The sequence below is a fragment of the Myodes glareolus genome, chromosome X, assembly GCF_982192425.1.
Source record: "Myodes glareolus chromosome X, mMyoGla1.1, whole genome shotgun sequence".
Classification (NCBI taxonomy): Eukaryota; Metazoa; Chordata; class Mammalia; order Rodentia; family Cricetidae; genus Myodes; species Myodes glareolus.
Genome location: NC_142053.1, coordinates 120017980 through 121171412, shown reverse-complemented (window position 1 = coordinate 121171412; position 1153433 = coordinate 120017980). Strand labels below are relative to the sequence as shown.

Genomic DNA, 1153433 nt, shown 5'->3' with positions numbered 1-1153433 from the left:
ATCATAGAACTTTAATCCAGTAACTGATGGAAGCAGAAGCAGACATCCACAGCTAAGCACTGGAGTGAGATCCTGGAGTTCAGTTAAAGAGAGTGAGGAGCAATCATATGAGCAAGGCGCGAGGGAGAAATCAAGATCATGATTGGGAAAATCACAGAGACAACTGACCTGAGCTAGTGGGAAATCACAGACTCTGGACCGACAGCTAGGGGAATATGCATCGAAACTAACCTGGTCCTCTGAATATGGGTGACAGTTATGTAGCTTGATCTGTTGTGGGGTATGAAGGAGGGGCAGGTTGGCAGTGGGACCAGGACTTATCTCTGGTACATGAACTGGCTTTTTGGAGCCCATTCCCTGTAGTGGGATACCTTACTCAACTTTGATACAGGAGGGAAAAGGATTGGTCTTGCCTCAACTTGGTATGCCAGACTTTATTGACTTCCCAATGGAGGCCTTACCTCCTCTGAGGAGTGGATAGGAGGCAAGAAGGGAGTGAAAGAAGGGGAAAGAAGGGGAACTGTTGACATATAAAGTGAAAAAAATTAACATAAAAAATATTTTTAAAAAATGTCACCCTCACCGTTGGTCATTGCTTGTGATTTGGACTTATGCAAATTCAATATGAAGTAGCATCCCAAAACATTTGGGCTGTTGAATGCCATTAATTTCTAACAAAAGAGCAAACATTTACTAAATAAAAATTCCTCTACCAAAGAATGGATAATGAAAATGTGGTACATTTACCCAGTGGAGTACTACGCAGCAGAAAAAAATAACGACATCATGAATTTTGCAGGAAAATGGATGGAGCTAGAAAACATCATTTTGAGTGAGGTAACCCAGACCCAGAAAGACAATTACCACTTGTACTCATTCATAAGTGGTTTTTAAACACAAAGCAAAGAAAACCAACCTACAAATCACAATCACAGAGAACTTAGACAACAATGAGGACCCTATGAGAGACATACATAGATCGAATCTACATGGGAAGTAGAAAAAGACAAGATCTTCTGAGTAAAATCAGTGCATGGGGACCTTGGGAGAGAGTTGAAGGGGAGAGGAGAGGCAAGGAGGGGAGCAGAGAAAAATGTAGAGCTCAATAAAAATCAATAAAATAAAAGAAATGGCATTTTTCTCTATATATTTAACTTTTCCTTGAGACAGACCATCTCTCCTAATCTAGAGATTCTTTCCTATGAATTTACCAATGGTGGAGAACGGGACAGTGTGTTTCTCTTTCTTTTCTGATTTGTTTTTGAGTCAGGAATTCAGGCAGGGCTTGGCTGTTTGAGTATTTTTATCAATGAGCTGCTGACTGAAATCATTACTCAGTAAAAGTCAATTAGTAGTTAATTAATCTGACTTGAAGAGTTCACTGAAAGCACCTCAGTAGGCATGAGTGTAAACCCAGCATTGTTTGGATTACTTTTTTATTTTTGCCTTCCATGTATGTCCCAATGTTTTCTCCACCATGGTCATTAAATATATTCTATGATTAGTTCAGCACCTCTAGAGACCAAGATGGAAGCTCCTAAGTATTCGAAACTGCTACGATCAATCCTAGTACAATGTCACTTTCATCCTTTCAGTTACTTGTGAAAATAGTCAGGCTTGCTTAGAGATCAGAAATGATAAGCCAGCCACCATCTGTTGATGATAAGAGCATCAATTAATTTTCACCTGGGTTTAATTCATTGCAGTTGAAAAGGTTGGAACTTAAGCATTGTTTCTGTTTAACTTAGGAGCATAGCATGAGGGAGCAATGTGAGCATAATCAAAGGGAAGCTCTTAGGAAGGTCAGCGATCACAGCTATGAACCGTATTATGCTTCAGAAAACAGAGTTTAAGGCCTGCCGCTCTGCTAAGACTTAAACCCTTGTTCACTTTCATCCTAAATGTGGGTACTTGAACAAGTTGTATAATCTTTTCTTGTCTGATTTTTTTTAAATTCTTTTTTTTTAAAGTAATTTTATTAAATTATGAAAGTTTCCATTTCCGCCCTCTTCCCAACACCCTCCCACTGCCCCCACTCCCTCTCCTCCTCCCTCTTCATCCTTTAGGGCAGTAAGGGTTTCCTGCCCTGTGGGAAGTTCAAGTTCCTCCCCACTCCCTCCAGGTCCAGGAAGGTGAGTATCCAAACAGACTGGATCCCCAAAATCCAGTATATGCAGAGGAAACAAGTCCCAGTGTCATAGTCAATGGCTTTTCAGAAAGACTTCGGGCCAGCAACATTCAGTGAATCCGGCCAAATTCCGAGAATCTGGTTAGATCACATCCTCGTTCAGTCCCAGTCCAACTGGCCTTGGTAAACTCTCATTAGATCCGTCCCCTTGTATCAGTGGGTGATAGCATCCCTCGCAGTCCTGATTTCCTTTTTCATGTTCTTCCTCATTCTGCTCCTCATTTGGACCTTGGGGGGCTCAGTCCGGTGCTCCAATGTGGGTCTGCGTCTGTATCGCCGTCCTTCGCCACATGAAGGATCTATGGTGATAAGCAAAATATTCATCAGTATGGTTATGGGCCAAGGCCGGTTCAGGCACCCTCTCCTCTGTCCAGAGAACAATCTGGGGATCTCTCCTTGGACCTGTGATCCCATATATAATCAAGTCTCCTGTAAACCCTAAAATGAATCCCTTAGTTGAAATATATTCTTCCCTGATCCCAAATTCATCCTTCCTCCCTCCCCCCATCCCAGGCCACCTAGCTTTCCCCATTCCTCCCCTACTCCCTTCTCTCTAACCCTCTCCCCTTCCAACAACCCTACCACCACCCCCCCATGTACCGGAGGTTATCTGGGACTCTTGTCTATTTCCTACCTCCTGGCGGATAGCTAAATAATCTTCATCAGGTTCATCTTCTTATTTAGCTTCTCTAGGATCACGAATAATAGGCTCAAAGACCTTTAATTATGGTTAGAATCCACTTATGAGTGAATACATACCGTGTTCCTCTTTTTGGGTCTGGCTTACCTCACTCAGTAAAGCGCTTTCTATTTCCATCCATTTGCATGCAAAATTCAAGATGTCATTGTTTTTTACCGCTGAGTAAAACTCTAATGTGTATATGTTCCACACCTTTTTTAACCATTCTTCTATTGAGGGGCACCTAGGCTGTTTCCAGGTTCTGGCTATTACAAATAGTGCTGCTATGAACATAGTAGAACAAATGCTTTTGTAGTATGTTAGGGAATCTCTAGGGTATATTCCCAAGAGTGGAATTGCTGGGTCCTGAGGGAGGTTGACTCCCAGTTTCCTGAGAAACCGCCACACTGATTTCCACAGTGGCTGTACAAGTTTGCATTCCCACCAAAAATGGATGAGTGTTACCCTCACCCCACATCCTCTCCAGGATAGGCTATCCTTGGTGTTTTTGACGTTAGCTATTCTGACAAGTGTAAGATGGTATCTCAAAGTGGTTTTGATTTGCATTTCCCTGATCGCTAAGGAGGTTGAGCATGACCTTAAGTGTCATCTGGCCATTCGAAATTCATCTGTTGTGAATTCTCTGTTCAGTTCAGTACCCCAGTTTTTAATTGGGTTAATTAGAGTTTTAGTGTCTAGTTTCTTGAGTTCTTTGTATATTTTGGAAATCAGACCTTTGTCTGATGAGGGGTTTGTGATGATCTTCTCCCAGTCAGAAGGCAGCCTTTTTGTCTTACTGACAGTGTCCTTTGCTTTACAGAAGCTTCTCAGTTTCAGTAGATCCCATTTATTCATTGTTTCTCTTATTGTCTGTGCTGCTGGGGTCCTACTTAGGAAGAGGCCTCCTGTGCCTAAATCTTGTAGACTACTTCCCACTTTCTCTTCTATCAGGTTCAAAGTGGACGGATTAATGTTGAATGAATTGCAATGAATCTATAGATTGCTTTTGGTAGAATTGCCATTTTTACTATGTTGATTCTCCCAATCCAAGAGCAGGGGAGGTCTTTCAATTTTCTGGTATCCTCCTCAATTTCTTTCTTAAAAGACTTAAAGTTCTTGTAAAATAGGTCTTTTACTTCCTTGGTTAGAGTAACCCCAAGATATTTTATGCTATTTGTGGCTATCATGAAAGGTGATGTTTCTGTGATTTCCCTCTCTGCTTCTTTATCCTTTGTGTATAGGAGGGCCACAGATTTTTTGGAGTTGATCTTGTATCCTGCCACGTTACTAAAGGTGTTTATCAACTGTAGGAGTTCTTTGGTAAAGTTTTTGGGGTCGCTTATGTACACTATCATATCGTCTGCAAATAACGAAAGTTTAACTTCATCCTTTCCAATTCGTATCTCCTTGATCCCCTTATGTTGTCTTATTGCTATTGCTAGAACTTCAAGCACTATATTGAAGAGGTATGGAGAGAGTGGACAGCCTTGTCGTGTTCCTGATTTTAGTGGAAAGGCTTTGAGTTTCTCTCTATTCAGTTTGATGTTAGCTGTCGGCTTGCTGTATATTGCTTCTATTATATTTAGGTATGATCCTTGTATCCCCTGTCTCTCCAACACCTTTATCATAAATGGGTGTTGAATTTTGTCAAATGCTTTTTCAGCATCTAGTGAGATGATCATATGGTTTTTTTCTTTCAGTTTATTTATATGATGGATTACATTGATAGATTTGCGTATGTTGAACCAGCCCTGCATCTCTGGAATGAAGCCGACTTGATCATAATGGATAATTTTTCTAATGTGTTCTTGGATTCGGTTTGCCAGTATTTTATTGATAATTTTCGCGTCGATATTCATGAGTGAGATTGGCCTGTAATTCTCTTTCTTGGTTGTGTCTTTGTGTGGTTTTGGTAGTAGGGTAACTGTAGCTTCATAAAAGGAGTTTGGCAATGACTCTTCTGTTTCTATATTGTGGAATACGTTAAGGAGTATAGGTATTAGCTCTTCCTGGAAGTTCTGGTAGAATTCTGCATTGAAACCATCTGGTCCTGGGCTTTTTTTGGTAGGGAGATTTTTGATAACAGCTTCTAATTCTTCGCGACTAACAGGTCTATTTAGATTGTTCACCTGTTCTTGGTTAAACTTTGGTATATGGTACTTATCTAAAAAAATGTCCATTTCTTTTACATTTTCCAACTTTGTGGCATATAAACTTTCATAGTAAGATCTAATGATTCTCTGAATTCCCTCTGTGTCTGTGGTTATGTCCCCGTTTTCATTTCTGATCTTATTAATTTGCATGTTCTCTCTCTGCCGTTTGATTAATTTGGATAGGGGTTTGTCAATCTTGTTGATTTTCTCCAAGAACCAGCTTTTTGATTCATTGATTCTTTGGATTGCTTTCTGTGTTTCTATTTTGTTGATTTCAGCCCTCAGTTTGATTATTTCCAGTCTTCTAGACCTCCTGGGTGAATCAGCTTCTTTTTTTTCTAGAGCTTTCAAATGTGCTGTTAAGTCTCCAATGTATGCTTTCTCCGTTTTCTTTAATTGGGCACTTAGTGCTATGAACTTTCCTCTTAGCACTGCTTTCATAGTGTCCCATAGGTTTGAGTATGTTGTGTCTTTGTTTTCATTAAATTCAAGGAAGAGTTTAATTTCTCTCTTTATTTCTTCCTTGACCCAGGGGTGATTTAGTAGTTGACTGTTCAACTTCCATGAGTTTGTTGGCTTCCTGGGGGAAGCATTGTTGTTGAATTCTAATTTTAGTTCATGGTGATCCGACAAGACACAGGTGGTTACTAATATTTTTTTGTATCTGTGGAAGTTTGCTTTGTTACCGAGTATATGGTCAATTTTCGAGAAGGTTCCATGAGCTGCAGAGAAAAAGGTGTATTCTTTCCTATTTGGGTGGAGTGTTCTATAGATGTCTGTTAAGTCCATTTGATTCAATGCCTCCAATAAATCTCTTAATTCTCTGTTTGGTTTCTGTCTGATTGACCTGTCCATTGGTGAGAGAGGAGTGTTGAAGTCTCCTACTATTAGTGTGTGTGGTTTGATGACTGCCTTGAGTTCTAGAAGAGTTTCTTTTACATATGTGGGTGTCTTTATATTAGGAGCTTAGATATTCAGGATTGAGAGTTCCTCCTGATGAATTGTTCCAGTTATGAGTATGAAATATCCACCTCCATTTCTTCTGATTGATTTTAGTTTGAAGTCGATTTTGTTAGATATTAGAATGGCCACATCCGCTTGTTTCTTAGGTCCATTTGCTTGGAAAACCTTTTCCCAACCCTTTAATCTGAGTAGGTGTCTGTTTTTGTGGTTGAGGTGTGTTTCTTGTAAACAGCAGAATGTTGGATCCTGTTTTCTTATCCAATCTCTAAGTCTGTGCTTCTTTATAGGTGAATTGAATCCATTGATATTAAGTGGTATTAATGACCAGTGGTTGTTGACTCCAGTCATTTTTTTTTTTTAGGTAGTAGAGTGTATGTGTTTTCCTTCTTTGATTTGTGCTTGTGAATGGTCGCTAGATGTTTGAGTTATTGTAGGCAGTGTTGGGAATATTGGATTCCTTCGGTAGTGATTTTCCTTCTAATATTCTCTGTAAGGCTGGATTAGTAGCTACGTATTGTTTAAATTTGTTTTATCCTGGAATATTTTGTTTTCTCCGTTGATAGTGAACGATAGCTTGGCTGGGTATAGTAGTCTGAGTTTGCATCCATGGTCTCTTAGTTTCTGCAGTACCTCTATCCAGGATCTTCTGGCTTTCATGGTTTCCATAGAGAAGTCCGGTGTAAGCCTGATAGGTTTACCTTTATAAGTTACTTGACCTTTTTCCTTTGCAGCTCTTAAAATTTTTTCTTTAATCTGTGTGTTTTGTGTTTTGATTATTATATGGCGAGGGGATGTTTTTTTCTGATCCAGTCTATTTGGTGTTCTGTATGCTTCTTGAACCTTCATAGGAATATCGTTCTTTAGGTTTGGAAAGTTTTCTTCTATAATTTTGTTAAATATATTTTCTGAGCCTTTGATCTGCAGTTCTTCTCCTTCTTCAATCCCTATTACTCTTAGATTTGGTTTTTTTATTGTGTCCCAGATTTCCTGAATGTTTTGTGAAGAGAATTTGTTGGATTTGCCGTTTTCTTTGACCAGAGCATTTATTTTCTCTATGGTATCTTCAGAAGCGGAGATTTGTACTTCTATCTCTTGTATTCTATTGGTTATGCTTGATTCTGTAGTCTCCGTTCGTTTACCTAGGTTCTCCATATCCAGCCGGTTCTCAGTTTGTGTTTTCTTCATTGCCTCCATTTCAGTTTTCAATTCTTGAACTGTTTCCTTTACCTGTTTGATTGTTTTTTTCTTGGTTTCTCAGGGTCTCATTCACGGATTTACTTATTTCTTCAAACTTTTTGTTACATTTCTCATCTATTTCTATACTCATTTCTTCAAACTTTTTGTTATGTTTCTCATCCAATTCTTTAAGGGAGTTATTCATATCCTGTTTAAGGGACTCTATTGCTTTCATAATGGCACTTTTTTCCACTTCTTCTGGGTTAAGGTGTTCAAGCCCTTCTGTTGTAGGGTCCTTGGAATCTGGTGTTTTCATGTTGTTTTTCAGATTGTTGGATGAGGGCTTGCCTTGGCGTCTGCCCATCTCTTACTTCAAATGTTCTCTATTGGAACTTCTGTTACCGGGTCAGGTTCCCTTCTTGGGCAGGGACTTCACTGACAGAATGCCCACCTTTCCTCAGGCAGTCTATTGAAGCACAGGCACTCCCTCTTTCCAGGATGCGCTTACAATGCAGGCTCAGCTTGCAAGGCAGCTGAGCTGGGGAAATTTTATGGCCCCAGTGGGAAGGGAGAAATATAGGAATTCGTACCTGGATGGGAGCTGGGATGGCAGGTGGGAGGGGGTAGCCAGCACTGCAGGGCGACCTGGGCGTCTGTGGGGTCGGGGAACGCCCAAGCTCCTCCTCACCAGGACCCTGTCAAGGCCCGAAGCAAACTCACCCCTCCGATGGCCCTCTGCTAGAAGTCAGGGCCCCTGCTGGTCAGGAATGTGGCTGAGTTGGCACCTGGTCCACCTGTCCTCAGGGAGGCCTTTAAGACCCAGGAACTGCCTCCAGCCAGGATGCGCCTACAGCCCAGGCCCAGCTTGCAAGGCAGCTGAGCTGGGGAAATTTTATGGCCCCAGGGGGAAGGGAGAAATATAGGAATTCGTACCTGGATGGGAGCTGGGATGGCAGGCGGGAGAGGGTAGCCAGCACTGCAGGGTGACCTGGGCGTCTATGGGGTCGGGGAACGCCCAAGCTCCTCCTCACAGGGACCCTGCCACGGCCCGAAGCAAACTCACCCCTCCGATGGCCCTCTGCTAGAAGTCAGGGCCCCTGCTGGATGGGAGCTGGGATGGCCTCTGATTTTTTTTAATTAGAAAAATGTGATGTTAGTATCAGTTAAATAGAATTGAGAGGCTTTATATTGCGTGTGTGAAGTGACACATAAGCAGAACTGAACCCGAAGCAAGGTGAATGTTCTCTGAAAACAACAAATCAGCATTGGTGTACAATTCATTTCTTTCCTGCTGCTGAGCGAATAGTCACAAGGGAACCTGGAGTATAACCTTGCTCAGTTGCCTTATAAAAATGTTGATAAAGATCTCCTGACAAATAAACTAATAGTGTTTATAAGGAAAATAATTCATGTTTATAGATTGCTTTGAGAGGGCATCTCTAGGATCATGTATGGTAAACTTAATTTGCAGACATGGCTTCATGGAACATGACTCCCTGGAAAATGTTATTCAAGCTCTTATATACATCTGGTTGCAAATGTAGATAGTTCTTGATCTCTGAAGTGACAGCATATCTGACTTGAAGTACTCATATTGTACTGTAGGCCAAAGAGTGTAATTTAAGGTAGGATGGAAGGAGTTGTGCATCCTCTTTATAATATTGTGAACTTCTCCTTGCTCCGTCTATGTCTCTTGAATGCCCATACCTTTGAAATTATTAGCAAAGCATTACACATTATACATTACTGGGTAGTATATAAATCATGTGCATCTGATTTAACTGTCTGATCCTTGGCATTGTCATAATCAATGATGCTAATTAAAACAGTTTCTAAGATGATACACATTTTTAATCTCTGTATTTTCCACAATAGTAAAACAAGGATGAAAAAAGTGACTTTAAATGTTTTACTAATTTCAATTTTTAAATTATGAGGGCAGGATATGCCAATCTTTTATGGGTAGGTATAGTGTCATGGAACATAACTTTATTATATTGCTGATGTGCTGGAGTTTCTTCTTAAGCTAGTTACTACACTTTAAAATGGTACAAAAAGAACAGTTGGGATATTAAAAGAACTGTTTTTACAGTTTTCTGAGTCATATAATTGTTTATTATGTTAGCCAAAAGAAAAAATGAAACAAGGCCTTGATTTAAGATATATGCAAGTACAGTTCCCGTGTATTATGGGCTGTGAATAAGTCCAAATGGTTTTTACTCTAAATACAAGTTTCTCTTTTTGGTTTTGAAATTTGCATTCACGTTTGCATATGGGTATGCCAGAGGTCTGAAGCTCTCTGCTATTCAAACAAAGACGTACTGATTAAATCCAGCCCACGGAAAAAAAAAAAAATCTCCAGCTGCTCTTGATATGTAATTCATGATGCCTTTGCATCCATTTGCAAAAATATCACGTGAGGAGGCTAGGAACTCACAGAGGTCACCTGCCTCTTTTCTCATCCTTTGCAAATAGCCTTGAACTATTGAATACCAAGGCTCCTGCAGAAGATTCATAAGAAGTCTCTGCTTGACTCTGTGAGATTTCTTGGCATCAGAAAAAAGCAATTATTTAAGGAAGAAGACTGAAATCTTTTCTTAGGATAGAAAGAACCACTGGATGTGGGAATTTTAGTATGGATGGAGTAGACACAATGCCAATATCACAAGGTATGACTTATTTGCAGAATATGATTGCACAAATAAAACAAAGATTCACTGGGGATATATAAAGGCAAGAACCAATATTGTCAAGAACTTGAAAATAAAAATACCCTGGATATGTTGCTCTGCTGAGATATATGTAATAAAGAATAATCTCTCACGAAAAGATATTTTACAGGTTTACCTCATTTGACCCATCTGGTGATGCTCAGATGGACTGGACAAAAAGTACCCTTTGTGTTTTATAACTGAGAAACTAAATCTTGCAGACATTGACAAACCTAGGCTCATATGGCAGTAAGTGCCATCCCACTTGACGATCTTTGTATCCTTAAACCATGTCTATCACATAAAAGCCATTTACCACACAAATGTGCTGAACTGTCAACAGAATTCAATTGCATCAAGTTTTATTGAAAAACAGTTGTAGGTGCTTTGAAGGATAAAGATGACAGAGATGCACTCTTGTCTTCTAACCTCAAAGAGGGAAAAGCAACTTTCATTCATCTATTCTTAAATAAAGGTAGTGACTTGGTTTACCCAACTTTTAAGTAATATGAATTAGACATGCTGGGTATATGAATGTTGGAAAATGGAATAATGTCTTTTCTATGCACAGGTGCCAAACCATCACAATAAAAATGATGCTTTTTTCTAGTCTGAAAATGAATGAAAATATAGTTTAGTTCACTGTTGCATTTAAACCATTTCTACTGCAATATGACAAGTGGTTTCTCACTAGAGTCTGGCATAAATGTTTAGAAAAGTAATTGGACTTGTTGCTTGTAGATATTATCAATGTATGAAGATTGGGTACCTGAACTAAGAATGGTTTTGAAGTGCAAGTTTGCCCTTCTTATGTAAATCAGGCCTGGGAGTGCTCATCTGGTTTTCTGCAGGACACATAAAGCTTCTTTGCAAGGCCCAAGAAGCATTCATAGTCCTCAGCTTTATTGGCAATAGGAATCCCTATAGAAGCCAATACAATGTATTCAGGCTTTGTCTGGAATGTTACTTAGTTTTTGGTTTTTTAAAGTAGGAAAACAAAGCCAAACTAAGAGATGTCAATTAAGCTAATGGGACAGGGAATTTGATATGAAATATTCTTGAATATAATTAAATAATGTCATATTTGATCTACATATATTTTCATCAATTAGAAGCATATAATGTGCTTTAAATATTTGCCATATACCAAAGTTTGGTTAATAAGAGAGAAACAGTAAAAAATAAACTCTATAAAATATTCTTACACGCAATAATGTATGAATAGAGCATTAATAAAAACAGGGCTTAGAAATATACAAAATGAAACCAAATAATAGTGACACACAGCAAAGTTTATTTTTCTCTCATGTGAAGTAGATTGAACATGGCAGTCCAGGTTAGGAAAAGAAGAATTTTGCCTTCTTTTCCTAACATCATCTTTGGCACCTTAATTTTTGGCTTTAATCTGTGAATGACGTCTGTGGCAACTTTGATCTTTACAACCCTGATTCTAGCAGCTGGAGAAGGAAAGATCTGATACCACACACATCAGACCTCTTTAAAGTGTTCCAAGAAGGCTCATCTGCTGATATTTGATTTCATTCCATTGGTTACCACTATCTGTAGCTGGCTAGGAGTAGCAGACTCTCTCACTTTCTTTCTTCTCACTTCCTGCTTCTTCATTAGCCTTTCTACCACTTTGTTATGAATTACTGCCAGATATAATTCAATATTTCAGTTGTAAGAATGAGCATAGACAAATAACAATCTCAGCTATAGATATTTACTTAATCAATAGTCTAAGTATTATAAATATTCTGCTAAATAATAGTGAACAAAATGTTTGAAATTAAGAAAAATATAACTGTATAAAGGCTTCATTTTAACCCTATTCGGACTGACTTTTGATGTTCATATGTCTTGGGGAAGGAGTGTGAATTAACTTTGATTTGTTCCTTCCAAGACGGTCACATTTTGTCCATTACTACATTTAGAGACTTTTACCCAAATCCAGTTGTGTCCCATGAAGTGATTTTCTTAGTTTGTAGTTTTAAAATTAGTTCTTATCTAAGTTAGCATATATATTAATAGGGTTCACTCTGGAGTTGTGGCATGAATGCCTTTATACTTTGATCTTTCTCATCCTCCTTTTATACTGCCTTCCTTCTCTCCCCTTCACTTTCTGTATCTCTTCATCCCCTAAATAATTCCCATGCATTCATATCACGTGTTTTACCTTATTCTCTTTGTACTCCATCCCCACATCTTAAAGTTATCTTTATCGTCCTTCCTTCTTACGGTTCCATTTGTGTTTTCATAACTATAACTATATATATATACATACATATATACCCAGAATCTTCATATAAGAGATAACATACTTGTCTTTCCGAATCTGACTTACTTTGTTTAATATAATGATCTCAAGTTGTATCCCGTTTCTTCCCATTTCTGGTAAGTGTAATCAATGACTTCATATTTTTAGGGTTGGATAAGATTACATTGTGTGTATGTTCCATGTTTTCTTCATCTATTCATCTCCTAGGCAGGTTCCATTTCCTGATGACTGTGTTAAACATATTCTATTTTCAGGTTTCTTTTAGGATTTTCCATATTCATTTCCTTTGTGGCCAGACAAGTCTATATTCTTCACATCATTATTAGCATTTTTTGTTATTTTCCTGGTGGTTGTTATTCTGACTATGGTAACAGCAAATTTTAATGTAAGTTTATTTGTCATTTCCTTGATGGCTAAGGATGTTGAACATCTTTTCAGTGACTAAGATTTGTTATCCTGTGAAATATATATTGACAGTTTGCACTCGTTCTCTGGATAACTATCTATTTCGTTTACTAGCCTATTTATTGATTGGGGGACTTAGAGTTTTGATTTCTTTTGTTGGTGTTTAGTATTAAATGTTCTAAAATAGTCTGGATATTAATTCTATTGATTATCTCTTCATCATAGTGTTTATATTACATTGCTGTGTAGATACTTTTTAATTTCATGTGATCTCACATTTTAATTAATTAATTAAAAATTTCCACCTCATCCCCGTCTCCCTTTTCCCTCCCCACCCCCCCTCCCCCTCACTCACTATTCTTAAGAGCAGTCAGGGTTCCCTGCCCCATGGGAAGTCCAAGGTCCTCCCCCCTCCATCCAGGTCTATAAAGGTGAGCATCCAAACAAACCAGGCTCCCACAAAGTCAGTCCATGCAGCAGAATAAAAACTATTATCCTTGGTCTCTCAGTCAGCCTTCATTACCAGCCACATTCAGAGTGTCCATTTTGATCACATGCTCCATCACTCCCAGTCCAGCTGACCTTGGTGAGCTCTCATTTGAACAGTCCACAGTCTCAGTGGGTGAACGCACCTCTCGTGAGCCTGACTTCCTTGCTCATGTTCTCCCTCCTTCTGCTCCTCATTTGGACCTTGGGAGCTAAGTCCAGTGCTCCAATGTGGGTCTCTGTCTCCATTCATCGCCAGATGAAGGTGATATGCAATATCACCTGAGATATGCATCAGTGTGGCTATGGGACAAGGCCAGTTCAGGCACCCTCTCCTCTGCTGCCCAAGGAACAATCTGGGGACCTCTCCTTGGACCTGGGAACCCCTCTAGAGTCAAGTCTCTTGCAAACCCTAAAATGCCTCCCTTAATTAAGATATTTACTTCCCTGCTCCCATATTCACCCTTCCTCCATCCTACCCATCCCCCTCTGAGAAGCTCTCCCGAATCCTCCCCATCTCCCTTCTCTACCAATCTCCTCTTATATCCATCCCCCCACCCCCGTGCACCCAACTTTTGCCTGGCAATCTTGTCTACTTCCAATATTCAGGAGGATAACTATATGATTTTTTTTTGGGTTCACCTTCTTATTTAGCTTCTCTAGGATCACGAATTATAGGCTCAATGTCCTTTAATTATTGCTAGAATCCACTTATGAGTGAGTACATACCATATTCCTCTTTTGGGGTAAGGGCTACTTCACTCAGTAAAGCATTTTCTATTTCCATTCATTTGCATGCAAAATTCAAGATGTCATTGTTTTTTACCACTGAGTAAAACTCCAATGTGTATATGTTCCACGCCTTCTTTAACCATTCTTCTATTGAGGGGCACCTAGGTTGTTTCCAGGTTCTGGCTATTACAAATAGTGCAGCTATGAACATAGTTGAACAAATGCTTTTGTAGTATGACTGGGCATCTCTTGGGTATATTCCCAAGTAGTGAAATTGCTGAGTCCTGAGGTAGGTTGACTCCCAGTTTCCTGAGAAACCGCAACACTGATTTCCACAGTGGCTGCACAAATTTGCATTCCCACCAAAAATGGATGAGTGTTCCCCTCACTCCACATCCTCTCCAGCATAGGCTATCATTGATGTTTTTGATTTTAGCTATTCTGACAGATGTAAGATGGTATTTAAAAGTTGTTTTAATTTGCATTTCCCTGATCGCAAAGGAGTTTGAGCATGACCTTAAGTGCCTTTTGGCCATTCGAAGTTCATCTGTTGAGAATTTTCTGTTCAGTTCAGTACCCCATTTTTTAATTGGGTTAATTAGAGACTTAGTGTCTAGTTTCTTGAGTTCTTCGTATATTTTGGAGATCAGACCTTTGTCTGATGAGGGGTTGGTGAAGATTTTCTCCCAGTCTGAAGGTAGCCTTTTTTGTCTTACTGAAATTGTCCTTTTCTTTACAGAAGCTTCTCAGTTTCAGGAGGTCCCATTTATTCATTGATTCTCTTATTGTCTGTGCTACTGGGGTTCTACTTAGGAAGTGGTCTCCTGTGCCTATGTCTTGTAGGTTACTTCCCACTTTCTCTTCTATCAGGTTCAAAGTGGTCAGATTAATATTGATGTCTTTAATCCATTTGGACTTGAGTTTTTTTCATGGTGATAGATATGGATCTATTTTCATTCTTCTACAGGTTGACATCCAGTTATGCCAGCACCATTTGTTAATGATGCTTTTATTCTTCCATTGTCTGGTTTTAGCTCCTTTGTCGAAAATCAGGTGTTCATAGGTTTGTGGATTAAGATCTGGGTCTTTGATTTGATTCCATTGTTCAACATCTCTGTTTTTGTGCCAATACCAAGCTGTTTTCATTACTGTAGCTCTGTAATAGAGTTTGAAGTCAGGGATGTTAATGCCTCCGAAAGTACTTTTATTGTATAGGATTGTTTCGGATTTCCTGAGTTTTTTGTTTTGCCATACAAACTTTAATACTGTTCTCTCAAGGTCTGTGAAGAATTTCGCTGAGATTTTGATGGGGATTGCATTGAATCTATAGATTGCTTTTGGTAGCATTGCCATTTTTACTATGTTGATCCTCCCAATCCAAGAGCATGGGAGATTCTTCCATTTTCTGGTATCCTCTTCAGTTTCTTTCTTCAAAACCTTAAAGTTTTTGTCGAATAGATCTTTCGCTTTTTTGGTTAGAGTTACCCCAAGATACTTTATACTATTTGTGGCTATCGTGAAAGGTGAAGTTTCTTTGATTTCCTTCACTGCTTCTCTGTCCTTTGTATATAGAAGGGCTACTGGTTTTTTTGAGTTGATCTTGTATCCTGCCACAGTACTAAATATGTTGATCAGCTGTAGGAGTTCTTTGGTAGAGTTTTTGGGGTCGCTTATGTACACTATACATAAGCGTATCATCTGCAAATAAAGAAATTTGACTTCTTCCTTTCCCATTCGAATTCCCTTGATCTCTTTATGCTGTCTTATTGCTATTGCTAGAATTTCAAGCACTATATTGAAGAGGTAAGGAGAGAGTGGACAGCCTTGTCTTGTTGCGGATTTTAGTGGGATGGCTTTGAGTTTCTCTCCATTTAGTTTAATGTTAGCTGTCGGCTTGCTGTATATTGCCTTTATTATATTTAGGAATGAAAAAGCATTTGACAAAACTCAACACCCCTTTATGATAAAGGTCTTGGAGAGATTAGGAATACAAGGATCTCACTTTTTTTTAATTCATGAGATTTTTTACAGTGCTATTAGTCTTTTTCAGAAAGCTTTCTTCTAGAATTTTCAAGGTTTCAGGTCTTTGATTCGTTTTCTTCCCATTAAATTTTTGTGCAGAGTAAAAGATAAGGGATCAAATTTTATTCTTATCAGGATGTTGTCATCACTATCTTTACTTGTTTGCATGACATACCTGGGAAAATCGAACCTCACTTGAGGAATTACGTCCACATATTGGCCTGTGTATTTGTCTATAGGATAGTTTGTTTTGTTTTGTTTTTTATTGTTGATTGATGTGGTAAGGTCCAGCCCACTGTATGTGGTACATTCCTGGGCAGGTATGTTTAAGATGTATAAGGAAGCTGAGCAAGCCAAAGGAAGGAAGTCAAAAAAAGAAAAAAAAAGAAAAAAACCTTTCTTCCCCAACATTGCTTTTATCCAGTATTTTAAAACACCAATATAAGCAAACTAGGGTAGACATCCCCTGTATGTTTTTTATACCTTTCTAAATAATTAGTTGGTCATAGCTATGTGGATTTATTTCTGTGTTTTCTGTTCTATACATCTATCTGTTTTTGTGTCAGTACCATGACATTTTTGTTATGGTGTTTCTGTAGCCTAGTTTGGAAATTGGGCATTGTGATGCATTGCATTCTTCTTATTGCTTTGGCTGTTGGGATGTTTTGTGTTTCTATATGAATTTTATGATTTTGTTTTCTTGTTCTGTGGAGAATGCCATTGAAATTTTAATGGGAAATGTTGCTTTTGGTGATACAGTCAGCTTCACAATGTTGATTCTGCCAATCCATTACCCTTGGGAATCTCCCCATCTCCCTGTGTATATAAAAGTTTTCCTTGCAATGTTCTTTTATTTCTTTGATAATGTTTATTTCTATATATTTATTTATCATTTTGAAGGTATTTTGTGAGTGACATTTTCACCCTGAATTTCTTCTTTGTCTTACTGGTTTCTGTATGTTGATTTTGCTTCCTGCTTCTTAACTGAAAATATTTACTAGAACTGAAAGTTTTCAAATGGAGTTATTAGGGTCTCTTAAGTATAAGATTGTCATCTGCAAATAAGGAGACTTTGACATCTTCCTTTCCTGTCCTGATCTGTATCATTTTTTTTACAGCTAATTCTGCTAGGTTTGGCTTGTTCTCATTTTTTATAGGACACTGAGTTGCATAATTAGGTTATGTAAGAACTTTCTGGTTTTTTATGTAAGCTCTCATAGCTATAAAATTTCCTCTTAGTATTAGCTTAACTATATTCTAGAGGTTTTGTGCTTTCATTTTCATAGGATTCTAGAAATTTAATTTTTTCTTTTCCTGGTTTCTTCAGTGATTTGCCAGTCACTTCAATGTATACTCTTTAATCTCCAACTACTTGTGTGGTTACTATAGATCCTTTCAATATTGATTTCAAGTTTTATTATCTTATAACCTCATAATATACAAAATATACCTTAGATTATTTTGTATTAGTTAAAACTTGATTTGTGACTTAAAAACTGGTTCATTAAAGGGAAGATTCATGGCAACTGAGAAAAAAATGTGTATTTTATTTATGTTGGGTGTTCTGTAGGTCCATTTGACCTATGATGTATATCCACGCTGAAATATCTCTCTCCACATCTCTCTCTCTCTCTCTCTCTCTCTCTCTCTCTCTCTCTCTCTCTCTCTCCTACCCTCTCTTTCTTTCTTTGAGACAGTGTCCCATGTAGACCAGGAGAACTTCAAAATCATTATGTAGCCAAAGATCCTCTTGTTTTCACCTCCCTAGTGTTGATATTGCAGGCATATGCTACTATGCCATTGGTCAATCAACTTGATTTTATGGTGTTGTTGTTTAAATATCAAGAATCTTTCTGAACTTTTGTGCTCATTAGCGTTGTCTCGTAAAACTGAACATAGCAACACTTAGTAATTGGTATGTCTTTTTGATAAACTAACATTTACTTATATAGAGAGACTATATCATTTACCTTGTTTTACTTTGAAGTCTATTTTATTGGATACTAGAAAACAGGTGTGTCAATTTGTCTTAATGATCATGAATTTTTTAATTTGTTTGATTTTTTTTAAAAAAGCTACACTTTGGCAACAACATTAAGTGAGAGGTTTGCTGTATATTGTATTCTTTGTAACCAGCTACATACTGCTAGGACTTAAATACAGTTCTGTGTTTTTCTGGATTTTAATGATGTTTAAGTATAGAGTTTCATTGACAGTATCCTGAATCTATCATAAGCTTTCTTTTTCTTGGTTGTCTTTTGAAAATGTTTTTATCGTGTTTTCTTCCTTCTAGGTTCATGAAATTTTAATTTCCAAATTTTCTACTTGCATTTTTTTCGAAAACTTTGTATTGTTACTCAATTTGTACTTTTATGTCATTTAGATTTTTTCTTTTAATTAGTTTTGTTGATTGTAATTCATTTTGAATGTTTTCATTTCTCTTACTTTTTTTTCTATATAGCCTGGGTTGAAATCATTGGCTTGTGTCTATCCTCATTGAAATCATTGATTTTTTTTTTACTAATGAACTTTGAAATTTTCATTCAGTATTTTGTGTATATGAGTATCTTTGATTTCAGTATTTGAAGAGATATCTTCTTTTGTCAGGGTCACATTACCTTGGTTTTCTTAGTATATGTGTTCTGCAATATGATAAGCTGTGAATCTATCTTGCAATATTATTTGGAATGTCTACTTTTGAAGGTTCAATTCCAACACTCATTATGGAAACAACAAACTGTTGTAACATTATGGAAACAACAAACTGTTGTAACATTAATAATATCACACTGCAGAAAATATATAAGCACTCTTAAAATTCATTAAAGCCTATTAATGTTACCAATGAGCATTAACTGGAAAACGGAAAAAACTATTGGAGAATAAGCAGTGAAGTTGAAAACTATTTCAGATAAATGTAAACCATATGACAATTAAGTAAATGAAGGATATAGAAATAGAGTAATGGCACAAAAGAAGTAAGGTTAAATAAATAAAAAGGAAAAGTAAAGGATTAGAGTTTTGTAAGGGAGCAAGAAAAGAACAATACATTAGAAAAAGAAAAAGCATTACTCAATAATGAGAATTTTTTTAAAAAACTGGATAAATATCAGAAGGAAAATAAAAGTCAAAACATAAAAAGCCAATATAAAATGATACTGAAAATATACTAGAGAAAAAGGGTAAACACAAGGAAAGGAAAGATAAAAGAAAAAATAGGAAAAAGAACCATCAAATTATGACAATATGTGTAAACAAAATTGGATGAATGTGCACAGAAAAAAAAAAACAACCCTGCTCTTCTTAAAATATGATGGAGCAAAAGTGCTCCTAGAAGTATATAATAAAAAGAGAAAAGAAGTCAACAGATGAAATCAGATCAAATGTTAAAGAAGTTTCTGTCTATATGGATGTCAGACTTGAACTTGGGGGACTCATCTTTTCTATGGTTTTTACTGTTGCTGTTTCTCCAGAAAAAAAAAAAATGTCTCTGATGTCTGCTAGGCTGTCCTCATTTTGGAAGCTCTCTTTCTTTGTTGTACAAGGAGCCTTTGCAGGCCACCCTCAGTTTTTGAGCATGTGAGCTGAGCAGATTTGTATACCTTGATCAACGTTCTAGCTTGTTTTCCAAATTGTGTTAGGCCTGTGAGAAGCACAAAGCAACTGAGATTTGTACCGGTAGAGGACATGTCTTCGTTAATCACACTGCAGAAGTGATGTTAGGTATCCAGGAAACCTCTGGAGCTTCAGTGACTTCAGGTTCTATAGCTGTGAGTGGTTGATTGGGGCTTCAAGATTTTGATATAACTGCTGAGCTCAGGATGAGAGTTACCCAACTGCAAGGTTATTCTCGGTTCAATGACTTTTACTCCCAATGACAGAGGAGCAAAGCTACTTCTGATGCCCTTCACTTCCTGAACCAAACCTCCTAAAGCCTAAATTACTTTGACCTTTGTCCTTTGGTCCTCCATAACTGCTTCAGAAGGCTGTCTCTTGCCTTGGGTCTGTGGCAGATTAAATTCAAATTCCCTGATTTTCCCCTCCATTTCTATGTCTCCAGGATAGCTCATTTTAAGACAAAAGTTTGTCTCTCGAGATAGTGCCCAGCCATATACCCAAAGGATGCTCAATAATACCACAAGAACACTAGGTCAACTATTTTCATAGCAGCTTTATTGTGATAACCAGAACCTGGAAACAGCCTAGATTCCCCTCAATGGAGAAATAGATAAAGAAAATGTGGTACACTTAAACAGTCGAGTATTACTTAGGTGCAAAAAACAAGGACACCAGGAAATTTGATGACAATAGATGGCACTAGAAAAAAAACATTGTCCTTAGTGAGGTAATCCAGACTGAGAAATACAAGCATGGTATGTACTCACTCTGAAGTGGATATTAACTGTAAAGACCCAGAGAGACTAAGTAACAAGGAGGGTTCATGGAAGGGACATCCAGATCCCCCTGGGAAAGGGAAATCGAAATGATTTCAAAAGTACACTGAGGGTAGATAAGGATGGGAACATGAACGATCAGATTGGGGAGCGGCAAAGAGGGAGAACACTGAAAGAGAATACTGGAAGCAGGGCATTACAGGAACAGGCAAAAACTCAGCACAAGGGAATCCCTAGGAGGATCCCAACTAAAACTCCTAGCAATAGCAGTTACATAGCCTTAACCGGTTATCTCTCTGACAAGGCAAGGTTTCAAGTGGAGGGAGTGGGAAATCAACCCAGCCACATAACTTTTGACCTACAGACTGACCTGCCTATGGGATGTGTTGGGATTTGTGCCTAGCCCAATTGTCATCAGAGAGGCTTCGTCCAGTAACTGATGGAAGCAGATGCAGACCCACAGTTAAACAATAGGTGGAGTTTGGGAAAACCAGCAGAAGAGGGGGGAAATTGAGTGTAGGAGACAGACAGGTTAGGGACATCACAAGAAAACTCACAGAATCAACTAACCTAGATGCATAGAGGCTCAAAGAGACTGAACCAACCACGAGGAAGGCTACATGGCACTGACTTACACACTCTGCATGTAAATTATAGTTGTATAGGTTGGTGTCTTCTTCTGGGACTTCTAACAGTGGGAGCAGCGGGTGTCTCTGACTCTTATATTGGCTTTTAAGACTCTACTATTCATGCTGGGTTTCTCTTACCCAGCTTTAATACATGTAGAGGTGGTTAGTCTTACTACAACTTAATGTGTCATGTTTTGTTTATACTCATGGGGACCCTGAAGTTGAATCCAAGAACACATCAATAAAATCATCCCCCATGATCAAGTAGGCTTTATCTCAGAGATGCAGAAATGATTCAACATGTAAAAATCTGTCAGTGTAATTCACCATAAAAACAAACTTAAAAAAATAACCACATGATCATCTCATTAGATGCTATAAAAGTATATGATAAAAATGCAACACCCCGATAAAAGTTTTGTAAAGATTAGGGATACAAGGAATATACCTAAATATAATAAAAGTAATATATAACAAGGTGACAGCCAACATCAAATTAAGTGGAGAGAAGCTCAAATCCCACTAAAATCAGGAAGAAGACAAGGGTATTCACTCTCTTCGTACCTAGTCGATATTCAAATACTCAAAATTCTAGCTAGAACAATAAGACAACAAAAGGAGATCAAGGGGAAACAAATTTTAATGAAGAAATCAAACTTTCACTATTTGCAGAAGAGATAATAGTATACATAAGTGACCCCCCCCAAATTCTTCCAAGAAACTCCTACAACTAATAAACACGTTCAGTAATGGGGAGGAATACAGGATTAACAAAAAATAAGTAGCCCTCAATGATAAATTTGCTGAGAAATAAATCAGAGAAACATCACCCTTTACAATAGCCACAAATAATATAAAATGTTTTGGGGTAACTCTAACAAAACAAGTGAAAGACCTATACTACAAGACCTTTAAATCTTTAAAGAAAGAAATTGAAGAAGATGTTAGAAAGTGGAAAGACCTCCCATGCTCTGGGAAGGAAGGATCAACATAATAAAAATGGAAATATTACCAAAAGCTATCTATAGATTCAATGCAATCCTCATCAAAATCTCAACACAATTTTTCATAGAACTCCAAAGAACAATACTCAACTTTTTATGGAATAAACAAAAACCCAGGATGGCTAAAAGAATTCTGTACAATAAAGGAACTTCTGGAGGCATCAGCATCCTTGAATTCAAACTCTACTATATAGAGCTACAGTAATGAAAACAGTTTGAAGTTGACATAAAAACAGACAGATAAACCAAAAGAATAAAATTGAAGACCCTGACATTAATTCACACACCTATGAACACCTAATCTTTGACAAAGAAACCAGAACTGTATGTTGAAAAAAAAAAAAAAAGAAAGCATCTTCAACAAATGGTGCTGCCATAACTGAATGTCAACATTTAGAAGACTGCAAATGGATCCATTTCTTTCCTAAATAGAAACTGAGAAAGACAAGAGATTGGGGAATGAGAAGAGAAAGTGTGTGCGTGGCAGTGGGAGGGACCTGCAAGGAGAGAAGGGAGGGAAAAAAGGTGGCCCAAATGCTGAAAAAATAAATAAATAAATTTTAAAAAGATGATGCTCAACTTCTGCCATCCAATTTACAGATTTAGAAAGTGTAATTTGTCAGCATTGTTGAGCAATCTCCCAGAAGAATCACTCTGCCACCAGCAGTGGCCATTGTTTCTGAGGTTTGTGAGGGCTGTTTGCTTGTCCTGCATATAGAGCTCTCAGTTTCTTTCCAGCAGAGCAACTAGTTACTCTTTATGGCAGTCTTCTGCTTCTGCTCCCTTCAGAAGGGATCCACACAGCTTTGTATTCTTGGAAGTCTCTTGCTCTTTTCATGGCGTTTTTTTTTTTTTTTTTTTTTACTGCCTTTGTGGATTTCTCTTGTTATTACTCTTTCTCTTTAGAATAGTATTTTTTTTCCTTTTAGGAAAACTTGCTTTTAATTAACATAGAACATATTTGATTTTATCAAGGAATTTTCAAATATACTTTAGTTTTGTTGTTCTTCATTTTCCCATCTTTGCTATCCCTCTATCGATCCCTTTGTGTCCTGTTACCTGTAACCCCCACCCATTTTTATGTCACATATATGCAATAGCCCTTCCTTTCTCAGCACCCTTAATGCTTTTCATTGTAAATTCTTCTGCCCTATTTCCACTTTTATGTCATATACCCCATAAATACATAAAAGCACTAAAAATGCACATTATATAAACATTGAAAATAAGTTTTGCATATGAAAGATAATATTGTTATTTCTTTCTGAGTCTTGGTTATCCAACTTACTTACAATACAGTTCTTTCTAGAGTCTTCTATTTTCTTGCAAATGCCTTATTGTCAGTTTTCTTTATAGCTGAATAAAATTCTATTGTGCGTATACTGCATTTATTATTATTATTTTTTTTCAAAGTTTATTAAATTATGAATGTTTCCATTTCCGCCCCTCTTCCCAACACCCTCCCACTCCCCCCCTCCCCCTCCTCCTCCCTCTCCATCCCTAAGAGCAGTCAGGGCTTCCAGCCCTGTGGGAAGTTCAAGTTCTTCTCCCCTCCTTCCAGGTCCCGGAAGGTGAGTATCCGAACAGACTGGATCCCAAAAATCCAGTATATGCAGAGGAAACAAGTCCCAGTGTCATTGTCAGTGGCTTTTCAGAAAGGCTCCGGGCCAGCCACATTCAGAGAATCCGGCCACATTCAGAAAATCTGGTTGGATCACATGCTCGTTCAGTCCCAGTCCAACTGGCCTTGGTGAACTCTTATTAGATCAGTCCCCTTGTATCAGTGGGTGATTGCACCCCTCGCGGTCCTGAGTTTTTTTCATGTTATTCCTCCTTCTGCCCCACATTTGGACCATGGGGGGCTCAGTCCGGTGCTCCAATGTGGGTCTCCGTCTGTATCGCCATCCATCGTCAGATGAGGGATCTATGGTGATAAGCAAAATCTTCATCACTATGGTTATAGGCCAAGGCTGGTTCAGGCACCCTCTCCTCTGTCTAGAGAACAGTCTGGGGATCTCTCCTTGGACGTGGGATCCCATTTATAATCAAGTCTCCTGTAACCCTAAAATGAATCCCTTAGTTGAAATATATTCTTCCCTGGTCTCATATCCATCCTTCCTCCCTCTCCCCATCCCAGTCTACCTAGCTTTCCCCATTCCTCCCCTACTCCCTTCTCTCAACCCTCTCCCCTTCCAACAACCCTCCCACCCCCCCCCATGCACCCGAGGTTACCTGGGACTCTTGTCTATTTCCAATCTCCAGGCAGATATTTACATGATTTTCAACAGGTTCACCTTCTTATTTAGCTTCTCTAGGATCACGAATAATAGGCTCAAAGACCTTTAATTATGGTTAGAATCCACATATGGGTGAATACATACCATATTCCTCTTTTTGGGTCTGGCTTACCTCACTCAGTAAAGCGTTTTCTATTTCCATCCATTTGCTTGCAAAATTCAAGATGTCATTGTTTTTTACCGCTGAGTAGAACTCTAATGTGTATATGTTCCACACCTTTATTAACCATTCTTCTATTGAGGGGCACCTAGGCTGTTTCCAGGTTCTGGCTATTACAAATAGTGCTGCTATGAACATAGTTGAACAAATGCTTTTGTAGTATGATAGGGCATTTCTTGGGTATATTCCCAAGAGTGGAATTGCTGGGTCCTGAGGGAGGTTGACTCCCAGTTTCCTGAGAAACCGCCACACTGATTTCCACAGTGGCTGCACAATTTTGCATTCCCACCAACAATGGATGAGTGTTCCCCTCATTCCACATCCTCTCCAGCATAGGATATCATTGGTGTTTTTGAGTTTGGCTATTCTGACAGGTGTAAGATGATATCTCAAAGTTGTTTTAATTTGCATTTCCCTGATCGCTAAGGAGGTTGAGCATGACCTTAAGTGCCTTTTGGCCATTCGGAGTTCATCTGTTGTGAATTCTCTGTTCAGTTCAGTAACCCATTTTTTAATTGGGTTAATTAGAGTTTTAGTGTCTAGTTTCTTGAGTTCTTTGTATATTTTGGAGATCAGACCATTGTCTGATGAAGGGTTTGTGAAGATCTTCTCCCAGTCGGAAGGTAGCCTTTTGGTCTTACTGACAGTGTCCTTTGCTTTACAGAAGCTTCTCAGTTTCAGGAGGTCCCATTTATTCATTGCTTCTCTTATTGTCTGCGCTCCTGGGGTTCTGCTTAGGAACTGGTCTCCTGTGCCTATATCTTGTAGACTACTTCCCACTTTCTCTTCTATCAGGTTCAAAGTGGATGGATTAATGTTGATGTCTTTAATCCATTTGGACTTGAGTTTTGTGCATGGTGATAGATATGGATCTACTTTCATTCTTCTACAGGTTGAAATCCAGTTATGCCAGCACCATTTGTTAAAGATGCTTTCCTTCTTCCATTGTATGCCTTTAGCTCCCTTGTCAAATATCAGGTGTTTATATGTTTGTGGGTTAATACCCGGGTCTTCTATTCGATTCCATAGGTCGACTTCTCTGTTGTTATGCCAATACGAAGCTGTTTTCAATACTGTTGCTCTGTAATAGAGTTTGAAGTCAGGGATGGTAATGCCTCCAGAAGTTCCTTTTTTGTATAAGATTGTTTTGGCTATCCTGGGTTTTTTGATTTTCCATATAAACTTGATTATTGTTCTCTCAAGGTCTCTGAAGAAGTTTGATGGAATTTTGATGGGAATTACGTTGAATCTATAGATTGCTTTTGGTAGAATTGTCATTTTTACTATGTTGATTCTCCCAATCCAAGAGCAGGGGAGGTCTTTCCATTTTCTGGTATCCTCCTCAATTTCTTTCTTCAAGGACTTAAAGTTCTTGTCAAATAGGTCTTTCACTTCCTTGGTTCGAGTTACCCCGAGATATTTTATGCTATTTGTAGCTATCATGAAAGGTGATGTTTCTGTGATTTCCCTTTCTGCTTCTTTATCCTTTGTGTATAGGAGGGCAACCGATTTTTTGGAGTTGATCTTGTATCCTGCCACATTACTAAAGGTGTTTATCAGCTGTAGGAGTTCTTTGGTAGAGTTTTTGGGGTCGCTTATGTATACCATCATATCATCAGCAAATAACGAAAGTTTAACTTCATCCCTCCCAATTCGAATCCCCTTGATCCCCTTATGTTGTCTTATTGCTATTGCTAGAACTTCGAACACTATATTGAAGAGGTATGGAGTGGACAGCCTTGTCGTGTTCCTGATTTTAGTGGAATGGCTTTCAGTTTCTCTCCATTCAATTTGATGTTAGCTGTCGGCTTACTATATATTGCTTTTATTATATTTAGGTATTATCCTCGTATACCCAATCTCTCCAACACCTTTATCATAAAGGGGTGTTGAATTTTGTCAAATGCTTTTTCAGCATTCAATGAAATGATCATATGGTTTTTTCTTTCAATTTATTTATATGATGGATTACATTGATAGATTTGCATATGTTGAACCAGCCCTGCATCTCTGGGATGAAGCCCACTTGATCATAATGGATAATTTTTCTAATGTATTCTTGGATTCGGTTTGCCTGTATTTTATTGAGTATTTTAGCGTCAATGTTCATGAGTGAGATTGGCCTGTAATTCTCTTTCTTGGTTGTGTCTTTGTGTGGTTTTGGTATCAGGGTAACTGTAGCTTCATAGAAAGAGTTAGGCAATGATTCTTCTGATTCTATATTGTGAAATACATTAAGGCGTATAGGTATTAGCTCTTTCTGGAAGTTTTGGTAGAATTCTGCATTGAAACCATCTGGTCCTGGGCTTTTTTTGGTGGGGAGGTTTTTGATAACAGCCTCTAATTCTTTGCGACTAACAGGTCTATTTAGATTGTTCACTTGGTCTTGATTTAACTTTGGTAAATGGTATTTATCTAAAAACCAATCCATTTCTTGTACTTTTTCCATCTTTGTGGCATATAAACTCTCGTACTAAGATCTAATGATTCTCTGAATTTCCTCTGTGTCTGTTGTTATGTCCCCCTTTTCATTTCTGATCTTATTAAGTTGAGTGTTCTGTCTCTGCCATTTGATTAGTTTGGATAGGGGTTTGTCAATCTTGTTGATTTTCTCCAAGAACCAGCTTTTTGATTCATTGATTCTTTGGATTGTTTTCTGTGTTTCTATTTTGTTGATTTCAGCCCTCAGTTTGATTATTTCCAATCTTCTACTCCTCCTGGGAGAGTCTGCTTCTTTTTTTTTCCAGAGCTTTTAGGTGTGCTGTTAAGTCTCCAATATATGCTTTCTCCGTTTTCTTTAATTGGGCACTTAGAGCTATGAACTTTCCTCTTAGCACTGCTTTCATTGTGTCCCAAAGGTTTGAGTATGTTGTGTCTTTATTTTCATTAAATTCAAGGAAGACTTTAATTTCTTTCTTTATTTCTTCCTTGACCCAAGGATGATTCAGTAGTTGACTGTTCAACTTCCACGTGTCTGTAGGCTTTCTGGTATTTGAATTGTTATTGAATTCTAACTTTATTCCGTGGTGATCCGACAAGACACAGGTGATTACTAATATTTTTTTGTATCTGTGTAAGTTTGCTTTGTTACCGAGTATGTGGTCAATTTTCGAGAAGGTTCCATGAGCTGCAGAGAAAAAGGTATAGTCTTTCCTTTTGGGGTAGAATGTTCTATAGATATCTGTTAAGTCCATTTGATTCATTACCTCTAGCAATTCTCTTATTTCTCTGTTGAGTTTCTGTTTGATTGATCTGTCCATTGGTGAGAGAGGTGTGTTGAAGTCTCCTACTATTAATGTGTGTGGTTTGATGACTTCCTTGAGTTCTAAAAGTTTTTCTTTTACATAAGTGGGTACTTTTGTATTAGGGGCATAGATATTCAGGATTGAGACTTTCTCCTGATTAATTGTTCCAGTTATGAGTATGAAATGTCCATCTCCATCTCGTCTGATTGATTTTAGTTTGAAGTCAATTTTGTTAGATATTAGAATGGCCACACCAGCTTGTTTCTTAGGTCCGTTAGCTTGAAAAACCTTTTCCCAGCCCTTTACTCTGAGTAGCTGTCTATCTTTGTGCTTGAGGTGTGTTTCTTGAAAACAGCAGAATGATGGATCCTGTTTTCTTATCCAGTCTCTAAGTCTGTGCCTTTTTATAGGTGAGTTGAGTCCATTAATATTAAGTGATATTAATGACCAGTGGTTGTTGATTCCGTTTATTATTTTTTTGTGTGTGTGTAGTAGAGTTCGTGTGTTTCTCTTCTTTGAGTTGTAGTTGTGAAGGGTCGCTAGTTGTCTGGGTTATTGTAGGCAGTGATGGCAATGTTGGATTCCTTGGGTTGCGATTTTCCTTCTATTACTTTCTGTAAGGCTGGATTTGTGGCTACGAATTGTTTAAATTTATTTTTATCCTGGAATATTTTGTTTTCTCTGTTGATAGTGAGTGATAGCTTGGTTAGGTATAGTAGTCTGGGTTTGCATCCATGATCTCTTAGTTTCTGCAGTACCTCTATCCAGGAACTTCTGGCTTTCATGTTTTCCATAGAGAAGTCTGGTGTAAGCCTGATAGGTTTACCTTTATAAGTCACTTGACCTTTTTCCTTTGCAGCTCTTAATATTCTTTCTTTAATCTGAATGTTTTGTGTTTTGATTATTATATGGCGAGGGGACTTTTTTTTTTGATCCAGTCTATTCGGCGTTCTGTATGCTTCTTGAACCTTCATAGGAATATCATTCTTTAGATTGGGAAAGTTTTCTTCTATAATTTTGTTAAATATATTTTCTGGGCCTTTGATCTGCAGTTCTTCTCCTTCTTCAATCCCTATTATTCTTAGATTTGGTTTTTTTATTGTGTCCCAGATTTCCTGAATGTTTTGTGAAGAGAATTTGTTGGATTTGCCGTTTTCTTTGACCAGAGCATTTATTTTCTCTATGGTATCTTCAGAATCTGATATTCTTTCTTCTATCTCTTGTATTCTATTGGTTATGCTTGATTCTATAGTCTCCGTTCGTTTACCTAGGTTTTCCATATCCAGCCGGTTCTCGTTTTGTGTTTTCCTCATTGCCTCCATTTCGGTTTTCAATTCTTGGACTGTTTCCTTTACTTGTTTGATCGTTTTTTCTTGGTTTCTCAGGGTATCATTCACGGATTTACTTATTTCTTCAAACTTTTTGTTATATTTCTCATTCATTTATATACTCATTTCTTCAAACTTTTTGTTATACTTCTCATCCAATTCTTTAAGGGAGTTATTCATATCCTGTTTAAGGGACTCTATTGCTTTCATAATGCCACTTTTTTCCACTTCTTCTGGGTTGGAGTGTTAAAGTCCTTCTGTTGTAGGGTCCTTGGGATCTGGTGTTTTCATGTTGTTTTTCATATTGTTGGAGGAGGTCTTGCCTTGGCGTCTGCCTATCTCTTCCTTCAAATGCTCTCTATTGGAACCTCTGGTAGCGGGTCAGGTTCCCTTGTTGGGCAGGGAATTCACTGATAGAATGCCTACCTTTCCTCAGGCAGGCTATTGAAGCACAGGCACTCCCTCTTTCCGGGATGCGCCTACAGAGCAGGCCCAGCGTGCAAGGCAGCTGACCTGGGGAAATTTTATGGCCCCAGTGGGAAGGGAGAAATATAGGAATTTGTACCTGGATGGAAGCTGGGATGGCAGGCGGGAGAGCTTAGCAGGGTGGAATCTGTACTGCAGGGTGACCTGGGAATCTATGGGGATTAGGAAAGTCCGAGTTCCTCCTCGCTGGGCCCCTGCCGCGGGCCTGAAGCAAACTCACCCCTCCGCTGGCCCTCTGGCTGGAAGCTGGGATGGCTGGTGAGGGTGCTAGCAGGGTGGAGCCAGCAGTTCAGAGTGACCTGGGAGTCTATGGGGTCGGGGGAGTCCGAGCTCCTCCTCACCGGGCCCCTGCAGTGGGCCTGAAGCAAACTCACCCCTCTGATGGCCCTCTCGCTGGAAGCTGGGATGGCTGGCGGGGGAGCTAGTAGGGTGGAGCCAGCAGTGCAGAGTGACCTGGGAGTCTATGGGGTTGGGGGAAGTCTGAGCTCCTCCTTGCCGGGCCCCTGCCGCGGGCCCGAAGCAAACTCACCCTTCCGATGGCCCTCTGAATGGAAGCTGGGATGGCCGGCGGGGGAGCTAGCAGGGTGGAGCCCTGCATTTATTATTTTTAACAATTATTTTTAATAATACTCTTATCTTTTGGAAATTTCATGCAATATATTTTGAACATATATGTTCCTTTTTTCTTCAGCTCCTCTCATAACCACACTTTCCACCCTTTCTTCCTTTACCAGACAACTTTGAAATTTTTTTGTCTGTTGAATTCGCTCAGTATTGTCCAGGTTGTCACCGGTATGTGGTTAGCCTACAAGGGGTTACATCATTAAAAAAGCTGAATCTCCTTCTCCTGCTAGATATCAAATGTCAATAGCTTCCCATCTTGTAGTGAGATTTAGTGTTGATTCCCCTTCCCCAATCCTCAGACTTTCTCTAGCTTCAGTTTGTGCAGCTCTTGTGAATGCATTCACAATTGCTATGAGTTCATATATGCAGCTGCCCTGTTATGTCTAGAAAGCACAGTTTCCTTGATGTTACCCACTACTACCTCTGACTCTTTTTTATATTTTAACTTTTTCATACACTATATTTTGATCATATTCTTTCCTCTTCGCCAGCTTCTTCTAGATCCTTACCACTTCGCTACCCACCCAACTTCATGTTCTTTCTCTTTCAACACATGCAAACAAACAAAGTAAAAAATTCAAAACAATACACAATAGGCAAAAAAAGGATTTCTTTTGTGTTCACCTGGAGTATAGGTGATAGACCAGTGACACACCATTGGAGAATACTGATTCTGTCTTCCCCAGCAGGAATCAGTTCTTCGTTAGGGGTGGAGCTTTGTGTTAACCTTTCTCCATGATGTGCTTTGTCCAGTTTGAATCTGTGCAAGTCCTGTGGATGCTATTATAGTCAGTGAGTTCTTGTATACCAAATTTGTAAACTGTGTCTGAAAGAATCTGTTTTCTTGATGTCACCCACTGCTTCTTGATCTTACAATCTTTTGCTCCTGCTTTCTTTTGCTTCCTCTTCCTTGAGAATCTGAGCCTCATTGGAAGGATTGTGATAATTCTGTCCCATTTAAGATGGAGCTTGCTGCAGTCTCTTATTCTCTGCATGTGGACCAGTTTTGGATTTCTGTGTTAATTTCTATCTACTGAAAGAAGAAGCCTCTCTAATGAGGGTTGAGAGATAACCTGATATATGGATATAGCAATAAGTCTTTATACTCATTTGTTGATAAGCAATAGGAATTTAGGTTAATTCCATTTCTTTGCTATTGTGAATACTGCAGCTATACACTTGGAAGGTCAAATATCTCTTGTTTTATTTTTACTGGCTCACACAGGGCTCACTTATTATTCATTGTCTTCTGCTTTCTCAGAGTCTACATTGTTTCCTGTCCTTTTTGTGACCCAACTGAAGATTGTGGTCATCTAAGTATGAACATGGATCTTGAATATAGACTCAGGTTGCTGAATGTTTCTATGAGGTCTTTAATGCTTCACTATTTATACATATTCAGTAATTCATAAGGGCAGGATCAAGGATAAGAAATTGTTGTGGGAGGCTGCTTGTTTCCTGGCCTCTGGGCAGCTCAGACCCAAAATAACCACACTGAAATTGTGTTAATTGAATCATTGCTTGGCCTATTAGCTCTAGCTTCTTATTGGCTAGCTCTTACATATTAATTTAACCCATCTCCATTAATCTGTGTATCACCACAAGGCGGTAGCTTACGGGTAAAGTTCCAGTGTCTGTCTCTGGTGGGGCTACATGGCTTCTACTAAACTTGGCCTTCCTTCTCCCAGCATTCAGTTTAGTTTTCCCTGCCCAACTAAGTTTTACCTTGTTATAGGTCAAGCCAGTTTCTTTATTCATTAACCAATAGAAGCAACACATGGACAAAAGGACATACTACACCAAGAAATGGTTATAAATTAAACTTCTACAAATGTGTGAGGTTAGATATGTTCAAGGGAATTGTTGGTCATATTAATGACTTTTTTTAATTTTACATGGAGGAGGACCATGACTCAGAAGATTGTATTAGGTTATTGTTTGGACTTCACAAGAAGAATAAAACTATGGGGTTAATAGTCTACTAAACATTAAAAATAAAATTAATGTTTTAATGCCTACAGAGAAATATCTTCTGACTTTCCAAATTGATTTTTAGACTATTGGCTTTAAGCACCACTTCATAAATCAGAAGAAAGAACATAGAGTGAACATTGGTTTGCATCTTTGTGGATGCTGATGACATTGGCAATTAGAATTGAACTCCTACAAGAATACTTGATTGCAAGCTGGTAAACAAAAAAAGCAAGAATCAATAGAAAATTATTTTCTCAGAGTTCACCTTCAACATATATGTGGCCTAATTTGTATCCATGTCCTACAAATGGAGCATACTTACATGTTTTCCTGAAATACCAGATTCTGTTTATGAATGACAGCTTCTTTCCAAGAATGAAATGGAATGAGGCTGAAAGGTACTTATCTGGTTTTAATAAATTGTCAAAGACACAGTCTTTAGTAACAGAGACGAGTAAGACATTCATTCCACTGAGTTATATGATGCTTTCCTTGCTACTTTGTGTGATGGTCTGGTATCTCTCAGACAGTAAGGCAAAAAAACAAAAGAAAACAAAATTCCATGATATTTCAGAGAAGATATCAGCATTAAAATTGGAAGTTGTGTCATTTGGATGATGTATTTCATAGATACAGGTGTAGATAATCATCAGACATTCTGGTAGATAACATTTTCACATTTGAGTTCAACTTACCTGTGGTGATTTAACTTCTAGTGATGCAGAAATGTATAATGCTGAAGATTGTTCACATCATCGACTATGTAAATGTTGGGCCCTATTTTGTGTAATGTAGAGCTTATTAAACTTCATGTAGTGTTTCCTTTTGACAATATTCTACGAGTCTCCTGAAATGAAAAATAACTATGGGAATTAGAGCTCTTTAAATTGCTGTAATTCTAATTATTAGCAATTAATGTTCAGAAATTTTGGAATGATTTTCATTGTTTAATTCTTTAAATTTTATATACAGAATAGTAGGAATAGCAAACAAAACAGCAAATAGAATGATCTGTAAAGATTTAAAGTCTTTTCTTTTTATCTATGTAGTTCATATAGTATTTCTAAAGATTTTTCTAGACAAGGTTTAAAATGCCAATCATTTAAAGTATTAGATGAAAGAAACGGGAAATGTGCACTGAAAAGTAACTTAATATCATATTAATATGGTCTCTGAAGTAAGCCATATTTTTGTGCTTTTAATCCAAGCACTCAAGAAACAGAGGCAAGTAGACGTTTCCAAGGTTATGACCAACCTGCTCTTTACATAGACATTTTCAGAACAGCTTGGGGTACAAATTGAGACTTAGTTAAAAATTTAAAATTATTTCTGAATTGACATATATTGAAAAAATGATGCTGAAGTAAAAAACAAGTTACTAAAAACCATATGAATTTATGATTTTCTTTAATGCTATGAATATTTCATTAGTAATATTTCCATGATCTCACTCAATATAAAAACATAATAATTTTGGTAAGTCACTAGTAATTAGCACAATGTATTATCAGCATAAACACTGACATATTTATTTTTAAATAAGAAGTAGAAATGTGGGCCAGGCAGTGGTGATGCACACCTTTAATCCCAGCACTCAGGAGGCAGAAGCAGGCAGATCTCTGTGAGCTCAAGGTCAACCTGGTCTATAAGAGCTGGTCCCAGGACAGGCTCCAAAACTACAGAGAAACCCTATCTCGGGGGCAAAAAAAAAGGCAAGCTCGGCCCACAGTAGTTCTCTCTCCTGCCCATTCTCTCTGTGGCTGCTTCCTCCATCTGTCAAGTTCAGTTTCAATTTACTCTATCGGTTTAGAGCAATGGTTCTCGACCTGTGGGTCATGACCACACAGAGTGGCTGCATATCAGATATTTACATTGCAATTCATATCAGTAGCAAAATTACAGTTATGAAGCTGCAATGAAATAATTAAAAAAAGAAGTAGAAATGTACTTAAGCATCCACAAAGCAGAATTCTGTTGACCATGTTATATTGCCAGCTTGAGAAAGACTACATTTATCCTTCTTCCTCATTATTTTACACTGGCGTTTTGATATATTACTGATATTATGCTTATTTTTAATTCATAAAAAATGTAATTCCACTTGGGAATTTTATGGGCAATAGCACTCTTTAATTTGTCTGAATAGCATTTTTAGTGAATATATAGCATAGAATTTAATGCATGAATTTTAATTCACAATACTCATTATACTACTAATTGATCTAAAAATTCAGGTCTTGGTTATCATGTTTTATTTTACAATGACTGCATTGAGTGTTTTCCTTAAGGCACAAGAAACCCACTTATTTATTAGATATGTCCTAGAATCAAAATTTCTCTTTGTTCTAAATACAGTGAGGAATAAGATCGTCAGAGATACCTTCCTGCTCACTGAATTTTGGACATTCAGAGGAGGGAAAGGTCAATTGGAACAAACATGCTGCTCAGGGTTTAGTAGGTTGAAGGACATCCGCAAGTTATCTAGGGATTTCATTTCATCTTCTCCTAAGCTCTTTCGCACCGTTTCACTGAAAGTGAAGTAATTGTTCATTACGATTTGCCATATTCTGTATAGATCTCTGCTGAGATCACTACACATGGAATAGAAAAGGCACTACCAAAGCTAGTCAGACAGACTCACACCGTGGAGGCCAAGATGTCATTTCCTGAGACTAAAGGTCACTGCTCTTCTTATTTATTCTTGCCCAGCAGGCTGCTCTGCAGGCCACCTGGCAAATGCAGTTTTCCATCTTAGATCCAGTCTCAGTATACTCTTAAATGACACTCCAAAAATGCTGTGTCACACATAATTGCCTGTGTCAGTTGCCAATTGATTTTGTGGGTAGCTAGTCAGCTTCTTTGATTGGGGTGTAGAGTAAACGCTATCAAGGTTACTGCCTGATTTCTCCTTTGTGGTTATATATTGGATAGTGCTCAGGCTTGGGTTGTCAGATTCAAGGACAAGGATGTGATACAGTATGGCAGGAAAATACAGTTATCTAAGTTATTTTTTTCAAAAACCAAGTATGCAGAACATTGCAATAGAGAATATGGAAAGAGAGATGGAATTCAATGCAATACATGTTTTCAGCACTTGAATGAATTTTGTTTCAGAAATAACCAAAGGAAGTGGAATCTGAGTATGATTAACAAAACAGGGATGAGAGAAGATATCCAGTTATAATAAATAGAATAACAATATGAAAACTTGATATCTAAGGTGAATCAAAATTTCTGGACCTCATCCTAGTATTGTAGTTGAACTTGTGTGCTATAATATCTTTTATACTCAAGACATTGGAAAGATCTCAACAACCTTCTTGTGGTCATTAGTGAGTGATGGAACTATTGGGGAATTAAGATAGATCCTATAGACCTGGAGCAATGGAGCTGGGATAAGTCCTGATGGCATTGTTAGTGCACCCCTCCACAACAGATCAAACTGCATAGCTGTCACCCACATTCAGAGGGTCTAGTTTGGTCCAATGCAGATTCCCTAGCTCTCAGTCCATAGTTCATGAGCTCCCACTAGCTCAGATCAGCTGTCTCTGAGGATTTCCCAATCATGTACTTGACTCCCTTGTTCATATGATCTCTCCTCCCTCTCTTCAACCGAACTCCAGGAGCTCAGCCTAATTCTTGACTGCTTTGGAGCCCACTCTCTTTGGTGGGATATGTTGCTCAGCTTTGATACTGAGAAGGGGGGACTTTGTCCTTCCCCAAGTTGATATGCCAGACATGGTTGTTTTAGCCCTTCTGATGAATGGATGGGGGATGGGAAGGCGTGGAGTTGGGGGAGAGGGAGAGGTGGAGGAGTGGGAGAAGGAAAGGGAGAGTGAACTTGAGTTGCTATGTAAAATAAAAAGTAAATTTTTCTAAAAAAAATTTTTAAAAGATGTCTTAGAAGAATACATCTGAGTCAACCTCTCACCTACACACACACACATACACACACACACAGAGGGAGAGAAAGAGAGAGAGAGAGAGAGAGAGAGAGAGAGAGAGAGAGAGAGAGAGAGAGAGAGAGAGAACTTAATATTCTTTAGAAAAAGAAAAAATAAGACTTGCTTGGCAGGGGTGGCACACACCTTGAATCCCAGCACTTGGAAGGTAGAGTCAGGAGGATCTCTGTGAGTTTGAGGCCAGCCTGGTCTACAAGAGTAAGTGCCAAGACAGGCTACAAAGGTACAGAAAAACTTTGTCTCAAAAAAACAGAAGAAGAAGAAGAAGAAGAAGAAGAAGAAGAAGAAGAAGAAGAAGAAGAAGAAGAAGAAGAAGAAGAAGAAGAAGAAGAAGAAAGACAAAAGACTTGTGAGGAGAGGATAAAAAAGTAAACTTTGTTAGGATAAATGGAACAAAACCTGAAGATGATTGACAACCAGTAAGAAATAGTTATGGATTAGGAAGAAGCTCCCATTGTTAGTGCTGATGTGCAACAGATGACAACTGAGCCTCTTCTGATACTTGAATGATAAGGCAGACAATGGGGTTTTTTTTGACCACAATGCATTAAGACAAGATAGTTCAGTGTGTAATGTCACTTATTGCCCAAATCCAAAGATGGAGTATGATCCCTGGGGCCACTGGGGGAAAAATATGTGATTGTGTGTGTCTTTCATTCATTTCAGTACTCTTATGTAGGAGGGTATGTGAGGCAGATCAATACTTTCCTAGAATCTCATGGGCAGCAATCCTGTAGTATTTGACATGGCAGAAATAGCAAGAGAGCTTCTGAAAAAACGGATAGATGGGCTGGAGACATGGCTCAGTAGTTAAGAGTGCTTACAGTTCTTCCAGAGATGCCAGGCTTGCTCACCAGCATCCACAGTAGGCAAATCACAACCACATATGATTCAAGATTCAGGGAATCTAATACTCTTTCTGGCCTCTGTTGGCCAATACACTCATATGCACATACACCCAGACAGATACACATGCAAATAAGTACTAAAATAAAATCTTAAAATGTAAGGTAGAAAGAGAGAAACAACCTCTTGAAAGTTGTCCTTTGCCTTCCATATGTGCACTGTGGCATACATGCTCTCAGTACTCTGACAGAAATAAGAACAAGAATAAAAGAAAAAATAAGAACAAAAACAGGAATGAGTATTTTAATTTGACTGTAAGGCAAGTGGGAATTTACATCCCAACTCAAAATAATTGGAGAACAGAATTTCCTTCTTAGTTATTTTGTTCTGTTCAAGTCTTCATTTTTTTCTGAGGTCTAATTAGATTACTAATGTTCTCTAGTTACTCAAATGCCACAAAAAGAAAAGATGAGTACTGAAAATAACACTTGAGATTTCTACTAGGAAATATTGGAAATAATTGAACTAAAATGCATATCTTTGAAACATAAAGTTAATGACAAATTCATATGGTGATGTTATTAAAATAGAACAAATTATTTTCTGACTCTGCATAAGGATTTTGAAGTTATATATATAAGAACAGACTAATGCAAAGAGCAAGTAAATAACCTCAAAAATGGACACAGGATAACAGAGAGTGATATAGAAAATCAATCACAACATTAATTGTGAATAAGTTGTATTGAATACAAAATCAAAATAAGACATAAAGGATTAATTTGAACTTCTAAACAAAAATAGTTGGGTCATCTAATGTTTATCAATACAGAATGAGACTCAGAGTTGGTTTCTTGTATTACTGAAAGTAAAATTTAAAAGCAAATTAGCTATTACGGTCAAAGATAAATTTAGTCATCACAATCAAATCACTTAGTTAAATCATAGCAGCCACAGTGCCACAAGCATCTACACAAATGTATTCTACTCATATTTCTACATTCTACACATATTCAAATGTCTCTGTTCACATTTCACTTTGCACTGTTAGATTTCTTCGTTGATTTCCTGAGTATGTCAAAAATCCAACTCAGCATTCTATTACACCTTTAGTCTAATCCTTTTTGTCTTATCTCAGGAAATATTGGTCTTTCTGCTTACTCCCAGAGCAACATAAAGTAAGAAAATATTTCACGCACTAGAATTGTGTGATTCAATAATGTACAAAGGAAAGAGAAACAAACTTTGTTTTAGAGAACAATATATTTTCTTAAGTCTACATAAAAATTTTATAACAAATATGTACATATGTAGACATTACACTAGCATTTTAAGAGCAGTTAAAACCTTAAAAGTTGTAGAATAGAGTAGCTGCATGGAAAAAGTGTACTCTGAATAATTCCTGGATCAACAAGAAAATTTAATATGGTAGTAGCAATAATTTTTATTGTAAATGCAAGCATCAAATTAAAGTTTTGGACAAAATAGTAAATGAACTTTCTTTCTTTCTGAATATGTTAAACAATAGAAAATAAAAATATTAAAAAGGAACCATTTCAGCCTATGCCAAAGAAATAAAAACAATGAACTAAAACAAAGGGGAAAATTTGTACAGATGGAAATTATGAGCTAAGTTCCTACCATACTGGGCTCTATGAGCCAGTTGGACATCCATTTTGCAGATGTCTAGTGGGGAATTAATTCACGCATTTATACATGAGCTATTTTTTGAAAGCTATTTTGCATCAGACATTGAATGCAAAATGGTCTCTATCTTCAAAAATATTATTATGTAATGTGGGAAGGAAAACAATGTACAAGCATAAACAATGCAATACTAAAAAATGACACTGTGTTATACAGGTCTCCAGCTTGTGGTGTTGAATAGTGAGAGCAACTTACAGAATGATGCAGAGGCAATGGGAATTTATCTGGCTTTAGGAATGGCCTTGACATCTGTTAATCATTAGTCTAATGTGTAGTGGCTGTAGAAGCTGTGGCAAACGAGTCTATTAGAAACATTCAAATTAGACAATCTGCAGGGAACAAGAGAAGATTTTACAATTGAGCTGTTTATCCCAGTATTAGAAGATCTCTAGCTATTGGCTCAGGAATTGGGATGGGATATAACACTGGGTAGAGGTGACTGTCACTGCTAAGAAAATGTCCAAATTTCTGAATTTTTATTAATTTAAGTCAGACTCTGAGAAATATATATGTGTGTGTGTGTGTGTATGTATGTGTGTAATAAGTTTATTTATTAGAAAATGTATATAACATGTAAATTGTGTATTCTATAAAGATTTTGTAGAGCTTATAGACATACAATCTGGATCTGAAAGTCGTTGTCTATGGATTTGAATGTAATGAATTTGATTTTTATTATTTTCATATTCCCTTGATCTTAGATTTTATTTATTTATTTATGTTTTAGTCAATTGTATTAATGAAGTGTAAATTTTGTCATTTTGGTCAAGACTTACCTTGTAGTTTCTTTGGTTAGTGTGTCAGAAAAGTATAAGCAGAAAGTTTTTTCTTTTATAGATATACCTTTCGAATGTCTATTATCTGCACTGTCTTTAGCCAGTATTTCTGTTATGACTAATGAGGGTTGTTTCAAATGGCAGTTCCTGAAAGTCTCTCTTTTAAAAGCAAAAGCCATGTATTCCATGTCATTTCTTAACTATAAATGCAACCGCTGTATATTTGGATTTCAGCTAACTTAATAGACTTCTGAGCATCTGTTGAATAAAATTATGGGATTCTTTTCATTTGAATGTGTAACAGACTCTAAAGAGAAAACAATGAATGACAGGGTTTGTTAACGTTTTTATTCAGCTAAATGTTTGGTGACATTTGTTGGCAACCTTGGTGGAAATACAGCAGTGAAGAAAGATGGCAAACTCCTCATTTTCATCAAGCATAATTTTCACTGAGATAATGGCCCAAATGGAAAACAATCTTAATTTATAACATGCTCCTGATGCTAAAGTTATGTTTAAGAATTTGAATACATGCCACAGTAAAAGAGACTATCCTCTCTTGGGGCTTATAAGCTATTTTATGGATAGCATGATCTAATACATTGGTTTTGATTTTTACCATCTGTCTTTATATGGACAAAATTTACTCTCTGGATGTGAAGCTCTTCTAAAATTCTTCTAAGAAATTATTCCTTCCTTTTTTCTTTAATCTGGTTTTATTGTACATTATAAGGAGCACTCTAGTTTATTAATTACTGAGCTAAGGAGGAAAATGGAAAGAAAATATATAGACCTTTTGGTTACCTAGCTAATGAGAGACAAAATCGAGAGTTATTAAACGAGTAGATTTCTTGGCTAGTATTTAACCACTCCCACTTTTCCACATTATCACCTTAAAGGTTGAACCAATTGACAGATAATTGGAAAGCTGCTTCTCAGAGAATTGAGGCATTGTAAATATGAATATGGTATTAATTGAGGTTTCTTTTTGGTATTCTTTTCTAATTACAAGCAAATATTTTGGAAGGAGTTACATGTTATGGAGTATTTTTAGACTATAAAGTAAGTTCATAAATACAACTATAGGGATTTAACACTGACATATTAAAGGTATTCTGAACATGCACTCAATAAAGAATCTATTCTTGTAACTTTAAACTTATTTTTGGTATATGTAATTTAGTATATATGGAATTTATTATAGTATTAAAAAATACTACGAGAGCATTGAGAAAACATGTACAATTGCAATGATACATATAACTGTAGGGGAGGTGGCAATTCATAGGCTATGTTATGGACAGTAAATCTAATGACACCCCAGAATATTGTTTAAATAAGAAATTTATATTTTTTCACTCATAGTGACTGGTATTGTTTACTAATATGATTAATAATACTCCTAAAATTTTTTAAAACGAAAAATATTGAATGTTGGCAGTTGTTCCCAATTGGTTTAACAAATATTAAAGTTTATGATGAATTTTTCATTTGTGACAACTGAAAAATGCTGAATGGAAGAGTTCTGAAACAGACACTTCTGAATATACTTAGCCTACTATGTGGTTCTTGTCATGGCTGGCTTGCATCAGTATAAGTTTTAGTCTTTTATTTTATTTTGTGAATCATTTAAGTTTATTTATAAAGAGGATATTTTTATGCTCTATCTATCACTGATAGAGGAGACAATATTATATGCTTACATCATATGTATACATTGTCATATGCATCTAGAGCTTATAAGATTTATATGTGTAAATATATAGTAACTGATATAGAATTTGAAAGAAACTGATATAGGGGAAAGGATGCAAATTTATGCTATCTGACCATGAAAGCATAAAATCATTGTGGACACTCATTAATATAATCTCAACACAAGCTTCAAATCATATAGGCCACTAAATGTAACATATACTAAAATAAATTTCAGTGAGAATAATGAATTAATATGAAAGAATATGAAATATGAGGTAATGACATTATATTTCCATGGTATTCAGGGAGGAAATGCTACATTTATTATTGAAGAAATTTGGATTTTAGTTGTGAATCAACTAAAAAATGTCAGTTTAGGTTTTGCCAATTGAAATGTAATATAACAAATACTAAAGATTTCATTAGATTCTCTATTAATGTATTAAATTTATATGAATACACAGTTTACCTTTGAAGATATTGTTCCATGAGAAAAGTTCTACTTGATTTCTTCTTACAATGCAAAATGAAATAATTTGTGAATATTACTTATATGCATAAAGTGTACAATAACAAAAGAAAAATGCTGATATAGCTAATATTAGTGGAAGATTGGAAAATATTCTGGTTTTAAATGATAGTAATGTGTACAGTTCTTAATATCTTTATTTGGGAGGGACTGTTAGGAAGTTTCTTATGATAAATGATACCTTCACATTGGTTCATGACTGAAGCAACAACTTTTTGCTTTTTTAAACACTATAGAAAGTCACAATATGTCTTATGAATAATGATATCTGAACTTTGACTAAGTACAGTGAGCATTAATACCTATAGATTACATGTATATACTATTGAGACCATATTCAAATGAAAAACCTCAAAACTAAATTATATAAAATTTTTAAGACTTCTTGAATCTATGATATTTCCACTAAGATGATGTACAAACATTAAAATTACAGACATAGTAGAGAATATTGATTCATAGAATTATGTTTGCTACCTAAAACAAAATACCTAAAACTGTATGAACCTTAGTTACAATGAGTGAAAATAAGTTATATATGTAAGATGAGAGGTTTTTGAACTTATAAAATAAAACATAATGCTCATAAGAAATTTTCTGTTAAGTTATTTGTTTTCATAAAAATTAATCTTACCAGACACTCCAGGGAAGTAAGGATATTTCATTTCATATACCATATAGATACTTCTTTTTTTGATCTTAAAAAAATCTCTGTTTCTCTGGAGAACAGCTAGTCAATTTAGAAACTAATAGAGAAGCAAATTTCAAAACTTAAATGTGTTGCAAACTGCTATGTTCTGCTAATAAAGTTTAAGTCTCTATTTTCTTTTGCTTCAGACTCAGGAGAAATCTAAAACAGTTTTTGATGAAATAAAATGGAGATTTATTTTTCTCTCCATGTAGCTAAGCCTATAAAAGTTATATGTCTCTAAACTTCTGAGGCAAATGGTAGAGTTTACTCACCCTCACACACACTTCACAGATTTGCTATCATTATTTAGAGTCTAATGTATTCTTGAGATTCACCCGTAGTAATCATTTCTATGTCTGAAATACCTTATGTCAAAGATAATTTAGTTGGAGTAACTAACAAATGCTGATAATAAATATGCAAACTAAAAAGTTGTGATTATTTCTTTAGAAGGCTATTATTGAAGGGGTTAATGGTCTACAGGTAATTCACAATAAGATGGATCACTTGCCCATATCCTGATAGTGTATTTCTTTTCTTTTTTCTCATCTCTTCACAGATTCTCCCTATCTCCCTACCCATCAAGCTTTATGACAACATCTCAGTGGATGATATATCGTAATGTTCAGTAGACAATGATCACTTTTTCCAAGGTACACATACATATTCATGTACACACACACACACACACACACACACACACACACACACACACATATTTGTTTTAAAACACTGTTGGAGACCAGCTTTGAAAAGTATACCACTTACCAGGATAAGGGCATGGGGATTAGAAAAATAAGTAAAGAAAATGAGGGTGCGTGTCAAGATAACAAAACAGAAACATAAGATAGTACTAGGAGGGAGTTCTAGTAAATACTGAAATTCGCACACGTTAAATTTTTCATACACTTTTATTTCCCAATACAAAAGGGGGACAAAGGCAAAACACTGCTTTAACATGATACAAATGACAATCAGAACTGTTACGTGCTTCAGTATTTGCGGTGTCAAGTCATTAATTCATGAGGAAAACATTCTGTTGTTTAGACAATGAATCCACCTTAGACCAAGTATCCTGAAGGTAGCCACTACCTTGGTCAAATCTCTTAATTCAAAAGAAGGAACAGAAGTATGCTTGAATTCTCTGACCTTAGGTCAGGGTAGAGTGAATCTACCTGTTTGGGCCATCTTAATGTCCAAAACACCAAGTAGCCATACCTTAAGTCAGGATGTGTAGCCATACTTGTCAACAACTTTGAACTAGTTAAAACCTTCTGATCTTCATACAAGGTGGAAATAGGCTAACTTTTGGGGGGGAGGCCTCCACAAAACACATGCTGTTGACAGAGGTTTCTGTCCTGCCTGATCTGGCAGCTGTTCAGCCCCAAAGAAACACACAGAGGTCTATATCAATTATAAACTGGTTGGCCTTTTAGCTCAGGCTTTGTATTAAATCTTTCTGACTTCTTAATTTAGCCCATAATTCTTGTCTGTGTCAGCCACATAGCTCAGTACCTTTTATCAGTGAGGCATTCTCATTTTGCTTCCTTTGTGTCTGGCTTCCTCTGTGTCGACTGACTCTTTCCTCTTCTGAAAATTCTTCTGTTCTGGTCACCCTGCCTATACTTCCTGCCTGATCACTACACCTATACTTCCTGCTTGGCTACTAGCCAACCAGTATTTTATTGAAACACAAGTAACAAATCTTTCCAGGGTACAAAGCCATTGTCCCACAGCACACACTCTTTAGACAGAGTAGCAAGGAATATTTAGAGCACATGAAAAGTCCCTAGTTTGGCAGTTAAGTAGCATGTTTGATTTGAATTGAAGCATTTTTATGGGCAATTCCATTTTGGGGTATATAGCCTCCTGAAATTTTCTATCTGAGTTATCATGCTTGAACCATCTGCTTCTATTTTTTGCCTGTCAGAGCAAAAGCAAGAATTCTTATGCATGTATTCATGTTTCCTATTGCACTTAATGATCACCTAACAAATACTAATATTTATCTACAGTTCAAATAATTTCTGCTGTAAGTGAAAGACTTTTTGAATATTGTATTTTAGATATTATATACATATTATGAATAAAACCACATATATTTTCTTTAAAAACATTGAAATATTATTTACTAGTACCAGCCACTGACTTGAAATATATTTAAAAATTGCTTTACTATTTAGCTTAGCCCAGATTTTGTATCTAAGAATTTTGCAGTGCTCATCTTTTTTTCTATAGAATGGAAAATTCATTCAACAGATGAAGGCAATAGCTTGTGTGTCAATTTTGATAAAGTGTTTCCGCTTCCTGATTACTTACATAGTATCTTTTTGAATGAATAAATAAAAATTTTCCACCATGTAAAAGGACATTATGAAAAGATTATAAAGAATAAATGTATTGTGTATCAAATGTATAACATATATGACATAATATATACACATTGCACATACAGATTGCTGTATGGTTAATAAACCTCAAAGACAGAAATTGGGGTTCAAATTGAAGATCTGAAAAGCAAAGCAGCCACTCACTGGGACTAGCAAGAAACCTGGCACAAGAGAAATTCCCAGGAATCTACAATAGTGGAAAGGGTGCCTGAACTGCTCTTGTCCTGTAGTCAGATTGATGACTATCTTAAACATCACCATAGAACATTCATCCAGCACCTGATGGAAACAGGATCAGTGACACTCAGCAGAGCACTGGGTTGAGTTCTCAAAGTTCAGTTGAAGAGTGGAGGAGTTAGAATATATACAAAGAGGTCAAGGGCATTATGGGGACACCCACTGAAACAGCTTACCTGAGCTAATGGGAGCTCACAAACTCCAGTTGAACAGGGGAGGAATCAGCATAGGACCAAAGTAGACTCTCTGAATGTGGGTGACAGTTGTATAGCTGGGGCAGACATATGTCCCATATGACAGTATGGCAGTGGGACCAGTATTTATCCCTGCTGCTTGTACTGGCTTTTTAGAGGGATACCTTGTTCAGCCTGGATATAGTGGGGAGGGCTCTGTCTTTCCTAAGAGCAATTTGCCTTGCCCTCTCTAGGGAGTGGATCGGGAGGGGCGGTAAGGTGAGGGGAAAGTGGAGGGAATTAGAGGAGGGGAGGGAGTGGAAACTGGGATTGGTATGTAAAATAAAAAAGTTTATTTTCTTTTAAAAAAAAGTTGTGGGAACAAATAAATGGAACACACACACAAAGAAATGCCACTACAGCATACGTTATACATCATGTGTTATGTTATATATGACATATAACATTTATCCAGATGACATATAACTCAATGTGGTTTTATGTAATATATCTTATATATGGTGTACTTTATAAGAGTCATAATACATATGATGTACAGTATATACAATATGTATTTGTATATATAATATCATTTTAATACATTGAATATTACATGTGGCAAAATATTATATATTTTCCAATGTATCTGTTGTCATAGTGGCACAATTCACATATTACATATTTATCTTAAGAAGTTAGCATGGCCTTTATATTCAGCTTGGTATATAGATGTGAAGGAGATTATCTGATATGAAGAAGTACAATTGAACCACATTGAATGAAGAATTATGTTTACTCCATTGATCATAGCATAAGAAACAGATTTTCTTGCTCTTGCATTCTTTAACAATGTTTACCTCTTGCAATTTTAATCTTGGTGAAACTGTGACTATGACATAGCCAGAGATTGTTTTTGTGACTCTACAAAAAATGATGGTGATTGTAATATATCAGTTAATGTGATGTCAACCATTAAATTGTCAAACCAGAAAATTACAAATCTCAGTTTTTTGACATAATAAAATACGGATAACTCATTATCAGCAGTTTTAGTCTGTCAGGTGATGGGAATGCTTGGACCCTTTCTGTCTTGTGATTCTATTCTCTGCTATACTTCACTTTCAAGATAACATATCAAAGATGACTGGACAAGGAATGTCACACGCAGGATGGCGTTTGTGCATCAATCTTAAATATAGCACATATCTCTCAGAATATTTTATTGGAAGCTGATGACCAAGCCAACCTACAAGGAAACACAATGAAACCGGATGTCTAGGAAGAAGGATAACTAGGTGTTGTGGTCAACTAGCAGTTTCGCTAGGACAGAGGCAGGACATTTCCATTTGAAGCCAATGATGATTCACAAAGTTTTTATCCTTTATCCAGAAAAGTTCAAATTGTGTCCAGAATTTTGGCTTAGCCACATTACTCTAGCTAATTAGTGAAATGTGATTCCATTACAAAGTTTAAAGTTCATGAGATGCTGGAAAGTAGAATAAGAGACAATCAGAATCATTTGGTGTTGTTCACTTAAGTCGCATAAGGTGATCTGTGAAAATACTTGACTATGATTTGTCTACAAATCAATGCAAACAAATAGATTCCAAACATCATGCTCACTATAAGAATACTCACGGAACTGCCCATTGCAGTAAAGTTATCTAAAATTCTACCAAATATTTGAATTTAATTTTAAATTAGCAGTGTGTCATCCTGCAGATACAATGATAAAGTTTGTAGGTATTCTCCAGTCAAACAGACAAATGGACATAAGACTGGCTGTTCAATAACAATGTGGAAGTTTTGATACACGTGGACAAAAATACAAAATAGTTCTAAACTTTAAACTTAAGAGGTGAGATCTCTGATCATTGACCATATCCTGACAAACCAAACCAAGAACCCAATATACTCTGTGGCTCAGGGCTGCATTATTCCATGTATAAGATCCTCCTCCATACTGAGGTAATCCTGTGTGTAAAAAGGAACAAAATCATTCCTTAACCAAAGGATAAGTCTGCATAGAAGAAACTGAAAAAAGACATTGCAGTGGAATAACTGTCATAAAATAGATACTTATAAAAAGGGGAGAAAAAACCTGCTTGGAAAACAAAGTCTGGTTTCCAGAAAATAGGAATTTATTGAAAAGGTAAAATCGGGTTTCCCTATCTCAACAAAATATCTGCGAAAAAAAGTTCTGTCCAACTTGGCTCAGAAAAGTAACTGTGTGTTAAGTGATACTGAGTCAGTCCTTCTTTAATAAAATGTGTGCTATTAACTTCCTGCCCCATTATCTTTGAGTTACCTCATTACCTTCTAAGGCCCTTTTAAAATTTAACATATTGTAGTTAAGATATTTTTGATGGACTATTATCTGTTTCCTTTTTTATTATCTTGTAAACATGGTTGCTCTGTTTACTGCAGTTTTTAAGGCCCTAGTAGAAATACAAGAGCATTTTGTATTTGGATGATGCTAAATGAGCGGAAATTGCTTTATAGGCAATTGGCCAGGACTTTCCAGTTTGATTAATATCTCCCATTATTATTGTGAAGCAGTCATTACATACAGACTTGATTTAATGGGATTTCACTTTCTAGAAGAATGACTATATAATGTCCATGTTCAACATGGAACTGGATCGTCAGGCAATGTAAAAACCACTTTGTGCATGTTTACTTCCAATAATAGGAACTGATGTCAGCTTCTCAATATACATATGACTCTCCCACACATAAAATAAAGTCAGAGTACAAGTTGTGTAGGACTTATGATGGTGGGAAAAAAATCACAGCAGAGATTAGATGAACTATTTGTGAAAGCCTCATTGGAGTTCCTGAATTCTGAGAAACATGTGAATAGCAAGAAATGCTTCCAGAAGTGGCAAGAATAGGGATGGAGAGAGAGGATTGAATTTTTCTCTTCCTGAGTACTATTAAGAAATGGCTACATCTTCAGAAATTGGCCAAAGGGAAAAAATAAAAAACAAAAAATAATTATCCCCCCATGACACAAGCAAAAAAAAAAATCCAAACACCAAGAGGAAATGCTGTAATCTTAACTGTTTTCCTTAGTGAACTCTGTTCACTAAGCAAGAAATCAATAATAAAAGAAATCATTTTGAAACAAGTAGTTATAAACTATTTTTGCAAAAAGGCCTTGACTCCTCAAGGTAATGAGATGCAGTACCACAACTGGATCTGCCACACTTGACACACCAGAAGTAACACACAAATCAAATGTTTAAATTATACTTAATTCATAGAGCCAGAAATATGCAAAGGCAGTGAGCTAGTATCCAAAAGATTTGTCTTACACCTTACATTTATCCAGTACATGATGTAGGGGAGATAAACAAAGGAAATCAATTATTTCAAAGTTTAGCCTTGCCCCTGGTTAAATACTCAACCTTGCTACAGAATTTCATGGTTTAGGTATGTTTTCCTTATTGTTTCTGCTCTCTTTGTGTGTAGCAGGAGGTAGGTGTAGGTACATCAAGGCTTCTGTTTTTTTTTTTTTTTGGTGTGTGTGTGTGTGTGTGTGTTCTTCTTGAGTTCTCCCTTTGGATGAGAGCTATAGTGAAGGTTAACGTGGAACAAACAATTGTAAGTGTGTAGGATGTTTTACACAATATGAAGTGGAAATGTGTGCTTCTGATATAAAGTACAAAGTGCTCCTATAAGGATACAAACCTTGGCTTTTATTTTCTGTGTCTCCTTTAGGGTCAACTGGACAACAGCTAGGCACAGTTAATCAGTCCTTGTCCTGGAGAGGGCCCCACCCATCATTGTCTGAACTGTAGTCTATCCAGGAAGGTGCTCCAATAAGTTATTGTAATGTTAACCTGCTAATTGTAGAGGATGCAGCCTCAGTCTTTTGGGTATGATCCTCATGTGGTGGAGAAGTACCTAGCTTGCCAGTTTTTGCTTTTTCTGAAATTCAGGGTGACTAACGAGGAAAGGTTAACTATGATAACTTATTTCTGTTTCTTCAAGACCAGTCTGACAGGCTTTCACCTTGGTTTTAGTTACTTCATGTGCTCAATTGAAAAGTTGATTGCTCTCAGCAAATAAAAATTTCTAAGTAATGTTTGAACTATATAATCCCTAGATTTCATTTCTAGATATGTGGAACTTTGAATAAAGAAAGAATTAGGACAGTTTTGCATTGTCAATAGCTACCTGAAATTTGTTCTACCTTGGCAAGCACGTATTCAGATGATCATTCATGAACAGAATGTTTTCTAAAGATGTGCATTCATTTCTAAAATGTTTAGAAGCACACCACTTAAAACTGTTTAAAGTAACTGAGAATGTTGCTTTCTATAGATATATTGATATTTGATAAGTATCAATAAACATTTTAAACATTCAAATTGGTCAATAATTTTGGTAGCTTATGTAATGTGTGCCATGTTCTGAAAATGGAATAAGCTAACAAAAAAAGGAGAGAAAACAATTGCTTACACGTAGATGTTTTGCCCTCCCAAGAGTGTTTGTTCCTGACACCAAATTTTGACCGTTTTGATCCTGTAAGTTTTATATCAACATAGAGAAACCTATTTTAAAAAAGAAATATGCTGTTAGCGTGTTTAAAATTCATTTTGTATTCTCTGACACTCTGACATGCTAGAAATACTGAAAACTATATGTGACTGGTTGTTTTTCTTTTCCTATAGAAGATGTTATTTATTTGAAAATGAAGGTGGTATGTAAAGTAATTTAAAAATTTAAGAAAAAAGGAAAAATTAAATTGTGGTTCAGCTATCTATATATTTCTAAGTCTAAGAATGCTAAAATCTATGTATTTGCAAGTTTTGTGTAGATGGGATCACATGTTATCAAGTAGAGTAATATTAAAACAATACTTAGAAAATGCCACAGTTTTCCTACTGCCAGAAGTGGAATACTTAATCAGACTTTTTTGCTTGCCATTCTGACACTCTCAGGTGCATACAGTATTTCAACTGAAAAAAGATTAGATGAACAATTGTTAAAATTCTTTACAAGAATGTGGAGGAGGTTCAAGCCTTGATTTAAAATCCAGTCTCCTAGGCATTAAAATAATGAATGATAGAATGGAAAAAAGGTACCTTAAAAACTCTATTCACACTCTCCTTAAGGATACAATCTTTTCTTCACATGGGAAAGAAAACTGCCAGTGATAAGGGCAATAATAAGTGTCCAGTTCCTCCAAGCTCAAATGGCACAAAAGATGCCCCTTGGTTGAAAACAGTAGGCATCTTTACCATTAATTTTAAAGAAACTTTGGCGGTCAAGAGTGGATATAGAATATGACTGAAAAGAAAAACCACATGACTAGAGAAATATATGAGTATAGAGTGTGTTTTGGTGCTTATTTTCTTTATATTGCTCATGAACATAGCAGGAAACAGGTGTTCAACAACAAAGAGTTGTTGAAGAGATTTCTTTCATTTTCTTGTTATGAAAACTAATTGCAAATGAATTGGCAAGGTTAAGGAAAACAGCAAATGATAGTAAAGTATTTAGCATTGACAACATCAAAAAGTCATTGCCACCTCTTGGTCTAAAAGGAAAGAGAATGAAGTTAGCATTAGAACTAAGGGAGAAATCTAGGAATGCCTGAAGGCCTTTGTCATAACATCTAGAATTCAAGATACATGAATTCAGAGAGTAAATACAGGAATAGACTCTTCAAATTTTCTCCACATTTGTATGCTATCCTGTTGATGCTTTCAACTAGCCAGAGGGCAAAGAAGCCTTTCTGAAGCAATTTATCAAGGTCAGCCTGTTTGGACAGCAAGTCGTTTTGGGTCTCAGCCTCCTGCCTAAAACTTTCAGATAATTTCAGTTTAACTCAGAGTAAAATCTTAAGTATGGTGACTATATAAACACACTGCATAAATAAATGCTATTCATATATGGTATTAAATGGTTACATACAGCATTGAGGAGATAGCTCAGTAAGGCAAGTATTTGCCTTGGAAATTTGAGAACCAGAGTCTGTCTCCAGCAACCAGGTAAAACAGACAGGTAATGAAAGCTTGCAATACCTGTTCTAGGGTGGGTAGAGACAGGTGGGACACTTGAACTTGCTGGCCAGTCAGTCCAATGAAATAGGTTAGTCCCAAATCTTAGTGAGAGACCTTATCTCAAAAGAGAAAGTAATGCTGAAAGGTGAAAAGTCAGTTGCCATTCAGGGTGATGATCTGAATTCAATCCTTGAGACTAACATGGTGTTAGAAGCAACTCCTGCAAATTGTCCTCTGATTTCTACATATGCACTGTGGCATGTGTGTGTTCCCCTCCCATAAATATATAAATCAACGCATTAAAATATTTTTTTAATTAGATGTCTAATGCCAAGTGGTTTGTTGTAGGAGGAGGGCCTGCTTTTTCGTCCTGGCTACCCAGGCAGCATAGACCTGAAATAATCACACAGGAACTATATCAATTAAATCACTGCTTGGTCCATTAGCTCCAGCTTCTTATTGACTAAATCTTACATCTTAATTTAACCCATCTCCATTAATCTGTGTATCACCACATGGCAGTGACTTACTGGCAAAGTTTCTGCATGTCTTACTCTGGCGGCAGATCTGTGGCTTCTATCTGACTCTGCCTTCTTCCTCGCAGAATTCACTTCTATCTTCCCTATCAACAGGCCAAAGCAGTTTCTTTATTCATTAATGGTAATCACAGTACACAGAAGGGACTCCCACATCACCTCTCCTTTTTTGTTTAAATAAAAAGGAAGGTTTTAACTTTGGCATAGTAAAATTACATATAACAAAACAGGTATCAAGCAAGAATTACAGTTACAATATTTACATCTACTTTATCTTTTATCATAACTAAGGAAAACTATATTATTACTATCTTCAACTCCATCAACGACTCCAGAAGGATATAATATTACCTAAGTAAACAGGAAGTGCATTGTAAGCAACTTCCAAAACTCTAGAATTGACAGAGGCATCTTGCTGTCTGGACAGTTACCCAAAGTTCTCTGTACCATTGGGCATCCATCTTCAGCCTATAGGCTCATAGTATTCAGCAGACTTTTCCACAAAGCAGGAAATGTCAAAGACAGTTCCACGTATATTGGCAGTTTGGCAGTCACCTTTTTCTGTGTCCTGCAGAATGTCTAGCAGACTCTTTTATGAAGCAGGAATCCTAAAGGATCATCTCACTTTAGGCAAGTTCAGCAGTCATTTCTCTGTGGATCCTTCATGTCAAGATAAGCAGTCCAGGCAAGAGCAGTTTTTTGCCCAAATGGCTAGCAAACTCCATAAGGAGCCCCTTCAATGCCCATCTAAGTCTTGAAGTAGCTGGTGCTGCCAGGAGCAGATGAGTTGCACTGTCATGAAAACTCATAAATTTTTAAAATATTTCCATTCCATATTCTGAAGGTCTCTGAAACATTTGAAGAATAACTAACTGAAATATATCTCTCTATATATAGAAAATCTAACTAATATGACTACAAGGTTGATTCTTATAGATGACTATCTATTAACCTATATTTCTTAATTATACATTACATTTTTGAATGAACTACACAGTCACAATACCTTAATCAAGGGCAGAAATATAGATATACAGTATAACAAAAATTACCTTAAATTTGTATCTATAAACCAAGATTCATACCAATGCAAATTGTTCATATCTATATCATATCACCCTTTAAATGTAAACAAACAATTATAAACAATATTTGGGAATATGGGCGTAGTTCTGTCCATACTACTTCCTGCTGTTTGTGGGTGCTGTTAATCAGAACTTTCATGTATCCCATGGCCTAGATTTATCTCCGTCAGCAGCTGGGTGAAGTATTTTCTTTATGGGGGTGTTCACAGCAACCTTTCAGCAGGTTTTGTTACATAAAACCATATTGGTCTGGAAGAAATCCACAGATTTTCATCTTCTGTGGAAATAAATGAATAACCTCCTTTCCAAAGAAACATAATCTTAGACCCAAATTTAGAAGTCATGACACCTTTATAATATACATGCTGGTTTAGCTTAGTAGCCCATACAATGAAATGCTTCTCTGTACTTAGATCATTTACAGTCAAAAAATTCAAAGATAATACATCCCCTTCTCCCTTCTCTCCCCCCATCTCCCCTTATCCCCACCTCACCCCCACCCCCGTGCTCCAAACCCCTGCCCGGCATTTTTTTCAACTTCCAATATCCAGGAGGATAACTATATGATTTTCTTTAGGTTCACCTTCTTATTTAGCTTCTCTAGGATCACAAATTATAGGCTCAATGTTCTTTATTTATGGCTAGAATCCACTTATGAGTGAGTACATACCATATTCCTCTTTTTGGGTCTGGGTTACCTCACTCAGTAAAGCGTTTTCTATTTCCAACCATTTGCATGCAAAATTCAAGATGTCATTGTTTTTTACCGCTGAGTAGAACTCTACAGTGTATATGTGCCACACCTTCTTTATCCATTCTTCTATTGAGGGGCACCTAGGTTGTTTCCAGGTTCTGGCTATTACAAATAGTGCTGCTATGAACATAGTAGAACAAATGCTTTTGTAGTATGATTGGGCATCTCTTGGGTATATTCAAAAAAGTGTCTGATGGTGGAGGCTGATTGAGAAGCCAAGGACAGTGGCGCTGGGCTTTGATTCTACTGCATGGACAGGCTTTGTGGGAGCCTTGTCTGTTTGGATGCTCACCTCCCTGGACCTGGGGGGAACGGGGAGGACCTTGGACTTCCCATAGGGTAGGGAACCCTGACTGCTTTTGGCCTGGAGAATTAGTGGGAGGAGGAGTGGGGGGAGGGGGAGGAAAGGCTCAGTCTGCAGTCATGACCCAGACGTAGAGGACACAAGATAAGAATGGCTCACTGATAAAAGGCACCAAGCCACGTGGCTAACACAGGTAAGAATTATGGGTTAATGTAAGATATAAGAGTTAAAAAGAAGCTTGACTTAATAGGCCAACCAGTTTATAATTAATGTAGGCCTCTGTGTGTTTTTTTGGAAATGAACAACTGCAGGATCAGATGGGAAAGAAACCTCTGCCAACAACTCACTTAGAATTCCTTATTCCATCCTTTCACCTGAGTTGCTATCTATCTATGGTGATAAGGTATGTTTCTTGATGCAGCAGAAGTATGGATCCTATTTTCAAGTGCAGTCTCTTTGTTTGTGACTTTTTATTGGATAATTGAGAACATTCATTCTGAGAGTAATATATGAGTAGTATTTGTTTATTCCTGTTGTTTCATTATTTTGGTATGGGATTTTCCCCATCTTTTGATTTGCTGGCCTGGGATTTTTTATCAATTGTGTTTCCTTAGGTGTGGTTAACTTCTTCTGATTATAGTTTTTCTCCTAACACCTTTTATAGAGCTAGTTTGTATATAGGTACTTCTTAAATTTGATTTTTATTATGGGATATGTTTCTTTCACCATCTATTGTGAGTGAAAGTTTTGCTGGGAATCATAGTCTGTGCTGAAAATAGTAGTATGGGTTGGTTTATGTGGTCTCTTAGAGACTGCAGAATATCCATTCAGACTTTTTGGTCTTTTAGAGCCTCTGAGAAGTCAGATATTATTCTAATCATTTGAAACTTTCTTGATTCTGTACATTTAGTGTTTTGACTATTATTTGTCATGGGGAATTCCTTTTCTGGTCCAGTCTATTTGATGTTCCATATGCTTCTGTTTCATTGATAGGTATCTTCTTTAGGTCAGAAATATTTTCTTTTATGAAAATGTTGAAAATACTTTATTTGTCTTGAACCTACATTTCTTTTCCAGCCTCTATTTTTATTATTTGTAGATTTAGTATTTTCATATTGTCTCAGATCTACACATATATCTTTTTAGCAATAAATTTTTAGATTTGACATTTTCTTTGCTGAAATTTTTTATTATTTCTATCTTGTCCTCAATGTTTGAGTTTCTTCCTTCCATCTCTTGTACTCTGTTGGTGAACCTAATCTCTGAGGTTTTTGTTTGACTTCCAAAATTTTTCAGTTCCAGTTTTACCTTAGTTTAGGTTTCCCTTAGTTGTTCTATATCTATTTTCATGTCTTGACCTGTTTTCTTCATTTTATGGCACTGTTTGTTTCTGTTTTCATACCTCATTAATGGAGATATTGGTATCCTCTTTTTAGGTCCTTGAACATATTCATAATAGCTATTTTCAAGTCCTTCTCTTGTGCTTCAATTATGTTGCATTTCTGAGGACCTACTGTAGCAGATTTCCTGAGTTCTGGTGATAAGATAATGTTCTGGCTATTCATGTTTGTGTTTTTGTGCTGGTATCTATATATCTGGAGTCATAATGTTTGAGGTGGTTCTTGGTATTGATATCTCATGTTGTCTTTGTTGAATAGGTGTTCCATTCCTTGGTTTTGTTGCTTTCTCTGTTTCGTAAGAAAGTGTGTTGGCTGTGGATTATATGGTGCAGAGTCATTCTGTAGGTCAGTGTGTGACAGAGTGGGTGAGAAGAAAAGGCTGAGAGGGACTGTGGAAAATAAGTAGGGGATCCTGTCCCCATCAAGCAGCTGGTCCCTAGGGAATTGGAGGTTTGGTAGTAGTAGATGTTCCTGCAAGTAGGCTGTGATAGTACAAAGAATATGTCTGGAGAGATAGGGATGAAAAAACTGGGGGATTCTTGGTCTGTACCAAGAAACGGAGTTTCCATTGAATAGAGTTAGGGTGGAAAGAGGGCACCTGCGAACTGGCTGCTACAGGGTTAAAGGTGAGAGTGAAGAATTCATAATGGAGGACATGAAAGATAGTGATAATTACCTACCAGAGCCCCAGAGGCCAAAGGGAATCTTTAGTAGGAAGTGTTTCTAGGCATTGTCAAATGACACAAATAAATGGAGATTAGATAGAATGGAAGGAAGAAATGGTGCACCAGAAATAGGTACACTAGGTTCACAGCAAGAGGCAATGGGATCCCGAGGGAATCTACTTGTTATTTCTTAATTGGCATTGTTTATAAGATGAGTCAGAGGAGAGCTATAAACGATGTATTAGGCCTAAAAGTTGCTCTTTGTTTAATCCTAAATGTAAATTAGCAGGGGGAGGTGTTCATTGAGAATTCTGAATGAATCAGCAGACTTTACTTTCTCTTCTGTATTGTGATGACATATTTTATTCTACTATTTGTTAAATCCTTTACTTTTTAATTTTTTGTATTGAAAGTTCCACATGCAGATAAAATTGTAATGAGTCTTTCTTTATCACTCAGTTTTAAAAAGTATCAATTTATTTGGACAGTCTATATCTGCAACTACTTATTTCATTTATTATTTTGAACAAATCCTATACCTTACATAATCTTTTTTTTTACCTTACATAATCTTATCTATAAATGCTTCAGCATCATTTCAAACAATAAAGGTCCTTAGAAGAGTTTCATCTTTATTTCTTTAGAAATTTAATATTTTTATCATGTTAAAATAAAAAACCCAATTCTTTAAAATCAATGTTCAATCTTTCTACTATTGCTGTGGAACAATCTTTTTGCACACGGTATTTCTTACTCTCATTGGTTTAATAAAGAACTAAATGGCCAATAGCTAAGCAGGTAGAGGTCAGGCAGGATTTGTAGACAAAATAGACCATGAATATGAAGAAGGGCAGAGGCTCTAACCAGAAGCAGAAAAAGCAGGAGATGAGCATGCCATGCTGGAAAAATACCACCATGTGGTAGAATGTATATAAGAATTATGGGTTAATTTAAATTGTAAGAGCTAGTTAGTAACAAGTCTAAGCTATCAGCCATACATTTAATTTATAATTAATACGTCTCTGTGTCAATTAGTGGGGAGTCATTGGTCCTGACAAAACAAACAAACAAACAAACAAAACACATGTAGCTAATCTTAATAATAAAAACCTGGAGTTGGATATTGAGATAAATGCTAAAAGATCAGAGAAGTAAAAGAGACAGCCATCAGAGAGACCTTTTACCTCTACCAAATCCTCAAACCAAAATGGGCAAGATCCTGTGTCCATGAATCCTCAGACTAAATGTGCTGAGTTCCTGCTTCCTCCTGCTTATATTCCTCTCTCTGCCTAGCCATATCCCTTCTTGTCTCCACCTTCCAATTCTGGGATTAAAGGCATGTGACTCTCAGATACTGAGATTAAAGGTGTGAGCTATCACTGCTTGGCTCTATTTCCCTTTTAAAATGAATCAATCTTGTGTGAGGGTGGCCTTGAACAGAGATTTGTAGGCATTTATCTCCTGAATGCTGGAATTAATGGTGTGTGCCACCACTACCTAGCCTCTATGGCTAACTAGAGGCTTAACTCTGTACTCTGATTTTCAGGCAAGCTTTATTTGTTAAATCACAAACAAAATATCACTACACCAGCCTACTGCAAAATATTAATTGTGTTCTGTAACAATTTCATGTATGCATATAATACATTATGATTAGTATTGTCTATGGTGATACCTTGTTTGTGTTTTAACAAATAAAGCTTGGTTGAAGATCAGAGTTCAGAGCTAAACCATCAGAGACAGAGGCAGATGGATTTGTGTTAGTTCGAGGCCACCCTGAGCTACCCAAAATTGATCCAGTCTAAAAGAGAAACAGCGCTCACACAAAGGTGATCCTAGCACTTGGGATCATATACCTTTTAATCCCAGCATGAGGCAGGTGGAGGCAGGAGAGATATGGTTGAACAGAGAGAGGAATATAAGATGGAAGCAGACAGGATCTCACTGCATTCTGAGCAGCTGTCAGTCTGAGGTTGCAATCTGAGGAGGCAGTCTGAAGATAGAATTGCCCTTTGGTCTGAACCTTGGTAAAGGTAAGAACTCTAGTGTCTGGCCCCTCTGCTTCTCTGATCCTTTAGCTTCATTCCCAAAAGCTGACTCTGGGATTCTGTTATTAAAGCAATTATCTTAGAATTTGTGCTACAATTTTCCCCAACCCTATACTCTTTTTATCTTCCCTTAACCATGTCAACCTTCTCTCATCACAAGTCTCTTGACAATAATTCTTGCCTTTTTATTTAGTTTGTGACCTCATTAGAGTTTAACCAGATCTGTGTGATCATGTGTTTAGAGCTGTCCATTGTGCCATGACAACCTGACCAGCGGGTGAGACACAAGACAATGATTGCCCTCGCTCAGAATCTATCAACAACCAACGATTCATCAGCAGTTCAAGAGGGAAGGGTTGGGCCCTATAAGTTGCTCCCCTATCTATAACAAATTGTTGTCAGGGACAATCTTGCATAGGCAACCATAACTGCTTTGAGTTCATGATTGCAATTGCTGTGTCATGTCCCAAATCTATGGATGTAGTACCATTGTCGAAGGGGTGTGAAAAGAATGTTAAGAGTTAGTTGAAAAGCAGAATGAAGGGTTGTGAAATAACTTATAACCTGGAGCAGGCTTATTAGGATACTTGGGTCCGACTACTCGTTTCTTCTTTTCTTCCTTACTTATTTCCTTCCTTCCTCCCTCTGTTACTCCCTCCCTCCCTCCTTTCCTTTCTTTTTCTCTTTTTTCTTTGCTTTTGAAGCACAAAAGTCTGGTCTTTTACGAAAAGGGCACAGGATGCAATCTGTTAAGGTCTGACACCTCTATACAATACTTACGTATACCAATTAAGTCACTGATACAAGAAAGTCTGAATTTATTATACAAACTAGTGCTATAGTTTGAATTTCCAATGAGTCTTAGAGGGCCATATGTCCCTAGATTTGGTCCTCAGCTTGGTAATACTGCAAAATGGTAGAACCTACTAGCTAAGTGGCTTTGAAAGATAGGAAGTTACTGAGAATTTAACTTCAGAGGTGATATTGGGGTGCCAATCTCTCTTTTCTCTTTACTTTCTAACTGCTATGAGGTAAGTAGTTTCTTTTTCCCAGTGTTTCCAGCATGATATGCTGCCTTGGTACTGAAACTTTGAAAACTAAGTAAAAGTAACATTTTCTGTTTAAAGTTGATTCACCCCAGGTGTTTGTCAGGGTAACAGAAAGCTGACTAATGCACTCAGTATTTGTATCTAATATAGAATATTTCTCAATTAGGATTCTTTCATCTTTTGAAGAAAATTTTGAATTCTTAATAAGAGCACCAAGAAGAAGCAGAAATATATTAGGTAAAAAAAAAATCAGAAGTCCTTTGGTAGTTGTCTATACTATAAGACCTTAATGACTTCAATTTTGATATACATTTTTTAAAATAACTAAGTACCTCCCTATGCTTTAAAAATTTTAAACATCATAACTTGGTAAACATTCAACTTACAAGACATTTCATCTTGTAGCTCTTTGAGAACTGTTCAGGAACGTAGAAAACAAATTTGAACTTCATTGAAAAAGCTGATTTAGCAGGCAATTACTTTTTGAGCATTAACCACTGCAGCATTTTTTCTCCACAAAATTACAGTTAATTAGCATAAACTGAAGTATGGTGTTCTCAGTTACATTTCATATAGGCTTAATTCATGTGTAATATACATACACCTAAATACACATTTATGTATAAAAAAGCTTTCACTCACAGGTTTTATAGCACTCTTTAAGCCATAAAATAGAGATGTGGCTCTTATAAACATACATGTAAATATGAACATACCATTCGAAAATGGCCAGGCTACACATTTAGACAGTAGAATGATTGTTACCAAGTTCATCAGCAGTGGTTAATGTTCTCACAGGAAACGCAGCAGCACACCTTTCCTACAACCAGGAACTTCAGATTCCCAAGTGACAGTTTGTTTTTATAGAACCAACTTCCAAAGGAAAACTTTGCAATTGAAATTGCAAATTGCTCCTTTCTTTGCACTAAACATCATTGCAATAGTAGAACAATCATTCAAATTGAAGAGTACATCCTGTAACCTTTTTCATCCTAAGGTTGTAGTATCCCTCAGAGTAATTCTTGAGAACAGCAGTGTGCTCTGCCTTGAATAGTGAATCATTAAAACACATGTGCTAACATTCCACGTTTCTTTTAACTGACTCTTGACAGTGAATAGCAACCTACTTGTAACTTAAACTGAAATCTATTCCTCAAAACTTTACTTCCAGCTGGTCAGTCTTTGGGCTTTATCCTGTATGCCTAACACCATTGGAATGTGTTTTTAATCTACAGAAGATTTGTATTTTTCTTTTCAAATATGCTCTTGGCGTTTCTTGCTTTCTTGTTTGTTTTACTGCATACCATCTAAATGCTAAGGATTTGAAATTTTAAGTTCTATGTATTCAAAGAAAATATACATGCTGAGTGTCTTTTAATTACTAGTTTTTAAAATGCCCCTCTTTTTTCAGTTTCCTAAATGAGCAGATAATTAAAATGACATATTTTTCAATAATAGTGGATTAGAAGAAAACTAATTGGCAACACTTTTTACTTTCCAGAAACTTACCATATTAAATAGAACATGGGCTGAATAAAGATTACAACAACAAACATATCAGAGTAGACTGGTAAAAACCGTTGGGGGACTCAACCATACAAATGAATTAGAGTCAACTGAGGAATGTTCAGAGCAGAAGAAATAATCTTTTGCAGGAAAGATTACTCCATCTGGTTATCCAATACCAAATACTCAGCCCTGAAAACATATATAACAATAATATACAGACTAAGCATGTTATGTATTGGAATATGCATGGGTATAAATACATATATTTGTATGCAATAACAATAAACAAAAAGACGTCATGAATTTGAAGAAAGCAGGGGAGATATATAGGAGGGTTTGGAGGAAAGAAAGAATGGGGAGAAATGTAATTACTTTATAATCCGATATTTTAAGTTAAAAAAATCTATAGCAAATTTAGTGTTTATAAGTGTCATGATGAATATAGCCAATTTGACAGTATCTAGAATTAGCTATGAGATGAGCCTAGAGTATATGCCTATTGGAGATTGTCTTGATTATGTTAATTGAGGTGGAAATAAATATACATTGTGGGTAGCACCATTTCCTACCTGGGTTCCTAGTCTATATAAATAGAGAAGGTAAACTGAGCATACATAACATGCAACAATCTACCCACAAATCTTCCCTATCTGTACAAAGACCGTCTTTTTTTTAGATTTTCTCAGGTCTCATGTATATGTACGTGCCACGCATTGGTGCCATATGTTGCTAGAAGTATTAACTGTTCCCCTGGACTGGTTTCTCTCTCTCCAACTGTTCCCAATTAACCATTCTGAGGTTTAATAACAGTTACAATTTTTTGACGAATGGCATAGGCCTCTTATGCCATTGCTCTAACTATAATTTTAATATAGTTAGAGCTTATGTATAGCTCTAACTATAAATTTATCAATTTCTAATAGTTTATATTTTTCATGAGGCTTGTGACTTGCCAGAATTGTTCAGGCCTCTTTCTCCTTTGTTGGCTACATGGCATCACCTCAACTCCATGTACTCTCTGTCTGTATTTTTTCTTGGACTCCTGCCTAATTTTACTCTGCTAAGCCATTGGCCAAAATAGATTTATTCATCAACCAACAAAAGTAACACATCCCACATCAGATGCTCCAATTCCCAGTGTTTCAATGTTGTATTTCTCCTCCCTTTCATTTTTACCAAGTTGTTAAAATCTAATGGAGTTCTTTTCAATAAATTATTACAAAAATTTAAAGGATATTTACAAACAAACATATGAAAAGCATTTCTGAATGATAGAACTGATTAGAGAAAATCTGCAAACTTAGACACATAGGAAAAAGATATGAGGATAATAGCTGAAGAAACAGTCAACACGGTAATAATTTCTAGAATAAACATTAATCAAATCAGAAAAAACATTTATTTAAATATTTTTTTGGTTTTTTTTGCATGGTCAATAGTTTTTTTATTTAAAAAATTTTATTTTTTTTTCCAATGCTATGCTAATTCTTTTTTAATTTTATTTTTTTATTTTTTTTTTAGCAAATTTTATTAAATTATAAAAGTTTCCATTTCCACCCCCCCTCCCAACACCCTCCCACTCCCCCTACTCCCCCTCCTCCTCCCTCTTCGTCCCCCAGGGCAGTCAGGGTTTCCTGCCCTGTGGGAAGTTCCAGTTCCTTCCCCCTCCCTCCAGGTCCAGGAAGGTGAGTGTCCAAACAGACTGGATCCCCAAAATCCATTATATGTAGAGGAAACAGGTCCCAGTGTCATAGTCAATGGCTTTTCAGAAAGACTTCGGGTCAGCCACAGTCAGAGAATCCGGCCAAATTCGGAGAGTCTGGTTAGATCACGTCCTCTTTCAGTCCCAGTCCAACTGGCCTTGGTAAACTCTCATCAGATCCGTTCCCTTGTATCAGTAGGTGATAGCATCCCTCGCAGTACTGATTTCGTTTTTCATGTTCTTCCTCCTTCTGCTCCTCATTTGGACCTCGGGGGGCTCAGTCCGGTGCTGCAATATGGGTCACCGACTGTATCGCCGTCCTTCGTCAGATGCAGGATCTATGGTGATAAGCAAAATATACATCAGTATGGACATGGGCCACGGCCGATTCAGGCACCCACTCCTCTGTCCAGAGAGCAATCTGGGGGATCTCTCCTTGGACCTGGGATCCCATATATAATCAAGTCTCCTGTAAACCCTAAAATGGGTCCCTTAGTTGAAATATAATCTTCCCTGATCCCATATTCATCCTTCCTCCCTCCCCCCCCCCATCCCAGGCCACCAAGCTTTCCCCTTTCTTCCCCTACTCCCTTCTCTCTAACCTTCTCCCCTTCAATCGACCCTCCCTCCCCCCCATGCACCCGAGGTTACCTGGGACTCTTGTCTATTTCCTACCTCCTGGTGGATAGCTAAATAATCTTCATCAGGTTCATCTTCTTATTTAGCTTCTCTAGGATCACGAATAATAGGCTCAAAGACCATTAATTATGGTTAGAATCCACTTATGAGTGAATACATACCGTGTTCCTCTTTTTGGGTCTGGCTTACCTCACTCAGTAAAGCGTTTTCTATTTCCATCCATTTGCATGCAAAATTCAAGATGTCATTGTTTTTTACCGCTGAGTAAAACTCTAATGTGTATATGTTCCACACCTTTTTTAACCATACTTCTATTGAGGGGCACCTAGGCTGTTTCCAGGTTCTGGCTATTACAAATAGTGCTGCTATGAACATAGTAGAACAAATGCTTTTGTAGTATGATCGGGAATCTTTAGGGTATATTCCCAAGAGTGGAATTGCTGGGTCCTGAGGGAGGTTGACTCCCAGTTTCCTGAGAAACCGCCACACTGATTTCCACAGTGGCTGCACGAATTTGCATTCCCACCAAGAATGGATGAGTGTTCCCCTCACCCCACATCCTCTCCAGCATAGGCTATCATTGGTGTTGTTGACTTTAGCTATTCTGACAGGTGTAAGATGGTATCTCAAAGTGGTTTTGATTTGCATTTCCCTGATCGCTAAGGAGGTTGAGCATGACCTTAAGTGTCTTCTGGCCATTCGAAGTTCATCTGTTGTGAATTCTCTGTTAAGTTCAGTACCCCATTTTTTAATTGGGTTAATTAGAGTTTTAGTGCCTAGTTTCTTGAGTTCTTTGTATATTTTGGAGATCAGACCTTTGTCTGATGAGGGGTTGGTGAAGATCTTCTCCCAGTCAGAAGGCAGCCTTTTTGTCCTACTGACAGTGTCCTTTGCTTTACAGAAGCTTCCCAGTTTCAGTAGATCCCATTTATTCATTGTTTCTCTTATTGTCTGTGCTGCTGGGGTCCTGCTTAGGAAGAGGCCTCCTGTGCCTAAATCTTGTAGACTACTTCCCACTTTCTCTTCTATCAGGTTCAAAGTGGACGGATTAATGTAGATGTCTTTAATCCATTTGGACTTGATTTTTGTGCATGGTGATAGATATGGATCTACTTTCATTTTTTTACAGGTTGACATCCAGTTATGCCAGCACCATTTGTTAAAGATGCTTTCCTTCTTCCATTGTATAACTTTAGCTACCTTGTCGAAAATTAGGTGTTCATAAGTTTGTGGGTTAATATCTGGGTCTTCTATTCGACTCCATAGGTCGACTTCTCTGTTCTTATGCCAATACCAAGCTGTTTTCAATACTGTAGCTCTATAATAGAGTTTGAAGTCAGGGATGGTAATGCCTCCAGAAGTTCTTTTATTATATAAGATTGTTTTGGCTATCCTGGGTTTTTTTGTTTTGCCATATAAACTTGATTATTGTTCTCTCAAGGTCTGTGAAGAAGTTTGATGGGATTTTGATGGGGATTGCATTGAATCTATAGATTGCTTTTGGTAGAATTGCCATTTTTACTATGTTGATTCTCCCAATCCAAGAGCAGGGGAGGTCTTTCCATTTTCTGGTATCCTCCTCAATTTCTTTCTTCAAAGGCTTAAAGTTCTTGTCAAATAGGTCTTTCACTTCCTTGGTTAGAGTAACCCCAAGATATTTTATGCTATTTGTGGCTATCATGAAAGGTGATGCTTCTCTGATTTCCCTCTCTGCTTCTTTATCCTTTGTGTATAGGAGGGCCACTGATTTTTTGGAGTTGATCTTGTATCCTGCCACGTTACTAAAGGTGTTTATCAGCTGTAGGAGTTCTTTGGTAGAGTTTTTGGGGTCACTTATGTAAACTATCATATCGTCAGCAAATAACGAAAGTTTAACTTCATCCTTTCCAATTCGAATCCCCTTGATCTCCTTATGTTGTCTTATTGCTATTGCTAGAACTTCAAGCACTATATTGAAGAGGTATGGAGAGAGTGGACAGCCTTGTCGCGTTCCTGATTTTAGTGGAAAGGCTTTGAGTTTCTCTCCATTCAGTTTGATGTTAGCTGTCGGCTTGCTGTATATTGCTTTTATTATATTTAGGTATGATCCTTGTATCCCCAGTCTCTCCAACACCTTTATCATAAATGGGTGTTGAATTTTGTCAAATGCTTTTTCAGCATCTAGTGAGATGATCATATGGTTTTTTTCTTTCAGTTTATTTATATGATGGATTACATTGATAGATTTGCGTATGTTGAACCAGCCCTACATCTCTGGAATGAAGCCGACTTGATCATAATGGATAATTTTTCTAATGTATTCTTGGATTCGGTTTGCCAGTATTTTATTGAGAATTTTCGCATCGATGTTCATGAGTGAGATTGGCCTGTAATTCTCTTTCTTGGTTGTGTCTTTGTGTGGTTTTGGTATTAGGGTAACTGTAGCTTCATAAAAGGAGTTAGGCAATGACTCTTCTGTTTCTATATTGTGGAATACGTTAAGGAGTATAGGTATTAGCTCTTCCTGGAAGTTCTGGTAGAATTCTGCATTGAAACCATCTGGTCCTGGGCTTTTTTTGGTAGGGAGATTTTTGATAACAGCTTCTAATTCTTCGCGACTAACAGGTCTATTTAGATTGTTCACCTGTTCTTGGTTCAACTTTGGTATATGGTACTTATCTAAAAAAATGTCCATTTCTTTTACATTTTCCAACTTTGTGGCATATAAACTTTCATAGTAAGCTCTAATGATTCTCTGGATTTCCTCTGTGTCTGTGGTTATGTCCCCCTTTTCATTTCTGATCTTATTAATTTGCATGTTCTCTCTCTGCCGTTTGATTAACTGGGCTAGGGGTTTGTCAATCTTGTTGATTTTCTCCAAGAACCAGCTTTTTGATTCATTGATTCTTTGGATTGTTTTCTCTGTTTCTATTTTGTTGATTTCAGCCCTCAGTTTGATTATTTCCAGTCTTCTAGACCTCCTGGGTGAATCAGCTTCTTTTTTTTCTAGATCTTTCAATTGTGCTGTTAATTCTCCAATGTGTGCTTTCTCCGCTTTCTTTAATTGGGCACTTAGTGCTATGAACTTTCCTCTTAGCACTGCTTTCATAGTGTCCCATAGGTTTGAGTATGTTGTGTCTTTGTTTTCATTAAATTCAAGGAAGAGTTTAATTTCTCTCTTTATTTCTTCCTTGACCCAGGGGTGATTTAGTAGTTGACTGTTCAGTTTCCATGAGTTTGTTGGCTTCCTGGGGGGAGCATTGTTGTTGAATTCTAATTTTAGTCCATGGTGATCTGACAAGACACAGGTAGTTACTAATATTTTTTTGTATCTGTGGAAGTTTACTTTGTTACCGAGTATGTGGTCAATTTTCGAGAAGGTTCCATGAGCTGCAGAGAAAAAGGTATATTCTTTCCTATTTGGGTGGAGTGTTCTATAGATGTCTGTTAAGTCCATTTGATTCAATACCTCCAATAGGTCTCTCAATTCTCTGTTTGGTTTCTGTCTGATTGACCTGTCCATTGGTGAGAGAGGAGTGTTGAAGTCTCCTACTATTAGTGTGTGTGATTTGATGACCGCCTTGAGTTCTAGAAGAGTTTCTTTTACATATGTGGGTGCCTTTATATTAGGAGCATAGATATTCAGGATTGAGACTTCCTCCTGATGAATTGTTCCAGTTATGAGTATGAAATGTCCATCTCCATTTCTTCTGATTGATTTTAGTTTGAAGTCGATTTTGTTAGATATTAGAATGGCCACGCCCGCTTGTTTCTTAGGTCCATTTGCTTGGAAAACCTTTTCCCAACCCTTTACTCTGAGTAGGTGTCTGTCTTTGTGGTTGAGGTGTGTTTCTTGTAAACAGCAGAATGTTGGATCCTGTTTTCGTATCCAATCTCTAAGTCTGTGCCTCTTTATAGGTGAATTGAGTCCATTGATATTAAGTGATATTAATGACCAGTGGTTGTTGACTCCGGTCATTTTTTTTTTTGTTAGGTAGTAGAGTATATGTGTTTTTCTTCTTTAATTTGTGCTTGTGAATGGTCGCTAGATGTTCGAGTTATTGTAGGCCGTGTTGGGAATGTTGGATTCCTTCGGTAGTGATTTTCCTTCTAATATTCTCTGTAAGGCTGGATTAGTAGCTACATATTGTTTAAATTTGTTTTTATCCTGGAATATTTTGTTTTCTCCGTTGATAGTGAACAGTAGCTTGGCAGGGTATATTAGTCTGGGTTTGCATCCATGGTCTCTTAGTTTCTGCAGTACCTCTATCCAGGATCTTCTGGCTTTCATGGTTTCCATAGAGAAATCCGGTGTAAGCCTGATAGGTTTACCTTTATAAGTTACTTGACCTTTTTTCTTTGCAGCTCTTAAAATTTTTTCTTTAATATTTATGTTTTGTGTTTTGATTATTATGTGACGCCGGGATGTTTTTTTCTGATCCAATCTATTCGGTGTTCTGTATGCTTCTTGAACCTTCATAGGAATATCGTTCTTCAGGTTGGGAAAGTTTTCTTCTATAATTTTGTTGAATATATTTTCTGGGCCTTTGATCTGCAGTTCTTCTCCTTCTTCAATCCCTATTATTCTTAGATTTGGTTTTTTTATTGTGTCCCAGATTTCCTGAATGTTTTGTGAAGAGAATTTGTTGGATTTGCCGTTTTCTCTGACCAGAGCATTTATTTTCTCTATGGTATCTTCAGAATCTGAGATTCGTTCTTCTATCTCTTGTATTCTATTGGTTATGCTTGATTCTGTAGTCTCCGCTCATTTACCTAGGTTTTCCATATCCAGCCGGTTCTCGTTTTGTGTTTTCTTCATTGCCTCCATTTCAGTTTTCAATTCTTGGACTGTTTCCTTTGCTTGTTTGATTGTTTTTTCTTGGTTTCTCAGGGTATCACTCACGGATTTACTTATTTCTTCAAACTTTTTGTTATATTTCTCATCCATTTCTATACTCATTTCTTCAAACTTTTTGTTATACTTCTCGACCAGTTCCTTAAGGGAGTTATTCATATCCTGTTTAAGGGACTCTATTGCTTTCATAATGGCACTTTTTTCCACTTCATCTGGGTTAGAGTGCTCAAATCCTTCTGTTGTAGGGTCGTTGGGATCTGATATTTTCATGTTGTTTTTCAGATTGTTGGAGGAGGTCTTGCCTTGGCGTCTGCCCATCTCTTCGATCCAATGCTCTCTATTGGAACTTCTGGTATCGGGTCAGGTTCCCTTGTAGGGCAGGGAGTTCACTGACAGAATGCCTACCTTTCCCCAGGCAGGGTATTGAAGCACAGGCACTCCCTCTTTCCGGGATACCCTACAGAGCAGGCCCAGTGTGCAAGGCAGCTGAACTGGGGAAATTTTATGGCCTCAGTGGGAGGGGAGAAATATAGAAATTTGTACCTGGATGGAAGCTGGGATGGCAGGCGGGAGAGCCTAGCAGTGTGGACACAGCACTGCAGGCTGACCTGGGAGTCTATGGGGTCGGGGAAAGTCCTAGCTCCTCCTCGCTGGGCCCCTGCCGCGGTCCTGAATCAACTCACCACTCCGAAGGCCCTCTGGATGGAAGCTGGGATGGCTGGCGGGAAGCTAGCAGGGTGGAGCAGGTAGAGCAGGCTGACCTGGGGGTCTATGGGGTCAGGGAAAGTCCTAGCTTCCCCTCGCCGGGGCCCCTGCCATGGCCCGAATCAACTCACCACTCGGGAAGGCCCTCTGGATGGAAGCTGGGATGGCTGGCAGGAAGCTAGCAGGGTGGAGCCAGCAGGGCAGGCTGACCTGGGTGTCTATGGGGTCGGGGAAAGTCCTAGCTCCCCCTCGCCGGGGCCCCTGCCGTGGCCCGAATCAACTCACCACTCGGAAGGCCCTCTGGATGGAAGCTGGGATGGCTGGCGGGAAGCTAGCAGGGTGGAGCCAGCAGGGCAGGCTGACCTGGGAGTCTATGGGGTCGGGGAAAGTCCTAGCTCCCCCTCGCCGGGCCCCTGCCGTGGCCAGAATCAACTCACCACTCGGAAGGCCCTCTGGATGGAAGCTGGGATGGCTGGCGGGAAGCTAGCAGGGTGGAGCCAGCAGGGCAGGCTGACCTGGGAGTCTATGGGGTCGGGGAAAGTCCTAGCTCCTCCTTGCTGGGCCCCTGCCGCGGGCCCGAATCAACTCACCACTCCGAAGGCCCTCTGGATGGAAGCTGGGATGGCTGGCGGGAAGCACTCGGAAGGCCCTCTGGATGGAAGCTGGTTAAAAAATTTTAAATAGTCCACTAGTAACATGTTTTCATATACTAAATATTTATAACACATTCAAGAAAAGAAATCTATGAAACAAAATATTTAAAAGAAAGATTCCTAAATATTAACTCATATTTTTATTTGAATCATGCATGTTTTCTGGCAAATTTGGAAAAAAATGAATGGCTCTGTAACTATTTTCCCCTTATCCCCACCCCACCCCCAACCATGTGCTCCCAACCACTGCCCAGCAATCTTGTCTACTTCCATTTTCCAGGAGGATAACTATATGTTTTTCTTTAGGTTCACCTTCTTATTTAGCTTCTCTAGGATCACGAATTATAGGCTCAATGTCCTTTATTTATGGCTAGAATCCACTTATGAGTGAATACATACCATATTCCTCTTTTTGGGTCTGGATTACCTCACTCAGTAAAGTGTTTTCTATTTCCAACCATTTGCATGCAAAATTCAAGATGTCATTGTTTTTTACCGGTGAGTAAAACTCCAATGTGTATATGTGCCACACCTTCATTAACCATTCTTCTATTGAGGGGCACCTAGGTTGTTTCCAGGTTCTGGCTATTACAAATAGTGCTTCTATGAACACAGTTGAACAAATGCTTTTGTAGTATGACTGGGCATCACTTGGGTATATTTCCAAGAGAGGAATTGCTGGGTCCTGAGGGAGGTTGACTCCCAGTTTCCTGAGAAACCACCACACTGATTTCCAAAGTGGCTGCACAAGTTTGCATTCCCACCAAGAATGGATGAGTGTTCCCCTTACTCCACAACCTCTCCAGCATAGGCTATCATTGGTGTTTTTTTTATTATTATTAAATATTTCTATCTCCTCCCATTTCCCTCCCTTTCTCCCACTCCTACTCCCCATCTTTCTCCAGGCCAAAGAGCAGTTAGGGTTCCCTACCCTATGGGAAGTCTAAGGTCCTCCCCAATTCCCCCAGGTCCAGGAAGGTGGGAATCCAAACAGACAAGGCTCCCTCAAAGCCCGTCCATGCTGTAGTATCAAAGCCCAATGCCACTGTCCTTGGCTTCTCAGTCAGCCTCCACCATCAGCCACATTCAGAGAGTCCGATTTGATCACACGCTTCATCAGTCTGAGTCCAGCTGGCCTTGGTGAGCTCCCATTAGATCAGTCCCATCATCTCAGTGGGTAGACACACCCCTAGCAGTCCTGACTTCCTTGCTCATGTTCTCCCTTTTTCTGCTCCTCATTTGAACCTTGGGAGCTAAGTCCAATGCTCCAATGTGGGTCTCTGTCTCTATCTCCATCCATCGCCAGATGAAAGTTCCCTCATGGTCCTGACTTCCTTACTCATGTTTTCCCTTCTTCTGCTCCTCATTTGGACCTTGGGAGCTAAGTCCTAGTGCTCCAACGTGGGTCTCTGTCTCTATCTCCATCCATCGCCAGATGAAGGTTCCCTCATTAATATTTACTGCTTTGATGTGTTACAATTTAATATTATTATAGTTTTCTTTGTTATATAATGTGAAATGAAATTCAGACTCATTTAGAAAATTTTACTGTTTTTCTAACATTGTTATATGTCGTTATATCACCATTATTTAAAGGGCTACTTATATCATCTTAATTATTTGTAGTATATTTTTATGTCAGAGAATATAGCTCCTTCCTTCTGGTTCACTGATTAATGTATAAAATACAGTAATAGTTAAATTTTAAATTAATGTGGTTTTATGCTTTAATATTTGAGTAAACAGATCCAAATTTCTTTTTTATTCAAAGATTTCTGGCTTTGAATTTATTTTTAAAAGTGATCTTTAAGTCATTTTGTTAGTACCCAAGTGTTATAATTAAGATTTTTCTTGCTATTTTAACCTTCTGGACTCACTTGGGGGAAATTATCATTTTGAAACTAATATTACTGCTAGGATAGAACAACTTATAGCTTTCTGTTGATTTTGTATTCATTTGTATATTTACATAGAATATGTGATTTCATTGATGTACATTTATACATATATGTATATAATCACCAATTTGATTTCTAAATTATGCATATACTTTTATGCAATGTATAATTTAATCTTAGTCCTGAAATATTTCATAACTGGTTATTTTGGGGATGTGGAGAAAAGAATATGTTTTTATAACTTCCCACCATTTTGAATCTCTTACTAGTTTTGTTTTCAGATGACTCTTAAAATTTCTAGAAAGATGATCATATCATTTATAAATGGTTATAGTTTTGTCTCTGTAATATTTAATTCTCTTGGTATTTTTTCATGAAATTTTCTAGAACTTTTGAGACAATACTAATAAAAAATAATTATTGGTCTGAATTCTTCAGAAACTCTTTCATTCAGTATTGAAAATGTTCATTATGTGTCTACTATATTTCAGTCTGTAATGTTAATGCAATTCCAATAAAAATTTCAACAATATTTTTATATTTATAAAATGGTGCTGCAGTTACAGAGTCACGATTGGCTCTGCAACTGGTGGCAACACAAGCAATCTTGTGCAGTTTCGGCCTTCTGCCTTGGTGCTGGTCAAATACTCACAAATATGCTTTGTTTGACAAACCATAAGCAATCAAATCAATTTCATACACAGAGCAAGGAGTCTAGAACTCACAAGCAGGGAGCACAACCCAAAAACTGTGCAAGTCTCCGTGTGGCAGGGAATGCATCAATGGTGGTGGTGGGAATGTGCATGAACTTGGGAAATTTCCAAGTCGCAACACACTTAGCTCCACTTTGTCAGGGGTTTTACAAAAAACAAACAAACAAACAAAAAACACTTAGTAAGTGAAAGCAAGTCAGGCAGGCAGGGGTGGGAGACTTTCTGGACCATGGAACTTTTGGACTGGTCCACCTGGGAGGTGAGTTATTATGATCCATGTGTGGTGCCTGATGGAGATGGACACTAAAAGAAATCCCACACTAGCTCAGAATTGAGTACAATAAAGGGTTATTTATTTAATGGTAAACTCACAGTCCTCTGCCCGAATGGGAAAATAGCAACCAAATACAACAACCAGAAGAGAGAGCATGTGAACACTTTACATCGGCATTTATAATATAAAAGGTCATGCCCAAGTGGTGGTAAACTAAAAGGCTACTGACTGAAAGATTTCCTATAGCTGATCAGGGGTTCTCAACTTTCTTAATGTTTCAGTGCTTTAATATGGTTCCTCATGGTGTGGTAACCCCCAACCATAAAATTATTTTTGTTGCCACTTCATGACTATAATTTGCTACTTTTATGAATTGTAATATAAATATCTTGGTATATAGATGGTTTTAGATGACCCCTGTGAAAGCATCCTTCAACCTCCGAAAGGGTCACAACTTTCGCGTTGAGAACCATTGGTCTAGATTCTCTACTTTGTCCTCACATCCTGATATTCTGTCTTCTCTTGATTACATTTATTGCTTTCCTTTTTCTAGTTGGACTATTTGGTTTTTCATTTCCATCTTTATTTCAGCGTGAGTCCCCTCTAATGTTTCTATCTCCTTACTGAATTCCATCCCGTTCTCCAGTCCTTGTTTGTTTTTGTCACTTCCATTAGCCTTACATTTGTATTCTCTTGAGTATCACACAGACATTTTTTTCTCCTTAAGCTTTTTTTTGTTTGTTTGATTTCATTTAGCAGCTATTTCTTCGTATCTTCTTTAAATTCCTTGAATACTTTGATATTGTTTAGAATTGTATCTTAAAATCTGTGTCCTGAAGTTTCTCTAGGTAATGTTATTGCCACCCTTTCTACATGACTGGTAGAATTTGGAAAGAAGATACTGCCTTGATCTTTCATATTGCTGTATTCTTGTTTTGATGACTGTAGACCTAGACTTCCTTTGTTGTTTCTGAGTTTGTTATCACTGAATAGTTTGTGGAGAAAGAGTAGATATGGAGACAGATTAGGTCTAGAGTTTGGATTTGACTTAAGTTGAATGAAGTCAGGTGGACAACATAGACTAGGATGACATGCAAAATGTGCTTACTGTTCCAAATCTGGAGTGTGGGAGTATATCTGTTTGACTGGAAAGACTCAGAGTTAGAACAAGCATATCATATTCTAGAGAGTGGAGTATGACTACTGGGTATGAAAAACACACCCCCTCCAAAGAGATGGAATGCATATGCTCCTCTAACTACCAAGAATAAGTACCAGATAATTTAAAAAGGGAAAGATAGATATTTGTTATTTAAGAATATTCCGCGGGTACTCTAAATTAGACACACAAATCTAAAGATATTATATTAAGATTAATATATGAGTTAAATCATGAAAAAAGAAGTGTAGGTTATCTTAATCAGTAAAATGGTTTTATATTTTCATTAAGACACTAACGACTTTGTTCTTAGAACATGGAGAATTCAAACTAGTAGTGACAAGACTGTCACTACCCGATTTCTAGCTTTTATAGTACCAGAAAGTGCTATGCAGGCTGCTCAAAGAGAAAAGGTAAGAAAAAAAATTACTAAAACAAAAAATAAAGCAAAACAAAAAAGACTACAAAAATGTTGGAACTGATTATTTTGGTGCCTTAAACTTTGACTTATATGTATTATATACTGTCTTAGATGTGTATCTTGTTTAGTCAGGCTGGCCTCAGGCTTGACATTTTTCCATCTCAGCTTTCCTAGAACTTGAAAATCAGGCTCTTACTACCATGCCTAGGCTCTACAACAGATTTGTTACAATTCTGTTTGATCATTTTATTTTTAAATAATACAACAAACAGTTTGAAGGAAAAAATATTCTTCTTTGTAGATCATAGAATTTTTTATTGTGATAGATTAAGATGTTTTAAAATGATTTTTAACTGAAACTATTTTTCATTTTATTTATTTTTTTATTTCTTTAATTATATTTTTCATTTATTTTACATACTAACCACAGTTCTTCTTCCTCCTCTCATCCCATGCCCCCACCCACCTCCCTTTTAACCGTCCATCCCTTCTTCTGGCTCCATTTAGAAAAGCGAAGGCCTCCTGTGGGGGTCAACAAAGCATGGAACATCAAGCTGAGACAGGACAAAGCTCTTTTCCCTGCATCAAGATTAGGTGAGGCAACCTAGCTTGAGAATTGGATTATTTGTAATAGCCAAAATCTGGAAACAAACAAGATGCCCCTCAACCAAAGAATGGATAAAGAAAATGTGGTACATTTACAAAATGGATTATTACTCAGTCAGAAATGTTGTCTGAGTTTTCTGTCCTGCCTGGTTTCTGCAGTTGTTAAGTCCCAAAGAAATCACACAGAAGTCTACATTAGCTATAAACTGAGTGGCCTAGTATCTCAGGCTTCTTATTAACTCTTAAAAGTTATATTAGCCCATTACTCTTATCTGTGTTAGCCACGTGGTTCAGTACCTTATTCGCTGAGGCAGTCACATCTTGCTTGTTCTGTGGCTGGGACAAGACTGCAGAGAATTCTCCTGATCTCATTGACCCACCTCTACTTCCTGTCTGGCTACTGGCCAATCAGTGTTTATTTAAAATATAATTGACAGAATACAGACCATTGTCCCACACCACTTTTCCCTCTTCTATTTTTAAAAAAAGAATTCTGAATCTAATACTTTTGCTTAACTTTTATCCTGACCATTAGTCATAACAACTTGTAACCAACATTTTAAACAAAGGAAAATATCCATAGTTCATTTTTGGGGAATATGGGCATAGTTTTCCAGGCTACTTCCTGCTGGATGGGGGTGCTGATAATCTTATGGGAACCTAAAGTAAATTTGGAATTATGAACAAGTCCTGACTGGAATAACCTGTGAGCCTTGATCATCTCAGGCAGCATTCTTAAATCTGTTCTGGATATAGAACTCAGACATCTGGGCCATCTGTTCTTACCAGAGATTTCTCAGGTGGTCTTCCTTGATAAAACATGATTTTTCTTAACTCAGAATGAATCCACAGCCTCTTACTTTCTGTGGAAACAAAAGCAAACCCTTTTCTCCAAAGTAATATATTTTTTTATGTATTTATTTATTTATTTATTTTATAAAGTAATTTTATTAAATTATAAAAGTTTCCATTTCTGCCTCTCCTCCCAACACACTCCCACTACCCCCATCCCTCTCTTCCTCCCTCTCCATCCCTAAGAGCAGTCAGGGTTTCCTGCCCTGTGGGAAGTTCAAGTTCTTCCCCCTCCCTCCAGGTCCAGGAAGGTGAGTGTCCAGACAGACTGGAGCCCCAAAATCCAGTATATGCAGAGGAAACAAGTCCCAGTGTCATTTTCAATGGCTTTTCAGAAAGACTCCGGGCCAGCCACATTCAGAGAATACAGCCACATTCAGAGAATCTGGTTGGATCGCATCCTCCTTCAGTCCCAGTCCAACTGGCCTTGGTAAACTCTCATTAGATCCGTCCCCTTGTATCAGTGGGTGATCGCATCCCTCGCAGCCCTGATTTTCTTTTTCATTTTCTTCCTCCTTCTGTTCCTCATTTGGACCCTAGGGGGCTCAGTCTGGTACTCCAATGTGGGTCTCCGTCTGTATCACCATCCATCATCGGATGAAGGTTCCCTCTGGTCTTGCCTTCTTTGCTCACGTTCTCTTTTCTTCTGCTTCTCGTTTGGACCTAGGGAGTTAAGTCCAGTGTTCCAATGTGGGTCTCTGTCTCTATCTCCATCCATCGCCAGATGAAGGTTCTATGGTGATAAGCAAAATATTCATCAGTAGGGTTATGGGCCAAGTCCGGTTCAGGCACCCTCTCCTCTGTCCAGAGAACAATCTGGGGATCTCTCCTTGGACCTGGGATCCCATTTATAATCAAGTCTCCTGTAAACCCTAAAATGACTCCCTTAGTTGAAATATATTCTTCCCTGATCCCATATCCATCCTTCCTCCCTCCCCCCTATCCCAGTCCACCGAGCTTTCCCCATTCCTCCCCTACTCACTTCTCTCTAACCCTCTCCCCTTCCAACAACCCTCCCACCCCCCATGCACCCAAAAATACCTGGGACTCTTGTCTATTTCCAATCTACAGGAGGATAGCTACATGATTTTCATAAGGTTCACCTTCTTATTTAGCTTCTATAGGATCACGAATAATAGGCTCAGAGACCTTTAATTACGGTTAGAATCCACTTATGAGTGAATACATACCATATTCCTCTTTTTGGGTCTGGCTTACCTCACTCAGTAAAGTGTTTTCTATTTCCATCCATTTGCATGCAAAATTCAAGATGTCATTGTTTTTTACCGCTGAGTAAAACTCTAATGTGTATATGTTCCACACCTTTTTTAACCATTCTTCTATTGAGGGGCACCTAGGCTGTTTCCAGGTTCTGGCTATTACAAATAGTGCTGCTATGAACATAGTTGAACAAATGCTTTTGTAGTATGTTAGGGCATCTCTTGGGTATAATCCCAAGAGTGGAATTGCTGGGTCCTGAGGGAGGTTGACTCCCAGTTTCCTGAGAAACCGCCACACTGATTTCCACAGTGGCTGCACAAGTTTGCATTCCCACCAACAATGGATGAGTGTTCCCCTCATTCCACATCCTCTCCAGCATATGTTATCATTGGAGTTTTTGAGTTTGGCTATTCTAACAGGTGTAAGATGATATCTCAAAGTTGTTTTGATTTGCATTTCCCTGATCGCTAAGGAGGTTGAGCATGACCTTAAGTGTCTTTTGGCCATTCGAAGTTCATCTGTTGTGAATTCTCTGTTCAGATCAGTACCCCATTTTTTAATTGTTTTAATTTGAGTTCTAGTGTCTAGTTTCTTGAGTTCTTTGTATATTTATAGATCAGATCTTTGTCTGATGAGGGGTTTGTGAAGATCTTCTCCCAGTCTGAAGGTAGCCTTTTTGTCTTACTGACAGTATCCTTTGTTTACAGAAGCTTCTCAGTTTCAGTAGGTCCCATTTATTCATTGTTTCTCTTATTGTCTGCAATACTGGGGTTCTGTTTAAGAAGTGGTCTCCTGTGCCTATATCTTGTAGACTACTTCCCACTTTCTCTTCTATCAGGTTCAAAGTGGTCGGATTACTGTTGATGTCTTTAATACATTTGGACCTGAGTTTTGTGTATGGTGATAGATATGGATATATTTTCATTCTTCTACAGGTTGACATCCAGTTATGCCAGCACCATTTGTTAAAGATGCTATCCTTCTTCCATTGTATACCTTTAGCTGCCTTGTCAAATATCAGGTGTTCATAAGTTTGCGGGTTAATAACCGGGTCTTCTATTTGATTCCATAGGTCGACTTCTCTGTTGTTATGCTAATACCAAGCTGTTTTCAATACTGTTGCTCTGTAATAGAGTTTGAAGTCACGGATGGTAATGCCTCCAGAAGTTCTTTATTGTATAAGATTGTTTTGGCTATCCTGGGTTTTTTTGTTTTGCCATATAAACTTGATTATTGTTCTCTCAAGGTCTGTGAAGAAGTTTGATGGAATTTTGATGGGAATTGCAATGAATCTATAGATTGCTTTTGGTAGAATTGCCATTTTTACTATGTTGATTCTCCCAATCCAAGAGCAGGGGAGGTCTTTCCATTTTCTGGTATCCTCCTCAATTTCTTTCTTCAAGGACTTAAAGTTCTTGTCAAATAGGTCTTTCACTTCCTTGGTTCGAGTTACCCCAAGATATTTTATGCTATTTGTGGCTATTATGAAATATGATGTTTCTCTGATTTCCCTTTCTGCTTCTTTATCCTTTGTGTATAGGAGGTCAACCGATTTTTTGGAGTTGATCTTGTATCCTGCCACATTACTAAAGGTGTTTATCAACTGTAGGAGTTCTTTGGTAGAGTTTTTGGGGTCGCTTATGTACACTATCATATCATCTGCAAATAACGAAAGTTTAACTTCATCCTTTCCAATTCGAATCCACTTGATCCCCTTATGTTGTCTTACTGCTATTGCTAGAACTTCAAGCACTATATTGAAGAGGTGTGGAGAGAGTGGACAGACTTGTCATGTTCCTGATTTTAGTGGAATGGCTTTGAGTTTCTCTCCGTTCAATTTGATGTTAGCTGTCGGCTTGCTATATATTGCTTTTATTATATTTAGGTATGATCCTCATATACCCAATCTCTCCAACACCTTTATCATAAAGGGGTGTTGAATTTTGTCACATGCTTCTTCAGCATCCAATGAAATGATCATATGTTTTTTTTTTCTTTCAGTTTATTTATATGATGGATTAAATTGATAGATTTGCATATGTTGAACCAGCCCTGCATCTCTGGGATGAAGCCCACTTGACCATAATGGATAATTTTTCTAATGTATTATTGGATTCGGTTTGCCAGTATTTTATTGAGAATTTTGGCGTCAATGTTCATGAGTGAGATTGGTCTGTAATTCTCTTTCTTGCTTGTGTCTTTGTGTGGTTTGGTATCAGGGTAACTGCAGCTTCAAAAAAAGTTTGGCAATGATTCTTCTGTTTCTATATTGTGAAATACATTAAGGATTAGCTCTTTCTGGAAGTTCTGGTAGAATTCTGCATTGAAACCATCTGGTCCTGGGCTTTTTTTGATAGGGAGATTTTTGATAACAGCTTCTAATTCTTCACGACTGACAGGTCTGTTTAGATTGTTCGCCTGTTCTTGGTTCAACTTTGGTATATGGTACTTATCTAAAAAAATGTCCATTTCTTTAACATTTTCCAACTTTGTGGCATACAAACTTTCTTAGTAAGATCTAATGATTCTCTGAATTTCCTCTGTGTCTTTGGTTATGTCCCCCTTTTCATTTCTGATCTTATTAATTTGCATATTCTCTCTCTGCCGCTTCATTAATTTGAATAGGGGTTTTTCGATCTTGTTGATTTTCTCCAAGAACCAGCTTTTTGATTTATTGATTCTTTGGATTGTTTTCTGTGTTTCTATTTTGTTGATTTCAGCCCTCAGTTTGATTATTTCCAGTCTTTTAGACCTCCTGGGTGAATCAGCTTCTTTTTTTTCTAGAGCTTTCAAGTGTGCTGTTAAGTCTCCAATGTGTGCTTTCTCCGTTTTCTTTAATTGGGCACTTAGTGCTATGTACTTTCCTCTTAGCACTGCTTTCATAGTGTCCCATAGGTTTGAGTATGTTGTGTCTTTGTTTTCATTAAATTCAAGGAAGACTTTAATTTCTTTCTTTATTTCTTCCTTGACCCAAGGATGATTCAGTAGTTGACTGTTCAACTTCCACGCATTTGTAGGCTTTCTGTAATTCGAATTGTTATTGAATTCTAACTTTATTCTGTGGTGATCCGACAAGACACAGGTTATTACTAATATTTTTTTGTATCTGTGTAAGTTTGCTTTGTTACCGAGTATGTGGTCAATTTTCGAGAAGGTTCCATGAGCTGCAGAGAAGAAGGTATATTCTTTCCTATTTGGGTGGAATGTTCTATAGATGTCTGTTAAGTCCATTTGATTCAATACCTCCAATAATTCTCTTATTTCTCTGTTAGGTTTCTGTCTGATTGACCTGTCCATTGGTGAGAGAGGAGTGTTGCAGTCTCCTACTATTAGTGTCTGTGGTTTGATGACTGCCTTGAGTTCTAGAAGTGTTTCTTTTACATAAGTAGGAGGCTTTATATTAGGGGCATAGATATTCAGGATTGAGACTTCCTCCTGATGAATGGTTCCTGTTATGAGTAAAAAATGTCTGTCTCCATCTCTTCTGATTTATTTTAGTTTGAAGTCAATTTTGTTGGAAATTAGAATGGCCACACCTGCTTGTTTCTTAGATCCGTTTGCTTGAAAAACCTTTTCCCAACCCTTTACTCTGAGTAGATGTCTGTCTTTGTGGTTGAGGTGTGTTTCTTGTAAACAGCAGAATGTTGGATCCTGTTTTCGTATCCAATCTCTTAGTCTGTGCATTTATAGGTGAATTGAGTCCATTAATATTAAGTGATATTAATGACCAGTGGTTGTTGACTCCGTTTATTATAATTTTTTATTGTTTGTTTAATAGAGTGTGTATGTGTCCCTTCTTTGAGTTAAGCTCGTGAAGGGTCGCTAGATGTCTGAGTTATTGTAGGCAGTGTTGGCAATGTTGGATTCCTTGGGTTGCGATTTTCCTTCTATTACTTTCAGTAAGGCTGGGTTTGTGGCTACGAATTGTTTAAATTTGTTCTTATCCTGGAATATTTTGTTTTCTCCATTGATAGTGAATGACAGCTTGACTGGCTATAGTAGTCTGGGTTTGCATCCATGGTCTCTTAGTTTCTGCAGTACCTCTATCCAGGACCTTCTGGCTTTCATGGTTTCCATAGAGAAGTCTGGTGTAAGTCTGATAGGTTTACCTTTATAAGTTACTTGAACTTTTTCCTTTGCAGTTCTTAATATTCTTTCTTTAATCTGTATGTTTTGTGATTTGATTATTATATGGCGAGGGGATTTTTTTTTTTTTTGATCAAGTCTATTCGGTGTTCTGTATGCTTCTTGAACCTTGATAGGAATATCATTCTTTAGGTTGGGAAAGTTTTCTTCTCTATTTTTGTTGAATATATTTTCTGGGCCTTTGATCTGCAGTTTTTCTCCTTCAATCTCTATTATTCTTAGATTTGGTTTTTTTATTGTGTCCCAGATTTCTTGAATGTTTTATGATGAGAATTTGTTGGATTTGCTGTTTTCCTTGATCAGAGCATTTATTTTCTCTATGGTATCTTCAGACTCTGAGATTCGTTCTTCCATCTCTTGTATCCTATTGGTTATGCTTGATTCTGTAGTCTCTGTTTGTTTGCCTAGATTTTCCATATGCAGCCGGCCCTCATTTTGTGTTTTCTTCATTGCTTCCATTTCAGTTTTCAATTCTTGAACTCTTTCCACTACCTTTGATTGTTTTTTCTTGGTATCCCAGTGTATCATTCACAGATTTAATCATTTCTTCGAACTTTTTCTTATACTTCTCATCCATTTCTTTACTCATTTCTTCAATCTTTTTGTTGTATTTCTCATCCAGTTCTTTAAGGGAGTTATTCATATCCTGTTTAAGGATATATCTATTGCTTTCATAATGGCACTTTTTTCCACATCTTCTGAATTGAGGTTCAGGTCCTTCTATTGTAGGGATGTTGGGATCTGGTGTTTTCATGTTGTTTTTTAGATTGTTGGAGGAGTTCTTGCCTTGGCATCTGCCCATCTCTTCCTTCAAATGCTCTCTATTGGATCTTCTTGTACCAGGTCAGGTTCCCTTGTTGGGCAGGGACTTCACTGACAGAAGGCCTACCTTTCCTCAGGTAGTCAATTAAAACACAGGCACTCCCTCCTGCCGGGCTGAGCCCACAGCCCAGGCCCAGCGTGCAAGGGAGCAGCTCTGGGGAGATCTTGTGGCCCCATGGGGAAGGGGGGAAGAGAGGAAGGTGTACCTGGATGAATGCTGGGATGGGATTCGGGGATAACTCAGCAGGGTGGAGCCACCACTGCAGGGTGACCAGAAAGTCGAAGGGGGGCGGGGAAAGTCTGAATTCCTCCTAGCGGAAGCCCTCGGGCCAGGAGCAAACTCATCCCTCCTCCAATGGATGTCTGTTAGAAGTTCACTGCCTCTTGGTGGCCAGGAATTTGGCTGAGCTGACACAGGGCCTGCCTGTCCTCAGGGAGGCTATCAAAGCATAGGAACTACCCCTGCCGGGCTGAGCCCACAGCCCAGGCCCAGCGTGCAAGGGAGCAGCTCTGGGGAGATCTTGTGGCCCCAAGGGGAAGGGGGGAAGAGAGGAAGGTGTACCTGGATAAAGACTGGGGTCAGTTATATATCTTTTGACTTCAATTTTGAAGTCAAGGTATTTTCTGTCCTGGCCACAGAGCAAGCAAGAAAAAGGTACCAAGCCACATGGCTAACATAGACAAGAATAATGGGCTAATATAAGTTATATGAATTAATAAGAAGCCTAAGCTAATGGGCCAATCAGTTTATAGTTAATGTAGAACTCTGTGTGATTTCTTTGGGACTTAATGACTGCAGGAACTGGGCAGGACAGAAAACTCAGACAAGTAAAAAACAATGACATCTTGAAATTGGAAGGCAAATGGATGCAACTAGAAAAAAAATCATCCTGAATGAGTTAACCCAGACCCAGAAAAACAGACATGGTATGTACACACTCATAAATGGATATTAGCTGTAAAATAATATTTGGGCTACAATGCATTGCCCCAGAGAGGCTAGATAACCAAAGAGATATATGGATTTCTCTTGGAAAGGTAAATAGAAGAGATCTCCTTGGTAAACTGGGGGGTAGGGTGGGAGTAGGGTATAAGAACATGAGGGATCACATTGGGAAGGTTGGAGGCAGGATGGATTGAGAGAATAATAAAATAATTATCTTGATGGGTCGTTTGGGGGTTAGGGAGAAACCTTGTGCCAAAGAAACTCCCAGGAATTCACAAAGATGATCCCAGCTAAGACTCCTAGCAATAGTAGAGAGGGTGCTTGAACTGTCCTTTTCCTATAATGAGATTAGTGACTACCAGTAGCATGATTTCTATTTGGTCTTAATAATAAAACGCCTGTGTCAGATATGAGGAAGTGAAATCTGAAAGGTCAGAGAAGCAGAGTAGACAGCCACTAGTTTTTTTTTTTTCTCTCCGAATGCTCAAACCGAATAGTCAAGATCCTGTCTCTATGACTCCTCAGGCTGAATCCTGAACTCCTGTTTCCTCCCGCCTTGTATTCCTCCCTCTGTCCATCCATATCATTTCCAGTCTCCACATTCCTAGTGGTAGGATTAAAGGTATGTGCCACACTGCCTGGCCTCTATGATTAATTAGTATGGCTACCTCTATACTTTGATCTTCAGGCAAGCTTTGCTAAAGCACAAACATAATATAACAACTATCCCAATTGACATCATAGAACCTTCATCTAGTAACTGATGGAAGCAGATCCAGAGATCCACAGCCAATCACTGGACTGAGCTCCTGGAGTCCAGTTGAAGAGAGAGAGGAGGGATTAAATGAGCAAGGAGGGCAGCTCAAGGTCATGACAGGGGAACCCCTAGAGACAGGTGATCTGTACTTGTTGGAGCTCACCAACTCTGGACCTGCAGCTATGGAGCCTGCATGTGATCAACCTAGGCCTTCTGCATGTGTGTGACTTTGCTGTGTAGCATGGTCTTTTGTGGGGGTCCTAGAAGTGGGATTAGGAACTTAAGCTATTTCTGATTTATTCTTTTTTTTTCTTTATTTGATCATTAAGGGTTTTAGGGTGATGCTCAATTTTTCCATTATTGAGTTTAATTTTGTTTTTCTTATATTTATATAATTTTGATTTGTATATTTTTAAATGTTCAATATGTTCCTCTTGTTAACTACATGTTAAAACACTGTGAAAGTGGGCATGGTAGAAGCACTAAGCTAAGCCACCTGGGCTTTGCCAACTCCTTGATGGGGACCATATTGATGACTGCGGCCCTCGTCACCACTGAGGGACATACAGATGTCAATGGTCTGTACTACTGCCTGAAGGCACATTGATGTCTATGGGCTATGCTACCACTGGGAGCCACATGTGGTAGCCAGAACCTGGAAACAACCTAGATGCCCCTCAACCAAAGAATAGATAAAAAAAAATATGGTCATTTACACAATGAAATATTTCTCAGCAGTAAAAAAAAACCAATAATGGTGACATGCACCATGGAGATTTTGGGGCCTGTGTTGCCAATGAGGGCCATGTGAAGGTCTGTGGTCCTTCTGCAGCCTGCAGCCAGTGTCTGTGCTGATATTTCTGTTACCACTGAAGGCCATAAAGATGTCCATGGTCTGTGCCTAAATCCATGTTGTTTTACAGGGGCCATGCAGTCACCAGGGGCCATATTGATTTGAGTGACTTGTACCGCCATTTAAGGCCATGGTGATATCCAGGCTGTGGGGCCACTGAGAGCTATAAAATAGCAACAACACCAACAATTACTACTAATGTCACATTTGTGGAAAAGCAGATAATGAGCTGGGTTAGAAAAAGAATAGTTAAGGTATTTAAAGCAATGCCACTTGGTCATTAGTAAAAGGAGCTGGTAAAAATAGATTTCGAAGGTGAACACCTGGTTTTTGTAAGCTATTTTGTAGAAAGGTAATGGTTGCTCTGAAGAAAAGTTAACAAAAAGGCATGGAAATGCTCATAAAATTAAGTTTGGCCTCAGTTTAAGTGTCATTCAGTTAAAAATGCTCCCAAATTAAATTGCAAGGCTTTCCTGAATTGGTGAAATTCCTACCAGTAAAATGTGGCAGCAGTGCGTACACCACTACTCTACTAGATGAAAGAATTCAAGCCTTTGTTCAGAGATTGAAGTAGAAAATGGAGCAGCAAGGTTCATTCCTTTGACCCCAGCACTTGAGAGGCAGAGGAACGTGCATCTCTATGACCTGGAGGCCATGCAGACTGTATAGTATTTTGTAGGACAACCAGGGCTATTCACAAAGATTCGGTCTCAAGAAGAAAAAAGGAAAATGGTTAACTACTCTGTTTCTGTGGAGACTTGTATTTCCTCATTATGTTTCCCATTTCCACTTTCAACATGTAAACAGTAGATATTTTTTAAAAGCTCAATTTACCTAGAACTGCTGGCTTCATGTCTTCAGCCCTATGAGACAGAGGAAAAGGAAAGAAACATAACAGAATGCCTCTGTTCACCTGGCACATGTTTAAAACAGAATATTGATAAGAAAGTTTCTGTGACTGTAGAATCAATGACAGACAGCACTAAACGGGATTTTAAAGATTAGCTAATTTCATATCCCATTCAGACAATCCATGTATATCAAAAATGGATTTTTTTATTATACAAGTCATATTTAGTTTATCTCTAAGTTTATTTTCCCTCATTTTCATAAAATGTTGACTTTTATTATAGTACCTACTATGTGTTTTAATCATCTAAGAATATTTTTCTGTTGACTTAAATATTTTTGTGGTTTATATGTGTTTTTTAGTATTAGGATGTTAATTGAATCATTTAGACAGATTATTGCAGTATCCTCAATGGAGATTTTTTTTAAACTTAGAATTAGTATGATTGGATCATTAAAATACATGAACTATGGGTTTTGGTTGTTTTTTTCACTGTCTCATGCAGAAAGTTAAGAACTCATTCTTATGTTATAATCTAATGTTAGAAAACGTATAGTCACAGAGACTATGGATATAAGTCAGGTGGTAGAATGTACAGGGTTCTAGATTTGAACACTAGCATTACATCAACTTTAAAAGTTGGAGGCCAGTCTTGAATGTTAAGACCCCAACTCCAACAGACTAAAATAAAATGGAAACTGTTATTATTAGTTAGGCCTACTTGCGTTCTAGCTCTGTATGTAGTGCCATTACCACCTTGACATATTACCTTCTTGCGAGATGAGTTTTTTCAATTTGGAGACAAAAGGGTATGACAAAATTTCAAGTCATTTCCCTAAGATCTTAGAAGGGGTCTTTTTTTTTTTCTGGAGACATATCCATGCTCAGGATTTATATATTTGTAGACAAACATCTCAACATTAAATATTCTTTGCACCTGTACACATCTTCATTTCTTAGATCTTTTCATAGTTTGCTTTCAAATATAGATAAGGAAATCTTAGAAATCAAAACAGTACTAAACGGCTTACTGTGAAGAACAGGCAAAAGCACCTGAATCATCCATTCGCTAAAAGGAAAACAAATGATCCACCAAAAGGAACTCAAAATCCTAAAATTTTCATGTGGGGAATGCAAATATACCATACTACTTGCCTGACTGACATTCAAAAGGCTGATGATGCAAAACGTTGATAAAGGTATGGCATACCTGCAAGTCTAGCCCATTCCTGATGCAGTGTTAAACGACAGAGCTATTTTAGAAAATAACATCTTGAAATATAAATTCATACTTAGAGTACTTATTAATCTAATTATTTGATGTAGTAAATGAGGGACTAGTGTAGTAATTTATATTTTTCTACAAACAAGATAATTTGGGAAAGACTCCAAAATCAGTGGTACTTAAAAGGAAATTATTGTTATGCATTTTGGAAAGGTTATAGTCTTTCTGTGTGCCATTTTCAGAAGGTCACAGAGGTTGACAGAGGGGGTGAGAAAGAAAAATGAGACTTAGCTTTTTCTTTAATTTTTATTTATTTATTTATTTATTTATTTATTTATTTATTTATTTATTTATTTTACATAAAAACCAAAGAGTTTGGCACATCTTTGGGCTATTTAAAGACTCAGGGATGGGCCTGGTAACACATACCTGTAATGTGCAGCATTGAAAAGGTTGAAGCAGAAGAATGGATAGGCTCATTTCAACAATATAGAAGAGTTCTAGGATAAACAGCACTACATAATAAGGCTTTGTTTCAGACTTTTAAGAATTAATGAATAAATCAATAAATGATTACCATCTTTAGGGAAAATTTTGCTTAAAATGCACTCCAAACTCCTTATAAGGTGAATGTACTCAGACCACTGGCTTTTCTCTTCTTACAAAAAAGAAAGGAAGAAAGAAAGAGAGAGAGAGAGAGAGAGAGAGAGAGATTTGCTCTTTTGCTCTCTATTTCATCTTCCTCAGAATTCCCTGAGCTCTCAGAGGAAGGATTTGACGGACATATCCCATGTAGAGCTGAGTGTTCCAAAGTCCATCACTCTCTGTGTAAAGTCTCGCTATTATATTTGTACCCATATGCTGCTGGAGAAATAATCTATGATAATGGCTAAGCAGGATACTTATCTATGAGCACAGCAGAATATTATTAGGAGTTATTTTATTACATTGTTTTCTTTTTTAGAAAGGAATTATTTTATTTTACTCTAGGTTCCTGGGGTATCTAGTGTCCAGTTCTTGGTCACCCAAGCAGTGCCAGCTATATGTTCCATCTCATGGACTGGGCCTTTAGACAGATCAGTTACTGAATGGTTACTCCCACTGAATTTCTGAGGTCATTATCTTAACAGACCTTGCAGGCAATACACCATTGTAGATAAAGGGTTTGTGGCTGGGCTGATGTTTATGTTTCATGTTTGAAGCAGAGTTCCTTCCCATAACAAAGATGCTGGAGCATAGGGGTGAAGCCTCTATGAAAGCACCAACTTGACACCTCCATCCTTCAGTGGATTGCATAACAGTTTACTCAGTTGTGTTGTCTTTAGCTATATGATCTCTCTATCAGTTTATAGAAAATAACCCATAGTCTTGGTTTGTAGCAGCCTAGGTTGTTTGAGGATTTGTTTGACAACTTTTGGACAAAATTTAATTAGATGCAACCCAGTTCTAGTATTGGAAGCTTTGTTTGGTGACAAGAGATGGCCAGTTGGGACTCCATTTTCTCCATTATTTGGTGGTTTCATTTAGTTCACCTTCATATATGTAGACATTTTAGGAAGTTTCTAATATATTAGGTTTCCACAGTACCCCTCAAATGACCCTTAATTTTAACTGTCTCTCACCATATTCCCTTCCACAATACTCTTTATTCTCCTCTCCCCACTTGATACTACTATTCCAGTGCCCCTCATCCATCCATAGCCAACTATTCTATTTCTATTTTCTAATGAGATGTATCTGCATCGCCTCATCACTTACTCTGTTCCTAATGTCTGTGGTTCTAGGTTTGTAGCATTCTTATCGTTGACACCATGATCCCTTGTTTTTGATGACTTAATGGCAATTCTACCAAAAGCAATCTATAGATTCAATGCAATCCCAATTAAAATCCCAACAAAATTCTTCACAGACCTTAAGAGAACAATAATCAAGTTTATATGGAAAAAAAACCCCAGGATAGCCAAAACAATCCTATTTGATAAAAGTACTTCCAGAGGCACTACCATCCCTGACTTCAAGCTCTATTACAGAGCTACAGTAATGAAAACAGCCTGGTATTGGCATAAAAACAGAAATGTTGACCAATGGAATCAATCAAAGACCCAGATCTTAATCCATGAGCCTAGGAACAACAGATTTTCGACAAAGGAGCTAAAATTATACAATGGAAGAAAGAAAGCATCTTTAACAAATGGTGCTGGCATAACTGGATGTCAACCTGTAGAAGAATGAAAATAGATCCATATCTATCATCATGCACAAAACTCAAGTCAAAATGGATTAAAGACCTCAATATAAATCTGACCACAATGAACCTGAGAGAAGAGAAAGTGGGAAGTAGTCTACAAGACAAGAGCACAGGAGACCACTTCCTCAGTAGAACCCCAGTAGCACAGACAATAAGAGCAACAATGAATAAATGGGACCTCCTGAAACTGAGAAGCTTCTGTAATGCAAAGGACACTGTCATTAAGACAAAAAGACAAACTACTGAATGGGAAAAGATCTTCACCAACCCCACATCAGACAAAAGTCTAATCTCCAAAATATATAAAGAACTCAAGAAACTAGACATTAAAACTCTAATTAACACAATTAAAAAATGGGGTACTGAACTGAACAGAGAATTCTCAACATAAGAAGTTCAAATGGTCAAAAGACACTTAAGCTCATGTTCAACCTCCTTAGTGATCAGGAAATGCAAATTAAAACAACTTTGAGATATCATCTTACACCTGTCAGAATAACTAAAATCAAAAACACCAATGATAGCCTATGCTGGGGAGGATGTGGAGTGAGGGGAACACTCATCCATTGTTGGTGGGAATGCAAACTTGTGCAACTACTTTGAAAATCAGTGTGGCAGTTTCTCAGGAAACTGGGAGTTATCCTCCCTCAGGACCCAGCAATTCCACTCTTGGGAATATACCCAAGAGATGCCCAATCATACTACAAAAGCATTTGTTCAACTATGTTCATAGCTGCATTATTTGTAATAGCCAGAACCTGGAAACAACCTAGGTGCCCCTCAATGGAAGAATGAATAAAGAAAGTGTGGTACATCTACACATTAGTGTACTACTGAGCGGTAGAAAAACAATGACAGCTTGAATTTTGCATGCAAATGGATGGAAATAGAAAACATTTTACTGAGGTAACCCAGACCCAAAATGATGAATATGGTATGTACTCACTCATAAGTGGATTCTAGCCATAAACAAAGAACATTGAGCCTATAATTCATGATCCTAGAGAAGATAAATAAGAAGGTAAATCCAAAGAAAAACATATATTTGTCCTCCTGGATATTGCAACTTTCAGTTTGAACATCATGTTGTGTGGAAATCTTTCCTAGCTCCAAAAGTCAGAGGTTAGAGCCACCTACCACAATCATTAAAATATTTTTATTGTGATCATATTACTTACCATAATACAAGTATACCTGATTTTTAAATGATTCACCAATTTCAAGTACTAGGGAGCTACAGAAAATATGATGTTTACAACTGGGAGGTTATTAATGTCTTTTGTAATAGCAGGTGTACTTCAGAAGGTCGTATACTATTGGCCACTTATTGTGGGTCAGCTTTGAATTGTGAATTAAGAATACAGTATTTCTGGGGAAAACACTTTTAGGAATGGGTTGAATATTTAATAGTCCAGGTACACATCCCATTTTAATGAACATTGAAATTATAGTCATTTTCTACATTTTCACATTAAAAATCACATTTTTATAAGCATGATTTATTTTGGAAATTTAAATGGTTGTTTTAATTGGTGACCCAAAATTAGATCTAAATTCATGTAAGCCAGGGAATCTTTTCTAGGTCTCTGCAAGTAATATGACATAAATTCATATTTATGAATTATGAGAACCCTTAGGCAGTGTTGTGACATCACCAAAGGGTAAAGACTTTGTGCTTGAGCAGCCATTTCCTGATCTGCTCTTTTGAAAATGTCACGTATGAGTAAAAAGCGGCTTTAGCACATTCGTTTTAGAAATATGGCTCTTAGGCTCAGGAAATTTATCCATCTTGTCTGTGTTGGTTTTCCAACTTGCCAATACGCAAAATGAAAAAAGCCCCCTGGAGTATGAATTACTGTATGTGGGAAGTGTCAGAACTGGGATGTATTTCAAGTATGCCTGAGGTATCCTTCTTACAAATTTTACTGACACTTGTACATTTTATTCATGAAATGCCTCTCACCAAAATTCTTAGAGCATAGCATATGTGTGATAAAAATGTTGGGGATATAATGCAAAGGCTGTACATTTGTACAGGAAAGAACAATGTCATTTTAGAACAGTTCTCAATCTCCATGCATCTTCCTGATTTTAAAAAGAGCTAAAATCAATTGGAAACAAAAATTAATACTTAACAGCCATGTTGCATTTAAATGTATTATAAAGTACAATGGCTCCTGTAAAGTGAGTCTGAAGGCAATGCTTCTTGCAGATATGATTATAACAAAATGAAACAAAATTTCAAATACACTTAAAGGAATAATATTGTTTAATATTATTTATCAGGGCTTTTTTGTCGTTGTTGCTTTTTTTGAAACAGGGTTTCTCTGTAGCTTTTGAGCCTGTCCTAGACCAGACTGGCCTCAAACTCACAGAGGTCTGCCTGCCTCTGCCTTCTGAGTGCTGCATTAAAGGTGCGCACCACCACTGTCCCACTAGGACATTTTATTAACAATTCTTTATAGGTGTTGTCGAGCTGACTCAGCAGTTAACAGCACTGGCTGCTCTTAAAAGAAATCTGGGTTCACTTTCTAGCACCCACATGGTAACTCACAATCATGTGTAACTACTGTTTTAGGAGTTCTAGGATGCTTCTGATCTCTGAGAGCACCAGATATTTACATGTTGCCCATAAATACATCTCGAAACACACACACACACACACACACACACACACACACACACACACACACACACATATATATATATATATATATATATATATATAATAACTATTTTAAAAGTCCAATAAAAGTCATGGAAATTTATAATATCTACAATTCACATGTAGTATATATGATATATATGATTTACATTTATGTAAACATATATTGTTTGAAATATAAATGCATTCTCTATTGATGTGTTTTGAGTATCTCCAATGTATATATAATAAAATCTCTTGATAAGTGAAAAATTAATATATTTATTAATAAGTATTATGTGCCTAGTATATACTAGGAAATTTTGCAGTTACTCATATTTTAATGGAAAAGACAACAAAATGGTTGTTTTGAGAAATTTATATTTAAGACAAAAACTATACAAAGAAAAGATAATAGTATATAATTTAATACTAGCTAATGATAACAGACATGTAATAAATGAAAACCTGGTGCTTAATTAGAAGTTCCAAAGTACAATATTTCAATTGGTCTAGAAAAAAAATACTTATATCTAGAAAGTGTTTAGCAAAGACTTGACAAGGGAGGTTTATTTTAGAAACTAAGGGTTTAAATTTCTATTTATCACATAGCTAGGAATTTCCATTATTTCAAACTTTGGATATTAAAGAATCACATGTCATAACACAAGGATCAATTAATATTGTAGTAATTCTCAAACACACTTTTGAATTCTTTATTAGTGGTTTATAAGGTAGGTAAATTCAGTACCAAACTATCAGCCCTGGAGCCACATATACAAGTAGCATTATACAGATTGATGCTTTACCAAATCATATTTTATAAGTCAATTAGAATAAATTTGCAGGCAAAACAATGTTAAAAAACATGTAAAAAAGAAGTTGCATGCTGTAATTTTTAAACTAGCTAACTTCAAAGTTTTAAAATAGTCTTTGTACTTTCACTTTAAAATTTCCATTGAATTTTGTATGAAGATATATATTCTTTCATATTAAATTCTGTGAAAATTATTACAGACAAATTAGATAATCTTTGACCTGTATCTTTGGGTATATATCATGGTTTATTTTTTTCTTGTTTTGATTTCCAAATTTAGATATTGATGTCTTCAGAGTATAGTTCTCTTTCTCTTTCATGAGCACAGTCTTCCTTTTACTCTATGCTGCTTCTGTTGACTATTGTGTGTTTGTGCAGAATTGGATCTGGATCGATGTAACAGAAAGATATATGTAACTAAAGGATATAATGTATTGCACTTATTATTTTTTTCTTCTTTTTTTCAGAAATTAATGTTTGATTTTTCTTAAAGCTACTCAGGTCTTTCATTATTATTTCTTTTATCTTTGGTATTGTAATATTATTACCATATTTCCTCCTTCCCTTTTTTACTCGCCAAACCCTCCCACAGACTTCCTCTTGCTCTCTTTCGAATTCATGGACTCATTTTTCCATAAATGCTGTTATGGATATGTATAGACATATATATTACTAAATATAACCTATTCAGTCTATATAATGTTACTTGTATGTATATTTTGGGGGCCAGTCTTTGACACTGAGTACCTTCTTAGTTTGCTCTTCCCTGGGGAAGACTATTTCTCCTACTCTCAGCGTTCCTTAGTTGCCTGAAGTTCTTTGTGTAAATTTGAGGCCTTATGGGTTTTCTCTTGTCCACTTTGACATGTCTGGTTTTGTCCCTGTTCAGCTCATGTGTAGGTAGTCATGTTTGTAAGGCTTTATGGGTATGGTTATGGATATTATTAGGAGATAAACTCTCAGAGCAAGCTGTTCCTCTGGCCCTTATAATGCTGTTTTCCTCAATCTTCAGCAATTTTCCCTGAGCCTTATATTCATGAGTGTTTTGTAGATATATACATTGGGATGGAGATTAAAACTCTGCATTGTGATCGATCATGGTTTTTGTAAATATAACTTCTTCAATCTGTATAATATCACTTGTATGTGTATTTTCAGGGATGGCTATTTGGTGTAGGATAATCAATTGATGTTTTCTTCCTTCAGGGAAGACTATGTCTCCTGTTTTCAGGAAGTAGGTAGAGTGGGTCCTGGCAGAGATGTGGAGATGTGTTGCTGTGCAGGTAGGGATGTCTACTAAAAACAAGGACAATTGGTGTGGAACCTGTTATGGATCTGGTAAGTTCAGGAGATGGCATGGATGGGAAAGATCAGGGAAACTCATCAGGGTAGATCCTGTAAAAGTATGTGGGAGGTCTGGCTAGTTTGAGAGGTTCAATGGGCTGCAGAAGGAGCCTATGTTTTCTGACAGAAAGTACAGGTTCTTGTAGAAACCTAGAGGTGCTACTCATGTTTTTATGTACTTGTCATTATCTCAGTTCCCTTTCCCAATTATCTCAATTTCTCCTTAATACACACAAGCATCTCAGGTATTTTGTTAATTCTTTTTGGTTTGTTTGTTTCTCAGCTTAAGTGGAAGTTTATTTAGCAAACCTAGGTTATAGTACACTCCAGAGAAATGTTGGAGTGTTCTAATCCAAAGAAGTGGGGAATTAGTCCCTTAGATTCTATATTGTGGGTTCTTAACAAGCATCATGTTGTCTAACCGATAGAGTTCTTGTCTAGCCTATACAAAACCTCGGATTTGATATCCCCAGCTCTACATAAACCAGGAATAGTGGCATACATCTGTAATATCAGCATGAAGAGGGTGGAGGCAAATATGTCAGAAATGCAAGGTATTCCTCAACTAACCAGGTATTTCAAGGCTAGCCTGCGCTACATGAGACAGACTCTGGGGAAAACTGCTTTGAAGAAAAAGAACAACTGTTTATAATGAAGAGTAAGAGTGGCAGACAATCAATGAAGTAGGAAAGGAAGGCTGGGGTGCTGCTCAGTGTGAGACCCCAATACATACCAAAGTTCTCACATTGAATGTTCTTCCTGTAAGAAGGAAGATAATGAAAAGTAAAGGCAACACAAAGTCAGTTCCTTTCAACTTGAAAGTAAATATCACCAAAAAGACTTTTACTTGGACTTTAAAACAATATTTTGGCAGGCTAAATAAATCAACCCCAGTGAAATATCTCTAGTTTGCACATTAATCAGCAAAAGGGCACATCACTTTTGTTCCTGCTCTGTGACAAGAGTTTCTCACCCAAGTTAAAATCTTTTTTCTAGGAGACAGAGAGGTAAGAAATATCTGAAACAGGTGTATGCCCAGATAAAAGAAGTAATTGAAACCAAGGACCCTTATGCCTGAGAAGATAGGAGGATTAAAATCCAACATGATTTAGTGTAGTGTTTACCAAACCTGCTTTGTAGTTGTCTGAGTAAATGAGTAGCCAGAGTCCCTTGAAGGTTTCCTTTAAGACTTGAGGGAGTACCCAAATTTTCAGATCTACTTCTGATGGTGTACAGAGAATGGCCTCAAAAACTATAAAATAAACATATGTTTTTACATTTTTGCCAAGGATCCCTTTGTTACTAACATATTTCAGTTGATTACTTGAGATAATTCTTGGAGATATTATATGCTATTGATTTTCAATAACATGTTCAAAGATCATTGAGATAAAAAATATTTGTGTTGGGCTATGTTTCAAATTAGCAGCATCTACAGATGGACCTCCAGTGTCTCAGGGGACAAAGGCAAACAAACTAAACACCTCTTATTAGTCTCACTCTCTTTGGGGGCCATTTTCTTTGAAACCACCACATGACTACTTTTCTGTATCAAAATGTGTGAAGAGTTCCTTTCCTACAGCCACATTTTCTACCCACTAGCTCATAGGTAGGTAGTAGATCTGTCTCCTTGTATTTCTAGCCTTGACTGGTAACTACCTCCTGTTCTTGCTTGCCCCAGTTAGTTAACTACACATCACAAGGAGATTGGCTCCTCTTGTAATAACCAAAATAGAAATACTTAGAATTATACATAATGTTAAAACACAGATATTCTATTTCAGAAAAAGAAGACTGAATCTTGAAAAGTATGTTAGTTGCTGTTTGGAGATGAATATATAAAAAACAAAGATGCATTTCCTTACATGGAATTTATCAAACAAGTAATTTAAGTGTACTTGAAATAGAGTCTCTCTCATGGAAGTTTGTGTGTTCACAACTTTATCTAGTCTGTCAATTGACTAAGGCAGGAAGGAACTTAGAACAAAGAGGATTAGTATGAGTGGGAAAATCACTAGGAAAAACCTTCAAATTGAGTGAGAGATGGGGCCTACAGATTTTGAATACCAATGCAACATAATGTTGTATAAAAGTTGTAGTGATACTGTTCTTTAATTTAAATACTACCCTATTGAGGCTTTAGCTAAAGAAAGTTATAAAGAAAGACATGATAATAATGCCATTATATCACTTTTGGGAACAACAAAAATGTATTATGGGAAGCATTGGGAAAATAGCCACTTTTATGTTGAAAGATCTTTAGTTTGTCTTTACTGGTTGAAGATGTCTTGATTAGCTTTTCTGTCCACTTATCTGATCCCAAGGTCAGTAATTACTAGGATGTGATGACTCTCTGTTGCCCTCCTTTGTGATGACCTTTTCACCTTTGCTGTGAGATGGGGCTCCTGGATGCTATGCTTACATCACTCATAAATACACCTTCAGTAACATCTCTAAAGAAGCCATATGGGAAGTGATTTATATTAAAAGGTTTCAAATGGATAATGTTGCATAAACATGATTTACCTTGTCTGTCAAGCATATTACCATTTTTTCCATTATACCAGCTGCATTTTACATTGTGATTAAATTAAGGTTAACTGAAAGGTCCAGTGTTTGAAGGTTGTTTATTAAAGCAATTATTTTTTTTAAGTTAAAAAATGTTAATAGAGACAAGGTCTGTAACTTCTGCCATAGGGGAAATAAAGCAACAATCACCTTACAGATGCCAATGATAGTGAATTTTCTTATCCACAGTGTCTACCAGGACCTTGCTCTTCCATGTGTGGTCTTTTGATCAGATTCTGGGGCTGCATCTGGGAAATTTTTAGCAATTTAGGCACTCGAAATTCTCCTGAATGCCGTGCATTATATATGCATTTCTGTGATACACTGAGGGAAGCATTTCAGCATTGAAGACCCATGCAAGTAAAGAGTGAATGAGTATTCTTTGAATTTCTAACATTCCAGCTCACCCAGGAGGATCATGTTCTCCAGCAGCAGGAGTACTTTCATAAAAATCCATCAGCACATAAATGTTTCCATTTAGTACAAAGGTTCCACAGGTTAAATTTTGTTAAAATGTTGGAAAGACATACATGTTATGGCAGATAATATAATCACTTGACAATATCTAATTAAACTCCTTGTAGAAACAACTTTCTGGTTTTCCCTTAACTCTGATCTTCCCTCATGACATATGTGTGCTCTTCATGTAATGGTTTTCTAAATAATGTCCTTGCTTTCTTCTTCTCTAAAAGCCACAGAGCATTTCATTCATGGCTTGAGGGGTTCAAATAAACTATATTTTTTCACATATCTCTAATTTAAACTGGTTAAAAATAATCAGTATAGTTTATATCACAACTAGAATAATCAGCATTCTATGCTACAGGAAGATTAGCTTGATATTTTTGAAAATAAACTTTTTTATTCTTTAGGTTACTTGAAATAGGCTAAAGTAATGTAATTCTCTAAGGGGTCATTGCCCTTGTAGCCTGGGCTTCCTTGCATTCTCTTTTCTATGGCAGTGAATGCATATCAATTATCTACTATGTACTATGAATGAAAGTACAAAGAATAAACCTCTGTGTTGTAGTTGCGCAGAATTTCTTATGGATGAAGGTCAACTGTGCCATACCACTTATACCATGTTATAAATGTTGTGGTAGTTTTGGCAATGCATGATAGAAAACAGAAGAAAAGGGACTAATTGAGTCTTGGAAATCAGAGACTGATTCATGAAAGAGGTGACTGTTTTTGGCATCTTTTTAGTGTATGATTTATGATATAAATATGCACAAATGTTGGCTTGTTCTTTTAGAGAAGGTAGTTCAATGAATCTATAAGTAAAGGCAATCCTAATATTGGCAGGTTTGATTAGACTGAACTCTGTGTAAAGTGAAATTTGATGGACAGCATTGCAAAAAATGAATTATGTTAAAATGATAAAACAAAAATTGGTGTGGGAGAATTATCTGTATTCTGTCAATCATATTTTAATAAAACGCTGATTGGCCAGGCAGGCAGTATAGGCGGGAAAGCCAGACAGGAAGTAGGGGTGGAGCAAAGAGACTGGGAGAATTCTGGGAAGCAGAGAGGTTCCTCTGCCATTCCTGTACAGACCACGGAAGAAGCAACATGTAAGCTGTCACACTGAGAAAGGTAATGAGCCCATATGGCTAACGTAGATAAGAATAATGGGGTAACATAAGTTATAAGAGCTAATAAGTAGCCTGACCTAATGAGCCAATCAGTTTATAACCTTATGGAGTCCTGTATGTGATTTCTCTTTGGTATTTGCCGGCTGTTGGGGTACCGGGCGGGACGGAAACCCCAACAAGCCGGCCCTCATACTACAAAAAATAAACCCCCTGAATTGATTTTAATGATTAGCTTTAAACTGTTCATCCTGCACCCGAACCATTGCAGGATTTGCTGCAGTGGAGACGGGCAACATTAATGAGATATTCATAGTGTCAACACTGACATATGCAGCTGACCCAGTTCATTCATCCTTGTTATTTCATCTGCTTTTCACAGTAACGTCATGAGGCAGGCATTATTTGCATTTTCTGGTTGAAAAAATTGTCAAAGTAATTGCAGATTCTAGATAGGAACTCAGGTTGAGGACTTTTATGAAACTTTCTTAGGGTCTGTGGTGGTTTGAATGACAACATCCTCCATACCCACATGTAGGATCATAAATTTAAATATTTGGTTACCAAGGGATGACAATATTCGAAAGGATTAGGAGGTGTGGCCTTGTTGAAGGAAGTGTCTCCCTGGGGTGGACTTTTAGGTTTCCCTAAGCCCATTCTGAGCCCAAAGTCTGACTCTTTCTGCTGTGTGTGGATCTGGACATAGAACTCTGTGCTACTTCTCCAGCATCATGTCTGCCTGCACACTTTTGTGCCCCACCATGATGGTAATGGACTAAACCTATGAAACTATAAGCTAGCCCTAATGAAATGTTTTCCATTATAAGAGTTGCTGTGGTCATGGTATCAGTTCACAGCAATAGAAATCTAACTAAAACAGAGCCTTTCATTCTAGAAACTATACTCTTCTCTACCCTGAAAACACTTCACTAGCAATGTTTTCTGAAAGCCTGGTGCTAAAAGCAGGCCTCCATTTGAGAACAGAATATATTATTTTCCCTCATAAATCCAGGTTGCCTGTTTTGTTTTTCTTTTTCTTGGGATTAATCACAATGGCGTAATGAAAAATGGGAGAGAAATAGAAGAATTGAATATCTCTCTAAGCTTTAAACATGGCTAGATAATTTAGCCAGGAAGAAAGTTTAAAATATGCAAAGAGAGTTAGATTTTGTCGCAAGGCCAACCAACATGAAAAATGACTTCAGGACCAATGTACTGGAGCAATGAACTGAGCAAGCCTCAGCTAGGGAACCCTTCTTTAAGCAGTATCCATTCTCAGTAAAAGGTGGGACATACAGAGAGTAGTTCTCCTGGTACCAAGACCCTTAGCTTCTATGGTTGACTTTGTCTATATCAGTTTGATGAAGTTTGAACTGTGATTAGATCATACGTACAATGGGAGGGATTGGTAAGACACCGTGAAGATGGAAACTCTGCAGTCACAGTGTAAAAGATGCTACTAAGTGGCAAACCCTAAAACCTAAGCATGGTAGGAGGGAGTCTCAGTTGTGTTGTTACTATGCCCAGGAAAAAGAACAAAACGAGGAACTTGGGTATCTGAGGGAAAATAACATTTTCTCTTTTCAAAAGGGAGGCCTACTTGTGGCCACAGACTTTCAGAAAACATAGCTATTGAAATGCTTGTAGGACAGAGGATAGTCTTATCTCTAGAGTTAAAGGCTCAATGGAAGCTTAGACGTCCAGACTTCCGTAGAAAGAAAGCCTAGGCATGACAGGAAGGCGACTCATTTGGTCAGCATATGAAGGGCTCAGCATCATGGCCTCAGCACTGAAAAAGTCAAATAAAGCAAAGTCCCCAAACAAAAAAGCAAGAATAAAAGCCAAAAACAAATAACAAAAACAAAACAAAAGGTGAGATCCAGTCAAGTCTTCTGGGCGAACATGGCAAGGTTGTGGACAGCCATTTAGTACACAGACATGGGGGAGCCCCATATTTTATACAAGACCTGGTGAATGGTGTGTTTCTAAAATTGAAACTCTTCAGAAAAACAATAGCCTTAAAATTAATCGTTCAAATATTTTTAATGTTAGAGTAGGAGATATGAGATACCGTTGGCATCATTTAGAAATAGCTCAAGATTAAGCAGGCCTCCTAACAACACATTTAAGGTCGGGAGAAGAATCATTTGTTCTGAGATTGGAGTTTTAGATATGATAAGAAACAGTTTATATTTTCCATAGATTCACTAGAAGCATAATTAATTGACAAAAGTTATCTTTGTCAGATTTGATGTAAATCCCGTGGCAGTACTTGCAGTATATACAGTCATGGCTCAAGGGATGTCTGTGTCTTAATGTCCAGAATTTTTAAAATGTTATCTTACATAGCAAAATGAACTCTGTAAATATGACACTCTTAGTAATTTGTCCAGTTTCTGATTCAAACTCATTTAAAGCAAGATGGGTTTGTTTCAGCTCAGAGTGTGTTGGTGCATTCCATTTTGGCAGGGAAACCCAGAAAGTAGTATTTTTTTCATGCCTGAAAGTGTAGGGTGGGAGTTTGATCACATACGGACAGGTCAAACAGGAGAAACGGAACAGGAAATATGGCTGCCCTATAAACCTGAAGGATAAGCCACCCCCAGAGTGGCCCCCTTTTTCCTATTAACCCTACCTTCCAAAAGTCCCACAGTCTCCAAAAACACTGTCACCAGATGGGAATCAGATGTTCAAACACATGGGCGTATGTGGGGAAGCATTTTATTTCCAAAACACAACAGACATTGAGGTTAAGGGCCTTGAAATGTGATTTTGTGTTGGTTAAACACAAAATGAAATTGATGTTTTCTTCTGTTTTGGAGGTGGTGTTTTTTTTTTTTGGTTTGTCTGTTTTGATTTTCATTTTGTTTTCTTGAGGGGAGGAGTTCACTGAATAGGGAGGTGGGGGGATCTGGGAGGGGAGTGGAAAACATGAGGAGGACATTATATAAGAAAAAAGTTAAGAAGGATTTGAGATGGGAGATGTTTGGGATTATTCAGATGGATTCATCTGAATCAGATGAGTCTTTAAAATCAGAAAAAAAACTTTCTTGGTTGTAGTCAGTGATAAAGATGGCAGCTAGGGAATGATTCAATGTCCCGTTGCTTGTTCTGAGATGCAGGAAGTTATATTTAAGCAACTGCAGTCTGCCAAGAACCTTATAAATGAGGAAATAAATCTTGTACTAGATCCTCCAGAAAGGAATATAGCCCTGCTCAAAATGCCTGCTTTAAAATTGGTTAAGACACACGTTGCACTTCTGACCTACAAAACATCAAAATAGTATATTTGTGTGGCTTAACCCACTGCATTTCTAGTGATTTGTTATGGCATCTGTAAAAACTAACATAGATTTGCTGTATGATTTTGAGACATAGATTTTAAGTCTCACAAAGGTAATGATTTCTATCTGTCCATCCTGCCTCGCACATATATCAAGTGTTTCTAATTCTTCCTAGAAATTAGGCATGAAATATTAGCTGCATTAATTTATTCATCGGTCATTCTATATGAAACTATTCATGAAGTACTTAAGTATACATGCATATATGTTTCTGTGCTTGATATTATATGGAAATATAAAAATATAAATGGTAATGTTATTTTTATTAAAATCCAAATCAAGAAACTTACATAAGTCTTCTGTAAGAATGGAAGAAGATGCAATGATAGCCTGCTGGTCACATCTGGTCCATTGCCTAATTTTTGTAAGTGAACTTTTGTTGAAACACAGTTAAACTCATTATTTTACATAGTGTCTTAGGTCACTTTACTGCTATAATAGCAGAAACATGTTGTTATATAGCTATCACTGAGAACATATGTTTTAAAAATCCATAAATCATTACCAATTACTTAGATTCTTTTCTTTTTGGATGGTAGGCTTTGTACTTCAGGCAAACATATACTCTTGATTCAAGCTTGTGTTACCTTTCCTATAGAATTAATATGGCAAGATTTGTCTCTGAGGTTGGCTATAAGAATAAAAGGTTGAATTAGAAATAAATAGTGGCTTTCAGTGTTTGATACAGATGACAAATTCTGTAAATAGTGCTATATATTTTTATTGCTTCTTTGCAATATACATTTTTCTCTGCTCCCCTACCTTCCTCCCCTCTTGCCTTCTACCCTCTGCCATGACCCCAACACTCACAATTTGTTCAGGAGAACTTTTCTTTTTCTCGATCCTATTTAGATCCGTGTATGTCTCTCTTAGGGTTCTTCTTGTTGTCTAGGTTCTCTGGAGTTATGGACTATAGACTGTTTTTTCTTTTCTTTATGTCTAAAAGCCACTTATGAGTGAATATATATTATATTTGTCTTTCTCTGTCTGGGTTACCTCACTCAGTATGTTTTTTAAACTCAATATGTTTTTTTTTCTAGATCTATTCATTTGCCTGCAAATTTCAAGGTATCATTATTTTTTACTGCTTGAGTAAAAGCAGTACACAACTTTCTCCGTTGTGTACCACATTTTCTTTATCCATTCTTCAGTTGAGGGGCATCTGGATTGTTTCTAGGTTCTGGCTATTACAAATAATGCTGCTGTGAACATAGATGAGAAAATGTTCTTATGGTATGATTGAGCATCCTTTGGGTATATGTCCAAGAGTGATATTGCTGGGTCCTGAGGTAGGTTGTTTCCTAATTTTCTGAGAAATTGCCATACTGATATCCAAAAGGGCTGTACCAGCTTGCATTCTCATCAGCAATGGAGGAGTGTTCCCTTTACCCCACATCCTCTCCAGTATAACCTGTCATTAGTATTTTTTATCTTAGCCATTATGACAGGTGTAAGATGGAATCTCAGAGTTGAGATTCTCAGAGTTAGATTTCTCTGATCCTTAGCCATCAGAGAAATTCAAATCAAAAACAGTGCTATATTTTTTCAGGATAATTTTTGGGGATGTTTAGTTAAACAAAAATTAAAAATCATATTGAATCTATAAATCTAATTGAGATATTTTGACAATATTCTATGTTCTTACTCATGAACATGTGTCACCATTAATTTAGTTGTTTGATTTTTCAGAGTCCTGTTGTTTTCCTGAAATATATTTTTAATGTATTTTATTAGATTTATTACTGGTTTCAGCAGTGAAAGCAAACAATTTTGTGTTTTTATTTTATTGGTTATCCAGGGTTGGTGTATAGTAAAGTTATTGATTTTTATGTTGATCTCATATACTATGACTCTGTTATAATTGTTTACTACTTCAAGAAGTTTTTGGTTAATACCTTCTATGCTGATAATCATATTTTCTGTGAGTAGTGACAGTTTTTTTAATTTTTAAAAATTTCAAATCTGTGTACATTTCTTGCATTGCCTTGTGTTGTCTTAGTATATTACCTAGGGATCTGCAATGGAGTCTAAAAACATCAGATTGAGGATGCATACTCTGTTCCAGATTTTAGTATGAAAGCTTTTAGTTTATTACAATCAAGTATGTTAGTTCTAGCTTTTTGCTAATGTTGTTTATCAAGTTGAAACTGTTTTTCTCTATTCCTTGTTTACAGAGAGACTTTTATCAAAAGTAAATGTAAGATGTTGTCATATCTTTTCTGCATCTCTTGATAAGAACATTACAAATGTTTAATCTTTAACCTGTTGATGCAGTGCATTATTTTCATTGACTTTTAGTTGTTGATCCAGTTCCAGTTTTTCATTTCTGAGGAAAAAAATCACTTTTTGTATTATATATTACTGTACATTCTTGGATTTGGTTTGTTAATATTTTGCTCAAGAATGTTGCACATGTTCATGAGAGAGATTTATCTTTATTTTTCTTATTTTTGATGTTGACATTTCTTTCTTCTCTTTCTTCCCTCTAAACACTCCCATGTGCTCCTTCCTGCTGTCTTTCGAATTGTTTTTTTCACTAAAAATCATTGCATAGATGTAATTATATATATATATATATATATATATCTACACACAAACATACATACATACATATGTATGTATATAATCGCTTAACATAATTGTTAAAATGTGAGCTGAACAAGCATGACACCAGTGGACAGGCCAAAGCTGATCTTTTTGCTCTTGATTGTTTTCTTCTATTTGAAGTTTAGTTCCTATGAAATGGAACAATATCTTTTATAAATTAACATTGGTGTTGTAACTGTCAATCCACTGATTTTTAATCTGTTATATTTAAAGTTGATTTGCATGTAGATAACATAATTTGATCTTGCTTTTGTTCTTCTCTTGCAATATATTTTAATCTGTCCATTTGGACCACAGCCACATAAACTGCTTATTGATGTGATTGGAATGTGTTTTTATTGTATTAATGTTATGTATTTGCTGCCATTGTTCTTTGTTATGTTTTTTTAATTCTTTCCTCTCACTGCCTTTTAATGTGTTCAGTTGAGCACTTTATATGATTCTATTTTCTGTCTTTTCATGTCAATTTTTGTTGTTGTTTATTTTTTAGTTTTTGTCCCAGAGTGTGCGAAGGACAATTAATTTAAATCTTGTTTCAGGTAACTTCATACTATTTCATGTGTAGCATATGTATATTATGACTATTAATCCTAGTTTTCCTTTTCATTATCTATATCAGGGAAATAAATATCTTAATTAAGGGAGCCATTTTAAGGTTTGCAAGAGACTTGACTCTAGAGGGGTTCCCAGGGCCAAGGAGAGGTCCCCAGATTGTTCCTTGGGCAGCAGAAGAGAGGGTGCCTGAACTGGTCTTGTCCTATAGCAATACTGATGAATATCTTGCATATCACCATAGAACCTTCATCCGGTGATGGATGGAGATAGAGACAGAGACCCACATTGGAGCACTGGACTAAGCCACCAAGGTCCAAATGAGGAGCAGAAGGAGGGAGAACATGAACAAGGAAGTCAGGACTGCGAGGGGAGTGCTCACCCACTGATACAAGGGGACTGATCTAAGGAGAGCTCACCAAGGCCTGCTGGACTGGGACTGAACCAGCATGTGATCAAACCGGATTCTATGAGTGTGGCTGACATGGGGGCTGACTGAGAATCCATTGATAATGGCACTGGGACTTGTTTTGTCTGCATGTACTGGCTTTTTGGGATCCTAGACTGTTTGGATGCTCACCCTCCTAGACCTGCAGGGAGGGTAGAGGATCTTGAACTTCCCACAGGGCAAGAAACCCTGACTGCTCTTAGGACTGGTGAGGGAGGAGGAGAGGTAGTTGGGGGAGTGGGACGGTATTGGGAGGAGGGGAGGAAGTTGAAATTTTTATAAATAAATAAATAAATTTAAAAAAAATAAAATCACCTGTACCCGGAAGTACCTTGATATGTATATACTTATTTTATTAAGGTCTGCTCAAGTGCTACTACTTTCAAAACCAAATTCCCAATTCTCTAACTCAAAGGTCTGTAGATGCCTGAATATGATTCCAAGTTAACGAGTAAGCCCAATAAAAAATGTTGACCTACTTGAATATAGAATTTGAATGGCTATATGTTAACTAAATATCTATATAACATATCAAATGTATTCATGGAATTACACATGAATAACTAAAATCATGTGTAAGGCTATTATTTTAGAAGTACTGTTTTGTTCTGGTTCCACTGTTTGAAACAATATAATTCAAATTCTGTAACTTTCACTTCAGTACTGTTGTCTTAATTACTGAATTCACCGCTTTTGGTCCTCCTACATGTTTATTGAGAAGATACATACTGTCTTTGCTTCTATCTGTATTATTTAAGAAGCAGGACTACTTCCTCAATGCTCCTGCTAGAAGTTATAATCTAAACTGCAAAATTTTATTTCTATATGAAGACAGCAGAGCTTCATTCTTTTCTCTTCTTTCCCTTAGGCATATATTAATGATTTCCAGAAACCAACTGTGTTTCATCACTTGCAAATATAAGACTATATGCCCTGGGATTAATTACTTATTTTGTGTCAACTCTATTTTCTTTTCACACATTTGGTTATTTTAATAGAAAACTGGTTGATATTTATCTAAAATGGGTATCTTACACTCAAATATATCCCCAAATTACCTGAAGTGCATTAATGTCTTCAAGAAGGGAATTCTGGGATATGGTCCTCTGTAGTATGAGGGGCCTGCTTGTTGGGGTATCTGTCCCGCCCAGTACCCCACAGCAGGCAGGCCCCAAAGAAAATCACACACAAGACTCCATAAGATTATAAAACGGATTGGCCCATTTGGTCAGGCTACTTATTAGTTCTTATGACTTATCTTAACCCATTATTCTGACCTATGTTAGCCATATGGCTTGGTACCTTTTTCAGCTGTCAGCTTACATGTTGCCTCTTCAGTGATCTGTGCAGGAATGGCAGAGGAACCTCCCTGCTTCCCAGAATTCTCCTGTTCTCATTGCATCACCTCTACTTCCAGTCTGGTTTTCCCACCTATACTGCCTGCCTGGCCAATCAGCGTTTTATTAAAATATGATTGACAGAATATAGACTATTCTCCCGCATCAGTCCTCTGGTATAGGAGGGTCTTCTTTCTATGCGATGCTTTCATTGGTCAAATAAAGAAACTGCCTTGGCTTTTTGATAGGGCAGAATTTAGATAGGTGGAGTAGACTGAACAGAATTCTGGGAGAAAGAAAGCAGAGTCAGGCAGACACCATGGCTCTCCTCTCCTGGACCGATGCTGTTTAGACTCATGTGGGTAAGCCACAGTCAAATGGCAATACATATTAATGGAGATGGGTTAAACTAATATGTGAGAGTTCGCCAATAAGAGGTTAGAACTAATGGGCCAGGCAGTGTTTAAATGAATACAGTTTCCGTGTAATTATTTTGGGTAAAGCTAGCCAGGCAGCCAGGAGCTGGGCAGGATGAAAAGCAGCCTGCTCGCCATTTACAACAGGCCTCCCTAGTGTTCTAGTTTAATTGGTCTAGAATTGATCTTCACAATTATTTGAAGCTGCAAGACTTGAAGAACCTCTGACTTAAAATTGTTTCTCAAAGTATAATCCCCAGATTTCATTTATTAGTAGTGTGAGGGGGCACATGTGAAGTAGCTTAAGGATTGTTTTACATAGTTGTCACCTTCTACCATGAGTTCAAGGGATGGAAGTCAGGTTGTCATGTTTTTGTGCTTTTACCTGCCATGTTGTCAGATAAGCAACATCAGACTCACCTGGTCATTTGCTAGAAAGGCAAATTCTCAGAGCCCATCTTAGACCTACCAAATCCCATACTCTGGAATAAGCCCAGCAATCTGAGGCTTAGTAACCCTGCAGGTGATTCTGGTGTGCACTTAAGTTGGAGACACATGATAGAACATGTACTATACACAAATTTATAAAGGATGTAATATAAACCAGGTGTAATGTGGACATAAAAAATTTTCCTTATATTCTTGCACATGTAGTAACCTTGAGTTCTAAGAATTTAGGCATTGACCCTACAGTGTATCACATGATATTTCTCACATTTTCCTCTAAAGGTAGGCTAAGTATCTGAGAAGGATACAGGATTGAAAAGACATGAGAATAATGAAGGGATGAACAAACTAGGCATGCACGGCATTGATTAGAAACTTGAGGTCACCTATGTAGAGTTTCTCTCAGCCTCCCTCTGTCCTGAAACTTACTTTTCCTTTTATGTCTCCTCTTTCTTCCTTATGTTTCCTCATTCCATAGTCATATCCTAGAAACAAAAGTCAATATTCTAAGTATTTTGTGGTTGCTTTCAAGCACTGGGTTGTTCAAATCATAAAATATAACCAATGTTGTGATCCTGAAAGGATAATCAAGTGTTTTCTGCTAGGAAACACGCACTTTATGTAGGGTTATGGAGAGATGTACACATTGGAAGAGTGTTTGGCCATTTGTACTGTATAACATAGTACCTACAGGTAGACACTATATAATTAAGTATTGTGCACTAAAAATTTGTTAAGAGGAGCACAAGAAAACTTTGGAATGTAATGAGTATGAATGATTATCACCTAGAACGTATACTTATGTACAAACACAAAATTGTATGGATTAGGTCCAAGGTCAATGTAACAGTTTCATTGAAAAATAGGATTTAACAAAGTATAGCTGAAAATGTTGATTTCAGGAGGAAGGCATTTAATTAAACTATCTTAGAGCCCAAGTTCAAGTGAGTGAGACCCTTAAAATAGAAATGCATTTTTAGTGGCTACTTTAGAATTCATCTACACAAACTTCTTTACTTGCATAGATAAAATGTAATATTTTAATGTTACCTCAAATCTTTAATTTAGAAGTTAACCTTTTGTTTTTACACTAGAAAAAGGAATCAATAATAACTTTAAAATACCCTTGAATTTCCTCCTGTTTATTTATCTTCACTATCTATGTTATCTGATTTCCTTCACTGATATACTTTTTCTTCTAATAATTTACTTCTGAGATTAATACATTCTTGGAAGCATAGAAAAAATGAAAATTTGTCTCCTCTAGAACAGGGCAAAATGCTTCTCAAGATCGGGAAATGAAATGATACAGTTACTGTTTCTAAAGTCAGTGACAGATTGTGAGATGCTTTATGGAATTCAAAGATCTGTCTATGCCTTCTCTGCCACATATAGGGTGACTATTCACTTGTCATTTAAACACTACCGGTATTTTTTTTAAATAAACATGCAAAACAGAACCCAAACCTTTGAATCCTTAATTACTATTGAAGGAAGATGTAGGAAAAATGCAAGATTAATGACATATACACTGAATAATCATTACTTGGTAATATTAATAGAGAACAAATTCCAGAGGTGGCTCCATTTTTGAATAGTTTTCCTTGGAAAATGCTCCCAGGAATAGTATTGCTCCATGAATTTGCATGAGTTGTGAATTAAATTTCTTTAAAAAAAATGTTGTTTAACAGATACAAAAACAAAAAGAAACTTCCAAGTGACCAAAACAGGACCATCATGGACAATAAAATAGAACAAAATAGACAAACATATAAACCAAAATCCATACCAATGCAAATCTCTATTGCATATTCCCCTTTAAATGTGAATGAACATTTATAAACAATATTTAGGAATTTGACTGTAGTTCTCTCCAAACTGCTTTCTACTTTTTGGGTGAAGTAATTTTGGGGGAAAATTACTTCCATGTCCATGGAGATTTTCAGGGGCTCTTCGTCCATCCAACCTCATTAGTCTGAAAGGAAGCTACAGGTTCTCATCATCTACAGAAACAAAGAACCTCTTTTCCAAAGCAACTTATCCTTAAACCCAAATTTTTTTTATTTATTTTTTTCAAGGATAAATAAACTTTTTTAATTACTTGAATATTTTTTTCAAAGTTTATTAAATTATAAAAGTTTCCATTTCCGCCCCTCCTCCCAACACCCTCTTAAACCCAAATTTTGAAGTCAAGATACCTTTCAAGTATATATTTTAGAGCACTCTTAAACCATAAGCTATTGCATAGAGAAATAAAGGAATGGTGAAGATATACATGTAGAATCAAGAAACTTGATAGAAATCAGGTATATATACATTTGTACAGGACATGTTTGAGTGTGTTTTGTGTTGGTGGCTGTTTAGAGTAGTCAAGCAAAGTAAGATTACCTCCTAAGATAACCATGTTAAAGATACTCATGAAAAGTATGTGTAATTTTGCAATGGTCATATGAAAAAAAATTGTGTAAAAGAATATTCTCAAAGGCCTCACTACAAAGGTTAAAGAAAGGAAGTCAGGACCATGAGGGGTGCGTCCACCCACTGAGACGGTGGGACTGATCTAATGGGAGCTCACCAAGGCCAACTGGACTGGAAGTGATGAAGCATGTGATCAAACTGGACACTCTGAATGTAGCTGGCAATGAAGGCTGACTGAGAAGCCAAGGACAATGGCACTGGGTTTTGATTCTACTGCATGTACTGACTTTGTGGGAGCCTGGTTTGTTTGGATGCTCCCCTTTATAGACCTGGATGGAGCAGGGAGGACCTTGGACTTCCCACAGGGCAGGGAAGCCTGACTGCTCTTAGGGAAGGAGGGGGTGGGGGTGAGGGGGAGGGAAAAGGGAGACGGGGAGGAGGAGGAAATTTTTAATAAATAAATTAATTAATTAAAAAAAAGAAAAGTTTCACTTTAGTATCTCAGGGCCAATGATTTAGAATTTGAAAATGAATATAGTTTCACTATTTTCCAATGCATTTTCTCTCTCTCTCTCTCTCTCTCTCTCTCTCTCTCTCTCTCTCTCTCTCTCTCTCTCTCTCCACACACACACATATGTATAGATATATATGTGTGTATGTATATGTATATATGTATGTGTGTACATATACATATATAGTGTGTGTATAGCATAGAAATTATTAAAAATTAAACAAACCTTGAGCTATATAAAGACTTTAACCTGCCTATCCCCAGTAAATGAGTATGTCTCCAAAGTTACCTACAACAGTACAGGAAAAGTGTGGACAGATGATAAACATGTATATACAGATTTGGGAATTTTAGAAAATATATTATAACAGTTCAACTATAGGCTACACATGCTTCAACTGAATCTCAGATTAATATATATTCATGGATTTTACAAAATTAGTTGCTTATACATTGTGATTAAGTACTTATAAAGAAATGACTATTGCTAAGAGCATGAATTCACTAAGAATAAATAAGAGCAAACTAAATTCTGATTCCCTTTTACTTCTGAGTTTTATATTGAAGAAGAAAATTGCATATACATCATACTTTTATTTAATTATGTTTTTCACCAAAATGTTTTCTTAAACTGTGTAAGGAAAAACAATTAAGAAATGTTGACAGGACAATATTCAACTATGTGGATTTATAAGTTGTTAAATAATTTCATCTCATTTCTCTATTTCACGCATTCTCCTTCCTTGAAAACAAAATGCAAAATATCTCTGCCCTTGGTCTTGTACTCCTCAACATTTTAATGATATGTATAATGACATAGAAGGTTTATTATCATAAAGCTTGAAGCAATAGCTAATACACTGAGTAACTGAGTCTTAATTAATAACATTCTTGACAAGCTGAAACTCTGGCCAAAGAAAACGAGATGATATTTAATGATTATAAATGTTAAATCTTATATATAGTTTCAAAAACATCTTGTACTATACTAGATGGGAGAAGATTTGGCTTGCAAGCCATTTCTTTGAAAAATTGACAATAGTTTTCTGCCTATAAAGTAAGTTTCCAGCTTCCACTGATATAATGCCATTTATTGAGAAAACATTTATTAGATATCTTCTATGTGGCACTAACATTTATTATTTTACTTCACTCTTAAGACAGCTCTCTACCATATATATGTGTGTGTTTGTGTGTGCATGTGTATGTGTGTGTGTGTGTGCATGTGCATGTGTGTATGTGTGTTGTGTTCATATATGAGGAAACCAATGGAATTATCTACTTAAATGTTTCTGCTAAGTACTAGACCCTCAATTTAGGGTCAACTCCTTTGTTTCCAAATTCAGTGTTCTAATGTATCAATAGATTTTCACTAATGTGCATCTCTCAAGCATTGTCCAATACCTGCTGAATTAAAATTTGAAGAACTTTGTTTTTACCTTATTGCTAATTTTAAACATAGAATTGAAATATGACCAAGAAGATACAAGCATCCAAGGTCAAGAGTGCTGGTGTTTGCAGGTTAATTGTGAGAAACACTGCTGTATATCACCGCAGCCTCAAGTTACTGAAATGAAATAAGAGAAACATATCATTGGGGGACACTAGCTGTCTGAACAAGTGCCACGGGATATGATTTTGGTTGGGACTTTCAGTAACCATAGCTATTTTGGTTAGACTACTCCATAGGAGGAAAACACAGGCAGATATAGCTCACTAGCTTTATTTTTATTTTTATTTTAAGGAAAGACTATCTGTAGTGGTATTGTATGGGAAAAGAACTAAGCCTTAAGATCAAAGGGGGGGTGGGGGGAAGGAACGGGAGGAGAGGATGGAGGGGAAACTGCCCTCAGGATGTAAAATAAATAAAAAAAATTAATGAAAGAAAGAAAGAAAGAAAGAAAGAAAGAAAGAAAGAAAGAAAGAAAAGATTATCATTCCAAACAAGAAAGATAAAGTGGATTCTCTCAAGGAGTCAACAGCCCATTTGTATGGTACATGATACATTATATGAATTGATAATATTCATATTAGTAAGCACATGCAAATATTATTTTAAAAAATGATAGACACTCTCTTGGTGATAGAGAAGATGAAAAAGCAGCTACTTTAGTTATTGAGATCAAGTGATCAATGATGTTTAATCTAAAAAGCTGGCATTTGACCTGTATCCTAACTGATCAGGGACAGCCAGCAATAAGAAGGTAAAAGAAAAAGCATTCCAACCAAAATATAGAGTAATACCAAAGTTTCAAACAGGTAGTGAACATGCAATGATCTGGGCTAGTCTCATGGAGACCAACCTAAGAAAGAAATGGGTAGATGTTTAAAGGCAAATTTTCATTTATGAGCATTAAAGGAGTTTCCTACCTTTCCCTTTCCAACAAAGAAATTAGTAGTACAGAATAGACAGTTTATCTTAAAATATTTCAAGAGAAATTCAGAAGTAAAAGATTAGCATGCATGTCTCCAAGTCCTGTCATTCTCTACAGGTTATAGGCCAAAAATCAAGACTAGCTTACTGTTTTTTAGATTCCCAAAACAAAACAGAACAAAGCAAAGCAAGCAAGCAAACAAACAAAAACAACTTTTTTCCTTATTATTAAAATTCTCCTTCCAAAAGAAAATTGCTAATAAAAATGTTTTATTAACTATTCTCCTTTTCTGAGACTTTTCATGTATGTTCCTCTTAGGGTCCTTCTTACCTAGCTCCTCTGGGGTGTAGACTGTAGTCTGGTTATCCTTTGCTTTACACCTAATATCCACTTATGAGTGAGTGCATACCGTGTTTGTCTTTCTGGGTTTGGCTTACTTCATTCAGAATGGTTTTTCTTAATTCCATCCATTTGCCTGCAAATTTCAATATGTCTTTTTTTTTAACCATTGAGTACTACTCCATTGTATATCGTATTTTCTTTATCCATTCTTTGGTTGAGGCATATCTAGGCTGTTTTCCATTTCTGGCATGACAAATAATGATGCTATGAACATAGTTGACCACCTGGTTAAATTGGAAAGGGGAGTAAAAGGGAAGGGGTAAGGGATGTCAATATGAGGACTCCAGCTGGCTGAGTTGAGAGATGGTCAGAGAAGGGGGAGCAATGAAAGAGATTTCTTGATAGAGGGAGCCATTACAGGGTTAGGGAGAAAAGAGGTACTAGGAAAATTTCCAGGATTCCACAGGATGACCCCATCAAAGACTCCTAGGAATAGTGGAGAGGATAATTGAACTGGCCTTCCCCTATAATCAGATTAGTGACTACCCTAATTGTCATCGTAGAACCTACATCCAGTAACTGAAGGAAGCAGATGCAGTGATTCACAAGCAAGTACTCCAAGTACTGGATTGAGTTTCTGGAGTTTAGTTGAAGAGAGGGAGAAGGGATCATATGAACAAAGGGGGTAGTTCAAGATTATGATGGGGAAATCCACAGAGATAGCTGACCTGAGCTAGTGGGAGCTCAAGTATTCTGGACTGGCAGTTGAGTAGCCTGCATGGGATGGAACTAAACCTTCTGAATGTGGGTAATTTGGTTTGTTGGGAGAGGGGCTGGCAGTGGGATCAGGATTTATCCTGAGCCTGAACTGGCTTTTTGGAGACCATTACTTATGGTCAACCTTGCTCAACCTTGATATGGAAAAGAGGTTTGGTCCTGCCTCCAGGTGGGATAACAGACATTGTTGACTCCCTAAAGGAGGCCTTACTCCCTCTGAGGAGTGGAAGGGGGTGGGATGGGGGGAGATGAGGCATGTGAGAAGGGGGTTACTGAGACTGGTATGTAAAATGGAAAGTAAAAACTTTTTAAATAAAACATTTTATTAGTCTCTCTTTCTGTCCTTTTATTTTTAATTCCACCCATATTCACTTTCTAGTTTATATCTGCATAAATAAGTCAATCACAGGGAAAATTCTGGCTATAATTGAAACAATATATTAGCTAAATTATAAATAAACCTTAACAACCTACAGTTATTTGAAGATTGCCTAGTGTGAGGATGGGCCTGTTTTTCCTTTGTGACACTCTCAGCTTTAGTGGCAGGTTGAAACAGTAACTGATCAGTTACCATGGTTTCCAGTGGAGGCAATGTAGCATGTAATTATTGCATACAGCTATCATTACTAAATTCTGTATGTTATCTGATGTAGCTCAATAAGTAATTTGAATTGTAATTCTAGGTGGGTGCAACAGCTTACAGAGAAGCATCTTAAAGAAAATTACTTAATTTCGTATAGCTTACATGGTGAGGTCATTGATAAATAAAAATTGGTAGTCGGTTTAATTGCTTTTCTCATATAACAAGAAGCACCAGCAAAATGAGGTTTCATATCTGTCTTTATAGGTAAAGTAGTGTTGATTAAGATACTAAATGAAGCAAAATGTTTCATTTGATTTTAACATGGTATTTTAGTGAATCTTTCTTTTTTAGATCTGTACATTTTTGACAATGCAATACAAATGAATGCTTATGAAACATGAACTAGAGAAGTGAAAGACTTTTAAAACAATCTTCCATTTTTTTTCCCTCTAGATTCCAAAGTAAGTTTCCCCAGTTTGTCATTGAGCACTAACTAATTAAGGTGTGGCATTTGCATGGGCCTTTCTCAGTGCTGAGTATATTATAGCATATAAATTGTGGGTATAAGGGTAATATTTCATTACATAATCAAGGGAAATTCAAAGTCTTTCTATTTCTATCATTATCAATTTAAGATAAGTAATTTCAATTTATTTTAATAAAAAACAACCAGACACATGTCTGTGTTAAGTGTCTTGATGCTGTCTATAACTCTAACTCTTGATTAATTTCTCTAGCCACTTACTATCAGTATTACTGTGTGAGAAAAATAAGGTCTTAAGTAAGTCACCACTTGATACCAACAAATGGAAAACAAAATGACTGATACAAATTACTTTTTATGAGCTATGTCCTTCTGACATATTTTGAGTTCTTTAGGAATAACTATCTAGAATATTTTTAGAAATGTTCCTATATCAATCCCTATCTGATATATTTTTTGTTTTACTTTCTCAAACACATTGCACTATTAAGTGTAAAGGATTTGAAATCATAAATATTTCAGGTCAATGGACGTGAAGTGATCATATTGAGTGAGGTAACCCAGAGCCAAAGACCACCTAACAAAAACCTCAACATCAGACATAAGCCCTCTTTTGAGTTGTTGGTCAGGTTTGTCTAAGAGACTTCCAAAACATATAGCCTATTGCTTTTGCCCTTGGCTGCTTAGAAGAGGTGGAAAAGTAAATCTCTGTTGCTAAAGACATCAAGCACTTCAGAGTCCAAAGATACTGACATGAATGCCTCCTCCCTGAGGAGTAGCTTTAATAGTACCAGAGGCACCATGCAAGCTTCCAAAGAATAAAAACAACTGAAAGTCCTACCAAGCTTTGACACCTATGAGAAACATCAACAACCCATGTGACAGGATAACCGTACAGGTGTAGTAGTAGCATGTATAACTTGGCTGTAACCAACAGTTCTCTATTTGGACTTAGGACCTGCTTAACAAGAGGGAGACCATGATTGCTATTAAAAACTCAACCCAGCAAGTACTTAGTGCTATTGAAGTCATGAATATTAGAGGAGAATCTGAAAAGTTTCATTTACTACACCAGCATAATTTCTAATAATAATTTATAAACATTTGTTTTTTTTTCTTTTGTATTCTTTTTTTTTAAAAGTAAATTTTATTAAATTATAAAAGTTTCCATTTCCGCCCCTCTTCCCAACACCCTCCCACTCCCCCCACTCCCTCTCCTCCTCCCTCTTCGTCCCTTAGGGCAGTCAGGGTTTCCTGCCCTGTGGGAAGTTCAAGTTCCTCCCCCCTCCCTCCAGGTCCAGGAAGGTGAGTATCCAAACAGACTGGATCCCCAAAATCCAGAATATGCAGAGGAAACAGGTCCCAGTATCATAGTCAATGGCTTTTCAGAAAGACTTCGGGCCAGCCACATTCAGAGAATCCGGCCAAATTCCGAGAATCTGGTTAGATCACGTCCTCATTCAGACCCAGTCCAACTGGCCTTGGTAAACTCTCATTAGATCCGTTTCCTTGTATCAGTGGGTGATAGCATCCCTCGCAGTACTGATTTCGTTTTTCATGTTCTTCCTCCTTCTGCTCCTCATTTGGACCTCGGGGGGCTCAGTCCGGTGCTCCAATGTGGGTCTCCGACTTTATCGCCGTCCTTCGCCAGATGAAGGATCTATGGTGATAAGCAAAATATACATCAGTATGGTTATGGGCCACGGCCGATTCAGGCACCCTCTCCTCTGTCCAGAAAACAATCTGGGGGATCTCTCCTTGGACCTGGGATCCCATATATAATCAAGTCTCCTGTAAACCCTAAACTGACTCCCTTAGTTGAAATATATTCTTCCCTGATCCCATATTCATCCTTCCTCCCTCCCCCCCATCCCAGGCCACCGAGCTTTCCCCATTCCTCCCCTACTCCCTTCTCTCTAACCCTCTCCCCTTCCATCAACCCTCCCACCCCCCATGCACCCGAGTAAACATTTGTTTTTAAAACATCAAATAAGTATAATATTCACCCCTCATCAAGGCAACTTCTCTTTGTGACAAACCGAGACTGATACAGAAAACCATAAAACATCAAAATTTAGACTCCTAGTGCCCAGTCTCAATGAATACATTTATTTACATAACACCCATATGCCTAAGACTTAGGAAACATTGTAGAAAATAGGGCAGAAAGATTGTGAGAGCCAGAGGATCCTGGAAATTGCTATGGAATTATGTCTCCTAGGAATTTCAGAATCTACATTCAAGAGTTCACAGCAACTTAATGCCTTAATGTGAGTCGAACAAGGGTGATACCAATGAACATGCCGAAGAGGAAAGGAGATAAGTCTGGGAGGCTTCAATCCAATACGAGGAACTATAGACGACTGAGGAAAACTCTGAGTGGAAGAGGTGATCTTCCCCCAAGAAGAGGATACCAATTGATTGTCCAGTGTCAAATAGCCTTGAAACACACAAGTAACACTATAGGGACTGATCAGTTTATAAAAGACACCAGAAGGGCAAGATCTTTGCAATATTTGGAAACAGAAATTTTCTGCAAGTCTTTTTAATTCTCTACTTTGCTCCTGTGTCCTTTCCCCACCACTATAGTTAGTTATTATAAATATTTTCTTGATGTATTTTTCTATTCCCATGAAATGATTTAATAAATTCAGACCACTAAGCCTAGGTAATGACTGATAGTTTTTATTTTTGTATTCTTTGGTGATTATACATGCATATGATATAGTTTGATCAAGTCCACCCTGGTTCTCCTTTGTACTTCCCTTCTTATAACCTCCCCACTTTCCCTCCCAACTACTTTAGCTATTTCTTAAAAAAAATACACTGAGTCTACTTAGTGCTAGCTGTGTGGCACAGGCATAGCTGTAGGACAATCTCCTGAAAAGTGGATAACTTTTTAGGGCTACATCCTTGATGGAAACTAATTCACCACTCCTTCAGCAGCCATATATCTTTGTCTAAGGGTGAAACTTCATGAGACCCAATTCATTTTGACAATTAGCCCAGGAAGAAGATGCAAACACTTTCCAGTAATCCCTGTTTTGTTTGATTACTAATGACTCATTAAAGTATATTGCAATGGTGAAATTCAGCTTCAGCTTTAAATGATGCAGTTAAACTGCACATCTAGACATAAAGTGAAGGGCAGTGGACGCACTAAACAGGAATGGATCCTTAATGCACTGTGCTTTTAAGAAAAGGATTAAAATTTAGAATGCACCTGTTTACATATTGATATGAGGCAATTATGCCTTCATATTCATACAAGTGTACCTTTGTCTGCTCCCTTACCAACTTACTTTCTTTTTTTCTTTTCTTTTTTTGTGGGGGGATGGTGGAGGGGAGCAGTTTGAGACAGAGTTTCTCTGTATAACTTTGGAGGCTGTCCTGGAACTCGCTCTGTAGACCAGGCTGACTTCAAACTCACAAAGATCTGCCTGCCTCTGCCTCTTGAATGATGGGATTAAAAGTATGTGCCACCACTGCCCAACCCAATTTACTTTCTAAGTAAGGCTTTGAGTAGGAATGTTTTACAATAAAAAGTGGTATTTAATCAGACCTACAGTCAAAATCAACACATGCAGAAGATTGTGTAGGTTTTTTCTCTTGGAGTTGTCCTAACTGATGAAGTTTAGCAAGCAACAGACCTTTCCTCTAGGTAAGTAGTTCTCAACTTTCCTAATGCTGTGGCAAACCCCAATCATAAAATTATTCTGTTTCTACTTCATACCTGTAATTTTGTTACTGTTATGAATTATAATGTAAATATATGATATTCAGGATATCTGATATGTGACTTCTACAAAAGGGTCATTTGACCCCCAAAGGGGTTGAGGCCCACAGGTTGAGAAGTGTTGCTCTAAGCTGTCAACTTTCCAACTAGTAAATCATCAGACATTGGTATGAGATTAAGCTGTGTTACAATAGACATATTTCCAAGAACTCAGAATAGCTTGGCCTTTCCTAGTATGAATAGAAACTAAATTGGTCACCTAGAGTTATTAGATTTCTTTACTATTAATCCCAGATTCTCTTGTACGTGGTATTTTTAAATGTGCCACATCACTTGAAGGTTAGGCAAAGGCCCTGTGTTTTCAGGAATCCTAATTGCACATAGTTATTCTGAGGAGGGTAGAGTCAAATTTTTTATTATTATTGTTACTATCTGTTACATCTTCATGGAGAGAACACTTGTCAATTAGCAGTGAGAAATTTAAAAAAGGAAAACAAGGAATTCTGATTCATTCTTGAATAAGATAGTTGAAAAGGATAGACATTTAGACTGAACCTGTAAATGTTCAACTGACAGAATTTTGTAGATTATTTGCAAATGAATCGTAACAGTTAAAATTTTCGTTTTGACTCTTTGTTCTTTGTTGTTTTCCCTTTTGCACTACAATGCTGTGACCAGTTTGAGTAAGAATGGCTGCCATAGACTCATACATTTGAGGGAGGGCAACTGTTTGAAAGCTTTACAAGGATTAGAAGGTGTGGGTTTTTTTTTGGAGGAAGTGTTTCAAAAACCCACGCTGGTTCCATCTCTCTCTCTCTCTCTCTCTCTCTCTCTCTCTCTCTCTCTCTCTCTCTCTCTCTCTCTCCTTGCAGATCATGCTGTAAGGCTGTCAGCTGCTGCTCTAGCACTTACCTTCATGTCATCATGCTCCCTGCCATGATGATAATAGACTAAACTCTAAAACTGTAAGCAAGCCCCCAATTAAATACTTTCTTTTTTAAAATAGGGGTTGCCTTGGTCATAGTGTCTCTTCACAGCAATAGAACACTAAGTAAAACACAACCAATCAGAATTGTTCTCCAAGAGCTGTATATAGAATTTTAAACAATACATTATATTAATTTCACAGCTTTAAATAGTAGCACAGCTGCAGTTGTCATTGAACCATGTAGGAAATAACCTTTCAGTTTTAACTGTTATTTATTCTTACAGTGTTTTGGGGATTTAATTATATGTGTGATTTGCCTTAACTTAAAAGAGTATTTATATAATCTGTATTAGTAACTGTAATTTCAGAAGTTAAAAGTTATGACAAAGTTCACATTCTGATAATGCCATTTTTGCTAGTACCTAAAGTACTTCATTAAAATGAATTTTAATGGTACAAAACTGTTCTGACTTGGGTTTCAAATGTTTGTAAACTTTAGATAAATTGAATTATTCCAAAGTCACTTAGGGACAGAACAGAGTTTTTTCTTAATTTAGCTTTTAACAATGTTGCTTCCTTTAAGATAGGAAAGAGTTCTATGACAGTGTTGATAGAAAATGTTTTAACTTCTCTGTCTATACTATTCTTGTAACATTTTATTTTAAACTTTAAATTATACCAGTGGCATGCTAGAAATGGTTCCTATCACTCTGTCAAAATCAATATTTACTCATCTATTTTCGGTGTAGGGTCCAATGCAAATATGATACCATCTTGTGATTATTTATACACTCTAATAGGTAACAATTGGAGATTTCCTTCATTCTACTCCAAGACAGACATCTGGTAAACATTTCCCTATATACTTTACTCATATCCTACAAGCAATATTTTTATATAGAAATTGTCCTAGATATAGTAGAGCAAACCCAAAAGAATGAACAGTCATACCATTTCCAAAGTTAAAATATATGGAGAAGCTGAAATCTTGATAGAAGCTAGATGAAGTCATGAATTTCAGGTGGTTGTATAAAGGAAAATCTCTTGCATCAGATTCCATAACTAAGACCAACAGTTCTTATATTAATATTTTCTTGTATGTATAAACTTTGGCTAGATTTATGCATAGTCTAAGAAGTAAAGCAAAAACATTTTCTTTTGAGCTTGAAGATTTTGTTGTAAACAAAACTGAATTGGGTTATGATTACGCTTACACAAATTTGATTCCATATCACTTCTTTAGCTTCTTGAATGCAGCTTTAAAATGGAGAGTGGTGGGTGGATAGGCATCAATTGGAGATTGATGAGAAGACAATGTATCTGGCCACTTAAAAAAACTGAACATAACTCTGGGATTTCTGCTTGTCACACATGAATGCACTGTGTTTTCTTTCCTATGGTATATGAGGTACATCTTTATAGTAAAACAAATCTGAATGCACACACACACACACACACACACACACACACACACACACACACACACACACACACATAGTATAGCTCATGTTTCAACAGAAAATATGAAGCTTTCTTCTTAGCTGTACTTTGAGAACTGCAATTGGGAGGCACATAGACAGAGTATTTCATCCAAATTGCTTCTCATGAGATAACCAACGGTTACCATGATTAATATAATTGGTTTCATATAGAAAATCCCAAAGAATTGCTAATATAAAGGCTTAGGGGGTGTATTTAATCATAGTAGCTTGAAATAATATAAATAAATATGCATATAGATAAAATAATTATAAACATAGACATCTATAAAATAATGATTTAAGGAGCAAGATCACAGAAAATTTCTCTTGGAAATATTGAGTTTATGTTTTAAGATTCAAAATATAAATAGAATATACACAAGGAAAATATAAATCATGAACAAAAATATGACAGAAAAAGTAAAACAAAACCAACTAAAGCAACATATTCTAGAGATTTGAATATGTTGGGAAAACTGAGAATTCCTTCTTCATGCTGCTTAGTTTGGGAGAAAGCTCACTAAGGGAATAAACATGTGACTGTGGAAAAGGTGAAGGAAAAACAGGTTGTGACCATGTTGCTCCTATATTTAGAGCATGTAGAGAACTACAGACTTCTTGATTTTTGAGTCAGAGTGCAGAGTTTACAGAATAATCTGGGTACATGGGCCTTGACGAAGGATTTCAGGAGACAAAGCAGATCACATAATTCCTTAATGTCTCACCTAGGTCAAATATTATATTGGCTCTCCTATAAGCTCAGGCAAGAATTGAAAGGACTCAAACTGAAGCTCAGAGGAGCAGGAATAAGAATATAAAATGAGACTCAAATGATGTCAAGGAGGAAATTCCCCCAATAAATGTTAACCAGCAGAAAGTGCTATCTATATTATGAATAAGATTAACTCAATTAAATGGAAAATGTGTGAATACAGTAGAACAAAAAATAAGCAAAATAAAGAAAGAGGAAAAGAACAAATGAAAGTTGTAAGAAAAAGCTGCACGAGTAGAATCTAGTCTGGAGTGAAGCCCAGAATAAGATGTAGAAAAATGTACTCAAATCATTCATTTCATTGAAGAATTTTTAAAGAACTTCAATGAATCAAAAACAGAACTGCATGAATAAAAATATACAGCGAAATATAAGGTAAAAATACACTGGAGCCTGGTGGGCTCATTATGGGTACAAAACTGAAGACAATTCCTGACCTTGACCCCGGAATCATTCAGTAGCCAATAGTTCATCAGTGATGGATGCTCCCCAATTTGTGAATGACTCTTGAGAAGCTCACTCATTTGCAGGCCCATTACAGACAATATTTACTGCTGTGAGATTGGGATTACATTGGGTGTACCATGCCCAGAAGACAGCAATTCACAGCTATATCTCTGTCTTCTGGCTTTTAAATCTTGCCAACTCCTTTTTAGTGATGTTCACTGAGCTGTAGAAGGGGTGGCATAAATATAGTATTTATAATTATCTTATCAACCTTCACTTTGTTTCAGCACTCAAATTCATGACCACACAGACAACCCTGGTTAAACTCCTTGGATAAGGAGAGGAAACAAAAAGAGATGGGTGTAAGAAAAAGATTTATAAAAAGGAGCTCATGGTAATGGGGGTGGGAGAGAAATAAATAACCATGTGTGGCAATATGGCATTAATCAAAATGCATTATATATGTGTGTCAGTGAATTTTTTAAGGAAATAATTTAAAGGTAAAATGAACATTGAAAAATAAGTAAACAAGTTAAGAACTAAGATAGAAGTGGCTACTAAAATAAGTATTGAGGAAGACAGTGGAAAATGAAGTTTAAGCACAAAATTTAAAGCATATATAATTGAATCCCATCTTGGTGCAAGAGAATTGTCTGGATTCTGTCAATCATGTTTTAAATAAATGCTGATTGGCCAGGCAGGAAGTATAGGCAGGTCAACCAGAAGAAAGTAGAGAATTCTGGGAAGGAGGAAGCTGATTTCTCATAGTCCAGTCCAGACCACCAAAGAAGCAATATGTGACCTGCCCTGCTGTGAAAGGTACCGAGCAATGTGGCTAACATAGATAAGAACAATGGACTAATATAAGTTACAAGAGCTAATAAGTAGCCTGGGCTAATGGGCCAATCAGTTTTATAACTTATGGAGATCTCTGTGTGATTTTCTTTGGAACTTGCCAGCTTGTTGGGGTACCAAACAGGACAGAAACCCCAACAAGCCGGTCCTCATGTTACACCATCTTTCAAGGAAACACATTTTCTAGCGAAAAACATATTTGGAATTAGAGACTGAAGTTAACTGAAGTGCAGTTATCTCATTGTGCTTAAAAAATCCTTAGCCATCAGAGAACTGAAAATCAAAACAACACTGAGATTCTATCTTACACCTGCCAGAATGGCCAACATAAAAAATACTGATTACAACTTATGCTGGAGAGGATGTAGGGTAAAGGGAACACTCCTGCATTGCTGGTGGGAGTGCAAGCTGGTACAGCCTCTTTGAATATCAGTATGGTGATTTTTTAGAAAATTAGGAAACAACCTTTTTCAAGACCCAGCAATACCACTTTTGGGTATATACCCAAAGCATGCTCAATGTACCACAAGGACATGTGCTCAACTATGTTCATAGCAACATTATTTGTCATAGTCAGAACCTGGAAACAACCTAAATGTCCCTTGACTGAAGAATGGATAAAGAAGATGTGGTATATATACACAATGGAGTACTACACAGCAGAAAAGAATGTTACCTTGAAATTTGCTGGCAAATGGATCTAGAAAACATCCTAATGAGTGATGTAACCCAGACAAAGAAAGACAAATATAATATGAAAAAGAGAAATATAATATGGGCTCACTCATAAGTGGCTTTTAGACATAAAGAAAAAAGCCTACAATTCAGAATCCCAGAAAATCTAGACAACAGAGAAGACCATCAGAGAGACATGCATGTGTCTAATCTACATGGGACATAGAAAATAAGAATTTGTCTATACCTATCACCATACAAAAAAATCAACTCCAAATGGATCAATAATTTCAACATAGTATAGATACACTGAATCTAGTAGAAGAGAAAATGAGAAATAGTCTTGAAGTAATTGGAACAGGAGAATACTTTCTGAACAGAACAGCATTAGCACAGGAGCTATGATCAACAATTAATAAATGAAAGGGGCCTCATGAAACTGAGAAGCAAAGAACACTATCATTTGTACAAAGTGGAAGAATACAGAATGGAAAAATATTTTTAACCAATTACACATTGGATAGAGGGTTAACATCCAAAATATATAAAGAATTGAAAAACTAGACATCAAGAATACAAATATACCAATTCAAAATGGGGTTAAGCCAGGCAGGGGTTGTGCATGCCTTTAATCCCAGCACTAAGGAGGCAGAAGCAGGCAGATCTCTGTAAGTTCAAGGCCAACCTGGTCTACAATAGCTAGTTCCAGGACAGGCTCCAAAGCTACAGAGAAACCCTATCTTGGAAAAAAAAATGAAGTTCAAATCTAAACAGAGAATTGTCAAAAAAAGAAGCTCAAATGGCTCAAAAACATTTAAAGAAATGTTCAACATCATTAGTCATCAGGAAAATGCAAATCAAAAATACTTTGAGATTTCATCTTAAAACAGTCAGAATGGCCAAGAGCAATAAAATAAATGATAGCTTATACTACTGAGGATACGGAACAAGGGGACCACTCACCCATTGCTGGAGGGAATGTAAACTTGAACAGCCACTATGGCAATCAGGATAGTGATTCTTTAGGAAACTGGGAGTAGATATACCTCAAGACTTGGCTATTACACTCTTGGGCATATACCCAAAGGACACTTTATCTTACTGAAGATATACTTGTTCAAACAAGTTCATTGCTACCTTCTTCATAATAGCCAGACATTGGGAGCAATCTAAATATTCCTCAGCAGAAGAATGAATAAAACATGGTCCATTCCAACCCAACCAATGACTCAATACATAATAATAAAATAAATCCCCCATGATGGCATATACTAAGATCTCAAGAATTTGAGATAAGATTGAACAACATAGCAAAATCCCATCTCAAAAAGTGAATTAAAACAATTCTAAAGAAATCATACTTCTTCAGATACCCAGGCAGAAAAAATTATGATTATCTAGAAAAAAATCAATGTTCTTACCAATGCTCAGGAAGTAGAACTTTCCTCAATCAAATAAAGAATATTGTTGCGGTTACTTAATTTCAACATAAAAAGGTTGTCTGCAAAGTAAATTGAATACTTTGGATTATAGAGTCAAGAGTAGAGCTTACAGTGCAATCTATATACTCTGATTTCTTGTTCAAGCATTTATATCCTGAAATATACAGTTTATTTTATTTACGTAAAGTGACATAAGACCTCTCTTACTTCTGCAGGTTACTTTTCTATTGATCCCATTTGCCCTCATCTTTCGGGAAAGTCCTTATAAACATTTTAGTTAGCTATCCAACAAAACATCATGCTTTTCCTGCAAAGATAGTACCCTTATGGACAAAGCAGCTTTATCAATATTTCTGGGTACACATAGTTTAGAGGGGAGGTTGGTGTCAGGAGCATAACAGCAAAATTTGACCCATAATATGTTTTCTAATTTTCTGAGAATGAATCATGGAAATAATAGTACCTAAATTCAGTGGTGAAAAGATATTTTATGAAAGAAGTAGTATTTACTTCCTGTTAACCTTGCTAGACCATGTGACTATGATTATCCAATTGCATAACTCCCCACTACAACAAATATAAAAGCACAACACTGGGAACACAAACTACATTTATAATTAGCAGTGAACATGTCTTGCCCCCATCTCACACCTAATTTGCCCACTTATGTTATACCATCCTTGCTATTATTTATAAGCTGTTGTTATACTTTCTGTTGTAAGATTTTTATTTTTATTTTAAATGAAATAAAGAAATAACACTAACTGTCAGATATTTTTGGGTTTTATATTTCTGGAAAAGCATATTCTGTTTATTCATTCTTAGTTTTGTTGTTCCTTTAGTGCAGATGAGAAGAAAATGAAAATACCCACCTTATAAAGGAATCATTGTCCTTTAGTAATTATTATGGGCATCTATGTGGATCATTGGCTTTGGAACTGTCTATTACACAGTTCCAAAACACACACACACACACACACACACACACACACACACACACACACACATTTAAATTGCCTTTCCCAATGCACCTCAAGACAAAAGAAGTCAAAGTCATCTTTCATAATGGCTATCATATAGAGGTGGCATGTTATAGATCCACATTGTAACTACAACTATCTATAATGACTATTTGACCAAACAACAGGTTAATTCTTACAAAGATCTGTGTTTAAATTTGGGATTATATGAGTATGCCCCTGTAAATAAGGAAAGATATATGTCACCAAGGAACACATGAATTTTAAGTCTTTGAATAACTTTTAAAGGTCTACTGGAATTATTTTTACCTCATAGCTGAAACAATTAAAATACTCTCAAATATAGACTATTTTATTGTTTAACTTTTGCTTTTCAATAAATATTTCAAAAGAAAATATAAGATATTTTTGTGTACCCATAGTTATAAATGTCAATTAAATATATTTGTCTCTTTTAGGAGGAGTGAAAATTTACTAACTACCCACCTTCAAATAAACGAACAGTTTTAGGTTTTGAGAAAACTAATGGCTCAGTACTAATTATTCATAGTGAGTCATTCAGTCATTCATCAAAATTGTATTAAGTACCTGACATATGCCAGGTTGGAGTTGTAACAGAAAAAGAGACAAAATCCATGATCTCACAGCTTTCTTGTCTGACTCATAAAAAGAAAGTCCTAAACAAAGAGCCAAAGACTGTAAAATGTCTGAGTAGTTCTAAGCTTTGGGTGAGATTGAGTAAGCTATTCCACTGTGTCTCCCATTAAATATAGCTGTAAAACTTGAAAAGAATGCATAGAGCAGTTATTTGAAACCCCAGAACTATAAACCGTGTCAAAGAGAAGAAGTCCAGAATTAAAAGTACCATTGAATTCACTGTGGATTTATCAGTGTTTTCCTTCAGCCTCCCTCTGCATGACAATAATGCAGCCTTACACACAAACAGGCTTGGAGTGAAGAGAGGGAGTTCCAGGGAGAACTTTTCCTTCTAGCTCTGGAAACAAGAAAATAGTATCCTGATGTCTAGACTCCGGGATGCTCTTAGGTTATTCCTTTACCCCCTCTGGGCACATCCCGGCTTAAGTACTCATGACAGGTGAGATAGATGTGACAGTGATATTTACCCACATTAGCCTGAGACACACTTTCTCTGTGACAGAAGGGCTTAGATCCAAAGAGGCTGAGCAAATCCCTATGGTAGTCTCTTTCTGTCTTTTACTTTTGGTCCTAAACACAAAGTGGCAGGAAATGTGAGACAAAGTAAGGTTTTATTGTTGTTGTTTTTTGTTTGTTCATTTGTTTGTTTGCTTTTTTAAAAAAAAGCCAGTCCCCCCCCACCACCAGAAGTTCATACAGAAAATTCCATGGGGATAACAATCTCATAGAGTTCTTTATTAATCTCCAAATGCATTCAGGGGTAGTACAGGCATTAGATCAGTGCAGTCTGTCACAGACGTGGAAATCAGAAAGGCAGAATCCCCACTGCGTGGATCCTAGTGAGTGGTACAAATAAGGACAGATGCAAAGAACCTTGAAAGGGCTTAAAACTGACATAAAGTCCTCGCCTGTGGAAGACTGGATAGAACTTCTGGCCTGTAATAAACTAAGCTGATTACCTGCCAACAAAGTAATATAAATATCCTTCATATGATTTAAACAAGACCCAAGGGTTCATAATACAATGCTCTCAATGTCTATAATACATCACAGAAATACTCAGTACTCCAGGAAAATTCAGTAGACACTGGAATTGCAAAGTTCTCCATGTTCATGACATTTAAAAAATTCTTCAAATAAAAAAAAATGAGTACTATTGTAGAATTGGAAAGATAACATGGGGCAGATTATGATCAAACTGCATTATGTGCATGCAATGTAATTGTGTAAAAAATATATTTTTGAAAGACCTTAATTACCATCAAGAGAACAGATGTTTAAAAACACTGAGAGTTTATTTTCCTATGCCTGAAATAAAACACTATCTGTCAAATATATTTAACGCTGCATTTTTAAAACATAAGAACTGTTTTAAACTAGATGAGCATACAAACTAATAGTAGTTAGTGGGAAATTTATAGAATTAAATGCTCATATTAGCAAAAAGGGAAGATCTAAAATTGCTTTTCTAAACTTCATTCTTGTAAAAGCAAAAATCTTAATAACTAGAAAAAAGTAAAGAACAAATCTAGGAGGAATAAATCATATTAAAAATAAAAAAACTTGAGAATAATAATTGCAATAAAAAATTGATATTGCATGAAAGTAGTATAGAGACTTATATGCTGGCAAAACATGCATACATGCAATTTTTAAATTAAAAATGATATTATAAAACATCAACTGTAATAATCATATGCAATATAATGTACACTGAAAATATCAAGACTTGAAGATCTCATGGCATACTTCACAAACAGGATTCAATTTTATGTGAACTATTGTACTAATTAATGGCCTCAATTACATTGTTATTGCCTAGTAGCCATCTTTATTTTTCTGCTATATAGAATTATTCAACTTACCACTATGTTTACTAAAATGGGTGAAGAGTCTGTCATTAAAATAAATTATTAAAACTTAATCATAAAATAAACATCCACTAGATTTTGCCACATGTTTTTGGTGAGAAATAAATTCTTTTTGATTAGAAGGGATGTAATACCTTAGGAGACACAATCACTGAGAGCCTTCTTAGATACTAATCAGAGTAGGCATAGACAGTGAACTGTTCATGTGCCTTTCTCAAATGTATGATTAATGTGGAATTCTCCTCTATATTCTGTGATTACCACTGATTAATAAAGAAACTGCTTTGGGCCTATAGCAAGACAGAACAGAGCTAGGCAGGGAAAACTAAACTGAATGCTGGGAGAAAGAAGGCAGAGTCAGTAGAAGCCACGTAGCCCCGCCAGAGTCAGAATCCGGAAAGAACCTTGCCTTGCCAGTAAGCCACAGATTGTTGCCAGTGGCGATACACAGATTAATAGAAATGGGTCGAATTAAGATGTAAGAGTGAGCTAATAAGAAGCTAGAGCTAATAGGTCAAACAGTGATTTAATTAATACAGTTTCTGTGTGGTTATTTTGGGGCTGAGTAGCCAGGAACAAACAAGTGACCTCCAACAACATGTGGACAAATTTCTTGTTTATATTTCTATTCATGGAGCAGTTCAATACCAAAATAAAATCATTTTAAACAAAGTATGTTGAAACTTTGAATATCCATATGCTAAAAATAAATCTTGTGCTATATCTCATACCTTAGAAAATTTATATAAGTTATACTATAGATTTAAATGAAAAATTATTAAAGTTAAATTTTAAAAGAGCATATACATTAAAAATACCTTAATAATGTATCAGGGAATGTCCTTATAAAAGACTCCAAAATGAAAGAATTAAGAAATTGGATCTCAACAAAATCATTTTTTTCACAAATTATAAAAGTAGATGATAAGCTCAGTAAAGTCACAAAACACAAGATTAACCTATTAAATTTGAACATAGTTGAACATGCTTAAAAAACATGTAGAAACAAGGTTTTAAATGCAGTAACATAACAATTCCAAATAATGAAATACTTAGCAGTTAACTTAGCAAATCATTCAGACACTGAATGCTAAAGATTTTCAAATTAAAAAGTTAAATAAAATAAGAACTAAATGAAAAGTTTTGAAATTCACGTGGATTTTTTCGACTCAAGATAGCTAAAACTAAGAACCATTTGAGACATCAGACAGAAACTTACTACAGTAGAAGCTTCTTAAAATATACAAAGACTGTGAAAGAAATTTAAATGCTATTACCAAATAAGGAGGAAGACAAAGTTCCAAAATTGACACCACCAAATGAAACTATCAGTCTTAGGAATTGGTTATATCTAAATGAGTTGTTGACCAAAGGGTCCCCATGGAAACCTTCACACAATACAACCTATTGCCAAGAATATCAGTTGCTTTCCACAAACTGATGGGAAGGCCCTGTTGCTAAAGACAACACTACATAACTCAATAAACACAAAGAAGTCAAGTTGATGACTACCTAAAACCTTCACTCCTCCTGACTTGTGTTCATGGTACTGGAAGGTACACAGAATGCTACAAAAGAAAAAAGGTAAACACCAACCCAGATACAAACCCTGTGATCTACAATGGTGACTTGCCTGCAAGATAAGCTGGTACAATAGTGGGTAGTAACCAACCACCATCTGAAGGGATTTAAGGCCCACTCTGTGAGATGGAATCTATTCTAAACATTTATCAATTGTGTGGTCAAAAAACTAAGACTAGATAAGTCATAGGCCTATGGAAAAACCAAATGCTGTTATTCTTCTGAAGCAACCCTCCAGAGGGGACCCATATCACATATCCTGAACAACAGATATTTATATTATAATTCACAACAGTAGCAAAGTTTCAGTTATGAAGTAGCAATGAAATAATGTTTTGGTTGGGGGTTACCACAGCGTGAGGAACTGTTAAAGAGTTGCAGCATTAGGAATGTTGAGAACCACTATGCTAAAGTACCTAGGCAATAAAATGACTTTTGATGGCATTCTGCTATACTCATAGATCAGTGTCCTTCTCAGCCAGCATCACAGAAGGTTTTCCCAACTAAAACAGAAAACCACAACTAGATCATATGCAGAGACTAAGATACCTGGAAACACCTAGTCCTAAATGGAATATTTTCATCAAAACCCTCCTTTCAGGGCTCAGGAAAGTATTTGGAAGAAGAGTTAGAAAGACCATAAGAGCCAGTAGAGATGGGAGACACAAAGGAAACAATGTCTTTCAGACATAACAGGACTGATGCACCTAGGACACTGTGGCAGCATTCACAGGGACTACATGGGCTTAACCCTGATGGGCTTCCAGCACTGAGAGAAGTAGACATGAGCCCCATCCCTAAACTTGAAGCTTTCTCCAATTGACAACTGCTTGCAAATGAAAAATTATTTGTTTTTCAAATTGGAGTCTTACTTAGTATATAAACCACACTTAGGGAATTCCTCATGGTCAGCACAAAATTAACTTAATGGAGTTCTGGAAATGCTTTGTGTCATGAAGCTTTGTTTAGGTATGTTCTGTACCTTACATGACTTTTGTTTATCTATTATGGTTTCAGACTTTGTGTTTTATGGTGTGTGTGTGTGTGTGTGTGTGTGTGTGTGTGTGCACGCACACATGTGCTCATGCACGTGCCTATATTTTTCATGCTTTTTCTTTGTTTTTACTTTTTTATTTTCTTTTCTGTTTGTATGCTTTATTTTATTCTGATTTGTTTATTTGTTTTACTTGCCTGCTTGTTTTCTGAAAAAGGCATAGAGTTGGGTGGGTGAGGAGATGGGGAAAATCAGGGAGAAGACAAGAGAGGGGAAACTGTGATCAGAATATGCTGTTTGAAAAAAATTTCAATATAAATTTAATAAAAATGCTTGTAATTAAGGAGAAAAGATAGTTAATATGCCAAATATCTGTAATATATACATAGATATATGATATAATATCAAAATTTCTATGACAGAATTACATTGCAAATCAATTTTTAAAAATATAAAAATTTGAGTCTACAGTTAACAAATTGCTTTGGGAATCTAAGGAAAGACATGATTATAAAGTAGATTGAATGGATGACAACTAATTTTTGAAAAATGGGAAATAATAATTCAAATGGAGGAAGGATAACCTTTTCAATCAATCATAATAGAATAATTGCACATTCATTGGTTCTTTTAAAAGAGAAATTTTATGCATCATGTAAATATAAGTTTGAAAGTATCAGGGACTTAAATATAAAACTGTAAAACTCCTAGAGTAAGACACATAATAGTCAGAAACTAATGTTCTATAAGGAATTTTTTAGATAAAACAACAAACAATGATCCTGAAAAGAAAAATGGTTTTGTGTAGGGTTGTAAATCACAGGAAAAGTCAAGCCATACACTGGAAGTCACGTTTTTATGTTTAAAGCATTTTATACAATATGTTTTGGTCATATTCTTTCCTCTCTTCAAACTTCTCCCAGATATTTAATTCCTACTCATTAACATCATATTCATTCTCCCTCATAAAAAAAACCAGAAAACCACAATGAAAAGCACAAAGACGTACCAAAATAAAATGAAAAATATAGAATCCCAATTTTATGTTGGCCAAATATTCTTGACCACAAGGTCTACCATTACAACACAGGAGTGATATCCAGACCATATTAAGAATACTCAAACTTTCTGTAAAATATCTCATCTAAATATGCAACATAATGAAATAAACATTTGACAAATATGCACAAAAGTATACAAAGGACCACATTCCATATTATTATGAAATGTGGGTTGAAGTCATATATATTATAATGACTAAAGTGAAAAATTGTAATTAAAACCAGATGATTCTGAAAAATAATGGGAAAGTGGAGCTTTCATGCCTGTGAACATAAAATAATGAAGCTACCCTAGACAATACTTGACAGGCATTTTTATAAAACTAGACATGCACTTACCACACTGTAACATGAGGGGCCGGCTTGTTGGGGTATCTATCCCACCCAGTACCCCACAGCCAGCAAGTCCCCAAGAAAAATCAATCACACAGAGATCTCTATAAGTTATAAAGCTGATTGGCCCATTAGGTCAGGCTACTTATTAGCTCTTATAACTTATGTTACCCCATTATCCTTATCTACGTTAGCACATGGCTCAGTACCCTTTCCAGCGGGGCAGCTTACATCTTTCCTCTCTGGTGGTCTGGGCAGAACTGCGGAGGGAGCTTCCTGCTTTCCAGAATACTCCCAGTCTCTTTGCTCCACCTCTACTTCCTGTCTGGCTTTCCTGCCTATACTGCCTTCCTGGTCAATCAGCGTTTTATTAAAATATGATTGACAGAATACAGATAATTCTCTCACACCACCACACAAATGAGCAACCAATTTCCTCTTAGATTTTTGCCCATAGAGATTACACCTTATGTTCACACCAGCACCTATCCACAAATACTAATATATAACTTTATTTTTGACTATCCCATAGAAACTGGCCAAATATCTTTCAAAGGGTCAGTGGTTAACACACTCTGGTATAGTGCCATGAAATACTGATCAACATTACAAAGGGATAAAGTCTTGATACATGGAAGAACTTGTTATATTCTGAAAAGAACACAACTGTATAATTGAAGGACAGATTAGCAATTATAGAATTATTCTGGGTAGGTGGCTGGTGAAAACTGAAAGTAGTTGTATTATAGAGTTTCTTTGTAAAACACTACCGTATCGTCTTTTTAAATTTATTTATAGGAGCCTGTACATGGGATCAAGTTTCATAAATGCATACACACATATATAAATGCATGAAAAAACTAGTGAAACCTGAACAAGATTCTAACTGAATGTGGAGGTCATGAAAAAATTAACAATAGTAAACGCTTTGTGACTGCACAAGGAAAAACATTAATTCAAAACTAAATGTGTAAGAAATGCAAGGAGTTGCTGATCGCACTCACATGTTTCGTGTCACATGATGTGACTGTAAACTTGTTTTTTGAACATACAACATGTGCACTTTGCACTGTGTGTATTATCAAGCCACATGATGCCAAATACTGTTGTCTGAAACAGCTTAGATTCAAAATCATTGCAGTGGCTGTATCTCTTTCCTGGAGAAAAAGTACCATTTCTGTGTAACTTGATCCATTTCTGTGCAGTTTAATGCTGTTGTTTTGGTTTGTTCTATGGCTTACATTGAGTGACTATTCCGTGCCTGTTTATTGTCATTTTTGCAGTTGATATTGGTTATTAAATTATTCCTCTTTTTAAATTCAATTTTTCTGTAAAGATTTTACTTCATGAGCCGCTGTCCATTTTGTTCTTGTCTTTTTGATGATTCTTCAATGTTGTGGTGTACCACTCCTAGGTAGAAGATCAGATTTTATTAGGAATATGTCATGAGTTATACATAATGACCAAATCATATTCTATTTCACATGAAGAACAGGCATGTTCATTTCAAAACAAAAGCTGCAGTTTTCTTTCCAAGGGCAGATTTTTCAGCTTTAGAAATAGTTTTTAATTGATACTCAGCTATTGAAACTGCTCATGATCTGTTTCTTAATTTAAATTTATGAGGGCCTAAATTTGCAGCTATGTCCCTTTCTTTCCTGGCAGATTTAATGCCGAATATTGGTGAAATTTTTCATAAGAAATCCCTAGGCTTAGCAAAAGAAAAATGAGTATGATAAGGGATGATTCACATGGCAAATCCTTTTTCATAGAAAAAGTTTCAGCATATGAATAATGATGTGCAATATAGATGCCATTTATTTCACTAAGAGCTAAAACAACATGTGTCAGGAAGATAAAATTCCATTTTGTCAACTTCTGGAGCAGGAACAAAGTACTGAATGAAGTGATAGCCACTTCCAGTGCCAACAGAAGAAGGCAAACCTTTTTCTTGGCAGCAACAGGACAAAACGAAGAAAATGAAGTATCACCTCACTAAGGGAGAAGGGGGTTCCTTATAAATCTACTTAGTGAGTTTATCTCTGTCTATTCAGACTGGACCATGCTGTGTATGTGCCAGACAGATGAATTCCTTTCTTTTTACAGGAAGAAATTCTCATAAGAAGGATGTTGCCCATGGTTCAGTATATAGGTACAGCAAAACATCTGGTTTTCGGTTTTTTTGCCATTGTTGTTGTTTGTATAATTATTTATGTTATTTGTATATATTTATTGTATATATTTTTAATGGGCTTCTTAAAAATATTTTCATGTGTCATTTTATTTGATCATATTCACTCTTCCCACTTTTCTTTTCCCTCTTTGTTTGCTATCTATTTATATTTATAGATGTAGATATAGATAGACAAAATATAGATTTCACATGTTTATATGAATGTAGAATTAGAAACTGAGAAAAAAATATGCATCATTTAACTTTGTGAGTCTGGGTAATTTTATTTTATATAATCTTCAGTGGCATATATTTTCTGTCAATAACATAATTTCATTATTTATGACTGGAAAGTCCATTAAACACATGTACCACATTTACTTCATCCTATCATCAGTTACTGAACATACCAGTTGGTTCCATATCTTGGCTATTATGACTAGTGTAGTAATAAATATGGACATAAAATTATTTCTGTGCTATGCTTTCTTAGATTCCTTTAGGTTTCTCCTCAAGTTTCTTATCTATTTGAACCATATGGTCTCTTTGAAGGGAATATTTTCTTTTTAGTGATACTGTGAGGTAAATTTGGCAGATTGTTTTTCAAGTTCTGAAAAAAATGTCAGTTTGAATATATGTAATTTTTCTTAATATGATATTAATGTTTCATTTCTTGTTAGTATTAGATGCCTAAATATATGTGGAAATACATGTGTGTTGTGTGCATAAGTGGTGTTTAAGATCCATAGACAAGGCTTTTCTTTAAATATCAGATGACTCTGGTACCCTGCTATATGTTTCTAGGATTTCAGGAAGGGCTTTCAGACATTTGCTCTAGAATCCTCATTGAAAACCCCAGCCTTAGAATTTAGTGTTTCTTCAGAGTAAAGATGTTTTCCTGAATTTGAGTGCTGTCTCTTGCTGTCACTGAAAACTTAGCTATATTTTAATCTAATCATGAAATTATTTCCTACTATTACTGGCCATAGTTTTGTTTTTAGATAAGTATAACATGGTATATCCCATGCTAGCCTTATACTTGTAGCAATCCTCCTGTCTCAGTGCTTTAAGTGATGAAATTAAAAGTGTCTGATATCTGTCATATCTGACTGAGAACAGGTTCTGATAAGAAAACTGATGAAAGATTTAGAAAGTCTCAAAGACAGATTCAGAACAATTTTTCAAAATGGGAGATTGTAGCCTAATATTATCTTCTCCAGTGCTTCTCAACCCTCCTAATGTTGTGATTCTTTAATACAGTTTCACATGTTTTGGTGACAATCAGTCATAAAATTATTTTCATTGCTACTTTATAACTACAATCTTGCTATTTTATGAATTATAAATATCTGTGTTTTTAGATGGTCTTAGGCTACCCCTGTGAAAGCATCATTCGACCCCCATGAAGCTTGCAACCCACAAGTTGAGAAACACTACTTGTAAGGACCTGATTGTATTTGTAATTGTATTTGTATATACTTATTAGAAACATTATTTCATTTAAGTGCGTAATTGTCACAACATTTCTGTGAAGTGGGCATAATTTCCTTTGGAAATATTGTGTGTGTGTGTGTGTGTGTGTGTGTGTGTGTGTGTGTGTATGTATGCATGTAATAGTGTTTTACAGTTAGTTACTCACTTATTAGAATTCACTAATTTCTTATAACAAATTTAGTTGTTTGTTTTCTACCTTCTTCTTTTGCGGGACTCAGGATTAAATACAAATATGCTGACAGTTTTCCACAAAAGGCTTAAGAAAACTAACCTGAGGTCGCTCTATAGTTAGATTCTCATCTGTTAATATTCATCATAAAGCAGACTCAATTTAGACCTGAGCCTGGTTGGTGGACCTCAAGAGGGTCAACTTTTCCATTAATAGCTGCATATAAATAGTCAATTATATAGATGAGATAGTTCAAATGGATTCTTCCCTGGAGGAATAAACTTTGAGATGAGAAAAGAACAATGCTTAGATATTCTTTGTATAAGAAATTGAGAAGTGGCCTCAAAGCAATATCAAGCTGCCCTCTTGAGATTTTACATTTTGCTATGAAATTCTGAAAATTTTAAATGTTAATGTCTGTGTCACATTTTGGGATCCCTTCCACATGCAATGAATAACTAATATCTGAATTGGCAAAAAGGAAGCTCTATTGTTAATCTTCCCTCTTTTTCCAGGTTTGTGTTATTAATTCATTAATATGTGCATATCAATATGCAAATGTAGTTTATTCTGGTAGTAGAAACTTTGAATGCCTAGTCTCATGCAATGAAACTAAAAAGCATCATATGAATATATTCTATGTAGAAATGGTAGAAAATGAATGGGTACCTTATTACAGTGTTTTTTGAATATTAGAATTACTTGGAGGATTTGTTCAGATTTAGCTGACTAGATTGTATGAATAGAATTTCCCATTCACTATATCTGGGTAGGCCCCAAACCGTGGAACTGTAGCAAGAACCTAGAGATTGTAATGCTGATGGTTCGAAGACTTTATCTCAAAATCCATAGGAAATGATGGAATGTATTTAGTGTTGTGAGTTTTTGGCCTGGAGAAAAATCTGTGGAAGATAAATTAAACTGGAATTTTGGTAAAATCTATTTTAGGAGAAATTTATCAGAAATAAAACCAACATATGAAATTAAAACAAATTATAAAATAGAAAAAACAGAGGTTTGACAAATCATATCTTCAAGTTTTAAATAACATAAGACTCTCCAGATCTTTACCTAGTCTAAGAAGCATTGTGCTTCCCACACCTTTCCATCTCGTGAATCCATTCTCACATGCTTTGCAGTTTAGTGAGAGTCAGTTTGCAAAACTCAGTCGTAATGAAAACAAAAGGGATTCACACTTTCAGAGGGTTGCTTTTCCTTTTTAATGATTTTCAAAACATGAATATGTAACTGTAGAGCCTTTCTCCCTAAATAGAACATCTATTTCACCACCCCCCCCCCCACATGACTCAAGAACCAGAATGGAAGAAAGGGCAAGAATATTATCCGAGGTTGTGGATGACTGCTGCAAATTCCACCTCCTGGACTGCACAGGGCCATAGCACAATAAACTCACAGCAGTTGTGGTGGCCTACAAAAAAGCAAGGAAGTCAAAACTCTGGAATATAAAGGGAAGAAGTTCAAAAATCCCCAATCTTCCCTAGTTGAGGAGCTTGGGCAGTCGGAGGATTCTGGTGGAAGGGAAATTGGTTTTCTCAAGGAACGTGCCTCCCATTAGGTTGCTTATGCTCTAGTGCACATAGGGACAACCCTGGTTGAATTCAGTGGGCTGTGAAAAGTGGACATAAGGTTAAAAGGGGCATGGTGGAGGGTTTTCTAGGAGGAGTTGGATATGGGTTGGGGGTTCATATGATCAAATACATTGAATGCATGTGTAATATTCTTCTAAATGAATGATGTATGTTTAGGAAAGAGAATGAGTGATTTCAATGTGCAAGGAGAAAATTTCTGGATCTAAGGCAAATGGCTCACAGACTGTCAGGCAAACTCAAGGAATCAGCCTTAATAAGATGTTACAGCTGACAGGCAGGGAAGAGCTGAACTGTTGTCCAGTCTGACTTTGGTCCTGCTGAGATTTTCTATTTGTGTAAAAGAAACCCATTAATTAAATAACCTTAGTTTCTAAACAACAGGGAGAAAAATCAATTAGAACACCTTGGAGAGTGAGAGAGAATTGGAGAAATTTCATTATCAGATACCCAGCATTTCTTGAGAAGGGAGGTAAAGTATGACCTCTCCCTGTCACCAAGTAATGATGTCTCCCAGATAATCATGGGAGGGACAACTGTTCTAATCTCAAGCCAGCTGATGGATAAAACTAAACAAAACTACAGGTAGTGAGTATCCTAAATAAGCCTTGAGTTTTTTAAGGAGAGGAAAGTGCACTAAGTGGGTAACACAGATGCAAGGTGAATATGTGCAAAACCATTGTTTCACCCCGTATTTTTGCCACAACTTATGTTTTCCTGGTTTTGGATTAAACATAGATTTTTCTGATGAGAGTAAATAAGAGGAACACGACTTGCTGTGTTTGAGATTTCAATTTGCTGTCATTTATTTGCAGGACTCTTGGGGAAATTCCTTTTTATAAAACTTAAGTGCAACAAAAACGGTTTCTGACAGCTAGCCATACTCCTGTCCTACATTCTCCCCCAACTTCTAACTCATCTGTTTAGCTCATTAATTCCTTCCCTCATACTTTCTTGTTCTCTTTGATTGACATATACAGTTCAGTCTCAGGTCCTTTGTACCTATGGCTGCATACAATCCATTTCCTCATTTTCATGAGTTTCTGTTCCAATTATGTTTATGTACATTCTGTCATTGTATTCTCTCATGTGTAATCCTCATACACATTGTTAAGGTTTCTTCATTGTGATAGTATAGTAAATCACAACTTGTTTTATTTTTCTTTCCCATACAGGATAAGTTTGGGGTTATTTTTCTTCTCTGTTTTATGCCTGGCACATATTAAAGTTTTATTAAATATTTATTTAGTGAATTGCATAATCCAAGCAAATTGTCCTTCCCTTCTAGCATCCAACTGGCTTATTTTTTGACTTACCATATATCACTGGAGATATTTGCATATGTGTTAGGCCCACATTTCCCCTTGTATATAAGAATATGGTCACATAAGAAAACAATTTACTTACTGCATATAGCTTAGCCCATAATTTACTATATTATTATTTTTATTTACATAAGTCATGTAAGTGAGACACTGTCATCCTTGTTTCATGGACAGCTAAATGGAGATGTTGAAAGCTTATATAATTTATCCAAACAGAGCTAACAAATGATGATATTCTATAGAATATATGATATTAAAAATAAAAAAAAAATCATAGATCTGAAGATGTCAACAAACTGCTTAATGGAAAAAGGAACTAATAGGCAGAAGAAATATATAATATTTGAAATAGTAAGTAGAAAAATACTCACATTTCAAAGATATGCAAAAATAAAACATTAATAGTATCTATAAGACAACTAAATTGATAACTGGTTCTATAGTCTAATAATTATATATGAGATTTATTTATAAGTAAATCCATTCATTCAATACTGTAAATTTTAAAGTATCATTTATTTATAGTTTAACTTCCCATATAAATAGGAATGATGTTTTAGTTAGGTTTTCTATTGCTGTGAAGAGACACTGTGACCATAGCAACTCTTATCAAGGAAAAACATTTTGTTAGGGTATCTTACATTTTCAGAGTTTTAGTCCATAATCATCGTAGTGTGACATGGTGGTGTATAGGCAGACATGATACTGGAGCAGGAGCTGAGAGTCTTACAACTTGATTTGAAGGCAACAAGAAGTTGTCTGGGAATGACTTGAAAATATGTGAGACCTCAAAACCCACCTTCATAGTGACACACTTCCTCCAACAAGACCATACCTACTCCAACAAGGTCACACCTTCTAATAGTGCTACTATATTTGGGGATCATTTTCTTTCAAACCAACATAAATGGGTTCTTACAGGTACGCTCATGTTAGAGTTCCTTGCCCATAACATTTTAAATGATCATGAATGAACTCCTGATTTAAATTGGACCTGCTTTCCAAGGACATGAAGGTGAAATTGAAAGATTCTAGATGATTTCTATCACACACATAAAGAAATGGCAAAAGACAACGTTGTTGTTGAAATATAAACTTTTTCCTTATAGGTTCATGTTTTGAATGCCTAGTTTCCAGATGTGGTACAACTTTAGAAGAGTCTATTAACTTAAAGTGTGGCCTAGTTGGAGGAAGTAGGTCACCATGAGTGTTTACTTGGAGTGTGTTATCTCCTTGTCTTGCTCATTGCTTCTTGCTTCTGAAGAAGTGGGGAAAAATAACCTTTCCCTGTGATCCTGTCTTCATGATGTTAATTCCAACTGGAAGGGGTAGAGCAACAATGATCTACAGTCAGTGAAACCAGAAGCCAAAACTAAATCCTTATTCCCCTTAAGTAACTTCTGTCCTATATTTGATCACATAATGAGAAAAGTTATTAACACAGAAAGGCAGTGTTCAGTAAAAGAATGGAACAGATATACCGAGAGAAACACTGGTCAAAACATGTATCATACTGGCAGAGATTGAAATGCTGTCCTCCCTAACATAATAAATGTTGTAATCTGTTGACCTGCTCTGTCATCTGGGTACCCTGTCCCTTTAAGAGACAAGCCTTGCCTACTCCAAATCTCTCTCTCTCTCTCTCTCTCTCTCTCTCTCTCTCTCTCTCTCTCTCTCTCTCCCTCCCTCCCTCCCTCCCTCCCTCCCTCCATCTTCTTCTGAAGGGGCAGTCACTGCCTGTCTCTCCCCTCTCTATTCCCTCTCTTTCACTGTTCCTCTCCTTTCTCTGTCCCATCCCCCACCATGACCCCTTACTCTTATATCATTCCCAATACTCTTTAAATAAACTCTATTTCCAAATTCTCTCTGCATGATGTATCTATCTGTCCCTTACCCGCTGAGGTCTCCCACCCACCAGGGGACTTTCTGGGGTCATGGACAGAGTCACGAATGATAATAATAAGTCTTCAAATGAAAGCTTTGTGCTCTTGAATTTGTAGATGAATTGGTCTGTATATTCATGGAGTACAAAATAAAATAACCATTCTTATTTTATAGTTAACTAAATCAATGTGAGAACTTTTACATAACTTGCCTAAGTTGAAATATAACTAGCTGCAAATTGATAAACTGATACGTTCTCAGGACTATTACTATCTTACACGCTTATTCATTGCAGGGCAGAATATGAATGTGTTTTATATGATGCTTTATAAAAGAACTTGAATGGATATTACATGATTATTCATTAAAAACTTTGATATGGATATATACAGATATCATATGATGCTTTACAGAAAAAACTAGTGCACGTGTGTACGTGCATGTGTGTTTGTGTATGTCTGTGTGTGTTTTCAGGGCTATAAACAAAAGAAAAAGAGAAGTGCCCAGAAAAAGATAACAAATACCACATTTATTGATACTACAGATAACATAATCATTTACATAAAAAGTATATACTTTCTCAAAGGGTAAGAGTAAGTCTAAAAGCATTTAGTTCAGGCTTCAAAGAGATTTTTCTATGTATGAAAAATTGGTTTCAACCAAATTTTTAAATAGAATCCCCAAACCCACAAAAATATTTAATACTGAAAGTTCATCACACATTATAAATGTTAGCAGATTGGATAGATTTTATTTAAGCTGAGTAAACATCAGTGTAGACATTCTACTGTGTTGTAAGTACTACATAAAAATATTAGTATGTACTAGGAACGGACTGTTACCTTTCAAGGTAACATTTATACGTGATGGGAAAATAATGACGTCCTTTAGGCTGAAGATGGAGGGAAAACATCAAAGTTTCCATTTATTTTGTGAACTTGAGTGCCACCAAATAGTTTTGGCATTAATTAGGAAATGAAATGGAAGAGTCAGCACAAAGAGTCAGCCCTGCTTCCATCTTTCCACTTAATTATAGATTCTTATCCAATCAATACACCAAAAATCCTGAATTACCATTTTTTTTTTATTAAGGAAAGGACACTTGGGTTACCAGAAGGAGGGGTAAGAGACTGGTTTTTTTTGTTTGTTTGTTTGTTTTTGTTTTTTGCTGACTTTCTCAATATCCCTGTGAAAGTACTTGTTCTTTGCCTTTTGTAATAGGGTATTTTTCAAGCTCAGGTAGGAAAATAATATAGCCCATCTGTTATTCTCTCCTTATTTCCTCTTGTGTCAAAAGACTTCTTATTGCTTTATATTCCAGGAAAGATTCTCATTGCTTAAGGCTATGTGTATCTATTAGGTTCTACTGTTAACCCAGAACCCCTCAAGGTTGTTGATTGCAAGACATTCTTTGGTTGGCTATATTTTACATCTGTCAAAGCCGGTGAAGTCCTTAGATTCAGCCAAGTATAAATGCTCTTAAAAGTTTCAGGTCAGATGACCTTGATATTGAGTTTTTTTAAGACTGTAGCTTGAATTTTCTACTCTGCTCTTTGCTCACTTTTTCCTCTCATTGGGGCTGATCCTTCATAAACTGGCCTTATTTCATATAATTCCAGTTTTTATAAAATAGCAGCAATTTCCTATAGGATCCTGCATTTTCAGTGTCCCCATAAACAAATATTCAGGGAAACAGTTTAATTTGCTCATAGTCAAATTTCAATTAAGCAAAGTAGACCCCATTGTAACTTCTCTATAATAGAAAATTTGTTACTTTGACAGAAGATTTATTATGAATATGTTCCCAGTTTTTCCATGTAACATGCTTCAGGCTACTAATAATACAATAGACTTTACTTTGCCACAGTACAATACTCCACATAATGCAAAATATAGAGGATTCTTACATGTATTTGATGTAGAAGTCCCCTGTGTGTGGATACTATGGGCCTGTAGGCTGAAGATGGATGCCCCAATGGTACAGAAGAATTTTGGGTGACTGTCCAGGCAGCAAGATGTCTTTTTCAATTGTAGAGTTTTAGAAGGTGCTTACAATGCACTTCCTGTTTACTTAGATAATAGTATATCCTTCTGGAGTCTTTGATGGAGTTGAAGAATAGATAGAAAATAGATATAAATATTATAATTTTAATTCCTGCTTGATATCTGTTTTGTTATATGTAGTTGTAATTCGTTAAAGTTAAAACCTTCCTTTTTATTTAAACAGAAAAGGGGAGGAGATATGGGAGTTCCTTCTGTGTGCTGTGATTACCATTAATGAATAAAGAAACTGCCTTGGCATGTTAATAGGGCAGAACATAGTTAGGCAGCAAGGACTGGACTGAATGTTGGGGGAAAAGGGCAGAGTTAAGAGATGCCATTGAGCCACCAGAGACAGACATGCCAAATCTTTGCCAGTAAGCACTGCCACGTGGCAATATACAGATTAATGGAAATGGGTTTAATTAAGATGTAAGAGTGAGACAATAAGAAGCTAACGCTAACGGGCCAAGCAGTGATTTAAATAATATGGTTTCTGTGTGATTATTTCTGAGGTAAGCAGCCAGGTGGCTGGGAAGACCAAGCAGCCCCCTGCTCCAACATGTATTGGTTGAGTTTGCTATAAAAGATGAGGGACAGTAAGTATCAAGACTAATTGGGGAAATAATATTTCTAACTGAAGTTTAGCACAGATTTTGTTACCTGTAAGAGAGGGAAAGAAGTAGACCCGAGTTTGAGGAGCTTAAGTTTCCAGTGGGCCTTTGTAATGTCAGAGGCCTCCAAACAGAGCTGTGTCACAAATAGGACATTTTGAAGGCTCAAATGTTGGTTGAAAATGGCTGGGGCCTCCAAGAATAGCTCGGGTTTGATTTGGATCCTCTCATGGATTGTTTGCAGGTTAAGGTTATCACCTAATATTACTAATTTCTGCTGAGTAGCAAGCTCTTTTGGAGTGAGGGCCGGAGTTGCACACATTCAGAAAAGTCAGATAGAATTTGATTCAGTAGCTCGGGTACACCATCCAGGATCCAGGTCTTTTGCCATTTTCCTTTTGGGCACATTGAATATCTTGGATTTAATCGTAAATACCTTCAAATTCATATCCTCATTGATGAAAGACCACCATTATAGCTTAATACTGACATACTGTGGTGTATAAAATCATGAGTATTTTTTTGCAGATAAGGAGAGCCATTTTTCCATAACTCTAAACCACACATTTGTTAATATTATTATAGGCCAGCTTTGTGTCCCAAGCCTATGCTCTCATCTTAAGGATGCTTAGGAAAATGGCCCGTTAGCTTTAGCAGTATCAAAAATGGGATCTGGGTTGCAAAAATGGGAACTGAGTGTAGGTTCACATGAATCCATGGAAAGAAGACCCAGAGACACTTGAGAATGAACTTAGCCTTTGCCATTGCAGAGGTTCTCAGTGTGGGTGAACTGAAGCACTTTCTCTTCACACAGGGCATTTGTATTTCTTTCCATATTTACAACTAAACCAGTTGATTTCCATATGTTCTAAACAACCTTAATGAAGCTTCCAAAAGTACAATCCCAAGTGCAAATTCTTGACTCATTAAGTACTAGGGTTTTCCTGCACCCCCTATTAAGTTTTGCATGGACTTTGCATCTTCAGGAAACTATCACACAAGATTTACCTAGGGCTACAAAAGATATCTGCTAAACAAAAACTGGATTAAGGCTAGGTACTAACTCCTGAGCTAGGCTGTGTGTGGCCCAGCGGGGGTTAGGGCTAGTTTCTAACTCTCTGGCAAGGAGACCAGCAGGAATTCTATACTTGGCTTATGCCAGATAATAGATAGAGGCATAGGAAGCAGGTAGTGGGGGTGGCTGTAGCTGTTGAGCAAGAAAAGCATTGGAATTTTAAAACTTAAATATCGCCAAGGTAATACTTTATAATTTTGTTCCAAGAAAGTCAGAAGTTTGAGGTTATACATTGGTTATTGAATTTATGGCTTGTTATACCGACAGGCTCTTTTGCTTATTTGGTTCTGCCCAAATATTATCACCAATTTTTCACAGTCAAAAGCTTGAAGGCTTTACTGCAGTTCTTTCTTGAAACTACTTCTTTTCTTTTGATTGTTGTCATGCCTCATATTTTACTAAGTGCCTAAATGCACAGATATCCAACCAACCTAGTTAGCCTAATCTTTTGGAAGTGCTTATGAAAAGTCTGATTATTCATTGTTATTCTTTCATTTGAAACTGTCAGTTTAGCATGAAGTTTTCTCACCTGCTGAAAGTGGAGAGATACTGTAGGCCCAGGGAGAATAGCAGGAAAAACATTACATAGTGTGAAAATATGCTCAAAGAATAGATTTTGATACATTCTAAAGGTACATACTGTAGCTTTCATCCTTTTGCTTTCTTTCTATATTGAGATAAAATGCAGGGCTTGTGGATGCTATTTAAGTATTCTAATGGTGAATCACATGTCTACCCCCTGCCATCATTATTGCATGTATTCTTCTCACCACTAGTTATTTACTCATGTTTTTGAACATGAAAAAATCAATGTGATATATCTTGGTGTTGATCTCCTAATCTGCAAAATGAGATAAATATCCCTTCATGTGAGTGGCATAAAAAAATGCACAAAACACTCTATTTTTCTTACTATTATACAAATGGCAAATATAGACTAAATGACATTGGGGGAAAAGGATCAGAGATAGAAAATTTTCCTTCTTCAATGAGTGTAAAGTAATAAGTTATTTTGTTCATTCAGATATCAAATGTGCTCCCACATATTGCAGCCATCATTTCTTATAATGAATATACAATGGTAGAAAGAGAAAATTTCCTATTAATGTTTGTGTGTTTTAGTGTGGGAAAGAAAAAAAAGATAACTTTGTCTTGAACAGATTCAGACACAATGCCTAGGGATTGAATTCTTCAACAAATTTTTCCTTAAGTTACTTTTGAAATTATTATTTTAAAATTATGTTTATCATTTTGTTTATTATAATGAAATAATTTTAGGAATTTTACAAGGTAAGCAGAAGATTAAAGTCACCCATAATCTCATAATGTAGAAGATTATGAATACCATCAATGTGCTTATGTACGATTTTATTTTGTTTGTATGGATATAAAAGAAAAATTAATACCACTTAATAAATAAATTTTCCTCATATCCTTAAGTGTTCTTTAATGATGCCATTTCTATTATTCAGAAAACAAGAATGAATATGCTTTAACTTGTTAAACAATTATGCTAACACTGGAGTATGGGAGATTTTACATACTAAAAATTATTTTAATGTACTAAATATTCTACTTATCGGTGTATGAGGGGAATAATTTTATTGAACTGTTGACTATGCCTCTGAGTGTAGACACTAGGGACCCTGAAGTCCTTTCCTGCTATACCGTCCAGTTTTTTTTCTCCATTTCTGTTCCTTTGTGACACTTACCCACCCACAGAAACTGTCTTTACCAGGGACCATCAGTGCCCACACTAGGATGGAACTCAAGTAAGTGACCCTAACTATATCCTTCTTTGTAGGCAGAGTTTTCTTGTGCTGGCAGCTGCTCCCAAATAATCACTTAGGAATTTTATTTTAATTGTAAATGCTTGGTTGATAGCTCAGACTTATTACTAGCTAACTCTTAAATTTGAACGTAAACTCACATTTCTTTTCTACCCTCTATCATTTGACTCATGGTTTGTTCCCTAATTTTTTACACATCCTGCTTCCTCTGTGTCTTCTGGTATATCCTCTGACTCTATCCTTCTTCATCCCAGCATCCTTAGATTGGTTGTTCCACCTGTACTTCCTGCCCAGCTATTGCTCAGTAAGCTTTTTACTAAACCAATTCAAATGGTAAATCTTTACAGTGTACAAAATTTTTTCCACATTTCACCCCTTTGTCTAATTAAAAAACATGGTTTTCATTTTTACCATAGTAAAATTATATACAACATAAACAGTTATCAATTACAGTTACAATATCCAGCCCATTTGTATTTGGCAAAATTAAAGAAAATATACAATTATCTATCATATCTTGGTGAGTCTAAAGTTTCATACCTATTTCACTTCCTATCCTGACTAAGGGAAGTTTTTATGTCTAATTATTTAGTCTTTAACTCCATCAAAGACCCCAAAAGGGTGAAGTGCTACCTAATGACAGGAACATCTGGCTGCTTGGACAGTCACCAAAGGTTCTTTTGCAATATTGCAGCACCCATCTTTGGCCTACAGGCCTAGTATATCTGAATGACATTTCATAAAAACAGGGAATTTTAAATATTGTACTGCTTTATCTTGGCAAAGTTTGATAGTCACTTTCTTTTGTGTCCTGTTGGTCAACTTTGGACAATATAATGTCAGCAATTCAGTCAAGGGAAGATTTTTTTCCCCAAATGGCTAACTTTTTCCATAAAGAAAGCAAACTCCATAAGGAGTTTCTTTGATGTCTATCATCTTTTCTTAAAGTAAATGGGTGCTATCAGAAGCAAACATGTCTCACTGTCATGAAAAGCCATAGATTAAATTTTTTAAATGTCATATTCTGTAAATCTTTTAAGTGTTTGAGAACCATCTATCTAATTATATCTGTGCATGATCCTGAAAACATACCTAGCATGACTATAGGTTTGACTATTATAGATTACTATAACCTGTATTTTTAATAATACATTTTAATTTTAAATGAGCTGTATAAGCATAATACTTGGAATAAGAGTAGAAACATACATAGAGTATATCAAAAATAACTTTAAATTTGTATCAATAAATCAAAATCCATACCAATGCAAAATATTTTGAGAATAGTAGTTGTTTTTAGAGTATATTAGATTCTACCATTTATCTCATCATTTCTATATCATATCCCCCCTTTTTTACTTTAGAAAAAGATCTATGAATTTAACTGCTTTGTTTGGCCATTTTTTTGACAAGACCAATAATAATTTTCAAACAAACCCTCTTGATTGATAGCAAATATCTATAATCAATTGATATGGGATTTTCCTCTGTATGCTGTGATTACCATTGATAAATAAAGAAACTGCTTTGTGCCTATAGCAGAGCTATAGGGGAACTGAACTAGGCAGGGAAAAACTAAGCTGAATGTTGGGAGAAAGAAGAAGGAGTTAGAGAAGCCATGGAGCCGCAGCTAGAGACAGATGCCAAACCTTGCTGGTAAACCACAACCACGTGGTAGTATACAAATTAATATGTAAGAGTTAGCCAATGAGAAGCTAGAGCTAATTGACCAAGCAGTGATTTAAATAATACAGTTTCTGTGTGATTATTTTAGTGCTAAGCAGTCAGGAACCAACAAGTGGCCGCCTTCAATAGATTGGCACTCAACGTGGGGCACCAACCCATGACCCTGAGATTAAGAGTTGCATGCTCTAGCAACTGAGCTAGTCGGGTAGCCAGAGCAAACAAGTGGCCTTCCTTAACAACAAACTGGCACCCAACCTGGGGATGCACAGATGAATGGAGATTGGTTAAATTAAGATGTAAGAGTTAGCCAATAAGAAGCTAGAGCTAATGGGCTAAGCAGTGATTTAAATAATACAGTTTCTATGTGATTATTTTGGGGCTAAGCAGCTGAAACCCAACAAGCAGACTCCTCACTGCAACAAATTGGCACCAATGTGGTTGACTAAAATCTACTTAAAACCTGAGAGGGGCTTGAAAAGGAATTCTAGACACAAAATACAAAGCTTAACACAGCTTCTTGCTGTTTGTTGGTGGTGTGCTGCAGCTCATTTAAGAGAGGTTTTCCTGACTCATCGGTAACAGAAAAAAAAATTTGAAATGCCGGTCTTATGGGTTGTGCTGCCAGTGCGAACTCTGCTGATTCTTTCAGGAGACCAAGCATTTGAATGGGGTTTGTGAACAATGTCCTAAGGCTTGCTTGGTGGCAACATGAACCAGCTGTATGCCTAGAGATAGGGCATTGTGCATGGTTCTCAGAGGTGACGAGCAGCTCTGCTGTGCCAGACTGGGCACGGAAAGCAGGCAATGCCATTTTTCCCCTAGCAATGGCATAGTTTAAGTTCATAAGAATGGCTTAAACATTTAAGAAGTGCTTCTGGACAGTAAAAAAATTACAGATACACAATAAAGACAGATTCAGATGAACAAAACCTTTAAATGGGTCACAGTGTTGGATAAATATCCATAGGCTTAGGAGAGAGAAGAGAAAGAGTATTGAGAGTTGAAAAAGAAGTAAATAGTTTAAAAAATATAAAACAAATTCTTTAAAGAGACAAAGTATAGTTATAGGATAAAGGAGTAAAGATAATAAAATAAATATTAAAAAGTAATAGAGAAAGAATAATAAGCCACATAAAAATGGAAAATTCAGAGTCTGGATTGTGTATACTATTGTGTGTGAGAATCTCCCGAGACTGTATCACCACCCTCCTGGTTTGGACTACGGCTCCATACCACCACAAGTTTGGGCAAGGGCCTAGGGGTTGAACACAAGACACACACATTATAGAGAGTCCGGATCATTTGCCAAGAGGTGAATACCAAGTTTTATTTTGCTTTCACCAGGTTAATATACCTCTTTCCTCAGAAGTGAAGGACCCCCTCCTATCCAGGAGTGAGATCACAGTGTTGAGAGCCTGGCACTCTCATTCTTTTCCACTCCCTGCCCTCTACCCATTCCATTCCCCATTCACTCCTCAGAGAGGATAAGGTTTCCCATGGGGAGTCAACAAAGTTTGGCACATCGATTGAGTGCCAAGGCCCTCTTCCATATGTCTAGATTGAGCAAGGTATCTCTCCAAAGAGAATTGCCTCCAAAATGTCAGTTCAAACACTAGGGATAAATTCTGGTTCCACGGCCAGAGGCCCAACAGACTGGCCTAACAGTATAACTGTTACCCACATTCAGAGGGTCTGAATGGTTTGGGCCTATTCAGGTTTCACCACTTTCAGCCTAGAGTCAGTGAGCTCACACTAGTTTAGGTCATCTGTTTCTATAGATATTTCCATCATTGTCCTGACCCTTTTGCTTATATTATCTCTCTTGCCTCTCTTTGATTTGACTCTGGTAGCTCAGCACCTTACTAGCTATGGATCTCTGCATCTGCTTCCATTAGTTACTGGATGAAGTCTCTCTGATGGTATTTTAGGTGGTAATTAATGAAATAGGATCAGTTCAAGTACCATTTACACTGTTTCAGAGGGTCTTAGGTAGGGTCATCCTTGTAGATTCTAGGAAAGTATCCAGTGTCAGTTTTCTTGTTAGTCCCTAATGGTTCCCACAATCAAGATATCTCTTTCCTTGCTTTCTCTTTTTCTTTTTCCCATCTCAACCATCCCATTTCCTCATGTTCTCCTCCCCCTTTCCTTCTCTTCTCCTTCTCCATTTTTGTCCTCCTTTCTACCCCCCATAGCCCCAGTTTTCTCAGGAGTTCTTGTCTATTTCTCATTTCCCAGGGGAATCTATATAAGTCTGTCTTTGTGTTCTCCTTGTTACCTAGTTTTTCTGTGATCATGAAATATAGGCTGGCTATTCTTTGCTTTATGTCTAATATACACTTATGACTGAGTATTTGCCATTTTTGGCTTTGTGGGTCTGGGGTACTGTCATGCCCGACCTTGACCAGCAAGGACTGATGCAACACCAAGAGTCTTCCAACAAGCGGCTTTAATGCAGGGTTTCAGTTACAGCTTAGGGGTAACGGCGTCTCCTTTCCCGAACCCTCCATGTAAGCAGCTTATAAGCCTCTGTTCTCCAATAATTGTTAGCCACATGGGCATAGCTCATAGGCTCCCTGGCAACTGCAGACACTCGTCAGAGTATGACGCAGAGTCACTCCACAGAGGAGCTGTTGGTCCGATGCCAAATAAGGAGTTGTTTACTCCAAGGTGGCCTTTAGAAAGGCTAAGAGCCAGCGCCATCTTTAAGGCACGGTTGGGGAGCCATGTGGGGGAGGTGAGCAGCGCTCCACAGGGTACCTTACTCAGGATTTTTTTCCAGAGCCATCCATTTGCCTGCAAATTTCAATTTGTCACTGTTTTAAATAGCTGAGTAGTATTCCATTATGTAAATGTACCACATTTTCTTTATTGGTCTTTGGTAGAGGGACATCTAAGTTATTTCCAACTGAATGAAAAAATATCTTCACGAATCCCACATCAGACAGAGGACTTATCTCTAAAATTTATAAAGAACTCAAGAAATAAGACATCTAAAGAACAAATAATCCAATAAAATATGGGGTATAGACATAAACAGAGAACTCTCAACAGATGAATCTAAAATAGCTGAAAGACACTTAAGGAAATGTTCAACATCACTAACCATCAGAAAAATGCTAATCAAAACAATCCTGAGATACCATCTTACACCTGTAAGAATGGCCAAGCTCAAAAACACTGAAAATAACTGATGACAGAAAGGATGTGGGATAAAGGGAAGACTCCTCCATTGCTGTTTGAATTGCAAACTGGTACAGCTATTCTGAAAATTAGTATGGCTATTTCTTAGAAAATTAGAAAACAACCTACCTCATGACCCAGCAGTACCACTTTGAGGTATATACCCAAAGGATTCTCAATCATACCATATAGTATGTGGGCCAGCTTGTTGGGGTATCTGTCCCGCCCAGTGCTCCACAGCTGGCAAGCCCCAAAGGAAAATCAACCACACAGAGATCTCTATAAGTTATAAAGCTGATTGGTCCATTAGGTCAGGCTACTTATTAGCTCTTATAACTTTCGTTACCCCATTATCCTTATCTATGTTAGCCACATGGGCTCAGTACCTTTCTCAGTGTGACAGCTTACATGTTGCCTCTTCAGTGGTCTGCACAAGAATGGCTGAGAACTTCTTGTGTCCCAGAATACTCCCAGTCTCTTTGCTCCACCCCTACTTCCTGTCTGGCTTTCCCGCCTATACTGCCTGCCTGACCAATCAGCGTTTTATTAAAATATGATTGACAGAATACAGACAATTCTCCCGCACCAATACCACAAGGACATGTGCTCAACTATGTTCATAGCAGCATTGTTTGTCATACCAAAACATGGAAATCCCCTAAATGCTTCCAACTGATGAATAGATAACAAAAATATGTCACATTTATACAATGGAGTACTACACAGCAGAAAAAAAGATGACATCTTGAAATTTGCAGGCAAATGGATGTATTTAGAAAACATCATATTGAGGAAGATAACCCAGATATGTACTCACTCATAAGTGGCTTTTAAACATAAAGCAAAAAAATTCTACAATTCATAATCCCAAAGAACCTAGACAAAAAGACATAGAAAAAGACAAGATCTCCTGAGTAAATTGGGAGCATGGTGATCATGGAAGAGGGGAGAAGTGGAGGGGGGAAAGAAGTGAGGGGAGTAGAGAAAAATATATAGCTCAATTAAAACAACAAAAAATAAACTCTAAGAAAATAAAAATAAATGGGATAGAATAAAAATAATATAATTTTTTAAAATATAATTTGACTGTTCAGAAAGAAAAGATAAGGTCTTTCCAAATGAAAGAATCAAGCTGATCCATATGAAGAATACTGGTGTGGGAGAATTATCTGTATTCTGTCAATCATGTATTTTAATAAAACGCTGATTGGCCAGGCAGGAAGTATAGGCGGGAAAACCAGACAGGAAGTAGAGGTGATACACTGAGAACAGGAGAATTCTGGAAAGCAGTAAGCTCCCTCCACCACTCCTGCACAGACCACCGAAGAGGCAGGGTGTAACCTGTCCAGCTGAGAAAGGTACTGAGCTGTGTGGCTAATGTAGATAAGGATAATGGGGTAACATAAGTTATAAGAGCTAATAAGTAGGCTGACCTACTTATCAGTTTATAACCAAATGTAGACTCTGTGTGATTTTCTTTGGAATGCCAGCTGTGGGGTACCGGGTGGGGCAGGAACCCCAACAAGCCGGCCCTCATGTTACAGAATACCACATAAGCATTATATAAAAATAGGACTTGTCAACTACATGTTAAAAGGCTACTAAAGGATAATACTAAGGATCTTATAGGAAGACCTCTGAGGTCAGCTGACTTTGACTCCTATGAAAATGCATGCTCAGGGACTTGACTTCAACCTCCTCCCATATACATGCAAAACATAGTACTTCGAGCATCTAAAAATAGCTCATTCATACAGATAATGTATTAGTTCACATAAAGTGCAATAAAGTTTGTTGACCTCAAAATCATTTTGGACTAAAATAATTCTTATGGTATGGTGCTATCTTATGTATTATATCCTATTTGTCCCTGACTTCTGACCTCTTGACACTAATACCATTTTTGACCTCTGGTAGGAAAAGACTGAACTGTTTCCAGACATTGACAAATGTCATTATTGAGTCAGATAAATTAATTCTGTTTAAATGTAGACTATACCAACATAGGGATGTTGGTAGAGAGTTTAATATTACAAAGAGTACCACATATAAACGTCCTTTTCAAAATTCCTGTCCAAAATATGTTTTTTGTTTGTTTGTTTGGTCTTCTTTTATCTTTGTTTGGTTAATTTATTGCAGGATTTGTCAACTGCAGAACTACTAAGATTGGTCAGATCATTCTTTGTTTTATCAGAGAGAGTCTTTCCTATGCAATGTGGGATATTTAGACTCAAAGTACCCAAGGGATATAAGTGCCACTATACCCCGAATTATGACAGCAAATCCTGTTTCAAAAAGCACTGACCTGGTGGGAAAGCACTAGTACAAAATATTTCAAAAGTAGAAAACATGTGGGGCTTCTGTCTGTGTGACTAAATAAGATGTAACTGGAGATATTCCAGATTTTTTTTCTTTCAGATCCTATAAGTGTATTTTCTTTTGGACTTCCAGTTTACAAAAAATGACATAGAAACTTACTAATATTGAAAGTGTCGCCTTAGCTTAGACTTGTTTCAAACTAACTAGTTCTTATGACTTAAATTAACTCATAATTTTCAATCTGCATTCTTCTACATACTCATTACCTCCTCATCAGTTTGCTATCTTGTTTCTTCTTTGTCTAGTTCACAATCTACCCTTTCTTCTTCCCAGAGATCTCTGCCCCCAGAAGTCCTGCCTAACAGTACATCAGGGTCACCAAAATAAGCAAAATAGAGATGAGACAATGAGCACATGAAAGTATGTAGACTGAAAACTATAGGTTAATTCAAGTTATAAGAACTAGTTAGGAACAAGTCTAACCTAAGCCCAAACTTTTATAATCAATAAGTTTCACTGAAAATTTTTGTGAGCTGGTGGCCCCCAGAAAAATCCATTTACATATAATTCCAAGGTCAGGCATGTATATCCACATAAGGCTTTAGAAATCTTTTAAAAAGTTTAGAACATTGGAGAAAAACGACTTCCTTGTGCCAGTGGTCTCTTGGTATGCTGGGTGGCATACAGAGATGTAGATGCCTGATAGCTGGATCCAGCTGCCAATACAATGTGACCACAGCATGTCCTAAACTAAGTTGAGCCACAAAAAAGCTGGTATGGCCATTGAAGATATGTCTCACTATTGGGGGGATGCCTGCTTGATGGTTCCCTGCTGTCTGGCTAGCTTAATCACACAGAAACTATATTAATTAAATCACTGCTTGGCCCATTAGCTCTAACTTCTTATTGGTTAACTCTTAGATATTAATTTAACCCACCTCCATTAATCTGTGTATCACTATGGGGTCATTGTCTACCAGCAACATTTCAGCATGTCTAACTCCGGTGGTGGATCCATAGCATCTCTCTGACTCTGCCCTTCTTTCTCCCAGCATTCAGTCCAGTTTTCCCTGGCTACCTAAGCTCTGCCTTGTTGTAGATCCAAAGCAGTTTCTGTACTCATTAATGGTAATCACAACATACAGAGGGGACTTCCACATCATCTCACCAGCCAAAAAATACTTCAGGTGCTTAGTAAAGCCATGTACAAACACAGAAAACTTGTAAAAAAGCAGAAAATGTTTAAAAATTTGATTTTATGATGAAGAAAGAAAGTGGGTATATACAATGAGAAAAAAATAGTTTAAAAAATAATAAAATCTTTAAAAGAGAGTAAAGCAATATAAAAAAATAACCCAATAGGGATAAAAAATATTTTAGCACATGGAGTTTCTATCTTTGTTAATTTTGAATTATTTGAATGACAATGAATAGAGAATGACAGCTACTGAGAGATATTGAATTGCTTTCAGGAAGAGATTGTGCTTTTGTTGCCACAGTAAATGAAAGGCTGTGAATTTGTTTAAGCATAATGAAGACCAGATTTGATTGGGGGAGATGCCCTGAAAATCTTGGCTGAAGATATAAAGAAATAAATCTAGAGAAATTACAAGACAGATGACATATATTTTACCCGCTCAAACATCAAAAAAAATCTTTGTCTGGCTTGTGTACAACACACAGTCCATACTTGTGTTAATAGAGACATGTACATTACCTTTGAAAATCTCTGTATTTTCAGAGCAAGGAGATCAGTCACCAATGAAAATGGATGGCCCAGATGATCCAGCCTCTCAGAGAGCTGCTGTTGTAGTTTCCTCAGTATTCTGCAAAACAGCTTCAAGGTTGCTGGCTGAAATGGTTCAGCCTCACAGACTATTCTAGCTAAGATTGTAGATAAGCCTTGTGATTTCCAATTGCACAGATGCTGGACAACAAATGTTACAACTAGCTCACACAAGACTTTACCATTAATTTCCTCATCATCTTCCAAAGATGCCATAGCTCCTAGATAACAGGAAGCAGTCTAGAGAACACAATGCCTACCTTTCCAAGAGGTGGGGTGAGTAATTTTTGGACTTTTAATGGGTTATGAATATTTTTCAAAAGTTAAGGGTGTTGGTCACAAGTTGTTATTGGTCATGGTTAGGAAAACAGTTTAACAAAGATTAGATTCAGAGATCTCTTTCTGAAGGGAAAATGGAGGTTATAGCATAAAAATGATGGAATAAAAGGAGTGGATTGTTGAGTCTACTTTTGAACAACCACTAGTCTGAAATATTTTACATTGATATAGATTTTGTATATTGATACAAATTTAAGGTTATTTTTGTTATACTTCATATATTTTTCTACTCTTGTTTAAGGTGTTATACCTATGCAGCTCATTTAAAGTTTTTGTGCTTGAAAGCTATTTAGAATAATAAGGAAATACAGGTCAATAGTCATCTATAACAACCAAACTTATAGTCATGTTAGTACATTTTCAAGGTAATAAAGAGATATATTTTAGGTAGATAGGCAATCTTCAAACATTTCAAATGTGTACAGAATATGACATTTAGAATGTTAGAATAACAGAAGACTTTTCATGACAGTGAGACACATATGATCCCAGCAGCATCAATCTACCCCCAAAAGGGATGATGGGTATCAATTACTTTCTTTATGGCAAAAGCTAGTCATTTTGGCAAGAGGCTGCCCTTACCTCAACTGCTGACAATATGTTGTCTAAACTGGACTAACAGTACATAAAAGAAAGAAACTGCCAAACTTTACCAAGGTGGTACAGTGGTTCAAAATTCCTGCTTCACAGAAAAATCTTTCAGATATTCTAGGCCTGTAGGCCGAATATGTTAGGATACCCTAACACTACAGAGGAATCTTGGGTGACTGTCCAGGCAGCCACATGTCTTTGTCATTTCTTAATTTTGGAAGATGCTTTCTCTGCACTTCTTGCTTATTCAAGTAATATTTTATCCTTCATGTCACTCTGATTGAAAACTAGATCATTATAGTTTAACAGTTATCCTTATTATAAAACTCAGAAAAGAAATTTACATAAGATGTTAAGTCTATAAGTTTGAGAAACATGAAATCTTAAGTTGTTTATCTAGAAAGATGTTTTATGGCCTAAAATGATATTTTATGATGATAATATAAGTTACAACAAAAAATGGCATAGGTATAAAACTTTGTACTAAAATAAGATAGATCATGGAGTATTTTCTTTAAATTTGCCAAATGCAAATGAACTTAACATTGTAAATGTAATCTTACCTGATTCTTTTTCTTATTATACATAGTTTTACTGTGTTAGAGTTAAAACCTTTCCATTTTATTTAGAGAAAAATGTGGAAAAGTTGTGAAATATTCCTTTACACTGTTTAAAGATGTGCCATTGTGATTAGTTTATTAAAGAGATGAATGGCCATTATCTACTCAGGCAGGGGTTAGGCAAGACTTCTGGGGACAGAAAGGACTTGGAGAGAAAGAAAGGTGGAGTTGCCAGTCAGATAGAGAGGAAGCAGAATGGGGAGTACAGAGTAATAGTAACTAGGCCACATAAAAGAATGTAGATTAAGTTATGAGAACTGCATAGGAACAAGCCTAAGCTAAGCCTAAGCTTTTATCATTAATAATAAGTCTCCATGTTGATTTTTGTGAGTCTGGACCCAAAGAAAATGTCATTTACAAGATCACTTCTCAGTTATTATGCCATTGGTTTTTATTAATTTTTGTCACATATACTCCTTCAGAAAGTCTCCATTTTGAAACATATTTATTTTTACTGGACGTGACTGGTCTATATATCAGCATGTTTAGCAGCCTTTACCTCCTAGGAGCCAGTAACACCTTAGTCTTCACCTTAAACTACAGTAAAAAATTGAGAAACAAGAATTGTCACTAGTTAAGAAATATTTTTCTGTGTTTATTTATTTCCCTCTGTATTCAAGGTCTTCTTTTTTGCTTTTAGAAGAAATGCATACTTCTTTTCTTACTCAAAGACATTTAGTGATTATTTTTATTGCTATTTTACCCTTATTAAAAAATTTTACTCTATTTTATGTGCTTTAATGGGTATATTTTCCTCCAATAAATGTATTACTGCCATCAAGAAGAATTATTGTAAATAACATGTTCTAACATGCAAATCATTAATCAGTTTTCCTCTGAGTCATCAACAAAGGACATTTGAGATTTAAATAGAGGTTCTGCTATAGGTTGCTTTTGCATTAGAATAAATTCAAATATAATTCTGTATTTCACTACACCTAAATTCATAGGCAACAATAAGATATGTATATTATGAAACACATAGTTACTGTATTAAAATAAAAAGGGCATAACTATTGAAATCAAGCCCCCTTGAGGTAAACTATTGTCTAATTCCTCTAAATAAGATTTAGTAACTTCAGACAAGTTAACCCTTATCACATTGCTTTATTCTGTTCAAACAGGTGTAAGATTATCTTCTGAATGCTTGACTAATACTAAAATATTAAAGATTATAAGATGGAACACTTACTATTGATCATTTGAAAATGTTAATTGCTTTTTATGTAATATTTAGACCTACCTTAAAAATCTTTAAAGTAGGACTTTAAAATTTAAATATCTATACGTAAACTTCATTTCCTTAATTTTAGATTTATTTGAGTATATACTTTAGACAAGCTGGGGAAAATAGATTTTTTTAATTAAATTTTCTTTTCTAGAAACTTCACAATCAGCACTGCACTTTGAATCATCATCATGAAGAAATAATTTTGCAGTTGTTAGATGTATATTGTTTCTCAAGCAGTCAAGCAGTCATAAGAGATAGAATTACAAATACAATTATGAGAAGTTTTACTCAAGTTGGTTCCTATGGCAAAAGTATTAGAATGTTTCCCTGGGGTGTTACTTTTATTTCCTATTAATTTTCTCTCCAATGTGTACATATGATTTTAACATTTCAAGACAAGTGAATGATTAAAGTAAGATGAAAATAAAAGTAAAACCTGTAAGAGATATTGTGAATGTGAAACTGCTATTTCAGTCAGTGAAAATGTTTGATTTTCTATTTATTACATAGGAATTCAGATTTTCATGACAGTTAAGAGCTGATATTAGGCTGCATGAAGAATTTTAATTATAGAATTCTAGTAGTGAAAAGGACTGCAAAATTATTTAATATATACATTTTCTGAACAAATAAATTGAGGTATAGAGAAGCCAAATTACTATTCCAGAAGTGTTAACCAAGAGTGTCAACATTAATATATGGATCTAATTGCCAATGAGTATAATATCTTGCTCTTTTGGTTACATGGATCTGATAAAATCAAACTATGGAATCACCTAGTAAGCTCAACATCTTTTTTTCTGGTAAAATAAAAAAATAGGGATTGGTAATGGAGATATTTTAGGGATTACTGTGTCACAAACAACTAGGGGGAATTGATAGTATTTTAGCTGTAATAAAATTGATGAAAACTATTATACAATCCAATTTAAAAAAGCAAGAAAAAACTAAAGTTGCCATATACAATGTCTTTAGATGATATAAATGGTCATGATTTTCCCATATAACCTCTTATTGGTAATATTCAATTTGTTTTGTAATTAAGGACCATGTACATCATTGAAAGCATAGAAATGTTTTGAAAAAATTTGTTGTCTTCAAAGAGTCAATGTATTTTCTGCACTGCCTGTGTATATTAAAAAGTACGTGTCCTTAACACACCTAAAGTCTTCTAGTAGCCTTAAAAAATTAATATACATTATTAAAGCCCTCTGTGTTTTCTGTGATACTATCTAGGGCTTTATTTTTTTCATACTATTTTATTTGGAAATTTATGTTCCTCTGTCAGGGATACAAGCTCTTCTGTGGTATTCCCATTTTCTTCTTCCTGCTGTGTCCTGGTCTCTAAAATACACATTTTGTTCCTTTCCTGAAAATTACCCATTGAGGACATTTTGTATTGTGGTACAAAGAACTAACCCAAATAGCCAAAGTAAGCAAAGATGACCTTATTACTACTATTAGGTCCTTTTCACTGATGGTGACAGTTTTACAAACTTACTCTAAAAATTCCTAAGACACAAAGCTGCTCATAGCAACATGATAGGCATTTTATTTTCCTTCATTACATTTATCTCATTAAGTTTTTCAATTTATGTATCTTTTTCAATATTTAATGATTATTTTCTCATCTATTCTCCAGTGTCAAACTTTCTGATAACTTAATGTCCTTCTCATTTTTCTGTCTCCAGTAAAAGCTGTTAACTAACATTTAAATGTGGATCAAGGTGGGTTAGAAGTCAGAACAAAGCTTCTCTATATCCACACATTTCCTAAAAGCTAATTTTTTGAAGAAAATAAAATTTTAGCTAAATATGTTTGGGAAATGTAATACTTGTGTTCTCTATTAAAGTGACAGAGTTTATTAGCTATCCCAGAAATCCTAACAATTGAAGCCTTAATAGAATAAATTGTTTAACCCAAAGTTTCCCAAAGGAATTTTCTTGTAGCCTTACTTATCCATTCATTAACATTTTTTCATTATTACTGTATTCATATTTGCTCACCCACTATTTTGCCACGTTCCTCCATTCCCCTTTGCCTACCAGTTTCTACTGTTCCCCTCCACCTCCTCAAATAGTCCTTCTGCATTTGAATCAACAATAAGTAGCTGACTCAAGATTCTCTACATAAGAGAACACATGTAATATGTTGTCTTTTTTTACTGTCATTATCCTAACTTCTCCCCCATTTCACATTATGTCCTTTTGTCCACAAATACTCTCCAATTTCAAACCATATATAAATCATATTTTTATTGTCATAGTTGTATACTTAGATTCATACTGCAAGCATAAGAGAAACCATGTAAAACTGATTTGAGTCTAATTAATTTCATTGAATAAAATAATCTCAAGTTCTATCTGTTATCTGACAAAAGTATTAATTTTGTTTTCTTTTATAGTTGAATATATACATTTATTTTATCCCTTTATGTGTTGATGAGCATCTAGACTAGTTACTCTGTCTCTGCTGTGAATAGTGAAGCAATAAACAGGTATGTTGATTTATTTCCTTAACAGGGTGATTTAAATTATTTTGGGTTTAAATTATTATACCGAGGTATAATACTTCTTCAATTTTTAGTTTCCTAAAAAATCTTTATACTGGTTTTACACTTGGCTTTAGAGGTTTCCATCCCTAGCTGGATTTAAGCATTCCTCTCTCAATGTCTTTGCCAGCATTCGTTGGCATTGTTATCTTTTTTTTTTTGAAAGTAATTTTATTAAATTATAAAGAGTTTCCATTTACGCCCCTCCTCCCAACGCCCTCCCACTCCCCCCCTCCCTCTTCTCCTCCCTCTTTGTCCCCAAGGGCAGTCAGGGTTTCCTGCCCTGTGGGAAGTCCAAGTTCCTCCCCCCTCCCTCCAGGTCCAGGAAGGTGAGCATCCAAACAGACTGGATCCCAAAAATCCAGTATATGCAGAGGAAACCAGTCCCAGTGTCATTGTCAATGGCTTCTCAGTAAGACTGCAGGCCAGCCACATTCAGAAAATCCGGCCACACTCAGAGAATCTGGTTGGATCACATGCTCGTTCAGTCACGGTCCATCTGGCCTTGGTAAACCCTCATTAGATCCGACCCCTTGTATCAGTGGGTGATAGTATCCCTCGCAGTCCTTCGTCATTTTCTTCCTTCCATTTGGATCTTGGGGGGCTCAGTTCCGTGCTCCAACGCGGGCCTCCATCTGTATCGTCATCCAACGCCAGATGAGGGATCTATGGTGATAAGCAAAATATTCATCAGTATGGTCACGGGCCAAGGCCGGTTCAGGCACCCCCTCCTCTGTCCAGAGAACAATCTGGGGATCTCTCCTTGGACCTGGGATCCCATATATAATCAAGTTTCCTGTAAACTCTAATATGACTCCCTTAGTTGAAATATATTCTTCCCTGATCCCACATTCATCCTTCCTCACTTCCCCCCATCCCGGTCAACAGAGCTTTCTCCATTCCTCCCCTACTCCCTTCTCTCTAACCCTCTCCCCTTCCAACAACCCTCCCACCCCCCCCCCCCCATGCACCCAAGGTTAACTGGGACTCTTGACTATTTCCTACCTCCTGGCGGATAGCTAAAAAATCTTCATCAGGTTCGTCTTCTTATTTAGCTTCTCTAGGATCACGAATAATAGACTCAAAGACCTTTAACTATGGTTAGAATCCACTTATGAGTGAATACATACCATATTCCTCTTTTTGGGTCTGGCTTACCTCACTCAGTAAAGCGTTTTCTATGTCCATCCATTTGCATGCAAAATTCAAGATGTCATTATTTTTTACCGCTGAGTAAAACTCTAATGTGTATATGTTCCACACCTTCTTTAACCATTCTTCTATTGAGGGGCACCTAGGCTGTTTCCAGGTTCTGGCTATTACAAATAGTGCTGCTATGAACATAGTTGAACAAATGCTTTTGTAGTATGTTTGGGCATCTCTAGGGTATATTCCCAAGAGAGGAATTGCTGGGTCCTGAGGGAGGTTGACTCCCAGTTTCCTGAGAAACCGCCACACTGATTTCCACAGTGGCTGCACAAGTTTGCATTCCCACCAACAATGGATGAGTGTTCCCCTCATTCCACATCCTCTCCAGCATAGGCTATCATTGGTGTTTTTAACTTTAGCTATTCTGACAGGTGTAAGATGGTATCTCAAAGTGGTTTTGATTTGCATTTCCCTGATCGCTAAGGAGGTTGAGCATGACCTTAAGTGTCTTCTGGCCATTCGAAGTTCATCTGTTGTGAATTCTCTGTTCAGATCAGTACCCCATTTTTTAATTGGGTTAATTAGAGTTTTAGTGTCTAGTTTCTTGAGTTCTTTGTATATTCTGGAGATCAGACCTTTGTCTGATGAGGGGTTGGTGAAGATCTTCTCCCAGTCAGAAGGCAGCCTTTTTGTCTTACTGACAGTGTCCTTTGCTTTACAGAAGCTTCTCAGTTTCAGCAGGTCCCATTTATTCATTGTTTCTCTTATTGTCTGTGCTACTGGGGTCCTACTTAGGAAGTGGACTCCTGTGCCTATATCTTGTAGACTACTTCCCACTTTCTCTTCTATCAGGTTCAAAGTGGACAGATTGATGTTGATGTCTTTAATCCATTTGGACTTGAGTTTTGTGCATGGTGATAGATATGGATCTATTTTCATTCTTCTACAGGTTGGCATCCAGTTATGCCAGCACCATTTGTTAAAGATGCTTTCCTTCTTCCATTGTATACCTTTAGCTCACTTGTCAAAAATTAGGTGTTCATAGGTTTGAGGGTTAGTATCTGGGTCTTCTATTCGATTCCATAGGTCGACTTCTCTGTTCTTATGCCAATACCAAGCTGTTTTCAATACTGTAGCTCTGTAATAGAGTTTGAAGTCAGGGATAGTAATGCCTCCAGAAGTTCCTTTATTGTATAAGATTGTTTTGGCTATCCTGAGTTTTTTGTTTTTCCATATAAACTTGATTATTGCTCTCTCAAGGTCTGTGAAGAAGTTTGATGGGATTTTGATGGGGATTGCATTGAATCTATAGATTGCTTTTGGTAGAATTGCCATTTTTACTATGTTGATTCTCCCAATCCAAGAGCAGGGGAGGTCTTTCCATTTTCTGGTATCCTCCTCAATTTCTCTTTTCAAAGGCTTAAAGTTCTTGTCAAATAGGTCTTTCATATCCTTGGTTAGAGTAACCCCAAGATATTTTATGGTGTTTGTGGCTATCGTGAAAGGTGATGTTTCTCTGATTTCCCTCTCCATTTCTTTATCCTTTGTGTATAGGAGTGCCACTGATTTTTTGGAGTTGATCTTGTATCCTGCCACGTTACTAAAGGTGTTTATCAGCTGTAGGAGTTCTTTGGTAGAGTTTTTGGGGTCGCTTATGTACACTATCATATCGTCAGCAAATAACGAAAGTTTAACTTCATCCTTTCCAATTCGAATCCCCTTGATCCCCTTATGTTGTCTTATTGCTATTGCTAGAACTTCGAGCACTATATTGAAGAGGTATGGAGAGAGTGGACAGCCTTGCCGTGTTCCTGATTTTAGTGGAAAGGCTTTGAGTTTCTCTCCATTCAATTTGATGTTAGCTGTCGGCTTGCTGTATATTGCTTTTATTATATTTAGGTATGATCCTTGTATCCCCAGTCTCTCCAACACCTTTATCATAAATGGGTGTTGAATTTTGTCAAACGCTTTTTCAGCATCCAATGAAATGATCATATGATTTTTTTCTTTCAGTTTATTTATATGATGGATTACATTGATAGATTTGCGTATGTTGAACCATCCCTGCATCTCTGGGATGAAGCCGACTTGGTCATAATGGATGATTTTTCTAATGTGTTCTTGGATTCGGTTTGCCAGTATTTTATTGAGAATTTTCGCATCGAAGTTCATGAGTGAGATTGGCCTGTAATTCTCTTTCTTGGTTGTGTCTTTGTGTGGTTTTGGTATTAGGGTAACTGTAGCTTCATAAAAGGAGTTTGGCAGTGACTTTTCTTTTTCTATATTGTGGAATACATTAAGGAGTATAGGTATTAGCTCTTCCTGGAAGTTCTGGTAGAATTCTGCATTGAAACCATCTGGTCCTGGGCTTTTTTTGGTAGGAAGATTTTTGATAACAGCTTCTAGTTCTTCACGACTAACAGGTCTATTTAGATTGTTCACCTGGTCTTGGTTCAATTTTGGTATATGGTACTTATCTAAAAAAATGTCCATTTCTTTTACATTTTCCAACTTTGTGGCATATAAACTTTCGTAGTAAGATCTAATGATTCTCTGAATTTCCTCTGTGTCTGTGGTTATGTCCCCCTTTTCATTTCTGATCCTATTAATTTGCAAGTTCTCTCTCTGCCGTTTGATTAGTTTGGATAGGGGTTTGTCAATCTTGTTAATTTTCTCCAAGAACCAGCTTTTTGCTTCATTGATTCTTTGAATTGTTTTCTGTGTTTCTATTTTGTTGATTTCAGCCCTCAGTTTGATTATTTCCAGTCTTCTACTCCTCCTGGGTAAATCAGCTTTTTTTTTTCTAGAGCTTTCAAGTGTGTTGTTAAGTCTCCAATGTGTGCTTTCTCTGTTTTCTTTAGGTGGGCACTTAGTGCTATGAACTTTCCTCTTAGCACTGCTTTCATTGTGTCCCATAGGTTTGAATACGTTGTGTCTTTGTTTTCATTATATTCAAGGAAGACTTTAATTTCTTTCTTTATTTCTTCCTTGACCCAGGGGTGATTTAGTAGTTGACTGTTCAACTTCCATGAGTTTGTTGGCTTCCTGGGGGTACCATTGTTGTTGAATTCTAATTTTAATCCATGGTGATCTGACAAGACACAGGTGGTCACTAATATTTTTTTGTATCTGTGGAAGTTTGCTTTGTTACCAAGTATGTGGTCAATTTTCGAGAAGGTTCCATGAGCTGCAGAGAAGAAGGTATACTCTTTCCTATTTGGGTGGAGTGTTCTATAGATGTCTGTTAAGTCCATTTGATTCAGTACCTCCAGTAAATCTCTTATTTCTCTGTTAGGTTTCTGTCTGTTTGACCTGTCCATTGGTGAGAGAGGAGTGTTGAAGTCTCCTACTATTAGTGTGTGTGGTTTGATGACTGCCTTGAGTTCTAGAAGAGTTTCTTTTACATATGTGGGTGCCTTTATATTAGTGGCATAGATATTCAAGATTGAGACTTCTTCCTGATGAATTCTTCCTGTTATGAGTATGAAATGTCCATCTCCATCTCTTCTGATTGATTTTAGTTTGAAGTCGATTTTGTTAGATATTAGAATGGCCACACCCGCTTGTTTCTTAGGTCCATTTGCTTGGAAAACCTTTTCCCAACCCTTTACTCTGAGTAGGTGTCTGTCTTTGTGGTTGAGGTGTGTTTCTTGTAGACAGCAGAATGTTGGATCCTGTTTTCGTATCCAATCTCTAAGTCTGTGCCTCTTTATAGGTGAGTTGAGACCATTGATATTAAGTGATATTAATGACCAGTGATCGATGACTCCGGTCATATTTTTGGGTAGTAGATTGTATGTGTTTTCCTTCTTTGAGTTGTGCTTGTGAAGGGTCGCTAGATGTCTGAGTTAATGTAGGCAGTGTTGGGAATGTTGGATTCCTTGGGTTGTGATTTTCCTTCTAGTATTTTCTGTAAGGCTGGATTAGTAGCTACGTATTGTTTAAATTTGTTTTTATCCTGGAATATTTTGTTTTCTCCGTTGATAGTGAACAATAGCTTGGCTGGGTAAAGTAGTCTGGGTTTGCATCCATTGTCTCTTAGTTTCTGCAGTACCTCTATCCAGGACCTTCTGGCTTTCATGGTTTCCATCGAGAAGTCTGGTGTAAGTCTGATAGGTTTACCTTTATATGTTACTTGACCTTTTTCCTTTGCAGCTCTCAATATCCTTTCTTTAGTCTGAATGCTTTGTGTTTTGATTATTATATGACGAGGGGATGTTTTTTTCTGATCCAGTCTATTCGGTGTTCTGTATGCTTCTTGAACCTTCATAGGAATATCGTTCTTTAGGATGGGAAAGTTTTCTTCTATAATTTTGTTGAGTATATTTTCTGGATCTTTGAAATGCAATTCTTCTCCTTCTTCTACTCCTATTATTCTTAGATTTGGTTTTTTTATTGTGTCCCACAGTTCCTGAATGTTTTGTGATGAGAATTTGTTGAATTTGCTGTTTTCTTTGGACAGAGTGTTTAATTTCTCTATGGTGTCCTCAGAGTCTGAGATTCTCTCTTCTATCTCTTGTATTCTATTGGTTAAGCTTGTTTCTGAAGTCTCTGTTCGTTTACCCAGATTTTCCATAGCCAGCCGGCCCTCGGTTTGTGATTTCTTCATTGACTCCATTTCAGTTTTCAAATCTTGAACTGTTTCTATTACCTGTTTGATTGTTTTTTCTTGGTTTCCCAGAATTTCATTTACGGATTTACTCATTTCTTCAAACTTTTTGGTATATTTCTCTTCCATTTCTTTACTCATTTCCTCAATTTTTTTGTTATACTTATCTTCCATTTCTTTACGGCAGATTTTCACCTCCTGTTTAATTTCCTCTATTATTTTCATAAAGAAGCGCTTAGAGTCGATTTCTTCTATTTCTTCTGGAGTAGGGTGTTCAATTCTTCTAGTTTCGAGCTCCCTGGATTCTGGCGATGTCATGTTGCCTTTCAGGTTGTTGGAGGAATTCTTGCATTGGCGCCTGCCCATCTCCCCCACTCTGGATGAAACTCCTCAGCACTTTCTGGATAGAACTCCTCAGCACTCTCTGGGTAGGACTTCACAGCACTCTCTGGATAGAGCTCCTCAGCCCTCTCTGGGAAGAACTGCTCAGCAGGGCAACAGGGCTAGCTGGTCTTCCCAGGACTCTGGAGACAAAGGGCCCGCAGCAGTGGGGGGAGGGGAGAGGTCCCTTGGAACACCGAAGACCCTGCTGCAGAAGCTGAGGGGGGCAGGGCTGTGCTCCCTTCCCGGAGAGGCAGGCAGGCTGCCCAGGCTAGCACCCACTCACCTCTCTGGGAAGAACTGCTCAGCAGGGCAACAGGGCTAGCTGGTCTTCCCAGGACTCAGGAGACAAAGGGCACGCAGCAGTGGGGGGAGGGGAGGGGTCCCTTGGAACACCGAAGACCCTGCCGCAGAAGCTGAGGGGGGCAGGGCTGTGCTCCCTTCCCGGAGAGGCAGGCAGGCTGCCCAGGCTAGCACCCACTCCGGCATTGTTATCTTGATGATAACCGTTTTGATTGAGGTAAGATGGAAGTTCAATGGAGTTTTAAGTTATAGTTCCCTATGGCTAAGGATTCTGAACACATTTTCTCCATGAATTTACTGACTGTTTGTATTTATCTTTTGAAGAACTGTCTAATTCATTTGTCCATTTTTTGATTGGATGATTTATTTTGTGATTTTTTTCTAATCAATTTTACGTAGGCTTTTAATTTAAAATATATACAATAGTACCGAGATTGTTCCTATGTAGTTATCAATCTGTTTCTTCTAATTCTAACATCTCATATTACCATGATTTGTGTAGTAAACACAGGAAATTACTGTTGCATTGCTACTAGAAGACCTCTAGCCTTACTGCCTTCAGTTTACCAGCAATGAATTTTTTTTTATATATCATAGGATTCAGCCCAGGACATAACATTGCATTAATCTGACATTTATTAGAGTTTTTCAGGTTTTTCATCACTTTTCCAGTTTTGAAGAATAATTATCAGGCATTTGTAGAATGTCCTTCAAATTGGATATGTCTGATGTAATTTCTCATGATTATATAAAGGTTATGGCAGTTGGGAAGAAATAAAACAGAGGTGAAGTGCCCTTCTCATCACATCTTTTTAGAGACATGGCTACTTGATATCAGCATGACACATTATTAGCAATTTAACCTTGATCACTTGGTTAAGTAGTATTACTCAAGCTTTCTCCACTATAAAATTATTTAGCCGGTTTCATACATTCTAAAATTGAGTTACTAAGTCCAGAAAACCCTAAACAACCAGTTTCCTCTTAAATATTTTGCATAATGAGTAGTTGTTGCAACACTGTACTAGATGAATATAAATTATCTAAATAATTTTACTTGATTGTTCAATCAGATGTCCTCTTACAAAATGACATAACTCCCTCCCAATTTTCCATGAACAGAAGTGGGAGTTTTCAGGCATTCTCATTATCATCTAGCTCACTGAATATTTTTTTTTTTACATTTTAAATTTTATTTATTTTTTGTTTTTTTCTTTTCTTTCTTTTTTTCTTTTTTTCTTAATATATAAAAGATTCCACTTCCACCCCTCCTCCCAATACCTTCCCATTCCCCCCACTCCCTCTCCTCCTCCCTCTCCAGCCCTAAGAGCAGTCAGTGTTTCCTGCCCTGTGGGAAGTACAAGTTCCTCCCCCCTCCCTCCAGGTATAGCAAGGTGAGCATCCAAACTGACTAGGATCCCAAAAATCCAGAACACGCAGAGGAAACAAGTCCCAGTGTCATTGTCAATGGCTTCTCAGACAGTCCCCATGCCAGCCACATTCAGAGAATCTGGTCACATTCAGAGAAACCGGTTTGATCACGTGCTCTTACAGTCCCAGTCCAGCTGGCCTTGGTGAACTCTCATTAGATCAGTCCCCTTGTATCAGTGGGTGAACGCACCCCTCGCGGTCCTGCCTTTCTTGTTCATGTTCTCCCTCCTTCTGCTTTTCATTTGGACCTTGGGGGCTCAGTTCAGTGCTCCAATGTGGGTCTCTGTCTCAATCTCCATCCATCGCGAGATGAAGGTTCTCTCTGATCCTGCCTTCCTTGCTCATGTTCTCCCTCCTTCTGCTTCTCATTTGGACCTAGGGAGTTAAGTCCAGTGTTCCAATGTGGGTCTCTGTCTCTATCTCCATCCATCGCCAGATGAAGGTTCTATGGTGATAATCAGTATGGTTATGGGCCAAGGCCAGTTCAGGCACCCTCTCCTCTGCTGTCCAGGGAACAATCTGGGGATCTCTCCTTGAACCTGGGAACCCCTCTAGAATCAAGTCTCTTGTAAACCCTAAAATAGCTCCCTTTGTTGAGATATATACTTCCCTGCTCCCATATACATCCTTCCTCCCTCTCCCCATCCCAATCCCCCAAGCTTTCCCCAATCCTCCCCTACTCCCTTCTCTCTAACCCTCTTCCCTTCCATCCACTCCCGCCCCCGTGGTGAAGGCTGAATGAGAAGCCAAGGACAATGGCACTGGGTTTTTATTCTACTGCATGGACTGACTTTGTGGGAGCACTATTTGTAATAGCCAGAGCCTGGAAACAACCTAGGTGCCCCTCAATAGAAGAATGGTTAAAGAAGGTGTGGAACATATATATATATACATTAGAGTTTTACTCAGCGGTAAAAACAATGACATCCATGCAAATGGATGGAAATAGAAAACGCTTTACTGCGTGTGGTAACCCAGACCCAAAAAGAGGAATATGGTATGTACTCACTCATAAGTGGATTCTAGCCATAATTAAAGGTCTTTGCGCCTATTATTCGTGATCCTAGAGAAGCTAAATAAGAAGGTGAACCTGAAGAAAATCATGTAGTTTTCCTCCTGGAGAGTGGAAGTAGACAAGAGTGCCAAGCAACATTGGGTGCTCACTGAATATTTTAAAGGGAAATATATTTAGTTAAATGTGAATTTACTTGTTATGTTTATTCTGTTTTTCAATCATTAATTCTTTGTTTTGATTTTGAATAATACTTGGTATTACAGAATACTATAAATATTAGACAAATCAGAGGTTATCTTGATTTCATTTGTTACAGAAACAATAAAATTGATATCCTTATGTCTTCTGTACTTAACCAAAGATATTCAGAAAAGTCATTGAATGTATAAAATGTAAACTATTTCTTGAGCAAGGCGTTTGATTCTGTAATTTGTGAAGTAATTTGCTTCTCCTCTTATTTAATGTGGGTAACATGGAAGAACAAAAGAAACTGAGAGTGAAATTAAAGTTGATCAAGTCTTTGTAGGGAGTGTCATTGTAAAGTATAAGTACAGAATAGTATGGAGCGAAATTTGCCTTTTCGTGTCATTTATTAATTACTATGACCAGACTCATTGGTTTGAAATATATAGGATGTCATAATCTATGCTACAGATATCTTTAAAATGAACATATCTGTTGTACTTGAAATGTTTTCACTACATATGTATCCCTGTATATTATGGCTTCACTTTTATCCACATACTCTTTAAAACAATGAACATAAAAATGTTGAATTGTTTGTTAAATGAATCCTGTTGGATGAGGTGGCTAAGAGGATCTTTCAGGGTACTAGGAGGCAAAGAAAGAAGGGATTAACATTTCTGGTAATGTATAGCTTTTCACAAGGTAGGAAGAAAGGTAATGCAATGAAAGACAAATTATGTTTAACATAATTTTCAGCGTTCAGCTTAGAGGGTTGCCTATAACATTAACATTATTAAATATTATTAAGAGAATGAAATACTACAGACAGTAGATTTATCAAATTTCCAAAAAACTCTCCTGTATAATAAATAGTTAATGCTGGTGGTCTAAAATGGTCTTACAGTGAAAATGCCTTTGAAATCAGTATTTCATTTTGACAGTATTTTATTTAATAAATCTGTGTTTATCTGAAGCAAACTTCACTTGTGAAGTTTTTATGTTTTATTATTTCTTTGAAAATTTTGTGCAGCATATTTTAATCATATTCACCCTGCTCCCAAGTACTCTCAGATGCAACCACTTCTCTAGCCACACAACTTTGTATCTTAAAAAAAATTGATTCCAATTTGTGCTGCCTATATACTTTTCTATGTTTAGCCTTCCACTGGAGTGTGGCCAATCTTCTAGGGGCTACAATGGACTACTCTTGAAGAAAATTGATTGTCTCTATCCTAGCAGCTATAAACAGCCAATACCTCCTCAGTTATGGCTGGGAATTCATGCCCACCTCCTTGCTCCATGCTGAGATTTTTGTCTGACTTGAGCTTGCATATGTCTTATGAATGCTGTCATAACCATTGTGAATTCATATGTACAGCATCTCTGCTGTGCCAAGAAAAATACTGCTTTCTTGTAGTCATTCGCCGCCTCTGGCTCTTACTACATTCTTACTGTTTCTGAGCATTGGAAGGAGGGAGAGTGCTATAGATGTCCAATTTAAGGGTGAAAATTATCTATCCTCTTATTCTCTGGATATTGACTGCTGTGGATCTATGTGCTACTTGTTATCTACTACAATATTATTGTTTTCTGATTTGAGTTGGGAGATACATTAAAGTAAGTGTATAATGCTAAGTCATCAGGATATTATTTACTATCTATCTAGCAGAGTGGGTTTCTCCCTAAGCTTATGATCTCTCTAATCACAGGTTCTTGGCCAGAAAATGGTGCCGGATATGAATTTCATCTTGTGAATCAGGACATAAATCCAATAAAAAAGTGATTAGTGACTCCCATGATGTTCATGCCACTATTGGACCAATAGGCATGTCTTAGCAGGCCATACATTATTATAGCTTACAGAATTCACTGCCAGGTGAGATTTATAATTACTTTTCTCCTTTAGTATCATGCATAGCAGGTTGGAACACTATGAAAACTAGCCAGGTCAGTAACAGCATAGTTTCCCTATGTTCTATGATTCAAGAATGTGATAACTTCAGCAATAGGGTATCACTCTCAAATTCTGAAGGGTAAGCAACAATGTTGGCAATAGTCTGTATTGTTTAGGAGGTCTACAGAGCATCACTAGTTAACAACTCCAAAAGGAATAATCTATCATTGGCAATAGGTTATGGGAACTGCCATTCTATTAAAGAGTAAATCTGTTGCAACACTTTTTATATGTGTATGCACATACTTCATAAACCTTATATAGTACTAGGTTTCCATTTGAATTCTGAAAGATCTTTAATATTATTAATTCCTTTTTGTAATTCTTCCTCTACTCTGCCCCCAACATAATCTAGCCTTTCTAATTACAATATTCTCTCTTAACACTAGCACAGATTCCTATCTCTTCTTCTATAGAAGTACTTAACTATTTATCCTTAATAATTTCATGACCTTTTATGAGCATTTCATATGAAGCACACATATCAAAGCTAACATCCACAAACAAGAAAAAAAGATACACAATGTTTGTCATTCTAGATCTTCATTACCTCACTCAGAATGATCATTTCCGTTTCTATCCATGTACCTGCGTGTTTTAGTATTTCTTAACATATTAGCAATATTCCATTGTGTAACTATAAACATTTTCATTATCCATTCATCATTGAATAAATGGCTACTGTGACTAGAAAAGTGATGAACATGGAAGAGCAAGTATCTCTGTAGTAAGATACACAATCTTTGGGTATATGCCCAAGAGTGGTAGAGTTCAAGAGTGTAGGGCTTCTTTCTGAGGAAATTCCAAACTGATTTCTATAGTGTCTGCATCAGTTTGTTCTCCCACTAACTAAACACATATTCCCCTTTACGCAGCTCCATGTCAGCATTTGTCATCACAATTTCTTTCAAATCTTATCCATTATGAGTAGGTTAAAGTGAAATACCAAAGAAGTTTTAATTTACATAATGGTTGAGAATGTTTATTCTTTTCTGAGAATGGTTAATATGTTTTTATTGTTGTTGTTTCTCAGCCACTTGTCTTTATCTTTAGAGAATCCTTTGCTTAGCTCCATGCTCCATTTTTAATTGGGCTGCTGGTTTTCTTAGTCTTTAGTTCTTTGAGTTCATTATACAATTTACATACTAACCCAGGTACAGATGTATGACTGGTAAATATTTTTTCATATTCTGTAGGTTGACTGTTCACTAGAGTAGTGGTGTTCTTTGTTGTCTAGAACATTTTTGTTTAATCTGGTCCTTGCTATTAGTTGTTGGTCTTAATGCCTGTATCATGATGGTCCAGGTCAGGAAGTTATTTTTTGTACCAATTAGTTCAAGTGTATTCCTTACATTCTTTTCTATCAGACTCAGTGTACCATCAGGTCTTATGTTGAGTTTCATGATCCATTTGGAGTTGATTTTGGTGAAGAGTCTAGTTTCATTTTTCTATACATCCAGCTTGACAGCATTGTTTTGTTGAAGATGCTGTCATTTCTCCAGTGTATATTTTGGGCTTCTTGGTCAAAATCAAGTGTCTTTATGAGTGAAATTCCTACTAGAACTGCTTATTGTGATAGTTATAGTGAGTTACAGTTTATAAATGCACTTTATAGAAATGGGCTCCTTGGAATGTGTGTTTCTAGTCAGAGTTCAGTTCAGCAGACATGTGAAGCAAGGGTTCGAAGAAACAAAGATTTCATGAACAGAATCATTCAATTGTTGTTTTAAGAATTTATTGAGTTTCAAGAAACTTATCATTGATGTTGGAGGGAAATGAACTTACTAACGTAATGAATTTTTCAAAAATAATTTGGAGAATGGAGAATAAGGGGACATTTCATAAAGATAGAGGAGTTACTAATCAGTGGGTTCATAAAAGGAAAAATTTAAAGAAGGGAGAAGAATTCTCAAAGTTCTCTCAATTGTTTTATAGTGACTTTTTTTAGTTGTATATAAAATTTCTCTATCAAATTGAATCTAGTCTTCACAGAGTAAGTGTATTAATTATTTAGGTATATTAGTAAGTAAGACTTCTAAGATAATAAATATTCTTTTCAGCACAAAATTAAAACTAGTACAATAGTTAGCACCTGTAATACAGTCTTTCAGGAAAATTATTTCCTTCCAACTACTTCCCATGGAGATGTTAGCATATTGTATTTTTTTTAAAAAAATATTCTTTATCTATATTTTGAAGTCCTTGGTATCATTATAAGTAACTTTCTGTTCGTAAGTATGAAGAGCAGTAATATTCATTATATGGTTCACATTGTTTAAAGAAACCAAACAACAACATTCCTTAGAATCAAGGAACTTTGGAGGTTTAAACCTAGATAACATTTCTTTGACCTTGCCAATTTTCAAATGACAGGGCCAAGACAAAAATAGCTTTTTCCCAATAAAAATATGACACAAATTAAAGATGCAAATGAAAAATCAATTACCCCACTATTAATAAAATTAAGAAATACTTATGATATTTGCCCAAATGAAATAGATATATTTCTCTCTGTTCTTCAACTTCCTCCCTCACATGGAGAGGGAAGAAAGCAGCCATCTTGGAGACCCCAGAGCTTGATGAATTTCCCTGTTTTTTTTTTACATGCCTCTCATGTTTTTAGAGCTGGACAATGAAGATGTTCATACCCCAGAAATGCTCATATGAACAGCCAAAAAATTGAAATACACCAAAAACTTGTAATTTTAAATGAACAATCAAGTTTATACAGAAGGGCAGTTTATCAAGGAAGTGAACCTTATAGCATGAACTTCTCCATTCATACAGATTTAAATAAAACCAGAAAACTCTCTCCTCCTCCCTCCCACTTTTCTCTCATTAATAACGACCAAGTAAAAATCATAGACCTGTACTCTTTTTCAATAATGATAAGGAGATGCCTCTCCCCTTCCAAATTTGTTAGTGTCCAAAGAGACTAAATACAGACACTAGATTTTTAACATTTTTAGGGGAAAATTCTAATGTGTCTCTCCACTCCTCTATTGTCAGTAGATCCCACACAGCCATACTGAATTTCTATTCTATGGAAATTAGCTACACCCTTCCCTTTCCACAGTGTGGTGAAGGTGAAAGGATAAGCCCAGATTTCTACATGTTCCTATACCCCATGAGGCTGGAACCACTTCCTGACAAATATTTTAGTGGAGTCCAAAAAAAGGTTCAAATAAAACTCAGTCTTTTCCAACTGTGTAAGATAGAAATGACAATTTTCAGCATAACCAAAAACAGGTAATCACACCTTAAATGAGAAACCACTATTAAAGGACAGTGACATTCAATCAAGACATCAAAAATCCTTTCGGTTGACTTAAAAGCATCTGCCAAACCATGACTTCATTGAGAAATTATGAAATTGCTGAAACAAATAAGAGCTGGAAATTTTTCTCAAGCAATAGAAAATATAAAGAAACTAATATAAATTATACAAATGGAAACTATAAATGACCCATATAAAATGAAAATGATAAAGGAATATGAAAATGAACTTGAAAATAGAACATTAGAGATTAACTGATCTTAATAGGCTATAGACTGAAAGAAGCTATGGCAGAAATGAAAAGTCTAATATTCATGTCATTGGGCCTTCAGGAGAATGGAAAAAACAGTAATAAAGAATAATGACTAGCAATTTCCTAGTTTCGTAAAAATTATAACCTTTTAGATTGAGGAGTATGAACAAACCACAAACATAATAAACTAAATGAAGAATATGCTGAGGCATATCACAAACACACTTCTATAATGAAAAAGTGAAATATTACTGAAGTAGCTAAAGAGAAATTATACATGACCTACAGGGCAGATACTAGTCAACTGATGGCAGCTTACGCAGTAGAAACCATGGAGATGAGAAGGCTGCTGCATTAGTCAAGATTCTCTAGAGAAACATAACTGATGAAATCAATACATACATATGGAATTTATTAGAGTGGCTTACAGACTGTGGTTAACTATTTTAACAATGGTTATTTCTCTATGGTAAGTCCAAGGATCCAAGAGTTGCTATCTCCTCAAGTTTGGATAACTCACCTGACCTTCAGTATACTCTGGAATCCTCGAGAAGTAGGCTCTAATATCAGTGAGGCATGAACTTTCCAGTGATAAAACAAGCTTCTTTCTTCCACGTCCCTTACATAGGTTACTGCCAGAAGATGTAGCCTAGATTTAAGGTTGTCTTCCTACCTCAGATGATCCAATAAAGAACAGTCTCATTCAGATGAATCAACAGCTTGGGTTTCAGTTGACTCCAGATGTAGTCAAGTTGAGAACCAGGAATAGCCATCACAGTCACATAGCACAATAATTTTCAAATGGTCAAAGAAAAATCCTACCAACTGCGTACAAAGAAAATACCTACAGAAAAGGGGACTGAGACTAAGATATTCTCAATGAGGAAAAACTAAGAGAATTTGTCCTGGTAGAAGCACCTTAAAATAATGGCTAAATGATATTCTCCAAATGAAAAAGAAATGATGAAAAGAGGAGCAATGAATTAGGAATGAGAATGGAAAACAATAGGCCAGATTGTAAACTAACACATACTCTTCTGTTCTTGGGTTTGCTCACTTTTGAAAATTGGTTTAAAATATTATAACCACACCTGGTGTGGTTTTTAAATAATGTTAAAATATATGTAAGGCAATCACAAATGAAAGAGGGTGAGCAACATAAAGTCAGATAGGATTTATACTTCATCAAGTCACAAAGTGGTGACACAAGGAAACATGCTATTTCTGTGCACGCACACACATATACAATGTTACACCCGGATCAATTAATGGAACTGGCATTACAAAGTACCTTGGGTAAATCAAAATAAAATTTTAAAAATTGTTAGAACTAACCCACAGTAAGTCATATGTCATAAAATGGTGGTATACACAAGCAAAAACATTAGGAAGAGAATATAAAAATGAATTATCAGAGTTACATTGTAACAAACCAATAATTAAATTTAAATTTAAGGAAAATAAAATATTTGCCATTTAATATTACCAAATATTATGGTCAGGGAGATAGTCCAGTTGGTGACATTCTTACTTTTCAAGCATATGGACCTGGCTTATTCACCATAACTCATATAAAAACATGCTTGTCTTGGTGGTACGCACTTGCAACCCCAGTGTTTGAATACCAGAGACAGACATCTAGGAATTATTGACAAACCAGTCTAGCCTACTCAGCAAGCTTCTGAGCAGGGAGAGAAACTATCCCCACAATTAGGTTCATCACACCAAAGTTACAACCCTTGATTAATCTCTGATCTTCACACACACATACCCACATATACACATGTACCCACAAACAATAAATTTTCCAATACACTAATTAAAGCAGAAATTGGCATAGTAGAGAAGAAATGTGATCCCTTTATATGCTTCCTACAACAATCTTTGTTCAAATATAATAGTGTATGTTAGATAAAAATAAAAAAAAATTGAAATACTTACCATAGACATTTTAATCAAAACATAGCAGGTAGTTTTATAAATAATATTTCTATATTGACACTAGTGTACTTCAAATATTTTTTATTGTTTAATTATCATTATTATTAAAAATTTCCACCTCCCCTCCTCCCATTTCCCTTCCCCTCCCTCCTCCTCCTCCTCCTCCCTCTCCAGTTCAAAGAGCAGTCAGGGTTCCCTGCCCTGTGGGAAGTCCAAGGTCCTCCCCGCTCCATCCAGGTCTAGGAAGGTGAGCATCCAAACAAACTAGGCTCCAACAAAGCCAGTACATGCAGTAGAATCAGAACCCACTGCCATTGTCCTTGGCTTCTCAGTCAGCACTCATTGTCAGCCACATTCAGAGAGTCCGGTTTGATCACATGCTCCATCAGTCCCAGTTCAGCTGGCCTTGGTGAGCTCCCATTAGATCAGCTCCACGATCTCAAGGAGCAGAAGGAGGGAGAACATGAGCAAGGAAATAAGGACCCCAAGTGGTACTTCAAATATTTTTAAAGTATCAGAAAAAAAATATCCAATTGTCCTAGGTTAACTTATCATGAGAAAATAAATCCCTAATCAGTATGAATCTAATAATAGAGACTCAAAATATATGAAACAAAAGCTGAATGGCCAGTGGTCATGAGGACCAGAGCAAATAGTATGTTCTGGGCATGATAGGATGCTTTATTCAACTCAAGGCATTATGGTTGTCTGTAGAAGGACCTGCATAAGATCAGTTACACAAAGCCAATCAGTATTCTAGCATGGAATATGAAGTGATTCATGCACTCTTACCTGTAGCTGAGAAGAGATGGGCAGTGACTCCTTTTAGGTTGATAATGCTCCAGTGAATATGCAGGCAGCATATATTAAAGCTCATTGGTTATTAAGTAAAGAAAAAAGAGGAGACATGGCTGGGGATATATGGAGATCATGGAAGAACTGACCAGGAGTTAAGGGGAAGAGTTTAGGGTAAATATGATAAAAACACCTTTTCTGAAATTCTCAAAGAAATAATAAAAAGTCTAGATATTGAAATTATAAAAATAATAAATTATTATTGCTATTATTGTAGTGAAAAACATCACCATTCTTGTCAGCTATTGATAGTCAAACCTACGTAGAAAGCAACTGTGGTGGTCTAAATAAGAATAGCTCCCATAGGCTCATGTATTTGAATACTTTGTCCCCAGCTGGTAGAACTGTTTGACATGAGTAGGAGTTATGGAGTTGTTAGAGTAGGTATGTCGATGAAGGTGGGCTGTAACAGGAAGGCCTCTCGTTTGTTCCCGGCCACTAAGCCCCAAAATAACAACACAGAAACTATATTAATTAAAACACTGCTTGGCCCATTAGCTCTAACTTCCTATCAGCTAACTCTTACATATTAATTTACCAATTTCTATTAATCTGTATATCACCACATGGCAGTGGCTTACTGGCAAAGATTCAGCATGTCTGACTCTGGCGGCTCCATGGCAGCTCTCTAACTTTGCCCTTCTTCCTCCCAGCATCCAGTTGTGTCTTCCCTGCCTGCCTAAGTTCTGCCCTATCAAAAGGCCAAGGCAGTTTCTTTATTCATTAACCAATCAAATCAACACATAGACAGGAGGACCTCTCAAACCAATGGGCCTTGAGGTTTCAAGAAACCAGTCCCTGTCTCTCTGTCTCATGATTTGTCACAAAATGTGAAATTTCAGCTACTGATTCAGGGCCATGCCTGCTTGCCTGCACCCATACTTTACACCATGATAACCATTGCCTCTAAACCTGAGAAACAGTAAGCTCTATGTTAAATACTCTCTTTTGTAAGACTGTTTAGGCATATTGTTTTATAGCAGCTATTTAATAGTAACTAAGTTAGTAACCAATTTATAGACTTAGAAAAACTATCATCCAATAGGTTCTAACTGATATTACTGCAAAACTTCCTATATTAGCAAACTACATATTCTTTTCAAGACCACATATCATTTTCAAGATTATATATTGCATTTTATGTCATAAAACAAACATCAATATAATGAAACTAATTTCTTTCTTTCTTTCTCTCTCTCTCTCTCTCTCTCTCTCTCTGTGTGTGTGTGTGTGTGTGTGTGTGTGTGTCCCCAACTCCTATGTAAGTATGACATGTACATGTGAGTGTGTAAGCATGCTACGATGTCAATGGACAACTTCAGATGTCAGTCTCCACTTTATATCTTGTTTGAGACAAGTTTTCTTAATGTTCAGGGAATATGCTAGCCTAGCTAGCTTGTGAGTTTCTGAGAATTCTCCCCTCTCCACTTTGGTTTCTTTTGGGATTTTGTTTGTTTTTTAAGACAGAGTTTCTCTGTAGTGAGTTTCTGTAGCTTTGAAGTCTGATCTGGAACTAGCTCTTGTAGACCAGGCTGACCTCAAACTCACAGAGATCCACCTGCCTCTGCCTCCCAAGTGCTGGGATTAAAGTCATGCGCCACCATCGCCCAGGTCCACTTTGAATCTCAGTAGAAGAGCACTAAAAGTTTTGATGTCTAGTATCAGGATCTGAATTTAGACTTTGGCCATCCAAATTTAGATTCTCATGCTTATGCAGAAATTATTTTACAGAATGATCTATTTCCATATCTCAGTATATTTTAAATTATTAAAATAATATACATGGCATTATCTTACCAAAATGGTATCACTCTCTAAATATGTAACCCAAACAAGATGGATAATATTCAAGCTTTGGGAAATTTTAAGAAACTTTTAAATATTGTACAGCTTATAGAGTGTATTTCAAAAGAATATTTATAAATATATAGAATAAAAAGAAGGCAATAATAGAACATACGAAAATTTGTAGGTTATTGCTAATTTAGTGGTGAGAATTAAGTGGTATATTAATGTGTGTATATATATATATATATATATATATATATATATATCAAAAAAATGAAGGGTGTGGTCAATCGATAGTTAGAATTAACCAGACTAGCTTAATATAAAATATTTAGCTTTAATAAACAGAAGAAAGGGAACTTACAAAATTTCCAGTGATCCAGAAGCACAGGGAACAAAAAGGGCAGAACCAAGCACACCTGGGCTTTTATTTGTTTGCTTATGTCACTTTGGTTCAACATTATATTTGATGATTTAGCCATACAAATTGTACAAAGTCAAGTAATAAAAGTATTCAGATTCTTAAGAAACAAATGAAATTATCAAATAAAGTGGATAATATAATTTTTATATAGAGAGTCCTAAACACTTTAGTAAGGGAATTCTAGAACTTATGGATCAGTGAAGTCAGTTTTCAGAGTACAAATAAATATAGGTTTACTATATTTCTATGTGTTAATAATGTGCACATTCAAAATAAAGTTTGACAAGTTATTAATAATGGTATAGAAAGAAGAAAATACATAAAACATTTGAGAAGAATGTATAGGCTGTGTATTTAAAAATCATAGAAATAAAAAATAAATATGCCTGGTGTACATGAACCAGATGACAGTAAGACTGTTCAGATTATATTCAATATCAACCCTTTAAGAATATCAGGCTCCAGCTTTTGAATGAACTGAAAAGTCTGATTCAGAAATTTCTTATGGAAGAACAAGGACCTGGAATGGTACTATGTATATATGTACTTGTGTGCACACTTACATATGTGTGTGTGCACACATGTGTGTGCATGTGTGTTTATGTGTATGGATATATACATATAAAACTGTGTATAGAAATAGAAATATCTATAGATATACAAATATATGCATATATATGTGTATATATATATATAAACTAAAGAGTAGTAATTGATAAAGAATTGACTTGGGAATGATTTGCTGTTCTAAAATTATCTTGTGAATACCCATAAAGTATCATCAACACAATTGCTGAAACAGCTGCTGAATAAGGTCAACAACAATAGTCATGCTAATATGGATGGGAAAAAGCCCACAAGGCCTCAACACTACAGAAAGAATAGGAGGCAACTAAGGAAAGTTGGGGGTAGGAGAAGTAGTCTCCCCGGAGAAGAGTACATCAATTCATTACCAAATACCAAATAGCCATCCCAGAAAAAAATGCATATAAGTAATAATATATGGACTGAGAAAGGTATTTTTATGCATTTGGAATGCATATGTATATACATACACTCATACACACACACACACACACACACACACATATATATATATATATGCATTTGAAAACAATTAATGAATAAAGAGGGTGTATGAGAAGTTTTGGGTTGAGGAAATTGGAAGGAGAAAATGTAGTAATATTACAATCTCAAAAAATAAAAGAAATAAAACATGAAAAACTGAAAATATGTTAAGACCAAGTATGTAGTTAAATTGGGTCTAATCTACATGGGAAGTAGAAAAAGACAAGATCTCTTGAATAAATTGGAAGCATGGGGATCATGGTATATAATTGAAGAGGAGGAAGGGAGGAGAGTGGAGAAAAATATATAGCTCAATAAAAACTACTAAAACAAACCATATTTGCAATTAGTTTTCCAAAAACTTTTATTCCTTTTTACATGTTATTTAGTTTTATCAAGTAATCATTAACTCTAAAAGCATTAGTTTTACAAATGTTAAGACTGGAATACAAATAATTTGCTGACTTCTGAATGGCACAAATCAGGTTCCAATTTTTGGCCTCTGTACAGGGCTATTAACAGTATGCTGGGGAAACATGGGGATGGCAAAAAGGAAAACCATTCTCAATAAATATATTCGTTTGTGATAACCTGGATTTGATAAAGTTAGTCAGGGTGACAGAAGTTTTTACTGCTTTTCTTGGGAGCTCTGGAAATGCTTGTAGGTGATAAAGCCATTCAAACGGTGGATTTGGGGCAATGCTTATGCTCAGTTCTTTGCAGTGTGTGAATCTCTACACTGGGAGATATCAGAGATCTTAAATCTTTATTCTCAATCTTTGTAGAGGAAGACAAATGCCAAGGGACAGTGGTAGCCACTACAGAAGCTTCTCTTTGAGACTTTATTGATATTCCTAAATGACAGGAGTAGAAAACTGATGGAACAAAACAATGGCTTTTTAGGGAAGATTAATTTCACATCCTGTTTTAGTGCCATTCTCATTAGAGCACTTGACAGGAAAATAAATGCATTTGGTGGCATTTATTGTTTTCAACATAGCCATTACTTTAGAAATATTGTCACTTTTGGATTTTTAGTTTTTGCCAAAACGATGTTCTGTATCATTTTGTTCCCATTATTGAATCCCTACCTTAATTTGCTGAAAAATATTGTAATTTCAGCGAAGTATAGCAGAAAATTAATTAATGTGTAAGGCTGTCTTAGGATCATACAAACATAGCATACAGAGGGATTTTCTAGACTGACTTTGACTTGATTATACTTCCTGTTGAATGTTTAAGCACCAGATTCGATGAAGGTTTTATGTATATGTCATCATTTCTATGCTATCATTTGCTATTCATACATTTAGTTTAACTTGATGCATGCTTAATAAACTAATTCAAAACCAAAAGTATGGTTACTATACATCATTTTCTAGTCTAAAGGAGTACTAACATTTCTCGTTTTAAAACTACTTATTTCTGAGGATGATTGTGAAAATAAAATGAGGTGACTGATATCAGGTGCACTTAATAAAGTGTCATGAATATTCTTTCTGATTATTTCTATTATTTTTAAGATTATAAGTATATCATCTCCTCTTTCTTCTCTTCTCTTTAAAACCTCTGAAATAGTCCTCCTTGCTCTAATGTTCATGGCTTTTTTACATTAGTCATTATGTGTATATATTTATATACAAATGTATTGCTAAATATAACCTGCTCAGCCTGTATAATGTTACTTTTATGAGCACTTCCGGAAGATTATTTGGCATTAGATGATTAATTGATGTACTATTTCTTAGATGCTCATAGTTCTTTATATATGGTTGAGGCCTCCTAAGACAAGCTCTGGTCCACTTTGGAATGTCTATTGTTTTTGTACTTGTTCACCTCATATTTAGGCAGTCAAGTTAGGCATATTTGGAGAAATTCTAAAATTTCTAAAAGACAGACAGTCTCAAGGAAAACTCCATTATCTTCTTGTTTTAAAATCCTTATACTCACTTTCCAAAGAGACACCCAAGCATAATGTTTAGGAGTTGGTTCTTAAACATATCCACTGAGACTGAGCACCACAACGCATCATTTTGATTTGTTGTTGTTTTCTGTAATAGTTACTGTATATTGCAAAGAGATGTTTCCATTTTTGTGGGTAAAAATTGCCCCATATATGTGGCTATAAAGATTATTTAGAGTTTAGTTTGGGATTGTGCTGGTTTAGTTTATGGTGGTTATAGGTTCTCCTCCATGGTCCATTATTCCTTTTGCCCAGGGAATTTAGCTAAGCTTATAGTAACAGAAATGTTTTTCCTCTTGTTAAGTAGGTCTTAAGTCCAATAAGAGGACTGAAAGTTATCACCAAGCTATGTCTGCAACTACTGCACCCTTATGATTATTAGGCCTTGTTAGTCATTTTTGTGGTTCATAGGCATCATAGGTGGGTAGGACGGCTGTTTGATTTTCTGCTTTCGAAGTTTGCATGTACCTTCTGGTACCAGGAAATCTAGTTCTTAGATATAAGGCTTTCAGGTTAATTCCTGTTTAGGTTCCCTGGACCCTGTTTTTGAAGTGTACAGTATCTTCCGATATAGAGTTACCACCCACCTCTGGGGTTAACCAAGGGCAATAACAATAGCCTGAGATGTATTGTGGAATCCCTTGAACAACTGTGACCAACAACTCAAAAGAGAGCTTCTCATGTCCAGGACTTTTGTTAGGTGCTCTTTTACTCTTAGAGGGAACATGATCAGCCCAGAGGAAAAAAATGTTATTTAAATTATATATGCATATTTATATACAGACTTATGTGTATTACAGCTTTTATTTAGGTACATAGTTGATAGTATGATTCATTTGAATTTTCAAGACATCCCTACTATTATTTTACACCCCCTTCTTCTATCTTCTGTATTTATATTCTTTGACACTTCTTAATTAGAGTCTCCCATTTCCCCAATCCTTCTATGGTCTTCTTTGTAGCTTCCCCAACCTTCTAACCAATAAATAATCTGTTTACATTTTCCTTGTTTCTATAGTTATCCAAGGACATGTACTCATAATGAAAAATTTGGAGCTAGGCACCTCAAATGATAGATAACATTCTATATTTGTTATTCTTGGCCTGGATTGCTTCACTCACCTCAATATTATCTTCTCTAGTTCCATCCATTTACCTGCAAACTTCATGATTTTTCTTTATAGCTGTATAGCATTCAACATTATTTATTTATAATATTAATATTATATATTATTTATTTATGTCTATTCATATGACATTTCATTATCTACCCCTCAGTTGAAACCCATTTAGGGTTTTTTTCATTTTCTAAATATTGTGAGTAGGGCAGCAATAAACATGTATTCTGTCAAGTAGAATGTCAAGTCCTTTGGTCATATGGCAAGAAGTAGTACAGCTGGTTCATAAAGTGAGGCAAGGCAATAGCGCAAGCACAAAAAAGTGCATGCAAACTCACAATGAGTAAGCAAAATTGGCCAAGACAACCTGTCAGTGAACAAAAAGCAAAATATCGAATGACGCGTGCTCCTAGCCAATCACAACATATCAGCGGTCACTGCCAGTTTTAAAAAGACCAACCATAAACGTTCCTGCAGCAGTTTAATTTCCTTGACCCCATAAAAACCCCCAACCTGTTTACAATAAAGAGCTTCTGCATTGGAATCTCCCAAAGTCTCAGACATTGCCTCCGTGACCTCTCACCCCCTAAACCCCAGGGAAATGAGGACTGCACAATAGGCAGCAGCAACAAGCCTGCAAAGTCTACACAATAAAGTAGATTTAGTTTTAGCTTTTTGAGAGTTCTCTGCACTGATTTCCATAGCAGGTGCACTATTTTGTATTCTCACCAATAATGAGTGATGCCCCTTTCCCCACACCCTATCTATAATTTGTTATCAGTTGTTTTGTTGATCGTTACCATTCTGACTAAGGTAAGATGAAATCTCAAAGTTGTTTTGATTAGCATTTTTCTAATATCTGGAAACAGTGGATATTTTTGAGATATTTCTTAGATTTTATTTTTCTTTTACTGAGAACTCGAAGTATCAAGCCCATTTTTTTGAATGGCCAATTTTTTAAATCTTTGTGTTTTTTAAATAGATTGTAGATATTAATCCTCTGTCAGTTTTATAGTTGGATGTATAATTTTATAACATTCTATGGGCTTCCTCTTCAACCAGTTGATTGTTTATTTAGCTGTGCATAAGTTTTCTGGATTTATGAAGTGTCATTGTCAATTGTTGGCCTTAATTCTGAGGCAAATGGAGTTTATTCAGAAAGCCTTTTCCTATATTTACGTAATATAGCAAAATTCTTTCGTTTTCTCTTGGCACTTTCAGTGTTTTATGTTTGTGTTTTTGATTCATTTGGAGTTACTTTTTATGTAAGATTGTAGATATGGCTTTAATTTCTTTCTTATGCATATGTATGTCTAGTTTTGCAGCACCATTTGTTGAAGATGCTTTTTTTTCTTCAGTTTATGTTTTTGTTATCTTTGTCAAGTGTTAAAAATTACTTGTACTCATATATATATATATATATATATATATATATATATATATATAATCAATACCATACTGTTTTTATGACTATGGCTCAGTAATATATCTCAAGATCTGGAATGATAATCCCTTTGTTCTTTTTGTTTAAGACTGTTTGATCATTTGTGGTCTTTTGTGATTCCATATCAATTTAGAGACAGTTTTATTCTATTTCCTTCTCTCTTTTGAACATATTTTTTTTAAATAATTCTTTGGGAATTATGTATCATGTACCACCCAAATCCCACTGATTGTCCAGTACTTCTGTATCATTATTAAATCTGGTAGTATTCCCCTTAAGCAAAATTTAAAAAGAAATAAAAATAAAATATTAAAATAAGCAAAACAACAACAAGAAGAGCAAAACAAAAACAAACAAACAAAAGCACTTCACTCCTCCGTCTTTTCCGTATCTCCATCACCTCTCCATTCATCTTAGTGGCATTGGGACATTGGGAGGTATTATGTGTTACTCAGTATAAACTTTTTTCCAAACAGATCTACTTGCAAATATTCACTGCAATGACTTGTTGGCCTACTTCAAGGCCTCTGGTTTCTGATACACGATCAGTACTGTACTTTCACTGAAAGTCTTCTCTTGTCCCAATCATGGAGATCTTGCAGCTATGGTTCCACAGGACCAGTCTCTTTACTTGCTCCACCAGGTCATTGATGAGAAGATATTTGGGTGGACCAACTCAAAGTCCTTGATATGGGCTTGAGTGGTAGCTGAGTTAGTCAGTCAGGCCGCAGAGACCACTCCCCACGCAAGGGGTAGAGCCAGCTCGTCCAAATCTGTGATGAGAGGTGGGGCCAGCTTTTCCATGTATGTTGGGGGTGGCAGCTCTCTTATAAGGGAAGGACTAGCTCTTCTGTTCCAGGATCATCACGGTCAGCTCTCCTAAGGCTGACAAGGGCCAGGGTCCAGTGCAGCACTGCCCTCAGACTTCAACATGCATGGTTTGCATGGACTCTATGTTAAAACGGTAACGAACATCAACACAACCTCAGCTGCAGCAGGATCATAGACCCAGAAATGGTCCTCCATAGAAGCTTTGGCCCAGATGTCACCATGGCCCCAGGTAACAGCAGAGTATACTCAGACTTTTATGGACCCATTAGCAGCACGGTCTTCAGACTCCAGCATGGCCCTGGGTGGCCGTACAGTCCCTGGCATCTGTCTGTCTTTCAGTAATAGCAGGAGCCATGGGCATGAACACAGACCCTGGCTGAGTTATGGCCAAGGATCCTCAGCTGAAACTCAGACCCAGATGTCATCTTTGCCTTGGGTGGCAGCACAGGCCACCCAGATTGGCATGGCCCCAGCAGTCACATGATCCACAGACACCAACATGGACCCAGGTGACAGCCTAAGCTCTAGGCATCCGTACAGCCTTTGATGGTAACAGGAGTCATGGACGTCAACACAGACCTGGACTGAGGCAGCTCCATGAACACAAAGTTTATGCCTGGATGTCACCATAGCCCCAGGTAGCAGTGAAGTTTTTTCCATTCCTATGAAGAATGAGAGGGGGATTTTGATTAAGATGCATTGATTCTATGAATAACTTTTGGTAAAATGGTCACTTTCACAATAGTTATTTTATCTATGAGCATACAGCATCTTTCCATTTTCTGATATCTCTTATTTCTATATGGTTTCAAAGTTTTAATTGTAGAGGTGCCTCACTTTGTTAGGTTTATTCCTAGGTATTTTGTTTTCTTTCAGGCTACTGTGACTGCGAGTGTGTCCATGATCTTTTTGTCTGAATGTTTGTTGCTGTTTTATAGAAAAACTATTGATTTGCGCAAGTTGATTCTCTATCTTACCACATTGTTGAATTTTTTTTTTTTACCATTTTTAGAAGTTTTCTGATAGAAATTTTTGGGATACCTAATGTGTTTAATCATATCATCTTCAAATAAAATAGTTTGACGTCTTCTTTCCCTATTTGTATTCTTTAATTTCCTTCTCTTATCTCATTACTCCATCTAGTACTTTTAACATAATGTTGAAAAGGAGTAGAAATAGTGAACATACTTGCCTCATTTCTGAATTTAGTGGGATTTCTGTAAGCATTTCTCCATTAACGATAGTTGACTATAGGTTTCTCATATATATTTATTTTATTATATTGAGGTATTTTCCTTCTAGATTTCCAGTGTCCAATATTTTTATGAAAATTATATGTTGGATTTTGTAAAAAAAACTTTCTAAATCTAATGAGATGATCATGTGATTTTCATCTCTAAATCAATTTTTATAATATTTATTGACTCACATAAATTAAACCATCCCTGCATTTTAGGAATAAAGTCAGCTTTGTTATGACAGATAATCTTTTTAATCTATGTCTATACTATGTTTGCAAGTATTTTATTGAATATTTTCGAGTCTATGTTTATCACCAATATTGACCTATAATTTCTTTTTCTTTGCATGTCTATATCTGGTTTTTGTATTAGAGTTATAGTCAATTATAAGCAGTTTGTGAGTTCTCCTTTGCTTCTTTGTCTTTAAAAAAAACAATTTAAGAAGTATTGGGCATAGATCTCCTTTCAAAGTCCAGTAGAATTCTTTATTGAATTCCTCTGACAATGGACATATTTTAGCTGGAAGTTTTTTTTATTATTATTTCAATTCTCTCATTATTTACAGGTCTGTTTAGATAGTTGACTACCTCTTAGTTGAAATGTAGGAATATAGCTGGTACCAAAAATGCATTTATTTCTCCCAATTTTTTTTATTTATCTTTCTTACAATTCATCCCAACCACAGCTTCCCCTTTCTCTACTCCTCCCTGTCCCCTACTCCTCTATTCACCAAATCTACTCTCCCTGTCTCCCCCAAGAAAAAAGCAAGCCTCCCAGGGACATTAATGGAACAGAGCGAAAGAAACAATATGACCAGGAACAAACACTCAAATCAAGGTTGGGTAAGGCAACCCAGTGGGAGGGAAGGGGTCCTAAGAACAAGTAAAAGAGTCAAAGATACCCTCACTCCTACTGTCAGGAATTTCCCCGAAACACTGGACCAACAACTATAACCTATATGTAAAGGACCTAGCATAGATGTGGTGCATGCCCATGGGATTTGCTGAAGGAGGCAGATGCAGGAGGATCACAAGCTTGAGACCAGCTTAGGCATTGATTTTTTTTTTTTTAGGTTGCCAAGTTGAATGTAATACAGACTTCAAAAATATTCCCTTACTTTATTCTGAACTTCTTGGTATCTGTTGTAATGCTTCCCTATTCATTTCTGATTCTGTTAAGGTGAGTTCTCTTTTGTTTGTTGGGCCAAGAGTCCATGAATCTTTTTTTCTTCTTAAAGAATCACCTCTTAGATTCACTGATTCTTTGTATTGTTTTCTGTTTTCTATTTTCTTGATTTCTTCTTTGAAATTTATTGTTTCTTGCCATTGGCAGTGTTTGCATTTTGTTAATTCTTGCTTTTTCCCTTTTGAGTTGCATCATTAAGTAAATTATTTGTTCTTTTTCTTGTTTTATAATGTAGGCACTTAGAGCTATAAATTTTTCTTACTTTGTCCCAGATGTTTTTCTTGAGTTTCGTTAGCATTTTCATTTAGTTCCAAAAATTTTTAATTTTTTTATTGATTTCTCCTTTGACTCATTCATCTTTCAGTAATGAATTGTTTAATAGCCATGTATTTACATATTTAATAAAGTTGTTTGGTCTCAATTTTAGGTTTGTTTACAATTTTAGTATTGCAATGTTTTCAGATAGGATAAGAGGAATTATCAATCTTTTTGGGGTTCATAACAACTTGTTTTGTTTTCCCAGATCCATTTTAGAAAAATTTTCATATGCTGCTGAGTATAATGTGTATTCATTGGTGTTTGGGTGGAGAAATCTGTAGAATCCGTTAAGTCTTCTGGATATATGATGCCAATTAATTCTCATGCTTCTCTATTTACTTTTAGTAGATGGTCTATTTTAGAATGTAGAATAATAAAATCACCTAAAATTATTGGACTGATGTTAATCTGTGGCTTTAAATCCAGTAATTAATTTTTTATGAAAATGACTGCATAAACAATTAGTATAGTAATGTCTTTTTCCTTAAGTCTTCCCTCAGTTAGAATTAAGTGTCCTTCTTTATCTCTTACAATTTAGTTTTAGTTTGAAGACTGTCTTCTCAGCTATTAGGTGAGTTGTGCCTTCTTACTTCCTGGTCCCATTTAATTAGTTTAATTTTTCCATCTATTACTTTAACACAGTGCCTATCTTTCAAGATAAGATGTGTTTCTTGTAGACCACAGAGAGGTGGATTTTGTTTCTTGATCCATTTGGTCAAGCTGTGTCATTTGACTGGAGAATTAAGGTCATTGATATTTAAAGACATGATTAAGCTGGGCGTTAATTGTGGTCATTGTGTTGTTAATTTTTGATGTTGTCATTTGTGTTCTCTGAGGTAATTTGTGTTTTAATCATTATGGCTTCCTATTTCTTACTCTAGTCTCTGCTTTGCTCATTCCTCTCTTCAGCCTGAAATATTGCTTACCATATTTTCTTTAGATTCGATTTGTTTGATATAATTTTAAGGCTTTTTATATTGCGAAACATTATTTTCCTTCTCCTTCAATTATGGCAGATATTTTCTCTGATTATATTAGTCTACGCTGACCCTCATAATATTTTAGGAGTTTTTCTGGCTTTAGAAGTTTCCATTGAGAAATTAGCTGTTATTCTAATGAGTTTTCCTTCACATGTGAATTGTGTTTAGTTTTTTTGTTTTTGTTTTTGCTTTTCTCACATTTTTCAATAGACTTTCTTTGTTACAACTTAGTATTTTATCTATGGCATGCTTTGGGAATTTTCTTTTCTGCTCTTGTCAATTGGTGCTCTGTGTGCTTCTTATATTTTTTTGGGTGTATCCTTCCCTCATTAGGACTCCTTCCAAGCACCATCACTGATTTTGCTACTTAGACTTTGATCTAACCAGAAAGATCGAACATTTTCCAAATAAATCAGTTTTAGAAAACACAGTACAAAATAATGGCTTATTACTCATTGTCATCTCCAAATGAACAGCATCATCTGTTGTATGACAGACTTTTTTCTGGGGAAATGCAGCACGTACAATCTACTCACCCTAGCTATCCCTATCTAGAGAGGGAGCCTGCAATAAACTAAATTATGAATGCCTTCTAAGTCCAACTTGATGAACCAACAAATGTTATTGGGGTTACTTAAAGGACTGTGGCTTACAGGAAGAGAAATAACTTAAAGATACCTGCATCACCAAAGCCTACATCAACATGGGTGACAGCTCACCAAATTCATAAACCTGGAGCATACTGCATAACCTGCAGGTAGCTCAACAGGTTGGAGAGGGTCCTTTTCAGGCAGCTCAGTTGGCTTAAGCCTTTCCTAAGCAAACAGTCTGGTTTCTGCTTCTTTCAAACTTCTTGGTTAATCTCTACTTCTCTGCAATTTGATTCATCTGAGACTGTTCCTTGAAGCTTGGCTTATATGAAAGTGACTTCTAATAGTCTTTTTTGTTTATTCTTGGGAGGGAGGGACTTAGTGACCTTGGTTAATTTCATGGACTTTCTGAAGTTATTTTGAGTTGTTTACTTTGTGTCATAAAGTGCTTCCCTGAAGGACAGATTCTTTCCATCTCGGAGGAAACAGCCACACAACACCTTCATATTAAAAATGAAGACAAGAAGATCTCCCTCAGACCCCCCTGAATCAGCATCCTTATTTTAACAAGATTCACAGATAGCTTATTTGTACATTAATGTTCGAGAAGACCTATGTAATGGATTACCTTAATATTTATATATTTTCACTAATTATTTCTGTATGACTTTGATGATATTATAAACTTTTTAGAGAATGTTTGCCCATCTAAAAACCAGAAAACTATGTGCCATGATTATTAAGAGTACATAAAATGCTAGATCTTTGGTTCCATATATCCAAATCACAATCTTCAGTCAAATGGAAGCAGAATTTTACTTAACTAAGCACTCCCTGTCTTTTAAAGAAATATATATATATATATATATATATATATATATATATATATATATATGAAAATGATTAATAAGGGTTAACAGAATTTTTCTTTAAAGGGTCAGTTGGTGATTTTTGTAGGTAATATACTCTTTTATCATGACTATTAAATGTTATCATTTTAAAATCAAAAATAGATTCTTCTTTCATATAATACATCCCAACCAGATTTCCCTCTTTCTACTCCTCCCAGTTCCTCACCTCCTCTCTTCCCCATATCTACTACCCTGCTGTTTCCTCTTCAGAAAAGATCAGGCCTCTAAGACACTAAACAAGGTAAAATAAGACAAGACCAAAACCCTCATATTAAGGCTGGACAAAGCAACCCAGTAGGAGAAAAAGAATCCCAAGAACAGGCAAAAGAGTTAGAGATACACTGACTCCTACTCTTAGGATACTAACAGGAATATCAACCTAACAGCCATAATATATACACAGATGAACCAATGCAGCAAACCTCTGCATACTGTGGGGTTGCTGCTTCAGTCTCTGTGAGCAATTGTGAGTCCTGCTTAATTGATTCAGTGGGCCATATTTATCTGATGTCCTCCTGATGCCCTCCCTACTCTGTGACTCTGCAATCTCTCTTTCCTTCTTCCATATGGTTCTCACTCTTCAAGAGGAAGGACCCGATGGACACCTCCAATTTAGACTCTGCATAATTTCTGATTGTAGGTGTCTGAACCCTCTCCCATATGCTTCTGGAGGAAACCCCTTTGATGATGGCTGGACAGAAGAATATATGTATAGAAGAATATCACTAAAAATCATTTCATCGATATTTTGTCAGTCATGTTTAGTTCTATCATTTAAATGAGAATAAAGCTATACATAATAGCTAAATGACTAGATTTGGCTATTTTTCTGTAAGTAAATAACAGGTACTATGATGTGACAGATTCTAAGGAAGCAAAGAAAAGAAAAGAAAGCAGATCTTGGAGTTTAATTCAAGTTTCTTTCTCTACAACTTTGGGAACAAAAGAGGGAAAACAAGAAGATCATAAAATTGGTTATCTCCTGTAGTTGATAGTTGTGGGGGAGGGAAGAACATATATTTTTGAAAAGGAAAATATTGCTTCTTGTTTGCTATCAAAGTTATACGAGGAAACTGATTACTCCTGTGACAATATTTTTCATTCAATGTTTGATAATACTAGAATCATTCTAGCCTTGTATACTCTTTCAAGCACTGTGGGGAATCATTTTCTGTTCTCCAAATACAATCTTTACATAAGTTTGGATCTTGTATAGATGATTTTTTTTCATGACTACTCATTATAAATGATAGTTACTCCAATTATGTGGGTTATATTCGTTGAGGGAACTAAATAATAGTTATGTCATAAACTGTGGCTTTATTTGGCAGAGGTTTTGGACATTCTTTGAGCAGGGAAGGGAAAGGACATAAGGGAATATTTTGAGACCCTTGAAGGAGTAAATTTATGTTGTTTTACTGCTATTATCATTCAAAGAATTCACACCATTGGTGGAGTCTTTGAAAAGAAAATTGCTACATTATAACTCCCTTTACTCAGTGGAACTTTACTGAATTGAGGCAGCATCTGAGCAGAGAAAAGCACTGTCCTCTGGATTTTCAATAAACAAAACAGGCAAGGGATTTTAGGCTCCAAGCCAGCAGGTAGAGCAAACCAAGGAAGGAGTAGAGCCAAAACCCAGGATCAGGGCACGGACTTGTCTATGGGAGACAGTGGATATCTCCTAAAACTATTGTGCACAGTCTTTTTGTTAAGTATTAATACTCAACCAATAAATAACTCAGCATTATTACTAGCTAACTCTTTTATTTAAATTAACCCATATTTCTACATTTTTGCCACATGACTCAAGGCAAAACATAGATAAAACATTTACCTCATTTTCAACATGTTCTTCTTGTTTGGCAGCTGGCTAGTGTCTCTCCTAACTCTACCTCTTCTCATCTGAGTTCTCAGTTGGATTGTTCTCCCTAGCTTTATCATGTCTGGCTATGTGTGAAATGCTTCTATTATTAACCAGTGAAAAAAAATATATTCACAGCATACAGAAAGATCATTCCACAGCATTTCTCCCTTTCTATCCAATCAAAAAGGACTGTTTTAACTTTTAACATAGTAAAATTACATACAACAAAAACAGTTATCAAGTAGTAATTACAGTTACAATACCTAGTCTATTTGTATTTGACAAAATTAGGAAAATAATTATTCTATCTTGGTGAGTTTAAAGTTTTATATCTATCTTTTATCATAACTAATAAAAACTGTAACTATCTTATTAATGTCAACCTTTAAGACTATGTTTACTGTGAAACAATGCAGCATTAATAAATTAGAGACTATCTGGAGGGAAGTCTTAGACTTATATATGTGTTTTTGAATTTTTTTGCACATCATTAGAAGCTCTCAGTTACTATAGAGAGAGTGTCTTATGATTTGGTACAATGACTCAAATTTTTCTTAGCAATAAAGGAGTACATTTACCTGTGGAGTACTTAGTTGGCTTTTGCAACATTCTAACAATTTAGAAGATTTTCAAAAACGATTTTGCATTATAAAACTAAATATACATCAGATTTTCTGTCAGTCAGAGTTCAATGTAGTTTCAGAAATCTATAAAGTTATTTTAATACGAAAACTCTTTACCGTGATATATGGAATTAACAAGGTATAAAAAGCCACCAAGGAACCATGGAAGTGAAACTTTAAAAAGCAGCATCCATTCCTGGTATCAAGCACACAAACAGAAATCAGAATTCTGAGGAGAAATTATTCCTCAGAGTCAGGATTTCTTAGAGGAGAGTCTCCATAGACTTGAATGTCAGATCTCTGATCATATCTGTTCCAGTATTTATGAAGGGAGTATAATGAATGATGAGTACCAAATGGCAGAACTGCATACTGTGTTTAGTTGCTTTCATGGGATGGTACTGCCACTGCAGTGATATATTAGTGTTGCTAGAGAAATGTTACTATTCCCTCCACCCCTTTACGTTTTTCTAAAGCAGTGGTTCTCATACTTCCTTTAATAAAGTCCCTCACATAGTGGTGACCCCCAGAATATTATTTTTGCTGCTAATTCATAACTGCAATTTTGTTACTGTTATGAATTGTAATAGAAATATCTGGTGTGTTCTGTAGGAATTCCTACAGCCAGTAGGTAGCCTTTAAGTCATCCACCCACTTGGGCATGGCATCTTCTACTACAAATGCTGATGTAAAGCACAGTCACCCTCATTTCTAGCTGTGGGATTCAGTTGCTGTTCTCCATTTGAGCAGAGTACTGTGATCTGTGACTCTAACTCCTAAATAAATAACCCTATATTATATTCAATTCTGAGTTAGTGTGGGATTTCTTTCTAGCATCCATCTTCAGGTATGTGACTCCCAAATGGGTCATGATCCACAGGTTGAGAAGCACTGCTCTAAAGCCTCATAGGGCTCTAGTCTGCAAAGCAGTAGTGAGTATCTCAGAGGCTCAGTTCTCAAAACAAAAACAAGTTGATGAAAGTAAGTTAAGAGCTGGCAGAGAATGAATAAATAGCTATAGTGCTTGTGTATATTTACTGGGACAAACTTTGTTGGTTTATTGAGCTTGCCTTTGCATCTGTCTATTTACTTACCTATATTTCTTTGAGATGGGGTCTCATGAGGACCAGGATGACCTCAAACTCTGTATCACATTTACATTTCAAGTGTTCTACTCCCCTCAGCTTGTCTGTCCTTTTTGATGAGAAATTATTCAGGAATGTCTTCCTTATTTTTCCATAATCATCACTTATAGCATCTAAAATAGCAATCCACAGTGAATCTTACAATGGTGTGCAGAAGGTATGGTGGATTGAGTGGCTGATATAATGATTCTAGGGTGCTCAAGTTTTGTGACCCTAAATATGGGAATGTATACCATGAGATCATTTTATATAATTATATTTCTTTTTTTATATAATTTTTTTCTAGAAAAATTACATTCATGCTGTCCTAGCTTACACAGAGTCTAGCACATGGTGACTTCATGACAAATATCAGTGTAGCCTACAGGAAATAGTTGTTTTTCAAGAAAATCAGAGCAGTGGCTTTTAATCGGGGCATGACTTTCTCTTGAATAAGGCAAGCCAGAATGTTGTTCCATTTCCTTCAGAGATCCAGGGCTACCAGAGTAAGATTTTCACCTTTTATATTGCTGTTCCAACAAACAATACCCTTTCTAAGATAACTGATCTTATTTTCTGCCCATATTTGACAAGGACTATATCAGAAGGAAAAATATCTGTTTATGTTCAATACAGCAAAGAGCTGCTAGAACTAATTTAGAATAGTTGGACTACATGGTATTATACTATTGATGTTAAACTGAGAATTTTGTAGAGCTAGTTCATTATCCCTGGTACAAAGTTGATACTGTTTCAAACTGGCATGTAAATCAGCAAAAAATATAGAACTAGTGTATCTCAGACCAATGCACTTGCACTAAAAGAAGAAGAAAGAAATTATAGCTGATTCTAGGTTTGCTAGAATGGGTTTGCTAATAAACTTTTGTTTATTAATATATATGTGCTTGGTTCTGTCTGTTAATTAGGATCTAAATCAGACATTGTTAATTGTGTATCCCATAGTCCTGACTTCATTTTTGGCTTGTCAACACATCTAGTTTATTCTCTTGAAAGTGAGTCTATAAACTGATGATAATGACTTTCATGTGCAGAATATCCACAGGCAGTAAGCACCAAACTTTCTTTCTACCTAATATGTACCCATTTCTTCCATTTCATCTAGCTCCAAGGCATGCTTTTGCTTATCACTTGTTATTAATGACCACTTCTGATGATCCTTTCAGATAGCAGCCCTTTATGTACTCTTTGACCTTTGATAGTGGATAATGAGTATGCAAGCCATTCCAGTAGATCTCCACCCCACATAAAGTCAGAGAGAGCAACATTCACTCTTAAGCAATCAGTAATACTTTTTATTTTGGATAATTGAAGATTAAACCCAGCCACCATATCCTTGTCTACATCACTACCACTGAGTTATATCACTAGGTATTATATCACCTTTTATTCATGACATTATTCATGACAGAAATTTACTAGGCTGTCCTTGAACTGAAAAAAACTCATATCTCAGTTTCCTGAATAGCTGCATATCACTCAACTCAAGCTCATTTGCAATCATATTATTAAACCAAGAAAGAGCAAGGTCATGTTCTGTTGTGGCAATGGTGAGAGCTGAATGAATTAAATTCATCTGTCTCACATGACCAAAAGTTTCTCCTTAGAGGATAATTGTTTCAAAAAACTGCTAGTGTGTTCTTGGCATCTCAGTCCCAAAATAATCACACAGAAACTATATTATTTAAAACACTGCTTGGCCCATTAGCTCTAGCTTCTTATCAGCTAATTCTTACATCTTAATTTAACCCATCTTCATTAATCTGTGCATCACCATGAAGTCATGGCCTACTGGTCAGGTTTCAGCATGTCTGTGTCCGGTGGCGGCTCCATGGTTTCTCTCTGATACCACCCTTATTTCTCCCAGCATTCAGTTTAGTTTTCCCCTAAATTTCAAAGTCGGTTCTGCCTATATTGGCAGTTTCCAGTCACTTTCTTCTGTGTCCTGAAGAATATTTTGCAGATTCTTTCATGAAGCAGGAATCCTCAAAGGATTGTCTCACCTTTAGGTAAGTTTAGCAGTCATTTTTCTGTGAGTCCTGCATGTCCAGTTTATCAAACAATCCAGGCAAGAGCAGTTTCTTGCCCAAATGGCTAACAAACTCCATAAGAAGCTTCTTCAATGGCCATCATCTTCTTGAAGTAGCTTGGTGCTGTCAGAAACAGATGTGTCTCATTGTCATAAAAAGTCCTAAATTTTTAAGCATTTTAAATGCCATATTCTGTAGTTTTTAAAAGGTGTGAAGAATGCCTATCCATCTAAAATAAGTTTCTTTACATCTAGAAAATCTAACATGACTACAAGCATGACTATTATACATGATTATTTATTAACCTGTATTTCTTAATTATACATTCCATTTTAAATAAATTGCACAAACATAATACCTTAATCAAGAGCAGAAATATATATGTAACAAAACTAACCTTAAATTTGTGTCAATATAGCAAGATCCATACCAATGCAAAGTATCCATATATATATAGCCTATTCCCCTTTAAATTTAAACAAAAAATATAAACAATATTTGGGAATATGGGTGTAGTTCTTCTCCATACTACTTCCTTCTGTTTATTGGGCAAAGTAACTTTTGGTGTGTTCACAGTTACCACTCGGGGGATTGTGGTCTATCAAACCACATTAGCCTGGAATGAATCCACAGGTTCTCATCCTCTGTGGAAACAAAAGAAGCTCCTCTTTTTCAAAGCAACATACCCTTAGGCTCAAATTTTGAATTCAAGATATGTTTGAAATATATATGGTGGCTTAGCTTAGCAGTCCCCAGAATCCTCTGTCTCTCTGCAGTCAAAAAATTCAAAGATAACACAATAATATACATAATCCAGACTCTCTATGAATTTTCCATTTTTATGTGGCTTGTTTTTATTCTTTTCTTTTCTACAATTTTAATATTTCTTTTATTATCTTACTCCTTTAGTCTGTGATTGTCTCTACTCTGTCTCTTTAAAGACTTTATAACTGTCTATATTCTTTTTTTCCTCTCTCTCCCAAGCCTATATACATTTATCCAACCCTGTGACCTATTTAGAGGTCTTTTTTATCTGAATTTGTCCTATTGTGTATCTGTAATTCTTTACTGACCAGGACGACTTCTTAAAATGCTAAGCACTACTTAACTTAAGTGGTAGCATTACAAGGTTATATACAATACTTCCTGCTTGTTCTCCACAGTCCAACATTGTGGAAGTCCGTTCACTACCTCTGCAAGCCATGAACATTGCCCCAGTTTTAGGGACATAGCAGGTCTATGTTGCCATTAAGCAAGTTTTAGTACATTGCTCACAAACCCCATATAAATGCTTGGCCTCCTAAAAAGTCACACTGGCAGCATGGCCTAGAAAGCCAGTATTTCAAAGCAGGATGGCTTTTTTTCTGCTACTGCTAACTCAGGAAAACCTCTCTTAAGGGAGCCGCAGCATGCTGTCAGCACAAAACCAATTCGGGGGAAAATGCAGCTAAACTTTGCTTTTTAGTGTCTAGAATTCCTTTGCAAGCCATCTCAGGTTTTAAGTGGATTTTATTTGCCTCACATTGGCTGCCAATTTGTTGCAAATAGCTGCTAGTGTGTTCTCAGCAGCTCAGCTCCAAAATAATCAAATAGAAACTATATTATTTAAATCACTGCTTGGCCCATTAGCTCTAGCTTCTTATTGGCTAATTCTTACATATTAATTTAACCCATCTCCATTAATCTGTGCATCACCATGACATTGTGGCCTACCAGCCAAATTTCAGCATGTCTGTGTCCAGTAGTGACACCATGGTTTCTCTCTGTCTCCACTCTTCTTTCTCCCATCATTTAGTTTAGTTTTCCCTGCCTAGCTCTGTTCCCTTATAGCTTGCTATAGGCCCAAAGCAGTTCTTTTATTAACCAATTGTATTCATAACATACAGAGATTATCTTTACTATATATATTTAATATTGATCCATCAGATATAACACTAAAGAATGGTATCTATGGTTGAAAATTAAGAAGAATAAGAACCTCTAATTCCTTTAATATCAGAGTGTTTATATTTAATTTGTGTCCTTGTGGTCTGCTAAAACTTGGGACCCTTTCTTTTTGTAAGCTATTCGAGAAAACTCTTACTGTAATTGTTAAGAACACTGCCAATGCTAGAAATGGAAAATAAAATTTCCAAGAGAAGCAATAATATACAGACCACTGTTATAATTGCAAGTTTTCTTTTCAAGGTGCAAGCATCGTTCTTAAAATGAAAAATGAAAGCAACACACTAGCAGTGGGTTGATTCTCCTATTAGGGCTGTCTGAAAAGGTTGGGAATTGCTAGTTTGGATCATATCCAGGGGAGAAAAATGAAAACCACAGAAGGGTACACAGATCAGAGAAAATTTGTATTTGATAATATGGTATTGTAGAAAAATATTTTAGATAGAAATGGAATGGGTAGATGCTCAGAGAGTATAATTTTCTCTGTGTATTTGTCTACCTCTTGACAATATCAGCCAATGGGTAGTAGTGAGAAGTTATGGTAGAATAGATCTCTGAGGAGTTCTGGATGAACAGAGAGAGGGGGTCCTCATCAACACATTGTGATAATCTGCTTGCCTATCAATGTTTTATTCAGAAATTTTCTAATCTTCTATGTGGAGATTGATAAACATTAGGATGTCATCTTAATCCATGTTGTACTTAATCCATGAAATAAGTATATATCACTTACGGAATGATAGGCTTTCCTTTTTTATAGAGGTATATAAATAGAATTTAGAAGTCTTTAAATTTCATTTTAGAGGCACTTCAGAGCAAACTGTCACATTTTATTTGTTTTTTGGAGGAGCAGTATGGTTTGCCCAGCAATTCCAGGGTAAGTTGTTCATTGCTATGGCTCATCCATGGAGAACCATTACTTATGTTGACTCCATGCCTACACTTGTGGTAGAGGAAGATCATAGTCTATTTCTAAGACTAGCTTTTCTAAAATAAATTGTGTTTTTATAGTTGCTTTTTTCCATTTTGTAGGTGCTAAACTATCCATGAAGCTATGTATATTGTTCAAGACCTTTGCAATTTCTGGTTCATAGTTTTCTCACTAGATGAAATATTTCAGGGTGATATGTACTTGTTACTTTGACTTTATGAAGCAAAAACATTTGGTTCCAAAGTGAGAATAGGTTACCTGATGAGAGGCAAATCTAGATGCTGCATCTAAGTTCCAAAAGCTGTCAGAGTTGTGTTGATTTTGTCTCAGTGCCTACTTTGGTCCAATGGTTGTGAAGACCTGAAGGGTTCAATTTAAAAGGATTTTCTATGAGAATTCTGATTAGCAGTATTTGTGAAATGTGCAGGAAGGCAGACTTCAGGATGACATCATATATATGTCCTTCATATTTTAAAAGAAAGCATGCAAATGAATAATCTAATAATAGCTGGGCTGTTGAAGGGTTTAGATGAACCTGAAAATATTTCTGCTGATTACTCTATTGTGTTGCTTGCTGAATATTATGGGACATCAATATTTTGTACAGGAAAACCCATAGAGGATTTACTGAATGACCCTGGCTAGTACTATAATGGTCCACTAGTTCTAACTTTGTTTCAAAAGAGATAATAATGTGTTGAACAAAATTTGCTAAGGAACCAAAAAATACATTGCCATAGGAGTAAGCTGATACATGAGAACGAGAAGTTAAACTGCAAAAATCACTCTGGAGACTTGAGATTTTTAAGTCTTCAGTTTCCTTGAGACCAGAGGAAAAAAAACTAAAAGCACATTACACCATAAAATCTTTGTCTGTATTACATAGTCAAATACATTGATAAAAAATTGGGAGTATGTGTCAAAATGAACAAAGAACTTTCCTGCCAAATTTACATTTGATTCCAAAGAATGTATATCCTGATAAAATTAGGATGTTGGCTGGCAGTGTCTTTCTTGAACAAAGGAAGCTGCTTTTTTCTTTTCATTGAAAACACTGATTCTTTTTATGGTTTCCTTTCGTGTCTCTTATGTGTTAGAAAATCATCAGCATGGAAAATAAGAGCATATTAGGTCTTCTTTTAAACCCCAATAAAAGAAAATTTGGTATAATGTTCCCTATTGCCCTGTCTATATTTATTTTCCAGTGGGTATTCTGTTCTCCCAGTATTGGTAAGTTGCTTAAAGTAAAACATCCTCTGGAAATGAGACAATCAAGATTTCTAGCTGCAGTCTGAAGTCGGTTTTTTGTTTGTTTGTTTGTTTGCCTTGTGATGGTTTTTCTTTTTAACTCTTTGGGGGCCACAACCCAACTCCCAAATAAATAAATGAATACTTATTCTTACTTATTATTGACCAGTCTGAACTTGGCTTATTTTTAGCCAGCTTTTCTAACTTATCTTACCCTGTTTGTCTTTAACTACATTTTGTCTCTGGGATTTTTTTACCTCTTTTTAAGTCTACATGTCTTGCTTTCCTTCTTACTCCATCGCTGTCTATGTTGTTGGTGTCTGGTTTCTGGTATCCTCCTCTCCTTCTCTTGCTCCTTGCTCTTCTTTCTCCTCTTCCTCTTTAGCCTATATTTCTCCTTGTATTTATTCTCTTTGTCTGGCAGCCCCGACTATTCCTCTCTCCTACCTAGCTATTGGCCATCAAGTCAGTTTTTTTAGGAAGGTAAAGTAATACAACTTTTCAGAGTTAAACAAATGCAACATAACATAATGCAACACATCTTTTGCACCATTTAACAAATATTCCATGGCATAAACAAATATAACATGCCTTAAGCTAATAGGTCACAACATCAGTCTTCCCACAAGACAGAATCAGCCTTCAGGTGGGATATTTTCTTGAATTTGGCAACAGTTTTCTGAAGTAGAAAAGTCAGCAAGTTATGTCAAGTATATAACAGATTATATTACCAAGAAATTCTTCTCCAAGTTCAAAATTTTCTTAATATTAGAATTCAAGTAACCCATAAGTTTCCAGTCTATTCTTATCAAAAAATTCAGTCATGCCATGCTGTCTTTATTCCATTTGTGGACAAGTAGATAGTGTTTCATCATTTCTAAAGAGTTAAGGAACAAATAATCCATTCTTCTTGATTCCTTGCTTGATTGTTTTGTTTTAGAATCTTAAGATCAATGAAAATTGCTCTTATCATTACTCTTTCTGGGGTAACTTGAATGAGCATGTCCCCCATAGGTTCATATATTTGAATGCATGTTCCCTAGTTGGTGGAACTGTTTCAGAAAGATTAGGAAATATTGCCTTATTGGAAGAGTTGTGTCATTAGTACCAGGCTTTAAGGTTTCAAAAGGCCCATGTCATTCCCGGTTAACTCTCTCTCCTCATGCTTGTGGGTCTACATATGAATCCTCAGCTGATGCACCAGTGCCTTGCCTACCTGTCTCCCCGTGGCCATGGTGGTCATAGATGCTAATTCTCTTGAACCATGAGGCTCAAGTTAATTGCTTTCTTTCAAAGGTTGACTTGATCATGGTATCATAATACAACAGCAGAAAAGTAATTAAAGATGCATTCTCAACAGCTTCATTCACAAAGAAACTTTCTTGTACATATGCCACAAATGCAAAGGCAGCTAGCTATAGGCCACTGTGTTTATAAGAGAAAGTTTTACTGGAGAGAAATGATCTCCAGGGAGAAAGGTAGAAGGTATGTATCATAGGACATAGAGGACAGTACAAATATCAATTCCATGAGAGGTCTACCGATTTCTTACATGAAATTTTTGGCATTCAATAGCTCCTTAACCAACCACTCCTTTCCTTCTCAGTACTTATCATTATGTGTCACATTCTTTATTTATTTTGTGATTGATATTTGATTAATGGCCTTTTAATGACTTAACACAACCTCCATTAAAGTAAATATTTTTATTTTTTCATTATGCAATCCCGAAATAGTAACAGGCTATAGCCCACAATCAAAACATACTTATAAAGCATGAAGTGTGGGTATGCCCATCAGGGTCTTCAGAAAGGCAACATTTGCTGCATGACAAACTTAGCCTCAAATATCATTCCTCAAACAATCTTTATCTGACAAGAACTTCCTGTGGTTTGAGTCAGGCTCAACACATTTATTGGACTCTGTCACATACCTGTCATTTTGCAAGCAGTTTGAAAAGAGTAATGAAAAGAAGTGAACTAGTTTCTGCCCTCCTTGTCACCTTGCAGACTTCCAGTCCACTGGCCAAATCAGGAAAGTCAAGCAAATTCATAGGGGTAGAAATCTAGCCTTTGACCCTTGAAGGACTGACTTACAAGGGATACATAGATGAAAGGGATGTTCTTTGTTCTTTTTCTTATGATTTTCTGGTATCTCTTTATTACTAAGATACATGCTAATTTCTGGAGTCAGAGAACCATCTTCCTCCTCTGAGTATAAGTTTAAACCTCTTTGCAAAATTTTTGAGCATCTCCAATTGTTCTGATAGCTATTTTCCTCTGCTTTTTGTGTAGATTGATTGTGAGGTCTAAGATATTTTATATCCAGAAAAGTGTTACTTCTCTTCTCTTCTCTTCTCAATCTTGCATAAATTTTTCTTCCCAATTTTAATTCCTAAAATGAACTAATACCATTTCTGTCTACTGAAGAAACATTTTATCATTGTGGTATTCTAAAAACAAAATTTGGTATTTGATGAACATTTTAGTTACTCTGTTTTTCTTTTCAATAGGATTTTCTCTTGCCACTTGGGTAATCTTTTTCATTCCAATATTGAGCTGATCATTTGTCTGTGGAACAGAGTGTCTTGTGCTACATTTTAGAAGCAATTTTTTTCACATAGCTGTACTAAAATGCATACATTAGAATGTATGCATAAAACTACACATGGCATTAGATGTCTGATGCTGCAAATGTCATTTAAGTCCCTTAGTCATATATCACCATTTCATGAAGCTGAGCAACACTCATGTTTGATTGGTTCAAGCATTCTCTATGTCTTTGAGGATCCTATTTGACCACCTGTAGCCAATCATTAAAAGTATCATAGAAATAACTTGCTGATGATGATAATTCTCAGCTGCATGTGCTCTGTATATGATCATTGCAAGATTTTATTGGATGGTTCAAGGTTTAATTTTCTTATAAAGTAAATTTACTCATTCATGTACTTTAATTCATTGTCTTTCCTGTCCCTTTCATTTCTGGTCACCTCCAAATAAATCACCTGCTCTCACATTATTGTCTGAGGTTCTGCTACTAGGAGACTCCAAAATATATGCTTATGCTTTCCAATATTTTCAGTAACATTTTCTCACTTCTAAACTCTGCTTTACTTGCAATTAAATTTTCTTTTTGTTGTTCCTGTGAATCCAAATCTTGAAAAGACCACATGTTGTAATACAAATCATTACTCTTATTACAACTGCTACTCTTTCCTCCACTGTTTTTTTGGGGGCAGTGTTTGGGGAGGGTAGATTTAAGAATAGTTGTGTATATCTCTAGCTATTATTTATATTTAAGAGAATAGAAATGAATGTGTGTGAGTGTTTTTGTGTGTGTTGATATGTGTCTAATGTTAGTGATATAGTAAGAGGAAGTGATGTGAGAATAATACATTAAAATTTGATTACACCATGAAAGTTAATTTCAGAGTAAGAATGTAATATAAGTAATATATGAAAATGCTTTTATATTACTTATTTGATTTGTAGGAAAGCAAAAGTGCAAACTTATGTATTATGAAATTATAAATTGAAACATTTGTAGGATTGGGATTGAGGCTTTGCCTGATAATATCTTTAAGTGGTGTCAGTGCAGATAGTTAAGAATGGACAAAAGAGATTTCTAGTTGTTGCACTCCTTTAGGGCAATATAATTTTGCCTTAATGCTCAGACATCTACTTGTATTAAGCGTAGACATGTGTGTAGCAAGGGCGTGTTATAAATCTATCACAAAGCCAAGTTATATTGCTCTCATGTTAAATTTTATGTAATTCTATTTTACGCCTCTAATAACAGTTCATTTTGTTGCTCTTTTCAGTAGTGTTCTGAGAAGGATGGGTTGCTTTCAACATAGATACTGCTAATGAGGACATTAAGACACATGGATCATGTAGATCATTGCATGCATTAGACAAGTAATCAGTCATGATTAGATATAAGTTGTCTTCAAGTATTGATTATATTGATAGTTTTGAAGTATTGATACAGAGATTTTAGTAAACATATAATGTATATTTTTAAAGTATTATAAAATATCATTTTAAAAAGAATAAGAAAAAATATACAATAAGACAAGTCTTAAAAATACATTCTTAACTAATGATCTTGTTAATGTTTCTGGAATGTGGCCAAAGAGCTTCATTCAAACTTTAGGTGGAATTTCTGGTCTTACATAGCATTTAATTCATTTGCGTAATGCAGAGTTTAGAACGGGAAGGAGATTCTCCAGTGCTGGGAAATCCTATGAGCAACAGATCTATGCGAGGTTTGACCACCAGACCTCAAGGCAGTGTAGCCAGTCAGCCCAGAGAAACTTGTCTTGTGTATATAGTGTTTTGGATCAGCAGCAAAAAATGCATAATAAAGTCTTAGTATTATTGTCAAAATAATAACGTACTAGAATCTGCCAAAACATTATGCAGCTATAAAAATAGAATGGTGACTGGGGAAAAAGTGACAGCAATGAACATAGACTGAATTTTAAGTTTTGCACTCGTTCTCATCAATCGATGTTCCACACATATGCATATTACAGCCTAAATTAAAATAATTTGCCGAGTCACTACTAAACGTTTTGTTAAAATTAGCAATAGAAGAACTATCAGAAAACAAAAACCTCACAGTTCTTGTTATTTTCATTTCAAATATAAGGGTTACTGCTTCTAGTTGGGCTAATGAGAAAATGCTTTTACTTTCTTCTTGTGGAGATCTAGAACTATTGAGATATATCTGTAGAAGCTAATCTGCTTTCCATTTCTTAACACAGTTGAATTCATGTTCTATGCACTACTGGGTCCTCATATTTTAATATCATTGAAGTTCTTATCTCATTAGGAAGAAATCATCAAGAAATTAAGCTCTGTGTTTTAATATGTTCTTCTGCTGTGGCAAAACACAATGAACAAGACACATTAGAAAGTGTTTAATGTTCTTGGAGTGATAGATTCCATGAGAACCGAGTGAAGGCATTAGTACAGATACAACCAAGAGCTCAAATATCAAAACCACAGACAGGAGACAGAGAAACTCGTACTTGAAAACCTCAGAATTTGCCCCAAATGGCACACTTCCTCCAAGAATTTCACACTTTGTAAATGTTCCATAAACTGGAAACTGAGTATTTGAACACATAAGCCCATGGGGACCCTTCTCATTCACGCCACCACAAACTTTATCTTACAGAACTGGATCACTTCTGGAAGCAATTGCTTGGAGCTTCAGTCACTAGAACATAGACTTGTAGAAGGCAGCTCAAATCTGGACTTTCTTAAGTATATGCAAGGACTCCGAATAGTATGGGTTAGCAGGTCAGAGCATGGTTTAGAGGACTTTAAGATTTGAGACTGGTTATTCCCTCATAAAGCTGTGGCATATTTAAGTTGAAACACATAAAATAGAGGTATTAAGAATATTTTTATTGCAGGATGAGAATTAAGGGCAAGTTTAATCTACTATCTGTCATACAGTGGCTATAAATAAATGCCACTTTCTATCATTCTTATTCTTATCAATATGAGTATATTATGGTGTGTGCCTTATGTTACATGGGTCAGAGATAACGCTGGGTATTTAGTCATTTTCATGTGGATCCAGGAACTGTATGTATGTGTGTATATGTGTGTGTCTGTACATATGTGTATATGTACAGACACACACATATATATCTCCTATATAGATATTTGTATATATATAGGCATTGATATCTATCTATATTAATACATATACATACATATATATATATATTTATATAGTAAACAAAACCTGATCTTTACAAGATGAACAAACAAAGTTTAAGAATAAGATATCACATGTCTAGAATTTACTTCATGGATAACTGCTATAGAGTCTTCAACAAGACTGACTTAATATTTAAATGGTCGGACTCATATACCCGCTACAGCTGAAATCATTGGTATTATGATGAGCAGTTTTTATAGAAAAATAGTTAATAAAGACTTGGAAAGAACAAGGAATGAATATTTGTTCCTAGGTCAGATTCATCCCTATGATTTATTATTTTTTTAAATTTATTTTCCCTCCCAACCACAGTTTCTCCTCCCTCCTCTCTTCCCTTTCCTGCCCCCTTCTCATCTACCATTCTCCCCATCCACCCCTTCTCTGTCTTTATTCAGGAAGGGGCAGGCCTTCCATGGGCATGAACAAAGCATGGCAAATCAAGCTGAGGTAGGACCAAGCTCTTCCCCTACATCAATACTGGGTGAGATATAATTCTGATAAGTCTACCTTTATATGTTGCTTGGCTGACCTCTCATTGGAGACAATGAAAGCCAGAAGTTCATGGTCAAGCATTATGCAGACATTAAGAGACCAGGGATGCCAGCCTAGACTACTATACCCAGCAAAACTTTCAATCACCATAGAAAGACAAAGCAAGATATTCCATGACAAAATCAGATTTCACCAATGCCTAGTCACAAACCCAGCCCTACACAAAATACTAGAAGGAAAATTCCAACCCAAGGAAGTTGGCTACACCAACAAAAACACAGACAATTGATGGTCTCATAGCAGCAAACCCCAAAGAAGGGGAAAATGCACAAATTAACATCACCAACAATGAAAACCAAATTAATAGGAGATAGCTATCACTGGTCACTAATATCCCTTAATATAAATGGACTTAACTCACCTATAAAAGGCACACATTAACGGATTGGATACAAAAACAGAATCCATCCTTCTGCATACAAGAAACACATCTCAACCTCAAAGACAGATATCGTCTCAGAGTAAAGGATTGGGAAAAATTATTATAATCAAATGAACCCAAGAAACAAGTGAAAGTAGCTATCCTAATATCTAACAAAATATACTTCAAGCTAAAATCAATCAAAAGAGACAGAAAAGGTCATTTCATATTAATCACAGGAAAACTCCATCAAGAGGAAATCTCAATATTAAAACCTATGCCCCAAATACAAGGGCAATCTCATATGTGAAAGAAACACTTCTAAAGCTTAAATCATATATTAAACCCCACACACTAATAGTGGGAGACTTTAAGACTCCCCTCTCACCACTGGACAGGTCAGTCAGACAAAAAATGAACAGAGAAATAAGGGAACTAATAGATGTTGTGACTCAAATGGACTTAACAGACATCTATAGACTATTCCATCCAAAAGATGCTCAATTGTACCACAAAAATATGTCCTCAACTATATTCATAACAGCATTGTTTGTCATAGTCAGAACTTAAATGACCCTTGACCAAAGAATGGATAAAGAATATGTGGTACACGATGAAATACTACACAGCAGAAAAAAATAACGACATCTTGAATTTTTCAGGAAAATGGATGGAGCTAGAAAACATTATTTTGTTTGAGGTAACCTAGACACAGAAAGACAATTGTCACTTGTACTCACTCATAGGTTGTTTTTAAACATAAATCAAAGAAAACCAGCCTACAAACCACAATCTCAGAGAATGTAGACAACAATGCAGACAATAAGACTTACATAGATCTAATCGACATGGGAAGTAGAAAAAGGACAAGATCTCCTGAATAAATTTGGAGCATGTGGACCTTGGGAGAGGGTTGAAGGGGAGGGGAGAGGCAGGGAGGAGAGCAGAGAAAAATATAGAGCTCAATAAAAATCAATTTAAAAAAAGATGGTGAAATAATCTAGTATGGGAACTGAAGATGGACACTAAAAAGAAATCCCACACTAGCTCAAAATTGAGTATAATAAAGGGTTATTTATTTAGGGGTAGACTTACAGATCACAGTCCACTGTCTGAATTTGAAACAGGAACGGAATCCAGAAGCTGGAAGAGAAAGATCAAGTACACTTTACCTTGGCATATATAGTATTAGAGACCACACCCATGTGAACTGGTATCTTAATGGCTATTGGCTGAAGGAGCTCCCACAGCACAACAGGTTCCTAAAGCCAGCTAGGTGTGCCAGGGACAGGTCCTGATCCCACTGTTAGGAGCCTCACAACGGACCAAGCCACACAACTGTCACATACTTTTCTATAGTTCTCTTGCTATTACTTTTCTGTAAATTCACACAAAGAATTTCTTTTGACATAGAGACTTGTTTATTTTTCTATACCTCACTTGGATTTCGTTTTTCTAAAACCCTTGGTTTGATTCTGTAACAATGGCTAATCCTGTTCCACATTTCTCACAATATATCCAGATTTAATGGCTATGGTACTATGAGCTCATTGAGGACAAGCAAGTATCTCCCTGATCTTTGCACCTTGAACCTATATTTCTCTCAAACACACAGAGGTTCAGCAAATCTCTCTGAGATGAAAGAATAACTAAATATCACAGGATAAAAATATTAAAGTGTTGATCCCGTTATTCCTTATTATGACAATATAGCTGTCTGTAAGGATGTAGATACATGTAAGGATGTAGATACATGTAAGGATGTAGAAACACAGAATTCATGGCTGGAGCTATATTATAAGCAAATAAGAATGAGCAGTTCAAATAAAACAAAGAATGAAACATTTTCCATCATATCTTGGGAAAGTTTCTGAAAGAAAGCTCCAGGAGTCTTTGTGATTTATTCAGTGATGATTAATTTTAGCTTATTAGAATAAGGAAAAATTCAGTTTCTGACAAACCTTTTTGACAGTTCCTAAATGCCACAAGTGATGAATTGCTCAATGTTATTTTTTAAATTTCCAGAAATGGCAAAATCTGACATATTCAGTCCTGATACCTTTTAACATCTAGAGACCTCCTTAATTTTTACTCTTGTTCTCCTCACCCCACTTGATGTGCCAAGTTCTTACTGAATAAGAGATCACAAAGTATCTAGAATGCCTTTTGAAATTTCTGCGAGGTGGCAGCGGGAGGGGCACACTGGAAATCATCTTATTTTGAAACCTCTAAATTTTCACCTAATTGTAGCATTTCACAAAGAAATGATCTCAATGGGGTCTCAATACAGTTAATGACTTTGCTCGAGAACCCTTACTTAGCCATTGTTGGTACCTGACCATGCCTCTCTAGCATTCTCTGTAGCAGAGAACTCACACAAACCACCACCGTTCCCTGATCTAGGGCATCTGGTAGGAGGTAGTTGATAGTGTCAGGTAGTAATACTCTTTGGATCCTCCGTGGGTGATTATAAGGAGTTGATAGATAATATCTGAGGCATTAGCTAGAAGCTCCCGGCAGCCTCATTGAACCTATTTGCCATGCTGTGCGCTAGAAGTGCTTCCTTTTCTATACAGTTCTTTGTGTTTACTTTCCAAAGAAATTACTTCTAAGCAAATCTTTGTTTTGGTTGTGCCTTTTTTAAAAAAGAAAAGGATCTTATTTTATCTTAAATTGTGCATATGTGTGCAAGTGTGTGTGTGTGTGTGTGTGTGTGTGTGTGTGTGTGTGTGTGTGTGTTGACCAGTGATATCACATCCCTTTGCCTGGAGATGGAGTCACAGCTTGTTGTGAGATACCTCACATGGGTGCTGAGAACCAAACCTGAGTATTTTAGAAGAGCAGAACAATTTCTGCAAACCCTTAATTTATATTTTTGAGAACCCAAACAAAGACAGCAGGTAACAACAGGCAAGGGAAATTAGTATACGCTTCTACTGCATATTAAAATTGAGTGTATGGAGGTAGATTCAACATTCCAAGGTCTGAGACCTCAGGTGAATCATATGTTAATCAGCTCTTTGATGATCTGAGCAGGAAAGAGAGAAAAGAGTGCCCAACATCAATCCACCTTTCTTTAATCATAATTAATTTTATTTTTCACTAAGATTATGTCTTTTAGAAAAAGATAATCATAATAGATGGACTTCCAAATTAACAACAACAACAACAAAAAACAATGGAAAATTGCTTAATTGTAGTCTCATCTTTTGTTTTGGTTTGGTTTTGATTTTTTTTCCCTGATACAGGGTTTTTTTCTGTAACCATTCTGGCTGTCCTGGAACTCACTCTGTAGACCAGACTGGACTTGAACTTGCAGAGATCCACCTGGTTCTTTGTCACTAGTCCTGGGATTAAAGACATGAGCCACTACTGCCTCATAGTTGGAATCTTAAGAGTCAGTAATTTTCTTATTTATAACTGCATCTTTCTGTAAAAATCTCACAGTACCAGGAACTCAGTTATAATGGAAGATGAAATGCCTGAGAAAATGCATGAGTGGCTCCGGACATACTGGTTATGCTTTTACGAGGGAATTAAACTCTGTAGACTTCCATATCTTTAGGAGTGAAATTTACATATCCATTATCTAATATGCTTGTTCCAGGGCTTAGTAATCCTTAACTGTTGTGGATATAGAGTCTCTTAGGTTATAAAATGAAAATCCTTTGAGTTTTCGGTTGTTGTTTGGATTTTGAACTGTCATCTCTTGTACATATCTTCCTATTTTCTTAATTCCAGCTAGACAAGTCACAAGCAATGTTCGACAAATCACAAACAATGTTTATTTTAAGCATAATGCTGTGTCTAATAAGAATGTACCAAGAGCGTCTCTTAAATCCAAAAATATTTGTGAGACTGTGTCCAAATGTCATAATTGTCAAGAAATCTGAACTGGCTTTATCTTGTTTACAACTGTAATCTATCTCTGTAACTAGCAAAGTGTCAGACATAACACAAATTGACTGGGTGAAGTGATATTTTGTTATTAGAAAAAAATCATCCTCACAAACCTCTCATTTAGGAAAATGTTCATAGTAAAAAAGAGAAACCATGGTACAAAACCAACCATATCCCCTCAAATTTATGTACTCACTCACACTCTGACACCACTGCTCTGGTACAAAACCAACCATATCCCCTCAAATTTATGTACTCACTCACACTCTGACACCATTGCTCTACAATCCTTTAAAAATATGCTCAAGTATCAAAGGTAGAAACAGGAAAATAATTATAAAACCATGGAATTATTTCTTACTTATTCATGTCTGCAATTCCATATTCATCAAATGTTTAAATGCGAATATGTGCTATTTCTAAAATAATGACAAAGTTCATGGAAGTACATAAATTTGAAATATCAAGACAGAAAAAAGAATAACATGGTAAAATACATTAAGTCTGACATTTGAGTCAAACTTCCACTGACCTATGAGTCACCATATTGGGCCGTTTCTCTATTAATATTGACATATCATGTTCCTTTTCTTCCTTCTTTAGACCCTTAAGTCAAGTCTATCTGAATAGCTCTTTTTATTCCACTTGAAGAAAGAAATATTCTCAGCTTGTGTGGTGGAGGCAAATCATTTACCTAGGGCAATGTTACCTGCTGACCTACAAATATATATATATGTGTGTGTGTGTATGTGTGTATTTAGTTTGTATCTTTGTTTTATATTTCTGAAATTCAAACTATTGTATTTTAAAAAGTAGTAAGTTTCCAAATAGTATGAGACTTGTGCCTTCTGGAACCCAGAGTTGACCTTTCTCAGATTATTTCCCCTTAAGGTTTTGTCTATCCTTTATATAATTTATTTTATTTTATTATTTATTTTTCTGAGGTATGATATTTTACCCCTTCAACTTCCCAAAGAGCTTCTCACCACGTGTTCCTCTTTCAAATTCATGTTTTCTTATTCGTTTTTTTAAGAACTCATTATGTCCATTTAGTGCCATTCAGATGTGCATGGATGCTTTACCATCCACTGAAGCATGCAAATCCTATCCGTGGCAAAAATCCTCAAAGAAGAATGTTTAATTCCAGAACATCAGTTCTCTTTAGGCCCCGTGTTACACCAATTTCTTAACGAACTCATACAATGTCTACCAAATCTGAATAGATAGCAAAATTCCAGGGCCTTAATTAGTCCCCAGTATCTGAAATAATCTCCCATTACTAATTTGTTTAAAGATGACTATGAGAAGTTTAATGCTCTAATAATAGACATATTTATCAGGGGAAATGACTTCTCTGGAAAATAATACCAAAGTTGTCATTGGAATAGGGAACCTCACCGATGCAGACACAACAGGACTGAAACATATGTGAACCAACAGAGGCTGTGATAGCATATAAAAGGTTTGCACAGATTCAAACCAGACACAATCAAAACACTGAGAAGAGGAAGCAGAAACAAAGCAGCACCCTAACTGGAAAGCTGATTGCAATTGATTTGTGCAATTGATATATATGAAAATCAATTTTCTCCAGTGGAGTGTCAACTTCACTACAGGGCACATCCCATGCCTACCAATAATTTGTCAAAAAAAAAAAGGACTCCATGTTTCTTCTATACACTTTTTGTTGTTTTGGTATTTGTTGTCTTATTGATTGAAAGTTCTTAATTTTTAAGATTATAATAAAAATACATAATTGCTCCCTCCCTTTTCTTCCTATCAATTTCACCGTCATACCCCTCCTAGCTTTCTTCCAAATTTATGACTTCTTTTTAAATTATATGTATATATTCCTAAATTTATAAATATAACCTGTTTCAACCATATAATGTTACTTGTGTGTTTTCAGGCTGACCATGTGGTATTGGGTAACCAATTGATGTGTTCTTCCCTAGCTCCAGCTATTTGCCCAGTTCAAGGCACTCCTTAGGTGCCAGTAGTTCTCTCTGCAGAGTTGAGGCCCTATGGGCCGTATCTATTATTTTTGTCTTTATTCAGCCCATGTTTAGGCAGTCATGTTGGTAAGACTTCATGGGTGTAGATTCTGACATACCTAGGAGACACAGTCTCATAAAAAACTCTCTGACCCTCCAGCTTTGATAATCTTTCTGCCCCCTTTTTCACAATGACCCCTGAGTCTTAGGTACAGGAGCTGTTTTGGAAATGTATCAGTTGGGACTTGACCTCACAAGTCTGTACTTTGATTGGCTGTGGTTTTCTGAAATGCTCTTCATCTATTGCCAAAGGAGGTTTCCATAATAAAGGGTGAGGACTACACTTATCTTTGGCATAAGAGAGTAGTTTAGGGATTATCCTGGTCTAGTAAACTGGTAGTTGTTGGTTCTCCTTCAAAATCTACACTTTCAGTAGCTCTGGATACTTGCATAGGTTTCCAGTACCAGGCATGATTTTCCTCTTGTTGATCTTAAGTCTAATTAGAGAGATATTGGTTACTGACAAGGTTTACCTGCTACTACTGCACCCTTAGGGTTATCATACTATATGGGCAATTGGGATTCAAAGGTATAACTACTAGTTTGGACTGCTGGTTTCCTCTTTTTTGGAGTTTGCATACCTTCTGGTACCATGAAAGCTAGTTCTCATGGAGGAAGCATTCAGGTCAGTCCCATCTCATGAGACACAAAGTTTCTGAAGTACATGGGGTCTTCAGTAATAGGGGCTTGCATTCGACCCCTGAGGGCAACTATTATCAATATTGATAGCTTGAAACAGTTTGGGGGAGTCTTTTGGGCAATCCTGACAAACAGCTCAACACAGAGTTTCTCATGTATGGTGCTGGGTTTTTGTTAAATGGCCTTTGGCTTGGAGGGAACATTGTTAGCCCAGTTGAGAAAATTTCATTTTACCTTATATGCATATTTATAGAGAGAATTATAAATATTAGAAGACTTTTCAAGTAATTAATAATATGATTTTTATAACTATTTTAGACATTTTACCACTTCTTAACCATTTTTACTTCTATATTTATCTCCCTCCCCCTTCATAACTATAGCCTTCTACTTTTCCGATTCCCCCATGCGATCCCTTGTATCCTGTAACTCCGCTCTGTTCTTGGCAGTGGTCCCTTTTTCACATTCCTCATTTCTGTAGTTACTCCAGGTTATGTGCTAAAATCTGAAGATTTGGAGCTAGGATCACACAGTTATTCAGTATTTCATTCACTCAGGGCTTCCTCTGATCATCCTAACCTTAGAAGTATTATTATAATTGTTAATAAAGTGTAAGAGAGGAATACCATGCCTTCCATTAACATCTAAAGTTTCAGTTTTCATAATCATTCAATTAAAATATTCTGTAAATACTTGAAGGAATAAAATTTTAGTTATGACTTCTCAACTTCTATTTTATATAGTCTTCAAATATCATGAAATATTGTTTTGCATGTTTCTAGTCATTTCAATGCAAAAATTATTGTTAGCTCATGGAATAAGCAAAACTTGACAGTGTGCTAGCTTTGCTTTCATTGCCTTTCATCATAGCTTAAGGGTTTTAATTTCTGATAATCTCTGAGTATACAGAGATTTTGTCTGCATTCTTTCACTATTTGCTCAATCACTCTAATATTATACCTCACATTAGACCTATGCTGCAAAAGTATTTTTGGAATGAGATGCTATGTAGTAGGGTCCAAATCCCAGCTTGAAATATAAAGAATGCTACTTTTCCAGGCTATAACTATCTATGACAGATAACCGTGATTTGATACTTTGACTGGACTGAGAAGGACCCGGGTGTGTATATGAGGATATGTGCTGAGAAGGTTAACTAAGTCACTAACGTGAGTGGGACTACTCGGGACACTGTTGGATGCGATGGAATAAAATGGAGAAATAGAGAGAGCCAGTCTGTACATGCACAGATGGTTTATTTTTGCTTCATTGCCACTGGGATTGGAGCTATTCTGCTCTGACATATCCTTCTACCATGGTGGACCTTTAAAGTATGAGCCTAAGTAAATCTCCTTTTCTTCATTGTGTATGCCCAGTATTTTGCCACAATGACAAGAAAGCTGACAGAGTATCATGTGCCTACTATGTGTTCTGCAGTGTACAAAAATTGTTCTTATTTATTGGATGTAACGTCAGCTAAGAAGAAAAAACTCATTAACTTGTCATTCCTCTTATACTACAAATGTCCTACATTTAGGACACTAGATATTAGTATAGTAAATTCATGTGTCTGTGAATAGCTACAGTTATTAGCTGTCAAGCATTCTGATGAGAAAATCAGGAGCATAATTTAACAATGAAGTAGGAAATGTTTTTTTTCTCTTTCCCGTGGGCAAACAAGAGAACAGCTTACATTGCTTCAGATAATATGCAATAAATTATGCATGAGCACAGATTTATTAACAAGTCAAACCTCTGTCTGCAACATGAATTGATATAATACGTGTTAGTGACACTTGAGTTTTATTTTACCGTTTTTGTTATTACAAGTAACAATTCTCCAATAAAAAAAATTTAGACACAAAAGAATGAAGAAAATAAATGACCTGCTATGTTTTCAAAGTTGACAGTCTCGGGATTTTTTTCTCTCTCTTTTTATTGTCTCATTCTCTAGTTACAACACAACAAAACGACAAACTTTGGAACTAAGCTTGTTAGTTTTGATATCCTGTTTTGTTATTTGTGACATAGGAAAACTGATATTTCTATCCTATAGTTTTCTTATCTGTATAAACAGGATAATAATGGTGCTTATTGTTAGGGAATTTCAGAGATTAAACGAAATAGTGCTGCAAGTTGCTTATTTTGTACAATGCATGAAAGTTAGATATTCATGGGGAAAGGGAAATGTGGGCTCAAAGTCCCAATACTAACCTGTAAGCTATTTGCAATTGATTCCTGCTAGGAAGAGGGAAAATCAGTTTTTTAAAATACAATGTTACTGGACATACCATCTACACTGCAGGATGGGTATCATTCCAGAACAGTTGGCCAACACAAAATGAATTCCATGTTTTTGTGTCCTTTTGTTGTTTTTGTTGATTTGGTTTGGTTTGGATTAGTAATCTTTGTGTTGTTTGCTGGTTTCTTTTGACTTTTTGAGAGAGAGAGAGAGAGAGAGAGAGAGAGAGAGAGAGAGAGAGAGAGATTGAGCGAGTAGGAAGGTAGTGAGGATATGGGAGGAGTTAGTTAGGGAAAGGGAAATAATATGATCAAAATAAACCATACAAAAATTAAAAGTCAATAAATAAAAATATAAAAGTTAGCTATTTTGCTACTGGACTCTAAAAAGAACTAGGTATTTGATTTACTTTTTAAATTCTTCCTTCCCTTCCTCTTCTTACACAATCCCATCACCATCCCCTTGTTCCCCCTCTACATGTTCATTTACAGATGCTCCATCTGTGGCCACACTCCAGTTTACAACCCAAAAGTTAGTAATTTTTCTATTTTTCAGTAGTCTTAGGTACAGCATACACCTTTGTTAATCAATTCACCTAGGTTTCCCTTTGAATCTGATTATTTTCATCATATATTTTGCTAGAATACAATGGGCAGGTTGGCATGTACACCCTTCAAAAAGCTTGTATTGTACAATAGTAAGAAAACTAGTGTGTGAAACTAGATGTCTCATGCATGCATATTTAATTACTGGATTTTTCCCTTACTCATGCCAAATAATACTGAGTTAATTCCAGAGACACTTTCTCACTAATGGCTTTGTTCTTTAGTATCAAGAGTATCAATTGACAGCTAAGGATACAGACACGGGAAAAAAAAAGAAGAAGAAGATATTTCCTAGCTTTTTAAGCAGTTATATGTTGTCATGTGATTTGAAAAAAGTCTTGTGTGAAAATTCTAGAGGTCATCTTTTCAAGGAAGAGGTCGTGGAGCTGTTTGTCCTTTTCTCATCTCTGTGGGCTGGAGTAAAATGGGATGGCTTCAGCTTGAGTTACTGTATCCCAGAAACTGATTTTGGAAAAGGTCAAAAGCTGAGCAGAAAAGAAGAGGTCATATGTAAAAGGGGGAAGCCCCCAAAGCAGCTTGTCCATCTTTCAAAGCTAGCATTGGATGCAGTGTTCAGCCATTTCCAGTTTGTGATACTAAATCAGACTTTTCTTAATGGCTTACAGAAGATTTTTTAATTTAAGAATGTTAATCCATTATATAGCATAGTTTTCACTCAGACTAATTTTTAGCTTTTCCCATGGTCTTTGTTACACATAGATATCTATCATTTTGAAATATACCTAGATTATATAATCTATTATTCTAATATTACAAAATACAAGTATTCTATAACACTTGCTCTGTGATAAGTACTTTTCTAATTTTACTAATTTACTTAATTTTTATGAAATAATCTATGAAGTAGAGAATTGTTCAACACCAATATAGAGTTAAAAATATATAGGCAGAGAGAAATAAAGTAACTTGCTTGAAGTCACCTGTCTAGGCAATACAAAGAAGAAATGTGGAAAGTCTGGCTCTGAACCCCAATTCTTAACACTGAGGAGATCTTATCTCTAAATATTGTGTCCTCTTGATCAGTGTTCGTGCTTGCAACCACTGTGATGGTTTGGGATACAAGCCTTCTAGATTTCAGAAGAAACTGTTTCAAACATTTACGTTTGTTTCAATTTTTATCTTTAACCCATACATATGCATACATTAGTGCTATATTGATATTTTACATGATGAAACCCTAATTATTTTTCTTTCTTTTAACTTTTGAGAGATTCATACATCTATCTAAGGAATTTCAGTCATTTTTACTTTGCCCTTCCCTCTCTTCTCCTCCGTTCTCATCCCCCTTCATTCTCTCACTAAGGCCCTTTTCTGCAACCACTCCCTTTCCTGTAGTCATGTCTTTTCAACTGTAATATTTTAAAATATAAAATATTTCCACTAACATTTAAGCACAAAATCAGTTTTCACTATCTGTTAGTATTACCTTTTTAAAACAGAATACTTTTGTCATACATTTTTGGATCTATTTTAAAAGTAATTATTTCTATATTGATACATATTTATTCATATTCTATTTGTAAAATATTTATAAAATTCCTTTTAATAGCATGATATCTTTTAATTACTATATTTACATTTTTGACTTTATTGGGGCATTATATTTTACAGAAAATTGTATACATTTAAAATGAACATTTGAATTATCTTTAAAATATTCATATATTATAATAGCATCATCACAAACAAGGTACTAAACATACCTCTACTTCCTTATAGTCCTTAGTGCATTTTTTTTTAGCAAGAACACAATATAAGATCTATCCTTCTAATGTAATTTAAATCTCCCAATGCAGTTTCTAATTATAGCTATGTTAGACATCAGATTCCTTTTTATAACATAAATTTTATTGGTCTATGTATTTATTATCCACAATGATAGATTTTATGAAGATATTTTCATACAAGTATATCATATGTATTGACCATACTCACCCTCATCTTCTTTCTCCTGCCTCCCACTATTTTCATCTATTTCTTCAGACTCACTTGAGTCTTCCTGTCTTATACTTACATGTATATCTTTATATATGTAGGTGCATATGTACATGACTTTATGTATTTATATAAACTCTAGAATTCACAGATGAGAAAACATGTGTGGAGAAGAATGAAATTAGGTAATTTGCAGTAAAAAGATGTAACTTTCATATTGAGGAAGTAAGTCAGACTTAGAAATTCAACAGACTCGAGCTGAATCATCTCACATAAGAAAATAATTGTTTCAGTTTTATATTATACTGAACATAGGGAAAATTGTCATTCATTGAAACTAGTATTTTACAAAAACTAGAGTTAATAGAGAATTAGTCTATTAAATAGGTTTATTATAATGAAAATTTATAATTTTATTTAAAATATTAAAATTTATAAAATTATAATAAAAAGTTATAATCAAATATGTAAAGTTATTTGAGGCAATTTACTTGTGTTTTTTTGTGGATTGTCACAGGAGCTATTACATCTTTATGAACAAAATACTTTGTACTCTCTATGTCTGTTTTTCATTATGTGTGTTTATTAAATCTTGGTGAATTTTAAGGAAAAAAACCTTAGTGCATTATCCTGCATTTTGTAATGAAAAGTTTATAGCAGAGATTTGTCTTCGCTAGATGATGTCATTTCCTATTTTCTTATTTTTCTGTGTATTTACAAAGTGCTAACGTAAGTAAAAATAGGATTTATAAGACACCTTGTATTGAAGAATTAATAGAAAAGCTTAAGTTCATTCAGAGTTTAATGTTTTTAAATTAAACAGGCAAACATAAAGAATATTTTAAAAATACTGAAATTAAGTATCACATGTATAGTTTGATCTGTGATTTTTTGGATGTGTGATAGATATTAAATATTTGCCTGAAGTCACATATCTACTCTTCTGAAAGCTTTAATCATTATACTTTATGAAGTTTGGCATTGTTACAGATACTTTGCTCATACTTAATGTAGAGTTCTTGTAATAATAACAATTTCATAGCTGAGTTTTGATCTCTAAGTTTCTTTTTTATGATGCGAATTTCAAGTCTGAATAGTTCAGACACAAGTTTCAAGCTTGAACAAGGGAGGAAACTCTCCCCCCTCCCCCAGTTATTTAGAACAATTTTATATTCTAAGCCATTTTTACAAGTTCACTTGTAAACTTTCACTGGTTTCTCCTTTATGCCATTTAAACATGTCAGAAATATGTTTTTTTAAATATGCATTTAGGTGCTAGAGAGATGGCATAGAGGTTAAGAGCACTTATTGCTATTGAAGAGCAATGGGATTCAGTTCCCATCACCCATATTGTGATACATAACCAATCGTAACTACAGTTCCCAGGGGATCCAAAATCCTTTTCTTGCCTCTACGGACACTAGGCACACATGTGATACACAAAAATACATGCAGACAAAACCCCCAAAAGTTTAAAATAAAATAATTGAAATTGCAATCCCCATCAAAATCCCATCAAACTTCTTCACAGACCTTGAGAGAACAATAATCAAGTTTATATGGCAAAACAAAAAACCCAGGATAGCCAAAACAATCTTATACAATAAAAGAACTTCTGGAGGCATTACCATCCCTGACTTCAAACTCTATTATAGAGCTACAGTATTGAAAACAGCTTGGTATTGGCATAAGAACAGAGACGTCGACCTATGGAATCGAATAGAAGACCCAGATATTAACCCACAAACTTATGAACACCTAATTTTCGACAAGGGAGCTAAAGGTATACAATGGAAGAAGGAAAGCATCTTTAACAAATGGTGCTGGCATAACTGGATGTCAACCTGTAAAAAAATGAAAGTAGATCCATATCTATCACCATGCACAAAACTCAAGTCCAAATGGATTAAAGACATCAACATTAATCCGTCCACTTTGAACCTGATAGAAGAGAAAGTGGGAAGTAGTCTACAAGATATAGGCACAGGAGGCCTCTTCCTAAGTAGGACCCCAGCAGCACAGACAATAAGAGAAACAATGAATAAATGGGATCTACTGAAACTGAGAAGCTTCTGTAAAGCAAAGGACACTGTCAGTAGGACAAAAAGGCTGCCTTCTGACTGGGAGAAGATCTTCACCAACCCCTCATCAGACAAAGGTCTGATCTCCAAAATATACAAAGAACTCAAGAAACTAGGCACTAAAACTCTAATTAACCCAATTAAAAAATGGGGTACTGAACTTAACAGAGAATTCACAACAGATGAACTTCGAATGGCCAGAAGACACTTAAGGTCATGCTCAACCTCCTTAGCGATCAGGGAAATGCAAATCAAAACCACTTTGAGATACCATCTTACACCTGTCAGAATAGCTAAAGTCAAAAACACCAATGATAGCCTATGCTGGAGAGGATGTGGGGTGAGGGGAACACTCATCCTTTGTTGGTGGGAATGCAAACTCGTGCAGCCACTGTGGAAATCAGTGTGGCGGTTTCTCAGGAAACTGGGAGTCAACCTCCCTCAGGACCCAGCAATTCCACTCTTGGGAATATACCCTAAAGATTCCCTGACATACTACAAAAGCATTTGTTCTACTATGTTCATAGCAGCACTATTTGTAATAGCCAGAACCTGGAAACAGCCTAGGTGCCCCTCAATAGAAAAATGGTTAAAAAAGGTGTGGAACATATACACATTAGAGTTTTACTCAGCGGTAAAAAACAATGACATCTTGAATTTTGCATGCAAACGGATGGAAATAGAAAACGCTTTACTGAGTGAGGTAAGCCAGACCCAAAAAGAGGAATATGGTATGTATTCACTCATAAGTGGATTCTAACCATAGTTAAAGGTCTTTGAGTCTATTATTCGTGATCCTAGAGAAGCTAAATAAGAAGACGAACCTGATGAAGATTATTTAGCTATCCACCAGGAGGTAGGAAATAGTCAAGAGTCCCAGGTAACCTCGGGTGTATGGGTGGGTGGGAGGGTTGATGGAAGGGGAGAGGATTAGAGGGAAGGGAGTAGGGGAGGAATGGGGAAAGCTCGGTGGCCTGGGATGGGGGGGGAGGGAGGAAGGATGAATATGGCATCAGGGGAGAATATATTTCAACTAAGGGAGTCATTTTAGGGTTTACAGGAGACTTGATTATATATGGGATCCCAGGTCCAAGGAGAGATCCCCCAGATTGTTCTCTGGACAGAGGAGAGGGTGCCTGAATCGGCCGTGGCCCATAACCATACTGATGTATATTTTGCTTATCACCATAGATCCTTCATCTGGCGAAGGACGGCGATACAGATGGAGACCCACATTGGAGCACCGGACTGAGCCCCCCGAGGTCCAAATGAGGAGCAGAAGGAGGAAGAACAAGAAAAACGAAATCAGTACTGAGAGGGATGCTATCACCCACTGATACAAGGGAACGGATCTAATGAGAGTTTACCAAGGCCAGTTGGACTGGGACTGAACGAGGAGGTGATCTAACCAGATTCTCGGAATTTGGCCGGATTCTCTGAATGTGGCTGGCCCGAAGTCTTTCTGAAAAGCCATTGACTATGATACTGGGACCTGTGTCCTCTGCATATACTGGATTTTGGGGATCCAGTCTGTTTGGACACTCACCTTCCTGGACCTGGAGGTAGAGGGGAGGAACTGGAACTTCCCACAGGGCAGGAAACCCTGACTGCCCTAAGGGACGAAGAGGGAGGAGGAGAGGGAGTGGGGGGAGTGGGAGGGTGTTTGGAAGAGGGACGGAAATGGAAACTTTTATAATTTAATAAAATTTACTTTAAAAGAAAATAATTGAAATAAATCTTTCGAAGTAGTAAATAGTAAGAAATTCTGATGCAAAAAAAATGTAGTAAAGGTGGGAAAACAGATGCTGATTAAAAAAAAAGGCTAGTTTATTTTATTTTATGTTGTACTTAAGTCATATCTTCTTATTTTAACTGTATGTATTTAAGGTAGAGAAATATTGCTTTTGGATAAGTACACATTGTAAAACAATCATTACAAGCATACTCAGTACCCTATCTACCTTATTCCCTCAACTCCACATATAAGCACTTATCAGATACTACCTTTGCAACATGAGAAATGACTCATTCTGGCATCATGACATTTTAGATATTAAGGTTTCTTGCTGGTAGAAAGTCACAGCTGAAGGTGGGAAGCATATTTGGAGAAACTTCTATGTTCATACCTCAAAGTGTTACAAATAAAACAAACCCTATGGTCTCACATCCATGGAACTGTAGGCAACATTTACCTGGTATCAGTTGGTGTTATAAGTGGTTTTCACACATTTGGTCTGTATCATTTTACTAGAATCCCTGTGTGTTGAATACTTCTACTTTCCTAGTTTTATCAATGCTCAGACACTCTTTTTTGGAAAAATACTCTTCTCCCAAAAGGTTGTATATTACAATCAAGAGCACCTTACAATTTTGATCTTTAATGCTTCGTGTTTTTTTTCCTTTAAGGCATATACAGGAATGTGTGTCATACAAATCATGGGTCACTAAAACTGTGGAAATGACGTTTTTGTCTTTTTATTTATCTTTTTTTCATACAAAATATTTTTATTAACAATCAAAAATAATGATGTACTGCTTCTGTTGTTACTAAAAGATAAGAAACCTGTGACTTAAAGATATTAAATAACTCATCACAACTATTTGGTTACTATTTGATTCAGGATGTCTGGCTCCAGACTTTTGGGGTGACACACATTGCTATAGGAATTCCTTATCTTCCTTTACTACAGCCATCATCCTTAGCTTTTCATGCTGGTAGTAATACAACTGGCACATTTGCATTTTATTATTTGCTTATGTAAACTTCCTAGGGCTTTCTGAAGTTCTTAACATTGATACTTCCATTTTTTGCTAAGTTACTTTTTTCTGCACACTCTTCTTTTAAAATTTCAGGTGTCACGATTTTCTTGAACCACTGCCTATTTTCAAACCCTCTCCTTCATGTGCCTCAACTTCATGTTAGTGTTTTGTGCCTAAGTTTTGCTTCTCCCATGTAATTTATTGATCATCTCAACTCCCTGGGTGTCAACAAAATATGCAGAAAAAGATAAAAGAACAGAGGCTTCTAGATACTTTCCACTAAGGGGTTCAGACATGGATGGAAATCACCTATAACATGTGAGCAGATAACCAGGAAAGTCACATATTTGTCTACTTAGGTGTAAGATTAATTCCTATGCTATGACTTTGTATATACTTATTTCATATAAACTGGACAAATGCTTAATTATCCTTAAGATATAAAGGTAAAAATTTTCTTTAATATTCTTAATATGTGAAAATAATAATTTTCCAAGAGTAAGGGACTATATGAAAAGACTTAGTCCCTACCACTGGTCCTTTAGTAAGTACTCAGAATGTTTTTAACTGAATTTATTTACTTACAATACATCTGGGTCCCAGAATCACAGTATATCCACATTATAATTATTGTACAACCTTTGAGAAATTCTGCTTTCTACCTAGGTAGGACACATTTCTGGAAGCAGAACAAGTCTTTCCTTACCAGGGCTTGTCTACATAGTAAGTGGAGAGTAGCCTCTAGGGCATCTTTCTGGAGAAGGATCATGCATCAACCTCCTAGAGTTTTCACGCTGAAATTCTATAAGGCAATATGTTCAACAGAGCATATACAGTAGTCTGGGCATACCTTTAATCATAACACTCAGAAGTCAAGCAAATTTCTGGGTTAAAGGTCAGCCTAATCTACATAGTAAGACACTTCCTTAAAAACAGACATGAAACAAAACAAACAACAAAACACATAGAGGACACAAAATATAATTGGGAGGATAACAAGAAGGCTAGCTCTTCCAGAAAAGGCAGATCTGAAGTCACAGCTGAGTAACCCCTTCCAGAGAGAATTGGAGGATTAAGCAGTGCCCTGGATGTTTTGCCACTTGTAAATAGTACAAGCTTATTTCTTCAAACTTCTAAGAATTTCCTTAATTGCAAAGCCAAGAGGTAATATTGAAATGCAGCGATAATAAGAAAATGTCAGGACTAAAAGCTACAAAATTTTTGTAAAACATATCAAAAGCACTAAAGCAAAATATGTGTTTGGCTATATTTATGCAAATAGCTTATTTTCTGATAATGTTTGCAATTAGACAACAGCCATGGGCAAGTACATGAGAGCAGTTGCTACTGAGTATCCGCTCCTTATTGAATACTTATTCTAAGGATGAGAACACAGGAGACAAAGGGTCAGGAAAAAAGTATGCTCTCACAAAATCTTTATTGAAATGATTGTATTTGGCAAGACAGAGTTAAGAGCAGAGTGGATAGATTGTTGAAGAAGAGGATGCTAGAAGGAACCCACCACCCATTTTGGAGTAGTTTTGTGAGGAAGAGGTGACTTAACTTATCAGAGTCCTGTACCGGTGAAAAGAGGTAGCAGTGATCAAGGATAAATTGAATACAGAGATGTGATTAGAAGGGTAGGCTGAAGTTATTAGATGAAGAACATAGAGTTGACATTGTCTGGTCCAGATTAAAGTAAACACCACCTGAGCAGGCTATGAAAGCATCAAGCACAATGTTACATTTGGAAAATTATATGTAAAGTTGTTCTGTACATCTTGAATTATAGGGCGAGGAGAGGGATGAGATGACAGGCTTAAAGTAGAGCACAGGCAAGCACTGACTGATGATGTTTTACTTAGGCCCCTTTGAAAACAGACCCTGAGATAACAAATTAAAAGACTGTATTTCATTTGGGAGGTGATCTCAGGAATAACAGTCGATTCTGGCTGCTGTAAACTGGAACTCAACCCACTAAACACCTCTGAGTGTTTAGAATAGAGAAGATAGGATATATACATTTATTTAATTCCATATGACTCCTTTTCGTTTTTTAGGTTGAGGCTGTTCTCCTGAGAATCAACTCTCTGACACTTTTTGTCTTCTAACTAGGTTGAAAAATGCCCCAGGCAGAGACTTACATGTGTTTGTGGTAATAAAGTCTTTTCATATAAAAGAGAGGTGAGTGCCCAGAGCATGAAAATGGTATACTGACAGAATCAGTACAGGTTATGCATGCTATCTGAAAGTTTTATGCTTTTAACCTAAGGGAAACGAAGAGACACTGAATTATTTAATCTGAAGAGTGGTGGTGACATGATGAGATTAGTGTTTTAGAAATATTTTTTTCTTCTAGTATTAGTAAAAAGAAAAGATCAGAGTAGCCCAAGAACAGAGGCAATATAAACAATCAATGTACTTTGTAGTAATTTGATGGAGAAGTCGCAAGGGTGCAAAAGAGTGGTGTATTTGCAAATATCTAACAACCAATTCTTTTAAAAAGATCCTTGATTTGCAGGGTCTGATGATTTCAGTATTATATTCTGACCAATTATCCTCTAACTGCTGCCACTTTGCAACTATGAATTGAATGACAATGATTACTATGACGGGAGAAGATGGATATGCACAATCTTTTCTCACTGATTAGAAATACGCATATATTTGGCCCAACCATGGTGATGTCAAGTATAAACATTTGTAAAGAAACTGAGTAAAATCACAATGTATGGGGAGGAGTAAGATGCAATGAGGTAAGAATGGTACTCAAATTTCTACCTTCTATAACTAATTAGGTAATTATTTTCTTCACTGAGATAAGAAATTTTGAAAAATGATTATAATAATAGCAGTAGTAACAACAAATAGAAAATTTATTACATGGTAGGCAATATTTTAACCCCTTCACATAAAATACTTTATTTAATCTTCATAACAATTTCGTGAAGAAGCTTTTATTATTCACAGCTTGGTCATTCCCTGTTACTACAAATTATCTGAGCAAATTGAATGATGAGAAGGTTTCCTTTGGCCTACAGTTTCAGAGGTTTCACTTCCTGGCAGGTTGACCCTATTGATATTGGTCCTTGAAATCCTAGCACATCATAATCACAAAAGGACAGGACACAAAGGACAGAGGGAGAAGAATTGACTGCAGTCCAATTATCCCTTTAAAGTACATTTTCTCCACAGACCAAAAGAATTTCCATTATGCCTAAATTTTAAATGTTGTACTTCTTCCAAATACCACCTTCTTTGTGAGTAAGTGTTTACTACATGGGCTCATATATTTGTGGAACTCAGTTGCAGAGAAATGAATTCATTTACCTAAAGTCATTGTGTGAATGAGCCATGATTTCGAACACCATACGATTGTCTCAAAGTCCATACTCATAGTAACAACTAAATGGTTGTGTAGAAGAGTTTAATGACACAATGAGATGGACTATTTACACAGATGTGGTTGGATAAGTTACTGAGAAGTTGACTGAATGGTTCTGCATCATGGAATGAATTTCTTGTTGGAATAATCAATTGTAAGTCTTGAGTGAGATAGTGGAAATCAAAATAAAGGGTGCTAAATCCCAAACTAGGATCTCTGAAGAGAGAATGCAAATTTAGAGTAGTGTTTACAGAAAAAAAATAACAGAAAATTGGTAAAGAAATTTCTGCACAACAAGAAGGCAAACAGCCATTGAAAGCAGGAGATAGGGAACTGTCTAGAAATAAGGAAGTAGGCTAGGGAGTCTTCCTAAATATTCACTAAATATGCACATGCCTTTAACCCCAGAACTCAGAAGACAAAGGCAGGCAGATCTATGGGAGTTTGAGGCCAACTTGGTCTGCAAAGCTAGTTCCAGGACAGCTAAGTCTACCGAGAGAAACCCTGCCAAAACAAAATACCTCAGTAAAGTGTTTTGGACCGAACAGATAAGAAGTCATACCCATGTAAATGGCTTTGAAAAAAGAGCAAGAGATAATGACTGAGTATGAATTGGGAAATGTAGATATGAACATGATTAATGTGGACCACGCTAGCTAGGAAAGCAAAAGGAACAGAAGCCAATCAAGTCTAATATCACCTACATATTGGAATCACATGAAAACATTTTAAAATATATTGATGCTAATCCAATTTCAGAAATTCTCGTGAGTGTGTGTATCTTTTCAGTTTTTTCTTTTATATTTTTTCTCATACTACATCCTGATTACATTTCTCCTCTCTCTACTCCTCCCAGTTTCTTTCCACCTCCCCTTCCATCTACATCAACCCCATTTCTGTCTTTCACTAGAATGTAGCAGGTTTCTAGGCGATAATAATAAAGTAAAATATAAAATAAAACAAAACTAACTGGAATTGGGCAAAACAAACAAATAAGCAGAAGAAAAAGAACATAAGAGAAAGAACAAGAAAGAGGGACAGACTCATTCACACAGTCAGGAATTCCACAAAACCTCTGAACTAAAAACCATAATATACATGCAGAAGACTTAGTGCAGACCTGTGCAGACCCTGTGCATGCTACCACAGTCTCTGTGAATTCACATAATAAATTCAACACCTTCATGTGACAGCATTTATACTATAGTTTGAAGAAGTCCTTTCTAAAATTCATGTATTGCTTGAATGTAATAGTAATTTTTAAGTGAGTCCCTCCCTCCTGAATGGGATAAAGGACTTTGTAGAAAAAGACTTCATGATGAGCCCATTCGTCATTGAACTTCCAATAAGTCAGAGCCAGAATTCCTTACTTCAAGAAAGCACAGCCTCTATCAGACAACCAAACCTGCTGGCAGTCTGACCTTGAACATTCAAACCTCTAAAAATTCAACAAATAACCTTCTACTTACCAGACTTTTCTGCTGAAAAGTTAATATTTTTCGGTGTGGTACTGGAAGTAAATTGATGTAAGCACTTTCTTCTTTTGATTTTCCTTTATTTCTTCACAATATTTTTCTTTGATCTTTTTATTTGGATGTGTCCAAATGTGATACTGCACACTTTTTTCATTTACTTAGTCTAAAACTTCAATATTTATCATATTATAGCCACTATTATTTTTACAGGTAGTCTTAAAATTGATTTTGCATCAAAATTGCCTGTAAACCAAAATATAGAGTTAAGGAACTCTGAATCAGGCTGATAATTTGTATCTCTGAATGTTTTCAGGTGATAGTGATGCTGTAGACTTTTAGACCATATTTTAATAACAACTCCATTAACCCTCTTAATTTGGTTTCAATAACTTGAAGTAACTCTCAGGTATCATTTCATTTTATCAGAAAACATTCAGTGTGTGATTCTTTATAGGAATTTTTAAAGAAAGTATATTGTATACTTATATTAAAATGCCTTCATAATACACATTTAACATGTACAAAGAATATAATTAAATATGTTATAAAGGATCAATGTGATGGCTTGTATAAGAATGATCCACGCAGGCTCATATATTTGAATACTTGATTTACTAGCGTGTACAAACTGTTTCAGAAGGATTAGAAGGAATAGAAAGTGTGATTTTGTTTGAGTGTGTCACTTGAAGTGGGCTTTGAACTTTCAAAGTCTCATACCAAAACCATTATGTGTCTTTCTCTCTCTGCTGCCTGCGGATCAGGATGTAAAGCTCCGAGCTATTGCTCTAGCTAGCACCATGCCTGTCTGTTTCCTATCATAATCAAAATGGACTAACCCTCTGAAACTCTAAGCAAGCCTTCAATTAAATTCTTTCTTTTATAAGAATTTCCTTGGTCACTGGGTGCAGGGATACATGTTTTTAATCCCACCACTTGGAATGCAGAACCTGGTCTACATAGTGAGTTTCAGGATAGTCTATCTCAAATAATAATAATAATAATAATAATAATAATAATAATAATAATAGAATTGGTCATGGTGTCTCTTCACATCAATAGAACAGTAGCTAAGATAAATATAATATGAATTAAGTGATAATGTTTAAAATAAGCTTTAAAACATATAATTTCTCAACTGAAACATTATTTCACATATCAGATCTTTGGTCAGTGTTCAAACGTGCCTAGCTCTTTTATGCACACTTCTGTACTTAGTTCTTTAAATTGATCACAAGTTTTCATTTAGTTGCTGAAATTCTTTTATAAATGAAAACTTTTCTTTTCAATGATTTGGTAACCTTAATATACAGTTTTCTCTAAGAAATTCACGGCAAATGTGTGATTTTTTTTTATGTTCAACGACCTATTTAAGAATAATGAATAATGGATTAACAAAAATTTCCAATTCTGAAACCAGGGCCTTGTTTAAAGTATTATATTGATGCAAGAATTGTTTTTAATAATTTGGTTAACATATAATTTGCATTCCCTAAACCTCCCCTCTTTCAAAAAATACCAACGTTTTCCAGTATTGTAGAAGAGATAATGTGATCAGCACAGTCCAGAAAATTTCTATCATTTAAAAATGAAACTTCATGAATGTGTATGTTTTTCAAAAATGCCTTTGATGTATACAAACTCACTTTAATAATCTTGGAACTTAAATTTATTTCAGTTTTGATACTATTTGAGCTTGTTTCCTATGCCAGACTATAGAAAAAAATAATATGAGAGAATCATTTTCAAGATGATGAATGGTTAGCTACTGATGCACAGTTATGATTGTGTTTATGGACTTTGTATGCACACTAACAATCTGAATATACAGTCTACTCTCCATTATAATTATAACAAAACTCTGTAGGTGCTGTTCAATTATCAATTCTTGTGAAAGACCCGTGATACCAAGGTAGATACCAGTATATTTCAAAGTTTGGATCCACTGTACATTGATGTTGTGCCTTAATTACCTTCCTCCTTCCCCTTTCCTAATATTCTACCTGATTTATTATTTCTGTTTGCTCTTCTGATCTCAGCCAACTGTATTACTTTTTGACCCAGTTACTCAGCAAAGCTGCTTTACTCATATGTCATCTTCTCCAAAAATCTATAAATAGAAAATATCCGGTGACTCTACTCATGCCACCTTAAATGTATATTATAAAATATAAAAACTTGCATCAATAACATGAAAATGAATCAGACAAGACTACTCAGTGTCTAAGTTATTTCCTAAAATTCTTATAACAAGCTTTATATTGTTTACTATGATATTCTAGGTCACTAATCTTTATACTATTCCATACTGCCTTTTCTATATACATTTGCTCTAAAAGTCATAGAGTGTCTTATAATGAACCTATAGCATTGTCTCCCCTTGAGTTTTTCCAAAAAAAATCTTCTGGACTCAAGACCTAATAAGATGTTGAACTAAATTCCAGCCTGAATTTTATTCATCAGTTGTCTCAGAGGCTCAAAAAAGTGAATTTTTTGCTAATAACCTAAAACTTAGAACTTTACCGTTATTCCCCTGTTCTCTTTTGTGTAATCCTACTAACATTATTTAAATTTTGTTGCCCTGAATTCTTTATTGATCTCTCATTTCCATTTTGAATTTCAGGATTGAATTTTTTGTTGATATTGCTGTTCATGTATTTATTTCTTGTTTTCCAACTGGTCTTGAGAAGATATAAATATAACTAAAAGGTCCCATTTACTAAATTATTAGCAATATGACACAGAATTCTCTATATATAGATTTGGTGCAGTATTCATCATATAATTGTTGTAAAAAACTGATTTTTTTTATTTTATTTATTTTTTGTGGGGACAGTACATACATAACTACACTCAAAGCTCTTGACTATGATAAACATGTCTCATTTTTTTCTGCAAGCAGAGGCATGGCTTCTTTAAGAGATAGCTTCCTGATTTATGCTAGTGGCACCAATGACTCTGGCTCTTTTGGGAGGTCCGACTATGGAGAACTTAAATGAAGTTTGTGAGCAGAGTGCTGAAAGTTTAATAATTGCAACACAGACCCACTGCATTTCTAGAGGTAGGCTGGTGAACATAACTCACAGAGGCAGTGAACATACCTCTGCCATGTTGGACAGGATGGAGTCAACAGGCAAAGCTGTAGTGTTAATTCTAGCCATGCCCACTTAACATTTAAAAAAATGCTCCTGGTCAGAAAATAATTACAATAAGATAAATTCAGACAAAAAAAAGACCTCTGAATGTGTAAAAGGAGCGGCAGGCTGCTTTTCATCATGCCCGGCGCCTGGCCGCCTGGCTAGCTTTACTTGAAATAATTACATGGAAACTGCACTCATTTAAACACTGCCTAGCCCATTAGTTCTAGTCTCTTATCAGCTAACTCTCACAGCTTGACTAACCCATATCTAATAATCTGTATGTCACCATGAGGTCATGGCTTACCGGCATGAGTCTAGCCAGTGTCCATCTTGGGAAGGGGAATCATGGCGTCTGCCTCATTGCCTTCTTCCCAGCATCCTGTTTGGTCTACTCCACCTATCTAAATTCTGCCCTATCAAAAAGCCAAGGCAGTTTCTTTATTAACCAATGAAAGTAACACATAGACAGATGAGCCTCCTACATCATGAATGGGTCACAATGTTAAATAAATATACATGGGCTTAAGAGAGAAAAACAAGAGTACAGAATGTTGTAGATTAAAAGAGTAAAGGTAATAAAATAAATATTTAAAATTAATAGAGTCTGGATTATACATATTACACATTATATTATTGGGTTTTCTTTGAATTTTTAAAATGTTTTAAAAACTTAGATTTTTCTTGACAATGAAATGAGACATATCTTCTTTGGATGGCACCAATCTACTTTAAGAGGTTGATAAGCAATGAATAAATTTGTTATTGAATTTACCTTCAATGTGGCAACTCTAGTCATTTGGGCAAGAAACTGCTCTTGTATGAACTTCTTGATGGTATGCTGTATGAACTGGACAAGCAGGACCCATAGAAAAATGACTGCTAAACTTGACAAAAGAAGGTGAGACAGTACTTTGGGGTACCTCCTCCACCAAAGAAACAGCTAGACATTTTGAAGAACTGACAAACTGTCAATAAAGGTGAAACAGCTTTTCAAATTTCCTGCTTTATGGAAAAGTCTGCCAGATATTATGGGCCTGTAGGCTTAAGGCATAGGCCCCAAAGTTACAGAAGACTTTGGGTGACAGTCCAGGCAGCAAGATGTCTCTGTCAATTCAATAATTTTGGAAGTTGCTTACAGTGCACTCCTTGTTTACTTATGCTATATTATATCTTTCTGGGGTCTGCAATGGAGTTGAAGACAAATAGTTATAATTTTTCTTAGTTATTATAAAAGATAAATTGGATATGAAACTTTAGGCTCACAAAGATAAGATACATAAAGTATTGTAACTGAGCAGGGCGGTGGTGGCACAAGCCTCTAATCCCAGCACTTGGGAGACAGAGGCAGGTGGATTTCTGTGAGTTTGAAGCCAGCCTGGTCTACAAGAGCTAGTTCCCAGACAGGCACTTAAGCTACAGAGAAACCTTGTCTTGAAAACAACAACAACGAAAAATATTGTACCTGTAATTCTTGCTTGATACTTGTTTTTGTTATATGCAATTTTACTATGTCAAAGTTAAAAACTTCCTTTTTGTTTACACAGAAAAGGTGAGATAATGTGGGATTCCTCTCTGAATGCTGCAAATATGTTTTATTACCATTGGTTAATAAGAAGTTGCTTAGGCCTATGGTAGGCCATAATAGATCTAGGTGGGAATACTAAACAGAATTCTGAGAAAAAGATGGTGGAGCCAGAGAGACGCCATGTATCTGCTGAAGGAGATGGATGCCAGAACCTTACTAATAAACCATGAGCCTTGTGGTAAAATATAAAATAATATAAATAAGTTAATTTAAGATATAAGAGTTTGCTAGAAATATTCCCAAGTCATCAGTCAAGCAGTCTTGTGGTTAATGAAGTTTCTGTGTGATTATTTGGATCTGAGTGGCCAGAAATAAAAAAACAGTCTCCAATTACACTATCCATTGCAAAATATTCAGAATATAATAAATTGATTTATATATCATTATTTTATCAACTTTTTTGTGTAGTTTCACAGATATTAACATTGTCAACATATCTTCTATTTGAATGGTCTCTTAATAATCTAAAGTCTAGGGGCTTGGAGTATAGGGGCAGGGACTCAAACCTATTTCTATATGCTAATAGAAGATGAAATTGTATCTCCAATATCAATGCTTTTTTGTTAGTATTGTATGAAACACTACCCTATGAAAATCTATGAAAATTTTTCCTTTTAACATATTTTCTTGGATAAGATCACCTACACAGGCTATTCTATATTTGGTCTCAAAAACCAGATATCTCTTGATTAATATTTTAAATGTCTACCTTTTGGTTTCACCTTTCATTACTGCTAGGTTGCCTGGGTCTAAAGTAGCTTTTAATATAAGTCATGTGATGATGTTTTCTTAACTACTCCAATTATCAATCTAGCCATCCTTATGTTCTTAAGTAGATATACTCATTCTCCTTTTTTCTTCATGTATGTAATAAGTCTAAGTTCTTAAACTGATCTATGAACTTCAGTCTGCAACACCAGTTTCTGTTCTTGAGCTACCATTTTGGTTTCCTATTTGTAGTGAACCTCAGTATTGAGAAATCAACACATTTACATATTTTTGGCTATGTCTAAAGTTATTTTAGGACTAAGTGGGTTTTTATGCTTTGTTTATCACACATTTGGAAATAACTAAAATGCAGATAAATTTAACACAAATTAGCTTACTAATTAGTTACTAATAAAGTTAAAGCATTTATAATAATTTTGAAATTATTCTCATAAAATTGTGAGACACTTTTCTTTTGGTCATTCCTTAAATGGTAAATGTAAAATGTAATTGTATTGCCAATATTAGAAACTTTTTTTAACTTATTTGGAACAAGCACGCATAAGATTGAATCCATTTTTTGCTTGTTCTTACTGACACACAGAGAAGTAACAAATCTGAACAGTAGTCTATCTTCCCCTTGAGAGATGACAGTAAAACTAAAGACTCCCTGGGGTTGAGAAGGAGGCAAACTCGTCTTTGAAATTCCTGCATAAAAAGGAAAAGGAGTCAAATGTCTGCTTTCATATGCAACGTGGAGACAAAATTAAGAGACTCCATTAGAGAGTTAATCATTTCAGTACTTAGTTAAATTGGTGAGATCTATTATGAATACTCTTCAAGCGTAGCATTTTCTGAAAGCTGGCCCCAGGATGCTGTTTTGCTTTGAATTATTTCTACTTCTTCATTGATCTCTTTTCTAAATACAAAATTGCATAAATGCATGCAATATTTTTCAAACACTCTCCATCTTCTTGCCTCTATTTCTTCCCCAATCCTACTCTACCACTTCTGCTCCCTAATTTAATATGTTCTCTTGTAGTCTAGAAGATGATCAGTTTCTGTGGAAATGTGCATGTGGCACATATGCATGCCTCACAGTGAGGGTCCAGATGAGGTTTCATAATTGCCAAATTTGATTATTGTCTTTGGATTGTGGAAAGTGGGCCACGTGAAAGAGTTGGTGTTGTGTCATCTCATGTAAATCCCAACAACATCTGAGCTTCCTATTTGTTGACCTATCTATGGCCTAATTATCTAGAAGAATAGCAAACTCTGTCCAATGCTTTCCTAGTTATATATTACTGGCCATCTAAATACATAAATATAGAGTATCACATGGTCATTTTCTGAATTTTTTTCATGACATCAGGAAATCCAAGAGTTCTGGAATATTGAAATATCTAAGAACTATCGCTACATTTGTTCCCATCTAAATTTTTTTCCTAAAGTATACAATAATCCCTACCTGCTATAGATTTAGTCAGAAAAATAGAAAAAATCAAAACAAAAGACTTTACCTTAATACTAATACTCATTTTGGGGAGTATCTTCTTGATCTTTCCCTATGTGTCACTTTTATTGATAGGTAAGAATGCCTATATTTGAAACTTAATCCATATCCACTGTTTCTTGACAAATGAGTGTGTCATGCTGACAGATGACACGTCTTTCTGCATGGTGGCCAAAATAATATTTATTAGGAGGAACTCAACAGAATCTGGCAAATAAAAAATCAAAAAATGCCCAATATTCTAATCATTAAGCACACTAAAAATAACTAATGTGAGATTTCATAGTATACCAACTAAAACAGCCACAATTAAAAGTAGTGATCTGAGTACCCTTGCAACTCTCATGTACTCAGGTACGAATGAAGAATAATATAACCATTTTGGGAAAACACTGGTGGTATCTTAAAATTGTGAGTCTTATAATAGAGCCAATCATTTCACACCAAGGTATTTAGCTAGTGTTGAAATGTGTATAACACAAAAATGCTTCTGCATAAATTTGAATAATAAGATTTGATATAATAGCCACAAACAATAACTGACCGAAATGTCCAAAAATAGCTAGTTTGCAAAATTGAATATACAGCAGCTCATATGACTTTAAAATATACTAAATGAAGGAATTCAGATGACAATAAGATCATATATATTACATGATTTAATTTGTATAAAATTCTGTAAAAATCAACATTAGTTTGCGATGCAGTCTGACAGAAGGGCAGAAAAAAGAATACTGAAAAAAATGTGGAAAGTTAGGTCATGTATTTGTTTCTTTGACAGTTTGATAAATTTATGATGTACCAGTTTGTACAGTATGTAGAGTTTACACATACTTAAATGATAAATCACAAAAGATGTAAATAAAGCATGTTTTCTTGAAGAGGCAGGCAGATCTCTGTGAGTTTGAGACCAGCCTGGCCTACAAAGCAAGTTCCAGGATAGCCATGGCTGCTATACAGAGAGAGACACTATTTCTAAAACCTCCCCCCTTCAAATAAAAATAAAAAGGAAACTAGAACTAATGAAGCATATTTGGAATGGATCAAGACAAAAAACAATTTCAGATGTTCTGGAAATTGGAAGGATAGGCATACTTTCTAGCCAGCAACACCAAGTTCTCTAGGAATAGACTCCACCCATTTCAAGCTAGGGTTATGTGGTAATAGACTTCAGACGTCATCATTCAATTCAGCAGTAAAATTCTAGAAAGTGAATATTCCCTTTGCTTTGTTAATGGTAGGAAGATATAGCTAATTCTTTAAGGTAATGAGTAAAAGCAACCCAAAATTCCAAACAATAGCTTAAGGTCTCTGAAGATGTTTTCATTTGCTCCATTCTACTATTTATTTATTTGTTTGTTTGTTTGTTTATTATTTTTAAGATAGTGTCTCACATACCCAACACTGGCCTTAAATTTATTATGCAGCTGAGGCTGACCTTCACTTTTTTGTTTGTTTGTTTGTTTGTTTGTTTGTTTTGAGACAGGGTTTCTCTGTAGCTTTGGAGCCTGTCCTGGAACTAGCTCTTGTAGCCCAGGCTGGCCTCCAACGCACAGAGATCTGCCTGCCTCTGCCTCCCTAGTGCTGGGAATAAAGGTGTGCACCATCACTGCCTGGCTATAGCCTTCACCTTTTGATAGCTCTGACTCCACTTTCCTACTTATCTTCCTGCCTCCACATCCCCAATGCTGAAACAATAGTCAAATTCCACTGTCAGCACCTCCATTCTGTACCAGTGATTATAAAGCATTCATAAACTTACTAGCATTATAAAATAGATCATTTTATTTCTTTTTTTTTCTTCCCTTGGCATTTATTTATACACCTCAAAGTCCTCCTCTGACTACGAAACCAATTCAGAAACAGGTTAACTGACTGAGGACACTGAATTAACTTTCCCCAAGTCCTCGCATCTGGAGAATGAGCCTGAATCCTGACTTCTGACCTCTGAAGGCACCAATAAACTACTTCCGAGGAGGTGGCCTATGCCTAGTCTATGGCACAGGCCACTTTTTTTTCCCTTAGAATTTTACAAGAACTGTTTTTGTATTGGGATGATTCTAGCCTTGGAGTAGAAGCCTCCGCGTGTCATTTTAGGGTTTTGAGGCTGGTGAAATAATTGTATGCTTGTGTCTATGCGTGCACGTACAGGCCAGAGGACAACCTCAGCTGTCATTCATGGGGCGCTGTCCACCTTGGGTTTTGTTGTCATTGTTTTGGAAGACAGGATCTCTCGCTGACCTGGGTTTCTACAACTAGGCTCAAGTTGGCAGCTGGTCCCAGGGATCCCCCTGCCTCTGCTTCCCCAGTGCTATGATGATAATGGAAAGCACACACCCTACACCTGTTATTTATTTATTTACTTATTTAAGCCTGGGCTCTGGAGATTTGACTCAAGTCCTCATACTTGTAAGGCAAGCGCTTTTCCAACTGAGCCATCTTCCCAGCCCAGCAGAGGAGTTGTATCTCCCCCTCTCAAAGATGCATCAGGCTTTTCCCCTTGTGTGTGGCTCACGTATAAAGGTGGCCGGTAGGGCAGGCTCTCAGCAGGCTGTCCATCTCTGCCGGGCTCACATTCCCCTCCGTTATGTTTTCCAGCTGTCTTCATTTTCTCCATGTTCCTTTCTTGTCTCTGCCTAAGAAGTGGCAGGGCTCCCTGGAGTGTATGACAGGAACTTCTTGGCCAAGACTCACAGGTGTCTCCTTCCGGTTTCTCTGCCCTTGTTTAATTTTGCAAGGACTTCCTCGTGGGATTTTGGTTCCAAATCAATGTATTTGATATCAGGCTGAACATCAATGAACACATTAATGTTCTCCAGCAGTCTCTCTCTGTTCTTGCAGTTCAGTGGTTAGTCTACACAGGTTAGTTTGGATGATCTTACAGCCTCGTGTTTGTTTATATGTTCTTTAAGTGAACAATGAGTGATAATTAATAATACAGAAACTGCTTTGCTTTCCATTATGTACATTCTTGTTTCTTCTACTTCCTTCTGTTGGCACAAGCAAGTAAAATTCCTAAAATAATTCAGGGAATGGAAACAGTATAAAATCATGCTTTGGAAATGTACATAATAGAGTCATCTTGGGAATGTGTGGACAACTAGAATTATTTTTGTCATTAGGAAATTTCAATTCTTGTTGGCTCAAATTCTCTATCTCAGCCTACCATATATATTATTTATTTATTATATTGTAAGTATAAATCTATTTTATACTTAAGATATAATATTATATACATGTAATATATGTAATCTATTGTATACACTATATGCAGTTTAATATGTTATAAAACTCCTATGGGACAGTGTTCATAAAACTCAAATTAGTCAGTCTATCCCTTCCATAAATGAAATGTAACTATCTGTATGTTTCTTTAAAATCTGGCAAAGTCTGAACTCGTTTGACAGATCCTGGTAAAATATGGTGAAAGAGCACTACAATGATATTTGTAAGCTCTAGGCTTTTATTCTGACCTTGCTGTGTTTAGTTGCATAATCTCACTCTTAACTTTTTCCGAATGTAATTTCTATTTTTCCTTAGCTTTCTCACCACTTTCCTAGGAGAGCAAATGAGATTACAATAAAAAGACTGCAAATAAGTCAATGATACATAAAATACTACATGCTTATTGTTCTTTCAAGGAGTGTAAATGCTTCATAGTTAACAGAGGTGGGAATATATCTTACCTTAGTGCATTTATCTGCCTTAGTTGTCAGTAACCAACCAACTTGAAATTGATTGTTTTTACATAGGCTTGAAGAAATGGTGGCAGACTCTCAGACAGGGTTTTGCGTATGTTAGTGTTGTCATTTTCACAGTATTTTGACCCTATGATCTAAATTGCATCCTGTGCATCGCATAATCCTTCTGCTTAGTTAGCAAATAGTTCAGAGCTTCTAGCTTCTGGCATTATCATGCAAGAATCCCTAAGTCTATTCCCAATAGCCAGAACCTAGAAACAACCTAAATGCCTCTCAACTGAAGAATGGATAAAGAAAATGTGATACATTTAAAAAATGGAGTACTTTCAGAGGTCAAAAAAATAACTTCTTGAAATTTGAAGGCAAATGGATGGAACTAGGAAAAAACCATCATGAGTGAGGTAACCCAGGCACAGAAAAATGAACACGGTATCTACTCACTCATAAGTAGATATTAGACGTAAAACAAATGTTAACCAGCCTACAGTCCACAAACCCACAGGAGACCCTAAGAAAACTCTAAAAGAGACATACATGGATTCTCCCCACCCTTGTAAGGGGCAGTAGACAAGATCTCCTTAGTAAATTGGCATTGTTGGGAGAGGGGGAAGAGTGGTAGGGAAGTGGGGAGGGGAAAAGAGGAGCAGAGAGGAGAACATGAGGCATCAGGAATATCAAGTGGGGTGAAGGACAGAAGGGAGAGCAAGGAGAGAGAAACCTTGATAAAGGGAGCCATTATGGGATTAGCAAGAAACCAGGCACTAGACAAATTCCTAGAAATCCATATGGAAGACCCCAGCTAAGAATCTAAGCAATGGTGGAGAGGTACCTTAACTGTCCTTCTCCTGTAATCAGATTGACGATTACCTTAATTCTCACCATGAAACCTTCATTCAGTAACTGATGGAAGCAGTTGCAGAGAACCGCAGTTAAGCATTGGGCTGAACTCCTGAGTGCCATGATAGATAGGGAGGAGCGATATTATGAGCAAAGGGGCCAAGACCATTATGGGAAAATCTACAGAAACAGCTGACCAGATCTAGTGGGAGCTCACTGACTCTGTACTGACAGCTGAGAAACCCGAATAAGACAGAACAAGGCCCTCTGTGTGGGTGACCGTTGTGTGGCTTGGGCAGTTTGTGGGACCACTAACAGTGGAACCAGTATTTATCCCTAATGCATGAACTGGCTCCTTTGAACCCATTCCCTATGTAGGGATACCTTGCTCAGCCTGGATACAGGGGGAGGGCTTTGATCCTGCCTCAAGTAGTGTGACAGACTTTGTTGACTCCCCATGAGAAGCCTCACCCTCTCTGAGTGAATGGAGGGTAGGGTGGGGAGAAGATAGGGGAACAGGAGGACAAGAGGGAGAGGGAAACAAGATTGGTATGTAAAATGAGACTGTTTTAAAAATAAACAATTAAAATAATAAATAATTAAACAAACAAACAAATAAAGGAATGAATTCTTAAATCATTTCCCCGATCATTACATTACATTGTTGCTCCTTAATGTTGACTCTTTGTTTTGGTCCATTGTCTCTTATTATTTCACATTTGTCTTGATTAAACTACATCCTCAGTTTAATGATCTTGTCATAGTGAGGTACAAATCTATCTGAATCATGCCATTGCAAGTTTTCCTATATTCTATGTCCATACCATATAAAACTAAGAAAAATCTTTGTACCTTAGAGAAAACTATAAATACTTTGTAATCATACTTCAGGGTCAGATTAACAACTAAAACCAGGCAGAGTCAATGTTGAAGATACCAGACCAATGAACTGATCTTCTTAGATGAAAGCAAGCTAATATTTTTTCAAGAGAAATCTTAGATGAAACCTAATTCACTCTATAAACCTGTACCATAATCTCCTTTGGCCTAGGGCTCATAATTTCAGAACTCTCAATTTATCTTTCTTTAAATACCCATGTTATATTCCCCTTTAAAAAGATTTCCCACAAAATGAATGTATCTGGTTGAGATTTAGATGACTTGTGTCAGAAAGCCACTATTTTGGACCACTGAAAACATGTTTGCTTTAAAACTAGGTAAATGCATTGAATTAAAATCAAGGTTAAGTAATCTCTTGCTTTCTTACAAAATAAATTGGGGACCTAATATGTGGCAAATAGTTGTCAGGAGTGAAATGCTACATGCAGAGATCTGCTTCTAAGAGGCTAGACAAAAGTAGAACTCAGCGACAGGTCAGTTCTGTGCTAAAAGCATTTAGATGTTTCCATAGAGAGCTATACGGATACAAAGTGAAGAATCACTGAGTCTGCCTGGCAAGCATGGGGAAGGCTGAAAAAAAAATTAAGATAAGTTTCTTGATCATTTTTTTTCATTTATTAACTTACTTATTTTAATGTGTATGGACATGTGGTATGTGTGTATGTGTGTGTGCGTGCGTGTGTGAGAACATGCATCCAAAGGAATGAATACACACCACAAGAAAGGCAGAAACAATTCGTTCCTTCTACAATTTTGGTTCTGAGATTATACTCAGGTTTTCAGGCTGGGTGACAAGCACTCTTTACCTATAGAGCTATTTTGCTTGCCCAGGAATTGAATTTTAAGTCATTATTGAGTTAAAGACTATTGAACTCATTTCTTCTTTCACTTTGAAACACTGGAGTTTGGAAGAATTACATATACATAGAGAAGCAATAGTCTTGTGCTTTCTTTGGTACATCTTCACCAGTTACAGCTTCGAGAAATCATTGGAAAGTATATAAAAGCCCACAAATGGTTTAACAAATAATCAGGGATGCTGCCTAATGCTTACCAGTGAAAGGTAGGAAATCTGATGAAGAACTGAAAAAAAATCTGCAGGAGGACTTGAGTTACAGTTCTAAATATCAAGGTATTAAATAGAAATGAAGCTGCTTTCTTTTACAAGATATATAGGCCAGAAAGTTGTGTGTGTCTGTTTATATTACTGTGTGTCGGGAATGGAAATATCTTTTGCGTTGCTTTCACAGGATCCAGAAGTTGAATACAATCTGATGCCATATTTTATTCCTCTATTTTTAGAAAATATTTTTAGAAGAATAATTAAGTAGAATATTGCCATTTCTGAAGGGTCCCTTTCACAAACCTAAGTTATAGTGTACATCACTTATTTTTCTTCAACTGATAATTGATTATCCGCAGTGAGGAACGTGTGAAATCAACAATAATCTCTTTCCTGAAAGAGTCACTCTCGATATGGAGACTAACATAAATACAATGGTGTGTTCCAAAGGAGTCATTAAGTAGTAAGTGATCAATCTGTGCTTGCTTGAACAATTTATTTTCCTTTCACTTCAAGCAGCTCATCTGTCTGATTTAGCATCAGCTGTCAGTTTCTTGCAGTCCTCTAATAGGTGAGTTTTATTTTTCTGAAGCAGACTGTACTCTCTCTGAGGGTAGGGATTTCTTTCTGTCCTCTCTCTACTTACTTACTAGTACTCAGTGGGTTGATAAGAGGTCCACTGAATACAGTCATTTTGTTGATGTAAAGAGGCATTTCATTTTTATTTTAATAAATAAAGCTTGTCTGAAGTTCAGAGAGTAAAACAGCCACACTGGTTAGCAGCCTTACAGACCAGGCTACAATAACACACACATTTAATTTCAGTAGCTGTACTATTTGCTACAGAAACTGGGTGGTGCATGCCTTAAATCTTAGTGGTGCATGTCTTTAATCCCAGCCCTAGAGAGGATTATATGACAGGAGGAGACAGCTCTCAGTCACAGTCTTATTCTGAAATTCCTGGAGTCAGGATCATGAATTCAGATTGAGGTCAAGGTAAGAGCCAGCTGCTGTTTTGCTTCTCGGATCTCCAGGTTGAACCTCAGTTTCTCTATTTGATCTTTGATTAATCGTGATTCATCTTGATGATATTGAAGTCTACAGTTTTACTGGATAGAATAACCCTGTCTTTAAAAACCATAGCCAAGCCTTAATATTTTGAATGCATATGCCAGTTTTCTTGTGAAGCCAACACATGGCTAATTTCTGTATACTAAAAAAAATTCACACACACACAGATAGACAGGCATACACACATACACACACACACACAGACATGAAAGCATACTGTCTGTGTTCAGTATTTATTTTGTAGTGTGTGTGTGTGTGTGTGTGTGTGTATAAGTGCACATGTGTGGTGTATATGCATACACACATATATAAAGTGGTATTTATTAGATTGACTTACAGGCTGTGGTCCAGCTAGTCCAACAATAACTGTCTACAAACTGAATATCTAGGAATCCAGTAGCTGTTCAGTCCCCAACACTGGATGTCTCAGCGGTCTTCATTATATGCTGGAATCCTGAAGAAGTAGGCTCTAATGCCACTGAAGGAAAAAAAAAAAACAACTTACCAGTCAGAGTGGGGGCAAACAGGAAAAGGGAGAAAGTGATTCCTTCTTAATGTCCTTCATATAGGCTGCCACGAGAAGTTCTGTCCCAGATTTAGAGGTAGGACCTTCCCGTCTCAAAAGATACAGATTTAGGATGGGTCTTTCTACTTCAAATAATACAACCAAGGAAAAAAATCCCTCACAGGGTGTATCAATCTACTTTGATTTTAGTTGATTCCAGATGTATTCAAGATGACAACTAAGAATAGCCATAACATTGCTTATCCTACACCCAAATCCTAGGAAATAACTCTGATAATTTCCACATACAGATTAGTAACCTGGACAACGAAGACATAAAGTAACAGCCTGAAGTTTACACATATCATTGTGCCACTTGGTCTCTATCTAATTTTACAAACGGAGGTGAAGATAGAGGTAAGGTATATGATGGGCCAAGATTGTCTGGCAGCTCACTGTGCCCAACGCTATCTCAGAACTTCTGAACACTCAGAAAATAAAGAGAATGACAGGTCAAATGTAGCCTCTAAGAAGACAGGATTTAAGAGACAAACCCATAGACAGTCAGTTATGGCACTACTTCAGAATTATGTTTATTTTTTATTGAAAAGGGATTTGGAGATTGGTGCATAGCCAACATAGAAGCTGTAAACAGAACAATACATTGCAGTAATATTCTTACTCTCTAACATATATTTTGCTGTTGACAGTACCAATTTGTTTGATATTTGGAATTTATCTCTTTTTGGTGTAGAAAATTGAACTAAGGGCATTCTAAAAACAAACTCAACCACTGAATTATACTCTCACCCCAATGATTAAATAAAGTAATTCTCAGTATTTTAATTTCAGTGTATTCATATTTTTAAAAAGTCATGTTTAAGACCTATTTTGAAACACCAGCATATCTGGTAACACTGACCCCTAGGAATGAGATGAACAAAGTCACTCTAAGCTTAATAACAGGTCCCTACTTTAAACAGGGCACCTGCTCCTTTATCAACCACAGAAACCAGGACTGTTTCCCTCACTCCTGTGACCTTCTGTTTCCTGTAGATACATTCATTTTCTGACACTTTTCATCTTTCCGTTTTAAAAGTATTCTGATGCTCTTTGAAGACTCAGAATTTATCAAACAATCAATTCACTGTCTGATACCTGACATCAATTCCTGTATCTCACAAATGCCAAGCAGTAGGATAATCTGTACCTACCTTAGCAGAAGATCTAGGTGAGAGTGTTCGGTGAAACATTGTGTTACAAGGATATAATCATCTGAAGTTTACAAATGAGATCTTTGAAAGCTGAAATGTAAAGCAAAACTAACCAAACAAGTAATAATAAGAACCAGTAATGGATGGTAGCTTATTTTTATGAAGACCTTTTAGTGCTGAGCATTGTAGACATATTTGGTCTCATTTGTTGCTTTGAAAATAATTACTTTTTTAGGGTGAGACTGGTATTCTCACTTTACAAAAAAAGGAACTAAAGATGGAGGTAAGGTATGTAACTGGTCAACATCATTAACTAGCAAAATGTTCAAATTTTAAGAACCGAATTGACTATTTGTTAATTCAACCATAACAATCTAGAAACTCTTAAAAAATCATCCTAAGCAACCTACAAATTGAGGAAGGGCAAGAAGACACAAGAGCAATTTAGAAATACATAGAATACTTGGCATATTATAGAACATAAACTTTAATTCATTTGCAAGGCTTGTAGAAATCAGGGTGTTATGAAGTTAGATTTTAACACTTCTTAATTTTATAATCATGAGAAAGGTGACTGATCTCTTTTTCTCCGCTTTATCATTGATGTGAGGAATAAATTGTTAAGTATTTTGCTTAAGGTCATTTGGTAGAGTAAACACATCTCAATAGTATGGTTAATAGGTATTGAATGTTCTTATCACTTTCAACATATTCATTTAAAAATTAATCACATTCTAATCAGTATTCTAATCACCTCTTGCAGTCATTAGTTCAGCCTTATCAGGTAGCAACTGCTATTTTCTTCATTTTATAGATGAAGAAAAACAGGAACAAATAAATAGATAAATAAGTTACCTAAGAACAAATATAACATGTAGCAGCAAGTATAGAGCTATAATGTCTCTTAGTGTTGGCTCTTAACTTCTTTGTTATTATGAGCATTCATTATTTTATTGTTATTATAAATATCTAAACTTGTGATTATAATACTTGAAATCTAATTGTCAGTTACAAAATACTTACTAATTATGGTCATGCCTGGGATCAAAATGTTAAGTTTAACAAGGTTACTGTCTTTAGAATGATATGATAGTATGCAAATAAGACTTGCAAAATAGCTATCACAATACTCTAATGTGCATTATAGTGAGTGATACTCTCTTTGTGATCTTCACAAGAGGTAAAATGAGTTAATGTAAAGTATGAGAGGTTTCTATCTAAAGTAAAACAGACAAGAGAAAACACATTAAGTTTTTATTTGTGTTTTTATAAATATTTGTAGAGTTAGAACTATATACCAGACAAATTCCAAATCACACAGCAATGGTGCTAAGCTAGAGAGATCTGTTTGAAAACTCAGCTAGCCAAAAATAAGATACTGAATGAAGGGTACATAGTACATACTAATTGGTCTCTGAGTCATTTGCAAAGTACTGGTAATTACAGGTGATTTGGAAAAGTAGGCAGAAATCTGGGAATGAAGAGGGTGCAGATAGAACTTCCCTTGACTCTGGTTATAGTTTGAGTGATGTCCTCCATACCTCTGCATGGACACTTAAGCATGGTACGCATCACAAAGAAAAGAGTTTTTCTACAGACAAGTATGATGCCTTTGATTGTTCCCAATTATTCTTGGTGCGTTTTTCCTATATCTCTTTACAATCATACAGTTTCAAGAAAATAATTAAGTAGTAAGTGGGGAGACAACAGTAACACTCCCACTCTTGAGCTATATGGTCAAACAAGCTCTGAAATTGAAGCCCCAGATTGACAGCATGAATTGCAAGTTAATTGTTTCATATTCCTACTTCTGAAAGACATATGGGATAAAGCATAATATCAAAAGGGATTTTGTTTCTTTAAGTACTACAGAACTGGAGATTTTTTTAAAAAAAATAAACAAAAAACAACTATAGAGCCTTTACATTTAAATGCTTAAATAAATGTACAAAAAATCAAGATACCTAGGCTTATGGTTTTAATAGATGCCAAATATGCTGCTGAATCCTGAGAGGAAGACAAGAACTGCAACTTTAACTTATCAGATGAATTAAGAGAATACAGGACTTTTTAAGGAAGTCATTTTGAAACTTTCATCTATAGACTATTAAGATATGCTTCAGAGCTTTTGCAAAGACAAGAATGATGAAAGTGTATATTTAGCACCATTCAACGGAATCAACATCATTCAATGGGAAAGATATCAGATTATTAGCAAGCAACTCATTAATGCCTGTGGTATTGGCATGTCAATGAGGAAAATTCATATAAGATGAGCATATACAGAAAAAAGAATGAATACTTGCTAATGAAATAAGGAAGAATATTGGCAAAATGTACTTCAATTAGGTTTAGTACTGATATTAAATAACTTTTTGTAATTAGGCAAGAATACAATTGCTGTGGATCATTTCTATATGATGTCTTTTTGTAGATATAGTCTCTGAAAGAAATGCTGTCTTTTTACTTATTTTATTTTTAAAAGGAGAAAACAAGCTATCTTTTTTCATTTTACATACCAATTCCAGTTCCCTGTCCCTCCTCTCCTCCCATTCCCTCTATCTATCCTTCCCACTTCCCATCCATTCCTCAGAGATGGTAAAGTATCTTGCTTTGAGGAAGGTCCAAAGCCCTCCCCTACTATATCAAGACTGAGCAAGGTATCCATCCAAAGAAAATAGGTTCCCTCAAAGCCAATACAAGCTGTAGGGATAAGTCCTGGTGCCACTGCCAGTGGCCCCGCAGTCTTTCCCAGCCATGCAACTGTCACCCACATTCAGAGAGAGTAGTTTGGTTCTATGCTTGTTTCTTCCTTGCACAGCTGGAGTTGGTGAGCTCAGGTAAACTGTTTCAGTGAGTGTCTCCAGTATGGTCTTGACCTCTTTGCTCATACTCTCACTCCTCCAACTCTTCAGCTGGACCAGTGCTCAGACACAGGTCTCTGCCTCTGTTTCCATCAGTTTCTGGATAAAGGTTCTATGATAACATTTAAGATATTCATCAATCTGAATACAGGGCAAGGCCAGCTCTAGTATCCTCTCCTCCACTGCTTGGAGTTTTAGCTGGGTCATTCTTGTGAATTCCTGGGAATTTCTCTAGTGCCATGCTTCTTCCTAGCCCTATAATGGTTCCCTCAAAATATCGCTTTCCTTGCTTTCATCTCTGTCCTTCCTCCATCTTGACTATCCCTAAAGTTCTCCTCCACTCTCCACTTCTCCCTTCCTACTCCCCTTCTATCCTTCTTTCTCCCCCCAGCCCCTATGCTCTCAATTTTGTCAGGTGATCTTGTCTATTTCACCTTTTCAGTTGGATTTATGAATGTTTTTCTTGGGTTTCACCTTTTTACTTAGTTTCTTGAGGGTCGTGGACTGTAGGCTCATTATCCTTTGCTTTACAGCTAGTATCCATTTATGGTTGAGTTCATATCATGTTTATCTTTCTGGGTCTGGGCTACCTCACTCAGGATGTTTTTTCCTAGTTCTATGCATTTACATGCAAATATCATGATGTCATTATTTTTTTACTGGTAAGTAGTACTCCAACGTGCAAATGTGCTGCATTTTCTTTATACATTCTTTGGTTGAGGGGCATCTAGGCTGTTTCCAGTTTCTAGGTATTATAAATGATGCTGCTATGAGCATAGTCAAAAAATACCCTTGTAGTATGATTGAACTTCTTTTGGCTATATGTCCAAGAGTGGTATTGCTGAGTTCTGAGGTAGGTTGATTCCTAATTTTTTGAGAAACGTTCATATTGATTTCCAGAGTGGTTGTATAAGTTTGCATTCCCACCAGCAATGGAGGAGTGTTGCCCTTACTCCACATCCTCTCCAGCATAAACGATCATTGGTGTTTTTGATCTTAGCCAGTCTAACAGGTATAAAATGGTATCTCAGAGTCATTTTGATTTGATTTTCTCTGATGGCTAAGGATGTTGAACATTTTCTTAAGTATCTTTTGGCCATTTGAGATTCTTCTGTTGAGAATTCTCTGTTTAGACGTGTATCTCATTTTTCATTGGATTATTTGGTATTTTGATGGCTAATTTCTTGAGGTGTTTATATATTTTCAAGATCATTCCTCTGATGTGGGGTTGAAGATATTTTCCTATTCAGTAGGCTGCCTTTTTGCCTTATTGACTGTGTCCTATGTTTTACAGAAGGTTTTCAGTTTGAGGTGGTGCCATTTATTTATTGTTGCTACCAGTGTCTGCACTGCTGATGTTATATTTAGAAAGTAGTCTCCTATGCCCATGCATTGAAGTCTATTTCCCCCTTACTCTTCTATCAGGTTCAGTTTGGTAGGATTTATATAGAGGTCTTTAATCTATTTGGACTTGAGTTCTGTGCATGAGGATAGATATGGATCTATTTGCATTCTTCTACATGTAGGCATCCAGTTCTAGCACCATTTGTTGAAGATGCTTTCTTTTTTTTCATCGTATAATTTTAGCTTCTTTGTCAAAAACCAAGTGTTCATAGGTGTGTGGATTAATATTCAGGTCTTCAATTAGATGCCATTGATCAACCTGTGGGTTTTTATGCCAATACCAAGCAGTTTTCATTAATGTAGCTCTATAATAGAGCTTGATGTCAGGGATGGTGGTGCCTTCAGAAGTTCCTTTATTGTATATGATAGTTTTGGCTATCCTGGGTTTTTTGCTTTTCCATATGAAGTTGATTATTGTTCTTTCTAGGTCTGTGAAGAATGGTGTGAGGATTTTGAAGGGGATTGCATTGAATCTGTAGATTGCTTTTGGTAGAATTGCCATTTTTATTATGTTGATCCTACCAATCCAAGAACATGGAAGATCTTTCCATTTTATGGTATCTTCTTCAATTTCTTTCTTCAAAGACAATGTTTATCATCATTCAATGGGAAAGACATCAGATGATAAGCAAGCAACTAATTAATGCCTGTGGTATTGGAGTGTCAATGAGGGAAATTCATATAAGATGAATATATATAGAAAATGAATGAATGATTTCTAATGAAATACAGGAAGAATATTGACAAAATTGTACTTCAATTAGTTTTAGTACTGATATTATATGACTTCATAATTAGGCAAGAATATAATTACTATGGATCATTTTTGTATGATGTCTTTTTGAAGATATAATCTCTACAAAAATAGTTGTCTTTAAAATGTCTGCCAAATACTTCTCAGTTATAATAAATTTTTAATGTGTCTCTGTACTTTTTTAAAGCACCATAGAATACATCCAGTGAATTATAGTGCTATGGGGAATTAATAAGAAGATAAAGCAGGAAGAGTGCATTTCAAATTTTTTTGTTTTTTTTCCTTTTTTATTATTATTAATTTATAAAAATTTCCACTTCCTCCCCTCCTCCCAATACCCTCCCACTCCTCCCACTCCCTCTCCTCCTCCCTCTCCAGTCCTAAGAGCAGTCAGGGTTTCTTGACCTGTGGGAAGTTCAAGTTCCTCCCCTCTTCCTCCAGGTCTATGAAGGTGAGCATTCAAACATACTAGGATCCCAAAAAGCCTGTACATGCAGACGAAATAGTCCCAGTGCCATTATCAGTGACTTCTCAGACAGCACCCATGTCAGCCACATTCAGAGAATCCGGTTTGATCACATGCCCGTTCAGTCCCAGGTCAGCTGGCCTTGGTTAGCTCTCATTAGATCAGACCCCTTGTATCAATGGGTGATTGCCCCCCCTCACAGTCCTGGCTTCCTTGTTCATGTTCTCCCTCCTTCTGCTCCTCATTTGGACCTTGAGGGCTTAGTCAGTGCTCCAATGTGGGTCTCTGTCTCAATTTCCATCTATCATCAGATGAAGGTTCCCTCTGATCCTGACTTCCTTGCTCACGTTCTTCCTCCTTCTGCTTTTCATTTGGACTTAGGGAGTTAAGTCCTGTGTTCCAATGTGGGTCTCTGTCTCTATCTCCATCCATCGCCAGATGAAGGTTCTCGCAATTTTGTCTACTTCCAATATCCAGGAGGATAACTATATGATTTTCTTCAGGTTCACCTTCGTATTTAGCTTCTCTAGGATCACGAATTATAGGCTCAAAGACCTTTAATTATGGTTAGAATCCACTTATGAGTGAGTACATACCATATTCCTCTTTTTCGGGTCTGGGTTACCTCACTCAGTAAAGCGTTTTCTATTTCCATCCATTTGCATGCAAAATTCAAGATGTCATTATTTTTTACTGCCGAGTAAAACTCTAATGTGTATATGTTCCACACCTTTTTTAACCATTCTTCTATTGAGGGGCACCTAGGTTGTTTCCATGTTCTGGCTATTACAGATAATGCTGCTATGAACATAGTTGAACAAATGCTTTGTAGTAAGTTGGGGCATCTCTTGGGTATTTTCCTTAGAGTGGAATTGCTGGGTTCTGAAGGAGGTTGACACCCAGTTTCCTGAGAAACAGACCTTGAGAGAACAATAATCAACTTTATATGGCAAAACAAAAAACCCAGGATAGCCAAAACAATCTTATATAATAAAGAAACTTCTGGAGATATAACCATCCCTGACTTCAAACTCTATTACACAGCTACAGTATTGAAAACAGCTTGGTATTGGCATAAGAATAGAGAAGTCAACCTATGGAATCGAATAGAAGACCCGGATATTAATCCACAAACCTATGAACACCTGATTTTCAACAAGGGAGCTAAAGGTATATAATGGAAGAAGGAAGGCATCTTTAACAAATGGTGCTGGCATAACTGGATGTCAACCTGTAGAAGAATGAAAGTAGATCCATATCTATCACCATGCACAAAAATCAAGTCCAAATGGATTAAAGACCTCAACATTAATCTGACCACTTTGAACGTGGTAGAAGAGAAAGTGGGAAGTAGTCTACAAGACATAGGCATGGGAGACCAATTCAAAATTATTTTTAACTGTTCTAATATTCACATATTAAAAATATGCTGTGACACTGGCCAGAGAATCATGTTATTGATACCTACTCCCTTCCTAAAACTTCTATTCTGCAGTTTTCTCTCCAGCTCTTTAACAGAACACCTGCTGTGGCCCCACTTTCTTCTATGCTCCCATCCCCCTTAAAATCACACAAATCTTCTCTTACAGCCTTTCTTCATCACCACATCCTCTGTCTCAGGCTTAAACGCCCTCTGATGCTCCCTTGAAAGTCACAGGCAATAAACCATGTAGGAAATCTTCACTCTCCCTTCTAGCCTTCAAGTCTAGTCCCCAAGTTTTGTTCCTAGCTCTGTAACAGGCCACTTGCTACCAAGAGGTGGTCTATACCAATCCTGGTAGCACACCCAGATTTCCTTCCTTTTGTGGATCCTCTCAGCATCCCTCTTCTGTATCATTTCCAATTCATTTCTTGAAGCAAATTCTACCTACGATTCCCACTGCCCACACCTGGAAAGATATCAAAAGTTATTCTTATCAGCAACTCACAGACACTTCAGAATCCAAAAGACCAGAAAAGACAACAGAAACCAAGAAATGGAACATACACCTGACAAAGACAAAATCAAATATAATCACCTAGAATTATACTCATCCAAACCCCAAATACCTAGATGTGAACAAAACAAAACAAGCAAACAAGCCCCCCCACAATTAATAATTGTTAGAGAAATATGTCTTCAATAGAACCCAGCAACCCTACTACATTAGGGCCTGAGAAATGTAATATAGCTGAATCATAAGACAAGAACTTCAAAATAGCTATTATGAATATGATCAAGGTATGTAAGGAGGATATAAATAAATCCATTAATGAAATATATGAAAACACAAATAGTGGAACGAAATGAAGAAATAGTTCAAGGCATAAAATTGGAAAAAAAGAAATATTAAACTGAGGGAAAATAGGAAAGGAAAAATTTTAGGAACTCAAACAGAAACCATTGAGGCAAGCCTTAGAAACAAAATACATGAGATGCAAGAGAGAATCTGAGACATTAAAGAAGAGATAAAAAGAAATGGATACTTCTATTAAGAAAGATGTTAAATCCAAAATGTTCCAGGCACAAAACACTCAGGAATTCTGAGACATTATGAAAAGACTAAATATATAATTAATAGGAATATAGGAATAAAAAGAAACCCATGTCAAAGGTATGGAAATAATTTTCAATAAAACCATAGAAGAAAATTTCCCGACCTAAAGGAGGTAGTATTTTAAAAATTACAAGAAGCATAGAGAACATCAAATAGACTGTACCAGAAAAGAAATTTCCCTTGGCACATGATAATCAAAACACTAAACCCATAGAATAAAGAAATAATATTGAAAACCTGGAAGGGGAAAAAAATCAAATACCATAAAGGGATAGCTATGAGAATAACATCTGACTTTTCAATGGAGTCTCTAAAAGTCAAAAAGATCTGGACAGATGTTTCATAAATCCTATAAGACCACAAATGTCAACCTAGACTACCATGTCCAGCAAAACTTTCAGTCACACTAGATGGAGAAATAAAACTCATTCAATGATGAAACCAAATTTAAGCAGTGTCTATCTACAAGTGCAGGTCTACAGAAGATGTTAGAAGGAAATTTTCAGCTTGATGAGGTTAGCTACACCCAAGAAAATACAATGCATTGTAACATGAAGGGCCCTGCTTGTTTGTGTTTCTGTCCCACCCAGTACCCCACAGCCGACCAGTCCCAGAGAAAATCACACACAAGACTCCATAAGATTATAAACTGATTGGCCCATTAGCTCAGGCTTCTTGTTAACTCTTATAGCTTATATTAACCCATTATTCTCATCTATGTTAGCCATATGGTTTGGTACCTCTTTCAGCTGTCAGCTCACATGTTGCTTCTCCGGTGTCTGGGCAGGAATGGCAGAGGAAGCTTCCTGCTTCCCAGAATTCTCCTGTTCTCATTGCATTACCTCTACTTCCTGTCTGGTTTTCCCGCCTATACTTCCTGCCTGGCCAATCAGCATTTTATTAAAATACATGATTGACAGAATACAGACAATTCTCCTGCACCAATGAATAATTAATTTCAGACCAGAAAATCAAAAGAAGAGGAAAAAATCTAATATCACCATACCCAAATAATATGAAACAGCAAGACTGCTGATTTATAGTTCTCTACATCAATGGTCTTGACTCTCTAGTAACAAGATACATATTAACAGATTAGACTTGAGAACAGGATCATCTTTTGATTCATACAGAAAACATATCTTTAATATCAAAGATGGACATTACCACAGGCTAGAAGGATGGAAAAAGATATTCTAGGCAAATGGATCCAAGAAGGAAGATGGTATAGCTATTTTAATATCTGATAAAATAGAGATCAAATCGCAACTAATCGGGAGAGATAAGGAAGGACATTACATACTCATCAAAGGAAAAATTCAAGAAGAGGCTATTGCATTTCTTATCATCTATGCGCCAAACACAAGGGTACCCACATTCATGAAATAAGCACTCCTACAACTAAATTCACATAATTGGTCCTCACAAACTGATAGTGGAAGATGTCAATATTCAACTGTCACCAATAGACACTTTATCTAAAAAAAAAAATAACCTTAAAAATTTCTGGAGCTAAAGGACATCATAAGCTAAATGGATCTAACAGATATTTGCAGAACATTTCAGCCAAACAAAAAAAATATACCTTCTTCTCAGCATCTCATGAAACTTTCTCCAAAGTTGGCCACATACTTGATCACCAAGCAAGTCATAACAGATACAAGAAAATTGAAATAGCCGACTGTATCCTAAATGACCACCATACATTAAAGCTGGATTTCGACAACAGAAACAACAGAAAACTTACAGAGTCATAGAAATTGAATCACTCACTATTGAATGAAAAGTGTATCAAGACAGAAATTAAATAAGAAAATGCATTTAGAATCAAGTGAAAAGGAGACATAATATATGCAAACTTATGTGTCGTTATATAGGTAGTTCCAAGAAGCAAGTTCATAGCATTGTCCACATAAAAAATGGAGAAATGTCATACTAGTATCTTAATAGCACATATGAAAGCTCTAGAAGAAAAAAAGAAGAATAAATAATACCTTCCAAGTGCCTGCCCCAGTGGTTGACAAATTCTAGAGAGGAGGCAAAGAATAATTGAAGGGAGAAGTAAGCTAGGCAGGGCAGTCAGGAGGATCTTGCCTCCATGACTACTTAACTGTCAGGGTGCTTCTTTATTTACACAGAATTCAGTTAGCAGGGATAGATTCATGTTGTTCCAAAACATAGATATCATTTTTGTTTCCATTCATCTGTTTATCTTTTTCTTTTGCACATCTGGGGTCATAAGTTTAGTCATCACTGATAAACCATGACAGAACAGAGTTATCTTTTACAATCATTTCCCCTCAAGTTTAGTCATCATTGATAAACGGAAGTACCTTTTATAATTATTTTTACTCATCAATTCCATATTCCAATTTTTAAGAATATAGAATCTTATGGCAGCCTGTTTCTCAGGCTAACAACTCTTGTAGCTTCAAGGATGATAGAAAATATCAAAAACATCTTGGACAGGGTGCCATGTCCCAAGCAGCATATTATTAACTCTTAATGGTCAGAGTGTCCAAGAAAATTCTCAAGCCAAAGTTGTTGCAGTTATTATTCAATTTATGACACAATATAATGTCTACCTTTTATGTATTTATAGAATTTATTTATATATCTAATCTTAATATTATTTTATTCCTTGGTCATAAGATACCACAGTGGCTCTGCATGCGTTAACTTTTCTAAGAAATGGAGGTCCTGACACTTCATTCATTTATCATGCATTTACATCTGTTTTTGTCTATCAATAGGGCAGAGGTAACTTTAACTAATCTAACTTTGTTGCTGTATATGCCATGTACTCACTTGTGTCTATAGTAGGAAGATACTAGTAATATGATCTGAGGACAAATGTCTTGACAAACGTTGTTGATCTTTTAAGTTTACTTTGCTTTGATTATCTTGTTCCTGAGAACTTGTACATGCAGATGTTTCAAGAATATCTCATAGCCTTTCTGTGTGGCACAATCTCCAAAACTTAAGGAAAACCTTCAAGTAGATAAGGATATCTCCCTAAAAGCAGGAGGGGTAGTATGTTCAGTATATTCCTGGGGAAATTTAGAAGCAGTACTCCTGGAAGAAGGCATAAATGATTCATAAGAATGTTTCCATAGATTCAATATCCCCAAATTGTACAAACATTAAAAGCTCCCCAAGTATGCAACACATGGAGATCAAAGCCAAAAGTTGCATAGTAGCCATCGTGGGGCTCAGATTTGCTGGTCTTTGTCACACAGCTGTGCTGGCTTTATGACTTTTAGTATTCCCATCAAATATGGCTGTGTCAAACACCCAAAAGGAGGAGACAGCAAGAAATATTCAAATTCTTTCCTGAAATTAGAAAAATAGAATCAAACGAGCAATAACAATAAAAAAGAAAACCACAAAAGATCATTGAAATAAAGGATTGGTTCTCTCAGAAACTCATTAAGATTGACAAACCTTTTTCCAAATTAACTAAAAGGCAGGAAATGAAGGTCAAAATTAACAAATTAGCAATAAAATGGTGAGATAACAGGTACCAGGGAAATCCAGTAGATCACAAGAGCAAAGGTTAAAAGGAAATATTCAAAACATTTGAAAACCACACACTTTACCTGCTAAGGTAACTCTCTGTCCCTGAAATTCATTTCTTGAATTTCTCTTTGTCTCTGAGACAAGTCTTTACTTGTTTTACTTATTTATTCTTTCCCTTTTTGGTTTAGTTTAATGCACTTTTGGGATTCTATTGTTGTTTTAATATATTTGACAATAATGGCATTTTCATTCAAAATAATTCAGTAAATTAGAAAAAATATTTTCCTCAGAAATTTCTTATAATAAAACATAATTTATACTTTTTAATACTTATAAACATTTTCTCATGCCCTTCTCCATGAGTGATCACTTATTTTAGTGTAAGACTAAAATATACTTATTTAATATAAGACATATATTTAAAACAAATGTATGTAACAAAGTAACTTATTGAGAGTTGATATTTACCTGCAAAGTCAATGTCCCTCATTATAAACATGATTGGCTTCTTATGCCATTATATCATTTTTTGATGGACTAGACCTCTTGATAATTGCCTTCTATGTAACCCACATTGCCTTCATTAACTAGTAATTATTTAAAAATAGACATAATCAAATCTATTTGTTTCTCACATATAGTCTGGAAGTATGGCACTGCTATCTTTAGAATGACATATTAAGCCATTAGAACTCTTTGGCATATTAAATAGTAACCTTTTGTTTCATTTAGACTATTGAAATTTCTTGTGTCTAATCAAATGAATTTGAACAAGAAAAACACTCTAAAATGAATACACTCTGTCAGAGTGCAGGGTTTTATAGTCTTGAAGAGTTGACAGAATTCATTTTTTGTTAGAAAATTGAAAAAAGGCAAATTAAAATTAATACTTTAATTACAACCCCCAGTCCCTTTAAAATTATGAGCTTAGATGCCTTGCATTGTCATAATGTTTTATAAACAAGGGTAGTGTGTGATACCAGTGTGTTTAAATTTCTAACAAAGTATTAGAAAATGGTTACTTAAAATTTGATGTCGTTGCTTCTCTTACAGATAAGAAAAAATCAGCGAGTACATGCTTAATAGAACTTCTATAATTATTGAATTAGACTGTATATGCTGCACATAGAACAATACCAAGAGAAAACATTTGAAATGAAAGTCCCTACACTTAAGGTGACAAAAGCCTTTTAGGTGTTTCTGTACCAGTGTGATAAATAAATGAAGAAAAAAAATAACATTTTCCCTGAAGTAGATATACATTTAGACATCAAACGTGATGATCATTAGTGGATGCAACCAATTTGTCTTACCCTAAAAGACAATGCTCAAAACATTTGCCTTCTCAGAAGCAGAATGATTTAATAGAAAATGTCTGCAGCATCATCTGAAGCCTGGTACAATGTGACCATTTGTTAAATTGTTGGATGGTAGCCAGGGATGAAGCAGAGGACTTCTGTCTCATGGGACAGATGAGTGGAGGGATTTGCAGAACAATATCACAGGGTATGCCTTCTAAATGAATTTCAAAGAGATGGACAGATAAATCAATTTCTTTTTCCTTTTTCCCTTCTAGTAGCTCAGATTAGGAGAATGAAATCTTGTCAGTTATTAGATGGTCATATAAATTCATTCTCTCAGTCCAAGCTGCAAATTGTTTATTGATGGTCTTTGTCTTGTATCAAGCAATTTCTCAGAGGTTTCTGAAATGTCTGAGATATGAAAAAATGAAAGATTAGTGCTTTTGAATATGGAGAGAGGAGTTTCAGAGTCAAAATTTTCATATTATTGTGTGCAAAGCAGATATGACAGCTAGTTTATTAACTATTAACTTTGGCAGTCTGAAAAAATCTTCACATTTGAAGACTAAAATTGTCTTCTTTCATTTTTCCAAATGTCTCAAGCATGCAATATGATTACTGTTAAATTGTATTCAATAATAAATTATGTAAATATATGGAATTTTAGAATATATAAAATTCTTTTATATTTAATATGTTAAAACTTATTTTAACTCTGGGAAATGAGTGGATTCTAACATATTTGGTATGATGTTGGGCATGAACTCTATAAATTATAAAGTATGGTTTATAGTCTACTTTGGTTTTAAAATTATTGCTAAGTTACTTATATGCTGTTTATATTTTACGATTCAAGTTTAAGATGTTTTATTCTTCTTCATACAAATTTTCTTCATAAAATATGTCTACAGTCAGAAAATTATGGATTTGACTTGTTTCTTTAGATATACTAAGAAAAAAATCATGAAATTCCCTAAGTTGTACTGGCCTATATCCAGCAGCATTTGCAGCCTCTAAAAGTATTTGGCAATCCTTGAAGTCTGAAGGGATGCACATAATCAAATCCTAGAAATGAAATAATAGCAAGGAATTGTCAGTTAGCATAACCACCAACATCTTTCATTACAGGGAGAAATGCAACTTTTGGCAGTGAGTTAGACTGTTAAACTTGACATCTGCCTAACTTATCATCATGTTTACGATCCCATTAATTTGCTGGGGGCCTGGCATCTTGTCTAGTTTTTACAGTGGCTATGATGATACAGTTTGTAAGTTGAAAATTTCTACAAATTACATTGCAAAATATTGTGTTGGTTTAATGTTGACAACAGGGAAGATGACAAACAGAGTTTTCACAGGTGTCCAATCACTGAACCTGAATGTTTCAAAATCGTAGAATTTGCTGAGTGTCCAAGCTGGGTCCAGATTAGAAATCACTGCTCTCAGGACTACGGTGAATACTGTTGTTAACACTTATATTTTGCCTTTGGTTATCCTTCTTTAAATCATTGGCTCAGCTTTAGTCAAGGAATAACAACTCCTCTAGGTCATTCTAGCAAGAAGAGGATTAATATTAAGAATTAGGAGTTAGCATAACTATTCAAGACTTATAGAACAAAATTCTGAGTTATAGATTTTAGAAACTTTACCATCCACCAATGCCCATGTTCCTAAATGCCAATGCCAGAGATAATAGTGTGCTCATTATCTAGTGATATTCAGATCTGTTGTAGATATCTCTCATTGGCAGGATCTCACTAAAATCCTGCAGGCATTAGAGTTGGAGAAATGCAGTTTTCAGAATGTATGTCCCAGTGGACCAGGAAATAACATATAGAGCAATAAGAATGATTCCTCTAGTAAATACACAATATGTGGTTTGTAAGTGTATCTATGATATTTTTGTTCACTCAGTGTTCAAAATGTGTGTCAGTAGATACCTCGTAAGTTAAATTGTTTGTCTTATAAGCATGAGGACCTTAGCTCAATTCTTAGAGCTCCTGTAAAAAAGAGAAGACAGTGGTAGGGGTGGCACATTTTATCCCAATACTAGGGATACCAAGACAAGTGGATCTCTGAGCATTACTGACCAACCAGCTACTATGAGATAGTTAGAGACTCCAAGGCTATTTAAAGAAAAAAGTTGGCTAGCTACTTAAGAATGGCACCCAAAGTTGATTCCTGGCCTTCAGACATATATGAATAAGCATGTGCACACACAAACATACACATACTCATATTCTCTTTCATACACACACATATAGTTTTAAGGAGTAACTAAATAAGTTTAAAAAGTTTGTACTTGTCAAACTGGTCAGCATCAGAAACGTGCTATAAAAGACAGTAGCTAGTCTAACAAATGATTTATAGCAAAAATTAGAATGCAAATTCTATATGGTATTTCATGTCTACTTCATGTTTATTTTCATTGGAAGTTGTGAAATTTTTAAACAAAAAGCATCTAAGAAAACAAGTTTTACATTTGTAAAATCATAATGGTTTCCTAATCCTTACTTCTTCCACAACTGTTCAAATTATAGCAATTTTTCCAGAAACTAAGTAATAACGTGATCAAAATAAATCATTTAATAAATTTCTATTTAGTTTCAATGAATACCTAAATTGGTTTTGTCAAATAGTTGAAAATACTGAAAGTCAAACAACAGATGATGTCTAATTATTTGCAACCTTACTGTTAGTCCTTCATCTTTTTAGTTTAATCTTTTCAGTTGCGTGGAATGGCATATTATGTCTCCCGATTGCTGGAATTAAAGGTATGTGCCACCATCGCCTGGCTGTTTTTAAAATGAATGGAGTCATACACAATTTGAATCATTAACCATTAATATACATAATCAAAGTCTCATCCATCCTTAAGTAGAGATACTCACATTTCAGAGAAATATTTCACAATATTTTATTTGATTCCCTTTGAATGATTGCTTTAAATATGTCCCATAACATGGTTTTGGAACTACTGCGGGAGCTACTTCTGCTCCTTCAACCAATAGCCTTTGAGGTACCAGCCCACTGGGGTGTGGTGTCTTTTGTTTTAAAAATAAGATAAATAATAACAACTCATTCACAAGAATAATGATCACACCAAAGACACTCCACTTGGAGCCTGTCTTCTTCCTGGCAGAACTGGCCTTTGGGCAAAGAAAAGGCCCATACCTCAAACACTGACAGAATTACAAAATATCCGTAAATGGATAAAAACAGGATTGTCTTATCTTGCCAAGACAGGATAAGAGAGTCCTAAAAGGTTTCTTGCCTTTAAAAAATGGCATGTCAGTTACATCAGGCCTTAGCCAAAGTTGGTTGACTCAACATTGCAAACGAGACTTTGGGTGATTGCCCAGGTATTCAGTTGTCTCTTCCATTTGTTGCATATTTTGGAAGTTGTTTTATTGCACTTCAAAATGATTAAGGTAATGTCCCGCGCTACCGTCTCGCCTGCAAGAACCACGCGGGACACATAGGATACTTCTGCAGAAATAGCTTTAATGTCTCTTGGGAGCTAGAGCATAAGCCAACATGGCGGAGACCCAGATATGATGGAACCCATCCCTTATATAGGAAACAGACCCTGCTTCGAACGTCTCACTCTTGGATTGGTCCGCTGCTCCCAGTCCCAGGTGATGCCTCGGGAGTAGGCGGGGACACAAAAGTGGAAAGATACCAACACGTGTGCATTCACCTGGTGGTGAAGCCGGATGTCGGCGCCATCTTGATGATGGAGAATGTGGCTGTGGCCTTCTACATCTCCCCCTAATTTTACTTCTTTGCAGAAAGGCAACTCCCTCAGAAGGTAAAGATAGAGGTCGCACTTCCCAAAATAGAAAGATTAAAATGGGCTTACACGGAATCTGCCCCTAGGTTCATGACACCTGGAACCTATCCGGCCTGCCCTCTGCCATTTTTCTGGGAAAGGGAATATACGGCAGGAAACCCTTATGCAGAGCGACTTATCTCTCAGAGAGGGCCATTCTCTGTGCGATGCTCTTCAGCTCGACAACCTTCAGGGCTAGCTAAGCCAAGCACTCCACCCTGTGCAATGGACCATAGTCCTAGGGGTGCAGGAGCTGGTTGGCTTAAACCTTACTGCTTTAACATAGATAACCACATATCAAAAGAGGCTCCCTGTTCCAGGGCAGCCAGCGCTGTGCAAAAACCACTTTGTCCCTAAGACTTTGGGATTAGAGTCAGCAGACCATCCAGAGGAGAAACACTATTCCATAGCGTAGGACCGTTCCAAAACATTTCCACCCCCACCCATTCTTTGAAGTAGGAGATGAAGGACACAATCCAGGACTGGAATTCTTCGGCCAAGCTTATGTCCACTCGCGTGGAGTTGATTGTCACGATGGACCGTCTCAAGGAGGACAGCAAATCATCAAAATTCTCCTGCAAGATACAAAGACAATTCTTGGGACAAGTTAGCCACTTTTATAAAGTTCTCATATGGTACACTGGTCACACATAAGGCTGGAGTTTTCCATTTATAGCCCAATTGGGCAAGCTGCCATAAGCTATCCACCTGTTTTTGCATTAGGTCAATTATTTGATTAAGAACCATTATTTTACCTCTAATAGATGTATCTATGGTAGCCTGCTGATCCAGGGCTGTAGCCACTGTGGTAGATAACTGATTGAGGGTCTCTGTTTTCCATGGTATAGGCTGTGCTGCCATTTAAAAAATGTATAATGAACAGAGCATCGGGGGCAGTTCCTTTATTATTCCCCCTTTTTTCAATTTTAACAAGAACTGGTAAGTCCTCCAGTCCAATTACCTAGAAGATAACTAGACAATTGCTTAATAATCTGGGATCGCAGGGGCATAACTCTCCAGCTGTATCAAGAAGTCTGTAGTATCCAATTCTTAATTTGAATAACCATGGCATTTTGTAACCTGTCTTGAAGATACCCATAGTGTTTAGCAGAAATAACTGACAGGATAAGGGAAACTGATAGCAAGCAATAACTGACAAAACAAGGGGAAATCCAGCAGCATAGCAATGGCACAGCAACAATAACATTGCAATGTACAGCAACAACAGCACAGCAATAACTGACAGACCAAGGGCAGGAGCTGGACCATCCCTCAGGAACCCGCCAGCTCCGCAGCAATCAGGCCAGACAGCTCCATAGCAGAGGCTTTGTCCTCAGGCCTCTGGACAGATGAATCCACAGCATGAATAGTAGCATTCCTAGAAAAAAAAACATAAACAAACTCTTCTCCCAAAATAACATTTAAGAGTATTAAAAAACTCAGTGTAAAAATTTAGCACAGTCAGTACTGGAAGTAGGCTGGTCTTGAACTTAGAGACCTATAGGTCTCTGTTTTAAAGAGCAATCTTGTTTGCCTGTGCCATTACAGCAGGCCTTAGAATTAAACCATTTTAAATCTGGCACAGATGAGATTATTGTTTCAAAAATATGAGAAAACCGTTTTCCTGTTTCCAGCCTGGAGTCCTAAGATGACGTGGCCACTGGGGAACACATAAGGGGGTGTCTGTTTTTTACGGTATGGGCCGTGCTGCCCCAGTGGCGCCTAGGAAAAACCCAGGCCCTGTTTGTTGATATAAGGTTTAGGATTTATTGGCTCCTGTATTCCTTGCCGGTACGGTGGCCTTGGGTTCCAGAGCCCACCCCTCCATTCTCTGAGGCCCTGGGCCTGTTTGCTGTGCGGCTCCGCCTGTCCTGGGCCAGGAAGTGGTGGCTCCACCCCCACGCGCCCCTGCCTTCCCCGCGGCTGTATTGGTGGTGGAATGTGGCGGGAGCCGACACCCAGACCGAGGCGGCACAGGCAGCAACATCTCAAGGTCCGCGCCAGAGCCACTGAGGCTCAAGGGGCCGATGGGAGAGGTGGCGAACAGGGCCGCTTCCCTACTAGCAAACTCTCAACACCTGTGCCATAGCAAAAGCGGCTGTAAACTCTCACAGATCCAGCCAACGACCCAATCACCCCAAAATCCAAGGGCCCTTCGCATCCATCTCCCTGCGGAACCTGAAACACCAGACAAGCCAAGCGTATACACAGCAATCTTTCAGGAGGACTTGAGTTCTTAAAATGCTAAGCAGTTCTTAAAAACTTAAGTCGCACTATGTAGATGTAATACGGTACTGCCTGTTTACTGTGTCTAAACCTTAATTGCGCTTTTATTATGATAAATACGACCAGCCCTGCCTGAAGTCAGCATAGTTTAGCGTAGCCAAATGGAATCAGAGCCATTTTAGCCTCAGAGACCCTCACAGTTTTAGGTACATTGTAAGGTACAATTAGGTACAATTCTGGCCTGGCAGCTTGTGGCACCACTCTCATTCTCGGTACGTGACACCCTCCAGGCCAGGCACCAACTGAGCCGGCGCAACGTGCCCTCCACCATAGCCACCGAGCAAAGCTCCGCTCCAGCCGCAGCTGCACCCACTCCGAGCCCAAACCGGTGTACGGAGCAAAGCAGAACTCAGAGAAGCAGGTTTGCTGCTCTGCAACCATTGAAAGGACCTCATTTAATCTTTTAGGGAATTTGGGCGTCGTTAGTCTCTTTGGCTGCTTCCTGCTGTTATTGGGCCGCTGCACTTTAGGGGTAAACACTACAACATTTCAGGAGGTCTCGGTGATTCAAACCACGTGGATCTCAAGCACGTACTTAGGCTCCCATCCTCCGTGGAGGCGAAAACAGAGCCTCTCCTCCAAAACATCATATTCTTAAGCCCATGTTTTAAATTTAAACTACCTTTTTTAGCAGTTCCTAAATTTAAATATCTTTCTCCTGTCCAGTACATAAAAAACAACATGAACAACATAACATAAAGCTTTTGACCTTGTAAATCAGCCTTCTCCCCCATTTTTACTTTCCTAGAATCACTGGGGGGTCCTTTTTAACTTATCTGAGTGTGCGCGCACAACCTCCCACTGCTGCTCAGTTTCTGATATGCTCTCTGGACTTTAGAGCATACCTCTCTAAGCATGCATGCCTGCAGTTCTGAATCCTCCTGGTCTCCGGCGGTGCAAAGTTCTTCTTTTTCCCGGGTATGGCACCAGATGTCCTGCGCTACCGTCTCGCTTGCAAGAACCACGCGGGACACATAGGATACTTCTGCAGAAATAGCTTTAATGTCTCTTGGGAGCTAGAACATAAGCCAACATGGCGGAGACCCAGATATGATGGAACCCATCCCTTATATAGGAAACAGACCCTGCTTCGAACGTCTCACTCTTGGATTGGTCCGCTGCTCCCAGTCCCAGGTGATGCCTCGGGAGTAGGCGGGGACACAAAAGTGGAAAGATACCAACACGTGTGCATTCACCTGGTGGTGAAGCGGGATGTCGGCGCCATCTTGATGATGGAGAATGTGGCTGCGGCCTTCTACAAGGTAACATTATTTCCCTTCTCAGATCTTCAATGGGGTTGAAGACTAGATAAATGTAGCTACTTTCCTCTCATCACTTGGCCAAGTTATTTATTATACAAGACTTAGGATAGTTAAAATAGGATATTTGTTCTTATTGTACATAATTTTGTACTAGGTTTAGAACTCTCTTACTTAAACAAAAGGGGGAGGTGCTGTGGGAGCTACTTCTGCTCCTTCAACCAATAGCCTTTGAGGTACCAGACCACTGGGATATGGTGTCTTTCACTTTAAAAATAAGCGGAGGCAGCCTTCTTGCTCTCTTGTTTACTTGGGATTCTGCTTCTGACTATCAGATGCTTTTCCTGTTTCTGCAGGAGACTGTTGTCTAGGACGGTGATATGTAAGTTTTTCCTTTTGAATAAATAACCCTTTTATTAATCTTAATTCTGAGTTTGCGTGGGATTGTTTTGTTTTATGACTTACTCCATCATGGAACTGAATGATATTGACCAAATGAACACAATTCTGTACTCTGCAAGCTTCTCCAAGAAAATGGGAAGGAAAGAATTTTCTGGAAAATTGCTTCATTGTTTTTTATCCAAACTTGTTCTTTAAAAATGATGCCATCCTGAAGAATTAAATTTCAACAGCAAATGACATTGGTTCTCAGGCTCAGAAGTGAGCCTAGTACTGTAAATCACCTGCTGTTACTGATGAGATACTCTATGGGCCTAGCTGAAGTCATCTGTTTTATCTTAATTTAGAAACCTGTTTGAAATTGTAAATATATAGAATTATATGATATGGAAGAAAAGGGTTGTTTTTCCTATAGTGCTTCATAGTCTTACTTAGGACAGCTAAGGCTACACAGAGAAACCCTGTCTCAAAAAACAAACAAAAACAAAAACACAAATTAGAAAGTGAACACAGCAGAGAGGGGTTATGGCAGTATTTTGGGGAAAGAAAGGGAAGGGAGAAATGTTGTAATTATATTATAACCTCAAGAACTATATCCTAATTATATATGTCAATGTCCAGCCTATGTTGAGTGATATATGTCAAAAAATTGTGTACAAATTAGATACCCTAAGGATTCCTTAGGAATGGTGAAGAATATGATTAAAATAAGAAAGTGACTAGTTTATTTGCCTATCTTCAATTATTTCTATTTTCGTTTCTTGCTAAGAGTTTCCTGCAAAGGAAATGTAGAGAGTTTGGGGTTTGAGCACCTTGTAATATGCTACAACTTCAGTTTCACCGTAGAAATCAAGTATTCACAGAAAATATCTAAATAACAAAATATAGGCATGTTCCAATAAAACATTTTAATTTAGTTAAACTTAAACTCCACATAATATCTGTATCTCATAAAATATTATCATTTGAATTTATTATCAGATATTTATCAAAGTGAAAAACCAAAGTCATTATTGTGCCCTGTAGTATTCAAATACAATGAGCATCCTAGTTTTGGGCAGTAAGCTATGGTTTTCAAACTGTGCTTCAATTTGACATTACCAATGAATACCATCAAAATACTCTATGCATGTGCATGCAAATGTTATAGTAGAACCTGTTACTTGTGTGATTAATTTAGCAAAAGATTAAGAAAAAAACCAAAAGAATGTGTGTGTGTGTGTGTGTGTGTGAAGATAACTGTCTGTTCCATATGAATAATTCTAAATTCGACTTCTAATTGAACTATATCTTTCTTACCCTCTATATTAGCCAATATCAATTCAATTGAACAACTTCATTATCATTTTCTTAAGTATCTATTTATGAGTTTTCGCAATGCAAAGTGATAATCCTCTTGTATTTTTTTATTTTAATTTTTTAATTTATTTTGCATACCAACAACAGTTTCTTTTCCTTTCTTTCCTCCAGCGCCCCCTACCTCATTCCCACCTCATCCTGATTCTCTCCTCAGAAAGGGTAAGGTCTTCCATTGGAACTCAACAAAGCTTGACACATCAAGTTGAGGCAGGACCAAGCCCCATCCCCGCTGCTTCAAGGCTGACCAAGGCATCCAATCATTGGGAACAGGCTCCAAAAGACTGCTCAAGCACCACAGATAGTTCCTAGTCTCACTGCAAGGGACCCCACAAGAAACCAAGCCGCACAACTGTCACCCAAATTCAGAAGGTCTGCTTTCCCTCTGATTTCCATGAAATCTCCCCAGTTGTGGGTCTACAGTCTGTGAGCTCCCATGAGCTCGGGACAACTGTCTCTGTGGTTTTCCCCATCATGATCTTGACCTCCCTTGCTCATATAATCTCTCCTCCCTTTCTTTGATTGGACTTGTAGAGGTCACCCTAGTGCTTAGATGTGGGTCTCTGCATCTGTTTCCATCAGCTACTGAATGTAGGTTCTATGATGACAATTAGGGTAGTCACCAATCTGAATACAGGAGAAGGCCAGTTTAGGCCTCTCCACTATAGTCGGGAGTCTTAGCTGGGATCATCATTGCAGATTCCTGGGAATATCCCTAGCATCTTGTTTCTCCCAAACCCCTTAACAGCTCCCTCTATCAACATATTTCTTTTATTTCTCTCCTTCTCAGTTCCTCCCCAACGATATCACCCCATTCCCTCATGTTGTCATGCCCCACCTCCTCCTTCTCCTGCCCCTTGCCCCCAGTATATACAGGATATCTCTTCTATTTCTCCTTCCAAGGGCAATCTATGCATGCCCCTCTTGGGGTCCTCCTTGCTACCTTGCTTTTCTGGGGCTGTGGATTGTAGCCTGGTATTCCTTTGCTTTAAATTATCCACTTATGAGTGAGTACTTACTGTGTTTGTCTTTCTGTGTCTGGGTTACCTCACTCAGTAAGACTGTTTTCTAGTTCCATCCATTTGCCTGAAAATTTAATTTTATTGTTTTTTACAGTTGGCTAATACTCCATTGTATAAATGTGCCATATTTTCTCTATTATTCTTCAGTTAAGGGACATCTAGGTTGCTTCAAGGTTCTGGCTATTAAGAATAATGGTGCTATAAACATAGTTGAGCAAGTGTCCTTGTGGTATGATTGAGTATCCTTTGGGTATATACCCAACAGCTGTACTGCTGGGCCTTGAGGTAGATTGATTCCCAATTTTCTGAAAAGCTGCCATGCTGATTTCTAAAGTGGCTGTACAAGTTAGCACTCCCACCAGCAGTGGAGGAGTGTTCCCCTTACTCTGCATACTTGCCAACATAAACTGTCATCACTGTTTCTCATCTTAGCCATTATTATAGGTGTAAGATGCTATCTCAGAATTGTGTTGATTTGTATTTCCCTGATGACCAAATGCTGAGCAATTCTTTAAGTGTCTTTCAGCCATTTGAGACTCTTCTGTTGTGCATTCTCTGTTTAGATCTTTACCCCATTTTAATGGGATTATTTGGTATTTTGATATCTAGTTTTTTGAGTTCTTTCTCTATTCTGGAAATCAGCCCTTTGTCAGATGTGAGATTGGTGTCCTTTTTCCATTTTGTCGGTTGCTGTTTTGTCTTATTACCATGTCCTTTTTCTTACATAATCTTTGCAGTTTCAGAAGGTTCCATTTACTGATTGCTGCTCATAATGTCTGTGCTACTTGTATTATGTTTAGGATGTAGTCTCCTATGTCAATGCATCAAGGTGACTTCCCACTTTATCTTCTATTAGTTTAAGTGTAACTGGATTTATGTTGAGGTCTTTGATCTACTTGTGATGGGATGTGGGATTCCCCTCCGTATGCTATGAATATATTTTATTACCATTGGTTAATAAAGAAGTTGCTTTCCCTATAGCAGGGCAGAATATAGACAGGCAGGAAATTCTAAGAGGGATACATAGAGAAAGAGTAGTCAGAGTCAGGGAAACATCATGTAGCTGCAGAAGGAGAAAGATGTGAGAACCTACTAGTAGGCCACATCCTTGTGGTATTACACAGATCAATAGAAATGGGTTAGTTTAAGATGTAAGAGCTAGCTAGGAATATCCCTAAACCATTGGCCAAACAGTGATGCAATTAATATAGTTTCTGTGTGATTATTCGGGTCTGGATGTCTGGGAGGCATAAGCGCAGTTTCTAGTTACAAAATGGTGCCAACTATCTGGGGCATGAGTCTGTGTAAGACCTAGAAAAGCTTAAGAAAAAAAAAAACTTAGAAAAAAAGAAAATAGAGGGCTTCTAGACATGTAAAACAGAAACCAAACACAGTTTCTTGGTAGCTACATATTTTCAGATAGGCTCTATTTGCTGGTGGTGACCAGAGGCGTGGCTCCTTTAAGAGAAGGCTCCCCAACTCAGTAAAAACTGTGTGGTTTCTTTAAGGGAAGACTTCCTAGCTCATACTGTTAGCATGAATGGCTTTGACTCTTTCAGGAAGTCCTGCACTTAAATGGGGTATGTGATCATTGTGCTCTTAGTAGCCTAGTGGCAGCACAGACCTGTTGCGTCCCTGAACCTGGGGTGATGAAAATAGCTCCACCATTTTGGACAGACCAAAGCCAACAGGCAGGGCCATGGAGTTGATTGTATCCATGCCTGCTTAGCATTAAAAAAAAGTGCTCCTGATCAGAAAATGACTATAGGTAATAAAGATATAAAGACATCAGACAAAAATAAGGCTCTGAATGGGTTACAGTGTGTTTAAAAATATATGTAGGCTTGGAAGAGAGAGAAAAAAGAACATAAACAAGAGAATAGGCAGTCATAGATTAAAGGAGTAAACATAATGAAATGCTTATTTTTAAATATTAAAAAGTAAGAGAATTAAAAGAAAAATAAGCCATGTAAAGGTGGAATCTACACAGAGAGTCTGGATTATGACTATTATTGTGTTTTCTTTGAATTTTTTGACTGAAGAGAGACATTTGATTCTGGGTCCTGCTAAGTAAAACCAACATAAAGGTATCTTGACTTCAAAATTTGGGTCTAAGGATTTGCTGCTTTGGAAATGAGGTTCTTTATGTAGAAATTTAGTGCTATGAACTTTACTTGGAACACTGTTTTCATAATGTCCCATATGTTTGGGTATGCTGTACCTTTATTTTCATTGAATTCTAGGAAGTTTTTAAACTTCTTTCTTTCTTTATTGCTCCTTGATCCAGTGCTGATTTAGCTGAGCATTATTCAGTTTTTATGAGTTTGTAGACCTGAAATTTGTGTTATTGTTGAAGTCATCCTATAAGATACAGAATTTTTTTTTCCAATTTTATTTTGTATCTGTTGAAATTTACTTTGTGGTTGAGTATGTGGTCAATTATAGAGAAGGGTCCATTAGGTCCTGAGAGGAAGACATATTCTTTTGTGCTTGGGTGCTATGTTTTATAGATGTCATAAAGACCATTAGAGTTATAGCATCTGTTAGTTTCCCTTATTTTTCTGTTATTTTGTGTCTAGAAGACCTGTCTGTTGGTGAGACTGCGGTGTTGATGTCTCCCACTATTAATGTGTGGCTTAATATGTGATTTAAGCTTCAATAGTGTTTATTTTACATATATGAATACTCTTGTATTTGGGGCATAAATGTTCAAAATTGAGACTTCATCCTGATGAATTTTTACATGATGAATATGAAGTGTCCTTCTCTTTCTCTTTTGATAATATTTTAAAGTCTATTTTAGATATTAGGATAGCTACACCAGCTTGCTTCTTAGGTTCATTTGATTTGAAAGTCTTTACCCAATCATTTACTCTGAAGTGATGTCTGTCTTTGAAGTTGAGGTGTGTTTCTTGTATGCAGCAAAAGGATGGATCTTGTTTTTGTATCCTTTCTGTTAGCCTATGTTTTTTTTTTATAGGTGAATTACACCACACTGATAAGACAGGATTTTAGTAACCAGTGGTTGTTAATTCCTATTATTTTTGTTATGTTGGTGGTAGTGGTATTGTGTTTGTGTTTCCCTTCTATATGATTTGCTGGTATGTGATTATCTATTGCCTGTGTTTTCATGGATGCAGCTAAGATCCTTGGATTGGAGTTTTCCCTCTAATACTTTCTGTAGGGCTAGATTTGAGGATAGGTATTGTTTAAATATGCTTATTTGATGAATATCATATTTTCTCCATCTATATTGATTGAAAGCTTTCCTGGGTATAGCAGTCTAGGCTAGTCCATGGTCTTTTAGTGTCTGCATAGTGTCTGTCCAGGGTGTTTCACAGTTTCCATTGAGAAATCTTGTATTACTCTGATGGCTCCGCCTTTATCTGCTACTTGGCCTTTTCCCTTTGCAGGTCTTAATATTCTTTCTTTATTCTGTATGTTTAGTGTTTTGATTAATAGGTGGTGAGGGGACTTTTTTTGGTCCAGTTTATTTGGTGTTCTGTGAGCTTCTTGTATATTCAAAGCATGCCCTTCTTTAGGTTGAGAAAGTTTTCTTTATGATTTTGTGGAGTATAATTTCTGTGGTCTTTGGGCTGGTATTCTTCTCCTTCTTCTATTTTTATTCTTAGGTTTGACCTTTTCATGGTGTCTCATATTTCTTTAATGTTTTGTGTTATGATTTTTTTGGTTTTAACATTTTCTTTATTGATGAATCTGTGTTCTCTATTGTGTCTTCAACACCAGAGATTTTCTTTTCAATCTCTAACATTCTGTTGTTTCTACTTGCATCTGTAGTTCCTATTCATTTTCCCACATTTTCCATTTGTAAAATTCCTTTGGTTTGTGCTTTCTTTATTGCCTCTATTTCATTTTTTCAAGTCTTAAACTGTTTTTCCCCCCTTAGGCTTCTTTAAGGAATCTATTGATTTCATCCATTTTTTTATCTTTTACTTGATTTCTTTAAGTGAATTAATTTTCATTACTTCTTCATGGACCTCTATCATCTTTATAAAGTTATTTTTAAAATATTTCTTCTGCTTCTTCTGGGTTGGGATGTTTAAGTCTTGTTGTTGTAGAACCACTAGGTTCTAGTAGTACCATATTTCTCTTTATGCTTTCAAACACACTCTTGCACTGCTGTCTACCAACCTCTTCCTCCAATCAGTGCAGATGGTGTCTGTGCCTTTAGGCCACAGATGCCATGGTGGGTGGTTGGGTTTGTGGGGCAGAATGGTACATATAGATTACAGGGTCCTATTGGGAGGACTGTCCTTCCTAGAGGAGTTTTTCCTGCTGACAAGCTAGTGACCCCACGGCCTTGGGTCTAGAGGTAGCATTGTCCAGCTGGGAGACCTGTCACTCACCCTTTCACATAGTCAGTGCAGGCAATGTCTGTGCCTACTGGGGAGCTAAGGCTATGGTAGATGACTCGATTTGTGAAGCATAGTGGAACTTGTAGACTACAGGGTCCAATAGAAGAGGGGGATGGTAGAGCAATTTGCCCTCAAGAGTCTTGCCTTTTGATTCACTAGTAGGGCTGTGATGGGTCGAGAAAGAATATGGGGTGTGCCTGGGTCCTATGGCCTAGAAATGGAGCTATCCAGTCACTCCTCTTGTCAACCAGTTGGGGCAGGTGGTGTCTGTCAATCATCTTGAATTTATAAAAGAAGTTTATAAATTTCTATTGACAAAGACTACATTTATTGTGCTTTCGGATGCTTTATTATATTTTCTAGTTTTCCTTTATTTCTTCCATTTGAATGGTTTTTCTTTCCCTTAGCATCATTCCACAGTTTTGTAGACTAGCCTGAAAATAAATTTATTTTGTCACAGGTTCCAAAGTCTCCTAGCCAGAAATCACTAGAAACATAGTCCTACTGAAAAAGACTTGGATTTTTTTCTGATAGAAAAAGAGACAGCACATGTTTAGAAGCCAAGGGATTTCTCAGGAAGAAATTGACAGGTAAGAGTTGCTTGGTGATTTGAGTTTCTCTTCAGTAAAGTGAGGTTTGTTTCCCATAGCTTGAGAGGCTGCAAGGTAATATATGGCCCTCAATCCCCAAACTATCTACATTTCCTTTGCAGAAAATTGTTACCAAGAAACAGAACCTGCACATGATTGAAGACAGGTGAAGAAACTGACGACTCCTGAAGGACTCCGAACCTTTTTTTAATGAGATGGAGGCTAAGAGAAGGCATAGTAAATCCCACATTGAGAAAAAAATATCTGTTCCTTTTTGTGTGTGTGTGCTGCTCTTGTTTTTGTATTTGTTTAATAGGGAATAGAGCTAGAGGCACTGGGCAAATGTCACAATTGATATAGAAGCAGGAGCCTTATATAAGCCAAGAAGGATGTTTGATTTTGTTTGTGGTTTGGACAAAGTTCATGGGGTTCTTGTGTTGAGACATAACTATAGAGGATCCTGCTTTTGTGTCTATCCATCATGATCCCAGAATGGCCTTTTCTGGTGTTGTGCTAGATTTTTCATTCAATAAGAGAGTTAGATCAATTTGGGGCTAAAACATTCCTGTGCTATTTTTTTAAGGATTTCAGGGTTTTTTTTCCCACAATTTTAAAAAATCTCCACCAAATAAATGTTTAAGTTACTTTCACATCATAGGCTATTCAAGCAATGTATACATAGTATACTGTGGTGTTAGCACAGTTTTTTCTTGAGACAGTTTATCTCACTGTACTACCAAGTTATTTCACTGTGAACCTAAACTGGCTTATCCTTGGACTCTAGATCAACCTACCCCAGCTTCCCAGGGTAGTATTGTATGTCACTATCCCAGCTACTGCTTCTTATTTGTTCTTCGGTCCTTACTGTCCTCACACATGTGACTCGAGAAAAGCATCAAGTCCCTATATCAAAGGTCCTATATCAAAGCTATGTTAGCTTAGAGATTATGCTGATGAAGTTGACATTTTCTATTATGCTATTATTTTATTGCTGAAATTTATTTTCTTATATAAGCCAGCCACTGGTTTGTTTGTTTGTTTGTTTGTTTTGGGTTTTTGTTTGTTTTGGTTTTTTTGAGACAAGGTTTCTCTGTACCTTTGGAACCTGTCCTAGAACTAGGTTTTAGACGAGTCTGGCCTTGAACTCACAAAGATCCACCTGCCTTTGCCTCCTGAATGCTGGGATTAAAGGCGTGTGCCACCACCACCCGGAAATAAATTTTTTTAAGTTTTTTTTTTTTTTTGGTTTTTTGAGAGAGGATCTCACTGTGTAACAACCCTAACTGTCCTGGAACTAGCTCTTGTAGATCAGGCTGGCCTCGACCTTACAGAGATTCGCCTGCCTCCCGTGTGCTGGGATTAAAGGTGTGCGCCACCACCGCCCGTCATAAGCTAGCTGTTTTAATATTATTATTTATCCTTTAAAGATTGGTTACATGATTGAATGCATCATGATCTTAGCCCTCACTCATTTCTGCCCCAAGCCCATACTCAAGATCCCGTCACATCTCACTCCCAAAGTCTTATCCATGTTTTATAATTGATTACTTTATTAATGTTAGTTCACTGTATCCAATTATTGCTGCCCATATTCATATGGCATGGAGTCATCCACAGAAGCATAGATAACCTACCAGTGGCCTCACTCCTAAATAAAAGTGACTCTCTCCAAGTGCCCATTGGCTGCCAATAGCTCCTCAGGTATAGGTGAGACCTTGGGACCTTGACCCCAAAGCATGGTGAAATTCCTATCAGCTTGTTCTTGTGGCAATTTTGTGTCAGTAAACAAAGCTGCTCTACCTTCATGTGTACAATTTGATAGTATTCCTTTCTGTCCTCTAGCTTTTACATTATTTATGACCCTTCTTCTGCAATAGACCCTAAGTCTTGGGGGAGGGTGTGAAATATTTGACCTATCTATATCCCAGTGTGTTCACAGTTGCCTGTTTTCAGCACATTGAATAGTAATTGTTGCCAAATACAATAAGAAGTTTCTCTGACCAAGGCTGAAAACAGCAGAAACCTCTGTGTATGTATAAATATTTAGAAGGAAGTTTGACAATATGACCATTTAGAAAACCAAGATCAATAGATTCTCCCCAAGGGCTTATGACTTCCTTGGCCATGGGTTTCAGCCATGCTTACAATACTAGACATGAATTATTCCTGTGGAGCAGGCCGGCCTCAAATTCAATAATGCAAGCAATTCTTTAATCACATAAATGGTCTGGCTTTTATTACATCAGTGGGAACATGCCCGTAAGATCAGCATTTTAGCATTTGGGGTCTAATGCCAGGTATGATCATTGATGACTTTTTTTCTCCCAGCAGCCTGCATAGCATCTTCTATTACTATGAAAGCTAGTCATCAGGGAGAGCTGCCTGGTCAGCTTAATACTGGTCCTGAAACTAAAGAGTGTGGTAACTTCACCAACAGGATTTTATAGTCTAATTGTAGTGGGCAATGAAGAACAGTAGCGATAGCCTGCATTAATTTGGGTGCCTCTGAAGGCTCACTGACCCAAACTTATATGGAAGTGACCCTGAGGCTCTGAGCATGGAACTGAGATTTGCATTTGATAATCATGTCTACTGAGAGTGGTACTGCCCTTTAATATGAGGTTCTTTTGTAAAAACTCTTTTAAAATATGCTTAATAATGAGCTTACAAACTAATGAGATTTCATAAAGCTTCATATATAGTTAGTTTGTGTTCATTTACTCCCATTCATCCTCTTCCCTGTGTCCAGGTTTCCACTTAATTCTTGAGCTCCCATTATTCTCTCCTGCTCTGAAAGATCACATATGTTTACCTTCCCCCTTCCTTGTCTATATTTAATTAGATCAATAAACCACAAGTTTCCAAGTGCCTTCTTCATGTGCATTTCAATTTGCTTAAACCTTCACCTGGCCCCTCCTTTCCTCATGTCCATTTCTCTACTACCTGCTTGACCTATTGCTCCCAGTATTCCCCTTCACCTTCCATTTTCATCTATACTCTTCCCCTCTTTAAATGCATCCATCCCTATGCCATTTTCCCATTTCTAGTTTTCTAACTTCCACATGTACTCCACACTAAACACCCAAAAATAAAAGATTGGAAACAAAGACCCTCACGTGAGAGAAAACATGGCATTTGTCTTTGGGGGCTTGGGTGACCTTATTCAATATAGAATTTCCAGGTCTAAACTAACATACAGATACACTATGAAATAAAACTCAGTTGTAAGGAAAATAATATTTGCAGGTAAATGCATGAGCTAATTTTAGACAATAAATTGTATGTTTTAATTTGATTATAAGGTAGCAGGTTTATTTATGAAACTTTAATACCTAATTCATTTTGGTTACTTCTTCCAACACCCACACCTTCTCTATCCTCCCATGACCTCCACTGAAACTGTTCCTCTCTTAGTATTTCGCCTCCATATTTTAATATTATCTTGTGCATACCGCCTACTTTCTACTACCCTTTACTTCTGTTTGAAGCTCATTAAAAGACAAGCTTCTTATATTTGAACCAGCATCCTTTATCAGAGAAACCTTTTTGATTTCATAATGTAAAGCATGTGTTGCATGCCCCTCACATTCATTTTACCTTCTTTTGAAAGAACTACATCCCTACAGGCTATGTTCTAGGTACTGGAAGGTACATTGGGAGCTACCAAAGAAGAGACATAAACACAAAACCAGTTACTAACTTTTTGGTATACTATGGTGATACACCTGCAAAATATGCTAGTGCAATGGTGGCAAAAAGCCAACATTTTTTCTTTTATTGAAAATAGATTTTGTTCTCATATAAGATATCATGGTTATGGTTTCTCCTCCCTCTACCCTCCCATCTCATCCCCAGCTTCCCTCACATTCAGATCCACCAACTTTCTGTTTCTAACGGGGAAAAATACACTTCTAAGGAATAATAATAAAATAAGATAAACTGAGAGTAAACACGTATAAATAGGAGAAAAGAAATAGAAGGAAAAGAGCACAAGAAAAGTCACAAGAAACAGAGACACAGAGAACCACTCCTAAGTATACTCAGGAATCTCATTAAATCACAAAACTGGAAACCAAAATATACATGCAAAAGACCTGTAAGATAAAAAAGAATAATATTAATAAATGAGTAAAATATAAATTAAATTTAAAAAAGGAATAAGAAAAGATCCCTGACATAATATTATAAGACAAGAAACTTACAAAGATGCTTTTGAGTTTTTTTTCTGTTGGCCATCTACTTCTGGGCATATGGCCTACTTTAAGAGTAGTTTCTTTTCCCAGTGAGACGCTCTTGGACAAAACTAAATTTTTGCTAGCAAGTGTTTATAAATTGGAGACAGCTTCTGGATTAGGAGTGGGGACATGTGCCCAACTCTCCTGCCAGCTCTGATGGAAACCCATGCAGGCTCTGAGAACACTACCACAGTCTCTGAGTTCATATGTGCATCAGTCCTGTTTGTTTAGAAGGCCTTATCCTTGGTGTCCTCAATCCACTCCATCTCCTTTATTCTTTCTGCTTCCTCTTCTACCCGGTTCTCCGAGTCCTTGTGGTGGTGGTGTTGGTGGTGGTGGGGTATTTGGTAGAGATTTCCCACCTAAGGCTGAGTGTTCCAGGGTTTCACACTCTCTGTGTATTGTCTGGCTGTTGGTGTCTGTATTTGTTCCCCTGTGCTGCAGGAGAAGCTTCTCTGGTGATGGCGAAGCAAGACACTTAGCTATGATTATGGCAGAATGTCATTAGCAGTTCCCTCATTCTACTAGTAAAACAGTGGTATTTGGTTTAGTTTTCTTCAGGGTCTCTGGAATATCTAATCTCTGGTTCTTGGTAAGCCAAAAAAACATCCAGTATAGGTTCCATGTCATGGTGTGGGCCATAAGTCAAATCATACATTGATTGGTCCCACCCACAAGATTTTTGCCACCATTGAGCTAGCATACTTTGCAGGCAGATCACCATAGTATATCAAATAGTTGGTAGCTGATTTGGTGCTTATGTATATCCTTTGGTAGCATGCAGAGAACAGTCCAGTACCAAGAACACAGCGTGTAGGAATATATTTTCCAGGTAGTCACCAGCTCAACTTTTCTGCATTCACTGAGTTGTGTGGGTATTGCCTTTCAACTCTGGGGCTTTGCTGTCAGTTTGTAGAGATTTTCTGGATGTTTTGTGCCTGGACTCATGTGTATTTAAATTTCTTTATTGACTGAGCTATCCATTTCTTCTATCTTGTCTTTAATATTTGAGAAATTTGTTTGACTCACCTGTCTATTGGACAGAGTGGGGTATTGAACCACCCACTCTCAGTGCCTGAGTGTCAAAATGTGATTTAACTTGTAGTAGTATTTTCTTTACAAACTTGAATGGTCATGTGTTTGGGACACAGTTGTTAAGAATTGAAGTGTCATTTTGGTGGATTTTTTTCTTTGACAAGTATGTAGTGGCCTCACCTATGTCTTCTGATTAGTTTTGTTTTGCAGTCTATTTTTGTCAGTCACTAAAATGTCTACACTGGCTGGTTTCTTGGATCCATTTGATTACATATTTTTTTGATCTCTTTACCCTGAGGTGATGCCTATCCCTGATGTTAAAGAGTGTTTCTTGGATTCAGTGGAAGAATGGATTCTGATTTATCATGCATTCTGTTAGTCTGCTGTGTCATTTTCTTGGGGAACTTGGGACCACTGATATTGAGACTTATCAAGGAGCAGAATTCATTGACTCTTGTTATCTTGTTGTGATGTGTCCCTCAACATACACCTTTTGATTTGCTGGTCTGACTTTATTTAATGCTTTTGTTTTCTTGGGTGTGATTAACCTCTTCAGGCTGAAGTCTCTCCTCTAGTTCCTCTTTCTGTAGGGCTGCTTTTGTAGACACATACTGTTTAAATTTGTATTGCCATAGAATTTCTTTCTTCTTTTATTGTGCTTGAAAATTCTGCTGGACATAGTAGTCTGGGCTGGTGCTGTGGTCCTTTCGAGTTTGTAGAACATCTATTTATACCCTTCTAGCTTTCAGAGTCTCTATTGAGAAGTCAGGTATTATTTCAATAGGTTTGCTCTTATATGCGACTTCATCTTTTCCCTGCAGCTTTTAATATTCTTTTGTTGTTCTGTATATTTAGTGTTTTGATTATTATGTGTTGATGGGTATTTCTTTTCTAGTACAGTCTATTTGGTGTTCTATATGCTTCTTTTACTTTGATAGGCATCTCCATCTTTAGGTTGGGGAAATTTTATTCTATCCTTTTGTTCAGTATATTTTCTGTACCTTTGACCTGGGTTTGTTTTCCTTTCTCTATTCCTATTATTCATAGATTGGTATTTTCATAGTGTCTCAGATGTTCTAGATGTTTTGTACCTGGTAGGTCTTTTTGTTGTTGTTGTTTTGTTTTACTTCTTAGTTTTAACCTATTCTATAATTATGAAAGCTGTTTCTTCTCTCTTTTCTTCAATGACTCAGATTTTCTCTTTCATCTCTAGTATTATTATGTTGGAAAGGTTTGCTTCTGAGGTACTTGTTCAAGTTCCTAAAATTTTAACTTCCAGATATTCTTCAGTATTAGTTTTCTTTATTTATTCTTTCTCACTTTTATGCCTTGAAGTGTTTTATTCATTTCCTTACACTGTGTTTTTATAGTTTTTTTTAAAAGGAATTTAGATATTTCTTCTTCAAGGATAGCTATCATATTTATAAATGCTATTTTAAGGACCTTGTCTTATGCTTCAGCTGAGTTTATTTCTTCAAGGCCTAGTATAATAATGTTGTTGGGCACTAGCAGAGATGAATTGTCATAAATGTTACTGAGTATATTTGTATGCTGGTGTCTAGACATCTGGATTTGTAAAGACTGTACTTCTAGGTAGTGATGTCTGCTTTTGTGTTTGTTGTTTTTCCCTTGATTTCTGTTGCTCTCTCGGATTCTAGGAGCGTGTGGTGGTTGTGCGTTACCTGATAGAGAACCTGAAATCCTGCCCGTGTGACCACTGGGGATTCCAGGTAGAATGTGTTTTTAGGTATTGGGACTTGACACTTAGGAGTGCAGATGCACGAGAAGGTGAGATTTGAGGGGGTCCACAGGAGGCAGAAAAGCAGGATGTTCCACACATATATACTTATTTCCCTGGAGATGGGGCAGAGAGTGAGAAGAGAGCACAGTAGGTGTCTTTACAGAGCTGTGGATGAGACTGGGTTTTGAATTTAGAGAACAAGTGTAACATGAGGGGAGCCTGCTTGTTTGGGGGTTTCTTTCCCGCCCTGCCCGACAGCTGTTTAGTCCCAGAGAAAATGACACAGAGGACTCTCCGTAAGTTATAATACTGATTGGCCCTGTAGGTCAGGCTTCTTACTGGCTAACGCTCATATCTTGATTAACCCATTTTTCTGATCTATTTTGGCCATGTGGCTCAGTACCTTTTTCAGTGGGGCAGCTCACATCCTGCTGCTTCAGTGGTCTGGGCAGGAGTGGGAGGAATCAACTTCCTCCTTCCCAGAATTCTCCTGCTCTCCTTGCATCATTTCCACTTCCTGTCTGCCCCCCCCCCCTTACACCTTCTGCCTGGCCAATCAGCGTTTACTTAAAACATGATTGACAGAATACAGACAATTCTCCCACACCAAACAGGAGGGAGAGTGAATATTTCAAGCTTGCCAACCTGCTATGCTGGTCTTTCCCCTCTGTCAGACTTGGTTCACGGGTTGCCAAGGCATGCCTGCTGGAGTTGGGACCTGAGAGCAGGGTGAGTGCGGAAGAAGGTTAGAGAAGAAGATCTGTGTGACTGGCTGAACACTGGGGCAAAGAGGAAGGGGAGTCACAGAAAGTGGTCTACTACAGGGCTTGAGATAAGACTTGGGGATTGATTGGATTTTGAGGAGAGGATGAAGAGGACAAGATTCACAGCTAGCCTACCTGCATTCCCACTCACATTTACATATTACATATTACATATTTACATTTAATTACAAAAATTACATATTTACATTTAATGGCCTTCACTCAGCTTACTTAAACCATGCTTACCTTTTGTAAAAATTTGTTTATTGGTTTTCCATTAGCATTTCTTAACTTAGAAAGTAATGTCTGTTAGTACACAGATCTTTCTTCCTTGTTCAGCCTTAATGTTCTAGTACCCACGTCCATGGTGAACCCACAATAGTACTTGGATCCATTAGGATTATATCTATAAAATCTGTATTCTCATCTCCCAGATATGCTATGCTTTCCTTTTAAGACTTATATAGTGTTTGTGCCTTTCTCTAGGACAGTAGTTCTCATCCTGCCTAATGCTGCAACCCTTTAATACAATTCCTACTGTTGTGGTGACCCCCAACCATAAAATTATTTTTGTTGCTAATTCATAACTGTAATTTTGCTACTGTTATGAATCATAATGTAAATGTAAATATTTGATATGCAGGATATCTGATATGTGAGTCCTGTGAAATGATCATTCAACTTTATTCATTTTTTGAGAACCACTGCTTTAGAAAATTAACCTACTAGATCTGCTTGAGAACTAGTACAAGGTGGAAGTTTCCCCAGCTACTCTGAATAGGTATTAGCCAAAGATTCACATAGAAGGATATATTTCACCAGTAAGACTGCTTTTATATTTAAAATGAACTGGAATAGAAATTCTTTTTCTGAACTTGTCTCTTAATTCTGTCAACCTAAGACTGCCCTATAAATGTTTATTGAATAATTCAATATCTCTTTGTCAACATCAGACTGTTTTGGTAACTCATATTTGTGTCTTCTTTCAAAGCTCATTTTTTCTAGGTTTTTCATTTCTTTTAAGCTTCTTTCCACAAGCTACAAAATAGTTTCTGGTATAGTATTGCTTATGTAACCAATTGTTTTTCTGCTGATTAAGTGTTGTGCTGCTGTATCATAATTTCTTGTGTCCCGTGCCGTGAGGTTTGTTAGATGGTTCACTGGTCATTGGGGTAGAAGCATTCGTAATCCAGAAGGTAGATGCTATTGCCAAGGCTGCGGGTCACACACACCCGGTTATCCTTCAAATCCATCTTCTTGTTCTATAACGGCAGATATTTGTTCCTCCAAAACTTCCACTTGAATTTACTAGTGTTCTGATGCCTGGATGACACTGTATTTGTGTAAATGAGTAGAACAAGGCTAATTTGTTTCTTGTTAGGCTCTCTGCCCCCTTGGAAAGAGTTTTTGTCTCATTGCAATTTCTCGCTCTCTGTGTGAACCACCATTTTAGTGCTTTGTTGTAACTGTGCAATTAGTAACTTCAAATACAATAGTAGCAAGTCCCTGTTTTACAGCCCCTGCCTTTGTAGGTTTCTTTATAGGAGATCCTTATTTTTCCTCCTTTTTAATGCTCTTTTCAGTAATTGTCCCTCAACACCTTCCCTTGGCCTTACTTTCCCACTCCTAAATATTTACTATAATTTCCACACAGATAAAATTTTCCCTTTCTCAGTTATGCTTTGTTCATTCACCATCATTGCTTTACAAAGATTGTTACATGGCATAACCTGGAGCATGGTTCACATTTCAGTTCTAATACCTATGCAGCAAGACTTAAAAACGTGTGTCACATATACCGCACAGTTTACTTCCTTTACCTAACTCCTTTTTTTACCCTATTCATATCATTTGTAGGTACCATGCTTGTTGCTCAAATTCTACTCCAGAGCCAAAGGGTTTAATCTCCCCAGCTTCTGAGCATGCTACCACTAACAGCACTTTGATCATTTCAACTTGTCAGAAAAGAGCTATTTCACCCAAAGTTGTCTCCTTATCTCAATTTGGTACATCCTAAAGTACTGTCTCTGCATTCTTTATGGAATCTATTGCAGGCATTGTTAAAACAAGGGCAAAATAGCCCTTCTCTATGCCAAACTACTCTTTTATCCCTTCCAGGAGTGTTGTACCAAGGAGATCCCCTTAACATGTTTCCTAGATAATGAAGCTAACAAGTCTGCATCCGAACAGAATGATCCTGCAACATCAGCATTATCATCAAAATGAATATTCATTTTTATTCATTTCTATACTTATCTGTGAACTTACTAGAATAGTATCTGATGCTCATTTTTATTTCTTAAATATTTGCCATAGGTTGTAATACAATAGTTCCATAAATACATTTCAGATTAATTGATAGATGGATACTCTTTCATTTTGACTAATTGGATAAGAAAGTAAGTTTTCTCCATTTTCCTTATCATTTATATTGGCATTTATAATATCATTAACTTTGAAAAATATAGACTTGATATTGGTTTATGGAAAAGTCTGTATCATACTAATTCTTTTTCTCTTAAATATAATTAACTCGATAACATTGAGCTGTTCACACAAGATTAAAATAAATGACCTATATAAAATAAAATTTAAAAATCCACTTGAGTAAAGTAGCTTTTTCTCCCACAAGAATGAAATATGCAAGTATCTCAATCATTTCTTTGGAAATGAGACTTTTAAACCAAAAGTTGCTCACATAAACTATGCTATAGATAATTTAAATGACTTAAATTATTATTCATTCCATAATTTACAATTTCTCATTATAATTTTCATTTTTCTGCTTTATTTTTATTATTTTTAATTTGTGTATATGGGTGTGTTTGCATGTGGGTATGTGCGTGTGAATGCATGTTTCTGTATATGTATATATATGTATGTATATGTATATGTGTATGTTTTATATTATGTGACTATGTTCATTCTCAATATTGATTCTTATAGTACAAATTTTTGAAGCATTTGATGACCAAACAACGTCCAATGCTACAAAATAGATGAGTTGATTCAATACTACGTCAAAAGAATACTTAGAACTTCATTTCCTTTAGGACTAAAATGTTAAAGGGGTAAAAGTTTTTACATAACTCCATTCTTGTTAGCTGTGGCCAGATCTGCTAATAAAGTTAACAGTCTTAACAAACAAACATATAAAACATAACAACAGTCATATATTTTCATAATTAAAAGTTAAGTAATTGAGCTGGGTAGTGTTGGCATACACCTTTAATCCCAGTACTCTTTATGAGATTGAGGCCAGCCTGGTCTACAAGAGCTAGTTCCAGGACAGGCTCTAAATCTACAGAGAAACCCTGTCTTGACAAACCAAAAAAAAAAAAGTTAAATAATTAAAGAAGTCTCTCTTTCAACTCATATGCCATGTAATAGCTAGGCCACAGTGATAATTGTGTGGTGGTATTCAGGCTACCCCTCCGTTCATTCCACCCATAGCCACTTCCTTCTCTTCCTGCATAAAGTGATGACCTAAAAGCGTCTTACCACAAAACTTTGATTTTTCATTTAGGATGTGTTTTTCTCTCTAATTAATTTAGAAAACAGCAATGCCATACTACTGGATCTGAGTGATTAGAATTCCTCATTTATTTTGTTTTTTTTTTTCCTATATAATTCTGTTCTGCAAGAACTAGAAACTAAAGATGCTTCATTTCAGGGAGCAGCCTAAATATGAATTAGCTCTGCTCCATTGGAAACCAGAGATACCAGACTTCAGGCAGAGGCTACATTTTTGAAGTTGTTTCTTCTGGTCTGCGTACGCCATAAAGCCAAGAGTGTAAAGAAAGGAATACTGCATAAAAATCAGGATTTCAAAATGAGGTAGCTAACTTTGGATGATCAGAGGCAGCACCCTAACCCTTGGGTTCTCCTCATCATAGCATACTTTCTTTTTAAATTCAAGTATTTCAATAATGGCCTGTGATTCCTGCTCTTCTGAAATCTCAGATCACTTCTTAAAAACCTATGATTCTGATTTAAACCTTCTTTTTTCTTAAAATAACTAGAATGATTTGTGTTTCCTTCCAGGAATCCTGACTTATATAAACACAAATTATAAATACTTCATGGCAGCAGTTCCTCCCCACCCCCTGTTGTCTTTGAAGTTTGGAGTATAAGTCTCCTACTAGTGAGTTATTTATGATGAATAATTGCAACCACCTACTTATAAATTGTCAATATTGCCAGATACGAAATTAAATAGAGCTTTTCTCTAAATCTTGAGCTAAAAAGTGTTTTTGCTATCTAGCTGTGTCTGCCAAAGCATGTTCCAAGAAGTATTTTCTCTGATTAATTTTTTTAGCATCTGTTTTGTTCTAGTGAGTAGTATTCGAGGCTGGGCATTATATTTTGGTTTAGTCCTATATTTATGACTTGTTTATATCTCAATTCTGATTATAATTATCCACTACTTTCTGATCTACTTTTTTTGTCATAGAGTTCCCTGCATGTCACTAAATAGACTCCTTTCAATTCAATACTTTATTTCTCTCATCGTTTTCTATATCTGCTTAAGTTTCTCAGAGTCCTACTGCTAAAAAATAATATATACTGTAGTCTTTGCATAGCCTATATAGCCCTTGGATTTGTGTTTAGAAATGAGACTGAATTGGGCAAAATTCTAACTTCAGAGCATGGTTTACTAAAACTTGCCTCCATGGTATTTGATGAATTACACTTGAATGTTTTCACAATTCCTACTAATACACCCACATCAACTAGAGTGATCTATTGGTATGGCTAGGAGGAAGCCTTAAAATGTTATATTCAGTGTCTTCTTCTGTTCCTGGAGGATCTCTTTAAAATGTACTCATATCATCACTGAAATTTAAATCTTATTTGGCTATGAAACTGTATTATTATATTACTAGGTATTTTATATTTTGAATTTCTTTATAATGTGTTTGACTGTATCTTTGAATTGTCCTATTATATACAAAATTGATATTATATTATATGTTCTCTGTTTTCTTGTGGGAGAGGTTAAAAATCAGACAGTTATATTTTTTCAATGGTATCAAGTGAGTCGGTAGTAAAATGGAATTTGAAATCCCAATGTCTGCATCCCTGATCAGATATTATTTCTATTCTACTCAGATAACTGTCACATTTTCCTGTTTATTGTTTAGTCTATCATTTTTACTTCAACAAAAATTCAATTAAATTCTTCAGTCTTATATCTCCTTTCTCTCATACTGATTAGTTCTTTTGGTTTACATAATTTAATCATAGGCATTGGGAAATTACTTGCCTAATACCAGAATGATGTATTAAATTACCTCTCTAAATCTTTCTGTTTGCCTTTATTTTGTTAACCTAACTATGAGAATATGTTATCTTTGATTAAGTGAATTTGTTAGGCTATGTTTGCTGTGTAACAATTCACTTATAAGTTGAAACATTTCACTCTACAGAGAAGCTCCTTAAGCAGGAAGGTAAACAACATAAAATTTCTTTAGGAAGTCCCTAAAACTGACCAGATTCACTAGGCCCATATCTGCCAGAGTAAACAATAAAAGCAGAGAGTCTGTGATACAAAACTGAGCTACAAAGAAAATTAAGATAAACCAAGCTATAGTGATAACTCTGAGGGCAGATCAGATGCCTGGAAGAAACAGAAACCCACTGAAGTGCCTGGAAGAGATTTGTACCAACTGAGTCTCGGAGAAAGGACCTGTTGAGCTTCCTGAGTACTATGTAGTGTCCTGTATGTTCCCAGCTTTTGTAAGATGTCACACATGCTGGGATGACCTTTGTTGATGCAGCTTTTACTGTCTTGAAGTTGTTTCTTGAAGGCAGAAATGATCGGACACTTAATAAAAAGGAATCTCACACTAGCTCAGAACTAAGAAAACATATCTGTGTTTATTAAGGATTAGATTTCTGACTGGGAGAAGATCTTCACCAACCCCTCATCAGACAAAGGTCTGATCTCCAAAAAAAAAAAAAAAAAAAAAAGAAATTGGGCCGGCAGATTCTCAAGACTCCTTCCTGCTTCTTTGTGGGTATCATCTATGGGGGGACTCTGAGAAGGCTGGTTGCTGGCCACATACTGGCATAGTTGGTCTCTTTGTTCCTGTCCGGTCTTTTTTTTTTCTGAAGTTGAAGACCAAACCCAGGGCCTTGAGCTTGCTAGGCAAGCACTCTACCACTGAGCTAAATCCGCAACTCCACCTGTCAGGTCTTTGTGGTATGGAAATGTCTGGTTTGGGGTCTCTTACACCTGGTTAAGGTATTGGCATAACAGAGGACAAAGTTAAATTAAAGGAGAAAATTTTAGGACCAGGGAATTGAGAGGGATGTATCTGATTTGTTTATGGTGAATCCTTCAATTTGGTTTTCTGGAACACACAAGAATTCTTTGGGTTTGTAAAAACAAAAGTTTTAGATATATACATTGTATAAACAGTAGCACATTTATGTCAGAATGACTGTGACAGATATTTTTGCACAATGAAAAGTATTTTTAAGACTATGGAAAGCACAATGAGAGAGAAGTTTGATAACTTGTATTTGTCCTCACACCTTTATAACTTGCAGGTCTTGTATTTGTATTTTACTGAAATTTGTTTGGTGAGGTTGTCCTTTTAAACTGACAAAACCTCTCAGCTGTCAAACTGTATCAGAGATCTTTGAGAATGATAAAATTTTACTTGAGTTACTAATTTAAAAATGACAGAAAACTTACGTGGTTGGCACCTAGAGCTGCTCTTCAGGGTCCTCCATGGTCACTGAAGGTTGCATTTTCCTTTGGCTGTTTAGCACAGGGCCTGCCAAGATCCAGAATATCCTCTGGGCTAAGAAATCTGTGGGAAAACAAGCCTACCTTGACCTGAGAAGCTGTCGATTCCAATGATTCTGTCCATGTCTGGAGATCTCCAGTTTAGATGAAACGCAGTTTTTCCCACTGGTCAGCGCTTGGCAATTGAAGCAAATTGCAGATGGATGTTATTCTGTGCCCATTTGACTTCTGTCTTCTTTGGAGGAAAAAGAGTGCTGCTGCTAGGAGCAAACCTGTCTCCTTTTGTTATGAAAAGTTTTTAAATAATTAAATATTTAAATGCCATATTCCCTAGATCTCTGAACAGTTGAGGGCTATTTATCAGATATAACTACAGTATATAATCTGCCTGGAGAGTTGGGTCTGAGCTTGACTATACTGGCTCTTAACAGGTAAGATTTACACTCATAAAAAGACAGAAAGAAGAAAAAACTCTTGCAATGGAAGGTTAATGACAAAACTGGCAATACTAGAGAACAGCTTAATATGTTTTAAATGATGGTTGGATTAAGTATAAAGTATTTTTGTAAGAGACTTAGAAGTACATACCAGTTTAAAGCATGAGACTTATTGTCTTTGTAGTCTGAAACGAGATGCAATGAATAATTATAACATTAAACATAGATGCATTTAAGTTATATGTATGAACACAGAGAAAGAGAGTGAACAGGAATTGGGCAAAGTGGATACTCCTACCGAAGGCATGCCACTGTGCAAAACACACATGTAACAGAGTCAGCAAGAAGAATTTAGAGACAAAAACTTAAGTAAACTGGGGGACCAGGCAGGGTATACTTCAGTAAAGATGGCAGGACTTGGTCACCTGACCTGACTCTCAGTTAAGATGGCGGTAGGATCACCCATGTAACAGAGTTAACACTGGGAAACCAGGCAGGGAATACCTCAGTAAAGATGGCAGATCTTGGTCACCTGACCTGGCTCTCAGCCAAGATGGCGACAAAGCCACCTAACTTCAGTTAAAATGGCAGTGGTCACATGTTGTATGAAAAAGACACAATTTTTGAGCTTCAGGGATTTTAAGCTTAATAAGAGAGACCATAAAGGCATGATTCACTCCGTGGCTGAGCTGCCATGCCATAAGCTGCAGAGGGGAGCAAAAGGCTGAAATTGAAAAAAGCTGCCTCATGGATCAGACCAATCTTGTTGGCAGCAGTAGCCATGGCAGGGTCCATTTGCCTGTGCACTGACAGTAGTTAGAAAGCTCCTGTTGACAGTAGTCAGAATGAAAGACTTAAGTCTTTCAGACATTTTAGATTCCTTTGTTGAGAGTTCTCTGTTTAGGTCTGTACTCCATTTTTTATTGGATTATTTGTTCTTTTGATGACCAATTTCTTGAGTTCCTTGTACATTTTGGAAATCAGACCTCTGTCTGATGTGGGGCTAGTGAAGATCATTTTCTGTCATTTTTTCTTATTGACCGTATCCTTTACTTTACAGAAGATTTTCAGTTTCGGGAGGTCCTGTTTATTGCTTCTCTCAGTATCTGTGCTACTGGGGTTGTATTTAGGAAGTGGTCTCCTGTGCCAATGCATTCAAGTGTACTTCCCACTTTCTCTTCTATGAGGTTCAGTGTGGCTGGCTTTATGTTGAGGTCTTTGATCCAGCTGGACCTGAATTTTGTGCATGGTGATAGATATGGGTCTACTTTCATTCTTCTACATGTTGATAATGTTGATATCTAGTTATGCCAGTACCATTTGTTAAATATGCTTTCTTTTTTCCATTTGATATTTTTTGCTTCTTTGTCAAAAATCAGGTGTTCTAAAGTGTGTGGATTAATATCTGGGTCTTCGATTTGGTTCCATTGGTTCTCCTGTCTTTTTTTTATGCCAATACCAGAGTGTTTTAAATACTGTAGCTCTGTAGTAGAGTTTGAAGTCAGGAATTTCGATTCCTCTAGAAGTTCTTTTATTATACAGGATTGCTTTGGCTATCCTGAGTTTTTTGCTTTTCCATATGAAGTTGAGTACTGTTCTTTCAAGGTCTGTGAAGAATTTTGCTGGGATTTTGATGGACATTGCATTGAATCTGTAGATTGCTTTTGGTAAAATTGCCATGTTCACTATGTTAGTTCTACCTACCCAAGCTCATGGGAGATCTTTCCACTTTCTGGTGTCTTCTACAGTTTCTTTCTTTAGAGATTTAAAGTTCTTGTCATACAAGTCTTTCCTTTGTTTGGTTAGAGTTACTCTGAGATATTTTATGCTATTTGTGGCTATTGTGAAGGGTAATGTTTCTCTGATTTCTTTCTCAGCCCATTTATCATCTGAGTAAAGGAGGGGGACTGTTTTTTTTTTTTGAGTTAATCTTGTACCCTGCTACATTACTGAATGTGTTTATGAGTTGTTAAAGTTCCTTGGTAGAATTGTGGGGGTTACTTATGTAAACTATCATATCATCAGCAAATAGTGAGAGTTTGACTTCTTCTTTTCCAATTTGTATCCCCTTGATCTCCTTTTGGTGTCTTATTGCTCTAGCTAGGACCTCAATAACTATATTGAATAAATATGAAGAGAGTGGACAACCTTGGGATCGCTGTATGTTTCTCTCTATTTAGTTTGATATTGGCTGTTGGCTTGCTGTATATTGCCTTTATTATGTTTAAATATGTTCTTTGTATCCTTGCTTACTCCAAGACCTTTATAATGAAGGGATGCTGTATTTTGTCAAAAGTTTTTGGCATCTAATGAGATGATTATGTGGGTTTTATTTTTCAGTTTGTTTATATCATGGATTTTCATATATTGAACCATCCCTGCATCTCTGAGAAGAAGCCATGGTGTATAATTGTTCAAATGTGTTCTTGAATTCAATTTGCCAGTATTTTACTTAGTATTTTTGCATCAATCTTCATGAGTGAGATTGGTGTGTAATTCTCTTTCTTAGTAATGCCTTTTTATGTGGTTTGGGTATCAGGGTAATTATAGCCTCATAAAAAGGGTTTTGCAATGTTTCTTCTATTGTGTGGAATAATTTGAGGAGTATTTGTATTAATTCTTCTTTGACAATCTTGTAGAATTCTGAGCTGAAACCATTTGGTCCTGGGCCCTTTTTGTTGTTGTTTGGTAGACTTTTGATTACTGTTTCTATTTCTTCCGCAGTTACAGGTCTGTTTAATTTACTTTTCCGGTCTTGATTTAATTTTGGTAAGTGATATTTATCCAGAAAGTTGTCCATATCCTTTAAATTTTCCCATTTTGTGTTGTACATGTTTTTGAAATATGACCTGATGAATCTCTGCATTTCCTCCATGTTTGTTATACCCCCCATTTCAGTTCTGATTTTGTTAATTTGGATATTTTCTCTTTGCCTTTTGGTTACTTTGGATAAAGGTTGGTCTATTTTGTTGATTTTCTCAAAGAACCAACTCCTTGTCTCATTGATTCTTTGTACTGTTTTCTTTATTTCTATTTTGTTGTTTTTGGTTCTCAATTTGATTATTCCTTGCAGCTAGTTCTCTTTGGTGAGTTTTCTTCTTTCTGTTCTAAAGTTTTCAAATGTTCCGTTAATTCAATACTGTGAGATTTTTATAACTTCTTTATGTAGACGTTTAGTGCTATGCACTTTCCTCTTTGCACTGCTTTCATTGTGTCCCACAAATTTGGATATGTTGTGTGGTCATTTTCAATGAATCTTAGGAAGTCTTTAATTTCTCCCTGTGTTTATTCCTTGACCCATTAATGATTCAGGTGAGCACTGTTTAATTACAACGTGTTTGTGGGTTTTCTGGAATTAGTATTGCTGTTGACTTCTAGTTTTAAACCATGGTGATCTGATAAGGTACATGGGGTTATTCCAATTTTTTTTGTAGTTGTTGAGGTTTGTTTTGTTACCAAGTATGTGGTCAATTTTTGAGAAGGTTTCATGAGATGCTGAAAAGAAGGTATATTGTTTTATGTTTGAATGGAATATTCTATATCTGTCTGTTAAGTGCATTTGAGTCATAACATCTGTTAGTTCCCTTATTTCTCTGGTAATTTTTTGTCTGACTGACCTGTCCAGTGGTGAGAGGGGAGTGTTGAAGTCTCCCACTCTTAGTGTGTGGGGTTTAATGTATGATTTAAGCTTTAAAAGTGTTTCTTTTACATGTGATAGTATCATTGTGTTTGGGGCATAGATGTTCAGTATTGAGATTTCCTCTTGGTGAATTTTTTTCTGTGACAAATATGAAATGTCCTTCTTTGTCTCTTTTGATTGATTTTAGTTTGAAGTCTATTTTGTTAGATATTAGGATAGCTACATCAGCTTGTTTCTTACGTTCATTTGATTGGAATATTTTTTCCCAACCCTTTACTCTGAGGTGATGTCTGTCTTTGGGGTGGAAATGTATTTCTTGTATGCAGACAAAAGATGGATTCTGTTTTTGTATCCAATCTTTTAACTTGTGCCTTTTATACATGAGTTGAATCCATTTATATTAAGGGATATAAATGACCAGTGATTACTATCTCCTGTTAATTTAGTTTTCATTGTTGGTGATGTTAATTTGTGCATTTTCCCCTTCTTTGGGATTTGTTGCTATGCGACCATCAATTTTCTGTATTTTTGTTGATGTAGCCAACTTCCTTGTGTTTGAGTTTTCCTTCCAGTATTTTGTTTAGGACTGGGTTTGTTGCTTGATATTGGTAAATTTGGTTTTGTCATGGAATATCTTGTATTGTCCTTTTATGGTGACTGAAAGTTTTGATGGATATAGTAGTCTGGGCTGGCATACCTGGTCTCTTAATGTCTGTATAACGCTTGACCATGACCTTCTGGCTTTCATTGTCTACAATGAAAACTAGGTGTAATTATGTTAAGTCTGCCTTTATATGTTGCTTGGCCCATTTCCTTTGCAGCTCTTAATACTCTTTCTTTATTCTGTATGTTTAGTATTTTGATTATTATGTGGCGAGGATATTTTTTTTAACCAGTCTGTTTGGTGTTGTATAAGCTTCTATCTTGATGGGCATATTTTTCTTTAGGTTGGAAAGTTTTCTGTCCTTTTGAGTTGGACTTCTAAGGTTTCATCTTTTCATGGTGTCCCTTATTTCCTGGATATTTCAGTTTAAGCTTTTGTTATATTTAATGTTTTCTTTGACTGATGAGTCTATTTCTTCTATTGTATATTCAGCACTTGAAATTCTCTCTTCCACCTCTTGTAGTCTGCTGTTTATGCTTGCATTTGTGGTTCCTGATGTTTGCTTATGATTTCTGTATCTATAATTCTCTTGGATTTTGTTGTTGTTGTTATTGTTGTTGTCTCTATTTCGGTTTTCAAGTCTTGAATTGTTTCTTTCATATGTTTGATTGCTTTTTCTTGGTTTTCTTTAAGGAATTTGCTGATGTTTTCCAATTTTTTTTGTCTTTTCCTCCATTTCTTTGAAGGAATTTCTCATTTCCTCTTTAAGAGTTTCAAACATTCTCCTGAAATTATTTTTTTTTGGTCATTTTCTTCTGCTTCATCTATATTTTGTTGTTCAAGTCTTGCTGTTGTAAAGTCTTTAGGTTTTACTGTTATTGTGTTTCTCTTTTTGATACTGTGTGTGATCTTACCTTTTCTACTCATGTTTTCCTCTAATAGGTGTGGTTGCAGCTGTCTGTGATTTTGCTGATTAGTCATTTAGGGGCCAGTGAATCCAAGGCTCAGATGGTTGTTCCTCATGGTACAGTCAGTGCCACAGTTGTAGCTACACCATTGGTCACTCTGTGTTACTGGAGATTGCTCAGCACTCCTGGGCTTTGCTCTGCCCTTAGAATGTCGGCTCAGACCTGTTTCTGTAAATGTCCCTGGTCTGGGTCTGTTCCCGAAGAGGTCCCTGGCTTGGGGTTGGTCCTGTAAAGGACTCTGGCTCCAGTCTACTCCCTCGGAGTTCCAAGGCTTGGGTGCACAAAGATCCGCAGAGAACCTTGCTCGGGCTTACTTCTTCAGAGGTCCCAGACTCATGCTTGGATCTGCATAGTTTTCTGGTTCCTGTCTACTCCCTTTGAAGTCCCAGACTGATGCCCAGACCCACAGATATCCCGTCTCAGGCCTACTCCCTCAGAGGTCCCAGAATCATGCCTGGACCAGCAGAGATCTCTGGTTCTTGTCTACTCTCTTGGAGGTCCCAGATTCATGCTCAGACCCACAGAAGTCCTGGCTCAGGCTTAGTTTCTTGGAGGTACTAGACTCATGCCCAGACCCACAGAGGTCCTGGCTTAGGTCTACGCCCTTTAAAGTCTGACTTTCACATCCAGAACCACAGCAGTTCTCTGTCTCTGGCCCACTCACTCAGTGGTTGCTCCCCTGTACCTGCTCCTGTGGAGTTTGTTGTCTTAGGTCTTCTCTGGCCCAGGTTCCTGGCTCAATCCTGTGTCCACAAATGTCCCTGGACCGAATCTGCTCCTGCTCCTTTGGCACTCACTTTCTCAGGCCTGCTCTGGCCTAGGTAGCTGGTTCAGTCTCACTCCCATGGAGCTTACCACCTCAGACCTGCTCTGGACTAGATCGCTAGCCGAGTCCTGCTTCCGCAAATGACCCTGGTGTGGATCTGCTCCAGCTCTCGTGGAGTTCACTGTCTGAGGCCTGTTCTGGCCAGGTCACTGGTCCAATCCAAATTCCTTATCTTAAACTGCTGCTTCTCTCATATAAAGTATGTGAAGTTGAATCAAAATCTCTGTCATATAAGGTATGTGAAGTTGTTTCAAAACATTTTCCCTTTACCCTTATATTTATACTCTATAAAATAGTAATCTTTATTTCATACAAATCTTTGAAGATGAACTAAGGAAATATAGGTTGAAACTACCCAATGACCAAATAGTCAATAATTATTATTCTGCATCTGCCTCATTTTCTAATTGCTTTTAGAAACTCATACTATTGGTACAGAACTCATCACTCCTGAAGTGTAGCCAATCAATACTGTGCATTGGTGAAATATATGCATACTAATTATGAGCAAACTTTACCATAGAGTCATTTTCTTTTACTGAGTGTTCATAGTTATGAAAAGTCATTGTAATTCATTAGTAACTTGAAATATTACGTATTGGTTCTTTTACAAAAGAGAAACCATGCCTAGTGCAGAAAACATAAGTAACTACTCAGTGCTAGTGAAGTCATGGTTATTGGATGAGGATCTACAACCACTTGTTGCAAGGAGGCTGCTTGTTTGTCCTGGCTACCCGGCTAGCTTAGCCCTGAAATAACCACACAGAAACTGTATTAATTAAAACACTGCTTGGCCCATTAGCTTTAGCTTCTTATTGGCTAACTCCTGCATCTTTATTTAACTCATTTCTATCAATCTGTATATCACCACAAGATCGTGGCCTACCTGAAAAGTTTTTGCACATCTACCTCTGGCCATGGATCCATGGCATCCCCCTGACTCTGCTTTCTTCCTCCCAGAATTCAGTTCTGTCTTCTCCACCTACCTATCAGGCCAATGCAGTTGCTTTATTCATTAACCAATACAAGCAACACACAGAGGGGACTCCCACATCAACCACTAATTTACTAAAACAGCATAAGTTGCAGATTCCATTCAAAGGAGACATTTACAAAACACTCCTGTACCTAAGGCTCAGGGAACACTGTGAAAAAGGGACCTGAAGGATTAGAAGAGCCAGTGAAATCAGGAAGTATGCTATTAGATTGTGCCACCTAGAAATGTCAGAAGTTACACCCATAATGTCTCACAAACATGACTCCCCAAATGGGAACTGAACAAGGATGACTTCACTGGACATGCGAAAGGGGTTAGAGGGAAAACCCATGAGGTCTCAGCCCTACACAAACAATTATAAGCATCTGAAGAAAGCTGGGAGTTTGAGAGGTGACCTTTCCCAGAGAAGGACACATAAATTGTTTGTCCAGTATCAAATTTTCAGCCCTGAAAAATCACATACAATTAGTGAAAAAAAAAGTCCAGGAATTTGAAAGATAGTGGTAAATAGAATATAGAAGGGCTTAGAAAGAGAGAAAGGATGGGAGAAATGCAATTATAATATAATCCTAAAAATAAAATTTAAAAATTTAAAAGATAAATATATATGACACTTATTTTTAAAAGTGTTACATAAAAGAGACTTTTCATTAATGTTTAGAGAGGGAAGTGTGAAAAATAAACATGAATCATTTTATGATGCCACAAATTCATTGTGGCTAATAAAACAGACACTACACGAGGAATTCAACAGAGGAAATCTAATATAGGGAATTAGAGATACAAGTATTGAAGATCTGAGACAAAACTAAAATACTTAGCAACTCCAAAATAATTGTACAGTGCATATATTATCTGTACCTCTGAGAATATGAAAGTGAAGAGGTTAAGAACCACACCCTAAGACAATAGTTCTGAACTGTGGGTTATGATCCCTCTGGGGGGCGTCTAATGACCTTTTCACAGGGACCACCTAAGACAATGGGCAAGCCAAGACATTTGTTTGCATTATAATTCATAGCAGTAGTTATATTACAATTGTGAAGTGGCAAGTAAATAATTTTATAGTTGAGGGTCACCACGACATGAAGAACTGAACTAAAGTTTTGCAGCATTAAGGTTGAGAACCACTAACCTCAGAGCTCGAACAGGATCTAGTGAAATTGGTTGTAGTAACAGGGTCATCACATAGCTATTTAGGCCTTCTAAGTCTGTCAGAGGAGAGAACCTACAAAGATGGAGCTATGTCTCTGAAGAAGTAGACATGTCTGGATAGTTTTGAAGCCTTTGAGTAGGCATAACAAGACTGGTTCTGTGAATTTCAAGTGAGAACCGAAGAAACTGCTGATGCTGATGAATGACACATAAACATCCCCTTCCTCTAGCTTCCTTATCTCTCTAATATGCTTTCTTGGTTGAAGCTAATGGAAATCTAATGGGCAAAGCAGTAAGAAAAATACAATTTTCAAATTTGCAGCTATAGCATCATAGATATGCATGAGCCTATTTGAAGGTGGGAAACCAAGTAGATAAATTACTGGCACAAATAAATGCAACTAAAAAGGTAGTAACTACATGGGCTCCTTTTCATTTAAAAGAACAAATTTTCAAGTTCACCAAAATCCACCAACATATTACAATTACCTGGGTGTTTTATTTGTTTTTTGTATGAAGTCTATAATGTCTTACACTCCACCCAAGAAAACCACATCCATCTCCATTGCCCACTCTTCTTCTCTTGTATAGGTATGTATGTTTTCATAAATACATGAGTACAACCTACTCAGTCTGTATATTGTCACTTTCATATATATTTTCAGTATGACTATTTGGTAATGAATCACTAATTGGAAAGCTCTTTTCTAGGGAAGACTATTTCTCTTCCTCTCAACATTTTTTATTTGCTAATAATTCTTTGTAGAGTTGAGGCCTCATGGACTTTCCAACATCCATTTTGGCACATCTATTACCATTGTCCCCATCGTCTACCTTTTCCAGTCTTTGAGAGTGATCCCTGAAACTTAGGTATGGGAGTTAAACTATAGGTGTATATTCATTGGGACTGGGCTTCACAACTCTGCATTTTGATTAGTTGTGGTTATCTGTAGTCACATCTGTCTGTTGCAAAGAGAAGTTTCCTTGATGAGGGGTAAGAACTATACATATCTGTTGGTATAAGAAAAATATTTAAAATGGTATTACATATTATGTTGGTTTAGTAAAGTGGTGGTTGTAGGTTCTCCTTCAGGATGCATGACTTCCCTCACCCTGGATAGTCAGCTAGGTTCCCTGTACCAATCATGATTTCTGTCTTGCTGATCAAGTCTTAAACCTGATTGCAGAGCTGATGTTTACCACCAAGGTATGTGTGCCACTGCTTAACTCTTAAGAGTTATCATGGCATTCTGGTCATTACTGTGGTTCATAGGCATCATAGATGAGTAGGACTATTGGTGTCTACCCTCTTTTTGAAGCTTACCTGGTACCTTCTGGTATCATGAAGGTAATCTCCAATTCAGTTCCAGCTTAGGAGCCTTGGGACACTATGTCTGAACTACATGGTGTCTTCAGCAGTAGAGACTTATTTTCTACCACTGAGAGGCAACCAAGGTCAATAGCATAGTCTGCCATGTGCCTGATGTTGGGGGTTTTGATAGATGATCTTTATCTCTTTTAGATGGAGCATTATCAGACCAGACAGAAAATTTTCATTTAAACTTTATAAAATAATTATATACCATCTTACATGTATTATATGTAATTTTAAGTATACATATATATATGTATATATTACAATTTTTGCAGTGTTTCAGACATATTGTTATTATGTTTTTGCTATATCTCTAAGAGGAGTTGTAATGAGGTATCTTGACATCAAAATCTAATAATCTCGCTAATGCTCAGTGAATGTTTCTTAATGTCTGTCACTAACTATGCCACATTGGGCTGCTATATGTCAGGGGTCACCATTTTGGGGTAACTATTGTTGTGACCCTAGCCACAGTGGGTTCATGTGTTCCAGGATAGGGGAATGAGGACTAGAAAATGTCAAGGAGGAGGAAAAGAGATAAGAAAGAATCACAGAGATATAGGATAAAATCAGGAGGGTAACTCATCATATCCTGAATGCTGAATTCTTCTTCTGAGTTCTGAGTTTGCCCATGTTTATTTTTCCATACACTGTTATACCCCAATACCAAAGAGGGGAAGAAAACAAAAGACTACTTTAACATGATAAAAAGGACAAGTAGAACAGTTACTTGTAACATGGATGACCAGCTTGTTGAGGTTTCTGGCCTGCCTGGTACCCCACAGCTGGCAAGTCCCAAAGAAAATTACACAGAGATCTCCATAAGTTATAAAACTCACTGGCCCATTAGCTCAATCTTCTTATTATTTCTTGTAGCTTATATTAACCCATTATTCTTATCTATGTTTGCCATGTGGCTCAGTACCTTTTTAAGTAGGGCATGTCACATGTTGCTTTTTCGGTGATCTGGGCTGGACTGTGGGAAGAGCTTCCTTCTTCCCAGAATACTCCTGTTCTCGAGCCCTGCCTCTACTTCCTGTCTGGTTGACCCACCTATACTTCCTGCCTGGCCAATCAACATTTATTTAAAACATGATTTAAATAATGTTTAAATACAGAGAATACAGACAATTCTCCCACACCAGTTACTTGTTTCAATACTTTGAGACATCACTCCATTAATTCATGAGAAAAGCATTCTGTTGCTTAAGCAGTAAAATGCAACCCAAGACCAAGTATCCTGAAAGCAGCCACTCCCTAGGTCAAACCTCCTAACTCAAAAGAAGGAACAGAAATATATTTGAATTTTGTGACCTTTGGTCAAGGTGGAGAGGATATACCTCTATAGAACATCTTAATGTCAAAAACACCAAGTAACTATACCCTAGGTCAAAGTGTGTAGTCATAGTTGTCAAAAACTTTGAGTAACTTCAAATTCTCTGACATTCAGACAAAATGGAATAGGCTCACAGTTTTGGTCCTCTATAATTGCCCAGGAGTAGAATGTTCTTAAGAATGTTGGCCTAAAATTATATGAACTAAGGACCAAAAGTAAGGAGCATGTGCACTACCTTATTTTTCTTCAAAAAAGGTCTCATTCACATGTTTCAGAATAGTGCCAGATAGTAAGTGTTGTTCTTGCCAATTATGATATCTCTGAATTTTTAAGATGCACAATGCTCCAGATTCATGAGAAATGTGTGTGATAAAGTCATAACTGCTTTTATCTCTCTGCCAACAACAGTAGCACTAGTAATTTCCTGTGTTGGTGGCATTGTTCCTACTATTGCAGTAAGTCCTTTGAATGCTTTATCTAATTAAGTAGAATGCTGTCAACTAGATATAAGGTACCTGAAACTTTTTTTGACCTCTTAAATATTTGAGCCTTCAGTTCTGCCTATCTTACACATTTTTTATAATACTAATCAAGTGTCTGATAAATTGTACCAAGATCATTTCAGTCTAGAGTTTTCGGAAGAAAAAAATCTAATTAGAAGTATGAAATGGTAAAATTAATTTACACTAATGTATTCAAGACTTAACATCCATTCTCCAGAGAATCTTCATACTAAAATAAGACAGTTGGAAAAAGTAATAAATAAAACAAGAAGAAATCTTAAATGGTAAAGTATAAAGCTTCAGGAAGGTAGATATTTGGCATATATGACTTTTTTTCCAGATAAGGACTTCTTTTCTGACAGATAAATTCTTTCTGTTTTCAGTTGAATTATAAAAAATGACCAAAATGTTTAAAAATTTAACAAACACTTCTATGTAAAGCAATATATGTGTAAATGGTAAATAAAAGGCAATAGTTGCTTATATTGGTGTGAGTGGCTCCGTGGGTGATAAGAACTCTTTGCTGTTTAAGCATAGGGATTTGAGTTAAGATCCCTAGTGCCCATGTGAAAGCTGAGAATGACTATACCTCCCATCACTGGGGCTCTAGAAGAGCCAAGAGAATGCCTTCAGTTTGTGTCTTACGGTTTCTATTGCTGTGAAGAGACACCATTACCATGGAAAATCTTATTAAAAAAACATTTAATGGACTTACAGTTTCAGAGGTATAGCCTACTATCATTATGATGGGACACGGCAGCATGCAGGTAGACATGTTACTGGAGATGGAGCTGAGAGTTCTATGTCTTAATCTGCAAACAACAGGAAGTGAACTCTGTCTACACTGAGCATAGCTTCAGCATAGGTGACCCCAAAGTCCTCCCCAACTATGACACACTTCCTCTAACAAGGCCACACCTCCTAATAGTGCCACACCCTATGAACTTATGTATGCTAATTACATTCAAATTACCACGACTTGCTAGAGAGTTGGTCTACCCTAGATGAGCAGAACTGAGTACCAGGGACCTCCAAGTTCAGTGAGAAGAAGCCTTTCTTAAGAGAATTAGGCAGAAAGTGATAAAGTCGGATACCCAATGTTCTTCTCTGGCCTCTCAATGGGGGTATACAACCTTCCCCATCAACACCACACATGCGTACATACAGGTATGCAATACACAGGTACATTCTTAAGCAATAATTATGATCATGAGCAAAATTATGTTGAATAACACAGAGAGTTCCCCACACATATCATTAAAAATATCCACAGAATATTCATTGAGCATATTTCCTTGTGTGAACGTAATTTCTCCCAGCTATTAATATGACAATGCCATAAACAAAATATGATAAAGTCTTTTTATTTATGTCATCTTAAATTTGTCCAAAGAAGGGAGTATTTTCCAGAGGTTGGATAAATTATTTCCCAGGGAATCAGTGATTAAAAACACTTACTACTGTCACAAAAACATCTGGGTTCAGTTCCAAGCACTGAGATTGTAGCCCATGATCTTCTCTAACTCTAGTTACAAGGGAACCAATGCTGTGATCTGGCCTCCACTAGCACCAGGCACATATATTATGCATACATATATACATGCAGGCAAAACACTCATAAACATAAAATAGAAACAAATCTTTAGAAAATAATTTCCCAAATAATTATTTCATTTTAAGTCTAATCAAGGCTATAAAGGTAGTTACAAATATACAACTTTCTTGAAATAGTATTTAAAATGACACCAAGATATAGTTACATTGAGCTTTGGGTATTGTAATCTTAACACTTGATTTGCAAAATGCTACAGTTATATTTAACGTTCTTTAATCTTTTTTGTATGCCAATGTGATACGTTAATACTGCCTATTAACATATCATATCCATCACTACACATCAGAACCTTTGAAGAAAATTTCCTCTTTGAAAACATATATTTATCTTGATTTTCTTTTAAAAGCTGTGTTTCCATAGCTACAAGATAGTCATGTGAATCATTTATTCTTTAGTGACAGGGAAGAAGCAGTTCACAAACAGTCAATTATTTCATCAATTAATCATAGCATTTTCCAAATCATCCATAAATACACTATATAGGAAACTTGGTCTAAAATGATTATAGATTTTTCAGAAACAGAGAAATTTAAGTAATTAATAATTGGAAAAGATGAAGTAGAAAATCCACATTACAAATTCATAATTTATTTGTGTATAGGTTATTTCTGGCTTTAGTCATTTAAAGCATAGAATAAATTGTCATTCATATCTTTTGGAGATCTGTTGCTTTTTTTTAGAAGCTATATCCTTATTATTAAAAATATATAACTTCAAACTAGAAAATATCCAGTAATCACAAGCAATGTTTATAAGTCAATATTCAAATATTTATTTATTATCATTTTTTTCTGTTTCCTATCTGAAATCCCTTTCTGAGAAGCATTTGTACACCTCTGAACTCCACAAAATATTCTGTATATAGTTAAATTTGTTTCACTTTCTTAGATTCTCATTTGGCAACTCTTTAGATTTTTTTCTTCATTAGTCTGCATCACCAAATTCTTTTTTGGCATTGGGTTTCTTCTGCTATCTTAGATCATAATGTATTACAAAGTAAAGTAAATATGCACATATCATTTCCTTTCCTTCACTTCGTTTTCCATTTCTTTTCTTAACACAGTCGTAAATATTGAGATCTGGCGTTCTCCAAATCTCACCTTCAGTCCTCTTTTATGGCTTCTTCTGAAACTCTTAAGCTCTTGCAGAGCAAGAACTTTAGACATGCCACCACCTTTGTCCATTTTCCTGTTTACCCTGTCTATCTTCTTTTGTAATTTTAGAGGCTATCTGGAAAATCACATGAAGGTGGTATATGATCATTGCCATTGTTTTCAATGTCTTCTTCAGGAACTCTGACATCTAAGGCAAGCACTTTGTCACAATGAGGATTCAAGGTACCAAGAATGCTTCAGGTTCGTGAAACTCCTGTGGGAGCTTAGATGGTAAAAATGATAATTCCTCATTCTGCTTCACATTTTGTGATCTGCTCACTATTCACACACTTCTCATGGCACTGGGGTCACTGAGAATCCTTTCAAATAATGGCACTAGACCACTTCTTACACTTCTGTTCCCTCTGTTATGAGATTTGGCATGTCAACGTATGACCTGCCCTGAAATTAAGTTTTGCAATAAAATTAACATTCTTTCTTACTTACACCTCCCAGTGTGAGTACCTTGCCATACAACATACACCATAACTTCAGACAACATGTTCTATACAAGTAAACTCTAAGAATTCATTCTTGGAAGCTCTATTCACTGCTTTGTGATACTTGACTTTGGTATGGTTTGAAAACATTCAGGGCATTCTGTTAGCTATCACAACTAACTTACTTTCTTGCTCAATTTATGTTTCTATTAAATATTTGTTTTTATTATTTTTATTTGTGTGTGTATGCATGGCATATGTGTCTGGATGCCCACTGAAGTCAATAGTGGGTGTTGGATCCCAAAAAGCTGGGGTTACAGACAGTTGTGAGTTGTCAGACATGGGTGCTGGTAACCAAACTTTAATCTTCTGGAAGAACAACAATCAGTTTTAACTGCTGAGTCACTTGCCCAGCCCTTTAGTTTATGTTTAAAATGTATTGTGCTTTCTCTTTTTCTGCAGAGACAGCTCTATATGTTTAGAACTGCAGTATATAATTGAAAACATTCTCAAAAGTTAATGGATACAATGTTTCCCAGACAAAAATAACATGGCTAAAAATATAGTAAGTCGGGAGATCAGGAAGGATTATAGGTTCTTAGAAGTCTTATAAACTCATGGGTCCAGGCCAGAATTATGAAAGAAGGCAAGATCCTCTTTGAAAGGAGTTATTCATCATGAAAGCTCATAAAGATAATGTTTTATGTGAAAACATTGTCTCTAGATTTTATTATGGTTTTATCCTAACTGTATATTGTAAAAAAAAAGTGAACCTACAAATATGGCCTAATTTCCTAAAACAAAGTATGTACAGAACATTATATCTTCAAAACATTATATAAATAGATACATTTTGACAAAGTTAAAAAAATGAATTCCAAAAGATGTATTTTAGGGAAGTTTGTAAAAGTTAAGAAATTCCATCTAAGTTATTCTTATTGAAAATATTTTTATTATTTAATATTTATTTTCAACAAATGTTTACTTTTAATGTTTTACTTTATAAATATAATAATTTACTTTATAAATGCTTCAATCACCATAAAAGTTATTAGCTATAACCACAGCATTTTGAGTCATTTTTTAATCATAAGAAGAGCTAACCAAACATACATGGGGATGCAAGATGTTCTTATCGTAGCAGGGTGTTTGAGATTTATGACACTAAGCTCCAAAATTAGAAGGTTAGAAGCTAGGCAGAAGTGGATTGTAAACAGCTAGGAATAATATGGTTAATAAAAAAAAAACTCTGGAGATTCTCAAACAAAAATAAGCAGATACTGACTATAGCCTAATGACCAATAAAGGCTGTATTAAATCCTAAGATACTCCATAAACTACTACACTGAGAATGATACATAACAACCATTATTTACAAGATACAAACACTTAAAGGAGTAATTCTTAATTTTTTATTGAACCTAGCAGTACCACAATATAAGAATTTTTAAAATAAATTCATTCATTTATTTGTTGGTTTGTTTTACAGCCCAGTCACAATTTCTCTACCCTTTTCTCTTCTCACCCTCCCCCCTGCTTTCTCCTCTTTGTTCCCACTCCCAATCCATTCCTCTTCTGATTCCAATTAAGAAAGGACAGGTCTCCTGTAAATATCAACAAAACATGGCATATCCATTTGCAGTAAGACTAATCACTTCTCCCATGTATTAAGGTGGGTAAGGTGACCCAGCATTACGAGTAGGGTCCCAAAAGTCACCAAAGAAGTCAGAGACAGCCCCTGTTCCCACTGTTAGGAGTCCCACAATAGGACCAAGCTATACAACTGGAACATATATGCAGAGGGCCTAACTCAATCCCATATAAATTCTCTGGTTGTCAGTTCAGTCTCTGTGAGCCCCTACGAACCTAGGTTAGTAGATTCTGTGGATTTTCTTGTGGTGTCCTAGAACCTTCTGCTTCCATAATCCTTCCTCCCTCTCTTCCACAGAATTCTTCTGGATCTGTCTAATGTTTGGCAGTGGATCTGCATCTGTTCCATCAGCTGCTGGATCATGTTTCTCATGACAATTGAACTAGGCTCCAATCTAGTCATGGGAGATGACCTGTTAAGGCTACATATATGCTTTTGCTAGGAGTCTAAGCTGGGGTCTTTCTGGTAGATTTTCTTCTGTCAGAATTTTTATCTGGCCTTGAAATGTGTCCCCTTTGCAGTAGTCTCTTTCAGTATTCTCTCCCTCTTGTCCCACTCTAAACTGGTCACTCATGTTCCCATCTCCACTTGCCCCTAGTCCACCCATGAAATCTCTATTTCCCCTTCTCAGGGAGATCTGTCTGTCCCCGTATGAACCCTCCTCCTCGTTACCTAGCCTCTCTGTGGTTGTGGGTTGCAGCATAGTTATTCTTTATTTTATAGTTGGAGTGGTGGCTCACCTGTAAAGTCTAGGCTCACAACCAAAAATTTCATAATTATAATGAGAGTGACAGCAGTTACTTGGGGGAGTTTTGAATGAGTTCCCTGGAATAAACAAAGAATTGAGTGAGGAGGACTTGGAGAGGTGGCTCAGCATTGAAAAGCCACCGTTTGTTCTTCCAGAGGGCCTAGGTTCAATTCCCAGCACCCACTTGATGACTCAGAAGCATTTGTAACTCCATTCCTAGAGGACCCAGTGCCCTCCTTTGACCATTGTGAGCACATACATGCACATGGTGCTCAGATAGTCATGAAGGCAAAACACCCATTATCTTAAAATAAAATTGAAAACAAAAAGAATTAAACCACAGGGAAAGACCAAGCCTTGGAGGAAGGGAAAGGAACAGCTGCATATGTTCAGAATTGGAGAAGCCCAATTAAGGTTGGAAGTCCACTAAGCAGGTTGATGGATTGGGTATCTTATAGAACAATAGACTCCTCCCATTTTCCCTATGGTCTTGTTTGGATACCAGCCCCCATGCCTCCCACAATTTTTCCTGACAATGTTCTCTGGGAACAAGAAGTATCCATCTCAGGAAGCCTACTTCCTTTTTCCTCATTTTCCTATGTCCCTTTAACTGTCCTTCAAGAATCACCAAAAAATTTGTTTGACATGCAAATTCTCAGATTTTTGCAACCAATTAAATAAAATTTTCAGGATAAGACCCATACATTTATATTTAACCTTTGTTAATCTCTTTCTGTGTAATTCTAAAGTGTACTTAATTTTGAAAACCACTGAATTGTGGATAGATTATAAATGAATTTCTTTACTCATGTGAAGAATCGTTGGATAATTGCCTAGGTTCAACATACCACAGGGACAAAAGAGACATGCATCTAAACGCCATTTAAAGTTATAAAACCTGGTTAAGACACAAAGCACAATTTACGAATAATATTTTAATTCAAGACAATAATTAAAATAAGGCATATAATTATCTGGTTTTGGTTTAATAATACATACTATAGAATTGTATCTTTATAATGCAGTTCTTGGGTAAGAAAAGATCCCTTAGGAAAGACTCCTAGGAGCAAGTAATGCTTAGGACTTGTTCAAAGGCTTTTGAATAGAATCTGAAGAGACAGATAGTAAAAGTCACACTAATCCAGGATTTTATGGATTCCTTTCACATCCTCACAAATATTGTTATTGTTCAGCTTTTTTATAGTAACTATTCTGAAATACATTGAATGGTACCTATTGTGCACTTAATGTCATTTTCATAAGCGACTAATAATGCTGAGAATTTTTCCAGTATTTATTGACCTTTTGTCTATCTTTTGAGAGACATTTAATCTGGCCTTTTAACCATTTAAAATATAATTGTCTTTTAAGTTGTGTGTGTTGGGCAATAATCTGTTACTGTTAGTATAATTTGCAAGTATTTTCTCCCATTTTACAGATTGATGGATATTTGATTCTACATCAGGCTATTGCGAGTTGAGGTATAATGAGCACAAAAGTTCACACCTGCTTATAGCATATGAACATCAAGTCCTTTGGTGATATGTACTGATCTAGAAACAAAGGATCAGCTTTAACGTTTTCTGATTAAGTTTTCTTTTATGTTAAGAAACTTGCAAAAATTTTTTTATGAGAGGAAAGAGAGCATCTGCATCCCAAAACACTTGAGTCATCCCATGCTTCTTTTACTGACAGCTGCAAACATGAATAGACTCTCACTTGAGCTAATTTATTCTATGCCTTCATCCTTTGACAGTCCTTTCAGTGCGTTTTTGCACAGACATAGACTGTGCTACATATTGCCTAGTTCTAATAGCTCTCTGGAATTATGGTGTAAGGTTTCATAATCCTTTTTTTCCCCCTTGAAATACCAATACCTAGTGGACAACTCAATGAAGATCTGCTGCCAGCTTTGGATGGAACCTGCCCCATGTGGGCCATGGTTGCTTTTAAGTACTGAATCTAGGACGTACTTTCCTAGGTATTTGCTTTCAAGAAGCAGGGACTTGAACATGAAACAAAGGATGCTAAATTAGGTGAGTAAGAAATGAGGGATGAGGAAGGTATGGAACATGAGCAAAACACTTTGAGATTCTTAAAGCAGTAATAAATAACAACAAAAACAGGAAACACCTTCAGGGACATTCTTTAGGCTCTTTCCTTTCTAATTAATTTTGCATTTTCACTAACCGCAGCAGCCTTTGATGTGTGGGATTTTGCCCTCAGGACACCTTTTCTGTTGTGTCAATGCAGTCCTGAGACAAGTGGAAAACTGCCTCCCTTCCTCTAATGAATGAGGAGGTGGGGACAAAGAATGCAGGTGCAAAAATTGAAGTATATAGGAAAAGATGCACTATTTTAAGTTAGACTATTGAAATTTTTCTGATAGGATTTTACAAAGTAAATTTTCCCTCTGGACAAAAAAAACCTTTTAGAATAAGTGTGGAAAGGGGAAGCCCATATTTATATCAAGACTTATGAAATGCTGACGACAATTTTAATAGATATTCAATAATAATACAAATGGCTTCTTTAATATTTCCTTGGAGCAACGCATTCGTTTTTGGCAGTTTTATTTAATATAGAATTCTCAAAGAATGATAACAAATTCTTCTAAAGTTCCTTTGAGTGAAGTGGACATTTTGACTATTAATCATGATGATTTTTGACATAGAAAAGAGTATTTGAAGGGTGGGAAATGACTTCCTCTCTTTAGAGAGAGAGATGGGTCTGACTTGAGCTGTCATAGATATTAATATGTGCTATAAAGGGCTGTATTTTGATGCTAGTCAAAAGCACCTGACAAAAATAATCACCCATCACCAGGCCTCTTGTCCATACTTTAGTTCTAGTGGGTAGAATGAGTTAAGGGCAAACAGGGTCTTTTGATTGAAAATGAATATGTTGCTCAGCACAGGAAAAAAATGACCAACCTAAAACTGATGTAATGTAAGAATCTTAGCTAATATTCAATGACAAATTTTCTACAATTTAAACTAATACATTCTAGGAATTTACACTCAAAATGGACTTTACTTTTGAGAACAAATATAAATATTAGGAATGATGTTATAAAAAGTATCAGGCCTCTATCAATATTAAAATGTGATTTGCTTTCCAAGAGGGAGTAGATGAATAGAAAACTTATCAACACTAGCCTTTTGAATATCTTTAACCTTATTAGGTGGATGATGGAGTAAAAACTGTTTCAGGCAAAAGAAATGGTGTGTGCTGAGTTAAAAGGTGGAAAACCTAAGAAGTTCAGTGTTCTCAAAGGGTAAGATGCAGGGGATAATTGATTACAGTGCCTTTTGCTGGTCCCAAGGAAAACTGAGTAAAGTTTGGTCTGAAGACCGATTAGGAAGTAGGCAAAACACCAGCCAACTGTAGTTAGTGTTAACTTACCTCTTTCCCCAGGCTTTGCTTTTGCATACGATTGTACTTATGAGTAAATAGTGAATGTTGGCTCACAACAAAATAAAACAACTACTTTGAAAATGTGAAGAGAACATGGATGGCAAGATACACTTGTGGCCAAAAGGAAACATCTGTAAAGTGTATTCAGTACTTTCCTGTTCACATTATTTTCTGGCATAGTTTACAAAAGAGTAAAATCATCAGAGAGTCAAGGCTGGAGAGAAGACGTGGAAAGAGATTCTTCTGATGAGCATTCTAATCCAAAATATCTATGTGCATTCTTCAGTTAGGTGGATAAATATGACTAAGAAAGGGAAGGAAGATGTCTAGACTTCCAAGTACCTCACTGAGGGGTTAATACTGTTTAGAGATGGAGCTACACTATGGACCTGGCAACATGTCTCCTTTCTGTTTATTAACCCTACTGCTCAATAGCTGAAGGAGTGCAGATTGAGAAGAAAGCTTATGGGCCAAAAAAGTTGGTTTGCTTCTGGTATGAACTTAGGAGGTGATAAGGTCCATCTAGAATAATTTGAGAAAGCATGTGAAAACAGATTTGGTATCAGAAGTTTCTATGTTTCAAATCAACTAAGGCACAAGCATTTCCCTTTATGTGAAAAACAAAAAACCAAAAAAAAACAAAAAACAAAAACTTAAGTATGTACTCAGTACCTAAAATCTCAGTAATTGAGGAGAGTCAGGCAGGATTATCATGAATTCAAATTTATCTCTGACTGCTGAACAAAATGTAGTTTCATTGGTGATCAATATTGCAAGATTTGTATAAGGATCATATGAGATAATATGTTTAAATTCACTACTGCAATGCTCAGCCTGAAAACAATGTTGGAGACAGGAGATATCTGGATTTTTTTTCCTACCATTATGCTTTTTTTGAATGAGTTGAAGTTTAAAATAAGAAATATCAATATGTAGTGATAATGTTAATAGACTTTGATATGGTTTTTATTTCATGTATGTGTAGATTTTGTGTGAGTGTGTGATTTGCTTGTTCATTCATGTGTGTGAATGCAACACAGGACTTCTTCACAGTTGTGTAAGCCAAAATAAGTGGCCTACAGGCTTCAGGGGAGTCTCCTGCTTCCTCTCCCATCTCTCCATAAGAATGTGCTTATTCTACTATATCCAGCATGTATGTAGCTTCTGGGGATGGAGCTCTACTGAAAGCACTGGGCTTGGCACCAGTGCTCTTACCGATTGAACCATTCCCAGAGTTTCATTGGTATTAATTTTGAACTACAAAATGCAGTTAAAAATGTATATATTAATTTTAAAATTACATTTAGTTAAAACATTTAAAAGGCAGAGATCAAAGTAATGATATAGTGACAGAAACAATATGAAAATTAAGAAAAATATTAGAGCTCAGAAGAATTTCTGAGAAAGGAAAGCACATTAATAAAAATGAAACAAAATTTATAGGAATGAGTGTCCACTAGAACTACGGGAATGGGAAACTGGAATGATTGATATAGTCCGTACAGACAAAATTGACAGGATTTGATCAGAAAAAAAGGAGGATTTAAGTTTTAGGAAAAGAAACTTTCAAGATGAGCCCTAATTGAATACTCTTAAACATAGCAAGTAACAGAGGATAGAGATCTTTTGGAAGCCTCCTACAAATTGAGACTTTGGCGGAGGGCTTGGAACTAGGTATAGGTTTTAGAAACACATTAGAATAGAACCGGCTCTCACAAATTGCAGTCATTTTCAAGAAATAAAACCTGTGTTTTGTTTCAAAGAACACAAAATTCCAGATAGCATTCAATTTTCTTACATATACAATAAGCTTTAATGTTGAATCAATATCACCAAACCCATGACAATTTTTACCATTTGTTGATGGAGTATTTTGACACAAACAGGAAGGGTTAAGTAGCCAGTCTGCAGAATTGACCAAATAAAGCTGACTGTGGCAATCCATATATGTAATTCATGCACTTTGGGAACAATGGGAGGAAGATGACTGGAAGTTCAAGATCAGCCTGTTCTTCACAGTGAGAGCCAAGCCAGCCAAAGATAGAGCAGTGACTTGTCTCATTAAAACAATTAATAGTAGCACACACCTTTAATGCAGTACTCGTGAGGCAGGGGCAGGCAGATCTCTGAGTTTGAGGCCAGTCTGGCCTACAAAACAAGTTTCAGGACAGCGCAGACAGGGATACACAGAGAAGCCCTGCCTCAAGTCCCTCACCCCACAAAAAAAAAAGTTGACTAGGTAAAATGGAATATAGTATGTGATTCATTTGATTTGTATAAAAATTCATTTATTGAAATGGCATTTTAAATGTGTCTTCTCTTAGGGAATAGTTGGCAGTCATGAAAAGAAATGTACGGAAAGAATCTTAGGTCAAAATGACATGGGGAGGACCAGCAGGGGCCCTGACTTCTAGCAGAGGGCCATCGGAGGGGTGAGTTTGTTTCAGCCCGTGGCAGAGTCCCGGTGAGGAGAAGCTTGGGCTTTCCCCGACCCCATAGACTCCCAGGTCACCCTGCAGTGCTGGCTCTCCCCTCCCGCCTGCCATCCCAGCTCCCATCCAGGTACAAATTCCTATATTTCTCCCTTCCCACTGGGGCCATAAAATTTCCCCAGCTCAGCTGCCTTGCTAGCTGGGCCTGCATTGTAAGCGCATCCCGGAAAGAGGGAGTGCCTGTGCTTCAATAGCCTGCCCGAGGAAAGGTGGGCATTCTGTCAGTGAAGTCCCTGCCCAAGAAGGGAACCTGAACCGGTACCAGAAGTTCCAATAGAGAGCATTTGAAGTAAGAGATGGGCAGACGCCAAGGCAAGACCTCATCCAACAATCTGAAAAACAACATGAAAACATCAGATCCCAAGGACCCTACAATAGAAGGACTTGAACACCTTAACCCAGAAGAAGTGGAAAAAAGTGCCATTATGAAAGCAATAGAGTCCCTTAAACAGGATATGAATAATTCCCTTAAAGAATTGGATGAGAAATATAACAAAAAGTTTGAAGAAATGAGTATAGAAATGGATGAGAAATATAACAAAAAGTTTGAAGAAATAAGTAAATCTGTGAATGATACCCTGAGAAAACAAGAAAAACAATCAAACAGGTAAAGGAAACAGTTCAAGAATTGAAATCTGAAATGGAGGCAATGAAGAAAACACAAACCGAGAACCGGCTGGATATGGAAAACTTAGGTAAATGAATGGAGACTACAGAATCAAGCATAACCAATAGAATACAAGAGATAGAAGAACGAATCTCAGATTCTGAAGATACCATAGAGAAAATAAATGCTCTGGTCAAAGAAAACGGCAAATCCAACAAATTCTCTTCACAAAACATTCAGGAAATCTGGGACACAATAAAAAAACCAAATCTAAGAATAATAGGGATTGAAGAAGGAAAAGAACTGCAGATCAAAGGCCCAGAAAATATATTCAACAAAATTATAGAAGAAAACTTTCCCAATCTAAAGAACGATATTCCTATGAAGGTTCACGAAGCATACAGAACACCGAATAGACTGGATCAAAAAAAAAATCCCCTCTCCATATAATAAGCAAAACACAAAACATACAGAATAAAGAAAGAATATTAAGAGCTGCAAAGGAAAAAAGGTCAAGTAACTTATAAAGGTAAACCTATCAGGCTTACACTGGACTTCTCTATGGAAACCATGAAAGCCAGAAGATCCTGGATAGAGGTACTGCAGAAACTAAGAGACCATGGATGCAAACCCAGACTAATATACCCAGCCAAGCTATCATTCACTATCAACGGAGAAAACAAAATATTCCAGGATAAAAATAAATTTAAACAATTCATAGCCACAAATCCAGCCTTACAGAAAGTAATAGAAGGAAAATCCCAACCCAAGGAATCCAACATTGCCATCACTGCCTACAATAACCCAGACATCTAGCGACCCTTCACAACCACAACTCAAAGAAGAGAAACTCACAAACTCTACTACACACACACACACACACACACACACACACACACACAAATAATAACCGGAATCAACAACCACTTGTCATTAATATCACTTAATATTAATGGACTCAATTCACCTATAAAAAGGCACAGACAAAGAGATTGGATACGAAAACAGGATCCAACATTCTGTTGTTTACAAGAAACACACCTCAACTACAAAGATAGACATCTACTCAGAGTAAAGGGTTGGGAAAACGTTTTCCAAGCAAACGGAACTAAGAAACAAGCAGGCGTGGCCATTCTAATATCTAACAAAACTGACTTCAAACTAAAATCAATCAGAAGAGATGGAGACGGACATTTCATACTCATAACAGGAACAATTCATCAGGAGGAAGTCTCAATCCTCAATATCTATGCCCCTAATATAAAAGCACCCACTTATGTAAAAGAAAAACTTTTAGAACTCAAGGCAGTCATCAAACCACACACACTAATAGTAGGAGACTTCAACACACCTCTCTCACCAATGGACAGGTCAATCAAACAGAAACTCAACAGAGAAATAAGAGAATTACTAGAGGTAATGAATCAAATGGACTTAACAGATATCTATAGAACATTCCACCCAAAAAGGAAAGAATATACCTTCTTCTCTGCAGCTCATGGAACCTTCTCGAAAATTGACCACATACTCGGTAGCAAAGCAAACTTCCATAGATACAAAAAAATATTAGTAACCACCTGTGTCTTGTCGGATCACCACGGAATAAAGTTAGAATTCAATAACAATTCTAACACCAGAAAGCCTACAAACGTGTGGAAGTTGAACAGTCAACTACTGAATCATCCCGGGGTCAAGGAAGAAATAAAGAAAGAAGTTAAAGTCTTCCTTGAATTTAATGAAAATAAAGACACAACATACTCAAATCTATGGGACACAATGAAAGCAGTGCTAAGAGGAAAGTTCATAGCAATAAGTGCCCAATTAAGAAAAACGGAGAAAGCACATATTGGAGACTTAACAGCACACCTGAAAGCACTGGAAAAAAAAGAAGCAGACTCTCCCAGGAGGAGTAGAAGATTGGAAATAATCAAACTGAGGGCTGAAATCAACAAAATAGAAACACAGAAAACAATCCAAAAAATCAACGAAACAAAAAGTTGGTTCTTGGAGAAAATCAACAAGATTGACAAACCCCTAGCCAAACTAATCAAACGGCAGAGAGAGAACACTCAAATTAATAAGATCAGAAATGAAAAGGGGGACATAACAATAGACATAGAGGAAATTCAGAGAATCATTAGATCTTACTACGAAAGTTTATATGCCACAAAGTTGGAAAATGTACGAGAAATGGATTGGTTTTTAGATAAATACCATTTACCAAAGTTAAATCAAGACCAGGTGAACAATCTAAATAGACCTGTTAGACGTGAAGAATTAGAAGCTGTTATCAAAAACCTCCCGACTAAAAAAAGCCCAGGGCCAGATGGTTTCAATGAACAATTCTACCAGAACTTCCAAGAAGAGCTGATACCTATACTACTTAAGGTATTTCACAATATAGAAACAGAAGAGTCATTGCCAAACTCTTTTTTTGAAGCTACAGTTACCCTGATACCAAAACCACATAAAGACACAACCAAGAAATAGAATTACAGGCCAATCTCACTCATGAACATCGATGCAAAAATTCTCAACAAAATCCTGGCAAACCGATTCCAAGAACACATTAGAAAAATTATCCATTATGATCAAGTAGGCTTCATCCCAGAGATGCAGGGCTGGTTCAACATACGCAAATCCATCAATGTAATCCATCATATAAATAAACTGAAAGATAAAAACCATATGATCATCTCATTAGATGCTGAAAAAGCATTTGACAAAATCCAACATCCCTTTATGATAAAGGTTTTGGAGAGATTGGGGATACAAGGATCATACCTAAATATAATAAAAGCTATTTACAGCAAGCCGACAGCTAACATCAAACTGAACGGAGAGAAACTCAAAGCCATTCCATTGAAATCAGGAACAAGACAAGGCTGTCCACTCTCCCCATACCTCTTCAATATAGTGTTTGAAGTTCTAGCAATAGCAATACGACAACATAAGGGGATCAAGGGGATTCGAATTGGAAAGGAAGAAGTTAAACTCTCGTTATTTGCAGACGATATGATAGTATACATGAGCGACCCCAAAAACTCTACCAAAGAACTCCTACAGCTGATAAACACCTTTAGTAATGTGGCAGGATACAAGATCAACTCCAAAAAATCAGTTGCCCTCCTATACACAAAGGATAAAGAAGCAGGGAGGGAAATCAGAGAAACTTCACCATTCACGATAACCACAAATAGCATAAAATATCTTGGGATAACTCTGACCAAGGAAGTGAAAGACCTATTTGACAAGAACTTTAAGTCTTTGAAGAACGAAATTGAGGAGGATACCAGAAAATGGAAAGATCTCCCTTGCTCTTGGATTGGGAGGATCAACATACTAAAAATGGCAATTCTACCAAAAGCAATCTATAGATTCAATGCAATCCCCATCAAAATCCCACCAAACTTCTTCACAGACCTTGAGAGAATAATAATTAATTTTATATAGAAAAACAAAAAACCCAGGATAGCCAAAACAATCTTATATAATAACGGAAAGTCTGGAGGTATAACCATCCCTGACTTCAAACTCTATTACACAGCTACAGTATTGAAAATAGCTTGGTATTGGCATAAGAACAGAGAAGTCGACCTATGGAATCGAATAGAAGACCCAGATATTAACCCACAAACCTATGAACACTTGATTTTTGACAAGGGGGCTAAAGGTATGCAATGGAAGAAGGAAAGCATCTTTAACAAATGGTGCTGGCATAACTGAATGTCAACCTGTAGAAGAATGAAAGTAGATCCATATCTATCACCATGCACAAAAATCAAGTCCAAATGGATTAAAGACCTCTACATTAATCTGACCACTTTGAACCAGATAGAAGAGAAAGTGGGAAGTAGTCTACAAGATATAGGCACAGGAGACCACTTCCTAGGTAGAACCCCAGTAGCACAGACAATAAGAGAATCAATGAATAAATGGGACCTCCTGAAACTGAGAAGCTTCTGTAAAGCAAAGGACACCGTCAGTAAGCCAAAAAGGCTACCTTCTGACTGGGAGAAGATCTTCACCAACCCCTCATCAGACAAAGGCCTGATCTCCAAAATATACAAAGAACTCAAGAAACTAGGCACTAAAACTCTAATTAACCCAATTAAAAAATGGGGTGCTGATCTGAACAGAGAATTCTCAACAGAAGAACTCTGAATGGCTAAAAGACACTTATGGTCATACTCAACATCCTTAGCGATCAGGGAAATGCAAATCAAAACAACTATGAAATACCATTTTACACCGGTCAGATTAGCTAAAGTCAAAAACACCAATGATAGCCTATGCTGGAGAGGATGTGGAGAGAGGGGAACTCTCATCCATTGTTGGTGGGAATGCAAACTTGTGCAGCCACTCTGGAAATCAGTGTGGCGGTTTCTCAGGAAACTGGGAGTCAACCTCCCTCAGGACCCAGCAATTCCACTCTTGTGAATATATTCAAGAGATGCCCTATCATACCACAAAAGCATTTGTTCAACTATGTTCATAGCAGCACTATTTGTAATAGCCAGAACCTGGAAACAACCTAGGTGCCCCTCAATAGAAGAATGGTTAAAGAAGTTGTGGAACATATATACACTAGAGTTTTACTCAGCGGTAAAAAACAATGACATCTTGAATTTTGCATGCAAATGGATGGACATAGACAACGCTTTACTGAGTGAGGTAAGCCAGATCCAAAAAGAGGAATATGGTATGTATTCACTCATAAGCGGATTCTAACCATAATTAAAGGTCTTTGAGCCTATTATTCGAGATCCTAGAGAAGCTAAATAAGAAGGTGAACCTGAAGAAAATCATGTACTTATCCTCCTGGAGATTGGAAATAGACAAGAGTCCCAGGTAACCTCGGGTGCATGGGGGGGGTGGTAGGGTTGTTGGAAGGGGAGAGGGTTAGAAAGAAGGGAGTAGGGGAGGAATGGGGAAAACTCGGGGGACTAAGATGGGGGAGGGAGGAAGGATGGATATGGGATCAGGGAAGAATATATCTCAACTAAGGAAGTCATTTTAGGGTTTACAAGAGACTTGATTATAAATGGGATCCCAGGTCCAAGGAGAGATTCCCAGATTGTTCTCTGGACAGAGGAGAGGGTGCCTGAACTGGCCTTGGCCTATAACCATACTGATGAAGATTTTGCTTATCACCATAGATCTTTCATCCGAGGATGGATGGCGATACAGACGGAGACCCCCATTGGAGCACCGACTGAGCCCTCCATGGTCCAAATGAGGAGCAGAAGGGGGAAGAACATGAAAAAAAAAACTCAGGACCGCGAGGGGTGCGGTCACCCACTGATACAAGGGGACTGATCTAATGAGAGTTCACCAAGGCCAGTTGGACTGGGACTGAACGAGCATGTGATCCAACCAGATTTTCTGAATGTGGGCGGATTCTCTGAATGTGGCTGGCCTGGAGCCTTTCTGAAAAGCCATTGACAATGACACTGGGACTTGTTTCCTCTGCATATACTGGATTTTTGGGATCCAGTCTGTTTGGATACTCACCTTCCTGGACCTGGATGGAGGGGGGAGAAACTTGAACTTCCCACAGGCCTGGAAGCCCTGACTGCTCTTAGGGATGGAGAGGGAGGAGGAGGGGGAGGGGGGAGTGGGAGGGTGTTGGGAGGAGGGGCGGAAATGGAAACTTTCATAATTTAATGAACTTTGAAAAAAAAGAAAAAAAAGAAAAAAAGGACATTGGGACACTTCAAGGTTACAAAGCGTCCTTATAATCTAATCATTAACATTAAATTTAAGGTTAAAATATATAGAGGTCAACTCTATAGACTGACTACTTAACTCTTCCTGTTTGTATCAAAATACTCCATCAAAGTATGGTAAAGAATGTCATGGGTTTGTTTATATCATTAAGCTTATTGTACATGGAATAAAATTGAATGTTATCTAATCTAATTAGATTGTCTTGCAATCTAATTGTTGGCTTATAGTTTATCTTCAAAGATTAAAATCAGATTTTGTAACCTGCTTTCATTTTACTTATCAGCAAACTCTGTACACCAAAGTCTCCTTCAATAGGTAATACTGCAATGCTGATGGAGTAATATCTTACCATCTGAGTAAAACTACAGAATATTTTAGGGGTCATCCATACCTGCCATCTTTTTAATAAGACTTGCTTTATTAAATTGGTGCTTTGCTAAATTTAGAGTCATTGTGATATAAACTTGTGATCTTCCAGGGAGAGAAGGCATTTACTCACAAAACTGTGTCTATTGATATAAATATTTAATAGTGTTTCTTATTTACAGCTTATAACTGAACCATGCAAGGTATGCCTGAACACAGATGTGTTGGTCTAGTGGGTAGAAGACAGCAAACCCCACCATTTTTCTTTTAATTTAAATATCTTTAATTCTTATTTCTGATAACTTTCCCTGTCACCTCATGAGTAAGTAGCACTAATAGTGGCTGCAGTAAAATCTCACTTCCAATTTATCATGCTAATTGCAGTTTAATGAAGAAAGGCCTGAGGCTGAAGAGTTGTTTACCCTGAATCCTGTTGGAGTAGAGTTTATTATCGTAATTAATATGCCATGCAATAATTAAATGGCTCTACCAGATAGGTACAGTATTTATCATAAAAATCCACTCTAGAAAAACTTTCGAGAGTTTTTGACCATCATTGATGAAGGTTAAAATCTCTGAACTCTTCTTAATTGAAACTGTAGTTTCAGATATTTCTCCTTAGAGCAGAACTGGCTCAGTCTTTGGTGGCACCAAGTTCAAAATGAAAATGTTCTCTCTCTCTCTCTCTCTCTCTCTCTCTCTCTCTCTCTCTCTCTCTCTCCACACACACACACACACATACACTCACACTCACACATATACAAATATACATACATACACACTTATAAAGGTATTTCAAAAGTACTAAAATATTAAGTTCATTTCATTTTCCCCTATGTTGTGTTTTTCATATACATGCTCATTTGTCTCAATGGAATTTACTTATGAAACAGAAGTTGAAACATAAAAATGATAAAGAATTTCAAGTTAGGAATAGTATGAAGCTTGACCTAGTATTATCTTAGATAACTGCACAGATTAATTCTACATCTGTGATGGACCCCACCTCATCTCAGAGAGTAGAAAGAAAAAGGCAAGCCATTTATAGTAATCGAGACTGAGTTGACATCCTGCTAGATCTTACAATGCTATGAAGTTTGAAAAACTTCCTATAGTTGCTGTTGAGGTGGAGCAACCAGACCAGTGGGGGGAGGGCATTAGTAAGGACTACAGTCACATGTAAATCAGGAAGAACCTATGTGTTACCTGACAAGACAGAAAGTAATTTCAAGACAAGAGACCATGAAACAATTATTAGAAGAGAAAAAAATACCTACAGTAAGAAATTGACGAGTATTTCATAAACTTAACAATGCTTAAAATATGCCACTAGGCTCCAAAAACACTCTTAAGAATTATAACCAAATAATGGCAATATTTTTAGGTTTTTTTTCATTTCCTACTTTCTTACAAGATATTGAAGTATCTAAGGCTACATTTTGGAATAAAAATATTCTAAAATGCATTCAAGAAGGTGGATAAAGCGGTTTTACTCTGGTTAAGTTTTTCTTATTTTGCTCACTCTGATGACTAATCTGCTTCTTTCGTAATGATGAGGTGAATTCAATAAGACCTAGCACACTCTCCCACACATACATTGTGATAGTAAATGTTTATGGAAATAATTATATATAATTTAGTATTTAAAATAACCGACTAGTAGGCCTCTTAGGAATATGTTCCCAGGTACTGAACATTCATTGTAATCAAAGTACTAGCAGTCCTTCACCTTTGCAATAAAGGGAAGTCAGGATATAGTCCAAACATGGAACACCAGCAATAAATAAGCAAACAACAGCACTGTTGAGACACTCTTTTGCTCTAATTTCCTGATGTAGATTGTGATTTCAGTGGGGAAGTAATATCTTCTTGTCACAACATCATTTATTACAATAGTAACTTAACACACAATCCCTTCTGAATGTGTTATTCCCTTCAATAGAAAACCTCAACTTTGCTTTAAGTGAGTTCTTTGTTAAGTTCTGAAAGGTAAAAATGAAACAATATGCCATTGGCAAAGTTTGTTGTTATTTATTGTTTCTTCATGGAGAAAGGCATTTAGTCACTTGATCCACAGATCTATATCAAATACCCAAGGAGTGCTAGGCTAGACTTAGGGGATGTAAGAGAGAGTTAGATAGAGATGCTCTTTCTTTCCTCTCGTTGTAAACATTTAGAATGATGCTTAGTATTAACTTCAATCAGATTCAGAGTATCTTTACCTTATGAAGAATCATCCATTAGAAGATAGACTTAACCTGAATCTTAGGCTTAGAGGGCACATTACACATTGTTAGTCAGTTCCTAAAAGCTCAGTATTTTAAGTAAATTTCCTATTAAAAAAAAAAAAAGAAAGAGGTAATAGCCAGGCATTGGTGGGGCACACCTTAAATCATAGCACCTGAGAGGCAGAGGCAGACAGAGTTCGAGGTCAGCCTGATCTATAAGAGCTAGGTCCAGGACAGGGCTCCAAAGGCAGACAGAGTTCGAGGTCAGCCTGATCTATAAGAGCTAGGTCCAGGACAGGGCTCCAAAGCTACAGAGAAACATTGTCTTAAAAAACAAATGAAGAAGAAAAAGAAAAAGAAGAAGAGGAGGAGGAGGAGGAGGAGGAGGAAGAAGAAGAGGAAGAAATAATTATTGATAAATTCCTCAGTTGGACAGATTTTGGTAAGTCTGAAAATGAATAGCCCTCAATAACTAATAAAGGCGCAGTTTCCCCTCTTAACTCGTAGTTATTACACATCATCATTAGAGAAGAGACTTGCTGCTCCCTGAGTTAGACTAATAGTGTGAGTGTCTGGGTGTTTGACCCTTTACCTCAGTTGAAGTAAGAGTGACAAGTAACAGAAGCAGAAAATGGAGTAAAAAGAAATACTATCCACTAATTCATCTGAACAAGTTAACTAAAAAGAGCAAGCACTTCCTTTGTAGAGAAGAGTGTGAAAAGGAAGGATTTGCTCTTTTCCTTTACATGATGGTCGGAGCCTTTGAGAACCACATGAGACTCCTGTGTCATTGGTCTAGCTTAACCACCCCTCATTACAATGACGGGAAAATCAGATAACAAACAGAAGGGGAAGACTAATTTTAGGAAGAGGGAAGGAAGTCAAAGAAAAGGGGGGTAATTTCCCCACTAAGCAAAGGCACATATGTCAGAAAACACACACCAAAATTCAAGGTAACTCTTTATGTTCCTATTTTTTAATGTTGTGAAAAGAACACTTGAGATCTAAAAACAAAATGGAGTACAAGCTTTAGAATGTGTAATTGTTATTAGGACAATTTGTGTTCTATTTAGGGCACAGATATGGGTGCAATTGAGGGCATATGAATAAATTTCTGAAGTGTTTGCTTAAGAGAGCATAAACACCCCTTAATAATATTGCCAGGGGAGGGAAAAATAGATTGACAGCTTCAATAGGTTTTCATATGATTTTGCCAGAGTCTCATTTACTGTTGATAGTTTTGTATCACATGTGCCAAAAATGTAACTGCCTCTCAAATGTTTATGGCAGTCATGAAAGATTTATTACATTGATCCATTAATTTGCAAGAAGGTCCTTCCCAGTCTGTAATCCTACTACTATTTTTAGAAATAACACTCAATAAATACAAATGTTCTTTCTGATTTTGTCATGTAGAAACAAGCACACATAAAGGAAATAAAGCTTTTGAATTTGTCTTCAAGTGTACTTAAATAATATAATACACAAACACAAACACACACATACACACAGACACAAGCATATTCTCTGGACCAGGTTCCTTACATTGAGACTTCAGAACCCTTTTCATTTTTTTTTATAGGGAAACTAGGAACAACTTTTCCTAATGTTGTTATTTACCTTTGTTCCTGACAGAGGGCTTCTGAAATGGAATCTCTTGGAAATTCCTCAGTAATAGGAGCATTTTTTATTCTAATGAGATCCTTTCTTTTCATTGGACCCCTAGATAACTTTAGAATAAGGTCTGGTTATCAGAAAGACCAAAACAAGGCATGGTTAGAATTTGGCTTTTAGTCCACCCTCAGCTTTGACAAATGGATAATACTTTCATTATACCCTGGTAATGATGAGCCCATAAAAACAAAACAAAACAAACCTCCAAAGTATGGGGTTCAGAGAGTTTCTTGGTTCGTGAACACATGGCTTGCATGTCTCTCCATTTGTCTTTTCCCAAACTATATGCTTTGAAATTAATAAACAAGAGGAACTGAGATGCCTTCCCATGTTATTTGAGCCATTAAAGTAAATTTCCGAGTCCAAGAGGATGGGGTTCATTGGAACCTCTACTTTATTTTCACTTTTCTGCATTCAGAAGCATGTGAAACCACCTGTGCTTTCCAGTTAAGGCCGAAATGGAAGCAGTCTTGTGATATCAGGCCCTTTATTGTGGAACTCACACCCTTTCTCAGTAGTTAATGGCAAAATTTAATTGAATTTCTCAATAACTCATTAGTGTTCAAAGGGTTAGACAACTGATTTTGCTTGTGGCAACTCCTCACATATTTGGATGGAGGTAAGAAAGTTCAGATCACTACTTTTAGAAATTTTTTATGTAAAATAAATCATGAATCATTATCAGAAGAAGAAAATTTCAATGAAATATTACTCAGTTTCTCCAGTTTCTAATGAAAATTGTATTATAAAAAGCTTAGGCTTTTCGAAATTTTAGCATTTAAAAGAAATATTTGTCTCTAGTTATTTTGAAAGTACTTTTAGTGGAAAACAAAAAAGTCATAGAATTAAAGAAGAACCCAATAATCTCTAAAGATAAATTTAGAATGCATTATTTCCTCCATAGCCATTTTTTGATAATCTTGTAGCATCTTGTACCAGGAGACATGATTAGTTTTTCCATTAGTGCTATTTAGATGCTTTATGGGTTTGCAGCCTTATTTGATGGAGAAGTTTGTTCAAAGTTTCCAGTTGCCATGTTATTGAGACGAAGCTAATGAACTAAAGTTCACGCACAGCATCATGACTACATGTCTGGTTTACTCCTCTAAACGAATATAGTTCATTTTTTTTTCTCTCTACCATTTTTCCCTCCAAGGCAACTAAGAGCCAATTTTGAGGGCTTACTTTTGTAGTACTTTAGTGTAGGTCTGTTACAATGTATGGCTGCTATTGTAACAAAGATTAGGTGAAAAGAATATGCTGATGGGCACAGAACAAAATCATAGACAAAGGGGAAAATGAACATTTGATTGTTAATAGTAAGTTAAAACTGAAATGAGTAGCATGGCCTACGGAAGACTCTGGAGATGGCATATGGATGCAATAACTTTCTAAGGGCAGAGGAGGAGGGAAAGTAGGCAGCAGGCGTAAGGGAAGACAGTAGAGGGGCAGGGTGAGGACTAGTGATGCAGCAACTGTAATATAACTAAGAGTAGTTATTACTCCTGCTGCACAATGAAAATTTTGGAATGCACTTATCATTTTTACTTCTATTTGAATCTTTAAAAAGATTTTCATCATTAAAAATATTTTAATTATGATTAAGTATTGTGTGTGTAGGGTAGGGTTGATCCCTTAGAACTGAACTTACAGCTGGTTGGGAGTCACCTGATAAGTCACTGGAAGCTGAACTCAGGTCCTCTGGAAGAGCAGCAAGTATTTTTAGCTGCTGAGTCATTTCTCCAGCTCCTCTAGTTAGTTATTTAACTTGTCTTCTGAAGAAACAGATTTTTCTTCTGGTATTTCCATGATACTGTGTTTTGGTTGATTTTTCTATTTCCTTAGCACACCTTTTGTCACTGGTTCCTTTTACCTCTGTTTTCTGTAATAGTCTGTATCAACAAAGATGATTAAGGGTATGATACAGGGAGAAGAACTTACTTGCCTTATGAATAATAATGATGTCTGGGTTTTGGTTTTCTTATTTGCAGAAAGGATTTGATGGAGACTGAGTTTTAGACCTGCACATTTGTGATAGAAAAATGCTAAAATTTTAATATAATTTGGATGTCATATGTTTTCAAAAATGTTTTGAAAACCTGAAAATATTAAAATATACACAGGGTAAGAAAATAATGAACCGTAGGTGCAGGTCTGTGAGACCAAGGATAGTGAAAGCGATTCACATATCAAATAAAATGAGAAGCTGTATTTTTGTTTGTTTTTTCTTTTTGTTTTGTTTTTTGTTTTATTTTGTTTGTTTGTTTGTTTTTCAAGATAGGGTTTCTCTGTGGAACAGCCCTGGTTGTCCTGGAAATCACTTTGTTAGACCAGGTTGGCCTCAAATTCACAGGGATATGTCTGCCTCTGCCTCCCAGGTTCTAGGATTAAAGGCACGCACCACCACTGCTTGTCACTGAGAAGCAGTATTTTTAAAGGAGAGCATTAAACATAGTTCTGAGTTTTCAGGTAGCAGGGATTAAAATTTCCTTCTGCTTTATTTTTTGAAGACTCAACAAATTATAGCCTTCTGGGCCAGCCTACTCTTTCTCTTGTTGTTGTAAGTGAAATTTCATTGGAACACAGCTGTACTCATTTGATTACCTATTACCTGTGGTCAGTTCTGTTATTATAGTGCTATTGTATCCAAGACAAGCACTTTTGTGTTCATAAAGCTTAACACACTTAGTATCTGGGATTTTACAATAGTACTTTGCGACCCCTTATACAGATGCTCCTAAGAGACACATTGGATCACGCACTGCACCTTCTGATTAACAGTGATTGATAGTACTATAGGGAGAGTTATTATTTATGTATAATGACTGCCAAACTTTCCGTAATGATAGAAGACACGTGTGCTCAGATATTTAGGCCCTGTGCACATCCTTACATCTCTAAGCACTTGATGGAAAAGCTACACCTTCTCACCTTCACTGCTCTGCCCCTCCTGGTTAAAAAAGAAAAGAGCGAGATGGACTATGATTAGCTACAATCACTTAGTACATCCCACCCCCCGCCCAGATATAGTGCTTGCTTTAGAAATTAGGCAAAGGAATCAATTCAGTAAATAAATAAGAGAGAGAAAGAAAGAAAGAAAGAAAGAAAGAAAGAAAGAAAGAAAGAAAGAAAAGAAGGAAGGAAAGAAAAATAAAGAGAAGTCTTTTTAGGGGGTTGGGGGACCTGAGTTAAATACTTCATTTTATACCAGAAGGAAATCAGAAATCCTAGTACTTCTAGAAGGCATGGGGTGGCTTTTGTGTCAGTAAAGAAAACTGTTAGGAATAAGTAGATATAGGCAAAGGTACAATACAGGAAGGTTATCAAATATTTTTTTCAGTTGAGCTCCATTCGTGATAGTCTTTCTATGTTCTGATTGCTATCATATGTTCTAAAATCCCTCATTTTGTCACCTACTTTAAAATCACTTTTTATTATATTTGAAAGGATTTGAAGAAATGATAAATTCCCAAATGTCACCTTACTCTTGGTTCAATCCAACTGTATTCATAATAGAAATGCTTGACAAGTACTTACAAAATAAAAATATCTTGTGCTGTACTCATACCTTATTCTTGTTTGGCAAACAGATGGCACAGGTGACATTATCTTGGAAAGCTCAGTGTAAGTGTCCATTTGAGAGTCATTCTCTTTTGCAGTCAGGAGGGCTTCAGAAGTACTGAAAACTGTTGAAGAGAAAAGAGCTTTATCAGAGTTGCCATTGAGTAGTAAAGATCATTCCTGGTTAATGCAAATGGGGTACATCGGGGAGTTTTTGGAAAATAGAGTTGTCATAGTAACAATTCTTTTGCCCTGCTGGCAGTCAAGATAGGTAAAGAGGCAACACAATGCCGTATTTCCTTAGAAACTTTTCCCAAATAAAGAGAATTTTAAAAGAGAAATACTTGTTTGCTTTAACCAACTATGTGAAATTGGCATCTTTCATTCACAATCTTCTGAATCAAATTGGACAAATGACTATTCAAAGCTAGTATGTGAAAGTAGCATCTTTCATTCAGAATCGATTGAATTAGTTGAGCAGATGACTATTCTAGAAACAAAGTCTGAGAGAAAGTACAGTCAAAAAAGATGTTCAGATCAGATTTTAAATAAAAAATCAGTTGCATGATTAAGGATTTTATTTCTATTACTATTTATTCCTCTACTATTTCTCATAAAGATGAAAAATATTATATTGGATTTTGCTATGGGTTGAAAGGTTTGTAAGCTTTTTGAACCTATGTTTCCTTATCTGTGAAATGAACAGTGTGGAAAATACTTCTAGTTTTCAACATTATTCTCGGTTAAAACCTACAACAAGAGCTAACATGTAAACAAATGAATCTGCCATTGCGGGTGCTGTTTTAGGAAAAATCTCAGAAACAGAGCTGGCAGCACTTTAGATGGGTAGCTAGATGGGGATAAGTGCCTTGGAGTTCAATGAAGATGGACCTCTTCCCTCATGGTCAACTTTTTATTTTTTTATTTATTTAGTTATTTATTTATTAAAAATTTCCACCTCCTCCCTACCTCCCTTTTCCCTCCTCCTCCCCACCTCTCCCTTGCTCTCTAGTCCTAAGAGCAGTCAGGGTTCGCTGCCCCGTGGGAAGTCCAGGGTCCTCCCCGCTCCATCCAGGTATATAAAGGTGAGCATCTAAACAAACCAGGCTCCCACAAAGTCAGTCCATGCAGGAGAATCAAAACCCAGTGCTATTGTCCTAGGCTTCTCAGTCAGCACTCATTGCCAGCCACATTCAGAGGGTCCAGGTTGATCACATGCTCCATCATTCCCAGTCCAGCTGGCCTTGGTGAGCTCCCATTAGATCAGTTCCACCATCTGAGTGGGTGGATGCAACCCTCGTGATCCTGACTTCCTTGTTAATGTTCTCCCTCCTTCTGCTCCTCATTTGGACTTTGGGAGCTCAGTCCGGTGCTTCAGTGTGGGTCTCTGTCTCTATCTCCATCCATCAACAGATGAAGGTTCTATGTTGATATGCAAGATATTCATCAGTGTGGATATGGGACAAGGCCAGTTCAGGCACCCTCTTCTCTGCTGCCCAAGGAACAATCTGGGGACCTCTCCTTGAACCTGGGAACCCCTCTAGAGAAAAGTCTCTTGCAAACCCTAAAATGGCACCCTTAATTAAGATATTTACTTCCCTGTTCCCATATCCACCCTTCCTCCATTCCACCCATCCCATTCCCCCAAGCTCTCCTGAATCCTCCCCTTCTCCCATCTCCCCTTACACCAACTCCCCAACCCCTGTGAACCCACGTTTTGCCTGGCAATCTTGTCTTCTTCCAATATCCAGGAGGATAACTATACGATTTTCTTTGGGTTCACCTTCTTATTTAGCTTCTCTAGAATCACGAATTATAGGCTCAATGTCCTTTAATTATGGCTAGAATCCACTTATGAATGAGTACATACCATATTCCTCTTTTTGGAACTGGGTTACCTCACTCAGTAAAGCATTTTCTATTTCCAACCATTTGCATGCAAAATTCAAGATGTTATTGATTTTTACCGCTGAGTAAAACTCTAATGTGTATATGTTCCACACCTTCTTTAACCACTCTTCTATTGAGGGGCACCTAGGTTGTTTCCAGGTTCTGGCTATTACAAATAGTGCTGCTATGAACATAGTTGAACAAATGCTTTTGTAGTATGATAGGGCATCTCTTGGGTATATTCTCAAGAGTGGAATTGCTGGGTCCTGAGGGAGGTTGACTCCCAGTTTCCTGAGAAATCGCCACACTGATTTCCAGAGTGGCTGCACAAGTTTGCATTCCCACCAACAATGGATGAGTGTTCCCCTTACTCCACATCTTCTCCAGCATAGGTTATCACTGGTGTTTTTGATTTTAGTTATTCTGACAGGTATAAGATGGTATCTCATAGTTGTTTTGGTTTGCATTTCCCTGATCGCTAAGGAGGTTGAGCTTGACCTTAAGTGTTTTTTGGCCATTTGAACTTCTGATGTTGAGAATTCTCTGTTCAGTTCAGTACCCCATTTTTAAATTGGGTTAATTAGAGTTTTATTGTCTAGTTTCTTGAGTTCTTTGTATATTTTGGAGATCAGACCTTTGTCTGATGAGGGGTTGGTGAAGAACTTCTCCCAATCAGTAGGTTGCCTTTTTGTCTTAATGACAGTGTCCTTTGCTTTACAGAGGCTTCTCAGTTTCAGGAGGTCCCATTTATTCATTGTTGCTCTTATTGTTTACTCTGTGCTACTGAGGTTCTACCTAGGAAGTAGTCTCCTGTGCCCATGTCTTATAGACTACTTCCCACTTTCTCTTCTATCTGGTTCAATGTGGTCAGATTAATATTGAGGTCTTTAATCCATTTGGACTTGAGTTTTGTGCATGGTGATAGATATGGATCTATTTTCATTCCTCTACAGGTTGACATCCAGTTATGCCAGCACCATTTGTTAAAGATGCTTTCTTTCTTCCATTGTATAATTTTAACTGCTTTGTCGAAAATCAGGTGTTCATAGGTTTGTGGATTAATATCTGGGTCTTCGATTAAATTCCATTGGTCAACATCTCTGTTTTTGTGCCAAAACCAAGCAGTTTTCATTACTGTAGATCTGTAATAGAGTTTGAAGTCAGTGATGGTAATGCCTCCGGAAGTACTTTTATTGTATAGGATTGTTTTGGCTATCCTGGGATTTTGTTTTTCCATATAAAGTTGATTATTGTTCTCTCAAGGTCTGTGAAGAATTTTATTGGGATTTTGATGGGGATTGCATTAAATCTCTAGATTGCTTTTGGTAGAATTGCCATTTTTAGTATGTTGATCCTCCCAATCCAAGATGATGGGAGATTCTTCCGTTTTCTGGTATCCTCTTCAGTTTCTTTCTTCAAAACCTTATAGTTCTTGTCAAATAGATCTTTCACTTCCTTAGTTAGAGTTACCCCAAGATACTTTATGCTATTTGTGGCTATCGTGAAAGGTGATGTTTCTCTGATTTCCCTGTCTGTATCTTTGTTCATTGTGTATAGGAGGGCAGCAAAATTTTTGGAGTTGATCTTGTATCCTGCCACAGTACTAAAGGTGTTGATCAGCTGTAGGAGTTCTCTGGTAGAGCGTTTGGGGTCACTTATGTACAATATCATAACATCTGCAAATAATGAAAGTTTGACTTCTTCCTTTCTAATTTGAATCCCCTTTGTCTATTTATGCTGTCTTATTGCTATTGCTAGAACTTCAAGCACTATATTGAAGAGGTATGGAGAGAGTGAACAGATTTGTTTTGTTCCTGATTTTAATGGGATGGCATTGAGTTTCTCTCCATTTAATTTAGTGTTAGCTCTCGGCTTGCTGTATATTGCTTTTATTATATTTAGGAATGAAACTTGTATCCCTAATCTCTCTAAGATATTTATCATAAAGGGGTGTTGAATTTTGTCAAATGCTTTTTTAGCATCTAATGAAATGATCATATGTTTTTTTTCCTTCAGTTTATTTATATGATGGATTACATTGATAGATTTTCGTATGTTGAACCAGCTCTGCCTCTCTGGGATGAAGCCTCCTTGATCATAATGTATAATTTTTTGGATTCTTGGATTCTGTTTGCCACTATTTTATTGAGAATTTTTGCATCGATGTTCATGAGTGAGATTGGTCTGTAATTCTCTTTCTTGGTTAAGTCTTTGTGTGGTTTTGGTATCAGGGTGATTGTAGGTTCATAAAAGGAGTTAGGCAATGACTCTTCTGTTTCTATTTTGTGAAACATTTTAAGGAGTACAGGTATTAACTCTTCTTGGAAGTTCTGATAGAATTCTGATAGAATTGAAACCATCTGGTCCAGAGCTTTTTTTGGTAGGGAGGTTGCTGATGACAGCTTCTATTTCCTCGCTACTTACAGGTCTATTTAAAGTGCTCACCTGGTCTTGACTTAATTTTGGTATATGTTGTTTACCTAAAAAAAGTGTCCATTTCTTTCACATTTTCCAATTTTGTGGCATACAGGCTTTTGTAGTAAGATCTAACGATTCTCTGAATTTCCTCTGTGTCTGTGGTTATGTCCCCCTTTTCTTTTCTGACCTTGTTAATTTGAATGTCCTCTCTCTGATGTTTGATTAGTTTGACTAGGGGTTTGTCAATCTTGTTGATTTTCTCTAGGAACCAGCTTTTTGTTTCATTGATTCTTTGGATTGTTTTCTGTGTTTCTATTTTGTTGATTTCAGCCCTCAGTTTGATTATTTCCAGTCTTCTACTCCTCCTGAGTGAGTCTGCTCCTTTTTTTTCTAGAGATTTCAGGTGTGCTGTTAAGTCGCTAATGTGTGCTTTCTCCGTTTCTTTTATGTGGGCACTTAGTGCTATGAACTTTACTCTTAGCACTGCTTTCACAGTGTCCCATAGGTTTGGGTATGTTGAATTCAAGTAAGACTTTAATTTCTCTCTTTATTTCATCCTTGACCCAGGGATGGTTCAGTAGTTGACAGTTCAGTTTCCATGAGTTTGTAGGCTTTCTGGGGTTAGAATTGTTGTTGAATTCTTACTTTATTCCATGGTGATCTGATAGTACACAGGTGATTACCACAATTTCTTTATATCTGTGGATGTTTGCTTTGTTACCAATTATGTCATCAATTTTTGAGAAGGTTCCATGAGATGCTGAGAAGAAGGTATATTATTTCTGTTTGGGTGGAATGTTCCATAGATGTCTGTTAGGTCCATTTGGTTCATTACATCTGCTAGTTCTCTTATTTCTGTTAAGTTTCTATCTGGTTGACATGTCCATTGGTGAGAGAGGAGTGTTGAAATTACCCACTATTAGAGTGTGGGGTTTGATGTATGCTGTGAGTTCTAGTAATGTTTCTTTTACATATGTGGGTCCTTTTATATTAGGGGCGTAGATATTCAGGATTGAGACTTCCTCCTGATGAATTGTTCCTGATATGAGTATAAAGTGTCCATCTCCATCCCTTCTGATTAATTTTAGTTTGAAATCAATTTTGTTAGATATTAGCTTAGCCACACCCGCTTGTTTCTTTGGTCCATTTGATTGGAAAACCTTTTCCAAACCCTTTACTCTGAGGTAGTTTCTCTCTTTGTGTTTGAGGTGTGTTTCTTGTATGCAGCAGAATGATCAACTTTGGATCACACCTATTTTTCTAGTGCCACTAGAGAGGAAAGCATTGCAGACTCCCTTTCTTAGTAGTCCTGGTAACAGAGTGGGATATTCATTCCTGGCCCTGGGTACAGACTTGACATCATAATCTGCTTCAAAGATTACACATTTCATATTGTCTCCTTCAGTAAGAGTTAATACAGTTGGGCCTGTCAGTCAGGTACCCTGGAGTCCAACCCCCCAAAAGCTGCGTCATCTTAGATGATGTACTTATCCTTCCCAGCAATTCCTCCCATGATTTAGTACTTTGCAGATCGTCAGTGCTAAGTCAGCCCAAGTTTTGAGTTCTAACTCTCCTTCAACTTATTTTTTTATTTTATTTAGCTATACATTTTTCTCTGCTCCCTTAGTTTCCTCCCCCTTTCCCTTCAATTCCCCATACTCCCAATTTACTAAGGAGATCTTGTCTTTTTCTACATCCCATGCAGATTAGATCCATGTATGTCTCTCTTAGTGCCCTCATTGTTGTCTAGGTTCTCTGGGATTGTGAATTATAGGCTGGGTTTCTTTGCTTTATGTCTAAAACACACTTATGAATGAGTAAATATGATATTTGTTTCTCTGGGTCTGGGTTACCTCACTCAGTATGATGTTTTCTATGTCCATCTGCTGTGGGACAATGGTGTTATACCCTGTCACTTGTATTGTTTTAATAAAATGCTTATTGGCCAGTAACCAGGCAGGAAGTATAGGCAGGGCAACCATGCAGGAAGTAGTGGCAGGGCAATGAGAAAGGGAGAATTCTGGGAAGAAGAAAGTCTCAGTCTACAGTCATCAACCAGACACAAAAGAAGCAAGATGAGGATGCCTCGCTGATGAAAGATACCAAGCCACATGGCTAATATTGAGAAGAATTATGGGGTAATTCAAGATGTAAGAATTAGTTAATAAGAAGTCTGAGCTAATAAGCCAAGCAATTTATGATTAATGTACGCTTCTGTGTGTTTCTTTGGGACTAAATGGCTGTGGGACTGGGCAGGACAGAAATCTCTGTCAATAAATGGCATCAACATGGACAAATACATCCACATAAAACCTGAGAGAGCATAGGAAGTAATTCTAGACACAAAAGAACAAAGTTAAGCATGGTTTCTTGGTAGCAGCATTTTATCTGGTGGGCTTTGTTTGCTAGAGGCAAATGTTTCTCATTTAAGAGAGGCTTCTGGACTCAGCTTTACATGCAATAACTTTGTAGCACTTTTAAAAGGCTCTGCCCCCAAAGCACTTAAATGATGTTTATAAATAGCCAACAACATGATTCTTGGTGGTAGCAGGGACCTTTAAACTTCTTAGAGTTGTGGAAATAAACATGTCTTCCCTCCAATACTTTTGCCATGAAGCTAGACTCTCAGAAAGCTAAGAAATGGGGTGGATCCAGCCATCAAGACCACGGTTTTAATCCTAGCTATATCAGTTACCTTAAAGAGTCATGTGGTAAGAAAAAGAGAGATATACAGTAAAGATAGATTCAGATGAAAAAAAAAACTCTAAATGGTTTACAGTATGTTTAAAAATATATGAAAGCTTGGGAGAGAAAAGAAAAAGGATAAAGTCTTGAGATGGGGGGGAGAGAAGTTGGGTGTGGTGGACACACCTTTAATCCCAGCACTTGGGAGGCAGAGGAAGGCAGATCTTTATGACTTCAAGGACAGTCTGGTATATAGAGTAAGTTCCAGGGCAGCCAAAGATACACAGAAAAAACCCTGTCTCAATAAAAATTAAAAATAAAAATAAAAGAAATAGAGTTTAAAATAAAGCCACATAAAGATGGAAAATACACAGAGAGTCTATGAATTGTTTGAATGCTGAGCAAGGACCAAAGCTGCTAGATTTATTTGATTATAAATGCTGCTGGATTAATCCAACATATATATTTTAAAAATGCTTTGAGTTTAATATTTAAGTCAAAAGATATGTTTCTTTGGATAAAAGGTTTGGTTTTGTTTCCACAGGAAATGAGAGGCTGTAGATTCATTCTGAGTTAAGAAAAATCGTGTCTGATCAGGCAAGACCCCCTGAAGAATCTCTGATAGGAGCAGATGGTCCAAAGATCCAACATTTCAGAAGATCTCTGTTACAGTTTCCTCTGAGTTCTACATCCAGAACAGTTTCAAGACTGCTGACTGAGATGATCAAGCCTCACAGGACATTCCAGTCAGGACTTGATCATAATTCTAAATATTCTATAGGTCCCCATAAGATTATCAGTGCCCCTAGTCATCAGGAAGTAGCCTAGAAACTATGCCCACATTTCCAAAAAAACGGATTATGTATATTTAACTTAGTTTAGAGTGTTGGTTTCAACTTGTTATGGATAATAGTCTGAAAAAATAGCTAAACAAAGGAGATTAGATTCAGAATTCTTGTTTTGAAAAAAGGGGGAAGTGCTGTGGAAAAATGATCTTCTACCCTGTTATTTGTATTGCTTTAATAAAACACTGATTGGCCAGTAGCCAGGCAGGAAGTATAGCCAGGGAAACCATGCAGAAAGTAGAGGCAGGGTGATGAGAAAGGGAATATTCTGGGAAGAGGAAATTCTCAGTCTGCAGTTATCACTCAGATGCAGAGGAAGTAAGATGATAATGCCTTGCTGATAAAAGATACAAAGCCACATGGCTAACACCGACAAGAATTATGGGATAATTCAAGATGTAAGAATTAGTTAATATGAAGTCTGAGCTAATAAACCAACCAGTTTATAATTAATGTAAACCTTTGTGTGTTTCTTTAGGAATGAATGACTGTGAGACCAGGAGGGACAGGAACCTCTGACAATATCAATCCATTTGCCTGCAAATTTCATGATGTCATTAATTTTTTTTCTGCTCTGTAGTACTCCATTGTGTAAATGTACCATATTTTTCTCATCCATTCTTCAGTCGAGGGGCATTTAGGTTGTTTCTAGGTTCTGGGTATGACAAACAAAGCTGCTAAGAACATAGCTGAGCACATGCCCTTGTGGCACGATTGAGCATCCTTTGGATATATACCAAAAAGTGGTATTACTGGGTCTTGAGGAAGGTTGTTTCCTAATTTTCTGAGAAATCGCTATAGTGATATCCAAAGGGGCTCTACCAATTTGCATACTCACCAGCAATGCAGGAGTGTTCTCTTTACCCCACATCCTCTCCAGCATAAGTTGTCATCAGTGTTTTTAATCTTGGCCATTCCTACAGGTTTAAGACAGAATCTCAGAGTTTTTTTGATTTTCATTTCTCTAATGGCTAATGATGTTGAACATTTCCTTAAGGTTCTTTCAGTCATTTAGGTTCCTCTGTTGAGAGTTCTCTGTTTAGCTCTGTACTCTATTTTTTTATTGGATTATTTGTTCTTTTGATGACCAATTTCTTAAGTTATTTTTATATTTTGGAGATCAATCCTGTGTCTCATGTGGGATTGATGAAGGTCTTTTCCCATTATGTAGGCTGCTGTTTTGTCTTGTTGACCGTGTCCTTTGCTTTAGAGAATTTTTTCTGTTTCAGGAGGTCTTTGAGGTTAAGATGTGTTTCTTGTATGAAGAAGAATGATGGATTCTGTCCTGGCATCCAATCTGTTAGCCTATGACTTTTTATAAGTGAATTGAATCCATTTATACTAAAGGATATTAATGAGCAGTGATTGCTATCACCTGTTATTTTAGCTTTCATTGTTGGTAATGTTAATTTGTGTGTTTTTCCCTTCCTTGTGATTTACTGCTGTAAGATCACCTATTGTTTGTGTTTTTGTGAATGTAGCCAATTTCCCTGGGTTGGAGTTTTCCTTCTAGTACTTTGTGTATGGTTGGGTTTGTGGCTAGGTATTGGTCAAAACTGGTTCTGTCATGTAATATCTTGTTATATCCTTCTATGGTGATTGAAAGTTTTGCTGGATATAGTACTCTGGGCTGTATCTGTGTTCTCTTAATGTCTGCATAACGCTTGACCATGACCTTCTGACTGTCATTGTTTCCATCGAGAAGTCAGGTGTAATTCTAATAGTTCTGCCTTTATGTGTTACTTGACCTTTTTCCTTTGCAGTTCTTAATATTCTTTCTTTATTCTGTATGTTTAGTATTTTGATTATTATGTGGACAGGGAACTTTTTTTAACCAGTCTATTTGGTTTTCTCTTAGCTTCTTGTATCTTCATAGGCATATCTTTCTTTAGGTTGGAAAATTTTCTTCTATGAATTTGTTAAATATATTTTCTGTGTTTTGAGTTGGGCTTCTTCTATAGCTATTATTCTTAGATTTGGTCTTTTTGTGGTGTCCCATATTTCCTGGATAATTTGTGTTAAGCATTTGTCAGATTTAATGCTTTCTTTGACCAATGAGTCTATTTCCTCTATTATATCCTCAGCAGTTGAGAGTCTCTCTTCCATCTCTTGTATTCTGCCATTTATGCTTGCCTTTGTGGTTCCTGATCATTTTCTCATGATTTCTCTTTCTAATTTCCTTGGTTTGTATTTTCTTTATTGTTTCTATATCAGTTTTCAAGTCTTGAATTGTTTCTTTAATATGTTTGATTGTTTTTACTTGGTTTTCTTGAAGGTATTTGTTGATTTCTTCAAATTTTTTGTTTGTCTTTTTCTCCATTTCTTTGAGGAAATTTTTCATTTCCTCTGTAACATGATGGTCAGCTTGTTGGGGTTTCTTTCCCGCTGGGTACCCCAGAGCCAGCAAGCCCCAAAGAAAATCACACACAGGACTCCATAAGATTATAAACTGATTGGCCCGTTAGCTCAGTCTTTTTATTAACTAATTCTTACATCTTATGGTAATCCATAATTCTTGTCTGTGTTAGCCATGTGGCTCAGTACCTTTTCCAGCGGTCAGCTCATATGTTGCTTCCTCAGTGATCTGGGCAGGAATGGCGGAGGGAGCTTCCTTCTCCCTAGCCTTCTCCTATTCCCATTGCCCTGCCTCTACTTCCTGTCTGTTTGACCCCCCTATATTTCCTGCCTGGCCAATCAGTGTTTTATTAAAATACATGATTGACAGAATACAGATAATTCTCCTAAAGTTATTTTTTAGGTCATTTTCTTCTCCTTCATCTATATCTGGCTGTTGTAAGGCCACTAGTTTTTAGTGGTGTCGTGTTGTTCTTTGTCATATCGTGTGTGTTTTTAGCTTGTCTATCCATCTTTTCCTCTGATTGGTGTAGTTGGGGCTGTCTGTGAGTCTGGTGATCAATCTTCCGAGTGCTTGTGGATCCAAGGCCCAGATGGTTCCTCCTGATGGTGTAGTCAGGGCCACTGTTCCAGTCATCCTGTTGGTTACTCCATGTTTCTGCAGATCGGTTGATGCTCCAGGCATTTGCTTTGCAATACCAGGGGTATTTCAGGCCTGCTCCCACAGAGATTGCTTTCTTGAGGCTCTTTCCGCTTAGGATGCTACCTTGGATCTGCTTTGGCAGAGGTCCTGACCCAGGCCTACTCCCTCAGAGGTTTCAGATTCATGCCCGAACCTGCAGTCCTCTCTGGTTCCAGCCTAGTCCCTCAGAGGTCCCGGATTTGTGCTTAGACCCGCAGAGGTCTCTGATTCCTGCATACTCCCTTGGAGGACCCAGATTCGCTCCCAGACCCGCAGAGGTCCTGGCTCAGGCCTACTCCCTCAGTGGTCCCAGACTCGTGCCCAGACCTGCAGAGGTCTCTGATTCCTGCCTACTCCTGCAGAGGTCCCAAACTCGCGCCCTTCCTTTCACTTCTTATCTCTTTTTCAGATACTGGCTAAAAACCCAAGCATGTTTTTCCTGTATAGACATGCTTTCCTTTGTATTCTGAATTTTCTCACCCTCTGATGTTCCCTGCTGCTCCCTGTATGGTTTCAGGAATTGACCTAACTGGGGTGACAAAAGAATGAAGAAACAACAGATACATAGATACTATCTATGTATAGAAAACCTGGAATCCAGTGAGCCAAGCTTGCTCAGATGGATGGCACAAACAATGCAACAGCTGGAATTTCAACATGTTTGCTATGTACAGCATGAGACAAAGGCTAGCTAGTCTCTGTAGGAGATCTCTGTAGGGGAGTGGTCTCAGGTGGCAATCATCCAGAAGATGAAGCTGCAGCTCCTAATTGGTGCACGTGTTAGTCAGTCATTCATAAACACACATACTCAGATGAAAGGCTTGCCTGAAACAGAGGAAGACTTTGCCATTTCTCTGAGATTTACCTGGAAAAAAGCTTTGCCAATTGTTACGTGTCTGAGACTTGGTGTTCTTTAAAGGGCAGTACCAGCGCCAAAAATTTACATTCACTCAGGATTTTATAGTTTTCTTGGAGTCAGGGCCTGATTCACTCCATGCTAATCCCCACCCTAGTTCTCTGCCCTTGCAGCTGCTCGCCAACCTCCATTGCTGAATGTGTTGGCTTTTTTAGAACCAAACACAAACAGGCAAGGTTTTCTCTTTTAACACATCTTGATTTCCCACCTCCTAGCAAATGTCAGGATTTACAACTTGTCCCTGTTGTTTTGTTCTCAAAGTCTAACAATACTGTCCCGAGTTCCATTCTGCTGAATTCCATTTCTATGTTCCTATTTTACTGAGATTAAGAACCTAAAAAGCAACTCCATTTTTCTATTATACTTTCTCTGGATAGTATTTCTTAAGACACATTATCAAAAGCAATAAAAATACATCTGTGTCTCATAACAACTTTCTTTTAAATGGACATGCAGTCTCTCAATTCTTTTTACCAGGAATTCCTCTCCACCTGGTAACAACTATGTAAATGACAGAGGAGGGAGATCATAACAGTGTACTCAGGAATTGAATGGGTTAGTGTTGCACATAGACAATACCTTCTACTTTCTAGTGATACAGAGATCCTTCATTGTTCTGTCTGTCCCTATGACATGAAAATGAATCCTATGAAAACCTTACACATATTCCAACACCACTATCTATAATGATTCCTGAAAAATTAGCGAAGGTAAAACCATGTGGTTGGAAATACTCTTTGGAAAGCTAAAGTCATTGAAAAGTATAATGTGACCACTGTGCCATAACAGGTCTGCCTAAAATTATACTCCAGATCTGGCTAGTGGGGAGCACCACAAAAATATATTAAATATACTGACCAAATTTAAAATTCTTCTATAAAATGTATAAAACTGGATTATCTTTGCAGATATTATTTAAAAAATAAGTCCCCCTTTCTCTGCCTCTCTCCCCCTCCCTCCCCTTTGTTCCTATGTGTCATGTGTGCTCATGTGAGCGGGGAACAGAGGTCAGCTTTGGATGTCATTAGTCAGGAGCCATTCTTGTCCTCTGAGACAAAGTCTCTCATTGACCTAGAGCTCACTATGCAGACTAGGTGGACTGGTTAGCAAGCTTTAAGTATGACCCTCATCTCCTCATTGCTGGGATTCCAAACATGTGCCACTTTTTGTTTTATTGTGGGTTCTAAGGATCAAAGAAAGATACCCACTTATTCTAAGTGTTACCAATAATTGTAATAATCCTCTTCTATATTCTATGATGTGTACTAGGAAGGCATATCCATTATCCTATATGTCCGAGACAGAGGGAAATTTGGATTGGTTTCATTTTTCCAAAAATCCAAAAGTAACTTAGCTTTGGCTTCTGAATATAAAAGTTATATTTTGGCTAGGAATTAATTAAGTTTCCAAATTCTTCTTAAAGTTTCTTTTACTCTAATCCCCTTGCATTTAAACTGACAATATTCAAAGTAATGTGTATATATATATATATATATATATATATGTGTGTGTGTGTGTGTGTGTGTGTAGTAATATATATGTGTGTGTGTGTATACACACAACACACACATATATATATACATGCATATATATGTATGTGTATATATGTAGTTCCTGTATTGTTTTTTTAATTTTCTTAATGGTTGTCATTAAATTTTTATAATTATATAGTACGCTAGCAAAGGTTCTGGTTTCAAAACATTCCTGAATCTGAAGAGGTTATTTTACTAGCCTCTTAGGAATTTGTGCTTAGATCTTCAGGGCTTTAAAATATTTTATTGGTGTTTTTAAAATTTTGCAATGTATTTGATCATATTTACCCATATATCTCCCCTCAAATTCTCCCACATCAACCTTCCTATAGCCCAACATTGTGTCTTCATTTTTAAACATTAGCACATCAACTCCAGTTTGTGCTGCTCATATACTCGTAGGTTTGAGCCCATACACTGAAACATGGTTTACCTACCAGGGACCACACTCTTAAATACTGAGTTTCTCTCCTGAAGAAGCCATCACCTTTCCATAGCTCCTCAGTTAGGGCTGAGGAATCGAATGTCTTCTGCTTTCATGCAAGAATATGGACTGACTTGTTCTTGTGCAGGCAGCCATGGCTTGTGATTTCCTGAGTGCTGTTTCTGTCATATACAAAAAACAATTTTATTCCTGTCCTCCCCAACCACTATATCTTTCAGCCTTCTACATGCTCTTCTGAAATGGTCCCTAGGATTTGGAGAAGAGATGTGTCTTAGTTAGAGGTTCTATTGTTGTGAAGAGACACCATGACCACTGCAACTCTTATAATGGCAAACATTTAATTGAGGTGTCAGTTTACATTGCAAAGATTCAGTCCATTATCAACATGATGGGACATGGTGGCCTGCAGGCACACTTGGTGCTGGAGAGGTGGCTAAGAGTCCCACATCTTGCAGGCAACAGGAAATAGTCTAAAAGTCACACTGAGAGAAGTTTGAGGAAAAGAGACCTCAAAGGCTGATTCCAAAGTGACACACTTTCTCCAACAAGGCTTCACCTACTCCAACCAGGATACACCTCCTAATATTGCCATTGTCTTTGAGCTTATGGGGGCCAATTACATTCAAACTGCGACAGGATGTGATCTAAATGTCCTAGCTGTGGCTGGGTAATCCATTGACATTTATTATCTCTACGCTAACCAACAGTGACTTTCTGCTTTAACCACGATCCACTCTACAGAGAAACTTCTCCCATGAGGTCTGAGAGCTGCACTTATCTATAGGTAGAGGGTTATAAATTTTGGGTGTAGTTTTATAGTATGCTATTTGGCAGAATAGCAACAGTAGGTTCGCACCTGAGGCCTGTGAGCACCTTAACCATGGGTTCTTGGCTAGATTTACAGTAATAGGCACATGTTTTCCCCTGTGTAGTCCAATTGGAATGTGATTAGTTATCTCTATAACATTAACACTACTATTACACTCATTAGCATAACATCTAATGCTGGCCATTAAAAGTTCACACTTTTCACAGATAGATAAGGTACTGATGACTTTTCCACCAAACAGCCTGCATGGTACCTAACAGTACTGTAGAAGTGACCCAACAGAAAGTACATAAAATCTACCATATGCCCCAACTATAAAACTCATGGGCATATACACAAAGGACTCTATTTCTCCTGACAGAGACACATGAATATCCATGTTCATAGTTGCTCTATTCATAATAGCTGGGCTCTAGAAACACCTAGATATTAATCAACCAACTGATGAATGGGCAAGTTAAATGTTGTACCTATATGAAATGAAATTTTATTCAGCTAAAGATAAAAATATTCAGGGTTATAGAGTTGATGGGGAATTCCAGATCTCATATAGGATAAGCATTTACTCTACCATTGCAGTATACCATTATCCATTTTAATTTTTTATCTTTTAATTTGGGGATTATAGTAAAATTATACCAATAGATCATTCTATACCCATGAATATAAGGTAATACTAAGTGGACTCAGTGGGGATAAGAGAGAGAATGTAAATGAAGTTGGGAATAGAATACCTATGTTTTGTTGAAAATAGATTTTTTTCATTTTATATACTCTGATTACAGTTCCCCAACCTCTGCTTCTTCCAGTTCCTCCCCACCTCTTCTCCCACCCACTCTTTATTCAGTCTCTCCTTAGAAAAGAGCATGTTTCCAAAACATAATAAGATATAATATAATGATGTAAAACAAAAATTAACAAATTTAAAGAGCACAAAATAAACAGAAGGAAAATAACATAAAATAACATACAAAACAAATATAGGGACTCAGTCATCCACACATTCAAAAATCCAATAAAAACAAAAAATCCAATAAAAATACAACAGTGGGAGCCATAACATACACACAAAGTGCCAATAGGATTGAAAAAAGAAGAGAAAAGGAAATAAGAAAAAGAAAAAAATTCTGAAGGAAGGAAGGAAGGAAGGAAAGAAAGAAAAAAGAAAGAAAGAAAGAAAGAAAGAAAGAAAGAAAGAAAGAAAGAAAGAGGAAAAAAGTCTCTAACAGGACCAGGATCCTCCAAAATGCCGTTGAGTTCATTTTCTGATGGCCATCTACTGCTGGGCATGTTACCTACCATTAAGAGTAGTTTGTTAGCCCATGGAGACCTCCTTGGAGAAAACTAAAATTTCATTTCAAGTGACTGTCAATCAGAGACAGCTTCTGAGTTACAGATGAGAGCATGAGAGCATGTGTCCAGTTCTTTCAGATCTAGGTCCTCATCTGGTTCAGACCTGTGAAGACCTTGTGCCTGCTGCCCCAGTCTCTGAGTTCATAAGTGCATCAATCCTGTACTATTTAGAAGACCTTAGGGCGGGCAGTGGTGGCACACACCTTTAATCCCTTTAATCCCAGCACTTGGGATGCTGAGTTCAAGGCCAGCCTGGTCTACAAGAGCTAGTTCCAGGACAGGCTCCAAAGAGAAACCCTGTCTCAAAAAACAAACAAACAAACAAACAACAAAAAAAAAGAGCTTGATAGCTTGATGTAGTCTGTCCCTTCTGTATCTTACACTCTTTCCACCTTCTATTACATGGAGTTCCCTGACAACTGAGGGGAGGGATTAGAAGGAAACCTCTCAGTTAATCTGACCAAGGTCTCTCAGTCTCTGAATATTGTCTGGCTAAGGGTCTCTGTATTGTTCCCACCTGCTGCAGGAGGAAGCTCCTCTGATGATGTCTAAGCCAGACACTGATCTAAGAGTATAGTAGAATGTCATTAGGGGTTACTTTATTGCTATATATCTTTAGTAGAACAGTGGAATTTGGTTTCCTCTTAGGTCCATGAACTGTGTAATTTCAGGTTTTTTGTCATCCAAATAGCTTTGGGCGTGGATGCCATCCTATGTAGTGAGTCTTCAGGCAATCATATATTAGTAGTGTACTCACATAGGCTTTCTGCCACCATTATACTAGCATATCTTGCAGGTAGGATACCATTGTGGATCAAAGGGTTTGCAACTGGCTTGGTGTTTCCATTTCTCCTTTGGTAGCTTATGGAGTACCTTCTGTACTAAGAACACTAGCCCTAGGAACAAAGGCTCTAAGTAGGCACTGGTTCTAATTTTGCTGTTGTGATGGTGTTGGGGCCTTGCTGTCAGGTTGTGGAGAGCAACCTATAGTCTTGGCAAGAGCCTGGATTATTTGGGGGATTCCCATGGGACCCCTTGGTGATCAGTTTAGTTAGATGCAATCCAATCCCAGTAATAGAAGTTTTATCTGGTGTCAAGAGTTGTCCAGACAGATGGCTGTCTCCTGTTATTTTGTATTTGTATATTTCCATATATATGTGGAATTTTTTCCTGCATTTGTTTCTCATACTACTGTTAAATGGCTTTTGATTTTAGCTGTCTCTCCCTGTATTCTCACACTCGTCCCCCTCCCCACCCTTTGTTTTATCTTCCCATTCTAGTACCCCTCCTTGTTCTTCCATAATTACCTATTTCATTTCTACTTAACAGAGTGGCCTAACCATATCACCTAATCCTTAACTCTATACATAACCTCTGTGGTTATATAGATTCTAGCTTGATATCATTGGCTTAACAGCTAATATCCACATGTAAGTCAATATATACCGTATATTATCTTTCTGGGTCTGGGTTACCTCACTCAGGATGATGTTTTTCTAGTTCCATATATTTATCTACAAATTTCATGATGTCATTTTAATGACTGAGCAGTATTCCATTGTGCAAGCATGCCGCATTTTCTTTATCCATTCATCTGTTGAAAGACATCTTCACTGTCTTCAACTTCTGGCCATTATGTATAGGTAGCAATGAATGTTTGGGCAAGTATCTATATGATAGAATGAAGCATCCTTTGGGTATATGCATACGAGTGGTATTGCTGGGTCTTTAGGTATATCTATTCCCAACTTTCTAAGAAAGTGAAATATTGATTTTCAAAGTGGCTGTACAAGTTGGCACTCCTACTAGCAATAAAGGAGTGTTCCCCTTATACCACATCCTCTCCAGAATGAGCTGTGACATGTGTTATTGATCTTGTCCTTTCTGCCAAGAGTAAGAAGAAATCCTGATGACTAAGGATATTGAACATTTGTTTCTCTCTCTCTTTTTTTTTGAACACTTACTGTATTTTCAGCTTTGTAAGCATAAAAATCAGAGGGAAAAAAGACTGTGTCAAAGGTCTAATTCTGTTTCACATGAACTTTGAAAGAGGAAAGCTATGATGTCTGTTCGTGATGTCTATCTTGGTAATTGGAGTGACCGTACTTGCCCTGTGATATGTCTTTCTTTCTTTTTCTTTTTCTTTTTTTTTAAAAACTATCTTTTTTAACATACCAATCTCAGTTCCCACTCCCTCCCCCCTTCCCATTCCCTCCACCTTCCCTCCACCCACATTCAGTCCTCAGAGAGGGTAAAGCACAAGGCACATTGCTTTGGGGGAGTTCCAAGGCCACTCCTGCTATATCTAGGTTGAGCAAGGTATTCATTCAAAGAGAATAGGTTCCCCAAAATCCAGTACAAGCAATAGGAATAAATCCTGGTGCCACTGCCAGTGGCCCTGCAGTCTTCTCCAGCCATACAACCGTCACTCACATTCAGAGGGTCTAGTTTGGTCCTATGATGCTGATTCCTTCCCTGTCCTGTTGGAGTTGGTGAGCTCCCATTAGCTCAGGTAGACTGTTTCAGAGGGTGTCCCCATCATGGTCTTGACCACTTTATTCATATTTTCACTCTTCCCACTCTTCAACTGAACTTTGGGAGCACAGAGTACTCCACTGCATATCTCTGTCTCCATTTCCATCAGTTACTGGATGAAGGTTCTATGGTTACATTTAAGATATCCATCAATCTGACGACAGGGCAAGGTCAATTGGGGCACCCTCTCCTCTATTGTTTAAGGTCTTAGCAGGGGTCATCTTTGTGGATTCTTGAAAATTTTTCTAGTGTCAGATTTTTTGCTAGCTCCATAATAGCTCCCTCAATCAAAATATCCTTCTTACTCTCATCTCTGTCCTTATTTCCTCCATCTCGACTATCCCGTTCTCTCAAGTTCTCCTCCTTCCTCCCCCTCTCCCTTCCTCTTCCCCTTCTGACCTTTCTTCTCCCCTCACCCCCATGCTCCCAATTTTCTCAGGAAATCTTGTCTATTTCCCCTTTCCAGGTGGATCTATATATGAGGTTCCAATTTTTAATTGTTGATCTTAATGCCTGCACTGTCAACGTTCTGTCCAGATAATCTTTTCCTGTGCCAATGAGTGCAAAGCTACTTCCTAGTTTCCTTTCTATCGGGTTCATTCTATTCAGCTTTATATTAAGGTCTCTGATCCATTTCTACTTGAATTTTGTGCAGGGAGACAAGTATGGATCTATTTTCATTCTTCCACATGGAGACACCCAGTTTAATCAGCACCATTTGATGAAGTTTCTCTCTATTATATTGTATATTTATGGCTTCTTTATAAAAAAATCAAGGGTCCATAGGTATGTGGATTCATGTCCAAGTCTTCAGTTTGATTCCATGTTCAGTATGGACTTTCATGCCAATATCATGATGTTTTTATTACTATAGTTCCATAGTACAATGTGAAATCAGGGATGGTAATTTCTCCTACAATTCTTCTAAATTTTAAAATTTTAGAATTTTAGCTTTCTTGTTTTTTGTCTTTTGGATTTTTTAATTGTTTGTTTGGTGTGTGTGTGTGTGTGTGTGTGTGTGTGTGTGTGTGTGTGTGTTAATATGAAGCTGAAAACTGTCTTTCCAAGATTTGTGAAGAAAATTGAAATTCTGATAAGGAATGCATTGAATCTGTAGATTACTTTTGGTAAGATGACCGTTTTCGCTATGTTAATTCTACTAATCCATGAGCATGGGAGATCTTTCCATCTTCTGATATTGTCTCCAATTTTTTTTCAAACACTTGAAATTTTAATCATACAAGTTTTTTACTTGATTGGCTATATTTATACCAATATATTTTATATTTTTGAGACTACTGTAAAGGTTGTTTTTCTCTGATCTCTGATTCTGTTTGCCATTTATATAGGAATACTTCTAATTTTTGTATGTCAAGTTTTTATCCTGAAACGTTATAAGAAGTTTTTATCAATGGGTAGTTTTCTCTGGTGGGACTTTTAGGGTCACTTAAATATTTTATTATACCATATTCAAATACAGATGTTGAGACATCTTCCCTTCCAGTTTATATCCCTTGATTTCCTTCAGTTTTCTTATTGTGGTAGCTAAGATTTCAAGTATTATAGTGATTTGGTATGTGGAGAGTGGGCAATCTTGTCTTGTTCCTGATTTTAGTGGAATTTAATTGAGTTTGCCTCCATCTAACTTTATCTTGGCTATGGGCTTGCTTTAAACTGCCTTTATTATGTCGAGGTATGTTCATTACTTCCTAATCTCTCCAAAATTTTATTATGTAGGGGTGTTGGCTTTTGTCAAAGGTCATTTTCTGCATCTAATGAGATGATCATGTAATTTTGTCTTTCATTTTGTTTATATGGGACTTACATTTATCAACATATGTTGAATAATCTCTGTGTCTCAGGGAAGAGGCCTTCTTGGCATAGTGGATGATCTTTTAAATGTTTTTATATTTGGTTTGCAAATATTTTGTTGAAAATTATTGTATCTATGTTCATAAAATAGAACAGTCTAATTCTCTTTCTTTTTTGGCTCTTTATTTGGTTTGTGTGTCAGGGAATCTGTCATCTGGTAAAACAAATTGGGCAATGTTCCTTCTGTTTCTATTTTCTGGAAAAATTTGAGGAGTTTTGACATTAACTCTTCTTTGAAAGTAGAAATCTGTGCTAAAACCATCTGGCACTAGGCTGTTTTTGGTTGGGAGACTTTTGACTAATATATATATATATATATATATATATATACATACACACACATATATATTTCACTAAGGGTTATAGCTCTGTTTAATTGCTTATCTAATTTTGCTCGGTGATATGTACTGAGAAAATTATCCATTTCTTTTGAAATTTCAAAATTGTCAGAGTACAAGTTTTTAAAGTATGTTTTTTGATGATTCTCTGGATTTCCTTGATATCTGTTGATATGTACCCTTTTCATATCTGATATTATTTACTTGCATCTTCTCTCAGTCTTTTTAGTTAATTTGGGTTAGGGTTTATAAATCATATTTTCTGAAAGAACCAGCTCTTTGTTTCATTGATTTTTTGTATTTTTGTTGTTATTTTTATTTTATTGATTTCATCCCTGTGTTTGATTATTTCTTGCCATCTACTCCTCTGTGTTGTGATATACTGCTTTTGTTCTAGAGTTTTCAGGTATTCTATTAAGTTACTTGTAAGACATTGCTTCGGTTATTTTTTTTTTAATATAGGCACTTAGTGCTATGAACTTGCCTTTTTTTTTAGAATGGCCTTTGTTGTGTCCTGTAATGCATTGTATTTTCATTCAGTTCTAGAAAGTTTTTAATTTCTTTTTTTTTCTTTCTTGACTAATTTTTCACCCAGGGTAGAGTTGTTTAGTTTTTATAAGTTTGTAAGCTTGTGTTGTTTCTGTTGTTGTTGGTATCTAGGCTTTAATCCATGGAGGTCATAAAGGATGCAGGGTGTTATATTAATTATACTGTATCTGTTGAGATTTGTTTTGTGTTCAAGACTGTGGTCAATTTTGAAGAAAGTTCTATAAGGTACTGAGAAGAAGTTATATTCTTTTGTATTTTGGTAAAAATTTTTGTAAATATCTATATGTTCTTTTGGTTTATGACGTCACTTAGCTCCAGGAATTATCTGCCTAGAGTTTGTCTGCATGATCTGTCTATTGACTAGAGTGGGTATGAAAATCACTTACTATCTCTATATTAGGACCAGTATGAGATTTAAACTTTAGTGGTATTTCTTTTACAGACTTGTTTGCCCTTGTGTTTAGAGCATAGATGTTAAGAAATGCCATGGTCTCTTGGATGTAGTGTTCCTTCATCTCTCTTCTTATTAGTTTTGTTTTGAAGTTTATTTTGTCAGATAGTTAAATAACTATGATAGCTTGCTTAATAAATTCATTTTCTTGGAATACATTTTCTCTTTAGTCTGAGGTGATGGCAATCCTTGAAGTCAAGTTGTATTTTTTAGATAAAGTAAAAATATAAATCCTGTTTTAGTATTCATTCTGTTAGTTTGTGTTTTTCCCCCCTTGTGGAACTGACGTCATCGATGTTGTGAGTTATCAATGAGCAGTGTTTGTTGATTCTGGTTATTTTGTTGTGGTGGTACAGTACCTTTTGATTTGCTCATCTTGGTTTATTTAATCCTTATGTTCTCCTTGGTGTTGTTAATCTCTTCAGGAGTAAGTTTTTATTCTAGTTAATGCCTTCCATAGGACTGATTTATAGAGAGGTACTGCTGGAATTTGGTTTTATCATGAAATGACTTTATTTCTCCATCTACTGTGATTGCAAATTTTTCTAGTTATAGTAGTCTGGACATCTGTGATCTATTAGAGTTTATAGAACATCTTTCGAGACGCCTCTGGATTTTAGGGTCTCCAATGATAATTCAGCTGTAATTTTAATAGGGCCACCTTTATATTTTACTTTGTCTTTTTCATTTATAGTGTTTAACATTCTTTCTTTGTCCTATGCATTTAGCATTTTGATTATGTGCCAGGAGTACTTTTTTTCTGGTTCTGTCTATTTGGCGTTCTGTATGTTTCTTATCCCTTTACAGGCATATACTTCTATAGGTTAAAGAAATTTTCTTCTATAATTTTATTGAAAATATTTCTGTGCATTTAACCTGGTTTTGTCTCCTTCCTTTATTTCAGTTATTCATAGATTTTGTATTTTCACCGTGTTCCAGATTTTCTGGATGTTGTGTGCCTCATATGTTTCAGATTTAATATTTTCTTTAACCAAGCTATCCATTTCTTCTATGATGTCTTCAGTGCCTGACAGTCTCTCTCACATCTCTTGTATTCTGCGCATAAGTCTTTCCTCTGAGGTTTTTTGTACAAGTTCCTTAGTTCTTCATTTCCAGATTTCCCTCAGCTTTAGTTTTCCTTATTGATTCTATTTCCAATTTTGAGTCTATTCATTTTCTTCCACTGCTTGTTTGTGTTTTCATAGATTTCTTTATAGGATTTCTTTATTTCTCCTCTAAAGACCTCTATAATACTCTTAAAGGCCATTTTAAGGTCCCTGTCTTGTGCATCAGTTATGTTGCATGTCTCAGCACCTACTGTAGAAGGGTTGCTGGACTTTTGTGGTACACATCTTCCTGACTGTTACTGTCGGTGTTTTTTGTTTGTTTGTTTGTTTTGCAGGTATCTAGGCATCTGTGTTTGGGATGATTGTAATTCCAGGTACTGATATATGTTCTTGTTGGGTGGGTGTTTTGTTCCTTCATTTCTATTGCTCTGTTAGGTTTAGGAGTGTGTGGGATCCTATCGGGGATAGCTACTGCAGGTTCTGGATAGCATGCCCTGGGAGCTGACACTTAGAAATGGGGAAGGGTTAGATGAGGAGGCCTCAGGGTGTCCGCAGGAGGGAGCAAAGCAGGATGTTCCATCAGTTTTTGCTTAGTCACCTGAGAATGTGGGCTGAGAGTGAGGAGAGTCCACAGCAGATGTCTGCTATGGAGCTGTGAATGAGATTCAGGATTAGATTTGGAGGAGCAGGGAGAGTGATGTTCATTAACATGCCTACTTGTTTTGCTCGTCTACTTGCTTCTCTGGCAGGTTTTGCTTGTGGGATCCCAGGGAATGCCTGGTGACTTTGGGGGCTGGGATAAAGAGAAAAATGATTACTTACTTTCTAAATTAATAGAATTAAAATGGGGATTTTAAATTTCTGAGCCCTCTTTTCCACTGGCATCACAATTCATCCTTGTTTTATTAGATTATATAAAAACTGTTTATTGAGCTTTAACACAAACCATGCATTATTTTATGTCAGAAAAATATAAAGTCAGTCAAATTTTTACAGATAATTTGTGCTTATCAACAAGTGTGATTATAAACCTTTAATCCAAGTGTTTAGACTTTATCAGTATGTATCTAATATTGAGACTCTTTTTTATTAGCATGCATTAGTTAACAAAGTAATGAATTTTCTTATGACATTTTTAGATATAATGTAGTTCTCTCAATAACTTTTAACTAGCATATGGTGAACTCTTTACACTGCTTTGCACATGCCTGTATTAGTGTTTCTTATTGCTAGTTTGACTAATGTTTTTTTTCTATATTCCTCTTTTCATGGTTAAAAGGCTTTAATTACCACCCTCACTATTAATTTTCTTGTTTTTTTTTAATTTTTAAAACTAGTATACGGTGTGACATATTTCTCTATGACATTTTCATACTTACTTAGATTTGACTGATTGTACCTCACATGCTACTCTATGCTACCTTCTTGACTTCCATCCCATGACCCTTACAAGTCCAGTATGCCACCCCCTCCACTTTCATGTCAAATGTATTCTGTTCCCTTTTTCATTCCCTTCCCCTATAAGCTCTCTTTTTCATTTCATTTATGGATTTTCCCCATTTTCTGGCTTCTAACCACAGTTACGCCCACACAAATACACATATAGAAAAGTAAGAAGCTTAAGATTCAGGTATGAAAGGGATCATATGGTATTTGTCTTTGTGAGCTTGGGTTACCTCACTTAACATAAAATTTTCTAGTTCCATCCGTTTTTCTGAAATTTCCATAATTTCTCTTTATGCAAAAAGTCAGCTAGTTCATGTTCTCCCGCCTTCTGCTCCTCATTTGGACCTTGGGAGCTCAGTCCAATGCTCCAATGTGGATCTCTGTCTCTATCTCCCTCCATCGCCAGGTGAAGGTTCTATGGTGATATGCAAGATATTCATCAGTATTGCTATAGGATAGGGCCAGATTGCATAGTACAAGAGAGAAGAAAGAGGACCAGTAAAATGGAAATTCATACATAATACAGAATTGCCTCATAACAAAAATTAGAAAAGGTCAAATCTGCTTTTTAGATGTGTTCCCTCATAAACGTGAAAGAATTAATGCTGTAGAAAAAAAGTCTTTGAAGAGACTTTCAACCTTATCTACGTTTACTAAATGAGAGTGTATCATTCCTCTACTCTAGTAGACACCTCAAAAACTGTACTATGATAGAAGAGATCATAACTGCTTATGATTTGATATTGAAATTCTCTGCCTTCAGAACTATGAGAATTAAATTTCTACCAGAAATAAATTTCTGTTTGTCATAGAACACAAGAAAAATCAAAGTACTACACATGCACACATATAAACACTATGATGCTGTAGGAACTCCTTCAGCCAATAGTCTTTAAGATACCAGCCCACTTGGGCATGGTCTCTTATACTATAAATGCAGCCATAAACCATGTGTGATTTCCCCCTTGGTTCCTGGATTTGGTACCTGTTTCCTTCTTCTGCAAAAGGCTGTGAGCTGTGAGTCTACCCCTTCATAAAGAACCCTTTCTTATTAAAAAAAAGTCAGCTAGTTAAAACTCTGTTGTTTTTCTTTTCTCTATATAAGAAAATACAAATGTAGCTTACTTTGCAATAATTTTCTAGTTCTAATAATTAATTTTGCTCTTTCTTTTCACACATATAATGCAATTTGATATTGTTCTTAATTTTATTATCCAACTTTTTTGACCTTATATACTATATGACATGCTTTTAGCTTTGTATATACTCTAATTTCATTGAGATGGTGTCTTCTGATATTTTAAACATTTGAACTTTACACTTCTTGAATTTTCCTTTAGAATTCAATAGGCTTCAGATCTTTCCGTGCACTATTAGTTCTGTGGCTTTCTGAAAATATCATCTCAAATTGGCTTTGTCAAGGAAAAGACTAGTTTGTTGAAGGGATGGGAACAAAATAATGATGCCTACTATGTTGGAGATAAGGAATAAGAAATTGAAACAGAATTACACTTAGAATATTTCTTGTTTATAGATTTGAATTGAACATTAGAGAGATGTTTCATATAATTATAACAGACTAAAATTTTTAAAACTCTTTCAGGTTGCAGAAATAACTTAATTAGTATATTGCTTGCAGTGGAAGAGTGAGGGCCTGAATTTGATTCAGAGAAGTGAGGTAAGAAAGCTAGAAGTGGTAGTGCACACTCAGTGCTCAGACATTGTTCTGCAACAGCGGCAGATAGTTGCTCATGTGCACATGCAGATACACACATGACTACCACCCTCTAATGGGTATCTCCTCCCTGTATGCTAGTAAAACTCAATTACATTCTTATATACACTTACACTTTCATTATGTAGGTCCATCACATAGAAATATCCAATGACAGTATCTGTTTCAAACATGGTATTTCTCTGTTTCTAGGCTCATTGCTACTTAATTTGTAGGTTCCTCTTTTTTCTAATTAATATTGAGGCTGAAAAAATTAATTGATCTTATATTTCATGTACATAATCTATCCCATTTGAGGATGAAATATGGAAAGAAAAGTTAAGGAGAAAACAAGAGACAAAGGAAAGCTATCCTGGTGCAGTTCTATTGGATGATACATGATGGATTGAGGTATTCTGAGTCCCATTGCCTCATTCAGAGATGGCATAAGGGGTGGGGGTGTTTATGTACCTTTGGAAAATGATGAAATGTTCACTATTGTTTCAGGGACATTTTTATGAAGAGGTTTTTGTAACTCAAATGGTCTAAGTTTCAGTCAATAGTAAAATTATGTTACTTAGATATTGTAAACTGCAATACATTTTTTCGAAGAACAAAAAGGAAATGATATTTTGAAGCTTGCATTTTATTCTGCATAGTATGGATATCTATGGAAAACATTACAGAAAGGATTACTGTTCTTGTCACTGAAGGATAACAAATACTGTTTGAAAAACTAATATTGTACATCAAGCAACCAAAAAATTATAATGGGGTAGTAAAACAAGTTCAGTTAAGTCTTACCTGTTCAGTATAATTTAGTCAAGCAGAATGAATAAGTAAAATGTAGAATGATTCTACAAATATAAAGGATAGAAACATTTCACCTTTCTTTTTACTATCTTGACAATCTGTTTAATTTGTATTTTAAATCTTGCCATAATTATAAATGGCAAATTCTATCTGGGAAGCTCCCAATGGTTGTGTAATCATTAAGATAAGTATATTCACCAATGAATCTGCTCCTGTTGTTCTTTGTGAAGAGCTTTTTATACTGTCTCTTTCTCTGTCTCTGTGCCTCTGCATCTGTCTCTCTCTCGCTCTCTCTCTCTCTCTCTCTCTGTGTGTGTGTGTGTGTGTGTGTGTGTATGTGTGTGTGTGTTCATATAGATTGTATGTTCTTCAGTGACCTCTGGTACTTAGTGTTTGTAGGCAAATTGCCAATTTAATAAATACTGTTTAAGTTATTTAAAAAATTCTAGCCAAAATCACTTATCCTTTCAAATTTTCTGCAATATGTATGTGGCACAATCCTTTCATGCCTGATTTTCAATATCTGTTCATTTTTCCTGATTACATTGGGTACTTGAACTAATTTTCAGTTTCAATGATTCTTTCCTGTTGTTTTAATTCACAAATTTCTATTCTGATCCTTATTATTTGATTTTTTCTATTTCATGTGGGGTTTAATTTTCTCTTCTTATTTTAGTTTATCAAGATAGAAGTTGAAATCACTGACTTGCAAACTCTCTTCTTTTCTAGCAGGTACATGCCTTTTGATGCTTCTTTTGAGGCATCATATATTATTTTTGCATTCATTTGACTTTTTGTTTAACTATTAAATCCATGAGTTATTTAGAAATGTGGCATTTATTCGACTTATATTTGTTAAGTTTCGATACTGATTTCTAATTTATTATCACCATGGTTGGAGAATGTGTTCTTTGAGCATTTGCTAGCAGTACAGCAGACATGACAGTGGGAGTTTCTCTGAAGCAACTCTTTTCCTAAAAAACTCTTTAGGAACTCTTTTCCTAAAATAATATAAAAAATGGTAAGCAATGTATGATATAGCAAAAAATCAATAGAAGAGAGAAAAATCGTACACTGAGAAGAGTCAATCAGGACTTCATATTTTTCTCCAGATACCTAGAGCTAAGAATGTTTCCTGCTCCCAACAAATATGGATTGGGGTTAGTACCATTTATGCCACATCATCTTTTTGTCTTCACAGTGTTTTCATCTTCTGAGGCTCCCAAGAAAAGTACTTTGATGTCTTATTTTAATTTTTGCTAACTGTCTAAATTAATAAACACTTCAACATTTATAATTACATATGTGCATAAATTATAGACAAACTCTCAAGAACACTGATTATTATAGATCCTGGAAATTTTGAAATTAGATATTAAGTTGCTTTTGTATAGTAGAGGTATGAATAAATTTTGTCTCAAAGAAATAAAATTACTTCTTTATTCATACATAATGACAATATCTTTCCACTACTAGGATCAAAACCTCCAAAAATAAATCATGGAGCAAAAGGAAACTGTACCATTTTTTTTTTCTGTATTTAATGTATTCAATTGTCAGTTACCATTTTGTTTCTAGTGAAGAAATCTTTTGTTGTCTGTGTGTGTGTGTGTGTGTGTGTGTGTGTGCTTATGTGCAAGGATGTTGTGAGTGCATGTATGTATATTCACATGTTTATGGTACACATGTGCAGGTGCATGTGTACTTGAGTGCTGGCATTTATATAGACTATGAGAATTCAAACTGGACTTCTCAAGGTTGTACAATCAGTTCTTTATGCACAAAGCCATTTTCCCATCACCACTTCAGCAGTTTTTTTCCCAGCATTATGTATTGAATTACAAAAAAATCTAGCTGAGGTGTTTTAAATCAGTCTTAAAATGTTATATTTTCTTGATTAATAAAGACTTTTAATATCTTTATCATTGTTATATAATATATAGTGGTGTTACATAACCTATTATGATTATACCATATTATACATATATTAAACTAACTAGTATACTTATGTGTTACATATATAAAATGTATGCTATATATAGTCCTTAGCGGGATGTTGTGATTAAAATATAAAGCTTTTTCTCTTGAAGCTGTATTTTAATAACTTAGTATGAAGAAAAAGACAGGGTGAACACTAATTCTTTAATTTGCTGTGTATAATTATTACTGTGTGGTTAAGTTTCATTATGTTTTTCTGTGTAGGATTAAAAGATAAAGGAGTCTTTTATACAAAATTAGTAAGAGCCACCTGAAACAAACAAAGACTTCATAGGGTGGCAGTAAAGATAGTTACTCATTTCGATGTCCTGATAATTGTTTCTGTCTGGTGCAGGGAAGTGTTGCCATCCACACTTGAAAACTTGCTAAGTTCCAAAGTCCCAGGTCTAATTTCAAGCCAATAAGATGTGAGTCTGCATTTTAATAGAAAACTTATTTGACACATATACTTAGTATGTCTGCAGTGCAAGAGGCCTAGATAATAAGTAGTTAGTGAACAGAGCCCTCATTTTTTATTTTATTATTTTTTCCCTTTTGAGGTTATAATATAATTACATCATTTCCCACTTCCATGGCATTCTGATAAATCCTCCCTTGATGTCCCTCTTTCCTCTCAAATTCCTGGTCTCTCTTTTTATCAATTATATTTATATCAAATATAATTAATTTTTATATAGAAATATGGTGACACATATATTCCTAAGTAGAAAAATATTACCTGCTCACTCCATGTAATGTTACTTGTATGCACCTTTCCAGGGATGGCAACTTGTTGTTGAATAACAAGCTAGCGTGCTCTTCCCTGGGTAAGACCATTTCTCCTGCTCTCAGAATTTCTCAGTTGCCTTCAGGTCATGTGTAGGACTGAGGATTCATGAGCTTTTCACCAACCATTTTTGCATGTCTGTTTTGGTTGTTCTTATTCAACTGTTGTTAAGGCAATCATGCCAATAAGATGTTATAGGAATAGCTTCTGATATTCTTAGGAGACACAACCTCACAGTCAACTTCCAGATCTTCTTGTTCTTAGAATCTTTCTGCATCCTTTTGCACAATGATCTCTGAACCTTAGGAGGAATGGTTGTTTTTGTAGATGTATTCATTGTTGCTGGGCTCCACAATTTTGTATTTTGATTGGTTGTAGTTTTCTGTAATATCAGTTATTGCAAAGAGAATTTTTTTATGAGTGGTACTTTGATTAGGGAGTGGGGAAAGGAGATGAATACAGTAGAAGGAGATAGGAGGATAAAATAACAGGACGTCTTAAAAGTCATGAGGCATCATACTATTAACTATCTACCAAAAAACTATAATACACATAGTCTCTGTATAAATATACATGTACTTTTTAAATTAAATCCTCTTACTTCAGTTGACAGTTATTTCTTCAAGGAAATCCCTTCCCTGGGGACTATCTTTCATGGTGCAGAAGGTACCACATAATGTTCTAAAGGGGAGAAACACCCAACACTTCTACCCAACTGTGATATCTATGAACCACAATGACCAGCGTGTTATAAACCCAAGGGTGCAGTAGTGACCTTCCTATTTTGATGATGCCAACAGCTCTCTAATTGTACTTTTATGACCCACTCTAGAAGAGTGCAATCATGCCTGGTACTGAAAACATATTCATTTAGATCGTAGAACTTGGAGATAAACATGTTACTACCACTGTACTAAACTAGCTTTATCCATGTATCACTCCACAAAGAAGTATGGTCTTTGACCTCTCGTCAAGGAAACTTCCCTGTGTCTACTTTATAGTCTATAAGAGGTGTATATTAGAATTCCCAGAAGAACTCTTTGGAAATAAAATAGCAATGTTCCTCTTTCCCCTATTTTATCCATTACTATAGCTACTGTTATGCTTTGATAGAGCTACATAATTAGATGACATGCCCACAGAGGATTTTCCTAATTTTTCTCATTAAGAATTTCAGAGATAGCTAGAACAGAGAACGTATAGCTACTCAAGAAAAATCATTATTACACATGCTCCTTTTTGCTCTTTAATCATCTGATTTTGGAAGTTTTGTTCCTAGAGTTTCCTAAGAGGATGACATTGAGATTTACTATTGTCCCCTGTTCTAAGCATAAAGGAGTTGGATATTAAGGGAACAAAATGCATTCCTGCAGCTCGATTTGTCTCACTTGTGAGAGACACTATAAATGTATTTTATATCTAATCATCTTGCTATCATCTCACCAATTTGTTTAGGTCACAGATTTAAATTTGGCTATAGAAGCCTAGAGACCTCAGAATTAGTAGACTCAGTGCGTTCTCATTTTAATCTGTATTCTCATAAGGGAGAATCCATTTTAGTTAGAAAACTAGCTTTCAAAAACCACTAAAAATATGTTTCAATCTAGACAATTCTCCCTTCCTTCCTTCCTCCCTCCCTCCCTCCCTTCCTTCCTTCCTCCCTCCCTCCCTCCCTCCCTCCCTCCCTTCCTTCCTTCCTTCCTTCCTTCCTTCCTCCCTTCCTTCCTTCCTTCCTTCCTTTTCCCTTCCCTCCCTCCCTCTCTCCCCCCCCCCTAGTCCCTCTATTCCCCTCTCTTTCCTCCATTTCTTCCTCCCTCTCTCTACACTCTCCCTACCCCTTATATGTATTTGTATTTTGAAACTGGGTTCCACCATGTAGCCTATACTATCCCAAGACTAGCACACACTCGCTTCAAATCTATACTCCTCATACATGAACCACCTGAGTCATGGGATTGCAAGTTATGACATCGCATCCTCTATTTGTGTATATTTTGGAAAGTTTCCCAACTTGATTCTTAATTACTATTTGAATAATGGTGTCTGAGACATACCAATTCTTACCCACTGAGCTCTGTATTTTATGGCTATTGAGTATTTATCATTACTTTCATGGTTCCTTTCTAATACATTGAAATTACACTTGTCTGCTTAAATTCTGACATGCATTGTTTGCCTCTGCTAAATGACATTTTGTCTGCTGTTTTTGACATTGCTTTCTGTATTGCAAGTTCAAAACAACAAGCAAAAGTCATTTCTATTGTCAAGTTAAGATTAGTCAGTTATTAAACTGTCAGTATTTTAAAAGATAAATTGAAACTCTGTCTTCTAAAGTTCTTTTATAGAGAGAGTTTATTAAATTCCAGTTACTCAGCTTTAGAATAGCTATTTTTTGTTTGTTCTCTCTCCTCATATAAATGCTGTCTGGATATAAGTGCAAAAAGGTTAGAATCGAAATTATTTGTGGTTTATTTTGGTATCTTTTCAGACCAGCACATAAGTGGAGATCAATAAATCCTTAACAAGTTAGTGAATATATAAACTGTGCCTGATTTCACTTGAGTCATTTTATATATCTCATCGTATGAATGTTATTATGAATGGGGAGAATTCTTCGTTGAAAATTTGCAGATAAGATCATTAACTTTTGACTTAAAATCCAATTTGTATGGTTCTTACATAATTCCCTGCTGACTAGGATGACTCATTGAGAAACAGAAGTGTAGAATGACATATCCTGGTTGACTTTAGAGAAAATAACGTGGGGACATGGAGATGGATACAGCTATTGACCTGGTTCAATTCATATTTGTGAACAAGTTTTCCCTTTCCATCTGATTGAGACATCTTTTGTTTTGGATTTTACAAGCAAATACTGTTCTGCTCTTGCCAAAAAATACCTGGGTAAAAATAGCTTTTCCAAATTTTAGTTTTTCAAAAAAATTATGATGTACAGTCTTAAATATGAGAATGCCTGCTGAATACTAGCAATATCTTGGCAAAAATGATGAATGCTTTGTCAATCTGAGTGTAAACATACATAAGGAAATATACTGTAGAGCTGTTAATATCTTAATTCTCAATGTCATAAATTATACTTTTAACATGCAATTGTTATTCATTTTTAAAAAATCTACCAAAATGTTAGAAAATGGGTAAGCAAGATAGTTTGTTGTTGAATATTAGTTACTGGTGTGTTATATTTGTTTATGCTATGAAACATTCATTTAATGATGTAAAGGTGTGTTACATTTGTTTACTTCTATGAAGCTGTGCTACTTTGCCTGTCTATAACACCTGATTAGTCTATTAAAGAGCTGAATGGCCAATAGCAAGGCATGAGAAAGGACAAGCAGGGCTGGCAGACACAGAGGATAAATAGGAGGAAAAGTCTGGAAAGAGGGGATCAAAGTGCAAGGAAAGGAAAGGATAAAGAGGACATTAGAGGTCAACCACCCAGCTACTCAACCAGCAATGAAGTAAGAAAGAAAGCTATACAGAAATAGAGAAAGATAAAACCCAGAAGCAAAAGATAGATAGAATAAGTTAAGTTAGGAAAGCTGGGTAGAAACAAGTCAAGCTAAAACAGGGAATTCATAGGTAAGAATAAATTTCTGTGTGTATTTATTTTGGGGCTACCCTCAATGAAGCAAGGATCAAAAGACTTCTGTTTCTTTCTGAACAGAGACGGAGGAGGAGTGAATGGGGAGGAGGGTAGATGGGAAGTGGTGGGGGGTAGCAGGAGGAAAGGGGGAGGAGGACTGTGGTTGTATTTTGGTGTTCCAAAGTGGATCTGTATTTTATGTAGGTCCTGAGACAGCTGAAAAAAGACATGGGTAAAAATAACTTTTCCAAGCATTTGTTATTTGGGAACTGGGTGGCAGGCTCCCAAATAGTAAGAGTAAAGAGTCAAAAGCAACCAACTACAACTAGTAACTGGTCTTTCAATTCATTTAAGGACTTGACTTTGTATTCTTTGAGATATGTTAACCCCTAGAGAGGCAAAAGATAATTTGTAAAATTTTCTCCAGAAATAATGAAAATGATTTTTGTTCAGTGGTAAAGATAACCAGGGGTAGAGCTACAAGACATGTAACAAAGTGAATGATTTATATATACTCACTTGTCCTAAAATAGAACTCATCATTTAACTGCAATTTGCATTTCCCATTATTCTGTATTTTACCTGGCAATACTATCCCAGAAGTTTCAGTTTGTGGTGATGTAGATGATAAACTATCATCTCACTCATAAATATCATAGTACAGTAAACATTACTTATTAATGAATAACTTTTCACATCTTCTTTGCAATGCCTTCATAATCTTATTGCTTTCTTAGCTAACTAATCATTTCCATGCAATATTTGAGACATACTACTTTCATTTGTCTGTAAGAGTTCCGATTTGGTCTTTTGGAAAGTTATTTTAAAGCTTTGAATGCCATCTACTTAGCTGCCCACAAGGTCTTCCATGATGATGGAGGTCAGTGCCAAGAAAGAACATGAATGTCAAGGGACAGTTTCAATTCAATTAAAACTTCTCTTGATTCTCAGAATAAATCTTTATCAGTGATAAAAATCTCACATTGTTTCCTTATCTTTTTATTTGTATTTTCATAATAGCTTTATTTTTTGTTTTTTTCTTGTTTAGAGGTGCCAAGAACAATTGAGATTTTGGTGTTTTTCATCTAGCCTGCAATCTCTGTGGGGTGAATGAAGATATTATCACAAGTGTTTGTCCCTTATGAGGGCAGCTCATTTGAGGATTCCCTGGTGTTTTAGGAGGAGGAAAGTCGTGTGAGATTTGCACAAGTGAATGTTTGTGTTCTGGGTTGAGTGTCCCTCGCACTGGAGATGGCATGCTAAGAAAGTGCACAATGGCCGTGCTGCATTCTCATCTTGCTAGATTAACCTGGTATCTGCCTCTGCAGTTATAGCACCATCGCTTGAACTCTACAACCTGATGCCTGCAGAGTCCTTATTTTAAGAAGATATAAAACAATTGCATTTAAATGAAGAATATTTATTCCTGGGATACTTCACAGGGGCTGATAATGTTATAGCAGGCATGGAAACTCACATGATGTGGTCACTCAAGAATACTGATAGTCTGACAAATTTATTTATACACAACTTGTCTTTTCCCCCCTTTTCATTATTTTTATTGTGGTATACGTTTTCTATGCTCCCCTTCCTTTCTTCCTTCTCCCTTTCTGCCCTCTCCTGGGACCCCCACACTTCAAAATTACTCAGAAGATCGTATCTATTTCTACTTCCCATGTACATTAGATCCATGTATGCCTTGCTTTGTTGTCTAGATTGTCTGGGGTTGTGAATTGTAGGTTAGTTTTCCTTTGCTTTATGTCTAAAAGCCACTTATGAGTGAGTACATATTATATTTGTCTTCCTGGGTCTGGGTTACCTCACTCAATATGTTTTTTTCTTGATTCATACATTTGCCTGCAAATTTCAAAATATCTATATTTTTTTACCACTGTGTAGTACTCCATTGTGTAAATGCAACACATTTTCTTTACCCATTATTCAATTGAGGAGTATCTACGTAATTTCCAGGTTCTGGGTTTTACAAATAATGCTGCTATGAACAAAGTTGAGCACATGTCCTTGTGGTATGAATAAGCTTCCCTTGGGTATATACCCAAAAGTGGTATTGCTGTGTCTTGAGGTAGATTGTTTCTTAATTTTCTGCGAAATTGCCAGAGTGATTTCCTAAACGGTTGATCAAGTTTGCACTCCCAGCAGCAATTGAAGAGTGTTCCCTTTACCCCACATCCTCTCCACCATAAACTGTTATGAGTGGTTTTGATCTTACCATATCACAAAAGTCTCAGAAATATCAATTATCCAAAAATTTTCTGTTCAACTTGCTTATCCCGTCTGAAGGCCTTAATCAATCACAGAATTTTGTTAGAACAACTACTAATCTTAGCTTTTTTTGAGTAGTTAAAAGCAACAATGTCTATACTATGGATTGAGGCTAAAATTGTCAATGAATAAGTGACTTAACTAGTATGTATAGGTGTAATAATCACAGTTTTTTTTTACTAATCTATAATATAAACTACAGGTAGTGTACCATTTGAATCTGATATTTCCTTTAAATTATGTTCACTAGGCACTCAGTGACATCTTTGATGAAGAAGTTAAAAAGAAGTATCCTAAAATGAATGTTATATACAGATATCTTTTCATTTACATTCTAGTGTCCACACTGGTGGGCATAATACACCCTTTATTCTTTTAGTTACACTTTGGCACTAACTCCACAAAATATGCTCACTATAACCATATTGAAGTTTTTGTTAAAGCCTATGTTTTAATGTCCATCTCTAATTCATAGAACTCCAGGTACATGTGCACTTTTGCTGTTGTTTTTCTTGTTGTTTTGCACTTCATAGATCTCTCTTCTACTTTGGAATATTCATAGTGTCTTTTATTAAACATCTATTGATTGTTACCACAGGAAGGACTCTTTCCTCTCTGTATCTCCTGTTTGATGCTTGTTTCAATCCTTTACCTGTTTCCTCTTTGTATCTATCTTCTGTTTTCTACTTCTTCTGTCTTCACCTGTTTTCATCTGGCTGGTAATATGCAGGGAACATTATGGCCTTCATGAATTGGACAAAACTAAATCAACTTGAAGGTTGAATAATCTATTTTTAATAATACTTCCACTCCTATTTATTGCTCACTCTTTATAGCAAATCTCCCCACACTACCTCCTGTGAGTAGCTAGTCTTTTTACTTTTGTTATACTTTCTGACTGACATATATTAAGATAAATTAACTTAATCTAAGTATATTGATATTTATTTTACAGTTTTTTCTTCCATTTCTTTATTCAGACATTTTTTCTTAGTAATTTACCATTCTTTTGGTTTAGTAAAGAGTTTAGATTCTTATAATCTCTATAATTCATCTTCTTAGTCCTTGATCATGGCATCTGGCAGCTCTGCAAAGAATAACTTACATAACCAAACCCTAAATAAAGAAGCTCAGAGTACACGGCAAGTTATTCCAATTAGGGTTTTTCAGTGACCTATACGCTTGGGCAACATTGTTAAAATATTTTCATAAAATCATTAAAAAAACTTCTATGATGTAGCGTTGACTTCCATATCTAGTATCAAATCTAATAATCAACTTCTACTCACACCTCTCTCACCTGATAAGTCGAGTCATGCTATGTTGTTTCCTTTTCTTTCACCTTTGCTTTCCTGCTTCCTAAACACATTTTATTTTCATAAAAAGAAACTTCCTGCCATTGAAAATCTTTTCTTTCAATAATGTATTTAGTATGATGGGTAGAAAATCTCAAACACTAAGATTCCAGAGAAAATCCTGTGATATTTCTTGACTTCACCAGAAAATGCTCATTTTTCAGAGCAAGTCTCTTTCTATATGGCAAAAGGGGCATTCCCTCGTATTTGGACAGATTGCTCTCAAGAGAAAACACTGGGAATATGTTTCGTCTTGTCTTATTGATGGCAGGATCATTGCATGATTGAAAATAAATTATTGTGTGTCTGTTTCAAATTTACAAAACCTGAACAACAAAAATTGGTATTTGATAGTTGAGCCATTTGGTGTGTTATGACGGTGTACTGTAATCGTCTGAAAAATACAGCTAGTCAGTGAGATTCCATGAGTGTCTATGGTCAACCAAATTTTTACTTTTAAATGGAAGGAAGTATTTCCTCATTCTTAACTTAGTTTAGTAAAAAAAAATCCATAGTTGAGCATTAAAATCCACAATTTTGTAAATAGGTACATAGCCAGATCTTAAGGATGCATTCCAATTTATTTAACTATTATTGTTAAATTATTGTTATAAATTATTGTTAAATTATTATTATCTTTAGCATTGTGTTTTCTGTTTAATTGGAATGCACTTTTTTTACTGCCTCACTATCCCTCCCTAACACACCAAGAAATATCAGACTCAAATGGTACACTACCTGTAGTTTATAGTATAGATTAGTAAAAAACTGTGATTTTTACACCTATACATACTAGTTAAGTCACTTATTCATTGACAATTTTAGCCTCAATCCATAGTGTAGACATTGTTACTTTTAACTAATAACAAAAAAGCTATGACTAGTAGTTGATGGGGTTAGATGTCAAACAAAATTCTGTGACTGATTTAGGCTTTCAGATGGGACAAGCAAGTTGAACAGAAGATTTTTTGATAATTGATGTTTCTGAGACTTTTGTGATATGGTTAGATCAAAAACACTCATGACAGTTTATGCTGGAGAGGATGTGGATAAAGGAAACACTCTTCAATTGCTGCTGTGAATTATGTTGCCAATTCTGAAATTGTTCAATGAAATTTCAAATTAAACTTGTGTGATAGAAGAGAGAAGATATCAGGATGAGACCTTCATGTCTGAATTATTCCCAATTTTTAATCCAGTGTGATAAATATTAGATGCCATTAATTCAAGAACACATCACTTGGGGTAGGAAAGAAAGACTTCTTTCTCATTTGATGATGCATCATATTTTGAGGCATAACTGGCCTATTTAGAATACCAAGGTCACCACTGTTTCACAGATTTTTTTTCATCAGTAAAAACTCCTTTTTTTGACATGACACATAATGTAATATTGATTTTTAAATATGTGTTAAGAGACTGGAAATATTTCTTTATAGTAACTAAAATCCTGAAAGTTAGGGAACTCTAGTAACTAAAAGCACAGACTGTTTTAATTACCAGCACTATTATTTCTTACCTGCATAGGCATTTGTATAACTACTCTATGTCTCAATTTCTTATAAATAGATATGTAAGATAGAAATGATTGTAGCATATACTAATAAGGTCATGATGAGATTTCTGTTAGGTAAAATGTATAAAACTTCTTTGAATATTTACTGAAACCTACTATCATGTATATAATTTCTTTTATTATCAATACCTTTCTTTGACTTACTGTCAGATCTAGTTTCCTATACCCATTATACAATGTAAGAATAGAAGTAATGCTATGTAGAGATGTACTTTCACATAGAAATTCTTTATTATCATTTCAAGAAATGAGTATAAGCTAAATGTAAGAATTGGAAAGTAGGTATACTACTATGTAGTTAGGATCTGCACTAAGAAAGTAATTGATAACCAAATGTACCTATACACCTTTAAATTAATAAAGCTTAAATGGTAGTTTATTAGCTGAAGTAATCAAAGTACTCATATTTCAGGCCAGATTTTAAGTATTTCCACTATCATAGACCTTTTGGATAGTACTTATAATCAAAATTCAATATATTTTTATTTTTCCTCCCCAACATGCAACCCCTTTTTATCTAATATATCATATAAATTGGATAGATAGAAATTGGATAGATAGATATATAGATATATAGATAGATAGATAGATAGATAGATAGATAGATAGATAGATAGATAGATACTCTCTTTTTCTAGTCTTTTTTGTTTTTGATTTTTCAAGACAAGGTTTCTCCATTTAACAGGCTTGACTGTTCTGGTTGAGATAGAGACTCATGGGTAGAGTAATACTGCTATATGTCACAACTGGACACTACATAGTTTCAGTGATATCTTAGTTCTTTTTATGTTGCTGTAATAAAATATCATGACCAAAGCAACTTATAGAAGTATTTGTTTAATTGGGTTTATACTTTCAATAGAGTCCATGACTTAGCATGGAACAAAGGTGCGGTAGTATGAACAGCTTGGATGCCAAATTTTGGTCTATAAGCAGGAGAAAGAGTTTACATTGGGAATGGTGAGAAGTTTTTGGAGCCTCAATGTGTTTCCCATTGACACACCTAACAAGGCCACACCTTCTAATCCTTCTCAAACAATTGCATCAACTAAGGCCCAAATATTCAAATTATTAGCCTATGAGGGCCCTTTTCATTCAACTCACCAAAATTGACAACCCAAATATGTGCTTTAATAGAAACAGAGAAATATTTATCATAAGTCTCTTACGTTATTCGGGTTCTTTTAATCTAACAACAGTATGTTTAAGAAACTGATTTTAAAGAAATATACATGTACAAATTACTTGCTATAAAATTTTAATGTAGGACCTAAGAATAATCTACTTCCTAAAATACAGCATTAGTTTAACGTTCTTTTTTGATGATTAATATTTTGGTTAGTTTTATTTTGAGGAAAGACAAATATTTGTGTGGAGACAAATTATATATATATATATATATATATATATATATATATATATATATATAACTCTTTGATATTACTAAACTAAGATTATCTACTTTAAATTTTTATTAAATTGACTGACGATGTGTGTGTGTATGTGTGTGTGTGTGTGTGTTTATGCAAATGCCATGGTGCATGTGTGGAGATCAAAGAAATTTTAAGAGTTGTTACTCTCTTTCCATTATCTAGGTTCCAAGTATGAAGTTCAGGTTGTCAGGTTTGGCTAACAAGAACTTTTACCTACTGCCCCATATTTCATTCTCTACCCTGTACTAACTAAATTAGCTTTTGAGAAATAGCATATACAATGATGGATTTTATTATGGCATTTTCATGCACATATGCCACAATACATTGTTGTTGCTTATTCCTCTCTCCACCTGCCTACCTTTGTGTCCCTTATCCTTTCATCTTTCCAAATAGTCCTGCCTTCTGCCTTAATATATTCCATTTCTCTCTTTTACTCCTCCCCAATTCTTAACCTTTGCCTCTAGATGTGTCATTTATACTTCCATGATATGTATGCCCCCACTAGTATATAGATTTAAATTTGGAATGTACATATGAGAGAAAAAGTTGAATTTGCCTTTCCAAGTCTGGTTTGTTTCCTTTAACATAGTGATCTCTGGTTGCATGTATTTCATACAAATGGCAAGATTTAGTTTTTCACTGTCATTAAACAAAAATCCATCACTTTTTTTTTTACAGTTTATCTATTGATTGATGTTTTGGCTATTTCAGTTTCATAGCTATTGTAAATAGGATATCTAAAAGTACAAGAGTTCTGTGGTATATTTTCTTAGAATCATTCAACTATATGCTTTCGTATGGTAGTTTTAATTTTAGTTTTTGAAGGAACCTCTCTACACTGACTGCCACAGTGGCTATATCAGTTTGCTTTCATACCAGCCTGTAGATGAATTCCTCTTTCCACTCATTCTTTTTAGCATTTAGTGTTATTTGTTGTTTTGTTTTTAACCCTTGAGATGGATGAGATAACTTAAAGCAATTTCAATTTGAATTTTCTGTATGGGTAATGTGTTCAGTAGTTTTACAAATATTGGCTGAAATTTTTTCTTTTTTCTTTTGAGAACTGTTTATTCAGTTTGCTAGCCCAAATATTAATTGTATGAATTTGGGTACTTTTGTGACATTTATTTAAGATCTCCATATACTATACTTTGGACATATTCTTTCCCTCTCCCACATTCCTCATACATTCAAAACAAACTGAAGAAAAAGAAAAAGAAATTCAAGGAGACCAAAAGAAAACAAAAGACACATAGTAGTAGCAACAACAAAACATACACTCCATTTTATGTTGGTCGACTGCCACTAGACATGAAGCCTGCCCTAACTGTGTTTGGTATATCCAGTGACATCCTATTGAAAAAAAAACTGACTTTTTTTGGCTTTTTGGGTCTGGATGACTTTTTTCAATTTTATTTACCTGAAATTTCATAGTTTCATTTTTCTTAACAGCTGATTAATATTCAGGTATGTAAATGTAACACATTTTTTATTATCTATTCCTCAGCTGATAGACATTTACGTAATTCCTGGTCTTTGGCTATTATGAACAGAACAAGGAACATGGTTGAGCTAATTAATATCTTGGTAGTAGGCCGTAGGGTCTTTTGGGCATATCACAAGACTGGTATAGCTGGATCTTCAGGGAGATCAATATCAATCTTCTTGATAAGCGACCACACTAATTTCTATAGCTTATACCCCCACCATCAAAGAATAAACATACTGCTTTTCCTATATCCTTGCCAGCTAGCATGCACTTCATTTGTTTAATTGATGTTGGCCATTCTGATTGGGGTAGGAAGCTTAATTTTCATTTCTCTGATGGCTAAAGATGTGATTTTATTTACTTGTTTGCTTGTTTGTTTTTTGAGACAAGGATTCACTGTGTAGATCTGACTGTCTTGAAACTTACTCTGTAGACCAGACTGGCCTCAAACTCACAGAGATCCTTCTGTTTCTGCATCCCAAGTGCTGGAATTAAAGGGTTATGCCACCACTGCCTGGCAAAACTTAACATTGTTTAAAGGGTGTTTCTCAGTTATTTGTGTTCCATCTCTTGAGAACTCTCTGCTCAGTTCTATACATATTGTTTAAAAATTTTCTTGGGAGTTCCTATTTATTTCCCATCCCAAGGGGAATCCATGTACATTTCTGTTAGGTTTCTCCTTGTTACCTAGCTTCTCTGGGGTCATGGACTATAGGCTCCTGTTGATGACTGAGTATGTGGTCAATTTTAGAGTAAGTTCCTTGAGGTGCTGAAAAGAAGATATATTCTTTTGTGTTTGGATAAATTGTTTTATACATGTCTGTTAAATCCATTTGAGTCATGACATCTGTTAGTTCTCCTATTTCTCTTTAAGTTTCTGTCTGACAGCCCTGTCCATTGGTGAGACTGGGTTTTTGAAGTCTCCCACTATTAGTGTGTGGAGTTTAATGTGTGATTTAAGCTTTAGTAATTTCGCTTTTACATATGTGGGTGCTTTTGTATTTGGGGTATAGATGTCCAGGATTGAGTCTGCATCTTGATGAATGTTTCCTGTGATGAGTATGTAGTGTCCTTCTCCATCTCTTCTGATTGATTTTAGTTAGACATCTATTTTCTTAGATATTAGGATAGCTACATCCACTGGTTTCTTAAGTCCATTTGACTGAAGAATCTTTTCCCAACCCTTTACTCTGAAGTAATGTCTGCCTTTGAAGTTGAAGTGTATTTTTGTATGCAGTAGAAGAATGGATCCTGTTTTCATTTCCATACTGTTAGCCTAAGTCTTTTTATAAGTGAATTGAGTTCATTGAGATTAAGCGATATTAGTGACAATTGATTGCTATTTCCTGTTAGTTTTGGTGGTAGTGATTGTATGTTTCCCTTCTTTGGTGTTTGCTGGCGTGAGGTTATCTGTGGCCTATGTTTTCATGGGTGTAGCTAACTGCCTTGGGTTTGAGTTTTCAATCTAGTACTTTCTGTAAGGCTGAATTTGTGGATAGGTATTGTTTAAATCTGGTTTATTCGTTGAATATCTTGTTTTCTTCCTCTATGGTTATTATATTGCAACAGGACTTTTTTTTGGTCTAGTCTATATAGTGTTCTGTAAGCTTCTTGCACCTTCAAAGGCATATTATTCTTTAGGTTGGGAAAGTTTTCTTCTGTTTTATTGAATACTTTTTTCTGTGTATTTCAACCGGAATTCTTCTCTTTCTTATATCCCTATTATTCTTAGGTTTGGTTTTCTTCATGGTGTCTTAGATTTCTTGGGTTGTTTGTGTTAGGAATTTGTTGGATTTAACATTTTTCTTGACAGATGCATCTATTTCCTTTATCATTTCTTAAAATCCTGAGATTCTCTCCTCCATCTCTTGTTAGTTATGCTTGCATCTGTAGTTCCTGTTCATTTACCCAGCTTTTCATTTCCTGGATTCCATCAGTTATTGTTGTCTTTATTGCCTCTAATTCAATTTTCATGTCTTGAACTCTTTGAACTGTTTGTCTTTTCCTCCATTTCTTTAAAGGCACTTTTCATTTCCTCTTTAAGGGTCTCTATCAACTTCATAAAGTTATATTTAAGGTCGTTTTCTTCTGCCTCTTCTGGGATAGTATGTTCAGGTCTTCCTGTTGCAGGACCACTGGGTTCTGGTGTTACCATGCTGGTTTTTAGGTTGTTGAATGTATCTTGCCTTGGCACCTACCCATCTCTTCCTCCAGTTGGTACAAGCATTGTCTCTGCCTCTTAGTTCAATACTTGTAGTTGGTTTCTGTGTCTCATGGATCCTCTCTTTGGTTAATCATTGTAGTTGTTTGTGTTTTAAGGAGCCACTGTTAGTCTGTTCTGTGTCACAGGGAGCTGCTGAGGTCTCTGGGAATAGGTGGGTTTTGGGACAGAGTGGGACTTATAGATTACAGAGTCCAGTGCTGGGGTGTTGGAGCAGCCTGCCTGCAGGAGCCAGATTGTTCACTTTTAAACAATAGATCTCAAAATGCTGTCCTCCACATCAAATATAGAGTGCCTAAACTGGATTCCTTTCTACTGTGACCTATCTAGCAGTGTAATGAGCATCTAATTGGCTGTGTTTAGGGCTTCTGAGAGCTACCTTCCTATCATGAGAGTAGGACTCCCAGTCTCTGTACCGGCCCCACCTGGCTTATGTTCTTATGAGTATTTTTTTTAAACTTTTTCATACAGCATTTTTGATCATATTAATTCCCCTCCCACAACTCCTTCCAGAACCTCTCCACCTCTTTACCCACCCAACTTCATATTCTCTCTATCTCTGTCTCTGTCTCTGTCTTGCTCTCTGGATTGCTTTTTGCATGAGAATCCTGAATCCTCTACCACCTTCCAGGGAATGCTTGGTTAGAGTTGTGTATGTCTTGTCTTCTTTTCAGAAAACTCCTGATCTTTGTCTTAGCACTTTTTAGCCATTCTATCATTACATTTGTGTATTTCTGACATTCTTCCTCTTCCTGTACTTTAAATAGTCTGTTTTCCTTTCCATTGTTTCCATAGATGTATATATTGAGTTGCTGACTGAGATTTCTGTCCTACTAAGTTCCACAGTAGTTAAGTCCCAAAGATCTACACAGAGGTCTACATTAATAATAAACTGATAGGCCTATTAGCTCAGGCTTCTTCTTAACTCTTATAACTTATATTAGCCAATAATTCTTGTCTGTGTTAGCCACTTGCCTTGGTACCTTTTTCAGTGAGACAGTAACATCCTACTTGCTCTGTGTCTGGCATCCTCTGTGTCTGGGTGATGACTATAGACAGAAACTTTCCTATTCCAATAATTCTTGAGTCCACACTTCTACTTCCTGCTTGGTCACCGTAGCCCCACCTATACTTCCTGCCTGGCTACTGGACAATCAGCATTTTACTAAAAATAATACAAGTGAAGGGACAAAAGACCATTGTTCCACAGCATTGAGTGATGTTTCAACTAGATTAAACATATTTGTTTCTTCAAACAGTTGTCACTTACTAATGGTAAACCAAAATCTGTTGTTTATAGTTACTACACTATGTCATGATACACCAAAGTATCTCATTAGTACCTAACTGTACACTGCCATCCACTGCTCAACTTTTCTCTTTATTTTTGTCTATTCTTCATAAAGACCATAAGGAAGCACTTTATAGTCTGCCATCTAACTTGGAAACCTAGTCCTACAACTTATTATAATTTACTATGTAGTCAAATGAAAACATTATTATAAACAGCTAATGGCATGGATATATAATATATGCAGAAAGCTTTTTTTAAATGCACTAATTACTTAAAACAACTGTTTAAAAGCACAAGTGAGTTATAACCCCTTTCAAAAGGCTGCACACACTGATGGAAGGAAAAGTGGCCAAAATGTTACAGAAAGCAATTAGCAGCTGTCACTAGGTTACAGAATTAGAGGTAATTTAAATTTTTTAATTGATGCTTTTCTGAACTTTTTCCATAAATGATACTTTAAAAGAAAAATAATTAAATACAATATTAAGCCAAATTAACCTTTCTGAATATTGATGTTTTCAAACCTGAAATGTAGTTGATTCTTTGTGTGCCATCTGAAGTTAAAGTCTAAATGTAGCAATTAGGAACAAGAGTACCTCACTTTTCTTTTCCTTAGAGAAAATGGAAATATGTTTAATCTGCGTGAGAACTTGATTATAAATATGTATGTACTTTCAATGCAAAATTGCAGATTATGGCTGAAGTTATTTTTTGTCTTAACTGGAATCAGGTTATGATTTAGCCAGTAGGATTCTCTGAAAATGGATGCTTTTTTCAGTCAGATGACCTGTCTCTCAATAAAATAGGGTTTGACATGTATCAAAGCAAGCTGGTTATTGATATATTTGTATGCTATTTGTAATCATTGTTTGCTGTTTCTTATAATAGTATCATATCCAATATTGGAACACTATAAATGCTGATAAGGTTTCTAATAATGGCTGAGAAGAAGCCTAGAGTGTTGAGATTTATAGAATTTAGCATGAAACATGTGGAAAGACAATGTCATAACCACAGTCCAACTTTCTGACACCATAATTCTAAATAAAAGGCTTGCTTCAAACTCGCAGAGATCACCTCCTCTTCGTCCCAAGTGAGAGGAATAAAGTCATGTGCTATTCTGCCTAACTTTTTTTTATTCTTTTTAATTATGTATACTTTTATATACCTGTGGGATGATATGTACTTATGAGCCCAGTTACTCACAGAAGCCTGTAGACAGCCTTGGATACCTTAGGGCTAGAGTTATGGTTGGTTGTGACCACGTTGGAAACCAAACTTTGGTCTTCTGAAAGAGTAGTACTCAGTCTTAACCATTGAGTCAAATCTCTAGCCCCTCCAATATTTTCTTTTTATAGTATCTAAAATGTCATACTATTTCCACAAAATAAAAGAAACATTTTAATAGTTCCTTATTTCTTCTGCAATGTCCAAATTATTTTTTCCTAATTAACTCCAAGGAAAATCAATAAGAGAAGGACAGTGATAACTCTTGATGATTTATCTACGCACAATGACACATTATATAGACTACATTGTAGAGAAATTTTGGAGACTAAATCCAAAAGTTGCTTATCATAAAACATCATAGATATTGTATTATTTTCAACATTTTCAAGTTTTTTTAGTACCTTTTCAGTTTTAATGTTCATTTGAAAAAAACCTTGAGTTTCAGAGAATTAGAAATAAATTTAGAACCTTCAAATTTGCACATCAAATATGGTTGAAATTTCAGGACTCTAAAATTATAGTTAGTTTCAGCTGACACAGGAAAGTACCAGTAACTCAAATAAATGGAGGAGGGGGGTTTCAGATGTCAAACAGAAAACCAGTTTTAGAATACACTATGCGGTAGCCTTTGCCAGTCTTTGTTGAATCAGTGAATTATCATAATAGTAATTTTAAATAATATACAAACATTATTAAACACAATTAAAAGTTAAATGGCAGGGTTGTTTGAAATGCCTTTGTAGAATCTTTCGCAGTGATGTAGTGATCCTACTGATTGCTTGTTCTGGGCAGAGGCTTCTGTGAAGTTTACACATTGAAATGAGCCACCAAATTATATATGTCATTGTATTTGGTATTGACCAGCTGCAAGAACAAAGTGATATAAATGAAATGTGAATCCTATAGTTTGTGCCACAGAAAAGGTGGCAAACAAAATCATTCCCTGGGCAAGTAGCCATCAATCTGTGAAAGAAGCTGAGACTAACAACTCAACTAAATGATGGGAGCTAGTGGCAAATTCCTTCTGAAAAGTGATGCTAGAGATGAACAATTAGGACAGTGTTGGGAAACAGGATTTTTTAGAAATTGTGATTATAAGTGTATCTTGATTGACAAGTTAGTCACTGGTGCTTCAAAGGGGATTATGTACATATTTGTATTTACATGTTGGAGAAGAGTCCTCTACATCTAGTATGTACATAGTCAAGCACTTCACTGGAGATATAGATGTACTTACTGAAAGGGAAAAATAGTACCTCATTTGTTTGTGTTTTGAGACCATGATGACCTATGTAGCTTAGGTTAGCCTGGAAGTCAGTATGCACCCCAGGCTTGCCTCACACTTATGGAAATCCCCTTGCTATAAACATACCTGGCCTGGCATCTTAGGTTTGTACCAACACATCTGACTTTAGATTTTATTTTGTTTCTAGAGAATTTTTTTATCTAGTTGCTTTACAGTGAACTGATCACAGCAGATTTAGAATAATCTTCTGAAGCAAATCATTCTGACCTCATGTTAACTGTATATAACATAAAATTTAAGTACTTACTTTTTTTGGAAAAGTTGAATCATAATTTCGACCACCAGAGTGAATTTTATCATCCATTGTGAACAGTGTTATATGTAAATAAAATAAGAAGGTAGTTGCTTGAGATGGCCTTGCCACTACTTCAAAGTATAATCATACCTAGAATACATATATTTGGCAGGGTAGATGGAAATTTTCTTTCTTAATCAGGCTTTTACGTATCCCAGGCTGTCCCGGAATCACTAGCAAGGGGGAGATGGCCTTGAATTTCTGATCCTCCTATCTCTACCTCATGAATGTTGGGATTGGAACTGAGTACAACTGTGCCTAATCAGAATTTTTTTCAAAAGTGGGATCAGAAACGTCAACAAACTGCCTCTGGCTACTTGTATGAAACATAGTTATTTTTTAACTAGAACGCTTCTCAGATATTTATTATCTAGTATTTTTTGGGATTAAGTCCTAATCCATTCTCTTGTTATGTATAATCCTCTTTTTAATCCATGCTTTGAGCTCTTTTTAAAAAGAAATAACTGGAAACATTTTTTCTCCTGTATATTCTAGATTAACTGGTTCTACATTTAAAAGTTTATGCTCATATAGTACCTTATTTGTGGGATTTCACTTTGCAGCCAATATAAAATAACACAGCTACAACTCCCTATACTATCCATGTGCCATAATTCTTTTTATATCAACCCAATTTTGCTCTATCTGTCACTGTGTTTTATATATATATATATATTTTTTTTTCCATGATAACTCAACAGTTTATATATAAACATATAGATATTGCTTCAAACCCATCAAGACTGTGGTTATGACAATTTAATGAACTTCAGTTTTGCTAGTGTCTGTCACATAACAAGCTTTTAATAAATCATAGAAGAATGACTGAGTTATATTACATACATGATTTATATTACATATATTTATACATATATCTTTATTACATATACTTGTATGTATACACATATACTTATATACTGATACCGTATAATTATATAATACACTTATATACTTTTATCGTGATTTGTACTATTTGATATGACAGCCATTAAGCGTATGTGGCTGTTACCCCTTGAAATATTCTTTCTTAAGCATATTAAAATTTTCTGAAAGTATAAAACATAAATTTCACATATTTGGTATGAATTAGTAATAAATAAAAATAAGAACTTAAAATATTCAAACTAAATGAAAACTATATTGTGAAGACAATTTTGTATATTTATTTTACTTTCTTCATATAAGAATTTGATTGAATTTCAGTTATATAGAAGACTCACACTTATGGTTCTATTAAACAGTGTGGTTTATAGATTCATACAGAAAAATCTAAAGGCTTTTCTATTAGCTGGGCTAATTCTCTTGGCTTTAGGATCTGCTGACTTTGTCATGGTTAGTGATTCCAATCTATATTTTTAAAGGTTTTTGATAGCGTCTGTTAAGAGATTATATTTACTCCTCTTAGTTTCACTAGATTGCTTTGACTGCCAAAGCCCCAGTACAAATATTAATGTTCATTTGTCATCTTGGTAGATTCTAGCCCATGTTTAGGGTAAGTAGATTCTATTTATGTAGGACTGAGCTGATGGTATAGAATTTTTCTTTGATGATTTATTGTCATCTCCCTCAGCAAGTATAGGGGTATTTTTATGTTCCATTCACTGAAATCACAGTCTTTCAAAGGTCTTGGTTTTATTACCGCATCTCAATCCCTATCTCCAGTCCATGTGTCAGGAAAACTTTCCTTGTCCATTCCTTTATGTGAATTAAAACCAAGACCCTGCTAGTAACTTATCTATGATCACAACAAAGTCTTTGCTCCTGGAATCTTGACTCTTGGCACTCTCTTCAGTGTAATTTCTTAGAGAGATGATCCGATTTTGAGGTAATATGTGCTTAAATAGATTATGCTCATGCAACCTCACTCAGCTTTTTACAGGAAGAGTTTCCACACTGTAAAGTGAGCTGTTTTGCTGCAATCTGAAGGCTTTTTAAACCAATTTCCTGTTGTTAGATGCTACATTGTTTCCAAACCATCAATATACAAAGAGTGCTACAATAAAAGTCACTTTGTGAACTTTCTTTAACACACATCCATATCTTATGGAAAGGTCCTTTGTTTATCTGTTTAAATAAATTTCTGGAAATACAATTACAGGACCATGAAGTATAATCAGAAAATACTGTGTAATGGAAAAACAAATCAATAGATCAATCAATTAGAATGCAGAGCTCAGAAATTGACCTACATGTGCAAATAAATCTTACTAGTATTTGTCATGCGTAAAGAAAGAATTTGGTGCAAGAAGTACGGTATTTCTAATTGATAATGATAAACAATAGGATATCATAGAATCCACTAAACCTTATACTATCTATAAATATAAATTCATTATTAATTAGAAATGTGATATAAACTATAAAATTACAAAATTATTACAAGAAAACACAGGATAAAACGATTATGATCTGTGTTAGGGAGTTTTTTGAAACTTAAACATAGTCCATACAAACAAAAGAAATTATTTTATGTCAAAAAAAATTGGAGAAGGAAAAGTGTTATCAGAATATATTGTAAGAAAATAAATATTTTTCAATTAAAAAATCATCCTGAATGTCTAATATTTGACCATACTTTCATCTTCATTCTAACCTAAAAAAGAATATGCCTGTAAAGGTACAATAAAATTATAGAACACTAAATAGACTGAGACAAAAAAGTCTCCTCACCATGTAATAATCAAAACAATAAACATATAGCATAAAGAAAGAATATTAAGAGATACAAAGAAAAAGGCCAACTAACATATAAAGGCAAAACTCTCAAAATTACACCTAACTTCTCAATGGAATCCAGAAGGTACTGGACAGATGTGTTTCAGACAATAAGTGACCATGGATGCAAGCCCAAACTATTATACCCAGCAAAGCCATCGATGGAGAAAACAATATATTCTATGATAAAATCAGATTTAAAGAATGCCTATTTAAAAATCCATCCTTACAGAAAGTACTAGATTAAAAACTCTAACCCAAGGAAGCTAGTTGCACTCACAAAAATATAAGCAACAGATAACCTCACATCTACAAACACCAAAGAATGGAAACATAAAACAATTACCACCAAAAATGAACAGGAATTAACAAGCATTCAATGGACTCAATTCAACTCTTAAAAGACTCAAGTTAATGTAATAGATACAAAAGCAGGATCCATAATTCTGCATACAAGAAACACACCTCAATCTCAAAGACAGACATTACCTCAGAGTAAAGGTTTTAGAAAAGATTTTTCAATCAAATGAACCTAAGAAACTAATGGGTGTAGCTATCCTAATATCTAACAGTATACACTTCAAACTAAAATCAATAAAAAAAAAAGATGGAGAATTACACTTCATACTCATCAAAGGAAAAATCCATCAAGGTGAAGTTTCAATCCTAACATCTATGCTCCAAATACAAAAGCACACACATATGTAAAAGCAACATTACTAAAGCTTAAATTGTATATCAAACCCCACACAATAGTAGTAGAAGAATTCAACACCCCACTCTCCTCAATGGCCAGGTCAACCAGGCAGAAACTTAACAGAGAAATAAGAGAAATAATGTTGTTTGAGGGCTGCTTGCTCAGTCCGGCCTCTCAGACCCAAAATAATCACAAAGAAACTGTATTAATTAAATCACTGTTTGGTCTATTAGCTCTAAATTTTTTTATTAGCTAGGTCTTACATATTAATTTTACCCATTTCTTTTAATCTGTGTATCACCATGAGGCTGTGGCTTACCAGGTAAAATTCTGCCTTCTTTCTCCTGACATTCAGTTTAGTTTTTCCCTCCTAGTTCTACTCTGCCCTATCAACAGGCTAAGGCAGTTTTTTATTAACCAATGGTATTCACACAGAGGGGAATCTCACAACAAAATAACAGATGTCATCACTCAAATGAACTTAACAGACATCTAAAGAACATTTCACCCAAACACAAAATAATATACCTTCTCAGCATGTCTTAGAACCTTCTTTAAAGTTGATCACAAACTCAGTAACAAAACAAATATCAACAGATAACAAACAATGGAATGGCTTTCTGTATTTTATCAGATCACCATAGTTTAAAGTTAGAATACAACAATAGTAATTGCAGGAAGCCTACAAACTCATGGAAATTGAACAGTGTTATTTAAACCATGCCTGGGTCAAGAAAGAAATTAAGGACTTTCTAGAATTTAATGAAAATGAAGGCACAATGTACCCAAACCTATGGGACACTACGAAAGAAGTGCTAAGATAAAAGTTCACAGCACTAAGTGCCTACAGAAAGAAAGTGAAGATATCTCACACTATAGATTTAGTAGCACACCTGATTGCTCTAGAAAAAAAGCAGACTCATCCAAAAAAAGTGGATGACATGAAATAATCAAAATTGAAGGCTGAAATAAATAAAATAGAAACAAAGAAACAGTACAAGGAATCAATAAAACAACGAGCTGGTTCTTTGAGAAAAACCAACAAGATTTAGATAAACCCTCATCCAAATTAACCAAAAGGCAGAGAGAGAACATCCATATTAACAAAATCAGACATAAAAGGGGGACGTAGCAACAGACACCTAGGATATCCAAAGAATCATTAGGTCATACTTCAAAAACCTGTACTCCATAAAATTGGGAAATATAAAAGAAATGGACAATTTTCTGAATAGGAACCACATACCAAAATTAAATCAAGACCAGATGAACAACTTAAACAGACCTATAACCCCTAAGGAAATAGAAACAGTCATCAAAAGTCTCCCAAACAAACAAAATAAAGCCTGGAGTGAGGGTGGGGGCTCAGTGCAGAATTCTCCAGAACTTCAAAGAAGAGCTAATACCTATACTCCTCAAAGTATTTTGCATATAAATAGAAGAAACATTGCCATTTTTTTATGAGGCTACAGTAACCCTGATACCCAAACCATACAAAGACTTAACTAAGAAAAATAATTGCAGACCAATCTGCCTCATGAACATTGATACTGAAATGCTTAATAATGTACTGGCAAACGTAATACAAAAACACATAAAAAATATCCACCATGATCAAGTTGATTTCATCTCAGGTGATGTAGTGATGGTTCAGTATATGAAAATCTGTCAATGTAATCCACCTTATAAATAAACTGAAAGAAAAAATTATAGTATCATTTCCTTAGATGATGAAATCAACAAAATCCAACATACCTTCAAGATAAATGTCTTCGAGAGATTAGGGATACAAGGAACATATTTAAACATAATAAAAGCAATATACAGCAAGTTGACTACCAACATCAAATTAAATGGTGAGAAACACAAAGTGATTCCATTAAAATTAGGAAGACTAGGTTGTCCACTCTTTTCATAGCTATTCAATAAAGTACTTGAAGTTCTAGCTAGAGCAATAAGACAACAAAAGGAGATCAAGGGGATATAAGTTGGGAAGAAAGATGTCAAATTTTGCTATTTGCAGATGATATGATAGTATGCATAAGTGACCCCAAAGATTCTACCAGGGAACTCCTACAGCTGATAAACACATTCAGTAACATGGCAGGATAACAGATCAACTGAAAAAAATATCAGTAGCCCTCTTTTATAGGATAGAGGGGCTGCGAAAGAAATCAGAGAAACATCATCATTAACAGTAACCACAAATAGCACAAAATATTTTATGATAACAGTAACCAAAGAAGTAAAATACCAGTACAACAAGAAATTTAAGCCTTTGAAGAAAGAAAATTGAAAAAGGTATCAGAAAATGGAAATATCTCTCATGCGTTTGGATTGGTAGAATCAACATACTCAAAATGCAATTCTATCAAAATCAATGTACAAATTCAATGCAATCCCCGTCAAAATCCCAACACAATTCCTCACAGCCCTTGAAAGAACAATTCTCAACATCATATGGAAAAGCACAAAACCCAGGAGAGCCCAAACGATCCTGTGCAATAAAGGAACTTCCGGAGGAATCACCATCCCTGGCATCAAGCTCTATTATAGAGCTATGATAATGAAAACAGCTTGGTATTGACATAAAAACAGACAGGTGGACCAATGGAATGAAACTGAACACTATGAACACATGATTTTTGACAAAGAACCTAAAATTATACAATAGAAAAAAGAAGGCATCTTCAAAAAATGGTGATGGAATAACTGATGTCAACATGTAGAAGAATGCAAATAGGTCCATGTCTATCTTCATACACAAACTCAAGTCCAAATGGACCAAAAACCTCAATAAAAATCCAGCCACACTGAACCTCATAGAAGAGAAAGTGGGAAGTAGCCTTCAATGCACGGTAACAGGGAACTACTTCCTATATATAAAACCAGTATCACAGACACTGAGAGCAACAATAAATAAATGGTACCTTCTGAAATTGAAAAGCTTCTGTAAATCAAAGGACAGACAATAAGACAAAAAGGCAGTCTACTGAATAGGAAAAGATCTTCACCAATCCTACATCAGACACAGGACAGATCCCTGAAATTCATAAAGAACTCTAAAAACTAGACATCAAAATTCCAAATAATCCAATTAAAATTGGGTACAGTTCTAAACAGAAAATTCTCAATGGAGGATCTCTAATGGACAAAAAACACTTAAGGAAACGTTTAACACCTTTAGCCATCAGGGAAATTCAAATCAAAATGACTCTGAGATAATACCTTACATCTGTCAGGATGGCTAAGATAAAAACACCAATGATAGCTTTTGCTGCAGAGGATGTGGAGAAAGGGAAACCACTCCTCCATTGCTGGTGGAAATGCAAACATGCACAGCCACTTTGGAAGTGAATATGGTGATTTCTCAGAAAATTGGGAATCAATCTACCTCAAAACCCAATAATACCACTCTTGGGCATATATCCAAAGGATGCACACTCATACCTCAATGACATTTGCTCAACTATGTTCATAACAGTATTATTTGTAATAGCCAAAACCTGTAAATCATCTTGATGCCTCTCAACTGAAGAATAGATAAAAAAATTGTGGTACATATACATAATGGAGTATTATTCAATGTTTAAAGAACAATGACATCTTAATATTTGCAGGAAAACGGATGGAACTAGAAAAAAAAAACATCATGAGTAAGGTAACGCAGACCCAGAAAGACAATCATGGTATGTACCATTTATAAGTGGATATTATATATAAAGTAAATGATAACCAACCTATATTCCATGATCCCAGAGAAGCTAGGTAACAAGGAGAACCTAAGAGGAAACAAAAATGGATCTCCCTGGAAAGGGAAATAGGCAAGATCTCCTGAGAATACTGGTTGTGTCGGGGTGTGGGGAAAAGGGAGGATGGAAGAGGAGAAGGAGGGGGAAAAGGAGGAGGGAGTAAAATTTGAGGGTACTGAATGATTGAGATGTGGGAAGGTCAGAGAGGCAGAACAAGGAAAATGATACCTTGATTAAGGGAGCCCTTATTGGACTAGCAAGAAACCTGGCACTAAAGTAGTTCCCAGGAATCCACAAGGATGACCCCAGGTAAGGTCCTAAGCAATAGTGGAGAGGGTGCCTGAATTAGCCTTGTCCTGTAATCAGATTGATGACTATCTGAGATGTCATCATAGAACCTTCATCCTGCAACTGATGGAAGCGGATGCAGAGATCAACAGCAGAGCACTGGGCTGAGCTCCCAAAGTCAAGTTGAAGAGAGGAAAGAGTGAGAATATGAGCAAAAGGGTCAAGACCATGATGGGGACACCCACTTAAACAGATTACCTGACCTAATGGGACTTCACCTGGACTCTGACCTGACAGTGGGGGAACCAGCATAGGGCCAAACTAGGTCCTCTAAATGTGGGTGACACTTTTATGGCTGGGGAAGACTGTGGGGCTATTGGCAGTGGGACGAGAATTTATTCCAAGTGCTTGAACTGAATTTTTGAAACCCATTCTCTTGGAGGAATAACTTGCTCAGTCTAGGTATAGTGGGGAGGGCTTTGGTCCTGCGTCAAAGCAATGTGCTAGACTTTGCTGACTTCCCATGGGAAGCCTTACCCTGCTGAAGAGTGAGTGGGGTTTGGGGAGAGGGAAAGGTGGAGGGAGTGGGAGGAAGGGAGGGAATTGGTATGCAAAATGAGTAAAGATTGATTTTTGAAAAGATTAATTAGTTAATTAAAAACATTTTAAAAATAAAAAGAAACCTGATAAAGTTCTCCATTACAATGCCCGAGGCTTGGGGTCAGTCTACAGTACTGTGAAAAATGTATCCTTTTTCCTCCTTAACATTTTCTCTGTGAGAGAATTTTTTTAATATTACATTTAAAACTGTAATTATAACATTTCTTCCTCCATTTCCTTTCTCCAAACCCTCCCATCTACCTCCCTTATTGTCTTTCAAACTCATGGTCTCTTTTTCAGTAATTGTTAGATACATATGCATATATACATCTATATCTAAATACAACCTACTCAGTCTCTATTATATTCCTCATGTGTATGTTGGGGCTGATTGTTTGGTATTGAATAAATAATTGGGGAATTCTTCCCTGTGGAAGACTATTTCTCCCACTCTCAGCATTCTGTAGATGCTTGTAGTACTTTGAGTAGAGTTGAGGCCTCATGTTCTTTCTGCCCATGTACATATTTTTTTATTTGTTTTTGTTTTTGTTTTTTCTGAGACAGGGTCTCATATGTGCTAGACTAGCCTTAGGCTCACTTTGCAGTTGAGGATCTTGAACGTTTACTCTTCCTGTTCTACTTCCTAAGTGCTGAAACATAGACATATACCACTCTACCAGGTCTCATAAATTGCTGGGGATCAAACCCAAGACTTGATGCACGCAAGATAAGCCGCCTAACTAATTGCTCACATTTGTTAGATTTTCAATCCAGCTAATTATTATGCCTAGAAAGGTATGGCAAAACTTTCCCCATCCTTCCTTTTACCACTAGTTCTTCGGTAAGTTGAAGATTCTTTGTCCTATTATCTTACTAGCTATTCTCCAATGCATTCTAAATTGTGCGTTAGACATTTCTTGGTCTTTAAGTTTCAACAGCACTACTTTAAAATGAAGCATTGGATGACATTGTAATCTGACATACAATATGACCTTGCATCCTGGCTACTATATTATATTATTTTTAATTACAAGAGTCTAAATTTATACTGACTCTTTCTTGAATATTCATAGTGGTATCTACTTCTCTTGTTCTACAATCATATTGGGGGACATTAGAGGAGTTAGAAAAAGAGAAGGAGGTGGAAATGATGTAAATACAGTACTCATGTATGAATTGTTTTTTTAAAAAATTAAAATTTAAAAATGTATCATTTCAACTCCTGTGTGAGCTATTGTCAGGAAGTTTGTAACTACCACACGCTTTAAGTAGATTCTGCTGAAGAGAGTTACCATGTGATTTCTGGTGGCCTGTATTCAATAGATAATAAGAAGTTATAAAAGCCTGGCATCCTTTTGTTATTTGTGAAAATTCTATAAGGTTTTTTCTACTGTCACAATTCCCACTGAGATTAGCTCCCCCACGAAGCTGTTTTTTCAATTCAACTTCTCAAAACTTGTTGATGCTTTCTTTCCTTCTATGTACATTGATTCTAAAGATAGTCTCCAACAAATGTTGTATGCTGTTTCAAAATCTTCTTTGCAACAGAAACTCAGTTGTGCCAGGATCACACCGATAAACAGTTCTTTCATATATACCTTTCCTCACTCTCATGTGACTTAGTTGAGAGATGTGAATAAGGCTTAGTTTACCCCAGAGAGTGTCGTGACAACAGACCTGAGTCCGTCCAAGTATGGGTTGGAAAGCAAATAAGTTTATTGATATTATATACAGGAGAATCTATCGGAGGTCACTTACCAGAAAATAGTTAACTCGAAGTCAGCTATAAGAATCAGTTGTGGGATCCGGTGTGACCTGAGACCTTTTCCCTGATGAGCTACTTCAAAACTGTGCTAACAATGTCTGAGTCACTAGGGAATACTATACCCAGGTTTTCCAGGAAATTTGGGTAGGAATGCAGTGGATGACCTTCATTGTTTATAAAACCAGGAATGCTGATAAAAGAAGTAAAGCTTTGAAAGGCTATAGTCCTGAACCTGCTTGTGTTCAGCATTAACGGGTTTCGTGCGTCAATAATCATCTGTTGTCCCATTGTTTAGTTGATTTCCAGAATAGGTGGTTGGTTCAACATGTAAAATGCTTGTTATGAAACCTGATTTCTGAGTTCAATCCCTGGGGGTGACGTAGTGGAAGTAAAGAGTATGTGTTAACGCCAAGAACCATTAGTAATGTAGTAACCATTTCAAGCAACTACACTTTTATATCAATCTCTGTTAGAAGGGAACAAGGAACATCATTGTACACTTGACTAAGTACCATTAACAATGTGGCATCAGATGTATCTTAGCACACCAATATCTGGGGGTACTACTCTCTGTGCCCTTGAATTGGTCATTTATAATGCAACAGGCTCCCTTTGAACCAGAAAACCTGAAGAATAGGAAGCAAAGTCTGTGTTTCTATAAATGTTGGTGGGCAGGATCTAGATGCTTTCTCAGAATCCAATATTTAGTAAATATTTATTAAATAGTCTTGCTGCCTACAACTCAAAAGAAAAACTGTATCAACCTAAAAGTCCACACTAACATGAGCAACTAACAAAAGCTACACCATCGGACATCTCTTTCCAACTGGCTGACAACTCCCCTGAAGTGGTTGATTACTGCTTTTATTAGTTCAGTGAGTGCCTCATGAATCTGAAAACTTTTATAAACTCCCTGAACCTTATGAACCTCTCTTCTCTCTCCAGGAAACAATGCTCTAATTGAGAAGGAATAGCTATTTGGTACTACCAGACCTAGAAAGTTTCTCAAAGCGAGTTGTAAGGTATACCCATGTTTAAAATTCATATTCTTCTAGTTTCATTGACATCCTGAGCTGATAACATTAGGATAAGATATTTAAATAACATCAATGATTTCTTAGCAATATTATTTAGAAGAAGAAGAGTAAGAGCAACGTCCATTTAGTAGGTATTTGTATGCCTATATGGGGAAGTAATAAACCCTGATTCCAGCTACCTATCAGTAAGGACATCATTTTTCTGTTTACTGAGATAACTCATTAGGTAAAAGTGCTCCCAAACCCGATGACGTAAGTTCAATCCCTGGGACTCATAAGGTGGAAGGAGAAATCAGTTTGTGATAACCAAACAATGCAAGGTAGCTATAACTCTAATATATTTCTTGTAGTAATATAATTTAGTTTTGATATCTCACTTGGGAATATTTACTGTACCTGAGCATATCCCTATTCTAGGGCCCAGTCATAGGAATGCTAACATGTGGGCATTCATGCATCAAAATATATGCACACAATTCTTTATAGGAATATTACTCATTATATTCATAAGTGAGAGGTAACCAAGTATCCATGAGCAATAGACTGAAAAATAATAGAGCATGATAGATTCATAAGAGAATGTGCTACCTGACAACAGAAGGAAACTATAGATACAGCAATTATTTCACTAGATTTACTAGATCACACAAACACAATGCTGCACAAAGGAAGCTGGTCTGACATAATGACTCATACCAGTAATTCCAGCCTTTCAGAGACTGAGTTTATGGCCAGCCTGGGATACATGTTGAATCCCAGGAGAACCTGGGTGAGAGAGACCTTGTCTTAATTATGTTTTTTTTGAAGTCAAATACAAAAGAGTACATATTGTTTCTCTATTCATATGAAGTTCAATCAAAAGCAAGTTGCATGGAAATTAAACTTTGAACTGAGAGACTTCAAATGATACCTGTGGTTGAGGGGTAGGTGTCTTAGTCACTGTTCTATTTCCATGAAGAGACACAGTGACCAACACAATTCTTAAAAAAGAAAGAATTTGATTGCGAGCTTGCTTATAGCTTGCTTCAGAAGGTTAGTCCATTATTGTCGTAGTGGAGACATACTGGGAGCATAGCAATACACATGGCTCTGGAGCAATTGCTATGAGCTACATCTGATTCACAGGCAGAGGGAGACGCTGGGCCTAATGTGGGCCTTTGAAACCTCAAAAAAATTCCTAGTGGCACACTTCCTTCAACAAGGCCACACCTATTCCAACAAAACCATGCATCCCAATCCTTCTAATCCTTTTCAAATAGTCCCTGAGGACTAAGCATTCAAATATAGGGAAGATCCAGTAGGGGCCATTCTTATTGAAACCACCACAGTGGGTGTAATGCCTGGTAAAGACAGGTTTTAGTTTTCTCTTTCTTTATCAGTTTGCTAGTTTTATAGGTTTATTTTGTTTTGAAAAATATATAAGTGCTCCTAAAAGAAAGTTTTTCCTTAAAACCTTAATTGTACCAAATTTATTTAGCTTCTTCACGGTGGCACCTGCATTGATGTTTTGCATATGTTGGATGATTTCTTCTTAGAATTTAGATTGCAGTTTACTAAGTAAGAACACTAAAGCTTCTGTGTTCAAAGTTTTTACTACAAGGAAATTTGTTACACGACCGACCGCCTTTCCCACACTTAATCTTTGCCCACAAAGATGTGATGAGAAATCAGACCAAAGAGTCGAGAAGAGAAACTATGCAGGGGTAGCTCAGTATCTCCTTTTATGAGGTAGCCGATCCACTGAACACATTGTGTTTTTGTCACAGCCAGCGGTATTAGAAGCATGGGAACTACAAAATGGACACCAGCATTTATGCAGCTCAGTTAGGGAAATCATATTAGCAATTTGTATTTTATCTGTTTTGTTGTCATTGTTGTACATATAAGCACTCATCATTTTCAATCTTAGAGCAGTCTGAGAGAATGCCTTGGGTACAAGTAGTAGTTTATTTAGGACATAATGGAGATCAGGGGTGAGAGAATGGTAAGGACACAACATGTAGAGGCAAATCAGCAGTGTGTTGCTAAACTAATAGTCAATGTGGTCCTTTAGAGCAAATCTTTCTGAGAAACCCTGTAGAGTATAGTTATAATTGTCTTTCTGCAGGGTGCAGCATTCAACCAACACCTATCCTTTGTTGGCTGAGGATTTACCCACTGGAAGGCTGCCCCTCCTATTTCTTCTGCTGGAATGTTGAGTAAATTATTGGGGATTCACAGATGTAAAAAGTACAGGAAGTGCTTACAACATTTGACTGAAGAATTTTGTCTGGCATATGAAAAATCTCTGTTGGTACAATCTTCTGAAATATTCAGTTTGTCAATAGTAAAGATGATTGTTTTGTTCTCACCACAACTTATTCCTCTTTTGCTGATTGAGAACTGATACACGTTTGCGTGTGGGTGGGTCGGATTTGTTAGATTTGGAATTCTTAAAATTCTAATAATAGAAAATTGGTATAGACTTTATAATTAAACTAATTTTAAAACTGTTTTATATTCACAACATTGATAAAAATAAATCAATCCAATATTTGTTATTGTGATACCATTTACAATTGTGAAACATTGGAAACATGAAAATGCCCAATTCTGAAACATTAGTTCATATGTTAGCAGAATTCTAACAGTACAGTTTGAAAAACTTGTTGCATGAACAGTATATGAGATACCAATATTCATTAGTGATTAAATATCAGAATCTGATAGTGCTATTAAGTGGATTAAGTTGTAGTATATAAAATATGGAGGATCATGTTGCAGGAATAATACTAAAGTCAGTAACAGCAAGACTAGTGATAATTGTTATACTGTTATAAGACATAATATAAATACAATATATATATATTCATGCTACATAATTTATAAATATAAGATTAAACTCTTAGAATAACACAGAAAGATTGCTTATACTTTTGCAAAATGCACTTATTTTTATTTTGAATGAATATAGAGAAAATAATAGAGAATGAATGGAAGAAAACAAAAAATGTAATCTGCTGAAGCATATTTAGAGATACATTATCTTATTCCTGGAATATTTATGTAGTTTAAAGCTAGTCTCAAAGTTTTAAAAATTAAAATATTTAATACATATTTATGGAGAATTTAATATTTAATGTCCTGTGGTAAATTTCCTTGTGCTTTTGTAAGCTCAACAGAACACTGCCTGGATCCTAATATAGTCTCAAATAATTTGCATATACTAACTGTTTCTATAGAATTAGAAAAATAATTTGTGTGTTATATATTCTAATTGAATAAATTCTGTAATTCCCACATGTGTTCTTAGAATTTGAGCCCAACAGAGAGACATATTCCTCAACTCTATGTGCACAACTTAAGCCAATTTTTTAAAAAAATTCTATTTAAACTGAGGCATTTATTTTGATAAATTATTTTATACATACTATTTTTCTTAATTGATGAAAAAGTATTTAAAAAGAAACTGCTAGTTAGAATTGGCCATAATTATTTTAAAGTTGTTCACAGGATAAATTCCAGATAAATGTGAAAGGCACCATAGATTTCTGAAGAACTAATATTCTCCCCATTAACCAAGTTACATTATGTTAAAGACAGAAATGAATTAAATATTATTTTCTTACCATCTACAGAATCATTTTGAAGTGTCTGAAGGGCACTCATATTAAGATACATACAGCATCTTTTAATCCTACCAGTCAAATTTTTAAGACATGCTTAGGTACTGATTACTAGAAGAACATGTTGGAACTTTTTTGGAGAAAGATTTGCTGCATGAATTTGACAGCAAAATTACAAGAATAGACACTCATTTTAAAATATCTTAACCAATTTTCATCAAAATGTATTCTGTGACTTAAAATTTCAGGAATACGAAGTTGATCTACTTTTCTTTTCCTGTCACTAAATTCAGCTGAAATCCCTAGGCACTGCATAAGAAGCAAATGTAAAAATATTCCAAAAGAGTGAACAACAATGATCTGTTGGATATCTTAGGAATGATACCACGATGATTTTCGTGGGTGTTATTATTGTCTCATACAAACCAAAATTTGAGCTGAAGTTGGCAACCTAAAAGAATGGAGATAAAAATACAAGGAAGATTATTCCTACAGCCTCACTCATAACTGATTTAGATGATGAAATTTTGGACATGTAAGCTGACATACACTTTAGAAAAGACTTTGGACTTGAGGTTTATTACAATGTGTTGAGCCTTTTAAGTGCCTTGGAATAGAGTAGATGTATTTTTCAATTAGTATGGTCATGTAGCTATGGCAATCAATGTGTAGACTATGGTAGACTGAATAGTGACCCCACAAAAAGGTCAATTTTCTAACAAGCTGATCCTGCTAATAGTAACAAGGAATTTTTTCTGAGATTATTAAAGTAGAACTTTGAAATGTGGATATTTGGGGTATGCCTAGTGCAATCTCAGTGGATCCTTAAAATTAAAAGAGTAGAGAGAGAGGAAAAGAATGTAGTTGAAAAGAAAGTAGAAAGTAAGATATACACAAATCTCTTTGTTGTAGAGATAAATTGAATTAGCACTTTACACAAAAATAAAAATTGGGCAATTATAATTATCCATATCAGGAGTGACGATGGTTGACATATGTATTCTAGAGACATCAAATGTATAATGAATGGATATATATATATATATATATATATATATGCAGATATCCATTCACAAATAAACTTTACAAATTGCAAGAAATAGACCTCATTTTCAAAAGACACAAACTATAATATACCCAATGTGAAATGGGTAAGTTGAAGACCATTATATATGTCTAATGGAAAGTAAATTAATAAAACAGCTTACCACAATTAATATGACAGGACCAGATGGTGTCTATAGGGAATTTCATCCAATATTCAAAGAGCAACTAATAGGAATATGGTGTAGTAATTTTGGGGAGATTCAAAGGAAGGAATATTTTACAAATTGTCTTATTTTCATTTTTGAAATGATTGCCCTGACACCAAAACCAAACAATAATAAAATAAAAGCCCTTTAATCTACAAACGGATGTCTCTTACTGATAAACATGCAAAATCTTTAAAAAGCATTGAGTAGAATAAAAGATATGTATTAAGAGACCTTTTCACCATAAACAAGAGAGATTTGTTTGAAGAATTCAACCTTGCTTAACATTTAAACTCTATATAACTAATGAAAGAAAAAAAAGTAGACACTAAGGAGATGGCTCAATTGGGGAAATGCCTGCCACATAAGAATGAGGACATAAGTTTGAAAGCCCAGAATCCATGTAAAAAAAAATACAGATGCTGTGACTAGGTTCTGAAATCCCAATTCTGGGGAGGTGGAGAGATGAGGCCCCTTAAAGGTTGTTGGCTAGTCAATATTGCTAAATATCTGAGCTTTGTTATATATGTTTTTACAGTGGCTTCAATTCAAATGCCCACCAACAAATAAAATAAAGAAAATACAATTCACCCGTGCAACAAGATATTATATTCCTTGAAGGATAAAGGAAGTGATGACATGTTCAGGAAAACAGAATCAACTAGAAATCATTATGTTAGGTGTAATAAGACAGATTCTAAAGGCAAATATTGCTTACTTACTTTTGTCTACACAAAATAATGTGAGTGGGTGGGGTTAAGCAATGAAATAGGAAATATGATGTCATGAAAAGACTAAAAGAAATCTTGAGGTGGATAAGAGAGTAATAGAGCAGTGCAAAGATGAATAAAAATAAGAGGAGGGAAAACTGTGATTGGTATGTAAAATAAGTAAAAAAATTTAAAAAAAAAAACAAGAAAAAGAAGCAACTGAAGAACAAGAAAAACAGGGAGGGAGCTAGGAGATTAATTATTGAACCTTACTCTGTCTTCATACTAGGCAGGTTCAGCAATCTGAACTTAGTATTTGGATAGGACTCAGAGAGGTGCTAAACCAAATTCCTTCATTATAAATTAAAAAATGAGGCATATGGCTTCTAATCATCTTTCTATTAACTTTGATAAATATTTCACATAATGAAGATTCTGCACTTAGAAATATGAAGCAAAGCTCCCAAATTCTTCTGCTTTTTCCAAAGCCCTGTACTTCACTCTTGCCTGTAATGATACACTTTGCCCTTTAGCAGTGTCATTTGCCAGCTGCAGCACTGTTAAATGTGTGTATATATCGCAAAAGTTTATGCCTTTGCATTACAAATTGCTTTCTGAATGTTCCTTTAATCCCAGTATTCAGGAGACAGAGTCAGGAGGATCTCTGTGTGTCCCAGGTCAGCCTTTACTACAGAGTGAGTTTCAGGGCATCCAGGTGTTGTCAGAGTTTCTGTTCTGCCCAGTTCCCACAATTGTTAAGTCCCAAAGAAATCACACAGAGGTCTATATTAACTATAAACTGACTGGCCCATTGGCTCAGGCTTGTTATTAACTCTTACAACTTAAATTAGCCCATTACTCTAGTATATGTTAGCCACATGGCTCAGTACCTTTTCAACAGGACAGATAACATCTTCCTTCTTCTGTGTCTGGGCAGGACTGTAGAGGAATGGGCTTCCTCCTTTCCAGAATTCTCCTGTTCTCATTGACCCACCTCTACTTCCTGTCTGGTTGTCCTGCCTATACTTCCTGCCTGGCTACTGGCCAATCAGCATTTATTTAAAACATAATTGACAGAATATAGACAATTGTCCCACACCATCCAGGGCTTTGTAGAGAGATTCTGTCTCAAAAGAAGAAATAAAAGAAGTGATTTCTATTTTAATGTTCAATTTCTCACAAATGATTTCTCTGTGGAAATGGTCAAATGTTTAGCTACATGTAACTTTTTTTTCTTCATAGAAATGCAAATTCATTATGAAAGGAGTTATTGTCTTGTATACTCTGAGATTTTAAAGGAAACTTGGGGTAAGTTTTCAACATATTTTCATTTAAGTTTTCTACTATAAATGAATTTCTATAGATTTGAAAAATAGATGTTAGAAAATACATGTGGAAAGCTAATGGTGAATGAAGTAAGTAAGTGAAGTATGTGAAACAGTCGACTCAGTATCTTTGCTAATGCCTCAATTGAACAAGAAGGGTGTTTTTAGCTAGTTCAGTGAAAATAAATAGATTTTTTTCTAAACCTGTTATTTATAGGCCAAGGGGCTAAAAAATTGCAGAGTCTTTAAAGAACTGACAAATGAAAGTAAATAATTGTTATGGTCCTTTACTACATTGGTGAGTCTACATATGAAGCCAAAGAACAATTACGTCTGGCAATAAAGTTCTACCTAATGCAGTAGGTTTAAGCAGTGGTTCTAAGGCATTCCCCTATAGTTCCTTGCATTTTTCTTTTTTATAGATTTTTATTGAGCTCTACATTTTTTCTGTGTCCCCCTCCTTGCCTCTCCCCTACCCTTCAACCCTCCCGCAAGGTCCCCATGATCCCAATTTACTCAGGAGATCTTGTCTTTTTCTACTTCTCATGTAGATTAGATCTATGTAGGTCTATCTTAGGGTCCTCATTGTTGTCTAAGTTGTCTGGGATTGTGAATTGTAGGCTGATTTTCTTTACTTTATGATTAGAAATCACTTATGAGTGAGTACATGTGACTTTTCAAAGGACCAATATCAGTATAAGAAATTAAGACTCATTGATTAGAAGCAGTATCTGAAGTTCATGTGCCCCTATAAAAATTATGTGGCTTTTACTTTGTGTTTCTGTGAATGATAGTGTATACTCAGAATTTTATCCCTTACCTACATCTCAGATATGCTGTTCCATCAGTTCTCCTTCCCGTCTCATAGACATTCAAACTCTTCTTTGTCATAATCATTCAAACTTCTGTGAGCCTTTCCCATTATTGAGTAAAATGAAAAATTACGTCTTTGGCCTATATATACCCCTAATACAAGTATCTGATGTTGTCTGAATATAAACTGTTTATTCTTCAGCTGTGTATCCATATATTATATTAATTTACATCCATTACTTAGTATTTGACTTATAGCTATGGAGTGGCTATGAGCTAGGGGTATAATAATTTTAAAATTCCATTAAATTACATTATCTTCACCCAGATTGCTGTGTGACATAGTGTGAGCTTTTTCCAGTATCTCCCCAAAAGACCACCTTTGTCTTGAAATTTTTAATAATATATCCCTTTGCATAAGCTTTAAGTTTCTTTTATCTTTCAGCCTTTGAAAATGGTGCAGGCTATGTGGTACTTTTACTTCCTTCTTGGCTCAATATTGTATCTCTATGGATTATCTATTTGATAGATGTGTTACTGCTGAATAACTCCCCATCATGCGAATAATTAGAATTTTGCTTTTACCTTTGGTTGTTTAATTCTGCAGTCTTAAAATTATGCTATAATTATTCTCTAACTGATACACATATTGCCAAATTATTTTCCAGTTTGTATTCTTTCCATTAGGGAGTCCGAGTTTTGTTTAATACATACCTAAAACATTAGTTCACATTTTTCTATGTAGCAGAGAATGCTTACTTATTTAACAAACATACTTTCTTTAGGGGCACATGACTAAATTTTAAGTCTAAGCTTTTTGAGTTAAACATGATCATGGGGAAAGAATTTCATATCTCTCTCTAGGGTCTAGTCAGCAATTCATTTTTTTCCTCCCCTTTACCTCCACACACTCTCTCCAAGATCCACCTCTATCTTGGGATTCACATTAAGTGCCCAGCTGTAGTCTGGCCATCTCTGCTTACACTGCAAGCAACCTCTATGATTTCACCAGAAGCCATTCTGCCTGTCTCAGATGCATAGGCTCCTCCCATACCACATCCAACCTTCTCACTCACCCAGATCTTACACATCCTTCCATAAAGTCTATCCTGAAGATTCTACCTGACACTCTCCTTTATGCATCCTCCCTAACCCTCAGATTTATCCCCAAACTCTGAGATTGAATCAGATACATATGCTACAAACTAACTTAACCCCTTGTATCCACCTAACTTCATTTTACCTAAGCAATAGCCAGCATTTAGGCCCAACTAACTTGTACCTAGTGCTTCTACTACTGTGAAGATACACCATGGCCACAGCAACTCTATTAGAGGAAAACATTTAATTAGAGCTGGATTAAAGTTTCAGAGATTTAGTCCACTATCATCATGGCAGGATGCATGGCAGTGCCTAGGCAGACATGGTGGTGGAGAAAGAGCTAAGAGTTCTACATCTTAATCCATAAGCAGCAGACAGGGACTGTGTACCACACTGGGCATAGCTAAAGCATACATGACAGGCATCAAAACCCACCTCCACATTGAAATACTTCCTCCCACACGGCCACCCCTACTCTAACAAGGCCACATCTCCTAATAGTGTCACTCCCTATGGGCCAAACATTCAAACACACAAGTTTATGGTGCTCATTCTCATTCAAACTATCATAATGATCCAACCAGCTCTGTCTGGAGTTTTCTCTCCCACCTGCCAGTTCCGAAATAACCGCTCTGAGGCTTAATATCAATTACAAACTGTTTAGCCTATTATCTATTTTTTATTATTAACTAGTTCTTACAACTTTTCTATTTATTTCTATTTTATCATGAGGCTCATGACTTGTTACCTCACAACTTGCTTCTCCAGATGCTGCTGGTGTCTCTGTGACTCCACCTTTTATTTCCCTTTATCTTTTGATTTCTCACCAGGCACTATTCTGCCTGGCTATTGACCAAGTCAGCTCCTTTATTAACCACTGGTAATAAGACATAGTCACAGCATACAGAAGGGCATCCCACAACATCTGTTATACTCAGATTTCATCTGAAAACTATAAATAGTATTAATTAAACAACACTGCTACCCTAAACACACATTACCAAACTATGGTGCATAGAAGTTTATAAAAATATTCTTCTTTATTTAAATACACAGATTAACATCAACTTATTCATAGTAGCTAATTTCAATGCCTCACTTTCTCCAGTGGACAAGTCATCTGAACAAAAACTAAATGGATAAACATCAGATTTAAAGTGTATAATACTTCAAATGACTTAAGAGATGTTTTTCAAGTATTCCATATAAACATCAAAGAATATATTTTACTTAGCAGAACATAAAAGCTTCTCTAAAAGAGAACATATCCCAAGGCACAGTCTTTACATATTTGGAAAGATTAAATTAATTTCATGTTTTCTATCTTATCACAGTAGAATAACACTAAAAATTGACAGAAAATAAATCTTTAGTAATTGCACAAACTTGTGGAGATAAAACATCTCATTACTAAATGATGAATAGATCAAAGACAAAACAAAGAATATCAAAGTTTTCCTATAACTGAATGAAAAGAAAGCACAATAAACATCTGACATTCATTGACTAGAGTCATATGAGGGGAATTTATAATCATAAGCATTAAAAAATTAGAAAGAGAACAAATAAATGAGATAAGTATGAAACTCAAAGATTTAGAAAACCAAGAAAAAAGTGAATCTAACCACAATTGATGACAGTAAGAAGAAGAACATTCTTATTTATATAAGATATATAAAATAATAAGAAGCACGGCAGAAATCAATGAAACAGAAGCAATGAAAACAGTACAAGAATCATCAAATCTTTGAGAAGATAAACAATATATGCCAAACCTTGACTCAACTAACAACAACAAGAAGGAAAGAAAAGAAAGGAAAAGAAAAGAAAAGAGAGGACCACAGATTAACAGAATCAGAAGTGGACAGGGAAACATTACAACAAATACCAAAGAAATGTACAAATTTCAAGATTCAATAGAATCATAAAAATTACAAGAGATTTACAGTCTACACACACTGTAAGTAGATTAAAATGGAACTTTTCAAAAGCCTTTCAATTGGGGGCTAGAGAGATGACTAGCAGTTAAGTGCACTGGTTGCTCTTCCAGAGGTCCCAGGTTCAATTCTCAGCACCCACATGACAACTCACAGCTGTCTTTAGCACCAGTTCTGGGGGATCTGACACCTTTAAACCAGTACACATAAAATAATGTTAAATTAATTTTTAAAAATAATTAAAAAAATAAATTGAAAAGCCTTCCAACTGAAAATTGCCCAGGGCCAGTTGTAATAAAAGCAGAATTCTACCATACTTTTTAAAGATTTACAGCCAATCACTCTTAAACTTTTAAAAGTAGAGTACGAATGGGCAGTCCAAAATTCCTTCTATGTAGCCAGTATTACTCTAATACCTAAAATAGGTAAAGACACAATAGGAAAAAAAAAGTACAGGAAAATGCCAATTATGACTATAAACTTGGAATCACTCAACAAAACACTTGAAAACAAACACGCATAAAAAGATTATCCACCCTAATAAAGTTGACTTTATCCATGAAATGTTAGAATTGTTCAACATGCACAAGTAATTAAATGTAATAAACCACATAAATGTACTTAAAGATAAAAATCACATGACTATTTCTATAAATGGAGAAAAATCTTTGACAAAACTTTAGCATGCTGTCATGATAAAGCCCTAGAGAATATAGAACTATATGGATCATACCTTTACAAAATAAAGATTATATACAAGAAGCCTATACCAATATCATCCTAAATGAAAAAATTCTTGAAACAATTCCACTGAGGTCAGGAATGAGACAGGAATGTCAACTATTCCCACTCCTTTTGAATCTTGTGCTCAAAAAACTAACTGGAGCAATATAACAGCAGAACAAAATGGAAGGGATACAAACAGGGAAGGATATAGTAAAACTATCCCTATTTGTAGATAACATAAAAGATTCCAAAATTTCTCCTACAAAATTTCTAGAAAGAATAAGCAAATTTAACAATGTGGCAGGATACAAAATAAACTTCCACAAATCAATAGCTATTCTATACATCAACAGCAAACATACAGAGATTGAGAACATGGAAACACTCCTATTCCCAATAACCTCAAAGAAAATCAAATGCGTAGAAATAAACCGAACAATGGAAGTGAAGGACCTAGACAATGAAAACTTTAAACTTCTGAAGAAAGAGACAGAGAAAGGAACTAGAAAATGGGAAAGCATCTCAATTTCTTTCTTTTTTGCCAATAATTATCCATTTATTTAATAACCACGAATTTTATCAAGTGTTATGGAAATTTGGAAGTCAGTAAACTCCATAACTATGATTTTATATAGCAATTCACATCACATATTAATATTCTCTTACCCACTGCAAAACATAGAATTTCATTGAAGCTGTAGTCACTATAAAATTTCTTTTTTTATCCTTTCTTTTTTTTATTAAAAATTTCCACTTCCTCCCATTTCCGTTCTCCTCCCACACTCCCCCCACCCACTCTCCAGTCCAAAGAGCAGTCAAGGTTCCCTGCCTTGTGGGAAGTCCCAGGTCCTCCCTCCTGTATCCAGGTCTAGGAAGGTGAGCTTCCAAACAGACTAGGCTCCCACAAAGCCAGTAGAATCAAAAACCAGTGTCATTGTCCTTGGCTTCTCAGTCAGCCCTCATTGTCAGCCACGTTCAGAGAATCTGGTTTGATCACATGGTCCATCAGTCCCAGTCCAGCTAGCCTTGGTGAGCTCTCATTAGATCAGCCCTGCTGTCTCACTGGGTGGGCACACCCCTCACGTCCTGACTTCTTTGCTCATGAACCCCCTTAAACATCTCAATTTCATGTGATGGTAGAGGTATCATTGTGAAATGACCATTTTTCCAAAAGTTATTCATAGATTTAATGAAATTTCAATAAAAATCCCCAACTTATTCTTCACAGAAATAGGAAAAAATTATTCTAAAATACATATAGAACCATAAAAACACAGAAAGCTGTGTGTTGGTGGTGCAAGCCTTTAATTCCAGCATTTTGGAGGCAGAGGCAGATAGGTCTTTGAGTTCAAGGTCTACAGAGGGAGCTTCAGGACAGTCAGGGCTGTAACACAGGGAAACCTTGGCTTGAAAAAAATCAAAAAAAAAGGAAAGAAAGAAAGAAAGAAAGAAAGAAAGAAAGAAAGAAAGAAAGAAAGAAAGAAAGAAAGAAAGAAAGAAAGACAATTAAAGGACAGGAAAGGAAAGGAAAAAAACACGATAGCCAAAACAATCGTGATGAAAAGGGTCAATTTGGGGAGGGAGTTACCATTAGAGATTTCAAGATGTATTTCAGAGCTATAATAATAAAAACAATAGGGCACTGGCTCACAAATGGTCATGGAATTCAATTGATCAAAATCAAAGAATGAAACACAACTACACTTACCTACAGTCTTTTATTATTTGACAAAGCTGCTACAAACAGATCCTGGAGAAAAAGCATCTTCAATCCCAGTTTAGAAAAACCGGATGTGGATATGCAGAAGAATAAAATTAGACAAATATTTATTATTTTGCACAAAATTAACTCCAAATGGCTCAAAGATCTAAAAGTGAATTCTGAAACTGATAGAAAATAATAGAAGCAGTACCCTGCATGACATATGTATAGGAAAGGACTTTCTAAATAGGGCTACATTTGTGCAAGAATTAAGGCCAACAATTGTCAAGTGAAACTTGAAACTAAAAGGTTTCTGTGTAGTTAAAGGAAAAGGAATCATCCGATTGAAGAGGAAACACAGTGTTAAAGAGAATCTTTGCTGAGTATAAATCAAAGAGAGGTTTAATACACAAAATTATAAAGAACTCAAAAAAAAAAAACAAAGAGTCGTCAAAAATTCCAAAAATTGGCCTGGGTCACGAACAGAGTGTTCTCAAAAGATGAAATAAGCTGCAACTTAGTAAAGGTAGGAGCCAGAGTGGTTGTCTTCCCTAGGGAAGAGCACACCAACAGGTTGTCAAGTGTCAAATATTCATCCCTGAAAACATATGCAAGTAATATTATTGGACAGACCATGTTATATTTATACATGCATGTAGTAATAATTGGTGAAAATAAAACCATATATTTGATGGAAGCATTCCTATGCACAATAGCCTAAAAAATTTCTAGTAACTTATCTAGAAATACGCATAACAAAGAAAGTGAAAAACATAGACAATGAAAACTGTAAACCTCTGAAGAAAGAGATAAGGAAGGGTATGTGGAAAGATTTGGAGGGGGGATAAAGGAAGGGAGAAATACTGAAATTATAATATTAAAAGTTAAAAATAATGGCTAGGAGATATCTCAAGAATATTAATCTCCCTAGCAATTAATTAAATGCAAAATTGATTCAGTGTTAAGGTTTTGTTTTACCTTAATCAGTGTGGCAAGGATCAACAAAACAACCAACTATAAATGCTGCAGAGGTTTTGAGATTAAAGGAACCCACATCCACTGTTGGTGGGATTAAAATCTTGAAAAGCCACTTCGGAAATCATTGCAGAGAGTCCTCAAAGAGTTCAATGTAAATCTACCATATGAACCCACTATACCACTCCTTGTCACAAGCTCAGAAAAATCAGCATTCTACTCCACAGATACTTGTTCAGTCATGTACATTATTATTCTGGTCACAATTGCTGGGAAATGGAATCAACTGAAATGTCCTTCAGCTGATGAATGGATAATAAAAATGAGGCACATCTGCACTATTAGAATACTATTCAGCTCTAAAGAAAAATGAAGTCATGAACTCTACAAGTAAGTGGATGAAACCAGAAAAAAATATATTTACTGAGTTTACTCAGACCCAGAAAGACAGAGATTGCATGTTCTCTTTCATTGGAGGCTCCTAACTCCCAGTTCTCAGTTGTGAGTGCATATTTTGGAACAACTATAGAAACCAGGGAAGTGAAAAGCAATCATTGTGGGAATGGGGGTTGGGGAAGCAATAGAAAGGAGAATTGCAGAGGACAAATCATGTAGTGTGGAAAAGGGGAAAAACAAATGAAAGAGTTTAAATGGGATGGAGAATGAAGATAAATAGAGAAAAAGGAGGGAGGAAAGTAAAATAGCAGTAAAGATATCTGAAAAAGTCATAAGGAATCACACTATTTACTATTTACATAAAATATCTGGAATATGTGTAAGTAAGTGAATAAATGTGCATATATAATTTGAGTGAAAATTCTCGTTCTAGGCTGACAATACTTTCCCCCAAGATTCATAGACCATTCAACAAAATTTACTACAGAAGGTATGAGAAATACTGTTTTGAGTTATTGATCAGAATTGTCTGAGAGACTGCCAAAATATTATAAGCTGTTGTTCTTGTCCTTGTTTGTTCTTTTCTTCAGACGTGAACTTAAGGCTCTATTGCTGAGGACACCATGCACTTCAGACATAAGGCCAGGCAACTCCTGATCTGTAACTACCCCGAGCCTTCTCCTGAGTTTTCATGTTACCAGAAGTCACCATGCAAGCTTCCAAGAAACAGAAACGACCACTAGTTCTACTCAACTACGATACCTATGAACCCCAAAATTGAGCATGGCATGATAATTCTAAGGGTGCAGTATTGGCATTCATGCATGATAATAGTCAATGGCTCTTTAATTGAACTTAAGACCTGCTCAACAAGAGGGAAATCATACCTGGTACTTGCAAATCTAACCCCCTACTCATGGTTAGTGATGTCATGGATCTCCAAAGAGAGCTAACAGCCACAAATTTACTGAACCACCCTAACTACATTCTAAATATTTATCTGTATGTCCCCAGATTAAGTGTAGTCTTCACCTGTCATTAAGGAAAATTCATTTTGAAGCACAGACTACTACAGCAAATAGCAAGTGATAAAAATTCAGAGTTTTATTCCCCAGCCCTAATTGGTACCTCTGCAATACAAGTCCTGTCCCTAAGACTCAGGGATAATTTTGGCAGAGAGGAAAAAATACTGCAAAAGAAAGAAGAACAGAAAATTTTCTGTGAGGTTGTGTTCCCTGTAAATTTCAGAAAGTACACCCATGAAGTTTCAATATCATGGCTGCCTAAACATGACCTGAATAAGGATGGCATCATTAGACACGTTAATACAGATGGGGAAAAGCTCAGGAGACCTCAACCCTATACCAAAATCTAGACAGAACTAAGCAATGCTGAAAGCAGGAAAAATAGTTTTCCTGGGAAAGAGCACACGATTTTTTTATTCGGTACCAAATGGTTAGCACTGAAAAACTACATATAAATTATACATATAGAGTATAATTTATATATATATATATATGTGTGTGTGTATATATAGTATATGTATATAATAATAATACAGACTGAGAATGCTTAATTAATGCATTCATAATATATAATAACACAAAAATTAGAGAAAAACTGCTAAATTTGAAAGAAAGCAAAAGGGACAGACATATGCGAGGTTTGGGAGAGAAGAAAGGGAAGGGAAAATGATATGATTTTATTATAATCTCAATATATATGTGTATATATTTGAAAATATAATATCAGACATAAACAAGATAAAGGAAGTGTATGTCAGTCTTGAATAACTATGAATGCATATATATGTATATACACATACATATATATATGTACATACACATATACATATATGTATATATATATAATCAATTTAACACTAAATAAGTTACATTAAATAAAAATAGTGTGTCCCTCTTAAGCCAATGTTCCAGTATCCAATTTGTCTCTCCAAATTCAACCTTCTTCCTAAAGCTAGTCTCCTTTCTTTCAACTTTATTCTCATGAGATACATTTCAAATGAGTTTAGTAAACTACAAATTTGCTCATTTCACTCTTCTATCTATTTATTTTTTGGGTTCTCATTACATGTTGTACCGAGTAGACATCCTTCCACATGGCTTATAATGAACCATTCATCTCTTTGCTACTTATTTATGCCCTTCTTTATTTTGACCCAGTTACACCATTCTTTTAAATTGCTTTGTCCTGAGAGCCTTTGCACGTTCTCTTTTATCTCTTTGGTATACTTGTTTGTATGCTTAAACTTTTGTCTCAAGTAACTCTCACTTACTTAAGTGCCACTTTCTTAAGAAAGGGTTTCTTTTTAGTCCACAGGATAAATTAAATCACTCCAGCATAAACTCTCAAAACCTCTTTGTATTTAATCTTAATCTTCATAATTAATTAATTCAATCCATTTTAATTAATATAAAACCTAAACTCAGTAACAGGGACTATCATTTTCACCAATATATCTGTTTTTGTTTGCACAACCCATGGCCCATACTTAGGTACCAATGTGATTCCTAGACAAGTGAACTCACAGTTTTGAATTTGTGAATATGCAGGGAAAACAGAAGCATAAATACACTTTTGATATCTAAGAAAATGCTTAGGAACAAAGTAATATATTTGACAATAAGAAAACCACCCAGGAAAATAAATAATCATATAAAGTCTAAGCATTTAAATATAATTTTCCTCTGAGGCAAAATGTATTTTTTATAATTTGTCAAATTTAATATTCAAATATCTCAACACTGGTAGTCTTAAAATAAAGAAAATAAATGTTAGATCTGATTCAGCAAGCCATGACTATACCTAATCAGTAATTAGCATATGATTGACTAATGTAAATGTTACAATAAACTCGTGTGAAGTAGAATTGTCCATATGTGTTAAAAATAAAATTAGTTCTACAAATAAAGTTGTATATATATTTCTACACTGGCCTTATTTTACACAATATGTGCTCCATTCCCAGTATTTTATTTTTAATAGTTGAGTAATATTCCATTGAATTCCTCTGTCTTTCTCTCTCTCTCTCACTCTCTCTCTCTCTCTCTCTCTCTCTCTCTGTGTGTGTGTGAGAGTGTGTGTGTGTATGTAAATATGTCAGATGAAATCCATTATCTGCGGCTGAAACTATGATAATTTTGAGTTAAATCATTTTTTTCTAAAAACATAATTTTATTGGGGAAAAGACAGTCTATTTGACCAATAACTGGGAAATTTGACTCTCTACATATAAAATTAATTAGATTCCTACCTCTCACCATGCACATATCCAGTCCTAATGGATGAAAAACTATAGTGTGAAAATCTGAGTTAGACAAAATATAGGGAAAACACTGTCTGCTATAGCCAGTCACTCAGTAAGTAAGACCAAGAATACATAAATGAGACTTCATGAAATTAAAATGTTTCTGCACAGGAATACCAATTAGGTGAAGAGTAATAGAAAATTTCTGCTAATTATAGATATGACAGAAGATCAATATTTAGAATAGAAGAACTCAAAGAACTAAACCAGAAATCAAACAATTCAGTCAATAAATAGGATAATAAATGAATAGCTCTCAAAAGATGGTATATAAATGCTTAATAAAGATATGTATAAATTTTTGAGAAACTTCCATACTATTTTCTATAGTAGTTGTTTTAAATTCCAAGTATACATAGTATGCAATGTTTCCTTTTCAGTACTATCTCACTAACGTTTGTTACGTTTACCTTTCGCAAAATGGTCATTCTAATTGGGATAAGGTGATAATTTAATTATACACACACATAGGAATGGTACAGCATGATGTGCTTATAATATTAGTAATTAAATTGACTAATTAAACAAGCCTTTGATCTCACATGCTTACTGTTTTTATGGAAACAAAGCAACAAAAGCTAGTCTTCTCTACAGAGTAGGTTCTCCTTGCTGGGTGAATTAACACATAGAAACAGAAACTGTCACTATGTAGAGAATAAGAGATTTTGGAATACCCAGCCCTAAATGAAATACCCACCCCTCCTGCCAGGGCTCAAGGATCATTACAGAGAAAAAGTGAAAAGATTTGAAGCACCTGGGCATGGAATGACTACTAGGAAGAAGAACTTTCCCGATACAAGTGGGCAGTTGTGACAGTATGTTGTGACAGCATGAATATGACCTATGCAAACTCAAGCCAGACAAAATCCAAGCAAAGAGAGAGGAGGCAGGTACATAGTCCTACCCTTTGCTGAGGAGCTATTGTTATTTGTTAGCTACCTGGAACGGCAAATATATATTTCATTTAATGGTTTGATTTCCGGTATATCAACCACACTCCAGAACAGACCCCTCATCCCAAAGTAGTCTGTCAACACAAAGTAGACACAATGTGTTAAGAGAAAAGAATGGAGAAAGAGAGGAGGGAGAAATTTAGCATGATGGGGGGGGATATAGGAATATGATCAACATACATTATATTTTAAAAAAACCCTTTCATTCAGAGCTTTCAAAAGAAGCAGTTTGCCATTGTTTATGACAGTAGTCTTTCTGTGAAATGCATCAGTGCAGGTTATTGTCACTCTCTGGTTGAAACTTTGTATCTTCTTTTTGCCTTCTGTTTCTTGGACTTATTCAGGACTTCACATCTAGGCAATCACCCTGCCATTGATCAAAACCCCTAGTCAACTTTATAACTTCTAATCAACATCTCCCTTTTCTGATCCACCCCTCCTCCAGTCTCTGGTAATGACTATCCTATTATAAATATAGATTAGATCTTGTGACATATCTTTCTTTGCCTAGCTTATGTTACTAAGCATATTTTCATCAGATGAATCCATGGTATAAGTGACGCAGTTGTCCTAAGACTGGATAGTATTCCATTATGTATAGCATTTTTTTGTGCCAGTTAACTTAGGGTGCCTGCCTCAATTGTTTCTGTAACTTAGGTACTGAGAAAAATGTTGCAATGAATATAAGGATGGAAATGTTTTCAGCAAATCATCTTTAATTCCATTATCATAAATATGTATATACACAGGAATTTAATATGTGCACATAGTTGAACATGACTTCCCCGAACCAAATTATTGAATTGTATGTACATCAGTTCAATGCTATGATAAAAATACATAGGCCAACAATAGAAGAAGCCTTATGCATCATGGTTTTGTTCTTTGAGCATTCAGCCACTTTACTTTGAGACCCATGCATGGTAAGCCACACCATTATGGTTGATGTCATGTAGTGAAGTAAAGTAGCTTCTCTCAGGACATACAGAAAGTACAAAGTCAGAAGACTCAAGGGACAACATAAAACCTCAAAGCTGTACTACTTTCCTTTAATTCTCCATGACCTATTATATCAAGCTAGGTCTCACGTCTGTGTTTCTACAGTGTCCTGGTAATGCTAGCAACAGATTGGTGATTTTTAATTAACCTGCACACTGTTTTTTATGACTGTATTAATTTATATTGCTATCAATGGTGTATCAATGTTGATTCATATTGTCCCATACCCTTAACAACACTTGTTATACATTTCATAATTTATCTGTTGACTACAGTCATTTAACATCCATGAAGTGATAGTTTCCTATAGCTTTAATTGATTCCCTAAGTTTCAATTGGCATTTCTCTGATGATAATTTTTATTGAAAACAATTTTTCATACAATATGCTGTGATGCAGTTTCCTCTCCCTCGTATTCTCCCAGATCTTCCTCACCTCCCTACCCTTCCAACTCCACCTATTTTTCTTTCCCTTTTTAAAAAACATAAAGGGAAATAAAAACACACAAGAAGAAAATAAATGAGAAAAAAGAAGCATGAGAAGCACATACACACAGTTACATGCATACACACATGAAAAACCCATAAAATTACCAAATAAGAAGGTACACTATGTAAGTAAAGACAAATAAAGTGAAAAATGATCAAAGAAAAATGATTGACACATTCTCCAAGAATACATGAGATATTTTTAGTGTGTGTTGGCTCTCTACTGCTGGAAATAGACACTGACCTTAAGAGTGGTTTGTATACCCAGGGAAACATCACTGTAGAAAACAAATTTTTCCTTTTTAATCAGTTGACAATCAGAGAGAGCTTCTGCACTGGGGATAGGGGCTTAAGTCCACTTCCCCTCTCAGTCCTGGAAGCCCACCTGGCTTGACATGTGCAGAACTATGTATAGTATTTGGTCTTTCCTAGGTTCGTGGCCTATCTAGTCTCAGGTTCTTGGCCACACAAACATCACTGGGGATGGGTTTTGTATCATGCAATGGACCTGAAATCCAATTAATCAATCCCAAAACTTCTGTATCACTATTGCGCCAGTCTATGTATGACACAGGCAGGTCACCACTGTAGATCAATGGTTTTGTAGCTGGGTTGGTGTTTACCTTTCAACTCTGGTCGTGTGCAGAGTACCTTTCAGTAACATGGACACTAGTCAGTAGAGGTGAAGGTTCTAGGTATGCACCAGCTGTAGTACTCCATGTCCAGTGAGTTATGTAGGTGCTGTTTTCAGCAATAAGGCCTTACCTTCAGTTTTTCCCCATTTTTTATCTTTTATTAAAAATTTCAACCTCATCCTCATCCCATTTCCCTCCCCATCCACCCACCTCCTCCCCTCCCTTTCCAGTCCAAAGAGCAGTCAGGGTACCCTGCCCTGTGGGAAATCCAAGGTCCTCCCCCCTCCATCCAGGTCTAGGAAGGTGAACCTCCAAACAGACTAGCTCCCACAAAGCCAGTACATCATGCAGTAGAATCAAAACCCAGTGCCGTTGTCCTTGGCTTCTCAGTCAGCTCTCATTGTCAACCACATTCACAGAGTCTGGTTTGATCACATGGTCCATCAGTCTCAGTCCAGTTGGCCTTGGTGAGCTCCCATTAGATCAGCCCTGTCGTCTCACTGGGTGGAGGCACCTCTCGTGGTCCTGACTTCCTTGTTCATGTTCTCCCTCCTTTTGTTCCTCATTTGGACCTTGGGAGCTCAGTCCAGTGCTCCAATGTGGGTCTCTGTCACTATCTCCACCCATCACCAGATGAAGGTTCTATGGTGATATGCAAGATATTCATCAGTGTGGCTATAGGATAGGGCCAGTTCAGGTGCCCTCTCCACAGCCGCCCAAGGGACAAGCTGGGAACATCTCCTTGGACACCTGGGAACCCCTCTAGAGTCAAGTCTCTTGCCAACCCTAAAATAGCTCCCTTAATTAAGATATATACTTCCCTGCTCCCATATCCACCCTTCCTCCATCCCAACCATCCCATTCTGCCAAGCTCTCCCCATCCTTCCCTTCTCACTTCTCTCTTCCCTTACTCCCACCCCATCCCAACCACCAATCTCCCAATAGTTTCCAGGAGGATAACTATATGTTTTTCTTTGAGTTCACCTTCTTATTTAGCTTCTCTAGGATCATGAATTATAGGCTCAATGTCCTTTAATTATGGCTAGAATCCACTTATGAGTGAGTACATATCATATTACTCTTTTTGGGTCTGGGTTATCTCAATCAGGATAGTGTTTTCTATTTCCATCCATTTGCGTGCAAAATTCAAGATGTCATTGTTTTTTACCGCTGAGGTACTCTAATGCGTATATATTCCACACTTTCTTTATCCATTCTTCCACTGAGGGCCATCTAAGTTGTTTCCAGGTTCTGGCTATTACAAATAAAGCAGCTATGAACATAGTTGAACAAATGCTTTTGTAATATGATAGGGAATCTCTTGGGTATATTCCCAAGAGTGGTATTGCTGGATCCTAGGGTAGGTTGATCCCGAATTTCCTGAGAAACCACCACACTGATTTCCAAAGAGGTTGCACAAGTTTGGATTCCCACCAGCAATGGATGAGTGTTCCCCTTACTCCACATCCTCTCCATCATAGGCAATCATTGGTGTTTTTGATTTTAGCCATTCTGACAGGTGTAAGATGGTATCTCAAAGTTGTTTTGATTTGCATTTCCCTGATCGCTATGGAGGTTGAGCATGACCTTAAGTATCTTTTGGCCATTTGAACTTCTGTTGAGAATTCTCTGTTCAGCTAAGTGCTCCATTTTTTAAGTGGGTTAATTAGCATTTTAAAGTCTAGTTTCTTGAGTTCTTTATATATTTTGGAGATCAGACCTTTATCTGTTGCGGGGTTGGTGAAGATCTTCTCCCAATCAGTGGGTTGCCGATCTGGACACACTGAACCTGTTAGAAGAGAAAGTGGGAAGTAGTCTACAACACATGGGCACAGGAGATCGCTTCCTACGTAGAACCCCAGTAGCACAGACAATAGGAGCAACAATTAATAAATGGGACCTCCTGAAACTGAGAAGCTTCTGTAAAGCAAAGGACACTGTCAGTACCTTCAGAGTTTGGAGAACAACTACTAGCCTTGACACTTCCATAGTGCCCCTTTGGCCAATAATTCAACTAGGTGTAACCTATTCCTGGCACAGAAAGTTTCAATTGGTAATGCAAGATGTCTTTGTCTCCCCTATTATTTGTTGGCACAGAATATATACATTCATATATATATATATACACACACTCACACAAACATATATATCCTTTTGTACGAGGATTTCTTATAACCCCTCAAATGGTCCTTAGTGTCAGCTATCCTTCCCAGAATTCCTTCCCTTACCCTCCTTTTCCTTCCCCTCTCCAATTAGTCCTCCCATTCCAGTCTTTCCCCTACCCATGCCTCTTAGCCACTTGTGTGCCTTGTTTTGAGAAAAATGTATTTAAATTCTTTGCTTAATTCTATTTTTCAATTATTTGTTTAAAATCATTAGCTTTTTTCCCAAATATGTTAGAATAGATGGTTAGTTAAACCCATATCATAATCTTCTCATATTCTTTTTTCTTACCTCATATATTCTTTTCATGAAGGGCCAGAGCGTTGGGAGAAGTAGAACCCACACTGAGGCTCCAAAGGTAATACTGGCCAGTAGCAAGTCAGGCAAACTATTTTCCACATTTTTATTGCTTCTAAAGAGCACCTCACTTGAAGGGTAGTGTACAGAAGAGGACCAAAGATCAGCATGCAGGTCCAGAATTAAAAGACACACTGTAAGCAAGTATGAGGCCGGTGCTACTAGGATACTAGGCAGGTGCTCATCTAGATGCCAGCTGCAGTGAGACTGGCCCACAGATGGTTATAATCCCTTTGAAAAGAGGGACCACCTTGGAAGCAACTGAAGAAAAACCCCTGCTCATTTTTGATTGAGTTGTTTTCTTACCAACAAGTAATTTGTGCTCCTTATATATTCTGAATATTAGTTCCCTACCAGATAGATGATTTGCAAATACACTCTGCCAATTCATGCATTGTTTGGTATGTATTAATGTGGCCATGGCAAGCTTCACAGGAGCTTTTATATGTCTGGGAACGTCTGTATCATACCTTCATTTTGGAATAACAGTGTAGGCAAGTACAGCGTGTATGATTGGACAAAAGCCCGAATATTTACTTTCCCAAATACATGCAAATGGCCAGGAAGTGTAAAAAAATGAGCTCAACACTAACATTTTAGGAAATAGCACTCAAGTTCAAAATAAAAATCTATAACTGCAAAACTATTTTTATAACACAAAAAACAGATAACCCCCCAAGGTCCAAATGAGGAGGAGGAAGAGCATGAAAAAGGAAATCAGGACCGCGAGGGGTGCGATCACCCACTGATACAAGGGGACTGATCTAATGAGAGCTCACCAAGGCCAGCTGGACTGGGACTGAACGAGGACGTGATCCAACCAGATTCTCTGAATGTGGCTGGCCTGGAGTCTTTCTGAAAAGCCATTGACAATGACACTGGGACTTGTTTCCTCTGCATATACTGGATTTTTGGGATCCAGTCTGTTTGGATACTCACCTTCCTGGACCTGGAGGGAGGGGGGAGGAACTTGAACTTCCCACAGGGCAGGAAACCCTGACTGCTCTTAGAGATGGAGAGGGAGAAGGAGAGGGAGTGGGGGGAGTGGGAGGGTGTTGGAAGGTGTGGCGGAAATGGAAACTTTTATAATTTAATAAACTTTGGGAAAAAACAGATAAATAGCAAATGTTGGTAAGTGTATAAAAAGCTGTATCCTAATTAGTTAAAATGCTAATATATCAAGCCATTATAGAAAATAGTATTGTTGTTTATTAAAAAGTTAAAAATAGTTCCTTCATATGATTCAGAAGCCCCACCTCTTTTATTTATAAAAATGTAATGAAATTAATGTTGAAGAATATATGCACTCCCATGTTCATTGCAGCAATATTCACAATAGCTGAAAATTGATGATAGTCTAGCATATTTTAGTTGATGAACAGATAAGGAAAATATCAGAGATATATGTGGGGATACTGTTCTTACATAAAGAAAATAAGATCTTGTCATTTTCAACAATGTGGATGGAATTTGAGATCAAGTTTAAGTGAAATAAAACACATAAACACAAGTACCATATGATTTTGCCTATATGTATAGTCTAATAACATTGCTCTTATAGAAATTGAGAGTAGAACTATGGTGAACAGATGTGGTGGAAATTGAAATGGCAGAGGATTGACCAATTTGTATTAAGTTGTAATACCAAACTAGAATCTCTGATGTGTATGTATATAATAGGCTGATTATGGATAATATTAATAATAATATATTATTATTATAAATATTTTAAAGCTAAGAGAAAGAATTGTGTGAGTTTTCACCATAAAGTACTTCAAGTATTTTGAGGGAAATACTTTTAATATTCTTTAATTATTTAAGTGTATAAATGTTTAGAAACATATTATTGGTATATCTAACATTTACATTCCATATGCCAGTTAACATGAATGAAATTACAAATAACCTCAGAAAGACATGGATAGTTTTCAGTTGCTGAAATGAAACAACTATATAAATACAGCCAAGTAGCATGTTCATGGATCTGAAGAATATTGTTGATAAACATTTTATCTGTTTAATCATAAGTCTAACAAATTATCAGGAATAAGGGATGAGAGGGAGAATTGAAAGAGAGAGAGACAGGCAGATATTATATACTCAAAATAACTCATCCGGGAATCAAGAATGTGTTAACAACTTTGCAAATTATAGCCAACATATAAAATAACTCAAGTGGTCAAATATCTCTTTTTTTCAGAATAGGCAACCACATTATAGTAATACTTATAACAAAATACTGGCTCAACAATATAAAATGAACAGATGACTGAAGCACATAATGATACTTTAATATCTAAAAGAAAAAGAGAAACAAAAATTTAGATCAAGCAAAAGACACAAAATAGCTCATATTATGCTATACTGCCCAAATAGCAAAAGATAATTATTGTTGATTGAAATCAAAATTGTTTTTCTCTGGCATGATTGCCTCTGAAAGCACTAACGTGAACTTTCTGCTGTGACATAATCACTCTGCATTTTCTTTGGGTCCTTCCTACATGGATGTGTACAATTTTCAGAGCTCTTCAAGCTGAATATGTAAGATTACTCCTTTTCATTTTATACAAAGTATACCGTTATGATTGAAAAAAAAATGTTCTAGAATATTTACAACTAGTATTATACATGCAAGTCATCATAGCAGGTAGTAAAATTTCAAAGTTTTGAAAAAATCATGTTGGCTTTGGACAGTGAACACCAGCAGATAAAAGTTTTAAAAAGAAGCTGCCCACTCATGAGCATTATGTGACAATTGTATTCTTACCAGGGCTGTTCTAACTGCCTTAAGGCTGTAGAAATAGAACTGAAAATATCTGGTAGGAGTGTCCTTGACACAGTTATGATGATCTCTACCATGGCTTCAGCAAGTGAAATGTTTGAGTGTCTCTTCTCTGTCTTTTTAAATTATGCTGTTAGTCTGATGCCTCAGGGCAGTAGTACAATAAAGCAGATAACTAATTGAAATATTTAAAACAAGCAGACAGCAGTACTTATAAACCACCACAATGGAGTAGAGCAGAAAATCTTCCTCTTTAATATAAGCCTTTTGTTAGATTAGAAAAGACATTTATGTTAGATTTAAGTTTCATCTTGGGAAAGAATTTGAATTATATTTCATATAATATATTATCTGTTCCAACGTTAGGCACATGTACAATTAAAACACTAATCTAATACAATAAGCAGGAATTATGTATCTAAACCTTTGTCATGGGGTATATATAGATATATAAACAAATAGATAGACAGACAGATAGATAGATAGACAGACAGACAGATAGATAGATATGCCACTATTCTATTCCACTATTCTGGTGCAAGAGAATTGTCTGTATTCTGTCAGTCTGTTTATTTTGAATAAATGCTGATTGGACAGGCAGGAAGTATAGGCAGGAAAACTTGACAGGAAGTAGTGGTGAAGCAAGGAGAACAGGAGAATTCTGGGAAGGAGGAAGCCTATTCCTACCATTCCTGCCCAGACCACTGTCAAGGCAAGGTGTAAGCTGCCCCGCTGAGAAAGGTACTGAGCTGTGTGGTTAACATAGATAAAAATAATGGTATAAATGGATGCAAGCCCAGACTACTATACCCAGCCAAGCTTTCGTTCACTATCAACGGAGAAAACAAAATATTCCAGGATAAAAACAAATTTAAACAATATGTAACTACTAATCCAGCCTTACAGAGAATATTAGAAGGAAAATTACATCCCAAGGAATACAACATTGCCATCACTGACTACAATAATTCAGACATCTAGCGACCCTTCACTAGCACAATTCAAAGAAGGAAAACACATACACTCTATTACCCCCCCAAAAAAATGACTGGAGTCAACAACCAATGGTCATTAATATCTCTTAATATCAATGGACTCAATTCACCTATAAAGAGGCACAGACTTAGAGATTGGATATGAAAACAGGATCCAACATTCTGCTATTTACAAGAAACACACCTCAACCACAAAGACAGACACCTACTCAGAGTAAAGGGTTGGGAAAAGGTTTTCCAAGCAAATGGACCTAAGAAACAAGCAGGTGTGGCCATTCCAATATCTAACAAAATCGACTTCAAACTAAAATCAATCAGAAGAGATGGAGATGGACATTTCATACTCATAACAGGAACAACTCATCAGGAAGAAGTCTCAATCCTGAATATCTATGCCCCTAATATAAAGGCACCCACATATGTAAAAGAAACTCTTCTAGAACTCAAGGCAGTCATCAAACCACACACGATAATAGTAGGAGACTTTAACACTCCTCTCTCACCAATGGACAGGTCAATCAGACAGAAACCAAACAGAGAATTAAGAGATTTATTGGAGGTATTGAATCAAATGGACTTAACAGACATCTATAGAACACTCCACCCAAATAGGAAAGAATATACCTTCTTCTCTGCAGTTCATGGAACCTTCTCGAAGATTGACCACATACTAGGAAACAAAGCAAACTTCCACAGATACAAAAAAATATTAGTAACCACCTGTGTCTTGTCAGATCACCATGGATTAAAATTAGAATTCAACAACAATGCTACCCCCAGGAAGTCAACAAACTCATGGAAGTTGAACAGTCAACTACTAAATCACCCCTGGGTCAAGGACGAAATTAAGAAAGAAATTAAAGTCTTCCTTGAATTTAATGAAAACAAAGACACAACATACTCAAACCTATGGGACACTATGAAAGCAGTGCTAAGAGGAAAGTTCATAGCAATAGGTGCCCAAATAAAGAAAACGGAGAAAGCACATATTGGAGACCTAACAGCACACTTGAAAGCTCTAGAAAAAAAAGAAGCTGATTCACCCAGGAGGAGTAGAAGACTGGAAATAATCAAACTGAGGGCTGAAGTCAACAAAATAGAAACAGAGAAAACAATCCAAAGAATCCATGAATCAAAAAGCTGGTTCTTGGAGAAAATCAACAAGATTGACAAACCCCTATGAGCACATGCAAATTAATAGGATCAGAAATGAAAAGGGGGATATAACCACAGACACAGAGGAAATTCAGAGAATCATTAGATCTTACTACGAAAGTTTATATGCCACAAAGTTGGAAAATGTAAAAGAAATGGACATTTTTTTAGATAAGTACCATATACCAAAGTTGAACCAAGACGAGGTGAACAATCTAAATAGACCTGTTAGTCGTGAAGAATTAGAAGCTGTTATCAGAAATCTCCCTGCCAAAAAAAGCCCAGGACCAGATGGTTTCAATGCAGAATTCTACCAGAACTTCCAGGAAGAGCTAATACCTATACTCCTTAATGTATTCCATAATATAGAAACAGAAGAGTCATTGCCAAACTCCTTTTATGAAGCTACAGTTACCTTAATACCAAAACCACACAAAGACACAACCAAGAAAGAGAATTACAGGCCAATCTCACTCATGAACATCGACGCGAAAATTCTCAATAAAATCCTGGCAAACCGAATCCAGGAACACATTAGAAAAATTATCCATTATGATCAAGTAGGCTTCATCCCAGAGATGCAGGGCTGGTTCAACATATGCAAATCTATCAATGTAATCCATCATATAAATAAACCGAAAGAAAAAAACCATATGATCATTTCATTGGATGCTGAAAAAACATTTGACAAAATTCAACACCCATTTATGATAAAGGTGTTGGAGAGACTGGGGATACAAGGATCATACCTAAATATAATAAAAGCAATATACAGCAAGCCGACAGCTAACATCAAACTGAATGGAAAGAAACTCAAAGCCTTTCCACTAAAATCAGGAACACGATAAGGCTGTCCACTCTCTCCATACCTCTTCAATATAGTACTTGAAGTTCTAGCAATAGCAATAAGACAACATAAGGAGATCAAGGGGATTCGAATTGGAAAGGATGAAGTGAAACTTTCGTTATTTGCAGACGATATGATAGTGTACATAAGTGACCCCAAAAACTCTACCAAAAGAACTCCTACAGCTGATAAACACCTTTAGTAACGTGGCAGGATACAAGATCAACTCCAAAAAATCAGTGGCCCTCCTATACACAAAGGATAAAGAAGCAGAGAGGGAAATCAGAGAAACATCACCTTTCACAATAGCCACAAATAGCATAAAATATCTTGGGGTTACTCTAACCAAGGAAGTGAAAGAACTATTTGACAAGAACTTTAAGTCTTTGAAGAAAGAAATTGAGGAGGATACCAGAAAATGGAAAGCTCTCCCTTGTTCTTGGATTGGGAGGATCAACATAGTAAAAATGGCAATTCTACCAAAAGCAATCTATAGATTCAATGCAATCCCCATCAAAATCCCATCAAACTTCTTCACAGACCTTGAGGAAACAATAATCAAGTTTATATGGCAAAACAAAAAACCCAGGATAGCCAAAACGATCTTATACAATAAAGGAACTTCAGGAGGCATTGCCATCCCTGACTTCAAACTCTATTACAGAGCTACAGTATTGAAAACAGCTTGGTATTGGCATAAGAACAGAGAAATCGACCTTTGGAATCGAATAGAAGACCCGGATATTAACCCACAAACCTATGAGCACCTAATTTTTGACAAGGGAGCTAAAGGTATACAATGGAAGAAGGAAAGCATCTTTAACAAATGGTGCTGGCATAACTGGATGTCAACCTGTAGAAGGATGAAAGTAGATCCATACCTATCACCATGCACAAAACTCAGGTCCAAATGGATTAAAGACATCAACATTAATCCGTCCACTTTGAACCTGATAGAAGAGAAAGTGGGAAGTAGTCTACAAGATATAGGCACAGGAGGCCTCTTCCTAAGCAGGACCCCAGCAGCACAGACAATAAGAGAAACAATGAATAAATGGGATCTACTGAAACTGAGAAGCTTCTGTAAAGCAAAGGACACTCTCAGTAAGACAAAAAGGCTGCCTTCTGACTGGGAGAAGATCTTCACCAACCCCTCATCAGACAAAGGTCTGATCTCCAAAATATACAAAGAACTCAAGAAACTAGGCACTAAAACTCTAATTAACCCAATTAAAAAATGGGGTACTGAACTCAACAGAGAATTCACAACAGATGAACTTCGAATGGCCCAAAGACACTTAAGGTCATGCTCAACATCCTTAGCGATCAGGGAAATGCAAATCAAAACAACTTTGAGATACCATCTTACACCTGTCAGAATAGCTAAAGTCAAAAACACCAATGATAGCCTATGCTGGAGAGGATGTGGGGAGAGGGGAACACTCATCCATTGTTGGTGGGAATGCAAACTTGTGCAGCCACTGTGGAAATCAGTGTGGCAGTTTCTCAGGAAACTGGGAGTCAACCTCCCTCAGGAACCAGCATTTCCACTCTTGGGAATATACCCTAGAGATTCCCTAACATACTACAAAAGCATTTGTTCAACTATATTCATAGCAGCACTATTTGTAATAGCCAGAACCTGGAAACAGCCTAGGTGCCCCTCAATAGAAGAATGGTTAAAGAAGGTGTGGAACATATACACATTAGAGTTTTACTCAGCGGTAAAAAATAATGACATCTTGAATTTTGCATGCAAATGGATGGACATAGAAAACGCTTTACTGAGTGAGGTAAGCCAGACCCAAAAAGAGGAACACGGTATGTATTCACTCATAAGTGGATTCTAACCATAATTAAAGGTCTTTGAGCCTATTATTCGTGATCCTAGAGAAGCTAAATAAGAAGACGAACCTGATGAAGATTATTTAGCTATCCGCCAGGAGGTAGGAAATAGTCAAGAGTCCCAGGTAACCTTGGGTGCATGGGGGGGTAGGGTTGTTGGAAGGGGAGAGGGTTAGAGAGAAGGGAGTAGGGGAGGAATGGAGAAAGCTCGGTTGACCGGGATGGGGGGAAGGGAGGAAGGATGAATATGGGATCAGGGAAAAATATATTTCAACTAAGGGAGTCATTTTAGGGTTTACAGGAAACTTGATTATATATGGGATCCCAGGTCCAAGGAGAGATCCCCAGATTGTTCTCTGGACAGAGGAGAGGGTGCCTGAACCGGCCTTGTCCCATAACCATACTGATGAATATTTTGCTTATCACCATAGATCCTTCATCTGGCGATGGATGGCGATACAGACGGAGACCCACATTGGAGCACCGGACTGAGCCTCCCAAGGTCCAAATGAGGAGCAGAAGGACGAAGAAAATGACGAAGGACTGCGAGGGATGCTATCACCCACTGATACAAGGGGTCGGATCTAATGAGAGTTTACCAAGGGCAGTTGGACTGCGACTGAACAAGCACGTGATCCAACCAGATTCTCTGAATGTGGCCGGATTCTCTGAATGTGGCTGGCCTGGAGTCTTTCTGAGAAGCCATTGACAATGACACTGGGACTAGTTTCCTCTGCATATACTGGATTTTTGGGATCCAGTCTGTTTGGATACTCACCTTCCTGGACCTGGAGGGCGGGGGGAGGAACTTGAACTTCCCACAGGGCAGGAAACCCTGACTGCCCTTAGGGACAAAGAGGGAGGAGGAGAGGGGGGGGGAGTGAGAGGGTGTTGGGAAGAGGGGCGTAAATGGAAACTTTTATAATTTAATAAAATTACTTTAAAAAAATGGTATAACGTAAGTTATTAAAGCTAATAAGTAGCCTGAGCTAATGGGCCAATCAGTTTATAGTCTTATGGAGTTCTCTGTGTGATTTTTTTTGGGGCTTGCCAGTTGTAGGGTACTGGGTGGGACAGATACCCCAACAGGCAGGCCCCTTCATGTTACACTATTCCAATAAATTTGGGACATTGGAATAATTAAGACACTATCCCAAAAGATATCAAGCTATCACTTACTCTTAGTGATATGTAACTAGCTTAGATTCTGTTCTGCATGCTTATACACCTGAAGGTTAGAGACTGCAAAGTCACATAACAAAGGGTATAAGCTCCTGGGAAGGACTGAGCATTGGAGCCAGTGCTTCAGCTGACAAATGGGGATTTTGAATTTTTAATAAAACTACTAGGAAAACTCTTGGCAGAATATGAAAGCCGGAGCTACTGAACCACCTTGATTATATATCAAATATGTCGATAGTTTTAGGAAGTAATTGCCTAGAATATGAAGCTTTTGCAAAAATATCTTTTGCCCACTTCACTATTATTCTGTAGGGGAGCAGATATATAAAGGATAACTGAAGTGCACATGATATTGAAACATTTTAACTGTACAATATCTCTCTAAACAGTGAGGTTACTATTACCTTTCTTTTATTTTTGAAACAGAGTTTCACTCTATAACCAAGTGTTCCTGGACTTACCATCTAACAGGGCTGATCTTGTTATCCTCCCTCAGCATTCCCAATGCTATAATTATATGTATGACCACATTACATGGTTATTTTATTTTTTCAAAACTGAGGACAGAACCCAGGGATTTGTACTTGTTAGGCAAGTAATCTACCACTGAGCTAAATCTACAACCCCATAGATGGTTAATTTTAATGTTGAATGTATTGAAATGCAGCTATACAGAGCTGCTTCCCTCTCAGTGGACAGAAAAAATACAAAGACTCATAACTGGGCAATGTGCAGAGAGTAAGAGAGACCTTGGAAAGCTCAGTCCTTAATGAGAAACCTTCATCAAAACCCTCCCATCAGTTTTCAGGGAGGTATTCAGAGGAAGAGGCAGAAAGATTGTAAGAGCCAAAGGGGATGGAGGATACCAAGGAAACAAGACCTTCTAGACAGAACAGAACTGACAACCAGATGAACTCACAGAGATCATAGAAACATGAATAGGATGTATAGACCTGCACATGTGAAGCCAGATGGGTTGTCAGGGTTGAGAGGGGAAGTGGACTTAATCCACATTCCCAGTGCAGAAGCCCTCTCTGATTGTCAACTGCTTGAAAAGGAAAAACTCCTTTTTTTTCCAGTGTTGTTTCCCTGGGTATACAAGCCACTCTTAAGGTCAGTCTCCACTCCCAGCAGGAGATAGCCAACACAAAATGAACTCAGTTGTATGTTTGGCACTTTTTGTCCCATAATGTTTTGCCTGAGATTTTTTGATCCTCCATTTCTTTTGCTTATATATTGTGTTTTACAATTTTGCTTTTTTAGGGGTTGTCTGTGTAAGTTAAGATGTGTGTCTTTGTGTCTATGTGCATTTCGTATGCTTTTAATTTTACTTTGGCTTCTTTTTTCCCCCTTTGATTGTTTTGCCCTATTCAAGTTTGTTTCTTTAATTATACTTATTTTATAGTACTTTCCTTTTCTTTGTTTCTTAGATGCCTGTTTGATTTTAATGAGACACGGCAAGGAAGTGTGTGAATGTGGTTGGATGAGAAGGTGAAGTTATGGTAGGGCTTGGAGGAGGGGAAACCATAATCAGAATATGTTCTATGAACAAAATCTATGTTTAATTTAAAAAGAGTTGTCAATACACCTTGGGAGAACTTACTGACACATACAAGATTTGGGTAATTTCTAAGGTGATTCAGGACTCTAGGGGAAAAGTACACACATGTTTCAATGAGATCAGCTGAACAGGGGGAAGGGAAAGAATGATGCACCAGTACTCAGTTGAGATGGGAGGGAGGATTTTGTTGACACATACTTGGAACATCAATAAATTACATATAGAAAAGTGCCTCTAGTTCGTTTTTAGGTATTTTGTTATTTCTGTTTCAACTTTAAAACTAAAATCCTTCACAATATCCTTTACTACAACATTTTCTTCCAAGTATGTTGAGTTTGCAATGTTCTAAGCTGCAACAGAGTGCATTTTGGAAATTGTTTGCATTTTTATAAAATACAGATGGTACATGGAAATAAATACAAATTCATGCTTCTTATAAAATAGTTTCATTTGAACTCTAAATATCTAAGCTAAGCAATTTTAATTTGAATGTCTTATTGTTGTGTCCTTCTTAAAACCACTACACTTAATTTCCTTGAATAGTTAACTACTGCAGCTTGGTGATACCTATAATGAATGCTCCTTTCTCACATTCTTGGATATCCGTGGGGAGGTTGCAGAGGGATGAATTTAAAGAAAATCTGACCAAAACCACACAAAGACACAGCCAAGAAAGAGAATTACAGACCAATCTCAATCATGAACATCGACGCAAAAATTCTCAAGAAAATACTGGCAAACCGTGTCCAAGAACACATTAGAAAAATTATCCATTATGATCAAGTAAGCGTCATCCCAGAGATTCAGGGCTGGTTCAACATACACAAATCTATCAATGTAATCTATCATATAAATAAACTGAAAGAAAAAAACCATATGATCATTTCATTGGATGCTGAAAAAGCATTTGACAAAATTCAACACCCATTTATGATAAAGGTGTTGGAGAGATTGGGGATACAAGGATCATACCTAAATATAATAAAAGCTAATTACAGCAAGCCCAAAACTAACATCAAATTGAACGGAGAGAAACTCAAAACCATTCCACTAAAATCAGGAACACGATGAGGCTGTCCACTCTCTCCATACCTTTTCAATATAGTGCTTGAAGTTATAGCAATAGCAATACGACAACATGAGGGGATCAAAGGGATTCCAGTTGGAAAGGAAGAAGTTAAACTCTCGTTATTTTCAGACGATATGATAGTGTACATAAGCCACCCCAAAAACTCTACCAAAGAACTCCTACAGCTGATAAACACCTTTAGTAACGTGGCAGGATACAAGATCAGCTCCAAAAAATCAGTTGCCCTCCTATACACAAGGGATAAAGAAGCAAAGAGGAAAATCAGAGAAACATCACCTTTCATGATAGCCACAAATAGCATAAAATATCTTGGGGTAACTCTAACCAAGGAAGTGAAAGACCTATTTGACAAGAACTTTAAGTCTTTGAAGAAAGAAATTGAGGAGGATACCAGAAAATTGAAAGATCTCCCTTGCTCTTAATTGAGACTATCAACATAGTAAAAATAGCAATTCTACCAAAAACAATCTATAGATTCAATGCAATCCCCTTCAAAATTCTTCACAGACCTTGAGAGAACAATAATCAACTTTATATGGAAAAACAAAAAACCCAGGATAGCCAAAACAATCTTATACAATAAAGGAACTTCTGGAGGCATTACCATCCCTGACTTCAAACTCTATTACAGAGCTACAGTATTGAAAACAGCTTGGTATTGGCATAAGAACAGAGAAATCGACCTATGGAATCTTAGAGAAGACCCGGACATTAACCCACAAACCTATGAACACCTGATTTTCAACAAGGGAGCTAAAGGTATACAATGGAAGAAGGAAAGCATCTTTAACAAATGGTGCTGGCATAACTGGATGTCAACCTGCAGAAGAATGAAAGTAGATCCATATCTATCACCATGCACAAAACTCAAGTCCAAATGGATTAAAGACCTCAACATTGTTCTGACCACATTGAACCTGTGGAAATCAGTGTGGCGGTTTCTCAGGAAACTGGGTGTCAACCTCCCTCAGGACCCAGCAATTCCACTCTTGGGAATATACCCAAGAGATGCCCTATCATACTACAAAAGCATTTGTTCAACTATGTTCATAGCAGCACTATTTGTAATATCCAGAACTTGGAAACAACCTAGGAGCCCCTCAATAGAAGAATGGTTAAAAAAGGTGTGGAACATATACACATTAGAGTTTTACTCAGCGGTAAAAAACAATGACATCTTGAATTGTGCATGCAAATGGATGGAAATAGAAAACACTTTACTGAATGAGGTAACCCAGACCCAAAAAGAGGAATATGGTATGTACTCACTCATAAGTGGATTCTAGTCATAATTAAAGGTCTTTGAGCCTATAATTCATGATCCTAGAGAATCTAAAGAAGAAGGTGAACCTGAAGAAAATCATATAATTATCCTCCTGGATATTGGAAGTAGACAAGATTGACAGGCAAACCTGGGTGCACGGGGGTGGGCAATGGATGGAGATAGAGACAGAGACCTACATTGGAACACTGGACTTAACTCCCTTGGTCCAAATGAGAAGCAGAAGGAGGGAGAACGTGAGCAAGGAAGTCAGGATCAGAGGGAACCTTCATCCGACGATGGATGGAGATAGAGACAGAGACCCACATTGGAGCACTGGACTTAACTCCCTTGGTCCAAATGAGAAGCAGAAGGAGGGAGAACATGAACAAAGAAGTCAGGACCGCGAGGGGTGCGTTCTCCCACTGATACAAGGGGACTGATCTAATGAGAGCTCACCAAGGCCAGTTGGACTGAGACTGAAAGAGCATGTGATCAAACCGGATTCTCTGAATGTGGCTGACATGGGGGCTGACTGAGAAGCCATTGATAATGGCACTGGGACTTGTTTTGTCTGCATGTACTGGCTTTTTGGGATCCTGGCGTGTTTGAATGCTCACCTTCCTAGACCTGGAGGGAGGGGGGAGGAACTTGAACTTCCCACAGGGCAGGAAACCCTGACTGCTCTTAGGACAGGGGAGGGAGGAGGAGAGGGAGTGGGGGGAGTGGGAGGGTATTGGGAGGAGGGGAGGAAGTGGAAATTTTTATAAAGAAAGAAAGAAAGAAAGCTAAAGAAAAAAAGAGAAAAGAAGAAAATTTGACTGTTGGCGATTTGGTGTGGGGAGCAGATGAAGTCCTGCATTGTGGACATGAACATTCCCTGAGAAGGACCCCACTGCCTCAGACCCATGGGAATGGCAAAGCCTTTCCATGGTCAGGCTGGGGGAAATGGCAAAGACTTCACCTGCTCTGAGTATGAATGGTTACAAAGAGTTGATAGTTAATATTAGTTGGCTGACATTGTGAACAACTGACCTTTAGCAAAGACCAGTGTGTGCAGGAAGTATGAATCACAGCCTCCTCTTCCTGGATGACTTCATGCTAGAACTGCTTCCCTAAAGAGACCCCCTCTAGAGATAAGCTAACCATTCATCTGTGTATAATAAACCCACCACCACAATCCACTTTTCACATATTGAAGCTCCAAATTTTCCTAGGTTCATGAATTATGTTTCCTTAGAGGCTTTTCTTCCGTTTGTACTAAAGGTACTCTCTCATTCTGACTTCTCTTTGCCCTTTGATGTGTTGTTTAGAAACCACATTAAAGAGCATCAGAAACTAGCGTTCTAATTAGCTTTCCAGACAACTTTGAAGTAGCTTTCTCGCCTACCCGTTGCCTTGTTCGTCTTTGCCTCATTTCCATCCTCCTTCCTGCCCTTTAAGCGTTCCTGCCCTTTAAGCCTTCCTGCATAGACTGGACCTCAGTACACAGCAGGTAAAAGTTTATTGTACTGAATAGACTACCACCTTAAGAGAAGTGAATTTATAAGACAGTTCAGCATCTCTGAATTTGGGATTTGCATTCATGAGTGTGGATAGGCTCACAATCAATCACCTTACTTTGCTGTCTTTGAGATAAGCTCGGGCAAAAGTAATTGTCATGTTTGATTTAGTATTGTAGGGCAAGATGAAAAAAAAATATGGTCTTCTTTAAGTTCTAAATTTCATCTTACTTTAATGGTTTTATTTTCTATTATAAGTTTCTAAAAGTTAGGGATAAACATTCTGAGCCCTTCTCTATTCATATTTTTTTCTGATGAACCACACATCAAATAGTGTTCATTGACTTTGGATGTTCTTGGCACCATTTTTAGCTAATGCCTCTGATCTTGTTAAAGGCAGAACTCATTTTTGCTTTTTAATCAAGAATTCTGTCTTTGATAGCAACTTAGTGAAGAAGGATTATATAAAACCTCACTATCTGGAGGGAGTCTCCCTGATTTGCTTTGTGCTGATAATCTAACATCACTCCAGGTTAGTAATCATGTCATTCTTTATGGACATCATATTTTTATTCTTGTACCTTTTGCTCAAGTAAAACAAAAATCACTTTAATGAAAAGTCAAATGATATATACTGAAAATCTTAAATGAAAATTAAATGCATATCATTAACTTGGTAATTTTTAAACACAGTAAAAAAGAAAGACTATGTATATTCTTAAGGTGGTATATCAACTTAACTATCCTTGAAAGAAGACAGAAATAAATCAAGCTCTGATGGATTCAATAAGACTAGCAGTGGGGCATAGTGGTTTAAACTGGAGGCTTAAGGACACATTAAAAAATTCAGATGTGTTTTTTTTTGCTAGCTTCTGTTTTTCCTTCCCTTTTTCAAGGAATTCTTTATTCTAATTCCTTTCACGATAAGAACATGATTATGACAGTGTTAAGCATCAAATACAAATACAGCAGCAGTCATGGAAATATTTCTTTGTGTTTGTATTTGTGTGTGCCTGTGTATGCAGGTGCACACGGTGTGTGTGTGTGTGTGTGTGTGTGTGTGTGTGTGTGTGTGACTGACTGTCTGTGTAGATGCATTGTCCTCAGTTGCTGTCTATATTTTTTGAGATAGAATATCTCATGGGTGTGGAATTCTCTATAAAAGCTAAACTGGCTGCCATTTGTGCCCTAGGGATATGACTGTTTCTACCCACCCCCACACACAGGACTGGAATTATCAGTGTGTGCCACCGTACACAGATTTTAATGAGGGTTTTGTAAATGAAACTCAGATCTTGAACTGTCTTCCTAGCTTAAATAAACATTACCTGATTATCCTTTTTAAAGTGTTAGAAAGCACCTCCCTAAACTTGAATCTTCCCTCTGTCCTTAGAAAACTTCTCACAATTTCATTGATTAAATTTATGTATATGGAGTGTTTTTGGTAAATATTTGAATAAAGGAATTGATTTTGAAAAATATTTCATTTAATCCCAACAACATGGGTTTCTAATAGCATACTTTTTTGGCATTAGTCTTACTTTATAATGTTCTAATCTTTATATATATCATCTAGATAGCTATGGTAGAAAGCTCTATATAATAACATCTTTGCTTCAGTTAATATTAAGTGGAGCTGGAGAGATGGCTCAGGGATTAAGAGCACTTGATACTGTTTCAAAGGATTCAAGTTCAATTCCCAGCACCTACATAGTAGCTCACAACTGTCTTAAATCCAGTTCCAAGGGATCTGACACATATCCTCACAGAAACATAAACACATACATGTAAATATTTTTAAAAATACTAAGTGGCTGAAAATAATAATAAAATCAATGTTAGATAGTTTAGTTAGCTTTAAAGTTCAGTGTAAGTTTTTGATACTGCTGAATCTTTCACATTTTTAATTTCTCCTTCCTTTGTCTTTGTCATCTAATCTTATGCACTGGCCAAAGAATCCATGGCTGATCCCAGGCTTAATTCTTCATCACTGTGTATAAATGCATTGTAGAATATTTTGGGGACTACAGGTAAGATTCACTATATAAACATTTATTTTTAAAACTAGTTCTAAAAGATATATTTTCAGAAGTCATTTAATATAGCTCCTTCTTTTTTATTCTTTGAAGATTTCCTATATATAAACAATGTATCTTGATCATGTCCACCCCTCCCTCCTTCCTCCAACTTCTCCAAGGACTCCCTACCATGTCTCCATCTGAACTTCATGTCCTCCTTTTATTAACTTTAACCCAATTGATCCAGTAAGTGCTACTATATGCTCAAAGATATGGGGTCACCTACTGGTACATAGGATATTAACCAGAGGTTAATTCCTAAAGAAAAGAGACTCTCCCCCTAGAACCCACAAGCACCCAGTAGCTCCTTAGCTAGAATAAAACCTTAGAATCTCCTCCCCACCCATGATGCTACTTAAAATAAATGAATAAATAAATGAAGTTTATATAAAATGATCTGCAACAGTCTAGTATATATATATATATATATATATATATATATATATATTTGTGTGACTTAATTTCATTCACTGAGATTGAATTGAATGATGGAATGCTCAGAGTTGCTTTCCTTCTTTTTTTTTTACCCATTTTATGCTTTAAGATTATATTTTTACTGAAAATATAGACTTTTTCTCAATAATATATCCTGATTATAGTTTCTTCTCCCTTTACTCCTCCCAGTTCCTTCCCATGCCACTCCCTTCTGGAAGTACCCCCTTTCTATCTCTCTTTAGAAAACACACAGGTTTTTAAGGGAATATAATAGAATAGAATAGAAAAATGAAGTATACAATAACCAGCCTACAACCTAGAGCCCCAAAGAGGCTAGATATCAAGGAAGGCCGAACAAAGGATGCATGTATTTCCATGGGAAAAGAAAATAGAAGAGATATTGTGGGTAAACTGAGGGCATGGATGGAGAAATGGAAGGATGGGAACTTGAGGGAGTGGGTTGAGCAGGCTGAGTGCAGGAGGCAGGTTGGAAGACAGAAAGTGGGAGAGTAATGAAGGATATGTCTTGATGGGGGAGTCATTGTGGGGTTAGTGAGAAACTTAGCAACAGGGAAACCTCCAGGAATCCCCAAGAATAATTCCAGTAAAGACTCCTTGGAATATTGAAGTGAATCCCTGAACTGGTCACATATTGTAATCAAATTGAAGTTTACCCCCTAATTGTCATCTGAGATACTCTATCCAATAACTGGTAGAAGCAGATTCAGAGATCCATAACCAAGCACTAGGCTGAGCTCCCAAAGTCTTGCTGAAGAAAGGGAGGAGGGGTTGTGCAAGCTGGGGGAATCATGACAGGGAACCCACAAAGACAGCTAACCTCAGCTCCTGGGAACTCATAGACGCTAAACAGTTAGGGCGACACCATGGTGTCAACCTAGGCCCTCTGCATGTGTGTGAAAATTGCTTAGCTTGTTCTCTCTGTAATGTTCCTAACAGTAATGTCAGAACCTGTCCCTGGTGCTTAGCTGTCTTTGGGGAACCTGTTCCCCATGCTGAAGTACCTTGTCCAGCTTTGAAGCAAGGGAAGGAACTGCCACAACTTGATGTGCCATGCTTTGTTCAAGCCCATGGTAGGTCTGCCTCTGAATGGAGATAAGGGAGGTGAAGTGGATGGGCTTATGGGGAAGGGAACAGGAGGAGAGGAGGGAGGGGAAACTATAGTCACTATGTAAAATAAATGAGAAACTGTTATTTAAATGAAAAATAAAACATTAAGGGACATTAAAAATAAAACACTAAAACTAACACATTTGAAATATACAAAAAAAGAAAGAAAAGAAAAGAAAAGAGCCCAAGAGAAGGCACAAGGATCATACCCACTCCTTCCAAATTTTGTTCCCCCAGATCATTACTTTATTGCAACCCCCAACTCCTCAGTTATGAGCTACTGGGAAGCCACAGGCCACTCCTGCCAGGGAGGCCAGTAGACTAACTGCAGATCTTTGCCTCTCCCCACACTCCTCCAGATCCAGTCTCCCAGACTCACACTCGCAACTCTTTAGCAGACCACCTGCTGCAGCCTCCATTCCCCATCTGCTGCAGCCTCCATTCCCCACCTGCCTTCATCTACAGAGGATGACACAGATCTCCACACACACACCCCCGCCCTAACCTTGCTCCCACACTCAGTGCTTTGTTCTCACTGCCAACTCCAGCAGACACTCCCTGGAAACCAGCAAGCAGGCCATGCCAGGCAGAGAAGCGGGGCAACTAACTGTGGATCTTTACATTTCCCTCTGGTCCTCCAAATTCAACCCCGCAGTCTCATCCCCAGCTCCAGAACAGACCTTCTAGTGACGCCTCTTATTCTCTGCTCCCATTCCCAGGCGACTAAAGAGATGCTGGTGGAACACCCTGTTTTCTTCCCGCGTGTGGACCCCTTCACTCATCACTCCTAGCCCAGCTCCATTCCCAAGTGTCAGTTCCTAAAACCTAGAAACACATTTTACTCTTTTAGTTTTTATTATAATTGCCCTATTTCTTTCCTTTCCACCCCAAACTCACCCATATACCCCTCCTTGTTCCCTTTCAAATTCATGACCTCTTTTTTCATTAATTGTTATATGCCTTCTTTAAACACAATCTGTCTTTGAAAGTTTCAGACAATGTGTTTTGATCATGCTTACCTCTGAACTCTTCCCAGATCCACCCCCTTCTCTATCCAAACAAATTTGTGTCTTTTTAATAATTCCTTCAAGACCAATTCGTGCTGCTTAAATTTTCTAGTATGTGCAATCTTCCACTCACTGTAGCATGATCAACTTACCAGGGCCTACACTTTTAAACAAAATTGACTCTCTCTCCCAGCAGTTACCAGTTTCTGTTGACGTATTCGGTGGGTCCAATAAATAATCAGACCAGCTCAAGAACAACAGTTATATTTTTAATAATTGAAAAAGCGGGGGGGGGGGGAACTCACGATATCAGAGTGGGAAGTTCGAAATCCGAAATGGTGCCAGCGAGCACAGCATAGAGAGCCCGCGCACCTACCTACCCGGGTTTTCCTACCCTGGTTTTTCTACCTTGGGCTCCAGGCGGCCACACCCTAAGCAGATGTGATTGGTTGAGTTTCCCATCAAGTTCCCAAGAGGACTGTGCCTAGGGGTAGGATGGTATATACACCTCTGTCTCTTCATGCTAGGGTTTCATTTGAATTGGATTGTGTAGATTTTTGTCACAACTGCTGTGAGATCTTGTAACATGTTGAGATTTTGTGTATCTAATCTCTGTTAACTTAGAGTTCATTTGTGCATAATACAGCATTTGACAGTGCTCTTTCACAGCCTCTGATTCAGACACTCTTTCTACCCCTTCTTCCAGGATGTTCCATGATTTGCCTTCTATTTTAATGTTTTACAAAATGGTTAAATCAAACTTTAATCTTCATAACAGCAAATTACTTTTTATGTTTTGGTCCCTATAATTCGTTCATAAGCTTGTTTGTTGTTTCTGTTTTCGCTGTTGTTTTAAGATTGGGCTGTACTTGATAGCAATATTCTACTTGAACTTGTAATCCTACTGCTTGAGTGTCCTAAGAGCTGGAATTGAAATCATATGCAAGCATGCCTACATGTTATTGTTTTTTAAATAAATTTCTCATTTAAAATCAAAGGTTGCTGAACTGTTTGCTTTTGATAGAAGGAAATGAAAACTCTTAAGAATGAAGTGAAAATGAAAATGCAGCATACTCAAAACTATGAGACACAATGAAGACACTTCTAAGAGGCAAGTTCATTGCACTCAGTGCCTACATCAAAAAATGGAGAGATCCCATATCTAATATTCATAATTCAGTAGCGCATCTGAAATCTCTAGAACAAAAGGAAAAAATAACACTCAACAGGAATAGATGTCAAATATAGTCAAACTTAGGTTCAATACCAATAAAAGAGTATCAAACAAATATCATCATCAACAACAATACAAAGAATGAAATAAAGAATTGGTTTGAGAAAATCAGATTTATATACCCTTAGCCAAATTAACTAAAAATAATAGAGGTGAAAAGGGGACATCATAACAGACACTGAAGAAATCTGGAGAGTCATAAAGATATAATATAAAAATATGCAGTCCAGTAGACTGGAAAATATGGAACAAATGAATGGATGTGTCAGTGTGTCTGTGTGTCAAAACTACCCATGTTAAACCAACATCAAATAAGCACTTTAAGCAAACTGATAACACCTAGTAAAAATACCTAAAAGACTGCCAACTAAAAAGAACCAAGTGTCAGATCAATTCAGCAAAAGAATTCTACCAGATCTTCAAAGAAATAACATCAATACTAAAGAAATTATTTCACAAAATAGACTTCTTTTTGTTGTGTTTGATTCTACCCTAGGTCTCTGAGCCATCCAGCTTTCCCAAAACGACTTTAGCAATTGTCAAGACTATTGGTTGTTCTCCACAAACTTATAGTGAACCCTATTGCTAAAAACAACACTTACATATCTCACTGAAAATGGACAAGTTGAAATGTTGCCTAACAAGAGATGTCATCTCTATTGATATTCTGCACACTACCAGAAGAGAGAGATAAAAACCAACTCAGCTTCAAATCCCTTGATTTTCAGTGATGACCTGCCTACATGATATGCTGTTGCAATTGTGGCAGAAATGATCTGGGAATAAGCAAGGATTGTGTGATTATAATTAAGGTTCAGTCTGTGATATGTAACCTAGACTTGACACTGGTTGAGTGACCAAAAGGCTGAGACTATTTAAGCCACAAAATTAGAAGAAAAGATTATATTATTCTGCTAAAAAAATGTAACAATAACAAGATTAGATTAGCAACAACAGTCCTTTATATACATAGGGAAGTGTCTCACTCAGTCATCATCAGAGAAGCTTCCCCGCTGCATCTCACTAGGTATATTAAACACACTTAAGGGTGGGCACCATACCCAACACCATGATATTTTTGTAGATAATTTATCACACAATTATTGAGCTTTTTCTTTTTTTTTCTTTTTTCTTTTTTTGTCTTACTGGACTGTTACTTTCATTTTCTGATTCTGTAAAGCTTTTTAGTTTTATTTTGGGTTTGCATATATGTTGTGTATGTGTGAGTTTCTTATGTTATTTCTTTGGTTTTGTATTTTGTTTTCCTGCTCATTTTCTAATAAAAAAAAAGGAAAAAAGAAAGAATGTGGAAGTGGGTAGGTAAAGAAGCCAGGGGGATCTGGGGGGATTTGGGGAAGGGGACAAACATGATCACAATATATTGTATAAAAAATTTTCAATAAAGGTCACCAGAAGTAAAAAGAAAGAGATATAAATAGATAAAATAAAATGATATTCAGACCCATGTTACAACCTGGATGATCTTCGTGAATGTTACAGCACATAAAAATATATAATACTACATGATTCTACTTATATGAAGTTTATGTAATAGTCAAATCCAAAGATACAGAAACTAAAATTGTGCTTGCCAGGGAAAGGGAAGAAAAATTGGTAGTTAAATGAGTAGAAAATTTTCATTTTATAAGATCAAAATGGTTCTAAAGAGTATTTGCACAGTGTCTTTTCTGTTTATAAGAGTGTTCCTGTAGCCTGCAGGGCAATTACTATTGATTGCAGCTGTATGAACCCAGTAAATGTAGCTATGCCAGTATGTGGGACCATTTAATGCATATAATTGTCTGCACAGCACTGTGGCATTGACAATTACAATAGGCTTTAATCTATCTTTAAAAAAATCACTACAGATTGACACAATCAATGATTTTAATATTGAACTTTAATCCAAATTTAGTGAATTTTCTATGATCCTTTACCCTATTTGAATAATCATATATTAACAGAACTTTTTGAGCAACATATACATTAATAGAACAATAATCCATTGTTTACAAAAGAACTAAGTTATGTTAGTATTTCTTACTTCGCCTCTTTGGTAAAATGTCCAACTACATAAATAAAACTCAACTTAAATTTAAATGAAATAAATCATAAGCACAATGTTTAAAATAAAGAATGTGACATGATATTTAATCACATATCATGATTAAACTAATCAATAAATCAAATTTAGAATTGCATCAATAACATGTCAACACGGATAAACTGAAAGGAAAGTGGGGAATTAATGGATGGAATAGAAAAGACCTTTTAAAGCTTAGAAACTTTCTTTTGCCTTTCTCTGCCCAATAACAGTGATCAAAAAATTAAGTATATTACAGAGTGTGGAGTAGTAGTAATAAATTAATCCCTATTTGGATAGAGCTAATAGAATGTCTTTAATGAACATAGATTATTCTAAGTATATACCATATAAGGCAGTCGTGATGAGGATTTATTTTATAAATAGCAAAGTAACTATTTTGAGAAATATTTTCATTTGCCTGTGAACTAAATTTACAAATAGAATGAAAGGTGGCAAGTTAATACTACAAATTCAGTGAACTTTAAAAGTTGTTTACATAACTGCTTAGAAGCATTTCAAAACAACTTGAACTTCCCTGCTATGTCAAGAATGAAATACAGTTTGAGGAGTCCAGCAATACGTTGAGCCAAAATATCAGACAAGTAGAATTTTTTCAACTTTGAGATCTCATCTTGCTCAAGTTAGAATGGCAATTATGAACAAAACAAACAAGTGCTGGAAGGGTTGTGGGGGGAAAAATGAACCCTTATTCACTGTTGCTGGTATGGGGAACTGGCCTGTCCACTCTGGGAATCACTGTGTTAACTTCTCAAGCAGCTGATAATAAATTTACCAGAGGACCCAAGTACATTACTCCTTAATATGTGCTGTAAAGTCAGTATCCTATTCCAGACATATTAGGAAATAGAATCAACTTAAATGTTTTTAAACTGATAAATGAATAATGAAAACATGGTGCATAGACACTATGAAATGCTATTCATCTGTAGAGGAAAATAAAACCATGAACTTTCTGAAAAAAAAATTGATGGAGCTATAATATATACCTGTGAAGTAACGCAGACAAAGAACAGCAAATGTCTCATGTTTTCTTTTCTTTAAGGTTCCAGCTCTTCAGATGTAAGTACTATTCTTTGATAACTGAAGAAATCAGGAAAGTAAAAAGGGAGAATTGCCAGGTTGGTTTCTGAGTTAAGAGAGGTTACTAACAGCGTACAAGTGGCATGATAGAGGAAAAAGGAAAAATGAGGAGGGGATCTAGTTAGTGAAGGGCACAAGAGATAAGTATACAAGGTAAGAAGAGGGTAAGATAACAGTAAGGATATATGAAAAGGGGCATAAGGAATGATAGTATTGAATTTATCTACCTAAAAACTCTATATTGTATATAAATCTGTGGATAAATATACATACAGATTTTTATATAAAACCCCTTCTTAGAAGCAGTGAACATTTAACATAAGCCCCAGTGCCAGGCTCAAGGAATGCTCTCTTAATTTGTTGGCCAGGGATGGCTGAGAAACTTCCAAACACTGCCCTTGGTTGGACACAAAAGTGGAACAAAAGTTCTTACTTCTGAGGATATCATGCAGTTCAGATACAGGACTCAGGCTACTCTGAGCTGAAACTAATTTGAAAGTCTCTTCTATGGGAATTAGCTTTCATTGTACCAAAAAGACACCATGTAAGATACCTATCAATATCGATGACAAGCATGGGATGCTCATAAGAGCTCAGTAGTAGATATCATAATTTAGTAACCAAGAATTTTCTAATTATACTTAAGACCTACTCAACAATAAGGAAAACGTTTCTGACTCTGCAAATCTACCAAACTACCCAGTGCTAGTGGAGCTGTGGATCTTGGAGGAGAACCTACAGCCACCACTTTATTAAACAAGCATACTCCCTAACTGTATCCTAATATTTGTTTTTATACCCATAGGTAAATGTAATTCTCACCTATTATCAAATTTCTCTTTGCAACAGATGGAAAGCATTACAGAAAACCACAACCAATCAATATGCTGAGTTATGGAGCACAGAACCAATGGATACATCTATTAAACTCTTGCATACATAAGGCTCTGTGAACATTGTAAGAGTGGCAGAAGGATTTCAAGAGCCAGAGGATCATATAGTTTATCGTGAGACTGTGTTTAGTGGTGTTTTGTAAGTTTCCTGTATCTTCATAGGCTTATCTTTCTTTAGGTTGGAAAGTTTTCTTCTATAATTTTGTTAAATGTATTTTCTGTGCTTTTGAGTTGGACTTCTTCTATACCTATTATTCTTAGGTTTGTTGTTTTCATGATGTTTCATATTTCCGGAAGATTTTGTGTTAAGCTTTTGTTATATTTAATGTTTCCTTTGACCGATGAGTCTATTTCATCTGTTGTACTTTCATGGCTTGAGATTCTTCCATCTCTTTTCTTCTGCTGTTTATGCTTGCATTTGTGATTCTGAATCATTTTCTCATAATTTCCATTTTTATGATTCCCTCAGATTGTGTTTTCTTTATTTGTTTCTTTTTCAGTTTTCAAGTCTTGAATAGTTTCTTTAATAAGTTTTATTTTTTTTCTTGGTTTTCTTGAAGGGATTTGTCTTCCAATTCTTTGTTTGTCTTTTCCTCCATTTCTTTGAAGAAATTTCTCATTTCCTCTTTAAGGGCCTAAAACATTCTCCTAAAGTTATTTTTAAGTCATTTTCTTCTGCTTCATTTATATTTGATTGTACAGTCTTGCTGTTATAGGGACACTAGGTTTATTGGTGTTGTGTTGCTGTTTGTGGTGCTGAGTATGTTCTTACCTTGTCTACCCATCCTTTCCTTGGATTGGTGTAGTTGGGCTGTCTTTGTTTCTGGTGATCAATCTTCCAGGTGCCAATGGATCCAAGGTTAAGATGGTTGCTCCTCACGGTGCATTCAGGGTCACAGTTTCAGTAATCCTGTTGGTCACTCCGTGTTTCTGGAGGTCAATCAGCAATCCCAGGGGTTCTTCTAGAATACAATAGGTTATTCGGGCCTGCTCCCACAGAAATTGCTTGCTTGGGTCTTTTTCTGCTGAGGTTGCTGCCCTGGGCCTGCTCTGGCAGAGGTTGCTGTCTCAGGTCTGCTCCAGTGGAGGTCGCTGGATGGGGCCTGACCACATGATGTCACTGTCTCAGGCCTGCTAACTCAGAGGTTCCTGATTCACACCCATCTGTCAGAAGTCTCTGGTTTGGGCCTGATCCCTCAGCAATGGATCCTTTTTATCTACACCTGTGAAGGTTGTACCCTCAGGCCTGATCCAGCAGGGGTCACTGGCTCAAACCTGCTCCTGTGGAGGTTGCTACCTCAGGCCTGCTCCAGAAGAGGTTGCTGGCTCAGGCCTGTTCCCACAGATGTCCCTGGCTTGGGCCTGTTCCCTAGGCAGTCATTTCCTTGTACCTGCTCCTGTGGAGTTCACTGCCTCAGGCCTATGCTGTCAGAAGTTGCTGACTCAGGTCTCTTTCTGTAGATGTCCCTGTCCTGGGCCCACTTCTATGGAGGTCCCTGGCTTAGATCTGGTCTAGGAGAAGTCTCTGGCTCTGGCCTACTCCTTCATCAGTCACTTCCTTGTCTTTTTTTAAATCTTAATCTGTCTTTACAGTATATTTGTGGACCTGACTTTACAAATTCCATTTTAGAGAAGGGGCTGGCTTCATCTTAAGCCATATAATGAGCTGGGACTGAAGATGGATGATCTCAGCTCCAGAAATGTGCTGCCATAGCAGAAATTTGAACAGATACCCTAAAAATGGCCAAGAAGATAGGGAGCAGGGCCATAAAATTTAATGAAGTACAAATATTCTTGAAATACATCCTGCCCTTGAAGATACCTTATCAGTTATTACTGGCTCTTTATAAAAACCTGACCGATGGTTTCAGAAACTACATCATCCTATGTATTCCTTACCCAATCCCAAGACAACTGAACTTGAACTCTTCTGACTATGGTCTTTCTCCTTTAAAAATTTGCCCCTTCCCCAGGTTCAGGGCTGCACTTCCCTCACCCACTGGATTGGGGTGCTGGAGCTGTAGTTCAAACTTGAGTTTGAATATTATTAAAAACGCTCATGTAATTTGCATCAGAAATCTGGATTGGTGAATTCATTTGGGGAATAGGAACTTGGGCATAACAATATCTCCATCTTTTTCTGACCACATGAGTCTTTAATCTGCTGATTGATAAAGCTATGGTTAAAGCAGTGGCTTTGGAGGCTGGTTCCACCCATTCCTTGGCTTCCTGAGAGTGTAGTTTCATGGCAGAAGTATTGGTGGTAGACACATTTATTACTACAACACTGTGGAGTTTCTAGGTCCATGCCACCACCAAGAAGCATGCCTTTTTCTTCTGCAGCAGATGGGAACAAATACACAGACCCTTTAAAGACAGAAGTTTCTGTCCTGCCTGGTTTCATAGCTGTTCAATCCCAAAGAAACACACAGAGGCTTATATTAATTATAAACTGTTTGGCCTATTATCTCAGGCTTATTATTAACTAGCTCTTACAACTTAAATTTTCCCATAATTCCTATCTATGTTTAGCCACGTGGCTTAGTACATATGAAAAAGACATGTATAGAATATCTGGGATGCCTCAGTTTCCAGATTCACGTGTTTTATGCAAATATGTTTTCTATACAGCTAAGAAAAATTCAATTTTCATATGTACAGTATGTCTTTATCCATTAATTTGGTGATAGACATCTAGGCTGAGAGTTTTAGTGTCTAGTTTCTTGAGAGATATATTTTGGAGATCAGACCTCTGTTTAATGAGGGGTTGGTGAAGATCTTCTCCCAATCAGTAGGTTGCCTTTTTGTCTTAATGACAGTGTCCTTTGCTTTACAGAAGCTTCTCAGTTTCAGGAGGTCCCATTTATTCATTGTCACTCTTATTGTCTGTACTACTAGGGTTCTACCTAGGAAGTGGTCTCATGTGCCCATGTCTTGTAGACTACTTCCCACTTTCTCTTCTATCAGGTTCAATGTGGTCAGATTAATATTGAGATCTTTAATCCATTTGGACTTGAGTTTTGTGCATGGTGATAGATATGGATCTATTTTCATTCTTCTACAGGTTGACATCCAGTTATGCCAGCACTATTTGTTAAAGATGCTTTCTTTCTCCCATTGTATAGTTTTAGCTCTTTTGTCAAAAATCAGGTGTTCATAGGTTTGTGTATTAAGATCTGGGTCTTCGATTCGATTCCATTGGTCAACATCTCTGTTTTTGTGCCAATACCAAGCAGTTTTCATTGCTGTAGCTCTGTAATAGAGTTTGAAGTCAGTGGTGGTAATACCTCCGGAAGTACTTTTATTGTATAGTATTGTTTTGGCTATCATGGGTTTTTTTTTGTTTTGTTTTGCCATATAAACTTGATTATTTTTCTCTCAAGGCCTGTGAAGAATTTTGCTGGGATTTTGATGGGGATTGCATTGAATCTTTTGGTACAATTGCCATTTTTAGTATGTTGATCCTCCCAATCCAAGAGCATTGGAGATTCTTCCATTTTCTGGTATCCTCTTCAATGTCTTTCTTCAAAACTTTAAAGTTGTTACCCCAAGATACTTTATGCTATTTGTGGCTATCGTGAAAGGTGATGTTTCCCTGATTTCCCTCTCTGTATCTTTGTTCTTTCTGTATAGGAGGGCTACTGATTTTTTGGAGTTGATCTTGTATCCTGCCACATTACCTAAGGTGTTTATCAGCTGTAGGAGTTCTTTGGCAGAGTTTTTGGTGTCACTTATGTACACTATCACATCATCTTCAAATAATGAAAGTTTGACTTCTTCCTTTCCAATTCGAATCCCCTTGATCTCCTTATGCTGTCTTATTGCTATTGCTAGAACATCAAGCACTATATTGAAGAGGTATGGAGAGAGTGGACAGCCTTCTCTTGTTTCTGATTTTAGTGGGATGGCTTTGAGTTTCTCTCCATTTAATTTAATGTTAGCTGTCGGCGTGCTGTATATTATCTTTATTATATTTAGGAATGAACCTTGTATCCCTAATCTCTCCAAGACCTTTATCATAAAGGGATGTTGAATTTTGTCAAATGTTTTTCCAGCGTCCAATGAAATGATCATGTTTTTTTTTTCCCTTCAATTTATTTATATGATGGATTACATTGATAGATTTTCATATGTTGAACCAGCCCTGTCTCTCTGGGATGAAGCCTACTTGATCATAATGTATAATTTTTGGATGTGTTCTTGGATTCTGTTTGCCAGTATTTTATTGAGAATTTTTGACTCAATGTTCATGAGTGAGATTGGTCTGTAATTCTCTTTCTTGGTTAGGTCTTTGTGTGGTTTTGGTATCAGGGTGACTGTAGCATCATAAAAGACGTTAGGCAGTGACTTTTCGGTTTCTATTTTGTGAAACACATTAAGGAGTATAGGTATTAGCTCCTCTTGGAAGTTCTGGTAGAATTCTGTGTTGAAACCGTCTGGGCCAGGGCTTTTTTTGGTATGGAGGTTTCTGATGACAGCTTCTATTTCCTCGCGACTTACAGGTCTATTTAAACTGCTCACCTGGTCTTGACTTAATTTATCTTACACCTGTCAGAATAGCTAAAATCAAAAACACCAATGATAGCCTATGCTGGATAGGATGTGGAGTGAGGGGAACACTCATCCATTGTTGGTGGGAATGCAAACTTGTGCAGTCACTGTGGAAATCAGTGTGGTGGTTTCTCAGGAAACTGGGAGTTAACCTACTTCAGGACTCAGCAATTCCACTCTTGGGAATATACCCAAGAGATGCCCTATCATAGTTCAACTATGTTCATAGCAGCACTATTTGTAATAGCCAGAACCTGGAAACAACCTAGGTGCCCCTCAATAGAAGAATGGTTAGAGAAGGTGTGGAACATATACATATTGGAGTTTTATTCAGCAGTTAAAAAAAATGACACCTTGAATTTTGCATGCAAATGGATGGAAATAAAAAAGGCTTTACTGAGTGAGGTAACCCAGACCCAAAAAGAGGAATATGGTATGTACTCACTCATAAGTGGATTCTAGCCATAATTAAAGGACATTGAGCCTATTATTCGTGATCCTAGAGAAGCTAAATAAGAAGGTGAACCTGAAGAAAATCATGTAGCTATCCTCCTGGATATTGGAAGTAGACAAGATTGCCAGGAAAAGGTTGGGTGCATGGGGGTGTGGGGGGAGTGGATGTAAGGGGAGATGGATAGAGAGAAGGGTGAAAGGGAGGATTCAGGAGAACTTGGGGGAATGGGATGGGTGGGATGGAAGAAGAGTGGATACGGGAGCAGGGAAGTAAATATCTTAAGGGAGCCATTTTAGGCTTTGCAAGAGATTTGATTCTTGAGGGGTTCCCAGGTCCAAGGAGAGGCCCCCAGATTGTTCCTTGAACAGCAAAGAAGAGGGTGCCTGAACTGGCCTTGTCCCATAGCCACACTGATGAATATCTTGCATATCACCATAGAGCCTTCATCTGGCGATGGATGGAGATAGAGACAGAGACCCACAATGAAGCACTGGACTTAGCTCCCAAGGTCCAAATGAGGAACAGAAAGAGGGAGAACATGAGCAAGGATGTCAGGATCACGAGGGTTGCATCCACCAATGAGACCGTGGGACTGATCTAATGGGAGATCACCAAGGCCAGCTGGACTGGGAGTGATCTAATATGTAATCAAAATGGACACTCTGAACATGGCTGGCAATGAAGGTTGACTGAGAAGCCAAGGACAATGGCACTGGGTTTTGATTATACTGCATGGACTGACTTTGTGGGAGCCTGGTTTGTTTGGATGCTTACTTTTATAGACCTGGATGGAGGGGGGAGGACCTTGAACTTCCCATGGGGCAGGGAATCCTGACTGCTCTTAGGACTAGAGAGGGATGCGAAGGTGGGGAGGGGGAGGGAAAAGGGAGGCAGGGAGGAGGTGGAAATTTTTAATAAATAAATAATTTTAAAAAAGAGCAAAACAAAAAAATGGATAAGCAAGTATCCCTGTCACAGAATATAGAGTCATTTAGGTATATGTACAAAAATAGGTTACCTGGGTAATATGGTAGTTTTATTTCTATTTTTGAAGAACCACCATACTGATTCACAGTTGCTACACAAGTTTACATTTCCATCATCAGTTCAACATTTGTTGTCACTGTTATTTTTTCTTTTAAAGTAATGTACATTTTTTCCTTAGGCAATTTCATGTATGTTTACCATAACCCTTACCCACTCTTTTTTCTAACCAATAATCTCTCTCTCATGATCAATCATGTCTATTAATAATTTCTGTAACCCATTGAGATTATTTAGGGCTATCTGTGTGACCATAGGTTTGGAGATATCTGCCAGAGTCTGGTGGGCTTAAAAGTAGGTACACAATTAAAGAAAGTGATATCCTCTCCCAGAATCTATAAATAGTCAATTCTGAGGTAAAGAATGGGGATCCATGAATACATCCCTATTCTTTGACTAATTGCTTATAAGACAGGTTTTTTGGGGGGGGGGCAGTGTAGGTGTTATGGCTGTAATCCTATGTATGTTCATATAATGTTATTTACTTCATATGATTTCATGACAGACTACTTGGTGTTGGAAAACACATTTTAAGACACTTTCTCCTCATCTCAGCATTTTTTAGTTACCTGTAGTACTTTGCCTGGGATTAAGACCCCAAGAGATTTCTCCCTTCCATGTTAGCTTGTCTATTGGTGTCATCCTTGTTCAGGTCTTGTTTAGTTAGTCATGTTGATAACATAACAGAGTTATATCTTCTTTGTCATTTCTAGGATATGGGATCTCATAGTAAGCTTCCTGTTCCCCTGATTCTTAAATTTTTTCTTCCCCATCATCTACTATTATGTGTTAGCCTTAAGATGCAAGAGTAGACATAGGGGACTACACATTCACATGTTCTCTGCATTTGGACCAGTTGTGGTTTCCTTTAAATGGTCTCTATCTGTTGCAAAGAGACATTTACCTGATGAGGAATTATACTTTTACTTATCTGTGGGTGTAAGGATAAATATTTAAAATGTAGTTAGGAAATATACTGATTTAGTAAAATGGCAGTTGTAGCTTCTCCTTCAAGATCCATCCATGACTTCACAGGCCCCTAGATGTTGGTTAGGTTTTCAGTTCCAGACCTAATTTCCATCTTGTTGAACAAACTTTTCGTTCAATTAGAGAGGTACTAGTCTCTGCTGGTCACTGCTAAGGCATGCATGGCACTATTACACTCTTAGAAATATTGTACTATGTGCAGTTCTTTATATATTTTTAATTTTAGCCTTCCATCTGAAGTACAGCTAAAAAAGCCATTTCTACAGTTATTTAATCTGTGTTTCACAGTGAACATGATACTAAGGGAGGGAAAACAGAGAGTAACTTTTTTAAAATCTGGAAAGAGATAAGGATACCTACTGTCTTCACTCATATTCAGTATAGTGCTTTAAATTTTGACAAGAGCAATGAGGCTGAAGAATGAAATAAAAGGAAGGCAAATGGGAAAACAGTAAGTCAAATTGTTCTTATTTTCAGACAATATGATTCTATATTTAGAAGACCCTATGATCTTTACAAGAAAATTTTTAGATCTGATAAGAACTACCAGAAAGTGTAACGTCATATTATTTACATGCATCTGTGTACATAGTGCTATTAAATAAATTTCACTATAAAATCATAACTTTTGATTAGCATTATTCATATGTACATAACACAATATATTAAATAGTCCAGAAACTTAAAAAATATATAAATTGCATAACAATATTTCCTAATTTGGATTTCTATTGCTGTGTGGAGATACCATGACAATGGTAACTCTTATAAAGAAAACATTTATTTCAGGGGGTATGCTTACAGTTTAAAGGTTCAGTCCATCATGGCAGGAAGCATGGCAGCAGGCAGGCAGACATGGTGCTGGAGAAACAGTCCAGGGTCTTACATCTCACAAGGAACAGGAAGCTGACTAATAATCACACCAAGGAAAGTCTGAGAAAAAGAAAACTCAAAGCCTGTCCCCACAGTGATACACTTCCTTCAATAAGACCAAACCTACTACAACAAGGCTACACCTCCTAATAGTGCCACTCTCTTTGGGGGACATTTTCTTTCAAATCACCACAAATATAAAAAAAAAAAAACCCAGAAGGATAATAATGTCAACGTTGTAATTTAGAATGTTTCTACCATTGGTACCATATTTATTTTTAGGGGAAATATTTGGTCCTGTATATACAATTCTGTACTTAAGTTAAATTCAAACAAAAGATCATCAGCAGGCAAGAGATTTGGAGAGGACCGAAAACTAGAAAGCAGATGAGATTACGTTGTTATGCTTTTCAAAATCATAGGTTTCCCAGATTAAAATGGAAAAACATAGAAAGTCTCATGAATAAAAAATAGTTTTAAACATTTCTATGGTCTAGTCATGCCATGTTTAGGTATTCATCCAAAAGAAGCAAGTCACCTTACTATAGAGATCTTTTCATATTTATATTTTCTGTACCATTATATATAATAGCCAAATTATGTAGTTAGACTTCATATCCTGAGTGGAGGAGAGGATATATACAGTGGTGTAGTCTCAGCCATAAAAAGAATGAAATTATGTTGTTTGCAGGAAAAAGGATGAAATGGTTGAAATCATTATCTTAAATGAATTAAACTAGTTCCACAAAAGCAAGTATAATGAGCTTTCTGTCAAGTGTAAAAGCTAGAAAATGAGCAGGAAATAATCTAAAAGTGAGATTACTAGGGATGAAGAAGAGAAAGATGGATGGTGGTAAGAAAGATGAATGTAATCAACATGCATTATGTTGCTAACTAGAAATGCCACAATGAAAGCTCTTACTTTGTGGGGCTGGTGTTTATTTACTGTTTGTTTGTTGTTGTTGTTTTGTGTATTTAAGACAAGGTTTAACACCGGTCTCTGACTTATAGCATTCCTCCTGCATAATTATTTCGAGTGTTGAGATTAGAAGTATGAGCCACCATACCTGAACCAAACTGTTCCTTAATTTGTATAATTAATATGCAATAATTTAAAAGTGCTAAGGTTATGAAATTCCTATCCTTAAAAGATATGTCAACCAAAACTTAATCAAGATGTAATAATCTAAATAGCACAGTAAATATTAAATCCATAATTTAAAACTGCATAAAATGAAAGTCTCAAGCCAAAGAAATACCAGAAATAGTTGCTCATTTGTGTATTCTGCTGGTCCACTCATAATACCCAGACACTGGAAATGGCCTAGTTATATAGCAACCGATGAATCTGATGAACGGAAAGTGAAACTGTAGAACATTTAAACATGTAATATTATTCAGTCGTTAAAAAGTAAATTGTTAGATTTGCAGATTATTAAATAGATGGAAATAGAAAACATTATCTTGAGTGAGGTAACCTCTGCCCTAAAAGACAAATATCGCATTGACCTGGAAATAGAAAACATTATCTTGAGTGAGGTAACCTCTGCCCTAAAAGACAAATATCGCATTGACCTCCCTTATACGTGGATATTGGCATTTAAGCTTTCAATATGTGTGCTATTATCTGAATATTCACATGGATATGTATCTAGTGAAGGACCAGGAGGGAAGAGAGGATCCATCAAACATTGAAAGAAGAACGTAACACCAATTAACACTAATTTGATAGAATCTCTCCCAGAAAATTGAAGAGCAACTCTATGTGACTTTGTAAGGCCAGTATTTCTCTGAAAGTAAATACTGGCAACCGTTATCTAAGCTTTATTTCTGTGAGACGGAATTTTGTACCTCTCACATGCAAGTGTGTGGAGGGCCGGACCACATTCTCCATTGCTTCTAGGAACAAAGGTAGAGATTGACCTCTGTGACCCCAAGGTGTGGCGGCACACGTCTTTAATCTCAGCGCACGTGCTTTGTAACTCTCTACCGCTGCGTCCCTGCCTACTCCCGAGGTTTCACCTGGGACTGGGAGCAGTCAGCCAATCCGGGAATGACACGTCCAGGGCAGGGTCTGTTTCCTTTATAAGGGATGGGTTCCATCTTATCTGGGTCCCCACGGCCGTGTTGGCTTATGCTCTGCTCCCAAGAGACATAAAGCTATTCTGCAGAAGGATCCTAGTGTTCCGTGTGGTTCTTGCTGGCGAGACGGTAGCGCGGGACACAAGTGATAGCATGTAGTTCTTTCTCAGGGTGTGGCTTACCTGAGTCCTGTATATCCAACATTGTGTCTGAGTTCTGTCCTAATGAAGCTACATTAGACTGAATTTTCTTTGTAGGAACAATATTAAATATGCATTTTAATAGGAAGATCTGAAAAAGAATACCTTTAATCTGTTCACTCTAACTCTGTTTAAGGCACTTCCACTATTAATTGATATTTTCCTTGATATTGTGTTTTAATTTGTTCATAACTCTCCTTGGCCTTTGTTAATAATATTTTATGACACCATAGGATACATATATTATTTTTACTATATCATAGTATTCAGATAGTTTCTGCTTTTGATTTTATAATTGCTACTTGTTTTCTTATTATTATGTGAAATTGATTACTTAAATTAGAACACAATAATGTTATTTTTCTCCTAATGGCACACACAGCATTGAAAGTGAATAAGATATTTTAAAATTTCATATCATTGTTCTTCAATCTTCACCTTTATATAGTGTGCAGAAGAATATAGTTAGGAGAAATTAGTCTGCTGTTGTTTGATAAAACAAGGTAACAGTCTTTAGCAATTTCTGATGTATTTTAGTATAAGAGAAAAACGAAAGAGTTTTCAATATAGAAGTGATAAAATTTTGAGGAAAGTAAAGTACTAATTACCAATCTCTGACCATTACAATTTGTAGAACTGTAGCAACCTGCCATAATGTGCTTCATAAATATGTACACAATACAATAATATGAAGAATAACTGGCTGACCACAAATAGTGCTAAAATACTGGTGCAAACAAATATATTTGGACTTTTTGCTCTCATCAGACACAAAATTAACTCAAAGTAACAGACCTAAATATAAAAACTAACTTAATTTTTAAAAACAAAAAATGAATTTTTTGTTTAATTATTTCTCAGATATAACACCATTTAAATTTTTCCAGGGAAAAAAGGACATATTCTACCACCTCAAGATAAAAAGTTATATTTTTATTGCAAAATATACTTTCAGAAAGTTAAACAACAATACGCAGAAAGTAAATATCCGCAAATCTTATACTTTATAAGATATTTCATGCAAATGTAAATGTCTTACAATTCAACAACAAAAATGGCATTCCTATTAAACATGCCCAAAGAGGTGGGTAGAGATTTCTGAAAATGTCAAATGAAAGATCATTAAATAAATTAGTACTCAAAATCATGGTGAGTGCCACTTCACATCCACTCTGATGGCTAGAAGTCATCATACAGATATAGGCTGGCAAATCACAGCAAGTGTTACTGAGGATGGGGATGACTTGGAATTGTCATGGTAAATCACTGACAAGACTGTAAACGGTGCAGTTGTTTCAGAAAATAAACCCTGAATATGCCAAGTATGTTACAGTATTATAACCTTCTATATGATTTCAGGCGTGACATAGTTTTTTAAAACCACCTGTTTTATTTTTATGTGTCTTTATTTTCCTATTAGTAAATTTTCTTTCCTTGTATCATTGCCCAGTTGGTTTCCTTAGACAGATAGCATAAAACAGAGTTTACTCTAATTGCATGCTTAGGTTATGATAGACTAGTCCAATCTCTTGTCAGTTTTATGAGAAGTGAATATTTTATTTTTTGTGTAATTCTCTATGGTGATACAATCTGACCACGCAGTGTCTGAAGCATGATTAATAAAAACTTGGAGACAGATATTGGGGTTCAACCTGAAGACCAGAAAAGCAAGGCAGCCTGCTAGCCAGCCACTGGCTCTTACCTTGACCTCAGTCTGAAAACAGTGATCTGCCTCCAGGAAACCTCAGAATGAGACTGAGACTGAGCTGAGAGCTATCTCCTCCTATTTTATAATCCTCTCTAGTTCTGGGATTAATGGCGTGCACAACTACTGCCTGGTTTCTATGGCAAACTCGCGAGGCTACTAAGATTAAAGGTGTGTGTTTACCACTGCCTGGTCTGTAAGACTGGCCAGTGTGGCTGTTTCACTTTTCTGATCTTCATGCAAGCTTTACTTATTAAAATACAAATCAAATGCCATTACATATGTTTAAAGATTGTATGTCAGCATGTACGTAGTGGAACTTTGCCATCTCTACCCTGTCCTGCAGTGTCTTTCAAGTAATCATGACATTCTCCCAAACAGACACTTTTACTAGTGACATAACTATTTGAATTCTTTTTTTCTGTTTCATCTTAAGCCAATGTTATTATTTTGATCACAAAAAAATAAGAGTGAGGATTGGGAAAATAAATTATATTAATTAGCTGCAGGGACAGTATAAGATACCGCAAGATGGGCAGTTTGAAAGAATGGAATCTTATTTACATTTACAGAGGCTCAAGAATCTAATATTATGTCAAAGTTTCATCAAGATAATGTTACCTCTAAAATATCTTAGGGGGAAATCTGTAGGATGTCATCTAGCTTCTGACACTTTTCAGCAGTCCATATTATTTCTTAGTTTATGAATCAGCACTTGTCTGCATCCTTTCATGTATTCTACACTCTGGGTCTGACTCTGCATCCATGACATGTAAAACTCTTCTTGTCATGCCTCAACCTAATCAAGTCTAACCCCACTTTAACCAATTACACTTGCAAAGACTATCGCCATAGATCGCACTCACCTGTTTGAGACATGAACTTTCAGAGTCATTATTCAGCCAAGTACAAACAGCGATATATGAAACACAGAAAGATGCCTTGATATTTGTGTGGCAGTTGCACAGACAGACTCTAAGAGCAGAAAAGGCGTAGATATATACAGGAACTACCTGTGTCACATACATGCTTCATTTCCTCCAGGCAATTCAATATCACCGAAACTATGAAACAACCCTGTGTTATTGAATACTATAATCTCAACTGCACAAAAAATTATAAGGAAAGTATGATTAGAAAAGTATGACAGTATGGAGAAGCAATGCAAGCCCAAGAGTAAACTATATTGAGGGTTTAATTGATACAAATTTTGAAATTACCACATGCCGTGATGTAGATTTTTCTTTTGTTTATGCTGCAGAAGGAAGAGAGGTGATAGATGTGATTGTGGATTGAAATCTACATTGAAGTAAAGAATATGACAGTTTTACAGAGGGATGAACATGTGGTTGGAAAGAGCACTCAGTTCTATACAACATTGCTTTTTAGTTTAAGTGTCTAGGTACTTTACAACCAATTCAGAATTAACAGCTTGGCATAAAGCCATTTGTTTCAATAACTCCATGCCACTAAGAAAATCTCTTTCTTACTCAATTTGTTTGGGCCCTATTCAGATTTATTTAAAGTGTATTAATTATAAAAGCATGGAAAAAGTCATTTCCCTTCCTTCTATTTACTCTTCCTATTGAAATATGGGCAGCTGTATCTAGTTTCAACCATTTGTTCATGTCTAATCGAAAGTTACTGTCCCCGATTTAGCTTCTGTCAACTGTTACATGCTGTGTTTTCTGCAGTATTTATTTGAATGTGTGCCTAACAAAGTCACATTTCTGGTGACTTCTTATTAATAAGGCTGTTTGTATTTGTTTGGGTGGTCAAGGACTTGAGATGAGATAGTTCATGGACCTAGAGAAAAACCAAATAATATTGTTATACTAAAAGAATGTAGCGATGAAATGACTCCTAGGGGCATTCTGCTACACCCATAGACGAGTATCTTCCTCAGCCATCATCAGAGAAGCTTCCTCCTTCAGTAGAAAGGAACAAACACAGAGACGCACAGCTGAACAACCTGCAGAGGGGGAAAGACCTTGGGCTACTCAGTCCTATATAGAATATCTCCATCAAATCCCTCCCCTCAGGGCTCACAGAACTCTGTGGAAAAAGAGGCAGAAAGATTTTAAGAGCCAGGCAGATGAAAGATACCAAGGAAATAGATCTTTTGTGCGCAACAGGGCTGATGCACATTGAACTCACAGACTGTGGCAGCAAGCACAAGCTCGGTGTGCACAGGTCTAAGACAGATGGTATCCCAGTGCTGAGAGGAAAAGTGGACACAAGTTCCTGTCCCTATTTCGGAAGCTATCTTTAATGAATAACTACTCACAAAGGAAAAGCTAGCTTTCTCCAATAGAGTCTCAGTAGAGATACAAACCACACTTAAGGGCAGGCCTCAGGCCCAACACTAGATGGCCAGTACAAAATGAACTAAATAACATTTGGAGGTTCTTTGTCTCATAATGTCATGTCAGGGATTTTCTCCTTTTCGACCTCACAGGTCTTTTGTGTATGTATTATGGTTTCTGCTTTTGTGTGTTTATGGGATTTCTCTGAATGCAAACATGTGGGTCTCTGTGTCTAAGTGTGTTTCTTCTCATTTTGGTGCTTTTTCTTTCGTTTCTTTGTTTTGTCCTATTCTGCTTTGTTTTATCTCATTTTAACTATTACTTTTAGTTGCCTGTCTGTTTTCTAACAAGAAAAAAAAGAAAGCATCTGAATTTTGGTGGGTAAGGAGGAAAGCAGGATCTGGGAAGTGTTGGGGAAGGGGAAACGATAATCAGAATATACTATATGGAACAAATCTATTTTCAAAAACAAAAAGGAGAAACAAAGAAAACTATTTGTATAAATTATCAACTACCTCAAAAAGAGAGCATTGCATGAGTCCGTTGCTTTAAAAATTATTTTCAGAATTAAATTCAGTGACTCATAAAAATGCTAATAGAAACATTGTATAATACATGTCTTGTTGCTTTATAAAACCAAAACTGATAAGGTATTTTTTAAAAAGATATTTTTTAAAAAAATGTTCACGGCCTAATGTGTCCTAATTATGGTTTACCCACCGTCTATTTCTCCCAGTTGCTCCCCACCTCCCCTGCCACCCAGATTCACTCCATTTATGTCTATCATTAGAAAACAAACAGGATTCTAAGGGATAGTATTAAAGTAAAATACAATGAGATTTAACAAAACTAACACATCAAAGTTGGATAAAACAAACTAACAGAAAGAAAACAGCCCAAGAGAATGCACAGGTATCAGAGACACAATCATTTAAACACTCAGAAATCCCATACAAACACTAAACTAGAAGCCATAAGACATATAGAGAGGACCTGGTGCAGACCCTCGCAGGCCCTGGGCATGCTGCCTCAGTCTCTGTGGGTTGATAGGAAATTTGATCATATTGAATTAGAGGGCCTCGTTTTTCCTTAGGGCACTTACCTTTTTCAGTATGTCAAAAGTTTAAAGTCCATTATTAGAGCATATTTAAAGTAGCATTTGGCATTGTAAAATTGCTTGCAATTCATAATATTCTATTAAATAAAGATTATTTTAACATTTGAGAAAATGCCAATAATATTATTTATATAAAATATGTTTTAAACACTTTATATTCATTTTATTTTTATTTCAAAATGTTGATTAGAGAATTTGTGTACACAGCAGCAAAAACTAGTACGTACTCTGGAAGAGGTGAATTTGAAAAGAAAAACACTTCTTTTCCTTTGATCTTGATTTTGTCACACTGTTTGCTGCTTTCTTTTTTAAGCCTTCATATAAAATGACTTCTTGGAGAAAAATTGTTTTTCTCCTACAAGTACGGAAGCAGTTTACAGTCTCTGGAAACCATTTTAAGCAATTGTGTTGTCTGTAGTTGGAGGCTGCTTGTTCATTTTCCGGTCGCCCAGATCCAAAATAACCATACAGAAACTGTATTAATTAAAACACTGCTTGTCTATTAGTTTATGCATATTTCTAGCTAGTTTTTACATCTTACATTAATCCATTTCTATTAATCTGTGCATCACCACGAGGTCATGGCCTACCTGTAAAGTTCCGGGGGGCTGCCACGGGCGTCTTTGTTCTTCAACTGTTACAAAGCTTCTCTCTGACTCTGTCTTCTCTTTTTTTTTTTTTGTAAATTTTATTAAATTATAAAAGTTTCCATTTCCGCCCCTCTTCCCAACACCCTCCCACTCCCCCCACTCCCTCTCCTCCTCCCTCTTCGTCCCTTAGGGCAGTCAGGGTTTCCTGCCCTGTGGGAAGTTCCAGTTCCTTCCCCCTCCCTCCAGGTCCAGGAAGGTGAGTATCCAAACAGACTGGATCCCAAAAATCCAGTATATGCAGAGGAAACAGGTCCCAGTATCATAGTCAATGGCTTTTCAGAAAGACTTCGGGCCAGCCACAGTCAGAGAATCCGGCCAAATTCCGAGAATCTGGTTAGATCACCTCCTCGTTCAGTCCCAGTCCAACTGGCCTTGGTAAACTCTCATTAGATCCGTTCCCTTGTATCAGTGGGTGATAGCATCCCTCGCAGTCCTGATTTCGTTTTTCATGTTCTTCCTCCTTCTGCTCCTCATTTGGACCTCGGGGGGCTCAGTCCGGTGCTCCAATGTGGGTCTCCGACTGTATCGCCGTCCTTCGCCAGATGAAGGATCTATGGTGATAAGCAAAATATACATCAGTATGGTTATGGGCCACGGCCGATTCAGGCACCCTCTCCTCTGTCCAGAGAACAATCTGGGGGATCTCTCCTTGGACCTGGGATCCCATATATAATCAAGTCTCCTGTAAACCCTAAAATGACTCCCTTAGTTGAAATATATTCTTCCCTGCTCCCGTATTCGTCCTTCCTCCCTCCCCTCCCCATCCCAGGCCACCGAGCTTTCCCCGTTCCTCCCCTACTCCCTTCTCTCTAACCCTCTCCCCTTCCATCAACCCTCCCACCCCCCCCATGCACCCGAGGTTACCTGGGACTCTTGTCTATTTCCTACCTCCTGGTGGATAGCTACATAATCTTCATCAGGTTCATCTTCTTATTTAGCTTCTCTAGGATCACGAATAATAGGCTCAAAGACCTTTAATTATGGTTAAAATCCACTTATGAGTGAATACATACCGTGGCTGCCTTCTGACTGGGAGAAGATCTTCACCAACCCCTCATCAGACAAAGGTCTGATCTCCAAAATATACAAAGAACTCAAGAAACTTGACTCTGTCTTCTTTCCTCCTCTATTTACTTGGAATTCTCCCTTGCTCTGTTCTGCTAAGCCACTGGCAAAAACAGCTTTATTCATTAACCAATAAAAGCAGCATATATACACAAGGACTTTCCACACCATGTTGTCTCTTCAATGAATAGGTCAAATAGGTCTTCAATTTATTTTTATAGAAATGTTGTTGACATTTTGAATTAAGTTTAAAACTAAATGTTTTCAGTGCATGAGAATATATTTGACAAATCGACTTCTGGTTGCATATGCAAATTGCTGTAAGGGAAAACAGGGCTAGGAATAGTGTCTAATTTCACTATAAAATTGACTAAAATATTCATTATTATGATGGGTTTATTTTCACCTTCTGTAATTCCATTTAATCAGCTGAAGGACTGTGGACATAAGAATAAGTGTTCGTATTTTACACAAGAAATAGCTTCTAGCTGTACAGTTTATAGGCAGAAACTTTCTTATTCCAATTGGAAATTTTTTAGAAGGATTTACAAAATATTTCCAGATAAAGAATTTATCTTTGCATTTTCTTAAGCTACTTCCCTCTTTCCTTTGTCTGATCAAAGGAGAAATAAGCTTTACCCCCACTTTTAGCTAGACTTAGCCCATATTTCTCTAGAAAAAGTCTCCCATTCAGATATCTATAGTCCACTGTATGAAGGGAGACATGATACTATATACTAGCCATATTAAAATAAAGATCTGAAATGTCCTGCCTCTGGGTGTTCATGACTAAAAGGAGTAAAAGAAGATGGTAATTATAGTATCATGATCAGTATGGTTCTGAGCATCAGAGCAAGATTTTATTCATTGCACACTTGAACATGGTTAATTCTTCATCAGAGATAGAGTCGAACTCAGTAAATGGTATTTAAACGTTTGAAAGTCAGGAGAATCTTAAAGTTTAACTAGCTACCTGACCATGGATTATCAGGGCACAGAATCTCTGAAACTTCCATTTCCTCATCTCCAAAATCTATATATAACAATAATATATTTCTTGTGGCTATAGTAAGGACTTGATAAACCCATGTTTTTGGATAAGGCTTCATTTGTTTTGGGATATTTTTTGTAATTACATTTGTATTTCATAAAATATACTTCGATCAAGCTTACCTTCCCCTAACTTCTCTTAGATCGTTTCTACCCTCCTAGCCTGCCAACTATGTGTTTTATCTCTCTCTTCTCTGTGCAACACCAAAACAAACAAAAATGAGAATCAAAGCAAACAAACAAATAACAATATGACAAAAATTAAAAACAAAACAAAAAGTCAAAAAAACAAAATAAAACCAATGTGACTTTTGTATTGTGTTGGCCAACTACTCCTGGGTATGTGGCCTATCCGGTAGTGTGGTTGACAGTTCACTGGAGAAAAAGGATTGTCCCTTTGCCATTGAGATCAATTGCAAATAGCTCCTTGTAAACTGCTAATAACTTGTGGCTATGACTATAAGTATTTTGACCTATTTTACTATTATATTTATATTTCTAAGCTTATATAAAATATAATAATACATTAAATGAATACAATATGTGGATTAATTTTCTTTTCAAAAATAATGTTGGAATATTGAAAGTATGAAATATATGTATACTAATGTTTATAAAGTAGACTTTGAAATATATGTGAATATTGGGGAAGATAGAGAAAGAAAGATGGGAAAATAAAGAGATTGATTGAAATATTGAAACCTAAATACCATATGAGAATATGAAATTTTATTCTAAATTTCTATGCAGTTAAAACAAAAAACAAACCAGAGTAGAGTAGAAAAATATGATCAAAAGAAACACACCCTTCCTTCATAAAGAGAAGACATTTCCTGGTACTGAAAGAACTGTAATCTGAGTTTTATAATAGAAATACAGAACAACATAATAGATCATGTTCCCATAAATGTATCTAGATAGGGTGCGCAGTGTCCTTCATTTCACTGCCCCATATGTGAATATTCAACAAAATGCAGGATGCAGCATTGAAACATACTCTATTAAAATGACTTTAGAAGGATGAATTTGATTTTTGAAACGATTTCTATTCTGTAGACCACAAATAAGATTTCAAAGGATAGACAAAATGTTAATCATTACTGCTTTCAATGTGTCCAGTTTTCTAAGGGACCACTGTTTTAAATTCTCTCACTTGAATAATAAATATGATAAAATGCATTATACACCCCCACACACAACACACACACAAACACACACATAGTTTTTTTTTTTCTGTGTTAGACCTCTCAGCAAACTTGTTGGGCTTCTCACCAATTCTGAGAAAACAATATTATTAACAGTTTATAAATTAAGAAATTATAATGGTTAAATATGAATTGTAATGGCCCCAGGTTAAATACAAAGTAATGGCTAGAACTCACACCATAGACAGATGGGAGAAATGTCAGAGATTCAACATTCCTCTGTAAAAATTCTAAGCTTAGTTTTCAATTACGTAAGCATTTTCTACAATATGATGTCGGCAGCAAAACAGTTATAGAGCCCTTCTGATTAATATTACCTGAGTGTATCTAGATTCTGACTTTACTCACTGATATGCTACAATACTGTTGATTTCAATGCAACAGTTGTCAATGGAGCATTATTACTCAGTGTGTGAACTGCTACATTGCATCAGGCATAATACAAAGGTTGTCCTTGGAAGATAAAGAAACACTATCCTTCAAAAGTGTTCTGTGAATCATAGAGCATTATTTAGTATAAATCCTACTAGTTTAAAATGCATAATCTCAGCTCTCAAACATAACTGATTTTTTGCTTTATTTCCATTAGAAAAATACTAAATTAGGTTTGGAGCTATAGCTAAGTGGTAGACTGTTTGTGTACCATGAATGAAGTAAATATGACCAGCCTAATTCTTTTGATCCTTCTTTCAGTGTGCTCTCTTCCAAAAATTCCATCATGGTGCTTTGTTCCATCTCACTCTATTATATTTCTCTTAAAATCTCCTACTCATTTGAACCCAACCACTTGCTTTTCCCATTCATGTCTAACAAGACTCCTAAGTTTGGTGGGAAGAACACAAAACCAGGCAGATTTATTTCACCTAGATACCCTTATATTAGGCCAAAATATACCATTAGCACCATCCCTTTAACTATAGGTTTTCAGTCTTCTAATATGCAATTTCAACATTCTTCTCCATCTTTAACTCCTGTTACCTGGGCCTTCCCTCTTTACTCTGAGCTTATGACCTCACCACACACTTTCTTAGGGAAGATTTTGAATAAATAATAAATTGCTACTTATCACACCATCAAATTATGACTTTACTATGCTTTAACTTCTCTCCTACTCTAGTTTGGACCATCTTGTTTTCTACTGAAGGATAATCCTCCTGCTGATACTGTATCTTCCAGTAAAAAATAAGTTCCATGTTGTAAACTCCTGTCTCTCCAGTTTGTAGTGTACATATGTCACATATTATAGCATACTTTACACTTATGTGCATTGTTTGTAATTGGATGTGTGTGTTTGTGAGGCGCTTGGACACAGAAACAAGGAGTTACATGTTCACTGTATCACTTGGCTTGTTCCAGCAAATTTAGTAACCAATTTTCTTCCATTGTCCTTTGATATTTTAACTGAATACTACTTAATAGATTATAGCATCCAAAGACACAATGATACACCTTCACTGGAGAAAAAGTGCCACATAACCAGGTCATCATGCAGAAAAGACAGAGGAATTATTCCTACCCTTCCATAGAAATCAAAACTGCTGACTAAAACATCTCATACAGGATAAGAATAATAAGCCTATAATGCACTCACTGAGCTCTGAAATTGCATTCATTTGGAGCATTAATTTTCCTGAATTATTTTAGTTGGCTCTAACCTTAATAAATGTGCATTACCTATGTTAATAATATGGAAGGAAAGAAGAATTAGTCTGGCTCCTAATCTGCACACAGAATGCTGGAGCACTGCAGTGCTAGTATGCAAATCATACAATGATTAAGTGTTCCTCTTACACACAGTCCCCAAAAAAATGAAATTGAGAGAGACAAAATTTTCTTTAAAGGTGCACCCTGTTCTTTAAGAGCATGCTATGGTATGGTTTTTAAATCTTGAATTGGGGCTGTTTAGATGACAAATTCTGGTTGGAGATCTTGAGTAAAAATAACCCATAAACCATGTGACTGGGGGTAGTTTATAGATATATGGACAAAAGATGGGTTTTGTGAAATCAATGCAATTAAACAAACAAGCTCAAAGGCGGCATGGGATGAGTGGGCGTGTGTGTGTGCGCGCGCGCACACTACCCTAAAGCTTTTGAATAAAAATGAAATAAAAATATGTAAAGGTCAGCATCCATGGAAATCAGACTAGTCTCTTTCATAATTCTAAATTAGTGGGATGGTGGGATGGGTAGAGAAGGATGCACTTCCTTCTAAATTGCATTCTGAATGAACAGAGAAATTTCAATGAGTGAAGAATGTGGTTAAACTATGTGGTTTGACTAACTCAAAAAGGAAAGTAAAACTTCACTCTTAACAAAACCTAGCAGGTATTTCTTATGTCTTATTCAAACACCTAATCTCAGTCTAGACATTCATGAGATATGGTTTTGGTTGTCCTAATGAAACTCCTTAATAATCTAAGTAAAAAATGTATTCAGATCAGAAGCTTCCTAATGCCCTATTGTGATTATTTATTTCTCATAATTTCAGGTATATTCTGTACCCAAACTGGTAGTAAAATTTTGTGTGCACATACATTTCATCCTTTGGGAGTCCATAACTTTAAACAAATTCTCAAAGCGATCCATGACCTGAACAAATTGAGGTCATTAGTTTATAGAATTCTTTGAAACTGTCTTAAGACAGCAATGTAAAATTAACCACATTTGTCTTGACTATTTGTGTTTTTTGACGATTTACATCTTTCTTCGTATTCATAGTCCTCTTATATAATAAAATCTTTTATAATCCTTTTTTATAAAATAAAATCTTTTATAATCTTTTTCAGACTTCCTTTCCAAAAAAATACCAGCATTCATTAATCTTATTTCATTGTAGGATCTGTATTACTGCTAATAGCTTAAAGTATTGCTTAGGCTGTTGTAGGCAGTTTTTCAGAATGCCAAATAATTAAATAGATGCTTTTTGCCTATAATTGAAGGCAGACTAAGTTTTGAAACAAATCATATTATTATTGTTACCATCATGGTATTATTATTATGGTTCTTTTGTGTTAAAATTCTAATAAACTATCTTAATTCAGCAATCCCTCAAGTCTAACTACAATATGGATTCCTGGAATAATGTCACCTGGCATAAGTGAAACAAATCCAGGGCTGATAAAATGTCACAGCAGATAGAAGTGCTTACCCTGCAAGCCTTCCAACTCAGCTCAATGCTCAGAACCCACATGTCAGCGGAGAGAAGATGCCTGCAAAAGTTTTCTTTCTGACCTCCCCAGTATGCACAACTGTACACACGTACACACACACACACACACACACACACACACACACACACACAGGATAAATATAAAAATCAAAAGTAAAGTAATTCAGAGGCACTTTCACTTCCAGTTGGCCTGTGTGTGCAAGCATGCAAATTGTTTTTAATTTTTAAATGTTTATTTCCCCTAAAAATAAATAATTCTTTTAAATATTATTTGATGAAGACTTTATGATTGATCTCGATTTCCCAGTTTCTCATTGAATAGCCATTTTATACATTGCCTAAATGAAGTATCAACAAAATCAGTTTGCCATTATATAAGAATGTTGTCATTTTGTGAAATGAACTGATTATTTTAACATTTATCTAGCAAATCCCTATTATATGAAAAACAAAATCTGATAAAATAAATATCAAAAACTAGTTAGGTAATACTTTTGCTTTAAAAAATTGTAGTGAAAAAATAGCATATAGCACATGCTGAAGATATAGTATCCAGATGCCTTTTAGCACAGCAACCCTGTGACCCCTTAGCTATGGTGGCCACTAATGCTCACAGATGGCATCATCACCTCCAGTGCTTTCTCCCATGTAACACTGTCTATGATACACTGCACGCAATTCCTGAAGAGGTCCTTGGCTAAATCTTAGTGATTTGTAGGCATAGATGCTTTCTTTCATGGTGGGAGAAAGTAGATAGAAGTATAGCGCATGCTACAGAGATTCCTGTAGGAGAAACCTGAGCTCAGATTTCCAAAATCATTATTTTTGGGATCCTGGTTTATCCTGCTTTATTCTCTCTTTTGTGGTTTTCTCTTGAGAATAGTCATTCCTTCAGCAAGTTCTTAGATGAGAATCTTTGTAGGCCTTTGTTCTAGGCAACCTATCTTAAGATAAAAATGGTAGCAGTGGTCAGGGATTTATTCTTTTACTTTCTATTTTTATTGTATAGTAATTATAGAATTATCAAAATACATAGTTGCAAAAGACCTTTTAAATTGCTCTTTTTACCTCTTACATAAGAATAGTGAGGCCCAAGAAGGGATTTAAACTAGGGTCAAAAAGATATTTGGAACAGAACCTAAAAGTGAGCTCTCTGGTTTCTAATCCTCTGCTTATCAAATGGCTGTTATACTTAAGGCCATTGTTCCTTTTATGAATCTGTGAATGAAGAGAAGATTTTTATACAGATAGAGCTAAAATTGTTGGATGTTTGTGTACTTAAGGATTGTAAAACAAGGTCAATTCATGCACAATGTCAATATTACTTTTGCGACTCTATGTCATTGTATTGTAAGCAATATCTAGTCCAGACTACCTTAAACAGAGATCTACTTTCAGTGGCTTCAAAATTTGGAATTGTTTTAAAGAATTTCAATGTGTTCTTGCTCTCATGTGGAATTAGAATTGATAACCTATGCAAGGGAGAGACATTGAGTTCTATCGAATTTTTATTACCATGCCAGCAATGTCTACTTTTTTACTAGTAGATAATCTTCACAATTTATCCCTTCACTCTGATCTTTTTTTAAAAAAAATCTCAGGTAGATCTTAAATCTTGTCAATTTTCATAACTGTTAACACTACCTTTGTTGATAAGATAAACATATGAAATAAATGGATTAAAAGAAAGTTGTTTGACCTTTTTGGGTACAGATAGTAAATGGCCAGTTTTATTTCCTATGATGCAAAGTCTCTTCCTCAGCAGTCCCTTCCCAGCCCCCATAGCCCTAGGCTGCATTGCACCATTCTAGGTTTTAGGGATGCTTTTGGCAGAGCATGCTGGTATAGCAAGCTAATAGTTATAGCCTAATTTGCTGCTTCTTCTTTTCTATACATTAGGCTGTGTTACCAAAGCCTGGAGAAGTCACAGTGTGGCTTCTGTAGCCAAGACCCAGAGAGGCTAACTGACTGCTTAATTTAAATCTTTTGTTTGCAAGGCGTCCTTAGAAACATAAGCTCTAAGTGAATTACTACAATTAATAGAAAAATAAGTATTTAAGGAAGAAAAATAATGAAAGGAAAACTGGAAGGAGAGAGAATGTATTTTTCCAAATTCAGACCATGTACACATTCACATAAATGCCAGAAATAGATTGCAAAGGACTGACAATGCCAGAAACCCTTGGTTCTCTGCAAGTATGATTCAGAGGCAGAGAAACAGCTCATCTAGGGTGTGCCAGCATGATGCGAATGAAGATTAAAGCACAAATATTCCCCTTGACTGGAGTACAAAGTGAAGGGAATTGAAGTTCAAGGTCTCTAAAGTTTTACAGTTTTTTAAAAAAAAAAAACAAAACACAAGAATCACTGGTTATTCCTTTTTTCAAATTTTAATTTTTAATTATTTTTTTAAAAAAATATCTTGCATGATTCCTGTATTCACATCATTTCTGCATACCTTTCAGGAGCTCATCCCTTGGACAGACAGATTCTCCTTTTAGTAGTCAGTAATTACCTGTAGCTCTCTTTGAGAAGGCATTTTTATTTCCTTGCTAACTTACAACTCCATTTCTCCTTTACTTTACCTCATAGATATAGGTGGTTTCCTCAGCAAACTTTAATTCCTTTTGTTTCAGATTCTTTGTTTGTTTGCAGAATGTTTTCTCTTAGTCTAAGCTCACAGTCCTCCTAGTCCTGTCCCTCTGCCAGTTTCAAACTTTCCTTCTAGTCCATTTCCATTCCTCTGTGACCCCCATCAACCTGCAGAACTACTACCTCACAAGGACTTCCAATGACCACACTAGAATGGGATTCAGGTAGGCACCTTTATTTTTATGAAAAATAGATTTTTCACTCATACAACCACACTTTCCCCTCTCTCCACTCTTTTGACCACCCCTACATCCCCTGTCCCCCAGATTCTCTCCTCCTACATTTTCTCTTCAGAAATGAGCAGGCTCCAAGAGATGATATCTAAACATGCAAAACAAGACACAATAACACAAGACAAAAGACCTCATATCACGGCTGCAGCATACAACCCAATAGGAGAAATAGAGTCCCAAAAGCAGACAAAAGAGTCAAAGATACACTCACTCCCACTATTAGAAGTCTCACAAAACCACGAAATTAACAGCCATACATAATTTATGCATAGAGGACCTGGTGAAAACTCATGCAGGCCCTATGCTTGCTGCTTCAGTTCCTATTCATTTACAGGAGTCCTGTTTAGTTGATTCCCCACCAAAGAAACTCATAAGCACCACAATTGGCTTGGATTTAAATTATACAACAGAAAACAAAGAAGAATCAACCCATCAATGACAAGACCAGATATCTATGCCAAGAAACACTTTAAACATTGTAACTGCAGATGACTGGATTCCAGTGTAAAAAGAAAAACATGAGCAGCCAGAACAATGTTTCCTCTAGAAACCTCAAGTCCTATTTCAGTAGGACTTGAGAAAGGAAATTTAGCTGAAGTACAAGAGAAAGACTTAAAAATACCAATTATGATTATGCTCAGGAATCTTGAGAAGGATATGAATGAATCCCTTAAAGGCAGTGAAAACACAAGCGGTTGAATGAAACACTGAAAATGTTTCAAGACATGAAAGTGGAATTTAACACAGAAATAGGATCACTAAAGAAAATCCCAAATGAAATAAAACTAAAAATGAAAAGCATAGGATGTCAAGAAACTCATAAGTATGCCTTATGAACAGACAATCAGACATGAAAGAGAAAATCTCTAGTCTTGAAAGTAACATAGAAGAAATGGATATCTCAAAGAAAATGTTAAATCTAAAATAAAAGAATTCTAGTCAAAAAACATTTAGAAAATCTGGTAAACTATGAAAAGAAAAAATTATGAATAATTGAAATAAAAGGAGGAGAAACCCATGTCACACACAGAAAACAGTTTTAATAAAATCATAGAAGAAAATATCCCTAACCTAAAGAAGGAGGTGTCTGTCTATCAAGGTACAAGAATACCAAACACTAAATTGATAGGACTGGAAAAGGAATTCCTAAGCACATAATGATTCAAACAGTAAATGTACAGAAAAAATGAAATGGTATTAAAGGGGAAAAAACCAAAATCACACGTAAATGCAGGCCCACAAGAATAATTCATGAAGTCTCAATGGAGATCCAAAACCCAAAAGGGCCTGGAAAGATGTTCCAGAAATTTTACCAGAACGCAGATACCAATCAGACTTCTATATGCAGCAGAACTATCAATTACAGTCAAAAAGAAAGAAAAAATTCCAGCTAATATCCAATTTCTAACCACCAATAAAGCTGTACAAAAGGCACTAGAAGGAAAACTTTAGTCTAAAAAGGACACAAGAAAAAATAATCATAGAATAGCAAATAAAAAGGGGAAAGAAAACACACACAACCACACACCACAACACAATAATAGGAATCAAAAAATATTGTTGGTCAATAAGACCATGATTAATGACTTCAGTTTCCCAATTCAAAAAACACATACCAACAGATTGGATTGGAAATCAGGATCCATCTATTCTGCTACATGCAAGAAACACATCTCACCATCCAGAACAGACAACACCTCAGAGTAAAAAGACAAGAGAGGTTATTCAAAGGAAATAGAACCTGGAAGGAAGCATGCGTAGCTACTTTAATATTTGATAAAATAGACTGCAGAGAAAAACTAATCAGAATATGCAGGAAAATACTACACACTCATTAAAAGAGAAGTTCACCAAGGGAATATTGAAATACTAACCATTTATGCACCCAACACAAGGACACATAAGTTTTTTAAAGGAACACTACCGGAGCTAAAACACAAATTAACTCCGGCACAGCAATGCTGTGTAACTTAAGCTCCATATTCTAATAGACAACTCATGCATTTAAAAACTATACAGAGAAATATTAGAGTTAAATAACATCATAAATCAAATGAATGTAGCACACATCAAAGCACTGCATCCAAACACTACAGAATAGATTTGTTTGCAGCAGCTCATAGAACTTTCTCCAAAATGTACTCCATATAATAATACAAAGTGAGTTTCTACAGATATATGAAAATTGAAATAACCCCCTGAAATCTATCTGAACACCATGAATTAAAGATGGATATAAACAACAACAGAACACCAGTAAATATACAAACTCATGGAAATTAAAAAATTCATTCATTGCTCAATAAAAAGTAGATCAAGACAGAAATAGTAATAAAACAAATTTATAAATATACCCAAACCTATGGGACACAATAAAGGTTGTTCTAAAAGGCAAGTTCATGGGACTAATTGCCTACAATAATAAATTGAAGAGATCTCATATTACCAATTTGGCAGAACATGTGAAAGATCTAAAACAAAAAGAAATAACACCCAAATAGAGTAGGTGGCAAGAAATAATCAAATTCAGGACCATGACCAATAAAATAGAAAAAAAAACAAAATGATACAAAGAATCTGTGAATTGGAAATTTGGTTCTTTAATAAAACGTCATTAAAGTTGATAAACCATTAACCAAATTAACTAAAAGTCAAAATATTCAAATTAATAAAAATTAGAGATGAAAATGGGCATATCAAAGCAGGCACCAGTGAAATTTAATAAGTTCTAATAAGATACAAGGGAACGGATCTGATGAGAATTTACCAGGGCCAGTCGGACTGGGACTGAAGGAGGACGTGATCTAGCCAGATTCTCGGAATTTGGCCGGATTCTCTGACTGTGGCTGGCCCGGGGTCTTTCTGAAAAGCCATTGACTATGACACTGGGACCAGTTTCCTCTGCATATGCTGGATTTTGGGGATCCAGTCTGTTTGGACGCTCGCCTTCCTGGACCTGGAGGGAGGGGGAGGGAGCTGGAGCTTCCCACAGGGCAGGAAACCCTGACTGCCCTGGGGGATGGAGGGGAAGGAGGGGGGGTAGTGGGGGGAGTGGGAGGGTGTTGGGAGGGGGGGCGGAAATGGAAACTTTTATAATTTAATAAAATTTACTAAAAAAAAAAAGTCTATAAAACAAGCTGGAAAAGTAGTGGGTAATTCCTTGATATATACAACCTACTAAATTAAATCAAGATCAAATAATAAATTTAAGCAGATGCATAAGTACTATTGAAATAGAAGTTATAATTAAAATATCCCAAACAAAAATGCCCAGGACTAGAGATATTCAGTGAAGAATTCTACTAGATTTTCAAAGAAAAATTAATAATACATGAACCAACATAAACATAGATACACAAATTCTCATGAAAGTTACTGCATACTAAATCCAAGAACACATCAAAAGATCACCTACCATGATCATGGATCAGTATGACTAATAATGTGAAAATGGCCATCATAAGCTATAGAGTAAATGCAATCCCCATTAAAATTGCAAACAATTCTTCACTGAATTTAAACAACTCTGAATAATAAAAGAACTGCTGTTGATATGCCCATCACAGGTTGAAACTAAAAAGCTATAGCAACAAAACCGCTTCATATTGGCATAAAGTCAGACATATTGATCAATTGAAGGCCTTCACAGAAGTCCACACATGTACAAGCAAAAAAGGATCAAAAACACACACTGTAGAAAATGCAACATCTTCAGTAAAATGGTGGTGTTCAAACTGGATAGTAGCATATAATAGAATGCAATGGATAGCAGCATGCAGTATAATGCCAATAGACCCATCCTATAGAAAACTCAACTACAGATAGATCAAGGACATCAAGATAAGTCCAGATACCTTGAGTCTGATAGGAGACAAAGTGTGGGATAAGTTTTAACTAATTACCACAGGAAAGAATGTATTTTAACAGAACACCAATAGTACAGGCATTAAGATCAACAATTAATAAATTGAAAAGCTTCTACACAGCAATGGACACCACCATTTGGACAAAGAATCAGCCTGCAGAATGGGAAAAGATTTTTACCAACTTCACATCATGTAGAAGGCTCATATCCAAAGTAGATAAAGGATGAAAACTACTGAAAATCAAGATAACATCTAATCCAATTTAAAATGGGATACAAAACTAAGAAGAGAGCTCTCAAAGGACAAAACACAAATGGCTGAGAAACACTTAAAGAAATGTTCAATATCCTTAACAAGCAGGAAAATAAAATAAAACTACTTTGAGATTTCATCTTACACCAGGCAGAATGGCAAAGATCAATAAGACAAATGATAGCTCATGCTGGTGAGAATGTGGGACAAGAGGAACTATCATCCACTGCTGGTGAGAGTTCACACTTGTACAGCCACTATGAAAATCAGTTTGGAGGTTCCTCGGGAAGATTTCAATAGATCTACCCCAAGATCCAATTATACTATTTGTGGTCATATGTAGACTCTAATTCCTTCTACAGAGATACTTGTTCATTGACATTCATTGAAGCCAGCAATTGGAAACAGCCTAGATGCCTATCAAGTGGTGATTAGATAATAAAAATGTGTTGTGTTTATAAAATTGAATATTACTCAGCTATTGTTACAAATCTGAAATTATGAAAGTTGCAGGCAAAAGATAGAACTAGGAAAAAATCATCCTGAGTGATATAACTCAAAAATACAAATATTGTGAAATTACTCTTAAATATGGGTGTTAGCTTTTAAAATTTGATGTATATGCTAAAATTTGAATAAATCATAGAGATTTGGTACCTAGTAAGGGATCACTGGAGAGAAGAGAATCATTCAAGGACGTGGAAATACAATTTAATATTATGAAAAGAAGGGGGTGGTAAAGGAAGGAATTTAACCAGGAAAAACTAACAGTAAAGGCTTTTGAAAAAACATATGGAAACTTATTAGTGTTAGAACTTCCTTAAATATTTACAGATATGAAAGGAATATAGATAGAATAATGAAAAGAAGGGGAGATAATTCCCCAGATAGACAATTTATGAGACCAGGAATGGGGGGTACTTTTGGTTGAGTCATTGAAAAAAAGGAAGCAATGGAAACCTTCAAACATCACAGACTATAGTAAAGGCTATGATTTACTCTCCACAACTTGATGTTCAGTAAAGCTCTATTACTGAAGACCAGAATTACTAGTATCAATGATCATGGGGAAGTCAAGCTGGCATCTAACTAGAGGCTTCACCCCTATTGACTAGAATTCAAGGTTCTGGAAGGTACGCTTCATGTTAACAGATGAGAAAGGTAAACATCAATGTCACAAAACCAAAATCCCTGCAATGCAACCTACATCACTTGACTGGTGTAATAATGTCACAAATGTTATGGGAGTAATAAATTACCTTTCTTGTTAGGTTTAAGTGCCACTCTGTGAGGTGGAGCCCAAATCTGACACTGCAAAAATGGCCAACAACCTGAGAATTTTCTTGTCATAGGCCTAGGGGAAAACCTACTACTATTATTCTACTAAATAAACACAGCAATAAAATGACTCCTAATAGCATATTGCCATATCTAATATGCACATAGATATATGGCATGCGCATTTCTGTTTTGCTAGTTTGTATGTGATACAGTCAACAATCATCAGAGAAGCTTCTTCTTGCAGTCTGAGGCTATGAACAGATATCCACAATTTGAAAATGAGCAAAGAGTGGGTGGTTTTGGAGAACTCAGGCTTTTTTTTTTCAAAGTTTATTAAATTATGAAAGTTTCCATTTCCGCCCCTCCTCCCAACACTCTCCCACTTCCCCCTCCCCCTCCTCCTCCCTCTCCATCCCTAAGAGCAGTCAGGGCTTCCAGCCCTGTGGGAAGTTCAAGTTCCTCCCCCTCTCTCCAGGTCCAGGAAGGTTAGTATCCAAACAGAGTGGATCCCAAAAATCCAGTATATGCAGAGGAAACAAGTCCCAGTGTCATTGTCAATGGCTTTTCAGAAAGGCTCCGGGCCAGCCACATTCAGAGAATCTGGTTGGATCATGTGCTCGTTCAGTCCCAGTCCAACTGGCCTTGGTGAACTCTCATTAGATCAGTCCCCTTGTATCAGTGGGAGAACTCAGTCTTAAATGTGATGTCTTTATCAAAGCCTTCCCATCAAGGCTCAGGGATTTATGCAAACAAGGAATCAGAAAGACTGTAATAGCCTCATCTTCTTGATGACTCCAAGAAATTTGTATCTTCTAGGCAACAGAACTGATGTATATATGAACTCATAGATAATGTGGCAGCATCCAAAAAGCCCTACACAGATTCAAACTAGATGTCATATTATCATAGAGAGGGAAAAGTGGACTCAGTGTCTTACTCTTAACCAAAAAACTATTTTTAATTGATAACTGCTGGCAAAGAGAAAATCTGGGTTTTTCTCTCTTGACTGTCAACATTGGCAGACTCCTTGAGAATGATGACAGTCAATAGACAGTCAATATTTTTGTTTCCTTTTTGGTTGGTTTTTGTGGGATTTTGTTCCTGCCTTTTTCATTATTGGTTTTTGTTTGTTTTGTGGTTTTCTCTTACAGAATATTATTTTAAGATGTGTTACATTTGTTTATGCTGTGGAATATTTGTTTAATGTTGCAAAACTGTGTTGTATTCCTTTATGTTACATTTGTTTAACTCTGTGAAGCTGTGTTACTTTGCCTGTATAAAACACCTGATGGTCTAATAAAGAGTTGAACAGCCAATAGCAAAGTAAAATAAAGGATAAGCAGGCTATAGAATAAATGGAAGAAATCTGGATAGAAAAGATTGGGGAGCAAGAAGAGCAAGGGCGAACCACACAGTCACAGAGCCAGACATGGAATAATAAGGGAAAAAAAGATAAAAAGAAATGGAGAAAGGTAAAATCCCACAGTCAAAAAGTAGACAGGATAATTTAAGAAAAACTGACTAAAAATAATCCAAGCTAAGTCCAAGTAAGAATAAGCTTTTGTTTATTTGGGATCTGGGTGGCAGGTCCCCTAAAGAGTAATAATAAAAAAGAGTAAAAACAACCAACAACAGTTTTCTTGATATTTTTTGAAAGCGAGAGAGGAGAGGGGAGGGAAGGAAAGGGGAGAAGAGAGAAAGACAGAGAACAAAGTAGTAGCAATTTGTGAATGAAATGGGAATTGTCAGAGGAGAAACATAATCAAAATATATTCTACTACAAAATATTTTTAAGGAAAAAATATTCTTTGGCAGCTTCATGAATACATGTGATGCATCTTCACTATAACCACTCCTAGATTACTCCTGTTACTCCTTAACTCCATTCTAAATAATTGTTTCTTTCCATAGATTAATAGTGCTGTTCTCAACCTTGATCAGAAAAAATTTCTGCAGTAAGCCTCAATGTTGAGTCTTATAGCGGGTACTGCTATTTCTGTGGCCTGGGTGTTACAAACATCATAACAAAATCTATAGATCTTAAAGATCCTTTTACAACAGAGAAAAATACCAGGTTTAGTTAACTATGCTTCCAAACTGATAAGTATTGTATTATAGAGGAAATAACAAGTTAACAAGGCTGAGTCAACTGTGAAGAGACTGGGTCATACGGAAATTCAGCTTTTGTCTCACAAGTTTGGGTGTGATGTGGATTCATTTTCATTTAATTCTAGGAAGTCTTTCATTTCTTTCTTATTTATTCCTTGACCCAGTGGTAATTCAGTTGAGAGTTGTTGAGTTTCCATGAGTTTTTAGGCTTTCTTTAGTTTGCATTGTTGTTGAACTTCATCTTTAACACATGATGATGTGATACGATACAGGGAGTTATAATTTTTTGTATCTGTTGAGATTTTCATTGTGTCTGAGTATGTGCTCGATGTTAGCAAAGGTTCCATGAGGCATTGAGTAGGTAAATTCTTTTGTGTTCGAGTGGAATGTTCTATAGATGTCTGTTAAGGCAATTTTGAGTCATAACATCTGTTAGTTCCCTTATTTCTCTGTTAACTTTCTGTCTGCCTGCCCTGTCCATTGGTGAGAGTGGGGTGTTGAAGTCTCCCACTATTACTGTGTGGGGTTTCGTATGGGATTTAAGCTTTAGAACATTTCTTTTACAAATGTGGTACCTGTGTATTAGGGGCAGAGATGTTCAGAACTGAGACTTCATCTTGTTGGATTTTTCTTTTGATGAATATGAAATGTCTTTTAACTCTTGTAATTAATTTTGGTTTGAAGTCTATTTTGTTAGGTGCTAGGATGGCTACGCTGGTTTGTATCCTAAGTCCATTTGATTGGAAAATATTTCCCAACCCTTTACTCTGAGGTGACGTCTATCTTTGAAGTTGAGATGTGTTTCTTATATGCAGCGCAAGGATGGGTCTTGTTTTCTTACCCATTCCATTAGTCTGTGTCCTTTTATAGGTGAAATGATTCCATTGGTATTAAGAGATATTAATGACCACTGATTGTTAATTTTCTCTCTCTCTCTCTCTCTCTCTCTCTCTCTCTCTCTCTCTCTCTCTCTCTCTGTGTGTGTGTGTGTGTGTGTGTGTGTGTTGTCTTTTTCTGGTATGTGATTACCTACTGCCTGTGTTTTCATGGGTGCAGCATGGGCTGGAAATTTTCTGCTAGTACTTTCTCTAGGGCTGGATTTGTGGATAGGTATTGTTTAAATCAGGTTTTGTCATGAAATATCTTCCTTTCTCCGTGTATGGAGATTGAAAGTTTTGCTGGGTATAGTAGTCTGGGCTTGCATCTATGGTCCCTTAGTATCTGCAAAGCATTATTACAGGACCTTCTGGGTTTTAGAGTCTCCATTGAGAAGTCAGGCGTAATTCTTAAAGGTCTGCCTTTATATGTTACTTGTTCTTTTTCCTTTTCAACTCTTTATATTCTTTCTTTATTCTGCATGTTTAGTGTTTTGATTATGATATGGCATGGGGACTTGCTTTTGTTGTTGTCGTTCAGGCTGTTTGGTGTTGCATAAGCTTCTTGTACCTTTATAGGCATGTTTGTTTTCAAGTTGAGAAAGTTTTTTTCTATGATTTTCTTGAATTTGCTTTCTGTGCCTTTGAGCTGGGAATCTTTTCCTTCTTCTATCCCTATTATTTTTAGGTTTGGTCTTTTCATGATGTTGGCAGATTTCCTGGATATTTTGTGTTAAGAATTTATTGGACTTAACATTTTCTTTGAGCAATGAAGCTATGTCCTCTACTGTATCTTCAGTGCCTGGGATTCTCTTTTTCATCTCTTGCATCTGTAGTTCCTGTTTACCCAGATTTTCATGTCTTGAATTTTCACAGGTTGTGTTTTCATTATTGCTTCAATTTCAATTTTCAAGCCCTGAGTCATTTTCTTCACTATTTGATTTTTTTCTTGAATTTCTTGGCTTTCTTTAAGGGATTGATTTCTTCTAATTTCTGTCTGGCTTTTCCTCCCATTTCTTTAAGGGATTTTTTTTTTCATTTCCACTTTAAGGGCCTCTATCATCTTCATAAAGTTATTTTTACCTGATGCCAGGGAAAGTCCCAGGAATCCACAAGGATGACCGCAGTTAAGACTCCTATACATAATTGAGAGAGTGCCTGGTCTGGCCATTTCCTGTAATTAGATTATGGTAATTGTCATCAGAAAGCATTCTTCCAGTAACTGATGGAAGCAGATGCAGAGATCCACAGCCAATCACTGGGTTGAATTATGAAAGTCCGGTTGAAGAGAGAAAGGAAAGATTGTATGTGCCAGGGAAATCAAGGTTATGACAAGGGAATCCACAGAAAGCTGACCTGAACTCCTGGGAGCTCACCTACTACAGACCTACGCTAGGGAGCCTGCATGGAACCAAACTCTGCATGTGTCTGACAGTTATGTAGCTTGGTTGGGGGGAGGGCTTCTAACAGTAGAATCAGGACCTGTCCCTGGCACTTGAGCTGGTTTTTGGAAACTATTTCCTCAAAATGGGTTGCTTCACCCAACCTTGACACAGCGGGGAGGAGTTTGGTCCTGCCTCAACTTGATGTGCCATGCTTTGTTGATGTCCATGAGAGGCTTGCCCCTTTCTGAATATAAACAGATGGAGGAGGAGTGGTTGGGAGTGTAGGTAGAAAAGAGATAAGGGAGAGAATGGGAGGGTAGGAGGGAGTAAAATCTGTGGTCAGTATGTAAAATAAATGGAAAAAGTAATAAAAATAAAAGAAACTCAGTTATTATGGAAAGCATACCTAATTTGGAAAGTGAGGCTGCCAAACTTAATGATTACCTAATCTGTTCTTGTATTAAAAAAAAAAAGCCTCAGGAGTCAGAAATTGAGATAAAGCCCTGAAAATCCCAAGGAAAGCAGAGTAATCGGCTGAGTGTCTATGTTTTTCCAGAAGCACCACCAGTGGTAAATCCCTCCTCCTCCTCCCTGTCCCTGTTCTTCCTTTCCTAAATCCTCCAAGAGCCTTATGGTTAATCCAGTCAGCCAATTGCTGACTCCATCCTTTAATATGAGGTGCCTTTATTGGCACAGTGGACTGACTATACGGACAATTCTGCAATGAGAAAGTTCCTTATTTTGTTGATATCTGCCTTTAGTTCCTACATTGAAAACAACATCAAATCCAAAATGAACCAAGCCACATATTTTACATAAATCAGCAGTATTATATGTACACACCTCCTAAAAGAAGATAATAATTTGTAGTGACTTGGTAACCTGTTTTCAATGGCTGTAAATATGAAATATATGATTCTAAAATCATTTTTATACCAACACTGTATAATGATTGTACTACTGAATTGAGTTTGATCTGAAGTACCCTGTGTTTTCCACAGCACTTATGAAATGACTGAGGGCAGTAAGCTTAGACAAGTATATGAGCGAATGGTTTCTTTTAAAGGGTACTCATGTTTTGCAACCTCTATGCTTCCACTTGCTTCTTATTTTTCATATCAGCACATAAAAAGGGGATGGAAAAGAGCAGTTTTTTGGTTTTATAACTTCACACTGAAGATAAAGGATATACTTATGCCAGTATTTTCACCTTAGTACTGCTGTCTTCTGGATAACAAATTTTTCTCAGCCAAAATCCATATGAGAAATATTAAAATTGTCTACATGGAGAATTCTTCCAAGAGGTTTGGATGGGGGCAATTATAGGTCACTTAAACGAAATGTTAACTCCTTCTAAGCTTTGTTTAGCAAGTAAAACTTTACACCCTCAAAATTGGCAATTAGGATCAAAAGAGCTAAAGCTTATTCGTGCATAAAGCCATCTGTCAGATTCCATTGCTGAATCTTTTCAGTGCATTGCTTTTAAAGTAAGTGAGCCCAACACTTAGTGGGTGTTAATGGAGTCTACTACTCACATGTAGTAAAAAAAAAATCAAAATGTTAATGATCTCAGTAAATAATGCTCTCCTCTTGGGGATTGTATCCTTGATTTTGCACCCCATCCCAAGATATTTAAAACAGTTATTTTCCTTTTCTCCAGTGGACTAGATGGAAACTGTGAATTATTATCTGTCAACCTAAGTTTAGGTTTCTTCAAAAGTATATCATGTGATAAAAGGAGATAAGTACAAATAGTTAATTTGTGATAAAATACTATATCTGCTGATAATGATAATGAGGCTGTTGTTGCTGCTGCTGAAGATAATAAAACTCCTGGAATATAGTAGAGAAGTTTATTAAGGAAAGGAAGACCTTCCTTAAAAGACTTTATTAGGAGGGCAATCAAGGTGGGCAAGAACATTTAAATGATGTCGGCAAGACTCTTAATTTTTATGTTGAGCATTATGATCCAGAATTTCTCCCTCAGGGGACAGAGTAAAATGAAATATTTTACTACTAGCTGCCAGACAACATGTGATCAAGTGCAGTTCCTAGGGAAATAAGTGCCAGATCCTTCCAGGTTTCCCAGAAAGCCAGCTGTGCAAGCTCTTATACTTTCCGACAAACCTGTCTAAGGGACAGCACGTGAGTACAGGCATATAAAATGTGTTGATTTCATCTTAGTAGGAACAAGTAAGGTTTGAAGTTCATTTAGAGGTGGGCTAGCAGATATGAGATAAGCAATGGCATTGGTACGTGTTATATATTTATTAATAAACAACCATAGTTTGGTCAACATTTCAAACAATATTAATTCATTTTCCATTCTAGAGTTCACCTTGGGTGTTTGATTTTCTGCAAAACATCCATTGGAAATGTGTGGTGGACATGTGGGTTGGTAAAATTTAAGGTATTGTGCCAAGGTAATGATTATTCTAAATAATTGTGTATAATCATTTCATTTTCTTTACCCTCTGAATTTTCTGAATGCTCTAACTTCTAAATTTATATATAAATTAAACAATAGTGGGATAGTCTAGCACATAAATGTTTCACTCACGATGTAGATAGCCATAAATCTTTGCCCACATTGTTCCTTCTACTAATGATGTTTTGTCAGTTTTATTTATTTATGTGTATGAATGTTTTGCCTGAATGCATGTATGTGCACCACACATGTTCCTGGTGACCATAGGGTAGTTGTGAACCACAGCATGTAAGCATTGAGAAAAGAACACCCAATTCAAGTCATTTCAAGAACAAACAGTGCTCTTAACTGCTGAGCCATCTCTCTAACTCCCCAGTAATAGTTTTGTTTTTCATCACCACCAAGGACATTTCCAACTAAGCTTCAGGCCTCAACTTAATCAGTACTTACTTATGGAATATTCTCTAACTGACCTGTCTATGCACATCCAGTTAAAGCTCTACTAACAGAAGGTCATTTTGCTGCTATTAACAGAGTTCTGAATATTTATAAAAATTCCTCAATATTAAGCAATATGTGGGATATTCTTAGGCATAAATATTCTACTCACAATGCAGATAGCATCAGTAGCAGTTATGTAAGAAGTACTATTTATTTCAATAACTGACCTCCAATGTGTCATTATAACTGTTGACAAGATTTATTACATATAGTGTGTGTATAGCTACCTCTTTAAATCTTGTATCATTTAGTCATCATTTTATAGATTTTCCCCAGTGATTCCAGAAAGCAGGGCTATTGGGAGGAAGAATGAAATGGCGATTGGAATCCTCTCTGATAAAGTGGAAATGTGAAACCTAAAAATGCCCCGAAGTCTCAGTGTAATCCAGTATGCATAGCTGTCATTCCCCTGCATATACCCCCTTGCTTTTTATTTGTTCTCTAGGAAAAAACTCTAGATTGACACGTTCACATGTCTGCTTTCTTTCTTTCAGCTCATGAGATCAGTTTTCAGGACTGTTTTATTCAGTGTTACGATTAGATTGTGATCAACAAGAGAAAAGTTCAGTAAAACCCTCTTTGGGTGGTTTTATTATCATACAAGAGCAATCAAAATATCAATGGTGATGTTCGCTTCTCTATGATTTAAATAAAGACAATTTTTGATACCTTTCATGCATTAGACACCGGGAAAATTATGGTCCAGATGTGGAAGATATCATAACAAAAATGGGACAATGAACTAGCTGGAAGAGGGTATGGGCACTGGATATGCCTCCCAGTCAAAGCCATTTGATTTCTATTTTACATTGTCGCTGCAATTTCCCCTCCCTCCTCTTCTCCCAGTACCTCCCCCCATTGCCGTCTGTCCACACTCGCCAGTCCACTTGTCCTCCATTTCTGTTTAGGAGCAGCAGATCTCCCATGACTATCAAACAAAACAAAACAGGGCATATCAAGTTTTAGTAGTGCACAGCATCTCCACATGTATTAAGACTGGGCAAGGTGAACCAGTATGAGGAGTGAGATCCCAAAAGCCAGTAAAAGAGTCAGAAACAGCCCTGTTCCCACTGTTAGGAGTCCCACAAAAGGACCAAGCTATACTGCAGGCCATGCAGGTTTTCTGGATGTCAATTCAGTCTGACTGAGCCCCTATGAGCCCAGATTAGTTGATTCTGTGTGTTTTCTTGTGGTGTCCTTGGCCTCTTTGGCTCCTACATACACTCCTTTCTCAGCATCTTCTGTAGGATTCCTCCAAACTATGCCCAGTGTTTGGCTGTGGGTCTGTATTTGCTTCCATAAGCTTCTGGATGAAGTCTCTCTAGTGACAATTGGGCTAGGTACCAATCTATATGTATAAAAGAATGTTATTAGGCATCATTACGTTGACATTTTTCCTCTAATCATTTTTGGTTTTATTCTAAGTCTCTCGGTCATCCAGCCTGTCGTTCCTGGTATTCGAGTGTCATGGATGAGCCTGCTCTCCTAGAATGGATTTTAGGCTTAGACCAGACTTTGGTTCGCCACTTTTCAGTCTCTCGGCCTCTCTTAACCCAGCACATCCTGGAGGCAGGACAGAGTGTAGGTCGAGGTTGTGTGGGTGGGTTGGTTTCCAACACTCCCTCCACTTGAAATCTTAGCTGGTCTTAGGAGATGGCCAGTTCAGGCTTTGCATTCATTATTGCTAGGAGTCTTAACTAGGGCTAATCTCGTAAATTCATGGGAGTTTATTTATTTATTTTAAAAACCTTGTGCCAGGCTTTTACCTGACCCCAAAATATCCCCTCCAAGATTTCTAGTAGTCTCTTTCAGTACTACCATTCTCTGCCCCCCAATCTGATTGTTCATGTCCCCATTCCCACCAGTCCTCAGTCCATTCAAAAAATCTCTTCTAATTCCCCTACTACTATTAATGATAATACGACTGTGAAACTTAAATGGCACTTAAAAGCCGGCTATAACACATACCTGCATCATTAACACTTACTGTCACTACTGTAAGCAAAACAAACAAATCAAGAATAAAGCACTGGCTTTTTTCAATAGACAGAACCCCATTTCTGACCCATCTCTTCTCTGATAGTTGATTAATCCTTGTTTGAACTTATCGCTACTAGTCATACTCTGATAAAAGATATATTGCCAAAAGTATTATGTTGCTATTATAAATTAAATGTATCCTCTTAGAACTGCTCTGAATAAGATTTTTTTAATCAACCACATTTATCTAGGAAAATACTGTTTAATCTATCATACCTTCTAGACATGTCTGTGTGATTCAACAATTCTGTGTTAATATTTCTCCCAAAGGCAGAAAGGTATCATTACTCTCACTTAGAATTTTTGCTGTCTGTGCTTTATTTATTTTCCTAGCTAGGAAGCACTTTGACCACAAGTCTATGTGATAGGTTTATCTTTGGCCTCCCCTTTAGTTAATATTACCATTAAAGTTACCATTAACTGGGTAAGCAGCTGCCAAAGGGACTTTTTCCACCCTCCCTTGAATTAGTCACAGTAATTCCACTACAATATTTTCTTATCTCTGTGATTGTTACACTGACTTTGTTATTTCTTCTGGGAACTGACCCTCTAGCTCATGTTTTTGTCAAATACCTTCACTCTAAGATTTGAATATTCTTCCATAATCTCATAAGATGTTTTAGGATTTTTAATATTCAGAGTACTCATATATTCATATAACTATGTATATATTCTTTTTGTCTTCCCCTTTAATTCACACCCCTTGGTGATTGTGTTTCTTTGCCTTATTCATTTAGCAGTTCTTATTTTCATGGATTCTTTTAAAATTAAGATAACTTTCTAAAACACTATTGGTGCTTTAATGGAGCTTGTTTATACTAGGCAAATCATTCTAATAACATTTAATAGTTCTAATTTTATTCATTGTGTTTTCCTATACTATTGTTTCATTGATTTTTAGTTGAGTTTCATACTTTGTAATATAGGGTTATTTCTGTTATATGACAAGGTTATATGTTCAATGGGTTTTAAGCTGTTGTTTTCATTAGCAAATTATGTAACTCATACTTTATCTTCAGGATTTCGTATTCTCCATGGGTATACTACTTTTAATTAAGGATAAAATTACTAACCTAAATAGTAAGTCAGTAAATGATGTATTGGTAATAAAGCAGTAATTCTAGTTTCTTTTGAGACTTTACTGTGACTTAAAACAGTGTAAAAACACACTGGTCTTAAGTCAGTTTGCTTACCAGTGCTGTCATTTTTCAACACAGTGGGTGTGAACTATCTGTGCATAACTTCAGAACCACATGCTCTTTATCAAAGTGAAATTGCTCTTCAAGTTTATCATTCAAAAGTGTGCTTATATTGTACCCTCTCAGATGAAGCAATCACTTTCAATGAGCTCATCTGGAATTTGTTTTAAAATTTAAGTTGCTCTATTCAATAAGCCTTCACATAACATCTTTTAATTGGCAGAATTTATGTTCAATTCAATGATAATAAGGACTTGATGTTGTTTTTATAATAATAAATAAAATATAAATTGATAGATCAATGAAAAGGAACATGACAATGAACTATAAAATAATATTGGAAGATACAATTTATATACAGAAATGCCAATAATAAAATATCATTAAATCATTGTAAGTAGAGTGCAGATTTGGTTCTGAGATTCTGAGGGTAAAAAGCAAAATTACAGCATTGTTTTGTAAAATATTTAATGTGACTATTGATTTTGAAATTTGGGGCTAGAAATATCCAAAGTACTTCTTATGAAGTTATTAATAAAAGGATTGAAGCAAGTTTTGAAAGATTTATTGCAACATAATACCAATAATTTCAGAAGTATTTACACAGGGTTTCTTTTAAAAAGATCCATTTTGCCAATAATACCAAAACAATACATCATACAAAAATTTATAAATACCATAACCAATGAGATATGTTTTTACCCAAGAATATGGAGCCACTTCAGAAAAATGAATTACTTTATACTCTTCACTATAAAAAGTATATAAATATATACTTGTATTAATACTTATAATACATATACAAAATGTAAGATATATTTTAATTTTATTTATATTTAATTATTTGTGATTTTTAACTATCAACATTAGTAAGCACTAATTCATTCATATATCCTGAGCTGGTTTGACAGGGCCCATAGGTATGAGTCTATTCTATCTTGACTAAAAGTCAGAGACTTAGAATTTATTTTTGTTTTTTCAAGGTTATTGTCAACAGGTGTGGATAAAATCCAGACCTGGTATTTCAGGTATTAAGAAGTAGATCTCTTTCTAGCTCAAACAAAAGTCTAAGGGTCCAACTAGGTTCCTACTACCTGAGGAAGATAACTATGGATTTCACCCAGGGAGTGGTTTGCCTACAGAATGTTTTGGTCTAGGTTGTGAGCATTGATTGTCTTGTTCTAGCAACAGAATATTTAACTAAGAATGTAGACCACACTTCTGCAACTGATCTGTTCATTCCTTCTGACATGCTAATGCAGTTTTTTTCTTACTCCCTTACTCCTTCCTTTTGGGGTTGGAGTACTTAAGCAAATTGAAATCAAACATGGACGATTCCAGTACTCACTGGAACTCCCTCCTGGTACTATCCTATGCCTCTGTTTTCTTATTTTCACGTGCATCTTCATTCTCTTTACTTGCTTTTCTAATCCCCACGCCTCTACCCTGGTAAGCGGTATCCTTGACTAAGCTGGTCTTCAATGGTGATTATCTGAAGCTTTAATATAGTAATGACCTTCAGCAAATGTGGTCATACCATAATGTCTGTCTGGTGAGGAAATCTTAAATAATTGGCATTGGAATGGGAATGGTCTCCTTTAGCAATGCTTTTCAATCGGTCTATCACAGGACTCTTCTTGAGATTAGATATAGAACAGTCCCGTTTCTAGGCACTGACAAATGTCCTCCTGATGAGTAGTGATATATTGGAGAGGTTTGGTGATATCCTCTGAAGGCTAGGCTTTCCAGAAGGTTGCTGTGGAATTTGACTTTCCAGTACCAACATAGTCCAGATGAGAATTCTGTATGTTAGAGGCCAACGGCAGCACTTAACCTTCAAGGGAAAGGCAGTCTTTATCTCAGATGCTGATTTTCCTGGGACCCCAGGAAAAGAAAAGGATCATACAAACCCCAACTCATGCTAATGGACTATTAATGCCTTCCTTTCTGGACAATGCCATATGAGATTCCTAGATATGTGCCTCACTTATTTCTTTATGCCTGCAAGTTGAAATGCCTTTAAGATTTTATAACCCACAAAGGGCGACACATTTTCATTAGGATGGTGCATAACTTTGCCATCAAGTGAGTCTTCTAGTTTCTTCTTCCTGACTCTTCACTTTTAATAATGGAATCCACATTGCTTTTGATTATCCCAAGAACTTAAGTGATAGAAGTTCTTCAGCTTCTGTATGAATAATTTATTTACAATAAGTGTAATAGAGTGTGAATAAACAGCTTATTTGTGTCTTTTAAAAGTATTTTCTTCATCTTAAATTCTTTTGCCAATTTAGAAAGTAAAAGTATAAAAGACATTTATTCAGTCATAATGGCTTCCTACTCTTTACACTGGGAAGAGGCTAGATAAATGAAGCATTACAAATGTTCTGCTCCTGCTCTCAGTAAAATACTTTTATGATGCATCTAGTATGTTCCCTGTGTAATGCAAATTGCGAAGTTCATCCCAGAAGCTGTATGTGAGTCGCTAGGAATTACACGAACATTTCCCACGATTTACTCAGCTGCATTTGATTTTTGGAAAAGATTTTTATTTCATCACATTTAATCCATAAAAAATATTAAGCTGCCATTGTCCTAGCCTTGTGAGACTATCCATGTAAGGGGAAAGTACAAAGAATGCAGTATACATTGGAGGGGCAACCCTAGAAAAAAAGTAGATAGGAAGGGCAATTTGCCTTCAGTTTATTACCTGCCTCTTCTGTATGGTTGCTGCATCTGAGATCTGTGCTATTTGTTCAAAGCTTGTGAGGTATTTCAGTTCACACAAGTCACTCTCCTAGACTAAGACTCACTGTGTAATGTCTAGATCAATGACTTGTTATCAATGGACCCAGAACATAGACTCATCTTTAAATGCCAAATCTGTGCCTTTATAGTTGGGAGATTAAAGATATTGCAACAAGTTGATAGTTGAATGTAGGACTACTTATTCCCTATAATTTGCAAGCTACATTTGTAGTTAGAACTGGAATATTCCTACACCCACTTCTCCATAATTCTATACTCACTTCTTTCAGACAGAAAACTCGTATTTTTCCTGATAACTCTTAAGAGTTTGTAGTGATATGATTGGTCAGTGATTATCTTGTTTTCTTAAAAGTTTTTGTGCCTTGAATTTTATTTTATGTCTTTTAAAAACATTTTTATACTTATTTATTTTGTTTTACATGTATGGGTGTATCACCTATGCGAGAATTAAAGAAAGTTAAGACTTATGTATAGCCATAAAGGAAAACATTTAAACTCATAATAGACTTCTGCCTAACTGAGATTTGAATAATCTCTGTAGAATGATTATAAAAGGATAGGAAGAATACTGGTTAAAACATTATAGTATCCAACTCAAATATAAGTAACTACCATCATTAAATCAACATGAAGCTATAAAAAAATCTTTCATAATATATCAATAGATACTTGCATGACAATTTACATAGATACAATAACTGACATGTTTGTTATTGTGTGTCATTATAATAACAGGTCTTGATGTTGCCAGACTGCTTTAGAGCTAGATTGAATTGTAAGCCTTCAAGACATTGAACATCAAAAAGTCTTTGTACGCTCCACTCATTTTGCAAGGTCTCAAAGGACAGGTGCCTTGCAAACTCCACGAAATCTTGACAACAGCTTGAAAAAGAGGTTGTGCCTGTGCATGAAAATGAATAGCCACTACACTTCAAACATGACAATATCACACAGCTACCATGCATAACACCTGAATGTAGAATAATGGTACGGAGTAGGACATGGCTGGATGATTGAGGTTCTGCACTTTTTTAAACAACGTCTTGCTCTGACACTCTTCCAACATCCTTCCCCTCGGACATAACTGAAGCAAGAAGAGGTTGACATTCTGGTTTGGTCATCAGAGCACTTTATTTTCCCATCTGCGTTTTAGTTACATATCTAAACCCCGGCAGTTTCGTCTTTAGAGTGGTTCTTAATAGCTGTCTGTTGACTCACTGTCGTGACGTCTCTAGAATTTGATTAAATATATTATAGTTTTGTTTTCAAGCACTTACTGCTTATTCATGGCTAACTACAAAAATCTATTCCCTGTCTTTACAGAAAATTTGAGAACTATAAGAAAATACTCACCCAATTTTGATTCTAAGGAAACGTAAGTCCTTTTAGAACCTACTCCCTCTATATACATACAGAAAATTTCAGTCATTGAAAATAATTTTGCCTTGCTTTTACCTATTTATGATTTTTCATGTATACAAATATTGTAACACATATGTAATATATACAAGTAACTATAACATAAATATCCCCAAATTCACTCTATTGAAAATTCAAAAATTGATGGCTTTTCATGTATGATTTTCTCTCACCCTGCCTTGTCCCATCCCTCCAGGTAGCCACTCTACTAAATATATAGTAACTTTTCTGGCAATTTTTGCCAGAAAATAATGGAATTGCACTATACAGATATTTATGTAATCTAGTTTTGCATTCAAAGTTCTGTTTAAATGCATATACCTTATGATTTCACTTTTGTATAGAGTTCCATTTTTATATATGTGATTCATATCTCTTTTAATAGCAATAGAGAGTTTATAAAGCATTGTTACTAACATTTATACTGATTATTCTTAGTAAAAATCTACATTTTTTTAAACTCTCAACTCAAAGTGTGCTGGATTTCATGTGCAAAATAAGGGGAAAAGAAACATTAAGTGATATGTAGCGTTCGAAAGGCTAATCTCTACCTTTTTCATCGTTTGGCGTGATAACTTCAAAGGAGGCCACATAATGAGATTTATTAGCATTTCTTTTTGATATTTAATTTTAACTTTTCCAGAAGATTTGTCTCATAAAATCCCTTAGTAAACATTCATGTGTGTCTGTGGGTCTGTGTGTGTGTGTGTGTGTGTGTGTGTGTGTGTGATGGTGAGGTGACAGAATCTAAAGGGAGGATGGGTTGTATGCTAAACCTCTATCTTCATTTCAGTCATAGAAACTATTGTAACAGAGAGTTTTTCCAACACAATAGTATCTATTGGTATAGGAGAATATGCCAATATTATATTCATTTCTTTACAGTCGTGTTTAAACACATTAATAAAAATTAACTATATTTTACTATAAAATAATTCTTCAGAATCTATATTTAAATTACCACTTTTAGATTTGCTGTTTACCTGCCTCATCTTGTTTCCTAGGCTATGATAGAAAATATAAATACCTTCCACTTATTTAATTTGGGGAAATTAGTCAACATATTGAAATTTCATATATTGAAAATATACAGAAAAGAGAGAAAGAAGAGTTAAATATTAGGAGATGAGATAAGAGCAAATGCAGGTGATGAAAACAAGTTAATGAATGGGGATATAAAGCTAAATGTATTTCATATTCTATTAATTTGATGTTTTGGTTTTGAATCAGTACCTACAAATATACACCTGACAGTGAAAATATAAAATCCAATATAAAGCTCCATAGTTACAGAATGGCTCTTCTAACTGTATATAAGTTCACTTAGATGTATAGACATTGGATCTGGTTAACTTGAAGGTGTGGTGTTTATTTAATATGCATGTTTTCGTTAATGATAATTTTTATAAATCATATATATGTATAACTATTTGGCCATAAATTTTAAAAATATCTTTAATACTGATTTAATCTTAATTGTAAATTATACAATTAGTTTTTTATTTTTCAAATGTTTTATTTTCTCAGCATTTTATTTATTTGTTCCAATTTTGTGACAAAGATCTATTATGTGTCCCTAACTGACCTGACTATGTATACCAGGATGGTCTTCAAATTCTGCCAATCTTCCCAAGTGCTGGGATTACACAATTATAATATATGAGTCACCACAATTGTCGTATTTTTATTTCCTCTCTCCTTTCTCCCTTTCACCTGATAGTGTTCTGAGAAATATTTAACAAAGAATTTTCAGAGAAAAAAATGGGTACAGGTTCACAGCATGTGTAGAACTTCTTATGTGTTCTCAGCGTACACAACTGGAAGATATTTCATGTTTTACTAGCTGACTTTCATAGACTATTATGAACTGGTTACAGCATTCACAGACCATATCTGTTACTTAAGTATGTTAATAGGTTTCCCTATTTCTGTTTGTCTCCTAAATGAACCTTCCCCATGAACTAATTGCTACTCTATGGTCTTACCTGCTTAATATCCATTATTTTCTTCCTGACCCTGGCAAACCAATCTGAGAAAAGTGACACAAGATAAGAAGTTAATGAAGAACAGAAAGCATAGGGCAATATATCCTGAAAGAACAGTCGCCAATAAGAAAAATAATGATAGCTTAGAAATACAACGTTTCATGCAGTTCAGGGCTACTAGATGGGATGAACGCTTAGTAAAGAGATTAGTGGTACAGGGAAGTTAATCATGAACAAGTAGTTCCCAGAAGACATAACAGAAATATCAGAGAGGGGAAAAAAAACATGGGGAAGGGAGTTGAATAAGAATTTGGTTGTTTTGAGGAGGAAGAGATAGCTCAGAACTTAAGAGCACTTGCTTCCTTTCCAGAAGACACAGGACAGATTCCCAGCACCCACATCATGCTACCCATAACTGTCTGTAACTCCAGGTCCAGGGGATCAAGCCCTCTGGTTTCTGAGGGCACATGCAGACATGCACATGTACCCATGATAAGATGCACACACCTAGGGCTGGAGACATGGCTCAGAGGTTAAGAGCACTGACTGCTTTTCCAGAGATCCTGAGTTCAATTCCCAGCAACCACATGGTGATTCACAACCATTTGTAATGAGATCTGGTGCCCTCTTCTGGACTGCAAGTATACATGCAAGCTGAACACTGTATATGTAATAAATAAATCTTAAAAAAAGATACACACCTACACATAATTAAAATTAATAAAAATATCTTTTTAGAAAGAATTTTGAAGTTTGAATGACCCACTGATTTTATATGCTTGGCATGGACGCAACCGATAAAATATATAAGCATGACAAGTTGAACTAACCTTGAGTCAGCCTAAAGGTGCAAGGTGCAGCCATTTCAAGCTAGACTAAGGCTCACTGGTTTTACAACTGTTTCCATAAAGAAAGCAAGCAATGAAATGGATTGAGGGAATTCTAAACCCAAGAATAAGCCTAGAACAAGGGAGGGCTTTTTTTTTTTCATTTCATTTCATTTCATTTTGTTTTGTTTTCCGGGCATATTGCTCGGTAAGTGACAGCATCAGTTTCTGTGAAAGAAATGAGTTTGGGGATGGAGAAAGCCCTACCCAGGTTTGCCGTATGTTTTCCTGGAAAGTGTTCAGTGTTGCATAATTCCCACTCGCAGGCCTACTCTCTGTGCAGGGACACTGAACTGCAGGCTTTTCTCGGTCTTTGAATTCATTTTTCCTGAGTCTTGAGTCATCTGCTCTAGTGTTTAACCCTTCCCTTTTGTAGTCTATATTTCTGATAATCTCTCACTTGGATTTCACATCTTTTAAAATTAGGAAAATGAAAAGATATCCATTAGATTTTCTTTCTCCAGCTGGCAACAATATAGGTGTGTTTCAATTCCTGCTTTTCGTGTCTGCATTTGTATGCCGGCTTCCTCTGTTTCTTTTCTACTCAATCATTTTTACTCTGTGCACGTTTGCTTTGCTCCTTCAAAAGCACTTATGCCTCAAAAATTTAAAATATGTTTCAATATGAAGAAATCAAATAACTTTCACTGTGTCATTTTTTTCCTCAAGTTTCTGTTTATATTGGCATTAATGGCCATTTTTATTGTACATTCATCTCTCTGTGTTTTTAAGAGTAGTTTCCTTTGTTATATTTTTGGACAATTCACAGAAATAGTTACAATAGTTTTTTTGTTTTCATTTAGTAATTTATTTTATGGGGAGTGGTGGAGGAGGAAGAACCGCAGTAGTACCTATGTGCCAGGGTACAGAGGTCAGAAGGCAAATTGCAGGAAATGGTCCTTTCCATCTACATCATGGTTTCTACAGATATAACTAACTCACACTGCCGAACTCTGAGGAAAGTTCATTGACCCACCCAGCCATCTCACTAACCAGAGTTACTCCTTTTTTAAGTCTTTTTATTGGAATTTTTCATAAAATACATTCTGATCATGATAGCTACTCCTCCAATGTCTCCTAGATCCTCCACACCTCCCCACCCACCCACCCACCAACTCACTCAACCCCCTGCCATTTCTTTCTTCCTCTTATCTAGAAAACAAACAAGTAAAAAACAAAAATAGAGAAAAAAACACAAACACAATAAAAATAACCTCCCACTAAAAAATCAGAAACTATAATATACAAGCAAAAGAAAACTAAGACACAAAAGGGAAACAACGTAGTATGAGTCAGAAATTCTACAAAAATACTATTGCGATCATTTTGTGTTGGCCATCTACTGTTGGGCATGGCGCTGCCCTTAAGTGTGGTTATACACCCAGTAAAACGCCAATGGAGATAATTAGTTTTCCCTTTTAAAGCAGTTATAAGTTGCAGATAGCTCCTTGGTTAGGGCTTGGGAACCCATGTCCACTTCTGCCTCTCAATACTATGATCCCATCTGGTTTCAATATGTAGTGGACCTGTGTGTACTGCCACAGTCTCTATAAGTTTATATGTGCATTGGTTCCATCCTGCTGTGTCTGGAAGATACTGTTTCCTTAGAATCATCCATCACTCTGCCTCTTACAATTTTCTCACCTCTTCTTGCAAAGTTCTCTGAACCTTGAGTGGGAGGGTTTGATGAAGAAATGCCATGTGGGACTGAATGTTCCAAGGTCTTTCATTCTTTGCACATTTTCCAGTTGAGGATCTTTGTGTTAGTTCCCAACCATTGCATTAAGAAGCTTCTCTGATGACTGTTGAATAAGACACGGGCCTATAGTTACAGAAGAGTATCTTTGGAAGTCATTTTATTTCTATGTTCTTTTAGCAAATCAATAGTATTTGGATTTCCTCTAGACCCAAGGCCTATCTAGTCTTAGCGGTGTCAGGCGTAGGATGCATCTTGAGGAAGGTGCCTTAAATCCAATCAGAGAATGACTGGTTACTCCCACAAAGTGTGTGCCACAATTGCATCACTGTATCTTGCACAAAGGTCACTGTTGTATATAACAGTGTTTATATATGGGTGATAGTTATAGTTCTCTATATCAATGGGAGTATGCAGAATACCTTCTAGTAACTTACACAGTAATTAATAGGAGTGAAGTGTTGAGATAAGCAGCAGGCTAACTTCTGTGTTTTTAATATCATATGTAGGTGCTGTCTTCAGCACTAGGGGCTTGCCCATAAGTTTCTGGAAAGCAACCAAATGCCTTAGCAAGAGCTTATGATGTTTGGATGCTTCCATGGAGCCCCTTTGACTAATGACTCCACAACATGTAACCCATTTCTTGGAGTGGAATGTTTCATCTGATGGTGAGAGATCTCTTTGGAACAGTGTTTCCACAAATATTTGATAACTACCTTTAGATATATTACATATATGTACATACTTTAGGAAAATTCCATGGTAGTAAGTTTCTATATGACTCCTCAAGTAGACGTCAGTTTTAGCTGTTGCTATATTAATTTCCTACCCTCCACATTTAATCTTCCCATCCAGTCTCCTCCATCTCTCTATAATTATATATTTTATTTCCTCTTCTGCCGTGATCCTCCCCTCATCTCTAGTCCCTTACTCAATATGCAACCTTTGTAGTTACACGTATTATAGCTTGCATATTGAAAGCTAAAAAGTTTACATTCATATTTAAAATAAAACATACAATATTTGTCTTTGGGGGTTTTGGGCTGCCTCACTCAGAAAAATTTTTCTAGTTTTACCTTCTAATCACAAGTTCATAATTTAATTTTTTAAACAGCTAAATGATATTTCAATGTATAATGTACCATGTTTTCATTATCCACTTCATAGTTGATGGGCAACTAGTCTATTTTCAATTTCTGGCTAATATCAACAGAACAGCAATGAACATGAATGAACAACTGTATCTGTAATAGCATGTAGAGTCCTTTGGATATATGCCCAAAAGTGGGAGAGGTGAATCTCAAGATACATCTATTTCCAGCTTTCTGAGGAACCATCACACTGATTTCTACAGTGGTTGTACAAGTTTGTAGTTGAGTATTCCTCTCTTACCCCACATCCTCACCAGCTCAAGCTGTCATTTTTATTATTGATCTTTGCCATTTTAAATGGTATATGAAGAAATCTCAAAGTACTTTTGATTTTTTACTTCCCTGGTGACTAAGGATATTGAGCATTTTTAAAATAGTTGCTCAGCCATTTGAGTTTTATCTTTTTAAAATTCTCTGCTTAGATCTGTACCTCATTTTCTAATTAAGTTATTTGTTTTCTTAAAGTCATTATTTTAAATTCTTTATAAATTTAGGTCTTAAACCTCTATCAGACATATAATTGCTAAAGATTCTTTTGCATTCTGTATCTTGCTACTTTTTCAAATGATGGTCTTTTGCATGCAAAATTTCAGTTTCATGAAATCCCATTTATTAATTGTTGTTCTTAGTGCCTCTACTAATGATGTTCGGTTCAGAAAGTTTTTCCCTATGGTAATGACTTCAAGCCTATTTCTCACATTCTCTCCTATCAGTTTCAGGGTACCTGGTCTTATGTTGAGGACTTGGATCATTTAGAGTTGAATTTAGCACAAGATGATAAATGTGGATCTATTTGGATTCTTCTACAATTAGCCATCCAGTTTAACTAGAACCACTTGTTGAAGATGCTGTCTTTTCTTGACTGTACAGGTTCTTCTTCTTTATCAAAATTCAGGTGTCCATAGGCATATAGTCTTAGGTCTGGGTCTTCAATTCAATTAAAGTGCTTGATTTTATGTCAGTACTAGGCTATTTGTGTTACTACTTCTCTGTGGTTTAGCAGGAAATGAGGGGTGGTGATAACTCCAGAAGTTTTTTTATTATTATTATTGTTTTGGTTATAATGATTTTTTTTATTTTGCTATGAAGCTGAGAATTGTGCTTTCAAGCTCTGTGAAAAAATTCTATTGGAATTTTGATGGGTATTGCTTTGAAACTGGAGTCTGCTTTTAGCAGGTTTGTCATTTAGTATATATTAATTTTACTAATCAAACATAATGTGAGATCTTTCCATCTTCTCATGTCTTCTTCAATGTCTAATCACTTATTTGGCTAGAGTTGTCCCAGAATTTTTGAAATACCATGAAAGTATCAGATTTCTTTCTCAGTCTTTTTGCCATTTATATTAAAAATGCTACTGATCTTTGTATTAATATTGTGCCATTCTACATTTCTAAAAGTGGTTATCAGCAACAGAAATTTCCTAGCAGAGTTTTTAGTGTCACTTATGTATACTATCATATCATCTGCCAATAGAGACACTTACTTCTTCTCTTCCTATTTGTATCCCATTGATCTCCTGTTCTAAGACATCAAGTACTATATTGAACAGGGAAGAAGAGAGTAAAAAAATATTGTCTTGTTCCTAATTTTAGTTGAAATGCTTTGAGTTTTATTCCGCATAGACTTATGCTGGTGGTGGGATTTCTGAAGCACCCTTTATTATGTTGAGGTATGATTCTTCTATCCCTAATCTCTCCAAAAACTTTTATCATGTAGAGATGTTGAATTTTATCAAGGACCTTTTCTGCATTTGATCAGATGATCATATGGGTTTTTTTTTTGTCTTTCTGGCTATTTATGTGTAGTCACATAGGATGCACGGTGTTATTTCAGTTTTCTTGTATCTGTTGAAACTTGCTTTGTGTCCAAATAGGTGTTCAATTTTGGAGAAAGTTTTATTAACTTTTGTGAAGAGTGTATTTTCTTTGGTGTTTCAGTACAGTGTTTTATATATGTCTGCTAGATCCATTTGATTTATATTATTTATCTCCAGCATTTCTCAGTTTAGTTTTTGTTGGGGTGATTGCATACAATGAATATAGGGTGTTGAAGTCATCCAATATCACTCTTTGAGGGTCAATATATGATTTTATTTGTAGAAAAGTTTCTTTTATGCACTTGGGTACATAAATTTGGTACATAAATATTTTTCTTTTTGGATCTATTTGTTTGAAATACTTTTTTTTTACTTTTTTTTACCCTAAGGGTCATGTTAATATACATTTCCTGGATTCATCAGAATGATAGATCCTCTTTTCTAATCCACACTGCTATTCTGTGTGTTTTCTTAATTGGAGGATTGAAACAAATACTACTGAAAATTGTCAATGTGCAGTATTTATTAATTCTTGTTATTGTGTTTTATTGTATGGTATACCACATTCTTCTTTCTTACTATTCCAGGATTATTTATCTCTGTGTCTTCTTGGGTGTGATTACCCACTGCAAACTGAAACTTCCATTCTAGTGTCTTCTGTATTGCTAGATTGGTAGGTAAATACTGTTTCAATTTAGTTTTATTGTGAAATGTTTTCCTTTGTCTATTGTGATCAATAGTTCTGTTAGGTACAGTAGTCTAGGCTACATCTTGAGTTTCTCAGAATATGTTCAAACGTCTGTCCAAGTCCTTCTGTCTTTCAGAATCTCCCTTGAGAAATCAGTTTACATTTTAAAGGGCTCAACTTTATGTGTTACTTAATTTTTTTTCCTGTGTAACTATTAATATCCTTTCCTTGTCCTGAACATCTAGTGTCTTGATCACAATGCAGGTGGTGTATTTCTTTTCTGGTCCTTTCTGTCCCTTGTTCTGTATTTTAATTGTACCTTCTTAGCCACTTCCTTTTTATTTGTGCAAAATTTTCTTGTATGACTTTTTGATAATATTTACTGTGTCTTTGACCTGGGTTTCCTCTCCTTCTATATTTATTTTTTTCATATTTCTTCTTTTCACAGGGCCACACACTTACTCAGTGTTTTGTGCCTGAAATTTTTTTTAGATTTAAAATTCTCTTTGACTGAAGTTTACTTTCTTCTATCTTGTCTTCAATGCCTATGCTTCTCTCTTCCATATGTTGACATATGTTGATGAATCTTAACTTTGAGGTTTTATTTAGCTTCCTAATTTTACATTTCTGGTTATATTTCAGTTTTTGTTCTTTTTTTTAGTGATTCTATTTCTATTTTTATATCTTCAACTATTTTTATTACTTAACTCCACTGTTCTTTGTATTTTATTAAAGTATTTATTCATCCCCTTTTTAAGATCCTTGAACACATTCAGAATTTCAATGTTGAAGTTATTGTCATGTTCTTCAGCTATATTGCATTTCCCAGGGCCTACTGAGATGTTTGAGGCGACTCTTGATTCTTGAACAATTGATAATTGTTCTTGTCTTTGTTGGGTAGTGTTCTAGTCCTTAGTTTCTGCTGTCTTCTCTGGACCTTAGGTAAAGGGTCCTGGATGTGGATTCCCTGGTAGAAACTGCTTCTGCAGGAAAAATGGTGGCAGAGAAGAATGGGCTAAAGAAAAAAATCTGAGAGGGGCTGTGAGAAAGAGATAGGCATATCCAGTCAACAAAAAGAGGTAGGGTCCCTAAGGAATTGGAGGTGAGGTGGGAGAAGAGGCTTCTGTAAGTAGGCTGTAGAAGGACAAAGAATGTGTCTAGAAAGACAGAGATGAAAGGGCTAGAGTGAACCTGAGTCTGTACCGAGAGTTGGAGTCTCCAGTTAGTTTACTTAAGTGAGAGGACAGGCAACTACGAGCAGGTTGTTACAGGGCTGTGGGTAAAACTGGACTATTGTGTGATATTTGTACACTGGGTAAAGGTATATTTCTATGACTGGTACAATAGAAAGCTAAAGGGCCAATAGCTAGCAGTTAAGCATGACATCTGGGGACAGAGAAGACTCTGAGAAAAAGAAGGGTTGAACTTCCAGTCACATGAGGAGGAAACAGAAGGTACAAAATGGAAGAGAGGTAATATAAATGGATTAACTTATAAGAGCTAGTTAGGGATAATATTAAACTATAGGCTGAAACTTCAAAGATAATAAGAAGTCTCATGTCATTATTTGGCAGCTGACTGGCAGAACTGAAAAAGACTCATTACACTAGAGAGATAGTGATGGAGGCCAGGAAAGATAGATAAAATTGCTTTGGTCTAAGAGTCAACTTAGTCTCAGTATGGTATGGTTACCAGGGTTCTTCTCTGTATCTGTGGATGACACAATGAAAGAAGATTGGACAAATGGGAAGGATAAGAGGGTCCCTAAGAATGTGTTAAGCTTGATCCACACTAAGAGGCAGAGTTTACAGAATATGGAGATAGGATAGTAGAAGTGGCATTTGAATGCAAGGTGCTATAGGGATAAATGTGAGACTGGAGAGATCATAATGAAAGATAGGAAAGGTAGTGAAAATCAACTACCTGAGTCACAGTTCAGTGAGGCCAATGGCATTCTCTGTTAGAAAATGTTTCTAAGTATAGGCAGCTGGCACACAGGATTGACAATAAACTACAACAAAGGGCTAAGAGAGTAGAACATTTAAATTATTAAACTTTCTACTCTAACTCCATAATCCTATTAAAACTAAACATAAATTTCTGGTTTCAAGTTCTTTTCCCATATTTAACAATTTTGTTTTCATTCTCACTTCATTACATAGGATGTTTTTTCTTTATATATGTTGCTTTTATTGGTTGATGAATAAAGTCGTTTCAGCCAATAGCTTAGCAGAGTAAATCCAGGCAGGAAATCAGAACAGAGATATAGAGAAAGAGTAGGCAGAGTCCAGGAGATGCCGTGTAGCTACAGAAGGAGAAAGGTACCAGAATATTAGCAGTAAGCCACAGCCTTGTTGTAATACATAGATTAATAGAAATGTGTTAATTTAAAATGTAAGAGCTAGCTAAGATTATGCCTGAACCATTGACCAAACGGTGCTGTGATTAATATAGTTTCTGTGTGATTATTCGGGTCTGGATGGCTGGGAAACAAAAGCACAGTCTTTATTTTAAATGGCGTCCAACAGGAGGCCTGAACCCATGACCCTGAGATTAAGAGTCTCATGTTCTACTGACTCAGCTAGTTGGTCTGAAGGAGTTTCCACAAAAACTTCATACATAAATATTTATGGATAAAGAGAGAGGTATCAGACATGGTTGGCATGCCTGGACTCAGATTCTACATTTGACTTTTCAGTAATGTATTGTAATTTTTTATTTATTTTTTCTTTTGAGATTAAAATATAATTACTTCAAATCTCCTTTGCCTTTTCTCCCTACAAACCTAATCATATACCTACCTTTCTCTCCTTCAAATTCATGCAATCTTTTTTCATTTATCATTGTAAAAGAAAATAAACAAACATCAAAGTTAAATAGATGAGACTGATAAAACAGTGCTTCTGATAAAGCTTTTGCTATTATCTGTGTTAAAAAGATAAACCAAAGAGAATTACAGACCAATTTTACTCATGAATATTGATGCAAAAATACTCAATAAAATACTGGCAAATCAAATCCAAGACCATACCAAAAAATCATGCCCTGTGATCAAGCTGGCTTTATCCAAGAGATGCAGGAATGATTCAACATATGAAAATCTGTCAATGTAATCTATCACATAAACAAACAGAGAAAAAAGCCACATGACCATCTCATTAGATGCTGAAAAAGTCTTTGACAATATCCAACCCCTTCATGATAAAACTCTTAGAGATATCAGGAATACAAGGAATATACCTAAATATAATAAATGCTACATATAGCAAGCATAAAATTAAATGGAGAAAAAAATTTTATAAAACAAGGGACACTCTGAACGTGGCTGGCAATGAAGGCTGACTGCGAAGCCAAAATCAATGGCACTGGATTTTTATTCTACTGCATGGACTGATTTTGTGGGAGCCTGGTTTGCTTGGATGCTCACCTTTATAGACCTGTATGGAGGGGAGAGGACCTTGGACTTCCCACGGGGCAGCAAACCCTGACTGCTCTTAAGACTAGAAAGGGAGGGGGAGGTGGGGAGGGGGAGAGAAAAGGGAGGCGGGGAAGAGGTAGAAATTTTTAATAAATAAATAAATTAATTAAAATTTTAAAAAAGATTTATCCATAAGAAAAACAAGGGACACAGTCAATAGGACAAAATGGCAACCTACAGAATGGGAAAAGATCTTCACCAACCTCACATCAGACAGATAGCTGATTTCCCAAATATACAAAGAACTCAATAAACTAGATATTGACAAACCAAATTATCCAATTGAAAATGGGCTGCAGATCTAAACAGAAAATTCTCAACAAAAGAATCTCAAATGGTTGACAAATACTTAAGGAGATGTTCAGTTTCCTTAGCCATTAGGGAAGTACAAATCAAAATGATTCTGAGACTTCATCTTACACCTGTTAGAATGGCTAAGATCCAAAACACAAGTGACAGCTCATGCTTGGAGAGGATGTGGGCAAGGAGAAGACTCCTCCATTGTTGGCATGAGTGTAAACTTGTACAGCACCTTGGAAGTCAGTGTGATGGTTCCTCAGAAAACTGAACCAACCTACTACAAGACCCCGCTAACCACTCTTGGTCATGTACTCAAAGGATATCATACCACAAGGACACTTTCTCAACTATGTTTACAGCAGGTTTATTTCTAATAGCCAGAACCTGGAAACCACCTAGACGTCCCTCTACTGAAGAACTGATATAGAAAATGTGGTACATTCACATAGTAGTATATTACTCATCTGTCGCCAGAAAATTTGAAGGTAAATGGGTAGAACAAGAGAAAAATACTACTGAGTGAGGTAACTCATACCAATAAATACAAACATGGTGGATTCACTCATAAGTATATATTAGCTATAAAAGAAAGGATCTCTATGCTACAATGCACAGACCCAGAGAAACTAGGTAATAAGGAAATGTCATGAGGGGACACGCAGATCTCCCTGGGAAGGGGAAAAAGAAGAGATTTCCCAAGTGAACTGAGAGCAGGTGGGAATGGGAACATAATCATCAGTGATCAGGTTGGTGGGGTAGGGTGAAGGAGGAGAGTGCAGAAGTGGAACTTCTGGAAGGCATATTTCAGAGTCAGAAAGAATCCTGGCAAAGGGGAACCTCCCAGGACTCTATCGGGGAAGACCTCAGCTTAAACTTCTACCAATAGTGGATAAGTAGCCTGAACTGGCCATCTCCTGTGACCAGATTGGGGCCTGAACCAATTGTCATTTGAGAAGCATTATCCACCAACTGGTGGAGGCAGATGCAGAGACCCACATTCAAACATTAGGCAGAGTTCAGGAATTCTAAGAAGGAAGAAAGGTAATGGGTGTAGGAGCCAGAGGGGTCAAGGACACCAGAGAAAGTCTCACACAAGCAACTAACCTGGGCTCATAGAGGCTTACAGAGACTGAACCAACAACCAGGCAGCCTGCATGGGACGGACCTAGGCATTCTGCATATATATTACAGTTGTGTAGGTCCTCTTGTGGAACTCCTGACAGTAGGAAGATGCTTTTACTGTCTTTTGGGACCCTACTCCTTATACTGGCTCGCCTGGACCAGTCTTAATACAAGGAGAGGTGTTTAGTCTTACTGCAGCTTGATATGCCATGTTTTATTGATACTCATAGGAGATCTGACCTTTCCTGGATGGAACGTACGAGAATGGGTTGGAGGGTAGGGGGAAATGGGGAAGAGCTACTGGGAGGGGTGGATAGTATAGGGGGAGGCTATGGTCAGGAAGTAAAATAAATAGATGAATAAAAATAAAAAATTAAGCAAATTAGTAATGGTTTTGGTAACATCAAAAACTTTGATGAGGTTGAAGAAAAATTCTTCTGTTCTAAAAAATAATGAATTGTTGGTGGGTATACGTGATGCATATCACTGTAACAAACAAATATTTCTAAAGTTTGAATCCAGAAAATGTCTAGATACACTGAAACACAATAACAGTGAGCTCTTAAGGTACCTAACCTGTGACACCAACAGTGTTTACCTATGAACAAAAGAAAGGCTTTCTGGAAAAGGACTAGTAGCCTAGGTCAGGACAGATATTTTAAGAAGAAACGTTCCATGGAAGAAAGCAAGTAAGTTGTCAACATTATTATAGGCATGTCCAAAACTGCAACTTGGGACTGGAGATATGATTTAGTGGTTAACAGCATTTTTAGCATTTGCTGTGCTTGTAGAGGATCTATGTTTGCTTCCCAACATACACTCAAATACCAATTCCATAGCATCCAATGATGTTTTCACGCCTCCCTGGGCAACAGACACATATGCAACACAGATATATTTGCACGGAAAACGTCACACACACAAAACTTGTTTTTTGAAAGCATCAACTTGATGACCCTTTTAAAAATCAACAAATCAGCAAAGAACTTAAACACACCAAATATGTTTAAGTCCAGAATTGATAATGAAAACAGAAAAAGGTCTTTGGTCTTTAGAACATGCTTAAAATTTAATGTAAAATTTTGCAGCTTATTAAGTAAATGGGAAATAACAAAAGTTTAACTTCATCCTTTCCAATTCGAATCTCCTTGATCCCCTTATGTTGTCGTATTGCTATTGCTAGAACTTCAGGCACTATATTGAAGAGATATGGGGAGAGTGGACAGCCTTGTCGTGTTCCTGATTTTAGTGGAATGGCTTTGAGTTTCTCTCCATTCAGTTTGATGTTAGCTGTCGGCTTGCTGTAAATAGCTTTTATTATATTTTGGTATGATCCTTGTATCCCCAATCTCTCCAACACCTTTATCATAAAGGGGTGTTGAATTTTGTCAAATGCTTTTTCAGCATCCAATGAAATGATCATATGGTTTTTTCTTTCAGTTTATTTATATGATGGATTACATTGATAGATTTGCATATGTTGAACCAGCCCTGAATCTCTGGGATGAAGCCTACTTGATCATAATGGATAATTTTTCTAATGTGTTCTTGGATTCGGTTTGCCAGTATTTTATTGAGAATTTTTGCGTCGATGTAATTCTCTTTCTTGGTTGTGTCTTTGTGTGGTTTTGGTATCAGAGTAACTGTAGCTTCATAAAAAGAGTTTGGCAAGGACTCTTCTGTTTCTATATTGTGAAATACAGAATTTATCCTGTCCCATCTTTCTTATACAAATGGCATTTTAGTTTGATAAAACATTATGAAAAAAGTTTCTCTTTATGAGAGAATTCTTTAATAAAAAACATGATAAAATTGAAATATCACCAATTTATAAGCCCTAATTAATCATTAGATTTAAAACAGCCATAATCAGATATGATGGACTCTCGCATGAAAAGTCATTTTTTGCAATCATGAAAATGTCTGAACAAAAAATCTGGGTCTGATGAGACGTATTTCACTAGCCACTGATTTTATAATAAATACAGAGAACATGGGGACTCTTAGAACAAATACTTCAGAGATGTCATCAGCAAAACTATAAGAAACTAAAGAACAAGAGAGTAAGGTTCTTTTAAAAATGAGAAACAAAGAACATACAGAGAGGCAACCTGTAAATTTAGATATCAGCTACTTGCAGTATGAAGGCATCATTTGTGTACTGCCTGGAATACAATCACAACAATTAAAAAAAACCAAAGAATAGTGGAGGCAGCCAGTATCAAGTATTACAGCATATTCTATTGTACTAGTAACAAAATCCCTTGCAAAACAAGTATTATTTCCCTGTGCTTTGAGAAGTCTCCTTGTCCTTGGTGTTAAGTCCAAGGATTTCTTAGTAAAATCCAGCACCTTTTTTCTATCTTGGGTTCTTAGGAAACCTAACATGACATTTCCAATGAATAAAATACAGAAGTAATACAAGGACAGGGCAATAATGAGATTATACATATTTGAAAGGCTTCTGCACAAAAAGTAAAATGTTAGAAGCAAAGTAGAAACGAGGAAAATTATCTGCAAATATTGTTTCAAATTATTTCTCTAAAATATAAAGAATTTTGAGAATTTGAATGACAAAACACTACCTGAATTTAAAAATGGTCAAACAAGAGATAATCAGGATATATTGTATAAGAAAATAATCTATTTTCAGTAAAAAAAAAACAGGGATGGAAACAAAATCCCTCCATAAGATAAGACTATAGACAGGACTATAGAGAATTTTCTCAATTAGTGCTCAAGGCAGGAGGGCCCAGCCCATTATCGGTGGTACCATCCTTGGCTGGTGGTCCTAGGTTCTATAAGAAAGCAGTTGAGCAAGCCATGAGGAGCAAGTCAGTAAGCAGCTCCCCTCCATGGCATCTGTATGAGCTTCTACCCTCAGGCTCCTCCCCTGTTTGAGTTCCTGTCCTGACTTCCTTCAGTGATGGATTATGGATGTGGAAGTGTAAGTCAAATAAGCTCTTTCCCCAAAGAAGGAATATAAATTGTTGCAACATTTAAATGCCATATTCTGAAGGTCTCTGAAAGGCTTGAAGAATACCTAACTAACTGAAATATCTCTATATATCTAAAAACCCTAACTAACATGACTACAATCTTGACTATTATAATAACTATCTATTAACCTATATTTCTTAATTATACATTATATTTCTAAATGAACTATACAAACATAATACCTTAATAAAGGGCAGAAATATACATATACAGTATAACAAAATACTGTAAATTTGTATCAGTAAACCAAGATCCATACCAATGCAAATTATTCATATCTATATCATATCCCCTTTAAATGTAAACAAATATTTAAAAACAATGTTTAGGGAATATGGTCATAGTTTTGTCCATACTGCTTCTTGCTGATTGGGGTTGCTGTTAATCAGGTCTTTTATGGTATATCCTGTGTGCTAGGTTTAACTCTGTCAGCAGTTAGACAAAGTAATTTTTGAGGTGTGTTCAAGGCAACCTTTCAGGGGGTCTTTTTCCATGAAACCATATTGGTCTGGAAGCAATCCACAGATTCTTATCTTCTGTGAAAACAAAAAAAGAACCTCTTTTCCCAAGCAATATATCCTTAGACTCAAATTTTGGAATCAAGATATCTTTAGAACACATATGCTGCTTTAGCTTAGCAGCCCATACAATGAAATGTCTCTCTGAACTTAGCTCCTTCACAGTCAAAAATTCAAAGAAAACACACAATTGTTTTACCCTGTAAACATTTGTTTCTTGTACTTATTTAATAAAATGCTGATTGGCCAGTAGCTAGGCAAGAAGTATAGGTGGGGCAACCATGCAGGAAGTAGAGGTGGGGCAATGAGAACAGGAGGATTCTGGGAAGCGGATTCTGCAGTTGTGACCCAGTCACAGAAGAAGCAATATGTGACTGCCTCGCCAAATAAGGTACCAAGCCACGTGGCTAACATAGACAAGAAAAATGGGCTAATATAAGTTAAAAGAGTTAATAAGAAGTCTGCAATACTAGGTCAATCAGTTTATAACTAATATAGACCCCTGTGTGATTTCTTTGGGACTTACACTGCGGGAACCGGGCAGGACAGAAACCACAGACAAAAATAAATGATTCCTATCTTGCAAAATTTTATCTACTTCAGTAAAAATAAGTTATAATTATAATTCTACTCTCTCATGTTTATCCTTGGAAATATTTATCACAGGCTGTTTGACAAGTTCTATGGAAATAGTTATTTCATACATTGTTGTTGATGACACTGCCACCAATACTAAGAAGCTGGCAGGATCAAGCATCACTTATTCATCTAGATTTTAAGCCAGAATTTCTACCCTAAAAGAAATATGCCCAAAAAATATAATGGCAAAGAATAAAGTAATGACAGCACTAAATATAATAGCTAAGTTTGAATTTTATTTCATTTATAAAAATTAAGCAAAACCCTTAAAAGATAGTTGTTCAAGCCGGATCATGAATAAGTGAAGAGAGGGGAAAAGGACTACAGTATACCTTTCTAAGATTTAAAAATACTAAAAAATAAAGAAAACAATTTTAAGCATAGTAATATTTAATATGACTTCTATCTATGAAGCATGAATTGATTTGTGAGTTCTTAAAAGTGGATCTTCCTTATGAATTGACAATTTGATATATTAAGTTGCACAATCTACTATCATCTTAAGAAAACAAAATTCATATATTTATACATTGAAAATATTCTCTTCAAAAATGTTTAAAACCTCATCTCAATTTCTACACTTTTTGATTAACTTTTAGTTATTTACATATCATTTCAAAATTACCATTTCATATTTAAAGTTGTTCAACTCTTATTTTGAGCTCTAGGCCTTTTTAATTTGCTTTGTATTGAAATATCTTTGTATTCTTTCATTTTATAGTTACCTTAGGAGTTAGACTTTATTTTTTGACTAAATGAAATTGTACTTTATAATCCATCTTTAATATTTGACACACATATATCCATAATATTAGTGACAATGGCAAGAGCCCATGTTATAAAGAGGAATTATAAAAGTTTCTTTACCACAAATGTTATGCAGTGTTCAGTAATAATAATAAAAAATCTCCCATTATGTTGAAGTATATTACCAAATACTTTTAGTACAACTCAATAAAAATGCTGTTAATGTCTTTCAAGGCAAAATTTAATTCTTCATAACGGTAGAATGCTTTTGGTTCTGGAATTGTTTTGATGTTACTTAGCAACAAGTTCTGACGTAAGGAACTTTATGTTGCAAACTCTAGTTTCAAATTCAAATCCACAGGTCACAGAGCAAGCGATGCTTTATAGCTGAAAAATAAAAGGAAGCTGTTCCTGTGAAAGGAAGTGGTCATTGACCTGGTACTCTAATACTGTGATCCTATGAGGAATCAGGTAATGTTAAACACGCTGAAAGATCATCAAGATTAGTTTAAGGCTTACTTAATTATCATTTTTCTTTGTATTATGATGAATTAATGCATATGCAATATAGTATATTCATGTTGTGGTTTATCAACTCTATAACCAGAAGGTAGTCTATTAAACCACAAATATCTTTAATTATCACAGAAATTACTTTCTTATTTTTCCACTTTGATATATAATGGCTTTCATGATAAATCAATTGCTTATTATTAGTTTTATGATGGCTAGCTTAGTATATTTTAAGAATAATAAGTGACATAGAATTTACATATGAGGAACTAGAACCACCAAAAACCATGCGAAATATTTGCTATTAAAATCTCAGAACTATGCATCATTGTGTTAGCTTTCAATTTACATAAACATTTTTATTTTGATAAACAATAGAACTCATCTTTAATTTAAAACACTTCTAAAATAAATAAGATATTACATAAAGGGTCAATCAAGTCTTTTTTTTATTCTAAATTTTCCATGGGTTTTCAGAGAAATCAGATGCTTTGAATAAAATGAATATGTCATTGTAATTAACCTGTGATTTTGGTTTAAGTTTATTTTATAAACAATTTTTATTATACATTTTAAGAGCAATGATGGGAAAATAACACTTAAAGATGTATAATATAGCTAATAACAAATAACCTCATGATTTCATCTCTTTGTATTCATGTGTTTTTAATGTATTCATACAAATCTACATTCCCAAAATTTATAGAGCAAAGTGGTGAGGTGTTATGTAAACTCTGTGAAAAAAGGAAGGGTATATTTCATTTTCTAGTGAATACAAAACAAATTCAATAGATAGTTTTAAAATTAGTAAATGACTATAGCTAAATAAATCACTACCATTTTTTGCCTTTATTTTCTAACTATGTATGGCAGAATCTTCATTAGTTACTTCCAAATAAAAAGAGGGAATACTGTGGATGGAAAGGTTTAATCATGGAGGAAGGAGAGTAGGGATATCTGGGAGTAAAAGGTGCAGGTGGGGATATGATTAACAGGGAAAAGAGGGTAGAAAGAAAGCAGTTGGAAAACGAGGCATTTCCACCTGTGCAACAGCAGATTCACTTTGGGGGAAGGAGTAAGCAACTGCCCTCAGAGTGGATTCAACACCCTCTTTACCAGCGAGGCAGGAGACCAGTACTTGGTACTGTCAGCCTGGAGCACCACCCAGGTATGGGGAGGTAGTAGCTGCATACAAGGAAAGTATTTCTGATGGTTAACTAAACTGGCACAGCAGTAAAGTACCTTCTAAATAGTTACGCTTATGTACAGAGACAAAAGCTGCTCCCAGCCTTACCCAAAGCAACTTCTCCTTAAAATGAACAGTAGTGAATGCAGAGACTCGTGACTGACAAAGATACAGAATATAAACAAGCTATGTGCGCTCAACTCTAAATCAGTCACTTAGATCACACTCTTTAAGGCTCGAGGAACATTATAGAAAAGGAAGTGTGAAGTACATAAGAGTCAGAAGATGGGGTGGAGCACTATGAATTCCCTATATATGATAGAATTAGTGTAAGTCACATTAACAACAGTTACTCACACTGGGCCTACATAGAAACTACCCAATCCACAATTTTTCAAGAAATGGGGAGCAACTCATGGGTTCCTACTCTTTACCTCTGACCTGCTGGCTGAAGATAGATTCTGGGAATGGAAAAACCACTGCCTTTAGTTGTGTAGCCACTACTGAGTCCACTAAGCTTCAGTGAATAGTTCCAAACCCAGGATCACACAGAAAGTTCTGGTAATTTTGGTAGGGTCACAAAAAAAAAAAATGAAAGAAGAAAATGCACATGAAAGGTTTGAGGAGGGGTTGGGAGGAGAGGGCTGATATGGAGGTGAAAAGGTAGGGTTGTCAGTATGCAAAGTGCACATGTGTGAAACTATAAATATTAATCAAATTTAAACTTTAAAAACTATTTTACCGTCTGTTTCATTTTTAGAAAAAAGACATTTTAGGGTTGCTACTTTCTCAGGTGCAACAGAATGGGTAAAATGTGTTAATATAAAAGTATTAGAAGTATAACCAAAGCTATTAGAATATATCATGAGATTTCAGAAATATTTACTTTCTGAAATACATACCTGATACAGTTGATATATTATTGATAAATAAATCTACTGACAAGACTGTGAGGCATTTGTGACAAAACTTTGTGTGATATACTTGCTATCACTGGGTACCTTAAATCAGTACTTCTTACTTAACAATGCAGCTTTCCCAAGGGACTTGATTTTATGTGTCATTTTAGAGACAGAGCATGCACCAGAAATCTTCAAACATCTGCCTTAATTTGCTTTCAATTTTGCAGGCTTTCCACAGAACAAACGTAGAAGTCCTGTCCTTTCTGCCATTTCAAATTTTATATTTAGTAAATGAAGTTCAAGTTTGCATGTGAGTTAGTGCCATAACCAGAGTCCTTCAATCCTGATATAAATGTGTAGGATGCAAGTATTTTCTCACTGGGTTTGGATTCTTTATTTTTTCTAAAGCAATGTCCTTGTTTAAAGATGTTCTCACCCCAAATATCTGTAATATGCAAATACTTTTGTCTATGAATGTATTTTCAGTCAAAAAAGAAATGCTAGCTTTTGGTGTCATGGAGTTTGCTTATAATTTTCTAATAGCCAACGATGTCACATAAACCAAAACTTGCATGTTAACAAAACTGATCCGAGGTGTTTTATTTTAGTTTTTCACTGAGAAGCCGTTCTAGGCTGTTTCATCACCCAACATTAGATTATATGCCTGACAATAATTTCTTTTATGTAAAGTTAAATAGGGGCCTTGCAACTCAAACATATAATATATTTTAACCATGTTTCTTCCATTCCCCATTCTCACCCCTCACCCTTCTAGTTAATGCCCTTTGTTGTGCAGACAATTTCGCTTCTACTTTCAGATCATTGGTGCATATATTGTATAGTATTCTATAATGTCTAAGATTCACAAATTGAAGAACTGGCTTAATACTATCACTTGATGGGATTATCTCTACTTGTATACATTTTGTTGCAAATGACACAACTTCAGTATTTCTATCATTGAATATTCTATTGCATATATAAATGTACATTTATTTTCATTTTTCATTCTTCAGCTGTTGGGCACCTAAATTGGTTCAATAACTTAAATGTTGTTACTAGTGTCACAATACCACTGATGTCTGTGTAGCTCTGTAGTATACTGACCTGGAATCTTTTGGGCCAGTTGACCCAGAGATGGTATTACTAGATCATATTGTAGGTCTATTTTAATTTTCTGAGGAAAATCCAAAATCATTTCCATAGTTCATGGACTACTTTATGTTCCCAAAGAACAAATTTTCAGCTTTGTAGGTATCCTCACCAATATTTGTGGCTGTTTATTTTCTTAATACTATTCTGACTGGAGTAAGACGGAATCTCAATGGAGGTTTTATTTGCATTTCCCAGATGACTTTGAATGTTTGTATTTTGTATGTTTCTAAGTCATTTGTATTTCAGTTTTGAAGGCTAATAAGTTCATTAGAGCATTTATTGATTGGGTTAATTAAGTTTTTCTTATTTAATCCTATCTTTGTTTTTGTTATATTTTATACTTTAATCCTCTGCCAAATATATAGCTAGGGGTGATTTTCTTCCACTTTGTAGACAGGCTCACAATGACATTGACTATTTCCTTTGCTGTGAAGAAGCTTTTTGATTCCATGAGAAGTCCAATTTAAAAGCTGTCCCAGTCCAGATATTTTAGTAACTGAAGAATAGTACATACTCTATCATCTGGGGTCATGATTATGGACTATAACTATATATCAAGTCTTCAGAAACTATGAGAATAATAGAGTTTCAAGACATGAGCCATTTAATATAGTGCTCAGATATACAAGAAAAGGAAACTAAAATTCTCTGATTTTTGAGCTTAACACATAAGTAAATATGTAGATTTTTAAATTCACTCATGGAAAGAGATAAAAAAGAAAATCAATGGAGAAAATTATGTCTGTTCATTGAAGCAAAAATGTAGAAAGAAATCATGTATAGATGATGTACAAAAGGAAGAGACTCATTGAATATCTAAAAATTAATAAGAAATTCATAGAGGTTTAGTTTTCCTCAGAACAATCACATCCTTTTAAAGTTGTACTTATTGAAAGTGTCATAATTTCAGTAGATTAAAATTCATTTCTTCCGGGTATTTATTTCAACGGGTTTTGGCAAACATTGAGCTGTGTAACGTACAACATTCAAATCATAGAGTACTTCTGTCAATCCAAATAGTTCCCTGTGTTCTTTGGTACTTAGCTTTTTCTCCCTACCTGTACTCCTAGGCAAGCATTGATCTTCTACTTTCCATAATGCAACTTTTTGCTTTGACAACATTTCATACAAAATGAATATAGTGTATATATATATATATATACATATATATATACATATATATATATGTATATATATATATATATTCCCGTGTTCTCAACAAAGTGATTTTGAGGTTCTCCCATATTATCTCATGAGTTAATTTCATTGTATGGATTATCTATCCACTAATGGCTGAGTATAATTCCACCGTATGGGTATATTCTATAGGCAGCTGATGGGCATTTTAGTCATTGGATGATTTGTGACTATGGATAAAAGTGCTACAAGCTTGCATAGTTTTGTATCCACATGTTTTCATTTCGTTTTATAAGCACCTGGGAACGAAATCACTGTGTTTTAATTGTGAATATATTTAAGTTTTATAAGAACATACCACACTATTTTCCAAAAGGGTACTTGTGTTATTTTTATTCCTTCTAGTGAAGTATTTTGGCAATGAATTATACAAATAACTCTTATAAGAGACTGGATCATATACTGGACCTCACAGACAAAGCTGAAGTGACCTTGAGGTCACTTAAGACTTAAAACTGCTATCCTAAAATATACTCAATCTGCTTGTTTAACATGCTTTAAAAGAATAACCAACTTTATTTGCAATAAATTTCATGTCATCAACTTTTACTACCTAAATTAATACACAGCTGTAATCTTAAATTATTTACTCTTCCATGCCCCTGGCCAAGAACAATGTATGTGTATTCTCTATAGAAAGCAGAAAATACAAAGGTTGAAATCAATCTTACAAAATAAGTACTCATCATAAATGTTGAATGTGCCATTGAGATATTGAATGATAAACAATGATTTTGTAATGCAATTTATTGTCCAGGTCAGTTGGGATTAGTTTTGTTGGAGCCAATGACTTAATCCCTTATAAACCTCTGTTAAATATTTCTGTAAAGTATCTCATTCTATCCTCCATGTGATGCTTTCTGTGATGTTCAATAAAGACAGAGCAAAGCCCCATTTTAGGGACACACACACACACACACACACACACACAGAGAGAGAGAGAGAGAGAGAGAGAGAGAGAGAGAGAACACAGAGATATAATATCATTCAGGGACATACACAAATACAGGGATAGATTCATGAGACAGCATTCAGGCAAGCACAGTTCAGACTTATACAAAAGACAGACAGAGTATGGAAGACATACCGAGCATGGAGTAGAGCATTTCAATCTGGACTTGACTTTGTTTAAATGACTCCAAGGGGAGGGGATGCTTTCATTTCCTTTCTTAGTGTGTCACTAATGTATTATCAGTAACTCAAAATTAATGAACATTGAGTTTAATTGAGTATGAGAATTCTGGTTGCTCTAAGTCTAGACAATTCTAGTTATCTGCTTTGCCACTTTTTGTTTTGTCATGCTCAATGAATTCGAATCTGGATTTAATGTTATAGCATAGTAGTTGTGTTTTGCATCGTCAACGATTATTAATGATATTGGTTACCTTTATAAATGCTTCTCTGTAATCTATCTCATCTTATATTTAACCAGGAAAAAAAGAGTATTTGTGTAATCTTCACACTCGATTTATCATATGATCCAGCTATATGACTGTTAGGTATAAATCTGCAGAATTCTATATCTTACCACAGAGATACTTACTCACCCAAGTCTATTGCTGCTCTAGTCATAGTAGCCTGGATAACCAAAATATCAATCTATTGAATAATGGAAACTGAAAATGCACACATTCGGGTGTTAAGAAAAAATAAATGTTAATGAATGGAGACAGAAAACATTATTCTAAGTGAAGTAATACATACCCAGGAAGACAAACATTGGATATTTTCTCTCATATGTGGATGCTTAACTTTGAATCATTACACATGCTTTTTTTTGTTTGGAATTCCCATAGATTCAAAAATTAGTAAGGGGCCATATAAGAGGGGACTCTTTCAAAGTAGCAGAAATAGAATGCTGTCATATAGAGGAAAGAGGAATGGGAAAGATTAAGTGTAATGGGGATGGGAGGGCAGGGTGCCATAGGAAATATGAGAAATGATAAAGAAAACTAATGACCTTTCAAAAAAGCCACATGAAAATCTAGGACTGAAGAAGCTTCCTAAAATATATACATATGCATACACATATATAAAAAAGAGTTCAAATAAAATGGAGTTACTCTATAATTGGATTACAATGCCCCTAACAGTCACCAGAAGCTAGCAAATTAAAATCCAAACTCTTTTTGCACTTGTTGGTCAATGATGTTCCATAGGCTCTCAAACATTGCAAGTAATAAGAAATGCTATCTATTCTCATCTAAAACTTTGTATTGATATGCTATTGGTGGAGACACCACATACTTAATTCAAAAAACATGGAGAGAAGTTCTAGAGAGGAAGTGTCATTCTTGTTGGCTAATTTTCAGTGATAGTAGGTGTTATATATGCTACCAGAAGAGAAACATAATCATCAATCTTACTCAGCTACAAACTCTTTAAGTTACAGTCATGATTGTCCTGGAAAGAGATAAGTACTGGTGAAACAGTGGCATGAATATTATGGAAGTGACCCATAGTAGGTAGGAGTCAAGGACCACTCCATGAGACATAACCCATACCTGGCACCATAAATAGGGACAAGTGTCAGGATATAGTGTAGATTCTATTATGATTATTCTAGTAAAGGAAAATAATATTAAAATGATTCCTAATGGCATTTTGTGATACTGGTAGAATAGTCCATCTCTTAACCTTCATTAAATAAGCTTCATCTTGCAGTAGATGGCAACTAATACAAAGAATGACATCTGGTATTGGAGCAGGGAATAAGAGGGTATGGAGTTATCAACACTATATTTGATGTCTATTTCTTGTACCAAGACTCAGAAATCATCTTTGAAAGGGGACAGAAAGATGGTATGAGTAGTGGATGATTAAAAGAAAACAATGTTTTCTGGACATAACAGGACAAATAATCACCTAGCTTCGCTATTAATGGTTTGATGCCTCCAACTGAAACCTACATTTTATTCTTTAGAATAAGCCTAGTCATAATTTTTAAAAATCTAAGATATAGTTAAAATTACAACATTGATTCTAATTTTAGAAGACTGACAATCTTCCAGGGTGTTCCCACTGTACTGAAACAGTAAGCAAAGAGAAACATGGCCTTTTGTGTCACATTTCAGCTTTTAATATTTCTTCCTCATTTTATTGTTCTGTTTTAGAGTAAGTGAAGTCTAAATCCTCATGAATAACAATGTAGAGGGGATTCTTGATTACACAGAGGTTCAGAAGGTGATTGGGAAAATCATGATCTTCAAGCGCACTTGGAATTATGATTGTGTATCCTGTTTCTGCAGAGGTCAGACGCCTTTGGCTTTCTCCCTTGTGCATCAACAAAATTCAAGTTTTATCTTGGCATCATATTTTTGTTTCAGATATTTCATTCAGAAAATAGTCATTAAATTAATTAATGAAATATTTGAATATTTCCAGATCCAATAAGTATGTTATACAGATATCTGTGTTACTTACTTGTTTTCCTGCTATGGAAAAATTCCAAAAAAGAAAAACACCCAGCAACTTAAATGTTGCTGAGTCTTAATGTCTTCCTAAGGGGAGGGGGTGAAAAGGCACAGTGTCAACAAACACAAAAGCCAGGAGTCAGGTAGAGGGCATAGAACAGATTCGCTTATTTAACAATGGGGGTGAAATTTATATACCCTCTCAGCACCCAGATGTTCTAATCTGTTGGCAGTTGACATTTCATACTCATCCCTCATTGGGTAGTCATGATCAGGACCTCTGACGATGCCTGTTGCTAGACACTCAGGGAACACTGCTTTGTTGCTCCTTATTGATTCAGCACAGACAGGACCTTTAACAGCTGCAGGCAGACTCCAGGTTGTCTCCTTTGTGCCTGGTAGGCCTTAACTTCCTACATTTAAAGAAGGAATGTTTATTTTGACTAATAGTTCTAGGTAATATAGTCTCTCATGGCACAGTAGGTATGAAGGCAAGAGCTGGAGGCAGCAGGTCACAATGTGTCCACAGTCACAAAGCAGAGAGCAGTGAATGCTTGTGCTCAGATTACTTTTATTCTGTCTGAGACGCCAGCTCATGTAATGGTATTGCCAACATTTACAGTAATCGGGATCGCCTAGATAATCCCTCATAGAAAAAAATTTTGCAATGGTATTTCCGAATCCCATCAAATTTACAACCTAAATGTTATCATTATATATACCCTTGCTAAACTTGGCAGGAAAAAAATCACTTAATCTCTGAATCCACTCCTTGTTCTTAGAGACTCTTGGGCATATTGCAAAATACATTGGTTCAACTTCAAAAGTTCCCAATAATTTTAAAAATCCCAACATTTTAAAGTGAAGAGTCCAAGATTCATCTGGACTTGGGCACTCTTTTAACTGAGAGGTTCTATAAAATCAAAACCAAATTATCTACTTCGAATATAAAATGTCACCAAAAAATATTTCTAGTCCCAAAGAAAATACCAGGATCATAAGAAGAGGGAACCGAAAGGAAGACTGAAAACCATTAGGGAAAACAACCAATCTTTTAGCACTGTATTTAACATCGAGGGCTTATGTTGGCATCTGTGCTCCAAAGAGCATGGTTAGTTCCATCTTGTAGCTCTGCCACCTGCAGCACAAAACAGCCTCTCCCATGGGACAGCCACCCACTATATGTTTGTGGCTTTCCACAGCATGTCCCTTAGTCTTGAAATCTCTGACAGTCTAAAGCATTGGTTGCAATTTAGGCTTTTTCTTCACAACATTAAGCACTTGTCTCTAGCAATAGAAACTCCAACACTCTGGTCCACTCTTGAACTCTAGTACAAGACTCTATGATCCCATCCATTTTGAATCATTCATTACTATCTTGCCAATGGATAACACTCCAATGTTCTGAGGACAGTTCAGTATGAAGCCTTGCCACTGTGTGTAACAGTTTTATTGTCCTTTGTGTAGCCCAAATAACCATTTTTCCTGGGTGGCAGTTTTTATCAGAGAGTCACTTCAGTGACATTGTCAGTGTAGGCTTTCTTTTCAAATGAATTTGAAATAAAGATGGAGTCGTTAGTGGTTGGGGTCTTGCCCTCATGATATCTTTCCTGTTGTTTCAATGCAGATTAATCATTGTATTCATGAATAAAATTCTCAAAGAATAAAAAGAAATTGGAAGAAACATTTAGCCTGTTAATAAATTAAATTATGCACTCATGTGTTACTTGAGGAATACAAAGGTAATACAAAATTAAATTTATAGTATATATGGTGTGTACTATATGATCTTATGCAGCAAAACAATAAGTTCAAAATGAAAAGTCTTTCAGTTTTACAGACATGTAGAGGAAAATGTGGTAGAAAATCACCTGACACAGTAAAGAACGTGTGAAACCATATTCAGAACTAAGGAAAACGATGTATCTGATGGTTTGTCGTGTTCGCATGACTAGCTCAGAGGTTGCATGAAGGAGCATGCTGGTTATATAGTAGAGGCACTGACAGAAAAAATAAAGAACCTTGAAAATATTGTTCAGCATTTTAAGTTTTATTTTTGCTTGTATGGTTACATGCATGTGTGAGGTACATGTATGTGTATGGGTTCACATGTGTGGATCTGTGTATGGGTGACAATTTGATAGGGGAGTTTAGCCAATCACATTCTGTCCATGGGGCATGTTGCACTAAGGCAAAAATTTACCTATAAACCTGGCAGGCGCGCTTCCCCGCCCTCTCATGGCCCCTGCGTTCTCGGATGGACCATTGGGACTCTGATGTAAGTTTTCCTACTGTTTATTAAAGCTGTATCTTTTATATTAAACTAGTCTGGTTGATCTTTAATTACCGATCGACCTCGCCCCATCAATAATTTTGTTTTTCAAGAGCTGCTCATCTTTCTTTTGGAGACAGGGTCTCTCACTGACTCAGTGATTAGGCTAGGCTGCCTGACTAGTAAGCACCAATGCTGGAATTGAAAGCACATGCCACCTTGCCCAACTTTTTAGTATTTTCTTTTAAGGTCATAATATTGAAGGCAGTTCCTCTTACTTGTGTGGCAAACACTTTACCAAATAAATCACATTCCCAGCCCAGCAATTAAATATTATATCTAAAAAAGGCAATAGAAATTGTACAAGAAGAGGTTTAAGAACACTTATGACTTGCTAACTTGAACTGATTGTTGTTTCAAAGTAAACATCAGCCAACAATATGAATAATGATGTACTTTTTCAAAGAAGAAAATGGCACAACTATGCTAAAATAAAATGAATCAGAATTAGAAGTAATCAGAGTTAGGCACAGAACTTCTGTTTACATGTCTATAGATTTATGTGGGTGTGTGTGTGTGTGTGTGTGTGTATGTGTGTGTGTGTGTGTGTGTGTGTGTGTGTATGATGAAGTGTAACTGTGGAGAAAAATCATTGAAAGTATCTAGGATAGAAACTGAGGTGTTCAAGCTCCTGTTTGGGACCCATGAAGCCCTATATTCTATCCCCAGTCCATAAAATTACCTAGGACAGAATAAGCATAGTAGTTGCCTGGTCTTGCTTTCTCCGTTCTCCTTCCCTGACACATTTTAGATTATGGGTCTTTCCTAATAATGAATCATACTTTTAATATTTATTGAAGAGTTTCATTAAGGATATTTGAAGTTGCAGCTGTAGCTCTCAAACAGTGTCTATAACTGGTACTAAGAATTGTATCATTTTTCTTATAGAAGCAGTGAATTTACTTGGCTGGAGGTTTAGCAAAGATCCTTTGTCCCAGAAGATTCTAAAAAGTGGTAGAAATCTGGTGTCAAAAGTGTAAATATTTTAAGCTCCATATAATGTTATTGTTAAAGTTTTAATTTGCATTAATTTAATTCTCTTGTCAGTTGTCACACTCAATTGAAGTTGTGCCTAATTACGTTCTGAAAAAGAATATCAATCCTAGGTAAAAAGAAGATGGGGCTTCTTGGGAAAGGCTATCAGTGGGGCCAGATTCAAGTCATTTTGTGTACCCATTGGTCATTAATTTTTATATCTCACTGGAATGCAGAATAGCATTAGCTGAAATTCGGCCTTTGTATGTGGTGTCAGCATTTTACAGTTGCCTTGTTATTCCATAAGGCACTGTTCTAGCAATAGATTTTTGTTTTAGTTTTCATTTTGAATATTGCTGTTTTTAAAGGAGTTCACTTACAATGTGTTTGTTTGCATCAGACATTTGGAGATAATAGAACAAAATAATATTTGGAGGAAGTTATGAGAACTTGAGATAATAGGTTAGAGAATAGCCATTTGCCACACATGGTTCATTTTCTTTCCACTCTTTTAAAACCTAAGCTGTATCAGGGCACTTCAAAAAACCATGCAATGACTTATCACTTTTGTCAGAGTAAGAGTTCTGAAAATTACCTAAAGGCCCTTCTTATCTAGCTTCTCATGTCTGCACTGACTCCACCATCCCTTTCTTTTACCTTCTCATCTTAGTGTGGTCACACCCATCTCAGGAGAGTTTGAAATGACGATGTGTACTGTTGCCTTTGAGTCTATGCACTTCTTCCATCTAAGTACCCAGAATGTTTTACTCCCAGCTATTCACATGAATATACACACTGCCTCATCCCTTCCATCCTTTACTCAAATATCATCTCATTAATATTTTTCATGATTCCATATTTAAACAGTTCCCAAAGCTCAACACCACATATCACACTTGACTGCTTTATTTTTGTTCTGAAAGTTTGTCAGTTCAACATGCTATTATTTTGCCTGTGTATCTTTCTGTAATCTGCCTCCTCCTAACTCGAATATGAACTCATTACAGAAACCATCTTTTTAGTGGGGCCTCACTAAATATAGGATGAATGAGTGAGAGAAATTTCATAGGCTGTATTTTTATAACACGCATATGAACCTCAGTTTATACAACTCCCCTCTTCCTCCTTCATTCACGAGTGTAGCTGGAGAGCAATAAGTGCACAGATACTATCTTTTCCCAAGGTTGTATATTTTCCAGAGATTCTCAGAAACAATGAAAATGGAATGGCAACTACATCAGCTATGTCAGAGTATCCTGGTCATGGATGCTCTGGCTTTGAGCTGATATATGTCAAACATGTTTTTAAGGTATTATACGTTTGGCTAGAGTGTAAGAGGCCAATATGCTACTTGTTCACAGCACCTGATGTACCAATTTTTCCATATTGATCACTGTGTCCCCAATGTCTTGCACTAAGTCTAAAATCTATTTGAGTATCAAAAAAATACTGGATCAAGTAAAGAAAGCCAACACCAACCATTCTTATATTGTCGCAGTCTCATCAGTTTCCTAGTTAGGCATCTTATTCATCTGAAATCAATAAAACAGCAACAACCACTGGCTCTTTGTAACTCCACCCTTGAATTTGATTTGTCCAAGAAGAACAACTTCCAGAGAAAAGAAAAGTCTGCCGCATTCTTTGGAAGCCTACCAGGATGTCAATGGAAAGAAAGTAAGACAGTGTTGTCTTGTAAGTGTTATCACATTGTTGCATGCTCGGTGAACATTCAGACAAACTAGAATGTTACCTGAGCACAATCAGACTGACTGTGGAATGTTATAAGGTCCATACTCTGAAAGATAATTAGATGCATCAAGATATATAGCACATTTTGTAGCCAATAAAATTTTAGTGTGTCTTATTTCCCTTAGATCTACCCTATTTCCTTTCAATCACAGGTGGTTGCCCAAGCATCTCTGGTCAGTGCTAATTACCTATTTGCCTTAGGCAAGGGAAGTTCTGACTGTCAGTCTGAAATCAGCCATGGGCAATAGAATTTACTTCTATTTTTACTTCCAAAGTTTCCATCTGTACATTTCTATCATCACAGTGCTTTGACATTTTTAAGATATCTTGTTGCTTGTTTGATCTTACCCATCCTTCTGAATGCAGATTTTCAACATTTTAGACTTATTGGTTCCCATGAGTCTGGATCTACTTTTATCTAACCTAGGTAATCAATATTCCAGCATTTCCAAGATTATTAAATTCAAAATTTAGTGTCCTGATATAAAGGAAAATCTAACATGAGCCTTAACTTTTTGAGATGCAATAATGTTATAAATATTTTATTATTATCTTTGTAAAATATTTTAAGTATTTGTCAAAATGAATAAAATGAAGAAATATAATATTTTGGAAAAATATGAAAATTTGAGATAATACTAATTTGCCTCAAGTTCTTGGTTTCCTTACCCAATGGGTAAGTGCTCCCATGGGCAGTCAACAAGGTCTGGCACATTCAATTGAAGCAGGACTGAGCCCCTCCTCACTGCATTGAGGCTCAGCAAGGCATTAAACCATAGGGAATGGGCTCCAACAACCTAGCTCATGTACCCAGGATAGTCCTGGTCCTACTGCCAGGGGCCTCTCAGATAGTCCAAGCTTCACAACTGTCTCCCACGTATGGAAGGCCTAGTTCGGTCTCATGGAGGTTCCGCAGTTGTTGGTCTAGAGCTCATGAGTTTCCACAAGCTTGGTTCAGTTGTCTCTGTAGATTTCTCTATCACGATCTTTACCTCCCTTGCTCACATATTCCCTCCTCCCTCTCTTTGATTGGATTCCCAGAACTCAGCCTGATGCTTGGTTGAAGATCTCTGCATCTGATTTCATTAGTTACTGGATGAAGGCTCTATGATGATAGTTGGGGTATTCACCAATCTGATTACAGGGGAAGGCCAGTGCAGGCACCTTCTCCACTATTGCTAGGAGTCTTAACTGAGGTCATCCTTTTGGATTCCTGGGAATTTCCCTAGCACCAGGTCTCTCTCTAACCCATAGTGGCTCTCTCTTTCAAGATATCTTTCATTGCTTTCCCTCTCTGTCCTTCTCCCCTCAACCATCCTGTTCCCTCATGTTCTCATCCCCCAACCCCTCCCTTTTCTGCCCTCACTTGCCTTCAGTTTACCCAGGAAACCTCATCTAATTCCCCTTTGCAGGGTAATCCATGTGTCACTCTTAGGGTTCTCCTTGTTGCCTAACTTCTCTGGAGCTGTTAATGTTGTCTGGTTATCCTTTGCTTTATGTCTAATACCGACTCATGATTGAGTACATACCATGTTTGTCTCTCCAAGGCTGAAAGATTTTTGTAAACAATATCAAAACTTGAAGAAGTAAAATTTGTGATTTATAGGATAAAATATAACAATAAATTCATAAAATAAAATGCTATTCAGCAATAAAAATGAATAAATCACAGCTCAATCACCAATTATCCTTTCTTACAAATTCTCTTTTCATTTCTACTGATACTCTCACTAGGATGTGAGCTAAACAAGATAAATAGAAAATATGAACAAACAGAAACAGAAAGTATAATGAATTCTAAGTGTGATAGGTTAAAAAAAACTACTCATGCAGAGGCACATTGTAAAGAACTTTCACCATACACTAAATGTACCCCCCAAATACTAAACTTTGCCAGGAAAGTCATGTTAGATTAACAGTAGGCTACTGAATAGCAAAATTAGATAAAGCATGCAACATGAATAATGTTCTAAATTGTGTACTCAAATAATATTTCTTTGTGTACCCAATTGTTGCAGAAAATTATTTTAACTAGGGAAACGTGTTATGTTTATTTATGCGGCAGAATATTACTTTAATTATGGAAAGGTGAGTTACTTTTGTTTATACTGCATTGTTTAATTATGTAAAGGTGAGTTACTTTTGTTTATACTGCATTGTTTAATTATGTAAAGGTGTTTTGCATTTGTATAACTTTGCCTGCCTAAGGTATCTGATTGGTCTAATAAAGGGCTGAATGACCAATAGATAGTCAGGGGAGGGATAGGTGAGGAATAGGTGTAGCTACTATCAGAGAGTATAAATAGGAGGAGAAATCCAGTCTCAAGGGAAGGAAGAAGAAAAAAAAGGAGGAGGAGAAAATGAGGGACACACTGAGGACCAGCCAGCAGATAGGAAAAGCAGTAAAAGTAAGATATTCAAAAGGAATGAAAAGCAAAAAGCCCTGAGGCAAAAGGTTCATAGGGAGAAACAGGTTAATTTAATTTAAAAGAGCTAGCCAGAAACATGCCTAAGCTAGTCTGAGCATTCAAAACAAGTAAGTTTCCATGTCATGATTTGGAAACTGTTTGGTGGCCCAAACAAAAAAAGCCTGGTACTCTCAATAATATTCATTTATCTTAATTGCCTAAATTAAGATAGATATTGGAAGACCAGCATAAATTATAAGACATTTATGCCCCAAAAACTTCCATTAAAAAGGATTTTTCTAAGGACTACTCTGGAAAAATACATAAAATTGGTAGAAAAAGACTGTCTGAGCAAATACAAAGAAAAATCAAGTACAAATCTAGGAAACACTAATATAAAAGTATATCAATAGTGCTAGAATTATGAGAATTTCATTTAATCTATTAAAGTGAAAGTAAATTTTAATATTGTGCTGTTGAATAGTCTGTGAAATTGTCACAACCTAGAGTCACATGGATACAGAGAACCTCAAATGAAAATTTGTGTCAGTCGGGTTGCTCTTATTAATGTCTGTGAGAGATTGTCTTGATTTATAATTGATGTGAGAGGGTCCGTCTAGCTCACTGTTGACAGCACCATCCCTATGCAGGTGAGCCTAGACTATATAAGAAGACGAGCTGGACATGTGCTGCCTGCTAGTAAAAACTATTCCTTCATTGTTTCTGTTTGTGTGCCTGGCGTGACTTCCCTCAATGATGGTCTTTGAGGAAGTGCAAAATGAAATAGACCCTTAGGTTCCTCACGATATTTTGGCCAGAATGTTGTGTCAAAAAAATTAAATCTAAAGTAAAAAAAAAAAATCTAAAGTAAAATTAGTACAATTGTGATCCAAGGTCTTTATATGATATATTGAGAACTTAAGATTTTGCTTGGAGTTACTTAGTAGTTAATTAATGTATATGATGAAATTTTTAGTGTGAAATACAATAAAAGAACTAAAATTAGCAAAATTTTGAAGGTCAAAGATGGATGAATCCTTAACATTGTAAAATAAGAAACAAATTTCAAAAGCATAATAAATAGAAAATAGTAAGATAAAAGAAAGAAGTCTACATATATACAGAATAACAGTAAATGTACTAAGCTTACTAATTACAAACAGATTATTATACTTGATAAAATCAAAAATATTAACCAGCCCTAGAGCTTTCTTTAAAACAGCTAGATCATAAGGCTTAAACAGTAGAAACTAAATAAAGAAAAAAATTAAGAAAGGGGAAATGGAGAAAGTGTAAGTCCTTTACAGAGGGGGGAAGGGGTAAGAAAGTACAGAAGAAAGTGGGAAAGAGTAAAGGGGGATAGCAGGATAAGTTATCTGATATGGAAAAATGGGAAAGAGGGCCTCTTCAGGGGGAAAGGGAAACAGAGGTGAATAAGATAGTAATATGGACATCTGAAGATCCCACAAGGACTCATACCATTAATTATCTAAAACAAACTTATAATGCATGTAATTCTACATATATAGTTCTAATGAACTTTCCTGATCTAGGCTGATAGTGCTCACTCCAAGAGCCAAAGACCACCTAACAAATACATCAATCCAGGCATGAGAAGCCCTCTTGAATAGTTGGCCAGGGTTGCTCCAAAGTAAAATATAAAACCTATGGCTGATATTCTTAGTTATATGTCCCACCCCACAGTGGTAAGCCCCTATTGCTGAAGACACCATGCACTTCAGAAACAGGGTACAGAGACCCCTGAGCAAGATCAGTCATGAACACAGTCTCCCTGAGGACTGAATGCCATAATACCAGAAGGCAGCATGTAACCTTCCAAAGGAGGAAAGTAACCAGCTGTCTTACTCAGCTATGATGCTTATGAATTAACTACATGAATGGCAAGCATGGCATGATAATCATTTGGGTATAGTAGTGGCGTGCATATCTTAGTGGTAACACAATTTTCTGATCTGATTTAAGACCTGTTCAACAAGAGGATACCATGTCTGCTACTGGAAACTAGGAAACTAATCAGTGCCAGTGAAGTTATATTTATTGGAGAGGAATCTACAATCTCTAATTTACTAAACCAGCAAAATTTCTAACAACAATCTATGAACATTTGATATATCCACAGAAAATTGTAATCTTCACCCCTCATCAAGGAAATTTCTCATTGTAATAAACAGTGAGCATTACTGAAAAGCACAAACAAAATGCAGAGTTGTGAAGGCAATTCCTAATGGATAAATCTATAAAATACTCCTATACCTAAAGATCAGGGAACCTTTTAAAAGAGGAGGCAAACAGATTGTAAGTGTCAGAGACTTAAGAAGTTTATTGTAAGATTTGGTTTACTTACACTTTCAATAGCTATATCCATAAAATCTCACCAATATGACTGTTCAAATGTGAACTGAACAAGGACAATGCCAATGAACATGCTAAAGTGGTTGGGAAACATCCCACCAAGTCTCAACCCTACATGAAGAACTAGAGGCAGCCGAGGAAAGCTTCCAGGGATGATCTTGAGAGAAGTGGTCATCCCCAGGGAAAAGCACACCAATTGGATGTCCAGAGTCAAATGTTCAGGCCTAAAAACATACATAGAAATTATAAACTGAGAAGGTTATATTTAGAAATATGTATGTATACATATATGCACGCAGTAAAAATTAATGAATAAAGAAGTCATAAGTCTGAGGGAGAGCAGGGAGGGTTATTTGAAAAAGTTTGGAGAGGGGAGAGGGAAGAAAGAAATGTTGTAAATATAGTAATCTGAAAAAGCATTACTAAGTAAGCAGGCGATGTAAAAAATTAAAATAAAAACAGATTGTTATATTTTATAAAAACAGAAAAATAATAATCATATCTAGGTCTTTAAAATATCTAAATCATGATGTATAAAGTGCAGAAAACTAAATGAGTAATGAAAAATATAGCATAACTCTGGCAAGTATTTAAAAATTGATAAGGCAAAAAGTACTAACATTAAGACAATCAACCATTATACACCCAGTGAAAAATGTTTAAACACCTTTTTTATTTATTAAAAACACAAACTAATATAAAATTAGAAACAACCCAAATAACAAATTAGGAATAAAATAAGGATGTTGTTTCTTTTCATAAAAATGGAACCTTGAAACCTTATATAGAAGCATATAAACATAAATTACCTAGATTATTAATAGTAGGTATAAACAACTTAAACATATAGTAAACAAATAATAAATAAAGTATGTTGTAAAATTTTGCTGTAGGGCGTGCAAATACTGTTACACATGCAACCATTTAAGCGTAAACCTTCAGGTATTTTTTAATCTAGGGACAAAAGAGGTTTCCATTCTGGGTATCAATGCTATGGTGGAGAATTTGGTGGTTGTAAAATGAACTAAAATGCCCATATATATACCAAAGCTTTAGATCGCATTACACATCTATATGTGCAATTTTTACTTGTTTATATAAAATATAAGATCCACTTTGCTAGCGATTGATAAAGAAACCCAAGAAATGTGGATACACACACACACACACACACACACACACACACACACACACACTTAGGCTGGCTTTAATCCTAGCCCTTGGGAGGCAAAGGCAGAGGCAGGTGATATTCTGAGTTTGGAGCCACCCTGTTCTACATAGCAAGTTCCAGGGCAACCAGCCCTACAAAGTGAAACTGTGTCTTGAAAATAAAAGAAAAAAAAGCCAACTTGATATCATCAGAATGTATGGCTGCTGAAATGTGTTCTATCAAGTAGTACAATATTTGCATTCAGTATATATCCCTACATAATTTAAATCACTTTTTAAATCATATTTTTACATTTCACACACAGTTCTCCCTCCTTTCCCTTCTCCTGCTCCAGCATCCACTCCTCCAAAACAGTAAAGCTTCTCATGTTGAGTCAACAAAGCCTGGCATGTTAGGTGGAGGCAGGACCAAGCCCCTCCCCACTGCAGAAATTATTCCTTTCACATAAGAATGTGTAAAACAATGTGAATAATAATTGTTATACTATATTGTTTAAAGAATGAGAAGGAAAACCATTGCTATGCTCAGATCAATGCACATGACTTCCTGAGTATTTTTGATGTGTGTTTGGTTGACTGCAGATGTAGAACTAGTGGGTAAGGTCAATTGATTATATAAACCTTTTGTTTATGGTGAGTTATCTTACTTACAATGATAATAGATAATCTCGAGTAAATGTTACTAAGGACAATTTACTTGTTCATATACAAAAATATTTAAGCCATTAAATTCATAACAATCACTTCCAGAAGCATTAGAAACCCTAATATGGGGGCAGAACACTTCTCAACCTTTAAAAGAAAAGATGGAAGCCACCTTATGCTTTTTATTAGGTGATGGTCCTTTTCTTAGGCAAAAATAGATCTGAGTATAAAATCAAATATGTATGAGTAAGGTTTATATTTATGCTTTATCTATTAAAATTAAAGCATAGCACATTTGTCTTTATTTGTGTATAGCTTTATGTCTTCAAGTAGTCTCACTGATGCACACATTAGGACCACTGTATGGCATCTGTAGACCTCTGCTGCATTCTAGCCCTGTCACTTTCCCTAATATCATGTGTGACTTCACCATACATTTTCTAAATCTTCTTCCTAGATTTTTTTATTCTTCTGTGTTGGGGACTGCAGATCCTCAGACCCTGAATTTTCTGTAACCCCTTGCCTGCTAGAGTAAACAACTTGTTTTCTTATGCTTCCAGCTTCTCTGAGCACAAGACCCTCATGAGTTCCTACTGGCAGGGGAGTGGTTTCTGGTAGGCTTGCAGCTGAAAAATCCTGAGAGCTAGAGTGTGGCCATTAGTCAAGGAGAGTCCTGTATTAGCTGCCCTGGAACACAATATAGGGGGCATTCTTGCTTCAAGGTTGACCCGTCTCCCTCTCTCTCTCTCTCTCTCTCTCTCTCTCTCTCTCTCTCTCTCTCTCTCTCTCTCTCTCTCTGAGTGTGTGTGTGTGTGTGTGTGTGTGTGTGTGTGTGTGTTTGTGTGTGTGTTTCAATCTCCAGCCCCTTGCCCAACTCATGAACCATAGTGTGGTAGTCAGGAGGTACTGTACAGGTGACCTGTACACTTCTGGTTAAATTTTACTCCTTGATTACTGATTCAACCTTTTCAGTCCATACCTGATAGCACTCCTGTGCACACCTGATTTTTTCAAAACTAAGCTCCAATTTAGACTTTCCTAAAGTCTTCACACCTTGGCAATAATTTCTCTATTATTGTTGTTGTTGTTTTTGTTGTTGTTATTCTTTTTGTTTGTTTGTTTTTTCAAAGTTTATTAAATTATAAAAGTTTCCATTTCCGTCCCCCTCCCAACACCCTCCCACTCCCCCCACTCCCTCTCCTCCTCCCTCTCCATCCCTAAGAGCAGTCAGGGTTTCCTGCCCTGTGGGTAGTTCAAGTTCCTCCCCTCTCCCTCCAGGTCCAGGAAGGTGAGTATCCAAACAGACTGGATCCCAAAAAATCCAGTATATGCGGAGGAAACAAGTCCCAGTGTCATTGTCAATGGCTTTTCAGAAAGACTCCGGGCCAGCCACATTCAGAGAATCCGACCACATTCAGAGAATCTGGTTGGATCACGTGCTCGTTCAGTCCCAGTCCAACTGGCCTTGGTGAACTCTCATTAGATCAGTCCCCTTGTGTCATTCTTAATAGTATTATTAATTATTCACCCAAAGAAATACTATACAAATATGAAAGGATAACCATATCTTTATCTCTTATGGAAGAATATCTCCAGGATATACTATTAAATTCAGATAATGAAAGTATCTTTATAGCATACTTTATTTATACAAGTGTGGCATGCATTTACTTTAATTTCAATAGATAAAATAGAAATATAAATCCTAATAAAATTATTACACATCAAAGAGGCAGCCGAGTAGAGCTTGGAAAAAAATAGGGTAGACTATTTTCTTAACTAACTTGTTTTGTATCTTTGAGTTTACTGGTATGTAAATGATTCTAAATTAAAATTTTAAAATAGGCAAGCTCTTAAAAATATGAAGCATGTTCAAGAAATGTGTTGCATACAATGTGGGCAACATAAACACATGAATTGACTTTAAAATAGACTATTTTGACTCTACAGCCCTAGTGGTGTATGTTCATAGTACAAAAATAATTAAAAACAAATTTCAGCTGGGCAGTAGTAGTTCATGCCTTTAACCCAAACACTCAGGAGGCAGAGACAAGCAGATCTCCATGAGTTTGAGGCCAGACTGGTCTACAAGAGCTTGTTCCAGTACAGCCAGAGATGTTATACAGAGAAGCCCTGTCCCAAAAAACATAAATAAACAAATAAATAAATAAATTTCAAGCTATATTCAGAAATCTGATTGTTAGAAATATAGATGCTATTTTGAAATTATAAGCATGTTTAATATTTTCCTTATTGTGATTTCATACGCGTATATAAGGTGTTTGAATCAAATCAGGTTGCTTCTACATTTGGACATTATAACAGTACTGCAGTAAACATAGAAGTGTTGATATCTTTCAGGTCCCACTTCATTTTCTTGTGTGAGATATTGAAAGATGGGATTATTGGATTATTTGGTAGTTTTATCTTTTTTGAGGTATTTCCATTCTTTTGTCCAGTGTCCACATCAGTCCACATGCCTACTAACAACCATTTCTCTGTGACCTAGCCAGGTATGTATGTTTTTCATTTGGCCATTACAAAACATGAGAGGTGGTATCTCATTTCTCATATATATATATATATATATATATATATATATATATATATATGTATATATTATTATTAAAATTTTTCACCTCATCCCCTCCTCCCATTTCCCTCCCCCTCCCCACAACCCCTCTCCCTTCCTCTCCAGTCCAAAGAGCAGTCAGTGTTCCCTGCCCTCTGGGAAGTCCAAGGTCCTCCCCCTTCCATCCAGTTCTAGGAAGGTGAGCATCCAAACAGACTAGGTTCTCACAAAGCCAGTACATGCAGTAGAATCAAAACCCAGTGCCATTGTCCTTGGCTTCTCAGTCAGTCCTCCTTGTCAGCCATGTTCAGAGAGTCCGGTTTGATCACATGGTCCATCAGTCCCAGTCCAGCAGGTCTTGGTGAGTTCCTATTAGATCAGTCACACCATCACAGTGAGTGAGTGCACTCCTCGCGGTCCTGACTTCCTTGCTCATGTTCTCCCTCCTTCTGCTCCTCATAAGGACCTTGGGAACTCAGTCCAGCGCTCCAATGTGGGTCTCTGTCTCTATCTCCATCCATCGCCAGATGAGGGTTCTATGGTGATATGCAAGATATTTATCAGTGTGGCCATAGGATAGGGCCAGTTCAGGCGCCCTCTCTTCAGCTGCTCAAGGAACAAGCGGGGGACATTTCCTTGGACATCTGGGAATCCCTCTAGAGTCCAGTTTCTTGCTAACCCTAAAATAGCTCCCCTAATTAAGATCTATACTTCCCTGCTCCCATATCCACTCTTCCTCCATCCCAACCGTTCCATCCACACAATCTCTCCCCATCCTCTCCTTCGCACTTCTCTCTCTCCATCTCCCCTTACCCCCACGCCAACCCCACCCCCAAGCGCTCAATTTTTGCCTAGCAATCTTGTCTACTTCAAATATTCAGGAGGATAACTACATGTTTTTCTTTGGATTCACCTTCCTATTTAGCTTCTCTAGGATCACTAATTATAGGCTCAGTGTCCTTTATTAGTGTCTAGAATCCACTAATGAGTGAGTACATACTATATTCATCTTTTTGGTTCTGGGTTACCTCACTCGGGATAGTGTTTCCTATTTGCATCCATTTGCATGCAAAATTCAAGATGTCATTGTTTTTTTTACCGCTGAGTAGTACTCTAATGTGTATATATTCCACACTTTCTTTTTCCATTCTTCCATCGAGGGGCATCTAGGATGTTTCCAGGTTCTGGCTATTACAAATAATCTTGCTCCAGCAAAAGCTATCATTGGTATTTTTAATTTTAGCTATTCTGACAGGTGTAAGATGGTATCTCAAAGTTGTTTTGATTTGCATTTCCCTGATCACTAAGGAGGTTGAGCATGATCTTAAGTGTCTTTTGGCCATTCAAACTTCTGTTGAGAATTCCCTGTTCAGTTCAGTACCCCATTTTTTAATTGGGTTAATTAGAGTTTTAGTGTCTAGTTTCTTGAGTTCTTTGTATATTATGGAGATCAGACCTTTGTTGCAGGGTTGGTGAAGAACTTCTCCCAATCAGTAGGTTGCCTATTTGTCTTAATGACAGTGTCCTTTGCTTTACAGAAGCTTCTAAGTTTTAGGAGGTCCAAGTTATTCAGTGTTGCCCTTATTGTCTGTGCTACTGGGGTTATATGTAGGGAGTGATCTCCTGTGCCCATACATTGTAGACTACTTCCCACTTTCTCATCTATCAGGTTCAGTGTGTTCAGATTGATATTGAGGTCTTTAATTTATTTGGACTTGAGTTTTGTGCATGGTGTTAGTTATGGATCTATTTTCATTCTTCTACAGGTTGACATCCAGTTCTGTCAACACCATTTGTTGAAGATGCTTTCTTTCTTCCATTGTATACTTTTAGCTCCTTTGTCGAAAATCAGGTGTTCATAGGTTTGTGGGTTAATATCTGGGTCTTCTATTCGATTCCATAGGTCGACTTCTCTGTTTTTATGCCAGTCTCAAGCTGTTTTCATTACTGTAGCTCTGTAATAGAGCTTTAAGTCAGGGATGGTAATGCCTCCAGAAGTTTCTTTATTGTATAAGATTGTTTTGGGTATCCTGGATTTTTTGTTTTTCCATATAAAGTTGATTATTGTTCTCTCAAGGTCTGTGAAGAATTTTGTTGTGATTTTAAAGGGGATTGCACTGAATTTATAGATTGTCTTTGATAGAATTACCATTTTTACAATGTTGATCCTACCCATCCAAGAGCATGGGTGGTCTTTCCATTTTCTGGTGTCCTCTTCAATTTCTTTCTTCAATGCCTTAAAGTGCTTGTCAAATAGATCTTTCACTTCCTTGGTTAGAGTTACCTCAAGATACTTTATGCTTTTTGTGACTATTGTAAAAGGTGAAGTTTCTCTGATTTCTCTCTCTGCTTCTCTATCCTTTGTGTATCAGAGGGCTACTGATCTTTTTGAGTTGATCTTGTAACCTGCTACATCACTGAAGGTATTTATCAGCTGTAGAAGTTCTTTGGTAGAGGTTTGGCGGTCACTAATGTACACTGTCATATCATCTGCAAATAATGAAAGTTTGACTTCTTCCTTTCCAATTCGAATCCCCTTGATCTCCTTATGTTGTCTTATTTCAGTTGCTAGAACTTCAAGAACTATGTTGAAGAGATATGGTGAGAGTGGACAGCCTTGTCTTGTTCCTGATTTTAGTGGAATGGCTTTGAGTTTCTCTCCATTTAATTTGATATTATCTGTTGGCTTGCTATATATTGCTTTTATTATATTTAAGTATGATCCTTGTATCCCTAACCTCTCCAAAACCTTTATCATAAAGGAGTGTTGAATTTTGTCAAATGCTTTTTCCACATCTAATGAAATTATCATATGGGTTTTTTCTTTCAGTTTATTTATATGATGGATTACTTTGATATATTTGTGTATGTTGAACCAGCCCTGCCTCTCAGGGATGAAGCCTACTTGATCGTAATGTATATTTTTTTAATGTGTTCTTGGATGCTGTTAAGTCCATTTGATTCATTACCTCCATTAATTCTCTTATTTCTCTGTTAGGTTTCTGTCTGATTGACCTGTCCATTGGTGAGAGAGAAGTGTTGAAGTCTCCTACTATTAATGTGTGTGGTTTGATGTGTGCCTTGAGTTCTAGTAATGTTTTTTTTTTACATAAGTGGGTGCTTTTATATTAATGGCATAGATATTCAGGATTGAGACTTCATCCTAATGAATTGTTCCTGTTATGAGAATAAAATGTCCATCTCCATCTCTTCTGATTGATTTTAGTTTGAAGTCAATTTTGTTAGAAATTAGTATGGCCACACCCACTTGTTTCTTAGGTCTATTTGCTTGAAAAACCTTTTCCCAACCCTTTACTCTGAGTAGATGTCTATCTTTGTGGTTGAGGTGTGTTTCTTGTAAACAGCAGAATGTTGGATCCTGCTTTCACATCCAATCTCTTAGCGCGTGCTTTTTTATAGGTGAATTGAGTCCATTGATATTAAGTGATATTAATGAACAGTGGTTGTTAACTCTGGAATATTTTGTTTTCTCCATTGATAGTGAATGAAAGCTTGGCTGGGTATAGTAGTCTGGGCTTGCATCCATTGTCTCTTACTTTCTTCAGTATATTTATCCAGGACCTTCTGGCTTTCATGGTTTCCATAGAGAAGTCAGGTGTAAGTCTGATAGGTTTACCTTTATAAGTTACTTGACCTTTTTCCTTTGCAGCTCTTAATATTCTTTCTTTAATCTGTATGCTTTGTGTTTTGATTATTATATGGTGAGGGGATGAGTTTTTTTGATCCAGTCTATTCAGTGTTCTGTATGCTTCTTGAACCTTCATAGGAATACCTTTCTATAGGTTGGGAATGTTTTCTTCTATAATTTTGTTGAACATAGTTTCTGGGCCTTTGAGCTGCAATTCTTCTCCTTCTTCTACCCCTATTATTTTTAGGTTTGGTCTTTTTATTGTGTCTCAGATTTCCTGAAAGTTTTGTGATGAGAATTTGTCGGATTTGCTCTTTTCTTTGATCAGTGTGTTTATTTTCTCTATGGTGTCTTCAGCATCTGACATTCTTTCTTCTCTTTCTTATATTCTGTTGGTTATGCTTATCTCTGTTGTCTCTGTTCATTTACCTAGATTTTCCATATGAAGCTGGCCCTTGGTTTGTGTTTTCTTCATTGCCTCCATTTCAGTTTTCAAGTCTTGAACTGATTCCATTATCTGATTGTTTTTTCTTGCTTTCCTAGGGTATCTTTTACGGATTTATTCATTTTTTCAAACTTTTTGTTATTCTTCTCATCCATTTCTTTAAGGGAATTTTTCATCTCCTGTTTAAGGGACTCTATCACTTTCATAATGTCAATTTTTTCTACCTCTTCTGGATTTGGTTGTTCAAGTCCTCCTGTTGTAAGTTCGTTGGGTTCTGGTGTTTTCGTGTTGCTTTTCAGATTGTTGGAGGAATTCTTGCATTGGTGCCTGCCCATCTCTTCCTTCAAATGCTCTCCGATGGATCTTCTGGTACAGGATCAGGTCCCCTTGTTGGCCAGGGACTTCTCAGACAAAAGGTCTACCTTGCTTCAGGCAGGCTATTGAAACAAAGGAACTCCCACCTGGTTGCACTCACCAGCCCATCCCAGCGCCCCAACAGGCTGAGCTGGGGGTTCTTATGGCCCTGAAGAAGGGAGAAAGAAGGAGGGAGGGGATGCCTGGGCAGAAGATGGGATGGGATGGGGAAAGAAAGGCAGTACCTGGGGAGAGAAGCCTCTGCAGAATGACCCAGAAGTTTAGGGGTTGAGGAATATCTGTGCTCCCTTTCCCGGGGTTCTGCCACGGGTCAGGAACACACTCACCCCTCCGATGGATCTTCTGGTATGGAATCAGGTCCCCTTGCTGGCCAAGGACCTCGCAGACAAAAGTCCTACCTTGCTGCAGGCAGGCTATTGAAACAAAGGAAGTCCCACCCAGTTGCACTCACCACCCCATCCCAGCGCCCACACAGGCTGACTCATTTTTTTTATTAACACTTCTCTGATAATGACCTTACATTGATCCACTGTACTTATTTACAAATTTGTGTCTTCTAAGAAACCTACTTTTATAACTTTCTGTTGTTTCAAACTTGGGTTGTTTTCACTTTGACATTGAATTATAAATGTCTCCTATATGTTTTAAATATTATCCTATTATAAGACTGGTGCCAACATGGTCCAACTATATCCACATAAAAATTGAGAAAGCTTGGGAAGAAATTCTAGACCAAAAGAACAGAGCTAAACACAGCTTCTTGGTAGCTGCATTTTATTTTTCAGATAGACTCTGTTTGCTGGCATGGCTCCTTTAAAAGAAGTCTTCCTGACTCATTGTTAGCAGCAAAGAATTGTACAGCTTCTTTAAGATACAGCATCCTGGCTCATACTGGCAGAATGTACTCTAGCTCTTTCAGGATGTCCTTCACTTAAATGGGGTCACAGTGTTGGATAAATATATGTAGGCTTGGTAGAGAGAAGAAAAAGAGTATAGACAGTTGTAAAAAGAAATAGGTTTTAAAAATAAAATAAAATCTTTAAAGAGACAGTAAAAGTAATATAAAAGAGTACAGACAATCATAGATTAAAGGAGTATAGAAAAATAAGGCATGTAAAGATGGAAAACACACAGAGAGTCTCAATTATGCATATTATTGTGTTTTCTTTGAACTTTTTGACTATAGAGAGATATTTGATTCTGGGGAATGCTAAGTTAAAACATGACCGTATCATGTAGTACACATAGAAAAGTAACTGCTGAACATTACAAAAGATGGGATGGTCTTTCAGGGTTCCTGCTTTCAAGAAGAAACACTCAGACATTCTGCAGGACACAGAAGAAAGTGACTGACAACTGTCAATAAAGGTGAAACACACTTTCAGATTTCCTGTTTGATGGAAAAGTCTTCCAGATACTATGGACCTGTAGGCTGAAGATAAATGCCCCAGCATTACAGAGGAACTCTGGGTGACTGTTCAGGCAGCAAGATGTCTCTGTCAATTTTAGTTTTGGAAGTTGCTGCTTGCAATGCATTTCCTGTTTACTTGGGTAATATTATATCTTTCTCAGGTGTTTGAAAAGTTGAAGGCAGAGTTTTTTGATTGTGATAAAAGATAAATTACACATGAATCTTTAGACTGACAAATATTGCAAAGATAATTCTTACCAAATAATTGTTTTGTATATGTAATTTTATTATGTTAAAGTTAAGTTCTTCTTTCTTAATTAGACAGAAAATGAGAAATTATGTGGGATATCCTTCTCTATATGTGTTGCTTTATTAGTTGATTAATAAAAGTACCTAGGTCTATGGCAGGGCAGAATAAAGCCAGGCAGGAAATCTGAACAGAGATATAGGGAGAGAGTAGGCACTTTCTTTTTTACACACGTAGATAGCCAATATCACAACCTCCATTTACTGAAAAGACTACCTTTTCTCAACTTTTTTATTCTTACTAACATTGTTAAAAGATCAATTGGCTTTTTAACCGTGTCTTAATTTGGGAGTTCTGTTATTCTGTTTCATTGGATTATATCTGTGTTTTCTAGGTCAATGTTTTGATTATTATAACCTTGTAACATAATTTGATATCAATATTACAGTATTTTCAGTATTATTTCATATTAAGATTTTTGTAGATCTCAAGGATTCCTAGGATTTTTTTCTATTCTTGTTTTTTTTAAGTTTTTCATACTATTTAGTCATTTCCCTTACCTTAGATCCTCCCCATCTCCTACCACCCAACTTTATATTTTGTGTGTCTCTCTGTTTCTGTCGCTATTTAAATTTCAAGTTCAATATTGACTTTTTCTTTTCTGTTTGAGATTATAAAATAACTGCATTTCTCCCTTCCCATTCTTTCCTCCAAAAGCCTCCCATAGACCACTTTCCTGTTCTTCTTTAAATTCATGACCTCTTTTTCCACTACTTGTTATTGTGCGTATATATGCATATGAACATACACATCTATTCCTAAATACAACCTGTTTATTTATTTTAAAATTAATTGAAAGAGACAAAAACAAAAGCTAAACTAAAAAAATAAAAGATCAAGAACAATACACACATACAAAAATCCAGAAAAACAGAAGTCAAAAGAAATAAGCAAAATACCAATAAGACAAAGAAAATGACAAAGCAAAATAAAACAAAAAGTCTACAAAAATTCTATTGTGTTCGCTTTGTGTTGGCCTCTTGCTCCTTGGCATTGGGCCTGTACAGAAGAGTGGTTAGTATATCCAGTGAGACACCACTGGAGAAAATTGACTTTGTTCTTGGCATCTAGTATAAATTGCAAAAAACTTCTTGTTGTTCTGTTGATGTCTACTTTGTCCTCTCAGTGCTGGTACCCTGTCTGACTTGAACATATGTAGGTTTTGTGCATGATGCTGTCCTTAGTGAGAATTCATATGTGTATTCATCCTGTTGTGTCTAGAAGATACTATTTCCTTGGAATCATTCAACTCTTCAGGCTCTAACAGTCTTTCTGCTTCCTCTTTCACACAGCTCCCTGAGCCTTGAGGGAAGGAAGTCCTTTGGTGAAGACTGAGTAATTCAAAATATCTCACTCTGCACATTGTCATGCTGTATGCCTTTGTGTTTGAGCAAGTAACTGGTATATAACAGCATATCATTAAGAGTCATCTTATTGCTATGTTCCTTTATAAGAATAATAGCATTAGATTTTCTCCTAAGACAAAGATCTATCTAGTCTCAGATTCTTGGCCCATTCAGCAGTGATGTATTTAGACTCCATCTCTTGGAGTGGTACATAAAATCAATAAGAATGTGATTGGCTAATCACAAAACATCTGTATTCCTATTGCACACATATATCTCCAGGAAACTCACTGCTAGGTTGATGGTTACCTTTTTGCCTCTGTTGTAGAATACTCTCCAGGGTCATGAATCCTAGTCAGTAGGGGTAAGTGTTGTCTTCAGAAATAGGACCTTGCAACATCAGGGTGTGGAGAGCGACTGACATCCTTGACAATAGCCTGCTATGTTTTAGAGTTTCCGTATTTCCCATTTAGCCAACAACTCCACAAGTTAAAACTCATTCCTGGCACTGAAGATGTTACTTGATTGCATAAAATATTTAGTTGTGCTTTTTCCTTGCCTATTTTTTATGACTCCATTTAGATTCTTTTTATATGTATACATTTTAGGAAGCTACTATAATATGTTTCTGTATGTTTCCTTTTTTCAAATGGTCTTTAGTATTGTCTTTCCTCATATTCCATCATTACCTTTCTTTCCCATCAATTCCCTATTTAATTCTCCCATTTTAATTAACTCTTATCTCTTAATAGCACTATATTCTAGTTCCACTTTCCTTGGGAGATCTTCTCCTCTCTTGTCTATTACTAACTACCTAACCTCTGTGGTTACTCTTATTTTAAGGTACATATTCAAAGCCAATACCCATATAAGAGAAAAAATACAACATTTGTATTTTGGGGTCTGGGTTACCTCACTTGGAATTTTTTTTCTATCTCCATCCACTTACCAGCAAATTTTAGAATTTATTTCCTTAGTAGATGAATAATATTCCACTGTGTAAATGTACATTTTCATTGTCCAGTGTTCACTTAATGGATCAATTCTAGGCTGTTTCTAATTTCTGGCTATTATGAATAGTGTAGCACCAAAAGTGAATGTGCATGTATTGCCACAATAGAATGTAGAACCTTTTTAGTATATGCTCAAGACTGATACAGCTGATGTTTGAGACAGATAGATTCCACACTGATTTCCAAGTCAGAACTGCTACCAGCTGTGAATGTATTCCTCTTTTCCTTTACCTAGCTATCTTGTGCTATTAATTCTTTTATTGAAGTTGTCATTTCTGACAGGTGTAAGATGGAATCTCAAAGTAGTTTCAATTTGCATTATGCTGACAGCTACGAATGTTGAGCATTTCTTTGTTTTAAAGCTTTTGTGTTTCATCTTTTGAGAACTCTCTGCTTCGTTTTGTTCACCATTTTTTAAAATTGGGCCATTTATTTTCTTGATATCCATTTCTTTTTAGTTCTTTATACATTTTAGACATTAGCCTTTTATCAGATATTTAGCTGAAAAAAACCTTTTCCCAATCTGTGGGATGTTACTTTGCCTAAATGATACTGTTTTTTGTCATACAGAAGCTTTTCAATATCATGAGGTCACATTTATTAATTGTTGGTCTTAGTGCCTGTGCTATCAAAGTACTGTACAGAAAGTCTCTCCTATGCCAATGAGTTCAAGGCTATATACCACTTTCTCTTCAATAAGATTCAGTATTTCTGCCCTTATGTTAAAGTTCTTGATCCATTTGGAGTTAGTTTGGGGGCAGAATAATGTATATTAATTATTTTTATTCATCTACATATATACATCCAATCAGATCTACATTATTTGTCTAATATGCTTTCTTTTTTGCAGTGTGTATTTTTTTAATTTCTTTGTACAAAAATAATCAAATTTCCACAGGTGTGATAACCTATGTTTGGATTGGATCTTCAGTCAATTCCATTGATCAACATGTCTGCTTTTATGCCACTGTCATGCTGATTTTTTTTAGTCACTATAGCTCTATAGTACAATTTGAGATTGGGGATGGTGATACTTCCAGTATTTCTTTTGTTATCCTGTTTTAGCTATTTTGTAGTTTTGTGTTTCTATATGAATCTGAAAGCTATTTCTTTTAATTTCTGTGGGGAATTGTTTTATACTGTTGATGGGGATTTCATTGAATCTATAGATTCTTTTTAATAAGATGACTATCATCACAATACTAATCTTACCAATCCATAAGCATAAGAAAACTTTCTCTCTTCTGATATCTTCTTCAATATTATTCAATTTCTTAAAGTTATTATTATACAAACCTGCAATTTGTTTAGTTACAATTATCTCAAGATGTATTTTGAAACTATAGTACAGTGTCCCTAACATCATTCTCAACTGGACTTTCTCTTAAACATAGGAAGGCTACTGATTTGTGTGTGTGTGTGGCTATTTTGATGAAAAGGTTTATTATCTGTAGAAGTTTCCTGGTGGAGTTTTACATTCTTTTATGAATAAAATTATACCATGTGCAAATAAATGTACTTTAACTTCTTCCTTTCTGATTTATATCAACTTAATCTCTTTCAGTTTCCTACTGTTTCTGCTGGAGTTTCAATTACTCTAATGAATAGATATGGAAAGAATGGATAGCCTTGTCTTATTCCTGATTTTAGTGGAATTTCTTTGAGTTAGAAATCAGAGTAATTGCAACCTACCGAAAATAATTAGAAAATATTCATTTATTTTCTATTTTGGGTTCTAATTTGAGGAATATTGGTGTTAATTCTTTCTTGAAGAATTAGAGTTCTGTACTGCATCCATGTGGTCCTTGGCTTCATTTGGTTGTGAGACTTTTAATTATTGTTTTTACTGGGTGTAATACATCTGTTTTAATGAATTCTTCAATCTTGATTTAACTTTAGTAGATCTTATATAGCAAGCAATTAGTCCAGGTCCTTTATCTTTTCTAGTTTGTTGAAGTACAAATCTTTAATCTTTACTGATTTCTATCTGTTGCAATGTACCCATTCATATCTCTCATTTTGTTAATTTGGATTCTCTTTTTTTTTAGTTAATTTTACTAAGTGTAGGTCAATCTTACTGATTTTATCATTTCATTGGGTTTTGTATCATTTTGTTTGGTTTGGTTTTATTTAATACAGTTTAGCGCTAAATATTATTTCCTGTCATATACTTTTTAGGGGTATTATTTCTTCTTTTTGTTGTAGATCTTCCAGTTGTACTCCTAAGTTGCTAGTACAATATTCCTCTAATTTTTATTATGTAGACATTCAGTGCTATGAACCACCCTCTGAGAACTGCCTTCATTGTGTGATATAGATTTTGGTATGTTTTGCTTTCATTTTCATTCAATTACAATTTTTTTATTCCTTTTCAACTTCAATCTTGACCTCCGTTTCACTCAATTACAAGTTGTTCATTTTCTATGTGTTATCAGAGACTGCTTGTTAGTTTCCCAGCTGCTCAGATCCAAATAATCACATGGAAACTATATTAACTCCAACACTACTTGGCCAACGACTGCAGCATATTCCTAGTAAGCTTATATCTTAACACATTTCTATCAGTCTGTGTATTGCCATGATGCAGTGGCCTACCAGTAAGGTTCCTAGGGTTCCAGCATTTCCTTCCTTTTTTGCAGCTACGTGGCATCTCCTTGACTCCACCTACTATCTATATATATCTCTGTTCAGATTTCCTGCCTGATTCTCTTCAGATTTCCCATACTCTGCTAAGTCATTGGTTGAAACAGCTTTATTAATTAACAAATAAAAGCAATACATATACAGGACATCCCATATCATCTCCCCTTTTTTGTCTAAATAAAAAAAATAGGGTTTTAACTTTAACATAGCAAAATTAAATATAACAAAAGAGTTATTAAACAAGAACTACAGTTATGATATTTTTCTGTGACTTTAAAATTTTTATATAATTTATCTTTTATCATAACAAAGAAAAACTAAAACTATCTATTTTCAACTCTTCAAAGATCTGAGAAGGATATAACATTACCTAAGTAAATAGGAAGTGCATTGTAAGCAACTTCTAAAGTCCTGGAATTAACAGACATGTCTTGCTGCCTGAACAGTCATGCAAAGTTCTTCTGTAATGTTGGGGCTTCTATCTTTAGTCTACAGGTCCATAGTATCCAGCAGACTTTTTTATGAAGGAGGAAATTTGATTTGTTCTGACTTATAGTGGCAAAGTTCATTAGTTGCTTTCTTCAATAACCTGCAGAATGCCTGGAAGTATCTTCTGTAAAGCAGGAACCTTGATGAATTATCCTGTCTTTTGGAAAGTTCAGCAGTTACTTTTCCATGGGTGATACAGCATACCATAACAAAGTCCAGGCAAGAGCAGTTTCTTGCCCAAATGTCTAACAAACTCCATTAGGAACCTCTTCAATACCCATCTTCCTCTTGAAGTAATTGGTGCTGCCAGAATCAGACATGTCTCGCTGTCAAGAGAAGTCCAAGTGCTTAAGACCTTTTAAATGCCACATTCTGTTGGTCTTTGAAAGGGTTGAAGAATACTTCTCCTTCTGAAATATATCTCTCTACATCTAGAAAACCTAACTAACATAACTACAAGTTTGAATATTAAAATGACTATCTATTAATCTGTAATTTTAAATTATATATTACATTTTTAATGAGCTACACAAACACAATACCTTAAACAAGACTAGAAATGTATATACACAGTATAAGAAAATTGACCTTTAATTTGTATCAATAGACAAATATCCATACCAATGCAAAGTATCCATCTTTATATCATATCCCTTTTTTTCTTAAGAAAGGTCTTGATTGTGACCATTAACAATTTATAAACAGTCTCCTCCTTTAAATGAAAACAAACACTTATACATAATAATTGAGAATTTGGGTGTAGTTCTTGAGACTACTTCTTGCTTATTGTTGGGCAAAGTATTTTTAGGGTTCACAAAGACCTTTCAGGGAGTTTTGTTCCAGCAAACCACATAAGCCTGGAAGAAATCCACAGACTCTCATTTCCTGTGGAAACAAAAGCAGAACCTCTTTTCCAAAGTGACATATGTTTAGACTCAAATTTTGAAGTCAAGATACCTTTATGCTGCTTTGATTTAGTAGCCCTCAGAATCAATTATCTCTCTGCAGTCAAAATATTCAAATAAACCCCAATAATATACATAATATAGACTCTCTGTATATATTCCATCTTTATGTGGCTTCTTTTTTATTACTCCTTTAATCTGTCTCTATGTACTCTTTTATATTACTTTTACCGTCTCTTTAAAGACTTTACTTCTTTTTATAACTATCTATACTCTTTTTCTTCTTTCTCCCAAACCTATGTACATTTTTAAACACACTGTGTCTCGTTTTAGAGGTCTCTTATATCTGAATTTGTCCTATTGTGTTTCTGAACAAGGGGCATTTTAAAATGGTAAGCAGTGTTGTTACAGCAGCTCTGTACACTGGCTCCACCTCTCTTGGCCTTTTAATATGGCAGAGGTACATTTGTCACCGGCTCTGGGACTGCTGGGTAGGAGCTGTGATCATTTAAACTCTGGGAAGCATCATGTAGCACATAAACCCTTTTTTTGTCTGAGTAAAAGTTAAATCTGCCATGCAGTATGTTGCACAGCCTGGAACAGTCTCTGTGTGTGACAGCAGGAATGTGCCATGCTTTCCTACTTGTGCATGCCTAGCAAACCCAATCCAGTCACTTGCACATGTCTGGGATGCTGAGTGGCAGGCATGCTCTTTTCTACTTTCCACCTAACCCTGAGCAGGCATGCAAACTCCCAGACTCAAAGTGTGTGGCTGGCCAGGCAGATTAGCTTCAAATGTATGGGTACAATTTTGTTGGTGTACAAAAGAGTTCCACAATAGCCCAGAATACAGTCTAACAAAGGATTATTTATCTGGGGATAAACTCACAGAAAGAGTAATAATCCACAGTCCTCTGCATGTGCTGGGAACTGGAACTGAATCCAGCAGGCAAGAGGACTGTGCATGTTTTTTATCTGCATTTATAGTACATGAGAACATGCCCAAAATGGGCTGGTATCTTAAAGGCTATTGTCTGAAGGAATTCTCACAGCATCTGTGAGTTTGAATATTTTTGTTATTAATATCCAACTTTAATACTTAATGTTCTGCTGTTTCATGGTGTTATCTCAATTTTCTTATATCTTTTTGGGCTTGCTTTATGCCTAGTTATGTGGTCAATTTTTTGAGAAAATTAATGAGCTTTTGAGAAGAAAGTATATTTCTTTGCAGCTGATCCATTTGATTTATGATATTATTTAATTCCTCCATTTCTCAGTTTAGTTTTGGAATGGATGACCTGCCTATTGGCAAGAGCAGGGTAACTAAGTCACCCCTATTAGTGTGTGAGGATCAATATGTAATTTTATTTGTAGTAGTGCTTTTTTTTATTAATTTGGCTGCTCTTTTGTTGGTGCAGTAATACTAAGAATTGCAATATCTTCCTGGTTAGTTTTTCCCTTAATGAGTTTGTAGTGTCTTTCCCTATTTCTTTTGTTCACTTTTGGCTTTACATTTATTTTGTCATATATTAAATTGGCTACACATGTTTGCTCCTTGGGTCCATTTGCTTCGAAAACACTTTTCTATCCTTTTACCACATTTCTTCTTGTTGGTGACATATATTTCTTCATTGCAGCAGAAATACGGATTCTATTTTCTAGTCCGGGTGGTTACTCTGTGTCTTTCTATTGAAAATTGAAATCATTAGTACTGAGAGTTATCAAGAAGCAGTTTTTATTCATTCTTGCTACTTCATTGCTATGATGTGGGGTTATTTCCTCATTTGATTTACTGTTCTCAGATTGTTTATTCCTACTTCTTGGGTGAGGTTAATTTCTTCAGACTGAAATTTTCCTTTTATTGTCTTCTGTACCATGGACTTGTAGATAGAACTTGATTAAATATGATTTCAACATGGAATATTTTTTCTTATATAATTTTCTTATATAATTTCTTTCAATTATGGTTGATAATTTTACTAGATAATATAGTCTGGGCTGGCATCTGTGGTCCCTCAGAATTTTGTAGAATGTCTGTCTAGGCCCTTCTGTCTTTCATAGACTTCACAGAAAATCTGCATGCTATTATAATATGCCTACCTTTAGGTGAGTGTTGGGGGATATTTGATCATACTGCGAACCCTGAGAAGGCATTTGCATTAATTAAATAGAATTATCCTTGGGTCTGTAGACTGAGTTAGCAACTAAGTGACAGAAAGTAATCATAGAGCATCAGAAGGCATCTGGAAGTGATAAAGAGATACCTTGAAGTATGGGGAAGGGTTTTGAGTTGCCTAACCTTTTCTGTTTTGGAGGAGCAGAATAAGGGACTTTTGGGGAGACACCATTAAGGAGAGAAAGTTAAATAGGTGCTACTCAGTCTCTCTGAGCTAGCAGGGTTTCACCCCAGGCATTGAGTCTCGAGTTTTATTTGTAAATAGAACAATAAATATTTAACTAAAGTTACCTTTATTGGCAGTGGCAGAGCCAGTGCCTGTGGGAAAAGAATTCTTTCCAGACTGTAGGCTGAGTGGCCAAGCTTCTGCCAGAGAAACAGACTGGTAATTGTCGAGTTGCAATTGCTGGCTGAAATAGCAGTGGATTAAGGTGCAGCCACCATGCAAAAGATAAAACAACAGATGAGACTAGATATTTTCTTCGTGCAGTTTTTAATCTTCTTTCTTTTTACTTTGTTTGCTTATGTGTCCTGTGGAATTTCTTTTCTATTCCATTCTATCTGATGTTCTTTGTACTCTTGTGCCTTGATAGAGACCTTCTCCTTTGGAATGGGAGAAATTTTCTTCAATGTTTTGTTTAAATATAATTTTGTACCTTTGACTTGGGTTTCATCTCTTTTCTCTGTATCTACTATTTGTAGGTTCAAAAAGTCTTTTCCAGTGCCATTTAGTTAAAGAATGGTCCCTACTCTCTCCTCTATCAGATTAAGATAATAAATCTTAGAGGCCCTTAATCCTTTTGAAGTAGAGTCTTGAGGAGGTGAGAAATAAGAATTGATTATCAGTCTTCTAAATGATCAGGAGTTGGTATTGATAGTGAAAATATCAGCAATAGCATCAAAAATGAGAATACAAATTCTTTGACAAGTATCAAAACTAGTTTTTCATAGTTTGCTTGGAAGAAAATAAGGTGAGTCATATGGTTGATTGTAGTAATAATGTGCCCTTGAAGAATCATACTAGGCTGTTGATATGCCAATGAAGTACATGAGTTATAAAAGAAAAATATCACACTGAAAAAAATGTGGTTATTGAATTTAATGATTGCATATAATTGGAGATATGCACACTGATAATATATTATAGTTCCAGTGGCATAGTTCCAGTGGTATATGTAAGATAATGGGGTGCAGAAAAATGGAGTTCAATTTCTTTTACACAAAATCTTCTTGGATTGGATGATAGTCTCTAAATGTTGGAAAAATAGTCTTCTTCCTGGAGTAGGAGTTCATTCCAGTATTACTTATGAAAACAGGCCATAAATAATAGTCTTGTCATTTTTCCATCTCTAAGGCTTTATTTTATTACAATTATGCATGTTATATATTTTGCATAAAAGACTGGATTATAAATTGTAAACTGTGAGATTATAGAAGATTAGAGAAACAAGAAATCATCTGTGGAAAAAAAAGAAAATATTCCTTGATCACAAAGTATCAAAACTGAGTCTCAACATAAAGTATGACATTAGTAATTAGAGTCAAGAGAATAGATGCATTCTCTGAAATGAAAATGTAGAGAGGAAAGTTAGTAAAGATAGAGATTTTGAATTTAAGTACTGTCTATCACAAAAGTTTGAGGTCAGAAATTTAAAAAAAAAGTAGTAGTGGAGAGTTGATACCATATCATGTCATAGAAACCAAAAATTTAACAGATACAGAAAGTGGTAGGTAAGTAACATATAAGACAGAGTAAGAGCAATGTGGAGTGTAGGTAGTTGTACGACCTTTGACCCTGGAGATGAATACATATTTTTAGTTATTCAGTTTGATTTTTGTTCTGCTATTCTGGAACTTTGGGCTAGGTTGTATAATTGTTACTGAACAACCTAGCAGATGTGCTTCAAGGCCAAGGACAGCTTTGAATATAAGCAAACACAAACTCATAAGCCTGCTTAAAATGTTGAATGTTTGTGTGTGGAGGTGGATAACTCAATAATGTTGTTTGTAAGTATAAACATAGTAGATGACAAGGTCATGTTGCCTGATTGAATAACTAAATGGGGAGAACTTAAAAATTGCATGGATAAAACAATAGTTGCTATTCCTTTTCAATTACAGGGATACAAATTTGAGAATAAGAAAGTGTGAGACATCTTGAGATAACATCAGTGACCACTGAAGAAAGTAGACTTAGGAAATAAAATTTAATTACTATAAATAATGTGAGTATAGTGTCTTCTGCATCAGTAGTCACTAGGGTGCCACTTTAATCTTAAGTCCTTTTACAAGGACTGGATCATTTGGGACCATAATGCACCAGCAGGCAAAATTTCCTCTTGGAGGAAAAGATTTGAAGTCAGTCTTCTTTTGCCAAGCAATACAAAGACTACACCAGATCCAGGCTGTATGCAAAACTTAAAATAAAATTTAAAAAATCATAGTTTAACAATAAAACTTCCCTGGTGAGGAGAGTTGAAGAATGAAAAGGTAGCTGAAGAATGCACCAGATCTCTGGAGGTTTTCCGTGATGCAATCATCCCCAGGCTGTAATCATCCTCACTGACCCCACACTGGGCTGTGTTTCTGAGCACTCACAGTACTTTTCATCAGCTTCCCCTTATTTAGCAGACGTCCCCATTTCTGCTACATTGCAGGGGCTAATTATCTTCCATTTACCTATGCAGACCTGCATTTGCCATCTATTAGTCCAGAAACATAAATGATGTAAATCCTTTTCTATCTGACAGTACCACCTAATTATTTCTCATTTGTTTTTATTCTCCCTCAATTTAGCATCATCTGCAAAGTTGGAAATTATGTTTTATATCATAATTAGGGCTCAAAGAACGTCAGAGAAACTGCCTAGTGAATACACATCCCTTTCCTTTCTGTTTTGTTAGTGAATTTGAAAGTGAAAAAAATAAATTAGGGCTGAAGGAAAAAATAGAGTTAAATATTTTCTGGGATAAAAACAAAGTAACAAATGAGAGCAACATGGGAAGAAAAGCTTTCAGCATTACAATGCAGAAGCTGTATTATCAAAGAGAAGCCATTGGCACTTCTGTTCATTGTTAGGGAGAATCATCTAAGATGATCCATTCTGTGCTTTAGAAGATGCCTAGGATGACACAATGTTGTGTCTTGTGTAAAGATTTTCTTCCAAAAATCACAATGTTTATTTTTATATAAGGTAACAATTTGAATGAAATAGAATGACAGTGGGTCAGGTAGGCAGATTTGGTCACCACTTGAAGAACTTAGATGCACAAGACTGAAGGAAGAAGCATAGTAACAGGGGGTCTTTGAAAGAAGATTTGGAAAATTCTTAGTTATGTCTCCTGTAAAGTATTAACCCCTGGGAGCAGCCTCTCTCAAACATGATTTGGAATCTTTATCATCCAGGTTTCTTTCAATGCTGTACTAAAGTAACTTCATCTGGATTGAAGTCACCTGGATGTTTTTTGTGGACTTAGCCCATTCTTTTAAGATTAAGCCTTCAGTAAGCATATCTCTGTGTTGCAAGATTTTAATTGGTAACTTTGGATACTTTTGTCTATTACTCATTGAGACCTTTGTATATTTGTCCTATATAATAAATTACTTCAAAGTCTCAATGATAGGATGACATATTGGTTATAACAAACTAGGTTGTGGTTTTGTAAGAAACAATCCCCAAATATCTGCAATTTCAAATAAGGGTGCTTATTTCTTGCTCACCTTGTTTATCTATTGGGCTTGTCTGTGGAAGAATATACTGATTATCTTTTGTTGCTGACCTAGTTTTATGAGGAATTCTAGATATTTCCTTCTATAACTTTAAAAGGAGGGGAAAATAAAATAGAGATTCATGCTTTGCTCCAGAAGTTTCTATCCATAAGGAGTATTACTTCTGTTGGCATGAAATTTTAATAGCCAAAAAAATACTTATGGTCTTCAACAGGTGTTCAATAAACTGAACAACTTTTTTTCCTAATGGTATGGACTATGAATATCAGTACATATTAATGTTCCAAATGATGCTTCTTTTCTTTGTACCCTTGGTAGAATATTCTAGATAGATAGATAGATAGATAGATAGATAGATAGATAGATAGATAGATCACCAGAAAAACCAAAATGCAGCTAGTCAGTCACTGGAGTAGTATTGAAACCATATATATATATATATATACATATACATATACATATATAAATGTGTGTGGTTAGGATTATTCATATGGAGATCAGAGCACAATATCTCTCAGGAATACCATCTACCTCCTTTGAAACATGGTCTTTCATTGGCCTGAAGTTCTTCCATGAAGTAGTAAACCACAATGATTATCCTATCTCTGCCTCCCAAACCTATAAGCATGCACTTGGTATTTTGACTCAGGTTTTCATGCCTGTCTGGAAGCCTTTTACTTTTTGAGCTACTTTTCTATTCCTCAGTCTCTTTTCTTTAAGACTTGAGTATTTATCAGAAATCTTCCTCCATGCTATTATATTATCATTCTGTTCTGAACTATGTTTCAGTTTTGTACAATATGAAAGAGATCAACAGATGCAAAGCATTTTGTGTAAACCCATGCACACACATACACAATATGTATACATACATAAAAGTCAATAAAGCTAGAATTTATTCTTCCTCTCTTTTAAGGAATTAAACATAGCATACCAAAAACTTAGGAAACAAAAGCAGAAAAAAGTAAAATGATATCAACCAAAAGAGCTTTTGCAGAATAAAGAATTTATAGCAAAAAGAGATATATTACAGTTTGAAGAAAGTATTTTAAATTCATATACCTTAAAAGAGGTTAATGTCCAAATTATACAAGAAAATCACAAAATTCCATAGCAAAATAAAAAAGTACAACTTAAAATTGGCAAATTACCTGAATGCATGTCTCCAAAATACATAAAAATAGCCAACAAGTATATTAAAGTTGATTAATATCATTAATTAAGGAGATGCAAATTAAATCCTAAATGTGATACAGTCTCATAATTGCTAGAAAACTACTATAAAAAGAAATAAAAAAACAATAACCCACCGAAAAATGAGGTAAGTTGAAGATGTGTGTAGAACTGGGAATCAGTATGACTGGTATACACTGCTATGGGCACACAGGTTGGCATACTGTTTGTGGAAAGCAATATAAAGTTTCCAAAATAAATTAAAATATGAGTTCATTTACATACCCAGAAATCTGTCTTCTTTTCGTTTCCAAAAAGGAAATAAAATCATCATCTCCTGAAGTCACATATTGCTAAGGCATAAGGATGCAACAAGGAGGTTCTGCCATTTACAATAACATGGATGAAACTAGAGCACCACATTGAGTGAAGTCAATCAGAAAAAAAAGCAAATACTATGCAATCTCAATCTAGTGAAACAGAAATCAAATATATAGAATTGTAGTTGCACCATTCACATTGGGAGATCTGAATATGGAAAATGAAAAGACATAGGTTAAAGAACACAAAGCTATATTCCTGTGAGTGCCTAAGTATAGAGGTCTAGGCTACAGCACGAGGACTTTATTTAATAATAATGTGTGATGTATTGGAAATGTGCCAAGATAATAGTTTTTAAATACTCTTGCTACAAAAGAATGAAAGGAGGTAACTCTACAAGATGTGTTGATCTGCTTAGTTGTAGTAATTATATATATATATATATATATATATATATATATATATATATAAACACTGTATTGAACATTGTATTCTAGAAATTTAATTTTAATAAAATGGACAAGTATATTAGTTTAACTTTGAGCATTACTATATTGAATCTCTTTATTCTAGTATTTTAAAACTAAAACACTTGGAATTTTTTCCTCTATAACTCTAAATTCCTGGTACTTTGTGTATGTGCTTTTGTGTAGTAAGCCTGAACATTTATTTTACCACTACCAGATTGGCAGCCAATGGGACTCTTCTTCAGAGAACAAAATTATTGAGAGGAAATGGGGAAAACATGGAGAATTTTCAAATCATTTTTAGAAACTCACAAACTAAAACTTAAATAGTAGTAGACAAGGCCTATCTTCTCTTTGAACTGGAAATTCCTTTAATCAATAGTATAAATAAATGGAAGAAAGAGCACATGAGTATGAAATGAACAAGGCAATCTACAACTTAGACTGGCTTCTTTAATTAAGAGTTCACGATTCTTTGATAGTTGTTGAAATATTTAATTTTCTCAACTTTGTTAATTCAATCTCATGTTTACTATAGTTTTGCTTTTACTATTTAAAGCTCTAGGTTTTGGAAATTGTTGAAATCACTGAAATACTGAAAACTCAATTTCAATATTAAAAAATAAACAAATTTTTGTTTATTCCCCTTTCCTGTAAAATTTCAACCATAATTTTGTCTCATCCTGTTCATCTCAGGATCCCTGAAAGGGACTTAAAAACATAGACAGCACGTCTAAGTGTCAGGATTCTGTCTGGATAAGTGACTGCCCATGCAAGGCTTTCATCTGCCACCACAAGCTCAGGGCAGAATGAGGACCGACATGTTAGAACCACTATCTCCCATGGCTTGCATAGACTTGACCTTCAGCTGCCTGTGATCAGAAACAACAGCTTTGGCCATCAAAAGTGCGTACCGCTGAGCTGGCTGCTGCTTTTTGTCTTTTGGAGGGAAGGCATAAACAGTAGCATGGTCTTAAAAGTCTATGCTATGAAGTAAAAAAAAAATTGATGCATGCATTCTTCAAAAATTGCCAAGAATTCCATGTCTGAAACAAAGGAAACATAAATACTCATATATCCGGAATTTTAAAATATCCTGTCCTCATACTTGTCCAAGCTTTTGCATTTAATCATGATTTAGGCAGTTTTGTTTTGTTTTTAACCTACTCTATGTAAGACTCTTTAAGACTGAAACAAAGAGACTAGACTTAAAAAAATATGTTATTGATCAAGAATTTTATAGTGATATTCTAGAGTTTCCAATAATTACCAAACACTTGACTTTGCACATCAAAACACAAAACTTTTAAATTGAAAAACACCTTGACATTCATATGATCCAATGCACCCACTCGACTAATAGGGAATGAAAGCTCAGGTAGTGAAAATACTTGGCAAATGTTACTGATTTTTAGAATAGTAGAGTCAGAATTCTTGACTTTTTGCTGTTTTACAAAAACAACACTAGACAATCATCTTCAAATACGTATTTACTTTGAAGATGTCCTTGAAGACTGTTGAGATATAATTCTTACACTAGCCTAATATTGCAAAGTTTAGATGCAGAGATCATAATGACCACTAAGTGATTCCCAATGTGTATTAGTTAAATATGCAACTGCATCCAGAGTTAAGCAAATAGAGTAGATTTTAGGTCAGTCATAGAGCATTGGCTTAGCATGTGTCTTAGTTAGGTTTAATATTGCTGTGAAGGGACATGACCATGGCAACTCTTTTAAAGAGAACATTGAATTGAGGTGACTTACTTACAGTTTCAGAGTCCATTACCACCATTATGGGAAACATGGAGGCATGCCAGCAGATGTGGTGCTGGAGAAATAGACAACTGTCCTACATCTTGCAGGCAACAAGAAGTCAACTGACTGTCATACTGAGGGAACCTTGAGCAAAAGAGACCTCAAAGTCCACTCTCCACAGTGAGACACTTCCTCCAACAAGGCCACACCTCCTAATAGTGCTCCCCCCTTTGGGGGCCATTTTCTTTCAAACCACCACAGCATTATGAGGCTCTGAGTTCTATCCATATTACCAAACACAAAAACATAAATAAGAATCATGGTATTTTGAAACAAAGTTAAGCTGACATTTGTAGAGTAATGCCACGAATGTGTTTTCAAAACTTTGGTAAAGCACATATTGCATATTATGGGGACATGGAAAAACCTCAAATGAATGTATACAAGACAAATGAAGTCCTGAGTTTAAAAAACTGTACTGTTAGATGTGAGCAAGGCTATGTCCAGGACCAATGTTTCAGACACATGAGAACTTGGTAAATGCTTACCCTGAAGCATAGAGGGATGACAAAGTACAAATGTTGACAGTATACACAAGTATGAGTGTTTATGAAGCATGGACCAGTTATAAAAAAAAATCCAGCAACTTCAGCTTCCTCCTGGAAATTTTCAGTCTGATACTGCTATCTACTATAGAGACTAGCTAGCCTTTCACCCAGTGCTGTACATAATACATATGCTTAGGTTCTGGGTTGCTACATAGTTGGTGCTGCTCCATCAGAGTGCACACAAACCACCTGATCGCAGGTTTTCTGTACATGTGTCTGTGGGACTATCCTTCCCTCTTTCCTCGCTGCCCCAGGCAGGTTTCTACTACCAAGCCAAGCATAATGCTGCAGCATATGATTCACCTCATCAAAGCAGAAAAAAATATTTATAGTGGGTTTATAGTTATAAAGTCATTGCCATAGTCTAATTTTAGAACATTTTCATAGCCTGAATAGGAACATTGTACCCATTAGCAGTCACTCCTCATTCCCTGTTTTTCCAGTTCTAATGACTTCAACCATTAATCTACTTTTTATCTCTACACATTTGTCTATTCTGTCATAGATAACTGAACGAGGATCTGTGGGTGGATGTGAGTGTGTGTGGGAGGGGTATCCAAAGCTACTTTCTTTTAGGCTTTGAACTAGGATTAGTGGGGAAGAGTGAAATACTACATTATCAATCAAATGCCATCCTAGAATAGGTGGCTCCAGAGCCAGGCAAAAAAGACAATCAAAGTACCAAAGAAAACTAAGGTGAGGATCTTTCTGCATGTGTACATAGTGAAGGAACCTAAGAGCTACCTGGGAGACAGTAAAGAATTGGCTTTAGAAAGATTAGTAAAGGAACAAAAGTGAAAATAGATATTGAGATAACTGACATAGCAGGAACCGAAAAGTGTTAGTAAAGACCTAAAAGATGAAAAAAGAAAATCACCTTGGAAGAGACTATCTGCTTTAATATTCATCTTCCTTTATTGAAGGTCTTTGTAGAAGTATTTTACTTAAAAATGATCTTTAATCCTTAGGGTTCTGTACAGTATAGCACCAGTAATTAAGAACACTGTATTGTAACCTTGAGGGTTTTTTTTTTCAACTTAAGGAAGGGTTTATCTCTGATCATGGTTCAAGGGTTATGCTAGTTTGAACAAGAATAACCATAGTCAGCTGGCAAACATGTTTGGGGAAGGATTAGGAGATATAGCTTTATGGGAGAAGATGTGTCACAGAGGATGGGCTTGAGGTTTCAAGAGACTCACACCAGCCCCCTCTCTCCTTTGTCTGCTACCTGTGGATCAGATGTGAACTCTCAACTACTGCCTCAGCGCCATGCCTGCCTGCATGCCATCATGAGCCCCACCATGACGGACTCACCCTCTGAAACTGTAAACAAGCCCACAATTAAATGCTTTCTTTCTTTTTTAAAAAAACCTGGGTATTTCAAAGGATAAATGCTTTCTTTTATAAGTCATGGTATCTCTTCACAGCAATAGAAAAATAACTAAAATAAGAATACCGTCCATTAATTGGTGGGAGGAACTTTGAGCATTTGGTCGCAATTCATCCAGTCAGGAGGCAGACAGTGATAATGCTTCTGCCCAAATCACTTTCTCCATTTAATGTAGTTCAGGCCCCCAACCTATAGAGTGGTACTGCATCCAATTAAGGTATGCCTTCTCACATCAACTAGAGAGCCCCTCACAACCATGCCCAGAAGCTTGTCTCTTAGGTGGTTCTAGATTTTATTTAGTTGATAACATTAATCACACATGGTTTATGCTGGGCTGGTGAGTTGAACCCAGGGCTTCATGCCTGCTTGAAAAGCACTGTATCAACTGAACTCATGCCAAGGTTCCCTGTTGAAAATCCTTATCAAGCTTAGAAGGGATAATATGGCTGTTATTTAACAAAATATCTACAGGTTTATCTACAGGTCATCTTTCAAAGGCACAGATGGAATCACAGTGATATTATTCTCACTCTGTTTCCCAGTTACTTATTTCATATCTTTAAAAATTACCACTATTGACAGAAGTTTCCATACTGCATAGTTCCAAAGTCATTCAATCTCAAGTAAACACACAAGGATTTATACCATAAATTGTTTGATTTATTGTTCATGCTAGTTACTAAATACCTCTTACATCTTAAATTAGCCCATAATCATTACGTATGTTTAGCCATGTGGCTTGATATCTTTTCTCAGCAAGGTTATCTTACTTCCTCTGCATCTGGCTGAGGACTATGTCTCTGCCTTTCCTCGTCCCAGAATTCTCCTAGTCTTGTTCCATCTATACTTCCTGCCTGGCTACTAGCAAATCATCATTTTATTAAACCAATATGAGTGACAAATCTTTACTGTGTACAAGAGCATTCTCCCACAGCATTTCTCTGGTTTTTTTTTCCAAAATAAGAATCCTGAATCTAATCTCCTTTGTTTAGCTTTTTCTTAACCATTATCCATAACAACTTGTAAGCAATACTCAAAACAAAGACAAGCATCCATAATCCGTTTTTGGGGAATGTGGACATAGATTTTTAGGCTACTTCCTGCTGATTAAGAGTGCTGATAATTTTATGGGGATCCAAAGAAAATTTATGATTATAGTCAAGTCCTGACTAGAGTATTCCATGAGGCTGAATTACCTCAGCCAGCAGTCTTGAAGCTGTTCCAGATATAGAACTCAGAGAAAACTGCAACACAGATGCTCTAAAACATTGGATCATTTGTGTCATCTGCTCCTATTAGTGATTTGTGTGTGTGGGGGGGGGGGTTCTTCCTTGATCAAACCTTATTTTTCTAACCCAGAATGAATCTGAATCTCTCATTTCCCATGGAAGCAAAATCAGAACCTCTTCTCCAAAGTAACATATCTGTCAACTTAAATTTTGAAGTCAAAGAATTTTCAATATATATAGGTTGGATTAATCCAGCAGCATTCATAATCAAATGTCTTTTAGCAGCTGTTACTCCTCCCTCAGCAGTCAAACAATTCAAAGATAACACAATAACATACAGTCTCCAGATTCTCTGTGTATTTTCCATCTTTACATGCATTTTTAAGAATATATTTCTTTTATTTTTGTTTCTTGATTTTTGGTTTTGTTTGAGGCAGGGTTTTTTCTGTGAGTCTTTGACTGTCTTGGAACTCATTCTGTAGAATAGGCTGGCCTTGAACTCATTGAAATATGCCTATCTCTGCCTTCCAACAGTTAAAACTAATTAAGGATAATTTTTTAAAAAAGATAAAAGCTAAACAAAAGAAATAAGATTCAAGGTTCTTCTTTTGAAAAGAAAAAAATGGGATATTTGTTATGATAGGATAAAAGGTAGATTATTTAATCTACTCTGAAGAAAAAAGGAGATGATATAGATATAAGATAAAAATGTCGATTATTGAATCTACTTTTAAAAAGCTACTACTAGTTTTAAATATTTTACAATGGAATGGGCTTTTGTATATTGTATACAAATTTTGTATATTGATACAAATTTGAGATTAGTTTTCTTAAAACATATTGTATATACATTTCTAATCTTGTACCTATACAGCTCATTTAACAATTCAATCCAAATTTCCAGTCCTTGAAAGTTATTATTAACAACTGTTCAGAAAAATAAGCAAATGTAAGTTAGTCATTAGTCACCTATTATAATCAAACTTGTAGTCACATTAGGTATGTTTTAAGATTCAATGAAGATATATTTTAGATAGGCAGGTTATCTTCAAACACTTCAGAAATCTACAGAATATGGCCTTTAAGATGTTTTAATAACATAAGTTCATTTTATGACAATGAGGCATATCTGCTTCTGGCAGCACCATTCTACTTCAGAGAAGACAATGGGCATCAAAGAAACTACAGATGGAATTTACTTTCTTTATGTCACAAGTAAGCCACCAGGTAAGAAAATGCCCTTGAATAGTATTATTTATAAAGCAATAAAAATTAAAAATTAAAAAAATGACGCATAAACAAAAGCAACACACCTATACATAGTTAAGAAAATTTAGCATAAGCAAAGAAACACACCTTTACATAGTTAAACAAATACAGCATAAATAAATGCAACACATCTGTACATAGTTAAACAAATTTTATTCCAAAACATTAGACCACACTGGAGAAGTTACTGGGTACTTTGCTCCTTTCTCCTAACAATCTCTTTTTGAACATACCAATACATTGCTCTTCAGAGGTTGCATTATATCCTGAGACCCACGCCTCTGTGACAAGAAAGTAGCCAAATAAAAGCATTGTTGACAGGTGCCTCCTTAGTGCAGTAGGCAACACATGTCTCATAATCTAAAAGCATTATTGGGTGCAAATGAGGAACTCTCACAGGACCCCAATCATGGATAAAGCACTACAAGCAACTAACGGCTTTTGAAAGAGGGGAAATTGCCTTCCTCAGGGAAGAGCCCACCAATTGTTCATCTAAAAAGAAGTAGACAGCTTAAAAGACAGATACATACAAGCAGCTCTAAGCACATGCAGCAGGTTCTATTTATTTATTTATTTAATCATAGATTATAACGATAATAATAAAAGTGTTAAAGGCCATGAATTTGAGAAGTTGGATGGAATGGGAGTGTTTAAAGGTAGGAGAAGTGAGAAATAAAACATAAGAGTGGGAAAATAAAGAGAATATTTTGGTGAAAATAGAATGCTAGGATCACAGTTGGAAGTAAGTTTTTGAGGCACTTAAAAAAATAATCATATTTACTACCACACAAAAATAACTTAGCTCAGCAGAGGTACTATACTTCTAACTAGATCGCTCATTTCTCAGTCTTGTGGAGCAGGTATTCAGACATTTATGATAGTTGTGGCATAGTGCCTGTATGAGGTCAGAGGACAACTCACAGAAGCCACTTCTTTCCTGGGTTCTGGGCCACCAGTCTTGGCAGCAAGTTCCTTCATCCACTGAGCCAAGCTAGCAGTAGATTGCCCCCCACCCCACCTCCATAATTTGGTCATCCTACCTGCTCCTGTCCACTGGGGCCATTTGCTCACAGATTTCTGTACTCATATTAATATATCTGTCTATTTCATCTAAAATCCCTCTTGTCACACTTCTTCAAGGCCCAGTTTCTACCTCTGAGCTGCACCCATAGGTCCCCTTCTTTTTATTTTGAGGTAGGGCCTCACTAAGTTGCCCAGGTTGAACTTGGAATCAGTCTGTAACCCAAACTAGTCTGCAGCTTTCAATTTTGCTACCTCAGCTTCCCAAAAAGCTGAAACCATGTACTGATATCCCTAAATTAATGTTCTTCCTAAGGAAAAGTGGGTTGTCTCTTAGTAAAGTGAAAATTTTCTTTGTCTTCTATTTCTTTGGAGAATAAAAGTAGAAATAAGCAAGGGAAAGTTTGGTTATTTTCCAGTAGTATATGAAAGATATTATTTCCACAAAGTCTACAAGAAATTGTTACTTACAAATGTTAATGGGCTAATATCTTGCCAATACATGCATTAACTGTATGGGTCCTAAATAGTTTCCTTCTAATTTTAGGTGGTTAGAGTAGCAAAAATGTATCATATTTCTCAGAAATGTACCTATTTTCTAAATTGAAGCATTCTATAAAACCTATAAACTTTATTTAAAAATCAGGTCATTTAGTGAACTTTAGCACTAAAGTTCCTTTGAACTTTCAAGATATGCATTCCAGATATGCCTTAGTACTCACTATGTAACATAGGGAATTTTATCACTTCCTGAAACTTCATTTGTAAAGTGGGTCTACTAATAAGAAGGAAATGAGTAACTTCTGGGGGAAAATGTAACTCAGTAACTTTTTCTTAATACTATTAACTAAAGTTTCAATAATGCTTGATACATGCTTCTAAATACCTGACATACATTGACTCATTTCATAATCACAAGAGATATATGGGAATATATTATTATTACTGCATCTGCTTGATACCAAAAAGTAAACTGAGGCCAAGAGAAAGTATGTGACTTACCCATGTGATAGATACAGTTGGTATGTAATAGAAGCAATCTTAGAAGCCAGGACATCTAGCTTCAGGATCAGTTTGCTTAGTTGTTCCAGTCCAAGTTGTGGTAGCTCTCTTTTTCCTCTTCCTTTTCCTTTTCTATGACTTTCTTTCTATCAACTTACAGTCTCTTTTGTGATTCAGCAATTGCTTATAGAACTCTTGTACTGTACCTATGTGAGGTGAGCAAAGGTCCTTGCCCTCATGAAACACTAAGTTAAACCTCAACTGGGCTTTGTTCTATTGAATAATATTTTTCTTTCATGATATAAAATTGCACACATTCCTTTTTGAATATAATATTTTACTGTTCTAATTTTTATTAGTTCTGAGAATTTCATATGTCATGTTTTGTGGTGTTCATATATTCTTGGATGTGTGGCCTTACATTGGATGATGGCTGACTTACCAGGGGCCACTCTCTTAAAGAATATTGGCCCCTCCTCTTCTAGCAGCTATTAACTACCTATAGCTCCACGGCTAGAGGTGGGCATACCTTTCCTCTCCATGTCAGGATTTGGTCTGGCTTGGCTATGACAACTGCTATGAGTTCAAATGTACAGCTGTTCTGTTGTGTTGAGAAGACAGGTTCTTTGCTATTATGCTCTACACTCCCTTTTCCCCTCTTCACAATAATCTCTGAGCCCTGGAAGAAGGGAGTATGATATAGATGTCCCATTTAGGACTGAGAATTCCACAGTCCCTCATTCTCTGTACCTTGTTGAGTTGTAAGTCTCTTTGTTAATTGCTTCCACTGAAGACTGCACATACTAAGTCATAGAACATGGAAAAATCAAGCTGGTATTCACTTGGAAGCTTTATTCCCACTGACTTGCTTTCATAGTTTTGGAAGGTGCTATGCACACAAACACAGAAGAAAAGTAATAATCAGTCCCATCCAGCTATGAACCCTGTCAACTGCAACAGCGTCTAGCTTGGCAAGACATGCCCATTGATGCACTAGTGGCATGAATAATTGGAAAAACAAATCACTTTCTCTTTGCTTTAAATCCTGTTCCACAAGACGAAACCCATAACTGTCACCACTGACAAGCTAAGAGCCTGTGACTAGGCAGATCATAAGTCTTAGGAGAAAACATACTACTATTATTTTGCTAAATGGATATAGAATTAAATCAACTCCTAATGATTTATTGCTATACTCATATATTGATGTATCACTTAGCCTTCATCAAAGAAACTTCTATTTGAAGTAGATGGTGATTACCACAGAGACCCACAACTTTTCAAGGTGCACAGAAATTGGACATTTTCATGTAAAGACATTATAAAAGTCCAAAGGTGTCTTTATGAGTGTAAAATGTATACCATCAATAGAATGACAAATTCAGAAGGACCATTATAAAATTCTTAATAATATTATCCTTGATCTTATGTTTGGTAAGGGAATTCCCAGGGATGTTGGATTATCAGTACACAAATGAGATGTGCAATATGTATTGTCCTTATTCCTCCCTGTTCTCTTCACACAATAGTATTTGAGGTACTGGTATTGATAAGAACATAATATTTTTATTTGTGTGAGTGATTAAAGATAAGATATGGGATTGTAATGATGTTTGTAAATGAGTTCCTGTATTTGCTTTTAAAACTGACAGTGTACAACGTAAAAAATAAGCAAATAAATACAAAAATAAAAGAATTCTTAAATGCTAAATTTACTTTAGTTAGATTAACTTTAAGTAGCTAATTATGAAAATCCCTCACAAGTTGACAAAAAAGCCATCAAAGAAAATTTTGAAAAAGGTTTATATTTTAATGCCTTTTATTTGACTTTCCTCTGCTTCTCAAATGAGAGTATCCCCATTTCCATTTAAACTTGGCTTTACAAGTTAAAGTAGAAAATACTAAGGAACATACAAGGGAAGTTATTGCCTAAATCAGATCAGGAATCAAGTAATTTAATTGGAGAAAAGAGGTTGTGGGTAAGTAAATAGAAGGCTTTGAAGGAAAAGCTAAAAAAATGCAAAAGCAAAGGGGCATGTGTCAGGGACCAGCCTCAACAAAAATATCACTTGCCAGGGTAGGGCATGGGGATCAGAAAAATAAGTAAAGAATATGAAGACATGAATAAAATAATAAAATAGAAAACATACGATAGTACTGGGAGGGCGTTCCAGTGAATACTGAAATTGCCCATGTTTAATTTTCCATACACTTTTATATCCCAATGCAAAAGGGAGAAGAAGGCAAAAAAAAAGACTTCTTTAACATAGTACAAAGGACAATTCGAACAGTTAATTTCTTCAACACTTTGAGACATCAAGTCATTAACATTCTATTGTTTAGGCAGTGGAACCACTCTAGACCAAGAATCCTGAAGGCAGCCACTGGCCAGGTAACCTCCTTTTACAAAAGTAGGAATAGAAGTATGTTTACATATCCTGACCATCTGTCAGGGTTGAGTGGATCTGCCGGTATGGGCCATCTTAATGTCTAAAGAACCAAGTAACCACATTCTGGGTCAGGTTCTGTGGCCCTGGTTGTTGTCAACAATTTTTAGCAACCTCCAAACTCTCTGACCATCAGACAAAGTAGAAATAGGCTAACATTTTGGGACCTTCACAGGCATGACACAATATATTTTTATAATAAGATATAATACCAAATGCAATATTAAATACTGCCATAATTTTAAATACAAATATTCACAATAGCAAGAAGATAACAAGGAAATGATGAACAATATATTACTTAAAGTTCTGGATTGGTAGGTTGGGCATAATAGAGATGAGCAAGAGGCTGGGACAATAGGTGAAAAAGCTTGCATTTGATGGAACCTTCAAAATACTAAAGAACCACTTAAGCTCTACGAATAAAACCACAGCAGTGGGTCCTTTAATCTTGGAAGATCTGTCATTTCACATTTCAAGCCTTTACTTTAACTATGGCCATTACCTGGGGCGACATCTACTCCCAAGTTTTCTTCAGAAAGGCTTCTTCTCGAGGGGTAAAGGCATAGTTATTCTTTTATATATTTTAAGTGGGCACATGAACTCTTCAACACACTAACCTATAGGCAAAGATTTCCTTTGCGCTATGCCCTTTGGTATTATCATGGTCAAGCTTTACAAATTCCTGTGTACAGCCTAGAGTTCAAATATTGTGATATTTGTCTTCACACCTTATCCAGACATCTCTTCCCTTTGTCATCCTTGGAAGAACAGCTGTTGTTCCTGCTATAAAAGCAATCCTCTTGTCCTCCTTGCTCACCAAGAACAACTCATTCCATGCTGGTGTTTGCTCCATGAAGAATATGTGTATTTAATAAATTCACATATTCAGAATGATGGAAACACATTCTCCAGAAGTCAAAAGTCTTGGGTCAGGAACTGTGTTAACATGGAGTGGAGCAAAGCCCATAAGGAATGAGCATTTTGTTGTGACTTTCCACCTTTTTCCTTTCCAATCCCCCTGGCTCTTGACACAGAAGACAATTTGTTTCCAAAGGCAGTTTTAAAAAGAGTGAATCCTCTCTAATGTATTTAGTTTTTCTTGTGCCAATATCCTACTAGTTAGACAGAAACTCCCAGTAAGTGGTTGATTACATTCAAGCAAATACACAGCTGAGCAATTAAGTGCATTCACGTGCACCTTAGCAGACCTATGATGGTAGGATTATCTCAAAGAAATAATTACGGCTGCTCTAGCTTGCCTTTCTGTGGTTTGGGAAACACTGGCTCTTGAAATTGGCTTTGGGTCAAGTGGGCTGCTGCCTGATTGTTTCTGACTGGGAACTATTTAGATGTCTTGTTTTCTTTTGTGTTTTGAATGGTTTAGATTAAATGCCAGGCCAATCTTTTGTGAAAGATATGCTATCCAGCTGAGAACCAGGATCCTGATGCTCAATATGAACGTGGTAAATGAGGCAATGTATGTGTGTAATATGTATTTTAATCTTCAAAGTATTGTCTTCAGGCATTTCTTTGGAAAATATCACAGTCCATTGGAAAATGTCTGGAAAGCAGCAGTTTTCAACTCTTTGTCTAATTAGTTAGGTAACCTAGTAGTAGGTAATATGCTACTCACTCCCCACGGCCTCTCTTTCCCTAAACATCATTACCTACTTCATAGGGTTGTTGTGAGATTCCAATGAACAGTGTCCACAAAAGTTATATTTGTGGGGGCTGCTAACATGGTGAAAATTATGTAAACCCAAACAAACATATTGAGTTTAGGTCTTGACTGTATGATAAAAGTACTGATATTTCAATAGAAATTATTTGTTCACCAGAAAATTTTTGCTCTGTAGGAGTGAAATGAGATGAGCCAAGTTCAGGTACTAGAATAATAGATCTACCTTACATAACAAGGAAATGGAGACGTGGGAAGGAAGACGACCATTTCCTGAGTACTTGAGTGCTCACCCCTTACATTCTTACCTCACCGAACTCCCAACATGACTCATCAATTTATCTAGGTGAGGAATAGGAAGATAGAGAAAATCAGCATACGTTGAAAATAATTTTGGCTCCAGGAGGCAGATGTGGCCAGAGAAAGAGAACTACTTTAACATTAGGTTTATACACAGAAGAATTGTGCAATCTGAATGTTAATGGCTAAAACTTAAAAAAAATAACATCATTCTATAAGCAATAATAGTGCTAAACAATGGCAAAATGGAGACAAACTGCATGAGATAAAGGTGAAGATAAGTAAAAAATTGATCTTAATGCAGTTATTAGTAAGGGTCATAATTTCTGCTTAGGAGTTGTGTTAGGATTTTTCTCTCATCACTGGGACAAAATACCTGATAGAAACCAGGGAAGAAGGGGTTGTTTTGGCTTGTGGATTAAGATGGGATGCAATCGATCACAGTGGAGAAGTCCTAGTGGCATGAATGAGAGGGAATTGGTACCTGAGCGCCTATCACATGTGTTCTTGCCTCACAGGCCTGTACCCCTCAAGGATGATTCACCATTTTATCTGTGTGAGAAATACCCTTCCCTGGCTTCTTATTGCATTCAGAGTCAGGAAACAAGGGGGAATGAATGTTGGTGTGCTGCTGGTTTCCTCCTTTAGCACTTTGTATGTTTGTTTTTTGTTAATATTATTTTTTTACTTCTTCTTTGATAATTTCACACATGTATACAATGTATTTTGATCATATCTATCCACTATTTTATCTTCACACACTCTCAGACAACATAAACCTTTCCCATTTTCATTTTCTCTCTATTTAATTTTATCTTTTTAAATATCTCACGGAATACATTTAAGACTTTTTATATGAACACTGCAGAAAAGAGAGCAAGAAAAAACATTAAGAGTCCAAGGATGGGGAGGAGTGCTGGGAAATGTCTTCTGGAACTATCTCATTCATGAACTCATAATAGCTATGGTTACCTGCACATGCATAGGAATTGAAAGCTTGAATCTATATATGAGAGTGAACACACAGAATCTGTCTTTTTGAGCCTGGGTTGCCTCCTTAATGCAGTATTTTCTAATTACATTTTATAATTAGCTTTGCTTTTCTTTGCACTCTGTCTTTGGAGAGTTCTTGGTGTCAAAACCATCCTCTCGATTCTTGTGTGTTTTGTGTAAATTCTCGTTTAAGGTTCTTATGTTTCCTTACACTTCATTGGCATTCTTTCCCCCAGTTGAAGATTGGGAAATGGGAAATAGGGTTGTTGCAGATGTAATTGGTTAAGATAAGATCACTCTAGAGTGCAACAGAGACAGAATGATGATATTCTGGTGGTAGATCCTTGTAGACTTCATGCTTGTTGCCTCAGTCTCTGTGAGCCCTGTTTAGCTGACACAGTGGATCATATTCTCCTGGTGTCCTCCTTTCCCTCTGCCTCCTACAGTCTTTCTTCCCTCTCTTCCAGGGAATTTCCCAATTTCCAAGGGAAAGGACCCAATGGAGACTTCAATTTAGAGTCTGTCTCAGAATAATTTCTGGCTGTGTGCCTCTACACTCATTCCCATCTGCTATTGGAGGAAGTCTCTCTGATGTCACCCGGACAAGGGACCCATCTATGAATTTAACAGAATTATTATTAGGAATCATTTTATTGTTTTTTAAGACCAATTGTATTTGATTCTACCCAAGGTCTCTGTGCTATCTAGTCTCCAGTTATTATATTCCTATTAATAGACTCAGTTAATAAACTGGGTGTGAATTAACACATCAGATTTGATTTCAATGAGCTGTAAGAATATATATGAAATATTATATCTCTCTCAGTTAGGAACACAGCTGTGCTTTCTCTAATTTATTTATTTACAACCAACTTATGCCAGTTATTCAAAGTAAAATTATTGTACTTACAAACGAGAGAGTTTCTGAAAGAATTATATTGCTGCTCCAGCATACAAAGTAGTGCCCTAACCCCATAATGCAAGTTTATTGTCAGAAAAAGTCTGTACAGAGAGCAATAAGAGGTAGTACTTTAGTAATTCATATTTCCTTTCTATTAAGAAACTGTTCTTTCATAAACCTAAACAACTGAGGCTGAGGATGACACTTAGTAGAGTACTTGCCTTGCATAAGGCCCTCGATTCAATCACCAGCACAATAAAAAAAGGAATGCATTAGAACAAAATTGCCATTGTTGTTTTAATGTTATATTGTCTTTAGTGTAATACCTTTGTTAATGTGTGAGCTGTATAACTCTTGCTTGATGGTTAATCAGGTAACATATACATGGTCTGGCACATTGTGCATACTCAAACAAGACAACCACATGATTATTGTCACTATTATAAATATGATTAATTCTTCCTCTTTTGAAATCAAATGCATTATTCAACAATTTAATAATTTCTGTAATACACAAATACTTCTGGTTTTCCATCATTGTTAGTTAGGCCAATAAATTGACTCATTTCAAATATCTAAAGCTCAAATTGACAATGGACTGCATTGTTTGCATGTTTTATTTCTAAGTGACGATGCATTGCACTCCATATATTTTACAGCAGAAAAGTACTTTAAGCCTGGTACTGAGAAACTCCTGAATGCTGTATTATCGCTAGACTCACATTACCCTTGTTTTGTTTCATTTTTTCAAGGATATACAGTAATTATATTTAACACACAGGATATTAGATGAAGGAACTAAAACATACAAAATTGGATGTGTCCTGCCGTTAGATTCTTGTAATAAGAGGCAAAGTGATATAAATCCAGAATGATCGAAACTTGCCTGTTTTAAAAGAAGTGGAAAGAGAGCACAATAATTTTCAGAGAGGAGATGGATAACTGCTAACTAAGATTAGCATTAATAAAGTTGCAATCTATAAGTCTGGAATATTATTATGAGTGTTCCTTTCTATGCCTACTGTGAATTTTTTTGTAATCTTAATTTTGAGTACAGTGCTTCTCACACAAATATATGTGCTGTCAATATAAATAGTAAAGTTATTGTACATGCTCTGTACACCTCACATGTTCTTTAAGAAAATTAGTTCCTATGTAACACTGTACTTGGATAATGTATCAGATGCCCTTTAGATCTGCTGTTGATAGTAATGAGCATTACTAAGAATATTGGGCATAAAAAACACATTGCTTTATTTTACAAATATCAGCCTAGGTGTTTATTGAGGTGAACTAGTCTTTCAAGATTTTCTCTCTTATTCTATTTCATATCTTCACAATCTGAGGAAAGGTTGGTTCAGTGAAGGAGGGGAAGAGCAGGGATGTGAACACGCCTGAAGGAATCCATGAATTTGATAATACTTGTGGCTGGGAGGTCCCAAAGCGGCAGAAATCCACTACAGTACAAGTTCTTTGGTGTTGCATATAAGAGTTTAGAGCAGTTTTTCATGCTAGGGAGCCACAGCTGCAGGTTCCAGAATGACACCCTGTGCTCAAGGGTGGCATGGAAGTACAAGCGGCTTCAGCACAAACCAGAGTGAGAGCACTTTAGACAATGGCAAGTGGTTTCCTGGGAGTAGAGTAGCGTGTATCCTCAAACGTACCATGAATGGAGCAGCAATTAGCATCTGTCCGGAAAAAGTCTTGTGAAGGTATGAAAGTGCAGATACACTGCAGTACGTGGCATTCAGCTTGTTCTGTAACTCATGTTTCTGTTAGAAAACAGAAACTGTATTCATCCATAAAGAAGAAGGAAATTGAGGTAGTTCCAGAAATATGATGGAAAATGGAGATCACGTTGAATTTAAGCGAGATTCAGAAAGACAAAGACAAATGTTTTCTATCATATACAGAATCTAGATTTAGGTATATAGGCTTGGGGGATGGTGCATAAGTGTAGAAAGTAGACCATGCTAAAGGGAGTAAGAGGAAAAAACAAGGGAAGGCAATAGAATAGTAGTGGATAGATGATAGAAAATAGATGGATAGATAGATAGATAGATAGATAGATAGATAGATAGATAGATAGATAGATGAATGGATAAATAGATATGAATAAATAATATATAAATAGACATAGATGATAGATACATACATACATACATGTCTCTATAGATACATAGAAAGATTATTGATAGGTAGATAGTGGAGGAAGATGAATAAAAACTAAGTATAAAGACATATGACACATATGTACAAAAATACCACAAAGAAGCCAATTACTTTAGATGGTAACTTAAAACTTTAAAATGTGATTAAAGTGATTTCTTTCTCTCTCCTTTCTTTTCATGCTATAAGTTTGGCTTCCCCCAATCTTGCTTTTTCTCTAGGATGTGCGTTCATGAGCATAAGTGGTCAAGCTTAATATAAATTTTATCATAAGAGAAAAGGGAAAAGTTTTGTTTCCTTCTGACAGTTGCAGAAAGGCAGAGAATAGTTTGCATTGTAAAAGTATTTTGTGATTGTTATGTGTGATGAATGAGTCAAAAAGAAACTCTGGCTATAGAACATTGTTGGGATCCATCAAGATTTGTTAGCTTAGGGAAAAATCTGCAGTAGTATTTATAATCACCTTCTTTACAAACATGCCCTGTTGGTATTAATATTTAATTTGAATTTTCTGCTTTACAACAGAGCATAGAAATGCAAAGTTCATTCCACAGAAGTAGATCAGAGAAACACACGCAGCTTTAACAAACTCATTGCTATGCCAGCAACATTTGTTGAAGATGCTTTCTTTTTTACACTGTAGAATTTTAGCTTCTTTGTCAAAAATTATGTGTTCATGGGTGTGTGAAATAGTATCCGGGTCTTCGATTTGATTCCATTGGCCAACCTGTCTATTCTTATGCCAATACCAAGATATTTTCGTTACTGTAGGTCTATAATAAAGCTTGATGTCAGGCATTGTGGTATCCCAAGAAGTTCCTTTATTGTACAGGATTATTTTGACTATCCTGATTTTTTGGTTTTTCATGTGAAGTTGATTATTGTTCTTTCAAGGTCTGTGAAGAATTGTGTTAGGATTTTGATGGAGCACAGGCTGAATTCCCAAAGTCCAGTTGAAGAGTGGGAGGAGTGAGAATAGGAGCAAAGAGATCAAGACCATAATGGAGACTCCCACCAAAACAGTTTACTTAAGTTAATGGGAGCATACCAACTCCAGCAGAACAGAGATGGAACCAGCATAGGACCAAACTAGACCCTCTGAAAGTAGGTGACAGTTGTATGGCTGGGGCAAACTGAGGAGTGGATGGGGATGGGAGGTGCAGGGAATGAGAGGAGGGGAGGGAGAGGGAACTGTGATTGGTATGTAAAATGAAAACAGATAGTTTCTTTTCTTTCCTTAGAAGATCTGATTGCTGTGGGCTAGGTTCCTCAGAGAGTAAAGAAATCAGCATGGAGAATACTACTTAGGACTATTCTTGGGACTAACCCCTATTAAAAGGAGCCAGAAGGAAACAAAGTTGGATATACTAGGAAAAGGAGCTACAGATACAAATCTGGCTATAGCCTCATTTAGACAGACTTTGAGAATTTCCCTTCTGACTTGTCCTTACTGAGCCAGGATTTGCTATCCCTAAGCAGTCAGATTCTGGATATAGATCACCATGAAATGATGAGCTGGAGCTGGTTCATCCCAGCTCTCACAAGCTAACTGCTTACATCAATGACCCTTCTCTAGTCACTGAAATGAAGGGAATGTATACTTGAAAATCCAAAATCAGTCAGCAAAGGTTATAAACCAGGTCTTCTTTGCTTTACTGGGGAAGTAGTTTGTAGACATTACTGAAACATCACTGCCACTGTGGAAAATTGTGTTTGTGAATGAGGCAACTGTATGGAATTGAGGCAATCCTGCAGGAGCTAAGAGTGACATTTTTCGCAATTGGGACTACACACTTTGCAGCCCAGGTAGAGTGTCTTTGACTTCCAATTAAACAGAAATCTTTGGAGAGGCTGGAGGTCATTACCTTAACAAATTATAGCATAAGCAGGAAAATAAGCAGAGTAAGGAATAAGTGAGTATGGTAAGCATGATATGTGGTAAGCCAATATTGAACTCAGGAAGCAGCTAGCAAAGAAAATGACCTCCCTTGAAAAACGAAGTTGTGGTTCTCATTATACCTTTAAATTTGTGTGTGTGGTGGGGGGGAGTACCAGGTAAGCATTGGTTTTCAAAATTAGATAGATTGTGTCCAGGGATGCTTTTTATCAACTTTCATCTCTTTTTTTGTCCAATTTGGCACAAGAATGGATTCAGGAAATAGTTTTGGAACATTGTACTCAAGGGAATGAGTAATTTTCTTCTAAGTTTGAAAGCTGATCAGGTCAAAACTCCAATACAAACTGAGAAGAACTACAGATGGACTGCATTATTGATCCTTGGAAAGAACAAAGATCTTCCCACCAATGAACATCCTTGGAGGATATATACAGGGCTTAAACTTTGAATTATATAAATTTCATTGTACCAGTGTGAATATATTTTTTCAACAAATCAGAATCATTCACACTTGTAGAGAGGCCACTTGTTTGTTCCAGGCTGCTCAGCCCCAAAATAATCACACAGAAACCATATTATTTCCAATACTATTTGACCAATAGCTTAAGTGTATTTCTGGCTGACTCATATCTTAAATTAACCCATCTCCATTAACCTGTGTATTGCCACGATGCTGTGGCTTACTGGGTAAAGTTCCGGCATCTGCCTCTGGTGGGCCTACATGGCTTCTCTCTGACTCCCCGTTCTTTCTCCCAGCACTCAGTTTTCTTTTTCCCCTCCTAGCTCTACTATGCCCTATCAACAGGCCAAGGCAGTTTCTTTATTCAGTAACCAATAAAAGCGACACATAGACAGAAGGACCTCCCACACAAACCCACTTAACTTTATAGTTTTAGCTACATGTTGTTGGCAGTGAAAACAGTGTGAGAATCCTGAGACTGAACTGGATGTGCCTGACGTGCAGTGAATAACCACTAAAGAATGGCTTCTGTGTTACAGATTTCAGTAAGATGGTTAGATATTCTCCACAATCTTTCAAGATTGTTGCTTAGAGTTCAGGCTTCTGTTCATGGTCTTCTGGGTAAATAACTCTAATCCACTCTACATGATAGAAAATGTATTGTGAAATGTAAGTTTAGGTTCTTAATATTTTGACTTAGTAACAGTTTGCCTAACAAATCATTTGCCATATCACCCACTGATTATCTGTCCTGACATCTTGGGAAATGCCCTAATATTTTCCTAATTTTAAGAGATCTCTGGCTATCAGTATTCTGGTTCCTGGGACCACTTGATGTTAATATAAGGATTTCTAACAGTGTTTCATAGTGTTTAATTTGCATGCTCAGAAATGAAGATTTCTTGATGCTCATACAGTAATATACCTTTAAATTTGAAACTTTTTCTCATATACTAGAACTTAGTTACAAATATTTTGTGGTCCTATAATTTTAGTCTTGTTTTCAGGACCTAGGGTCACATTGGAAGAAGACATCTCAATTGAGGAATTGCATCTATCAGATTTGCCTGTGGGCATGTCTATAGGGATATCTTCTATGTTTGCTAGTTGTTGTCAGAGAACTCAGCCTTCTGTTGGCATTGCTACCCATAGAGAAGTAATCTTGGTATGAGAAAGCCAGTTGAGCAAGGTAGTAAGCATCATTCCTCCATGGTCATTCAAGTTCTTGCCTTCAGCTCTTGTTCTGACTTCCCTTGGTGATGGAATGTTTGCTGAAAGAGTAAGATGAAAATAACTCTTTTCTTCTCAAGTTGCTTTAAGACATACTATTTTATCACAACAACATAAATGCAAACTAGAGTTACCCATTAGGTAGCTATTGTAATGGATCTCACTTACCTATAGAGGTTAAATCATTTGCAGAAAGTCCCATGACTAAGGACTGATGAAGTCATGTATTGGGTCTTTCTTTAGAGTGCATGCTTATCACCATTCTCCGACTCCACATAAATTTGCTTTGTAAATAATATATCATTATGCCGCAAGAACCCATTAAAGTAGGTGTCCAAATTTATACAGTGATGTGATAGAGTTCTGATCCACACAGCTAAGTTGTAGTACACATGTGCTTTTGAAAAGAGGTCATCTGGGGAAAAGTGGTATGCAGGTTGTAACTGAAATATTTTTCTTTTCTTTTTCTTTGCACTTCCCAATGCAAAATTGTTTCTATATCTTGCTGTAGACAACCAAATGTTATTAGTTTTGGTCTTAGCTTAAATCAGTATGAGAAGAGGGAGGAAAAATACAAAGTACAAATGGAACTATTTCAAGAATTTTTATTTGTGAATTATGACATTGTTAAATATCAATTCTGATTTTGTCTATCTATGTGTGGAAAGACCAGATGTTCTTCATTTCTCCCAAGTAACCAGTTGCTTCTTTGTTTTTCAATTTGTTGAATACCAAATAACTAGGGTAGAAGATCTCCTACTAGAAGCCTATGATGTTGCTTTAGGAACACAGGAAAGGTATTTATAAGTAGTCATAATATGAATAGAAAAACAGGACAGTAGGAAAAGGCTTAAAGGATGTATAAATGGAGAAACATTTTTGTTCTTTTCTTCTTTTACTTTTGTGATTATAATATGATTGCTATAGGAACTCCTTCCACTCCTTCAGCCAATAGCCACTGAGATACCAGCCCACTGGAGCATGGTCTCTCTCTCTTTAAAAAAGCAGTGGCTGTCCTCCATTCTCTCTCTGGCTTCCAGCTCCACTTCTGACTCCTAGATTCCTTTCCTGATCATGCAGAGGGACTGTTGTCTGGGACAGTAATCTGTAAGTTTTTCCCCTTTGAATAAATAACCATTCTAGTAATCATAATTCAAAACTGGTGTGGGATTGTTTGTGACTTACGCCTTCCTCTGGTGCCCAACATTTGGTTGTAGAATCCCCCTTCCCCTCCCCCCAGCTCAGCTGCCTGCTGCCAGCTCGGCTAGGCATGAGCCCTTTCTCAGCTGTGGCCAGTGCCCTGTGTGTGAAGCCAACAGTTCAATATAAACTATCATGCAGTGGCTTCTATTGCTGCAATTCTTTATATTTTCTCATTACACACCTCAGATTGGCTTCAAGCCCCCATGTGGACTTAAACTCCATGCCTCCCGAGCTCCACGGGCTCGAGACAGTCTCTGCCTGCCTGGTTTGCTCTTTTCTGAGTTGTTTTGAAATCTCCCTTACAAGTGCAGCGCTTGAGTGGCATGAATCAGAACACAAGCCATTGCCAAAAACTGCAACCCCTCGAGGTGACTCGGTCACGTGAAGGCATACACAGCTTCTGGATTGCTCTTCTCTACCCCTGGATTCTGGGTTTCTGGTTCCATGTATGGAATTGATTTAATTACATTTTCTTTGTTGAGCAACTTATATTTCCTAGTTTTTAACAAATACTAAGGCAGACACTGAAACAGGATCCCGTTTCTGTCACCTTTGCAGTGGTTCTAGTCATGACCTGGCAACAGCACTGCCTACTAGATAATAGATAGTATGGCAGTTATCGTTTCTAACGCCAATTTTACTGCTTTCTTTACTAATACAATGGATTCTGTCATGCATGGGGATACATTAATTTACTTGTTACTAGGTTTCAGTTTTCTTTTCCATATTCTATCATTAAGGAAGATACAATTTTTATGGACTAATAATGAATGACTAGTTGAAAGGATTAAAACTATTGAAAATCAGGAGTTATCTGAACAAGTGGATACTATGATAGACAAAATTGACTCCATATCCAAGGGTACTAGGAAGTTATCTGAAAGGGTTCAGGCTCTTGAATTTGACATTCAGACGTTATCACAAAGTTTTGATAAGGTAACAGATAGAATGTACCTCCAGAATGAGAACAAAAAAACTGATACCTTAGTGAAATCCCTAGAAACACATGTATGTCAGGAGATTTGGGATTTAAGAGAGACAATGATAAAAAGATTTGAAATGATTGAAGAAATTATTGGAGCTTGTGAACAGAGTAAGAAGGCACAAGGACAGGATACAATGCCACCACCAACTGTTAGAACTGGCTTACCCAGGGTTCTAACGACATACCTTGTAATTAATTCTGACAAAGTGTCAACTTCTAAAGGCTCAAAGGGAGTTAAAGAAGCTAGATGGACACCAATAGCAATGAATGATTTAAAAGAAATTAAGCAAGCTTTCATTAATTATGGCTTGCACTCTACATTTGTTAAGGAAATGATAAGGACTTGGGCTACTAATGTCAGAGCTACCCCCCATGATTTCTGTCAGTTAGTGTCTGCAGTTTTAGATGATGGACCTTTCTTGATGTTTGGAATTTATTTCAGAGAAGAATCCAAACATATAGAACAGCAAGGAAGAGCAAAAGGTGTGGAGGTTTCCCAAGATCAAATTCTTGGTGTAGGAGCATATGCCGATCAACAGGTCCAAGCTCTTTATGACAGAGAAGTACTGTCCTTATGTCACAAAGCAGCTTTGAATGCTTTGAATAGAATACAAGATCCAGCAAAAAGGGTCGAATCATATACCAGGGTTAGGCAGGGACAGAGAGAACCCTTTACTGACTTTGTGCAAAGATTAATTAAGGCTCTGGACATAGGGGTAACAGATCCAGAAGCTAGACAAATACTTCTTGAATCTCTAGCTTTTGAAAATGCAAACATAGAATGTAAAAAGATAATTGGGCCTTTAAGGTCTAGATCAGCACCTATGGAAGAATGGATTCAGCATACGATGAATGTTTAGATGTTTAGGTATAATGGTGAATCTTGGGTAGAAGAAGCAATTTCCAAAGCTATGGGGAGACATCAAACTACCAAGTGTTTTAATTGTGGTAAATTAGGACATCTGAAATGGGATTGCAGGCAAAAAATTTCTAGGAATAATATCTCCTCTGGGAATTACAAAAGCAGGAGACCTCAACTTCAGGTATATATAGGAGATGCAATAAAGGTTGACAATGGTCCAACAAATGCAGGTCAACAACAGACAGACAAGGCAACCCAATACTGTCAGGAAACCCCTTGAGGGGCCTCTTGCAGGCCCCCAAGCCAAAAGTGGTCCAGTCATTCCCAGTTACAGTGGAAAACGTGTCTCACCAAGAAAACTGAGAACTCCAGTGTCTGCCATAAAAAGTAATACTGGTCTAAATGATGAATTACATGTGGAGAATGAGTCAAAAAATCCAATAGGACAGAGTAAATGTTTATTTTGGCAGACTTCTATTAGTGATCAAAGAACAAAGCTAAGAGTCTGTATAAATGGCATTTTTATTAAAGGTTTATTAGACACAGGTGCAGATGTAAGTATCATTACTCCAGAATCTTGGCATCCGAATTGGCCTCTTCAAGAGGTAGATGTTCAGTTACAGGAAATTGGAACCCTATCTCATGTGAAACAAAACACAAGATGGGTTGAATGCATAGGGTCTGTAGGGCAAATAGGAAGACTAAGGCCATATATCGTCAATATTGCAATAAATTTATGGGGCCATGACCTGCTACAGCAATGGAATACACAGGGTAACATTCCTGTAGTTCCAGGAACTCACAATTCTGAGAAGGATATAATGAGGTATTATGGAAAAGGGTCACCAGCCATTCAGGCTGTACAAGAACATACAGCAAATAGCAAACCTTTAGAGGTACCAACAGCCCTACCTTTAAAATGACAAACTGAGAAGTCAATATGGATCAAGCAGTGGCCTCTAGCTGAAGATAAATTACAGGTTTTGAAACACCTGGTACAAGAGTAACTAGATGCTAACCATATTGAAGAATCAACCAGCCCTTGGAATTCTCCTGTGTTTGTTGTAAAAAAGAAATCTGGTAAATGGAGAATGGTGACAGATCTAAGAGCTGTCAACAAGGTTATTCAACCTATGGATCCACTACTGGAATTCCTTTGCCTTCTCTATTACCAAGAGGATGGCCTCTTATAGTTATTGATTTGAAAGATTGTTTTTTTCAGTATACCTTTTCAAGAAAAGGATAGAGAAAAAATTGCCTTCACAGTGCCTACTTACAATAATTCTCAGCCTACTAGGAAATATCAATGGACAATCCTCCCACAGGGGATGCTCAATAGTCCCACATTGTGTCAATATTTTGTTAATCAGCCATTGGAAATAATTTGTAAGCAATTTCCCAAATCCATAATGTATCATTACATGGATGACATTTTATTATCTGTTTCAAATAAAGATACTTTGGAAAGTATGTTTGAAGAAATAAAGAAAGTCTTGCCTAGGTGGGGATTACAAATTGCCCCTGAAAAGATTCAAAGAAGAGATTCTATTAATTACCTAGGTTACAGAATAGGGTTAGAGAAAATTCGAATGCAAAAGACACAAATTAGGAGAGACCAGTTACGGACTCTAAAAGACTTCCAAAGATGGTTAGTAGACATTTCCAGCTGTTGGGATAACACCTGATCTAATAGTTCATTTAAACAAAACCTTAGATGGTAATAAAGATTTGAATAGTCCCAGAAAATTGACAGCTGAAGCAGAAAAGGAAATGATAATAATTGAGGAAAAATTATAGGAGGCACATGTGGATAGGGTGAACCTGAATCTTAGTTCCATTCTAGTCACACTTCCTTCCAGAATTTCTCCGACAGGGATTTTAATGCAGAGGGAAGATATTATTTTAGAGTGGATATTTATACCTCATAAACCAAATAAAAAATTAAAAACTTATGTGGAAAACGTCTCTGAATTAATTATAAGTGGTAAACTGAGACTTCATTAACTAGCAGATATAAACCCAGCAGAAATTATAGTGCCTTTTACTACAGAGGAAATAAGAAAGTTATGGGAAGATAATGAACCATGGCAAAGAGCTTGTGCTAGTTTTTTTTGGGAGAAATTAACAACAACTATCCCAAAAGTGATAGACTTAACCTCATAAAGAGAACTTCTTGGATTCTTTCTAGAATTGTACGTAATGCTCCAATAGCTGGTGCCTGAACATTTTATACCGATGCAAATAAATCATGGAAAGCAAGTTATAAATCAGAAGAATTGAGTAAGGTGGAACAAAGCCCTTATAATTCTGTCCAGAAGGCAGAATTATATGCCATTCTTACGGTGTTAAGGAATTTTAAGGAACCTCTTAATATAGTTACAGATTCACAATATGCAGAAAGAGTTATCTTGCACATTGAAACCACTGAATTCATACCAGATGACACAGAGTTGACTTTATTGTTTATCCAGGTACAGGACAAAATTAGGAATAGGCTTTGTCCAATGTACATAACACACATCTGGTCCCATACTGGTCTGCCTGGTCCTCTAGCACAAGGTAATGCTTAAATTGACAAATTATTGATTGGAAGCATGTTGCAGGCCTCAGAATTTCATAAAAAAATATCAGGTCAATAGTAAAGGCTTAAAGAAAGAGTTTTCCATTTCATGGCAACAAGCTAAGGACATTATAAAGAGATGTCCTACTTGTTCTTTCTATAATCAAACACCATTGCCTGCAGGGAATAACCGAAAGGGCACTCAAAGGAATGAAATCTGGCAGATGGATGTGTTCCACTTTATGGAATTTGGTAAATTAAAATATGTATACCACACCATAGACATGTATTCAGGTTTTCAATGGGCAACTGTCCTGAGCTCAGAAAAGGCTGATTCAGGAATCACACATTTATTGGAAGTTATGGCCATCATGGGTGTACCTGCACAAATAAAGACAGACAATGGTCGAGCATATGTATGTAAGAAAATGAAATGTGTTTTTGCTTATTATAAAAAAAAAACACATTACAGGTGTATCAAATAATCCTACAGGTCAGGCAGTTATAGAAAGATCAAATCGTACGATAAAGGATATGCTGAGCAAACAGAAAAGGATGAAAGATACCCCCAGAAATAGATTGCATAATGCTTTATTAACCTTGAATTTTCTTAATACTAATGAGAAAGGAACAACAGCAGCAGAGAGGCATTGGAATATGGAAAAAACTTCTGAATTAAACCAACCTGTTTATTTCAAAGATGTGCTGACCCCTCAATGGAAGCCAGGAGATGTGCTACATTGGGGAAGGGGTTTTGATCTTGTTTACACAGGAGAAGAAAAATTGTGGATACCATCAAAATTAATAAAGGTTCAATTTGAAGAGGAGAAACCTCTTGAAAAGGAGAAATGACAGCTCATCTACACTGATGATATTCATACAGGTGGTAAGAAAAACATATAGAATGGGGCCAGTGTTCTGTTCTTATCTCCACAGGAAAACACCCATCTTTGAAAATTCAAGGGACCCTGGATATTTGAATGCTGACAGATGGAAAAATAACTGCCCAATAGGAACTATGAAGAAAACTGAATAGGTTCTGTAAGTAAAATATACTAAATCATATTTTTAAATTTATAGAGTTGGTTTTGGAGTTGGACTCTGGCTCAGTCCCTCTTTAATTCCAAGCCTGTTGTTAAAAGAAAAACCCAGAGTTTCTGAAGTTTCTGTCTCATGTCAAGAGCCATGATATGGAACAGAAAGAAATATGAGTTTAGAAGACATCTTTGATTTTCCTCATATCTATCATACCTTTCATTAAATATATCTATCATGCCTTTCATTGAATATATATATATATATATGTATGTATATGTCTGTATATGTCTATATGATTAATGTTTATGTTTTCCACAATTAACAATGAGTTTTTCCTGCAGTGACATTTGAAGTTTCCAGTAAGAAGATGGGGCCCCATAACAACAACTCCACCGAGTTGATATGACATCATGATACTGATAGCGCTACTACAAGACCTCTTTTGGGTACCAGCTGCACAAGATGGTTCCAGCTTGGTTAGCTGAAATGGTGCACATCTTGTACAATATTTTAGCAGACATCCACAAAATACTCAGAGACTATTTGCAATTTTAAAAGACATTGATCTTGAAATTTAGCCATCATTTTACTTTCACAGGATCCCCCAGAAAGAACGTCACCCCCATGACAGCTGGAAGTAATTCTAGAGGATGAAGTCCCCTCTCCCAGTAAAGTTTGTCCTTGGGTTTAGGGACATCATTTAGGGGTTAGTTATAATTAGTATATGGTTGAGGGTTGGGGAAGGAATTTTATAAGCACAGGGATCTTTTTGGAAAAAAAAGAGGGATAATTGGATGATGGGGTAATAGATTTGAACTTGTGAGTTATTGTTTCTAGACAAATATATTGGTATCGATTCTTGTATATTGATACAAAGTTAAATTATGTTGACTATTGTATGCATGCATGCTTCTACCTCTGTTTAAAACATTTTTCATGTATTGATATATATATATAGCATTGATATATGTATATTTACCATATTGCATTGTATACTTCTACCTCTGATTAAGATACTTATATATTACTTATGTATTGATATATATATATATATATATATATATATATTTACCATATTCAATGTATACCTGTACATTGTTTATATTTGGAGGTCAAATTGTCCTCATTTATTGCATAGTTGTTTATTGTCTTAGTCTTTAAGTTAGATAGGTATTAAGAATTATATAGATCAATAGTCATCTTAGTTTGTCATTCATAATTAGACTAATCATGTTCTTTAGATACATAGAGATTATATTCAGTATAGATAGATAATCTTCAACCTCTTCAAAGAGCTGTAGAAAATGGCCTTTAATCTAACTCAGAGTTCTGTGGTAGTGAGACACAATCGCTTCTGGCAACACCGATCTATTCCTGAGAGAATGTTGAGCACCAAAGACCCTCCACCTGGAGCCTTTCTTCTTGGCAGAACTGGCCTTTGGATAAAGAAATGCCCATACCTCAACTACTGACAGAGTTACAGAGTATCCGTAAATGGATAAAACAGGACTGTCATATCCTGCCAAGACAGGGTAAGATAGTTTTGAAAAGTTTCTTGCCTTTGAAAATGGTATGTCAGTTATGTTAGGCCCTAGCCAAAGTTGGTTGCTTCAACGCTGCAAACATGACTTTGGGTGGTTGCCCAGGTAGCCAGTTGTCTCTGTGATTTGTTACATGTTCTGGAAGTTGTTTGATTGCACCTCCTAATTATTCAGGTAACATTATTTCCCTTCTCAGATCTTCAATGGGGATGAAGATTATATAAATGTAGTTGCTTTCCTCTCAGGACTTGGCCAAGTTATTTATTATACAAGACTTAAGCTAGTTAGAATAGTATATTTGTACTTCTTGTATATAATTTCATAGGTTTGTACTTATTGTATATAATTTCGTAGTAGGCTTAGAACTCTCTACTTAAACAAAAGGGGGAGATGCTGCAGGAGCTCCTTCCGCTCCTTCAACCAATAGCCACTGAGATACCAGCCCATTGGGGCATGGTCTCTCTCTCTTTAAAAAAGCAGTGGCTGTCTTCCATTCTCTCTCTGGCTTCCGGCTCCACTTCTGGCTGCTAGACTCCTTTCCTAATCACGCAGAGGGGCTGTTGTCTGGGATGGTAATCTGTAAGTTTTTTCCCCTTTGAATAAATAACCATTCTATTAATCATAATTCCAAAGTGGTGTGGGATTGTTTGTGACTTAAGTTTTCATATGATTACATTTTTACTTCCTTTTCTTTCCTCAAAGCCCTCCCATATTCATATACATGTATATTCATATACTTAGTATGCTGTAAATGCAGTGTGGTTAAGTATGAGCATGAAAATGTGTGACAGAAAAGAGAGGTGAATGCTTCAGATTTGGAGGAATATGAACTCATTTAATTCTGGCTAATAAACACATGTGCACGTACGTTTCACTTCCAACCATAGCTTTCAGCAATTGTACCAGTTTCCACTGGTATTATGCTTTCCATAAGTTTACAAACAGGAAAATGTATCAATTTAATATCAACTTCTGAATTCCTATATGTAATTAACCTAGTTTGTGAATAAGCCTCCAACAATATATCCATCATTATCATTTGAGTTGTCTCCTCCCACTATCACTTCACCTTGTATGTATCCTGAAATAATAAATTACTTTTAATATTACCTGAAACAAATACATATGAAAGATAAAACTGAGCAGTTTGGTTTTATGTGTGCTAAGAACTCTTGCATAATCAATGTAGACTTTATGCTGGATAGAATGACTATATGTATATATGTATGTACTTATTTAACATACATATATTACAAATCCTGAATAAATTTGAAGAAGCTCCTGTAGTGATAAGGAGCGGCGAGCTGCATCCCGCCACCCAGCTCATGGCTAGCTTTACCTGAAATAATTACATGTAAACTGCAGTCATTTAAACACTGCCTGGCCCATTATCTCCAGCCTCTTACTGGCTAACTCTCACATCTTGACTTCAACCTATTTCTAATAATCTGTATGTCACCACAAGGTGGTGGCTTACTGGGAAAAGTTCTAACCCATGTCCATCTTGGGCTGGAGCTTTATCATGTCTGCCTCACTTCCCTTCTTTCCAGCATTCTGTTCTGTCTACTCAACCTATCTAAGCTGCTGTCCTATCAAAGGCCAAGGCAGTCTCTTTATTAACCAATAAAAGTAATACATAGACAGATGATCCTCCTCCAACAAGCTCCATAGAAAAACTTTCTGTCTTTAAAAAGAAAAATTCTCAAGGTTGCTGTTGTGACAAGTTACGACCTTTGGGAAATGAAAGACTGAATAAGCAAGAGAGCCATTTTCCAGAGACACTCCCAGATGCAACAGCTCACCTGTTTCAGACTTTCATTTAAACTGTTAACCAAGAAAAGCAATTAACATTTCACCTGCATAGGCTACCATGCTTATTTATTAGTAAGGTTTGAAAAGCAGTCTGTATTCTATGGAAGAGTTATGCAAATAATAGAAAGAGATGTTTCTGGCCCAGATGTCCCTATCAATCATAACTCAGATGTCTATAAATTGAAGATGAATTTGGAGCTTACTTTGGGGGAGGGGGTTGAAAATATACTGATGGTATACATGACTTTTAAAAGGCACTAAGTTAGGTGTGTGAAAAGGAAGGAAACCTAAATTTAGATGAAAAGTCTGAATCAAAGTACTTTCCCTATTGGAGAGAAGCTGAAACCTGTCAGGATGAGCTGTTAGGGAGAGTTGTGATAAAGCAGGCAGGAGAACCAGGAGGCTGCCAGTATGCACTGCCAGGTGAATTGGAATGAGGTCAACTTGAAGGAAACACTGAGACTCCGTGGAAGGCAGCCACTGAAGTGCCAAGAGAAGAGCCAAAGACATGTAAAGGAAAGCTTCAGGAACCCATAGCGTAAGTGATTTCAAGAACTCTTGAATCAAGACCGAGAAGTCCCTGCTGCTACAACCGCAGTGTACAGAACAGCTGTGAGACTGTGAGCTGACAGCTTCCTGTGGTGGCCCCAAGAGACTCAGAACAGCACTTGAACAAAATCTGGCAAAAAGGCTGATCCAGTCACAACTGAGAATCAAAAGAAAAATATAACCACTCCTTAAGTTGAGCTGTTTCATCTTGAATATACAAATAAATTGGAAGAAATTATAAAACCATGTGTACCTCTATTTTTCAGGAACCTTATCTATGTACAGAATTTTGTTTTTCATTTTCACTTCAAGTTGATGATATCTCTAAGTTTTCTTTCTGTGTATTTATATTTCCACATTGTTGTGTCTACACATCAGTTACGTTTGCCATTGCGGGGGGTAGAGTATGACCTTGAGTCTCCAGGGTGGATATTATTCTATGTTGTTTTTGAGGACACCATATGTTTTATCCAGCTTATTAAATGTATCTCATAAGCATTGTTATTATATTTACATCTCTAATTCTCTGACAGGCTATGAATTAGAATCATTTGAGAAGCCTTTTCCTGATGCTTTATCTCAATGCCCCCACCCCTCTATGTACACACAGAAAAAGCTAATTCCGTGTTATTGTTCTAGGTCAATGTCATAGTTTGGTTTTCAAACTCTGTACATAGTTTTGATGTGCAGCCAGAGGTAAAAATTGCTGGTTTAGTATGCTTGAAGAGTAAAATAATAGTGTAAAGAAGAATGCTATCAGAACTTCAGATGGGAAAGATTCATATCATATTAGTACACATGACAACAATTGGAAAGATCAATGAACATGGTAATAACCTCAATAAGTTGTGTGCTCAGAGGGAGCACTCATCAGGAGGATCAAGGATTAAATTTTAAAGATCTCTCACTTATGGTGATGTTTCTTAAAGAATCCTCTTTCTGGTATGCCCAGTTAGGTAAGGAAAAGGAACTATGAGAGTTTCTTGTTAGTAGACTTCATTAGTAGCAGAGAGAAAGAAATGATATCGCCTATCTAATACATCGTTTTTCCCTTTGCTCTTGAAGTATGATCCTATGAGGCTGGTCTTACAGGCCTTCTTGAACTCTCCTACTCCTTGGGGCCAGCAATTCACATAATTCACCACCAGAAGCCTGAGGATATTTACATCGGGCCATCATCTTTAAAATTCAGGGTGAACAAACACTTTCTCCACAGGGCCATACGTTAAAGATTTGAAGTCACACAGTCTATGTTGCAACTCTTCTGTACTGCTGTTACAGCCTTTGACAATATTCCAATGAATTGGTTGGCTGTGATCCAGTAAGTTACTTACTAAAGTAGGAAGCGGGCCACATTTGCCATGTGAGCCTTAACTTGCCATGCTGTACAGTAAATAAGTAAGTTTGGTTTTATGAGAATAATGAGTGAATAGTACAACAATAATTCTTCTTTTATCAAAAAATTAACCATAAAATATAAAATATCAGCCTCAAATATCAACAATACAAAACAATATTAAAGATAAATTATCTAGATGTGACTTATTTTGTTGCTCACTGTGATGCTTAATTTGGTGTCTGTTCTCTTTAAGTCTAAAGTAAAAAAAAATATCTACTTTGAAGGTTACCATAAAAACCTTTAAAAGAAGTTCATTTGCCATAAAGGCGCAAGATGTCATAGTTTGGGAGTTTTCATTTAGTTCTTTAGAACCCAAGGTCTCTAGTTCACCTGTTTTGTTAACTCTAACGCCTGCTTACAATTACCAGAGAGAAGCTATTACTTGCCTTATAAATCCTAATAAATTTTGGATTACCGTTTTGACTCCCATTTATTTTTTTCTATCCTATGGTAAAATCATCAGAAAAGAATACCTTATTGCATTGTAGAGCCATGAGCTTGCATAAAAATATTATAAATACTTTTCGGACTAAAGATTTCCCTGTAAACTAACTGTAGGATCTACCCGAGCAGAGGTTCAGTGCCCTCTCTGCTCTGGTTTTAATGTTAAAGCAGAAAAGACTGCAGGAGTTCTGAGCAGATATGATTGGTGGAGTTTGGTGTATGACTAAAAGGTATCTGCTTCATTCTATAAGTGAAACTCACAGAGATGAAAGGGTGGCAGTCTTCATGGGGAGGGATCCACGCCAAGACTGTGTAACAAGAAAGAGGACAGTTTTTCTAGGAAAAGTCTAGATGGAAATATTGACAGATTATTCTGGTTTATTGGGCATAAACGGATGCATAAATATTTCTTTTATTCTTTCTTCCAAAGGGAACAGATTTAACAAATATATAGGGACGGGGGATGGAGGCAGAGAAAAACATGGAGAGATACATATATAGAGAAAGTGAGAACCAGAAACACAGCATTCAGCCATTAATAGGCCAGGAGAAAAGCAGACACATCTTCACTGACATGATAGGATTAAAGCTAATGTCAAAGGTCAGAGGGCATTCATTTCACGTCAGCAAAAGACAATGGACAACAGCTACCTGATGACAAAATGCTTGTGTCATTTAATGCCTGAAAACCATGTAAATATCCTCTACACTTTGTCCCAAATTTGGCTGCCACTTCAAGAAGAAAGGACAGAAGATCTAAAGCTCAAAATTGGTTTGGCAATTCTGAAATACTTCAATTTTTCTAAAAGTATAGTATTAAGTTTTGGCTACTTACTCTAAGGTAAGAAGAGAAAAACTTTACTCCTACATTAGTTAATTAAAGAACATGTCATGGTTTGGATGTTCATGATTATAATTATACTGCCTGTCCTGCTACCTGTCCCTAGAGATAGTGGAAAGTTTAGCATTCACAGGAAGGGAACTGATCCATGCATCACGGTGTTGGGAGAAAAATCCTAAGTAGTGTTTGCAGCCTTTAATGGAGTGAGAAGAAAAACCTCTCTTGAAAGGCACAGTGAGCCCTAGTTTTAAACTGTGGCATAAAAAAGGCAGCTGACAAGTCTGCCCCGCAAAGAGCAGTTAGGATTTCTGAGACAGAGCTCAGTGCCTCCTATAAGGCAAAGTCCCCAGCAATAAATAAATAAGTAAATAATAGTCATCACCAAATATTATAAGCCCTCTGTGTAGAAGCAAAGCCAAAAATATTCTTTCCATGTGGCAGGGTGGGGCTTCCAGGGTTGCTTTGGCCTTTCACCATGGTGATCAGAAACAGGAGCTGCTGTTGTAAAGGTCAGCCCATGCAGAGCTTGTTTCTACCCTGCTGAGGAGAGCTTTCCCTGACGGAGGGAATCTCATTGGTTGCTGATGAGTCACAGATACTGAAACCCACAGGCACAAGCATCTGATTGGCTGTCGTTCTGTTTCAAGATTTCCAGTCACGCAGGCTCTGATGAATGGTACACAAGGAGCAAACGCTATGATTTGGATCAATTAATATGATGAGAAGGGCTGGGAGTGATAACTCTCCCCCACACCCAAACTAATAGCTATTCCTGCTGTTTCATTTCCTCGCTGCTATGTTAAAGGAGGCTTTGCATAAAACAAAATCCTTGAAAAGATAGGAAACTTTTAAATGCTGCATAAATGTCAACCGTTCTATTGTTGTTCTGCTTACATCAGAGAGGCGAGGGTTACAAGCTGAAGGACACAGTCGTGACGAAAAATTCAGAGTACTCTGGTCCACAGAAAGGTTGGGGGATATGAAATAGAGCCTCTGGGACTCAGTTCCAATCTTAGCTCGGCTTGACGTTTGTCTCTGAAACCTGCAAGAGACATCTACAAGATGGATTTCCTTTCTTTCTCACTAATTGCAAGACTGTTAATTTCTACAAGGCTTTGAAGCCGGGAATCGAGGACCACACACTGAAGCATCTCATACATGCACTAAGTCCTGAATGCTTAATTACCACATCATAAGAAAGGTAATTAGCATGAAGATAGGGTTTAACGTGCAAAATTCAATTTGTATTCATAGCAGGACTGCAAGTAAACACTATTATCTGAGGTTATAAGATGAGGAGACTGAAAAATCTGAATGGTTAGAAAATTTAAAAGTGTGGGGCAAGTGAAGAAAACATTAGGTACCCGGGCATATATACTGATTGTGATACACAAGAAAGCAACTTTCCCCAGAGGTCACGAAGTCCACCGCTTAGTTCGAATGTATTGATCCTCTGATATGGATTTCTTTAACAAATATTTATTAACTAATCCCTTTGTATACTAGGCCTAGTGTGAATTAAAGCTGTAAAAATAAGTACCTGAATTTTAACCTGGAGATGTTCACATTCTAGTCAGGAAAAGGACCAGTGTGTGTGTGTGCGTGTGTGTGTGTGTGTGTGTGTGTGTGTGTGTGTGTGTGTGTGGTGTAGTGTGTACCATGTGCGTGGCTAAGGGAACAAACATCAGGCTTAGCAGAAAATGCCCTAAACTTGCTGAGCCATCTCCCTGACACAGAGGGTAATATTTTCTGTCAGCTTTGTGGATCTCAGCACTACTATCTGCGCTTAAAGTGTTATGGGCTATTCAAGGAACCTTAACCCTCGGCAATTATCATGGATATCTGTTATTCCTAAAGAGCTCTGTAAATTTGGAATCCTTGTGTACAGTTTTAGATAATGACTCTTTAACTGTTTTCTCACCTCTACAAATCTAGACATAGCATGAAACATCAATCCAAGAGAAGTATAAATGACATAATAAAATGTTGGGCCCTTTACTGACCATATACTATGCAAACATAATGTCTAATTACATTCATACCATGTAGGTATATTTATAGAAGATTCAAGTAGAAAGTTATACACTAACAGAGCGATCATAAAAATTAGTTTCTAATTTAGAAAGTCTGTGTCTGTGAGAAATGTCCCTGTAGAACTTCTGGGGGAAAAAAAACCCTGAAAGTCACACCCAGGACATCAGAATCACTTCCTTTTCAGTAAAATATGTTAAAGGATTTTATTTACTATGGAGAAGGTAATTAACCCCATGGAACAATTAGAACCATAAGCCACTGAATCAAGATGAATTACCTCAGTGAAAATTAAAGAAGGTTAAAGAGCATCTGGCTGTGAATTCTTTTCTAATTCATAATACCAGTGCATCCAGTTCCCTCTCAGGCAGTCGTCCAGACCTCAAAGGTGGAGTCTAGTAACCCCAGCCCCTAGACTCAGCTAAACCTAGCCACTTAGAGTCTAGAAGTACAATGGCCTGAATTTATGGACAAATACAAAATCCCATAACATAAATTAGGAACCTCTGTGTTTTTTGACATTGTGTCCTATTCTGAGTGAAGACCAAATTGTACACTTTTGATTGTTGTCACAAGCAAGAAGGCAGATATGTAGAGTTAGTAGAGCAAAAATTATATTTTATTATGCTGAGGGTCACCACACAAAGTTTGCACTCTAAATTTGTAAGTACGTTCTTAAGCCCGTCTCCCCCAAGGTTACTCACCTGTGCAATGCATTTTAGCTGAAGCTCAGGTCCAAAATCTCCCAGAAGTCTCTGATCTGAGGGTCAGGGAGACTCGCCATTCACAGGGGCAGATGGAGGTGGTATCTCTCCAGATGTGCAGAGTAGAGTGTTGCTCTTCATGTCTGCTTACATACTGTCAAGTGGATTTCATGGGGTTGTAGGATTGCATCAGGTTATCTTGAGTGAGTGATGCCCCTGGGTTCTGGGTATCAGGTGCAGCCTTGGATATAGTGAGAATCCTGGCCAACCTATTTTTACATGTCTAAAATGTACTTTTACTATGCTCACTACAACTGTGGACAATTCTTTAATAGTTGTGTGCTTGGTCATTTCAAGTGTAAGGTCTTGCTTTGGCTTCAACTAGGTATTCTATCAGGAATCTAGAGTACTTTGTTGATCTAGAGTACTTTGTTGCTTTTTGCTTTGTGATTGGGATTTGTATAACAGACATGATTCGCTGCTGTAAGGTTGCTATACAGCCTTCCTAAACTAACTTCAATTCCTTCCTTGGGTTCTTCTAATTTTGTAACTGGACTGCTTCTGACTGTACTATAATTGGTTTATTTAGTAATATAACCTTAGTTACTTCATGTGTGGCCTTTCCTATTACCACCTGATCCCCTATTGTGCCCGACAGAAATTAAGTTTTGAAACTAGGCTATGAAACTAAAAACATGATAAAGTACAAAACCTCATGTGAGAGAACAAAATATTCTGACAAAAGACTAGAATTCAAAATATTGGAGAATGACCAAAATAAATTAAAGGAGTTTAAAGATTAACTGGACATGGAGGCACTTCCCTGTAACTTGAGCACCTAATAAACTGAAGCAGAAGGATCACAAGTTCAGGGCTAGCCTAGAATAACTATCTAAACAGAGAATTTGGGATGAGGCTAGGTTTGCATAGTGAGATCCTGTCTCTGTTGTAGGGAGGCCATTTGTTTGTTCCCTGCTGCTAAGACTCGAAATAACTGCACAGAAACTATATAAATTAAATCACTGCTTGGCCTATTAGCTTTAGCTTCTTATTGACTAACTCTTACATATTAATTTAACCCATTTTCTTTAATCTGTTTATTTCCATGTGGTTGTAGCTTACCAGCAAGGTTTGGCATCTGTCTCTGGCAGGACTACATGGCTACTCCCTGACTTCGCCTTCTTTCTCCCAGCATTCACTTTAGTTTTCCCTGCCTAGCTACACTCTACCCTATCAGGCCAAGCCAATTTCTTTATTCATTAACTAACTGTATTCACAGCATACCGAGGGGAATTCCACATCACTTCCCCTTTTCTGTTTAAATAAAAAAAGATTTTAACTTTAACACAATAAAATTACATATAACAAAACAGTTATCAAGCAAGAATTATAGTTACAATATTTATATCTACTTTATATTTTATCATAACTAAGGAAAACTATTACTATAAATTCTTCAACTCCATCAAAGACTCCAGAAGGATATAATATTACCAAAGTAAACAGGAAGTGCATGGTAAGCAACTACCCAAACTCTAGAAATGACAGAGACATATCACTGCCCGGACAGTTACCTAAAATTCCTCTGTATTGTTGGGGCATCCATCTTCAGCCTATAGGCCCATAGTATCCAGGAGACTTTTCTGTGAAGCAGGAAATTTGAAGATCTGTTCTGCCTTGTAATGGTAAAGTCCATCAGTTGCTTTCTTCAGTGTCCTGTACAATATCTGGCAGACTCTTTTATTGGTGTAGGAGTTTCTTCTGTTTGTGTGTTTTGTTTTCATTGGTTAATGAATAAAGAAACTGCCTTGGCCTAGCTGATAGGGTGAAACTTAGGTAGGCTGAGAAGACAGAACTGAATTCTGGGAAGAAGAAAGCAGAGTCAGGGAGGAGCCTCAGACAGACACCCGTTAGAATCTCCTGTAAGCCACAGCCATGTGGTGATACATAGATTAATAAAAATAGGCTAAATCAAGATGTAAGGGTTAGCCTATGAGAAGTTAGAGCTAATGGACCAGGCAGTGTTTAAATTAATACAGTTTCTGTGTGGTTATTTCAGGTGTAAGCTAGCCAGGTAGTTGGGACAAACAAGCAGGCCCTCTCCCTATAACATTTCATGTAGCAGGAATCCCAAAGGACTGTCTCACCTTCTTTAGACAACTCCAGCAGTCATTTCTCTGTGGGACCTGCATGTCTAGTCATACATTATTACATCAAGCAGTCCTGGCAAGATCATTTTCTTGCCCAAGTGACTAACAAGCTCCATTAGGAGCCTCTTCAGTGCCCATCTTCCTCTTGAAGTTATTGACACTGCCAAGAGCAGATGTGTCTCATTGTCATGAAAAGGCCTATGTTCTTAAAATATTTTAAATGCCATATTTTGAAGGTCTCTGAAAGATTTAAAAAATACCTATCTAACTGAAATAAATCTCTATTTATCCAGAAAACCTAGCTAAGATGACTACAAGCTTGACTATTATAGATAATTATCTATTAACCTGAATTTCTTAATTATTTTTAAATGAGCTGCACAAATATAATACCTTAATCAAGAGCAGAAATATACATATAACAAAATTGATCTTAAATTTGTATCAATAAAGCAAGATGCAAAGTATTCATCTATATAACATATCCTTCTTTAAATGTAAACAAACATTTACAAACAATATTTGGGAATTTGGGTACAGTTTTCTCCAAACTACCTTCTGATGTTTATTGGGTGAAGTAATTTTTGGGGGTGTTTATGGCAACCTGTTGGGATGTGTTGGTCCATCATACCATATTAGTCTGGAAGAAATCCACAGGTTCTAATCTTCTCTGGAAACAAAGGCAGAACCTCTTTTCCAAAGCAACAAATTCTTAGACGCAAATTTTAAAGTCAAGATACCTTTATGTTGGTTTATCTTAGCAATCCATACAATAAAATGTCTTTCTGTACTTAGCTTCTTCACAGTCAAAAATTCAAAGAAAACACAATAATATACATAATCCAGACTTTCCGTGGATATTTCACCTTTGTGTGACTTATTTTCCTTTAATCCTTTAATTTATGGCTGTCTGTCTCTGTCTCTTTAAAGACTTTTATCTTTTCTAAAAGTATTTATTTCTTTTTATAACTGTCTAAATTCTTTTTCTTTTCTCTCTTAAGCCTATGTTCATTTATCCAACACTGTGACCCATTTAGGGGTCTTTTTTTTTTTATCTGAATCTATCTTTATTGTGTATCTGTAATTATTTTCTGTCCAGGAGTGCTTCTTAAAATGCTAAACACTTCTTAAAATTCTAAACAGTGGAGTTGCTAAGGCAAAGCCCTGCCTGCTTGCTCAGCCCAGTCCAACAATGCACAAGTCCGTTCACTGCCTCTGAGATTGCTGGGTGGGAGTCATCCTCACCTCAACTCTGATAACCAGTTGGCCCATGCTACCACCAAGTAACTTGCAACACACTGCCCACAAACCCCATTTAAATGCTCGGCCTCCTGAAAGAGCCAGAGTTTGTGCTGACTGAAAAGCACAGAAAGCTGCCAATTCAAAACTGTCCAGCTTTTTTTCTGCGCCCACTGAATCAGGAAAATCTCTCTTAATGGAGTCATGGCATTCAGCCATGCTTAACTTTTTTTTTTCCTAGAATTCCTTCCGAAAATCTCTCGGGTTTTAAGTGGACTTTAGTTGGCCATGTTGGAGCACCAATCTGTTGTAGGGAATCCACTCGTTTGTTCCCTTTTTCCCAGACTCAAAATAACCACACAGAAACTGTATTAAATCACTGCTTGGCCTATTAGCACTAGCTTCTTATTGGCTAACTCTTACATCATAATTTAACTCATTTCTATTAATCTGTGTATCATCATGTGACTGTGGCTTACTAGCAAGGTTTGATGTCTGTCTCTCACAGGGCTATATGCTTTCTCCTTGACTCTACCTTCTTTCTCCCAGCATTCACTTTAGTTTTCCCTGCCTAGCTGTACTCTACCCTAATTAGGCCAAGCCATTTTTTTATTCATTAATCAATCATATTCATAGCATACAGAGGGGAATCCCACATCATGTCTCATTGAAATGAAGTTTAAAGTTCAGAAGCTACATCTGAAATGAAAGTTATAGGGAAAAGTAGGCAAATTAGTGTTGGGAATATGCATAATGCCCAATAAATGATTTCTGGCATAAATGAGTATACTGACTTCATGAGTATGAAATGTACGCTATTTTTATAAGCACAGTTCAAGAAAGAGGATAAAGAGAAACTAAGAAACTTCATTATTTCTACTAAGAACTTATTACTCTTCTACCCAAAAGATTAATGTGTGATGGCAGTCATGTACACATTCACATGGCATTAGAAAAATGGCTTGAGAGTGATTACAGGTTGAAAACCAAGAAGAATGGACAGAAATCACTGTCAGGTGATCCAAGCTGAGAACTTGGATGCTGAAAAGATCATCATTTCTTGGCAAGATGATAGCATGATATATCACTTTCCAAGTATTAGACAAGGCTGTGTGCTTAGATTTTGATAAGAGCAATGTTTAAAACTTGATAGCTCAAATCTAATTCTGTAAAAAGAAAACTGGAAGGAACAGTTCCTTAAGAAGAGTGTAGTTTACTGAGATTGGTCCCAAAATAATTAATAACATTTAATAAAGAATATACACATTATGAAGCTTGACAAATGAACATATGTGTAAAAAGCTTGATGCCCAAGCATGATGTCCTGACTTTGGATCCCCAGCACCCATATTAAATAAACAAACAAACACAAAAGAGGCCTGAAGGCACATCTTCCTAATCCCAGCACTAGAACTCAGAATAAAGAGGATCCCAGAGATTGCTGGCCAGCCTGGCTACGAAATAGGTTATCTCCAAATTTAATGAGACTAGCCTAAAAAAGTAAGATAGAAATCATCAGAGGAAGTCCTTGACTTGACCTCTGACATTCTTGCACACAGGTTCCACCCCCCATTACTCTCTTAGTCTGTATCTAGGAAGTTATCATTTTCTCAGCATGAGAAAGTCATGACCTGAACTCACCACCAAATTGCTACCTCACCAACACCAAAACAAAGAACAGATTTTTGGGATTTTTTTCTGATTTTTTTCTTTCCTCACATCTTAATTTTACCAAGTATGTTCTAACTAGAGCATCACTTCTTTGTGTGTTCTGGGAAAATTATTAACCCTAAGAAATGAATGGACATGAGTCACCCATTCCACATCCTGATGTTTTTTCAAGAAATATCAGAAGGAAACGCAGTGAGTACACAATGCCAAGAAGTGACTACTCTGTGCCAAGGATGTGAGTGTCAGAAATGGATGGTTGAGAAGAAAGGTTTTTGAGAAAGAACTTTGCAGAGGATCATCCTACTATGGTAACAGTAAATGCATTTGCCTTTGTTTCTTCTACCTTCTGTTCAAGAGTACCTACCCAACACTAAGATTTCCATAGTCATACTAAGGGAACTGTATTTTTTTATTGAAATGATGGTGGCAGAATGGTGGAAAACCTAGAGCTATAAGAGTGTTGAGGCTTTTGTTTGGGGGGGGGGATTCTTGAACAGTTTCTCTGTGTAACAGCTCTGGCTGTCCTGAAGCTCACTCTGTAGACCAGGCTGGCCTTGAACCCATAGAGGTTCACTTGCCTCTGCATCCTGAGTGCTGAGATTAAAGGTATGTGAAATCACTGCCCAGTGAGAGAGGAGATTTCTTATACTATACAAAAAATATCATTTGTTAACATTTAAATTTGACTGATATAAAATAAAATTATTTCACAAACAGTTCTTTATAAAGTGCAAACTATGCCTGATATTATTCCATGTGCAGAGGACACATGTAAATAATAATTTGTCGGGTCTTCAACCCAGCCCCCTGGCATTTATCTTTGGAATACTGGGCAGAAAACTCCACTTCAAACTTCTTCCCCTGGGAGTTGCCTCAGTTCAAACTCTACCTCCACGAAAGCCTACCAAATGGTGACTCCTCCCCAGGGAGGGTCAAGGGAGCCCACCATATGGTGACCCTCCCCAGAGAAGGTCAAGACCATTCCCACAGGCTACTTAAACTGCCCCCTAGAGAATAAACACATGGTCTCCCCTCTTCCTCTCTGATGGTTGTGTTGGCTTTTCTCTCCCTATCTCCATGTTTACCCAGGACCACCGAGAGTGCAGGCATCCAATTAAACCTGGATATCTTTTAATTCAGTTTGATTTGGTCTGATTGGGATTATTTACATCAGTGGAGAGGCATATTCGTAAGAAAATACGTAACAAATGATAAAGACAGAATGTTCTACTCTGAGGTAGCTTCTACAAGAGAAAGAAAAAATACAGAATTTTATAGTAATAATAATAATGATAAAAGTATTGACATGACAGTGAGTGCCACTGGGCATTTTAGCCAGATAAAGGCTTCACTGAGACAGTGACTTGTGTAGGAAGTGCCCAGAGTGAGTATTACAAATAGTTTCAGGAATAACATACTAAGCACAAAGAATAGACAGTGAGAAGTCATCCAGATGTGCTTAAGAAAGCAATCTTTTGGTATATTTGGTGATTAACATGTTCCATGTGTTTGAGAAACAGTGGGGAAGCCACCATCATAGACAAATGAGTAAGGGTTAGAGAAGGGTTTGATGGATGGTCAGAGAAGTAAGAAGCACTGTATTATTTAGAAGTATTAAGCAGAATATTAAATGACATTGTACCAGTTGAACATAGGTTACAATCATAAAGGAAAAAAAAACATTACATAGGGAAGGGATAACAGCTTTTTTATAAATGCTATGGTCTTTACATTATGTGCTTTCCCTCCCAAATCTTCTCCATGCTCCTTAAAGCTTTGACCTCATCAGTTACCTGCCCCGACTATTTACAGAAAATCTAACTTCTTAGTTAATAAAATAAATAACCATCATTTAGCCTTGAAACAAGGATTCCTTCTAATCCCTTCCTCCTGCATCTTTTATCAGAAGACGTGTTGGTCTCACATAGCCAAGAGTTCTGATCTCATCTTCTGCTGAGGGGCTTCTGGATAATCACCTCCTTTGTGGATTGTGCTACATTTCCTTTAAGGATTACAGTTGTGTTGTTCATCTTGTGAATATTCTCCTCAGGGATCTCTTGAGAATGCTTCCTTTTGAGTTTTCCTCAGTGCCAATGGACAGACTGACTCATAAACTCAGCTTCAGAAACTTCATGCAGATTCACTCCAAAGTGCTTAACTCTGGGTCCTTTACATTCCTTCAGACTAGAGCTCCTAAGTATCAGGCATGAGCAGTTTTAGAATCCGTGGTGTGGAGAGCAGTGTAACAAATAAACCAAAGCTCTCCTCCAATGTGCCTCATCACTTCTGCTGCCTATTCCACTGAATTGCTACTCACCATTGTTTCAGATGCTGAGAAGTCATCTGTTTTCTCCCTCACTCTTCCGTCCATGCAGTGAGCTTTTCAATTCATTCCTTTCCCTATGAGCCCTCACTGCTACAGCCACTACTATTAACATTAACTTAGAGTCGGTTTAGGATATTTGCAGTCTTGTGAATTCTTAGGTGATGAAAGGAGGCACCAAATGATTGAAAACACAAAATAATGCTGTTGCTAATGACAAACTGATCCCTTGCACTTCGATGTTTGTTGGAACTACATAGCATTTCTGATACCCATACTCTTTTGTTTTAAAATCTCTGAGTAAATTTCAGGATATTGTACGGGAAGCAAAAGTTAGTCTATTTGTACCTGATGCAATAGGTTTGGTGTAGAAAATAGTTCTTCATCGCTTTTGGAAGAAATGGATGAGTAAAGCTTAAGGAAGCTGGCATTGAAATCACAAAAGCTAATGCCTAAAGACTCAGTTAAAGTACTTGAATCAGTGGCTCCCAGCAGCTCATTAGGACACTGCTGTAAATGTTCCATTTTCCCTTGGGTCTTGCTGCAACTGCTTCAAGAGCATAATAACCTTGCCTGCTTACTCATCTTCAGAATCTCAAGTTTCTGTCTTTCATTAGCCAACTGTACAATAAAGCTGAGTGTGGAACCTTATCACTCCTGGCCCCACTTAAAACCCCTTTTCACTGCTCCCCAACTTACCTTCAGCTCTGTGTTTTAAAATGCCTTCAGACCATCAAAAAAAAGCAGTGTTATGATAACACTCTCCTACTCAAAATTCTTCAGTGGGTCTTCATTTATTTTAGGTAAAAAAGGCTTTAATAATATTAGCAAGTTATTTAGAAATATTGACCTACCTTATTTGTCTGACTCAGTTGTTTATAGTAGCTACCTTCAATTCTTCTTAGTCTATTTTAGCAAATGATTTTATGAGAAAACATCACTGCAAAAGAAAATTAGGATTCTACTAAGAGGTTCAAGTTTAATACATTGTCATAAAGAGTAGACAGCAGTAGTCACAAATGGATGATAGATGAGTGGGGGAGTTAAATGATTTTGATAAAATATATGCAAGGATACAATGAATAGGTTTGCCATGCATAAGTATGTTAATATGACTAATTACATTGTGTCTGAAATGGGAAGGAAATCAATGGGTACATTACATTTGAGGGAATACTGAAAATAGATTCAATTGTTCCCCCAAATCGTGCCTCCAAATTAGTAGCTCATTATGCTAAAATCAAGCAGTTGTCCTAAAGTATCCCTATTATCTGAATTATCCATATAATTGTGCTACTTCATACCCACACTTTGTCCACATAAACAGTCACAGGACTAAAAAGGTATTTTAATTTTAGTCAATTCCAATGCATCTTGTTAAAAAGAAAACATTCCCAAAGGCAACATAAGTTAATTTTGATGTTTTCTCTCTTCTTTCATGGATTATTTTCTCAAAAATACAAATGTTTTCCAAGCTAAAGTGAAATTCACTTGCATTTGTGTGTCAGGGCCTTCTCTTTTGAATTCTATTTTCTATCTTTCAGAGAGACTACAGCATATCATTTGACATAGACTCAACAGTTCAAACTTAAAGGTGCAAATTAAGAAAACTAGATACCTAACAGATAGAGAGGTTATGGATTTTTAAAAGCAAGTGCTAATTAAATTTCCAGAGAGCATTAAGAAAGGGTTGTTCAGCTCTCTTTAAAAGTAGGCAAGATTAGATTAACTGCATATTTTAAACACGGTAGAACCATCCTTTTGTACTGTCTATTGGAGGGTCATTTTACAATTATTACTCAACACTTTAATGAATATATTATATTGTCACACCAACTAACTTCCAGTGTTCTATATTGCATGAGAAGAGAGGAAGCATCTACTGGGGCCTACTGGAAGAAAAGAAGAATAATTTCTCTATGTGGCTACCTGCAATCTTCAAAAGATAAAAAGGTCAGGAAATTTGGGGACTGTCACTGACTGGTGACAGAACTTCTACAAAAATGACATGTTCTTCAAATACTCTTCTTCTTGGTCTAGGAAGGAACCATAGGTGATGATGCACTTGATCCATGATGGTTAAATCAGAACATTGCTTTAACTTAGAGTCAGTTTAGGATATTTGCAGTCTTGTGAATTCTTAGGTGATGGAAGGAGGCACCAATGATTGAAAACACAAAATAATGCTGTTGCTCATGTCAAAGGGATTGATATTAGATATGATGGACAATTGAATAATAATCCTATTATTTTGATACTGTTATTATTTTTATCCTAGTGTAACATACTATGTGGCCTGCTTGTATCAAGCTTAGATTGTCTTGTCACTTACGACCTCTACAGCAAAAACAATATGCACCAAAGAGACTAGAACATATGGGTGAAGGCTCCTTGCAGGCACCAACTCCATCTCTTTGTGTTCAGTGATCTGTGAAATGGAGGGGGAATGTATGTGGGGGAGAGGAGAGGTGAGAGGGGAGCTTGGAAGAGTGAAGCGAGGGGGAAATGTGGTCAGGATATATTACATAAAATAAGAATATAATTTCAATAAAAAATAAGAAAGTAAGGTGGCATAACTCTAGTATTTTTTACAGAATAGATATAATATGTCTCTTTCATAAACAGTAGTGAAGTTGGCAATGCTGACCCACACTGTGAGCTTGCCAACTCTAACAGTAAGTACATTGACATTGGCAGGAAGTTTTTTGTGAATGTCCTTGAAGTTCAACTGAATCTTTATTGAATTTCTAGGTGCTTGTTCTTATACAGGTGTAACATTCTTTAAAAAGGAAAAATATACTTACTCTCTTTAATCAAAAAACATAACTAAATATTTGTTTATTGCAATTGCAGTATATTCTCTGCAAAATATGACTGACCTAATGTCATTTTTAATTGATTTTAAACACCAATGTGGTAGCAATACATAATCATCACTGCATATTTTCAACATAAATTATTTTTAATATAAGGCGTAACACGGTGATTATAATAGAGGACCGTGTCCTAGAGTGGATTTTGCATCTACAGGTCAAAACCCCTAAACTTAAGTCTTAGTTCAGTCACTTCATGTGATGTAGCAGATGTTCTCTTTCATGTGACTACCTACATCTCCCCACTCTGACTATGCCAGGGCACAACATCCATCTGCTACCATGCACCTACTTAAAATGATTGAGAATACACTATAGCATGAATTCTAATTGTCCTTAATAATATAAACCAAAAGTCAGATATTAGGAGATGAAAGCTAATTCTCTTTAGCTTTCAGAGAATCAGAGAATCAGTTCAGCCATTAGAGAGACCTTTTACCTCTACTGAATCCTCAGACTGAAGGAGTTATCCTGTCTCTATGAATCCTCAGACTGCATGCTCAGACTGCTGCCTCAGACTGCATCTGAGCTCCTGTCTCCTCCTGCCTTATATTTCTCTCTGTGCCCAGCAATATCTCTTCCTGTCTCCACCTCCCTAGTGCTGGAATTAAAGGTGTGCAACTCTCGAGTACTGGAATTAAAGATGTGAGCCATCACTGCCTGGCTATGCTTCTCCTTTAGATTGGATCAATCTTCAGTATCTCAGGGTGGCCTTGAATTCACAGAGACCCATCTGCCTCTGCCTCTCCTGTGAAGGGATTAAAGGTGTGTTGCTCCACTGCCTGCCCTCTATGGCTAACTAGTGGTTTAGCTCCACACCCTGATCTCCAGGCAAGCTTTATCTGTTAGATTACAAGAGAAATATCACCACTCTCTTATGGCTACATCTCACTCCAATCCCAATTTAAAAGTGTTGAATTCTGGACTTTTGTTGTATCTTGGGAGCAACCTTCAAATGAAAGAATATAAAATTTCTAACCCCACTACTTCAGCTACCACGGGAAACACATGCCCCACCTATACATGGAGGAAGAGGTCCCATCCCCCGGGAGCGCATCCTATTCCTCCTCCCTATCTACCACAGCCCCATTGGCCAGTCAGCAGCATACTCTTGCCCCCACAAAACATCTGCTGAAACTTCAGCAACCATGGGAGTCACACACCCTACCTACACCTGGAGGGAGAGGTGAGTGCCTGAACTGCCAACCGGACAGCTCTGCTTTCTAGGTCCTAGCCGCTGGGAATATTACGTGCCCCACCCCATATACTGCAGCCCCAGTGACCATACAGCAATACCCCTCTGCCACCCAAACCATCCCCCACAGCATCAGCTACCTCCAGAGCCCCAGATCCCACCTACACCCAGAGGAAAAGCTACCATTAGGGCCACAGAACCCACCTGCACCAATTAGAGGAAGAGATGGGTAGACAGCAGGGTAAGGATGCATTCAACAACATAAGGAGCAATCAGAAACTAGTGGTTTTACAACAGCAAGACCTGAACATCCCAACACATATGGAGAAAAAAAAACCTTAAAAATAATTTTATGAAGATGGTAGAGGCCCTTAAAGATGAAGTGCAAAATTCCCTTAAAGTGGAGGAAAAAGCAAACAAAAAAATGAAAGAAACCAATAAATTCCTTTTAAAGGGCCAAGAAAACCAAGAAAAAACAATCAAACAAGTGAAGGAAACAGTTCAAGACTTGAAAATTGAAATACAGGCTATAAAGAAAACACAAACCAATGGAATTCTGGAAATGGAAACTTTGAGTAAATGAACAGGAATTACAGATACAAGCATAACCAATAGAATGTAAGAGACAAAAGAGAGAATCTTAGGTGTTGAAGATATGATAGAGGAAATAGATTCATCAGTCAAAGAAAATGTTAAATCCAACAAATTCTTAATACACAATAGGCTGGAAATCTAAGACACCATGAAAAGATCAAACCTAAGAATAAAGGGCAGGAGGCTAGAGAGATGGTTCAGAGATTAAGAGCATTGCCTGCTCTTCCAAAGGTCCTGAGTTCAATTCCCAGCAAACACATGATGGCTAACAACCAACTGTAATGAGGTCTGGTGCACTCTTCTAGACTGCAGGCATACACACAGACAGAATATTGTTTACATAATAAATAATTATTAAAAAAGAATAAAGGACAGAAAAAAGAGAAACATACCAGCTCAAAATCAAAGAAAAGATATTGAACAAAATCAAAAATGAAAACTTTCCCAACCTAAAGAAGAATATGCCTATAAAACACCAAATGACTGGACAAAAAAAAGTTCCATCACCATATAATAATAAAAAACTAAACATACAGAATAAAGAAAGACTATTAAGAGCTACAAAGGAAAAAGGCCAAGTGACATGTAAAGGCAAACCTATCAGAAGTACACTTGACTTCTCAATGGAAACTTTGAAAGCCAGAAGATCCTGGACAGATATTCTGCAGACCCTAAGAGAAGACAGATACCATCCCAGGCTACTATAACCAGCAAATCCTTTTCAATCACCATAGATAGAAAAAACAAGATATTCCATGACAAAACCATATTTAAATATTACCTATCCTCAAATCCAGTGCTACAGAAAGCACTTGAAGGACTCTCTAACCCAAGGAAGATAGCTACATTCACAAAAACACAGGCAACATATAACCATGCACCAGCAAACCCCAAAGAAGGGATACACACAAACACTATCACCATGACCAATATAGAAAGATTTAACAATCACTATTCAATAATATCTATTAATATCAATGGATTCAACTTGCCTACAAAAAGACATAGGCTAACAGAATGGTTCCAAAAGCAGAACCCATCCTTCTGCTGCATATAAGAAACACAACTCAACCTCAAAGACAGATATTATCTCAGAGTAAAGGAATGGGAAAAGATTTTCCAATCTAATGAATCTAAGAAATGAGTGGATGTAGCTATCCTAATATTTAAAATAGAGTTCAAACTAAAATCAATCAGAAGATATGGAGCACACAACTCCTGAGAAGCTAGATAAAATACAGGACCCTAAGAGGGACACATGTGAAGGGTCTCAGCAAGGGCAAATAATTAGGATCTCCTGGGTAAACTGGGAGAGGGGTAGAAGGGACGGAAGGGAAACATGAGGGAAGGATGGAGAAGGGGAGCAATGAAGGAGATATCTTGATAGAGGGGCTATTATGGGATTAGGGAGAAACCTGGCACTGGGAAAATTCACAGGAATCCATAAGGATTACCCCAGCTAAGAATCATAGCAATAGTGGAGAGGGTAATTATAGCGGCCTTCCTCTATTACCAGATTAACGAATACATTAATTGTTATCACAGAATCTACATCCAGTAACTGATGGAAGCAGATGCAGTGATCTACAGACAAGCACTAGGCTGAGCTCCTGAAACTCAGTCAAAGAAAGGAAGGAGGGATCAAATGAGCAAGGGGATCAAGATCATGATGGGGAAAACCATAGAGACAGCTGAAAGGAGCCAATGGGAACTCAATGACTCAATGACTGGGGAACCCACATGGGACCGAACTAGGTCTTCTGAATGTGGATGACAGTTCTGTGGCTTGGGCAGTTTGTGGGGCCCCTGGCAGTGGGACCAGGTTTTATTCTGGTACATGAACTAACAGGCCTTTTGGAGCCCCTTGCTTTTGGTGGGATACCTTGATCAGTGTTGATACAGGGGAGAGGGCCTTCCTCTTGCCTCAACTTCGTATGCCAGACTTTGCTGACCCTCCCCCAACAAGGGAGGTTTACCCCCTCTTAGGATTGGATGGGGGCAGGAACTGGGGAGGTGGGGGATGGGGAAGAAGGGGAAACTGGTGCTAGTATATAAAAATGAAAAAATTAAATAAAAACAAGAATATAAAATTTCTAACTTCTTTGTCTGTAGGAGGATAGTGTATACCCTAGACTGACTCACAGTTTAGAAAAGCCATCCAACTGCTCTTATCGCATATAATAAATGATAGAATTTAGCAAAACTTTCTTCTAATTATGAAACATTAGAGTATGAATAGTTCTCCTTATATGGACTCTGAGTGACACATCTGAAATACATTAAAAAGGTGAATGCTTACTGAGAGTAACAATAAATTGATTATTTTATTATCATCTTTCCAAACAAGGTGAGAAAGTTTCTACTTAGACAATTATCCCAAGTGATAGTCTCAAATGACATTCTTCTCCAATATTGTGTCCAGTTTTGAGTTTCTACATTGTTGGACAGAACTATCGGCCCTTAACAAACAATAATTAACAATTCCAGGTGTGCCATGAAATGACTCTTTAAAAGCTGTTTGTAGAAAATGGAACAATTATTTTCTCTGAGTCAGCTCATCTATAGGCTATATGTATAATTTGTGTTTATTATTATTATTTTATTACTTTAAAAAATACCAATCCAAATTCCCACTCCCTCCTCTCCTCCCACTCCCTCCACACACACCTCTCCAATCCTAAGAGAGGACAAGGCACCCTGCTCTATGTAAAGTCCAAGGCCCTTTCTATTACATCCAGGTTGAGCAAGGTATACATCCAAAGAGAATAGGATCCCAAAAAGCCAGTACATGCACTAGAGACAAATCCCAGTGCCACTGTCAGTGGCCTCTCAGTCTGCCCCAACTCTCAACCACATTCAGAACTAGTTTGATCCCACTCTCATTCACTCCCAGTCTAGTTGGAGTTGGTGAGCTCCCATTAGCTCAGGCAAACTGTCTCAGTGGTGAACTCCTCAAGATCTTGACCTCCTTGCTCATATTCTCATTCCTTCCACTCTTCAACTGGACCTTGGAAGCTTAGTCTGGTGCTCCGATATGGTTCTCTGCCTCTGTTTCCATCGGTTGTTGGATGAAGAGTCTATGGTGATATTTAAGATAATCATCAGTCTGACTACAGGCCAAGGCCAGTTCCGGCGCCTTCTCCTCTATTGCTTAGGGTCTTAGCTTTGGGTTTGCCTTATTATTTAGCTTCTCTGGGATCATAAACTATAGACTCAATGTCCTTTGTTTATGGCTAGTATCCACTTATGAGTGAGTAAATATCATATTCATTTTGGGGGGTCTGGGTTACCTCTCACTCAGGATAGTGTTTTCTAATTTCCATCCATTTGCATGCAAAATTCAAGATGTCATTTTTTTCTGATGAGTAGTACACTAATGTGTAAATGTGCCACACTTTCTTTATCCATTCTTCCATTGTGGGACATCTAGGTTGTTTCCAGGTTCTAGCTATTACAAATAATACTGCTATGAACATAGTTGAACAAATACTTTTGTAGTATGATAGGGCATCTCTTGGGTATATTCCCAAGAGTGGAATTGCTGGGTCCTGAGGGAGGTTGACTCCAAGTTTCCTGAGAAACCGCCACACTGATTTCCACAGTGGCTGCAAAAGTTTGCATTCCCACCAGCAATGGATGAGTGTTCCCCTTACTCCACATCCTCTCCAGCATAGGCTATCATTGGTGTTTTTGATCTTAGCCATTCTGACAGGTGTAAGATGGTATCTCAGAACTGTTTTGATTTGCATTTCCCTGATAGCTAAGGAAGTTGAACATGTTCTTAAGTGTCTCTTGTATCCTTATATTTTAAGAGTCTTCATCCACACAGCATACCTGTAAAGTGTGGAGAACAAAACTGGATAGTCTCAATTTCTACATGTGAGATATGAAGTGTTAAAAACAAAATCATTTGACCATTTGGGAAATCAGGTCTTTTGTGTCTTTTCATGGGTTCAATTTCTGTCCAATTCTATTTCGTCCCATTACACAATAGTTCCTGAATTCTCTTTGTTGAATTTTGTTCCATCATGTGGTGATATGAAGAAAAATGCCCCTATAGGCTCATGTATTTGAATGTTTGGTTCCCAGTTGCTGGAATATTTAAGAATAATTTAGGACATATTTAAGAAATTTGGGTTGAAAGTATGGGTTATTTTTGGAAGAGATGCATTATTGGGGGTGGACTTGGAGGTTTCAAAAATCTCCTGCCTGAAGATTGGGACGTAAGTTATTAGCTACTGCTCTACCACCATGCCTGCCTGCCTGTCATTATGCTCCCAACTATAATGACCATAGAATAATCCCCAGAAACACTAAGCAAGCCCTAATTAAATGCTTTCTTTTTATAAGAGTTTGTGTCCTACTAAAATTAAAACATCCTTGTATGGGTTGCACGGTGGTGGCAGCTATTGGTTCTTTTCACTCTGACATTTTAAGTCATTTTTTTGTAAATAAATCTGACAGATGAAAGTCAAACACCCACAAAATAATCACCTTAGATGGTAGAAGGGCATAGGAACAAAGGGAAGAGTGTTGGATACAGAAAATGACAAAGAACAGCATCCTGGCACATTTGTCTTTACTACCTGTTTATGATGCAAAGAATCACAGGATAGTTTTCCTGGACATATCATATAAAGGTCATTTACCTTTCTGAATGACAGCTTTTCCATTTAGGAAAACATGATCTGCAGTTTCTTCATAGTTCTAGACTGCTTTGATTCAATTTATTATATGCTGCCATAGATACTGCAATGGAAATGAATCACCAAATCCATTTGGCATCTATTTTCTTGACTATTATAGCTAAGAAACTAAAAATTGGTAATAAGATTCTATGTCTGAGTTTGTAATCCACTGAAGACTCTTCAAAATGAAAAATGGGAAAAGGCAAAATGCAGAACTACAAGTCTGCATTATTCACAAAGCATCTTATGTACAATGGACCCCCAGCAACTTGGAGAGAAATCTGAAGGGGTGTGTCTACTGCTATCAGCCTGATTTCTTACCCGTTTTAGCCTAGAGGCAGATTAAGAGCTGCAGGAAATGCTTGATCAGAAGAAAACAATACTAGCACACTATATTAACTCTCCATTTTGAATGTTTGCCTGTGCCAAGAACTGTGGTCAGTTTTTGTGTTATCCCAAATACAACACCTGAGTTAAGGATTCCAGAGCTGTTGACTTTTTCTAAAGTATAGTAGTGCTGCTGGTGCTTAGGGACCTGGTCCAAGGAAGGAATGGCAACGAGTTCAAAGTCCATTCTAAAACCAGCTACCAATATGGGCGACTGGAGCAAAATTCTTCAAGGAGACCCTGAAAACTATATAAAACATACCCTTCAGACCTATCATATTGCCTTAGGGCTCAGTGATCTATGTGGAAAAGGAGGGGGAAGGTTGTAAGAGTCTGAGGTGGTGAATAATTCCACAGAAACCACATTTTGCAGACCCAACAGGTCTGGTTCAATTATGAACTCTCAGAGAGTGTGACAGCATATACAAGACCTGCACAAGTTCAAACTAGATAAACTCCAGCATGAAAATGAAGAAGTCTACACCAAGTCTCACCCCTAAGAACATATTTGCAATTGATAACTATTGGGAGAAGGACAATCAGGGTTTTCTTCACAGTGGAGTGACAACCACACTCCAGGGAATGCTCAGAAATTGTTGGTCAATAAGAAGTAGACTCCATGGTTTGTTTGGTTGGGTAATTTTTCTCTTTTGTGTTCTGTTTCTGTTTGTTTTTTTTTTGTTTATGTCTGTGTTTGTATTTTTGTTTCCTTTTTAGAAAGAAAGAATACAAATTTTGGTGATTGGTAGGGAGAGGGTGAGCTGGGAGGATTTGGGAAAGGGAAATAAGACAAAATATATTGCATGAAACATTTACAAAAATAAATTTATTTTTTTAAAAAGTGTCAAGGGAGCTATGATTGGTGCACCACAATAGCATCAGTTATCAACTGATGTTCCTTTGAGTTGTTAATTTTCTAATTACTTCTGGAGGCAATAGAAGTCCTGGTAGCCAGACAAAACAAAACCCTCCAGCAAAAATCAAGCTGAGAAGTTAGACAACCTTCATCAGAGTAGTAAGGAGAAGTGGGTCAGGTATGGAAAATACATCATCAGACAAATACTACTTCAAACCTCTGGAACCTGTACTGTTTCTCTTTTTATCTACACATCAGACAGCTGAGGTACAGAGACTGTAAAGTGTATTATAAGGGGTAAAGCTTAATGGACTTAGGTGACTGGGACAAAATACAGCAACTTTTTAAATGCTATACTGGTTGATGAAATGAAAAGGCACAAAATGTGCCATCTATTGAAATACCACAAGTGCCCTTCCTCCTATGAATTACTCATTCGTACTAGGTGTTGCAACAGATAGATCTCTCTTGTCCTCATAAAAATAGTTATTATCCCTCCCTGTAAATGACCATTTATATTTGCCATCTTTACTAAACAGACTCTTTTAGGAGTGTGGTAACATTGATTTCTCCACCCATATAAGCAAAGAATTAACACACAAATGAATGTCCAATAATGCTAATAAGATGATGAAAGTATTGGATTCTTTTCCAAACAGCTTCAAATGATTCATAATTTACCCTTTAAAGGTAACACATACCGACAGAGTACCCAATAAGTAAGTACCTGCTAAATAAAAATAAAGATATAGAAAAATAAAATCAATTGTTGATCAAAGCACAATTACATATGTAAAACACAATTACTCTATTTCCAACATGTCTACTTGGGTTTGATTAAAGTTTTCTAGGTCTTTGAGATTGCATAAAACAAAAAAGATTTTCAGATTGAGTCTTATTTTCCTCATCTGTGATGAATACTAAGAAACATGGGAAAGATGCAATGTGCTTCTTTTATGCAAGCTTGGGATGTATGTGAACATCTTGTTTTAAGAGTCTACATTTTGTGAAACTTTTGTGGTAGTGAACCCATTTCTAATATACACTGTCTTAGTTAGGATTTCTATTGTTGTGACAAACACCAAAGCCAAAACATCTTGGGGAAGAAAAGGTTTATTTGGCTTACACTTATACATCACTGTTCAGTATCAAAAGAAGTCAGAGCAGGAACTCAAGCAGGATGACTAGAACATGGAGGCTGTACCTGGAGCAGAGGCCAGAGAGGAATACTGCTTACTGGCTTGCTTCTTGTGGCTTGCTTTCTTATAACACCCATGACCACTAGCCTAGAGTGGCCCTACCCACAATGGGCTGAACCCTCCTCCATCCTCGTTAAAATGCCCTATAGGCTTGTCTACAGCCCAATCCTATGGAGCTATTTTCTTAATTGAGGAACCCCCCTCTCTGACGACTTCAGCTTCTCAAGTTGACATAAAACTAGCCAGCACAAGCTGGGCGGCAGTGATACATACTTTAAATCCAAGCACACAGGAGACAGAGGCAGGTGGATCTCTTTGCGTTTGAGGTCAGCCTGGTCTACAGAGTGAGTTCCAGGACAGGCTCCAAAGCTACACAGGAAACCCTGTCTCAGAAAAAAAATTATCAAGCACATACAACCCTAATTTTATTGCTAGCTTGTGGCTCATGTTTCTTTTGGCTTGTTGCTATACCTCCCTGAGGGTAGTTGAGGTGGGCAGTCACTTTCTATATGTTTCTATTGCACAGCAAGAATTAGTTAACTTCACTTAGACCAATAATTTTTCAGTACAGTGCCAGGGTCATCTTTTCCAGGGGCTGTAATTTTTGAATTGCAGAGCTCTGGAAAATGTGTGCTAAAGATTAGTGGGCATGACTGGAACACGTTCTTTTTACTTTGTGCTTGCAAAGCCTGAGGCAGAAAGTTTAGGAAGTGGTGTAGGAGATCCTTCTGTTTGTGTGTTGCTTTCATTGGTTAATGAATAAAGAAACTTCCTTGGCCTAGATGATAGGGCAGAATTTAGGTAGGCAGGGAAGACAGAACTGAATGCTGGGAAAAAGAAAGCAGAGTTGTAAGAGAGAAGCCATGGATCCTCCGCTGCTGGAGACAGATGCCAGTTAGAATCTCTGGTAAGCCACTGCCACATGGTGATACACCAATTAATGGAGATGGGGTAAACTTATACGTAAGAGTTAGCCAATAAGAAGTTAGAGCTAATGGCCAAGCAGTGTTTTAATTAATACAGTTTCTGTTTGATTATTTTGGATGTAAGCTAGCTGAGCAGCTAGGCCAAACAAGGAGCCCTCTACAAGGAGGTGCTTCCATTGGGAGGTACTGGTTGGTTTTAGAGTTTTTGATAAACTCTAGAAGTAAACTCAGAGTTTCCTAGGAGTATACTCACCAGAATCAGGAAGTGATTGTAAGTAGGCCAAAATAATTGTAGCATTTTTCTCTGGTGCTTCCTCCATTGTTTGAAGAATATTCATTCTCAATTTGAGAGGAGTAAAGATGAAGTGTTAGGTTGTTCTGTGCCAGGCAAAGCCTCTTATAGAAACGGAATGAGAAGCCGAAAGTTTGTGACAGATCTGAGAAAATAAAATCCATATGCATGTACAAAGGACAGTGTCCAGTGCTACCCTAGAACCCAGAGGGTTTATGTAACTTCATGCATTAGCACAGTGGCATATGCCAGCAAAAGGGCAATGTGTAATGACACCTGCCAAAACTGTAAGTGGAATGTCAGAACTCATAGCATACTTATGCTGTGCGGTTTATATAAAAGGACATATCTCAAATACAGCATGACTCAGAGTCCAAGTTACCAAGTGAGAAGCACATATCTCATTTGCCTGATTCTCCTTGGCAGGAAGACGTTTAAGGAGACTGGAAGAAGAGATGTGAAGAAAATGTCCATGTCACAGATAACACATTCAACAAATATCTGTGTCTATGATATAGTTTTTCAATATGCTCCACTATTTTAAATGCATACTCAAGCTCATTGGTGGACCTAGAAAGCAATTTTGTGGTTAGAAATTGAATATTAAAAAAGAATAGAATGAGAGACAATAAATACAATGGATTGCATCTCACACAATGAGAGTATTTTATGAAACTTCCTAAAATATGGATGTGCTCATATTCTGTGAATGTGTATTTATATGCATATATATTCAGAGTTATATATATGTAAATTTATTCTATATTTTATAGTAATGAATGGACTAAGGCATAATACAAGTGATTTTTTATGGATTACCATAATAACTGTTGCAAAATAGTTTGAAAGCCATTGTACTTCCCACACATAATCTCAGCTCTTCAAAATCTTACAATACAGTTAGGAATAAGACACATGAAATAAAAGGAAATAATCATTTATTCCTCACTAACCACAATCAAGGTGAATAGGTTGTCCTATCTGACCCCTATGACAATCTCAGACATTAGAGTAATTCCTGTGACCATTTTATAAAAGACTAAACAAAATAACCTGACTAAAGCAAAACAATCAAGGTCAAGTCCAAATTAGTAGAGTCTCTATAAGCCTGAACTGAAGCTTAACACTATCATTTGTTTTTCTATATAGTTTACCACTTTCCTAATAATTTAGCAAATATGCATAAAATGAGTTATGTGAACAAAAATTTGGAATTTCAGAAAAGATGTCACTATTAGTTGTCAAGGGAGTCAGGGGCCTGCTTCTTGGAAGAGGTGGGATTCAATTTTAAGATTCAATTCTGGGGACAGGAAAGGAAATAGGAGTGAATACCAAGTAATTTGTAGTGTAAGGCCAGTTTTAGAGGTAGGAATGAAAATGAGGATCATAGGACCCAGAGAAGTATGCTAGTCTATCTCAAGGAAAAAAAATAACTATTTGGAAAAGAATGAAAGACTACAAATAAGCTTGACCAGGATATATCATACACTGTTTTGCAAACGTTGTGCTAACTTACTGTGCATCATTTGATTTATTTCCTATGACAACCTTTATATGTGTTCTGATGCTCTTTCTAACAAGTCATGAGAGTTGAAAAGTTTTAAGAACTTATTTAAATATTATTATCATGCTACACTTAAAGGACACACATGGTTGAATGCATATATCGTGTTGCTGGCCATTTTTGTTTTTCTTTCTTTTTGGAAATGATTTCAAACAATGCTTATTATATAACCCTTTATTCCAGAATTGCATAGCCCCACTGGTGTTATTCCTATTTCAGTTCACAAGAGAAGGGCTCTTGAGGTTTTGGCTGTGGCAGTGTGTGCATTATTATACTCCTGGGGGGCCCTATTTAGTCAAATGTTGGAAAGAGCAGAGAAAGGAGAGGAATGAATTAATGTGGCATATTGATGAAATAATTGATTCAACTTTTGAACAAAATAAAGCAAAAAGTATTCAAAGGTCATATGGAAGTCTCAAGCTGAGAAGACTCAGTAACATTTGTAAGATCAAGAAATTGAGATTTAGGGCTGAAGAGATGGTTCAGAGGTTAAAAGCACTGAAGAGAGGGCTCAGAGGTTAAGAGCACTGGCTGCTTTTCCAGAGGTTCTGAGTTCAAGTCTCAGCAACCCCATGATGGGTAACAACCATCTGTAATGAGATCTGGTGCCCTCTTCTGGCAGGCAGGGATACATGCAGGCAGAACACTGTATACAAAATAAACAAATCTTAAAAAAACATTTAAATTTTTTTTAAAAAATTGAGATTTGAAGAGATGCTTCCAAGATTAAGTATACTTACAGAGGACCTGGGTTCAATTCCCAGCACCCACATGATGGCTTAAAGGCATTTTTAACTTCAGTTCCAGGGTATCCAATTCTCCTTTCTGAATTGTGCCAACAAGCATGCACATGGTGCGCAGATATACATGCAGACAAAAGACACAAAATAAAATGAACACAAAATTTTAAAAGAAATTAAACACTATATTTAAAATACTCTCAGACAGAAAAAAATGTTCTTTGTATGCATTCTAAAATTAACAAAGTATCTATACTCATTGTTTGCTTACAATATGTCAGTCAGGAGGCCTAACATATTAAAGCAATTCATTCATTTAATTCTCACAGTAACTTAGATTAGAAAACCAAGGAGTGGGGTAGCTTAGTATCTTGCCATAGACCACACAGTCCATAAATGTCAGAACCAGACTTCCTGCCCAAATGAAGAGTACCAAACCCCAACTTCTCTTCTAATTCCAAGGCTCATGCACTCATCAAGTTTCTTTGTGTTTACTAGGAATCTCAAACGTCACATGTGTGACCTTCTATTATCCCCACTGTCCTACCGGACTTCATTTTTTTTGTCTTATGCAAAGATCAGTGTATTTTTTTTTCAGTTGCGCTTTGAATTTTTGAGTCATTCTTGCCCCATTTCTTGGAGCAAAAGCCTTGGAGTCCTTAACTCCTCTTTAAGCAAGCAATGCACCAAGTCTGACTAATTCTCATAGTCTCTGTCCACTCAGACAAGAACAGCCATAATATTTCAGACAGCATCCAATGTATGTTAGCACCAAATCAAGCAACACATGAAATTAAACCGTGTCCTCATTACTTCTTGTTGCTAAGTGCTTTTTTAAGAATAATAAATTTTATCTGATGAGCATATTCATTAAAAATTAGCCCAGGGCAAATTAACTAATCTAAATTCTTTCTCTAGGAAGCAACAGTCTTTTATGAAACCTTCCATTAAGCTGTTAGTAAAACAGTTCAAATACCCCTGTCTCAATTCTGTGTTTTAAATGGCTGATATAATTGCATTTGCACATTCCAAGTTTCTTGATAAATGTTGAAAACACTTACATTCTGGCTTAGGTTACAGAAGTGTTCCCTAAAGTGCATTTCACAGAAGAGTAATCCTACAAGTGTTAATTGGTACTCTTCAAGGGACAAAAAACTGTTCCCAGGCAAATGAATGCTAGAAATGCATAACTAGACCAGGAAAAAGATTTAAAGTATCTCTTTTTAAATTTTAAACATCTTATTTGAGATTTTCACACATTGATACTGTATTTACAACATTCCCACACCTCTCTCTCCAAATTCAAGCTCCTTCTGTGTCCCATCCAACTTTCTATCAAATTCATGACCTCTTTTTCTATAATTACACACACATACATACACACTCACAAATACACACATTGCATTTTCTATGTGTGTATGAAACATACTGAGCCCATTTAATGTTGATCTTATGTACATGTTGTTTGGGTTGTAAGCATCACCTCAGCTCCCTGACACCCATTATACAAAGAGTCTGAAATGTAATATTAAATCGGGGGACTTGCTACAACCCCGGACATCCATCTTTGGACGCTTCCTCCCCTGGGAGTTGCCTTGGTCCAGACTCTACCACCAGGAAAGCCTGTCACACAGTGACCCCTCTCCAGGGAGAGCAAAAAAAAAAAAAAGCCTGCCAAGTGGTGGACCACTCCCACAGGCTATTTAGGCTGCTGCCCTGAAGAGGAACACATGGTCTCCGGGTTTTGCGTGGTCTCCCCTGATCTCTTTCCCTCACCATGTTTTCTTGGGCCACCCGGGAGCACTGCACTAAATGTGGGCATCTTCTAGTCAGTCTAATTTGGTCTGATTGAAATTATTTGTGTTAGCGGACAGGCTCCTTTTCAGAAACATTCCTAACACATGTGTTTAGACATGGTCATTTAAAATTAAATGACATACCTAAGGGTTTATCCCTGAAATATAGCAATTTGGTTAATTTGGGTATCCCAAAGACATTATTCTCTGCATTTTGACTAGTTGTGGTCTCTGTAATAGTCTCCATCTGTTGCAGAAGAACTGTCTTTGATGAGGGATGAGAGCTACCCTTTTCTGTCAGTACAATTATTTAGAATACAGTGGGAACTTGTATTGGTTTACAAATATGGTAATAGTAGGTTCTTCTCTCAGGGCTATGACCTCTTGAGGCTATGGCCAGTTGGCTATGTTTACAGTACCAGAAATTAATTCCCTCCTATTGAGCTGTCCAATTGGACATCTGTTGGTTACCTGTAAGATAAGAGTTCCATTATTACACCATTGAGGAGATTTTTTTTCAGGTTGGTCATTGTTGTACTTCATAGTCTTTACAGATGGCTAAGATTACTGATTGTTTTTATGCCCTTAGAAGCTGCAAAGCACTTTCAAATACTTTAAGAGATGATCATGGAGGAGGCTTTAGATGATCATGGAGGAGGCTTTCATACAGCTATAAGGAAAATGAAATTATGAAATTGACAAACTGAAAAATGTTATACTGAATGAGGTAAACCAGAGCCAGAAGGACAATGGTTGGTTGTTCTCTTATTGTGATTTGTAGCTCTGAATATTTACACTTGAGAATAAGTATACAGATGCTAAGGAGGAAGGAGATAGAACACTAACAATGCTTTTTTAAAAAAGTTATAGAGAATCATTAATTAACAAGCATACTTAAAATACATATAATATGTGATATATATTATATATGGTATACTACACATATGTGCAATAGTTTAATTTGTTACCCAAGATTATATAAAGTTGTTTCCCAAGGAAGGTCCAAGAGCTTCTCACAACAATATAGGCCATTGTCATTGCTTCTGGGTTTTGCTAAAAACTTGAATGTAAGGGTCTGTTACAGAAGTTATCATACACTTTGAACATAGGAATTGGGAGACTCAGGCTTTAGCTATGTTATTGTGTGACTTCTCCAGACCAGATTTTAGGATCTGGGAACCCTTAGAAAATGAGTGAAATTCAGGGAGGTTTCGCTGCTTTCACTATGAAAAACACTATCAATAAACTACCAATCTGTAAAAGTGTTTGACAGAACATACCATGAGAATCACTGAGGTAACATCTCAGCAAGAGGAGAACTATGAACAGCCAGAAAAAAATCTTCATAAAGTACCTAATGTTCAAACTCATTAAAATATCTGTGAGTGTGTGTGTCACTGATAATATGCTCAACTTCTTATTTCAAATATTTCACTCTCTGTGGGAAGGAAGGGTAACCTAGTCATGATAAAATAAGAGAAAGAACACAGCAATTACAAAGCTTTTTTGCATCCTGATTACTCTTTTTTAAAAATAAAATTGCTGGGGTCTGTGTACTTTGCCTTTGGAGATAAAGGTCCTGGATTTTGATGAGGCAGATTCTAAAGGTTATTTATTTCTAATAATATTTTCAGATATACAATGAATGCCCAGTGCAATTCTTGTGTTTAATTGCTCTATTACCAAGGAGACCATGACATGATACATGCAAGTATGTTCTAAACTCTCACCTTTCACTGTATAGTTATTAATAACACCCCATTTTACTCTATTTGGGATGACAAACTAAGCTGTTTCCATTCCGGTGACCCATGTTTGGCACATTATGATTTCCAAAGAAATCCTTTCCTTTCCCTTTGCTACTCTCCCAACAAAAATGGAGTCTAATTGTTCTCTCCTGGAATCTGGGAGGCCCTGTGGCAAAGTGGTAAACAGTAGAATAAGGCCTGAGGGACATTTCCTAACCAGCTGAATGCATAAAAAGCAATTCTATTGCATCCTTGCTCAATGGAAAATTCACATTGGAGCTGTTAGTCACTGGGTGAGGAATCTGACAGCCCTAAAGCCACCATGCTGTGAGGAAACCCAAATTAGCTCACATGGAGAGCTCACACAGAGAAGGCTTCAAATTGTTACTCTTCCCTCATCCCAGCCACAGAACAGGAGAGGAAAAATGATATAGCCACGGACCTTTTAGAGTACTGACCTGATGGAATCCTGACCTAGCAGAAAGCCCATCACTATTGGTAGTCACTGAGACACAAGGTGTTTTATGATACACTCACATTACGTGTAACACTGGAATTTAGAGTCGATATGAAGCTGGAGGGCTTAGGGTCTGCTTTGCTAGGATTAAATTTGAAATTAGACAGCAGAGAGATATTTAATTGCTTTTCTAAAATTCAGATGAAATCTGTTGGATCTGGGAAATCACACAATGATGGGGGACAGACCACCGAAGTCTATTAAACCAGAAGCAAAGTTTATTCTAGAAAAAGGGAAAAAAAAAAGATCACCATGGGGCACACAAAGATTATCAACTGTAGCTGGGCCCACAGCCAGAGCTCCGGCTTCTGCAGCTATAGCAATGGAAACTGGTTTGGGGCCTCTTCTTACAATGGGTCCAAGAGCTTTTACAACCTTGAGGTCAGGCTTAAAGTCAAATTACATTTTAAGTTTTGCAACTTTTGGTTATAGGCTGTTACAGTGTTGACTTAGGATGCTTGCAAAAGCCTGTGGCTGACACAGCCACTTTTCCGTGTCCCTGAAAGAATGCAAGGCAGAAAACAGTCTTACAGGGGGACAGTGAAAAATTAAGGGAATACAAGCAGAGGGTCCCGTGGAGGCAATAGTTAGAAGCTAACCTTTGTCTGCAGGACCTGTCTAGCTGGGGAGCTGGGAGGCAAGAGACAATTTTTAAAAGTTTACTGCTGTACAGTGGCTGCCAGGATATATGATCTTAAGGCAGAAAATGTTTGTTAAATGTTAACAATGGCTGCCAGCTTTATTTATTTACTTTCTGCTAAAAAGTATTTAGGCTTACAGCTTTATATTTCTATATTCCTGGACGTATTTTTTATTTCTATATTCTATTCCTGGATTCATCAAAATAATATATGCTATTATAAATGATATATTGAGGAACCTCCTAACTAAAGATGATATTGTAAAACAACGAAGTTCTAAAGGGCAAATTTATGACTTTTCTTTTATCTTTATCTGAAAGCTCTACTTTTACCTTTGTTTTTGCTAAATATTCACAGAATAAGGATTATAAATCATATCAATCTAGCTTAAAGACCGAGTCAAAAGGAATACTTGAGCAAAATTAGTTTTTCAACTTGAAAATTAAATATGGCTAGAGATTTCAAATGTTCTAAGTAATTTCTTTTCGTGGTTTCATCTTTTCCAGAGATAAACAACAGGTCGAATGATTTCCTTATTGTCTTCTTTCTCCACAACTCACCTACTGCTAGATTTGAGTGCATTGTATGTAATATTGAGTTGAAAGTGTCACCCCAGCCCCTGATCTTGGAATTACCAAGCACTTGGACTCTAATTTCCAGCCTGCCAAGCTCTTGGACTCCAACTCCCAGCCTATCAAGTACTGACCCCTTCCCGGGAGGGGTCAGGACCACTCCCAAAGGGTATTTAGGCTTGTGCCAGAAAAAGGAACACGTGGTTTTGGGTTTTGCACGTGCTCTCCCTCTGTCTTCCCCCTGCCATGCTTCCGGCCACCCAAGAGCTTGACATTCATTAAATGTGGGCAGTTTTGATTGTGTCTAATCTAGTTTGATTGGAGATCTTTGTGCCTGGTGGAGAGGCTTGGTTTGAAAATATTCCTAACATTGTGACTGAAGGATTGGTCCTAACAGTGGCATTATTGTAAAGTAGTTAAACCTTTAAAATATGGGACATAGTAGGAGGTCATTGGATAATTGCAGACATGCCTTTTGAAATTAGTTCTAAGACAGGAGTTCTCACTTTGTGGTTCATGACCCCTCTGGGGGGTCAAATGATCCTTCCACAGAGGTCACCTAAAACCATCGGAAAACACAGATATTTACATTAAGATTCATAACAGTAACAGAATTGTGGTTATAGAGTAACAATGAAAATAATTGTATGATTGGAGATCACCACAACATAAAGAACTGTATTAAAGGGCCACAACTTTAGGAGGGTTAAGAACTACTGGTATAAGGAAACATATGGTTGCTCTTTTGAGAGGGTTGTTATTGATGGCAAAAGTGCAATTCTACCTCATGTTCTCTGTTTCCTGGCTCAAATCATGACTCCACAGCTTGAAACATACATAAATGGCTGTGTGCCATTTATTTCATTGTGTACTGACTGGGAGGCTTTTTTCAGATCTGCTCAGATGTAGGTACCTTGCTTTTGAGCACCTAAGTCATCCTTTTGTTTTTATGAAATTAGCTTCTTTGTGGAATTCATTAAAGTAACACAAAACTCAATAAGTCACTTACTTTTCCTTAAATAATATATTATTTATTTGTTCTAGGTATTGGACACAGAAACATATAGTATAATCTTGTCACTTGGCTATTTTGCAAAAATATATGGTTTCGGATATATTGACATTATCAATATTAATGTGTATGGCTGTAATCTTCTTTTTCTCCTGTTACAAAGCCTTTATTTCAGTAACTAAAATGATATGAAATAAATGTTGTCTCAGAGTTTCTTCTGAGTAAAGTGAATCAGCAAGGAAATGAATGAGGAACAAAAGCAAGAAAATATGAGACTAGTTGAAAAGCATTCATAATCCAGAGATAAAGAAGAAAATGATTATTTATTTTTTACCACTGAGGGACATAAGTCAAAACAGCTTGGCCACTGAGACAAGTTCAGATGATATCTAGATGAGAAAACAGCTTAATATTTGCATTGTGTTAACTCAGCTTCAACAGAAATTCCCTAATGGTCCATTATTTTCTCAGCATTATTGTCCTAATCATGCCATAGTCTGCTAAAATGTTCATCTGTCCCACTTTTTTATTTTTGTTTCACAACTAAGTTAATGTTATGTGATTTATTGTTACAAAGTTAGTGCTTGTAGCATATCCATATCTGAGGCCTCAGTATACATGATCTACCGTAAAATCCATGCTATTTCTTTCTTTCTTATGAGGACATAAGATGAATAAAGCCTAGATCCCACAATTCCCCTAAAAAAATCTAACGAGAAAGAGCCATTAGGATTGAAGTATAGCTCAATGAGAAGCGTGTTTGTGGATTATACATGAGGTTCTAGTTTTGATCCTCAGAACCACAGAAAAAGAAGAGTTGATTATCCAGCTGGCAGATTTTAGAATTATTTGTCACAAAATATGATCTTGTTGTCTTATTCAGTAATTATAATCATCAACAAATATAGAACACATGGCTAGAATATTAGGTTTGGTTTTTTTCTTTATTGTTAGTTCTATTTTAGTAGGATACCAGAAGTGTGGTGTGTGTGTGTGTGTGTGTGTGTGTGTGTGTGTGTGTGTGTGACAGAGAGAGAGAGAGAGAGAGAGAGAGGGAGGGAGGGAGGGAGGGAGAGTTTGCACATGCATGTGGGTGCATATGTGAAATTAAAAGAGAATATGACATTAAAAACTCTAGAAGAGTAGAAAGAATAATAATTATGAACTATGTCTTACTTGTGGCCCATGGACTACCAGAGACTACAGGTATAGTCTAGATTAGCTATGAGTATAACCAAATACAAAATTGTGAATTTACTTAATCCAATATGAGATTTTTTACTGCAGTCCTCACTAGACAACCCTGCTCTGAATTGTAGTCTCCACAGATTGTGTGGTGATGTTCAGATGATCATGGAGAATCCTTACTCTATGTAGGGTTCCCTTATAAGAGTAGCCTATGGTTCACGGAGTCTGTGTGATTATTCTTAAACTCAGTTATACTGTTCTCAAGCATTAATTTTGTAGATAACAATGGTCTAGCTGTCACAATGTCAATTTTCCTGATAATGTGCTAAACCTGTTAAAAGTAGCCACAATTCTTCTAGCCAAACTCTAGTGAATTTATCTCAGTCATCAACACTGTTTATGAGGACCCTGAAGTTTAATCATGACAAAATACTAATAGAGATTCTTGAGCAAAAAAAGCTTACTAGTAATGACCAGAACTCTATCTCTTCTTTAACAAAGTTACATGCTACAAGCAATATTGCTTAGCTGTTGAACTTACAGGACTAGGTCACATTAGCAAAATGTAAGTCCAACAGGAGGTGGTCACTGACAAGCCTTGAGTGTTTTCCTGCCATATTTGCCACATTTTGGTGCTTTCACTCAACCACAAAGAGAGAGAGGCCTTACTGTGGTTGAGCAGTATGAAAAACACCCATACTGTGACTATTTGCCCATGGATACCTCATTATTGTCAGTTGTAGGATAAACTCTGAAGAGAGAACAGATTACAAATAAAAAATGGCAAAGGACAAGCTCTGTGATATCTATCAAACTGTGTTTGAAATCAATCAGAGCAGCTGGCAGTTCAAAGATATATTGAATTGTTTTTGTCTGGATTGGGTTTCAAAATCCACTAGCATTTTATACATGAGTATTTGAAATATCTAGAAGGGTATATGTCAGGGCATTATGGCTATTTGATTATTCTGAATTATGTGGAAACCAGTGTGTGATTGTCACTTAATATAATTTTCAAATGCATGTTTATTAGGTATTGATTAATCTCAAAAACTAGAGAGATTTAGATAAGTATTCTAAGATTCTGAAATGTGAATTGTCTCTCCTTTTAGCTTAGAAGTGAAGTAATTTTATGATGTTCTCTGAGTGTGAATTTTTTAAATGAAAACTACTCTTCATGTACTAAAGAGATCTAGATATATATGCTTTGTATGGATAAACAAAGAGACTTTTAGAATACTAAAATACAATGAAAGTAAGAAGCATAAGAGAAAGGGTAAAATGGAATATTAAAAAGGCAAAGGAAACCATAATTGATAGTGGGGCAAGTAATCACAACTGGAATGGGAGAAATAAATGATGAACTTTTGAAAAATATTCAATTGTTTAATGTGGGATGTCCTTCTGTATGTGTGTTGCTTTTATTTGTTGATGAATAAAGCTATTTCAGCCAATGACTTAGCAGAGTAAAACCAGGCAGGAAATCAGATAGTGCGAGAGAGTAGGCAGAGTCAAAGAGAAACCATGTAGTTGCCAATGGAGAAAGATGCCAGAGCATTGCAGGTAAGCCACAGCCTTGTGGTGGTATGCAGATTAGCAGAAATTGGTTAATTTAAAATGTAAAAACTAGCTAGGAATGTGCCTGAGCCATTGACCACATAGTGTGGTAATTAACAAAGTTTCTGTATCTGGGCAGCCAGGAAACAAAAGCACAGTCTCTGGCTAAAAATAGCACCCAAACATCTGGCAAGAATTTCCACATTAAGCTTGAGAAGTCTTTAAAAGAGAAAAAGGATTCTAGATAGAAAAGAACAAAGTCAAGCATGGCTTCTTGGAAGCAGCATTGTCTTGGATGTGCTGTTTGTTAGAAGCAAGCTGAGCCATGGCTCCTTTAAGAGAGGCTTCCTGACTCAGCATCAGTGGCAATAAACCTTGCAGCTCTTTTAAGAGGCTCTGCCACCAAACATTTAAATGTTGTTTATGAGCAGACTTCTTAGTGGTAGCAAATATGGCTCTTACCAGTACCTCTGCCATGAAACTAGACTCTCAGAAAGCTAAGAAATTAGGCAGAGTCAGTCACCAAAGTTGCAGCTTTAACCCCAGCCATGCTGTTTAGCAGACTAAAGACTGATGTGCTTAGAAAAGAAGATATACAGCAAAGACTGACTCAGACAGGAAAAAAAATCTTCTAAATGGTTTACAGTGTATAAAAAAATATATGTAGGCTTGGTAGAGAAAAGAATAGACGAAGTCCTTAAAAGAAGAAAAAGAGTAGCCAGGCATGGTTGTGCATGCCTTTAATCCCAGCACTTGGGAGGTAGAGGAAGACAGATCTCTGTGACTTCAAGGACAATCTGGTCTACAGAGTAAGATCCAGGACATTCAAAGATACACAGAGAAACCATGTCTCAAAAAAATAAATAAAAAAAATAAGAGAAATAGAGTAAAAAAAATAAGCCATGTAAAGATGGAAAATATATAAAGAGTCTGGATTATGTATATTGTTGTGTTTTCTTTGAAAGTTTTGACTTGTGAGTGAGCTAACTTCAGAGAGACATTTCATTGTACAGCTAATAAGCTAAATCAAAAAATATATTTTAAAGGTATCTTGACTTCAAAATTTGGGTCTAGGGATATGTTGCTTTGGAAAAGAGGTTCTGCTTTTGCTTCCACAGAGGAGAGATGGTGTGGGAGAATTATCTGTATTCTGTCAATCACGTATTTTAATAAAACGCTGATTGGCCAGGCAGGAAGTATAGGCAGGTCAACCAGACAGGAAGTAGAGGCGGGGAAATGAGAATAGAATAAGGCTATGGAGGAGGAAGGTCCCTCCGCCATTCCTGTGCAGACCACCGAAGAGGCAGCATGTAACCTGCCCAGCTGAGAAAGATACTGAGCTGTGTGGCTAACATAGATAAGGATAATGGGGTAACATAAGTTATAAGAACTAATAAGTAGCCTAACCTAATGGGTCAATCAGTCTATAACCTTATGGAGTCCTGTGTGTGATTTTCTCTTTGGGATTTGCTGGCTGTGGGGTACCGGGCGGGACGGAAACCCCAACAAGCCGGCCCCCTCATGCTGCAGAGAGAAAACTGTGGATTCCTTATTGGCTAATAAGATTTGATCAAACAAAACCCCCTGAAGCAATGGCCCAGATGTTCCAACCTCCATGACAGCTTCAGAACTGCTGGCTGAGATGGACTAGCTACGCAGGATATTTCATGAAAGACCTGATTAACAGCGCCCCAAATCAGTAGGAAGTAGTCTATAAAACTACACCAAAATTCCCAAATACTGTTTATAAATGTTTGTTTTCATCTAAAGGGGGTTGACTATTAATGGTTAATGGTCATGGTCAAGGTCTTTCTAAAAAAAGAGGGAGGATATGTTGGTTTTTTTTTTTTTGATTTTTGAGACAGGGTTTCTCTGTAGTTTTTGGTGCCTGTCCTGGAACTAGTTCTTGTAGACCAGGCTGACCTCGAACTCACAGAAATCCGCCCAACTCTGCCTCCCAAGGGCTGGGATTAAAGGCGTGTGCCACCACCGCCCGGCTTTTTGTTTGTTTGTTTGTTTGTTTTTTGTTTTTTTTTTGATTTTTGAGACAGGGTTTCTCTGTAGTGTTTGGTGCCTATCCTGAGGATATGTTATAGAAATGAGTACATTACATTGGTATGGAATTTTATTTATTGATACAAATTTAAGGTCAATTTTGTTATATGTATATTTATACTCCTGTTTAAGGTATTACATTTATACAGCTCACTTAAAATGTATTAATAATTAAAATCATAGATTAATAGATAGTCATCTATAATAGTCAGACTTGTAGTCATGTTAGGTTTCTAGATATACAGAGATATATTTCACTTAGATAGATAATCTTCAACTCTTCAAAGATCTATGGAATATGTCATTTAAAATGTTTTAAGAACTTAGACTTTTCTTAACAATGAGACACATCTGCTTCTGGCAACACCAATCTGCCTCAAGGGGGTGATGGGTATTGAAGAGGCTCCTTATGAAGTTTTCTAGCCATTGGGGCAAGAAATTGATCTGACCTGGACTGCTTGACGGTATGTTGTATAAACTGGACATGCATGACCCACAGAAAAATGGCTGCTGAAGTTGCCTAAAGAAGGTGAAATAGTCCTTCAGGGTTTCTGCTTTATGAAAGAGTCTGCTAGGCATTCTGCAGGACACAGAGGAAAATGACTGACAAACTGCCAATATGGGTGAAACAGTCTTTCAAATTTCCTGCTTCATGGCAAAGTCTGCCAGATACTATTGACTGACTATAGACTGAAGATGAATGACCAAATGTTACAAAGGAACTTTGGGTAACTGTCCAGGCAATGAGATGTCTCTGTCATTTCTAAAGCTTTGAAAGTTGCTTACAATGCACTTTCTGTTTACTTAGGTAATTTTATATCCTTCTGAGGACTTTTATGGATTTAAAGACTAGATAGTTATGATTATAGTTTTCCTTAGTTAAGATAAATGATAAATTAGATATAAGACTTTAGACGCACAAAGATAGAATAGAGGATAGATTTGCCCAATTTAATTTGCCAAATTTAAATTGACTAAATATTGTAACTATAATCCTTGCTTGATAACTGTTTTGTATATGTGATTTTACTATGCTAAAGTTAAAACCTTCCTTTTTAATTAGACAAAAAAAATGGGAGATGATATATGATGTCTTTCTGTAATGTGTTGCTTTTATTTGTTGATGAATAAAGCTGTTTTGGTCAGTGGCTTAGCACTGTAAAGCCAGGCAGGAAATCCAAATATAGACAAAGAGAGTAGGTAGAGTCAAAGAGACGCCATGTAGCTGCTGAAGGAGAAAGATGCCAGAACATTACCAGTAAGCTGTGGCCTTTTGATGATACATATGTTAATAGAAATGGGATAATTAAAGATGTAAGAGCTAACTAGGAATATACCTGAACCATTGGCCACAAAGTGTTGTAATTAACATAGTTTCTTTGTGATTATTTGGGTTTGGACACCTGAGAAACGAAAGCATAGTACCTGTCTACAATTGTATGTGTGTGTGTGCATGTATGTGTGTGTGTATTTATGCACATGAGTGTACATGCCTAAAAAGGCCAGTTGCATCTGATATTCTGGGACTGGAGTTATAGGCATTTTTGAGCTGTTGATTTTATGTTCGGAGTAGTAGTAGGATCTGCTAAAAGAGCAGTGTATGCACTCTTGTTCAGCCCAAGAATTTTTTTAAGTGAGAAAGACCATCACAAATGGGGATATCCACATGTACCTTGGAATGTGTGGAGCTCCTGAAGTTAATAGATGACTGAGAAACATTTTATTGTGTGATGAAGTCACTGGTAGGTTGCTTATATACTTGAAAATAAATTCTTACTCATGATCATGTAAGCAATGCTAAAGAAACTCTTTGGATCACTACCAAGCATGAAATCTGATTTAAAATTAGAAGTGATAGTAAATATGATGAAGGGGACCAACCAGCAAGAGTGGAAGGGTGTAAGAAGGTAATGTGGATCCCATAAATTTGGGTATGTTGTGTGGCCCCTTTGGATGTCAGTGTGGCAATTTCTCAGAAAATTAGGAAACAGCTTTCCTCAAAATCCAGCAATACCACTTTTGGGTATATATCCAAAGGATGCTCAATGGTGCCACAAGGACATGTGCTCAACTATGTTCATAGCAGCATTGTTTGTCATAGCAAGAAACTGCAAACAACCTAAATGCCCCTTGACCAAAGAATGGATAATGAAAATGTGGTACATTTACACAATGGAGTATTACACAAAAGACAAAAAAACAACGACAGCTTGAATTTTGCAGGAAAATGGATGGAGCTAGAAAACATTATTTTGAGTGAGGTAACCCAGACCCAGAAAGATAATTATCACATGTACTCACTCATAAGTGGTTTTATGTTTAATAAAGCAAAGAAAACCAGCCCACAAGTCATAATCCCAGAGAACCTAGACAACAATGAGAACCCTAAGAGAGACAAACATAGATATAATCTACATGGGAAGTAGAAAAAGACAAGATCTCCTGAGTAAATTGGGAGCATGGGAATCTTTGGCAAGGGCTGAAGGGGAGGGGAGAGGTAAGGAGGGGAGAGGCAGGGAGGGGAGCAGAGAAAAGTGTAGAGCTCAATAAAAATCAATTTGAAAAAATTAAAAAAGATAAAATATGAAAAAAGAAGGTAATGTGGAATAGGTATGATCAAAATACATCTTTCACACGTATTAAAATGACACTATGAAATCTACTACTTTGCACAATTAATATATGGTAATAAAATCTTTACTTATGCTATCAGTTACAGTATTTATGAAGAAATATCATATGTGGTAACTAGTAACATCTTGTAACAAAAAATTTAAGAAAAGTCAGTAATTTTTAATTACTAAAGCCAAAGATAAATATTTTAAAACAGTTGATAATCTGAAATAATTTTCAATTTTTCCAGTCTTGATATATTTAAAGGAGATTCTTACTTACACACAGAGAGACATACACACCAATAGCCACAGTTCATTTTCTGAATCCTTCCATTCTTGCCTACTGGAATCAAAAGAGTTTGCATGGAAGAATCCACCCCCAGTAGTATCCCATCTCAACACAGATGAACCACTTAAGAAGAAAGGAATTAATATGAGATAATATGCCTATGGTGTCGGGGTGATGTTCCTTGTCAGCAGGGAAAAAATGGAGACAAGAGCTAAAAGAAGAAGTCCTTTTAATCTCAGTTGCTTTGTGCCTGGAAAACCCAAAGTGCAGCTTGGAAAACCTGGTCAACTGCTACACTGCGGCTCACACCGTGCTGAGAAGCAAGACAGGTTATTCCCATTCTCTCAGATCACTAGTAAGGATGCCATCAGCCAGCAGGCGATGTAAGAAGGAAGGATGGGTATGGAGTCTCAGAGTATCTCCTCTAATAAGCTGGCTTTAACAGCCTTTATTACTGTTTTCCTAACTCTTCATCTCACACTGTTTCTCTAATGGTTCACCTTAGTGCACACATGGGATAGTTAATAATGAAGCTGGTTGAGGGAGGGTATGGTGAACTTCTAACAGTAAATCCAAAGTCTGTACTTGGATTGAATTATAAATTTCTCTCTCTCTCTCTCTCTCTCTCTCTCTCTCTCTCTCTCTCTCTCTCTTTCTTTGTTTTTCAAGAAAAGTTTTCACTGTGTAACAAACCTGGCTGTCCTGGAACTCACTTTGTAGACGAGACTGGCCTTGAACTCACAGTGTACTGCCTGCCTCTGTCTCCAGAGTGCTGGGATTAAAGGCGTGAGCCACCACTACCCAGCTTATTTATTTCTAAACACATAGTTAACATATCCAAATTATTAGTTGTATTCTTTTCTTCTCACCCCTGTTTCCTGCAATTTCTCAAGTTGGTTTTGGGAAGTTGGCATTGCATAGTAGGTTGAATAAATGCTTACATTTTTTATCAGCAAGTTTTGTAAAGCAAGTTAAATAACCCAAAAATGGAGAACCATAATTCAATAATAAATAAGTCCTGTTGTCTTATATTTCACAGTTAAAAACAAAAAGGTAAGAAATATTTCCTCCTTCTCACCTAATTTCTAGTGAAAGTATTTTGTTTGTAAAATATTCTATCTTATAAATTTCTAGAAGTAAATTGATACTATGAGTAACAAACAAAAGAATTTCGAGTAAAGAAAGCTAGCCATTGGCAGTAACTTAGGTAATTATATACATTTTCTCATTTTAGCCTTACAACAACCTTCATAAAAGGTAATATCATTTTTGTTATTCAGCATACCATTCAGTTAACTAAATAAGAACATTGATTAGGTAGGAGAAATAATTTCATACATATTACCACACCCTAGTGAGATTTGAACTAGTTCTTACTGAAAAGTAAAAGTTCAAGGATACAATGTTGCTTTTATTAATGTTGTTTTAAAATTCGGGAGCTAACCAAAGTTCAGCTGAGTTGGAAAATGCAGGTGACTCATTTTATGACCAACTCCTTTTCCTTTTCCTCCCTGTAGCTAACACTATCAAGCACTTCCTAATGTCACCATTTAAACTCGTCCAAGTAAATTCATTGATGGAAAAATATTGGAGATTATGTAATTACTTCCTCTGGCTTGGTGGTGTTGCCATCTGACTTCCAGTCAGCAAGACGAGATCTAAATTAAATGCAAATAATCGTTCACAATTAGGAAATGAAATGCCTGGAGAACCCCATGGTATTTTAAACAAGTTGATGTACTTGCCATCAATCAACAATTGAGACTTTCTAGCATGTACTTGGCTAGAATCCCAATGACTACATTCTCCATAACAGCAAGATCTCCTTCTACATATGAGATAATAATTCCCAAAGATGTACACTTAGATTAGAAGTGGACACAGAGGTTGTGTATACAAAAAGTATTCATTGTTCAAATTTGTGAGGGTCACCAAATTGTCAATACCAAGTCTTGCAGTGGTTTGTGTTATAAAAGGATCCACTTAATCACCTTGATTATGTTGGATAAATCTGTCCTTGAGGTCATTAAGTGAGTACATTTTGTATTGCTTTCTTTTAGTTACAGGCAAGCCTTTCTTTTAAAAAGATGTTTCTCAGAATCCTTGGTGATGACCTTGCAGCCATTGTACTCATCCGTACCTACAATGACCACATCTAATAGTAACTTTAAAAAGCATTAGTGCTTTAGGACATCAAAAAAATATGTTACCTTTTCAATAGAGAAAAAGGAGGAAAAATTAAGGGAAACATAAACCTGAAAGAAGAAAACATTTCCAGTAAAAAAATGACCTTAACAGACTAACAACTTAGTTGGCCAGGGAGGTTTTATAGACATCATTAGTATCCATTTGGTATAGGCAGCAGACAGCAACAACAATTGGAAAATAACCTAGATGTGATCACTGAAAGCACAGAGGTAGATAAAAAATATAAGTTCTTCTTGAACACAAATCTTAGTGTCACTGGAGAGCACAGTTGAAATGTCCTCCTTTCCTGATTAGTGACCATCTAATCAAGGACACTGAGTGCCTGCCAGCTCTATATACAAGGCATGACGAGAAAAAACAGAAGGGATCAGGCCATGGTATTTTCAACCTTTTGTAATGCAACAAATCAAGAGTGATTTAAAAGTAAGTCATTTAAAACTCATCATTTGTAATGATGGGTTGTTTAGCTGAGAGAGAAGTAGTTCTTTCTATCTTTGTGTATGATGAAGAAATTTTTTTTAAAAAAAATGACCAAATAACTCACTGTTTATCTAAAAATGACTAAGGCAAGATGGAATAGAGATGGGGGATCATATATATGTATACATATTAAATGTGTACATATTCAAGTACAAATCCATATTCAATAATTATTTATAGAAAGGCTCTTCAGCATACAGACGCTGAAATATTATATAAAATCATTCAACTACAACTTTAGTTAAGACTTTATTACAATGTTACGGCAGTAAGGCTATAATATATAGACTGAAGCATTAGTATATGAGATTGCAATGTGAAATATCACTGTCCATACTTTCATAAACCTTTGAACACATTGATTTGTTCCATTTTATATTAATTTACTCACAAAGGTATATTAAGGCTGAAATATACTATCTGAAATACTCATCAGTAGGTCTTCAGTTTCCATTTATTTTCCCAAATTATAGTAGTCTTCTTTCTTCAGCATCATAGGGTAGTCTTTACATTGTCATAACTTCCTCAAGTCAACCTCAAATAGGGTAGAAAGGAAGTTGAACTTCTGGTCAGTCTTTTAAAAGGACATATAAATATAAATTACATTACAAAATAAATTTTATTCAATTTCCATGCTTACATTCAACCTAATTCCTGCTAACAAGGTATATTAGGGTACAGAGAGTCAGCTTGAGTTCCTCCCCAGCCCTAAAGGCCACTCTTTGGTAAATCATGAATACTTTCAAATTAGGTCTAGTTACAAGATATTTGAGGTATCATACTGTCTTTCGAGCTCATAATGCAGCCTAGGAAACACAACTATATTGTCAATTAAATTATGATTTCGGTGTCTTCCTGACCAATCCATACACTGATCTTTATGAAAAGACTTCTGGTTACTTATTCTTATTTCTTTCAAAACACAGTAAACATTTAGGCTTGCTGGCAGAGGCCTATAATCCTAGCATCTGTAAAATAGGGACAAGAGGAAAAAGAATTCAAGGCCAGCCTTAGATACATAGTGACTCTGAGGTCATTCCAGGATATATAAAACCCTGTCAAAAACTAATCAATAAACAAACAAAAAATAGTCAATCAATCAACCATATATTACAGTTGCGCATTCTGTGACAAGACAAACTTTTGCAGAATATTACTGATCTTTTGCAAAATTCTTCAACAGTACATTTCAGACTCTCTTCAAGTAAATAGAATAATTTAACATTATCTTAGTCTCTGGAGAAGAAATTTTGATTATGCTCGAGAACTGTAGATCCTAAATTAATTATTATTTCCATGTGTCAAATATCCAATGAAACCAAAGATGGTGATTTTCTTCTGTTTTATAGATTAATGTGTTATTTTACTTTTGCTGTATGAGCATTTTGCCAGCATGTATGCCAGGTCATTTGCAAAAGCAGCTAATGCTCTTAACTACTGAGCCATTGCTCCAACCTCTCATGCATTGTTTCTGTCACTTATTTCTATTAATTTCTGTTCATTTTAAATGGCTCGAACATCTTTAACATTATTCAATCATACTTGAGTCTTCTGACTTTAATTTTTTTAATTATAGACCCTAAAATACCTCTTGTTTGAGCCACATTCTGTCACATGTCTGTATAGTGCATGCTCAAGAAGCAGCAAACAACAAAGGTACTCAAAAATCTCTGACATTTGATAATTTGTAAACGTCCTCACAAATATCTCTCCAAAGACTCTGTATGTTTTGAAAAGAGAAGCAAAACAATTTTAGGCAGCTATGTAAATATGTCAAGTAAAAATGAAGCTAGTATTTATTTGTGGAGGCATTTTCCATATTTAGACGCACAGCCATTTGACCATTTTTAGTCTTCCTTCAAATTGAATGACAAATTTCTTCCAAAGACCACAAGATAATTATTCTGGGTGATGTTTTCAGTGGATGGGTTTTTAAATAAAAAGAGACATTAAGAGTGAAGTTTAACTCTTGAGCAAATATTGAGAAACTTTCAAAGAATCTAAGTGGGAAAAAACATCATTCCCCTAAACAAATCTATTAGGAACAAAAAAAAATGGTGATATATTAATGGATGTGGTAAAAACGAAAAGCATGGCAATTAAAGATGAAAAGAAAGTAAAATTAAAAACCTCCAGCTATATTAGTGTCCAAATGGGTACCTTGGCTTAAGCAAGGCTGCATTCTAAATAAATGATTTTATAGTGGGCCCATCTGTCTACTTTGCAAAACTACCCTGTAACATGGCAGGGCTATTTTCATATTGGTTAAAAAAACTAGGGAATTAGCATTTCTCGTGGGCAGTAGATAAGCATCTTTTGTTCTCATTTGCCTTAAATTATAACTGATCATGATAGCTTGACTAATCATACTGAATAGGTTTTTCCAAGCCCACACTTCCAAATTAAAAGACGTTAAATCATTCTCTCTCTCTCTCTCTCTCTCTCTCTCTCTCTCTCTCTCTCTCTCTGTCTGTCTGTCTCTCTCTGTCTCTCTCTCTCTGGTATTTTAGAGATAAGGATTCTTTTGTGTAACAGCTCTGGCCATCCTGGAACTCATTTTGTAGACCAGTCTGGCCTCAAACTCATTGAGATCCACCTACCTCTGCCTCCCAAGTGCTGGGATTAATGATGTGTGCCATCACTGCCCAGCTGAAATTATACATACTTATTTGCTTTCTTTGCCTCGTTGATTTGTGTCTCTCATTTCCTCAAAGCCTATGCACTATGATTGGTTAACCTAACGAATCTAAGGTTTCAAATTCAGTCACAGTTGTAGACCTTACAGGTGTAAGTAACATAACATTTTCGTGTCTCCTCGAATTGATGACTTTCTTCTCTGTTAAACCCATGCTCCCCAATACCAGCATTTAGAGAAGCACAGTGGCAGAACACCTCTATTAACTCTAACTGTGTCAAGGCACGGAGTTCACAAAGATCGGGGGAAAAAAGATTTTCTCTCCCCAAAGAACATAGACACATACTCAAAATTACAAAAAAATGTATCAACTTGCAGGAAGACTAACTTAGTATTTATGTAAGGACTGAGTATTTGGGGATGTATGTTTTTAAAGAAATGTCTCCAAAGTAAAAGTAAATGCCAAACTTGCTTTATGTCTATAATATGGCAATACCAACAATAGCTGCAATTTTTAAATGATCAATGGAGTTCAGACACACTGCTAAGTACCTAATAAGATTTTGTTTCATCTTTTTAATGACATCAGAAGATTAATAATTATCATTTCTCTATCTACACAGGAGAAAAAGCTTGAGTATGATAAGTAAGCTAATCATAGGAATGGAGGCTGAAATCAAATTCTGTTCAAAGTCCCTTACTCTCTGCATGTTATCCAGTTGTTGGTTTCTGTGTTAATTCTCATCTACCTCAAGAAGAATCTTCTCTGATGAAGACTAAGCAAGGCAATGAACTATGGGTATAACAGTATATCATTACTAATCATTTATCGCTATGTTTTTTTTAACAAAAAACCCTTTTTTCCTTCTAGGCCCATAAACTATCTTGTTTCAAGTCCTTTGCCACTTTAGAAGTGAAAGGTATGGTTACCATCTCACAGAGTGCCTTAAATACAATCAGAAAATGGTTGATCACTCCCATAACATTTGTGCCATTATTACACCAGTTTAAATTGCAGGCAGATCACTGTTGTGGATGGCAGAGTTTGTAGCGGGGAGATATTGATGACTGCCTTTCTCTTATCACAGCATGAAGAGTGAATACTATGAATGCTAGCTAGTAGGGATGAAACTTCTAGTTAGGCACTAGCTCAACTTCTTTGTCTTTGGTGACATGCATAAGAGTTGTCTTCAGCAATAAGGCTTTACCATCAGGTTGTGGAGAGCAACTAATAACTCTGACAATAGCCTGTGATGTTTGAAGGTTTCCATGAGGCCCCTTTGGTCAATGAGTAAACAAGATGTAAAACATTCTTCCCACTGAAAGATTTACTTGATGGCATGTCTATTTGGAACATTTTCTCATCATTTCTTTGGTGATTTCATTTAGATTCCTTTGCAGTCTGTAGTTTTTAGGAATCTTCAACCACTGCCTATTTCAACATGCTTTTTCCAAAAAGGCCCTTAGTATTATTGACCCTCCCTATATTCTTCATTCACCCTTTGCTCCTACTTTCTCCTCATTTAATTCTCCTATTCTAGTTTTTTTTTAAATCTCTCAGTAAGACTGTATTCTAGTTCCCCCTTCCTCGGGGGATCCTCTCGCTCCTCCTGTTCCCTTATTAAGGTACAAAACCTCTGTGGTGATTTTGATTGTGGTACATATGACAAAAGCTTATCTGCTAACATAACATATAAGACAAAACATATAATAGTTATCTTTTAGGGTCTGAGTTATTTTCCTGTTCTATTAATTTACCTGGAAGTTTAGTAATTTGTTTTTCTTAATAACTCAACAATATTCCATTGCATAAATACGCCACATTTTCACTACCCATTCATTGGCCTATGGGCATTTGTTCACAATTTCTGGCTGTTAGGAATAGAGCAAATTAATCTACAATCATATGACCTCTCTTATTTGTTCTGTATACTTATTTTCTTATAAGAAACAATTCTTCAAGTATTCTCTACCTTTCATGATGCTGGCAGTTTTCAGCGGACACTACAGATATTTTGGTGACTCTTCATTGGGTCAGTCTGATGTTTTCTCATGACGTTTCTGGTAGGATTACCACAGGAGCCATGTACTTTTTAAGGCCACCTAGCATGAGTCCATAATGCATGGTTATTTCATTTCTGATTATATTAAATTGTAACATGTAGTAAAATAGTTTATAGCAGAGTTTTTCTGTACTAAAGCAATAATATTGTTATCCTTGAAGTTCCTAAATCTTTTGTGGGGAGTGTGAATAGCCTATTAAACATTTACCCGCTAGTTTTCGAGTTTTAATTGCTGTATAAATTTATTTACTACATTAGTACTACCATTGGCATTACACTACCAATTGACAATTTTCTAATTCCACTATTTCTTCTGTATTAATTAACTGACATTCTACTTGTTACGTGCTTTTTCTAATCCCTTATTAATTTACATATTATTTACTAATATATACCTTGATTTATAATTTATTTCAGGAACTATAATTTGTTGATATGATTATTTACCACTCTGATTGCACTAGGTTTGACCAAAGATCTTTCCTCCAAATTTCTTCATACACTTTTATAAACATGTCTCTATTGCTAAACGATGACATCATGAACAATACATAGAAAAACCTCTATTCTTACCTTAAAATCAAACAATTCTCTGAGATTAGCACTTTCTTTTAAATTGTTTCTCTTTTTAATAAATCAGGGTTTTTTTTAGTTTTATGTGTTTATAAATCTATTTTAATATTCCTGAATGTCTATTAAAAAGTCAATTTTCACATCTTTTACTACAACACTAAGCTCACCAGTGGTCATTTTATAAACTCTCCAGAAATTTTCCAAATCCTTGAATAAAAATGAAGATAAAGGAGAAATATAAAAAGTTGAAAAGGTAGCTAAAATAGGAGAAAAGTAAAAAAAATAGAAGAACTATAATAGAATGGTTTTGTAGTATCTTCTCTGATCAAGTTCCAGTATACATACTTCTACATTCAGCTGCTTACTATTTCATTATAACAAATTCATGGGGGTACATATTATTAACTTTGCTTAAGAGATAAGAAAACAGAGCCTCAAATAGTTTTGTGTCTGTATCTAGCCTGTGTTGTAGGGAGAACTAAGCAGGAATTGGCATTGCATTACAAACCAGTCTTCTCCCCAACACTGATGCTCTCCGGTTGTGTGTTAATCCATGTCTTACACTCAAGTTTTTTAATCACATATTTCTTTACAGCTTTAAAAATGGTGCTTTATTTGCCCAGTTTTCAAATACCACAACACCGTATGGTCAGACAGATTTTTCTTAGTTTAAAAAATCTTATTACACTACTTACTCATCTTTCCTTGAATTAAGATTCACCACCTGTTCTTTGTGTGTGCTTTAAATGGTGAACTTTGAGGTACAGTTGCTGTAGAATCATTTGACACATCATAGACATCAGACTGTTGCCAATATGTCTTATAATAAATGCTACACATACTATTTCTTGAAAAGTTGCATGTGAAGGATTCACTTGCTCCTAGAAGAGCAGTTAAGAGCACAGAAGTTTTTATTTCTGTGACAGAGTAGAACTAAAATGTTTGATTATATAGAAAGGTAAGATGATGGTTAGGGTATTCATTCTGTACAGGCATTGATTAGAGATCAAGACCAAAATACACACACACAAACACACACACACACACACACACACACACACACACACACACACATATATATATGTATATGTTAAAACAGGATTCTGGCATGATTCTTTCTACTCTGTGGGGAAATAAGAAGAAATGCCTTATAGTAGAGATAACAATAGTTAATGTTTGCACATTTTAGATGTGCATTTATATGCATTTACATTTCTATATAAACAGGGTTCTTAAGAGTCCAGCTCTTAAGAATTCCCTCTCAGAGTTCAATTAAAGGCACCACAATAAGCAAAGGGGGCTAAAGGGTTAAGAAATCTACTCACAAAAGGTTCTTTCTATCCATGTTTCTTCATTCTTCTTCTCATTCTTATTCCTTATTCTCCTCTCATTACAAACGTTCCCAGTTATGTATACCCCTACAACCAGCAATTTCCCAGCCCTAGCAGGTTCCAGGACTGGAATTCTTTTGCCCCACAAAAATAAAATTAGAGCTTTCACACACCCCCAGATCCCTGACTGCCAGCTCAAAGGTGAGAGTGGCTAGAAAATTAGTGAAGAAAGTTATTAAATCATCGTGAAATTTGGAAGGGAAGGTGAGTACACTGCTCTACATTTTTAGATGGTTAACAAAGAGCTAAAATGTTTATTTTCAGTAACATTATGAATAGGGCACGAATTGTTTTCTAAATCAACATACCACTTCTTTTCTCCCATAGAGGATACCAGTAACCAGGCAACCTATATAATGAGTCAGGAGGAAGCTAATGGCTTTTGGTCTGATTAGCACATTCACCAGATACTGCAATTTCTATGGGCCTAGGTCTGGAGTTTACACTTATTGCTCTAAGCAATAGAAACAAAGAGGAGACCCAGGCCTCTAAATTATCAATTCTGGGCTAGGCTGTTATCAGCCATTCTGATCATGGTCATTGTGGGTCTGTGCCTCCAGCAGGCAGTGAGCTTTTCTCTGGGTTGCAGTTAAGTATCTCTTCTGCTGTCCTTGAGAGTAAAACACAAGCAGTAAGTTTCCTGAACTAAAATCATCAGTAAACTGAGGTGAAGGTAAGCGTAAGGAGTTAGGAATCTTTTAAGTGAGGTAAAACCAGGGCATGCTTATTTGTCTTTCTATCTGAGCAGCTATGAATCAGCAGCTTCAGGAGGGTAGTAATTCTGTGTCCTTGGATAGCCGTGAATGTCTTAAATGGGATGCTCTTGCCTGGATCTTAAACACTGACCAAATGCTTGCTGATGAAGATAATTGCAGGAAGGCTAATCTCTGCATTTACCTAGGAAAGAGGAACTAGGGCCTGGCAGTGAGAAACTGTTTTCACACGTAGCTAGAGGAGTCAGCTACGGCAAAAATCTAGAGCAAGAAACAGCCACTTTATTCACAGAGCAATAACACCAAAATGCCTTGAATCTTGGTTTAATATTTACCAAGACCTTTGACCCTGAAAAGTTGTTCATGAAAAGATGACTGAGCAATTACTGTATAATAGTGCAGCTTGTAGCATTATATAAATCTGTGAATAAGAGGAAAACTTTATTTAATGATCATTTTATATTAATGTTCAAATAGTTGGAGTGACTCACTCAAGGCTTTTTAGCCAATGAACTGGCAGTTGGTACTCAAATCTTTACATAGTACCATCTTATAATTCTACAGATTAAATTCTTTTTCTAGAGTCACACTAGGCTTAATCAAATCAATGTGAGCTGGTGGCAATCAAAAAAATATATTCCCACTATGTGCATTGAAGCCTGTTCATAAAGGTAAAAGAAGTTATGTGAAGCATTTCATAGCAACTCTATTTAGGTCAAATTAATAGTGTCCCAGTTAAATAATTAATTTTATTACTAATGAAATAATTTCACATAACAATTATTCTCTTCTATCACGTAAGTAAAGATACATGAAAATCCAATGAAAAGTAGTGGAGAACTGAAAAAGCACCAGGTTTCGAATTAAGCTACATACACACAGAGATAGATAGATGATAGATAGATAGATAGATAGATAGATAGATAGATAGATAGATAGATAGACAGACAGACATAGAAAGAAAGAAAGAGGGAGATGCTAGAGTTACTATTTGGCATATGATACTAGAGATTTATATATTAGTAAATTTATCATACTATAGAAATTTTATGTTGATCAATAGTTATTACATTGATAATTATGTACAAAACTTTAAAGTAAACAGGAAAATCAGTACCATGAATCAAATACTTTCTATGTGCTAATAAGAACACAAAATGCTTTATTGGAATTATTGGTTCTTACAGGCCAAATCTTTTATAATGGATATATTTTTATTCCTATTCTGTAACTAATAATCGTAAAACTTAAATCTTTAAGCTAATAATCAGGAAATACAGGATTATAATTTTATTGTTTTAGATGCCAAAGTCTACTTTTTCCACAATATAACTATACTACACAATTAGAATGCTTTAGATTCCCTTACAGATACAAAGTTACTCTTGATTTTAGTGATATTTCATTTTTGTTTTAATAAATAAAGCTTTTCTGAAGATCAGAATCCAAAACAGCCACACTAGTCAGCCATACAGGCCAGGTAGTTGTGGTGCACACCTTTAATCCCAACAGCCACACTAGTTAACCATAGATGCCATTCGGTGATGGTGCATGCCTTTAATCCCAGCACCAGAGAGGAATATAAGATGGGATGAGGCAGGAACTCATTCTTTTTCATTCTGAAGATTTCATAGAGGCAAGATCTTTCTAGTGGCTTAACTGCTTTGCTTTTCTGAACTTCAGGTTGTACCCCAATATCTGTCTCTTGGTTTTTATTATTTGTGCTACATTTGATTCCCCATATTTCCTTAGGAAGGAGTTAGTGAATTGCTTCCAACAAAACTTGAATCTCACTTCAAATTATCTTATATCATTTTAGCATAGCAGTTAAAATTATTCTTTAAGAATTTCATACAATGTATTCTGATCATTTTCAGCCCTCTGCTCCTCTCTCTAACCCCTTCCCCCACCTTAACCCCGTTTCTTCTTTTTTAATAAACCACTCAGTCAAATTTGTGCTGCCATATACTCAAGTGGACCCATCCACTGAAGTATTTTCTACCTGCCAGGGACCAGGAGTCACAAAAAGCTATAGTCATCTTGTATACTTATGTTCTACCTATGCTTTCTTAATGCAGTTTCTTCTGCTCCTCTATTTTTCTCTCCTCTTTTTACCTTTATCTTCTGGTGCACTGTGCTCCATTTCAATTACCTTTCATTCATGTGTTTATCTGTTTTTCAGAAGCATATATAATGCACATATCCTGTAACATTCATTTCAATGAAAGTGTGCCTTCTCTTTCATTGGTCAGTTTTTAGAACTTTTTCACAGTTAGTCTATGAAGTGAAGAACTTGTTCATGTGAACTTACTGAATCTCCTTCTTGGTGATCAATGCAATAACCACCAAACTGACTGTCAGTAAGGAGGGTATCTTTTTTTAGATTCATTGTTTGCAAAATTCAAAATCACCTGGAAGATGAAAGAACCATGATAATTTGGGCTATGTACTCAAAGTATTTGGTTTAACATTTGTTGGCTGAGGACTGATATGGGTCTTAAGGTGTGGCTTTTATAAAAGATTAGCCAGTATTGTTTATATCACCAGTCTCATAGTCCTTTAGTTGGGAACCTAGTTGCTTCAAATTAAAAAAAAATAATCTTTCACATCTTAGCACATTTTGTTCTTCTGTATAAACAGATAAAAACAATTATTCAGCATCTTAGTGGACTCATGACTTGATGGGAAATAGGTATATAAAAAATAAAGTTCACAAAGTAGGGTGAAGATTATGATAAAGGTAGAATAAGATTCAGTGGACAAAAACAGGAGTGGTGACTTCTCAGGAAGTGCACAAAGCTCCCCTTGGAGGAGATATAAGAGGTCCACCTTAGGCAAACAGCAAATGTGTTCAAAATCACACAAAAATATTTGAGGGACTAGAGTGACCTTAGTAGACGTTGGTATGGTTGAATGAGGTGAACAGCAAGAGATATTAAAGCACTATTATTGAACAGAGTGAAATTAGATCATATATATGATCTGGTATGTCCCTTTCATAATTTCACGAAAGTAGTGAGTGTTTCTATTAGTAAAAAAAAAAACATTATTAGATAAGAGCTTAGAAATATCACTATGGAAGTTGGTTGAGAGGACAGAAAAACACTGGCAAGTAGAAAGCATGGAGACTCTTAAACAAAGAGACAGGCATCAATTAGGAAAAAATATTTTGATACTAGGGATATTTTCAATCAGTTTGGAAATATTTTGCATATCTTTTACTATGATATTTTTGTGTATATGCATATCTTACAGATTAGATTACAAACTTATCTTTGTGTCAGTAGTAATTATGCTATCTTAGTTTCAGACAAGTTCAAAAAAAGATGGCTAACCGACTGACTGAATGCATGAATAAATAAGGAATAAAAAGTATATGATCAACATACTTTTCATTTGATTTTGATCCCACTCTCTGTAAAATGGGGAGATGAGAACTTGTTTCATCCATGTGACAAACTGAAATATTAATAATGTGGCACATGCATATTAGGAAACAAGTAGAATTGGGTAGCCTTCTGATGGTGGGGTTTATCACATAAATGATAACCAGCTGTGCCTCCATTTATTTGAATGAAATTTCTTCAGTTATCTCTAAATTGCTTTAGTACAGATAGAGAGACTGAATTAAAAGTGTCATTACAGAAGCCTTCGAATGTCCGCTAATTCTTTTGTACAAGTAGACTCATTTGCAGACTTACCTACTCCTATATGAAATCAAGGCACTGCTGTTACTGTCAGATAATTCCCTCAATTACATATCTAGGAAATTAAATAAGTTGCAAAAGAAGTCTTTGCTTCTAGAAACTCCAATCTGAGAGAAATGAAATTCGTCCTTATAAGAAGCTATCAATGATCTATTTATTAGAAATAAAAAATTTTTAAATAACTTCTTTGAATCTTATCTACAAATTTTCCTACTTAGTTCTTTTCTTTTTAAACCATGGCATTATCAAAACTAAGATATTTACTGTTGCTTTTGTTTGTTTTTTTTCAATTAAAATGAAATTTCGGTAGTACAAATTCTACATAAGAAGAAATAATAAAATATGAATTAGATTCAGACACATGATAGGGGAAGTTCTAAATCCAAAAGACCATACACAAATAATTTTTTAAATAACTCCAAAATAAAGAGAATTTACTTTTTCTGAACATAATGATGGTGGATAATGCTGAAATTGTTTCAGAAGTATAATATCAAAAGATTCTAACTATAGAAACTCTTAACCGATTGAATCATAAAACACAGAGATTTTTTTCAATATAAAAGTATTTGAAAAGTAAACTAGATTCACCGTTTTCCTGAAAAAATGGCTGGAATATATAATGTAGTAATACTAAAAGTCAAGAGGGGAAAAAAGAGAATGACATCATATATATGAAACTGTGTAATTAGAGAAATCAACAAAATCTATCCTAAAACTGGAACCAATGACTCATCAGTTTTGGCAAGAATTCTGAACACTATAGAAACAAAACCTTTTAAAGTGGATTGAATGACTAGAGCTACAGTTCCAAAGTGCTACAGTGTGCTTAAATGTTCTTCAAAGGACCACATGTTAAGTTATGCCCAGACTCTACGATATTATTGGGAAGTGGTGAACTAGCTAAAGAGATAACCCAGGCTTTAGGTCACTGGGAGTTTCCTTAGAAAAGGGACTTGGGGTCCTGCTTCATTAATCTTTCCCTGTCTTGCTTTTTAGATAAAATTTCAACATATAAATTATTCTAGGTGGGAATGCGCACAAACATTCAGACCATACCATAGTACTGTGATATATTCATACAAATAAGTATTGTTTGGCACTAATAAGAAATTAACTATCAAACTATCATGAAAAGATATTCTTTTACATTTTCTTATTTTATTTTATTTATATGAGAGAGAGCATGCCAGTGTGTATGTGGAGGACATCAAGGTCAATTATTATTATATAACAATAAAGTATATGAATTAATCATGCATCTAAAGATAAATAATGGGTTTGGGAAAATAATAAAAGAGTGTCATTTCATCAGACAAAATAATTGTGCCACTTCAGTGCTGTATGTTGATAATGGGTGTGGCTGTGTTATCACAGAGAATAAGGTATATATGGAAACTAATGGATTTTCTACTAAATTTTGCTGTAAGAGGTAAGACTACTTTTAATAATAAACCTTCTTAAATTTTAAGTATTCTGTAAGAGGTAATTTTCCTTCTTCATAAATGAAAAATGGCCAAAGGAAAAATAGTGGAAGTAATATTCTAATTTAATATACTAATTAAGGAACACTTATGTGGTTAGCCAGCATAAGTTTCTGTTAGGACAATGTTTCCTGCTGGGCCACATTTCAAAGCCCTCCAAAAATTACTAAAAGAAATTTGTGATGACATATATTAATTTCCTCTTTAAAAGCAGTAGAATGTCCAGGTGTCCAAGGGGATGTCCCCGGCTAGGTCCTTGGGCAGCAGAGGAGAGGGTGCCTGAACTGACCTTCTCCCATAGCTTCACTGATGAATATCTTGCATATCACCATAGAAGTTTCATCTGGCGATTGATGGAGATAGAGACAGAGACCCACATTGGAGCACTGAACTGAGCTCCCAAGGTCCAGATGAAGAGCAGAAGGAGGGAGAACATGATCAAGAAAGTCAGGACCGTGAGGGGTGCGTCCGCCCACTGAGACGTTGGGAGCTCTCCAAGGCCAGCTGGACTGGGACCGATGGAACATGTGATTGAACTAGACTCTCTGAACGTGGCTGTCAATGAGGGCTGACTGAGAAGCCAAGGACAATGGCACTGGGTTTTGATTCTACTGCATGGACTGGCTTTGTGGGAGCCTAGTGTGTTTGGATGCTCACCTTCCTAGACCTGGATGGAGGGCAGAGGACCTTGGACTTCCCACAGGGCATGGGAACCCTGACTGCTCTTAGGACTGGAGAAGGAGGGGGAGGGGGAGTAGGGGAGTGGGAGGGAAACGGGAGGAGGTGGAAATTTTTAATAAATAAAAAAGGAATAGAATGTCTCTTGCTCTGGGACTTTATAGGCTTCCACCAAACAAACAAACCAAAATAAAAAAAAATCCAAAAAAACCCCACCTCACATAGAGAGAGGCCCAATGATTGCTGAAAGTGATCGTATGTGTGACTGGTTATTAATTCTTGCAGCTGAAATTTCAGATGACTTTGTTGACAAATTTGGTATATATTTGTTACACTTTTCTATAAAATGTCGTCACTGTAGCTGATAGTGTTGGAGAAAAAAAAGACATAGACCTTTGCTTGCTAGATAATGCACACCTAGCATTACATCCCTTTCCTGGATATGCTATTGTAAGACAGTTGCAAGTTAGAATGGTGTGCTTTTTTGGAATATTTCTATACATTTCAGTCTAGATATGGTACTGATATGTCTGATGGCTGAAAAATGAATAGGAAAGTCAATGATCCAAGATATGATATCCAGGCTATTGATATGTCAGGGAAATCCAAGGATTGTTACCTGATGAATCTTGCCTGATCTACAGGCTGCTGGTATCTCTAAGGTTTACAAACATTCCAGATTTGTATTGCTGGATAGCAAAGCAAAGATCCATCATATCACATTTTGTCTAGGTAAATAGAACCATTTTATTGGCTAAAGAAATGTATGTATATTCTATTAAATGCTTGCACCTGGCTTAGAATACTGGAAGGCACTTCACGTTGTACTTTCTTTTCCTGCTTTAAAAGTAGTACAAACTACAAGAGAATCTGTAACTTCTACAAAACTATCAAGACAATTACTAAGGTCACCTCATTTAGCTGTTGAAAACTACATTTAGCACCTATTGTATGGGTTGGATTTTGAACAACCTCCATTATATTCTGACTGCTGTTTTATCACTTTGTTCTGACACTCGAATTCTTTTCGTCTTAATGGTCTCCTGGGAATAGGGTGATCATAGCCTCCAGCCATTCTTATGTATATATTCTTATGTATCTTATATTTGCATCTACTCTGTCTTTGCACAGCATGCTTAATTTATGTAATAAAGTTTATTTATTTTGCTGTGGCAGGCTTGGGCTGACTGAAAATGAACATTGAGCAAAATCATTCTCATTGACACTATGGGGAAATCCAGCTATGGAAACATTTTCCTTAGACAGGGCTTATATAGTACTGTTCAGAAAATAATAGATTCAGGGGCAGAAAGTTGTGAAAACATGATTCATGCTCTTATAAAAATCTGTTCCATTAATCAGATGAGAACAATAAACTTCTATGGTTCCTTCCACAATTTCTGAAATTTTACTACAAGTATATGGCTGTCTTGGGGACAATGGCCCAACTTTTGTTTCATTAGTTAACAACCTGGTTTACTTCTCCAGATTTTCAGGCTTTATTGTCACATATTCCTATAGATTCTATGGAAAATTCTAGAAAATTAGATTCTAGAAAATTCAGAATAATGTGAATCTTCTCTAGGTATTTTCAGCAATGTATTTGAAGTGATATGATTCTGCTTTCCAATATCATTTATTGCAGCAAATATAGGCATAAATGACTAGATTATGTGTGAAGTTGGAATGTGAACTGGAGGTGACATTGAATATTTTCCGGTTCCTTTATTTCTCTCTTATTCATTGTGATTTTTCAGAGTTAATCAATCGAATGTGTCTATATCCTCTGTACTGAAATTATCTCATGAAAAGTGAGAGAAACAACTTTAAAAATAAAAGAAGAGGTCTACAGTTAAAACAACAGGGAATATAAATTGCCCTAACAAGAAAGAACTGCCTGCCATATTGAGACACTGTGGGACATTCCCATGTTAGTCATTGATCCTATAAAGTTTACACCACCTGATTTTATTCTATTCTCTTGGGAAGTCACTCCATGTTTCTCAAGTCTATTTTCTACTTCTTCCATATTATTTTTAAGGCATTTCTTTTTTAAAAAATTATTTATTTTTTAAATTATAATGTAATTATATCATTTCCTCTTCTATTTCTTCTCTCAAAACTCTCCCATGCATCCTCACTTCCTCTCTAATTGATGGCCTATTTTTATTATTATTGTTACATTTTATATATGCATGAATAAATATATAAATGCAAGCTGCTGAGTCTGTTTAGTGTAGCTTATGTGTAGATATTTGCAGACATGACCACCTTGCATTGAATAACCAATTAGGGAGTAATCTCTAGGAAAGATTACTTCTCTCAGTAGCCATAAGTAATATTTATACATTCCTGGCTGACCTGGAATTTACAATACATGCTGGACTTACTTTGAACACACAGAAAGCCTCTGCTTTCCAATAGTAGGATTACATGTGTGCACAACCACAGATATATGTCAACAAACCCAACTTTTTAAAGTTCTCCTGACCAGAATTTGAACACATTTTGCTACTGTAAGATCCCTGAATCCTAATCACAATACCACCAGAGAACATCTATAAACAATATCATAAGGACTATTTATTCCACTGATGCTGCAACACAATCAGTTAAAATGTTCCAATAGGAAGATTAACCTCATGAAAAGAGGATAAAGCAATGAAATTTTATGCTTTCAAATATATTCAAATGAACATGCCAACTATTTTAGCAAGAAATGCTTTTGGCTATAAGAAATGGTAAATTCATTCAAAAGGATAACCAGAGGAAATGCTAGTAAGCAATGTGGGTGCAGCTATCTTCTGTTATCACGAGAGTCTAGAATCTTCTTTTTCTTTCTACCCTCTTGGGTATGTTGAATTTTGACCTCCATGCTTTCATATTATGATACCAAGAAGCTGTAGACGGAGCCTGCTTGTTCATTTTCTCACCACCAAGACCACAAATAATCACACAGAAACTGTATTAATTGCAATACTGTTTGGCCAATACTTAAGCTTATTTCTAGCTTGCTCTTATATCTTAACTTAACCCATTTCTATTAATCTGTGTATTGCCACATGGTTGTGGCCTACTGATAAGGTTCCATTCAGCTACATGGCTTCTCATTGACTCTGACTATTCTCTCCTCCTCTATCTGCTTGGAATCCCTGCCTTGCCCTATTCTGTGCTGCAATAAGCCCAAAGCAGTTTCTTTATTAACCAATGGTATTCACAGCATACAGAGGGGAATCCCACATCAAGAAGTCTCTGTTATACCAAGACTGAAATTTGAGAAAAGGGAAATTGATACATCTACTGTTTCTTTTATCAAAAAAAAGCGAATTTTCATAGAAGGATACTTGTACACAACCTCTTCCAACAACTTGAATACAATTCTAATTTCTAATTTCAGAAGGGTTGATAAAGTGACTTTTTCTGCTATTTTAAATTATAATGATAATGAAGAAAGATATAGAATGTTTCAATAGATTTTATGTCAGAAAACCAAGAATATCTACAACACAAACTAAATTTAACTACTGTGATACAGGGTCTATATACAATGAATATGTGACTATAGGAGAAAAATATATGAAACTGTACGGTGAAAGAAAACTGAGTGAAGTTAGTAGGGAAATTTTTACTAGCAATTACTGTATATTTAAATGTATTTATGTTTTAGTATAATTAATAATGGCATATCTGTCATACTAGCTTTGGATATTAAATGAGTCAATCCTTAAGAAGCATTTGGAAAATTACCTTTAACAAACAAAGTATTCAGGAAATGATAGGCTAAATATTGCTCTGCCCAATTGCATTGAGTAATTATAATCATCATGAATCTCACATAATGAAGTTGAGGGGACCTTATTTCTGCATATATTATTCATCTCTAACTTCACATATTATTAGAAAGCTCTGTTTTTAAACTTGTTTTATTAAAAGTGATTATGTACTAAAAATTTGATACTTTAAATCTATAAAAATATGAGTATCTTTTGTGAGAAGTAATTTAGTATCTCATTTATTTTCTTAAAGATAAGATGATTGTTTTAAACTCAAAAATTTGAAATATAAACCGCCAAAATTCAAGTGAGAACACAAAAGACTACTGTTGTATTTGTTTAAGAAGAATATGATAATGATGGTTCTGAGAAATTACGTGGATGCTCCTGGAATCTATAATCATTACGTCTCTAATGAGTGTGCTTTGACAAACAATTAATCAAGTATCAATGGTTTGGATGACTCATTCTCCTTCCTTGACTTTGTTACTTATGAGGCATATTCTCTTTTAATTGCAGACTGGATAGATTTTCAAATGATGTTGATAATAATTATTGATGATTGAATTGCACAGGATTGAAAAATTTAGTTTCATTTTGACAAGGAAATTTAAACAATTGAGCCATTAAATTCCCTTCAATCAACAGAGCTGCTACAAAATCAGTTGGGAACAACATTATGGAATTTAATTTAATGTAAACATATTATGGGTTAGTACAAACGTAGCCCAGTGATTTAGCATCTTGGTTGATAATTTGAAATTAGAGTGCTTGGAGATTAGAGTTTAGAGAATTTCACCTTAGATTGTATAGTAGAAGTAAATGAGATTTAAAATTAACTTCCTTAATATGGTTAATGTGTGAATGACTTGATCAAGATTATATAACTAGCTACTTATATCAAAAAGTGACACAAAACTGTCTTGATTCTTTCATAGTTATATGATCCAGTAGCTTATTTATTTCTATAAACTATGGTCATGCAACTATTTTTTCATGTATTTTTAATTGAACAAGATCTTCCTAGATCCTTCTCAACCCTCTACCCACCCAACCTCACTTCCTTTCTATTTTGTTCTTTCTCTTTAGAAAACAAACAGGCAAACAAATGATCAAAAAAAATCAGAGATAAAGAGAAGAAAAGAGTGTATGGAACACACACACACACTAAAAGAAATACAATTCATCTTTTAAAAAATGAGAACAGAATATTTTGTAGACTCCTGAATTTTACACAGTGATACAATAGGATCAATAACTGGGGTTTGCAAACATTCTTTTTGCAGGCCCGGTAGTAAATATTTTCAGTTTTTTGGTTTGCACAGTGTCTGTCATAACTCATCAACTCTGGCAATAAGTGAATGAATAAATGAATGAATGAATGAATGAATGAATGAGCCAAAGGAAACAAGGCAGTTGAGTTTAATAAAACTTTGTTTACAGAAACAGACAATAGGTGGTGTTTGTTTTTTCCAGCAATAGTTTATCTACTCCTGATATAAAACTATGGCACTCCTTTCTTAAAGTCACACATTTCGAATGACTGATTGTGGAAGAAAGAATGAACATGTTTCTTTTGTCACTCTTTAGAGACATTTTTAGAGAAGATCTTCATGGATATGAGACGGGTATAAATGGATAATAATTTCTCCAAAATAAATAAAGTGTACTCCTGTCACTTGGATTCATTGTTAGGAAGGGAAGTGACTTTGCTTAGGAAACAGATTTATCAGCTATTTCTAGAAGAAGATGGCACCTTCAGTTCCCGGTTTAGCAAGAAGCAAAAAAAAAACAAAGGAGATGTCTCAATGAGTCTTCGTTAGAAGTGGCCATAACCAGAATTAGGAAGAAAAAGTAGAGAATGGAAGACTGAGGAAAGGAGGTGAGCCAGTGACCAAATCTAGCTGCTAAACAGAATTTTAAGAAAAAGTTACCCACTAAGTTTTTAAGACGTGAATGGATATAATGTAAAACTTTTATTGTCCTAAAAATTTAGGAAATTAGACACACAAATCAAAAACTTTTATGAATGGGTCTTTAAGGATATGTGTGTGGGAGTAGCCAGAATTAAATAGGGAAGCAAGTATCTTGTGTGGGCCAATTCTTCTGTATTGTGGCATTTAATAAAATACAACCTTCTACAGAGCAACCATCTGCTTTATCTATTTTTGTTTTTAAATCCTGCCAGTGAAAGTCCTGCTAACATGGCATGTTGGTCCAGTTATAAATAGAACCTCCAACCTCAAAAGAGCCCTAACGCCCCACTCTACAACATCTATTTGAAAACTTTACCATTTTACTTAAAAAGCCCAGGCATGAGATGCTAACCACTGTAGTCCCTCCCCAACTACCTAATGTGGACAAGGAATCAAAGGAATCTTTGCTTTTGTAAGATCCTCTTTTCTTACTGTGCCTCTGTTTGCATATGAATCCTGTCACCTCATGATCTTTACTGTGTCTGTAATCCTGGTTACTTCCCATTTCAAATTCTGTCCTGGAACTGAATGAATCCTTCATATTCAGAATTTGAGTAGTTATGATTTTTTTAAAAAAGTACCACATGCCACTACTATCTCTTTCTCTTTTACACTCACAACGCACCTTTTTAAGTGATACATTCAGAAACTCATTTTTTAAATCTCCACACACTCCTTATGCCAGACTAATCTGAACCTTTTGCAATTGCTCTTTTATTACTAAATCCAATGGAAATTGAAATCCTTAAAAGACTCTGTAGCCCTTGCTTGCTGGTGTTAAACATTTACCTTTTCCAAAACTTGAGTCCTTCGGCTTTCGAGCCTTTGGAACTGGTATATATATATTGCTGTTGTTGTTTGATGCTATAGGAATTCCTACCACCAGTAACCTTCAAATTACCCGCCCACTTGGGTGTGACCTCTTATACTATATATGCTGCTGTAAAGTGCACAACCGGGCTCTCTTCCTGTGGCATCATTTGGTTCCTGTTCCCCTGTCATGCAGAAGACTGTAGTCTGTGAGTCTACCCATAAATAAATAACCCTCATTATACTCAGTTCTGAGCTAGTATGGGATTTCTTTAAAGTGTCCGTTTTCATCTGGTGCCCCTGTGGATCTGGACTCCACACCACCGGGTGGATTGGCTTAAGACCTAACCTGTCCACAACCCAGAAAGTCTCCCACCCCCACCTGCTTGGCTTGCTTTTACCTACTAAGTGCTATTTTGTGGGTTTTGTGTGTGTGTGTGTGTGTGTGTGTGTGTGTGTGTGTGTGTGTTTGTAAAACCCCCACCACAGCAAAGCTAACCACAGTTCAGCTACTTGGAAATTTCCCAAGTGTGTGCATGCCCTGCCCTTCCCCACCCCTCCCACTGCCGAGTTCCCTGCCACGTGGCAGCTTGCACAGCTTCTAGTTTGAGTTCTGGGCTTCTTGTTCCATGTACGGAATTGATTTAATTGCTTTTAATTTGTCAAGCAAAGCATATTTCTCAGTATTTAACCAGTACCAAGGCAGGGAAACCAAAGCAACTCAGGATTGTTTATGGCACCAGGTTGCACCTCTAGTCGTGACTCTGCAACCATGACACCTGCTGGACAATAAAGATTATTACACCTAAAACAATTTACCAGATTTCATTATATAATTACAGACAACATTACCATTGAAACTTTTAGTAACTGTTTTGCTATTACTATGAATTGTGTCCTGCAAGGCTTATATGATTATGGTGATAAATCCATTTATTGAATATTGGGATTCAGTTCTTTTCTTCATATTATATCCTCAAGAAAATAGCTTGATAACAGAGCCAAGAATGAGGCACTTTTAGAAATGATACAGTCTTTACAGACTAATAATGAACAGCTAGATGACAGGATTAATACCATCGAAAATCAAAAGTTACCTGAAAAAATTAATACTATTGAAAAGGGTAACATTAATTTGACAAACAAAATTGAATCCATGTCAAAGGATACTGAGAAATTATCTGAAAGAATCCATACTGCTGAATTTGTTATTAAAAATTCATTAAAAAGTTATGATAGGTTAACAGATAGAGTATCTCTCAAGGATGGCAATCAGCACACTATCCAAATAATGTCCAAGGATGAGGTGTTATCTTTAAAGGAAAAACTTCAGACCTTGGAATCACATGGGCAGAATGAGGACCAGAGGCTAGCTGCCTCAATGAAATTACTAGAAATATATATATATATATATATATATATATATATATATATATATATATATATATATAGGCCAGGAGATTCAGGCTTTGCAAAAGACAGTAGTAAAAAGACTTGAAAAGATTGAAGAAATTATTGGAGGTGAGCAGGGACAAAAGTACAAGGACAGGATTCAACATCGCTAGTAGCTGTCAGAGATGACTTACCCAGGGTTTCAGCTTCCTACCCTGTAATCTACTCTGACAAAACATAAAGTTCTAAAGGCCCAAAAGTATCCAAAGAAAGTAGATGGATACCTATAAGAATGAATGATCTAAAAGAAATTTAGCAAGCTTTGTAACTTATGACTTGCATTCTACATTTGTTAGGGAGATGGTGAAGGCATGGGCTTCTAGAATTAAAGCTATGCCACATGACTGGCTTCAGTTAGATTCAGAAGTCCTGGATGACGGGCCCCAACTGATGTTTAAATGTTATTACAGGTAAGAGGCTAAAATTTTAGAACAACAGGGAATAGAGAATTTCTTAGATTCTTCCTCAAATTGTATGTGATGCTCCAAAAACTGGATCCTCTATGTTTTATAGTAATTCAAATAAATCAGGGAATGCAGGTTGCAAATCAGAAGAAATAAGGAAGGTGGAACAAAGCCCTTATAATTCTGTCTTTTGCTATTTTCATGGTGCTAAGGTATTTTAAAGAACCTCTTAATATAGTTACTGATTCACAATATGCAGAAAGAGTTGTTTTGCATATTGAAACTGCTGAATTTATACCAGATGATACAGAATTGACTTCATTATTCATACAAGTTCACGATATAAACAGGAATAGGCCTGTCCTATTTACATAACACAATCTTATTTCAAATGGGTTTGCCAGGTCCTCTAGCACAAGGTAATGCAGAAATTGAATGATTACTGATTGGAAGTGTGTTGAAGATCTCAGAATTCTATAAGAAACTTCATGTCAATAGCAAAGGATTAAAGAAAGAGTTTTTTATTACATGGTAATAAGATAAGGAGATTATAAAGAGATGTCTTACTTGCTCTTTATATAACCAAACACTGCTACCTACAGAGACTCACATGAAGGGTACTCAAAGGAAGGAAATCTGGCAGATGGATGTGTTCCACTTCGCAGAATTTGGAAAATTAAAATATTTACACACCACCATGCACACTTATACAGATTTTCAGTGGGCAACTGCTTTAAGCTCAGAAAAGGCTGATTCAGTAATCACATATTTATTAGAAGTTATGGCCATCATCGGTATACCTCTACAAATAAAGACAGATAATGGCCAAGCTTATATCTCTAAAAAATGAAACAGTTTTTTGCTTATTATAATATAAAGCATATTACAGGTATACCACACAAACTTACAGTTGTAGAAAGATCAATTGAACTATAAAGGATATGATAAACAAACAGAAAGGGATGAAAAATACCCCCAGAAATAGATTACATAATGCTTTATTAAGCTTAAATTTTATTAACGCTAATGAGAAAGGGACAACAGCAGCAGAGAGACACTGAATAGTAGAAAAGTCTTCTGAATTAAATCAGCCAGTGATTTCAAGGATGTATTGACCTCACAATGGAAGCCAGGAGATATGCTACATTGGGGAAGGGGTTTTGTTCTTGTTTCCACAGGAAAAGAAAACTATGGACACCATCAAAATCAATAAATACTTGCTTTGAAAAAAAATCTCTTAAGAAAGAGAAATGACAGATCATCCACAATGGTGACAATCATATAGGGTTGGGGCAGGCTTCTGCTCTTGTTTTTACAGGAAAATACACATCTTCAAAAATTCAAGAGGCCCTGAATGTTTTGATGCTGACAGAATTTAAAATAACTATCCAATAGGGATCATAAAAAGGGAATATGACTTGTAAGGACAGGTGATCAAAACATATACATACCCCTATAAGATTTGTTTTGGGTACGAACTGCTCAAGATGGTTCCAACTTGGTTAGCTGAAATGGTATAATGTTTTACAATATTCTGACCAGAACTCTAAATAGGAACCTCAGAACCATGCTTAATACTTAGACACTATTTGCAATTATACACAGACAATAATCTTGGAACTTAACCATCATTTTACATTCACAGGATCCCATAGAAAGAACATTGCCCCCATGACAGCTAGAAGTAATTCTAGAAGACGATATTCCCTCTCCCAACAAAGTTTGTCTTCAGGGTTAGGGACATCATTTAGGGGTTGATTATAATTGGTATAGGGTTGGTGTTGGGGGGATTATATAAGCCCAGGGATCTCTTTGAGAAAAAAAGTAAATTGGATGTGGATGGGATAATAGATTAGTGTGAGCTTACTCACACAAATAATAATAGTAACAGAGCGAATACTTATGAGCTATTATTTATAGGCAATTTACATTGGTATAGGTTCTTGTATATAGATATGAGCTTAAATTATATTGAATATGTTCCTATTTTCTTAAACAATATTTGTATAGCTAGGCAAAGTTATTTTTTGTCATATTGCATGCATCCATGCTTCTACCGCTGCTTAAGATATTTTGTATATTGATAATACAATTTTAGGATTTATTTATCATATTATAATATACATTTCTACTTCTGATCAAGATACTTATACATTGTTTACATTTTGAGGCCATTGTCCTCATTTGTTGCATAGTTTCTTAAAGATTGTTTAATATTCTAATATGAAGTCTTGGCCTTTAAGTTATATAGGTATTAAGAATTATAGGTCAATAGTCATCCATGTTTGTTATATTTATAGTTGGAATAATCAGGTTCTTTAGACATATAGAGATTTTATTCTGCGTAGATAGGCAATCTTCAACTACTTCAAAGTGCTATAGAATATGGCATTTAAGTAACTTAGTGTTCTGTTGATGTGAAACACAATTGCTCCTGGCAGAACCAATCTATTCCCAAGAGAATGTTGAGCACTGAAAACACTCCACTTGGAGCTTGTTTTCTTCTTGGCAAAACTGGATTTTGGGCAAGAAACTGCCCATGCATCAACCACTGACGAAATGCATGATGTCCACACAGGACAAACAGGACACAAGAAAAAAGACTGTCAAATCTTTCCAAGACAGGATAAGATGGTTTTGAAAAATGTTCTGCCTCTGAAAATGATCTGTCAGTTACTTTAGGCCTTAGCCAAAGTTGGCTGCTCTAATGGTGCAATTGAGACTTTGGGTGATTGCTCAGGAAGCCAGTTGTCTCTTTCATTTGTTGCACATTTTGGAAGTTGCTTGATTATACTTCCTGCTTACTCAAGTAATATTATTTCCCTTCTCAGGTCTTTGCTGGGGTTGAAGATTAGATAGTTGCAATTACTTTCTTCTCATGACTTGGCCAAGTTATTTATTATACAAGACTTAAATCCTGTTATTAGGATAGGATAATTTTTGAAACATTTATCACATGTTTCTTGCTTGATATTGTTTATGTTGGTTGTAATTCTAATTTTTATACCTGATGATATTTGTTCTTATTGCATATAACTTTGTATTAGTCTTAGAACTTTCTTATTTAAACAAAGGGGAAGATGCTGTAGGAATTCCTACTCCCAGCAGACTTTAAGTTACCTGCCCACTTGAGCATGGCCTCTTATACTATATATGCCAATGTAAAGTGCGTGCCAGACTCTCTTCCTGCAGCGTGATTTTGGTTCCTCTTCCCAGTTCATGCAGAGAATTGTGATCTCTGAGTCTACTCATAAATAAATAATCCTCTATTCTACTCAATTCTGAGCTAGTGTGGGATTTCTTTTAAGAGTCCATCTTCAGTTTTTTGGGGGCATTTGTTTGTTTATTTGTCTCCACCATCCTCACTAATTACCTTTATCACAGTTTCATAAGTCATCAAGCTTGGTGACAAGTACCTCTGAGCCATCTCACAGCCCCCATGATCTTTCATTTATAGTTTCCTGGGCATGAAACCATCTCATATGCTTAATTAAAGGATAGTATACTTCTGGGTCACATAATAATGGCTGTTTTTATATGTAGGTTGCTTACAATGTTCTAGACAAGTTAAATTGTACATATTATTATATTTTGTACCACCATACTCTACTGCCATCATAACACTTACAGTCAGTAATATTCTGTTTATTTTTGTCATTATTTTAAAGATTTTTTCTCACAGTACAGACTTTTACTTCTATATGTAGCTTAGTTCTATACATATTATACCACCCCCAAACTATGTATCCTTGGGATGGAGACATGCCTCAATGATTGCAAGCACCTATTGCTCTTGTAGGTGACTTAGGTTCAGTTTCCAACATCCACATGATGTCTCACAGCCTTCTTTAACTTTATTTCCACGGGCTCTGACACTCTCTTCTGACCTCTGTGTGCACTAAGAACACACATGATACACATATATGCATGCAGGCAAAAAACTGTATATGCAAAATAAAATAAGTAAATCTTAAATTTAAAAAAAGCAATAGATACTCAATGAATGAATGGATGAATGAATGAATGAATAAATTGTAGTGGGCAGAATACATGGGAAGATAAAATGGTGTGCAGGATAGCAGAGCCAGAGGTAGCCACCTGATTATTGTCTCTCAAGAAATATATAGAAATTTAGGAAATGTTATTGAATTTTTTAAATAAAATATGTTATATTGATGGTTAAAGAAATTTCTGAAAAAAAAGAAAAAAATTTCTGTAGGCTATACCTGGCATATGGAGTGGAGAAAACTTTTTCCAGTACATACAAAGTGTAACACAAATGTGGAACTAAGAAAAAATGAAAAAAAAATAAAGTAGGCCCATTAATGGGAAATAAAATGAGTTCTAGATTGATATTTTCCATGGCAAACCGATTTTACCTGCCAAATGACTACTGAGCAATTTTGTGAAATTTTTTAGAGTTCACTTATTTATGTTTTGTAAAGGGGTATTTTTAAAGGTATGCCTCATTAAAAATTAAAGAGTTAATCAGTATGCATTCCCAAATAATACCCAAGACCACTTTACACTGGAGTTAGTTCACAGAGGGACATCATACCAGCTCTATTAAGAGTCAGCCATGCTGAGGAAAGTCTTTTTAAACTTGTCTTAATTCTCTTTTTTAGCTGAGAGTACTCACTGCAGTTATGAAATATGTCATATTTTACATATTTATGTCTTGAGTTTTATAAGCATTAAAGAAAGATATAATTCCAAGGTATTAATCCAAGTCCTTAATCAATTCTGTGGCAGGCATCCAATGTTCCCTGACTCGGTTCTCCCAATTAATCATCATCTTTTTTTACTCAGATTGCTCCCAGCTGTGATCAAATGATCAAACTCTGGCATAGCTCTTAAGAAGGAGGAGCATACAAGAGCTGTTACTGAGCTACAAAAAGAGGCTGTCACAATCTTCCTCTTCCTCCTCCTCCTCCTCCTTCTCTTCTTCTTCTTCTTCTTCTTCTTCTTCTTCTTCTTCTTCTTCTTCTTCTTCTTCTTCTTCTTCTTCTTCTTCTTTTACAAATAGCAAACAAAATTCAGTAGAGTCAAGCGAACAACACAATGTTTATGTACAGGAAAAGGAAAATCATAGATGCGCCTGTCACTCAGCTTCAGCTTAGGAAAGTGATCATTGTCAAAACTAGTGAAGCCTCCTCTGTGTCTATTATAGCAAACCTTTGCCTTCTTTTACTCTAGAATGGAGCATAAACATGAAGGGAGTATTAGTTGTGGTATTTATCGAAATAAACATCGTTTTGGAATTCAATTTTCTTGAAACTGTTCTTTTTTAACATTTTAATAAATCATATTAAATATTAAATTTCATTGTTTTCATACAATGTTATAAAATAATGTAGCAATGATGGCCTCCTCTTTAGATTATACCCGTATCAAACAGAAGTTCCTTAACATAGAAAAGCAAAATGAAAATGATACTTACACAATTCCACAGAACTTAAGACTATCTTGATAGAATTTGAATGGTAAGAAGGTTGAGGATTTTGAGTTTCTGAAGAACAAGCCAGTATATGTTTCCCACCTATTAAAGATAAACATCACATGTTTTCTCAGTTGTGATTCCTTAATTTTTATCTAGATATATAAAATCACATATGTACATATGATATGAAAGCAATGATGTCAGAGGAACAAAGACCAACTGGAGGAAGGAAGAGTAGGTATGGTAGGAAGGATGGACATGCAAGTGAACAATAGAGACTCTGAAGAAAAGTTTTTGCCTTTTTTCTTTTTCTTTTTTTTTTCTGAGGAATATTTCTATAAGAACTCTCTTTCTAGAAAAAAAAAAGAATACTTTCAAACCCTGAAGGTAATTTCTTGTAAAGCCTAAATCTTCTCATCTATTTTATTTTATAATTGTTTTTAATACTTTCAAAAGTAAGATAATGATTCAAAAGAGCAAACGTGTCACCACCATATTAGCCAAACTAGTCATATTTTTCCAAACTAAATGTCAGATCATGCCCTTGTAACCACTAAGATGAAACAGCCGTGGTTTAGAGCTTGATTATGTGAATACCATTAATTATGTATGAAGTGCTCACTAGACTATTCTGACGGCTCCAGTTATAGCCCTGTTACTGATTACTTCATGTGAATGGAAAGATAGAGATTGTGTTCCCAAACACAAGGGGTCCACTTTCAGACAGATAACCTATGAATGCAAAAAAAATAACCCTTTATAGCCCCCAAATAAAACTTACTTGTGCTTCTTTAATTCTGTAACTCCAGCATAAAACCATTAATTTCTTAGAAAAAAAAGTTAAAAAAATTAAAGGCATTTTTTTCTGATTTCTGTGTGAAGGTAGAAAACATTGTCTATGTCAGTAAAACAAAATAACACTTTGAAATTGTAGTTTTGCAACTGCCCCTGTCTTTTGTAGACTCCAAAAACATTTCCTTTATTTTTGAATTGCTACATAAATGCTTAGCATATCTAGATGGTGATAATTTAGTTTCTGGTGAGAAATTCTATTTCAAGATGGAAAAACTCAGTTTAACTAAAAAGAAATGTGTAAGTCTAAAGGAAAAGTGATCTGAAGTTTGGCACAAAAGTTTCACTTGCAAAAACAGCAGTAGAAATGAGAATCTGACAGAAACATATAGTCTTCATTGAAGGTAATACCAAAGCCAATAGCAACATCCTAATATTTATTCAGTGCACACTCTTCCAGGGTTTATGTGCATTATCTCATGCAAACATCAATAAGGTTCTGTAAAGCATATGTACTGATGTGTTTATTGAATATTTTTCAATCATCACCCTTATAAGTAATAGGTAAACTTTTAGCCTTATGCAATCTACTGGGAACAGTGTCTCTCCCATCATATTCCCTCAGTATGTGGTTCCCAAATTATATCTGCCACCACTTCCCCAAAACACCCTGAGACTTAAGTTTTGGAAATGTGTAAACAGATGTGACATTAATTCACAGAGTTGCAAGAAGAATGTGGTAAAACCCACAGAAACTGAATTGACAACCAGGAAGTCTTCATGGGACTGACCTAGGCACTATGCATACTACATATAATTGATCATTGTGTAGCTTGGTCTTGTAGGACTCCTAAAAGTGGGAGCAGGCATTGTCTGTGACTCCTTTACCTGCTTTGAGCACCATTTGCTTCATACTGGATTGCCTTGTCCAGTATAAATAGAAGGCGAGGTACTTAAGTCTTACTACAATTTGATAGGCTATGTTTTGTTGATATCTATGGGAGGCCTTTCATTTCCTGAAATAAATGGAGGAGGAGTGGATGGGAGCAAAACAGAGGGAAAGTGGGGTGAGGGACTAGGAGGAGAAGAGAAAGGGGAAACTGAATAGATAGATAGATAGATAGATAGATAGATAGATAGATAGATAGATAGATAGATAGATAGATAGATGGAAATGAATCTCTCCCCCATGTTGTAGCTTACATGGTCACAGACATCTTTCAAGAATTCTTTGAGTTGTAGAAATTTACAGTTCAATCCTTAAGAACCACTTGCTAGGGTCCTTAAGATTTTCACTGGCTGTTTCCATGAACTTTATTCTTTTAAAAATTCTCTAAGCTTTATGCAATCTTCCAGTTTCCTATTTTAAATCTTTATACATGAAGAACAACTTCTACTTTTTGGATATATGTGGAAAGAAGTTAACAACATTGTGGCCTGACATGCTTCTTTCCTTCCTTTCTTCCCTTCTCTTCTCCTCCTCCTCCTCCCTCTCTTTCCTTTTCTCCCCCCTTTTTCTTTATGTCCATTTTTTTTGTAAAACAGAATTTCTCTGTGTAAGAGCTCTGAGTGTCCTGGAATTTGCTCTGTAGACCAGGCTGGCCTCAGAGATCTTCCTACCTTTGTCTTCTGAATGGTAGGATTAAAGGCATGGGCCACTACCACCATGCCTTAGATCTGACATCTTTTAAAGCACATGTGTGTCCAGTGAATGAAATGAATTCCATTGGAGTACAATAGCCCTGTATGTTGATGAACACTGCCCTGGATATTTAACAAAAATATAACTAAAGACATGTGGAACTCAAGATTTTCCCCAAGATAAAAATGATAACTTTTAGTTTGGTCCTCTTTGCCTTCTACATCCAGGATCACTAGCTACATCCAAGTGAATAAGAAGAAGCATGTACCTATTACATTTAAGTAGATAAAAACAAACTGCCTCTATTGTATTGAGAAGAAATAACCTACAACATATTCAAATCAATAGTATTTCTTGACCTGTTACTCGCAAGATGGAGTGGGCTCTACTAATCTTAGGGGGTAGTATTTGGGAACATATGAAAACCACCTAAGGGGCATTTAGGAACAACATTGTGAACTGATTGTAAACCACATTACTTTTTGAGATCTTTTCTAAAAAAACATACAGCTCTATTTTCCTTAAACTCTATTTGTTTCAAACAAAGAACAACTGATATTCAAGGAAATGGAATGTAGATCCTGTTCTTCATAGCAGACATTTCTAAGAATTTGCATATTATTTTCACGTATGATATTTTCAGATGTATATATTTTATTTTATTTCTGGTTTACCAGAACATGCGTCTGTGTACCATGGGTATGTCAGGTACCCATGGAGACCAGAAGAGTGGCAGATCTCCTGGATCTATAGTTATACATGGCTATGAGATGCCATGTCGGTTCTGAGAACTGAACCCAGGTCCTCTGAAAGAGTAATATATCATCTTAAACACTGAGCCATCTCACCAGCTACAACATACATTTTAAAAATTCCACACTATTGTTCCAAAATTACTTCCTTCTTCAAAATTGTTGCTCTTTTTTCTACATTAGATTTTTGCAAAGTACCTATTATAATCTAACATACTATGCAAGCATGTATATGCATATAGGTGTGTGCATGTGCACATACACACAAACATGTACATACTCATACCTTCACTCATGGAAACTCTATGATAATAGAAAGTATTTATTTCATTTATAGCACCTACACAGTGTATGGCACATGGGTGTTTAGCAATATATGTTGAATGAATGACTAAAATAATTATTCTGCATTAACTTATGTTATCTCAATGCTAGCATTTTAGTATTTGCACATTTTTAATTGGTAGTGGATTTTTCAGTGCTTTCAGAAAAAAATAGAGTACAAATTAGGGAAGTTTGATCTAAATAACCCAGTCATGAACTTGAATAATTAAAGCAAAAACTTTATTTCCTATTAAATTGGGAATTATTTGCTTAATGCTTCAATAAGAACTTCAGCCTTTATTAATTCATATTTGCATCATCCAATTATTTCTAAAATTTAATTGAGTTGCCCTCCAATTAAAAAAACACACTAAATGTGCATAGTCATCTCTCTGTAAACTAGAGAAATAAGCACATCTACAATGATTCTAAATAAGTAAGGTAGAGGAAGACATGTTAGCCATTGTGATCATTGTTTAGTTGAAGAAATATGTTATACTGCAAAATATTAATGCAAATATGTCCTTCAAAAATGAGAAACGTTGTGTCAGAAAAGTCAATAGAATGGCTTGCCAGAGGTTATTTCCTGTCATTTCAATCAGTGTCATGCTGCTACAAGCATCAAGAAAATAGCAACTTCGTTGTCCAGTCCTGCATGTTTTAACTTGGCCAAGCTAGGACAAATGCATTTTCCATTATGACATAAATTGATGAGTATGTGAAGAATTCAGACAAGTAGGCAAATATGCAATATGATTAACACTAAATATACACACAGATGCATACATCTGGCTTTCATAAGTTTCTGACACTTTGTAACTATAAACATGTAACAAATAATCTTACCTCTGCAAGCCTGTTCTCTTATCTGTGAAAAACCCGTGATCCTCCTCTTAGTGCTCTTTGGGGATTAGATGACTACCATGCATAAAACCTGTTGGTGAGTAGTCTAGCAAATCTTATCACTTAAGACTTGGTATCTGTCATTGCTAGTGGTATGGAGTTCAAAAAGAGAATATAATAGCTTTTCCAAAATATCAGAAATTTACAAAATTGGTTTGATAATTTATGTACTTTATAAATGCCCACCATCCTCTTTTTTCCTTGCACCACAGAGAAACTGTTGGGATTTAAAACAGATTGATGTAAGTCTAAAATCCAGGTTCTCCAAGCTAATGTTATTCTCACAACCCCAGTGCTCTGATTCTTTGTATCAGGAACAAGTATAAATCTGGGAAAACAAAAGCCCTCATGGTTATGTCATGACCAAGCATATCACTATCATTCTGCAGATATTTTCAAATGCATTTTTTCTCATCATTCTCACCACAGGTGCAATATGGATTGTTTCACTGAAAGAAAACTATGACTTTATCCTACTGTGAATAGTTACGTTTTTTATAGTGTGTGAGAATATGTATTGTCATGGCATGGAAATCTGCCTCAAGTCATCTCTTTGTCTGCCTTGGCACGCTTTGTGCTGACATTTTCCAGCTGCATACTAATGAGCTGAGTGATCAGGAAAGAAACTTGCCCAGAAAAGACATAATGGTTCAACTCCATAACTCTGACACTAAAACTGAAATTGGTTATCTCTAGCTAAGACATCTTTCCTTCCTTGCATGACTAAGTTTTGACACTAAACACATACATGCAGTTTGTCAATTCTGTCCCTCTTTTAAAAAATTAGGGATGCAAAGTTAAATCACGCTTTTGCCTTTAAAAATGCATTTCAGATTAATTCTCAAATACAAAGTGACAGAAGTTGTATTTAGTGTTTTAATTTTCACCCCTCTCCCAAGCATATACGCCTGAGAATGACAGATTTTAGATTTGCGTATAACGACATCTACAACAGTACAGCATGCTCAGGTTAAAAAGAAACAGGTTTAGACAAAATAAATCAGGGTCTTGGAAACTACAGGTTGAAATTCACATTGATATCAAGGGCTATCAAGTTGATTTTGCTTGTGACTTTCTCTAAAACAGGTTGATAATAAAAACACATATGAAGTATTTTAAGACTAGAAAAGATGACTGTTTTTTGTCTTGAATGATAAGAAAACCCTCTCTGAATAGAATGTCAAAGATGTTGTTTTCTCTCTAAAAGTCAAGGATGAAATACGTTTTTTTCTAACCAGTGTCCTTCCTTTGATATTTATTAGTTGTATTTTCTCTATGCCCATAAGCCACTAAATTCTCAAGGGTTCCCATTAGTAATGGTTGGATGATATTAAAGCATGGATAACCATCAGCTCAAGGTGAACTACAGACATTTATCACTTATTCATATTGTGTCTGTTTCTTAAAAAAAAAGTGCTCTACACTTTTTGCTTTCTTCCAGTAATGATAGTTTCATGTATGCTTTATTAGGACTCTCCACAAGAAAATGTTCTATGAAAAATCTTTCAACCACTCTTTCAAATATACAAGGTCATGAATTTCTGTATAATTCTGTGTTTAATTGAAACATAATCAGGCCTCTGATTACTGGCTACACTCACATGATTTTGTTATGATCAGCTTTTCCCATATATGTATCAGTCATTTGCATGGTTTGGTCAGCATAAACTTTGCTAAATGGATCATCTGTCATTTCATATGATAAAAATTGATTCTGCAGCCGCCTTACAATATAACTGGAAATAAATTTCTCCAAAGAAACCTGCTTTCAAAGTTGAACTACTTCCTTTTGCTTTCTGTTTCTAGGCATGCTTCTTTTTTCCTAAACTCGGATTTTATGCACAAGACAGGAACAAAATAAAAGTACCTTTTGGTTTTGAAACAGTTTATATATACCTGAATTTCAGGCACAAATTAAAGTCTGGGGACAGGATCACTAAAGTATTTGAAAACATAGGTATCTCTCCTCCTTGACAAACAGAAGTAATACTTCACCAGGGACAAAAAGTGCTGGCAAAATTCAGTGGGGTATACATTTGCATAATGCATCTTTTAACAAGGGATTGAGTGAGGGCATATGTGACAATGCTAGCATGATGTTTTCTCCTTCCTGTCAATTATCCTTGAGTCACTCCGCAGTTTAAGCTTTAGGTCAATAAAATGAATTTCAAAGCAGAAACCTTCAGGACCATGGAGGAATTAACTCTGTGGGGTTGCTTGAAAACCAGCAATGAGTCTTCCATTGCTTTTTACCTCATGAAAGATTTTCCAGTAGTTTTTTTCTATTATTTGCAGGATCTTTTATTCATATTTAATCCAATTTCTTGTTCAAAATTTATTTCTATAAACAAATACTTGTTCATAACTGTAATAAGAAAATTTAAGTTGTAATTTTGAAAGAGTATTATATCAAATATTCACAAGTAACTCAGGAATTAAACATATTTTTGAATTTTATTCCAATTTCATGTGCTATATAGTATGCTGTCTTCCCATATCTAAACAAAAGGAACTGTCTTCCCATGGATGGGAAGCAAGGTTTAAGATGACTCTTCAATGCTTTTTGTAATTTTTATTGAGCTCTGCATTTTTCTCTGCTCCCGTTCTTTTCTCTCCCCTCCCCTTCAACCATCCCCCAAGGTCCCCATGCTGCCAATTTATTCAGGAGATCTTGTCTTTTCTACTTCCTATGTAGATTATATCTATGTGTGTCTCTCGTAGGGTCCTCATTGTTGTCTAGGTTCTTTGGGATTGTGAATTGTGGGCTGGTTTTCTTTGCACTATGTTTAAAAACCACCTATGAGTGAGTACATGTGATAATTGTCTCTCTCTGTGTGGGTTACCTCACTCAAAATGTTGTTTTCTAGCTTCATCTATTTGCTTGCAAATTTCAAGATGGTGTTATTTTTTCTGCTGTGTAGTACTCCATTGTGTAAATGTACCACATTTTCCTTATCCATTCTTCAGTTGTAGGGCTTTTAGGTTGTTTTCAGGTTCTGGCTATGACAAACAATGCTGCTATGAACATAGTTGAGCACATATCCTTGTGGTATAAGTGAGCATCCTTTGGATATATACCCAAAAGTGGTATTACTGGGTCTTGAGGAAGGTTGTTTCCTAATTTTCTGAGAAATCACCACTCTGACATCAAAAGGGCCTGTACCAGCTTGTATTCCCACCAACAATGCAAGAGTGTTCCCTTTCCCCCACATCCACTCCAGCATAAGTTGTCATCAGTGTTTTTGATCTTGACTATTCTTCCAGGTGTAAGATGGAATCTCAGCATTGTTTTGATTTGCATTTCTCTGATGACTAAGGATATTGAGCATTTCCTTAAGTGTCTTTCAGCCATTTTAGATTCCTCTGTTGAGAGTTCTCTGTTTAGGTCTGTACTCCGTATTTTTATTGGATTATTTGTTCTTTTGATGACCAATTTCTTGAGTTCTTTGTTTATATTGGAGATCAGACCTCTGTCTGATGTGGGGTTAGTGAAGATCTTTTCCCATTTTGTAGGCTATCATTTTTTTTTCTTGTTGACTGTGTCCTTTGCTTACAGAAGCTTTTCAGTTTCAGGGGGTCTCATTCATTGTTTCTCTCAGTGTCTGTGCTACTGTGGTTATATTTAGGAAGTGGTCTCCTATACCAATGCGTTCAAGTGTACTTCTCACTTTCTCTTCTATAAGCTTCAGTGTGGTTGCCTTTATGTTGGGGTCGTTGATCCATTTGAACTTGAGTTCTGTGCATGGTGATAGATATGGATCTACTTTAATACTTCTACATGTTGGTATCCAATTGTTGAGGGTTAATAGAAGCCATCTTTCTTCCGCAAATTCACTGTTTAAAAAAAAATTCCCAAACAATAATGCTAGTGTGAATCATTAACATTTTTCTTTCACAGGAAGTATTACTTTCACCACTTTAAAAATATTATTTTACAATAGTTTCAGAGAGAAAGTATGAAGAGACTATAGAAAGTTGCTTCTTAGTAGCAAACTATATTAGCATGACACATTTGTTATAATTTATGAAACCATAAGAGATACACTATTAACTTAAAATTTAGTACATTAATAACTTCTTAACCTGTACCTAGTGCCCTCTCTAAGATCTGGGATCCCTTCAGTGATAGAGCATTCAATGTCATTTTCATGTTTTCTTCAATGCATCTACTTTGCAACTGATCCTTAGATTTCCTTGCTTTTGATCAGTTCCAAAACTCTTTAACATAAATAATCAGAGATTGGTTATAGTCCCTCCACTTTGGATTTGTCTGTTTTCTTCTGATTCAGAATAGAGCTTTGAAAAAATGTAGTACTTTTATCATATGCCATGAATATACACTATCAATATGACTTTAGGTTGATGTTGATTCTTGATCACTACACTGGGCTAGTGTTTCTTAGATTTCCCCTTTCAAGTTACAGGCTTTACCCTTTTTATATGCTATTTATGGGGAGGAAATTAATATTTTTAGCTTGTACTTTAATTGTATTTTTCATATAATACATTTAATGATGTTCTTTACCTTTCCACAAGTCCTTTTAGGTCCTCCCTTTCTCTATACCCAACATATTCTCTGATAACAACATTTCCCCAAAACAAAAGAAATCTAAACAACAAAACATCCCAACAAGTCAAAAAATACCCAAAGATAATAAATCAAAACACATCATGAACACACACATAAACAAAACAAAACATGGAGTCCATTTTGTGTTGGCTAACTACGTCTGAGCATAGGACCTGCTCTGGATTCTGGTTGATATATCCAATGATACTCTACAGTAAAAAATGTATTTTCCCTTTCTAAGGAAGTATTTGATAGCAAATAGCTTCTTGGTTAAGGATGGGATTTTGTGCCTAATTTCTTCTCTCCACACTGGGATTTTGTCTGTTACGAACCTGTGTAGGCTGTCACAGTTTCTTTGAGTCCATATGTGTTTCTGCCCTGTTATGAATGGAAGATACTGTTTCCGTAGAGACATCCACAACCTCTTGCTATTACAATCTTTCTGTCTCTTCTCCTGCATAGATCTCTGAGTCTTGAGTGGAGGAGTTTGATGAAAACATCCCATTCTGGACTAAGTCCTCCAAAATCTCTCAGTGTCTGATCATTATGAAGCTGAGGTTATATGTTTGTTTTTGTTTGTTTGGTTTTTGCTGTTTTGTTTTGTTCTTGTGTAATTTTCCTTATTTTTAATTAAATTTATTCATTTATTTTACATCATGACTGCTGATTCCTCACCTCCTCCTCCCATCCCCCTCCCCACTTTCCCTATGCCCCACCCTACCCTGAATCCATTCCTCATCTGTTTCGGTTCAGAAAGGGGCAGGCCTCCCATGGGTGTCAACAAAGCATGGAACATTAAGTTGAGGTAAGACTAAACTCCTCTCCTCACACTAAGGCTTGGTAAGGCAAGCCAGTATAAGAAATAGGCTTAGAAAAGCCTGGTAAAGTGTCAGGGACAGGCCCAGCTCCAGCTGCTAGCAGACCTACTAGTAAACCAAGCATACAACTGTCACACATGTGTAGTGGGCCTAGTTCAGTCCCATGTGAGGTCCTTAACTACCCATCCAGTGTTTGTGATCCCAGGTTAGTTGTTTCTGTGGGCTCCCTTGTGATCACCTTTACACCCCTGGTTCATACAATCCTTTCTCCTTCTCTTCAACAGGATTTTGACTGTGGATCTCTGTATGTATTTCCATCAGTCACTGAATGAAGCTCTCTTGTACAGTCCACCTGTACCATACCACCTGTCTACCACATGACGGTATGCAAGTCAGGCAAAAGGATGGAGATTGAAACACACACACGCATGCTTGTGCACGCGTGCATGTGTGTGTGAAACACACACACACACACACACACAGAGAAACACGGGTCATCCTTAAAACAAGAATGCCCCAAGAATGCCAATTTTATTGTGTTGTAGGGCAGCATATATAGGGCTCTTCTTGACTATGGCCATGCCCTAGCTGTCGGGACTTTTCAGCTGCAAGCCCACCAAAAGCCACTCCCCTGACATCAGGAACTCATGAGGGTCTCCAGGCTCAGAGAAGCTGCAAGCATTGGAAAACAAGTTGTTTACTCCGGCAGGCAAGGGTTCACAGAAAATTCAGGGTCTGAAGGTCTGCAGTCCCCAACACTCTCTGACAACAATTAGGGTAGTCAAAAATCTGATTATAGTAGATGGCCATTTAAGCACCCTCTCCATTATTTCTAGGAGTGTTGGCTGGGAATATCCTTGTACATTTGTGGGAGTTTCTCTTGCTACAGGTTTTTACCTGACCCTGAAATGGGCACCCCTTCCAGTTGTCTCTTCCAGTATTTTCCTCCTCTGTCTCATCCCCAACATAATCCCTCATGTTCACATCCCCACCCACTACCAGTTTACCCATGGGATCTCTTCTGTTTCTGCTTTCCAGGAAAATCCGTGTGTCCCTCTTCGGTCCCTACTTGTTACCTAGCTTCTCTGGGTCTGTGGATTGCAGTGCGGCTATCCTTTACTTTACAGCTACTGTGGTTATCTATGCTAATTATTGTCTACTGCAAGGTGAAGCTTCTCTGATGGTGGCTAAGCAATGTACTGATTTATGGGTATAGAAGTATGGCACTAGGCATCATTTCATTGCTGGGTTCCTTTAACAGAACAACATAAGTAGCTTTTCCCCTATAGCCCATGGCCTGACTAATCTCAGGTACTTGGCCTTTTTTAGCAGTATTAGGCATGGGTTTCATCTCATGGAGTGAAATTCAAATCCAATAATAAAAGTAGTTGGTTTTTCCTATCATATTTGTACCACTATTGTACAAGTATGTTTCAGGCAAATCATGTAAAGAATGAGAAATTGGGTAAATGATGGCATAATATCTATATAAATTATTTGGAATTACGTTGCTTGGGTAATTTATCTTTTCATCCTTTAATTATTTGCTCAACTAACACTATGGACTTATGAATAATCAAACTATATTTAGATTTATAATATAATATCAATGTACTATTGATTTACTCTAATTATTGTAATTTGGGTCATTTGAAATCTTTCAATTGGCTCCTATAGTCTTTGGACATACCCAACTCTTTGCACTTACTTTTTTATTATTACTTGTCTCCTATCTAGCATTGCACAGTGATCTAGATTTGTTAATTTTTCTTAGACAAGTCCTAGATAGAGTCATTATCTCCAAGGAGTTCTAGTTATCAAATGTGCTTACTGCTACTGATGTGGCATCATTTCCTTTGTCTCTTAGACACAGTAAAAAGGTATGTGTGCACATAAATGTATATATACATATATGCATTTAACTTTCCATATATAACTATATGCATCTGCATTAGCTTGAACATGAGTTATAATACTGTTAGCCATTTCTAATCTGAAGTTGAAATTGAAATTTATGCCCTGGCAGTGCTGAAGCATGCATGGGCAGTCTATATATGGTGGTTCGTTTGAACTTGTACATATTGGATTTCATGGTCTAAGTTGAAGAGAACTACTGACCAGGTCTCTTTCTCAAGAGGGCACCAGATCTCATTACATATGGTTGTAAGCCACCATGTAGATGCTGGGAATTGAACCCAGGGCCTTTGGAAGAGCAGGCAGTACTCTTAACTTCTGAACCCTCTCTCCAGCTAATCTAGTGACAAGAAAATCTTGTAGCACTGTCCCTTTGACCTATATGCAAATTCCTACTAAAAAATGTGAAACTGTCACTATATAGATGATCTATTTAATCTTTCATAATCATTGTACATGTGAAGTGATATTGGAATTTTACTACTTCTTTGAAAATTTCAAACATGGATACAATATATTTTGATAATATTCACCCTATACACTGTCAAAAAGCTCCTTCCAGATCCTCTCATACTCCCCCATGCTGTAAGAGGACACAATCTAGAGTCACTTGACACCGGTTTTCACCCAATGGCCTGTGGGCAGGTCAGTGGGTCATTGTCTTGACTGATAAGAAATGTGAGGGGAATAATGCCACTGCAGAATTTGCAAGCCCTGGAAAGTAATATTGGGTTCTTTAAAATACTGCGTATGTGCAGTTAGAACAATTCAGTGAGCATCTTTCTGCCTTGGTCTCTGCTTTAGTTTCTGCCTCCAGGTTCTATCCTTGGCTTCCCTTCTCGATGAACCAGCAAAATAAAATAATCTCCCTCTTCCCCAAGAAATTTTTGTTCAGTGTTTTGTTAGAGAAATCGAAAATGAACAAAAGAACTACTTGCATTCATGTTTTATTTGAATATCACAAATAAGGAAGTAAAATTAACTTATTCATATCATTCTGAATAGTATACTCAGAAGGGCACACTAGTTTTCATTGTTATGATTTTTTCTTTTTTTTCCTTTGAGTATTTCCTAATTCTATATACTTAACCTCCTAAGTTCACATTCCAATGGCTATAATAATATAATATATAATAATTTGTAATTATACAAATTCCCCATGTTTCTTCTCTAATATTCTCCATATTCCTGCAACATTTTCCACTACCTAACTTTGTGTCTTTTTTAATGTCACAAACACTTCTTCCCATATATGAATTGTTTGGGCTATTTAGTATGGCATTATAAATATATGAGTAAGTACGTCTTCAAATTAAAAAAATACCTTTCAAATCAGCTATCAGCTGCCAATGCCTCCTCAGTTAGGTATAGAGCCTGAAAACCATCTCTTCTACCTATGTTGGAATGTTTTTCATTATATTGGTAAAGTGTAGCTCTTCGGTCAATAATCACAGGTGGAGTAAGTTCATGAGTGTCATATCCATGCCATGTCCATATGACAGCATTTTACAATGTAGTACTCCTCCTCAGCCTCCAGCTTACATGCCTTCTGCATCCTCTTCAATGATGTCCCCTAAGTCTTGGCGAGGAGGGATTAGAGGGAATAAAGATGACCAAATTTGATCTAAACACTTTGACTAATTTTGGGTCTCTGTGCTGACTGCTGCCCACTGGGAAAAACTAAGCTTCTCTGACCACAGTTGAGAGCATTCCAGATCTATAGGTATAAACAGAAATATTTAGAAGGCCAATTTGACAACGTGATCAAATAATAAAATAACAATACCAGGTTATGTCATAGGGCCTGCATAGCTTCTCCCAGCCATGAGCTTTTAACTAGCAATATAGCTAGCATGAGACATGAAATTCCATTTTGTAGAGTAGTGCCTTAGTGTTTTATTGCTGTGAAGAGATACCACAATCACAGCAACTCTTATAAAGGAAAACATTTAATTGGGGCTGGTTTTCAATTTCAGAGGTTCAGTCCATTATCATCATGGCAGGAAGCACAGTGGCATTCAGGCAGCCATAGTGCTGGAGAAGGAGCTGAGAGCTCTACATATTAATCTGCAGGCAACAGGAAGTGGACTGTCAAACTAAATGTAGCTTGAACATATATAAGACCTAAAACCCTGCCTCCACAGTGATGTAATTCTTCCAATAAGGTCACCTATTCCTACAAGGCCACACCTACTCCAACAAGGCCATACCTGCTGCAACAAGGCCATACCTAATAGTGTCACTTACTTTGGGCCAAGCATTCAAACACAGAAATCAATGGCAGTCACACCTACTCAAACCACCACATGGAGCAATGCTCATATTTATTTTTTAAAGTAGTTACCTATGGCAGCTGTGCCACTATTTCATTGGTGGGTATATCTTGCCTAGCAGGTTGGCATTGTAGCACATAGGGTCTCACACTGGGTAAGATCGTTGTTGTCTTTTCTCCATCCGCATCCTGAAGAATACCTCCTGTCACTCTGAAAATTAGCCATAAGGGAGAAAGTTTCCTGGTCAATTTGAGATTTGTTTCTCTCTATCCTGCAGCTAAAGTTGTGCTATCTTAGCAATAGGCTGGCAACCAAGAGCAATGACAATAGTTTCTCTAATTTTGGATACTTCTGTGGCATTCCTGACCAATATTTTTTCATATGTAGGTAGTACATGCCTTGTTCTAAAATTTTTGTTTAATAATCCATGTTTTCTTAGGAGTAATATTATGCATCCATGCAAGATACCACCATTTGAACTCTTTTTTGTTGTTGTTAAAGTTAAATTTTTAAATTAATCTAACGAATGAGTTTCCATAGGTTCTTTCTTACATCCTTCATTAACTTACTCACTATTGCCTTCTCTCACCTTTCTCCCAATACCAATAACCCACTGACTCCAAAATTAGGCTACTCAGATACACATGGGGAAAAGGATGATCAAGCACCTTTTCTTCCATGAAAAAAGTATCAACTAGAACTAAAAGTGGGATTTTATTTTCTTATGAATTTTAAAATTTTATTTCATCTATTTTGTCTAAGAATTTTCTGCATGAGTATTGCATTTACAATTTTTTGAACTGTCCTCCCTCTGACTCCTCCTGTTACCCCAGTCCCTCTAAAATTCATGAACTCTTCTTCATTGTCATTCATGGTCATTCACACACACAAACACCCTGATAATTCCATTTAATGTTTCTCATATGCTTGGATAACCTATCAGTTGTCTCATTCCTGAAATAGACTGATTCTCTTTCTCTCAGCAGTCATTAATTGCCCACAGATCTTCATCTAAAGGTAGGGCTTTCTGAGGTTTCTACCATCTATGTTGGCATGGCAACTGTGTTGTCATAATGTAGGTCTTGTTTAGGTAACTATATATTTTTTGAGATTTTATGGGTGCAGCTTCCCTGTCATATCTAGAGGACACTATCTCATAGACTTCCTGGTTCGCTAGCTCTTGCAATCTTTCTGGTTTCTCTTTTATGATCTTCCGCTGAGCCTTAGACATATGACTTGCATTGAAGACACATCAGTTGGGATTAGGCATTCCATATCTATTATTCTTTAAATTTTATAGTACCGGGTATGAATTGCCTCCTATTGAACATGCTTTCAATTACATAGCTTTTAGTTATCCCTCAAATATAAGTGTCATTATTGCATACTTGGTGATATCTTCCTGTGCTGCTAATTGTTATGAGAAATGTCACATATTTTCTGTTCTTCTGGGAGCCTGTCTTCAAATCCTTGTATGCATGTTTATAACCAATAGTAAGTATAGAAACCAGGAAAATAAAAAGACACTATGGGGAAGAGAGTAAGAAGGTGCTCTAGAGAGAAAAATAGTGAGATAGAGGTGTTTTGAAAGGGGAAATAAAAAAATGTAGGGAAGATTAGCAGGGGGAAAGATAGTGAAGGTGATAGAGAGAGGAATGGAGAATGGAAAAATAGCAATAAGGATAGTTGAAAACATAGGAAAATGTTTTATGTTCGCTTAAAAATTATTTATAATAGATAGAATATTTTATGTTTACTTAAAACTATTTAAGATAAATAGATGTTTGTGTACACACACGCATAGTTTGCTTTGGTGGTGATAATGAGCATATTGCCACTTCTTCATTTTTGTCCTACAATCAGAAGTATTGCAACAAAATACTTTATTAAATCAAAATGTTCAAAGTCATCTCTTTCTATACATACATTTCTCTTTCCCATAAATAAAATTATTCTTTTTCTAACCATCCATTTACATACATACACACACACACACACACACACACACACACACACACACACCCTTTTTCTCCTTCATTACAACTTCTATTTGTGTCAGAGTTTATCCTAATTTCTCATGGACTAATATAAAATGCTGAGCTGTTTTTATTCGTCAATAATAAGGTTCTTTTCAGCACTGACTACTTAAAATTTACTCTACCAGGGCCTTTAAATGTGCTGTTTACAATATGATGTCAGTCTTTGTTGATAATAGAATAGTAGAAGAAACAGACATGTGCAAATGGGAGATTGTATGAAAGTTACAAGGTTTTTGTCTTGGTTTGTCTACCTGTTGTGATAAGATACCCTGACACAGAGAAAATTAAGGAAGTTCATTTTGGCTCACCGTTCAAGGTATAATCTATCACAGCAGGGAAGTCAAGGCAATAGGAGCTTGAAGCAGTTTATTTCATTACATCCACAGTCAGAAAAGACCAATGCTAGTACTCAGTAGTTTTTCTTATCCAGCTCTGGACACCTAACCTGGAAAATGGTACCGCTCAGAGTGGGAAAGTCTTCCCACATCAGTTAGTATAAAATAATCCTTCACATGTGATTCCAGTAGAATTTTCCCAGGCAATCCTTGATGGATTCAAGTTGACAATTATAACTAACTATCATAGTCTTGTAAAAGGAATATTCTTAACCTTCATCATACATTTCAAAATTTACTGCTACTGCTTTTTCACTTTATATACATATATACATTACTACATTTTTACTATAATCCAAAATAGTGTCATCTATATAGGACATGGGAGATGCCCCCATAATATCTCAGCAATATAGAAACCTAAACAAGACTTGCATGATAGCACCAGTTGACATGCCTACATAGGTGAAAGAATTGTCACAAGGTGACACCCCTAGATAAAGAGCTATTAACAATGGCTGATGGGAGAAAGAGATTCAGATTTTTTTTCCAAGCACAAACCCTGCCCCATAGATTATTCAATCCCAAGTGGCCAGTCGTACACAACATACACATATGAGCAAAACTAAGTGGATTCAGCAGGTTGCATTTATGTAACAATAAAAAAGGAAGAGGTCAGGAATTCGAGGGGACATGGGGGTAGAGATAAGAGAGGAAATGATGTAAATACAATAGTCATTATGAAATTCTCAAAATTCTTAAATAAGCAAATAAACACAGAAAAGAATAAGTAAAGGTTAATAGATGTAGAACAATTTAGAGGACATGGAATATTGTAAAAATAAAGCGGTCTCTTGAAGGACAATAAAGAGAATGTGTTGGTCAGAATTCTAAGTGATTTTGTGAAGTTATATGGAACAAGATTGATATGTAAATTGGCTACAGATAATGACAAATGACAGGCCTAAATGTCAGGTCATAGAGACAAAGGGACACTGCAGAATAGAACTGAAGAGAAGCAAAGAACTTCAGCTATCTAGGCAAAGGAAAATAATGTTTCCCACCATTGTAGAATTTAAGTGTAATAGCTGCAATGAAATAAAAAGATGCAACCCCTAAATGAGACTAAATGAGATTGCTAAAAAGTTTGTTTTGATTTTCATTCTTTGTTATTCGAGGTAGGGGAAGAAACAGCATACAGTTGAGTGGGTAGGGAAAATGGAGAGGAGTTGGGGGAGGAAAAAGAATATTATTGAAATATATTATATGAAAAAAATTAATAAAATGAAAAATGTTTTCAGGGCTGAAAAGATGGCTCAGCAATTAAAAGCACAGGAAGACCCAGGTTCAATTTCCCACCACCTGTAACTCCAGTTCAAGATGATCTGACAACCTCTTCTTGCCTATTTAGGTACCAGATGTACATATGGTGCAAAGATATATACGCAGGCAAAACACCATACATATAAAATAAAAATAACAACATTTTTTTTATTTTAAAAGGAATATATTGAGCTGTAAAACTCTAAAATAAATATATTCTTATTGTAAAATTATTTTGCTTACAAACATACCACATTTTTGTTACCTATTTGCCATTTGAAGGTTGTTTCCATTTACTAGCTATTATGAATAAAGAGGACAATGACTATGTCTAAACAAGTATCTCTGAAGTAGGAAATTGAGTCCTTTGGCAATTAAGAGAAGGCCCACATGGTGAAAGGGGGTCTTTGCCAGCTATATATCTGTTAGAAGATTAATATCCAGAATATACAAAGAACTCAGCAACAACAATCCACCCAAAAGAAAACAAATGGTCCAGTTAAAATCTGGGCTACATTTCCATCTTGCTGTATCTGCATTTCTGATGTACCCACCAATGATTATTTTTCTTCTGAAAAACAATTAAAACTTCATGAAACTGCTTCCTTATTGGAAAACAGGATTTTAAGTAATCTAAAGATATTTCCACAGGGCATGATCACTCAAAATGGCTCCAGAACAAACTGTCTTTTATTTCTTTAAAGATGAAAGCTATGGTTTTGCATCAACAATTTTGGGGTCACAATATCAGACTTCCAGAATAATCAGACGCACCAGAAGAATCAGCTATGTGGAAGGCAAGTACCTGCATGGACCCATTGAATCCAGACCATGTGGAGTTATTTCCTCAGATGGATTGTTAGTAAGCTCTTTCAGGGGCATCAAATGTCTGTTGGTTTGGATGATGGTCAGCTTAGTTTATTCTGAGCTGACTAGCAAGGATCCTACTCTGATAGATATCTTTTTGGGTTGCTTGCAAAGTATTTTGGTTTAAGGTATTGCTATAGAAATAGTATGCCTTCTTGGTGAGAAATCAGTCCAGACACTTAGAAATGAAATAAGGCTCTTTCCCTGAGCTCTTGGCCTACTGGGGCTAACAGCCAAATAACAGTAGACACCAAACAGAAGAATTCATTAGCTTGTATACAACTCAGGCTCATGTATTTTACATATGCTGTCATCCTTAAATCTCTTTGGGGTCCATACTCCAGATTATACTTCGACCAATTTAAACAGGGATAGGAGACTGCAAGTCTGACCACTTAGGCAGATAGGAAATTTATACAGCAAAGGTATTACATATAGTCAGAATTATTTGAAGCATGCAAATACTATTTTTTCCAAATGGTTGTAACCCAGGGTAATCATACCCACCTAGCAGAGTTATGACTTTCCTGACAAGAGTTCAGGGAATTTAATGGCAGACCTGGACTTAATAATGATTGTGATCCTACAAGAGTCCCATTACCTGCCAGCTACCCATTTGAGGTATGTCTTTGGTATCGAAATCAGGGCCAAATGAACGATCTTGAGTCTGTCCTCTCTTCTTCATCATTGGAATCAGAGATTACTGGTTGATCAGCCCAGGCAAGGAAACATTTACATCCCAGAATCCTAAATTTCTCTTATTTCTAACAGGCCTGGTTAGTGCACTAATTACCTGTGGGTTGTTTTAGAGGCAGAGCTACTTAGCTAAATTCTCCTTCGGTGATTTAATGTCTCTTAAGCAAATCTATCAATAAATCCTCTATAATACCTATTCTATCCCTTTGAGTTTCTACTACATCTGTTCTCTCCCTGTTGGAGCTATTCAAAATCTTTTATAAAGCTCCCATTGAGAATAAAGGAAAACATTTAATTGGGGTTGACTTACAGTTTCAGAGGTTTAGTTCGCTATTTTTATTGTCATGACAAGAAACGTAGGGTGGAGGTAGATATGGTTCTGAAGAAAGAGCTGAGAGATCTACATCCATATTGGCAGGTAGCAGGATGAGAATACCGCACTACAACCTGGCTTAAGCATCTGAGACCTCAAAAACTGTCTCCAATAACACACTCCCTCAAAGAAGGCCATACCTACTCCAAAAAGGCCACATCTTTTAATAGTCACACTCCCGATGAGCCTATGGGAGCCAGTTTCTTTCAAACCACTACAGGGCAAGAGAAATTGAGGGGAACGTGGAGAGAAAGAGGGGAGAGGAAGAAGGGAGGGTGAAAAAGGGAGGGGCAGAGTGAGATTCAAAGAGAGCGGGGAAAGAAGAGGGAGAAAAATAGGGAGAGGAAGAGAAAGAGGGAGAGGGGAAGTGAGTGAGTGTGAAAGTACCTTAAGTCTATATGAAAATCTTCATCTTTTGACCTTTTTTGTTATTAAGTCACCCTGACATTTAAAGAAATAAATTTTCTACTTTTATGTATAAACTGAGTACACCTAATTTAATGTAATTGTGTCATATGTCTATAATTGTTTATTTGTATAATTTTGGTTGCTTTTATACATTGTGTTGAAATATTTTTAACAAACAATGGCCACTTCAGTTCTCATTTTAAATTTAATTTTGATTTATGCTAAAATTATTTTTGGCATGCCCAATTAAAATACACATGGAAGATTCAAGTTTTATCTTGTTATCATATAATTAAGGCCTGATGAATACATACCATTTTATCAATTTGAATATTCTAAACATCATAAAACCTTTTAAATTATCTTTGGAAACATTAAATATTTCATAATCTTATGATGTTAAATATATAGATTTCGTTAAGAATTTCCTTCCAAAACAAATTCTAAATATACTCCTGGATACTCCTTTATGTTATGGGTAACATAAAATTCATATACTTTCTTCAAATATTTTAGTACAAAACTGTTAAATATAAGTTTTTAAAGACTGTGTTACATATAAATAGATATATGTTTATTGAAGATTTGGATGCTAAGATTCCTTTTTACAATGAGGATTATAGAAAATATAAAACAAACAAATAGTAACATTCAAAATATTGATTTGCTAAAATTTATCTTATGTATGATTGTGTACATAAACTATCATTCTATATGTGGCTATGCTTTGTTTTTACATAATATGCTTATTGCCCAATTGGCTTATAAGTAAGGGCTTATGTAAACACAAGGTAACTTGACTCAGCTTCATTTTGGTTCATAGTAAACCATAATTTTAAGGAACAAAAATGATCAGACAGAATAATATATTTAATAAATGTCACCACATAGGCAAAACGAATAGAAATGGTTAATGATCTTAGGTCTTCTTTGGTACAATTAATATGAGCTTTTTAAATTAAAATTTTAACAATCAGCTTTTAAGGACAAGACATACATAATTATACAATTCTAGTCACAATGTTATCTACTTGATCTTTATCCCAATTCTGGTTCAACAACATGGTCCATTAGGTAATATTTAATGACCACTTCGAACCAAATAAATAAACAGATGTCGTTTTTTTTTCAAATAATGTGTAATATTGTAAAAGACTTTTGAGTTAAGAATTAAATTCAAAATTAGTTACAGAATTTCCTCAAGGGATAAGAAGAAATGATTCTTCAACTAAAAGATTTAAAAAAAGACATCACTTTAAAGAGTCCATTTTGATTTAAAGATCAGGACTGTATCTAAGTATGTCTTATTCACTCCTAGGAGGAGATGGAATTTCTCACATCATCTGAGAATGAGAGCACATTCATGATTTATATGGACTTTGAAAATATTGAATGATGCATATCATCAATGCCATTGAAAGCTGAACACCCAGAGTAACTAAACATTTCTCTCACTATTTATATTTCTTAAATATTTTGGCTCTTAGATCTTTTTTTAAATGTTTAGGAAAGCTTATGTTCTATCTGGTATATTTCTAAATGATAGTCATTTTGGATTTAATGAACTTACAAATAAACATATTATGTCCCTTATTTCATCATACCTTTTCATTATGACAATTCACTTACCTTAAACCCATGTCTTATTCAAAACTAAGATTTTTTTCTAAAGATTAACTTTTTTCATTATCTTTATAAACACACACTAATTTATTTTTATTGTTCAGTATAATTTGAATTAAACAAAATGTAGCTTTTAAATTAAATTTTAATACAATTTCCTCCAGTTAGAGATACACAATGATTTGAGTTAATTATCACCGAAATTATATAAAAGTTATCTAATAATATCAACATTCATGATAATTTATACCTAAGTACTGAATTTTTTATTTAATTAGTACCTAAAATGTCATAAAATGCAACTATCGAGGATTAAAAATTTAATTAAAGAATATGTGTATTTTACTAATAAAAAAGGGAGACAGTGTTACAGTGACTCCTTCCAAAGTCTCATTTCTAACCATTTAAATATGAAAGCACATAGACTGTCAGTGAAATACATAGTCAATTTTGTTTAAATCAGGTAGGTTTCGGTTATTTTAGAAATATTTTTCATTATACCTTCACTCCATTAAGTCAAACTGTATTCTTGATTACTTAATTTTAGATATAGTAATCTATGTTACATGTAAATGTTATCTCAGCTACAGAGGGGTCTGTAGTAGGGAGGAAGAACTGTGTCCCATCTGCCTGGCTAGCATACACCTGAAATAACCACACAGGAACTGTATTCATTTAAATGCTGCCTGGCCCATTATCTCTAGCCTCTTGTTGGCTAACTCCCACATATTAGTTTAACCCATCTCCATTAATGTGTATCACTACTTGTCTGTGGCTTACTGGCATGAGTCTAACCAGCGTCTGTCTCAGGCAGGAGAACCATGGTGTCTGCCACTCTACCTTTCTTCCTAGAATTCTGTTCTGTCTTCCCCGCCTACCTGAGTTCCACCCTATCAACTAAGCCAAGGTAGTTTCTTTAATAACCAATGAAAGCAACACAAATATAGAAGGAACTCCTATACCAGGGGTCTATAAGCGCTAGTTCCAGAACACACTCCAAAAGCTACAGAGAAACCCTGTCCCGAAAAACCAAACTAAACCAAGACAACAAACAAACAAACAAACAAAACAATTCAGATCTAGATCATGATGCTAAATAGCTTTAATATGATCCAGCTATCTCTCTCCTGGGACTCTCTCTCATCTCGTTTATTACAATTCTTTGAAAAGGGCCTTCTTAGCTATAAGGGACCTTGCAATATTTGATATATAATATGTGAACTCTGAGTGCCCAAAATATGATGACCGGACAACAAGAGGAACTGTGAATGAAAAGCTCTTGAAAGGAATCTGTGTCTTCAGAGACTGATTAATGACTGGAATTTCAAGACTGTGGAGAGATTGGAATGTTGCTTGGCCAAAGGCTAGTGACCTTATTTTGGACTGGGTCTAGTCCTCCAGAACAACCATTCCTTGTCTACTTCTCTGTTAGAATTAATGACTGTGACTAATAATACAAACCTCTTGGAATCTATTAACATAGTAGACATTGGCTTTCATCAACCCAAAAGATCAGGTAGCATCGTGGGTCTATAAAAAAAGCTTCCCCTATTTTGCTGTATCCACATCTCTGATGTACCCTCAAATGTACTTTAAACTTGCCTTGACTTTTGACTTTATTTGTTACATAAATCTTCATGAAGCTGATCCCACACTGGAACATGGAATTTGAGGCAACATAAAGATATTTTCTCAGACCACAGTCACTCAAAATGTCTCCAGAATACACTATTTTATTTCTTTTAAGATAAGATCTGTGGTGTTTGCACTGACAATCTGAATAAAAAATTTTCAAAAGAAGAAATAAAAGAACAACAAAAAAGTGCTTGTAGTGATGACTCGCTGGTTACAATCATTGCCTGGTCTTGCAGAGAATCTGGGACCTCTTCCTAGCACCCACATAGCAGCTCACAGCTCCAAGTGATTCAATGCCCTCTTCCGGCTTCCATGAGCATTGCATACACACACATACTGCCCACAGATATGCATGCAGGCAAAACACCCTTACACATTTAAAAAAAGTGGAGAAGAAATAGTTTAAAAACATTCTCAACAATTAGAGAAAGGGAAATTAAATTTACTTTGAGATCTTGTCTTACTCCAGTCAGAAAGGTTAAGACCCAGAAAACAACTGACAACACATCTGACAAGGAGCTAAGGGAAGTTCCATCCATTATACCAGAAGAATATGGCTGCCTAGAAAAGACCTGATCAAGTGCAACCACTGCCATATTTTTTTTCCACTGCCATATTTTTAAAACTTTAGTGGCCCCATTATCTTATAGTTCTCTGTCCCATAAACAAAATCCTTCTGCAAGCTGGCTATATAGACAACCTCTCCCTTTTTTTCCTCATTATAATTGCTATTTGTGTCAGTGTTTATACTAATCTCTCATTGACCAATGTAAAATGTTGAGGTGTTTTTATTCACTGATAAAATGGCTCTTTTCAGCACAGGCTACTCTACCAGGACCTACTCTACATATAGAAATTGTGCCTATAACTAGATTTAGAGTAGTAATTGACCTTTTCATTTCAGTTCTTCGTTAAGTCTTGAGAATGTTGGTAACTTTCTTCTGTTCAGAATAGGAGTTGTGGCTCTCAGTTTTTCACTATGTTAGCAATACATGAGAGAAACCATGTGAAAACAGGAAAGCTTCAAAGGTTTCAACCCAATGGGAGCTGGACTGATTTCTTTAGGCCCAAAGCAAGACAAAATGGTAGCAAATATCATGGGGGCATATGTAGTAAAGGGTGCTCATCTTATAGCTGACCATTAGTAAGGACAATAAGAAACATAAGAAGATCCCAGGGACAACATATAGTTTTCTAGGTCTACTTCCTCCAACCTGGCACAATTTCCACTTAAAGTCATTGTATGATGAAACTACCATGAGATTAATCCATTGATTGTATCAGAAAACTAAGGATCCAGACACTTCCTTCAAACATGTTAGCTTCCAATTAATCTCCCAATACATGAGTCTTTCTGTGCAGTCAGGGACCCTTTGTATCCACATTATAATAAAAGATAATCTCCAAAATCTTTGTATTTTGGAGCCAAAACTAGAATTATTCACCAAGTTTCCTTGTAAGGGTTTTTACAGTATATATTTTCAGCTTTGTGAGACATATGATATCTATTTCCACTGCTCAACTCAATTTTCATGCCAAAACAAACAACCAGAGACATTATATAAATGAGTTAGTGTGGTGATTTTTCAATAAAACATTATTTAGAAAGACAAAAAATGGATATAGCCTGCAGGCCTTGTGTTTACTGGCATCTGTTATAAAGCATAGACAGAAAATCTTAAAAGCCAGAAATCAATTCATGATCTAATTTATGAAATGGAAAAATAACAAAATGAACCAGTCTGCATTTAAATGTTTGCAAGAGACTTGATGATGTTACTGATAAGCTTCTCTGCTAAAACTATCAAGCAGTTTTATATATGCCTATTGTTTTAAAAACTTCATGTACTTCTGCTATTGTCGCCTTAACCATGAAAGTTAGTATATATACAGTCACATTTGAAAAAATGGGTAAAAGTCACTTAGTCCCTTGAAATTATTTTCATTCTCTGTTTTTCTAAAGAATAGTAGTTGGTTCTAAATAATGTAAAGCAAGCAATGAGCTGTTTTTTCTTAATTACAGTTCAAAAATTATCATTTCCAATGCCTTCAGTAAGAATTATAAAAAAAATCATAAGCACTTGGGACTCAAAAATTGTACTCTTAAAGAAAGTAGAAGATCTTCCACTACCTACAAGTCCCTTCTGAGCTGTATCCAACCTCTCCATGCAGTCAGATTTTCTACACCCTTTTCCAGGTTCTAACCTGGACTGAAAATGCTCCCTTGAAGAGCCAAAGACACATAACAAATCCCTCAACACCATACTTATCAAACCTTCTCTTAGTTTTGGTGGTTAGTGGGTCAGAGCTGACAAAGAGAATGCCAGTACTTGCTATTTCCTTGGTTGTCTCCCAGAGGTGGAAAGTAAGTCACTACGGCTGTAGACACAATACATTTCAGACACAGAACCTAGAAGTCCATGAGCTGGAACTGAACTGAAAGTCTTCTCTCTGAAGACTACATTTCATGGTATCAGAGGATCACATGCAGGCTTTGAAAGGAGGGAAGCAACTTACATTCTTACTCAACTATGATGAATATGAACCACAACAACCAGCATGTCATGATATTTCTGAGGATGTATTAGTGGTAGGTATATTTGGTGGTAGCCAACAGCTCATAATTGGGTTAAAGACCTGCTCAACAAGAGGAAAATCATTCTGGTTCTGAAAACCAGTGAACTACTCAGTATTAGTAAAATAATGGATTTTCAAAGAAAACCTACAACTACCACTTTATTAATTCAGCATAACACCTAACTAAATATTTATTCTTATATTCACAAATAAGTATAGTCTACACCCTTCATCAAGGAGGTTTTTCTTTGCAAAAGGGAATATCACACCCAAACAAAACACAGACCCTATGGAGCCATTCCTAGTGAGTCCATCCACAAAACCCTCCCATACCCACAGTTTGGGAACATTTCAGAAGATAGGATAGAAAGATTATAAGAGCCAGAGGATCAGGGAGTTTGCTGTGAAACTCTGTCACCTTATGATGCCAGAAGCCATACCCATAAAGTCTCAACAACATGACTCCCTATATATACATGAGCTGAAGAAGAGCAAGAACAATAGATATGCAAAAGTGGACAGGGGTGGGGAGGAAGCCATAAGGTCTCAATCCTGTGCAATTAACTGCCAGCAACTAAGAAATTCTGAGAGTTGGAGAAATTGTCTCCTCCTGGGAAGACCAAATCAATTTATTATTCAATACCAAGTGGTTAGCCTTGAAAATACATATACAATTAACCTTATGTAGACTCATCAGGTTGTATTTAGGAATGTATGCATGCATTAACAATGACTACTAATAACAAAGATACTATGAATTTGAAAGACAGCAAGTCAGGGTATATGAAAGAGTTCAAAGGGAAGAAAGGGAAGGTGGGAAGGATGCAATTTTTATTATAACCTTAAAAATAAAGGAAATAATAAAAAATAAGCCAGCATCTCCACAAAATAAGAGGTCTTCACTGATTTGAAGTTAAAACTTTATTGTACAAGAAAATAACTACATAGTATTTAAAGAAGCATTATGCAAGTAAATATATAACTTTCAGCTGACTACAATAGTATATATGTTTAACAATGAGGTAATAAATTTATAACTTTTATTACATATATAAAAATTATTCAATGTCTAGGGTAAAAATATAATATTTTGTGAAATTATCCATAGAATAACTTTTCTAAATACTCATAGATGTTTCACTGTGGAATACATGAAACATTCACAAATACTTCTCTCTGTATCTAAAATCCTTACCATACCTAATCTTGCAAATTGCAAACACAAAAAACTAATCTCCACTGTTGAATAGTATTGAATTAAAATATTTTATGTATGCAATGAATTTGCTCTCTTCCAACTCCGCAGAACTGGTTTCCACTTTGATTTATTGCTCTCTAACTTCTGGGAGCTAATCTATCTTTCCTGACATTACCTAAATCCTGTATTACTTATTCATTACCTCAACAATTAGTTCTAGTCGATAAAAAATATAAAAGTAGATGACAAGTGCTATATTTGCAAATGAATTTCTACTTTCTGTCTAGTTGAGGCAGAGTGACTTCAATAACTACTGTCACGTTTTATCCATGTTAAAATAAAGAAGAGAGATGCACATACAATAGCCATAACAGTTTCAGAATTCGATATCTAAAAGATATAGATTACTAGAAGGGAGGTGGCAGTCTCAAAAATGTCTGCTGAACAAGTGTGAATACATTAGTTCAGAACCACCATATCCAAATAAAAGAGACAAAAACAGACATGCAAATTATTACATATCTGTAATCTCAGTGCTGGTGAATATGTTGAAGGTGTGGAAGACGTGGGAGATTTTTGGAGTTCTTTGACCAGCCAGTCTTTCCAAATCAATGAGCTCGAAGTTCAGAAAAAGACTCTGCCATGAAGAAAAATAACACAGAGAATGAAAGAGGAAGTTACCCAATATAGACCTCTATCCTTCATTTGCACATACACACATCTGCACATTCACCCATATGAACATGTGCACATAGCACACACATAACAAAAAATTAAACGGATTTCCTTTTCATCCAATGTCATTAAAATTTTCACTTATTAGGATTGAACATTATTGTTAAGCACAATATTGATTTAAATTATGTCACCTTAATAATTAGCCTGGAAGCATTGAACTTTTTCTCTACATGCTATAATTCTTTATGTCTCCTATGGAGGTAAGGCTTCAAATGCTTATTCAGATGTTTCTTACCAATAACAACAGCTTCTACTTTTTTCCCTATATCTTCAGTAGACAATCATTATTTAGTATCAGAAGGATATGGAAAGTATGCAGGAAATGACAAGAGATGAGATTGGAGAATATTTTGGATCCATAATAGACACATTTGAATATGTGAGTTTATCTTTTTGGTCATAGTTAACTCTGTCTACTAGATACATGCTTAGTCAGCCACTCTTTTTCTGGGAATTTAGAATCAGAACTGGAAAAAATAAATTATCATTTGCAGGTACATAAAATTGCAATATGTAAACCAAAGAGTTTTATTGTAATTATTTTAAATTATTGTTGTGAATAATAGATTTAGGTAGTTGAGAGGAAAGGAGAAAGAGGACAAATAGGTGTGACTGTTTTTTTCAATTGAACTTTTCTCTCATACAATACATTCTAGTCACAGTTTCTCCTCCTTCCATTCCTTACATCTCCTTCCACTATCCCCTCCCCCACCCAATCTACTGCCCCTACATTTCTTTTCAGAAAAGAGCAAGCCTCCAAGACACAACATCCAAACTTAAAAAACAAGATTCAATAAAACAAGACAAAAACCTTTTTATACAGGCTGAGCAGGGCAACCCAGTAGGTGGGAAAGAGTCCCAAGAGCAGACCAAGGAGTCAAAGATATGCCCATTCCACTATTAGGAGACTAACAATAACACCAAGCTAACAGTCTTGAAAAATATACAGAGAACCTGGTATAGACCCATGCAGGACCCATGCTTGCTGCTTCAGTCTCTGTGAGACCATGTGAGTCCTGCTTAGTTGATTCAGTTGGCCATGTTCTCCTACTGACTTTCACCCCCTCTGACTCCAGCCTGATTTCTGCAATCTTTTCTCCCTCTCTACCACAGAGTACCCCAAGCTCTGAAGAGAAGAAGCTAATTGAGATCTAAATATAACGCCAGTAGCACAGAAACTGGGAGATACAATTAACAAATGGAACTTCTTGAAACTGAAAAGGTTCTGTAAAGCAAAGGACACAATCAAAAGGCAAAATGGCACCCTACAGAATGGGAAAAGATTATCACAAACCCCACATCAGACAGAAGACTGATCTCCAAAATATACAAATAACTCAAGAAATTGGTCATCAAAAGAACAAATATTCCAATAAAAAAAGAAGTACAGACGTAAGCAGAGAACTCTCAACAGAAGAATCTAAAATGGCTGAAAGACACTTAAGGAAATGTCCAAAATCCTTAGCCATCAGAGAAATGTAAATTAAAACAACTCTGAAATTTCATCTTGCACCTGTAAAAATGGCCAAGATCAAGAGCACTGATGACAACTTATGCTGAAGAGGTTGTGGAGTAAAGACAACACTTCTGCATTGCTGGTGGGAGTGCAAGCTGGTACAACCCCTTTGGATGTCAGTATGGCGATTTCTCAGAAAATTAGAAAACAACCTTCCTCAAGCACCAGCAATACCACTTTGGAGTATATATCCTAAGGATGCTCAATCGTGCCACAAAGACATGTGCTCAATTATGTTCATAGAAACATTGTTTGTCATAGCCAGAACCTGGAAACAACCTAAATGTCCTTCGACCAAAGAATGAATAGGGAAAATGTGGTACATTTACGCAATGGAGTACTACATGGGAAAGAAAAGACATCTTGAAATTTGCAAGCAAATGGATGGATCTAGAAAACATATTATTGAGTGAGGTAACCCAGACCCAGAAAAACAATTATCATATGTACTCACTCATAAGTGACTTTTATATATAAAGCAAAACAAAAAATAAAAACAGCCTACAATTCACAATTCCAGAGAACCTAGACAACAATGAGGACCCTAAGACAGATGTACATAAATCCATTCTAAATGGGAAGTAGAAAAAGACAAGGTCTCCTGAGTAAATTGGGACCATGGGGACCATGGGGACCATGGGAGAGGGTTGAAGGTGAGGAGAGAGGCAGGGAGGGGAGCAAAGAAAAATGTATAGTTCAATAAAATCAATTAAAAAATAATAATAAAGACCTCCAATTTAGAAACTCTCTCTGCGTAATATCTGGCTGTGGTTCTCTGCACTTGTCCCATCTGCTTCTGGAAGAAGCCTCTCTGATGATGACTGGACAAGGCACTGATCTATGAGTATAGCAGATTATCATTAGGAATCATTTCATTGATTTTTTTGAACAGTCATGTTTGGGTCTACCATCCACTAGAATGGGAGCTATTTAATAAATAACCAATATTGGTGAAAATATGGAGAAATTAGAACTCTCAGGTATTATCAATCTGATTGGAAAATAGCACAGCTGTTGTAGAATTGAAATATGCTGAGTGTCCATAAAATGTCAAATTGTCAAATGAGAATTGCTAAATGAGAAATTCCATTTGGAGATATGTGCTCAAGACAATTTATAGGAAATCCTTGCTCAAATGTACACTCACTCTGGTGTTCATAACATTTATAACAGCGTTGGTCATAAAGGATAAAACCAACTCAGCATTTTATCTATGGATAAAAAGTAGTATATATAATATGTGTATATGTACACAATGGAACATTCTTCAATACGAAACAAGGAGGTATGTCTAACACAGTTTATCAGATGGAAGACCATTAAGAACATTATACTAAGTGAAAAGATCCAGACAAAAAAATGAGTAATGTTATTATGTTCCAATCTGTATGAGGTATATATAATTGTCATCTTTACAAACAGAATATGGACTAAAGGCAGCAAAAAGCTAAGGGAAAGGGGACTTGGAGAGTTGTTTAATAGATATAAAATTTCATATTTTTAAGGTTAAAATTCTTCTGGAGATAACAGTAACATAAATGTACTCAAATTGAGCGGTACACTTAAAATCAGCATGCTAGGTAAGAGAGAAACAAGGAATTTCTCTTTTTCTTTACATTAAATAATGCTCACAAACCTTGTGCTAACTCTTCATTTACATAAATTTAGTTTAAAAACATTAAATTGGAGCAATTTCTTATTATTTTTTCTATAAATTATATACAAGAGCTATCATTTGGGGAGTATGAGAATGATTTTCCCATACACTCATGGGTATTTTGTTTGTAAAATTAAGTTTTAGTTTAGAATATAAGGAAATGGGTTTCATTGAGACATTTTCACATATACTTTTTTTGACATTATAATTAAAATATTTCCCCTTCCTTTTCCTCATCCAAAGCCTCCAATATACCTCTCCTCTTCAAATTCACGGCCTCTTTTTTTTCTCTAAGCATACATATATAATTTACTTTTACTTAGTCGATATTTTGTCATTTGTATGTATGAGTTCAGAACTGTTTAGTTGCCATTCCTCACTGTCTTCCCCCAAATCCCTGCTTTCTCTTGCTGGTCCCACCTTCCCTCAAATAACTACTTTCTGCTTGCAGTGCAGGTGCATCCCATCACTTTCTCTTTTCTTCCTCCCTCCCCCTTTCCTTAGCATGTGTTTCTTTTGCCTTGCAGTCTCCATTTTTGTTTCATGGCCTGCCTACACACATACACACACACACACACACACACACACACACACACATACACACACACACACACACACACGTGGGTGGAGGCTGAGCAGACCGAAAGCAGACTTTCTCTATACTTTAAAGAAAGTTCACCTTCACTGAACAGAATCTTCAGAGAAAAGTCCTTATAGAAACGGCATCATGCTATTTCCATGTTGCCATATTGCTTAGAAACCCCGACCTAGGAGCAGAGCCACAAATTACTAAAGAGAGAATAATGGTTTGATTTTATTTTCTGTACAGTTTTCAGCATAGAAAGTTGTAAGGATAAACGTAATAACATAGTCTCTACTTGTCATGCCTTTCTCGAGAATTGGTGAAACCATACATTAAAGTTTGGTTTTCTGGATGACATTTACCACAGCATTATTCTGTTCTCGGCTTTCTAGATAAATGGGACTAGAGAATAATGTCATGGGAAGACAACTCAAGACTCTGCCTATTACCCTAATTAAGTTGCCTCGGTACAAAAGAAACAGGCCCGTGGAGAACACTGTAGACAATATAGACTTCTAAGAATTGGCAATGGTAAATGAAGTGTTGGTTTGTGAAGCTTCGAGGAGCTTATCTAACCTGAAAAAACAAACAACAAAAAACTTCTCAATTTCCAAACAGTCACTTTGATCACATAGTCATAAAGAAAACAAAAACTCACTTATAACGGTGCTGTTCCCACTTGCCTGCTTCTAGCTCTTCACATCATTTTTCAGCGCCTTTGCCCTCTCTGTAACCAGAAGCCACTCTCATAACAACCTTCTTTTAGCCACCCTGAAGAGTAATGAATAGAAATGAGTTATAAATATAAAATGGTGTATAAATCTTTTAGCACCAGAGACTTGGGATGTTTTAAATACACAAAGGACAGGTTAATAAGACTATCAATCCTGTCTCTAATGTATAGACATTACAAAGTATGATCCCATCCATCTCTGACTCTTAAAGCCTCAGTTTAAAAAACAAAATCTCTATGATTTCCATCAATGCAGAGAAGTGTGATCCTTTGCCTTTCTTTGTAGGGCCAATTAATAAATTTTCCTGTATGTGCCAAGACCATGTCAGCTAGGTTTACATTTTCTCTCCAGTGGAGCTGTGAACTCATTAAAGACTGCTTTCTTAGTTCAGGGGATTTGGTTTTCCACTTCTCTAATAGCATCTAGATACATTACATTGGTGTGAGGGAATGTTGATGGCACAGTTGTCTGAATATTATATTAGCTAAAATACTAAAATAAACGCACTTCAAATATAAAAGAATCAAGGCTGACAGTTTTAAAACCTTCTGAGACACTATTTCCAATTGTGTTAATGTTAATACTGAATAAATTGGTTTTCCCTAAGTCCCCAGTATTTTTTGATGAAAACTTTTTTCATATAATATATTCTAATTGGTTTCCCCTTCCCTACCTCCTCCTTTCTCACTTTAGAAAAAAGAAAGAATGGAAGGAAAACAAAGAAACACACACACGATCCCCACAGAAACCCAAAATCAAAACCATAACACACAAGCAGAAGACCAGTAAGACAAAACATGCCAAAGCAAACCAATATGAAACAAAAACTCTACAAAAAAATACCTTGAGGTTGTGTTCTATTGGCCATATACTGCCAGACATGGAACCTACCCTTACGTGTGATTAATATACCCAATGGGGCTTCATTGAAGAAAATTGATTTTTCCTTTGCAATTTGTTGTCACTTTCAGATAGTTTCTTGGTTAGGGATGGGAGTCCTCTTCTACTTCCCCCTCTCAATGTTGGAAGACCACCTGGCTTGGACATGTGCAGCAAGCCCTGTGCTTGCTGCCACAGTCTGAATAAGTTCATATGTCCCACAGTCCTACTGTGTCTGGTAGACACTGTTTCCTGGGAGTCATCCATCTTTGCCTCTTTAAAATCTTTCTCCATCCTCTTCAGCATAGCTTGCTGATTCCTTAGAGGAGCAGGTAGATGATCACCTCCCATTTAAGACTGATTTCAGAAGTCTCTCACTCTGTGTCATTGTCAAATGTGGGTCTTTGTGTTACTTCCCATCTTCAGCAAGAAGTTTCTCTGGTGATGACTGAGTGGCAATACTCTATGGTATAGGAGAATGTTAGGAATTATTTAAAAGTAGTATTTGGTTTTCCCATACTTCCATGGCCTATCCAATGTTAGGATATTTGACAAGCACTGTCAAGTATGGTACTATCTTGCTGAATGGGCCTTAAATCTAATCAGAGTGGTTTGTTACTCCCATAATGTTTGTGCGACTATAGTACCAGCGTATCTTGTAGGGAAGTTATAGCTGTAGATTGCAGCCTTTGTAGCTGGGTTGATAATTATCTATTTGCTCTGATAGCATGCAGAGTACCTTCAAGTACCATGAACACTAGTCAATAGGAGTGAAGCCTCTAGGTAGGCACCAGCTCAACTTAATGGTGTTCAACGAGATAACTAATTGGTATCTTTTTATAAAAATCTATTTATTTATTTATTTATTTGTTTGTTTATTAAAAATTTCCACCTCCTCCCCGCCTCCCTTTTTCCTCTCCCTCCCAACCTCCCCCTCCCTCTCTAGTCCTAAGAACAGTCAGGGTTCCCTGCCCCGTGGGAAGTCCAAGGTCCTCCCCCCTCCATCCAGGTCTATAAAGGTGAGCATCCAAACAAACCAGGCTCCCACAAAGTCAGTCCATGAAGTAGAATAAAAACTCAGTGCCATTGTCCTTGGCTTCTCAGTCAGCCTTCATTGCCAGCCACGTTCAGAATGTCCAGTTTGATCACATGCTCCATCACTTCCAGTCCAGCTGGCCTTGGTGAGCTCCCATTAGATCAGTCCCACCGTCTCAGTGGGTGGACGCACCCCTCATGATCCTGACTTCCTTGCTCATGTTCTCCCTCCTTCTGCTCCTCATTTGGACCTTGGGAGCTAAGTCCAGTGCTCCCATGTGGGTCTGTGTCTCTATCTCCATCCATCGCCAGATGAAGGTTCTATGGTGATATGCAAGATATTCATGAGTGTGGCTATGGGACAAGGCCAGTTCAGGCACCCTCTCGTCCGCTGCCCAAGGACCAATCTGGGGACCTCTCCTTGGACCTGGAAACCCCTCTAGAGACAAGTCTCTTGCAAACCCTCAAATGGCTCCCTTAATTAAGATATTTACTTCCCTGCTCCCATATCCACCCTTCCTCCATCCCACCCATCCCATTACCCCAAGCTCTCCTGAATCCTCCCCTTCTCCCTTCTCTCTACCCATCTCCCCTTACATCTACCCCCCACAAAACTCAAATCCAAATGGATTAAAGACCTCAATATTAATCTGACCACATTGAACCTGATAGAAGAGAAAGTGGGAAGTAGTCTACAAGACATGGGCACAGGAGACCACTTCCTAAGGAGGCTTCATTTAGCAGTGTAAGATGTCTAGTTGAGGCATCATCTCCCTATTAATTGGTGACTCCATTTAGATGTCTTTTCCTTACATATGTATTTTAGGAAGCTTCAACAGTAGAAAGTTTAGATATGGCCTCTCAAATGGCCCTTAATGCTGGTTTTTCTTCCCCATATCTACAGCCTTAGCCATGTCCTGCTACCCCTCCACATTTAATCCCCCTACTCCAATTTTCTCTCTGTCTCTCTAGACTATATTTCCCCTTCCTTGGAAATCCTCCTCTCCCCACTAGTCTCTTACTGGATACTTAACCTGAGAGGATATATGGATTATAACACACATATGGAAGGCTTAAAAGTTAGCATTCACATATATGAAAAACCACAATATTTGTCTCTTGGAATCAACCTTACTCAGGATGACCTTTTCCCATCTCTATCCATTTACATGCAAATTTCATAATTTCATTTTTAAAAGCTGAATAATATCTCATTATATAAATGTGTTATATTTTTCACTATCCATTCGTCAAATGATGGACAAGTAGATTGTTTCCAATTTCTGGATATTATGAACAAAACAGCAATGTACATGGTAGAACATGTGTTTCTGCGGTTGATTATAGTCCTTTGGGTATATACCTCAGGGAGGTATATCTGGATCTTGAGGCACATCAGTTTTCTAAAAAGCTGCCACATTGATTTCCACAAAAGCTACACAAGTTTACACTCCCACCAGCAAAGGATAAATGTTTCCCCTTTCCCACATCCTTATCAACATGTCTGCAATTTATTTTATTGAACTTTGTCATTCTGGCTGTTATAAGATGAAATCTAAAAGCAATGATGTTTTGAATTTCCCTGGACTATGGATGTTGAACATTTAAGTGTTTCTCAGCCATTTGTGTTTCATACTTTGAAAACTCTGTTCAGTTCTACATTAATTTTAATTATGTTGTTTGTTTTTCCCCCACACTTCAGGATTTTGTTTTTAATTTTTTTTAATATATATTTTAGGTAATAGCCTTCTATTGGATGCACAATTGGTAACGATGTTTTCCCAATCTGTAGTCTGTAATTTTTTCCTAAGTAGTATAGCTGCATTGAGGTACATGACGGTAAGACCCTATATTTTGATTTACAATTGTCAGAGTGTTCTTAAAATAGGACAGTTTGGGCTATTTTGAAATAATGAGAAACCTTCAGTTTTGTCCAACTCTGCATATGTAAATAAAAGACAACAATCTATAAGCTATTAACTTTTAATACTTTATGCATAAGAAATTTAATGTTGAAAGGGGATTTGCCACCTAGCAGTGGTGGGGCACGGCTTTAATCCAAACACTTAGGAGGCAGAGGTAGGTGCATCTCTCTGAATTCAAGGTCAGCCTGGTCTACAAGGTGAGTTCCAGGATAACCAGGACTACACAGAGAAACCATATCTTGAAGAAAAAAAAACCCAATAACAAAAAGCCCGGGAGGAGAGACCTTTGTGTAGAACCTTCAGGCACAGAATTATATATTTTAAGAAGCATTTAACAAGAAATTGTGAAAGGAAAAGTACTGATCTCATCAACTGGGACATTACCAGGCTGATGCAATCAATGCATTAATGATGTGGTCTCAAATACTTGGCATGAGATTTTTGGAGAAATAATAGTCAGGAAATACATCCCTGTAGTTTATTCCCTGTAGTAAAGTTGGTGCCATTGCACTCTAAATGCATCTCCTTCTCAATCTCTCTGTCCCCGTCTCACTCCTTTTCTGTTTCTTTCTTCCTTCCTTTCCCTTTTTATTTCTACAATGCAATATCACAGAAAATGCCCAGATCCTCTGACTCTTGCAACTTCTGCACCCTTTCTGCAATGTTCCCTGTTCCTTAGGTACCTGAGTGCTTTGTAAATACATGTGTTTGAACTTTTCTTCACAACTCTGTTTGCAAAAAGAAGTTTTATCAATTAGGGGTGAAAGAGGTGGGAAGCCTGGACATAGCATTCAATCTTCCTCTCTTATTCCAGTCTGGCTTTATAAAGAAGAGTGTCTTAGTGGTTTATTAAGATGATTCTACAGAAGTACTTTTCTCTTCATTTTCCTTTATGGGTCTGAGAAACATTGTCCCTAATACACTCTTGTTAGATACAGAAAGAATATGATAAACTCTCTCTCTGTCTCTGTCTCTGTCTCTGTCTCTGTCTCTCTCTCTCTGTCTCTCTCTCTCCCTCTGAAAATAAAAATTTGAAGTAATGAATGTGATTTCAAAAGGAGTAAGCTATTATTGAATTCTCCTCTTTCTGTCCAATGTTCTTACTTCTTCCTGACCCAAGTAACTGGCACACTTGACAGAAGATGTGTATAAAGCACATATTATACATTAACTCTATTTAAGGCTCATCATTTTAAAGGCTAGTCTTCTTTCTGCTATCAACTTGAGCCACCTTTTCAACTGGATCAAATCTACTCATAATCAGATCCAATACAATCACAAAGGAATTAACTATAAACATTGCACATCCTTAGGTTTTCCACCAGAATGACAGACATTTAACGTTCATGAAAAGTATCAGAGGCCATTCTTAGGGAAATATACCTAGCTGTCATTTCCTCAGTTCTGTCCACATCACCACTCAGATAAAGTGGTCTAATTCCCACTGATTCATCAGGAATTTTGTCTGGCTTAAGAGGCTCCACGATCCCTATAAAAATATTTTCTACTTCTTAATGATTAAAAATAAACTTGGCATTTGAAAAACACCACTGCCATTTCCTGTTAAGATATTTTATCTCTACTAATTCTCAACAGAAAAGGCATCAATGGAAATGCTCAAACACACATTAAACAGAAATATTACTTGAGAAATAATACACGTTCCAAAGACACTTCTGGATAAACCTGAAGAAATATTCCCTTTAAAAAGGCAGAAACCAACCTGAAAACCTCAATTTTGGCTCCCATGGGTTGCTTCCTTCTTTTCTAGACAAATTAAAATGTGCCAGTACCACCTACAAAGGCTCGTCATATTCATTTTTACCAAGAACATGCCCCCTGTTTTCATAGCTTTGAAATGTTTTCAAGACATCATACACTGGTCCTGCAGAAGCTGCCTTTGAGAAGCAATAAGGTATGATTATAAGCCAAAAACTATGTCACCTTCTGAAACTCAAGTCTTTGTGACATCCACAGAAATCTGGCTTCTTCCCGCAGCAGTTTATGGTCAAGAAAAACTGAATTATTCAATGACCTGGGTTTAGAAATCTTTCCCTGTCATTTCAGGGAGGGAAGAAGGCCAGGACCACAAGTTGTCTCATTTGAAATGCTGCATATGACACTGCTTTCATAGGATTTGGATAATGCTGTGGGGCATAGATGCCAGGAGCTTTTCTCTGTTTCATCTGTGCTTTCACCGTACCTTTAAAACCACCTTTCCTTCCCATTTAATGTCTTTAAAAAGAGCCATTCCCCAAAGTCACTCAAGAGAAGGAAGAAGTATGTGAGCTCTAAGATAGATCCTTCCCAATCTGATTGGAGAGATGCTCTCTAAAAGTCTCATATTCCAACCTTTGATTCCTCCCACTCACATTGTACCCCACTGGTTATGAAGACAAATGGCACTGTGGTCTTCGGGTGTAGCCTCAGTATTTACTTCTGGTAATAGCCAAAGGTATACAAATTTGGTTTCAGAAAGTATAAAAATAAATTCGAAAGAAGTTTTATGCCTTACACCCTTTTACTCTACTACAGAGAATAAGCTAGGGTATAGTACACAGTTAATAGTATATAATAGTAAGGGCAGAGGGAACAAAATAAAAGCGTGCAGAAGGTCTGGATTCCTCCTTCATTTGATTTCATACAAATTTTCATGTTGTTAACAATGAATTTTTTAAAAATCAAATATAGTGAATAGCCCTCCTCTCTTCTCATATCCCAATCAGATCAGACCTTTCCATCTTGGTAACCTGCCAACTGCCAACCCTTTTGATTTGGATCTTCTCAAGTCTTAGGCTCTTTGGCAGACCAAATTTAACTTCCTTATATATACAGGAGCTCAAAACCATCAAAATCAATGCCTCCCACAACATTTTTTGGCCAATGAATTTGGTATATAAAAGTTCAGCACTGCTGCCATTAGAGTGCAATAACCTACTCTGGTGTACTTTGTGGGCTTTAGCTCCAGTACTAATAACATAGCCTTTATTGCTGAATTCCTTTCATCATTTCACCTCCCTATTCTTATACTTGTGTCTTCTTAGCTAGCATCCTATAGTGGCCTTGAATCTGTATTTATTGGTCTACTTTGAAGACATGCTATTTGGGAACGTGTGGTTTAACACAAGACAATGAGACTTTTAAATGTTTAATGAAGCTCACAAAAAAATTCAACCATTTTCTGTTGTAAGGAAACCACTTGTTCATTTCCTGGTTGCCCAGACTCCCAAAATAACCACACAGAAACTGTATTAATTAAATCACTGCTTGACCAATTACTTAAGCATATTGCTAGCTAGCTCTTACATCTAGAATTAACCCATCTCCAATATTTTATATTTTACCGTGAGGCTCATGGCCTACCAGGAGGGTTTCAATGTATCTATCTCTGGCATCGGCTCCATGACTTCTCCATGACTCCACCTTCTTTCTCCCAGCATTCAGTTTAGTTCTCCCACCTAGCTTTAGTCCTCTCTATCACTGGCTCAAGACAGTTTATTAACCAATGGTGTTCATAGCATACAGAGGGGAAATCCACATCACTTTTCTGTACAGCCCTTGCTCATTTTCCTTTATTGTATCTATCCTACACACAGATATAGCCACAATAAGCTCCTGAATCCTCAGAGACAGAAATACAGAGAGATCTTAATATTTGTATTAATTGCTATATACTCTTTTGGAATAATGTGAACATGTATCAGATGGCTTCTAAATTCACAAAATAAAGTATGGGGGGGGTTCTCCAAAGAAAACAATGGAATGAAATATATTTGGAAACATGGATTCTATATAAGCATATATTTCTATGTACTTGTGTAAAGATTCAAGACGGTTCTGTTCTTACTTTACTTGCCCTAGGAGGCAGTGAGACTTGTAAATAAATAATGATTTTATCCAACTGAAGATGTCCAGAGTTCTTCAGGCTTCTCAGTACCAAAATAAGAGTAAAGATTCTGCATCAGTATGAGGAATCATTACGTGACTCATAGCCATTATGTATTTCTTCATTTCATCAATTTTGTGCATAACGATGTTCTCCCCAATTTGTACCTACTCTAAGGAAATGCAGAACTATATTTCCTGGACAGATATGAGATTTCTTCTTTCCTTGTTTACTGTGATTTCAATCTTTTTCAATATTTTCTTCAGTCTGCTTCATCACACTTCTAGCTTCACTGGCTAAGGCCCTCCTTCTTATGAACACAGTATCTTTAATGATGTTTATAATAGTTTTCTTACACTGATATTTATTGATTGTATATAGTGTTGAACATTATAAAGAAAATGCCTTTCAATTTTATCACTTACTTTGATCGCATTCACCATTTATAGCCTCCCTTTTTTCACCATCTTTCTCCTTCTAGCACCTCCTTTTCCTAATCTTCCTTTTGTTTCAAACCATATGTGAATAGGTATGTATATGTGTATTGTCAATATATGCATATAATTATACAGATCTATAGGTTCAACAAATAAAGAAATGGTGACATTTGTCTTTCTGATCTGTCTTACTTTTGTTCATACTATATCTCCAGATGCATCATCTTACAGAAAGAAAATAATGCAATTCCCTACTTTCTATAGTTTAATAAAACTCATTCATGCCTATATATAACATTTTCTTTATCCCTTAATCTGTTAATGGATACTTAAGTTGATTCCACATATATACCATGAAGTGTTATAGTTGGGCCATAGTAGTTTAAATTTTCATTTCTTAAAGGCTTTCCTTTTTGGAAACTCAGGAAATGACATCAAGAAATAACAAAAATCCCAACTAACCAACCAATCAATACTTTGGTCAATGAAATGAAAAGATTGCTCTCAAAGTATAAGTGGCTAATAAATATATGATAGAAACTGTTCAAAATCATTAGTCATCAGGAAATGCAAAATAAAGATACACTGAGATTCAGGCATTTGCAAAAAAAATTAACAAAGACTATATGAATCTATTGTTTCTACTCAAGCCTTAGAAGAAAACAGTGGTTGTAATCAGGAATCCGTATCCAAGGAAGGATGAGGGACAATGAATAAGAAAAGTCACACTGGAGATGGTGTTTACATATATCCCTACTATCTTTCTCTTTCATCAACACTAAAAATTCACTAATTAGTATAATTAATAGAAATGAGTTTTATTGGTAAAATTGTAGCTTTGTAATCAGGGTAAGAAGAGTTACAAGTGGCTGCTGGTAGATGAAGTTAGTGGTGTTTCAAATGTACTTATTGACTAAGGTACTTGCAAGTCACAAACAATCTTTAAATAAGTAGGAATATCTAAAAAGCTTTTTGTATTTTTCCATTAGGTTTTGCACATTCTATTTAACTGCTAATTCAGAAGAGAGCTGCTCAGAATATTCTTGATCATATTTCTATAGCTGGTGGCTTATCAAAGTCTACCACTATAATAATATATTATTTTTGCTTCAAGTAAATGCTATATGCAAGTACTAGTAAAGAAATATTTCTGTTCTTTGGAATCATATGGCTCTTCTTGAATTCCTGTTAATAAATATCTGCATATTTAACAATATTTGACTAAATTCTTGTTATTATAAAGTTTTGGAGGATATGTTCCAACTTGGCCTATCTCTGTACATTTATCTTCAGTATGAGCATATGAACTAGGACAATTAGATAGTCTTTCACCCTTCACCCTATGCCTTAATCACTGATCCTTAGTTACAGTATAGTGTAGACTTCTAATTAGGTACAAGACCATTGTGCTGATACCATAGTGTCACCATCTTCTGTTGTGATAACTCAATTGTTTAATTCTCTCCATTTGACTTCTCTGGTCCCCATCTCTGGTCTGGGGTGAGTCTGTCCTATCCCTCATTTTGTCTCCAATGATAAGTTTTGTCCTTGTGATGCTGGTCCTTGTTATTACTGGTATTAGATTCATTCATTCATTCATTCAACAATAAAGAATTAAACACCATTTATGTACTACGTGGTATTCTCAACACAGGAGTGTGTGGCTTTTTCATATTGCTCTGTGATATCTATCATACCATGAGTAATGATGATAAATAAAAATGTGAAATTTTTATAGAATAATTTCATACAATACTAAGTACCATGAAATGTACGTTTTCTGTCCAACAGAAAACCAGCTACTTTGGAAATGATGGTTAAGAAAACCCTCAGAGGGATAAAAAAACAAACTATGCAGAGATTTTATAGTGCTCTCCACTGAGCCTTCCACTATTTCAGTGGGATTAGTAATCAGTGTGATTTACAATAAAGCTGACTCCAAAGGCCTGACAAGTTCATTTTGAACCTTTTATAACAGCCAGTTCCTCCTCAGTGCTATACCTCATCTCTTTAATCAAAGTGGCCTAATCAAACTGTGAAAGAATCCCTAAGAAACCAAGATCTGCTTAGCTTTCTTGAGGCAATATAATGCACAATTAGCACGTTGGCTTGTTTCATTGAATTGATCAGTTGGATCAGCTCATATAAACTGATTACTTTTGTTTAGCATTTTGTAGTCATCACAAATAGACCAAAAATTCAGCAAAAACCCAGCTCAATTTAATTAGTATTGATGAAGCACTAAGGATCATAAGAGCTGAGATTCAGAAAGGCCTTTGGAGAATCACATACCCAGAAAGAAAAGAAGTTCTACAAAATGAACCTCAAAATGCTCATGCACACTTCTGTTGATATTGCTACTTAACTACAAACATTTTAACTATAAGATGGTTCATTATGAACTATTCTTAATTATAAATATATAAAACAGTAAAAATAAAAATAGGGTTAAAAATCACTCACCATTTTTTTAGTCTCTCACTTCTGGTGCCTAAAGTATTTACATTGTTTTAGAACTAGAAATTTATAAAATTTATTTTTCTTTTTTGACATTCATATTCATTAGCATACAAATAACATTTTTTCAAACAATTTTTTTCTTATTTCTCTACCCCCTCTTCTCCCTTCTCTTGTGCCCTCCCACCACCATGTTTTTGTCTTCACGTCCTATATGCCCTATTGTTCAGCTCCTTTTAAAAACACCTATTGTTATCCTCCCATGGCATCCTATATCATTTCACCACCTACACACGTTCTCTCTCTCTCTCTCTCTCTCTCTCTCTCTCTCTCTCCCTTTCTCTCTCTCTCCATATATATATATATATATGTGTGTGTGTGTGTGTGTGTGCGCGTGTGTGTGTGTATCTGCATATACATATATATGCATACACGTATACATATATTTGGCCTACATGTATGCTTTTGTTGCAGTACCACAGTGTCTTTGTCACTATCGCTCTGTAGCATAATTTGATAGACCTTATAGGCTAGCATCTGCACATGAAAGGAGCTGTGTCTTTCTGAACGTGAATCTCCTAATTTAATACTTTACAAATCCATCCATTTCCTGAAATTTTCATAAATTCATTTTCTTTACAGCTAACAAAAAGTTCATTGCTCACATATGCCACAATTTGAAATTTTCATTTTTTGTGAATAATGCAGCAACAAACATGAATGTACAAGAATCTCTGTGGTAAGACGAGTCCTTTGGGTACAGGTCCAGGAATCATATAGTTGGGTCATATAGCTACTTACATTTTTTTTTAATTTCCATTTTGGCTGTATTTAAACTCCTACCAGTAGTGACTATGGGTTCTTATTGCCTTCATGCTCACCAGCATTTGTTGTCAATTTTTTCCTGATCATAGCCATTCTGACTGGGATAAGAGAGAAGCTCGAAGCAGATTTTATTTGTATTTGCATAATGACAAAGGATATTGAAAATCAAGGAAATTATTGGTCATTTGTGTTTCTTCTTTTGAGAACAGTCAGTTCATTAAACAACTTATTGCTTTGCGTGGTTTTCGGGGAAGGTTGGTGTTTACATTTACTGTTCTTTATATATGCTAGACATCAAAACCCTGATGGAGGTACAGCTGGCAAAGATTTTCTCACATTCTGTCTGTTTACTCTGCTGATGGTTTCCCTTGCTGTGCAGAAATGTTTAAATTTCACGTAACCCCATTTGTTGATTCTGCAGATTATTTCCTGTGTACTTCTAATCCTGTTCACAAAGTCCTTGTCTACACAGATAGCTTGACCTGTAAACTCTATGTTCTAGAAGTTATAGGATTTCACCTTTTTAATGAAGGTTTCTGATTAATTTTGGTTTTATTTTTGTGAAGGACGAAAGATGTGGATCTAGGTTCTTCCTCCTGAAATTCTGCCAGCACCATTTGTTGAGTCGGCTGAGTTCTTTCCAGTGGATTTCTTGAAGCATTTATACAAAATTTAGTGACCAAAGGTATGTGGGTATATTTTTGGTTTCTCTCTTTGTTTTCATTTTCACTCCACTGCTTCTGCCAATCCAGGAGCATGGAAGATCCATCTATGGTATGACACAGTTTTCAATTTCTTTTTTTCCTTTTGGTGTCATAATGTTTTAGTTGTATTAAAGTACATCTTTCATATTCCCTATGGTAATATAACCATATTTTCCTAATTTTCCCAAGGTTTTTATTATGAAGGCAGCATGTTGAGCTAGTCAAATGCCTTTCCTGTATCTATGGGGATGATTGTGTGACTTCTGTCTTTAAATATATCTATATGGTGGATTACATTTTTGATTTCCATGTGTTGAATCAAGCTTACATATCTAAGAATAAGGCTTCTTTGTTATAGTGCATTGCTGTGGAACAATGGTTTTACCCTGTAAAGTTTTGTTTCTTGTACTTGTTTAATAAAATGCCAGTTGGCCAGTAGCCAGGCAGGAGGCATAGTTGGAGCGACCAGGCTGGAAGTAGAGGTAGGGTGACAAGAATTCTGGGAAGATGGAAGACATAGTCTTCAGTCATCATCCAGACATAGGGGAAGCAAGATGTGACTGCCTCACTGAAAAAGATACAAAGCCATATGGCTAACATAGACAAGAATTATGGGATAATATAAGTTATAAGAGCTAATAAGAAGCCTGAGCTAATAGGCCGATTGTTTTAAATTAAAGTACACCTCTGTGTGTTTCTTTGGGACGGAGCAGCTGTAGAACTTCACAGGACAGAAACCTCTGTCAATAGTGCATGATCTTTTCCCCCCAATTTTATTAGTTATTTGAAAATGTTATACAATATACTTTAATCTTATTCAGTGGCTTCCTACTCCTCTCAGATCTGTCACCCTTCTCAACCTGTTCTACTATGTCTACTGTTATTTATAAAAGCACTATCACATCTTATTTATTCTTTCCCTATGTTCTTGTATGTGGCGTTCCCTGGAGGGTGGTCAACTAACAAGGGACCTTAAAGAAAACTTCTTCCTCTCTCAGTATCTATGAATTGAGAATAGATTCTTAGATAGGGATGAAAGAAATTGAAGAAGACACCAGAAAGTGGAAAGATCTCCCATGTTCTTGGGTAGGCAGAATTAACATAGTAAAACTGGCAATCTTACCAAAAGCAATCTACAGATTCAATGCCATGCCCATCAAAATCCCACCAAAATTCTTCACAGTCCTCAAAGGAATGGAACTCAACTTCATATTAAAAAGAAAAAACCCAGGAGAGCCAAAACAATCTTGTACAATAAAATAAATTCTTCAGGCATCACAGTCCATGACTTCAAACTCTACTACAGAGCTACAGTACTGAAAACAGCCTAGTATTGGCATAAGAACAGAATAAAGGGCCAATGGAACTGAATCAAAGACCCAGATATTAATCCACATACCTTCGAACACATGATTTTTGACAAAGAAGCAAAAAATATCAAATGGAAAAAAGAAAGCATATTTAACAAATGGTGCTGGCATAACTGGATATCAACATGTAGAAGAATGAAAATAGACCTGTATATATCACCAAGCACAAAACTAAAATCCTAATGGAACAAAGACCTCAACATAAAGCCAGCAACACTGAAGTTTATAGAAGAGAAAGTGAGAAGTACACTTGAATGCATTGGCACAAGGAACCACTTCCTAAACATAACCCCAGCAGCACAGACACTGAGAGAAACAATTAATAAATTGGACCTCCTGAAACTGAAAAGCTTCTGTAAAGCAAAGGACATGGTCAACAATACAAAACAACTGCCCACCGAATGGGAAAAGATATTCACATGCCCCACATCAGATAGAGGTCTGATCTCCAAAATATACAAAGAACTCAAGAAATTGGTGATCAAAAGAAAAAATAATCCAATAAAAAATGGAGTACAAACCTAAACAGAGAACTCTCAAGAGAGGAATCTAAAATGGCTGAAAGACACTTAAGGAAATGTTAAACATCCTTAGTCATCAGAGAAATGCAAACCAAAACAATGCTGAGATTCCATCTTACATCTGTAAGAATGGCCAGGATCAAAAACACTGATGACAACTTATGCTGGAGAGGTTGTGGGGTAAAGGTTGCTGGTGGCAACACAACCTTGTGCAGTCCCTTTGGATGTCAGAATGGCGAATTCTCAGAAAATTAGAAAACAACCTTCCTCAAGACCCAGTAATACCACCTTTGGGTTTATATCCAAAGGATGTTCAATTGTGCCACAAGGACATGTGCTCAACTATGTTCACAGCAACTTTGTTTGTCATAGGCAGAACCTGGAAACAACCTAAATGCCCCTCAACTGAAGAATGGATAAGAAAAATGTTGTACATTTACACAATGGAGTACTACACAGCAGAAAAAATAACGGCAGCTTGAATTTTGCAGGAAAATGGATGGAGCTAGAAAATATCATTTTGGGTGAGGTAACCCAGACACGGAAAGACAATTATCATATGTACTCACTCATAAGTGGTTTTTAAATCTAAAGCAAAGAAAACCAGCCTACAAATCACAATCCCAGAGAACCTAGACAACAATGAGGACCCTAAGAGAGACACACATAGATCTAATCTACATGGGAAGTAGAAAAAGATAAGATCTCCTGAGGAAATTGGGAGTATAGGGACCTTGGGATAGAGTTAAAGAGGAGGGGAGAGACAGGGAGGGGAGCAGAGAAAAATGTAGAGCTCAGTAAATAATAAAAAGAAAGTTCATGCCCACCATCCTTCAACATGCTGTAATTTTTGTCTGTCTTAATCTTGTGTAGGTCTTGCACATAATGTCTCAACTGCTATAAATTTGTATCTAAAACTGGCGTGATGTGTCCAGAAAATTGTTTGTTTATACCCATCCACCATCTCTGGCTCTTAGAATCTTTTCACTGCCTTTTCCAGGTGATTGTTGTACCTTGGAAAGATGGATGTCTTGGTTAAGGATCAGCATTCCTTAGTCTCTTATTTTCTGAAACTTGATCAGTTGAGGATTTCTGTGTTAATTATCTACTGCAAAAAAGAAGCTTCTCTGATAAGGGCTAAGAGACATATTTATTTATGGGTATACAATGAGTCATTTAAAAGTCACTTTAATACTACCACTTAGCAAAAATAAGAGTTCTAGGTTCTCCCATAGGACTGTTATCTGTCTATTTTCCCCGGATTTTAGGCCTTATACCATTGCCAAGTATAGATTTTATATTCTGAAGCACAACTTAAATTTGAGAGTGATTAGTTATGCTCATGATATTTAGGCCACTATTGCACCAGTAGGTATATCTTGCCAGTTTGGAAGTTAATTGTAGCTCCCAAAGTTCCCAGCTGAGTAAGAACGATGATTACTTTTCTCCACTAGTAATGTAAGTAACATCTTCCAGCACTATGTAAGCTAGCCAGTAGAGAAGATGCTTCCAGGTGAGTATCAGTTTGATTTTCCATGTTCTATGATTCAGATACAGTGTACATAGCATTAAGATCTTGCGATCAAGTTCTAGAGGGTAACCAAGAGCACTGGAAATCACCTGTTATGTTTAAGGAACTATCTATCTAAGGGATCTTACTAACCAACAAGTATAAAAGCAACATACCTGGTACTGGACTTTTTACTTGTTTATCTATGGGGTCTAGTAGAGGCACGGTTGCCCATTATAAGATAACTCCATTTAATCTCTTTTTATATCTACAGTAGAAAGATACCATTAGCTTATTTGAAAAGTATGTTTTTTCAGTTATATTTGTCTATTTAAAAACAGTTATGAGTTTCAATTTTTAAATTTGGTTTCTTTTAAATGTATCATTACTTACTTCTTTCTCCTCCCCATTGTTCCCAGGTCATTAAGAATTTCTTTCTAGTTTTCTCAAGTTATGCTGATTATTTCATTCTGTTTACAGCAATGTCTCCTGTAGATTAGGCTTGCCGCACACTATGCAGTTGAGAATTCCATTGAACACATAATCCTGATTTTGCTGCTCAGTGCTGGAAAGAAAGTCCTGCAACTGCTTCAAGGCTGGGCCTTAACTGGGCAGTGAGAAGGAAAAATAGACCAATAAATGAGTGCTGTCCTATGTTCTGTGGATTATGTAGCATCCTTACAAATGAAGAGGGACCTGTGTAAGAATTGAGAGAAATCATGGGGGGTAGTTCTGACATTAGAAGCACAGGTCCTTATCATTTCCTTAACAAATGCAGAGTGCAAGCCATAATTAACAACAGCTTGCTTAATTTCTTTTAAATCATTCATTGCTATTGGTGTCCATCTAGCTTCTTTAACTCCCTTTGAGCCTTTAGAATTGAGTTCAATGACCACCATCAAAGCAGGTGTATTCCCAGCACAAAATGGGTATTCAAAGGAATGTAATCTGGCAGATGGATGTATTCCACTTTATGGAATTTGGTAAATTAAAATATGTACACCACACCATAGACACGTATTCAGGTTTTCAATGGGCAACTGCCTTGAGCTCAGAAAAGGTTGATTCAGGAATCACACATTTATTGGAAGTTACGGCCATCATGGGTATACCTGCACAAATAAAGAAAGACAATGGTCCAGCATATGTATCTAAGAAAATGAAACGCTTCTTTGCTTATTATAATATAAAACACATTACAGGTATACCAAATAATCCTACAGGTCAGGCAGTTATAGAAAGATCAAATTGTACTATAAAGGATATGCTGAACAAACAGAAAGGGATGAAAGATACCCCCAGAAATAGATTGCATGATGCTTTATTAACCTTGAATTTTCTTAATGCTAAGGAGAAAGGAACAACAGCAGCAGAGAGGCATTGGATTATGGAAAAAACTTCTGAAATAGACCAACCTGTTTATTTCAAAGATGTGCTGACCTCTCAATGGAAGCCAGGAGATGTGCTACATTGGGGAAGGGGTTTTGCTCTTGTTTCCACAGGAGAAGAAAAATTGTGGATACCATCAAAATTAATAAAGGTTCGATTTGAAGAGGAGAAATCTCTTGGAAAGAAGAAATGACAGCTTATCTACAATGATGATATTTATACAGGTGGTAAGAAACATATAGAATGGGGGCAGGGTTCTGTTCTTATCTCCACAGGAAAGCACTCATCTTTGAAAATTCAAGGGACCCTGGATATTTGAATGCTGACAGATGGAAAAATAACTGCCCAATAGGGACTATCAAGAAAACTGAATAGGTTCTCTAAGTAAAATATACTAAATCATATTTTTAAATTTATAGAGCTGGTTTTGGAGTTGGACTTTGGCTCAGTCCCTCTCTAATTCCAAGCCTATTGTTAAAGAAAAACCCAGAGTTTCTGGAGTTTCTGTCTCATGTCAAGAGCCATGATATGGGACAGAAAGAAATAGGAGTTTAGAAAACATCTTTGCTTTTCTTCATATCTATCATACCTTTCATTAAATATATCTATCATGCCTTTCATTGAATATATGTATGTCTGTATATGTCTATATGATTAATCTTTAAGTTTTCCACAATGAACAATGAGTTTTTCCTGCAGTGACATTTGAAGTTTTCAGGAAGAAGATGGGACCCCGGTTGATATGATGTCATGATACTGATAGCACTACTACAAGACCTGTTTTGGGTACCAGCTGCACAAAACAGTTCCAACTTGGTTAGCTGTAATGGTGCACATCTTGTACAACATTCTGGCCAGATCTCCACAAAATACTCAGAGACTATTTTCAATTTTAAAAGACTTTGATCTTGAAATTTAACCATCATTTTACTTTCACAGGATCCCCCAGAAAGAACATCGCCCCCATGACAGCTGGAAGTAATTCTAGAGGACGACGTCCCTGCTCCCAGTAAAGTTTGTCCTTGGGTTTAGGGACATCATTTAGGGGTTGGTTATAATTAGTATATAGTTAAGGGTTGGGGGAAGAATTTTATAAGCTCAGGGATCTTTTTGAAAAGCAAGAGGAATAATTGGATGATGGGATAATAGATTGGTACTTGTGAGTTATTGCTTTTAGACAAATATATTGGTATTGATTCTTGTATATTGATACTAAGTTAAATTATATTGACTATTGTATGCATGCATGCTTCTACCTCTGTTTAAAACATTTTTTATGTTTTGATATATATATTGTATCGATATATGTATATTTACCATATTGCATTGTACATTTCTACCTCTGATTAAGATACTTATATATTGTTTATGTATTGATATATCTATTTACCGTATTGCAATATATACTTGTACATTGTTTATATTTGGAGGTCATATTGTCCTCATTTATCGCACAGTAGTTTATTGTCTTAGTCTTTAAGTTAGATAAGTATTGAGAATTATATAAATCAATAGTCATCTATGTTTGTCATTTATAATTAGACTAATCAGGTTCTTCAGATACATAGAGATTATATTCAGTATAGATAGATAATCTTCAACCTCTTCAAAGAGCTGTAAAAAATGGCCTTTAATCTAACTCAGAGTTCTGTGGTAGTGAGACACAATCGCTTCTGGCAACACCGATCTATTCCCGAGAGAATGTTGAGCACCAAAGACCTTCCACCTGGAGCCTTTCTTCTTGGCAGAACTGGCCTTTGGGTAAAGAAATGCCCATACCTCAACTACTGACAGAGTTACAGAGTAGCCATAAATGGACAAAACAGGACTGTCATATCCTGCCAAGACAGGGTAAGATAGTTTTGAAAAGTTTCTTGCCTTTGAAAATGGTATGTCAGTTACGTTAGGCCTTAGCCAAAATTGGTTGCTTCAATGCTGCAAACATGACTTTGGGTGGTTGCTCAGGTAGCAAGTTGTCTCTGTGATTTGTTACATGTTCTGGAAGTTGTTTGATTGCACTTCCTAATTATTCAGGTAACATTATTTCCCTTCTCAGATCTTCGATGGGGTTGAAGATTATATAAATGTAGTTACTTTCCTCTCATGACTTGGCCAAGTTATTTATTATACAAGACTTAAGCTAGTTAGAATAGGATATTTGTACTTCTTGTATATAATTTCGTAGGTTTGTACTTATTGTATATAATTTGGTAGTAGGCTTAGAACTTTCTTACTTTGACAAAAGGGGGAGGTGCTGTAGGAGCTCCTTCTGCCCCTTCAGCCAATAGCTGCTGAGATACCAGCCCATTGGGGCATGGTCTCTCTCTTTTAAAAAGCAGTGGCTGTCCCCCATTCTCTCTCTGGCTTCCGGCTATGCTTCCAGCTCCTAGACTCCTTTCCTGATCGCGCAGATGGGCTGTTGTCTGGAACAGTAATCTGTAAGTTTTTTCCCCTTTGAATAAATAACCATTCTTTTAATCATAATTCCAAACTGGTGTGGGATTGTTTGTGACCTACACCTTCATTCTTCATTCAGGATCAGTGTGGTTGGATTTATATTGAAGTCTTTAATCCATTTGCACTTGAGTTTTTTCCATAAGGATAAATATGGATCTATTTTCATTCTTCTACATGCTGACATCCAGTTAATGCCAACACCATTTGTTGAAGATGCTTTTTTTCCACTGTATAATTTTAGCTTCTTTGTCAAAAATCAGGTGTCCATTCTCTTTAAATGAATACCTTGCTCAGCCCAGATATAGTAGGGAGGGCCTTGGACCATCTACAAAACAATGTGCCTTACCCACTCTGTGGAATGAATGGGGGTAGGCTGGAGAAATAGGTGGAGAAAATGGGAAGTAGGGAGTGGGTAGGAACTTGAATTTGTATGTATAATGGAAAAATATAGTTTGCTTTCTTTTTTAAAAAATAAAAATAAAAAAAAATCATGGTTCAAATGGAATAAAAAGTCTTTAGTGTTGGTTATCTCTCCAAGTACTCCCATCTCTACATTTCCCTTCCATACCCACCCTACTTAACTCTTCTTGTTCTATTATTACTTTTTAAGTCTTTGTAATACTGAATTAAATCTTTACTACCTTGGAAGACCCACCATTACACCTTATTAATTCCCTGACCTCTATGTATATTACAAATGAAATAAACATATTTGTGTTTGTGTGTGTGTGCTGTTATAATACATTGTTAAGAAATTCGATAACATATATTTTAGTGTGGAAAATTTACATAATATAAAACTTACCATCTTAATCCTGTTTTTTGCTACAGTGAAATTAAGTATATTCACAATTATGAGCTGTCATAACTATTATCCATCCCAAGTCTTTGTGCCAATTAAACAATAATTGACATTTTTTTCACCCCAGCTTCCACTTTCTGACTTTATGAATTTTTGTAACTCATGTACTTTTATCTAATCAGAGCATCCATTATGTTTTTCTGTTGTGACTGGCTTATTCCTCTTAACATACTGTTTGAGGTTCACTTATGTTTTAACATATATCAGATTTCATTGCTTTTTAAAGCTAGGTAATATTCTATTATATGTAATATACAACATATTTATGCTTTTGTCTCTCTGTGAACATTTGGGTTATTTTTTGTTTAGGCCCCTGTGAATCATGCTGTGATGACCATTATAGAAAAAAAAGCATTTGTGATTGTTTGTGCTCTCAACATTCTTTAGTATATAGTTTATGTAGGTGCTAGGTTATTTAGACCTTTTATGACAAACAGTCATGTACATTTGAAAAGTTTTAAATAAAAATTGAATTGTATGTGTTTTATTTCTATTTATAATCTGTTCTGGATGTTGGCATTCTTTTGTGAAGATCCATACTTCCAACAGGTATTTATAAAGGTTAACTATTTGTTCTTACAGTTGACCTTTAGAAGAAAATCGTCAATTTCCAGAAAAGTCATTTAGGATTAAGAATTGAATTTCAGACCATATAAAACATAAGTCAGAGAGGAAAAGCAGAAAACATTCAGTTTTTCTATCTTATAATAGATAACATTTTCCAATTCAATGCAGCAAGAAATTATTTGTGATTTATGTATTCTGCTTCTATATATTTATTTTTTATTACATTTATTTTGGGGTGTATGTATAAGTTTAAATATGTTTCATGATACATATGTAGAGGTCAGAATTTACTTACAGTTGATTTTCTTCTTCTATCATGTGGGTATCAGACCTTGAACTTGGGTCATCAAGCTTATCAGTGAAAAACCCAGTGAGGAATCTTCTGGCCTTTTTTATTTTTAATGCAATTTTTAAAAAAAGGTTTATTTTCTTCTGTTTTATTCTTTTCTTTCTTGTTTTTAAGGTTATTTTATTTTTATTATGAATTCATAATATACTCTTGACTTCTTGTGTTTATCATTTCCTATTGCCATAAAAAAACTTTCACAAAGACTAGCAATTATTTTTAGCTGTGTGTCTCTGCTTTCTAAGTATATAAGCAGCCCGGCTAACTTAAGCCCTAAAATAACCACACAGAAACTGTATTCATTTAAACACTGCCTGGCCGATTATCTCTAACCTCTTATTGACTAACTCTCACAACTTGCTTTAACCCATTTCTATTAATTCGTATGACACCATGAGGTCGTGGCTTACTGGGAAAGATTCAGCATGTCTGACCCAGTGGCTTCATGTTGGCTCTCTGTCTGCCCTTCTTTCCAGCATCCAGTTTTTCTACACCACCTACGTAATTGCTGCCCGATCACAAGGCCAGGGCAGTTTCTTTATTCAACCAATGAAAACAACAAAAATACAGAAGAACCTCCTACACCAATTACTCAATGATTAAAAGCACTGATTGTTCTTCAAGAGGACCTGGGTTGTATACCCAGCACCCACATGGCAGTTCACAACCATCTGTAACTCCAGTTACAGACCTGATATCCTCTTCTGGCGTCTATGGGCATTGTACACATATGATTTATAGACATACATATAATCGAAATATACATTGTGATGGTTTGAAAAAAAATGATCCCCCAAAGGGAGTGGCATTATTAGGAGGTTGACCTTGTGGGGTAGATGTGGTCTTGTTGGAGGAAGTGTGTCACTGTGGAGATAGGCTTTGAGGTCTCATATATGCTCAAGATGCTACCAAGTGTTTCAGACCATTTTCTGTTGACAAGAGGTAGAACTTTCAGCTACTTCTCCAGCACCAAGACTGCTTGCTCTCTGACATGTCCCACCATGATGATAATGGACTGAACCTCTGAATTGTAAGCAAGCCACCCCAATTAAATGTTTTCCTTTATAAGATTTACCATGATCATGGTATCTCTTCACAGCAATAGAAATCCTACACCCATATTTTTTTTTCCTTTTTTTCCAACATATTTTTATTAATTATTTGGGAGTATCATATAATACACCCTAATCATACTTATTTGCCATTCCTCCTGGGTTCACCCTCCTACCCATGTGCCCCTGCCAAAAAAATAAAAGAGAAAAGGTAAAGTAAAAGGAAAAAGGAAAGAAAAAAATACACTAAGTCTTATTTGTTTTACTCATATACACTTGGGTGTATGATCAAATTCCCAGTGGCCATCCCCTTATAGAAAATGGAGTTCTTCCCTACACCCTTACCAGAAACCATCAACTATAACGAGTTGCACATATACATGCAAAATATGGGCAGCACTCACTGGACTTGGTGAATTAAAAGTAATGAACTAATTAACTCAGTAAAACGAATAAATAAATGAATGAATGAATTAGTTAATTAATAGTAATGTGAACATGAATTTGAGGGATATATAAATGGGGTATCCTGGAGGCAGCTGGAGGAGGGAGTTGAGAGGTAGATATTATGTATATATAGAGAGATAGATTGATAGATAGATAGATAGATATAAACTTTCAAAGAATAGCCAAATATTTTTTCAAAAATTTCACAGTGCTACTATATGAAAACAGTAAATGTGAATATCTTCTATTGTTCCCAAATGTAGGAGACCATTTGTTCATTTCCCAGCTGCCCAGAACCAAATGACCTCACAGAAACTATAATAATAACAATACTGCTTGACCAATAGTTTAGACATATTCCTGGCTAACTCTTATATCTTAAATTAACCCATTTCTATTAATCTGTATATTGCCATGAGGCTTTGGCCTGCAGGTAAAGGTTCTGGGAATCTTTCTTGGTAACTTCGGCAGCTACATGGCATCTCTCTGACTCTACTTTCTCTCTCTCTCTCTCTCTCTCTCTCTCTCTCTCTCTCTCTCTCTCTCTTCTAGCCTGGCTATAGTCTGCCCTGCTATAGGTCGAAATACCTTCTTTATTAACCAATGGTAATGAAAAATATTCATAGCATGCAGAGGAGACTCCCACATCACCTAAATTTATAAAATAAAAAAGATTTAAAGAGATTAAATAATAATAACAGTGACAGATTATAATAAGAACATCTATATGTGTGTTTGTGTGTGTGATATATGTACAAAAACTTCTATTTATTTTTAAAGTTCCATCAAATGCTCTCAGCTTTAGCAAATATGTTTCTGTTTATGCAACTACTGTATTATCCACATAATTACATCAGTGTGTTTCTTTGTACTTTATTGTTCCTTTATTTTTAAGATAAGCCCAGTTTTACCATAGTAGGTTATTCTTGAATTATACGGTTATACTCAGTTAGGGTCTTATTTAAGGTGTTAATGTATGTGTGGTATGAAGCAAAGAAGCAGGAAAATTTGTGATGCTCCACAAATATTGATAAGGAACAAAATTATAATAAAACAGTGGTAGCCTTATTAAACAGTGGAGGAAAAAAAAGATATTCTTTATAGGATTTTATTTCTGTAAATCATTAAGGGATGAATTCCTGAAATTTGTGATAATTAACACAGCTATGGCAAATAGATGATTCAGAGTGAAAACTGAGAAATTGGGTAGAATTTTAAAATATATTATTAAATTAACATTTAGGATAGTAACAGGATCATTTTTAGTATCCCCACTGATTTGTCTACACACTTTGGGAAGCACTGTTAATAAATCGCTTTACATCTTTAGGCTCTGTTCTCTCTCAAAACTGTGAATCATAAAATCAAATTTATTGAGTTTTTCTACAATTGCAATGCTCTAAACAATCAGATCTTTTAATGCACTACCATATGGTGCACATCTCCCATTTTTCTGGAAAGCAGGGGCCTGGTGTGTGTGTGTGTGTGTGTGTGTGTGTGTGTGTGTGTGTGTGTGTGTGCTATCTTCATAGCCTTGGGCTAAGAACACATTAAGTATTCTAAAAATACCTGAATAAATTAAGAGAGCAATTGGGTCCTAATAAGTGGTTACTAGAAATAGCAAAATAAGACTTGTGACAAGGCAGCAATAGAAACAACTGGAGGACAATTTGTTTTGTCCTACAAAATGAAAAATGTTTCCATTTTCTGTTCTGTAATTTTAATTTATCCATATATATTTCATTTAGCCAGGGCTTGTGTCTATTTTTATACTGCTAATTTGGGAATACCTTTTTGATAACCGAAAAGCAGTCCCTTTGGCAATCAAAGTTTCAAGGATATTATATCTTTGTTGACATAAACCATGGGAAGTTTGCTTGCATGATTTCATTATCTGATTACAGCTGTGACTAAAGTAATCTCTCAGAATGAATACATTTTTTTCTAACACACTCTCATTTTTAGAACCATTTTTGGTTCTCAGCAAATCTGAAAGTTCAGATATTTCCTATATACTTCTTGCCACTACACATGGATAGATTTGCCCATATCATATCCTACCTTAGTGGTACATTTGTTATAATTGATTAACTGAATTGACACATCATTATCATCAGATTCCATAGTTTGCAAGAGTGTTCACTGTTGGTAGCATTTGCTCTTCATTTGCGTGTGTCATTACATTTATTCATCATTATAGTGTCATATAGAATAGTTTCACTACCATGACATCTTCATATGGTCAGGTATTCATTCCTCTCTTTCCAACCACTGGTCATTTTACTGTCTTGTTTATCTTGCCTTTTGAAAAATCTCATATAGTTGGAAGAATCCACTATGCAGCCTTTTGAGACTTGTTTCTTTCACTCAATGTCAAATATTTAAGTTTCCTCCAAAGTCTTTTCATGACTTGAAAACTGAATGAGCATGTAAGAAAGAATGATAGCGCACAGGCCAAATCCAGAGTTACAGAAAAGGATTTACAAAATTATTTGTTAGCCCTTCCCCTTCCTTGCTTAATCTATTCTGCTCTTTTCCATCAATGCTTCCCTTATTTTTCTCATTAGGCAGGAGAATATATTGGAATTGACATTTATTCCACATGTAATAACACTTGGCTAGGTGGCTTGTGAGTGAGATATAGTGAATTTTTTTTACCTATTTTTCTACCAAGATTCATGACATTAAAAGGAGGTCTCTCCTATAAGATGATTTCAAAGTAATTCTGAAGCTGTCTTGTGGAAATCATCAATTTCAGCATATCTTTGAAAGACTGACTGTTTGCCTCTTATAGGTTGGAATGCTTATTTTTCGAAGTTTGTGGCAGTTTCCCATCTGTCTATATTTTCATTATGATTTCTCAAAAACTAATTTAAAAATATGATCATCAGAATGAGTTTGGAAACTATTCAGTACTGAACAAGTCATGAAGTAGCAACAAAATAATTTTGTGATTGGAGGTCACTTCAACAAGAGGAATTGCATTAAAGGGTTGCAATATTAGGAAGGCTGAGAACTACTGCTCTAGAAGAATCCACAGGATATTAGTACAATGCTCAAGTAACAGTCAAAGGATGCCAAGATTCCTCTAAGCTCCAATAAACTCTTGACCTCAAATGTCACCAATTCCCTGACAGAAGTATAGGCTTAGGCTAATAAAGGTCCCTATGATGTAGTTCTAAGGCAAAGGATTTCAAAAGAGGAACAGTAACAGAATGCATATTGTCCAAACTGTCTTCTTGTCTGCATTGCAAAGGTCATACAGTGGCCAACAGGGCACTCCTTACCATAGCAAACAATCTAGATGGTTATGTTCAAGGACAGTGGAATTCTAAAGAACAAGAAAAGATGAGACTTTAAGGGTTTCTAGAAAGCTCCAACTCAAAAGAGAGTAGGTTAAAAGTATACTCTGATCATTCAGCAAGCAAGAAGGCTGAGCTGGGCACAACTAGGATCATATCACATGAGCAGGATGGTGTTCAGAGGGTCTTTATATGAAACTATCATAAAGACTTTCTGCAAACAATGGTTTATAGCTCTAAGAATCTCAGTAATCTAATAGAATGGGCAGTTTAACCAGAGGAGTCACTGATGAATCAGCATTGTGTTGTTAAGGTGATCTTGGTTCAAAAGGAAAGGAGGTGATTAGAAGGCATTAGTTCAAGGACATGACTATAGTCCAACTTGTGGCACAAATTACTCCATAAAAACCAGAAGACAGCATTGATCAATTTACAGAAGCCTGCCTCTTTTGCAAGTTCTAACTATATATCACACCATACCTCATAAATATGTGTAACTGCTGTGTATCTATTAAAATAAATATTTTAAAAATTGAGAAATAAAGAAGCCTGCCAAGGAATTCTGACATGAAGAATGAATTTCAGGCCTCTCGAACTTAATGTAATCAAAAAGTGTAGTCACATTTACTACAATTTCTTCTATTCTTCCACATAAATTAAACAGTAATGTTCAGATCACTATAAGAGTGCAGATTGAAAAGAAGGAAATCACACAATAAACTCCTCAAGGGTGCCTTTCATTAGCATTACTCTTGGATTAGTGTGGCTAGTGTTGACACTCTTCATTGACTGAAGTTCACATTGATGATTCATCCTTGAATACTAAAGGGTGGAATAGATTTTCACCATACTGGTCCATTGCCCTTAAGTTTCTGCCATCAAAAATGGAGACATCATTATCCTTAAATTGTTTTCCTTGTTTCTTTTATTTTTGAGATCACTATATAATTACATAATTACATAATATACTCCTTCTCTTTCCTCACTCAAGACCTTCCCATACAACATGTCTTGTTCTCTCTCAAATTTATGGACTCTTTTTGTTGAGTAAATATTTAAATACAACCTGTTCTGTCTGTATGATGTAATTTGTATATATGTTTTTGCTATGGGACAATGGTCTTCTACTTTGTAAAGATTTGTCCCTTGTATTACTTTAATAAAACGCTGATACGCCAGTAGCCAGGCAGGAAGTATAGGTGGGGCAACCAGAACAGGAGAATTCTGGGAAGAGGAAAGGCTGAGTCTGCAGTCATCACCCAGACACAGAGGACACAAGATGAGAATGCCTCACTGATAAAAGGTACCAAGTCAGTGGCTAACACAGACAAGAACTATGGGCTAAATTAAGATGCAAGAATTAGTTGAAAAGGAAGTCTGAGCTAATAGGCCAACCAGTTTATAATTAATGTAGGCCTCTGTGTGTTTCTTTGGGACTGAACAGCTGTGGGACTGGGTGGGACAAAAACTTGTGTCAACAAGTTTTTACAACTGACCATTTGGTATTAGATAAGTAATTGGTGGGTTCTTCCCTGGGAAAGACTATTTATCCTGCTTAAACTGTATCTCATTAAATTTCTGAATTGTAAATCTATTCAAATGTAATGGAGTGGATTTATCAATCAGTACCCTACCAACATGTTGGGCTTGATATTGTTTGTTGGAGTAAGAGTATCCTTCATAGATGCTCACAGTAGGTTTCCCTAATATGACAACCAAACACATGTACTCCAGATAGTTCTAAATATTTCTTTGGCACCAAAATCACTCCAAATGGTAAGGCTAGAATGAAAATATAGTTTTTTAACGCATGTTGATCTCTTTCCAACTGAAACAGAGCTTAGTAATGCTAAAAGTTATACTATGGCATACCAGTACTAGCTAACAGCTTCCAAAAAAAAATCTGAGATAACTAAAACAAATAACTTAATAATTCACCTGATGGCCTTGGGAAAACAAGAACAAAGCACACCTGAAAGCAGTAGATGGGTAGAAATGATGAAAATCAAGTCAGAAATTAATGAAATGGAAATGGAAAAAATATAATGAATCAATGAAACCAATGATTAGTTTGTTGAAAAGATAAACAAACACTGACAAACCCTCAGTGCAATTAAAGAGATGGGGAGAGATTTCAATTAATAAAATTAGAAATGAAAATGGAGACATAAAAACACCTACCAATAAAATTCAGAAAATCATAAAGCTATACCTTAATATTCAAGAGATAGAGAGTTTAGTCAGTGATTAAGAGAATGTTCTCTTGCAGATCAGATGTCATCTTCCAGCACCCACATCTGATAGCTCACAATCACCTATAACTCCATCTACAGAAGATTGGATGCCTCTGACTTCCATTGGCATCTGTGGTCATGTTCAAACACACACAAACAAACACACACACACATACACACACACACACACACATACACACACACACACACACACACACATACACACACACACACATACACACACACACACCACTATTAAAAATAAATGTTTAAAACCTGTATTTTTCTAAACTGAAAAATATAAAAAAAACAAAGGATGAATTTCTTAGATGCATATGGCATATCAAAATTAAATCAAGAAAAAAAACAAATTAAATCATTCAAAGAGACCTGCAACTATCAGTAAGATGAAGCAGTGATAAAAGGTTTTCTAATTTAAAAGCATCCAGTATCAAGTGAATTTACCATAGCATTCTACCAGAAATTCAAAGAATAAATTCAACAAACATTACTCGAATCATTTCAAAAAATAGAATTGGGAAGAAGGCTCTAAACTCCTTTTGTGATGCAAATAATACCTTCATACTAAAATAACACAAAAATACACATAGGTCTCCTTGAACATAGATATATATGGACAAGTTATACATCTAAATTTAAATAGAGATGAAATTTAATTATTAAGTCAGACTACTTACTTAATACCCACATATGACAAGTGATTCTACTTCTACACAATTTGGGTAATTTCTGCTTTTGCAGCCAGCTCTGTGAGGAATAAATGGCCAAATATTGTGTGGTTCAATAATTGCGTGAATACTGGCACTACCAGGCAATAGGAGTTGAATGTGGTTATGACATAAGTGATGTTCAGTGTGGAGATTCTAAAAGGAAACTTTGTACATTGCAAATAGTTTGGACTGCTTTTGAAATTTATTTTTGATCTTTACAAATTCTGTAATTCTCAGGGAGTTTCTAGAACTTCCAAGGCCTTGTATACTAAATGTGAAAACGTTTTTCACAAATTAGGTGTGAGTTATTTGTGTAAAAAATATTGTGTTAGTGAATTTCCCAGGCCTCAACACTCATTGTCCTTCATACTTATGGGATCACTAGGTCTACACTGTAGCCTAATTCATTTTGAAATGAATTTGAAAGTTAAGAAGCATGAGTCACCTAATCAATTCTTGCCCTGTTTATCCTCAATTTGAACCATTTACTACATTTCCCATCATAGTGGTAAAATTCCAGAAGTGACATGTAGGACCTTGAATGCCCAGATTAAGAGTGCATTTTCCACTGGATAGGCAATACAAAGATAATTTGAATGTATTCATAGAGACAATGAGACATTCTTGGAAAGTTTAGTGAAAGCTTTTAGTGCAACTTTGTTGTGAGTAAAACAGCTCAGTATTGAGCTAGAGATCAAAATAAAGGTAGGTGAGCATAATAATGAAAAGCCTTACCTGCGATGCTAAGCTTGTACTTTATCCTATTACATGTGAGAAGAGAAGTTGCTGTGCTCTAAAGAGTGACATAGCCACAACCTGGTCATCTGATTGAAGTGGGGAAGATTTGAAAGAATTAAGATTGGAAACAAGAAAACTACTTGGAAACGTACTATAGTTTGAGTCTAAAATATCACCCACACAAGGGTTGAAATACTTGGTACCCAGATGATGTCACTGTTTGAGGATGTTATGAAATGCTTGAGAATGTGGATTATCCAGTAAAAGTAGATCACTAGCTGGGGAAAGATGGTCCTTAATGGTGATATCTGCCTTTGGTACTGTTCCAAGCTCTCTCTGCATAGATGACACACCTCAAACTTAAAGACTATTTATACTTGATGTAGCCAAAATAAATATACTATTCCTGTGTTTTCTGCCATGTGGACCCTCAAATGTCTCTGAAAGAGGATAAGGGGTTGGCTCAAAAATCAGAAAAAAATATTGTTTTGTACATCTTTTATGAACAATCTATAAGAGACAATCATGTACCATACACATGAGAGTTGGATTCAGTTAACTTTTTTTTGTAGAAATATTCAGTTGCCTTATATTCGAAAGATGAATGCTATATCAGTTATTTATTATTGTTGTATAACACAGTATTGCATCTCAGAAATACACATATGCATTATTTCATTGTTTGGGGGAGGGTCAAGATTCCAGTCATGGACACACTGAGGTTACTCATTTTTTGTTTCTTTGGACTATTATTAAAATCTGTAGACTCTGTCTCTAATTTGAGTGCTCATTTTGTAGAACTCCAACTCTAAGCTCATCCAGATTGTTGGAAAACTTCAGTTTCTTATGCCTGTGACGCATAGACCTCAGATCCTACACAGGATTCACAATTATTTTTCCTGTGGAAAATAATGCTGTTCACATAGTAGGTTCAAATATACTCATTTGCTTCTGTAGAGTGAAAGAAAGAGAGGGAGAAGGAAAAGAAATATTAAAATGGGGAGGGGAAGAGACAGAAGTAGTGCTAGCAAGATGGGGTCTTGTATAAAATGATAGAATCACTAGATTCAGATTTCTATCATCTTTATCATATTTTCTTAGATAGAAGCAAATAATGAGTTCCACCCACACTCAAAGGGAATGGATCATTTAAGGACATGAACACCAGAAGGCAAGGATTAGCAAAGGTTACCTTAGGTTCTCTCTACCATGGGAATTAACAGTGTTAGAATGGTAGAAATAAAAGGTGCAAAAAAATAATGCCATGCAGAATTTTTCTCAGACAGACACAGTGCTGGCAGGAAAAGACTGACACTCTGAACCCTAGTGACTTAAGCAAAAAGATGTACTTGTGCTTTTAAGACTTTATGCAGGTTTTTTTTTTCGGGGGAGGGGTGTTGGTGAACAGTGAGCAACACTGAGAACAGCTGGTACTCCTGTTGTAGTCAGGTCAGAAAAGAGGATTACAAGAATCTGCAGAGGATATGTATGGGTGCATTTTAGGAAATCCCGGGACACAAATAACCTCTGGTAACCAAGCAGAAATGAAGCAGAGGGAATTTGGATCAGCTTCTCATAGCAATGGGAACAAAATAGAAAAGGATGAGAAATGGGTTTGTTGAGGAGAACGGCAGCTCTAAGGCACTCTCAAGTAGTATCTGATCAGATGTTATCAGATGAAAACTGAATTCAGAATGACAGGAGTGGGAGAAAGACAGAGAATGGGAATCAAGATGAAAATAGGAAGAGATTCAGAATAAATAAAAGCAAGGGAGCCTCTAGGTGATTTGGTGTTGGTTTCTGTGTGATGGCCATGACTCTATATCTGTACAAGGACTAAAGAGAAATTAAATCAACTTAAATATAAATTCAGACACTTAGTATCTGAGACGATATGTGACATAGACTTTGTTAATGTTTAAAAAACAATTTTCAAGAAAATAATTTCTTCAATAAAATACCTTATGTTAGGCTTTCTACAGATGAGTGTCAAGGACTATATAAATTGAACTATTAGATATTTTTCTAAGATGTTAAACCATCATTAGTGCTGTCTGTGTTTCTCAGCTATTATTAGGGGAATTTTCCCCTAAAATTACTTTCCTCAGTCACAGAAAGCCAAATGCTTTCACATTGAGTGAGGAAAGATTGTCATTAATGAATGCTACTGGGGTGTGTATTAGCAAGTTGACATCTAAATATTTGCACATGGATTATCTGACAGTAGGAAAAATGACAGCAGGTACTTAATTCCTTGAAGCCATTCCCCTCCTCCCTGAGCTGTTTCATTCCTTCAGTATCATTATTAAGTTTGTTCCTTCCTCATAATTGAGCAATGTCCTAAATTTGTATTGACTTGAAAGGAGTACTACTGAGAAGAAAATACAGAACTATAAATAGTTTTAAATGGACCAAACACAAAATTAAGGGATCAAACTCCAATCAGAATCATTTATCTCACCTCTCTTCTGCTATTCAAAGGTGACAGAACAATTATTTATGCCTATTTTCTTCTCTTTTTTATCTTCCTTTCTTTCTGAATTCCAAGCAGAACCGTGTGATGCTGTAATACACTGTACCATTTAAAGTGCAAGGAATTACAACAACCTCAACTTTCAAGGTGGGGGCAGTAATGTGAAAAGATACCATTATTATTTTGAGAATTACTTTATTGACTCAGTTTTAAATTAAATGACTACCTTGGATTTAGGACAACATAGGTGCTAGAATCTGAACACAAATATGTTTATGCCAACCTACTGACTTGCAGTTTTATAAACAGCAAAGGAAATTTCCAACATTTTAGCTTTCAACTTGATCTTTTCTAAGTTTATTTCAGCCTCTCCCAAGCACTTGGCTGTTCAAGACATTCCCTGAATTATTAATGTCAAATACAGCTTCATGAATTCTAGTTGCACTTCTTGCACAGAGCAGAAGGGCTCCTGGGCTTCCTTGTATTCACCAGTAAAGTGGGGGGAGGGTGTTGAAAATTATACTTCCTTCTTGCTTCCTACACAAAAATAAGTACTCAACAGAGATTACCGTCTCTAAACTAATTCTCAGATTGTTAATGGCAAGATTCAGAGCAATTGGTATGTGTTGTAAAACATACAGTTTAATACCCTCCTATTCATTTAGAGGTGCTCTATGACAGCGGTGTGCTTCTCTACAGCAGATTTCTGCCAAGTCTTTACTTCTGTTGCTTTTACTTACTAATGGAAAATTTTTTTATATATGATAAAGACTTTAATAGTCCCAGAGACTTAACAGCTGGAGCAGAAAAGGAATCAACAATTGCTAAGGAGAAATTACAGGAGGCACATGTGGATAGGGGAAATCCAAATCTTAATTGTATTCCAGTCATATTGCCTTTCAGAATTTCTCCCACAGGAATTTTAATGCAGAGGGATGATATTATCTTAGAATTGGTCTTTTTTAACCACATAAACCAAGTAAAAAAATTAAAAACTTATGTGGATGTGGAAAAAGTCTGAATTAATTATAAAAGGTAAATTGAGAATTAATCAATTAGCAGGTATAGACTCAGCAGAGATTATTGTACCATTTACTATTGATGAAATAAAATAGTTATGGGAAGACAATGAACAATGGCAAAGAACTTGTGCTAATTATTTGAGAGAAATTAATAGTAATTTCATCAAAAACAATAAGCTTAACCTTATGAAGAAAACTTCTTGGATTCTTCCCTAGATTGTACATGATGCACCAATAACTGGAGTATATACATTTTATATTGATGCTAATAAATCAGGGAAGGAAAGTTACAAATCAGAAGAATTAAGAAAGGTGAAACAAAGCCCCTTTAATTCTGTCCAGAAGACATAATTATATGCTATTCTTATGGTACTAAGGGATTTTTTCCCTTATTTATTTATTTAAAGAATTTCCACTTTCTCCCCTCCTTCCAATACCCTCCCGCTCCCCGCACTCCCTCTCCTCCTCCCTCACCATTCCCAAGAGCAGTCAGGGTTTCCTGCCCTGTAGGAAATCCAAGTTCCTCCCCGCTCCCTCCAGGTCCAGGAAGGTGAGCATCCAAACAGACCAGGATCCCAAAAAGCCAGTCCATGCAGACGAAACAAGACCCAGTGCCATTGTCAATGGCTTCTCAGTCAGCCCCCATGTCAGCCACATTCAGAGAATCCGGTTTGATCACATGCTCCTTCAGTCCCAGTCCAGCTGACCTTGGTGAGCTCTCATTCCATCAGTCCCCTTGTATCAGTGGTTGAACGCACCCTTCGCGGTCCTGACTTCCTTTTTCATGTTCTCCTTCCTTCTGCTCTTCATTTGGACCTTGGGGGCTCAGTCCAGTGCTCCAATGTGGGTCTCCATCTCTATCTCCATCCATCGTCAGATGAAGGTTCCCTCTGGTTCTGCTTTCCTTGCTCACGAACTCCCTCCCTCTGCTTCTCATTTGGACCTAGGGAGTTAAGTCCAGTGTTCCAATATGTGTCTCTATCTCTATCTCCATCCTTCGCCATATGAAGGTTCTGTGGTGACATGCAAAATATTCATCAGTATGGTTATGGGCCAAGGCCAGTTCAGGCACCCTCTCCTCTGCTGCCCAGGGAGCAATCTGGGGACCTCTCCTTGGGCCTGGGAACCCATCCAGAATCAAGTCTCTTGCAAACCCTAAAATGGTTCTCTTAGTTGAGATAAAAACTTCCCTGCTCCCATAACCATCCTTCCTCCCTCCCCCTCCCATTCCCCCAAGCCATCCCCAATCCTCCCCCTCTCCCTAACCATCACCCCTTACTTCCACCCCCCACCCCCACCCCCGTGCACCCAAGTTTGCCTGGCAATCTTGTCTACTTCTAATATCCAGGAGGATAACTGATTTTCTTCAGGTTCACCTTCTTATTTAGCTTCTCTAGAATCACGAATTATAGACTCAAAGACCTTTAACTATGGCTAGAATCCACTTATGAGTGAGTACATACCATATTCCTCTTTTTGGGTCTGGGTTACCTTACTCAGTAAAGTGTTTTCTATTTCCATCCATTTGCATGCAAAATTCAAGGTGTCATTGTTTTTTACTGCTGAGTAAAACTCTAATGTGCATATGTTCCACACCTTCTTTAACCATTCTTCTATTGAGGGGCACCTAGGTTGTTTCACTAATGGAGAATTTTGAGAGAGAGCAAGATTAACTTCCAAATACCAAGATCTGTGCAGTATAATTTGTTGGAAAAACATGTCATGCCCTCCTCTTCCAGCATTCTTTAGACTTCCCCTCCTTGAGTAGGAAAGAAACTGTAGCTTTTTCTTTTCTGACACATTCTAATGCCATGTCCTTATGGTTAGAACAACAAGGAAAGAGTTCGATGTTTCTAAACTAAAAGGATTCTAGAGGCGGAGGGGTTTCAAACAATCTTGTGCAAATTTTGCAACAATTTGTTAGCTGGCAAATATTGCCCATTGTCTACAAATTGTCCTAAAACATTTCTACTCTTAATAATGCTTTAAAGGCACAACTAACTGAAGTGGAATGTGAAGATAAAATAGACTAGAACACGGAAGGTTTATTTTCTTATTACTGTGCATTTACATAATATAAGTTATATATATTAGTAAGACATCATGCAGTGGTTTGATGCACTAATATATTACATGATGTTTAAATCAGCTGAAACATAGTTGTCTTCTCAAACACCTACCATTTATGCTGAAAACTTCCACCTGAAACATGTTTTTCCAATTTCTTGAAACATACAGTATATATTGAGCTATATACAATTGTCAGGACTTACTGACAATTTTTCTACTCTCAATTTTGATAAGAGCAGTCATTTTAGATTCCCCATTTGTAATCAAATTATATGTGTCTTACTGTGCCTGACTTAATTTACATATCATGGACACTGTAACAAAAAATAGTATTTTGTTCTAATTTGCAGTTAGATAGCATTACACACACACACACACACACACACACACACACACTCATCTTTTGCTTTCTTATCAGTAGGTCAACAGAGTTTTTTCATTTCTTGGATGTTAGGAATAGTGCTGTATTGGACATAGGGGTGCAGAAATCACTTCAGAAAACTGATTTTATTTCCTGGGAGTGGGTCTGCTAAGTCATCTCCTAATTTCATTTGTACTTTTCTCAGGAACCTCTACAGAGTTTTCAATCATGGCTGGACTAGTTTACATCCCTACTAACAAAGTGTAAGGGATCCTTCTCTACATTCTTACCAGGACTTGTTGTTTGGAATATCTTTCATATTAATAGCCTTTCTAACTAGAGTGAGATACACATCTTTGTGTATCTGATTTATATTTACAAAATGATTAATGCTGTTTAGCATATTTCATGTATGCCTTGGCTACTTGTATGTCTTCTTTTAATAGATGTCTGTTTACATCTATTTCCCATTCTAAAATAAGGTTATTTGTGTTTCTGTAATTGAGTTTTTGGAATTTCTTTTCTATTCTAAACAGTAACCCCTTATCAAATGTGTACATTGTGAACAATTTCTCCCATTCTTTGGTGGTCTATGCACTCTAGAATTTTTTCCTATATAGCTGCATTCTAGTTTGTAATAGCATCATTAATATTTTGCTTTTATTTGAATTTGGAAATTTTCTAAAAGATATCATTATCATAAGTCCTACAATATTTCCTGTAACTTTTTTTCTAGCAACTTCAGGGTTTGTATTCACCTCCTTAACTGATTTTGCATCAGTTTTATAACTTGTAAGAGACAATGTCTAGCTTCATTCTACATCATGTGAATATACAACTTTCCCAAAACCATTTATCAAATATATTCCTTTCTGCAATGTGAATTCTTGGTAAATTTGTAAAAAAAATGGCTACAGATGATGCTTAGTTTTCCTTTTAGTCTCTCAATTGTGCTCCATCATTCTCTGCTAGAGTTTCTATGCCAAGGTCATGAATATTATACAAAATTTAAGTATATTATAAAGAAAGATAATGAAATAGCTATGACCTTGTTCTTTTTTGATCCAGAAAGCTTTGAATATTGAAGGGTTGTGGTTTTGAGAAATCTTTAGTTATTTTTCTAATTCTGTGAAGAATATAATTTTTAAGACACTTGCATTGACTCGTTAAATCACTTTGCACATGATTGACATTTTAGCAATATTTATGCTTTCTGCCAATGAACATAGGATGTGTTTCTGCATCTTTTTGTTTTTCAATTCTTCATTATATATTTATATTTCTAATTAACTATTTAGTTTCATTTATTTCTTGGTATGTTTGTGGTAGCTATGGTAAATGGAATTTTCTTTTCTTGAAAATAGACTATTCTCTCATACAGTACATCCCAAACACAGATTCACCTCCCTCAACTCCTCACAGCTATCCCCACCTTCGCTCCTGTTCCATTTCCTCTTCAAAAATGAACTTGCCGCCGAGAGAAGACAATCAAACAAAACAAAACAAGATACAATAAGATAAGGCAATAGTCCTTTTCTCTAGGCTGGACAAGGCAACCCAGTAGGATGAAAAGAGTCCCAGGAGCAGTCAAGATCCTGATCCCACTGTTAGGACTCATGCAAAACACCAAACTAACAACTATAACATATAGCCAAAAATGTATGGTACAGACCCCTGCAGGTCTTATGTTTGTGGCTTTAGTCTGTGTGAGCCCATGTGAGGCCTGCTTAGTTGCTTGGAGTCCTCCATGCCCTCTGACTCCTAGAATCTTTTCTCCCCACTTTCTCTGGAACTCACCAATCTCCTAGGTGAGAGACCTAATAGAAACCTAAAAGATTTTCTTAATTTCTTAGATTATTTGATATTAGCAAGTAACAACACAAGAGATAATTATGTATTTGTTTGGTGCACTTATTGACTTTTTTGTTTTCTATTCATTTTACATATCAACCACAGTTTCTCCTCCCTCCCCTCCTCTCCTTTCTACCTGCCTCTCCATCACTCCCTATCCACACCTCAGAGAGGGTAAGGCCTCCTATGGGGAGTCAACTAAGCCTGGCATATAAAATTGAGGCAGAACCAAGTCCTTCCCACTGCATCAGGGCTGAGCAAACTATTCCACCTTAGGGAATGGGTTTCAAAAAGTCAGTTCATGTCCCATGGATAAATCCTGGTCCCCCAACAAGGGGTCCCACAGACAGACCAAGCCACACAACTGTCACACACATTCAGAAGGCCTAGTTCAATCCCATGCATGATGACAGAAGTTATAAAATAATCCCACACTAGTTCAGAACTACATATAATAAAGGGTTTTTTTTTATTTAGAGGTAGACTCACAGATCACAGTCTTCTGCACAAACAGGAAATGGGAACTGAATCTAGCAGCTGGAAGCGATAGTCAGAAGCAAGAGAGTTAGCACATGCTTTACAGCTGCATTTATAGTATAAGAGACCACACCCAAGTGGGCTGGTATCTTAAAGGCTATTGGCTGAAGGATCTCCCACAGCTCATACATATTTGCCAGCCGTCAGTCCAGAGTCCATGAGCTCCCACTACTTAGATCAGCTGTCTCTCTGGGTGCACCCAAAGTGATTTGACCTCTCCTACTAGCTCATATAATCCCTCCTCCCTCTCTTCAACTGGAAGCCAGGAGCTCTTGGCCCAGTGTTGGCTGTGGATATCTGCAACTGTTTTCATCAGTTAATGGATATAGGTACTATGATGACAATTAGGGTGGCCACCAATCTGATTACAGAAGAAGACCAGTTCAAGTACCCTCTCCATTATTGCTAGGAGTCTTAGCTGAGGTCATCCTTGTGGATTCCTTGGAATTTCCCTTTACATCTAATATCCTCTTATAAGTGAGTACAAACATGGTATTATTCACTCTTAAGAAGCTATTAGATGTAAAGCAATGGATAATCAGGTTATAATCCACAAACCCAGAGAAGCTAGGTAACAAGGAGGACCCTAAGATGGGCACACATTGATCATCCTATGAAAGGAAAATAGATAAGATCTTCTAGGTCAACAGGTGGTGGTGAGTAGAGGGGAGGGGATAAGGGATGAGAACAGAATGGTCGAGTTGGGGGAGAGAATGGAGAAGGGCAGTGAAAGAGATATCTTTATAGAGGGAGTCATTATAGGATTAGGGAGAAACTTGGTGTTTTTTATTGGTTAAAATATATTTGTATACAGTACTTACAGCTGTCCATGTATGAATACATACATATGTGTATACATATATATGATATGCCATCTGAAATCAGTTACAGAGTGGCAATTTCTTCTCCAATTTAGGTCCTCTTTATTTTTCTTTACTTTTCTTTTTGGTTTTTCAAGATAAGGTTTCTCTTTGTAACAACCCTGGATGTCCTGGAACTAGCTCTTGTAGACCAAGCTGGCCTCAAACTCACTGAAATCTCCCTGTCTTTGCCTTTTGAGTGCTGGGTTTAAAGGCATGTGCCACCACTGCTGGGCTCCCCTTATTTCTCTTAATGACTCTGGCTAACTCTTTCACAACTATATTGAATAAAAGTGATAAAAATGGGCATTCTTGCTTTGTTACAGTGCTTACAATTTTTTTCTATTTTCAGTATAAGCTTAACTATTGACTTATTACAAATTACCTTTATTATCTGAAGAAGCATTTTTAAAACTTAATTTGCTCAGTTTTATCATGAAAATATTCTGCATTTATCAAATGACTTTTCTATATCTTTTGAGACTGAGACAAGAAGAATCAGAACCCCTGAACAGACCTATCACAAGGATTAAGATCCAACAAACAGAAAACACCCTACCAAAGAAAAGCTGAGGAAAAGATGGTGTCACCAATGAATTATACAAAATATTTAAAGAACTGCTATAAATTCTCTTCAATTTATTCCATATTAAAGGAGATATATAAATTTTTCACACACATTCTATCATATCAGCATTATTTTCATGCCAAAACTTAATATTTTTTTTTAAAAAATGCAGTCAAGCATTACAGATCAACATAGATGTAAAAATCCTCAACAAGAGAAACCAAGTCTAATAGCACATTTAAAGATTATTCATTGTGACTAAGGGATACTAAGGTGGGTCAATACATAGAAATCAAAAGAAGTGATACCCTACTAATCAGAAAGAAGGATTATTGGTCATGTATGTAGGTACAAGTGTCTAAAAATTTGTCATGATTTTTTTAGACTGTAGAATATGTTGCCTCATGTCTATTCACTATGATTTCTAATGATTTTTTTATATATCTGTTTTCTCTTTTAATATCTCCCTTTTCTGTCTGTGACTTCATCTGAGATTTTCTTTTCTTTTCTTTTTCTTGGTTTAGATAAGGTCTTATGTATTTTGTTTTCATGGTACAAGTTCCTGGATGCTTTTATTATTCGTTGTGTTATTTAGTCAGCACTTATTTCAACTCTGAGATTTATTATTTTCATCCTTGTAGTAACAATGAATTTGGTTTGTTCTTGTTTTTCTAGTTCTTCAAGATATAGTAATATGTTGTACATTTGTACTTTATTGATTGACTGCTATGAATTATCTTTTTCTAAAATTAAATTATTTGTTGAGAATTTTATACCCAAGTACTGTATTTCTATCATTCCCATCTATCTCTCTCACTATTTCAACTTCTTCCATGCCCCCTAACTACCTCTTACATTTATGGCCTCTCCTGTACTTCTATAATTATTATTCTACACAAACACAAATTCCACACCTATACACATGTATGTAATATACTGATCACAGTGTTGTTCTAATGTTTCTGTGTTTATAGCTGGCCATTTGGGATTAGATAACCTAACATGGAGCTTGTGCCTGGAAAAGACTGATCTTCTTCTCTCATTAGTTGTAACTATCTAGTTTGGGACCTTATGAAATTTTCCCTGTATATCTTAGCATGTCAATTTATTTGATCATTATATTGGTCTTGTTCAGACAAACATATTATTGAGCTTCTACAGGTACACCATCCCTGTGAGAACTAGAAGACACCATCCAGCAGCAGGCATCATGGTTCTCTTCTTGTTCGTATTTCCAACCCTAGTCTACAATGCTCCCCAGACCTTAGGTGAAGAACTTGTTTTGTAGATGTACCAATTGAGACTGGACATCCTATGGTCACTTACTCTCTGCATTTTGGCCCATTGTAGATCTCTGTAGAAGCTTCAGTCTATTGCAAAAAAAAAACCAGCTTCTTTGAAGGATAATTATTTAGAATACAGTGAGAAATGTCATTAGCTTAGAAAAATGATATAGTAGGCTCTAATCTAGGGTCTTTGCTTTGCTGTATTTGTTTGGTTTTGGTATATTGCAGTCCATATAAATTAGTTACACAATTTTTTTAAAAATCCTTTCTAATTTCTTCCTGTATCAATTGTTTTGAAGTAAATTGTTTAATTTTCATGTACTTATACAATTTCCAAATTTTTCTTGCTTTCAGTTTCCAACTTCACCATATTATGATCAGAAAAGAGTGTAGTTTTAAGTTTTAATTTTTTGTTCTATTTTATATACTTCATAGCATATATCCTAGGAAATTTTCTATGTGCTCATGAGAAAAATAAAAATATATAATTAGCAGTTACCAGATGAAATAGTCCATAGATTTCTTTTAGGCCCATTTGGTTTAGGGTTCAATTTAACTGCTGTTTCCTTGTTGTTTTTCTGTTTGAACAAACTGTCCATTCCTTAGTGTGGGCTATTAAAAAATAAATGAGAAATGGAGTGCTAAACTATTGCATTGAAATTTCTTTTTTTCAAATTGATTTTCTTGAGCTATACATTTTTTTCTGTTCCTTTCCCTTCCTCACACCTCCCCTTCAGCCATCTCCCATGGTCCCCAGGTTCCCAATTCTCAGGAGATCTTGTCTTTTTCTACTTCCCATGTAGATTAGATCTATGTATGTCTGTCTTAGGGCCCTCATTGTTGTCTAGGTTCTCTGGGATTGTGATTTGTAGGCAGGTTTTCTTTGCTTTATGTTTCAACATCCTTAGTCATCAGAGAAATGCAAATCAAAACAACTCTGGGATTCCATATAACACCTGTACGAATGGCCAATATCAAATCACTGATGACAACCTATGCTGAAAATGTTGTGGGGTAAACAAAACACTCCAGCATTGATGGTGGTAGTGCAAGTTGGTACAGCCCCTTTGGATATCAGTATAGAGATTTCTCAGAAAATTAGCAAACAACCTTCCTCAAGACCCAGCAATACCACTTTTGAATATATGCCCAAAGAATGCTCAATCATACCACAAGGACATGTGCTCAACTATGTTCATAGCAACATTGTTTGTCATAGCCAGAACCTGGAAACAACCTAAATGCCCCTCAACCAAAGAATGGATAAGGAAAATGTGGTACATTTACACAATGGAGTACTATAGAGCAGAAAAAAATAATGACATCTTGAAAATTTCAGACAAAGGGATGAATCTAGAAAATATCATATTGAGTGAGGTAACCCAGACCCAGAAAGACAATTATCATATGTACTCATTCATAAGTGGTTTTTAAACATTGGAATTTCTATTCCCTTTAGGTTTATTAATACTCGTTCTATATATTTGATTGTTTATATCGGGTGCATATACACATAAAACTGTTATTTTATTTTTCTAAGTTGATCCCATCATCATCATCAACTATAAGTTGGAAGTCATACAAAAGTTATATTTGTATATTTTCTTTTTATTTTGTTTTACCTGTTACAATCTAATTGTATGCTGTCTTAAGATAGAATTGGTTATTCTTAATTTGACTGATGACCCTTGATCGTCCCACACCTGGATATTCATATCCTTTCTCTTGGTTTGGAAAGTTTTGTTACTTCTTTTAATAAGTTTTCTAATTAAGATATCTACTTCCCCACTCCCATATCCACCCTTCCTCCATCCCAACCATCCCATTCCCCCAAGCTCTCCCCATCCTCCCCTCCTCCCTTCCCTCTACCCATCTCCCCTTACCTCCACACCACCCATACCCCCAAGCTCCCAATTTTTGCCTGGAAATCTTGTCTACTTCCAATATCCAGGAAGATAACTATATGTTTTTCTTTGGGTTCACCTTCTTATTTTGCTCCTCTAGAAGCATGAATTATAGGCTCAGTGTTCTTTATTTATGGCTAGAATCCACTTATGAGTGAGTACATACTATATTCATCTTTTTAGGTCTGGTTTACCTCACACAGGATAGTGTTTCCTAATTCCATCCATTCGCATGCAAAATTCAAGGTGTCATTGTTTTTTTACCACTGAGTAGTACTCTAATGTGTAAATGTGCCGCACTTTCTTTATCCATTTTTCCATTGAGGGGCATCTAGGTTGCTTCCAGGTTCTGGCTATTACAAATAATGCTGCTATGAACATAGTTGAACAAATGCTTTTGTAATATGATAGGGCATCTCTTGGGTATATTCCCAAGAGTGATATCGCTGGATCCTGGGGTAGGTGGATCCGAAATTTCCTGAGAAACTGCCACTGGACTGGGACTGATGAAGCATGTGATCAAACCGGACTCTGTGAATGTGACTGACAATGACTGCTGACCAAGAAGTCAAGGACAATGGCACTGGGTTCTGATTCTACTGCATGTACTGGCTTTATAGGAGCCTAGTCTGTTAGGAAGCTCACCTTCCTAGACCTGGATGGAGGGGGGAGGACCTTGGACTTCCCACAGGGCAGGGAACCCTGATGGCTCTTTGGACTGGAGAGGGAAGTGAAAGGGGAGGGAAATGGGAGGAGGGAAAGAGGTGAAAATTTTTAATAATAAAAAATAAATAATAATAAATTGCTTATCACCATAGAACCTTCATCTGGCGATGGATGGAGATGGAGATGGAGACCCACATTGGAACACTGGACTTAACTCCCTAGGTCCAAACGAGAAGCAGAAGGAAAGAGAACGTGAGCAAGGAAGGCAAGATCAGAGGGAACCTTTTTCCGACGATGGATGGCGATACAGACGGAGACCCACATTGGAGCACCGGACTGAGCCCCCCATGGTCCAAATGAGGAGCAGAAGGAGGAAGAACATGAAAAAGGAAATCAGGACCGTGAGGGGTCCGATCACCCACTGATACAAGGGGACTGATCTAATGAGAGTTCACCAAGGCCAGTTGACTGGGACTGAGCGAGCACGTGATCCAGCCAGATTCTCTGAATGGGGCCAGATTCTCTGAAAGTGGCTGTCCCGGAGTCTTTCTGAAAAGCCATTGACAATGACACTGGGACTTGTTTCCTCTGCATATACTGGATTTCTGAGAACCAGTCTGTTTGGATGCTCACCTTCCTGGACCTGGAGGGAGGGGGGAGGAGCTTGAACTACCCACAGGGCAGGAGACCCTGACTGCTCTTGGGGATGGAGAGGGAGGAGGGGAGGGAGTGGAGGGAGTAGGAGGGGGTTGGTAGGAGGGGCGGAAATGGAGACTTTTGTATTTTAATAAACTGAGAAAAAAATACTATATTGCTGAGCTACAATAAAAAAGTCAAATTTTTTATTTTACTGGTGAGAATGTTTGTAATAAGTAATTTGGGCTTGAAAAAAAAAAGTTTTCTACCTCTCTACTATTCTAATGTCCTCCTAGAATCACAATAATCTACTATTTTCTTTTTAATAGTAGCCCACAATTCTGCAAGTTTTATTCATTCCTCTTTGGTTTTGTATTTTTATTCTTCTTCAACAGTGTATTTACAAAGAATGGTCTGTCTCTGAGCGCATTGATTTTTCTATTTGATCTATTCTGATGTTGATATCTTCCTTCATCTTTTAGTTTAACTGAGTATCTTTAAATTCAACAATTTTCCCCTTGTTTTCTCTTCTTTGTTATGTTTCTCTGTGAAATTACTGAAATTTGCTTTTCCCTTTGATTCAAGCTTATTGTTTTTCCTCAAAAGAGGTCTTTAAATTTCTTTGAGAGATTTTTTTGTGGTGATCATTATCACATCAATTCCTGTCCCCTTCCTTTGAGGACCAGGCTAAGTGATGGTTTCCTAAAAGTTCTTGATGCTTTTTGATATATGACATCACCTGACTATTGAAGAAGTTTTTTATTCTAATCAGTTAATCTAACTTATTAATGCATGCCTTTTTCAGAAATTATAGGCAGTTGATTTTTCCGAGTCTGTGGTCAGTTCCGTTATTTCAGGACTGGATAGTATTCAGATGCAGATTTCGCAGAAGTCTACCTGTTTGTGCACTGTTACGGTTTCAGGATCACAGGGCAGTCATAGCCCATACATCGTTGTTATATTGTCCAGAAAGAAACAAGAAAGTACATAGAGATTGTAGTCTATCCCTACAAGCCTCCGTCTGGAATTCCAGTGCCAGAGTAGACCCAAATGCCTCATTTATATCACAGCTAAGGTAAAGCACTGCGATTTTTTTGCCTGAAACCAAGCAGGATCACTGTACACTAATATTTCACACTTGAGGCCACTAGTATCACCAAACCATGTCATAACTAGAGCCTATAGCCTGCAAACAGAAGCACAACACTGAGGTATTAATGAGGCCCACATTTCTATAGGCTGCCTATTGTTGAAGTGGACTTATTACCCAAAGATTCTACAAGCAGGGACAGGTAATACTAGCTAGCCTGGCAGTGGAGTTGTTACTGAAACAGGAAACTGGGCATCAGAACCTGATCAGTGTTTGGCTATACAAACACAAAACTGAGTTCTATGGAACTCATTACACTTTCTTAAAAATAGTAAATGGCATTTTGTACCATCCTTTGCAGCCCATGTTGAAGTAGTCCTGGTAGAGAAATTACCTTCACCACAGAAGCTGATGCTATACTGGACCACACAGTGTCCGACTTGCACCGGGTGGGGTACACTAAGGCCTGTACTGCAGTAGCGCTCATGGAGGCCAAAGTACAACTTTGTGTCACTGGCACACATGTCTCTATCTAGTGCAAGCACAGTTCTAGAGCTCCGTTAAAGCGTTGGACTGATCATCCTAGCTGCGCTGATTGGGGTTAGGGCTATGAGTGGCAGTTGCTCTCCTTTGGTTATCAAGGCCGCTAGTGAACTGGGCCACACTTGAATCTCACAGTCACGGAAGTCTACAAACTCGCAGTGAGAAGACACACATCAGCTGGACTCGCTACAACTCTAGAAACCAAAACTATCCGACTTGTTTACAGGTCCCCATCTGCAGCCAGGAGAAATCTAGAGGTTCTATCTGTGAGTTATGACTCGTGCCTGGGAACTTCATCTGGTCAATTCTTGCTGCAATGAGCCTGGAACTGAATTGCAAGACCAAACCCTGGGCTAATTTTTTGAACATGCTCTCCAGGGAGTGAATTCCTTCTTGTGATAGAACAACATGTCCTGGAAAGAGAAACTGTGGTAGTCTTCTGCTTGATACATAGCCTAACATTCTGAGGGCTCAGCTCAAAATTACTGGCCTTGTGTGATTTCTCTCATCACTGCGTTTCACCAAGGTAGGGCAAGTAGAGAATTTAAAGTCTAACACCTGAAGTTAGTTCTTTTTTTTGCCTAAGTGGGAGAAATCAAGCTTCATACTGGGTTGCTTCCAGTTAGAAGGGAAATGGGGGCAACTCTTTCCTTCCTGCCTATTTTTGGTATGCCCTTTTATTTTGTTATATTAACTGTAGGTAATTATAGTTTCTCACCCAAGTTCATTAATTAATCTCGATGTACTATGGTATATCAAGGAGGCTTACATTCCTTTTATTATACCATATAAGGAGGCTATTAGCCATCACATTGCTCTACCCCCATTGATTTATTAGTTAACTAAAATTGCCTCTCTGTAGCCTAAATTCCTCTGTATTTGTTCTAGTTTTTTTTTCCTTTAAGCCCTGAAGAATCTATACTAGATTGTTGAGTTCTTCTACAGAGGAACATTTTTATTTTCTTCATTTTTCTCTTTAATGAGTTCAGAAAACTCTTAACTATGAGTGGTTCCATAATAACAAACATGCCCAGATTTTACACATCAAGCTTTCAAAGAAAGCAAAATGTTAGAGGCTAGAAGTGTCACATAAAAACTATATAAAGTGTTCCAACAGAGCTTTGCCACTGTTGAGGCCAGATTTTGAAAATAATTAATTACTATTAATAATGTTCCCTGCTAGGAAGAGTCCATTCACCTGATGCAGGATGGAAGTTGTCCTTTAGACAACCATTGCTTTAAATGTCCTGTCAAATTGATTCAGATATTCAAGGCAAAAAAGAGATTTAATTAAACCTTTTCAATAGACTGCCTAAGCGCTCGTCTGCCACTGCTGATTGACAGATACAATTTGGTAGTAGTTACTGACATCCCACTCCCTTTTGCTTTAAAACAGTTTTATGTTTCATGCTCCAAATGTTTACCAACTCACAGAAGAAATTCTGGCTTTGGTACCTGGTATTGTTAAAATGTTACTCCATTAGATGAGTAAGCTGTATTCACCTCAAACAAGCAACCTAGATCCTTTTGCTGACACTCAAAGTGTGTAATGTATATTACTTCTTCACGTCTTGGGTACCAATGACAAAGATTAGATTAGTCATCAAAGTAAGTAATTATAGTTTATCACCATTTCCCCACAAAAATAATGCAAATGTTAGTTTATATTTCTTGGAGGGAGGTGGGAAATATTAGTAGAAATCTATGTCTCAGGAAGGGAACTCACTCTGGTAATATTTGATTAATTTGGGGCTCTGTATTTCTAGCCCTGTTTTTCTATCTTTTACCTGCCTACTGTACCCTACAGAACTCATCTAGGCAATAATGTTTCTCTTTACTTTTCTCCATGTTTATCTTTTGCTTTCCATAGCTTTGGTTTCCTAAGGTCTGCCCTGTTTCTTTGACTTTTTACTCCAGCAAAGGCAGAATAAACTCCAGGACTGTGTGTTTCCATGAAGTATATGGGAACAAATGAACGGATGACAGATTAATGTCATGTGCCTACCTAACCTCTATCATTTATACCCTTTTAAAAACATACAAGTCAATGTATCAGCTTTAGACTTGAAACACGTCTAAATACCAGATTCACAGAGAAATGAAACAGGGAGGAAAAGCACTGTTTTAAAAAAAAAGTTTTTCAGACCCTATGCTCCTGAAATCAGCAATTTTACTATGAGGGGGAAAATGGCCTGTTTGGTTATGTGAAAAAGCTTTTCTATCATGAATGGGAAAAGTGCCATAAAATGCCACCATTTTCTTCAAATGATGAATTTTCCACTTGTTCAATTTCTCTCATTATGCTGAAGAGTTGTTTAGCCTCTATGCCTTTAAAATATATTCTAAGATTGCCATTGAAATGTTACATTTATCACCAAGAGCTACCAATGGCCCAGTAAAAACCTACACCAGCATATTATTGGCTATCATCACATGGCTAAGTCCTATGTCACTGGGATTGACAGACATACTCCTACAAAGAGAGCAAATCCATATTTCTTAAAATATAACTCAACCTGCTACAACAGCATTTTTCAGTGCAGGGATAATATAATACTGGAGTATTCAACAGAAATATAACTGACCTGCATTTGAGGTCCCTTATATTCAAAATAACAGAAAGTTCAGAAATTTGTATACAACTATTTCCCTACAGGTAATCCAGGAGATATATCATATACAGTGGTGTAGATTTCTCAAAATTTATGATGAATCACTATTAATTTTGCAAAACATTGCTCAAGGGTTGTTAGCTACAAATGCGATGACACAATGATTGAACTTTTTCTGCATTCTGTATGCAGTTATAGGAGAAAAGCAATGACCAAAGGCTTATGAAACACAGATATGTATATTTCTTCAAGTAGAATTATCTTTGTTTATCCATTGAAAACACGTCTTTAAGACATGCCAGATGTTAGGGTCCACAGCAATTCATTTATAAACTGTGAATGTCAATTGAAAACAGCTTAAAAAATCCACACACTTGATTTATGCTGGATAATTAAAAGGGCAAAATCCATTCCATTGTATAAGTGAGCATTCCTTCTTCCCACTTAGATGTCTACATATCAGAAATGTGTGAAAAGAGAAGTCGGTGGGCAAGTAAATATAAAGTAAGATGACACCAACTTTACAACTTGAAAGCACTTCCAATATTAGCTTTTATTGAATTGTACCAGTGTATCCTTCATCTCACACAAAATAAAGCTCATAAATTATAAGGAGAGATCAAACCACACACTGTGGTTTTGTATTGGAAGTGAATACAATTCTAGTGACAACAGAGTTCTAGGCTTCCCTCTTGCCATCACTTTTATTCTAACTAATCAATGGACAAACCACAATTGGTCAACTCTCGAAATCATTACTGTAATGAAGCCACATTGTTGTACCTTTTGATGATTTGACTACATCTATAATGAAAGAACTGTTCTGCTGTTCTTTCAAACAGAATAAAATAGAAAGCATTTATAACTTGTTTACATTTGTTTTGTTTTGTTTGGGATTGGGAGGACTCACTATGTAGCCTTGACCTGCCTGGAACTCACAGAGAACTATCTGTCAGCCTCTGTCTCACAACTACTAAGATTAAAAGCATTTACTGCCACGCCCAGGCAAGCACTTAGATTTTGAATGATAAAGTCTTAAGATTTTCTTCAAATCTTAGATTTTGAACAATAAAGTCTTAAGATTTTCTTCAAATCTTTTTCATATGGTACACACACACAAAATGACTATAGGAAAATTAAATCAATCATAGGACTTTCCAGCACATTGAATTATTTCTGTGTATACATTCAAAATGAGATATAGTCCCAGAGGAGTGCTTAGCACTTGGGTAAGAATACTGGATAGTCCCTTGGGAACTTCACAAGGCATCACAATGATTCAGTGTTCTAGCTCTCTACTGTCATTCCAAAGAATCAATCCTGTTAGAATTAGCATTAAGAGCAACAGGGACAGGAGGAAAACAGGAAGAGATCTTATCTGCAGTGATAGGGTAATGGAACCCAAAGTGTGGTTGTAAAATGGTGAATTGTATGATATCAATGCTTCCTTCTTTTTGTGCATACTCCTATCCAGACAAATAAGGATCCTAAACATCCAATTTCCAACAGATGGGCACTGTCAATATCTTCTAGTGTCTCTATTTGTCAAACCTACACATGCTGACAAACAACCTATTTCAATTCTATTGTTTGTTTTAATTTGCAATTAAATAATCATAAAAGTTATAAGGCCTAACCATTTCTGTTTTGGATGTATTTATTTCTAAGTTGAACATTAGTCTAAATTTGGTGAAATTTGAATGTTACTTTGAAACCTATACACTAACTTGTTATTTTGAGATTTTATTTATCTGTGTCTGTGTAAATGTATGTGGCATGTAAGCTCAGATACAAGTTTGTGCACATACAGAGGTCAGAAGAAAGTGTTGAATCTCTCAGAACTGGAGTTACAGAAGTTAGCAGCATTTCAAGCTTTTTATATGGGTGTTTGTATACAAATTCTTGTCTTCATGATTATGCAGCAACTGTTATTGACATCTAAATCATCTCTCCAGTCCCTAACTTGATGTTTGATACAAAATTTTTAAATTTATGTTTCACTTGTACGCAAGAGTCTTGCAAAGTCTATAAAATATTACTTGTGGCCAGGAAAGAAGGCTCCATCCATGAACACTATGTGTGAGAACTTGAATTTAGTTCCTAGCAGCCATAAAATGTCTGCATATATATATATATATATATATATTACACATTATACATAATACATATACATTATAAACAATGATTTATATATCATTTACTTATACACACACATATACACACAGCACACTATGTTCTAATTCACCTACCTTGTCAAGAATCAAGTGGTATAAATTTGGGGTTTATTTCTGTATTCCCAATTCACTGTTTTGTGTATCTGATAATGCTATGGTTTCAGCATTGCTCTGGATACTTGGAGGTTTTTTGCACACATCTGTGAATTTTAAAGTTGACTGTTCTATTTATTTGAAGAATTTCACTGATAATTTGAGAAGTATTATGTTGAGTCTGTGTAGTTTTTTCAGGGACATGACCATTTTATTATTTATTATTGGTTTGTAAATCTCTGGAATGAAATCAATATGGTTGTAGAATATGATTTTAATGTGTTATCAAATTCAAATTGTAAAGATTATATTGAAGATATTGTATATTTTTAACCCATGTTCACCATGGTTATGTTTTGTCTTTTTCGTGTTTATCAGGATAGTGATATCATAGAACGAACTTGGAAGTAAACCTTGCCAATTTTATAAAATAGGTAGGAAAGAAACGCTATTTACTCTTTAAGTCTGATACATTACTTTTTATTACTGCTTCAGTATCAAATGCTGTATAAAATTTTTTTATAAATTTCAGTATAAAATGCTGGCATATTTACATTTATTTAGATTTTGTATATGTTATTTTGATCTTGATAAGTACATGTACATAGATAATTATCCATTTCTCCTAAGATTTTTAATTAATTAAATACCATTCTTAAACTTATCTTCTAATAACTGTTCTTTCTCTTTTTGTAATCTTATTACATTAATTTGGGTAGCTTGTTTTGTTTAGGGACAGGGTCTCACTACATATCATAAGCAGGTCATGAATTTGTAATAATTCTTCTACTTACATTTCTTCAATGATGACTGTTAAATTTATAGGAGTCACTCTACAACTCATGCCTGACTAATCTAATCTTAATTATTGGCTCTCACTTTCTCTTTCTTAGTCACTCAGAGTTTATCAATCTTGTTTAGCTTTACAAAATATAAACCATTTCATTGAACTTTATACCAATCTTTTGGTCCTCTAATTCATTTGTTTTTGTTTTAATATCTGTGATAATTTTCCTTCTGTTGTTGAGACTTTTCTTTCTTTTAATATAATATATAATAACAAAATATAATATATTTCTTTTAATACTCATACAAATAAAGGTGACTCTTTCACACAGACTCTATTTCCCGTATAATTTCTTCAATGAAAAACCCCTCTTCCAAATGTATAGTATTCAATTTTTATGTATATTTATAGTTTGGTAGTTTCTATTTGGATTAATTTCTAGTTTAATTATATTATGATGTATGTTGGAGAAAGGCTACTTGTTGGTTCCTGGCCACCAGGCTATCTTAGACCCAAAATAAGCACACAGAAAATTATTAATTAAATCACTGCTTAGCCCATTAGTTTCAGCTTCTTATTGGCTGACTCTTATATTAATTTAACCCATTTCTATTAATCTGTATATTGCCACATGGCAGTGGCTTACAAGATAAAGTTTTCAGCACCTGTCTCTGACAGCTCTATGGCTTCTGACTCTGCCCTTCTTTCTCCCAGCATTCAGTTTAGTTTTCCCCACCTAGATAAGTTTTGCCCTACTATAGGTCCAAAGCAGTTTCTTTATTTATTAATGGTAATCACAGCATACAGAAGGAAATCCCACATCACTTCCCCGTTTCTGTTTAAATAAAAAAAGGAAGATTTTAACTTTAACATAGTAAAATTACATATAACAAAGCAGGTATCAAGAAAGAATTACAGTTACAATATTTATATCTATTTTATCTTTTATCATAACAAAGGAAGACTATAACTATAAATTCTTCAACTCCAGAAGGATATAATATTACCTAAGTAAACAGGAAGTGCATTGTAAGAAACTTCCAAAACTCTAGAATTGACTGAGACATCTTGTTGCTTGGACAGTCACTTAAAGTCTTTCTGTAATATTAGAGCATCCATCTTCAGCCCACAGGCCCATAGTATCCAGCAAACTTTTTCATGAAGAAGGAAATTTCAAAAACAGTTTCACCTATATTTGTAGCATGTCTATCACATTTTCCTGTGTCCTGCAGAATGTTTGGCAGACTCTTTCATGTAGCAGGAACCCCGAAGGATCGTCTCACCTTTAGGCAAGTTCAGAAGTCATTTCTCTGTGGATCCTGCATGTCCAATTTATCAAGCAGTCCAGGAATGAACAGTTTCTTACCCAAATGACTAACAAACTCCATAAGGAGCCTCTTCAATGCCCATCTTTCTCTTGAAGTAGATTGGTGTTGCCAGGAGCAGATGTGTCTCAGTGTCATGAAAAGTCCTAAGTTCTTTAAAAAAAAATTTGAATGCCATATTCTGTAGTCTTTGAAAGGTTTGATGAATACCTATTCATTTGAAATACATCTCTGTACATCTAGAATATATAACTAACATGACTATAAGCTTGACTATCATAGATGAGTATCTATTAACCTAACCTATATTTCTTAATTATACATCACATTTTTAAATGAGCTATATAATCACAATAGCTTAAGCAAGAACAGAAATATATATATATATATATATATATACATAAAACAAAATTAAGCTTAAATTTGTATTAATAAACCAAGATCTATACCAATGCAAATATCTATGTCATATCTCATTTTAAATATAAATAAACATTTATAAACTATAAACAATATTTGGGAATATGGACATAGTTTCTCCAAACTGCTTTCTATTACTGTTTATTGGGTGAAGTATTTTCTTTTTGGGAGTGTTCACAGCAACCTTTCAAGGTCTTGGTCAATCAAACAATATTAGTCTGGAAGCAATACACAGGTTCTCATCCTCTGTGAAAACAAAAGAATATCCTCTTTTCCAAAGCAACATATCCTTAGATTCATATTTTGAAATCAAGATACCTTTATAATATATATGCTGGTTTAGGTTAGAAGCACATACAATGAAATATGTCTCTGTACTTAGTTCCTTCACAGTCAAAAAATGTAAAGAAAACACAATAATATACATAATCCAGACTCTCTGTGAATTTTCCATATTTTGTGGCTTATTTATTTTTACTCTGTCTCTTTAAAGACTTTGTTTTGTTTTAAGAAAAACATTTCTTGAGCTGGCCTGCAGCAAGCCAAGACTGCAGGCAGGGGCACCTCTGACCAGCGAGGGGCTCTGATCCTGTGGAGGGGTAAGTGTATTGTTCCTGACCGCCACACAAGGCCGGTTAGGGAACACACAATACTCCCGCCACCCTTATCTCCCTGACTACTCCAAAGGGGCAGCTTCCCCAGCTAATCCCTCTCTCCTGCAACGCCATCCCAGCTTTCTGCCTGGAACCCATACCCTCCCCTCTCCTTTTTTCGGGGCTTAAATTCCTCCATCTCAGCCGGGGTGGGCACCGCGGGACGTACAGGCGGTGAGTGCAAAGGGACGGAAATCCCTTTGTTCTAATAGCCTGCCTGCAGCAACCTAAGGCTGCAGGCAAAGTGATTCCTGGACAGCAAGGGGCATTAATCCAGTAGCAAAAGACCCAGCGGAGGGAAGAGCCATTGGAGAGCATCTGAAGGAAGAGATGGGCAGGCGCCAAGGCAAGAATTCCTCCAACAATCTGAAAAACAACACGAAAACACCAGATCCCAGCGATCTTATGACAGAAGGACTTGAACACCCTATACCGGAAGAAGTGGAAAACAGTGTCATTATAAAAGCAATAGAGTCTCTTAAACAGGGTATGAATAACTCACTTAAAGAAATAGAAGAGAAATATAACAAAAAGATGGAAGAAATGAGTAAAGAAATGGAAGACAAATATAACAAAAAGTTTGAAGAAATAAGCAAATTCGTAAATGATACCCTGGGAAACCAAGAAAAAACAATCAAACAGGTAATGGAATCAGTTCAAGAATTGAAAACTGAAATGGAGGCAGTGAAGAAAACACAAACCGAGGACCGGCTGGATATGGAAAATCTAGGTAAACAAACAGAGACTTCAGGAACAAGCATAACCAATAGAATACAAGAGATAGAAGAACGAATCTCAGATTATGAAGACACCATAGAGAAAATAAATGCCCTGACCAAAGAAAACAGCAAATCAAACAAATTCTCATCACAAAACATTCAGGAAATATGGGACATAATAAAAAAACCAAATCTAAGAATAATAGGAGTAGAAGAAGGAGAAGAATTGCAGACCAAAGGTCCAGAAAATATATTCAACAAAATTATAGAAGAAAACTTTCCCATCCTAAAGAGTGATATTCCTATGAAGGTGCAAGAAGCATACAGAACACCGAATAGACTGGATCAGAAAAAAACATCCCCTCGCCATATAATAATCAAAACACAAAGCATTCAGATTAAAGAAAGGATATTAAGAGCTGCAAAGGAAAAAGGTCAAGTAACCTATAAAGGTAAACCTATCAGACTTACACCAGACTTCTCTATAGAAACCATGAAAGCCAGAAGGTCCTGGATAGAGGTACTGCAGAAACTAAGGGACCATGGATGCAAGCCCAGATTAATATACCCAGCCAAGCTTTCATTCACTATCAACGGAGAAAACAAAATATTCCAGGATAAAAACAAATTTAAACAATACGTAACTACTAATCCAGCCTTACAGAGAATTTTAGAAGGAAAATTACATCCCAAGGAATCCAACATTGCCAACACTGACTACAATAACTCAGACATCTAGCGACCCTTCACTAGCACAACCCAAAGAAGGAAAACACATACACTCTACTACCCAAAAAAAAAATGACTCGAGTCAACAACCACTGGTCATTAATATCTCTTAATATCAATGGACTCAATTCACCTATAAAGAGGCACAGACTTAGAGATTGGATACGAAAACAGGATCCAACATTCTGCTGTTTACAAGAAACACACCTCAACCACAAAGACAGACACCTACTCAGAGTAAAGGGTTGGGAAAAGGTTTTCCAAGCAAATGGACCTAAGAAACAAGCGGGTGTGGCCATTCTAATATCTAACAAAATCGACTTCAAACTAAAATCAATCAGAAGAGATGGAGATGGACATTTCATACTCATAACAGGAACAACTCATCAGGAAGAAGTCTCAATCCTGAATATCTATGCCCCTAATATAAAGGCACCCACTTATGTAAAAGAAACTCTTCTAGAACTCAAGGCAGTCATCAAACCACACACGCTAATAGTAGGAGACTTCAACACTCCTCTCTCACCAATGGACAGGTCAATCAGACAGAAACCAAACAGAGAATTAAGAGATTTATTGGAGGTATTGAATCAAATGGACTTAACAGACATCTATAGAACACTCCACCCAAATAGGAAAGAATATACCTTCTTCTCTGCAGTTCATGGAACCTTCTCGAAGATTGACCACATACTGGGTAACAAAGCAAACTTCCACAGATACAAAAAAATATTAGTAACCACCTGTGTCTTGTCAGATCACCACGGATTAAAATTAGAATTCAACAACAATGCTAACCCCAGGAAGTCAACAAACTCATGGAAGTTGAACAGTCAACTACTAAATCACCCCTGGGTCAAGGACGAAATTAAGAAAGAAATTAAAGACTTCCTTGAATTTAATGAAAACAAAGACACAACATACTCAAACCTATGGGACACTATGAAAGCAGTGCTAAGAGGAAAGTTCATAGCAATAGGTGCCCAAATAAAGAAAACGGAGAAAGCACACATTGGAGACCTAACAGCACACTTGAAAGCTCTAGAAAAAAAAGAAGCTGATTCACCCAGGAGGAGTAGAAGACTGGAAATAATCAAACTGAGGGCTGAAATCAACAAAATAGAAACAGAGAAAACAATCCAAAGAATCAATGAATCAAAAAGCTGGTTCTTGGAGAAAATCAACAAGATTGACAAACCCCTATCCAAACTAATCAAACGGCAGAGAGAGAACGTGCAAATTAATAGGATCAGAAATGAAAAGGGGGACATAACCACAGACACAGAGGAAATTCAGAGAATCATTAGATCTTACTACGAAAGTTTATATGCCACAAAGTTGGAAAATGTAAAAGAAATGGACATTTTTTTAGATAAGTACCATATACCAAAGTTGAACCAAGACCAGGTGAACAATCTAAATAGACCTGTTAGTCGCGAAGAATTAGAAGCTGTTATCAAAAATCTCCCTACCAAAAAAAGCCCAGGACCAGATGGTTTCAATACAGAATTCTACCAGAACTTCCAGGAAGAGCTAATACCTATACTCCTTAACGTATTCCACAATATAGAAACAGAAGAGTCATTGCCTAACTCCTTTTATGAAGCTACAGTTACCCTAATACCAAAACCACACAAAGACACAACCAAGAAAGAGAATTAAAGGCCAATCTCACTCATGAACATTGACGCGAAAATTCTCAGTAAAATACTGGCAAACCGTATCCAAGAGCACATTAGAAAAATTATCCATTATGATCAAGTCGGCTTCATTCCAGAGATGCAGGGCTGGTTCAACATTCGCAAATCTATCAATGTAATCCATCATATAAATAAACTGAAAGAAAAAAACCATATGATCATCTCACTAGATGCTGAAAAAGCATTTGACAAAATTCAACACCCATTTATGATAAAGGTGTTGGAGAGACTGGGGATACAAGGATCATACCTAAATATAATAAAAGCAATATACAGCAAGCCGACAGCTAACATCAAACTGAATGGAGAGAAACTCAAAGCCTTTCCACTAAAATCAGGAACGCGACAAGGCTGTCCACTCTCTCCATACCTCTTCAATATAGTGCTTGAAGTTCTAGCAATAGCAATAAGACAACATAAGGAGATCAAGGGGATTCGTATTGGAAAGGATGAAGTCAAACTTTCGTTATTTGCTGACGATATGATAGTTTACATAAGTGACCCCAAAAACTCTACCAAAGAACTCCTACAGCTGATAAACACCTTAAATAACGTGGCAGGATACAAGATCAACTCCAAAAAATCAGTGGCCTTCCTATACACAAAGGATAAAGAAGCAGAGAGGGAAATCAGAGAAACATCACCGTTCATGATAGCCACAAATAGCATAAAATATATTGGGGTTACTCTAACCAAGGAAGTGAAAGACCTATTTGACAAAAACTTTAAGTCTTTTAAGAAAGAAATTGAGGAGGATACCAGAAAATGGAAAGACCTCCCCTGCTCTTGGATTGGGAGAATCAACATAGTAAAAATGGCAATTCTACCAAAAGCAATCTATAGATTCAATGCAATCCCCATCAAAATCCCATCAAACTTCTTCACAGACCTTGAGGAAACAATAATCAAGTTTATATGGCAAAACAAAAAACCCAGGATAGCCAAAACAACCTTATACAATAAAGGAACTTCAGGAGGCATTACCATCCCTGACTTCAAACTCTATTATAGAGCTACAGTATTGAAAACAGCTTGGTATTGGCATAAGAACAGAGAAATCGACCTTTGGAATCGAATAGAAGACCCGGATATTAACCCACAAACCTATGAGCACCTAATTTTTGACAAGGGAGCTAAAGGTATACAATGGAAGAAGGAAAGCATCTTTAACAAATGGTGCTGGCATAACTGGATGTCAACCTGTAAAAAAATGAAAGTAGATCCATATCTATCACCATGCACAAAAATCAAGTCCAAATGGATTAAAGACATCAACATTAATCCGTCCACTTTGAACCTGATAGAAGAGAAAGTGGGAAGTAGTCTACAAGATATAGGCACAGGAGCCCTCTTCCTAAGTAGGACCCCAGCAGCACAGACAATAAGAGAAACAATGAATAAATGGGATCTACTGAAACTGAGAAGCTTCTGTAAAGCAAAGGACACTGTCAGTAAGACAAAAAGGCTGCCTTCTGACTGGGAGAAGATCTTCACCAGCCCCTCATCAGACAAAGGTCTGATCTCCAGAATATACAAAGAACTCAAGAAACTAGACACTAAAACCCTAATTAACCCAATTAAAAAATGGGGTACTGATCTGAACAGAGAATTCACAACAGATGAACTTCGAATGGCCAGAAGACACTTAAGGTCATGCTCAACCTCCTTAGCGATCAGGGAAATGCAAATCAAAACCACTTTGAGATACCATCTTACACCTGTCAGAATAGCTAAAGTTAAAAACACCAATGATAGCCTATGCTGGAGGGGATGTGGAATGAGGGGAACACTCATCCATTGTTGGTGGGAATGCAAACTTGTGCAGCCACTTTGGAAATCAGTGTGGCGGTTTCTCAGGAAACTGGGAGTCAACCTCCCTCAGGACCCAGCAATTCCTCTCTTGGGAATATACCCTAGAGATGCCCAAACATACTACAAAAGCGTTTGTTCAACTATGTTCATAGCAGCACTATTTGTAATAGCCAGAACCTGGAAACAGCCTAGGTGCCCCTCAATAGAAGAATGGTTAAAAAAGGTGTGGAACATATACACATTAGAGTTTTACTCAGCAGTAAAAAATAATGACATCTTGAATTTTGCATGCAAATGGATGGACATAGAAAACGCTTTACTGAGTGAGGTAAGCCAGACCCAAAAGGAGGAACACGGTATGTATTCACTCATAAGTGGATTCTAACCATAATTAAAGGTCTTTGAGCCTATTATTCGTGATCCTAGAGAAGCTAAATAAGAAGACGAACCTGATGAAGATTATTTACCTATCCGCCAGGAGGTAGGAAATAGTCAAGAGTCCCAGGTAACCTTGGGTGCATGGGAGGGTTGGGAGGGTTGTTGGAAGGGGAGAGGGTTAGAGAGAAGGGAGTAGGGGAGGAATGGAGAAAGCTCGGTTGACCGGGATGGGGGGAAGGGAGGAAGGATGAATGTGGGATCAGGGAAGAATATATTTCAACTAAGGGAGTCATATTAGAGTTTACAGGAAACTTGATTATATATGGGATCCCAGGTCCAAGGAGAGATCCCCAGATTGTTCTCTGGACAGAGGAGGGGGTGCCTGAACCGGCCTTGGCCCGTGACCATACTGATGAATATTTTGCTTATCACCATAGATCCCTCATCTGGCGTTGGATGACGATACAGACGGAGACCCACATTGGAGCACCGGACTGAGCCCCCCAAGATCCAAACGAGGAGCAAAAGGAGGAAGAAAATGACGAAGGACTGCGAGGGATACTATCACCCACTGATACAAGGGGTCGGATCTAATGAGAGTTTACCAAGGCCAGATGGACCGTGACTGAACGAGCATGTGATCCAACCAGATTCTCTGAATGTGGCTGGATTTTCTGAATGTGGCTGGCCTGCAGTCTTTCCGAGAAGCCATTGACAATGACACTGGGACTGGTTTCCTCTGCATATACTGGATTTTTGGGATCCAGTCTGTTTGGATGCTCACCTTCCTGGACCTGGAGTGAGGGGGGAGGAACTTGGACTTCCCACAGGGCAGGAGACCCTGACTTCCCTTGGGGACAAAGAGGGAGGAGGAGAGGGAGGGGGGGAGTGGGAGGGCATTGGGAGGAGGGGCGTAAATGGAAACTTTTTATAATTTAATAAAATTACAAAAAAAATAACAGGTTATTAAAAAAAAAGAAAAACATTTCTTTTTATAACTCTCTATACTCTTTTACTTCTCTCTCCCAAGTCTAAGTACACATATCCAATATTGTGACTTATTTAGAGTTCTTTTATGTCTGAAATCTGTCCTATTGTGTATTTATAATTCTTTACTGTCCAGGAGCACTTCTTAAAATACTAAACACTTCTTAAAAACTTAAGCTGCAACATTACTAGGGTATATATGGTTTTCCTGCTTGTTCTACCCAGTCTAACTTGGCTGAGGAGGTCCATTCACTGCCTCTGAGCAGTGCACATCCCCTCAGCTCCAAGTGTGCAGCTGGTCTATATCAAGTTATTAAGCAGTTTGTAACATACTGCTTACAAAACCTATTTAAATGCTTGATAGCTGGACCTCATCAGAGTTCACACTGGCAGTATGGCTCAGAAAGCTGGCATTTAAAAACCCTGCCTTTTTTTCTGCTGTGGCTGAATCAGGAAAAGCCCTCTTAAGGGAGCCATATCTCTGCTTGCTTCTAGCAAAGAGAGCCCATCCAAGAAAATTCCACTACCAAACCACGCTTAACTCTGTTCTTTTGTGTCTAGGATACCTTTTTAAGCTTTTTCAGGTTTTTATGTGAATGTAGCTACCCACATTGATATGCCAATCTGTTGGAGAAAGGCTGCTTGTTGGTTCTTGGCTGCCCAGCTAGCTTAGACCTAAAATAATCACAAAGAAAATGAATTAATTAAATCACTGCTTGGCCCATTAGTTTTATCTTCTTATTGGTTAACTCTTATATTAATTTAACTCATTTCTATTAATCTGTATATTGTCATATGGCTGTGGCTTACCAGGTAAAGTTCCCAGTATCTGTTTCTGGCAGCTCTTTGGCTTCCCTCTGACTCTGCCCTTCTTTCTCCCAGCATTCAGTTTAGTTTTCCCCACATAGATAAGTTCTGCCCTGCTATAGGTCCAAAGTAGTTTCTTTATTCATTAATGGTAATCACAACATGCAGAGGGAAATCCCACATCAGATATGACTTAATTTAAGAAATTATTTTAACAATTTATCAACCTTTAAATAGTTCTATAAGCTGTTAATATATGTGTATATCTCTAGGAAAAGATATTTTATAGATGTCTGTTAAGATCATTTCATCTGTGGTGTAGATCAATTCCAAATTTCTCTGTTGACTATTCTTTTTCTTTTCTTATCCTGAATGATATACCTTTTTGATGTGAGAGAGATATGAAAATATCCCACTATAACAACATTTAAACGTACTTTTCCCATTATATCTAGTACCTTTATAAAGTCGGGTGCTGCATATTTTACAATCATCATATATTTCTAATGGATTATTTCATTTACCAAATTTGATGTAATTTCTGATTTTTACTCACTTTGAAGTCTGTTTTGTCCCATATATATATATGTGTGTGTATATATATATAGATAGAGAGAGAGAGAGAGAGAGAGAGAGAGAGAGAGAGAGAGAGATTCCTGTTTGCTTTCAAATTTCCTTTTCCTGGAATAGCATTTCCTTCCTTTCACTTTCAGTCTGTTCGTATTTGTCTACATAATGTTAATTTTTACATGTACACGATTATTGGATCTTGTTTTCAATCTAGTAACCCAATCTGCATCTTTTATTCAGAAGACCATTTACGTTCAAGATTATTATTGACTATAATTAATAATTCCTGCCACTTCATTGTTATTATTCTTATTGTATTGAATCTCTATTCCTTTCTTGCTCTTTCATAGGTGTTTATCCTATCCCTTGGATGTAGTATTACTTTATCATTAATGTTGGTTTAGTAGTAATGAATTCCTATAGTTTGTGCTTATTTTGAGAATTCTTTATTTCTCTTTCAATTATGACAAAGAAATTTATGGGAAATAGCAATATAGGCTGCCAGTTATTTTATTCCAGAGCTTTCAATATATCACTCCATTCTTTTCTGGCATTTAGTATATACTGAAAAGTCTATTGCTATTCTGATGGGTCTGAATTTATAATTGATTTGGCCCTTCACTCTCATGACTTTTAACATTATTCCTGTGTTCCTTGGTAATTTAATTACAATAATTATATTAAAACAAGGAAATGATTGTTTCAGGGTCATATCTAGTTGGATCTCTAAATGGTATTTGTCCATATGTATCCCTGATTTGGGAAAATAATTTTGTAATGATTTTGCTTTATTGATTGTCTATTTATTTAACTTGTACCACTACTATTTTATCTTACTGAAGTTATATATGTTTGTGTTCACCAATGTTTCAGTAGGATTAGGTAATGGCTGATTAAATTGCCAAATGAACTAGTGGTGCAACTCATTAGCAAAACCCACACAATGGACTAGAGAGACTGATTTCAATACCAGAACAGTTCAAAAAGAAGAAAGAAGATGTATGTAACAACAGAGATAAATAAATAAATCAGATATAGAAATACAGTAATCCAATGAAAATAAAAGAAAGGGACAAAATACTACAAAATGAAGGGAGAAATATTAATGCATAGAATTAGAAAAACTACTAAAAGAGGAAATAAATGAGGAAATAAGAGGAAAATTAAAAGCTCTCCCCATCCCCTATCTCAAATTATATTGCAGATCTATAATAATAACAATAGCATAGTTTTGGCATAAACATAGACATGTATAACAATGGAAATGAATCAAAGCCCCAGACATAAGTCCATACACCCAGGGAAACATGTTTTTTAATAAAAAAGTCAGAAATGCACACTGCAGTAAACATAGCATCTTCAACACATGGTGTTGGTCAAACTTGATGGATACATGTAGAAGAATGCAAACAACTCCATACCTGTCACTCTGCACAAATCTCACATTCAAATGGATGAAAGACTTTACAGATACACTATTGTAGGGAGGGTGGCCCCTTGTTCAGTCCTGCCCAGCTAGCTTATACCTGAAATAACCACACAGAAATTGTATTAATTAGATTACTGCCTGGCCCATTATATCTAGCCTTTCTTGGCTAATTCTTACATCTTGATTCAATCTATTTCTAATAAGCTGTGTAAAACCACGAGGTTGTGGCTTACCTGGAAATATTCAGCATGTCTGACTTCATGGCGGATCTCTCTGTCTGCCTTCCTCCTCCCAACATTCAGTTCTGTCTACTCTGCCCACTTAAGGGTTGACCTATCAAAAGGCCAAGGCAGTCTCTTTATTCAACCAATGAAACATAAAAACCTCCTACACCATTTCCCCTTTTTCTGTTTAAACAAAAAAGAAAGGTTTTCACTTTAACATAGTAAAATTACATATAACAAAACAGTTATCAAGCAAGAATTTCAGTTACAATATTTATATCTATTTTATCTTTTATCATAACAAAGGAAAGCTATAACTATCCATTCTTCAACTCCATCAAAGACTCCAGAAGGATATAATATTACCTAAGTAAGCAACTTCCAAAACTCTAGAAATGACAGAGACATCGTATGCCTGGACAGTCACCCAAAGTTTCTTTGTACCATTGGGGAATCCATCTTTGGCCTTCAGGCCCATAGTATCCAACAGACATTTCCATGAAGCAGGAAAATTCAAAGACAGTTCAGTCACTTTTTTCTGTGTCCTGCAGAATGTTTCGTAAATTCTTTTATGAAACAGGAACCCCAAAGTATCATCTCACCTTTAGGCAAGTTCATCAGTCCTCTCTCTGTGGGTTCTTCATTTCCAGTTTATGCATCAGACCAGGCAAGAGCAGTTTCTTGCCCAAATGGCTAACCAACTCCATGAGGAGCCTTTTCGATGACCATCTTCCTCTTGAAGTAGATTGATGCTGCCAGGAGTAGACGTGTGTCATTGTCATGAAAAGCCATTAGTTATTAAAACATTAAATGCCATATTCTGTAGTCTTTGTAAGATATGAAGAATGCCTATCTAACTGAAATTTATCTCTATATATCTAGAAAATCTAACTAAGATGACTATAAGCTCTACACAATCACAATACCTTAATCAAGAGCAGAAAGATACATACACATATAACAAAATTGACCTTAAATTCATATTAACAAAGCAAAATTTATACCAATGTAAATTATTCATATCTGTATCATATCCCCCTTTAAATATAAAATAATATTTATAAACAATATTTGGGAATATGGGCACAGTTCTTTCTCTCCAAACTGCTTAGTGCTGTATTGGAATGCTGTTAATCGGGTCTTTTATAGTGTATCCTGTTTGCTAGGTTCCTCTCAGTCAGCAGTTGAGCAAAGTAATTTTTTGAGGGTGTTCACAACAACCTTTCAGGAAGGTGTGGTCTATCATACCATATTGGTCTAGAAGTAATCCACAGGGTCTCATCCTCTGTGAAAACAAAAGAAGAACCTCTTTTCTAAAGCATCATATCCTTAAATCCAAATTTTGAAGTCATAATACATTTAGAACATACATGTTGGTTCAGCTTAGCAGGCCATTTAATAAATTTTTTTTTTGTACTTAGCTCCTTTGCAGTCAAAAAATTCAAAGAAAACACAATAAACATAATCCAGACTCTCTGTGTATTTTCCATTTTTCCGTGACTTATTTTTACTTCTTTTAATCTATAACTATTTGTACTCTATCTCTTTGAAGACTTTACCCTTTTTTTAAAGCATTAACTTTACTTTATGAATTTTTAATACTCTTTCTCTTCTCTCTCCCAAGCCTACGTATGTCTATCTAACAGTATGACCCATTTAGAGGTCTTTTATGTCTGAATCTGTTCAATTGTGAATCCATAATTCTTTACTATTCAGGAGTGCTTCTTAAAATGCCAAGCACTTCTTAAAAACTTAAGTTGTGCCATGTAGGGGTAATAAAGTACTGCCTGTTTCTTGCCCAGTCTAAACCTTAACTATGCTGTTATTATGATAATTATGATAGTTCCTGCCTGATATCAGTACAGTTCAGCATGGTGGAGCTACTCCTGCCTCAGAGCCATTTGGTGACCCTAAGCCATGCACAATTCCAGGCACACAGCGAATCCACATTGCCATCAAGCAAGCCGTAGCATTTTACTCACAAAACCCCATCCAAATTCTCTGTCTCCCCACAAGAGACAGAGGTTGGTCTAGGAGCATAGCCCAGAATGCTGGTGTTTTAAAACTGCATGGCTTTTTCCCCCACCTCCAGGTAGGAACCACACTCAGCACTTTAACTCTGAGAGTGAACTTTTTGTCAGAGTTACAGCCAAATCTTCCAGTCAGAGCACTGTGCAGCCTAGAAACATCTCTCTGTATGGCAGCAGAAATCCGCCATGCTCTCCTGCTTGTGCATGCTTAGTAGACACGATCCTGCCACCTGCCCAGGTGCAGGTGGGGAGTGATGAGCCATTGGCATGGTTTCACAGTACTCTCTTCCAGATCCCGAGTGGGCAGACCAAAATCCAGGCTCACAAATGCTTCATAGCTGAGCTTGCACTGGGGACAGGGCCTAGAAAGCCTTGTTTTAAAATGGGGCAACTTTTTTCCTGCTGAGTCTGCTGAGTCAGGAAAATTTCTCTGTAGCACCCCACCAGCACACAGCAAAAAGCTGTGTTAAACTCTATATTTCTGTCTAGAATTCCTTTTAAAGCCCTCTCAGGTTTTACATGAAGTTAGTCTACCACGTTGAGGCACCAATCTGTTTTAGGGAAGGCAGGCTCCTTGTTCCATTCTGCCCAGCTAGCTTATACCCAAAATAATCACACAGAAATTGTATTAATTAGATTACTGCCTGGCCCATTATATCTAGCCTCTTCTTGGCTAATTCTTACATCTTGATTCAACCCATTTCTAATAATCTGTGTACGAGGTCGTGGCTTACTGGGAAAGATTCAACATGTCTGACTCTGGCGACTTTTTGGCAGCTCTCTCTGTCTGCCTTCATCCTCCCATCATTCAGTTCTGTCTACTCCGCCTACTTAAGGTTGCCCTATCAAAAGGCCAAGGGAGTCTTTTTATTCAACCAATGAAAGCAATACACAAACAGAAGAACCTCCTACACCAATACACTGAATCTGATAGAAGAGAAAGCAGGATATAATCTTTACTTCATTGCACAGAAGATGACTTTCTGAACAGAACACAAATAGCAGCCTTGGCCAAAATTAATAAATGGGACCTCATGATATTAAAAGACTTTTGTATGGCAAAGGACACCAGCCTTCAGACAATGTAGCAGCCTACAAAATGGGAAAAGATTGTTATCAACTACCTCTAATGAAGGGCTAATATCCAAAATATGTAAATAAATTAAAAACTGGACATCAAGGAATGAAATAATACAATTTAAAAATACAGATATAAACAGAGAATTCTCAAAACAATGAAACTCAAATGACTGATAAACACTTAAAGAAATGCTCAACAGTCTTTGTAATCAGTGAAATGCAAGAAAATTACTTTGAGATTTCATCTTATACATGTCAGAATGATCACAATCAATAAAACAAAGGATAAATCACACTGATGAGAATGTGGAATGAAGGGAATACTCATCCATTGGTGGTGCAAATGTAAACTTTTACAACTACTATAGAAATTGGTGTGGTGGTACTCAGGAACCAGGAAATAGATATATCCACAACATCCAGTTATATCACTCTTGGCCACATACCCAAAAGTGATTTATTCTACAACAGACACATGTGATCAACCATGTTCATTGTCACTCTCTATATAATATCCAGAAATTAGTAATAGCCTAGATGCCTGTGAATGGATGAATAGATAAGGAAGATATGGTACAGTTAGACAATAGATAGACATTAAAAAGAAATTCACAAGTAAATGGAAAGATCTAGAAAAAATTATGAGTGAGGTAATCAGACCTGAAAATATGATATGTATTCACTTATATGTAAAAGTCGCCATATAAGTCTTTGATAATCAGACTACAATTCATATAATCACAGAGGTTACATATATAGTAAGGGGGTAGTAGGGAGTAATCACCCTAGGTGGAGGAAATAGAGTAGATAATTATAGATGGGAGAACAGAAAGGGGAGAATCAAATGGGCAGGAAGAAAGGGGGTGAAGGAAGGAATACAGGGGAGGACAGTTAAAACTAAAAGCCCTTTGTGGGGTCACATATAAACCCAACAAAAGAATCTTTATTAAAAATATAGAGATTTGAAGGTGATAATAGAATATCAAATAATGAGAAGGTACTCAGCTGGACATTTTTAATCATCTAATGAAGACTCTGCTTTCAGAAGTTGGTTACATCTAATGGTTTTGTTGACTAAATGGGCCTAATGGAAATCCCCCCACAACCCAGGCTATTTCCAAGGCTATTGATTGTTTCCATAAACTGATTGTAAGGCCCAGTTGCTGAAGGTAATACCTACACAACTCAGTGAACATGGAAAATTCAAACTGCAACCTACCTAGAACCTTGACCCCATACTGTCTAGTATTCACAGTACTGGTAGGTAGTCTACATGTTACCAAAGAAGAATGGCAATCACCAACCCAGCTTTAAACCCTTCAATCTACAGAGATGATCTGTCTTCCAGATATGATACTGTAATAGTGGCAAAAAAGATGGAATTCATCCCCAACACTACTTGGGTGGCCAAGAACCAGAGACCAGAAAGCCTATGAACCTAGAGAAAACCAAATACTACTGTTCTGATAATGAAATGTAGCCATTAAGTGACTTCTGATGGCATTCTTCTCTACTCATAGACCAGTGTCTTGCTCAGTCATCATCGGAGAAGTTTCCTCCAGCATTACATGAGAAGAAATAAAGAGAACAACACCTAGACAATGTTTAGAGAATGACAGCTTTTGTAACACTCAGACCTAAATGCTATGTTTCCATCAAATCCCTCCCCTCGGGTCTCAGGGAACTTTCCATAAAATGGTGTAGAAAGATTGTAAGAGCAAGCGTGTATGGAGGAACCAAAGAAACAACGCTTTCAAAATAGTAGGACCAACACTCATATGAACTCACAGAAACTATGGCAGCATGTACAGACATTGCATGGGTCTGCACCAGACAGGCTCCCAGTGCTGAGAAAAGACACAGGTCCCCACCCCTACCCTGGAAGCTATGTCCAATTGACAAACACTCATGAATGAATAAAAACACAGTCTTCTCCAATAAAGTCTCACAAACCACTCTTAAGTGCAAGCCCCTTGCCTAGTAGAAAATGACAACACAAATTCAATGGTGTCTTTGGATGTTCTTTGTCTCATAAGGTTTTGACAGGTTTCTTTTTTTAATTAATTTAATTTGCTTTTACATTCTAGGTCCTTTGCAAATATATTATGGTTTCTGGTTTTGTGTTTTATTGTTTTAAGTGAATTCTTGTGTATACAAACATGCATGTCTCTGCATTTACCTTGTGTATCTTGTGCTTTTACATTGACTTTTTCTTCTATTTGTTTCATACTGTTTTAGTTTGTTTGTTTTGCCTTACTTTATTTTATTTAATTATTATTCTTTAGATGCCTTTTTGTTTTCTTAGAAAAGGGTGTGGATTGTGAGTTGAAGGAAGGTATAGGGAATCAGAGGAGTTGAGGGAGGGGAGCCATAATCAGAATAGTGTATTGTATGAAAAGCTTCTATTTTCAATAAAAGAAAGAAAAATAAGGAAACTACAAGAGAGAATAAAATAAGGAAATAGAAACACTAAAAGGAGAAGTAATAAGTGGAGGAAATAGAAAATATTTGCTCACATCCACATTATACAACCAAGTGAATCTTAGTAGTCCTTAGTTTTTTATAAAATATGTGAATACATGAACAGGTAAAAGTGAACTATGCTTAGTCATGCTTTCCTTGATTACTTTGCCTGTGTTCTTCTGGCCTATTTCTTTCCTTTGTTGGACTCAGCAGCCAGAAGGACTAGTGAGGGAAAGACAGCTGTAATGATTTAGTGATATTATTGAAATAATAATATACATGGATAATTTCTAGTATCACATGATATTTTAAAAAGAAGCAGAAACATATCAAGATATCCTATTAGAATCACTTATTGACCTCTCTTCTCTTCATGATCAAATCAAATCAACTGGAAACAGTTACTCTTTAAGGTGGAAAGGGTACCTGTTGAAAAACTTTTGTGTCTGTAGCATGGACATGCCCTTAAACTAACTACTCATCTTTTTCTCACAGGATATTAAACTCTTTGTCTTATACGTTGACAGTTTAAGTATAATATGAAACAGTAAATTTTCTACTCATGTCTCTTTGTTGGTTTAGAAGCCTCATGCACATGGATGTGTGTGTCTTTTCTGAGATCAGGGCCATTTTCTCTGCCCTTAAACTTTAATTCCTCATCTTAGAGTATTTCAAAAACATAGATATTTATTTATTTAATAAATAATGACTATAAGATCTTACAAACTCTCTGTATTGTTTATCAGTTTTTTCTTTTTCTTTCTTTCTTTAAATAGAATATCTTGAAAGACATGTCTTCAAGTCCATATATTCTTTCTTTTGTAAAAATAATTTTCTTTATTTTTTGAGATAAAAATATAATTATTATCATTTTCCCCTTTCTTTCCTCCAAACTCTCCCATATATCCTTCTTGCTTGCTTTCAAATTCATGGCCTCTGTTTTCATTAAATATTGTTGAATGTACCTATATATCTCTTTATCTACTTTATTTACTGTGGAATTGAGGCTTTCAACTATGTTTATATGACTTTTTGAGCTCTTCATTTCTGAGATTTGCTTGATTATCTTTCAGTATTCTTCTTTGAGGAATTTATCATTCATAGCCTTCACTTATATTTCTAAATTTACCTCTTTATCTGTATTTGGTTTGATTTCATGGAGCTTTTTAAATAACTGTTATTCTTAAATTTTCTTTGATATTTCATCTATTTTGTTACTTCACATTATATTGGTAGAGTTGTGTTCCTTTGACAATATTATATTACTTTGCTTATATCGTTGAGGCTTGAATATTTTGTGAATCAGCTACTACTATCACTTTTAGGGGGTGGTCATGTTTTAATTTCTTTATCCTGAAGATTTGTATTGTGGTGTCACTTTGCTGTACATACAATTTTATCCTTGAATAATCTTCCTGTTGTTAGTTACTAAACTTGGGCAGAGCACATGCAATGTCAGCATCAGTCAGAGATATATGTAGGCCATCCAAGAGTGGGGACCCTCTATCCCTACAAGTAAGTGGCTACAGAGAGCAGGAAGGGATATTTACTATGTGGTTGCATCTATACTCCAAATGGTGATGGAAGCTTCCTATGTACTGAGAATGGGGGCTCTGTTACAAGAATTGGTAACATTGACAGTTTTAAGGCACCAATGATACGTGTTAGATGCTCCCTAGGGAGAAGAAGTAGCTAGTGCAGTGGTGCCATCGTCGTGCACAGTCCTAAAAATAGTGCAGAAATGGTCACTGACAACAGAAAATTGTAGTTCATCTGTACTATTACTATGGTCATACCATTCTAGGAGTAAGCTCTTGGTTGATGTGCAAAAGTATCCTTCCACTAGCTATAGATATTTGTGGGGTAAAGAGTCAGCCACTGGGACCTACAGTAATAGAAACTGCATGTGTATCTGCCTTCAATCCTGGGAATGGTATGAGTCTATAAAAAAGTGACTACATCCTTAGTTCCAGATGGCAAGTTCCCTTCTACCTTGCTTTTCAGTGACAGTGCCAGCCATATCCTTCTGTGTTATATACCACCCATCCCCTACACTGTAGAGTACCATTCTGAACTTGAATCAGAATCACTCTCCTACTCATCCAGTCAGCACTGTGCAATGTCTGTGGAATCCCAGAGATGGAAATACATAGCATTTTCTGACCCCAGGGCATCCAAAATTCATCCAATAGCTGCATTCCTTCTTAAGACAGTTCTTGGCTACAGCCCTGAATGTTTACTGGAACATAATATAAACTCTTTTTTCAAAGACTTTTATTTTAGGTTAATTTACTTAAGCAAACCTAAAACTGGTGAGAACTGTGAAATTCCATTTACTAGAATTGCCGGCATCTGTGCTGATAGCTTTTGCTGTCTCTTTCGCCCTTAAGCTGCAAGAAGATGCAGATTAGGAACTGCCATGGCAGACACTAGTGCATTTGTTTTCTTACTGTACTCTTGTCCCAGGTTTGTAGGTCTTATCTAGATTCCACCACTTCTTCTGCTGATTACCAATGTTCTCTCTTGTTTCTTTAAATCTTCTTTGTGAGTGCTGGGCATTTCTATTTAGCCACACTGTGCTCTCCTGTCAGTTATTTTTCATGATTCATGTAGGTGAGAAATACGAGAGTCCATAACAAAAGAGAATCCCATTGTAAATAATTACAGTGAAGATATTTTTGTAAGGCAATAGATCATAAAAAGCTTCTGGGAACATATGTGAATTCACAACACCTCTGAGGGGAGATATATCATCGTTAAAGAAAGCAGATTCAGTTTTTACTGGCTGCTTTTTGTGATTCATGAGTGATCAAAAATGACTGTAAAATATTAATGTGATCAAATTAAAGACAATTTAAATAGAGAAAGAAACCATAGGAACTTGTCTTTTTACCTTCAAATAGAGCAAAATGTAGAGCCTCACGTTGATCTTAAAATAACATATCCCTGTTCATTATTGTTTATTTTTACATTGTGTATACTCAGTGGAATTCTTCCTACACAGTCTAAATTTTCTAATTTTTTTCTTAGAATTATACACAAAAGTGAAAAACATCTGTAGTGTACTTTATTCTAAGAGGAAAGTACAGTTACACATTTCCTGGGAGTCTATGTTATAAAAAACAGAAAAATAAAAATGAAGAGTTTATATAAAATATGTAATTAAGGGACATTGAAGGGTACATAAAGAGATCAAAATATAATTTCATTATGTCGTATTCAAAGAGTATAACCAGGAGTATATGGTGACATGTCCCTACATGAATGATTTCTTTACAGATACTCCTAAAGCACAGTCTTGGCATTTAAAAAGGAACAAGAAACAAGGAAGTTTGAAAAATTAAAACTAGGAATTTCAATTACTGGTAATTAGAAATTGAGTTTATAGTCCTTTTTCTTATTACTACTGGCCAGCAATTAATCTAACTCTTCCATCTCATGGGTGACTTGCTGTATTTTTTTATCTTTCAACTCACACTTTTACAAATTAATTTATTTTACATCCTGATGAGAGTTTCCCTTCTTTTCTCTTCTCCCATTCCCTCCCCTCTCCTCCACACTGCCTCAATCCACTCCTACATTTCTGTTAAGAAAGGGGCAGGTCTCCCATGAGTATCAGCAAAGCACAGCATATCAAGTTGTGGTAAGACTAAACACTCCCCTTGTATTTACTCTGGGAAAGGCAGTCCAGTATGAGGAATAGATTCTCAAGAGCCAGTCAAAGCATTAGGGACAGCCTCTGCTCCCATTGTTAGGAGTGTGACACATAGACCGAGCTACACAACATTTATGTAGAGGGCTTAGGTCGGTCCCGTGCAGGCTCCTTAGTTGTTGGTTCAGTCTCCATGAGTTCCTATGAGCAAATCCAGTTGTTTCTGTATGTTTTATTGTGATATTCTTCACCCCTCTGGCTTCTACAATCCTTCCTCCCATTTTCCAGCAGGATTCCTGAGCTCATCCTAATGTTTGACTGTGTGTCTCTACATATGTTTCCATTAACCACTGGATGAAGGTGGATGAAGGTGGATGAAGGCTCTCTAATGAAAACTGAGGTAGTCACCAATCTGATCACAGGAGTTGGCCAGTTTAGACTATGTATCCTATTGCTAGGAATATTAGCTGGAGGCATCCTTGTAGATTTGTGGGAGTTTCCCTTGTACCAGGTTTCTACCTGAACTACAAAATCCCTCCCTTCCCAATCATTTTTTTCAGTACTTTCCCCTTCCGCCTACCCCCCAACTTGATCCCTCAAATTCCTATCCTGACATGTTCCCTCCTGGGTGGACTTTTATTTTTTATCTTCAACTCCAGAATAATACAGATGGGAGATCCACATTATCATGTTTTAGTTATGTTACATATTATCCTATTGATATTCAAAATTAGTTATTATGCATCTATCTTACATGGAAAACAGATCTTAGAAGCATCATTTTAAGACAAGGTACCATAAAGTAAGTTCTTTCTCCAGATATGACTCAATAAATTTTACTAACTATATTTGTGCTTTCAAACTTATCCTTGCTGTCTCAGTACTGGTTCAAAAGATTGTATCATTCCAAATAACCAGTTACTAATGCAATCAATAAGCAATGGAGAAAGCACTGAGATCTGAATGTTGTCAAATACAACAGAACTATGCAGAGAGGTAAAATTCAAACTGTAAAAACTTTACTTCACTGATATAAGTAACATGTCAAATTCTAATTATGACTCCAACATTGAAAACTCAAAATACAGGTTCATTGGGGTATAATGCCTGTGTTAGAGTATGTGCATATACAATAAAGGTTCAGAACTCTATTTAAGGGCTGAAAAAAATACCTCGGCATGCTCTTGGAGAGGACTAGAGTTTGGTCCCTAGTACTCATGTCAGGAGACTCACATTTGCCTATAACTCCAGCTCTGGGAGGATCTGACATCCCTAGCTTCCACAGATCCCTGCAGTTGCATGCACATACTCTGTATTGGATGTGGGTTTGCCCTCTGTATGCTGTGAATACCATTGTTTAATAAAGAAACTTTCTTAGGCCTGTGATAGGGTAGTGCAGAGCTATGTGGGGAAAACTAAACTGAATGCTGTAAGAAAGGAGCAGTAGTCAAGCAGAAGCCATCGAACCACCACTGGAGATAGACACGCTGAAACTTTGCTGGTAGGCCACTACTTTGTGGTAATGCACAGATTGATGGAGATGAGTTAAATTAAGATGTAAGAGCTGGCAAATGAGAATCGAGAGCTAATGGGTCAAGCAATGATTTAAATAATACAGTTTCTGTGTGATTATTTCAGGAGTCTGGGTGGCTGGGAAATGAACAAGCAGCCTCCTACTATATGCACACACATAAAATTTAAAAGATAAATCTTAAAAAAATTTCTGCTTATATCACTTTGAAATTTAGTTTCAATGCTGACAATAAGTTGCAAAAAATTTTTTATGCCTGTCCACATATGTTTGGCCAGAGCACAGATTGGCTAGTGTGCTAGCTAGTTTTGTGTCAACTGCGGAGAATTGTCTGTATTCTGTCAATCATGTTTTTAAATAAATGCTGATTGGCCAGGTAGGAGGTATAGGCGGGAAAACCAGACAGGAAGCGGAAATGATGCAAGGAGAGCAGGAGAATTCTGGGGAGGAGTAAGTTGATTCCTCCCACTCCTGCCCAGATCACCGAAGCAGCAGGATGTGAGCTGCCCAACTGAAAAAGGTACTGAGCCACATGACTAACATAGATCAGAAAAATGGGTTAATCAAGATGTGAGAGTCAGTGAGAGGCTACAGATAAGGGGCCAATCAGCTTTATAACTTAAAGAGATCTCTTTGTGTGATTTTACTCAGGGACTAAATAGCTGGGGAATGGGGCGGAACAGAAACAAACAACCCCCCCCATGTTACATGTCCATATATGTTTGGCCAGAGCACAGACTGGCTAGTGTGCTAGCTAGTTTTGTGTCAACTTGACATGAGCTAGAGTCATTTGGGAAGAAGGAATCAGCTCAGAAAACTTCTCCAACACACAACAGACTGGACTGTGGGCAAGCCAGTGGTGCGCTGCATTTTCTTGACTGATTGTTGATGGTGGGTGGCCTAAATCACTGTGGGTACCAGCCCTGGCTTAATGTTTCCTTGAAGCTACAAGAAAGCAGGATGAGTATGCCATAGTGAACAAATCAGAAAGCAGTACTCTTCCATATTCTCTGCATCAGTTCCTGCCTCAAGTTCCTGCTCTGACATCCGTGGATGATCAACTACAAGTTGTAAGATGAAATGAATGTTTTCCTCCCATGTTGCTTTTGGTCATGATATTTTATCAAACCTGTACAAACCCTAGCTAAAACAGTTTGAAACATTAGGAAGGTAACAGTAGTCATCAGGTTAACTAATGCTGAATTAGAATTTGTGGATAAAGGTTCAGCTCTTCTTGCTCCTCAAGAAGTCTAATGCTATGGCACTACTATGCAGTTCCCCAAAGCCTTTGAGAACCTTAGACCCCATCTTTCCTCAATGGTAGCTACCTATTAACACACACTATATGGGATTATTTTACTGTTTATTCTTATTATTCAACTTATTATCATTTTGTAAGTGTCTGCTAAAAACCTCAATCTTAGAGTTTTAGTCTGAGAAAATTCAGTGGATAGTCTCCCTATCAGTGGTTCTCAACCTGTAGGTTTCAATCCCTTTGGCAAACCTTTATCTCCAAAATATTTACATTATAATTCATAACAGCAGCAAAATTCAGTTATGAATTAACAATTAGAATAATTTTATGTTTGGGGGTAACCACAACATAAGGATTTGTATTAAAGTGTAACAACATTAAGAAGCACTATTTGGGCAATGGTTTCTAAAGGAATAGATGTTGAAAGTGGAAGCAATGGTATATACACATACATACATATGTGTATACGTATGTATATATGTATGTGTGTGTATATGTATATATCCAGTGTGTGTGTACTACCTTACCTTTAGTAAAAGTCTTCTTCACCAGTCTACGAAAAGGCATAGAATACAGCACCCTTCATCTTCGGGTTCCTTACCACTTGTACAATGACCACTTGTTCCTGATCACAGGAAATACCACTGTCCGCACTAATCACACACACTGTCATCCAGCATTGGTGAGCAATTTTCAGTTCTGTAACACAAGAAAAGCATTTCAAAGGGTCTTACAAGTACTCTTGAGTCAAAAGCCTGTCCTCTTTCACCTACACCATCATTCCCATGCACTATTTCATAAATGAAGCTTGAGTAAGAATGGGAAGAAATGGGGGTCTTATTTCAATATTCTTACTAAATAATTATACACATGTAAATTTCTAAGTGCAAACAGGAATCTGGATGGGTATGTAAAATAGCTACATAAATAAAATGCACACCTTTTAGGTCATACCAGGAAATTGCCTTGAGGTTTAAATAGCTGAGATCATTTCTGCATTCCTCACAGATAGCCATCTATAATTAAACAGTGGCACTAGTCCACACACATTCATCATCTCTGAAGAAAAGGAAAGTCACCCCCATAAATCTCAAAATATGGGATATTAAAAGTGTACTTCTATAATGGTTTCTAGAAAACAATTTGTACAAACATCTAATCCAAAGTAACTTACAGGGTTTTAGTGGGAAAGGGAGAAGGCGAGAGAGAGGTATAAAATATAGGGGGCATAAAATGGCCAAAATTCACCATATACATGTATGAAATTACCTAATAACATTATAATTATTATTGTATCCTAACTTCTGCTATAGTTAAATCCATGTCCCAAGACATGGATTATCCAAGTAATATAAACAACCTACTAATTTTCTTCTTATTAAAAGCAAAGGAACTGGGATCTAATAATTATAATGCCATTGAAAGAAACATATTCTTGCTTTAATTAACATTAGTAAATTCTTTTCATAATGTGAGTACCAATCAACTCTTTATGAACACTTTTAGAATATTCTGCCCTAATTCACACATTCACCTTATGCTACCCTCCCTTGAATTACTTTGATTGGCTGTTGAAAAATATTCTCCTAAATGTAATTCCACTTCTAAGATGCTTTGTACAAGTCTAAAAAATTATCTTACAATTGTCTCTCTTTGCCTTCTATTCCCTTATCCAAAGTACCAAAAGCTACCATCCAATTCTGCCACTGCTGTGTAGAAACAGACATTGACAATATAAGCATGGAAGTGAGCCAGTAAAACTATTTGCAAAAGTAGTCAGCAAGTTAATGTGGCCACTGGGCTATAGTCTACAAAGGTTTAAAATCCTTTCTGACATTTTCTTAGACCAGCAACAAATGGATCATTCCATTAATTTTAACTATACTGTGTTGCACAGTGCACATAAAAATAGTACTCCTTTCCTGAAGACTCCAAATCCCCAAATCAAATAAGGTAGATATACTAATATTGTAAATGTTCACAGCATAGGAAGTGATCAGAAAGTAGACAATAGGGAGACTCTGGTATATACCATCAATTGTAGGTCAAATAGACATGCGATCAGAGATGGGGAAAATTAATTAATTCTGGTAATACTTGTTAGTTGTTGTCAGTGCTGAGATACAGTATGCTAACTCAATCAATTTAATGTTTTTTAGTTCTAGAGAAAGTAGGAGAGACTGAGAGAGGGAGGGGAAGAAAGGAGGAAGGGAGGCAGAGAGATTTAATTCAATTTTTAAAGATTTGAATTGTATCTTTGCGCATGTTTTGTTTGCAAGTATGTAAGTGCATTATGTACATGCCTCTTGCACACAGAAGCCAGAATAGCTCATTTGAACTGACCTGAAACTGGAGCTATCGATGGTTGTAATTGAAATCTCAACCAGGGTCTCTGCAAGATCAGCAGGTGCTTTTAAACTCTGAGTCATTTCTTCAGACTTGAAAGATTTACTTTTAGTTATCAGCTATAGAAAACCTTCCCCCAGGAACAACGACAAAAAATTAACAGCAGAATTTACATAAATTCTGCAATTCAGAAGAGTAGGAAAGGTTCAAGCTCAGGAACCTGTCTATAATGAGTATGTAGTCTCACTGAGCTACACCCAACCTAGGGGATATAGATCCCCTTCTTTATATTTGTAGGGTGCTAGGGAGGTAATAAACTTTTTACATGCTGACACATAGTCAACTTGTAGGCATTCTTGATGGATAAGAGGTAGGGTAACCTCAAAGCTACTCCTTCAGATCAGACAGTTAATTCAGAATGAGGGAGAAGGCAAGCGATGGACAAGACTGTGAAATCAAACGCTCTTCTGTCTCCCTCTCTCTTTCTTCCTCCACTATCACTTTGACCCTGAAGTAGTCAAATCATATTAGCCAGAGTTAACTTGTTTCTGTGTAGACAGGTAAATTACTTGCATATGATAGTTCCTGGAAAGAAAGCTGCATAGAGGCCCGATCAAGAGAAGATAAGCGAATGATAATACACAAACCATCAGCGGTAAAGTCAGGGGTTCAACCAAGCTAGGTTAATTGAAATCCTCATTAATTTATTCATTCCTCTGGTTCTCACATCTGTCTTGATAAGAGCTGAAATAGATAGCCTGACAGATGTTTCAGCTATCTGCTAAAGTCCAGAGTGCCCCTTGCTCTTTAACAGAACTTGGTGGTGATCTTGGCAGGCCATTAAAGACATTACATTACAAGCTTCAAGGGGCTGGTAAGGGATAAAAAAAATAGTTTGGGGGTTGTCTAATTTCTAGTTTTCTCACATCTGCAACAATTTTTAAGCTTTCATATTTCTCACTTGAAGAAATTTTTAAAACAACAACAAAAAGAATGTTAGTTGAATTTTTCGGTCACTAATAATCTTTTTCAATGGAGAAATTGTATTTAATATTGCCCATCCTGAAATAGGGCTGATGTTTCAACTTTACATCTATAAGTAGACAATCCCTTTGGAACAAAACACGAAATTAAAATACAAAGTAAGGGAAAATTCTGTCTTGCATCTCCCTACTTAAAAAAAACAAATAACAACAACAACAAAACAAAACAAAAAACACTTCAGTAGGACTTTGCAGCCATATGTATCTAGATAAGACAGGAGCAGTGAACAGCAATGAAAGACTATGAACATGCTTTTAGCAAAACAGTTTATTTGGCTCCATAATTCATGTCCCTCCTGTTTTAGAATGCAAATGAATATTGTATGTGAGAAAATGTTAGGCAGCCTCTATTTTAAATATGCTAAATAGATCTAAAATATCTCTATAAGGTACGCCAGGCTTCGCACCTTGCATTAAGAGAAAGATTCTTCTAAAATCATTTTCAAGGGACTTACTAACTGAAGTACCAAAATGCTATGCCTACTGCCTTTCAGAAAAGCACTGTCAGTTATAAAACTGCAGCTTGAGGTCTGCAAAAAGACGACCCAAGTTCCAGTATTGCACGGTCATTAGATATGCACTTTCTCCCTTTGACATTTCACTAAACATTCATCCTTTTGTCAGGCTGAGTTCAATATGCTCCTTAGTGCTCTTACTGAAAATTTTGTCCCTACTTTCTTTCCTTTCTCTTGAAAGTGTGGACCAGCAATCTAGGAAAGTATCTTCCTAACTGTTCCTCACCTTGTGACAGATGCAGCATAAAACCCGACTGGCTTATTCATACACATCATCTCTGCTGATTGCAATAGGTTTCAGCAACTTAAAAGTATATTAAAATTATAATGACTTTTTAATCATGACAAGAAATGATATTGCTTACCAAAGCACGAAATAGTTTACCAAGGACAAAGGATTCTTATTTTGCTTTTCCATATGTGATATACTGGGGAGTTTTTCTTGTAAGCAGAATGAAAGAGCTGCCAGACATCATCTTATGGAAATGCCTGGAAGAGACATGAGCTAAGAGAAAAACAGCCGACTTTTAAAGAGAGATCTGCCAACCTGCATCAAATCAACCACCACCAACCTGGGTTCCTAACACTGACTCAGTAAGTTCACTCTACTGGCAATTTACCCACCATAATTAACTGTACTTAATTCAGATGAACATTTTATGGTCCCATGGGGTCAGGAGAGAAAACCGTTAGCTTCACTGACTAATTTTCAGTTAATCAGCAACAGTTCACTTGACAGAACACTAATAGGGAGGCCTTGATTAGAAGTATATGGATATGATATTAATTGGCTTCTTCTACAGATTCTAAAACACAAAGACTGTGTGTAACTATGGCAAAGAAACACTTGACAAGTACTTTCTGAAGGTAAAGTATTGGACAAGAATAGGTTTTAATTTTTCTAGTCAATCTACAAAACACATTTATTTTGTCATGACTAATTTAACTGTTCATTTTAAAGGCAGAAACTTCCTAAACCTATAGTTTAAATGATATGTTTAAGTTGGGTGCTACTGCATTTAGAGTTTATGCCACAGTTTAAATCTAATAAACCACACATACACACACACTCATCCCAGAAGAACAGTGACTATGGAGACTTTCTTTGTCAATATTTCTTGATATTTTCATGGATACAATTCATTTAGAAGTATCTTTGTTAGTTTTTAAAGCTAGAATTCAAAACCAATGGGGTTCATTATAGCATAATACTTTTACCTTATTTCTACTACACCACTTCACCATCCCACCTCCTATTAGTTCCCCTAGGTAGCCATATCAAATGTCATTATCTTCTTCCCTCACCCTCGACTTTCTGAAGATCTCATTTTTCTTTGTAATAGTTCCCTTTCTAGTTGCAAGATCTACCTTCACTGTGTGTGTATATGTATGCATGTGTGTATGTGCGTGTGTGTGTGTGTGTGTGTGTGTGTGTAAGTATGTATTTAAAATCTAGGGTATGCTTAATGAGGGAAAAGATAGTATTTCCTTTCTGAGTATGGCTTATTTCACTTAATGGTTTCCATTTCCATCCATTTTCCTGCAAGTGACATAACTTCATTTTTTATGGTTGAATAAAATTCCATTGTGTATATATACCATATTTTCATTTTTCATTCATCAGTTGATGGACATTTAGACTGATTCTAATTCTTACCTATTGTGAATAGAACAAAAATAAACAAATATGCCTAAGTATCTCTGTGGTAAGACTTAAAGGTTCCTTTGAGTATATAACCAAAAAGTACTGAGATAATCCATAGATAGTTTTCTTTTTCATTCTTTTGTGGAGCTTCCACGTTGAATTTCATAATGGGTGTCATAGTTTACATCCTTCATAGCAATCCATGGGGACTGCTTACTGTAGAGGTCTTTCCTCCTTTGTAGTTTTTTAGTTTTTCTGGTTAATGGGCATTTTCCCTTGTTTCCTTCTCTACAAGCATATTACTGGTGTGTAGAAAAGTTACTGATTTGGGGTGTTGATTTAGTAGCATATGACTTTGCTGAGAGTATTCATCTGATCTAAGAATTTTTGGCAGAGTATCTAAAGACTTTTAAATATAAAATCGGAACATCTATAAACAGATAAATTTGACTTCTTATTTGTATCCCTTTTATTTTTTCCTTTTGTTATATTGTCATAGCTAAGACTTAAAATATTATATTGGGTAAGATCAGAGAAAGTGGGCAGGCACACTTGTCTCATTTCTCATCTTACAGGAGAAGCTGTTTTTTCATCTATAATAATGTTGGTGACAGGTGTGTTGTATATATAGATGTTATTGTTCTGAGATCGATTCCTTCTACTACTTTCATGACCTTTATCATGAAAGCATGTTGAACTTTCTCCTGTATATTTCTGAATCTATAGAGATGATCATGTGATTTTTGTCCTTAAGTATATTTATATGCTATATTTGCTGACTATTGTATGTGGTCTTCTTAATATGTCCATGAATTCAGTTTGCTAGTATTTTGTTGAAAGAGCTTGTATCTATGTCCATTGGGAAAATTGTTCTATAAATTTTTGTTATTGTTTAGTCCTTATTTGTTTTTGGAATCACAGTAATACTGACTTTTCAGAAAATTGTGTTTCAGTTCTGTGGAGTTTTTGAAATATGTTTTTATTATCTCTTCTTTAAAAGTTTTAAAAGTTTTGAAAACCAAAGTAGTGGTGTCACTTACCTTTCATCCCAGCACTTTAATCCTGGGCAGAGGCAGGGAGGTTTCTGTAAGTTCAAGTCCAGCCTTGTCTACAGAGCTAATTCCAAGACAGCTAGGGCTATTATACACAGAAACCCTGTCTCAAAAAATAAAAAAAAAAAACCTGTTTGGTAGAATTCCAGCAGGGGGGTAGTGGTACAGGCTTTTAATCCCAGCATTCAAGAGGAAGAGGCAAGGAGATCTCTATAAATTCAAGGAAAGTATAGTCTTCAAAGAGAGTTTCAAGACAGCCAGGGCTATTACACAGAGAAATCCTATCTTGAAAACCAATATTGTAATAATAATAATAATAATAATAATAATAGCAACATTTTTTAAACATTTGGTAGAATTCAACCACGAAACTGTCTGTCTGATCACAGGATTTTCTTTTCAGGGGACTTAATTGCTGCTTCAATCTCATTGATTTTCATAGGTGTATTTAAGTTGTTAAGTCTTGGGTTTGGTGGGTCATATATGTTTATGAACTTAATCATTTTTTCTAGTGTTGCTCCATCCCCACAGCTTGTCTGCTTCAGCCACCTCTCCATGTAGGATGTACCCAATTCCCGGTCACATTTATACAGAGTAACCAGTCTTTCTCCAACTTATTTTTCCAAAGCATCTATGTCCCAGATAGAAAGAACACCTATATGGCAGCTACTACTAACCAAGGCCAGTATAATCATGATGGCATGCCTGATTCATGGCCAGCCTTGGCTGCTTCTTCTCATGTAAGCATATGTCTTATTTCTTTTGTTGCTTCTCTCTCATATAGAAATAGACACCACTGTTTTTTATTCTTACTATCTTTCACCATTTGGCTTAGAGGTTGATTCTAATCTATCCTTTTACCCACAAGTGTGGAAGTGTCTTTAAAATATTTTAAACAGCTCAACTTAGTGGGGCAGACCTGAAATTTCATCATCTGAGATACTGAGGCAAGAGGATAAGAAGATATTCATGAGTTACAGGCCAACCTGAGCAACAGAGTGAGACCTTATCCAAAAAGAAAGAGAGAGGGAGAGAGAGAGAGAGAGAGAGAGAGAGAGAGAGAGAGAGAGAGAGAAGGAGAAGGAGAAGGAGAAGGAGAAGAAAGAAAGAAAGAAAGAAAGAAAGAAAGAAAGAAAGAAAGAAATCAAATAAGCAACAACAACAAAAAACTGACTCTGAACAGCATATATTCATGTTTGAATGAATGTAAAAGAACTTTCTACTTAGTGAAAATAGTGTGATTTTATTTACCCAAGTTAAATCTCAACTAACAAAATTTAGCATTGTAAAATATAGTTTAAGATGTGTTACAATCATTTATGCTATTGAATATTTATTTAATGATGAAAGCATATTGTATTGCCTTATGTTGCATTTGTTTAATTCTGCAAAGCTGTGTTACTTTGCCTGCCTAAAACACCTGATTGGTTTAATAAAGAGTTGCATGGCCAATAGCTAGGCAGGAGAAAGGATAGGTAAGGCTACCAGGCAGAGAGAATAAATAGGAGGAGAATCTAGGCTTAAGATGAAGAGTCAGAAAAGGATGAGAGGAGGATGCCAGGGGCTACCCATCCAGTCACACAACCAGCCACATAGTAAGAAGGGAAGAAAGATATAGAATTCAGAAAGGTAATAAAACAAGTCAAGCTAAGGTCAGGTATTCATTAGTAAGAATAAGTCTCCATGTATTTATTTGGGAGCTGGATGGCAGACCCTTAAGATGAAAAAAAAAACAAAACAAACACAAAACTACAGACCAATTGGGAAATTACTTCATTTGATTTTCCTTCTAGTTAATTTTTAAATTTTATTTATTTAATTTTATTTTACAGTTGGAGGAGGTCACTTGTTAGTTCCCAGCCACTTAGCCCTGAAATAATCACACAGAAACCATATTATTTAAATCACTGCTTGGCCCATTAGCTTTATCTTCTTATTGGCTAACTACTACATCTTAATTTAACCCGTCTTCATTAATCTGTGCATCACCACCAGATCATGACCTACCAGCAAAGTTTCAGCACATCCGTCTCCAGCAGCAGCTCCATGGCTTCTCCTGACTCTGCCTCCTTTTTCCCAGCATTCAGCTTAGTTTTCCCCCACCATTTATCAATGGTAATCACAGTATACAGAGAGAAATTCCACATTATTTCACATTCCAATCATAATTTTCCTTCTCACTCCTCCTCCTACCCCCCTCATCTCCCCACCAACCAACCCGTTATCCACTCCTCACAATGGGTAAGGGCTCCCATTGGGAGTCAACAATGTCTGGCACATTAAGTTGGGAACAGAGTCAAGATTTTCCCACTTGCATTAAGGCTGAGTGTGGCATCCCACCATAAGTAATGGGCTCCAACAAGCTAGTTCATGTACCAGGGATAGATCCTGGTCCTACTGCCAGGGGCCCCTCAGATAGTTCAAGTTTCACAGTGGTCTCCCATATATGGAGGGTCTAGTTTGTTCCCATGGAGGTTCCATAGCTGTCTGCCTATGGTTCATGATTTTCCATGAGTTTGGTTCAGCTGCCTCTATAGATTCCTCCATCATAATCTTTACCTCTCTTGTTCATATATGTCCTCCTCCCTCTCTTCAATTGCATTCCCAGAGCTTGACCTGTTGCTTGGTTGTGGATCTCTGCATCTGGTTTCATCAATTACTGGATGAAGGCTCTATGATGATAGTAGGGTATTCATCAATCTGATTACAAGGGAAGACCAGTTCAGGCACCCTCTCCACTGTTGCTAGGAGTCTTACTTATCCTTGTAAATTCCTGGGAATTTGCCAAGCACCAGGTTTCTCACTAACCCCATAGTGGCTATGTCTATAATGATCTCTCTTTTATTACTTTCTTAATCCATCCCACTCCCCACTCAACCATCCCCTTCCCTCATTCCCCTCATCTCCCATCCCCTCCCCATTACCGCCCCCACTCCCACTTTATCCAAGAGATCCCATCTAATTCCCCTTCCCAGGGTATTCCACATGTTCCCTAGCTTCTCTTGAGTTGTGGATTGTAGTCTGGTTACCTTTTGCTGTATGTCTAATATCCATTTAAGAGTGAGTACCTACCATGTTTGTCTTTCTGAGTCTGGGTTCCCTCACTCAAGACTTTTTTTTCTAGTTCCATCCATCTGCCTGCAAATTTCATGATGTCATTGTTTTTTACAGAAGAGTAATACTCCATTGTGTAATTGTAACACATTTTCTTTATCCATTCTTCAGTTGAGGAGCATCTAGGTTGTTTTCCAGGCTCTGGCTATTATAAATATTGTTATGAATATGCTATGAACATTGTTGAGCCAGTGTTCTTGTGATATGATTGAGTATCCTTTAGGTATATTGCCCAGTAGTGGTAATGCTGGCTCTTGAAGTATATTCCTTCACAATTTTCTACTAGTTAAGATTTAAACTTAATATTCATTTAGTATACTTCTTTTTTATATTCTGTTTCTTACACTAGTGAGAAGAGGAGTTATAACTGAATGTCTGGTCATTTAGGATTTTAACTAGAATGAATCACAAGATCAACGTTCTCACCAGAATAAAATAACAATATAAAAACAATGCTCTTATGTGAGTTCCCATTTTGTTTCATCCTAGGACTGTATGTATTTCTTCTCTCTTCTTTTTATCTTACTTTTTCTCTTTAATAAGTCTCGTAAAAGATCTAAAAATATCCTGCTGTAATTCATTTAAATTTAAATGAACAATTAATGGGTAATCACAAAAGACACTCACATGTCTGGAAATTAAAATATGTACTTCTTAACATTTCAGACTCAGATAATAACAGATACACACTAATTTACCTAACCAACATTCTCTTCAATGCAAGTGAAAGTATTAGTTACAGTTTTAGAAGAAAAATAATTATTTTAGAAACACACACAAAATAAAAAATAATTTGTTTTATGAACCTAATATGAAAACAAACCAGATAATTTCAGTAAAATTAAAGAAAATTATAAGTAAATCTAATTTTTTAATATAAAATTAAAAATAATTACAGAGTTAGAAAGATGAGACCATGGATAAAGGCACTGACTACCAGGCCTGTGAACCTGAATTATATCCCTAGAACTCAGACGGTTGAAGGAGAAAATCAATTCTTGCAATTACCCTGTGATTATCACACATGTACCATGGCACATACATGACCACAGACATACATAAATAAAGTGCAATTTTTAAAAATTTAAAAATGGGTGTGGTAGTGTATGTATTCAAATTTATAACATGTACTCTCAGAATCCAAGGGTAGTTCAAGATCAAAAGTCAGGAATATGCCTGGTGCCCTGTGACCCTGTTGGATAGGCATCACTATGATGAGCAGGTATGTGTGAAGAAATAGGAGAGAAGAAAGGGAGTTAATCCTGCAATTTGGAGAGAAGTGAAACTGAAGCTGCAAAGCTGATGAGGAACCAGCTGATACAGGTGTCCTATAGTGCCATATGGGGCCATGTAATGGTCTGGGCCTGTGCTGGTGCTGAGGGCCATGTCTGGATCCATGGTTCTACTGCAACTGGAATCTGTCTGTGTTCAATGCCTTGGCCCATGTTATCACCAGAAGCTGAATGTCCATGGGCTGTGCCCCTCACTTGAAACCATGTTGATATCCCAGAGACATGCTGCCACTGGGCCATACTAAGTCTCCTGCCCTGCTACCGAGGTCATGGTTATGTTCTGGTTACAGTTGTGGCTGAGGGCTATGTTGGAGCCCATGATTCTACCACAGCTGGAGTCTGTGATGATGTTTATGTCCATTTTACCACCAATGTCTGGCTGCCACCCGAGGACCTGCACTGCCATCTAGGGTCATAGTAATGTCTGGGCCCAAGCAGCAGCAGAAGGTCATGTCTGGGTTCGTTGTCCTACTGAAACCAGGGTCTGTGCTGATGTCCATGGCCCATTTTTACCATTGGGGGCCATGGGAGAGCTGGCCCCAGCGGCCTGGACAATGGAGAGAGTTAGTCCTACCCCTCACAGGCCACCTCAGCTGCCCCCTTCTGGGAGAACTGGCCCCAGTAGTGTGGGCACAGGAGATCTAGCTCCGACCTTCGTTGACCGTGGGAGAATTGCCCCTGGTTCCCTTTGCTGTCTTTGCAGCAGGAGTGCTGGCCTCTGTTAGAACTGGCTTTAGAGATCTGGCTCTGACCCTCACCTGAGTGGGAGCTGTCCCAGTGAAGGCCCAGACTATCAGCTATCATCCAAGCCAACATCTAAGATTTTGAGTTGGCCCATCCCATCATCCACCCCATCTATGACCTACTAGAGCATGTAAAGTGACTGGTCCTACAGAGCCACAGCCACAGGATTTACATGACTCTGTGTAGCAACAGCAGGATAGCCAAGAGGAATTTCAGTGAGGATCCAATATCGACAGTGTACCAGAAGTCAGAGGCCTTGAACCAGGCCAACAACTCAATGAAAGGATCATTTGCAAGGAAAGCTGTTTAGGCAAAAGTGTATACTGCATGACACAGTGCAGCTCACAAGGCCACTATGACAAATGAAGATGGAGAGGTGTGAAAGAGAAGTGAATTTCTTTTATTAAAATTTTCTTATGGGGGAAGGTTACAAGGGGGGAAGATGGACATGGAAGAACAGGGAAATGAATGGGGTTGGGATTCATGGTGTGAAATTCCCAAGGAATCAATAAAAGAATTATTTTAATTTAAGAAAGTCTGGAATATAACAGAGCAGACTATAATGAAAAATAAGGCTAGGAAAAATTATTATCATTGTAAATGAAGGGAAAATATTCAATAATACTAAAACCCATTTGTGAAAATGCTATGTATAAGCTATTGCAGTAAATATATTTAGTACTGAAATTGTAGAAGTGTCAAGTTGGTTTTATTTATGCTTATCTTTAATACTTACCATTGTAATAGAGACCCTAGATAATGCAGATGCTTTAAATATAAGTCTTCTAAATGTTACTAATAAAGCAGTGTTTGTTTTTCACAGATATAATTTACTATATAAAAAAATCAAGCACTTTATAAAATATTTTTACAGCATTCCTATTGCTCATCAATAATAAAATAGGGATGAGAGTCTTGTTTGTCTAATATTTTCTAACAGTTAAAATTATAAATTAAGAAGCAACTCTAGCAAATTTAGTATAATAATCATTCTAGATTCTTTAAAATTTAATTCAAAAATATAGAAAATGATATGACTAGAAACCCATACCATATTATGAGATGATAAAATTCAATGGTGAAAGATATCCATTTATCTCAACTGAGTTTATACATTTAATAATTTGGATAAAAATTGGCAAGTTTGCTGAAGTTTATATAGGAGAGGAAAGAATCCAGAAATCAATTGAGAAAAATAAAAGAACAGAATAAGGTCAGATCCTTTCCTCCATTGCCATCTATCAAGGATAATTAAATACACATATATTAATCAAAATCCTTTGGCAGTAGTAAAATGAAGAATCAAGGGCTAATGGACTAGAATAAAAAGACCACATCCACATACCAACAAAACTGATGTTTCACAAAGATAAGTTTTAACGAATTTCTTGCATACAATATGCTCTCATGTATGCAAGAAGTGTATTCAGGTCACCTCAACTGACATTTTATTTATTTTATTTTATTATTTTAAAAAATATCAATCCAAATTCCCACTCCCTACCCTCCTCCCACTTCCCTCCCACTCCCTACACACACCCTCCCACTCCATCCCCTCCAATCCTAAGAGAGGGCAATGAACCCCACCCTGTAAAAAGTCCAAGGCCCTCCCTACTACATCTAGGTTGGGCAAGGTATACATCCAAAGAGAATAGGATCCCAAGAAGCCAATACATGCAGTAGAGACAAATCCCAGTGCCACTGTAAGTGGCCCCTCAGTCTTCCTCAACTGTCAACCACATTCAGAGGGACTAGTTTGTTCCCATGCTTGTTCACTCCCAGTCTAGTTGGAGTTAGTGAGTTACCACTAGCTCAGGCAAATTGTCTCAGTGGATGAACCCCTCATGATCTTGACCTCCTTGCTCATACTCTTACTCCTTATATTCTTCAACTAGATCTTGGGAGCTCAGTCCAGCATTCTGATGTGGGTCTTTGCCTCTGTTTCCATATTCAACTGACATTTTATAATAAAATTCACTGTTATCCTAAAATCCTTTATTAAGAAAGGCAAAATAACATGACACAAACATGAATAATAATTTATTAGAGGCATAAAATGCTATGTCCCTAAATAAAAATCTTGGCTAACCCACCATTTTCAACTTTAAAAATATTTTAAGTACTAAAGAAGCCACAAATAAAATTAAATGAACAATATTTGACACACATATAACTAATAAGAAATATTATCAAGATTATGTTATTAAAATGACTAGAAGTCAACAAGAAAAAGTTTTTTTAAGCACAATAAAGAATTGAAAAAATTGACATTAGGAAAAATATCTAACTGATCAATTGATATATAAAAAACATGATTAATCTCACATCAGGGAATTTTAAATGAAGAAAAAGAAAATATAATAGTCTAATTACCAGGCACATGGTTATAAGGAAGAATCACATAATGCTAAGCATCTGAGAAGATGTAGAGATTACAAATACCCTTGAAGAGAAAGTTTAAATTGTTACACAACTTTCGAAATATTGGAATACCTACCGAATGAATATTTTCAAATTGTAGTTAATAAAAGAATTCCAAGTCTCCAATAGCCCACTAAATATATATATATATATATATGTATATATATATATATATATATGCCTGTATTTCAGTAAAGACAGAGAACAGTAGAAAGTAATTCTTGAAAGCAGCCAGTTATATTTCCTTATGTGGCCAATATACCACTTCACTAGCCATGGAATAAACTCAGAGATACTGGAGAAACATCGTCAACATGCTAAGAACCAACAACTCTACCGATGTGTCTATTTCAGAAACAATGTCAAACAAAACCCTTTCGAAACATAACTGAGAAAGCTCTTAAGAAATCCCATCAAAACCAAATCCAATGCTGCACTTCAGATGGAAATCTTTCTAGATTTATGAGGATATCATACCAATTTGCATACATGTGTTGAAATGGGTAAAACACTTGGCAAAAATAACACAATTTGGCAAGAATGATGACTGTATAATTATATAAGGTAACCTCTTTTAATTTAGCAATGCTAATTGAAAACAAATTAATTAAATATTTTCACCTGCAATTAGAAAAGAGATGAGCGAGTTAGCTACCACCTTTTTAACCTTCTGCTAGAGATGGCATTCCTAAACTGCAGGTTGCAATCCCAGGTGGAGTTCTAGAACTGAATGTGGGGATCTTGAAAACACTGGCAAGGTTTCTGAATGCACACCAAACACTGAACACCAAAGCAGGCTGCCTGAAAAAACACTCAACTCATATTTGATACCATTTATGTTATGGACTGCAGTGTTTTTACTGTGCCTATAACATCTTCTGCTTCTATATAAACATAATGATTTGATAGTGTGAAACACATACTCTTTTTACTTTCTTATCACCAATACTTACTGTTTCAGTTTCAAATTAGTGTTGGACTATGTTGAAATTATTTGATTCTAAAAATTGCTGTTTGTGTTACTGAATTGAATTTTATAAATAAATGATCAATTAACTTTGGCTTGGGACCAGGAAGCAATTTCCAACAATATATGAAGTGTCCCTAAAGATAATTCTGCTATTTTTTACTACATATTTATGTGAAACATTGTTATCAGCACTGATAGATATAAAATCAAACATTGATCGACTTTGACCAAATTTTGCAAATTTAGTTCTGAAGTATTAAATGTTACATATTTAGTCAAGATTGAATACTATTTTATGAAATACTTATTTTAAATTTTTGTACATAAGAGTTTTGCTCTCATGTATGTCTGTGTGCTCCATGAATTCCTGGTGCCTCTGCAGGCCACAAGCACGTGTTCGAATCCCTGGAACTGGAGTTGCAGACTGTTGGGAGTTGCCACATGGATATTGAATGGAACCTAAGTCTTCCACCAAGCCATTTTTTTTAGCCCCAAGATTGGATTCCTTATATAAAAATAAACAAGCACATACATCTTCTTAGTCTGCAAATTTGCTTTCATCTTCAACAAATACCAAAATTGTATAGAGATACCAAAATATTTTAAAATGAAATTCTTTATAACTTGTTGCCAGGAAATGGTTGCTTTCTATCTCATCTATTTTATATAACACTCTACCCAGAGTAATGTAAACATTTCTTGGATGAAGATGGGTCAGAAGTACAAGTCTGTTTTAAGACAAAAAGAATAAAAATAAAAAGTAGAAAAAATAAGCTTCTATGATTTTAGATGATGACTGTTAGAATAAATAATACCAAAATACCCACATATGCCATTAGAATTATATAAGCATTAAGAAAGGACATACAATTTAAAAAACATTCAGCTTTATGAACTCAGCAGCTATCAAGTTCTTTGCCTCTTAAACATGTAAATATCCATTGTGGGGTTACTTAACTCCTACTGTGTAAGGTAATCTAGAGTACTGAATACCCCCTTCATAATCTATATTACATATAGATTATACACATGTGTCTTATTGGTTGTTTCTCTAGAAAACCATGTGTAATACTACTATATTTTTCACTACTTGAAATGTATGCGTTTTGTTCAATTAAAGTGACTTCACTTCTAGAGCCAATATTATTAAAGGCAAATTACCAATATCAGAGTTACTTGAATGAGTACTGAGTATAAAAGGGTGCGTGATTTTGATGTTACTTAATATTTCTTTGACATTTACCTACAGCTTGAAATGAATTGAAAAAGTAGTAATTGTACTGGAAAATCCAGCAAAATCACCATAACCTAGAATTGTTAACTTTTTTTTTAAAGGTTTGAAGGCAGCAGTGATTTTTTTCATCCTTCACCTGTGTTCATTTGCATAGATGGAAACATTAAATTATAGTATATATTTTAAAGTCGGGTTTGGTCTTAAAATGGTTCACATAAGAATCATATTTGTGGTGCTGGAGAATATAGCTCAGTAGCTAAGATAGCATGCTGCTCTCACAAGAGAGTTCAGTTCCCAGCACCTACATAGAGCAATTTGTAACCTCCATTAACTCCAGCTTCAGGGGATCCAATAACCTCTACTGCAACATGCACTCACTTGCAAACAGCTCATACACACACACACACACACACACACACACACACACACTCACAATATAAAGTAAAATTTTAAAAAAATCTTATTTGTGATGCTAGTAGCCTCCATTAAAAAACCATAAGTAACGTAGCTGCAGCTTAACAAAACTGAACTTTGTTGGCTTGTTGTGCCTAGAAAGATAACAAATAATAGAAATTCAAGAGGTATCTCAGAAGTGCTACCTAAATAGACTTGTTATAGAATATGTTGACTCGGGGCATAAGTTCAAAAAAGAATAGTTTTCTATAGATTGAAAGCTTTTAAAATAAGAATAAAATAGATTATCTTACTACTATTTTTCCCTAAAGGATAAATTTGGGTTAATAGAAAATGCCAATTTATTCTTTTAACTAGAACTTGATAGCAGAAATCAAGACCTTATATAACTGACATGTCACATAGCTAAACGATGATTTTGGAGTGGAAAGCATGAGATTTCTATGAATAAGCAACTGAAAGGACTTAGCATGATTTTCCATGGTGGAATTGAAGTTATGCTCTTTCTGCTTATCTTGAAATATTCATAGTCCCAAAGCCTTCATCAACTTGTATCTATTGCTGCAGCCATGAATTAAATGCCTTGTAACAAACCATTAATATTTGTAACAGTGTACAAATATCTCATGTACGAAAACTTTTCAAATAGATAGTAATTCTGATATAGTAGATACTGTAATGATCATACCTATTTATATACATTTTCTGTGATTACAGATCAGGTGCTCAGTAGCACTAAATTTTAGTTTGTGCTCTCTTACTCTATTGCCATATGACCAATAAAACTACTTCAAGATAGCGTATCTTACTGTGACTCCAGAAATATCAGAAAACATCCTGACTTTATTACAACAGAATTATCACAATACAACTGTGCTTTTCTAGAAGTTTGCTAGAGTCTATTCAAGATTTTTGCTTGTACTTTAATAATAAATGTGATAGCTATATTATATATTTTTATAGTGTGGCAATCATATATATATTCTTTGAATGTCACCAAATTCCTAAGGGGGCAATTTGTAATCAGTGACTTCATCAACAGTAGTGTCTTCATTTGATTGTGGTTTTAAATTACTGCAATCTTTAAATTTTAATTATAAATACTGTCAATTTAGCTTCATTATTATTAATCTATCTTGGGAGTGGTTGTATGTTCATCTTACAGTGACTAGGGATACATATTTTCATCAACAATATTCTTGATGCATAATTTTCCAATAATCAGATTGTATGCATTGACTTTCATATATGAATTAGTCATTCCCTGAGAAGCTAGATTCCTAAACTTCCAAAGGATACAAAGGCTCTCAAAATGCATTAAAAACTTATTTTTTCTGTAAAGTCAATAAGTGGCTCATATATGTTCTCAATAATAATTTTACTACAGATTGTTATTTCATAATCCTTGGTTATCACTAAATTCTTTCATTTGGAAAACAGGAGCAAGCAATTTAACCAGGAGAAGTAGCACTATATGTATTCACCGTAGTGCCTGCAGACTAAACCCTGCATGTCCTTTTCTATGTCCACAAACTCAAGAGTACAGTGGTTACGGTTCTATCTTACTATGTAATATGACTCAAATTGGCACAACAAACAATTCCCAAAACTCTATTGTTTATACACAGTAAATATTTTATCAACTTCCACATCTACATCTGAGATTAATCTGGGAGCTTACTAAAAGCAGCTGACCAATTTGAGATGCTCGAAAGGTCAGAATTTGACAATTTGTGGTCGTGGTGACTATGGCAGCTTTGTTTCACACTACAAGTCTCATTGCTGGCACTAAATGGTTTTCATCTTCCTACTTGTGAATATGACCTTTTATGGCAGTGGTAATGACAAAAACGGGAGGGCCATATTTTTAAAAGATGCAGACTGACATATTCTAAATGACTTTTTTTCATTTATTTATTTATTTATAAAAATTTCCACTTCTTCCCCTCCTCCCAATACCCTCCCACTCCCCCCCACTCCCTCTCCCACTTCCTCTCCAGTCCTAAGAGCAGTCAGGGTTTTTTAATGACTTTTAAATGACTTGCTCAAGCAAGTCAGAAGCCCAAAACCAAAGTAAAATGATAAGAAACTATAATCCAACTCTTAAATAGTAGCAAACTCGTTTAGAAAGGAGCGTGAATAGAAAGATAAACTTCCTGATTGCCAAGCTCTATCTTCAAACCATTCACTTTACAGAAAGTGTACTCACAAGGTCTTATTTTCATCTAAAATAAACTTTCAGAAGAAGAAGAAAGTAAACAATAATTCCCAGGGTTTGACCATGAGTCTGAACAATACTTCTAGAACAAAACTAAAAATAGAACAGGTCTCTCAAAGCTACTGAAGAAAGCAGTCAGTGAATCTACAAGTTCAACATAACTCACACTTTGCTGTGAAGAAAATATTGATTTTCTGTATTTCCAACCATGACCTTGCATTTGCGGTAACCATGGAAACAGCCTAAGTGATGGTAAAGCTAACATGGTGAATTCATATTGAAGTAGCTAGAGGAAACAGATGAGGAGGTTGTAAAAGAATTTATGCCCCTTAACCATTTAGTGTTTAATAATCTGAAGTCTTCCTAACGTCTTTCTCTAATCCCAAAGTTCTCAAACTTTACTGCAGATTAGAATTTTTTGAGAATGTTTTTGTCATAATAGTATCAAGAGTAATAAATCTAGTTCTGCTTTATTAGCATACAATTATAAAACATAATGGGTTTAATTATGACATTTTTACACATGTATATAATATACTTGGTAAGATTTCTCCCTACTTCTCCCTTCCGATTTCCTGTATAATTTCCATTCTATATTTGTGGCTTTTTTAATCCAAATTTGAAATATAACAGAAAATATGTGATATTATTTATGTCTGGCTTATTTCACATAACATGAAGACTTACAGTCCCATTTAACTGCAAACAATGTGATTTTGCTCCTATTTGTTGTTGAATCAAATTGTATTGTGATTTTCATTATCCACTCAACTGTTGATAGATACCTAGGCTGGCTCTATAGTTAGTTGGGCTACCATGATTATTGCTACACCGTAAACAATGTGCATGTATCTCAACTATATTCTTACTCCTATTCCTTCTGATAGGTACCCAGGACTGGTGAAACTAGATGATATAGTAGTTCTAGCTTGAATTATTTTAAATTAATTTATTTAATTTAAATAATTTAAATTAATTTGTTTGATTTAAATTATTTAAATTAAATTATTTAAAAATAATTATTTAAAATTATTTTAAAGAACTTTCATGCTTATTTCCATATTAGTGAAACAAACTTACAGGTCCTGTAAGTTAAAGAGAAAAAAAGGTCAGGTGCCACAAATTTGAGAACAAGTGTGACACATGGGAAGAGTGGAGGTAAGGAAAGGAAAGATGATATAACTATATTTTAACTGCAAAAACTATTATTTTTCATTATTGTTTTATTTTGGGGTATTTAGAAAAATGTAACTCATTATATACAGAGAATCTCCTAAATATATTGCTGTTAATTTTTCACTACTTATTAACTATAATAATTTTAATAGTGCTCACTAATTCTAAAAATTTTTTCTTGGCTTTTGTGGATTGCATACACAATTGAGCCATCTGTATATTCCGGCATTTTTCTTCTCTAATCCCTTTTTTTATTTTTTCCTCGCCTTGCTAAAGTAGCTAAAGTATCTGAAAGTACGAACAATATAAGGGATTGGGAACTTTGGTCATTTGCTAATCTACAAAAGGAAACATAGGCTGAGGCTACTCATTCATTACCCAGCCGCCCAGACCCAAAATAATCACACAGAAGCTATAATAACTACAACACTGCTAGGCCTTTTAGCTCAGGCTTCTTATTAACTAACTCTCACATCTTAAATTAACCCATTTCTATTAATATGTGTATCAGCATGAGACTGTGGCTTACTGGTAAGTGTCCAAAATCTGTCTCCGTAGCTGCTACATGGCATCTCCCTGACTCTGCACCCCCTCCCTCGATATATATCTTCCAGCCTGGCTATACTCTGCCCTGCTATAGGCTAAAGCAGCTTCTTTATTAATCAATGATAATAAAATATAATGATAGCACACAGAGGGGAAGCCCATATCAACTTTTTTTTTCTGTGTGTAATAAGCTGGTTCTGTGAATTAAACTAAGAAAAAAAATCTTTAAATGCCCAGACCTCATCTAAAGAGACACCTGATCACCTGATTCAATTAGTGTGAGATAGACCCAGTATGATTTATCTTGGAGATTTATTTTTATTTTACAGGTAAGGATGTTTTGCGTGAATGAGTTTCCTTGTACCACTTCTATGCCTGGTGTCCATGGATACCACTAGAGATCAAGAACCATTGTGAGAATCCTGGGAATGGGAAACATATCCTACACAAGAGCAAGTGCTCTTTACTACTGAGCTATCTCTCAGGCCAAAAACATCAGCATTGTTTAATGCTCGCTCCACGATAATGTGCAGGCAAAACTGACAACGTTGATCTGACCAAATATTTATCTACTCATTTCTAGTATTTTCATTCTGCCCAAAGGAAATTATCAAACTGTCTAAACTAACTGTATAAATGGTATTATAAAGCTAAGTCATTTTGAAATCAACAAGCCAATGGAGGCAGTACCCCTTTCTAAGATAATCTGAGTAACTATAGGATCTTTAATTCTAGCTTTAACACAGACACAAATATCACTGTGTGAAATTGGACCACTTGCTGCCCTTCTGGGGATACATGTACCTCATCTGCAAAAGAGGATTTGACTCACTGATATAGAATGTCTTTCACTGTTATTGAATCCCCTTCCTCTTCTATAATCCTGTAGTTCTACAGGAATATTAAACATGCTATGATCTCTCTTTCTCTCTCCTCCCTCTCCATCTTCCCTTCTCCCTCTACTCCTCCCCCCACACACACATGTTAAATTAAAAACTCAGGAATAGATTGTGAATTCAAAATGCTCCCAAATGATTCTATATTCAGCTCTAGATGTTAACATTTAAAATAGAAATCAGTAACATTGTATAGGTTAATTAAATTTTCTTTACCTTTTTTCATCTTTTGGAATTTTCCATTCTGATCTCATTCTTGTGTCATGGTATAGCTTTGGATTTCCCTCTTCTCCCTTAAACCTGTTCTATGTTTCATTGCCAATGGAGATTTTCATTTGAAAATTGACAAAGTGATCAAAAGCAATATTAATTGTGAAATGGAACTCATAAAGCCTACTGCTAAGAGGGATGCCACCAAAACGTCAATGCACATATTTTATTTGAATTTTGCAGCTGTGAGGATGTATGTTTGCAGTTAGTGAATATTCATCAGAATTCTTCACAAATCTAATAGCTATAAGGAGAAAAGGGGTATGAGGGAAGGAGTAGGAGGAGAGGGACAATGAATGAAAATATACAGGACAGGCTAAACTCACCTAGATGTAGAGGCATACTTTTCTTACATAAGGCTACTGAAAACATGGTAGTCATCTAAACAAAGCAGTAGGTACATGACCAGTGTCTGACAAGCAAAGAAAACAGACACTTTTGAAGATACATTAATTTAACCACAACACTTCCTAATATCTTTTTCATTCTTTCATTGTTCTCCGTGATTGAGGTGACAGTTCTGAGAATTCATCCCCCAGATTATCTCAGAATTCCTACATGCAGTTCTGATTCCCAAACAGCAGTCACTGTCCTCATTTACCCATGTAAACTTAAAATTTAGACATTTAGGTCTTCTGTTATAAAATATTTTATGTCCATAACCACCGTGCCTATTGACTTCCATATTGGATATTTCCATCATCACAAAAAGTACTAGTGGATAGGGATTCCCTAGAACTTAGCAGTGTAAAAGCCAAATATCTTTGCTATCCAGAAGTAATTAAGTCTTCATTTGCAACCTTACAAAACATTGAGATTAGTTTTCTGTGATTTCATTTTCTCATCCTAAAAAGTGGATGCAAAACTAATCACTGGCTTTAAAGGCTAAGTGATAGATTGATGTTTGTTCCTTAGGATGCATGATTCTGACTGAATTTCTGCACATGGGCAGAAAGAGTTACAACTCACAATCTGGAGGAAGCATGGAAAAACAAGATGCGTCTGCAAGTGATTCTCCAATATAGCCCCTGCCTCCCTTGCTTAAAACTGACCTGTATTACTTACCTAAAATACATATTTCTGTGCCCAGTTTTCAGCACTACTGGATTAGAAACTTTGGAGTGGAACTCATGACAGGATGATTTGATAAGTCAGTGATGATACTTAAGTATACTATCTGGAAAAAGTATTTTCTAACCCTTGCCAGGATTTTGTGCTTTCTGGTTACACTTCGATTTGACTAATTGAATTTATCACTCCTTTGAAAATTTGGTGTTTTACAAACCTGTTTTGGAAATAATCAGTTTCTCTAACAGTGGGATTGTAAACATGATACTGCAGGGACAGTTACATTGTAATGTATTCACACTCACTTTTCAACAACTGGGCAGTACCATTGAACTTCACTAAAGTTATTTAGTATATCTTGCATAGATTGCTCATTTGAGGCTAGCCAAATGATTACCGAAGAAATATTTTGCACAGTTTCTGAAAGAAGCTGTTGCGATTGAAAACAGCAGGGAAACACGGCCATTAAAAGAAAGAGAATGCCTATGTTTTTACAACAAAATAATTAGAAGCCATTACAGATGCTGTTTAGATTTCAGTGTCTCATCTATCTTACTTTCAATTAGAAACATTGTGCCCAAATAGGAAAAGTCTGGTTAAACAGGACTGTATTTCTACTGCATGCCGTAACAAAATGTGGCTTCCATCAGTAATAGGTAATCTGTGAGGTTTTTCCCAAAGTAACTCTTTTGTGAGATGATAATGTATTTTTAGGTAAAGAAATGGGCAGCAATTCCACCAATTTATATCATTTATCCACTGTGATGAAGGATCTCAGAGATGAAATTTTTAAAGATAAATCGAAATTTTACCCAATATCTGAATCTCATGCACAACTTACACTGAGTAATTGTCCACTCTCTATTTAATTACTTTTAAAAATGAGATCATTTCTTCCAAAGAAAAACTTTCTCACTTTGGAATAGTCCAAACTGACTCCAGCTCTGTCTGTTAATATTATTTCTGCCTTCTTGGATGACAAAAGAGTAAACCTAAGGCCTCTTTCCGTGACAACTTTTCCCATCATGGAAAATTACTAGGTTGTTTCTCTTGTCATCTCCATAGTAGGTTTAGAGACATTTTCTTTTAATTAACATATTCTGGCTTTCATCTAATGGTGATGAAAGTAGAACAAATTATTATAGATTTCTTCTACTTCAAAACACTTTCACATATTAAATTTCTTAATTTAGACAGTTAAGATTTGACAATTCATAGTTGCTAATTTGAAGAGACTTAACCTAACCAACCGCAGATTTTCTTGACTACTTCAAATTCTTAAGTAAATATGCATATCCATGTCACCTAAACTCTATCAGTCTATTAGTGTTCCTGGTGGAACTTTAAACTTTACTCAAAAATTCAGTATAACAGATACCCCTCAGGTTACAAGAATTGGGTCATATCCCCACATATCCATTTTAAGTTGAAAATACCACAAGTTGAAAAATATGAAAATGCATATTCATTTTCCCAATGAAGAATCAAAACATCACATAGCACTTCACCAAAAAGTGTAGGTGTGTGTGTGTGTGTGTGAGTATGTGTGACAAGTTTTCTTTAGTATTTTTAATTTAAGTGACCCACCTAACCTATTAAACATCTCATCATAGTGTAATTAGTCAAGTGTACATTAGCTTTAAAAACAGGTAGAAGCCAAGTGAAATTTCTATGGTATGGGTATAGTTTTCACATTATCATAAAGCTAAATATACTAAGTTGAATCATTAACAGATACTCAGTCATCTGCACTTATTAAATAACAATCTATTACATGTAGGGATTCAACTGTGTATTTTAAATCTAGTGAATAAAATGCACATATACCTAGACAAATCAAACCTTAATAATTTTCTCTTTAATGTATTAGCTTCCTTAGGAGAATGGGTGATTTAATTACCAGGCAGAGTACTAGACTAGTTGTCAGACAGGCAAAATCCAGTCAGTTTTGTCAGACCAGCTTCACCTGGTAAATCTATCAGATGCCTCATTTACATGAGTCAGATTTTTTTTTCTTTTTGGTCCACTGTAAGGATCTGTTGTAGTTTAATGTATTGAGATGCTACTTGCCGTATGCTTTCTTATGAGGAGAGAATGCACAGAGCACCAAATACAGATGCCCCTCGTCTATTGCATTGACTTGTTGTTATGCAGTGCTCTTGAAACATTATGTCCTGAAGTATTTCCAAACTGTTCTACACTCTTATACTATCTGTGATGTAAGGAAACTGCAAAAGCAACAGGATAGGCATTCAATTATTTAGAATTTATTACAATGACTTGTGTCATTATGTTTCATACCACCATTTCCGGATGTTTTGCTTGCTAATATTCAAAGAAAAATTTTATGTTCAATGTAAAAGCTGCCTTCTACTTTTACACTAGCTAAAGCTAATGATTATATTGTCCTTTTTAAAGCCTTACCCTTTCATTGTTACAATAATAAGCTCTTGTGAGTTCCTATGGTCTTTGCCAAAATGATCAAGCAACTGAATTTATGGGCTGAACTCATTTAGACTTGTTTCCTCCTTGACATTTTACCTCTTACTATTTTTAAAGTAGCTGATGAAAATCAGAAGGAAAATGAAGACCTTTTTAGTTATTAGTTTGATTCCCTTCTCTGTCAGTTCTCTTTGCCCAGAAATACACTTTGTAATGTTGAGTTAGTTGTTTTTCACGTGTCTCAAGTGGTTGTAGACCTGGACCTTCCTTGCCATCGTATTTCAGTCTAATAATATTAATAGCTTTAATATTCTGAAATGTGTTTAATTTAGTCCTATTTGTTTGTACAGCTTAAATTTTTCCAAAGTCCTCCCTTTATTATTAGCTTTTAAAACAAAAAGAAGTTTTGAATTAAGTATTTTAGCTTGCCCTAAAGTTCCCTAATGATTATACTTGGGATCATTTCCAGCACGTTTGACTTTTGTTGTTTTTAAAAATTCTTCTCATTTCTTACCAGTAAAAGAACTAGCCTTTTATATTCTTACAGAAGTACCATAAAATATAACCTGCAGTGTGCTTTATATTTTTCGCATTCCAAGTGATTGAGTATGTATTTCAACCAGGGTCTCACAGACTTATTGTAGAGCTGCTCTGTATACTAAAAGATATTGATCATTATACTTGGCATTGATCAACTATTTTCCAGAAAGACTCGCCCTTCTCCAAATTGTGACCAAGAAAAATGTCTTCAGACATTGCCAGGTGATCCCAGAATGGACAGAATTGCTATTTAAAACCCATAGCTTACATTATCACTTTTAACCCTTGCTATATCCTGGGAAACAAATATTCTATTCCAGATTTACAGCTGAAAATGTCATGATATTTCATTTGTGTTTTAATAAATAAGACTTGTCTGAAGATCAGAGAGTAAAACAGCCACACTGATCAGTCATACAGACCAGGTAGTGAAGGCACACACACCTTTAATCCCAGTAACCACATTAGTTCACCAAAGAAACCGGGTGGTAGTGGTGCACATCTTTAATACCAGAACTATAGAGGAATATAAAACAGGAGGAGAGAGGTTTCTGTCTCAGTCTCATTCTGAGGATTCCTGGACACAAGATTGCTTCCTTTTCAGATTGAGGTAGAGGTAAAAGCCACTGACTGGCTATTTTGCTTTACTGACCTACAGGTTGAACCCCAATATCCGACTCTAGGTTTGTATTTATTGTGCTACAGGAAAACAACAGCTAAATGAAAATAAGTAGTTAGTCACAACTAGCAAAAAAAGAAACCAAAATTTATAGCCCTCTTTTGAATTTAAAGCTTTTTTTACTGTTAATGTAGTCTCATTTCAATAGTAGTATATTTAGAGCCCTTATTTCACTTATATTTTTTATCATATCTCATTCACATTATATTATAGACAGTACAAATAGCCTTAAAAAGATCCTAGGTACCCATATGTGTAGCATGAGGGCCAGCTTGTTGGGGTTTCTGTCCCGCCCGGTACCCCAACAGCCGGCAAATCCCAAACAGAAATTACACACAGGACTCCATAAGGTTATAAACTGATTGGCCCATAGGGTCAGGCTTCTTGTTAACTCTTATACTTTATATTAACCCATTATTCTGATCTATGTTAGCCATAATGGCTCCATACCTTTTTCAGCTGGGCAGGTTACATGCTGTCTCTTCGGTGGTCTGTACAGGAGTGGCTGAGAGAGAGCTTCTGCTTCCAGAATACTCCCAGTCTCTTTGCTCCACCCTACTTCCTGTCTGGCTTTCCCGCCTATACTGCCTGCCTGGCCAATCAGCGTTTTATTAAAATATGATTGACAGAATACAGATAATTCTCCCACACCATTTCCCTCTCTTTTTTTTTTAAACAAAGGAAAATACCCATAATCCATTTGTTGGGAACGTGGGCGTAGTATTTCAGGCTACTTCCTGCTGGTTGGGGGCGCTGATGATCTTATGGGGACCTAAAGAAAATTTAGAGTTATAATCAAGTCCTGACTGAAGTATCCTGGGAGTCTTGATCATCTCAGGCTGCAGTCTTGAATCAGTTCTGGATGTAGAACTCTGTCATCTGGGCCATCTATTCCTGTCGGAGATTTTTCAGGTGGCCTCCCTTGGTCAAAGATGATTTTTCTTAACTCTGAATAAATCCAGAGCCTCTCGTTTTCTGTGAAAACAAAAGCAGAATCTCTTCTCCAAAGTAGCATACCTTTTGACTTCAATTTTGAAGCCAAGGTATTTTCAAAATACCTATCTTGGGTTAGTTCAGTATCATTTATAAACAAAAGTCTTTTAGCAGCTGTTTCTCCTTCCTCAGCATTCAAACAATTGAAAGAGAGCATAATAGCATACAGTATCAAGATTCTCTGTGTATTTTCCATCTTTATGTGGCTTTATTTCAACCTCTATTTCTTTTATTTTTACTTTTACTTTTTGAGACAGGATCTTTGTATATCTTTGTCCTGGAATAACACTGTAGACCAGGCTGTCTTTGAACTCACAGAGATCCTCCTGTCTCTGCCTCCCCAGTGCTGGGATTAAAGGTGTATGCTACCACACCTTGAACTCACAGAGATCTGTCTCTGCCTCCCAGGCATTGGGATTAAAGGCGTGTACTACCACACCTTGAGGTCACAGAGGTCAATCTACCTCTACCCCTTGAAGTCACAGAGGTCTATATGCCTCTGCCTCCCAGGCATTGGGATTAAAGGTGTGTACCACCACACCCAACTACTCTTTTTCTTTCCTTTTAACTTTAAGAACTTTAACTTTTAGCCTGCATATACACACTGTAAACCATTTAGAGGTTTTCTTCCTCTTTGAATCTCTCTTTACTGTATATTTTTCTTTTTCTGACCATATGAGTCTTTAATTTACTAAGCAATATGGAGAGCTGTGGCTTTGACGGCTAGATCCAGCTCATTCCTTAGCTTTTCAGCCTCAAGGCTGAGGTACCAGCCAGAGCTGTGTTCACTGCCACAACTCTATGGCATTTCAAGGTCCTTGTTAGCAAGTAAGCTGGAGCATTCTGCTCACAGACCACACTTAGTAGGACTGCCTGTCTGAAAGAGTCAGAGATTGCCCTGACAGGACAGCCCAGAAAGCCGGCATTTTAAAACAGCACAGCATTTTTCCTGCTACGACTGAAAACCGAAAAGCATGCGTTCAGCTTTTCATCAATACCATTTAAGTGTTTCACGGCAGGACCTCTTAAAAGAGCTGCAAGGTTTTGCAGCTAAAGCTGAGTCAGGAAGCCTCTCTTAGATGAGGGCACTTGCTTGCCTCTAGCAAGCAGAGCAGACCCGAGAAATTGCTGCTACCAAGAAACCATGCATAATGCTGTTATTTTGTTCTAGAATTACTTCCCAAGCTGTCTCAGGCTTTATGTGGATACAGTTGTCCACACGTTGGCGCCATTTGTAGCATGAGGGCCAGCTTGTTGGGGTTTCTGTCCCGCCCGGTACCCCAACAGCCGGCAAATCCCAAACAGAAATTACACACAGGACTCCATAAGGTTATAAACTGATTGGCCCATAGGGTCAGGCTTCTTGTTAACTCTTATACGTTATATTAACCCATTATTCTGATCTATGTTAGCCATAATGGCTCCATACCTTTTTCAGCTGGGCAGGTTACATGCTGTCTCTTCGGTGGTCTGTACAGGAGTGGCTGAGAGAGAGCTTCTGCTTCCAGAATACTCCCAGTCTCTTTGCTCCACCCTACTTCCTGTCTGGCTTTCCCGCCTATACTGCCTGCCTGGCCAATCAGCGTTTTATTAAAATATGATTGACAGAATACAGATAATTCTCCCACACCACATATGTCCTAGAGGTAGATATCTTAGGAAAAGCATCAAAACACCACCAAAACAAATCTGAATCCAATCCTAGCTCATATAAATGAAAAACGGGAAATAAATGACTTATACATACACACGAAATGCATATGTTACTAGTTACAGTACCAAATGCTTTCAGAATAAAAGGAAAGCAGAATTTACATATTTTCTTCTTTTCCTTTCTTAGTTCATCTTTTAACTCTATCATTTCAACCCACATTGTAAAAACAGCACTCAAACAACAAAAATTGGACACAGTCTCAGCTTTCTCTCCCTCTGATTATCACAGTCAACATTCTGAGGTCAACAAGACCAATCTCCAACAGAATGAGGGTTAAAGGGTTTGGAAAATTTTTGAAAGAACAAAAATATACACATGGAGTACAAACTACTGAAGGACATCTACTGAGTGGCTTTGAAAGTAAAAGGGCTTTTTTAAAAAAAACTAATGTTTTCCAATGTTTTTATTCTTTGAAAAAAATCATAGTTAAATATGAGCTGTAGAGAGCTGTGTGATGCCACACCTTAAAGGTGGCGCTGGTTTCCGCCTTCTACCTTCCTGATGGTGAGTGCTCTCAGGTGTGAACAACTCCATATATGGCTAACGCTATCTGGCTTGCTTCCTCGTTGCTGGACCTATCTGCATTACCCACGTGGCTTGCTGGGGTTGGCTACCCAGAGGTTATTTAAGCTGTAGACTGGCTCTGCCCTGGGCGAGAGGTGTGAGAGGTGCGAGAGGTGCGAGAGGAGCGAGAGGGTGAGAAGATTATTCATAGGCCCTGAATAAACCGCAGTTAAGAGGAGTCTGGTGTTGTGTCTTCCTTGCTGGCAAGGTGGGCACAACAATGAGCAGATGCTTTTGCAATAGGATTTTCCTAGTTAAGTGTAATATGTGCAACTGAATATGGAATAAAGTTCATCCAAATATTGGGGTTTGGATACATTGCATGAGTTTTCATTATCACTTAATGGCTAAATCAAAGTGTTATAAATGGCTTTTTAATTGATTAAATTTTGTCTGCTTTCCTTACCTGGTTTGTATGTGTAGGAACATTCAAGTCAGTAATTGAATACTATGGCTTAAATAGACACATTTCCCTATTGTGCCCAAAAAATCAGGACAAATGTATAGAGTGAAAGAGATAGCCTGATTTCAGTTTTTAAAAGCTTCTGTTGATTACTTTATGTGTACTTAAAAGATTTGGGGATTTTTAAGGAAAAAGCCTTGTAAGAATTTACTTAATAATAAATCTAAACTCAATATTGAAAAAAAACATGGTCAATGCTTATTTGACATAAAAACAATACAACTCCCCAGTTAATGCATTTTCTTTTTCTATTTTCAACTGTAAAGTGTCACGGAGATACTGGCTTGAGCTATGTTTAGAATACAGTGAATTAATCATGTTTCTGATCAATATACATCTCTTATTGTGTGTCAAGATGAAGTATCTTCCCAGAAGGCTCTTGTGTTCAAGGCTTGATTTCCAGCTGGTGTCACTATTGAGCATTGATTGGATCATGATGGTAGTAACTTCATCAATGAGTTAGTTGATCCACAGACAAATTTCCACCAGATGGGTTATTGGGAGGTGGGGCCTAACTGAAGGAAGTATGATGTGGGATGCCCCTCTGTGTGCTATGAATGGTTTATTACCGTTGGTTAATAAAGAAGCTGCTTTGGAGTATAGCAGGGCAGAATATCGCGAGGCAGGAAATCCAATCAGAGATAGAGGAAAGAAGGCAGAGTCAGGAAGATGCCATGTAACTGCCGAAGAAGAAAGATGCTAGAACCTTACTGGTAAAATATAGAATAATAGAAATAGGTTAAGATGCAAGAGGTCTGTAGAAATACACTTGAGCCATCGGCCAAGCAGTATTGTAATTAATATAGTTTTCATTTGATGATTTGGATCTGGGTGGCTGGGAAATGACAGTGCAGTCTCTGTTTACAGAAGTATGCCACTAGGGTATTCTTTTTAAGAATATATATTGGTTCTAGACCCCCCCCTTTTTTTTTTACTTTCCTGCTTCATGGCTGTTACAAAGCAAGCATTTCTATTCTATGGTTTACTATCTGCTATCATATGTTTCACCACGGGCTACTGCAATTGGTCCAGCTACCTATGAACTGAAACCTCTGAAATCATGAGCCAAAGTTAGTCTTGGTTCCTTTGAGCTAGTTTGTTCAAGCACTTTGTCGCAACAATGCAAATTACACGTGCTGTTTAGATAAAAGTTCTGAAGTGGTTCATGTGTTAAAGGCTTCATCTTCACAGTGGTAATATTGGGGTTGACCACAGACTTATGATGTGTTTTCTTAAAGGATGTTAGCATGGCATGAGGTGGGACCTTAGGTTGGTTCCATGGCAGTTGAAAGACAAATATGCCATACAGACAGAGCTTGAGTGTGGAGTTTATTGACATAAAGAGAATGGGAGAGGAAAGAGGGAATGGGAGAGAGACACACAAAGGGATACAGAGAGAGGGGAAGAGAAAGAAGAAAAGAGAGACAGATAGGGACAGAAAGCTGCCTCCTCAGAGAAATGGCAGAAATCGAGAGAGTAGGAGTAAGTGGAACTTGCACACTGGCATGATACAGGGTGCAGTGCACTGTGCCAGGTTCCCAAGGGGCAGGGCAAAGGTGTGCCTCGATGTTAACAAGTACTCTAGCAAACCTTGCTTCTTTCAGCTCCATGGCTCACGATGTATGATGCTTCACTCTACCATGTATTCTGGCTGTCATTTGCTGTCTTGCCAGGGGCTTAAAGTCCTAGACAAAAACCTCAAATACCAGGAACTAAACTGTCATTTTTCACTATAAGTTAACTGTCTCTAGTATTTGTTGTAGTAAAACAAACTGATGACCATACTAGATACTTCTGAAATATTGCTATGACTTTATTACAATACTACAGTGATGCAACACAGAAGAAAGTGAATTATTTTTAAATTTAATTATTGTGCCAACTATTATGAATATGTAAAACTAATTCAATGCCACTGATGTGAAAATCCTGTTTATTGTTCAGCTATTGTCAATTTTGCATATTATACTGGGGGCTCCTTCTAGGACTATAAAGAAATTAGGTAGATAATTAAATAAAATCAGACGTGGGCTGTTTCCAGGTACACAAAGTGGTATAGCTCAATATTTGAGTTAGAGTCTTCACAACTGAGATCACTGTGGTCAAACAGCTTTAATAGGAAATGGTTCCAGCAAGTACTGAAAGGAAAATAATGAAACAAAACAGAAAAGGAAAAAAAGACAGTAGAAGCTACTTAGTAAGCACATGACTACATAAGGATAATTTGCTTATAATCCACTGGAAAAAAAACTGGGAAACAATAGTGGGGAAACCTCAAAACTATTCCACCTAAGAGGCTTGGAAGCGTTTAGTGTCTGACTCCTGTCATTTGTGGATGGTTTTTCTAGATAGTGAAAGTCCCCAGCAGGTGCCTGCCCTATGTATAACTTTAGCAAACTCCTACGGTTGGAAACTGAGCTCTGGGAACAAAAGGGCTTGCAGGAAGATAACCTTGACACATGAGTGAAATACTGAAAGTATCTGTGCTGACACTGTTATTCTCTCTGATGTCAAAAGCTACCTCAATGAAAGTTTCAGATGCTAGGACACAATTTTAGTCCATAAACATGAGATCCAACTTCCTGCCTTTCCCCCCTAACCCACAAAAAGAGATGTCTATCAAAGTACAGGAAGCATTCAAGACACCAAATGGGCATGATGTAACCAGCTGCTTCATGTTCCTGTTGCCCTGATGATGATTGACTGTCTCTTTAACTGAGCAACAGTAAGTCCTCCCTCCATTTAAAACAAACAAACAACAACAAAAAAAAAAAAACAGGCTATTGCCAAGTCAATAGGTTGCTCTCCACAAACTGACAGCAAGGCCCCATTGCTGAAGCAGCAGCTACACAACTCATTGAACATGGCGAAGTCCAGCTGGCACCTACCTAGAGTCTTTATCACTATGGACTAGTGTTAAGGGACTCCAGAATGTGTGAACAAGTGGGTCTCTGATTCATGTGCCTTGGGCTCTTTTCCTTCCACTGTTTTTTCTTGTCCAACTTTGATGTGATGGGTTTTGGTTTATCTTAAATTTTATTTTGTCAGGTTTGGCTCTTATCTCTTAGAAACCTGCTCTTTTCTGCGAGACAGAAAGGGAGTGGGTCAGGATAGGAGGGGAGGTGGTGAGGAGCTGAGAGGAGAGAAAGGAGGGGAAACCATAACCAGAGAGACTATGTGAGAAAACAGTCTATTTTCACTAAAAGAACAAGAAGAAAATGTTTTGATTTTTTCCAGCAATGACCACAAGTAAGACTCTGTGAACAGTAACACACATTCCCATGGGAAGAGGGAAGCCCGGTCCCCCTTGGTGTCTTTCAGAACACTTGTAGAACCAAACTTTGATTTTGTTAAAAAAAAAAAAAAAAGCTTGGCTTCAGACAATGATGGTTGGTGAGACAACCTAGACTCTCCTAGGAAAGTCACTTGCCACACCTATTGTGCATCGATGATTTGCCTTTAAAATAAAACAAAACAAAACGCTGATATTCTGCCTATGTTCCTCAAAGCAGCAGCTCACCTAAGACGCTGTGAGGAACTCTTCCGCAGAGTCTCCAGCAGCGCCTGTTGTCTGCCAGCTCTGCCTAAAGATAAGCACTCACTGGTTCCGACTTGCTTTCAGAGAATTGCCTGATGCCTGGGGTGCTTCATTTGCACATGCACTTTGTAACTGAGAGTGGTCCTTGGAGAGGAGTCAGAGCAATCATTTTAATTAGCAGTAACTTGAAGTCTGTTCTTCCCCAATCCCTAGTAACCCACGTGAACCAAGAGCGAAGTGTGTAAAATTTTGCCCCAAAGGCTCCTCAACTGGCAGCTGATCAAAAAGTGCATAGGCAATAATATCGGACAACTGTCTCATACGCAAGCAGATTTTTCAGCTGTTAATTACTCCCGACAAGGAGGCGAAGGAGGTCCAATGGCCAATAGAATTATTTCAAGTTCTTATCAACAGTACTGTGTGGTCTACCCTGAAGCCACAGTCTTCAGAAAAAGAAAAAAAAATCCGTACAATTTAAGAAACAAACTTTTTTTTAAAAAGTAATTTACAGTGAAGAACTCAGCTCTCGAAACTAGCCATAGTCGTCCTTACTTCGGAATTGAAGAAATCCTTAAATATGTAGCTTTTTACAAATTGCACAGAAGCAGCACACGCATTGAAAGCGTGACGCCCAAGCAAGCAAGATAAAATGGTAAGCGCACATTCATTTCCATCTGTACACCTTTGGATCAGATTTTCATTTTAGATGAAGCTATCTCCATTTTGATCTGATTATTTTGCCCCCTCGAGGTGGAGCTTTCTAGTTTACTTTCCTTTCATTTTCTTTGGACAGGTCTTAAACTAATCCACTGTAAGAATCCCTGTGGAGAGCAGGTACTTTCTTGTTCTCCTTCTAAAAGACTGAAATGCCTGCACCCTGGCTGATGCAGGACAAACAGAAGATGCTAGGGCTTAGAACTGGTGGTAAAAGCAAAACAGCAATAATTGAGCCCTTCCCTGCAGAATACAGGTTTCAAATGAGTTTTTCATCATCATTCTTTTGTTTCCCAGAAACACATTGTTGGCTGCTATTTTCTCAGTAACTAGTATCATTTTAGAGATGCTCTTTATACTTGCAAGTCAGATGGCACATTTTAAATCTCCTCCTCTTGTAAAATGCCACGATCTAGGACATTATATAAATCCGAGGCATGTACAATACTATGCACAATTGGATTGAATAAAAATAGATCTGAACGTTATATAGTTAGTGTCTACACAATTCCAAAGCAACCCATGAAATATGAAACACTCAGACAGCTAAGCAAGTTGTCCCAGCTCTATTAAGCCAAGAATGTAGCATACAGATAAATCGTTTAAATACTTCATCACACTGTTTTTTCATTTGCTCCTGTAGCATTGCTTCTTGGTAGCAATGCCCTGAAACCCCTCTGATTCTTGCAAAATGTTGCATGTACTTCTGAGTTACCATCGTCTCTTCAAATTGTTTTTTCCTACAGCTACAGGTGGATTGGCATAGACCTTGGCTATTTAGCACTTACCGAGAAATTGGTACAATGTTTGTAGCAAAACTTGGTAACTGTTACAAAATGATATTAGTCAAGCAAAACCCTGTGGACCTTGAGTTTTCTGGAAGTACAAAATCCGTCTTGCTTTCAAAAAATAATTTAGAAAAGTCTTTTGGACCATTTAATTAAATATAACTGCACAGACACTACATTCTGTACTCTTGAAGAACTTGGGTAATTTTTCTTTTTCTCGTCCACTCCAGTTCTCTTTAAGCGTCTCAAGCCTGCATGGGTTTCTTTGGCATCGCAGTGCGTAGCTTTTCCAAGACAGCGGTCTGATGGCACTGCTGTGAAATGTGATTAGGGAATTTGCGAGCAAAAGAAGTTGGCTGAAGGTCATGACCAATTAGATGAAAATTCAGATGAAAACTAAAGGCTACTGAGCTACTCAAATAGAGAACAAATGCCCAAACTTTTAAAACGACATTTAGAATGTAATGTCATTGTGAATTTTCAGTAAATTAAAAAATGACAGAAGTAGTAAGTCAATGCAGATACCCTGATATGACAAGATTAGAGATTAGGTTAAGGTTAGAGTAGGATTATGGGGAAATGTATGCCATCTTCGGTGTTTAAGAGACACTTATGCCAAAGGATGTTCTATCACCCACTAGTTCTAGTAGCATTACATGCCTAAAAGTGATGGAGGGGCCTTTTTCATATTTTCATACTTAACTACAAATAACAACAGAATATCCACTCCTAAAACCAGCATGTTCCTTAACCTAATGAGGGGAGATTAGATCCTTTGCTTGTTTTTCTAATGGGCTGTTACAAAACACTAATTTCTCTAAATTAAACTGATATTATAAATATGTCCTGTGAGTGTATAAATGTATAACAACAACTTAATTGTATTGAAGGGCAAAATTCAGAATAAACAACTATCCACAGAACTGAATCCTATGCTTGTGTGTTACTTTAATTACAGTCATTTTTAACAGTGTCGCCTATTGCCTGCCCTATTATTCTTAGAGCCATTATAATTACAACTAATCGAAACAAAGATGTGACCATGCAGGTCTAGAAATATTCAACTGATTCCACTGAGCCCAGAATGAAAAACACTATTATTGTACTCCATAACTAAAGGTTAAAATATAAGGGTACATTTCACCATTGAAAAGGAAATTTCTTCACCCCCAAAAGACCATAAGCCATGAAATAATAGTCAAAAAATTTAATAAAATCTCCCATCACAAATTGGAAATGTGACAATATTCAGTAATTCGGCACAAGTCACACTCAGTAACTTATGACAAATTCATTCTTACATCAGGGTTTTTAATCCCTGTAAAAGGCTATATCCCTATATATTTACCAAATGTTTTATAAAGTTGAAACATGTTGTGTCTCAGTCAGAAATGCATGAAGTACACAAACACATGTAGGCTGTAATGTCTAAAGAAATTACAGCAGTCAGATGTGCCTATAGAAAATAGGGAAACCACATTCCAAGCTCATTCTGTAAAAGAAACTCTTCAGCAGCTGCGAATCAGTAACTACCAATTAGTTCTGTGTTTAGCTCCATAAAGACTAAAGCCAACATTCTCTAAAATTTTATCATGAAAGCATGATGAATTTTGTCAAAGACTTTTTCTGCATCTATTGAAATGAATGTGAGATTTTTGTCTTTAAATCTATGGTTTATTACATTTATTGACTTGTGTATGCTGAACCATCTCTGTATTTCAGGGATAAAGCCAACTTTATCATAGTGGAAAATCTTTTTGATGTGTGCGTTTCTTCTGTCTGCTACTATTTTATTGAACATTTTGAATCAATGTTCATCAGGGATATTGGCATGCAGTTTTCTTTTTTGTTGTTGAGTACCTGGGTTGGGTATTAAGGTGATACTGGCTTCACAGAAGGGGGTTAGTAATCTTCCTTCTGTTTCTACTTCTTTTGAAAAACAGAGTAAGAAGGAATGGCTGGCTGTAGATCATCTTTGAAAATCTAAAAGAATTTTCCTGTGAATCCATCTAGCCTTGAACTTTTAGTTTTTAACTGGAAGGCTTTTTATTATCATTTCAATCTTCTCCTATGTTGTGGGTCTGTTTCAGTAGTTGATTTCTTCTTGATTTAATTTTGAAGGTTTGGCTAGATCTGAAAACTCATACATTCCTTTCAGATTTTCCAACTTAATGGAGTGCAGGTGTTTGGAAATTCTTTGGTGTCTGTTGTACTGTGATACTAATTTCTGATTCTCTTATTTGCATCCTCTCTTTCTTTCTTTTGCTTAGTTGTGCCAAGGATCTGTCAATCTTGTTTATCTTCTCAAAGAAACAGTTCTTAGATTCTTTGTAATGCTTTCTTTGTTGCTATTTCTTTTTTTATTCTTCTTTCATACAATACATCCCAATCAGTTTCACCTCCCTCCACTCTTTCCAGCCCCCATTCTCTTCTTCCCCAGATCCAGTCGTCCATTTACTTTCAGAAAAGAGTAGGTCTCCTAGGGATATCATCCCAACATTGTATAACAAGATTCAGTAATACTACACAACTTCTTTCAGTATTAAGGCTGAACAAGGCAACCCAGTAGAAAGAAAATGGGCCCAAGAGCAGGCAAAAAAAAAAAAACAAAAAAACAAACAAACAAACAAACAAAAAACTCCCATGGTTAAGAGTCACACGCAAACACCAAGCTAACAAGCACAGAATGTATACAGAAGATCTAGAACAAATGCATGTCACTTCAGTCTCTGTGAGCCCCTACGAGTGAACCCTGCTTAGTTGATTCTGTGAACCCTATTCTTCTGGTGTCCTCAACCCCTCTGGCTTCTACATCTCCCCCTTCCCTGGGTTTCTCTAAGTTCCAAGGGGAGAGACCCTATGTAGGTCTCCAAGTTGGGTTCTCTCTCTTCCTAATATTTGACTGTGGAAATGCTAAAGCAACTCAGTGTTTTAATGGGATAGGAATAAAAGAGGAAAGTTTTTCCCAGGATGTGGTCTATTTTAGAAAAGTTTCCATATATTGCTGAGTAGAATATGTGCTCTTTGATGTTTGGGTGGAATATTCTGTAGATATCTGTTAAGTTCATTTGATGTATGATGCTTATCGATACTGATATTTCTCTGTCTTTTTTTGTCCAGATGACCTGTCTATTGGAGAAAGTGGGGTATTGAAAACACCGACATCTTTTTAAGCAGTCAAAAAAAACAAGAATATCAATCATGAAACAGAAGATATTATTGATGAGCAAAACCTTAACAGAAAACAAACATCTAAAAAAAGTAATGAAATATATATCTTTTCCCCCTAACAATTTATACATTTTCTTGTTAAAATACAATCCCATTAACACTAAATTGATTTTTATTTTTACAAAGAAATCATTTGTTTCTGTATGTGCAAGTCTCTTTCTGGACTGGCTTATTAAATTTCTTTTTTGACCATATTTGTATTCATTCTAGACCATTAACCAAGTTATATTGTTTTATTAAGTCTTGAAATTAAGTTTTTGCTCATCAACTTTGTTCCTTTCTGAAAATCTTCTTGTCAATTTGGGATTGTTTTGCTTTTTCAAAAGACGCTTATGACCATCTTACCAATTTGTTCAAAAGCACACATTGGGGCTGGGATTGTTTTAAATTTGTAAATCAATCATGGAGTATGTCATAATAAGTTTTATTTCCCATAAAGGCATAGCATCTATCAATGTCCTTATATCTCTAGTTTTTCTCTAGAATATTTTCTTGTTTTCAGTATATAGTTCTTTCACATATTGAATTAAATTAATATTAAATAGTTGATATTTTATGGTATTTTATTATCTGGTGTCTCTTATAGAGATTTACATAGATACTCTTTCATATTACTTTGATACCCTAGAAGCTTTGAGTCTCCCATAGGGTTGTAAGTAATTCTAAATACTCAGTGGTTCTCCAAGCTAGATTTGGATGGAATTGTTTGTTTGGTCTGATGGGATTCTCTTTGTTGGTATAAATAAACTTTCCCTTACATCTCCCCAGTAAAAGTCATGCAACATTATTTCTATGAGTAAGATTTTTCATTATGTTCCCCAAATCGATAATGATGTCTCCTGTATATTTCTATCTTTTGATTGTCCATGATTCATTTTGAATATTATATTCTGATTCATACTACAGCTAAGTAATTATCTATTCACATTCAGTTTTGTATTGTAGATATTCATTGACTTCTTTTTTTCCCACACCAGAGGTTGAATCTAAGGCCTTCCGCATGCTAGTCAACTGTTCAAACTTGACCTACATCCCCAGCCAATAAGTTTTATTGGAAAAAAATTCCAGATATGCTAAAAATAATTAAGCACAATGAAATTAATCTTAAAGAAATCATATTTTCAGTCACCATATGGTATCATTTCAAATAGCATATACTATTTTATTTTCCTTTCTGCTATAACCATTTTCAGTGACACTCTGGAATTCACCCTGTAAATGATTACTTCACTATGCATCTCTGAAAATGGAATTTTTTTCTTCATATTTTTAAAAAGCCCATTTGAATCTTTCTTATTCATGAAAATATGAGACAGTTATATTTTTAAAAAGAATAGGCATCCTAGGAATTTTGTTACAGGAATAAGCTAAGGAAACGTGTGAAACATTTATCTAATTATTGTTTATCAATAAATCTCATGAGTCAGGTATTGGTGTAAAGAATCTGAATGATCAGTGGTGATTAAGCAACCAGTGAGCACCTTTCTCTCTCAATAAAGCAAACTTTATTGCCGGACTCAGGAGTGTCAGAATGTGATAAAATATCACTCAACAGAACCACATGCTCTTTGTCTCTGTGTGCGTGTATCTGGTTCTTTTGAGTGATATATATATATATATATATATATATATATATATATATATATGTATATATGTGTGTATATGATGCATACTTACCTGTATATGTATGTTTATACATGTACAAAATGTTCAGAACCAACATATTCATAAAGCTCTGAAGAGAATAGTGCTCAGTATCCAATCAGAAGAGAACACATCTACTCATGAGTACAACTACTGCCAAAAGCAACAACAGAGACTCCACAGACTTATTAATAGAGTCTATAGTTTGTCACAAACAAAATAAGGACTCTTTTATTTTCCTGATTCTATTTTCAAAAGCAGAATCAATCTATGGATTGATTGGCCTAAGAAATAAAAGATAATTCTGCGGGAGTGTACTGAGAAGAGATCTTCCAGGATGCTGAACACCTTTCTTACAATTATGTGAATGTGCATTGCTCACACAGGTGCATTCAGGGGTATAAAAGCCTATAAGCAATGTATATGTGAATATAAGTATTTATAGATATCTATAAATTTATACATATACATACAAATTTATAGATATCTACAAATCAAAAGAAAACTGACATTCACAAGTTTTAATTCAGACTTTCTATGGTTGTACGGAAGGATGTGTGTATATATGTGTGTGTCTCTATATGTCTATATATATATGTGTGTGTATCTAAATATAGACATATATATCCAATATTACATGGTCATTGTTATGCTAGTCAATAACAGGAATGTATATTGTTATGTTTATACTATAATTTGCTATCAAAGGAAGTTATGTTCTGGGACTGTTACTATTAGATCACCATAAAAACATTTAACATTTTATCCCTGTTGTGTTCTGTAGTGATATTTCATTTGTATTTTAATAAATAAAGCTTGCCTGAAGACCAGAATGCAAAAAAGCCACACTAGTCAGCCATAGAGGCCAGGCAGTGGTGACACACACCTCAAATCCCAGTAGCCACACTACTTAACCATAAAGGCCAGGCAGTGGTTGTGCATGCCTTTAATCCCAGCACGAAAGGAATACAAGGCAGGATGAGACAAGAAATTACTCTCTTTTCAGTCTGAAGATTTCACAGAGGTAAGAGCTCTCTAGTAGCTTAAGTGTTTTGTTTTTCTGATCTTCAGGTTGAACCCTAATATCTGTCTCTGGGTTATTATTAGCCATGTTACAGTGTTCTTCCTTTACCTAAAAATTTTACTACAGACCAGGGGTTCTCAAGTTTCCTAGTGCTGTGACCCTTTAATACAGTCCCTCATGCTGTGCTGACCCCTAGCCATACAATTAGTCTCCTTGCTACTTCATAAATGTAATTTTGTTACTGTTATGAATTGTAATGTAAATATGGTATGCAGGATATCTGATATGGGACCTCTGTGAAAGGGTCATTCGACCCTCAAAAGAGTTATGACCCACAGGTTGAGAAACACTGTTATAGATGGTAGTAAGTTGGCACTTCAGAGAGCTTACTCTGCCTTCAGGTAGCCTATATGTGGATTATCTCAAATGAATTCCCTCACCAGCCCCATCTGCACAGTAGACTCTTTGTTTTTTTTTTTATTTCTGAGCATGTTTTTCTGTGGCTTGGAGGGGCTCACAGAAGTGGTGAGAAGAGTTGGTACTTGTAAGGTAGTGTTTTTCTCCTTTCAAAGTGCTTCTCTTGACAAAGGACCCTAAAAGGCTATATTATAAGTCTATCTTCCTTTCATAGCTGTAGAAGCTACAATTTTTATGCTCCATAGAATTGCTGTGCAGTTTGCAAAGACATGTACTCAGTTTGCTGCCAGACAACTCTACATATGATCAGTATTTTTCCATAAAAAACAACATAATTCCCCATTTTTATTCTATAATATCTGTTCTTCCATTAAACAAAATGGAATTAAGCACTTGTCTTGTTGTATAAATCAGCATTCAAAGTCCTAATTTCTTTCTATAACTTGAATAATTCTATTATTATACTGTGGATGTGCATACTCTGGACAATTTTTTCATGTTGCTCAAATGTATTTCATTTCGGTGTGAAAAGCACTAGAATAGTGAAAAATTAGCTAAGAGTTTCCTTTGTCAACTAACCTGAGCTCCTAAGGGCTCGCAGAGACTGACTCAACAACTAGGGAGCTTGCATGAGACTGACCCCCTCTGCACATCTGTTACAATTGTGTAGCTTGATCTTCTTGTGGGATTCCTAACAGGGGAGCAAGGGCTATCTCTGGCTCTGTTTCCTGTTTGGGGGACACTTTCTTCCCACTGGTTGCCTCATTCAGTCTTAATAAGAGGTGCCTGGTGTTATTGAAACTTGTTCTGCCTCGACTGGCTAAAATACATGGGAGCCCTGCCCTTTTCTAAAGAGAAAGAGGGAGGAATTGATGGAGGGAGGTGAAGTTGTGGGGGATGCAAGGAGAGGAGGGAAGGGAAAATGTGATCCAGCTGGGGAAAAAAGTAACTAATTAATAAAAAATAAAAATAAGGGATTTTCTTTTGAGAGTTCACGGCCTTGAGGGAGAGGTGGCCTTTGAGGAAAGACCTTTGTGCTTCTCTCTACACGGGTACAGAGATGCCAGCCTCTACAAGCAGTGCCTAATTCAGAAAATGTCTGTAATAATGCATTGCCTTCTTGAAGAGGGCTTCTTTTTAGCTGCCACCCAACTCCTGTCACTATGTACGCAGACTTTTGAGTGTTAGCTACCAGATTTGAGCTGGTTTCTTTGGCCTAACCAACTCAACTATCTATTCGACTTAACTGTGTCGTTCTTGATGCCAACACTGCTTATATTTAGTGGTGGTTTGAATGAGAATGACCAACGTAGGTTTATAGAGTGGAATACTTGGTCCCCAGTTGGTGGAACTGTTTGGGAAGAGGAGGTAATTATGGAGGGGGTGAGATTTCAAAATCTCATGCCACTCTCAGTTAACTCTCTTTCTGCTATATGTTTGTGGATATGGTATATGCTCTCAGCTTCTGCTCTAGAGCAATGCTTGCCTGTATTTTGCCATGTTCTTACCATTATGGTCATCGGCTTACCCTTTGGAACTGTAGGACCCAATAAACTCTTCTATAAACTGCCTTTGTCATGGCGTTTTCTCACAACAATAGAAAAGTAACTAAGACAGAGTTTAAGAGAGAAAAGAATTATTTTGTCAGTCCTTAGCCCAAAGGACCACAATAACTTGACTTTACAATTGGCATGGAAGAAAGTGTTCTCTTTGGATAGTGATCATCGAATAACTGCAACAGGGGTACAGAAAAGAGACCAGATTTCCATGTGTGGATATTGATAACTGACTGAATTTAATTCTGTCTTCATACAATAAATATTCTCAGTTAAATAGAGAAAATAAGTGCTAATGTTTTCTAGACTGTGTTAGCAAATTCAAACATAGAGGGAGTATATTTTCCTTTTTTATACTATATAAGAAGAGTTTGAAATCTCATAGTATAGGCTTTTTTCATTTGATAGTCCATTGACAACTTTATAAGTTCATATTTCAAATGTTTGAAATCATACTACTATAATCTTTTAGTATATGCCCATTTTTATGCTTAAATCTGAGTAAATTTTCACATCTAAAAAGTTATTTCCTTTTTCTCTCATAAAGATAAGCTATTTTTTCATTAGGCTGAGTGGAGCAGTGGAGCCAGCAAACAGAACAACCAAAAGGTTAAGAACAGTGAGGTATTCTCTTTGTGGGGACTACATGAATTCAAGCTAGAAAACAAATCAATGAACCTGGAGGAATATACAATACTGTTTCAGCATCCTTCATGCTCAGAAGCCAACAAAAACCACAAGGATGAAAACTCACTCAACTTTACCCATGAAGAAAAACCACAGGTGAGGAAGTTACACTCGCTCTCAGTTGCCAGAAAGGACTACCCATCTGATAACCATTACTACATTTACCTTTAACAACTGCAACCACTAGAGTTAAATGCACATAATTCATGTAGTTATGACTTAGGACAGTGGTTCTCAACCTTCCTAATGCTGCAACCCTTTAATACAGTTCCTCATGTAACAGCAACCCCCAACTATAAAATTATTCTTACTGCTGCTTCATAATTATAATTTGTCTGCTATGAATAATTATATATATATCAAAAGGGTTGCTCAGTCCCCAAAGGAGTAAAGGAGTAGTGAACCACAGGTTGAGAACAGCTGGCCTAGAAAAGGGTTGGCTACATTTGCTTTTTATCACGTTCACTTTGAAAGGAAAGTTAGACAGTGATGTTTCTCTTGATTCTTGATAGAAAATCTTGAGTGATATAAAGTTCAGGAAAGAGAATTTCATCATTGAAGCTAAAAATAGACTTTGCTAAAATGAAGGGTTCTATTCCACTGCCCTGTTCAGTGAGTTGTGAGATTTCTGTTGGACAAATCCTAAAATTCTGAAGGTCTCCTTACTATAACTATTACTGGAAAAAAAAAACATGCCTTGGAGGCAAATAGCCTTTATCTTGTTTCCTTGATATTAAGTGTAAAAAGAAGAAGAAGGTCCAACAAATTACAGAGCTTCTCTCAGAAACATGAAAAGTCCTCTAAGAAGGGATCCTAATTCTGATGTTGCCCTTGTGCTAGTTAGCTATGCTAGTGTAATGCTGAGTAACAGCTGGGCTACAAAACAAGCAAAAGAATGTGGCAAAAAAAAAAACAAGACTATACTTCAGTTTGGATAGGATGAACTCCAGACACTATGTTTGGGTTTTCAGACTGTTTTGGGTGTATTGAAATATATTTGCATTTTTCTTGGGCCAAAAAGACCTGGACTAGATGCCAATCATAAGAGGATGACTGGCCAATCCAGGCATGAAAGCAAGTTTAAAACCCATGCTTCTGCCGAAGGTACACACACTTAATTGACTAAAATCAAGTGATATTCAAATCCAAGATCAAGTGCTGAGGAAATATGAAACCAGGCAACTAAGAGAATACATAATTAAGTAAATTAAGTGCCATAAGTAGTGTCTCAATCTACTTTACCCTCAAAATAAGAGGGATATTCTCTTGCTGTAACTATAAAATTAATATAATAATAGGGAGTATTTCTCCTCGGTCCCTTCAGAAAAATGTCTCCAGTTGCCCACCTGATTAGTCTTATTCCATTTACTAAGCTGATGAAGACATTGTTTTCATTGACAGTGACACAATTCAGGGAAGATAAAGAGTGAAAGACTTGCTTTTGTGGCCTCTATAAGTCCGCAGTTATGCTCTTCAATGTGGCAGCTCTTTGTGCCTGGCTAACTGAATTTAAATTTAAATTAATTAGGAGATAAAATTTTGTTCTTTCATCACACTAGATCCACTGAAAATACTCAATAACCTATCTTGTCAGAACAATTAAAGGCATTAAAATTGCAAAAGAAGAAACTAACTTATCGCTGTTTGCATATGATATAATCATGAAATATATAAATATAACTAAATATTGTACCAAACAACCATTAGAACTAAAAAGTGAGTGGCTGTACTGTTACAACATATGAAAATCAATAGCATTTCCATATACTAATAGCAAACAATCTAAAAAACGAAGAAAATAATCCCATATCCAATAACTACAACAAATAAAATACTTAGAAATAAATTTAAGTAGGCAAAACTTCTCTCTACTGAAAACCATAGGCCACTGGTAAAAGAAATTAAAGATACAAAAAAGCAGAACTATTTCCATTCTCATGGTCTGAAATATTAATATTGTTAAAATGTCCATAAAATTCAAAATAATTTGCAGATTCCATACAATCTTTATCAAAATACCAATAGCCCACTTCATAGAAATTAAAGAATCCCCAAATTTGTATGAAATCAGAAAAGATCATGAATATATTAAATAATCTTAAGCAAACAAAGTGGAACCATCACAATTCCTGTCTTCAAAAATGTTCTACAGAGCAGCAGTAATCAGAAAAGCCTGGTACTGGAATAAATACATTACAAAGAAATAGCACAAATTTCCCACCAGGCCCATCTCTTAAAATTCCTACCACCTTTCAGGACTATCACACTGAAATATAAGCTTCCAATTCAAGCACCCTTGGGAGACATATAACATCCAAAAAAGAAACAGCTAACTGAGTTTCCACCTAAGGACCCAAACCTCATAATGACAGTTCAACCTATTTAACAAAGGAAATTTGAAAAAGTGGATATCCACATATAAAAGAGTGAAAATTGTTTGTATGGATAGTGCCAGATATGGAACTATTTAAAGATGAAACTAATATAAAAATATATAGGAAAATAAAAACTCCATGAAAGTGGTCTGGCTAATGACTGCTTTTAATAGGACCCCCAAAAGCATAAGCAATAGAAGCAAAAAGAAATGAATGAAACTAGAAAGTTTCTGTATAGCAAACAATCAACAAATCTGAGAGAAGGTATCTACAGATACTGCATCTATTAAAGGACTAACATTCAAAATGTATAAGGGAAGAACACATACAAGTCAACAGTCAGACAACACTAGTTAAGTTATAAAGCTGGGCAAAAGACCTAAATAGCAAAAAAACACTCATGAATAAGGACTCATCATCACTGATCGCCAATGTAAAGCAAATGAAAGCGACGGTGAAATATTACAAGACACACCTGCTCAACTGGCAATTTTCCAAATGTCATAAAATAATTAACTGTTCCTGAGAATGTGGAGGAAAATGGGCCCTGGCACACTGTTGTGTGAATATGAATTAGTACAGCCATTATGGAAAAGAACACACAGGTTCCTCAAAAACATTAAAATAATTACTACCACACAATCTAGCCTTCTGAATCCTTGGTTACACAGCCAAAAATAAAGAAAGCAGTATGTAAAAGAGACATCTGAACCCTTGTGTTCACTGTACCACCAGAACAAAGGCTTGGAAGCAACAAAAGCACTCATCAAGCCGGGAAAGAAAAGAAAGTTTTGTACATATACAAAACAGTGGTTATCAGAAGCTGGAGTGAGTTGTGGGAAAGAGAAATTAGAATGGTTGGCCATTGAGTACAAATGTTGTTGATTGTTTTTTACTCTGTTGCTCTTTGGGGGCCCACCGTGCAACTCCTAAATTAGTCACACAGACTTACAAATTCCTGGCCTTAGCTTTGCTTGTTTCTAGCTAGCTTTTCTTGACTTAAAATATTCTACCTACCTTTTCTGTCTAGTCTTTTACCATTCTCTATTTCTGTGTAACTTTTCTTTCGCTCTTACCCCATGGCTTGCTGTGTAGCTGAGTGGCTGGCCACTGATGTCCTCCTCACCTTGTTCTCTCATGCCCCTCCCTCCTTGCTTCCAGATTTCTTCTTCTATTGATCCTCTCTGCCTGCCAGTCCCGTCTGTCCTTTCTCCTGCCTGGCTATAGACTGTTCACCACATCATTAGACCATCAGGTGTTCTAGACAGTCAACGGATCACAGCTTCACAGAGTTAAACAATGCAGCAGAAACAAATGCAACACATCTTTACATTGTTAAGCAAATGTTCCAGAGCATAAACAAATGTAACACACCTTAAAATAGTATTCTACAACATACAAAGTTACAAGTAGACTAAGAGTATGAAGTCCTCATGTAAAATCGAACAATAAGGTGCCTGCAGATAGTAGCACATAGACATTTTTGAAAGCTAGGAGGAAGATTTAGGTAATTTTAACCATATTGGAATAACTTTTACAAAAGGAACATTTAATAATTGACAAACCAAACTTAATTCAAGCACTTTTGGATGTATACTATATTGAAGATCACTTAACACCATCACTATGTATAATTTTTATGCTTTATGTAGCAAAAGTTGATTCAATCTTAAAATATTTCCAGTCATAAATATCACTCCTAAGGAAAACATACATGTCTCTCAGTTGCCTAGACAAAGGATATTTCAATAATAGAACAAAGTACCATGTTCAAAGTATTCAAAAATGATTTCATAGAGGTACCAATTCCATATGAGTTCAACTTTAAAAGAAGCAGATCGTCAATTACAATTTGAATTCAGTTAACAACACCTAAGTGCATGGAAAGTTCTTATAAAAGGAGTGAAGAGATGGTTCAATGAGTAAAGTACTTGCTGCATAAGTTAGAGTAAGTGGAGAAGATCTGTAACCTAGTGCCGGGGAGAGAGGAAGACCCCAGAGACTCTCCAGCCAGCCAGTTTAACTGAACAGTGAGCTATAGGATCAGTGCATGACACTGGCTCAAAAATTGTTGAGAACAATTGAGGAAGATACTTCGAGATTCTACACAAGCATACACATACACATAAATATATGTGCCATAATACACATAATACATATTCATGTTTACATCTAGACTCATGAACAGTCCTAGCAATACTTTCAAGGAAGCACAAGATAAGAAGAATCTAAGTACTAATTTATAGAAGAGTAAATAAACCAATCTGAGTGTACTTTTACTGTATACTAGCTGATTAATGTAAAAAGGACCAATTTCCTGCAATGCATAATGACACTGATATAAAAAGCTACTGCAGTTAATAGATATTGCAGAATTCTTAGAAGGAAGCACCATCATTCACAGTTTTAAACATATTAAATGTTTATGATGATAGCAATTGTAGACAATCATTAAGTTGAGTGAAAGAAACCAAAAACAATAGCATACCTTCTATTAAAGTTCAAGAATAGGGGGCAGGTGAGACAGACACATCAGCAGTTAAGAGCATGTCCTACTCTTGTAGAGAACTAGAGCTCAACTGTGAGCACCCACGCTGGTGGCTTGCAAATACTGTCACTCCAGCTCCAGGTAATAAGATGCCTCTAGCCTCACAGGCATCCACATAAATATAAACAATTAAAAATAATAGAAATCTTTAAAGTTCAAGAATAGGGATGACCTGGATAAATACATTGCCAATTGGAAGACTTTTAAATTGATCAATGTGAAACCTTAATACAGATTACTAGAGTTGATAGAAACAATTTGAGTATGTGGAGCTCAGAGGAAGAAATTTTACATTCTATCCAACCCTTAAAAGATGATGCAAACTCCTGATAAATATCTAAGAATGGCATTTATATGATACAGTAAATTGTATGGGGAGACAGTGCTACTACTTTGTCCATGGCTAGTCTAAGAACAATTTGTAGAAGGTACTTTGTTTGTGGATAACATTCAGTTTATGCATTTAATAAAATCAACTTGAGTTCAACCTCATTAAAAATGTACCTGAGATCAATGTTGTAAAGACACAAAGTACATTAAGACTTCTATATAATCGCCCTTTGCAAGTGGCTTTGCAACATTTACTAAGTCTGCTTAGTGCCATTCAAACTCACCTGTGTGTGAAAAAACTTCATAACAAGGATATTGGTATTGCAAATAGGAAAATGTCTAGAAATCCAGAATAAACAAATAGTCACACAAAGGATAATCTTCATTTCAGAAAGAATTCATACACCATGAATTTTAGGATTGAAAGTACAAAATCCATTGATTTTTAGGATGTTCACTAGGTTATTCAACTACCACCATTACGCTATGTCAGTACATTTTATCATCTCAACATAAAGAACTCCTATGCTTGTTAGTGCTCTCTTTCCAGTTCCTTCCAAGAACACAGCACATTCACCTGCTCCATTTCCAGTGATACGCTTGTGCTGTTTCAACTAGTGGTTGAAAGCTCAAGGGCAAGAAGGCACATACTAAAGAGAGTTTTGCTGCTATGGTTTAAATATGATCTGTCTTCTCTAGCACTCATATTGAAGTTCAGTTCCTCTGTGTGGAGTACTGGAGGATGGAGCCTAGTGGGAGGTATTTGGGTCACGGGGGCAGAATCCTTGTTAATGGGCTGTTTTCCTTTGGAAATAGGTTAGCTACTCTGGAAGTTCTGTATTGGTGAACTGGAATGAAGTTTCAGGTTATTGTATCAGTGGGAGAAGTACTGAACTCTTGGTTTTTATCCTTTTCTCTTCCATCAGTTGCTGCTGTCTCATTAATTTTGCAGTTCTTTTATTCAATGCAACATCTAGAATTGATGTACCTTCTTAGTGAATTTTTATCATGTAATGTTTCTGCTATGGTTTTTTCATGTAGTTTGAATCCATACTCCTAAAGGGTCATGTATTGGAGCTTTAGCACTCAGGGTGGTAGTTTTAATCAGTCAGGTGGTGTGACATGAAGGACTGGCTTTTTGGGGTTTCTGTCCCACCTGGTACCTCAACAAGCAGGCATGCCCCAAAGAAAATCACACAGAGGACTCCATAAGATTATAAACTGATTGGCCCATTAGCTCAGGCTACTTATTAGCTCTTATAACTTATGTTAGCCCATTATTTTTATCTATCTTAACCACACGGCTCAGTACCTTTCTCAGCGGGGCAGCTTACAACTTGCCTCTTTGGTGGTCTGGGCAGGAGTGGCAAAGGGAGCTTCCTGCTTCCCAGAATACTCCTGTTCTCTTTGTTCCACCTCTACTTCCTGTCTGGTTTACCCATCTATACTTTCTGCCTGGCCAATCAGCATTTATTCAAAATAAACAGATTGACCGAATACAGACAATTCTCCCTCACCAAGGTGGACCTTAGGGAGATAAGATCTAGCAGGAGGTCCTTGGGAAATGAAGACTCTGTCTTCCAGAAGGGATTAGGATCATTTTTTTAAAGTTATGTTAATTTTGTTCTGTGACAGTTTCATGTATGGATAGAATGTCTTCATTCTCAGGACTCTCAGCCAAATCTTCATCTCCTTTTCACCTCTGTCAACCCTTTTGCACACTCATATTTTGTTTTGTTTTGTAGCCCACTGAGTTTCACCAGGGTCATCTGTGTTTCCACCAGTTTGAAACTATCTGATAGAGCCTAGTGAGCCTACATGTCTGTACTCAGCTGATTTTAATGACTCCCTCTTCCTCAGAACCCATCAGTGGCTAATAGTTGAGCATGGAGAGATAGCAAACTAAGAATCACTAGAATTTTAAAGCTTTTCTCCCTATCTTTTGTATCATACTTCTTTTTGTCCCCTCTTCCTTAATTTTTCCTAAGCTTCAGAAGGGAAGATGTACTATTTAGGGCTGCACACTCAACCATTACTAATTAATTCTCAGTACCTGCAACATCCACAAGTCTCAGTTTTTGTCTATTTGCTGGTCATTTTCCCAAGAGGGTTGATATAAAGGATGGATCCTGGTCTCAGCTCACTAGCCCACTGTCATTCCTAGAAGTGCTTTCTCTCTTTTTCTGTGTCTATTTTCTATTCCATACCTAACTTAAAAAGCACAGAACTTTTTTTTCTCTTCATTTCTCATCCTGATGACTGCTGGGATTTTCGTTTAACCTGTATTGTGCTGTACTATACTTTTCCCTTAATAAAAATGTCCCTGGAGCAAAAAATTAAAGGGAGTGAGTGAGGGAGCAAAAGAAGTAAGGAAGGGAGGAATGGAGAGAGGGAGGAAGGAAAGAAGGAAAAAACAAAGGAAAAGAGACAAGAAAGGAACACAGAAATTCTGCTTCTTAAAGTTCCTATTTTACTTCTTTCTTTTTGTTTGTTTGTTTGTTTGGTTGGTTGGTTGGTTGGTTGGTTAGTTTTTTTCAAGACAGGATATCTCTGTGTAGCCCTGGTTGTCCTGGAACTCACTCAGTAGACCAGTCTGTCCTCAAACTCAGGGATCTGCCTGCATTTGCCTCACAAGTGCTGGGATTAAAGGCACGTGACACCATGCCAAGTTGGCCCCAGCTAGTTTTCAGATAAAGGTATATAACCTCAGAAGCTAAGGGAACTCTCTGCTTAAAGAACAAAGTCCCCAAAACAAGTTCCATTCTTGTATAAAGTTGACCAGTCCAAAAAAAGGAGCTAGAGCTTTACAAAGACTCATCCATAGATCCTTAGGAACTTGGTATTAACTCTGTACTGAGCATCTCACCTTTTGATTGTACGCACAAAAATCTCATAGGAAGGCAAAATAACTCAAGTCTAAAATATTATAAATTTCAGATCCCAGCAGAAGTTTCTAGTCTGTCTATCAAAATGGACATAAAAATGATTAGAATTCTTTTATTGCCACCTATAAGAGGAATAACCTTAACCATGAAAATAAGGTAGAGGGTGTCAGTCAAGAAGAGACATGATAAAGACATTACTACTCATTTTACAACTGTTGACATTTCTCAGTATTTAAACTAAAGTTTAAAAATAAGATAATCCATTTAAGAATTTGATTTAATATTTCAGTTTTATTTTAAATAATAAATTCTAGCTTAAATAGGAGTGTTTAACATGTCAATTCAGTATGCTAGCATTATCAACTGGATGAAGAAGGTGCTGGGATTGGTAACATAATCATCAAGCCTAAACATTTACTTTTTATATGGATAATATAGGTTAATTTATTCATATGTTATATACCCTCCATAATGTGTTTAAAGATTCATAATGCAGGGGCAGATTAAGAAGAAACAATGCATAATTATATGGTGTACAAGATTGGAAAAGAATGACGTCTTTCGTTTTCAACTCCTAGATATTTCTGACTATAAAATAAATCTATATACAGCACAGCAACTGAAACCATGGATGCAAAAAAGATGTCTTTAAGTTTATCATTCAAAGTCAAGCATGATTGTTTTAATAAATTTTCTTTTATTTTTAAAGACTATTGTACCTAATTGATCTCATAAATCTAAGTTTGTTTATGTTGTTGCAAATATTATAAATGTCCTCCTTATTTGTATATATAATGTTAATGGAAGGATTATTTGATAGGTGAATTAAAATTTATAGAAATATATTTTATAAATGAAAAGAATTGTATGGGATTTTTGTTGTTTTAAAAATTGAGACTTAATATAGTCATTCTTTTTCTTTCAAGACAACAGAATTTTCTAACTTAAATGTTTCAATACTCAAGCTTTTTACATTTTCAATAATCTTATATAAGTTTACCAGGATGCTTCTTGGGTGAATGTGCAAATTATAGCTTTACTTTAGATATTCAGACCTAACAGTGGGCATCTGCCTCCATGCTACTTGGGTGGGAAAGGATTTGTATTGTTTTGATCAGAGGCAAGCAATAATGTAGGAGTCAGGTGGATGATCATGAGTAGGAAGGTTTCATTATGATTTCAGATTCTTAAACAAATCTATTTGAGACACATCTCTAGGGAAGTCCTACAGAAAAGGAATTTATTTCTCCTTTAAGCCTCAAGGACATAAATTTATAAAATTGCAAGCTTACTTTTATCTTTAGCTCTTTAAGCAACCTCAGTAAAAAATGTGAAAGGGAACATCAGGCCTTCACCATCATACACAAAATGTAATATGTGCTTTCTCTTTGGGCAGTTTGAATTGTAGAAAGTATACATTGCAGAAGATTGAATCTCTATGCATTATTATTCCAAAATATGATTTCTTTTTAATTTTCATGAATGCAAATAACTTTTAGGGAAAGATTGCTCCTCTTCAATAAACTCACATGGTCATACTCTGCTTGCTTAACATTGTATCACTTATGGCTAGTACAAGTACTGACATAAGGTGGACCCCTCAATCAATAGTTGTGAAATAAATTTCTAGTTGCCTTGGATTAAAAGTTAAAAGAAAGACCAAAGACATCAAGATGAAGGCAATCAGGATATCACTGTCACAAAGCTTGAATAAAAATATGAAAGAATGCACTGAAATTGGAGAAAGGCATTGGAAGGGCCTCCTGGTATCTCCAGGACCTTAAGACCCACACACTAAAATTATTAAAAGAAACTTCTGTTTCACCCAGCAAGTAACTTAACCCTTTTTTATCTCCCTCACTTGAAAAGTAAGAATATTCAAGGTCAGAAACTCTGTGATTCTTTTTGATTTTCCTTCTCTAATTCCTGTAGCCATGTCTGTAAACTAAAGCTTATTTAAGTCAACTATATAGTTTCTGTGAGTTTACTCTCCCAGGCGCAAGCTTTTACAGTGGATTTTTTTCTTTCCTTTTATTAATTTATTTATTTATTAAAAATTTCCACCTCCTCCCCGCCGCCCTTTTCCCTCTCTCTCCCCACCTCCCCCTCCCTCTCTAGTCCTAAGAGCAGTCAGGGTTCCCTGCCCCGTGGAAAGTCCAAGGTCCTCCCCCCTCCATCTAGGTAGATAAAGGTGAACATCGAAACATACCAGGCTCCCACAAAGTCAGTCCATGCAGTAGAATCAAAACCCAGTGCCATTGTCCTTGGCTTCATACACTGGATTTTTTAAAGGCCACTTGCATGGTCTTTTTTTTTTACTATCCCTTCATATAGAGAAAATCAAAGGCTCCTCTGAGTTATTCTAACCAGTTTACAGCATAATGTTTAACTTGGCATCACACTCTATTTTTCATCTCTGTCCTGTCTTAGCCTGTCTCCCATATAAATGAAGCATCCTTTCAAGAGACTTCCTAGAACTGAGTCTGTGGCAAGGTTTAAATAAAATCTCAAAGGATTTGAATTCACATCATTAATCACACTAACATTGTTAAAAAATAAATAAAATTTCAATCTTAATCAGTAGCTTAAACAAATCAGTTCTAAAATAGTCTTTAAGGTGATTGCATCATCTCAATCCCCAAGATTCAATTAGAATAAATTTTCTAAATCTCATAGGACAGACTGTTGGCTTCTCAAGCTAAGCCTAGTGTATATACTGCCTTATATTGTGAATACCATTGTGCCTACAATCTATCAGCGTTAAATGCATTCATTAACTTCAAGGGAAGAATTATATTCTCCATCTGCTATTTCTGCTTTCTTATTTATAAGCTTTCTTCTCTTCAATTTGCTTTTATAACTCTTTTCCTCTCACACATACAAATTCTGATATTGTATTAAAGAAATAACTCTGACAGCAACTATAAGAAAAATAGAAGCAGAGAATGTATCATAAAGAAATGAAAATTTTATATGGATAAAATACTATGTATGATTCTAAGGCTAGTGGAAAAATGTAATCATTCAAGGAGATCTAGACAAAGATAGAGGCAATGAGATGAGTGGAATAAATTACCAATCACCATAATTTTTCTGGAATTGAATCTATCAAATAATTTATGTTTCTGATTATCAATTAGAACTATGGCATTTTTTAAGGCTAAATGGTAACCATCCAAGAATATAAGCCAGAGGTTAGGATTGTACAAATTTCACAAATCACAAAATGAAGGCCGACAGGATCCGTGTGTGATTGTACACTGAATAAGAAAAATTAGTTTAAAATTTAGATCTTTTAACTGAAAATTCTCTATTTCCTGTACCATATACAATGTCTGATGGGCCAAGAACCTTGTTAAAGTACTGGAGATGGAGCTCAGTTGATACAGTGTTTAGCTAACATATATGAAGTCCTAGATTCAAATCTCGCCACTTTTAGAGATGGGCATGTAGACTCCAATACTGAGGACACCTAGGAGGTGAGTGAACAGCCACATGACAGGATGTCCCACTCTCTAGGACCTCCCTATCAGGACAAAACCACAGGCCCCTTCCCCAACTCCCTTGGCTTTTCTAGCCAGCCAGCAGGGAGTTTGCTGCAGCTAGGCTCCCCACCAATCCATCCAAATGACACCCAAACTACTAGCTATATTCTGCCCCCAAACCTGCCTATTCTGCAATCTCAGTGGAACTCTGAAACACAGATTGCTCCAATACGGAGGGGACTTAAAAGGTGAGTGAACAGCCACACAGTCAGATGCCCCACTCTCTAGAACTTCCCCAGTGGAACAAAACCCAGTGGCCCTTCCCCAACTCCCTCAGCTTTTCTAACCAGCAAGCAGGGAGTTTCCTGTGGCTAGGCTCCCCCAAAACCCAATCCCATTCATTGGACCCTCCAAGCTGCTAGCCACACCCTGCCTAAGAGCTGAGAGCTTTCTATAATACTGAGAGGACCAAGAGCTTCCTACAATGCTGACGGGATTAAGAGAGAGCACCAAGAGAGCAAACCAGGAGAGAAGACCAGTGGCTTTCTGAGACAGACATTGACAGTAGAGAGCAGACCAAGAAAACCTCCGAAATACTCAGAAAGTCACAGCAAGGATTGGACCAAGACGCAAAGACACTGCTGGCCTCATTTGAATGAAGAGATGGGTAGGTGCCAAAGCAAGAATTTCTCCAACAACCTAGAAAGCAACGTGGTAACACCAGAACCCAGTGGTCATACAACAGGAAGACTCGATCATCCTAACCCGAAAGAAGTAGAAGTAAAGGACTTTATGAAAATGATTAAGAGCTTTAAATAGAAAGTGAAAAGCTCCCTTAAAGAAATGAAAGAGAATCAAGAAGCCAAGGACAATGGCACTGGGTTTTGATTCTACTGCATGGACTGGTTTTGTGGGAGCCTAGTCTGCTTGGATGCTTACCTTCCTAGACCTGAATGGAGAGGGGAGGACCTTGGACTTCCCATAGGGCAGGGAACCCTGACTGCTCTTAGGACTGGTGAGGGAGAGGGAGGGAGAGGGGGAGGGAAATAAGAGGACGGGAGGAGGTAGAAATTTTTAATAAATAAATAGATAAATTTAAGAAAAAAGAAATGGAAGAGAGGACTGGAGAGATGGTTCAGTGGTTAAGAGCACTGACTGTTCTTTCAGAGGACCCGGGTTCAATTCCCAACACCCACATGGCAGCTCGTAACTGTCTGAAAATGCATTTCTACGAGAACTGACACCTTCACACCAATGCACATGAAATAAAGTTAAATAAATCATTAAAAAAATTTAAAAATGGAAGAGAAGACAAACAAAAATTGAAAGAAATTAATAAATCCCTCAAAGAAACCCAAGAAAACCAAGAAAAAACAATCAAACAGGTGAAGTAAACAGTTCAAGACTTGAAGACAGAAACAGAGGTAAAAAAGAAAACACAAACCAAGGAAATTCTGGATCTGTAAAATCTGTGTAAATGAACAGGATCTACAGAGACAAGTATAACCAACAGAATACAAGAGATAGAAGAAAGAATCTCAGGCGCTGAAAATACTATAGAGGAAATAGACTTATTGGTCAAAGAAAACATTAAATCCAACAAATTCTTAACACAAAACATTCAGGAAACCTGGGACACCTTGAAAAAACCAAACTTAAGAATAACAGGGATAGAAGAAGGAGAAGAACTCCAGCTCAAAGGCACAGAAAATATATTCAACAAAATTATAGAAGAAAATTTTCCCAACCTAAAGAAGAATATCCCTATGAAGGTACACAAAGCTTATAGATCATCAAATAGACTCGATAACAAATATCCCCTCACCATAAAATATTCAAAACACAAAACAAACAGAATAAAGAAATAATATTATGAGTTGCAAAGGAAAAAGGTCAAGTAACATATAAAGGTAAATCTATCAGAATTACACCTGACTGCTCAATGGAAACCATGAAAGTCAGAAGGTCCTGGATAGATGTGCTGCAGACACTGAGAGACCAAGGATGCATGCCCAGACTACTATACCCAGCAAAGCTTTCATTCACCATCAATGGAGAAAACAAGCTATTTTATGACAAAAATAGATTTAAACAATATGTATCCACAAACCCAGTCTTACAGAAAGTACTAGAAGGAAAAGCCTCAACCCAAGGAAGCTAACTACACAAAGAAAAACACAGACATCTGATAACCCCACCACCAGAATAACCCAAAGAAAGTTATCACACTAACACTATTACCGAGAGATAACAGGACTTAACAACCACTGGTCATTAATATCACTTAATATCAATGAACTCAATTCACCTATAAAAAGACACAAGCTAAGAGAATGGATCTGAAAACAAGATCCAACCTTCTGCTGTTTATGAGAAACACACCTCAATCTCAAAGACAGACATCACCTCAGAGTAATGGGTTGGGAAAAGGTTTTCCAATCAAATGGACTTAAGAAAGAAGCAGGTGTGTCTATCCTAATATCTAGCAAAATTGATTTCAAACTAAAATTAATCAGAAGAGATGGAGAAGACACTTTATACTCATAACAGAAAAAATTCATCAAGATGAAGGCTCAAGCCTGAACATCTATGCCGCTAATACAAGAATACCCACATATGTAAAAGAAACATTACTAAAACTTAAATTGCACATCAAAACCCACACACTAATAGTGGGAGAATTCAACACTCCACTCTCACCAAGGACAGGTCAACCAGACAGAAATTTAACAGAGAAATAAGAGAACTAACAGATGTAGTGAATCAAATGGACTTAACAGACATCTATAGAACATTCCACCTAAACACAAAAGAATATACGTTCCTCTCAGTACTTCATGGAACCTTCTTTAAAACTGATCACATACTCGAGTAACAAAGTAAACCTCCACAGATACAAAAAAAATGAGTAAACTTGTGTCTTATCAGATAACCAGGGACTAAAGTTAGAATTTAACAACAATACTGCTCTCAGAAATCCTATAAACTCATGGAAACTGAACAGTCAACTACTGAAGCATCCCTAGGTCATGGAAAAAAAAAAAGAAACAAATTAAAGTCTTCCTTGAATTCAATGAAAGTGAACGCACAACATATCCAAACCTATGGGACACTATGCAAGCAGTGCTAAGAGAATGTTCATAGCACTAAGTGCCCAAATAAAGAAAACAGAGAAAGCTCACATTAGTGACTTAACAGCACATCAGAAAGCTCTAGAACGAAAAGAAGCAGACTCATTTAGGAGGAGTAGAAGACAGGAAATGATCAAACTGGGGGTTGAAATCAACAAAATAGACACAAAGAAAACAATACAAAGAATAAATGAAACAAAGAGCTAGTACTTTGAGAAAATCAACAAGATTGACAAACTTTTATCCAAACTAATCAAAAGGCAGAGAGAGAACATCCAAATTTAAAAAAAAAATCAGAAATGAGAAAGGGGACATAACAACAGGCACTGAGAAAATTCAGAGAATCATTAGGTCTTATTACAAAAACCTGTACTCCACAAAATTGGAAAATGTAAAAGAGATGAACAATTTTTTAGAAAGATATCATATACCAAAATTAAATCAAGACCTGGTGAGCAATTTAAATAGACCTATAAGTGTGAGGAAATAGAAACTGTCATCAAAAACCTCCCAAACAATAAAAGCTCAGGGCCAGATGGTTTTAGTGCAGAATTCTACCTGAACTTCCAAGAATACCTAAAATCTATACTCCTTAAAATGTTCCACATAATATAAACAAAAGGGACATTGCCAAACTCTTTTTATGAGGCTATTGTTACCCCCAATACCAAAACCACACAAAGACTCAACAAAGAAAGAGAATTACAGACCAATCTCACTCATGAACATGGTTGCAAAAATTCTCAATAAAATACTGGTAAACCAAATGAATCCAAAAAGACATCAAAAAAAATAATCCACCATGATCAAGTATGCTTCATCCCAGAGATGCAAGGCTGGTTCAACATACAAAAATTTATCAATGTAATTCATCATATAAATAAATTGAAAGAAAAAACTGATATGATCATTTCATTAGATGCTGAAAAACCATTTGACAAAACCCAACACCCCTTCGTGATAAAGGTTTTGGAGAGATTAGGGATACATGGATCATATCTAAATATAATAAAAGCAATATACAGCAAGCCAACAGCTAACATCAAATTAAATGGAGAGAAACTCAAAGTGATTCCACTAGTATCAGGAACAAGACAAGGCTGTCCACTCTCTCCATATCTCTTCAACATAGTTCTTGAAGTTTTAGCAAGAGTAATAAAACAACAAAGGGAGATCAAGGGAATTCAAATTGGAAAGAAATAAATCAAACTTTTGTCATTTGCAGATGATATGATTTAGTGTGCATAAGCGACCCCAAAAACCCTACCAGAGAATTCCTACAGTTGATAAATACCTTCAGGGATATGGCAGGATACAAGATCAACTCAAAAAATCAGTTGCCCGCCTATACACCAATGATAAAGAAGCTGGGAGGAAAACCAGAGAAACATCACCTTTCACAGTAGCCACAAATAACAAAATATCTTGGGGTAACACTAACCAAGGAAGTGAAAGACCTATTTGACAAGAACTTTAAGTCTTTGAAGAAAGAAATTGAGGAAGGTACCAGAAAATAGAAAGATCTCCCATGCTCTTGGCTAAGAAGGATCAACATAATAAAAATGGCAATCCTACCGAAAGCAATCTATAGATATAATGTAATACCCAATCCCAAAACAATTCTTCACAGACCTTGAAAGAACAATAATCAACTTCTTATGGATAAACAAAAAACCCAGGATAGCCAAAAACAATCCTATACAGTAAAGGGACTTACAGGGGCATTATCATCCCTGATATCAAGCTCTATTACAGAGCTACAGTAATGAAAACAGTTTGGTATTGGCATGAAAACAAAGACGTTAACCAATGAAATCAAATTGAAGACTCAGATATTAATCCACACACCTATGAACATCTGATTTTTGACAAAGAACCTAAAATTATACAATGGAAAAAACAAAACATCTTCAACAAATGGTGCTGGCATAACTGGATGTCAACATGTAGAAGAATGAAAATAGATCCATATCTATTGCCATACATGAAACTCAAGTCCAAATGGATTAAAGACTATAATATAAATTCAATGACACTGAACCTGATAAAAGAGAAAGTGGGAAGTAGCCTTCAATACATGGGCACAGGAGACCACTTCCTAAATATAACCCCAGTATCACAGACACTAAGAGCTATAATAAATAAATGGAACCTCCTGAAACAAAAGCAAAAGACACAGTCAATCAGACAAAGAGGCAGCCTAGGGAAGGGGAAAAGATCTTCAGCAACCCCACATCAGACAGAGGACTGATCTTTAAAATATATAAATAACTCAAGAAATTAGACATTAAAATTCCAAATAACACAATTAAAATTGGGGTACTGAACTAAACAGATAATTCTCAAAAGAAGAATTTCAAATGGTCAAAAGATACTTATGGAAATGTTTGACTTCCTTAGCTATCAGGGAAATACAAATCTAAACAACTCTGAAATAACATCTTACACTTGTCAGAATGGCTAGGATCAAAAACACTAATGATAACTCATGCTGGGTGGTAGTGGTGGCACATGTCTTTAATTCCAGCACTTGGAAGACAGAGGCAGGTAAATATCTGTGAGTTTGAGGCCAACCTGGTCTACAGAGAGAGTTCCAGGATTTATATCTTTTTAAAAAAATCTAATAAATTAAAAAAAAGATAGGCATGTAGTGCAAATCTATAAGCAATCTTGAGATAGTGACAGGAGAATCACAAGATCAAGATTATTGTTGGCAACATATTGAGTTTAAAGCCAACTTGAGCTACATGTATTTCCAAATTTCATCCCTCAAAGGCCAAGGAAACTCCACAGAAGATGAGATAAAAAGAATGCAAGACCTAGAGAATGGGAAGGAGCATTGTAAAATGCGGTCTTCTGGACAGGAACTCACAGCAGTAATGGCTACCTGCATAAGATTAAGTGCAGGAACAATTCACCATGGATGGAGGAGGGGGTTCATAAGACTCCACTTGCCCAAAAGTGCTGTAGACAGCTGAAGGATGCTGTACAAGTGGGAGCTATATTCTTCAGTGTGTCCACTCCAGTGAATAACTCTCCCAACTCATGTTCATGCAGAAAGCCATAATTAAATGCACTGGTTCACAAAAGAGACACACATATGCACATGAAAAAATAGGAGTCGGATTTAGGAATTTGTTGAGAAAGGAAAGTGGAAAAGAGAACATAATGAAGGACCATTAATGAAAGAATACTGTGTGTCATTGTCAAAACAAATAAAATTGAAAATCTACTAAAAGCATATTTGCAAAACTATCTTCTGAACATAGTAGGATTGTTACTGTCATGAAATCTCAGTATCTTTAGTTTCCTATACAATAGAAACCCAGTCAACTGTTCCCCAATATCACCAAGCCTCGCTTCTTCCACTATAAATTGGACATAATATTATGAATTCCATAAGGATATTCATCAGCCGGGCAGTGGTGGTAGTGCACACCTTTAATCTCAACACTCAAGAGGCAGAAGCAGGTGGATCTCTGTGAGTTCGGAACCAGTCTGGTCTACAAGAACTAGTTCCAGGACAGACTCCAAAGCTACAGAGAAACCCCACTGTCTCGAAAAACAATTCATGTATATGTATATATATATATATATATATATATATATATATATATATATATATATATATATATATATGCATGTATGGCAGTCTCCTCCTCCAAGGTTAAAGCCTTCCATCTCAGAAGGAAACTTCCTAAGGCACAGGCTAGAAAAAGGTAGGGAGTTGAAAGTACAGCACACTGTAAGATATGATGTTGGCGGGTATGTGAAACACTCTATCCTGCATGAGAACTCAAGACAGGAGGTCAACAACTCAAAATACCTTCCGAAAGTCTTTGAAACTGATCAGAGTTGCTGGGGGCCCTCCCCAAACATATGTCAGCAGTAAGAACTTCTCAGAATCAGTCTCAGACAAGTCTAGCTGTCTGAAAGCAGCAGAGACAAACAAGTTGAGCTGCATGGAAGAGGTGTAGACCAGCTGAGGCACCTGGAAAGGACCCTCTCCAGCCTGCTGAACTGCCTTCAGGCTGTGCCGTGCATTCCAGGTGTCCAAGTTAGTGAGCTGTCACCCAAGCTGGGATAGGCTTTGGTGGTCCAACTGTCTTTGAGTCTCTTCTGCTATTCTAATTAATCCCCAACACACATTCCTATTAGTAGCCTCAACAAAACTTATTCTTTCACAAAGGTGGACTTAAGTAACATTTTCCCTTTGGTCTGTTGTTGGCTCGCTATCTGGAATGTGTGGGCACTCCTTCACATATCCCCAGGGAGAGCCACACCATGGTACTCCACTGCAGTAAGAATGTACTGACGCAATATAACTAAAGGAGGGAAAAGTGAAAATTTTCTACCCGAACTAAAAGTATATTGGATAACATACTGTTAAATACTAACATACTAACAAACCATAGATCACAAACGTTTTTTCCAAAATTAAAATGGAAGATGACATTGTACCCAGAAGGAAAACAATAGGACTAAAGGTGGTAAATTATAAAGAAAATAAGTTTTTAAATGATGCCATTTAGTAAAGAGAAAAATTTCAAAACAGTATTGTCTCATCTTTAACTGTGAGTATTGCATTTGTTATTCAAAATTTAGTTTGCATTCACAGACATAGACAGGTTTCTCTGAAACTCTCCATATATGTTCACTCCACACATTGCCATCAGGCAGTTAGAGTCCTTCATTTACACTTCCAGCCCACGTTTCTTTGTTTCTGTATTAAAATGTGAATCTTCATGTCATATGGCAGATATTTTTGAATTCCCACTTCGTAGTGCAGTTGCTGACACCTTCTGCATAATTAACACGTATTTACCAAAGGTTGAATGCACAATGTTGTCTCTATTACTTTCCTTTTTTAAACCTCTAGAAGACTTTTGCTATGATTCGTTTTCACCTAGGACTAGATGCTCTTCCACCAGACCCCAGGGGATATTCTCAATTCAGTGGTCACAAAGGTGGCCCTGGTTAAATCAAATGAGTCACAGAACAAAACCAAAAGTCATGAATCTCAGAAAAGGATAGGTTGGCAAGGGTGATAGGGCGATAGGAGTAGGTCTGGAGAGAGAAACCAGAATGAATCATTACATATGCAAAACTGTCAAAATAATTTAAAAGTATGGAATTTTATCTCCCATCCAACCGTTTGACTGAAAAAGAAACTTACAACAAGAAAAATTGCTTGTTCAAGCTGACATAAATTCTCAGAGACACTGAGGAAAGCAGAACCCAAAGCCTCCTTGTGGCTCCTTTGTAGAAGATGAAGAGTTTTCACCGCAATAAGTCTAGCTGATATACAAGGGATGCCTGCCCTTTTCTGAGAGAAAGGAGGAGGAGTGCATGGGGGTGGGGATAGCAGAGGTTGGGGAGAGAGACTGGGAGGAGAGGAGGGAAAGAGGGAAAATTATAATCGGGTTGGAAAATTAATGAAAGTTATTTATTATTAATGAAAGTTCTTTGTTTATTTTTTTAAAAGAAAACAATCTTTTCTCATTATACATAACCAATCCAAGTTCCCACTCCCTCCCTGCCTCTGATTCCCTCCACATACCCCTCACCTCACCCCATCCACTCTTCTGAGAGGATAAGGCACATTGCTTTGGGGAAGGCCCACGGCCTTCCCTACTATATCTAGGCAGAGCAAGGCATCCCTTCAAAGAGAATTGGTTCCCAAAAAGCAGGTACAAGCAGTAGAGATAAATCCTGGTACCACTGCCAGTGGCACCACAGTTTGCCCCACCCATGCAACTGAGGGACTAGTTTTATCCTATGCTTGTTCCTTCCCAGTCCAACTGGTGTTGGTGAGCTCCCATTAGCTCAGGTAGACTGTTTCAGGCGTACCCATCATGGTCTTGACCTCTTTGTTCATATTCTCATTCCTCCCACTCTTCAACTAGACTTTGGGAGGTCAGTCCAGTGCTCCCATGCGGGTCTCTGCCTGTTTCTATCACTTGTTAGATGAAGCTTCTGTGATGATATTTAATATATTCATCAGTCTGACTACAGGGCAAGGCCAGTTAAGCACCCTCTTCTCTGTTGTTTAGGGTCTTAGCTGGGGTCATCCTTGTGGATTCCTGTGAATTTCTTTAGTGCCAGGTTTCTTGCTAACCCCATAATGACCACCTCAATCAAAATGTCTCTCTTTCCTTGCTCCCAGGTGACCAAGAGAGGGGACCAAGAGAATGAACCAAGACAGAAGACCAAGAAAGCAAGTTTAGAGAGATCTCAGGATAAAAGTTTATTTTTAAAAAGAAGATCAAACATGGAAGGTTAAGGTGAAAATAGATAATTGCTCTTATAGTTTGCAGATTCCCGAGCACCAGCTTTTGTGGATGTTACAGTACAATGGTGGTTTCAAGCACTTGTGAAAAGGTGTGGGAAGCAACACTCCCTTCTATGATGATCTTGGTAGAAAAGACTCCATCAATGAATAAGAATACTTGAGGTCCTAGCTAGAGAAATAAAACACAAAAAGGAGATCAAGGGAATACACATCGGGAAAGAAGTTAAACTCTCACTATTTGCTGATGATTTGATAGTGTACATAAGTGACCCCAAAAATTCTACCAAGGAACTTCTACAACTCATAAATACTTTCAGTAATGTAGCAAGATACAGGATTAACTGAAAAAAAAATCAGTAGCCTTCCTGTACACAAATGATAAAAGGGCTGACAAAGAAATCAGAGAAACATCACTCTTCACAATAGCCACAAATAACATAAAATATGTCAGAGTAACTCTAACCATATAAGTGGAAAACTGGTATGACAAGAACTTTAAATACCTGAAGAAAGAAATTGAAAAAACCACCAGTAAGTGGAAAGATCTCCCATGGTCTAGGGTAGGTAGAATTAACATAGTAAAAATGGCAATCTTACCAAAAGCAATCTACAGATTCAATGCAATACCCATCAAAATTAAAGCAAAATTCTTCACAGACATCAAAAGAATGGTACTCAACTTCATATGGAAAAGCAAAAAAAAAAAAAAAAAAAAAAAACAGGACTTCAAACTCTACTACACAGCTACAGTACTGAAAACAGCCTGGTATTGGCATAAAACCAGACAGGAGGACAAATGGAACTGAATCAAAGACCCAGATATTAATCCACACATCTTAGAACACCTGATTTTTGACAAAAAAACAAAAAATATCAAGTGGAAAAAAGAAAGCATATCTAACAAATGGTCCTGGCATAAATGGATATTAACATGTAGAAGAATGAAAATAGACCCATATCTATTGCCATGCACAAAACTCAAGTCCAAATGGATCAAAGTCCTCAGCCTAAAGCCAACCACACTGAACCTTATAGAAGAAAAAGTGGGAAGTACACTTTTACACATTGGCACAAGAGATCACTTCCTAAATACAACCCCAGTAGCAAAGACACTGAGGGAAACAATTAATAAATGAGACTTTCTGAAACTGAAAAGCTCTGTAATGCAAAAGACACGGTCAATAAGACAAAATGACAGCCTACAAAATGGAAAAAAAAATCTTCACATGCCTTTTCACATGCCCCACATCAGACAGAAGTCTGATCTCCAAAATATACAAAGTACTCAAGAAATTGGTCATCAAAAGAACAAATAATTGAATAAGAAAATGGAGTACAGACCTAAACAGAGAACTCTCAACACCAAAATTTAAAATAGCTGGCAGACATTTAAGGAAATGGTCAACATCCTTAGTCATCAGAGAAATGCAAATCAAAACAACTCTGAGGTTCTATCTTACACCTGTAAGAATGGCCAAGACCAAAAACACTGATGACAACTTATGCTGGAGAGGTTGTGGGGAAAAGGGAGCAGCTCTGCATTGCTGGTGGGAATGCAAACTGGTACAGCCCCTTTGGATGTCAGTGTGGCGATTTCTCAGAAAATTAGGAAGCAACCTTTCTCAAGACCCAGTAATACCACTTTTGGGTATATTTCCAAAGGATGCTCAATCATGCCACAAGGACATGTGCTCAACTATGTTCATAGCAACATTGTTTGTCATAGCCAGAACCTGGAAACACAATGGAGTACTACACAGCAGAAAAAAATAATAACATCTTGAATTTTGCAGGCAAATGGATTTAGCTATAAAACATCATTTTGAGCTAGGTAACCCAGACCCAGAAAGACAATTACCACATGTACTCACTCATAAGTGATTTTTAAGCATAAAGCAAAGAAAACCAGCCCACAAATCACAATCCCAGAATGAGGACCCTAAGGGAGACATACATATATCTAATCTACATGAGTAGTAGAAAAAGACAAGATCTCCTGAGTAACTTGGGAGCATAGGGACCTTGGGAGAAGGTTGAAGTGGAGGGGAGAGGCAGGAAGGAGAGCAGAGGAAAATGTAGAACTCAACAAAAATTAATAAAAATGGGGAAAAATGAATAACACCTTGGCATCTGGAAACAGCTGATTCCAATGACATACTGGCTTCATATTAAGTGGCCTGAAACCTCTCTAGGTCACTAGCTAGCGTGGAATACAAAGAATAATGTCATATTTTAGCTTCTGATCACATACCTTTTTGCCTATAAATAAAGTGTTCTTTTTCTGTGGGCCAAATGCCTATCTCCAAAGGATTTCTTGGGAGAATAATCCTGCAAGAACAGAAAATGTAGTGGATATAAGAAATTGTTTTCATTCTCTCTGTTTCTTAAGCCATGACAGGCACTAGGGAATTGAAACATATGAGGTTCTGTACAGCAGAGAGTTATAAAGGAAAGCAAGCCACACAGGTAGAATGACTAATTTAGAATGCAGAGTCAATATAGATGAGGTGATAAATGGTAGCAAAGAAAACTTTAAAACAACAACAACAACAACAAAGTAATGGGAAAGATCTCCCAGTCACTGAGGGGGGAAAGTCACTGATTTTAGTTTTCTACAACTATCGTGAAACGTTAGGTCATGTCACTAAAGGTTTTGAACAACTATAAACTAGTGAAAAGAAGAAACTATGAATAAATAAAACCTCCATGAACATCTGTCTCTTAAAACTCAGTCCCACTCACTCATCACCTACTTCATAGGCTTATTGAGTTCTGCCATGGTGCAAACCTGGTCCTGCCATGAACATTGTCTCCCAAGCCCCTTACCTTGCAAAACTATATTTGTTGTGAATATGGAGCTGTATGTGATGGTTATCTGTCACTTCCCTACTTAGGGACTAATGGCTATAGCTGAGTACTGTTGTAAAATGTCAGTGTGCTCAGAGGCTTGTCACAGGTAAAGTCCTGTGCTAAGATCTCACTAAAAGGCATCACAGTTGGAAACAAACATTTCTTGGGGTATCATATACCTACCAACGAATGTATATAATGGTCAGATGCTGGTTAGAGGAAAAGAATCTTTCCAGGTTGGGAAGCCAATATCTGAGGATATATGGGTCTTTTAAAACCTGGCACCTTTGAAGAAGCAGGCCAAATGCATTAGTATGTCATAGCTCAGAAGTACCAGTAATTAGTCTTCTCTATACTGTAAACATTACCAGAAGTCTTGCTTGCAAGTAGGCATGAGATTCTTTTCACAAACTCAAACTTGATAAACTGCAGGGCTGTGACAGCTCTAAAGATGTCCTAGCCAGATGAATGTCTATGTGCCTGACCCTTCTCCATGAACATCCTATCCCAGCCCAGCCTAAGATGTTGACATAAGAAGAGTGAATTGTTCTCTTGTCATCGAATGTCTCAGAGAGTGGGAGAGAGCCGAAACTGCAATTATCATGACTCTAGAAGTACACTAACATAATAATTCCTTACAAACTGCATCTTGTAATGGTCTGGTAAGATGCCACAGCAGTGACATATACATGTGTATCTATGCATACTCATGGCTGATGGTAATCCATTGATTGGATTATTATGTCAACACTACAATATGGTAGCTATAGCATATATTATACATAATACATAATCTGGCTTTTTCTTTTCTTCAAACTTCCCTCTTTTGGACAGCTTTCCTCTCTAAACAAAATCAAAAGCAATAAACACACCACCTGGAAACAATGCTTCATTCCTCCCCTATCAACATGGCCTTCCTCCAAGACATTATATCATCTGGCCTCCTTCCAAAGCTTCTGTCCAGCCATTGTGCCGTTGCGTCATTCTAGGAATGCTATTTGCTTTCACAGGAGATCCTGCCTCTAGGCTGCCAACTTGTCCTCTCTCCAAAGCTTTCTCAAATAATATGAATATTGAGATTAGATAGACAACTGGAGGGAAAATAAAAATGAAAGCCTGCTATAAAGAGATTTAATTGATGAAGCTCATATCAACGGAGCCAAATGGAACCGGATCTCAGAATTCAATTTGTCTGTATCTACACAGCTGAGATACCTGGAAAAATCCAAAATGTCAGTTCTGTTACTTATTCGTCAATAACATTGCTCTGGGGACATTTTATCAACTACTTCTTACAGTTCTACCTTAATTTTTTCAATTTCAAAACAGAAGGGATGTATACTATCCAACACACTAAAAATGAGTTATTTGTTTTTCTTCCTCCTTAGAAGACCCACAGAAAATGTATGCTTCTTATAGACTAAATCCTAGAAGTGTCTATGTATGCCTTTCTTTCTAATCCCATTTTTCTCTTTGTCACTAGATAGTCTTGGTCTTTGGAAAAGATCTTCACTAACCCCACATCAGACAGAGGCCTGATCTCCAAAATATACAAAGAACTTTTAAATTTTTTATAAAAAAGCAAACTATCTTTTTTTCATTATACATACCATTCCAAGTTCCCACTCCCTCCTCTCCTCCCATTCTGTTCACACAGCCTCCCACCCCACCCCCATCCAATCCTCAGATAGGGTAAGGCACATTGCTTTGGTGAAGGTCTGAGGCCCTCCCTACTATATCTAGGCTGAGCAAGGAATCATCCAAAGAGAATAGGCTCCCAAAAAGCCAGTACATGCAGTAGGTACAAACCCTGGTGCCACTGTCAGTGGCCCCCCAGTCTGCCCCAGCCATACAACTGTCAACCACCATAGAACCTTCATCCAGCAACTGATGGAAACAGAGGCAGAGACCCGCATCGGAGCACTGGACTAAGCTCCCAAAGTCCAGTTGAAGAGTGGGAGAAATGAGATTATGAGCATGGAGGTCAAGACAATGATGGGTACACCCACTAAAATAGTCTACCTGAGCTAATGGGAGCTTACCAACTCCAGCCAGACTGGGAAGGAACCAGCATAGGACCAAACTAGTCCCTCTTAATGTGGTTGATAGTCTTGGTCTTTCTTGCATAAACATCTCAAACTATAGGCACAGTTTAAGTCCTCAGTTTATGCTGAGTTTTATCAAGGCCTTCAGAAAAGCTTGGGATCAAGTAGCTAGTTTTGTAATTGCGTAAGACATTTAAACTCTGAAACTCCCAGTTTCCCCATCTGCCCTGGAAAGACATTTGATAAGCTATCATCAGGATTCCTTCAAATTCTAAAAATAATCCAAACTTGCTGGAAAACAGGAGAAAGAAAAGAAAAGACATATTCAACTCAACTGTCGTTGGAACTGAAAACTCTGGCCTCCTTACTTTCTCCACCTTCCCTAAGGTTTTCTCTATAATCAAAATCTCAGATCCTACCAATTTCTTTGAAATAACAAACAAACTCTAAGAAAGGCATTCTCCATTCTTGGCCTGCACAATAAACTCCTTCAAATCATGGATAGCCTTTGTATTTTCCTTGTCTGGAATGTGTCACAAATCTTCTCACAGATTCTTAAAGCACAAAACATAATACTTTCCCAAGTGCCCTTGCCATTATATCTCAAGATACATTGAAAGGTTTTATCTCCCCATCCAGAAAATGTGAGGGAAGTGGGATGGACATAAGACTTCTTTGACAGCACATACTTCTAGTATCCCAGGTGAATGATATTTTGGTTGCATTCTGTCTAATATGAGACTGTGCTGGTGGCTTGCTGTAGATCTAAGATGAGAAAACCTTGGGGAAATGTTAGGATACAGGCAGGAAAGTCAAACAGAACAAATTTTACAAGTGAATAAAACATTTTTATTACAACGGATAATCCAGTGCTCTAGGAAGAGCACATAATGTAGTCATTACTGCTCTTAAAGTTGAAAGGACAAGAACACAGACCACCTGATGGGAACTTTGATGGTCAGTAGATGTAACCAGCTCACAGTGGAATGTGTGGGAGCTAGAGGAATACAAATCCTTAATCATGTTCCTCCTTCTCTCTAAGCTTTTCTTGGGTCTCCCACTGACCAAAATCAACTAGACATTAACTGGCCAGAGAAGCCATAGAAGCATTCTATAAAACTCAGTGTGCTGGGATGGAGAAGGAAAAGAATAGGATATAGATCAGGAGCGACAAATAGAAAAGATCTGGCTCACTGATCAAATAGCTTACTTACAAGTGAAATAACTTTGATGCAAGCAATAATAGGAAAAGCCCAATTCTGACCTGGAGTTCACAAAAATTCTGTGTCCATCTCTAGTTTTCATAGGTCTGCACTAACAACAATGGGAGTAAGAGTTGCCATGCTTCTAGAACAAAATAACCACTTGGTGATCCTTTTGAAATTATCAAGAGTGACTTTCTCATGTTCACCTTTGTCTAAGGCAGTGGTTCTCAACCTGTGGGTTGTGAGCCGTTTGACAAACCTCTATCTCCAAAAATATTTAAATTATGATTAATAACAATAGAAAATCATGTTATAATGTAGCAATGAAAATAACTTTATGATTGGGGGTCACCACAATATTAGGAACTGTATATTAAAGGTTGCAGCATTAGAAAGGTTGAGAACCACTGGTCTAAGGTGAAAGACACCATTTAAAGCCTTGATTTATGCTGAGAGTAAGAAAAGTCTCTCACTTCAAAAGTGAACGGTATGGGTAAAAAAAAAATTTGCTAGTCTTGCCTACAGTGGGTATGCCTATAGGCTAATCTCTTCTCAGACCATCTGCTAGTTGCCAAGTTCTGAATAGTGATCAAATATGCTGCCTCATATTTGATCTATATTTCCTATATAGGCTCCTTTCAATTTAAAAGAAAACAAAGGCATCATTTAAGATTGAATGTATTTTTGAAAGAAGCCATTCGCTGGGCATTGGTGGCATACACCTTTAATCCCAGCACTTGGGAGGCATATGCCCGCTTATCTCTGCGAGTTCAAGGCCAGTCTGGTCTACAAGAGCTAGATTCAGGACAGCTAGGGCTGTTACACAGAGAAACCCTGTATTGGGGGGAAAAAAGAGGAAGCCATTAAATGAAGAACAACTTCCTGCAGCATTGTACAGGTGCTACTTGTGAAGAAGAGAAACCTCCACTGCCACCCTCATACCCTTGAGACTCCAGGGAAGAACTTTCCAAAAACAGAAACTCAAAACATCTGTTGGAACCCCAAATGCAGATTCTTTCTCCTTTTTATCTTATTTTACTGTGATCATGAAATATGAATCAGATTGTAGAAATTAAAGTCACATATCAACTTTAATGAAGTACAATTTTACTGCTTATGAAATAGTTGACAGCAATGTGGTCTTGTTTACTTCGCACTGATATTGATGTTGTACCAGACTTTACAGGAAAATAACTCTTTCAAAAAGGTTAGTGCAATTGTTAAAAAGGCCTTTTAAAAGTATGCCACAATAATCACAGACCCATATTAGTTGAAGGCCTAAAAGATACACTTTCCTATATAAATATACCCCCCCTTGTCTGGAAGCAAACTGTCAAAAGACCACATTTTCAAAAGAAAGATGAGCTTAAGACAAACCAGAATGATAATAGATTTCATAGAGTCCAGATGGCTCTTTCAGACAGTTCTTTAGTTGCTTGGTTTGTGATTATATGTTTTTCTGAATACTAAAGAGATGTTGGTGATAGAAATATACATTCCACTCCCAGCAACGCAACTGAACCACCCTAGCAAATACATTTTAAAAGCATGCCCACCCTGCATTTCACTCCAACAATCTCCCTGTCTCTAAGAGGTGATACTGCGAAGCCCTACAAACGCTGTGCTCTCACCACACATTGACTCCAGCTGAATGCCCCCAAAAAATGAATACTTGATTTAGGGAAATCACTTGTGAATCTAAACTGGCAACCAAGCTGTGTTTTACAATAGAAGCAGTACGGAAGATTGCCAAAAGAAATTCAGAGCTTGACAGAAAGTCACCATTTAGAAACAAATGTGACATGTCATACATAAACTTACCAAAGTGGCTCGCCTGGGTAACTAATATCAGGACAGAGTGCACCAAAGGAACCTTCCTGTGAAATTATTAGCAAACATTTAGCAGACGGTGATTTACATGAAATGGCTGTTAATTCATTGGCACTGGGCAGGGGACATGTCAGGAGAAGGATTCTTTCATAGGACTTGCTTTCTTCCTGCTCTTTGCCAACCCTTTTGATACTTCATAGAACACCAATAGATATGTTTACATCTTATTTTCAAGGGTAGCATTCCCTGTTTTCTGTATCTGCTTCAACTTTGTTTTAACCATACCAAGCTTATGACGTTACACTGACCCTATCAAATTGTACTTGTTAAATCTCACAAGGATAAAAACATTAAAGTTAAATTGTGAAGCAATGCCTTTTAAATATGCAACATGTACTACAAAATAACACTGTGTACTTTTCATTCTCCAAAGTCCTTGCTCTGTTGTTGATGCAATATCTCTAGATAATAACTAAATTTGAAGTTGCATGCCATAAATTTCAGAAGCTTTTACATATTCTTCTTCAGTTATCCCTGCTGCAATCCTATGAGAGTTTGGCAGGGCTGGCTCTCATAGTCAATGGGATTGGGAAAGCTCAAATAGTCCAGTACAGCTATCCAGAGTGTTTCATTGAATACAAAAATGGATCTGGGTAGGAGAGGAGGTGGGGAGGGACTGGAAGGGATAGTAGGGGTGGTCAATTTTTAACCAGAATATACTGTATGAGAACAATCTATTTTCAATAAAAAGAAACAGTGGTCTGTTTTACATACCAGCCTACCTAATCCTATAAAGGTTAAAAACAAAGGAGTAGAGGCACAAACTTAGAGGTATTACTCTGAAGCCTATATCCATTCCGTTACAAAGGAAATGAAGAATGCTATCAAATTCCTAAAATATAGCCTTGATTTTGGGAACCTCTTTAACACAGGTTCTAACTGTAGTATTTCTAGTGGATGAAACATGAGAAGAACAAGACTTGGTCATGCATTCTCAGCACCCAGAACAACATGGAATATGGGAGAGGTCCACGACCTGAAATGGACCCAGAAGCAAACTTTTAAGTGATATTCACATGAAAATAGGATATTAAGCACATTCCCAGGATCTCTGTAGGAGGATAGGAAATTGAAACTAGGTAGAAGGAGAAAATGTAAAGATAAAATATTGATTTCTTAGTATGGGAACTGCAGTTTAATTTCACATAGAGGTTCTACAGAGAATTTATGCCATAGCACAGAGTTGTCTCTATAAGTAGACGTGGTAGCTAGACAATGTATTTCTTCCAACCTGTGAGCACTTTTTGAAGATACCCAATGGTGTGAAGGGAGAGGTAAGAAAATATCAGCATCTTTTGGGTCTTTAAGCAAAATGGAATTTGACAACCTTAGGGCAAACCTCTACCAGTACAACAGGCATGCTGGTTTCTGCAAGCGGCAGTATACCAAAAGTGATATGCACAAAAACAGTAAAGGCATCCAAAAATATGGACTAATCACAAATGACATCTGGTACAGTGTTCAAAAACTAGCTGTTAGACCTGAGAAAATAGTTCGATCATTAAGGTGCTTGTGTTGCAAACATGTTGGGCATGGTGAGCACATGTAATCCCAATATTGAGGAGATTCAGATAGGTTGATTCTCAAGGCTCATTGATCATCCAGCCCAGCCCACTTTACGAGCTCTGGGTAAATAAGAGACCCTGACCATGAAAACAAGGTTGGGCAATAAAAGAACTACAAGATGGGAAGGAGTGCTGTGAAATGCTTTCATCCAAACATCACATGGTCATTGCACTCATGAACTCACAGCAACTGTGCTTAAAGACACAAGATCAAGCCATTCAAAATTCCATCATGAATGGGGAGGGACCGATGAGGTCCCATCCATACCTGCAGCTCTATGGCCAGTCAATAGCTGCTGGAGGATGTAGACTCATTTTCCTTTGGGGGTGTGGCCACTGCTAACTACTTGCCCATGTTCTAGTGCATGGCTGCACACCCATGTGTATGTGGGCAGCACTAACCCGACTCGATGAGTAATATTTTTCCAAAGAAGAAGAGGAGGGGAAGGAGAACATGAAGCTGAAAGAAATATAGTAGTTCCGGGAGAAAATAGCGGGAATAGTAGGAAGTGGATATAAGATCTAATGCATTGCATACATATATAAAATTACCAGTGAATAAAATTCTGAAAGAGGATATCAAATTGAGAGAGAAACAGGTTGAAGGGTATCTGGAGAAGTTAGGGAAATCTGGGAGTAGATGCATTCTAAGTACATGGTATAGGTGTATGAATTTTTCAAAGACTAAACTATACACACAAAAAGCAATCCAGCAAGATTAGATTCTCTCCAGAGACTCAATACACAAGGTTGATCTCTGACTTCCACATGTGCACACATGCACACATGCATATGTACCCATACACACAAGTGTATCCAGCTCTGCACATGTATTAATTAGCATGTACACACATTCAGAAAAGAAAGAAAGAAATGAATGAATGAAATAAGGACATAAAATGCAGAATAGCAGAAAGAAGAAAAGGGGAGAAAGAAATATAATGTCCCAACTGCTAATGATATAAATATCACAGAATTAATGGTGGCTAAATGCCTTCCTCTATCCTACTAATGAGGGAACAGAAACTTGGGAAATTTAATTCATTTATTTAAAGTCACACAGATAATCAGAGTACACCCCAAAATTAAACAGGTCTATCTGATTCCAAAGCCTCGTGCCTTGTACTACTTTTCCACATCACACATCAATTTACCTGCTGCCTCATTTCCAAGAAAAATGCCTGGCCATTTCAGCCCACGAATAGTGAGCTGTTCAGTAGTCAAGTTTGGGATCACATCGCACTTTGGATCTTGCTCCACCTTAGTCCTAGTCACACAACTCTTCTTAGGCCTTCAGATCTTATCAGTTTGTAACAGAATCAGAAGAGAAGCTGGACGTAGAGTTCATTGTATAAAACCTGTTGACACTGCTCTGTAGGCAAAAACAATGAAAGATGCTGTGATGTCTCTCAGCAGTCCAGTCCCCTGAAGTCTGATGCTTTCAGCAGACTGTAGTTTTCTAAGAATTGCCTGTGTTTTCCAGAGCATACCAGCTAAGATGTATGAGCCAAAATCTGGTAGGGATTTTTCATCACTTGCTTATTGTGCCGGGATTTACTCGAATGAGTTTATTATAAGTAGGATGGAGTGATAAGTTCTTCTCCTGAATTGAGACTTAAATTTATTTTAAATACTGTTTTTAGCTTCAGAATACCTATAAATGGCATTTAGACTAATTGCACTATTAGTAAGTAAAAGGTACAGAATTTTTAAGGAAGCCTAATCTGATTTAATATAGTTATAAAACTAAATTACAATCAGATAAATTTGGTAGAAGGGTACAAGAAACAGTGTTTCTTTTCTCCTGTATAATACCCAAGTTCATATCATCACACACACAATTCCCCTTCAAAAGTTGAGAAAATAAAATAGAACTATAAATGTTCCCAGAGTGTTGTGCTAATGGTATTAGCTAGCCTCCACTTTCTTCCAAGACTCTTCACTTTTGCTTTGAAAGTCTCAATCCCATCCATCCAATTTGTCTCATTAAACATTCTAGGCATCCTTTTAACTTGAATTCCAAAACCAGAACTAATCTAAGGCTGACACCAGTGAAGTGTGCCTATTAAGCATGAAATCTACGAAATCCTTGAATTTCATCTTTGCCATTCTTCTTTATGTGCCCTTAACCTTTCATTGACCACCTCTCATATTGCCATTGTTCACGTCCTAAACTACGGATTGATAATTAGTCAAACTCTCTGAAAGATACTACCTTTGGCAATGAACCCACAAAAACTGATTGCTTATTCCAAAGGGGCGGCCTGAAACTTCTCAAGGAAAATCACATAGACAATGATCTCGTCCACTGATGGTCTACATAAACAAGGACATTATTGTTTTGTTCCCATTCCCAAATCAGATAGTTTCTTAGTTTGTATTCAAGACTAGCCTCAATCTCAGCCTCAATCTTCCTGCATCACCCTCCAAAATTTTTAATTACAAGCATGAGAAAAACATACTTATAATTTAATCACACACATTACCTTATCTGACTTATGTAATGAAATTTACTCTTTCCCATTAGTAAAATGTAGCCCTAATACAGATAATTGTGCTGGAAAATTACAACTTTGCTAATACCACTACTTACTGGGTATAAAAATAATCTCAATTTTGTCCTAACAAATAAGTACCTGATAATGGAAATATACATACTGTAAAGTTCAGATTAGTTCAGTAGACCACACGGATTATGCATATTCATAAGTAGTAAAAAATGGCTAATTCTTTAAGCCACTGAATTTCATAATTGATTATTAAAAAATAAAAAGAAAATAACATGAACTTAAGAGAAAGATGTAGGGGTTCCAGGTAGAGGTAGATGGCGTGGGGAATGGATATGATCCAAATGCACTGGGTAGTCTTTGATACAGCACTGTTCCTCATTTTGAATAATGATATTATAAAGAACTTAGACACAAAGAGAATGCTTTTACACAAATAACTAGGAACTAAATACACATTTGCATGTATAATCCCCCCACACACACACAAACACACCATATAACCCAGTGTCTGTGCCTCTAGTGCTTTATTTGTCAAGAATGGAAAGGGTGCATTTGGATATTTGAATACTACACATGACATATGATGTGTTGGTTAGGGTGTGTGTGTCTGTGTGTGTGTGAGAGAGAGAGAGAGCGAGAGAGAGAGACAGAGACAGAGACAGAGACAGAGAGACAGAGAGAGAGTTTGATAGAGCCTACAGTCATCAGGGAAAGGGGAAATTCAATTGAGAAAATGTCTACCTCAGATTGACTTGACCTGTAGGCAAATCTTGGTGCATTTTCTTGATTAAAGAGCCTACAGTCATCAGGGAAAGGGGAATTTCAATTGAGAAAATGTCTACCTCAGATTGACCTGACCTGTAGGTAAATCTTGGTGCATTTTCTTGATTAAAGAATGATATGGGTGGGTACAGTCTATAGAAGTCAGTACCACCCCTCAGCACGTGGTCCTGGGATATATAAGAAAAGTAGGTGAATATGAGTGAATATGAGTCCAAGAGAGCAAACTGATAAGCAGTATTTCACTATGGGTCATGCTCCAGTTCCTGCTCCCAGATTCCTGCTTTAGCTCCTGTCCTGACTAACTTCAATAATGAATTGTGACATGGAAACCTAAAGTGAAATAATACTTCTCATATTTATTTATTTATTTATTAAAAATTTCCACCTCCTCCCCACCTCCCTTTTTCTCTCCCTCTCCACCTCCCCCTCCCTTTCTAGTCCTAAGAGCAGTCAGGGTTCCCTGCCCTGTGGGAAGTCCAAGGTCCTCCCCTCTCCATCCAGATCTATAAAGGTGAACATCCAAATAAACCAGGCTCCCACAAAGTCAGTCCATGCAGTAGAATCAAAACCCAGTGCCATTGTCCATGGCTTCTCAGTCAGCCCTCATTGACAGCCACATTCAGAGAGTCCGGTTTGATCACATGCTCCATCACTCACAGTCCAGCTGGCCTTGGTGAGCTCCCATTAGATCAGTCCCACTGTCTCAGTGGGTGGACACACCCCTCGCGGTCCTGACTTCCTTACTCATGTTCTCCCTCCTTCTGTTCCTCATTTGGACCTTGGGAGCTCATTCCAGTGTTCCAATGTGGGTCTCTGTCTCTATCTCCATCCATCGCTAGATGAAGGTTCTATGGTGATATGCATAATATTCATCAGTGTGGCTATGGGACAAGGCCAGTTCAGGCACCCTCTCCTCTGCTGCCCAAGGACCAATCTGGGGACCTCTGCTTGGACCTGGGAACCCCTCTAGAGACAAGTCTCTTGCAAACCCTAAAATGGCTCCCTTAATTAAGATATTTACTTCCCTGCTCCCATATCCACCCTTCCTCCATCCCACCCATCCCATTACCCCAAGCTCTCCTGAATCCTCCCCTTCTCCCTTCTCTCTACTCATCTCCCCTTACAGCCACCCTCGACACCCCCGTGCACCCAAGTTCTGCCTGGAAATCTTGCCTACTTCCAATATCCAGGAGGATAACTACATGATTTTCTTTGGGTTGCTTCTCTAGGATCATGAATAATAGGCTCAATGACCTTTAATTATGGCTAGAATCCACTTATGAGTGAGTACATACCATATTCCTCTGTTTGGGTCTGGGTTAACTCACTCAGTAAAATGTTTTCTATTTCCATCCATTTGCATGCAAAATTCAAGATGTCATTGTTTTTTACCGCTGAGTAAAACTCCAATGTGCATATGTTTCACACCTTCCTTAACCATTCTTCTATTGAGGGGCACCTAGGTTGTTTTCAGGTTCTGGCTATTACAAATAGTGCTGCTATGAACATAGTTGAACACATGCTTTTGTAGTATGATAGGGCATTTCTTGGGTATATTCCCAAGAGTGGAATTGCTGGGTCTTGAGGGAGGTTGACTCCCAGTTTCCTGAGAAACCGCCACACTGATTTCCACAGTGGCTGCACAAGTTTGCATTCCCACCAACAATGGATGAGTGTTCCCCTCACTCCACATCCTCTCCAGCATAGGTTATCATTGGTGTTTTTGATTTTAGCTCTTCTGACAGGTGTAAGATGGTATCTCAAAGTTGTTTTGAATTGCATTTCCCTGATCGCTAAGGAGGTGGAGCATGACCTTAAGTGTCTTTTGGCCATTCGAAGTTCATCTGTTGAGAATTCTCTGTTCAGTACAGTACCCCATTTTTTAATTGGGTTAATTAGAGTTTTAATGTCTAATTTCTTGAGTTCTTTGTATATTTTGGATATCAGACCTTTGTCTGATGAGGGGTTGGTGAAGATCTTCTCCCAATCAGTAGGTAGCCTTTTTGTCTTACTGACAGTGTCCTTTGCTTTACAGAAGATTCTCAGTTTCAGGAGGTCCCATTTATTCATTGTTGCTCTTATTGTCTGTGCTACTAGGGTTCTCCTGTGCCATGTTTTGTAGTGTTTTGAAGTGGTCTTCTGTTCCCATGTTTTGTAGACTACTTTCCACTTTCTCTTCTATCAGGTTCAATGTGGTCAGATTAATATTGAAGTCTTTAATCCATTTGGACTTGAGTTTTGTGCATGGTCATAGATATGGGCCTATTTTCATTCTTCTACAGGTTGTCATCCAGTTATGCCAGCACCATTTGTTAAAGATGCTTTCTTTCTTCCATTGTATAGTTTTAGCTCCTTTGTCGAAAATCAGGTGTTCATAGTTTTGTGGATTAAGATCTGGGTCTTCGATTCGATTCCATTGGTCAACATCTCTGTTTTTGTGCCAATACCAAGCAGTTTTCATTACTGTAGCTCTGTAATAGAGTTTGAAGTCAGGGATGGTAGTGCCTTCGGAAGTACAATACTTCTCATATTTAAGTTGTATGAGGTAATTATGTTTATCATAGCAACTTAAAAACTAGTACACCACTAGTTAGGTGATTCCAGATCTTTTAAAGCTGAGTGTCAATGGTAATCCTCTCAGTATCTTACTTTTCCAACAGTCCTTGTTTGCTCTCCTTAGGAGTGTTATTTTTATGCTTCATGGAAATAATCCTGGCCTACCATCTGACAGTGCTCAAGTGATTTCAAATCTCATTTCACCTTCAGAACATTTGAGAATCTGAAAAATATAATTAGCTTGCCCAGGGTCATACTTTATAATTATATTGCAAAGACTTATTTCAGCACAATTTCCTACTTACTTTTCAAGGCCTACGTTAAATGTTTCCCATTCTGTGAAGCTTCCAAGACTTTGCAGAGTTAGAGACTCCAGTGTCATTATTCCTAAGGCTCTTTATGATATTATAGTGTGTTTTAGTCATTGAACAAGATACCCCAACTATAAAGCTGCTTTCCAAACATCAGAACTATTTCCTCTTCATTTGATCATCAGTGTTCAATATACTACAGTGAGTTCCTCAATATATGTAGACATATTAAGACTTTTTCCTACATGGTGACTTTTTCCAGCAAAAATAGCATTAATATTCTATGACAATAGTTTAGGAATGAGTAAACATCACAGTGCCTACAAAAAAGATAGAAATTAGTTTGAACGCTGGCTCTACTACTTTATAACAAATCACATGGACTCCATCTTATGGGGCATCCACTTCCTTACTTGCTTAAGAGTTCTTCTGAAAGATCCAAGCCAGGAGCCTCTGCAGGATCAGATTCAAGTCAGGGACCTCCAAGGGAGCTTGTCTGAGTCAGAAACCTCTGTGGAACTGGGCCCAAGTCAGGACCCTCTACAGGAGCAGGCCCAAAACAGGGACATCTGCAGGAAAAGGACTGAGCCAGCAACCTCTGCCAGTGCAGGCCTGAGGCAGCAACCTCCACAAGAGCAGGTATAAGGCATGACCACCAAGGGAACATGCCCAAGGCACTGATCTCCACAGGAGCAGGTACAAGGGAGCAACCACTAAGGGAACAGGCCAGAGATGGAGACCTCTATGGGACCAGGCATGAGTCAGGAATCTCCCAGGGAGCAGACCTGAGCCAGTGAATTCTGCCAGAGCAGACCCAAGGCAATGACTTCACCAGGAGCAGCTCCAAGCAAGCAACCTCCATGGGAGAAGGCCTGAATGACCTCCAGGATTGCAGAACAACCCATGGGAGTGCTAAGGAATCTCCAGTAACAGAATGACCTCCAGGGTGACTGGAACCGTGGTCCTGACTGTACCATGAGGAGCAACCATCTGAGCCTTGAATCCACTGGCACCAGGAAGATTTATCACCATAGACACAACCCCAACTACACCAATCAGAGGACAAATGTGGGTAGACAAAGTAAAAACACACACAACACAACAAAGAGCAACACAATACCAACAAAAACTAATGGCTCCACAACAGCAAGACTTGAATACCCAAATATACACGAAGCAGAAAAAAATGACCTAAAAATAATTTTAGGAGAACATTGGAGACCACTAAAGAAGAAATTAAAAATTCCTTCAAGGAAATGGAGGAAAAGATAAACAAAAAATTGGAGGAAATCAACAAATCTCTTAAAGAAAATCAATAAAAAGCAATCAACCCAGTGAAAGAAACGATTCAAGACTTGAAAACCAAAATAGCAACAATAAAGAAAACACAAATTGAGTGAATTATGGAAATGGAAAATATGATAAAACCATCAGGAACCACAAATGCAAACATAAACAGCAGAATACAAGAGATGGAAGAGAGAATCTCAAGCATTGAAGGTGACAATAGAGGAAATAGATTTATTGATCAAAGAAAACATTAAATGTAACAACAACTTAACACAAAATATTTAGGAACCATAGAACACCACAAAAATACCAAACTTGAGAATAATATGTATAGAAGAAGGAGAAGTCCAGCACAAAAGCAGAGAAAATATATTCAACAAAATCACAGAAACTGTTATGCAGACATTAAGAGACCACAAACTACAGCCCAGACTACTATACCCAGCAAAATTTTCAATCACCATAGACAGACAAAACAAGATATTTCATAAAAGAACCAGATTTAACCAATACCTAGCCACAAGCCCAGCCTACACAAAGTACTAGAAGGAAAACTCCAACACAGGGAAGTTAGCTACATTCACAAAAACACAGACAATAGAAGATCTCACAGCAGCAAATGCCAAAGAAGGAAAAAACACACACAATAACATCACCACCAACAAAAACTAAAATAACAGGAACTAGCAATCACTGGTCATTAATATCCCTTAATATAAATGGACTCAACTAACCTATAAAGAATACAGGCTAACAGATTGGTTATGAAAACAGAATCTATCCTTCTGCTGCATACAAGAAACATATCTCAACCTCAAAGACAGACAAGGTCTCAGAGTAAAGGGTCGGTAAAAAATATTCCAATCAAATGGAGCTAAGAAACAAGCAGGTTTAGCTATCCTAATATTTAACAAAATAGACTTCAAACTAAAATCAATCAAAAGAGACAGAGAAGGCCATTTCATATTAGTCACAAAAAAAAATCTTTCAAGAGGAAATCTCAGTACTGAATGTCTCTGCCACAAATACAAGGGCACCCTCACATGTAAAAGAAATACTACCAAATCTTAAATCACACATTATACCACATACTCTAATAGTGGGAGACTTCAACACCCAACTCTCACCACTGGACAGATCTGTCAGACAGAAAATTAACAAAGAAATAAATGAACTAATATATGTTATGACTCAAATGGATTTAACAGACATCTATAGAACATCCATCCAAACATAAATAATATACCTTCTATTCAGGACCTCATAGAATCTTCTCAAAAACTGACTACATACTAGGTAACAAAGCAAACCTCAACAGATACAAAAAATGGAATAACCCCATGTATCTTATCGGATCACCATGGCTTAAAATTAGAATTCAATGACAACACTAATTTAAGAAAACTTACAAACACATGAAAATTAAACAATGCTTACCTGAATTATCAATGGGTCAAGGAAGAAATAAAGAAAGAAATTGAAGACTTCCTAAAATTCAATGAAAATGACCACACAACATTCCCAAATTTATGGGCAAAATGAATGCAGTATTAAAAAAAAAGTTCATAACACTAAACACCTACATAAAGACACTGGAAAAATCCCATACTTGTAAGTTAACAGAACTCCTGAAAACTCTAGAACAAAAAGAAGCAAACTCACCCAGGACTACTAGATGGCAGGAAATAATCCAGTTGAGAACTGAAATCAACAAAATAGAAATAAAAAAGACAATTCAAAGAATCAGTGAGACAGAGATTTGGTTCTTTGAGAAAAATCAACAAAATAGACAAACATTTATCCAAACTAATCAAAAGACAAAGAGAGAATATTCAATTTAACAAAATGAGAATTAAAAAGGGGGCCATAACAACAGACATGGAAAAAATCCAGTGAATCATTACATCGTGTTTTGAAAACCTGTACTCCATAAAATTGGAAAATTTAAAGAAAATGGAAAACTTTCTTGATAAATATCACTTACCAAGATTAAATAAAGACAAGAAAAGCAAATTTAAAAGGCCTGTAACTACTACAGAAATAAAAACAGTCATCAAAAGTCTCCCAACCAAAAAGCAGCCAGGACCAGATGGTTTCAGTGGATAACTCTACAAGATTTTCAAATAAGTACTAATAACAATACTCCTCAAAATATTCCACAAAATAGAAACCAATGAGACATTGTCAAACTCTTTTTATGATGTCACAATTACCCTGATACATAACCATACAAAGACGTTACTAAGAAAGAGAATTACAGACAAATCTAAGAACACATCAGAAAAATCATCCACCATGATCAAGTCAGTTTCATCTCAGAGAGGAATGGATGGTTCAACATACAAAAAATTCTTAAAGTAATCCACCATATAAGCAAACTAAAAAAAACACCATATGATCATCTCATTAGATACTGAAAAAGCCCGTAACAAAATATAACATCCCTTCATGATAAATGTCTTGGAGAGAGGAGGGATACAAAGAACATACCTAAACATAACAGTGGCATTATACAGCAAGCCAATAGTCAACATCAAACTAAATGGAGAGAAACTCTAAGCAGTTTCACTGAAATCAGGAACAAAACAAGGTTGTCCACTTTCTCCATATCTATTCAATACAGTACTTGAGATTCTAGGTAGAGCAATAAGACAACAAAAGGAGATCAAGGGGATATAAATTGGAAAAGAAAAAGTCAAATTCTCACTATTTGCTGATGATATGATAGTTTACATAAGCAACCCAAAAATTCTACCAAGGAACTTCTACAACTCATAAACACTTTCACTAATGTAGCAAGACACAAGGTTAACTCAAAAAAAAAAATCAGTAGCCCTCCTTTACACAGATGACAAAAGGGCTGAGAAAGAAATCAGAGAAACATCACACTTCACAATAGCTGCAAATAACATAAAATATCTTGGAGTAACTCTAACCAAACAAGTGGGAGAAATGTATGACAAGAACTTTAAATCTTTGAAGAAAGAAACTGAAGGAGACACCAGAAAATGGAAAGATCTCCCATGCTTTTGGGTAGGTAGAATTAACACAGTAAAAATGGCAATCTTACCAAAAGCAATCTACAGATTCAATGCAATGCCCATCAACATCCCAGCAAAATTCTTCACAAACCTCCAAAGAACAGTACTCAATTACAGATGGAAAAGCAAATAAACTCAAATTAGCCAAAAAAAATCTTTACAATAAAGGAATTTCTGGAGGCATCACAATCCCTGACTTCAAACTCTACTACAGAGCTACAGTACTGAATAGAGCTTAGTACTGGCATAAAAGCAGACAGGAGGACCAATAGAACCAAATCAAAGACATAGATATCAATCCACACGCCTATGAACACCTGATTTTTGACATCGAAACAAAAATATAGAATGGGAAAAAGAAAGCATATTTAACAAATGGTGCTGGCATAACTGGATATCAGCATGTAGAAGAATGAAAATAGATCTATATCTATCACCATGCACAAAACTCAAGTCCAGATGGATCTAAGACCTCAGCATAAAACCAACCACACTGAACCTCATAGAAGAGAAAGTAGAAAGTACTCTTGAACGCACTGGCAGACGAGACCATGTCCTAAATATAACCCCAGTAGCACAGTCACTGATAGCATCAATAAATAGGACCTTCTGAAACCAAGAAGCTTCTCCAAAGCAAAGGATATGGTCAACAAGACAAAACGACAGCCTACAGAATGAGAAAACATCTTCGATAGCCACACATCAGTCAGAGGGCTGATCTCCAAAATATACAAAGAACACAAGAAATTGGTCATCAAAAGAACAAATAATCCAATAAAAATGGGGTACAGATCTAAACAGAGAACTCTCAAGAGAAGAATCTAAAATGGATGAAAGACACTTAAGGAAATGCTCAACATCCTTAGCCATCAGAGAAATGCAAATCAAAACAACTCTGAGATTTCATCTTGCACCTGTAAGAATGCCCAAGATCAAAACCACTAATGATAACTTATGATGGAGAGGATGTGAGGTAAAGAAAACACTACTGCATTGTTGCGGGGGAGTGCAAACTGGTATAGCCCCTTTGGATATCAATACGGCAATTTCTCATAAAATAAGGAAACAACCTTCCTGAAGACCCAGCATTACCACTTTTGGGTATATAACCAAAGGATGCTCAATCATACGACAAGGACATGTGCTCAACTATGTTCATAGCAGCATTATTTGTTACAGCCAGAACGTCCTAAATGCCCCTCAACTGATGAATGGATAAGGAAAATGTGGTACATTTACACAATGGAGTACTACACAGCAGAAAAGATAATGACACCTTAAAATTCTTGGGCAAATGGATCTAGAAAACATTATATTGAGTGAGGTAACCCAGACCCAGAAGGACAAATGTCATTTGTACTCACTCATAAGTGGCCTTCTGACATAAAGCAAAGCAAAACCAGCCTACAATTCACAATTCCAGAGAATTTAGACAAAAATGAGACCCTAAGAGAGACATACATGGATTTAATCTACATGGGAAATAGAAAAAGACGATATCTCCTGAGTAAATTGGGAGCATGGGGACCATAGGACAGGGTAGAAGGGGAGGGGAGAGGAAGAGAGAGAAGCAGAGAAGAATATATAGCTCAATAAAAACAATTATAAAAAAGATTTATTCTGAAAACCACATGGTTAATCATAGTTTCTAAAATATGATGGCACTATAGTAAGAAAACTAAGAAAATTTATAAAAATATTTTTTAAATAGACAAATAAAAATAAATAGTAAAATTAAAAAGAATGAATAATGAAAGCTTTCATTTAGTGACCCTATAATTAATTATGTTTCTGACCTTAGTGACTCATAGCACAACTTTCATACTCTTATGATATATTAAGTATTAGACCCCGGCAATACGATTTTATGAAAACATACTCTTTCCAGACTGCAAGGAATAGTCCATGCTTTGTTAGTGATTACTTCAGTAATAAAGACCATTTTTTCCAGAAACAATACAAGCTCAAACTAAGCTAGGACTTCCCAACGTTGATGGTGGTCGTGATTTCAATAGATATATACTTCTATATAAAACCAAGCTGCTATTTTTCCAATCTTCCATCTCACATACATATCATACTTACTTAAAATTTCATTTTGGTAGCAAACAAGACAGATGGAAGGACCTTCCCAATTTTGTGGTCTATACTTTGGAGAGGAAAGATGCTGACCACACCCTAGCAACTTGGGCAACTAATCAGACCACTCCCATATTTAAAGTGAGATATTAGAGAGTTTCAATATGACTGTCAGTTCCTCTACTGGCAGAGAACGATAAATGGAACATATGTTCCTATTATCTGCTCACCTTTCAAAGTGATGGATTGCCTGAATGGGAAGGGATATTGCTCCTGGGCTTCAGAGAATTATAGAGATCTCTTCATGAATGTTAATATCAAACGGTAGGTTAAAAATGCCAGAGAAGAGGCAAGAACTATTTGTAATTCTTTCATCCTTTATTTTGTGTTCCACAAATAAGCGATGTCTATTGCTTTCTGTCATTTTTCATATTTTTTAGAAAGTAATAACATCATCACTCCTTCACTAATGGCAGCACTGGCCATAATTTCAGGCTGAAAAATAGGATCTTGTGTATCAAATAGTGCTTGGAGGTGTCTGAATATTAGCACTCTACTATGACTTAATGTTGATAACAATTTGCCAGTAAAAAGTAACTTCATCTGTAAACTTTTGCAGAGATGACCTGTGATCATTAATACTAATACAAGACTCTAATTGTTTAATATGCTCTAGAAACTGGGTGCTTCCAGAAAGTAATTAAAGACTAACCTGAAACCTCACATTACCACTTCCAAAATATGAAAAGTTCAAAATCTGAAAAGTTTTTAACATTAATGAATATATTACTCTTTATCAACTAAAAGTTAAAAATGCAATGAAATCCTCATAGCAAAGAGGACTGTTATTCTGATGAAGATGAAGAAGTATAATATGTGAAGAATTAGCTTTAATGGATCTGACCCAGGACTAGTCCCTGGATATTGTTTCATTAGCTAAATCTTTTACTGTCAATTCATTTTCTGGCCCCTGGCCTCTGTATCTTCTAAGTCATGGCCAAAGCAATTCCAAGTATTTTGTTCACTAAGCCATGGTTTATAGTAGGAGGGAAACACAATGCTCCTTTGTGAACAAGACTTAGAACACAACCTTTTAGAGAAAAATAAAATGTGGCAATTGGGAGCAATGTTTTATCTTTTTGTGGTGCTAGAGAAGTAGCTATACAAATGTTCTGAGCCACAAAGTCTTGTTCCCCCCAAAAGAAACTTTTGAAGGAAGACATGGGGTGATTTTATAACATATTTATACCACATATCCTTGATTTCTGCCCAGCCACACTTCACTTCAACTGACAAGAGTGACTATGAATTTTCAGTCATCAAGGCAGGTTTTGCTATACACCTGAAACTCTGCCGAGATCATTAAGACCTGATCCATAGACCAGGTCAGTCACCTCGCCCACCATGCTGATCTGGGACTGCTTAGAGTCTGAACCCAGAGTTCCAAATAACTAGACAGCATGCAGATAATAAGAGTCTTTGGAATTCTCAGTACTAAATGGGCTGTTGATAGCAAACTCTTTCCCTCAAGGCTCAGGAATCTAATGGAAGAGCAAGAAGACAATTTGTAGGAGCTAGATGTGATGGCTGATCCCAACAAAACAGAGTTTTCTGAACACATTAGGTCAGATACACATGTGAACTCCTGGAAACTGAGATCATGCATAATACCTGTGTAAACTCAAACCAGACAAAATCCCAGCATGGAGACTTGCAAGTAGACATTAAGTCTTAACCTTAGTCAAGAAGCTATTCATAATTGATAGATGCTGGTAGAGGGAAAATCATTTTTCTTCAATGGAATGACAGTATCTATATCAATCAGACTCCAGGTCAGGCCCCATGCTCAGACCCCATGGCTCAAGCTGCTCAACACAAATCGGACCCCATGTGTTTGTTTGTCCTTTTGTTTTGAGAAAGAGAACATGAAATTGGATGGGTAGGAATGTAAGGGAGGATCTAGGAGGAGTTGGGGGAAGAAAAGAATATGACAAAAATAAACTGTATGAAATTCTCAAAAAACAAAGCATTGTTTTTCAAAAAGACTATAGACCAAAATTTCACAATTTTTTTTCAGCAAATAATTCTGAGTAATTTCAGTCTAACTTGATTTGTAAGACAAACACAAATATTCTAAGTGAATATAGAAAAAACTATTGGCCCTAAAAGAATACCATTTATTTTCTATGAGATAAAATTCCCAAGACTTTTTACACGCAATTTAGTCTAAGAACAATCTGTTATGCAGTCATTTGAAATCCCTGCTCAGGGAGCACCAGGGTGCCCACAACAGCTGATCTGGAAGAATGCTCAAGAAGAGGAAAATAAAAACAATAGGAGAACATTCCCAGCTGGATTTTCAACTTCAGACTCCTTCATGTGCAAGATCAGATTGTGCCTTTGTAAATGCTTCACATTTTAGATTTCACCTCTGAGGCTCTGCAGGAGATGCTACTTTCATTATTTTAAACAGTCAATCAATTCTTTGACTTTCCAAACAGAAAGAGCCAAACCAATGTGACACTCAATTCGTTATGGGTTATCTTATGGAGAAGCCAGAGGTACAGAATTCCAAGTTCCATAATTTTCAAACAATGTTAACAGTTGAATATATATATATATATATATATATATATATATATATATATATATATGGGTGAGCCACTGTTCATTCCCAGCCGCCCGGCTAGCTTAGACCCAAAATAATCACACAGAGACTGTATTAATTAAATCACTGCTAGGCCCATTAGTTCTAACTTCTTATTGGCTAACTCTTACATATTAATTTAACCCATCTCCATCAATCTGTATATCACCATGAGGTCATGGCCTACCAGCAAAGTTTCAGCATGTCTATCTCTGGCAGCAGATCCATCGTATCTCCCTGATTCTGCCCTCCTCCTTCCATGCTATAGGCCAAGACAGTTCTTTATTCATTATCCAATAAAAGCAAAACATAGACAGAAGGACCTCACACACCATTTCCCCTTTTCTGTTTAAACAACAATGAAGGCTTTAACTTTAAACATAGCAAAATTACATATAACAGAACAGTTATCAAGCAAGAATTACAGTTACAATATTTATATCTACTTTATTTTTCATCATAACTAAGTAAAATGATATTATTATTATATACTCTTTAACTCCATCAAAGGCTCCAGAAAGATATAATATTACCTAAGTAAACAGTAAGTGCATTGTAAGCATCTTTCAAAACTCTAAAAATTACAGAGATATCTCGCTGCCTAGAGAGTTACTCAAAGTTCTTCTGTACCATTGGGGCATCCATTTTCAGCCTACAAGCCCATAGTATCTGGCAGACTTTTCCATGAAACAGGAAATTTCAAAGACAGTTCAATCACTTTCTTTTGTATCCTGCAAAATGTCTCGCAGACTCTTTTATGAAGCAGGAACCCTGGAGGGTCATTTTACCTTTAGGCAAGTTTAGCAGTCTTTTTTTCTGTGGGTCCTGCATGTCCAGTGAAGCAGTTCTGGCAAGAACAGTTTCTTGCCCAAATGGCTAACAACCTACATTAGGAGCTTCTTTGATGCCCATCTTCCTCTTGAAGTAATAGGTGCTGTCAGGAGCAGACATGTCTCATTGTCATTAAAAGTTCTAAGTTATTAAAACATTTTAAATTCCATATTCTGAAGGTCTCTGAAATATTTGAAGAATACCTATATAATTGAAATATACCTCTATAATCTAGAAAATTTAACTGACATGACTACAAGATTGACTGTTATAGATGAGTATCTATTAACTTATATTTCTTAATTATACATTACATTTTTAAATGAGCTACACAAACACAATACCTTAATCAAGATAAGAAATACATATACATATAACAAAATTGACATTAAATTTGTATCAATACCAATGTCAAGCTGTCTTCACTACTGTAGCTCTGTAATAGAGTTTAAAGTCAGGGATGGCAATGCCTCCGGAAATTCCTTTATTGTATAAGATTGTTTTGGTTATCCTGGGCTTTTGTTTTCCATATAAAGTTGATTATTGTTCTCTCAAGGTCTGTGAAGAATTTTGTTGGAATTTTGATGGGGTTTGCATTGAATCTATAGATTGCTTTTGGTAGAATTGCCATTTTTACTATGTTGATCCTACTCATCCAAGAGCATGGGAGATCCTTCCATTTTCTGGTGTCCTCTTCAATTTCTTTTTCAAAGCCTTAAATTTCTTGTCAAATAGATCTTTCACTTCCTTGGTTAGAGTTACCCCAAGATACTTTATGCTATTTGTGGCTATCGTGAAAGGTGATGTTTCTCTGATTTCCATCTCTGTTTCTATATCCTTTGTGTATAGAAGGACTACTGATTTTTTTTTTGAGTTGATCTTGTATCCTGCCACATCACTGAAGATATTTATCAGCTGTAGGAGTTCTTTGGTGGAGTTTTTGGGGACACTAATGTACACTATCATATCATCTGCAAATAACGAAAGTTTGACTTCTTCCTTTCCAATTCGAATCCCCTTGATCTCCTTATGCTGTCTTATTGCTAATGCTAGAACTTCAAGCACTATGTTGAAGAGATATGGTGAGAGTGGACAGCCTTGTCTTGTTCCTGATTTTAGTGGAATGGCTTTGAGTTTCTCTCCATTTAATTTGATATTAGCTTTTGGCTTGCTGTATATTGCTTTTATTATATTTAGGTATGATCCTTGTATCCCAAACCTCTCCAAGACCTTTATCATAAAGGGGTGTTGAATTTTGTCAAATGCTTTTTCAGCAGTGTGCCTGTTCTAATGGGAGCTCACCAAATCCAGCTGGACAGGGACTGAATGAGCATGTGATCAAACCAGACTCTCTGATTGGGGCTGACTTAGCTCATGTCACTCTAGCAATCTATCAGGGTGGTCTAAAAGACAAAATCTATTATGCACAAAAGAGAACTAAGAATTCCTTCTAGGTATATTCATGTCTGTACATGCATGTCCACATGCATACCCAAAAGTCACTGTGTATGAAGTCACAAAATTTCCACAAGAGCAAATTGAACATAGTTCATCCGCTTTTTTCATAAAGCTGGATAGAACACAGGTTAGGTTTTAATCACCACATAAGCTCTCAGCTGTAATGTCCTTCAGTTTTACTGTTGTGATGGTAGGGATGATTTTTATGATGTTATGCAAATAGGAAAAAATCTTCTTTGCTCAATGCCTGTGCAAAATCGGTCTACAAGCTATATTTTTACTCATCTGTGTATAAAAACACTTTAGTAAGAAAAATGAATGTCAGTATTTATCAGTGAATTAATAGTATGTAGAATACAGGGAGAAATGATTAGTTTTAAAAGCTTAAAGTTTTAAAGACTTCTTTAATTAGGCATTTTGTTATAAAGTGGAAATTGAATAAATGCTTTTGAAATTTTAAAACTAACAACATACCCATATATTTGGCACTATGTTGCTGAAGCACCAAGTTGCTTATATTTTCTATATCATTGTGTAATTGCAGGCAGATAGGAATATAATAGATATTCTAGGATTTTCAAAGAGGCAACAGAAAAAAAGAACAAATGAAGAAGTTTTATTGAAATGTATATCCCTCTCCCCAATATTCTTAATATCAAATTATGAGAATACAGGCAGAGTCAAACATTTAAGCCCTAATGAATTCACTTCCAAATCAGTTTTAATGTTAGACATCTTTATGAATATTTATGTTCTTCAACATAAGTACCTAGAGAAAAGAATATTCAGCATTCCCCTCCCCATTCCACCCACTCCCTCTGTCACTGCTTCTATGCTCTTTTAATGTCATTTTGTATCAGTGTAAAAGAACATTGACAAGCTTAAGCAACATTAAGCAAATATAACAAAGTAGTCTCCATTTAGGAGATTTCACATGACTAAGACTTCTGAAGCTTTTCCTCATAACATTAGACTGGGAATTGCAAAATGAGATCACAAACATTTATGTAGACAAAGTCTATAGTTTTACCAACTAACAGAAATTTACTCTTTCTCTAAATGCAAACATAATAGCTATAGTACACTCCACTAGATCCTGGTCATGGATCCACATACTCTTTAAAGATCTGTCTTCTGAATACCTACCTGTGTTACTCATTACAGTATGTGCTATATATAGTTCAGAGATCCTGGCTATGCTAATTATTAAAAGTTGGAATTGGCCTAGAGGCCCCTGAACTGGAACTGGCCAGAATGTTTCCTCCTTGAGGACTAGCTTTAATAGAAGAATGTGCCATCCATGCTTCCAAAGGAGGAAAGTAACCAAGACTCCTACACAGCTATGATGCTTATGACCACAACATAAACCAGCATGAAACCATAAACCTAAAGGTGCAGTGGTGGCAACAAACCTTGTTGGAGGTAACCAACAGCAATGTCATCAGACTTAATGTCCACTTAACAAGAGAGAACCCTTGCCTTGTACTGGAAGCCTAGCCAAATCCACAGGGATAGTAAAATGATGGATCTTGATAGAAAAGCTACAACCAATACTTTAATAAATCCCTAATAACAATTTAAACATTTGTCCCAGTTTCCACAGACAAGTGTGGCCTTCATCCTTCATCAAGGAAACTTCTTTTTGCCATAAATGGAGACCATTACAGAAGACCACAACTAATCAAAATGCAGAATTGTGGACCATAGTAATGGATGCATCCACAAAATACTCCCACACCTAAGGATCAAGTGAAATTACAGAAGAAAGGGGAAGGACTGTAAGAGCCAGATGAAAGAGTTTGCTGTGGAACTCATCTCCTACTGACATCAGAGATGACACCCATGGAGTCACAGAAACGTAACTGCCTAAGCATGAGCTGAACAAGGGCAACAACAAAAGACCTGCCAAAGTAGACAAGGGGAAGACCATGAGGCCTTCACACTACACAAAGAACTACAGGCAAGTAAGGAAAGCTGGGAGTGGGAGAGTGGTTTTCCCCAGGGAAGAGCTCAACAATTGGGTGTCTAACGCCAAATGGTGAGCCCTGAAAATATATATGTGAATAATTATACAAGCTATGCAGGTTATATTTAGGAATATATATGTATATGCATGTACATATAAACATGTAACAATTAATAGAGGAAAGGTCATGAATTTGAAAGACAGCAAGGAGGGGTAGATATATGGGAGGCATTGGGAAGAGAAAAGGGAAGGAAGAAATGATGTAATTATATTATAATCTCAAAAGTAAAATAAAGAAGAATAAGCTTTCCTAAACCTGAAATTTCTTCCTATAAAATTAAACAGTAATGGGATTCCACTTCATGTGATTGCTGTAAAGGTAAAATGAAATAACAAAGAATGAACCTCTAATACAGAACCAATGAAGAAAACAGTGCTCAAAGAATATTTGCATCATTGGAGAAAAACAAAAGCCAGGACCCAACCCTGAGTTGACAGTTTTAATGAAGAAAGGGTTATTTAAATATCTATGTTAGGAAAATTTGTGATAGACCGATAGAAAGAAACCGGAAGGAAGAAAACAGCCATGAAGAAGTTGCACTGATCATCATCTGCTTTAGCTTTATCTTCAGTGCCAAATGTTTCTTTCCCTATTACAAAAGCACCGAATGCATTCATGATATCAATTACAGATTTTCCCTCAATACACCAATTTAGTTCATTAGCAGCCTTTGCTTCAACTGTTTCTTCATTGCTTAGTGCCTCATAAGCAGCTATTTTCTGCGTCATACTCAGAGATATCTTTCACGTTGGGAGTACTGGATGGGAAAAGTAAAATGGAAGAACTGAAAAATACAATAAAATTATCCAAAGTAAGATGACAGCTCAATCAACACACTAAAAGACATATGCCCAAATGTCCCAGATGCTGTTCACCATCAAAAACAAAAAATAAGTTTGAAAAAACACCCGACGTAATAGAATATAGTGTAATACAAATGTGCACAGATAAAGATGTACCAAATATGGTCCTATAGTCTGTTTTAATTAATTATTTAATTTTTGAGATTATAATTACATCATCTCTTCCTCTCCTTCCTTCCTCCAACACTACCATATACCTCTCCTTCATCTTTTTCAACTTCATGGCCTCTTCTTTTCATTAATTGTTGTTGTATACACATGTTAATGTATATGTATACATATACATATATATGTATATGTATGTGTATATATTTTGTGTGTGTGTGTGTGTGTGTGTGTATTCCTAAATATAATATAGCCTGTTCTGTCAGGAAACATTTTGGAAGACGGGGCAGAAAGATTGTAAGAGCCCGAGGACCAGGAGTTTACTGTTAGATTGTGACTTTTAGTAATGTCATTAGCTATGCCAATAAAGTCTCACCAATATGACTGTCCAAGCATGGGCTGAACAAAGAAAACAAGAATAAACCTGCCAAAATGTACAGGAGAAAGTCCATGAGGCTTCAACCGTGTACAAAAAAGCAACAACAAAAGAAAACCTATAGGCAATTAAGAAATGCAGTATGCAGGAGATGTAGTCTTCTTAAGCAAGAACACAGCAATTGTTTACCCATACTAAATGGTCAGCCCTATAAACATATATGTATACAAGGACCATATACAGAGTAACTAAATTTATGATATAGTATGTATACATTATGTTGGAATATACAACTTAATTTGTTTTTAAAAATACTTAAATATCCAATGGAATTTTGTCTGAAATGTCCTGGGTGCTGTGTTCGGTCTTGGGAGACAAGACCTCCGAGCAACTCAGATATTTTTTCTTCTCTATAACTTTGTTCACTCATTGGTACATTCCTCTTCTACGCTATATCACAAGTTACCACAAACCTGCTGGGTTAAAAAGCATTTATATTGCACCTCATTGATGTCAGGAGTCAGTAGTCCAGGCCTAAGTTAATGGAATTGTTACTGGTTTTGTTTATCATATCCTGTATCATATCAAAACCCTGTAATCAAAATGTTAACTGGGGCTGAATTCTCTTCTGGAGGTCCAAAGGATAAAGGATGAAGTTCTATGCTAAATTAAGTAAGTCTCAGTGCAGGAGTAGGAACTGTTCCTGGGCCAAGGACTTCCCAGACAATAGGGCAGCCTTGGGGGAGGCAGGGTCGTGTGGAACAAAGAAGCCCCTGCAGCAGGAGCAGGAGGTGCCATGTACTCCCTTCCCGGTACTGAACTAAAAAGAGAATTCTCATCAGACGAAGTTCAAATGGCCAAAAAGACACTTAAGGACTTGTCCAAACTCCTTAGCGATCAGGGAAATGCAAATCAAAACAACTTTGAGATACCATCTTACACCTGTTAGAATGGCTAAAATCAAAAACACCAATGATAGCCTATGCTGGAGAGGATGTGGAGTGAGGGGAACACTCATCCATTGTTGGTGGGAATGAAAACTTGTGCAACCACTTCGGAAATCAGTGTGGCGGTTTCTCAGGAAATTCGGAATCAATCTACCTTAGGATCCAGCAATTCCACTCTTGGGACTATACCCAAGAGATGCCCAATCATACTGCAAAAACATTTGTTAAACTATGTTCATAGCAGCATTATTTGTAATAGCCAGAACCCGGAAACAACCTAGATGCCCCTCAATAGAAGAATGGTTAAAAAAGGTGTGGAATATATACACATTAGAGTACTGCTCAACGGTAAAGAAACAATGACACCTTGAATTTTGCATGCAAATGGATGAAAATAGAAAACACTATCCCAAGTGAGGTAATCCAGACCCAAAAAGATGAATATGGTATTACTCACTCATTAGTGGACTCTAGCCATAAACAAAGGACATTAAGTCTATAGTTCGCAAGCATGGAGAAGCCAAATAACACGGTGAACCCAAAGAAAAACATATATAGATCCTCTGAAAATTGGAAGGAAACAAGATTGCCTGGCAAAAGTTGGGAGCATGGGGGTAGGGGTAGGGATGAGAGTGGAAGTGAGGAAAGGGGAGAGGGGGAGAGAGAAGGGAGAAAGGAAAGACTGGAGAGAGCTTGGGGGAGTGAGAGGGTGGAGATGGAGGAAGGGCGGATATAGGAGCAGGGAAGAAGATATCTACATTAAGGGAGCCATTTTAGGGTTGGCAAGAGACTTGGCTCTTGAGGGGATCCCAGGTGTTCACGGGGATGTCCCCAGCTAGGTTCTTGGGCAGCAGAGTAGAGGGTGCCTGAACTGGCCTTGCCCCACTATCACACTGATGAATATCTCGAATATAACCGTAGAATCTTCGTCCGGCGACGGATGGAGATAGAGACAGAGACCCTCATCAGAGCAACGGACTGAGCTCCCAAGGTCCAGTTGAAGAGCAGAAGAAGATGAGCAAGGAAGTCTGAACCACGCAAGGTTGGTGCACCCACTGAGACAGCGTGCCTGATCTAATGGGAGCTCACCAAATCCAGCTGGACTGGGTCTGAAAGAGCATGCTATCAAACCAGACTCTCTGAATGTGGCTGACAATGGGAGCTGAATGAGAAGCCATTGATAAAGGCACTGGGACTTGTTTTTATGGCATGCACTGGCTTTTAGGGACCCTAGTCTATTTGGATGCAACGCTTCATAGGCCTGAATCTAGGGGGGAGGGCCTTGGACTTCTCACAGGGCAGGGTTCCCTGCCCTCTCTTAAGGAGGAAGGGGGAGGGAGGAGGGGGAGTGGGGGAGCAGGAAGGGAATAGGAGGAGGGGAGGAAGTGTAAATTTTTGAATGGAAAAAATAAAAATAAATAAATAAAGTAAGTAAGTCATGGGCAGAATTTCTCTCTTTCCTTGCAGCCACTGTCTACCTGAAAGCTATCGAAGATACCCAGAGGAAGTTTGGTAGCGAGATAGTTAGTTTCATAGAATGTAACCTAAGATAGCTGTGACATTCCATGTTTTTCACATTCCGTCAATTAGAGGAAGTCAGAGATATCATAAAGAGGACATGAAATTGTTAAGCCTGTAAACATCCTGCAGTGGGCATCATGAGGGCCATATTAAAGCCCATCTGCCAGCATTTTGGGTAAATACAAAAGGTATTTAGAAAATAGTATGGGAAATAGTGAAAGGGTCACATATAAGGCCATATGTAAATTATGGGTGGTTCAAAATTTTGAAGAGTGAGAACTACTAACTTAGATAAAGAAGATGTTCTAAATGTTAGGTCTGTGCTCCATACAGGGAGTCCGATAGAATGAAAAATATCCCAGAGGTAAAAGAAAAATGCAAATGTTCAGACTAGGCTTCATTTTGTTTGTACTCTGTGAATTGGTAGAACATGAGCAAGAGAAAAATCTCTACAATAAACCCAGCATGACGCCCAGTAAGTATACGTACTTTATTATGTATTCAAAGGGAAAGATGTTTTAAAACCATACTCTTCGCTCTTAGGGGAAAGTGTTTCCAATGCATATTTTTAAAAAAATCATTTAGTGTATTTCCATCATTATTTCAAATAGTGTTATCCTAAGATCTTGGTATATCCTTGGTCCTGAATGATTCCCAGCTAAGCTCTGAATACTATGTGAGTCTCTGAAGTAATTATCTTCTGAGAAGAAAAAGCCTCATGGGTGGGAGAGCACCAGCTGTTGCAAGCTTACTACTACATGCCAAGAGAACAGCCAATTGCCCAAATAAAAGCGGTATTGAGGCCAGGTGGAACTGTTTATTCTAATTTGCTCTCTGAAGCTGGAATGTGGCCAGTTAGCTTTTCAACACATGCTCGCAAAACAATAAACTGTTATTGACTGTAAGAAAACACTCTCTTATGATGCACACTGAAACTTCACTTCGAGAAGACCCCTGCAACATGACGACTGCAGTTCAGACCTGTGCATTTTATTTGAGGTTTCTAGTGAAAGAGTACATTATCACTGTTATTGCATAAACAGAAATAAGGGTAATTAAGTGAGATGATGGCTTGCTCATTTTGTTCCCTCTAGTAACTCTCCTTCCATCTATAGTTGCTTCATAATATATGGAGAGCTCTAATGCATACAAACATTTGTAAAGGTTATTCCTGGATTTTGTCCCCTGCTAAATAACTGAAAGTTGTCAGATTTCGCCACTGGGATTGACAGTAATTCTAGAAAAACGGACTTGAGAGTGTGTAAAAGAAACAGAGCCATTAAATAACGTTTAAACAACATGCATGAGCTGACCTGTAAGTATACCTTGGATTGAGAAAAACACACAACTTCATGAAAGGAAGGAAACCTGAAAATAATTTGGTGAACTGTGTAGTTCAGAGACAGTTTTGGTTGATCAAGGCTCCTGCTCGAGTGTTCTTCTCTATTCTAGGCATTTTTCTTAACAATGTCCACTCCCTTTTTCAGGTTGATTCCAAAACATGATTTCAAAGCATAATTTCAGTCAGAGTTCTACACTTCTCTGCTTACATCTGAGAGGCTGCTTCCTCCAACTGTTCAACAAAAACCCTAACTACAAAGATAAAAATAACCATATTTAAACTAATTTCTTTAGCCATTCATCAAAGGACTCCATCCTACGATTTTGCAGATACGTATGTTTCCATCAGTGTGTTGCTTAGTATGAGAAACTGGTTGCTTTAAGCAATGAATAAGTTTTACAGATTAGCCAGCATCTGCATTTCAACATATTTTTCTTAACTTTTGTCATTATTGTGTCCATACTACAAGTGTCTCTATCAACCTAGGGGGAGGGGTGCCTGAAAGTCTACTGAGACGCATGGGAAGGCCAAGGCCCATCCTTTGGGGTTTAATAATGCACTACAATGGAGTAAATGGAAGAAATTACTCCCACGCATCTCAAATAAAAAAAGTTAGTTCAGCCCAACCCTAGGATCTTAACTACATAGATCTAATTTCCATAGTTCCTTAAAAATGGAGTGCCTGTTTATAGCAATTACATTGTAGGGGTAGGGAGATGATCCTATCCGACCAGAAGCCTATACTTTACCAGCTTAGAGAATAATCTTGAAATGTTACTTAATCCTACCACTTCAACACTCCCTTTCACAGTATTCTTTTGCCCCTAAAATTTTCCAGGACTACACATATCTCTCAGGATATCATGATACTTTTAAGAGCCAACCAAGTTATACATAATGCATTTTATGTTCCTAAATTAACAGAGTGACTTTAGATCTGTGAAGGGTGTTAAAAATTATATAAGCTATGCAAGTATTTTTATTTGTTCAAACGGTCCTAGTTTTCTTCGGGGCTTAAAAGTTTTGGAGAATTTTATACTCCTCAACAGATCCAGCTTGCAGTGTACGGGAAAGGGGTGTGTTTAAAGCCTGCCCATTTTTCCTGAGGAACCTCACAGCCAGCTTTTATTTAATATGTTTTTATTTGCCAAAATACCAAGCCAGAAAGCCAGAAACAGGGTAGATCTCTCTCTCTCTCTCTCTCTCTCTCTCTCTCTCTCTCTCTTCTTTTTTTCTTTTCTCAGCTCTAATTATCCATTCACTGAGTTCAGGTTATGATGACACAGAAATTTGAGCACCAGCAGTTGATTTGAGAGAGAATCTCAGAAAACACCAGTAGAGAAGGGAGAAGGAAAAAATAGCAGCCAATTCAGGTCTGCTGTCAGTGAACAGGTGTCTACCATGTGTTTAATTGTGCTGCACTTTCTAGTGGTGTGTATAAAATAATTCTTCATGTTTATTTCATCCAAGGGTCAAGAAACCTAGATTTTACTGTTCAAATCCATCGTTGTTCAAGGGACTGTCCACGAGGGGGCATTAACTCCTGAATATGCCTCCCCTGTCAATGCAAAGGCCAAGGAAAAGTTCACAAGCCGACTTGCAAGTGCCTACAGAATGAAGCAGATGGCATGCAGTGCTCCAGCAATCAAAGAGAATCCGCACAGGGCCCCCAACACGGTTTCCACAATGACTAAGGGGAGAAAATGTATGCTGTCTGATAGTAATCATAATTACCACTCATTGCTTTTGGTTGTTACCTTAAAAGAGTATTGCAGTCAATGGAATTCCAGTTCTTAAGGGGGTTTACTGAAGCCATTTCTTTTGTACAACCTAGCGTAACAGCAGAGTAAAAATGACCCAAAATTGGAATGAACAGAGTTGAATTTTAGTCCAGATTCTGTGGCCTTACCTACAATAATTTATAACCCTGAACCTCCATTTCTTCAACATAGCAATGACTCTTAAGCTAATAATAGCACACACACACACACGAAAGGCACCAGTTGAGTTCCTTCACAGATATTAGTTCACATATCTCTCATGATATTTGATTACATGAGAACTATTATTATTATTTCCATTACACAGAGATAAATATGAGTTATGAGATGATTGAGCAACCTGAAAGAGGTCCCACAGTAATTGGAAAGGCACCCATGTAGTCTGGTTTCAAAATGTGGAACTTTCACGACCATCATGCTTCTGAACACAGTCGTGGCTGGACTATAGACAGTATCCATGTGTTCAAACCATTTTTCTAGAATCACACTCTAAGGAAGTGGTGGAACCTTTAAGAGCTACAGCATGGTAGAGTTCTTTAGGCACTGGATATATATCTTCCAAGAGGATCAGTTGCAGGACTTCAGCCTCTCTCTATCTCTTCTGTTTTTCACTCATAATGTAAGCAATATAGTAAGCCAAATGACCATGCTATTTTGTGTTACTCTTGCCTGAGGCTCAAAACAACTGGGCCACCACATTTTGGGCTGTAAGCTCTAGAAACATTAACTTTATCTCTTTATCATTGACCTAGTTATCATATTATAGTAACACAAGGCTGATCTGTTTGTACAGTATCCTAGAGATTCCTTTCATTACTAATGATTAGCAATCTTGGACTCCTAATGAAATTAAGTAGGAGAATGCCACACTGTTCTGTTATGTGTTTGAACCTCTGTTGTTTGACACAGCCCAAATTAGGTCATTCCTCTTTTGGAATAATGTCAAAGATGTGTTTATACATATTAGGGGTATGTTAGAGTATCGTGTATCTAATAGATCTTAATATAACCCTCTAGAAAGGGCAATCCATGTCTATACCTGAAAAGAAAGATGTGGCTTACATCCTTTTCTTAAGCAAATGATTGTATTATCTTTTCAGTATTCTTTCAAATATTTCCCCAGTCATAGAAGCTTTAAACCATCAAAAGTCAGTCTTCTGCCATATATTACTAGGGTACATACCTTCCAAATTTAAACTATATTTGCTCAAAGAAGATGCCATGAACTAGTCATCATGAGTATCAGGGGAAAATTTTCTATTGAAGGGTGGAATATATCAGTTTCAGGTATTCATTAGAGGCCAATTTTATCTTCTGAACTATGGTCTAAAAATAACTCAAACTATTACTTTCAGGTGCCTGAAAGTTTCTTTTAAAATCATATCATTATGATGAATAATGAAACTTATTTAGTTCATATAGCAAATGTGCTAATTTCCTGTTATATTCATTTCTATATGCTAGGGAATCAGATATACACTTTAAGATGTTAAAAATATAACAAGTGAGGGGTCCAATACTATGAGAAAGTGAATGTATACATTTAGTCTCTAAATGAAAAGTGAATACAAAATTGGCCAGCTATTTCATGGATTCATGGATTGCTATATTGCTTAGTAGTTTTGACTGCAGTTTATAATCCTTTTGCACATTTATTCCCTTATAAAGCACTTTCTGTTCACTTATTACTTGCCAAGATTATTCTGTGAAGAAATAAATACCTTTCAACAAGTAAGATAAAATCTAGTTTGTGAGATTGTGCCTTCATCAAACATGTAGTTTATTCTGTGGTTTACAGATGCATTAACATCTATTCTTTCCTTGACATGTTCCTGTAATCCCCTTCTAGGAGCCAGTTCTGATCCCTTATAGGTATATCCTGATTATCTATACTTCACAGCCTCACTAAGTGATGGGATAAGTTCAATGGGTGTTTTATTTGTGTGCTTTAAAAAATAATAAAGTTATCCTCTTATGGAATAGAACACTTGTTTAACTATGTAAAGATGTGCTGCTATTGCTTCACCTTGTCTGCCTAAGGCACCTGATTGGTCTAATAAAAAGCTGAATGTCCAATAGCTGAGCAGAGGAAGGATAGAAAGGGCTGATGTGCAGAAAGAAAAGAGGAGCCAGCCAGTCAGCCAGCCAGCCAGGGGCCAGTTATCTGAGTTCATGTCAGCCAGACATGGAGAAAGCCGGAAAGCACAATGGGCAGTACATAGATGAGGCAAAGTAGCCTCAGGGCAGCACATAGGTTAACAGAAATGAGTTAATCTCAGTTTTTAAGAAGTTAGCTAGAAACAATCCTGAGTTAAGGCTGAGCATTCATAAGTATTATTAAGTCTCCATGTCATGATTTGGGGGCTGACAGTACAAGAAATTCTGCTGTATTATCCTTTAACTTTAAAATATCTTTGAACACAATAAAAAGGGGAAGAGAAAGGGATCAGAGTCAGGCAGAGAGTGGAATAATTATGGAATTTTCCATGCACTAAGGATGAGACTAAAACAAATTGATGAGCAGTCATCAATAAACATCAGACTCTATTTATCTTGTTTCTTTAAGGTTACATTCTCTTTTGAACCATTAGAGGGAAATTTGTCACTAGGCATATTTCTTTTTCCCCATCTCTCTTACGGAAGAGAGAAAGGGAGGGAAAGTCCTAGGGAATGAAAGAGGCGAGAAGAAAAGAAAGAGCCAATAGAGCTATAAAATGCAAGTGAGAGCCCTTCTAATTAGTAACCATAAAATGAAGTGGGATGTGCCCTTGATAGTCTCCAAAGCTCCTGGGCATTGCCCTCACCATTCAAAGCAAGAATTCAGTTGATTATTTCCTAACGTGACACTTGAATTTCTCACCAATATAACACCTGAGGATATGATTTTTTCTGTGATAGTGTACGGTTCCAGCATGTTCCTTTGTTGTGGAATATTTGTTTACACTGTGTGAGGATGTGTCACTGTGATTTGTTTAATAAAGAGCCGAAGTGCCAATAGCCAGACAGAAGAGGACAGGCAGAATTTCTGGAGAGAGAGAGAACTCTGGGATGAAGAGAGGCAGGAGATACCAGTGAGACTCTGAAGAGATCAGACATACAATACAAAGGAGAGATAACCAAGCCACGTGGTAGAACATATATTAATAGAAGTATGTTGATTTGAGTTATAATAGCTAGTTAGAGACAAGCCTAAGAAGTTAAATAATAATAAATCTCCAGGTCATCATTGTCCCAACTAAAAAGTATCACTACATCTCTTGGTGCATTCTTTGGACTCTTATTATAAGAACTACTTGACTTTGACTGCCTTGTTGGCTTTAGAACAATTTATAGGATAGAGTTTAATTGTTGCAGATCCTAATTCCTTTTATCCCCAAAGGCTCTCAATGTAATGATCTTGGAATGATTCTGACATGGCGATTCTCACATTTCTCTTATCTCTAGGATCACTTCTCTTGTTTCCTTTGGTGTTACTTTACAATATCCTCACCTTAGCTCTACAACAGAACTGCAATGTCCTATGTGTATATGGAAGGCACTGATTGGATTTGGTAGGATGAACAATGTACTCAGGTACACTGTGACCTATTCTTGTGTCAACTCTTCCAACACTCCCTCCTTTCTAAACACATCTTGAATATTGAAATTCTATTTATCAAAATCTCTCAAAAATCCCAGTCATTTTAACAATAGTTACCTTAATTATTTTATTTTTGAAGTTTATCTTGTTTATATGGCTGTTTTCTTGCATTTATTTTGCTCCATCACATATGTATGCTTCTCTCAGAAGCCAGATGAGAATTTTGGGTCCCTTGAAACTGGAGTTATTGATATCTAGTCATGAGAGGTCATGTGGGTGCTGGGGCTGGTACACTGGGCCTGCTGGAAGAGCAAACAATTCTCTTAATAGCTGAACCATTATTCCAGTTATTAATTACAATTTTTTAGGATTCAAGATCTTCCTTTAAATTCAACATATATTGTGTCTCATAGCTCAGAGACTCATTATATACTCAACATTAGAGCCATAGGGAAAAACAAACTCAAACACAGCAAGGCATCATCCTATAAGGAGTTCATAAACTAGACAAACTGAACTGCATTTGGGCAGTTAAGTGATTTCATGACTTTTAGAAAGGAATTCTCAAGTCTAAAAAATTTTCAGTGTTTACTGGGTTACATATTAAATACATGCTGCAGAAGGATGAATCCTACAATTGTGTACTTGTGACACACTGCTACATATTCTGACATTTAGCCAGTTTTGAAAACTGTATTTCTTTTTTATTAGTTTGGTTTACACTTGTCATACACTGTAGTTTGATCATGTTCTTCCCTCTCCTCGAGTTCCTCTCAGCTCCTCTCCACATCCCTACATACCCAACTTCAGATATTGCTTCTCTAAAAATATAGACATGGAAAACAAAAATAAAAAAGCAAAATAGACAGACTAAATAAAAAGAAAAACAATAAGGAAAATACATGAACAAAGCAAAACAAAAAGTGTGAAAAGACAAAACAAAACAGAAAGTTTGTTTTGTGCTGACCAACCACTCCTGGGATGGTGGCCTACCCTGGAATATGGTTGATATATACACCCAGTGAGACTCCATTGAAGAAAATTGATTTTCCCTTTCCCAGAAGGTATCAATTTCAAATAGTTTCTTGGTTAGGGATGAGACTCTGGGTCCACATTGCTTATCAGTGCTAGGACTTTTTTTCTGGTTTGAATCTTTGTAGGTCTTGTGTGTGCATATACCATACCCAGAGAGCAGAACATTGTTCAACCATCATTGAAAAAAGCTATCTCTTGCAGTATGTGGGAACTAATACAGAGACCTACAACTGTGTAATGTGCAAAGAGTGAGAGACTTTGGAGCATTCAGTCTTAAATGTGATATCTTCACCAAACCCCTCCTTAAAGGCATAGGGATCTATGTAGAAAAGGGAGATAGAAAGACTATAAGTCAGAGGTGGTGGGTGACTCCTAGGAAACAGTATCTTACAGACACAGCAGTTATGATGATGCATATAGGAACTCACAGAGCTGTACTTTTTAAAAGATTACTCATTAATGCAAAAATGATTTTATAACTCAAGTTATATCATAACTGTATTTAAAACTCTAGGTGGATTGCTTGTCTAAACATTGAAAACGATATTAACTTCTTAATATCACAATTTTCTAAGATTTCACTGTACATGAATTTAGTTTTTCAATTTTTATTCTATTAAATTCCCTTTTCACCATGCAAGCCTGACTGTCCTGAAACTCACCATGTAGACCAGGTTGGCCTCAAACTCACTGAGATTAAAGGCATGCGTCACCAAGCAACTTTGAAGATCCTTTAGATAAATGACATGAAGAAAATCATTTTGAAGTAAAAATAGCATGCACTGAAAACTTTGCAGAAGTTCTTAGTGGAACAACTAAATTTATGAGTGAGAGAATAATTTATAAGTAACACAGAAATGATGAATAAATACATTAATATACATATGGTGTTTAAACCATCAAACTTCTCTCTCTAATGCAACCTGCCCAAATTCCCCAAACCTCTCCCTGTAGAATAAATAGACTCCATTTAGTGTATAATATGCTCAAAAACAAAACATTGCCATCAGACTCTCTACTGCCTACTTGTAAGGTTTTATGAAATTCTTTAACCATCAAAGCAATTATTTTGTAGAAGATAAAAGTAACTCATTGTATTAATGTTTCACAGATTCTGCTCTAAACAGACCCAGTTTCTAACACAATTTTTTACCTTTGATCCACATCAAAAAGCAAAACAAAGAATAAATCTTACAAATTTTACTCACTCTCTGGTGTTCCTAAACCACCATTGACTGATTACATACATTTCCTAGGCATTGCCTACAGCAGATGCTCTATAAGCCCTTGTTCACAATCTCCTAGCTCTCATCGTGACCTTTACTAAACAACATTGGCTTTTTCCAGTCAGTTACCTGACTTTTCTCACAAGAGCATTCCTAGACTGAGCTAGAATGTGGGCTCCTGTGTTGGGAGGTAATGCTTCTGGGAGCAATCTCCAATTAATGAAGGATGAAGGTTGATGAATATGTATACTAGAAGAAAAGAGGCAATCCAGACAGAGGGGATAGCATCAATAATGCCTAGTATATTTAATCGTCAACCCCCACCAAGTTTTACACCAACCACACACACAGACCCACACACATACACATTCATTGGGAATTTTTAGTATTGGGATATAGAATACACTGGGAAATAAACAGAAAATATATTAAAACTTAGAAGGAACTTCTTGTTTGATAGTCTTCCAGTGACTTCAAATGCACTTTGCAACCATAAAACAAGTCTTTTGTGTTTTTCATGCCCATGTTCAATTTGAACTACTCTAGTGACACATCTATAGGCAATGGAATGACTATAAGTTGTTTACACAACTCATGGATGGACTCAGTTTTAGGAAAATTAGCTGCTTTTCATTTTTATCAGTCGTGAAATACCACATGATGCTGAGGAGAATGGAATGGTGAAGGGATATGAATGATTTAAACACTCCATCCTAGCTGCTATCTGACTTGATAGATCCATAGAGAAGGCAACACAAGAACCATTCAAATTACACAATTATGAAAAATAATATTTAAAAGCTTCCACCTAAAGCCAATAAATTTAAGTTTGTTTTACAGTAAAAAAGAATAAGAGTAACTGCGGATATAGCTAGGTGTGTAGAGTGCTGTGGCAGAGGCTCTGGGCTCATTCCTTAGCAACACATAAACTATAGAGGGGTGACACACACAGGCCCATAAACCTAGACCTCCAGAGAATCAAAACGGATGATAAAAGGCAAAGATGCTGCTTTTTACCTCGGGTAATAGGTTATTATAAAATGCTGGTAACTGTGTACTATAGAATTAAAAGTAAATATTATGTGTCTTAGCTAATTTTATGCCAACTTGATACAAGCTAGCGTCATCTGAAAGGAAGGAATCCTCAATTGAGAAAATGCCTTCAGAAGATGAAACCATAAGCAAGCCTGTAGGGCATTTTTTTAATGAGTGATTTATGGGGGAGGGCCCAGTACATAGTGGGTGGTGTCATCCCTGGTCTGGTGGCCCTGGGTTCTATAAGAAAGCATGAGGACAAAGCCAGTAAGCAAAGCCCTTCCATGGCTTCTGCATATGTTCTTGCCTCTAGGTTCCTGCTCTGTTTGAGTTCCTGTCCTAACTTCCTTCAATGATGAAGGAAATGGAAGCTGAATAAACCCTTTTCTCCCCACATTTCTTTGGTTGTGGTGTTTCATCACAGCAACAGTAACCTTAACTAAGGCACTCAGGTAGAAAGATATTATTTCAGCAAAAAAAAAGGGGGGATTAAGATGACTATGGTAATATTACTGAGTTGGTTTTGAATTTGAATAGCATTATGCAGAACTTAGGATAACAAAAAGACACAGGAAAATAAATTCTAAAACATATGAGAAGAATTCAAAATATTTCTAAGTCACATTCTAGGTATCAGGTCAGAAGTAGCATTAATACAACCCCTAAGATTTCTTACCTCAGGGCTAGGAGAACCTACCACAAGAATCACTGGAAGAAAATATTGTTTCTTTCATTGTTCAAGGGGTATAACTTTAAGTCTATGAGGAGTAAAAGGGAAGAGCTCAGCAAAATTTTTTTAAAAATATTGCAACACCATAAGATAGTATATTAATACCATTTGTCAAGAGCGAAATATTAAAAAAAGATATAAAATTGGATAGAGTCTCAAAAAAGGCAGTATCCACACACTCATTCATTCTGAAGCACAGAGATGGAATAGAGAATATTCCTATGAGGACTGTGGCTACTCAAAGCAAAGAAATCGATCAAAGTACTGCCATTAGTAACCCAACTTTTAGTGTGTGTGAGAGAGAGAGACAGAGAGAGACAGAGAGACAGACAGAGAGAGAGAAAGAGAGAGAGAGACTAAATAAACTGCTTTAAAATTAACAGGAGGGAACACAAAATACCATTAAATAAATAAAATTTATAAGAAATCACATCAATCTTTAATATAAAAGCAATTAATAAATGAGGAAATATATGAGAAAATATTAAGTTAAGGCTACGCATGGGCAGGAAGAAAAATATTACAAGATTAGAAAATAGAAGGACAAGTGTTAAAAAAGAAAATAGAAGTAGATATATAGAAAGAATTAAAAAGGGTCATTACGTGGCTGGGGAAATAGCTCAGCAGTTAGCAGTACTTCTTATACTTGCAGATGGCCCTTGTTCAGTTCCTAGCATCCACATGACAGCTCACAATTGTCTTTAACTACAGTTGTAGGGAATCTGATATCCACCATGGGCATCAGACATGCGCATGCTGCATGTACACACATGAGGGGAAATACTCATATATAAAAATAAATAAATCTATCAAAGGTTTTGAGTGGCCATTATATATGTGCAACAAATCATGCCAAAAATATGACTGAAGGCTTCAGCAATCATTTATTTCACCATTGAGTTCATAAATTGGTAAGGGTTCAGTGAGAATAGCTCATTTCTCCTCCATTCAATGTCACTTTGGGAAGCTCAGTATTTGATGACTCTGTAGGGAAATGCTGAACCACTGAAGGCTTGCACATTCACATGCCTTGTAGCTGAATTTATCAGTCAGGGCTATCGGCTGAAACACTTACATAGAACATCACCATGTGATTGGAGGTTCTTTACAAACACTGAGAAAAGTTTCTAAGAGAAAGTACCCCATGGTCAAATAGCCTTAGCACCTTTAATAGCCTAGCCCATTAAAACTCCAAGAAAGTGATCATACACCGCATCTTCCCATTGGAAGAAATGAGAATCTGATAGTCTTTAATAGCATGTGTGCTTGGGAAATATTTTCATCCATCTTAGATAATTCAATCTGCCACAGGGAATGAGAACACATTCTCAAAATTATTCATGGAACTAAGTGAAAACCTATGCAGTAATTAAGAAATGTAACCATTTACATATAATTGACATTTAAAAGATTGGAAGAATCTTGAACCAAGGAGAAAAGTCAAAGCCACAAAATAATACGAATAACTAGAAGTCCAGCTTGCCTAGGACACTGTTAACCACCCTCAGATCTTTTCTTCTATGGTTATCAAATATTTTCAAAATGTTGCTACATTTTAATAATTAGATATACAAATATGGTTGTCTTTATTTCTTTTTGAGATTCTAATTTAATTAAATTGCTCCTTTCCCTTTCCTCCTTCCAAACTCTCCCATAAATCCCTCCTCACTCTCCTTGAAAATACAGTTGTCTTTACTGGGTAATTTTGAAAATGGTCTAATAGACTCCAGTAAAGTCAAGGACTGGATGCAGCTTATAAGCTAGCTCTCAGTTTTGCATAAATGTATAATAAAAACAAAATTTGAAGGAACAAAAATCATTCAATCTGTACAGAAAATAGAGGAAGTAAGACTAGACCTTGCCAACTCTGAGCAAACACGTTTTCCAATATATGAGGGTTCCTATCATACAATAAAAATAATATCTTTTTCAGTGTGGTGTGACAGGAATATCACCATTTTGAAGTGGAACTGCTCTAGTAACCTACAAAAACTTTAACCTTTAGTCATAGCAATGGAATAATTAGAACAGTTCAGCCAATAGATACATGTAAGATAGAAGTCATGAGACTGCTAACATTCCCTAGTGAAAGCAGTATGAACCCTCAGAAGGCCTTCTAGAATTCCAGATAGGACTCACTCTTGTCCAGAGTGCATGAGGTCTTGAGAGGGTAATAAAGTCTAGAGGAGACATAGTTGACTAAGGCCTGACCTCCAGGAGTACAGTTGGCCATAAACTAGACTTGATGTAGACAGCCCTTTCAGTGATGCAACTTGCTTAGAGTCACCCATGCCCCTATAAGTAACCACAATGAACTGACTGCTTCATCAAACAAGACGTAAACTCCTTTCTGTGTTTTGTGCTACCCTCTATGTAGAATGGATAGAAATATGTCTTTCCAGGGGATGTCACACAATACCTAGAATAGAACCCTTAGAGAAGAAAAGTAAATTTGCGTTTCCTGAGATGATACCATGCTTCAGTCAGAGTGAACTTCCTGCTCTCCCAAGCAGTAACAGACTACATTGTTAGTAAAGTGTTATAAACTGAATTTTTCAAACACGCCTACAACAGTATCTCCCATATGACACAGATTTCAAAAAAAAAAAAAAAAAACAATGACCTCGACATTGACTCTTTGAGAGGTGAATTTAGACTGGTGACTTGTTCGTAATAACAGAATGTGGGTAAAGTAATGCTGTGTACCTTACAAAGGTAGAACTTTAAAAAGTTTGGCATTTTTTGCTCTCTGTCTCCGAATGTCCTTAGTTAGAATCCAATCACCATTCTCATAGAAGTGTAAGGCACATTATAAACCATGTGCAGAATATCTGATCAATAGTCCTGCCTAGTCCCATCGGTGACTTCTCCCAGATTTATGGGCAACTTCTCCCAGTCATTCTAGCCACCACCTCTTATGCCTTTGAAAGTAATTAGATCTTTTAATATAAAGACTCAGTCATAGAAGAAAAATAATTGTAGCCCATCCCACCACATCCTGTTCCAATTCCTTACTTTCAGAATCCATAATTGGTAAAAGAAGAGTATTCTTTTACACTACTATATATTGGTAATTCTTGTTACATAGTAAATGACAAACGCAAAGACACTGAGCAAATACCTTCCCCTCTTTCCAATCTGCATCCTACTCATACTTTCGGGTCTCCTTTTACTTAACACCTTCTCTAGCAAGCAATGATAAGCTTTCGATGACAGCCAATTTTAAAATAAATTTCTACCTACTCATTTCCTAATTCTAATTTGATTGCCCTACATTGCCAATACAGCCAAAAAAAAAAACCAGTCAACTTAAAGATATGACTGAAAAAATTTCCAAAGGCATAAACAATTTGTGCTAAATATAAAGCATAAGACTTTTAAAAATTATAATGTCTGCATGAATGGAACACGACATCCAAGAACTCTTGGATAGCTATATTACACTTTAGATATAATAATAGCATTCTCATCTGTCATCTGTATTTTCCAAAAAGCTAATTGCAGATGATTAATGTGTTACACATAGATTCATTCACGTTGGAGGAAGTCTACATCATGCATCACACAGAGAAACTTGAAGTGTTGACAAAAATCTCAAAATCTGAGTAATAGAAATATGCTAATAAAATGCACTTATAATGTGTATACTTCCATAAGGGAGAAAATCCTACTGAGGATATTTCTGTAATTTATAAATAAAATTTTTCCTTTTGCTATTCTTAGTGTGAGGCATATTAGCAGAAAGAATTTGAGATAGATTCTCAATGGGAAGCATGAAAAAGATAAGCAGAATAGAATCTAGAGCAAGGTTATCCAACAGAAAGAGAACTTGGACCGTGTGTTGAATTTTAAATTCTCTTCTTTAAAACACACACACACACACACACACACACACACACACACACACAATTCAATGCAATACTAAATCTCATTTAATTCATTCTATTCAGAATATCAACATCTAATGATGTTAAACATTATTAATGATACTTTGTATTCTTTTTTCCTTCCTGAATCTTCTAAAGCCTATGTTTTAACTGCTCAGTAGTTAACATTCAGTTAAGGCTACTTGGACAGCATACCTTTCGAGTCTGAAATCTGAATGGGTGGCTCCTAGACCAGGGACACTAGAATAACCCAGAGGCTTCTTAAAGTACAAAATTTTGGATTTCACCCAGACGTACTAAACCAGAATTTGCATTTTAACAAGATTCCCACTCCCTGAGGTGATTCATGCACAGTAAAGTTTGAAATGCTATGGTTTGATATGACAGCATTCCTAGAAAAATAGAAGAGGAGAAGAGAGTCGGCAGTGCAAAATCAAATGTGTTCTAATATGCTACCAACCCACACAAATTCTGCTGGTCTTTGAACTCGATTTATATGAAAAAAAAATCCTAAACATTTACTTCAGAAGTATTCAATGAATAGCATTAAATTTCCAAGACCATATGAGGTAAACTATTAACTAGCCTAAATTGAACAATCTTTGCTCATTTGGAATGAAAAGACCATAGCAGATGAAGATATCAAAACACAACTGCAGTACTATTATTAGCTTAGTGAATCTGTGAAAGTAACAAAGGAATTTCTATGAGCTGCCAAGGGGGTATGAACAACTTGAATATAAGTCAAAGTTGTCAGAGAAGCTAAATAACTACAAAAAGATGGCTACAAAAAGAAGTCTCTGCTAGTCTACAAAAGAGTAATGAGCATCCTTAATGAGAAAGTGAAAGGGGGATTGGAAAGACTGGGTTCCGCCTCATGGAATAATTCCTAGCTTTCCATTGCTTCTAAACGTGAGGGGACTCCACATTTTCAGTGCCCAAGCCTATTAGTAAAACTTGAAGACACATCCTCAGGTAATACTCACTTTTTTATAAGTTACATGTACCTACACTGTCAACAAACACATAAAATACTAATTAAAGCTAACTTCTTCTTAACGTATCACCTTTATTGAAACTAAAGATGCATCCAAACTCATGCGTTGGTTTTCTGGTGTCCAAAGGTTTGGAAGCCACTTCTCTAAGTCACTAATTTTATTTTCAGGAAAAAAAATACCCTAGTATTCTCCTAGCAGCGCATAGCATAGAGTTATGCAATAGAGAGAGTCACCGAGCAGTAGGAGCCAGAACGAAATCAGCCAGGAAACTGAAAATCCTCCTGTTAACCCCGTAGAACTCACCAGTGAGCAGTGTTTGCCTCATCGCTGGAGAGTTTACTGTCATCCAGCTGGACAAGTCTCAGCACAGTACTAAAGAGATCTTCCTCGCAACTTCTTCAGGTTTCCTTTAGGTTTCTGTCTCAAGGTTCTTGAAGGAAGTCTTCTAGGACTTCTCAATCTGATTTAGGGCATCTTATTAGTCTTGCTAGGGTTTTTGTTGTTGTTGCTGTTGTTTCTAAGGTCTTAGGCATGTTAGGTAAGAGTAATATCCCCAGGATACATTTTGCTTTTTATTTTGACACAGTCTTATTGACTGGCCCAATGTGGCCTTGAACTCACTATGTCACCCAGTTGGATCTTGAACTTATGATCTTCATGCTCCAGACATAGAATAGCTGGGACTATGCACATGTACAATCAGGTCCAACACTTTTATATTTTTCCTACATGACACTTACTAGAACTAGAAACATGTAGTTCCTTTAGAAAATTATGATACCCTTGCTAGACTGTAAACTTTAAGAAGATAGTTCATTTCTATCTTCCAGTGAGTCCTGATTCTTGCATATAGTATTACTAGCACTAAGTGAATACTTTGTTTTATAATAGTGGATGGACAAAGGAAATGAAATATAGCCATCACAGTCCTTTTTCTATATGCATTTATTATTCTTTTCTACTTTTTAAAATTATGTTGAGTAAACTGAGTCTAAAAAATGTAGCTGGGCCTTATAATAACTGGAGCTCAAGTACAGACTAATTTACTAAGCTGCTATTTATACATGTGTGTATATATATGTGTGTCTGTGTACATATATATATGTGTGTGTGTGTATACATACATTTTTAAAGTTGAGTCATGTTTTGTTGTAGACACACAGTAAATGGCATAGAGCTTTCATCTTATACGAACTACTTTCAGTGAATTCAACAACCGTAGACTAACTGCATTAATATTTCAAGTATCTAGAGAAACCTAGGACAAGAAAAGCTAAACATGTTCATCATCTGATGCTTAGTTTGACCTCTTTAAGTAGCAAACTGTGACTTTGAGAGCCAAGGACATTCCCCATTAAGCCCACTGTCAAGTACAGGTCCAAACACTATATATCTTAGAAAAGTAATGTCACAATTAAGAATTGAAACAGTAAAAGATTGGGCAAATTTTATATATACAGCATACTTTTTTAAAGTCTGATCAATATGGATATCGATTATACCTGTGATGTAGAATATGCCAATGGCCCAGATATCCAATTACTATTAAACTAGTAATTGATTCTATCACTTGCCATCCACCTCATTCAACACTGTATATACTCATCCTTGAGATCATCATTAAGCCATTTTATAATATTAGAGTCAGGTTTCTTTGCTTGGTCAACTTTATGAAACATTATCTAATTTTAGCCAACCTAATGCAAGTCTGCATCTTGCTGTCATATTTGTGTCATAAAGCACTTTCTATAGCCTCATTTGGATGGCTATCATAAATAAGCAATAATTGATCCTTGCATACCTGTCTCTATTTGTTTTTAGTGTACTCTTTAATAATTCTATGCATGCATCATTTTGTCATGTTTTTCAGTTGAGGGGCTGAGCTAAACTTGTCAGAAGCAGCAAGAATCGCATTTAGAGAATACCCTCCAGTGTTCTGAGCGTCTTCATCTTTCATAATATTCCTGGAAGACATTTCCGAGGAATTTCTCAGAAGATGGATACAACATTTTCTATGACTGATGACAATCTGACTTCACAAGTGGCCTTTTTGAGAAGCTACTAAGACTTGACAAGCTAACATCACATAAATCTCCCATGTTCCAAATCTTAAAAAGTACATTTCCTTCTACCAGCCAGGCACAGAGAAATGTTTCTGCTCCCTTGAAAGGAAAACACCAACATAAACTTGCTCAGCATCTCTGATACTTTGTATGTATGCCCTATTTCTCCCTTACAGCCTTAAAGAAAACAGTACAACCTTTGATAGTTCAGAAAAACCTTGTAAATCTCCCTCTGATGTTTAATAAATCCATTATTCTTACTGGAATGGTGCAGCAGCCGGTAGAGACAGCTTGTGGAACTCAGCTCGTGGGTAAATGTTCAGTCTCATGCTGTTTTAACAACATTGGCTCCATCATCAGTGCAAATAGAAACAGTGGAAAGAATGTGAGGAATGAGATATTTATTTGGAATTTCAGCTGTTATTATGGTTTCTCACTGCAGTGAAGGTGCACTTTCTGAGAGATGAGGAACCAGTCCAGTGCCACAAAGTCCCCTGTGAGAGCTTCCTCAATATTTGGTGGTAATGATTATGATGTAATTTCATGAGGCAGCCATCAGATAACAAACTCTGTGAATCTAAATCAGCCCTGATTTAACTTGCCCTTCAGGAAAGGTTAAAATATGGAGAAACTCAAAGAAAGCCTTTATAGAAATATACTGCGGTTTTAAATGAATACAGAAGCCGCATGCACCATTTTAGGGATGGATGTTCCATTTTTCCATTTTCTTTTTAGTGTCTCCTCTTAGTCAAAGCAAAATAGATGCTAGCATAGTTATATACAAATGTGATTAAATCTAGAATTGAATGCAACTCTTTTTGCCATCTCAAAATAGATGGTGTTGAAGTTGGGCCTGCCAACTTGCAACACTTTCAGTAGGGGGTGGTGGTTCTAATATAAGTAACTTGGTCCTCCATTCTCTCTGTTGTGTTGACTATTTACTCAACAGGAAACCTGTTCACATCTTTCAGGGTTAGATTTTAAAAAGCTCAACTTTGCTTTGAATGTCAGAATCATATGGAGAGGAGTGCTGGAGAGATGGTTCAGTGGCTAAGAATGCATAATTTGTAGAGGACCTGAGTTTAGGTCTCAGCAATGATGGGCAACTCACAACTAACTGTGACCCCTACTCCAGGGGACCCTATGAATCTGGCCTCCTCAGCCACCTGTATTCATACACATATACTCATGAACAGATGAATGATTTAGAAACAAATTGAAAAGAATCACATGGGTAGATTTGCCTGCACCACAGACCAATTTAAGGACAACTTGGGTGCAGCACGGTCCAGCACCAGGAATTTCAGAACTCTAAGAGATATTCTGTGTACTTCCAGCAAGAAGCACTGGCCTACAGACACTTTGAGCAGTCATCTGTCTAAACCCTGTAATAGTCACCCAATATGGAAGCCTCCAAATATATAAAGCAAATATTAATAAACCTTAAAGAAGAGTTGAGCTCCAGTAAAATAATGACACCCAACTTTCAGTAAAAAACATTTTAGCCAAATGGAAAATCAGTGCAGCAAACAGGAGAGTTACCATGTAGCTGAGGCCAAACAGGAAGCACAACTAATGAACTCTCTCCTCAATATCTGCCGGGTACACATTTTTTTTTTTCACTCACACATGGGAATTCTTCAAGATATGGCACATGATTGGCCAGAAAGTTAATCTGAACTCTTTACAGTGCTAGAGATCGAACCAGTAGTCCAGTAGTTTCATACTTGCTAAGCTGTATTGTACTACTGAAATACATCCACAGCCCAGTCTCAACAAGCATTATTTTAAGTCAAATCATGTCAGGTTTTTTTCCCTTATCAAAATGCAACTATATACATATATGCATTTAACAACAAATTATGAAAAAAGAGGCCATATATTTGAAAGGGAGCAAGGAGTGCTTGCTATAAGGGAGGGCTTGGACAAAGGGAAGAGAAGGGGGAAATGATGAATATATTGTAACATTTAAAAAATAAAGAAATATTTTTTAAAAAATCAAATGAACTCCTAATATACCACAACCTACTGGATACAGCAAAGACAGTATTGAGATGAAAGTCTACACCCATCAATCCTCACATAAAAACAGTAGGAAGAGTTCAGACAGCACCATATCAATGTATCTCCAGAAACTAGAAAACTGGTAAGAAATGAAAATCAAAATTTGTCATAGGAAAGAAATAAATAGCAGAGTAAAAGTTAATGAAACTAAAAATACAATGATCAACAAACCAGACATAGTTCTTAGAGAAGAGAAAAAACATGCAAACGCATAGCTATATTAAGACAAAGAGAAAATATGGAAATAAATATAAAATTACTGAAGAAATGAGAAATATTATAGTTGATAACACAGAAATACAAAGTGTTATAAGATTATTATAAGCAAGTGCATGGCAACAAAACATCATACCCTAGAAGGTCAAATTCCTAGACATATATACCTTGCCAAGACTTAATACAGAACAATAATAGTAATGAGATCAAATGAGTATTTAAAATCCTCTCATCAGAAAAACCTAGAACCAGATGGCTTCACTTCTGCTTTCTACAGAATGTTTAAATAGCTAGTACCACTGTTCCTTGAGTTATTCCAAAAATTGTAAGGGAAAAATTTCTTCCAAACATATTTGATATATTCCACAATACCAATACTGGGTAAGAATACACCAGAGAGGGCAACTACCGCACAGTTTGTTGAGGGACAGGGATGTCAAGGTCATCAGCAAAGTCCTAGCAAATTAAGTGTTATGATTCATTTAAAAGATTGTTCATCACCACCAAGCGAAAAACTTCACAAGATTGCAAATATGGTTCAATTTAGGAAATACAATAAACATACATGAACTATCACTTTAGCAGAATGAAACTGGACAATGCTATATAGTAATATATGAATAAATAAAGAAATGGTCTTTGATAAAATTTATCAGACCTTCATAAATAAAACACTGAAGAAATTAAGTATAACAGGAACATATCTCAATATAAAAAAGGCCATTTCTAACGGCCAATAGATAGCATTATACTGAGTGGGAACTAAATGAGGTAAAAGCTCAACTTTCAAAGGTATTGAACAACACAGTAAAGGCTATTTTGCTACTTTTATTAAATATATTTCTTGAGGTCCTAGAGAGAACAACACACAAAAAATGAAGTAAATATGACATATATGGCATATGAAAATCTCCAAATTCCCTTCAAAAGACATTAGCTTAAATTAACTTAGTAAAGTAAACAATATAAAAAGATCAGTATCTATATCTGTAACAAAATTATACGCCAATAGAAAACACCTAAATTAGGAACTAAGCAATCAATGTAATCAATCCTATTTGAAATAGATTTAAAAGAATAAAATAGGAAGAATTATACTATTTGACTTCAAACAGTGGTGCTGGAGATTGAACCCGGGGCCTCATTCATGTTCTCAAGCACTCTACCAATGAGCTACATCCCACTGCCTGACTTTAAGACATAATAAAAAACAGTTGTAATCAAAACAAGATAGCAACATAGAATTAAAGTGGATGTTTAACCATATTTCCATAGAGTATTTGGGTTCTATGGTAGACGAGCAAACCCACTTTGCTTAAAAAAATATACTGGCATAAAAAGAATATATAGATTAATTGAGAGAAATAGGGAGAACAGAAAGAAATTCATGTACTAAAGTCTACTCAATTTCAGCAGAAGTACTCACCATACAAACTGCAGAAAGGATGGCATTATTCTCAATATATGATTCTGGGGAAATATGATGTCTACATGCAGAACAATAAAATTTTTCCTTCTATCTCAGCAGTTATACAAATAAAAGAACAGGGACGGAAGCATGGGAGAAAGAATGGCTAGGGAGGAGTTAAACAAAACCGAGGCTGTATGAAAAAGTCTTAGAAAACCCCACAAGTTTATAAGGTAAATTAAAAACTATTTTAAAAGGAAGTTCGAACAAAAGAACCTCCTATTAGTTAACAATACTGCTTCCAAAACAAAGGGGTTAAAAATGAAAAGCTGTGTCAGGTATGGAATACATTTTTTTTAAAGGAAGGTCAACAAATATCTTTTGAAAAAGGTTTGTAAGCTGAGGTTGTAGTTCAATGATACAGTAATGTTGAGAATATGTGAAGCCCTGGGTTCAATCCCCAGCACCATCAAAAAAAAAGAATCTGTAATTTCAGTTTAATAGATCAGACAATCTTCAATGACTCACACCTGCTACTGCAACACAAATGCAACATTAGGTAAATGAGACATTAGGAAAATAAGTGGATGAGGCTAAATACCAATATTTGTATTTACACAGACAGTAGCTCACCTTTGGTACATAGGCCGTCATTTTTCAGTGTCTAGATTGATACCTGCTCCATGGCCAGTGCAGGATGCTGTTGCGCTTGTGAAGCATGCAAAAAATCATCTCCTGTGATATCTGCATTTACCCCTCTCTCAGCTCTTCTATAAATCTGTTCTCAATTTCACCGACTTGTAGAGTAGAGAGCAGATCTACCTTTAAAAAAAATAAAAGTAGAAGATCTTCCCTGTTGAGAAATATTCTTTCCCTTTGTCACATTGTCACCATTGTCACAGCATACAGAGAAAAGAAATCTGAGGCTAAGTATGAGGCCAGGAGGGCACTGCTCCCAGTGACACCACTTTACAGGAGCAAGCACCACAGACACTCAAGACATTAGGGAAAACTGTGAATTAAACCATGAGTTGTAAGGATCTGCCAAAATTACAGAGATGCAATAAATCATTGCTGTCAACTGCTCACCATGAGTAATAAAAAAATCAATCCACTTAGCTATAAATGAATTTGAAAATTGTGCTTTAAATAATACTAATGTGTGAAGAAAATAAACAAAAAAGCAGTTCTACTGTTTCATCTTTCAGGGAAGGACAGAGGAAAGTGATCTCAGGAGCTGATTTTCTTTTGCATCAGGGGAGCAAGAATCAATGAGGAATGACGGTGTGAGTCAGCAGTTAAAATGAAACTGAATGGAGTGACATATTCTTTCCTAAGGATATTAAACTCTTTGCTGCTGTCGTTCTTCTTTTCATACAGGACACATCTCAAAGGCCAATTCTTGCTCAAGGCCCTAAACTGTTCTTTGATACTTTTGTAAAGTCATCTATTCACTAACCATTTAATAATCACCACTGACTTTCCAGGAATTGTGTTTATGGCCAAATAAACCTTTCTCTCAAGATCTCTCAAGACCTCTCAATATCTTTCAATCTCTCTCTCTCTCTCTCTCTCTCTCTCTCTCTCTCTCTCTCTCTCTCTCTCACACACACACACACACACACACACACACACACACATTCTCTCCCTCCCTCTCCCCTCTCTGAACATACACTGGTTTTGCTAATTGAAATTCCCACACTGACTAATTTACACCTCAAGGAAAAATCATTATGCACCCATCCTTTCATTTTCTCGAATGGTTTTAAAGGCCAACACCATCACTGGATATTGTGTAACTCTCTCTTGATACATTATTTACAGTCAAGTTTAGCTATCTTCATGTAGTTGGCAAGGACAGACATATAATGTGTAAGTGTCTTCCTCATTAACTCCTCTTCAATAAAACTCCAAAGTTTCATTTTTATAATAGAAAACACTGAAAGTTCTATGTCTTATTCTAACGTGTGAACAGGCTTATGGAGAGAGAAGACAAAAAAAATCATAATAGCTTATAGTAATTTTACACAGTTATAATCAGCAAAGCAATACAAAAGTAAAAAGGAGAAACTCAAATGTCCAGATGACTTTAAGTAACAATTCATAGCTTCCCTACAGATATGCCATGTCTTACATTCCTAGAAAATATATCTTACTTTATATGAAATTGTCATGATGTAATTAAATTAGGCACATTCAGACTGAAACATCATCCTTGATTGCCATCACAGAGAACTACTCCCGATCAAAATGAAGAGTTGTGGAACTTAGTCCTAATGAATATATCTATAGGAAACATCGCCTAAGACTCAGGAACATTATGGAAAATGGAACAGAAAGATTTTAAGAGCCAAAGAATTAGGAAGCTCTCTGTGATATTGCTTTTCCTAGTAATGTCAGAAGTTACACCCATAAAGTCTCACCTACGTGACTTCTTAAACATGAGCAAAATAATGAGAACAGCAGTAGAAAAGCTAAAGTGGATGGGAGAAAATCATGAGACCTCAACCTACACAAAGCAGTACAGACAGCAAAGGTATGCAGGAATCTTCTTCAGAGAAGAGCATACCAATTTGCTATTCAATACTAAATGACCATCTCTGAAATACATATACAAGTAACATTTTACAGATGTACATATGCATATGTATGTACATATGCACACATACACCTACAGATACACATACATATACATATATGTTTTAATTAAAATCTTTATTAATGTGAAGAAACACCATGACCATAGCAACTCTTATAAAGAAAATATTTAATTGGGATAGCTCACTTACAGTTTTGGAGGTTCAGTCCATTATCATCATGGCAGAGAACTTGGTGCATGCAGGCAGACATGGTGCTGAAATAGCTGAGAGTCCTACATCTTGCAGGAAACAGGAAGTAGACTGTCATACTGAAGAAAATTTGAGCAAAAGAGACCACAAAGCCTACTCCACAGCAACATACTTCCTCCAATAAGACCAAACCTCCTACTTCCTTTGGAGACCATTTTCGTTTAAACCACATTCTACTCCCCGTCTCCAAAAGCTTAGAATCATATCATAATACAAAATAAATATGCATTCAGTTCAACCTCAGAAGTCCCCATAGTCTATCACAGTCTCAAACTTGTTTCAAAGTACAAAATACAAAGTCTTTTCTGAAATACATCGCAATCTCTTAACTGTAAAATCAAAATCAAAAATTAGATCACATACTTGCAATATATTATGGCACAGGAAATACATTACCATTCCAAAATGAAGGGAAAGGAGAATAGTGAAGAAATACTGGACAAAAACAAGACAGAAAGCCAGCTAGGCAAACTCAAAACTCTGCATCTCCATTTCTGATGTCAAAACACTCTTCATATCTCCAACTCTGTTCTGCTTTGTTGACTGCAACATACTTCTTCCACTTGGGCTGGTTCTACTCCCTGTTAGCAGCTCTTCTCAGCGGGTATCCTATAACTCTAGCATCTCTAACATTCTTGGGGTCTCTAAGGCAATTCTGGTTTAACTTTAGAGCTTTATGTAATGGCTTCTCTACTAGGCCTCCATTCAGGGAAACCCGGGACACATGCCTGGCCTCAGTGGCTTTATTCCATAACTCTTTTCTCCCATACTTAATTCTAAACCAGAACCATGTGGCTGAGTTGTCAAGTTCTACTGCTTGCTTGGGCTGGATCATGGCTCTGTTGTTTAATTCTTCACCAGATTTCTGTTTTCCTTCACTGCCTAAGCTTAAGTGTCCTTGAAACTTTCTCCATAGACCAGGCTGGCCTCAAACTCAAATCTGTTAACCACAACACCCAGCTCTAAACTCTTCTTTAGTTCCTTTTCACAAGTTGGAAATTTAGCTAGGTGAGATCTTGCCCTGAGGTCACCACTCCCTTTATTCTATTTCTTAATCCATTTAAATAATTTAACACAGAATTAAGTTCTATTTCTACTTCCTAGTACTCATTTCTGCCTCAAAATTTTCATTTTGTGATTTACTCTGCTGAACTTGCTCTTTTTTATTATAAATCTTCATTAGAGTTACCACTAAAAACCACATGGCAGAGTCTATACCAGGCTGTTTTGAGATTTCCTCTGTCAATGGAATTAATCCAAATTCTTCACTATAACCTCAGGCAGACTTTTCAGACATGGTCGATAGTCAGCTACTTTCTTCACCAAAATGTCACAAGAATGATCCTTAGGCAACATACTAAACATTTTCTGTTCAGAAACCTCTTGAGTGAGCCCACCATAGTTCAAATAATTCTCAGCACCACTGTCTTCCATGTTCCTACTAATGTGACCCATTAAGCAGTGCTTTAAAGCATTCACTGCTTTCCTAACCCAAAGTTCCAAAGTCTAAATTCCTCCAACCAAACATATAGTCAGACCTATCACAGCAATACCCCAGTCGCTGGTTCCAACTTCTGTGAAAAAACACTATGACCATGGCAACTCTTGTAAAGAGTGTTAATTGGGTTGCCTTGTTTATGGTTTCAGAGATTCAGTCTATTCTCATCATAGCAGAGAGCTTAGTGGCATGCAGGCAGACATTGTGCTGGGATTGCTGGGAGTTCTACATCTTTCAGGTAAAAGGAAGTAGACCAACTGTCACGTTGAGGGAAGCTTGAGCAAAAAAGACCTCAAAGCCCACCCCATGGTGACATGCTTCTTCTAACAAGGCCACAGCTTCTCATAGTGCTACTCCCTTTGGGGACCATTTTCTTTCAAACAACTACATTATACAGCTACATATATGCATGTAACAACTATTAATAAAAAAGGGGCCATTAATTTGGAAGAGAGCATGGAAAGGTATATGGGAGAGTTTGGGGTGAAGGAATGATATAATTATATTATTAGCTCATAAATAAAAGAAGTAATTATTAAAAGAGCCAGGATTATTTAAAATATTTGATGAAATAATTTCATGTTTTTCTGTTCTGCATTAAATAAATTAAAAGATACCTCTGCTTTTGCTACTTATTCTAATGATCTATTTTCCCATGTATTTATGTACCAAAGTTATGCTTATGTTGCTGTTATAGGGATCAAATTGAAACAGAATCTATTTCCAATCTTTGATGATTTCTCTGTGGCATTATGACTAGACTTTCTAGCAGATCATTCTGTACTAGCATAGACTATATTTGCCCTCATCTCAGAAACTATTTGACACATTTTAGTTTCAAAAGAAAAGAGATTTCCTGTTCAACAACAAGCTTCATTAGCCAAAGGTACACGATCCAAGCTCAAAATGAACAATCTTCATTCTGACCACAGTGACCTTTCCCTTTTCATGTGACAAATTTTCTTCTTATGCTAATATCCTCTGGAATTGGGTGGCCTTGGTTATGAGTGAGCCAGAATCTTGCTACTCTTTCAAATCCATGGGTAGCTGAAAGTGTTTTCTTTTGTTCCTAATTCAGGGCCTGTAATCTGCCTTCCTGCTGGTATATCCCTCATCATAATAACCCTGGAGTGGACCAACAGTGTCTCAATCCCCTTCATGATATTTTAGAAGAGATTGAAGTTCTCTAAAGGCACTATAAGTTACCTATCATTACTGTGCCTCAATTTTCTTACTTTCAAAAATACTGGTGACAAAAATTTACTTCTCAAACTATTACTGCAAATATTAAACATAAGCCCTTTTTACATTTATTTAATTTTGATAATTTCTTGAAATATTTTTGACAATATTCTTTTTCCACTTTTATTCTTCTCTCATAAATTACATTCCGACCACAGTTTCCCCTCCATCCTCCTCCCAAACCCCCCTCACCTCCAGAACCACTCCTCCTCTGTTTCCCTTAAGAAAAGAACAGGTCTCCCAGGGATATCCAATCAACATGGCATAACAAGTTACAATAAGACTAGACACAAACCCTCATATCAAGGCTGGATGAGGCAACCCAGTAGGAGAAAAAGGGTCCTAAGCACAGGAAAAAGTGTCAGAGACACTCCGGAGCTTTTCACTGTTGAGAGTCCCACAAGAACACCAAGCTACATAACCATAAGAAATATGCAGAAGACCTAGGTCATATCCACATAGAGTCCATGTTTGCCACTTCTGTCTCTGTGAGCCCTTATGAGCCCCACTTAGTTGATTCTATGGGCTGTGTTCTCATAGTGTCTTTTATCTTTTACTCCTCTGGCTTTTACAGTCCTTCCTCCCTATCTTATTCAGGGTTCCCCTGGCCTCACCTACTGTTTGTCTATGGGTTCCTATCAGTTGCTAAATGATACCCCTCTGATGACAAGTTGGCTAGGCACAGATCTAAAAGTATAGCAGAATATGATTAGGAACCATTACACTTACTTTTTTGCCAGTCATGTTTGGTTCTATTGTGTGTCTCTAGACTGTCCTGACTCTGGTTCCTGGCCATCTAGATAATATTAAGCATGGATTCTCTCATGATAGTGTGGGCCTCAAGTTGATTGGCCATTCCAAGTTCTGCACTTCCATTACCATAGCACATCTTTTCATTTTGATCAGTTGTGTATTTCTGTGATGATCTCCATATGTAACAGAAAAAACAAGTTTCTTTGGTGAGGAGTAAGAATTTATGTTTATCTGTGGCTATAACAATAGGTATTTAAAATGCAGTTTAGAATTATATAGGTGTGGGAAAGTGGCAGTAGTAGGTTCTTCTTTAAGGTTCATAACCTAACCAGCCAGAGGTAGTTGGCTAGGTTTACAGTACCAAGAACAAATTGTCACATTAAGAGTGAAACTTAAGTCAAAAAAGACAGCCGTTAGTTACTCCCAAGATAAAAATGTCACTATTGCACCATTAGGGATAGATTAGTTAGTTGTTGTGGTGGTAGAATTCACAGTTGGGCAGGACTGGTAAATGCTTCCTTTCCATGAGCAGCTTGCACAGCACCTTAAGATGCTTTGGAAACAGTCCTCAGGATTTCCTTTGTCTGCTATTGCGCCCCCCTTTGCATGGGAACAGGAGACCACTTCCAAAATTTAAGGCCAGTAGCATAGACACTGAGAGCAACAATTAATACATGAGATTTGCTGAAACTGAGAAGCTTCTGTAAAGCAAAGGACATGGTCAGCAAGACAAAATGGCAGCATACAGAATGAGAAAAGATCTTCATCAACCCCACATCTGACAGAGGGCTTATCTCCAAAATATATAGAGAACCCAAGAAACTTGTCTTCAAAAGAACAAATAATCCAATAAAAAAAATGGGGTACAGATCTAAGAGAATTCTCAACAGACAAATCTCAAATGACTAAAAGACACTTAAGGAAATGTTCAACACCTTTAGCCATCAGAGAAATGCAAATCGCAACAACTCTTAGATTCCATCTTACACCTGTAAGAATGGCCAAGATCAAAAACTCTGATGGCAACTTATGCTGGAGAGGATTTGGAGTAAGGAGAACACTCCTCCATTGTTGACGGGAGTGCAAACTTGTACAGGTGCTTTGAAAATCAGTATGGTGATTTCTCAGAAAATTAGGAAACAACCTACCTCAATACCCAGCAATACCAATTTTGGGTATGTACTCAAGGGAAGCTCAGTCATACCACAAGGATATATGTTCAACTATGTTCATAGCAATATTATTTGTAATAGCTAGAACCTGGAAACAACCTAGATGGCCCTCAATCAAAGAACGGATAAAAAATAAATGTGGTACATTTACACAATGGAGTACTACTCAGTGGTTTAAAAAAAATGACATTTGAAAATTTGCAGGCAAATTGATAGATCTAGAAAAAAACATATTGACTAAGGTAACTTAGACCCAGAAAGACAAATATAATATGTACTCACTACTAAGTGGCTTTTAGACATAAAGCAAAGAAAAAACAGCCTACACTCCATAACCCCAGAGAACCCAGACAACAAAGAGGACCCTAAAAGAGAAATACATGGATCTACATAGGAAGCAGAAAAAGACAAGATCTCCTGAGTAAATTGGGAATATGAGAATCATGGGAAAGGGTAGAATGGTAGAAGGGAGAATGGAAAGGTAGTGAAGAAAAAATGTATAACTCAATAAAAAACAACTAAAAAATGAAAAAGAATAGTCCCCAGAAAAGAAAACTTTAGGTCAGGTCCATCCAACTCATTCCTTTCATCCCTGTATCTGATGTATGTGATATCTTCAGTAGTAGGGTCTTGCCCTCAAGTTCTGGAAGATAAGCAAGGGCAACAGCAATAGTTTAAATTGTTTGCAGGTCTTTTTAACCACACTGACCAAAGGGAGGTTTTCCATGCCTGGCACTGAAAGCTTTGTTAAATAGTCTATGGCTCTTCGGGTAGAATCACCTGAGCGGTACAACTTCATTTGTATTATGCATGTATTTTAAAAAATATATTTGTAAACTACATGGTACAGTCCCTTGGCTACAGCAAGGTGCATATAAAGGTTAGACATTAGAAATGTCATAAAAATTCTTATATCTTAGATATATCAAAAATTGAATTCCATTCTATGGTTCGTACATTACCCTGACCTTGATTATTTGTGTTACTGTACAAGTATTCCCGTTTTGTACAAGTGTTACTGTAAAGTATTCCCGTTTTGATCCAGGTATGGTAGCGCACATCTGTAAGCCTCACACCTGAGAGACTGAGGGAGGCAGAATGGGAGTCCTAGGTGAACTCAGACCTACATATTAAGATCCTGTATGCCAAATGCTATTTTAGTGGAGAACTTTCATCATGAATTATTCAAGCGAATGATTTTAAGTTGTTATACAATATAGACTATATAAAAAAAATAAGGCGGTAAATCTATTTTTAAACATTTTCCATTTGATTCTCAAGATGAGATTATTAAAATTTATCCATCAGTGTGTTTTCATGAGTTTAAAAGATCTCAAAGGCTAGAAAATAGTTCCATCTATACCTGTGAAAACCCACAACATATAATTCTTTTCTCTAAGAAAATATCTTTTCTCTTGCACCCCATATGCTGCATTTTGTTTTCTTGTGTTTGCAATTACTGGCTCAACAAATAATCTGATAAAAGTGCCATGCTGTGACAACCCAATATGCTTAGTTTTCCAGCACACCATTGAAAGATATTCTATTTGGAATTGAGAAACAAAGATTGAAAATACAAACTACCTTGTTGATATCATGACTATGAAGACATTAACTAGAGTGGTAAATTAGTACACATGAGTTAAAGGGAATTATTCCTTTTATGAATCTGCTGGCAATATACCTGTGTATGTATTCTTAGCTTCCTAACCTCACTCTACCAAACTATCCCAGTCCTAGGGCTTAAATAATGCAAATTTATGGTTGGAGAGTTGTCTCAGTCAGTAAAATGCTGGCTGAGTAAACATAAGATCCCACAATTGATCTCCACTTCTTTATTACCTCAAGGAAGCGGAGGAAAAGACTGACAGATGCCTGGAACTCATTAGCCAGCCAGTCTAGCCTAATTGATAAGATCCGACTTCAGTGAAGAGACCCTGTCTAAAAAGTTAAGGTGAGCAATGATTGACAAAGATACCTAATATTGACCCTGACTTCCACTCATGCACATATACCTATATATCCACATGCTCACAGATATATATACACCATACATATACATACCTTTATTCATCACTGCTATAAATTATGAAAAAACATGTTATAATTGAAACAGAGAAATATTTTGTTAATTTAAGAATGCATACAAAGGCATATGTGTATACATTTTGTTAGTTTTCAAATCTTATATAAAAATATCTTCAGAAAGCAAATACACCACATAAGTTCCTTGGCTGTAATATGGGAAATACATTCTTCTAAAATAAACTTTGGCACATTCATTATCAAGATCATCAACATTAGGAATAGAAGCTGAATCCATCGAAGCCAGTGTGGACTCAGATTTTTTTCTATGTATGCAAACTTATCTCTGACAACCTATTTATATGCATTTATACTACCACAAAGTAAAGAGATATAGGACAGGTCTATCTAACCGGGTAATCACCGAGATGCTCTGAGGACCAGGCACATATTGGAGACAGAAAGCTTCTTGAAGTGGTAAACAATGACTATAGTGAAGTGCACAATACAGAAGGAAAGGGAGAGAGAGGCAAGAGAAGACAAACGGAAGCTTTTTGTGTATTGTCAGTATACACACAAACTAGAGCAGAGCTGATAAAATAACCTCTCTTTTGTGACTCCTTCTTCCAAGGCCAATGTTCATAAAATTTTATTTATTTATTTATTTATTTATTTATTTATTTAAAATTTCCACCTCCTCCCCTTCTCTCATTTCCCTCCCACTCCCCCCACTATTTGTAATAGCCAGAACCTGGAAACAACCTAGGTGCCCCTCATTAGAAGAATGGATAAAGAAGATGTGGCACATAAACATTTTAGAGTTCAACTCAGTGGTAAAAAACAATGACATCTTGAATTTTGCATGCAAATGGATGGAAATAGAAAACACTTTACTGAGTGAGATAACCCAGATCCAAAAAGAGGAATATGGCATGTACTCACTCATAAGTGGATTCTAGTCATAAACAAAGGACATTGAGCCTATAGTTTGTGACCCTAGAGAAGCTAAATAAGAAGGTGAAGCCAAAGAAAAATATATATTTATCCTCCTGGATATTGGAAGTAAACAAGATCGCTGGGCAAAAGTTGGGAGCAGGGGGTGGGAGGTTGTGGGGAAGGGGAAATGGGGAGAGAGAAGGGAGAAGGGGAGAATTGGGGAGAGCTTGGGGAAATGGGATGGTGAGATGGAGGAAGGGTAAATATGGCAGCAGGAAAGAAGGTATCTTAACTAAGGGAGTCATTTTAGGGTTGGCAAGAGACTTGGCTCTACAGGGGTTCCCAGGTGTCCATAAAATTATTTTTTAATTAAAAAACCAACAAAGTATATTTTGATCATGTATTCCCTTCCCCCAAATCCTCCTTGCTTCCTTCCCTACTCAATTTCATGTGTTTTCTCTCCCTCCCCAGTACTTCCTCTTTCCCAACACACACACACACACACACACACACAATGAAAATCAAAACAGCAAAACAGAACACAGTAAGACAAATATACCAAAAATAAAACAAAAGTCCGCAACATGGAGGTTGTTTTGTGCCATCCAAAACTTCTTGGGAATGGTGCTTACCATGGAGTGGGGCTGCTATAGCCAGCGACACTCTGTTATAGGAAACTGATTTTCCCCTTCTCAGCAAGTATCCATTGCAAATAGTTTCTTGGTTAGGAGTAGCATTTTTGTGTCTATTTCTCCTTTTTGGTGCTTGGATTTGCCTAGTTTGACCCTGTACAAATATCGTCTATGCTGTCCCAGGCTCAGGGTTCATATGTGCGTTAGCCCCATTGTGTCTCAAAAGTACTGATCCCTTGAGGCCTGGGAAGGAAAGATCTGATGAAGTCATCCCACTTAGGGCTTAGTGCTTTGAAGTCTCTCACCCTCTGCAGATTGTGCAGTTGTGGGTCTCTGTGTTAGTTCCTATCTATCGCAAGAAGAACGATCTCCAATGAGGAAAGAGCAAGGAACTGACCTATTCGTACTTTATTGCTATGTTCCTTTAACAGAGTAATAGTATTGTTTTCCCCTAGGACCATGAACTACCTAGATTCTTTTCTACTTTAGCAGTGTCAGTTATGAGTTATCCAATCAAAACTTAGTTGGTTATTCCCGTAACATTAGTGCTAGTATTTCACCAGTTTATCTGGTAGGCAGGTTACTGTTGTAGGTGTCATTAATTAGAGCTGGATGATACTGATGTTACCTTTCTCCTCTGGTAGCATACAGAGTGCTTTCCAGGACTGTGAATACTAATCTGTAGGGGTAAACCTTCTGTTTAGGCACCAGGTAGACTTCTCTGTGTTTGGTGATATATATGTGTCGGCTTTAGGAACAGGGCCTTACTATCAGGGTATGGAGAGTAACCAATAGCAGCCTTGGCGATTGTAATTGTAAAGCTGGAATACCATGTGGTATTTTAAACCAACCGATCATAAGCGATATGGTTTTATATTTAAAGCACAATACTGAGAATAAAAGAAAATAGAATAAGCCATTTAAGAAAATAGCAATTGGGAAATTTTAAAATCTTTGTACATAATGCAAGATGCATTTTTTTTCAAGAAGAGGTAAATAAAAAGACACGCATCCGCATAGTGGTAGCACAGTCCTCACTGAAGAAGGGATGGAGATACTCTGGGACACTATGCTGAATGGATGGGTAGGAACTCTGCCCTTCTCCTTCAGTTTTCATGTGTACCTAAAAGAACTTTTAAAAACTAAAATCTTGCAATAAAATATCCAGAAATTTCTTTGTATCTATGTTACTGGAGCCGTTGGGAATCCTTATGCACGCTAGTCAAGCACGCTCCCACGGGGCCACATCCCTCGTTTTACTCAGTTTTATCAGGACTGCAAAATAGAGAATGAGAAAACAAAGCTGAGGGATGAGTAATCAACTAACAAATGGGCTAAACTGATAATAACTTATACTGCACGCTTACCCATCGTTCTATATGTAATGTTCCCCAAGTGAAGACAAAAATTTTCAAATAGGAATAATGCTAATATGTAAGTATATATATGAAGAAATACTGATCAGATCATTTTATTAGTCCAGCTTCAGAGAAATGAAGGTGCACTCGATTTAGAACTATTTAGATCTGCAAACAGGTGGTCTTGTATGGACAAATTTGTATACAAAAAGTTCTACTGGCTTATCTGTAAAATAATTTTTCTGAAGTGTTATACAGTTTTTCAGTAATGTTCTTAAAATTAATCAAAATAGATCCACAGCCATAGCTCAGTGGTAGAGCACTTGCATAACATGTAGGAGGCCCTAGTTTCATTCCCAGCACCACAGGGGAGAGGGGACATAATGATTCTTTGTTTGGGCTCCAACATGCAGAAAGCTTGAAGGGTATTACTCACATCCTTGAGAGGCTAAGAAACTGAACACACTAAATACCACGGATTTTCTTAGCCCTATTTGAAAACTAAGTTGTCAGGGTAAATTTCCATATTGAAATCTGGAAACCCAATCAAACGCAGAAAATTATAGACAAGTTTTGCTTACCTGGAGCAAAAGCCATTGGAGCCTTGAGCTGAAAGAGTCACAGTCATTTTGACAAACAAGTCGGTGCTGAGCGTGGAGTAGCCTGAGAAACTCCTGGGTATTACTGTCTTAAGAAGGGAGGCACCATCCTAGGTAAGAACTCTCTAATGATAAAGAGCCAAGGACTATCTGCCAGGCAGGGACAGATTGAATACAAGAGTCATCTGGCTACAGTGTATTCAGAGCTGTCTCCATAACAAATCATCATTCACAGGAATCTTGTCTCAGAACCTTTTCACAACATCCCCTTTTAGCCTTTCTGCCTCACTTAATTGGGAACAGGGACGGAACTCCATATGAGGAAACACAGGCAATTATCACAGATCAGACACGCAGGTCTAGCAAAGGACTGAGCTGTAACTGAAAACCCATCGACTGCTTCACTTCATTCCCTTGTTATTGCCTTCCTATCAGGTTTATAACATTAAAGACAGTAGATGACAGCTGCAGGAGTGTGATAACATAGATTTTTCTGAGAAGCACAGACATGCAAACTTAACAGATGAGACAAAACCAGAGGCAATAAAGGAATTTGACAGCACTGGGACCCACGGGTACAACAAATATAAACCAAAACCCAGCTGCTAGCTGGATTAGCACAGACTCTCACAAGAGGGCCCATTTACCTAGGGCTTAGTCACTTAATGCATATCCAAATTTCAATTTTAAAAGTTCAGGTTGTGCCAAAAATAAAAACAGAAAAGTCTAAGAAGTCTGTTACAGATAGATAGATAGATAGATAGATAGATAGATAGATAGATAGATAGATAGACAGATACATACATACGATACATACATACATACATTCATACATACATACATAGATGATAGCTAGATAAATACATACATATATACATACATAAAAGATAGATAGATATTAATTAGATTCAGATATGACACAGATATTGGATTTAGCAGGCAGTGTTTAATTATGGAACAAGTGAGCAAATGAAAGAACAGGTAAAGTAAGCAAAAAGGAAAACTGTAATAAAAACCAAAACAAAATACTAAAAACCAAAGCATTGTTACAGGAACAAAAAAGCTCTTCAGTACATTCAATATAGATGAATAAATCAAAACAACCTAGGGTTGCAGAGATGGCAGTTAATAGCATGCACTACTCTTGCACAGGACCCAAGTTTGGTCCCTAGAACCTGAGTGGAGTGGCTGGCAGACTTCTGTAACTCCAGCTCCAGGGAAATAGAGAAGCCCTTCTGGCACTCCTGAGGCTACCTGCACTCACATGCAAATTAGCCTAGAGTAATTTACAAAGCAAGAAGGTCAAATTAGTCCTCTTAAAACCAATGCAAATATGCTGATGAAGGTGCAAACCTTTAATCCTAGCGCTGGTGAGGCACAGGCAGGTCTCCTTAGTGAGATCCTGACTCAAAGCAACAAACAAACCAAAAGTCATCCAAACAAACAAACTGAGCAATGGTGGGGTGTTTCAAAAGGATAAAATACCAACTAAAAGAGAAAGGGTAATTGAACAAATAATAATCATAACATTGGATCATCGTTAAAAGAATGATATGAATATAGATGAATTAACACTGACATAAACAAATTGACCTAATAAATAACTTTTGAAATACTCTATCCTTTAGGAGTTGAAGTATACATCCCTAATCTTGAAGTGTGAGTTTATTCATGGTGACTTCCTTTGTTAGAGTCCAATATAGTAAGGGAGAAGAAAAAGGAAGAAATGTTTCAAGATCCACGAAAGTCATATTGTTTTTTATTACTTTATAATAATACCAATCAAAATTTCTACTTCCTCCCCTCCTCCCACTCTCCCGCTCCCCCTCACATTCTTCCCCCTCCCCCTCCAGTCCTGCAGGTACGGAAGTCATATTAAAGTATGGACTCACAAATATAATGAGATTTGTCTCCGTGACTTTCTTTCTATATTATCCCTTCCTAAGCACTAAAAGCAACAACACACACACACACACACAACATTAAAACCATAGATCATCATTAAGAGAAGTAAGCCAGAGTTCAAAACAAACAAGCAAAATGTCATGTTTTGTTTCACATGTAGACTCTCTATTTTAAACAAATGTAAAGGGAGAGAGGGGAAAAAAGGAGGACCCATAGGGAGGCTGGGAGGGAAGCAAGGAAGGAGGAGAAGGAGGGGAGGGGGGAAAGGAGAGAGAGGTGAAAGAATGCAAAGAGAAACTTTGCTAGGAGAAGCAAGAGAAAGAGGAAAGGGGAAGAGAAACAAGAAACTAATAGAGGTTGACTATGACCAAACTATGAGTAAGAAAACATTCTAATAAAACACATTACTCTCTACAACGAACATATGCTAATGATTGTAAAAGATAAGGGAGGAGGCAGTCTAAGAACTCATCACAGCCTAGAGGAAACCAAGGAGACATGATGACCTAATATAATGTCGTCTCTTAGAAGAGATCACAGACTACAAAATTGACATTAGGAAAAATAGAGAAAGTATGGAGTTTGCCTTAATTATTTATCAATATTGATCTAGTAATGAGACAAACACATGATGTTTATAATAGGTGAGATTTCTTTGTGTATCTCTACAATGATTCTGTGACTCTTCTATGGGAAAAAAAATGCTGTTTTGGAATGATCACTACTATTTTAAGTTAACACAGCATTTGAAAAGCCTTCCAGCAAACAGTACAGACAAAGAGTATTTATCCTGGCCTTTCATCATAATGCCCATTTATACAAATATGTCGGTGCAACAGAGAAGCTTATGCACCCAGCCCTACATTGACAGTTTCAGCAGCTGTCTCTATTTCTGAAGAAATAGGTCAATTCCAATCGCAGACACCTCAGACATGTCCCCTGGTTACAGCTGCACACACAGTAATATTCACTAGATTGGGAAGTCATTCGATTATCTGATTTGGGGAGACAGAAAATGAAATAGAAATAAAAGCGGCAAAGGTTAAATGCTTTGTTTTACCTCTAAAATTGTGTGGCCTTGGGCTAAGCACTGCTGCAAGACAGACTTGATTTTCAGTGTTGCTGGCGAATCCCAATGAAAATTATACTGGTTAAAGGTGGACCAAAGGAAGCCAGCGGGGGTGTGCGCCTTTAAGCCCAGCATTCAGGAAGTAGAGACAGGTGGATCTCTGGGCCAGCCTGGCCTACAAAGCAAGTTTCAGAACAGCCTAAAGCTAAACAGAGATACCCTGTATTATGTGTGTATTATGCACACACACATACCTTCAAGTTAGAGATATTGCTAAATTTAGCATGGAATTGTCAGGTTTACTTTCATTTTCATGTAGTTTCATTGACCATAAAAGAAGTTGTGATATTGGTTATTTTCATTATTCACTAACCTTAAATAGAGTTCCAACCACTACATTTTAAAATTAATATTGAGTATTCTCCTACTTAAGATAAAGAACTCTCTGCAACAAATAAAGCATTGTGACCTTCAAGAACATGCAGTTTAAGCACATGAGTGTCATGCAATAATGCTTTTGTCTTTACGTCAGCATTGTTTTTCTTTTCTATGCTCCATGCCAATAGTGATTAAGTTAACGTTAATGCAAAAACAAAATAAAGCAAACCACTACTGTTATATTAAAGAGAATGATAGTTTATTTTAGATCTATTTTAAGGGACTATGACCCAGAAGCACATTTTTAGGTTACAGCAAATTCCAGGTTCCAATATGGAAGTAATATCAAAACATTTTACAGTTTCACAGACAAAGAAAATCCTAAATCAAAGCAAATTGAAGCGAGAATAGTAGGTACACCAGAAAGGCAGCTGCAACAAGATGTGGGAAGCTTTTCCCTAGGCCTACGATGCTATCTGATGACAGTTTTAGCTTCTGGGTTGGGGGAAAGTAGTGCCATGCTAAATTAGTAGATTCCAAAGGTTTCTATATATTAGTCAAAAGATGTTAGTTCCAACCCAAAAGTAAGCAAAGGATAGCTATTTGGGGACTAAGGTTGGTCCAAGAAAAGGTAAAATAAACCTCGTAACATTCCAATCTCTCCACAGTACTGACATTCTAATCGGTTTCTGCAGACACAGCTTCTTTTTGGAGTTCTCATTCGCCCGCTGGAAATTTGCTATGCTCAGAGTATCGTCTGATATGAGGGCAGTTGTACAGCTCACCACCAAGTTACTTCTTCCCACAAACGTTACCACCTTCCAAATAGATATATTACTGGCAATCACAGACAAGGGAAAAAATGACTGCTGAGAGCTTGGAGGTAGCTAAAATAATTAATCTAACATCTCATTTTACTTAGAAATAATCATATATATATATATATATATATATATATATATATATATCATTATTAGCAAGCACATGCCATAATATAAATTATTATATGTTCCCTCAAGTTTGTGACTCTTAAACTTTATGGTATTAGAGGAGGCAAAATAATTGATAATGTTCTTGCTATATATCAAGTTATACTCTAGTTTAATCGTGTGAGAATTAGGTATCAAGAAACTACATTTAGAAAAACAAACAGCTATACTGTTCAAATCATTACATTTGCTAACAAAGTTATTCTACTATACGGTCTTATTGTTATTTCCAACTGTTGTTAAGTGACTACAAAAATTGAAAGTCACGAATACGCTAACACTTACATCCCACTAATTTCACACGTGAACTCTGTAAATGTGTACACACATTTTACCTTTCCTTGATTCAAAGAGACTTAAAGCCATTTACTTCCCCACCTCCACCCCCAAAAATCGTGTGATACAGCAACATAAAAACAGAAAAATTTAAAAAGCAAAAGTAAGAACAATGTGAATTAAAGAGCAAATAATGACAGGAAAGTAAGAGGGAGCCAGAAGTAAGGTTGAAACCCAATGACATTTATGCCACAGGTAGACCAATACTTCAGGCTCTAATCTTTCAAAATATTGATATAGAAAATGGATATAATTTCAAGTTTCACAGAACCTATGAAGAAAAAAAAAATAATGACATGCTTGAGAAAAGCACCACTGTTGCAAAGACTAAAAAAGCTACTTGCCAGTTCTGTCTCAGAAAGGTCATAGTCTCAGACTTTCAGCCCGGCACCAAACAGTTATAACAACAGTTCTGCTTGTCCTCAACCACCAAGAGCCTCCTATTAATGTTTATCAGGTACTGAAATCTAGCAAGAATGAAACAATTCCCTTATCACATGAAAACTGCGAATCTCTCCCTGTGAACGTTCATCATATCAAGAGCTTAGTTTAATCCTCAGACCCTCACACCAAATATGATGGCTTTGTAAAATGGTGGCATAGGAATGGGGATGGGACAGAAGCAGCCTGAGAGTCCTCTTGTCAAACCTCTTTTCACACTATCCTCCAACATTTAAAATGTGTCCTTAACACATAAGGGGACATGTCACCTCACTGCTGCTAAGGACAAGATCAAAATGTTTCAATATTTAAAAATTACCAACTAAGACAGACAGAAAACAGCGTTCCTCTCATACTTCATACCTGGACAGACATACAGACAATGTACCCGTACAAAAAAAAAACACCAAAAACAAAACAAAACAAAAACACACCACACCACATAAATCTCAAACAAATTAAAACGGTGTTACTGTGTTCTAGTAGGGTCATGAATTTCACAGCCTTTTGTATTTGGCCTCTCTTCCCACTGCTACCAGCAATACCGACACAGGTGGCCCCCAACAATCAACTGTGAACACAGTTTACAAACAATTCTAGAACTCTCTTGTGTGTGTATCTTAACTTGCAGAGATGGTTTCTATAAGCCTGGTTTCCTACGCATGCATCAGAATCACTTTGGAAACATTTGGCCATGTTTGTTTGGCACAGTTCTAGAGAAAACGACTGATAGATTCAAGAGAACCAAGAAATTTTTGTTTTAACAAGCTTCCCATGTAACACTGCAAAAAGTTTTCCAACAGACTGAAACTGAAGTTTGTTGGTTGTGGTGTTAAGATCTCTCAAAGACTCTTTCATAGAGTTGACCTCTCTCTCTAATACAATTGATTAATGTCACATTTGAAAAATTCCCATAAAACTCTTTGATTTTCTTGGGATTTACTTGAACACTAAATTACAATATTTTTAAGAACAGATACAATGTCTCTGTCTAGCTTCAACACCCAGTGTCTGCCCTTATACTTACAGATAGGAATTCCCAGGCTCCAAGCACTTGCCCCAAACTTCCCAGCCTATCCAGCTTGTGGTAAAGGGCCTTCAGACCCTGATCCCAAACTTTTATAGTTCTCTTAGCCCCAGTAATAATGTACTGATTCACTTGAAGTCCGTGGGGCAGGGGCAGACAAAAGCAAACCAAACTGAAATAGTAGATAGAAAGAAATAATCAAAACCAGGGCTGAAATTAATCAAGATGAAACAATAATAAAAGCAATATGAAGAATCAATGAAACAATACTAAGTTCTTTGAAAAGATTTATAAACCTATTGCTAAATTAAAGGAGAGAATACACAAATTACTAAAATAAGAATTTAAAAAAGAAAGCATGTTCAACAAATGGTGCTGGCATACCTGGATATCAACATGTAGAAGAATGAAAATAGACCCATATCTATCACCATGCACAAAACTCAGGTCCAAATGAATCAAAGACCTCAACATAAAGCCAGTCACACTGAACCTTATAGAAGAGAAAGTGGTAAGTACACTTGAACACATTGGCACAGGAGACCACTTCCTAAATATAACCCCAGTAACACAGACACTGAGAGAAATAAATAGAAAATGGGACATCCTGAAACTAAAAAGCTTCTGTAAAGCAAAGGACACAGTCAATAAGACAAAACCACAGCCTACACTTCACTAACCCCACATCGGACAGAGGGCTGATCTCCAAAATATTAAAAATTGATCATCAAAAGAACAAATAATCCAATAAAAAATGGGGTACAGATCTAAACAGAGAACTCTCAATAGAGGAATCTAAAATGGATGAAAGACATTTAAGGAAATGCTCAACATCCTTAGCCATCAGAGAAATGCAAATCGAAACAACTCTGAGATTCCATCTGACATCTGTAAAAATGGCCAAAATCAAAAACACTGATGACAACTTATGCTGAAGAGAATGTCTGGTAAAGGGAAAACTCCTGCATTGCTGGTGGGACGGCAAATTGGTACAGCCCATTTTGATATCAGTATGGCGATTTCTCAAAATATTAGCAAACAACTTTCCTAAAGACTCACCAATACCACTTTTGGGTATATACCCAAACGATGCTCAATCGTACCACAAGGGCATGTGCTTAACTATGTTCATAGCAATATTGTTTGTCACAGCCAGAACCTGGAAACAACCTAAATGCCCCTTGACTGAAGAATAGATAGGAAAAATGTGGTACATTAGCACAATGGAGTACTACACAGCAAAGAAAAATAATGTCATCTTGAATTTTGCAGACACATGAATGGATCTAGAAAACATCTTATTGAGTGAGGTAACTCAGACCCAGAAAGACAAATATGTATTTACTCATAAGTTGCTTTTAGACATAAAGAAAGAAAACCAGCCTACAATTCACAATCCCAGAGAACATAGACAACAATGAGGACCCTAATTATGGATCTAATCTACATGGGAAGTAGAAAAAGATAAGATCTCCTGAGTAAATTGGGAGCATGACAACCATAGGAGAGGGTAAAAGGAGTGGGGGGGGGGAGGGAGAGGAGCAGAGAAAAATGTATAGCTCAATAAAATCAATTTAAAAATTTTTTTAAAAAGAATTTAAAAGTAGAAATTACAACATACATCAACAAAATTAATAAAATCATAATGACATACTATAAAAATCTATGTTCTGTGAAATAGAAGAATCAAAAAGAAATGACAAATCCTTAAATGCATATAGCATACCAAAAATTAAACAATGATGAAACAATTAATTTGAGCAGATCTATCTATAACCAGGCAATAATTGAAAGCCTCCCAACTAAGTCTATTAGTTTTCCAACTAATAAAAGCCTTGGACCAGATGGATTCACTGCAGAATTCTAGCAGAACTTCCAAAAATAATAATACCAATACTGTCCAAGATTATTCATGACAAAAAAGGAAGCAATTCTCCTCAGCTCTTTTTATGAAGTCAGTATCACCATGATACTCAAGCCAGAGGATGATGAAAAATAAAATCACAAACCAACCTCCAAGGTAAACATAAGATGCAAAAATTCTCAATAAAATACTGGCAAATTGAGTTCAAACTCATTCAAAAAATTCATTATAAGGAAGTTAGTTTCATTGCAGAGATGTAGGGACATTTAAAGATACACAAATCAATAAACATTATCCATTACACAAATAGACTCAAAAGAATAAAACAGATGATCAAGTCATTAGATACAGACTATGTCATCATCTCTACATAAATCATGAAGAGTTGAGAGATGGAGGAACCATACCTCAGAATAATAAAGGCAATATACAACAAATTTATGGTCAACATCATGAAGATGTTTCTACTAACATCAGGAACAAGGCAAGGGTACCCCCTCTCTCCACTCCCATTCAAGTCTTAGCTACATCAATAAGACAATAAGAGAAGAAAATAAAAGAGATATAAATAGGTAAAGAAGCTGTCACAATACCCCCATTTGCAGATGATGTGGTTCTTTACATGTGACTCTAAAGACTCCATCCCAAGTCTCTTATTGCTGATAAATAATTTCAGCAAAGTAGGCATGACATAAAATTAACACACACACACACGCACACACACACACACACACACACAAACACTCAGTCTTCCTATATTTCAAGGACAAGTAGACTGGAAAAAGTCAGGGAAACAATCCTATTTATAATAGTCACAAAAAAGTATTAAAATGCTGTGAATAAACCTAACCAAAAAAAAAATGAAAGAACTCTACAATGAAAATTTTAAATACTGAAAAAAATTGAGGAAGACACTAGAAGATGGAAAGACCTCTCATGTTTGTGGCTTGGAAGAATTAATGTTGTAAAAATGGTCTTTCTGCCAAAATGAGTCTATAGATTCAATGGAATTTCTATCAATATTCCAATACCACAGACATAGGGAAATAATCCAAAAATTTATATAGAGATACAAGAAGCCAAAGATGGGCAAAGTTACCTACCCTGAACAAAAATAATACTGTGGGAAGTATCACCAAATGTGATTTAAAATTAAATTCTGGAGCAAGTGTAATGAGAACAGCATAGTGCTGACACAAAACCAGACACATCGATCTATCAGTAGACTAGAAATGAGGACCTCAATATAAATCCATTCAATAACAGTTAACTGATTTTTTTTGACAAAGATGCCAAAAATATGCCCTGGAAAAAGATGGCATTTTTAACAAATGGTGCTTGGAAAACTACATATCAACATATAGGAAAATGAAACTAGATCCTTATCTCTCGCTATACAGAAAACTCACCTCAACATAAGACCTGATACCTGAAAGTGCTCCAGGAAAAAAATTAGGAAGCGCACTTCTACTTATAGGCAGAAGTAATGGCTTTCTGCTCACCTACAGGTAAGAAATTTCTAAATAAGATAAAGATGCAAGAGGAAATAGACCAACGTTCAGCCAAGGAAACTAGGAAATGCAAATCAACACGACTTTGAGATTTCATCTTGCTGGTCAGAAGGGTAAAGATCAACAAGACAACCAACAACAACTGCTGGAGAAGATGTGGGGAAAATAGACCCCTCATTCACTGTTGGTGGGATAGCAAACTTACCTAACCACTCTGAAAATCATGGGGAGAATCCTCCGAAAGCAGAAAATAAATGAGTAATATGAGCCAACTATACCACTCCTCAGTACATGACCAAAGGACTCTACATACTATTCCACAGATCCTTGTTCAGCCATGTTATTTGCTTCACAACAACCAGGGAATAGAAACAACTTAAATCCCCCTAAATTGATTAATGGATAAGAAAAATGTACTAATATAAACTATAAAAGACAATTCAGGTGCAAGGAAAAATGAAATTTGTAGGTGAATGTATGGAACCAGAAAAATTATGTTGAATGAGGTAACCCAAAGAGAGAAAAACAAATGTCATACATTCACTGTCATCTGAAGCTCCTACATTCAAATCTTCAGGCAGGAGCATACACCTCGGAATAACTGCAGATACTAGGAAAGTAAAAAGGGACCATTCTGGAAGTAGGGGGAGGAAATCAAAGTGAATAGCAGTACACAAGTGACCTGAGGGGGGCAATGGGAAAAATGGGGGTACTTTAATTAGGTGGGAGGAACAAACACAGAACGAAAAGGGAGTGGAGTAAAATCATTGTAAGGATATCTGAAGAAGTCATAAGGAATACTATCCAAAAAACCTGTAATACATCTAAGTCTATGGTCACTTATACATACATAATTTAAATGAGAGTTTTCCATCAGGGCTGACAATGCTTGCCACAAGAGCCTTATACTATTTAGCAAAAACCACATCATAAGGTATGAGAAGCCCTGTTATGAACTGTTGGTCATGGTTATCCATGAGACCCTCAAAACATAATTGGCTGCTGTTGTTGCCCTTAGTTGACTCCCAGAGGTGGGAAGTAAGTTCTTGTTGTTGAAGGTATCATGCACTTTAGACCCAGGACCCAGGGGAACTGAGCTGGATCTGATCTGAAAACCTCCTTCCTGAAGACTAGCATCCATGGTACCTTGGAAGCTTTCAAAGGAAAGAGTTAACTAGTATTTCTTCTCTGCAATGATGCTTATGAACCACAACAATGATCAGCGTGCCACAATAACTCTAAGGTGCAATATTAAGTCACATAACTTGGCAGTAACCAGCAGCTCTCTAATTGGATTTAAGACCCTCTTCACAAGAGGGAAATTATGCCTGGTACGGGATACTTAGCCAAGAACCCAGGACTGGTATAAATGTGGATCTTGGATGAGAACCTGCAGCTACTGCTCTATGAAACGAGCATAATCCCTAACTCTATTCTGAATATTTGCTTTTATAGCCACAGATAAGAGTATTCAGAACCCTCATCAAAGAGATTCACTTGCAATAGATGGATATCAATACAGAAAACCGCACACATAAAAATGCAGAGTTGCGGAAACAGTCCAAACTGATACAGCTACAACAGAACTCCTGTCCCTAAAAGCTCAAGGATAATTACTGAAAAAAAATAAAAAGTGGAAAGATTGAAAGAGTTAGAACAACAGGAAGTTTGCTGTGAGAATGCACCTCCCATAATATAAGAACAAATAAACATATAAAGTCTCACCAACGTGACCAAATGTGAGTTGGATGAGGATAAAACCAATAGACATGCTAATGTGGAAGGAGGAAAGCTCATGAGCTCTCAACCAGACAAGAACTACAAGCAAGCAGATAAAACTGAGAGCTGGAGAGATAGTCTTCCCTAGCGAAAAGGGCATCAACTGGTTTTCCAATAACAAATGGTCAGCCCTGGAGGCATGTATACAGTAACATTGGATGGACTGAGCAGCTTGTTTCTAAAGTGTATGTAACAATGACTACAGAAAAAGAGGACATGAATTTGAGGGAAAACAAGGTACAGGGGAGGGATTGAGGGAAGAAAAGGAAATTGCAAATTATTTAATTAATAGCCTAAACGCTTACTTAAGAATTAAAATGTGAGCCAGGCTTGGTGGTCCACACCTTTAATTCCAGCACTCAGGAGGCAGAGGCAGGTGGAGCTCTGTGAGTTCAAGGCCACCCTGGTCTGTGGACTGAGTTCCAGGACAGGCTCCAATGTTACACAGAGAAACCCCATCTCAAAAAAAAAATTTAAATGTGATATATACACACAATGAACACAGTTGTAAATAAAATGAAAGCAAGACTTTCAGCTAAATAGATGCGACTTGAAAAATTATACTCAGTGAGGTAACTCAGGCCCAGAAACACAACACATTTATGTTCTTTCAAATGCAGGTCCTAGTTTCATACGTTTAACTTGGAGAAGTCAGAAAACCAAGAATAGTGACCTTCTTGTAGGAGACATATTAGGGAAGGGTAATAGTAAAATATAGGTTAAAAAAAGGAGTAAGGAAGAACACTGGGGTAGAAGGCTTAAGCAGCGAAAGGCATCGGAGTGTGAAGGAAATGAGGGTCAGGGGGTAAAAGGGAGTGAGTTAACGGAAAGGGATAGACTATGAAAAACCATATGGAATGCTGTTATCTCACAACCTAACTTTTAAAAAAGCAAGTGTAGGGATAATAGAAGACTTGATAAATGGTAGAAGAGTGGGGATATTTAAGATTAAAGGATTAGGCCAGAATGGGTTCAGAGTGATGGAGAACAGGAGTGGTTAGTGAATGAGTTAATCAAAATTAAGACTTTATGGAAAGCCTATGCAAAGCCAAGAATTAGCAAACCAATTTCAAAATATAGCTTCAAAAATGTTCAAATGGAGCTACTCTTCATGGGCATGCAATGGTATTTTCAAAGTTATTAAATCAAAATTGGAGTATAAGATACAGGATACCTTTCTATGAGATATTGGTCAAGGAGACCCAAAAGGTGTCTAAACCAACACAGGCTATTGTCACTGTCTTTGGTTACCAACTCTAACTACATGGTAAGTCTCTCCTGATGAGGACATCATACATTTGGGCTGCAGGACATAGAAAATTTCCTCCCTGATGCTTTCATGGTGCTGGAAGGTGTTGTGTAGGCTGCTAGGAAGACATCAATTGTCTTGCGCAGCCCTGGAGCCCGTATCATACGATATCAAACTGTCAAACAAAATGTGTCTTCTGGTTCAATTGTGGTACAACTATTATGAGGCAACTAACCATTTCCTTATAGGATTGGAGGCTTGGTACACAGGAGGAAGCTTCATGTTTGGTACTGTAATCCTATCAATACCCAATTGGGTGTCATAGACCCTCTTGTTACTTTGCTAAATAGTCATACTGTCAAATTGCTATCTAAATGATATATCCATAGACTTGTGCTGTTCTCATCATTGGTCAAACAAGCTTCTCTTAGAAGTGGGCAGCAGTCTACTTGTTTTGAAAACAAAAGACTAAGTGCTCAGCCTTAAAAAGGACATTCCCTGCCACTACCACCACACTCAAGGCTTATGGGTGAACATCAAGGAAGTGGAGCAGGAGAGAATGTAAGACCTGGAGGATGGAGAGGAGTGCAGTCAGATGCTGTCTTCTGGTCAGGACCTGGCTGTTATATTCATGACTTCACAGCAGCTGTGGTTACCTGAGCAAGACTTATATAAAATCAAGCCAGGCAAATGGACATAGATATAATAAATGGCTTCCAGTCCCCCCCCCCAATTTAGGAGATACTAGAAGTTGACAGCTGTTGAGTAGGGGGAGCCTTCTCTTTTGATGATGTAGCCACAAAGAGGTTCCCCATGTTCCAATGGATAGCACTATACCCGTGACCATATAGGCAGGACTAACTGGGCTTAATGGGTTATCAGAGAAAAGCGGCTAGTGGGGGTATATTGGGGGATATGAGGGGAGTTGGAGTGGCAAAGTAGTGGATAGATATGATTATATTTTATTGCATACATATATGCAATTATCTAAAATATTAAATAATATATTATTTTTTGTTTAGTCTCCACTATATTGTCAAAATAAGCATATGATGTGTTTCTCCCATTTTATTTTTCATTTCATTCTGGAAGAATTGCAATATAAATTTCACTCAAATATTTTTGCCTATATTAATATTATAGAATTGCTATCCTTTGATGTTTCTGTTATAATAAAGGTTAGCACAAGGAAGTTTATAAATGAAACAATAAAGGTGAGCTTTCTGCTGAAGGTTCTTTAAGATATACTGTCTTCAAGATGCCATGGCTTGAAACAGGCTTCGAAGCAAATGACCTCATTAATCAAGTACAAATGCTACTATAACAGCTTAAAACTTTGTGAATGAAAATGTATTCTGAAAACATTTTGTCAAAGATCTCCAGATTAACTATTTTATTTTAAATAGCAAATCCACCCTTATATACTGAGCATCTTCCAAGACCTCCATTGAAACCATTAACAGTGCAAAACCCTTTCTCTATATTGTTTCTTTTACCTTTATATACACATCTATGGTACTGTTTCATTTGTAATATAGGCACAATAAAAAGACACCAATAGATAGTATTAGAATAGAAGGTTTATTACTATAGCAACTTGTAGAAGAAAAGTCATTTGGATAGGGTTATTTTGGTTGACCACTAAAAACTCAAACTGCAGAAAACGAACTTGATGATGGGTGGAAGTCACTGTACCTATACTTTTCTTCATAGTTATGCTGTTCTTAATAGAGGCAACACTCATCCTTCATGTGGCAGAATGAGCAAAAATATGCCCACAAATAACTTGTGTTTATATTAATGATATTATGGTAAGTAAAGCACACCACCATAAAAGCAACCATGTTTATGTTAGGCAAACTTTAACCACAATAAGTACCTATTGTCTTTGGTCACTGATTTGTGGTCCTCCTATCACTCCATCAATATTTCACAGCCCAGCGGCTCAAAATTACTTAATCCCAACACAGTCAATCCCCTGAGCTCAGCATCCTTATTCCCTAGAAGCTTTCTCTTACACAGCAACCCCCTGCCCAGGCCCACAGCCCTGCCTGTTCTGACATCCTGTTCTATTTTCTTCATAGCTGTGCCACCTTTTGTTTATTATTGATCTCCTCTACTGGAATGGAAAATGAGAAACCAGGACCCTGTCTGTCTTGTTCTCATGGTCTGATCAGAGCCAAGGCTGCCATATCACAGGCACTCAAAAAATATTTGTCGAGTTTAATAGAAGCAGCTCAGTGTGTTGCAAATCAATCTGCCAAATATCTGCCTCTCCAAATAGAAGCTGATTCACTGCTTGAAATTTTAATGAAGAAGTCCTAAAAGTGGTGCGTAAAAGACAAAATGGCTTGCCAAAGTATCCAGAAGAATTCAATGAAAATGAAAAAGAATCTCATTTGCACTTCCAAAATGTTTTATAAACGGAAATTTTCTTCTTAGTAAATGCATTTGTAAAATATACAGCCACCCTACCAGTCTTAGTTTGCAACAAACTGAATATTCCTCACGTTGCTGTCATGGAGACAGAAAGAAAATTGTCATGCAAAGCTTCACCAAAGGCTTCTGAAGATGTTAGAATCATCTCATCCAATATTAAACTCAGCAACCTTTTATCTAATGATGAGGATACAAATGTCAGTGGGTAGACGTATTTGGAAAATTGGGTCAATGGATCATTTAAGAATATTGCTACTTAGGAAACTGATCATTCTGATAACTAATTCATTAATTAACTTAGAACTCCTTAGTCCCATACTGTATTGTGTGAACTTGAAGTCTAGTAACTTGCCTAGGGAAATGTAGGTAGTAACAACAAAGCTAAGCATTGAGATTCACATATTTCTTTTTTAAAGAAAAAAAATTTCTTATAGTTTATTTAACTTTTTTTATTTTATGTGCATTGGTATGAAGGTGTCAGATCCCCTGGAACTGGATCTTCAGACAGTTGTGAGCTGCCATGTGGGTGCTGGGAATTGAACCCTGGTCCTCTGGAAGAGGAGTCAGTGCTCTTAACCACTGAGCCATCTCTCCAGTCCCCACATATTTCTTTATTTTTAAAGATTTATTTATTTATTATGCATACAGTATTCTCAGTTCTCTGCCTGCATGTCTGTCTGCAGGCTAGAAGAGGGCACCAGATCTCATTACAGATGGCTGTGAGCCACCATGTGGTTGCTGAGAATTGAACTCAGGACCTTCGGAAGAGCAGTCAGTACTCTTAACCTCTGAGCCATCTCTCCAGCCCCATATTTCTCTTTTTTATTGTTTTTATTGTTCTATATATTTTTCTCTGCTCCCCTCCTTTTCTTTCACTTAACCTTCTACCCTCTCTCATGGTCCCCACTCTCAATTTACTCAGGAGATCCCATTTTTTTCTACTTTCCATGTTGATTAGATCCATGTATGTCTCTCTTAGGGTTCTCTTTGTTCTCTAGGTTCTCTGGGTTGTGAGTTGTAGGCTGTTTTTTTCTTTGCTTTATGTCTAAAGGCACAATTTCCAGTTACAACTTCTAACAGTAGGGTTTCTTTCCTGTCCAGAAGTCCCTCAGTAGTCTAAGATTTGACATGTAAGGCTCTGACATGTCTGGAATGCCATGTAAGTATGTATGTATGTATGTTAGTATGTAAGTTTTGCAATTTAAATAAAACAGAAACTGAATCATTAATTTCCTTAGTGAGCATCAAAAGAGGTAGCTCAGCCTAATTTTTGCTCAGGCTTGCTCAGGAATTAGTTTCACAAAGACTGAATTTCCTGGAAGAATTTATAGTGACTTACAAAGGAGATGTGAAGACCTCATCATGCATAATCAGCATCCATGAAAAGTCAGTGTGGAGTCCTCATGGGTAGGAACGGAGTGGACTTTACAGAGGAAACCTTAAATGTTCCTATATTCCCAACACTGGCTCATAATGATCTCTCTAATTTTTGAACTGGGATAAAGAAACAATGGCTTGGTGTTATGTGCTACATGAGGTGAAACTGAGACAAAGATTGTTCCTCTGTGTCCATCACCTGGTATGCACATTCTTCACTAAGAGCTCCTTTTTAAATATTCAAATATGTCCTGGGAGTATTGGTTCACATAAGTTATTTTTTTCTTTCTTATAAAAATTGATAATAATATTAACATTTCCCTTTCAGATCACAGGTTTAAACTGACTCTCAAAAGTTTTTAGACTATCTTTTATTTTTTTAATAGAAAATAGATCCTCTTATACAATACATCCCAACCACAGTTTCCCTTGCCTCCACTCCTCCTAGCCCCCCTTCATCTCCCCTCTCCCCCAGATCTACTCCCCCTCTGTCTCCTTTCTAAAAAGAGCAAGCCTCCAAGAGACAACAACCAAACTTAACAAAGCAAGATAAAAGAGGACACGGCAAAGGTCTTCACACCAAGGCTGGACAAGGCAACCTGAAAGGAAGACCAGAGTCCCAAGATCAGACAGAAGATTCCAGGACACACCCATGCTCACAATTAGGAGTCTCACATAAACACCAAGCTAACAGCCATAACAGAGGACCTGGTACAAACCCATACAGACCCTGAGCTTGTCATTTCAGTCTCTGTGAGACCATGAGAACTCTGCTTTTGTGACTCAGTGGGCCCTGTCCTCCTAGTGTCCTCCATTCCCTCTGATTGCTACAATCTTTTTGCCCACTCTTCAGTGGGATTCGTCTAGCTCCTAGTAGAGCTACCCAATGGAGAACTCCGATTTAGCCTCTCTCTTTGCATAATGTCTAACTGTGGGTCTCTATCCGTTCCCATCTGCTGCCAGAGGAAGCCTCTCTGATAATGACTAGATAAGGCATTGAATTATGAGTATAGTAGAATATTATGAAAAAGCATTTCATTGATTTATTTTTGGCCAGTTGTGTTTTGCTCTACTGTAGGTCTTTGGACTAACCAGCCTCTGGGTCCCAGTCAACCAGGCAGTGTCAGATATGATCTCCATCTCAAGATAAAGGCCTCAAGTTAGACCAGTCATTGGTTGGCCACTCCCACAAGCTCTGCATCACTTTTACTCTCGTACATCTTTCAGGTAGGATAGACTGAAGATTGGGTGGGTAGGTGAAAGTTTTTGTTGTTGTGTTGACATCCCAGTTCTACCACTAGAAGCTTTGCCTGGTTACAGAGGATGACTTGGTTCAGACTTCAATTCCCCTATTGGAGTCCTCACTAGGATCACCCTCATAGACTTCAGGAAGTTTCCACTGTATTAGGTTTCCACCCAAACCCCCAAATCCCCCCAATTCAAGCATCTCTCGCTACACTCTCTTCCTTTATTCCCTCTCCCCCCACCGACACCTGATCCGTCCTCTCCCTGTCCCCACATGCCTCCAGTCCACCCACAAAATCTGTTCAATTTCCCCTTCCCAGAGAGTTCCATGCATTCCCACCAGAGACTTCCTCTTTACAGCTTTAATGTTATGTATATGGGTGTTTTTCTTGCATGATTGTCTGTATGCCTGATGCCTGTAGTGGTGAGAAGAGGTGTCAGATCTCAAAGACCTAGAGTCACAGACAACTGCAAGCCACAATATCAGTGCTGGAAACCAAGCCTAGGTACTCTGTAACACTAATAAATGCTTTTAACCAATGAGCCATCTCTTTAGTCCCTGAACCTCGCAAATTTTAAATAATTTTATCCATGTCATGGAGTTGATTACTATGGAGTTACACACATGAAACTGAGCACTCCCTTTCTAAGTCCAAAGTTCTTTTATTATTATCAGTGGTTTTACTCATTTTAACACTGGAATCATTTTTTTCTCTTGAGTCAGATGTTTTGTAGCGTCAGTACATGGGAATTGATGAAGGCTAACTTTTATTAATATAAATTTATTACTGGGTATCATATGCAGCACCTGTTTAGATCACTGATTAAAAATAAAAATATCTTTTCCTGGATTATTTTAGTGAGGTGTGATGAATGACAAATCAATCTCAGCATCATTGTTTTACAAAGTCCGGAGGAATACTTGCTTATCTGAGGAAAGTAGCTGCAAGCGATTAACAGGTTTGTTTTCTTTTGTTTGGGGGTTTAGGGGTGTTGTTTTTTTTTTGGTTCTCTGTATAACCTTGACTGTCCTAGAACTCACTTTGTAGACCAGGCTGGCCTTGAACTCAGAGATCTGCCTGCCTCTGCTTCCTGAATGCCAGGATTAAAGGATTAACCACTGCCCAGCTGGTTATAATAGTTCTCCTTGTATCCCCAGAATATCACTGAATCAAATTTCTATTCTGCCACCAAACTATTTAAAAACATTTTGTTAGACTCTAGGTCAAAGTTTAAAAGCCATAGTGCTTAAACTCTGTTATTCTTTCAACCTTCTATACATTTCTGGCTACTACTTAATTTAGTTTAATAACAGAAATCAGCAATTGGCAAACTAGACTAAGGACTGTGAAGAGGGGAGGGGGAATGAAGAGATAGAGGAGGAAGAATGGTGAAAGTGCTGTTTGCGAATCAAAAGAAGGAAAGAAATCAAAAACTTCAGTTTTAGATCTAGGACAATCATTCTAAATTCAGCAAATTAGCAAATGTAATGATTTATAAAAATGTATTTATGATCCTTTAGTTCAAAGTATTTCATATTAAAGGTGATGCTTTTAAGAGCTTTGTGAGGACTTCTAAATGTGAGGTGAGTGGTTTTCATTTACGCGCAATGCAGCGTTTTAAGGAAACTACAATTGACTTTTCTTAATCAACCTAAAACTCAAGGGCAGGGAGAACAACCTTTAAGATTGCAAAGAGCACTCCCATACTGTCCACCTCAGACAGAGGTGCCTAAGGGGCAGGAAGGGATGAGACTAAGCCACAAAAAGGAGAGATCAGAAATGATTAAGAGCAGAAAGTATGGAAACTAAATGGCAGAATGAGAGAAGAGCAAAAAGGGAAGCGTCACGAAAGACTAAAGAGAGCTGTACTCCAAAGACCTGGGCTTCCAAGGACATTTTTGCTGATTCTTCCTTATGTGAATGGATGGCAACTTCAAGCAAAATAAGGCTTAGGATATTTGTTAAAAATCATTTGTGCATTTCTAGACTATTTAGAGAAAAATAATTACATTAGCAAATTTCTAAACATGAAATATAGGAGGTAAATATAACAGAAAAAGAGGAAAATGGGCCTGAGATGAGAAAGTGACTTTTTGCACAATTCCACCTAAAGGCAAACCTTGGGTTTAAATGCAGACCTTCCGATCATTTGATTTGTATCTGGCTTACTGCATTATGTAGCTGCATACAGCACCATCTGTTTGGACATTTACTTTTGTATGCATTGAGAAATTTCTCCCCCAAATGATCCTAAAGCAAACTGAAAACAAAATGGCATTATCCAAGTTAATGAACCATGTTTTTAGATGACTAAATCAATAAATTGGCTACAGCTTAAAAATCAACACAAAAGAAATAGCCCTTATAAAAATGAAGCTTTGCTTAAACATTAATTGAGTCACCAGGGTTTTAGAGACTTTTGTTTAAACAGGCCTCATTTTTTTGCTGGTTTAGAGGTGTTTATGATTTTTTCCCCATTATTTAAGGATTTCCCATAAATGAGACCTACAGTCATTTGATAAAGAAGATAAATTGGGCTGTTCAAAGTAGCCAAGAATCCTATTCTTCATGTCTATTTGTCCTCTCATGCCGTATCACTTCCTGGAAGTATTAAGAGCTGCATTTCATTTTCTTATATAAATATTTAAGAACTGTAATTTTGCCCAGTTGACATTGGCAGTGCCCATGCACAGGGATGTTTCATTATCTGCTCCTCGAATCAACATAATCTTGTCAAACTTTGTCTCCAATAAATAGGACAGGCTGTATTTGGAATATTTTAATAACCAAGCATAGTCATATTGCTTTCAGTCCTAGCCGGCTTGCAAATCCCCAACGAAGAGTTGCAGTTACATGGAACAATAACCGTGAATAGGGTGCCAATATATTTTCATTAGTCAATGACACCCAGCTGCAGAGAGAAATTAGGCTGTGTACTCCAAGCCCTAGCATTCCCTTGTGGCAGTACCACAGCAGGCCAGATTGGCTTCACCAAACCTTCCTGCCATTGTTCATCGAATGCTCCAGCTGGGTCGAGTTCATCATAAACAGTAAGTCTACAATTTTTCAATTCCATATTAGGCTTGAATTCAAAGCCTATTGTAATGTTACTTGGAAAGCAGACAAGGAGAATGTCATCGGGTAGCTATTGTTTAACGTGCTCCCTCTCACCCTGTTATTATGGGTCATTTGGAAAAAAATAATTGATCTATGGGAAGTTTGGAAACAATGATCAGTTTGGCATTGCTTTGGGTCTTCCCTTGGTCTTTTAATTTTTTAACTACACTCTCACAGAGAAGTCAGTTATTAAATGTTCCAGATCCAAGTAAGCCAAATGGGAACACTTGAATGGAAACCAACACTTCAAATACAAGCAGCTGCATTTTCCAGGTTTGTCTTTGTTGGGCAACCAGTTTTTCTTAAGAGCCTCCTTCCTCAGTCATCTGTTCTGGGTTTACTTGATTGTTTGATATTTTTTTTGCCTTTTTTTCAATTTGTTTTGAGACAGAGTTTTACTCTGTAGCCCAGGCTAACCCTGAACCCTATGCTTCCTTCCTCCCTCAGCTTTCCAAACACCGAGATTGTAGGAATGTGCTATCATGTCAGCTTCTATTCTCATTCTTCTTTAAAAATCTAAGATACATTTTTCATGATGGATGATACCAATACTCCATCTCTCGCATTGTGTTTGTTTGTTTGCTTGTTTCTCAACGCTTTATTTAGGCCTCTTCCCACCTCTGCACCACTCCATACCTTTACAGGAACAGAAAGATAGCAATGGCTAAGTGGCCGATGCTAGAAGTACATCAATGTTATCCACTGTAGTGGAAACCCCAGGCAGACGGGCAACCCAGCTTCTGAGGGAAGATGCTATTCTAGGAACAACACATGAATGTAGTTTTACTGGTATGATACCTGGATATAAAACTAGCCACAAATAACTGCCCAGATCTCCGAAATTTGCCTAGCCTGATGATGTCAGTCCTTGGGGCCAAGTCTGCAGTTTATATGTCGGGGTTTCTTGTTCCTAACGAAATATTAGACCATCTGGTTTAAAATATACACACACACACACGCACACACACACACACACAGACGAGTAAGAGCACACCCACACAAGCACATGGACTCACGTCATGTACTCAAACAGATCTCTCTTCCCCACAAAATTAATGTAATTGCTCTAGAGAGAATCTAGGCATGGATAATTGTTTTTAAGGCTGCTACAACCAAGGACTAAAACACTGATAGAAAACAGTTATACAAATCTCAACTAAAGACAGCTAAATCCTGATCCCTTACTTTGTCTAGTACTTTTAGATAATGCTTTCAACATTTACAAAAGCAGTCTCTGGAAAAGAGAGGAAGAAAAAGGGAGACAGGAGGAAATGAGGAAATGAGAAGGGAGGACAAGGGATTGAGGGGAAAGAAGAGAGAGGTGGGGGAAGAATGGAGGGACTGAGACTGGCCCATTTGCTGCATATCTCGACAGAGTTTCCTAGCATTGCATTTTCTAATGAAATTTTTGCAACTCGGATCATTATGTGAGAGGGTGAATATAGGGCCTGTGCAGAACTGGAAATTGTAAGTCATGAAAGAATTAACTAGGTACCAAAAATGTCAAGCTAAAGGGGGGCAATTGTTGCTAAGACTTAGATAATCATTGTTCTGAAAGAATGCTAGGCCCATTTGGCAAAATATCTTGAGCTTTCAAAGAAACTTAAAAATCTTCTAAACTCCCCCCATCTTAAAACACTGGGTCATGTAAATTTCTGAAAATAAACAAAAAATACTCTCACTGGCCTCAGACTCTGACCAATAAATAGTTTACAACTTTCATGCAACAAAATTTAAGCGAACAAAACAAACACATTCTCTCTGAGTATTAAATCATTAACATAAAATAGTTAAAAAGCAAAAAGAAAACTCAAAGAAAAGTTTAATAATGTTATTTTTAAATAAAGGGGTGGGGAGATGAAAGAAACAGAAGCCTTCAAAGACTCAGGAACATTCTGATGATGTAGCAAATGGTTAGGATTCTGAATTCTATATCCAGGCTCTACATTGACACCAAAGTGAAACCATCCTTTTCTCTGATGCTCAGAATATTTGCATACTTGGATAGCCAAAGTTATACCTTGGGTAACAAAAGCAATGGCAGGTAAAGTAATGATGTTATATAATTTATATGGTGGCCATCAAATAACTGTAATATTTTTAGTTCATTTATTTATTTATCTATTATTTTTTATCCTTTAGGAGCCTGTCACCCATCTCTCAAATAAATACACCGAGACTTGTTCTTACTTATGAATGCCTGGCTTGATTTGTTTCTAGTCAGTTTTTCTTACATAAATTATTCTGTTTCTCTTTAACTATGTTTTGCCTTTCGGCTTTTTGCCTTTCTTTATTCTATATTTCTTTCTTTTCTTCTTATTCTGTGGCTGACTGTGTGGTTAGGTGTCTAGCCCCTGGTGTCCTCTTTTCCTTCTCCTTTTCTCACTCCTTCATCCTCTTTCAAGCCCAGATTTCTCCTCCTATTTATTCTCTCTGTCCACCAGCCCTACCGATTTCTCTCTCTCCTATCTAGTTATTGGCCATTCAGCTCTCTTTTAGACCAATCAGGTGTTTTAGATAGACAAAGTAACACAGCTTTACAGAGTTAACAAATGCAATATAAAAGAATGCACATATATTTGCATCATTAAACCAATATTCCACAGCATAAACAAATGTAGCATGTCTTAAACAAATATTCCACAAAAATATTTAAAATAGTACAGAGAATGCTTTATGTTTGTGACTCAGGCTAAGGAATGAAACTGTGACATAAAACCCACTGAATTCCTGTGTTAAATTACACACTTAGCAGAGCCTTAGGTGAAGAAAGACGGCTCCACTAGTTTATAGTCAACTGAATCAGGACCTAACTGCTTAGAAATGAAATTTCCTATGGCTTTAAAACAAAGCTAAAGAGAATAAACATTTACTGAAAGAAATCAGCTAACTAAACAGACAAAGAGAAATTGAGAAGGGAGGGTATTATGATTGTGGCTTTAGGTATTTACCCAATTGCTAGAAGAAACATTCATTGCCCTAAATTATATACTTTTCAAATCAACTGTCTATTACATCAAATCATACAAAATTATCAATTGTTTATACATTCTTAAAACACAAATTAAAACCACATATAGGTGTTTATCATTTGGTTCTCCTTGCAAAACTCTATACAGTTAGCTTTCTCTTTAAAAGTTTCTTCATTATTTCTGTGACATTGTTTTTCTAATCCCATCTCCCTCCCTCCCCATTCATTGAACCATGTTCTACTTCCTTGCTAGCCATCCCATCTCTACTAGGCCTCTGAATGCTAATTCCCTAAGGTCTGGGTTCTGCTTCTCTTTCCTAAGTATTTGCATAAAGCTTATTTAGAAACATCTTGTAGACAATGCTCAAATTTGTATCTCCATCCCAAATCTTCTAACTACTAGTTTTAGGCATATAATTGATAACTTTCTATTTCTTCTCAGCCATCTTCTCCCAGTCATACCAAACATATTACAATTATGACTCAAGGCCTTCGTCATTTTCTAAATCTACCCTTTCTCTTTTTACCATTTTAACAAGTGCCACTTCTAGCCATCAAACTCATTAAGTCATAAACTTCAAGTCATCCCGTTATACCCTTTGCACTGTGACCAATTCCTGGTGACTCTAGAGCAGTCGTTCTCAACCTTCCTAATGCTGTGATCTCTTAAAACAGTTTCTCATGTTTTGGTGACCTCCAACCATAAAATTATTTTCACCGATAGACCATAACTGTGATTATGCTACCTTTATGGATTGTAATGTAAATATCTCTGTTTTCCAATGATCTTAGGTGACAGCTGTGAAAGGGTTCCTTGGAAGTCACAGCCCACAGGTTGAGAACGTGGATACATCTGAAATCCACGTCCCAAGGGTTCCTTGGAAGTCACAGCCCCACAGGTTCTAGAGTGTGGATACATCTGAAATCCACTTGCTTTTAATTACCAATGCTCTGTCACAGACAAAAACTCTTGAGGCTGGAATACTCCAGGAAATTCCAACGACATATCCTCCCATGTTTCGATTTTATTTTTCATTATACTAATTGCATTATTATCAAAAAATTTATGGCTTACGATATTTTTGATAGTACAGTATATAGCAGAGACTGAATATTGGATATAAACCTCCGACAAAATTCAGATGAATCAATACTGGCTCAAGACTCCTCTTTATTTATGAATGCATTTATGTGGGAGATGTGTGTGTGTGTGTGTGTGTGTGTGTGTGTGTGTGTGTGTGTGTGTATGTGTGTGTCTGTCTGTCTATCTGTCCAAGAACACGTGTCTGTGCACTCAGAGGTCAGAGTGTGTGTTTGTTGTGGGATATTTGTACACTGTGTGAAGGTGTATTGCTCTGATTGGTGTAATAAAGAACTGAATGGCTGCCGGGCAGTGGTACACGCCTTTAATCCCGGCACTCAGGAGGCAGAGACAGGTGAATCTCTGTGAGTTTGAGGCAAGTCTGTTCTACAGGAGCTAGTTCCAGAACAAGTTCCAAAGCTACAGAAAAACCTTGTCTCAAAAACAAACAAAAACAAAAGCAAAAAAAAAAAGATGAATAGCCAATAGCTATGCAGAAGGTAAAGGCAGGACTTCTGGGGAGAGGGAGAAGGAGAAGGAGAGGGAGAGGGAGAGGGAGAGGGAGAGGGAGAGGGAGAGGGAGAGAGAGAGAGAGAGAGAGAGAGAGAGGGAATGAGGGAGGAAGGGAGGGAGGGAGGAAAAGAGGGAGGGAGGGGGGAGGAGAAAATGCATCTAGGCTCATGAAAGAAGTTAAGAGACACTGAGAGGAAAGAGGAGGTGGTGGAAAATGGAAGAGAGGTAACAAACGCCACATGATAGAGCATAGATTAATATAAATTGCTTGACTTAAGTCGTAAGAGTTAGTGGGACAAGCCCGAGCTAAGACTTAGCTTTCATAATTAGTAAGAAGTCCAGTGTAATTAGTTGTGAGCTTGCAGCCCCCCCACACACACAAAAAATCTGACTACACATGTCCTTCCCATCACTCTCCACCTTATTCCTTTGAAACAGGTTCTTTCGCTGTACTTGAAGCCCACTATATTGGTTAGGCTAGTTAGCCATGGAGGTCCCAGGCTTTATCTCTGCCCTCAGCTCTGGCCCAATTGCTGAGGCTACAGGCATACATAACCGTGCCAAAACTTTTACCTCAGTGCTAGGAATTAAAACTCAGATTTTCATGTTTACTCAACAAATGCTGTAACCAAACAAGTCAACCCACCAGCCTACATATTTCCTTAGTTGGAACTTTTCAATGACTTCTTGCTCTACACTGAATAGGCTGTAAACTCCGAGACAATATCAAAATTCAAAGATGGGATGGCTCTCGGTTACCTCTCATGTACTAGTCTCAGCATCTGCACTCTGGTTACGATGACTTTCCTCTGATTCTTCCAATAAGCCAATGTTTATCCTACTTTTGGGGATTTCTTCTCAATAATTTGTCTGCCTGGGAAGTTTCTTCTCCAACATTCACCTCAATTTCTCACCATCTCACTCTGCTATACCACTTTAATGACAGGACTTGGAGTCACTCAATTTATGTCATAGTGAATTGTAAAAAATGATCTTTGAAATCCCAAAGACATCAAGATCCTTAAGGGAATGAGCTAAGTCTGTGGGAGCTTGTTAGGCCTCTTTTCTGTTGATAAAGGGTGAACCCACTCCATTATCATGTACTGACGTTAAAGATAATATAGTCTATATTATATCTAGTGATGAGAAAGCTAAGGTTCAAAACTGCTAAGTTAATTTGCCACATCACAATAAGCACCATACGGTCCTTAAGTATCATGAAATCCTCTTTTTGAATCAAAATATGAAGTTGGCCTTTGAAATGGAACAAGTTGGTTAGTGTGAAAAGTGTAAAAATAAACATTTAGTCAGGAAAGTAATTCAAAATGCACATATTAGGAAGTAGTCAGATATAACAATAAATAAAATTTTGAGCTACAGAATATTAATTTTCTTTTTTATTTTCTTTTTTTTCAAAGTTTATTAAATTACAAAAGTTTCCATTTCTGCCCCTCCTCCCAATACCCTCCCACTCCCCCCCACTCCCTCTCCTCCTCCCTCTCCATCCCTCAGAGCAGTCAGGGTTTCCTGCCCTGTGGGAAGTTCAAGTTCCTCCCCCCTCCCTCCAGGTCCAGGAAGGTGAGTATACAAACAGACTGGATCCCAAAAACCCAGTATATGCAGAGGAAACAAGTCCCAGTATCATTGTCAATGGCTTTTCAGAAAGACTCCAGGCCAGCCACATTCAGAGAATCCGGCCACCTTCAGAGAATCTGGTTGGATCACGTGCTCGTTCAGACCCAGTCCAACTGGCCTTGGTGAACTCTCATTAGATCAGTCCCCTTGTATCAGTGGGTGATCGCACCCCTCGGGGTCCTGATTTCCTTTTTCATGTTCTTCCTCCTTCTGCTTCTCATTTGGACCTTGGGGGGCTCAGTCCGGTGCTCCAATGTGGATCTCCGTCTGTATCGCCATCCATCGTCGGATGAAGGTTCCCTCTGGTCTTGCCTTCTTTGCTCACGTTCTCTTTCCTTTTGCTTCTCATTTGGACCTAGGGAGTTAAGTCCAGTGTTCCAATGTGGGTCTCTGTCTCTATCTCCATCCATCGCCAGATGAAGGTTCTATGGTGTTAAGCAAAATATTCATCATTATGGTTATGGGCCAAGGCCGGTTCAGGCACCCTCTCCTCTGTCCAGAGAACAATCTGGGGATCTCTCCTTGGACCTGGAATCCCACTTATAAAACTCTAATTAACCCAATTAAAAAATGGGGTGCTGATGTGAACAGAGAATTCTCAACAGAAGAACTTCGAATGGCCAAAAGACACTTAAGGTCATGCTCAACCTCCTTAGCGATCAGGGAAATGCAAATCAAAACAACTATGAGACCATTTTACACCGATCAGATTAGCTAAAGTCAAAAACACCAATGATAGCCTATGCTGGAGAGGATGTGGAGAGAGGGGAACTCTCATCCATTGTTGGTGGGAATGCAAACTTGTGCAGCCACTGTGGAAATCAGTGTGGCAGTTTCTCAGGAAACTGGGAGTCAACCTTCCTCAAGACCCAGCAATTCCACTCTTGGGAATATACCCAAGAGATGCCCTATCACACCACAAAAGCATTTGTTCAACTATGTTCATAGCAGCACTATTTGTAATAGCCAGAACCTGGAAACAACCTAGGCGCCCCTCAATAGAAGAATGGTTAAAGAAGGTGTGGAACATATATACATTAGAGTTTTACTCAGCGGTAAAAAACAATGCCATCTTGAATTTTACATGCAAATGGATGGACATAGAAAACGCTTTACTGAGTGAGGTAAGCCAGACCCAAAAAGAGGAACACGGTATGTATTCACTCATAAGTGGATTCTAACCATAATTAAAGGTCTTTGAGCCTATTATTCGTGATCCTAGAGAAGCTAAATAAGAAGGTGAACCTGAAGAAAAGCATGTAGTTATCCTCCTGGAGATTGGAAATAGACAAGAGTCCCAGGTAACCTCGGGTGCATGGGGGGGGAGGGTTGTTGGAAGGGGAGAGGGTTAGAGAGAAGGGAGTAGGGGAGGAATGGGGAAAGCTCGGGAGACTGGGATGGGGGGGAAGGAAGGATGGATATGGGATCAGGGAAGAATATATCTCAACTAAGGGAGTCATTTTAGGGTTTACAAGAGTCTTTTTTATTTTCTTTAAGCTTTCTTCTTAAAATACTCCTACTCAATTGTATCCCTTGTGTGCTGAATAAGGTACCTTGTACTTATGACATTTCCTGTGCTCTACATAGACTAATTATGAAAAAGAATAAAATTTAAACTTTCAGAATTGGTCTTAATTAGACTATGTAAATGAATGCTTCCTGAACTTTCTGCTGTTGACTTTCTAGTTCAGAATGTTTTCACTAAACCACCTCTACCTCTATTTATGGTGAAATATGTTGACAAAATAAATATTTGGTTCTCTTCATTGCTGTCGTTTTTGGAGACTCCTGGGAAATCCTAAGATTTCTGCCCCAGAAATTTAATGAACATGTCCACCAAACTCCTTGCTGTATTATCCATTTAACACCTAGACTGGCAAGCATTAATTTTTATGGTCTCTTGGGAAGCATTTATTTAGTTTAAATCTTAGCCACTATTCTCAATCAGCTGTTTCTTGTCCAAAGGTTCCTTCCTTCTTTATTTCCGTTTAATTACTTGGTTTGAATTAGAAAAAAAAAGATTCTTTAGTTTGAGGCCTTTCTGTCAAGATGTACTCTAGAACCTACATGCAGCAGCTGCTTCACTTTGTCCTTGGGAGTTGACCATTTTGTTCCTTCTATTGGATACTGAGCCAATCTAGTAACAAAAATACCGTGGCATTGCAAGGCCTAAGGTTTATGTATCAAAGAAGTGATTTTCATGAAGAGTGTCTTTTCATCTGCTGTACAGAATGTAAACACCCCTAAGGTCACAGTCTTTCCCTGGGAAAAGGACACCAGTTAGTTATGCAATACCAAATGATTATCCTTGAAAATACGTAGTCAAATGGGTGTAAAATTTCCAGGGCAAAATAGACTCAGTGAAGAATTCTAACACACCTCCAAAGAAGAACACATGACATTTAGTCTCAAATTATTCTGCAAAATGCAAAAGTGATAACCAGTCCCTTGTTCCTTTTATAAGGGCAGTATTATCTGTATATCAAGTATACCAGCATGTTATCTTTACACCACTGTATGTATGTATATATGTATCTATATATGTGTGTATTCATGTGTGTATTTATAACAGGAACTATTAAAAAAACAAACCAGTATTTGAAAGTGAGCAAGGGGAGGAACATTGGAGGATGTTGGAGGAAGGTAAATAAAAGAGAAATGATTATAATCTCAAAAAATAAAAAAGAAAATTTAATATTCTGTAGCTCAGATTTTTATTTATTGTTATATCTGACTACTTCCTAATATGTGCATTTTGAATTACTTTTCTGACTAAATGTTTATTTTTACACTTTCCACACTAACCAACTTGTTCCATTTCAAAGGCCAACTCCATATTTTGATTCAAAAAGAGGATTTCATGATACTTAAGGACCGTATGGTGCTTATTGTGATGTGGCAAATTAACTTAGTAGTTTTGAACCTTAGCTTTCTCATCACTAGATATAATATAGACTATATTATCTTTAAAGTTAGTACATGATAATGGAGTGGGTTCACCCTTTATCAACAGAAAAAAGGCCTAACAAGCTCCCACAGACTTAGCTCATTCACTTAAGGATCTTGATGTCTTTGGGATTTCAAAGATCATTTTTTACAATTCACTATGATATAAATTGAGTGACTCCAAGTCCTGTCATTAAAGTGGTAATAAATATCTTCCTTGTGGTACATTTGAAATCTAAATTGGACAATATGTAATAATTCTCACATCTCTCAAAACATCATGGAGAATATCAAGGTCTCTTCTTAATGAAAATAGTCAAGACATAAAAGAATTCTTTTTCAAGAGTTATTTTAATATAATTGATTTTACCTACAATGACCTCCCATTTCTTCTAAGCTCACTTAAATCTCTCGCCATTCAGACCAAAGTATCCCCTGACAACAAGAATAGATAGATAGGGGCTGGAGAGATGGCTCAGTGGTTAATAGCACTGGCTACTCTTCCAAAGGTCCTGAGTTCAATTCCCAACAACCATCTATAATGAGATTGGGTGTCCTCTTCAGGTCTGCAGGCATATGTGCAGGCAGAATACTGTATACATAGTAAATAAACAAATCTTAAAAAAATTTTAAAAAGATATATAGATAGATAGCATATATGTATATATGAGCCTGTGTAGGCCATTATTCTTCAAACCACAACATGTGATGTGGGATTCTCCTCTGTATGTTGTGAATATGTTTTAGTACCATTGGTTAATAAAGAAACTGTTTTGGCCTATGGCAAGGCAGAAGGTAGTAAGGCTAGAAATCCAAGCAGAGATAGGGGAGGAAAGAAGGTGGTCAGAGAGATGCTCTATAGCTATGGAAGGAGACACCAAAAACTTACTGGTAAGCCACAGCCTTGTGGCAATACACAGATGAATAGAAATGGATTAAGTTAGGATTTAAGAGTTGTCTAGAAATGTGCCTGAGCCATTGGACAAACAGTGTTGTAATTAATATAGTTTGGTGTGATTATTCAGGTCTGGGTGGCCAAGAAAGGAAAGTTTAGTCTCCATTTACAAATGTGTTCACTGAACTTGTTAATAGAAGCAAAATGTTTAGAGGAATAAAGAGGACTGATGGGAGGGAGAGGGAAAAAAGGGTGTTGGAGAAAATATGTTCATTATATTTTATACATATATTATATACTTGTATGAAAGCATCCTTAGGAAACCTAGTTCTAGATACAATGAATATATGCTAAAATGCAAAATTGGTAAAGGTCAGCCACTGGGATAAATGGTGAATTTGAAAGATAATTTCAAAAAACTTCTTTAAAAATTCATAACTTTCTAATTTATTTAATTTTTTCATTTTACATACCAGCCCCATTTCCTCCTCTCTCCCTTTCTCCTGCAGCCTCACTTCCATCCACTACTCTGAGTGGGTAAGGCTTCCCTTGAGGATTCACCAAAGTTTGCCATACCAAGTTGAGAGAGGACCAAGCCCTTTTTCCCTGTAACACGGCTGAGCAAGGTATTCCACCATAGGGAATGAGTTCCAAAAAGCCAGTTCATGCACCTGGGATAAGTCCTGGTCCCACTGCCAGGACCCCCCCAACAGATCAAGCCACATAACTGTCACCCACATTCAGAGGGTCTAGTTTGGTCCCACGCAGGTTCACCAGCTGTCAGTCCATAGTCCATGAGCTGCCACTAGATCAGGTCAGCTGTCTCTATGGTTTTCCAAATCATGATCTTGACCTCTCCTTGCCATAAGATCCCTCCTCCCTCTCTTCAACTGAACACCAGGAGCTTAGATCAGCGCTTAGCTGTGGATTACTGCATCTGCTTCCATCAGTTACTAGATATAGGTTCTAGGATAAAAATTGGGATAGTCACTAATCTGAATATAGTGGAAGGCTAGTTCAGGCATCCTCTCTACTAATACTAGGAGTCTTAGGAGTCATCCTTTGGTTTTCTGGAAATTTCCCCAGTACCAGGTTTCTCTCTTACTCCATACTGGCTTCCTCTATAAAGAGATCGCTTTCATTGTCCTTCCTCCCCGTCCCCTCCTCAATTCAGTCATTTTGAACCCTTATGTTTTGCTCTCATATCCTCTCCTTTCTGTCTCCCTCGCAGTTTACGCAGGAGATCTTAACTATTTCTCTTTCCTGGAGCCTTCTATGGGTGTCCTTCTTAGGGTCCTCATTTTTACCTAACCTCTCTGGGGTTATATGAATTATAGCTGGGTTAGTCTTTGTGTTATGTCTAATAGCCACTTATGAGTGAGACCTACTGTGTGTCTTTCTAGATCTGGGTTATCTCACTCGGGACTGTTTTTTCTAGCTCCATCCATTTGCCTGCAAATTTCAAGAGGTCACTGTTTTTACCACTGAGTAATAGGTTACGGTTAGTGAAAGGATTGCATAAATGTACCACATTTTCTTTATCCATTTCTTGATTGAGGGGCATTTAGATAGTTTCCAGGTTCTGGCTATCATGAATAATACTTTTATGAACATAGTTGAGCAATGTCCTTGTGGTATGATTGTGTATCTTTTGGGTATATGCACAAGAGTGGTATTGCTAAGTCTTGAGGTAGAATGATTCTTAATTTTCTGAGAGACTGCCATACTGATTTCCAAAGTGGCTGTAAAAGTTTGCACTCCCACCAGCAGTGGAGGAGTGTTCCCCTTACTCAACATCCTCTCCAGCATAAATTGTCATCAGCAATTTTGATTTAGCCATTCTGATAGATGTAAGATGGAATCTCAGAGTCATTTTGATTTGCATTTCCCTGATGGCTAAAAATATAGACCAATTTCTTAAATGTGTTTCAGCCATTTGAGTTTCTTCTGTTGAGGAATCTCTGTTTAGATCTGTATCCCATTTTTAATTGGATTATTTGGTATTTTGAGGTCTGATTTCTTGACTTCTTTATGTATTTTGGAGATAAACCCTCTGTCAGATGTGGTGTTGGTAAAGATCTTTTCCCATTCTGTAGGCTGCCATAACGTCTTATTGACCATGTCCTTTGCCTTACAGAAGCTTCTCAGTTTCAGGAGGTACCATTTATTAATTGTTGCTCTCAATATCTGTGCTACTGGTGTTATATTCAGGAAGTACTCTCTTATGCCAGTGTGTTCAAGGTTACTTCCCTTTTTCACTTCTATGAGGTTCATTGTGGCTGGACTTATAAAGAAGTCTTTGATCCATTTGGACTTGAGTTTTATGCACTGTGATAGATATGGATCTGTTTGCATTCTTCTACATGCCGACATCCAGTTATGCCAGCACCATTTGTTGAAGAGGCTTTATTTTTCCATTGTACAATTTTTTTCTTTGTCAAAAATCAGTTGTTCATAGCTGTTTGGGTTAATATAAGGGTTTTCAATTCAATTCCCTTGACCCATGTGTCTCTTTTTATGCCAACACCAATCTGTTTTTATTACTATAGCTCTATTGTAGTGCATAAAGTCTGGAAGTTTCTTTACTGTACAAGATTGTTTTGACTATCCTGTGTTTTTTGGTTTTCCATATGAAGTTGAGTATTGTTCTTTTAAGGTCTTTGAAGAATTTTGCTGGGCATTGCATTGAATCTGTACATTGCTTTTGATAAGTTTTCCATTTTTACTACATTGGTCCTACATATCCAAGAGTATGGGAGAGCTTTCCATTTTCTGATATCTTCTTCAATTTCTTTCTTCAAAGGATTAAAGTTATTGTCATACAGGTCTTTTATTTCTTTGGTTAGAATTACCAAAAGATATTTTACATTATTTGTGGCTATTGTAAATGGTGATGTTTTTCTGATTTCTTTTTTAGACCATTTATCAATTGTATTTAGGAGGGATACTGATTTTTTTTTAGTTAATCTTTTATCCTACCACATTATTGAAGGTGTTTATCAGCTGTAGGATTTCCCTCATTGAATTTTTGGGGTCACTATGTATACTATCATATCATCTGCAAATAGCAGAAGTTTGACTTCTTCCTTTCCAATTTGTATCCCCTTGATCTCCTTTTGTCTTATTGCTCTAAGAATGTTGGTACTATATTGAATAGATGTGGAGAGAGTTGATAGCCTTGTCTTGTTGCTGATTTTAATGGAATCACTTTGAGTTTCTCTTAATGTGATGTTGGCTGTTGACTTGATGTATATTGTTTTTATTATGTTTAAGTATGTTCCTTTTATCCCTGATCTCTCCAAGACCATTATCATGAAGCGGTGTTGGATTTTGTCAAAGGCTTTTTCAGCGTCATATGTTTTTTTTTTCCTTTCAGTTTATTTATATGGTGGATTGCATTGACAGATCAGATTTTCATATGTTATACCATTCCTGCATTCTGGGATGATGTCTACTTCATCATGGTGATGATTTTTTTATATGTGTTCTTGGATTTGGTCTCCCAATAGTATTTTACTGAGCATTTTTACATCAATGTTCATGAGGGAAATTGGTTTGTAATTCTGTTTCTTACTTGCATCTTTGTGTGGTTTGGTTTCAGAGGAACTGTAGCATCATAAAAAGAGTTTGATTTCCTTCTGTTTCTATTGTGTGGAACAATTTGATGAGTATTGGTATTCGATTCTTTGAAACTCTGGCAGAATTCTCCTCTGAAACCATCTGGCCCTGGGCTTTTGGGGAGGGGGATTTTGAATGACTGTTTCTATTTTCTTAGGGGTTTTAGATCTATTTATATAGTTTATCTGGTCTTGATTTAATTTTGGTATGTGGTACCTACCTAGAAAATCATCCATTTCATTTGCATTTTCTACTTTTCTTGGAGTATAAGTTTTTGAAGTATGACCTGATGATTCTCTGGAATTCCTCAGTGTCTGTTGTTATGTCCCCCTTTTTATTTCTTATTTTGTTAATTTGTATATTCTTTCTCTGCCTTTTGCTTGGTTTGGATAAGGGTTTGTCAATCTTGTTTATTTTCTTGAAGAACCAATTCTTTGCATTGTTCTCTTTGTTTGTACTTTATTGATTTCAGCCCGCAATTTGATTATTTCCTGTCATCTACTCCTCCTGGGTGAGTCTGCTTTTCGTGTTCGAGCTTACAGTTGTGCTGTGAAGTTGTTAGTGTAAGCTTTCTCATTGTTCTCTATGTAGGCATTTAGTGTTATGAACGTTCCATGTAGCACTGCTTTCATAGGATCCCATAAGTTTGGGTATGTTGTGCTTTCATTTTCATTGAATTCTAGGAAGTCTTTCATTTCTTTCTTTATTTCTTCCCTGACCCAGTGATGATTCCGTTGAGCATTGTCTAATTTCCATGTGTTTGTAGGGTTTTTTTTTACAACTAGTATTATTGTTGAATTCTAGCTTTAAGCCATGGTGATCCAATAAGATACAGTGGGTTATTCCAATTTTTTGTATCTGTTGAAGTTTGCTTTGTTACAGAGTATGTGGCCAATTATAAAAGACGGTTCCATGAGATGCTGAGAAGAAAGTATATTCTTTTGTATTTGTTGTGTTCTATAGATGTCTTTTAAGCCCATTTGAGTCATAACATCTGTTAGTTCCCTTATTTCATTGTTAAATTTCTGTCTGGCAGACCTGTCCGGTGATGACAGTGGCATTTTGAAGTCTCCCACTATTAGTGCGTGGGGTTTGATGTATGATGTAAGCTTTAGTAATGTTTCTTTTACAAATGTGGGTGTCCTTGTATTTGGGGCATAAATGTTCAGAATTGAGACTTCATCTTGATGGATTTTTCCTGTGATGAATATGAAATGTCCTTCTCTATCCCTTTTGATTAATTAGTTTAAAGTCTATTTTGTTAGATAATATGATACCTACAAATTCATAATTTTCATCTCACTGTAGTTGAATAGATTTTACTCCATTCTTGGGTAGAACTCTATCCAAAGCTATGTAACCAGAAATAAAGAGAAACCTTTGGAAGCAGTGTTTATTTCTATATTATATATAAAATAAAATTGGTCTGACAATAGGGAAGTAAGACTATGATACATCATCAATTGTCATTTTTTAATTTTCCCCCATAGATTTTATATTTTAAATTTTCATGCTGCAATGTTTTATTGAGTATATATGTCTGTGCGGCACATGCACACATGTGCATGTCTGTGTGTGTGTGTGCTTCTGTGATGGGAGTGATTTTTATACATGTACTTCACCACTGAGCTTCATCCGCTGCCCTTTTTGTTGTTTTTTAGTGGTGTATGTCTTTTATGTTGTTGAATTACCTCTTTCTAGGTTATGTCTCTTCAGGGAAGTTCTAGGTGATATTTAAGAAAACTCTGCAAAACAACAGCCTCCCAGAAGGAGAAAGCCATAACCAAAATGTCAACCATTAAGTGAAGAAATAACAAATTCCGGGAATATGGGGTTAAAAAGGAATCCACTAGTTTCTTATGCATTCACAAAGCTAAATAATATGCATACATATACACTTTTGAATATGTTTATTGCCTCTCCTTAGAATGCCCATCTGTATTTTAACTCATAGATATCTGAACAATTCTTAATGTATGTCTCCAGAGACATCACTGTTCCTACTATATTGGTACCATCTATTTTTCCAGTCTATTTGGTAGACCTAAATTTTCTCTTCTGAAGCCTTTAAATTCAGATCTGACCATGGGTATTGTTACCAAGGAAAGTAGAATGGGATTATTTTTTAGAAAAAAAAATTAACAAGTTGAAGATTCAAATATCTCAAAAACTGCTAGACTCTTACCCAGAGCTGACAAGGAAGCACTGCTGGGAATTTCAGAGGGGAGAAATTACCAAATTTACTGCATCCTGCCAAGAAGTAGAGAATTTAAGCAGATCTGGTCATAAAGAAATTTTATCCCTTAGAAGCTGATAGTGAGGGCTGGATTCTTAAAACACCACAGTAGATAAGAAAAGGTAGAGCAGTAAGAAGTAAAAAGGATCTGGCTTACCTCACTCAGTAAAGCGTTTTCTATGTCCATCCATTTGCATGCAAAATTCAAGATGTCATTATTTTTTACCGCTGAGTAAAATTCTAATGTGTATATGTTCCAAACCTTTTTTAACCATTCTTCTATTGAGGGGCACCTAGGCTGTTTCCAGGTTCTGGCTATTACAAATAGTGCTGCTATGAACATAGCTGAACAAATGCTTTTGCAGTATGTTAGGGAATCTCTAGGGTATATTCCCAAGAGTGGAATTGCTGGGTCCTGAGGGAGGTTGACTCCCAGTTTCCTGAGAAACCGCCACACTGATTTCCACAGTGGCTGCACGAGTTTGCATTCCCACCAACAATGGATGAGTGTTCCCCTCACCCCACATCCTCTCCAGCATAGGCTATCATTGGTGTTTTTGACTTTAGCTATTCTGACAGGTGTAAGATGGTATCTCAAAGTGGTTTTGATTTGCATTTCCCTGATCGCTAAGGAGGTTGAACATGGCCTTAAGTGTCTTTTGGCCATTCGAAGTTCATCTGTTGTGAATTCTCTGTTAAGTTCAGTACCCCATTTTTTAATTGGGTTAATTAGAGTTTTAGTGCCTAGTTTCTTGAGTTCTTTGTATATTTTGGAGATCAGACCTTTGTCTGATGAGGGGTTGGTGAAGATCTTCTCCCAGTCAGAAGGCAGCCTTTTTGTCTTACTGACAGTGTCCTTTGCTTTACAGAAGCTTCTCAGTTTCAGTAGATCCCATTTATTCATTACCCAAAAAGAGGAACACGGTATGTATTCACTCATAAGTGGATTCTAACCATAATTAAAGGTCTTTGAGCCTATTATTCGTGATCCTAGAGAAGCTAAATAAGAAGACGAACCTGATGAAGATTATTTAGCTATCCGCCAGGAGTTAGGAAATAGTCAAGAGTCCCAGGTAATCTTGGGTGCACGGGGAGGGGGAGGGTTGTTGGAAGGGGAGAGGGTTAGAGAGAAGGGAGTAGGGGAGGAATGGAGAAAGCTCGGTTGACCGGGATGGGGGGAAGGGAGGAATGATGAATATGGGAGCAGGGAAGAATATATTTCAACTAAGGGAGTCATTTTAGGGTTTACAGGAACCTTGATTATATATGGGATCCCAGGTCCAAGGAGAGATCCCCAGATTGCTCTCTGGACAGAGGAGAGGGTGCCTGAACTGGCCTTGGCCCATAACCATACTGATGAATATTTTGCTTATCACCATAGATCCTTCATCTGGTGATGGATGGCGATACAGACGGAGACCCACATTGGAGCACCGGACTGAGCCCCCCAAGGTCCAAATGAGGAGCAGAAGGACGAAGAAAATGACGAAGGAGTGCGAGGGATGCTATCACCCACTGATACAAGGGGTCGGATCTAATGAGAGTTTACCAAGGCCAGTTGGATTGCGACTGAACGAGCACGTGATCCAACTAGATTCTCTGAAGGTGGCCGGATTCTCTGAATGTGGCTGGCCCGGAGTCTTTCTGAGAAGCCATTGACAATGACACTGGGACTAGTTTCCTCTGCATATACTGGATTTTTGGGATCCAGTCTGTTTGGATACTCACCTTCCTGGACCTGGAGGGAGGGGGGAGGAACTTGAACTTTCCACAGGGCAGGAAACCCTGACTGCCCTTAGGGACAAAGAGGGAGGAGGAGAGGGAGGGGGGGAGTGGGAGGGTGTTGGGAAGAGGTGCGTAAATGGAAACTTTTATAATTTAATAAAATTACTTTTTAAAAAAAAGAAGTAAAAAGGAAGAAAAAAAGTCTGACAGTTGTTATGATTACCTATGCAGGAAAAATACAATATCAACTAGCAGGTAAATAGCCTTAATGGAAGTGCAGCAAGAGGAGAGCTGTACTGGCATGTACTGGTAACAAAGAATATATGAAGATCCCATTTAAAATAGCAACAAAGCATAGGAGACATGTGGGAATAAAGTTGTGTTACATCCTAATAAAGTTGCAAAATACAACTATATGAAGATACTACCAAAGAAATAGATAAATGGATAGCAGCAAAGGGTATTTTACAATCAAATCAATCTATATATTCAATGTAATCTTCCTTTAAAAAGTCTCAGTAAGTTTCAAAATATATCTAACAAGTTGTGAGGTTAGAGCTATGGAGTGACAAACAAAATCTAGCCAAGATACTTATGATAGATGTATAGAAATTTTAATGAGACGTTAAAACCTTATAAACAGCATCATAATTAAAATACCATAGATAGGGTTATGATGAGGAATAGGTCAAATACTCCAGTGCTGTGGGAGTTCCTTCCGCTACTTCAGCCAATCGCCGTTGAGTTACCAGCCCATTGGGGCATGGTCTCTCTCTCTTTAAAAAAAGCAGCAGCTGTCCTCCACTCCCTCTTTGGCTTCCGGCTCCTGGACTCCTTTCCTGTTCACGTGGAGGGGCTGTTGTCTGGGACAGTAATCTGTAAGTTTTTTCCCCTTTGAATTAATAACCATCCTATTAATCATAATTCCAAACTGGTGTGGGATTGTCTGTAACTTACGCCTTCATCTGGCCCCCAAAGAGCTTGTGCTAATATTTTGGGAGAAATTAGCAGCAACTATCCCAAAAGTGATAGACTTAACCTCATAAAGAGAACTTCTTGGATTCTTCCTAGAATTGTACGTGATGCTCCAATAACTGGAGCCCAGACATTTTATACCGATGCAAATAAATCAGGGAAAGCAGGTTATAAATCGGAAGAATTGAGTAAGGTGGAACAAAGCCCTTATAATTCTGTCCAGAAGGCAGAATTATATGCCATTCTTATGGTGCTAAGGGATTTTAAAGAACCCCTTAATATAGTTACAGTTTCACAATATGCAGAAAGCGTTATCTTGCATATTGAAACCGCTGAATTCATACCAGATGACACAGAGTTGACTTCATTGTTTATCCAGGTACAGGACATAATAAAGAATAGGATTTGTCCAATGTACATAACACACATCCGGTCCCATACCGGTCTGCCTGGGCCTCTAGCACAAGGTAACGCTGAGATTGACCAATTATTGATTGGAAGCGTTCTGCAGGCCTCAGAATTTCATAAAAAACATCACATCAATAGTAAAAGCTTAAAGAAAGAGTTTTCCATTACATGGCAACAAGCTAAGGACATTGTAAAGAGATGTCCTACTTGTTCTTTCTATAATCAAACACCGTTGCCTGCGGGGAGTAACCCAAAGGGTACTCAAAGGAATGAAATCTGGCAGATGGATGTGTTCCACTTTATGGAATTTGGTAAATTAAAATATGTACACCACACCATAGACACGTATTCAGGTTTTCAATGGGCAACTGCCCTGAGCTCAGAAAAGGCTGATTCAGTAATCACACATTTATTAGAAGTTATGGCCATTATGGGTATACCTGCACAAATAAAGACAGACAACGGTCCAGCATATGTATCTAAGAAAATGAAACGCTTCTTTGCTTATTATAATATAAAACACGTTACAGGTATACCAAATAATCCTACAGGTCAGGCAGTTATAGAAAGATCAAATCATACTATAAAGGATATGCTAAACAAACAGAAAGGGACGAAAGATACCCCCAGAAATAGATTGCATAATGCTTTATTAACCTTGAATTTTCTTAATGCTAAGGAGAAAGGAACAACAGCAGCAGAGAGGCATTGGATAATGGAAAAAATTTCTGAACTAAACCAACCTGTTTATTTCAAAGACGTGCTGACCTCTCAATGGAAGCCAGGAGATGTGCTACGTTGGGGAAGGGGTTTTGCTCTTGTTTTCACAGGAGAAGAAAAATTGTGGATATCATCAAAATTAATAAAGGTTCGATTTGAAGAGGAGAAACCTCTTGGAAAGGAGAAATGACAGCTCATCTACAATGATGATATTCATACAGGTGGTAAGAAAAACATATAGAATGGGGGCAGGGTTCTGTTCTTATCTCCACAGGAAAACACTGATCTTTGAAAAGTTCAAGGGACCCTGGATATTTGAATACTGACAGATGGAAAATAAAAGCCCAATAGGGACTATCAAGAAAACTGAATAGGTTCTGTAAGTACCATATACTAAATCATATTTCTAAATTTATAGAGCTGGTTTTAGAGTTGGACTCTGGCTCAGTCCCTCTCTTATTCCAAGCCTGTTGTTTAAAGAAAAACCCAGAGTTTCTGTCTCATGTCAAGAGCCATGATACGGGACAGAAAGAAATATGAGTTTAGAAAACATCTTTACTTTTCTTCATATCTATCATACCTTCATTAAATATATCTATCATGTCTTTCATTGAATATATGTATTTCTGTATATGTTTATATAATTAATGTTTAAGTTTTCCACAATGAACAATGAGTTTTTCCTACAGGGACATTTGAAGTTTCCAGGAAGAAGATGGGGCCCCATAACAACAACTCCACCTGGTTGATATGACGTCATGATACTGATAGCGCTACTACAAGACCTGTTTTGGGTACCAGCTGCACAAGACGGTTCCAACGTGCTGAAATGGTGCACATCTTGTACAACATTCTGGCCAGACCTCCACAAAATACTCAGAGACTATTTGCAATTTTAAAAGACATTGATCTTGAAATTTAACCATCATTTTACTTTCACAGGATCCCCCAGAAAAAACGTCGCCCCCATGACAGCTGGAAGTAATTCTAGAGAACGACATCCCCTCTCCCAGTAAAGTTTGTCCTTGGGTTTAGGGACATCATTTAGGGGTTGGTAATAATTAGTATACGGTTGAGGGTTGGGGGAGGAATTTTATAAGCGCAGGAATCTTTAAAAAAAAAAAAGAGGGATAATTGGATTATGGGATAATAGATTTGTACTTGTGAGTTATTGTTTTTAGACAAACATATTGGTATCGATTCTTATATATTGATACAAAGTTAAATTATGTTGACTATTTTATGCATGCATGCTTCTACCTCTGTTTAAAACATTTTTATGTATTGGTATATATATATATTGTATTGATGTATGTATATTTACCATATTGCATTGTACACTTATACCTCTGATTAAGATACTTATATATTGTTTATGTATTGATATATATTTACCATATTGCAATGTATACTTGCACATTGTTTATATTTGGAGGTCACATTGTCCTCATTTACTGCACAGTTGTTTATTATCTCAGTCTTTAAGTTAGATAGATATTGAGAATTATATAGATCAAGAGTCATCTAAGTTTGTCATTTATAATTAGACTAATCAGGTTCTTTAGATACATAGAAATTATATTCAGTATAGATAGATAATCTTCAACCTCTTCAAAGAGCTGTAGAAAATGGCCTTTAACCTAATTCAGAGTTCTGTGGTAGGGAGACACAATCGCTCCTGGCAACACTGATCTATTCCCGAGAGAATGTTGAGCACCAAAGACACTCCACCTGGAGCCTTTCTTCTTGGCAGAACTGGCCTTTGGGTAAAGAAATGCTCATACCTCAACTACTGACAGAGTTACAGAATATCCGTAAATGGATAAAACAGGACTGTCATATCCTGCCAAGACAGGGTAAGATAGTTTTGAAGTTTCTTGCCTTTGAAAATGGTATGTCAGTTACATCAGGCCTTAGCCAAAGTTGATTGCTTCAACGCTGCAAACGTGACTTTGGGTGTTTGTCCAGGTAGCCAGTTGTCTCTGTGATTTGTTACATATTCTGGAAGTTGTTTGATTGCACTTCCTAATTACTCAGATAACATTATTTCCCTTCTCAGATCTTCAATGAGATTGAAGATTATATAAATGTAGTTACTTTCCTTTCATGACTTGGCCAAGTTATTTGTTATACAAGACTTAAGCTAGTTAGAATAGGATATTTGTATTTATTGTATATAATTTTGTAGGTTTGTACTTATTATATATAATTTCGTAGTAGGCTTAGAACTCTCTTACTTAAACAAAAAGGGGAAATGCTGTGGGAGTTCCTTCCGCTCCTTCAGCCAATCGCCGTTGAGTTACCAGCCCATTGGGGCATGGTCTCTCTCTCTTTAAAAAAGCAGCAGCTGTCCTCCACTCCCTCTTTGACTTCCGGCTCCTGGACTCCTTTCCTGTTCACATGGAGGGGCTATTGTCTGGGACCGTAATCTGTAAGTTTTTTCCCCTTTGAATAAATAACCGTTCTATTAATCATAATTCCAAACTGGTGTGGGATTGTCTGTGACTTACGCCTTCACTCCAGTAACACAGAGAACCTAAAATAGATTTGTGCCTAAATAGAAACTTGGTACACAGTCATTAGTATTGGGGCTCAAATAAGATTCTGAAAAATATATACTGAAACAATAGTGTTAGCCATATAAAGAAATGCATTCCTTTTGTTTTTGTTGCTGTGATTAAAAAAACAACTTGATCAAAACCAACTTAGAGAGAAAAGTGTTTGTTTGGTTTGCATTTCCTGGGTCATACTCCAGTGAGGGTAGCCAAAGCAGGAACTGATGCAGAGGTCATAGAAGACTACCACTTACTGGCTTGCTCCTCTTGGTTTGTTCATTCTTCTTTCTTAGACACCCTAGGATCAGGTGCTCAGGGGTGGCACCACTCCCCACACTGGATCCCTACACATCAGTCATCCATCAAGAAGATGTTCCACAGATCGCTTACAGGCCAATCTTATGATGTGTTTTCTTATTTGAGGTTCCCATTTGGAGGTGACACTAGCATGGATCAAGTTGAAAACAAACTAATCAACACACCTTCTTTATCCTTCCCCTAGAAAGACTAACTCCACAAAATTTAAGAACTTAAATGTAAAATAAATTGCCTTAAAATACCTTTGAAAAATGTGAGAAATTGAGCTGGGACTCAGTGACAGAACACCTGACTACCATGGATGAAGAGCTGAGTTCCCTCAATCCGAAGTACTAGATACCCACCAATAAAAATATGAGCAAAACTAAATTAAGCAAGTATCCCCTTTTCTGAACAGTAACAAAATGATGGTTAAAAAAGCCAGGCTGGGATTGTGAACATTTGAATTTTTGCAATAAACATGATTTATACTTGCACATAATAATTACCCTAAAATATGGAATTACACAAATATTTGGAGGGCATGGAATGTATTATCAAATGTATACATATCTGACCACATAGCTCCAGTTTCTGCTCACCTTCTGAGGTGAAAGAAATTGTCTGGGATTCTCTCTTCAAGTCTCTACTTTCCTACATCAGAAAAACAAAAAAGAGGCATGCATAGATTCCTGTCCTTGCTGATTCATCCTTTTAGAGCTGCTGGGGAGTTCTGACTCTTGGTAGATTGTTGACTCTTTGTTGACATATCCATAGGCAAGGTTACTTTCCCCTGCCAAGTCAATCTACTTCATAAAATCTTCTAGATCTTAACAAGTTCAAACAGAACTATTTCTTCTTACAAATTGTGCCCAGTCATCTTAGTTCTTCCTTGAAGAATATTCCTACTTAAAATCTTTCACTGATCATGAAAATATGCTAGTACACATACTTCAAAGGATGACAGGGTTTTGGGGGTTATTGTTTTATAGATAGCAATTATTGATATGACATTTTCCTAGTGGCTTTAGATCATCTGGAAATATACATAGAGCTCAGATATCAATACTGCCAGGTCAATATTACTGTGAATAGAACTGGAACATTGACTGGACACCATTATCTGACCTTAACTACTTCATTATGAACTCCAGATTTCTTGTCCTACATAACAATTTCAATTTCTTGTTCATATCATTATTCCATTACATTCTCTAATACAAGAAAGCTTTGGAAAACTAGCTGTATGGAGATGTTTCCATTGTATTTAATGCAAACACACACACACACACATACAGAGAGAGAGAGAGAGAGAGAGAGAGAGAGAGAGAGAGAGAGAGAGATCAATTAATAAGTTATTCTTTTCCTCTACATTCTAAGCCTCATTTTAAATAAATCTCATGTTTCATAACACTCACAAATTGCCTCAGTCTTAGAGCCCATTTTTAGGAGCTTTAATGTATTATTACCTTCAAAAGAGATCCAGAAAACATTTCAGAAGCACAACAATCTTAAGAAAAACAGGTTAAAATAAGCCAAATGAAAACGTACCCTATCACCTCTTTAAGGAACAAGAGGAAACAAATATGCATACATATGTCTGGATATATACACACATTGATACATATATTCACTATTAATAAAATTAACAACTAAAACTTTTTGCTAGGGATGCAGTGCAATTATCAGTGTCACCATTGTCAAATAAACCAGATCTTCACGGTGTGAGTCAGGCAAATCTCAAGAGTATTCCAAGAGTACATCCTTCTCAGCCAATTTCTCAGAGAGTTTGAGAACTGAACGAAAACCCAAGGTACATCTGCTTCTCCCATCTGTTTTGAGCCCTAGTAATCTTTTCGTATTTTGGAGATCTCATTGTGTAGCAGGAGTAGGAACAAAACCTCTTGCTAAATTTGTACGATCAATCTTAGGAACCTAGGCACATCCTTGAATCTATCCTTTCAAGCTGTTCTGGCCTCAAGTTGCATATTCATGCAATTTCTCTGGTTTTGACAATCCTCGGGCTGTTTCAGTACCCAAACACAATGATTAGAGTGCCAAGACCATTATTTTGTTGAAATTAAAAGGGAAGTCTTTCATTTTCCTACTTTATATTCAGCATTTGTTGCCATATCCTCCATGTCTTCAATGCCTTTCACAACCTTCTTCCAGGTTGAAAGTGAGAAAATCAGTGAGGTCAACAGACACAGGGTCTCATTTCCAAGAAAAAGCGTGGGTCTTCTTTGTGCCTAAGATTGAAAACCTTAACTCACGTTCTTGGAAAATACACTTCTAGGTCATGTTCTGATGGAGGAGGGTTATCTGTCTATTGTGTTATTTTCATTGGTCAATAAAGAAACTGCCTTGGCCCTTTGATAGGACAGAAAATTAGGTAGGCGGAGTAAACAGAACAGAATGCTGGGAAGAGGGCTATGAGGCAGAAGCCATGGAGCCAGCCACCAGGTCAGATATGCTGAATCTTTTCCGGTAAGCCACCACGATTACACAGATTATTAGAAATGGGTTAATATCAAGATATGAGAGTTAGTCAGTAACTAACACTCTAGAGATAATGGGCCAGGCAGTGCTTAAATGAATACAATTTGTGTGTTGTTATTTCTGGGGCTAAGCTAGCCATGCAGGAGCCGGGCAGGACGAAAAGCAGGTCTGCCCACAGCTCCGAGCCCTCACTACATATGGTGCCCACGTGGATAACTGAATCCACAGAAAGCTTGAGAAAGCTTGGGAAAAAATAGAGTAAAGCATGTTTTCTTGGTGGCAGACATTTCTCAGGTCTGCTCTGTTTGCTAGAGGTAAGCAAGCGCTCTCATCTAAGAGAGGCTTCCTGACTCAGCTTTAGCTGCAAAACTTGGTAGCTCCTTTAAGAGGTCTTGCCACGAAACACTTAAAAGGTGTTGATGAAAAGCTGAACGCATGCTTTTTGGTTTTAAGCTGTAGCAGGAAAAAAAACTGCCATTTTAAAATGCCGGCTTTCTGGGCTGTCCTGCCAGGGCAAACTCTGACTCTTTCAGGCAGGCAGTCCAACTGAGTGTGGTCTGTGAGCGGAATGTTGCAGTTTGCTTGCTGGCAGGGACCATGAAACGCCATAGAGTTGTGGCAATAAAAATGGCTACAGCCAGTACCTCCGCCGAGGTTGGAAAGCTAAGGAATGGGCCGTCAAAGTCATGGCTTTAATCCTCTCCAAAAAAGACTCATGTAGTCAGAAAGATATACAGTAAAGAGAGATTCAAAGACAAAGGAAACCTCCAAATGGTTTACTATGTGTTAAAAGTATATGCAGGCTAAAGGTTAAAGTTCTTAGGGTAAAAAAGGAAGAAAGAAAGTAGTTGGGTGTGGTGGTGCACACCTTTAATCTCAACACTTGGGCGGCAGAGGTAGATTGACCTTTGTGACTTGAAGGTGTGGTAGCACACACCTTTAAACCCAATGCCTGGGAGGCAGAGACAGACAGATCTCTGTGATTTCAAGGTGTGGTAGCAAACACTTTTAATCCCAGCACTGGGGAGGCAGAGACAGGAGGATATCTGTGAGTTCAAGGACAGCCTGGTCTACATAGTTATTCCAGGACAAAGATATACAGAGAACCTGTGTCAAAAAGTAAAAGTAAAAATATAAGAAATAGAGGTTAAAGTAAAGCCACATAAAGATGGAAAATAAACAGAGAGTCTTGATACTGTATGCTATTATGCTCTCTTTGAATTGTTTGAATGCTGAGGAAGGAGCAACGACTGCTAAAAGATATTTGTTTATAAATGCTGCTGAACTAATCCAAGATAGATATTTTGAAAATAGCTTGACTTCAGAATTTGGATCTAAGGATATGATACTTTGGAAAGGAGGTTCTTCTTTTGTTTTCACAGAGGATGAGACCCTGTGGATAGCTTCTATCCCAGTATGGTATAATAGACCACGCCCTCCTGAAAGGTTGCTGTGAACACCCTCAAAAAATTACTTCACTCAACTGCCGACTGAGATGAACCTGGCAGACAGGTTATACCATGAAAGACCTGATTAACTGCGCCCCTATAAAGCAGGAAGCAGTTTGGAGAGAAATAACTACGTCCATATTCCCAAATATTGTTTATAAATGTTCTTTTACATTTAAAGGGGGATATGATATAGATATGAATAATTTCATTGATATGGATTTTAAGGTCAATTTTGTTATATGTATATATATTTCTGATCTTGATTGATGTATTGTGATTGTATAGTTCATTTAAAAATGCAATGTATAATTAAAAATATAGGTTGTTAATGGATAATCATTGATAATAGTCAAGCTTGTAGTAATGTTAGTTTGATTTTCTAGATGTGCATAGATATATTTTAGAGAGACATTCTTCATATCTCTCAACGACTACAGAACATGGCATTTAATGTTTTAATAACTTAGGACTTTTCATGACAATGAGACACGTCTGCTCCTGGCAGCACCAATCTACTTCAAGAGAAAGATGGACATCGAAGAGGCTCCTTATGGAGTTTGATAGCCATTTTGGGCAAGAAACTGCTCTTGCCTGGACTGTTGTATAAACTGGACACAGAACCCGCAGAGAGAGGACTGCTGAACTTGCCTAAAGGTGAGATGATCTTTCGAGGTTCTTGATTCATGAAAGAGTCTGCGAGACATTCTGCAGGACACAGCAGATAGTGACTGAACTGCCTTTGAAATTTCCTGCTTCATGGAAATGTCTCTGGATATTATGGGCCTGAAGGCCTAAGATGGGTGCCCCAACAATACAGAGGAACGTTGGGTGACTGTCCAGGCAGCAAGATGTCTCTGTCATTTCTAGAATTTTGGAAGTTGCTTACTTCTTGTTTACTTAGGTAATATTATATCCTTCTGGAGTCTTTGATGGAGTTGAAGAATGGATAGTCATAGTTATAGTTTTCCATTATTATGATAAAGATATAGTTATAAATATTGTGACTATAATTCTTGCTTGATAACTGTTTTGTTATATGTAATTTTACTTTGTTAAAATGAAAGCCTTTCTTTTTTGTTTAAACAGAAAAAGGGGAAATGATGGAGGAGGGTTATCTGTCTATTGTGTTATTTTCATTGGTCAATAAAGAAACTGCCTTGGCCCTTTGATAGGACAGAAAATTAGGTAGGCGGAGTAAACAGAACAGAATGCTGGGAAGAGGGCTATGAGGCAGAAGCCATGGAGCCAGCCACCAGGTCAGATATGCTGAATCTTTTCCGGTAAGCCACCACCTCGTGGTGCTACACAGATTATTAGAAATGGGTTAATATCAAGATATGAGAGTTAGTCAGTAACTAACTCTCTAGAGATAATGGGCCAGGCAGTGCTTAAATGAATACAATTTGTGTGTTGTTATTTCTGGGGCTAAGCTAGCCATGCAGGAGCCGGGCGGGACGAAAAGCAGGTCTGCCCACAGCTCCGAGCCCTCACTACAATGTTCATCATTGCTTTTATTTTATTCTTGGTAAAATGAGAACTGTATGAAGGAGTGCTCAGAAAAGCTCAAAGCACAGTGCCGCTGTAAGGGGCAGTTATACTGACATGCAGGCTGCTGCTCCATTGGATAACTCACTTCCAACGTGACTCAAAAGCTGATAAGTCTTCCAACTGATCGAAAACAGTAATTAGTAACGGACCACGCCCTTCTTCTGACTTGGCATTGGGGAATAGAGCAGGGTAGACACTTAAAACTAATATAATGCTTCATGATTTTTACCTCCTATTTTAGGCTGAGCCAGACCCTGCAAGTACCTAGGCATGTGTTATAATCAAATTCCAACCTAGAGGGTATCTATTTTAACTTTCTCACTTTTACAATTGGAACGTAGGAAACCAAAGCCATAAAGTGTTGCACAATGACTCAGCACCAAGCAGGAAGTTTCACAGCCCACAGGCAGCATAATTCACAGAATCATTATGGTGCTAGGCACAGGGATTAGTAAGGTAGACATGTTTCAGGAAGTACTTAAGTACGGGTATAGGATATATAGAGATTTGCACACGGGGGACTTTGTTGTCAATGTCATATGAAAATCAAAGTCCTAAGAAGTATTTCCATCTGTGGTAAAGAAGTCTTCAAACCTGTTAACCAGCCACAAAAGCATAGCAAATGGAGCCTAGAACAAGCACAATCATTAGTTGGAACTACGGTTGCCAGCATTAGTAATGGTAATAAACATCAATGTTTAAGGTTTTGTTGACTGAGTAATTGGCAAGAGGGTTTTTTGCTTGTTGTTTTGTTTTATTTTGTGAATTTGTGAGGGAATTAACCAGTGATCCCAGAACCCTAAACTTTCATTTCATTGTTTCAAACATCTTAATTGCCAAAGAAAGAAAAACACATAAAAATGAAAAAAAAAATCAGTTGGGAACTCTGGGAGTGTGGTTCATTATTCTCCACATTAACAGACATGTTTCATTTTTAATTAAATTAATAAGATAGCTGTGTTGCCTGAAAGATTACATACAGTTGACAAATAACACTGCAGACAACTCTCCTTAATGTGCGTAGGAAAGATGGCTATGCTGTCTTTTAAACAGACACATTTTCTTTAGTTACCTTGCTTGAAATTTGTACAAGGTTATAAAACCACAACAGATGTTTTCTGTGCGTACCAGGTACCAAATGAATTATATATCAGTTTCCTGTTGTTTTTTTCTTTCTTTGCAGTCATAAGATTCTTGTAAGCTCAAAATTGGGTAAGACAAAAACAACCCTATTTTCTCAAACTTCTGTATGGAGAATAAAGGCTAATCAGCATCCTGTGTGTTTAAAGTATTTTTAATGAAAAAAGACAGTGTAGCTACTTATTCACCTTTCATTACATTAAAGTTTAAAAACTAACACAGAATATACAAGTTAGAATTTCCTTTCTGTCAGCTTCCAAATGAGGCACAATGCAGGCTAAAAACTAAGACTTCCATCTCTCACACCAGTAGACAAATATCAAATAAACCAGCTAAATACTAGAGCAACACTTCCCCTGTCCCCATTGCTGCCCACATTTCCTGAAGTTCTATAAATGTAGCCAATCCAGTAAAAAGGCAGGAGATATAAAGTATTAGCATCAAAAGAATAAAATTTAGTAGTGACACACAAGCTAAAACAGGCATTGTTGTGATAAGTCAGCCATCGGCGTACATCATTCATATCCTCTGGCATAACACCAACATTTGTATAGAGAAAAAGAACGTAAGTAGGGAACTAAAACAAAACTGCCCAGTGATCTTCCAAGAGTCAAATATAACAACACAAAGAAAGGGATTGGTATCCAAAAACTGAAAGGCCAAATGATTTGTTTGCTCTAGAAGAATATCAATCTAGTTACTGATTTCTAAGGGACAATAATAATAAACAACACTCATGTTTCAAGGAAAAAAGAAACTAGGGGTGCCCCCATTCATTTAAATGGAATCGTGTGAAAACAAAACACTGGATAGCTACAGAAGGTAAAATAGACAGAAAATGATAAACTCAGCCCAGGACAGTCCATGATTGGGTGAAAAAGTATACCTGAAAGAATGCAGAATGTGGCAGATACCTTTAGTAAGCAGGGTATCCAGAAGAAAATCCTAAGACTATAGGCACCTCTTTGTCTGCTCTTGCTAACTACTCAGCCTTCAAAGGTTTCTGATTCTCAGTTTGTAGAGAGGTTAGCTTAGTTCACACACACTGACAAGCTATGAATTAAAAGCTTATATGTGCCTTTCTTATCCCAGAATCCTTAGTATTTACAATGCAACGTATACCTTTAAAACTGTCCACACCTTAGGCCGTGAAATGTATATGCTTGTTACTTTTCTACTTCACTGTTTAGACAATTCCCTTCCAAACTCTAAGGAGCCATTATCACTGTTATTTATTACTATAAAAATAGTGATGATGCGAGAGCCTAGAAATTATCATTGTTAGCCTGATCTAGGTTTTGCAAGGAAAGCTGTAGCTGATTCCTGTCACTTCTGAAATTGCTTGTCACTATTCAGAGAAATGTATAAATTGTAGCAGCTGTAAGAGGAGCAAAGACTCTCTTGGTATTCATTATGAAAATTGTTTGTTCTAATGCATGTTCTGCAAAGCACATTTCTTTTTCTAAAATGACCCATTATGTCTTGAAATTTAACTAATTTTTCCCAACAAGTAGGAAAAGCCACGGGTCAAGGAGTGGCTATATTGAGAGCAGATAGCAGCCTGACTCACTTCCTGTGATCTTACATGCCCTCCATGGTTCCTCAGGCTTACCCTGGTTTCTGACACATGATATAGCCCGAAATATACAGGCCCAGATAAAAGATCTGGGCTTCCAGGTAACAAGCTGGCTATGAACTATTCTTGAAATTCAGTAGCTTGCTCCACCAAGACTACCTGTCAATAATCCTTGAACCTGATTGACAGTTTTCTTGTTATCATTACTTATTTTTAATACTCTAGTGTATCTTACTGAGCTCTTAGTCTTAAACATGCTCATTCTAAAAAAAGAAAAAAGAAAGAAAAGAAAGGCCAAGGCCAAGCCAAATGGACTGTCAGGCCCTAGGAGTGAATAAATTGTTAAAGAGTGATGTATCCAGCTATGAAAGTTAAAGAAGCACTTCCTTTCCTAAATCTAAATGTTATTGTTCCATTAAAGTCTGTACCAGGTACTTTCTCTGCCTAGACTTGACCATGACATCGCTAATATGACACCAAACATCTCTGTGGGTTCAGGACAAGGCAACTATGGATACCCAAGTGAAGTTTTATAGTAATACTGCACTAGAAATCACCCCCAATCTTGAACAGTCAAAAATTGTGTCCTCAATCTGCAAGTAGTAGGAAATGCCCTGCTTCAAGCTGCAGTGAGTGAAGCAGCTCTGCTTCCTGTCTCTCATATTTCTTTCTAAACTTAAATGGCAGTGAGAGCAACTTTTTAGAGAAGAGACTCCATGAAGAAGCATGCTGTAACTCATGCCTGCATAACAGATGATAAAAGTAAGTTATATGGCCAAGTCCACAGACAACAAATAAGGGACACACTGTATTCATAATGAGAGAAGGAGTTAAAATTTCATAGTGCAAGTTTACAAAAAGTAGTAACATTAAAGATAATCTATCAGCCATGGTAATAACTATGAGGAAAGCGCTTAAGGGACAAGCACACACAGGTCCCTTCTGCTCAGCTCTCAACTACCCTTCCCACCTCCTTTTTCAAGATCTAGTCTACTGAATTTCCCATGTCTCCTGATGCACACCTTCTCCTCAGTCCTCCAGATCTAGCCCAAACCTCACATCTAGTGTCATGACCTCCTCTGGCAACCCCTGCCTGAGCCACAATCAACCTCTAGATTTCCACAAAAATCTTTTCTACCTATCCCCCAACCCACAAGCCCCTTCCACACCTTATAAATCATTTCAACGCAGCCAGATCTAATCATTCACTTCAGGCTTAGATGAGAAGTCACATCCTTTGCAGCTGCCCTGTCCTTCGGTCCACCTGACTTATTTCCACCCAAGCCATTTCCAGCATCAAGGGACAATGACTCATGCATCTCCTCTTCTGTCCCAGTTGACTCTGATCATAACAGACTCAGAACTAAAACAGGAAATAAGTCCATATGCCCAGATCTCATTGCAAAAATATATAAGAATATGAAAGATAAAGCCAGTGTCTTCTCTCCAAAACCTACCAGCCATGTTAAAATGTTTGCCAAAAAGAACTACTTAAATGAACCTCATGACACAAAATTTCAAAAAACAATCAAAAACATCATCAAAGAATGACAGGAATTCACATAAACCACAAAGAAACAGTTCAATGAAATTAAGGAGAAAGAACTTAAAGAGGATAAAAATCTGCAAGAGGCCCAAGAAAGCACAAACAGAAAACTGATAGAAATGATGAAGATGAGCCAGGATTTGAGAATGGAATCCAATAAGGAGATAGAAACATTGAAGAGGACTCAAGATAAAAGAATAATGGATTTGAAAGGGTTGGTGAATTAACTAGAAAACACAGAGGAAATTCTTACAAATAGAATGAATCAATCAGAAAATAGAATATCAGGCTTCAATGATAGAGTAGAAGAATGACAGCAAATAAGCAAGAAATATAAAAACAAATATAAATAGGAAAAGAACATACATGAAATGTGGAATGCCATGACAAAATCAAACCTTTGAATTACAAGCATAGGTGAGAGAGAAGATTTCCAAGTCCATGGCATAGAACAGATTTCAGCAAGATCATAGAAGAAAATTTCCTCAGACTAAGAAAAGACACAGAGAGAGAGAGAGAAAAAACAGACAGACAGACAGACAGACAGACAGACACACACACACATACACTTAGAAACAAGAAATACACAGGACACCAAATAGACAGGGCCATAAGTAAAATACCCATGATGTATTATAACTAAAACAATAAGTATACAGAACAGAAATAGAACAAACAAAAGTTATATAGAAAAAAATCAGAATAACAACCAATTTCTCAATGGAAACTTTGAAAGTCAGAAGAGCCTGAAGCAATGCATCCCAAGTCCTAAAAGACTATGACAGAAAGCCGAGAATAATATATAAAGAAGAACTAGCTGCCACAATTGAAGAAGAAACAAAAATGTTCTCATAACATAAACAGCCTTTAAAAAGTATAGCCAACAAGCTAACCCTGAAGTAAATTAAAAAAAACATTATTTTGGAGAGAAATGAGTATAGCAGAGGGACTAGAAAGAAATATTAAGACATAAGTACTAAATCACAAAATAACCCGAGAACACAAACACCACTGAAAATCAACCTAGATGACCACAATTAACACACACACACATCTCAATAATAACTTTAAATATTAATGACTTTAATTCACCAATAAAAAGACAAAAGCTGACTGAATGGATCAAGAAACAAAATTCACCTCTCTGTTGTCTAAAAGAAACACATCTTAGCTTGAAATATAGGCATCACCTAAGAGTAAAAATGTTGGGCATAAGTATTCCAATCAAATAGGATCAGCAAGCAGGCATAGCTATCCTAACATCTGACTATATAGAATTCAAATTAAAACTAATTAGAAGACATAAAGAATGATACTTCATTCTAATCAAGAGAACAGCCTTGTCTATTAGAAAAAGCAAAAGGCATTATTATGCCAAACATACTTGCACCAAACTCTCAGGCACCCAGTTTTATAAAAAGACAATGTACTAATGTAGTTTAAAGACACAGATCAATATCATCACATTAATAGTATATGATTTCAATACCCTACTAACTTCAATAGATAGGTTATCAGGACAAAAATTGATGGAGAAACATCAGAATTAATTGAAATCATACATCAGATGGATTTACCAGTTAGCTTCAGAAAATTCTACCCAAACACTACAGAATACACACCCTACTCAGCAGCACACAGAACCTTTCTGTAAAATAGACCATACACTGGGAAACAAAACAAATCATTACAAGATCAAAAAGACTGAAATAGTTCCGTGTATCCCATATGACCATAGTGCAATAAAACGTACAGTTTGACAGCAAATTAATCTCTATTAAATGCACTAACACATGGTTAAATAATTCCTTACTGTATGATGAATGAGTCAAATATAAAATTAAGAAAGCCAAATTTTTCCTGGAGCTAAATGAAAATACAGCACAACAAAACATATGGGATAAAATGAAAGCACTCTTACAAGGCAAAAATGTATCTTGAAGTACTTACATTTAAAAAAATAAAAAAAGAGCAAATGTAAAGGTCTCAATGATGTAACTTAAAACTTTGGGGAAACAAGAACAAACCAAATACAAACCCAATTGAAGGCAAGAAATCATAAAATCAGCAGAAATCAACAACAGTGTCAAAACAAATAATTAAGAAGTGTTTGATTTAGATATTTTATTTTCTTTGAGGTTTATTTTATTATTATGAAGTTATAAGAGTTCACAAAATTCTACCAGAAACCTTCTAGAAATGATGAACAAATTCAGCAATGTGACAGGAAATAGTATCAACTTGAACAAATCAGTAGCTTTTCTATACACCAACAACAAACATAAAGAGAAGGATATTATGGACATACTCCCATTCACAATAACATCAAAGAAAATAAAATACCTAAGAATATAGCTAACCAAGGAGGAAAAGGACTTCTACAATGAATACTTTAAACCTTTGAAGAAGGAGATGGAGAGATACACTAGAAAATGGAAATACCGGTGCTCATGGATTGGCATAATTAGTATTGTAAAAATGCCCATCATACCAAAATCTATTTACAAATTCAGTGCAATCCCAATCAAATTGCCCTCTAACTCTTTGCAGAAATAGTAAATATTCTAAAATTCATAAAGAATCACATCAGACCCCAGATAACTAATAAGGTTTTGTAGAAAAATAGATTGAAGTAGAACACATCACATAGAGCTAAAGGTACCCCAGACCCAGAAAGACAAACATAACATGTTCTTTCTAATTTGATGTTCCAAGCACCCAAAGCACCCAGCCTTCAGAGAAAAATGTTGTAACTACAGAAACTAGGAAACTAAAAAAGCACATTGTCAGGTTAGGGAGGAGAAATGATGTAAATACATAAGAAGAGGAAGGGATAAGGGTAAAGTAGCAGTAAAGATGTCTGAAAAGGCTTAAGGGATAATACTATTAAATATTTACCTAAAATATAATGCACATAGCTCTGTGTATAAATGTAATTATAGTTCAATGACCTTTTCTCATTCAGGCTGACAATGCTCCTTCCAAGACCCAAAGTTCTTCTAATAAAACATCAGTCTGAGACAGGAGAATTTCTCTTTGGAGTTGTTATTCAGGGCTGTCCAAGAAACTCCTCAAACCTACAGCCTGTTGTTATTGCCTTTGGTTGCCCATCCCAATGTGGAAAGTAAGTCCCTACTGCTAAAGAAGCCATGCACTTTAAAAACAGAACCTATAGGCTCCTGAGCCAGAACTGACCTGAATGCCTCTTCCTGAAGGACTACCTTTCATGGTGCCTGAATGTGACATGCAAGCTTCCAAAGAAGGGCAGCAACCAATAGTCCTACCCAGCTATGATGTCTATGAACCACAACAACCAGAATGTCACGGCAACCCTAAGGGTGCAGTAATGGCATGTATACCTTGGTGGTAACTCACATCTCTCTAATGTGAGTTAAGACTCATTAAACAAGAAGGTATCACACTTGGTATTGGAAACCAACCCAACTTAGCATTAAAAGTCAGTCATAGACATTAAATAACCAATACCCACCACTTTACAAAGCCATCATGCTTCTTTTTGCAACAGATTAAGACCATTACAGAAAGCCCAAAGCTATCAAACTTCAGAGTTGTGAAGCCTAGTCCCAGCGGATAAAAACATTCCTATGCCTAAGGCTTAGTGAACATTGCAGAAGAGGAAATAGAAAGAATTTAAGTACCATAGAAGCAGGGAATTTACTGTGAGACTGGGTCTCCTAGTAATATCAGAAACTACACCCATTAAGTTTCAACAACATGACTGCCTAATCATGAGATGAACAAGGAGGAAACTGATAGACACACCAAAGTGAACCAAAAGGAAAGCCTATGAGACCTTTATCCTGCACAACACTACAAGCAGCTGAGGAACGTAGAGAGGAAAAAATAGTCTTCTCCAGGGAAGAGCACACCACTTGCTTATCCGGTACCCAATAGTCATCCCTGAAAACATACATTCATGTGACAATTTACATACTGAAGAGGTTATAATTAGGAATATATATACATACACACATGCATGTGTAGTAACAATTAATGAAAAAAGAGGCCATGAATTTAAAAGAGAGCAAAGAAATTACTTGTTATACAGTATGTACTGAGATAGGTGCATTTATTATCTCATTTGGTTAAGAACAACCTTTTAAAGTAATATAATGTTTACCTCCATTTTTAAAAGGAGGATATGGGCTTTAAACTCACAGTTACATCACTAGTAAACACCAAAGCCATGATTTAAACTCAGTTGTAGTCTATCTTAAACAGTGTAATTTCTTTCCACATTGGTATAGTCTGGATGGCAGGTATTTACTTTGAAGACGAAAATGTGTATGGTGTGAAGAACTGCCAGTAAAGACAAGCTCCACTAGATAAGTCATGAATAGAATTTTGGTAGTTTATATCACTCTGAAATGGAATATTTCAAGAGTATCCAAGAGCCAGAAAATCTAAGTCCAAAGTATCCTGAACAAAGTGATTAGCGTTGAAAAGGTGGATAATAAGAACACTCCTCCACTGCTGGTGGGAGTGCAAACTTGTACAGCCACTTTGAAAATCAGTATGGTGGTATCTCAGGAAATTGGGAATCAACCTACCTCAAGACTTATCTATACCACTCTTAGGTATATACCCAAATAATACTCCAACATATCACAATGACACCTATTCAATTATGTTCATAGCAGCTTTCTTCATAGTAGCCAGAACCTGGAAACAACTTAGATATACCTTAACCAAAGACTGGATAAAGAAAATGTCATACATTTACACAGTGGAGTATTACTTAGTCATTAAAAACAATGGCATCAGGGCTGGGTGGTGGTGGCACGTACCTTTAATCCCAGCACTTGGGAGGCAGAGGCAGTCCAATCTCTGTAAGTTCAAGACTATCCTGTGAGTTCAAGAGCTAGTTCCAGGACAGGATTCAAGCTAAAGAGAAACCCTGTCTTGAAAAAACAAACAAAAAAAAAAAAAAGAAAAGAAAAACCAATGACATCATGAAATTTGCTGGTAAATGGATGGAACTAGAAAAAAAATCACCCTGAGAGAAGTAACCCAATAACCCAGACCCAGAAATATAAACATGATATTCACTTACTCATAAGTGTATATTAGTTGTAAATGTAAAGGAGAACCACGGTGCAATCCACAGACCCAGAAAAGCTAAGTAACAAGGAGGGCTCGAGAGTGGAATGTATAAATCTCACTGTGAATGGGAAATAGACTGGACATTGCCAATGGATGAAGGATGAAGGAGGGGATAGAAGAGGGTGGTGGCAATGGGAACATGAGGGATCAAATGAGGAGGGTAGAGGGAGACAATACTGAAAGAAACAACTGGAATCTGGGGTCATTTCTGGAATTAGCTAGAAACCTAGTGCAATGGAAACTCCCAGGAATCTATGAGAGTGACCCTAGCTAAGACTCCTAGCAATGGTGGAGCCTGTAACCAGGCAAGGCTTCCACTAGAGAGACTGGAACACAAGCCCAACCATGAAACATTCAACCTATAATTTTTCCTGCCTACAAGATGTGCTGAGGTAAAGACGATGGAGAAACTGTGAATGTAATCAAATAAGACTTGCCCAGCTACATACCCATACCCTAACAGGGAGCTTACCCCTGAGGACCAACACGCAGAGGTGGGATTCCCCAGAGACAGGGATAGAACAAAACATGCCTGGCAAAAAAAGTCAATGAAAAAATCATAATGGTTTTATGCTCTCCTGATAGATTAGTGTTGTGTTTATACAGATAATTTAAAATATTTTGCTTGTGTTCTGACAAATAAAACTTGCCTGAAGATCATCAGGCAGAACTAGCCTCTAGTTAACCATAGAGGCCAGACAGTTGTGACATACACCTTTAATCCCAGAACCCAGAGAAAAGGGGGTTCTGAAACACATAGACTTTGTGTCTCTCATGCAGGCCATGGTTTGATGTCCATATTTTCAAGAGTTGAGAGGGATATGGATAGTCTTTGGTTATGTGGTAGGCTATAGACGTTTGTTATATTGAGAGTAATATAGGAATATAGGATAAAAATACAACTACTAATCTCCAATGTTTTTTTATTGACATGGATTTTGATATGATACAAATTTAAAGTTAATTTTGTTATACTGTATACATGTTTCTATTCTTGTTTTTAAAGGGTTTTTGTTATCAATATATATAATTATGTTATTGATCTATATTGTCATTGATATATATATATATCAACATATAGATAGATAGATAGATAGATAGATAGATAGATAGATAGATAGATAGATAGAAATTTAAGGTCGATTTTGTTATACTATATGTATATTTCTATACTTGTTTAAGGTATTATGTTTATGCAGCTCATTTAAAATTTAATTTATACTTAAAATACAAATTAACAGTCATCTATAATAGTCAAACTTATAGACATGCTATTTAGGTTTTCTAGATATGCAGAGATACATTTCAGATGGATAGGTAATCTTCAAATACTTCACAGACCTATATAATATGGCATTTAATATGTTTTTAAAAACTTAAACTTTTCTCAACAGTGAGACATGTCTGCTCCTGGCAACACTAATTACTTTAAAAGAATGATGGGCATTGATAAAGCTCCTTATGGAGTTTGCTTTCAATGTGGCAAGGCTAGCCATTTGGGTAAGAAACTGCTCTTGCCTGTACTGCTTGACAGTGTGTTGTACAAACTAGATATATAAGACCCACAGAAAAATGACTGCTGAATTTTCTAAAACAAGGTAAGACAGTCCTTCAGGGTTCCTGCTTCATAAAAGTGTCTGTCAGACATTTTACAAAACATGGAAGAAAGCAACTAATTAATTTTTCCAGAATAGGTGGGACAGTTTTTCAAATTCCATGCTTCACTTGGAAATCCGCTAGATACTCTAGGCTTAGTCATTTCTAGAGTTTTAGAAGTTGCTTACAATGTACTTCCCAGTAACTTAGTTGATATTATATCCTTCTGAGGTCTTTGATGGAATTGAAGACTGCATAATTATAATTACAGTTTTCCTTAGTTATGATAAAAGATAAAGTAGATGTAAAACTTTAGACTCACAAAGACAAAATAGATGATAGAGTATTTTTTTAATTTGTGAAATACAAATAGATTAAATATTTTAACTCTAATTCTTGCCTAACAGTCATTTTGTTATATGCAATTTTACTTGTTAAAGTTAAAACCTCTTTTTGTAATTAGACAGAAAAGGGGATATAATGTGGGATATCCCTCTGTATGCTGTGAATATGCTTTATTATCACTGCTTAATAAATAAATTGCTTTGGCCTATGGCAGGGCAGAATATAACTAGGCTGGAAATCTAAGTAGAGAGAGAGAGAGAGGGGGAGAAAGAAGGTGGAGTCAGGAAGATGCCAACAGCCACCAGAGGTATAAGATGCCAGAGTATTACCAGTAAGCCACGAGGCACATGACAATACACAGATTATTAGAAATTGTTCAATTTATATGTAGAACTAGCCAGTAAGACGCCTGAGCCACTGGCCAAACAATTATAATTAACATTAAGCCTCAGAATGATTATTTACTAAGTGATTTCAGGGATGAGCAGGCAGGAGAGAAACCAGTCCATTGGGACTGGGAGAGAGAGAAAAACAGCTTTCATGGTACATTGGGAGCTATTTGGGAGGAAGAAGCAGGGAGGAGGAAACAGGAAGATCAGGAGTTCAAGACTACCCTGGGCTACACATGATTAAACCAGTTTAAAAGAGAAACAGATCCTGGCCATGGTAGCTCATACCTTTGATCCCAGCACATAGGATAGTCATACCTTTTATCCTAGAACATGGGAGGCTCAAGCCTTTGATCTTAACACATGAAAGCCTCACACCTTTAAACCCAGCACTAGGGAGGTGGAGACATGAATATAAGACAGGTGGAGACAAGATCTTGCCCATTCAGTCTCAGGATTCATAGAGACAGAAGCCCCCATTTGGTCTGAGATTTAGTAGAGTTAAGAAGTCTCTGGTGGTTGTCTGTTCTGCTTTTCTGATCTCCAAGGCTAGTTTTATTATTCAGAACACAAACAAAATATCACACAGCAGATTGATGTGTAGCCCAATTGACATCAGAGGGACTTCACCTAGCAACTGATGAAAACAGGTGCAGAGGCCCACAGTCAAATATTAGGCAAAACTTGAGGATTCTGCAAAATAGGGGAAGAAGGATTGTAGGAGTCAGTGGAGTCAAGGGCACCAAAAGAAAACTCACAGAACCAACAAACCTGGGTTCATAGAGGCTCACAGAGACTGAACTGATAACCAGTGAGCCTGCATGGGACTGACCTAGGTACTCTGTCATATGTTACAGTTGCTTAACTTGATCTTCCTGTGAGACTTCTAACAGTAGAAGCAAGGATTGTCTATGACTCTGTTGCCTTGGTACCCAAAAGGTCTGCTTTGGGGACCTTTTTCTCCTACTGTCTTGCCTTAATAGGAGGAGGTGCATAGTCTCACTGCAACTTTATATACCATTGCTGGATAATACCCATGGGAGGCCTTTTCTTTTCTGAAGAGAAATAGAAGAAGAATAGAAGCAGAAAGAGGGAAAGTTAGGGAGTTGCAGTGGAAGGAGGGGAAACTTTGATTGGGATATAAAAACAAAAAATAGATAAACAGCAAAGAAAGAAGAGGTGTTAATTTGTAACCACACTCAAAGGTCATGTCTGTGGCTAAGAATAGGTAAATCGGGGAATAGAAGTGACTAGGTACCGGAGGTGAGGTACAACATTGCTAAGAGTATAGATACAGTCAGAGTACTCTAGATTAGCTGCTATAATGAATGTTTGAAAAACTAACAGTTCAACACTGTGGAATTTCATTTCTCTGTGTTGTAGTATATATAAAATACATGTATCTGACAAAATGAAATAGAGACTATCTTATAGTAAACAATTATTTTGGCTCTAGAGTAATATAAAGTACTTAACATCATGTCTATCCATTGAAAGATCATAAAGATATGTGTATAGTATTTATTCGAATTTCTTTGACCATAATTCCATCACATGACTGCCAAATTTCAAGGACAACTACAAGAAGCGTCAAAGTCATAATTTCTTTCTTTCTTTCTTTTTCTTTTTTTTATTTTGATTTTTTGAGACAGAGTTTGTCTGTGTAAAATTCCTAACTGTCCTGGAACTCATTTTGTAGACCAGACTGGCCTTGATCTCAAAAAGATCTTCCTTCCTCTTCCTCCCAGTGCTGGGATTAAAGGCATGCACCACACTGCCAGCCAAAGTCATATTTTCAATAAGTGATAATAGAATTTAGTGAACAGCTAACAGCTTCTACTTCTGGAAGACAGACAGCAACATGTGCCTTGCTTGGGGCTGAGTCACCCAGCATTTCCCTTGCAACTGAGATTAAACACATGATCAAAGTGGACATATGTAGCTTCTCCATGTGCTAAATTACTGTTTGGTCTCAATTCATCACAACTCTCTGCATCTACATATTTGCTGAACTTTCATCACGGATAGAACATATTTCTCTGTCCCCTGACAAGCATTGTAACCATAGGATTTGCTTTGATCAATATAATGAGATAGAAGTTACATCATACCAGTCCAGAGCACAGGCTTCTGGAGATCCAGTGGTTTTACTTTCTCTTTTGTGTGTTTCCTATCACAAGACAAAGAACATGCCAACACTGATCTCAGAAAGAAGGTGAGAAACATACCACATTGTCCTATTATCCCAATACAGCCTGGATCAGACTGTCCTAAGACAATTCAGATTTGTGGGGTGCATGCTTAGTTTTGGTTGTTTGCTGGTGTGCTTTTTGATTTTGTGTCACTTGATATTATAGTTATTTGACATACAGCATTACAATAGCCATTCAGCTTCATCTCACTACCGGTACCTTCAGACATTAGCCATAGCCTGATAGTTTCCTTGGAAAGCCTTACATTCTAGAATCAATGGATTCCCAAGAAGAAAGACGAACTCCTCCTTGGCAGCTGATTAAGTACATGATACTGCTCACTGTGTCATATTTAAAACCTCATGACTCCTGTTATGTTCCACTGAAGAAGCAGATGTCATCTTGACAGGATTTCTTTGTTTCTCAATGGATGCTACAAGAGCTGCCCATGCACTCTAGAGCAGGCAATTTATCAAAAGATCAAGATTATTCACTGTTTTTATTAATATGCTTTGTGCACTTATACTGATTTCAAACAAAAGTGTCTTCTGTCTAATTGTTTTAGCTTTTCATTTGATGGAAATGTGATTTTAGAACAAATGTATCAGTCCCAAAGTTATCTTGAGTATAAAATGAAGACTACACAAAGTGCTTCTACCTATAATGATATGTCAAAAACTTCCTCAATCTGTCAGCTTTACCTAGAAACTGAAAATAACATTTACCTTTTCCCTATCTGTAATATCACTTTTTTTTTTCAATAGGAAGACATGTGATGCCATGGAGTTCTCAGAAAAGTAAAATCAACCACAAATCAACTTAATATGTTTAAGCAGTCAAATTGCGTAATCAGATGTTTCCAACATGATCAACTCAAATTGCTGTCATCCACTCATTCTTAACAGAATCATTTCTTTACGAAACTTGCTCTTCAAGTCACTTGCAAAATGTAGTAAGCAGAGGCCTGCATGAGGTTTTCAAAATCGGGTAGCCTGTAGTCAGTCATAAACACTGTTGAAGACAATAAAATCAACTCCCTAGATCTCCAACTACTACACACTGAAATTCATGGAATTATTCTGGTGAAACTACACTCCCCTTCACACACTCATGGCTCCTAATCAATGAGTATGGTTTGGTATTTCATCGAGCAGGTCCATTCTGGCCATACAGAATACCACTAATGAATGACCAAAGTTATTAGGGGCACTAGCTCACAGCCTTGACAACTTTCTCTTCGCTGTATATCAGTCAATGATGCTTCCACCAAGCCTCTGGTTCACCTCTTTACACAACACATACTTGTATTATAGTCTGACTGCTCCTTTGGATAGATTTCCTGCCACCAACCTCTTCCCTATTTTAATCTCAAAGGCATTAACAAAAGCTATGCACATATTGCCTTGTGTTTATATCCACATATCTGAGAATTCCATACAGGTGTGCAAACTAGAAGAGGGCTTTGGAAACAGGGCAGAAGTAGTAGAGAGTGTGAAATATGGGGAGACATGAGATATATCATTCAGAGCAAGCAGTAAGTAATTTTTATATACACCAATCCTAAATAGATGGGCAACTCATAAACCAGGTATTTAGGTCATAAATCAAGATGGTGTCCTCTTAAGAGATTTCTTTCAGATGGCTTCTAGACTTTGCTTCTAGACAAGGCATAGTAGAATATCTTGGACATTATCATATAACAGTGCTGCTCTTGAATTTGTTGTGTTCTTCATCAATTGACATTTCATGAATATATGTAAACACACACTATATATATATATACCTACATATATATACATGTATATATTTTAAATATGACATATTCAGTCAGTCTTTATAATGTTAATTTTATATGTTGTTCAGAACAGACCATTAGCTAACCAATTGGTGTGCTTCCCTGGGAAAGAGTATTTCTCCCACTCTCAGAATTCTATCATTTCCAGTATCGGACATGAAAAGCCTTCTTTTGAGTTTTTGGTCAGGGTTGTCAAAGAGACTCCTAAACCGACAGCCTGCTGCTATTGTCCTTGATTGCCCTTCAGATGCAGAAGGTGAGTCGCTATTGCTGAAGACATTCTGCACTTCAGAAACCGGGACCAGAGGCCCCTGAGCTAGAACTGACCCTGAATGCTTCCTTCGTGAGGACCAGCTTTCGATTGATTCTTATATTTTCTTTGGTTTGTAGCCTCTATCAAATTATTCATCTACTCAGTGCTCCACACATAGAGCACAGTGGCATCATTTGAAGTGAAAGATTACAGATTATGCTGTGAAATAGGTTAGAATTAGGGAGAAATTAGAAAGAAATGGGAATATGAGGCTTTGCTGCCAGGGATTTGCAGCATTGGCTCATTCCTTCCATAGAACCTTATCAACCAGCAGCAAGCAAGCCATCTGCAAGTGAAACCATAGCAGAGTTTGTGCCCTGAACTATCAGACAGCAAAAATAAATAAATAAATAAATAAATAAATAAATAAATAAGTAGAATTATTTTTTTTTAAAAAAAAAAGAGTATTTAGGGAAGAATTTCTTCACTAGAACCTTTGGCAAAGATATGTATTCCCCAGAATGTGATTCACTGAAACATAGTTCCGTAAGTCATTAAGATATACAAGAAAAACCTATTTCCAAGGTCAAACAGCTCAGGGAAACTGTCTTAAACAAAGCTATGTGATTTTCTTCCCTATGGGACTTCTTAGAATCTTACTGTACTAATAGGAATCATGAATCACCAGAAAGCAAATATAGACCATGGCAGGTTTCAAACTTATTTTGGTCATGTAAACTTCCCCTTTTTAAATGATGATAGATCAATATCTTATATATCCAGTGTTCAGAAAATCGTAGTTTGGAAAATGCTAACCAAAAATAATGTGTCTCAGTCACAGGTTCCATAGGGAAGTAAAAATGATGGAAGAGCATTTCTGAAAAGTCATGTTCTTCCCTTACCCGAAGTGACCCAAATAGTCATTCTTCCACATGGGAAATTGATATTCCTCTAGTTTTCCACACTTCTAGCAATTCAGCTTGGCTTAAGTGACCTTGAGAAAGCTGCAAACCTATCTCGGGTATAGTTCTTCCATTTATGACAACTAGACATAAAGATGTATCTTCCCACCGGAGTTCCCTAAGCTATAAGAATTAATGGAGCCATTCTTAAGGAGTGATGTGAACTCCTTGAGGAACGTCTCTATGTAAATACAAGGTCTTGTCATCTTAAATGCTGTGAATTTATGTTCTGAGCTACACACTACACAGCAACAACAAGAGAGAGAGAGAGAGAGAGAGAGAGAGAGAGAGAGAGAGAGAGAGAACCCCCATGGATTTTTAAAGCTATAGAAATCATATCAACACACAGCCTTTGGCCATTGTCATTTATAAATAGCATCCTCCCAAACCTTTGCTTTTCACGTCAGATTCATACTTTTTCTCCCGTGGACTTACAAGATGTGGCTTCAGTATACTCATGAAAATCAGAAGTCCTTAGTATTTGAGCATTAATAATCTAAACGGGAGGAAAAGTAAGATTTGTGATGTGTGTGACATGGATATTATAACTACTTACACAATAGAGGGGAGGGCTAGCATGGGAAAGCATGAATCGGGTTTCTCAGTATTTATGTAAATTAGCCTGAGAGACCTAATTTTTAAGCATTTAATTGCATTATAGGATATTAAAGCAAGATTTCAAATTAACTTGGAATAAAGGCACACTAATTGCATCAAGGAAAAGAACGCTTTTGTGATTGGATGAGTGGTATTTGAAACACTGGGCTCAAATTGGCTCAGATGTTCCCCCACACACACACAAGTCGGGTGTTTTTTTTCTTTTCATTTTAAATCAGTGAGTAATGTTACGTATGTTTAAGAATCACAATGCAATCTCTTGATACATGGTTACCATGTAGATGAATAAGTCAAACCAATCAATAATCCATCACTTCATACACTTATTTTTATGCTGTAAATATTTAAAATCTAACTTCTTTAAATTATATTTGTATTTATATGGATATATTATGTCTGCTTGTCTGCATTGCATAGATGTGTACAGTACCCATGAGTAACAGAAGAGGTTGTCATACCCCCTCGGAACTAGAGACACAGATACAGATATAGAATAGGCAGATATATAGACAGACAGATAGATAGTTATCAACTGGTTGTGAGCTACCTGATGTGGGTGCTGGAACTGAGCCCGGATCCTCAGAAAGAGTAGTAAGCATACTTTACTGCAGAAGTATCTCTCCAACCCTTAAAATCTAATTTCTAAAGTAATTTGAAATATATGGTATCTGCCATAGCTTCCATTCTGTACAGGGATCACTAACCATACAAAGTTTCGTCTAGATTTTTTTTCCCCAGATGTTTAACAATGAGCCAGGGAAAGAAGTGCAAATAGTAAAATAATCCAAAGCATGAACAAGCTGTCTTTTCCCCTAAATAGCTGCAGCAGTGATAGACAACACATGGTATTGATTTAGTAAACTTGACTAATGTTTTGGTTGCGGGTGATCACTAGCTAAGTGGAAATGGTTCATGAGGTTCAAAGAAAACAGCTGGTTACATTCACATTACAATTTTTATGAGATTCTTGAGTTTTATACCTAATTTGTTCTCATGTCTTACCTGCCCGAGGGAATTCTTTGTTAGCACTGAGCTCTTTTTCTATATAAATGTACCCTTCCCACCTTGAGATCCGCTATCTCCATTATTGCTACGCTTCCTCTGCTTTTGTCTCTTAACTTATAATTTTGCTTTTGCTCCCACTCTACCTCAAGAAAAGCTCCTCAATCCCTTAGAGATAAAATGACAAATGAAAGGGCTTTCAAATTCCTGCTGTCCACTCAGATTTTATTCAAAACTCTCACCCAATTTCGACTCCCAGGTGAGTCTTAGACTTAGCCTTGTCACTTCTCCGTGAACCTCAAAGTGTTGATCTTATTCTAAAATTGTATATCACCCTCTGGAATTGATGGCAACTTAGAACAGCTATCCTCTCGCTTTTCTGTTTCTCTGAAATCCCCTATGAAATAGTTCTCCACAGATCTGGAAAAATCTGGGAGATGATGCAAGTAGAAATTAAGAGTGCTTAAATTCAGAATGTTTAATCTTCATGAAATTTCTGATAGTCACTAAAAGTATGTATGTTACAATGGCAAGGCATATATTCCTATTTTATCACTTGATTCAGTAACTGACATAGAAATAACCTGTGTCTTGCTAAAGGAAACACTTCTATTCTTTATAATTAATTTTAGTTTGAAAATATTTATAATTATTACTTTATGTTCCATAGCATGACTGTAAATTTATATATACATATCCCCAGTTGTAAGGTGTAGCACATTTTAAAGTTCTTTGAGATTAGATAGATAGATAGATAGATAGATATGAATATGGTGTGTATGCATATGTGTGCATACATATATAAATTTCAAAACTCTGATCATTTTCTTAGTATCCCTTCATTTTTTATTTTAGTTTTTTGTTAATGTACAAAATGATCACTTTCATTATAGAGTATTCATACATATATTCATATATATGTCATTATATTTGGTTTTTATTTGTCACCCACAGACAGAATCGCCTTATCCCCTCCTTACTAGCATCCTCCTTCACCTAAGTATTTTAATTTACTTATTTAAATTTGTATTCCTCATAAACTTCCAATATACAAGCTGTGATTCATACAACTAAAGCAATAATGATACAAGGACAGTACTGGTTATGCACAGCTATATTCAGTACAAAAGGGAACAAATTCTTGACATGACCAAATAGAGGAGACACTGAGTTTTCCTTGTACACAATGTTTCTCTGCCATGTAACTATTTATCTCAAAATAATGTAATATAATATACATAATTATTCTACATTAATATAGTAAAGTGTAGTTTGGGCCTTAATATTCGATATTGATATAGTAAAGTGTAGTTTGGGCCTTAATATTCGATATTGATATAGTAAAGTGTAGTTTGGGCCTTAATATTCGATATTGATTTAGTAAAGTGTAGTTTGGGCCTTAATCTCCTAGCTAAACTTATGTTGCTTCTTTAAACTATAAAATCAAAGGTTTTTCATTCTGTATTCCACTTGTGGTAAAGAGAGTTTTGCAAAGTATTCTTCTTGTGCTTGCAACAAAATATATTAACTTCAAATATATAATTCTCCCTGAACTTTTCAGAAAGTTGATGTCACAGAGAAACTGAGTAACAATGGCAAGGATGCATAGCAGCCAGGAACTTTATACATGGCTGGTTGGATTGAACAATTGGTGGAGCTGAGCTTCTTTGGAAAATAGCTTCACAGTTTCTGATAAAGTTAAATATTTACTTGCCATGTATTATAGCAACCACATTCCTTGAAATATGATTACTTATAATTAGTAAAAATGCACATGAATGTCTATGACATAGTTATGCATAATCAAAAAAGGTAGAAATGACCCATATATTTCAACCAGTGACCAAATAAGCCATGTGGTCCCACCCAATACCATGGAATTACTACCCAGAAATAAAATTAAAGGAACTACTGGTTTATGAAACAATATGGATGAATCTTAAATGTACTTTAGAGAAAGAAAGAAGCCAGAACCAAAAGGCTATATATTGAGGGGTTGTATTTACTCTAGAAAATATTAAAATATTTTTGGAAAACTGTGGGCATTCAAAACATTCACGGGTATAGGACAAGTGGCCATAAAAGGGCAACCAAAGAAAAAATTTTAAAGTAATAATACTATTTGGTAAGGAACTTTGAACTTAGATACATAACTACACATTTTTCAGAAAACCTATATACTCTGCTGAAAGTATTGTTATAGGTAAAGTAAACACATATGCATAAAAGTCAGAATGTAAAAAAGGATAGAGTATACACAATCTGTGCCAAACTCAGCTGTATAATAAGCTAATTTCATACAAGCCTGCAGTAAAAGGAAAACACTGACCTAAGTTACCTTTGAAAGATAAAATAAAACTAAAGGCAAAGCAGTTGGAGAGATGGCTTAATAGTTAAAAGTGCTCTTGCAGAGGACACAGACTGTTGGCAAAATCTACTTGATGACTCACAGCTGCCTGCAGCTCCAGTTCCACGGGATCCAGCAAACACTTTGGCCTTCAGGAGCTCCTACACAAATTTCATGCACATTATCTCACACATGCACATGTGCACATGCGCACAGGCATACACACACACACACACACACACACACACACACACACACACAATTTTAATCAACTTTTAAAAACTTTGCTAAAGCGGCATAATTCCTAAGTGCCCTCTCTAAATACTTACCCTTATACCCACGTATGACTGCAACACTCACTCACTTCTCAAGAAAGCTTCACTTTGTCAAGATCATGACTAGTCAAAATGCAGAAAACAGTTGGTTGTTGGGTACCCAGCCCTAGCTGATACATCTACAATGCAGTTTGTGCACCAGTAGGGCCTAGGGAACATCACAGAAGAGGAAGAAAAAAGAACTGTAGAGGACCAGGAAATCTGTTGTGAGATTGTGCCTCCTAGACATGACAAGAAACATCACCCATGATACCACAGCAATATTGTTGCCTAAACGAGACCTGAAGAAGCAAATGACCAAAAAGCATGCTAACATAGAAGGGAGAAATTTCACAGGACCAGACTTAGAGACAGTGAGCTGTAGGCAACTAAGGAATGCTGAGTAAGAGAGATGATCTTCTCCATGGATGAGTCCCCCTAATTAGTTATGTAATATCAAGTGGTCACCCCTGAACTAATACATACAAGTTACACTAAACTGACTGAAATGGTTAAATTTATGTATTTAGGCGCATGTGTGTGTAACACAATAACAATTAAAGGAAAAGCAACCATGATTTTGAGAGGGAATATGGGAGGGATACTATACCTAGCAAGGGAGGGTATAAGGGAGGAATTGGAGGAAGGAAATGAAAAGGAGTTATGCTATATTTATATTTTAATTATTTTTAAAAGACTAAAAGCGACAAAAATACACAAACATTATACTCTAACAGATGAATTCTATTGCTACAGGGTTAGGTGTTAAATCCTAAAATTATTTGTATTGCAGGAATGAAATAAAAGAAGACACTGGTATTCTTATTATCAGAGAAACTACAAAGAAATAGGGAGCTAGGGATATTAACTAATAGTGCAGAGCTTGGCCCGCATGCACACGGCCCTAGGTACAATGCCTAACAAGCCAGAAAATAAAACAACAAAAAAACAAAAAAAAAACGATCTCTTTGTGGTATTAAATAGAAAAGGAACTTGATCCTAGTGGTATAGACTTATAATTCCAGCTACTCAGAGGCTACGTTAAAAGAACAAGTTCAATGCCAGCCTAGGCCACTTAGTGAGTCCTTGTCTCTAAATAAAAAGTAAGAAGAGAGTTTGGAGTGTAGAGCACTTTGATTCACCAGCTTTAGAAAAAGAAATTTTTGAATGAAAGGAAAAAGGTAGGATAAACCCTGTGATGTTACACTAAAGTCAAAAACATTCATGCAAACTCATGATACTCAAAATACACTGGTACAGATAGACATATAAATGAATCTGCATATCATCTTATAGCTATGTTTATGTCTATGCATCCAAATCTTGGTTTCAAAAGACTATTTCCAAACAGAAGGAACCACGGTTTCTTAACGAACTGCCTGATTCCCAGGACAAGTTACAAGAATTCAAGATGAGCCCAAAGGAAGCTTCAGTGCCAAAAGATAAAGAAGGTCCCAGGAAACAAGGCCTTCTAAATAAACACAGTCACACCGAAGTACACATGAACTCACAGAGACTTTGACAGAATGCACGTGTCTGTGTCAAGTGGTGCCCCGGTGCTGTTAGAAGGTGGTAGATACAAGCCCTTACCAATAATCCAGAAGCTATGACAAGTTTATAACCACTTGCAAATTAAAACTTAGTCTTTTCCAATAGAGTTTCACTAAAAATACAAAAGGATTCTTAAGGGCAAACCCTATGCCCAGCAGTAGATGGTCAACACAAAATGAACTCAGTGACATCTTTGGAGGTTCTTTTTCTCGTAATGTTTTGTCAGGGCTTTGTTGTTTTATAGCTAGATTAACACAGTCAGTAAAACAAACATTTGCTGACACCCAAGGCCTTTTTGCATTTAGAATAAACATTCTGCAGCCATGGAACTTCATTTAAAAAAATAAACAGACACTTGAGCATCCACAGATTTTGATATCTGTAAGCATTCTAAAAGCAGTCCAAAACAATGACTGTGGCCAAAAGTGCCAGTAGAGGAGCTGGAGAGAGGGCTGAGTGAAGTATGCATGCTTCCCTCCAGAGGATCTGGGTTCAGTTCCTAGCACTCACATCAGGTAACTCACAATGGTCTGCAGCTCCAGCTCCAGAGGATCTGGTGTCTCTGATTTCTCTGAGCACCTGCACTCATAGGTACATACCAACATGCAAACACACATACCTTTGAATAATTAAAAATTTACAAAAATACTTTTTGCATTTTGAGATTACAATACAATTACAACTTTTCTTCCCTTTCCTCCCTCCAAACCCTTTCTTATTCCCCTGCCCACTCTCCTTCGAATGCATGACCTCTTTTTAAAATCAATTATTGCTGCATGACATATGCATATACATATATATTCCTAAATGTAACTTAATCAATCCATATAATTTTACTTGCATGTATGTTTTCAGGGCTGACTATTTGGCAGTAAACAAAAATGCCAGGTTTGGTGTGTTACACTATAATCCTGGCACTCAGGAGGTAAAAGCAAGAGGATCATAAATTTAAGGTCTGTCCAAGTTACATATCAAGACCCTGTGTCAATTAGTCAAAATAGAACATTAACCAATTGCAAGTATATACAATTTGGCAACTTAGCTAGGTGTTCAAGACTTTTATCAGTAGTAATACATATTAACATATTAACGCTATGATACATATTAACGCCATGATACAGTGATACAGTGGTGTTCTGAAAGAACATAAAGCCTACAGAGTAACCTTCCAAGAACACCTAACCTCAGGCTGATAATGAGAAGGAACAGACAAGGCCAAATGCTGGAATATGCCACAAAATTACTCACCAATACTCTTTGCCTCTGCCATGGCTATGAAAGGCAAAATGAGAAAATGTTATAGGTTGGGGGAGTTCAAGGACACATGTCTAAAGGTAATGTAGAATTCTTACTTAGACTCTAAAATGGAATCATGAATTTGAGTGAAAACTAGTGAAATCCAAATAATTCTGAAGTTTATCAACAGTGTCACGAAAAGTTTAATTTGTTAGTGTTAGTTTTAGTGTTCGATGGTTAATATGTGATATAGCATGAGCAGGAACTGGAGGGGGATGGGCCTTTTCCTGTTTAGTAGGTTACCTGTAAGGTTAAAATTAGTCTTTTAAAGCTTTTCCATTTAAAAAAAGGTTTAAAAAAAAAGAGTATGTATGTCTTCAGTTCCAGTGACTGCCTGAGCTCAAAATTCAAATTTGCTCCTCCTAAAATTTTATTTCTGCCCTATTATATATGCATCCTGCTTCCCTTCTCTTGAAGCCTAGGTAAGCGTGGTCTAGGACAACTTTGATGTATAAAATAGATACTGCATGACATTTGAATTCAGGTCTTTAAAGATACTTCCAGTGCACCTAGCAGCTTGGTGACATTACATGCTACTGAGGTCAGTTAGAGCATGCTCACCCGTGTTCATTCATATTTATTTATTCATTCACATTCTACTTCCTTCCCTCCATTCTTTTCTCCCTCTGCCTCTCCCTCCTCCTTTCTCCCCTCCCCCTCTCTGACTTGCTCCCTCCTGGCTTCTCCCCCTCCCCCAGTCCTCATCCTTGAATTTCAGTTGCAATGTTAGTAAAGCCACACCACAGAAACACAAAAGTCACACATGGGATGAGTGATTCAGCTGAAAGACTGAACTCATTTGTGAACCAACACGAAATTGCCAAAGGCACACACCTTCATGAAATTCTAAACCGCAGCCCTCAAGCATTCAGCACTCACTGAACAGGGTAGGAATATGCTGCACTCACTGAGCCTTGCCAAATTGCAGATTTATGAGCATAATTGTCATTTACAATACATTAAATATGCTTGTGATTTGTTAGTCAGGTAAAGACAACTATGGTAGCTTCCCTAAAGCAATGCAATTCACTGTCATTGAAATATTGCGTGTATCTATTTCATCCTTTAGAATAAACTTGGACTCATTATGGTAAAACAGAATTCAAAGGTGATAAGTCCAGTAGATGGTTTTCGTTTTGCACTGTGTCTCTACCGTGATTCATTTTCCAATGCTATATCCCTCTTGAAGAAAGCAATGACTCCGAGTTATTGGGACATGTCCCAAAGGAGTATTGGGCTTGCATTTTGCTAGCTCTCATTCTAAACACATCCATATTAATGTCTAGCTACTGGCTGTCAAAACCAAGTCATACTGCTCATCGATGAGTAAAGAGCAAAATGATCAGTAGCTTCAGTCTCCCAGCCTCCTCCATGCGCTTACTCACGCTTTGTATTCAAGCCTTTCATCTCCTGTCCTTAAAGAGTCTTGCCTTCTCTGTGCTGCTTGAGCCACACAGATAGCCACCATTTGCATCTGAGAAGATTTTTTATGACATTCAATTGGATTTTTTTCTTAAATTTTTCACCTTGCACCCTAGGTATAATAAAGTGGCAAAAAAATGAGAGCAACCTATCAGGAAATATGATTATATAAAGAGGATGGATAACCATCTTAGCAATATTTAAGGCTCTCTTCCTTACCTAGCTCCTAACTCTTAATTTTCACAATTAAGCTAAATTACCACCTTGATTGTGGTAAATTTGCTAAAGAAATAGAAGAATAAATTATACTATCTTTGAGGTGTTAACACTGAGGGAATAAAATGGGGAATTCTTCATGTCTTTTCTTTTTTTACTACAATTAAGGCACAATCTGCATTTCTAGGAATATAAAATTATTATTTTCTTAGTTACCAGGTTAAATTGAAATATATTTCAATATACCTTCTATGAGATCATCATTGCCATCTGAAATTACATCAATTTCTTCTCAATGGGTATCAAATGCCCATTGGGTTTTCAGTCTACAACATTTGAGTTTGAATACTACTTTAAAAATAATCATTATTTTTAATTGCATCAGTTTTTGGCACACAGTATGATAATACAGTATATTATATGATGTACAATAATCAAATTGGAATAGTTAATAGTTTCATCTTTTTAAACATTCTTAAATTTTTGATTAACATAATAGTCATACATATTTATAAAGTATCATATCATATTCAATGCATGTATACAATGTTTTGAGCAAATCAAGATAATTAATGTTTACATTTTTTTTATTTTGGTGTCTTTGAGCTTCCCTTACCTATTTGTTGTACATGTGGATCTCAAAGTAAAAGAATAACTATGTGGAAGAATAGGCATGTTAATTTGCTTGAAAATATTAAATATTTCATTATATTTATTTAGACATTTGCAACATAACCTGAACAGCCACAATAAGACATTTTAGAGACAGGTATGATGGCTCATTCCTACAATATCAGAGTTTGGATGGCTAAGGCAAGAGGTTTTCCATGAGTTCAAGACCAGCTTGGACTACATGATCAGTTCCAGTCAAACCTGGGCTATACAGTAAGACACTGCCTCAAAAAATTAGCAGGTGATGATGATATGTCAATTAGAATATATTAAATGAGTAAAAAGAATTGGCATGCGTTATAATTTTCCCAGAGGGTTTTTTAAGACACATTACTAGGCACCAACACAAATATTGTTTTATTCAAACAAGTATTGGCTGGGGCTTGAGATTCACATGTCTTTCAGGTTTTCAAATAATGCCAAGCTGTATATTTTTAAATAACTTCTCCCTTGTTTTAAGTCTCAGGTGACATTTAAGAAATATTTGAGTAACTTTGCCAATACCATACATATTAAACTGGGTAACTGAGTCCTAAAGGCTCCCCTGGGGGAAAGGATGAGAAAGTGCCTAGTCAATGGCAGAGACCCTGGGAGTCAGCAATGGGGAGAGTCTTAAATATACCCTCCTCCCAGCACCAGGCTATATTCCAATCTGTTGACATTACATGGTCCCCCTCTTTGGCTATGTACAATCAGGGTCTCTGACAGCGCCTGTTGCTAGGCCCTCAGGAAGGCTGCAGGTCGACTCATCTCTAGTCTTTATAGGCCTTATCTTCCTATAAAACAGATCTATTATTCTTGTCCAAACTCCTGAAACCCAAACATTAAAAAAACCTTTTGTCTTTTCTCTTAAATGTAAATAAAGTTTTATGTGAGACAATAAATATGATAATTTTTTTTCATTAAAAGATTTTGCCATCTATGTATCTTCCTGCACCATGTTGTATGATTTAAATCTATACAACCAGCTTTACTAAAAATAATAATAGGCAAAAGTAACCCTCAAGTGCCAAACAAAATAATTTTATGCTGCAGTTAATATTTATTTATCACAATATAGAGTTTTATAATGTTTTGTATGTATAGCTTGGTAACTGAGTGCTATCATCCTAGCCTATAAGAATCATTTTATATTAAATGATCTAAAAGCCATGTTAACTTTCTAAAATAAAGTAAGGCTCTCTTGATCTCCTGGCTTTAAGTGTTTGGAATAAGAACTTTGTACCTGTCTCTAGCACTTTAGAACCAAGACAAAAAGGTTAGAACTGACTCCTAAAGGTTGTCCTCTGTCTTATGACTTCCACGTACTCCATGTGGCATGCATATGCCCACACTCAAACGCATGCACACACACACACACACACACACACACTATATATATATATATATATATATATATATATATATATATATATATATCACACCATAAAAAAATAAATACATGAAATCTTCAGATTTTCTGCTTTTATATCTTAACTCCCCTCTTACCCCTTGACCAACTACAGGGACCTCTCAAGGCCAATGTTCAACTGAAAGAGCTGTTGTCCAGCTGATTGAAAACCCTCTGGCCACTGATACTAGTAAATACTACTTAGTCTTTATCTTTCTTATCTTGAACTACATTTGATACAGTTAATAGCTTCTCTTAATACCTAGTTTCTTACATTGTTCTGCACAAGATGACTTCTGACTTTCTTTCTACCTTTTGAATAGATCTCTCTAAATTCCTTTATTCAGTTCTAAATCAGCTTCCCTTTTTGCCTTACTCTTCTCACTGATTAGCATCTATATCCCAGTGATTTCAACAGCTATACCTCTAAGTCACACCTTCAGACTCAAATCATTATCATTTCCTACCACTGGCTTCTCAAAATGAATTCATAATTCATATGAAAAATTGAATTTTAATCACTGTTTTCCTCACCTTTGAAATTCTTTTCTTTCTCATGTTCTCTTTCTGGGACACTGAACCCTTATCTTAGACATAATTACTGACTAATCCAATAGTTCTTGACTCAGGCAAAGTTTAAGACACAAGAACATTGTTCAATAATTCAAAGACACTTGGGGTTGTTACATATGGGCAAAGAATGCCATTTATATTTATTCAAAGTTGGCAATGATGCTAAACATCCTACAATACCACAAAATGATTCTCTACAACCAATAACTTTCTAGTCTAAAATGTCAATAGCATAATACTAAGTTTCAGAGTCCCTGGACTTGTTCTTCAACTGAATCATTAATATTCTAAAAATCTCTATCCTAACTCGTCAATATCCCTTGAACCATCTCATTACCTTTAGTCCTGTTGTCATCACTCTATGATAAAACACCATATCTTTTATCAATATCCTTAACAGTATCTTAACTCTTCACCCTGTTTATAGTATTATCCATTCTATTATTGACATTAGATTTTAAATATCTAAGTTTCATCTTGTTACTACCCAAATTGAAAATACTCTATCAAAAAAAGAAAATACTTTGTATCTTCTTGAAGCAATTAGGATAAAGTCCAGATACAGATTATCCATAAAGGAAATACAAATAGCAAATAACTATATGAAATATCATATCATATATGAAATATATATGAAATATCAATATTACAAAACTTCAAATTGTTGCAAATAAGTTAGGAGATTAATAGAAGGATATATAATTACATATATATCTTTAAAGTGGCTTTTCAAAGAATATTAGATGATTGTAAAAGATTTTATCAATAATTTTAAGTGAATGGATAGTTAATATACAGTACAATACCAATACAGTATACATAATAAAGATATGAACTCTAGTTTTAAGTGTTTATTTCACATAATAGCAATTATAATTTTTGATGTTATGATTTTTATGCTGTCTAAACCATGATAAAGAGTAAAGATAGTATTTGAAATGTCAATCACACTACTCAAAATATTATCCTATGAATGAAGCATGTGTGAATGTTCTCACGTGCGAATATAAGGGATAAAATAAAGTGAAGAAGGGAGAAAGTAAGCACAAAGGAACACAGGCACTATGACTTGCAGCATCAAGCCATAAGAAACTGACATATCCCACTTGAAATGAAGGAAACACAAGTAGAACTGGCAAGCAGAGTAAGGATAGTCAGTAAGGGCCACTTACAGAATCACGAAGATGTTGCAAGGGCCTGGACTCTAACCCAGAAGGCAAGCTTTGATGGAAAATAGTATCAGGCACCTGAACCATCAGCGGAGCACAACAGAGCTTGCTTATTCATATGTGTTTTATTGACCCAATACATAGCTACATATTTTTGTACCCCAGAGTCTTAAGTTCACTTATGAATCTGACAGCCCCAATAAATAAAAAGTAATATTATGAAAATGCAGGAATAGTGCCTAAACAAATCACATTCTCATCAGAACTGGTTCATTAGATAAGATCAAGAATTTCATATGCAATTGACTATGTTGGTCCACGGGACTTTGTCTCTAAATATATGAAGCGCATCAGTGGGTTTTCAAATTAACAGTTATTAAAATTTGGAATCATGCTCTTTTTCTTAATTTGTTCCAATGAAATTTACTGACCTTCACTGCTAGTATTCTGAGCAGTATATATGCTGTCAAAGGCATAGATACAAAAAATAGGGAATGGAAGTAGTAGTAGATACTGAGAAAGGCAGACATAGAAAGTACACAGGGTGAGAAGGAAGCACAGGTTAAAATCAGAATTTTCTACATGAAATTAATAGTCTATCACTTTTCATGTATGAAAGTGGCAATTTCATGTGTTTCTACTTAAACATTATCATCCACTGTTAATAATAAAATTAGAAGGTACATTATACATGGGGAAGATATAAACTTATACAGGTTTTACAGCTCCAAAATGCTCTGAGCACCTACTTTGGAGACTAAATTTAAGGGGGAAATCATGTCCTAGGTCACAATTTACAGGCCTGTAAGAATGAAAAAAGAAAGGCCTTAAAAATAGCTACACCAGTAAACCCTAAACTGACTTCCATAGTTGAGATACATTTTTCCCTGAACCCATATCTATCCTTCCTCCCTCCCCACCCCCAGTCCCCCGAGCATTTCCCATTCCTCCCCTGCTCCCTTCTCTCTAACCCTCTCCCCTTCCAACTACCCTCCCACCCCCCCATGCACCCGTGGTTACCTGGAACTCTTGTCTATTTCCAATCTCCAGGAGGAAAACTACCTGCATTTTCTTCAGGTTCACCTTCTTATTTAGCTTCTCTAGGATCATGAATAATAGGCTCAAAGACCTTTAATTATGGCTAGAATCCACTTATGGTTTACTAGAGACTTGACTGTAAATGGGATCCCAGGAGAGATCCCCAGATTGTTCTCTGGACAGAGGAGAGGGTGCCTGAACTGGCCTTGGCCCATAACCATACTGATGAATATTTTGCTTATCACCATAGATCCTTCATCTGGCAATGGATGGAGATAGAGACGGGGACCCACGTTGGAACACTGGACTTAACTCCCTAGGTCCAAGCGAGAAGCAGAAGGAAGAAGAACGTGAGCAGGGAGGGCAAGATCAGAGGGAACCTTCATCCGGCGATGGATGGCGATGCAGACGGAGACCCACACTGGAGCACCGGACTGAGCCCCCCAAGGTCCAAAGGAGGAGCAGAAGGAGGAAGAACATAAAAAAGGAAATCAGAACCGCAAGGGGAGCGATCACCCACTGATACAAGGGGACTGATCTAATGAGAGTTCACCAAGGCCAATTGACTGAGACTGAAGGAGCGCTTGATCCAACCAGATTCTCTGGAGGAGGCTGGATTCCCTGAATGTGGCTGACCCGAAGTCTTTCTAAAAAGCCATTGACAATGACTCTGGGACTTGTTTCCTCTGCATATTCTGGATTTTGGGGGATCCAGTCTGTTTGGATACTCACCTTCCTGGACCTGGAGGGAGCGGGGAGGAACTTGAACTACCCACAGGGCAGGAAACCCAGACTGCTCTTGGGGATGGAGAGGGAGTGGGGGAAGTGGGAGGGTGTTGGGAGGAGAGGCGAAAATGAAAACTTTTATATTTTAATAAGCTTAAAAAAAATAGCTACACCAGGGTCAACAAGGTTTCTCAATGGGTAAAACCACTTTTTGCACAAACATGAAAACCTGAGTTTGATTGCTGGCCCCCAGATAAGACAAGAGGGAGAAAGAAGAAATAAATAAGACCAAGGAAATTTGACAAATCTTCAAGGAGTCATATTATTTAATATTAACCAAAAATCATACACACACACACACACACACACACACACACACACACACATATATATATATATATATATATATATATATATATATATATTGATTGGAGTTTTGCCACTTGGTGCATTACCTTACAAGAGTCATTGACTATCTAACAAAAACCCGTATCAGATACAATAAGTATCCTTTGGAGTTGATGTTCAGGGCAGTCTAAGAAACTTTAAAAACCATATAAAGTATTGCTATTACCCTTGATTGCCTCCCAGAGGTTGAAAATAAATTCCCATTGTTAAAAAATGTCACACGCTTTAGACACAAGACTTGAAAGATTTGAGTCATATAAAACCTGAAAGCTTACCTACCATGGTCTAGCTTTCATAGTACCAAAAAGTAATCTATCAAGAGAAGGAAGCAGCAAATTGTCCTACCCAGCTGTAATACCTTTGAACTGTAACAATGACCAGTATAGCACATGTCCCTAAAGGTGCAATAGTGGCATTCGTATCTTGGTAGGAACAACAGCTGTCTAATTAAACTTAAGACCTCTTCAATGAGAGAGAAATCATATAGTACTAGAAATGTAGCCAACTACCTGGGGCTAATGAGGATGTAGATCTTAAAAGGAAACCTAACACTACTACTTTACTAAACCAGTATATAGTCTAACAATGTTCTAAAACTTACCTTTATTCCCACAAGTAAGTGAAGCGCTTGGTCCCGCAACAAAGCCCCTCTTTTTTATCCATCATTATTTATTTATTTTATATATCAACCAGAGTTTCCCCTCTCTCCTCTCCTCTCCTCCTGCTCCCTACCCCTGCTTCCCTTCCACCACCTCCCTCATCCACTCCTCAGTCTCCAACTCAGATGGGGGTTAAACTTCCCATGGGAATTCATGAAGCATGGCATATCAAATTGAGGCAAGATCAAGCTCCTCCCCCCTGCATCAAGGGTGAACAAGATACCCTACCACAGGGAATGGGTTCCAAAGAGTCAATTTATACATCAGGGACAGATCCTGGTCCTGCCGATAGGGGTCACAAAAAAGACCAAGCTATACAACTGTCACTAAGATGCAGAGTGCCTAGATTTATCCAGAGTTCATGAGCTCCCACCAGCTCAGGTCAGCTGTCTCTGTGGTGTTCCCATCATGATCTTAACCCCCGCTTGGTCATATAATCCCTCCATCCTCTCTTCAGCTGGCCTCCTGGATCTCAGTCCAGTGCTTGGCTGTGGATCCCTGCATCTACTTCCATCAGGTACTGGAGTAAGGCTCCATGATGACAATTATGGTAGTTCCCAATCTGATTACAGGGAAAGGCCATTTTGGGCACCCACTGCACTATTGCTAGGAGTCTTAGCTGGGGTCATCCTTGTGGATTCCTGGGAGTTTCCCTGGCACCAGGTTTTTCCGTAACCCCACAATGACCTCCTCTATCAAGATGTCTCTTTCATTATTCTCCCTCTCCTTCCCACCCCCAACTCAATCATCCTAACTCCTCATGTTCCCATCCACTCATCCCCTCTCCTCTATTCCCCCACCCCCAGTTTATCTAGAATATCCCATCTACTTCCTCTTCCCAGGGAGATCAATGGATCCCACTTAGGATCCTTATTGTTACCTAACATCTCTCACTCTGAGAACTGTAGTCTGATTATCCTTTGTTTTACATCTAATATCCACTTATGAGGTTTGTCTTTCTGGGTCTGAGTGACCTCATTCAGGATTATTTTTTTTTCTAGTTCTGTCCCATTTGCCTACAAATTTCATGATGTCACTGTTTTTATCCCCAGAATAATACTCCATTGTGCAGATTCACCACATTTTCTTTATCCATTTATCGGTTGATGAGCATCTAGATTGTTCCAGTTTCTGGCTATTAGGAATAATACTGATATGAACATACTTCAGCAAGTGTCCTTGTTGTGTAGTTGACTATCCATTGGTTATATGCCCAAGGGTGGTATTGCTGAGTCTTGAGGTAGATTGATTCCCAATTTTCTGAAAAACCACCATACTGATTTGTAAAGTAACTATACAAATTTTCACTCCCATCAGCAGTGAAGGAGTGTTCCCCTTAATACACATCTTCTCCAACATAGGTTGTCATTAGCATTGTTGATATTGGTCATTCTGACAGGTGTAAGACAGTATCTCAGAGTCATTTTTATTTGCATTTCCCTGATAGCTAAGGATGTTGAACATTTCTTTAAGTGTATCTCAGCTATTCGAGATTCTTCTGTTGATAATTCTCTGTTTAAGTCTGTACCAAATTTTTAATGGGATTATTTGGTTTTTTGATGTCTAGTTTCTTTAGTTCTTTATATATTTTGGATATCAGTCCTCTGTCAGATGTGGAGTTGGTAGAAACCGTTTCCCATTCTGCATTTTGTCCTATTGACAGTGTCCTTTACCTTACAGAAGCTTTTCAGTTTTATAATGTCTGATTTATTAATTGTCAATCTCAGTGTTTGTATCACCGGCATTATATTCAGGAAATAGTCTCCTGTGCCAATGTGTACAAGGCTACTTTGCACTTTCTCTTCTATCAGCTTCAATGTATCTGGATTTATGTTAAGGTCTTTGATCCACTTGGACTTGAGTTTTGATCAGGATGATAGATATGGATTTATTTGCATTCTTCTACACCATCCTGTTATGCCAGCACCATTTGTTGAGATGCTTTATCTGCATTGTACAATTTCTTGCTTCTTTGTCAAAAAATGGGCATTTATAAGTGTGTGGGCTTATTTCAGGGTCTTCAGTTCGATTCCATTGATCCAAGTGTCTGTTTCTATGCCAATATCAAACTGTGTTTATTACTATAGCTCTCTAATAGAGCTTGAAGTCAGAGGTGGTAATGCCTGCAGAAGTTACTTTATTGTACAGGATCATTTTAACTATCCTGGGTTTTTTTGCTTTTCCATATAAAATTGAGTATTGTTCTTTTGAGGTCTGTGAAGAATTGGGTTGGAATTTTGATGGGGATTGCATTGAATTTGTAGATTGCTTTTTTGTAAGATTGCCATTTTTACTATGCTAATCCTACCTATCTATGAGCATGGGAGATCTTTCCATTTTCTTACATCTTCAATTTTTTTTTTTCTTCAAAGGCTTAAAGTTCTTGTCATGTAGGCCTTTCACTTGCTTCGTTAAAGTTACCCCCAAGATATTTTATATTTATTTGTGGCTATTGTAAAGGTTGTTCCTCTAATTTCTTTCTCAGCCCATTTATCATTTGTATATAAGAGGACTTCCGGCTGTGTTTTTGTGAGTTAGTCTTCTATCCAGTCACATTACTAAAGGTAGGATCATGGTGGATAACTTTTTTATATATTCTTGAATTTGGTATTTTGTTGAGTATTTTTTGCATCAATGTTCATGAGAGAGATTGATCTGTAATTTTCTTTGTTGCACCTTTATTTAGTTTGGGTATCAGGTTAACTGTGACCTCATAAAAAGAATTTGACACTATTCCTTCTGTTTCTGTTGTGTGTAACAATTAGAGGAGTATTGGTATTAGCTCTTCTTTGAAATTCTGGGAAGAAGGAAAAGAGTATGGAAAGCAGCAACAACGTATTTTTCTCAATTTTCTCTCTGAATATGTGTGTGTGTGTGTGTGTGTGTGTGTGTGTGTGTTTTCTGACACTCAGCTTTCGGGTAGGTTAAAACTAAATACTTGCTGAGACCTCAGAATGAGAAACGTGTTGTCACCCCCAGATAGAATAACCTAGGTGACAGTTGTCACTTTCAGCTGATTACCCCAGTTATGGAGAGGGTAGCACTTTAAAACACTTCTTTTCAAGCCTTCTGACCTAGAAGCCCCAAGAGTATCTCATTTTCATCTAATGCTTTAGTTCTCAATTGAGGGGTGCTTTTGCCTCATGGAAAACACTTGGCAATGTCTACAGACAGTTTGGGTTGACATAATTAACAGTAGGGTGCTAGAAGTCTCTACTGGACAGATAAGGTATAGCTAACTATCCCATAATGTACCGGAGTCTTCTGTCCCTGTGTGTGTGTGTGTGTGTGTGTGTGTGTGTGTGTGTATCCCCAAGGAATCTGTGAAACTAACTTGAGAATAAAATTATATGTTCTTCTTCCTGCACAACATTCGCAATGGTACTACATATTACATATGTATATATAATCATTCTCATGTAGTATAAATACATATGTATATGGTATATAGTCTCATCTTTTATTGGATTTTTGAGAAAGCACAACTGCACGCACAGGATCTGTTTACCTGTGGCTTGTGGCATATTCTGGGGGAAATAATATTAACAGCGGAGACACAGAAAGTCTGTATCTGGTTTCACATATTCATAGTGCATACTGACATCATTATTAATTTAATCAGCAGAAATAAACTGCCTTCCATACTTAGACTAATGAAGGTTTCTACTAACGATAGTGGAATCATATTTCAATATCGCTATGTTCTTTCCAACTTTTCCCATAGCTTCCATTAACAAACAGCAATTGCTAGTAAAGAAAAACAATGCCCACAGGCTTAAAAATAGACTTTGAGAGTCTGTCATCTGCCTGAGAGTGTTGACAAAACAGGCAATTCACCTTTTGGTGGGAAGAATATATACACAAACTCCAGTATGCTAGTATGTATGCAATTTATTAGATGGTGTGGGAAGAACTGAAGAGGGTGACAGAGAAAGAGAAAGTGTCACAAGAACAAGAGCCAAATTGTCAAGAAAGGCCTCGTGAAGAGGGAACACGTAGAGAGAGCTGATATATCCAAGATACATCTGGAAGAAAATCATAAGAGTCCACAGGAACAAGTGGGAAGGTCTTAGGTTACCAGTTCTCTTTAGCTGAGAAAAGTGAGGGCTGGTGGGTCTAGTGAATCTCAACACTTTGAAATTGGTGTTGGGAGGTCCCTGTAAAAGTTATAAGATTAATTCTGTTTTCTTCTCCCTGAAATTATACTTTGCATCTTTATCTGAATGGAAAACAGGATGCAGTCCATGGCTAAGAAACCTCTGTGGTTATTGAATAGGCAAGTACTGAGGGAGCATAGCCACTTCAAAGTTTGCAAATGAATAAGGGCTTTGGAAGGAAGAAAGGGAGGGCCTGGAACCAGAGCTTGTTATAAGAAGATACAAGTATAAAAACAGAAACGCTATCCTAGGATTTGGAGCTTGCCTCATAGAAGGATTACCATCACTACTAGAGAGTTATTCATGCTTGAGGAAAGGATGAGGAGAACCAGCAAGCATAACTACTAAAAAGAGGATTGGGCTCAATGCCTACCAATACACTACATTAAAAAGTGCAGATATTTGTTCAAGGTAAATCAATGAACAGGCACATGAAAGGGGAACTCAGAGAGACGGGTCAAAAGCATGCCGCATGAAGAGGCTCTGTATAAGAGGTCTGTGTAAGACATCTGGAAAGTTACCAGGAGAATATAAGACCACTTCTCGTCCTTCAGAAAATCATAACAAGACCAAAGTCTTCCCCTTCCCTGGTAAGTTATACCTCTTCTCAGATGTAGTCTTTGCTCTTCAGTAGTCCCAGCCAACTCAGTAACCTTATGATAATGGCCCTCAAATAGCCATATTTTCTTTCTTTTTTCTTTGTAACAAACAGGTTTTCTCTGAGATTTACATATTGTCCAAAAGTTCTGACTTCTTGGGACGTATTTGAGGAGTAGCCACACATACATACTGAAATGTCTAGGTCAGTGGTTGTTAATCTCATAACTACAAGTTATTCTGAAACTTAAAAAAAATGCCTCTAGTCTTCTGCTCCTTATTAGATGTATATATAGGAAAATCCAGAAAGATTCATTTATATACATGTACCAAGCCATTCCAAGGACTATATAGGTCAAATGTTTTTACTGGGAATAACCCTAGCTTACTCACACAAACATGTTCTCTCTCTCTCTCTCTCTCTCTCTCTCTCTCTCTCTCTCTCCACACTCTCCCTCTCCTTTAGCTCACTGATAAAATGATAAAATATGGCTATTTAGGAAAAAGAAAGGATGATATATAAGACATGGAATTTGCTTCGTATGTCTTTTAATTGCCCTAAATTATAGCTTCAGATCAAAGAAAGTTTGGATACACGCTCCTCTCCTCCAGGCCCAAATTCAGTCACTTCTTGACCCAGTATATAGCTGGGGATATCTCGGGAGATGAAAAGAAGTAGCAGATGTGCCTGCCCCGAGTTATTATTCCTAATGACTCTTCCAGAAATATGTATTGCCTGGCCAAGTCATAGTCCTTCTAAAAGGACATTAAGCTAGATCAGCCACACTTTACCACTGATTAACACCCTTGGGCAAATGCGAAAGAATGAAATCCTAATAAACAGAACTTTACTAACAACCTAGAATACAGAGAAGCACAGAGATGGTAAAGTGACTCAGTAAAGGTGATTGCCATGTCATCCTTGTGTTCTAAGTTCAATCCCCAGGACCCAGAAGAGATCTGACTCTAAAGCTCAAAGTTGTCCGCTGGCCTCAACATGCATACCATGACATGTATGCATGTACCCGCTTCTCTATCCATTTATCTATCTATCTATCTATCTATCTATTTATCTATCTATCTATCTATTTATCTATCTATATACATATCTATCTATCTCAGTCATATATCTGTCATCCATATGTCTGCCTATCCATCTATCTATATCTATATCCATCTCTCTATCCCTCTGTCTCCATATTTCTCTATATCTATCTCTCCCTCTCTTTCTCTCACATTCACAAATAAGAACTACTTTTCTTTAAAATCTAGAGAAATACATTATCATATCTCTATTCAGATATATCCAACCAATGTGATGCATGTCCTTACCCATACCACTAAATACAAAGAGAAGAGAGAGAGAGCTAGGGACAATGGGGCCACAGTTCCCAGAGCAGCTTCAGAGTAGTTGTGTTATCTTTGCAATGTCACTGGTATTTGTATCCTCAAAAGAGTCAAAAAGTATATTTAAAAAAAGAAAAACTTCTCAAGGCCCTTTTGTGCTCCCCACCCACTAACTGCAGATCCATGTACTAAAGAGCTTTCATGTTTAACATGGATTGGTGTCCAGCTAGAAATGAAACATAGCCAATGGCCCCTAGGATTAGGTTAGGATCCAATTAGAAGAACCAAAGGCATCATGAAGGGAAGAAGGAAAAGAACAGATAAGTCAGAGTTTCATAACCTTGATACAGTTGACCCAAATAAGTTTCTGTTGTGAGTGACAGTTCAGTGCACAGTAAGTCGTTTAGTGACCTCAATTTACCACTCCTTTATCATCTTGCTCTCAGTACTCACTGACAACTAAAAAAAATCTGTAGACATTGTCAAACTTCCCATTGACAACAAAATGTCTCCTGATTGAAAACCACTAGTTTAGATCAAATGAATAGGGAAGATTTTTTTCCAGTTAACTCTCTTAATAATTGCACACATATTGAGGGACAAGAAATATATGCTGTTTTTGTTGTTGCTCCCAAATAAAACTATCATTGCATGAGTATTTGACTCATTACTTTCTTTTTCACTTATTTTACATACTGAACACAGTTTCCCCTCCCTCCTCTCCTCCCATTACCTCCCCCCTCCCATCTATTTCACCATCTACTCTTCCTCCATCTCCATTCTGCAAGGGCCAGGCCTCCCATGGGAATCAACAAAGCATGGCAAATCCAAGTTGAGGCAGGACCAAGCTTCTCCATTTACAATGTAAACCAGAAAGGTGAGGCACATCCTGTCAGTTTGGGTTTTTAACACTGTGAAGAGACACAATGTCCATGGAAATTCTTAAAAAGAAAACATTTAGTTGGGGCTGGTTTACAGTTTCAGAGGTTTAGTCCATTATCATCATGGCGGGAAGCATGGCAGTGTACAGGCAGACATGGTGCAAGAAAAGGAGCTGGGAGTTCTACATCTTGATCTGCAGACAAGAGGAAGTAAACTGTCTATCACACTGGGCATAGCTTGAGCATTTGAGACCTCAAAGCCTGCCCCCACAGTGACACATTTCCACCAACAAGGCCTCATCTGCTCCTACAAGGACACATTTTTTTTTTTTTATTTTTGAGACAGGGTTTCTCTGTAGTTTTTGGTGCCTGTCCTGGAACTAGCTCTTGTAGAAGAACACACTTCTTAACACTTTCACTCTCTATGGGACAAGTATTCAAACACATGAGTCTATAAGTGCCATACCTATTCAAACTACCACATTCTACTTCCTGGTTCCAACAGGGCAATAACACAATTCAAAATGCATTTAAACCAACTTCAAAAGTCCTCGTAGTTTATCATAGTCTCAACAATGTTAAAAATCCCAAGTCCAAAGTCTTCTCAGAGACTCATGCCTCTTAACTACAATCCCTTATAAAATCAAAATAAAAAAGCAGTTCATACACTTCTATAATGTCACAGGTTATACATTACCATTCTCAAATGAAAAAAAAAGAGAACATAGTAAGGAAATAATGGATCAAATCAAGAGCAAAAACCACCTTGGCAAACTCCGAAATCTGTATCTCCTTGTCTGATGCTAAAATACTCTTCAGATCTTCAACCTTTTTCAGCTTTGTTGACTACAACATAGTTCTCTCCCTTGGGCTGGTTCCACTCCCTTTCAGCAGCTCCCCTCAGAAAGTATTCCACATCTCTGTTATTTCCAACATCTCGGGGTCTCCAAAGTAATCCAGGCTTCACCTTCACAGTGCCACACAATGGCTTCTCTGGGCCTTGATGCAGGGACAACCCTATCACATGCCTGTCCTCAGTGGCTTTCCTTAATCATGGAGGGAGTTTCCATAACCACTTTCTTTTATTCTTGACTCTGAAACTAGAACCATGTGGCCAAAGCTTCCAAATTCTATTGCTTGCTGACACTGGAACATGGTCCCCTTGTTCAGTTACATCTTCATTAGCTTTCTGTTTTCAATGGTTTCCTTCACTGCCTAAGCTTGACTGTCCTGTAACTCAATCTGTAGACCAGTCTAGTCTCGAACCAGCCTCTGCCTTCTGAATGCTGAGATTAAAGGTGTGCACCATCACACATGGACCTAAGCTGTTCTTTAATTTAAAAAAAAATGGAAGCAGGATGGAGTCTTGCACTGAGGTAACAACATCCTTTACTCCATTTCTTAATCTGCTTATCTCCTTGAACACAGGGCTTAGCTCCATTCTACTTCCTGGTGTCCCTTTGCTAAACCTACACATTTATTATTTTATTTGCTCAGTTTACTCCATTTCATTATAAATCTTTATAAAAGTCAACACTAGTAACTATACTGTAGAGTATATACCAAGCTGTTTTGAGATTTCTTTTGCCAATGCAATTGATCCAAAACTCTTTAGCCTCCTCAGGCATACTTTTTCAAAAGGACAATAAGCAGTCACATCCTTCACCAAAGTATCACAAGAACAATCTCTAAACAAAACACTAAATTTTTTCTCTTCTGAAACCTCTTGAGCCAGGTCCTCACAGTTCAAATCACATTCAGCACCACTGTCTTGTATGCTTGTACTAGTATGACACAATAAGGCAGCACTTAACGCCTTCCACTGTTTTCCTAACCAAAACCCCAAAAGTTCAAATTTTCCCAAACAAAAGCATGGTCAGGTATATTACACCAATACCACATTCCCTGGTAGCAATTTCTGTCTTAATTTGTGTTTCTATTGGTATGAAGAGACACCATGACTGTGTAAACACTGATAAAGGAAACGTTTAATTGGGGCTGGCTTACAGTTTCAGAGGTTTAGTCTTTTATCACCATTACAGGAAGCATTGCAGTATGCAGGCAGACATAGTGGTAAAGAAGGAGCTGGAAGTTTTGCATCTTGATCTGAAGGCAACAGGAAGTGAACAGTCTACCACATTGGACATAGCTTGAGCATATGAGACCTCAAAGCCTGCCCCCACAGTGACACACTTTCTCCAACAAGTACACATCTACTCCCACAAGGGCACACCTCCTAATAGTGTCATTCCCTATGGGCCAAGCATCCAAACACATGAGTCTATGGGGGATATACTTATTCCAACCATCATATATCCCTTTCCTGTACCCACTTCCAACAAGTTTTAAAAATATATAAACAAAGGAACACTGATAGAAATTGAGAGGGTAAACCCATTTAAGGAAGATCAAAAATGGCAGAAAACAGAAACAAACTTTAGATGACTTGGGACTACTAGTACAGATTCAGAGTGAGAAGAGTCTTGCATATTAAGGGAAAGGGGAAGAAACTTTGGCCTATAAAATAAGGAGAACATCTATAGTCTCACATGTGTATAGTCATACCTAGATGTGTTTGTGAGTGAGTGGGGTGAAAAATGGATGTGCACATATACACATATGTTAAACATATTTCACAGGGTAGAGGCAAAACGTCTTACTACAAAGGTCAAGGGGGAAAAGATAACGAGCTAACATCTGAACACGTGAGAATCAACGTGCCAGCTCAAGCATGTCCAGTAAGAATGAAGCATTGTGTTGTCATTTTTCAGAAGCATAGATATAAAAAACGTCTCACTGTAGGATCAAGAACAGTCAATCTATCAGACCAACTTATTGAAGAGTAAATGAATTCATTCTGGAAGAGAGGAGACTCACTGAGATTTTCAGTCCTTGTGCTTAGGCTATGAAGCAGCAGAATCAGGAAAGAAAAGTAGTTTCTAGCACACTCTCTGCCATCATCAGTTGGCTTTTAAAACAGCAACAGGGATTTTAAAAAAGTCTTATATAAGGTTGTATATGAGTTCCAGCAAACCTCTTCCCTCCCCTCCTCTTGAAGAACAAAGCCCTGATTTACAGCACTGATTTACGGGGAGACCCTCTTACTGTCCAGTCAGCTGAATTTCTTCAAATTTTAGATGCCCAAGGGTTGAGTTGCTGTTTTGAATTAGTTCCTCTTGCCAAGGGATATAAGAAAAGACTCCCGAAGGAAGCCTGCAAAAACAGCTCATTACTGTGCAATCCATTCCCCCGCCACCTCACAGAAGACTCAGGAAGAAATGCTTTGTTGCCACTGTCTGATAACAGAGGTGCTGGCCTGCATACTAACCAGAAAGCAGCAGTGAAGAAAATGTTTTCCCAGGAAATGTGTCTCTTCTGCAAGTAGAAAGACAACAAGACAAAAACACACAGGTCTCCGCTCACAAATCTCGAGTGGGTAGAGCTGCAAATTTCTTGGGAAAAGATTGAGAAGGTTAGGTCCTGGTGTCGGGTTTGGTATAAGCTGTTTTCAATGCCTCCTTTTTGCAAGCTCATACACATTGCAGTCGGTTTGCTCAAATGAGTGCAAACAAAGGAATAAATTTGTTTGAAAGGGCAGGCTTCATTATACTCTAATTAATGTAAATCTCACCCACAGAGAGGAACCAAAATAAATAGCTATAGTAATTAAAGTTTAGAGGGCTTTTGTTTTGGTTTGGTTTGGTTTGGTTAGGGTGAGGGCAGTTCAGGAGTGCCTGAAAAGTATTCAGATTTGATGGAGAATTTCAGGGATTTTTTTCTTTTTGTAAAATAATTTTTAGAAAAAAACAAACCACCTGAAACAGTGGAATTGTTTAGGTAGTCCCTAAACCAGATCAGAAAAAAAATTATTCCTTTGTATGAAGGATATTCTCTAAAAAGGGTTTGGGAAAACCAAGAAACAGAGTCTAGCTCCAAAGTTTCTTAAAAAGATTTTTTAGCCTAAAACAGTAAAAGGGAAGAAGATGAAATTATTAAGCACTGTCAAATAGAAATAAAGAGATCAGTAGAGCTGAAAAATCAAAGTTGACTTTATTGTTCAGTAGACAAGGGAAAACTGTGTGATGCTAAGGTAGGTTCATGGAGTCTCCTCAAGTTTCCCCCATGTTGGAAGGTCAGATAGGGTCAGGGAGGGAAGCCCTGCTGGCAAATAAGGGAAGATTCTGAAAAGCACTATTTGATTGATTAAGGAGGACATTGTAAGGTCTCTAGGGATTGGTCACTATTTGACTTATGTAACAAAAACACTGGTTAAGTTCTGGGAGGGAGGGGTCTAAGATGTGTTAAATAGAAATTCTACTAAGCTCGTGGCCATGTAGCAATCACTTGAATAATAAAACCCTTAGCAATAAATTAATAAGTGCCCACTTTTGTTTTTCAAGTTGCCATGATTATCCAACATGGTCACTCTGTAGACCAGGCTGGCCTTGAACTCACAGAGATCCCCGTGCCTCTGTCTCCCAAATTCTGGGATTAAAAGCATGCACCACTACTGCCAGGCTCCTTGAATGCATTTTTAAAGATACAAGAAGGGTAGCCACTTGAAAAGCACGGGCTTTGGGAGAAAGTTTCAATGAGGGTATGTCAAATCAAAGGTGCAGGCAAAACTTCAAGGCAATGACAGATAGATATGGGAATGTGAAGCTCCAATAAAAGATACAGTTCGAACTTGGAATTATAATATTGACCAACAAGGAGGGGAGAGGTCATGATCATGAAGGTAGTTTTCCCAGAGAGAGGCTTCTCCACTGTGCTCTGAGTATGCTGACCCCTGTGATTTCCTGAGGGAGTCTCAGCAGGGGTCAGGCAAAGAAACAAACCGTGAAGATATGAGAATGAAACTTGGTTTAGATTGATTGGAACAAGACTTTGGGGAGTCTGACGCCAGGAGGTTTATTTCCAACAAATTTAAACCCAGCGTAATTTGGGGAAAAAATGTTTCCCGATGTAATACAATCACTGGTGCAACAGGAAGCATAATTACATCGAAACTCAACCCAGAGGACATGTCATTTCTTCCAGGAAGATGAGTTCTGAATATAGGCTCCCTGTACTAACTTAAGGGTCACAGTAAGGCTATACCTGGCCTCAATCATACACATCGCTTAGAGGTCATTTATGCTACTAGCCACCTCTGATTCTGGGTGTGGGAGCTTGGGGAAACATCTGACTATACAGATAATCAAAGAGTCATATTTCCGTTCCTGGTTGTGGGAGCATGGGGGAGCCCCTGGCTGTATAGGCAATGTAAGGCTCATTTACATTGCTAGCCACCTCTGATCCTGGTTCTAGGAACTTGATATGATGCGGCCCAACAGGTAATGTGGATAACCAGGCTGTTAATTCCCTGCTTTATGAATGGAAGAAAGAGTTTTATGTCCATTGCTTTGCGAGGACAATTCTGTATGCTTAACATTGCAGGTTCCCTCTGAAGGTCTTGTGACACAGGGACCTTTGCACTCCTAACAAGTTCCCCAAATGTGTGAAACTCAGCTGCATAATTTGTGGTGATTTGGGGGAACTGCGCTCCTGCTTTCCCCTAAAAAAATAATACATTGGAATGATTTCCAAGAAGATACTTGAAAATCATGAGGATGTATGAGACCACTTACAAAGTAAATGCAGTAAAGAAGGCAAAAAAGGGAGGAAGAGAAGAGGATGAGAGCTGAGAGATGACGTTATGTCATCGTGCTGTGGTTGTTCAGATGAGAGATACAACAGCATATCTCTATGCTGCTGGTAGAGAGGGAAAAAGAGGATCAGGTGTTCAAGAAAAGTTAATAAGGAAAGGGGAAAAGTCCTTGAGTTATTGCAAAGGACTCTGAGAGAGTCATTTGTGCACTGCTTGAATCTAGAGAGTTCTACTGACTGAATAGCCATGAAAGGAAGAAAAAGGAAATGGAGGAAGGTTCAAGATGTTTCCATGCAAATTCATCGAGTTAGTGAGGAAGGCTAAAAGTAGTTCTCTTCTGAGTATTTCTAGTTTTCTGAATGAATAAAAAAAAACAAGGCCATTAGGGAGTGGGAGACAAAAAAAGTGGTACTGAAGTTGTGGAAGAAGAAAAAGAATAGTGTGGTGTCAAACAGTGGGAGAGCAAACTGACTCAGGAAGTAAAATAGGATGTCCAAATTGTTTGAAATTTAAGGCTTTGGATTTGCAGTGATGTCAGTAGTTGGGTGATACACTTTTCCTCAGATGTATAATGCTTAGTGATTTGGAGTTTCCTCTGGGTGACAAAGATAATAACTCTCTGGCCATGTACTTAAGTAGAAACCCTATTAGGTGTGAAAAATTACATAGAAGCAATTACTAGAATAATAATAACAAATGAGAAAAAAAGAAGCAGGGATGTAAGAAACATGGCCTAAATTGTCCAAGCTATGGGAGTGGTCAAGAGGTCCGTGGATGTGACAAAGAGTTTCTAGTGGAAGGAAAGGCTAATGGGATACAGAAATAGTTTTCAAAGCTTTGACTTTCGGAGGTGGGGACGGGAGAGTAAGGCCAATTCCAGCAGGCCTAGAAGTAGTTTGTGGGCTGAGAGGAAAGTGCTGGGAGAACCGTTCAGGGCATCTCAGCTGGGGCATTATTTGCTTCTTCAGGAGATCTGTGGGAATATCTGGAGACATTTTTGATTGACATAGTTGGCAAGAGGATGCTGGTGATTCCTGGAGGGTAGAAGCAAGGGCACTACTAAACATTTCTGAGTGCCTGGGATGTCTCCCCACAGAGTGATCCAACCCCAGATGTCAACTGTAACAAAGTTCGCGAGCTATGTCAGATCAAGAAGGTAAAGCGAGTATTTTTAGGAAAAGGGGATTCGGCCAAGCAATACAGTAGAAAGGCATGAGGAGTAAAGATGGTGTGGGAAGTGAACTCAAAGGAGGGGAAAGATAAAACTTTATAGGATTGGGGTCTGGGCATTAAGAAGATTGCATATTTTCTAGTATTAATAGGATGTATTTGGTCCTGAGGGGAAAGATGAAAAATTAGTTTATTTACATTTTTCTTCTTAAGACTAGTCTTGAGTGAGTTGCAGAGATAGAATTTTGTATAGTATCAAAATAAATGTTGGAAAAATTCAGAGCCATAAAATTCCATATTAAAATGTCATATTTTAGAAATGATAGAACTTAATATATGTTGTGATGTGATTTAAAACTATTATACTCCACCCTCTCACCTATCTATAATTATCTATTGTATTTCCCCTTCCAAGAGAGAGATCCAACCCTCCCAATTAGTTTCTTACTCTTTACTTAACCTCTGTAGTTATATGAATCGTAGCCTGCTTACAAAAGATTTAACAGCAAACATCCACAAATATGTCAATAAATACCAAATTTGTCTTTAGTGTTCATGATACTGGAAGGTACTCAGCATGCTACCAAAGGAAAAAAGCAAACACCAACACAGTTCCCAAACCCATCATTCTACAATGGTGACCTACCTGCAATAGTGGCACAAAGCTTGTGAGAGTAACCAATCAATATCTTATTGGATTTAATGACCACTCAGTGAGATGGAACCCATACCCAAAGCTGCTTGAGTCACCAAGAACCCAAGACTAGTTAGGTCAGGGACCTAGAGGAAAACCAAATACTACTGTTCTGCTAGGGAAATGTAACAATTAAACGATTCCTAATGACATTCTGCTATACTCACAGATCAGTATCAGTGCTCAGCCATCATCAGTGAAGTTTTTCCTGCAGCACATGGGAATTAATATAGAAAGTCACAACTGGACAATGAGCAGAGAGTCAGAGGCCTTGGAAGACTCTGTCCTTTATAGAACATCTCCATCAAATCCCTTCCCTTGGGGCTCAGGGAACCCTGCAGAAGAGGAGGCAGAAAAAGTCTAAGAGCCAGTGGGAATGGATGACACCAAGAAGCAAGACCCTCTTAAATATAGCAGAATTGACATATATATGAACTCACAGAGACTGGTGGCATGCACAGGTCTAAGCCAGATGGGGTCCCAGTGCTGAGAAAAGAAGGAGGCACAAGCCCCAATCCCTAACCTATGAGTTATCGTTGATAACTGCTCACAAAGGAAAAATTAGTTTTCTCTAACAGACTCTCACTGGGTATACAAAGCACTCTTAGGGTCAGCCCCATGCCCATACTAGATGACCAACACAAATTGAACTCAGTGACATTTTTGGAGGTTCTCTGTTTTGTAATTCTTGGTCAGGGCATTTTTTTAAAAACAGTACAGGCCTTTCATATATGTATTATAGTTTCAGATTTTGTGTTTTTATGACATTTCTGTGAGTACAAAATATGTCTTCTCCTTTTGTTTGACTCTTTTTCGTCTGTTTGTTCATTTGCTTCCAATTCTTTTTTTTTAAAAAAAAATCTTACAGTATTTTATTATTATTCTTTAGATGCCTAAAGAGAGAAGGCTTTCTAACAAGAGAGAAGGCAAAACGGTGAGGATTTGGGTGAAAGAGGAGGTAGGAAAGATCTTGAGGGACAGGAAACCATAATCAGAACACACTTTATGAGAAAAAAATATATTTTCAATTAAGAAAACAATGTTTTTTTTACTTTTTTTCATTTTTTTCCTTATTTATTTATTTAAAGAATTTCCACTTCCTCCCCTCCTCCCAATACCCTCCCGCTCCCCCCACTCCCTCTCCTCCTCCCTCACCATTCCCAAGAGCAGTCAGGGTTTCCTGCCCTGTGGGAAATCCAAGTCCCTCCCCCCTCCCTCCAGGTCCAGGAAGGTGAGCATCCAAACAGGCCAGGATCCCAAAAAGCCAATCCATGCAGACGAAACAAGACCCAGTGCCATTGTCAATGGCTTCTCAGTCAGCCCCCATGTCAGCCACATTCAGAGAATCCGGTTTGATCACATGCTCGTTCAGTCCCAGTTCAGCTGGTCTTGGTGAGCTCTCATTCGATCAGTCCCCTTGTATCAGTGGGTGAACACACCCTTCGTGGTCCTGACTTCCTTTTTCATGTTCTCCTTCTTTCTGCTCTTCATTTGGACCTTGGGGGCTCAGTCCAGTGCTCCAATGTGCGTCTCCGTCTCTATCTCCATCCATCGTTGAATGAAGGCCCCCTCTGATTTTGCTTTCCTTGCTCACGATCTCCCTCCCTCTGCTTCTCATTTGGACCTAGGGAGTTAAGTCCAGTGTTCCAATATGTGTCTCTGTCTCTATCTCCATCCATCGCCAGATGAAGGTTCTGTGGTGACATGCAAAATATTCATCAGTATGGTTATGGGCCAAGGCCAGTTCAGGCACCCTCTCCTCTGCTGCCCAGGGAACAATCTGGGGACCTCTCCTTGGGCCTGGGAACCCCTCCAGAATCAAGTCTCTTGCAAACCCTAAAATGGCTCCCTTAGTTGAGATATAAACTTCCCTGCTCCAATAACCATCCTTGGGAGGGGGAAGGGAGGAAGGATGAAACAATAGCTTTATTGTGCCAGGAGAGTATGCCTTTTCATGGACAAAACTATCAACTGAAAAAGTATAAATTTCTTTAAAATATTTTTGTAAAATAGATCAGTGGTTTTACTGCTTCCCCCAGTAACTACTCTGTGCCTCATAAATGAAGTTCTTTGTCATATTTGTAGTTATCTTATTGACTACAAAACAAATAAAAACACTTTTGGCTTTCTCATGACGTTATCTGAAGGCATAAAAGTCTGAATATGATTTTTTCAAAGTCAGTTGTTATATTCCAAATATATAATTATTTAAAATTTGTCCATTAAAAGAAGTCTACTTTAAGAGTTGTTATTTTTAAAATACACAAATACTTTTCTCAAATCTGAATAAATGGACAGACAGATCCCTGAAACCAGACTAGCCTTGTTTTATTAGCTAGCCCCATGTCCTTATAAATCTCCTAAAGAACAGCATCAAAGGGTGATCTCTGACCTCCACACTCATGTCTGCACACACCTACACACACACACACACACACACACACACACACACATACACACACACACATACTGTTTAAATCTCAATAAGGTTTTGTGTTCTGTATGAATTGTAAGTAGTCTATTAAAACTTTTTCTGAATGATTTTTATTGAAATTATAAATTCGGGGGTTAGTAACTTCTTGTTAGAACTAACTATAAATGTATTATCTGCTAGTGAAGTTGTAGGCAGCACTTCTATTTTTCCCTAACAAGAACGTAAAAAGGAGAGCAGGTTGAGGCGGGAAGGTTTAAAGGAATGAAAACATTAATTTTTTTAGTGAGGGGAAAATAAGTAAAATGGGGAAATGGAGAAGTTTTTTTTTTCATCTAAAACTCCTAGTGTTTTATTTTAGTGCCTAAGTGGGGGAAATGAGCAAGGAGAGAAGGCAGAGCAGTGTTTCTCAACCTGTGGGTCGCAATCCCTTCAAAGTCAAATGACCATTTCTCAGGGGTCACCTATCTGTATGTCAGATATTTACATTACAGTTCACAACAGTAACAAAATTACAGCTATGAAGCAGCAAGGAGATAATTCTATGGTTGGGGAGGGCGCGGTCACTATAACATGAGGACCTGTATTAAAAGGTCACAGCATTAGGAAGGTTCAGAACCACTGACTTAGAGGACAGAGAGAATGGGTAATTGCCATTAAAGAGAGGATATGCTATGTCATCCCTCCTGACCCAACAGAATGCCTTCCCTGGAAGCTGATGGAGACAGAGACTGTGAGAGATGCTGCAGTCCAGTTGTGAATGAAGAAGCAATGAGGATTTTAAATCAAAGCCAAGTCACAGAGCAATAAAGCCGAGATGAGCTCAGGGAGTACAGTTCCACAGCAAGCAGAGCAGAAAGGAGAGGAAATTAGCCTCACTGAGAGCATTAAAAGGAGACTAGGCATCACTCTGATTAGCAAACGGTGAACAAAAGAGCCATTTTTAACTTAGGCTAGTTTACTACACAAATTACTATTCAAGATTTAAATGCTGTCTGTTCTATGATAGAAGTTTAATAAACAGATGCATATTTGAAATGATAGTGTAGAAAATGCATAGTTACTCATCCCTAAAAGATAATTTGGGCAGAAAACACAATGCAAGATTGAAGAAAATTGTTGACCCAGCTACCCTGAAATATTACCAAAGCATTAGCACTAAATTGGATTTTAATGACTATTTTATGGAAAAAAATCAATGAACAAATTAATAGATGAATGAATGAATGCAAGCAAGCAAACTAGTTACAGAATCTTTAAGATGGCAACAAAATTGTGCTAAGACTGAACGATGCAAACTCTGGTTTAAAGCTATTTAGTTATAAAATAACAGAAGCATACCCTCCCTCCAGCATTTGAAAGCATCACTCAGCATATGCATATTCACATTGAATGTAACATATACACTTGACAGCTTAGTTTGCTGTCTCCCCAACCCCCACTTTGTTTCTTAAGAAATCTGATAAACAGGAACAAAACGTCCAAATGTATGCACTGTGGCATTTCGAATGTTGAATGGCGATGAGAAACCTCTATGGCATAGTGTGACAAGCATTTCCTCCCAAGAAAGCTTTTCCAGGATATAAAATGGCATCCCATTTGTGATGCTTGAGACAGAGTGATTTGCCCTTAGTTAAACATGCTTTGCACTTAATCCTCTCAAAAGTGTGCTCCTAAGCCAACCAAAGAGTTCTGTGCATTAAGGGATTTGGTCAATAACTATGTTTTAATGACCATGAGATCACCAAGCAGTAGAGTTCTTTTCCCTGAAATTTCCCTTCTGACTGGCACTGCTTTAAAAATGCGGGCACGGGGAGATGGGCTAGGGAGAGAAGCCAAGAGGAGAGAGTGTCAATTTTCAGCACGTCAGACAGAGCCTGGGAAACTAATTGGCAACTCTAGCATCTTGGGTAGAAATGCCCCTTAGCACAGGCAGTCTGTTTCCCATTCCATGTTGAGCCTTTTACCTGTTCTTTTAAGTTACAAAATCTGGCACAGTAGGAGCTTGCCGCCGAAGGACAGATCCTCAAGCATAAATTAATGGCTCCATCTAAAATCACTAAAACTATTGGCTATGAACCTGAAGGCTAAGCAAAGCTGGCCCTACCATACCCTTCCAGTCTGACTTAGCACTTTTCCGTGATACACATGCCTCTGCCACTATGAAATAGTCCACGTCATCTTTATATTCTCTGTAGTTATTTTGTAATCTTTACATAGATTTTTGTGATATGAGTTAAAAATAAAGTTAACTATTAAAAATTCATACTGCTATTTTTGTTCTTATTTTGGAACAAATTCTGCATGTCCTACACCCAGAGCTTGTTATTGGGCACTTGCTGGTTTGAACTCAACATCCTTAAATTTTGACAATGTAAGAAATACCCTCACTAGGAGTCAGTTGCTTTATCTGAATGTGGAAGAATTCTAGTATCTCCACTATGAGTTGTAAAAAAAAAATGGGGAAATGCATGCTAAATGTTTAACAGTTGTTATGTAGTATTCATTCAGTAATAATGGCCACCTATTACAATTATAGCTATTATTTGGAATTATCAAACCTTAAGCATGGCAGGGTTATAATTTACAATAAAAGTAAAGTTTACCTATTTAATAAAAATTCTACTGAAAATCTGGGGATATTGCTTAATTAGTAGAGTTCATGCCTATAAGGCATGACACCCTGGGTTTGTGTCCCAGCAATGCATAAACCAGGCTATAGTTGCAGCACTTAAGAGGCAGAGGCAGGAGGATCTGAACTTTTAATGTCATACTCAGCTACAAAGAGAGTTCGAATCTCTGTGAGACCTACCTCAAAAAGAATTTCCTACTATTATTTTGTTTTGTTCACTTGTACAAATCCTACAGGTGCCTTCCCCAGACCTAGGGACGGAATTAGTATGGTGAGCCCTAGGCTTTAAGATGTTCCCATACTTCTCCAGTTGTTAGAATTAGCAGCCAAAGTTGAAAGATCCCACCCTGTTAATTTTACAGATAAGGGGACTAAGTCTCAGAAATGTGAATTGATATGGCTATGTTTTATATATATTTATGACTTAATGACAATAGTAATGTTTGCCACGCCTTCAACTCAACTTCAAACTCTATAAATACTCTTGAGGTTTTTGTGAGTATACTTTTGGTTTTGTTGCTTTGTTTTGCTTTTTCATATAGCCTTAAAGGGGCTCCACAGTAAAGTTTTACATCTTGTCTTCCAAAGTACATATTTTCTCCCATAAAAGGGCTTTGGAGAAGAAAATGCTCAATCCTTAGGTGGCAGATTATCCCTAATAGGCAACCCAATCTCAAGTCTGGGGATAATAAGAGATCAGGGATCTAGGACCTAAAGACAATCTCTGAGCCCTGGAAACTGAAAAGATTTCCAGACAGTGTAATACACAAGGGCTCTAGAGTCCTGCGGGGAATGAGCACTGTCAAGTAGTTTCAATTTGTCACTAGAGGACTTTGTGACTAAGGGCTACTGTGGTACAAGTTATCGCCAACACACAGAACACAGACAATAAAGTTCCATTTAACATAGCCTACTCGGTATCTAGGACATGCTATTGTCTATTTCTACTCCCCCTCTCTTGTAGACTTTGGATTCCTAAGTATGAAATATGAAGACTGAAAACATAGATGTGTTATGCAGCAATCTTAATCCAGTGCAGGCTCATTTCTGCCTCTGAGTCTTTGATTATAGTGCATCATTCTCTGTTAATATCTCCCTTCTCTTTTGCTTCTATATGAAACTATACCATTTATCAAGGTCCACTCTTGTCTTCGCCATCTCTACCTTGAAATATTTCTCTTGCCTGTGCACTATCACAGTGAGTCAATATCAGAGAGTGTAATATGTAATCCAATTTAGAAACTCAATTAGGAGCTCCCAAGGGTAAGAACTTACAGGAACATTTTTCTGTATCTAATAAAACACCAGACTATTACTGAAGACATTAGAGTCTTGATAGAAAACTATGGTTTATTGTTGATCTCTTGTAAAACAAAAAGTGGGGTAGTAAAGAAATAATATTGTGAATAAGCTAGAGCATCTAAAAATTGAACATGGAGGGGGGATAAACTGGAATGAGAGTGAGTCACAGATTGTTTCAAATTCATTTGTGTAATGTTTAATTAAGAAATGTCAACATTCTTCCATGCCAGAGATGGGATAAACAAGCAAGGAGAACATAGACAGAAGTCAAAAATGTTCTTATGTTATTCCCTAGTTGTCATGCATTATTTTCACTCATATGAGCCATGGAAGAAAGGAAAAGTAAGTGCCGACAGAGCTAAATGACTGATATAATCCTGGAGAAAGGTAAAAATATGATAATAGACTATTCTCAGGGCAAGAAATAAAAAACCAAGAACACCAACAAAAATTTTAAAAATAAGAGAAAATTGCTGTGGGAATTCCTTCAGTCAATAGCCCTTAAGATACCAGCCCACTTTGGTTTTTGTTTTGTTTTGTTTTTGCTTTATTTAAATCACTGTTTAGTCTATTAACTATAGCTTCTTCTTGGCTGAATCTTACATCTTAATTTATCCCATTTTTATTCATCTGTGTATTGCCATGTGGCAGTAACTTACCGGGTAAAGTTCCAGTGTCTGTCTTTGGCAGGGCTACATGGTTTCTCCCTGACTCCTCTTCCTTTCTCCCAGCATTCAGTTTAGCTTTCTTTGCCTACCTCTATTCCCTGCCCAGGTTCAAGACAGTTTCTTTATTAACCAATGGTATTCACAGCATACAGAGGGAAATCCCACATCACCTTCCCTTTTCTGTTTAAATATAAAGGAAGGTTTTAACTTTAACATCATAAAATTATACAAAACAGTTATCAAGCAAGAATTACAGTTACAATATTTATATCTATTTTATCTTTTATCATAACTAAGGAAAACTATATTATTACTATCTATTCTTCAACTACATCAAAGACTCCAGAAGGACATTATATCACCTAAGTTAACAGGAAGTACATTGTAAGCAACTTCTAAAACTCTAGAAATGACAGAGACATCTCACTTCCTGGACAATCACTCAAAGTTCTTCTGTACTATTGGGGCATCCATCTTCAGCCTAGAGGCCCATAGCATCCAGCAGATATTTCCATGAAACAGGAAATTTCAAAGATAGTTCTGCCTAAATTGACAGTTTGCAGTCACTTTCTTCTGTATTCTGGAGAATTTCTGGCAGACTCTTTCATGAAGCAGGAACCCGAAGGATTGTCTCATGGGTGTGGTTTCATGTACTATAAATGCAGAGTTAAAGAGTGTAGGGACCTCTTGACTGCTGAATTCGGTTCCAGTGCCCAATGCACACAAAGGACTGCGGATAACTACTTTTTCTCTGAGTTTATACCCTAATAAATAAACCTTTGTTATACTCCATTGCTGGCTATTTAGAACTCTTTTGTATGCCAACAGAAAGTCATGGTGAAAAGCTAAAGGATTTAGAACTTTAACATCTTAGCTCAAACTATCACTACTTTTCAGTTGTATACACACACACATGAACATACATATCTATTTATATTTTTAAGGATAATTCACAAGGCCAAGTATGATTTATCACAGGTACATAAAACTGACCCACTATTCAAAAATCAATACAATTCCTCGCATCAATATAAACAGGATAATACATGGTTACATCAATATATACAAAGAAAATATGCAATATAATCCAATGTATATTCATGACAAACAAAAATCTCAGGAAATGAAGAATAGAGCAGAACTCCCTCACTTTGGGAGGATTATCTGGAGCAATGTATATAGCCAACATCATACTTTATGATAAGAAGCTAAAAGCTGGTTTTGAAGTTTGAATTCAGATCCAAAAGATATAAAATAGTTGATACTGTATTGGAGGATTAGAACAAAATTGGAAAAGAAAATGTGGGTTTGGTAAAAGAGTAGACAAATAGGTCAGAGGAACAGAAGAGAGCCCAGAAACATACCAACTCAAATACATTCAGCTAAAGCAATGCGACACAGCAAGGATGTTTTCAAGACCTATGCTAGAGCAACTAGACACTTGACGTGAAGACAAAAAGAATAATCTAGACAGAAATATTCTATATTTTTTCCCAAAATGACATTGAGAAATGAGTATATGTTTAAATAAAACACAAAGCTTTAAAGTTACTATAAGGAGAAAACTTAGATGATCTTAGGAATGGCAATAACATTTTAAACATAAAAGCAAAGTTGAACAACAGTAACATATATGCAGAGGGCCTAGGTCAGTCCCATGCAGGCTTTCTGGTTGTTGGTTCAGGCTTTGTGAACCCCTATGAACCCAGATTAGTTGATTCTATATGTTTTCTTATGATGTCCTTGACTCCTCTGGCTCCTACAATCTTTCATCCCCACCCCTATTCTGCAAGATTCCCTAAGCTCTTCCTAATGTTTGGCTGTGATATCTGTATCTGTTTCCATCAATTGCTGAATGAAGCCTCTCTGATGACACCTGGGCTAGGCATCAATCTATGAGTACAGCAGTATATCTTTAGGACTCATTTCATTGACATTTTTACCATTCATGTTTGGTTCTATCACAGGTCTTTTTCTTCCTGTGAGACTCCTAACAGAGAGAGTAGGGGTTGTCTCTGACTCTGCTGCCAGCTTTTGAGAACCATTCCTCTTACCAGATGGCCTCATCCAACCTTGATAGAAGGAGGCCCCTAGGTTTACAGCAACTTGATACACCATGGCTGACTGATATATGAAGAGAAACAGTAGAGGAATGGATGGTGGGAAGGAAAGGAGGGAAGGGAAGAACTTGGAAGAGCGAAGGAAGGGGAAACTTTAATTGGGCTGTAAAAACAACAACAACAATAAAATAAACAAGCAAACAAAGCAAAGTCACAGTCCATGTAAAGAATATTAGGCTGATTTTTATTAAAATTACAAACTTCTGTCCTATAGAAAACAATGTAAGAAGTTAAAAAGAACAGGAAGCTAAACACAAATTTGAAGAAAATATTTTCAAAAGATAGACATATAAAGGACTATTATTCAAATATGTAAAAACTTTGTAACAATAAAAGACTTGAGAATTAAAATAAAATACAGACCAGTAAGTAGGTACATAAAAAAATATACCATATAGCATCAGGGATATAGAAATTGAAGCAACAATGAAAGACACACTCAGTAAAGCAATCAAAGTCTAGAACACTGACAACTAAGAGTACTGACTAAGATGTGAAGCAATAGAAATTTTCACTCATTTCTTGATTGGCCTTAAAATTATAGAGCTACTTTGGAAGATAGTTTGTGGTTTTTGTTTTTGGTTTCTTTTATAAAAGTAGAAACTTACTGTACATGTAAGCAATTGTAGTCCCTAGTATTTACCCAAAGGAATTGGAAACATGGTTACAAAAAGCAACTGCAAACAGGTATTAGTAGCAGCTTTATTCACAATTGCCAAACCCTGTAGGCAATCAAGATAAACTTCGATAGTCAGATGGACAAATAAACTGTCATATACCAAGCGGTGGTGGCGCACACCTTTAATCCCAGCACTAGGGAGGCAGAGAGAGATAAATGAATTTCTATGAGTTTGAGGGCAGCCTGGTCTACAGAGTGAATTTTGGCTCAGGCTACAAAGCTACAGAGAAACTCTGTCTCAAAAAACCAAAAACAAGCAAACAAACAAACAAACAAACAAATAAATAATGAACTGTCATACATCCAGACAATGGCGTATTGCTCAGAACCAAAAGAAATGAGCTACCAGGCTAAAAAATGATAGGGAGGAATTTTAAATGTGCATTATTAAGTGAAGTCAATGTGAAAAGAGCATATACTATACAATTCCAACTCTGAAACATTCACAGAAGACAAAACTATGGAGGTAGTAAAAAGATGGGGGTGGTGAGAAGGTGAGGAAGGAATAGTGAGAGGAACATCAGATTTTTAGAATTGTAAAAAATGCTCCGCATGACGCTCCAAAGATCATATACCTATCTAAAACCATGGAATACCTATCTAGAGTTGCCCTAATATAAATTATGGATCTGGAGTTACTAAAAAAGATTCATACACTCAAAATAAGATTCATTCATATAATTGATGATTTATAAGTATGCCATGATTTGTTGACTGTAAGTATGATGGTTTATAAGTATCCCACACTCTGCAAAGACATATATTAATATCACATTCATATACACATAAAGTGAAATGCCTGCCCAGTTCCCTGCCCTCAAAAACCTATAAAAGCTTTTACATTCTCAAATATATATCTGTATATGTTAATGTGTATCTACACATATTTTCTCATAAATTTCTATTTTTAACAGAACAGATGAGATACTATATACATTATTCTATCTTCTTTAACTACATAATATGTCCTGGATAATTTTTCATTCAAAGACATAGAAAATGTCTTAAATAGCAGATAATATTCTATTCTGTAATTGTTATTATGGACTTTTAAACATCTAATAAAACTGTATTGTTGCTTGAACAATTCCAAGTTTTATATTTCTTAGATACAAATGGTTTATCACCACATGTATTAGAAATTCAAAGTTAAAATGCAATAATTAAAGGATGAGTTTTATAATTTCTAGAAAACAATTTCTGAAATGTCAGGACTCTGAATTCAAAAAAATTCAAGAATGTCAAGATCTTGCTAATGTAAAATACCAAGAGTAACAAACTAGGGGTTACCACCGCTACCAAAAGAAATGAAATAAGAGCATATCAGTGAAGCACCCCTTACGCATCAACAATCATGTCTTGTCTTGCATGGCTGAGGTTTAAAATTTCCCTAGGCAACAAGTCAAACCACATAAAGCACATTCCTGCATTTTATTTTTTGTTAAGATTCTAGGTGTGTGGCTTCTGTTTCCCCGGGTCTTTTGGATCATGTTTTCTTTTGCTTCTATTCTCTCCCAGGGCACCATCTGAAATTGGATTCATGACTATTCAAACTCTTACTTTTGTAAGATCAAATTCTGTGCTTTCCAAAATCTTAGAAGGTTTTGAAAACCCTATAGAGCTAAAGCTCTTCTTCCTTTTGCTGATTAAATCCTAAGCTTAGTTTGATCTCAAATAAATTGTAGCCATTATTATGGATATTTTAGTCATCAATTACCTGACAAATTCTACCAAGATGTAGCCGTTGAAGACAAAGCTTTTCTTTTCCTCACAGTCTTGTGGGTAGAGAGTTTAGGAAAGGCTCAGAACAGAAGCTCCTCTGTGACCCACATGATAGTAACAGGGGAGAAAGAGAATTGAGGGTGTAGATTAGTAAAACAAGGCCCATGCATCCAGAAGGCTCTGGGTACATCCTTAACACACACACACACACACACACACACACACACACACACACACACACACACAAACCTTCAAGAAACGAGGGCCAAGATGAGCTTTTAAAATCCTTCCATTCACATTTGGCAGCTTCAACTTCCCATGTAGGCTAGGCTTCTCTCAGTGCTGCAGTATATAGGTAAACAGGTTTCTTCTCTGGCAACTCAGAGACCTCCAGGAGCATTGTTAGGGACGAGGTATGGAACACACCCCTCACTATAGGCAAAGAACTCTCCTCTTGATAGGAAAACAATAAAGCAGGTATAATCCATTTTATCTCATAAAAAATTGCTGCCCTTTTAAGTTATGCTTAGAAATAAAACATCTTTATCACATTTACATGGGTTGCAAGAAGGTTTTGTTAATTTGTACATGGAACACAGTCTTGTGGATATACCTTAGTCACATGGCACTGTGTGTTCCTTCAGTGTCTCAAAATGACGTCTTAGCATGGTATTCAAACATACTATACATGGAAGAAATAACAACTGTGAAAGCCAAAACAGCATTTTATATGAACTAACTTTAAGAAATTAACAATCTTTAAATTTAAAAAACCCTGAATGGCAATTGTACTTAGAGATTGACGGTGAGAAAGTTTAATGCTTTGTTCAACTAGTCATTCAAATTTCAAAGCTAAGACAGTCTTTTTGGCTTTTGCAACAAGCTTCCAAGTCCATCATAGCTGCTGAAATTCAGCTGTCAGATGAGAGAAGTAACAGAGAAGAGGATCTTACTAGAATGTCCTAAGGTTTAGACCCAGATATAGCGTGAGTCACTTCAAGGTATATTCATTCCATTGGCCAAGGACCCCTTCTAAATGCCTCGTATCGGTGAAATGTAGCTGTTAGCTAAAAGACACTATCCAATAACATTATTATATTGTGAGAGGGAAATCACAAATAGTTGGTCAAGAACAAAAATATCTTCCACAGTTCTCAGTAAAATTTGCTTTTACCATGTAGTACAGTGTCTTCCATGCCCACCCCCTGCCACTGAGCCAGAAACCTAAAGGAATGAATTGATGAAGGAAAAAAAAAGAAAAGAAGGAACAGAAAGACAAAAAAGAAAGAGGAAGCAAAAGAAAGAGGTTGAAATCTTCTTCTCAAATAGAAATAAACTGGGGCGTCAGATGACTGCAGGTTATCCTTCTGTCATACCCCGCCTGTACCATGACACTTGAATCTCAAATTTCAAATCCTGAAGTTAATTCCCAAGAGCTTCTTTGTCATTAAATAACTAAAGTAAATTCTTCCTACCCACTGTAGAATGAGCCAGCATCCTCATTGGGAAGGCTAATAATACAAGTCTTAGGTGGCATTAGAGATGAAGTAAAGAATGGCTTTAGGCTGAGACAGGCCTTTGCTTGCAGGAAATTAAGAGGAAACCAAGAATTTTCTTTTGAAGAAAGAGAGATTCCCCAACTGGCCTTGTTGAAGGAGTTTGACACCAATGATACAGGCTGAGTGAAATAATATCTAGGATTCAAACTTTAGATTTACAGGTTAATTTGAATAAGTAGAATAAACAGAATATTTGTGTAATCAAGATACATTGTTATGTGTTACTAAGAAAACCTCCACGCATATTTGCATTAATAGCTTTATTTTCATGTACTCTGGGAGATCCTGGGTAGTTTCCAAAGGGTCTATATATCTCTTGGAATTATGTGTAAATGTATATAGACCATTAGCTTCTGGGGAGTAGAGGCCAGAGATTCTACTCCCATTGTACCAGTCAACCCTCTACAAGGAAGGAAGAGCCTGTCTGAAATGCCAGTTGAGAAACCTCAAATTAGATCTCACCATGACAGTGTCGGTCCAGCAGGTTGAGAATTTCAAGGGCTCTTCTTCATTCCCTGTTACTAACTCTGCAAGAGGGATCCATGTATTCTCTCCTGGTTTTAGTTCACTCAAGAAGAAGAAAACCTGAAACAAGGCTTGTGACATAGCATGAACACATGAAAATGACCCAGAGAGATTGAAATTGAGGTATGAGAAGAAGGAAATGGGAAGGATAGAAAGTTAACCTAAGGGCACATAATTAAGCTATCGTTTCTGTGGACAACTGGAATTCAGCCTTCTAAAAATCCCCTGAGGGCCCATGCAGCTGATGCCTCCCAATTATTTGCCCAAGGGACCAATTTCTATCTACTGACTGTCATCCGCCATGGGTGTTAAATCCCTTTGAGTTTGAATATACACTCAGAATGCATAAGCCACAGAGACTCCATGGATCAGCTCTGTAGTGTAGCTAATGGAAAACATTTTGTCTCCACCAACACACAGCTGGTTGGCATCCAAAGAAGACTGGTAGACCATGAGGATATGGGCACGGGCTGCAAGATAAGCTCAATATGGTCAGTCTATCTGTTTATTTTGTAATAGGGTACCAGGCATTGAATTTTCTCTGTGAATGTCTTTAATTTATGAGTAAGGACAAGCTTCCCTCCAAACCTAGCACTCAGATTTACAGATAGAATCAAGTAATCAAGTTTCCAGTATTTTATCTACCACTAGTGTCTTGGTCCTTCTTCACTAGTGAGGGACAAGTCTACAAGAAACCTGATTCCCTCTTCTGGAATGTTTCATTGCAATTTCCAAAGTTTTTTCCCCCAAAAAATCTCCTAAGTAACATTCAGGATTCCATATCTTTTCAGATATTACACTAGGGCAGAATCATTCTCTCCATCCATATTCCTCAGGACTCTGGGCTCTCAGAGCCTCAAAAGAAGGCATGGCCTGAAGGCGAATGTGTGTATACCTGTTGCTACCCTTTAATACCAAGAATTCTGCTCTCATGGTAAGTCTACCAATCTGTAACTTCCAAATACCCAGCTCCTCAAATCCTAGTCATATTGTGATGTACAAGAAACCATGGCAACACTGGTCATTCTGGAGTTGAGTGACTTAGCCCAGCTTTCCAGGGGTTATGGTGATGAGATTACCATAGTCACTCATGGTTTTCTCTCATTCCAAATGAACTTGCTCTCCAGTCTTGTAGATTCTACATCTTTATCCTCAGAAGGGGTATTTTTCTGCATCTACAGTGGCCCACTGAACAATAGAAATTCATTTTATTTAATATACCAAGTGAGAACATTTGTTGTCAACAGTCCTGCATTGACTTTAAATAAATTCCACCATGTCGTGCTACACAAAAAAAAAAGAAAGAAAGAAAGAAAGAAAGAAAGAAAGAAAGAAAGAAAGAAAGAAAGAAAGAAAGAAATTTGTAAGGCCAGGGTAATGAGAGAAAAGAGGGCATACACATCCCAGGGGCTCATTGATTACATGAAGAGGCATCCCAGGGCCATGTCAGGGGAATTTCGTCTAAGAAAAACTACTCTTTTCCTTTTAGTCTCGGTTTTATAACAAACATGATTATAAGTGACTATAGATTCCTGAGTACCTAGATCTAGTGATCTCGGTCCTATGTGGGCATGAGCAGAGCCTAGGAAACTGCAGCTGGCTGTATTATGGAACCCAAGAACAAGCAAGCATTGGTGCATGGAGTGAATTGAGTCAATCGTCCTACTGAATAAGGTAATACCTTGTTGGAAAGTGTCTCTCATTTCTGAGAAATATAATTATTTATTTCATACATTCTATACCCTGTTTTCCTAGTTGTACTGTTGAGAAACATATTAGCTGGGTTTTTTGATGGCTCTTTATAGTTATCTTCATTATTTAGGAAATGTTGCCGCCAATTTGCTTTTTACTATATTAGGTAACATGATTGGGTTTATGTCTCCAAAAATGATTTTATCAGGAAGGATACAGAAAAGATGAGCAATCATAAATTGTATAACCAGTAAGAGCAAAAGGGTATGCCTAGCCAGTCAGATCGTTTTCTAAAGCAACATGATTGAACTACCAGGGTCATTATTGTGTAATCTAGTTTCCTGCACCACAGAACCATTGCCAAACACTAACATGTTACCAATGCCTTAATGTACAGTTTCAGCAAACAGTTCTAGTCTTACACTAATGTTTACCATTCATATCTCCTGCTTAAAGCATTTTCCTTGCTTGCTCTGCACACACACACACACACACACACACACACACACACACACACACACACGTACACATCAGATAAAACCTTCAGCCAACTACACTGATTCCTGAATGGGATGTAATCACTAAAGGGACATATTTTTTAAGAAACTAGCCATATGACCATCTAGCCCTTTAAAAATAACTTTAAGTCTAAACAATTAGAAGATAAATTTGTCATCATTGCAGGGAAGTAAGTGTTTGTTATTTGTTGCTAAAATACAAGCTAGAGGGGTTGGAAAGGGCTAATGCTGACTTTTCCTATTGTGCAGGGATTCAAGGAGGATACACTGACAAGGAAAACATTGCCTCTGACTAGATTTGCTCTCTGGCCACTACTGTGTCCATTAATTTTCTGCCCAGATGAGACAGCATGCCTCCTAATGTTTGTCTTGCCACTTCTATTTTTCCAAATCAGTTACAGCAATCTCCTCAAAACAGAAAGTAAAACAAATGCCCAGAAAGGAAAACACAACCAAAGCTTCATTGATCTAGACAGACATGTGCCTTCATCAGCTCTGACAGCAGCCTTAGACAAGGCACAGCCCAAATGCTTCCTCTCCTCTCCTAAGACACTCAAGACACAGAGAGGGGCAGAGGGAGGGGGAAATGAAGAAGAAGGGGTAGAGGGTGGGAGGCAGGGAGGGAGGAAGAAGATAGGATAGGAATAAGAATGAATGAGATCATAATGCATATTGGGGAGTATTTTTCCAAATGAAAGATGCAGTAAAAAAAATATTGCCATTGTATTTGAACACAATTGATTTCCAGTGTGTTTATAGCAGGGCGAAATAAACATGAAGAACTGCAGGTAAACAAAACTGCATATGTCATTTAGTCCTGAAGGATGCTGCAACCAAACAGTACACGGAGAGAATCAGTAATCACGTTTTCTTTCAGCCTGTGGTTAACAAATCAGATAGACACACAGGGCTCTCTAGGTATAATGGTGTGCTAAAAATAACCTCCTTGCCTCTTTATGTAACCCAGAGGCAATCTCATTCAGATCCTAAATTTAGAGCCCTCAGCAAAGGCCAGTCTGGTGGGGAAGTGGCTGGTGGTGCCAGTTAGCAGAATGACGCATAGCTCTGAGCTAATAAAAATTAAATTTATCTCTCCCTGGAATAATGTATGAAGGGATCCAGGTATAGAAAGCATTTTTAAGAGTCCCAAATAAGATAAAGCAAGCTTTGCTGTTGTAATCAGGGCAAGAAAGGATGAAAGGGGACCACTTAGACTCAAATTATCTTGTAATAGAAACAAAAATTATATTCTATTTATCTGGTAATCTTATGAGGTGGAAATCTGAAAGCATCAACAAAGCCACAGCAGGCACACTGCTTCTGTGTCTATAAAGAATTGAAGATGGGGGATGACAATTTCTGAAACCAAAACAAGATTTACCGGCTTTGAAGTTTTCCATTAAACAGACATATGCTTTCCTTCTCTGACCCATTCTGCTTCCCGCCTCCTATACCAGCTCTCACACCTAGTTTATGGACAAAATTTCATGTGCAGAAACACCCACAACACAATTATCCCTCCCTCATAACTCACCAGGATGATAAAACAATAAAGCTCTCTTTGTTCTATAGTCTCTAATCAAACCATTCTTTGCTCTGACAATATTTTCATTCATCCAGCATACACAGTACCAAAATAATGAGCAGAATTGCCTTTCAGTAATATTTCACAATAGTATTTGCTTATAATAGTTGTTAAAGTGTTATACTTCCCAGAAGTTTCCTTTGAATTCTGAGAGTTTTGAGATCAGGATGAAAACTGTTTAATTGTGAATGGGAGCCAGAAAAAAAACCTGCAACTTATTGTAAATCTTCTATCATCTACTTCAGAAGAATTTCCTTAAGTATTTTGAGCCTTTATCTCTAAAATGGGACTGTTAATAAGTGTACGAGCAGTGTACTACACATTTCAAGAGAAATACTTTTATATGCTACAAAATTGATGTTTTTAATCCCCAAAATAGGGTAGAATATAATATTTATCACTTTAACCCCTTTTCAAGACATCAAATGTATTTAGAAAATCTTTATTAGAACAAAAACTCATATACTTTAAAAGTAAAAGTACTTATTTGTTTTTTGAAAAATGCTCCAATATTTTTAACACATCGACAAACCAGTAGAATCATTGAGGAATTCCAGAGTAGGTAAGTGTACTGTCTATTTTTAAAACCATTTCCCACAGGGAACCAATAAAATGTACAAGGAACCCAGAGAAATATGTTTAACAATCAGATACTTTTGTTTTCTAAGAAAATCTAGTCATCATTTTTAGTGGCCTGCCTTATTGCCACCAGATGCTAGTTACTATATGATAAATTATAGAATTTAAAGCATATTGACAAATGATAGCACTGCAGAAACTCAATGACTGGTTCATTCTAATATACTCTGATTACAAACAGCATATCATCCCATGATTAGGTTTAGCAAAAATATAACTTTGCAATCACAATGTCATTCTTTTATGTATGTGGAGTTAATCAAGGAGATAATTTCCATCTTTGCTAATTATGTTTTCTTTGGGGAAGAACACTTAATGTGAGGCCTACTCTGTTAAATTGTTCACGTGCACAATGCAGTATGGCTAGTCATAGATGCTACAACATACAACAGAGCTCCAGAGCTTACACGCCTAGCCCGATTGAAGCATAATACGCGGTAAGAAACAACTTCCCACTTGCCTTTCCCCAGGTACCTAGTAACTACAACTCTGCTCTTTGTTTCTATGAGATGAACTATTTTAGGTGCTTTATATAAACAGAGTCAGGAAATGGAAGTTCACAGTACTTAATCCATGTATTCATATGAAAACAAGTTTGGAAATACATCTACAAAGGAAGAAAACATTATTCAAATTCATAACTTGAACTTTTATTTATGCACCCATTCCCAAGTCTAATTATTTATTCTAGGTATCTTCCATAACTAGGGCCTGCAGGTAAATATGCTAGAAAAAAGAAAGCAGATAGTAACAGCTAAAGCTGATATTTTTCTTGTATTCCAAGTATCATTCGGTACCATTCTAAGGACTACACAGATATCAGTACACTAACTCTTCCTAACATCCATCTGTGAAAGAACTATTATTTCTGCTTTACAGATGGAAAATTGCAAAGCTGAACATTTAAAAACAAATTCTCTAAAGCTTGTTGATCTCTGTTCAGCAGATGAGAAAAATTAAAGAGGCTCTGAATCTATACTACATGGCCATGAACCCTGAATTTTCTTTGTTCTCACAGGAAGGATATACACAGACTGCTACCCTTAGCTTAAGCCTATATCAAGAATTGTCCCAGATACTTAGTAGTTTCTTTTTCTATGAAGGATAAATACGACTTATAGAAGATCTTGCTGGATGGCCATATTAGCCAATGACAAAGTCTTCAGTTGCAACACAAAATGAAGCTCTCCCAGGCCACTAAGGCAATCTTTGTCCGAGAATCAAACATACTCAAGTCCCACAACATGCTCTTTTTTTGTACCTATGACCTCTCTCCTTTGTGAAGTTTCTGATCCCCAAGTAATAAAGCAATAATTTTCAGTGTGGTGAATGTGCATCTACCAATATTCCATAGCTGATGAGGAGCGCATCACCATTAGGCTTCCCTAAACTTGACAAATTTTTTTTCTTTCTCCACAGTACCTAAAAATCAAGGAAAACCCAGTTTGACTAATGCGCTAAAAATGCTAGATAGCAAAACTAATCTGTAACCCACTTCGGTGTCATTTTTGTCACTAGCTGGGGCTTGGAAGTGGCGGCTCATTCAATATCAGAACTCCTGCAATACCATCTCTAAACTATGCTCATTAGGGAAGAGGAATTTAAAAGCCTTTTATTCAAATTCTGCACCTCTGAAAACATAATCTTGACTAAAAGAAATAAACCAGATAGCAGAAATAGGTACATAAGAGAAAGTATGATTTTTCCTGTGTTTCATTCTACAAGATTACTTTAAAAACCACTCTTGCCCCAACAGCTTCTTGTCCTGAAGGTAAATGGAGCCTAAAACTCAATCAGAAAGTGGTACTGTGGCATCCAGATTCAGAGTAAAAATATGTAAGAAAGTATGTGGAAATACCACACAATGAATATGATTAAAATCGTACAGTATATACTTACCTGCCAAGATAATTCAACCTTAGAGAAATTAGTTCTGAAATTACAGAAAAAGTCTCTAGGCTACCAAATTAGATGGCATCATATGCACACATAATACATATGCACACATAATACATGCCTGTTTTAGTCATAGAAAAGAAGGTCAGATCCTGACCATTCAGAATTGGTATATCCTAACTTTACTTGCTATTCCAATACCCCTCTCCACACACACCCAAAAGAAAGTTTCAAGTGGGGAATGAAATGGAATTAACGGGCACATTGACAGGATTATGCACACAAACTTTAAAGGAAAAACTCAAGTAATACTCAGACACAGATATGATAATGGCAAGCTATTTCCAGAACCAACGTTCTTTGACTGCATCCATAGAATCTGAAAACTCACCATAATCCGATGCTGTTCATTATGACCCTAAATCATTTGAAATATTTTGTCTACATTCAAGGTTCATAAGCAAAAGAATTAAAAAGGAAAAGAACACATTAGTAAAGGTTCCCATCAAATAATTAAAATAACAGAAATGTTACTCTATCTCTAAAATGGAAAGTTTCTTTAACCAGATCACATAATTTCTCTATAACACATGCCCACATATTTACTGGTTCTTATCCCTAAGAGTGCTTGCAATGCACCACTTAAAAGCTTAAAGCAATGCCATGTAAATTAGGATATTTTTAAGAAAATACAAGAAAGGGTTTAGGAGTTGCTTTCTAGGTCACAAACGAAAAAGGAGTGAGAAAGACATTTACAGATGGAACAAATTATCATTTTAGATACAAAATCCCTGAAGTGGTGATAACATTATCTAAGCTTTGAAATCCAAATCAGATACCTTATCACATGTGAAAAAGATGCTATCGCCAAATCTCCCAAATTCAAATCTCTGGACTGCATTGCTTTTGATTTCTGGAGATTGTAGCGTTCGAATCTAAGTTTTCAAAAGATGCTTAAAGGTCTCTGGAAAACTGTAATCATCGATAAAATCCAATTCTACTCTCTTTCAATACAGTGGAATCCCACGTGGGATACCTGCTGATTTGCAAGCACCTTTAAAGGTGAGTGATGACAGCTAGATTTTGTGGGTGCAGGACTTGCCTGAACAAATCTTCCTTCACACTTCAAGCTGGACATGAAATACCAAGCAATGTGGTGCATTTTTCTACCACCAAAACTAGGAAGTTACACACACACACACACACACACACACACACACAGAGAGAGAGAGAGAGAGAGAGAGAGAGAGAGAGAGACTTTAACTGAGCTCATAGCAATAATGTTCCCTATTTCCTATTTCCTCTAGAGATGCAGAATACCATTCAAATGCTGTCTAAGTAGAGACAGAACTGAGATTTCTTTTGCTTGCATTTGTGTAGAAATACTTCCCATCCAATAGAAGATAGAAAAGTGCCTATATGCTCCATATATACTTCTTCCCTCCCTCCCTTCCTTTTTACTTTTACTTTCTTACTTTCTCAAACATCTATATTTTCTGTACAGAGGTAGGTGTACACCACAGTTTCCCTCGCAACTGTACTGAATTACAAGTTGGAATAAGGCAATGGAAATTACCCTTACAGAAATCCCTACTGCCAAACAGCATCTCTTACTGAGTCATTTGCTCCTCTAACTGTCTAGAAAATGGCCTCTTCCAGTGAACTAAATGGCATCTCAAGTTGCTTGAGGAATCTAATGCACCTCCTTCTACCACGCAATCTGTTCTCTTTTCATATGTAGCATTAGGCCCATTATCCTTAATTCTATACGCACACAGGTTTCTTCCTAGACAATGGCATCCCCAGATAATATTTTGGTCAAGCCAAAACTTTATTCGTCTTTGTGAGTCAAATGGGTGGCTAGTAAAATCAAATGTATTAAAATTGACTCTCAAAACAGCTGTAAATGGAAATTTGTAAAAATAGCTAGAACCTCGGTGCTCAAAAGTTAGGCTTTGTATGTGTGGGTAGGTGTTTCAGCAGCTGTCAAACCATAATGAGAAGGTCTCTATAAGCCAGTTTTGTCTATTCTCACAATTCAAGCAGCACCTGAAAGGTGTCAATGGTTCCAGAGGATTTTTCTGTTCTTTACAAGAAGTGTTAGTTTGGGATCTCTCAGAAACAGATTCCAAGTTAAAGATTTGAACACAGTTTATTCAACAAGTGGTACTGCACAGAATTCTAAGAGGAGAGGAAGGAAGAAAGGAGACAAGATGGGATTAAGGTATGGAGTTAACAACGCATTCATGAGCTATTTACTTCTGTGAACAATTGGGGTGCAATCCCACAAGATACCCTCTGAAAACAATGCAGATCACATTAAAAATCATCTGGCTGATGGTGAGGAAAAGTTGTTTATCTTATGGTTCCTATCTTGAAGGTTGAGGGTCATTCTCATACCTTAAATATCCAACATTTGTGGCCTAACATGCAAAGAAGTGTGAGAGGGAGAGACAGACAGACAAATAGACATACATATAGACAGACATAGATAGAGACAAGAAAGCCCTCCCCCAGCAAAGAAATACAAGAACCCTGCTATCAGTGGAATCATCTGCAGTGACCTCCAGAGCCAGTACTGCAATGCTGAAGGCAACTACAAACATAATGAAATTCCCAACCAATTTCAACACTGATCAATAAAATTTGCAAGAGTTTTCAACATGCAGTCAAAAGAAGATAATTTGAAATGGAGTGAATGGGTGAAAAAGTACAGGTTTTATTCAGAGCCTATACTGAGTACATTGACATTTTTTCGCAGCTCCTGAAAAAAAATGTAATCTATTCTCTGAAGGTGACATTTTGACAATGGCATGCATAAACTTTAAGTCTTTCCGAAGTGTAAAAGAAAGTGGTATATTGGCAGCGAAAAGAAGCTACCACATCAACAAAAACAAGTCAAAGGAAGGCTGATGTGGGATTCTCCTCTGTACACCATTGGTTAATAAAAAGTCTGCCTTGGGCCTATCACAGGGCAGAATAAAGTAAGTTGGGAATTCCAAGCAGAGATAAAGGAAAAATTAGGTAGAGTCAGTGAGAAGTCATGTAGCTGCTGCTGGAGACAGCCACCCAGATGCCAGACGGACCCTTACCAATAGGCCACAACCACGTGGTGATACACAGATTAATAGAAATAGGTTAATTTAAGATATAAGAGCTAACCAGCAACACTCTTAAGTGATTGGCCAAGCAGTGGCTTAGTTAATACAGTCTGTGTGATTATTTCGGGTCTGAGCAGCCAGGAACAAAAGAACAGTCTCTGCCAACAGAATGGAGCCCAGTGGGGACAAGCAGTCTCTGCCAACAGAAGGCTCACCTTACCAGACTCCTATTCAACAAAGGCAAAAGCCTCCACTTCACCCCTTGAAATGATCTCTGACATCTGGTTGCTAAATGGTTGCCAAAAATAGCAACAGTCCAGAAGAGAAGCGTTGTACCAAAGGTTGAAAGAAGATAAGTCTAGGACTTGTAGGGTCAAACTTGAGGTGTGACATCTGACCTAACAGGACTATTGACAAGCTCTTAATTCTCCTTATCTCCCCTTACATGGTTGGCCTACATACTGGAGAAATCCTGAAGAACAGAACAATGAGAAAGGAAGACAGTCATATGGTCAACCCAAAATTGCACAGGGAAGAAACACAGAGGACCCTGGGACTGATACAGGAGACGATATACTGAGAAAGCTATAAATGACAACCTGAATAAAGCCCAAAATTCTAAGACTGGTCTTGCTTCCAGCAAGTTTTCTAACTTCTCTGAGCTTCAGTTTCTGCATCTATAAAATGAGAATAATACTAACACCTACCTCAGAATCTTCACAACTTAAATAAAATGATATTTATAATGTTTTCAAGAGCCTGTCTCACATACTAAGCAGTAGCTTTGGAAGAGTTGAGGCGTTAGGCCTTACTGAGGTCTGAAGACAGACACAAGAGTGGGTGTAGAGAGTGAGATGTTGAAAACCAAGGGCAAGGAGGTAGAATCAATAACCAGGCACATTGTAATCTCTAGAAATTCTATTCAAGGCTTTCTATTAAGAATGTAAATTGTTATATCATGAATACCTGTGTAAGTCTGAATTTTAAGCTCGACTCTGAACTCAATCATGAGCCCATTCCTTTTGAGCTCCACATGTGTCGGGCACTGTTCTAGGCACAAAAGCAGAGTCTGTAACACACTATGCTGCCATCACAGGGGCTACATTATGGTGAAGGGAATCAGGCAGAATGATGCAGACAAATGTAATGCAAAAAACGGTCAAGGAAAGCTGAGTGAAATTATTAAGTAGAAAAAAATATTAAAAGGGGGTGACGATGATCTGGGAAGGCTTTGCTAAGAGTGATATTTGAACAGAGAGCACATGAACATGAAAGACTACACAGCTCTCCTGAGGGGATCCTGATAGCAGGATCACTGAAGAGAGTTAGGAAGAATGTGGGAGCCAGTGGGACTGGAGGGCCAGGAGGTAAGCAAAGAGGAAAGGTATAGTAGGCAAACCCCAGGGCAAAATGCATCCACCTGGCAAGCTTTTCAAAGGACAAATTCCAGGCTGCAACATGAAGAAGTTTCAACTGCATCTGAGAATGGGATCCAAGCAGAAGGGATGTCTTAGAGATTCCTCAGATGATGGACAGGGAGCACAATATGAGAATCACTGAGCTCGCTTTTTAAAAGCCATTTAAGAATTTTCACTTTTGCTGTGAGATGAGAAGCTACCGAAAGCCTTGAACGGGGAGGGGAGGGGCGTGATTTGCAGCTTCTCAAGTTCACTGGCTGCTGTATGCCAAACGGGTTCACTGAGAGAGGAGAGTGACACAGCAGAAGCAGTTAGGAGGCAAAACACTGTCATTGATTTTCTGTAGCCTCAGCACTGAGTGCATTTGCAGCCATAAAATTAATATCCCAAAGACAAGCCCTCTGCCTGAAACCTCCAGACCTATGAACAGTTTCACAGGCAACTCCTTCAGAGAGTTGTGCCATAAAATGCAGGATGTCCTGTGAAATTCAAACTAGGGATGGAAATCTCAGCACTCTCAGCACTGCCAGACATACATAAACTAAAAATTGTTTGATATTATTTCATGTATACTGGCTTTAATTTTTAGTATCTTTTAAATGCACCCTGCCTTTGCTTTCTCTGTCTGGCAGTTCTGCCTCCAAGGATTACCCAGATGAGGGTTTTTCATAATTACCAGAAGCAGAAATGAAATATTGTTCTTCTGTATCCTCTATTGTCTTGGTCTTCTGTTATATTTAAGAACCCAGTGCCTACCCGGCATGATACACACTGATGTGTTCTTTTGTTGTCTCACTCCCTAGAAAGGGGCGAGAACAGGAACTCTCTTACCATCATTGTGTTACCTACACTACTGGAACAGCATACAGTTCATGCCCAGCAAATATCTGTGGCAGGAAAAAAGGAAGAATCAAGCATGGGAGGAGAAAGGAAATGAATCAAGACGGCATGGGAAGAAAATAAGAAAAAAGCAATGACAAGACATGTTTTCTAGAGAAGGAAAAGGAGTTTAGAAAGCTCAATTCTGAGGGGGTTTTCCACCCTTGGGGTATAGGAGTGGAGATTATACTTGGAAAACTGTAGGAGATGGAATTGGGCAGAAATTTCAATGAGAGGGAAGAACTTTTAGAAAGGTCAAAACAGTAAACGGGAAATGGAAGTAAAGAGTGGAAAGAAAATAGTCACCAAGCATGATTTGTTAGAAGGCTCACTTGGATGAACTTGTAATTATCTCCAAGGAAGCTCGGCTTCTAGGAATGGCAGACAGTTTGGTTTAGGGGCTAGCTTTGAAAGTGCCAAAGAACCTAGAAACCCAGAAAATTGATTCCTAATTCAAGATAACTGAAGATTCAGCCTTTATTAGAAGATAAGAGGATCTTGGGGGAAAGCATTAGATTTATCCCCGAAGAACAAGCTGAAAACTGAATCTTGGTGCAAAGGCTGTAAAGTAAAAATATTGCAGTCAGAGAAAAGATTTTGAGAGTTCGAGTCATTGGAAAGGGTGAAGTGAATAAGAACAGTCAGTTCTCACATCTCTGAGGCAAACCCAGAGTTTGGATCCCATCCCTGTCATTTAATAACTGTGTAATTCTGGTCAAGTTGCTTTAATATTTCTGTGCCTCACTTCTAACATCTGTAAAAGAGAATAAATAACTGAATTTAGTACAGGAATTCTGTTAAGGTAATTCAAAAAAGTTAATGTGTGTACAGAACTTACACCAGTGCACACTGGATAGTTTTGCATCAACTATAAAACTATGGATATGTATTTTTAAATGAAAATGAGCATAAAAGAGGAAGATCAAAATAAAACAAAAAAAATCAAATACATCAGAGTGGTTTCTTCATAAGAAACAGACAATAACAATACCAACGGAAAGGTAGAAGTGAAACAAACATACAGAAAACAAACAGAAGTCTTCTTAACAACAGAATTGTGGGCCCATATTTCATATAAGATCATTTACAGGCAGGCTCACTGGCCACTAGGCAGCTGTAATTGCCTAACAAGCAAGTTAGCCAACTAACAAAGGCCAGGATGTATGGCTCCTTCTCCTTTGTTAAAAGGTAGATCGCCTGGGGAGAGGTGTTTTCCAAAGCTGGTGACTTAAGTTGCAGGGGTTTCACTAGCCCCGTGTCCCCCAGAAAGAGAATATTAATGAGTATCCACCTTGGTTTACCTGGGGGGTTAAAAGTTGTTTTGTATAATAAACGCAGGTATATCTTCAGGATGGAGGAAGCCTGAGATGCCCTTCCGTGATGACTGTGTGAACTTTGTCTCATTATTTTCTCGCACCTCCGTACTGGTCAAGATAGTGAAAGATAGTTTCTATGTTGGGGCCTATAGGCTCTGACACAGAATGACCTTATCAATACCTATTTTTAGAATATCGGCAATTCTATTTTTAAAGATAAAATTTTAAAGACCATTACTCATAAAACACCAGATAGTCAATAGTCATGATAAGTTTTTATTTTGTGTTTGTTTTGACACAAAGTCTCCAGGGTTGCCTACAACTCATAATCTTTTGCATGTATGTTAGTGCCTGTGTTTATATTCATGAGTATAGATATAGCTACACATATATCATGGTATATGTATGGTAGTCAGAAAACAACCTTAGTTGACAGTTCTAACCTTCTACCTTGTTTAAGATAGGGACTCTTCTGCTATTCACTGATAGGTACACTGATTGCTGGTTTGTGAGTTTTTAGAGAATCTCCTGTATTTTGGTTTCATCTTGCCTTATGAGTACTTGGATTACAGATGTGCAGTGTTATGTCTGGCTTTACAAAGATTCTGTGGATCTGAACATAGGTTCTCACACAGGCTCAACGAATACTTAATCCACTTCTCCATCACCCTGTACCCCTAGCATAGAACTTTTTTTGGCCTTTCGAGACAGAGTTACTCTGTGTAACTTTAGCTGTTCTGGAACTTGCTTTGTAGACCAGGCTGGTCTCGAACTCTCAGGGATCCTCTTGTTTTTGTCTCCCAAGTGCTGGCATGCACCACCACTGCCTGGCAGCATAGAACTCTTAATCCTCCTTTCTCAGCTTCCTGAGTGCTAGAATTATAAACTTTTACTCTCAAACCTTCTAAGGTATTATAATTACAGATGAGATATGAAAAAATAATGGTTTTAAGTCTTTGTATTGGCTGTGTGTTATTCCAACAATTCACTAAATATTTCTTGGATAGATGTATAAAATAAAATAGACAAATATCAAGGAATAGCCTTTACTGTAAACAGACATTTCCTGTCCTGACAGTCTGTTGCCAAATACCTGGAAGTCACTTCCCAAATTACCACTCAGATTTATTACTAATTAGCTCCTATGTTTAAGTTAACCCATATTCCTTATTAATGCTCTACCATGTGACAGTGTCTTTATTAGCATGGCACCTTCATCACTTGCTTCCTCAGCATCTGCTGGTGACTCCTCTTACTCCGCCCTTCTCCTTCCCATTATCCCTAGTTTGATCGCTTCACCTATACTTCCTGCCTGTTTACTGGTGAATTAGCATTTTATTAAGCCAAATTGAGTGGCAAATCTTTACAGTATACAAGAAGATTATTCCATAGAATTTCCAGCTTTTTGTATAATTAAAAAGTAAGATTTTAACTTTGACATAGTAAATAACATATATACAACAGAAACAGTTTTTATTAAAGCAATTTGAGTGACAAATCTTTACAGTATACAAAAGGATTATTCCACAGCCCTTAAAGTTGATCATTTATTAAATCTAATTAATTTTAAATGAGGCATGTGTGTGTGTGTGTATGTGTATATCTAGATTGGGTATGTGCACATGGGCACAGGTGCTAATAGAGGCCAAAAGTGCACATCAGATCCCCTGGAGCTGGAGTTACAGGTGGTTGTGAGCCATCAGATCTAGATGCTGGGAACAGATCTAGTGTGGTAGTCTGAAAGAAGATGGTCAGAAAAGGGAGTGGAACTATTAGGTGTGCCATTGTTGGAATAGGTGTGGTCTTATTGGAGGAAGTGTGTCCCTGTGGAGGCAGTCTTTAAGGTCTCACATATGCTCAAGCCATACCCAGTGAGTCAGGCCACTTTCTGTTCCCTACAAGGCAAGATATAGAATGCTCAACGACTTCTCCAGCACCATCTGCCTGTACACTGCCATGTCACTCCATGATTATAATGGACTGAACTTCTAAAAATGTAAGCCACCCCGACTAAATATTTTACTTTATAAGAGTTACCATGTTCATGGTGTCTCCTCACAACAACAAAAAACCCTAACTAAGACATCTAGGGTCATCTGCAAAAGCAGTACATGCTTAACTGTGAATAACCACCTGAAATTCTATTCATGCAACAATAGGCTAAGAATATGAGCTGGTGGCTAAGAAAGCAGATAAGTGATCAGAACTTAAGGTTTTAGGGACCCAGTGAAAAGGTGCAGAGATCTGAATCTTCTACTTAACAGGTTTTTCTCCCACACTGTTTACTGGATTCTGATACTGCACAGGACAAGAAGCTAAAAAGAAGTATGTATAGCAGAGGGATAAATTTGACTAGATTTCAATGGTAAGCTGTTACACATTAAAAATGGACCAAAGTAAAGGAGCTCCACAAAATATCCCAGATTTTCAGCTGGAGCCCTTGGAGAACAATTATTAGACGCATTTAAGAAAACAATATGTAGGTAGACACTTAAGAAAACATAACCCATAACCTAACCTTAGGTGCATTTGCCCAGTTAAATTGGTAGTCATCATCTTATATCTGCCTTGAAGATTAAAAGAAGAAATCTCTGATGAAAAATGGAATTGCCTGGACCCTCTGAAACTTTTTATATACAGTAACTGAAATCAAATATTATTGGACATAAAAAGCCCTCAAAAACCCCCATTTGTGTGCATTTCCAGTTTTGTTGTTTGGTTTATTTTTGTTTGCTTGCTTCTTTTTTTAAATATAGAGAATAATAAATGTGATAAATAAAAAGCAACAAATCATACAGTCAAGAAGTGCAGTATACTCCAAGAAGACAAAGGAGAAAGAAAGCCAGAGCTGTGCATGTAATAGTGAAATTTGTTAAATCAAAGACAAAAGGATAACCTTTAAACTCATACTTTGAAAACTACATGAAGGTCATATATGAAGACCTATAGTTAACTTCTCTAAGGAAGTGATAGAACCCAGAAGGTAATGGAATAACACTTCTAAGTGCCTAGAGAAAAGAACTGCCAATTTCAAAGGCAATGCAAAGGAAAATATTCATAAAAATGTAGGTGAAATAAATATGTCTGCTATCAAAAACTGAAAAAAAATTCATAACCAGAATGCATGCCATTCAAAAAACACTATAAAAAGTTATCTTAAAAGAGGAAAATATTTTCAGAGAGAAACATAGAAATGTGGGACAGAATTTTTTAAAGGTTATCTCTAAATGAGTTCTGAAGATATATATATATAGATATAGATACATAGATACATACATCAATACAAATATTTAATTGAGTTTAAAATATATGTATAATTAGATTACATAATAATATCCCAAAAGAAAAAAAGGAATAAAATAAAATAAAAGCTCATCTATGATCCTGGCATTGTCAGAAAAGTAGACAAAATAAGACATGTGTTAAAATAATTAAATCAAGGAAATATACTGTGGAAACTACAATAAAATAATCATTAAATAAGTAATAAAACTATGTGCAACTAGCTAGCTAATTGAGAGAAAAAAATCCATAATAGAAAATTTAAAATGTTTCCCAAAAGAATGTAAAAAAGAGAGGAGAAAATCCTATAAAAACCAGAGAGATAATTATAAATATACTATATAGTAATATAGAAAAAATATAAACTCAAATATATCATAATTAATAATAAGTCTCTGTGTCATTTTTTGTGAGCTGGCAGTTGAAAGAAAAATCCATCTAAATATTGTTGTGAGTTTGAGGCCAGCATGGATAGAATAGTGAGACCTTATTTCAAAATCTCAGAAAATGTTCTTTGCCATCTTTTCCTAGTGATTCTTATAAGAAGAGTCTATCAAAATTACCTAATAATTTGCTGTTAGGAGAAGTCTACCTATCTTATTTTGAGTTATAATTGATTTGATTGGTTTTCATATCTTTTCAGTTTCACGATTGTTTTTTCATATGTGGTCTGATAATTAGACATGTTCATATATATTCATATATATATATATATATATTTGATCTGTGACTTGCTTTTTGATTGCAATTTTCATGCACTGTTTCTAAATGTACTATTTCATCAGAAAGAAACTATTAATCTCTACTTAAGAAATGATTTAATTAGTTTACTTTCTTACCTCATTCTACCATTTGTTTTAAGCTGACTATATTTTATTTCTTACTGTTTATAATATCATAACTAATTGAAGTTCTATATAATCTGTTGGTTGAAAAACGCTTGATGTACAGCCTTAAAAAGATGAAGTATGTGCAGTCAATATATGCAGTAAGTAAAACCAATGAATTGGGAAATTTTTCCAGTAAAATATTACCTATAAAAGTTTAATTTTCTACTATACAATAGGTAAATTAAGTATAATTCTTTTAATATTATGCCATTGTCCATTTCTCCTTTTAGTTCTGCAAATGATTGCTTAGCATATTTTAAAGCTGCTACATATAACAGCTTCACAGTATAAAAAAATGTTATCCAACAACATTTCCCCTTTTTGTCTAAATAAAAAGAAACAGTTTTAACTCTAACACTGTAAAACTGTAATAAGAACAATTATCAGGTAAGAATTACAATGTCCAGGCCATTTGGATTCAACAGAGTTAGAGAAAATACTCCATTATCTATGCTATCCTAGTACAGAGTTTTACACCTAAACCAGTTTTTGTCATAACTTGTATCACCATCCTAAAAATATCTTTCCAGATATTTTCAGATTAAACAATTTCCAGATTTTTCAGATTTAACAATTTAAGCTTTTATGGCCTTTATCCTTGTAAATTTTATAACTCTTATGTTTCTTTTCTTAATTTGGCAACAAATAAAACTGAAAAACTATAAATATCCATTATTCAATCTCCATTAGAGATCTAAGAAGGATAAAATATTACTTGTATAAACACAAAGTGCAGAGAAAGCAACTTCTAAAACTAAGAAACAACAGAGACCACCCTGCTGCCTATACAGTCACCCCAAGGTTCCTCTGAAATGAATGGGCAGCCATATTCAGCCTACAGATCTAGAATATCTGATAGACTTTTCTGTGAAGCGGGAATTTTGAAGGACTGTCCTACCTTGTCTTGGAAAAGTTCAGCAGTAACTTTCTTTTGTGTCCTGCTTATCCAATTTGGACAGCATACTTTCATCAGTTTTGGCTAGGGAAGTTTCTTTACATACCGACTAGCTTTTGCCACTAAGGAAACAAACTCCACATCAAGTTCCTTCAATGCCCATCATCTTTTCTGAAGTAAGTTGGTACTGCCAGGAGCAATATGCATCACTATCATGAAATACCCTAAGTTTAAAAATAAAATATTTTAAATACAATATTCTATAGGTCTTTAAGGTGTTTGAAGACCATCTGTCTACCTAAATGTATCTTTGTAACTTTGAAAACATACACAGTAAGACTACTACAAATCTGATTATTATAGATGACTACTAACCTACATTTCTTTATTTTTAAAGTAATTTTATTAAATTATAAAAGTTTCCATTTCCGCCCCACCTCCCAAAACCCTTCCACTCCCCCCACTCCCTCTCCTCCTCCCTCTTCGTCCCTAAGGGCAGACAGGGTTTCCTGCCCTGTGGGAAGTTCAAGCTCCTCCCCCTCCCTCTAGGTCCAGGAAGGTGAGAATCCAAACAGACTGGATCCCAAAAATCCAGTATATGCAGAGGAAACAAGTCCCAGTGTCATTGTCAAAGGCTTTTCAGAAAGACTCCGGGCTAGCCACATTCAGAGAATCCGGCCACATTCAGAGAATCTGGTTGGATCACATGCTCGTTCAGTCCCAGTCCAACTGGCGTTGGTAAGCTCTCATTAGATCCGTCCCCTTGTATCAGTGGGTGATAGCATCCCTCGCAGTCCTTATTTCTTTTTTCATTTTCTTCGTCCTTCTGCTCCTCATTTGGACCTTGGGGGGCTCAGTCCGGTGCTCCAATGTGGGTCTCCGTCTGTATCGTCATCCATCTCCAGATGAAGGATCTATGGTGATAAGCAAAATATTCATCAGTATGGTTAGGGGCAAGGCCGGTTCAGGCACCCTCTCCTCTGTCCAGAGAACAATCTGGGGATCTCTCCTTGGACCTGGGATCCCATATATAATCAAGTCTCCTGTAATCCCAAAAATGACTCCCTTAGTTGAACTATATTCTTCCCTGATCCCATATTCATCCTTCCTCCCTCCCCCACATCCCGGTCCACCAAGCTTTGCCCATTCCTCCCCTACTCCCTTCTTTCTAACCGTCTCCCCTTCCAACAACCCTCCCACCCACCCCCCACCCCCGCCATGCACCCGAGGTTACCTGGGACTCTTGTCTATTTCCTACCTCCTGGCAGGTAGCTAAATAATCTTCATCAGGTTTATCTTCTTATTTAGCTTCTCTAGGATCACGAATAACAGGCTCAAAGACCTTTAATTATGGTTAGAATCCACTTATGAGTGAATACATACCGTGTTCCTCTTTTTGGGTTTGGCTTACCTCACTCAGTAAAGCGTTTTCTATTTCCATCCATTTGCATGCAAAATTCAAGATGTCATTGTTTTTTACCGCTGAGTAAAACTCTAATGTGTATATGTTCCACACCTTTTTTAACCATTCTTCTATTGAGGGGCACCTAGGCTGCTTCCAGGTTCTGGCTATTACAAATAGTGCTGCTATGAACATAGTTAAACAAATGCTTTTGCAGTATGTTAGGGAATCTCTAGGGTATATTCCCAAGAGTGGAATTGCTGGGTCCTGAGGGAGGTTGACTCCCAGTTTCCTGAGAAACCGCCACATTGATTTCCACAGTGGCTGCACAAGTTTGCATTCCCACCAACAATGGATGACTGTTCCCCTCATTCCACATCCTCTCCAGCATAGGCATCAGTGGTGTTTTTTGAGTTTGGCTATTCTGACAGGTGTAAGATGATATCTCAAAGTTGTTTTGATTTGCATTTCCCTGATCGCTAAGGAGGTTGAGCATGACCTTAAGTGCCTTTTGGCCATTCGAAATTCATCTGTTGTGAATTCTCTGTTCAGATCAGTACCCCATTTTTTAATTGGGTTAATTAGGGTTTTAGTGTCTAGTTTCTTGAGTTCTTTGTATATTTTGGAGATCTGACCTTTGTCTGATGAGGGGTTTGTGAAGATCTTCTCCCAGTCAGAAGGTAGCCTTTTTGTCTTACTGACAATGTCCTTTGCTTTACAGAAGCTTCTCAGTTTCAGTAGGTCCCATTTATTCATTGTTTCTCTTATTGTCTGCACTCCTGGGGTTCTGCTTAGGAAGTGGTCTCCTGTGCCTATATCTTGTAGACTACTTCCAACTTTCTCTTCTATCAGGTTCAAAGTGGTCGGATTAATGTTGATGTCTTTAATCTATTTGGACCTGAGTTTTGTGCATGGTGATAGATATGGATCTATTTTCATTTTTCTAGAGGTTGACATCCAGTTATGCCAGCACCATTTGTTAAAGATGCTATCCTTCTTCCATTGTATACCTTTAGCTCCCTTGTCAAAAATCAGGTGTTCATAAGTTTATGGGTTAATATCCGGGTCTTCTATTCGATTCCATAGGTCGACGTCTCTGTTCTTATGCCAATACCAAGCTGTTTTCAACACTGTTGCTCTGTAATAGAGTTTGAAGTCAGGGATGGTAATGCCTCCAGAAGTTCCTTTATTGTATAAGATTGTTTTGGCTATCCTGGGTTTTTTGTTTTGCCATATAAACTTGATTATTGTTCTCTCAAGGTCTGTGAAGAAGTTTGGTGGGATTTTGATGGGAATTGCATTGAATCTATAGATTGCTTTTGGAAGAATTGCCATTTTTACTATGTTGATTCTCCCAATCCAAGAGCAGGGGAGGTCTTTCCATTTTCTGGTATCCTCCTCAATTTCTTTCTTCAAGGACTTAAAGTTCTTGTCAAATAGGTCTTTCACTTCCTTGGTTAGAGTTACCCCAAGATATTTTATGCTATTTGTGGCTATCATGAAAGGTGATGTTTCTCTGATTTCCCTCTCTGCTTCTTTGTCCTTTGTGTATAGGAGGGCAACCGATTTTTTGGAGTTGATCTTGTATCCTGCCACATTACTAAAGGTGTTTATCAACTGCAGGAGTTCTTTGGTAGAGTTTTTGGGGTCGCTTATGTACACTATCATATCGTCTGCAAATAACGAAAGTTTCACTTCATTCCTTTCCAATTCGAATCCCCTTGATTCCCTTATGTTGTCTTATTGCTATAGCTAGAACTTCAAGCACTATATTGAAGAGGTATGGAGAGAGTGGACAGCCTTGTCGTGTTCCTGATTTTAGTGGAATGGCTTTGAGTTTCTCTCCGTTCAATTTGATGGTAGCTGTCGGTTTGCTATATATTGCTTTTATTATATTCAGGTATGATCCTCGTAAACCCAATCTCTCCAACACCCTTATCATAAAGGGGTGTTGAATTTTGTCAAATGCTTTTTCAGCATCCAATGAAATGATCATATGGTTTTTTTCTTTCAGTTTATTTATATGATGGATTACATTGATAGATTTGCGTATGTTGAACCAACCCTGCATCTCTGGGATGAAGCCCACTTGATCATAATGGATGATTTTTCTAATGTATTCTTGGATTCAGTTTGCCAGTATTTTATTGAGTATTTTTGTGTCAATGTTCATGAGTGAGATTGGTCTGTAATTCTCTTTCTTGGTTGTGTCTTTGTGTGGTTTTGGTATCAGGGTAACTGTAGCTTCATAAAAAGAGTTTGGCAATGACTCTTCTGTTTCTATATTGTGAAATACATTAAGGAGTATAGGTATTAGCTCTTCCTGGAAGTTCTGGTAGAATTCTGCATTGAAACCATCTGGTCCAGGACTTTTTTTGGTAGGGAGATTTTTGATAACAACTTCTAATTCTTCACGACTGACAGGTCTATTTAGATTGTTCAGCTGGTCTTGGTTCAACTTTGGTATATGGTACTTATCTAAAAAAATGTCCATTTCTTTTACATTTTCCAACTTTGTGGCATATAAATTTTCGTAGTAAGATCTAATGATTCTCTGAATTTCTTCTATGTCTGTGGTTATGTCCCCCTTTTCATTTCTGACCTTATTAATTTGCAAGTTCTCTCTCTGCCGTTTGATTAGTTTGGATAAGGGTTTGTCAATCTTGTTGATTTTCTCCAAGAACCAGCTTTTTGATTCATTGATTCTTTGGATTGTTTTCCGTGTTTCTATTTTGTTGATTTCAGCCCTCAGTTTGATTATTTCCAGTCTTCTAGACCTCCTGGGTGTATCAGCTTCTTTTTTTTCTAGAGCTTTCAAGTGTGCTGTTAAGTCTCCAATGTGTGCTTTTTCCATTTTCTTTAATTGGGCACTTAGTGCTATGAACTTTCCTCTTAGCACTGCTTTCATAGTGTCCCATAGGTTTGAGTATGTTGTGTCTTTATTTTCATTAAATTCAAGGAAGACTTTAATTTCTTTCTTTATTTCTTCCTTGACCCAGGGGTGATTCAGTAGTTGACTGTTCAACTTCCATGAATTTGTTGGCATCCTGGGGGTAGCACTGTTGTTGAATTCTAACTTTAATCCATGGTGGTCTGATAAGACACAGGTGGTTACTAATATTTTTTTGTATCTGTGGAAGTTTGCTTTGTTACCGAGTATGTGGTCAATTTCGAGAAGGTTCCATGAGCTGCAGAGAAGAAGGTATATTCTTTCCTATTTGGGTGGAATGTTCTACAGATGTCTGTTAAGTCCATTTGATTCAATACCTCTAATAATTCTCTTAATTCTCTACTGGGTTTCTGTGTGATTGACCTGTCCATTGGTAAGAGAGGAGTGTTGAAGTCTCCTACTATTAGTGTGTGTGGTTTGATGACTGCCTTGAGTTCTAGAAGTGTTTCTTTTACATAAGTAGGAGGCTTTATATTAGGGGCATAGATATTCAGGATTGAGACTTCCTCCTGGTGAATTGTTCCTGTTATGAGTATAAAATGTCCGTCTCCATCTCTTCTGATTGATTTTAGTTTGAAGTCAATTTTGTTGGAAATTAGAATGGCTACACCTGCTTGTTTCTTAGGTCCGTTTGCTTGAAAAACCTTTTCCCAACCCTTTACTCTGAGTAGATGTCTGTCTTTGTGGTTGAGGTATGTTTCCTGTAAACAGCAGAATGTTGGGTCCTGTTTTCGTATCCAATCTCTTAGTTTGTGCCTTTTTATAGGTGAATTGAGTCCATTAATATTAAGTGATATTAATGACCAGTGGTTGTTGACTCCGGTTATTATGATTTTTTGTTTGTTTGTTTAATAGAGTTTGTATGTGTCCCTTCTTTGAGTTAAGCTCGTGAAGGGTCACTAGATGTCTGAGTTATTGTAGGCAGTGTTGGCGATGTTGGATTCCTTGGGTTGCGATTTTCCTTCTATTACTTTCTGTAAGGCTGGGTTTGTGGCTACGAATTGTTTAAATTTGTTCTTATCCTGGAATATTTTGTTTTCTCCATTGACAGTGAATGATAGCTTGGCTGGGTATAGTGGTCTGGGTTTGCATCCATGGTCTCTTAGTTTCTGCAGTACCTCTATCCAGGACCTTCTGGCTTTCATGGTTCCCATAGAGAAGTCTGGTGTAAGTCTGATCGGTTTACCTTTATAAGTTACTTGACCTTTTTCCTTTGCAGCTCTTAATATTCTTTCTTTAATCTGTATGTTTTGTGTTTTGATTATTATATGGCGAGGGGATTTTTTTTTTATCAAGTCTATTTGGTGTTCTGTATGCTTCTTGAACCTTCATAGGAATATCATTCTTTAAGTTGGGAAAGTTTTCTTCTATAATTTTGTTGAATATATTTTCTGGGCCTTTGATCTGCAGTTCTTCTCCTTCTTCAATCCCTATTATTCTTAGATTTGTTTTTTTTGTTGTGTCCCAGATTTCTTGAATGTTTTGTGAAGAGAATTTGTTGGATTTGCTTATTTCTTTGATCTGAGCATTTATTTTCTCTATGGTATCTTCAGACTCTGAGATTCGTTCTTCCATCTCTTGTATCCTATTGGTTATGCTTGATTCTGTAGTCTCTGTTCGTTTACCTAGATTTTCCATATCCAGCCGGCCCTCGTTTTGTGTTTTCTTCATTGCCTCCATTTCAGTTTTCAATTCTTGAACTGTTTCCATTACCTGTTTGATTGTTTTTTCTTGGTTTCCCAGTGTATCATTCACGGATTTACTCATTTCTTCAAACCTTTTGTTATATTTCTCATCCATTTCTTTACTCATTTCTTCAATCCTTTTGTTGTACTTCTCATCCAGTTCTTTAAGGGAATTATTCATATCCTGTTTAAGGGACTCTATTGCTTTCATCATGGCATTTTTTTCCAATTCTTCTGAATTAAGAGGTTCAAGTCCTTCTATTGTAGGGTCGTTGGGATCTGGTGATTTCATGTTGTTTTTTAGATTGTTGGAGGAGTTCTTGCCTTGGCGTCTGCCCATCTTTTCCTTCAACTGCTCTATATTGGATCTTCTGGTACCAGGTCAGGTTCCCTTGTTGAGCAGGGACTTCACTGACAGAATGTCTACCTTTCTTCGGGCAGTCTATTGAAACACAGGCACTCCCTCGTGCCGGGTTGCACTCACAGCCCTGTCCCAGCATGCAAGGGAGCAGCTGTGGGGAGATCTTGTGGCCCCAGGGGGAGGGGAGAAAGAGAGGGAGGTGTACCTGGATGAGGGCTGGGATGGGATTCGGGAGAGCTCAGCAGGGTATAGCCACCACTGCAGGGCAACCAGAATGTCGAGGGGGGTGGGGAAAGTCTGAAATTCCTCCTAGCCAAAGTCCTCGGGCCAGGAGCAACTCACCCCTCCTCCAATGGATGTCTGCTAGAAGATCACTGTCTCTTGGTGGCCAGGAATGTGACTGAGGTGATTCAGGGCCTGCCTGTCAGGCAGGCTCTCAGAGCACAGGAACTGCCCCTGCCCGGCTGAGCCCACAGCCCAGGCTCAGAGTCCTAACCTACATTTCTTAATTATTCATTATATTTTTAAATCAGCTGCATAAGCACAATACTATAAACAAGAGTAGTAACACACATTCAGTATAACAAAATAAATTTGTATCAATATACTAAAATCCATTACCAATGAAAATATTTGAGACTAGTTGTTCAAAAGTAGACTAAATAATTTACCCTTTTATCCCATCATTTCTTGTAGGCCCATATTTCATACAAAATATTTACAGCTAGGGTCTCTGGCCATGCTTAATTTCCAAGGCAGCTGTCAGCCTACCAGACAAGCTAGCCACCTAACAAAGACTCAGGATGTATGGCTTCTTATCTTTTGTTAAAATGTACATTCCCTGGGGAGAGATATTAATTCCAAGCTGGTTACTTAAGTTGCAAGTGTTTTGGTAGTCCTGTAACCCCAGAAAGAGAATATTAATGAGTTTCCACCTTGGTTTACCTGGGGGATAAAAGGTGTTTGAATAATAAATGTGGGTAGATCTTCAGGAATGGATGAAACCTGAGATGCCCTTCTGATATTGCTGTGTGAACTGCGCCTCATTATTTCCTGTCCCTCTATACCAGTCAAGTTAGGGAAAAATAGTTTTATATTGGGGTCTCAGACCCCGACAATTTCTATACTATATCCCCACTTTGTCCTTTCAGAAAGAGATCCTTAAATCCAATCTTTGTTTAGGTTTTTTCCTGACCATGAACAATAGCAACTTGTAACCAAACCCTCTAAACTATGACAAACATCCATAACCCACCAAATGACCAAAACCATCTATCCCACCTCTTGGGAATGTGGGTGTTGTGTTCTCTATACTCTCTCCTTTTGTCTGGGAGTACTGGCATCTTTAGGGTACACTGAGAAAATTGGGAAAGTAGTCAAGTCCTGGGAGAGCTAGCTATATCATTTGTTGTCCACTCTCTGTGTAATTGGGAAAGTGAGAGGCTTATCTGATGTCCTTGCTGTAGTCTAGGGGGATGGCCCATCTCAGTTGGTAGCCTTGAAGTTGTTCTGGATGCAGAACTCTAAGAAAACTGCAACAGAGGCACTCTGAGAGACTGGATTACCTGGGTCACCCATTTTCATTGGTATCTGGTTCCCTTTCTCTGAAAACACACAAATTTTTAAAGGTCACATACATATTTGCGTTAACACAAGTATGGAATGTGCAGTGTGTACAAGTCAGTTAAAGATAATTTTTTGTTCTATGTTTGAGCAGGTAAAAGACATCTATCAACTTTATAAGTCCATTTGGACTGCAAACCCAACTGTAATATACATCTTTATTCATGTCATATAAAACAATAGCAAATAATAATGAGTCATGAGGGCTCTGTAGCCAACAAGATTTATCATGTCTCTTCTCATCTCTGAGCTGTTCCAATGCAGAGGGATCAGTTTACAAATCATCTGCCCTGTAGTCTTTCTTGGATTCCTCCCCCATGTCTGTAGCTAAGATACTCAAGAGGTCTTCCCCAGACAAATCTGATCTCTGTTAACCTGAAAGTAATCCGCAGCCTTTTCTTTCCTGTGGAAACAAAGCATAACCTCTTCCCCAACACATTTTTTACTTTCATTTTAAAATTAAGGCATTCATAAGCTATATATGTTGGTTTAATTCAGCAGTCCCTTCCACAACCCAATGTCTTTCAGCAGCTATCGTCTGATTTTGAATTCAAAAAATTCAAAATTAACAAAGCACCATATAAGGTAAAAACTCCCTGTGTTATATTTCCCATCCTTACATGGCTTATTCTTTTTATATTATTATTACTTTACTTCTCTCTTCAAAGATTTTATTTTATTATTTTTAAACTATTTTATGACTGTTTATGCTCTTTTTCTTTTTTTCTTAAATATACTATAACCTGTTTGAAGGATTTTTCTATCTGAACTTACTTCTATCTGCAACCTTTTCTAACTGCATAAGCAAAACCTTAAACTGCCATGCAGCTTAGCTCATGGTGCATTGTCAGTTCAAGCCCACAGGCAATGGCCTGGAGATGCATTGCTGTATCATGGCCCATATGAGAGGCTGAAAAATTAGGAAGCCACATTTGGCTCTGATTTTGTTTGTTTGAAACGTTTTTTAAAGTTTTTTTCAGATCTTATGTGGAAATATGTGCTCCAATATTAATTGTCAGTTGTAGGCAGATTTTTCTTTGGGTCACCAGCTCACAAAAAGTGACTCAAAGACTTATTATTAATTATGAAAGGTTGGCTGATAGCTTATATTTGTCCCACTAGTTATTATAACTCAAATTAACCCATATCTATTAGCCTACATTCTTTTCTATGACTGTTACCTTTACTCTGTATTGCCCATGCTCTTTCCTCTGCTTCTCCTCACATTTTCACCCCCCTTTTTTTTCTGAGCATCCTCTGTGCCTGGAAATCCTGCCTAATTATTGGTTCTTCAGTTTTTTTTATTAAACCAATGAGAGTGACACATCTTCACAGCATACAAAAACATTATTTCACAGCAGCAATCCTTCTGTCTCAAGCTTCCAGAGAGCTAAAATTATAGGAGAATGTCACCATGTTTGACTTGGCAGAATAATTTTTAGTCTATTTAAAGAGTTCATAATATTGGCAATGTGGAATATTCCTATACACTGTGTGAATATATGTCACTGTGATTGGTTTAATAAAGATACTATCTGGTCAATAGCTGAACAGGTTAAGCAGAGATGGGAGAGTCAAACTGAGAATGCTGGGAGGAAGAAAGGCAAAGTCAGAAAATAGTGAGAAGATGCAAAGAGAAGCAAGATGGGTACTCCATACAGAGAAAAGGTACTAGACCACATGGCAAGGCATAGTTAAGAAATATGGGTTAATCTAAAATGTAAGAGTTATTTAGTAATAAGTCTGATCTATTGGCCAAGCGTTTGCAATTAATATTAAGTTTCTGTGTGGTTACATGGGAGCAGTTTGAGGACAGAAATTTTCACCAATATGGCAAAATAAAGATGTATCACCCATGTAAAATTCAGATGAGAATGGATGTCCTCAGAAATGAATCCTGTGTTTATAGTCTATATTTCAAGGTATGATTGATGGTCCTGAGGGGAGCAGCTGAGAAGCTAAGTACTAATTCATTAAACCTAGTGAAGGTTAATTAACAGATGGTAACATAGAGAGCTACGATGCAATGCAGGGTAGGGTTAAAGGAATATCAGCTAACCTTCCTCACTCTGATGTGGATGCTATGATTAGCATAAATGAGAGAACATGGGCTTTTGCATGGACTGCAGGTCATCTTCTAACCCATTAAACCTCTGAAATTGAACAGACATAATTCAGACTGTCGGTGACTCTCAGAATCTGGAAGACATAAGGGAGAATTCTTGTCCAGGGGCAAATAGCATTATCTTGGTTCTAAGATGACTTCTACCAACATTTCTCCAAATATGTTGTCATATACAGGCAGAAGTGGGCAGGCCAGAGGCAAAAGAACATGAATTAAGATGGTCAGGAATACACAAGAGAAAAATAATAACAAGGAAAGATACTAGAGTTATCAAGCAAACAGTTTAAAATAAAAATGTATGCCACATTTGGAGAATTGTTAGAGACAAGTGTAAGTTATATAAAAGAATCAAGGTTATTCTCTGTGTATCAAAAGTCTATGTGTCAAGTCTAAAATTAAGTGGATAATCTCATAACATCAGTATATAAAATTATCAATTCACTTATTTAATAGGAATATACTGAAATATTCTTTCTGTGCAAGCTACAATTAGACTGGAAGGGAGATAGAAAAATAAGTTAGACACTGGAACTCTGCTATCAAGGAGTACATGGATTATAGCCACATTCATCACACAAATTACTTTAGTCAAAGAAGCTCTAACTGGAAATGCCTCAAGATTTTCTCTATGTTGTCTTCTAAATGGTGAAAAAAGGAGTAAGTTGTGATGCTAAAATTATATGTCCCTAAATCAGTTCTGGACGAGAGTTGCTAAAGATGGATGGATAGGAAAGAGATCATCATTACTATAGCTGAGACTCAAGACAGTGCTATTTTCTTCCAGAGAAGATTCTCATGTGTGTGGTGAGGATGAGAGGTGGTCACCTTAATCCTGAATGCCAAGAGAAGAGTGACAATCATTCATACCCCAGAGCACAATGGCTTCAATGTAAGTACTGCGATCACTCAGTACTTCAGCTCAGCACCATCCTTCAACCCACATAAAATGTATTAGAAACATGGTCCCAACTATATTTGAAGCTGTATTGATTTGGGGGCTGTGAAAGCAATATATTTCTTTTCAATTTCTTAAAACAGGAAACTGTTGGGAAAATGCTCAAATAAAATAACCTAGTCTCAATACTGAAAGGATGGTTGAATTAAAGCATAAGTTACTTAATATCCAACATAAATATCCCTCCTAGCATTTGGAGCTTAGGAATGAAGAGTTATTTCTCAGAATTATGAACTTCTCTTAGACACATTCATGAGCAAAGAGGCTGAGGAAAGCCTGTCCTTCATATCCTTGTTATTTGTCACAAATATACTACTAAAGGAGCAGGGGTTGGGGGATAGGGATATGACTCAGAAGCATGGCACTTTCCTAGCATGCATGAAAACTTGCATTAAATTTACACTATTATATAGAAAGTAAAGGGAGGAAAGTACCTAGAAAGAGTGTGCCTGAGCCCACAGTCTCTTCCTGGGGCCAGGGTGAGCATGCATGTCTCATTCATCTTCAGTTACCGGCCTATAGTCAGACACTGAAGGATTTGGCTCAACTTTGGGAAATTACCACCAGAGAACTAGTCCCCAGTTCCCATGGCATGTCTGTGCTCACCAAGCACAACCAAGATGTATACTCACAGAGATAACACCTATACAAGACTTCAGTGCCTTATGGCAAGTCTACTTCAGCCAGCAACGCTAGGTGATACTAGCTGGAATCAAACTCTGTATACTAGACTGTTGTAAAATGGAGTGGCAGACCGCTTCCCGCTGCCCAGCTCCCAGCTAGCTTTACCCAAAATAATTACACAGAAACTGTATTCATTTAAACACTCCCTGGCCAATTAGTTCTAACCTCTTATTGGTTAACTCTCACATACTGATTCAACCCATTTTTAATAATCTGTATGTCACCACGAGCTCGTGGCTTACTGGGAAAGATTCAGTTTCATGGCGGGTGGCTCTGTCTCTGCCTTCTTTCTCCCAACATTCTGTTCTGTCTACCCCACCTATCTAAGCTGTTGTCCTATCAAAAGGCCAAGGCAGTTTCTTTATTTAACCAATGAAAGCAACACATAGAAAGAAGACCCTCCTACACCACCAGACTTACTTCAGAACTCCATGACATGACATGGCTAGGTATAGGGATGCTAGTATATGTCCAGTTTTAGGTTTTACCAGCTTAGAATTAAACTCTATGGTAAAGTACTAGGCTTGTGATTCAATCCTACCCCTATTCAGCAGGAACTGTGTACCATGCTATACTGCCTGATATTATAGTAGTGTTGGTAAAGGCAGAACCTTGTCCACGTAGACTGATATTAAACTAGATTTATCTCTTAATCTCACAACCACAACTTCAGGGGTACATTGAGACCTATGCCACAGCTGTCAGTGAGGCAGCTGATTTTGAGTCTGTTGTATTGGAGTATAGGCCTTTGCCTGGTCCAGCAGTTGACCTAGAACTCTGGTCGCAAACCTTGGTTCCTGTGCTGCAAGCAATAACTGTGGTGCCCTGGATTGGGAAACATGTGGTGGAGTGAGTCAGACTGCCAAAGCTCATGATAAGCTGGGTTGTACTCCATTCTTCCAGCTATAGGAGCCTGTATTGTATATTAGGGGGGTGGGAGTTTTCCAGGCTCACTTCAAGGATAGAAGATATGATACAGAGTGAAACCTGAGTCCACCCTTACCCTCCAGTGCACAAGGCTCGGCCTAATTCTAGGGCTGGTCAGGAAATCTCTGAACTTCGGCTTCTACCTGTAGTTTTTTTTTTTCAATTATACTGGATGCTTGTTCTTGTCATGATGGGCCTTAGTGTGGTACTTTCCTACATATACTGTGAATATGTTTTATTGTCATTGGTTAATAAAGAAGTTGCTTTCAGCCAGTGGCTTAACAGGTGGAAAATCTGAACAGAGATGTAGAGAGAAAGAAGGCAGAGTCAGGGAGATGTCATGTAGCTGCTGAAGGTGACAGATGGGCCAGAACCTTGCCAGTAAACCACAAGCCTGGTGGTAAAATATAAAATAGTAGGAATGGGTTAATTTAAGATGTAAGAGTTAGTTAATAAGAAGCTTAAGCTATTGGCTAAGCAGTGCTGCAATTAATATAGTTTCTGTGTGATTATTTTGGATCTGGGCAGCCAGGAAATAAACAAGCAGCCTTCATCTACAGGTCCTAATACTGGGATTCAAGGCAAAGTCTTGTGTTATATTTCCTGTACTGATCTTGGCGGTGGGAATCATATACCACTCCTTTCTATCACTTAGGTTGGAGAAAGGGTGGTAGAGGCAGTTTCTTATTCTCACCAGGCTTTAGGAAATTCCAGATTCTTAGTCTATTCATGGGCATTGGCCTAGCAGGAGGGACATCTGGCTTTTCTCAGCATTGGATTTTATCTTGACAGGTACAGTTCTGGGTTTCTAAGGCTTGAATTTATTCCTCCTTCTCTTCCTCAATAGGAATCTCTCTCTCTCTCTCTCTCTCTCTCTCTCTCTCTCTCTCTCTCTCTCTCTCTCTCTCTCTCTCTCTCTCTCTCTCTCTCTCTCTCTCTCTCTCTCTCTCTCTCTCTCTCTCTCTCTCTCTCTCTCTCTCTCTGCCTTGGGCTGCCTAGAGTTAAGGAAGGAGTGATGTAGACAATGTTTTTATCCCTGCCTTCTTCTGTGGTATCTTTTTGTTTTGTTTAGTCAAGTGACAACAAGGATTGAACTCAAAGTAACATCCCTTAGACTTTTGATTGGTTGATATATTGATATTTCAAATACATAATACTGCCAAACTGAATCCACAATGCCAATGGCTACTAAATTTCTGCAAGTAATAGTAATCTGGCTTATCAAGCTTGTCTCTAATCAAATATGGAAAATAAGGAATTGAGTCACAAGAAGGAGGAGAAAGAGAAGAAGAAGGAAGAGGAAGAGGAGGGAAATAAAGAAAAGTAGTAGAAGGAGAAGGGGAGGAGGAGTAGAAGAAGAGGAAAAGGAAGATGTGATATTGGGAAGAGAAAAGGGATTGGTGGGAGTAAAAGTCAGACAAAAAAGTTTGAGTATGATGAAAATAGATTATACATATACACAAAATATCTTTTAAGTATTTTTATAATGAATATATGCTTTAAAACATTTTAAAAGTTATTCCTGGGATAAGAACAAATAGTGCATTGTCTTAATACCATATATATGGTCAAGAATTGGGGATCTTATGCCAACTTTGCCAAGTATTCTCTCAAAATTATCTTACTTCAATTAAAATTGCAGTACTTACTCTCTTCAACATGCTTAAAATAAAAGGCTACTTTCAATGGAAAATGTGCTATTTACCCAGTCTTTCTATTTTGATATGGAAAAATGATGAGAAATGTCAGATGCTTGTACCTAATAAAGGTTGCCTTCCTTTAAAATATCTGAAGAAGTCTTTCAGTTCAATTTTTAAAAGACTTCTTAAAAATCAGTATTGAATTTATAGTACAGAAGAAACTCAACTTGATTAATATTTAAGAATATATAAATAGTTCTATAAATAAAGAACATACATAGCCACAGAGAGATTCAGAAGGGTTCTAGTAAACAGATAAAACCATCACTAAGGAATAAGTTAGAGAGTGTTCAGGTTGCAATTCATTCTGTCTCATCATGTTACTGGCGTACTATCCATGAATACATTTCTATATTGACCAATGCTGATCCCAAATGATCCTGCTGGGATGGTCTTTCCCATCTATCAAAGGTGATATAGTTTGCATTTGAAAAGTATTATAAGCCTCCAGGTGGTCATTTCTTAATATTCAGTATTTAAAATTCACAGACTTCATCAAACAGTCCTATTGCTCTATTTTCATCCCCATTTGTTACTATACAGATTTGTATGAATAAAGGGCATGAATGGGATAACTTCAGTAATATGAAAGGGTTAAAAAGCACTGCAATATCCTGTGCTAAATCTCTTAAAGGCAAGATGGGGCTGCAGAAGTTCTGTAGATCTGATCTTCAGGCATGAAAAGAAGTAGTTGTACAATGACTGTTGTGCAAGAGTCTCCCCATTACTCAGACTTACCTATTTGAATGTTCCCTGTTTCTCACACTCACAGAGATCCCCCAAAGGCAACAGCTGAGGCTGACCTATAAAAATGTGGCTTATGCAATGTTCCAGTCTTGGATCTCCTTAACAGAACAAATTCATGAGTAAAGACTGAAGGGTATACACCAGTCAGCAGGACCACTAATCCACACTATAGCTTACTCAGCCAAATGAAAGCACGGCTGCTACTTCGTGCACTTTAAAAAACTAAAGAGAACAGTTTGCATTGTCCAGGCAGGTCTGGTGTATCCAATACTGAAGTGGAGAGGAAGGTAACAGGAGAATTGGAATCGAAGAGAAGGCATCATGAGAATAGCTCAACCAGCTGTTGATTGCTTTAAAGTTGGAGGAAGAATACCAGAACCAAAGAATGATAGTCACTTCTAAACACTGTAAAAAGTACAGAAACAGTTTCTTCCTTAGAACCTCTAGAATCAACTCAGACTTGCATTCTTATTATTGTACTGCTTTTCTGTTTTCTTTCATTTTAATGGCAATACCTTAATTTTTCCCAGTGATACTTCACTACAGACTTCTAACCTTTAAACCTGTAAGAAAATTCATGTTATTTAAAGGTCCTCATTTGTAGCAGTTTGCTTCCTTAGCAAATTAATGGGATTACTGAAATGTTTTGGAGTACTTCATGATTTACTTTATGCTGACAGTGTATTTATGCAAAGTTGACATGGAGAACAATGTTCACACAGTATTCATGCATCTTCTTCCATATCATGCCCAGGCATACTACCAAGCCTAGCCAGTCTCTCCTATCCCAAGAAGCCCCAAGTACAAATGCCCAGGACCCATTAACAGAACACTGGATCTGGGAAAGATCAAGAATTGGAATTTCTGGAAAAAAAATCTCTAAAGATACTGGTGCTGCTGGTTAGGGGGTACCACATCTGTAGTCCTCCTGGTGTAGCAGAAGAGAAAGGCGTATAAACAAATGCAATATTTTATACAAAATATACTGTTAACTCTTTAAGTACAAAATATATCCAGTATAACATACTAAACAAAGAATGCAGCCATTAGTATAGAAATATAAAAATGATGTAGTTGGTTGAGAAAAGGTTCAGAAAAGAAGTTTAAACAGGAAGGGTGATAGATAAGTCAAAGGATATGTCTGGCAGAGGGCTACCTGTTGACAAGGAAAATATACAACTCAAAGAACGAGTAATTCGAGGGAAATGAAGCCAGAGAGTCTATCTGCTCTAAGTATGCCAATGTGATATCCCAAATGCTAGAGCTACCTACTGATGTCTATATACAGATATTCATATCAGAGGGTACACATGGCAGCTGCATTGGACAAGTGAGACTGGTTATGAGACTAGAAACCAAAAGGGTAGGAAGAAGACTCCTCCACAGATGTCATCAATGACTGCTCTATATAGTAAAAGAAATGGCCTGGATGATTCAGTTATGAGAGAAGTATACAAGTTACCAATTAACCTTTGGCTTGATTACACTTAACTATTGGAAGTGAGGGAGGACTGTAGATTTTGAAAGGGTGACTGCCAGGGTTTGACTTACACATTTTGTTAGCTAATGGAGTCATTTACCAGGAGTGAAGGCCTTGTAAAAGAGTCCTTATTCGGAAGAAGTGATGGTTTTCCATTGTAGATTCACAGTGTTTTCTTAAGATAACTGGGTTATATGTAAGGGATGATGGTCAGATGATAACTGTAAAGATCTACTATATTCCAGGACATCAAATAATAAAATGAAATTTAGTATTCAAGCGAAATAATATTTGCCTACACCCTGAGACCCACGCCACAAGAGTGAGCCCATGCCTGACACTGCCTGGAGGGCCGGAACCCAGAGAATGACCTGGAGACCTAGAATAGAACTAATCATGACTGGAAAACATAAAAATGTCAATGTTATGATGCCTAATGATATTCTGCTATATTCATAGATTGGTGCCTAGCCCAAATGTCATCAGAGAAGCTTAATACAGCAACTGATGGAAACAGATCAAGAGACCCACAGTTAAACATTAGGCTGAGCTCAGGGAATCCGGCGAAAGAGAGGTGGGGAGGATTGTAGGAGGCACAGGGGTTAAGGACATCACAAGAAAATCTATGGATCAACTAACCTGGACTCATAGAAGCTCACAGTGTCTGAACCAAAAACCAGGGAGCCTGAATGGGACTGACCTTAGGCCCTCTGCATATATGTGACAGCTATATAGCTTAGTCTTCTTGTGGGACTCCTAAAAGTGGGGTCAGGGGCTGTCTCTGACTATTTTGCTGACTTTTGAGACTATATTCCTTATTCTGGGTTGCCTTGCCCAGCCTAAATACAAGGGGAGGTGCTTAGTCCTACTGCAACTTGATATGCCATGTTTTGTTGATATCCATGTGAGGCCTGCCCCTTTCAGAACAGAAATGGAGGAGGAGTGCATAGAGGGGGTAGAGAGAGGTGTGAGAAGGAATGGGAAGAGAGGAGGGAGGGGAAACTGTCTTTGGGATATAAAACAAATTGAATTAATAAAAAATTGGAAAAATATCACTGAAGTGAAGTTTTTATCAGATTAATTTTGTAAAGCAGCGTATAATGTCTTCTCACTCTTCTCAGACCAAACATATAAACAATCCCCTTGAGAGTCAACAGAATTGGGAAAAGAGAAGACTAATAAATGATTGAGCAATAACTTCTTCATAACGGAATACAATTAATGGCATCTGTATTGCCTTAGGTAGATGTACTTCTGCAAACCAAATGCTTAAGGTTAGCTACTGCTTTATTCCTCTTGTCTACACAAGGGCATAGCTTTGTGGATGTATCCTATATTTACCCTAAAGACAGAGCCAAGCATTAAATGTTGGCCACATATGGAATAAATTAGGTGTAATGTGTCCAATTTGAAGAGGTTAGATAGATATTTAGATTAATTTCACTAAGAAATAAAATAATTCACATATATTGACCTCTCATTAAACCATATCAAGTGATAGTTATATCTTAAATGTAATGAGTAATATATGAATAATATTGCTTTAAACGTTAAATGTTTAAAGCTGGTCTTCTAATTTAATTCAAATGATGAATTTTAATAAAAGTTAATTTAAAAGGTGCATTCTTGATTTTTTTTAGCAGAATATGATCTAAATGCATGTAAAATATGTACAGAAACATCACATACAGATGTGATATTTTATAGGTAATATTAACTTTTATTTATCTTAACCCATATTGAATAAATATTTTATTTGAGCAATGCTGCTCTTTTAAAACAATATGTGGAAAATAGTTAAAGGGTTTTCCTTTTAAAAAACTAAAATTATTTAGAGCATATTACAAACTGAAAATCAACATTATGCAACCCTCTAAATAGATGTTTGCTCAAATATCTAAGTGCAACCAAATGTCATCCAACGTGATAGCTTGGTGACAGACATACTGACTTACAAGAGCTAAGGGACTAATAGCTAGATCATATGTGATTGAAATACAACCAAGAAGAGTATCTAAGAATAAATAGGAGAAAGGTTTCGGGGCATCAATTTAGAAAGTTGTTTCACAGTGTCTTCTGCATATGACATGGTTATTGTGCCTATGAAATCACTGCAGCTATGATTGCCTGCACAAGACTGGAACCTGTCAGCATCCTATCATGAATTAAGGAGAATTCTATGAAGCTCTACACTTCCTCAGAATATACTGACAGTTAATGGTTGCTGGGAGTTAGGGAAGGGGACATCATTTATTTTTTTTAATGGTTTAGCCACTGGTAAGGTGCCCATGGTCCAATAAATAATCCCCATCCATGCTTATGTAAGCAAACATAATTAAAAGCACTGGGCCACCAAAAAAACCCATGAAGATAGGATGGGGACTTGTTAAGAAGAAAGGGTACAGTGAGAGGGAGAGGGGGATGAGGAAGGGTAATAGTAGGTGAAAATGCCCAACATATATCATATACATATATGGAATTGTTAAATAATAATTTTTAAAAGCTGTTTCCAATTGTTGGGTCCCATGAAGGAATGAGGTTAAAAGGAGATTTTTGTATTCCAAGATAGTCAATGCTCACTTGACCCTCCTTAGATAAAAAGATAAAGAATATTCATCATAGTGACTATGGCCCCATGGGCTCCTGAAAATAGACCTGTGAATCCAAAGCATAGACTTTAATAGCTCAACTATGCACAAATGATCCCCACAAATATAGGTGGTCCAAACATAGCAATTCAGAAGAGAATATGAATTGATACTTTATAAGCTGCTAGTGATACCATGGCTGTAGATAGCACCAGTCAAATAAGTGATGTCTGCTTAAGCGGAATCCTTTGTAATTTATTCAAGATTGCTATAAAGTTTATTGAAGGCTAAAGACCATTCTGATTTTATTATTAGTGAAAAATCTAATAAATTAATATGTAAAGATAGCAAAACCTCAAGAAAAGGTTGAGTATTTTAAGCCCTTTTGAGGATGAACTCTCTTCATGTCTAAGCATTACATATTTGGAGTTCAACAATAACATTAGAGGGACTATTAATCACACAGGGGAGCATTATGTGATTCTCCGAGGCAAGTAAAAGTTTAAAAATTGGCTTTTATCAGGCAGGTACTTAATGTTACAAATAGCATCATACCAAAATGCAACCTTAACTGCTCAATGGGTTGGGTGGATAGTTACTCTGGTTTTAACTGAGCACTGCTGCCTGTCTTGTTCCTGGCAGACTACAGGACAGTGTTGAATAGGGGGGAAAGAGTTCTCCTCAGTATACTGTCTCTCTTTCAGCACAGTAGGCCAAAGTTCTTGTCAGGATGGCAGGATCCTCACAGATTTGTATGACATACTTCTGGGCTTCAAAAGTTCTACCACATTCTATTGGCTAAAAGCAAAGCACCCAGCCACGTCACATTTGGGAAAGTGAGGAAATACAACGCTGTACCTGGAGAACAGGACGTGTGAAGGGTTGAAAAATTAAGGTTCAACTTTGCAACCAGTCTGTCACAAACATCATAGAAACATTATATCCATATCAAATATTGGGGGGAAATGGTAATACAACTGAGTAATGGTTAACTATATAATTGGACCACTTCCTGTCTATTATACGTGATATATACCAAGAAAGTGCTCAGTTTTATCAACAGAAGAAAAAAGTTTTGCACCCACACTTCACTGCAGTCAAATAGGAACTCCATCAATAGAACACCTTTATCCATCTGACCTTAAAAGATGCTTAAAATGTGATCGAGCTCTTCCTATAAGAGATGAGATACATTTATTGACTATTTTGTCAAAGAAAAATATGCATTGGTTCACTCAATATAACACTGTTGGAAGTGTTATGAGAATTGGCAAATTCTGAGACTTTCAGACTGATTCAGAAGCTAAAGCTTTGCCAAGAAAATTCAAATACGTGAGACCTTTTCCCCCAAGGTATCCATTTAATGGCCAAATTATTTCTATTCTTTTGCTTTTGTAGATGCAATTTAAGCAAGCTGTATTTTCCCATCTGGGATTCCAGAGCCATTTGAGAATCAAGAGTAGTTGGACTGAGAGTTGGGAGGATGGCTCAGTGGGTAGGCACCTGCTTTGGGCACATTACTTCCGGTAATGCCATCTGTACTTCCAGTGCTCATCCGGCAGGACGGGAGACAGAAACAGGAGAATCCTTGGAAGTTTGCAAGCCATTAGGCCTGGCATATGCAGCAGAACAAGAGACCCTGTTCCACAAAACAGTGGAAGGTGAGGCCAACTCCTCTGACCTTCACATGCAAGCTCACACTGTGGTATTGACATTCATGAGTAAATCCAAACACAGGCACAATTTCAAATGCAAGAGTAGTAGTTGGAACTTCTGACATCACTAAGAGACAGACAGTCTCAGTAAAGCCTCTGTTCCTCTGCTGACTCTTAAAATCTTTCTGCCCCTCTTCTGAAATGATCTCCAAGTCTTAGGTGCAAGCGTTACATGGCAAATGTAATATCACACAAACTAAGCAGGTTTAGGTAAATGGCTGTGCCCATTGCCATTTACGCCCAGAGTTTCTAAAGGGAAAGGTCTGCTTCCTGTAGGACACATACTGCCCCTCACTAGAGGAAGCAGCAGCGGCCATCTCCCATAGGTCTTGTTTCAGAGGAACACCTGGAGGAATGAACTACTCAGCAGAGCTCAGCTGTAGCTGCTGCCACTCTCTCTGGGCTCAGAAAGAAATAGAGGATTAATTGGAAGAGCGATGCATTTATCTTCATCAAGGAAACTGTACAGAGAGTCAGATCAATGGGAGCAATTGCTACCAACCACAAAAGTGCTGAGGAAAGAATCAATTCTTAAAATCTTCAGTCAGCTCCAGAAGCTCTAACCCAGTTTCATATAGTACTAATCAAGTAAAAGTGCTATTTACTTCTCCTTTCTTCCTCTCGTTCCTTGCACTTGAACACTGGAGAGCCAATACCTCCATTTCATTAAGTAGTGATGGAGAAATCAAAAGCAAGTAAAAGAAGAGGTTGACCCCAACGTTCTGTTTAAGCACTTCCACTAGTCACACATAGTTAGGGAAGCAGAGAAAGGCATCATCCCTCAATAAATCCCACATTCTGAGCATCACATAGGACGGGACATTTTAATTAACTGTCTGGAGCACTTTCTAGTTATCTCAGAGTATGGAGAAAAGCTATGAGATGCCCCCAGTTTTCACCTCAAGCAGAATGAAGTATTTACATGGAGAAGAAAACAGCAGAAAACAAAATTGGCTTAAAATTACACACCGCTCTTCACTCTTATCTAATGGGCCAATACAAAAACACCTCTCATGGAGGAACAAAAATAAGAAAGCAAATAATGGCATGGTAATAGCTAGTAATAAAGCATAGAGGAAAACAAAGCCAGGGGTGAGACAAGGTGGTGTTTTATACAAAGTAGCCAGAGACAGCATTTGAAAAGATACATGAAACAACAGAGCCAGCTTTAGAAGGATCTCTGGGAAGACAGTCAAAGTAGAAAATCTACACCTGCAAAAGTTCTGAGGAATGAGCTTGGCAATCCAAACGTGTGTGTGTGTGTGTGTGTGTGTGTGTGTGTGTGTATGCATATGGCTAGAATTGAGGACATGGAAAGTGAATGTAGGTCAAGAGTTTGGAAAATTCATCAGGAATCAAATCATAAACAATCATGAAAAAGGAACTGAGCTTGAAATACAATTCAGAATTCAAGGGCTAATTTCTATTCTGAAATAATTTCCAAGAGTGGAAGCTGACTCAGCTGGTGAGGTACTTGCTTCTACGTCACCAAGAGGTGATTACAGAAGGGGCAATCATTCCACGCACAACTATTATGAATCTTGGGGGAAGAAGGCAGATTCTCCAAGGGGTTCATTCAGGACAGGACCGGGAACCACCACCTTATACACTGAACATCTTAGAGTCACACAGAGAACTTACGCTCAGCATGAGACTTAGACTCTTCGTGAAATGAATATGCTTCCGTCTATCCCCTGCTTTAACACATTTCAGCCACCATTAACAGCAGTGCAGGACTTAGCAGCTCAGATTTTTCTTTAGTTCTAACTTTAACTTGGGCTCAATTTTATTATTTATATCGAGTCATTTGCCTTTTCCTCAATCTAAACTCTTTGTATTACTTACACAGTCAACTCCTTGTTTTAAATAATTAAGCTGCAGGAGCTGGAGAGGCAGATGAGTGGCTAAGAGTTCTGAGTGTTTTTGCAGGCCTTCTCAGCTCCCATGTTGGTGGTTCATAGTTGCCTGTAACTCCAGTTCCAGAAGGTCAGACACCCTCTTCTGGCCTCCATGGGGGCCAACAGCCATGTGCATGTACTCCGTATACAAAGACATCTAATCAAAAGTAAACACAAAATAAGTTTTCAAACAACTAAACTGTAGCCTCAGTAGTCTTTAGCACAATGCACTACACATAAATGTAATTTGGGCTTATATCCATTCAGCTTCCAAGTCTTTTCTGGTATAAGACAAAAATTAACATCATTTTCCCTTTAAAAAATACTAATAGTAATTTTATTTTTCTACTCAACACTGTCTTTCAGACAGTAACTGGATGAGTTCATACCCGATACCATTTAATTATGTATCTGTGGACTGTTTGTCTTCCCATGAACTCCATATTCTGGCCTACAATTTAGGAATAAGATTTTGGCTTTATTGTAAAGAAAGCCAGATCTAGGGACTCCAGGTTCAGCAGCTTTACAAGAGGCCAGACTGGTCCTTGGGACTTCAACATCCTCTTCCTTGGGCTCCATACTCTGACCCACAGCCCTGGCAGTTTTACTGTGGGTCAAGCTGCTCATAGGGACCCAAGCAATCCCTTCCCTGTGTTTCACACTCTGAGCCACAGCCCTGGCAACTTTAACAGAGGGCAGTCTTGTCCTAGGGAATCCCAGGTAAGACACCGCACACTGCTAACACTTCTTAAAGTCTGCTCAACAATCCCAGACTGCAGCCCCTCCCCTGGTCTCCATATTTTGGCCAACAACTGCAGAAGAAGACATTGGCTTTATGGTAGGGCACAACAAAACTAGAGACCTAAGGTCCCCTAAACCCCAGTAGACACCCCTACTGAACCTGAAGACTCGCTAGTCATCAGAACCCTTGTCTACTGAGGTCAGAAGACCAAAGAGGAGACAGAAACAAAGGAACAAAACACCAATCCAACAAAGGCAAATGCAGGAATCAACAAGTAGACCTATAATCATCCCAAATCCATGTGCCTAAACACCAGTGTAAGAACACAGTCGATAACAGAAAAGGCAATATGGCACCACCATAACCCAACTATACTACAACAGCAAGATCTGAACAATCCAACTCAGCTTAAGCACAAGAAAAAGACCTTAAAAATAACTTTATAAAAATGACAGGGATCTTTAAAAAGGAAATTTAAAAATCCCTAAAGCAATTGAGGACAAGACCAGATTTAAACAACACCTATCTACAAAAAATCGGAGGAAATCAATAAATCCCTTAAAGAATGCCAAGAAAGCCAAGAACAATTAAACAGGTGAAGGAAACAAATGGAAATAGAGGAAATAAAGAAAGCACCAACTCGGGGAATTCTAGAAATGGAAAATCTTGGTAAGTGAACTGGAACTATAGGTGCAAACATCACCAACAGAATACAAGAGATGGAAGAGAGAATACCAGGCATTGAAGATACGATAGAGGAAACAGATTCACCAGTCAAAAAAAAATTAACCTTAAAAAGTTCCTAACACAAAACACTCAGGAATTTTGAGACACTATGAAAAGACTAAAACTAATAATAATAGGACTAGAAGGAGAAGAACCCCAGCTCAAAGGCCCAGAAATTATATTCAACAAAATCATAAAAGAAATTTTTCTAACCTAAAGAAGAACATGCCTATAAAGGTACAAGAAGTTTACAGATTGTCAAAGTGTCTGTAAAAAAAAATTCCCATACCAAACAATAATCAAAACACTAAACATACAGAAAAAAGAAAAATATTAAAGCTGCAAGCTAAAAAGATCAAGTAACATATAAAGGCAGACCTATCAGAATTATACCCAACTTCTCAATGGAGACTTAAAAGCTAGAAGGGCCTGGAGAGATGTCATACATAGTCTAAAAGACCACAGATGCCAGCCCAGGCTTCTTTACCCAGCAAAACTTTCAATCACCATAGATGAATAAAACAAAATACTCCATGTCAAAACCAAATTTAAACAATACCTGTCTACAAACCCAGTACTAAAGAAAGTACTACAAGGAAGACTCTAACCCAAGGAAGTTAGTTACACCCACAAAAACACAGATAATAGATCATCTCACAACAGCAAAACCCCAAAAAAGGGAAACACACACAAAAAACCCACCATCAACAGAAAAATAACAGTAATTAACAATCATCACTGGTCATTCATATCTTGTAATGTCAATGGACTCAAAAAGTGTCATAAGCTAAGACACATCTTTACAATGTAAAAAAATATTCCACAACAGACAATGGTGCTGATAATGATTTGAACTGCCAGGTACTATCTCAAAAGGGTGCAGAGGAGAAGAATTTTAGTATGTTGCCTGGAGATTATTCCTATGATGTTTTGATGAAGAAAGTAGCTGCTCTTTGCCCTTGTCTGAAAACTCTGCCTGAAGCTATAGTGAAGAGTTTTGGATTAATTCCATAGGCAAAGGAAATCTCAAGACAGCCTAGTATAGACTCTGTTGTGTAGTCATTAGTGCTAACTCTGATGAAGATTTATAATGAAACAGAGTAAGCTGAGCAAGGAAAAATACTTGAGGAGAAAAAGAGCACCAGAACGTGGAGCTAAATTCTGTGTTCAAAGAGATAAAACTATTAAAAAATGGAATAATGGGAGTTGTGACCTCAGGACAAGATTCTACTGAACCAAGTTTCCAATCTGTGAAAAGGAATTAAAGAAAAGCTTAGAGCCAGGTGTGATGGGGCACACCCTTAATCCCAGCACTGGAAAGGCAAGAGGTTGTTGGAGTTTGAGGTCAGCCTCGTCTAGAGATCCAGTTCTAGGACAGCCAAGCTTAGGCAGAGAAGGACAGAAACTGGGGAATATGCAATTGAATGAGGGGGCCGTGCTCAAGGCACAGTAAACAGCAGAATTTGGCAGCTTCAGCCACATGGTTACGGCTTTAGAATTAAGGATAGAAGAAATGGGTTACGGAATTTGCCCCCAAGATTAGGGAAAACTTCTGAAACCAGGCAGGTGTCGGGGATGCCCCTGAATGGAGGCCTAGGGAGGGCATTGCATGAAGCTATGACTTTGAAACCTGGATTGCCTTGGAGAACCCACGATGTTAGAGATGCCAGAGCCATGGGATACCTGCCAAGGAAAGCTGCTAACAGGGAGTGGAAACAGCCCAAAAGAAAGAAATGTGTTGCAGTCAGCAAAGTTGAAAAGAGTTGGAGATCTGAAGAGCATTTTGACATCAGACATGGAGATACAGAGTTTGGAGTTTGCCAAGCTGGTTTTAAGTACTGCATTGGTCCAGGATTTCCTCACTATGCTACCTTCCCGACATTTTGGAATGGTAATTCCTGTGTATATCCTGTATATCCTGTGCCATTATCTGTTGGAAGTATGTGATCTGATTTTTTTTTATTTTATCAGGGAAAATAGTTAAGAGACTGCATGAATCTCTGAAAAGACTTCGAATTTCAGACTTTTAAACACTGTTGAGACTGTGATAGACATTGGAGACTTTGAAGTTGAACTAAATGTATTTTTGCATTGTGGTATTGTTACAAGCATATGGGGACAGGCGAGTGGAATGTGATAGTTTGAATGTAATTGAGCCCAGTACTCTCATAGGGAATAGCACTATTAGGAGGTGTGGCTTTTTTCGAGTGGGTATGGTGTTGTTAGAGGAAGTGTGTCACTATGGGGGTGGGCTTTGAGGTTTCCCATGCTCAGGACACTATCCAGCGTCTCAGTCAACTTCCCATTGTCTGCAAGATGTAGGGCTCTCAGCTACTCCTCCAGTATCATGCATGCTTGCATGATGCCATGCTCTCCACCATGATGATAATGGACTGAACCTCTGAAATGCTAAATGAACCACCCCAATTAAATCTTTTCTTTATGAGAGTTGCAGTGGTCATGGTTTCTTCACAGCAATAAAAACCCTTAAGACAACTAGCAACAAAAACAACTAAATAAATAAATACATGTAATTAACAATCACTTATACCAGGCTTTTTTGGGGGGGAACCAGCAACCAGCTCCCAAATCATGATACTATGACTTAATATTAGTTATGAATACCCAGCCTTCTCTTATGCTTGTTTCTTGACAGCTCTTATAACTTAACCTGTTCCTCTTCAACTACGTTTTGCCTCAGGGCTTTTTTTTTTCTTTCTGTATGTCCTATTCTGTGTTTGCTGACTGGCAGCTGCCTAGCTAGCTCTTTCTGTATGTCCTATTTTGTGTCTGCTGGCTGGCAGCTGCCTAGCTGGCCCTGGACTTTTTTCTCTTTTTCTCCCTCAATCTCTCCCACTTCTTCTCCTCTCTCATTATCCTCTCTTGAGCCTAGATTTCTCCTCCTACTCACTCTCTGTCTTCCAGCCCCATTTAGCCTTTCTCTGACAGCTGCTGACATTCAGTTCTCTATTAGACCAATCAGGTGGCTTAGACAGACAAGGTGAAACAAATGCAACACCGCTTTACAAAATTAAACACACAACCTTACATCGTTAAAGAAACGCAGCATAAAAAAATGTAACACACCTTTACACAGTTAAAATAATATTCCACAACAATCACTGGTCATTAATATCTCTCAATATCAGTGGACTTAATTTGCCAATAAAAAGACACAGGCTAACAGAATGGATATGCAAACAGGATCCATCCTTCTGCTGCATATAAGATATACACATCAACATCAAAGATACATATTACCTCAGAGGAAAGGGTTGGAAACAATTTTCCAATCATATGGATCTAAGAAGCAAGCTGGTGTAGCTATACTACTATCTTAAAAAGACTTTAAACCAAAATTAATCAAAAGAGGTGGGGAAAGACATTTCATACTCATCAAATGAAAAGTCCACCAAGATGGTATCTTAATTCTGAACATCTATGCTCCAAATGCAAGAGCACCCACATTTGTAAAGGAAACAATACTAAGGCTTAAATCACACATCAAACCTCACATATAGATTGTGGGAGACTTCAGTATACCACTATCACCTATGTACAAGATGTCCAGACAAAAACTAAGCAGAGAAATAACGGAATTAATAGGCATTATAACTCAAATGGACCTAACATATCTACAGGACATTTCAACCAGATACAAAAAAAATACCATCTTCTCAACACCTCATGGAACCTTCTCAACAGATACAAAAAAAATGAAATAACGCCCTATATCATATCAGATCACCATGGATTAAAGATGGAATTTAACAGAATCTATAAAAACACTACAAACTCATGGAAACTAACAGCTCTCAACTAAGTTACCACTGGATCAAAGAAGAAATAAAGAAAGAAGTTAAAGACTTCCTACAATTCAGTCAAAATGAATGCACAGAATGTCAACACTTATGGGACAGAATGAAAGCAGTGCTAATGAGGAAAGTTCATAGCACTAAGTGCCTACATAAAGAATTTGGAGAAATCTCACACAAGCATCTTAACAGCATACCTGAAAGTTCTAGGACAAAAAGAAGCAAACATACTCAAGAAGAGTAGATGACAGAAAATATTCAAACTGAGAACCAAAATCAATAAAATAGAAACAAAGAGAACATTACAAAGATTCCATGAAACAGAGTTTGTTCTTTGAGAAAATCAATAAGATAGACAAGACATTATCCAAGCTTACCAAAAGGCAGAGAGAGAATATCCAACTTAACAAAATCATAAAAGAAATGGGGACATAACAACAGACACTGAGGAAATCCAGAGAATCACTAGATCATACGTCAAAATCCTATACTCCCCAAATTGGAAAATCTAAAAGAAATGAACAAATTTCTTGATATATATCACATACTAAAAATGAATCAAGAGCAGATAAACAATTTAAACAGACCAACAACTACTAGAGAAGGAGAAGCAGTCATTAAAAGTCTCCAACTGAATAAAGCCCAGGGCCAGAAAGTTTTAGCACAGAATTCCTTTAGATCTTCAAAGAAGAGCTAATACCAATAATCCTCAAATTATTTCACAAAATAGAAACAGAAGAAACATCGCCAAATTCTATTTATGAGGCCACAGTCACTCTGATACCCAAAATACTCAAAAACTCAACAAAATTGAGAATTGCAGACCAATTTCCCTCATGAACATTTATGTAAAAATATTCAATAAAATACTCAGAAACTGAGGCTGAGCGACGAGGCCCCACTCTAGAACAGTAACTACCCCTGTGCCTCATCACCATGCCCTCCAACCTGGTCAAGAAGAAGGCAGCCAAAAAGAAGGAAGCTGCCAAAGCTCGACAGCGGCCCCAAAAGGAACATGAAGAAAATGGAGACGCTGTCACAGAACCTCAGGTGGCAGAGGAGAAAAATGAGGAGGCCAATGGCAGAGAGGTCACAGAAGTGGATTTGCTGACCAAGGAGCTAGAGGGCTTTGAGATGAAGAAAACTGCTGCTCGCGCTGTCACCGGCATCCTGGCCTCTCACCCCAACAGTACTGACGTCCACATCATCAACCTCTCACTCACCTTTCACGGTCAAGAGCTGCTCAGTGACACCAAACTAGAACTAAACTCGGGCTGTCATTATGGCCTCATTGGCCTAAATGGAATTGGAAAGTCCATGCTACTCTTTGCCATTGGGAAGCGCAAAGTGCCCATCCCTGAGATGATGACATCTACCATCTGACTCGTGAGATGCCTCCTAACGAGAAAACACCCTTGCAGTGTGTGATGGAGGTGGACACAGAGCGGGCCATGCTGGAGAGGGAAGCTGAGCGCTTAGTTCATGAGGATGCAGAGTGTGAGAAGTGGAGCTCATAGTGGAGCTCTATGAGCGGCTGGAAGAGCTGGACGCCGACAAAGCTGAGATGAGGGCCTCCAGAATCTTACATGGATTGGGTTTCACACCTGACATGCAGCGGAAGAAGCTGAAAGACTTCAGTGGTGGCTGGCGGATGCGAGTTGCTCTTGCCAGAGCTTTCTTTATTCGGTCCTTCATGCTGCTTCTGGATGAACCCACCAACCACCTGGATCTGGATGCTTGTGTGTGGCTGTAAGAGGAACTTAAGACTTTCAAGTGCATCCTGGTCCTCGTGTCCCATTCCCGGGACTTTCTGAATGGGGTCTGTACCAATATCATCCACATGCACAACAAGAAACTGAAGTATTGCATGGGTAATTATGATCAGTATGTGAAGACACGGCTGGAGCTGGAGGAGAACCAGATGAAGAGGTTTCACTGGGAGCAGGACCAGATTGCACACACGAAGAACCGCATTGCCAGGTTTGGCTATGGCAGTGCCAAGCTGGCCCGGCAGGCTCAAAGCAAAGAGAAAACGCTACAGAAAATGATGGCATCGGGACTGACTGGAAGAGTTGTGAGTGACAAGACGCTGTCATTTTATTTCCCACCATGTGGTAAAATCCCACCACCTGCCATTATGGTGCAGAACGTGAGCTTCAAGTATACAAAAAACGGGCCTTGCATCTACAATAATCTAGAGTTTGGCATTGACCTTGACACAAGAGTGGCTCTGCTAGGACTCAATGGTGCAGGGAAGTCTACTCTGTTGAAGCTGCTAACTGGAGAGCTTCTACCCACAGATGGAATGATCCGGAAGCACTCTCATGTCAAGATAGGACGTTACCATCAGCACTTACAGGAGCAGCTGGACCTGGACCTTTCACCATTGGAGTATATGATAAAGTGCTACCCAGAGATCAAGGAGAAGGAGGAGATGAGGAAGATCATTGGGAGATACGGCCTCACTGGGAAACAGCAGGTGAGCCCAATCAGGAACCTGTCAGATGGGCAAAAGTGCCGAGTGTATCTGACCTGGCTGGCCTGGCAGAACCCTCACATGCTGTTTCTGGACAAGCCTACCAATCACCTGGACATCGAGACCATTAATGCACTGGCAGATGCTACCAATGGGTTTAAGGGTGTTAAGATGTTAGTCAGCCACGACTTCAGACTCATCCAGCAGGTTGCACAGGAGATTTGGGTCTGTGAGAAGCAGACAATCACTAAGTGGCCTGGAAACATCCTGGCCTACAAGGAGCACCTCAAATCCAAGCTGGTAGATGAGAAGCCCCAGCTCACCGAGAGGACTCACAACGTGTGAGCCCTCAACCAGGCTTGGGTCAGGAATGCTACCTGGAGAATGCCACCAGTTGACACCTACCCAGCCACTCTGGACAGGACCCTGGGGCTGTACTCCCGCATGGCTGCAATACTGCCACAGCCTCTCCCCTCAGCCTGCCTTTGCTGCATCTTATCTCCAGCTGTCCGTTTCCCTTCTTCCTTCCATCTGGATCTGTGTCTGGACTTGGCTGACTGTTCCCTCCAGACCCTCACTGGCTACCTTGTCCTGAGAGATGCAGCCAGGGGTCCCTGGGTTAACCCAAGGCGCAAGCCTGGGTCTGGCCCTGGAAGAATTCAAGAGCCTTGTTTTATGGGTTTTGGTGATGTTGGGGGAATACTGCCAGCCCATCATCCCCATTTCTTTTTGCTTCTGGTTTGAGCCCTGGGCCAGGGCTGTAGTCCTGGTCGATATTTTAATAATTATATAACTGTAGATCTGTGTGTCATCTACAAAGTGTCCAATAAAGAGGAAGCCACAGTCCCTCCCCCCCAAAAAACTCACAAACTGAATTAAAAAACACATCACAAGGATTATCCACCATTTTCAAGTATGTGTCATCCCAGAGATGCAGGGCTGGTTCAACATATGAAAATCTGTCAATGTAATCTACCATACAAACAAACTGAAAGAAAAAAACAGATCATCATCTCATTAGATGCTGAAAAAGGCTTTAATAAAATCCAACACCCCTTCATGAAAAAGTCATAGAGAGATCAGGGATACAAGGAACATACCTAAATATAATAAGAATATATACAGCAAACTGATAGTCATCATCAAATTAAATGTATAAACTCAAAGAGATTCCACTAAAATCAGGAACAAGAAAAGGCTGTCCACTCTCTCCACATCTATTCAATATTGTACTTTAATTTCTAGCTAAAGCAGTAAGACAACAAAAGGAGATCAAAGAGATATAAATTGGAAAGGAAGAAGTCAAAATATCACTATTTGCATAAGACATGATAGTTATATGTTGTGTGACCCCCAAAATTCTACCAAGGAGTTCTCACAGCTGATAAAGACCTTCAGCAAAGTGGCTGGATCCAGATTGACTAAAAAAAAATCAGTAGCCTTCCTATACACAAATGATATACAGGCCTAGAAAAGCGAACACCACCCTTCACAATAGCCACAATAATATAAAATATCTTGATATAACTCTAATTAAGCAAGTGAAAGATCTGTACGACTGGAACTTCAAGTCTTTGAAGAAAGAAATTGGAGAAGGTATTGGAAGATGGAAGATCTCCCATGCTCATGGATCAGTAGAATTATCATAGTAAAAATGATTATCTTACCAAAACAATCTACAAATTCAATGCAATCCCCATCTCCCCATCAAAATCCCAACACAATTCTTTGTGGGTCTTGAAAGAACAATATTCAACTTCATATGAAGAAACAAAAAGCTCAGGATAGCAAAAAATAATCCTATACAAAAAAAACTTCCAGAGATATCACCATATCACCAAAGGTTTCAAGCTCTACTACAGAGATATAGTAGTATAAAGAGCATGGTATTGGCATAAAAACAGGCAGCTCGATCCATGAAATTGAATCAAAGACACACAAGTAAATTCACATACCTATGAACACTTGATTTTTTACAAGGAAGCCAAAATTATATAATGGAAAAAAAGAAACCATCTTCAAATAATGGTGCTGGCATAATTGGATGTCTGAATGTAGAATATGCAAATAGATTCTCCTTACACTAAACTCAAGTCCAAGCGGATCAAACACCTCCACATAAATCCAGACACACTGAACCTGATAAAAGAGAAAGTGGGAAATAGCCTTGAATGCACAGGAGACAACATCCTGAATAAAATACTAGTAGTACAGACACTAAGATCAGCAATTAAAATGGGATCTCATGAAACTGAAAATTTTCTGTAAGGCAAAGGACACTGTAATAAGGCAAAACAGCATCCTACTAAATAGGAAAAGATCTTCACCAACCTCACATCTAACAGAGGGCTGATTTCCAAAATATATAAAGAACTCAAGAAACTAGAGGTTGTACAATTAATTAAAAACTCAGAGATAGATATTGGGGTTCAATCTAAAGACCAAAAAAGCAAAGCCACTTGCTCTTACCTCTACTTCAGTCTGAAAATGATGATCCTGCCTCCAGGAAACCTCAGAATGAGACTAGGACTGAGAGCTGTCTCCTCTCGTTTTATAAACCTCTCTAGTTCTGGGATTAAAGGCGTGCACCACTACCACCTGGTTTCTATGGCAAACTGTAGTGGTTACTGTGTTTAAACGTGTGTGTGTCATTGTTGCCTGGTCTGTAAGGCTAGCCAGTGTGGCCGTTTTACTTTTCTAATTCTCAGGCAAGCTTTATTTATTAAAATACAAGTGAAATTACACTACAACTAGACATGAACAAAAAAAGAAATAATCTAATTAAAAATGGGATACAGTTCTAAACAGAGAATTCTCAACAGAGGAATCTCAAATGACTGAGAAACACTAAAAGAAATGTTTGGCATCCTTAGTCATCAGGTAAATACAAATCAAAATGACTCTAAGATTCCATCTTACACCTGCCAGAATGGCTAAGGTCAAAAACACAAGTGACAATTTATGCTGGAGAGGATGTGAAACAAGAGGAAAACTCCTCCACTGTTGGTGGAATGTAAACTTGTACAGCCTCTTTGGAAACCAATATGGCAGTTTCTCAGAAAATCTGGAACCAACCTACTTCAAAACCCAGCAATACCTCTCTTGGGCATATACCCAAAGGATGCTCAATCATACCACAAGGACACCTGCTCTACTATGTTCACTGAAGCATCATTCTTAATAGCCAGATCCTGGAAACAACTTAGATGCCCCTCAACTGAAGAATGGATAAATAAACACATTTACACAATAGAATATTACTTACCTGTTAAAATCAATGACATCATGAAATTTGCAGGCAAATGGATGAAACTAGAAAAATAATCCTGAGTAAGGTAACCCAGACCCAGAAAGACAAACATGTTATATACCCACTCTGTAAGTGGATTTTAGCTGTACAGTGGAGGATAACCATACTACATACAATCCATAGAACAAGATTGACTAGGCAACAAGGAGGGATCGAGGAGGGGGGTGTTTGGATCTTCCTGGGAAAGAAAAATAGAAGAGATATTGTGGGTGGACTGGGGGTTAATGGGGATGGGAACTTGAAGGATCGACTTGGCATGTGGTTGGAGGGGGAGAGTACTGAAAGAGATGACTGGAAAGGGGAGCATTTGGAGATCAGGTAGAAGCCTGATGCAAGGGAAACTCCCAGGAATCTGCAAGGATGACACCAGCCAAGGCTCCTAGCAATAACAGAGATGTTGACTGAACTGGCCATCTCCTATGACCAGGAAAGACTAATGTAGGGATTGGGACACCAAACCAGCCCCATAGCCTTTGACCTACAGTCTGTCCTGCCTATGGGATATGCTGGGATAGTGGTGGTGCTGAGATTGTGGGAGTGGTCAACCAATGACTGAGACCCATGCCTCCGAAGCGAAGCCACCCCTGACACTGCCTGGAAGTGTCATTCTGGAGGCATGGGTCTCACTCTGGGGGCTGGATGACCCAGAAACTTAGGATATAACTAAACATGAATGAAAAAAATGTCAATGTAATGATGCCTAACTATATTCTCATAGATTGGTGCCTACCTCAATTGTTATCAGAGAGGCGTCATTTAGCAACTGATAGAAACAGATGAAGACCCACAGTCAAAACATTAGGCAAGCCTCAGGGAATTCTGAGGAAGAGAGAGAAGTAGGATTGTAGGATCCAGAGGGGTCAAAGACATAACAAGGAAACTCACAGAAACAACTAGCCTGAACCCATAGGAGCTCACAGAGACTGACCAGATCATCCGGGAGCCTCCATAGAACTGACCTCTACATATATGTGACAGTTGTGTAGCTTAGTCTACTGTGGGACTCCTAGAGTGAAAGCAGGGACTGACCCTAATACTTTGGCTGGCTTTTGGGAACCTTTTCTTCATACCAGGTTGCCTTACCCCTCCTAAATACAAGGTGAGGTGCTTAGTCCTACCACAACTCGATATGCCATGTTTTGTTGATATCCAGGGAAGACCTGCCTCTTTCTGAACAGAAACAGATAAATAGTTAGGGGATGGACTACTTAGTTAGAGGTCGGGGAGGGAATGGGAGGAGAGGAGGGAGGGGAAATTGTGGTTGGGGATATAAATAAATGAATTTAATTTAAATAAATGTCTGTCTCCTACAGTATACTCAAATGATCTGCTTTCTCAGGTGTTATGCATTAATTAAACCAAATAGAATATCAGACATTTTGAGTAATCTTTATTTGAACATGTGAAATTTTACCATAATCGTGATATTTTTGTTCAGCCCAGCACTTAAGTGGTTTCATACATCATTCAATAAATAGGAATAGGAGTTAGTGAGATATCTCAGGAGGTAAAGGCACTTGCTACCAAGTCTGACCATCTGAGTTTGATCCCTGTGACCCACATGGTGGAGGGACAGAAACGATACCTCTGGTTGTTCTCTAACCTCTGTATGCACACAATGGCATTGACATATGCACACTTGCACATAGTAAATAAATGAATAAATCTAAAAATGGTGAATAGGCGATGAGTAAGAAGGGAATTTGCCTACTTTCTTATTACATGAAATAAAGAATATCATTATAATATAATAGTACTATCTTCTGAACAGGGCCAAAGGAAGATATCATGTGTCATCAGTCTAATAACTAATGGTAGTATGCCACACTCCATTTTTTTGAAAGCAGAACTTTCTCACTGAAAATATTGCATTAACAGTGGAAACATAAATGACTCGATGTGGAAAATCAATTACTTAAAGTCTATTAATTATTTCAAGCTGTCTAAAATAACAGACAGGTCAAGGTTAAAATGGTCATTTATATTTTCTTCTAATTCGAGTCCCAAGTTCAAAGACATGTTTGCATCTATGAGCCAAGACTAGAATTTAATTTGGCTGAGCCTGACAATAAAGTGACAAATTAGCAATCAGTTCATTCTGTACAAAGAGAAATATATTCTAAATGTATATACTGGGAACTAGCAAATTATATCAATATCTTAATTTTCATATTTATAGTACAAACCATTCAGTAGAAGGCATAATTCCTTAAGGATTTATTAAGTACTTATTATCCCAAGAGAATTAATTATTCCATGTTAATCTGCATAAAGTATAAATGCTCATCTCAGTTCTATAAAAATAAGCCCCCTATGACTCAAAAGATGATTTCAAAGGTACCTTCTAAACCAGAAAAAGTCGTAGTTTAGGCAGTATTTTTCTCTCTTTTAATAAAAAGTCATCTAGTAACCCTTAAGTTGACTTCATGCTAAATACTTCAAGGTTAGATTAATTCATCAATAAAACAAAGAGGAAAGAACATTTCTTAATTCCACACTAGAAGAAAATACTTTATCATATAATAGAGCACAGTCAAGTATAAATCTGTGACTGTATAACTGCTCCCTCATTAATATATTATGCAAATTCCTCCATGACATTCAAATTGCACTCTAAACTCCAATAAAAAAACACATAAGTACTGGATCAAACTGTACTGTGAAAGGAAAAATTATAACAAAATGTTTTTAGTCCTAAATATTTAGCTTAGGACAATGAGCAGAGTAGGACGCATTTCATCAAAATGTCACCATTTAACAGTACTATAGAAAAATGTTATTTAAAAGTAATAAATGAGTTCTGTGATATGATTTCAGCCATTCTGTTAAAAGGCATCAGCCAACATGTAAGAGCAATTCCACAATCCTGAAGCCTACAGAATCAATTACTCTGGGCATATCTTTTCAAGTGACTTACTAATTCCCCTTAACATTGCAAACATAATCTTATCATAGTACAAGAACTCCAACGTATTTCAGTGTTTCTGGAACTGACTAAAAATGAAAAGGCATCAAAGGAAAATGCATTATATACTTATTATAGCTCAAAAATTTGGTTCCTAACATGTGAGATAATTCTCTACTATTTAGCTGTCTGCCTTCCAGTACATTCTATTAGATTTTAACTTCTAGGATCTTATTGTACTTTGGGCAATTATAGGTGAAATACAGTCTGAAGAAAAGCAGCATATGATTATGCTTAAAATTCACACAAAATTGGCATTTTTACTACTATATTCAAATAACATTTTTAAATGTGAATTAATAAAATATATTCCCCTTTTAAAATACAGTAATATGATGTGAATTTTTTTGTTAAGCAACAGCTTTGTAGAAATGTTTGGCTAGCCTTATTAAAGATCTTTTATTACCTTGTATTAATAAAAGAGAGAATTTAATAAGAAAAATTGGTACTTTTGAAGATGGAACAATGTAAATTTATTTCTTTAAAAATTTTACCCCAGAAGAACACCTGTGAATCAATGTTCTGCAACAGTGGAACAAAGTTGTTCAAATAGAGCTCTGTCCAACTGAACCATTCATACTACAGCACAGACCTTGAAAGACACCCATAAGTCAAAGTTTAAAATTATTTTAACATAGATGTGCTTTATAGCTGTGTCTTCAAGAAATGCCTTTCCTTCCCCCAAACAATCAATTAATTAAAATGTTGACTCTATGAAGCTTTCCTTTCCCATCAGCTCTTCAGTTCAAAATCCTATCATAGTTGACATGAACCTTAAGACTCCTACAGATGGACATGCTCTCTTGCATCACTAACCTGTGCCACCGATAAACATAGAACCCCATGGATGCTCAAGTCTCAGCACAGGATTGCTACAGCCCAGTTATACCTTATCTCCATGTTTTTCATTTCAGTAGCACTGTTGCAGCAAAACCATGTTTACACAGAATTACACACCCAAGAGTTTAATGAGTAATCAACATTTGTCACAGAAATTAACTAGTAAGCCATCTCTTTCCCAAACTTTGATCTTTGTCTTACACTCCTCCCAAAGCATCCAGGAGTTCATTTCTCCCCATGGGTTTATTGTTCTTTGTAGACATATCGACTTCCATTATATTTGTTACAAGTAGGCATCTCATTCATACTTCTTGGAGTTTTGGTGGTGTTGTTTCCTACTGTTCTCAAAAAATAAGTTTTTGAACAATTTCAGGCACAAATTTCTAAGCCACACAACAGTCCAGAAGTGTGAGCACATGGAAGCCATTATGGAGTCAGTGCAATAGCTAACAGTGCATGTGTGCTAAACTGCACACTCCCAGGACACAGAAGGAAAGTCAGGTCCCTCCAGGGTTGTGGCTTTACCCTCTAATAGAGTTTCAATTCTTCTCACCTGCCCTGACCCACCACTGTAGGAAGAAGTCAGGGCAGAGAACATGAAAGTTATAATTTACTCAGCCTTCTCTTCAGTGCTAAAAAGGGAAATCAGTCATTAGCTGCAGAACAAGACGGATGTGGAACTGTGAAGAAGTTCCCCGAAAGCTCTGCAGAATACCACTTTCTCAGAGTGACTTATTCTTGCACTCTCGCAGATATGTAAATAACCTTAACTCTTTCACAGGAATGAGATAGCAATATGTGTATATCTGTGTGCAAACATATAGTATATAAAACAAAATTACATATATCTTTAAGGTTTTATGATTTCATAATACAATGAATTTTAAATCACCTCTATCTGCAGAAAAAGAGAATTGCACTAACGACCTAAAAATAAGTGAGTATGAACTAGGAATTTGCTGTTATTGTTTAAAGACTAGTTAGGGTGTTGGGGAAAGAGAAATTGTAATCAGAATATACTGTAAGAAAAATCTATTCAAAATGAAAAAAAAAAAAAGATTAGTTAGGGGCAGCAAGATGACTCACTAGGTAAAGACACTTATCACCAAGCCTAGCAACCTGAGTTTGATCCCCAGAACCCATATGGAAGAAGAGGAGAAAAAGACCCCTGCTGGTTGTCATCTGATGTCCACATGTGGCTCCACTTACACACAAAATAAATAAAAACTAAATTAGAAGCATTTATGTCATGGCTCTAAACCTGCCTTGCCTGCAAGTAGAAACTGACTCTCCAAAATAGTAACACATCATGTTGTTCTGACTCCTGGTGTCTCTATACATAAGAGAATATGGTGCAGGAGAATTGTCTGTATTCTGTCAATCATGTTTTAAATAAACGCTGATTGGCCAGGCAGGAGGTGTAGGCGGGAAAACCAGACAGGAAGTGGAAATGATGCAAAGAGAGCAGGAGAATTCTGGGGAGGAGGAAGTTGATTCCTCCCACTCCTGCCCAGATCACCGAAGCAGCAGGATATGAGCTGCCCCACTGAAAAAGGTACTGAAACACATGGCTAACATAGATCAGAAAAATGGGTTAATCAAGATGTGAGAGTTAGCCAGTAAGAGGCTAGACCTAATGGGCCAATCAGCTTTATAACTTATAGAGATCTCAATGTGATTATTCTCTGGGACTAAACAGCTATGGGGTACTGGGAGGCACAGAAAACACAAACAAGCTGGCCCTCATGTTACAAGAATATCTCCTGAATACGCTAATTTACCCTCTTGTCTGTCATCTATCATGCTTCCCAGGAAAGGAAGGAAGGAGAGGAGGAAGAGAGGAAGGGAGGGCAGGAGGGGGGAGGGAGGAAGAAAGCTGCCAACTCATGGATCAATCAGAGCAAACTCTTAGACTTCCAGAGATGGGAGTGAACCTTCATAGAGTTTAAATATTGTCTCAGAGAGAGAACAGCAAGGTAAGATATTATGAACTGGGTTGGGTGATCTTAGGCCAGGTCTTGATGAGGCTGCCATCTAATTTGGAGCACGTAGATTTTATAACATGATATCTCTAGATTAGTGAGCAAAAGAAGGTGGAAATATTGGCACGATTTGCAATAAGAAATGCTAGTCTTGTTAAATAAACTCTTAATTGGCTTGAGCTTTATTTTCAGGAAAAGGTATTTCCTGAAACAAGTGGGGAAATTTATCCTCACAATTGGTTAACACAGAAACAGAAAATTATTCCCAGTCCCATTATTGTTTTACATGGTGACAAAGAATTATATTGGTTTCAGTACTCAATTACCATGTTGAAGTGATCGTTTTCCTTTGTTCTGGCTCTGGCATACAAAATTGATTCTGGGCTACACTAATGGTAAAAACACAACATACAGAAAGCAAGATATCAGTGCTCATCAATGTCCAAGTACTGCTGTGCTAGCAAGGCCACAATGCCCCCTGAAAACACTACTGCATCCAAAAAGACAAATGGATTTTTGTGACTTCTTTTATTTTACTTTATTGTATAACCTGCAAAGCACTCCACAGTTATATTCCCCAGGATCGTAAAGTTGTTTTTTTTTTTCCTGAAATTGCTCTTTTAATTTTAACTTACTCTTAATTATTGTTCTCTTTGCAAGAACTTGTTGGCACATGGTGGCTGATTTAAGTTTAATTAAACAATGCCACTTCCTGATAGCCTTCCCCACTTCTCGAATCATTTTAGTATTCAAGCAAATGTTTCTCTCTCTCTCTCTCTCTCTCTCTCTCTCTCTCTCTCTCTCTCCCTCCCTCTCTCTCTCTCTCTCTCTCTCTCTCTCTCTCTCTCTCTCTCTCTCTCTGGGTTTCATTAGCCCACTGGCGGCATCTCCAGCTCACATGCCAAGCAATCCCTATGGGTACATCTCAAGATGCCAGCAACATACCTAATGTACTCACACACTGACAAACACACATTTTACTCTGAAACCACACCTCTCAATAAGTGTTGAATGTTTGGGTCACTTGGAATTTTTCTGGCTTATAAAAGCTGTATTTTAACAGGTTATCATGGGGCACTGTGTTGTTTCAGTCCATATGCGTATTGATCAGTTCAAGTTACTTATCACTGAAGTTGCTCATCACTCAGACGTTTGTAATTTCTTCACGATGAGACTCTTCTATCATCTAATTCTTTTGTATCTTGAATTATAATGCACAGTATTTATTATTAAGTCTAATCACTGTGTAATAGAATTCTAGAACATATTCCTACTTTCTGGCTGTGACTTTCTAACCATGAGGAAAGAGCTTCCCTCTCTTCTCTCCCTGCCCTCCGGTAATCACTATTCTGTTCTCAACTTCTATGAGCTTGGACTATTTTATTGTTAATTTTCATATACCATGTTTTGATCATATTCTTTCCCCTCCCCCAACTCCTCCCAGATCACCCCCCTCTACCCACCCCCAACTTTATGTTCTTCCTTCTCTCAAAACGAACAAAACAGCACAATCCAAAAATAGAAAATAAGCAAAAATGAAGTCTGTTTTGTGTCTATTTCAAATTATTTTGTAAGAATATTATACATGAGGCTTTTATTAGCAAATATTAATTATATATGAAAATGGATCTCACTATAGCATTTCACACACACACACACACACACACACACACACACACCATATTCACCCTAATGTCCTCTCTTTTTATATGTGCTAAATGTGTTTTCACACATGTACAGGTGTAGTTGCATGTTTGGCTCTGTGTATGTGAAGGCTTGAAGTTGACAGCAGGTGCGCCTTGATTATTTTCCACTGTAGTTTATTGAGATGGGGTTTCTCACTGAACCTGGAGCTAGTTAGTCCAGCTAGCAAGCTTGCTCCCTCCACACAGGGATCTTACTTCTGCCTCTCAAGTACTAGATTACAGGAAGTCACCTTGCCTGCCCCAGATTTTCCACGGTTCGAGAGATCTGAACTCTGGTCTTCATGCTTCCATGGCAAGCACTAAATTATAATCCACAGAGCCATCTCCCAATTCCTCCTTAGCTTTCTCTCAGCCCTTTTGCACTTCCACCAGCACTGATTCCCTTCCACTTCCCAGTGTCCCTCCCTATTACATTATTATCTGCATCTCTCTATTACATTCTTATTTCATGAGTGTGTGTGTGTGTGGGTGCGTGTGTGCACGTACCTCAACTAACTTAATCAAGGTTGCTTACAGAAAGATGAGTGGGGGGTTATTTATAGGAACATGTCAACTTACCAGTGGCTACACCACTAAAGAAACTGTCTCTCCCCACCTCAACTACCGCTAACTGCCTTTAGACCCTTAAGATAGGGTGAGTATTCCTTTCCCTCCACTCCCCTGCAACATTAGCTGTCTGTAAATTATCAAGGAGGGCCAGAGCCTCAAGAGCCCCTCCCCCATCCATGATGAAATGTTGAAGGACTCAGTCTTTTGCACGACTTCTGCAGGTCATCACAGTTACTTACATTCCAAGAGTGCAATGGCAACGCCATGTTCGGGAGACAGTATTCCATGTCACTCCAGCCCTTCCTTGGCGTCCACATTTTTTCCATCACCACTGTTCCATGATAGTCTATGAGCCTTGGGAGACTTTGTTTTAGTCTTGGAGACATGGTCCTGTAGCATCGGGGCTGGCCTCAAAGTCTGTAAGATCTTAAACTCCCGATCTCTCTGTCTCTACCTCGCACGTGTTAGAATTCTAAACTGCATCATTATCAACCCTGGCTTATGCATTATTGGAGCTGGGACCCAATGTCTAGTAGAGGCTAGTGAGCACTCTACCAAATGAGCTACAATTTCATTCGAACTTATTAATGGGACTATCTTTGCTACAGATAAGTGATAGCAGATCCTACTTCAGGAATCCCACCCCCAGGAAATGTCCTCGCTAGGCACAATGAAGATCTCTGGCATTCGCTTGTTTATAGTGCAGAAATCTGACCTGAAACTCCTTAGTAATTACTATTTGATGAAATTGTTGATAAGATTAAAGGCATTGACCTTAAATTTATCCCCGGATTTAAGAAGCTGCCTTGCTCTACTTGAAAAGCTGCCTTTACGATTGATCTTTATTTGCTGCCTTTAAACAAAAAAAATTAAATGAGTTTCCATTCAGCCACCACCATTAAGGCACAGTGACTCTATACTTCAATCCTATTGCTCTTAAAAGTTGCAAGAGCAAGCATTCAGCTGTCAAAAGGAAGATTCAGTATCTGACTGGCTGGAGCAGTGATTGGATAGAAAAAGGTTTAGGACTGGAGATTTAAAGAGATAAGCCTTTTGAAATTGCTTGGATTTATGGATGGCTGAAAGAATATGGCTGCCTCCTAAAACAAAAGAAAAAATCTAAATGGAAGTGACAATGAAGAGCTACATAGTGCACAATGAAGGAGTATCAACATGCACAATTAATAGCAGGAAACAGACTGAAGCATCTCCCATTAAGCCACGTGCCATCTGGCCCAGAAAGCAGTCATTCTACCAGACTGACACCAAAGGTCGGCAGGAGCGAGAGCCGTATGTCCCGCTGCCAGGCTCCTGGATTTTATTTCTCATTTAAGAGAATCTGATCTGTCATTCCTCTGGCTCCTGTGGGCTTTAAATTCACATAATCAACATATCACTGCCAGAGACTTAGTAATAGCCGAGGTAGTTTAAAGGTGAGTGGAGAATAATCATACTCCCATGCCAGATGCCTTCAGTTCCACAAAGAAATAAAACGTCCATCTCCCACTCTAAAAGTAAGGCAAATTGCTTTGTGTAAAGGAAATCTCGCCTCTCTTCTCAATTGAGCTAGGAGCTAGATTTTACTTGCCGGGAGGACTGGGCCTTCACAGAAGTTTTAGCAGCTGTTTTCCAAATGCGGCTCCCAGGCCTCTGGGGATTCTCAAGGCTCTTCCTAAGGGGCCTAAAGCTCACAACTATTTTCCTAATATTTCCTCTACTTCCTGGTTCATTGTTTGGCATTTGCAGGGTGATCCAAAAGTGAGGGTGGACAGAACCGCTAGTCTGAGTCAAAGTAGCAATACCAAGTTATAGTGGTAGAAGCTACACAGAAGACAGAGAGTGTCTGTTTTCTTTAAGAATATTCTCCGTGGGGGCTCTAAAACTTGCCAATTTCATTATTTCTGAGCCCTTAAGTACACCTTCTGTTCATATGTTGTGTGACAGTAGAAAACATGATGAATTATACATGTTTCACTACATGTTGAACCACAATGCTCATTCTAAGAAGATGTATTTTGGCTACCATTTTAGTTGGAAGGTAGGTTCTGTCCTTTTCATGGATGATACGTTTATGTGAAGGAATTGACAAACTATGGCCAAACAAAATTAAGAATTTGGTCAGCATTTGTCAAAAATGAGCAAGAGTATTTGGTGTTGATGTTAAAATTGAACTTTTGCAATGAAAATTGGAATTTTGATAATCTTGCATCTGCAACCACGAGTGTAGCAGCTTCCAAGCACTAAAGATTTATCTGATGAGATGAGTGATGATTAATAATGAGCTCAATTCTTTTGAAGTTGTATAATTAAATGTGCCAACATTTGGAAGATCTGTATAATGCAAACAACCAATATTTTCCAAATGTCCAACTGCTTGATGTTAGGAAAATGGGGATGATTAAATTACCCATTTTAGGTCAAAATACTAACACAGAATGAAAATTCTGTTTTTATATTTCAAGATCCATATTGAAACTTACCATATTAAATCTTGGTTTAGAGTTTCAAAGAATATACATAGTTACCTAAAAGCCTATTCAAATATACTTCTCCTTTTTTAATAATATATCAATACAAATTTGAGGTTTTTTCCTTTTCTTCACCAAAATTAAATATTACAATATATTGAATTAAGAAGCAGTATGAGAATTTAATCATCTTCTATTAAACATTGAACAGATTTAAAAAACAAAAGCAAGATGTCCTTTAAAGTACAGGCATAAAACTCCACCTATCAGGGTGACTGAAGCAGGAGAGCCACAAGTTCAAGGCATGCTAAAGTGAATTCAAGGCCAGCCTGAACAACTAAGTGAGACCCTATTTCAAAATCTCCAATTATAAAGCTAAGTGGCAGAGTACTTGCCTAGCACAAATGAGACACTATATTCAATGAAAAGTACCACAGAAACATAAAGAATAAAATAAACAGAAGTTGGTTAAAAAAAAAAGAAATAAAAAGGTGAGTGGGTAAAGTTTATTCCCTGGCATCCATATGGTAGGAGAGAACCGACTCCTACAGGCTGTCTTCTGACCTCCACACACATGCCATAGGATGGGGTGTGTACAGTTTATATTTATTGCCACTCTTGGTAACTTTGCACAAAATCTTTTATATACTGTACTAACATATTTTATTTTAAAATCATTTTTTTGTTTCTTGATAGGCATAGTACACAAAAACATAGTCTTATTCGGTTTCTCCATGATATTTAAGAAGCTAAAGAGAAGGACTCCTGTGAGGAAAATATTTAAGATCTACTAATCTACCATAGTAACCACAATAGTGCAGTACTGGCATGAAAACAGACATGAAAACTGGGCATGGTTGTGCACAAAGCAAAAGAAATAGCCTACAGTGTGAGAAAAACTTTACCATCCTACAGGGAGCTAATATTCAGAACATAGAAAGAATGAAAAGAAAAGGCCAGGCAAGGAAAGAAAAAAAGCTTTGGGCTAGAGAGATAGCTGAGCAGTTAAGAACTCTTACAAATCTTGCAGAGGATCCCAGTTTGATTTCTAACATCTACATGAGGCACTTTACAACTGCCTGTAACTCAAGTTCCAGGGGTTTCAAAGCATTTTTTTTTGATTCCTGTTGGGGGGAGGTCGCTTGTTGGTTCCCAGCTGCATGGCTAACTTAGACCCAAAATAAACACACAGAAACTATATTATCTAAAACACTGTTTGGCCTATTAGCTCTAGCTTCTTATTGGCTAATTCTTATATTAATTAACCCATTTCTATTAATCTGTGTATCACCATGTGGCTGTGGTTTACCAGGTAAAGTTCCCAGCGTCTGTCTCCAGGAACTCCATGCCTTCTCTCTGACTCCGCCCTTCTTTCTCCCATCATACAATCTAACTTTCCCTGTCTAGTTCTGTTCTTCCCGCCATAGGCTCAAAGTAGTTTTTTATTCATTAACCAATACCTCCCACATCAGATTCCCAGACACCTATACATACCACCTCAACACACACACACAATTTAAAAATAAATGTAAGTGAATATTCATTACAACTATGTTCATAGAACCATTGTTTGTCATAGTCAGAACCTGAAAACAACCTAAATGCCCCTCTACAGAAGAATGGATAAGGAAAATGTGGTACATTTACAGAATGGAGCACTACACTACAGAAAAAATGACATCTTTAAATTTATGGGTAAATGAATGGCTCTAGAAAACATCATATTGAATGAGGTAACCCAGACACAGAAAGACAATTATCATATGTACTCACTCATAAGTGGCTTTTAGATATAAAGGAAAGAAAAACTTGCCTACAATTCACAATCCCAGAGAACCTAGAGAACAAAAAGAACTCTAAGAGAGACATACGTGGATCTTATCTACATGGGAAGTAGAAAAAGACAAGATCTCCTGAATAAATGGGGATCTTGGGAGAGGATAGAAGGGGAAGGGAGAGAAAGGGAGGGGAGTGGAAAAAAATATATAGCTCAATAAAAGCATCTTTTAAAAAAATTACAAATAATAAACAAATATCTCAACACTGCTGCCCTAGGCTACCTGTCTTCTCAGAATCCCTGCTGTTTTTTTTTTTTTTTTTTTGTCTGATATTATTACTCCAAGCTCTGGCCCAATGATTCAAATTACTCAGGAGTCCTAGAACTTTTTCACTTTCTAAATTAGCTGAAGCTGGAATGAGGAAATGAGAAAGAGATCGAAATCACTTAAATAGCAAACTCTGTGCCATACACCATGTATGTGAAATGTCATTTAATTCTCACGATAGTCCTTATAATAATATGTCCAAATAATAGCATAACAGGACACATGAGGATTCAAGCTTATGGACAAGGTCAATAAAAGCTCTCTGGAAATGATAAATGTTTGCAAGCCAAATAAAAACATCTCCCAAATAACAGCAATGCCAATTTCAAAACACATGTAGGTGATACTCACAATACATATTTATTGTAAAGCCTTAGCAAATTCATAAAGGATTTTAACCATTATAGTATTTTTTAAATGTTTTTCAATGAATGACATACATATAATTTTTGACAATGAAAAGATAACAAAGGAATCTTCACCTGGAAATATACTGAGAAGCACAGCACAGTTTAATACAAGCACTAGAAACTGTGAACATTGCAAACTCGGTGTCTTCAGGACGCAGGCTGTGTGGAACAATGCTTTGAACTCTATAAGCCCACCATTGCCAGCAAAATAGTTAAAGTAAAACTCTAATCAGTAATGTCTTTGACAACCCATGGGGCAGGAAAGAGGGCTCAGCAGTTAAAGAAACATGCGACTCTTGCAAAGAACTTAAGCTCAGTCTCCAGGACCCATGTTAGGTGACAACTGCCAGTAACTCCAGTTCTAGGGACTCTGACATCCCCATGGGCACCAGCACTCATATCACTAATACCCGAACACAGACCCACATACATAATTTAAAATAATAAAATATTTTTAAAAAATAATAGCCTGGTACGGCACTGGTTCAATAAGGGAACCCAAAAGAAGATACTGTGAGAGCACTAAGGAAGGCTTGGCCCCTGCTACGCAAGCGTTCTGCAACTGCACTAAATGTCAGGTCAATGGACTTCCATTTTTTATTAGAGATCAAATCCAGAGCCTGGTGGATGGCACTAGGCAAACACTTTACCACGGAGCCACAGCCACCCCTTGGAGCTACATTTTGAAACTAAATGTAAATGAGCAGAGATGAGAAGAACTAGCCTGCTAAGTCAATGAAACAGCACTCCCGGAAACACAGGGCAGTGTATTAGCCACAGTAGAAGTCTCAAGGTAATTGTGAGATCCAGCCGGGAAAGGCACATGGGGGCCACTGGTGGAGGGCTGGATGGATTAATAAGAACTAGAAGTCTTTCCTAAAGGCAAGCCAAAGCAGTTGAGTAAAGAAATAAAGGGGAGCAAGCGAGAGTAGATGTGGTGTAGCTTGGCAAACTGGGACAGGAATTAGAAAGTTCTATTAGAAAGCAATTCACAATCCAAGACCGAGAGTGTTCAAGTCTGACTAGAGAAAATAGAAGCCAAAAGGAGTGAGCATAAGGGAGACATTGAAGAGTCACAGTTTGGTAACCAAGGCAATGGAGACGCAGGAAAGAGAAGATTCCAAGATTTCAAGGCCAAAGTCTCACATGGTACGAGTGCACAGGAATCACCTGGCCCGGGGTGCATCTGCTTACTCTACCTCCTCCCACATTTGGTGATGGAAGGAAGGAGGCCTGGGTTTCCTGCCATGAAGGAATCTGTCTCTACTGGACAAGGTAGAGCAGCATACTGGCCTTCCCACTGGCCAGTTCTTCAACTGTTTGCAAGATATCTGCTCCTTCTTATCACAGAGCAGTAAGACCTGAGTTTCTTTACAAGATGGTAGCAGTCCACTGCTACTCACGTCCGTCTTCTCCCATCACTAAACACTTCTGCTGCCTTTTCCTTGGGACTTTCCAGCGGCAAGGCATTTGTACTTGGCTTTTATTTTTAAGGTTGCTACCTTGCGTGATAGAACTCGACTTTCTGACCTGTGACTTAATTGTTCTCTTCTATACTCCACAGCTGTGGACAATCAACTTCAATTTCCCATTGCTTTTCCAGATTTGCTTAACCCTAACTTGTCCGTTTGGAGAGAAGGAACAGATATGTCCTTTATGTAGTGCTATGTCCAAGTCTGAAAAGAGGTTAGCAATGATTAAGGGGAAAAGAGCCAATAAAAGGGCCTAGAGAAATTACTCAATAGCAAGCATTTGCCATAGAAGCATGGGGCTGACTGGCATTTCCCACATCAACCCTGGGCATGGTGGTACATTTATCATCCCAATGCTAGGGCGGCAGAGACAAGTGACTGCCTGGGGTTTACTGGCCACTGAGTTGAGCCTAAACTGTGAGCACTGGGTACCAGTGAAAGATGCTGGCTCAAAAAACAAATGGAAGACTCCTGAGGAACAACAGCAAAGGTTATTCTCTGACATGCACACACAAAGAGAGAGGAAGAGGAAGAGAGAGGCGGGAAGGAAAACAAGAAGGAGAAGTTGGCTAGTACTAAAGATGAACTTTTTCAGCCTGGAGAGCAGTGGGGAGGGAGTCATGATGAGGATGAGATAATTGTCTTCCGGTACAGAAAGGGCTCTGCTGGAGAGAGGAAGTTCGGTTGTCCTCCCATCTGGTCTAAAGGCAGACCAAGGGCTTTAGCTACAGCATGGGAGATTTACATAAGATCAAAGAACTTCTTGTACAAATGTGGAAATGGGTTTCAGAGGGGTTTGTGCAATTACCTTTTCCGGAGATGGCTAAAAATAGTGTAGCTGCCCGACAGCCGGAAGGCCAGGAGGTGTTCTGTGGGCAAACAGGAGGTAAGCTTTGCTTGTCACCCATCCCAAGCCCCCACTTTCCTCCTTCACACATCCTTTGATCCTCAAGGAAGCGCTCTTAACCCTTTTCAGGAGCAAGATTTCTTAGACAATTTCTTATATATAGTTTTAAATTAGTTAATAAAGCCATTATCCCAGTGGCTACCCCCACAGTTACAGCAATATAATTCCAAAAGTGACAGAGGCAACTTCTGACAAAATGATGTCCTAGGCAGACTCAAAATTGTTTCTTTAACTGAAGGCTTGCACGGCTGGCTTTTAATTAGGGGGGATTAATGCAGAGTTCCCGTCTATAGAAACCTAAATTGAAAGGAAGGAAAAGCAATGAGGTAATTTGAGGGAAGGAAAAGCAATGAGGTAATTTGAGGGGGGAAATAGCTTCTTTGTCCTCTCCTTCCTAAACATAACTCTGAAAAAGATGGAAATTTGTATAAAAATTTGTCATTCATTGTGTGCCCTAATACTTTCTGTATCTAAAATCTCAAAGCTGTCACCTAACTTTCCTGGGTGTGTAGGCATATATATCACATGCATGTGTATATGTTTCTATATGTATACAATCGTATGCATGTACAAAGTATATATGGCAGTACATATATGCACATTCCCTTTTTGCCGTTTCCACACTGTCATTAACAGAAGACTAGTCAGGTAAATTGCCTATGTCCTCCCTCTGCCCTCCGCTTCATTTGGCAAAAGCAAGAAGCTTGCACATTAGCGCATGAGATGACCTTCATAATCCTCCACTGTAAAATGTGTCATTGGCATTCATTTTAAGAAGCAAGAGGAAGCAATTGGAAAGTGAAGTGTTTTTTTTTTTTTGTCACAGCACCATCCCTTGATGTATACAGCCATAGTAAGACATTAACAAGGGAAAGACCGAAAGAAAGCTAAATGGTTTACGTCATCAAAATGACGTCATCTCTTACTAGAAAAAAGACCATGTCCATATATCAATTCCAGAAGCAGCAATTGCCAACTCTTTCCAGAACAGTTCTGTCTTACTGATTCTCACACCTCTCCTCACTTGTCTCTCTCAAAACCATCAGTATATCCTATCTCGTAAGCGTTACTGCAACAGTCTCCTTCCTATCTGAACCTCCAGCCTTTAGCCTCAACTCTCTCCAAATGTTCTCACACTACCATCAGCTAAATAGTGATTATACAAAAAACAAATCATGTCAACAATTCAATTTAAATTACTCCGTTGTTCACAAAAGCCTCCAAGAACAATGCAAAGTTCAACATTGTGATACTAGTTAGAAGTTAGCAGATTCATAGATCATTGAAGCTTGACCCTTCCTCCCTAATCAGTTTTGGGCACCACCTCCTGTGTTGTGGATAACACATTCATTTAAGAAAGGGGAAGGATCTCAATTGCCCCTTTTTACCATTTGAAATACCATGTGAAAGGAGGGAAAAGGCATCATAATTGCTCCTGCTTAAGATGTAAAATACCACACAAGAGAGAGGCAGGCAGAGATAATAGGGCTTTGTTGATGTCCACCAAGGGAAAGCTGGAAGCCAGGGCAATGGCTAAGCTGGTAAAAGAGCTAGCAGTCCCAGTCCAATAACCTGACCAGAATTGAACCCCTGCAACCCAAGTACAAATGCCAGATAAAGTGACATTCATCTGCCATCCTAGCGCTCCTGCATCAAGATGAGAGGTGAGATAACTGGTCAGAAGCTCTCGGGCCAGCTAGCCTAAGATATGTAGCATAGTAGCCGAAACAAGAAAGAGCATGCTACAGCAAGGTGAAAAGGGAGAACCAATTCCCAAAAGTTGTCCTATGATCTCTGCCTACACACACACACACACACACACACACACACACACACACACGAGAAACAAATTTTAAATTTCTTTTTATTCCATATGCATGAGTGTTTGCCTGGATAAATGTATGTATATCACATGTAAGCCTAGTACCTGTGGAGAGCAGAAGGCATCGCATGCCCTGCACCCTGCAACTGACGTTACAGATGGTTGTGAGCCACCATATGGCTGTTGGAACCTGAAGCCCAGTCCTATGCAAGACTGGCAAACACTCCTAACTTCCAAGCTACCTTTTCAACCTCGTATTTTTTTTTAAAGATAAAGCTATTTACTCCTGGCAAATAATAGGACTGTCTTTATAAATTGGTTGTATTTTAAATTTAATTCTTTCAAACCTGCTTTGTTACATGATTTTGATCAAAAGGACAGGATCTAAGTTGTATCTTTGGCCCTTGGTACAGACATGAGATTCTAAACTGAAAAGATCCTAAGATTATTTTCTAACCATGGGAGGCTTTCTGGTAAAGAACAAGCCTGCCTGGCGCCTGAAGAAGAAAGTACCCCTCAGAAAAGCTATCTGTCCTAGAGACCTTGAGAAAATAGGATGAAGAATAACTAAATACATAGGCCGGCACAGTGGTCTCCCTAGAAGTAGTCTATCCCCATGAGAGGGTTTTCCTCCTTTTCAACAAATGGCTCTTTTGATCATTGCCCATGCTCACCCTTTGAGAGTATCTCATTTCATCCTGTAATAAGCCAGACTGGCTTCTACACTTCACTTATCTGAAATCATTTAACGGGAATCACAAGGACCAGGGGACTGAAAGGCCAGAGTGTGATCCCAGCAGCAATGCCATTTCAGGACCATTCCCGTCAGGCCTCTGCCAAACTCTCTTCCTTATCACAAACTGCTCCTCAGTGGCTCTTCAAACTCTCGCTTCAGATTTCCAGTGGAGTTATTTTGGATTCGGTTGTTTTCGCAACTACACTTCTGTGCTTTCTGCGAGGCTGGACTTTCTGCCTGAACTCTTGGCTCGCTCCTTGTTTTCCCTGCTGTCTACAATGCACGCTAAGAATCTCTGCTCTAGGAATACAGGTGGCTGAGTACTGGAGGGCTTGTCTAACACAAAGTCCTGGGAGTCCATCCCAGCAACAGAAAAACAAACAAAACACCAAGGTTCCGTTTCATGCTCTCTAGCCCAAGACCTCACTCACACCGAGCCTAGTCTCTTAGCTGCTTTCCTTTAACAAGTATAAAACTGCCTATTGATATCAACAAAGGGCTCAAAAGAGAGGAAACATATTTTTAAAAGAATTCAATACTTGGTATTTGCCTTTAAAAATATCTAAGTAATTAATATTTAGAACAAAAATCACTTGGAGCTTGTGCTTCTGTTCATTTAAAAACATTTATTGTTAAAATATACTATAGAGTAGCTATTTCCTCCTGGCTTGACATGACAACCGCCATCATGAAACAGCATTGTGGTAATCTATGGAACTTTATCATTCAATCATGACACCAAAATAAGCAGAAAACTACAGTGGATGGTGAAGTCTATGGTAAAGGTGGCAAGACTGTTACTGTCTCCTAGAAAAGGGGGTGGAATCTGAGCTTCTAGTCACCATTCTCTCAAGCTCCAGCTGCCTCCGTCTTGCTATATAGGAAGCAGAAGGTGGAAATGTTTCAATGATGCTGGTTTCCTTGAGTCAGATACACTGAGGGAGGGAGGGACCTCTTGGTGGATAACTGCCTTTAAGTTGTCTATGGTCCTGTGAGTAGCCATGATAAACTCATTGCTTCACTGATGCGGACCTGAATGGGATCCTTTCTTTGATCTAACAGTGCCCTTTTGGCCTTGGGTAAATAGAAACATTTCTTACAGCTCCCCAGGAAATGTCACGCAGTATGTATTTTTATATGTAACTGGAATCATAAAGTATGCTCTGTTGCTTTATTTATGTGTGTGACAAACATAATGTTGCCTGCAGTTGTAATTTGTTCATTCGCACACATTTCTTATTTGTTTACTCTGATGTATTTGGATCTTTGCCCACATTAGACTCTTACAAATGGTGCTTCTAACTTTTTGACAAGCATACGATGCATATGCATTTCTTTCAGGTATATATTAGGTTGAACAATATAAATTCAACCTTTTTTGTCTATTAAAATGACAACTTAATACCTTGGAATGACCAAATCATAGGATACATGTATACCCAATTTGGGGAGACAGTGCAAAATATGTGGTTGGGTTCTCTTTCTGGTCTCCTCTTAAGTTCTGTCAAACGAATTCATACCAGATAAAGTGTAATGTTGAAAACAGAGTTTATTACAGAGCAGCATGAGGTCTTTTCAAGAGTTAAAGTAGACAGTGGTCAAAGGGGCCACTGCAAAGGGAAAAACACTCTCATGGGGTGAAAGTAGACAATGGCCAGAGTGCTGACATAAACAGTTTAGGCTTTATACTATTTTTATCAAAGGCCTTAGAACAGACAAGTTTTTCATTTAGGTGATTGGCAGGCCCATTTGGACTGACTCTTTTAAAGATTCTCTGTGTGTCTTTCTGTCTGTCTGTCTGTCTGTCTGTGTTTGAGTGGGAGAGAGAGGAGAGAGAGAGAGAGAGAGAGAGAGAGAGAGAGAGAGAGAGAGAGAGAATGAAAGAATGAATGAATGAATGTACCCTCAGAAGCCAGAAGAGGACATCGGCATCAGATACCCTGGAGCTGGCGCTGGAGCCAGAGTTACAAGTAGTTGTGAGCCACCCAACATGGGTAGTGGGAAGCATATTTGGGTCCTCTGTAAGAGCAGAACGCTTTCATTAGCCACTGAGCTATTTATCCAGCCACTGGATTCACCCTTAAGCATGGAGACAATTGTGTATCTTTGTTCTTGATCAGAAAGCCTCCTGCTATATAACAATTTCATAATCTTCTTTGACGGTACAAAAACTCATATCTCAATTCAGAGCTGGGAATATAACTCGGTTCTTATTGTTTTGACCAAAATCATGTCACAGAGCAGTTTTTCACTATCACAAATGTGTGTTGCCAGGAACACAGGAGGAAGGGCTCAAAGCCGACTTTGACTTTGACTTGACTTTCAAACCTGATCATTTAAAGTACTTACCCAACAAAATGGTTTACCAAGTTACTATACCAGTTGTATGCCCACCTTGACTAGGTGAGAGTTGTGTTTGTCTAAGTCACTTTTATTGTTGTCCTTCTGTGAAGGAAAGTGAGTATAACCCAATCACAAGATGGCCATCATTTGTACTTCCTTAAGGACTAGTGAAGCTGAGTACATTTCATGTGTATTCAAAATTTACATATCTACTATGGAGAATCTTTACTCGTTTGTCCAACTTTCTATTGGTTCGCTGCCTCATTCATTTTTATTACTATTTTGATTTCACAGCTGAAGGCATTATAATTCGCTCATTGCTTAGCTCTATAAATATTTTTGATTCAGTCCTTTTCCCAAAGAACCCTGTGTTTGACTCTATTCAATTAAATATTACAGTACCGAAGTTTTATTTACATATCTTCTCTGGATTTCTAAGTAATGTTGGGGTTGTTAAATAATTGAGAACTAGAAGTATCATCATTGCACTCATAACTCCAGTTTGAATATTCACAAGTGATCAATAAATATTTGTCCAGTTTACTGGAATATATTTTAACATTATATTCTTCCTAAATTTCTGTGAGCCCTTTTGTGCTCATTTGTATGAAACTCATTACAGCATCGTACGTGGTGTGAAACAGAACGCTCTGCCCTGCCCCACTACGTTAGAAAGGAATAACCGTAGTCACAAATGGACAAAGACAAAGACCAGACAGAGCTAGAACGTTTCTCTGAGAATAAGTGAATATAACATATAAGCAGTAAATACAGTTGACAAGACAGAAACCTTAAGATTCTTCTTGTATCTTAATACTGCAATGGGCAACAACATTGATATATAATTTACATCAGAGAGGTAAGAACTAATAAAGCTAATTACTAAAATTAACCTGCAACATTCTTACACATGTAATAGAGGCAAATATTAGTAAAAATGAACCTGATGACCTTTAAAGTTGTATAACTGTGGTGCCTTCTATTGTTCTTAATTGCACTTCACAGAGAAGTTGTTGATTTGCACTTCTGAATTTCCATTATATTTTTACTTTTCTGTAGAAAGGATCTGTTATTTCTAGTTTAGTTCTATTACAAGTCAAGTTTCTTCAGACATACAATTGCTTTTATTTTCAGTATTTTCCGTGTGCATGCGTGTGTGTGCATATGTGTGTTATGGTGTGGTGTGCTGTATGTGTATTTGTGTCTTGCTGGGGATGAAATCCTGAACCTCCCACAACATAGACCAATAGGTTACAACCTCAGCCCAATACATTTTTACCGGGATGGTATTTTAGTACATTAAAGAGTAGACATGCCTCCTTTGACCAGGTAACTTCATTCTTAAATACTTTAAGAAAATAAGAAAACGGAAAGTCCTATGCATGAAGATATGTATCACTATGTTATGATAGTGGAAAAATTAAATCAAGAATTTCTAACAATAAAAAATTAATTGTAACCCAAGCATGGTGGTACAAGTCTTTAATCCCTGAACTTGGAAGGCCAAGACAGGCAGATCTCTGTGAGTTCAAGACCAACCTAGTCTACATAGCAAGATCCAGGACAGCCCAGGCTACATAGTGATAATCTATTCAAAAAAATAAGTGTATAAATTATTTTATACAAACTCACCAGAATATTACGTTTCTATTTCCATTACAAATAGAAAATTATGATGTGCATATAGGTACAGGCCAATGCTAATAAATTTATAAAATTTTATTGTACTCCAGATAAAATTATCCCACATAATCATGCATAGATACATAGACCATTATTGGAAAAGCAAATATAAAATCACTGGAAATTTTATAGCGGCAAGATTATGAAGGATTCTTTAACGTTGTTTTTGTTCATTCAGTTACTTCCTCCACCCTTCCCTCTTGTATACAGTCACCATCATTCCTTCCAAGGATGGTGACAACCACCTCACAACTAGTCTATAAACTTCGCTCATGCTCTTTGGTCTTCTTCCATGGTCTATGCACTCTCAATTCTCCTCACAGCTAGAATCATCCTGAAAATTAGGAGTCAACACTGCCACTTTTGTGCTCAAAACTATCCAATGACTTTCCCATCTCATATGGAATAGAAATAAGTATTCTTACACTAGTCTGAACGAGCATGAACGAGCTGTGCATTCACTTCCCTCCTGACATTAACTCATGTTTCACTTGCCTGGATCCTCTGTTCCACCCTTAGTAGACTTGCTCTGATGTAGATGACATTAGGACCATTTCCACTCCCACGTCTTTGTATTGAATCCTACCTCCACTTTGAAGGCTATTCTCTGAAAGAATGTCTTTGCCCAAATAGTTTTCTATCCATTCTATTTAAATTTCCAATACCACAACCTCCATATATTCTAACTCCGTCCCCCTGCCCCATGATAATTATTAAAATATATTAAATCATATGTTCAATTGGTTTTTGTCTTCCAAGAGTATGGACACTACGAGGGTAAGGCCTTTTAAGTGTTTTGTGTATCACAATATCCTCAGCAGCACCTAAATGTTGTAAGGCACATAGCAACAATCAATATTTATTTTTTTACCTGGGACTCTTGTCTATTTTGATTCAACATATTTTTAAGGACTTTTAACATGTTAGATACTGTTCCAAGTGCTAAAAATGACAATAGCAAACAAGACAAAGTGCCCACTCCATGAAACTTACAAGACAGTAGATGGAGTACAAACAATATGAAGGAAGGAAGATAGGAGACAAGAGATAACGGACAGACAGATGAAAGAGGGAGAGGAGGAAGGGAGAAGGAAAAAGTAGAATTACCAATTGTGGTTCGATCCAGGAATGTATAAATCAAACAATATGACAAACTTTATAGTAACGGATCTTGGAAGTAATAAAGTCACATAAAAGAAAATTTTCAGGTAAAACAACAAAATCTGAGACTAAGAAGGGAGAAGGCTTCATAACGTTAGAGAGGCAGAAAAAGCTCAGTGGAGTTGGAAGAAAGGCAGTGGAGAAGCGATGCCATAAGAGGATAGCCAGGCTAACGGGCCTCCGGATCTTGAGAAATTGAGTTTTATTGTAAATTGAAAGAAAAGAACACTGAAGAGTTTTCAGGTAAGGAAATGGCAATGTCATTATAATAATTTTGTTTGTGAGGTTGGGACTTGCAGTCTCCAGAGTCTTGGATCAATCAAAATGAAATAAAGCAACTGGCGTAATGACTCATGGGTTGTGAGCAGACATTAAATGATGGATATTTTCCCTTATTCTTAAAACACATGCCTTCATACACATCACCAGTGGTCCAGGTTGAGGGGACTGATTTTATTAGCAGTGTGGTTTGTGGAATAATTATAATATGTTGAATGCCAAAGAACGTTTTTCAATGATTACAATAAAATCGACACACTGAGTGTTCACTTTTAAAGAAGTATTTGCGCTTAAAAAGACTTTTGATTGATCTCGTTCCAACAAGCTCTGCGCATTAACTCAAACTCAGTCTGCGCCAGAGTCTGTGGACACAGGCAAACGAAAGTTGAGCTCCAAGGACTGAGCTTGGCCCCTGTTAAGAAGTAAGAATTTCCTCTAGAGCATCCATGACAAATCTCCTTGAGCCTTCCCTACAGTACCCCATGCAGCTTTGTAAGGTAGACAGAGACATTCCTTTCATCTAAAGTAGATTCTCCACAGGCTGTTATATGTCTTCAGGAGGAGAAACAACAAAAAAAAAATGTTTATTCATGTGCTTATTAAAATAACTAAAAATGTTAGCATCTATATATCTATATATAATACAATATCCAGCAATGTAAAAGAATCTTTAAACTCTAAGAGATGAGTGTTAAGTTGGGAGCATAGACCCAGCCCCTCACATCCATCCCAGTCCCCAGGTCTGAGAGTTGTATTGGTCTGGACTCCAAATCCCAGCATGCCAGGTCCTGATCCCAGGGAGGGGTCAGGGTCCTACCCCAGGGAAGGGTCAGGACCACTCCCACAGGATATTTGTGTGAGCTCCCAGAAAAGGGGGTCCCCCCCCCGCCCCTCCCCGCCCCTGGCAAGCATGTGGCACGTGGTGTGTCGTTGTTGTTTACCCCCTTTCTTTCCCTGTCCCTCCCCCCATCCGTCATTGCAAATAGCGGCCTCCCGGTTCCCTGGAGCCACTGAGAGTGCAGTAATCCTATTAAACCTGGATATTTTTAATTTGGCTTGTTATGATTTGGCTTGATTGGGATTTTTGCGTAGGCAGAGAGCTGGCATTAGGAAAAATTCCTAACAATGAGGTAGGATAAAAGTAATCATTCAGGATAGAATGTTTCCTTTAGTATCAATTCTTTCAAAAAATGTAAACTTACATTGAAATAAATGTAAGGGACAAATGAGGATCTACTCTTCTTCCCACAAAATGACTATGTATTTGTGCGGGGTGTGATAATAGAGAAAATATATATAAGAAGAGAGAGAAAATTTTTAGAAGAAAGTGTAGGCCCCACGTGGACAAAGAATGGCATCCCTACTAGGAGAAAACTGTAAACACCAGAAGGCCTTGGAATCTGGAAACTTTATTTAACAATCACTATCAGAAGGCTTGGTTGGGTTAAAAACAAGATTATAGCCTTAAAGCCCCTCGAATACCCTCAGGCAGCATTGCAAAAGTTTTGATCTCTGGATAAAATGACGTGGAGACGATGTGAGTATGTGAGACCGGGTTGGAGGTAGTCACAGCGCTGGACACAGGTAGCTCTGAGGAAGCCTAGGAACTCCACTGATAGCGAAGGGACTCTAGCCCACTGGAGCACGTGGCCTTTCTCCCCAGTCCCTCTGCCTTGCTAGAAACCATTAGATTCCATTCCTAAAGCTAACCACTAAGGTCTATTCCCTTATTTGGCCACTTCCTTTTCCTAAGGCTACCAAAGGCCAGCAATCAGAAGCCCCCTTTTGCTCTCCTAATTAAGATTTTCAATTAAAATTAAACACCTCATCCTAACACGGGGTTTCCCTTTGTACTTTTAAAAACCGCCATTATCCACGTCTGTCTCCTCTCTAACCAGAAGCTGTCCTTAGTCCCCCTCTGGGACTAATACCTCTTTTCCCCCCTCCCTTGTTCCCCTCCTCTTTTCCGTTATTCTCCATCTCCTGTCTTTGACTCTTATTTCCTGCCATTTGTTCTTCTGGGATAAATAACTCTCCTTTGTGCTGAGAACTTGTTCTGGGGTCGATACTTTTCCATTCATTGAGGGGATACCCCAACTGGGAAATTCAGGTTGTTTATTCAGGGTAGCATTTGGGCCAAAATGAATTCAAGCCCAGTCCTGCTCCTTGCCAGCTAAAAGCGAATGAGCATGTCATTAACTTCACCAAGTACTTCCTTACCTGTAAAACGTGGGTGGAAATGGGGAACTGAGCTGTTGTAATTAATGCCCTTAGTTTAAATCTCAATAAACAGTAGCAAGTAATATCAGTGTGGAGAACCTTCTAAACTCGTTCTTATAGGACTCAAGGTGAAAGCTACCATCAAATATAAATTCCTAGAAACTGATTCCATTCTTTTCTAACAGAAATCTTCAATAAGTCACACAATCATGTTTGTGAACATCCTCCAATGTCCAATAGGCTCTGAAATCGGACAAAACTATTTCTAGCTCCTCCAATTGCTAACATGGTCTTAGCAAGTCTCAGAGGTATCCTTCACCTGTGCAGTGAGAATATTAACTATCTACATGATTGGCGTGAAGATTGGCTATAATGCAGGAACTAGCGTAGTACCTTGGACATAATGAGTCGACAAACAGATGCGATCTTCATTATGATTACTAGGCAAAAATCATTAACAAATGCCTACTGAAAATGTGTTCAATTTGGGGATAAGTACGCTCTGGGATAGTTTTGCTATACATCAGATGCCATGGGGATTTCATAGCTGTCTCTTATCTATCTCCTGATTCCATTTGCCTCCAAAACAGTTTGGACATTAACACAATACGGTTTCTAAGTGATAAGTTATGTTTTTCTTTTTCTTGGGACATTGCTGACACATTAGTCAAATTGCAGTGCACATGGTATGCAATATTTTAGATAACTTTAATTATGAAGTTTTTCTCAGTGTTTCACATAGCCTAAGCCAGTGGTTCTCAACCTTCCTAATGCTGTGACTCTTTAATACAGTTCCTCATGTTGTAGTGACCCCTAACCATAAACTTATTTTCTTTGCTACTTCATAACTGTAATTTTCTATGGTTCTGAATCATAATATAAATATCTGTATTTTCTGATGGTCTTAGGCAACCCCTATGAAAGGGTCATTCGGCCCTCTCCAAAAGGGTCACAACCCACAGGTTTAGAGCCACTGCCTAAATGGTCCTTAAACTCACTATGTAGCCAATGATAAAGTTGAATTTCTGATCCCTGTCTCCACCTCCTGAACACTTGGATTATAGGCATTCACTACCACACCCAATTCATGCAATGCTAGGGATTGAACTTCATGTATTCTAGCAAGCATTCTACCAAGTGACATACATCTCTGGCCACCAAATTGGGGCTTTTTACCTATTTGGTTCTATCTCTGTGAAAACAGAATCTCAATTCAGAATTGATTAGAAAACAACATTTGTGGTCTATACATGAACAATCACCTTCCTTTCTAAGACACATTCAGGAGGCGAATCATAAAATAAAAATGGTTTGAGTAGAATTTTCATCTCATAATAGATAAATGAAAATTATTTTTATATAAGTTTTCTTAAGATACTAGAAAATACTGTATTCTTCAGCAATATTTTACATCCTAGTAGATATTTTCCTTTCTAAATAGAATATAGTCTAAAAGCTTAGAACATAGCTGTAAATCTGTGGCTTAGCCAGATTCTTATATTCAGTTACCTTCTTAATTGATCCAATTAACAAAACAAAGTACACGTTCAAATTAAACATGTATCTAAAGCATTTAGAAATGATTACAATTAAAGATCAGGCTTTCTCTCTTGGATCAGAAGTTACTGGAATGCTTTTGTGGTGCTCAGCTCTCAGCTCACTTTGGTATGTTAGTAAGGCAGGGCATTATCAGATCACAGGGAGTATCTCATTTTCCTTTTCATATCTCCAATTCTAAAGGGGATTAAATTATCCAATTAAGCTGTTAATTAAAAAGACTCCTACAGAAGAAACTGCAGGCTACCAATAGCATTTTCAATTTTCATTGTGCTGTGTTCAAAAGCAATCTTCTAAATTCAGAAGAGTGCAAAGTTACTGTCCTAAATTTCACTTCCGAAGGCACCTGAGAACAGCAAAGAACCCAAGCAACCCCCTGGCTCTTCATACTGGGCACACGGCCCGACGCACTATGTGATGCATCCGCCCTAAACATTGGCTTCAGCCACATAACTGAGTTTTAGCCAATGGAATAGAAACAGAAGTAATGTAAACCACGCCCCGGGACCAGAACAAATCTTCCATTTTCCATGGCCATTTCCTTCCCATCAGCCTCTTGCTTATGAGCATGTATCAAATTGTGTCTTGAACATTGTACAATCGCTGTATTGAAGGAACCTGGGTTGCCAAATCAACTGGGGGAAGGAAGTTCAATGATCATTAATCTCCATTATGCATGTAATGAAAACAAAATAAACTTAAGTTGAGCTAAGCCTTTAAGACTGTCTGTTTCTATAACTAATGTGGCCTTAATCACTAGAGAAATCAGGTAAATCGGAAAGGCATGCAGAAATATCCTATACCTTACTAAACACATCAGCCTCCTTCAAATTTTGATAAGGGCTACTTAGATATGTACCTGAAAATCTAAACAAATTCAGTACCTCTTGAGTCTTTTGAAATCTAAGTTACATAAACCACAGTAAGGGAGATTCTGTGTCTCTTTCCTCTGTTTGCACCCGCAATGTCTCTCCTAAACAATAACCTAGAAATCATTCTGCAATAAACTCCCTCATTTATAGTCATCTTTCCTTCAAACCATGAGTTTACTTGCATACATACATACTTACACAAACCCTCTCCTTCTCTCTCTCTCTCTCTCTCTCTCTCTCTCTCTCTCGGATCAGTCCATAAACTAGAAACTCAGAACCTTAAGTGAACTCCCCAACAGAAGGCCACCAGGCTACAACTAGACACTTGTTATCCACTAACTCTAGAGCCTCTCTCTTCTGTATCCCATGCATGATGTCATGACACAGTAGATTGACTCAGGACCTCAACTGCTAAGAATTTATTTAAGATAATTAACGGGAACCGCTATTTGCATTATCAGCCAAATCCCAGCAGGCTCCACTGAGAAGTTAGTGTGAATTGTATAGTATACCTATAGATTTGCTTAAATTCAGGAGAAGTGGCCAATCTTTCAGATTCCTGTTCCACTTTATTGTCTCAGGGCACCAGGAAATGACAGTTCACTGAAAGTGGGCTGGCCAAATAAGCCCCACGTGCAGGAAGGTATGTATCTAGAGAACTATAGCCAATTAGGAACCAAAGTACACAGAAGGTGAGTTAGGGCCTCTTGTCAAAGGAATTTGCTAGGATCTTGACAGAGAGTGGACTGATAATGTACACCATAGGAGAGCTGGCTGAAATTTTTTTTTACCTGTGTCCCAAACCATACCCCAAGGTACTTACACACCATCAGATGCTATTCAACACTACAGTTAACAATCTCCATATCCCTGTTAAACCAGACAGCCCATTGAAGCCAGAGACTGCATATTATCCACCTCAATATAGCTGGCTTGGGGATTTCAGTAGAATGGATGCTCAGTTACCATGTGCTGGATGAATGGCTACAAATTGCCTTTATTATTAAAGCACAGTGACAGCACATAGAGATTCTTTGCTCTGCTAGCGATGGTCTTGTGCATTGTTACTTTTGTGAGACCAGCCCCACCTCGGAGGTCTCTCTTTCCCTCAGCAGGAATATTATTGCAAAGGAAATAAACTACACCTGTTGACTTATATTCTAGAAGGTATGTAATGACCATCTCTCATTGTCTACAGAGAAAGTCACTGCATTCAAGTCCTACACTCCCAAAGCAAGAAATTTAGATTGTTGTAGTGGTTGACATAGTTTTCTGGCAAGTATCTTTTAAATCAGACCTGAATATCCACATATATAATAGATTGCAATTGTTCGCAAAAAGGAGAGCAACAGAAACCCTTTAACCAATGTTTTATTGTCCTTACAATGATGATTCTCATTGTTTCACACGGGGAAAAAAATCACATCCACTTGTTTGCTGGTGACCACATAGATTTGTTCTTTAAATGCGCAATCCAAGAACAACTTTCTTCAGAACAGTAGGGTAGTGCCACTGCTGACGAGGATGTTATTCTATGAAACAACCATATATTCTTTCAGAATTTAAGATGCAACTGAGACATTATGTTCAAAATATCACAGATGGTGACTACCAAATACTAAGTAATTTTAGAAATACAGGCTGAATAAACATATTAATAAAGATGATAATCTAAGAGATGCAAGTTAATCCAAAGGTCAGAAACCCAAAACACAAAGACTATCTTTCCAGGCTCTGAAATATTTGACAAGCAATTTTAAGCCTTCCCATTTCTCTGGCATGAGCACCATCCATCTGGCAAGCCATGGTTCTTAGTTTCTTCTTAGCAATGCTCCAGGGCTAAATAAGAGAAAATTTATGGGCTGCGCTGTAAGCTTCATTGAGGTAAGGCACTAAATAAGCATGTGGATAATTTATGAATTCTGAGCTTGCATCAGCCATGTCCGAATCCATCTCATAAAGGGGGGTGGAAATAGGAGGCCTATGCTGGACACGTGGTGAAGCGCTCACCAAACTATAGACAATGGCAGCAAGGCCAAACAAGGCAGCTTTAGCAGCTTTAAATACACAAAATCCTTGACTCACACAAGAAAATCTCCCACACATAAAAAATAAAACCTTGTAAATGCCCGGTTAATAGTCCACATGCAGAACAGCTGCTTTGTGAGTCAGAGCAGTGTGTTGCTGCAGCCCTAGCCAGAGAGCCAATATTTAATTTCCATTTGATTTACCATAATTAGTTTTGAAGATTTTGTGGCTCTCCTCCGGTGGCCATGTTTAGCAAGGATTACCAAAACTCTGTCTTATTTTCCTTAGGTTAGCTACCCTGCTTTTCTTCCATCCCTCCAGGTATGTCTGACCTTCTCTCTACCACTTAATTGGTGTCTATTTCTTTACAAAATCAGTCTCACAGGAGAACAATACTGTAATTTGGAGGGTCAAACAGAACCATTTGGAAAGCTAGTTCTTTTTGAAAATGTGTGTGGCTACTAGGAGTGATTCTGTTTCTCTTGATAAGCTAAGTTGTACCAAATTAGTCACTAGTCCTGCCATCCAGAAAGTTGGAGAGCCCCAACTAATCACAAACGCCAGTACCATTTCAAAAGTTACAATTCTATAGTCTTATCAAACACCCTCTCTGACCCGCAGGAATGTTTCTTTGGAATTTTTAAAAAGGAAATCTACAAGGATTGCACTATTTATGTAAGCATGACAAACGAGCTATTCTTAAGTGTCCAAGTACAGGAATAAAATGAAGATTATCAAATCAGAATGCTTACACCAGAGAAAAAAAAACATATATTCCTAACACCTGAAATAATACTATTTGCTTTTAGAAATACAAACCAAGGTCACATTAAACCATGGTTAAGGGAAGGAAAAGGCTGCTGCCCTTCAGAAGTGTAGCCACTCAGAGAGGAGGAAGTCAAGGGGAAAATCACTCTCCTCAGACTAATGCGGTGTAATTGTTTTCCTCATGATGGTGCCCTTCCATTTTCCTCCCTTCGGAAGTTCCCATGGTTACAAAAGGACGTGGCTCACATTTACTTTTTTTTTTTTTTTTTTTTTTTGCAAAAGGATAACAAGTCACAAGGATACAAAATGACCTCCTGTGGTTCATCTGAATTTGTCATTTTGCTTTTGAAAGTTTTCTATTGGCCCACTTAACCTAGCACCCCATGTACAATGACTGATGTGACGGGGGTAGGGAAATGCCTATCCTAAATAAAGCTAAAACTAAACAAAAAATACCAAGTAGCCACTTGAATGCCATTACAGTTTTATCCTACACACTTTCTTAAATGTGATAACAATTTCATCCTACATACATACACACTAACACTAAGTTAACCAACACTAAAGATGTTAATTTAAAAAATAATGCACTACGGATCAAAATACAGCACTGCTTTTTTAAAGATAAACCCTTCATAACACTTAAAGAGTAAATTTGTGCCCCTTAGATCTAGGCAGGATTTTTTTTAAATTGGATGCATATAGACTAAAGTGCCTTAATTCCAGAAGTTTTTGAAAGGGATTTTCTTTTCCAGAGATGTACCATTAAGTGGGTTGAGATGAAAGAGCCTTTACTCCCTCCTCAGTATGGTGTTTTTATAGGTGTGCTAAAGGGAAATGAAAGCCATATGTTCCTGACATGGAAACAGAAAATTCTTTTCTCAATGTCTGCTTGGTTCAGAATTAGGAGATACATAATGAGGGTGACAGTTTCCAGAGACTGGTCCTTTCAATGGATATACTCAACTCAGGTCGCCTGCAAAGCTGGGGATTGGAATTCTATGTGCCACTGAACTGTGGCTAACCAAAACAGATAATAGGGATGCCAGTTTAACCAAATAGTTTGACATTTGTTTTCATTGGTTTGGCCTTCTCATGAAATATATTTGGTTCAGTTCTTGAATTATTTTATAAGCCCAAGGACTTTGAACAGATACTGTTTAGATCCAAGCAAGTCAACTACCCAAATAATGAAAATGCATTAAAAATAAAAGTTCTCAAAGAAATAAAGGCAGAAGACAGTAGGTGCTGAGTCTGTCATTGCCACCTCTACTGGCATTCCTCAGCTCTGGCAGGATGGTAGGAACCAGCACTCCAGCTACCAGAGTCGACAGGAATTCATGCCTCTGTTCATGGTGGAATTCGGAGGACAGTTAAAAGCTTTCTGAAATTCTTCAAAGTTGCTAACAGCACCATTGACCCTGAAAATAAGAGATGACAAAAGTACATTGTTATTCAATTCATACACACCCACGGGTTCAGGATAAAACAGCCAGTCCATTGCTACAAAAGGATCTTTGCATGCATTTAATCCATTTACAAGGAAGACAGCTAAAGCTCAGAGAATTAAGAAAAGAAATTAATATCATCAAGAATGAAAACCAACGTTTCCTCAAAGCCTGGCCAGAACTCCTAGTACTCTTCCAAGTCTTAAAATTCCTACACAACTATATCATTTCCAAGACTTTGTTTTCTAGCTTTTGAAAACAATTACTTTTGACAAGCGTTAAGGATAGAATGTAACTGATATTAAGTATACTCTGTAAATTATTAGCAAAAAAACATTTCAGGCAACTGATTAGTAAAATGAGATTAGTTTCTAAAACTTCAATAGCTGGTACAAAGGGCACACATCATAAACATAGAAACCACTATTTTTTTTTCCAGATGTGTCTGTCACTGCCATTTGGGGATCAAGGAAAGGTATCTCAAGCACTCTAGTTCCTTTGTCTCTCTTGCCAAGACCTCCCCAAAACTACAGTACTACCTGTGCTTGAACTCGATATGAATGAAATGTCCCCTGCATACAGCCTTATCTTTAGCACTTTCCCTCTCAGTAAAATATTAGGAAAGCCATCCCTCTTGCTGCATTTCTAATTAGTTTTTAACAATGCATTTAATGTACCAAAACACTTTCCCTAAATTCTTACTAATTTGGAGATTCACACTACCTAGAATTTGGCTAAGAATCAACTAATAGATAGGATCTAGCTGTTACAGAAGAATCATTCTGACCTGGGTTTTAGCTCCAGAATCTGGTACATTTGCAAGTTCCTGACTGCAAGGAAGACCGCAGATTCCTCCTCAGCCCTTTGATTGTAACTGTCTTTTGGAAATGGTATTTCCATTGTGTGATTTTTTTCTCTGCATTCAAAATCTACACTGACTGCAGATATCAGTAACAAGTCAGGTCAAAACCTCCCCCTCATCAATTTCTTACTCAACTGAATATTTAAAGGGTTTACTAAAATTTAACTCAGCATTTTATTTCTTCCATAATGGCATTATTACCTCAGGGCATCTGAATGAATGCAATGGCCTATATCCAGCAAATCTCCATAACATCTTGGGCTTAGTTGGGGTGTATGGGTAGGGATTCATAAATCAGGGTATGAGTCACCTTAGGCAGGTGTGAAAGATAGAATAGAGCTGATAATCAGGAAGTACACTCTGGAAATTATTAGCAAAACTCTAACATTTCAGTCAACTAGCTAGTAAAATAAAATTTGTTTCTAAAACTTATCTGTTGAGCAATTAATCTACTGTGTGGTTTCATCTGCTGCATTTTTCAGTGGGAGCACATTTTAGTCCATTAGAAACTGTCAGCCTGCATGACAGTTCAGCCCAGTGGGGGAGAAGTTCCAACACAGTGATTAGATTTTTATGCTAGTGGGTAATTTATAGTCGATTTTGAAGCATTTCTAAAGCAAGGTTTTAGGAATAAGATTTTAAAATATAGAGGAAATCCTAGATGACTTTCTTATGATATGCTAATGGTTCATTTAAATATTAAACATAAAGATATTCAGGTATAATATATTCTAAGCAGAGTAACTATAAATTAGCATGGTTTCTTGGATTTCTTTATATAATTAACTACCCTCTACTGTAGGAAATTTCTCTCAAGCCATAGAACCTAGTCAAGGATGAGTAATATCAACCTTAATTTTGTTTTTACTTAATATTTTATACATTCTGAAATTACAGTTGTTAATCTTTTTCTTTTGTATATAAGCAATTGCTTCAAAGGGTAATACAAGAGGAAAAACAATATGCAATGTCTCTGGCTTTAGATATGAATTATAATTGCTTAAGATTACCACATATATCTTCCTTTGTCTTGAGAATGGGGGCATATTTGTTTATGTTTGATAATTTACAGAGTAAGGGGAAAAACAAGAGCTATCACAGAGAATACTTTTAAAGAGAAAACAGACCAGAGTAAACCAGAATTCTAGAATTGTAAGCAGACTAGTTCACCAGATCATATCCTCTTCTAAGATAATACAATCCATTCTGAATTTATTTTCTGCCCAAACCTCCCTGCTAAAATAGATGGTTGGATCAATTCAATACTCCTGTTATTGAGCAGTGATCTGATGTACTAATGGCACCTATGGATTATCAACTTCCAAAATCAAATTATGTAAACATATATATGAATATTTGATTGTGTGTATGTGTACAATGTGCATGTTTAGGGGCCTTGGAGACTGGAAGAAGAACTCAGATCTCCTGGTATTTGGGTTCCAGGTTGTTATGAGCCATCATATAGATGCTGGAAATTGAACCTGAATCATCTACAAGAACAGCAATGCTCTTAGCCACCAAATCATCCCTCTGGCCCCATGCAATTCTAATTCTATATCTGAATCTTGATATTAAAACTGATTTGGACTGCAATTATTTCTAAGGCATCACAATGATGAAACCCCATTATGAAACTTCACTTGGAGGGGAGAGGCAGGGAGGGGAGCAGAGAAAAATGTAGAGCTCAATAAAAATCAATAAAAAAAATAGAAACTTCACTTGATGTAACACTAAGCCGAAATTTAGTTGAAAAGACACTGAGAAGTCCAGCTTACTACTAATGAAACAAGAGATGCTTAGTTTCTGTTTGGCTAGATTCCATTATCTACACAATGGAGATTATATATTTATTTTATTGTGTGGACTTTTGTTCATAGCTCCCATCTGGCAGTACACTGGTATGGTCGGGAAGCACAGAATGGGGAGAGACCATTAAAACCTGCTGTCCCCCATTTGTGAATTTACCGAAATTGTGGAGGACTGTGAGCACCAATTTGTACTTGTTCTCTGGCAGCTTCTGGTCTGTAGGAATTGCACCTCACCTAAAAGATAAAGACACCCCTGTAAATATACTTCTACTCCAATCATACATTTCTTACTTTCGTAACTCATCCAACTTCAACTCAAGAATAATTTTGGAATTAATTGATAGCAAGCATTTTTAGTGCATCAGATAAAACTTTAAGCAACAGTAACATCTATTATTCAAATCCCCGGAACAGAAGGATTTATCAATGTGAATTCCACAATTTGAGTAAATTAGGAAGGTTTCCAGGCAAATGATTTAAAGCAAGAAAATCACATGTGTCCAGGAATTGAACAATGTATTCAACCTATTAATTTTATATTTTAAATAACTCTTATCAAATTTAATCATATACATTTTAATGAATAAACTAAGTGAACCACACCATGGTTTAGCATAATCAGGAGGTATATTGATTATAGATGTCCCTGGATGTCTCCCTTGCCTCATCCTGGTCTGGACTTGAGATAAGAATACATGTCTCTACATCCTTTGAAGTTAGAGATGACTATCTGCTTTGTTCTAATCATTAAATATTAGAAATTATATATTCCATTTCCTGATGAAAAGTTTAAGAAAACTTGTAATTAATTTTGATATTCTTAGGACCAATTTAATTTGCAACATTAGAAGTCAATTGGGGCGGAGTAATGACTCTGTCTGTAATGTGTCTAGTACAAGCATAAAGACCTGTGTTCAGAGCCCTAAAACCTATGTAAAAATGCTGGCCATGATGGCATGTGCCTGTAACCCCAGAGCTTGGATAATGGAAAGGGAGAGGTGACAGAGAAAGGTGGAGTTCATTGGCCAAACAGCATAGCCAAATTGATGAATTGGAGGTTTAGTAAAAAAAACAACAAAAAAAAAAACATGTAGCAAAAAATAAATGTGAAAAACAACCAAGGAAAGACATTCAACATCAACTTCTGGCCTCCATACACACATGCATACATACACACTCATAAGTACACACACCACAAGCACACACACACACACATACACACCAACACTAAAATGCACTCACACCAAATAAAAAAGGCCAGCCCAGAGTTCCTCATATTTCTTTTACACTGGTTAGTGTTCATGAAAGTACACATCAAGAAAACTATGGGCAGAACCTCACTGATGACACAGGCTGGACATGGAGCAAGAAGAAGAAATATGCTTTTACTGTGTTGTTACTTTCTGGGGTATAATCTACTTAATACTGGTTTGAAATGTATCTCGAAACATGCTATAACCTTGAAGGATGAGCACCTTTAGGATATATGAATATATAGGAAAACATTTCAGTGGACATGGAAATTTAAAAATGATCAAGGGATGAGGAAAACATTCAGCTTGGTTGAGCATCAGTGAGTAACCAGGGGAGAGAAAGGTTCATGGCAGATTTCTGAAGTACTGATCAGCCGACCTAAGTGTTACAACTAGGTTTAAACATTGCTCTTGGACAGAAAAATAAAACAATAGTTTTGAAGGATTTATCTGACAGAAGGATATAGGAAAAGAAAAAATAGAAATTAGTTTTTTAAAGGCTATTAACAGCTACTAAATAAATAGAAATGGACATTGAAAGAACCAGAAGTATAAAAATGCATTTTAAAAAAAAAGCATGAGAAACAAATTAGAAGGTCATAGCTACTACAGGGATAGAGAGGGCAGAAAAGCTGCTGCATTGTCACTGTTCTTGAGTACTTTTCAAGGATAGAAAATAACATAGTCCATATAAATAGATTTACTCCATTGTACAAAAGAGTGAAAAATCTCTTCATTCTGTAAGAAGGGACTTAAAGAGAAATTTCTCAATGGTGATTTAAAAAAATAGGATTACTCTTTTACCCCCAAATTGCTTCAATTTGACAAAAAAAGTTGTATTTGAAAACATCACAGACATTTTAATCACAGCATCTTTCTCCATTACTTTATTTCATTTACAAGAGTTACTATAGACTAGAATGTAAGTAGTATGAACAGATGGACCCTTGTATCTTGTCATCTAGATCAGAGCTAGATCAGAAATTCTTCTGAAAAGAGACTGATGATAAGTACTTGAACTTTTAAAAACCATAAAGTCCCTTTTTCAACAATTCAACTCTGCCACTGTAACACAAAGTAACCATGGACCACATGTAAGTGACAGAGTGTAGCCTTTTCCCAATCAAAACATGATTTATAAATAAAAGCAAACAATAAGTCTTAATTTGGCCTTGTTTGCCCATTCTAACTAGGGTGTCCTTTTTTTGGTACTATTTTTATAGCTGACCCAGTATGGCACAAGATTAAATGGCTTTTGTCACTTATCACAGTGAACTTTTCTGCCAAACCTTTGAGTGAGGACATAAGTTAATGGCATCCAGTTCATCGTTTATGCCCTTCCCTCAGTTTACTCACATGAGCATAACTCAAGAAGAATAGCTGGTTGTTGGTGAATGTGATGCCTGGTAGGAGAGGCTCTTCAACTCCCTGTCGTCTGTCATTTACCCATTTCCTGTAAGCCTGGTGATGGAAGCAGAGCCGGTGAGTCTCCTCAATGACAGCTCTTCCCTCTTCACCACTCAGCACAAAAGTATTAAATAAACGTCCTTGCCATGTAGAAAATTCGCCTTTGGGTTTCCCTTTAAGAAAACAAACCTGGAAATGCAACCCAGTGCCGTTTCACCTGTGCTAACCAAACATGGTGGTACACATCTGTCACCCAGCATTTGGGAGACTGTGGCGGGGACATTGCCATGAGGTTGGGGTCAGCCTGGACTACAGAGTGCTACTCTGATCGAAAATCAAAAGCAAGTCAACAACAGGGTGCCTTATACCCTGTACATAACAAAGTAACTGGGCCTTAGTGGTCAGATATTAAGTTGCTATTTAAAAGGTGCCCTTCCAGGAAACCCTGACTGCCCTGTGGGACGAAGAGGGAGGAGGAGGGGGAGTAGGGGGAGTGGGAGGGTGTTGGGAGGGGGGGTGGAAATGGAAACTTTTATAATTTAATAAAATTTACTAAAAAAAAAAAAAATAATAAAAATAAAAGGTGCCCTTCTCATTCCAAGGAGGGACAAACAAATTTACCCCCATGCACGACTGCTTTAGCAATAAATTGGAGTGAAGTCAAATTTTTAATGTTCTCGACAAGAAAACATACCTTTTTTCACCATTATTTAATAAAAGAAATTTTATCTTCAGTAAAATATAGAAAAGATAATACTTTAGAATTATAACCTGGTCTGTAAAGTAAATATATTCAGTTTTATGCAAGTCTTTCCATGTTATCGTTATGTTTATTTCTTAACTGCACACTGGGATATGATGCAAACACTCTTATGGACTCTCACTGGCCCGATGTATGAGAATGAATAGCCTTCAGCCATAACTTAGAAGTTTGAGGCTTTATGATAAAATAAGGAAGGATATGGAGAAAGATTTACTTCAAGAAAATTCACATGAACTTAGCCCCAAGGAGAGTCCTGTGGCATTCTTTAATATGATTCTGAGTATACTATCAGTAAACCACATCTTAAATTTACAATTTTTAACAACCATTATTATTTAGAATGACTCAATACTCTAAAAGAAAAAAATGCAGTTCTATTTATCTATTTATCGAGTATAACAGGGTTCATGTAGAAATGCAAATGTGTTTTCGAGACTCCAAAATGTCGTACTCCTCAACACCACGTAGGCACTATGCACTGAAGTGCACCTATGCATGCTTCCACATGCGGTTTTTAAAGCTCAGTAAATGCAGTGGTATGTACCCTAAAGGCCTCTCGCAGACCTCCGTTATCAGCAATATTTTCTCCCAAGGTCCTCTTCCCCTTCACCTGAAAGAAAGGAAAAAAGAAAGTGTTCCACATTCAACTAGCATTCAGCGAAAAGGTATGTAAATATTATAGGATCCAAATATGTCATATTTTAAAGAGAAAATTACATTCAGTAAATCAGAAGTAGACATGATATGTTGTGACATGGCAAACTAACCCCAGCAGGGGGCTTCTGAACGTAGACGTTTTTATCTTATTACTCTCTGCATTACTTCATCAACCACCTCTTTATTCTTGCCACTTGAGCCAGCTCCAATAAAATGTTTTTGATTGTGAGCCTAGCTTTTAACGATTGAGCTATCCCTCCAGCCCAAAATGCTAACAATATTCTCAGTGACTCTGGTTTAATAGGAAAAAATAGAAATTTCAATATTCAGATGACTTCTCTGATTAACTCACATATTTTGAGTCTTTCTCATTGTCCCCATGTCTCTAAAAATTTGCTATTCACACAGGAACAAGATTTCTGCACCAACTCTTACCATTTTACCTTCAGCTATTTCTACAAAACATTAAAATGAAAGTTGTTCTCTTGGGGAACAAAACTCAAGTAGAAGTGGTGCAGACTACAAGGTCAAGGTTTGAAATATGTGTAACACCCAGTCAAGCATGGGGCGACATTCTTCTCAACTGTGTCTTAAAACCATAAATGAGCTAGAATAGAAAGTCAACGTTTATACATCCCACAAGCCAAAGTCAACCTTCCATTTGCTTTTATCTAGTCTGGATTTTACACTTGTCAATGACTGAAAGAAAATCAAAAGAACAATATCTTGTACACATTTAAAAATTATATATAATTCAAATATCAATGTCTATAAATCATCTTTTACTAGATCACAGCTAATCCCACTAACATACACAGTCTGTGTTTTCTTGCTTGCTTGCTACAAGGACAGTTTAGTATTTACTATCTAGCTTAAGGCTTTGCTAACCCCCATATAGTAGGCAGAATAATAGTAGGCACAATAGTGGCTTCTTAAAGATATCTACATCAAAATCCCCAGGCCTTCAGGAATGAGTTACCCTACAATGACAAAAAGTGACTTTTAAGATGTGATTAAGTCAAGGATATTGAAAGAGAGAGAGAGAGAGAGAGAGAGAGAGAGAGAGAGTCTGCCTTATTGACTTATCCTTGTTTGTCCAGATAAGCTCAATGTAATTACAAAAGGAAAAGGAAGACAAGAGAATGCCAAAGTGGTACACCAGCCATTGTTGGCTTTGAAGGAGGAAGGGGTCGTGAGCCAAGAAAAGTATATAGCCTCAAAAATTTCAAAAATGCAGGAGACAGACTCTTCCCTAGTACCCTCTACAAATGAAGACATCCATGCCTATACCTATCTTTTAGGTCACTGAGACTTATGCCACACTTTTGACATAGAGAATATTATGAGAATAAAATTGTACTGTATTAAGCAACTAAGTAATTTGCTCCATCAGCAACAGGAAACTAGCATACAACTCCCAAGCCATGGATCCTACAGACTTACATTTAAGTTAGACCAACTATTGATGTATCAATTGTTAACAAATAAAAATAAAAATACATCTTAAGAAAACAAGAGTCAGTGTTATCACCCAGAACCCCCACCATCCCTTGCTTTAGTTTCCCAAAGTACCCATTCTGACTCTGCCTTCATTCATTTTCTACATTCTAATGAGCTAAGGACTATTGTCAACACCTTTGTTTAACAAACAAGCATCTGATTTTCGAAGCAGTTTATGATATATATATATATATATATGTGTGTGTGTGTGTGTGTGTGTGTGTGTGTGTGTATAAACTAAAATATAATACGTCATAAGCCTTTCCTCCTTCCAGCCCTTCCCATACCCTCCCCACTTTGCTCTTTCTCAAAACCATAGCCTCTGTTTCTCTAATTGCTATTATAACCTGCTCAGTTCATAGAAAGTTACTTGTATAAATATGATTTCAGGAATATCCAGTGGTTCCCCTTCTCTACCAAGACTCTGCAGCCATCCCTGTGACTGCTAACCTTAGCTTATGGGAGTACTACAGCCCATCTTCCAATGACTGATGTGCTAGTGGGGATCCCAACCACTTGCCCCTGCACTGAATAATTTCTGGGATGACATTCATTCTCCAGAACACTGTTTAGAATCAAGAGTAAGGCTCAGCTTCCCTCAGAGCCAATGGCAGGTTTCTCATAAAACTACTTTCTCAATGACTCACTCACCTAAGAAACCCCTTCTTGGGTTATGCTTATAAAGAAGTTGCTCTAAGACAGAATGATCAAAAAGAAATGCTCACATTCATCAGGTATTCAAACCCAAGCAGACCTCTTCCTCTGGAGCTTTTGGTGTGAGGCACATGCCTTCTCAAATCCCCAATTTTTTCTTATTATATTTATATATTCTCATGCTTAAATCTATCTCCTTTTCTCTCTCTATCTAAAGATTACATTTAAATTATAGCTTCTGGCCTAGCCCTGTTCCTCTTAACTCCTTACACTCTGAATCATCACAGTGGAGCATATGACACCAGGTTTGACGTCTCCAGACACACTAGCTACTGACATTCTGCATCTGTGGTGCCCATCTAAGTTCTTCCCTAATCACTGCTAAGAACGATTTGGGCACTGAGGAACTGACTCTTACAAATAAGACCTGGAGAATAAAGCCTGACCACTTCTGTCCATAAAAGAAACACATACACATAAATGATGTGGGAGGGTCATCTGTCTATGTGTTACTCTCATTGGTTAATAAAGAAACTGCTTGGCCTGATAGGACAGCAGCTTAGATAGGCAGAGTAGACAGAACAGAATGCTGGGAAGAAGGCAATGAGTCAGAAGTCATGCAGCCAGCTGCCAGGTCAGACATGCTGAATCTTTCCCGGTAAGCCACCACCTTGTCATGCTACACAGATTATTAGAAATGGGTTAATCAGGATGTGAGAATTGGCCAATAAGAGGCTGGAAATAATGGGCCAGGCAGTGTTTAAATGAATACAGTTTCTGTGTAATTATTTCGGGATATAAGCTAGCTAGCCAGGCGGCTGGGAGCCAGGCTGCGGGAAGCGGTTCACTGCTCCTTCTACACATAAACACACACTCACTCACTCACTCACTCACTCACTCACTCACTCACTCACACACACAGCCCCTCTATACGCATAACCCTTCCATGGGAATGAGACTGAAGCTGTTTTCTGATTGTTGGATGAATTTAAACTGAGACAGATATGCTCTATAATGATTGTCCTAGGGGCAAAGATACATGTTTTCAAAATTACATTACACTTTGGTCAAACAAAATAGATGCTGAAGAACCAACCTAAATAAATGTATTTGAATATATTCATATAAATAAATAAACTGAAAATAAAAGAACAAGAGTATGCTACGGACACATGTGAAATGATTCTGGAGTCATACCATTCTAAACTCGAACCTAGACTCTAACAGTAAGTGAACTCTCCTATTGAACTCCACAGAAAAATAAATTTCACATTCATGAACATTTAAATGTAAAATATCAGGAAAATTAAAAAAAAAACTTTCCCAGGAAAAAAATGAGAGGCTCCTATGATGATTTGAATGTGCTCATATATTTGAATACTTATTCCCAGTTGATGGATCTGTTCAGGAAAGATTGGGAAGTGTGACCTTGTTGTAGGAGATATATCACTGGGGGATGGGCTATGAGGTTTCAAAAGCCCATCCAGTTAGCTTGAATAGCCTCTCTCTCTCTCTCTCTCTCTCTCTCTCTCTCTCTCTCTCTCTCTCTTCCTCCTTCCTCCCTCCCTCCCTCTTTCTCTCTCTCCTGACTTGTAGTTGTTGTCTCAACACCAATGTATGCTCTCAATTACTGCTCCAGCACCTATTTACCTGCTGCTATGTTCCTCACCATGGTAGTCATGGGTTCTAACACTCTGAAACTCTAAGGCCCAAATTAAATGCTTTATTTTGTAAGGTATCTTGGTTGTATCTTACCACAGCAAGAGAATGGTAGCTAAGACTTATTTCCTATACAATCTGAGTAGAGGAGACATCTTTGTAGGCCAGAACAGAAAGACAAAAGGTAATTTTAAGAGAGATTCAGTATCTTGAAATTTTGAAAATGTTTTGATTTTGTATGTCAAAAGATACTACAGAAAATAAAACCTTAAAGGATAAGTAATACACTTCAGGGAGATACATATAATGTGAATAACAGAAGTTTAGCATCCCAGCTATCTTTAAAGGCCCTCATAAATTGACAAGAAAAGTAAGGCTCCATGGATATATATTCTTTAATCTATCATTTGTAGAAATACTCAATTTTATTCTGGTGATAATAGAAATATGTCCTACAGGGAAAAATAATACACAATAAGGTATTTATTGCATAGACATTTTTAACTGAAAATTATATCCCTGGGTAAGAGGTTAGCTGACTAAGTTATGGTATATTCACACCAGGAATTCTTAGGTCATCACCGGAAGCAATTAACTAAAGCTGTGTGTGTGTAGGGTCACTTGAATGCAGGAGAAAGTGTATCAAGGCTACTAATGCTGACCTTAAGCAGAGAAGACAAGAGAGAAAAGGAAAGGTGATGAAGATAAAGGCAAAAATAAAAGAAACAAAATCTCACATTCTCAAAGTATGTATACAATTGCATTTTGTCTTCATAGAAAACTATATACATACATAGGACACAAAATAAACATTTCAAAAGTATATTTCTTTTGTTCAAACTTCTATAACTAAAAACTTAATCTAATTCTCAGACCCTTTGACTCAAAATAATGAGACATTACCTCAGTTAATTCAATCTAACAATGTAGGAGAATTTTAAGAATGATATTGTTTATCTGTGCTAGGACATTTGTGATGTCACTAATGTGTAGGCCTATGATTCTCCAAATGCAACCATCTGCTAGAACTACCTGAGGGCTTATAACAGACTCCCCAGTACCAGACTCCAGCCCTAGAGATTCAGTAGGTCTGGGCAGGAGTCAAAGATTTGCATTTCTAACAAGTTCCCAGGGAACACAGATGTTGTGGATCCCAGAAGCATACTTGGAGAACCAATGGTCTAAAGCGAGCTAATGTCTAAATGAGGAAAAATGGCCCACAAGGTGCCCCACCACCAACAACAACCACAGCTGTACTCACATTTAAGCCAGCTTTCTTCCAATAATAGTTGCTATACTGGTTAATCATGCACTTTGTTTTTTCCTTAAACTTTTCTTCTGAGTCCACAGACCACCAAGGATCAAGGTTTCCATTTTTATCGTATTTTCTGCCTAGCAAAAAGGAAAGTTACAAGAAATCTGTGTTACTTTCTAGAAGGCTAAATCATCCTCTTGCCTTTCCTTCACCTCAACAGACTTTCCAAAGCAGCCCTGACAGCACAGGACGCTGTCCCCGAGATCAGCTCCCATGTCATCTCCAATGTCACGGACTAATTGTAGAAACCAGGGAAGGGAGGCACAGAATTGAACGAGCTCTTTCCTTGAAAGGAACGAAGGGCATTTTCAAAATGAGATCCATCAATTTAACACGTGCACCAGTCTCATTCAATCTCGGATTCCTTGTTTTCATCTCCTCTGACCTGAAACATTTTCTGGCAAGCAAAATGAGTTTCCTTCATTCAAAAAGCAGAAGGAACTGGAGTAGCACTACCAGTGAAATTCCAAATAATGCATAGGAATAGCCCCAATGAGTCATCCAAACCATAGGACCACAGAACCTGACTCAGCCCTAGAGCAACCTGCTTCCACTAAGTTGCCAGGAGCAAAGAGACACATAAGCCCTCTGCGATGATTCATTTCACAGTCGTTAGTGTGGATGGAAGACCCATCTGTCCTGCTTGGATGAGGAATGTTGCTCTAAAAAGAGAACTTGGAACTGGAATAGAAATCTCTAGAACGTAACTGGGGGAGGGGAAAAATTAGTTTTTCTTGCTTCATGGCCTCTTGTTATCGACAGCCTTCCAATCAACAATTTGGGTATAACTCTTCTATTTCCAAAGTTATTGCTAGAATCAAAGGCATGGTTTTAATTTAATTACACAGAAAACCCCCTACACAAGAGGCTCCAAAGAGAGAACTTGTAAGAAAAGGCTTACATGGAAGGACCCTAGGCAAAAGCATCCACTGGACCAACCCAAAGCTCTTCAGCAAGGTTGCTTGCTACTAACACTACCCCCAAGAATGGCGTCACTGTCCTCTATCCACTAACACATCAGTCATCAGTTCCTGGGCATATACTCATATGTGCAATACACTGTGCTACGTATTGTTTACAGGATGAAATTGCCATCATTAGATTCTATTCCATGGGAGAAACCTTAGAAGTAAGGTTTGGGACCAATGAGTACCGTATGCCTTTGTTTCTTAGTTAAGAATCTTCTCTTTTAGCCAGGCAGTGGTGGCACATGCCTTTAATCCCAGAACGCAGGAGGCAGAGGCAGGTGGATCTCTGTGAGTTCAAGAAAAGTCTAGTCTACAAGGGCTAATTCCAGGACAGCTAGAACATTTACACAGAGAAACCCTGTCTCAAAAAACCAAAACCAAACCAAAACAAAACACATGGGAACCAGAGAAGCAATCCTGCAAGTTGTCCCTTGATCTATATACACTTACACTCACAAACACACACAAGGAAATAAATGTCATAAAAACTTAAAAATGATGACTCTCAAAGGAGATATTTTTAGTTGTTTGTTATTATCTTGCCTTTCCCTTTTGCTTAAATATCATCAGGATACAGAGCATATGTGTACATTATTAATTTTGAATATATGCCAACAGAAAGAAAAATAGAAAAGAAGCACTTGAAATTATACAAAGCAATCAGGCAGCTGAGTTCCCAAGGCTAACTTCTTAATTAAGTACAATCAGGAAAAACAACATAGGACGGCGAGAAGGAAACAAACGACAAAGGAGGAAAGCCACAGTGTGATTCCTGCAGCCACTGTCAGAGACCTGGAAATCCCAACCCAAAAGCAAAGGTGATTTCATGGAAACTACAAAGTCTTTCTTTTTTCATTTGACCCTAATCACCAAATGGAATAGTTATTTATTGCAAGCTATCACAGCAAAACATGAGCAAAGTTTTCAATCAGCAATCACATTGCTTGGGATAATCTTCAGTCTATGATGATGCCATTATGAAAAGATAATAACAACAATTAACACATCCCAATCAACATTATTATAAAAGAAGCAGCTTGTAAAATAAACTAGTACTTACCATTATTATCAAATCCATGTGTAAATTCATGTCCAACAATTACTCCTATAGCACCATAACTCAGGGATCTATGTCATAAATAGACAATTTGGAGCAAATTACAGGCATGAATCTGAGAACATAACTCTTTAAACTTTTAGTGAAAAGCCAAGATAATAAACTGTTTACTAATAACAGTAAGAATAAAAGTATCTAACAATTATACCCATAAAAGCATAAACCAAATTCTCTAAGCACTTCCAATGAAAACAAAGCAGTATAAATTCTAACATTGTCACTGTGACCTTGTACGGGTCTTGGTGTCCCACTCAGTGAAATGAGGGATTTCTAAAGTCCTTTGTAGCTGTAAGACATCTGGGGTCCTATATCTGTTGCAGTGATATTTTGTATTCATGAACACCTAAAACAGGACTTAAAAACAGTAAATCTACTATTTCTTTTGGAAAATTTGTGGCAAAGCCACTATAATTGTAGAAGTCAAATTGTTTTCTAAATGTAGTCATAGAAAAGGACTAGAGCGGAGATTAAAAAGGAGCCTTCTGTTTGGAAGTTAGTCACGTTTCTCTGTTTCTATGACAGACAAGCTGACAGCTGAATAGCTAAGACTGGGAAGCCGTGATCAGATTTGGGGAAAGTGTTATATTATTTCTCTTGACTTCTGAAGAAGCACATGGTAGATTATCTATAAGGACGGCCACCAACAACTCCATCAACCCTTAAATACAAATGCCCCTTCTCCTACCTAGATGTGATCTGATTTCTTACCCTTGAATCTGAGCCGAGAGAGGCTACTGGAGCTAGACCTTAAGACGCCTTGTAGTTTCCACCTTTCTATAATGGAAAGAATCTGACTGCCTGGTTGAAGGGAAAGGGGCCTGGAAAAGCGATGGAGAAACTCCAAAACGTAAGGAACTCTGAAGGAAAAAAAAAAAAGACTCTACTGGGCCCCACCTATTAGAGGAGCAGGTGGGAGGGAGGGCATCCTGAATAGTTCTGCCCAGTGGAGCAGCCCCTGTCAAAATCATAGAATTGTGAGGCAGAAAATGGCTGTTGACGGGGCTTTATTATACAGTGTAGGTAGCTGGAGCACAGCCCAAACACAAGAGCTGAGGAAATCAATAAGCCTTTCAGATGCACGCGTCTAGAATGTTCTTTCTAGCATAATCTCCATGAAGACCAAGCCCTCCCCTTAGTCATTTACCACTAAATTCTCTGTTCTTAGTACAATAATAAGAAAATTAGCTGCGATTTAATTCATGATTAATCAGCCTTTCCATGTCATGTAAGGGGTGTGTCTTATATGGAAATCGTTTAAATCAGTTAACCTATAGGTAAGAATTATAGACAATTTAGACCTTTTATTGTAAGATTTGTAATTATGCTAAAAATATTTCACAGTTGGCTCGTGACATGTAACATCAACATCATCCAGCAAACAGATAGGACCAAAGCTGGAAAGAACAGAATTTTTTGAAGCAACATGTTATTACAGGACGTAATGATCCTTAACATGCTAATTGTTTGTCTCAACTATACCCAAGGAAGTGCTGTGAGATTTAATTTTTCCCCTTGGTGGCAATTCTTTCCTTTGTTATTTCTTTCCTGCAAGGTAATTTGCATTTGAAAAAAATGCTTCCTACTGTTTTTCCATCATTGCAAACCTTCATTAAAGACGTAAGAGTAAAATTATGCATTTCAATCATAGAGCTATCATAGCCTATGTGGGACAAACTTGTAATTTCACGTGGTGCTAATTCTTGCAGTAGTAGCCAGCACTGTGTGACGTGCAACATTTCAATTTCCCAGATTTCTCAGTCCTCCACAGCCCTCAGCCAATGCTGTTGACTGGCTAAGTTTAAGGGATGAACAATGGGAACATACAGAAAGTACTCCGCAATAAAAATCCCTTAAGAAGGGCTGCTCCCAAAGTTTATTTGCCAGGGAAACAGGGAATCCAGAAAACGATTGAATAATTGTAAGTCTCAATTTTCAGTTACAGAAACACAATCCCTTGAACAAGAGACAAAGAAAAAGTAATTTTGTATGACTAGATAATGTTTTATATTACATTGATGTTTTCTAGTTTTCAATGGAAATTGTTTAATTTAGTATGCCATAAAAAATCCTCATGTGCCTTTTAGAATACAACTGACTGGCTAGGCAGATATTGGAAGACTTTCTGCCTTAAAAATAGAGCCCTCTGGCCAGAGGGAGTGGTGATACACGCCCTTATTCCCAGTACTTGGAAGGGAGAGGCAGATGCATCTCTAAGTTCAAGGCCAGCCAGAACTACACAAAGAAACCACCTGGAAAAGCGAACAAACAAAAAGGTGTTCTAAAGGGGAAGGTAACAGTGTTACTTTTTTTACCTATTCAGTTTCTCTCATTATGAGCCGGCTTTAACACACACATGAGATTTGTTGTCAAATATACAACACTTATATTGCTGTCTGGACTCACCATGAGCTCAGGCTGTTATCAAATATGGGTTACCCTACTCAGGTATCTAAAAGTCATGAAAAGCTCTGAGATGAATGTAGTTGTAAAATCCTGTTCAGTGTCCTATCATCTACTTTGGAGTCAGAGAGAATAGGATAAAAAGTTAAAGGCTAGCCTGGACAGCTTAGTAACATTGTGTCTCAAAAATATTTTTCAGGTGGGACATAGGAACAGATGCTTCTAATCCTGGCACTGCATTTGAGATACTGGTAGGAGTGTGAGACCAGCCTGGGCTATATTTTGAGCCTGTTTCAAAAAACCCAAACCAACTAACCAATCAGTAAAATCTTCAAAAAGTAGTAAGATATCGGTTTGCATCTTTCCAATGATTAGGAGTTCACTTCTCTAATGGAACCTATTACTTCTTAGGGTAACTCCAAATAAAAAGTTTCTTCTACACATTTTTCTAAAGTTTCTCAACTGTGCTTTCAACCTATTGATTGGTTCAGTACAGTCACGGGATGAACACTTGCTGATATCCCTAAACACAGAAAAGCATTTGTCACTTAATTTTCCTTCCAAAAGACAAAACACAGAGTTCCTGTAATCCTGTAATTTAGGGGGAAAGGCAAGATCACAAGTTCAATGCCAACCTTACTTACATAGAAACTTCCAGACCGGCAACTTTGAGGCCACAAAAAATAAAAAAAAAAAAAATGCTAACCCCAAATCCAAATATTGCCAAGTTCTTTTTTGACTATTGATGTAATTTTATCTGTATGAGTGTTTTGCCTGCACATGTCTGCATACTATGTACAAGGGGAATTATGAACCACTGTGTGGATGCTGAGAATTCAACCCAGATCCTCTGGAAGAGCAACCTGTGCTCTTAACAGCTAAACCATGTTGCAATCCCTCTTCTAGGTTCTTATTTTTCAGTCATGAACCAAAGAACAGCATTTTCCCAAAACATAGAAAGCAGAGTCATCAAGCCGGTTAAACATATCCAAGTAAGTTTCTTATAGACTTGGGAAGTGAAGATAGTAAGACGGAAGAGAGGGTGACAATAATTTCACGGAACACCTTTGTGTCGTGTTGCTGAAGGTCATTTCCATTCCTAATTCTTGCCTTTGGAAATGATTTGGCTTGTTTCTGACCTCACAATTAGACACAAATACTCACAGGAAGGCAAGAATCAGCAGGCTGAGCAAACAGAAACCTATTCCTTTGGTTCTGGTAGCTATCCATCAACTAAGAGAAACTAGATGGGAAGCTCACTGAACTGTAATTGCTATCATTTCTATATTCCCAGCGCAAAGTACACAAATGATGTTTATCAGGTACTCACTGAAGTGGTCTAGTACTAGAAAGTGGGTGGCTCACTCAGGTATCAACTATGGCTCCACCTGAGGTAGTTCTAGCAGACACTAACAAGAATTCTTAAGTTTCTGATTTGTATGATTCTATAAAAATCCCCTGTCCTTGAACCAAATAAACAAATCACTGAATCAATGACTTCCAAACATAACCAGACATTTCCAAGTTTTCAGTTAAAGTTATATAACAACTGGAAACTCAATTAAATTATCTATGGTAAGCAGAATCAAAGAATGCCAGGATTTTTGTTTTTCAGTCTGAAGCGATCTTAGAGAATTACTTAAGTGTTTAATTTCATGAATTTAGTGTATACATTTCTAATCTTAATCATGGGAAAAAACAGAATCCAAATGCCTAAATATTGCAAAAAGCTGTTCAGCTAAGGACTAGGGGTTACAAACTCAATAACTTGATTTTTCACCCACAATAGCGCTTCCCTGCAGTCGACTCTATTGCTGCCTGCCTCCGTTCCCTCAGCATACAGCATGTCTCAGTGCACCGGCCTCTCTGTTTCTAAGTGCCAACTGAAAACTAGCTGCCTACGTAGCTTCTCCAGCCACCAGAGATTCCTTCGCATACGGTGGGTACTGCCAGGGAATCCCTCTGGTAGTACCTCTAAATCACTGTTGGAATGGGGCCTAGAAGACGGATAACCTAGCCCCCTTATCTTGAAGCATGTTCTGTAGTTCCCCAGCAAGACTGATTTCCAGTTGCCCATTATGGTGTCTTAACTTTATAACACACATGTGTCAAGCAGACTAATAGCTTCCCCAAGGTGCCCTGATGCTAATTCCTGGAACCTGTGAATGTGGTATGTTACATGACAAAGATGAATTAGGGTTGCAGATGGAATTAAGGCTGCTGACTAGATGACCTTAAAAGGCAGAGATAACTGAATTATCTGGGTGGGCCCAAAGTAACCCCAAAGTGTCTTTAAGAAAAGAAGAGGCAAAAATTTATGTCAAAGGGAATGCTACGTTGACATTTTTAAGATGAGGAAGAAGGCCATGGACAAAGTAATGTACACCCCACTCTAAAAGTCAGAAAAGATAAGGAAATACTTTATTTCCCAGAACTTCCAAAAAAGGAATGTAACTTGAGTTTAACCTAGTGAGCTCTAAGTTGGATTATACAAGGATAGGCTTCGATGCTTGTATAGTTTCAGTGCTAGCTCACTTTTCCAGCCATAATAGACTCATAGGACACATGTCATTTTCCTCCCCTCTCTGCGGCACCTTCCCATCTTCTGCTGGGGTTTCCGGGCACCACATTCCAAAAGAGCTATTTACACCCTCATGGCAGGGGCAGCTTCTGAGGAAGCCCAATTAAAACACAACCATTATAACTCTCTGATCGTATTATGTCATTTAGCCTATACAATCATATAAAAGTTCTCATATATCAAAGTGCAAACACCAGTGACTCAACTCCTAAAATCAAGACGAAATTTTCCATGCACTAAAGGACTACAAAAACATAAAAAGGCATATAAGAAAATAATGGTATTGTTGACAAGGAATATTATGGGAAACTCCACTCTATAGAGAAAGTATGAATTACATACATCTATGGCCTGTTTGCGAGCAGCTGTCCCTAAGTCCAGACGTGTCCCTTCTATGAATTCCTCACTAGACATTCAGAGCCCTCCAATATGAAACTAAAATCTTTTTTTACATGGCTTCTCTTTGTATACTTGAGCAGCCAAGATACCCTCTGCCATCCCATAAAGCACCTTTCTCCCCTTTCTTCAGTTTCTTCACCCAGAAAGGTTTTAGCCCATTTCCTTCTATCCCGGCGATCTTTCAAGTGATTAAATGCAATGAAAAAGAAAATCCTGTGTAGAAAATTGACTTTCCCATCTAGTCAAATACTCTGGGAACAAGGATCAGAAAACAAATACCGAATGAAAACTAATAAGACCTCCAATGCCTTCTTACGGCTGAATAACCATTGACTTGGAATTGACTGTTTAAAAGATTACCATGAGTTTCAGAGAACACTTTCAACTTTGGACTTTTAAACAATGCTGAGACAGTGACAAACTATCGGAGCTTTCGAAGTTGAACTAAATGCATTTTACATTAGGATATGACTACAAGTCTATGGGGGCCACGGAGTGGAATGTGGTGGTTTGGATGAAAATGGCTCCCAAAGGGAGTTATACTATTAATAGGTATGACTTTTTTGGAGTACATTATGGCCTTGTTAGAGGGCATGTGTCACTGGTGGGTAGGCTTTGAGGTTTCAGAAGCTCAAGCCAGGCCCAGTGTCTCTCTTCCTGCTGCCTGCTGATCAGGATGTGGAACTCTCAACTACGTCTCCAGCACCATGTCTGCCTGAATGCCCTTATGCTTACTACCATGACACTAATGGACTAAAGCTCTGAACTGCATGCCATCCCCCATTAAATGGTTTCCTTTGCAAGAGTTGCCATGTCATGATGTCTATTCACAGCACTTAGAACTTGAAGATAGCTTCAATTCTGTCATTGGCCAAAGTGACAAGTTCTTCTTTGCTAACTTGTCAAGGACTGGATTCCTTTCTAATTTACTCACCGAGGGTATTCTGTTCCCCAAAAGAAAGGCTTCTGCAGCTCACCAGCTGGAAATCCTGAGATGATGGAAAGCAAACAACAAAAATGTTAAGGATACAGAGAAGATGATTCAATATCCACATTCTGGTACCAACTACAGCCCAGAGCTCATCCAAACTGTACTCCTTGTGGATTCATCACACATCCAAGGTATCTATTTAAAAGTGATATTAATTCACCTTGCAAACTCAGAATCATTTCAAGGACAATTTGTACAGATAAGCTATTAGTAGAGCCCAGCCTACTAGGAAGTGGGCCCCTTCGTATGGCACCCATAGACTGCAGGATAGCTAGCAGCTTCCCAGATGTTCAGAGATCTCAGTCCCTGAGATACCCACTATTGCCACCACAGATGACAGACATAAAGAGTAGTTACACATTCGATGTGATAGTTTACTGTCATTGCCTTGGCTGTCTTTGTAATTGAATCTTGAACTTGTGTTTCCTATGTGAGTTCAAAGGCAATCATGAAGCACGTGTAGGCAAAGAATAGGTGCACATGATGTGTACAGCAGCTATTCCTGGGGGCCCTTTGCACACCCAAGGAGTACAAGATTTCAGTTGTTTCACACATAGGGGAGTCTAGCAAGATAGAGCCTAACCAGCATAGTTTCGTGTTACTAGGAACTCAACAGTTCTCCATTTGGATAGCCTCGAGAGGCCATGCTTTCTCTGTTAACTAGAATTTGCTTAGATCACTAAAAGAAGTTAATGTTATTTACGTCTAAGAAACAGAATGATTATAGTTCTCCATCTCATTGTCCCTTCATACTTCCCCATATTGTCCAAACTTTCAAACTGAAATTGGTAACATAGAAGGAAAGGGAAACATATCTCATTTCTTTACCCTTTAGTCTCTCCTTATTCATCACTAAGGAAAAGGCGGAATGTGCTGGTAGATAAATGATTAAGAATAAAAGGCCAGCTAGACGGTGGTGGCACAGGCCTTTAATCCCAGCACTCCGGAGGCAGAGGCAGGCAGATCTCTGTGAGTTCAAGGCCAGCCTGGTCAACAAGAGCTAGTTCCAGGACAGGCTCTAAAGCTACAGAGAAACTTGTCTCAAAAAAACACCCCAATAAATAAATAAATAAATAAAGAATAAAAGGCCGAGGATACAGCTCAACGGTAGAGTGCTGCATAGTATTTGGAGGAGGGAGGGGCATCACTAATACCACCAAAAAGAATGAAGTAGTAAACTTAGTAGTAGTAGTAATAGTAGCAGTAACAACAGTAGCATAAAAATAACTGAATTAGTTATGTGTAGTATTTCTAGCTTGCTGATTAAAAAAATATGCCAGGTACATACTGCAGAATACAAAGTGTGTCATTTTAGAAATTCCTTACACAAGTTAAAAGTCATCCTATTTATATTCAAGACTTGCACTGGAGCATACAAAGATAAAAGGTAAAATTCATACTAATGACATAAAACTTTAGCATTCCTAAGAACAGCAGTAAATGGCAAATAAAAACACTGTTGATGAGTCAAAAGAAAGGAGGACACTCTCCATTTTAGCCCTCATGGCAGCATTTGTTCAGTTTCCTGCACAAGAGGCCGCACATCTTCATTTTACACTAAGCCCCAGAAATTAGTTAGTTGGCCTTGGATATAGAAGAATGCAAGAAACAGTCGGCTTTGCCCTTCCAAGTCCCTACTAAATTCTGTGCCCTGAGCTGATCCTTGGAGCTGTGCTAACAGTCATTACAGCTGGGAATTCAAAGGCTGGGAAAGAGGAAGGGAGAGGGAGAAAAGGGGAAAGAGGGAAAGAGACCTTCTGCAATGTCCTTGTCTGCTTGAGAGCAGCTGCTCAGGGCCCCATGAGACTAAGTGTTCTTTTATGAATTAAAATGCTCCTCTGCGCTCTGCTCAACCTTCTACCGCCCCTCCATGCCAGGACACTTCGAGGGGAAATGAAGGCAGGAAAGCAAGTCTTGAATTTAGAGATGAAGTACTTATTTCATAAAACTCTTATATTCTGTGTCTTTTATTAATAATACCAGACTGAGGTTTCAAGGTGCATAAACCTAATTGCAAAACAGAAATGGAGCCAGTTAATGCTTTCAAATGCTGCTTTCAAATAAAGAAAAACACAGCAAATATGTTTGAATTTCAAGGGGCAATGTTACTTTAATCTTTAAAATTTTTACATTCCCTTAAACATCTTTGGCATCTTTACATTGATAGCCCATCCTCTTTTTTTGAAAATTTGATTTTAGTAAACTATTCTGATAAATATAAATGAAAATATATTATATATAAATGCAAATCACAGTGTTTATATGAAAATTCCACTTCACATAATAAATCACCCCAAAGCAATGATATTTTTCTAATAAGAACAATAATCCTAAGCCAATGTGATTTAATTATTCAGTCATTATGGCTTTCCTGCCTGGTAATGTGCCCAGCTGGAAGCAGTTATGTCCACCGCCAACCTTGTCACAGGAAAACATCTGACACCTGCATAAGCCTCCACTGCTGTGGCTTTGGTGTCTTCGGGGCCCCAGTCTCCAGGGCCCAGGCCGCCACATCAGCCTGATCAGCTCTATCTTCTCAACTTGTCAGGGCCTTGAAACCCAATAGTGATAAACAGAAGAATCTGATGCCCTTAGGCATGTTTTGCTGAAGTGAATGGATTAAACAGTGTAAGCTGCATTTTTTTGGAGATGTCAACTAGCAAGAATGATAGATGGAAATCCCAACAGGGTCAATTCAATATCTTATCTTATAAAGTGGATAAGTTGTATTAGCAAAGGTGGAAGTGAGAAATAAATAAATGAAAAGGGAATACTTTCTCTCTCTCTCTCTCTCTCTCTCTCTCTCTCTCTCTCTCTCTCTCTCTCTCTCTCAATAGGTGTCTGTTCTGTTTTCTCACAGACTCATTCTATTTCCGTGTTTCCCCATTGCAGAACCACTCATCACCTGTTCCAGACTTTTAAAGTTCCCTTTTTAAAATCAGTGTATTTATGGGAAGCATTCCTCACACTGGGTGTGGGGGGGGGGCGGTGGGTTGGAAAAGATTACTTTGTAAGAAGTATGGTAGGAGGGTAAGTTGTTGCAAGCATTTTTTAAAGGACTAAATCTCTGTGATGTTTTGAGAATTCTAAGAGATAATAAACTAAGGAGAAACATGACATTTGGTACAGTGTATGACATTCCTATATAGTATATATAATGGATAGATATATGAACACATGTATGGTTTCAATTCTACTCTAACAGACTGTGTTTTATTAGTGAAAAGACAATTTTTTCCCAACACAGCAGACAGAGTGGGGCAATTCCGAGACGAGCTCCGGTTTTGCATTTTTGCTTGTGCACACCGCCGTTCCTGCGCAAAGCAGAAGCCACCTGTGCCGAGCTACCTGGGAGTTCACAAAGCGCTCAGGTCCACACACTTCGGCATGCTCAACTACGTTCCGTCACTTTGTACTTTAAAAGCCACACCTGCCACATCTTCTGTCAAAACTGTCAACTTCAGATAACTCTTCTACCACTACACGATAACTCTTGAGGGGAGAAGGGAAGAGGGAAAGAGAACTTGAGGGAACACGATGGTCAAGATGGAGGAAGGACATAGATGGAGAACAAGGAAAGAGATATTTTGATTGATGGAGCCATTATGTGGTTAGCAAGAAACCTGGCACTAGAGAAATTCCCGGGAATCCACAAGGATGACCCCAGCTAAGACCCTAACAATAGTGAAGAGGGTACCTGAACTGGCCTTGCCCTGTAGTCAGATTGATGACTATCTGAAATGACATCATAGAACCTTCATGCTGTAACTGATGAAAGCAGAGGCAGAGACCCACAGCAGAGCACAAGGTTGAGTTCCCAAAGTCCAGTCAAAAGAGGGAGGAACAATAATATGAGCAAAGGATCCAAGACCATGATAGGGACACCCACAGAAACAGCTTACCTGAGCTAATGGGAGCTCACTGACTCAGGCCTGACAGTGAAGGAACCAGCATAGTACCAAACTAGTCCCTCTGAATATGGGTGACAGTTGTGTGGCTGGGGCAGACTGTGGGGCCACTGGCAGTGGCACCAAGATTTATCCTTGCTGTTTGTGCTGGCTTTTTGGAACCCATTCTCTTTGGATGAATACCTTGTTCAGCCTAGATATGGTGGGGAGGGCCTTGGGCCTGCCTCAAAGCAATGTGCTAGGATTTGTTAACTCCACATGGGAAGGAAGCCTTACCCTCTCTGAGGAGTGGATAGGGGTTGCGGGGAAGGTGAAGGGAGCGGGAGGTGAGGAGGGAATGGGAACTGGGATTGATATGTAAAATGAGAAAAGATAGGTTTTTTTTAATAAATAAATTTTAAAAAAAGAGGCAGCTCCCCAAACACCAAATGCCACAGTAAACACCACTTCCTTCCAAGAGAAAGTGGCAATTTTATCATAATATTTGTATATTTGCCCATATAACACAAAAAATATGTTATGTCTTTTATTTGGCCCCCACATTTTGTTTGAAATTTGTGAGTGATAGGGTTTTTTCATATTTGGTTTTAATCTTGTGTCTGTGTGTGGGTAGGTATGTTCATGTGTGTGCCAGAGTCCTCAGAACCCAGAGACACTGGATCTGCCTGAAGCTGGAATTTCACCAAGTTGTGAGCAGCCCAATGTGAATGATGGCAACTAAACTTGGGTCTTCTATAAGAGCAAGGTGTCCTCTTAACAACTTAGCCATCTCTCCAGCACCAGTTAATAAAGTTTTGATTGTTGTATGTCCAATACTCATTTCCCTGTAAGCTCTGTGGCTTTTATTACATAATTTTGTATAGTGCAGTAGTCTTTACAAAATCATGTCATGGTCTAGCAGGCAAGTACTCACACGTGGCAGCTGCCCTCAACTGTTATCACGTAGAAGAATCAGATCCTGTTTAACTATGCTTTGCTTGTCCCGCGCTAACTTCTCGTCCGCAAGAACGACGCGGGGCACTTAGGATTCTTCTGCAGTAAAGCTTTAATGCATCTTGAGAGGGAGACCATCAGCTTCCAAAGCGGAGACCCAGAATGAGGGGAACCCAGCCCTTATAAAGGAAACAGTCCTCGCTTCTGACATGTCACTCTTGGATTGGTCCGCTGCCCATTATCCCAGATGATGCCTCGGAAGTAGGCAGGGACGCAGCGTAGGCAGGGACGCAAAGGCGTGTGCTACATCACCTTGAACTCACAGAGATCTACCTGTCTCTGCCTCCCAGGCATTGGGACTATGTACCACCACACCTTGAGGTCACAGAGGTCAATCTCTACCTTTGTCCCTTGAAGCAATGGAGAAAGTGGTTGCGGCCCTCCACATTTGCTAAGTTAAACAGACACTATCTAGGTCTCTCTAGTTACTAGTTAGTTTGGAATAGGGCTTCAAATGTCCATCTCCACCACTGTATGTAATAGTCTAGGCACCACACTTCGAGAACCACTGCCCAAGTGTTCAAGAACACTCTAGAGTTCACTGTTGCACTCTGTATATTTAAGACCACACCGAAGACTATTATGTAGCAAATGAAGAAGAATAAGGCCAGTCTTAAAATTATAGCATGAAAAATTTTCCATGAGCTGTTGTTGAAATAAAGCCAGGTATAGACATGAAGATATAAACAGTATTTAATGGCTAACCTGTTAGTACATACATATACATGCATATTTTTGTGTATGTGTGTGTATATTCAATGTATCTGTCAAATACAGGAAAATGGTTGTAGTAATCATCTTTTGGAAAAAAATTTAGATTCTGGGTGAAAATGAATGGTTTACATTTTGATTAATCAAAGGTATCAACTTTTATCATCAAAGTTAGCTGTTTTAGAAGTGTGTGTTTTACCAAAAATTCTTCTAAAATCTATATGAAAACAGTTAACTAAGCTTACATGGTGTTGTTTTGTTCTTGTATTGTCAACACTAACAAATTCCATTTCTATTTCCAGCGAAAAATAAAGCTTGTAATTATAGAATTTCAATGACTCCAGTTGTAACAAAATAAAATATTGGCGCCTCTATGCTGTAATCCCCTCATTGTTTATTGTGATCATTTCTCTTTCTCTAATTTGCACCCAGGAAAGCCACGGGGCCCTGCTTCTAGTTTTCTACCTGCGACAACATTTCATTTTGATGAAAACTTTCTCATTATAACTCTTCTATCAGTGGATACTGACTAACTTCACCGGAGCGCAGCCAAATGCTGACCGTAGAATGTAAACTGCCCCTGTTGCTGCTAGCATCATTGCCAAAGAACCAATCACATTTAGTGGGTGATAACCCCAAGTTCAACTATCTGACATCTAAAGTCATCAAATCATAGCCTGACTGGAGCTACAGTTTTTCAGGAGAAATTAAATGTCTCAATGTTTTGGCACTTTTGGCATCCATCTTATTGTAAAATCACACCAATTAGATTTCTTAAGTACCGAAACATATAAAGAAGAAAATACAATTAATCAATTATCCCATCACTCAAACATTAAAAAAAATAAACTAATATACTCAGGGCTAACAAATTCACACTATATAGGAATATATCAAACAGGAATAATTTTCCCTCCTCTCCACCCATTTCTGCCCAACATTGATCTCTCTTTCTGCCACTATCTGCAGGCCTTATTTTAGCTATTTGTTCAAATGTCACCTCAGCCCCCTGGTGCTTTTGGGAAGGGTAGGGTGTTATCTTCTATAACTCACTGTAATACTCGGCTACTCTCCACTTTAATAGACAACCAATCTTGCCACAGGGATTTCAAGTTTCATAATAAAATGGGTTTTTTAATTATTTCTTTTAGTTTTAAGATTATAATATAATTACACCATTTCTTGCTTCCTCTTCCTCCCGTCAAACCTTCTCACATGCCCCTCCTTGTTCTCTTTCAAATTCATGGCCTAATAGAGGGATTTTTCATTTTATTTCACTCTACTATTTTTTCAATGTAATATCCTCAGAGCTAGAATACCCGGCAGTTATCTGTCAAGTGAATGGAATCCCTACCTTATGAACTTTAAAAGGGTGACTGAGGTTGAAGCATTACCTGTAGTTATGATTATAGTTTGTTAGCAAAAATCTAAAAGTACATGATGCATTAGGTACATGATGCATCCTTCTTGGAGCTTCCATCCTTAGTGCCAGATCTGGAATGTGCTCCATTATTCAAGTTTGAGCTTCATTTTCTTTCTAGATGAGAGTTGTGCTGGCTCTTGCTATGATTGCAGAACTAGTATGGTTTTGAAGTCAACACAGAGGCCATCAAAAAGCAGTGTGTAGGCTGGGAAGATGGCTCAGTGGATCAAATACTATCCATACAAGCATGAAGAATTAAGTTGGGAATCCCCAGCACCCATGGAAAAGGCCTGTAATCTCAGTGCAGCAGTCTAGCCAATCAGTGAGAGACACTGTTTTAGAAAGTAAGGAGGAGAACAATCAGTGAAGACATTACACATCAACCTAGCCACAACACTCACAAGTGGACACACATGAGTACATAGGCCCAATGTGCGAATATGAACAAACCGAGAAGTCCTGTCTACCTTCAGGCAATTTCTACCACACTATTTCCCCTGGGTCCTCTATACCTTCCCACCAAAGAATTGAAATGAAGTATACTGCCCTTTCTAATGCTTATGGAACAAACTTAAGAGGGAAAATTGGACAAAACTGACAAAAACTTTTGACCTGTGAATCCTGACCCTAATAGCAATTTCTTTCCTCTCTCGTTTTTGCTGTTTCCCTGTAGCTACAGCATCTATTTATGCCACATAACCTTGAGACTACAATTCAAGGTAATCGTCTCATAGCAAACACTCTGGAAACACCGCTTTGCAGAGGTTTCGCTTATTCAGAAGTTTCCCTGCTTCATATCGACACAAATCCTATTGCTGTTGAAGACATTCTTGAGGAGGGCTCCCACATATTTTCCCTTGGTTTCTGTGTTTAGTCATGCTGCTCAAAGATGGGAGGCCTCAAACCTCTATTGCCAGTGTTCAAAGCCCAGCACACTTAACATTCTCCCTTCTTCCTGTCCAATTTCATGAACATTTATTAACAAAAAGCAAGACAACTCAAACGTTTCTAAATCCAGAACCATTTCGTTCAGTATCCCTTCTGACTCTGGTGAAGGGATTAGCATTATTAAATTATTTAGTTAGGATTCTTCCAGATGCCCTAAGGCAGAAATGACAGTGGCAGATGCAAAGTTCAGTCCCCCACAAAAAGTAATAGGGAAAATTCAAAAGGAGAATCCAAATGGGCTTGAGAATATGTAGGCTGGGGTACAAAGTCAAGCACTGAATAAAAGGTTTGGACTTGTAACTCCTTTCTATAGAGATAAACTTGGGGTTCTCCAATGACTAAGTATATGAGTCTTTGAGCTCTTATAAAAATGTGGTTGTCAGAGGAATCTAAAATGGCTGAAAGACACTTAAGGAAATGTTCAACATCCTTAGTCATCAGAGAAATGCATATCAAAACAACTCTGAGATTCCATCTTACACCTGTAAGAATGGCCAAGATCAAAATCACTGATGACAACTTATGCTGGAGAGGTTGTGGGGAAAAGGGAACACTCCTACATTGCTGGTGGGAATGTAAGCTGGTACAGCACCTTTGGATGTCAGTGTGGTGATTTCTCAGAAAATTAGGAAACAACCTTCCTCAAGACCCAGTAATACCACTTTTGGGTATATATCCAAAGGATGCTCAATTGTGCCACAAGGACATGTGCTCAGCTATTTCATAGCAGCTTTGTTTGTCATAGCCAGAACCTGGAAACAACCTAAATGCTCCTTGCCTGAAGAATGGAAAAGGAAAATGTGGTACATTTACACAATGGAGTACTACACAGCAGAAAAAAATAACGACATCTTGACTTTTGCAGGCAAATGGATGGAGCTAGAAAACATCATTTTGAGTGAGGTAACTCAAACACAGAAAGACAATTATCACAAGTACTCACTCATAAGTGGTTTTTAAACATAAAGCAAAGAAAACCAACCCACAAATCACAATCCCAGAGAACCTAGACAGCAATTAGGACACTAAGAGAGACATACAGAGATCTAATCTTCATGGGAAGTAGAAAAAGACAAGATCTCCTGAGTAAATTGGGAACACGGAGACCTTGGGAGAAGGTTGAAGGGGAGGGGAGAGGCAGGAAGGGGAGCAGAGAAAAATATAGAGCTCAATAAAAATTAAAAAAGTGTGGTTGTTGGTAATATTTGTTGTTAAAGGACTGATGATGTCCATATGATATTCTACTACATTGTTACTTTTCCAATTAATAGAATAACTGGCTTTTGAATGGAGTTGTCGATTATTAATAAAGGCTTTGATTTAGTGCATATTATGACAATTATTTTATTTTCAAAGGCATAGGTGCTACTCTTATATGGCCAAATGAATCCAAATGTAAGTCCGCACTTAAAAGTTATTGGATCTGCCATCCTAGCGAGTAAGGCATGCTTCGTGTTGAATTTCACTTGCCACTACATTCTGCTTATACATTTAGTTATTTCATTTACCCCATGCAAGAGCTTCTAACTCTGTAACTCATTAAGTGAATCTAGCTTATGATTCTAAATTCAGCATAGTCAGTATATTAAATCCATCATAAAAACTATCTCAAGCATTGGATTTGGTCATGATGATGGAACTACTGATGACTAATATTTACTGAGTCTCTGTGATATTCTAAGTCACATGAATAAGTTCTGATTGTTCAAACATCATACATTATCAAAGTATGTACAATCTACAGAATAAGAGAATGTTACTAAACAATGGTATCTTGCAAGACTTAAAGAAAAAGGTGAACCTATTCTATGCTTTCTACTGTACAAAGAAAAGAAATACAGGATTCACAGATGTGCAGAGGAGTTTGGAGAGAGGGGTTATTTATATAAACATCTATACTAATGGGTAGAAGATATAGTTGATAAAAATAAAATCAATTGATTATGACGCAGGAAATCTTAGGACACTTGTTTTCAAAATATAGTCTGCAGACCAGCAACATCAGAATTCTCTGGGCACTTGTTAGAGATGGAAAGAATGAACCCCTGCCCCAGACCCACTCGATCAAGAACACTGGGAATGGGCTTCTGAGTTTCAACCAACTGTTTGTATTACTGAGTCCCACCAGTTTATATCAGAATAACTATTCTTAACTCCAACTGCAAATTAGAATCCTGACCAATGTTCTTGCCCACATCTATTGAAGTGTAATATCTATGATGTTGTCCACTTGTAACTTGGCCATGCAAACCGTAAAGAACTGGTCATGTTTAAGATAACTGAACCACAACTCAGCCCTCCTAGTTTATTCCACTCACTCCACCTCTGTTATCACACATTTGTGATATGATATTTTTTATGAACTTTCTTCAGACTATGGTTTCCAAGATTAACCTTTATATGACCTAAAAAGATATGACTGTGCTATAGGAAAAATATACATTTAGTTGTAATGTATATTTTCAGAGTGAGCGCACTCTGGCTGTGAGCTAGAAGGTGAGCACCAAGATCCTGGTGCCTTGAAAAGTCCAGGACGAACGCTAAAAGAGAATAAGTATTATATCCTGTTCGGTATCAATTCTGGTTATTGGATAACCTCGATAGCATTCTTCTAGAAATGGGGAGGGTGAGTGGCGGCATCAGTTGGGGCATGAAAAATGCTGCAATTACAACGCACTTTTGGTTATGCCTTTTTTGTTGTTGTTATAAAAGGATTTCATTGTCATTACTGCTAAGATTAATAGCAGCTTTTTATTCAAGTTGGCATCTTGCAATAGTTTGGTGAATGTCAACCTTCCCATTTCCAGAAAGTATCTCGTTCTACCAGCTCTGACTCCTGTCGTGGGATTCAGCAAGATGTCTTAGCCATCTGTTGGCTTCCTGCAGGTAACCTCCTGCCACCAGATCTATCGGCCTCGAGCGGACAAGCAGAAAGCAGATTCTGAAATCTGCCCTCCATCTTGCAGCTTTCTCTGATGACCATTCTATTCTATGCCTGACATATCAGCCTTATTCCACAACAAACGCCATCTCTCGCCTTTCCCAGAGTTAGCAACCATCCCCGTTTGTCCAGGACTAAAGAGACGCCTGGAATACAGTAGTTTTTAGTATTAAAACTGGAATGAGCCCTGGCAAATGATAAGAAATTAAAAACACTGCTTTCATCCACTAAGTCTGACCTATTTTGTATTGGCAGAATTTTATGGCACAATCATTCTCAATATTTGGCATCTTTCAAAGTCATTTGGTGATTAAAATCTTACTAAGATTCAAGGGGTTGGTATAAAACCACCAGCATTTATTATTTAATAAAGGAGTCCAAACAATGCCTATTTGTCACAAGTAGTGGTGATGTTGTTGGTCCCCAATAAACACACTTTAAGTCGTTCAGCTTTCTGAAACAGAGAAAATACACATCCCTGCTTCCACCCCAGTATGAAGCTCTATCTGGTCCTTTCATATAAATAAGTGTTGCCCTAGGCAGAAAACAATGACATTAGCATCAGTCCTGGGAATATTAGGCAAATATATATTAATGAAAGACTGTGTGTCCCACTAAAGTCATATCTGTTTATTTGATAACGATTTCATCAATGAAAAGATGACTCCAATTCCCCCAAATGTTATACCAAGGCAAAAAACTCACAGCTTCTTTGTTAGTCTTTTCCAATGTCATCCCTTAAGATTCAAACTCACCAGTACATATGTCTGTTGATGGTAAAGGTATAAAGTGAACAAAGAAAACAGAACTGGGAATCTAGCTTAGTGTTAATGCTCTTCCTTAGCTGCTTGAGGTCCTAGACTCTTTTTTTAATATTTATTTATTTATTATGTATACAATATTCTGTCTGTGTGTACGTCTGCAGGCCAGAAGAGGGCACCAGATCTCATTACAGATGGTTGTGAGCCACCATGTGGTTGCTGGGATTTGAACTCAGGACCTTTGGAAGAGCAGGCAATGCTCTTAGCCACTGAGTCATCTCTCCAGACTGCAACACTGAAAAACAAACACACCCCTTGGGTGGCTAAGAACTTGTTTTCAATTCTGTGACCTTCTTTAGGGTACGTTCCTAGAAGGGCAAGAGTTTCTGTGTCAAGTGATATATTAAGTTGCATCCTAAGAAACTAAACGACAACTGCCTTTTTCAAGGGAGGACACGTGAGGCTGGGGACATGAAGATAAATAGTGAGCCTGACCCTGACTTCCTGCCTTCCACGGTTGTGTTCCAGGATCTTGGTGCTCACCTTCTAGCTCACAGCCAGAGTGCGCTCAGCCAGTGCCCACTCCCACCTTCACTTGAGTCAGACAGACCCTAACAATCATCCCATCGTTTCTATTGCCTACCTGCAGCAAGCCTGCCCGGTCCACTACAACAGAAACAGCGTTCACAGATACCTCACAGACAGCAGACTGAGGCCCTACAGCCACTGCTCCTGAGTCTCACTCAGTAATGGGCTTTTGGGAGACTGTGGGCTTAGCAGTTGCAGATACTCCTGTTTACTCATGAAGACTTCACAGAACATTGTTCTTAGCTGTCTCCTGGGTCAGGCCTCTAAGACAGAGATAATCTTAAAACACCTACAGCAGGTGCTTGCTAGTATACCATCTGTCAATTTTGCAAACTGTTGCAAGTTTGTTCATGACTTAACTTCATCCGTCTCAACAAACTTTTTAAATCTTATTGCAAATTTTTGTGAAATGCTCACTTTCTGGGGAATACACTTTAATATTCTTTATAAGGCATTTTACAGCATCTGTCTATCAAGTAATCTATCTTCAATCCTCTTTGTTCTAAGGGACCAAGAAAGCAGTAGACTTAAACCCAGGGCTTGCAGTGTACAGCGTGCTTAGAGGTGGCAAAAGTAAAGTGCATTCGTTGTCACAGCCCTTCAATGGATGTGGGATCCATAGGACATGGTTCCCATCTAACCTTCTGATACTCAACTACCTTCTGGCTGACCTCACATGCTACAGACTTGCCATATCAAAAGAGAAAGAATTCCACTAGTGGAATTTGTGAAAGTATATACAATGATTATTTGAAGATACCTTGCTAAACTTTCACATGTGCAGCTCATATAATTCTTGTATTTTTTACCCAGTGTTAAACAGTATAGTGTAAAGAAGAAAAGAAGACAATCAATAAACTGGGTTACCTTCCCATACCTGCTATGGTGCTTCATCGTGGCTCTCAATTTGATTGGATCTGGAGTCAACTAAGAGATGTACATCTGTATAGATAAGCTATTCCCTGGTTTGGATTCAGTGAGGAGGGAGAAAGCCCTCCCACAGAGTGGGTGGTACTCTCCAGCAGCAGTCCCATTTACAATGGTCCAAAGGAAAAGCTGTTGCTTTTTACCTGTCCAGCTTCACTCCTTGCTGGTGATGGCACCTACTTTATTGCTGCTGCTCTTGCTACCATCCTTTGCTAACATCAAAACCAAGCTTCTTCAGCCTTTCAACATGAACTGAAGACCAGTGACTCTCTAGGAATCCTCCAGGATTTCACTGTTATCTTGAGATAACTGAAGCATCTAGCCCCAAGAGCTGAGCGGTTCCTGGGTCAATTACCCTGACTAATATACCTGCAATTCGCTAGTGCTGCAGTCTTCAGCAAATTATTTCAACCCTATGACCTTTAGTTTCCTCTGTTGTAAAATGAATGCATGGTATAAAGTTGTACAGCTTTGGTGAAAATTCTACATAATAGATATGCACATAGTAGGCACATTAATAGGTTCCCAGCACAGATGAGCACACAGGGTGACCACTATACCCACTTAGTGTGAGTTTTTCAAGTAGAAATGGAAATGGTTGAACATGGTATTATGTATTAACATTTTTCAGTTACTAGAGAAGGCTCTCGAGATTTATCTTGCCCATTCCCTAACTCCCTCTCAGCAAGGTCAGTGCCCAAGATGAGGTCCTCTCCATCTTTCTCTTGGGCCATGTCAGAAACTCCTAGCTTGTCCAGGCAGCCTGCCTTTCCCCTCTTTGAGGCATTATCTTTAAGAATAAAACTAAGAAAATAAATTGATTTTATTTTTTTTTTACTTCCTAAAGAAAATACACCAATTCCTTATTTTTTAACATAATCTATAAGTCCAGTATCAACTTTTCCCACAAATCGTATTATGCCCTTTGCTCTCTAAAGCACCAAGCAGCCTGGGTTTCAGCATACGTGAGCATTCTCACAGTCCGCTCCTGTACCGTGCACAGCTCAGTACGGTACCTTTCCAACAGTCATCCATCATATATCACTTCTTCTCTGCCTAGAAAACTTTCCTTTCCTTCAAAAGTCTTCTCAACCCTTTTCACCAGAAATTCAATCATGGCTCCGCCAGATTAAATTCCTCCTCTGCAGTAGCTCTCAGAATACATTGACTAAGTCACTATGATGTCCTCTAAATGACCAGGTAACAAGTCTCTCACCCAACTCATCAGAAGCAAGCATTAGTATCTGGCTATGAATTACTTACTCTGATTCATATTTTCTTCTAAGCATTTAATATGTTATTTTACATCCACAGTTCTATAAGATAGTTATATCATCTCCATTTTATTAAAAAAGTAAACTATTAAAGATAGATGGATTAAAGATGTTGAGAAACTTGGCCAAGACTTAAAGCTACTAGTGACCAAGTTAGGATTCAAAATCAAAGTGTCCCACTTGAGAGCACACAGTATCAACTGTCATTATTGTACCATGTTATACATCCCCGTTCAAGCTCAGTACCTGTCAGTGTTATAATGCTACACATAATAAATCACCTTCAAACATACTTTCTTAAAACCATAAACATTATCTCTGGGCCGGGGATTCAGCAACAGCTTTGGGGGGTGGGGAGGTTCTGTCTGAAGGTCTCCTAAGAGACCAGAGTCAAAATGTTCGACTTAGTTGTGGTCACCCGAATGCTGGGACTGAAGTATCTGCATGGTGTTTGAAGTAGACAGAAGGCCTACGGAGCCTCACCCGTGGGCCTCAAGCTGCTTGAGTGCCCTCATGATGTGGTGATCGGCTTCTCCCAGAGTGATAAATCCAAGAGAGCAAGGTTCAAGTTACGACATCTTTTATGGCCCAGCCTCAGAACTCATACTCTGTTACGTTTATAAAATTCCACTGGGTACAAAGCTAAGCTTTAACTCACTGTGGGAAGAGGCTTCAGAGAGCTATAGATACCAAGAAATGAGGACTACTCCAACTCCTAGAATGTTAAGTGGGAACAGGTTCTAGATCATGGCTTCTTAAGCTTTTCTACTCACAACTCCTTTATACCCAAGAAATTTTTATTTGATTTTGTCATATCCATATGTGCGCATATTTCTGTATATAAATCAGGTATTTCCTGATAATAAGTGATGAATTTATTATAAAACAAGTCTTTGGTATACACATATTTTACCATGTATTAAAGATAAAAATGTGCATGCTAATGAGATGGATCTTTTTATATATTTTTACATAAGAATTAAATCTTGAATGAATATTTAATGCTGTGGAATATAAAGTATCTTCAGCATTTTCATAGTTTTCAATTGTTTTTAAATATGTATTTATTTTATGTGTATGTCTTGCACCATATGCACGAAGGTACCTGTGGAGGCCTAAAGAGGCTTGAATTCCCCTGCAGTTGAAGCTAACATACATAACAAATAAATCAAGTACATGTGAGCCACAGGATTTGAATATTGAAAAGTGAACCTGGATCCTCTTCAAGTGAAAAAAGTATTCTTAACTGCTTAGTCATTTCTCCAGTCCCAATATTTACACATATATATGTATGTATATATATATATACATAAATACAGATATATATATATATACATGCTCATCAATGCTGAGACTGCCACTTTGTATAAATATATACTACACAATGTTGGATTATATTCAGAGTCATTTCAAAAATTATTAGGAATTCTACCTTAATCCTAAGCCAAAATTTGTTTGCTGATTTTCTATACAACTCAAGTCAACCATTCACATAGAATGTGTGTATTGTATGCAAGCATTCAAGTGTGTGTGCTCATGTGCTGAAGTGTATGTGGAGGCCAGTTTGTCAATGAGGGTCTTCATGGATTGCTCTTCACTTTATTCTTTGAGAATGACCCTTGGGCTCATCTTAGGGGGCTATCAGTCTCCATCAATCATCTCTAGAAGTGGGGTTATAGATATGTGTCACTGTGCCCAAGTTTTACATGGGTACTAGAGATCCGAAATGAGGTCCTAATGCTTGCACAGGAGGCTTTTCTGATTGATCCATCTTTCCAATCACTCAAAGAGCAATTTTTAAAATCTTTGGATACTAGTCAGACATTATTCATTGCACCATTGGCTTGGTGCTTCAAAAAGCAATGCTTTAAATTGGATCTTACAGAGCACAGAGCAATTCAAAGATATACTAACTTGATATATGCTGAAGAATGCCAACAGGAAAACAGTAAAAATGTTTTCTTTCCATAACTAAACTGTTCTGTTTCTGTAATAGCAATACAACATAGGCAGTACTGTCAAAAACATCTTGGGCTAAATGTCCCTCCACTGAAGAATGGATAAGGGAAATGAGGTACAGTTACACAATGGAGTACTACACAGCAGAAAAAAATGGTATCTTGAAATTTGTGGGCAAATGGATGGATCTAGAAAACATCATATTGAGTGTATAACCCAGACCCAAAAAGACAAATATCATATGTACTCACTCATAAGTGGCTTTTAGATATAAATCAAAGAAAAAACAGCCTACAATTCACAACCCCAGAGAACCAGGAAAACAAATAGGACCCTAAGAGATACATATAATCTACAGGGGAAGTAAAAAACAACAAGATCTCCTGAGTAAATTGGGACCATGGGAGACTGTAGAAGGGGAGGGGAGAGAAAAGGAGGGTAATAGAGAAAAATATAATAGCTCAAAAAAAATAATAAAAAATCTTGGTCTTATTATATACTTGATTTGGAATTTTTTGTCAGTGTTCAGAAATCTACTAGTCCACAGTTTTGAAACATGTTCAGATACACAAGTTGCAGGTAAATTGTGTTCTAGATAATGAGAAATTGGTGTTAATCACTGACATGTCTCCATAGGTCCATGATTTTGGAACACTGTTCCCAAATTCCAGATGTTTGCCTTGTTTCCTCATATCTCCAAATGGAGCATCAAATGAATTCAAGACTTTAATTCCATTAAATCCCAGTACAAGTCATGGGTGAATATCTACTAACTTGGCTTCCATTCTATAGTTTTATGCTGAGCCAACAAAGAATGAGAAATTCTCATAGTCCGAAAGAGTTATGTCCGTAACGGGAAAACAAAGCTGTTTGGTTTCAGGATTAACTCCATGGTTTGCTGCCAGTATAAGCCCAACCTCCAGACAAAGGTTTATTATCTTCTTTAGCACAATATCTGTAATTAAACTGGGGCAACCAAATCTCTTAGATATAACAGTAAAGATAATGAAAGTGTTGGGTTTAGCCCTCAGGCCATGCTTGTTTTCAAGCCAAGGTTGAATTTGCTTAAAATAATTGTTTAATATTTTAGTGGCATTTCAATTGTATTTTAATAAATAAAACTTGCCTGGGGGACGGGAAAGTAAAACAGCTCCACTGGCCAACCTTACCGACCAGGGAGCTATGATATGCACCTTTAATCCCAGTAGCCACACTAGTTTGCCATAGAAACCGGGAGGTGCATGCCTTTAATCCTATTGGTGCATGTCTTTAATCCCAGTACTAGAGAGGATTATAAAATGGGAGAAAACAGCTCTGAGGCACAGTTTCATCTGAGGTTTCCGGAGGCAGGATCGCCATTTTGAACCGAGTTCAAGGTAAGAGCCAGTGGCTGTCTGCTTTGCTTTTTGGATATTCAGGCTGAACTCCAATTTCTCTGAGTATTTAAATCGTGCTTCCATTGGTTTCAGATATACAAACATACAAACCAAATACTGGAATGAGGCATATTACAAATTCACAGTGACATGAACACATATAACAAACTTTATTCTAAAGGCTGATACGTATTCCTAGAAATAAAAATTGGATATGCGCAGCAAGGAGACAGTAAGGACTAGAACGGTTAGCTCTATCATGCCACATAATTATAACCACGAACTCAAGCTCTTCTACTCAGGCTTCTACTTTGCCCCTTTCAAATGTGGGATGATAAGTTTTGCAGTTATTACAAAGTCAGGAGAGCCCAGGCGGAGGTGCTAATGATCTTAGTCCCTTGTTCTCTTTGAACTACCAATTTAAATGTAATTAGGACTGGTGACAGCTCTTTACTACAATGCCCAATACAACATGTATAAATCGCTAAGACTTCACACCACCCTCCACGTCTGAAGACGGGGGTACTTAGCTTGACAAGGGCAGAAAATAAGCTTTAACCACTCTGCAAAAATAACTGAACATCAAAAGATGGCCCCAACCTCATGGTTCTGAGCAAAACCACGGGAAAGAATAATAAGTCTATAGGTTTTCCTATTTTCTACCCAAATCTTTACTGCATACAGCAGCAGACTTGGTGGCATAAATCAGAAAATGATAATGAGGCATGAAGAAAATTCTCATAAATCACGTTACTAAGTATAGTTACATTGTAGATGTGGAACCCAATTAAACAGATGGCCACATGCTGTCAGAATTAGCCCCTAATCAATAAAGATGTTCATTTTAGGAAATCACCTCAATTTTTCACTTCTTCAGTGAAGCACAGAGGAGGCAGTTGGGAGGAGATGGGGGAGTCCCAGGAAAGTCAGTGGGGAAATGTGTAAGGAGAAATTCCACCTGTCTTAATTTGTAGTCCAGAAAATCAGAAATGAAGGAGGGTGGGGGAAAGTCACCCAAAGGATTCCTTGTCATCTTGCCTGGTAATGTAATTTACAATGAGAGCAGGCACTGGTCATTAGGAAAATAGAAACAGCTTGAATCTCTTAATTAAAATACTGCTTCAAATTGTTCATTTTAAAACCCCTCTGCCCATGAGCTTTCTTGAACCCATTGGGTTACCCTGAAATGGCTACTTTCTCAGGAAAATTCTGATGGGGTCAGCCCTTCCTAGACAAGACAAAGGCAGTGGGAAAGCCTGGAGACAAAACTACTTTAGATGCACTTAACTCCCCAAAGGAGCAGTAAGCCTTTAGTGACATTCGAGAGAAATGGAAACACCAGTGAAGGGACAATCTCATCATCCTCTGCTTGCGTAAGAGCTGACCTATTACACTCACTAGACTGGTAACAATTAAGTCTGTAAAGACCAAAGGTTGGTGAAAGTGGGGAGCAAAAGGAATACTGTTGAAATTTAGAATGCCCACTTTTAAAAGCATCTGGCAATACCTGGTTGAGAACTTGCAGACTCTTTCTGCCAGGAGTTCTACCCCAAGGAATATCACCCTGACTGACTTCAGAAGACAACGCACAGGAATAGCAAAGAAACACCATTCCAAGGAGTGACTATTTGCAAGGGTGCAGGCTAGAGAGGGTGTCAGCAGCAGAAGAGATAATCTGAGTGCATGTATGGTCAGACAAACGAATACTATACAGCAATATGTAGTGAAATCGGGAAAAATACTGCCACACACTCCATGCATAACCCAAAAAAGAATGGGGCTGGAGAGACAGCTCAGTAGTTAAGAGCACTGACTGCTCTTTCAGAGGATCCAGGTTAGATACCCAGCACCCAAATGGCAGTTCACAACTTTGTGTAACTCTAATACTAGGGAATGTGATGGCCTTTTCTGGCCCTTGCAGGTGCCAAACAAACATATGGGGCACAGACACACATGTAGTCTGACACCTACTTAATATACTGATTGGAAAGCCACAATTTCTGAAGATTATTTACGGTATAATAAACTTTTATTATGTTGAAAACAATATCATTTAGGGGTACCTACATAAATTGCTACCATTTTAGTATTTTTTTCTGGTTTATTTTTTTAATTTATTTATTTATTAAAAATTTCCACCTTCTAGGTAGGAAATAGTCAAGAGTCCCAGGTAACCTTGGGTGCATGGGGGGGGGTGGTGGGAGGGTTGTTGGAAGGGGAGAGGGTTAGAGAGAAGGGAGTAGGGGAGGAATGGAGAAAGCTCGGTTGACCGGGATGGGGGGAAGGGAGGAAGGATGAATGTGGGATCAGGGAAGAATATATTTCAACTAAGGGAGTCATATTAGAGTTTACAGGAAACTTGATTATATATGGGATCCCAGGTCCAAGGAGAGATCCCCAGATTGTTCTCTGGACAGAGGAGGGTTACCTGAACCAGCCTTGGCCCGTGACCATACTGATGAATATTTTGCTTATCACCATAGATCCCTCACCTGGCGTTGGATGACGATACAGATGGAGGCCCGCGTTGGAGCACCGAACTGAGCCCCCCAAGTTCCAAACGAGGAGCAAAAGGAGGAAGAAAATGACGAAGGACTGCGAGGGATACTATCACCCACTGATACAAGGGGTCGGATCTAATGAGAGTTTACCAAGGCCAGATGGACCGTGACTGAACGAGCATGTGATCCAACCAGATTCTCTGAATGTGGTTGGATTTTCTGAATGTGGCTGGCCTGCAGTCTTTCCGAGAAGCCATTGACAATGACACTGGGACTGGTTTCCTCTTCATATACTGGATTTTTGGGATCCAGTCTGTTTGGATGCTCACCTTCCTGGACCTGGAGTGAGGGGGGAGGAACTTGGACTTCCCACAGGGCAGGAGACCCTGACTTCCCTTGGGGACAAAGAGGGAGGAGGAGAGGGAGGGGGGGAGTGGGAGGGCGTTGGGAGGAGGGGCGTAAATGGAAACTTTTTATAATTTAATAAAATTACTAAAGGAAAAAAAAATTTGAAATACAATATGAACAATAAAAAAAAAAAATTTCCACCTTCTCCCCGTCTCCCTTTTACCTCCCCCTCCCCATCTCCCCCTCCCTCTCTAGTCCTAAGAGCAGTCAGGGTTCCCTGCCTCGTGGGAAGTCCACGGTCCTCCCCCCTCCATCCAAGTCTATAAAGGTGAGCATCCAAACAAACCAGGCTCCCACAAAGTCAGTCCATGTAGTAGAATCAAAACCCAGTGCCATTGTCCTTGGCTTCTCAGTCAGCCTTCATTGCCAGTCACATTGAGAGTGTCCAGTTTGATCACATGCTCCATCAGTCCCAGTCCAGCTGGCCTTGGTGGGCTCCCATTAGATCAGTCCCACCGTCTCGGTGGGTGGACGCACCCCTCGTGGTCCTGACTTCCTTGCTCATGTTCTCCCTCCTTCTGCTCCTCATTTGGACCTTGGGAGCTCAGTCCAGTGCTCCAATGTGGGTCTCTGTCTCTATCTCCATCCACCGCTGGATGAAGGTTCATATTCCATTTTAGTATTTAGAAGATAAATATGGCCCAGCACAGTGGTGTATGCTTTTATGCCAGTACTTGAGGGAGGGGGAATCTCTGTGAGTTTCAGGCCAGCATGGTCTACATAGCAAGTTCCATGGCAGCCGGAGTTATATGTGAGACATCCCCAAAGAAAGAGAAACATAAAATGCAGCACATTGATTACCTCTGTGGTGACGAGGAGAGTAGGTCAGGGAGGCAGACTGGCAGCTCAGGTGACGCTGGCAAGTTTTCAGCTCTTCACCGAGTCACACTTTAATTGGAACTTGTTGATTTTCCATCCTCCCAGATGCTTTCTAACTTAACATGGGCCAGCATGCTACACAGATTCTCTTGAATGCAGCAAATATTGCATAGTAAAAGATGTCCTATTAAACTTTAATGTCACTTCAGAACCCCGAAGACAGACTTGGAGGAAGTCCCTCGATCTCATCGTCCCTCTTTCCAATGTGGCCGTATTAAACAGATTTTCTTCTGCTTACCACTGTTAATTTGGTTCTTTCAGTAGACTTGTGAACTAGTGGCTGAATCTGGCTTAGGGCACAGGTTATGAAACCCCAAGTTCATTGATAATATAGTAACCACAAAGGGACAAAAGACACATTTGGGGGATATCTGCCACCCACAGTAAGCTGACCCAAAAAGGAGAGGAAAGAAGAAAGATCCCAGCCATGACTGGAGTCATTTTACTCTGAGGACATTTTTCCATCTTTCCGCCTCGGCTGGCATCAGCTGCCCTTTACTTCTACTTGGTCAAGCAGAAAAATGAGTATTTGGACATTGTTTTGGATTCTCAAAGAAGTTTGACCCTTGTAGCTATGAGGAAGGTGGGAGGAGAGAGAGAGAGACAGACTGACACACACACAGAGAGAGAGAGAGAGAGACAGAGACAGAGACAGACAGAGACAGAGAGAGACAGAGAGACAGAGAGAGAACTCTAACGATATTTTTGAGGTGCTAGGATGTTACTGACAGGTAGTACAGAATAGACTTCAGGATTCCTCCAAAGCTGTTCTGCCAGAAGAACAACATTCATCCTTTAAGCTCAACACACTTCTTTCTGAAGTCTTCCTGACCAGGATGGCCTGGCTTGTTCCTCTCTAAGACAAGACACCTGTGCCAACCTTGCCTCTGCTTTCCCAACCATATCAAGATACCAGACCCCTCCAAACTGATATAGAGATGACTTCAAGTGAAAAGATGGGCTGCAGGAGAAAGAATTGTACCTGAGCTTCCCTTGTCTGCTAAGAATGAAAAGCAGGACACCACAAAACGCCTTGGCAATGTAGTCTTAAGGTTAAACCAGAACAATCAGAAAAATGATTGGAAAAATAAGGTGCCGGACATCTTTGCCCTTCCTACAGTAACCATACAAACTTTACCGCCAACTCATCTGGGACAACTGCTCATGCAATAGAATGTTCTTCTATTAAAATGTTCTGTTAAAATAAACAATCTGGATCAGTGAACTGGCTCAGTAGATAAAGGGGTTTGCTGCCAAACCTCATAACCTGAGTTCAGCCCCCAAATCCCACAACGTAGTAGAAGGAGGGAACTGCTTCCAGAAGCTGTCCTCACACTTCTGAACATATTCCATGGCACGCCCCACCACACACAGAAATAAAAAAATAGTGCTAAAACTAATAAAAATGAATAGTCTAATCAGTATTCTATTTCTCAATGGACATTTTATACATAGTGTAATTAGATAAGTGCTATAAATTTTAATTGTAATTGATAGCTCAATATCTTAATTCTCCATGTAACATATGCAGCTTGGTACTCAACTTGGAACTTTGAACCCTAAGAAAGCAACAGTATTTTCAGCATAATTAATATTTACATACTAAGGAGTGACACTCAAAATATTGAAAAACTTCTTTGGTTATATTAATTAATGTAGAAATCAAAATTTAACACCATCTGCTTGGTTTCCGTCTGTCGGACTCTAAGACAGTGCTACAAATTACCATTCTCAACAGTAGATGCAGGAGGGCGACTCTAGTAGCAAACTCAATGCTCCAAGGGCATGTGAGGCTACAGAGTCCTATAAGGTACAGGTCTAACTTGGATGACCTATGACATTTGGAGCTGACTGGACATAGGACAGGCCTGATACCTCATTGAGAAGAGATCTTTCACTTGAGGAAATTTCTAGGGGAAGAAAATGTCAATGTCTTAAGAGAAGTGTATGTGTCCCCTATGTTCTAGAAGCAGAAAGGAAGCCAGTGTGGCTAGACAGGTAAAGAGATGGAAGTGGAGTTAGTAAAGGTGGAGAAACAGCAAACGCCAGGCTGGCAATGTAGCTCAACAGGCATTATACTTGCCTAGCATGCACTAGGCCTTGGGTTCAAGTCCTAGCACCTCATATGCCTCCTGTGAGGACACATGTGCAACACCAGCACTTGGGAGGTGGGGCAGAAGCATCAGAAGTTCAAGGTCAATCCTTACCTACACAGGTTGTTTGAGACTAGCCTGGGACACACGAGACCCTATCAAGCAGGAAAAAGGCAGACTTCTAGGTCATTGCAAGTAATCATTTTTAAGCTCAGTAAGATAAGATATGGATAAAAGTATTTGCAGACCGGGTGACATGATATAACCAACCATGAAGAGAACAGTCCAGAGGAGGGGAGGACAGAAGCGGGAAGGCCAAGGGAGAAGGCTCTTCTTATCATCCAGCAAGGAAACAGTGAATTTCATAAATCCCACATCCTGGGTTTTACCAATGTAGAAATGCACAGGTATCATCACTAGAAGAGTGAGCAAAGATGGAGAATGAAGGCAAACAGAATAGGAACCAGGACTGAGCACTAGGGTGTCATTATGGAGAGATGAAGGACATAAGGAAAACCAAAAGGAGTTTGACTTGGAGCAGTCAGTTCTCCCCACAAAAGCTCACACCACCAGCCTGAATTTGATGTCTTCCTTCTTCCTGAATAACTTTTACTACAAATGGATATGATTGTAAACAACATACAGGATTATTCTGCATGATTCTTGGCTTTATTAATGAAGTATCATACTCCATATATTTTCTCCAGTTACTGATTTGCTATACAACCTAATTAGTGAAATTCATCTGCTAATAGGCATCACAGCAGGCCATCCAACTTTCACTTTTGCATGCTATTCCCTTGCATGAATGTGCCACATTAGTTCATTTCCATACGCAAAGACACAGAAGCGATTTCCCTTTCCTGCTGCCATCAGTTACCCTGCCACAAATATTCTCACATGGGCTTCCTTTTCCCTTGCTTTGGGTTATGTGGGGAAGGTTTCTCAACCTTTAGCATTCAGTAGAAATAGTTCGAAATTTTATTAAAACCAGTTTCTAAACCTCACATCCAAAGATTTTGTATAAGCCAGAGTCTGAGAAGTTGCATTTCAGAAAAGCTCCCCCAGGGTGCTTTTGTTCATGGTCCAAAAATGACAGTAAGAATCAATATACTGGAATAGATCAGGCATGAAGATGACGGTCACAGATGTGCTGGCACCTCCCCGGCTTTCCTACACATTGTCAACTTGCCTTGCAATGTGGGTGACCTAATTTATGTTTACATCAGTGGCAGGATCTTTAATACCAATTCTGAATGCTGTCAGATTTTTAATTTTTGCCATACTAGACTTCAATAATTTAAAAACTGAATCGCAGAATTTGTTCAAGTTTTAGTTCTGACGTTGTGATAAAACACTATTATCAAAAGCAACTTTGAGGAGGATGCTTGGCTTACAATTCCAGACCATGATCCATCATTGAGGGAAAACAAGACAGGAACTTGAAGGTAGGTCAGATTGTCATTCCACACAGCATTACCTCTGACAGAGGAGCTCACTTCACAGCTAACGAAATACAGCAGACACCATGGAAGGTGCTGCTTGCCAGCTGACTTAAAAGAAGACTTACAGCAAGCTTAAAGACTGATAACATTCTTATGGTGCTCAGGACCTCCTGACTAGGGATGGTGCTACTCAAAGTGGGCTGCCCAGCTCCCACACACACACACACATGTGGAGTGTGTGTGTGTGTGCGTGTGTGTGTGCGTGTGTGTGTGTGTGTAAATAATCAAGACAATCGCCTGCAGGCCAATCTGATCTAAGAGATTTCTTAATGGAGGCTATCATCTTAGATGCCTGTAAGCTTTGCCAAGTTGACACTTAAAACTATCTGGGACAGCATATATAATCATCCAACACACAGAAATAGATACCCTAAAGACATTACATTCTAGAGCTAATCAGAATACATTCAAGCTTCTTTATTCCATAGAAATTGCTCCCAGTTAACTGCCATTTTCCCTATCAAGCAAGGATGGGGTGGACAAGACCATCAAAATAGTTGTGAAAAGAAAAAGAATGTGTGCTCCTTTTAATGAAAAACTTCACTGCAGTTCTGTTTATTATAGTTTGAAAAGCCAATGACGTTATGAAATTTTTATGGACTACTAAGGAGAAAGGAAGTGAATGACCTATACAATGAAAACACTGAAAAAAGTGAAGAAAACACTAGGAGATGGGAAAATATTCAATTATTGGAAAAATTAATATTGTGAAGATGGCCAGCCTGTCAAAAGCAAACTACACGGTAAAAGCAACCCCCATCGAGAATCTGGTACTCACGTATCTGGTTGGTGGATGCACTGTAAAAGGCATTGACTGTTGTTGGATTTGTAAACCACCTGCAGAAAGACAAATGCCACAGGTAGCCGTCAGTATCCAGATAGGAAAACAGTAAACATAAAACAACACAATATTGGTGCAAGGAAAAATTATTTGTCTCATTTATGACCCCTACTGTGTTGAATGAACAATTTTATCAGAAAGCGAGCACAGTTTGGCAAGAATATATTAGCAGGGCTGGAGAAATTGCTCAGTGGCTAAACACACTGGCTGCTCTTCCAGAGGGCCCAGGTTCAATTCCCTGTATCCACATGGAAGTTAACAACTGTCTGTAACTGCAGTTCTAGGGAATCTATGGTGCACAGACATACAGACATTCATCCAGGCCACACACACACACACACACACACACACACACACACACATATATATATATATATACATATAATAAAAATAAATATTTCTCTTTAAAAAAGAATACTAGCAAGCCTGGATTTTCACTGACAACAAAAACTATTTATTTATTTATTTATTTATTTATTTATTTTAAAATGCACCATGAGTGCATCTGAAAATCCTGTAACAAAAAGTTTACAATCAGAGGTGCTCCCTCTAAAAATGGAAACACACAGCAGCAAGCTGATGCTTGTCAGGTTCTGTTCAGATGATCAAGGCAACAACCTTTCTGGCCTATATCGCCCCTGACCTGCTATGAAACTGTTGCTACCAGAGGGTCCGTCTGCTCCCATGAAAAGCTTACTGGTTTAAGTTGCAAGTGCCTGAACTATCTCTATAACCAGCTGAGTTTTGAGAAATCCATCGCCAATCTTTCTGGGGTTTGCTTTCAGTTGTAATGTGAAGGTGTTGCACTGGTAGGATGGTTCAGCAGATAAAGTGCTTGCCCTGCGATCCTGAAGGACTGAGTCTTATCCTTGGAACCATGGTAGAAGGAGAAAACCCACTCCTGAAAGTTATCCTCTGACCTCCACATGGGCGTCATGGCATGTGCACACCTGTACTTACAAACCCATCCTTACACAGGTGCACAAACACACACCCACACCCATGCACATGTACATAATAATCATTGTAATAACAATACCAACATAAAGAGAAAGGTATTGTATTAGACATTAGGATTCCTTATAGCTATGAACTGTCTATGTCTTTATATTAAATGCATACGTTACTTAGAGCAGAATGTAGCACTTTCTTTGGTAAAAAATTAGAATGTAAACACTTCAGACTTTACAGATGAAGAAGCAAAACTAAAGATAGTATACAGATATGAAATACTGAACTTTCCACAATGATTAATAAAATTAAAATATAGGAATAAGTATCATCTTTATTCATCAAAATGACAGAATTCTTTTGAGGTGGAGTATTATTTTAATTAACAGTGGTTAAACTTATAGTTTATCAACATCAGACAAATTACAATTTTTTATCTCTAAATACCATTCTTGGTTCATGGGCTATATGAAACATCCAGGTGGTATTTAGCTCAGTCAGTGCCTTTTATAATTAAACATGGGCAATGCCTTTTAAGCTGAATTGCTTAAAAATAAACTTGGACAGCGCTGAGTGTTTAGCTTAGTTGTACATGACATGCTTAGCATTCATGAGCTCTGGGTTCATTCCCCAGCATGAAAAGAGAAACATAAATCCCTTTTCGAACAAAGTTCTTATTCTTCTATGCCTAATAGAAAAACATCAGAGCAGTAAATTAATGTATAACAGTCTAAAAAACCTTGTAGGTACTCAACTCTTGATTCTTATTGGTCCTCTCTTATCTTCTTCCTTGTAGAAAAGCCTATGACTGTGGCATCCAGTCATCGTGATTATTAGCTAGCAGACACTAAGCATTTTGCTAGGTTCTAACTTTATCATTATAGCCCATCTGCAGGTGAGCACAATGAAATTGAGAAACATTGCACACCTGTGCAAAGACTGGCCTTTCAGATTTGAAAGTAGTTCTATTAGGCCTTGCATTATTCTAGAGACAGTAACAGAAATCAAAAGAGTATCTTGTCTTTTGTCCAATCAACTTAAGATAAGTGGTTCAATTAGACCCTGGTGTTTATCAACAAAAAGTTACTGACTGGTCTATTTTCTTGAGGAAACAAATAGAAGAGAAAGTATCTTTGTTGACCCCAACTTTCTGTCTGTAGTGAGTAGAATTATGGCCACATCCTAATCCCTGGGATCCTGCCATTGCACAGCAAAAAGAACTTTGCAGATGTAGTTAAGGTTAAGGATCTTAAAATAGGGATTATTTTACCTGGATTATCCAGGTAGGTTTATCTAATTCCATCAGCCCTCAAGAGCAGGCAACTTTTTCCAGCTAGAATCAAGTAGATTCAACAGAGGATTGGAAGTCAGAAAAGATACTTGCACACAGGAAGTCAGGCAGATGGGAAGGGTGAGAAGAATTTCACACACTGCTACTGGCTCTTAGAAGAGACTATATTCAAAGAATTCAGACCTTCAGGACTGCAATCACAGGAAGTGGACTCAGCCATAATATATACGTGTGATAATAGCAATAATGTATGTTCCTACAGACTCCCCCTTCTCTTCCCCTCATTTCTCACTCTGCCTGTTCACATAAAAGTAAACATTCAAATCATTAGCGTGAGAACTGTACGTTGACCTGTTCCTAACTGCTGATAGACAAATGCACACACACACACACACACACACACACAAAGAAACAAACAACCGCTGGCTGGGGGCCATTTCAGAGGGACTTCTAAAGCTTCAGCAAGAATTGATAAAACATCCTACCTCACACATATGACCTTCTCATTTCTGACCCCTATCCAACCCTCTGAGTTGTTATTGATTCTTTGGACCATTTGGAGTCTTAATTGTCCCTGGAGTTGATATTAAGTATCTGCACCAGCAGGTCTTATCAGTTGTTGATGCTTTTATTTCTTCTGCTTATTCAGGGACCGTGCCAATCCAGCTGTGAAACATTTTGTACATCTCCTTTATTATATCCAAGTTCGTTGTATATTTAGTTTTACTATTCTCTGATGCAAACTTTGAATATCTGTTTACAAAATAGTTTGTTCTTCTCCCATTAAGATATGGAATCCAAATTCCTTTCCTCTTTATTATAGATTAGTCTTGCTGACTCTCTGCTAAAGAATAAGATGTAATGGAACACGAAAGAAACTGGTAGAGTGCTTGCCTAGCATTCGGGAAGAGCTCAGTACCATTCCCAGCACTGCAGAGACTAGCTGTGATGGCATGAACTTATAACCTAAAAGGTGGATAATCCTCAGCTACATAGAAAGTTTGATGTCAGCCTATGACATGAGACTCTATCTCCAATAGATAGATAGATAGATAGATAGATAGATAGATAGATAGATAGATAGATATTTTGTAAAAAAAAAAAAGAAAGAGAAGAAAGGAAGAAAGAAAGAGAAAGAAAGAAAGAAAGAAAGAAAGAAAGAAAGAAAGAAAGAAAGAAAGAAAGAAAGAAAGAAAGAAATTTGTAAAAAAAAAAAGAAATTAAATGGACTTGGTGACTTTTAAGGTCAATACACTGATGCAAAAAAGAACAGCCTCTTCTTATTTCTCTCCCACCTCTCAAGAAACTGGCTATTCAACTTTGTTCATCAACTACCATTCTGCTAAGAAGTTTTACACACAAAGGGGCCATGCATAGGTGTTCTAGCCAATAAGCATCAATGAGTAGGAATGTAAGAAGGGGAGCCCAGTAACTATCTCACTATAACTACATGAAAGACTATGAGCAATAACCGCAGAACTAAGCCTAATGACCACATCTAGAATCAGAATATGCAAAAGTCAAATCATTCGTATTGCTATGAGCACCTAATTGGGGCATGGGGGTGGGGGGCAGCTATACAACCACAAATTAGTAGAATGTGGAAAAGTTGACTCTCCACAGATTAAGTCCTACCTAACAGGATGAATTTTTCCCAGTTTTATTTGCCAATATGATGGATCTTAAAAATTATTAAGTTAGAATTCCTTAAAGCCAAGCATATAAACATTAATTCTTTTAATTGCTCACACTTGTCAAATTTGGCTATCTCTTAACTGGCATGGCCCTGAAGGCCTTCCAGTTTGTAGCGCTTATCTCCTGGGATGATTTATGAGCTAAGACCATCGTCCAAATGGCATGTTCTGAGCAGAAGGTTATTAAATCTATTGTTAAATATACATTCATTTTAAGAAGCAAAAAAATGGGGTGCTCCTACAATCTGTATTTGTGAAGAAACTAATAGATAATGTAGAGGAGAGAAGTCTAATATAAACTTCAAATCTCAAAACATCTGGGACAGAGACATAGTTAAAAAGGAATATAATACCAAACTGTGATCATCTGAGAGGAACACACTGATAATCTAATTTCCTTTGAGCACCTCAGATAAATAAATATCAGGCTAAAAGTTCACATTTCATTAATCATCTCTTAAGGGTAGTTAGGGAGTATGAAATGACAAAGAAAATCGCCGAATATATGGTACATTTTTACCAATATCCTACAGGTAATATTACTCGCATTCAGTCTTATACAGAATGCTTTTGCAAACAAAATTTCAGGACAAGATTGTAATTTGTGTAGATGTTTAATGTGGTTTTTGCAAAGTTTTTTTTTCAAGAGTTAGAGACGAGAACCAAGACATGTTTTGTCACAGTAGAATGAGAAGGAGTTAATAAGGGAGCTGGCTTAGAATCATCTGTCAAAGAAGAGGAACCCGAGGGAAAGAAATTACTTTTGACTCAAGCCAAGCAGTAAAGTAAATCCTCTATTTTTTAAGCAAACTGATGAAGTGACAATTCTGAGAACCAATCCCTAAATATGTACCTTCAGGGATGACCGCCCAATTAATTTCATTCTTGCTGACATTTCCCATTGCCTTAGAAACTTCTTAATGCATATTAGTGCAGCTAAAATGGATTCCATGAGAAAAAAAAAGATGATAAAGGGTATTTATCTCCCAGCCCCACAAAGAAGCAAAATGTTATTTCAGGGCTTTTTGGAACAAGAATCATGATGTGCTGTTCAAAGTAAACCAGTACAGAGGAGCTACTCCAGCATCCTCCTCACTCGATTAACTCATGAATTTTCAGAACTAAAAGATGCAAATTAAAGTCCATGGGTTTCACGAAGCTAAAATTCCCTGCAATGTCTGAAACAGACCAGACAGACGTTTCCTTTAAAAAAAAATTGACAGCCATGGAAACAGGACCTTAAACTTCTTAACATTCTTTTCTCTGAAATAGACATATACTCTGATAAAGAAAGAATTACTCTAATTTTTATTCTTAAATAATGCTTCGGAATACATGGTCTTCAGCTTATGGCTATTTGGGGAGGATAGGAGGTGTGGTCTTGCTGGCGGAAGTATATCATTAGGGGCCAGCTTTGAGGTTTCATAAGACTTATACCATTTCAAGTTAGCTCTCTCTGATTCCCATTTGCTTAAGATGTGAACTTTCATTTCTGCTTCAGCAAATAGACCTGCTACTTGTGGCCAGGCTGCCCTGTCACAGTGGACCCTTATCCCTCTGTAACCATAAGCCCAAAATAAACTCCCCCTTCTATAAGTAACCTTGGTCATAGTGTTCTAGCACAGCAATAGAAAAACACAATTAAAACAATTAGGTATTTTACATAAAGATGATTCAACTTACATAAATAGATGTACAGGTTACATGCAAAGACTGCACCTTTTTGCATAAAGCACTTAAGCATCCTCACATTTTGTTATCTTCCAGATGTCCCAGAATCAATGCCTCATGAATATAGAGAAATTCATGGCATTTATTTTCATTGACAGGGGTGTGGGTGGAACTATACAAATTAATGTCACCAAGAATTTCCCCAAGGTATGAATGAAATGTTGTTAAGACTTGTTAAGACCTAGCTGACTCCACACGGAAGGCTTTACCCTCTCTGAAGAGTGGATAGGGGTGAGGGGAAGTAGGGGTAGTGAGAGGAGGGGAGGGAGGAGGAACTGGTTGGTATGTAAAATGAATAAAAAACTTTTAAAAAAAAAAGAATAGCTAAGACCATCAGAATCTGTCAGCTCATCAGTATTTTAGGATAATAATAAAGATGACCCATTTAGGAATTTTTCTACTGGCAACCTAAACCTTGCTACATGACCAAATAAATAACATTTTGAAATTGAAAAATAAAGCTGGCACCATTTCCATATAGAGATGGCTCAGCTAGCAAAGTGCTTGCTTTATAAGTATGAGTATTTAAGTTTGGATTTCCAATATCCAATTAAAAAGCCAGACATGGTGGCACACATCTACAAACCCAGTAGTGTAGAGTTAGGAGGATATCTGGGTGTGCTATCCAGCTTTTATAGCTGCATCAATGAGCCCCAGGTTCAGTAAAATACTCTGGAGAGAGAGAGAGAGAGAGAGAGAGAGAGAGAGAGAGAGAGAGAGAGAGAGAGAGAGAGGAGAGAGGAGAGAGGAGAGAGGAGAGAGAGAGAGAGATGGATGGACAGGAGACAGGGTGGGAAGCTATGCATGAAGATACCCATCATTTGATTCTGGACTACATACATACAGGTACACCTACAAACACTTGCATCTCTCTCTCTCTCTCTCTCTCTCTCTCTCTCTCTCTCTCTCTCTCTCTCTCTCACACACACACACACACACACACACACACACAGAATTTTAAAGTTGGAACTAAGGGTCCCTTCTGCATAGCATTCAACCTCTCCTAACCAGATCTCCCACACCCTGCCCTAAGAGTCCTACTGTCCCGTCCCACCCGTGTCTTCTCTTCAATCTGCCGGATCTATTTTAGTTCCCATACCAAGTGTCCTGACTTTGTCTGGCCACCAATGTCTGTGTAGTAACCAACTTCTATACTTCCTACAGGACCTGTCCTATGTTCCATCACCCACAGATCTCTTCTACACAACATCTACACTCCACTCACCCAGATCTCCCACATTCTTCTACAGGGTCTAGTCTGGTGGGTCTCCCTGATCTTCCCATCCACACATGTTCCCCAACCCACCAGAACTACCCTTGAATCCCATATCTAGTGTCTGAATTTAGCCTGGCTTCAACTGCCTGCATCACAAATGATGCCTAAGCTCCTGCCATGGCCCTCTCTACCTGTCCCATAACCCATTGGCCCCTTCCATGCTCCACTAAACCTTTCAATACAGACAAGTCTACTCCTGACTCAAAGTTTGAACCAGGACATACATCTTTGCATACCAGACCAGTACCCTCTGTCTACCTGACATCATTCTGTACCTGACATCATTCTGTCCAAGCCATTACCAACATCTAGAAGCAAACCACCCACACATCCTACCTTCTACCTCAACCTGCTCAGTCCATAACAGACTCAAAATTAAAAAACCAGTCCACATTTCTAGATATCATTGCAAAAGTGCCAACAATATGAAAAATCAAGCCAGTATCTTCTCCTCAAACTATACCAGTCTTATAGAAATTCTTGACATTGAGAATTACCTAGATGAACCCCAAAACATAGAGTTTAAAAGAACAATCATAGCCTTCATCAAAAAATTCAAGAAATTGAAAGAAGGTAAAAAAAAAACAGCTCACTGATACTAAGGAGAAAGAATTGAAGAAGAATAAACACTTGAGCGATGCCCTAGAAAACACAAAGAGAAGGTTAATGGAAGTGATGAAGAAAATCTAGAATTTGAGACTGGAATTCAATCAGAAGATAGAAACATTGCAGATGACTCAAGATAAAGCAGTAATGAGACTTAAGAACTCAGTAACTCAACTAGGAAACTCATTGGGAAGCCTTACAGGTAGAATGAAACAAACAGATGACAGAATATCAGGACTTGAAGATAGAGTAGAAGATCTAGACCAGTTAGACCAAATAAGCAAGGAATATTTAGAAAATTAAAACACAAGAAAGGAACATACATGAAATGTGGTACACCATAAAAAAACAAACCTTAAAATTATAGGCCAAAATAACAGGGAAGTTTCCCATGTCAATGGCATTGAACATAATTCAACAAGATCATAGAAGAAAATTTCCTAAGACTAAGGAAAGACACACCCATAGGATACAAGGAACACACAGAGTGCCAAGTAGACAATACCTGAAAAGAAAATATTCAAAGCATGGCATAGTTAAAACACTAACTATACAAAACAAAGAAATTGTATTGAAAGCTACAAGAGAACAAATACAAGTTACATATGAAGAAAACCCCATCAGAATAACAGCCAATTTCTCAATGGAAATTTTGAAAGCCAGAAGAATGTGGAGAAATATGTTTCAAGTGCTAAAACATGATGGCAGCCAGCCTAAACTAATATGCCCAGCAAAATTATCCACCATAACTGAAAGAGAATGAAACATGTTCCAGGATATAAATAACCTTAAATTTTTATAGCAAATAAAACATACCTAAAGAAAATACAGAAAGCAATATTTTAGGTTGAAGAAAGGAATGAGCATAATAGAGACTGTGGACCAAAATAAAAAGCCATAATTATTAAAATACAAAGTACCACTGAGAACACAGAGAATATCAAAAATCAACAATATAATGACTGCAATTAATACATGTATTTCAACAATAACTTTAAATATCAATGGCCTCCATTCTGCAATTGAAAAACAGAGACTGACTGAATGGAAAAAGAAACAAAATCCATCTACTTCCTGTCTACAAGAAACACACCTTAATTTTAAAAAGATGAACAAAAATGCTCTAATAAAATGGAACCCAGGAAGCAATAAGACATCATTATCTTAATATCTGCCAAAAAGACTTCAAACTAAAAGTAATTCAAAGAGATTTTTTAAAAAGACAGTTCATTCTAAGGGAAACAGTTAACCAAGAAAACATTGCTATCCTAAATATATATGTACCAAACTCAGGGGTGTACAATTTCATTAAAATTATCTACTACTGGAATTAAAGATATACATAAACATCAATCCATTAATAGTAGGTGATTTCAACACCCTAATTTGAACAATAGGTAGGTCATCTGAAGAAAAATAAACAGGGAAACTTCAGAACTAATTGGTATCATACATCAAAATAAGTAGAGTCTTTATCCCTTCTTCATCGAGAAAACTTTGTAAAAGATGGAGAAATCAGAACCAATCAAAATGCAGAGTTGTGGAACCCAATCACAATGTATACATCTATGACATGCTTCCTACACCTGAAGCTCAGGGAACGCTGCAGAAGAGGGGACAGAAAGATTATGGGAACGAGGGGATTGGATAGTTTGCTCTAAGACTGTGCCTCCTAGTAATATCAGAAGCTAAAATCTCATCAACACAACTGCCTAAACATGATCTGAACCAGGACAACACCAAACATGCCAAGGTGAAAGAGGAAAAGACCATGAGGCCTCAACCTGCACAAATAACTATAGGCAGCTAAGGAATACTAACAGTTTTAGGCAGAAATAGTCTTTCCCAGAGGAGAGCACACCAATTGGTTATTCAATACCAAATGGTCAGCCCTGAAAACATCCATAAAAGAAATATACAAAGTGAGTGGGTTATATTAAAGAATATAGATGTATATTCATATATATGTATGTATGTAACAATAATTCATGGAAAAGAGAGCACAAATTTTAAAGAGAACAAGGGCAGGTATATGGTAGGGCTTGGAGTGGGAAAATGATGTAATTACATCATAATTTCAAATATAAAAAAGTAATTTTTTCAAAAAGTTTGAACAGTTATTAATTAGATTTAAAAGGTCAGGATGACTTGCCTAGACCTATGACTATGCTACTACATGAAGATGGTCATAGAGATATTGAAAATTCTTTGCTGAAGTCATCAGCTTTGAGTCATCATATTTTACAGCCTTAAATCTAGAATGCTTATGAATAATTTAGATTGAGAATGAAATGGGATAGACAAGCTGAAAAATAGTATGAGAAGAGCTGAGAGCCAAGGAGAATGGAGCAGTTGATTATAGATTATCATCTGCCATTAGCAAGGAGTTGTAAAACCAGCTGTCATTTTCCTTTGTACTTTTGACTAAAGTCAGGAATACATAAAGGACTGGTTAAGCTTTAGGCTTCTTCCTTAATGTTAACAACTGAAAAATCAATTGTGCATGTGTATTCCATGGAAGTCTGACAGACAGAGTCAAGACTGGGCATATAAGAACATCAAAAGGAGATGGTGATATCCACAGCTTGAAAGAAGAAAGGATACAAGGGTCTAGTGTTTCTGGAAGCCAGAAGAAAGAAAGGTGCTGAACAGGATAGTAACAAAGAGTCCAAGATGGTATAAAGAATCCCACCAACATCATGGAAACTAGACTCTTGACAAATTTTAAAAACTAGTCCACTGACTCAGCTTTTGGGGGGGATTATAGCACAAATAAAGCTGAAAATTCCTTTCCAAAGGAATCAAGCAAAAGAAAAAAAACTGGACACAATAGTCAACAAGCATCCAATTTAGGTCTCTGACAATTGATCAAAAATGAGCAATAAACTGAAAAACAATCTATCTGAAGAGACTGCTAGAACTGGAGAATAAATAGAGCAGTTAGATGGGCATCTTCCTGGAACTGCCCCTGACCCTTCCTACGGGTGCAATAGAAAATTCACTTTCTCCAAGAAAGGGCCAGCTGAAAACGCAGCTCTCTCAACTAAAATATGGCAAGCTTGATAAAAAACGAAGAAGGAGAATCCAGTCAGAAATTTCAAAGAGGAAATCCTGAAACTGGAAGATGAACAATGGTGCGAACAATACTAGGTCTGGTGTGCGGGAGACCACAGAAAGCCCATTGGAATGCAAACCCCCAAGGAAGCCAGAGAGGTGTCTGACTTTGAAAGCACTTGAACTACTCAAAGGCTGGAACACTAGGTCTGCCCTGCCTCTTGTCTACACATGAGCTTGTATACATTGGGATAATCACCAATAAGTGAATCTAAAAAATAAAATAAAATAAAAGACTGTAACCTGGACACTGGAATCTACAGTCACATATGTCCAGAGAGACACATTCTGCAATATCTACAGCAAATGTACAGGAAAAATCTCAGAAAAGTAAATTATCACCCAAACTTGATACATTATATTATCTAAAATGTCCTTTTTCAACAACAACAAAAAAATATACTACAGGAAAGAAAAATGGGAAGAGGATGCAGCATTAGAAAATTACTCTGAGTTAATCCAGATAATAGATTTAGGAAGGATTTGAAAGTGGCCATTATAATGTGATTCAAAGAATTAAGCTATATTCAAAGAATTAATAGTAAGATGGTAACAATGACTACAAATAAATAATAGAAATAGAAAATGACTTTTAAAATAAACTGCAGTTGAGAGCATAAAAATAGAAATTATCTGATCTAAAGAACATTTTTAAAGCACTGAAAAAGTGAACTATAGGAAAAGTTTTGTAAAATAAGGATGTAGTATCTATGACTTCCAGAACTGACATGATGAAATCAATTAAGAATTGTAAAGCATATACTGGGGAGATGGTCAATGGGTAAGAGCACTTCGTATTAAAGATGCACGGCCCGAATTCCGATCCCTAGCACCAACATGAAAGTCAGGCCACACATGCCAGCAACCCACCCTTGGGGAGGAGCAAACAGGTGGACCCCAGAAGCTTACCGGCTAGCCAGCCCAACTGAAAAAGAAATAGTGGTAAATTCAATGAAAGGCATGTCTCAAAAACTACGGTGGGCAATGGTAGAGGAAGCTCTTTGATGTCCTTCTCTGGTCTCCTTAGGAACATGCATAAGCACAAATGCTACACACACACACACACACACACACACACACACACACACACACAGCATATAAATACACACATAAGTTTAAAAGCACCTCTTATAATAATGTAAACACACAGCAATTGTCAGCTGCCTTCACCATCATCAACACTATTAAGCTCAACAATGTTTTCTTTTCGAAAGGAAGATGCAGTGGCTAGCTTAACATGGGTTTAAAAGTTTTTAAGGATATTTTCTTATCTGCTGATAGGAAAAAGATAAATAATTCATAGCTGTTACTGGACCAAAATGATAGTTTTCAGTTCTCTGACATGGACCACCTCAGTGAGTGAGCATCTTTTAGTTCAGTTTCTCAACCTTCCTATTGTTGTAACCCTATAATACAGTGACCCCCAGCCAGAACTCTATTCCTTTGCTACTTCATAAGTGTAATTTTGCTACTATTATTAATCATAATGTAAATATCTGTGTTTTCTGATAGTCTTAGGTGACCCCTGTGAAAGAGTCATTAGACCCCTGGGGGTTGTGACCCACAGGTTGAGAACCACTATTCTAGTTGCTTCTTAATTATACAAATTCTTCTACATATCTAATCATACTAAAGTATTTGTTCTTCAATCTCTTCAAATGTTTCTACCTGCATGTGAAAATACAGAGAAATGTATGTAGAAATATTATCTATATATGTATGTATAACTACAGCTAGAAATAGCTTCAGTGCTTGTATCCTAATGAGAATTCTTCTGATATGTGTTGATGCTGAGACTGGGAGATCTGTAATAGATGAAAGATCTGTACCACATAATATTAGAAAAGAGAGCTGGAAATCTATGACATAGATTTTGCTAAAACAAAATAACTGTCAAGCTGGCTACTCTGAGTTGAGAAGAATTACAGAGTTTAATCTAAAGAGAGTCCAACTTTCCACCAAGGTATTTATCGATTTCATTTTTTTTTAATACTCACTCTGTTTTGGGAACAGCTTTTCTTAGCCAGAAGAAATCAGACTGTGCTAAATATTTGCGGGTTTGCAGCACATTGCCAAAGTAGTCCGATTCAGAAAATTTCATCTGCATAAAACAAACCACATCATTATTGTTCGAAATGCAGATAAGAGACGATTTAAAAATAGACTTCATCCCACCAAGGAGCAAGGAGAAGAAAAGCTATGGCCCTCCGAACATCACTCAGCCATAACTCAGGGTTCACAAAGCCATGAAATTTAATCTCAGTAATTTTCTCTTAACATAAAAAGCTCAAAAATCAATATGGTCATTTCTGGATCAAGGGAAGAAAGCAAGAGAAGCTTAGGTTGTTTACTGTGTTCCGTTTACTTTATAATTGAAAATTCCACTTTACCCTTTGCTAAACATATCATCTTAGAGCTGAAATTTCTTGGCTCACGAGTTCTTGATCCTTTCTAAAATGTGTGCTTTATTTATTTGTCACATGAGAGTCTTCTAATCACATTCTGGGTATTCATCTGAAACCTCATTTAGCTTATAGATGATGATTTAGTCAAATGCTAAAATCCAATTTACTGTAATTGGCATTTGTTCATAAAGGAAAAATGGAAGTAATTCACAGACCTATTTTCCACGCTGAGTACAATGGAGTCACCTAAATAATTTAATTATTAACAAGATTTATCTATTAACATGAAAAAAGGCTCTAATTGCTAAAAACCAAAATTACAGAGGCAAATCACAGATTATAGACTGCATGGAACTACAGGAAATTGAGGACTCACAACAATGTTGTCTGCTAAGACAATGGGTTCTCTAGTTCCTTTTTTCTGGGAAGCGAGTAATAAACAATTTCAGTTCTCCGGCATTGCATTCGATGCTAGTGCTGCTTCACCCACGTATTACAGTGACATTTGCATTACAGTCAAAGCAAGAGTTTGTAGTGGTCTTGAAAACTTCGCTTCTGAAATCTCTTACTGGCATAAGTTGAAAAGTCAAAGAGATATGTAATTCCATTAATAAGAAAAACATATGTGAGTAAGTAAACAACCAAGAGTAAATCCTTTTTTAAAAGTTCTCATTATTTTTTTTACTGGGCTATTATAATTGCACAGAAGAGTAGGATTCGCTGGCATTATCTTACATGCATATAAGGTATTTTGATTTTATTTTCTCATCCTACCACCTATACTTAAGTCTCTCCCCTCCCCACTTTTCCTTCTATGTTTTATCTTCCCACAAATAAGAGAAAGCATGTCAGGGTTGGCTTTCCAAATCCTTAACATGATGCTCTCTAGACCTTTTTACTAATACACTGTCCTTCTACTGTATACCTATTGTGCAGTGCTAGGGATTCTAAGAGAAGGCTGAATTTCACAGAAAGAACATTGATGTGCAAATGTATATTTTAATTTTTTCAAAAATTGCAGAATTTAAATATTTTACCATATATATATATATATATATACATACATACATACATCCACTACTTCCTCCCTTCAGCTCACTCAACCACTTTGATATATTTTCCATCTTCCTCCCAACCTCATTTATTCTTTTTTTAACCCACTAAATTCAATAACTGCTGCCCATATGTATGTGTGTATGTATGTGTGTGGTCATCAGTTGGGAGCCTCATCTTTAAATGGACTCAATGCTGACTAAACGCCAGCACAACTCTAATTCTTTAAAAAGACTGAGAAGAAAGCATTCTAAAGTTACTCAATTTCAAACAAAAACTTAACTGAATTTAAAACCCAAATGTAATTTCTTAGTAGCTATTAGTCTTTTGATAACTTTAAACCATATTCTTTATTATGTTTTGCATGTATTGTGTGTGTGCCTGGGAGTGTGTAGGTATATGTGTGCACCACATGTATGCAGGTCCCACAAAGGCAGCAGAGGGTTTCAGAACCCTTGGGACTGGAGTTACAGGTAGTTACAATTCACCCAGTGTGGGTGCTGGGAACCAAACCAGGTCCTCTGCAAGAACAGCAAATGCTCTTGACTGCTGAATCAAAACCATAGTCTTTTCTAAAGCAAAAGAAAAATGCAGCCAGTGAACATGTATGAAACTCACAAGCACTGCATTATAAACATAAATGTACGTATTCAATATGAAGGTTAGCACTTTAATAAGGAAAATGGTTGTTGGCCAATATCTAGTCACATTTAGCTGATCCCAAACATTGTGTCTTAGAATAAAATAAATCTTAATGAATCATGCTAACAATATTCTATTCTCAGAGTGAGAGGCAAAACTATTAAGCCAGGGATAAAACACACTGAGAAAAATGGGAATGAAAATATGGATTACTGACAACAATGTCATTCTACTTAGCCAAAAAAAAAAATTGAAAGCAGTGGCTTTAAATTGTCCCTTCTTAAAACTACTTAGGCAGGGGAGACAGGGTTGATAAAGAAAGCACAGCATGGTTGCATAATTGGAAGCAATACAGAAGGCTAAATGAATGTTCTGTGTGCATGAATATGAAATTGTCTCAAAACCAAGGTGAATAATGCAAGTCATACGTATAAGAGAATTTAAAGTTTTCATGGGAAAATACCAGGAGGTGAGAAGGTTGTGGGAGGAGATGGGGAATTGAAATATATTGCATCATGATTGAAATGTATTTCATGTAAAAATTAAATTAAAAATGTATACTAAAAACACTTCTCTCAGTCTTTTGTCTAAGATCATGTGCATAATATACAAAATAATATTACATATTGTTTATGCACACACTTATGTAGTAAAAGCTTACATAAATAAAACTAAAGTCAAGATAATGTTTATATTTTGAAAGAGCTAGACACAAAAAAAGGAAATTAAATCAGAAAACATGATACAGAGAGCTTAAAATGCACCTATTTTTGCTTAAACATTTGTGTATACCAGACAGTGAAACACACCTGCCATCCATATACCTAGGATGCTAAAGCCGAAGGGTTACTTGAGCCTAGAACTATGAGGACAACCAGGGCAACACAACAGGAGTATCCCCATCTCTCTAAAATAATAATAAAGTAAGATATGTGTATACATGTATAAAGTTAGTTTGGTATTATCTGTTGAAGATTAATCCTTAGCCTATTTTACATACTGTACCAATGTTAGAAATGTTTCATAATAGAAACACTAGAATTGGTTCTATTGTGAGATAGACTTTCTTTTAGCCTAAAACAAGATTAGAAAACATGTTTTAGAAGGTAATTTTAGCTAACAATCTTAAGGCATCTCTGGGCCATAGGGATATATCTGAGCCAACAGGAAATATCTTTTGTAAACATATAAGAATATGATTATAACTATTATAATTAGTAGAAAATTCAAATGTGTTCATTTCAGAATACTAAGAAGCCCTGCAAAAGAATATCCTTAACAAATATTATCTATTTTTGTCATATCAATCGAGTCAGTTTTTTTTCATTAGATGAGCTTGCTAACGTCAGTATTTTTCAGTTACATATACAAAGCCAAAGGTGACATCTAAATTAGTTCAGAGACTTGAGAGAGAAAACCATTCCCTAACTTCCTGAAAAAGATGGCAGGCAAACTGAGTGAGTGGCTGCAAACACCTGTAGTCGCAGCATTCCAATAGGAGGATTGGGACTTGTAAGTCACATAATTTATATAGTGAGACCCCCACCCCCGGAAATGGAAAGAAGGGTTCAAGTTTAAACATACAGTAAGCAAAACTACTATACCCATGAAAGGGAGCAAATGACCAAATGGAGTAGAACTCAAGGTGACAACAAGTCACCACCATAACTTGTCTACCTTTAAAATAATAACTTTGTACTGTTTTAGTTCCTAAACTAAGAATATTTATCACTTCCTAAACAGGCTCAATTGATCTATTCCACTAATTTAATAGAACCACAAGTAATGGAGTTATTTTCATATACATAAAATATATATGATATATAATTCATAAGAACACATCAGGTGTTTTTTTTTTCATTTGAGACAAGTGTTTGAGTGTAGATAGTGGACCATCATTAGTATTGTCACCCAATGGGCATAAACTAGAGAGTGTAGAATAAGATAAGGCTACACAGTCTAAAAAATTTGGCTTCTCATTTAGTGTTACTTTCTTTGGCCCTAATAGGAAAACTCAAAGATTCAATAGAGAGAGAGAGCAACAAAGAGGAGAAGGTAACAATTGGTACTTGTGTGGAAGCAGTAATCGAGTCCTAATGCACCCTTCTTGGTACAATACTACATAGCTGCTAAAACAACATTGATAAACATTTATTTGAGACGGTGACAACACAGAAGGCTAAATGTCAAGGAAAGTAAAACCTTATGCGCTGACATGAATGACGGCTGCAGAGAAATGGGAAGAAACAACATCTCTAACAGAAGTATTATGTTGAAGTGCCAATATTGTGGGTGCTTTTTGTTCCTTCCTCTGTCTCCAAAATGTTCTGCCCTCTGATACTTTGATAATTTAATATCTTTCAAAAACCGTATTTATGAGAAAAGCTTGAACTCCAGCAACAATTGGGAAAGTTTGGTTTCTTGTACAGACGGAAGCAAAAATGAATGTACACATATACTTTAACAATTTTTAAAGCTCTACAAGGGACAGATCAGGTCAAACACCTTTTGTCCTTTCAATTACTAAAAGAAATCTAGGTCAAGTTGATAATGACTTTCAATAAATTCCATTTTGACCTTTCAATTGAGTGACCTTTGTGGAGATAGTTTGGGTTCTCATGCCATTTTGTTGGAACAGCTGCTTGGATTACAAAATTCATGGATCCTAGATTTCTTTTCTTGGGGATGCTACCCTAGATGTAAAGGACCAATTGCCACAGAATAAGTGGAAGAATAAAGTTATCACTGCCTTTCCCTCCTCTACTCAACTTAGGTGAAGGATGTACAAAGCAGATACAACAAGGAAATGTGTTCAGCTTCTTTGTAGAAGTAAGGCTATGTTTATAAGATACTGCATATGCCAAGAGCAGTAGAGAGCTCCCACTTAACTCAAATCCTTTTTAAGGATGCTCAGAGATATGTCCAAATATCTGTAAGATTTTATGTTAGGTACCCAAAGAGATTTCTGTATGCTTAATGAAATCCACAATTTGAATGTCCATTTTCCCTTATTTAAATAATAGAGCAATACACAAGAGACATGAGCTTAGATGAATGAGAAGTCGTGCACACACGCATACACACACAGTGAGAATTTGCATATCTATACACATATATACAGGGTATGCTCAAAATGTTTAACCATCCACACATATAAAATACCATAGAAATTCCCCTCAAGTAGCCATGTAATGGTGACCAAGAACCTCAATCAACACACCATAACCACATGCCCTACCTCTATGCTAGGGTGAGAGAACAGTACTCAGCCTGCTCTGGCCAGTAGAATACTCCAGATGGAATCTACTATGTGAGAGATAAGGTAAGGAGAGGAGGAGAGGGAAGGGAAGGGAAGAAGAGGGTAGGGAAAGGGAAGGAAGAGAAGAGGAACAGAGTGGAGGGAAGAGGAGAGAAGAGGAGAGGAGAGGCAAGACGAGACTAGACGAGACAGAGGAGGAGACACCCTAGATCGAGCAGACAAAAGCCTGGAGTTCTTAATTTCCAGTTTACTTCAACTTTCTTTTTCTCCCACCTCCCAACCTATTTCCTCTGCCTGAAATACCCAGTGTAAGTTTTTTTGCTCTTTTCAAATCTTGTAAAAAAACCCACTTTTCAGTCTATTTCTGTTAAGCATCAATGAAGTAGAACGTATACTTTATATGGCTAATTTGAACACTGATTGACACTCACTTCCCCTCTTAGCCTAACCGCCAGGCTTTCCTGCATACTGATGCCATGTCAAATTAACGGTAGTTCATTTTTTACTGCTTTTAAGAAAGACTACAGGAAAACAGTTGTTCGGAAATGCATTGCACAGTATCTCAATTTAACGTGTTATTCTCAGAGGGAAATAATAGTCTCTGATTCTTTTCCACATTTGCCTCTCAATTCTTTTCATTTCTTCTTAGCTCCATATGAGCTCAACTATAGCTTGCACCCTTTCTCCTTGACCTCCATCTGACCCATCTCCTAGTCGCTCTTCTCTTCCCTTTTGTGCCTGATGAATCAGATCTTTACCGGGGTCAAACTGAGCAAGCTGCTTTTCATTTCCAACAACCTCTTCCACTCAGAGCTTGCACTAGTGTAAACTGCTCATAGGCTCTCTAGTAGTCCTTATCTACACGTTTATTAAAATTGAAAACACGGTACCATTGTGTATTCATGGTAGTTCAGTCATTTTTCTGTTAACCTCCGTGGCATGGTTTACAATCGCATCATGCCTTAGCATCTTTTCTGGTTGGGCTTTATTTGTTTTTCTCCATCAGTTTCTGAACACAAATGGGTTTTTACTTTGTGTATTTTGATTTTTTTTCACATTGGCTTTTTAAACTGTTTGAAATGCTTAGGGATAATTTCAATCTGTTCTGGCAATAAGTCAGATGAAAACCATTTCTTCACAAGAGTGCTTTAAAAGCTTGGTACCTGGTGGCTGCAATTGAGCCCACGGAGAAATGTATCCTGTTTGATATCTGTTTTATTTTCACAAAAGATAACTGCATTCTGTGAAGCCTGAAGTCTGGGACTCTCAATATGGACAGCAGCAGACTGCCAACAAAACCTGATCAACTAAGTATTTCAAGCAAGCTCTGGATGCTACCTGATTGGATTATGGCTTGGGACAGTTCCATCTATATAACCTTTTAAATCAATTTGAGGGACCTGGATACTACATGCATTAATCCATCATGACTTTGGCTTTTCCAGACCAGAAAAAAACCACCACTGTCATAAGTACAAATTGAAGATGTCATAGCTAATGCTTATGTTTGTGTTTATGTGCCAGTGCAGGCTTTGAACATGTTATTTGATCCTTATGACAATCCTGGATGGGAGAGATTACTATCCTTCATTTTGCAGATAATGAAATTGAGGCACAGAAAGATACATAGTCTGTCTCGAGTCCCACAGTAGTAATAGAAAGCATGGGAATTTCACTTTAAACATTGCTGGGTTCATGCTCATAACCGTTACCCTCCCATATCCTGATTTAGGATATTACCAACCACACAGAATTAAGTAACCAATCGCGTACTTTGTACCCCAGGGATGGTATTTTTAGTAGCAGCAGTTCTCATTTTGACCCACAGAAATATCTTTTCAAAATGTTAGCCATATGGGTGTTTGACCTACATGTTTGTATGTGCATCATGTGTGTGGTCATGCCAAAGGAAGCCAGAGGAGCGTGTCAAATCTCTTGGAATTGAGTTACAGAATTTTGTGAGCTACCACGTGGGTGAGGGACTAGAAACCAATCCTCTGAAAGAGCAGCCAGTACTCTTAACCACCGAGTCATCTTTCCAGCCCTCATAACATTACTTTTTATAGGGATCCTACTAGGTGTCAGACATTGAGCTATGTAGGTGCTTTTAAATTCACACAATCACATCTTCTCAGATCCCTCCTGTCAAAGCTCAGGGAACCCCATGAAAGAGGAGGCAGAAAGAGTATAAGATGGGGCAAGCGGCACCAAGAGAACAAGGACCTCTAAATCAATATCATCAGTGAAGGGGTACTAGCCCACTCATGTGGCTCTGGAAGGCTTTGCTCTTCTCCCCCATTCCCTATACCTTCCTAAAACCCATTAGACTACATTCCTAAAGCTAGCCACCAAAGTCTGTTCCCTTATTTGGCCACTTCTTCCTCCTGAGGCTGACTACTAATTTCCAGCAATCAGAAGACCCTTTGGCTCACCTAATTAACGTTTCCAATTAAAATTAAACACCTCATTCTAACACGGAGTTTACAAACTGCCATTTGTCCATGTGTCACATCTGTCTCCAGAGGCAGTCCTTTGTACCTCTCGGACAAATGCCCCTTCCCTTTCTCCCTCATCTCCTATTTACTTTAACACTGCATCCCAGCTCATTTTAACAGAGACCTTCCCTTCTTCTCCTCTTAAAATTTACACTTGCAAGGTCATTTGCTGCCATTTTGCTGCCTGAGTCAGAAAGCAGCCACTTTAACTTTTCTTCCACACTTAATAAAGGATCTCACTGTGAAAACAGGTGTTTGGTTGTGGTCTGTGCCTAATCCGGAGCCCGGGAAGAAGCCCCCACAGTTTGCGGGTCTCTTTCAAACAAAGCTCATGTGAACTCAAAGAGACTGAAGAAGCAGGAACAGGGACCACACAGACCTGCACCAGGTCCCATGTGCTCATATTAAGGCTTCCAGTTTAGTGTTTTTGTGGGATTCCTGGGTGTGTGGATGAGTGGCTCTCTGATTATTGTGTCTTCTCTTAGGTTCTTTTACTTCTGTTAATTTATCTTGTCCAACTCTGATGTAATAGTTTTGTTTTATGTTATCTTTTAAAAATTAAGGAATAAAAATATATGTCTCCATAAAATTGATTAAATAAATAAAGGAACTTCTGGGGGTCAAAAAAATGAAGTCATGAATGAATGAAAACTTACCAATTGGAGTAAACTACGGAACTGTCATTTATACCTGCTGGGACCGGGGAGATCAGGTTTTTCTAATGGAGAGACACTGGGTATATCAATCACTCCAGGGAAGATCCATGCTCAGGAGTAGTTGACCAACATATAATGGACACTGCAGTTTTTTGTGTCTATGCTTTTATTTGGTTATAGTATTGTGCTTTTAGTTTTGCTTTGAACTTTTTTTTTCTTTATGGGTGCTGTTTTATTTTGTTTCTTGGTTTTTGGAGCATATTGGGTTTCTTTTTGTTTGGTTTTTTTGAGAAAGAACTTAAAGTTGGATGGGAGGGAGATGGTATGGACAGACTTAGGGGAGGGGAAGAATATGATCAAATATATTTAAATTTAAAAATTACATACATTTAAAAAATACCCAAATAGCTAACGGGAACATAAGTAAAGTCTGTCCAAGGTTAAATGATGTTAACCTCTAGAAAACATTCTGTCCCTCAATAAACACCCCCCACCAAGTCTCCCAAATGGACTCCTCTGTTCTACCAGCACAGCTTCCTGATGAGATAGATGTCCCTGAGATCCCCTTTGTTATGATCTGTCCTGTCACCTGGTTACCCTGCCTCTTAAGAGACAAGCCCCACCCACTCTCCCCTTCAGCTGAGGCAAAGGGATCTTCTGCCTCTTCCAGCCTGTACTCTCTCTCTTTTCCTATCCCTCTTCTGAAGAGATGGCTGCTGCCTCTTTCTCCCTCCCCCTCCCTCTACCTCTCTCTTCCTCTTTCTCTTCCTCTCCCTCTTCCCCTTCCCTTCCACAACCCACTAAATACACTTTATACCCAAACTCTCTCTGAATGGCATATCTGTCTGTCTCTCACCTGCCCCAGTCTCGCACCTGCCAAAGGGACCCACCAACGCCTTGGGTCACCCACCACTCCCTCCCAGGCCTCTGGCCCAGTGGTCTCCCACCCACTGCTGCCCCACTTGGGACACCCACTACTTTAGAGAATAACACCCTTCTTTGACAGAAGAAGTGCTTTCTGATCCCCGACTCTAGCCCTGGATCCAATACTCTATGTGGCACTGAAAAAATCAACCAAATTCTTTCACTCTTTACATTCTTTGCTCCAAGATCCTCATAAATTCATTGACTTTATAGGATCAGGAAAGACAGAGATAACAACATAATGTATATTTGTGTTTCAACAAATATACATTATATACAATGTATGTTGAAGTGTTTCAACATTTCATTATCATAATAATAAAATGTTTAGAATTGGGACTGGAGAGATGACTCCGTGGTGAAGAGCACTGGTTGTTCTTCCAGAGGACCTGGGTTCAATTCCCAGCACTCACATGGCAGCTCACAACTGTAACTCCAGTTCTAGGGGATCTGACACCGTCATATAGACATATATGCAGGCAAAACACCAATGCACATAAAAATAAAGTAAAAATAAAGTTTTAAAAAATATTCAGAACCATTAAAACAGTATAGAAGATAAACTGTTAAGATGATAGCACAACTATTTTCTTCCAGAGCAGGATCATCAGTTTGGGGGAGACCATATTTTGAAGACAAATGTAGAAAGACATTGTGCCACATGGAGGCACAATGTTTTTATTACCTAGAAAATAATTTAGGATCATGAACACCAAAAAATATTGCATCAGGCTGTTTCATGCATTCTATTGTGGTGGTTTGAAAGAAAATGGTCCCCAAAGGCAGTGGCATTATTAGAAGGTTTGGCCTTGTTGGAATAGGTATGATCTTGGAGGAAGTGTGTCACTGTGGGGGCAGACTTTGAGGTCTCAGTGTGACAACCAGTAGGTCTCCTGTGCCTGCAAGATGGCTATTTCTCCAGCACCATGCCTGCCTGTGTGCCACCATAGTGGACTGAGCATCTGAACTGTAAGCGAGTAACCACAATTAAATGCTTTCTTTATAAGACTTGCCATGGTCATAGAGTCTCTTCACAGCAATGAAAACCCTAAGACATCTATTATCCTCAAGTCACTGAGATTTTCAAAAGCTCTCCAAATATTTATATATTACAAAGATTTTTTTAAAAGAGAAGTAAGCATTTATTTCCATGTTTCTCAAATTAAGCTGGGTGAGTATGTTTATAACTTCTACACTTGCTTCCATTTTGACATGCAATAAGTGGTATGAAATACTCGTTCTTTTCTCTTTTTTATTCAAAGTTTATTAAATTATAAAAGTTTCCATTTCCGCCCCTCCTCCCAACACCCTCCCACTCCCCCCACTCCCTCTCCTCCTTCCTCTCCATCCCAAAGAGTAGTCAGGGTTTCCTGCCCTGTGGGAAGTTCAAGTTCCTCCTCCCTCCCTCCGAATGTGGCCGGATTCTCGGAATGTGGCTGGCCCAGAGTCTTTCTGAAAAGCCATTGACAATGACACTGGGACTTGTTTCCTCTGCATATACTGAAATACTCGTTCTTTTACAGCTATTTTAACTACTGACATCTAATGGATACAAACAGAATGTGAGGTGACTTTCTTCCAGACTAGCTCTGAGACATGATAAATGCTATTTCCATCTGAGCATAAAGTTAATATCAAAACTGTTCAAAAGCATCAGATCACTCCTAGGGGAAAATGTGAGTAGAAAGTATTTAATTTAGTCAGCACAAGTAACACCATCTTGATGACTGAAATAAAGAAATTTTTAAATTCAGACTTTATCTCACATGTAAAGGATCTTATAAAATTCTGATAGTCAATCACAAAGCTAGCACTATTTACAGATAGGCCAAATGCCAAACCACAGGTTCATCAAAGAACTAGACCTATGAGCCATAGTTATGAAAAGCATGTCAAGACTATGTTTAAAGGAAGTCCGTGCTGGAGCTGGAGAGATGACTCAGGGGTTAAGAACACTAAGCTGCTCTTCTAGACAACCTGGGTTTGATTTTCAACACCCACATTGGGCGGCTCATAACCATCTGTAACTCCAGTTCGAGGGGATACAATGCCGTCTTCTGGTCTCTGTGGCCAGACACACATGCAGACGAAACACCCATACACATAAAAAACATATATTTAAAAAAAAACAAGAATTTTCAGTGAATTGTGAAAGCAGGGCTTTTCTGTCAAGGAGAAAAGGTCTTCTGAACTATTTATCGGAACGGAAATAGCAGTAGTCATCATTAGAAAGGGCTATAATGAAAAATATGGATCTCAAAACACTAGAATAAAAAAGAATTATTACCATTCCTCATCAGTAGCTTACTACCAATATACATTCCAATGCACAATAAATTATAGAGTCATACATATATGCACTTAATTTGCCAAAGCAGTCATAAAGTTTAATGAAGTTAACTCTCAACAGGCAGATTTATGTCTATCCATTTAATATGGATGAAGAAAATGACAAACATTTAACAACAAGCGTGACGCAATCACCATTAGAACACACCCGCTAATTGTAAAACACTCAATTTGGTGAATTATTTCCATTTGCTTTACGATGTCCACTCAGCTTTCTGACACTTCCTGTATTTGGAATCTGCATTAAATCTTGAGATAGGCCTGGCAAACTCAGGCTCATATATAGCCAAAGAATTAATCAAAAGTTGGTACTTTCTGGCACCACCAGGTTTAATTGCTTAGACTTGGGTTAGTTAATAGGCAAAAGGCCAGTAAAACCTGCCAAGAAAAATATAGTAAATTTAGCACTTACTGCCTTGAGGTCTTCATTAACATGAGTATCATTCATTATAAATTCTGGATAGCCAACTTTTGCCAAAACAGCTCTTGCCTATAAAAAGAAAAATGAGAAATATGATGTCAGAGTTTTCTCACTTAAATCATCAATAATCACTGAATATAGGGCTTCAGTCTTCATCTGAAAACTCCATTGACTAAATGTCTTCTATATGCAAGTCACTGTAAATGATAAAACAAAAAAAAAGTACTTACCTCTCGTCCTCAATGCGCTGCAAATGCAGTGAGTGTAGCACAGACAATAACAGACTGTGAGCATAGCTGATAGATGTGAATGTCTGAAATACATTTTCAAAATCTATAGCAAGAAAACAAGTTCTTTAAAGAACCTGAGCTGGGTGGTGGTGGCGCACGCCTTTAATCCCAGCACTTGGGAGGCAGAGGCAGGCAGATCTCTGTGAGTTCGAGGCCAGCCTGGTCTACAGAGCAACTTCCAGGACAGGCTCTAAAGCTACAGAGAAACCCTGTCTCAACCCCCTCCCCAAAAAAGAACCTAAAAAGATTGTTTCTCATACATACATGTGCAGCAGGTATGTAAAAGGGAATATTTCAACATCACTAATCATAAGGGAAATGCAAATTAAACCACAATGAACTATTATCCCACATGTAGTTAGCTGGCGATTATAAAGAAGGGTTGGTGGGAATCTGAAGAACTAAAGAACACTCACCTGCCACTGTGGAAAACAGACTGTTCAAAGACTAAAACCGGTATTACTGTGGGATCCAGCAATTCCTCTACTGGGTGAAGCCATAGATAACAGGTACCCCCTCTCCAAATGAAATCAGTATATCAAAGAGCCATCTGGACTCCCATGATCATAGCAGCACTATGGGCAGCAGCCAAGAAACAAAGATGACCTACTGATTGATGTGTGTAGATAAAGCACAGTGTACACAAACACATACAACAATGGGATAATATTCAGGTACAAAAGGGTGACAAAACCAGGGATCATTGTGGTAACTGAAGTAAACTAGACACACAAAGACAAGAACCACTGCAAGAGTAAAAGGAGCATGTGGTACAGCAGAGTTGTGAGATGACCTGGGGCCTGCTGCAGTGCTCGGAAGCTCGTGTTTGTAGGCAAAACTCAAGCCCACATTGATCCACAGGGTCAGTTGGGTGTGTAGATTTTTAATGTTTTCACCACAAAAAAATGATAAATACATAAGGTATTATATATGCCGATGAATTTGTATTAGCCATTTTACAATGTATACCGATGTCAAAACATCCTGGTGTAACTCATGAATATGTAAAAAGTGATCCTACAGTACATTAATCTGAAAAACAGCTGTATAGGAAATTCATGGATTATTCATGGACACTCCCACTGCCATGCTAACAAGTCTTTTTTTGTTGCGGTCTGTCAGATAAGTGAGGGTTAAATATTTCCAAGGGGAGTGAAAAGAGATGAGTCATGCATCAGGATGATTATCCATGCAGCTCTGTGAGTGATAGCCAGAACACCAGAAAGATCGGAGGCAGGGGGTCCAGAATAATTTAACACGCATCACATCATAGTCATCGCTTGATAAGCAGAGGTACTAATGATTACCTTCTTTGTTTTGCAGCATGCAGGGAATGGATAAAGGGAAAATCAGTGTGAGTGCCAGTCTAGAGCAACAACTGGCAAACTGTGGCCTAAGGACCAATTTCAGGCCTCTTCTACCTATTTTCATAAAGGAAATTATGCTGGAACACAGTCACACTCATTCATTTACCTATTATCTATAACTGCATCTGTGCTATAGCTTCTGAGCTGAGTCACTGAAACAAAAACTCTGGGGCCCACAAAGTCTCAAATATTTGAGCTAGGCCTTTGGAAGAAATCTTGCCAGCCCTTGTTCTAGAGACAATTTGCTATCAGGGTGACTGTAGCTTCATAAAAGAAGTTAGGCAATGACTCTTCTGTTTCTATTTTGTGAAACACATTAAGGAGTATAGGTATTAACTCTATTTGGAAGTTCTGATAGAATTTTGCATTGAAACCATCTGGTCCAGGGCTTTTTTTGGTAGGGAGGTTTCTGATGACAGCGTCTAATTCCTCGCGACTTACAGGTCTATTTAAACTGTTCACCTGGTCTTGATTTAATTTTGGTATATGGTACTTATCTAAAAAGTGTCCATTTCTTCCATATTTTCCAATTTTGTGGCATACAGGCTTTTGTAGTAAGATCTAATGATTCTCTGAATTTCCTCTGTGTCTGTGGTTATGTCCCCCTTTTCATTTCTGATCCTGTTCATTTGCGTGTTCTCTCTCTGCCATTTGATTAGTTTGGATAGGGACAATTTGCAGCTTCATGTGAAGCCCTCCCCACCATGTCCCTGGTTTGAGAAGCTAATTTTCCTTCATCCAGCAGTCATTAATTACCTGTAGATCTTTGTCTAGGGGCGGAACAATTATTTTCCCTTCCACGTTAACGTGTCCACTGATAATACCATAGTTCTGGTCTTGTTCCTCCAGCCATTTCTAGAGTCTTGTCTTATCTAATTGCCAGCACCAGACACTCTGAAGGCCCATGTATAATCACAGCTCATTCTGGGCTGTTGATCTCCCTTCTGTCATTCGGAGCTCTCCCTCCTTACAGGCAACTCTTGGCCAATGATTGACTGTCGTGGGATCATGAGCGCCCAGAATCTTCACTTCAGTTCAGGACAAGCTTAAAGGTATAATTTACACTAGCAGGTTCCTCACAGGATCAGAATGCTTCCACACTGACTTCTGACTGAAATCGCATCCTCCCCTCGGTTCTTTCCCATCTTGGCCGAGTTTCTCCCATTCTGCTGCTGCTTTCGCCTGCAAGTGTTTGCTAAATGAATCATTTCCATGTGAATCTGTATTTCCAGGTCTACCTTCAGATGAGCCAACAAACGACCCAGGCAGCCCCGACCCATTATTCCAGCAAAGCCTCAATGCAAAACCAGTGACCTCCCACCCTGCTCTAGCTAAGGACATTTCTTCTCTTGTCCCTTCCAAATTACCGCATTCAAGAAATAAATAAAGTGAGATAGTATGTCTCCCTTATCCTTTTTTAGATAGAAGAAATATTAAATATCCTCAGAAACTTCCAACTCAAGATTTAGGATTTTAGAAGTGCCACCGGACACAGCTCTAATGGGTTTTGCTGTTCCAGGGACTCTCATAGAGCACAGATCAAATTCTGCCTTCAAAAGCCTGTGAGCTATACTAAAAGCTTAATATGATAACAGGACTTTACAACTCTCCTAAGACCACAAAACAATATGTCACATGTCTATAGGCTTCCTCTTTCTGAAACTACTTACTTTCCTAGTCGTAGCTAATTTCTCAGTATAACTTAGTGGCTCATCACAAGTCACATGCATCATTTTAACAACGAACTGTAGATAGTTCTTTCAGCACAAACACACAACCAAAAATCTACATGACGAGCTTGAGTCATGCACAATTGTTTCCAGAACACTGGCTTTCCCAGTGTGCACCAGTGAATTCTGCACTCTTTTTCAGACCACACACTCTGGGACCTCAATGAATTACAGTTTCACAGCATACATTAGCTCCTGTACTGTATATGTATAGTACTGAATCCTTTCTTGTTTATTTAGCATCACCACAACTTAAAGAAAATCAGAAGCAAAATGCAAGGAATCCAGATTTCCCTACCAGGGACACACAAAGAAAATCAGGTAGTGATTCTAATAGCAGATCAGTAGAATATTCTTTTTTGCCAAAAATGTATATGGATTTTTGTATTCTGGGTCTAACACTCCTTCTTCCAGAATTTGTTGCTAAGTCCCCACGATTACAACCCATCCCATTTTTCCCTGAGAAGCTTCAGAACTGCATTGTTGAAAACCCACTGGGCATGACTTTAAATCAGACTGTCAACAAGAAATACTCATAGGGCCTTAGAAAGCTGAAGAGATGTAAATAGCATTTATTCATGGAAGCAGCATTAGTGAGGCCCATGTCTATCTGGGGACAGTAGATACAACATGCTGCCACCAACTTCCAAGCATTCTCCTGGGAAGACCCTGTACAGAACACTCTAGAGGCAACAGTGGTCACTGGCAGTCTTGGCCTTTACTTCCCAGACCTGCAATGACTTCATAACCCTCTAATCACTCATGTTAAACATTTTCCTGTTCGATGCACTTAGAAGTGTGCCTGCATTCCCGCATACAGACTAAGGCAAAAAGAGACACATCACTTCCCAGCATATTCAGGATGAGAGAAGTAATCCACCAAATAGTTGGTTGGTTTGTTGAAGGGAAAGGTATTAGTAAAGCACGTCTGAAATCAATTATCCCACTGGTTACAATGACAAGAGGAAAAAGCAAGTCACCATATAAATACTGAGGAAATAATGGGATGAATGTTTAACAGATGGCATATTAGATCCAGTGAGAAACATTTTGCGGGCTATTTAAGGCTGATAAAAAAAAACTCAAGGGTTTTCTATAGCTAGTTATTTCCATCCATTATTCCATGCACACATCTGGAGAGAAGCTGCATTTGACAGCTGCTCATCCCTCCCCTGTGGAAGAGACACAAGCAGATGATCCTCTTCTCTACTTCTTTATCTGTAGACCACTATTTCTCTTCGTAAGTCAAAACCGCCTAGTGTCTAATACATATTGATCTATTCTACTGCTATGCTCTTATTATAGAGGCCAGTTCTGCTCAGGATGACAATAGGAACAAACCAAAAATATATAGATTCTTGTACAGGTTCCTTAACAGATTTGGCTGCAGGAAAAGATTTGGGTCAATAGCATATAGATTAAAATGTTTTATGCATTTCTGAGCATCTATTTTAAAAAAGAATAGACTCAGCGGGGACATGCTTCCTGCATTTAGTCCAGAGCTTCCCAACTTCAGCAGTACTGACTTCAGGGCAAAATAACTCTTATGAGAGTTTGTCCTGTAGGCTATTGGGAATTTAGCAGCAGCATTGCCCTGAACAAACTAAATGCCAGTAGCAATCCCCACATCAGCTATGACAACCAAAATTGTAGATCCATCAGATTCCTGTGCAGGGAGTGACAAAGCACCCTCGGTTAAGAATCTCTGGGGTGCTGAGCTAGCTTACAAGCACACGGCAGCAAACCAGATGAAGAAATCTACATGTCAAACATGGCAGGATGAAAAGCAGATAACATGCGACAGCCTCGAAAACAGTATGAAATGTGTGACTGATACCAACCTAATATTAAGCTTCAAATGGCTACATTTAGCATGCCTGAAAGTTGCTGGCTTGGATAGCCTTCCTTCTCCCCGCTACAGTTTGAAGAACTCCATGCCATGTTTCCCATTATCAGTAGTGGAATATAATCCTACACACTTCCCTTTTCATCAGGTATAGTTTGAGAAGGAGAATAATAGTCTCTCAAGGTGCTGTCTACCAGAATTTAGTATGGTATCATATGTAATACTTTTCTCGAATCCCTTGGTCCAAAGAACATAATGAATATATGCTTGTATATGTTAGCTGTAGACTACACTCCAAGGACCCAGCATTTTGGAGCATCTTTCAGGGGAGTATAAGATATTACTGAGCCAAACACCTGAAATCTCCTGTACAGCAATGTCACTCTTTTTAATCATAGGTTTCAAGGAGCCGTACTTGTGGTGAGGGAGAAATCAATGAGAGAAAATGGTATCAGAAGAAAAGCTGTGGTCTATGAACTTCCTGAACCATGGCAGAAGATTTCCCTAGTAAAGACAAAGTCTGTATACTTGCTAGAAGAAATCAGGCTATTCAATCCTGCTTCCAAGCCAGAAGATTCCTTTAAGGGTTACTACAAACACACCTCTGAAAAGAGAGATAAGGCATACTATAAAATCTAACTCTAGAAAAAACAAAGGTAAGGTAGAAAACAAAATGTCACGACTTTTCTGTCATTTGTGGATCTTATATTTTATGCAGACACACTAACTTATGCATGGATGTGACATGAAAGTAGAAACGAACCAGTATAGGGGAAAGAAGGGAACTAATAGGATGGGCACAGTGAGGGGACACGGGAGAAACACAGTCACAGCATGAGTACGCTACAGCGTCCTTATGAAATATATTGACAGTCACAGTGAATTTACATCAATTGAAAATTAAGGTTGTCATTAGCTTTCACCATCTTGGCTCCCACATTCTCACTCCTTCCCTTCCCCATTACTCCCAGCAGCTGTTAGGCCCCATGTGTGCATAGTCCTCATTCTCCTAACATACCCACATTAGCCTTTCTTTAGCTCCAGAGTCATTTCACCCTTCCTTCTTCATCAATCAAAACTCTTATTTCTTCAAACCACTAACCCATTAGCTATTATTGGGGTTTCAAAGCAATTTATAATACAATGTGAATGACTGATAGCAACCTAATACATTTACCCTGAGAAACAGCTGTATTGAAAAGAGTAGTTGATTAGCCAAATGGATGACTCCAATCTTAAGGGAAGTTTTGTTAGTGGAGAAAACTTTCTTGCTATTAAGAATCAAATTAAATCTATAGCCTATTCAACTTAATCACCATTGTGTTCCAAAATGGAATGCAATGTCAAGCACAGAGCAAGTGACCAATGTTCAATAAATGCTGATTCATATTATGAGTAATTTATTTAAGAAATTCACTTTGACCAATGTCATCAACAATATCAGAAAATAAAAAAACATTATATTTAACTTCTAAACAGGAAATAGCTAACATTTGATCAAGAATATCATTCAGCGTTCCTCACATCAAGGCATACTTCCATATTAACTAACTTTATCACAGGAGAAAAAACATTAAGGAGCTTTGTAAGAGACTAGAGAGCCTTCTAGAAAATAAAGTGAAACACGAATCCACTGCAGTTCATTCCTTGTGACAAACAAAACCATAATTTTCATATATGGTAATCATCCCTCATCCATGACTTGACTTCCCAGTACATGCTGTCAACTGGTGTCCAAAATATTAGTAGAAAATACCAGAAATAAGAAACTCATAATCTTTAAAGCAGATATTGTTCTGAGTGGTATGATTTAAAAAAAAAACCTTGCATTGTCATACTTAGATATTGAAAGTATGTCAAACCTGGCATACATTGTCACACCAGGGATACAAAAGATCCCTTTGCCCACTCTTCATCCCTCACATTTGTTTTGTTTGGTTACTTTATCATGGTGAGGAGCCTCACTAACAAATTCTGTGGGAGAATGAGGTATGTGTGCACATGTGTGTGTGTGTGTACATGCAGTTTACTACCAAGTTTGGTTTTGTTCTTTGCTATGACTACCATGTACATGCACCAAGTCTTAATTGCTTGGGATTTTGTTCCTTTCACTAAAATCTTAGGGCTACCACTTTAAAATTTACAAGTACTTTCTATGGAGACAACAGGGAGTTCATAAAGGGAAGATTATTACTTTAAGGCAGAGAAAATGGCTATCACAAATGAACTCAGAAAACCAATGAACATGGAAAATGTAATACACAACATGATTTAAAACTCTCAAGTCACCCCATACCTCCCCAGAATTTTCCCCAAGGCGCACTACAACTTGATAATGCTGGAGGAAAGAACATAACCAAATATAATCCTGCTCTATCTGGCTGAGAGCTCTGTAATTGCATATAATTTTGACACACGTGACCAAACTGATTTAAAGACTGGTCAGTTTGACTGCCTTGCTCCCGAATTTGCAAAGCCACTTGGCTTTAAGCTGATCTACAGAAAGCGAGATGGCGAGGTCATTTGCTCTAATCCCTCCAGACTCAGCTAGGGAGGAAAGTCACGTACATTTTCAAATGTTTTGCACGTCTTCTATCAAAGAGATCGCTTTAATCACTTAATTAAACAGCTCTGTGTTTAGTCTACATGGTTAAGTCTTCACATATTTTTGTCTTTTCTATTAATTTAAGTAACATAAGAAAAAAATGGAACAACTGCGCACTGCCCTTTCACAATTTCTAAAGCAACCTTCGGAAGTTTGCAGTAGCTTTGAAAGCTTCAGTCAGCCTTAACTATGCCAAGACCTCATTTTCTCTTATGAGTTCTGTAATAACTATTAAGCATCAATCAAAATTCTGAGCTGTAAACACCTGGAAGTTTAGGAAACTGTGCAAGAATTACACTATCCTTCAAAACAAAGGCAGTTTCTACAATGCCAGACAGATGATTGGCTCAAGCACATATCTTGGCTGGAAATCTAGCCCTGTGCAGAGCTAATAGTATTGATGAAAATTAGCCTGGGGACCAGCTTTAATATCCTTCAGGGTTATCAGGATCTCACAAATAATAACAATGCAGTAATCTAACAAATCAAATTTTATCCTCATGATAAGAATGACACTGATTTATTATGAGTCTTCAAAGGTTGTAATTCTGAGAATTGCTTTTGGGTGCGGTTTATCATGCCAAGGTGAAGGAGAACCAAACATCGCCATGAATCAGAGGTCCTTTCAACTACAAGCCATTGTCCTGGGTCTGTATGAACCAGAAGACAAGAATGATCAGATTTCAGGTTATCCATCCTTAACCCTGCATGGGTAATGCCGCATATAGTTGATACCCATTGTCTACTACTTTCTAATATGGATATGTTCTAGAAAGACAAATTCCAAATACAAATGAGTACCAGGACTAAAACTATGAACTCCATGTTATCTTGGAAGTGAGTAGTTTCTCCAACTTAAAAAAAAAACTACTCAGGCTCAAATAAATCAAAATTTAGCCAAACTGCAACTCAGTACTTCCGTGGTACCTCTCTGGTGCATTCTGGGCATATATTTGAGTCCTGTACCCCAACAGAGTTAAAGACAGTACATGTGGGTTTTCTTAGTGAATAGGT

The 1153433-nt window shown here is 36.9% G+C and overlaps 1 protein-coding gene and 1 pseudogene across 1 annotated transcript in view; one reads left to right on the top strand and one right to left on the bottom strand.

Annotated features, from left to right (window-relative positions):
* Positions 1–1036119: 1036119 nt before the first annotated feature.
* LOC125404602 (ATP-binding cassette sub-family F member 2 pseudogene) lies at positions 1036120–1038058 on the top strand (annotated as a pseudogene).
* Positions 1038059–1070454: 32396 nt separating this feature from the next.
* Positions 1070455–1153433, bottom strand: part of Phex (phosphate regulating endopeptidase X-linked) — a 201294-nt gene continuing 118315 nt past the window's right edge. Inside the window, exons 13-22 of the mRNA XM_048440730.3 lie at positions 1144573–1144650; positions 1132375–1132478; positions 1119652–1119710; positions 1093622–1093676; positions 1087251–1087318; positions 1085169–1085299; positions 1079982–1080047; positions 1078624–1078728; positions 1076172–1076248; positions 1070455–1073317 (exon numbers count right to left, since the gene is read on the bottom strand). Of these exons, the coding sequence (XP_048296687.1) occupies positions 1073215–1073317; positions 1076172–1076248; positions 1078624–1078728; positions 1079982–1080047; positions 1085169–1085299; positions 1087251–1087318; positions 1093622–1093676; positions 1119652–1119710; positions 1132375–1132478; positions 1144573–1144650 (846 nt within the window). The 3' untranslated portion in view covers positions 1070455–1073214. The remainder of the gene's footprint in view (positions 1073318–1076171; positions 1076249–1078623; positions 1078729–1079981; positions 1080048–1085168; positions 1085300–1087250; positions 1087319–1093621; positions 1093677–1119651; positions 1119711–1132374; positions 1132479–1144572; positions 1144651–1153433) is intronic.